This window comes from Lepeophtheirus salmonis, chromosome 2 (genome assembly GCF_016086655.4).
Source record: "Lepeophtheirus salmonis chromosome 2, UVic_Lsal_1.4, whole genome shotgun sequence".
NCBI lineage: Eukaryota > Metazoa > Arthropoda > Copepoda > Siphonostomatoida > Caligidae > Lepeophtheirus > Lepeophtheirus salmonis.
In genome coordinates, this window is record NC_052132.2 from 3,662,050 (window position 1) to 4,751,532 (window position 1,089,483).

The following is a 1,089,483-nucleotide window of genomic DNA, read 5'->3' on the forward strand; positions in this document are numbered from 1 at the left end:
CTTACTAAAAACAGGCGCACACAACATTAATAGTTCTCTTCAATTGATGGTTTTATTTTTGAAACTTATTACCTGATACTCAAAGTCATTTTATCAATAGGTTAAGTTTATTTATTTATGAACAAAATAAATGTTCAATATAATATTTTTTTTAAATTCAGACGGAAACCTTCCCGGACAATAAAAAAAAAATGAAGTCGATTAGGGATCCCAGACAAATTTATTTTCACGCAGGGAATTTCTATTTACAAGTAGCAACTTTTGAGATACCTAAGCCTATGATACTGGGTGCTCCATTGAAATTTCACCACTTAAACACTTACTAATTCAATAATTATTGAATTCATTGAAATTCATTTATATTTCGATATGTTGAAGCATACGCAATTAGTCAAAATACAAAACAAATGCGAGCTCTCTAGCTAACGTATATGTTGAGAAAATAACAGTTGAACGTGATCAAGGAATTTTCATTAACGTACTCTAAGGAGTTGGGCGTCTCCAAGTTCACCGTCAATGCCGTCAGCAACCCCAAAACCATGAAACGGAAGAAGGTCTCTGTCAAAAATGACCGTGGACCGTGCAGTGTCCAGTAACCATACATTGGGGATCTCAAAGCCACTATTAACCATCACTGGGACGCTATGGGACAAGAATATATCCACAGTGGGCGCAAGGCCTTCCACCGCCACCTGGAAGCCATCATTGATGCTAAGGGAAGCTACATTAATGAATAAGAGAGCTCAGACACACATCTATTTATAGTATTAAGTTTGTTTATTTATAAGTTATATATTGTTGTAGTCTAAAATTCATAGTGTTTAGATTTTAATGGATAATTAGATAGCTCATATTTTGGTTCCCGTGTTACTCCTGTTCATATTGGTAATAACAGCATCAAAACTCTCATGCACTTACAACTGTAATCATCAGTGTGACTTTTCGTCTTCTGAGGATAAATATTAGTGATTACTTTATAGCAAGATGTTTTTCTCAGTAAGAATCAAAAAATAATTATGAAATCTTCGGAAATTAAAAAATAAATTACTCAGATTTTCATCAGAAAAAGAACTCTCATGCTTGAAAGTGATGAGTACAACTCTATATGCCTCGTATGTGTGTATTCAAATTTTTTTGTTTCAACAAGACGAACTTTATATATAATTAATTCTTAAAGCCCATACCATATAAGCATTAGGGTGTTTCTTATTTTTCATTTGGTTGAAATGTCAAGGTCGCCTATTTAAAATAACTTACTTTTGATAAAATGACGTGAATGTTTTTGAAAGTTGCCAAAGCCTTCAAGAAATATGAAATTTTTCTTGATTATCCTGCAAAAAGTTCACATTACATCTTTTTATGTGGTATAATTTTTTAAAAAGACTTAATTTACTCAAAGAAATAATAATTTTGTTCTACGAAAAAATCATTTGCTATGTGAATTGCAATGCAAAATAGTTAAAGAGAAAACTAAAACATATAGAACGTATTGCGTGCAATGTTTTTATATTTCCCCATTTTTCTACTGCAAAATATGACACTTCAAACGACCAATAAGCGTGGTGCAATTGACCACATTTTGTAGCACTACAAAGAAATATTATAGCGAGTTTCGAAAATTCCTTGTAATAATCTTTTGGAAGAATCTGTTTAAGATATTTGTTGTCAAAATGGATAATTTATTGGCATTTATCTTCAGTATGACATTCTATATCACTATGAGTCTGAAAATATGAATTTCCAGACTCATAATTAGTTGTTTCTGTCGTTTGCCACCTTTTTTTTAAAAACAATGAAATAGTTGAACCTTGGGTGAAAAGGTATATGCCATGCATGTTTTCCCACAAAACTTGATATTTCTTTAATAGTAAAATTTGATGATTTCTCATTACTCTTCTTTAACTCAAGATGATAATATAAGAAAAAGGTCAAAGTCATTTGTGATGAAGGCGGTTTATTTTAAGTCAATTTGGTAACAAATACGCATTTTATATATAAACTCACTTGAGATTAAGTTGGTTTCTTCATTGTGTCCGCCTTTTTCCTTTGGAATTTACACTACTTTTATAAAATAAACTATAATTCTTCTAAAAAATATTCTAGAAATATATCTCCTTTCCATCCTTGTTCCATTTAAACAATGCTCTAATTAAGGTGTGAAGAAACTACAAAATACTGGCTAGTATTATTTAGTACTAATTATTCTTCAACTATTATAATTAATAATTGTAATACGAGGAAAGTTCAAAACCAACTTGATTTAAATAGAAAAAAAAAAAAAAGTCAACATGTGCATATCACAAATGATGCTTTAATGTGTAAAACTGATAAATAGAATTGATTTTACATCTTAAATTAAGGACTGATATAAGAAAAACAAAGAATTTTGTTTTGCAAGAAGAAAAAGGGAAGAAATCAAAAACAGTTTACGCAACACATTTTAGCTATATTTCTTTCTTTTCAACTATTTTACGTATTAATTCACATGAGAACATTTTTTTCCTCAGAACAAAAACCCTATTTCTAGAGTATATTTTGTGATCTTTAAAAATTAAAGAACTTAAAAAGCTGTATCGTGAACAAAGGTACAAAGTACTTTTTTTTGAAAAAATTGTCAATTTTCAAAACTTTGAGAGCTACCTTTTTCATATTCTTCAATATTTTTCAAACTTTGCAAATTGTATTTTTTTTTAATCAAAAATAACGGATTTGGACATAACGACTTGGACGTTACAAAAGAATCATAAATATGAAACACCCTAATTTTGTATGTGTACCTTTTCTAATTCTAGTTTTTGTAAGTCCCAATAAAAAGTTTGAAGTACTTGACATCCCTTAAGAAGAGATTAATTTTTACACACATACCTTAGGTTTGTTATACCTACATACAATATCTACAATCTCCATACTTATATTTATTGCTATAACATATATAAAAACTTTTGTTCTAGAAATTTAGTATAGGGCTTTTCATAGCCAAAATTCAAGTTGAATACTCAATATGTATAATCGTTCCTCAAAAGAAGGCTTGGCTTTTTAAAAGTAAGATTTTACTAGTGGTAGTATTGGGCATATTTGGCACTGCTCGGAGTTTTTAGGTGTCACAGACAAACTTCGTTTAGGTAATATGACATGCTTTAGTATTATAAACGATAACTCACCAACGAAACCTTAGAGTTATTCTCTATACTTTATGAGGACAATCATGACAATTAATCTATACTTAGATTTTTTTTCTTCATTAAGATTGAAATAAAATAATAAGATGAAAAAAAAACCCACTGTTCAATCAAATAAACAATCAGTGTGATAGATTTTACTTTATTAATATAGATTGTTATATTGAAATAGATAATCCAGGTGAAAAAAGTAAGGGATTGCGTGAGGATATGCAAAAACTAAAGAAAAAAGAAGCTTGTAGAGACGTTAAAATAAGCTTTTTCCAAGTTCTCAGTTCTAAATATAATTAAATGTTTTTTTATTTATTTTTTTAATGCTCCAAGAAAGGAAGTCCTGGTGTCACAGAGGGTTCAAAATGTCCTTGTTTTTAAATAACTCTACATGTAAGTGGATATTCTAGATCATTTACAAATAAACGATAAAAAAGCTGTTAAATCACAAACTATAAAATTAAAAATGGATATTCTTGTTTGGTTTTTAGAGTGAAGAAGGAAAGAGGGAAATATAAATAAATATTTAAATATAAAAAGGAATAGTGGTGAAAAGAAGGAAGGAGAAGGGAGAAACCGTCGAGGACGACTCTCACGACTTTTCTTTTTTTTATTCCTCCCCCCTTGTTATAAAATACACTCAAACAGTTTGATATTGAAATAGAAATCGAGTGGTTGACGTGTGCTCTCTCTCTCTCTCCTACTTTTCTCCTTTATTATACTCTCTTTCTCTCTTCTTAAATCCATATAATATAATACCAGTCGCTTCTTTTTAACAATATTATATATATATATATATAATAATTATTGAAAAGGGATTGATTAACAAAAGAAAATTATTGTTAAATAATACATAACGAATGAGTTGTTTGTTTCGTGTGCCATAGAGGCATGGGTGGTATATTTTTGAACCAGTGTTCTTTTTTGATTAGTGTGTCTCTTCTTCTTATTTTTTAGAGGAAAATATTAAACAATCATATATTGTCCTTGTCTTTAAATGTGTTTCTTTTAAAGTGTGAACTAACGTGGATTGAAGGGATTTTAAATAAGACAGAAACACACTATGAGTGTGCAAATCTTTTTTCTCATCACGATTTGTGTACTCATCGGAGCCCCTTGTGGTGAAGCTAATAGCAACAATAAAGGTAAAAATTATATTACAACCCTTGTTTTTTCATTGGATTTGTAAAGACTTTAGTTTAACTTTGAACTAAATTTAATTCCAAATGCATTGAGTCTCTCCAAACAAGTAGCTCGAGGAATAGATTAAAATTGAATGATTTATTGAGAGCTTTTTAATAAAATAATAACATATCTATAAATGTATTTTCAAATACACAGAAAATCTTGTTTACATTTGTGAAATTTGATCTTTCAACATTTTAACATTTTTTTATCCTTTATTTTTTTTCGTACATAAAGTAGCTTTAGTTATCATAAAAATGTTAATGTATATTTACATAAATGGTTTTTATAGGAAGATAGGAAGAATCTTGTAAAGGTGTTTTTTATGCTGTAGAATATTCTTTAAAACAAAAAATATAAGATTATTAGATCTCTATTGAGCTCTTAATATGATTTGAAGGGCTCTTCTTGTCAATTACATACATACATCATATATCAGGATGATTTGATTGTAGGGATTCAGATTATTACCCTGGTAGAGACTCGTACAAGACGTCTAAAATGTGTCGTCAAAAGTCTTTTGTTAAAATGAATTTTAGACCAGAATGCAAGTCACTAAGTGGTAAGACTTAAGACTTCACTTGGACTCAAAAGTACTGTTAATTTTTTCACTGGATAAACAAATACTCATAAAAGTATCTTTTGGTTTCTGATATGAAGTAAATTGAAAAGAAAATGAACCTTTTCAATTTTTACAAAAAATTTTTGATAAATAATTCGCTTCATATGGAATGACTTCTTTTAAGCATGCAATGTAGTTTTATTTATTCACCGCTATTATATTTGTACAAAGCAATTACATAAATAAATATGCATTAGATTTTAAAGTTTTTGCTTCAAATAAGAACTTTCAAAAAATTCTATCAAATAGGCCAGATGAAAAATAAAAACACAAAATAGTCTATTTCATACAAACAGTGTATTCCAGTGGGGGAAGTTAAGTGTCATTGATTAAAAAAGAAAAGAAAAAAGAAGTGCATCAATAATAATAATAATAAAAACATAATTGATAAAAAACATCCATAATTGTTACTATATAAAAATTATTGGAATAAAAGTAAATACTACCAATCAGGAGTCCGGGTTAGAAATTCTAAAACTTCTGAGGATTGACTTCAGTAGCTTCTTTTGTTGGAGTGATACCGATGGATTAAATTTTCACTTTTTTTTGCCGCCAGGATCTAGGACGTTCCATCAGTATTGGAGATTTTCAAATGAAAGGGTGATATATGTAGCAGCGGATCCCACAAAAATTGCTTATATTTCCTACTTATTTTAATAGATCTAGAAGATACTTATAAAGAATATGTACATTCATCATTATTTAAGTTTTCTTGCCATTCAAAGTAATATCGATTTAAGTTATGCATATTTTTTTTTTGGAAATCATCTTGCATCCTCCCTTGTGTCACGTGTCCCCCACATTGGGAACCACTGGTCTACAACATCAAGAAGTCTATTATAGCCACATGTAGGGACTGCAATATATGTATTTTATATTAATATCAATAAGGGGATTTTATGATGTTTATAATCTGTTCATCTTTTCTTTTTTGTGTATTTCTTGTTATTGTATTTTAAGAGTCAGTAATAAATTAGCACTCAGCATGTACACAACTGAGTTTTCTACGGACACTACAATGGTGACCCAAACTAAACGAATTATGCCGTTGCATAATATTCTTCAATACTGTAAGTGAGTGAAATTAATCACGTGTCAGTGAAAATTCTATCTTTTACCTCCTTACAGCCGACAGGATACTTCCTTCGTATTGATGCTCAAATTGAGTTGACAAAAATAAGTCAGGAAAAGGACGAAGGTTAACTATCTTTTGAGTGCAATTCTGGAGGACTTTTTGTAAAAAGTACCGGATTATTCTTTAAACAAGTGCTTGAAGTCAGAACAGCCTTACTCGGACTTAAAAGTAATTTTAACGAGGCTTTGTGTTGGTTCAAGGCAAACACTTACCAACAAGATTGTGAACCCCATTTCAAACAGGGACAATATCTCTGTTTGTGAAAAGGAATCCCAAGTATGGGACCTAATTAATGAAATCTCCAAGGACGGGACGGATTTTTAAATTAATTGTGTCAGATATAAAGTTTGGGGTATTGGGCTATGATTTTCTCAAGCACCATAATTTTTTGTTAGATGTTTATAATAATAAATTTATTGAAAAGGTCTACCATGTAAATAGTATTTCAATTGAAACAGATTGTGCTTCATCTAAAGAGATCGTTTTTAAGTAGACTGCTTTAAAAAACAATTCATGTTTTTGGTGATTGTTTACACGGTCTATACCATTCTATCGAAGCCTCTGGGATGTCCGTTTTCTCTAGACCTCGGAAGTTTACACCTGAAAAAGAGAAAATAATAAAAGAGGAAATAGATAACTTGTTAAAAAAAAGGAATTCTGGAGTCTTCAAACTCTTGCTGGATTTCCCCCATTCATTTGGTAAAGAATCAAAATGGTGAATGGCGCCTCGTTGGCGATTACAGATTACTTAATAATATCACCAAACCTGACAAGTATCCAATGCCATCTATAATGATATTCAAGGAAAAAATTGGTAGGGCAATCTTCTTCAGTAAATTAGATTTGCTGAAAACTTATCATCAAGTACCCATGCTCGAACAGGACAAAGAAAAAACTACTATAGTAACACCTTGTGGTGTTTTCTAGTATGCTAGGATGCCCTTTGGGCTTAAAAATGCCACAAGTTCTTTTCAGATAATGATAGATAAGGTTTTAGGCAAAATTCAAGGATGCTTTGCTCACGGAAATGATATCCTCTTATATTCGCAGACAGAAATAGAACATCACAATCTGATTGAAACTGTTCTGAAGGCTTTGAAAATAATGGACTTAGCTATAACTTACAAAAAAGTCAATTTTGCAAGAATGATATTGAACTTCTGGGATTCACAATCTCAAATAGGGGAAACGACCCAATGATTTTAAGTTATCTTCTTTTAAACAGTTTGACAAACCAATGAATTTTAAAAGAATGAAATAGTTGATTGGGATAGCAAATTATTACAGAAGATTCATCTCCAATCTTGGAAAACTATCTCGTCCCTTTTACCATGCAATTAAAAATAAGAAAAAATCTTTGCCAATATCTTGGAATACAGGTTTGGGGAAGGCTTACTTAGATTTTAAAAGTGGCAGGGACAAGGTTACCAATCTTGATAACTATGTCCTAAATGAAGAATTAAGACTTAGTGTGAATGCTTCCGACTATGGAATTGATGCAGTGCTCGAACGCAAGATATTGGAAACAGGTAGTGGTTGTGTTGATGTTCTGACAAATATATTGTTGGATTTAAGAATCACCCCTTAATCTTGCCAAAATTATTCCCCAGCAAGATTGGTTTTTGGAGATGATATTCGAACGTCTGGTTCTCTACTACATCATGAGAAGAGCCATCCGAAACAAATAAATACCTACCATAACATCAGCAATACAAAGAAAGATATATCCGATTCTGCTTACAAAAAATTAATGAACACTACTCATGTATATATTTTGAAGCATCCAATTAAGTCTTCCTTGGAACCTTTCATTAGTGGACTATATAAAGTCATTCAGAGGTTTAGAAAAAGTTTTTGTTATTGAGCGGAATAGTAAAACCAAATTTATTTCAACATATAACCTTAAGCCAAAAACTGGTTGAAGGGGAAGTGTGTAGTGACTATAATATTTGTATTTTTATTAATATCAATATGGGGATTTTTTGGTGCTTAAAATCTGTTCTTGTTTTCTTTTTTGTGTATCTCTTGTTATTTTATATTAAGAGTTAATAATAAATTAGGACTCAGCATGCATACAAGTGAGTTTCTTTTGAGGTGTCTAAGGACACTACACCCATACACCCAAGAAAAACCAAAAATTGTACAGCAACGATATGGCTGACTTTTGTCCTGCCTCCAGCCTTTACATCAACATCCTGGACATGTATGGGGTTTCATAGACAATAATATCAGTCATATCACTTTTTCATATTCGGATGAGCTACGAGCTCAAATCATGACAGTGTTGTACGCCATGGGCACAACCTTCATTTTGACCAGCTGTAAATCTGTTGACCGGGGCACCGTGGCTGTAATTGCTTGTGAAGGAATACATATTGAATAAAGACAATTGCAAAATATAGTGTTTAAACATAAAAAACTATCTTTTGAGTTGTCTCTTCTTGATAACATTAAAATTACGTTTCTCGTAATATAGTCATCCTTCCACTCGGTCCATTTAGATCAAAACACTTTGAATTTTAAACTTAAGCAATATATGTATCATATATCTCTTTACAATATAGTTTCAACAAAATTAATATTATATATAGATATGTGTCTGAGTCAAAAAAGATTTCAAAAGAACTTAAAAAAAACACATTCAAAAAAGTTTTGCAAGAATGGCCTCTTTACCCTCACAAAGCTATTTCCATCCACTTTTATTGATAGGTTTCAGTCAGGTGTGAAGTCCTGAGATTCCTTACATCGGCCCTCATGGACTTGAGGGAATTGCAGAGGCTGTTTTCTTTAACTCCTCTGGATTCAGTTTGCCCTTTTTGACAGATCCCTTCTTGCTTTTCAAAGTTTCAGACTTACTGGCAGCGTAGATGATGATCCTGGAGACGTCCAACTGCTTGGAGTGTACAAATGGAAATTTTTATATCATGTGAAGTTTAATATTGTCGACTTGTACGTAAGCTAGAAAGCTCAAATCTGTTAATTTTTGTAATTGATTGTTTATGCTTTAATATATCGAATTATGAATTAATTGAAATAACTCAACCAGTTCTAATTATGGAATTAGTAAGTGCTCAGATTTCAATGGAGCACCTGGTATTTCAAGTTTTGGATCCCTATTCTGTATTTTAGATTAAGAATTCACAGATTTAAAATATAAATTTTAAGATTAAATTTGGTCATCAATGTCGATGCTGTAAGTTTTATATATACTCGACTGTAAAGTGGAGTAGATAATGGTCAACCTATTGAATTTGGTTGTCCATTCTGTATTTTTTTAAATAAAGTCATTTTTTTTTCAAACCCTTCATTCATATTTTTGTAAAGTTCACATCTTAACAATCAAGTTTTCCGAGTGATCTCCTATTTTTTCTGCGTCTGATACTTTATAAAAAGACTTGAAACAGGGAATGGCATTATATGTATGCCCACTTTTTTAAGATATTAAATTTAATTAATAGAGACAATACGTCAACATACTCAAAATAATAATATAGATAGTTATGTATTTGTTGAAATTAAATAATTAATAAATTGATCAATGTGTCCTCTTCCTTCAAGGGGTTTCTCATAAAATAGATAAAACATTATTTATTCAAGAATTTATTTAATTAATATTATCTTGTCAGAGTTAATTTAAAAACAAATAAACATATATATAAATGTACTTTTATTTCAAAGTGAAATATCTGAATGTATTTCAATTAATAAAAACATATATATATACATAGTATATAAGCGTTATATTCAAAATCTTTTTGTTTTCATTTTTAATTTTTCAAAAACTTATGCATATTTCTTATGAAAAGAGCCACTTTTGAAATAAGAATTAAAACCTATTTAAAAGTAAAAAAAAAGTATAATAAATTTAAAACGAACAAAAAGTCATGTAATCATAACTCCTTCATTGATTTGAAAATTCTTCTCATCAATGTAACACAATTTTTGTGATATCATGTGAAAACTTTAACGAACTACATATTGTACAAACACCGCTATCCAACAACAAAAATGATTCAAAAACAATATATGCTCAGTTAAATAAAGTTTGATCTCCTGATTCCAAATGTTTTTAGAATCGATCTAAAATAATAAATAGATTTCTTAAGTTTAATCTTGGATCTGTGTTGATAGCTGGAGGAGTGCTATAGAAATTTTAACTTCACTTTTCTTTAAGTTATCAATGTGGAGGCATCTAAGCATCAACAAAAGGAATTTTTTATATTTAATACCAAAATTTCTGGATAACGGGTCTTACTTATCAAGATAAGAAAGTGGAAGGATCCACCTCGATATCGACTTTTAAAGAGACGTAACTAACCTTATAATTTGCATCATAATAGAAGGAATCACAATTTTGGGGGCTCAAAGTTGATATTTTTAGTAAATAAAATCTACAAATATCCAATAAATCCAAAGAAAACTCCATCAAATGGCTTTAAAAATTAAAAAGACTTTAACATCTTCATTGAATACTACTTGATGCAAATCATAGATAGTGCATTTAAATTTATTATTATAATTATAAATGATAAAACATAGTTCTTTAAGTTATTAGCGTGTTATAGAAATTTTAGACCTAATTAGTTTTTCAAAAAAATTTAAAATTAGCCTTTAAAATATATTCAGATAATATAACCAAGCGCTCACAAAAGCTTTGAACCTTAATAATAGAAAATAAATGTATAACTTTTTTTTGAGGGTCACAAGGCTTGCAGAGAAAAAATAACGTCACATTTATAATCAAGGGATCAAACTTGAATAAATAGAGACGTGATCTTCTTGTACTTTAAAAAAGTGTGATTTTCTTGGATACAGTAATTACAGACCTTTAATTGAATTTTTCAGTCCAAGCAAGATTCTTACACATTGGCTATAATCTTGTTAAAAAATCGTGGTTCATGCAATTTTCAAATGAGTTTTTCATTACTATGATGCTTTATCTGAAACTTTATACAAATAAGGATAGTCTGATTTATACCAGAAAAATAATTCTGGTTTTTGTTTCTTCTTCTGGAAAATCAAACTATTTATGATTTGTTTATTTTTTTCCCTTGTATATTTATATTTAATTAATTTAATAAGTTTATGTGCATCTATTTTAGATTTTAAATAATATTTTGTAGAATGGTTAATAGTTTCTTTAAAAATGGGGAGATTGGGAAAGAGTTAGTTGCTTATTTTTTTTAAATTCGAGAACTTTTCTTTATTTTATATACTAATTATTTTTAATAACTATAGGGGGGAGGGAACTAGGGTACTGTTCTTTGCCCTAACTCTAATAAGAGATGTAGCAAAAAAATCCTTATTTTTCAATAAATGGCTTTAGTCATGTGTATTTCTCAGTATATAAGTGCAATCGGTACATGCTAGATAGCGTTAGAAAGATTAGATTTCCTACACTTTTTAAACAGTTGTCTGATTGTTTGACTCTGTATTTGTTGAATGTGCGTCAAAGACGGACATTCAACAAAAAGAAAATAAGCCGTATTTTACAGTTTTTCTTTGATAATGATGAAAATGCAATCCACCCGGATAAAAATATAAATAATGATTATGGTTTAAATACTATAATATCCAATTATGTACCATTTTGGTTTCGTGCCGTTCTTTTTTATGTCAATGATGCATATCACTCAGGAGGGACATTTAAAAAAATGTGAATAAAATAACAGAAATGGTGGAATCCAATCATGATCTCAGACCAATTTTGAGTTTCAAGGAAATAAACTTTATTTATAAAAAAGTCAAATATATATTTATGTATAATATATATTTTTTTGATCCTCTACCTAATATAAATATAAACATAATTTATTTGATTCTACTAACATTACAGAATCGTATCCAAATTTTAAACTTTTTTGCTCAATAATTATTCATTTTTAAATGGGCTTTCAAAGATTTGTAGCAACTTAAAGGTGTTTATAATCAGTAATGCTTGTCGGTACATTAATTAGCTCACCCCTTTTTTCGGAGTTGGCTAACTGAAAAGTGTATTTTTTTTTTTGAGATATCATAATTATTATGTAATTCCTAAAGAGGGATCTTCCTTTTCTACTAAATATAATTTCATACACAACAGGGTTGAACGGATTTGTGTATGGTCATAACAGATGAAAATTAAACTTGAAGATTTTTGCAGAGTTATAATTTTTCGACTCAAAGTAGAGTTGAGGATCAACATTGAAGTTTTTTTTGACTATTTCCTTGTTTCTCCCTCTTTTTCATTGCTATCTGCAATTGTCTCTCCTCAAAAAAACTTTATTCAAATGGTTAGGATTGCTATGTTGATTTGTGATTGATTTTTTTAACATGCACACGATTAGCATCACGTGATGTTATGTGTTTATGGGGCCTTTATAAAAAAGGTCTTTAAAAAATTTAAAGAAGAAATAAATTAAAATGATATATTATGCTAGCCAATCCTGGTTACAGCCTTGGCCCCTTATAAAGTATACAGTCTAAAAATTCAACCCGTTCCATTTACAATAAAACAATGCTCCATCGTATGTGATTGTCTAGAAATAGGGGAAAAATAAAAAGAGTCAACTTTTGACCATCTATTCGAGTTATTTATATGTGTGTAATAAAATTTCGAGATAAGTAGGTACGTTAATATTAGGATTTGAATAGGTTAGAGATATTTGTTTTCAGCTGTATCTATAATTCAGAATTTGTAGGCATGACAAAATAAATTCTAGGAATAAAATATTTCATTTATATATCGATCTATCTAACTAACATGAAAGAAAAAAAGGCCCCCTCCTGCCAAATAAACATAAAAACCAACAAAAAAGGAATTCTAATTAAAAATTAATGTTGTTTAATGAACTGATATCACAATTTACTTTCATAATATTATACACATAAATTAAATGACCGTTTGTTCGTTATTTGCTCAACATAAATATATATCAAATTGTACATTTAGGTAATTGTAATGTTTGAAACTTTGATGTTCACTCACTCCTCCAGATAATCTTCTGTATATAATTATGTACAGGGTGAGTCAAACTAACTTCCTTTTTTCAAAGGTCAATAAAATAAGCTGTGTCATTCAGAAAGGTTTTATTTTTTTTATATAATGAAAATAAAACTTTAAAGTTTTGTTTTAATTAGTTGTAAAGATCAAACAAGTTAAATGTGATATATATATTGGTCTTCAAATCTGTCAGGCTTCTTGGGCGGTTGAAATAAATTTTGGATTTCAAGTAACCCCAGAAATAAAAATCACAGGGAGTTAAGTCCGGTGAACAGGCTGGCCACCCCTTCTTGAAATCAGGTGCCCTGGAAAGAGTTCTCGCAAAACATTAATTGAAGCCCTTGAAGTGTGCGGCGTTGCTCCGTCCTGCTGAAACCAAATATCCTCTAAGTCTAATTCTTCAATTTATGGGACAAATGAAATCAAATAACATCTGAATATAACGTTCTGAATTTATTGTAACTGTGACCTCATTCTTTTCAAAAAACCAGGGGCCAATAACTCCAGCCGAGGATATTTCACACTAAACAGTTTCCTTTGGTGAATGCAACGGCCTTTGATGTAATTCTTACGGATTGGTATCATACCAGTAGCGCATGTTTTGTCTATTGACACTTCCTGACGCATTGAAATGACAGAAATTAAAGGACTGCATTCGCAAGAAAACTGTACGCCTACCCCTTTGAAATGAGACCAGGCTCACTCCTCCACTTCAACTACACACCAAGTGCCACAAATGATAAAAAAGGCAGTTAATTTGACTCGCCCTGTATTTAGGAGCGTGTTTTTTAACAGCCTTTTGATTGATTACAATAAATATCTTTGAAATAAATAAATGCATAATTTAGAATAAGTTGGATGTGAAAAAAACATTTATTTGACCTTATTCCATGCTTAGCATTATGTTTATGCCGAATTGAAATTAAATTGTTGATTTAATAATACATAATTTTGGGTTCACTTCACATTGGTTGACGCATAGTTCAAACAAAACCCTACAGACTGAATTAATATTAATCTTTTATAGATGACTTTAAGCTTATAAAACATGACAATACATTGGATGTAATCATAAACGCAATTTTAATAAAAAATAGAGAAACTCCCTATATAATTGTTTACTTCTTAAATACTTACTGAACAATAATTCATAGAGATATGTGGTTACTAAATATGAACTATCAACTTATTATTCTTTAATTGTGAGAACAATTTTGGTTTGTTCAAGGCCAATTTGCTACGCTTCCAAAGTTTCATACGAATAGTTTGTTGAAAGAATTTAATTATTATATTAAGGTTGGGATAATTATTAATGAGGTAAAGTGTGACAATAATCCGATTTAAGCTAAGTATGCCCGTTCTATTTGATTACTTCTTGGCCAGGAGAATCCAACTTGATAATACCCATCTCGTATAAGCCCTTGCCCCTATTGGGAACAATGTCAATGTGTTATCACATGTCTCTATTTCAGCCAAATTTGTACCTTCAAGTGCAATGACCATAGACAGGAACATGTGGTAGTCACTTGGTACAAGGTCTGGTGTTGATGATGTTTTTTTTGTCTTAAATTCACCAATACTGGTCGCTTCTTTTTGATCGCCATCTTAAAACCAACGAATTGATCAAAATAAAGGACATAATTGTGCATTCTGACATGGATCGATTTTGTTTTGATTCAGCAGTGATTCGCAGATGGAAATTCTGTCCACGAGATTTTTTAGCGTAAGCTTGTGTGGCACGCAAACATCGAGTTTCTTTTTGTGTCCAGCGTTCTACAAATGGTAAGAAACGATTTTATGATCGATGTTCAGCTCTTGGAGGTGCTAAAAAGGTGGGAAATACAAAAACTTACTTTTACCCCTATCTATTATATTTGTAGCAGACTAAAAATGTAATCCACATTCAATTTTGAGAAAAGTCATTGTAGAATGCTTTGTGTGTTGACGGGACTCATATATTAGATTTTCTAAAAGTGTTTCTCATCCAGTATATCACTTGTCTATTTAAGAACTCATTAATTTAAAATCTCTAAAGATGGATTCGCTGATGTGCTTATGCATGGATTTAGATATTATATTCTCTTCCATTATGTTAGTATTATTTACCTTATACAGTATCTATGAAATAAAGTTTCATAATAAATACAAAAAAGGAAAAGATTTCCATTCCCCATACATTTAGTGAACTTAGCTTAACACTTATCCCTTGACTTGAATAATAACTAAAATCCCTTTTAATATTTTCATTCTTTTCTTCACACTTATAGCTTTACATATTCACCAGGGGCGTTGTTATATTTCATCATTTGTAGGGAAAGGGGGGGGGGATAGTTTAGCTCCAAAAAATATTAATAATGTAATAAAATTAATAGAATAAATTGGTTTTAATATAGACAGTGTACAATAGACTTGTTCAAATTTTAGCTTTTTTTCAAAACTTTAAATATTTGACTTTTTCCCGTTTTCCATGATCTATAAAACAAAATATAACAGTCATTTGGATTTTGGAGCACGTCTATACCTGCTGCATGGGCCTTGCAAATTTATTGTTGGTGGCTCTAAAAAAGGGCAAGAAAATCCAAGAAACTGTGCTTCAATTTGTTTAAATGTGTTATTAACCCTTTATTTGTGCCCATGAGTGAGTAAAATTTTACCCCAGATATTAAAAAATGTTTTTTTTTTATATTTAAAAAAAAAAAAAAAAAGAAGAATGATGAAAACTCTTTCTTTATGCAGATATTTTTCTCATACGAATTATAAATCCAATGTTTAATATGATTTGCTGCATTTTATGAGTGTCTTTTCTCATTTTGCATAAGTACGTGCATACAAGGGCATACCTATATATATATAATGTATGTAAATCTATACATATTCTCTCATATCCACATCTCCTGTCTTAAACACTTCAAGAATAAATTTTGGTATGAACTAGGGATGGAGCGATTAATCGGCAACAAATAGGTATTTGATAAAATGCTGCTAATACAATTTTAAAAGAAAAAAAAATTCGTTCAGATTTCACAACCACAACAAAACTTTGATTTTAAAAAATGCTGAAGATTTACGACTTTATTGATAAATACTCATATAGGTATTGAGGGGGGGGCAAAACTTGAAGTAGTATACTAAATTACGAAAAATACCATTTTAATGGAATCAAGAGAAAGCAATTCAGTACAAATTTTGAAATGGTTAAATACTATATTTTACATTCAATATGTCCTCCTTCACAAACTATAAATCCTAGAAACGGTGGCGAACAGATTGGCAGATCTTGACGAAACAGGCCGTGTCCGGTGTACGACGCGGTCATGATGGGTGCTCAAATGAATCCAAATTTGGATGAGACATGTGGCCAACAGTTTACTCTAAGACACCCTAAACTACAAAGCATAAGGGGTCGAGGTCAGGGCGGGAGGAAGAAAATTATTGTTTTATTTTAAATTGGTTAAAATCGACAATCTTTTAGTATTCAGATAGTATTTGAGAATTTTTTTATTCAAAGTACCTGAAAGTCTAAAATTAGATTTGTATTCTTTCAAAAACCAGCAAATTTAGTTTTATCAATTTTTTCAGTTTTAATAGACAATGTATTAAGCTGCAACTAATATCTAAAAAAAGTAGTGATAATCATGATTTTAATTATGAAATTTGGAAAGCAATTACAATTTATTTTCCTTCAAATTTCAGTGGTTATGATCGAATTGGATCCCTCATCATCTTACATAAAACTTTAATGTAAAACATTGATTTTATAACATACTGAATCATAAATTGCATTCTTAATTATATTTTTGTCAAAATGTCACTTGCAAACTTCAAATATCTCAAAACTTAGGAAATCAAATGTTTTCATCTATCATAAGTGGAAAAACCAATTAAAACTTATTTGTTCAAACTATCTTTTTTTTTGTCTTTGTACTGAAGTAATAATCAATTTGGTTAATAGCCATTATGTTCGTGCTCTTTTTCATATGCTTTTGAATGTTAGTTGAATTTTTATATATTCAAGAACTCTGTTTCACCGTCCTTAAAGATTTGAATAATGCTTATTTTGAGGATTTTTTATAGTTTTTTTTTCAAAATAGTTGTAAACCAGCAGCATGATAGTGAATGACCAACTAAAACTCGAATTAAAGTTTAAAGTTATACTTAAGAATAATATTTTATAATAACTTTATCATTTTCTTGTTGCTGTTATATTCCTAATTGATGTCTTCCATGTCTTTTTATTTCAAAGACATTTTCGTGTCCAAATATATAAACTAATATGACTGTTTTATGGCATTGATAAAACTTTCCTCATTACTTTTCTCAGAGAATTGTCAGTAACTTTAAAAAAAAAAAAATTACGATTGGGTGGTCCAATTTCTAAGCAGCTGGTCAGATTAATACTAAGAACAACCTTGTTTCCTTCAGGGTTCCCTTCGTTCCTAACCAGTAATCCGTATTTATTTAAAATAAAAAAATAATTATATTTTTATTTGCTATATTTTTTTATATTCTAGCCCTTTTTAAAGTAAGATAAAGGCCAAAACTTATTAGTTGTCTATGGTTATATTTTCTAATTGATTAAATTTGAAAAAAAGGAAAAAAAATGGAAAGGCTTAGTTCAATGAACGACGCACTCGAGATAAATTTTTCGCTTAAATTCAATGTGCTTAGGTTAGCACCCCGATCGTTCTTTTGAGAAGGAAATATACATTACGTGTATGACCTTCAAAGAAGATTCGTAGGTCAGATAGAGTAACTTTAATACTATAATGTTTACTTATACTTAAACAGTTCCACAACATCAGACCAATTAAAGGAGCATAAAAAAATCAGCTGATTAAGTCACCGTGCTTTTCCATGAAAAGAGCACAAAAGTAGCGGAATAGATAGCTTGGAAACCCTTTATGTATACTCGTCAAGATCATGGGTTTAAAGTAATGTTATTTGTTGATTGTGTTTTTATGTGAGAGAAACAAAAAATATCATCTGTTTTATATCGATTTAAATATCTATAACTTAATCTATGAAAAATTCAACTGATAAATTTGATTCTCTTTTTTTCTATCCCAATTACAAACATACATATACATATGTATGTACTGATGTGATTATATCTATAGAAAAACAGTAACTAAAAAATCATGTACAATTTCTGGAATCTGTCAAGAGTTGACAAATCTTTCAAATAAACTATTTTAACCCTCCTTTAGTTAACATAATTTTTTACGTTGTTAGTAAACTGGTGTTAAACCTTAAAATAATACGAGAGGTTCATTCCATGTTATACAATTCAAACAAACTCGAAACTACGCTATTTAAATTATATTATTTCATTCATTTTAAGCTCTTAAATATCAATTAAGCTACTAAAAATACAAGCTTGAGATCACCACAAGGAAAAAAATACAATATTTATTTTTATTGATCTTAAAAAGATTCATTTGGACTATTAACAAAATATAATTTCTTATAATTTCATTTTTAATAAATCTTTTAGAAAAAAATTAATTATTAAAAATTTTAGATATCAAAAATGTACTAATTCATTTTGATAAGTTAGATAATTATAATAATGCTGATATGATATTAGTTACAACACATTTACAAGGCATTAATATCAATTTGGTGATTGCATGCCCCGGCAATTTCGTTATGATGTAGCTGTCTGATGGTGCCTCTTGTATTTCTGGCAGAAACGTCGTTTTATTAACAAACTTTAATGAATTTTTGTTAAGATGACAACTGCTCCAGATATAAAGAAGGTTTAATTGAGAGAGGAGAAGTGGCGTTGCCCTGTGGCGAGGATTTTTGTCCACATCAACATTGAGGTCTCAAATGTGACTGACATACCAATCAAGACAATGTAAAATACTTGTAAATCTCTTTTGGAGACTGATGATCCCAGATCTGTCATAAACCTCAAAAAAAATCGATCAAGAAAGCCCAGACAAGCGAATTCATTCAAAAAGAAAAGACCATGATAAATAATGACACATTCAAAAAAATTCCTGATAGTTGGGAACCAGAAAAGTAACCTAGAGAGCCTGTGGCTTTGAGGACATGAGATGAAATAGCTACATGCCGCATATTGTTAAGGTTTTCGGTGATAAAATCAAGGACCAGACACTACTAAAGGCTACAAAACTGCTCAACAGATTGAAGCATCCGAGGGAGAGAGAGGAATGCTTCATGAGCGTCATGAAAAGGAATTTTCCAGGACCTGTCAATGTTCTTTGGCAGGTCTCAAATGAAAGTGAGGTCATTCCTCCTTTCATCTTCAAAGCTGGTCTGAGGCTCAACACGGACATCTATCTGCAGGTATATTTCGGGCCCAGATCCAGGCAGTGATTGATATATAAAATAAGTTTTGTTTCCACATTTATATGCTATGTACAACTCAAACTAACTTTGAAGTCAATCCGCCGAGGAATTTGGCCTTAGTAACAATTAATCTAAATAAGATAGTAAATCCATATTGACCAAACCTGTATGAAAAACTGTAAAATTTACACATGATTTAAAGAAATATATTTTTAGAAGATAAAAAAGATGTTTTTTGTACTTAAGGATTTTTTGAGGAGCATGATACATTTTTTAAACAGATTTGAAGTATTGTTTATAAATAAATGGTAAAAAAACTGGTTGACCAACAAAGGTTTAAACAGGCAGAAAATGAGAGCAGTGTTAAGCACCACTTCCTTTTTTTAAAGCCCAAAAGGCATACATATATTTTTAAGTCTGACAAGAATACAAACATTACTAATTTAATATAATACAATCCTTATAAATATTGGCACAAGGTAAAAAAAAAAGTAATAACATAAAAAACGACACTGAAAATCACGAAAATATGTAAAAAGCGTCGAGTATTTTCTTGATTACGCCTTCCAAATTTGTTGGAACGGGTTTCTTGTTTCATCTGCAAGAATAAATTATCCTCTGCATTTTACTATTGATGTCCCCCAATTTAAAAGCCCTGAGAAGATTTCGATCATTGGCCACTACCCAATCAGTTTTTGACGTAGATACTTGTAGATTTTCTTGTATTTTACTTTATACATTTGTACTAAAGGTCTTACCGTATCACACTTGTAGAGAATGTGAACAGATGTTTCTATTTTCTCGCTACAGAATATGCAGTTGATACTCTCATCCTCATTATTCGTATAAACTGATGAGTTTGCGATTCTGTAGATGAGCCATTTTTGCTTAGATGAAGTAAAAGGGTTTTTAAACATTGAATTTGTATCACTGTCAAAACTCAGGAGACTTAGTTTGTCCAACCGTTTGGATACCAGTTTTTTCCTCTCAGGTTTCTCCACGACCTAGTATTTCTGTTTTTATTCTTCTATTTTTAATTTACTGCAGAGCTATGAATAAAGAAAATTGGTGGTCCAAGGGTATCACTTTCCTTCTTTCTCTCAATTTAAAATTCAATAAATATACCCTGAAGCAATACACTAAAATATTTCCAATATTATAAGCGTCTGTAAGAAGGAGGAAGAGTCCATCATTTTTTTTTCTTAAGATGCGTTTAAATATATCAGAGGAAAGACTCTTTATATGTATCCTGTCAATTTGTCAATATATATTATCTGTACATTTATATATATCACTAAATCGTTCAAGCCACAACCTTCTATTTGCCACTCAATTGGTTTTTTGGTCTTCACTGCTTGCATAAAATATATATGCAAAATATAATATGATTATTCTGGTAAAAAGCTTTATTATTGGATTTATTTGTATATTTGGCCTTTTTCTATTTTTTATTTATTTGCATTTTCGGTTTTTCTTTTGCATTTTAATGGAGTATGGTTGACATGACAAGTTATTACTACTAAATTATAAATATTCCTTAAAAGAAATTTTATTTTTTTATAACCCTCGTTTCTCGCTCAAGGAAGACCTTTTTAGAGTTTATTTTAAGTCTATATGAGAGCATTCACATAATTATACATTATGATTATTGATATATAATTATTAATTAATTAAACTATTTTATGAGTCCATTCTTTCATTTCAATCTAAAAAGGCTACATTTTAAACCAAAGCAAAATTCAAATATTATAAGTTTATAGCCAGAAAGATAAATAATATAAAAGGAAAACTTTAAATTTAGTTTTAAAGACAAAAATATATTTTAAAAAACTTTATTAAATTCACATATATGTATAACTGATTAAAATAAGATAAATACTAGGTCAATTATTATTACTTATCCATTTTAATACATAAAGTGTTTTGTCAACAGTGGTAAAGGATTACGCCACAAAAACCTATTCTCTTGCCTTTTTTAGAACCCTTGCAAACGCTGATTGGGAATTTTTCATCTTCCTGGCCATGTCAGTAATTGAAAAATCCGACTTCAGACGGTTGGCAGACATGGAGATTGTTTTCAAAATGAAATGTTTTAATAATTCAAAAATTGCCTACCCTTTTTTAAATAGTATTAACTTTTAAATGAATGTTTCTTTTCATTTTTTATTAAAAATATACCAAGGCTATAAATAAAATATACCATTATTACCATAAAATATACCATTTTTTACCACATAATCAAAAACTTCTATGTATAATTTACAGAAATAAGAAATTTCTTGGGTTATTTTGAGAAATGTTAAAAACTTATAATTTGCCAATAAGAACGTATAGCAATAATTATTGGCAAAAAATAGTAAAAAAATAATTTTAAAGTTGTAAAAATTGTATTTCTTTGATTTTATACGAAGTTTTCATTTGAATTTAGAACAGCACTTTCATTTTTAAGATAATTATAACATAGTTGGAAAGGATTTCAGTTAGTCTGCACTGTCCAAGGGGTTAAGATCCGACGAGCGAGGATGCCACATTTTTATGCCCAAATACTTCAAAAAGTATGGATTTGCACTTTTTTCTTGAGTCTTCCTTGCATGCGTTTCTGACCCATCAAATACCTTGATAGCCTTAGCAACATCGTAGGCAGTTGATTGGGACATCTATGTAAACTAAAAAATATCCTAGGGCGTACAACTGGGACAAAGGAATGCAATAAGAGCCTCACAGCGTTCGTATTCGTTTAGTTACAGTTTTGTTAGCACTAATAAGTATAATGTGACAAACATAGATCCCAGAGTTGCCAAAATATTGAGGTCAAAACTTATTTCGTATTTGAAATCCCTAACCTGTATATTTCAAAAATATATCTTTAAAAATGAAAATATAAGAAATAGAGCCTTTAGAAATACAAAAGTACTGTTCAAGTATTTAAAAATTTCACCAAAATGTAACTTTTTCTTTGATTTATTCAATAATACCATGAAACTAACTATATATAGCTTTTGCTTAAATATATGAAAATTGAAGTACCCTGTAACTGCTTCTTTATTTGTACATATAAGAGACAAGTGATATTACCTAAATGTACAAATTACGTATATTGTTTCTATATTTTCTTCTAGGAAACTATTTAGAATATATTTCTTTGACAAATTTTTTTTTATAAAGGTTAGTGTTGTTATCAAAAAATTTCAATAATAAATTTTGAAACTTAAAGTCCACCAAGGACCACATTTAAACTTAATTATGTAAATCGTCGATTATCAATAACAGCTGAATTCTTATAGTTGTAAAAAAATATAACATTTTACGAGCGTGATACTTTTGGTAGTTGCAACTTGATCAATTTATTTTCCAAACCTGTTATAATTATTATTTTATCCTGAAAGAGACAACAGTTAAGTATTAAGTAGTCATAAGGGCATGAAAGACAAAGAGTATAACTGAGGAGTTATTTATGTAAGTGATTGTTGGACTTGGAGTAGTTTTGAAAATCAACATCTGTGTAAGTACTATAGTGCTGAGTACTTTTCCCTTAAACTATTTTTCCTACAGAAAATTTTGTTTGAAAATATAAATAAATGCGGCTTATACGTGGTGATTGTTTAATTTTGATTAAAAAGGATGTTTCCTGTTCACTTTTTAATCAAATATGAAACGATGCTGCCCCAAAATTTCAATACATATATACTATCGAAATCTATTTATGTAATGATTTCAAACCAGAAACAAAATTACAAATAAAATTTATATAAACAGAAAAATTAATACTTCTTCATAGCTTATTATTACGATTGATAGATTATTTAGATTAGAAATGAAAAATGGATAAACGAAAAAACATACTATTCATTTATTAATATATAAAGGTAAAATATCCTTAAGGCTCAACGGCTTTAAGGTAAAAGTCTATAGACAAAACAGTTCAAAGCCAAATAACCGGCACTAATTTCGGCCAAACTATTGCAAGATAAATAATCTTGACTCTACTGGATACGGAGTGAGATTTAGATTGGCCCAGATGTTTGACATGTATGTTATAACTTTTGTATGTTCTTATATGAAAATAATTTAAATCATTTGGCTAGACTCAAAAAAATGGTTGTATGCAAAATTCATAAAAAAGTCATCTAACTATTTTTTAAATCAATTCTTTTTATTCCATTCTTTCATTTTGAAAATAACAAATGATATAAAGTCATGGAATATATTTAAACGGTAAACAGAAAGCAATAAATTCATGCACTTGTCTTTTTGCAAAAGACTATCAATATGTAAAAATTCAGCATATTGTGCAACTCTCACTTGGTTTATGGGTCTTAATCTCATTTCCCCCGGCTTTCTATCTACATAAATATTTTTACAGATCATTAAGCTTAAAAACATATAAAGAAACACAATCAAAGGACCACGGATATGTGGATGGGGAGACCTCCCTCCCACCACCATTCATTTTCTTTTTCATTTTATCCCGATTTTGATGCAACCAAATTAATTGCTCTCTCAAATATACATAAATGGTTTTTTTTTGCATTTGCATATTTAAAATTGACTTTTATGGGAGAAAAAAACTATAAGTATCAAAGATAAATCATTTTTTAATATATCATTATTTATTTGTAAATGTATTTATGCTAAATTTAACTACAGTTTCATGAATAGATTATTGTTAGACCATTTCGGGTCGGGTTATTATTATTTTTTCTCTGCACAAATATATTTTAGAAATAGAGAAAATAATTTTTGTAATATGTAACGAAAAAGGAGCATGATCTTAGATAACACAGAGAAAGCACCAAATAATATTAAGGATATTTTGAATTACTAAGAAGAAGGTGCAGAAAATAAAGTCAAGTGGTACATATTTGATTTGATTTTAATTTCTCAAGAGTGAAATTTAAACAAATTCTTTTGTAGACATATATTTAACAAAACCATTGGTAAATTGAGATCGGCACAACTCATCTCTAATAATTTTCTCAATACGAGGCCTAAATCCCTTGTAGACCTTCACAATGTAGTCAGACGCAAGCTTGGTCCACTCCTTTGAGATGGGAGCCTCTAAAGACTAGACACTCATTTGAAAAGAAGCACACCCACCTTAATCAAGCCTTAATTACAGTCTATATACGACTTTGAAAGCATGAGAATGTCTTTTCCATTTGATCGCTTGGCAAATACTGGAATTCCTTCTTGGTCCGACTGATATGTTTTTCTTTGGTACTTTTATCGTTAACTTCAGAATTACTTACATCTTAGCAACTAACTAATAAATATAGTTCATAAATTTGTGAAAATCATTATAGTTTTATGCCTATAGAGATACTATATAAATTATATTTAAAATAAAAATCCAAAATTAAAATTAAAAATCTCCATAAATCAATATATTATATCAAATAAAAATTCGGTACAAAGGCGTCCACAAAAATATATTTTTGATAAAAAAAATTTGCAACAAAAATCAAGATTCAACTGAATTTAAGAAGTTACAATAGGGTTAAAGATGTCCAGTTTAAGCCCTTAAAATTCCATTTTCTAACTTGAAACGGGTTCGACTCCGCCAAAATTAGTCTCAAAGGACTCAAACTTAGTTATAGTCAATTTATTTACTGTTCCCACTAGATATTATCTTTGTAGATGGGTATTTTTAGCGTTAACGGGACTACCTAATAATAGGATATGAAAATATACACATTTTACAGCATATCCACAATATATTTAATAAAACATATGAGTTTATTTATTTGTGTACAATGCACATACATACACAATTATGAATATATATTTAAAAAAGGATGTTTGCAAAACTACTCTATTTTTATTAAAGCCCCCGATAAAGCAACCATGAAATGAATTAGTACTTAATTTGTTTATAAAATAAGATAAAAAAATCTACAATCCATGAAGTTGATGTAAGCATTTAACAAAGTCGATAGAATGATTAATTCTATGCAAATTAATATGCCTAATTGACTTACTAATGATATTAACACAAACATACTATCTAATATATAAAATTTATAATTACTTGGACACAAAGTAATTGATTCAAAAGTGGAGTACAAATAAATAACGTTTTACATTATTTCTACATCAAAACTAAGTTGGTTTACTTAATTTAGGTTGCCAAACATAGGGGGATCCATAGCTTTGACTAAATAACAAAAAAACGTAGCCTTTATGGTATCAAAAAGAGACAACTCAAAACTAATTTTTGATATATTCAAATACTATATTTAAAAGTGTATTGAATTCATTATTTCCTTCTTCACTTGGGACAAAGTGTTTCAACTACTATGTCAATGTTGTTATTTGCATATAGTAACCAATAATACAAAGTATGAAGGCTGATTCATTTTGAAATATTTTATTTTTTTATAAACCATTTCCTTACACACACTGTACTTACTATTTAAGAACACAAATAATTACTTCTTACACGAATTGAAACCATCACTTACGGATTATTATACGCTTGAATTTACTTTTGTATAATAAAGTACTTCAAAATATGTTTTCTCATAAGATTGATAAGCTAATACACCATTGACGTGTTGACACTTAATTTCAAGTGTTGTTTATATTTAAAGTATTGTAAATCCTTCATCAAAAACTGATAAAAAAAACAATGTTGTTTATAACTTTAAACACAAGTTAGAAAACAACAATCTATTATCTCATTTTTACTCTGAAATTATCCATAAACAATTTTATTTTAATAAAATAAAGAATTTAAGAATGTATCCAAATATTTGACGATGAAAATAAAATTACTAAATATTAAAAGAAACACTACGATTCTTAATTATTTATTTTACTAGTTAAAACTTAAAGATATCGTATGTACATATACCCAAGGACTACTACAGCAAAGACCTGGAAACAAAATATCAATTTATATATTGTTCCTTCAATATTATTATAAGAAGGTAAGTAAGCAATATTTTTCAATTCTCACTGAAAGTTTACAAGCATTACGAATGATACGTCGTTGGGAACCTCAAATACCGAGTGGTCAATTAAAATCTAAACAGTTTAAGTCTTAAACTTCAACAAAACATGATTTATTATTTAAGAATATAATTTAAACAAAATTAATTCTTAAAACGGATGATTGTCTGAGCTCTCTTAATAATTAATGTAGCTGCCCTTAGCGTCAATGATGGCTTCCAGGCGACAGAAGAAGGCCTTGCACCAACTGTGGATGTTATCCTCTGTTATGGTGTCCCATTGCTGTCTGGCAATGGCTTTCACGGTCTCACTTTTTTGATGACGGACACAACATGCTTTCCCCTCGACATGTAAACATTAGTTTTAGTCGAGAAGGTTGGAATCAGGACTGTAGAGGGACAAAAAATAGTCACAAAGAGTTTTGCAACGAAAGAGATGGGTTTCTTTCAATAATGGGGTCAAAAGTGCCTTCTTAAACCTCACAAGGATCTTTCAACCCACTTTTTTGATAGCTCTCTGGAAGTCTGGTATCAAACCTCGAGATATCTTGGATTAGAGGAAATTGACAGAGGCTTTTTTCTTTAACACTTCAAATTCCATTTTGGCTTTTTTGACAAAGCCTTTCTTCTTCTTCAACTTTTGGACTTACTGAAGGCGTATAAAGTAGTATTTGAGACGTCTAACTGCTTGGAGTGTGCGAAGGTAAATTCTTCGATCACGTTCAAGTGGCATTTTCTCAACTTGTACATAAGTTAGAGAGCTAAAGTTCGTTTTTTATTAACTAATTGTTTTTGCTTTAATATGCCAAAATATGAATTAATTTCAATCACCCAACTTTCATTAAGTATTGAATTAACATGTGTTCCAATTTCAATAGACCATACGATACTTGAATATAACAATAGAGAATCATTCAAAAACCTAAATATAGCGTTAATAAATAAAGAAACTAAATAAAAAAACACATTTAAATAACTACTTGTTTTACTTTTTTTAGTATTATATTTAATCAAACAAGAACTCAATGATGCCCCTATAATGAGAGAGTTACTTATTGATTCTGCTTTGTTTGGCCTCCCATTTTCTTGTTGCTTAACTCTTCTGTAATATCATTGATTTGTTTGTAATTGTTTCAATTTTATTACGCCAATGAAGTAAAAGTCCTACGGTCGACAGCTGACTCAATTATGTCTTTAATACTTCTCTCTGTTAGTCCTTTGTATACATAACAGGTATTTTTCATTTCACAGAAAATTGAGGTTTAACAGAATCTGTGGAAATAATTTTTGTACTTTTGGGATATTCGAGATAGCAAAAGAAAGTATAAAGTTCAGGGAAGCTAATAGAATTTACTCAAGAACAGTTTACATATCATTAATCTGACTAACGTATTATAGGTCAGTTTTTTTGGATTGATTGCTACCACATATAAAACTTGGATTACGTATATGATATCACTATAATTATTTTACTGTATCTATGGGGTAAAAAAAGAGCTAGGAACGTTTAGAATTGTTGATACAGTAAAACTCCATAATTCAAAAGATTTTGGTGTTTCGTTGGGCATCATTTATTATTAATGCATATATTTAATCATTTCCAAAGCGTAAATTGTCAAAAAATAAACCCAAATGATTTGTTATATATTTTGTGTTAAATGACTAATTTAATGATTTATATATAATTAAATATAGCTATTATATTGTAAAATACTTAAATGCATAACTTTTCGTTAGTGTAGAACCCTCAGAGATCCCAAGAAAAGGGGATACAAAAGAGACACCCTAATACATACACACTACAGAAATATATTTTTTTGTCAGATTTTAGTTCCATTACGGTTGTTAATTTCAAAACTCTTTTTATAAAATATGGAAAAAAATTAAATGTTAGTTCATAACACTACGAGCAGGGCCGGATATAAGGGGAACCATTCTCGAGGCCTGGTCTTGATTCTACACCATGCTGGATATAATTTGCAAATACGTACATATCAGAAAGCGAAATATTTTTATAAATAGCCCATAAAAATAGAAGAAGGATTGACTGTTTTTTAAATGTCTTTTAAAATAGAACGAAATATCGACATAATTTATTCAAAATGCCACAAAAAAGGTCCTTCAAAAACACTACAACATTAGAAATCCTAAGCATTTTTTAGTTTGCAAGTTTTGTTGTTATTTGCAACCTGTAAAAAGTTTTTTTTTTCTTAAGATGTTATCATTATACTTTCATTTTTGAGGAAAAAACTTCTAAGTATTGAATTACTATGGATTGTACGGGATTAATCTTTAATGATGAAAATTTATTATTTGAGCTTGTCAAAAAAAAAAAGCAAAGAAGGAAAATCAATATAGTTACCTTGACAATTAGAAGAATATTTTTGGAGGAGAGAAGCTTAGCTCTTATAACGTTTCATTAGATCAGCTAGAATCAAGTGCAACAAGGGTAGAGGGGGAGCAAAAAATTAACAAGGACATTGGCAAGAATTAGTGTGATGTAGATCTATACAAATATATATATATATACATAGATAGATATATATGATGTGATTATACTCTGAGTCCAACAATGACTTACTTTTAGAACCTCCAGTTTACTCTCCCCTTTTTTTATGAGTAAACACAAATGTTGAATTAGTTAAATGTACTGGGAAAAAAAATCTGAGGAAACACGATTGACAACACTTTTTATCTGATATATTAATAAAGCAGAGTTTACCTCTACATCAACTCTTAATAACTACAAGCAATATAAAGTACTACCTTTAGAGTGTTTATATAGTCAATCTTGAGGATCAGGGGTCCTCTTGAAATCTCTTTCTTTGTTTTTCCTTCGTGTACATACATTGAGCAAGTGAAAGAATCGATAAATAGATTTCTTTGAGTTTGTATTTATTTGCAGAATTTACATTAAGAAAATAACATCCATAATATCAAATATCAACAAACAAACAAATTTATAAATTGTTGCAAACATAGAGTCGTAAATATATTAAATGACCTACTTAGATAAAGCGTTAGAGAATATATCAGCCATATGTATGTATATAGTATTTTGAGTTAAAGAGAATTGTTTCTGTGAATGGCTCTGGATTGATTAATATTAGTAACAATATCTCCGAAGATCTTTCTGCATTGTTTTTTAGCTGATGCATAGACTTTTTTTTCGTGTTTAAAAGAATACGACTTGATTCCTTTTATCTACAGAATTCATGTGAGTAGACTATATCATCATTTAGAAAATTGATTTTTTGTAAAAAAAATGACCGGATGTACGATAATATTATTTTCATACATACAGGGTGCGAGCTCTATTTTATAACGAACACGATTGAAAAAAATAGATTTTCTCCTCAATTAATCATCCAAGTGTAAAACAAATCATTGCCACAGGAAAGATGAATAAAAAAACATTATTATTTAATATAATCGACACCAACGACCTCAACTCGACATTGGTAATGGAAGCAGGTCTTGAGGACAAAAACATTTAGTAGATTCTGGAATTCCTCCCGGATCCTGGAGATTACCTGGGATTTTGTGTTACAGGAGGATATGTCGGGGTGTCGCTCAACTGTTTTCCATATAAAGAAGTCTATGTGGTTGAGGTACGGCGACCTTGGAGGCCAAACATTGGCTTCAACATATTACAAAATCTGATACCCTCGTGAACGGTTTCTTTACATTGTGGCATGAAATTTGTAATGTACACCATTTCCACACACATCCTGATCAGCCTATCAAAACAGTTGAGATAATGCTCCTAATCGATTTGAATGGCTCCACATCAATGATTTTTTTCAAATTCTGCAATGAACTCTCTCGCAGTCTGACCTCATTTTGTTATCAGCACGCTTTGCTTTTGCTTCATAATCACCTCGAGACTCTTCCAGTCCATTCTTGACTCTCTATGTTTAAGAAGTTTGCGATCTTAACATTGTCTCGTCCGGCCAGATAGCAACAAGGACACTCTGCTTTTTCCACTATCGTCGAATAAAACTTTAGCTGCCAAAACAAGGACAACTGCCCTACCTCTACAGCTGCACCAGAGCTAAAATTTTGTTGTTAAAAAACAGCTGCACGGTGAATATTGTGTAGGATAAGCAATATAATAATTTATTGTTTCAATAAACAAGACCCGACTAGAAATATGAATAATCACAAAAAGTACTGAATTAATTAAAGAGGCAAAGTTAATCGATTGACTGAAATGAATAGATTAAGTTGTGATTCAAAAGTTTTTTATTCATTTGATCTCATAAAAAATGACTCTTATTTTGGTATTATTATATTTTGTTTTTGCATTGCATATGCATTTTCCTATTACTCCAAACAAGAATACATATAAAAATAAAAGTTTAATTTACTTAATGTAGCTATGTGTACTTTTTGCTAATGTAACGTTTAGATATGTACATAAATTAAATAAATGTTAAAGGTATTTTTTTACAAAACTTATTATAATTAAAATTTGTCTTATTCTTCTTACCATAATCATTTTATTTTACATTACAGGTATGAGTTTTTGGAAAATGTTCTGTTTTCATCATTATCAAAATTATTCTGTAAATATAACTCCAGGAATTTCTGTTATAATACAAGAAGAAAAATAGAACACCAATTGTGTATTTGATATTTTCTGACTTCATAAAAAGAAGTGGATGATATAGAAGGATCTGAAAAGAAGGTTTCCCTTAGTAGCGTACGGCCACAATCACACGGAGTGAAATGGTACGGGATCTAAACTGTATACTCTTTTTTTTAAGACCCACTAGTAATATAGTCTTCAGGTACTGCATTTTTAGTTACACCACAGATCTTACCTGCATCTAATTTTCTTTAAAAAGTTGCCAATATTTAAAATTGTTCATTTTGAAGGTTTATTCATAGGTGATATTTTTTGTAAATGTGAGAATTTGTAAACTTTTTTTTTACTTTCAAAATCAATTATCATTATTCTTTTTTTTTTTTACACAATCTATTTTTAAAATTATTTCCTATGATTAATTATAAAGAACAATCAGTGCTAAATTACTAGATATAGAGTATATCTGTGCATGCATGATCTCTGTTATATTGTATATAACCAGGTGTTTTATATATACGTCAGCGGTCTCCATCCTTTGTGGTTATTCATTGATAATATTTACCTACTTGCAGTGACACAAATGAAAAAAAAGTTGAGTTGATCCTCTTCCCCTGTATTTTTGACAAGATATTAGACAAGCTATTGTATTGAATTTGTTAGCATATTCCGAACCGACTGCGCTTATCTGTTTTTTAAAACTCTACCAATGTTACACATGTCCGCTAATTGCAATCAAATAAGGCCATCCCTACTGTATTTATATGAATTACAATAATGACAAAAAATAATAATAATGCCTCTATAGGTAGAGTTGTATAAAATATGACCAGTCTGTGTGTAAAATAAAATAAAGTGAGAAATAACATGGAAAACTAGACATTTGAGGAATGTATGGGAAAATAATTGCTTAGCTTCAATGACCTTTGTTAGGTTAGCTACAAGAAGCTATGCAAGCAAGAATATAAACACAACTACTCAATTCTACTCCGAATCCAGCAGGGTCTCATACCTTTAACTTCCCAACCAATCTTTTGTTTTCATTCAAGAGTACACGAAGTATATTTCTGATATTTATATCTTATCCTTTCAAGATTAAAATGATTAGGATAATTACAAACTTTCGATTGCCAACTATAAAAAATAATAATTTTAAGGTACTTTATACAACACCATTTATTGAAATGTTACTTGTGCATTAAAAATGAAAAAGAGGCATTTTTAAGTCAACTTTGACCTTATTTTAGATGGCTTGAAACCGTCTTAAATATAAAACTATGGGTCAAATAATATACAATTTTTTTTTTTATTTGTTAATTTTGGTCCATTAAACATTATACAATAGAAAATTATAGTGCACATTTTTTTATTATATAACAAAAAAAACCTGATATGTATACAAAGTATATATTGTTTCAAATGACGCTAAACACTACATTTTTAGTTATTTTTTTCCCCATTTAATGTTAACATCAAATTAGTGGTTTTTTCTTTACTTTAGTCTATAAAAATGGAAAATTGTTGTTGTTAAATGCATATTACAGACTTTAAGGCTTAAATGCAGTATGGAAAGTACATATTTGCAGCCTTTATCCAAGAAGGGTATACATATGTAGGGTTTGCATTGTGACTATAGTTGTAAAATATATGATCTACCAGTGTATTAAAAAATAAACCGAAAATTATCTTCGTAATTCTGATAATTTGAAGAATTTTTGGAGAATCAAAGCTGAGCTGTCATGACGTTTGATTAAATTAGCTGCAGCAGCTATGAGATGAAGGAAAATAAATACACATCCCTCCACATATCTTGCAATGATACAGGTAGATATTACTGCAATGTCAATTCTACTCCGTCTCTTTCATATATCAAACTCTCTTCCAAATCATCCGTGCTACTCTTGGTCTTTAGCACAGTACTGATTACTTGATACTTAGATGTTCTCGCCTTATAACTAAAATAATTGGGATAACAGCTTTGGAAAATAACAATGTTTAGGCTTTAAATTCACATTTCATAATTTTTACAACTATATTTATATCATTTCCCTGCGTTCATATACCAGATTTTTAATAACCTACTTTTTATCTAAGGGTGACAAATATTTTTTTTTTTTCACATAGAGTTCATCAATAACAATATGAAAAATAGATTCGTATTTATGAATTGCAAGCTTGATGAATATATGGAGTTTAAAAAAATATGACCTTTGACAAGCACAATACTTTGTACAACATCGTATGTAAAAATACGTGTCCACATAAATGACAGAAACTTACAAGATTATTTTTTGGAGGAGTTTTAAGTCAGAAGGTGAGGACTCATAAATTAGAACCCTATTCCAGGCTGTCGAGCCTCAGTTTTAAAATTGTGACAATTTTGTACTTGGCGCTATTAGAAAAACGGACAAAAATTTATAATTTGATTTTCATTTTGTTTTTGAACGATCAAAAATGTCCAAACATGGCTACTTAGGCACTTGAAATTTTTTTCATGCACAGGTATACATAATCTGCTGATATAAACAAAAACAAGGGAATTCCCCTATATACTTTATTATGATATGCTCATTTGAGTAACCTAATTTCAAAATGCTACGTGATGTAAATCTTTTATATTGACAAAGACCAAAATCGCAATCATATATATATATATAAGACTATTAATGCAAATATAAGTTACAACATATTATTTTTACTCAATCAATCAATAGACAGCACTGATTTAGTCAATAATAAATTGCATTATAGACATACGAGTTTATGTACAGATAAATAATATCGCATAATAAGTAATATATATTTAAATACAAATTAATATTTTGTCTATGTTTGTGACAAGAGATAGGATTTATGAGTAATAGATTTAGCAGAAAAATACTCTCAAAATAGATATGTCGTCATTATTATTTCGGAAAATTATCGTAGCAACACACAATTCTTATTATTCCTTTGGGCTTGTCAAAAATTGCACTGAAAGTTACAAAAATTGATTTTCACAATAATAGAAGGAACACTATATTTAAAAGGGCATATCGTGGGCAATATAAGTATCTTAAATCAAATAAAGGTTTTAAACTTATGTTAAAATTCTTGAGTGTCTTATCTCATTCTACAATCATAGTTTCGGACGGACACGGGCCCAAATACCCTATTTGGAACAAAGTTTTAGCAACTAGAGTGATTAACCTTTAGCTAATATTGAATCTTATTCTGTGAATATACATGGGATTTAATTATTATAGAACTATTTTTTCTAATTACTAAATTTTTTATTGTGTTAACGTACTTCTAATTAATTTAGATACAAAGTATAAAAGTACTGATAATGTGTTCCATTAACACAAAAGCTAGCAATAATGATTTTTCTAAAAATTGAGTCTTTATAACCGTAGTTTTCCGCTACCAGAGTAAATTATTCTTAGTTACTCTTTGGGTGTACTGCAAACTATATTTAAAACTGCCGAAATTCATCGTCAAAATGAAATTAATGAAAAATTGATAGATTCAATTTGAAAAGGCATATCTGTTTTAATATAAGTCTTTTAAATTTAAAAAAATACTTTAAAATACAGGGAATATAAATTTATCTCAGAAATTTGAATAATAAGCTATAATTGACTCAAATTTGTCTATGAAATATTGAGCTGTATGTACACAGGAATTATAAAAAAATTATTAGGATTTTTTTTTCCTTTTCTTTTTTTTTCATGATTGTTTTTATGCTGTCGTACCATATGTCTGCAATAACTTTGTTTACTGGGTAAGGTTGAAAAACTTTGCCACAATATGACAATATGTTTTCATTTTTATATATGTTATCATTCACTGTGACTCAAAGTGAAAGATACACTTTGCTTAATGTAGGTAATTGTTTGAAAACAATTAACCTTTTTCATTTACAGTACTATTATTGTTCTTATTTAAGTAAGGTAAAAATATCATATAAATAGTTTTTTCTTATTTTGAAAATACACATTTAATATACATCATGGTTATATTAAATTACGCGGAAAAGAGAGTAAGACAGGTATACATAAGTTGTATTGTATGTAGTTTATTTGTTTTACCTAACGTTTAATTATAGAAATAAATTATTTCATGTATTTTATAGGTAATTATAGTAATAATATGTATGGAATAGGGTTCCTCTCACAAAAGTCCTGGATTTGTTTGGGATTGACCCCCGTGGGAATTTTAGCTGACAAACTTTTTTAAATAATAATAATTTTGGTTTATGAATATAGAAAATAACTTTCCAACAAATCCTTCGTGTTACTCTCTGCTTTTCATGAGTCTACTCACATTTAGTTGCTCAATACTTAATTGTTATCTCCTCAAGAATGAAAAAATAATGAAAAGAGTTTTAAAAAGAAAAAAAAATTGTTTAGGTTGCCAACAGTAGCAACAAAAATTCTTACCCAAAAAAATGCATGGGATTTACTATCTAAACAAATTTACTCCCCGTGTATTTTTTTTATATAAGAACCTGAACTTCAGTGACCCACACTCGTCACTAAACCTTATATTCATTATCCACTATAATATAATATTACAATTGAAAGTCCCCTGATAAAAATGCATAGGGTATTTATTTGAAAAACAGAGAATGATATATACTTTAGGTATAAAATAAAAATTGTTTCGACTTCTAATTTACGTACAAAAGGCCATGTTTCATTCTGATCAGATCAGATTCATGGGCTCTGGAGGGCAAGTTTTTTTCTTTTTTTTCTAATAAGCGGATTTTTTTGGATTTTTGTTTTGAAAATGCAGCACAACAAATAAAAATCCAAAAAAGGAATTATTGAAGTAATAGGGAAAAGCCAGAATGTAAAATGAAAGACGAATCAAAAAAGGGAATTAGGTAAATGAAGGAATAAAAGAATTAGCGAGTGAGTCTTAGTATTTATCTTCATAATAGTTGAAAGAGAAACATATTTCTAATTATTCCAATTGAGAAACGGACGGAAGAACATGTTTTACTCAAGTATGGAGCTATTTAATGTATTAATAAAATAATTAGAAATTTAATATAAAGTACGGGTACGTCCTTGTTATTTAAAATAATATGTGTACTTTTCTTTTCATTTTAATATGAGGGACAGAACATTATCTACACGCACTTGTTCTTAAAAATCAGTCCTTCCAACACAAACAGAGAGACAGTCATATAAACTGCTCTTACACAAAATTGTAGCATCAATTACTTTCTTTTCATATCCATAAGTTCTTAATTGAATATTTAAAGTTGAATAATACCAAAATAAAATGAACATCACTTTATTATAGACACTTGACAGTCTTCTAACCCTAGGAATACATCGTAGGATTGTATTATTGAGCATACTTAAATCAATTTGAAGGAAAAAAATTTTATAAACTTTTAAAAGATTGTTTATTCTTCTAAAATTGTTGTATTTTTATTATACAAAATTTTGAAAAATAAACAATGTTTCAAAAGTTTTAATAGTTTTTCCCCTTAATTGATTTTTGCTTTCTATTTCTTACAATAGTAGAAAATCACCATAGACGTACCAGTGCTCAGACATTAGGGACGTCACAGCCTATTTTAAGGCTGACAACCACTTAAGCCAGACAATATATATACTGAATGATTAAATAACGAATTTAAATTACTTGGTAGATATATATGTGTGCGTGTGAATGTACTCAAACTACAAAAATAACAACTCAGTCAAATAGGAATCAATTTTATTGTTAATAAAGACAAAAAACAAAAACATTTTACACATTTTTCCTGCAACAAACAATTATCATGAATTGTCAAAAAGCAAAGGATCTATCCCTCAGTATCTATTCCTTTTTTGTTCCCTTCTTCCCCCCCTCTTTTTCCCGTCTTGAAAATGAAACCGACTCTATAATTAAAACCAACGCCAGGGACAACACTTGATATCCCTGATACCCCTCCGGTACGTCAATAAAAATCACACTGTACATCAAAAGATGTCTAACCCTTTCGTTCTGTCAAAAACAAACTAACGATGCAAAATGTATAATATTAACCATATTAACCACATATGTTGTGGACATATGTACCAGTATAGTAAAAAAAATTATGTTACGAATGAGATTTGAATACAAAATTAGAAAATTACGCTTTTCTTTTATCACAGTAAAATATGCTTAAGTACAAACAAAATAAGCATTACTATAAATTGATATATTAATTTTTAACAATTTATGATTATTAAGAAATATATTTCTAATATTTGACTACAAAATAAAAAGCACATAAGCAGAACTGTTATTTTAAAATGATAAGATTTACTGCTCCTAAAAATGTTTTGGTAATTTATAAAACTACTAACAGTAGCACTCGGCATTGCCTGGAGTAATTAGGTGTCAGCTAAAATACAAATTTTGTGTTAATAATAAAGAACATAACTTCCCAACAAATCCACAGCGATAGCTTCCACTTTTCATGAGCTACTCAATACTTATACCTATCAGCGAATGGAAATTCGTCAATAACGTTCAAGTGGCCTATTCTCGACTTGAACGTAAGTTAGAGAGCTCAAATTTGTTTTTTTTTATATACATAACTCATTGTTTATGCTTTAATATATCCTAATATGAATTAATTTTAATCCCTCAAACTTCATTTATTATAGAATTAGTAGGTGTTCATATTTCAATACTCGTATACATACTGCCAATTTGTCATAGATCAATTTTAGTCAAATATGGGTTTTGTATTCAAATTTGTCGTACAAGTTGAGATATCTCAGAGTTTTACATATAATTTAAAACCTTTATTTGATTTTGGATAATTATATTTTCACCGATATGACCTTTCAAATATTATTCATCAATTTCTCAATATTTTGTTGTGACAATTAGTTTCAGTTATTTAATGTACAATTTGTAGAATAATTTGTTGATAGAAATGGACGACTAGTCAGATTTAAAAAAATATAATCCACGCTCAGTTTTGCAAATAATCTTTCAGGCTTGATTTTGTGTTGACAGCCCATATATATAGATTTATCAAAATTGATTGCAAGTACATACATCAATACAATTAATCTTTTAATTCTTATTGAAAAAGTATTTTTTAAATAATTAAACTCCATCTATGTATATTCGCAGAATAAGATTCAATATTAGCCCAGGGATTAACCCCTATATAGGAGACATCAAAAGCCGTATTCTTCCCAAAGAAAACAAAAAGTTGAAATCATTTTGGTATTTGTGAAGGGTAAATTTTGCTTTCCGCTATTTAGAACTGCTAAAACTGCGTTTCTTTAACACCATGGCATTTGAAAATGTTATATTCGAGAGATTTTTACAATAATGTTACTGTGATATGTGACAATTTTATAAAAATTTTGGATCTCCCGAAATCTTAGGATAATAAAAAATAGAGATATCCTTACTAAATATTTATGAGGACAAAAAAAAATTACTGCACAGTTTTAAAACTCGGATTGCTTTATTTCTTTTAATGGTCCTTGTAATGACTGTGGAACAACTTTTAATTCATCCATACACACTTTCGTGGATTATCCTAGTGTTGAAATTCTAAAAGTGTGTATTTCCTAAAATGTAAAGGGACTACCTGATCAAGAATCAAAATTCACAATAGCACTGGTTTTGTTGCGGCTTTCAAAACAAAAGGGATCTGCGGATAGAACAAATGTATTGGAATTAGCGTTATTGATTTCCAAAGCTCATATTGCCAGCAAAATCACACATTATGAGCCTTTAGCTACTGAAGAGATAACAACTGTTATCATCTCGGCATTGGAATGTTTGCTGACTTCTCTTTGATGCTAAAGACACCTCTGAATCTGGATGGAGATATTGAGGAGATGTTATTAGGTATTGCCCCTCAACATCCGCAAAATATTTAGACTCTTGAAAGTGGATTGTAAAATCCTACAAAGCTTTTAAAAATAAATTGTCTTACCATGGAGACTTTTTGTACTTTCAATGGTAGATTGATTCTTATTTTATTATTCTTTGCTCCTCTTTTGGTTTTATCTATATGCGTGTATGTGTGTTCTAAATTTTGTATCTTGGGGGATTTTATTTAGTTGTTTTTGATCAGTAATATCCATTAGGTAGTGTTTAAGTAAGTTGTCTTTGGAAAGGGATAATTATAAACTAAAATGTTAATTTATGTGATCTTTTTACGTGATTTTTCCATCATTTGTTTCCTATGTAATTTGTACATAAAAAATGAAAACCTCACTAAATAAATAAATCATTGTGACGCCGACGTTTCTTTGAATATATTCGTTGAGCTCTAGTAGAAAAAATCAGCTGTTTTTTAAAAATAAATTGGGTAGGGATGTCCTTGGTTTGAAAAACAAGTTTGCACTACTTAAAGTTAACTCTTCTAATTGATTTTTGTAAGTCACCTAAGTTAAATAAATTGAATAGGATAATCCATAATAATTTTTTTTTTCATTTTTCATATTGTTTTTTTCCTTATTTTTTTAAATATTCTTTTAATTGGTCAGATGGAGTTGCACAGATTTGATATAAGTTAACATTATATTATTGCAACTTCTTCATATGACCTAGGAATTGACTTTGAAGTTCATAAATTTTATTTCCTTTTCTAGAAGCGACCGTAAATTTAACGAACGCATACTAAGTTGAAAACAATCATTTATTGCAAGTACTTTGTTAACAGAGGTACATTACTCCATTTATATATATTTATGTCAAATTGAGGAAAGTTATTCATAGACGGTGAAAACAAGTTTAAAAAAACTAAAATAATGAAAAGCACAAAATAATAATTAAAAATAAATTGGTATTGAACATAAATTAATTAATGTCATTCATGCATAGAGGACTTAATTAATGCTTGGGTAAATATAAAATTTTGTATCCAACAAATTATTTTATTTAAAACAAACCGCTTAACTTTTTTATGCATACATTTTTGGGTTCTGAAGAACACATTTGTGCCATTTCATTTAAATATACTTATATTTAATTTGAGAACAAAGTAAAAAGAAATATAAAAATTACAAATTGAATTTGTCTTACATTTTCTTTTATAAAATAGTTTTTTTGACTAAAAAAAATGACTAAAAATATATATATTTAAAAAAAAAATACTATTTATTAATATGTCAATATAAGGTTAAGTAAAAAGTTCTTAGTGTTTTTACTAGATGTCTTAAGTAAGATACATCTCACAATTAATACATTCAATAAAATAAAAAAAACTTTAAATATACAAGAATACACAAAACTGTAAATTAACTTTTTGTAAGTGGACGGTTACTTTTTAAGCATATTTAATATTTTTTGTATGTAATGGATTAATCGTAAAACATCTAGCAAAAATCACTTTTTACTTAACCTGATATACACACAAAAAAAAAAAATTGCAACCCATATTTCTTTAAAAAATTTAAGTTAAAAAAATGTCATTTCACAAGTTTTGTTAAGCTAACAAATAGATTTTTAGTATTGTATTATATTTGCCAATGATTGCTTCGGCTTACAATATATTACAAATTAAATATGCTTCAAAATGCGAATTTTTTCATCTGTAATATCTCAAAGCTCAGAGTTGTTTTTCATATACAAAGGACTTTAAAGAGTTTTTTCATAGATCTCATTGAAGTTACGATACTACTTACCCAATTTTAGTCAAATCTGCTTCCTCGTGACTATTTAGCATATAAATATTCAATTACATTTCAATAAAGTTGTGCCAATCTGTTCATTTGGACCATATACTGTAAAAAAATAGATGAAACTTGTTTATACGAAGTTAGGGTATTAGTCTCACCCTAATGTAAGTTCATTTTAAGATTTAGATTCATCTTTCTTTTTTCATAATCAAGAACAAGGGGCTTCAAAAAGATGGAAAAAGAAAGAAAAACGAAAATATTTTATTAATGATTTAAATTATGTGCTCGTCAATTGATTATTACTCCGTGTCTTTTTAGTATTTTATTATTAAATATAAACTATTATTAAAAATTCATTTTCCTGTTTAAAAGGATTAATAAATTAATATTTCATTAACTAAAATATGAAATTAGTTTATTTTTATTTGATTAATTGTTTTAAAATTACTTCAATATTTGGATTTGCTCTTGACAAAAAAGAAAATTAATTTCCATAAAAAAATATTGAGCTAATTAATTATTAATGAGGTATTATTTCAAAAAGAAAGTCAAATTTGAGTTCCTCAAAATATTGCAAACGGATGTATGGAACATATAATTTACTTTCCCAAATTTAATGGCAATTATTTATAAATAATTGGTTAATAATATAATTGACTTAATTACAACCTTTCCTAAAGAAGAGTTACTAATTATATTCCCTCATAAGTATATAATATGTGATAAACTCAATTTGTTTTTGTAATTTCCTGACATGATTCAGGAAATTAATGAGTCTTTAAACACGAATTTATATTTTAGGATTGTTTAATGTCAGGCACAACTTGTCTGAAAATACATTGCAATCGTATCTCAGCAAACCTCAGTATGATTTTAAAAGATCATTATGAAGGAAAATATTATGAAATGTGAAAGACTTAAGCTTATAACAAAGTTTAAATAATACAGAAATGATGCCATGGATTTGAATTTTGCAATTTGACTTCATCTTAGTGTTTACAATTTGAGATCCATTTAGGTTTTGACTGGATAGAGCCACGCTAAAGTCTATTTTTGAACATCAAAAAGTATCTAATATACTTTCATATTAATGTACACTTGTAAAACTAGGTTTGCAACTTTTATTTTGAAATAGTTGAGTAGAAGGAAAGAAACTCTTTGTACGAGTCAAGAGCTGTTATACTGGGTGGTCCATTGAAATCTGAAAAATTATTAAGTCAATAATTAATTAATTTTGAGCGACTGAAATTAATTTATATTTGGATATATTAAAGAATATGCAATTAGTTACAAAACAAGACACACTTGAGCTCTCTGTCTTACATACAAATCAAGAAAATTGCATCTGAACATGATGAAAGAATTTCCTTTCGCTGCATTTAAAAAAAAACATTATTTATGTATGACTAGATTAAGTTTTAAGCAGTTCTCCTATTTACATCTATAATTTATTTTCACCCCAAAAATCTTATACCAGAAAGGCGATAGTAACAAGAGTACTAACTCAGTAATACCATATGTCTTTCCCTTAACTTCTCCATTTGCTCTTCTTTGTCTTAGAAAAATGATAACTCGAGTCATGAAAAATGTATTCATTCATTCATCTAAGTCCAATTAATTTGTGTGTTAGGTAGTCTCTGCCTACAAAATTAGAATAATATTTTTTTTCTTTGCACTTTAAATTATCAGAGCAAATATCGACATTTAAAAACATTTATCAAGCGGAGACTGAAGGAGTGGGCTGGTGGAGAGCTGTTCCGCCCCCCTATTAAGGAATTTTGTATTTCTTACAAGATTTTTTTTGGGATCGGGATTAAACTGGAAAATGGGTGTGAATTTTCTTTACTGAAAGATACATTTTCTTAGAAATTAGGAAAAAAATTTAATATTTTAATTTTTGTAGGTTTTTTGTAATTTTTGTTTTAACAAATTTTATATTTTATGAATAGATGTGAATTTTGAAAAAAATGAATGTTAAAAAAAAAAAATCTGAATTTTTATTAGATAACTGTAGATTTTTGGAAAAAAAAAGTTTTTGTGAATAGGTATGTATTTTTGAATTTGAAATATAAATAATCCTTTGGACGCTCCTGTTCTCCGATACCAATACGATGCAGATATTAGATATTTAGCCAGTAATATCGATTTTCTGATTAAATTAGCCCACATCTAGCTGATGGTCAGTTATATTGTACCACCGCATTTCCTTAAAGCTACATAAATGTATCACCCCTATTTATAATTGTGAATATTTAATGGATATTAGCCCTAATTTTCTTATTTTAATTATCTTTTTAAGGCATGTATAATAAGTATTCAATTATTTAATTCATTATGATTCTCGTAAAGTGTGTGATATAATAAGAAAATAAAGGTAGCTTTCAAACTTGCTACATCTTGTATTATATAAATTATATCTTTATAAAAACATGTTACTTACATATATTAGTTAAATAAAGTATTGTATTTAAAATGTAATATGTTTAATGGGTTGGGTATGTGTGTTTGTTTGTTTCAAACATTATGTCATTGCTTCAGTATTCTTTCAGGGCCCCCTACCACCCCAAAAAACTGTTATAAATGTGTAAAAGCAGGATGAAAAGATACTGAAAACACTTTTTATGAGAACATATTTTGTACAAATAACCTTTTTTACGAGACACAGTTCTTTAAATTATATTTGCTATATTTATCGAATAATTAATTGAGACCCCCGCTATTTAAGATTATATTTAAACACTTATAATAAATTTGTAAGCTATTTTCCTTCAGTCAATTTTTATTTATTATACAAGAAGTTGGGCTAGAAAGAGAAAATAAAATAAATTCAATTCAAAGTGGGAGTATATCATGAGTCATAATTTTACCAAAATGGAAATATATTTTAGGCAAGTATTTAATGTGATGATGACTCCAACATTTCATTGCACAGCTTTATATTAATAAAATTTATAGAGAATATACATTATTAAAAACTTAACACTTTTTATAACACTATTATTTTACCAAAATAAAAGCTTAATTGTAATTTTTAACCATGAAAATTATCAAAGTAATTTCATACTAAGTAAAACTACCTTGCAAAGAAAAGATGTAGTTTTTTTCCTTTTTTTCCTTCCAAATTCCAATGCCTATATATGTTGCCTATACGCAAATATGTTAAGTTGTAATGTGACACGTCAAAAAAAAAAGAAAGTTGCATAATTATTAGAATAATATGCAAACGTACTCTAACACTAAATGTCATAATAACTTTATACTAATCTTTTAAGAAGGATCAAAGACCTTTTTATAATATATTGTATTTTTTTTTACATAAAAATTGGCAATATACTTGTTGAATTTAAAAAAAAAACAAGTTAAATAATGGGCCTATGAATAATACGCTTTAAAAAAATATCCGTCACTCCTATTCTGTTTCAAAATACAGAAACTTAGTTATGAACAAATTCATAATTATTCATAATAGATATCTAGTGATGCATAATATTTGTAAGTCCTTCCATTTTGTAAAAAATAAAAGAAACAGAAAACGAACGCGGTCACCGTGAAAACTTGAGTTATATTTGGGAAAAAAGCTTAGTTGTCACGATGATTTATTACATTAGCTGCCATTAGCTATAAGAGGAAAAAAAATATTCACAAAAGACTTTTCCATATCTAGTATTGATGAAATTAGGAATTAACTGTCACGACGTTTTATCATATTAGTTGCAAGCAGCTATGAGATGAAGGAAATTTAAAAAAACAACTATTGATATATGTAGAAATTACACTGATATCGATCTTCAATTTTTTTCAAAGTCCAACAAGGACATACGAGTACACTTATAACCTTTTCATTGAAACCAAAATGTTTATAACAAGGTAAGTTAGGCTGATATTATTTTGATGTCGATTCACTACTACGAAAAAGTCTTGCAAAACTCCCAAAATGTTTATAACAAAAAACATTTTTTTAGGAAAAACAAACATTCTTCAATTTAACGTTAGGCTGATATTATTTTCAAATGAAAACACTTTTGATTATTATGAGGCTTACTATACTATTACTATATCAATACTACGAGTCCATCAAAGTATTGCACTTATAACTCCCAACTAATCACGCATTCTAAAAAAATTAAATTTTTTTGGAAAAAATTCAAATATTCAATTTTTGAAGCCTTACAAAAACATTTTTTTTAGTGAAAAGCAAACATTCTTCAATTTAACGTAGGATCTGCAGCCCCTGCAGACGCCCCTGTATATGTTCAATAATACATGGAGTCAAATGAAAACACTTTTGATTATTATAAGGCTTACTATAAACGTTGCTACAGCCAAAACAATAAAGGACTTTTAAATCCATCCAACTACCAAGTATATAGCATGCACTTGCTTACAAATATATTTATTGAATTGTTTTCTTTCTCCTTCTATAGGTAATAAGTATATTAGAAGCATGTTGGAAATATGTGTAGAAATAAGAAAGTCTTATAGGTATGTTGTGTATCCATAAAGAGAATGGGTTCTTAACCTGAGGCTTGTAGTGTTTTTCTAATTAAGAAGTAAAATTACAACGAAAAGTAATAATATAAAAACTACATTGGCTTCAAGCAATATCCTTATAGGAGTATCATATAGTTTCATAGCCACTTACATAATATAAAAGTATTATACATATACAACTAGGATATAAGTCTTGTTTTCTGAACAAATAAAAACAACAACATTTTCATCATCACTTTGATCTTTTCGGTGTGTTTCAAAAAAAGGACTGAAAATTAACATGGTAGCCTAGACAATTTGAAGAATGTTTTAGAGAAGAGCAGTTTATCCGTCATCATAGATTAGCTCAAAGCAGCTATATTAGGAAGGAAATAAACATAACTCCGTACCAGCAAGGTTACAGTCGGGAGTTAATTCAATGTCGATCCTCAGTCCTACATTGAGTTCAACTAGGACTTACACTAATATCCATAGATTAAAAAAAAAAATCTTAGTATGTTATGTTATTATCTATGAGATTTAGGAAATAAACTCAAACCCCACTGGGTATCTAGCAATGATATAGGCAGGAATTACTTTGATGTCGATCCTTAATTATATTTCGAGTCCAACTAGACTTACACAAATAAAAAAAAATTTCAGTTCCTTTCATCTTGCGTTAACTAATGATTACTTTAAAATTATATTGTCTCGTTTATAGATTAATAGATTATTTTTCTGAGATAAATTAAAGATTATTTTGATTTTATTAATTGTCCAAAGATATCTATTTTTAGTTTGCAAATTTTTTTTAAAGGAGGTATAAGCATTGATGGAAAAAGTATGTTAAATTTGAAATATTGATCTCATTATTTATGAGAAACAATCCAAAGTGTATTACTGAAGTTAAACAAAGTATGTATTTCGATAAATACATTTGAAAGTGTTACAACACATATCTACTGCCCGTTTATTATATGTTATAAGTAAAGAATGGATATGGATAATATAAACTATGTTTAGCGATTAGAATAGGATAAGCATTGCTCTTTCTTCATTGTTTAATAATTAATTCCCTCTAAAGGAAGAATAACTGCTTATCTTTGGGTTAAGTTTCTTTTAAAATAATGTATATGAATTGAAATACAATTAAAATATTTTCCCCCACTAATCCGATTTTAAATGTAGATGATTCTTATCTTTTCCTTCCAAAATCATTTACGAACAAGGGTCTTAATTCAGTGATACCATATGTTCTGCTTCTACATTCTCCTTGCACTCTTACACAAATTGCATCTGTAGTTATAAGAACATGCAAGCTTTTTAAATCATTTGTTTGGGAAGGTGTGCCTAGAAAATGTTTTGACAATCATAAGTACGCCTTTGGTTGTAAAAGGCAAATAGATGATTAAAATACCACAAAGAATGTTGCAACATCATAAAATTATAACGAAACGGTAAGCATTTTACTTGTATTTAGTTTACACAATGTATACATACGGGGGCACATGCTATCTGGGCCACGAAAAAGGATTTTTTATTACGCAATTTCCTCTCCATTGAGTTATCAGATAACATAAAAACCAGATTCTTAAAGCTTGATGGACTTTGATTTATTTAATTGAAAAAAATCATCTCCAGCCTCAATTACAGTCTCTATACGAGGCCAAAACCGTGAAAAGACTTTTGCAACATAGTCCTTTGGTAAATCCAGGAATTCCTTCTTGAACCAACAAATAAATTCGTCTTTTGTGTTACAGGTGGTTAGATTGCTTTGTCGTTCGATCGCTCTTTGTACAAAAAACAACATTGCATTCAAATCTGACTATTTTAGATGTCAAAAGTCGTCAAAGTTGTCTTGGAGCCATTTGTGACTTTTTTTCGAGGTGTAGCACGGATCCAAGTTTGCTGTTGCTTCAAAAGTACCTTTTGAGGCCTATTACTCCTTTATAAAATTGCGAGCGAACATCTCACCGAGTATCACAGTTGTTGCTCCTGGTGTGATACCAAGGAGGCTCCGTACCTCTTCCAAATACAGGTGTGCGTGTCTAAAACTAAACACTTCTTTAAATTTTACGCCATGCACATATTCGTGATTTTATTGAGTTGAACCCGGTTTATAATTCGAAACAAGGGTCTTGACTAGTTATAAACAAAACTCTAGCAAAATCTAAATAGCAACATTGAAAAACAGTCAATAATATGGAGAAACGTCGAATTGCAATTTTGGAACTTCCCGTGCGGGAAAAACTCCCACTGAAATTGCCAAGGCTCTGAACTGCAGCCGCACCACCGTTTATAGCGTGGTAGCCAAAGGGACTCCTGAGGCGACCACAAGATCTAAGTCAAGACCTCGAAGGCCGTACGAAATGGTTGTACCGTGAAAAAGTTTGTCGAGGACAAGATAGGCAAGGTCACCGTCAGCAGCCTCTCCAGGGAGTTCAACGTCCGCAGAAGGGCCATGGGTGGGCTAGTTAAGAAAGATCTTGGACTTAAGGTATATAAAAGAAACCCTCGTCAAGCCTAAAAGCCTGTCGACAAGGAAAAACGTCTAAAATTTAAAGGAGTGTTCAGTTTTAGACGAGCACACTTGAAATAGGGACATCGAATTTGAAAATTGATTCAATTTTTTCCCAACAGCCGCAAGATTGAAAAAAGAATCCAACAAGAAAAAAAAATGGTTTCCTAAGTCCCCATGTTTGGCCAAGTTAGCACGCTAATGTGGCATCATAGAAAGCTTACGCACCCTATACATAATATGTATACCTATATGCTATAAAAATATTGCGTTTCATAAGTGTCTTGTACGAATGTAGGTATATTTTACAATGTATATATTGCATGCAATGAAATTAAACTTGCATAGCATTTAAAATGTAAACTAAATAATGGATATTATTCAGACATGAAACCTACTTGCCCTATGTATATACATAGCTTTAGTACTGTTCTTTGTTAAAATTAATTATCATAAAAATGCAAACATTAAAAAGAGTTCTTACATACTTAGTTATAGCCATTTGAGACATTTAAACACTAGGGATGCAGCTATTTTTAGCTGATTCCGGTTTCAATTGCCATACTGTCTTCACGGATGATTCCAATACACATTTCCTTATTATGTAATATTTCCAAACGTACCAGAGAAACTACTTGTTTTTGTAAGATTACATAGATTCGAATTGTGAGGAAAAAAAAGAACTGTCTAAGATTTAAATTTTTATCAGTGATGAAAAAAAATATGATATTGCAGAGGGAGCATCCTTTTTTAGCTATACCATGGAAAAATATTTTTTATATTTCAAAAGCTGTTATCATTATTATTTTATACATGAGGAGCGAATTATAAGTATAAAGTAATTAATAAGGTCTGAAATATGAACATTAACACAAAGGATATGTTGTGGAGTAATTAGAAGAAGTTCATAAAATATCTCTTAGAAAGCAGCAGTACCTTTTATTTTTAGTTGTTAATCTGAACAGGATTTTTGATATTCCAAAGCTGTTGTGATTATTATTTAATTCTTGAAAAGAGCATATCTATGTATAAAGTAGTAGCTAGTGTGATGCTCATGAAAGAAGGAGACTAGCAATGAGGGTCTCTCCAGGAGTTATAAATGTAAGTCTTTGCCCGACATTGAGTGAATTGAGAGTCGTCATCGGAGTAATTGCAGCCTATATGTCTTTGGTATATACAAATTGGATTAAGTGTTGATTTCCTTCCTCTCATGACTGTGTAGAGCTGGTTTAATAAAACGTCATGACCGATAAGCTGCTCTCCTATCAAATATTCTTCAAACTGTCAGAGTGACTATGCTTATTTTCGGTTTCTTATATTTCTACATACTGAGGGGAGTATGTAATATGCATCAGCGGTTATAAATGATGGGAGCTTATTTAATTAAACGTCATGACAGCTAAGTTTTTCTTTTCTTACAATTGTTGTTAGGTTGAACATGTTCATTTTCAGTTTATTTTTTCTCCATACTGGATGATCATATTATTTACAACTATGATGATGATTGATAATAAGGAGTAGCCAAAGTAGTGATATACATTAGTTAATACCAGGAGAAGAGTTATACCTTCCAAAGTATCAATAAAATATCAAGGGATTTTTATTCCATAAATACCATAAATAATTTTTTTCTTCCATGCAACACTTTTCATTTCCACTCCTTGCACAGTATTACACAATAAAAAGACTAAGTAGTTTAGAAACATATACCATATGACATTACTTAATATCCTGCTACAAATTGCGTATAAAATGTCCGGGGATGTGTGTGAAATACATTTTTTTAAAGAATGAAAGATAGGAAGTTTCATCAGACTCTTCAATTTTAGCATTTATCGAACGTTGCCTCTCAATTTGAAGGGCGTTGATTTGTAGTTTCATCTGACTCTTTTTATCTTTTGAAATACTTATTTTAATTACCATTTATTTTTCTTGTGTATGAAATTAAAATCAAAGAAGTAGAAATAATTCTAAATATTTTTATCTTTCTTAGATTACAAAACATTTAATATATTTTGTATTTAATTTTAAGTTCGATACAGCACTTTATTTTTGTTCTAAAGGGGGAAAAATTATAATTGTGTAGCTGATAAAAAAATAGTGATTAGGCAAGTTTTTTTAATAAATATTTAACACATATATTGTATACGCGTAGGTCTCAAAATTTTGACGTCCTGTTTAGTCCTGATTTAAATTTTTACAACGTATACGAATCAGACATAAAAATCCTTTCATAATACAATCGACAAATATCAACTATTGACGACAAAATATTGTCGTGAATAATAGATATAATTAAAGTTTTACAAAAAGAATTCATTTGTAAATTGAACTACTGTTCAATAATATTTGAGATATTTGCTGTAAATTAAACCTTCCTTGTTATAGGTATCAAAAACGAATTGGTAAACATAAAAGTTAGTCTTTTTTCTTTCGACGTAATGTGGTTGTCATAATTTATAATAATATCCTTGAGCTTATGGAGGAATATTTCATTTAATGTTGTCTAATGATATGTTTTATTTTTAGTTATTCTCGCACATTTAAAAAAACGCTTAAATATTCTTCTCAAAATAATTATTTCTTTAAAATATTTAATTTTTCAAGGATAAGATCAATTTCAAGTCCCTAGTTTTAAGTACCGGTAGAATTCTATTTAAAATGAAAATAGCAAATATAAGTTGTGAAGTATCAAACTTTTAGTAATATCTCTTTATTTTTCGGACTTGATTCGGTCACCATTAACTTCTGTAACTATACAGCACTTTCGATTTTCCTTTTCCCTATTTATTATAGAAGAAAGTAGTGTTTATGTAAGATGTAGGTACCAAGATATATACATATTTTCTAATTTATGAGTTGGGTTCCTGCAAAGCATCAACTGTTATAATATCATAGTAAATGAAATTCGATATTTTTCTTATCTTGATGAAAGAAGGATATCATCTTTCTTCCTCATCTAAGAAAATCAATTTTAACCATGTAACAAGTATAATTAAAAAAAACAAGAAGTAAGAACTATAAAAATAATTTTACTTTAAAATTATTAGAATATGCATGTTTAATTCGAAAACGACCTATCACATATAAAACTTGTTTTCTCCTTTTCAATTTATAATAATATTTCGATATTCGTATTATAAAGTTTTGAATCATGGGTCTAATATGAGCATATTTGCAAATCATACTTTTTGCATGTTACAGACTAAATACCATACAAAATTTTATTTATATATCGTCATTTTGGATACAATACTATTTTCGAAGACTACAATACATCGATGTTCAAAATAAATATAAACTAAAATAGGCACTCAGTAGAGTAAAAAATTTCTGCCTAAAATCAAATTGATTTACGTTTCCAGTTTGTTCAAAAGTTATGGTCGATTATGCATTTATGACGTGTTAATAAGGTTGCAAAAAATCGATCCATAACTTTTGCCATAATACTGATGACTAACGAACAAACAGGAGTAAAAACCTCATCTCTGAGCAACTTCGTGACGAAGGTAAAAATTTATATATACTGGTGGACAAATGAAACAACTGTGTCTCTAACTCGTAAAAAGGTTGATGTAGATATCGAAAGGTATCTTTTTGGACGTCACAAATGTTTTGGATTATTTGTTACTTTGAATTCAAATGATGAATTCAACCTACATAGTTGATTGTTATATTATATTTGAAAATTAATTCATAATTTTCCAAATACCGAGTACAGTTGCCAATTTTTACCTTACATAAAATACATTGTTCTAAGATGTTAATTTATATTTTGTTTGTGTAAAACAAGGGCTTTTTACACCTTTTTTTTGTTCTGATTTAAGCTTAATAAAAACCATAATTGCTGGTGCAGTGCTACATGACCATTTGGATATATTTTTAAAACTGAAGATAGTTTAACATCGTATATTATTCTTGCTCTTCCCAGCAATTAAATTGATCGGAGGTTATGTTTTCGCCTGGGTTTGTTTGTTCGTTTACTTGTAATCAGTATAAGGGGGAAAAAGCAAATCATCAATTTGGCTGTAACTTTATATAACTATGACGCAAATATGACCATATTAAGTTTTAGAGGTCAAGGTCAAAGGGTCAGATCACACAGAACATTATTTTTATATTTTAAAGCTGGTTGACAGACAAGGTTACAAATTGATTTTGACAAAACTTTTTAGGGAATTTGTATATGTTCAAATGCCAATCCCATTCAATTTTGAGAGGTCAAGATCGGACAAAACGTTCTTTTTTGTAAATAAAGCAAATCAATTTTAATGAAACTTTGTAGGATGGTTGTATATGTTAACAGTAAAGGAATATACCATTTCAAATTGTCAAAGTCACACATAAATGATAAATACGGAAAATTGGCCATAAATTTTGCACAAAATGAGATACATTACTCAAATTATTGTTAACATGTAGAACAAAGGATTTTATACAGAGATTTGTGCTCTACCATGTGCTTACTCTTGTTTAATTTCTGTAAAAGGGACAGAATAGAGATTATCTAACGAGAATATTATTTCTTGATCAATTTCCTATCTTTCCTATAACATATATACATTTGAATGTAGGGAAATGAGAAAATAGAATGATTTTAAGTATTATTTTCTTTGTACTTAAAATTCAACTCAGGTAACTACTTTCTAATTTGAAATATATTATTATAAGTAGTGGATATATCCCTAGCTTATAATGAAACAAGGGAAATAGCTACTTCTTATGTATTTACATTTGTATATAGAGAATATTAATTAATGAAATACTTAAAAGAAAGCCAAAGCCCCATATCTTATCATTGTAAATGACTCATTTCATACTAAAGAAAACATAGCATAGATGTAAGATTGAGAAAAGAATATTTAAATTATTTTTCCATTTTTTTCATTAAAATAAGTACATATATAGGTTCCTATGTTTTTGTATTCATAGTGAAATCAAAGTCAGATGTTTTCTAAGAGAATGTCTTTATTAAACAACTGTTCCCTATGTAGTATATACCTATTGGGAAGCCACTTCTAGGTTTTTGGGATTGCTTGGATTTCGGTTTGGTTAAGCTGTTCAATTCTTCTAACGCATGCAATTCGGTTGATTCTATGGAATCCCGAATGGAGGTCCTGAAAAATAAATATGGAGTTAGATTTTATGATTCGAACGGAAGTATAATGAGGCAAACTTGAGGAGTGGTTCACCTTGAAGACAATACTCATCTCCGGTATATTAGAGGATGTTAAGTGTCGCTGGCACTCCCTGAGAAGGTTGCTTAGGATATTCAAGAAAAAGTGACTAATGGTATCATTTCCTACATTAATTATTCAGAATGAGTCGTCCAATTGTTTCGGTCCTCCACCAGACGGCTGGATGGCTATCTGCCCTCTTCTTCTTCTTTTCCTCCTTTTCCCCTCCACGACGCAAGGAACAATTAAAAATCAATATGGCCGTGTTGTGTAGGTGTTACTGTCTTTACCAGCCTAAGTTAATTGCTGGGACTATAGAACATAAAATTGAAAAGTGCTTGGTCAATTGAAAAAGTGCTTGACCAATTGAAAAAGTGCTTGGCCAATTGAAACACCGCAAAACATAATTACAAGGCCTAACTCAACTTTGTACTCACGTGAGAAGTTGTATCAAGTAATGTATCAACATATTTTATTTACTATTATTAATATGACGTAGGTATTAGTTTTAACCAAATTAGCAATTACCTTTTAGCAAAAAGTGTCAACTAGTAGATATATAATTTGTTTATCATAGTTTATGTATATCCTTTTTAAATAGTATTCCCTGTAAAATATAAATTAGTGTATGATAGTACCCCTAATCTAATTGTCTCGTTTATTAGCTTTTCCTCCAGTCAGGTACTTCCTTATTTAGTTAGCGTTCGTGAACACTACAGTGCCTAAAGAAATTATGCCTTTTCCCCACTCTGATGACATTTTTTTCGTTTATAAATAAAACGAGAAAATCTCAAGTTTATCCCGTTATGTTTTAAAAGCCTGTCCTTGGGCACTCTGGATCAGATCTTGCCCACAGATTGTACTTTTTATTAGGATGACTGTGGCATATTAGAAATTTATCTAGTATCTTTACCAGATTGAGAAAGTCAATACTTTATATACAAATTTTGAAGGATATGAATCCATTAAATATTTAATATATTTTACTAAGTATTTAGTCGTTAGTATCGGATTTTTTCATGAACAAATTATCTTTTTGACACACTTATTAAGTGGAACATTACTACTTATAAAGTTCCCTTCCATATCATTAAATACATATGTATGGATTGTTTTTAATGAGATTAGCATCTTCAAATATACTAATTCATGATTAAATATTAAATATACATACACTTAGTGCTGTATATTAGGCCCAGTCCAGTCTTAGAACCGGACTAATCGGTTTTTAGAACTGCTATAATTTTTTTAAATATCAATTGTTTATTAAATCAAATAAAATATATATGAGATACGTAATATGATCATTGCACATATCTTGCAAAAAATATTAATATTTCTATTATAATACAATATATAGGCATATAACAAAAATATTATATTTTTAGTTAGTTATATAACTTATATATTATTATATCACAAAACAGAATAACTAAAAGAAGCGAAAATAATATCAATGACGTAAGGAGGGATCATTTTACTTTCTCTAAGGACTGAGAAGTGGTATTGGACTGGACATAGTTCCTCGGTCCTATATAAGGATCTAAAAAATGGGCATATAACGTAGGAAATAAGCATTTGATCGTCAGGTAAATATTTTCTATATAGGCACTGGAGACTGGCTAGGCCATTCTATGACATTAAAGTGTTTGTTATTCAGCCACGCTTTTGTTGCATTGGTTGTATGTTTTGTATCCTTGTGGTACTGGATGACTTAGGAGACGACTCATTTTCAGTTTTTTCCCCTGAAAGAAGGAGGTTCTAACCAAAGATTTTGCAATACAAGGTGTCCACGGTAAATTGGAACTACTTTAAACTTCATCCAGATCAATAATGTGGATATTCGGGGTTAAATCATACTATTATATAAGGTTGCCGGAACAATACACTATAACTTCCACCACAATTGTTTTGACAACAAACAATAGTCATCATGGAACAAGCAAGGAGAGATGCCATCCTCGAATTGGCTCGCACGGGACGCAAGCCCTCTACTATCTACAAGCTTCTTAACTACCCCAAGACCACGGTGTACCGGGTCTTAAATGCCTGGGAGGTGGAGGAGAAGGTCTATCGCAAGGCCCACAACATGAGAAGTGGCCGAATCCGCACTCCCCGCTTCCTTGAAGGCCTCTGGAAGTCCATCAGGCTTCCCCGGGGACTTCCTTGTCCAGGTTGGCCAAGAACCGTGGAGTGAGCAAGCAGCTGGTCTCCAAGGTTGTGAATGAGGACCTCGGGTACAGGTCATACCCAATGGCGAAACAACACATCCTCACGGCATGCATGAAGGCAACCAGGCTCACCAACAGTAAGCATATCCTCAATGACTTGAAGAGAAATGGAGGAAGAATCATCTTCTTCTCCGACGGGAAGAACAGGATTGTCGACAGAAGCTACAACGTCCAGAATAACAGGTGGCTTGCCAAGGAGAGAGAAGAGGTCCCTGCGGTCTTCACCACAAAGTTCCCGGGCTCCATTACGAGGGAGTGGAATGCTGTCGATTCCGCGGAAGTCATCAGGGCATGCAAATCCTTTAGGGCAGGATGGAGATGATGGTGGATGCTGAGGGAGGACATGTTGAATAAATTTATTGTTTAATATCATGTCTAACTTTTTCATATTAACAAATACACTCCAAATTCCATTTTTATCAAGCAGGTTGAATTTTAAGGTAGTTCCAATTTATCGTGGACACCCTGTACATAACTTGTTCATCATCTCTTTGATGCAGTTAAGTTGTTATTTTCCCTTATTAAAGAATCAATCCTAAAACGTATTGCTTCCACTGCCTTGCTTGACAGTGGGGATGGTGTTCTTGTGATTATAAAAGGGTTTGTCTCAAGGACAACAAAAAATGCTTGCAAAGTTTTGCTCTTTTCTAATGCGAAAGTTTTTACCGTTGTTGTCACTGTGAATAATCAGAACATCCAGAAAATGTATTAGCATCACTGAAAAAAAAAACAGAAAAAAAACAACTATGGCTTCGGCGTTGTGCCCAGATCAGGCAACGTCTGTTCCCATTAGTTTTTGAGAGGAAGGAACGGGTCAATACAGATTCTTACATTGAACTTCTGGATAAGAAAGTGCTACCTTGGACCAGATAAAAGTTCAGGGAATACTTTTTTTTTCATTCCATGGCATCACGCTTCTACGATCCAGGCCTTTCTGAGAGACAACTTCCCGGCCTTTTTGGGCCTTAATATATAGCTACCCTCCTCTCCAGACGCTAACCCCTTCAACTACTATAGGGAAGGAGGAAAGGATGTGTGCTACTCCTTCAGGTGTGTCCAGTCTCTAGAGGCTTCCATCAGAAAGGAGTGAACCAAGCTCGAGTCTGTCTACGTAGTTATGGTCTTCAAAGGATTTAGGTCTCGTATTGAGACAATTATTATAGCTGAGGGCTCACTTATCGAGTAGAAAGTGGCAAGCACTATTCTCAGATGATCTTGAAGAAAACCTCTTGAAAATAATTAAAGGCTTACCACAGTATATGTAGATTGCAGAATAGAATGTATTCCATCGGTGAATTAAATTCGAAAAATATGTACACAAATAGTATATATATTTTAGTATAAGTGTGAGAAAAGCTGAGAGATTCATAATAATGAATGGGATTTCTTTTCACATCTGAGGCTTATGTGATCAATCAGTTAAAACTCTTGTCATATGATAAGTGTTAAAGATTTAAAAGATACAGTTCCTTTCAGAGTCAACTGGAAGATTGGAGGAAAAAATCATTAAAGAAATAAACTAGATTTACTCACGTTCATGAACTTGTAATAGTTGTCAAAAGAGAAATAGAACATTATTAAAAAAGGACATAAATATGTATTATTTACTTTAATTTATGCATTTGATGTTGTTAAATGAAAAATAAATTGTATTTTTATGAAATAAACTTATTTCTACTACACAATTATCTTGGAAGGCCTAAATAAATTATCACTAACAATTTCTAACGATTCTTGATAACGACCAATTTCAATACTATAAGTGTATGTGTCCATGAGCTCTCTTTATCATTAGTGATACCACCTTCAGCCTCAATGATGGCTTCTAGGCGGCCGTGGAAGCGCTTGCACTCCTTGCAGATATATTCCTCTGTCTTAGCGTCCCAGTGCTGACTCACAGTGGATTTGAAGGCCTCAGTGTTTGGATTACTGACTAACTCATGCAAGCCTCCCCCATCAACATTCACCTAAAAGCTGTAGTCTTCGGGATAAGCATCAGGGCTGTGGGGGTAGGGGCAAAATTTATCGAAAAAGAGTTCAAAAGAACTCAAAAGACACATTCCAAGTAGTCTTGCTACGGGAGAGATGGGGCTCTTTTATTGTTGTTATCAAAAGTGGCCTCTTCCTGCATAAAATACCTTTTTACCCTAATTTTTTAATAGCTCTCTGGCCAGTCTGGTGTGAAATACCAACATCTTCTGCATGGACCCTCATGGACTTAAAAGAATTGAACTGGGCTGTTTTCTTCAACTCCTCCAGTCCAATTTACTTTTGACAAAACGAGTCTTCCTTTCCATTATTTTAGAGATGCTTCATTTCGATCATTTTCAAGTGTAATTTTCTCGATTTGATTGTAAGCTAGAAGGATCAAATGTGTTTTGTTTTGTAACTATTTTTTTATAGGTATTTATATATATTTTGATTTGGACTCGTTAAGATTCAATTCATTAACTGAATTTAAAACTTTATAGTCCTAAAGATAGTAATGCTAATCGAATGAATTTCGGACCTGTAAAAAAAGAAACTAAACATCAACGTGATAGGCCTGCCCATTTGAGGAATGATTTTGAGAAGAGCAAACAAGTTTTCAGGACGTTTCATTAGTTGAACTACAATTAAGAATTACGAAGGAAGAGGGACAAAATGAAATTAACAAGGATATTGGCAAGAAATACTCAGATATCAGATCTACTTTTATATCTCCGCAACAAATCCTCAAGATATCTCTTCGTCTTATATGAGAGCACACGAATGTTCAACCAGATTTTGAATATAAACAAATGGAGTAAAAAAGGACATTCACTACTTAACACTTAAATAATTTTGTCAACAGCTTAGGAAAAGAAAAAAGTTGGCCAACTCAAAAGAAGAAAAAAAAAAAAAAATGGTAGATCTAATAGATAAACCTGATCCTCATCACTACTTATAGAAATCAATAAAAGGGGGCTCAATAAGAATGAAAACGACTCCTGGAGCATAGCTCTCCATCTCTTAGAAAGCATTGCTTTTTTGAATGTCTCACACATGTGCTCATATGCCCACAATGCAGAGGTTCTCAGCCCTTTTATATATATTTTTTGTTAGGCGAATAACGGGATATTCAAAAATTGCTGAAGAGTTTAAAATTTTAAGGAGAAGATCTCTTCATCTCATTTTGCCTAACTCTCAAAAACTTTTATAAACCATTGAATCAAAGTCTAACAAATGATTTTATTTTACATCCAAAACACTTTATAACTACGCCTTTATTCGGTTAGATTGCATTAAAATTTCAAATATAATCCATTTTCTAACATAAATACCCTTGAAAACATTGTGGTACAATAATACATATATAAATATTTGGAAGAATATCTGAGATGTAGATTAGTTAAATCTTCATCCTTGTTTTTTTTGTGTGTGTTTTTTGTTAAATGGTGACATGAATAAATAAACTTTTGGTATAAGCTATAATAATATCCTACATTGCATGTTGTATACATTCAGAAGATATCTCTTTGTCGTTTCTTTTAATGTCCTTTTTTATGAGTACACTTTTCCTTCTCTTCCTCCCTCCATCGACAGCAAGCAAATAAAAAATCTATTATTATTCCATAATCATTATAACGAGAGACAATCTGTCAATGGGTGTACGTAACCTCAATAAGATGTATACTTTTCATCATGTGAAAACACAGCTCAGTAAAAAGAGAGAGAAAAAAACAGGGGGGGGGGAGAAATCCGAAGAGCATTTAAATAGAGCAATTTATCATTGCAGTGAGGGTGATTCAGTACATACGTCAAATGATGGAAATGACTCTTCATATCATTAAAATATGATCTACGAATGTAATAAGGCGTGTGATTTCATTACGAGGAATATGGAAATAGTGATTTGATTGAATTTAAAAGAAATTATACCACATGGAATGAGAAATTAGGCGTATGATTTCGTTTATAGAATATGGAAATAGTGAGTTGATGGAATTAAAAAAAAATGGTGTACTATAGAATGAGAGGAATTAACCATTGCTAGCCGGTCTTTATAATCAGCCAATAGCCAACAGGGCTTGTACGTAATAAATTTACTAGCCCTGCAAATAATGTAGAGGACCAGACTTCCACAAATATTGGATCATTTTTAAACTAGTACATGACATGTATAAAGATACTTTTGTTATAAAATATCATACATTTGGGAATACAAAAAGAAAATAATGAATTATCAGTTAAACATAATTTATACTTAATAACAAGTACATTTTAAAATATAACTAGTAATATAACAACTATTATTCATGTGTCAGAGAAAATATTTTTCAAACAAACATAAGCTCTAAGGTCTTTATTTCAAAGTAAATCGAAGTTTGCCTCATCTTCATTAAAACACATATACGTCATATTTATGGAAACATCATTTTGCACTTCTAACATTTCTCGTTACACGTGTTTTACACTGGGTTTTATTATTGTTTTTTTTTATCTAATTAAATTTACGATTGATTATTGTGTCTAATATACTTCAAGTTGCTAAAAATTGAGAAAAACATATCAACGAGATGTGGAACTTATTTTTAAAATTACATAAGAAAGTATTGAAGTTAAGTGAGTTAGCGTAATAAAAGGAGTAAGAGCAACCATTTATGAGTTCACATCTATTTAGCATCTGTTGACAGTTACTCACCCAAGTTTTCAGACATTTTGGACTCACACATGTTATATTACTGTGGTTTAAGTTTGTTGATGTGAGGGCTTTTGTAAAAATGGAGCAAATTGTTAATGGAGCTGTCATTTAATATTTATTTGAAATGTAACCCTTAAATAGATTCAGACCACAGTAGACATAACACAATGCTCGTTGTGTTAAAATTAACGCATCTAAGTCAATCCAACACGGAGTAATTGTGTTTCCAAACAAAAAATGTCTCTTGAATAATTGTTTTGCAGAGGAAAACGCTCATAACTATTTAGATAGGTTACACAGGTAGGAGCATAGCTGGGAGAAGTGTGTAGAATAATAAGGAGACTATGTTGGAGAGTAAATAAATAAAAAATCAGAAAAAGTATCATGTATCTTTGTCTGGTCATAAATTTTTCAGAACGCCCTCATAGTATTGAATGATTTTGGTGGGTTAACGTAATGGAAACCATTCGTGTGGTAGTATTTATTGTTGTACGTACTTATTCGTATGTATATTGACTATCTCTAATACTCTTTATAGCTCTTGTAAAGTTCTATTATTGTAGAGTCATTCGTTTCTTTTTGTTTATGGATTTTACAACTATTTTATCTATCTATGTAAGTTTTTTTCCAAACGTTCAGAGTTGTTGCCTTCAAAATATATGTATTACATAATATATGCTGTTGAATATATGTAATGTATGTATGTACACTAGTGTTGAGACTCCGTCCAATACCGATTTTTTTAGTTTGGTCTTAAGTGATTTTTTATAGACGGATTTGGACCGAATTTTCGGTCCAGATGGGAACTGGGAATCCATTTGTCTATATATAAAAATGAATATATTCAAGGGTTGAAACTATAAAAGGATATATTCACTTCCAGATTCAAATAAAAAGCTTTGGATTTGTAATATAAAATGAATACTAATTATAACTATATGCTACAACAATATGAAATTATAATCATTTAACTAAATTATATGACAATTTGAAATTTATAAGTGCATTTAATTTGACAATTGCTAAGGCCCAAGATCAATTTTAATTAATTAAGACAGGCAGAATCAGAGATCTATATTCTCCGAGAGTTATGACAAAAAAAAAAAGATAGAGGGGATCGAAGGAAGATACTTCTAACTTGATTATCCATCTCAAAAGATGATCGAATACAGAATTCCGTATTCCACGAGTTAAAACGGGGTTAAAATTCATCTGAGCTATGCTTTGTTTATGACGTCATTATACTTAAATGCAACTGATGTCATGTTGTCTGTAAATTTGGTAAAGACTGATTTTTTTTTTTTTTATCGTAATTTTTCGTTGGACCGAACTTTTTCATTGGACTGATCTTTACAAATTTTTTCTTCGGACCGATTTAAACCGATCTTTTTCGTTATTAAAATAATTTCAAATATCTACAGCCCGAATTAATTTAGTCAAAAAAAAAATACACCTGTCTCAGACGGAAACCTAAAACTAATCTACACACATTGATGATACAGTCATTCTAAGTTTGAAAAATCAGGTGCTCTAAAGAAATACTTACCTCTAAGTAAAAATGTAAGTACATTGTGTTACATTTTCTGAGCACATGGAATAATACATGTTTAACTCCTCTATAATTTGATTGAATTGCCCGGGATCCTCTCTATATATACATACACATATATGTAAGTAAAAATAACTTTTTTTCTTAATTCAATATTTTAGACATAGGGAAGGAATTAAATAAAAAAATATATATAAACGTAGTGTGTATATATATATATTATGTATATACATATATATTAGGGTTTTAAGTGGAAAAAACCTTGCTTTCTAAAAGATTTAGGACTCATTTGAATTCATTTATGTATATATACATATATTCTGGGAACATAGAGAATAAAACTTACATATGTTTCAGTACTTCATGATAGTAGTAAAGAAAAGTTTGAAAGAGGGCATTTGGTAAATGTATGTATTTTTATAGTTGTAAATTCTAAGCATTTTCAGGGTGCAGTATTCTTTATTTTCTAAACACGATTTGATTATTTTTTGTTTATAAAATGCCCTTTGTTGGACTCGGTGTAGAACGAGAGATCGATATAGGAGTTACTCAAAGTTTTTCATTTTTGAAAAGAGAACAATTATTAAAAAAACCCTCACTATTGTATGAAATACGTGCAGAGTTATATCTACATAAGTCCTAGTTGGACTCCGAGTAGAATTGAGAATAGATATCGCTTTAATTCCCACCTTTATTATAATTACAAAGTGGGGTTTGTGTTTATTTCCTAAATCTCAGAGCAACTTGCAGCTCGTTTATTGAAACGTTATACAGGTCAAGCTGTTCTCCTCACAAATATTTTTTTTTAAATTGTCAAAGTTATTTCGGACATTTTCGATTTCTTCTTTTTTATATAACAAAAGTGCTTAAGATGTACAAACCCAAAATTTAAAAGTAGAACCTTGTTAAGCGAAAGTTTAGGAGACTAAATAACTGTTTTCAATTTGGAACACGAATTTCTTTCTGTTGTGTTACTTGTACAAAAAGGCCAAGCCATGATTTCAATATCAGATGACACAGTAATTATTATATTTAGAGCTGTAAATAATAGTACCTGCCCGTAGTTTTAAAAAAGAAAGCAAAAATCAACATGTTTACTAACAATTTGAAGATTGTATTGTAGAGAAGCAGCTTAGCTGTCATTATTTTCAAATGATTGGCTAAAAGCAGCTATAGGAGGAAGGAAATGACCATATAACCTACTCTGTATATAGCAAAAACATACACAGGAATTACTCCAATATCGAGATTCAATTCCACTCTGCGTCCAACGCGAACTTACATTTATTACTCCTTAGCTTTACAGTCCATCATTCATGATCGGAGATATTTTATACTCATATGTTTCCACTTCTAGAATTAAAGAATAATGATAACAGTTTTAGAAAAACAAAAATAAAATAAAAACACAGTTCATATAACTAACTACTTAGAATCTCGTACTGGGTTTAGAACATATATATATATTATATTTCGAAATAACATTATTGAGACCAAACTTGAATGAATTATTTTAAGTGTCATTGAATAATCAAGCTAATTTATTTTGCAAATAAATATATGAAATAAAAAAAAAAGAACACTTTTGTTATAAAAAGTGAAAGATTTAAATTGTGTCCTAGAGACACGATTATTTAAAGCAGTATGGCTCTGATAAAAGGAACGATCTTTATGAATGACATTGAGAGGCTAAACGTATTTGTTTTTCTTAAGAATTTTTTTATCCAGAATCTCATATTATAAAAGAACTTCCTCATATAAGCTGCTTTAATTTTTGGTAGAAAAATAAAATCTTTCATAACTTGTCCAAACTTTGTACCAAAAGAAGAAAAAATAAGTTATAATGCATATAAGATCAAATTTTCCTCCACATATTTTCTCTTTAAATGTAGTATCCTAGAAACGATCAGTCAATTTTTTCTTCCCATCAGACTGGGAATTAAGTTGTAATATTATATATACGTATAAAATATTCACAGAGTCTATGAAAAATTACACTATAAAGTCGATATAATAATGTAAATGATTGATAGTCAAGAAATAGGGGGAGGGGGAATAAATGTATAGTATACAAGTATAAAATTTTTGTCTTCATATATATTTTAATAGATTATAAATTATCTTTATGTAAACTTTGCAGGGACGAATATATCAAATATATCTTTATGGAAGAGTTGAAAGTTGGTCCAAGACCAAATTTGTTTTCCAATTCGGTCTTAAATGATTTTTTAAAGCCGATTGGACAGATATTTAGGTCTAAACCATAATCTCATAGCGTAGATCGTTTTTAAATTGTAATACAATTTTCCCTACTATCCTAATATAGGATTTTAAAAAATATTATTAATAGCACATTTAATTTCATATGACGTCATTGTAGGGTCGATTTTCCCTATTTTGAGACACAGATGACATAACCAAACATTCGTCTAGATGGAACTAAGAGACTAAAATAGAAAGAGGAGACAAGATTATTGAAATGAAAAGTAAACAAAAAAAAATGTAAATGAATGATGGTCAGGATTCACGTTACCTCGATCAAAAAATATAGAATAAAATACCCTTTGTAGATAACTAGGGTTATATATTTTTATTCTAAAATAACTTTCATAATTTTTAAAAGCAAACTTAATACTATGAACAAGGGGTTGATTCTAAAGGTTTCTGGCTTATTCTAATTAAAATACATAATTATGTCTGAAACGTTGACTTGCATTTAATTACATTAGTTGCATATAGTAAAGTGACGCGATAACAATGAACTGTACACGAGATGAAAGAGGACATTCACAAAATTGTAGACGATTCAAAATAAAATATAAGAAAAATATTCTTGATTGATATACTTTAGGTCTTTTCCCCTTATAGTTTCTTTATATATAACATAGCTCAGTAGACAACGCACTCAGGATAAATCATTCTCTTGAACTCAATGTGCGTAGGGTCGCGTCCCTGTTGTTCCTTGAGAAGGAAATATACATTATATATATATATGGACTTCAAAGGAGATTCCTAGGTCATAGGCAGTAAATGAAATACTAAAATATTACTTATACTGAATCAGTGCAACTTCATCGGACCAATTAAGGGAACATAAAAGAAATCCTCTATAGAATCGATCCAGATCAAATTTTAAATAAAACCTATACAGATGAAATTTTTCTTGGAAACCTATCTATAACAAATTTTGGAACAGATAGAATTTCTTTCAAGGACCAGATAAGTTCTTTTTACTAATAATCACAACGGTTCAGACTAATCAGTAGATTTTCAGACTGAAGCCCGACACTAAAAAGAACTTATATAGATTAAGATCCTTTCTAGATGGTGAAATGATACAATATTGGTATAATTGATTTTTAACGTATATCTTTTAAGATGAGTAAATATGAATGTTATTTGAAAATATATTTGATGATAAAAATTATAAAAACCTGGAAGCCAACTAAATAATATTAAATATTCAATTTTACGTATTTTTATATTTTCTGACAGAATGCAACAAATAATTAATAATAGTAATCCATATTGGATTAAAATTCCTTGCATATATATATTTTTTATGTAAAGAAATGCATTTCTTCATTTTAATTTTTTGTACGTCGTAAATAATTTAGCCTACCCGTAAAAATTAGGTGTACCCATTTCAGGGAGTGGACATTCCAGAAAACTCAAAGAGAAGGCAGGAGCTAGACATATTGTACTACTGAGTCCAGACTTTAATAAATATCGGCTTCATGATAAATGATTTTGAATGGAGAAAATATATAATAGAGAGGATAACCTTTGCCATTTAAATAAGTATTGGTATAGGAAACGAACACGCTATCTTATAGCTTATATCTTATCTTAGGTATATAAAATGTATACATTTTTTTTATTTATCTTGTTTATGTTAAAATTATAAACTAAAAGGATATACTATAATTAGATAATAGGTAAATTTCTATTGTAAATCCTCCTTGTTTAAAACAGTTTTTGTTGTTTCCTGTCCATTTAATGTCAATATAATCAACCCTATAAATTCTGATTTTGGTAAATATGAAGTAATTTAGTCAAATGTTAGAACTTGTGATTTATTTTTTGTCATTGTTATTAATAACTTACCATATTCCTTCATCCACCATAATTATGGTTGAAGATACATACTAAAATCAAGTCGATAATTCTCTTCCAAATTCCCTTTTATAATTTGTATGCATATTGAATATGCATTCTCTTTTTTTCATTTAATTTTTTGAATTTTTGAAAAAAATAGTAATTAAAAATTAACCCTTCACCTTATTTTTTATAATTTTTATGTATTATTAATAGGAAACGTAGTTTTTTTTATTACTTTCTAATAAAGTAAAAATGTAAAAGGACTTATGACGCACACAGTACGTACCAGTTATCATTGATATACACGAAACAGGATGAAACATTTTCATTTACTCGATGATATATAGAAGACGTAAAATAACCCTCAGGATTTGTTGCATAGTTATAACTGTAAGACCTTGTTACACTCAGAGAACTATTGAGAATCGACGTCAGAGTAATTCTTGCCTATGTCTTTGATTATTTCCTTCTCTTTCTCGGTACAGATGTTTGTAGCCGATCTAATAAATCTTCATGATAGTTAAGCTGCTCTCCTCCAAAACAATCTTCCAATTGTGGAGGTTAACTTGTTGATTTTTGGCTTATTTTGATTTGTTTAAATGCCCAAAATGCATTCAATTAGCATCTTTGTACATAAAATATATTCTATATTTCCTTCTTTTGGAGCGAACAGATATCGAACCTATGCGCATTGACTTCTGGACACTAATTTCTCCTGAGACCTTCTGTTATTTTCAGTTAACTAAATCCTTAACATATTTATATAAAAATTCCAATTTTGATGTCGAAATATGAGTATCTTAACAGTACCATTAGGTTTTGAATTGTTTTTGAAGTAAGTAATAGTTTTGTAAAACCTATATCCGCGTTATCACCACAATATATGGAGGTATCAATGTGTATGATAACTCAACTAAAAATATTTTACTTGGAGGTGCCAAAAATCAATCTCTTTCAGAAAAAGAAAAACTGTTGTACACTTTATATATATGTATATCTAGAAAAACAACAAAGGGGGGAAAACAAGCTTTCTAAGTTTCTCTAATGTATTCCTTGTACATTTATCTTAATTCTTTTTGATTTATGAGATATTAAAATACATGAATAAATATATGATAATTATATTAAAAATTTCTTAACATACACCACTAAGGAAACAAGAAAGAGTATGTATCTATCTACAAGACAATTGTATACGCGTATATTAGGCATAATAATTACAATCACAACAATTCATTTATGACACAAGTTTCATCAAACTAATCATCATTAGTATCATAGTATGTGATATGTAGAGTGTACTACAGACTCCTCTGTCTAAGATACAACACTTTCTGAAAAATACCAAACCTTTTATATTTCAAAAAAATTATTAAATTTGTAAAATTTATTTCAAAAATACAATTAAAGGAAACCTTATTTACATTCTCAATTCATTACAAAGCTTGGTTATATATTGGCTTTAGCAGTGATAATGGCGTCCTATGATTGTTCTTTTTGTCAAGAGTTTGCTTTTCAAGCTTGTTGAGGAGGATTTTGTACTGTGTCACATGCTTTACTCAATCCAAAAGCTTCAAATCCTAACGAGGAGTTGTCTTGTTGGCATTAAGGGTTAAGTCCTGCTCACCAAGCGGCGCATGGGGTTCTGGCTGTAGTAAAATTCATGAGTAAGACCATTGCACTTTGTCTGTTCTACCTTTAATGGTGCCTTTCACTGTTTCAAACAGTTATATTAACATCTTTAGTATTGATTTGGACCTTACGGAAGTTTTTGGGGTGCCACTCATGATCCCTTGGTATAAAGTAGAGTGGTTAAGCACTTTAGCTATATCTGATGTTGATTTTCCATATGTAAATAGCTCACGAAATGCAGCTCTGCGTTGCTCATTGTTTTTGGTTATAAAGCTCATTTTTATAGTTTGACTTCAAGCTTAAGTCCCCACCACCTAGCCGTAGCTCCCCAGGATTGCTTGCAGTTTATTTATACAATTGTAAGGAATTATTTGGCTGAAACATTGAACTTAAACAAAAAGAACAAAGCCGTGCCATTAAAAAAGTGTTACATTTTAGACAGAGGCCCTGTATGTAGGCACATTAAATGTATATATAGGAATGACTTTGAACATCATATTTAAATCACATGAAAGGTTCCCTGCATTGCAGATATCAACTTTAAAAAAAAAGAACAAAGAACAAGTGGTTTGCGTGTATTAGTGCATTTTCTCTGAAAGACAGATCAAACCTTTAAATACCTACAAATGTATACTATCATAATATTTTATGATATGTAGTAGTTGATGGAAGGAAAAAACATAGATTCAAATAATATGAATGGTCTTCATGTTAAAAAACAACTCCAAATATAAAAGTGGTCACTCTGACAATTTGAAAGATGTTTAAGAGGAAAGCAGCTTAGTTGTGATGAAGTTTCATCAAATTAACTACGAACAGCTATGCAATAAGAGAAATAATCACAAATCCCACTCCGTTTCTAAAAAAGATACAGGAAGGAATTACAACAGTGTGGTTTTTCAATTTTTCTTCAGGCTAAAATAGTATATAAAACCCATTAAGTCTTCTTGATGGATATTTAAGAATAACTGAACAAGCTATCGTTTGAATGATTCAATGACTACCGATTTGAAGTAGTTTATCAAAAGGAGTAGTATTACGAAATGATTTTTCTTATCTTTCCTACAAGGATCACGATGTAAACATTTTTCGCAACTCTATTGATATATATATATTATAGGTCTAAAAGAGTAAAGGGATACAAAAATGTATCCATACTGGAAAGGCTCATTCAGTTTCATCTCACTTAAACGAAGCCACTTAGGAGCAGCTCAACAAGAAGTTTACCACTAATTTAACTAAACCACACGTTATTCAGATTGATGACGAGTAGAAAAACAATCTGAATGACAAAAAAAAGCCTTTCAAAGATGGTTGGCGTCTACTTTACTACAGTCTAGAACATCAATAAGGCCCTGGATAAATGGAATGGGAAGACGGTGAGGAAGCGGTAAAAAAAATAAAAGCTGAAGACTTTTGGACACCGAATATGGCTGAGTTCTGTAACAGTAATAGCCCAATATTAATTCATTAGATTATGATGTGCTGGACTTTTGGATACCAAGACCAATAAGACTACCCCATTGTAGATGTCTGAAATATGCCATCACCAAAGTGTGGGACAACATTTCTGTCCAGTTCTTTATTAATAGCTGCTGGAACTCCAAAACTCGAGTAGAGGCACTCAAGTAAAGGGGGACTTGTTGAATAAAATTTATATCATAATTATTTATCGATATTTTCCATTAAAGGGATTTGTCTCTATTGGAAACATTTTTCTAATCAATTAAAGCAAGCTCTACACGTAGTATGGGATCCTTGTGTAATGGTTTTTAAATATTTAAGTTTTACCATACAACGACAATGGAGGCAAAAAACAATAGTTTGCAGATCTTTTCAGTACTCATCACTCTGTTAAGTATGTTAAAGCACATTATTCATTGTTCTTTTGAGCCTGTTCGTAAGGTCAGGATGTTCATAAGCAGCGGCAAAAGCCTATTTAAGATGACAGAAAGTGGAACATACAACAAAATTGTCTCTGAAGACTTATTGACCGATGTGGCTCAGGGCAGGGACCTAGGAGTACCAAAAGATTTTGAAGCCCTTGTTCGACAACAACTACCCCTTAGGCATTAATTTTGGCAATAAGACTCTGCATCTTGCCATAGGGCATAGCAAGTTAAGCTTAATATTTGAAAAACCTCACCACTTTCTAGTCTCAGAACTTGTGGCCCCTCATCACTGGACTATGAAATATGGGGCTTCGTGGAGAGCAAGACTTGCAAAAGTTTCCAGCGCAATGTTGACTTCCTATAGTTCATTGTTCCGAAGGAGTGGACAAATATGTCCAAAGACTACGTTATAAAGGTGTTCAAAACCTTCAGCCCCAGACTAGAGGCTATGGTGGCTGCAGAAGGATAACATTTTAAGAAATTTGTGTTATAATTATATTTTTTTAAATACTCCTGATACTATGTACAGGTTGTTCTTTGTAAAGTTCAAGACAATATCATATGCTTACGTTCACTGTACAATTAATAATACTAAGACACAGACTATCAACTAGTTGTATGTATTCATATAAATGATTCAATAGGAACCACGTACATCAAAGGATTGGACGCTTAAGAGAATGTGACTTTACAAGAATGGATATTAACACTTATTATATAATAAGTATGTACGCATCATTTCTTCATTGTTAACACAATACATTATTCCTTGGATCCCTTCCAAAATACTTTATAATGACGGAGAAACAAGTTTGTATATTATATATAATATGTAAGTGTATTAAGCTTTATTGAGAGTTCATCTATGCACTCTTCCATCTACACATTATAAAAAAGATGGTGTATCACTTGTTGTATACTACTTTTGATTTAATATGTGTAGGCTACATATTTATATATAAGATGTTTTCATTGAAATCGAAACTTTTCAATCATTAATGAAGGTTAAGTGATTGAAACTAATTCATATTTCTATATTTTAAAATATAATCAATTAGTTACAAAACTAAACAAACCTTGTGTCTTATTAAAAAAAATTTCTTACCCTAACAGTATTATTTAAGTCTTTTTTTTTTCACTTTCCACATTTAGCTGTTTCAAAAATATCAAAATTGTCAAAGATTTCTCCAACCCCTCCCCATTCTTTCAAGGAAAAATGTTAGTCACAGCCCTGGGCTTAGAAAAACGAAACTCATTGAAAAAAACTTTCATTTATACATACTTACGACAAAACATAATGCATGGATCTAAAAACTTTCCTCATATAAACTGAGATATTTATGAGTCACCTCGTAACTCATGATATTACTCAGTTACTTAGGTATATTCTATTACACGTAAGTGAACACTTACTGAGTTAAAAGAAGAAGTAAAAAACTATTTTATCTTGATTTATTCGGAAACCCAAAAGTGGTAAAAGTTTAAGTTAACAATTTATAAAGCTAGTACAAAAATAGTACCTAAAGCAACATTAAAATACCCAAAAGATTTTTTAAATTATTTATACATCAAAGATGTCAATGGACATACGTTATGACGTAGAGGATACGTTATTTGATTTTCCAAGTTCTGCCCTGTTCTTTGCTCTGATAATTCCTAGTAGTTAAAACATCAATATCTAAATTTTGGAAGTTATAATCTGGCTTGGAAAAAATGAGAAAAATGTCTTGTATGGAATCGCTGTAGTTCATGGATAACGCGCTCGGGAGAAGTTACTCGCTTAAATTCAATGTATATTCGTTCGCGCCCAGCTGATCCCTAGAGAAAGACATGTACTGTATTTGTAAATATGAATTTCACCAGAAGATTTCTGGTCGAGATGGAGTAAAAGTATTACTATTATGCTTACTTATATTCTATCAGTGCAACTCCATCTAACTAATTAAAGGAACATAACAAAAAGTATTGTATCTTTGAAAGTCAGAAATTTTCAGACCACTCTAGTAAATATTGGTATCCAGAGTGCACAATCTATTTATTCTGCCACTTAAGGCGCTCTTATGGTAAACGCAGAAACTTAGGCAGTTGATACCAAAGCAAAACTTATTAGTTGGGTCAAAAAGAGATTGCAGTATTTGCCGAAGGATAAAGTTAGAAAGGCTTTCTCGCGTTTTGGCCTCTCATAGAGACTGTAATTGAAGCTGGAGAGGATTTCATCAATAAAAAATCAAAATCTATCCACGCTTCAGAACCTGGTTTTATTTTCTTAAATCTGATAACTAGTTCGAGATAAATTTGTCTTTTAAAAAATCCTATTATTTGCACAAATAGCTTACACACATTCTATATCTAATTATAGAATACTTTAAGATGTAGTCAGTCTTCGTCTCAAACTATGGACATATATTATATGTAAGTACCTTCATACTACATGCATCTGATATATAAAATAAATGTATGTAAGTACGTGAAAGAATATTTAAAACAGTTTTTACCAAATATATGTTACATACATACTTTACATAAATTCAACCATTCCACCCTCTTAGGGTCTATATTATTGGGAAGCTAGAAAAATATCCACTTTCTCTCCTTTAAAAGAAGTATTCAAATAATAACCATAAAACTTTAAATCATGCTTTATAATATATGAACACTATAAATTATTAAATCATATGATTGTTATGACCAATGGTATCATTGGCCAGTTTCCTCACAATTAATCTTTTGAAAAAAACAAAAATCCAGTTTATCATCAGCTTGTTCTTGTTTTCATAAACTTTTTTTCAGTTGACACTTGTATGATTGAAAGCAACTGACGCTGCGTCAGAAGAGTTTTAAGAGTGATTTCTTTTTTAAGGAATTTGTAAAGAAATAACAAAAAACTTGTATTGTCCAGACCTTTCACTGACACATGGAAGCCATCATTTTTGCTAAAGGCGGCTACATTAATGATTAAGAGAGCTCAAACACACATTTATTTATAATATTAATTTTGTAAAATGTCCATTGTTTTTTTACAAATTATATCTTGATGAAGTATAAAGTTCAAAGTGTTCAGATTTTATAGGAACACTCATTAATGAGAACAGGTTAGGAAACGAAGATTCACTTTTCTGGTGGACATGTTAAAAATACAGACGATCTAGAAATATACACGATTTTCATCACGTGACTTATGTTCGTTTTTGTTATAAAAAGGGATAGCTATTACTAAAACAAATGATGAGGGACTGAAGAAGTTTTTTAATAAATGTTTCATATTTATACCCCTAGCCTATTTGGATTTCATTTGGCATTAGGAATGGATATGTACATATATTGACTAATATACATACATATTTATGTAAATTTTGTAGATAGGGTTCTTCAAATAACACAAACTTAAATCTTTTTTTTTTGAAACAGTCATTTCTTCGTATTTCATCACGGTCCATTCGTTAAATGGATATTTTCTTTCCCTTTACGTCAAAAACATTATTTAACCACATATATTTATCCAGGGGCTCACAATTTCCTTCCTCTTTTATGGCTAAATATATTTAGGTATTATCCATACATCATATTTCAGTTTATAGCTTAGATTGTTTTTGAAACTTTATCAAAAACTATTTCGCAAAAAAATATTGAGCACAAAATTAAGTATATTTTCAATGAGTTGTAATTGAAATCGATATTTTTTATACAATATGGCCTCAATATACAAACTTCACTCTTCCCTTGAAGACTGCACAAATCTTAGAGATATAGTTTTTTGACAAGTCAGCCCATGTGGCCTTTGATGACAGAGTCCAATGATCTTACTGACACCTTAGGCTGATTGCAATCAGCTCATTCGACCTTTGCCTGGATGGCATAACCCAAAGAATGAAGATCGGAGGAGCTGGGAGGCCAAATGTTCTTGGACACATTGAAAAGAAACTTGGCCTTAGACAATCTTTTCTCCTTTTTGGTCGTCCTAATAAGATTTTTTTCCTCCTTGCTCTCTATTTTACAAAAATATATAAATTTATAGAAAATTTATTATTTGCTTATAAGGAACAGAGTGCAATATTTTGCTTTTACATTCACAAATACAAATATATAAAATTGTTGCTTGATTAATATTTCATCGACATAATTGTAAACAAAGTATATTTTAATTTTTTATTATTTCATCTCAGGGGCTCTCTGACTATACCCATACACCATATTTCATATAATAATAGAACGAACAACTCAATTACATATTAATAATTACCCCTGAGGCATTTCTCTTTCTCTCTACAAATGTATACATTCATTTTAATTTTATTGCATATACGTACCAATTAATCATCATCAGACAAATCAATGCTTCTGTAAACAATGGGTAAGCAAACAATTCCCATGATGATTTGATGTGCAGTCTTAATTAATATATTATAAGAGATTCATTGACTTAATAATTAATCCTTTATAAAGAAAATCTCTTTATTTGTATACCTTTCTTTTATTATCTTTTGTTATTTGAATTAGATGAAAAATTAAACATTCAAAAATAAAAATGAGTCTTCCATCCACTTATTGTATTTATTCATTAATGGTGAAACGATTAGAAAAATAATTTATTAATTCAAAGTTTATGCTTCCTCCAAAAATTTTAACTTATAAATTAAAAAAAAGTTTTTCGTCTCTTCCAAAAAAAAGGCTGAGCCCCCCTACATAATTTTTTTATATTTGTTTGTTACTTAATCGTTATAAACACTGATTAGGTGAAAAGAAGCAAAAAGATCAACAGCTGATAACAAATATGGTAATTTTTTATTAACAAAATCTGTGATTTCATCGAAATGGCTTTTAATTTTTTTTGTATGGATTTAATTATAAAATAACAAATCATTTATATGTGAATTTCTTTTTTTCTCTTTATTCATCTATAAAAATTGCATATAAAGATATAAACAATTTAGTATAAAATTACTTGCCTAGAAAAAAAGAACAACAAAATACAAAATTCTATAATGCTCTCCAATACAAGCAATTAAATCGAAAAATAAGCAATAAGCCAAGAACAAGTTTCTGAAAGTTCAAAAAGCAAGCATAAAATTAACAAAAATCACCAGAATAATGAAAAAAAGCAAAAACAAAAATGACTATTTGGAACTAAAAGATTTAAACTTTTTAATATTGCAAATAATCTTCCACAAAACCATCAAGTATCTTTCTGAGAATGAAGGATGAAATTTATAAGATTTATAACAAAATTCCAGTAAGAGATTTTCTCATCTGGAATTTTAATTGTAAAAGCAGTATAGCAAGAAGCTGCAGCAATGAGAATCTCTCTTAAGTACCCCACGTTTATAGGCTTCCAATGTATCAGTTTCACTGTGATAAGAGCCTTTCAATTTAAAATGGTATCCTGAATTGCTTTGGTCTTTTCTGGAGCGTTAACTTATCTACTCGATAATCCAAATAGTAGAATTGGAGAAACCGATCATTCCATAACTCCCTTCAAATTGAGCAAACAAAAACTTCTGCAGAAAAAAATCTGCAGAGCCATACAATTACTAAAAGCATGAACCACAGGGTTAAATACCTTACTACAGTCTTTACAGGGAGAATTAAAATAAATACATCTCGAGGATATGCGAAATTGTGCTGTAAACTTCTTACCATCTGTTATAGCAATAAAATATTTTAAAAATTCGACTTCGCCAAGACTCCGATAGCACAAGGGCATCTAAAAGCTAGTCACATACTTTCTCCACATCTGCTGCTGAATATTTCATTTTCAAATGCAGGAGTATTGGTAGTCCATAAGAACAATCATTCTTTTTCAGAGGATATAAAAAACGACCATAATTAAAAATAATGCTATTAGATATGTCATGGATAGTTTAAATATTTTTTGAGAGAACTTGAATCTCTCAGGTTTTTAAAATAATTCTATTTCGTGTTATTATTATTAATTATATCCACTATCGTACTATAATCATATGTAGACTGACGTAGAGGAAACTGATTCAATAATACTATTAGAGAGACCAGAACCCATCATTACCCACTTATAAACAGGTAAGCTGAAAGCAAATTTTCTCCACCCTTGGTCCGCTTTAGATGAAAGATCAATTTGAGTTATTTTCTAAATTTCTGGGTGAATCAATCCCAAGGGAAGAAGTCCTCCCCCTAACTGATTTCTAGGTCTATTTTGATGACTTTTTGAAATTGTTCCCAACCTAAAATGAGTTCATTATAATTCAATAATTAACGTTTTGAACACTGATTGGGAGAAAATGAGTTGGAAGATCGACAGATTTGAACAAATATAGAGCATATTTGTTTGCTATCAAATTTACGCTGTAACTCGATCAAAATAGCATTTATAATTCAAAATAACAATTTATTCATTTATAAATTATTCAAATTTAATTATTATAAATCACTTTTTTTTCATATTGAAACCTTTTCTAAAAAAACAAACATATATATATAAATATATATTAACACAAAATAAAATGATAATTAAGCAATTTTGGGCCAGTTATTGTCATCTATTATTCAATTTTATTTGATAATAGTTACGAATTGTTCAGAGGTTGACATGAGTGAATTTGTCGTGTAGACGTTCAGAACACTAATTTGATTTGAGATAAATCCATAATTGGCAACTAAATATGTATACTGCACATTATTGTGTTAGTGAAGTAACGCGGTCATAATTCTGTAAGGAAACATTCTCATGATATTGGGGTAAAACTGCATTTTTCCCAAATAATCATCTGTTTTGATTTTTCTACCTCTATTAAAACTATTAATAGCATTAAATATTCATAATGATGTTTGAAAGATAATAAAATAAAACTTATTTTATACTTTATTCAATAAATAGGCTTGGGAAATCGTTGCATAAATTCATAAAAATTTAATCACTTTATAAAAAAAAAAAAAAAATCATAAACTTTATTCAAATATATATATATATATGAAAATATAAATATTGTTGGAAAAGTAGAAAAAATATGTTTATAAATTATTCAGGATCTCTATTGGATTTTTCTTTTCTCATGATACATATTATATATGAATATAATATTAATTTTAGTAAGTAAATATTGGCATAAAATAAATATGTATATGCGTATATGATATATATATATACTTATGTAATATCCAAAGCTAAATCATAGCAGGTTCTTCTTAAAAAAAAATTATATAAATGTAAGAGTTTTGTTATTCATTTTTGTAATATTCATAAGTAGATACAGAAATAAAGTGAAGATTTTACTATTTCTGAATTTTTTCCCTCAATACGAGGGTCGTTTGTAAAGTCCTCAAAAAGTTCGAGAGATGGCACTACTGGTGCGTATCGAGGTTATGTTTAGTAAATTACACTTCTTGGAAGAACACACACTTACTTTTAGCCAGATCGGTTTCTTTATTTTCTGTTTGGCATGCGTTTGAATCGAGAATGTTGACTAATTTAAAAAAAATGGACGACAAAAGTGCCATCTCTTGGGCTTTGCACATAATTCTCAAATGCCCATAAATCACATTCGATTGCACTTTGAGTTGTATTTGGTATTCTATATTTTATATATTGAAGTATGTAGGTTATAAATTATATTTTTTCTTTTTAAAATGCAAAAAAAAAACAACAACATATATTACATATTTGTTGTTGTTAGCAATTATATAAATAATCTTGTAATTCTTAGTTTTTTTTTAATTAATAATATAACTAGGAAGTATACATAATTGGACATGAGTATGAGTAAGCATTTTGGAGAGTACGAGGAGAAGACTGGCATAAACAAATGATACTATTCATATAATACCCATGTTAACATAAGGTGCCTGTTGTATGATTTTTGGGGAGAGAACGTGTTACTGCTATAAAGGGAAGTTCATTCAGTGTATGAAATATCCTAATTATAGATAATTTCATATAAATTAATTTTATTATAGATTATTAAAGCAATTTCCACAAAAGATAATCGAGAATGCGTACCTCAGAGGGAAAAGTTAACACCACGGAGACCTATTAAATAATAAACAAAAAAGAAGAAAGAACTCTTGTAGGAACCCTTTTTTCTTTTTAATCACTACAATTTTGGTTTTCATTACAGACATGCGTTCTTTAGCTAGTAGTATATTCTATGCTAGCGATATGTCATTTTTGTAAAGAAGATATTATAGAGATGATAACCTTCAACATTTAAAGTAGAAGTACTACAGGCAAAATATTGCAAAATTATGTTGAAATACATGAATATATTATTATTTCTATCTGCCTTCAAAAAATATTACACCAAAATTAGGTAGGAATTCCTCAATCAGAAAAAGATGTTAGCTCCCCAACGATCTAACAAGTGGTCCATTAATAACTTAACACTTTGAATTTTAAACTTCAACAAGATATATTTCATTAATTACTCATAGAATTTCAACAAAATTAATAGTATAAATAGATGAGTGTCTGAGCTCACAAATCATTAATGTAGTCTCCCTAAGCAGCAATGATGGCTTAAAGGTGAAGCCGTCAGGACTGGCACCCCTGAAGATATAGCCCTCTACCATGACGTCCCAATGATGCCTGACAACGGATTTTAGGTCGTCGTTGTTTAGATGACGGACACTGTAGACCTATCCCTCAACATGCAGCCAAGGTTTTACCCAGAGTAGGCATCAGGGTTTTAGGCTGAACAAAAGAATTTTAAAGAAATAAAAGACTCATTCAAAAGAGTTTTGCAATGAAAGAAATGGGTTTTTGTATTGCTTGTGTCAAAATTTGCCTCTTCACCCTCACAAAATTATTTCCACCCACTTTTTGATAGCTCTCTAGACAATCTGGAATAAAACCTCAAGATCTCTTGTATGGGTCTTCATTGACTTACCAGGATTAGCCTGACCTTTTTTCTTTAACTTCTCCATTTTGATTTTGATGTACTTAGTACGTAAATTATGGTCGATAGCAAAATAAGACTAATACTTTTTGAGCTCGAGACCTATTCAATAAAAAGTTGTTTAAATACCTACACCAATCTTTAAAGAAAAGTCATATTTTTATACAGAAAGAAATCTACAAATATTTGAAGATTTAAACTAAAAAGTTTTTTTATGCTCATTATTGAAATAATTTTAATGTCCTAGTAATGAAGCAACAAAATATATGCAAAATAATTTTAAATAGAACTTAATAATTAATTAAAGTAAAATAGATCTATGTCTCAGTTAAAAGAAAGTTTTAAAATATTCTAAATTTTCGTTTGGATAGTGGTTCAATTTCCATTCTCTGCTTATTACTGTACAAGTCATTGGCTCACAATGAATGCAATTGAAAGTTGAAATAACCCTTGTTTACGATGATAAAAATGCAGATAATAGTCCAATCATATACATATTTTATATTAAAAACCTTTAAAAACTACTCAGGCGAAATGTTTTAGAAAAGCCTCATAAAATTAATTTAGTCAGAATATCTTATAGTTTTCAGCGTCAACAAACTTTCTATGGTCCGACATCTAATTATATCAATATTAACCAACGAAATAAATGTATTATTATACACTATGCTAATTATAATAATTATTATGTTGTAGATGTGATTTTTATTTTTCTCGAGGTAATAACAATTAAAAACACACCAATATTATCCAACGGCAAGACTCTGTTGTCTAAGTTATTTTAAAACTCTTAAATTTAAAAAAAAATGAACTAATAAAATAAATAAATAATGTGTCAAATAAAAATATATCGGTATCAAAATTTCAGATCAGTATGATACATTTGTAACATTAACTAATTATGTTGAAATTTAAAGGGTACCATTCTTTGACTTAGTTTTAACACTCATAAATTATTGCCGATATACCTTGGATAGCAGGCACTACCATACAAATATAGAAAACAATATAACAAATATCATTTAGTTTATATACATATAGTTGACTGAACCCGTTGATAGTTACTATGATTTTCCCCCATAGATCTATGGTTATAATTGAAAGCGGTTATAACTATTAGAAAAATAATAGTTTCCGTTTCTTTTTATAGTGATGGATTGCCCTTTTTGGAAGAATGACTAAAACAAGTAAACTACCTTCTAGGGTTTGTCTCCCAGGATGAAATGTGTTTTAACAGCTACAATAAATAGTTAAAAAACAAAAAAAAAATCCAAAGATACCTATCATTTACTCATGTCATAACATATATAAATTTCCATTAAATCATTTTTTTATAAAAACTTAAATAAAGATCGAAGTGATGAACCATTTATGCTACTTGTGCAAATGATTTGCATTGAAAAAAATGATGCCAAACGCCACTCCTATAACAAACCAATCAATGAATATTTAATTATGAGTTCAGCTTACAATGAAGGAAACAAATAATTATTTTGGATTTTTCACAAATGTGAGAAAAATAATAGATATGTTTTCCCATAATTTCCCAAAATCTCAAATTTAAAGACTTGTTTTCTTTAGGAAATGAGCACCTCTTTCACCTATGTACCAATCTACTAATTATAAAGAAAAAAAAGCTCTCGATATTCAAGTGTCTTGCATGCCATTACCTCACGAATTCCCAAATGTACCTACCTTGTATTTTTCATCAGCTGTCGATTTGTTGCTTGTTTTCTCCTAATCGCTGTACTAAACTATGACTCGGTGAAATAGAATTACCTCATTTTCAGCCGTGAGCAATTTATCAAAATTATTAACTTATTATTTCATAATTCAAAAGAATTGACTGTTTCTCGTGCTGTTTCCCTCCTTCTTTTCAGAGGAAAGCTTGTATGATAAAATATCAATTAAGATGTGCTTGTAATCTAAAAACTTACAGTAAAATGTAAAAAGTTTAATAGATTATAAAATAAAACGCCTTCAAGACTTTTTGCAGTTGAATACTGAACATAATTTTTTATTTTTGACAGGTGTTAAAATAATTTTTAATTCTTGAGAAGAGAGCTAAAAAAGTAATCACAAGTATAATGGAGAGAAACATTGAGGAATTCTAAGGGTGTTGTATGTGTACGTCCCTGTTGGACTCAGAAGATAATTGAAAATTGACATTGGAGTCATTTCTGTTTATACCATTGTTAAATACAGAATGGGGGAATATACTTATTTCCTTCATCTCATAGACATTAATGACTAGTGTTGTGTCGTTCTTTCTTTATTGAGTACAGTTCATTCATAGGACCATGGAATTTTTTCATGATTATAAATCTAAATATGATTTATGCATTAATACCTCATATCTTTCAAAAATATTCATTATTTCATAATAATGTAATATATTAGGAACGTATAATATTTTTAGTTAGGTGTATAGATTATTCTTATACAAAATGAGAATCCAAAACTTGCAGTATGAGGAATAAGTTACATATAACTTGATTTTCATGGAATCAAGAAAAGACAACATAAAACCAATTTGTGATATGTTTAAATATTATATGTAACTATATTTTTCATATAATATGTTCTCTTTCAAAAGCAATCACAACTATTGACAATGAATGCCGGTTCCGCAGCTTACCACGCTTCATCAATTCAATTACTACCTCAGTGATCGCTTTTTATAAGTCATGTTTTATACAACTCTAGGGTACAAAGTTCACTGTTGTAATGATCCATGTAAGGCAACTACTACTTAAATCTGGATTTAGAAATATCTCACCATATACACGTGTACACACAGAGAAGAAAGTATAGAGAACATGAAACATCAGTTTATCAAGAACATAAATTATCCTTATGTATTATTATTCTTTGGTATTATTATTTATTTCATCTGTTCAATAATAAACTACATTTATCCGTTCATGTTTCTTGAGCGTATGTACATGGTATAGCTAACACACACATGTATGTACATGGTTTGTGCACACAGAACGACAATTTGGTTTTGAATATTTTTGAACAAAATAGAAAAATAAATTAGAGTCTACATATAAATATATATATATGTTTCTTGTCTCGTATTCAATTACTTCGTTTTGAAAATAAAACAAGACATAATTTATGAGCCTCAATACACATTTTACCCTATTTTCCATACGTATTTCATACTGGAATTTCGTTACAATTTGATGATCAAAAACAGTTTTATCTTCCAATATGTACATATGCAGTAAGTTAACACAAAAAAAAAATCTTAAACAAAAATCAAAACTAGTTTAAAATTCCCATTATTTTTGTAATTTTATATATGTATATGGAGTGCGACCTTTACTTAAAAGGCAACATAATTTATTTTAATTGGATTTTCTCCTAAACTAATCATCCGATTTTAATAAAAACACATGAATCAAAGAAAAAATATTATTACTCAATATAATCGCCTTTGGAGTCAACAAGAGCCTCGACTCGACCTCAGAATCGGGAACAAGAGATAGTTCCCATTCAAAATTTCTCCCAGATCCTAAATTTCACCTCGAATTTTGTGTTGCAAGAGGATCTGCTGATGTGTCGTGCAACTCCATCCTACACAAAGAAACCCACGGAGTTAAGGTTTGGAAGCCAAACACCGGTTCCAACAAAATCAACAAAAAACAAAAAAAACCCTACAAAATCAACGTTTTTTCGTTGCAGTGTGGGATAGAAAAAAGCTTCATGACTTTACAATCTTCTAATTACTTCCTGACTCTCCAGAAAAATGACCGGTTTGGGTTTAAGTAGTTTGCAATTTCAATATTTTCCCGTCCGGCGTGGATCGTAACAAGGACACTTTATCTTCTCCACGATTGTTGAATAAATCTTCGTTTATTCATACAATTTTTTTAACTGACGCAAAAGACTTTAAGCTAACTACTAAAACAACAAAACAACGTCCTTACTGCGCATGCGTTCAAAGTTTGTTGTAGAAGAAACAACTCAACGCTGTGTATGCAGTCCTATATTTCGAAGACAAGTTTTTCAATTTATGGAATCAGTTCAGATACCCAGGAATTGTAACAATATCTTAGAGGTATTTAAGACGAATCTCCATTTCAAGGATTTTTCTGTCGAGTAAAAAATTTCCTAATTCGGAACAATGGAAAATATTGTCTAAAAGATAACAAAATCTATAAATGCCACAATTTTGATAAAACAATCATTTGTTTACATCTTGGTGAAATATAGCGACTGAAGTTGCTATTACTCTTGTTGAAACACCTACCACTCTTATAAATCCTAACACAATAATCAAATAATCATAAAAAACAAATTAACAAATAAACCATAAATGATGGATATGGATATTATGCTAATTAACTAAAGTTAGTACATAAAATGTATTGTTATTAAAAATATAACCCAAATAAAAATGAAAATGTCAAAAATTGCATTCGAATGGAAATATAAAATCCTTTATATAAATATAATATATAATTCTACTATATTTGATATAAGAGACTTATATTGGCCCCTTATAATCTATCAAATAATATACGAGAATTTCTCATTATTCTTGATACACCAATTCTAATTAAGCCAATATATTTAAATATAATTTAAGTTTTCTTAGTTTAATTTATTCATTACTTTCCTTCTTTTCATTCTTGGAACGAAGAATATGTATAAATTTCAGAAGTTTAATTGTAATCATGAATAGTTGTCAAAATTCAAATACTCACTCATCAAATATGAGCAAAAAAAAAAGAGATCTGCTCATTTTTAATTGAGCGGGAGCACGCTTATTGCTTTAAAAACAAGTGAGAGCAGGCTCATATAATCTTAACTGATCAGCGCTTCCAAAGGGTGAATTAGTAAAATTTGAAGGTAGAAATTGACAATCATTTGTCGAATAGTTTTTTGACAACATATAATAATTTGTTTGTTTCAAGGACATATTTTGTCCAATTATAGGCTATATATTCATTCATTTTGTGGGAAGTTGATGAAACAAGGAATATTAACTATTGTTTTATGTATTTGTTAAGTTTAGGATATTTATATAATTTGGTCCCGACATGACCTTTTTAAATAAAATCTATTAATTTGTATTTATTTTATTATGATGATGATTTTTTGAACTTGTAAAGGTAAATTAAAAATAATTTTGCAAATAAAAATTGACAATAATTCGTAGAAGAATACTATTGTATTCCTCACACAATTTCGTAATTTTAGCTTGCTTTTGAATTAAAAGGATGCATATATATGTTTATAGCTGTCATAAAATAAATTGATAAATCTTTCTTTATCAATTTACATATGAACGAATTTATAGAACACTTCTTTTAATTAGCCAATTCTTTTTTTAATTGAAAGATTGCAACGCTTCTAAGATATATAAATATCTTTTTGATAAACAGCTATGCATGAATCCCCGACATTTGTTTGTCACTGTGACATTTATTTGACGCAAATCCATCCATCATTTTGAATGAACGCTTTTTTGCTCATTTACATGCGCACATTTTTAAAAGTTTATTTTATAAATGCAACACGCAACCATTTTTTGTCTAAACATACTTTCATAATTGGTTTTTTTCTAATATTATTATTATTTTATAACATTAATTTTTATCAAAATAGGGTGTGAAATAGATTCATATTCGTCGACAAATTGTCTTCCGTTTTTATGTACAAAATATCCCGATTAACCACTTAAAGGAGCTGCAAATTTGACTGATAGTAGTGAAAATTGATTTATGTTAATTAAACCACCGTTAGTGAAATGGAAATGGAGTATCTGAAAACCCAAGACTTATAAAAATTATTCTTATTCATTTTATAAATATTTTATAGCCTATACCTTTTAGTATGCTCTTGAAAGTATAAATCGGATTATATGTAATTCTTGTTACATCCTGATAATGCATTGTTTAGAATTTTTCAAATATTTAGCAATTTTTTATTTAAGCTAAGTGTAATTATTTAGCTAATGAATAAAAAAGTTGTTCTTTTGTTCAAAATTAAAGTTTTTACAATTGGAATAACAAATTATATATAGTTAAAACACAAAACTCATGCTGCTAAGATTACTTTTAAAAATAAGGATTTATTATGTATAGATGTTATATATTCAAACAAGTTTTTATACCATTTTAATTGGTATTTCCTAATTCAAAGTAGATGGAATAGCCTAAATAAATGATACAAAATTTAAATGACAAATAATTACAATCTTACCACTATTTATCTTGTATTTAAATACGTTATATTTTTGGGGTTTCTTTTTTACATAATTTACTAAACACGTTATAAAAAGAATGTTCACTATCTGGGGCCATATGGGAGAAACAAAAGTTTCTTAACTCAAATAAAGAATATAAACAATACCTAAAATTATTGGGTGTTTAACTTATCATAGGATTTTGATACAAAGACTACAATGGACTCAAATATGCTCATGAATTATTGGGTTGGATGTAGGAAAATGAAATAAAACAATTAATTGAGGTTTTTTCTTAATTTTTATTTCAATAATGTGTTTATGTTACCACATGACAAATTTATATATATATTTACTTTTATGCCAAGATACTTGTTGTGAGAGGGGAAACCTCATAAGCATTCGACTTTGGTAAAGATGTCTATGCATTACTTATTTATAAAAGTATTAATATTAAAAAAAAACAATGGACAAAGGTTATTCTTTTGCAAATGCATATAATGTTATATTTCAATAAATATTTAGTAATTTTAAAAGGAGCGTGTGGTTATGAAATGTTAAAAAATTATACACTTTTTGTAAGATTTTATAAAAAGTAATAAATATACATATTTTTAGACAGTTTTTCTCCCTCTTTGTTATGGTTTTCTTTTTCAAGTCAGTAGTTCTCAAACAACTTAATTTTTGTTTTTGATCCCAATTTGTATAATTTAAATTTTTCTCTTTCATTGGCTCATCAGTCATTTTTAATGGTTCTCCTATTAGTTCTATGTTCTCAACAATGATTCTGGATATAAAAATTCAAATATAGCGGTTCTCAACTTTTGTTTGTTTTTAAAATCTATTATTTATATTTTAATTTACCCCTTATTTGTATCATTCATTTAATTTAAATTTACATAATAACATGAATATATAAAAAAATGACATTGATAGACAGGCATATAAAAAACTAAGCAAAAGCTCCAAATTTACGATAAAATAAAATTTGTAAAACTAATGGAAAAAAAGTATCTTTCAAAACTTAATATCACTAAATACTTTACAAAAAAACGAAAATATTTTATTTAATAGTGTCGATTTCTTGTATTCTCATCGTATACTGACTGGTAAATTTAAATCCGAAAACATTAAATTTTAAACTTAAATAAGATGTAATTAATTAATTAAGAATATAATTTCACCAAAATTAATGCTATAAATATATGTGTGTCTGAGCTCTCTTGATCATAATGTAGGAGCCCATAGCGTCAATTATTGCTTCCAGGTGGCAGTAAAAGAGCTTGACACCAGCTCAATTGTATTCCTCTACCATGGAAAAACCATGGCTGAAAGGGACTTTGAGGGCCTCAGTATTTGGATGAAAGGCACTTCAAGGCTTCCCCTTGACAAGTATTCTAATGGTCAAGTCGAGAGTGTTGGCATCAGGGTTGTAGGGGTCCCAAAGTGTCAAAAAGAGTTCAAAAGAATCTTGCAACATAGAAGATGGTATTTTTTCATTACTCGTCTCAAAAGTGACCTCTCCTTCCTAAAAAGGTTTTTCCACCCACTTTTTATATAGCTATTTGGACAATTTGTTGTTCCGATTTCCATAATTTTAATCACGATTAAATTTGATGTGTGTGCCCAGTAATAATATAATTCCATAATAACTGTTACATGCAAATCGTGAAAGGGACAAAAAGAGACATCACTCAGATATTGAGACCACTTATATACTTTAAAAATTGAAGATTTGTAATTGTGTTACAAAATATGATTAAAAAGTGAGGCAAATATCCTTGTAATAATAATTATATAGCGTGAGGGTGACAAATGGCCGGAGAAATAAAATAAGATGCAATTACTTTCTCTGTTAAATAAAGTTTTTATAAAAGGTAACATGAGAGCATAAAAAGTAGGTCAGAATCTAATAAATATATTCTTTTTGAATTGAGATTGTATTTTTAGCAAATAAAAAATCACAAACCATTAGTGATAGATCGGTTTAAAAAAAAAAAGGATGCAGTCCCCTATGAAAAAAAATCAATTATTATACGTTCCAACTATCGATTATTATTTTTTTCGTTTTTATATTCTGAAATATTAGCTACGGATAGAGAAAGAAAAAATAGAGCGAGGACAATAGGACTAAAGAACAGAGACAGCACGCTCGGGAGCTATTCTCTTGAACTTGGTGGTGTGTGTGTTCATAATATATACTGATTATTAATGAGTAAAATGATTAAATAAAATATTTTTCTGCAAAAGAAAAAACATAAATTTACCTAATATGGCATAAATAGCATATGAACAACACCTATTTATCATCCCATCATTTTAAATTGAATTAAAATCTACAATTGTATATATTATCAAAATATTAAATATCATTTTTCGCTCAAATATTCCAAATGGCCCTTCAGAAAAATATTTTAGTGCAATTGTCCTAAAACAACACATTTGTACTCATTTTTGAAAAAAAAAATCATTCTACCCTATTTATGTTGACGGTTTAAATATGTTATATGGATACATAAAACAACTTCAATCCTCTTTTGTCTTTCCTCATTCATTATTTATCATCACATCGCATCACCATCATTTCCGTTTCCCCTTAAGGGATTATCTATCATCATTCTTCATAATTTTAAATACATAGTTTCTTGGTATACATATGTACATATAGAGCCCCTCATCACTCCATGTCCAGTCTGTAAATATCATATATATGATGCATGGAGTTATGTGTTTACGCAGTCGAGAATAAAACTAATCATTCACTTTCGATATCCTACAATATTTGAAATTTATAGAATAAAAAAAACAAAAAAACTTTCACTATTTCAACTCTCGAGGTTTTTACTTTTTTTCTTTTCATCAGTGTTCCGAAAGTTAATTAGTTAAATTATAGTTAGCTCTTTTCAACCTCAAACAATTCTCAACAATCATTCAAGAATAAATTCATGGTTGTGAAGAATTTTATGACCATCAACTGTTTTTGTATCTTTTTCTTGTTTCATTTAGGACAAAAGGTGGCATGATACAATATAAGTAATGACGTTTAAGGTAACGCCTTGTACAAAACCACACTAATGCAACTGTTTATGTAGACCAGGTTACAATCAGTAATCAAGATAAATAGGGTGTACGTTCGATATTACTATTATTTATCTTCTTTTTAAGAGGGATTATGTATTAATTAAAACTATGAGCTTTATAAGATTAAGAAAATCCCTCGAATCTTTTTTATGATCCATTGAAGTTTGAGTATCTGATGCCGATTTGGATCTCAAATATCTGAATTTTTCGGATAATATAAGTTTACTTATATAGTACTCGGGTATTTCGTATTCGCATTAAAGACCCGCCCTATCACTGGTTCCGTTACCAAAATTAGTATATTAGCAACTAAACACATAAAAAAATGTTTTACAAGACAATTCAAATGCACCTATTTGATGACTTTTTAAAAATCATGGAAATAACTTTTTTAATTGTTCCAATAGCAATATAGTATGGTACCATTTTTAATGAATCGATACCCCAGTACCACTGACGTCATAAATTGAATAATAATTGAAGGAAATCCCTTCTTAAAGGCTCAAGTTTTTATTGTAACTGCATAAAATGAACGCATTTACAATGACTAAAAAATTCAATCAAAACTCAATAATTAAAAGAAGAGATAAAAACTGCATTAAATACTATTTTATGCCAACAATAAACAATAAATCAAAGAAATATGTTCTGAAAATCCCTAAAATTGGTAAAATTTATTTAATTAATTTTTAAATTCATCATTACTTTTTCGGGAAGAAAAAAATCGGATAATTATATAAAAATATTTTATTCCTTCCATTGTAATAGTTATTTTTGATCTATTCAGTGGAATTAAGATTATGTAACGATGCACTAGTATATTTTCAATACATTTAAAGGTTACATATGTAACAAAACTATGCAAAAAAGGGATATCTTTTTTTATTGATAGTAATGTTTATGTCTTTTTATTTGTTAGTCCAATTCAGACATTCAAGGGTTTATTATTTTGATTTATATTAATGAAAAATAAAGTTTTTGTAGAAAAAAAATATATATATATAACTTTGGTTATTTAGGGGTCCAAATAACCGATATCAATAGTGTTGACGTCACATTTAAACCAATTATATGTAGTGGTACTCACGGAAGAGTTGATGAACGAACATTTTACATGTACTATAATATTTTTATTTTTTTTACAAGATAAATTAACAAATTATGCTTAAAGTAAGTCAGAAGTGTTATTTACTTTCAATGTTCATCTTCAAAAAAAGTTTCAAAATGGGAAAAAAAAGATTATAAGCTTTAATAATAGACGTGATCTGAAAAAACTAATTTGCAGCCGATTTTTTCCAATCAGCATTATATTAGTGCGTAATTCTAAGACCAAAATACAGTTTAGTGGAGATATTAACATAAAAATATGAGGGGGAAAAACAACAAACTTGAAATATTTGTAGAGAATTAAAATGGAAGTTTTTCACTTCCTTATATAATTTTGATCTCAAGTAAAAATCTGCAATTACTAAAAAAAAATGTAAATTAAGTTAAAAGTAATTTTTTTTTTCTTTTTTATGCACATAACTGTATATAAATGATATATCTACATATTTTAATATTTTGTAAAAATGAGTTAAAATATGGTTACATATAGATTGCTTACTAGGGTGGTTCTTATTTTTTACTGAAATCTACTCTCACCTTCAAAGGAATAGTTTATAAATTTGCCCACATGTCATATCTTCTCTTTCTATCACAAAATTGGTGGCAATGGAAATTTAAAACACAATAATTGCAATGCTTTCATAAAAAGGGAAGCAACGCCAATTATATATTAATGGCAATGATATCCGGGATACTCCTGATTAATTAAATAATATATAAGTTTTTGATAATATAAAAAGGTTGACATAGTTAAATTTTAACTTTCCACTTTCGTTCTCTCCAATTTCGAGATAAATATATAAAAAATGACGTACTAACATAATTATAGGCCACGTCCCCCTCTCAAATGGTTTTAATAATGAAAATTTATTCACCAACCAAAAAATATAACAGTTTAGTGACATTAAAAACACAAATTATTTATTATAAATTTTTCTGACGTCGTTATTTTTAAATAAAACGTATAATAAATTACAAAATTAACACTCTAAAGAAGTACATCAAATAATTGTTTGTTTTGTAGTTAAAGTACTTTTTAATTTAATAAATATTAATTAATCTAATATTTAAGACGGATTTAATATTTAAACTATAAAAACTACTTAAGTTGAAATGAAGGTATTCAATTTATTAAGGCTAACAAACCAAGTTGATATTGTATATTGGGGCTAGTTTTTTAAGACGGAACCAAAATGGAGGTGCGAGACGTGTACATGTAATGCAATTATTCTTAAAGGCCCCCCTAGCACTTAATCTATTTTTAATAAAAATACTTAAGAATGCAATCAGTGAATGTATTTTTTCTTTCTATTTTTAAAGGTTTTAGTTCATTTTAAACACTGAATGACATCTGAATGACAATCTGCTTGCTTTCATTTAAGGAAAACACAGGGATAAAAATAATATTTTACTTTGAAATAAAATGTTTTTTATTTAAAAAAATAAATATTTACATAGGTATATTTAAGCCCTATTTTCCCTTAAGAAGTAAATTATAACATTATGCATAAATACATTTTTATACTGCATGTCTTGAGATTCTTATACAAAAATATGGACCTACAATTTATAAGCGAATCCCAAATATATGTATTTTTTATAGTTACATGCTACTAACTACTTATTAATTATTCGTTTATCTTAATGTTAATGTTTATGTTAAACAATTCATTTATTTTTTTGTTAAATTGAAAAGAATAATTGATGGGGAAAAATAATTTTCTGTTTCTGAAAATCAAAAAGAGGTTGATTATTATTGCATATTATCAAAGTAAAGTTTCTTGGATTGAAACAAGAAATTAAACGTGAATTTATCAATTAGTCGTTTTTGAATGGCATTTTACCTATTGAGGACCCCTGAATCTGATTAATATATCACAGGGTTCCCATGCTAACATAAATATACCTAATGTATTTTGTTCTCAGCTTTCTATTCCATCATCTCACTTGCTACATCATACTAATAGATATTTCATAATTTATTTGTTTATATTCATAAACAAAGTTATTCTAGACTTATTTTACGTTTACAAAGGGACATGAATACAATCTTTTGTTGATCCCTCGTCGTATATATACTATCTTATTATTTACATGCGGTAGTAACTGGTATTGCCCGAAGTTATTTGCCGAGGTTGAACAGAGAAACTCTACCTAAAAAGTATTAAGTAAAACAACTCAAGAAAATATATATGTTACTCACCATTTTTCATGAGCACACTAATCTACTCAATACATACATAATAAATTTCCCTTCCTCAACAATAAAAGAAAAATTAGAAAAGCCTAAGAAAATAAAATTAATATGACGTTATGACTAATGAGCCAAGGAGTACTTTAGTCTCCAGAACGCTACCAGGCTGAGCCTTATGCTACATACAAAACACTAAGAAGATTTCTTTAATATATCTATATTGTTATTTCTAAGATCAAAAATATGCATATGAACCATATCTGAATATATACAGTGCTCAAGCCTAAGATTTTTTGTGGCGGCTCTCTTAGAGCTGCAACTTATAAAGTAATAACAAAGGAGAAATTAGGTCGATTTTATCTGGATCAATCCTCATAGCCCGATCATTGTTTTCAATTGCTCACATCGTTTCGGAATTAGTCTTAAAGTCGATTTTTGGTTAAGCATAGGACAAACAGGCAAGTTACAACTATGAAATCATATACCACAAAATCTTGGAAAAGAGATACAGACAATAGCGAAGTGTCCATAGGAAAATGAAACATAGTTCTACTTTGTCCATAAACAATTACTTATTGATCTATATTTCTTATCAATAACATGCATATACAAACCTATACAACTCATTTTGAATAAGGAACTTTGATCATTTTTTCCCCAATTATTAACTAATACGAAGAATAGAGGCATGTCTATCCCCCCCCCCTTTCACCCTCAGTTCTATCTATTTTTTCATTACTCTTCCTTTTTAATTTTAATAAGAATTAAATTTATACTTTTTCTTTTGAAGATTGATTATCATTTTAGTAGGAAAATGAATAAAAAGCATATAGAATTTTCTCCATAATAATAATATTCTTTAATTAAGTTTAAAAAAAAGACTAAAAAAAAGAAGTTTTAATTGATAATTTCTCCAAAAATAGACCAAAAGAGTTTCAATAATGATCAATACATAATAAATATGTGTTTTATTTTAAATTCATGATAATTTTGTTTAAATGCAATTTATAATTATAAATTTAACTTCATCTTGTTTTGTATACAATTTTAGAGACGTATTATTTACTACTTCAATTAAGTAATCAATGCATACTTTGCTAATTTTTAAATTTTTTTGTAATTATTCCAATTCTACGATCGGCAGAAAATTTGGAAAAAACTATCAACTGCAAACTGAACATAGATATTGTCCACTTTCCACAGGATTACAATGTATGCAAAAAGCCCATAATAAAATAAAATTCTTGTTCTGTCCACTAAAAATCAGTAAAAAAAACAATGACAATTAAAAATATTATTGAAAGAAAATCACCCACCATAGTTGTTGCATTAAATTTTATAGCAAATATCAAAATTATGATGCATTATTTCATAGTATAAAAGTGATACTTTAAAATTATAACCTTCCTTGCAAGTTTCCTATAATGAGTATAAAGAAAGTAAGAATATATAAATATTTAAAAAAATTACAATAAATAGATTTACTAGTTCCGCTTCAACAAACATATATGTAAAATCCACCTGCTCCTTCATCTTTAACTGAAAATAAATTTATTATTTTAAATATAAGAAGTGAGTATTTCCTCTTTGAATAAATAATTAAGGAATTGACTTTTTCTCAGAAAAGTCCATTGTCAGCAATTGAATTTCAACTTATTATATTTAGAAAAACTGACTCGTATGTTGTAGTCTTTTATTTCCATGAAAACACAATCTAAATGATTTCTTATAGTACTAACATTTTTTAATGTGCAATCGTCTCAAAGGATTTACTCCAATCACTTTGAAAACAAATAGCTTTGAAGTCCAAATGAGAATGTAACCTTCGATGAATAAAAACGCCATACTCATTATGAAGTTTTTAATTATTATTTGGATACTTTCCCGTCGCTCATATTGTACGGGTTGCATGATAAATTGTCAAAAAGAACGATTTGTCCTCAAACTAAGGCCATTTTCCAGATAATGAGTATGTCCAGGATATATTTGGACGTTCCCATCAAGAAAGAAAAAGTAATCTGTCCCACATGCTTTAGATGATTCCCCTCAATAAAGAGCTTCATCCTGTAGTCTTTTTGGTCTATCAAAGAAAAATATCCAAGACCAGTCATTTCGAGATAACCTATGGAATTTTTCACCATTTACAAGGACTGATCCCTACCAAATGTAACTTTTTGGAAAGAAAACCACATGGAGCATGAACCTCTCTTTTTACACGATTCATGGGACCCTAATTTACAATTGCATCTCATTTCACAAAAAATAAGAACCCCCCTCATACTCTTACTTGTACACACAACGAAGTGTCGCGTCAAGATGAAAAAGTCGAATATCAAAATATGAGGGGGTAAAATGTAGTCGAACATAATTTATAAGTTATATCGTTTGGAAACTAACTTAAGAACAAGGGTATCTAATCGTTTAATAGTGTATAATGAGTATATAAATTATGATAATAATTAATAATATTGTTCTTCTGAGAATATAGCTTTTTTGTTACCTCGGCTCCAGTAAATTTCTAAAAGAGAATTTGAAAAGGCTTTAACCACATTCCGTTAAAAAACACATAATGACTAAATATAGTTATTTTTTTCAACACTTTTTATATCTTTTGTCAGTGTTGACCTTTGAATTAGTTTATACTAATATTAAACTTTAAAACTTATAAATATTCCTGTTTGCAGCTATACTTTAGATTACCATGAGTATCAATTTAGATTATGTGATATATTTTTGAGCAAAGAGTGTATTCTATTAACTAATTTTAATCAAATTATCATATGATGAAAACTCATTAAGAAACAATTTAGTTTCTTGTTACAGAAATCATGAAACTCAAAGTAGAAAAAAAAGTAATCCCATTTAAAATTAATTAAATTTTTCACTATCCATTTTGAACAAAATTCCCATATTCTCAAGTCATGTATAATAATATTGGTACAATCCGAATTCATAAAATAATATCATATTTTATTGTTTATACTAAGACAACTGCTAAATTTAAAAAAGTATGATTGTCAGATTTCTCATACTGTAGTCATGAGTAGAATTGTAAAATTTATGTATTAATTCCCTGTAACATAGTGGCATTGCTCGAGGAACAAGAGTTGGTTAGCATAAAGTCCTTGTAACGTCCCTAGAATCATAAAACCCAAGTACCTGCAGTGGGTAGGCCATTTACGGGGACAATTTGTCCAATGGAGGGGGGGAGGAGGAATTGAGAGAGGTCGATAAACTTCCTCATATCTAGAATTCCATGACAAAGGATTGGTTCAATAGTTGTAAAGTTAATTACTTCTTGGACTTAAAGTATGATTAAGGCACAAAATCAGAATATTTCCGTTCACTTGATTGACAAAATGTGAGATTTGGATTTACTTCCTACCACACATAGCTAGTTAGAGGAAACCTAATAAAACATCGTGATAGCTACATGCTTTCCTACCATATATTTTTGAAATTTCCAGAGTCGCTATATAATTTTTTAACATCCCGGAAGTGCTTGGAATCTACAACTAGAACAGAGTCTATGCTTGTACAACAGCAACTACTCCCAAATTGTCATATATAAGCATTAAGGAGGAATTAGTTAATTGCCCATATGACACTACACAATGATATGCATATTATAATTTCAAAGGGTGGAAATACATAACAGTGCTTATTTGTACATACGTACAAACATATTTGGGGCATTCAAAATTTTTATATATATTTAGGTCAAATAGTTGAAAGGAAATTATATGAATAAAAATTGGCAAAAGCTACTCATTTTTTATTCCTTGATATGAATAACCTCATTTTATGAAAACATGAACGAAAAAAAGGACATATTTTTATTTCATATCTATAGTCCATTATTGTAACCTTTTTTATATAAGCTGCCCTTCACATGACTTTGGAGGGGAAAATGAATTATAACTATAAAGTGGAGAACATTCTACATTTAATATAGTATTAATGCAGGAAAAATATATTTATTTATTTGACAATGCACTTGTAACAAAATACATTTGAGGTTAGGAATTCTTTTTTCATAGGTACGTGTTGTTAACAACACAACAACATAATAAATAATATAGAAAAATAAGGACAACCCCAATCATTTTTAATTTTCTATTAACAAAACTGCATATTCTCTACACATCCCTATCCCCGTAAAACAGAATTTGAACAAAAACCTTGTATTAGCCTTTCAATTACAAAAAAAATATTTTTGTAGAATCAAGCAATACTAAAAAAAATATTTTTGATATTTTTCCATAATATATTTGTTATATTTTTTATTCAATATAACCTCTTTTACTAGCAATACAGCTGCGACACACAGCTTGGCAGCTCTGGAAGATAAAAGCATTGCCCATGGCGTACTACAGTGTCATGATGGAAGCGATGAGGAAATCAATATTTCTATGATAGGAGCGGTAGAAGTTGTTCCTCAAGTCATTTAAAACTGCAACCTACAGCTGCTTGAGGTCAAAACTAGAGGAGGGGCATATGGACTGGGGCGGAAGTAAGCAATTTGTTGCTCCTGAATTTTTTGTTGTTATTATCTTGTATGGGCCTATATGGACTTCTTAATGTGGATGAAGATGTAAACGAGCTTTGCAGCCTTCTTGGCATTGACACCAGCGTAAAGGATATAACACAAGCATTACCTTTTTTATTGTTCCTCTAAAATTATACACTTAAAGGCATGGGACAAAAAAAAACTTATTTTTTGTCTAACCACATTCGTTTAATTGCTTATTAAATCTTCGTAATTAAAAATAATTGGGTTATTAATTTATTAAATGCTACTGCATGTTTTGGGCACTAAATCTGTATTCAGGTGGAAGAACAACTATTTTAGGACTCCATCCGGCATTTCACTCTTCAGATAAATAATATGAATTTATTGTTTATCTGTTTTTTCGCTTAATTGTTGTCAAGTAATAAAAATAATTCAGAATTTTTTAATATTGTTTGTGCTTTTGTTTTGAGTTATCGATGTTTTTTTAAAGGTATTTAATTATTTATAAGCAATATATATGAGTATACATAAATATGTATATTTTTTTTATCTGTCTTCATTGCTAGGAGTAAAATTGGAAAAATATATTTAATGCAAATATAAATGAGTTTTAAAAATTGTACATGATTTATGAATACATTTAGATACGACTAAATACATATTTATCCACCATTTGAGTCACAACCATATCGATTTTTTATTTTTTTTGAATTCTTTAAAAAACACGCATAAGTCTGATAGATTTATGAACTTTCATACTATGCAAACAATTTTAATTTGTTGTGCCTATGTTTGCATAGTAGTGTAGTAATAATTAGTATTGGGGTCGAGTAATACTCTTAACTAAAAAAAAAAAAAACTTATCTTACAAAAGTATACAATTTTCTGAAAACTACTCAAACTTGATCAGAATTCAAATTATTCGACTTATTTTGAACTAAGTATAATCTTGTTCCTTATTGGTCACATCAGATCATATGGTAAGATATTGTAAAGTAGTGAGTCTATACTACTAAATGCTTTTTGGATAGTATTGCCGTAATTATATTTAAGATAGCATTGCAAAAGTTACAGATTTATTTTGGTCAAACCTAGTATAAAGATTGTATATGGTCACAGTAAAATTCAAATTTTGAGAGTTTCAAGTCAAAGGTAGAGGTGACACAAAACTTAAAAATGCATAATCGAGCATTATTTTGGAATTTTAGGCGGAGGTTTTGTGCTCCACTGAGAGACCATTCAAGTTTTTTTTTAATTTTTATTGTGTCAATTCAACGAATAAATATTTTTGTTCGACTCATGCCTTTACTCAAATTCAATGGTTATAACTCGAAACAATCCAATACTATTTATGATTATCATTTAATTCATATTTTGCATCATTAAATTTATGAAAATTAAGAATATGAATTAGCGGTATTAGCATACTTGATGATATAATAGAATTTCCTTTTTGTATTTTTCTTCTTTGATTTAATTTTCATCTTGTGTGCTACTGTTACAATGTAAAAAGTATACACATACACATCGTAATAAAATAATAATTCACAATACATTAGAATCTATAGAGTTGAATAAATATGACATAGATAGATGTCATGCGAAACTTTTTAAATTCCAAAAACTAAAGTTGAATAGGTCGAATAAAAAAAAAAATAAGTAAACGGAAATAAAAATAATCAAGTGAGATGGATTACTCCGCGAGTAATAAAGACATGCTTTTTAGTAGTATTAAATAGAAAAATATATCTTTCTAATTTCATTTAAAAATTATTTTAGTCAAGTAATATTTTATATACATAGATAATTAATAATTTATAAGTAACATTTAAATAATAAGCATAGTATTGAATAGTGAGCGAAAAAACGCTGAATTTATTAGTTATGAGTTCAAACTGTCCTTCACTCTCTTAAGAGATAAGTCGTAGCAAAGTAAAAGAGCCGGAAATAGCTATTACATTTCTTTTGAAGATATTATATAAAATTAATAATGGTTTTTAAGAGTTTTAGTTGCAATTAAATATAATTTCAAATGTTCTTAAAATTTTAAAATTATTATTCAATGCTTGGAAAATGTTGGTTCCAGGAGCGTAGTAAATATCATTTTTAGTAGGCCAAGTCCTCTCCTCTTCAAGTCTATTGAGCCCCCTTCCCCTCGAAATGTTTATCATATATATATATATAACGTACCTATTTGCATAAGTATTACGATGGATCATTTGTGGTGCTAAACCCCGAATGAGTCAAGCTACCAATTCCCCTGGCTGTACCTATCAATTATTAAAAGGCAGTGCAGTTGACTGGGGTATTGGGTTTGACAGATATCCTAAAACAGTATTGAGGAATCATTTTACTTATTATGAGCAAAATTTGTAACGACATTTTATGACTACATAAAAATACAAAAAAAAATCAGTAGTGATAAATAAGTAGAGCACTTCTTACGCCTTTGCCAATATGAAAGTTCAGAACAGCTTTTCTTGCTTTGTAACACTCTGGGGCAATTAATTAATAGAATGGCGGAGATGGCACAGAAAAAGTGGAACTGCAGAAGGACGAAGGGCGATTGTGCCAAGTCACCTAAAAAAATATCAAAATAGAAGCCTTGATAACAAAATTAATCATGTCATGATTGAAACAAATTTTAACTTGCTCTTGGGATAAGAATAATGCAATAATTAAATATGCCTTAAATATTAATGGTGTAATTTTTGAGTATTTTAATACAAATTACTAAAATAAAACTTAATCTATGGCACATCGTAAAGTTCAAATTTTCATCGATTATATTACTAATGAATACACAATAGTCATGTAATTTAATTAAATCAAAATGAACAGATAGTTTCAATTATTAATTGGTCATTATAATCTAATGAAATAATGCATATACAAACGATGATTCAATTTAATTTGCTTATACTAGTTATAACTTGTATAAAAATAATTAAGTATACACAACATAAACAAAGAATTATAAGGGTTTGCTAAATGTAAGGATGGAGCAACAGTAAATAATCCAATCGAAAAATTGATTAATTAAATTTGTTTTTTGTAGATAATGATCCTGTAAACGCTTTATTACTTAAAATGATAATTATTTATAAAATCATTGTTAATTTTGTTCTTTTTAATTCAATTTTATTATATGTAAATTAATTTGAGTTTTGAGTATAAAAATGTTTTTTCTTGTATAATATAAAAAATATTCAAACAAATCTGTCAAATTTCCATCAACATCATCAAATATAAAAACCATGTATTCACATAAAAAAATCTCGATATTATTTAATAAAATATATAAAATTCAAGGGATTTGTTTATTGACTTTATTTGATCAAATTTATTTATGTTATAAACCTTTTTTTATATGAAGAAAAAAAAATGTTGGTTTTTTAAACAACCAACTTCTTACAGTCAAAAAAAAAATTTATATTTTTCGACACATATGTATTATTTATATATACTAATACTAGTATGAACCTATCTGTTCCACGGCTGGTTGTGTATAATTCATTTTTGTGTCTGTTAAATAATTAAAAAAATCAAATATATAATGTAATTTATAATATATGTTTGTCTATTTAAATCCAATGTATAAGTACCTTTTTTATTCCAGAACCATTATTTAAAAAAAGCACCAAAAACCTGAAGATATTTGTCAATGAAACCAAGAAAATAAGCAAAACCATAGTTAAATTTTTTGCATGGTGGGCTCCTAGGTTTGATTTACAAAAACTTTAAGTTTGTCAAAATTACTCCTGAAAGGGTATTGGGTACGCCTGCTTCGAACATGACGAAAACTATTTTCACTCACACGTGAACCACTTGAAACATGTCAATACCAAGATACAATTTACTTAAGCTCGGTAAATCAATCAACAGATTGCTATGTAACAATCCTCTCAGTATGTTCTGAACCAAATATATGAATTATAATTTTTTTGTTGATAACTTGCCTTGTTACAAATTTAGAACAAAGTGAATATAGCTTCAAACATACACAAACTACATCTTTTCTTGTACCTCTTTGTACAACTGGAAGTATTTGTCACCAACAAGTATGATTATTTTACGTCCAAATGAATAGGAATCCTACGTAATTTCTCGAAGTGTTAGTTTACACACTAATAGAATACTTATAGGACATAGGTATTCTAAAATATTACCAAAATAATTATACACGTTTTCAAATTAGTTCTGTTATGTAACTATTTGGCTTTATTGAACCGGTTGAATTATCATCGATTTTGTTCTACATTTATATTTTATTCCTTTTTACGGTCGTAGTTACATGAACTTGCGAGGAGATAGGAGTGCACTTTTTGCTATCATGCAAAATATAACATGAATATTGCCTTAGTTATGTTATTCCCCAGCAAGAGTGTACAGGGCTATCATGTGGAAAAATATGGACAAATAACTCAAGGTCGTAGACAAGAAATTTGATTTGAACAGAGTCATTGTAGCCAAAAAAAATCATTTACCCATTCATCCTCCCTTTACTCCAATGAAGTCATCCTTTCCTCATAGTAGAGGACCCGCATAAAAACATAAAATATTTCCACTACCATGCTCTTGTTCTTGGGGGTTATGCCGGGTAGTCTATTGAAATCTAAACACAGACATATTCAATAATTAATTAAGGTTGAAAGTTTGAAATTAATTCAAATTTAGATATATTAAAGCATAAACAATTAATTACAAAACAAAACAAACCTGAGTTTTATAGCTTAAGTACAAGTTGCAAAAATGACAATTGAATGTGAACGACGAATTTCCACGCGTGCTCTCCAAGCAGTTCGGTGTCTCCAGGACCACCGTCTACGTCGTCAAGCAATTTTGAACGTTGGAAAGGAAGAAGGGATTTGTCAAAAAGGCCAAACTGGAGTTAAAGAAAAAAACCCTAATCAATCCCATTAAGTCCATGAGGGCCATGCAAGAGATCTTGGGGTTTCACGACAGACTCTCCAGACGAGTCATCAGAAAAATGCATGAAAAGAGCCTTGTTCAGAGTCGAGACAAACAATCTTTTGAATGTGCATTTTTCTTCTACCAAACACAATTATAAAGCATTCATTTCTTCGTCAAAGCTTGAGTGTGTTGACATATTTATTAGGAACATAGGAATAAAGTACTTATTTTCTTCATAATAACTACAATTAGAGTGTAATTCCCTAAAAAACTTCTATTCGACTCAATTTGGTCGATTCATCTTATAAAAATGCATAAAATATGTATTTTATTTTATGCATGTATACGAACATATAAAATAGTAAAAAATGATCATATTTATATATTATGAGATTGATGATCAAAGTAAAGCTGAATATTCTATAATGTGGGAGAAGTGCGTCTAGTAGATGGATGCATATTCACATATAAATAGAGAAAGAAACATATCCTATAATATGTAGATATATTTTTATAGTCTTTTCATAAGTATTTTTAGATGATAAATGAAAAATAAAGTTTCTTATTTAAAATGATATAGAGATGAAGACAGTTTATCCTTATGTGTATTCATAGAATATATATTATTAAAGATTTATTTATCTCCTTTAACTTCCAATTCTGATGATTTTTAGTATTTTTCTGATAATTTTAATACACTATCTACATACAAAATCCAAGCTTAAATAGATAAATTCCCTATTTATAGTCGTCTATTTCCATTACAATATACGCATTTGATAGCATATTATACATTAAAAGAGTTACTTATTGATAACCTAATAATCTTTATTAATTGTCCCAACATTTCCTTCAAAATTAAAAACGAAATATATATAATTGTAAGACAATACACATATTAAGAAATAATATTTTGCCAGAAATATTGTAAAAATATTTTCATCACACAAAGAAAAATTCATTCACCAGATAAATTTAAAAAAATTGAATTTTATTTCAGTCAATCAATAATAAGAACCCCCATGCCAATATTGGTAAGTCTGGCTTTTGTGATGGCCAAGAGGAGGTGAATTTTGTGTTTTGACATTATAAGTGAGGCCCAAGTCCTTATTTACCGTACTAATTGTCATTGTACTGATAAGACAATGATTATCCACCTTCAACCTGGGTCATTGGATTAAACTCAATTGACCTTTTCAGGCAGCCAAAAATGTCAGGGTCCCCTTTTCGCCACTTCAGAGCTTTTAAAGTCTCCTGGTGACCTCCTCAAACTCGTTTACATTCTTTAGAACATCGTAAATGGCCGCCCTGTGGTACTCAGGGGAGTAGATCATAGCTTTCGTGCTATTTAAAGCTCAAGCTTATTAAGCGATAGCCGTTCTTTGTGTCATTTCCATGGAGTTTGTTAATATTTAATATATAAAATTGGATCCAAATGGTTCATAAGATTCCCAAGCTATTGCCGTTAACTTGACTTAAATGGCCTCGCTGTTCATCTTGATAAAGTCAAATATTGTCAGGATTTTTCAGTTAGAACCTGAGCTTATTCATATATACCTTTGTTGACTCATCTATCATACCTATACACATGCTTTGACAAATACCCCAGCCGATGGCTAGTAAAACACCAGTCCGGATTGTTCAGGGTGACCTTTAATTAGCCCTTTCGCCTACCTAATCCCGTACCTTAAATACTGCAAATACAAAGGAAAATTTGCAATCAAAGCATGAGTATTAACTTGTGTCAAGGTATCATACTTCAAATAGATATCGCAAGAAATATTACTTGTTATTTTTGTACAAACAAATTTCGAAAAAATTTACTTCCTGGATTTGTTTGGAAACGTGTTTCTAATAAAATACAAAGCACAAATAGAATTTCCCTTCCAAAACCAACCGATATTTTTAACTTATTCTGAAAAAGCGCTTTGTCTCCTTGTTTCTGATAGTAAAAAACGTTATTGTCACCTTTGAGTCTAAGCCAATCAAACAATTCGGTGTATATATCAAGTAAATACGTAGTTTATAGTTTGGGGTAGTTGGGTTACTAAATTTTAACGGGTCTATCAATAAAATATGGAAACTGCGTAGTGCCTAATTTTTATGACCATCAAGCTCTGCCAATAGTATCTTAATATATCAACACAGGGAAAACTTTTATCAAGACTTGGGAAACTTTATAAGAAAATATGGTAATGATGTATCATTTTATAGCATATTATGAGTATTACTCTTTATACTGACCCTTCTGAGTAATTTATATTTCTTTCTCTTGTTTTTTTCCCCCTTCTACTTTTTCTGAATAATAATTTTTGTAAAGTTACTTTTGTATGTTGTAGATTTCAAATGTACAGTGTTTTTCATTTGTGGATAAATCAGTGTGAGGACTGAATTACTATCAATCCACACATTCATTTGATATAATTTATCATGTTTTTAAAAATAAATAGAAAAAAAATAAAATGGCTTAAAACTTTTACTAAAGTTTATTACATTCTAATAAATCACATATTAAAAAAAGATGTCTTTTCTTTATTCCATAAAATTACCATTTTTAATTTAGTACTGCAGCTGAATGCTTTGATTTCTCACTCTGTACAATAGAGCATTATTGTATGTTTTTAATCAATCAGAAATGTTAATGTAATTACCACAGTACTTACTATTCACTAAAATAGTGTTTATTGCCCAAAGGGAGGTATAAAAAAACACCAATTTTGATCCTTTCAAATAATGGAAGGATAGAGGTAACTTATAGGTATAATATATTATAAAGAAAAAAGTAAGGAAGAATATCAAATAATAATTTGTTAGCAAGACGTACCCTTGGATAAAATCATAATAATAATTTTGTATTGTGACTTGGGTGTCTCATAAGAGACAGCCACTCTCTTTACAGCATTTTTAAAAAAGGAAAAAGAAAAGAAGAATGATATCCCTAGAGGAGGAAAAGATGGTAAAGAAAAGAAAGGGAGAGTTACAGAAAGAGAGAAACATGGAACACAAGATTACTTCTATATATTTCTATTACATATATTATGATGTCCTTGTTGTCTTTTAACAAACGTTTTTTTTTTTTTTTTTTTCATTTTCATAAGAGCAACAACCAAGTTTTGAGTTTGAGTATCTGTTATGTCTTTATACTTTTTCTTTGCTTATTTCAATTATATTGTAGATTAGGACGGTTTATTTATTTACTGGTTTGAAATTCGGTTACGGGTTGTGCGGATAAATTGTCATAACGTTTGAAAATTACTGAGTCAAAATTGAACTAGCCTATAATATCATCTCTACGAAGCAAATTTGATTCAAAGTTAGATTGAAAACAAAAGTTCTTTGATTTCTCAATGATGATTAAAAATTGAATTAATCATTATTTTGCATTATTAATTATATACAAAAATCATAAGTTTATTTTTTATTTTTATTTTACTTTTTGTTCTATAAGGGAATTAACTAAATAAAAAATTAACACTTTTCTGGTGTTCAAAAAATGTCTATTAAATTTACTATTAAAATGTTTACTTAGTATCTATATTTAATAAGTAAAATTATTTTGTCTTTTTGTTAATAATTTGATCGAGATGTGCTACCTAAAGATGACATCGTAGAACAATGCAATTTTGCATTAGTAATTTTCATATCATATTTAAACTTTTCCGTACTAACCATAATCAAATTCAAAAACATAAATAATGGAATCGACGTAGCTCATGGACAACACGCTCAGGAGAAATTATTCGCCTGAACTGAATGTGCGTAGGTTCGGGCCAGGTCATTCCTAGAGAAAGAAATTTACTTTATGTGTATGAATACAAGATTCCTAGGTCAGATGGAGTAAATGTAATTATTTATGTTTATTGATTCTTAATCACTCCAACTTCATATGACCAATCAATAGTAAAATGACGAGGGCATCATTTTTGATACCTATTTGGGATTCAATAAAATATTGTCAGAAACTTTGTAAATGTATTTCTTCAAAATTTCTCAATTTACCTAATTCATTTTATGAACTAAAAAAACAAACAAAAAAAATTTAAAATTAATATTAGTAATCGTTTTGTTGATATAGTGAACACTACCTAAAAAGACGTGGGTATCATATTTGAAATCCAATCATTTCAAGAATGTTTTTGTCCAACAAAGGTATATTAAAAGGCTTCAATCTGTTATTTTGCAAGGGTATCCAAGACAAAATCATTCATTGAAGAAATAAGACATTATTTTTTGTCTACATTGTACTCCATTTCTGAATGTAATGATTTCAAATTTGAAGAAAAGGAATAATATGTTCAACCACCTAATCAAGTTTTTCTGATTACTATTCTAATGTTTTTGACAACCCTGTTGGTGTAAAATTTTGATAAATGTCATTATAAGGTTTTACAAGTTGTTACATGTATATTTTGACAACTAAGTGGTATATTTAAGATTTTAAGAAATGTCGGGATGCAATTAAGTGACTCCATTCCAGCCTCTAAGAGCATATATGAACCAACTTATTAGGAGAGTTAATACATGTTGTAAAAGATTACACAATCTGGCACAAATAAGAATTAGAGAGAATTATGCCCCTTTTAGACAAAAAAATATTTTGAAGGAAGTTACAGGTCCATTTTCATTTGCAAAACCGAATATCTTTACAGATTCAAATATTAAAAAATAAATCAGTATCATTTTTGATATCTACTGTTGTTTAAGAGGAGACTGTCACCGTCTGTCGTTCTAGTGTTAAAGAAACAATTTAAAAAAAGGTAAAAAACAAAGCACTCCATGGTATATATTAATAAATAAAAAAATTCTCTCAACAGAAGTGTAATTTTTTTTATCAAAAGTTGCTGATATTTGACATACAGTGTGGTACCCCGAAATCCAGTGCTTCAAATTATCCTATGTTCCTGGCAAATATGATGAAGAAATTCTGCAAGGTTTTTTTGTTGTGAAAAATAGATGCAAACCTCTCACTTACTAACCAAAAGAGCCCATGAAGACAACAAAAGAAGATTACAAGCATATAACGTTTTTAGAGGCAGTGCAACTGTGCATTGTTTTGATGATTTCAATAAACAATGATCTGGATATAATCATGGATGAAGTCCCAAAGATGACAAGGATCGTCAAGAGAAAGGTTGGGAAGATAAAGAAGGCCCTGTTGGACACTAAGAACACAGGATTCACTCCCGGAGCACTGCTAGACTGGGTGTCCAAAGATTTTTGCCCTCATAACTCCCCCGCCTTGAATCCTATGGATTATCTAATCTGAAGCTACCTTGAGTCACTGGTAAGCAGAGGTCCTTACAGTACCCAGAAGTCCTTGATAGCCTCCATTTTCCTTTAATACAATAATTTAGATCAGGCTCTAGTTTCCTGGGCCTACGTGTAGTTCAGGAACATAATCCATGTCGGTATTGAGGAAAGGGAGATTTTATTGGGTGAAATATATTTACAGTTTTTGTATATACTACTCAGTTTTTGTTTTTAAAAAATGAACATTTTATGTTGATTTAAAGTAGATAGATCAAAAGAACTTGATTGTGTTCTGGTTCCCTTTATAATATGATATGAGTGAGCTCAGAAAAGAGGGGGAAATTAAATCTGCTCTCATTATATTAGTACATGTATGTATATACACTGATATCATCATCAATAGTAATGCTATAAAACACTGACAAAATTAAATTTGAAAATAAAATAAAAAACAATCTTAGAAAATGTGGTTTTCATCTTACTTTCTTTTCACTCAAATTAATCAACTTAGAGGTTTTTTTATACTAAAAATAAACAAAAATTGAAAGACTGGCGTTATTTTAAATTGCTGTTTAAAATATTATTCGATGGTGAAACCCCATTAAAAATTAAATGTGGATCTTCTACTTTGAAAAGCTTTTTAAAGTAAGGAAATTGTAATAAACAGGACATTTAGTCTGTTTTAATAACCCAAAAAGCTTTTAATATTTGAAACTTGCATTAAATTTGTATGTAAACAGTATTTTCATTGTATACATTTTTTTTGTATCAAAACTATTGTATTGTATATATATTATTCCATTATGTCTGGAGATATTTACGCATGGAAGATTCTCTGATCCTTATTTATTTTATCAAAAACAACGACCATAAAATCACTGAAATATTATGTTACATCCATTAATTATTATATGATAATACTTAAGTGCCGATGCTGGTGAAAAAATCATGACTCATACTTCCATGAAAGAATGGGAATAAATAAATGCTGAGCCAGGACATTAAAAAACTGTCTTTTTTTGATCTTCTATCAACTATAGCGTCGATTGCTGCAGGTCGTTTAATTTATATTTGTATTTTGTGTTGATATATTTTACTGGGTGTAACTTGAGAATGACATAAATCAAGTTTTCAAATACATCGCCTTTCGTTCATGGTGAAACCTTATAAGCTATACGTCCTCCAGATCATATGAGATCTTGAATCCTTCCAAAAAATTATTTTTTTAAGTGCTTGGAAAATGTTGGAGTTAGGTTTGTGTTGTTATTTACTTCATGATAGATAACGACACTATCCATGAAAAATGGCCTCATCACTCTCTGTCATAGATGTGCCATTAGTGATGTTATTGCACTTTACAGAATTTGAAAGAACATTTTTAACCCTTCTTCCCCAACCTGTACACTAAACTATCGCTAACTCTTCCACGAAACAAGACTCTATGACATCAACACCATAGACCTCCCAAAACCAAATACGGATCTTTTTATACATAAAAATCTATTGGATCAGCAAATTTTTGTAATTGCATACCTCAAGCGGTTATTAGGCAATTTCTTTTAGTATGACATATTTTTCTATATATTATTTCCATTTTGTGATAGTTGTTGTAATATAATTTTTTTTACGCACTTAGATACTATTTTCAGTCTTTTTTAGTCTTACCTTAAATATACTACTTTTACTAACAATAACATTTATAAAGAATTTTTTCACTATTCTATCTTATGAAGAAAGGTAAATATTAATGCACAGTTATATTTCTAATATATTGTAGTAATTTCATTTTAGTTTATCAATAATCCTAATTGAACTGGTTATTTTTTTGAATTTTTCTATATTAATAATTTACAGATAAGTAATTTTTGTCAGAATCAATGATGACATTGAAAGTAATTAGACAAACGAAAAAATCAATTTATGAATTCTTTTAGATGAAAATTCATCTTGTACAAAGTACAAGTCTTATCTAACCAACATTAAATTTACAGTATATTATTTGTCTATTGTCTATTTTTCCAGCTGTTTTTCCTTATTAAAATGATTATTTTGGTACTCAAAAAAGTCTAAAAATTTGGAGTGCCCTTTATTTTCAATAATATTATAGATGAATAAGTTTAACAATTGAGTTCTTTAATATAATTTCCAGTATTTTTCATGTACAATAATAATGTACTATTATTCTTAATTGTCATATTTAAAGTATTTATTATACCGATCAAAATGGGTAAAGATTAATCGATAATAACGTCACGGATTGATATCTATCATTACACCATTTATCAAAAAATTTTAAATAGAACAGCTTTTGTGTCCAATTGAGAATTCCTCTTTATATTTAGAACAAATCATAGGACCTTCTTTGTATCTTCAACGATGATATGTCAAACTTAATTTTTTTCTTGTTTAATTATGTTACAACAGTCCCTACAACTAAACCAAAACATGCCCAACAGTTGATTGAATACATTGTCATATCATTAAAAAAAAGATTAAGTGGATTAAGTTGGAGATCTACAATCAAGATCTTATTTTTTTTTATACATTATGTTTATGCAAAACTTGTGAAAAAATGTAATCTTTTTTCATTTTCTAAAAGTGAAATAAAAGAAAAAGAAAATCTTTGCATTATGCTCAGAACTAGGAATCCTAAATTCCAATTATTAGAAAACAATTTCCACATATCATGAAAGAGCAAAAAAAAGTTATCTACCTCCCTTCAAATTTTCTCATTATTAAATACATACCAAAATCGATTACTCAAGAAACCTACATAAATACAACACGAAAAGTTTATTTTTTGTATTTGTGTTATTAATTTCTACAATTATTGCTGTTTCTCCCAATCTTCGCTTTACAAGGAGATAATTTCTCTGTACGCAGCATATTAACCTTATACAAATTTTACATACGCCTTATAATGTACAGTCATATCTCTAATAACAAGTTTCATTCGTTGCACGTCTCTCTTTTTTTCAATGAAAGCTAATCACATTGAATTTTAATAAGTTTTATTTCGGAAACTAGGGTAGCTACATTAACTAACTTTGTACAAATGTTGGGATATTTGTTGTAATTTCTAATCTTCAATGTAACCTTCATTGACTTTGATAATTACCTCAATTTGCCTCATGAATCTCCAATGCTCATGGACAGAAGCTTTAGGATTACTAAATTCAATGTCGTTGTCCAATAAATGTTCAGCCATTAGGAAAATTTGATTAGGTTGTCACCTGGCAAGTTTGGAGAACACATAGTTTTATAACAGAATTGAATGTTGGTATCTTAAAAGGACTGTGTGTACCGGTGCATCATCTAGTTGCATTACAACATTCTTGTCCAGATCGAGTCCCTGATCCATGGAATCAACTTAGTTCTCAACATATAAACGTAGTCAATAGCGTTGATCCTGTACCCTGTATTAAACCAAATAAGGGGCGTCACCAGTGAATTGGATGCAATAAATCCTAAGTATATCACTGATCGTGGGCGCTTGTGAGTCATCTGGGTGGGGGCTTCTTCTTGGTGCAATAATTTCATTAGGGGCCTTCTTGATGTTGTAAATAGTCTGTTTGCTTGCTTTAGACAAGGGTATTAGAAATATAAGGCTAAACCATTATGTAATCGGCCTTGCTATAATTTCCAAATTTGATGTACTGTACCGAGTGTTGCGAAAGACAAACCAATTTTAAAAACATAACTATTGCTAGAATTTTCAATTTTTTGTATTGTACAGACTACTCGGCAATACAGACAGATTTTGACAAAACACGAAACCAATTATATTTATGATGTGACTATTAAAAAGCGTGGTGGAAGTAAAGCATCAGTCCTTCGGGCGTTATGGTACAACCTTGTATTTCTATTAAATCTAAAGATATTACTGTATATACAATATATATATAATTTTTTTTTTGATTGCTACTTAGCTTTTTGAGTCCTTCAATAGTAAATCAATATTGCCACTACTTTGAATTTTATAATAAAAAAAACAGCCCTAGTGTTTTGAGACCATTTTTCTCAGGTGGTGACAAAGACTCTATTTCTCTCTCTCTCTATTCCATTAGCTTCTTTCATATTTTTAGAACACCGTCTATATTACAAAACAAACGATACACTTTATTAAACCTGTTCTTCTTTCATCAATGCATACACTATATTACGAACGTTTTTGTAAAGGAAAAATCTTTAACGACGAAAATAAATATTGTACTAATAAAAAAAAATGTTTCTCATCATAGAAAAACCATAAAAAGATCATTGCTATGATTGCAAAATCTAATCAAATTCAAAATATTTTAAAAAATCAATAAAAGCCTTAAATTTATTTAACCTTTCTTTTAAAACTTGCTTTTTTTTTGTGATATTTGTAACAAACTCAACTTAAAAATGATTTATATAATAAAGGTACGCCAGGGTGGTGCTGAAACATAACAATTCGTTACAAAATGTTTAATTTGATGGCGATTTTACCCCCCATTTTTTTTTCTCTTTTATTGTGAAACCCAATGTATCGATGCAACTAATAAAAAAATATAGCATTAAGAGGTTATTCCAATCCTTGAACACTTGAACGACGAGGATGTGCTGTAAAATGATTGTGGTAAAAAGGTTGGGAACAAAAATGTTTGGGCCAATATCGTTGTGTGGTAATATCGTTATGTATATTATCATTGTAAGACAAAAACGTTGTGGTAATATCATTGTGAAGCAATATGATTTTGAGTAATTTCATTGCAAGACAATAATATCATGTGCAATTTTGTTGTAAGACAATAATATCGTGTGCAATTTATATTATATTTGGACGATAAAACTATTGAATGATGATTCTGATCTATTTTGCACCCTGGCCCACAGGTTGTGTAGGTGAAGTACTTGGCCCTAAGGTAATTTGAATTTATCCGTCACCTCTTCCCTGAGCATCAAGGTACCCTTCTAATATCCAGAAACACACCCTGGCTCCCAGGTTATAAAGGTGAAGTGATGGGCCCCAAAACAGTTTAAAATCCACCTCCGCCGCGTTTCTAAACACCAAGGAACACTTCTAACATGCTATAATATACGCTAGCCCACAGGTTGTTAAAATTATCCAATATAATGCCTACAGGATAAATGAAGATGGGGTTATTCTAGAGCTCTTTCAATAATAAGACATGCTCCTTTATGAACTAGAGTGTTTGATGGTATTGTAGGATTTTACTTCTTTGGTAATATTTGTGCATGTATCCTCTAGTGCTCTGGCTGTTGATGACTTTGAAAGAGCGAAAAGATCGACCTCTTTATTTTCTCCTCCACCAGCTTTGATTGTTGCTGCAATTTATCCTCTATCAATGACTTTGGCTATTTACGGAGATGTGATAACCTTTTTAGGCAAGGACACCTTCTAATTGGAAATTGATGAAAAATAAATTATTGTTTTGATTAAACATTACTTTAAGAAAGACAAAACGCCTCAAGAGACTAAAAAGAAGCTTGATAAACAATATAGGGACTCTGTAATTTCAATTAGAGCAATTTTTAAGTAGTTTTCTAAGTGAGATTACTAGATCTGTGGGCATCTCAAGTTGGAACCCTATTTCGTTTAATTTTGCGACAATAACTACTCAAGTGTGCTCTATTTATTTTTAAGATGGAAAAGTACTTTTTTGTGGGTCAAATATTCGGTTTTTTTCTTACAGATCGGTTTTCAAACGGTCCAATAACGAAAAATAATATGAATTTATAATACTTTTACCATTTTACTGATAGTTGAGGAGGATTATTTCTTGCAAATTCAAGACACATTTAGGAAAAAAATATTGAAGTGCACTATTTCTACACTTCAATTAATTTTTTAACTTAGAGAACATGTAATTATTGAGTATCTATGTGTGTATATACTTATGGAAAAGGGAAAGTGACACAAATGATATTTAGGGGAATTATTTTCAAAAATATACCTTGTTTCGTCTTACGGGTAAAGGTGACTCTTTTTGACCTTTAAGGTGCAAATTTTTTTTTTTTATAGTAAGTGATATTTTCTTGTCAAAAATTGGTGAGATTGAATTATCCTCATTAGCAAAAAACAAAAACAAGGGAAGGAAATATACTCATAATAATTACTCTTGCACCCACAAGATATGCCAAAGCCCAGTCAAAGGACATCCTTTCAACATTTTACCTATGAAGTTAAGAGAATACAAGAATTATTAAAGCAAACATTTTCTGTCATTCGACACTTAATAACTGCGGGTAATTCTGTGTATTATCGCTAGTAAGAAAAGAAAGCAGTAACTAAAACAAATTTTGCTCTGGAATGCTTTAATTCTTTGGACGCTTACTATTTTGTTGTAGCTGTTTAAGTTTTGAAGAAGAGTTTGAATTTATGAAGAGTAAATATTTGTCTTTGTGGAACGCCGTATTACAATGTAGTTGTATATTTGTCATTTACAATTGGTAGCTTTTAAGTTAAATATAAACAGAAGTGATACACTAAATTATATTGTTTATTAAATAAAAAAATCTTTTTTTATGTAAATTATATCTTTGTCTAAAAGATTTGTATGTATACAGGGTGTGTGGACAAAATCTGCCACATTTTAAAGACAACAAATACAAGCTTAATTTATAATATTTATTGATAAAATAAAAACAAATATCTTTATTAGGATATAGAGCAGCTATCTATTCAATGTAACCGCCGTCTGTGGCCAAAACCGGCTCAATGCAGCTACGAAAACGAGAAAAGGCATTTTGGATCTGCGCTGCTTCTATCTCACTGAATTTCTCCTTGATGCAGGTCATGAGAGACTGCTTCGTGTTATGGGAGGAGCGGTTGGTCATGTTCTCCACGTAAGACCAGACAAAGTAGTCCAACGGGTTCAAATCTGGGGATGAGGGAGGCCAAGAGGAGAAGGGCACGAACGCAAAAGCATTGCTTTTCAGTCATTCTTGCGTCCACTTAGCTATGTGGACTGGAGCCAAGTCCTGCTGCGTGTTCACCCTGAGGCCTGTATCGAAGATGTGGGGCGGCATGACATGCCCCTCACTTGACACGACCCCAAAGACCATGACAGTGGCCGGAAACTTGGTCTTCATGACCCTGGGGACGTCTCTGTTGTTCATGGTAATCCAGCGATGGTTCTGGGAATTGTGGATTTGATCCTTAACGAAATTCTTCTCATCAGAGAAGAACCAGAGCATGTTCGTCCTGAAGCTTTTGAGCAGCCACAATCCTTGATTCCTTTCAGTCAGAAGTTGGGCTGTCTGACGCCTGCAGAACTTGCACCTTAAGTCCTCCTTCACAAAAGCCCTCACAGTCCACTCGACTACACCCAGGTCCCTCGCCAGGGCTTTCATGGAACGCTGGGGATCCTCGTCGATGATGTCCCTGACCTTGTTGATGAAGATGCCGTCTCGGACAATCCTGGTGCTCTTCTCCTCCTTCTTCTTCCTGTCAACAACGTCCATTGGGTCTGATGACTCCTCCAGCTGCTTCCTGAGACTTCTGACCGTTCTAACTGGCATTGACAGAAAGCCAGAGATGTCAGCATTGCTTAATTTCACGTGATCACTAAGCATAATCTGAATAACAGCGCACCTACGATCTCTCTCATTGAACATAATAACTATTCTTGGGCACTTAAAATGATGCTATCGCTACAAGTGCTAAAAAATAACTGAAGCCTATGACCCGGGGAAAGTTTTAACACCAAAACAGACAGATCAAACATCAGCTGATGGAGAAATGTCGTCTTTAAAATGTGGCAAATTTTTTACACGCACCCTGTATGCATAGGTGATTACTTTATATTAGAAAAACATTACTTTAGAATTGTTGTATTTATAACCAAAAGAAAGCTGATTGGTTATTTATAAATAACGTGGGTAATCATATCGATGTCGTAAAGGGGCATTATTTTAAAAGAACTATGAATATTATAATCTTAAAATTTCAAACAATACTCTTTGAAAAAATTGAGAGGTTTTATTCCCAAAAATAAAGTCGTGTAATAAGAAAACCAGGTTCGACTATTATATAATTTTGAATGAAATCAGGATCAAAGGGATGTCTTTAATTGTCTATATACCACTCAGACATCCATAATAAACATATTTATAGCTGAAGTGTTGTATACTGCAATGATAAAGGTTGATAACCTATGTAATAAAAGGTTTTAAAACAGTCAACTCCAAAGCTACTACCATGGTGTCTAATATAGGTTGTGACGAACCGAGTGTTTAATTAAAACCTGAACGATTGAATTTTAAACTTCAACAAGAAGTAATTTATTAATTATTAAAACAATTTCAACAAAATTAATACTAGGTATAAATATAGCCTGAGCTTTCTTAATCATTAATATAGCTACCCTTCGAGGCAATGATGGCTTACAGGTGGCGGAAGATTGGCATCCGTTGTAGATGTAGTCCTCTCTGATGGTGTCCTAGTTCTAGCCGACATTTTCTGAAAGGGCATCGATGTTTTGATGACGGACACTGCAGGCCTTCCCTCAAAATGCTCCAAATGTGTAGTGAAGGAGTGTTGGCAGGAAGGCTGTAGAATTGGCAAAAGTGTAAAAAAAATTGTTCAAAAAGAAATCAAAAGACTCATTTAAATAAGTCTTGCAATGGAGGAGATGGGTTTCTTTGACTATTGTTGTTTCAAGTGGACTATCCACTATCACAAGGCTCTTTCCACCAGCTATATGATTGTACTCTGGACGGCCTGTTGTGAAATCCAGAGATCTCTTGAATGGGTAATTATAGACTTGAGGGAATGGGCCTGGGCTATTTTCTTTAACTCTGCCAGGTCCAGTTTGGCCTTTTTTGACAGAGCTCTTCTTCCTCTCCGACGTTTTGTACTTAAAGAAGAAGTAGACAGTAGTCCTGGAGACACCAACTGCTTGGAGTGTGCAAATGAAAATTTGGTGATTACCTTCAAGGGTAAATTTCTCAACGTGTATGTAGGCTAGAGAGCTGAAGTTTTTTTTTTTTTGTAACTAATTGTTTCTGATTTAGTATATCGAAAAATGAATAAATATAATTCAATCACACCTCATTTATGATTGAACTTTGGAGTGTTTAGATTTAAATGGACCTCCCGGTAATAGAAAACTTCCATTTCATTGTTTACCTGTTTATTTTCATATCCTTTGCTAATATAATAATATAATCATTATTACGGAATTTCAAATAGCTTAACATTCTACCTTTATGCAAAAAATAATCAAAACAATATTACTGCACAACAAGACCTGCCATAGGCAAATGCATAAAAAAGAACAATTATTTAAGGTTCAATAAAGTCTGTTTGACTGAAAAACAAATAAAACACCATACCTTTATTTCTTTTTTAGCACACTACTTAAGAAGTTATTGTTTTTTTAAATATAAAAATTACATTTTTTTAGAATTCCCACATAAAATACAAGCTCATTATGTTAAATTAACATAATTTTTTTGCAGGAAATAGTATATTTTTGAAGTAAAATACTAATTTTTCTTATTCAAAATGTGGCTCAAACACATGAAAATGGTAAAAATGCAGTTATAATAACAATGGAAAATTTTAAGAACTATAGTTTACATAAGAAAATATTGATAATTCTTAATTTGAAATTCAAGTATCAGGCAGCCTTTCCAAAAAAAAAATTTTAATATTAAAGTAATATATATTTAATTTTCGTCTGAAGGAAGGTATTTTAGCAGTTAATGATAAATGACTTATTTAAATGCTGATTTATGATTAATTGCAATCAATCCCTTTAGATTGAGTTGATTAAATATTTTTTAAGAATTATATATATGTGACTCGTCATCAAAAAAATAAGCTTGAATGATTATTTTCAAAATTGATTGTATACAATATTCGTACTTTTAATATTGTTTATGAACGAATTATTTTTTTTAGTCCATTAAATTTGTTGTAAATGACACTTAATTTAACACAAACAGGACTCTGCTCCGTACCATGCCTCATAGAGAATTCCGAGATTCCTAGCTGAGCGGATCCCATTTTTTCGTAAAGGCATACATTTGCGATAGCAATATTCCAGATTTGAACATTATGGATACTATCTGTGCGGCATACTTCAAGAATAGGTCAATAAACACTACTTCAATAGTGATAGCTCCCTCAAAGTAGCATCACCCAGAGCTGCAGGATGTTCCCAGCTGATCGTGAAATCAAGGTTGGTGTCTGATTGAGGATCACAAAGCTTATGAAGCTGGAGGAGATCAAATCGAATCAATCAAAAAATTTAACATATTTTCATTAGATATGATCGATAAATGAACGTTTATTGAATGTTAAATTTGTTCTACAAAATTATTACCAATTGATCTGTAAAGCTCTAAATATTAAATAGATCAACCTTTGTATCTTTCAAGTAAAATTTTATCTTTAGTTTGTCTTAAAATTGAGAAGAATTTTCCTTTAAGACTAATTAAGAGAAATATAAAGAGATATATTAAAAGCTATCAAATCTAATAGAACTCATCTTTCTGCTTATTTAAAAAGCAGAAAAATGGTGAATTTTTAATCTCTATTATTTTTTCCTTTATTTTGAATCCTTTTTATAAGTTTGATTGTGTATATGCACACAATTTATAAATATACATAATTCTAAGTCTAAGTCTTTAATAATATTTTTTCTAAAAAATGAGTTATCTTCAATTTCTATTTCCAAATTATTTATATTGACCCTTTGGATGGGTCGTAAATTGCCCTTTACGATTCTCAAATTCATCATAATAATAAAATAATGAAAAATTGACTGATTCCATATAAAGAGTTGTTGTATTAGGGCTGATATAAGTTACTTTAATAAGATAAAGGTATTAAAATGTAGTTTAAGTTCATGGATATTTTAATTTATTACAAAAATTTTAATACAAAGACTATAATGGACTCAAATATGTATCTGAAACATTAGATGGATATATATAAAAGCAAAAAAAAAAAAGTTGGGATATTCTCCTTTTGTTAATTTTGGTATCAGGTTGTCTTATATTGACGCACGTTATATATACATCATCCACACTATCATTTAATAAATGAATTTCTATATATATATATTTTCTTTTATACACAATTTAACTAATTTATTACATTTTTTCTTATAGGTAAGATGATTCTCTTAGAAAGTATCGAAAAAATAAGACGATTATTTCCCCTTCAACCGTCAAGTAATCTATTTAGAACATCACTATACTAGGGAAGAATAGTATGTTTGAATAATATATGATAAATCTCTGAATATTAAGGCTCTAACTCCCATTAATGCATCTCAGTGTACCCAAAAATATATTTACAAATAACATGAGCTATCTATATATTTTAGTAATGAGAATCTATGTCCCCCCTAATTTATAGTTCAAAAATATAATAATATTTCAGATTGAGAGATACATGGTTTGTAAGTATAATGTACACAGAGCACTTGTTTTTAATATAATTGATTGATAGTAAGGTATAAATTAGGGCAAGGCCAATAGATATATCAATAAGATGACATAAGTGACCGATTTTATATTTTTTGTTAAATAATAATTGTAAATTGGTTTCAATTGGTTGATTATAATTTATATTATGTGAATAATTGAATATAAATTCATACATAAATCTACAAATTTAAAATTATGTACATTACCCTCCATGGGTATTTTGGTGTTTCTCATTTTTTTGTTTTGTTGAAATGTTCAGGTTGCCAGGTAAAAATCTGTTTCTATTTATAAAAAAAGACAATAGGCTAAAAGGCTTAACAAAATTGAAAAATATTTAGAGGTAGCTCTATGACCTAAAAGTTTTGAAAATTGCCAATTTTTTCAAAAAAAAAAGTGCCTTGTACTTTAATTATTGTCCAAACAGTTCCAGATGCAGCTTTTTATATTCTTTAATTTTTTAAAGATTACTAAATTTAACTAAAATATTTAACTTTTCATTTAGGGAAAATTATTATTAATTTGACATATAATTAAAAATAGTTGAAAAGGAAAAATAATACATATAAAAAAATTGCCCACTATGTTGTTATATTTTCCCTACAAAACATCTTAATTTCATGACGTATTTTCATTTGGTAGAATTATTAGAGTTTAAGAGTGACTATTATTTTTTTGTATTAAAAAGGATACCATTGTGAAAGTGAATGTCTGAAAATGAAGCCCAATTATCCTTAAATATTTTTTTTTTCCTTTGTGTTATAATTATTTTATTTACAGAAGATAAAATTTTATCATAATAAATAATATTTCTACACTATAAATCATTATCATACAAAATGCATTTGAATAAATGGTTATCCTTTTTTTCTTATTAATATGTTTCAATTACTAAAGTATCCTAGATACGGATTTTTTAAAAAGTCAGATACATCGTTTTATAGTTTTCATTAACTAGCCAATGTATTCTTTAATAATTGCCGCTAGTTGCTCTACTTTGTCATTTAAAACTTGAAGGGCATCAATTATTTTAATGGATTTATTAAAATAACCGTTACTTGGCCACAATTTTTCATCCACTTTTAAAGAGTTTCATCATCCCAATGATTTTTTTTCTTTTTTGTTACAAAGTATTCTTAATATGATGATTTTTTTCTGTTGAATTTTGTTTTGTTTTTTCCTTTTTTTTTTATTTAAAATAATATTTAATTTTTCGTTACCAAACTTACTCGACGATCAAATAGAGGCAAACCAACAAATTTTTCAGCCGTTTTTAAAATTACAATATTGATCCCGGAATAATTATATAGCGATTTCATCACATTCAAATCATTAAATGAACATCTGTAGAAGCAGAGATCTATGCATCCAAATATATAAATACAATAAAGATACAAATATTTAGCAATCCTTGTGCCTCATTAGAAGTTAATTTTAAGTTGTGACTTAAATAACCAAGTTTTCAAACTATTCAATACTTTAGACAACCAACTAGCCTGGTGTATTGGACATGGAACCATAAATTTTATTCCACAATTTGGGGTACCAAATAGTAATATTATTGGTAGTTCCAAAAATTCTTTATAATTATCTCTTCGACGACTCCGTTGATTATAATCGTTGGCAAAATTGATTATTTTTTGTCGTATATCTTCAATATGCTATTTCACTATTTACAGTTCCAGGCTCGTAATAATTTTGTCTACCATTTACAATATTTTTGATTTTTAATTTTAGAACCTCGGGAGACGTGATATCTCCCATGCATGTATAAAAAACTGATGTAATTATCCATTTCATAATGTAATGCCTATATGCAAACGGTAATAACTTTTTATCGAGCATTTCTCTAAACAAACACAAGCTCCAGCTTATTTACATGTGTTTGTGCTAGCTGTATCAAAAGACATAGCTTTAATATTTTCTGCAACTCCCTAATCTTGAATGGCTTCAAAAATTGGCGTAACTTCCGCTTCATCTGTACCAGATGGAAGCTTGGGAACACAAAGTAATTTGTAAATTCCTGTTTCAGAAATTATAATTGGAAGACGATCGAATATATTTTTTCCAAATATATTCGACATTATTTTATCATTCAAAGAATTACCAGAAGAATGTTACACCGAAACTTGAACTTGTTCTTTTCTGTTGATTTTTTGTTTTCCTTAGGCTGTTAAAACTTTAACATCCCAAATTAAGGACTAATACAATCAAAACAAAAGATCATGTTTTGCATAAAAACATTCTGCGCAACAATTTATATATATGTATTGGTTTTCTCTACAACTTTTTTGCATTGTAAATTTTTTTTTCAAAATAACATGAATAAATCTTATAGTAAATTACGCCATCTTTAAAAAAACAATACAGCATTAATAGCTGTTATGTTAATTTTTCAGGATAATCGAGGAACAAGTAAATATTTTTGAAAAAATTGGCAATTTTCAAAACTTTGAAGCAGTTGAGCTACAACTAAATATATTTTTTAAATTTTGCTGAAACTTTACTATATATGTTTTTTATCAATAGGAACTGTAGGTTTTTTTGACCCGGCGATCGGGAAATTTCAACAAAATAAAAAATATGATACACACTAATGGTTTTATATTTATAGATTAAATATTTAAGATTTCTTCATTTGAAAAAGACTAACAGTTTAACCTTTATTTGCAATGTAATACGGAAATGAAATAATTTTCCATATTAAATTTGATTTGGGTTAACAAAAAAATATGTTATTAAAGATCAAAATTAATCTTGAAAAACAGTAAAATGATCTTTTTGTTTTAAATAGATCTATATACTTCTTTAAAATTCATTTTTTGTGTGACACTTATATCAAAATCATAAAACGGAAAATTAGTACTGATTCAAATCATATTCATATATTTCATAATTTATAAATAAGACTTCAATAAAAAAAAGTCAAGATTGAGGGAGCATTTCCGCTTGTTCCAATTTTGCTAATCCTCCACCTACAGAGAAGCTACGTCAGGAGTCGAATATATCCGAAGAAGAACATAACTAGTGATTTACAAGAGACTCTGAGCCTCTCTCCTAATTCAAGAGCGGGGTGGGCAAGTAAGAAAATCACAAGACATATGAACTCCGAAGAACTCTGTTAGTACTATTTCAAAAAGAAACATACTACCGTCCCGATCTAGATCAAAACTAAAAAAACAAAAACATTATCATGTTCCCAACCGTCACCCAGTACGTCATGTACAAAACAACAAAAGAAAGAATGAATTTGTCCTACTTATCACTCAACGTCAATTCATTACAAAGTCTGAGTCTAAAATATGACTCAGCAAGACTAATAGAGTATCTTAAATTACCAGACATTGTAATTCTATGTGATACCGGATTTAACTTGGAGAACCCCTTCTCTATCCCCCATGGATATAGATCCTTTTCATCCTTCGACAATAAGAATCCTCAACCAAAACGTGGAGTAAGTTTGCTCATAAAAGTGGATCTAAACCCCAAAGTCTACTTCGCTGAAAGCAACATAATAAAAGCAAATTGTCTCTACCGAGACTCATCTTGCGATGTAATTGGATTATATGGACCGAGTATTGATAATCCGAATTTTTACCGAATTAAATTATTAACAATTATTTCCCACAGACCTAGAATAATAGGAGACGATTTCTATGTGAACCTTAAAATGAATAGAGACACAATTAGCAAGTTCTCCAACTCCCATTCTCTGTGTACAAAGATATTGTCCATAATAATATCTTCAATTGGTTTCACGGACGTTGGCCGATAAATGAAAAATCAGAGTCATAACTTCTTCTCAATAAATAAAAACTCTGTTTCAGTGTCATGGCTTATCGACTTGCTTTTGATAAATGGATTTTCGAAGGATTCAATTATCTCATATGACATTTTGGACACTAAATTATCAGACCATAAAGTTATCCACCTAATATTAAATCCCGGTTAAAAGAGTTAAGAAGTAAGTGTCCCTGGATTCTTAATTCAAGCATAGTAGACGACCCCGAATTTAATGAAGCGATAATAACCATAATTCTAGAAACACATTGCATGGTAAAAAATGGAAGAGACCCTTTTCTGCTGGTTGAATCAATGCTTCGAAAATTCAAAGGAGTCTGTAGGCAAAAAGGAGCTATTATGACAATTAAGAAGCGGAAGTATTTGAACAAATTGCAATCGATCTCAAATAGCATATTGTCAGAACAAGAAAAGAAAGCTAAATTAGACAAGATTTACAGAAAGGATGATCTCAAATACAGAACCAAATTTAAAATTAATCAAATAGACGATTTATCAAACTCTTGATTGCAGTGTATGAGATAATACAGATCAAGAAACGAAACAAAAAGTTTAAAATTAATTGACGGCAACAGCCTGATATCGGACGACCCAAAATACATATGTGAAGAGATCCACAAGTTTTAATCGAAGCTATACTCTTGTTACGATTACCAAAATGATAAAAAGTGCTCGAGATGAGAAACAAATACGGCTTTGTTTTGTGAAAACCTGAGGGCTGAACCAAATGATCAATTCAAGATATCAGAAGTGGATAAACATAAGACCGAAATATATCTATTATTTTTGGAAATTGAAGACAATATTCTTAAAAACGCTAAACGGAATAAATCTCCAGGGCCTTCAGGCTTCACTTTTGAGAATTATAAGAAATATGGGAAATACTTGGTCCCAGTTCTTCTCACTTTTTATGAAAAAATTTTTAGCCTTTGGGTTCTTTTCTTATTTTGCTTCTTAAGGCAGAATGGTCTTGATCCCAAAAGCTAATAAGGATCTTAGAAATATTGAGAACTATAGACCATTTACCACGCAAAACTGTCCTTATAAAATGTATTTAACTGTAATTGCAAACAGATTAAATAATATCACTAACACCTATATCCATCCTTCTCAATATTGTTTTCGAAAGGGTAAACTGATGGCCAACACCCCTTTTCAGTATAAGCGATACTTGAATCACGGAATGGCACGACGATATTCGCCATTGATTTAGCCAAAGCTTTTTACTCTCTATTACACGAACACATCGTTCGTTCTCTAAATCGGAAGAATTGATGGAGCAATTCTAGCAGGTCCCGTACTGTCGTCAGATATGGAAACCAAGAGCCATTCTTTGAAAACAAAAGGGGAATCCGACAGGGAACCCCATATCTACAATTCTCTTCAATATCGGCATTGATGGAATTCTGCAAGAAATTCATCGAGATAGTCAAATTGTTGGGATCTCATCGATTCCTAACAAACCTCGGTGTCTATGTTACACTGATGACTTGACTTTAATGGTATGTGAGAGTCCCCTCGACACCATTAAGTCAGTTAAAAGAGCCTTAACTCTTCTCCATGGATTTACCCTGTCCTAAGGATCAAAAATGAGTCCAGAAAAAACAAATATTCCGAGTCTCTACGGAAGTCAAACTCCTTGGGTCGTGGGTTGGGACAAATGGATGCCAGAAGAACAACGCAGAGACTCTTAAGACTATTGAGCGATCCTGAACCCTCTTCAAGAATTTGAATCGGAAAGTTTGGGACAACATCATAGTATGAAACACCTATGTTGTTCCTACAGTGATACATCTCTTAAGAGTAACACCATTCACTGAAAAAACCTTTGAAAAAATAACTTTTATTAAAGATTCATTAATCAAAATGAACAAGAAAAATAATATTTCCTATGACAGACTCCATGCTCTATTGAGGAGAGGAGGACCATCCTTGATGGACCTAGGCGAAATGTGGAAGGTTTTAAACTTTCATTGTGTCAGAAAGATGTGGAAATGTAAAGAGCCCTGGTTCTATGTCCTTGATAATTTTCTGAAGGAAGGGCAAGGGCACTTTATGGAAAATCCTTGCGCAGGTTACCAAAAGGATTTCAAGCTCTGGAATGCTTCTCCAACCAAATGGAAAATTTATGTAGAGCAAGCAGACATGCATGAATGCATGCTGAATTTTCACTCGGATGGGAAATGCCAATTTGTGAGCGGCTTAGCTCCCAGAAGTAAGAACTCTCTCAGCTGAAATTGCCGCGGACGTCGATTGTTCAAGCCTCCTCATAGAAAAGATGGCTAAGCAATACTTCAAAACTATTGTTGACCCTTTTAGAGTTGTCCAAATACCTTTTATACCTTTCAGGATGAGAACCTCCAGTGCTACCACTCAAGAAATTCGAAGGTGAGCCACAAAAAAATGTATGAACCCGTTTATAGACTATTTAGTCAGAAGAGGCATAGTAAAAAATACATACAATAGCATCAAAGCTATTAAAAATAAATATATGTCCTCCGCTGAAAAGTGGTTTAAGTACCGCCTTCTTTGTGGAACTTTGGAAGTAGGGGCAAAAAAAATTTCTCGGCTGAAGAAGTAAGTGTAGCTTCTGCAAGAGGGAAAGTGAAACCACAGATGCGAAAAGACCAGCAGGAAAGTCAGGTATCAACAGAACTATCCCAGTCATCAAATTATTAATTAAAGTTTAAAAAAAGATAAGTTCATCTGTGTTTTGTTTTGATTTTAGCTTCAGTTATTGTAATTTTGTTTTCCGTTTCGTTTATTTATAAGTATTCCTTTTTTATTTATGCTAACTGCGTCTATTTTAGTATAAATATAGTTGATACTAGTTTTTTCTCTAATTCTTTTACCATTTCAATTTTCTTATAATTTTTGATCACTATTAAGATTAATAGAATAAAGCAATGCCAGTTGGCCGAGAAAATGAAATATCGAAGGAGCATATGACAATCTTCCTAAGGGGGGTAATGAAAGACTCAGTAGAGAAATGGTATTGGCTTTACCTTTACTTAATAAACAATGAAATTATACACTTTCCACAAAGAGTAAGTTTCTTCTACAATTCAACATAAGTATGTTTTTAAATGGTTATATATAGCTACTTGTATGGAACTTCGCCATTCAGCACAATATTCAACTTAGGTCAGGTCTATTACCAAAAATTGATTACGGGGATGTTATAGTCTTATTAATTGGAGAGATATACCTGACTTCAATGGCTGATATAATTCAAAAGAAAGTGAGTGAGATAAAATTTTGTAAATATAAAATGAGTTTAAAAAATAATAGCTCATAAACTAAAGCGATGGTGTGTAGCTTGGACCGTGAGTTGAGCTTTTATTAGATCAGAGTAAATGATACAGCAATAAAGTGTGTTGATTAGTCCAAATATATTTGTATTGTAATTGAATGATGACCGGAATGGGCAGTTTATATCAATCATTTTGTCAAAGACAACGAGGAAAGTATTCTTGATGTAGTTGATTACCGATGATCACCTTATATACTTGAAATGGATTCTGGCGGTATGCATGGAATCAATGTTTTGTTATGGAGAAGCCATTTACGGACTATGGGTAATAGAAACAGAGGGAAACGTCACTTATTTTCAAAAAGTCTATAGAACGCCATGTTTCTTGATGTATATACAAACGTAATCAACACCAAAAAAAAGTTAATGGAGATCATTTTTGACGTAGAACCGTTATCTCATAGGTAGTAAATATAATATATGCTTAAAAAGAAAGCTCTATATAAGATTTGGTAGCAGCTTTCTGACACAGGTGTTGCACGTAATCCAATGATTAGCTGAATTTAGATAAAAAAAGAATATTAAGTATTTCATACATCTTCCACTGTCTTTTTCAATAACATGTTTCTTTTCTTCTCGATAATATGATAAAGAGATACTTTATATTTCTTTTAAAATCCTTTTTTTTTTTCAATTTTCAATTTACTGATTAATCATTATAATTGTATGCATATTATTATTAAATTAAATGTATAATATATTCCAATTTAAGGATCCTGTCATTCCTTTTTCTAAAAATTAATTAAAAAAGTATTGTATTTCTCTTATGCAATTACTTTTGTTATAATATTGAATTTAATAAGAAACACCGATACTAAGAAAATATTTAATTTGTTGTCTTATTTTTGTGGAATAAATACATTGTTAATCAATGGCATTTTTTAAATCTGATGCCAAACAAATTGGCTTGCTGCGAAAATAACAAACAACATCCTACCTACGCATGTCCAGATGTTGCAATAGCTCAAAGTTAGTCATTAAACAACCGCCACATGATTTATGTTAATATATATTAGTTTGTTTATCTATCTGTTGTTGACACACGATAACTCCGAGCAATAGGCGGTAATGGCTCCCGAACAAAATTATAATGATGTCTAACTTTAAAAATGAGGTTTTTAAGATCTTAATAAGTAATTAGTGAATTAACTATTTAACTCATACCATTCTTTGGCATAGAAATGTTCATTTGTCCATCACAGATGTGCATTCAACAGTATGAAAAATAATGTTTTCATTTAGTTTAATATTGTTGTTTTTATCATGTAATAATGTATTCCCTTGTTAAAATTTATTAACTAATTATAATAATATATTTTAAATAGGAAGATAATTTTTAATATAGGGAGCAAAATCTAATTTTTTGAACATGGATTGATGTCTAAATATGTCAAAATGGAGGGTCCAGTGATAACAAAATAAATGTTGCACAGTCTAAGTGTCATACACCTTAGATTACTAATTTATCTCTCCAAACGCCTGGTCTTGTAAATCAACAGTATTTTTTATTTAGTTTATTTTACACTAATATATCTGGTCAATGATTATTGGAGAATTATAAAAAAATATACAATCAATAATGTGCATACATAACATGATTAAATTTCATTAAAACAAATAAAAGCCAAACTAAGAATATTTCGAAATACAATTCATAGATTATAAGTTTCGTTACTTTCTATAAATTTTCCAGATTAGATTTTTTTTTGTGTGATTAAATTTTCTTGTTAAGCATTTGAGTTTACCACAAATTGCACTTAAGATAGAAACACTTGATTGCCACAATAAAATAATGACAAATTGACTAATTTCATTTAAAAGGCCAGATCAGGGCCAATATAAGGTTTATAAAACCTGTAACGCTTATAAACTATCCCTCAAATTCTTTTTTATCACAAAAATTATCCTACAATTTTGAATACAACGCCTATAATTGACTAAAATATAGTCATATCTTGCTAAAGAAAACTACTACTTGTCAGATGAAAAGTTGACTTTATCCGGACTTTTTTAATATCTAAAGGACATAAAAAATCACATTTTTTGGATATTCATGTGCATAAGTAATTTTTCGGTGGCACTCATGATATTTATCCGTATGGATTGACATAAAATATTAAATGAATTTAAAAATTACCATAAAGTACAAAAATATTAGCCTAATTTATGATTTGTACCTATGTATAAAATGGAAAATCCATACAAGAAATATTTTATTTTCATAAATTTTTGGCGTAAAAGTAAAAACAAGTTGACTTTTTACTTCATATTTATTTTTATGCGAAGTATTTTATTATGTAGAAAAAGGGGTATCTGAAAGAATGTTCAATATAAGCGTATTTTATTATATCCAAATTTGACTATATGTGTATGAAGTAAAAATAAATAAGGTTTTCTCTTGTTTTTGATTTTTGTTTAAGATGTTTTTATGTTGACACACAAAATATGTATATTAAGACTAACATGTCAATGTACCTGCCTATTTAACGATTCATAATACATAAGGAAATAAAATTCATAAGAGCTAAGTCATAAAATATTCTTTTTTGTTTTTAATTTATAAAAATATACCCTCATTGGTTTGGCATTTGGACAATCATTTTGTAGTAGTATATACATGACTGATGCATAAGACTTCAGAAACATATAAAATGAATGATAAAGAACCATAATGATTCATTTTTTTAAATATATACAAATTACTTTAGAGTGTCAGCTATGTCTTGCAACTGCACATTGCGATTACCCATGATGATTTTCATGGTTTTTCAATGTTTTCCGGAATAACTGCCTCATTTGGCCAACCAGAGCGTGTAGCATCATCGGTGTCTGTACAACCACATTTGAAATCGGCAAACCATCGTTGAATGGTTGTTTTGATGCGGCAGAGTCCAGATAACATTTTTCAAGACAAGCTTGGGCTTGAACGGTGTTTCTTTCTATCAAAAAGCAATGATAAATCAACAAACGAAAATACTTTGAATCCATCATTTTTAATAATCACAAAAGTAGCATCACTTAAACCACTGTAACTTGATGAATAATAAACCAAATGTCATGAAATTTTGACAGTAACCTTTGGAATGTTTGTACTTCTGAAAAATACCTTCTTATTTTGTTTTGACGTCATCTGGTAGTTAGACCTAGGACTTATTGACCAATTTGTTATATTACATTTTTACTACGTGGAACAAGAAAATGTGCGATGTATACGAGGACGATACTCTTTCCGTTCGTGTTACACGGGAGTGGTTGTAAATTTAAAAAATATATTTTCACAACAATTATGCCCTCTACTGTGAACATCTTGACACTTTCTAGATATGCGATCCAACAGAAGCGACCAGTATTGGTGAATACGAGGGACCAATACATCTTTCAGACAAAGCCATGCTGAACTCATTTTTTATAGCGTGCCAGATGCTCCGTAGCTCAGATGGAAGTTCTTATTCATCCACCCTAGAATCCAGTCTTGGCACCAATTGCCTATCACCTATTCCTGTCTATGGCCAACATACTTGGGGTTACAAATGTGGCCTCAATAGAAACCTGTGGAAATTGTTTGTCTGAGTCTTTTACCAATAGGGACAAAGGCTTCGATGAAAAGGACATTGTGAACTTGGATTCATGTTGGAAACAAGTTATTAAACAGAACAGGGCATACTTGGCTTAAATTGGATGATTGTAACAGTTTTTATGAAACATTGAAATAAAGCAAAAAATACGAAATTACTATTTCCCAACTTATAATATAATATTATAATAAATATTTCTATTTTCAGACGTATGCACCTTTATGCTAGCATCTGTTACACAACTTTAATTTGTTTTTAATGATATTTTATCTGCAATTTTATAAGATATGTGACCGATTTTTTTTATTGCACAAGGAAAAAATAATAATAACAAGAATCAGAGCGAAATATTTATGCTCGTTAAGAATGATGAATTGATACGTAAATAATTACATTCAAATTTTTCAAGCATTTGAAATGCAAAAAGAGATATACATTTATTTTTATATATTTATCAATCTTGATGCGTCTATTTAGATACTGGACACTGATGTATTAAGTTTTTTTTTCTCATTAGCTCAACAATGTCATATCATTTCCTATACCAAGGGTCAAAATTTCATTTGTATCGGAATTGTTATCTTTCTGAATATTTATCATAGCTCATTTTTAAATATTAGATTTAAATATAAAAATAAGATTAATCTTTAAGGGTTAGAAATAACAAAAGTACGTTGACGTGACGTGACGTTGCTAGCCCATTGGGGAGGTTTTAGCAGCTAAAAGTTTCTGAAGCCTCCCCCAAAAAAAAAAAAAAAAATTATCATCTTAAATAAAATAACAAAATAAAGTGTGTATGTCATTATGAATGTCTAAATATATGAAAATGAGTAAAATGTATATTGTGATATATGATCATAAACATATTTTGATAAAAGAAATAAAAATATAGTCTGACCAATGAAATATTTCAGGCATGTAGATATATCACTTAACGTGTATACATAATGTGATCCCAGATATAAACTAAATAAATAATTTTGAAGCCATATGTTATTGATATATGATCCAAATCTTTAGGTTTGAAAATAAAATATTTTAAAACCCCTCAAGTGAATCATTTTTTCATCATAAAAAATTTATTATTGATACTAATTTTTTATTGAAGGATAAAGTTGTGTCTATTTTGATTAGCTATCAGAAATGGTAAATAGTTTTAGGACTACAGAACTTTAAATGATTATAGCATGCATATAAAAATATCCCTGGATTAAAATTAATTCAAGATGAGTCTACCAAATTAGATTTTTATTTTTTTGTTAATGTCATCAATTATGTTTACGCTCACAATACTTAAACGATACTTATAAATAACAAAAGAAAATTATAATTAAATTCTCATATCAATAAACACAATCTTAATATAATATTATATTACCTACAAACCTTTGTATTAAAGAAATGGAACAATAATATAATTCAATATATATGATAAATTATATTATTTATTAAGGTGTTAGTAATTTTTAATCTTATATTGTACAAAAAAAATTATATAAATCTAACTCAGTTAATAAAAAAAAACAAGTGAGGCGAGGGGGAAAAACGTCCACCTCACAACAAGGTCACTTGACATTATAAATGGCTGGCTGTGAATATGTATGTACAATGGATAAACCTTACTTCTTTAAAGGTCGCTTCGTAGCTTATGAAAATATTCTAGAGACATTATTTTAAGGACACTCAATTAAGGGGTTTTGGGTGAAGCACAAATATGAACATAGTTAATATTTTTAAGTTTGGTCTAATATTCCACAATTTTTGAGGAAAAAAAATCATGTAACAACAAAACTTTTGTATTTTTGATCTACATATAGGATGTTCCATGTGAAATGTACACACTCTCATGACATACACAACAAAGATTTTAACCATTTGTGTTCACCAACCGGGAAAGTGCTTTTATTTAAGAGATTTTGATAAATAGTATTTGTACAAAAAACCAAGAACTCATCATTTCAGAATATTCAAAATGGTGCACCAGTCAAACCCCCAATTTGATATTGTCATTTTTTTTGTTAGAGCTTTAACTTACACATAATAAAAGTTGACGTGTTTGTAATACAAAAACAAATAAGCATTATTGTCTATCTTTGGTATAAACTGCTTTAAAAATAAATAATAAAATGAATATATTTGACAATATAAAAGTTACAACATTTTCCCTCCTTAAATACTTTTTGAAAAATGGAATATTCTCCTATTTATTCCAGTCATTCTTTTTCTCTCCCCAAAAATTATACATCAGGTAGCTAATATTAACAAGGATCTTAAATCAATAGTACCATATTTATCGCTCCCCCCTTCGCCTCACACTCTTTTTCCCCTTACAATCATGCCAACTATACTCATAGTATATTACTATAAAAAATTAGAGAGGAATATCAAGGGAATCATCTTCATTTAGCCTTATAGCTGGACAAGGTCATATTAACCTTAATAGAAAATACCTTATATTACTTCAAAAATATGGAACTTCATATTACATATTAGAATGCAAACCCTTCCAACTTTTAATAAGAATAACACTTCAACAAAAAATATCCAAATCCTGGATGACTATGTCATAAATTTCTAAAAAGGGACGTGGAATGGACCAAATGTGCATAATCAATAAAACTGCGGGAACTAAATAAGATATTATGACATTAAACACAACTTCAAGACATTATGGACTTCTACATTTATATTATTAACAAATATTATATCCAAAAATATTCTTAAAATAATTTTGACCAGTGAAGGAAATTATTCGTATGGTAATTTTTTTTAGAGATAATATATAACCTTTTATACGAACACCAGTGCTCAGAATCGGTCTAAGACCGATTTTTTTGTTTCGTTATGTCTTCAATGATTTTTAAAGAGCCATCTGGAACAAAAAATAAACTATAATTCTTATCATTTTTTATTTTGTTTCATTAATCAAGATCAAATTAAACAAAAAGACCCCTGAAAACCTAATTAGTTTGGTCTTACAAAAAATATAAGGAACTTTGCATGGTCTATGTTTTCCAGACCGAAACCTAGCCCACACTTGTTTGTAGTTGTACTATTAGCTTTTGACCTTACAGAGCCTCCTATTATTTTTGATAGAAATGTTTGGTTTTGTAGATCAAAATATATGGAAATGCTATAAATTATGCTCAAACTATAGTCTCAAAAAGACTATAGCAGCACTGAAACAACAAGTATTAATTTACAACTCTCTACGTATAAACATCAAATTGAATATGTAATTCTAATTGTAAAATATTGAAGTTGGCTCACTTAAAAATCATCAGTGTTACTCTCCGTTTTTTATGAGCACAATCAGTTGTAGCAACTCAATACTTATATGTTCTCTCTTCAAGAGTGAAATAATAATAATGCAAGTTTGAGAACCGAAATTTTATATGATTGGATGAGGCAGGGAGTATACAGTCTCTACAGCGTTTACTGGCTGTGCTTTACCTTCGATGTCAGACTTCATAACATTTTACTTTCAGTATTTTTTGCTTTAGCCAAGAAAAAAAAACTAAAACAGAGCTCCCTAATGGCAAAGAATACTACACGCAAAATACCTGGGATATTTAATTAATACTTGTACAAACTTATTTATTTTTCGAAATATGCATATGATGTAGTTTAGGGAGTAATATATACAGTGTGCTCCCAATAGACATTCCATTTTTGATTCGAAAATCATGATATATTTAATATATATAACTTTTTTGTTACTTCTTAAATCAAAAATATGTATATGAAATACATCAGGGAGCACTTTATAGAGTTCACCTTGTATACATGCTTGATACTACATGCAAAAAGACCAGTAGATTTCATCAACATGGTTATATTGTTACTTTATGGATCAAAAATGCCTTATTTTCATTCAAACATTCTTACAGATAAAATTTGCTTCCTTAATATAGATGAACAAAGTAGTGTTAAATTTGGTCTGAAAAGTCTTAGACCATTATAATTCTATCTATTTGGGGTAACTTTGGTTAGGAACAGTCTTGTTGAAAAATATAAGAATTTTATTTTTTTATAATATAAATTTGAGAGAGGGGTGGGGGAAGGAAATTTCTTCTCACTTATGAAAATTATAGTCTTAATCGATATTTCGATCAAAATCGTACTGGAATAAATCACTTATGCCCGAAAATAAACCGCAATCAGATTAATACACACTTATATAAAGACAATAGTAACCAAATGAGACTTATAACATATGTTTTTTTTAAAGTTAAAAGGTTGATTGCAAGGAAAAGTACCACTCTTGGATTCAATCAGGAAATTAAGGTTGTCATGAAAAATAATTTTTATTTAATTTAATTTTGTTGTTAAAAAAATGGGAATAATAATAACAATCTTAAATTGATCGATAAAATTTAATTTTCCGTGTCAATGCGCAAAATAATAATAAAAAACAATATTATGTGTTGTTCTTTGCTTGACCTCGAAGATTTTTTTAATATATTATGACTTTGTGGTATTTCTTCTAATAAAATACTAAGAAACTTTATTTTATTATTCATGTCATTTGTAGGCCAACTATTCTTAGTACGATCATACACACAAACAGGGTGATCTTTTGCAACGGTTAGAAAATGGATTCGGGATCAAGTATCAAATTAGGTCATACGTCATACAAGGAGTAAAGACCAAATTGGTGAATTTTTCAAAAATCTTTATATTGTCACTGAGGCCGCATTTTTAGACAAATTTACTTCAAAATTTGCTCAAATTGTAAATATCAGTGTTGAGAAAAAGTTCATTACGTGTATTTACCTTTAGCATCCATCATTGCTTGGATACGGGCCCTGAAGAAGGAACAGGCGTTGACGAGATAGTTATTTAAGATGTTGGTCATGGTCGAATTGAAGGAGACAATCAGAGAGTCTTTGATGGTTTTGTTCGATTTACTTTACTTTCAACGTCGCTGTAGAGAAAAAAAATCTATTGAATTAAATTCTGGACCACTAAGACGGGGGTGGGTGCATATTTCCTTCCCAATTAAGTCATAACAGTGCCCACTCAGCAGCCACTTTAGGGACTTGTCTGAGACATGAAAAGGGGATGAATCTTGTTATGAAACTCAGGTCTGATATCCAGCGATTTGCTGAATCCAAGGATTGAAATATCAATGTTTTTATATGGTACAGCAGAGTTCCTCCTTTGTAAATTTAATCTTCCATATATTTGGAACAGCTGTCACCATGATCCCCAAAACTCCACTTAAGTTTGTTAATACAACAATGTTTCTGACAGTAAAAAAAGAGACGCCATCAAACAGCTGTATCATCACGTATCGCCAGTGCACTTAAGTGCCTATTTGATCTTAACGCTAAGTAGTTTATCTTTCTATCTTAAAATTGAGAACTGAAAGTATTCTTTTAAATATAAATTATATTCAATTCTTTATTTTTCTAATGCAGATTATATCGGATTGGAATAATCAGAGGAATTTTATTTTTCAGAACTCCATGTACAAATTTGTAGTAAAGTATTCAACAACATGAGATACGTTTTTTCCTAATGTTATCAATTACAAATTTTGAGATCATTTATTTGTTTTTTCTTTTCTTTTAAGAGTTTTACTTTATATTTTATGTCTCAAAATTAGCCCTTTTTTGATCATATAGTGTATACCAAACATTTAGATTTAATAGTTGAACAATGTTAAAGCTATTTGATTATTTAAATCACAAGATATGAACTTATAAACTTGGCAAAGTTGAATAGAACTTATTCTAGATATGTTTATATAAAATATAAAAATATAGTGTCAAATAATATATTTAAAGAACTAAAATGTGATGTCTTTTGTCATTTAAAAACTATTTTTGTTTAACTTTACTATGTTCCAAGTCACTTCAATTCCCAAGTTGATTTTTTAAATAAAGCTCACTGATGACAGTCATAGAAAAAACTTTATTTTTACAAATAAATTGAAATAATTGAGGATTAAAAAAAATCACTGACTATAAAAAATAATATCTACCACAAATTGGAAAAAAAGAATGAAAAAACTATTTTTCATAACTGTGAGGAGAGTAGACAAATTAACTTTTAATTCTGACGTTCAAATGACTTCCTACTTTTTTAATTCAATTTCTATGTCCAATAACTTGAAATTCCAAATAAAAAACTAATTATTGCTTAAACTTTTTACTTCCACTGGGAAATTAAAAGTTTTTTCTATGGTCAAAATATTCACTGAATTACTCAAATTAAGTCATCAATTGAAAAACTTTACATATTTAAGTTTCTAAAACAGCCTTAATATTACCGATAAAAAATAATACATACTCAAAGATGTTTAAATAGTTATTAAGCTGTCCCAAAAATTATTTCAGATATTACATAAATATATTCTCTTTACTATTTTTTTTTTTTTTTTGCAATTAAATTGCTTAAAGGAAATTGCTATAAAATTTAGTCTGCCATTTCTATCAACATATTTCGGTATATTTTTCCACATTAACTGTTCACCCTATAATTTACATATTTATATGTAAAGATATGAAGTTTGTACAAATCTGCTTACAAAGATGTCTAAAAACGACTTGCTTTTTGAAATAAACAAAAGATTTATTGTGTTTTTACTTCAACTGTTTTCTTTAATTTCCATTAGTTGATTCCAGTATAATTGAAATCAGCTGACTTTGTGTATTTTGAACTCAAATACCTATTTCATAAGACTTAGATTTATATATAAATATACATCAATTAGGAGTTTTTGTTTAATGCTCGTGTCATTTGATACTCAGTCATTTATAAATGTCAATTCAAAGTATAAAAGCAAATTAAAACACTAAATCGGGCTGTACCTATTGTTGAGGAAATAACAAATGTAGTTTAAAAATTAGCAGAAACAGGTTGCCATGGTATTTTGACAACTGTCTTTTGAAGTTTGGTGCTAACTGAAAATGAAATATAACTTTGCGCATTTGAACTTAATTATGTGATAAAATATTCGTATATCTTAGTATTTTCTATTCAAATAGTCAAAAATGTCTCCATTAATGTATCGATCACCCATAATATATCAATTTGTTCGATGATCTTTATTCCAAATATAGTAAACCCATATTAAAAAAATTCCTCCCATTTTCTGATTTAACTTGTACATTGTGTTTGCACAAGTTACAACTTGTACAAAACCAATCCGACTTTTTGAAATGGATTTTCTCCTAAACTAATCATCGGATTTTAATAAAAACCAATGCAGGAGTCAATCTTAATCAAAAAAAAGTATTTATTATTATTCAATAGTTTTGATCTCAACCCAAATTTGATAAAATGAGCTTGTCTTGAAAAAAATTTTCTTTAGAAATTCCAGAACTCCTCCCACTTGGGCTCATTTTTTTTTTTTTTTTGGGTATAGTTGAACAACATACCAACAGACAATCTTGGAGCACAAATTTCTAGCTCTGATCCAGTATACCCCAAAAAAAATAAGCCTATGTGGTTTAGATCCACATGAGCTTGGAGGCTAAAAACAGGGTCACACAAAGTCAAATAAAGGGTATGGATGGTGTGGATGAATACTTTATTCATCCACACCATCCATGCCCTTTTTTTAACTCATGCAAAATACTCATGGCTAGCCACTAAAGCAGTTTCCTACCTGTGCGGGTGATCAAAGCCTGTTGTTTGACTACGCCTGAAGTCTTTATTTATACGCTAATAACAATAGGAGAGAAGGACGTTACTTGATAAGCACCATGCCCTTTTTTGTGTGGAAAGTTTCCTATGTGTAGTGTTGTTACTGCTTATCTACTGAGCTTGAATGATTTCTTAACAAATTGTTAATATTCCTACAATTCAATAAATATTGATCAACAGTTTGTGACGTACATAAATTACTACCAATCAATAAATTTCAAACCTTTATTTTTTCCTTTTTTGAAGCAAAAGGTGGAGTGATGCAAATAAAGGATTGAAATATTCCACATTAATATACAAATAAAAAGCTAATTTGTAATCCAAGTATTAAATTAGGAAAGAATTACAACAAAAACGCGTATCAACGAGGAACAACCATTAGATATATTTGACGTGTGCGATTAAAAGGTTCGTTTTTGCTATTCAGAGGATCTGAGATTAAATATATAAAGTAGAGGATTAATCTTAGTGATTTTTATTACGTAGAATAACCACAAATGAAATAAGCTCGTATTATTATTGTGTTTCGGTTGAAAAATCCTACACAGTTAGGATTTTTCGTGGATCGAACTAATTATGTACTTTAAAGAAGTTCCTTTGGAGAGGTCTGTCTGAACACTTTGGTGTAGATTGGACTGAATGAAAATGCAGTTTAGATAAGTTTCATTTAAAATTATTTCAGTCTGATTTTTTACATGAATTTTAACAATTGCAGGTAGAAGGGCGTCCAGATAAGTCTGAACAATCTTTAACTACATCCTGAATAATAAGGAAAGCATTTAACTTGGTCATTTTAATTTTAAAGTGAGAGCTTAAGCATTGACATCAAGTTAGTTGCGCAAATTTTTATTCAAAACAAGTATTTACGATGTAGAAGACTTGGAGAAACACCATCATCGAATTTGCTTTCGCTGGGCATAGCCCACCATACACCAATACGATGCTCAGATATCCAAAGAGTACAGTGAACGACAGTTTACAACTGCTGGAAGGAGAAGGAATATAATAGAGAACAACCCAAAAGTCTAAAATTGATAATAACGCAATGCCATAATCCTCGTAGTCTTGAAACATTCCATAAAGTCATCCCTTGGGACTCCGAATAACAAGTATGCAGTTAGTCGTTCAACAGTGTCCAGGGCAAAAAACTTTCATGAGATTGAAGGCATACTGCATCTACAAAAAAGATTTGATGTTTCATGTCAACCAAATCCTCTTATATTCAGTCAAAAACAATGGACTGTCGACAGATCCTAAAACACCAAGAACAACAGATGCTTGGATACAGAGAGAGCTAATGTCCATTACATCTTCAAGCCCAACTTTCCAGCAATTGCAAGCAACAACAGCCCTATTTTCTTTGAACCAATGAAAAAGGTGGGTGTCGACAGATACTGTGAACTCTTATTCAACCAAGTGCTACCTTGGATGTCAGCTGAGGTTAATGGTATAGAGTTCTTGGTTCAATACTTCTCGGCTCACTCTCACATGGCCTGCAAGACTTTTATATAATAGAGAAGGTGTCATTTTGATACCCCCACACCTGGTCCTCTTACTCCCCCTATAAGAATAACATGGAAGTTATAGAGGAAAGTCTCTGCCAATTCACAGAGCCAGCATCAACTCCTTGAAGGCCTATATCATAACGAACTGGAACATCTGTTGCAGACTTGGTCATTGCCTGCAAATCATTAAGTCTTGTATCGAGTGAAGGATTACATAAATGGCAAACACATTCAATGATTTCTTTTTTGTATTATTAGGGACATATAAATCAAATTTTAAAACTTAGATGTAGTCTGGATTTACATGAACAGTCTTGTATTTTTCAAAATTTTGAATATCAGGTAAACACGTTATTTGAAATTCAATGTGTAGTATAAACCATTTTTGTACAGATTGGGGACCCAAAACTTTTTGTTGTATTAGATATAGGTTTACTAATTACATGATTTAATTACACAACCAAATGACAACTCAAACAAACAAAAAAGTTTGTTTTATCCAATGTTGTAAGTTTAAAAATGCCATGGCAACAACATAAAAAAAAGTTAATCCTGGAAAATCTCTTCTGAACGGTTGTCAGTGTTAAAAAGAGTACAATGATCGTTGCCATCTCCTTCTAAACTGCCTAGAACTACAAAAAGTCAATTACAGCCCATACAACCAAGAAGATCCAAAACTTCTGCAGCAACTGTGTGTCTTACATCTGGTCTAGCTCCAGCCCTGAGTGCAACCACCTAAACTTTGTTGTTTGTGCCGCCTTGGTAAAGGATGCCTGTCGCACCTCGCATCCAAATTTTGATAAACTCCCAGCTGACACCAGAACAGCGTAGTAAATCATGGACAAAAGCTGCCAATCTGTTTGCAACCTTTTGAGCTTTCATTGCTTGTGAACGAGGACACACAAAAAATATATAGCTAAATAAACTATATAAATATATCACTTTTTCTTGTTGTATTTTCTTAATTCAAGCAAATAACGTCTTTAAAATTTATTCATGCTACTTCAAGTTATGGAGCTTTTACTAAGTACAACTCAAAAATTAGGGATAGGAAGAAAATCGGTCCATAGATTGACACCAAAAAATCGATCTACATTGACACTGAAAAATTGATTTTTCAATTTGAAAACGATTAAACTTTGATCTACAATCTGGATCAAAATATATGTATATAAAAATCAGTTAAAGTCCAACCCCCAAAAAAAAAAAATTGATCTTGGACCGAGTTGTAACATAAATGTGGAAATGTTGTTAGTCCAAGATATGAGTAGAAAGGGTAAGAATAAATTAAAGGAAAATGATATATACCTATTGGTATATTATATATACCTATAGAAAATACGAGAATGACCAAAAAATCTGTAAAAGTTTTCTTTTTAACTTCTATTGTATTATATGTAAGTAGATATATTTTGTATTTGTATGTACATTGCAGTGAGGATAATGCTTCAACTTTGTCAGTCTTAACGGTTAAAAAAAAAATGACCATTATGTAGGGAAGTTCACTTTAATATCCTTGGTAAGATGTATTTTTCAAAATTTATGTAACAAATGACATGAAAGATACAGGAAGAAGGATGAATCACGATAAACATAAATATTCATTTCAATTCATAATTATTCCACCCATAAAAATTTGCATAAGTGTTATAAATATACTATAAGGCGAAACCAACTAAATAAAATCTCCCAATATGCACAATTTAGAAGACGCATACAATCAAACAACTCGAAAATATATGTTTGCAAATTTGAAATAAAATATTATGAATAATTTCCTATTTAAAGTACTAGTAGTTTCTATAAAAATACTGTAGTAAAAAAAAATTGTAGGAACTACAATTAATTTATCGAGTTTAAATATTTTCTTTTATTTAAGGGTAATATCGAATAGCATCAACATCATATTTCTATCGAGATTCAGAGGCGTCAAAAATCATTGAGGCAACTACAACAGAATATCTTGCAATAGTTGATATGGTAACATATCTCATTTCCTCAGTCGCAAAATTTCATATTTCGTAATTTTGCTAATAGAAGGGAAAAGGGAGAAGAGAAAAGAGATAGAGAAATATAGAAATAGCACAGGAAAAGAAGGATTATTTCAGTCATAAACAACCCAAAAATATCATAAGAACATGCTTGTTTTTTTTTTCAATTCTTCCAACTAAATTTTAGACTGATCTGTTCGACTATTTTGGATTTCATGTGTGATAATACCATAAGTAAACTAATGACTATACATAAGATATATTTCAGGTTATTTTCTTTCTTACTATTTATTATTATTTTCTTGTAATGGCAATGAATAATCTTTTAACTGAAAAATACAAAAACAAAAATTGTATTTCACTAAAGTAAAAATGAACACTCATAAATTATTTTAAAAGTCATTTATATGAATTCATTAATATGATATTTGAGGCCCCAGGGAATAAATTTATTCTTATAATTCGGTAGTTTCATACAAAAATTTTGTTTTGTGCGAATATTGGGTGATCTTAAACTCCTGTTCATATTTGGTTCCTACCTAATACATTTAATATTTAGATTTTTATAGATATATAAGTTTGATTTGATTAAGTTGATCACTTTTCTTTTTCCTATTCTTTTTAATCTACAATATATTCAGTAGATATTGGAAACTTAAATATATAAATTGGTGACCCCAACGTGATTCGAAAAATAACCTAAAGCAAACTTCACCACCTGTGTCTCCCAATAACAAGTATGGTCGATTAAAACCAATGAGGTGAATTTAACAATGACCGTTGCGGAACTCCGCTTTCTTAGGTTCTGTTTTTCGGATGTCGATAACTGGTTCAGGAGGATTGAATTTGATTTTGCGTTGAGGGTGATTTGTCATTCCAAAGTTAAATGCAGTCTTACAGGGTCAGTATTCATGTATGAGGTTTTCAATATTATTCCTAATAGTGAAAAAAATTCCCTTATGAGGGAGCAAAGAAATCTATATTTTCCTAATATGGCTATCATCTTCTGCAAGAATAAAAGAAATCATCGGCATGATGGTTGATACTTCTGGGCTCTAAGGCAAGGAGGTCAAAGATGGGATTGAATGCCTTCTGGATGAAGAATATCTATAGGTTTTACGTGAAAGTTTGATTAAAGAGACACTAATAAGGAATGCTCCAAAGGAACAACAAGGATATTTGAGAACACAATCAACACTTACGACTAAGTATTTAGGAGATATTTATACAACAGCGAAGGAAGTCACTTCAATTTCTACTGTCGAGGATCCCTCTTTTTTCTCCAACTGTCGCACAATTGATTAAAAAGAGAGCTAGTGGAGCTTTTTCGAAGTTCTCAACATCTGCAAAATTTTATAAAGTCTGTTATTATCAGTCAAATTTGGATTGAATTTAACTGTGCGATCTGTTTCTGATTGTCATGTTAATTCATTGATTCAAAAAAACTAAATTGTTCTCGGTTGCATAGGACCGAGGTATTAAATAAACCCTCAATTTTCTTGTACATACAGTTTCCCAGGTATCCGTTATATCTCCGACAAATTGTAAAGATTTTATTCGTTTGAAAGTACCATCTATCCTTGCTTATGGTTACTATACTGAGGAGTATGTGGAAACAATGTATTGTAATAGGTGGTCATAAAATTTCTTATGTGTAGGTCGTAAAGAGTTAACATAAATGTATACATGCTGTGATGAACAATTCAAGGTGTTAAATTAGTACAATACTCGACCGTATACTGACGTAAAGAAGATAGCTCATCGCAAAAATTCGGCCCATCTGATGACTCTATTAAATCTAATTTGGACGCTTGAAAGGTCTAAAGATAATATTTTTTATGTAATTTATATGTTGATACTAAAATAATTAAAGTATAATTTGTATATCTTCAAAACTATATATTTGAGCGAATTTTAAATCACTTTATGTATGAGGTTTTTTTCATTACTGAAACAATTTTACATGTATTCAAATATTACTTATAAAATGACACAACAATGCCCCAGGGGAAGACAATTGTATAAAAGTTATTACTTTAATGTGCATATATATAAATACAGGAATATAAACAAAGTTAAAAATGAGTAGATTCCATAAAATGGAGAAAACTATAGAACATATAAAATAAAGACAAAAGCAATAAAATTGATTAATAAAAGCGATTGGGCAATATATACTATAGAAATTGTATTATAAAATATTTTTCAGACTCGTAGGTTTTAATTGTTTGGGAGGAATTTTATTCAATTTTGTCCAATTTTAAAAGTCGTGCTTCAGAAATTTGCAATATACGCGAGTTTAAAAGTGCTGCTGTTGCTTAAAATCCTAGTTAATAATTTTACATCTGTAATTTTTTATTTTATCTAATGCTCCTTTAATTGGTTAAATGGAGTTGCACTGATTAAGTATATCTAAACGTTATAGTATTACAATTACTCCATCTAACCTAGGAATCTTATTGTGAAATCCATAGACATACATTATATATTTCTTTCTCTAGGAATCACCTGGGATCGAATGCACAATGATTTCAAGAGAATAATATCTCCCGAGTGCGTTGTCACTGAACTACGGAGATTCCATTGTAATTTTCATAAATAAAAATATGCTGCACATCTGACCGTCCTCTGCTTATTTTGCTATACTTAATCATTATAGAAAGAGCACATATATTCATTATCTTTCCAATTGACGACATACACTCTGTGTTTAAATATAGATCGTTCTTACATAACACGATTTCAAACACGCAGATTTTGCTTAACACAACATTTTGAACTATTTTGATTCCCTCTAAAGTGTGTTATATTCCCCTCATATAGTTTTTTTTTTTTAAAGTTTTGATAATAAGTTACGAAAACTATAAATTAAGATAAACAAATATTTTGGTTGTGGTTGATGAGTTCGTTCATATTATATTCACATAACATAACTGTACAATTTTTCATTAAGGAGGGAGTGTCCTATAAGAATTTGATTTAATACCTAGACTTAAAACTATTGGTTCACTTATTAAACAAACATACTACTAAAAAGGTTGATGAATAAATATTGTTTCGGTATCCATTATTAAAATTTTACAGTATTGAAATGAAAGCATAAAATATCAAGTAAAAATCCAATCAATATTAAATTTTACTATCACTTTACAAGTATCTTGTACGGCATACAATGTTTAAAAAAATTTATCAATATTTTTATCGTCCTAACCATACAAAAAAACAAAACAAGGGAAAAATAGTAAAAACAATACTTTGAAAAAGATTTCATTCCGTTTTATGGATTTTAGCACTTAAAAAAATGCCCAGACAACAAAAATTTCATATAACAGGGATTTTTTTTGTTCAGAAAAACTGATATAAGTTGGGACACCCTGAACTCGTTAAATCGTGGAAATAGTGCATTTAATGTATACCTTGGGTAGCTTTTATCTATAACCATTTTTAATATTCTAAGAAAAGCCAATAAAATAACCACATAAGTCGTCTACTCACTGATTTCAGTCTCACTGAAAAATTAAAGAAGAATTGGGAAATTAACAAAAGTTCCAAGGTGACTTTACAAGACATTCTATCTTATAGCACATGGTTGGTAAATTATAGGATCATCCAATTCTTACATATAAATGGGTGATAAAGAACTGTACATATATTTCCAGGCATTGCGAGGAGAAATAAAAGGATATTATTGTGGAATTCTAAAAGTCTCCTCATTTACAAAATAGAGACATGAGACTTCAATAATATTTGGGAATTGTTGATGAAAGATACATTCACTTTTCTCGAAAGCTCGTATTATTAAATATTTTTTTAAATTATACAATTTATGGACCTTTCTTGATTGACAAGAAAATAAAGAAGCTCGGGTTGGAAGTTTTATGGATTATAAATGGTCTATTTTAAATGATAAACTAATTTTATACATGTATATTTTTTATTTCGGTATTTTTAAGCACATAAAGTTTTAAACATCAATATATTAAATGCTTAGTTATTTGTTTTAATAGGTAATACTGTTGCTCTTCATTTTATTAGTTTACTCTGAGGATAATAAACTGCCCAAATTACGGACCTAGAAAAAAAAAAAAAAGGATAATAAAAAGTTAAACAATATCTGAAAGAAGCAAAGTCGAGTTTGAAACGCATACATCATTTGCTGGTTCATGATATAATCATACTTACATGTAACAATAAAGATCATAAAAATTTGGGAAATCTTTTCAGTTATATATAATATAATATAATGTGTTTATACAATATGGTTATGGTATAAACCTCCCCTTTTTATGAGGGTTAACAAAACAGGAGGAGAAGAGATACTAGGAGAGAGAGAGAGAGCAATGGAAAAAGAAGGTTTGTTTCTTTATGGAAGCACATGGTTCCAACAAAAATACAAATATAAAGTTGAGTATATGAACATTCATCTATAGAAACAGAAAAAATAACGATAAAGTCCCTTCAAAAATAAATCAATATGCTAGCCGATAGATATAGATAAGAGGGAGCAAGGAGAAGGAATGATAGGAACTCAGGTTATTTATGAAGACAAGATAATATCATTATGAAAAAAAATATGGAGAAGCAAAGTTGATTATCTAAATAATGTTGGTTTTTTTGCGTGGAGCTTCTGATCCATAGAGTACTTAAAGCTGGGATAAACTATTTCCTCATAAAGTAATATAACGTCTCTATTATAACTAGTGAAAGGACAATTAATCGGAATCGGATGTTTAATAAAGATATAAACAACCACTATGTAAATTTATCACTTGAGTCTTAAAATTTTATAAATTTCTTTATAAAATAGTTTTTAATTTTTTTTGATTGAAAACTGGGGAAGAACAAATTGGACACAAACTGAAAATGAACAGACGTCTTCTAAACGTATGGGATCGATAAAGCAATTGTAATGTATAAAGAATAAGTTTTGGTAATAATATCATCTTGGGATGTAGGAAAACTCGAAAAAATTGCCTTGGAAAAAGCTCACCGGACAGATTTTTAATTAATTTAATTGTTTCGTGTCCAAGATTTTGTTCAGTGGTAAAAAGTAATTCATTTAGTTTTTTTAGTATAAACATCATAAGTAACTACTTCAAAATGCTGCATCCCTAACGACAGGATGTATATCTCTCAATTAGTATAAATAAAATTACATGCATAATGTTATATATATTTTTTTTTTTGAATAATAAAGTACGATAGGTATTCTAATAACCCTTCGTCCAAAAAGAATGATTTTACCCCTTTCCTTTTTATAATATTGAGCTCCTACATTTTTGCTTTGATCGTCTCAATTGCAGTTTAAAAGCCGCTGAGATAATGCAATTGCTAGAAACTCTATCAGATGTCAATGTGGAGGTAATAAAAGACGACAATGGGGGTTTATACATTCTCCAAAAGGGGTATTCTCTCAGCTCCCTGTTTTCTTCATCACAGTATGGCGATGAAGAGTAAATAAATAGTAATACAAAAAAAAAGCAAAATATATGAAAGAGATTTAAAATGGAAGAAAAAAAGAAACAGATTTTCTTATCCCTACATCTTTCAACATCGAAGAAACATGCCTCTAATTGGAGAATCCATAGGAGTATTTTTGTTTTTCTTTGACCAGAACCTGAGAGATCTCATCATTTTTGAAAGTAATACGTCTGCAATCTAACACAACACCACCTTAGACTTGACATAAGATGACTTCTTTTTTTATTGGTGCCCTTTTTTTATAGAGCATATCCTCTTAACTAGACAACAAAAAATATTGATCCAACTCTGAAGCTGCTTCTCATAATTTAGCAAATAATATTAGTCAAGATCGATTTTTAATCATACAAAATATATTGATTTTATAGACAATACAAAAGTCGAAAAGTCAAACACTACAATGAAACTGAGATCATTCTTTGAGGATTTAGACGCCTGAATATTCAGCAATAGACGTAAGTATGGACTTATATTATAGAAGACATCACGCCCAGCAGTTATATGGAAAAACAAAGTTTGGCTTTAAAATTTGGGCCCACAATTCTCAAAGAGTATACTAACAAAAAAACAAAAAAAACGAGAAGTATTAAAATATTGTTAGATATAGGCCCATTTACAACTTGATCTTGTTTATAATAATGCCATTGGTAAAATAGGTAAATTTTGTATAAAAGTTAGTTTATGTGTGAAAAATGTAATATATATTTTCATTCAAAGTGTTTTAAAGAATATTATATCATGTACATAATCATCCCTCAAGTATTTAATAACTTTTTTTGTATATGCTAATAGGGTAATAAATTTAAATATAGTGAAGGAATTTAAAAAAATATATAATTATGAAAAATTGGATGCTTGGGCGAAGGGGTATTTAAATACACATCCGATATCTCAAGAATCCGTGTACCAATAGCCGTGATTTGTAGGAAAATATCAGCAACAGCAAGGCCAATAGATGTCCTTAAGTTTCAAACTAATTTATCAATTAGTTAACTATAAAGTTAGATCAAATTTGATTTGTAACTTTTGTTGTAATCCTGTTGACAAACATAACCTCCTTTCAACTTCGTTGGCAGAGGTAATTAGGTTAATGAAGTGACATTCTTCTACAATACAAGCGAAATATGGTGAACCACAACAGACTTAACAATCTAATAATTATGCCATGGATACTCCTCCAAAAAATAAGAAATATATATTCGCAAATTGAGATTTATTAAAAGGTGTTTACTCCATACTCATTAATAAAGGAAATAGAGCATTAAAAATTTGATTTAAATGGAATTGAAGAAAATCCTACCGAGTGGTCCATATAAATTTAAAAACTTATTAATTCAATAATTAATTAAGTTTGAGTGATTGAAATCATTCATATTTGGATATTTATATAAATTAAAGCATAAACAATTAATTACAAAACAAAAAAACAAAAAAAAACTTGAGCTCTGCAGCTTATGCACAGGTTGAGAGAATAACACTTAAATGTGATTGAAAAAGCTTTATTCGCACACTCCAAGCAGTAGGACGTCTTCAAGACCACCGTCTACGCCGTCAACAAGTCCATTAAGTTGGAGAGAATGAAGACCTCTTTCAAAAAGGCCAAACTGGACTCGGAGAAGTTAAAGAAAACAGCCTAGCCCATTCACCTCAAATCCATGAAAGACATGCAAGTGATATCGGGGTTTCACACCAGACTGAACAGAAATCTATCAAAAAAGTCAATGGAAAGACCCTTGTGAGGGTGTAGAGGCTACTTTTAATACCAGCAATGAAATACATAAACCTATCGCCTCCATTGCAAGACTTGTTTGACTCTTTTTTTAGCACCCTAAAGTTTGGTTATTCAAACATCAATTCCCTCAAAGACACTGATAGACAGCACTGGGACTCAGAGGACTACATCTGCAGTGGGTTCCAGGCGTTCCATCGCTACTTAGAAGCCATCATTGACGCTAAGGGCGGCTACATTAATGATAAAGATACACATCTACTGATAGTATTCATTTTGTTGAAATTCTATTTAAAATTAATAAATTATATCTTGTCAAAGTTTAAAATTCAAAGTATTCCCATTTTAATGCACCACTCGTAAAATAAACAACTTCCTCTTGGATAAAATGTGAATACTTGAATTTTGCTTTTAGAGCACTCTTAAGAGATCCCCCCCAAAAAAAAAAAAGAAGAATTTTTCCTACAACATCTTTCTACTTTCTGCAGTTCCGTGATTATATACTTATATAACAAATAAGGGTTCTCAATGAACGATGGAATATGTCCCTATTTCTTAGGCTCTATTAACGAAGTTGAGTGAGTTTATCAATCTAGATGGCTGGTTTAAGGAAGCGAAATAACTTTTCTCTAATGTGTTGCTGCACCCTCCTTTTGGACTTCGCAGTAATTAATTTATAAGAAAAAGTCATTCTAGTAGACATTTATCATGTCAACTCCTTTTCTCTCCCTATTCTTTTTTACAGGATCATAAATTAAGTAATAAATGTATGTATATACATATAACTTTCTAGAGAAAATTATTTATAAGTGCTCTTTCCCATAAAAAATAATACAGATTTTTTTATATTATATGTAGTTTCAAATTTGAAACGCTTTTTCTATGTGCAGAGTGGCTTTATTTAATGTGTGAGCAGTAATATCTTTGATTAAGACTTATATCTTGTTTGCTTAAGCCACTTTATCAAAAATAGGTCAATCCATTTGTTCTCAGAGGTTACATATATTCATTTTATCAAAAACATTGGTTAATTCTTATAGATAATTATCAATTTTATGCATATTCTACATTGTAGAATGATAAACAACGTCGTAAATACTCTTTTCCCTGATGATAAAATGTTGAAAATATATAGTTCAACACACATATTGATATATGTATTTGCTTTTTGAATCTTTTAAAGGAACATAATGGGATTCAGAAAATTGGCTTTACCTTTAATAATGTCAAGAACAAGCAAGGGTAATAATACATTCAATAATTTAAGAAATTAAATATAAGCCGCCAGTAAATTAAATGGTTTTAAAATTCCTATATATTATCAACGGAAAAAAAAATAATAATCCTTTTTGTTTAGTATTGAGCTACTGTTTCATTAAATAAAAGGATCAAGCAATTGAATACATATAAAAAATGCAGACATAAAAATTGCAGTAACATGACTAAATTACAAAAAAGTAGTTCCTATGAAATCAAAAGAGAATAATTCAAAATTAATTTGTGATATGTTTAAATTTTTATTCAATATCTCCTTCTTCCAAGGCAATAACTGCCTCGATATGCCGGGGAATAGATTGGTAGCTCCTAACGATGAACGGTGTTTCCTTGGTCTCCCCGTTGAGCGATGATGGAAGCTTGGAGTAAATCTAAATTTAGATGTGAGGTGCAGCAGAAATTCTTAACCAAGATGCTCCAAACTTGAAAATGAGGTCAGGGCTGAAGTCAGTCATATTGTTGCTGCAAAAGTTTTGGTTTTTCATGTCTGTAAGGAGCTGTAATGGGCCTCTTGATGTTGAATACAACCTAGATGAAGTTGCCAACGGTCCCTGCAGCTTTCTCAGCACTGACATGATCGCGGAAGAGATCATACATGCGTTGCCTTTTTGCTGTTGCTCCAACATTTTTACACTGAGACACTTGGGATAAAAAGAAAACTTATACACTATTTATATACTATATATTATTAAAATATGATATACTATTAAAAATAGGGAAATATTGGAATCTGAATTGAAATAAATAAAAAAATGTAAATATGTGGTTCGGTAACACAAAATCAAGCAAAAAGGATTGTTCTCATAATCATGCGTGGATTGTATATGTATCTATCAACGAAATATATCTTCAGTTTCTAATAAAAAAATATTCTTATTAAACCCTTAGGTGTGGCGTAAATTGTACTCAAAGAGCCAATATAGGACTCTTAAATGACAAACGAATTCTAAGCTATTTCTAAAACTATTGTCTTTCCCATTTAGATTGAAGTGTAGATTTTTCTACATCGCTTTGTAAATCAATTTAAATATTAAATATCTCATTGAATATTTGTGTTAACAATCCTCATTATATTATTATCAAAGATAAAAAAAATTCTAAATTTTTTTGTGTGTAAATCAAAAAGAAAAGTGTATATTGACAAATTCGATAAACAACATATCTTCTGAAAAAGATCACTGTATAAAGTAAAGTGCTTTTTACTTGCTAATACGTTTAAATTTTCAAAATAGGGAGGAATAAGACCACTAATATCTTGTACAATACCAACATATACTTCTTTTTTTCCACGAGGATTAAGAAAACTTTTCCATTCCTATTTATTAATACATATTTTAGATATAAAGTACATTCCAAGAAAGTTAAAAAATTGCATGCCTGACATTTTTAACAACGTGTAACGACATATATTAGAAGAACATAAAGGGAAGACTGGCCTATTTATTTTTTATTTAAAAAAATATTATTTTTATGAAAAGAAGGCTTTTTAAAATGTTATCCTGTTTGGACAACAGTTCAAAGTCATCTTTGTATATATTTTTTTCAGGTTTACCTATTTTATGCAAATACTTAATGTTGTGATAGAAGTCAGGAAATATACATACAAATTTTATGAGTTATAGCTTCACTCTTAATTTTAAAAATAATATCTTTTTTTAATTGAAAAATTGTTCAAATTCAGAAAAAAATTGAAACCTTCTGTTTTGCTGGGCTAACTAAACCCACAAATTTGATTACAACGTCTATAATTGACTGAAATGTTTCTATAACTTATCGGAATGTATGTATTATATATGAAGTAAACTAATAATTTAGAATTTTCTTCATTTTTTGATCTTCATTGTAGATTGTTTTTATGTTGACGCACCAATCTGACAATAGTCATGTATAATAATAACAATAAAATAATTTATGTACGTATATAATAGGTATGTTTGTAGAATCATTGCATAAAAAAGGTAATTAAAGAAAGGAGAAAAAGGTGGTTATCAGCATAATATTAATGTTTTTTAAAATTATTTTAAAATATGTAATGCATATTTTTATCATTATTAAAAAAACCCAAAAGATAAGCAATTTCTAAGATGTGTACAAAAACTCACTCAAGTGAAAGAGGGGGAACAAAATTCTTTATTGGGTATTTCATGATATATTTTTCTAATAACAACGGTAAAATTAACCATAAAATATAAAACAATGATTTGATACATGTTGAAGTTTGATTTGATCATGTTGATCACTTTTCCTTTTTCTTATTATTAATCCAGAATATATTCAGTTGAATTTGAAATACGTAACATTGGTGACCCTGACGCGATTAAAAAAAACCTAAAACAAACAAGGATGGTGGATTAAAACGGAAGAGCCGAATTTAGCAATCGCCGTTGCCGAACTCCGTCTTCCTAGGTTCTGTTCTTCGGATGTTGAGAACTGGTTCTGGAGAATTGAACTCGATTTTGTGTTGAGGGGGATTTATTGTACCAAAGTTAAATACAGTCTTATGGAGTCAACATAGCTAGGTCATGTTTTCTATATTATTAGTGAGAAGAATCTCACTTATGAGGGAGGGGAGAAATACATATTAGTCCGATATGGCCTATCATCTTCCGTAAGAATAAAAATGAATAGTCGACATGATGGTTGATACTATGGAGGTCAAAGACGAGGTTGAACGTCTTCTGGATGAGGAATGCCTAAAGAATTTACGTGAAAGTTTGATTAAAGAGACACTAATAAGGAATGCTCCAATTGAACAACAGGGATATTTGAGAGCAAAATTAATAATTACGACTAAGAATTTAGTAGATATGTGTACGGATGTGAAGGAAGTGACAAACACTTCCATTTATACTGTCGAGGATCCATATTCTTCTCCCACTGTCGCACCTTTGATTAAGTAGAGACCTAAGTGAGCTTTTTCGAAGTCTTCAACATCTGCAAAATTTAAAAAAGTATTCTATTATCATTCCAAATTTGGTTTGAATGCAACTGTGTGCTGTGGTACTGATTGTCATTTTAATTCATTGATTCAAAATAACTAAATTGTTCTTGGTTGCATTGGACCATGGCATTAAATAAACCTTCAAATTTCTTATTAATGAAAGACAATAGAAACTCAATTAATTTTCTTGTAGATACGGGTGCACAGGTATCCGTTATATCCCCGACGAATTGTAATTTTTTTATTCGTGTGAAAATGCCACCTATCTTTGGTTATGGAGGGAATCCAGTAAAAGTTTTCGGTATTATAACTCCAAGGTACAAATAGAAAATCTAAGAACTTTCCAATGGAAATTTATCGTCGTATCCAGAGGCCTTCATATTTTAGGGTCAGATTTTCTTTATTTTTACAAGATTAATATTGACCTTTTCAACAAGCAAATGTATTTTTAATGATTCATGCGTCATTTAAGAATTATTAGAAGCCCAATGGGTTCCATTTTAATACCCTGAAGTTTTCGATGATAAAAAATTCACTGAATCATACCCAGCTCATGGAGTTGAACCTCACATTTTAACTAAGGGCCCACTCTTCTTTTCATAATCCCGAAAGCTGCATGGGGTGAAACTCTATTATGTTAAAAACAAAATTAATGGACTTCTAGAGAAGGGAATAATTCGTCCATTTTCTCCAAACTTTTCATCAGCGACTCATGAAGTACCTAAAGCCAAAGTTCGGTTCGGTGATTATCGTTAAATAAAGAACTTGGCAGATGTAAATTGATATCCTCTTCCAAATTTAAGGGATTTCGTGGCCAATCTAAGAGTGTTGAAATTTTTTAGTAAAATTGACTTGCACAGAACTTATAATCAAATAGCCATGAGTGAAGACTGAATCAGTAAAACAAATATCAATACGCCATTTGGGTTGTATGAGAACTTGAGAATGCCGTTTGGGCTTAAAAACGCTGCCCAAACTTTCCAAAGACTCATCAATTCTTTTATGAGGGGAATTAAAAATGTGTTCGTATATTTTAAGGATATATTGATTGCTTTTCGGACAACGTATGAACACTAGCAGTCCATAAAAGTAATTTTAATGCAAGTTAAAACTTCTGGCTTTGTACCTTTTCTTAAAAAATACAAGTTTTTCATAGACTCTGTTGAGTTCCTTGGACATTCTATTTTATCCGAGGGGTTTCAACTTCTTAAATTGAAAGTTGAAGCTATTGCAAGAATTTCTTCTCCAAAATCGAAAGATATTTTACTGAGATTTTGAGGCATGGCTCAATTCTATTCACAATTCATCAAAAATTGGTCAAAATAGATAGTGATATTATATCCATTTTTACAGAAAAATGTGAAAGAGTTTTTCAAGGTATAAAACACAGTTTATCCTTAACGCCTCAACTTTCATTCTGGGATAACTCGTTACGTTACAACAGATGTGTAAAATAAATCGTCCGATACAGGAATGGGAGCCGTTCTGGAACAGAAAATGAATGGGCGTTGGCAACCACTACCATTTTGGTCTAAACCCTTATTACAAACGCAAAAGAAATATTCAACTTTTGATAGGAAATTACTTAGTATTAAGGAAAGCATTAAACATTTTGTGTGGGCATTGGATGGACAAAATTTTACAGTATTCACAGATCATAATTCTTTAGTATCGGCGAAAGACATCGGTAATCCCTCCTAGACTCCAAAACAATTCTGTCAATTTACATATCCAGCAGAGTTTAATTGCAGGATTGAGCATGTTTCAGGAAAATTAAACTACAACGCGAATATTCTTTCGAGAAATGTCAACAACATCAAATTAAGTCACAATTTTCTTCAAGATGTCATTGATGATCCAAGATGCCATGACCCTACATGATGAAAATTTAAAGTTAACCCTTATTTCAAGTGTGTTTCATGAACTGTACTTGCTGGCATCGGCAAAGAAGACTTATTTCGTATCGTAGTGTCCTCTCCAGAACTTCGCCGACGAATTATTCATTCAAGCTAGCAAGATAATCTTCTGGGATTCAAAGAGACTTTAATATGTGTATCACATTTTTACGCTTGTCCTAAATTACATTCTGGTATTAAAAAATTTACCGAAAAATTGCACGTCAACAAACGAAGCCTTTTAAACATTCAATCCCACATCCTTTTTCATCCACCATCAGCGAGACTTGCCTTCATCCATTTTGATATAATTTGCCCTTTCACACTCGTCAAAGGACAGTGCTATGCCCTGACTATAATGAATCGGTGTATCAGGTCGCTGGAAGTGATCCCAATTCCATATATCACCTCTAGTATAGTGGCTGGAGCTTTCTTGGACGGTTGGATATCAAGATTCGGAGGCATTGTGTCCGAGAGGGGAACACAATTCACAAGTGCTATTTCGACGTGTGTTTGCGGGGCACTTGGAATCACGAATAGGACGACCACATCATATAATCACAAAGAAACACAAAGAGGATCTTTTGCAGAGTTATAGGGGTAAGCCCATGTTGGACTCGGAGTAGAATTGAGGTAATTCCTACTTAAATCATAGCTAGATCCAGAGTGGGGCTTGTTTTTTTTTTCTTCAGTTTATAACTGCTCACATATAATTTTATGAAACCTCATAATACCTTCCATCCAACATTCTTCAAAATGTTAATTAATCATTCAGGGTTATCTCATCTATGATGTGAGTTCATTGTAAATATAATTTATTTCTATGAACTTTCCAAATATTCTTCAAACCTCAACTTTGTAATATAAAATATTTCTTGTAGCAAAGAGAAAATACTACTTTTTTTTTTTGTGCTTCCAAAGTTTAATTTGTTATAGTGTTTCTATTTTTACAAACAAGACAATTATTAAATCACAAAAACTTTTCATTTTGATAGGGAGAGTTGTTGATGTCTGAATATTATAATTATAATGTGTATGGTCTTTTGTATACATGTATACTAACATGAAAGATGGATGAGATTACCTACCTTAACTTTGGTGAAAGAAAAAAAAGATAAAACAGGTCTAAAAATCAATTATTTTTGAAATTCTAGAATATAGTTTTATAAACGATAAAACTGACTTTTTGGTAAACTCTTTTATAGTATGTATCTTATTAAGACCAATTTGTGCCTTAGTTGAAATTGTATCAATTTTGTTATTAATGGAGATCGATACAAGATCCTGTATCAGTCCAAAGGTTCTCCAGAACTTATTATTATTTATTTATCAAAAAAAAAAAATTACTTTTAAAAGACTTTTTGCTATTAATTGCAGTTTTTTATTCCTTGTCCTTCTAAATAGGTAGTCAAAGAAGATTAACTTTCCTGTAGGAACGATATTTTTTTTAAATCATTGAGAATACCTGTGATATTTATATTTTATCGGGAAAATTACTTACATTACTACTTCATAGATTGGAAATTGAAAGACTCATGGCATCCTTTCAAGCAGACACTTTACTGATTTTTAAGTCAGAAATGAATTAAACTGGTCTAATCTTTTCTTTTTTTTTCCCTTCTTCTATTTTAACAATAACTTAATAAACATTGTTAGGTCTTGTATATTAACATAGAACAAGACAAACAAAAATTGATTATTCTGGAAAATTAAAAAATACCGGTTTCTTGGCTCACAGTTTCCTTTTCTCGGTCACGTGTACAGCATGTCTTGTGTGTGTCTCTCGTGCTCAGTATACAGAAGTAAATTGCTGTCTTTTGACCAATTTATTCAACTAATTCCCCATAACCAAAGTCATTTAGTATTTTCTTATTTTGGTTTTTAAGTAGTTATTCAGGCAAGTTTTCTAAAATTGTAGTAGACTTTGTAATAAAGTACAAAGCCCCAGAACGTCATGCTCATAATTTTGCAAGCCTTGCTTCTAATTTAAAAAAGAATAAATCAATGTCACTATGTAGTTTTTAAAATTCAATAAGTGAATATAATATTTCAACCGTCTTTCTTAATATTATTCTACATATAATAAAGATATCAGCAAGATACCAACATCTGTGCTTCATTTCAAATTTTAATACTATATATGTACCTCTGCGTATATTATATTAAATATCCGTCTTCATATTTATGTATACAGTGAATGAAAGCAATTGGTTTTTCCAAAAAAACAAACAACCAGAGTATTACTATAATATTTGTTGAAAAAAAAGAAGTAATATTATATGTATGTCTGATGAGGTAGTTATAAGTGTATTTTTAGTCTATATTAAAGAAGCAAAAAAATTTAATCTGTTTCTCGACGTTTCATTTTTGAGTGTGTACTTAATATCATAGAATTGAATGTCTGTTTGAGTAGAGAAATAGCAAGGCATTTTCCAGCGTTTGATTAAGTACAACGTGTCATATTAAAAATTATAAGAAAAAAGTAGTAGGAGTCTATGGAGTTATATGAGACGTTTTTTCAAAATCCTATATACTTTTTAATCTAATATATTAATGTAGTGAATACAAATTTATGATTTGAAAAATAAATAAATAAAATAAACTTTTAAAGTAGGTGTACCTTCACGTTGTGAATAGAAACTCTTAACTGATCTCTAACGCACAAAATTGTTTACACTAAAATGCTTTTTTGAAATCCTACAATTGGCCCTAAGACACAATGCACAAGTTTAAGACTGGCCACGAAAGTTACATTTGCATAAATGAAAATATTTTGACCTATTGTTCTTACATAATTACTAAAAAGAATAATGCATAAGCACTCACTGTCAGCTCTTGATACTATCATTCTTTTAAAAGTTGGTAATGATCATTCTGAGGGTAGAGTTGGTCTGATTAAAGAGTTTTCTTCTACCATCTGATGAATCGCAGCTCCAACTGCTCCTCTAAGTGGTCAAAGATCTTCAAAGCTTATAAATCCTTGATTGAAGGAAAAGGACCATTTTAAAATTTTAATTTAAAAATATATGTGGAATAAAACTAACAAAAACTTTATAACATTTTATTCAAAATTTAAATTAAATAATAAATTAGAAAAATATATGAACGTTTGAAAACGAAATTATTCGCTTACGTTAAGAAATTTATTATCCTTAACTCATAATAAAATTGGTATAAAATGACAATTTAAACTAATAATGATTTTTTAATTACGACTACTACGAAGGTTTTGGATTTATAAGTAAGATGGATTGATGTAGTTAAGGGTTTTTAATCGATAAAAGATCAGGAAAGGTCAAAATTATAGTAATTTAATTTGTTCAGTCTATTTCAAGTAAAAAAGTTACAATTGAAAATCATTTGAGAAACTTAAATTGTAAATGTGGGTATTATTTATTCTTTGAGCAAACAAATGCACATTTACCAAAAAATGTAAGTTACAGGAATATTTGCTCATTTTGACCAATTAAAGCTAAACGTTAGAAAAAAGAAAATAAATTTGGTTCCCAGTTTTTTCTTAGCTATTATTTTTTTCTTTCTCAGATTAGTTGTGACACGAAGGTGTTCGATGTTTTTTATCGAAAAAAGTCGTAAAATTTCAAAACTTTGGAGCCGTTCAGCAACCTCTAAATATGTTTTTTTACCGTTCACAATCTTAATACAATGTATTTTGCTTAAAATAAAAAATAATTCGAACTTCGGAGCCCCACTTTTCTCAAATTAAAAAAAACAAAAGACAAGCTCCACCCTAATTAATAGTATTATATGTTTGATAAAATGACTTAGACAGTATATACCTATTATGTGAGAATAAGTGATTGTTTGGCTTCAAATAATCTATACTTCCTACATTGCAAAGTTTGATAAATCAATGCCATAATTCAAAGGAAGATTTAAAAGCCTCAGGATAATATCATAAACATCCACAAAGCCATGGCCGACATTTATTTTAATAGCGGCTCACCTATTTCCCCAGATATACATTTTAATTTGTCACTCAAAATGTATTATCTTAGAATCAATGAATAGTGTAATATAGTTATAAACATTCTTTGCATGTTTACTTTTAAATATTTATTTGCACAAAAAAATTAATCCACGGAAAGAGTGCAATTAAAAAATCTGTTAAAATAACGGTGAAAATAATAAATACCTACTTTTTTCACATGGGTGGCACAATTAGCTTGATTGCAATGTTAAAGTAAGATAATACTATTTACTGGGATGTGACACAACAATGTAACTCTAGAATGAATAGTAAAGCGTATATTAGGATTTCTTATATTTTCCAGAGACCCACATTAAATCCGTTCCATTATATATATGTATATATTTAAAAGTAAGGAAGGTGGATTTAGTTGAGGTAAGGTTTATGAATTACTTTCAATTTTTAGGTTTCAATTCTAAATTAAATAAGATTAGATAAAGATCTGTACTAATTCATCGTACAAGTTACATATTTCCTGTTTGCTATTATTCATTTCACACGAAGCATACATAGATGCTTATATGAGGAGGAAAACATCCTTGACAAATTCTAATAATGTCACTTAACTATACTAGTACAATCTGATTTTTTTATTCTAATGATAAAATTACAAAACTACTTAGCATAAAAAGGTGTACATATAATTAATGTAATGTCTAAACTATTGTGCTTAATGGCAGTATAACTTTTCCCTATTAGTATAATTGGGAAAAGATAAAAAATAATGAGGTTGAATCAGTGACTTAACAAGTCCCCTTTTTTTGGTGGGCTTGAGTCCTCTTCAACGTTTTTGTACCCCACCCCCCATAGCTTTTTTTTTACATTCTATATATATTTATAAGTCGGTTTAAGGTGTTATCACCCATGAAGTCCAAAATGGCCAAACAGATCAGTTTGAAATTGAGAAAATTGACATAAAAAATAACCAAGTATGTTCCTTTAATTTTATTTTTTTGTTCCACTGAGGTCATTATGACCCTGTTTTTGACACAATACTATCTCATTTTCTTTCTCTCTCCTTCTCTCCATCACTTCGCTTCTCCAACTGTATTTTATTCATCCCTCGCTATGTCTCCTTTCTTCTATCATCATTCTTCGTTTCTATTCAGATTCAGATAGATCAAATATTAAAGTAAACTGCTATTTTTCGTTAAAAAAGGTAACAATATCCAATATTATTTAAAATCAAAGGTATATTAAACGATATTATATTTTACGGAGAATAGAAGTATTTCAGTTTATCTTTCAGCGAAAGGGGTTTTCGGAGGACACTTACGATATCGATCAACGTGAAATGAATTTAAAAAGAAAGATACTAAATGATATACAACAAAAGTGTGCCTTAGTTGGCAAATCAAAAAGAAATCAATTTATAGATAGGATAAAGAAGAAGAAAGATATGCTTGGTTTTCAAGCCTCAGTCAGGGATAAAATCTATTTCTTATTTGCTATTATTCATTTCACATGAAGCATACATAGATGCTTAAGATGATGAAATACAGAGTGCTTACTAACTTACTAATCTTAGATAGTTTATATGGCAGAACATTGGAAGAAAGTTATGCTTCTTTTGTAAAACAATCACTGGACATATCTCAACATTTTATATTGAGGTGTACTCATACAATAAATATAATAAACCAAGTGATTAAGATTTTAAATTGAACCTTGAGCATAAATATTTTTGTTATTTTTATTTTGATCCATATCAAGAGAGAATTAAATAAAATAAATGGAAAAGTAATATTAATGTTATATAAATAAATTTAGATGCACAAAAACACCGTTGCCTAAGGATTTTATTATTATATTATGGAATATCGTATTTAAAATGCCCAAAAATTAAAAAAATGTTTTATAAAATCATTGGTGGAAATATAGTTGTAACAAACATATAACAAGAAAATCCGCAAGATAATTTTTCATTATTATGAATTCTTATGATGTTGGCTCCAAAACAAAAAGGAACAAGTAAAATTTATGCGGATTTTTTTTACTCAATGTTTCTTCTATGCGAAGTATTTCCTATTAAAAAAAATGGTATCTGAGAGACCGATGTCTATTAGGTTATTTTTCTATGCTGAATGGAAGTGTAGATACAAGAAATAACAATACAATCAAGAGTGTGTGTTATATTAAAAAAGAAAAGAAAGAAGGATTATATCTATAGAATTGTATTAAAGCAGTATTTCAAAATAATAAAATCTCACAGAAGCAATGAACACATATTTAAAAAGAAAAAAAGGGATGTACTCTATATGAAAAAATGAATGTGAATATAAATGAAGTTGAGCAACAAGCTAAAGTTGAGCAAGACCCCTGCGGAGACCAAAGACTTTAAGAGCACTGCTACTACTGGGTATTGAATTATATGGAGCCTCCTAGCTCTCCCATCTGAATCTGATGGATTCATCTTTTCTGGAGCTACCTTGAGTCAAAGGTTAACAGAGGTCCTCACAAGTTCAAGAAGTCCTTGGTCAATACAGTTGTCCTGAAATGCAAGAATTTAGATCAGGCTATAGTTTCCAGGGCATGCACGCGTTTCTAAGCCAGAAACACAGGCTTTATTGACACCCAATTTGGCTTTATTGAGTGAGATATATTCTCAATCATTGTTAGACACTTCTTGTTTTATGAATGAATATTTAAACATAACCATTTTTCTGGTAATTTAAATTAAATAAATCAGAAGTACCGGATATCGTTTTTATACTCTTGTATATAAATGAATACTTTAGGACTTTACTCTATTTTTTTTCATAACCTATCCAACAAAAAAAGTAATTGTTCTACATTCGAGAATGCAGTATACCTTTCTTTTACGCTTCGCTAATGTGCAGGATATGTAAGTTGTCCTTTAAGCATGTACAGCAGTTAAAAGAAGGAAATATTGGCTGTTAATAAAAAGGTGTTAAAATAAAGCAGAATCCAATTATTATAAATTAATACAACAATGTCATAATTCAAAAAGTCCTCAGTTTGCGTTACTTGGGATCACCTGTGCGTTTGGACAGAATATCCACTGTATTATCTGGTCCTGGACAGTCGTACTAGTGTTAATGAAAAGCCCCTACTTACAAAATTGTCCTCTTCAGTTTAAAAATCCTATCTATTCTTCAACGTAATTTAATCTAATTAAAAATGATACTAAGCTCTGATTTTATTTTTGACCCCGTTTTTAGAAGAAGTCTGTTTAACAGGTAAATAAAAAGTAAATAATTTTTTTAATTTCAAGTAAATAACACATTGAACAAAAAATAAATAAAATGAAAGATATTTTTTATAAATAACGTCGTCTGACTGAAATTTTTTTTACTTGATAGTAATTTTTCCATAGACGCTCTGAAACGTTTTTAAGCCAAAAATTTAAAATAATCTACAAGTAGCCAAGGCTGTCATTCTTAATAACAGTTAATAGATACTCGTATATGAATGTTAGTTTTATTGTCATGGAATATTTAAGAGCACGTTTTAGAAATAATTTCATTGAAGATACACTTTTATGTTAAAAGGAGAACACATCTAAACATAATATTAGTTTATTAACCATAATCAGAACTTGAATAAAATTTTATGTTCGGTTTGATTAATTATTATTTCCACCACAGAATGGGGAGCCATTAAAAACTCTTTGAAATCCTTCCACACCCACCATATCCATTAAAAACGCACTTTTTCCTCTCTTATAAGTAAAAACAAATGCTACTCTTCAACAACTCTGAAACACAATAAAAGCTTTTTCCACCTGAATTATTCAGCATTTTCCCTTCCAAGATTTAATGGACTATATACATACCACACACAAATATCTTAATACAAAAGGAAGGGATTCATTAATTCCTAATTTTATACTTTTAACACGCTTCATTTATCTAAAATTTAGTGTTAGGTATGAAGATAATTTAATGATGAAATGATTAGAGTATGAAAAGTGATCATTTTCATAAATTTAATAATAAATGCAAAAGATAATGTTAAGAAATAATTCAGAGCGTTTACGAAAAACACTGGTGTTAAATTAATTTACATTGTCAAGTCATCGAACCTTTTAATTAACATACAATCAAATTAAGATAAAAGAAAATGCAGTTTTGTAGATGAAAAGATTTTTTATATTCTAAATATATTGAAAAATATACAATTTTTGGATACTTACGTAAATAAGCGATTTAAAAACTTTATATTTTGAGGCAAATCGAATATGATTATATTCTTTTTTTGAACGATCATTCAGGATTTTTACCTCATCTTTAAGCGAAATTGTATTTTGGGAATCACTCTTGATTTATATCTGTAGTGTTTGAAAAACAATTTGAAATGAATTTAAAAGGAAACATATATTAGAAAAAATGTTTCCCCAGATTCAGATTTTTCTCCTATAAAAAAAGGAAAAATCCTATATGGAAGAATTCTTATGAAGATGAAACCAAAAAAAAAGGAAAATAATGTTGACTTTTTGTGATTTTTTACTTAATATTTTTTCTTTGCGATGTATTAAAAAAAACTATATCTGATAGAATGTTTTCTACAAGAGTATTTATCCTTTGTCTGGATTTGACTGTATATAGATCCTATTGACCATCAATAACTTATTGTTTTTCTGATTCAAGAGATAATTAATGACTTATCTACCAATAATAACGCCGTGGGTGTTCCAAGACACCTGCCAAACGTACCGACAGAATCAATACTCATTAATGCCACAGACTATAACAATTAAGGTCAAATTGAATATAATAGCCATCATCAAGGACCAAGTATGTGGTATTCCTTCTTCAAACTAATATTTAAAAACAAGGATGACTCAGTACCAGGGCAGGATACAATACTGGACTATGATATTGCCAAAATTACAATCAAAAGCTAGGAATGGAAGCATATGATGTCTCAACTCTTAGTTTCAAGATTGGCCTATGGAGAGCTATGATTGGCTTAAAATAAACTTTAGGATATTAATAAAAAAATGTTGATAATATGAAATCCCACTTATAACATATCGGTCAATAAGTCCCGGGCTTAACTACCGGATGGCGCCATTACAAAATACTTTTCGGATGCGCAAGCATGCAAAAGGTTACTGTAAAAATTTCATGACGTTTGGTAAATAATTTATGAAGTAACAGTGGTTTAAGGGACGCTACTTTTGTGATTCTTCAATACGATGGATTCAAAGTAATTGCGTTCTTTGATTTATCATTACTTTTTGGCTGGAAAAACACCATTTAACACTAAGCATGTTTAAAAAATGTTATCCAGATTCTGCCCCATAGAATACAACCACCAAACGATGGTTTGCCGATTTTAAACATGGGCGTGCGGACACCGAAAACATTGGAAAAAACACTGAAAATCATCAGGGCAATCTCATAGTAAAGTTACAAAATATAGCTGACACTCTGAAGATATCAAAAGGTAGTATTTATACCATCATACACGAACATTTGGGTATTAAAGAGCTGTCTTCAAAATGGATGCTGCGTTTGCTCGCTCCAGAGCAAAATCAACAACGAGCAGATGATTCAATATCCACCCGAAATAAGAAAGATTTTTTTACGTCAGTACATCACAATGAATAAAACATGGATTCAACACTTCACTTCAGAATAAAAACAGCAGTCTGCTGAGTGGTGTGCAGACGGAGACAGCCGTCCAAAGACTCAAACATCTGCTCGGAAGGTTATAACCTCTGTATTTTGGGATTCCGATAGAATTTTATTCATTGATTACTTGGAACATGGAAAAACAATCAAAAGCGTCTATTATATGCGTTTGATGGATCGTTTGAAGGCTGAAAGTACCCAGAAAAGACCTCATTTGAACAAGAAAAGAGTGCTCTTTTTACCAAGATAAATGCACCTTGTCAAAAGTTAATAAAAATTGGTCGAATTTTCTAGATCTGGCCCCCAGCGACTACTGCCTCTTCACAAAATTTGTCAAATTTTCCAGATCTGACTCCCAAAGACTACTGGCTCTTCACAAAATTAAAAAAATGCTGTCTGGAAAAAGATTTGGCTCAGATGATGAAGTTATTGTCGAAACGGAATCATATTTTGAAGGTCTCGAAAATCTAGAGAAACGTTGGAATGATTGTATCGTTCTAGAAGGAGATTATGATAATGAATAAAAATGAATTTTGGAAAAAATATGTTGTTTTCCTATCTAGACCTGGGACTTATTGCCCGATGTTTTATATAAACAAGCCTCTCCAGGCAAAAAAATTCAAAGTCCCCTTTAATAACTTAACAACGCAATAAAACGTGTCTCATCAAAATACTATGATGAAATGGCAAGAGTATCAAAAATCATCATTTTGTAAACACAAAAGATACTCTTAAGAGATTCAAAAGTGCTTTTAAAAAGAACAAAAGGATTAGGATAATTTACATAATTTACTGGCCATGAAACATTTTCTGTTTAACAATTGGATTACAGTCTAAATCCAATAAATATATTCATATATGAATATGATACGAGTGATAAATATGTAGATATATGGATATTGCGTTCGATAATTTATGCGAATTATTTGGACATGAATATATAATTGTGTGAAACCATGTAAAAATTGATCATATTACAATATTCATTGAACTTCCTATATACACATATTAATATGTTTGTAAGTATGTTGTATATCAGTTTATTACAATTTATGTATTTACAGCACCATTGATTCAGATGAATTCTTAAAGTGAGTTACCAGAGCTATCATAAATAGTATACGTTTATTGTTTTAGAACGGATGTATGTGTAATTTATTCCAAGAGCGTTCTATATTATAATCGCCAAATAACTTTCTAAAAATAAGAGATTTTGTAATTTAAAATGTTTCTTGTCATGGATATAAGATCGTGCCACCAAAATTTAATTGATCATCATATTTTCAATCTAACAAACAAGGTACGTTATATGTCACAGAAACTCTGAGTGATGAAAAGAATAATTGTTATTGTTTGAAGATTACAAAATTCAATGTTTCAATAAATAAATTATATTGGAAGGCATGACAAATGTGGTAATCCACATTTACCTACGTTTAATCTTTTGATCAATGTTACAAAAAAATATTTTAGAGACAAATTCTTTTTTTTCAACATATAGAAGAATGCTTATGGCAGAGTTTGATTTAATACATTCTCCTTTTGCCACACTGACCGCCCTCACATGTGGTCTAAAGTTAAAGCAGCTTTTAATGAAGAACAAATCATAAATGTTGCCCTACTCATTGGTGATGGCGGACTTCAGTCAGTCCACATTGGGGTGAGAGGTCCTCTTAGCCTTGGACTCCGAAAACTTCCTACAGAGGATAATCGAATGGATTAATATCGGATTATTACTCGACAAGAAGTTAAAGGACCAGCAATCAGCCTTATTCCAAGAAAAACCCTCTTGGACTTTTTTATTCACCACTTCCTGACTGTCTTTGTTTGTTTGTACCTTATTCCAGGGCCTTCCTAAATTGTGTGACCAAGGGCAAGCAAAAATAGTGTGTTGCCTCTTTTAGGGTGGGGTCATTTGTGTATAGAGCAAATCTAAAAAACATTTTGTATATTTCCTTTTTCAGACTTTTTATCGTTCGTAAAATTTATGGGTATAACCAAAAGAATAAATATGAGAACTTCAAATTATAAACGGAGATACTGAGGTGTAATAGAATTCTTATTTTGGATTTTTCGGAAAATAAAAAATCTGCAATATATGAAAATCCCGTTATACAAGGACCTTTATTGTACATAAACCCGTAAAATAGGAGAACTGGTTTTTTTTAAGTCTACTTTATAATATTTTTCCATTTTTTAAAGTATGCTTATGAGTTATGACAATAAAAAACATTTTATTGATCTTAAATTATTTGAAATAATGTACAATAGACAAGATACATCCAGAGAAATTCTAAAGTTTAATTTTAATCAGGTATTTACTAGATTTGTAATCAATTCATATTTATACTACATACTTTAAATAATAGAAACTTCACTTATATTTGTTCAGCAACATTTAAAAAAGTAATCTTTTTTTATAAATAATATCTAAAAAAATTAAGCTTATGTATCAAAACAAATACAATTCAGACCAAATGCAAAATTATACGGTTATATTTTATGAATTTATAGGCAGAGTAAGGTAAACAAATTATTGTTCACCTATATGTTTAGTTTTTATAATTTATTATAATAATATAAAAAAACTCGATATGATGGAATATGGCACACTATATAGGAAATTAGAATATTTACAAACAGTGCGTTATGATGGATACACATTGTTTAAAACCGACTAAAAAACCGATTAAAAAGCATATCAATGTTTATCATTCAGTTAGATATTTTTTTTTAATTTTTGGGGTTCTTTTTTACTTATTACCTTCTCCACCTTATAAAAGGATGTTCACTGACAAAGGTTAAGCAAGGTATTTAACTTCAAGATTGATTTAAATGATCTAAAGCTTTTTGTTCATTAATTTTTTTATCTTTTCCATTCAGGGCTGACTAGATAAATCCAGACACATATTCAATTTATAATAACACTGGTATCCTTGCACAGAGTTAACATCAGAGTGTCTTAATTAAGAGGTTTGCAGTCTGGTGTATAACATTCTTCCAATTTTTTATCAAAATAAACAATTAGAGTCATGGAGCAAACCAAAATATCCACAATAATAGAACTTACTCGTGCAGCCAATGGAGCAGAAGCCATCACCAAGCTCATAGGATACACCAGGAACACTGTCTACAACATCTACACCACGTTCAAAAAGGATGAAAAGGAGGAATGATCCCCACATAAAACCAGAAGTGATCGTAAAGTAACCCCTAAGTTTCTGGTAGGCCTAAACAGGACCGTGACAGCTGATAATTCCTCGAATCAGGCAATACTGACCAGGAGAAAGGGTGTGGCTTGCAGCATCCTCCGAAAGGCATTGGAGGAGCCTGGTATGACCTCCTACAAGTTGTTTGTGCATCATATGTTAACTTATTAACAGACGGAGGTCAGGTTGACCCACTGAAAGACTCTGCTCTCTAGGCTCAAGATGTCGAATGTAGGTCACACCATCATTTTCTGAGATGAGAAAATAGTCACTATTAAACGCAAAAAGAACTCTCAAAATGGCAAATGGCTCTCTACGTCCCAGGACAATGTCCCCTATGTGTACAACTCCTAAAACACCAGCTCCATCATGTTCTTGGGTGTCATCACCAGCTCAGAGAAGGTCATGCCACTATTCTTTTAGTAAAAGGTAAATTCAACTATATATGTGGTGTGCTTGAGGTCCACTATGCTTCTGTGGGTGCAAGCAAACGTCCCTGAGTCTTACATATGGCAACAAGACTCTTCCCCCCAGCCACACGTTCAACATCAGCCAAGAGTTCATCAGGACCAACTTTTACGATTACTGGCCCTCCAACTCTCCCAAGTGCAATCCGTTGGATTACTTCTTCTAAAAAAAGTTGGATGGGTAGGTCTGCTCAAAGCACCACAGCAGAGTGGACAGCCAAATGCAACCATGAAAAAGGAGTGGGAGAAGATCTTACTGCAGATGTGGAGAATGCCTGCAAGAGCTTCAAGGTCAGGATCGAGAAAGTTATTGCCTCCGAGGGCAGTTACATTGAACAAAATAATACATAAATCTCAAACAAATAATTGTTGTTTTAGTGCTTAAATCTCTTTCTAGTCTACAATTTTAGAAATATACTTTTGAATTTTGTCTGGATTTATCTAGGCAACCAATGTTTAATTATGTCCAAATAGGTCGTTCTATTTATTAACAAAATAAAGTGTAAATAGTACTTGCAAAAAGAAAATATCTTTTCAATCTACCATAAATGAAGAAAAACTATTGAGACGATCACAATAATAAAAATATATTCAATTAAAATCAGAATTTCTTTAAATCCATCAAACAATATATTGGGTAGAAGAATGAGAATAAGTATTCAATAATAAGGAAAAGCCAAAAGGTTATTTAGAAAAAGTTTAAAAAAAGTACAGGAAAACAGACTTCATTTTTTTTTGTTATCGAAACTTATGTATAACTTTTCAAATGTTAAAGAAAAAAACTTATACCTAAGAAGGAAAATAATTTATAAGTAGATGAAGTATGTATATTATTTTTTATAAATGTACCATTTTATAATTAAAAAGGAAACTAGGGAAATACAATCATACTTTTATTATAATATTATTATTTAAATTAAATTTTTTAAATGAAATAAAAGCCCTTTATTTTGGTGGGTATCTCATAAATTTCTAAATAAGGGTGAAACATACCCTTTAGAATAAATTCAATAAATTGTTTGATTATTTTTTTTTTTTTTTGCATATACAGAGTTTAATTCAAATAAAATTAACAATTGAAAAAAGGGTTGGTATTATGGAATAGGAAAATTTTAGCAAGATGTATAATATAATTTATTTCCCAAAAATACATTTATCAATTCACAAATATTTTACTCTTATATGATGAGGTTCATAGCGTAGCAATGACTCAAACCATCTATACCTTTAAACATAGCCTTGAATCTTGAACAGCCTTAATAAAGATTTTATTGACCCTTTCAGCCATTATCTTGAGATTGAAAGTCTGCAATTAGTTAACAGTGTTATATTCACGTTTGTTTGACTCTCTCTCTCTGAGACGCCTCCCCACACAAAGAAGTCCAAAGGGTCCAAATACACGAGCTAGAAGACCAAATTTCAATTGCAGGATACATATTTGTTAGTATGAAGTACATTTGTTGCTCTAAGAATGATCATAAGTAGTGAATTTGTTAGCTGACCGTTTTTTCGGGATTGGTAATCTGAAGACATAGAAGCAATTTTTTCCAATGTTTTTGTGTTTTTCCTTCACCCCTTCTCTGTTATAACGGCTGATTGTAGCCGATCTCCTCCAAAAAAAAAAAATTCAAATTGTCAGGATTACCATGTTAATTTTCTTGGTTTTTTTACATATCTATTATACACACAATTTTCATGATTAAGCCTTAGTTTTTCGTGTTTGTTTTCCTGACCCATCAGACTTCTTGAAAGCCTTGTTAAAATTGTAAACTATTTAATTTGGCAATCAAAACTAAATAAAAATCTCTTGAGGTGTGCGTCCAGTACCGATGCACAAATTAATGACCACACGGCGTTCGTATTTAGAGGACATCTTAAGCAATTTTTTTTTTCTTATATACTTGTGTCAGCCTCAACACACTTTTATAAACATAAGTCTCCGGTTTGCAAAGATACTGAGGTTTAAACTTGTTCTGTATTTAAAATTCTCCCCTATTGATATAGGTAGTGATGTGATCTTTATCGATAACTTTTTTTGATTTAAAAACGAAAAATTCTTTTTAAAAATTACATATGTTTATTTATTGCTCGATTTTTAAAATGGAAACATCTTCTTCTAAAAAAAGAAAATAAAGAATTCTTGTTTTTTTTTGTAAATAATTTTAGGACAGGGATTTTTATATCATGTTAAGTATAAGTTTATGTCATAGATGTCTTTAGTGAGCTATATGTCACGATTGATACATTGCATAAATAACAGGGATAATTAAATCTTCAGCGTACATTTAAAAACAAATCCTTTACAGTATTGTGTTTGGTGAAACCAGTTGTATGTTGTTATAGTGTTCCAAAGTAGAAGTAAAAAAGATGAAAGTCGAGATTTTCTTCAATATCACTACGACTAAGGTGAAAAGGCAGAGCAAGCGGTCAAAAAAATTGTGTTATTTTTTAACCCAACACAGCATGGAATGCAAGGGGAGTAGTTCTAAAGATTCTGTTTGGTTGTCGAAAATGCCGATAAAATAATGGAAGTTTTCAAGTTGTACCGACATGTGAGTACGTATTCCATTACTTGGGAACGGAAAATTAGGTAGAAAACCGCTCAGATATATTTAAAGTGGACAAGTCGGAGTAGGAAATAAAAATTTCATGATCAAGAATAATAATTCGATTCGACTGGAAAAATTGCTAAGCACTTATCCTTTATCCATTCTCATAATATATATTGGAATATTCATATTCTACAATACGCATAGATTGACAAAGAAGCAAACTTTGACACCATTGTTCCATCTTTACTACAACCGAAAACAACTATTTATGACGTTATATATAGGTATATATAAAATACATTTTTGATGAAAAAGTTTGAAGGGAACATTCATTTCAACCGAAAATATACAATAACGGCGTATAAACATTGTTTATTTATATATATTTTTCGGCAAAATATCCTTTCGAAAAAATAGCATGAAAGCTTCAGGTAAAATGTCCTTAAGCAAAATAATTTAAGGTGAAAGTACCAGACTCCAAACAGAATACTTTTTTCCAAGCTGTTTGTTCATTGACCAACGTTGTTCAAAAGCTACATAGTATCCATGAAGTATCAGCTTGCTGAAAAGATTTAATGTTTTTTCAATGATTTTAGAATATCATCAGAGTGGTGGACAAGACTCAAGATCATAACTTCAATTCCTCCTAATCACTGAGATTTCAAAGGTAATTGAAATTGTTAGGAAAATTTTTCATAATAATAAAATACTTAGAACAGAATAAAGACAATGATAAAAAGGATTTTAGTGGCGTCAACCCCATTTTAAAGTGTGAAAACTACAAAAATATCATTGGGAGAAGTTACTGCGATCACTTCATAGCCCACATGCGAATCCTCTTGATAATTTGTTTTGTCCGCATGTTAGATGAAGGCATGGAGTTAAAGTCATGGAAATGTGTATTCAATGAAAACAGCTAAATTGATTAGACCTGTATTAAAATAGATCAAGACTGCAATTCCAAGTTCTAAGTCTTTTTCCGTAAGAGGATTTCCACCGTAGTAACACTTGATGGTGCCAGAAAAAGGAGGAAAAAAATAATATACAAACTGTGTACAGCAAATGTCTCCACCCGGTACATTTATCTATAATAATATATATATTTTCTTTATTTATAAAATATAAAAGATATATGAAAGGAAAATGAATATTAATGATGGTGATGGTAAAAAGGCTTAATTATTCATACTGAATTATTTATTCCATGTACTCTGCTACATAAATTAACATATATTGCAAAAAGTAGGGCTATTTAGGTAAAATATGTATTTTATTAAATGTTGACCACAAAAGTTGTCTTTTTTTTTCATAAATGTATGTTACTTGTATTCTTTGTCGCTTGATCTCACTAACATAACCAATATAACTTAATGGGTTTTTTTCATTGTTAATTTTTAAACTAATTTTCACCGTATTTGTAATTCTGAGTTGATTGGGATTATTACAATTATCATATGTGTGCATTGTAAATATTTATAAATGGGTTGTATCACAAATGGTTCGTTTTGTTTGCCAATAGACTCATAATATAAATATAAAATATTTACAAAACTAAAAACGAAATATTCATATATTAGTAGCTTTTTAGAGCAAGAGTTTTATTAGGCTCTATAATCTGAGGGATCATTAAGGAGCTGTTACAACTTAAGAACGAGTTTTTCATTCATACTGTGTTAATTTTTATTGTTTAATGATTTACTCGATCGAAAAGATAAACCTGTTAGACACAAATTTATGTAAATAAAACATATGTATGTTATAAGTACAGATTCATCAATTTTATTCCGGTTTAGGAATATTAACAAAATGATGTTTATTTAAAAATTGAAGGATTTTATTAGAAGAAAAACTTGGCAAGTCTTGATTTTGAATACATTTTATCTTAGATTTTGTACCTAATACTAATTTTACCAGGGAGGTAAACCTTGTCTTGCACTCTTGTAAAGAAATAAGTGTGCCATAAAAGGTTCATTCATCTAAGTGTGAGTATTCTGTTTACCCTGGCTACAAAAATTGAGGAATATTTTTTTTTTCCACTCCTTCCTTTTTTTTTTGATTGCATCATATCAAATAACAAAGCCAATATCAAAATTTCTAAGAAATTTCTATTACAGATACGATGCAAATATTGGAAATTTTGTTGGATATTTGGTTATTTATTTCGATTCGATATATCAGTCAACGCTTATTATATAAGTGTATAAATTGGAAACGGACCAATAAAAAATTTATTTCTATGAACTTTGCAAGTTATAACCTTCAAACCTCAGCCATTCACTCCTTCAAAATAAAGAGGTTTAGAGTTTAAAATGTGTTTTGTTTGTTAGAGTAATAATGATATTATTAATTATATTTTGAAAGCACAAAAATTACTAAAGTGTCATTTTCTTTCCCACGGACAAGAAATGTTGCATAACATAGAATCTTATAACTAGAAAATTGAGGTTTTAAGAATATACTCCAGAATGTTCATGGAAATAAATTGCATCTGCCTACTTGATTGATGTGATGCTCTATCTCACAGCTATGATTAAACAATAGATATAAAGAATTGTCGAATTCCTAATGTTTTGGGCCTTGTTTGTTTGAAGTAAAGGATGTAAGATAAAATTGAGGTGTTCCATTATGTAACCAAATCATTTAATTTAACATAAAATCTAGATGAATGTATTTATGTTGAAAGTACGTCATTTTTGATTTTTGTTACTTGGTCGAAGAAGTAATAGTACAATTGAGTGCATGAGTCAATATATTATAAAAACAAAAGCAGAGTATTAGCATGAAATTGTATAAAAAGGATATGTAAAAATGAATTAAATTTTGCAGCTGTTTAGGTACGTGAGCATACTATTGGCCAATTTTTTTTTTTTTTTTTGCAGAATTTACATTTTGCCAAAGAACAAAGAAAAAAAAACATACAATTCGACAAAGGTCTTTTACGGACTTATGATTGAAAAATGATATTTAACATAATGATATATGAAATTGAATATTTTAATTTAATTTATCAAAATAATGTGATACTCACATTTCATAGAGGTAAATTAATTAGTGGTATTTTACAAAAAAATATTTTATAATTAATTGTATACATTAGTGAACATAATGTTATCAATTTTTGAGTGGTTCCCCGAATAATCTGAATGGCTTGTCCCACTACAGCCAACCACATTTTTATTTTTTTGATCATAACGGAGGAGAAATATGTAACAAAATAATTGTTTTGGAGCGCACACAGACGGATACCCATTTATATTATTGTTATTTAAGCCGTAAAACACGAATAATTCTATGCTTTTACCTAGGATATAAAGAAATTGAAGAAAAAATAAAAAGATATTAGCTTTTTAGAAAGATACTTCATTTTACTCGATTACTTTTTTCTTCTTTTTGTGACGGTTGTATACTTTTTTTATAATTCTACTTAAGATAAAGTAATAAATATTCTAAATGCTAAAATTTTGTATCTATTTATATTTACTTTTATTTTTATCCTTCATGTCAAAATGAATTGTAGTTATATACCCTAAAAACTGGATCTTATACCGATATCCGTTGAAATTTTTAATTTTCATATTCATATTTTAATGCTTAAATAACAATAATAAATGTGTAGGACAAAATGATGTTGCCTACGACAATTAATTGATACGGAATCGCTGTCGTTTTTATTATTTAATTTATTTAAAGTACTATACAGATTTGAACCATGTTCAAACATGTTACTATGTTGTGTTTATATAATGATCATTAAGGAACATAATTAATAAATTAATTAATTCTGGATAATAACACTTATTATTTTACCTATTTATTAGACTATCATATTAAAAAATAATTGATATATGCAGTTGCATATATCAATAGCTACAAACTTTGTAGATACAAGAGTATCTCTTCAAAAACTTGAGAAAAAAATTCTGGCCTAAATTTGATGATATTATGTTGGGCGAAAATATGTTTTTCTTCAATACGAAAAATAAGGATTCTATTATTTTTATCACTAGAGAAAAGGAAATTAAATGCAACTTTTTAAACACAATAAAATAACTTTCAAATTTAAACTTATGAAGCTTAGCAACATAAATTACAAATTAAAACTTTTAAATCCCTTTACAAATGGATAATGCCGTTAAAAAAAGGAATTTTCAAATAGCCTTAGAGGTAAAAAAAAAAGCCCCTTAGAGGGCTGAAACTTTACAAACATAACTTTTTCATTAAAATACAACAGGAGATCAAATTAAACGGTCACCCTAATAATTGTAAACCCTAGTACATACGCTGAAATAAAATTTAGGGGAAATATACCTTAATTGTAACCTTTTACATGACCTAGAAACTGTACTTTATAAACTTCAATATTATATAACTATTCATATAATCATAAAAAGACTAAAACAATCCCGAAATTTTGTAAGTTTTTTCTTACATTAAAAATAAATTAATAAAATATGCATTTATGTGTGAAGCAGTAATTTTTAAAAGTATTAAATGTGACAAATGTCCCAAATGGTCCATCTGTTAAATGACCCTTTAGTAAATTGTCCTTCACAAAATATTATTTAGCAAGTTGTCCTGCATAAAATATTATTTAACAAATTATCCTTCTGCAAAAATATTTTAGGTCAATTGTTTTAGAACCGTTAAGGTCAACTTAGATTAAAAAAATGGGAAGTATATGTAATAATTATGTAATTTAAAAAAATGAATAGACTTTACATTTAATTTAGTTTGTAGCTATCTGTTTGTACTCCTGAAAAACAGAGATTAAGAGAGATGATATTTTTCATTTATATTATTAAGTCAAAGTTGGTGTTTTTGTCGACGATTAAAAACTCTGGACAGAAACTATCCTTTTTAAATATATAAATGTAAATTACTCAAACCGAGTCTTTTTTTATTTGCTCTTTCTAAAAGCCCGAGCATATAATTCAAGTTAAATTAATTTGCTTGTAACAAAATATGGGTTTGTGTATTTTAAGAGTCCTTGATGTTTTTCAAAATAAATATATAATTATTGTCTTATAAAAAATGAAGAACATGCCTTGAGAGTAAAAAGAATAATCTCTCTATGAATAGAACAACAGTTGTAACTAATTGATTAAATAAAGATACTGTATAAAATACAAGGAACAAGAAAACAGAGAAGACAAAAGCTTATGAGAAAGAAAAATAAGATTCTAATTAATAAGGAAAACACATAAAAAAAGTAGTAAAACTTTATCAAATAATTGGTTCGACAATCAAAGAAATATACTAATAATAATTCTCTCGTATCCAACATTTATTTATGCTCTTTCTCAAGAGAACTTACATAGATAGATAAACAAGAAAAGAATGGGTGGTTTATTTGCAGATATGTACATACACACTTTTATAGAAATAGAGAATCCCTATTTTCGAAGTAAATTGTTTTGTTTTTTGGTAGAGTGTGGTCTCATGGGTGTCATTTTGTGTTTGAAAGCTTGAAATAGGGTGGACTTTTCTTATGTTTCATCCTTCTATATTACCACTATATATCTTAGCTATCAATTTTACCTAGACCGTGTTCATTTGTAATTGAAAACTAATCAACAAAATTTGAGTTGCAGAAAAAAACCATATTTTGGAGATTATCACATAAAAAAATTGTAACATTTTGAACTTCTTTCATAGCCTGACTGAATTTAAATTGTTCATCAGATGATCTTATTTTGATATACAATTATCTGCATGCTGTAGCTCAGTTGGACTAAATACTGAGGATATTTTACAACTTTGCTACCTTGAATATACATATGTCAATATTTCTTGTAATTGGGGGAATTAAAACTACTAGTTGAACTTTTTCTGGACTAGGAGATTTTGTAGAATATAATTGAACAAAATAGAATTGCAGTAAAAAAACGATGGAATATGGAAGAAGTTCGAAGTGACGACTGTGCCATTAGTATTCCTCTACATGCCTTTGTATTTGTAACTAAGTATACACAGGTGACTCAATTACACTTTCTTTAATATTTTCCTCCTCAAAAGGAGATTAGAAAGAGAAAAACAAAAAATAAAATTGTTAAATTAAAAAAAAAAAAGTTATTTAGTTTTTTTTAATCAAATTACCCCACGTTAGAAAATTCTCTTTAAGATAGCTTAATTTAGAAAGTTATTTAATTTTTGATTGTAATCAATTTTTTTATGGACACCACAAAGATTGTTGAAATGGGCATAAATATTAATTTCATTTTACTTTTATTAGCCTGCTTCACCCAACAATAGATTTTTTTTTTGTTTAACCTTATTTAGGTAGGGAAAAAATCTTTACTTATCCTAAGACTAAATGGTTTAATAAATTGACTATTTTTTACTATGAAGTACTTTAATTTCTTTGTTTTTTTCCGTAATTTTTTTTAACCATATACTGCCCAAAAAAATATAATCTCAGTTATATAAAATTGATTGAACTTATATTTAACTTTGATAATATGAAATGTTCACTATTTATACTTCTGATACCAAAATGACAATAGAAATATGAAATCAAAGCAGAAAATACTATATTTCTGTAAATAATAATAAAAATTTATATAAGAAACAAGACAATGTAATATTTGTTTCTTTAGTGGACGGACAAATAATAATCTTAATTTTGTTCAAACATCTTGAATTTTTATGTTCAAAAATTATAGGTTAAATATAATACATACAATAAATCCCTTCGTGTGTACGCTCATTATTCCTAGGATATGTCGTTTTATTGTCCAATATTGCCGTTTTAAATTATTTCAATATCAATATATATATGTCTTTTGAAGAGCCCTCCATTTTGTGAGTTTTAGAGTAAAACAAATGTTTTCAAATAGGGAAGAGATTTGAAATATTTATATACATAGTATGTATTTATCAAATATGTACGATTTATATGGGGAAAAATATAAAAGAATTTCTCATTTTTAAATTAAAAAAAGAAATTTGAGGATATTAAATTTATTCTCAAATCTATGAGGAATTGACTTTGACGTTCAAAGACATTTATTTATAAATAAATCTAATTTCTCATAAACTTATAGAAATACTCATCTGTAAAAAATGAGACTTTTTAGGGAAAAAATAATTAGGGGGATTTATTATAAGTACACTACACTGCTTTTTTGATGCCTTGCACATCTCATTGTTTTATAGAAATATACTTATATAATACTATCATTATTCACCCCTATAGTGGGTATCCAGAGTGTGTTGTAAGATTACAAGATTATAATCTTATGACTCATAAAAATGTATTAAAAATTCTTTGTAATATGTACATTCTACATACTTTTATTTTCCATGAAATTTATGATAATCTTGACGTTGGTGGTATGAAGGAAGAAAGCAATGAAATACTTTGCACGTTAGGGTGAAGCTGATGCCACAACATTGCTCAAACAATCTAAACATTTTTGGACTCTATATATGAACAAATTAGGGGGAAAAAGTAGGACAAATACTATTAAAAAATAATTTTTATTGGCCCATATACCGTGTCTTCAGAAAGTATTTGACCACAATGATTTTGCTACAAATAACCATGCAAAACGGATTAGAATTTGGTTGTACATGAAAATCTTTAATGTACTTTTTATTTAAATATTATGAAAATTATTATTTATGAGGTTGATTTCAATCAGCTTCAATTAAAGACTCCAGACGAGGTTAGAAGGGAGTACATCCTTTAGCACTGACCCACTTGACATCATCCACCAATGAAACTCCATAGATCAATTGATTTTAGGGAAGTTGCTCTGGAAGACTCTACATGCTTAGGAATCAATATGGTACCATATTGAAAAGTCCAAAGGATTCTGATGTGAGGATTGGGTAGGCCAAAAGCCTTGTGGTGAGAAATTCATGTATTGTCTCATTCAGGCTTTAACCATGTTTGCTGTATCCACTCGGCACAATCAAGTGGGAATACTGTCGGCTTCTTCCCAGACATCTGAAAGGTCTTGTGGATCTATGGCATGACTTTATACTTTGAGATCGCCCTAACCTTCCTAGCAGCATACTCTGACATGCTCATGGTTAGATTGACCTCAAATTCATGTTCAGCAGCCTTTGACATCCATTTTATTACTCTATTACTTTCTCCACTAACTTACTAACCATGTACACTAAATATTTTGTTAATATTACTTATATATTTTATACATAATATACTATCTCGTGTTAAATTAATTATAATGAATCATACAGTAAAAGTACAAATAAACCACTAATGGCCACAACTCTTTCTTTACAAGCAAATTTAATACTTTTTCGAATTTGCCCTCAGTCCATTTCTCCTTACTCTCAATTCTTTTCATAATCCTATGCTCCATCTTTAATTTAAGAGAGGAAGAGAAAGTATCCCATCATGGAAGAAGCCTTTTGATATTGAAAAATTACAAACATATTTTTAAATTCCTCTGCATTTTTAGCAAATCCTGTTTTTCTAAGAGTCTATTCACATAAACAATATCAAAATGTGGGAAAGGGATTTCTGGCAGGATTTGATGGTTCTTCACTGTGGTAATAGATTCCCGGATATTAAGTATGCATATTGTTTGGAAGGTCCTCTATTATCCTGAGTATACTGAACCTCATGAGGAAATTGTATATAGATAGTTACTTTATACAAAAAGATGCAACATTTTACACAGTACATATAATTTTATATTTTCGGGGATAATAAGTATATAGCTTTGTTAGTTATTGCCCATTTTGCAAAAGTCTTAAAAATGATGGATTTTACAAAATAAATATGTTTTGATTAACATAATTTAAACAAACTGCACAACTTTAGAATTTAACATTAGATTTGATAACAATAATTTTAGCTCTCTAGCATAATTTTCTGTCAAGTTATTTCTGTTAAGATAATTATGAAAATGAATTGAAAAAATCATTTTTAGTATTTTAGAAATTGAGGGCATTATTTGATTATCATAAATTACATCAATTAATTTTTAATTGTATATTTTTTTTAAATATCATGTGAAATTATTTATTACCAATATTTATTTTCAAAGGCAAATACACATTCCTAACTACTCCAACACATAGTACAAACTAACTGTATTTCCAAGAATAATATTTATAAGAAGATTGGAATATTGTAGAAGCAGGAAAAGCTACGAAATTAAGTATAAATAAGCCGATGAGATTACTTAATAATCAACAAATTTATTCTTTAAACTTGATAAAACTTGATTAAATAAAGGCATATTTCCAGTAGTGAATACAAATCTAATCACATTATAAAGTAATGAAATAGCTACCTCCTGGAACAAAGTTGAATGAAAGTTATATATTTTCCTCAGATTTTTTGTTTGTTTGTTCGTCAACAAGAGAACGGCTAAAGTATCAGATCAATTTTGAAAGAAACAAGTCACAGTAAGAGATCAAAGGTAACGCAAAACGTAAAAAATCCATAATTAAACAAAAATTTGAAACAAATTGAGATAAGTATATATTTTTTAAACAAATATTTTCTAGTCTATCGAGTGTTCTTTCTAGTTGCAACTTTTTAATCGACTACATACAATTAAAGTAGGGTACCAGGTGCTGCAAAAAAAAATGATGGCACAGTAGGCCTTGAACCCGTTGAAAATGTAGTCCTCAGACATGGCATCCCAGGGCTCGGTGACAGTCTCCTTAAGTTTGTTGATATTTGGGTGACAGAAGGTGCAGGCCTTGGACTCAACATGAACTCAAAAAGTAAAATCCAAGGGATTGGCATCTGGTGAGTAAGGGGCCACATTTTCATTGGCCAGAAAGGCAAGTTGTCCTCCAAACTCTTCTTGACCTTTTTGGACGTGTATGCAGAAGTAATATTCTGCTGTAACACCACGTTTATGTACGGGGAGTTGGTGTGGATCCATGGTAACAACTTCTCCTCCCTTAGTTTCTTGCCAGAGTCCAAAAGTTTGCCAAAAGAAATTTGCTGATCAAGTTGAATTAGCATTTTCTCGGTTTTTAAGACATTTAGGAAGATCTAGTGTTTTTTTGTTTTGTTAGTATTTGACCAGAATAATTTTACTGCATTCACATAAACCTTGATTTACATAGTAAAAACGAAGTTAATGATTTTTTGCCACACCCTGTCATTGAATATAAATATTTTATCCTTGAAATGTAAGAGGTCGTTGATTGTCCACTCTATGTAGGTAAATAAAAAAATAATAACATATTTTAATACATACTTGTAATATATAAAATAAATTAAGACGTTAGAGACATAATTTTTTAATGAAGTTATTTTATTTGTTTGTCCTATCTTACATTCAAATATACTAAATAAGCTAACCATTTTTCTTAATCTTATTGTTTATATAAAAAATATATTTATTCCTATACAACTTGGCAGTTTAGGCCTCCAAAATGGCTAAGATCATCGATCCTGACTTTTAAAACATCCTAACCTTTATAAAACATATAAATTTAGTATATAAATAAACATGGAGAATATTATAATTGTTTGATTATTTGTAGAAGTTCTAATTTTTTGCAAGTGTTCAAATGTACAGAGTTTACATTCGTCAATGTCTCATTTGATTAATGGTTTTCCAAATATGTAGTATTTGTGTACAATATACAAAGGTAAACATATATCCCTAGAAGTACAACTAACGGTAACGAATGATTAATACATTTTATAAATAAGAGTAGCAATAAAGATTAATTTGTTAGAACCCTTCAAAAAATTAACCCCGATTTAGGGTAACTTTATTTATTTATCAATTTTTTTCTTTCTCTTTCCAGAAATGACATCCTTGAACAAGAACTCTCGACGACAGAGCAATGAAGATGAAATTCTTGGACGAAGAAAGTCTACTTCCACCTCCTCCATATCAAATCTTGTGAGCTTGAACATCATTTATCAACAAGGGGAAACGGCACTTCTTCCTTGTGATATCTCCGTGCCTAATGACACACGCTCCATTGATCAACTAGTTCTCATTATGTGGTACAGAGAAGACGTCGGTTCTCCCATCTATTCAATAGGAATGCCATGATTTAAAATCAGAGTGAATGAACTTTGGGGAATACAACCCATTATTAAGAAGCTCAGTTCCTTCGAGAGAAAATTTTCCTCAATCCTACATATTAATTATGTATATGCATAATTATAATTATTATAAGTATACTTAAAATCATAAAGCAACTATAAAGGAAGGCGTCAAGCCCTCAAAACTTCATACATAAAATAAATAGAAAAAAAAGGGTCAAAATCGGTTAAAAAATGCATTTATTTGTAGGTGAAAAAAAATAGATATATATATACCAGGACAGTCGTTATTATTTACCCATCTCTTTTATATAAATTTTGAGAGGGTAAGAGTAATCTTTTTGCAATTTTCCTAATCACAATGCTGTAGCAGTCAATTACTAAAAAAATTTATCTTAGTCGCCACAGTGAGCACACAGTACGAGAAGAAAATTGAGAGAGGAGAGCCGCTTCAAGCGTAATTTCAGTAGAAGGCCATTAGAGAGCTGACTGGTGCCTCGAAAAAGAATGATTTTCATTGTCTTCCATGCATGTTTGCATATATATGAAAACTGTGTGCTCATGGTGTCGACTAGGAAATTGTTTTTCTTGGCAATATTGCTTGTAGGAAAATTGTAAAAACAAATCAATTTTTACCTCTCAAAACTCGCATAATGGAGATGATCAAATAATAACAGTTAGCCCAGTATACAGAATATAATTCTAAGATCTGGAATAATCATGCAGAATTTTTATTTCAACATAAGGTGAACATAATAGAAGTGATTGTTTAAAAAAACGGGGGGAGGCGGGGAGAAGGTGTTTTTTTACTACACAATTCCTTCCATAGGGGAAATTGAAAAAAAGTAAACCTTGATAATTTTGTAACTTTAAGTACCTGTTGAACTAAGAGTAGAAATGAAGATTGGTATGGGTCTAAATCCTGCTTATATCTTTGCTTGATTCAATGTAAAGTTTTTGCTAATTTGCTTTCTCTTATAGCTTTTGTTGCTAATATAATTAAATGTCATGACAACTAAGGATCTCTCCTCTAAAAAACTATTCATTTTCTATTGTTTTTACATAACGAAAATACTTACAATGTACAACACTATACATTGCTATCTGGATCCTCTTTTTCATTATATGAATCACTTGTTGTTGACAATAAATAATACTAATAGAACTGATACTTGTACAAACTGTTCTTTTTCTTTCATTCTGTATACTCTCCTTTATTTCAATATTTTTTCGCAATTCTATATATATCAATCAGGAGACAGTGAATAAAAGCAGAAAGTGAATTAATAATAGTAACAAAAAATTCTAATATACATAATATGTAAAACGAAAGAATAAATTCTTTTCTTTCATAGCTTTCGAATATCAATTTAAATCAATTGATTTTTGGCAGGTCCTTCCTTCCTTTTCCCATCTTCCATAACTATTTTCAAATAAAACTCCCTTTAGACGGCATACAACATCAACTACAATAATATAGTATGAGTATTTCCATAGAGATTAATTTAATTTTAAAATGTATGCACATACATAAAGCCTCATTTGCCAAGGACGTGCATGCATAGATTTATTGGAAAATGCAAAACAATAATTGATTATGATGTCCTACTTACATATTATGAAGTTTTATTGTTGGGTTTCAGTATCTCACTAATACAAAAGTGCACATTACATTTCTTATAACAGTTGCATCGTATGGTTATTCCACACACCTTAGATCACATAGACAAAAATATACACTTTATTTTTGTCAGCTGTCGATGGTTCTCCTTCTTTTCTATTATTTAGTGTTCTGAATGTGTATTGGTTGATTTGGAATTAGCCCATGTTAAGCTGTGTACAATTTGTAAGAAATTTTGAATTGTAATTCCAATTCCAAGTGGGAAGTACTGACAAATTGATTTTGGGACATTTCTCTGTTAAATTGCGAAGGAGAGATTGCCAAATAAAATAAAGATTCAAACGAATTTCATTGATTCGTTACAAATTTGATCTGGATATCGTTTTCGGACCGAATCACAACACTTGTATGGTATTATACCTATATGTACCCCTTCAACATAAAAGCATGTTAGAATGATTTTTTCTCATAATTATATGAATTACCATCAATTTCTATTTCTAGCATATTATTCTTTTTACCTTTTGGGTGTAGGCAAATTGCATTTAAATTAGCCAAAATAGATTTTTACTATACAAAAAATGAAAAATTGATACAGTTTGATTAGAATGGACCTAAATTTGGACTTTCTTCTTATCTATATTGTAGTTCAAGACTGTTTTCATGTTAAGACACTACATATGTATGTATAACGTACATATGTCTTAACGAGGTTTTAATGTCTCCCTCCCTTCTTTCCCTCAGTGTCCATTTATTTTTATGATGGCCTTTATACAAAAAATCCTCACAAAAACATTAATAATAATATCATGCGAACAGAAATGCAATATTATCTTCATTTTTTGCAAAAATCGCATTTTCAATTGTACTTAGGCACACACACACATATTGTTGTGCATGCCTACAATCTACATCCATTCGATCATTTTGAATAAACGAATGTATATCATCAAAAAGTAATGATGAATGAAAATAAAGAAGAGAAAGGGCCCATGAGATTAGATGATTTGCAGCGCTGATCCGAGTTCTTTTTTTTTTTTGTTCAAATTGTGAAAATTTAAGGTATTGTAAAAATCAATACATTATTTTAAATGGGTTCATTTTTTATACATTTTCCATTAATGATAATGATAATCTACTTAAAAATTAAAACAGTGCTTATTTGAGGGTGGGACTCGATGATTTCCATTATTTTATCCATGTTTTTGATAATTGGTCTTGCATATTTGACATCAAAATTATCACCAAAACGGAATCGACGAATCAAAAATAGAGTGTGATTTGACTTTACAAAAATAAAAACATAAATGCTATTCAGATTTTCGGTGGCCCAGCTTGTGCTTTCACTTTTATGGAAGAAAAACCGTGAAATAGGTATGGTGTGTTTTCTTTTTCCCAGTTTCCATCTTTGACACACGCTGAAACCATGCACGTTTCTTTAAAATCTTAAATTTATAGTGCTATCCGGCGTACACTGATTGTACTTGACATACATTAATAAAGCCTCTTTTTTGACAAATAATAAATTTATTTTTTCTAAACTTTTATCTTTTGCAATATAGAATTTTTTTATTCCTTCCATATATTCCCTCACTCTACCTGCATAGTATAGGCACACAAACATACCTAATAACTTTCCATTACTCATGCATGCATAAATGCTTAAATCATCTGATTATTACCAATCACAATCCCACATTTTATACTTTATATAAAAACATCACAAAATAAGAAGAGTTACCTTTTCTTATAATTCCACTTCCCATATCCTAATGATTTATTATCATTTTTCTCTTTCTTCTCCATTCAAGCCATATTTTTCATTTTTGCAACATATTTCATAATGATGCATTTTTTGCCTTTTCTTCATAGTCAATCTTCAAAAGGTTTTATTTTCTATACACATGCATGTGCTTTCTTCAAAAGCCTTCATTTACATCATAATGTGATATGTGCGTATGTAGATTGAATTGAAGGGGGAAGTTTGAATGGATGTTAAAAACAACAAACACGGATTATTTGTGATATGATTCTTAGAAAATTATATATCCAATACCATACTATACTCATATTCTCTTTGAGGAAAGGTATATTTCCTCTCTAAAGGCATCATATATTAAAAGAGTTTTCTTTTTTTACTTGTTAAAGTAGTAATAAACTACATAGTTAGGTTTCCATGGGTTTACCTATAATGTACTATAATACATTACTTCCAAGAAGTTTATTAACATGACATTTCTTAAAAGCTTAATATGGAAATCTATTCATATCGATATACATAAAGACCAAAGTTAAAAATCAATCCAAGATCAACTTTTTCAGACTGTAAGGTACCAATACTTTTTTTCAGTACGTGATATCAGACCATAGATAGAAATTTTTTCATTTTCAAATCTTGGATTGATTTTTTGCTCTCAATGTCAATGTTCTTTTCATGAAAAATCTTGACAGTATCGTAATAGTGTGATAAATAGATATTGTTAATATACTATGGTTATAACATATAAAGAGGTACCTTTATTGTTATTATTTAGGAGAGAATATATATTATTTTAATTATTCATTAATGATAATTACATAATCCAAACATTACATGTGATTTGAGTCTTTATCGGATATTGTCAATGACCTGAAACAATCTCATAGAGTAGAATCAACCATACATACAACAATTAACTAAACTACATAACTATATTACATTAAACTATTTTTATAAATATTCATTTGAAAAAATATCTGTTCGATAAATTGTCTTTTGTCAAAATCGTTTTGGCGAGTAGTCCACTTACAAAGACCAACCTAGACATAATTTTTCTTTGAGACCGATGTAGACCGAACTATTTTATATGAACGAATGATTTCGGTCAACTAATAAGAAAATGTTCCGTTTGAAGGCCAAAATTATTTTGTATGTAGCTTTGATATGCTTATTGTAAATACAAATGTAGACGTTTAGTAGAGAATAGAGATAAAAAAGATATTTTTTTCAATATTTTATTTTGTCTTATATGGTATCAGAAGCCTAATATATATAGGTATAATAATATATATATTTTTAAAGCGTAATAAATATTTAAGAATTATTTTAAGATAGATAACCCCTACAACTATAAAAACAGAAATGCCCTCAAAACTTTGACTCAACAAACCATTTCCCATATTTATTTACATACCTTTGTATAATAGGGAGGTTTGTGTTTACCCTTGTTTCGAATTTCGATTAAAAGTTTCGCAAAAAAAGTTGTCTTATGGTATGAAAATGACCTATGCAAAATTGCATTGTCCTACGAGGTCATCTTTCTGTAGCTCAACTTGATCAAATTATGAAAACAGACAATTTGACTTTACATAGTAAAGATAGAAACTAAGAAAACTTCTTTATTTCTTTTGCATTAAATAATTCTGATAAACATTTTTTAAACTTTTTAAAAGTGTTTAAACTTTTTTTTTGTATAATTATACTATGTTACAAAAAACAAGAATAAGTTAAAAAATTTCATGACCCGCGTATAGCACACATTTTTTTTATCCATTTTCGGAAAGAAAACATCAAAACGGTCTTATTTTATTCTCTCTTTTTACTCCATAGGGCAGCTTTAGAAAAATAATTATTTTTGTTATTTAAAAGTGAGAATAATGCCAATCATAATTAAATTTTGCAAAAAAATAATTAATGTTCTAAATTAATTTTAATTGATGATATGAAGAAATGTTTTCTCATTTCAAACTTTGACCTTGCTGTGCTACTTTAAGACTGAATATTTTCTTACCTATTGATAACTTTTCCAAATTACCTGTAATCAAATTTCGAAAAAAGTTGAAAAAAACCTCCCTAATATACAATGCCCTTTTTTAACCTTCCACTGAATGTACCATACAAAATATCTGTACATAGAATAAATATAAACATACGTAATCCAGGTAAGGAAGGCTTTGACAATGACTAATGTCTTTTGAACAAAGATACCTCCTCATCTTTTGTTCAATATCCTCGGAGGACAGAATGAAAAAGAAAGAGTTGTATCCTTCTTCAGAATGGACTTAGGTACGTAGATACATTGTGTGTTACAAAAATCTGAACAAAGTTTATCATATATCGCAAGAACAATAAAAGATAAATACTTCATTTTATTTTTTATAAATTATCATATAATTAAGTAATAATTTTATTCACTAAGATTCCCATTACCTGCCACAAAAGCTTATAAACGGTATCTAAAGGCAAAGCAAGTCTTTTTGATATAAGCCTTATCCATTTTATCCCAGGCATGGAGGTAATCAATATTCTTGTACGAGGTTCGATAGGCTTCCCTCTTTACAATGGATTCAGATCTGATGCTAGCCAAAAATAAATAAATAGTACTCAATCCAAACTTTTGATATTAAGTCTTCAAGTTGAATCAGAGGCCTCAAATATGTACCGAACAGTGGTGCTGGTACGCCTTTTCCCCACACTCTACTTGACAATGTTCCTGAGACTTTTTCCGCACATAGCAAAATCAGGAGGTTGGTTCGTTTTGATTTGTTCCATTGATTCCAATGAAAACAAAATATTAAACAGTTACTCCCAAATTTTTGTAATAAAATTTATTCATATTTCAGATACATACACTGTACAACATAAGTGAAGAAAAAGAAAATTAGAGTCACTTTATTGAAGCTTTTTTCTTTAAATAACTTTTTTATGTGTCTTTCAAGAGAGGCATTCAATTCTCCTATCCCCCCTCCCTTTTTTTTTATAGTCAAACTCTCTGAATAAGAATGACATTTTTCATATTTATACATATACTATACATATATAAGTATAAAGAAAAAAAGAAAGAAATAGAAAAAGGATGAGAAGAGATTTCACAATATATTTTCCATTATGTAGCATGTATCTCAAAACTTGGTTAATAATACATGACATGTACACTAGGGTAATTGCATTTTGACTTTAAAAAAAAACAACAGTTTCCTGTAACAAAAACAGATGTAAATACCCCTACAAATGACATATTGTCAATAAATTGAATTAGAATAAAATGAAAAATCTCACGCATACATTATTATAAGTATCACTGATATGCTATAAATTTAGAAATAGCAATAGTAACCGTTGGCTATATAACAAATTTTGCTTTTATAATATAGAAAATAGCTTCACAAGAAATCTTTAATCTTACTGTCTGTTTTTTAGGAGCAAACTCACAGGTAACAATTGTAAAAATGTACTATAATCTTTGGTTATTACCAATTACTCAAATAAGAAAATTTGTACAAAACTAAAAATTTTGAGATACAGCAAAATTGAAAGGACTAATTTTTGCTTTCTACATCATTATACGTGGTTTGATCATATTTTTTTTATGGTGCAGTAACACCTATTTATTTTTCAGAAAGATACAGCAATATCAATTGTAAATATAACGCTCACTACATTCTCCATCTTTCGATCTGAAAAAAACATTTTATTCAGAAACTAGATAAGATACAAATTTGAAAAATGCTCAAATTTAAAATTTAAATATATGGTACAAGCTATCATTGAAAAAAAATGGTAAAAACTTTTTGATTTTTTTGGAACGTGTAAGATATAATATCCTTCTTTTTTCACCCCTCCATTCCCCTTCTTCCACCCCACCCACCTACAAAAAGCCGATTATTTAATTATTCTTTTTTAAATAATGTTACAAATAAAAATGAATTACAAATCGTTTATTGTATATTTGAAATTGAGGCAATTAATTGATTTTTCACAAAATTTCCCAATAATAGCTAAGATGTAAAATTGCAATTAATTTAATTTTTTAGAATATTTTGGCAAACCATTTTTTACAGCGAACCCATTTTTCTAATGCATTATAATGATTGACTGTATTTCAAAAAAAAAAAAAATCTCACTTCACTACAATCTCTATAGGTTGATGTCCACACATTATAAAAAAGACAGTTATGTTACGGCACACTGTAAGTCGAAAAATATGTTTATAATCTGTATATCAATTTTTATGCATTGTAAGCGTGACAATTTTCTCTTACACTTAAATATAAACAAAATATTGATATATTATTATCCCTTCGATTTTAATACACTTCAGGAATTTGAAATTTTAAAAAGTTACTACCCTAGAGTAGACTGCCTTCTAGAAGTATTCATATAGAAAATAATATATTTGGGGGCAAGTTACCTACAAGCGCCCTTCGCTATTTATCAGATTTTTTTTTTTTTTTGGTGAAATAATCTTTGTTGTAAAACTTGCCATAATTGCATATTTAAATACTTTTTGTAATTTTGTAATAAAGATAATTTATATGTTAAATGCCATACATAATCGTCATATTGGTCATATGAAGTTGATCTCATGGACAACACACTCGGGAGAAGTATTTCTTTTGAATACAATTTATGTTCGAACCCAAGTGATTTCTAAAGAAAGAAATATACGGTATATATTTGTATTCCACAAAAAAAAATCCTAGGTTAGATGGAGTAAATGTAATCCTATAATGTTTACTTGTACTTAATAAGTGCAACTCCACATAACTAAAAAAAGGAACATTTATAAAAATCGTCTTATTGGTCCATTAATTTGTAGCCGATTGTAACTATTAACATTCGAATAATTTTTGAGTTGAAGATTCATATTAAAAATATTCTTAAATAGGATATAAATCTTTTTAGCAGTCAGTACATAAAGAAAATTTAAGCCAAAAAAATGTCCTCCAACTATGGTATGCGTACTACTGGTGGGGCACTTGGAAGAACGTCGTACATAAGTGCTATTGTATTCTATGTTTGTTCATAATGGTAGTGTGTAAAGGTTTTGATTTTTTTTTCGGGAAGTACCTGTAAAAAGTATGAAAATAACTTCTCAAAAGAATATTTTTTAATAATTATTATTTATGAATATTATGTGCAGATATTTTTATAATATATGAATTAAACGTTGTTTTTATACAAATAATGTTTTATTCTCCGTATAAAAACCTTAGCCCATACTGCAAATGATGTTTAAAAAAGGTAAAAAGACAATTTCGTGGCCTTTAGTCTCCCTTTTCAAGTGATTTTATCCCCTTAAACGTTGCACTGTAAGGGTAAGGTCGAGAAGAAGGTTAATTCAATTTCCAGGCTGAGCATGGACTTGCTGATGGTAGCCACGAAAAATACATTGGCAAAAATTCCTGAAAACTGTAAAAATAATACAAACCTTAATCTATATCTAAATAATATTTGACAAAGGACCTTAACTCTGGACTACCTTATAAATATGTATGAGGGTTTCTCATTTTACAAAATACTGTTAGTAAATTGTAACTATTCTCAATTTCAAGCATTTATTTTTATACTTTAAGAGTAAATTTACTTTGAAGCCTGTCTTACTCAACAGAGTGTGGATTTTAAATGCAGAAAATTGAAGGATATTGTAAATACCATTTTATTTTCCAAAATTAATTGAGCAATTTTCAAATCTTTGGTCTTACATGTGGGGATCCATAGTTAGGTCAATCACACAAGCCAACCATCTCCAGCATCAACCGAAGCCTCCTAATTGCCCTAAACTTAGCACAGGCCTGGACAAGGAACTCATTTTCCTTGTTGGCCACTGTCTTCTAAATGGAACCCAGCAAAGAGTCAAAAGTGTTATGTAGACTTTTATGCGACTCTTTCCCCAAGACACTTTACTAGGAGGCCACATTTGCTTTTTCCTTTTGCTTCAGGGTACTTTTTGCTCTCTAAACTATAATGAGTCTTCCTTGCAGGTATTCCCAACCCATTCGACTTATGGAAAGCCTTTGCAAATTGTAAACTGTTGATTTGGGCAGTTTTGTGAACTCAATTATCCTCTTGGGCATTCGCTTAGCACGGAAGCACAATATAATAGTCTCACAGTGTTAGTATTCGGAAACAAGAATTTTGTATTTTTTCTGATAAAGTTTTTTCAGTCCCATCATTATCACACGTTGATAAACTTAGATCTCAGTGTTTCCAAGATATTAAATGATAAAATTGTATTGTATTGAAAAACATTACCTAGTATATTCTCATAAAGCACTGATTTTTGGTTGTTCGTTTGGAACAACACTACCCAACCTGTGGAAAAAAGTCAACAAAGTATGAAAATATAATGACAAAGATTAAATGAAACTTTAAATTTAAACTAGTAAATAATTCATAATATTAATAAAAATAATTTTGCTGAAAAAAAATAATTTCCTTGGTATTTCCCCGTAGGTGTAAAACCCCGATAAATCCTACTTATGAAATCAGATTCATAAGAGACTAAATCCTAAGATGGGTATATGTAGGTGTGAACAAAAGATACATCAATGCTGCGATATTAGCTAAAACGTATGATGCTATTATTAGAGTATTTCACATGTTTCAGCAATGTTCATGTTGGCCATTTTGTAAGCCTAAAAACCAAGTTTCATAACCATGAAAGTCCTATTTTAATAAATATTATAGAAAATAGTGAAGCAATGAATGCCAAAATGGAAACATAAAAAAAAGGACGGGAACCTTACTGTCTATCACTAGTATATCCCTCAATAACCAAGTGTCATAAAATCCAATAAAAAAATATTATTACATCGTTATTCAATCTTTTTTCCATATTGGTTATTTAAAAAAAGTATTATAGTGGAGAGAATAATCTTCTTTTTCTTTATTTATCCAAAAAAAAAAAAACGTAATCCATATATAAAATTATAGTACAAATTTAGATATTTTATATCGAATTTCAGCATATTAATTTGTTTATATTCAAATATCCCTGTTTATTATTGACATCAAGTAGTATCAAAAAAGTTTTAAGGATTTTAATTTTGAAATTCATTTGATGAAGTTTCATCAATACATATTAGAAATTTTTCGATTTTATCTAGTAAAAATATCAATTTGAACCCTTAAATTATTTTTGTAGCACATATGCAACACACTAAAAACATCTTTTTATATAATTTTCAACAAAAATATAACAAATTACGACTTTCTTTTTACATCTGAAAGAACCCTGTTGATATGTATGAATATATATTTGTATAATTTTGCATCATAAAATACACACATTTTTTTCTCTCGATATATTACTGGTATGGATCGTTTTTCACCTATAAAAAATTATAAATTCATGCCGTAATCTCAATAGACACGCTCCTTCTATGAAATTATGGCGTTAATGAAAACACTCTATACCTGCAAAAATATACAAGCACAAACATTCAATTACTAATTAATTATTTATAATTTATATGGTAGTAAATATTTGTTTATCTTTTGGTTCTCATCCGATTAAATTATCCCAAAGATAATAAAATACTTACATTTATTAAATGTTACCAACCAAGAAACAACATACTATAGTATATTCATATTAATCTTGATTATGCACCAAAAATATTTACTTACAAGGTGTGTAAGCTATTAACAATTTTATCTAAAAAAAAAACAGCAAATTTTTCATGGAATCTAGTTTATTTTATTCAATAAAAATACCTCCAGCCTCAATTACAGTCTCTATACGAAGACAAAAGTGCAAACAGGGCTTCCCCGCTTTGTCCCTTGGCAAATTATGGAATTCCTTCTTGATCTAACTGATAATTTCGTCTTTGATGTTGTAGGGGCTTTAGTTGGTTTGTACATTGATAAATTCAACGGATTTAGATCCAGCTAGTTTGGAAGCCAAAAGTCATGTGAAATGCATTGTTGTTGCTTCGAAATCCCCTTAAGGGGCCTTAAATTCAATTATAACCTTACGTACGAACGCCTCCCTGAGTCCCAGAGTTCGAACAATTGTTATATTCCAAGGAGGGCACCGTGCCTTTTCTGCATATTTGGGACAACGAATCTGTCCATTGATTCCCTTTTTTCCTAATTTGTGCAGATTTGAACAAGGTTTTTAAGAACAATCAGCGGCCTACGTGCCTGTATTTCTCCAACATACCATAGATAGTATGGACACCTTGTATGTACTTCATACGTTGAGAGTTTATTGAAAAGGAACATAAATATTTAAATAGGTAGTTATGTATACAAAAACTATTTTTTCTGCCTCGTTTAATTTGTAAAAAAATCATCTTTAATAAATAAAAATATTTTTTTTATAAAATAAAAATCAATGGATAAAAATTACCAATTTCAAGCTTCATTGAATTAAGGTTTTAAATTGACAAAAAAAATGTCTATGAAGCTTTTTAATGAAGAAACCCTTCTCTTACATACAAAAATAAAGTAAAGTTAAATTGTCAAATAATAATTTAGAAGAGGTAAAATCATCAATTTATTACTATGAAAAAATGCGATAAAAAAAAAAATAGAACAATAAAAATAACATCCATAATTCACTTTTTTTGCTCAGGGTCTCTCTTTTCAAAATGACATTTTTTTTTTTTTGCTTCACCATATATTAATAATAGAATAGGTATACATATAAAAAACAAATATATTTATAATTTATTATTTGCTCATTTTAATTTCATTTTATTTAAAATTATTGAGATGAAAAATAAAATATATTATATTATAATATCTTGACGTTAATCTCAAAGAATAATATTGAGTCATAATTTAAAAATCCTTGCACACCTATATATCAATGCTTTCTATTTTTATTTCCATGAAGATTAAAATATGATTTGTTGCAAGCAAAACATTTTGCTCGAGTCTATTATTTTTACTTTTTCAAGCTGTTCAAGACTCTCTGAAAGATGTTATATGTTTGCTTTGTATATAAGTATTAACAACAAATATTTAATAAAAAAAGAGTTGCCTCATTTTATCTTTGATGGATTGAGTTTCTTGTTATTATAAACTATATATCAGTTGGGTGGTTTTTTTTTAGCTGAATATGATTGTAAGCTTACAATTGTGTATTATACTTTTTACAAATATTTATTGTAAGTAATAGATTCTACACAGAGAGCCATTACAATAAAAATACTACACTATTCGTTATGGCTAATTTAATTTCTATATATTTTAACCCATAAAAAAACAAAGCACACAATATACGGACAATTCCATTGTTCCACTCTGATTTTAAACCATATAAACAACCTGTTTTAACACAAATTAGATGCTCGAACTGGAATGCACATCCCTAGTTTATCGGATTCACAAAATCATTGGATTGACACCTCACACTTTGGAGAGAACCGTGTTGTTTTTGATACGAGTCCTAATCCACGAAAAGCAAAACTAAAGATTTTTAATGTGACGGAGTCTGATGATGGACTATATCGATGTCGAGTGGATTTTAAGATTTCGCAGACACGAACATCTCGCTTGAATCTAACTGTTATAGGTAAGTGTTTTTTTGTTAGTTAAAATTATAAATATATTAATACTTTTGTGTTGTTCCTTATTTAAAATTAAAGACAGGAGTACCGTCCAGTTAGTTTCAGTTTGGTCCAGTCCAGTTATGCATATTTTATCTACAACTTATAAAGTTTGGTCTTTCATGAGATCATCTAACTTTGCTTTGTATTTTTAATCAGTTTTAGTATGATAGTCCAAACGACCGGCCCTAAGACTAGACTGGACTAAACCAAAAAAAAAAGTAATGACAAAATACTCACAGGGGCATCCAGATATACATTATTTTTTTAATTATTTGAATAAAGATCCAAAATTAATAAAATTTGAAAAATTTAATTTTTCAAAAAGTTTCAAAAATTAATTTTTTTTTAGAAAAAAATTTTACTTTCAATTTTTTCAACAAAAATTCAAAAATAAAATTCTGAATATATATTATTTTTTTGAAAGAAATTTCAAAAGTCCATAGTTCTTCTCAAAAAACTTATTTTTTAATAAAATTTCAAAAATCCTTAGCTGCTTACAAAACATTTCATTTTTAGGAACATACATTTTAAGATAAAATTTGAAATAATAAATATTTTGGGGAAAAAATAAAATTTACGGTCAAAAAAAGAATAAAAAATTGTTGGGGGAAAAAATAAAAACAATGGGATTTTAAACATTAAGTTTTTTAGTAATCATTAAAAATTCCTTATTTTATTTGGGACGAGGGGGCTACAACCCCTCCACCCCACACCCTCAGAAGGCCCCTGACTTTTATAAATGTACTTTATGTCTATGCTGTGTAAATTTCCTGTTAAAAATATATATCGGTAATTTAATCTAGAAATAAGTTTTTATTGGTTTAAGAAAATAATTTTTTTATTTTGTGATCAAAGATGAATAGTTCTACATGCAAAAGTACCTTTAAAAATAATATTAGACCTCGGATTTAGTTTAAAAATAAGTTGAACTTACTTACATATGTTTAAAGTACGTTTTCTTTATTTAAAATCTTTTCAATAGGAGTTGAAATCTAAATTCTATAAATAACATTTGTGGAGTGGTATTACAATCAATCTAATTTAGAATGTGTCAGATAAGTTTGTTTAGTGTTGGTTATATTATCATTTTTATTGATTTTATGATAGTTACATGAACACACTCAAATATTGGAGTAATAAGACTAATTATTTAAGTTTCAAGTGTGATATTTGAATAGAACAGAAAAAAACAAAAAATGTCAATGTTAAAATGTTAATGTATTAAAAAGGTAAAACCCCATTACTTATGTGGAATTTTTTAAAACTTGAACTCCACCAAACTCAAAATGGATCTATTATACTAGTAAGAGCTCAAATTGACACAAAAACAAGGCTGAAAATATCAGAGTGAAAACTAATTTTGTCTAAATAAATAATCTATTGTGTAGACATAACTGATAATAGATATTTTTTTTTTTTAAATGCAATCTTTATTTACAAACAAAAATGTTACCTTTGGTCAAATACTTTTATTTACTTCAGTACATATTTATTGTGCATCAACATAAAATTATCTACAACAAAAATCTCGAAGAAAAAAAAAAATAAAACTTCATAGGTATATACTTACAACCCAATATTTCATTGCAGTCAATCGTTGGTATTTCACAAATTTGTGTGAAAAGTTTTGATATCCAAGAGTTTTAGATAAAATTTAGAATTAAAATTTGATTTCACAGACTTATATGACAAAATGGTCCTTCGAATAAAATATCTCAATATCTCATTGATTTAATATGATGATGGAATTTGACTATTTTTAAGTGCAACTTACAGCACACCAAAAGGGTATATAAAAGTAATGGGTGGATATAAATAGACGACAATTTGTTACGGATTACAAATGTAATCCATGCTCAATTTTAAGAAAAATCAGTTAATCCTTCTTTTGTGTTGACGGGTAATATGTGTATTATTGTTGTTTTTTTCAAGATTTTTCGAATTGCAATTACCACTAAATCAGAAAAGTTGTCATGTGGTACGAAAATAGCCTTTGCAAAATATCAACTTTGCTACAAATTCATCATTGGATAACACATATAATTTAAAGTTTCGAACGAGACAAAAGTTGTTTATTTCGTCAAAAATGTATTAAAATACAAATTTTTTCACTTATTTACTTTTTTTTATTCCACCAAGTGGTTTTAGAAAAAAACTTGCAATCATTTTTTTTAATGCAAAACAACTAAAAAAGTAGTTTTTTGTATGTGCTTTACCTTAGTAAAGAGTTTTTTTCTTTTCCATAATTTGGTTATGATAAAATAAACATCTTCTAAAGATGATTTCGTAGAAAAATGCATTTTTTACAGGTCATTTTCATACCATAGACAACTTTTCCGCACCACCATATGTCACTGTTAAAATAATTTGTCATATTTTATAAACTGGTTGAAAAAAAAGAAGTAATGGGATACTTTAATGTTATATAATGACCATAAGTAAAAGGCATTATGAAATTTGAGTAGCACATAATATAATGTAATATTTAATTATGATATTGAATAAAAAATATAAATACGTTGTGTATGTTCAAATATCATTGAGAAGTTAATGCCAAAATGCATTTGAATTGTCTTATAATTTGCTCTCCATATATTTTTACTGTATATGAATAATGCATATAGAATCCAAATATATACATAATAAAAAATTTATCATTTTTTTAATTAACTGTCTTAAACTTTCTTCTAAAAACGCTATAAAACACATATAGGATGTCATTGCTTTGCTTATATTACATTATATATGTAAAAAAAATTATAGAGCAAAGTTTGTACACATATACATATTTGCATTTATGTGTCATGTAACAATTAAAACTGATTTAGGGAGTCGTTTTTCAAAGTGACAATTTCTTACCAAATGAAAATATAATGGTAGCTTTATGTTTCCTCGTATATTTTTCTCTGCCAACGGAGTTGGTCATATTTTGTTTATTTTGTAAAAGGTAAGGTGAAAAGAAAAAAATTTATTTGATTTTTTTTAAATTTCATTGTCATTAATGCTTATATATTGAAATCCAAAAAGAAATATTATGACGTCAAACTAGACGATTTCTATTATTTTATCCATATATTCCAAAATTGGCATTTCAGAGCAATGTCGCATAGTACGGCTAGTATACAATAAATGACAACATTTAGCAAAACTTTTATAAAATGCATCTGTTTTATCAAATTTTTGACTGTAAATTTAATTTCTAAACTTGTCATCAATATTTATTTACCCCTTTGTTCGAGAACTGGGATTTTCTTTTCCCCACATTTTAGGAAAATGCTTCCAATTTCTTTAAAATAGATCTTATTTCCGAATAATTTAGTATGCTCCTAATACATATAGAGTGCAACTATTTGGTGTTATAAAAATGTATTTTTTCCAAGTATTCGTAAATCCTGAAATTTTCAATAAAGATAGAGCGAATTTGTTATTGGTTTTCTTTTAAGTAGTTATTTTTCTTTCCCCTAATTATCAATTTTAAGTATACGCGTTGTAACTAATGTATTTCATCTATATATCATACTATACTTAATTGAAATTAATAAGTACATTTTTGCTACCAATGACATTTGGCTGTAAAATATATTCACATAATTTATCCCTATCTTCAACAATGAGGCCTTAAAACTACTATTAACCATAAAAATAACAAAAAAAATGAATCACCTTTTTGTGAAGGCCATTAGGCTAAAAGAGAAAAAATAAAGCCATATTTGGAAACAGGAGAACAATTGCTGGTCTTTTCAACCATTAAACTCAGATGGAAAAACATAAAATAAACAAAAACTTAATTTTTATTTCAATAATTCCCGATACACGAACATGAATACTAATATCAGAAGCTGTTTTGTATGCCATGAGGCAGGGCAGAATATCCTATTATTTTGAAACCTATAACTCCAGAGCCTCCGATATAATAGTACTGTATTCTGTTACACAGAATAGGAAAAGAGTTGCAGAGTATAAGTTACTTGAAACATAGCAAGTGTTGCCAGATATTTACGACAAACATATAAATAATGCTGAGTGTCACTAGAGAAGTATTATGATCTAAAAAAAACTATAAATCTGTCTTTCTAGAAATTAAATGACTTTTTAAAACAAAACATTAAGTTACATGGCAGAAATTTCTATTAGAGTTCATTCTTTGGAGAATAATTCGTAGATTTTTACCTGAGTAAACAATAAGTACCTCATGTCAACTTCAATACACCATGTAAAGGCATTGTAATTGAATTTTAAATTTGTGGCTTATTTTTATAATATTTTTATTTCTTATTTTAGTTTTATTGAAAGTGCTGTATTTTTTGTAAATTTTTAGTCAGATTGTAATTCAGTCTTACCCTAAAGCTTTGAATTTCAACTAAAATGTCTCGTTATATATTTAATTTTACGTAACTCCTTCGGTCTTAGAGTGTAAGAACGAAAAAAAAAGTTGTCAAAAAAATTTTTATTTCCAATTTAGTAGTCTAATAATATTTCATTTCATCGTGTCTAGAGCTGATTTTTTATTTAAAGTTAGAATAAAACAGCTCATACAAACAAACTTCTCGAAATTTTATTTAGCACAATTTGCTTTTAAACGAGTGATATATTAATGTACATTTTTGTTTGATAAATCCTAATAAATACCAAAACAAATTTCATTAACGAATTAATTACTGTAATTTATTTGTTTAAATATATATTGATACATATTTGATAAATATCTTCACTGCAAGAAAAACAAGTATCGTTTGCTTTAGAATATAAAAAAATACTTATTTTTCTTCATAATATTGACATTATATTTATGTATATATATTAGTACATATATATATTACATATTTGGTAATGCTTATCCAGGCACGTTTAAGTTTATAAAATGCTTTTTATACTTATATTAAATATCTTGTATAGAATTTTTACATTACTTAAGTAAAGGGAGGGTGTTATCTTAAAAGGCATTCCATATGCATATATATAAATTAAAACAACATATATACATTGTATTTTTTGTTATGAATATTTTTCATATATATATATATACCAACATTTAGATAAGATTCTCCAATTCTTAATTCCATTTTGATTGCTTATGTATTTATAAATATATAGGATCTGAATATTCCTTGGTGCTTACTCTACTAATGAGATAAAGTAAGGCTATTGGACTACATATACCCTATCAATATATATATGAAAGAATAAGAGATGGGTAAGGATAATACCTGTTCCCGAAACATTCATGTAAAAATACCCAGTGCCTAAACAAGGATTGATCAGAATTAGTAAAACATTCACTTCGATTGACTTTAGATCATTTAAGAGTGACTTTTTTTTTTGGTATCCAGAATGAATACAAAAACAAATTAAGTTTTTGTACTGAAAGTCATGTTTAAATTTACATCATATTATCGAAAAAGTTGAGTTTGAAAGAAAGCGTGTGGCCATGCTGAAAATGTTGGAATATGGTTCATCCAACAAGACCACCATCCAAAGACCTGAATGTGAGAAGGACCTTAATCTAGCTGACCAAACAAGTTGTTGAAGATAATTTAAGAATTCTAGAAGGCCTGACCATCAAGAAAGAGGAACTTCCTGGATCCAAAAAGCTTATTAAGGTCATCTGGCCTGATCCACGAAGCAGATGCCGAGGAGTACCAAATGTCTATCAGTACATTTATGAGGGTAATCAAAGTGGAATTCGGTATAGATTCTTACTTGCTTAAAAAATAAAAAAAAACTTCTTTTTGAGGCCTTTGAGGTCAAAAGGGAGGTCAGATAGAAAAATGTCTTTGATAGGTAAGTGACCAGTCCAGGTAATGTTGTAATATTCTTTTATGAGTAATTGTTTTAGACAAACATAAAATTCAACTTCTAAAATAACAAAATATGAACCATTGATTGTTCCAAAGCTACAATTTAGCCTTAATATAGCCTACCCAAACTTCAAAAATCGTCAAGGAATTGTGTGCTTCCAATTTTGAGCGTTTTTGTTAAAAAGATTTGTGAGCTCTTTCTTTGCCTGATTTATATCTATTGGATTTTGCAATGTAGGGCATGGTGAAGAAGAAAGCTAATCTCAACAACCAACAAGGACTAGCTAATAGCTTCAGCTGTGAATGAATGGAGGAATATGCCGGAGAACAAAGTACGTTCCAAATGTGCTAGTAATGGAAATAGGTTTCGGCTTGTGGTTCAGACAAATGTTGACCATTGAAAATGAAACTTCAATATATATTTATACATCACTCCTTACGTGTCATGTTATGTAATACTTGTATTGCCAAGCAAAGGAAGTAGTTTATAGTTTTTATGCCGTAATCATCAATCTTGAAAGCTCAGTAAGAAATGCTTTTGATTTAGTCACATATAATTTATACATTTTTGGCCTCCCACGCTCTCACTCATCCTAAAGCCGACATAACCATTTCAAAAGTTGGTTAAATTTATTAGGAATGTGGTCATATATTGACAACAACATAACTGAACAAATTTTTAAAGTTAATGTCCCGTATCCTCTATTGCAGGGCTTACAAGTCATCATTCATCAGTAACCTAGCTACATTTATGCATTAACCTGCATTTCTGAAGGTTTTTGGTAGTTTTGTATATTATCTATTAGGTAAAAAACGATAAATGAAAACAATTGATATTAAGTAATTTTCAGAATAAGTGTAAATATCTCTTTTGATGCAGTGGTATACTTATAATTATTATAGAATAATAAAATTGCCCTAATCCTAAATATTGAACTTAAAATCAGTTATATACTTATATTAATGAACCTATATTGTTTCGATAAGTTTTAACTTATATTTTATTTATGTCAGCACAGGAAGACAAAATTAATACAAACAATTATTTCAAGTTATTTTTTTAATGATGTAAAAATCACTTTTACTCTAGTTTGTACAATTATATTTTTTCTACTAATTGTTTAACTTCAAAAAGTTTTATTGTTATACCTATTTATAAATATATATATATGGAGGTATGTACATAACTTCATTCCAATGGTTTGTAAAAAGTTTTTTGTTGTGGTAATGAAAAAAATACTCAAACACTCTTTCCCCCCCACCCTTCTATAACAAACAATTTTTTTATAAATTTTTTTTCAAAAAGGAGAAATAATCGAATAAAATACAGAATGTATGATGTAAAGTTTATTGATAAGAGGTATAAAACAATTATCCAACTCTATAGAAAAAAATTGTATTTTTAGAATAATTTTAGATTGGCAATGAATCTACTTTTGGTGAATTTAAATTAAATATTTTTGTTTAAATATACAACATTTCAGTTATTTATATTGTCCTAATAGATAAGTTTGCATACTAACAATGTTATTTTAAGCTATTCATCCTTAAATACTAGTATGTAGAAGACTTTAAACAAACACAGTAATGAGTAGAAGGCATGAGAGTAACGATGGATCGGAAAGGCTGTACTTTGAGGCAAATAAAGTATGACACAATAATTGTATCAACTCTTGTTATGTTTTTTGGACTTAAATCAATACTAATTTTGTATATTTATGGAAGTCTCTTCAAAACATTTACGAAATTATTTGAGCAATACCTTGACGAAATAACTAAAAAAGGTACATTTTCATCAAGACACTACACGATAAATTTAGTTATTCGAATGGGCTTGCCCTCTATCTTGGATCATATGATTAACCCATGTTTGAATTTTTTTTTTTTTATATATAATCTTAACTATTAAAGCAAACCTCGGGAAAACAGAATAGATCTATTATTAGAGTTTGGACTTATTCATCAATATTCCCCTTCATACTCAAAATCCTATTATTTTTTCTGTTCTTCATTTGGGTCGGCTTTCCTTATCTGTTCATCAAAGTATATAACTACTCAGTCAGATGAATACTTGATGTTCTTTGTTTTCCTTCACAACGTCGAAGATGGAGATTTTTCATGCCTGGGTTCCAAAAATTATTTTCACCCTAATGAAAGCTTCGCACTCTCTTTTTTAACATATCTATGACTTTAAAAGGTGGCATTGCCAACTTTATTGCGAGTTTTTGGACCGAAACAGTCAGGTTTATTCTAATTTTTAACTTTTTGTGAATCCGAACTTTCTTTAATGCCATCAACATGGTTTTAAATAGAGAAATAGTCTTAAAGTTCACATTTAACAGTTTTGAAATATTAAAGATTCTTAAGGTATTGGCAATCAAGGACAAGATATACTGGGAATTGGTTTTTGTTGTCATTATTTAACCATATGAAAAATGACAAAAATCCTTACTAATAAAAACAAAATATTTATTTTATAAGTTTTTTGATCAGACTATAAACTTTTTTTTGGGGCATCACAAAGTATATTAAATAATCTGATTTACAGAATTAAATCGATAAAATTTTATAAATAAAAAATTAACAAACATCATATAAAGAATAGATTTAATGAAATAGTTGCATATAATGAGAGGATATGGCTCTCAACTATCCATTTAGGTAATTTCAAGTGGAGTCCCTTTTACTGTAACAGAAGTATTAAATTTTTTGATCATATATATATTTTTTTTTACATATACTGTATAAAAAATTATAATACAGAATGTTATTTGAGAAATAAAGAAGACTAAGAGTTTTAAAGAAAGAAAAAAAACAGAAAGAATAAAAAACCAAAGAGATAGAATAAAACTACTACAAAACATATATACAATATAAGTTTTTTTTTTAAACAAAAGTTTTATGTCAAAATGAGAAAAAGAAGGAAAAACCCTATTTATTTTTGGAACTAATACATAAAAAAAATACTCATTTCGACCATTAACTTTTTAAATAAATATTCTATACTTATGTACAAGTTTGATGTAGTTTAAGACGTTTTGTTATAATATGTACTCCTCTTTTTTCTTTTTTTTACTCTAATATATCACTTCTATTTCCTTGTAATATATACATATATCCTTTTTCAAGTTAGTTAATCAAGTATTGATCATGGGGCATTCTATTTATATAAATAAAAACCGATCAAACTTGATAGATTGCCTTTTTCCTCTTTTTGTTTTTAATGTATAGATATATCAAAGAAATGCCTTGAATTTTCCATCAGGATTATATATGTAATGCATGCATATTGAAGAGTAGTGATGAAAAATGCGTGTAAGGAAGAAAGGGGTAGACGCTGGCCCGTTCCTATGGTGGTATACAAAGACGTACTGCAAAAAAAATATTTTTCAATTAAGTACTATGTTATTTTTCTCCAATTTTTAAGAGGTAAATTCTATATTTTTCATAAAGAGGCAAAAAGCTACAGCCACCACTGGGTAAAGGATAATTGTGCTGTCTCCCTCTAAGGTAATTTTTGACAATGTACACTAGTCATCATTTTTTCTAACACTCAAGACTGGCGTGACGTAGGGAAGATCCCTTTAATCTATTTTTATCCGTATATTGAGTGTCTGATTCTGGTTCATATATATTTTTAGTAATTTACTTATATTTGTTGGAAATAAACTTTTTACTTGGTTTTAAAGACATGGGGAAATTGGATCTCTCTGTGACCCACCATCTGTCGTTCTTGAGGTTGTGATGTCTATTGACTGTCCATTGTTTCTCATCCAAATAAAATATGAATCGTTTACCAAGGGACTTGCAATCGTTCATTATAGCCTTAATTTTGTCTTTAGGGATCTGTCTTTTGTAGAGGCGGTATGACTTCATCCTTAGGTGTGTGTTTATTGTCCTGGCGACAGTCTACGACTACTTTGGCGCTTTTTGGCAGGAACATTAATTGGAGTCCCAGGATATGACTCAAAAATAGTTTTAGGCCTACCAAGCCAATATAGGAGTGCGTTTTTAATCAGTCCGGAACTTGTGGGCTTTTCTCTTACATTTTCTCTCCTTTTTCCAGCAACTGTAGACGGCGTAGAAAAGCAAATACGATGATGGTGTTCCTCTGGGTCTGTCTTTTATATCGTAAGTATTTGTTAGAAATTAAAAGTTGCGTAACTAGCTTTAAGGTTTAATTTCTAACTTTAAAATTCAAATAACCGAGTTATATATTTTCATTATTCTTTAAGATTTGTTAAATATGGTCCAGATTTACCTGAATGATCCTGTATTTAAATTAATAGGTAGTTAATCTTTCTTTCCTGATGATGCTATATGGTATCATCAACTTCAAATTCAATTTCTTGTATATTCAATAGTCCAATGAGTCTAGTTAGCATTCTATTAGAAAGATGACATTGTAATAATGATATGTTACTTCAGGTTTGTTGTTAACGTTAGGCCATTCATTGACTATTTCAACAAATAATTTGGTAAAATTGAGCCTGAAGAACGTAAGTTAGTTAACAAATTGATGATACCCTTCAAGAGACGTAACTCATTGAAGCAATACATGAGAAATAAATCCAAATAATGGGGAATCAAAGTTTTTTCTAGATGTTGTATAAGGGCATCCAATATGACTTTGAAGTATAAGTAGGAAAAGAAACTACAGTATCTTCCAGTATGCAATTAAACATAAGTAAAGATATTGTCATAAGGCTGGTTAGTAAACTTTTGAAGAATTAAAACTTCAAGCTTTACACTGACAATTCGTTCACATCTCACACTCTACTCTTTACTCCGAAGGAAATTTATAAGTAATGATTACCTGGTTGTAGTTTGAAAAGTGATGCTATGCTCAAAAAGGATGGTAGAGATAGCTGTGATATTTGAACTGAGACAAAAACAACATAGCGTCGTCAAATGGTATGAAAATAACCCTGAGGTTGTTTCATCTATTATTTACTGTGAAACGGTGGTCAATGACTGAAAAAATATATTGATGTTCCTATCCCTGCAATCGTGAAAGAATACAATATGAATATGGGTGGTGTTGACCTAAATAACGTGCAATAAGTAACTATAAAATAATTTTTCCATATGTATATGGTACAACAATATAATACTTTCAAGAAAAAGAATTACAAAGAATTTACTGTGTTACACTTGTATTATTTGAATTATATTAATTCTTTTATTTTACTTTTCCATTATGCCATAACATTTTGACAATGATGCCATATGGAAAGAGTACTATTTTCTTTAATATGTTCCCAATGATTGTTGTGTGATTTAAGCTCAAAATTTGATTTTGAAGTGTGAATGTATCTGTCATATGATGCCATTCTAATAAGATTTCGTTGTTAAATATTTTTTTATACGCATAAATAAATTCGAGAAAGAAACCATTATCAAGTAAGATAACTTTTGGCTTTTGAACAAGTTGTGCAGTAAAACGTGGACTCTCGATTCTCCTTAGTCTTCCAGACTTTGTCTGAAGGTAGCATGGGGTCTATATGTATGAGGAAAATCCCAAGTCGCCTTTAACTGCCCTCCTGATGGTGCTACCAGTCTTTTTAGTGAGCCATTTAGTGAGTATCTAAAATGCCGGAATTTTTATCAGTATTGCCATCTCCTGATGAAAGCAAATATTTCCTACAGTTTTGTTTATACACTTAGAATAACAGAACCAGAATGTAAAAAAATTATCTAAACCTTCCTATATTAATGAGTAATTTAGCAATATTTAAAAGTCCATGTTTTATTTCCAAACCCTCTTTTTTATGCATCACTATGTATAAAATTCGATAAAATATTTTTTTATGAGTGTTTTTTATATGTTGTTCAAGAGAGAGTCTAATATTTAAATAAGTATTTAAACTGTATGGAATTTGTTTTAATTGAACCTATTATGAGTGTTTAAAGTTATAAAAAGATTCATAATACACATAAATATATATGTACAACATATGTAAACCGTAATTAGATATGTAAATACGATTTAATTCCTTGTATTAAGTGTGAAGAAAGAAATATATTCAAAAATTATAGCACAAGTTATTTTGAATGTAAATGAAAAAAAAAAAAAAAACGATTTAATTTTGCTTTCCTTTCTCGCCTACATATTAAACAAGTTGATTTTTTTTTTCAATTCTGTCTAAGTATATAAAATATATGTATATATACATATATAATCTTAATTCTACTTGAGTCAATTATCCTTTTTATTCATACATTTATAATACTATATATATTTTACATTTAGGTATTAGAAGAAGCATTCAAGTTCTAAGTAGTTAAAACTCTAGATGCTTACGAATAAAAAGTAACTTCTAGAGTAATCTCCCACAATGTAAAACATTTTTAACACACAATATGATATTTGTACTCATTTTTTCCTACTCGTCAATGTTAATTTTGATTTGTACTGCCATTTAATCCTTACCAATAGAGAATTGAAAATCTGTTAGATTTACTTGCTCTATCTCTCACGCGAAAGGATTAAATTCGATTCCTAAAAAAAAGAGGTAAAGCATTTTGATTATACTAGTTTTAAGTGATATGTACATCGTAGAACAACATAACTACCTCTTTCTAAAAAGACAATAAAAAATTCCTATGAAAGAGAATAGTTTATAATGATAGAACACATTTAATGTTTGTTTTACACAGCTTTTAATATGGTAAAACATAGTTGACGCCCCCCATTGTTGAATAACCCGACCTTTGAAAATTTAAATCCGGTAATTAATTTTTTTTTCTCTATAAAAACATTTCAATGAGAGGTTTCAAAGAGATGATTATAAAATAAAAACAAATGTACAACTTAATAGGCAAAATATTTTATTTTATAGTAATAGTTGATTAACGTATTATATAATTAATTTTGGTGGATCTTTTAAAGGTCGTACTAATGTTGGGTTTTCTGGAATAAATCCAATTTGAACAATACCATTTAAATTAATTGTAATATTTATAATCCTTGATAATATGGAATTTGAAGGAAACAACGTTAATTCTGGAGTCATTATCTGTAGCGTTAATTTGTATTTCATGATTTTACTAATTTCAAATTATGAAAAATAAGTGAAGCAATAGTTTTTTTATTTCAGAAATTGAAGCAATTAACTGATTTTTATAAATTGCACAAATAAAAGTTAGGAGGTAAATTACAACAAGTTTTTTGTTTATAAAATATTTATTTTTGGCAATATTTATTTTCAATGACAACTGCAAGTTTCTCCCTACTCAAATCTAAGAAGAGACCTACAGTATTTTGAAATAAAATTTCACTTCTAGAATACAACAATACACATATGGGTGTTTCTTAATTTCTATTTTATGGATATGTCTCAAAGTTTTGAAATTTGCAAAATTTTCCTTAAAAAAAACTCAATGATTTCAAGGGATTCCTTATAGGTAGTCATAGTTACTTGGTCATAATTTTGGATTGACTTTTTAAAAACTATTCTGGGAGTTTCAACATCTGAATGATAATGTTTGTGGCAATGTCTTCTATTGTTTTTATGGATATATATTTATTTTTTAAATTTTGTTCTTGTCTTTCCTTATTTTTGAATTCAAATAATATTTTTTGTTTGACTTGACTATCAAATAGAGTCAAGCCAACAAGCTCTTCAAATAAACACGATAAATGCTTAAAAAGTTTTGATATGGCGTTTTTGAAAATACACTATTGATTTCGGAATAATTATGTAGTGGTTTCATCAAATTCAAATAATCAAATGCATCATCTGAGGCTGTAGGTGCAGAGATTTATGCTTTGAAATATATTTGCACGATGAAGATACAAATATCCTCCTATAGGAAATATCAAAAAGCTATTTGTGATGAAGGCAATATATTTTCAGTCAATTTCATAACAAATACAACATTAAGATATAACTTACTTTGATATCGTGTTGATGTATCCATAGTGTTTGTTTTTCGCTATGATATATACACAACTTTTGTTAAATAAACAATAATAATATCTACTTACCTTTTCCTTAATAAAATATATTCCAGTAATATATCTACTTTTTATCTTTGCTCAAAAAAAGTATCCATGTTAATTAACTTATAATTAAACTACATGATATTTCTTTGTTCTATTTGTAACTAAATATTCTTCAACTGTTATAATTAATTATTGTAGGTAGACCAAGGATAATTCTATACCGAATGGATTTAAATTGTAAACAAAAGTACTCCAGATTTTCTTCAGAGAGAGGGATTTGAGATTTGCGATACATGCGAAGGACGAATAAAGGAAATTTATTTTACATCCACAATTAAAGACCACACAACCAAAACAAAAAGTCTTGTTTTGTAGCTCGTTATATATGAAAAAAATTCTCTTTTCGTTGTATATCAAATTATAATATATACATATATTTATTAAGTCATTTTGAAAAAATTTAAAAACAAAAAAAACCTGATTTTGAACTTTTTTCACGTTAATTGAGAATGCAGTTGCTTTTTTTTTGAAAGAAAATGGCAATTTTCAAAATTTTGATGTCGTTGATGTACCTCTAATACTGTTCAGTTTTGTTCAAACATTGCCAGTTGTATTTTTTTAATCAAACGAACAGGTATTTTAGCCTGACGACCCAGACATTTCAACGAGGTAAAAAATAATAACACAATCATACCCATATGACTACTATTTCTACAGCCTCACTGCCACGCATTGTTCAAAACGAAGTTATATTCTACAACTTGAACAGTGCCTGTAAGAAAAAATGCATGTTGTATTAAAACTGGAATTGCTACGCACTGAATTAAGCTTGAGTACCACTGTATTAAATAAATGTTATATAATTGAAATTTATAGGTCCATTAACGAAATTGCTCCATTCAATATAAAAACCTCAGTGGTTGTATATACCTAAAAAATGCTTTCTCATGATATAACCAAATCCCAACTGAAAATCAATAGCTAACCAATCACAACATAAATATCAGCTCCAAAAAAGAAATAAATAATTAATAATTATTTATGGCAAAAGTATTTGCCTTATTATTAGTATTATAGATATATCCGTTTGTAAACTACTATTTCATTAATACAACAATGTAGGCATGATAAGCCCAGAATACAGAATACACATAATTTTATTCTTTTTTATGCTTAGATTCGTACATTTTGACTCAAAGTAAACTCTACCTTTCTTAAAAATAGATACATTAGTAACATATACAGGGTAGAAGAACAAAACGTGGACTCGAGATATGGATTTAAAAATACATCAATGTTTTAATATTTTCAATCATAGACAAAAAAATAATGTTAACAAAACATATAAAAAGTTTTTTGCGAAACTTTTTTCACTAAATATGGTATTATCAATCACAGCCTTTAAAAGTTGCTTGAAGGCTTTGGAGGAGTTGAATACAAAGTCCGCCCACACAGCAAATATTTAAGACTTTGTATTCCCTATCCAAAGTGCCCCATATAGAAAAGTCCAGTAAGTTCAAATCTGGTGGGGAAGGGAGCCATATTTCTTAGGGCCGGAATCGAGCCATATCTCTTTGGACTAGAATCGAGCCATATCTCTTTGGGCCAGAATCGAGCCATATCTCTTTGGACCAGAATTGAGCCATGTTATCTGCGCAGAAAACTTTTGGCACTTAGTGGAGGTTTGAGAGGTTTCCGTCTTGAGTACACACGTAGTTACCCTCCAGATTGTTGGTCTTCGGTCATGGCGAGATGGTGTACCAATACTCCTTATACTAGGCCTCCTGGGCGATTTTCTGTCCAGTCTTGAAAAACTTTTTTCCATCAGAAGCCACAACACTGAGCACAACTGTTATGGCCGAATATATGGTGCGAACAACCCCTTGGACCTCTTCTTTTGTTTCTTCAAGCCAACAGTCCTTCCAGCGGTTGTGGAATTGATCAACTGTGAGGATTTTCTTGCAGTTATCGAGCCTACTGGTTTTCATGTCCTTTGTCAGAAGGTGCCATGGGGTCCGTGTGAAAGACACCAGTCCCTTGTTGTGCTTTATAGCCCTCCTGATGGTAATAGGAGCCACAAAGAAGTCTTTGGTGAGGCTATTCATCGACTTGATGGGATCTTTAATTATATTTCTCTCCAAACTTAACAAGAACTGTGTACACTCTTTAAAATATCCCCTTTACTTCAGGAAATTCTGGAGAGACATTTTTCATTGTTTTTACATTTTGGCCAACTTAAAAACCAGGCTCTTAGAACACTTAACTATGTAATAACCTTCCTCACATTAATTGCAGTATCTAGGAGATCCGATATGCGTTGCCTTTTTGCTGATTGCTTGCTCATGATGATGAAGTAAATAAATGATTAATATAGTTTGTTTATGTTAAAAGAACAACAAAAGACGAATATCAAAAATTAATCACTAAATCTTTTCATAGTAATGAGAAAATAAACATTAATAATTAACAGTCTACGTTTTGCTACCCTACCCTTTTTATGTTGTGTACTAGTTATGATTTTGTACAAATTGCAAATTGGATATATAAATTTTACAAGTTTCTATTTCTTATTCGTAAAAATGCTTTATTTAATTAAAATTGGGTCATTCTCATCACAAACTATTTCTTTTTTAAAATATTACCTGTAAGTTAACTGTGGGCATAAACTCTATAATATGCCACATATTAATTAAACTTTTGTAGTTTTTATATTAAAATAGTCGAAAATTTAACCTACTTAGCAGAATATTCAGTTATTGGCATATCATTCAATGTACTTTTAGTTCTTCATTAAAAATTGGTCTTTAATTTTTATGGGTTCAACGTATATAAAACATTTGTATTTATAGAGAACCATAGCATTAATATTCATTTCCCTTAAAAGTAAAAGAATGAATAAGCCTAAAAGGACTTTCATTCATTGGCTTTTAATACAAGTTATATTAAAGATCTAAAAGTATTCGTACTGCACTTGTAAAAGTATACGACTAAAAGCTGATCATTAATTATAATTGATTTTTCCATTTGAAAATAAATTCAGTTATGCCTTTAATCAATAATAATGTCTATTTAAAAGCATTAAGGGTTTCTCTTGAATTATTAAATTAAAAAAATGTTTTCTTAACAAATATATATACATAGAGTGTGTAGCAAAATAACTTCCTTTTTCATAATGCATAGCAATCAGGCTATAGAAATAGAACCGGATCAGCTGTGTTTTCATTCGAGATGTTAGAGTATAAAGTTATTTTGGAAATAAAGAGTGTTGCTGTCTTGCGTTGGAATAATGAGTAACGGGTCTTAGCTGTAGAAAATAAATAATTTACCAAAAAATGATTAGACATGGTATTTTTTCAAATCAAATTAATTTCAATGAAGCTTTTGAGTTTCATTTATAAAAAGTAATTTATAATGTACACATAACGTTTTTTCAATTCCTATTATAATTTGTAGACTAATTTGAAAACAAATATAACACAGATAATAATCCTAGAGAACTTAAATTTATGCCACAAGATTTGCTACAATTCAAAATATCTAAGTTGGAGTAGTTTGTTCAAATCAAGTAATTAGAACCGAATCTATTATGTAACAACCAACCTTTGCAAAATCCCTAATTATTAATTACTTAATCTACTAATAAAATACATATAAGAAATAAGTTATGTTGTTAATCAAATTTTGCACTGTTTTTGCAAGAAACATAATTTTTTTCCTCTTACTCAAAAATTATTAAAGGAAAAGTAAAAAGGTTAGGTTTATTCAGTGTATGGACAATGGGGCACCTCACCTATCTGATTTGGCATTCAAAATGGTGCATAACAAGATTTAACGTGTTTATAATCTTTAAGAAACAAAAATTTCTAATCGATAAAGCTTGATTTATTTAAAAAGTAAAAGTTATGTTGGCAAACCCAAGCAATAAAAAGGTAGAAACATGGTTAATTAAAAAAATACCAATATTGTATATTTACAATGGTACAACAGAATTAAATGTTTGCAGTTTTATCATCATGTAATCATACATTATAAACAACAATGTTTTTTTCATTTATGTATAGCAACTGTGCCATTTCTTCATTATCTTAATTGTCTTTGCGATTATTGAGTTATTCTTTTTGAGTCTTTTGTCTATTATGAATAAGAATATACACTTTTTTTGTTATAAAAGACAATTTATTTTGGGAAAACAAAAAGGTGCCAAAAGAGAGACAAAGAAGTCGCAAAGTGCAAAAAGAAGGAGATAAAATCTTTCGGACAAGAATTATAGATCATACATGAGCTTACAGTCAACTCTATGACTTGCACATAGAATGGATTAAGGAATTACACTGGCAAAAAACAAATCAACAAATGAATTCAAGGCAAAAAAGGAGTTTATGTTTGAGAGAAAAATCTAAAATTAAACTCAATTTTTTACTCATTCATCTAAATTCTGAAATATCTAAAATATACATAGAATATTTTACTATAATATAAGCTTTGACGTTTGTCATTCTTATGTATTGTGAATAAGTTAATAGGCTCTGAAGAAGATTGTCGGTTTTAACCATTTTGCAATCTAAAAAATGAAATATATCGAGTTCAGAACAAGATACAGAATCAATAAAAGTACTTTTTAATGATGAGAAATACTTTTATCTATACTTTTAATTTCGGGATTGTTTTAAGGGTAAAAAATTACTCTGAAGAATAATAGTCCCGAATTACTACAATCACAGATATTTCAGAATTCAGATGACTGAAGGAATAAGTGAAAACATTTTTGAATTCTGTGCAAATAGATAAACATGAATAATGTCTTCAATTTATTCGTAGAAACTTCCTCCCCCCTTCATTGTTCGTCTGTGTTATTAAAGAAAAAGTACGTAGCAGGCATTGTAGGACAGGTCAGAACAATTGTTCAACTGTCCTTAAAGAAAAAATAATGTGGATGTTGTGCTACACCCATGTATAACAATTATATAAGGCCATCAATGTAAGTTTGTTAAAATAAAGCAGAATAAAACCATTGTACAATAATTCAACTGAGTCACATGTCAAAGAAAACTTAGCTAGCATTAATTGGGGCCACCTCTCCGTTTGGACTGATTATAATCTGTATTAACTTGTCCAACAAAACGATTTGCCTAACCCAAGCTTTCAGACAAGTGTTAATGTAAAACCCAATATATAAATATAAAGATACAAATTTGGTATATGTTCGTAAATGGGCATTGCTTCTGATCTTATTTTTTATAATTGATACGACTTTATCGACTCTATTGCATAAAAATGGTTAATTTATAGATTGTAATGTAATTATTGATATGCTTTATTGTAACAAACCTCAATATATATCAGCAGTAAAAGGATTTGTGCTTTTTGAAGTCCTTTTATTCTTTGTTTAGGACTTTATGTAACTCCCTATTTTATAAAAATGATTCTAATAAAATTTTCTTAAGATGCATTGGAAATATTTTTTAGAATAAGTGGAACTTGTTGTTTTTGTTAAAATTACTTTTCTTAGAATTATACGTAATTTACGAAATTTAAAAAAAACAAAAAAACGTTAGGTGTATTTTAATTTACGTGTTCAATTTTAAGTCAATTTTAACAATTTTATGCATGTTATTAAGATTAATTTAAAATCGGTATTTTCGGGGTTTTTTGCATTTTAAATTATATTTATGGCTGGAAAATGAATGAAATTGGTTATAAAATACTAAAAATTTAAATTGATAAATTAACGTAACTTTGAGCCATGTCAACTTTGTAAAATGTTATGAAATACGTTCGTCAACTACGTAAAAAAGATGTTCATTAATGTAGGGTTAAAGCTTATAAAAAAATATGACTATATCCAGTATCAGAAATTTAATTATTACCTTTACTGGATGAGGATACTGATATCAGCACTATTCGGTTACTGTTCGGTTTACGTATTAAACAGGGTTAAATACAGGCCCGATTAGTTTTTTACTAGCCACAGCCTATCGAGCCATGCATATATGTGATTAATAGAAAAAAAGAAACCTTTATATCTTATACAATCATGTAACACGATGTATTATACTCTTTAAGTTATCAAGAAATATGGGATGATGATTATTGGAATAAACTCTTTGAATATAACGTACAATGTATGTGCATACTCTACTTTAAAAAGTATTTATATATATTATAATTTTGATATATTTGGTGTTTGGTAGAGTCTCACTTTCTTTCCTCATCAGTCATCTTTCAATACCATACAATATCAAACATATGTAAATATTTTCGTATAAAATATACAATAAAACATCTTTTGTTCGTGATCACACTGATTTCCATTTTGATTTCATAATTCAAGGACCCTAATATGATCATAAAATATATTTCAAATCTATAAAACTCAAGTGGAAATATAAATAAAGTTGTACATCCTAAATATTTTTTAACGTGCATGTGTTTTATATGTTCTAAAGTTGATATAATAATTATTAAATTCTTGTATAAAAGGCATGCTCTTCTGAATGACGCAGAATAACACTAAGGTTTTGTTGAGAGTTATAAATGTACATACGTAGAATAGAATTGAATATCTGCAACAAAGTCATTCCTGGTTATTTTTTGGTAGAATATTTATTAAATTTAGTAATAATCTTCCTATACTCTCATTCATTATCAGAGTATCTGTGACAAATCCAAAAGTATGGGGAGGAGATTAACTTTACGAAAATGCCGACATAATATTAATGGTAAAATAATCACACCTCTTTTAATGGTTACTAAAGTAGGTTTGCCCAGTGTTGTCTAGTACATTAAGAAATTAAAATTATTTATGAACTCTTCTGTTTCATGTAAAAGAAAATATAAAGACCGATTTTTTCCTCTTAATCCTTGGATCAATTTTCTCCCCTATTCTGATACATGGGCTGTACAAATATGATTGATACAGCACATTTAGCTTCATATGACGTTAATGATATTCAATGTTGACACACACGATGTCATGAACAATTTAACTATTGAATCGGTAAAGATCAAATTTCATTGATGTCTGTTCATAATTTTTTTTTGTAAGACTGATACAGACGGAGTATTACTTTGAAACCAGTCTGGACCGAAGTTATTTAAAGAACTGAACTAGTTTGATCCACTTCAAATTATAACAGTCTTAGACCAGTCAAGAATTTTCAGGATACGGGAACACTTTGTTGAAAGCTTTATTAGCGAAAGCCGCTTTGCCAAAAATAATAAATATATTTGGTAAAATTAATATTGCAATGCTATGGAATTATGATTCCCATTCATATGACATCAATTTTAAAAGAGAAAACCTTTTTATTATTGGACAGGATTTAAAAAAATTAACTGTTAATGAATCATTTCATTATGAAGATGTTTTGAACCGCTATTAGAACCAGTCTAACAAAAATATTGAAAACCACCCAATAAATAAATGAATTCGAAAGAGAAAAAATGTTTAATAAAAAAAAAGAAGTTTATCAATCAATGATTGAGATTCAATTAACAATGTGAATAAATCAATTATTTGGATCGAAGGGCTGTTAAGTGCTGGTTAAGTACTAATCAACGTTCTTCTATTCCGTGGCCATCTTTTACTCTATAATTGTTAAGATGTGTTGCCCATTGGAGTAGTTCAGTAGTTGATAACATAATATTGCAGCATCACTCATCATCAACAATATAAAGTTTTTTTTTTTTTTTTTTCAAAGTTTTTGTTCGGCAAAATGTCTTAGAACCAATTTTAAGACATTTTTCCGAACAAAACTTTGCATAAAAAAACCAACAGTAGTTAATACCAAATTCAACTCGATTCTGAAGTTAAATTAGCCATTAGAACGGTGTGATTTTCAATTTTTTTCAAATTTTGATTACGGATAGTACGGAAAAGTTGTAACATAGTATGAAAATTGTCCATGCAAAATTATCTTGTCGTACGAGATTATCTATAGGTCGCACATCTCAATTAAATTATGAAAGGTAACAATTCTGTACTTAGCAAATATAGATATTTATAGTACAATTTTAGTTACTTTGCATAAATAATTTAATAGAAATTTCTCAAACCAATACAAAGTGTTTTTTAAAGTTTTTTATCTGAAATTGTCTTACAGAGCAAAATAGAAAAAAAGATAGGAGAATTTGATGATTTGTGTATTGCGACCATCGTTTTTTTTTTTACATTTTCAGAAATAAAAGGCCATTTTTATTTCTGTTCTTTCTTCTTCATATGATAGCTAGAAAAAAAAACTTTACTTATTTTTTTTATAGATTTGAATAATGTATGTCATAACTAATTTATGCATCATAATAGTGAAGGCTCTACTTTCATACAATATTTGACAAAATAAATAACTTTTGTCTCCTTTCAAATATTAAACTTGATGTGCTACCTAAATATGAAATTGTAAGAAAAGGATATTTTCCATATATTATTTTCTTAACTAATCCTAACTAGCCGTAATCGAAATTCAAAAACAAGTTAAAAAATAAACCGCCCTATTTACCTTGTCTACCCCGTTCCTATCTGTAATGTAACATTTTTACAACTCTCTTTATAGATGTGCACTACTAACACCGTACACGCATATCCCTGGAGTAAAAATAGATTTGCATTGTTGTGTTATTTTTATAGTGCTTTTTCCATATTACATCTTAGGCATAGATATTTCTTAATATGTACATAATAACTTTAAATATTTAATTTTTTGCATCAAATCTCGTAGATAAGTATATAATTATAATTTATTTTTTAAAATGTCATTTACAAAGCAATTACATTGTGTTTCATAAATACTTTTTTTAAATTACTAATCACCAAATGATTAGTTATTTAAAGTGCAGGAATTTTCCATCAAATAAAACTTAATTTTTTTTCAATCTATATATTTTTAATAGATTTATTAAGAAAAATCCATAATTTTTCATAGAACTTTTTTAATGTTTATCTCTTTGCTAATCAAAACGGTGCTTATATGACGGTAGGATTATACTATTTCCATTATTTTTACTACATATTCCACAATTAATCTAGCAATTTTGATGGCAAAATTACCGAAATGGAATAAAAAAAAAAATTAAGAGAAGTGGCTGTTACAGTGTCAGGACCATGAACTGAAAAATATCCTTTTCAGGCACTTGCCTTGTGTTTTCGCCTTGTTCAAAGAACATTTAAAATATGGCTTTAAATAAAAAGCCAGCCATAACAAAATAATTATTTTCTTTTTATTAGACCTATTTTGTATGAAAAAGGGAAGTATTATAAACTTTTGAAGTTTCTCCGAGTTTTTATGTTTGTAATATTTTGTTTAGGAATTTTTGTCTCTGCAAGGTATGGTGGGTATTGGATTGAAATCAAAAGAAATCGATACTTTATGCATTAAGACAATTGAAAGTTTAGATCCGAAAGTAGTCTTCCTTGGGCAGTAACGACGACAGTAATCCATACAAAATCCAAAGACTTGGTCTCATCATTCCATTCAATATCCAGTGGCCCATTGAAATCTAAGCACTTACAAATTCAATAACTACTGAAGGTTGCGTTATTGAAATTAAATCATATTTCGATAAATTAAAGCAGAAACAATTAGTTTCAAAATTTAAAAAACCTGATCTCTTTAACTTACGTACCAGTTGAGAAAAAAAAAAGAGCCACGTGAGGGTGAGGAGGCAACTTTTTACATTCTTCAAAGTGGCTTTCAGCAAAAAGTTTTCAGGCAAAGTGTCCTCGAATTAATTTTACCATCGCTGCTGGTTGGAATAAAAAATAAATTGGAGATAACCCCATAAATTAGAGAGTCCAAAACACTTAATTATTATGGGTACACACCTACATAATGTTTAAGTTGTAGAGGATATTATATATAATAACATTGCGACACACTTGTGAAATAATTATCTGTATGATGATTATAGAGGTAATGGACTTAAGAACATTCATTTGCTTAATTATAAATAAATTATGTATTATAATAAATACAAACATACAAAGGGTTCATCTTCACAAAGAAAGGAGATAAATTATGCCCTCATTCTTTTTCTCTCAGGAGAACATCTTTCTCCAAAAAGTAATAATTCTTATGCTTATAATATGTTTGTATGTATGTATTTATGACATTCAGGTTATAAATAAATAAAATTTATTTTAGGGAATATTTATGAATAATTATATTTTAATAGTAATAACTTGTGATGTCCATATTAGAATGCAAAAGAAAACCAAAAATGCAAATAAAAAAACAGAAAAAGGCCAAATCCGCAAATAAATCCAATAATATAGGTTTTTTTTTATTTATATATTTTTATCAAATAATAACTTTTCATTCTAGCAACCTTTGATTCCACAAAACAACACATAGATACATATTTAAATCTATTTCAAAAATATACATTCCAAGATTTTTTTTAGATTTTTAAGTGATCCCATTTTAAAATATTAAAGCTTTCTACTCATGTTATTATGAATAACTTATTTGTTACGATCTAGGTATCTCTTTCCCAAGGAAAGAGTTCACTCTACTCCCTTATGCAATCTGGTAGTCTTCCTCAGATTAATTCTCCTCCGTCGTCCCTTGTAGAGTTCGGAATCCGAGTTGGACTATCTCTTGAGATGGATGATCAAGTTAGAAGTATCTTCCTTTGATGGCTTCGATTATCCTTTATCAAGGCATAGCGTTATGAAATTGTAATTGAAATCGGAAAAAATATGATGATAATGTTGACTATTTACAAGAAAACTCCCATAAAAAATTGGATCTCAAAAAAATTGGAAAAAAAATCCTTGGAAATTAATATTTTTTAAATAGATCTAGTTTTAAATTACGGCTACATTGATTATTTTTATATAATATAATCAATGATATTCCTCGATACTATGTATAATGAATAAGTTATAAGGGTCTAAAGAAGAGTGTCGTTCTCATCATTTTTCAGCCTAAGAATAGAATTATATCGATTTCAGAATAAGATACAGAATTTTAATCATAAAAAATACTTTTACATAAGTTTTATTATTCCTACTTTTCATTTGGGTATGTTTTCTGAGTAAAAAAAGACCATAAGAAATAAAATTCCTATCATCTATCATATATTTCATAAATCAGATGACTGAGAGAAAAACTGAGATTAAATTTGGATCCTACACTCATAGATAAATACAATTATTGTCTTCAATTGATTTTCAAAAAAAACCAACCCCCTAATTGTTCCCTCAGGTGGTCTTTTGTTAGCATGTTTCTCTTATTGATTAGAAGGTCCTTGAAAATGCTTAAGTCAACGGATGTCGTTTGGGCGCAGTTGAAGCTGGCTATGATGTTGGAATTATCCTTCACAGAAGACACATTCTTACAAGAGAGAATTAAATTATTATTTTTTATATTGTCAAATACTTGGTTCTTCATGAGAATATCTTCCAGCTTATGGACAACATGTGGATGGTCAGGCTCTCGCTGACCTTCTTAAGGATGGAAATGATACAATCTTTCCTCAAGCTGCGTGATGCACTCCTATAAAACATTCAAGTTCAACTTTATTAAGACGAGGTCTTGGGAAAAAGAGGCAAATAATTGTATAAGTTTCAATAGATGTGGTGGCAAGATTGATAGTATAAACGGGAGGGGAGAACCTATGAGACAGATCTCGTTTGATTTGGAGGTAAAATATAGAGAGAGTGTAATCAGGTCTAATATCTTGGAACAATTGCACACATACAGATTTTCTACCAAAAAATGAAATTAAAGGTCGAAATTGCAAAAATAGAAAATGAAAGCAAAAAATGTAATGAATCTTATTTACATAGTTTTTCATCACTAGAAATAATATTGGGTTATTTATTGTTTCGGTGTCATTAATCTGTGAAAATGTAGCCTTTTTCCAGGTCCTTCTTTATTAAGGTAGAAACTTACAGTAAATTGCTAACAAAATTTGAAATAAGATAACTAATTTTGTTTTCTTATCCGAATCCAAAAGTTCAGGTAACCCTAATTTTAATCGAGTATTTACGGTTATAAATACGAATCGAACAGGATCGGAGAAAATGTTGAACTTTCCTTTCTTTAATATCTTTCCATTGAGGTCAGATTAATATTGGTGCAATTAGTATGTCTGACAGTTTTCCTTTATGACTAAAGTTTCAAATAGATCCTAGTATATGGTCACAGTATAAAATTAAATTTGAAATCCGTTAATAAAACAAATTCAACACCATCCCGGTATCAAGGGTCAAGCAGAAATCTGAACAAAAATTATGTCAGATTAATTAAAAGATCTATTTTATCATTTATAAAAGAAAAATAAATTGGTTGTGTAGATCTTAGGGTTTTAATGAACTTGCTTATTCCGTTTGTAGGTAATTTTTGTGCGTTTGTTTTTGCACTATACTGTAGATAAGTAGATTTAGTATAACAAATGATAGTTTCAAAATGATACAATAATGTTAGAGTTTGCAGGAGTAATTTTTTAAACAATAATTACTTAGCTGTTTACAAGAATTTGATTATAAAAGATGCTTCAGTTATCAATATAGTAATTTATTGAAGGTTCTATCTAATACTTTTTTTGTAACATTTAAAGACTAAAAGCAATAACATGAAGTGTCCTTATTGTTTGTTGAGATCCTTGTATATCAAAAAAGAAAATTCCAGGAAAAGAATCAGTATTAATACTTTTTTTAAATCAAAGTATTAAAACTATAAACGCTTCTACATTTTTGTGTAAATGTATATGTATTCTATAAATACATGAACTAGTTGTTAGTAATTTCTATATGTAATTGGCAATAAATGTTAATATTTACTGCAAAGCATTGTAGTTTGATTAATTTTATGTGGTTTCTTAAATGCACAAGTATTTGCCAAAAATAAAAAATAATATATTTTTGGGTAATTTTATATACATTCAAAACGCATCAATATTTGCTAAGTTTTGATTTTATTTTCCATACATTTCTAATAGATACCATGATGTGTATGATGAGTGTAGATTGGATTCTCATAAATTATTAATTTTTATATATAGAGTGTTGCTACCCAAAATATGCACACTCACAAAATAATTAGTTGAGTAATTGAATATCAAACTCTCCATAAATAGAATAAGCAAATAAGACTTGTTGAACAATTACATGAAGCTACATTTTACAATTACAACATAAAATGGTCATTGTTAGTGGCCACCATTGTCTTTATTCAGGGGCTGAAAGCCTTGCTATATACCCATAGGAAATTGGATTCCTTCCCTCCCGATGATAGCCTTTAGATAATTTATATTCCTTTGGGAAGTCTTACAGGACTTCCGGTTCACTAATCCTCAGATCATGTAAAAAGATGAACAGTAAAGGGAGGAGGGGTCCAAATTTTGGAAAACCAGATTTGCTTGAGGTTCTCCCTGTACAACTTTTAAGTAATTATGACTCATGGCCAGGATCTTGTTACCAAACATACTTATATTTTTTGAAGTTTTTATCAATCCAAGATTTTAAGTTATTTGTTTGTAATTTTATATTATGTAAGATATGATTATTTTGTGTATGGGATTAACAGTGTAACAGATAATTTTTCCGAACCTTTTTGAAAACTACTATCTGAGAAAAACAGGTGACACACAAACTTTTTTTTAATACGTAATAGAATCAGCTCTTGCGATATGAATTGGTTTGTAAATCATTAATTTGTAGGAATCCACCAAAAAAGAAAAAAAAAACCATTATCATTAATGATGTAAATTATTTGTATATATTAGATGAGCCGTTTTTTGGAATTGGCAATTTGAAGAATGACTTTTCTTTTCTTTAGTTGTTGTCATTATTACATATTCCTGAGTAGTCAACTTCCTCTTCTAATAATATCAATTATATTCAAAACCTGATTGAGCATTTGCTTGTGTTCATTAAAAACCAATAGTAATCTTGAGGATTTGTTGCTGAGTTATAATTGTAAACAAAATTACATCATTGACCCATATTTTTACTGTCCTTGTAAGAATATTGGTAATAGTGACGAGTCTGCTTGAAAATGGGTTAGAAAGAAGGGGATCTTCAGCCAATTTGAGAAACTGAATTGTACAAAATTAAGTTTAGATAACAAACCGTTAAGCGGAAACATTTAGAGAAGACGTGTCAAATAAACGACCCAATAGTCGGATCAGAGTTGCCTGGAGGTTTGGTATAACCTGGGAGATAATTCTTTATTGTGAAAATGAATGAATTGATCTATTATAATTTTCTATAAAATCTGTTATTCCTATATTGCCCGCCAGTGACTTTGTTGTTTATTATTAGTAAACAATATGAAAACAAACACTATGGCGGAACTAACACTAGTAGGTGTTCAAGTCAGTTTAGTATCTTTTGGTGGTAATTACATTATATATTTTTTTTTAGTCCGGCACCCCCATAAGCGAAAAAAAATGGACACAGTGTGTACAATTGTTCAAGAAAAATCAACATTTTCATATATGTTCACAGAATTGAATGGAAACCTGTGTGCAGGGTATGCCAGCACCAAGTTTCGATGTTTAAATAAAACAATATTCGGGACAATTATGAAACTTACAATAGTGAAAAATATAACAGCGTTCATAGCATTTTGATATGTATAATGTTCTTAAATAAAATTCTAATTATGTAAAAGTTTCTTGAAATTGCATTTACTTTTTTTGATTTCTTAGATTGTTTATAATGTATTAGCTATAAAGAATATTCAAAGAATAAAGTTTTTTTAAATGATTTCTTCTTTTTTGTACACATTATTAGTATTAATGAATGATACAAAGAAAAAAAAAGTAAAATTAATGTTAGTTTCATGTAATTTTGCAATGATTTTCCTACATTTAGCGGGGATTTTATATTTTTTCTATAACTTTTTTTCCCCCTAAATATTTCTAATTTACGTTGTTTATAGATGTTATTAGAGAGTATCCTCTATTCCCTTTATCTTTCTCAACTACTAAGACGGCCGATTGAGATCAAATTAAGCTTTATTCGGCCTTTATTCTTTATTGATATTCCCTTTGAATTGCTAAATCAAAAAATGTCATATGAATTATTATAAAACGCGTAAAATATTTGTGTTCTGTTGGAATAATGATGGAATTATACTTTTTCTTCATATATAGATTGTTTGTCAATTCATGAGTCTATTCTAGTAGGAATAATTCATTATATCTAATTATATGATAATTAGTAATACAGTAGTGATTAGCAATTCTTTCGTTTGAATCATTGTCCTGTTTGTTTATTATATAATGATATTTGTTACTATTTGGTGTCTGATTCGAAATCATCCCATAGTGAGATTCTGATGGTATGTATCGTAATTTTTGGTCATAATTTTATCATTGTTTATTCATATTTTAAGGTTAATTTGAATTGAGGCAAAATGGCTTTATGGCGAATTTACCTAGTATCAATTGATATACACATAATGCATTGGTAATATTCCTACTTTCTCTCTCTCTCTCTGTCTACTCTTCTTATCATCCATTTGCACATTTTTTAGGGGAATCCTCTCTTTCTCCCATTTGACCATTGTTAACCACATATTTGATCCCTTTAAAAAAACGCGAACATATAACAAAAAGACCTTACTTTTTTTTGCAAGTTATTCATTTATAGTTTCTTTACTTTATTTCATACACCCCTTTTTCTCTTGTCCTAGTTATTAATTTATGAGAACTATAACTTTATATAAAAGAAGAAAAGAAAAGCAGTGAAAGGTATGGGTGTACATACAGACAGAGGTATGAAATATGATTATAAATACGAATTCATTCAACTGTCACAGTTCGTTTCACGAATAATACTAAAATATATTCTTTTCATCAGTTATTATTATTATGACTTTTACACTATATTACATATAAATTTTATCGCAATAAGCAGAGGATAATTTTCTAACGTTCTTTTGATATAAATTTGGTAGAGCTTTTGACATTTGGATGTACTATACACCTTCCTTTGTCGGTTATTTGATAAAAATCTTTTTTTTTTTATTGAAAGGACTACAGATTCCATTACTTTATGTACTTCTGTCTACTACTGAGTTATGGGTTGTTCCTCTTTCAAAGACTGTTTATAAAGTGAGGCATAAATGAATATGCAAGATCTTTTCTGATTTTTCAAATTTTATAAAAAAAACCCATATATTTTAGGAAATAAATGCAGAGCTTTCCTTTTTTTTAGCAATCTATCTTTGAAGGTCTTTATGAGCATATTGTCAAAATAAAAATAGTATTTACAAAAAAAACAGGAAAAAGGAGAAAATTCAAATTTATTTCTATACTTTATATAGACACAACCCCAATTTTTTCAAAAACAGATTTAACTAAATTATAGGCTTTGTATTTAAATTTGTAGGATGAGTTGAGATAGCCAAGAATTTAACTTACAGTATAAAATCATAATTAAATTTAAGAGACTTATCTTGGCCCTTTCAATTATAACATGTTCAATCCCACCAACGAAGTTAAAAGGAGGTAATGTTTTGGCCTTTGATTAAATGCCAGTTAATCAACAGGAATAAGCAAAAGATCCAAATCATTTTGACATCACTTGTTACAAAGATTATACACGGTCACAGTAAGAAGCTATTGAATTTTGGAAGGTCAAAGTAGCACAAAACGTTAAAAAATACATAATCGACTTTGAAACATATTCAGATAATGAGCTCAATTTTGTGTAATTATGTAGGTTTCAAAAATATACTTCTTGTTATAAAGATACATGGTTTAAATTTAAGCCCAAAGTTGCACAAAAGTTCAAAAATTCAATATCGACAAAGGATTAGTCTGCTCAAGAAATTCTGATTATAGCCCAGCTCCTACTCAGTTACTAATTTTCTGTTTACGCCCTTACTCCCGCATATTTAAAAAAATGGTCCTTATTTTTTCGCTCATTTATTCCCAATGTTGCGCACACACAACAAAAAATTACGTATTATTCATATACATTTTGTTAGATAATTTATAAAACAAAGAAAGTGTTATTTGTTTTGATACCTTAAAATACTTCACTTAAAGAAGTAATCCAGTTTTTTATTCCCTTCGTTTTAAAAAATAAACTTTTAATGAACAGTTTAGTCTAGTCCTCTATTTGTGAAATAATGGCTTCCCGACAAAAAGGTATAAATAAAATTTAACTATATTCCATTCGTTAATATTTTCTGTACACACCTACTATAGTACTATTTATTCGTTGGTATATTTATTCAAAAGAAATAAAAAGTATGAATTTTTAACTATAAAAGTTTGCGTATATATTGAGTATACGCAACATTGGTATCACCAATCTACTCAATCTAATGGAGTATCTAGTATACATATTTCAACCTTTATCAATAGGTATATGATTCATTAGTTCTTTTCAATCTTATAAATAGATTTCAAACACGGTTTAACACTTGCTGAAGTATTAGAAGAATTGGAAAAAAATTTGAACTCTGAGGACTCTGAGGTTGACAATGAGTTTTTCGTTGACATTATACCACCATAAAATGAAGAAAACGCGGATGAAGATTCTGGGACTGAGGAAGAAACAAATATGTGTAACTTACCAAGAAGCCAATTAATTGCCAATTCTGAGCGTAGCAAGACTGATTTTTCATCTTATCGGAATTGTAAGTCAAACAATTCATCCAACTGGGCTCACACAAACTTAAAAATTCTGACTTCTAAATTATATTAAAGTTTTGGCCCTATAAGTTGCAATAGTCTTCCTAAACCTCACGAAATTTTTGATTTTTTTTGGGTAAATTAGAAATGTAATTATTAAAAAAATATACAGTAATGTATGCAGGTCAGAAGGAAAATCATAGTTTTGACCTTTCAAATGACGAAATTATGGTATTTATTGGAATACTACCACTATCAGACTACAATACTATTTCAAGGAGAAGGATGTATTGGGAAAATGAACTGGACTGCTCTAAATTACTTTTCAAAAATTTAACGAGAATAAATAAATTTAAAGAAGTTATGAGATATTTGCACGCTTCAAACAATCACAAATTAAATAAAAAAGACACACTTTCAAAGATTTTTCCTCTGCAACATTTATTGAACTTACATTTCATGGCTTTTGGTACCTCCATTAATTAAAAAAAATTGTACAGATGAATCTAAAATACTGTGCTATGGCTGGCATTCAACTAAGCAGTTAATTCACAGAAAACCAATTAGATGGGGCTACAAGGCGCTTGGGTTGCTGTATCATCAAATTTTTTATCAAGGAAAAAGGAGAGAAAAAGATAAAAATTATAAAAATGATTATGATGTAGGAGGTGCTGTTGTTTTAAAATTCATTGATGACTTTTAAGAAGAATATATGGGGATCAGTTTTGATTTTTTTGTTAACTTACTTACCTCTTATAAAATTTTAGAGGAAATGAATCGACGGGAACATGGAGGTACATGGACCATTCGCAAAAATAGAATTGGTAATTACCCATTCACATCAGTAAAACATTTTCAAAAGTCTAGAAGAGGAAATATGGAATATTTCTTTGATATTTATATAAAAAAAATTACTTTTAAGAGGGAATGATAATAGTGTTGCTCATGTTGGATCTAATCAAAACAGATTTTAATCCATCAAAAAAGGTGAAACTTTTTTTTGTAAAGATAGGAAGGGAATTATTATAAGTCTACCATATCTAATTAAAAAATATAATAATCACATTGGGGTGTAGACAGAATGGATGAAAAAATCTCATACTCTAGAGTAGCAATAACTAGAAAGAAATTGTACTCTATTATTATATGCAACTAACTGAATGTAAGTGTCAATAATTCATGGTTATTTGCTCGTCAAGGTGGATAGGATGGAGATTTATAGAATTCACACGTTGTATTGTACATCACCATCTTTCACTTTACGGCCAACCGCCAAAAAAAAAAAAAAAAAAAAAATCAAGTGAAGAATTTTATTATAATTTTAAATAAACCCAAAAATCGATTTGATATAAAAAAAATAATTTTTATTAGTCAAGATCAAAATAAAAGAAGGCGAAGATTTAATATACGTAATAGCCAAACAATATTATACTTATGTTCATAATGTAATGTACCTTTACACGTAAAATGTATGAATTTATATCGTCATGGTCTTTGTTAGATTTTTTTATTTCATTTTATGAGATATGTATGTACAGAATTGACAAACATTAAATGCATAAAGAAAGTATAAGTAATATCACAGTAATAATTTATGGGGCGGTGTGCCTAATATTGCGTACACGCATCATTTATGTTTTTGATATAATTGACAAAAAATGAGTTTAATGTAAAAAAAGTTCATCACATTATTTTAGACCTTAAACTTTATATCAAATTATAAATTAAAAAATCATCAAAATCAAAGACCAAAAAAATTTCTGGGCATAAATTGTATAAGAGTATTTGAATTTGACAACTTTTTATACTTGTAATTATTTTCTTGTAAATTTATACACTCGTATACGATAATTGTTTGTTCCAAACTATTCAAATAAATAAGGTAAAAAAATAAATAAAACTTAAAGATATTATATTATATTTAAATTTAATTTATACGCAAAATGATTTGATTCATTGACATAAGTTATTTATTTTTTTAACTATTTCATCTTTAAACTAAAACATCTATCCTTAAATAATTGGCCACCTTCAGAAAATACTTTCTCAAGTGTAACTGAAGGTAGCAGTGTATAAATCAGAATGTTACACATGTGTTTGTTTAGATTCAACGGAAATTCTGCCAAATATTCAAATATCTTTGAATAACAATTATATAATTTATAGAATTCACATCACCATATGCAAATAAGATAATTTTAAGTGCTAATGGGTAGTACAGTGTGTCTTGGAGCAAGTTTAAGTGTTTTGTACGATTAGTGACAAATCCAATTTTTGATGTTATTTCATAAGATACAAAAAAAATATTAAAAATGAGCGAAAATTAGTGATTTTAGCACTTTGGTAATTGACCATCACTTTTGGACAAATTGTGATGTAGGGATGTTGTCATCTTTTCGTGACACACAATACATATTTAAAACATATTAATGCAATATGTTAAATTTCATAAAATGACCATCAGCTGAGGTTTGCACTCTACCGAGCACCCATTCTAGTTCCTTTATTGTAAACATCAATTTTGGCCCTTTGGATATAATTTTCAGTGAATGGAATGGGTTAACAAGAGTAACTTGTGGATAAACATTGACTTTTGTTTGTATTACTAAACAAATGTAATTCACACTCAATTTTGAGAAAAGTCATTATAGACTACTTTTGTGTTGAGACCCCAATATTATTTTACAACAAAAACTTAATTATTATAATCAATCTTAGAAAATCAAAAGTTATTTCTTTTTTCTTATATATATATGTATTTAGTATCTTTTGTTTATTTAGTATACAACTCATAATACATTATTGATTAGAGAAATTATGCTACTGATAAACGATTATTATTTTGGTTTACCTACACTTTAATGATTTATAAGACTGGAGCTTCAAGAAAAATAGGCGCAGAGAAAGGATCTGCCTATATTGTTCCTTTCCACTGAAATAAATTATGTATAAATATATATATATTTATGTAAAAAGAAAGGTGCTTAGTAAAATTTATCGTTATATTTACCTCATTAATTTAGTGCAGGAATGATCTACTTTTTGATGAGGCATTTTTTATACATGGATTTTTTTTTTGGAAGTTCAATTTATATCCAAATAAAACATTTTTATATTTTCATATATGTGGGGAGTCAACAAAAATGCAAGCCCGAATGATTTTTCTCACAATTGAATTAACATAAAATGTATTCTTATAGAAATTATTGTACAAACAAATTATTAAATTTATCAACGTAAATTGTACTTAAAAGAAAGCTGACATATTTTTTTTTTTAAAGACGCTATATCGGCTAATATAAGATTTTTAAAACAAAAAAGGTTTGACACTATACTTAAAAATATTGGCTATCTTAACTTATCCCATAAATATGAACACAATGCTTATAATTGACTCAAATATGTCGATGATATATTGGGTGGAATGGATATTGGAAGCAAAAAAAATTAATAAGGAATTTTTGTTTTTTTTTATATTTGTTGAAGATTGTTCTTATGTTGACGTACCAGATATGTAGATAGCCCTTTTTACGGATTCAACTAATTATATTTCTTTCGACTTGCAGCAATATTTAAAAACCTAGAAAGCATTACTAGATAAATAAAAGATTTAGTAAAATTAAAACATAAATATATATATAAAATAAAACAAATAGTTCTATATACCTGATGAAAATTGACTGGTGTAAAAATTAGTTTAGGTAAACCTAACTTCCTGTTCATAAGAATAAGGGTATGGATTTCAAGGAAAAAATCGTTCAAAATTCCATTAATATTCATACGTTATTTCCAATTAATTATTTATTAGGTCTTACAATAATTATAACGGTTTCAGACCAGCACCCATAATAACACTTTGAGGATGCAAAAATCAAACAAAAATAATATTTTGAGTAATTATATTAAAAGACCAAATTAAGATCACATAACAATCACTGACGGTGTTATAATATTAAATATATAATATACAATAATACCTTGTGTAAAATTTTTGTGTAATATACAAAATTTTCATTGAATTTTCGTTGGACTTGTTTGAAATCGTTATAATTATTGTAAGACCTAACTAATTCTATTCAAGTTCAGTATGCATTAAATTAAGTCAACAATCAGGGTAAAACATTATTTTAGAAAAAATCCTTTAAGACCGACAAAAAAATAAAATTCGATCTTGAACCTACTCTCAACACTTATTTTAAATTATTTAATGAATGTTATTTATGTGCTGATGTATCACTTAAATGCAATATTTGTGTATTATACATAAATGCAAAGCTATATTAGTGATTAGGGGTATTTGAGACATTCAAAGGCTGCATTAGTAATAAGATTTGACATGACACACCCAATTTATTAGTTAATTTCTTTATTATTTTTATTCTGAAGAATAGTTCTCGCCATCTTAGAAAAATGCAACCAAACCAAAGTATCATAATATACGATATACCACTTATGTACATTTAACATATCTTGGTATAGAAAGTTTTATTGTCAATTACATGGATTAGACTTCTTTTATTGCTTGCTATTAAGTTGTATCTCATATGTTTTATGTTAGAAAAGCGGCTGCCCCACTGCATTCCTAGACACATACACAAGAGTAATCATAATATTGGATAGGAATAGAATTGTAAATTGTTAGCATTTCGGTACGTAAAAAAAAAGGAAATACGAAATTAATATCTTAGCCTTGTCTATTTGAAGAATGAAGAAGATAAGCTAAACTTTCATGGCGTTTCATAAGATTATCTGCACCAGAAGTGAGAAGATGAACATAAATACTTATCATAGGCATAGGCAGGAATTGCTTTGTTGTGGCCGATCCTCAATTCTACACCGAGTGCAACCGGCACTTAAACTTATAAGTCCACGACACATCCCCAGTGTTATTCTCCGTCATTAAAAAGTATACAAACTCCTGGTTGTTCTTTATATTTAAATGCTATCTCCTCAATAGTTAAATAGTATTGATTATAGCTTTAGTATATAAAAAAAAATATTGTTCAGATTGCCAACAACAAAAATTTGATGCTAAAAAACATTTAGAATTTACAAATCTAGAATGTAATATTTTGATTAAAATATGTAAAAAATTTAGTTGGATATCTGAAAAGTGTAGTTTGTTTTTATTTTTGGGCTTTCTTAGCTGCTCTCAAGTAATCCAATAAAAATGTTATGACAAAAAAACTGTTTTTTCCAGACATGACATTATTTCAGGATTGTTTTGTTTTTTTACTTTCACAGAAATTCAGACAAAATCCCCATCCTTATTTATAATATGAAATAGTTGGAGTCTTAAAGTTGTCATAATTTTCATTTTCAATAATTAATTCATTTCGTTCATAAAGTTTCTCCTTTTATAAAAAAATTTGATAAAATTTGAACTTTTTCATCAAATTATTATTTATGATCATAACTGTAGTAGGATCCACCTTCAAAAAATATGGTTCATGTTTTTGAACCCATTTCAAAAGTGCAATTCAACTCTTTACAAAAAACTTGGTTTTTATAAATAAATAAGTTCCCTTCTATCTCATTACCGCGTATCGCTAATACAATTTTCTAATATCAATACAATTTATCTTGTACTTTGGTCGTGATCGGTCTTAATACTTTTAAGAACTTTGACGTATTACACTTATAGATTTTTGATTGTGTAGGAGATTGAACAAAAAACCAACCAAAACCTCCCTGCAACATCAAATACAAATTTATAATTTGGATAAAGAAGGAATTCCAGGATTTTCCTGGGAACCAAGTGGCCTGCTTTTGCTTCGTGCTGTGGAGGTGAATTTATTTAATAAAATACATCAGAATTTATTGCAAAACCTATATATATATACAATATTTATTTGTAGAAAATATCATATATCTTTAAGATTTTAGGAAAATTTTCGGGAATGTACACCCTGCTGTGGTACAAATAAACTATCCAATAAAATCATACTTTCTTGTATATGCAAAAATAACGTATCCTCAACTTTGTAAAATTTGATTCTTTGATTTTAATTATGGTTTTATTTTTTCTTTGCTAACCTCTGGTCTTCAGAAAAAGGCCATATATTTTTAATTGATTTTCACTATTTTAAGGTTCAAAGATGTTGAAGCCATTGGTGTTGATGACAGGGATAAATTATTTCAATATATTTTAAAGCCAAATAAATGTCTGCATCATACATACAGTTATCTTTGTTTAAAACCGAGCACTTAAAACAGCTTTGAACCTTAAAAATACCCAAAATTAAATAAAAAATATATCAACTGCGGATGTAGTCCTCAACATGTCCTTTGTCCTAATATATAATGGTTTGTAAGACTATTACAAAAATTAGAAAAGCAGGATGAAGTAAATAATGTTACTAAAAAAACTGATCATATACTTTTTTGTTGTTAGACACTGTTATTAATAAAGAAGTAGGTTATGAACTGTGGTTTATTGTTTATAAAGCATTGCTTAGGACTTTTAATTGGGGTGGGCCCCTCATCCCCTTACAACTCGAGCACTTTCAGGAGCAAAAATAATTGCAAAAACACCATAAATAAAGAAATTACAAAGATAAAAATGATTTATGAAGGAAAGGAAGTCTGAAATGAATTTGTTTTTAATTAATAAATATTTAGTATTTGCAATTCCTGGAAAATAATTAAAATTTGTATCTTTTTAAATTGGAGTAACATAGATCATCATCAAATATATGAAAATATTATTTTTTCCAGCATTGGCTCATTTGGAAAAGTGTCAATATGACAAATTGTCTGAGCAGAATACAAAATATATAAAGTATATATACTCACAATTTATACCTTAATGGAGTTGTAAATAATTCTTATGTACACAATACAGCTAAAAAAAATCGAGTTATTTAAAAAAAAAAAAATTGGAAGTTTAATAATATGTTGATAAATTAATAGCTATATTAGGATAATAACAAATACGTATAATAAAAAAAAGTAGTAACTACATATTTATAAATATATTAAAAAAGTATTGATCTCTTGTATAATTTATCACTTATTTATAGACTTACTTCTAAATAGGTTTTTCTTCTTTAGACTAAATAATATAAAAGGAATGAAGTTTTTCTACTATTTATAATTCAAATATATGTATCAAATTAAAAAAATATATATATGAAGGAAAAATAAGAGAGTGTTTGTGTAATACTGATGGCACATATCTTTAAATTGCGGTTCCAGTTCTTTTATCTAACTGTTTTTCTATTCTTTAGCAATCATCATCTATTTTTTAGCAGTTATAAATCCGGCTTTGACCCGATTCTTCGATTAAAATAGAAATCCAGTTCTTTCTTATCCCTTTTTCTGAAGAAATAGTACCCCCAATCTCTATTTAACAACTGACTCTTTTTAAAAAAAATATTTTTTCTCAATTTTAATCAAAACAAATGCCATATTTAAGCTTAATCAGCAATATTTATTTTTATTAATTATAATAGGCTTTGGCGTTAATAAAGCGGAGACAGGCCTTACTCAGATTTTGGAATTCCTTTCGGATGCTGGGCATCGGTGAGCTAGGAACCCAGACTCTGGGTCCAATCAAGTTAAAGCCAAATTAACAAAACCAAGTCGACGTTTTCTTTGTATTGTGACATGGGGGGCAGAGTCTTGTTTTTAGACAAGGGGCCTCCAGTTCTTTTTTGAGACTCCAGATAAAAGACTTTTCAATGTTTAAGAAGTTTATAAATTCAACATTACCTCGCCAGTGCGCCCCCCCCCAAAAAAAAAAAAAAAAAAAATATATATATATATTCTACGTTTTTTACGATTTTGGAATAAATATAGTACTTCATTTATCGATGCCATTTTTTTTTTCCTAACTGACGCCAAAATATCAAACAACATAGCCGTTACCATCGTTCGATGTTCGTTTTTAAAGAATTTCTAACACTGGTTCAGGAATTGGTTCTTTTTTAAGAACTAGTTCCTTAACGTATTTGAAAAACATATTGCGGGTACTCCAATTTTCACAATTTAGAGCTTAGGGAGCTGTTGCAGACCCACAAGCTTTGACAGCCCTTCTATGTACATATTTATAATACCTTTGCACATTCTAATTCGTTTTTAGCGAACAAATTTTGTTGTTGTTGTTGTTGGCGACAAATGTGCGTTTGTATGCTTATAAAGAACGACGAGTAAGGGTGACGATTTGTCCGGCAAATATAAGCTTGCATTGATTTCTTTGGACTGTTTGGGGTAACTTCCTTGATTTCATTGGGATGTTTCTTGTGTCGAATTCCAAACTTATTTTATAATTCAATACCGTCATTAATGGCGGTATTGAATTATTCTTGATGTTGTAAATATGTAGCCTGGTTACCTTATTCAACTTTCAAATCTCGGTTGGTGTGGTTTTTGCACAACGTAGAATAGCAATTTTGATTATTTTGTCTCTTGGTGAGGTCATCATATATCCATTAATTGTTTAAATTGAGGGGGTATCAATAAAAAGTGCTTAATTGCTGATGAGAGGGATTATCGATGCATCTCATTTGTCTTTCTTATTTTTCTCTCTTTTATATGTGTTCACATTTGAATTACGCACTCAGTTTATATCTAAGATCAAAAACCGAGTATTATATACCATTGTTATTGCTAAATAAGGAGCAGGATTTATTTGTATTTTCATTTTCTCGCAACAGCTTACAGCTAATCTAATGAAACTCCAAAACCGTTAAGCTTCTCTTCTACAAAATTCTAAGAAATTACCATAGTTACCATGTAATTTTTTGGTTGGATTTTTTAAATACTGAAAATACTTACGATTTACAACATAGAAAAAAAAACATTAAGTCTTTTGAAACAATTTTTATTTTTCTATTGAAATTTTGTAAGAAAAAGTTTGCAGATTTAAATTTAACTCATTTTATTTATAAACATATAGGTCATGTATTTATTGCGAATTTGCAGCAGTCCCTAAAGGACATCTCTATTTCCAGAGTTATGATTGAGTGTTTTTTTTTTGTTTGTTTTTTTTCAAAGAAAAAAACATAAAGATATAAAAGAAATTTACTTATTTTATTTACTTCTTTTTATAAAGGGTAATTATGTTCACTTTTGACGAAAATTATCATCAAAATGATGCAAAGTGAATTTGATGATATTCTTTTTAAAAATCTTTTTTAAAGATAATATATAAAGTAGTTAAATGCAGTTATTTTTATAGCCTCTTTCTCTTTTCTGTTTTCTCTGCAAGAAATAAGATTCTCCTGTCCTAGTGAATTGTCTTTACAAAAACAAAAGTTTTATGACCCTAACACTCTTATTACTTTTAAATAATAATGTACTTTAACTGATTATTTCTGAGAAAGATGTAAGCAAAGCAAAAAATACTCAAAAATAAATAACATATACAACAGAATGGTAGTCAATTATTATTTTATTAAATTATTAATTACTCAAGTCAACAAAATTTCAACTTTTTTTCTTTGAACTTGGGAAACATAAAATAATGATCCTTTATAGTTGGGAATGTATAATTATGTAGACTGTAGTGGTGTTTAAAAAAATACATCTTCAAGGCATTGCATATATATAGGGAATTTTTCAAATTGCTATGTCCTCACTACCACTTTGAATTTCTTGCAAAAAGTTGACTTGCTGTGATTGACGGAATTCCTTTTTGCATGTAAGATTTGTTTAGCGTTATATTCAAATCCCATAAGAGCTGATTGTTCTTCAAAGGGTTGAGCTACTTGTAGGAAATGGGGGGTTCAAAAGTCATTTTGCACGTCGAAGAAAAAAAGTATGTAGTTGTCTCAGCAGTTTTGAAGTCCAAAATCCAGCCAAGTTCTTGGTTTTTGGAGCTGTGACCATCGATGGTTCCATCATGCCACCACATCACATCGAGGTACGACTTAATATAAAGAAAGCTAAGTACCTGAAAGTACTCAAGGACCTGTTACTATCCGGTGTGGTTTTAGGTAAATTTTTTACCTAAAACAATGTGGAACTTGTGTAAGACACTGCCTTGATTCATGGCTCCAAGACAACTCAGTCATTCCTAAGAGTCCTATCTTTCATCAAGGCTGAAATTTGACGTAGTAATAATCGACATTTGAAGATACTTGATTACTAAATGAGAGGAATAATTCAAAAACAAGTCAATAAACGCTCTTAGAGCAGTGTTAGCTGCCTAAAGACTGGCATAACCAAGAACTGTAGGATGACCCAAGCTGACCATGTAATTAAGGGTGCAGCACGATTCAGGCCCAGGATCACCAAGGGCATTGAAACTGGAGGAGGGCACATCAAATCGATCAAAACACTAAATCACTGGCAAGAATTGCACAATATTTTTTTAACATTTTCCGACTGACAAATGATGTTATTAGAAAATAAGATAAGGCCTTTACAGTTTTTCCCAAAAATGATTAAAACCTTTTTTAATTAAAAACTAGGTTCATTTTTAATCATTTTTATGAATGATCTTTTTTCCCCTCTTTATTTATCTAGAAAAGTTGCATCTTACATAAATATAATAAAACATTTTAGATTTAAGTTACTTCCTTGGGAAAAGAAGGGCAATACTACAATGCATACAAAAAAAAAAATGAAAACGATGACAAAAATGACTAACAATAAGTCAATTAAAATTGGGAAAAATATCAATAAAATAAACAAGAAGAATAACGAAAAAAACACAGAATAGGCTATTTTAAACCCTCTTTGTTGAGATGTGACCATTTGGAATTTTATTCGTATAAAAACCCTCTGTTGATATTTATTTGATGACTTTTTTTAGAAAAGTAGTGCTTCCAAAAACACGTTCTTCTGGAAAAATGTACTCACAGAGTATGGATTTTAAATCCAAAATAATTTGAAACTTCAAAAAGTTGGCAATCCTAAATTCTATAAAAATGAAAGTGTGCACATCAGTTTTAGCTGAAAAAAATCTATAAAAAAAGTAGATAAACCTTGAGATGTTCTCCTGGTAAGAACGCCGTATGCCCACTATTGTAACCCTCCATCCCAGGCAAATGGACAAGGATAACATTGAGTTTACGAAGCTCCTAAAAAAAATGTTTACGATGATACCAAGGCTTTCAATTTGTCTGATAGGTTGGGAACAACGTCCAGAATTGTTTTGGGATAATAACTGATAATAAATTAAATGAATGCCCTATTGAAATGAATGGATTTGTGTCCATTTAGTTTACCGGATTTTGAAACCTTTAGAATAATTCTTGTGGGCTTCTTGGATAGATACATCAATAAACGTGCATATAAGACTGTTGATTCATTTCGGGCTTCTTACGGCAGTGGGCAAAAATGATAAAGAGTTCCTCGTTAAGACTTGTGCCAAGTTTAGGACCAGATTAGAGACTGTGGTTGAAATAAGAATAGATTGGTTTGAGTGACTGACTTTACTATGGACCCTGTCTTGTAAGAGCAAAATATTTGTGAATTACTAAATTAAATTTTTGAAAGTAACTGTAATATACATTATCCTTAAAGTTTCCAAATTTCAAATCTTCACCCTATAGAATATATTCATTTATTGAAATCACTACAGCAATAAATAAAAAATTCTGAGTAACCTCTTGTTTTTTTTTTTGTACTATGATATTCCTTATCAGTTCAACCCTCTCCGGTTATAATGACCCTATGTTTGGCAATGTGTGTTTATTGATAGTATATATTATTGAAGCAGAAATTTTAGGTAATATTGGTCATTTTCTTGATTATAAAGGTAAAAATAATCAGGAACTCACCATCTCCGTCAATGGGTAAAATTTGATTGACTAGTATTATTTCTGTAAAAATAATTTCATATTTTGTTCATAAAAACTGACCCTATTTTTAATTGAAAAAGTATTATCAAAATAATCAAATAATCATCTTTTGTGTACAAGGCATGTTTTGAAATACACATAGAAAGATCCAATCAAATTGAGATTATTTGAAATTGTATATTTTTTTTTCATAACTCAATATCTTAAGCTTTTTCTCTTGTGAAGTGATAAATTATTCCCCCATGAACAGAGTTGAAAATATTTAATTCTTCACAATAATCTTTCCAAGTCAAAGTTTTGTTCGGGGAAAAAAAAGTTTAAATATAAATTCCCCCCCCCCCTCTTTTTCGATCAAGAAAATACATTAGCTTATTTTTGTTGTTGATGTTAAAATGAGTTATTCATGAGTTTACTTTCCTTCAGAAATTACAGCTCAGATAGATTTTATATTTATTTTATTATATTTTATAGGGGTACAGCTATTTGAAGTACTCTGAAGAGATCATAAATAACATTTTTCTCTCCTATTTGAAGAACTGAAAATTGTCAGCTGATAAATGTTCCCAATTTTGAGCATAACTAAAGTAAAAAAACAATTTTGATAAAATGTATGCAAACATTGAGAAAAATAAAACAACACGTATTGATTAAAATTACTTTCTAACATAAAAATAAAAGCACAAACAACTGAGTAACATATACATACAGCCAGAACTAAAATAATTAATATATAGAACGTTCATAATAATAATATTTTAAAAAAATTGCTCGTCTTATTCTTTACTTTTCTAGAATCTATCTTTTATAGTCTTTAGTTTATGATAATATTTAACTGGCCAAAAAGGAAAATATCGAACCATATCTGAGGCAATGGTGGGATATACTTGCAGGGATAATTATTAAATAGAATGTTTACGACATGGTAATCATGACCATTTTAAGAATGTTTGGGAAGAGAGCTGCTTAACTGCATGAATTTATATTAGCAGAACTGTAAGCAGCAGTGAGAGGAAATAAATGTACAAAAATACAAAGCTCAGTGGATAGCACGCTTTGTGTTTCTTTTCTCTAAACTCAAAGTACGTAGGTTCGATTACCGGTCGTTCCTTAGGAAATAAATATATACTATGTATATGGACTTCAAATACAATTCCTTGGACAAATGTAGTATTTGTAATTAATTAATACTTAACTATATTCAATTGATATAACTCCATCTCCATTCTATTAAAAAATTATTATAATGAACCTTTTTGGAAGACCTTCGAATTACACTTGAAGTATCCAAAATTGATCCTCACAATAAAAAAATGATACATTGATTTGTAAATGTAAACCTCTCAAATTAAATAAATGCTCTAAAAAATAAAATGTCCAGTTGGTATGTAAAAATAAAAGAAACAGAAAATGAATGGGAGAATCCTGACGATTTGAAGAATGATTGGAAGGAGAGGAGTTAAGCTGTCATGAGGTTTTTATTAGATCAGCTGCAAGTAGCTGTAAGAGGAAGGAAATAAAAAAACTGGATTCTAGGTTATTTTGTAACAGGAATTTTGGTCCTGCAGAATTTTTCTTGGGCAAATCTTCCGGTCACCACAAAAACCTTACTTGCATATAGGAACGTTATGTACAGGAATTACTCCATAATCGATCCTCAATTCTACTCCCAGTCCAACACGGAACTAAACTTAAAACTCCATAAAAAATACTAATCGTCCCTTAAAATAGATATTACTTTATAGCTAGAAGAATATCACCAGCCACCCGTTTTCAAGGAGTGTGAGAAGAGGAAGAAGTTGTGTTAGTAATTAGTACTAACAAAGACTTGTAAATGAGAAGTGTGTATGTGTATATTTAATGAGACAAGGGAAAAACTCACTACTATCTCGGCCGTGGTGACGATAAAGGTTATGGATGTTATGGCGAGGTACGATAGATCCGTAAAAGTAAGCATATGGATCTGCCAAGCTGACTTTGCAATGGATACTAATTAAAAATATCGATATGGCCGGGGCAATCCTCATGTATCTCAAAAAAGGGGCCTTCAGTGTCTATGAATAACTGGCCAAACCGGACAAGACAAAAGAGTGTGGCATTTACAAAGTTTTAAGGAAAGCTTTCTCACTCAGCTCATTCGTAAGTTTTAATGAGCTGAGGTACATAAGTTGGAGACTCGGTGAGTCAATCGAAGAATATCTAACTACATTCTTGCATATTTTTTCCTCTATAATTAAATTATAATAGTTACAAAAGCTAAGGAGAATCACCAAAACTTTTCGTTTTCCAACTACACAAAGGCTTACACTTGTTTAGATCATATTTTATACAACTATATATGAAAAATAGATCCGCCTCTTTTATAAATAATATACGTATGTATATGTGTTTGACGTTTATTGTAAGACAAATACACTCACACGGTGCTCCATGATAATAATAATATTTAAACGTGAAAAAAACAAGTAAGCAAGAAAAGTGTATGATAAATCGAATATACTTATGTATAAATGTTGTTTTAAATATACTATGAGCTATAATATTACTATAGCACAATATACAAAATAAGAGCCATGTTTATATTCCACAAAGCAAACAGCTACCACCACAACCACTGCTGCCTTATTCATCATTGTTCATTTGTGATAAGAAGAAGTTGAAGAATAAAGAAACAAATAATAACTCCTTCTAAAGATGCAGAGAAGAAATAATTTGAAAAAAAAGAAGAATGTATTTGCATCCTACTTCTATATTTTATGTAAAATGTTTGTACATAGATACAAAGCGGGGCCCCAAAACAGGCAGTACAATGGTATCCCCGGTATTTTTTCATTGCAAGACTTCATTAAGCAAATAAACGATAGCTGAAACAAAAATAAATAATTTGGAGCAACGATAAAATAGGCAATGTGTTTGTGATTTTCTCTTCGCTGGTATCACTGGCGAGAAGGCTGCAAAGACCGTTGGAACCTCCAGCCTACAACAATCTGAGAAGAATTATAAATTGTAGGGCAACAATATGTCTGACTTCTCTATATGCCCCTCCACCAGCCCAGACCTAATTCCCATCCACTTTGCAGTTTCGGACGTCTTTGAGATAAATGTCGGACACAACTCTCACTCTAATTTTGATCTGCCATCATGATAGTGTTGGACCCCATGGATACGTTTTTCATCTTTAAGAGCTTTCAATCTGTTAGCAAATGTGTAGAGGCTGTAATTGCCCATGAAGAGGACATATTGAATCAAAAATACAGTATTGAAACACATTAAAATTTGGTCATGAATTGTCTTTTCTTGATTCTATACACAATACGTTTTTCGTAATTTATTCATAGTTTAAATTCCCACTCCATAAAGTAATAAATTCAGTTATATCTGTTTAAAAACATTATTTTGTATTTTTTCATAATTTTTCCCTGGTTCTGGGTGTTAAAAGTATGAATACTGTTGTTGTTGTTTTTTTTTTTTTTTTTTGGGGGATTAAAGTTTGGGAGACCTTGATTAAAAAATGTTATACAATACTATGTATAAATCTTATTGTACCTCAAGATGAATATTTAAAAGTTGAAAGGTGTGATAGGTGAAGGGAAAAAGGTAATCCATGCTTATTCATCCTCAAAATTAATAAATTAGAACTAGCTGATATTTACAAAATAAATCCAAGTCAAACTAAGCTCAATAAACGAAAAAGGTAAACGACACTTTCTCAATGATTCTCCACTAACATCAAATTAAATTTCTTCTCCGAATACAATTTACTTCATTCATATGTCAAGAGTATGAATAATGATCTTTTTCAGCTTTTGAGTTTTCTGAAACTCTGCATCATGGCCCATAAAGATGTTAAAAATGCCTATTTTGGATTAGGATTCATACTTATAAATTAAAATAACTGTTAACTTACAGGATTATGTAACAAATGTAAGCTAAGATTAAAACTTAAACTCATCTGAATAGCATCTTAACTCTAGATTTTGTTCGGTAAATATAAAACTTAGAATGCACTATAACATCAATTTCGTAGATGTAAATATAAATTAAAAAGATAGAAATAGTAGTATGAAAATAAGACATAGAAAAAAAAATAACTTAAAATAATCTTAACAGCATAAACTTAGGGTCTTAAAAGATATAATTAGTTATTCTTAAAGTAAAAGAACTCTTTTTAAACAAAACTGTGTATTAAATTTAGTAAAATTCGATTAAAATTGCAAAATATGTACACCAATAAATCCTTAAAAAGGGATTTGCAAGAAATAATAATATAATTGAATTTTCCAGGAGCATACTCAAAAGTATCTACGATAAAATGTAGACTCAAATGAATAAGAGGAATTTTAAAAATAAGGGGTGTATAATATTGCAGTTCACTAATGGAGGATTAAAAACCCATTACAAATAACTGTCTCTGTTACTACACCATTTATATTTAGGAAATCTAAATATCATGTTCTTGAACTGGCTCAAAAAAAATATTTCCTTTAAAAGTTCATATTGCATATACAGGATTTTTTTTATGATCATTTTTTAAATCAATAAATAACCAAACACATTTGAAATGTACCCAATATGAAAGAGATGAATTAATTAATAGTAATTTAAATATATACTTAATTTTTAGAATATAATTATCGTCCATTATTTCTTATTCGCCCCTACTGCAAAATATAATTAAATGAACTAATCCAATCAAATATATTTTTATTCAGTCTAATTGCACCACTAAATATACAAATAAATCATTAGATTTGGTCTGGTACAATGTCAAAATTACGATTGAATTTTGCAATAAATGTATACAGGGTTCAAAAAATCACTAGCCTGTCGCCTAGGGTTATTTACTTTTTCATTTGAATTACTATCTTTTTACATGGGTAACCTGTTCTAAAAAAAAATATACTTGATATCTTGGTAGGATGAAAATGAGAGGGGATGTCATTGTCTTTCTATAAATTAATTGGCAATCCTCAAAGATCCAAAAGAATATAGCAGATTTAAATCACTTTTGTAGCACCACTTCTAGAAATTTTTTAGAAATTAAAGAACGTCAACTTTTTCCTTCTCCTACTAAATAATCATTTTTATTTCTTGAAAGTAGTTCTTAAACGCCTTATTTTGAGCATAATTTAATTAAAATATAAGAATGCAATATCAAATTCAACAATTGTGATAAATTTTATAATTTCCGGTGATTTTTTTTTTTTTGCTTTGAACATACTTAAATTTTAGTTAGAAAACGACTTTGTATTAATACTTTTATTATTGTTCTTTAGCTGAAAAGTATAAAGAAATAATTACAAGAACATTTTGTTGTTTAATTAAAACATAACTATTATACACTACCACTTTTATAAATTGGTTAAAAAAATACTTAATTCAAATAAAACCCTTTATAATATCTAAATTTATCATGTGTTAAGTGAACAACCAGATACCCATTAACTCTTCTATCACTTTGTCTCTTTATTTTTAGAAAATAATATATTTAAAAAAATAGATTTTAAACAACATTTGTTATTTTTATTAAAAAAGTGGTAATGTTATTAAAACATTAACTCAACTTTATCTATAAAATGTAAATTTTTAAAACTGTAGGAACTTTAAGCTTCCTCTTAACATTTTTTCAAAACTTTTAAGCCATTGAACTACCTCTAAATATTTCTTTAAAACTTAAGGACTATTGAGGTGCCTCTTAATATTTTTTCAAAACGGCATAAAATAATTTTGTGTCCAAAATAAAAGCTTTGAGACCTTAAGGACCAAACATTTCAAAAATTATAAAATTCGTTACACCTCATTGTAGAACCTATAATCAGCTAAAATAAAAGGGGCAATACTTTTTATTGGCCCTGACAACCTTGTGCTTTGCCATTATACTGATTATGGTTTTGTATTTTAAATTTACATTCCTTGGATGGATAGAGCAGCCCAAGGAAGAAATTACACCTTCCCATATGACAGTGCACCGTCCCACATGTTCCAAAAAGAGCAAGATATCTTGGCACAAAATGAAAACACTTATGGAGCCTGGATTTTTGCCCTTCAAACATCACTGACTTGAACCCATACGATTTGTATCTCCGGCAGATGGTAGAGCAATAGGCCAGTGCCAAGTATAATTTGTTTGTGGAGAACCTAAAGAAGTCCATTACCCTTAAAATTGCAAAACTAGATTCGCCTAGGCCTACCATAGCTTCCAGTGCCGTTTAGTTGAGGTTAGCTAAAAAACAGGTTTCATTTTGAATAATTGAATTTCATTAAATATAGCTTTCAAATAAAATGAAAAAGGATTATCTTACTGCATTAAGTTCGTTCGTTATAAGCCTTTAAAAATTTCCCTGATTTATTGGAACACCCTGTACATGTATTGATGAGAAAAAGGGCATCCTATAAAAAACATTTTTCTGGGAATGCATCTTGAAAGAGAGTGAACATTAATTTTAATGTGTAAATTTAGTTATTATTGTGCTGTCGGTGAAAGAAAAAAATAATAAACTAATTTGTATTGAGAGTATTTTATTTTTTCTGCGAAGGTAAATTTGTAGCAAAACATTTTATTTTTACATGAATTATTCTACAAAAACGTAATTCCCAGAGGGATTTATCTCAAAGGTATTTTTTTAAAAGATACTTCTGTAAAACCTATTCAAAGTATAGTTATTTCGGTAAAGAGAGAGGAAAAAATATTGGTAATAGATTATCTTTTTTCATTTTTCGAAAATGGAAGCGTAAGCAAAAATAAGGAACGAGGAACAAACATTGGACCTATTAACTGATTTATGGGTTTCATACTAAGGTAATGTCCTTCCCATTACAACATGGAGAGTCAACGGATATAAAATATATTTTTTCGCCAATGGGTTAAATATTGTATTTTTTTTCCTGGCCTCATTCTATTGTTTTGTCAAAAGATAAAAGAACGGTTCCTTCTAGTAATTAATCTATTCGTCATATTTTAATACCATGTCCAAATTTTTTCTATTGTTTGTCTTTTTAATCTGTTTTTAAATCTATATTCATACATTTTGTAAAGAGAGGGAAAGGAGGGGATAGAATTAGTGTAAGACGTATCTGTCAATATACAAGGTATGTTCAAGTAAATCCAGACCACATTTAATTCCATCTTGATTAATAAGGGAAGCAAGTAGATGTTTGAAATTTTATTTACATGTTTTAGTAAAACAAAAAAAACATGTGTGCTCTATCTTCACGAATCATTTGATCGATAAGAGGTCTAAAGGATTTTAAGGCCTTTACCACGTCCACAGAGGAGACATTGTCTCTGTACTTGATGATAAAGGCCTTCTAGGAGTCGATGCTGCTGTGCGAATTGGCAGAATTCTTCCTTTATAACTCCCCTAAAAGGATTAATCAATGGGATACGTATGGAGAGCGTTAGAAGCCAGGCCTGGGGGTCACAGTCATCATCACTTTATATAGAGTAAGGTAGACAGAAGAAACTTAAAACACATTTTATTGAATTACTTGATTATTTTTTAAATTAGACGAAGTTTTACACAAAAGACATTAATCTATTTACTAATAGTTAGACAAGTTTATGGTAAGTATTTTTTTCGTAATCCTCATTTGAATGTAAATTTACATGTACACTCTACGATGGAATTGATTTTAAGCTCTTGTTGGCACCTGTTATCGTTGTCTTAGTTATTATTATCGTTATTTTTTTTCTTCATATTTTAGTTAATGAGATAAATTAGAAAAAAATTGGGGTATATATTTTCGAAAAATTAATTTTAAAAATTACGGGAACCCCTAATCTACATAGTAATAGGAAAATGTTGCTATAATAATCCGGCCTTATAATATCAACTATAAATTCTTTAAAAAAAACGTCTGTGGCCATTGTGACCTCCAGTATGGGGCTGAGGTGCTTACAAACCTAAATATGTAGTCATTACACATATCAGCCCACTACTTCTCAAAGAAAACCTTCAGGGAATCAAAATTGCGATGAAGGACTTTGCATGCCAAGTTCATTACTAAGTTCCATATTCTTTAGTGTAATGGCGATCAGTTTGGCGATCAGAGGGACCTGTAGTCGGTGAGGTTTCCTTTTTGCCAAGTTTGCAAGTTTAGTCATGAACTAATGACTAAGTGAAGAGTCTTGTACCAACAGTAATCCCTTTCAGGGTAGTTGATATCCAACATGGATTTACAACCTCGTTCATAACCTCCAGGAACTCTTTGGGTCACAACCTGATCCCCTGTAGGAACTTGAAGCCTTCAGTGACAGTTTCGTTGTGTCTTCTACTTCCTGTCTTCTTCCACAGGCTCTTGCCACTTTTAATGAATCTCTTACGAAAAAGGTTAACTGAGCAATTTACAATGGCGTGGACACCTTTTAAAGAACAATGGGGGCAGAGAAAATCTTCAATCTGTCGCCTCTTTGCATCCATTGTCGTTGTGTTTTGAGTTATTGCAACTAATCATACAGTGCATTAAAACTGATAATTTTTTTAATAACTACATATCGATTGTAAGTAATAATGTATCTTGAAGTTTAAACGGGTGTGGTATGATAATCTTACGCATACTGTATAAAAGTTATCATAACAATAGGAAAATATCAGTTTTGGGACAACAGTTTTAAGTAGTATTTCTCAATTGGTTGGTCTACGAATAATTTATAAACAAAGACAAAATGAAATGCAGTAGGGTAATATAAAATTATAAGATTAATTAGAATGCAAAAGAAAATACGAAATCATATAATGTATTTACCATATGGTCTATTGTATTATGAACAATTACTAATTCAATATATAATCAAGGTTAAGAGATTGAAATAAAATATTATTTTAAAATATTAAAGCATACCAATTAGTTACAAACAAAAACAATCTGAGCAAGTCAAGAAAATGACACTTGAACGTGTTTCCATTTGCACACTCCAGCAAATCCAAAACTTTAGAAAGGATGGAGGCCATACTAGACCTGAAAAAAAGAATCAATCCAGACCAATCCTCTCAACCCTATGAGGGGCAGTGCAAGAGATCTTGGGATTTCACAACAGATTAAATAGAGAGCTATCAAAAAAGTGGGTGGAAAAAGCCTTTCTGAGCTTTTTAACAATTACAATGAAGTAACCCCATTTTTTCCGTTGCAAAACACATCTGGACTCTTTTTTCACACCTTTGGTCCACTTATAGGACTGATGTCAAACTCTTAGACTATACCTTTTGGGTGCATGTCAAGAGAAAGTCTTGCAGTGTCTGTAAACATAACAACAAGCCCATCAATGCCACTGTCAGCAAGTATTGGGACGTTATGATAAAGGACTAAATCTCCAGTGGATTCCAGGCACCTGCCACCACCTAAAAGCAAAGGCTGGTGACATTAATAATTAAGAGACCTGAGTCACACATAAAAGTTAAGTATTAATTTTGTTAAAATTCTATTTTTAATTAACGAATTAGGTATATCTTGTTAAAGCTCAAAATTCAAAGTATTCTTATTTTAATGGACAACACTGTATATACCATATGTATGGTCCCTTAACATTACCTTTTTAAAGGCCATTGGACTTTGTTCAAATTATTTTTTTTCCTTTTGCATAATGGCATTCAAAGACGCAATATTTATAATGGTAAAAGTTTTATGTAGTGAAAAATATAATGACCTTTATATACATACATATATATTAGTATGTCTATAAACATTAATATAAATAGGATTGGAATAAAATAATTTGGTGCTTTTTATCTAACAAATTATATTAACAATTTAGTCATAAATTTGGCAAGAAGTTTTTTAAATAAGTTTATAGAAAAGAGAAAGAGACAATGAAAAGAAGAAATTTATATGTACAAACATAAAAAATAGTACTATCAAGTAGTTTTGTATTTTCTTGCGAATTACATAAATAATAAAACGACCTATTTTAAATATAACGTCATAGTCTTATATAATTAAAGCAAAGTTTCTCCTTTTTTTCCCCATAAAATTTATTTTTGAGTGTCGACTGAATATCTAAGAACTGCATGACTACTTGATATAAAAACAAACATAACCTTATAGGTACACAATGAATCTTAGAACAACTTCAACAGCCCAGAAAGTACAGAAATAATTATTTCTTGAAACTTCTTTTTACAACATTGCAATCAATTTGAAATTTCCTTCAAATTGAGGACTAGTTTAGTACACATTGCCACCACCATTTGCGACAACTACAGCTATAAGACTCTTTGGAACTGCTTTACATACTATACGGATGGTTTCGTGTGACAATTTGTTCGTTCCCTGCAGCCATTAGGACAGATTTCAAGTCGTTGACACTACTGTAGAAAGTCATAATAACCTCCCTTTACAGCATGAACAATATGGAAAAGTCCATTACTTAAAGATCACGGGAAGAAGGGGCCATATGTCACTTCTCCAAAAGTGATTAAAAGGGGTTTGGCACCATTCTTGCACATACTTTGCAGTATATGAAGGTGATCCGTCCTTTTGGAAGTAGTAAGAACCTTCCCAGTTTTGGTCCTAGCTCTAATGAGTTACTTGGGCCTGTAACATATACACATAGACGCACCCTCAGGAATGAAGGTCAAAGGTGTCTGTATCCTGCAGGATGTGACAACCCATACGATCACCCAGGCAAGCTATTGGCCCCTGACCACGCTGTGCTCGTTTTAAGGAATTTTCTCGATGATTTGCCAGCATCTGGGCGTTGTGGTTCCACAGGCATGATCTCCTTGTCAGCCCAAACGATAGATACGAATGTACAAGAATTGAGGAATTTTGTAAGCACCTACACCTGGGTCAGCCTCACGGCCATTGTGGCCTTGCTGAGAAGCTGTATCTTTGGTGGACGATACAACTTCACCCTCAGGTCCTTCACAGACCAACTTGGTTCCTCCAGACACACCAGCCTCATGAGCTATCCTTTTCTGATTCTCTTATATCAGTAGTATAATTAGAATAATTGTTGGATGTTTAATAAAAAAATTAAAAAAACTTCCTTTTTTTAAAAACCAGAATATGATTAAATTCAGTTTTTGACAAACCCTTGAAGAATTTTTAGGTAATCTTTTTGCAGAAGCGTTTTTCCGGGGACTTTCATAGCATGTATCCCTATTGATTGACAATTACTCTGTAAGGAACTAAAAAGGAAAACCTACAGCACTGAAAAATAAACATGAGAACTAAAATGTTGGCACCAGCTTCCAAATTCTACGGATAAAAAAGGAAATAATCATTCATTCCTATAAAATTGATATCAATAAAGGAAAAAATAAAGTTGAATTTATACGGATTTTTTACTTCAAGTTTATTCTATGCAAAGTATTAAACTTAGTACTAAAAAATTGTCTGCAAGAACGTGGACTATAAGCGTAATTTTCTTATATCCAGATTGGACAGTAAGCAGGGTGGGAATTATAAATCCGTATAGTGTAACAATAATGTATACTACAATTTATTTTCCAAAATTAATTCAGCAATTTACATATTCTTTACTCCTACATGTAGGGACCCATATTTAAGTCAATCATTAAAACCAACTACTTCCAACTTCAACCTCAACATCAAACCTGCCCCTTAACCTGACAGAGGCATTCATGAGGAACAGCTTATCCACCATGGGGTGGTTACTGCCTAGAGAAGCCTCGAAGGAGTCAACAGTGCTATGCGTATTTTTATTTCAATATCTCACAACTACACATAGTAGTCCAAGGTTTTCTGATATGGCTACCTAGAACGTCGTGCATTCCTTTAATTTAGTTGAGTTATTAGCCCAAAATAATCATGAGTATTCTTTTCAGCCGTTCCCGGCTCATCGTATCCCTTGAAAGTCTTGGCAACATTTTAAACAGTTGATTGGGGCAGCTTCGTATACTCAAAAATCTCCTTTGGTCTACACAGTCTCGGAGTCACACAATTATGGCTGTACGGGGTTCGTATTTGGAAAAAATCTCAAGGATTTTTTTTTTAACTATACAGTTTTGTTAGCTGCATCTGGGATCACAAATTTGCAAACATAGTTCACAGAGTTGCCATGATTTTGAAATCTAAAATTGTTCTTCATATAAAATCCCCTCCATGTATATGAAATGAACGTTTAGAAAACCTTTAAAACCGCTAAAATGATATTTTTTCTACATAGAAATCCCTTTGAAGTTCATGTTTTCTTGAATAGAATATGTAAATAGGAATATATTGGTAAAGCTCATGAGAATGTAGTTAATACAAAAGAAATTGTGTTTTTATCCTTTTTTTTTTTTTTTTTTTTTTAGCAAAAAGACATAAATACATGGATCCCTATAAATAAATGAATATAGGTAAACCTACCTATAAAATAATTCTTTCAATTTCCTAATTCAATTTGTCTTACTTACTTATTTATTTTTTACTTTTAAACATTCTAATAAAAAATATATAGGCTCATTTTTCTAGTGTAGATATAAAAAACATTTGTATTTTTTTAAAGCACATTGGTCATTCGTTAAAAGTATTCATCTTTTTGTTTATTGAATTCACTTACTTTTCTTCAAATGATGTATAACTTTATAAACAAATTCTTAATCAATAAAAAATACAAATATACATATATAGAGAAAACGTAGGAACTAGATGATAATTTGTTCTGAAAGGAGCGTCGAAAAGCTGTCCAGTGAAGTTTTAAATTATCCTGGCATGCGATTTGTGCTGCCACTTCTGATGCTTTAGTACACCCCTTAACACTAAATACTCCTCACTTTTTTTAGTTAAATACATAAAAAGTAGGGGGCTATTATAGCCAATGGATGATCAAATATTCGAGGAAAGGGAGTTATAAATAAAATTGTTACCTCCCTTTAATCACTCTTTTTTAAGAGGATAAGTTGTAAAATATACTTACTGACCTTTGGTCAAACAAAGTTTTTGCTTTAGTTACTGACAGTGCATAAAATATGAAGCCAGCCTAGATGCACTTGGTAGATGATTGTTCTCATTTAACGATAGAATATAGAGAACCTAATAGCAAAATAATTTCAATTTCAACTTATTTAGTTTTCAACCATATATTATTTACAAATATTCAACAATGGACATTTTTAGTCACATTTTTTTAAATTTTGTTGATTAATTTGTTTGTATTATGTAGTTATATGTTAAAAAATATATTTTTGACCTAGAATATTTCTATTTCCACACTTCAACATGGAAAATTCCTACATTTTTAGCCGAAAATTCCCGTTAATTTTCCATGTTCAAAAGTTCTCGGAATTTTGCAAACCGAGTTCAACATCTCTATTTTTTTGAAAAATAATTTTTCTTATTTGTAATATTTGAGTGATAGACCACTTGTTAAATTGCCATGCAAATGGTTTATTCGTTATTTCAGGTATTTATGAAACAAAATCTATGTGACAGCCACTTGATAGTGGACAGACAAACAACAAGTGTCTGTTTTTATTTGTTTTTGTAGTCCCTGTCTAAAGGACTTTTTTTCCGTCAAGTTTAAATGCATTTTTTATGATATTTGCAGCAAATGTAAACAAGAGTTAAGAGAAGGAAAGAGACATATATTATTGTACATTGACAAATATTTTTCAAACCCAACAAAATAATTAGGTTACATTATATTAAGAGATTATTTTTGCTTGATCTTAGTAGGAATGAGCATTACAAATATACAATAAATAATCAGATTCGTTTTAATGAGACATGAGGTTGTGATTTGTACTAATTAGAAAGGGAGGGTAAACAAATTATTTGGTTATACATATACAGATGTGATGTAGGGTCTAGCAATGTTAAACAAGTTTAATTTCAATGTAAAGTAATTATTTCCTTACTGCAAACGTTGTTTTTCTTATTTACTCCTGCACATTTTTAAAATAATTTATTTTAGATACTTGTACTATAGAGTCATTTGAGTCTGGAAAATACAAATATAGATCTAATTTCTTGCTATAGGTAGCTATAAGTTATATGTATTGCCAAGTATAAGGAAAATATTTGGAATATAAGATATTTAACAAGATGAACAATAAATGAAAAGGATCAAAACTTATTCATTGTTTATACATTCAAAAGTTTCTGAACATAATTAATGCACTCATAACCAAAGAACAAGAATATACACAACCTCTCTTTGCATCGTTACACTTTAAGCTGATGGCATTGTCTATTCAATAGACTAAGTTATGGACTATCATGGCTAGTTGGTATGCTCTACCCAACATGATTATTTATATTTTAAAGATGTTCAGGGTTTGTGATTATTTAGACACTAGAGCACGTTTTGAAATTTGTGAAGTAAACTAATAAATAAGTTAACTTTCCATTTTCATAAATTAATATTAATGAATACCTATAATTTATAACCATTCAGTAAAAAAAACCATTACAGATACTCAATGTAAGCATTAGATTATATTTATTTACATAAACTATAATACTTTTTGTAGCCATAATGTTATTCGGTACAAATTTTCCGACTCCACCAAAAAGAGGCACTGACTTTCTATTTTATCCTTGATAAAACACGTGGATACCTTTCTTTATTATTTTAACTACTTATTCAAAAATATTAGTGGGGGAGAGAGACCAAATATCATTGGTTAGTAAGCAAATTAGTCCCAATTATAAAATTATTATTTGATACTTATTAGAAATTGTTTACTGTTTAACAAGAGTAAATTCGAATTCAGCAAATCAATGTTCAGAAAACTGATAAAGTGAAAAAAATAAAGAGTGTTTATCCAAAACATGATTAAATCACAATAACGTGATTTTTATGGAATAAATAAATAATTTAACAATGAAAAAGTCTGGATTGTGTACCCTCTGGTCAGGATAGAAGCTCAGAGCGAATAAAATTTTGTGATGAGAGATGTAGCAGACATTCTTGTCCAAGACACCCCAAATTATAAAATACAGAGGGTTGAGGTGCGGGATGATGAATACCTACATGGAGGCAGGCCAGAACTCAGCCAAACTGTTCCTTTAAATTTTTGTTTCTTCCTGTATGTACGGGACTGTATAGCCTTTGCAGCCTTGTTGGCCCTGACACTATCGTAGAGGAGATTACATATCTCTTGTTTTTTTTGGTTGTTGCTTCGACATTTTTACAATAACAGACATGGGATATAAACAAAACTTATTTATTTCTATTTCACGAGTTGTTTAGTTACGTAAGAAACCTTCGTAATTAATTATCTATGTAAAATACTATTGAAAGTTTTGTGCCCCCACTATGTACAGTATAAATAATTAATGATTTGAGATAACACCCTGAGAAGGACAACATTAATAAACTTTTTCGATAAGGTAAAAATATTCATAATCGTCTAAAAAAATTTAAAGTTTAAAATGTTTGGAAAAATCAAGGATCCCCCTATTGGTCAGATGGAATTTCACCAACTAGTTATATGCTCACATTTTGTACTACAATTAATCCATCCAATCTAAGAAATTGAAGTTAATAACGTAATATATATATACATATTTACTTATTAACAAGCAAAAGGGTATCTTCCTTTCCCAGATTGATGTCAGGAAATTATTGTTCTCGTACGAAATTCTGCTCCATTTCTATAAATAAAAAATTCAAAAAAAAATAATGACGTTATCTGTAATGCATCTATTTTTTCAAATAGAAAATGCAAAAAACTGTAATAATTAATTAATTAAATTTTGCAAAATACAAATTGTGCACAGTTTTTAGTTCTATCCTTTCCACATAAAAATGGATTTTTTTTTCTCTATACAACGACTTCAATATCGTTAAAAAATGTTACAGACAAATTTTACATGCCATTTCCATCCTGACATATTTAATTTTAATTGAATTTAATTTGGTTGGAATAAAATAAGATGAAAATATAGTTAATGCCAGTGGATAAAAAAATCACAGGTAGCATTATACAGGAGAGAAAAATAGTTCATTATTTGAATAAATCTCTATGAAACTTTTAAATGATGTTATTTATTTGGTTTTCTTGTTAAGTTTTCTACTTAAGTTATTTTTTTTTTGTATATAGGGAACCACACAATAAAATAACCAAATATGCAAATGGTGAAGTGAAAAAGATTTATACGGGCACTTTACTTTTTTGCAAGCAATCTTCCAAACTTAAAGATTTATTTTATACATCCTAGGTCTATGTAACCTCTGTTTTTATAAACATAAGTATGTATTCTATATAAACAATTTGTACTAGCAACACAATTATCCGTTTGGATTTGTATTTTCTAAGATCATATTCCAAAGATAGAATGATGCATTACAGAATTAGAACACAAAATAACTTTTTTTTATATAAAAATGATTTTGCTGGTATAGAAGGGCTTCTTCATTCACTTCATAACTTACATCATAATGGAAGACGTTGCTTATTTTAAGTTTCAAAATTGTTATTTTTACAACATAGCATTTCTGTTCAGATTTGATGTAGCTTAATAAACTGGCTTTAAAAACAAAAGATTTTTTTATTTATCTGCAACTTAATTAGAAATATAAAAATTTCGATTAAATTAAATCGATATATAAATATTTCGAACTAGTAAAGTTTTTCTTTCTATTCCAAATGTCTGTATATATGACAATAGAATTGCAATGTAGATAGTGCTCCATGATGTATATCATCAACAAATTTTGATCTAAGAAATAATAATATGGTCGTATTAATGAAATATTGGAGTTGTGTTGAGCATATATCATCAAATGTGTAGATAGATTCAACTGTATATAATGGACCCTGATGTAAATCGAATCAATATTTTAGACATAATTATTAATTATGTAGTCTTATTATTGAAATATTACAGGCGTGTGTTTATAACAAGAGCAATGTTTCTATTTATTTTTGTATTTGGTCTCTTATGTATATCATAATTCAAATGAGTATAGATTAAGATTTGAATAAAATATAAACACTGGTATTTTAATATAATTTTTTTATTAGTCAGCATTATTAAGACTAAAGTATTTATCTGTCATTCAATATATTAATTTTTTCCCCCAAACTTGTATTATTATTATTTTATTTTTGAGGAAGGAACACGTTATATGAATTGATATAAATATTATTGTATTGCCCTGTTACCTGTGTGTTTGTTTATGAAAAACATAGAGTAAAAATTAAGATTTCTTAGGTAGTTATGTTCTGTATAAGGTCTGAAATACATATAATAAAACAAGGCATTGCTGTAATAATTTTGTAATAAAATATAAGGCTAAAGTCTTTTTATGTATTCGTCCCATTTTGGCATCCAATAGTTCAACAGTTTCCTTAATATGTAATGACAAAAATTTTTGATTGTTTTGAAACTTGGTTGCATAAGTCTCAGAAGGACCAAGATCAACCATGCTGACGTTGCGTCAAAAGGCTCTATAACTTGGAGTCTGTATATAGATATATAGTAAAAGTAACAATTATTGCATAATTATTTGATCCATATATATTACAAACAATATTCTTAGAGTGGAGCCTTACGCAACCATTTTGAATCTCGTCTAATTCGCCACAATTTGCTTTATTATAGTTTGTCTAATCTTTGTCACAATCAATGTTATATCTATTTGGACAAGAAAATTATTTTTTTTTATTTCGTCTTTGTTTTGTAATTTTAATTCAAAGGACAATCATTGAATTATACGCTGTTTCTTTAATTGGTTAGATGAAGTTGGACTGATTCAGTACAAGTAAATATTATAGTATAACAATTGATTCAACTAACCTAGGAATCTTGTGTAAAATCCATTTAAATAAAGTATATCTCTTTGTCTAGGAATCACATGGGCGTGAACTTACGCACATTGAGTTCCAGTTAATAATTTCTATGTAGTTCATGAGCTACGGCCATTCCATAAGTACTCTCGATCTTGATGAAGTTAAACTTTTTCTAAATTTATCTGTTAGACCCCATTTTGCTATGGTATTGCTGACGAAATTAACACTGCACATAATTTATAAAATGTCATTCAATCTCCGGAAATGTTTTGCCCATGTGAAATACTTATTTTGAAAAATAGTTCTCTGTTATTTACAAAATAGACCATCTCATTATTAATTTTAAATTTGATTACATTATAATTTGTACAACTGTCACAGTTTTGACAGTTGTACATAAATATGTTAATTAGAAATATAAACCTAATTATTATATAATTTTCATATATATTATTTCCAATAATCAATCAACTAAAAATATTATTGTGAGATTATAATTTGTTAAATTTACATGTAATAATATGATATCCCGAATTGTTCGTAATTTGTTTAACGAGTGTATTGAGTGAACGCAAAGTCGTTTTTGACAATTTGATTAATCTTAAAGATACTCTGAGGAAGAAGCGACATATTAAAAAGTTTAAGATTTTTTACTGTGATATTTTTATCTTTTGTATCGTGTTATTGTTAGGAATGTGATTCTTGGAGAGAAAAGTTATAGCTCTAAACCTTTTTGCCCTCCACAAAAGTTCCCTCCGTAGTCATATTTTTTATTTTATTTTATGGAGGATGTGTGTATTGTAGGTATTTTACTTAAAGCCTTTTTTAATTGTATGAGTTAGTTTCCTTGCACTTGTCGTTTCAGAATCAAATAACAGGGATGCCAAAACAAATCAGTTTCTTTAACTGAATGTGCGTAGGTTTACATCTCGCTCGTTCCTAGAAAAGGAAATATACATTTTTTAAATGGACTTCAAAGAAGATTCCTAGGTCAGATGGAGTAAATGTAATACTATAATGTTTTCTTTTACTGAATCTGTGCAACTCCATCTGACCAAATAAAGCAACATTAAACAAAAGTTTATTTTATATAGACATTTTGATATTAATCAGTAATTTTTTTTGAATGGTAATTTAAATTATGTCCATATTTATCAGTTTTAGCCACTTTTTATTAGTGTGGTCAAGATACCAATATTTAATTAAACTGAATCAACGAGTTGTAAACATAGGTATAAAACAAAAAAGGTGTTATTTACATGCACTATTAAAGACGTCCGCATGGTTTCCTTTAGGGATGTGGGTGATAAATTTGAGAAGTTTTATTCATAATTTGTTTTTTACAATATAATAGTTTAGTTTTGTTATTTGTGGAGGTTTTGTCATAGACAGGACAATATGCTAATAATGTAATGTCGATACAAATACCAGTTCCAGAATACATATGGTTTTTATTGCATTTATAAATCGGTATTACCATATTAACAATACACCAAACTTCTAACAATTGGATTTTGCTCCTAATCCAAGGTATCTATTAGAAAACTGCTACTGAAGTATGATGAAAATAAATAGGTGTATGCATACAATATAACTTTGCACAAAGTCCTTTATTATTTTGAAGTACAAAATAAACAAACGGATTTAGTCACTAAATGTCATTTTTTTTTCTTTCAAAGAAAAGAAACACAATACCCAAGCAATAAATGAATAAAATAAAACTTAAAAGAGGCCTCTCTCAGTTTCTTAATCCCTTTATAACTGTTTACAAGAGTGATTATTTATTTGTTTTATCTTTGGAAAAAATAAAGGTGTCCATAATGTGTAATGAAAATGGCTACTAATCCTCTTCTATAGACCAAAAACAAAAGAAATCATTTAAAATATATCGATCATATCTATTGTGACCCGATTAAAGGATTGCTCGCATCACATGAGAGAAGACAATACACTGTGTTTGCCCTTCTATTCTTAATTTGAACTTCATGAACTAATCAAAAAAGTTTTTTGAAAGATATATAGCTAAATAAATTCAATTATCCAATATCCAAAGGCATTGGCTTCTAAATAATTTAATCATCTAATAAAGTATTTATGCCTTATTTTTCTTAAGAACCATTAATATATTATTGGCTGTGCAAAAGAACCAGATACGAGTTTGTGTAATATTCATACTTAATAGGAATTTTCTCGTGTAAAGTGTAGTTTTAAAAATGTTCTAGTTATTGAGTTTGTTCAGTTCTCTACAAGTAATGATCTCAACAAACATTTCATTGATCAACTCTATAGTAAATTACATTGGGTGAACATTCCTGGACTTTAAACGTAGACGGTGCTATTTTTTATTTATTAAACAAGTATGGTACGTTGCATGTTCCATTGGGTATATCAAGTGTGTTTATCAGCCTGTTGCTTTATAATAATTGTAGGAGAAGTTTGTGCTCGCATGTTAGTTGTGATTGAAAAATGGAGAAAAGCTACTTTTCAATATGTTAAAAGGGCTCAATGGTGACGTTACAGGAAGAAGGCTAATCTCATTGCAAAATTGCCGTACAGATTTTCTGTAGCAAAACAGCAGTTTACATTTTCCTCAATTTTTTTTTCTTCAAAGTTTGGTATTTATACGGAAAAAAAAAGAATAGAGACCTCAAGGAGAGATGATTCAATCATGGAGTTAATTATTCAAGATCTTTCACTTTTTCTTGTAAAAAAAATCAAAAAACTCGGATTAATTTGATTAAAAAAAAGCACAAAGATTGTGTCAACACTATTTCAAATCGTTTGAGTAAAGATTTCAATTAAAAAAAGAAATTTCTGAAATACATTCATATTTCTGCTAAAAATAAGAAAACATCCCATGTGGTTTTCAACTTTTTCAAATGACTGTACCTAACCAAACCCGCGGACTTTCAACTAGTGTAATACTATGCAACTCTGTTTATCAAAATATAAGACATTTCAAATATCACATATCATACTGCTTCAAATATATATACTTAATTCGAATTACGGAATTTTTGTGAAGATATGGAACTGTTTATAAATCATTTACCTGACAGATTAATAATGTGTAAGTTTTTTGGTTAATTCTTACTCCTTATAATTTTTTTTCAAGTATCAAATGTGCATAATATTATGGAGCTCTATATATCAATATTTTGTGTATTACTTAACGTATGGGATATAAAAAAAGAGACAAAGAACGTACAATACTGTTGCTAGTCTAAAATTCATCATTTGAAACATTCTGGTGCTTCCTTGGGGATAATTTATTATCAATGCATGTAGGGCATCCTTTTCAATGCATTCGTTGTAAAATAATTGATTTAATTTTCAAAATGAAGGATTCAACGTTTAGTTAAATAAATTATGTACAGAGTACCAGAACAAAACTTGTTTTAGAAGAAGTACCGTATATATTTTAATAAATGTATAAGGGTTTTTTTTCGATTTATGAAAATTATATAAGATCAATGATGTTCTCTATTGTTCATACACAAAATAGAAATTATTTTGGTATTTGAATAGGTGGTGGTTTTTTTTGATTCTCTATAGTTAACATTCTATAAAACATTTTTAAAAGGAATCATTATTTTTTACAAAAAGGTGCTAAATATAATTGAAAAAATGTCTTATTAAATAATTGAAGAATATTTGTTGACTAAATAATTAGTAATTGGCGGTTCTGCAAAGATTTTAAAATGTGGGGTTTTCCAGCATAAATCTGATTCCACCAACTCGATTTGAACAAAATGCACCATTCTAAAATTCTTGCATTACACTAAATCTGTTAGCACTAAATTTACTTTTATGGATTTATTATTTACGGAATTAGTTGCTTTCAAATTATTTTTTAAATTTTAAAATCAATTGAAAAAAATCGTTTAATACATACAAGAAACTGTTTTTCATGAATCGAACTGATAAAAACTCAAAACCTATACTGCAATTAGTTTAATTTTATAAAAATATTCGGTCGAATAATTTTTTGGCAATTTATATTTTCGATAGAAAACAATAATTCCTCACATTAACAAAAAAATCCAGCTCCACCCTGCTACTACTTGTTGTCATGGCCTAAAGCTTTTATGCTTTTTGAAATAAATAAATGCAGGATTTCTTGTAAATTTTTAGTTGATTTATAGCCCAATAAACACCAGAAAAACAGTATTCTGAGATCCCAGAAGAGATATTCTACTAACAATTTAATGTTGATCAAAAAAATTGTCACTTATATCCTTACAATTAATTGTCGTAGCAAATAAAAAATACAAGCCCCAATCCACAGGTAAAAAACATTGGTATACAGTTTTAAAAGCCCTGAGGAATCAGATTAAAACAAATATTTAAAAAATATTCGAAGATTGTGATTGCATCGATCATGGGATATAATAAAAACGGTGCTCATTCGCAGAAACGTCAATGCAAATGTATCAGCTTCACAAATGATCTTCTTTCAACATCTGAGAAATTCTTTACTTATCGATTCGTGATAGGAACACTGGACCTTTCAGCATACTTATCAGGTCATCTTAATTATTATTTCTGCATTTTAGAACGAGAAACAGCTTCACATTTTCTGTGGGAGTGTCCAGTTTTAGAAGTTGTTTACTCCGCCAATGTGAGCCCTCACATGTGATGTCAGGACTTGGCAACCTGCTCCACCTCCAATTGAAGTCTCAAACAGCTCCAAGACAATTTTTGACGACTTTATTTAGCAGGACTCTTAAATTTCTTATTCGCAGAATCTGAAACGAAATTGATTTATTTGTGTTCGGTACAATCGAACGACTAAACTAACAAACTCCCTACAACGCCAACGAAGAATTTATCAATTGGATCAATAAATAATTGCGAGATTTGTCAGGGAACCAAGTGGCAAAGGCCTGCTTTCACTTTCGGCCTCATATAGAGAGTGTAATTGAGGCTGGAGGTGATTTCATAAAAAAATCGAAATCTCAAAAGTTTTTAGATGGTTTATTCTTAAATTTAATAACTGGTTGGAGAGAAAATTGTTTTTAATATGTTTTTCACTGCATAGATAGCTTGTGCAACCCTGTATATAGATATATATGTATAGCTTGATTATCTAGACAAAATGAGTAATGCTAGGGTATTTCGTTTGCTTGTTTCGTTGCCTTTCAAGCATGTATATAGTGACATTAATAAATAATGAGGAAGAAATTCGTATATATGTACATATTTAATTAAAATTAATTAACAGTTGTATTAACTTGTCCTACTAAATATAAGAATATATTTTGTTATTTTGCAAGATTGATGAATTTTAACTAGCCATCTTCACCGCGAGACAATGCATAAATGAAGAGGCGTATTTAAGTCCTTACTGTATTTTGTTTCTGTAAATAAAAACTGCAACTTAAACATTATATATAAAAAAAGAAAAGAACCAGCAGATTTTTGCAAAAAATAAATTATATTTTTCTTTGAAATTGATGTTTAGTTACTTTTACAAACATACATACATTCATGCAGTGGTTTTAAATGCAATATTTAATGATACTATAAGACCTCCACTTTATATTTTGTACATATTAACCATTAGTTTGTGAACAAATACACAATTTTTCCATGTAAGTGATTGAATACTAATAATATGAGTTATTGGTTATGTCAGACACATATTTGTTTGTAAAGCACCAATGTTTATAAATGAGAAGTGTTTTTATTCGAAAAATTCAAGAGCAACAAATTAATCAAACATCTTAGTCTTTAAAAAAAATTTACTTTCCTTATAGTGGTTATTTTTATTTTTTAGCAGAGTAACTAACTTTTCAGGCCATTGCTAAGCATGGACACTATTTTCCCCATGAAGAATCATTTTAAAATTAAAACACATAATTGTGTCTGATATTTGTTTTAGAAATAAAAAAAGTACCGTCACACAGAGCAAAATAATTTAAAAACTAAAGGTCAGATTGTCTTGAAATGTTAACCAAAATTGATATTGGTACTTCAACACTTTTTGAATAAAAAGAAAATATATATGAAATATTCTATAGTACAATTGACATGCACTTACAGCGCTGCCCTTAGGATTTTTGTTCAGAGTGTGAAAGTAGAGGTCACCACTTTCCTTTTGGAGAGGAAATGAATGATAAAAAAAAAAAAAAAAATAGAAGTATTCTTTTTTTTAAATTAATAATTTTGTCTCGACGACGCAGAGAATAAAGTTCAATGGAAATGCCGGTTCTAATATAAATTTAATATACATTCAAATGCAGATATTATAAACTTGTATAAAATCAAATATGTTTTCCTTTTTTTATATCAATTTCATAGGAGTTAATGGGAATAATTCAGTTCAGATTTAAGAAAATTCCAAATATTTTTGTCTGTTCTTCAGAAAAATAGTAATTTCCTTTATCCGGATTTTACTGAATTACAATTTTAAACGTTTTAGTACACAGGTATCACCATCGTACATTATACACCGAATAACAATTTTTTAGCTCTTTCCAGTTGAAGTTTGCCAAAAATAAATAGGGAGTATTCGCCTGTTCCTCGGAAATCTAAATTAATCAATTGAATCGCCATAGCTCATGGACAGCACACTCGGGTGTTATTCTCTTGAATTTGATGTGTGTACGTTCGTGCCCCGGTGATTGCTAGAGAAAGAAATATATTTTATGTATATGGATTTCACCAAAATGATTCCAAGGTCAGATGAAGTAATTGTAACACTGTAATGTTTTATTATGCATAATCCGTGCAACTCCATCTACCCACTTAAATCAACATTAAAAAAAAATAATGAAAAAAAAAATTAAATATACACTTGGCATTACGACCAGAAAACCTTTTAACAATATGTTAAAAAAATATTAAAGTAATAACAATTCTCTTTTTTTTTTCTTAAAAAAAGTCTTAAAAGTTAGAAACCCTAATTTTTTATCAAAAAGAATGAAAAATATTAAAGTCAAAAAACCATGTTAGATAAGATGTTCCAATGTGCTTAGTATTCTTTCAAGAACATAAGAAATATTATGCAAAAATAGAAAAGACACATAGTAAAAAAATTGTGCATACATACAAATACATATATCAAGTATGTGTATCTGGAATATCTTACAAGTTAAAAATTGTCATAATATGACTTTTCTTGTTGATATGTTGGAAAAACCGAAGAAAGTTTTCACATTAGGACATTGGGGTATATGTAATTATTTTATATTTTTGTAAAACACAAAGTCATTGAGATATTGATTAAACACACAAGCACTATATAAATTTAATCGAAGTATACTTTGTACAATTTTTTCCTTAGAAGCCGGATTTTAATACTAAAAATAATACTCAAGTGTAACGTTGATAATTATTCATGCCCCAACAAATTCAGACAAACTTTAAATTAAAAATTTACTGATGTAGATTTATTTTAGGGTTTTTTTTGTAGCCAAGAGATTAATACAAGATATTTGCAATCTCAAGAAAAACATGAGATGCTACTAAGAAATTTGCCATTAATTAGCAGTTCAATACTTAAATATGAAGAAAAAAAACAACACTTATAATGTAGAATGTCTAAGAAATAGATGAAGAACGGATAAATTTTAAAGTATCATAGCCAAAGTAATAGCTTGAATCAAATTTATAAGTCCCACTCAAGAAACTACTAGAGCACTCCAACTCACCACCACATTTTGTGTACAAGCTCCAGCTCTACCTCAGTGAATGAAAAAAGGGGTTGCATTTTTCCTTTTTTTCAATCTTAAAGCTCTTGCTCATGAATATTGAGCACCACTCACTCATACCTTGGTTGAACCTAATTGATAATTACTTATAATTTGTGTATAAAATCAGAGTGGTCCAGGAGAGAACCTTTGATTTATATGTGTCTATCTTTACACATCAATGGTTAATAAAATACTGTTTAGAAATTTTAAAAGTAAGGATGGTATTTAGGCAGATAGAAAACATTGTTTTGTGATTCGAAAAGGAAAAATAGTTGGTGAGTGTGCTTTTTTTTTCTTCATTTCTATTTAGTAAGTTGTCGTGGAGTTAACATTTTCGACTTAAATAATAATTCCAGCTTACCTATGGTACATTTAAAAAATGCATAATTACAATATATTTTTTAATATTTTGCATTTCACTTATCCTATTTTAAATGCCGAAAGTTGTCATGTTTAGATATTAATTTTCTCCCTCTCTCCCCCCTCCAAAAAAATCATATTGAATGCTGAATGCACCTGATGTTATTACTTTATTAATACCTTTACTATTGATCCCACCTTCTTCTCGCCCTCTACATAGATCCCATACCTACCTTTAAGAATAGTTAAAAACTTTTACCGAAATATTTGTATTCTAATAACTAATAGCTTGCTTTCTCAATATATTAATTACATTGTAGCAGAGGTGAAAAGGAGAATGAACAGACTCTTTTTTACCTCCGTTAGATGCCACTCCGATATAATCATAAAAATCTAAAAGAAGAAGTCCTTTTTTCATATGTAAATACGTTTGATATCTTGATAATATATAGAATACTCAATACGTTTAATATTGACACCAGTAGGAAAGTTCTTGTCTCTTAATATATCCTACAACATAATAGGTTATGAATAAGTGTTTTATTCAAATCATTTTCAAACCTGATATTTATTGTTTTTTCACAAAAATGTATTATTTATTAGAATCTTTTAGAATACCAATAACATAAAGTGTCGTATAAAAGTTAGAGACTAACACTAACCCTTTCAACAATTATATATATTTTTATATATCTAATATCCAAAATATTTTCATTAATTTATAATAAGGATATTAAGGATAAATAACCTTGAACATACCAACTACAGCCAGCAATAACGGCTTATAGCCAGGTGGTTGCAGAATTTGCTTATTTTTGATGTAGTCCTCCAAAAAAAGATCTCACTGTATATTGACAGATTATTTTAGGTCTTAACACTTGGGTGTTTTTTGTTATGGTTTATTTACCTACATTTATTCACGTTTAATACACATTCCAAAACCAATACTTAAATGATCACACAATACTTCAACTACTTCAAATGCTCATAACATCATTATTTAAAAACAATATATATAAAAGTTTATTATGGAATTTTTAATAATACTTTGCTGTTTAATATAACCAGTATCCAATATATGGTATGCAATGGGATGCAATATACTACCATTCAAATCAAATTTGTCCATAACGGATATTGATCTCTTGGCTATCTTCTCCATCCCACTGCTCTTTCAAGGCTTTGGCCACAGCTTCAGTAATCAATTTTCTTGGCCGACCACTCTAGGAAACTTATATCGGATCCTACCACTTATCTTTGCACTCTATGAAACGGTAGACAGTTGTTTTGGAGCTATATTTGGGCACAATAACTGCTTTCGATGGTATTCCGGTAGTAAGTAAGTTTGTAACCGATCGCTTGTGTTATTTTTGCAACATCATAATGAACTCTAAGGTTAAAAAAATAACGCAAACAAAAAATAAAAGACTTCAAGCTTTATATAGAAGGGGGAAAATCCCATTCCTGTACTAAAAACAAAGGAATTAAGTTTTTTAAATTGTCACTTTAACTTTTGAATTATAATCCTGTCTTTATTTACTATATCAAAAAAATATTAGTATATTAATATTTGTAAGTATTATGCACGCTCAATTAAAAGAAGTGATTTTCTGTTCAATGTTTATTTTTTGTCAAAAAACTTAATTATCATTTAAACGTTTAATGTTTATTGAAAAGAAAATTAGAATTAAAGTTTTTTTAGTGCTTGAAAATGAGTTTTTAGAATGAAAACAAATGTAAATTATATCTTTATGTCTGTAAGGATACTAACTAAAGTTTAAGAGCTACATAAAATATGTTTAAGTTTCTTTATTTTTAAATTTCGGCAATGCATGTTTATGCATCACTAATCATGAGCATTATTGCTTATTCAAGAGAGAATTTAATGGAACAATTTAGATTCAACTGGAAATATTAAAAGAGTTTTAAATTACATTACTAACTTGCTATTTTTAATACTATAATAACGACTAGCTATTATTATTGACTAACATAAAGTCAATTTGTTTCATGCAGGAAAATACTAATTTATTTGACAAATGAGAAAGGAACAACATTGTATGTAGACAGAAAGAGACAAAATGCAGCAAATGTTTGTCTCATCTATTATAATCAAATGTTTTTCATAAATATAATAACGCCTTAAAAAAAGTGTAGATCTTATGTAATACATAGAAGAAAAAAAATGTTCAGAAATACGAGATACCACATTCCTTAGTTTATTATTTTTATACGAAATAATCATTTTAGGGGCAACTCTATCAAATATATAGAAATATTATTTATGTATGTACAAAAATTGTTTTCTTTTTTTATAAAAAATTCTGTATTTTATCAAAAGTTGCCTATTTTAGTGGGAAAGAAATTAATAAAATTGTAAAAATTAGGGCCCTGTGCAATCTATAAACGTTTATAAATATGATTCAAACATGACATTTCTTTATTTTTTATCAAAAGTTATATTTTAGTACTCTTCCCCTCCCCTGCTCTCCAAATCTTTGAAAAAAAAAAACAATACAATTCAAAACTTTTATGAGCACAATCAAATATTCAATCCGATTTGATATATCATTTTAAATAAAAGAAAAGGAAGTCGACTTTCAGGAATTAAATAATAATGATAACAGCTAAGGAAAAGAAAATAAACTTCTCAATTTGCCAACTCAAAAAAAGCTAAGAAATGCACATCATTAAAAAAGGGGTATAAAATATGTATTAGAAAGTGAGAAAGGTTTTTCCTAGTTGGCAACCAGAACAGGCTTTTCTAATTTGCAATATCCGTGGATAATGATACTGCAGAGAAAATATTGATCTTTCTATAACGGGTATGATTTTTTATTTTATTTTTGTGGGCAAAACATCTAAGAACAAAATAATAACTAGAGCGTGTGCTCATGAAAGACGGAGAGTAATAATGATTGATTGAACAGGAGTTACATATTTTTGTAAGTCCTTGTTGGACTCTGTGAAGAATTTAATTGAAGATCGACATTGCAGCAATGCTAGCTTGTATGTCCTTTATATATACGGAGTGATACTTTATGTTTATTTTACAATATCATAAACTTGCCTGTGTTTAGTGAAAGATTCCTCGTGCTCTCTCCATTTTCATATTTAATTGTAATCCATTCTGTAAAATTTCAGGCTTAGTGATTCTCCTTTATTAATTATAGACAACTATTATAAATAATTTGTTTTTCATTTTTAAAGTACTCTCTTTCAATATTTCTAATGTTTCTTTTTACAATTTCTCCCCTTTTACTAAATAGTATAATTATAAATACTATGTTTGGTTGACGCATTAATCAAGTTTGGTATGTTTATAGTAATCTGATTTTGTTTTTTGCTTCAAGTGACATTCAGTATTCATTCCATGTAACCTACTTAATTATGCAAAATAAAGAAATAGTAAATTAATACTATTGTTTATAATATTATAAGTATATACTTAACCTGAGTCACATTTTTAATCCTCCATTAGTGAACATCCTTTTTATAATGCGGTTAGTGAACTGGTTAATAAAGTAACCCCACAAACAAAATTTATTTAATTACATGATAAATAATTCAACGGTTTTAATCATTACGTCGTTGAAATTTCGTACTATTTTCTTAAACTATTAAATCTAGTTTGTAGCCGAAAAAATCCTACAAATACTTGAATTAAGATAAAACATTGAGAAAAAATTAGTATTTAATTTAAAATAATCTCTAAAGGATAAACCTTAGGGTTTTAACAAGGTATAATTTGCTTTTATTTCAGAAAAAACAAAGGAACGCCTTTAAAACGAAATTGTGAATTAAATTCACTAACCCCTGATTAATAATTGAAAAATATACGAATAAATCCTACACAAGGCATTCACAAGATCCATAAAGAATGGCTAATAACTTTATTAAATAATTGAGGAGCATCCTGAAAAATATTTACGATAAAATCAAAAAATTTTAATAATGTAAGTGTTAGTAACTTCCTCTTTGTATCATTAATTGCACTTGAAATAGGTTTTAGTAGCGTAAAAAAAATATCCGCTGATAAAAGTTGAATTTCTCCTAATAAGGGCATTCATAAAGTTAATTTGATATCTCTGTGGATGATTTATTTTTATTTGTCATGTAACCTTCTTATTTGGTTTAAAAAAAACTAATACAATTGTTTAAAATATTATAAATAAATAATTAACTTGAGTCACATTTTTATCAGACTATAAAAGGAAGCACAACATAAAATTATCCTTAGAGTAACTTCTGCATCAATCCTTAACGGTGCATAAAACATTTTTTAGTAACGTTAAAAAAAATATATATTTACTTATTAAAGTTTTTTTGTTTTTTGTTTACTTAATAAGGAATCAATATTCATAAAACCAATTCTGTCTGTCTGTGAATGAATTTTTTTTAGCAACGAGTGTAGATAAAGCTCAACGTTTCTTATAAAAAAGAAAAGAGAAAGGTATTAAATCTACTATACTATAATATTATAGTTGTATGTTTGTTTGTTCACTAATAAAAAAACATAGGGTATTTATTTTAAAAACGGAGACAAATACAGACTTTAGACATAAAATATAAGTTGTTCAGAATTCTCAGTTGTGTACCTAAAGCTATATTTTATTCTGATCAGACAAGATTATTGAGCTCTGAATGGCAAGATTGTTTTTTTGCAAGTAAGTTTATATTTTTCATTAAACAAAATTGATTCCCAGTGCCTCAAAAGATTTTTGATAGGAATAGGTTGTGGATTCAAAAATGTACCAAAGAAATTAAAACTCCTATAAAACGAATTTTTGTACAAATGGAAAAATAGAAAACATATATTGAATACGAAAAAAATGCAATTAAGAAGAGTGTTAGCGAGTTAGCCTTAGTATGTTTCTTCATTATTGTACAAGAAGGAACATAATTACAATTATTATATTGTCTAGCGACAAGTTTTACTAATTTCTGGAGTTATTTAAAGCAATAATAAAATGATTCAAAATTAATATTTAATACATGAAAAAATGAATCTTATTTTTGAAAATTAAAAAACTCAAAAAATTTCAACTTTGAAAATTCGGAATTATATCATTTATTTATAAAAAAGATTCTTTTGTCTCTGTTTAGATGTTTAAAATCCAATATGTTATATATACCTATATATATATATGTTTATCTAGAATAAATATCTACAAAAATACGTTTCAACCATCTTTTAACAAAAGAACAACCTTAAGAAAGACTTTTTTTTCTGATTAGGTTGATTCTATTTACAGATAGAGTATAACAATATTGAATAAAAAATCATTTAATGCTGTTGAACTATTTTCAAGCGTATATTTTATTCCTTTCTCCTCACAATATGATTTAAACAATGTTATAAATATTTAATCAAAAATTGAAAATCTTTCAAATCGTGACGTAATGCAATTAACAAAAGTATTAGCATGTAAACACTTGGTTATTTATATAATTTAATTCTCCAAAAACTAAGGATATATCCGTTCCTACAAGTTTAAATCCAGTCCTGCCTTAAATCATAAGTATTTCGTTTCATGTAATTCCACAAATTTTGCATATTGACATACACAGGAGCTACGCTTTTTAACAACAAATTATGAGCGACTGCCACACATGCGCGGGTTAGACGTTGTATGTTATTTTGGTGGAGGCCAAATGTGTTTGGTGTCATTTTAGAAATAAAGGCATTCATCAACAAACTATTTACTTCATAATCGTAGAAAGGTCAAAGTATCTTGTTGGGCTGCGCGCCAGACGAGACAATATTGAGATTGCAAACTTAATAAACCTGGAAAAATCCCTTTTTGGGAGAGTAAAGAAGTAACGAAATGAGTCCGAAGATGATTATGGCTCAACAACAAAGCCTGCTAAATTTATTTTGTTGTCATTTTTTTTACTTTGTTGGAACCAGTTGTGGCCTCCAAGCACACTGGAACTCCACCAAACGAACTCTTTTTTTGTAGAGTGCAGTTGAGTTACTCACCAACAGATCCTCCCACTACAAAAAATCTAAGCTGATGTACTGGATCTGAGAGAAATTCTGGAAAATGCTAAACGAGACTATCATTAAGACACCTACTCCTACTATTGAATAACAAAATAAGTATTTAACTTTAGCTTGCCATTAATTTTTTTTAAATCAGAAGATTAGTTTTGGAGGAAATCCATTTTTTATAAATCGTGTTGGTTGTTAAATAAAGGTTGCACTATGTATATAAAAAAGCTGCATAGCCAATCTAAGCCATTAAATACTTATTCAACATTTATAATTATGAAATCCACTTTCATTAGGCGCAACAATATATGTACTTTATCGGCTGTTTTTATGTTAAGAATGCTTCTCAAGCAATGACCTCAATTGCCCAATTAAAGTGCTTTATTGTAAGGTAAAAAGAGGACTTTTAAAAGGCATTATAAAATTGTGGACATTTTTCAAGGACCTCTAAAGGAGCAAAAACAGTTTTTAGCTTTTTATTAAGGACAATGTAGACTGACAAAAAGTTATGTTGTCTAATACCTGTCAACACAAAAAAAAACAAGAGTATGAAGTACATTTGTATTCTTGTACAATTTATATGAACAAAAAATTCTTATTAACCTTTAAAGACCCCGCAAATATCAAATAAATTATCCAAAGGTGACTGTAACAATAAAAAAAATAGAAAATTATATATATTATCTTTGAAAAGAGTCATATTGGGGTCAATATAAGAATCTTAAATTTAATTCAAATTCAAAACTATGGCAAATATTCTTGGATATCTTAATTCATCACAAAAATTTAAATAATAATTTACTTTAACATTATCTGAAATAGAATATAATAATAAAATTTGGATGTTTTCATTTTTGTTCAAGATTGTTTTTATCTTAATCCCTTATATATATCCTAGAAAATAGGAATATTTCTAACTCATATTTGTTCACATATATTATCTTATATTTAAGGAGCTCTATTTTATTTACTCCAAGCAAACATTGCTACTTTTAAATTAGATACACACAACACATATGAATTTATTTGAGAATGATACAATATAATATTATACGGATAAATATAGAAGGACTTAATAAAAAATGAAAAAGTGATTTTTTCCTTGTCATATTTATATTCTCCAGAGAGTGCGTGTCTATAGCTAAATTGACATATAGTAACATCAATTTAGAAATTTACTTGTATACATATATAAGGCCACATCTAAAAATCGTTTTGTCTACCTTTGTACAATGTAACTTTAAAATTAGTTATTTAAACCAGAATGTAAGTACATATACGCAGATAAATATAGGAATCAAGTTGTGTACAAATGTTATTAAACTCAAGGCAAGTGTTTAAGTAAATATGTGCATGAAAAACAGTAATGACTTAACTATTTTTTGTAATTTTTATTTTATGGAGAATGTATTTTTCCTGCATTAATAAATTATCTATTGTATGTATGGACAACTCTTTATTTGTGGGTTAGATAAAGCCTTTAAAATATGGGTGCAGAGCAATAATACTAGCAATATAGTTCTGAATTCAAAACATTTACTCACGTACGTAATTAATAGTTGTTGGCAGTCTTATTATGATTTTTTTTAAATTTTCCGAAACTGTTATCACTATTATTTAATTTTTGATGAGAAAACATCTAAGTATGAAGTAAATCATTGGGTTAGTGCTCTTATGAAATACAAAATCTATAATGGAACATTCTTGATGAGTTATACGTATTAGACTTTGTTGTACTCAGAGTAAAATTGAGGATCGACACTTTTGTAATTCTTACTTACAATACTAGCTAGATACAAAATAAAATTAGTGCATATATAAATATTATTATTAGGGATGGTTTCAGCTGATCTAATACAGGTAAGCTGCTTTCCTTCTAAGTACTCTTAAAATTGTGAAAAGAGTATAAAACAATTTACATTTAAAGATGTACATTTTTACATTTACATTCCAATTCGACAAAATCGACCAAGGACTATTTTGATATCTGCTGCTACTCAATATACAGCTTTTCATTAAGGATTCCTCAACTGCATGGTACATCCAGGAATTACGCTTTGGATATTGTTAAATACTATCCATTTCCTTTGAAAGACATGCCAAGGCTTTAGGAACCCTCATAATCACGTACAAAAGACACATTAAGAATATTGCAGGTTGAAAAATTAGGATTTTATATTTTGTCTGACTATGAGGCATTTCAACTATTATTTTATAGTTGTTTAGGTTAAGTACTATGCTTTCTTTTTTCTATTAAGGTGTTTTTTGATTTTTAAGATTTTAGATGTGCTAAAGAGAAAATTCAATTTAAACTAAAATGTGTATATATATTTTATTTAAAACACAAAGTTTATTTTATTCATTTTACTATTGTAAACTTTTATTGTGTGTGGATGTGTGAAAAAATAAAGACATAGTTTAAGAGAAATAATGGTCAAAAAAACTATTTGTTTGCACAAGAAGAGTAGTTGAGGTTTGAAGATTAGAATATAGAGTTTTTTTTTTACAAAATATTTTTTCATAAGACATTTTATGTTTTTAGGTCAATTACTCAAGTTGGATAGACTTAAAATCATCAAATTTTAACACATCAACCCTTTATATGTCTGCTAATGTCTAAATCTATTTAAGTTACATTTACAAAAATAAATATTAAATGAAATTTATATTTTTTCCATTTTCACAATAACACTCACATCAACTAACTCGAACGACTGTTAAATAACAACTGCACGTACAAAATGGCTGAAACTTGGGAAAAACTGTCAACCGATGATACATAACAGTCACTAGCTTTTATTTACAAGTGTCTTCACTTCGGGTTGAAACTTTTTAGACTACCTTCTTAAATATAAAAATAATCTACTCTTTATTATGTAGTTATTGAGCACCCATTTAAATAATAATTATAGAAAGAAAAATGGAGCAAATTTTAAATAAGCCCCGAAATTACATATATGCATGTACATATATATTTCTTCTCCATTTGTGTGTATACATATTGGTATGTAATCTCATAAATTCATTCATTAGTTGTTGATAAGGACACAATTTCATGCAAAAACTGCATATGTATTCACATAAAAACAAGCCAATTTAAAACAAAAATTCAAATGACTTCATTATGTGTATGTGCAAATATTTCGTGCAGGGATACATTTATGAGTCTGCATGTTATTATTATAAGTTCTATGCCCCCCCTCCCATTGTCGATGGAACATTATCTTTATTAACTATGTATGTACATACGTCTCCTATTCTCCATTTTCTGCCATTGCTAATAGCGAGGGGCCTTTAAGTAATTAACGAGACTCACTGGGATTCGAATAAATATACACACATATGTGTGTTGATAATATAAAAGCAAGCTGGGATTTTTTTAATGAAACAGGGAAAAACTCATTCTAAGTTTTTTACTTCAATGAAAAACAGAAGAGGGTTCTTTAATGAGTCAAATACAATATTAAACCACTGAAAAGCTGTTCAACAAGTTATTGATGCTAAAGATATTTTTTTCAATTTTTATGTGCACATATTTTAGACAAGTTTAGTCAATTTGATCGTGAAGTATTTGAACTTTAAACCAAATTTCGATATCATCAATAAAATCATTTTCAGTTCTTGAGGCTAGTTCTTAAACAGCTATCCCTTTCTTATTTTCGTTATTCTCGCAATGTAGGGACAACTATGTGTTTACTCAAGACGACACCACGGTACACACGTCCAAGAAGGTGCAGTATTTCTGCAGTGAATAAATGCCTGCCATCTTGCGGGGAGACTTCTGGCCTTCTTCCTCGACCTATGTGAACCCCCTGAACTTTGCTGTTTGAAGTGTCTTGAAGATGAGACGAACAAGACTTCTAACTTTAAAGTCGATGCTCTAAAGGCCATGATCATGGAGGAGTGGATCAACTTGTCCTCGGACTTCATCAAGGCTAGTTGCACTTCTGTCCGTTTCGGTATTGAAGTATCATTCATAATGGAGAGGGATATATTGATTAGAAACTGTAGAAAGTTACTGAGTTACCAACTTTTACTTCCAAGTTTGCCTTAACAATATGTAGAAGTGAAAACAGCTTTTGAAATGTTCTAATTTTTTTAGTCCTGATACTGTATGATGTTGAATAATAATTTTTATCAAAGCAGTTTGGTAAGAGTTGGGACCCTACATCCAGCAGAGCTCATACTCAATACTTGCACTAGTGGTGCTCAAAGTTACAAAAGAAACTATGTGATTTTTTTTTGTTCACATACTTTTTATACGCTAGTTTTGGTGATGATACTATGAATTTACTTTATAACAAACACTGCTATGTCCATGAGCCCTTTCTTTTAAATAGTGATATGTCAAGAGTATAACTCACCAATGAGAACTGGAGTTGTATGCAGTAAGTTTGCAAAAAAAAAAAACGTGTCGCTAAGGATCAACTTGAGTCAACAAATTAGAAAAAGAAAAACTATACTATACATTTATTATTCTGGCTTTTTTTTCTTTTTGCTTTATGAACATTAATGATCTTATATTATTTTTTTAGTAATAGTGATGTTGTGTGATACAAAATCTTTGTTATAACTATATTTTTTCTGTTTGTAAGGAAAAATCTAGTTAGAAACTGTGATTTATTAGTTAATCACATAGGGACAGCATACCCACGAAACCTTAAAACCTTTGATGAAGTTTACTGACATAAATCAAGCCAAATAAAAATAATATGATGTCGATTCGTGTTTTATAAAACTTGACAATCGACTTACTGTTTAAGTAGTGTCGAGCCGAGTTGATACCTGTTTCGGTCGCCACAACACTAATTTATTCAGCAAGGATATATATAAAAAATTATATACTCTACTCAGATATACCCATAAAACTTTTTTATTGACGAATGTTTTGGAATCATATAATATTTAGAAAATATAAAATCAAGTATATTTAATTTAAAAAAAAAAATTATGCTTACTATATCTGAAATATTTTTACCTAATTTAATTCTTGCAAAAATAATCAATAGGGGAACATTGAGCCACATATCCCAAAATAAAAAGAAAGTTTTAATAGAATTGCATTTTGTAAGAGTTTTTTACAAAAAAAATTGTCTAAAATCTAGTAATTTTTTTTATATGCGTACATATTAATAAGCATCAATTTTTATGAAAATAGAATGAATATAGCTTGATTATAATCAAAGATTGATTTGATAATTATATCAATTGTTGAACTACACTTATGACCACGACGCTAATAAGTGTTATGTGAATCAGCTTTATAATTACGAAAATAATTCTTAAATGACAAGTTTTTAACATTTTTTTTTAATATGATTTTTTAATGTAAATATCGTTAGCATTGTTAGGGGAAGTAACAATAATTAACAAGCATAATACATAATTGTTCGACTTTTTTATAAACTTAGGGATACTTAGGGTAAAATTTATCTCACCTCGGTACATCATTCTTTTTAATTAAATTAAAATAGGTGAATTCTGTAGATAAAGAAAAACGGCCTTAGTCAATAAGTATACTGATAACATTATCTGTTGTGTCTCTTAAGCAACATTTTCATAGAATACCATAAAAAGTAGGACAGGACAGCAAATTATGTAGCTATGTCTAGAGGCGGTAATATTGACATCTCTCCTCTGAAAGTAAAGCCAGATCTCCGTTAGCTCTTAAGTCCAATTGAACTCCAAATTCAGGCTTGGATCTAAATCAAATATGAAAATGCGTACAATTCGACTTGGGAATAAAATAAAAAAATCAGACTTGATTATAAGACTCAAGGATCGAAATACTCGGTAGCAACCATTAATTCAAATAATAATGTTTACTTCATATGAAAATACATATATGAGACATTACTTTATACACAAATTTAAGCAAACCATAGACGTTGTATTCAAATGTGTGGGATAAGTAGAGTTACCCACAAATTTTACCAATAGCTTAGAGCCTTTCTTTAATTTGAGAAACTTAACTTAGCTCCAATATGGCGTTTTGAAATAAAAATATATTAATTTTGTATTCTTTTAATGTAACAATCAATTTTGGGTACTTTAAGTGCAATTTCCGGCATACTCAAAGGATTAATCAGAATAATTTGTTGATATAAATTGACGGTAATTTGTGGAGAATGCAAATGTATACGACCCTAAAATGGGAGAAAAAACGTTCTATCTCTTTTTTTTAGGGGCAGATATATGCAAAAGAGGAAGATATTATTGGAATTAAATTGAAATATTGGAGCAGATTGATTTTCTACTTTTTTCGAATTTTGATTAGGGGTAGTGGGGAAAAGTTTTCATATGATATGAAAACTATCAATGCAAGAACTACATTGTCCTACGAGTTTCTTTTGGGCACACACCTCAATCAAATTATGAACATCGTAAAAACTCTTTATTTTACTTGAGTTGGAAAAATTTATGATCCCCATATTTTTTACATTTTCTAAAGGAAAGATAAATTTTGTCTAATGTTATTTTTGCTTTTTACTCCATAGAGTAGCTTTACAAAAAAAACTTTATAACTTTTTTATATCGGTTAGAATAATGTTTATGATAATTAATTTATGCCAAATAAGGCTTTTAATCTTTTTTGACGATGTAAACAACGTTTGTCTTCTTTCCAACTTTGAAATTGATGTACCACCTTAAGATTATATTGTAGTAAAATGTATTTGTATAGGTTATTTCCTTACCAAATCCCAAATTCTCCGAATGAGTATTTATCGAAATTCGAATAAGTTGAAAAATAATTCGATCTATTTTACATTCTTTACCTCCTTTTAACAGATAAACATGCATGAAAGCATATTTTTATCTCTCAAAAGCTTTTCATTTTATGCCAACAATGATGATTACGCTACGACTATCATCATTATAATACCGTCTATTTCTCTCCCTTATGAGGGATAAACACATAGGGGAAAAAAGATTTTATTTAAAAATAAAATGTGTACATACACATTTAGGAGGGCAAATTATATGCGTGAAGTCTGCCAAGAACTCTTTTTATATAACACATATTACTATCAAAAACTTAAATACTTTTAATAAGAGGAAAAAATATTATATAACCTTAAAAAAATTATGATAGAAGTTTAAATATACAGGGCTTAAAAATGGAGTCATGCCCTCTCTTGCATTTATAAAAAATAACATAAAATATGTAATTTTTCTGTTTGAAATAAAAGACAATAACACCTTCACCTCCATCACGGCCTCTGAAGCTGGAAAAACCTCTAAAGACGAAGTTTCTGCTTATAGATGTGAATTGATCTTTAAGTAAGATTGGAGCTACTGAGAGCTCAATATCCGGCCTGTTTGCATCTTGTAAGACTGACATTTAATGTGCTAACTGTATTGTCACTGACTTTAAGTTCCGTTCCAATTTAGACAAAAGACCTCATAGGGGAACGGTCAATGATAATTCACACCTTCTCGATGAACCCTGCTTATCTTAACTTTCTATATTCCTCATGTGCCCTCAATATAGTCTTATGGGGGTTCCTTGAATACTTCCGTTCCTCTTGGTTTCTTAGATATAACGCATAGTCAGCCCAGTTCCTGATATGTCCTTGATTATTTATTTACAAAAATACACAGCATGTTTGATACTCCTATCTGAACCGAATGTCCTTCCGCTCCGAGTATAGTTCTTCTATTGTAATGAGGATTAAACTGAATGGATGTGTTTTGTCCGTATATAACGTGGGATTAAAAAAAAAATATGAAGTTGACATTTGGTTCCTGGGCGACCCAAAGACGGTGCAGATTTCATCTTTGAGTCCTATATATATACATCCATGATGGACTAAGAGGATAATTGACCACCAAAGGAGGTTAATGAAAGTCTTGTACATATGTATGGATATAAAAAGCATTAATTATTCTGTGAAATCGTTATTTTTTTTTTTTTTTAGGCTCAAAAAAATATTGATTATATACTCTTACAATGTATCTAGTGACCCCATTAACGGTTTATTTTTTCTTTTCATGTCCCTCTACATATAATCCTTTTATACTTTAAAATAAAATGACGATTGGGGTGGACAGAGTCTGTTACATAAATAGATCAATAAATTAACAATATACATGCATATGTATGTATGAGTGAAAAATATGAAACAACCTTTCATTCCTTCCTACTTAGATATTTGAAGGCCATGAGTAAGTTTCGAATGGTCAAATAAATGTTTATTATTGGGAATGTGAAATCGACCCCAATAACTTCCTTGAGTAGGCACTTAAACTGTACATATACCCTGGAAGCTAGAGTCTGATCGAATTTCTTGCATTGCAGGACGGTGGAGTCGACGCAGGATCTCTTCGTGGTGTGAATACCTCTGATTATCTTTGATTCATGTTTCTTACAAACAAAATAATACATCCGTTTTAGGTCTGTGGAGCTAGGAGGTCACATGCTCTTGGACACTCAGTCGTAGCTGTACTCCTGGAACTCTGTCGTGGTTTTTGATCTACACAAAGCCCTTCATCAACCCCACCTACCCTTCTCCTGTTGGATAAGGTCTTGATGATAGTCAACTTTAACAGACTCCACAATTCATCCTGGATCCTGGACATTTGTATAGCAGAAAGAGTTGTCGCTGTGTGGTTCAACGGAAACTAAGAATTTAGGTTTTTCTTTACGAAACTATGCAGCAAGATATGCAGCATTTCCAATTAAAAATAGCTCCTTATCATGTTTGAACCCTCAACCTTGCTAATATCCAGATCGATTAATACCAAAATCATTTCAAGAACACACCTTTGGGCTTCTGAAAATATAAAAGGTTTGAAATCTTCTTTTGTTGACTTCATGGCGGTGTTTCAGCTAGTAAGTGAAACTGTACATAAATGTATATTTTACAAGAAAAAAAAATGACATTGCACAATTTTGTCATCATATAAGCTTAAAAAATCCGGAAATCTGTAGCGCCGAATTTCCTTTTTACATCCTATATTAGTGATCTAATTATTTTTGTATTCATATTTTGAAAATTCAAATGTACTATTGAACAGGGAAAACTCTATTTTTTAAAGTGATATCTGTCAGTAAATATGCTGTGTATTAAACTTCCCATCCAATATCTTTCTTTTTATTTTTCACTCACAGTAGGATAATTCAAGATAAAACATTATGTTCTATTTATTATAATTGTTAATTTATTCTCTACAATATAGAAATAAGGTTATATAGCGATGTAATGCATATTTTTTAATACATATTTGTATTAAAAACACTGAATTAATAATTTTTTTTTGGAAATTATATGAACGTACTTTTATTTTTGGTCGCATTAAGACACCCAATAGCGAACTGTTTCTTTCATAAAAATGAAAAAAGGGATTTCATTGTTGGAAAACACGGTTGTTTAGGTCTCCAAAAAAACTACATCCACAATGCCGATATCATATGAAAACTCTTTATTGAATATAAATAATGATCAAGTTTATATTTGATAGTGAGATGCATTCCAGCTGTATTCATATCTAGGTTTGACATTTTCCTTCTTTGTTAATGCATTAAAATGTCTTTAGATGTTAGTCAAAAGGAATTGATGTACATCGACTTAAACTATAGTAATTTCATAGCTTTAAACATTATGATTTTGTTTCTAAGGGGCAAAGTATGTACTATTTCAGAAACATAGCGGACATTTATATATCTCTATATGAGGTATTACAATCACGTATCATAAAGATTTTTCGAATATTAAAACATAACATGTTGAAAATATTTATAAGAACTTGTCATGGAATATGTAATTTGGGAGGAAACTATTTTAGGGAGTAATACACAATTGTACGACTGATATTAAGAAAATAGTGAAGAATTCAATTAACTATATTGACAAATCTAATCATTTTATCTATCTATGGAATTCCCTAGGTCTACATGGGCGATTTGCTAGATTCTGGCCGCAAATTCTGTCGTCCGGACACAGCCACTTTTAGCTTAGACCTCATCCCGCACTGCTGTTTCCTCAAAGTCACATTTTAAGGCTTCAAATGTACTCCTAACCTTGGGAATGAACGTCTCATTGAATAACAGTGCTTGAGCAATTGTTATTTTGACGCTACCGGGGTGCATACTAAATAGGAATCCAAAATATTTGGAAGAATGAATTTGTTAATTCATTCTATTTTTTCAACTATTAGCTGCTTTAAACAAGATATCTAAAATAAAAAAAATCAGCAGCCTGAGTGCCCTGCGTTTAGCCAAAGTAGTGGCACAGATAGCTTGCACACCCTGAATGTTGTGTACAAGCTCCAAATTGTACTATTTTGATTTACTTTGTCTTATTGTACATTATTTAATTTGTATATTGATCATTCTAATGACCAACTATTAATAAATACTATTATTTCGGTTTGCTCTATTAAAATAACATGTTTTCTTTTTGTATTTATGAGTAGTATATCTGTGGATGCTTAAAAAATTTTATTTGCCATAGAATACTTATATATTAGCGATTTCTATTAAAATAGCAAAAAATTGTAATATTACTGTATTGATCGTCCATGGAATATTCAATGATTTTATAATCTTCATTGCAAGTAAAGTAAATTCTTCATCTTTATTTTTATTTGCAACCTGCACAATTTGTTTATAAAGTTACAAATTGTACACAACATATCTATTTTTATGATAGAAACCAAAAAAATTAGATAGTAAACCTCAGCTGCTTAGCTTTCATGAAAAAAAAAGGATAAAAACTCAAGTCCTACTCTTTATCTAGTAAGGGGATTGTGCAAAATTATTTCAATACGGTTTTTTAACTATAATTTGAGTACAACAAAGATTATTACTCCTGAAAAAATCATATGTGTTACTTTCTGTTATTTATGATCAAAGGGAAGTTTACTTTAATATAAATAGAAGAAAAATTTGTGACTTGCATTTTTTTTTATTCCTTGATGACGACATATTGTTCATGATGACCTATTTTTAGACAACGCATTTCTTGGTAACCTGTTTTTATTAGAAAATAAATTCTTTGGTGGTATTTTTCTTCTTAATGAATTTGTAAGGAACAACATTTCTTTTTCATAAAAAAAAATAACAATATTGTCTGAATATAACATGCCTCTTACACTAAAATATAAATATGCTTCAAAGTTCCATCAGAATTTGGGGCAATGGACCTTTAAATCCTACAACGATGTTCATAAGCATTACTTTATACAGATGTTATATCCTCAAGAATTAAAGAATAACGATAATAGCTTTATTAAAAAAAAAGTACTGTTTAGTAGCATGCACGAAAATACATAAAATTGGCTAATCAATAAGTTCGATAGCTTGAGCGGATCTGTTGTAAAAAATAAATCTATTGACTAATGTTTATAGATTGTAGATCGTTAAATAAAGAGAATTACTAGATAATACATAATAAGTAGTATTTTTCCCAATTAAGTTAAAATAATTTGTAATTTCAATGTACAACGTCTACTCATCTATTAATTACTCTCAAGTACATAAAACATTTATGTAGGGTTGATTTTCTAGAGGTACACATTTTATTATTTTAACTTTTCAAAATTAAAATTAAACATTTTGTGAGGACATTTATTTAAATAAATCAACCAAAATAGGGATTGGCACAACTTTCATTCAATATATGAGCCCTTAGCTCTAAGAATTGCGTCAAATTGAGGCCTATGCAGACCTTGACTATGTTGTCAGACTTGAACTTGGTCCACTCATTATTTATGGAAGTCTCTATATACAGGACACTCCTGTGAGGACTAGCGCACACTTTCTTCTCAAGACGCACCAACATGGAGTAATCCAAGGGGGTTGGGTCTATAGAGGAGAGGAACTACATTTTAAGAACGTTAAGTCTGGTAAGTTGTCTCTCAGGAAGGCCTGGGTCATAGCAGTGCGATGACTCGGAGCTCCTTCTTTAGGGAAAACAAATTTGTGGCCAATAATTATTTTTGCCAAGGTAGCACTTTATTATCCAAAGATCGATGTAAGAAACTGCATTGAGCCTCTCCTTCCTCTCCACAAAAATGGGAAGGCAGACACAACAACGCTCAAGACCATAGTGCCAGCTGGATTTTTTGTCCTGAAGACTTGTCTCACTGAGTAATAAAATGTGTATCACTAGATAAGATTAACCCTGTATAAGTAATATTGTAAGTAACAACGTACTGAATCAGTTACATAATATATAAAGTTGTATACCTGCAGATATCTAAACATAAAAGAAACCAAAAATGAACATGATAATTTGAAGAATGTTTAAAAAGAAAGGAGCTCACCTATGATGACATTATATTAGATTAATTGAATAGAAATAAAAATGTAAGTACCACTCTGTGTTTAGCAATGCCATGGCCAAGAATTACGGCCGTACCAATTCTCAATTTTACTCCAAGTGCAATAAGGACTTTTACTTAAAACTCCCGAGAAAATACTCATTGTTTATTTCTGTCTTTCATGAGTACAAGCACTAATGAGTATTTCATAGTTTGATGTTTTGAGTCAAGTCCTAATTTGAATCCAGTATTAATAATTGCTGATTATAATATGCTTTACCAGTATGTAAAAATAACTGATACCGAAAATGTACGTCTTAATTTTGACAATTTTAACTAGATGGATAGGAATACAATAATTAACACAAGTCCTACTATGTATCTAACAATGACATAGGCAGGAATTACTTTGATGTCAATCTTCAATTCTACTCCAATTGCTACAAAGACTTTAACTAATAACTCCAGGCAAATATATTTTATTAATTTCAGTGATTCATGAGCACAATCCCTAACAATTATTTTATACTTGGATGTTCTCTCTTCAAAAATGAAAGAATAATTACAACAGCTTTGGAAAAAAAATAAAACACTCCTATGATTGCCTACTAGGAAAAATATTTCACACCTGAGGTCATACTTTATACAAGACTATTGAATAAGGGCTGTGAATCTAAAGCATTTTTACGCATGTATATTTTTTTGACTCTTATGATTGTATATAAATAAAAATTTTAATGTTTACTATCAATAGTTATGGTTTTTTAGGGGGAAAATAAACGAGTTTTTTTATAATGAAGCTATTGGAATTTGGGTTGGAAGAGGATTTATATAAAGTGTAGACAGTTTCATTAATGGTTAGTTATAGTGCGTTAAAAATTTTCCCCAGTTTTGTATCATAAACAAGTATTATTTTACCAAAAATTACTCATTTCTGTTATAGCTATTTTTTAATAGTTTGACAAGGATGACCGATTTTTAATAAATGTTTAAAAGTTTTTTATAACTGTATGGCTTCTATAGATTAAAAATAATTTAGGACACAGTTATTAAGATTGATATTTCGAAAAATATTTATAATTCAAGGCTTAAAAATCACTATATCAACGTCCTGGGTCTATGTACTTTTTCACTCTGACTATTAAATTTTCACACTCCCTGTTATGTGTATAAGGGAAAATACTATAATAATTTTTTCTATATAAGAAGTAGATTCATTAATTTTATATACAAACAATTAAGTCACATAAAGCTGGATTAGAATTTAAAGAAATTTTTTATTATCTTGTGTCTTTTTTAAGGCCTAAAATTGTTCCTAATATTATTATAATACACATATTAATTTTTATGAAAAGCCATTACAGCCATCATATTTATAATGTTTATAGCAATGGGTGTACCTACTATTTAAGTCTTTTAGGAAGGAGAGCCTGTAATGAAAATACACAATTAGTTTAATAGACTTAAGATGAGAAGAAAATAAAAACATTAATGGAAAAGGTAATTCCACCCAAGCTGTTAACAACAGGGAATAAGTTAGGTGTTTCATATCTCTGTAAGTCCATAGATAGTTATATTACATACAATGAAGTAATTAAAAAAAAACACTAAAAATGGTAATTTTGCAAATAGAGTTAAGTCCTATTTCTTTGATGCATTTCTAAAAAGAAGATTTATTTTTAAACAGAATGAGAACCCAAAACTAGTAGTGGTATTTAATTACAACTTTAATCCCCGTTTTTCAAAAGAGGTTTCATTAATCAACCAAACGACCACTTAAACAAAAATAAACAAGTTTTTTTATTTTTCCTCTGAGTCAAAAAATGTCAGAGCAACAACAAAGTAGGCAAGGCGCCCGTTTTATTTCCCAAAAGGCTGCAAAGACAGTAGGCATATTTATCAGGACTGCATACAGTATCAGGAAGTCAATTGCAGCCCTATACAGTCAAGAAGTACTAAAACTTCCGCAACAGTAAATGGCGGAATTTTGGCCTGCCTCCATGTTGCTCTCCTCCAGCTTTGACCACAATACTCAGGACTTGACTGTTTGGAGTGTCTTATAGAAGAATATTTGCTACACCTCTCATTCTTATTTGGAATCGATCGGAGCTTCCATCATAACAGCCATGAATACCATGCTATAGTAAGTTTTGGGACCCCACTACACTATTCAATACAAATGAAGTAGTAAAATTTTTATAATTTTGTTAAAAAAATGGCAAGTCTGAACTACTTAATTGGCTGTAACTAACTGGAAAATATCAACACCTTACTTCATGATAAAACCTCACTGAATTATGGTAATCCGTCAATTAGAAGTTACTCTTTTTCCAATAACAATATAACTATTTTTGTGAGAAGCAACCAAGGCATATACACCATTGACAAATAATTAATTAACTATTATGAAAGACTTTTCATTTGTTGTGGTTACATAAAAAGATAATATGTTTTAAAATTTCCATGTTCATTGATGGAGTTGTATAAGGAGAAAATTTGAATATAATTAATTTATAAGTATATTTATAAACTCTACGAACTAATATAAAAGCTCTGTGAAGAGTGGTAAAAGGGGAAAACTTTTACTCGAGAATTTTCATACAGAATCTTAATCCGATTGCTTAAGGGCGATATTATTATTATTATTTAAAGATTACTCAAAGTAAGGAAGGGTGCTTTGAACATAAATAAGTATACTGTGTATGTGAATAACTAAGTAAACTATGAAACTGAGATATATATGTACGCAAATACTGTTCACCAACTATATTCCCAAATTTTATAAAGGGTTTGAAATAATTTAAGGGAGACTGCTGTAACTTGAGCAAGATTTTACCAACACTTTCACACTGCTCATAATTTTTTTGCACTCTATAATATCTTTGTACTGTTGTATAAATTGTTAACTTGCCCCATGACATGTTAAGTTGATCATCATGGTGGGAGAAAATGATCATTTAAACAAAAAAATATCTATAACCAATAAATTAGTAATAAATTAATAATTTCAAAATGGTGAATGTTCTTGCTATTTTATTCTCTAACTAGTGGATGGTATATATATTCTGTATTGATCAGTTAATATTCCATTTTCCAAGATACATAAATAACTCAGCAGGCTTTACATTTTACTGATTAGAAATAACAAAACGGAAATAAATTTTTGTTAATTTGTGTTGTTTCTGGAATGTAGTCTTATTATTATTGTCAAGGTTGGTGCGTTATCCTTTTTAACACCTCCTGGAGTGTAGTCTGATCATTATTGTCAAGGTTGGTACCTTATCCTTTTTAAAACCTGCCCGAGGTGATTAACATTTCATGTTTGATCTTTGTTTATGGTAAGCTAATGTAATAATGACATGAATAAAAAAAGATATATTTAGTATTCTGAAATGTATTTCATTATAAAATAGGCACAAACACATAAAATAACGAATTTACTGACCTGAAGCTCACTGATTAAACTATTAACTGGTACGTTCAGTCATTTTTGAACAGTTTTGTGTTTATCTTTAATTTTTGGTCCAGTCCATTTAGGACCGGTTTAACCTTTGGTCAAAGGTTATGTGTGTACATGTGTCGAGTCTGTTGTTAGGACCGGTCCTTATGAATGCTAGTCCTTAGGAATGTCAGTTAATCCCAAGGTTGTGCTGTTATCGATCTTGCGGTTATATCAGTTCAATCAGTTCCGGTTCTTGAACTGGAAGAACATTAACCAAAAAAGTCGAACTGAGACCGCAATATATTACTGATCGGTCTCGGTTATTGTGCTTTTGTTCCTATATAGAATACATAAAGAAAATAAAATATTGATATTAAAACATAAAATACCTTTAATCAATTTTCGGATTTTTTTTGTACATCTGCAGCGTTTTCCAAGGATTTTTTTATGACGGCAGGGTGATACAGTTGTACCTGAGCTCCAAATAACTAAGGGCTTCTTATGGATCTGGAAAAGTGGTTTTTAGCACCAAACGTTGTAAATAAAAGAGGAAAGTAGTGGGGTAGATTATGGATCCGTGTGCGTCACTAAGCCTGTTGAGGCCCTATAATTTGATAAATATAATATTTCTTTAGCCAGGTTTTCTCAAACTTTACTATGGCAAGCTCCCTTTTACACTAATACATTTTTAGCTTAGGCCCCTTTATACAAAACAAGTATACTAAGTTTGTATAACTGAGTGAAACCCTCAATTATCCATCTTACTGCGTTCTCCCCCCCCCCTCTAGCATCCCCTCACGGTCCACACATTAAAACCCCTTTCTTAAGCAACCTTAGTTTTCGGGCCCCTACTGAAACTAGAGGCACTATACACTCTGTTTATATCGAATATCATTTCCTGGGCCAAAAAAATTCTAGTGACGTCTTTTGTTTTAAGTGTCTGTTACCAAACTGAGCCTGTATAAAAATGAACCGAGACCGATACGTTGAACCGGGGCCAATACCAAAAATAATGAGATGAAAGAACTGAGCCCGGGACCAATAGAACTGCTGAACTTGAACCCAAAAAACCATTGGTTAGTCTTTATTTGTTCTTTTCAGTCCAGTAAAGTCTTCAGACCTGTCGCATCAGTCTTTGGACCGGTCCTTGGGACTTTCAGTAAGAAGACATATAGTTGTTTGACGTTATCAATGATCAAACTTTTTTAGTTATAGAACTGAATTGTAGGCCTTCACTGAACCAGATCGAGACTGAATTGCACGGGAAAACAGTATTCAGTCATAAATAAGGATCTACAAAATACTACTTTCCAATAATTTGTAAACAGAAAGAGTGTGGCCAAAGAAATTAAAAACCATTTGATAATATCAGGGATGGACAATTTCATTGGAGGATGACTGCTAAAAAATATATATGTAAAGATAGACTGATCATCTTAACCCAGTTTCCCCTACGTTTTGTCAATGTAAAGGAACTGTTTTTCCGTCAGATTCCTCTTTGAAAGAATAATAGTAATATAAAAAAAAACTCCTATTTTTAATTAAGCAATATTAAATATGAAGAAATATATCTATGAGACAGGCATATTATCTGGTGAGTCACACTGGTACTACGACATACATACATATTTATAACCATGATACAGATGTGAACATGGTTTGTAGTAGGTATTTTGTTTTTTTGCCGTAGTCGTGATTTTAATGCCTAACACATGCTGTGCCTCATGTATTATTATACGATAGGGGGGCGAGCATAGAGGGAAATAGCAATAAGTATAAAAAGTTATTTGGAGAAAAAAACATGATTTCAATTGTAAAATGGTTATAAAAGCCTTGCATATTACAAAGAAAGGAATTTTTCATTTAGGAATGCAAAAAAAAAAAGTAAACGTAAAGCGGTCATTTATTATAAACAGTTATGAGAAAAGTAAAAACGGATACAAAAAATCAAAAAAATTCTTAAAGTGATATCTAAGTAGTAAAAAAATCATCATTATTACTATTGTGTTAACGGAGCATATATTTGAATAAAGTGTATTTTGGGTGTTGTTTTTAATTTTTCTACCAAAAGTTTTCCAACTTGCCCAAGAGTGACCGCCAAAATGGGCAGCTTAGATTATTGCTCACTCTGTATGAAGTAGTTTGACTATATTGCTTTAATTTAATTAACCTTAAGCTGTTAATTTCAATTACTTGAAGTTTTCACAATTAAAAGAGAAATCAAGAATGGTTCTTTTGTGTAATTTTTTTTCTTCTATTCATTTGATGCACTTTTAAAGAAATTAATAAAGGTACCTCTTAAAGAAAATTATTTTCAACGAAAAGAGAAATATTTTTTTGTGATATCATAATTAAGGTTTTCATAATTTCAACACACCCTAACACACAGAAAAAATAATAAATATTTATAAAAGACACTATTGCTGCCCGTCATCACCAAAGCATTCATTTTTTTCTCAAAATTAGGTGTGGCTTCCATTTGCGAATTATGAATAACATTTGAAAAAGTTTCATTGCTAACTGAATAATTTACCGATTTTTTTCCTTAATATGAAATGGTTAAGTTAGGAAAATAAATAATTCTTTTTTAACACATTTCTTTATAAAAATCAAAGAACGATGAGATGGTAGTACAAAAATCTCATACCATCCTTTTGACAAAGAAATGCGGTATGACGATATCGTCCTATGCTTCAAGGGTCTGATTAGAAAGCTGAAAGACTACTACAAGATACTTTTAGAGGAAGCATGGAAGCTTCAAGGCCAAAAAAAAAAAAGAGTGTGAACACAATCTGGAGAAATTCTGGCCCAAGTTAAAGTTGCTTCTGTGCTCACCAGACTGCAACCCTCTTGAGTATGGTATCTATGACCCCAACAAGAGGAAGGCCTTAGGTGTTTCTCATGTGAATATGGATACTCTAAAGCAGAGGTGTCCAAAAAATTTATGATAAAGGGCCGCATTGCCACTTCAAATATTTTAATGGGCCACAGGACATATATAATTGAATTAAATAAAAAATGACTATATAAAAAACTATTAAATAAAAATTGATTTTAAATTTAGGCCAAAAATATATATGTATATTCAAATCAAATTTTTCAAAGTCAAACTGCTTCAAAAAAGCAAATATAGCAACCCAGTTTAAGCGTGTCTGCAGGATTACGATATTTTCTTATAAGAGGCTTTGTTTTTTTTAATTATTTAAAAAAAAATTTCTTGTGCTCATAATTTTTGTCTTTTTGAAAAAAAAATTTTATAAAAATATTCTTTCATTTTTATCATTAAATTTATTTTGCCCCAGAGCGATATTTAAAAAAAAAGTGAATGTATTTATTACGTGCATTCTACGTGTTTCGAGGATTTGTGACAATTATGCAAAAAAAATACTATTTGAACTTAAACTTTGAGTTTCCCCCAATGTTGCCCATGGACCAAGGGCTATAAATCCCTGCTATAAAAGCTACCATAAAGAACAAGTGAGCTGACATATAAGAGCAATACTTGTTCAAGAATTGCAAGGCCCTCCGGCCTAAAATAGAGGCCATGGTAGGGGCCAAGGGTTGCCAATTTGAGTTTTAATTAGTTATTTAAAGTAAATAAATATATAAAGTAGCATTGTCTTACTAAATGTAGATTTTGAGAATCTTAGTAAAGTTGGGTTTGGGAAGTTCTTACACGGTTTGCAGGGGCACACTGTTTATTTTGTAAAGAGGTACAAGATGTTTTAAAAAATTAACTTTAAAATTTCGTTGGAAACACTCTTCCAATATGGCTTGGAAGATGCAAATAACATGTCTCGCTATGGACGCCCAAGCACGTCAACAACAGATGAAAATGTTGTTTTTAAGAACCGTCAAATAACTATAAGAGAAGTTGCTGAGGATATTGACATATCAGTTGGCTAGGGACACATTATATATTAAGTAAAGAAATACATTAGGACTTTCTACTTTTCTTGATTTTTGTTCAAAATTGATTATATGTTGACGCACTACAATTTAAAAAAAATGTCAATTGGTGGCTGGATTAAGAACGGTAGATAAAAGTGTAAACATATTTAGATATCTCATATTTTTATAAATTTTTCCTATTTTGGTGTCTACTAGCTATTATTTATACAAAGATTGGTTACATTAATTATATTGAATTTTTTGTTGTGTTTTGGAAAACTATTTGGATTGCATTAAACTAATGTGACATAAAGGCAGCATTTTTATTCTTTGAACATATTTTGTATACAAATTTAATATATGTACATACATATTAAGGCTTGATTTATTGGAAAACTAATTCAAATAACATATATATAATTTAATTTTCACTTAAACATATAAGACAAATTACGAATGGAAAAATGTATGCATATTGTAGAATATGCAGAAAAACTGTATTTGAATTAAGAAATTTTAACGCTAACTATTATCAAATAATTTGTATAAAAATATATTTTAACTTTTTTTCAGGTATGTGGTTTGCTCTTTTTTGAAGTTTTGTATATTTAACTATCTTCAGGTATATCTTTTATTTTCCGGTTTTAAATCATTATTGAGTGTAAGTTGCATAATCTCCAATAACACAAATTTTATGCTTAAAACTATGTAGAGGCTGATATCTTTATCAATGCTTTTATTAGACCTGGTCTAGGAAGTCGAGAGACATAGAATGACGAAACAAAAAAAATATTCACACATGATGGGAATATAAAAGGAAAAAAGGGGAAAAAGAGGTGAAGTCATTTTATACTTCATTCTTAATGAGAGAAATAAAAAAATCTAAGCTGTATGTATGATTATTTAATAATTTCAGCCTTGTACGCCATGGGCACGCCCTTCATTGTCAAGAACTCCAAATCGGTTTGCCAGTGTATAAAGATTGTTTTTTGTTTTTTTTTGTTTAGGGGGACGTATTGAATTACTTACTATAGGAATATATAGTATTTAAACTTCTAACAAATTGATAATCTGTTACTTTTCTTTATTCCATAAAAACTACGCATTCTATCAATTAGTAATGATAATTCAAGTCTTGGGTCTCCATTTTTTATATATACAGGAAGTCCCCATATAATGTAGTGTTTGGAACTATTCTGTCTCCTGTATATCGTATATTTGATATTATGATCATAAATTATAAAAACTATTTACTGAAGTAAATAACCTTTGTGTTATTTGTTTTTGAGCTACTTATTTGTTTATTCCTATACTAGAAATGTACTATTTTTTATAGGACGAAGTGTCCTGTAAGTACTTAATATGATACCTAGACTTAAAATTTGGGTTTTATTTAGTATACAAACTGGCAATTAAAAAGGTTCTAAATAAATATTGGGGAAGTCCTGATTTTTTTAGATTTTATTCTACATTGAAGTAACTGGACTAATAATCAATTAAATACCCAATGAATATTAAATGTTATATGTATCTTGTCTGGCATAGATTATTTTAAATAATTTATGATGAATAAAATATTTTTATTGTCCTGAAAATAAAATAAAGACAAATAAAAAATAGTAAAAAGTTGAATATGATTAATATTTCTGTTTTACAACTTGTAGTACTAAAGATTCTACACTTCCCCCTGGTAAATCACTTTGGAGTATGATTCTACTCCGGTCATATTATATACATATGTGCACAACAACACAAAATACAATCAATTATTTTTGAAATATCATTTGAATTATTTAATTATATTGTACACTTCATTGCATTATTTTAATTAATAGTTAAGTTAATTAATAATAAGAAACGTCACAAAAAATAAAAGAATATATACATCAATGCAATATTCCATCATATCCCTCCATCTATCACTCATTTCCTTTCAAAGAACATGTAAGGTTTTTAACTCTTATATATACCATTTGAGAAGATTTTTATTAGCTATACCGCATAGAGATATAGAGATATTTATGTATATATGTGTGCCTATATACGTACATTACTTAAAAGTTCTAAAACCAAATTAGTTTTAAATAACATTATTTAAATTAGCTCTTACTTCTCTTCAATAATATAATTTAGAGCGTGTATATATTAGAATGTATTTCTAACTAAAGACTTGCAGTATGCCTTCAAGAAATAAACCCCCTTGATCATAAAAATGGTAACTAAATTGTCCCGTGGTACCCTCATATGAAGACAAGGGGAAAATATGCAAATTGATTGTTAAGTGATTAATTTTTGGTTGAATAATTGTAATTATTTAGCACCTTTTTTACACATTAATCCTTCTCATATCTTCTTGAAAGGCTATGGCTGAAAGTACTTAGCTACATAAATACAGTGCGGTCAAAAATAAACTTAAATTACGTTGATGCTAATTTGTGACAACTTATTTCTAAATGGCTTAAGGAAACAAATAGACAACTATTATCTTTCTTTATTTTTGCTAAGTTTCGTACTGATAGCTGGAAAAATGAATGTTCAAGAACAGAAGTGGAATTTCATTTCCACTCTTTATCAATCCTTAAAAAAATTATCCAACAAGAAGATATTTGCGCTAGACAAGATTCATAATCGTAATAAAGACCATAGCATTCTCAAAAGTCGAGAAGACCATAAGAATGCATCCTGCCTCTATCATTGTATTTTTAGTTTTGTGTGAGTCCTTATTTATTCCTTCTAGTGCAGTCCTTTGTTATGAGCAGTCCTTGAGACTGTCGGTCCTTCAAACTGTTAATACTAGAACTGATTAAAAAAAAAAACTTTATTGTTGTCATGAAGGAGCAAACTGTATAAGATTTAGGACTAATAGGACTAATACTGTATCTAGAAAGACTGGAAAAGGATGCACTTTATTTTTTGTAAACAAAGACAGTATAATCGACACGGAAGCATGCTACAAGGTAACCTCGTTGATAGCTTATTACTTCCAAGGTGATTATTTTTGGAGCAGACTGGAGTTCCCTTCCACATTGCAGAGAAGAGCCAGGCCTTTCTCAATGCCTAATTCCCAAATTTTTGGCCCTCAGACTACGGGCCTCCATCATCTCTCCACCTCAACCATCTGGACTATTATTGATAAATCTCCTTGGAGAGAAAGTAAAACAGTACCAACCACAATAGCATAGACTCCTTTAAGTCAGCTATCTGGGAGGTATGGGAGGTCTCACATCTTGAGGTAGATTGCCTCAGCTTTTTCTTCCTTTTTTTTTTTTGGCAACGTTCTGAGGCTGTCATTGCAGGGCAAATTTCTACTATGAATAATTCAAATTTAGTAGTTTTTGTACTCTCCATTTAACACCATGGAACTCAAAAGTCTAATAAATAATAAATTAAAGACTAAGAAATCATTGTCTTTTTCTTAGATAATTTACAGCCACCCTACGGAAGGCCAGGGAAGGGGGGATTAACATTTGAAAGGTAATTCATTTACCTTCATACATACATAAATGTTAAATGAATTATAAAAATATGTGACTCTCATTAAAGAAATATGATATGTAATTAGTTTTATTATATTTTATACCATTGTGGAGATTTTTTTTTCTTCACATACATGAATTATTTCTAGTATGTATATATTCTTTTACAAATGTTATACATCATCCATTCTGTACAAGTTTTAATCAAAAAATACGAGGAGATACATTATACTAAATAAAAAATTTATGTTCTTATTCGTGATGAGAATAATAAAATGAATGAATTTCAATTTGATAGTTCATAGATTATGTTTGTTATTTTGACTTTTTGTGATGAACGTTTACCTATTTATAAAGTATTTTATGGAAAAATAACTGAACTTCTCTTGCATTGAGATCCACATTTATCCATAATTATCATGTTGCAATTAATTTTTAAATATTCTATAAATCAAGGAAATTTAAAGTATTTCAAAAGTAGATTTTAAATAGAAAATGCTTCGATATCCTTCATTTCTTCTTAATTATCTTGAGTAAAATAGTACTTCTTTATTGTGTTGGAGATACTAATCGAGAATATTCCGTGCCCACTTGTTAATAGATATTTAAATATGTCACATGATAAAGTTTAAAAACTCACAGTTATGTATTGCAAGTAAATATTAGGAATATTGAAATTTTGACCATTTTGTAAACCATTAAACCCATTTTAAAAATAAAAAATTTCAACACCTCCTTCTATTAAATTGATATTTTTTGGTAAAAAATTGATCCATGTCTTAAAATTTGTACACATATTTTTATAGTGGTATGGAACATAAAAATATAGTTAGTATTTATTACATATTTAAATGTTGTACAACTCAAATTAAATTTAAATAACATTTATTTTTATTGAAATGACATTTTTTCAAATAAAAAAATGATCTATTAGTGTTAAATTTGTACACATATTGACTGATTACTCTAAAATATAAATGTAATAAGTAAAAAAAAGTATTATACAAACCTTACAAGTTGAGGGGTAACATATTTTTTAATTAAATCCCGTAAATATAGAAATTTGTAGACTTAAGAAGAAGAAGCCAAAAAAGATATTATCTAGCTCATCAGTATTATAAAAAAGTAAAAATATCAAGTGGTATGTTTCATGTCTAAACAAGTTATAACACTGGGGTATTTAAACACGTATTTGGCACTACTGAGTAACAATACTTATATTGATTTATATATATGTTTAATTTATAATTGTATAACAACTAGTAAAAAAGTATTTTTTATTAAAACAAATACTAGTAAAAATTATTTTTAATCAAACAGATAAATTGTAAATACAATTTGCTTTTTAATTTTGACTTTAGAAAGTATAATTCCTCCTATAGTTTTTAGACAGGTTAGATCTCAATTTTATGTTGTACAACTTTACTATTTAAAAAAATCCTTTTTGATTCATTATTTTTGGGCATTATTATATTTATAGAGAAATGAGAAAGGGGATTACTGGGATTTAGCTAAAGGATTCTTTCCAGAAAAAGGTGAACCCCATTTTATATATCGATAAAAAAATAAAATAATTAACCAAAAAAGTAATCCTTATTAAAACTCTAGACACTTAAAAAACCAGAGGACAAGTACAAAATAACTATCTACAAAAATGTTTGGCTGAATGGTTCTAAAGCACATATTGTATTTCCAAGAATACAACTTTTTTATAAATTTAGCATTTAAATAACGTACTATTTACTTATTATTATTAGAATAACGATCCCTAAGTTGTTGTAGAGTTTATTTCTACCTATGATTTATACATGATTAATTTTCAATATAGATTGAGCAAAGAAAAAAAAAATTCTGCGAGGTGGTGTGACAGTTTTTCGCCTGTTGTGTAAACTAGTTACTTTAAGAAAATGGGCCTTGCTGAGAAGAACTTTCAATGCACTTTCTATACATAATTACCATACTCTTATATTTTTTTTAATAAAATTATAATATGATTCAGGGAGTTATATTATTCTTCTATAATACAACTTATTGAAAAACAAATATATGTCGTTTCTTATTAACTATGATATTATACAACAAAAATAAAATGACATAAAGAGACAATAATCCTTAAAATGGAATGAGCTTCTAAGTTGTCGTTTCTTGGGAAATTAAATCTATATTTTCTGAAGATAAATCTAATAATCTTTCTTATTTTATATAAATTAAAAACAAAATTAAAGCAGTGGTTCCCAATATAGCTTGACAATATCTCCAGCTTAGAAAGGACAAACTAGTCGATTACTCTAATCCAATAGGCCCAATAAAAACCCATGCAGAAACATTAAAACAATAAACTTAATGTAATAAAATAAAAGCACATTACTCCATGATTGAAAAAGAAAATTAGTGAGTAACTTTTCATTACAAAGTTATTGACAGTGTGCCTCCATCCAGGACACGTTTCGAATGAGTAGTTGCATCAAGTATTTTTTACCTTTGGGTGTTGATGTTAAATTAAAATGCTGAAGCTTGGAGTCCAAAGATAGGTCGTTGCAAAAGGGATTCAGTATTTCAAAGGCAAGTTGCAGAGCCTTCTTTTTGCCACTGACCCAAGCCAAATTGCACTTGAAATACAATTTTCCCTTGAATAAGCATTTGTGATTCTAAGATGCCAATATTTTCGTAACGGTTCATGTATCAATAAACATGTTGATATTTCGACTAAAAATATAAATCAGAAATGTTGTAAAGTGCAAGTCATATTCACTAATGTAGGCGTGCGCAGAATTTATGTTTTGGATAGGGTTTAGCTTAGAAAATTGCTGAGTATTTAAAAAAAAAAAATAGTACTCACAGTTTAGTTTGGGATGGGGTCAAAATTTTAAGGAAATATGTCATAGCCAGATCATAAATCCCGGTGGTACTATATTATCAGAAAACCTACTAACAATATTAGTAGGTATCTCACAAAGAAACAAACAATATCTATTTGAACGTTTTCTTATTTACTACAAAATAACTACAATTTTGGATACGTTTTCGAACTAATTAATCGGCATTTATATATTAATTTATTATCTGAATATTGAGTAAGTGACGAGCAATTTTTCTGGGTTAGGATATACAAAAAAAAATGAAATATATTAAATATTTAGCAAAAATTGACAGATTATACTGTATTGAAATGATAAAAGTTCGGAATTGGATAATACCGGATATCTTATATTTTGCATTTTATCCATCAAAACAACAAAATCGTTTTAAAAATAGGTCCTTCATGGATGCATTTGATTTGAATATTTATAAAATATCAAAAAAAGTTGAATTTTATTATTATCCTTTTTAGATAAATATCATGCAGTTTAAATAATATTCTGCAATACCAAATTCCGAACTGTGATCCTTTGGTTACAGTCTGTTGTACATAAATATAAATCTACTTTTCATTCTAAGACTATTAAGTTCTAATCTTTGAGTTCCTAACCAATCTTTCAACGAACAATATGGCCCTATGTATTCTAAAGGAACAGAATAAATAGTTAAATAACAATAATGGTTAAAGAAAAAACCGATTTGATTTAATAATGTTATATATAAGGAACATATGTCGCTTAGTTTAATATTTTTCCCATACTTAAACCTCCCCTTCCTCTGATTTTACCTATATGGGTACATACAATTTTTATTCCAATCATTCAACATATTATTCCATTATATAAAAAGGCATAGTGTTTTTGATTGAAGGAGAAACGATTGAATGGAACATTTCCAACAAGACAATACTTACCGGCAATGATAATTCACTAGGTAGTATTGAAAAGGCAAATCCTTGTCGTGTTTGTAATGAATTCAAGTATTGGAAATGTTTTTCGATTCTTTTATATTATTTAAAAATGTACCAGTCATATGCTCGTATCTAAATTTATATTAAGGAATATAACGGGAACCTTATAGTGAGCCATTATAAATTTAGCCATTAGGAGCAATAACATTATGTTCGTAAACGCTTAGTAACTTTAAAAAATTCGAGGCAGTAGAATTACAAATAAAAAATGGGAAATTTATGTAGTTCTTTGATATATAAAAAAATAAAGCTAATCTTATGCATATATCCTCAATTCTCACTTTATTATTATCACTAGCCAAGTTGATATTTTAGAGCCCACGAGTCCTGATTTTTGGAATCCCAAAATCCTATCCCACTTGCAAAAAAGAAATTTAAATGGAAAGTTATCAAGGAAATAATTTTTGGTAGAGCTATTGAGGTGTGTGTATTTCTAATTTTGATATACACAGTCCGACCCACAGTCTAAAAGACACCTAGCACAATACTCGAATACATTTAATCCATGATATATTTCGTAATAACATTCTTCACTTAATTTGTGTTTAATCCTTTCTCTCCTATTGATCCCACCTGAAATTACAAAAAATATTTTGAATTAAAGAAATGTTTTCAATAAAAATATAATATTTTTTGTGGATCAAACTTGTTAAATACCTGCCGCACTTTAAAAGTTTAATTATTTAAAATTTAAATATATATTTTTTTTCAATTTTGAATATACATAAATATACAAAATTTGGAGAACAGGGTTTAACATTTAATTCAGTGATATATACCGTGATATTTTCTGTAGTAGTAAAACCCAGCGAAATCCCGGTAAAACTGGATTTTGGAAGATTAGATTGTATATTTTTGATATCAGAAAACTTTTCGTTGAAATGGTACAACAAGCACAAATATTTCCAAACTTTATTTCCATTTGTTCAACCGTATATATTTTATAGATAAATGTATCATAAGGATTTTTCTCAGCTTGCCTTCAACTTTCTTTTTGTTTTTATTCTATGTGTTTACTTATTTTGATATATAATATTTTTACTGACGTCAGAGATTGTATCATCATAAAGCCAATTAATGTCATCTTAGAGACCTGGAGTCGTTGGTTGATTGATTAAATAGACTGGACATTTTTTATTATAAAATCATTAAAAAATTTCTTTATTATACCTTTATGTAGAATTTCATGTCAAAGAAAAACAATAATCTTCTATATTAATAAAGCAAAGTTTTTCTGTCTATTTCCTAGTGTGTAAATGATCATTTCTGATAACGAGGATTTGAATTTAAAATCGTTCGAGTCATATTAAAAAGGAAAATGGGAGAGCATATATACAATAATGAATCTTACTTTAGGTTATGTAGGATTAGTAACGAGCGTATATTGCTAAAGCTCTGCCCCTCCTATTAAAAAAAACTCGAGTGCATATCTATATTATTAACACAAATTTTGTCTATTTGTATGTATGTAAATGACTTATTTCTCTTCATTCAAAAATTATACCTAATTGAATGGCTTTTCGCACGCCTAAGGCATTGTATTCATTTTTGAAAATATTGCTGTAGAACAAGCGAGTTTAGTTAAAGCTGAGCCTCATTTTAAAAAAGAAATTAAAGAGAGTACATAAGTATATTACTAAAGAAAATTGGTCAGTCAGTCTCTTTTTTGTCAGTTCAGATTCATTTTCTTTTACAAGAACGTAAGTGGCTAATGCTGAGCTAGTGGTATTAAAAAAGATATGTGGAGTTCATTTATAAAATAGCGAATATGACTGCAGACAAAGCCTAGCTACGAATGTGTGTAGTGAAAACTGAACTAGTAGTATTAAAAAAGAACGGCAAACTATATTTATAGAATAGTGGATGTGACTTCAAATAAGGTTTAGCAACGAGCATGTGTATTTAATGCATATTAAAAAAGAAAAAAAATGGAGTACATACCCATATTATTTAAAGAAATTGGTCTGTCTGTGAATGATTCATTCTATTACAACCAGCGTTAATGCTTAACTAGTCAAATTACATAGAAAAATGAGTACATTTATAAAATAACGAATTTTATTTTTAGACTAGGTTTAACAACGAGCGTGTTTAGTTAAAATTCAGCGTCTCATATAAAATAAAAATAAAAGGGGAGTACATGTTATTATTGTTAAAGGAAAGATTGTCTGTCTTTTTATCTGTTTATCGACCCCTAATAACTCTTAGCTATGCCAAGTACTCCCGCTAGAATTCGAATATAATCAAATAATAACAAGGGAAAATATTGATCGAATAATTAGATTTTGAGAATTAATTTTGGTCTTTGAGTCGATTTTAAACGATAAAAGTAAACCATTTCGAGAAACATATATTATTGATTGTAAATGTAATAATTAATTAATTAATATATAAAACAGTAACATGTTGCTATAACATCGACAGGGTTGATCTTATCTTTTGGATTATCTGCCATGAATTTAGGTCTCGTATTGAGTTAATTCTTAGTCTTATACATAATATGTATTGAAGCTAAACGTTAACTGAGATAATTATAAGTTCCATTATGACTTCAAAATATATGGAAGTAGTTCATCTTTTTCTTTAATCCTAATGAAGAAGGACTTATACTTTGATAAAATTGGTTTGTTAAGGCTCCCAAGGAGAACAACATCAACAATATTAAATAAATATATGTACTTCTGTTTATGTTTAGTTCCTCAGGGGTCTTTTTGAGGATTTTCTACCAGTTAACATCAATAAAAAAACTCTATGTATGTTATATAAAAATAAATAAAACCATATACCTGCAAACATAATATTATCTTCGTCGATGTGCTGTACATTGATATATAAGTAATTTATACTAATTTTTATATACATTAGAAACATTTCTCTTTTCCATATATTTATGTACGTAAAATGTAGATGGGGTTAGTTTCGATTTATTATTCAATCATTGTGCTATAACGCATTATGCTACTTCTTATTAAGAGTAAAAATATTTATTTGTATTCATATCATCGTTTCCTTATATCAGATATTTAAAAAGAAAAGTTAAAAGCTATTTAATTTTCATTGAAATTTTACCTTCATAATTTTTTTAAATTAAGCAACTTATCTACTTTTCTTCACAAAAGATCATTCAGGTAAACAGTTTTAAAATATCACTGCTTTGTTTATCTATGTTAAAAATTAAACGTATTTTCAAATTTTAGTGTACGAGGGGGATTTCCTCAGTTCCCAACCTAACAAAAGTACAAAACATTATATTGATTTTCTATATTATTATTCAATATAGTCTCTTCGTTATTGTACACCCTTTTCCCAGCGATGCTCCACTTTCTGTAACCCATCTAAATAGTAGTCGGCGTTTTTTTCTACATAATAATTGTTGACAATACTCTTTTTGTTTTCGGTTCAATTACACCGAGTTAAATTGACTTAAACGCGTCAAATGTTAACACAGCAAGCATTTTTATGTCTGCTTCTGCTATCTAAAGTAATATTTCAAAAACAAATATTTAATGAATGCTTCAAACTCGATTTTGTTTATTTATACAAATACGTACACATCAACTAACTGAAGTGGCTGTCACATAACAAAAGTTGCTGAAACTTTGGTGAGTGTCCGTAAACAGAGTCTAAATAGATTCTAGATGTGAATAGCTTTTATTTACAAGTGCAGAAATATTCACATTGTTGCTGGAATCTTTTCAGACCATGTTTGTATATCCATCAAAGCATTTGGTTGTGATACGGGAACGACATGACAAGTAGTCAGAATACTATTATCGTTCTTAAGACAGGTAAATACTGAGTAATCATTTAAATTTATAAATCACTTTTTAGCAATTTTATTGAACTAAAAGTCTATAAAATGTAGTATACGTCTGTTATTAATACAAAATAATGTTATTTTGTCCCATAAATGTAAAATTTCAAAACTTGAGGGTAACTAAACTTTCTCCAAATATGCGTGTTAATAGCATTCATAAGTGTTATATCGATCGATAATTCTTTGGTTCAGTCCAGTCTTAGGGTCGACCTTTAAGACTAGTCCATTGGATTGCCAGTCCTTGGAATTTATCTTTAAATTTGGTTATTGGAAATTTAAAAATATGTCGATAGTTTTTTCAGCCAATTAAGATATATGAAAGATATATTAAGAAGATTGTACATTAGAGCAGTTTAATTTTTAACTTTTTTATAATTTCGATTACAGCTAGTGCAAAAAAGTTGGCATATGGTATTAAAATTACCTATACTAAATTTCATAGTCCTACATGGTCATCCTTAGGTAGCACATCTTCATTAAATGATGCAAATAGGCAAAAGCTCTTTACTAATATTTTGATTATAATAACTTTCAATATCTAGTTAATTATTACAGAGAGACAATCATAATATAATGTCTAACTTAGGGTATATTACCGGGGTTATCGCTACATAATAAAATGATCATTTGGCATCAATAGAGCAATCCATTCATAATATGGGGGGTTTCTTCTCAGACTTTGTAATTGATTTCCTCTCAAAAATCCATATCAGTCATCACAAGTAATCACACAAGTAACTATATCATAGTAAATATTTTTAGGCCTCTTAATAAGAGCAAGTTCTAAAAAAGTAAATTGAAGTGAAATGTGTAGTTTTGAATGCAAAATACATTCATCTACCTACATAAATGTCAAATTTACTTGTCAACAAAATACATTTAAAAATATTTCATTTTCACTTTTGAGTGTACTTACTTTATATAATGACTTTTAGTAGGGTACAACGTAAAAATTGAGTTTTTTTTAAATGACTTGTTGTGTGTAAAAGTATTTTCTTCCTTTTTTGTTTATTAAGAAAAAAGAATTAGACATTTTATATGTTTTTACTAGTCGAATAAAGTCCATCATATTTGAAGGTGACGCCATTTTGTGGACTCAAAGTTGATATTTTCACAACATAAGATGAAATTTTTAATAAATCTTCATGAAACTTTATCAAATCTCTTTAAAAATAGAGTACAAACTTCTCACATAAAACACAACATGATATCAATAACAAATAACAAAGTGGTATTTGAATTAAATCAAAGTAACATGTACTGAAAATACCGATAAAAAGTATTTAATAAATATTGAAATTGTTCCGTTTTTAATTATTTATATCATAGGAATACATTATTTAACCTAGGTAAACAACAAATGTATTAAACATCGAGGGTCCATGTGCTACTAATAGAATCAAGAGAGTACATACATATATTAGTATCGTTTATGGGTACTCTTTGCTATAATACCGTACACATTTTTAATCCGAAATAACATTGGTGCAAAATCACGGAGGAGGACAGTAAGACATCTTATCTCTGAAGAGAGCAAGCTGAGAAAGTGGGAAAGAGCAAAGAAGATTCTAAATTTTCTCAGGGTGAATGTAAATTCGGGCAAAGTTTTGCTTTTTATAGTACTTTATGAATACACATATTGGGAGTAAGAATTTTGAAATGAGTATTCTCTGAAGTCCCATTCATTAAATAAGTCGTTTTTAACTTTTGAAATAATCAAATTAATTTTTACAGGTTATACTACTATTGAGGGAATGATTTAAGAAGCTTAGGATATCACATATATTTGCAAAAATTATTCTACAAAATATTTAGATTGCCATTTCAAATTATATTTAAATTCAATTGTATAAAAATACTTGTGTGTCCATAATTATTGCAGCTTACATATATACATCATGGAAAAAAATATTAGTAAATATTTACGAAAAAAAATAATGTGTAGCTCTTTTTTCAAGTAATAATGTTCTTAATAACGAAATTCAATATTTTCAAGGAGAAAAAAAATTGATCATATTTAATGCAGTAACTCTTAGTTACATAGGTAAAGAAACAAAATTAAATTATGCAATTTAAATTTACGCATAAAATTATGTAGTAGTTTATTTTGATCAAACAACGATTGAAAGGGAAAGAGTTGCACTATGTTAAGACGTTAATGGATGAATCATACATAGAGTGTTTTAATATTTAGTTATATGACCGTTTTATATTTGAATATATATCAATAGCGTTTTATAGTACTTTAGGAATAAATAATTGGGGAGTAAGAATTTCGAGAGGAGTGTTCGGAAGTCGTTTTTAAGGACTTCAATTTAACCTCTTACCATATGATTCAACATAATCCTGAAGGGGTTACTGAGAATATTCATCTCAGATTCTGCAAATAATATTATTGAAGACCGAAAAGGGTAGTTCCTTCCTCTATCACTATTTTTACACGGAGTGGGGTTTGTGTTTATTTCCGTCCTCTCATTTATGTTCTCAGTCATTCTAATAAGCCATCAAGATAGCCTAGGTATTCACATCTCATATATTCTTCAAATTATCAGGATGGCCACGTTATTTTCTTCTTCTTGTTGAATTATTCAAATCTCTGTGCTAAATCAGGTATTTCAATTTAATTGAACAAATATGTTAATTAAATAGACCATACAATGTACCAAAAAAAGTTTAGCCTTTTCTGTTTAAATATCCAGACTTCTTAGGCACGATCCACACCTTAACTTATATACATATTTATACTATGAATATTCCACAAATATTTTATTCATGGTTGGTGCATATAGTTCTCATCTTTTTCAAATTTGTTCAATATGATATTTTGTAACTGTATACAGACAAATGCAGATACATTTTCGACATAATTACTTTTGGATATATTTAAGTTTTATAATATATATTAAATATTTGTTTTCTGTCTTAGTGTACACATTAAATATTTAAAAATGTATGATAAGCTCACATATTTGATCACTACATACATATCGTATATTTATTTATAGCAAATTACAAATATACATATATAAAGATTTGATCAGCTCACCTTAACACTTAACGATAGTTTAGCCATACTCAGTCATATACAAAACTCTCCTTACATATTAATAAACTGAGAAGAAATAAGTTCCTATGTTGGATTGTAAATATTAGGTATTTTTTAGCGTGCGAGATTTTTGATGCTGCCACCTGAAAAGTGTTTCTATTTTGTGAAGCTGTTATCATTATTATTTCATTCAGGAGGAAATATCATCTATGTTTATTACTTTTCCTAAATGTTTTAGAGAGGTTCGTTTGGAGAGAACGGAGAACAGTTAGCCACAAAATTCCACCAGGAACAATTTTCTCATGAATTTTATAGTGAAAAAACATTTAATTGTTATTTAGGGACTAAATAGTTATTGCCTAAATACCACAATTGCAAATGTTTCTCCATTCGTCGCTGAACAAGGAGACTCAAAGTTTTCCCTCGTACTTTTTGATACGCTACAAACTGGGCGAAAAAGTCTCTGAGATTAACATTGACGTAACTATCGTTTACCCTGATTGAACTGGTAAGATCCGGGATGATACTTTTAAGCTCAATTATGATTTTTCATCAGGATGTCCTTGAGAGACAAAGACACCAAGCAACATCGCCCATGTCAAGGACCTGGTAAAAAAAAACAATTGAGCGTTCAAGAGGTCTCAACTGAGCTATTCCTACCATCCACAGTGATTCTTAGAATCCTCACTGATGACCTCTGCTTCAAAAACCTCTTTAGCGTGTGGGGACCTCTTTATCTATCACAGACCAACAAGGATGAGTGAGTGATGAAGCATATCTTTACTCAGGGAAAGATGGAAACGATCATACAGAGTCCCTACCACCCGGATCTCTCCGAGGTAGTTTTCCGTGCACGTGTTAAGACTTTTCTTAAGAATATATAAAATAGCTCTAAGTCCAAGTCCAGTCTTTCATATCATTTTCAAGTCCAGTCTCGAGGTTTTGATAATGTTATTAAGTTGAGTTGAAAGCATTGGGCACAAGTCATCATCACTGTACAATACAGTAATAAAATATGTGGATGGAAAATTCACCAATACATTTAAAACATTATCAAAACTCTATAACATCCTGGTTAAAAAAACACTATCATTTTTTTAAAGTTTCGCTCTTCTTACAGCTTACATTTTTAATTTTCCTTATTTTTTTATCACTTTAATAATGTTTTTGTAAAGATAAATATTCTAAACAACAAACTTTTAAAATAATCAATATAATTTTCACAGATTATACTACTATTGAGGGAATGATTTGAGAAGCTTAGGATATCACATATATTTGCTAAACTTATTCTACAAAATATTTTGATTGTCATTTTAAATTATATTTTTATTCAATTGTATAAAAAATACTTGTGTGCTCATAATTATTGCAGCCAACATATATACATAAAAAAACATTGGTAAATATTTAGGAAAAGAATAATGTGTAGCTCTTTTTTCAAGTAATAATATCAATTTTTTGTTTCTTTTTAATAACTTAATAATTTGTACACGTAGGTGTTCTAAAAAATGAAATTCAATATTTTCAAGTAGAAAAAAATTGGATCATATTTAATTCAGTAACTCTTTTTAGTTACATAGGTAAAGAAAAAAAAATAAATTATGCAATTTAAATTTACGCATAAAATTATGTAGTTGTTTATCTTGATCTAACAGTGATTGAAATAGAAAGGGTTGCACTATATTTAGACGTTAAAGATGCACCATCCATAGAGTGTTTTAATATTTAGTTATATGACCGTTTTACATTTATAAATGTATATATCAATAACTGACTTTGTCATAGGTTTAATTAGATTGATTGAACAAAGGCCGCATTGGCCTCAATAGTGTCATTGATTCAGGTCCTTAGCCGGGATATAATGTATTGGGAGAATTAGGGTTCGATGTAAATTATTGCATTTCTTGACGATGGAGTCAATTAGGTTTTTCGGTTTTTCGATCCGATTCAGCTTGGGTGAACTAGGAGACTTATTATCACTAGACACCTAGTCGTAGCAGTACTCCTGGACCCAGTCCTGAGTCGGTTTTTTAGCTGTGGTTGGAGTCAAATTACTGTTACAAGACTCATGGAGGTTCTTTGGCGGTCTCTTTGTCATAGAGGAGCACAACAGACTCCATCCCTTTCAGGTAGTTTTTGTGGACTTGTATAACGATATTCTCGTTTTGATACAACTCCAAAGTCTACAAGTATTGAAAAACTTATAAAGTTTTAAAGTATAGATAATTAGTTACAAAAAAGGAAAAAAAACTTAACTCTCTAGCTTACGTATAAGTCAAGAATATGACACTTAAACGGGATCCAAAAATGTCCATTCTCTCACTCCAAGCAGTTGGGTGTCTCTAGGAGAACCATCTCGCCGTCAGCAAGTCCGAAACGTTGAACAGGAAGAAGGGGTTCGTCATAAAGGCCAAACTGGATCGGGAAGAGCTTAAGAAACATTCCAAACACATCCCCTCAAGACTATGAGGGTCCATGCAAGATATCTCAGTGCTTCACAAAAGATTATCCATAGAGCTATCATAATGTGGGTGGAAAGAGCCATGTGAGGGTGGAGCAGCCACTTTTTAAAACAGCAATGAAAGAAATTGGAATATGGTTTGAATGAGTCTTTTGGATCCTGTTGACAAAAAACTCAACTATACCTTTGGGTGTATGACTAGAAGAAGGCTTGCAGTGCCCATCATCCAAACACTGATGCCATCAAATCCGTTTTCAGCCAGCAATAGGACGTCATGACAAAGAACTACATCTGCAGCAAGTACCTAGTTTTCTGCAAACGCTTTGAAGCCATCATTACTCCAAAAGGCGGCTACATTAATGAATAAGAGTGCTCAGACATACATCTTTATATGGTATTAGTTTTGTTGCAATTATATTGTTAATTAATACATTATATCTGGTTCAAGTATAAAATTGAATGTGTTCTGATTTTAATGAACAACTCCGTATTTAAAAGGTGTGAAGATTGTACAATATAATAAAAAACTATATGCTTAAAAAAAATCAGTTAATAATTCTAAAAGTACTTCTCTGATCTCAATTTTTGTTATGGAAACGATAAATATATTATGTACAAATGTAATATTGATGAAATGTTTGGAAAATCCAAAATTGGTATTACTGGCTGAAAGTGGACACAAGGATAATTATAATTGTGTCATCAAGTCTGAAATATTAGATATTTAGTATGTGCTGAGTCATCTACATACTTGAATATTTCATTACATAATGCAAATAGTTCATTCAAGGGAATTAATATTTAATTTATAATAAGTAGTATTTTTCTCAATATATCTAGGTATATGAAGATAAGTAAAAAATAAAATGAAAATAAATTGTAATTTTAATGTACAAAAGTACTTATGTATGTCTACTTATCTATGTCTTACTCTCAAATACATACATACATATACATACCGGGTCGTCCATTGAAATCTGAACCTTTAATGGACTTGACTGTATACAAATAATATTACAACTAATACAAACAACGAAATGAGTCAAGTAAATAATATGTGGAGTTCTGAAAAAAATATATCCCACCGGTATGTAAAAATAAACGAAGCCGAAAATTTACGTGGTAATCCTACCAATTTGACTAGTTTTTGTCTTTGATAAAGACTAGTGACTGCTTTAAAAGTAAATGTTCTATTGTGTAGAATTCAAATTCATTATAAATAAAGTTGCATAATATATGACATGCGGGCATGTAAAAGTTAAGAAATTGAAAATGAACCTGGTAATCCCTACAATTAGAATAATGTTTGAGACGAGAGCAGCTTAGTTATTATGACGTATTGTTCGATTAAGAGGAATAAAATTAAGCCAAGAATCCTACTCCATATTTAGGAAGAACATAAGCACGAATTTTTCGATATTGATCATCCGTTCTACTCCAAGTCCAAGAAGATTTTACCCTTGTAGCTCACAAACAATTCCTCAGCGTTACTTTTCGTTATTCATAAGCACAAGAACGAGCTAGAGGGGGTCTCTTTTTAGAAATTGGAGCTCTGATTTGAGTCCTGTATGAGTAATTTATAATAAGAGTTTTATAAAATATAACCGGCCCATATTTAAAAACAAAGGAAACCAATAGTTCATGTGGTAGTCCTAAAAATTAAAAGACAGTTTTTGAGCCAAGGAGCTTAGCTTTCATTAAGTTTTATTAAAATAGCTGTGAGCAGCTATAAGGGGAAGGTGGTAAACACCACCCCCACTCCCTATCTAACAATGCTTTTGGCAGGAATTACTCGAATAACGATTCTTAATTCTAATTCGAGCTGAACGAGGACTTATACTTTTATATTCTATATATTATAATCCGTTTTTCATGAGTGAATTGTATAATAATTCAGAAATTTATTTAATTAATGTGTAAGGGCATCAAGGCTTTCTTTTTTAAAGAAGTAATATAAGGCCTCCCCTAAGCCTTAGGGTCGACTGACTCGTGTTCAATTAATTATTTACAATAAATAATAATGTCACGTTAAATTTAATAATTAAATAGCTATTAATTCAATCAATTTAAAAGTAATCACTCACTTTCAATATCCGAATTTATTTCTAGCTCATTTCAAGTCTTATACTAACAGCTTCGGAAAACAAAAAAATACTTTTGAGATTCCCTACGAAAAAAATATATTGAACGGGTTAAGCTTCTATTTTTAAAAATTCTAATGAAACAGCTATAATTTTTTATATATTGTATAATAAATATATGTAACCACGTAAGGTGACAAATCACTTAATATAATGTTAATATATTAAAGTATATTTTTATAATGAATTAAAATACTTTTTCTTATAGCATTTTATCAAATCTCAGGGGTGTCCGCAGGTTTATATTTAGGCAGAGTTGGGCCTTGGTTGTTTGCTTTTTTTTATCAAAAAAATCCCATGATTTTATTTTTTTTAAGAAAAATTTAATTTTTTGAAAAAAATTGTCATAAATAATATTTTTGGAAGAAAATTTCAAAAATCCATAGTTTTTCACAGAATATTCAATTTTTGGAAAAAAATCGAAAAAATTCAGAGCTTACAAGGAATTTTTTTTTTTTTTTGAAAATTAAATTAAATTTCAAATATTAAAGTTATTAAAAGAAAATCAAATATTAAACTTTCTAATGAAACAAATTTTTAGTTTGGGGGAAGGAGGGATCAGCCCCGGCAGCCCACCCCCTGCAGACACTTCAACATCTACCCTTGCTATTTATTTAAACATAAAATGGCTTATATTTTTTGACTATCCCTTGTGTTTATTAATCCAGTAAATCAAAATTTCTCCTTTTCTATTAAAGCGAATCGTATGCCTATAAAATAAATTTGAATTAACATTAAAATTAAATGGCCTTCAATAATAAATGAACTAGACAATTAAATTGCGATTCTCATAATGCTTCTTTTTAGCAAATGAATCAATTTGTATCTTCCTTTTGACTTTTTTACCTTTGGTCTACTATATACTTAATTTATTACCATAATACTAAGGCATAACTTATTGAAAAAAAATGAACCCTTTTGTATTGATGCCAAATAAATATATATTTGTGCATTCTACTTGAGTATATATGTAACATTATAATAAGGTCTATTGGTGAACTAATTTTGGAAAGATTTGCAAAAAATTTAGTTGCAAACATACAACATAATAGAACTTAATGTCATGGGTTGCTTCTGCTTTAAAATTTGCTATAAATTCATATTTTTCAAGGGTACATTAATATTGTCATTTATTAAATTAAACATATTACAAAATGGTGTCTAGTTTTTTATTATATAAAAAAGAAACATATTCCCCTGCACAAAATTGATTTTTTTGTAAAAAAATTCAAAAAAAAAATTTCAATTCCTAATAAAACATAAAAAAAATAATACAAATATTCTATATTTTGAAAAATACATTTGAAGTATTAGAGTTTTGAAATTATTGAAGTTTGATCTGTTGCATAATTTGCCTGAATGCCGAATAAAAAATCTAGTAAAAATAAAGATTATTTAATTCGGGAAAGGGGATTCACCCCCTCCAGCCAACCCCCTGCCGACAGTCTGAAAGACTGGTCCTAAGAAAGGACTGTATTAAAAATAATAATAATAATGACTGGCACAACACTAACTGACATTCCTAAGGACTAACAATCTTAAAAACTAATCGTAAGACTTCACTGGACTGGACCAAATCAATAAGCACCGACTCAAACACTACACACATACAAACACCAAACCTTAGAACATATGTAAAAAAAAATGAGTATAGGTATTAAATGCATAATTCATTTTTTTCTGCATTAATGCAAAGTACATGTGCAAACACAAGGTGGAAGTGCTTCGTATTAAATAAAAGCAAAATTAATTGCATTAGAGAGAGATGCATTTAAAATTATAATTCCTTATTAATTAATCAAATCTCATGTAAGATGAAGGATATTTTTCATTATATTTTTTATAGAGTTATCCAAATGTGATTTTTTTTTACATTTGAGTATTGCCATTAAAAAACTCCTGGACAAGTTGTATTAAATATGAGCTAGAACACGACTTTGTATGGTTGGTAATCTGAACAATATTTTTTTGCTCGTGATCACCTGTTCTCATTATTCCTCCCTTTTTTGAGAAAATAACACCAAAGTATAAAATAATCTCTACTGCCTGTAGTCATGAATGGCGGAGAGTAACGCTGATGATTTCTTTGGTAGTTATATGTGTAAATATGTTTTGTACTCGAAGTAAAATTGAGGATCGACATTAGATTTATATCATTGCTAGATACGCAGTGGGTTTATGTTTATTCTCTTTCTGTTACAGATGATCTAATAAAACCTCAAAACAGTTAAGCTACTCTCCTCTAAAAACATTCTTCAAATCAGGGCTGCAGAGTTATTTTTTTTTGATGGAGTTGGAGTCAGCAGTCGGAAAATTTCTACGGACTCCAGCAACAAATTGTTTTATGATTTATGTGAATATAACTTATTTATAATCTAAGGCATACAATGTATGTTCCTTAAGTTTTTTTTTACTAAATGGTTATAAATTATAAGTATTAAGTAGGATTAATTTATGATAATTAAAAGTTGACTCTAACTGAATCGAAAGAAGTTAAAGAAAAATGCCTAGGCTGTTTTCTTCATGAAGTCATGAAGTGTGATTAAATAAACAACAAGCATCTTTGAAAAGACGTAACACAACCAAGTCCTCCTCTGTATCAAGCAAGGATATAGGCTAAAAAATGGAAATGATTTACTCCTGTAATCATGTGTGTATATGCATGACATACCTATGTGGTAACTTTCATTTATTCAGTTATATATGCCCCACCGACTTAGACTGGATTGGATCTAATAAATCTAGTGCTACACATCATACTAGAGTGACATACGGATTAACTATTTTTGCAAGGTTTTTTGGTACATATATATATACACTGTATTCATTAACAAAGTCATTAAGAAATTTAGCACAAGTCAAAATACATTTACTGAAAATACATGTTGTTTTGAATGGGTATTTACAAAGAACTTTTTTTAAATAGTAAATTATAAACAATTTGAATGTATGTTTGTATTTTTTAATATATTTAGAAAAATGAGTGCTGATAATTATGCTACAGCCTTCTTAAATATTTGCATTTCATAATTATTTGTGGTTGACATATCTACATCGCATAAACTAGAAATTAACATAAATAATTGCATCGATGAGAAGTGTCCTAGTATAATTGTATAGCATAATAGTATAGTATGTGTACACAACTAATAATTACCCTTCATATAAATTAATAAGTGCAAAATGTGTTTTATTATTCGCGATAATAGGTACAATTTACTCACAGAACAAGAGGTATGCAATTACAAATGTATATAATACTTAAAACAAATTTCTCTCTCTTTTTCCTTCAAACCATTAGAGGGCCTTGTGTAAGGCAGTATTATGTATGTTATTGTATGTAGGTATATGTAGTAATTTGAGAAAAAAAATGCATTTTTATAAGTTCGCCTCATGAAAAATATGATTAGATCAGTTCTTTAATTGGGTCTTATGTATTTTTCGATGAGTCTCGTTCAGAAAACTTTTTTTATAGAAAAATGTAGTCATATATATAATAGTAATTCATATTAATCTATATTTAACAGCTGCACTTAGTTTTTAAAAATTGTAATAAAAGGTGAATCTCTACCTAAAATTATTAATTTTATTAAAAATAGAGCAATTTAAAGAAAAAATATTTACTTTAGATGAGTAATTAATTATTTTTAAGCTTTTTAGGTATAATTATCCTACAAGGATTATTAGTTGTTAAAAAAATAGGACAAAGAAAATCAATCTAAACTTTGTATATCGTGCACTTTTTAATCTTTGTATATAACATACTATGTCGATTTTTGATGAAGCTAAAGGCAAATTAAAACTAGGCCTTTTGTCCTATGGACCCTCCTTATAATTTGTATCGCTGTTTGTTGATTTTGTAGAGTATTATTTTATACTTTCCATCTTTGCCCGATTCTCCACCAAAAATTAGCTTCAAGACATAACAACAAACGATACCTATAATTAGGAAGGTTGTGTATGGTGAAAAGGCATAGATCTACTTTGCCTTTTGCTTAACCCAAAATAGATTTAAGATCTAAACGTTTTTTCGAGAGCATTTTTGTAAATAACCGAGTGCATATTTTAATATAAAAAATATTTTTTATTTATTAGATAGTAATCTTTCATTTTACGAATAACAAAAATAATATTTATTAATGACAAGGGATATAAACATGTTCTAAATCTTTGTGTCAATACATTATTTTTTTAAATGTAACCTACAAGATATTAGTGATCTTATTAATTAATTCTCCCAATTTTGAAAATTCAAAATTTAGAATGAAAAAATTGTGGTGGAATTTTTAAATCATTCTATAGTTTGAACGCCCAATTAAAATATAATTGCAATGAAATTGCACAAGTTAATATTGACTAGCAATGAAATTACTGAAAGTCTTATTGTCTACAATCATGTAGCTTTACAATGATATTACCAACAACAATTTTTTCTCACAGTGATAATTATAGACTACGATATTACCCGAGTATTTTATCTTTTTTGTTTTGCTTATCCTTATATACATTTTGATTAAGAGGTTTTAAAGGGTTATTCTTTTGATACAAAAAGATGCAACATTAAATAGGCAAAAAATTTAAAGTCTTAGTTCCAGATGATTAATTTATTAAGTAAATAACTTTTGAGACTCTGTAAATGTTTTAAAAATGTTGCTCTTTCAAAAAAAAAAAATCAGATTTAAATTACTTTATTTGAACTAATGTATTGAACAATTTAAAATTCGTTTATGACACTTGATTTGATTAAACCAATTTTAGTTCTTATACATTATTATCCGTTTAAGTTATTATTGTTCAAAGAATTTTATAAATTTCATAAAAATCGTTTGTTACATATTAAAAATAAAAGTAATTCACGGATTTCTATTAATTGTAAATAAAAAGCTGAAGAGTTTATTAACAGCATTGAGTACGTGGAAACCATCTTGAAGAAAAGTCTCCAACCATGTGCCAAACCCAATCTCAGATAAACAATATAGCATTCAACAGGATCATACTCTCTTTTGCACGTCTAATATAATGCAAAAGTGGTATGAGAACCATTTGCCTAGATTTTGAAGCAATAATTTTTAGCTTCCGTCTAGTTTGAATTTGAATCCGATGGGTTTTAGAATGTGGTTCATTTTGGCGTCCAGGGTCTGTAATAAGCGTCATTCTTATTGGGATGTACTAAAAGCCAACCTAATTAGGTTATGGTGAAACACTCCTATGGAGATGGGCCCTACTGTCTGTGATGCCAGTGATGATATGCACAATTGTGCATATTATTTAAATAAATCTTTGTTTTAAAATGAAAAAAAGCAATTAACCCTCAAATGAACGGCAAATCATTATGTGTATACAACTAAGAAAAAACATTCCTTATTTACAAATAACTATCTAATATTTCAAGAAATGTAAAGAAACCCAACATACAAACTATTACATATTATTTATTTATTTATCTATCTATCTATTTATTTTTTATTCTTGTCCTTCAAACAATTTATGTAATGACCTTATATCAAGGCAAAGGAAAGTTCAATTTTCTTGAGTGCTTTGTGAATGATAATTTATTTTCATATATACATTTATAGGGTCCTACCTTTTGTCGTTGAGACAATTGAAATACTTTTTATTTTTGATGAGGTTTTACTGTTTCCCAAACTACTCCCTTATTAAAGGTCCATAAATACTTTATATATATATTTTTTTTTTTTTTGTATTTTGGGTCATTGGGAGCAACGTAGTGAAATCCCACATATTCTTTGAGCCAAAGAATAGAATGTGTGCACCCAAGTACTATGAAATCCGGTCAGACCAGTGATACCTTGGATAAAAGCTGAGGTCAATGTTGTCGAGTTTCTACTTCAACAAGAATCGGTCCCCCCATATCAGAACCACAAGACCCAAAACTTGTTTGAACAAAAGAAGGTATCATTTCGACTCCCCAACCTGGCCATCTATATGAATTCCAAAGATTAGATCTTTTCTGGGTTTCTTTATGGGTTCTTTTTATGGGGTTCTCAAATACATACGTCCACTTTCACCCTTGAGAATATAAGACCAATGATTTTCACGAATAGAATCTATAATCCCAATAGAATCCCATTCTACCTTAATAGTATTTCGAACTCGGAACTGTTGTTCAACTTCAAGCATTGGTAAATCTCGAGTACCTATAGAATTCCTAACTCCAATCTGCTTACATTCTCTCCGTGGTCTTAATTATGGAGTCAGATATTTTTCGATATTGTGATTTATATGTATTGTAAATCAAAGTTCGGAGTTTTCTTCCAAATAACCACTCTGAAGGTAATAGTCGGCATTTCCATTTCTCCTGCAGTTTTTTACTAAATCTTTCATTCCTTTAACGGCTGCATCAGCATATCTGTTGCTTTGGGGATAGTATGAACTAGATTTTTTATGTTCAATTTTAAAATTATTACAGAATTCTATAGATTTGTAGTGAGGTTCTCAAACAGGTTGGAATTCTAAATATCATCATGTGACCTTTTAACACACCGACCACATTTTTTGTATTTTGAGCCTTGTGAAATTGGATCACAGAGGGACATCCGCTGTATCGATCTACATAAACTTGGAAATGTTTCTCTACATATTCGAAAATATTTGCTGACGTCACTTCATACAGTCTCTTTACAAATTCCTCAATAATTGTCTCAACAGGCTAACTATTTCGAAATTGTTGACATTTTTTACAAGTAGGAATTTTTTGACTAATGTCATTCTGGAAATTTTGCCTTGCTCTTTCTTTCGCTCTTGACATCCCCAAATGGGCTTGATGAAGTTCTTCGAGACCTTTGGGCTGAGTTTTCCTTGGCAATATAATTCACTAATATTAATCTTCCTCTAGCTTCTTTCTCAACGCATAAACGGTTCCACATTTTCTTGTAAAGATGCGATGGATATTTTGGTGGTAACTTCCTGACATACTTTCCTTCTAGTAATGACTGACATACCATTATATAATCTTTGTCTTCTTTTGCTGCCTCAAACATTGGATCTAATGCGTTGTCTTCTTTTAATATTTTATAAAAAATGGCTTTGCTTATTTTGGCTTCCTAAATTTCTTCTTCCACAAGTTTCTAAATTGGAGCTCTACTCAATGCATCTGTGATAAAATGATTATTCATCTTCGTCCATTCTATGTCGAAGGTGTATGGAGCTAATTTTTCAATAAATCTCGGTATACGTGAGTTATTGATTGCTCCTATATGAGTTCCATGAATAATACCAATCAACGTTTGCGATCCGTCTTGTTTTTAAATTATTTTCCTAAAAGATAGATGGTGCATTTGTCGATGGCCCAAAGTATAGCAAGTAGTTCCAATTCATGAGTTGCGTATCTTGATTCAGTCTCACTTATAAATCTTGACCCACATAGTACCAATTGTTGACATCCTTCTTCTCCTTGCATAAGTCCATATCCTAATCCATGTAGTCTTGATGCTTCGGCCATTCTTTACACTTCCATCTTTGGATCATAGGGAGTGAGGGTTGGTGATGTACACAACATATTTTCGTACTTCTTCAAACACCTTTGAGTGATCAAGTAACCATTGGAATACATTTTTGGAACTTAATAATCCCCGTAATTGACTCATAGGAAGTACAACATCCTATGAAAACTGATTTAATTGTTTTACCAAACCAAAAAAACTTTGAAGCTGTGAAATATTCTTGGGCTCAAGGAATTTAATTATTGCTTCAATTTTACACGGATCCGCTTTAAAGCCGTTTTATCCTATTATGACACCCACAAATTTAACTTCTTCTCCTATTTGTATCTTATTTGGATTCAACCTCATCCCATTTTCTTCACATCTCTTTATAGTATTATCCAAGAGGTTATTGACTTCTTCCCATGTCTCTTCATATCCCAAAATATCATCAACTATTTTGTGAATATTTTTTATATTACTCATTGCAGAATCACGTCGGCGGCAATATTAATCTCCTGAAGAATTTAAACCCATTAGAGCTCTAGTGAATTGTTTTCTCCCCCAACAAGCAAGGAATTTGGTTAAAGCTTTGCTTTCTTCATCCAAAGGAACTTGTCAGTAGCTTTTTGATGCATCCAGAGTAAAAAATATTTTTGCATTTTGGGGGAACGGCATTTTCTTTTTAATTTAGAGTAGGAAAGGGGTCAATTGGCCTATTTACAAATTCGTTCAATCCTCTATAATCCACCACAATGCTCACCTCACCCAGATTTTTCTTTGGAACAATATGCATCGGACTTTTCCATTCTGTTGGCTTCTCAACTGATTCAATTATTCCATGCATTTCCAATTTTTGTACCTCAGCTAAAGCCGCCTCTCTATATGCATGTGAAGTTGAACCCGTTAGCAGTGTTTTAATAGCTTTAATTTCTATATTTTTTTTCAAATAAATATGCATTTTCGGATAATGGAATCGGAATCAGCATTATGATTTTTTTTACTAGAATCGCATCGGAATTGGCACTGAATTTTTTTTTTGGAATCGCCCTATCATCAGTTTTTATACAATTATATAGAGTATTCTTTTTTATATATATATAATATGAGGTGCACACCTAAAAATATGGTTATTTCTGAAATCAAGTGTCTTACTTTTAATATACCAACATACTTTTTAATAAATCTAGCTCTAGGTCCGTGTTACCTCGCCAACGCAGTTGAACTTAGAATACTTTTTTGCCTCTGTTTATTAGTCACCAAGGCTACAGCAAAATTTATCAATTGTTTTAGAGCAATAATTATGTGGGTTCACAATTAGGGGCCATTAAATTTTGAGAACTCAAGGTCAAGGTAACAAAAATGTAAAAATGCATAATTCACCATAACTTTCAAAAAAAAAAATTGAAATAAATGACTCAATTTGATTTGAGGCAATGGGTTTTGCTCTCTACCGAGTGATCACTCTAGTTATCAATTGCTTTTACAACTCTACAGATCGAAAAAAGAAGAACAAAATTTGATATTTGTATCAAAAGTCAAGTAATTTTCATGAGTTTTGCAGAGTTAATTGTCTTATTTTGGTATTATATTTTCAGCTGAAAAATCATCAAAATACCCATACTGTATAGTGACAACACAAATCTATATTTATTAAGCATATAAGGTGACATTTTTTAACCTTAAATAATAGAATGTTATCAATAAATAAGTTCATGCATACGATATGCCCCCTTGAAAATACTGCCGCCTCAGGTGAATTGTATGTATATAGGATGTATATCAATAAAAAAAGTAGAAGTATTTTGCAGAAGGAGATTTAAACTTCCCATTTGGAGATTTTTTATTCCCATAAAAGGAATATACAAATCATAAAGAACCCTCTTATTATAGATTAAAAATGATATAAAAATGTTTTTTTTATCTTTTTTATAGTAGAGAAAGGTCATCCTATACGACCAAATAATTTATTTATTTTTTATCTACTTATACGTAGGTATAGGTTGGCATTTTTTTTCATGGGATATTCCATTTAATATGGAGTTTCTACATATATATATTGTAGATGTATATAATATGTATACTCTCGAGACAAATTTGTTTATTTTTTGTTTTTTCTGACTGAGCATGATTGAATTGAACATTTATTACACATATTTTTGTTTGTTTTTCAAAGTAAAAAACAACACACAAGAGATACATAAAATAGAGCGATGCTCCATTTCCTTTACGTGACATAAAAATCTGATGCATACATGGTTCAAAATATACATTTTAAAAAAAATATTCAAAAATGATATGGTGATGTTACCTAAATTCAAACACAGGACCAGTGATACAGGTATGATAGTATTGGATCAGTCCTAACCAGTGGTGTTGCTTTCTCCCTTTAGGAGGGCGGGGGGGTTATTTTATTTGTACTCTAAGGTAGGGATTCTCAAAATTTTTAAGCATTTTACCACTTGTAAATTGTTTGTTTAAAACCAAGTACCCCCCCCCCTACCAGCACAAAGCAATTTCAGCTTCCGTGACAGGAGCAACCATAAAATTATGTTTTTTATTTGACTTTTTTAGCTAGGTTTTTTTAAAATTTTTGTTTAAATAAATCTAAAAATTTAGATTTTTTGGGAAAAATAATTGCAAAAGAAAAAATTTAGAAAAAAATTTCAAAATATTAAATTTTAACGCATACAAAATTCAAAAACCCATAATTATTCTCAAAAAAACAAGTTTTTGAAAATCCATAATTGTTCTCAAAAATTAAGTTTTTTGAAAGAAAAAAAATCAAAATCCACAAAAAATTTTAATTATAAAGTTTTTGAAAAAAATTTCCAAATATTAAATTTTTCGAAAAAAAATTCAAGTTTTAAATTTTTTGGAGAAGAATTAAAAATCCATACCAATTTACAAAAAATTAAATTAAATTTCAAAAATTAAACTTTTTCATTAGAGAAATCAAATATTAAATTTTCTAGTCAAAACCAAAATTCCTTAATTTGGGAAGGGGCTACAGCCCTTCCACCACACCCCCTGCAGGCCCCCTTGAGTTATGTACTACTTGTAAAATATCCTTTCAAAATATCAAGTAACCCAAGGTGTACGCATATCCCCATATGAGAACCACTAATCTAGAATAATTAAAAACTTGATTTTTACCAAAATATATCTTAATTTTCCTTCCCTTTTTCTATAAAAATATCTTTCTCTCTGTTTATTTCCTTCTCCTTTAGTATCTTTCTACATCCGTCTCTGTATCCCTTTTTTTCTACCTTCATTCTTTGTTTCTATTCCTTTCTATTCAGCCCTACAATACGGGCACCCATTGCTAGTTATATTATTAATATATATATTATTCAGCACTTTTCATATCAAATTAAATTAAAATTATTTATTATTTAACAAAAAAAAATTGTATTTTAAACGCACAGACAAATTTATGGAACTAAAAGAGAACTGTTTCAAAAATTTGATTGAATTTTACATTAGTTTTATTATTTGTTAAACGTTATTGTGTATTATTCTACGTATATATCTATTTCCATTTTAAAAGTCTGTTAAATTAAAAGTACATTATTTATATTATATTTAATTAAAATAATGATTGTTTAAATATCAATAAAAATAATTAAGTATTATTTGAAATTAGTAAGATATAAATACTCAAAGTTTCAATTTACTTAATACAATTAGTTTATTTATATAACAAAATTATTTTTCACTTAAGTCGAAATAAGTGTACAATAAAATAATATTGTTCCATAGTCATTATAAATTTTCCTGATATATTGAGTTGTATGAAATATGATCTTAATGCGTGTATGGTTTTTTTATCATTGGTAATCAGAAGATTTTTTTTTTAAATCAAAAGACTTTTATCTTTATTGTTTATTTTTTTTAAGGATAAACCGAAGTATTGAATCATCAATTCTGCGTGTGCTCATATAATACAAAAGATTGGTTGAGGCAAAATTTTAAGAATGATAATTTTTTTAAATTGCTACCACAACATAATTGATTATAAACCAAAGCTGTCACAATTATTTATTTATTTGTTAAGAGAGAACAATAACAATAGAATAATCAGTTGTGTGTTAAAAACAAAAAGTAACATTGAGGATTTTTGGTGAACATTCTCAGTGTCCAACTATAAGAGTAAAAAATAAGTTGGATTTAATACCCTACTGATGAACAGGGTTGTATAAAATATAACAATAATACGTGATTTTTTTTTTTTTTAGTTGGCAATCAAAAGAGTGTTTATTATTTTCGAAAACTGTTATCATTATTATTTAATTCCCGAAGAGCAATCCTCTCAACATAAATTAATCACTAGTACATGTGCTCATGAAAGAGGAAAATAAAATGGAGGATTGATTGTAGAGTTATAAATGTAAGTCATTGTGGTAGGCGAATTAGAGTTAAAAATAACCTTGTTTGATACGGAGTAGAGTTTGAGTTTTTTCTTCCTTCTTATGACTGTTTGCTGTTTATGTAATCATAAGTTATGACAGCTCCTCTATAACCGTTTTCAAATTGTAAGGAATACCATGTAATTATTAGGTTTCTTTCGTCTATGTTCTTACTTGATACAGAGTAAATTTTTGAGGTTTTTTTCCCTCCTTTTTGAGATTTGTGTTTCCTTCCTTCCTCTCATAGCTGTTCCCGGCTAGACTCATAAAACGTCATAACAGCTAAGTTGCTCTTCTCCATAGCATTATTCATATTTTTAGGATTACTACGTCAATATTTGGTATCTTTTCTCTATGTCCTTGCTTGATATGAAGTCGGATTTGTCAGAGTGAACACGTTATATTTGTTCGTTTTTTACTACATACCAAACAGGCATATTTTATACAACTCTACTCCCATACTAGTGCATGCCTTTGTGCCATTTTTATAAATTCACTTATTTCACTAATTAAGCTATAGAAAAAATCCATGACGTAGCGTTTTCATTAATTTAAACTTAAAATATTGCAGAGGTGACAACTCTTGATACTTTTGTTCTAGTTTTTATGTTTTTTTTGAAGAAATTGAAATGCATTTATGTGTAAAAAAGATTAAAGTAAAAATGTTCATTCATTCAATTTATTTATGATTTTTATATTATTTTTGAAATATTAGTATGCTATTAATATGATTATGATTTTGGGCCCTTAACCCTTCCCCCCTTTCATTTTGTATTATTATTATTTATAAAAGTGCTTACTCAGATAATCATATTTGCAAAAAAGATATTTATATTAATGGATTTTAATATTGGTATTTTTATTTATGATAGAAACTTTGAATTCTTTGTACTTAAGGTTGTATGCATTTTTGCACATTCTTATCCTAAAAGAAGGGACAGAATCTCTTTATCTATTGATATTTTTAAAAGCTTATCACAAACAAACTAGATATGGTAGAACTATATTTTTTTATTATTTGAAAGGTACATTTTATGAAGTTCAATTATTCATTTGTTTTTCTTATAAGGAGGTTAATTTCTTCCTTGTTATTTTGCTCTTTTTCAGGGGGAAGGTACTCAGGTTTTTTTTGGAAGAACATTACTTTAACAAAAAAAAAATAGTGTAATTATAGTCATACTCATACTATTACATAATATCTTTAGCATTTTTTATCTTCTTCTTCAAAAAAAAAGAAAAAACATACACATATTTTTGCTTTCTGTACAAAATACATAATATCTTAATGAAAAAGGGCCCGAGTGTTTACAAACATACATATATATGTGCCAACATGAAAAATGTTTTAAGACTCCTATACATACAAACATAAACTATGTTCTTAATTAAATATAATCATACTTCGTGAGTATTATTATAATTTACAAATTATAATAATCCTTGCTAGTTTTTTAGTGAGTTTGTGTTTTTACTTTCTTGTCCTTGGCAGATTTATTTTTTCTTTATAACTTTTGTTATCTTCTTCATAAACCGGGCTTATGGAAATTTATGTATATGTAATAGAATAAACCTTTAAAGAGACCTTTATAGAGCGATAGGTTGCTTTATAGAGCATAAATTTCAAAATTAAATAACACGTAGATGGTATACTATATAGACCTAGAATTACAGTACAGGCTATACTTTGTTATTAGAAATATTAAACCTAAACTTATAGTTTATTTTTTTGGTATAAGCTCATATTGTATGTTGATACTTTTGACTATTAAACAATTGAGTTTTCAATTGTAAAGAGCATTCATAGTTGGATCAATTTAAGTTAATGAAGATGTATAGAATTTCAGAGCTGTTGTATATATTGATACAGCCCGTTAAGGGTTAAAAAACGTTGCATTGTCTTTTAATTGTTCACAAATTATTCAAATTTAAAAATAAGTCTTTGATCAATTTAATAATCATTATTCATAAATAAAAATGAATAGTCAAGTTAACTACAACTAAAATGTCTATTGAGAGTGGTGAAACCAAAAATTGAAGTAGTATTTAAATATGATTTCATTCCTGTTATTTTAAATGACGTGATTTATTATGCAACGGAGCATGAGCCGTAACAAAAATAAACAAGTTTTTGATTTTTTTCCATATCTCTGAATGTAAAAAAATTAGACCAACAAAAAAATAGGCAAGCTGTGTGTGATCTACTTCATGCCAGTGTTACCACCAAGTGCTTTTTTAGGTCAAGGCTGGAGGAGGGCCACATGGAGGCAGGCAAAATAGCTGACTTCTGGCCTGCCTCCATGTGGCCCTCCTCCAGCCTTGACCTAAAAAAGCACCTATACTTCAGTTTGTAGCTTCTTGAAGAAAAATGTCTACTGCACCTATCATACAAATATACATTCACTCCGAGCTGCCTTCATGACAGCATTGTACTCCAAGGACACGTTCTTCATCGTTAAGAGATGCCAATCTGTTCACCGGCGTATCAGACTGCTATTGCTTGTGAAGAAAGGCCTATTGAATACGTCAAGAAAGACCTATTGAATACGTCATTCTCTGAAATTCAGTTATCAAATTTAAAAAGTCATATTTGTATCTCACTATGCTTAAATCATTAACCCCAACACATCTGTTAATGTAAACATCTTTGGAATACTGTTTATCTACATTAGTTTAAATTCACTCAACTGCAGAGAAAAATATATTAACCATTTAAAATAGAAGACGACTGTATTATATAACAGTCTAAAGTACATAATTCTGGAAATTTATTCCAATTTCCGTTCACGAATTTCATATATTCCCTACAAATTTTTAGTTTGCAATTAATGTCCTCCCCCAATATAAAAAGACGGATATTGTGTAGTTGTAGAACAATACAATATAAATTAATGATTATCGGATAAAAAAGTTTATATATCAACATAAATATTATCGTCTTTGGAGTCAAACTCTAAACATCAAATGAAATGTAAAGAATTGTTTGATTAAAACACAGTGATCTTCAGAATTTTAGTTTTATCTAATTAGATTAGAAATTATCTGTAAGTTTCTATAGTTAACAAAAGTTTTTACAAAAGTATATTATTCAATCAAATGTCAACCTTTTCATATTTTTTAAACTGCAAATATATTTTTGGGGCTTCTGTAAATACTATAAGACTTTTATCATCCTTATGAATTGAATTATTTTAATTTTATCAGAATTATTTTTTTAACTATATTTAAAATATGTAATTTAATCTGTCACTCAATATGGTTTTTAGTGTCTTCAAATAGTGATTCGACTTAGAGAGTGTCATACCATATTTTTGTGAATTTTAATAATTTTGAAATGAGCATACTATATAAAAATAAAAGTATTTTTATCTATGAACTCTTTTATCACAAAATATTCATCTATGTAATGCAGATCAGGTTTCAATATGACCACCCTAGAAAACAATCACATTATCCACACACTATAGTCTAGAGGATTGAGATCAAGGGAGAATGCCGTCAGAAGTACTTGCTCTAGAAGGAGGAAAAGGTAAACTAGCGTTACTATTGGCCTATAGGAGATGTATGAAATGGAGTCCCATTCTAAGTCCATACTTATTTCCCCTCAAATTGACATTTATCCTCAGCAAGACATTTCTCCTCAAAACTTGGTAGTAGACCTCTGTATAATTTTTTTCCTATTGCTTGAGAGAGAGCCCACATATACCAAGAATTTATTTATGAATGATTATATTTCGATTTAGGATCTTCTTTGGATACTATTAGTATGGGTTAATCAAATGATCTTGTAAAGGGAATAAGAATTTATTTTTGTCTCAAAACCATTCTCCTTTGAAATGTGTACTGTGAATGAGATCTTTCTCATTCCCCCTAAAGAGGATTGAGCTTTCTTTGTAAAAATGATCCCTTTGTGTTTCTAAAGTCTCCCCGTTAGAATCGTAAATTTGTTTTTCTACATAGCTGTATCCAAAAAGTGAAGGCCGGGGACATTTCTCTGGCAAATCAGCCTTACGTCATATTTGAAAGGGTGATTTGAAATTATAGCATTTTAAGTCAGCCTGATAATTGGAGTAAGCTCTATGACTGCTCTAATCTTTCTGAATATATAATTATAAGATAGAATGTCCATCGAGCTTTCGGTCACTCCACAGGGTCTCGTGTACTGAGGATGAGTAGCCAAAGGGCTTGGCTTATCTATAGCCTGAATGTTTTGTAGTGAACTAGATAGTTGTGGTAAAAGAGCGAGAACAGTAGTGGTCCGGATGGCGGCTAAAGTCAAATATTCCTGTGGATATTACTTGTCTTCTAAAGGATTGACGTACAGTATTTATAATAAGGCTTTCTTCCGAAAATCACCTTAACCTTTACGGTTGATCTCACAATGAATCTGCCATTTTGGCGGCTGAAGAGCCAGTTTCCAGATAATATATTTGTTCGTGAATATATTTCATCCCCTTCTTTAGTTGGTGTGGATTCATTTTTTGTCTGATTTCAAAAGATCTAAATTTAGGAATGAAGGGGAAAGGTATTTGTACTTTTTCTTTCACCCCTTAGATATTGCTAGAATCAAATAAAATTACTAGGAAAATTACCTTCTGCATTCTGTACTTCCTATAATTTTTTTTTAAATGATCTTTTTTTTTTACTAATATCTGTATCCATCGAAATATCGTTTTGGTTATAATTAATTATGTTTCTTACTTAAAACGTTGCCTTGTATTTTTCATAACAATACAGTTCATCCGTAGGATGTTTAATGTATCCTTGTACTTCCGATCCTTTTGCAGCCCCTAAATATCCAAGTTTCCTCAACATCAAATTTATATCACTTAAATATATAATAATACACACCAATTGACAACATAGAAAGTTTTAAGGAAAAGTTTGTTTTCTCTCTTTTGTTGAATGATTGTTCCATTAGAATACCGCAGTGTGTGTATGTATTTATTTTTTTAACTTCGGAGCAAAATAATATTTTATTAATATTAGGTTGGGGAAAAAGTAATTTCGTATTTCCTACCTTTTTAACTAAGTAATCCTTCTTCATTATTGGTCACTTTTAGTCATGGTGGTAAGTGTTGTAAAGGTGTTCGTGCATACTTAAAAACACAGTTTGGACAGTATTGCGTTTAGCCTTATCAGTCATGAATTTTATGTATCAAAATTGGGGGTCTCAAAGGAAGAAATTCGCCATTTCTAACGGTTTTACTATCTGAAATGGAAAAACAGGTCGAAAGCGGCAAGAAATTTTTCAATGTAATAACGATTTTTTTGCTCTTTCAATGCTGCCCTCTTCTCTGAACAACATGTCCGTTTGAAGCAAGCTCCCAAATAAAAGCAGCCTGCATTGGTGAATAGTAAACAACAAGACAACATCAAGACAATGGCAGGCGGCATACATCTTTGAGATTGGATAGGAAGCTCTTTTGCTCCACCCTACAGTCTGGACATGCAAGTGACTACCCTTTGTTCCTTTAACCCCAATGCACTTTAAGGTACAAATTTGGCTACAATAGAAGGCTGTGAAAATTGATTTCTCAAGGCATTTGCCAGTAGGGAAAGAGGGCTTTATGAATTTGTATTCTCATTGGGAAAAATACGAAATTACTTTCCCCCCAACCTATTATTTATTCATTTTTCTAGGATAATGGAGTTAAAACATGCCTAAGCTTCCATGGATAATAAGCTCTGCATACATGTATATATATAGAAGGAATATAAAATTAGGGTAGATATTATACCTAAAACAGTTTTCATGTTAATAACAGATACTGCTACAAGCTTGTGTTCTTTAATATGGTAATTGCTCTTCCTTATTCTTCCCTTTTTTGTTTTGTTTTTTAAATAAAGTTTAAAAAAATAAAAAAATGAAGGGCAACATGTGTTTCTAATGGGGTTTCCCACCATTGAAAGTAATTAATGATAGGTTAATTTAATAAAGTTTTTAATAAAGTCCAGGCACATACTCTATAATGATAGGGTGGATCCACATTTTCTCAGATCCGTGCCAGTTTGGATTTATTGTACATCACAACCTCTCCACCAAAAACAACAAAAAAAGTCATAAAATCACTTGGTAGTTTGTTTACTCTTCCAAATGGAAATTATTATTCAATAATAGTTCATTACAAGTTACTGCTAATTGAAAGCTAATTCGTATCTAACTTATCATTGTTGAAACCCATGATTAGAGGAAAATAAGACGACAGCTGAAAACTTTATACATTTTTTTTGCCAGAAAGGGTTACCTCACAGCCACAAAAATATTGTGCAATTAGTTGTAGGCTATTAATGTTCTGTATGTAGACTGTTTAAATTATAATTAGCTTCCTTTAAACTGTAAACAATTATCACCAATCATTGAACAAAAGTTTCATAGTTGGAAGAATTGATTATCAATTAATTTTAGGTCTTTATACTTGGAGAGGATGTGTCATACAATATCAATAACAATATGTGATATAACGCCTTGTTGAATGGCCTAGTGATGCAATCCAATCACTAATCAAGAAATCAATCGAGTTCAATAAATCAACGTTCAGAGCCCAAATATCAATAAATAATAATAATTTATAATAATTTAACCATTCATAACGTAGTGAAGATACCATGGTGATATGTCTAAGTAACTACCTAGTATTCTTTGTATATATATATATTAATGTATATCATAAAAAGTAGTGTTGGATTCATGGTATACTTGAACTCGAAAAAAGTCAAATTTACTAAAGTTGACAATTTAATGAAAATTCCTAAAACTTGCTTAAAATACTATTTGATAAACTCTATTAAACTACAACTGGAATGAAAAATAACTCAAAATATCTCATTATAAGTTGTTTTTATATTTCAATTGATGGATCTTTCATTATATTATACATGTATTATAAATGTATACAAAATGTAAAATGATATACCATAAATTTATAGAAGGAATTGCGTTAAATTAACATGACTAAGCATTTTAGGATAAAATCTAATCTCCTAGCCAAGACTTAAATAAAAACAATCTACCATTTCAATTAAACGAGCACAGCATTGTATAAAACAATCATTGTCTCAATATTTCAAAACATAGTAATCAATCCTTTGGTCTCCCTCAACAAACGCGTTCATACCTTCGAATTATTATTTTTTAAATAGTCATGTATCTAGCTGAATCTGACAGTTTGTATTTGACAACATTAATAGCATGATCTAAGAAGTTTTAGGGATAACTTTTTCTTTGTCTAATTGGCGCTTCGTTTTTATGCTTTGATACCTTTACGATAAAAATATCGCCGCATTTTTAGCTTTCATAATATGTTGATGTAGATCAGAGGTTTCCAAATTATGTACTAAATAATATAGACAAAATGTGTTCAATCTAGCCTACATTATTTGATTACTATTATTGCCTTATTGTGATAGTAGTCAAACATACTTTATTGCTGAACTTAAATATTATCAATTCATAGAAAAAAAAATGTATGTTGCCTTTACTCGAATTTAAAACTTATTAATATAACCCAACACAAATGATAAGGGTATGGGTCATAGTGAAATAAAGTGTATACCCTGTGGGGTTGCCCGCAGGTTATACTCTTTTGTTCTCGAAATTGAAAAAAGTTTAAGCAGAATGTTGAAATTCAAAAATAGCAACTTTTTAATCATATGTAAATAACTTTGCTATGTGAAGCAATTCGTCACAGAGAGGGATCTCGAATTTTTGGAGATATTCGTACAATTCCCACTTTGGAAGATCATTCAATTAGATAAAACGTGCAGGAGGATATGATCCATGACATGATCCCTAAGTTGACGGATTGACTCTGATTTTCTCTTCCCCCGTCCTGAATACTCAATAAGAGAAAAACTAAGAACTTCGTTCAGATAATGCAACCTTCCATTTACTTTCATGATCAGTAATAATTGTTCGAATCTATCGAAAAAGTTGAGATCCTTCTCCAAACTCCGTTAATATATTCCTTTATAATATATTTGTATTATAATTTGGAGCAAACAAAGAATTCAGAATACTGAATTTATATAACCATATATACATATATATTAAATTATTTGATAATGTATCTCAATAAAAGTTGATTAAAGCCATTGTTATAGCTAAGAGATATGTTTTAATTGTGAGTATTGTGCCATTCCCTTACACGAATTAATGTCTTACGCAAGGATAAGCAAATCCAAGGAGTAAAATCTCTTCAATCTTTCTATAGAGTAAATTCTCTTAAATATGTTCCCATCGGTGATTTGGTAGAAGAATCAAATAGGTCAACTCATGAAGAGAGGCTCATTGGGGTTCTTATGAATAATCCCTACCGTTGATCTATAGAAAATGGAGAAATGCAATGGGTCAAGTTCTTCGTTGATCTTCCAGAGTAATAGTAATTCATAATGATAACCACACACTTCCCGACGCATTCAATTATAAATATTATAACATCAATAGACCATAACGTACTTTAGGCCTGAGTTTGTAGAAATAAAAGAAAAAAGGGAGAACTGAACAAGTCAAATTTTTTATATATTCTTTTTTTTTTCTTTTTGCTCAACGTAAGGGCTCTATTTATTTTATCTCTATGTCTATACGACAAACATACTTGTTAACAGCTAAAATTTAAGTCAATTTATCTCTCAACTTGTCTACTCTATATAATTATTTCTCTATGGTATAGAAAAAGAAAAGTTTTAAGTTACTTTCCCCTCTTATTTGTCCAAGTTGGCAATATAAGAAATCTCATTAATAGACGATACATTAATAATTATTATTATGAGCAGATTGTATCTAGAATTATATTTTGTTATTAAGGGATAAACATAAAAAGTAAGAAGGGATAGCAGCGTATGATAAATAAATAAGTAAAAAAAATTGATATTTATTTTTATTGCTTATAATATAATAACGTTCTATTAAATTTATAGATCTATCTACATTAAATATTTGTATTTTATTACCTTTGTATTAAAGTTTTTTTATAGTAAAGAAAAAAGTTTAAATAAAGTAAAATTGAATTGACTTTAGTTAATATTATACTCGATTAAAGTCACCCTTTTCTTTATGTCCTAAAGGTTGTAAATCATAGGCGTTTTGGTTATGTCAAAAAAAAATTAATACAGTAAGCCTGACAATTTGACGAATCTTTGAGAGTAGAGCAGCTTAGTTGTAATGACTTTTCATTTTATTAGATGCAAGCAAGGAAATATTCAGAAATCCCACACCGTATAAGGAAATGCCAAGGAAGGGATTACTCCGTTTTCGATCTTCAATTCTACTCTGAGACGAATAAGGACTTGCCCTTACAACACATGAATCAATAATTTGAAAAGTGGGTATACGTTTGAGAGGAGAGCAGGTTAGCTTTCATAACGTTTCATTATATTAGCTGTGAGCAAGGAAATCAACACGATTTGCACTCCTTATCACGAAATTAATTACTTTATTTTCAATCCTCAATTCTACATTGAGTCCTACAAAGACTTACTATTAATCATAGCCAATGATTCAAATGATTTAAAAGATCGTTATGTAAAAACTCTAAAAATTACAAGGTGACCCTAACAATTTAAAGAATGTTTGAGAGGAAACCAGATTAGTTGTCATGATGTTTCATTAGATTAGTTGCGAGCAAGGAAATAATCACAAAACATACTACGCATAAAGGAAGGACAAAGGAAAGAATTACTCCATTCTCGATCCTCCGTGACCAACAAGGACTTGCCATTACATATAACTAGTGATTCAAATAATACAAAGCTCATGTTATTTTAATCAATGACACCAAAAAAATAACCGATGCAGTTTGACAATTGTAAAAAATTTTGTGAAGAGAGCGGCGTTGTTGTCTTGACGAATTGTTAAATTTCCCAAGAGCAAGGGAAAAAACATAAATTCCACTCCGTATCAAGGAAGAACAAAGGAAAAAATTATTTTGCTTTCGATCATCCTTTCTAAGTGGGGTCCAACAAGGACTTGCCCTAATGAAACGTGATCCAAATAATATGAAACACGGGTATGTTTAAAAAAGAAAATGAAAAATAACGTAACCATCCTGACATTTAAAAGATGTTTTCTAAGGAGAGTAGCTTTGTTGTTGTAACTTTTTATTAAATTTCCCACGAGAAAGGAAATTCATTGTACTCCGTATCAAGGATTGATAAAGGAAGGAATGACTCCTTTTTGATCATCAATTCTACTTTGATTCAAACAAGGATTTGCCTTTAGAACACATGATTCAAATAATATGTAACACAGTTATATTTATATAAAAAACTAAAAAATTAACGTGGGCATCCTAACAATTGGAAAAATGTTTGTAAGGAGATCAGCGTTACTGTCATTACGTTTCATTTAATTAGCTCCAACTAACTATAAAATGAAAGAAATATCAATCTAGCAATAATATAAGTTTATATCCATAGAGATGTCGATCCTCAATTATACTCTGAGTTCAGCAAGGATTTACACTTATAACTCAACAACAAAATCTCAAAGATAATCTTTGCCTTTCACGCCGTAATGACTGTTTTATAGTTATTTTTCCCACTTCAATATTTAAAGAATATTGATGATAGCTTTAGAAGAAAAAAAAAGACTCTTTATAGGTTGAATTACAAAAAGAAAAAACGATTTTCAAATTTCATATATTTTTACTTACTACTCTAATTCACTCTAATTTAAATTAAGATTTGATCCCAGCTATCATATAGCTGGGTGGTACGCCATGAATGATGAATTATTTCCGAAGAAAAATAAATATGATACTTGATATATTCCTTTAAACTTAATAAAAATTATACTGAATTTACGATATAACCCTTTGTTGGTGAACACCCTTTCTTAACTCAGTTAAAGGACCGAGTAAAAAATAAATAGTACCAAATGTTCCATCAAAATCTAAACACTAATAATTTTTTATTACAACAAGATATAAATTATTATTAAACTATAGAATTTCAATAAAATTTATAATATAAATAGATGTTTCTTGGAGTAACTGTAGCGGCAATGATTGCTTCCATGTCCTTGCAGAAGGCCTGGAACCCCTTGTGGATGTAGTAATCTGCCATGGTGCCCCAGTGGCTAAAAGTTGCTTTGAAGACCTCGATGATAGATCATGGTAACTGCAGGCCTTCTCCTCAATATGCACCCAAAAGGTGTAGTTTATTGATTTGGCATCATTGCTACAGGGTCCAAAAGTTTCAAAAAAGTGTTCAAACTAACTCAAAAGACTCATTCAAAATAGTTTTACATGGAAGAGATGGGTTTATTTCACTAATCTGTCAAAAATGGCCTTTCTTCTATAAAAAAGCTCTTTCCACCAACTTTTTAGTTATCTTTTTGTACAATTTGGCATGAAACCTTGAGATCTGATGTATAGGCTTGAGGAGATAGACGTGGGCAGTTTTTTACCTCCAACAGGTCCATTTTGGCATTTTTGACAGAGCCCTTCTTCCTTTACAACATTTGAGATATGCTTACGGCGTAGAATGTGGTTCTGGAAACCCCTACGGCTTGAATTGCACAAATGAAAATACGTTGATTCCGTTCTAGTGTTATTTTCTCTACTTGTAGATCAGCTAGAGAACTCAAATTTGTTTAATTTTGTAACTCATTGTTTATGTTTTAATATATTCAATTTTGAATTAATATCAATCACTCAACCTTAATTTATTATTGAATTAGCAAGTTTTTAGATTTCATAGGAGCACATGGTATTTAATTACATTTAAAAATCAGTTAAACAATTATGATAATAGCGCCATTTGAATTTTGTATCACTTTTGTAACTAATCCATATATTTTCACTCCTACATATCAATAATTAAAATTTTAAAAATAGTTGTTTGATTATAATAAAATAGTGTTAACAACATGAGTTTAGGGTTTCAAAAATACATAATTTATTATTCATTTACTAAAAATTTAAAATTTGATTTTATGAAATATTTATTACTTAATACAAATTTTGAAAATAGAATTTGTATCCAATCGTTTGGTTACGGTTGTGTTTATAATATTCACATATAACTACCATATTACATTTCCTCATAATGAAAAAAAGAAGATATCAAGAAATTAATAGGAAAAAAAAAAGAACCCTCGATTAAAAATGGCTAAATATACAAACTAATCTTAAAGAAGGCATTATCAATAAAAATCAGATTTAATGTAACAGGATCATAATGAAAAATACAGCCAATAAAACGAAGTTTTCAATTAATAAAAAATATTTTTTTAAATCTTGGAGTGTATAATTTTCCAGTTTATTAACAATGAGATATTATGTATAATTAGCATCAAAGCGTATTTTTAATTTACAATGAAAATGTCTGCATTTCCTTTTGAAATTTAATATAACGCTTGAAATGAATTCAATGTAGTATCCTCCTGAATAAGTTGAAGTGCAATATTTTATTGGAAATGTAAAAAACGTGACAACAATGGAAAGTAAATTATTCAATGTCGTTTGAAGTAATATTCAATATACATTGAACGCAGCTCACTTAGACATCTTAAATTATTTGAAAAGACAAAATATGAATCAATTCATTTGTTTACTGTGAAGTATGATTTATTGTACATAAGCAATTATTTGTTTTACTTCATATATATACAGGGTGTGCAACATAACACGATCACGTATTGGGGTGAGGATTTTAAAACTAGAAAATTTTAAAAGCCGTATTCCCTTATTTTTATGCCAAACATTTGAATCAAAAAGAGCCGGTAAAATATATTGGTATTGTCACAACACTAATGTTACTCATAAAAATTACTTAGAAAAAAAAAGATTTTATCTTTTTTTTCCAATATGCAAGTATACTAAATATATTTTTCCATAAAATGACAAAAAATAACCATCTGCATATAATGACTGTTTCATTGTATATATGTATATTTTTCATCATAAAAATTATATGCATGGATATATAATATTTAATACTTTATATTTATGATAAAATTTCTTAAGATTATTTGTCTAATGTTGAAGAATAATGATGATTCTAGGAGAAAATCAGTCCATAGATTGAGACAAAATGAAAATGGTCTATTTATTGAGATCAACGAACTATCACCGATTTGAAAACAAATAAATTTTGGTTTTTGGTCTGAGATCCGGGGTTGGACCGAAATATTGGTCCAAATCGGTCTAGAAAAATATAAAGACTACATTGAACAAAAAATCGGTCTTGGACCGAGCCTCAACACTAATACAGAGAGAGAGAGGTATAAAAGTATATTTATAAATAATTTATTTAGCTAGAAACATACATAACATATAAAAATAGCTACTGCACATATCGACACTTATTTCAATTTCCTTTTTTTACATGAGAAGATGTTTGTTATATATTCTCAATATACCTCATCTCACTGAATATGTGAATATATATCAAGGTATATAACATATACATAAAATGTCAATGTTGTGGGATGTGAATTTAAACAAATTTTTTTATTCAAGGAACTATATATATTATGATGTTTCTTTATAGTATCGGCATCATATATGTATATACATTTCATGTACATAGCCTTTGCAAAGATTTTTTTATTCTGTTTTTTTTAGACTGCCATACATTTTTCTAGACTTATTTTATTTTATATAAAACATTCATTCATCAAATTTTTGTAATATTTATCGAATGACTTATTGTTCTTTTTATGGCATTTTTTAATAAATTATGTCAATTTCTATTAATTAATTTTTTAAAGTAATATTTTTGTGTCTATTTTTAACACGGTGCTACCTTGTTAATAAGTAGATACCGACTTTTTTGTTGTCCAATGATCCAATAAAGATAACAACACGTCATCTTATCAGAGAGAAATTGGCAGATACCTTACCTTCTAACTCCCATCAAAGAAATAATCCATGGGATACATATCAGGGGAATTCGAGGGCCATGTTTGGGGTAAAGAAATGGAATCTTCACTTCTTTCAACAAGTTTTGGTTCTTGAAGGCCTTAAGAGAGGTCGTCGTGTCTTGCTGAAACAGGAACTTGACTCCATTGGCCTCGGCTTTCATCCAAGATATCACTGGGTCAGATAGACTCTCACAGTACCTGTGGCACACACCCTCTATTTTTGCTCTAAGAAAATTGAGGCATGACACTGTTGTTGGTCCCAATGACCCTACAGGTCATGATGCTTTCCGAAAAATTGATTTTAAAGACGTGGGACATTAGATCTCTCTTTGGTAAACCATCTGTCGTTCTGGATGTTGTGGGATCTGTCGACAGTCCATTGTTTCTCATCTGAATAAAAAATGATTTTGTCACTATGAGACTTCAAAACTTCAGTACTTTTCTTCCATGGAGAGTCCAAATGACCTTCATTTTTTCTGAGAGGAACTGATTTTTGTAGAGACGGTATGACGTGATATTCTGGTCAGTTTTTATAGCTCCATTCACTTAATCATTTTTTAAGCTTTTTTATGCAATTGATTTATTGTAAGATATACCTCATAAAAGTCATGTAGCGGAAAAGGCTCGGAACTTTTCATTTAATTTAATGTCATTATCATAAAGAACAAATATAATTGTTTTGATACTAAATGTATACAAAATGATACACCATTGTTTAATTCATTTATTTTTTCGCAAAACTTTTGAACTACCCGGTAATTCTAATATATACCAGTAGTTGCATAAATACACGGACTAATTTTTAAACGCTTATATCTCGAGGTTCCGTGACCGGAAATAAAAAAATTCAGCACAAGTAACTTTGTAAATCTTTTGGATTTGTTTTTGTTTTTCTTACTCGCATCAAACAAAGTCGTTTACGATGAATGACGAGGCCAAACGTCATATGGTTGCCACTCTCCTCCGCGCCGGTAGGTCCGTCAAGGAGATAATCAAGGACACTGGACTATCCAGGACTACTGTGTTCAAGGCCCAGAAGCTTGTCGAGGAGGGAAAAGATCTGAAAGACCTGCCCCTACCTCTGGAATGACACAGGATTGGCTCGCTGCCAACATTCCATTTTGGAACAAAAACATTTGGCCACCTACATCACCTGATTTGAATCCCATTGACTACAGTGTGTGGTGGAAAGTTGAGAAAAAGGCCTATGCTACCCGCCACCCGAATTTGGACTCATTGAAGGCCAGCGTCAATGCTCAGTCATGGAAGACCATTACATCATCAATGTGTGCAAGACCCCCGCAGGCGCTTGGAGGGTGGCATAGCAGCTGATGGCGGTTATATTCAGTAATTATATTAAATTTTATACCAGAATAAATTCTCTATTATATAGTTCTCAAAAGAAATACGTCATACGAAGTGCATTACACATTTAATTATTTGCCACAAATAGTCCGCGTATTTATGCAACTACCGGTATAACCCTAAATATTTAATTGTATGTAGATAAGAATTGAATTCTGACTACAAACATAGCCATATGGTTCAAACTCACGATATGATATCAAAAAGATGATGAAGAAAAAATATTATTGCGTTATTACCTCCCATATATATATTTTTTTATGCTTTTGTTTGTATTTATTTGCACATAACAACAACACACAAATAGAAAAACATTACAAAACATATAATGCAAATACTCTGCGGCTGTTCCTTTCTTTACACAGCGCTAGAGTGAATCAACATTCACTTATTTATGTATGTTCGTAGGTAGATAGAAAGTATGGATACAAGGATTTTATGTTTTTTCACAACAACGGGAAATTCACGGAAAAATAAAATATTCTCAAAAAATCCCGCATCTAATTATTAAAAAAAAAAAACTTCATTTAATTACAGGGTTCTTCAGGTATATCCAAACCACCTTTAACTGTATTCAAATGAATAAGAGAAGTCATTAAGGAATCGATGCTGTTGTGTTAATTTGGAGAGACCTTCCCTCTAACATAAGTAATCCATGGGATTCATATTGGGGGAGCTATATGGCCAGTTATGGAGGCCACAAAATTGCACTTTTTCTTTTTTTTAAAGTTTTGAGTTATGCAGTCCATGTGAGAGGGGCTGAGTCTTGTTGTAAAAAGAACTCGACACCATTAATATCAACAATCATCTAAGGTATTAGTTGGTCAGACAGGAGTTCAGAGTACATGTCGGCATCTACCCTTTCTTTTTGCTTAAACAATATGCGGGCATGACACTGTTGTTGCTTCCATTGACCCCAAAGGTCATGATCCTGACCACAAACATGGGCCAAATTAGCTATTCCTGCGAGAAACCATCTGTTGTTCTAGATGCTGAGAAATTTGTCAAAAGTTCATTGTTTCTCATCCGAATAAAATATGATTCGGTTACTATAGGACTCCTGTCGGCAGTCCGGGAAGCTTTCATTTTGTCCGTGAGGAAATGACTTTTGTAGAGGAATTATGACTTCATACTCAGATTAGTATTTATGGTACCGGTGACAGTTTTTCGTATTACTTCCAGATTTTTGGCAACAACGTTATTTGGAGTCCAAGGAGATGCCTACAGGTACCGTTTCAGGCCTATGCGAAATCTGGAAGTGAATTTTTTATCACTTCGTTACACCAGTGGTAGATGTCTTAGATTGTGCGCTTTGAATATCCGAGCATTATCTTTATGTATGCTGGGGTGTGTCATGTGCAAGGTAATACGATTATGGTGATCGTTTGGGCCTACTCCATCATAAAATTTTTTGTTGAATTAAAAGTTGTGCAACTAACTGAAAGCTAAAGTTCAACCTCTCACTTTAAATTTCAAATAAACGAGTTAAATACCTAATTTATTTTTCAGGATGTCGTTAACGATGGTCGGGATTTACATAAACGACCCTGTAAATACATATGTTCTTAAACGGAAAATTATCTAAAATTGTTCTTTTGAGGGTTGGTTAACATATAAATTATGAGTTTTGTATATTTCGAAGAAATTTTTACTTTTATTTAGAAGTATATACTATATAAATGTTTTCCTCATATGCAAAGTGGCTCCAAAATTTGATTAGAACGATCCTATTCTAAAAATATTGTAAATTTTTTTATTTGTTGACACTTTATTTTACAAATATTAATTTAAAAATTTCAATTTACAATTATCCTAATAAAAGGAACTATTCTGAAATATTAAAATTTGACCAAATTATCATACTTTTGACAACTTGATTTCAAGTTTAGCAAAAAACATTGCTAACATTTTGAATATGTTTCAACAATCACCAACTGTTGTGAAAATGGCATTATATTTACATATTCATTTGTTCTTAAAAAAACTTTTTACACTTATGATATTATGCTTGTATATATTAATAAATAATTCAAAACTTATGTTCCATTTTAGAAGTGACGTTTAGTTTATGTAGCATTTTTTTATAAATTATATTATATTCTGTACTGATGTGATGATTGTGCTTTGAAAAATAAATGAAATGAGAGATACATCAATTTTAAGGGCTTATGCTATGAACAAAAGAAAATTTCATAAAATTGAGTTTCCGTGCATCGTGGACATTGCTTTGGAAGTATGAATAGTAAAAAATATTTTCAAATTTGACAAAAGTATATTTTATTATCGACAATTTTTATCAGTTATTTAATAGACAAATAAACTTTTTATGGCTGTATAAATTTTTTCACATTTATGAACATACAATATTTGAAAATTGGCAAATAAAAATTCACCGAGGCGAAATTTTTTGTTGAAACAACACACCTAATTTTTAGCGAACATTGAACATACGAAGTCTTGCAACTAAACCAATAAGAATATAGAAATTACCTTAATTCAATAAAGTTTATTCTTAAAGACAATTTAGTCTCTTTAAATTTTTATCTTTATCATTCAATGCTTAACTTAAAATATTAATTATGTATCTCCAATAATTTTTTTTGTTTTTTTGAGTAGTGTTTGATTAAAAATAGTATAGGTATGTCAAATTAATTTTTATTTTTAACCTTTAACATAACAATTTATATTTTCTTGCTCAAATTCAGAAAGTTGATAAATTTTATCAATAAAACTAATTAATGAGTAAAACTAGTAATTATAATTATGTTTGTGGTTTTATTATATAAAAAGATTAAAAATAAAGTTTATTCTATTACAATGTATATTAAAATGATTAATAAAGTTTATTTGAATGTATTATAAAATAAATTGATTGAATAATCTTTAGACGAACCTCCATGTTGTCCCAAATAAAATATTCCAGCAGGTTCAATTTTACTGCTTGAAAGAGCTACGTATAGTTGTCTATGAGTGAACAGTTTATCTGATAAATATAATCCCACATATGAAAGTTTATTATTAGATGGTTCTTATATACATTGTTATTTATCGTATTGTATGATAGTTGATTCTATCTAACCATTTATTTTTTTTGCAATATTTATTGCAACGGTAAACGCAGGTTCCTCAGTAATTTAACACATGATAATGACTATCAGTATTTCTCAGCAACACCTTAGAATCTTGACTTTAGAATAAAACCCCGTTCATCCCGCAACTACTTCTATAGTATAATTACTATGCATTAATCTTAAGGAATTTATGCTGTTGAATCCTTAATAATTACCTGCTATTTTTTCGGTAATCTCTTGTTGGTGTAAAAATCCTAAAAATTCAAGAAAATAGGATTCTAAAAGGAAATCCTTTTGCAATTAACTTAGGCCTCCTTAATTTCATGACCAAAATAATTAACATAAAAATAACCTTATAAATATAAAGTATTAAAGAAAAGGTGAATTATTAATGTTGGATAATTTAATATAAATGTAGTTGAACAATAGGAGAGTGTATATATAATAAATGAAAACATTATGATTTACCCATCTACAACATTTTCATTTACGCCTTTGTTATTAAGATATAAAAATAATACTACAAAGCTTTTTGATCGCTGTTGTTACTTTAAATTCTTTGGTACTTTGTGCTACATATGTAAGTTACACACACACACTGTATACGTCTATTCATCTACATTTATTCACAGGTAAGTAAAATAATAGTATATTCTTTTGTACATAGAACACACTATTTTTTTATCTTTTCAAAAAAAAATTATGGCATATCTCATAAATATTTTATAATTTAGCCTTCAGTGTATAAATATACTTGTAAAAAGTACACACGTATACAATATATGAACATAACTTAGTATAAAACCTAACCGTTGGAAAGTCATTTCGAGAAAGCTTTTTTTTTTTTTTTTTTTTTTTAATTTAAAACTAATGTAAGGTTGCTATTTATATGAAGACACCTAGAGCTTTAAAAAAATGGTGTGGAGGTGTGTTTAAACAATGGAAACCGTATATTAACGCAGTCACCCTGAATTTTTTTTTTAAATGTTTGGGAGAAGAGCAACTTAGATTTCCTGAAGTCAATTATAACAACCTTTTAATAAGAAGGAATTAACTTTGCAAAGCGAAGAATATATTATTGTATTAGTAGATTAGGGATCTTGTCTTTTTGGAGATATTCGGACAATTAGCACTTTAGAGATCATGAAAGTAGAAGGAATTATATGGTGAAGGTTATGTATGAGTTTGTCTTTTATAAAGTATTCTGGGTTGGGCTAGGAAAGTTAAGTAGAACTCGACCCGTAGACTGAGGGATGAGGCCAGAATAAATCAAAGTTCATTAAGTAAATAACAAGGACTTTTTCCTTTATCTAACAATGAACTATAATAGTACAATTACAGGATGAACGTAATAGGTATCATGGTAAGGATTTTCTATGTCATCAAATATTAAAACTCTTGTATCAGAAAATTACTTGAAAAATATACTAATAGTAATATATAGTCCTCAAATCTATGTTCGTCTAATCATACACGGAAACTTATTCGAGCAATTGTGAATGATTGAGTTGAGATTCATTTCATCCTACAAACACAAAGCCAATTTATTTCTTTATATTTTCCAAAAATTGAATTTCAACTATTTGCTGACTCCAATTTGGAGGTAAAAAGAGAAGGTAGAACATGGGGTTAGAATCCTAAATAGTGTATCCTTACTTTCAATATGTATATGTATAATATAGTTTTCGCCCTTTTGATACCTACGATACTTGAGAGCCACATTAAGTTTAACATCATTTGATTGATTCACTTGGCAACAATTTCTTATGAAATCTATAATTTATCTCTGCCTCTTTAATGTAAAATCCATTTTTTTATTAAAAATGACCATGTATTATACAAAATGAAAAAAAAACACATTTTTTTCGAAGGAACTTCATGTTCACATTAAATATTTCATTGTATTTCTTATTAAAACATGAAATTGACTCTGGGATTTTATTGTCTATATAACTCAACATCCAAAGTAAGATTTGATGAATTAATTTCATAAAATGTGAGACATAGTTTACCCTATAACGCTAACGAGGCTCTTTTGTTTACCTAAAGATTTGGTATTATAATATAAATTATTATATTAATTTAATATAATCACAAAAATAAAGAGACAAAAAATCGATTAAATAAAATGTTTTTTTATTTATCCTCTATGTCTAATATCAATGAAAATATAATTTAATTGATATTTCTAGTATCTTAACTAATTTATGGTCTCTTTTGGGGCTTTTATTTATAAAAAAATTATTAAAGTGTGCAATTATTTGAATATTTAAAGAAGATAATTTTTATTGAAGGGAAAATTTAAGGAGATATTCATTGATTTCCGATAATGTAATAATATTGTATAATATTAATTTTTTGCAAATAATTGTTTGAAAAAAAAATTATTTTCTTTCCTCTTCAACACAATGAAGTCATTGTCCGTATAATGAACAAGCAGTTAAGGTGTTATTTATTTATACTTTTTTCATGGTAGGTTTTGACTTATTGAATAAGTACAATTATAAGTTTTGATTTGTTTCCACATTTTTTTCCCATGCTTTAAGATATGAAAAGTTTAAAATGTCTTATACCTTGCCTCATCATCTTTAATAATCCTTGAAATGCCAATTTCGATGATTTTTTTTAGTTTTTATCTTATTATCTATAGGCTGCAGCTCAAAAAAAAAGGACTTGAGAGGTTGCTTTAGAAATAATTAAATATTTTGTTTTTATTTTGAATAAAAACAAAATAACAAAACTTGTAAAAAAGGCTTTTGAAAACTTGGTCACTCAATATGACCACCTTTACAATCAATCACAGTTTTTACACCTTACAGGAACACCATATAGGAGTTAATGACAACTCCCTAGACAAGTTATCCCTCTCAACCAGTATGGCGACCTTGAGTTAGTCCATATTCGCGTGTTTCCCTCTCTCCAGTTACTCATACAATAAAGTCCAGTGTGTCCATTTCTGACGAGGAAGTGGCCACAACTTTTTAGAACAGAATCCAATAAAATTATTTCATGAATTTAATATTTAATAAATTTTACCCTCCAATTTTTGCTTGACTTGAGAGTTTTTCATCTTGATCACATTGAAACCCTGGCTCCTGGAGCATTTTACAATGTACATCATCCTCGCGAGCTCAACTTCAACATTTAAGGATCTGAGAGGGACTGTCTTTATTTTTTCTCACCCATAGTGACATGATGATGAGATACTTATTTTGTTTGTTTAAACAAAAAAAGTGGCTGTACTACAATGTCAAAAAAAAAAAAAAATATATACATATAAATCGATAAATCTTTCTGTATTGATGCGAAAATTAACATTTATCACCAGTCCACATTTTGCACCCCAACTCTGTACGTATCATAACTCCCGGGATTAATAAAGGAAAAACGGCGGTACTAAAAAAATATAAACCCATTTATGGTTTTTTTCTTTATATTTACACATTTTTTTGGGGGGTGGGGAGGGGGGCGAACTAAACATATATTCAAAAGATTGATTACTTAACTCAATTTCTTATGTTAGGATAGTTTTTCAATTACCAATTTGAAAAGTACTTTGATTTTCTATTTATATATTTTCTGAGACTTCAATAAAAACTAAAATTCTTCATACCTTAAAATATGGAGGAAAATGTATGAACATATCAAAATTTCAAAATGAATATTATCAAATTTGTCTAATGCTTAGTATTAGGGTTCCTTTCTTGGAATCCAGGATTATACACAAACGGAAAATTTCCAGAAGATATTTGTTACCCTTGAAAATCTTGCATTTAAATAAATAAATCTAATTTAATTCTATATAACTTTATATTACTGATCCATATCTGCACTAAAGTTCCATATTCCTATTATATCTATTTTTGAAGCAGTATGAGTTTGTAATAATTCAAATGTCGCATATCGTTATCAAAAAAGTTACATGGCTTCTACGGATGTCCAAGAGTGGACGATTAACACAATATATTTCAGAATTATTGACCCTCAGCTCCACCAAAAACTATACATTTAATTTTATTTCAACTTAGATTTTTTATTGTGTGTTACAGAATTACAAAAACAGAGCCTGGGGCTCAAAAAAATAAATAAACTACTGACTTTCAGTAAAAATAAAGAAATGAAAATGGAGAATATAGGTAAAAATTGCGTCAGATTTATTATTTGTTCTTAAAATGTAGAAAGAAATCATTAACTTTTTGATAATTTATTCTTTTTTAAAAGGAATCAACAATTTAATAAAATATTTTCTGGATCCTGCTCAAAGACAATTTCTAGGAAAATGAGACAACCTTTTAGTTAAATACTTGACAGAAGAAACAATTTGGATGTGTAGATATTTTGGGATAATTTTTTTAAAACCTTCACAGAGAAAAAAAAATAAAGGGGGAGTTCGTTTATAAAATAAATAAATATTTTGTGTAAAAAAGTTATTATTTATTATTGTGGCCTTATATTCAAGTATAAGTCAATAATTTACTTCATTATAATAGTTTTCTCATATTTAAGTTCATACGATTTACATTAGAAAGGGGGGCATAGTAGAAAAATATTTCTTTTGGTAAAAGATATAAAGTTTAAACCATATTGATCAATATTTAGAAGTTGGACAAAGGAATATAAAATTATTATAATGTTTAAATCCATTTCACTAATGATATTCATTTTAGGGAAAAAGTAATTTTATATTTTCCGGCTCTTTTTTTTAACTTAGTATATCTTCTTTATTATTGGACATTGGATCATACGATATAGCGTTGTAAAGATATAAATGTATACTACAAACGCTCTTTAGAAAGTATTGAACTTGGCCGGTTCAGTCCTGAATTATTGTGGTTCGAGTATGGATGTGTCAAAGGAAGAAATTCGTTATATTTTACATTGATACTACCAGATAGGGGCATACGTGTCGAAAACAACCAAGGAAATATGCAATATTTAAGGGACCAATACTCTTTTGGTTTATGTTGCACAACAGTGGTTCGATTGTTTTCCTCTGCTCAATTCTGCCATATACTGTGAATAACTAGACAGTTTGAATCGGGCAATCTAACAGATGCGGCCAGTATGGGTGAATAGCGTACAACAAGACATCACCAAGGAAACACCATGCCGCACAAATCTTTGATGACGTGTCAGAAGCTCTGATAGGAAGTTCTTATTCATGCACCCTACAGTACCTGTTCCTGTCTATGACCAACACGTTTGGTGGTTCACGGAACAGATTTCGCTTCAATAAAGGCTGTGAGAATTGGTTGTCCGAGTGTTTTGCCAATGGGGACAAGGTCTTCTACGAAGAGTGCAAAATGAATTTGTATTCTCGTTGACAATATGTTCTCAAAAAGAACAGGGAATTTTTGGCTTAAATTAGATGATTTTATCACTTCTCATAAAGCATTGAAATTAGGTACTATTCAACAATTGATACCCAAAGTAGGCAATAATACTTACCTCATAAGAAGACGTGCACACCACGACGTATTAAATAATAATAATAAAAAAAGAACACACTTTATAACAGTTTTACTTTTTTTAATTTTTAAAAGTAGCTTTTTCCCTTCATTACAAACTACTTAATAGAAAAATGCTGTCGATTTATACCCCTATATATAGATATACGAGTATGTATGTATTTGAAGAGGCATTTACAATCTTTCTTTTCATATTTTCTTCTATTCAATTCACTTATTTTTGGAGTTTGCGCAACCCATTTTGTTCATCTCAAATATACCTTTGATTGTATTCATCATTAAAGATGTAAGCTTATCTGAGGTTTAGCATTATGCTTCACTACATGTACATACTTTATACTCCGAGTCATAATGGACTTTTAGATCCCCTATTAACTCCACTAAAAAATCAAATATAAATGAATGATATAAATAGTTGTATTGATGGGTAGTTACTATGTATGCATTTTGCAGAAAATATATTTGATAGCTTAATGTACTTAATATAAAGTAAGGATTGTATTTATAGAATCCTTGAGTTTGATTACTTTTGTATATGGAAAAAATCTAGACTTCATATTTCATATGTAGAAGAAACTCACACCTGCACACTCTGCATAAAAAAATGATTTTGTAAAAATATATTGTATGATGATCAGTTATGCTGATTGGCTACATTTCTTAGCTCACCGTTCATTTGGAGTTGGTAACCTGCCGAGTAATCTTTTGTTTTTAAGCTGCTATCATTATTTTTTAATTTCTAAAGAGTGAACTTCCTTCTTTACAAGATATTAACTCGACATTGACAGAACTCGCGCGCGCCTGTCAAAAAATCCCTACTGGAAAAAACCGCTCGTTTTGAATAACCCTTTATATCAAACAGGGTTGAATGTTTATATATAGTTTTGCAAGACATAATACCCCTAACAGAGTTGTAATTGTAAGTCCTTGTTGGACTCAGAGTAGAGTTGAGGATCGACTTCAGAGTAATTTTACTCTTTGTCATTGTTTATTTTCCTCTCTCCTTCGTCACAGCTCCTGGTAGCTGATCTAATGAAAAGTCATGACCGCTAACATGCCTAAAATGCAACCAATAAGAATCTTTTATTCATGCTGCATCACTTTGTAATCAAAATCCCCATTTATTTTACTCCAATTTGATCATGTTTGATTATTTGTCATGAATTGCAGTAATTAAGCATTCATCAATTCAGCACTGATTCATTTCGGACTACCTCTTTTCATTAAAATTATTTTCTTCCCTACACATTTATTTATTTATTATATGGCTGTAAGGATTTTTGTTTCGACGGCTTTAATTGTTATTCGAGCCAATTATTGAAGCTCCTCATAATAAAATGCATCAATTATTAATGAATGAACATTATATGATTGTATTTTGTGGAAAATTGTTATACAATTTACATTTAAAAGGAGCTCTTTTGTCAAAGAGTCATTTCAGCAAAATTGCAAGTAATTTGTGAACAAAAAAAAATTGGATTATTCCATGACATATGTGCTACAAATTTACCACTTATTTCTTGGAATTTTTTATTTTGTAGTGTGTATCTTATGTTTACTTAAAAAAAAAATAATAATAAGTAAACATGTACTTATTCATTATATTATGCACAGACACATTATATTGACAAGCAATTTTTTTTTAAATTCGTCCTGCTTTGAGGTACTACATCTCATCTACCACTCCTTCAATTCTCAAATTTTAATATCACTTTGTTCTAAAAATATCACTTTTTCAATTTAAAAACTGACTTTATGATTTAAGATCATTTTTGTTGGTTTTATTCGTTAACATTAGTACATAATTATTGGTTAGATAATTCAATTATATTTTATTGTAGATGAAGAAAAAATAGAATATTACTACAATGAAAACAGTTAAAAATTTGACATAACTGTAGCCAAATATTTAAGGGCTGTTAATTTTTGATTATTAAATAGATAGGCAGAAAAATGGTACTAAACGTATAAATAAACAGATATTGTTTAGATAATAAAAACTAACATAAAGTTTTTTTTGCCAAATTTTCTCCGAGATATTCGATAAAAACTTATTTTAAAAAGTAAAAGTAATTGTTTGGTGGATAAATATTTTTATAATAATTCTGTGAGTTTTTCATTTTTATTTCTGTAAACTAACTAACCATTTGAATAATTGATTATTTTGCTATTAAGGGATATATTTTATTTAAATAATCCAAATTAACTTATAAAGGAGAAATTTGAGATATTGAACGCTCAGTAAAAACATTAATTCTTCCTCAATACTTTTTTATTTGTTTAGAGGGCTTACATTAAGGGGTGTGAAAGTTGCTTTAATCTTCTTGAAGATAAATCAAATATAAAAATACATATTGGTAATTTTAATAGACTTTAATGGACGATATAACTGCTGAAAGATATTACTATCAAACTAAAGTGTTCCTTTTTTTACTAAAGGTGGATTACCACATCTATTAGACGTGTGGAGGGAATTTGTGTCTAAGAAATTTGCAAGGTATAATATTTTAACCTAAATAACAATCCCAATCAAAATAAATAGGTTCTGTTTTATAAAAATGTTCTTGTTTGTAGAGAAAAATTCCAGTGTTTTGGAGTTTGTAATCTGAAGAATGAATTTTCTTTTACCTAGCTTAGTGAACTTACGTTATAATATGTATTTAAAACCTGATTGAATATTTGTTTGTATGCATAAAAGATGGATAGTAGGCTGAAAGATTTGTAGCAGAATTATAATTAGAAGTCCTTGTTGGACTCAAAGTATAATTGAGGGTCCACATTGGAGATATTCTTGCCAATGTCCATGTTTATTTCCTACTCCCCTCCTCGTTCGTCACAGCTGATTTGAGATAATCTAATGAAACTTCATCACAGCTAACCTACTCTCCTCTAAGACATTCTTCAAATTGTGAAGGTTGCCACGTTAATTTTTGGTTTTATTTTCGACCAAAAATGGCAAGTATGGTGATATTTTTAAGCTACTTCGTTGTTGTTTTTTCTGGAATTGGTAATATATAAAAATCATTTTCTATCCTTTTCTGTTGTCATTATTATTCAACTTCTTAGTAGTAAAATTTTTTTCTACATCTACATTTAATTATATTCAAACCCTGATTTAATAATTATGTGTGCTCATAAAAAATGAAGAAGAGCCTGAAGATTTGTTACAAAGTTACAATTGTATGTTCTGATTGGACAAAAAGTAGAATTGAGGATCAAAATCAGTGTAATTCTAGTTGATGCCCTTCTTGATATCCTTCTCTCTCCCCTCCCCTTGTCACAGCTCTTTGTAGCTGATCTAATGAAAAGTCATAATAGCTAAACTGCTTTCCTCCAACCTTTTTTTCAAATAGTTTCGGTATTTTGGTTTTTTCAATAATCAATTCTTTACTTTCAAATTAAATTTTCTTTAAATTTCTTTTTATGACGTTTTGTATGAAGTAATAATTACTTCCATTGCTAAAACGACTTTCTTTTAACAAGGTAATTTTTTTTTTTAAAGACCATTCCATTTTTGACAACTCTAACATTCTTTGTCACATACAACCACCATGACCATCCTCACAACTGGTTTAATGATTATTAAAACCAAACGTATTATAACACAAGGAATTTAAAATTCATCTTGTTAACTCAATTAATATATATATGTATATATCATATATTGCTGTTTTCCAATATATGTAGTTATGTAGTTTTTCGAGTTTGTAATAATATAATAAATGTAATGAAATCAAATGCATTTCCTTTTTATGTGATAGGTGAGATGACAAATTATTTTGTTTTATCTCATTTCAAAAGTTTATTATTGGATTTGAAATATACGACCTTTTTATTTACTATTTTGAAATTAATTATACACATTAGAAATATCTTCTAATAGAAACACTTACTTATTCATGTCTAAAATATTCTCAACACACATAATATTAATCATATATGTAATTGCTAGGATATTACAGGAAAAATATACATTCACAAACGCGGCCGTTACTAAAGTATAAACGTATCATGTAACACAAATATATCGTTAGCAAATTAGAAAACATCAACACCATCATTACATTTATGGTTGTTGCAGGTAGTCCAGATGAAAATGCCAAATGTATTTGCAACTTTTAAGGCACTGACAGCGGTGCAATGGAGATCTCATAACTGTTGCCTTTTTTTTTGTTACTCCGACATTTGTATACCTACACACATTGGATTAAAAACAACTTTTTTTTTTGTTTCAGCTGTCGTTCGGTTGCATAATGAAAGCTAGTAATAAAAAAGACAGTATAAACTCTGAAATAAATTCTACTGCAAGTGTTGGGTTCCCACTCGTCACTTCTTATTGTTAGACATGCTATCTTCATTTTAATAAACGAAAACAAACTCATTTCAATTACTCCTTTTATTTAAAAAAAAATATTTTAAAGAATTAACTTATATCATAGGTTTTTAACCTCGATTATAAACATTCTAATCTAATCGCAATCCCTTACTGGGCTGAATAGGCATTCCTGCATTATACTTCATATTATATCAAAATTAACCTTAATATTGTTCTTTGTAGTCAATAAAAATGACTGTAATTTATAAATTATTCTCCAGTATTTATCCTAAATAAGACATCCCTTACTCAACTTCCATTATTTTTAAATACCTTACAGTATGTGGAAGTCATAATCATCAAGAGCTCAAAAGTGATTGAGATGAGCACCTTGAAGTTTATTAACTAGTGAAAAAACACATCTTCGTTCCTTAAAATTCAAAATATAAACATTCAGCCTCAATTGCAGCCATTGAACGAGGTTGGAAGGCCTTGCTCACTCTGTTGACATACTCCTCAGATATTACCATCGACTCCCACTCAATGGAAACTCATGTTCAGCTCAACAGTATTTCTGTGGGACAGAGCACATGCTTTGGCCTCAATGGCATCCCAAATCCTATAATCAAGTGGAATCAGATCTGGTGAAGAAGGAGGCCTTAATGTCCAGGGATACAAAATTACCTTAATCCAATTTCGGAGTTTTTTGGCCTTGGTCTATCCCGTAACATGTACCATTACTGTGATAAGCTGGCGTGTTCCATGGACGTTGCTCTAAAGACCAATGTCTTTCACACCATGCTGATCGTCCCTTTACTAATGTTGTGCTTTTTGTTAGCCTGTGCATCGAGGTTTGAGGATTTGTCTTAATACTGTCTCCCAAGACATACATGAACTCCTCCAATCGCATGATGTTGTGATCCCCACTCTCAGGCTTTCATTCATAGCTGCTATCAGCGTCAATCGCCACCGTGATACTCAAAAGAGTGGATATTTTTAATTTTAACATTATTGATAACCTGGGTAACAGGAACTCCCATGTGGAAAAAATCAAGCACTCTACATTTATTTGACAATATAACGAAATCGACTTTGTTTACAAAATATTCTATTTTGTCAAAGGGAAGTTCTCAAGAATGTTCTTTCAAAAATGAATTCTTAATTGCCTTACGTTAATATGTTTGGAATTTATTTAAGTTTTAATGCATCATGCATTTTATGTAAACCACAATATATGAATGATATATATTAAAACTTCGATATTTAATTTGTTATTAGCTCTAACTAACTAATAAATTACCCTCTCAAACAAATACAATATAAGAAGTATATAATAATTAAAAAACTAAGAAATTACATAGAATGTAGTTAAAAAATATGATACTCACAAAATGTTATTTTATGAGTATTTCAGACTCTGGGTGGTAAACCCCCCAAAGAAATAATGGAGGATTAAATATATATTAATATCCATTTTGATCTTCTTTTCAGTTCCGCCCACTGTACCCATAATAAGGAACATGGATACTGGTGAAATAGTGAAAGGATACCTTGGACCATTCCAAATTGGATCTCGACTCTCACTCAATTGTCAAGTCAAAGGAGGTAAGAACATAAATATTTTGTACAAGGTTCGATGTACTAATTGCAAATTATTTGTCCTAAATTATTTAATAACGACGTTAATGATTCTTATGACTCAATATTCATAGTACCTAACAATTGAATTGGATTTATTAAAAATAAAAGGTTGTTATGCATTTATGAGTATATAACCCTGGAAATTTGACATTCATAATAAGCTACAGAATAGTAACTTAATTAATTTTGATTTAAGTAGTCAAAAACTACACAATTTTATGTCGATCATCCTTGGAATACTCAACTATTGCAATATCCTTACCCCAAATACTGTAAATCTTTGTGATGTGGTTAGGAAATAACCTATGGAAAATTTTATTTTTCTAAGAAGACATTTTTAAGTAACACATCTAGTTAATAATTTGAAAGGAAACAAAGTTCTCTATTTCATCAATAAAGATTAAAATACAGAATTAATCATTATTTTGCATCAATGTATTAAGATGGACATTTTCCACGAATAAGAAATATTAATAAAGTTTATTTCTAAAGCTTCCCTATAAGGAAAAGAGAGAATAGCATAAGAAAATTTTCATTTTTCTTTACTGAAAATTTTTCAAACTTATTTCATTTGTCCTTTTTTTTTTCTATACAATAGTTTTAGAATTAAACTTTTTTATAGGTTAAAACAATGTATATGAAAGTAATATTTATTCAAAATCTATATTTACAAAGTAAATTTTTCATTATTTGATCAAGATTGGTGACCTTAAACAGGAGCTTGTAAGATAATGCGATTTTGCATAAGTAGTTTCATACTTCAATGTAACTTTTCCACGTAACCCCTAATATAAATTCGAAGAAAGTAGAAAATCAAACCTGCTTAAATATCCATATATTTTATTTATTTCTTTGTTAACTGTCCATGATAAGAACATGGAAAACTGTTCTTCCCCTTTCATCAAAGAAAAAAAATATGGTTAAATAATTAATTAAATAATTGATTTAACATTTATAATAAAAATTGAAGCTTTCTGTAATGTTTTTAAAAGAAAGAAAAGCACTTGGAGCACTTATAATATTTCTAGTAATTATGTATAAAAAGAGTTCCAACAGAGTAGCTCAATTTTCATCTACTCAATCATCTTATATTAATAAGATAAATTATTGATTAGGTTTTAATTCATTTTTTTCATAAAATTTTCATTAATTACATATTTTGCAAATTGTTAAATCAATAGCCTATACACATATTACCGAAGCAAACATATGTACTTTAGTCATTCGGGTATATGTATGATGTTTATCTTTCATCTTAATTATTTTTCGTATTATAAAAATATCTTATACACAGGGGTGACGCTAGTCTTCCTTATTTTGGGATGCATAGCCCCAAAAAATTAGCAAGAGGAAAATGGTAGTACTTGCAAATAAAAGTTAGTCACATGTATTTAGTATCTGTTGACAGTTACTGATCAAAGTTTTAGCCATTTTGAACAAGCAATTGAAACATAACAGTCGTTTAAGAAAGTAGATGTCAATGTTTTTGTAAAAATTGACAAAGTTGAATATTTATCTCATGTCCGTAATTGTAAAAATGTTGGAACAAATACTAAAAAGGTGATATATAATCTTCTTCCATTTAACAAAACCACTCATATCAACTGTATCTAATAACCGTTAAATAGCAAGTGCACATTTAAAATGGCTGAAACTACGGTGAGTATCTTCCAATAGGTGTGAATAGCTTTTATATACGAGCACCAGGATCTTCATATTGAGGTCGAAAACTTTCAGACCGCCCTCGAATATTCATAAAATACTTGTAAGATGGACCTAAAATTGAATCAATTTTACTTTTATAAGCTTTTCAGGACAATTAGTAATATTGTTTTTAAAAAAAAATCTGATTTTTCATTCAATTCACTCAAATTTTATCACCTGCCTCAATACTCAAATCTTATATCATGGTAACATAATGAAATGCCCTAATTTCCTTGATGGGACATTCTTTTAGATTGAAGGAAGAACGAGATTATGTTATTATAGGTACCCAGGAGTATAACTATGTTTTACTGATAGAGATAAATTGAAAATGATTTGGTATAAACGCCATATTTGTGTGTTTTCTTAGCAATTTAAACCCAAATGTTTAATTCCTTATCAAGAATGCATAATTATAAAGTGGTACAATTTCTCAACCACTTCTATTATTTCTAAATATATATTGTGCAAAAATAATTTTCTTAATCTCGTGTGTAGATTCGTTTTACGATAAGTGTTGTTGGTATATTCCATATCAAAAGGAAAGAAATAATCCTAGGTATATATTGAAATCATTTTTTTAGAGAGGGGGAGGGAATCAGTTAAAACATTTGCTAACAAAGCGAGGAGAGACACAAAGAAAGCTACTTTTATCGTATCCATATACAAATATATACATTAGGGGGGTTTGTCTTGAATTTCGAATGGGGAAAGTGCTGAAGAGGAGTCATGTGAAGAAAAATAACTGATGCAAAATTTCATTCTTCTAAGATGTCATCCTTAGGGTCCCGATCACAAATTAGGTAGTAACACAAATGCCAATGGGCCGTAAATTGATTTTGAGCCGAAAGTATATAGTGTATAAAAAACAGGGGACATATTTTGAGAAATTTATACTTTGAAAGTCAATGTAACTGTTTTCTTAGTCACTCAGCACAAGGTGTGAGCCAGTATTGAAAATGTTTGGCCTCTGTTTTGTTTTGGTCGCACCACTGATCTTGTTCTTCTCATCAGTATTCCCGAATTTGCATATTTTTGACAAGACTAGCCAAATTTGAGAGTATTTCAAAGAAGATTCCTCACTTACTGGCTAGATATTTTGTAAAAATATCGTGTCAATAGCTATGAAACCTACTGATAGAAAGTCAAAGAGGTTTACTCTTGAGGTCATTCTTGACTCAAAAGCATCAACAACTCTGTATGAAGCATTGTAGGTGTCTTATGAATGACAAATAACATTATGTTAAGCGTGTGGTTTTCTTTTCCGATGAAAAAATTGAGGGAATGCGTATTAACTTAACGAATAAATGTTCTCTAACTCATAATTGCAATATAAGGGAGCTTCTTTTTATACAAAATGACAGTATATTTAAGATATTTTAAGAATTGGGATCGTACCCTGTTTGTTTGTTCTAAAATGGGTTTCCATATTTGAAAGGTTGGGAATCACTGCTGTATATGAAACTATGAACATCTTTTTTAATTTTTCCTCTCTGAAAATGTAACACTCTATACGTGATCTTAGAATTTTTCTTAAGTTACTCTCTTATTCTTCTCTGTAGGATGAAATAAACACACAACTCTGCAGACCCCAAATAAACACAGTATTTTTCTTTTCCCAATTGAGTCATTTATTTTACTCATTATATATTTAAGTAAAATTGGACCAAATATGTTATATTTAACATTTAAAAAATGTCAAACTACAAGTTTGTGCAAAAAATAGTCTTCTTTACAGTTTTGTAAAAAGCTTAACTTACACAATTATTTTAGGGGAAAAATTAAATTTTGATCTTCAAAATTATAAATAAAAAAACTTATCATTTATGACAAATATCGTTGAACATGTTTATTCCCAAAGTATCACAAACAAAAATGTATACAAATACAAATTACGCATTAAAAAGTATTATTCTATAAATTATATTTAAGAAATAGGATCTATCACTCAAGTGGGAATAAAATGGAAAACATAACGACGTTGAAAGACGGCAGTGTACGGTGATAAAAATTCAGTATACAATTGCCATGTAAAAAAAAACACACACACAAAAAAACTGAAGATGGTAATCCTGACAATTTGAAGGAGTTCAAGAATAATGATCTTGACGTTTCATTATATCAACTACAATAAGTTGGGACAAGAAATGAAGGAGAAAAGGGTATAAACAAAGGCATTTGCCTGTTTTACTCTGATGTCGATTCCCAATTCTACTCTGAGTCCAACAAGAACTTAGAATTTTATTACTGGGAAAAATTATAAGGGTCTGTTAGGAGCATGCACAAATTTTCAATCAGGTTTTTTCAATAATTAAATCTATTTAGGAAAGGATGTTTACTACTGAGTAATTAAATAATACTGACAACTACTTTAAAAAAAAATATTTTCTAGATTCCAAAAAAATAGGGCAACAATTTAATTCATCAGAATTACATATTGACAATGTTTCTATAAATCTATATGGCATTTAAGAAAAAACTATATTATGAAGATTAATAGGTTAGAGATTGCGTATCTTAATGATTTTATGAAATAAATTAAAAATTGTTTCCTTTTTTATTCAAACCTTGACCGAGATGTCCAACCATAAAACTTATAAACAATGTCATTGTGCATAGGTTATTTCTTACTATCTGGCAACAGGGTGTCCACGATAAATTGGAACTATCTTTAAAATTCAATCTGCTTTATAAAATGGAATTTGGAGTGTATTTGTTAATATAAAAAAGTTAGACATGATATTAAACAATAAATTTATTCAACATGTCCTCCCTCAGCTGCCACCATCTTCTCCATCCTGTCCCTAAAGGATTTGCAAGACCTGATGACTTCCGCGGAATCGACAGCATTCCACTTCCTCGTAATGGAGTCCTTCAGGGCCGCGATGCTCTTGTGGCTGACCTTGCACACCTCCCTTTCCAACTTCCCCTACCAGTAGTAATCACGCAGATTGAGGTCGGGTGAGTTGGAGGGCCAGGTGTTGCGATCCCAGAAAGTGATGTCACGGGAGTTGAAGAGGTTAGTGGTCCTCATGGTGATGTGTCCGGGCGCTGAGTCTTGTTGGAATATGAGCTCCCTCCCAGCTGCTGTATCCTTCATCCAGGGTATGACGAACTCCTCCATAACTTGCAGTACCTTATTGCGTTAACCCTTTCCTTGTGATTGAAGAAGAAAGGAGGTGTCAACACACCGGTGCTGCAGATGACACCCAGGGTCATCACGGAGGCCGGGAACTTTATGGTGAAGACCACAGTGACCTCTTCTCTCTCCATGGCAAGCCACCTGTCATTCTGGACGTTGTAGCTTCTGTCGACAGTCCAGTTCTTCTCGTCAGAGAAGAAGATGATTCTTCCTCCATGGCTCTTCAGGTCATTGAGGAGACTCTTACCGTTGGTGAGCCTGGTGGCCTTCATGAATGCCGTGAGGATGTGTTGTTTGGTCATTTGGTATGACCTGTACCGGAGGTTCTCATTCACACACTTGGATACCAGCTGTTTGATCATTCCACGGTTCTTGGCCAACCTGGACAAGGAAGTCCCCAACGAAGCCTTGGTGGACTTCCGGAGGCCTTCAAGAAAGCGGGGAGTGCGGATTGGGTCACTTCCCATGTTGTGGGCCTTGCAGCAGACCTTCCCTTCAACCTCCAAGGCATTGAAGAGCCGGTACACCGTGGTCTTGGGGTAGTTAAGAAGCTTGTAGATAGCAGAGGGCTTGTGTCCCGTGCGAACCAATTTGAGGTTGGTGTCTCTCCTTGCTTGTTCCATGATGACTAGTGTTTGTTGTCAAATCAATTGGGGGTGGAAGTTATAGTGTCTTGTTCACGCAACCTTTTATATTAGTATGATTTGACCCCGAATCTCCACATTATGGATCTGGATGAAGTTTTAAGTAGTGCCAATTTATCGTGGACACCCTGTATATTAAATATTTTTTAAATCACCATCATAGCTGTTTACGCAATTCGAACACATCTGTATAATTGTATAAGCTAGCCATGTGTACATCCTCACGGATAAGAAAGTGCTGTAGCAACCCAGATATATTCCGCTATATCTGTGGATGCTTCACTTTATCACCTCAAAGACGGGGCATAACTCACTTCATTAAGAGTGTGTACCTTGCTTATTTTAAAGTACCACTTGGAGACCAAAACAAAAAATGGGCACCTGACATAGTATGCACGACTTGTCTCGAAACTCTGAGATCTTGGTCTCCAGGGAAAAATGCTAAGCTCAAATTTGGTAACTGATGATTTGGAAGGAACCAACAACGGCCAGTTCCTTATTTGGACGAAATAACTGTACTTGTTTTCACCAAGTTAGCAAATATTGATGATGAAGCACATACTTCAGTCGATTATGATGGTGAAAAAGATACAGATGCAAATTTCACACCATTGGGTTCATTGTTTGGTTAACCTTTTCTGTATAGTCAACCTGAATTGAATGACCTGGTTCGTGATTTGAATTTACCTAAACAATCTGCTGAGTTGTTGGCTACCAGACTGCAAGAGCGAAAAATGCTTGCTCAGGGCACAAGTGTCACATTTTATCGTAACAGAGATGTAAAACTAAGGAAGTTATTTGATTCTGACAATCACTTTGTATAATGCAGTGACTTTGAAGGGCTTTTTGTGGCCATGAGATTATCTGTGTATCATTTAAGTGAGTGGAGACTCTATTATTGATAGCTCAAAAAGAAGTTTAAAGTGTGGTTTACTTCATCATGGTAACATATATGTATTACTATTGCACACTCAGTCTCCATGAAGGAGGAGTACGGAAACATCAAAATAGTACTTGAACGATTGAAATACCTCGATCACCAGTGGTTAATCTGTGTGGATTTAAAAATAGTGAACTTCCTTTTGGGTCAACAAGGAGGTTACACAAAATACCCTAGTTTTCTTTGCTACTGGGACAGTAGAGCTGACAAGGATCACTGGGTTAGAATGGAATAACCATCAATGCATACGTTGGTACCTGGAGAGAAGAATGTCATTAATGCACCACTAGGCGATCGAAAAAACATCATCCTTCCACCATTGCACATCAAACTCCGTACTATGGAGCTGTTTGTAAAAGCTCTTGATCACAATGGTGGTTGTTTTCAATACATGTTCAACCTTTCCGAGTTTAGTGATGCGAAGAAAAAGGCAGGGATATTCGATGGACCCCAGATCAGAACATTACTCAGAGACATACATTTAATTGAGAGGATGCCCGCTGTCGAATCTCGAGCGTGGACTGCATTTACTAATGTGGTGCAGGGTTTATTTAGGACCAAGAAAAACGACAATTACCAAGAGATTGTGGATGAACTTCTCCTTCGTCTACGAGAGCTCGGGTGCAAAATGAGCATCAAACTGCACTACTTACACGGTCAGCTGGACACGTTTCCAGACAACCTTGTTAGTGACGAACAAGGTGAGATGTTCCCCCAAGACATTAAAGTCATGGAAGACAGATATCAAGGTTGCTGGGACTCTCATACGATGGCTGATTACTGGTGGAGTTTGATGAGGGATCATTCAGATGTTCTACATAAGAGGGCGTTATCAAAAAGGAAGTTTACCCCAAAAATGAACTAATATGTTTGTCTACAGACAAAAATACACTTTTCCTGCATCTACTAGTTTGATATAAAATTCTATGTTTGTAATAAAATTGAATTTTGTCAAATATGTGTTAGTACTTTCATGTTTTGTATGTTTAAACAAAATTAGATTATTGAAAAATAAAATAAAACGTTTTAATCAACCTATAGTTCAAAACCCTCATGTTATAACCAACAAGTAGTGACACATTGAAATCAGCAGCCAATATGCAAATAAAATCACAAAAAATAAAAATGATGTATTATTTTTCTCTCGTAAATTAAGAATTTTTAGTATGTGTTGTAGTATTTTTTTCATCACCCCTTAATTCAAAAACTTGATGTGATAGGCAAAAACTAATGACAGATTTAAAATCAGCAGTCAAAATGAAGTTAGATTCACTTTTAAAAAACCCATGTAAGAAAAATTGTGTTGGCCAGTGTAATATAGTTAATCACATACAAATAGTTCATTGATTAATCTACGCCATTTTTAATCTACTATCGCACGTCTTTACCAGATCCCTACTTCAAGTTTATATTCCATATGGAAGAGTAATAGTAAGTTACTAGTTTCTCAAGATAATATTGAAAGGTACTTCAAAGTAGAGGTAGATTATGACCTACTTGATCCCGACTAGGTTTTAGACTTGAATGCTGAGGAAGATGTTCCAAGAACTTCAAGTATGCTAAAACTTCAGCGTTTATATAAAATTCTAAATATTAAATCAATAACTTATGATATCCACACACTTAGATCATGGAATTAATGTTAAACCTCAGGGTTTTGTAGGATGTAGAAGAAGAGGATCCCTTCTTTCGACCTCAAAAAAAAAAAAAACCTTCCAAGTCTTGTGTTCAAGTCTCTCAATATGTTTGGGTAAAGGAGGATATATGCCTTCAATTGCTAAAACAATTAAAGCACGAACTTCGTCGAAACTTGCGATAACCATATGAATACTTTTCTCAAATGTTTAGAGAAGACTTATTGGAAGATATAATTGCTAAAAAAAGTGCGTAAACACACAGTTCTTGATGGATTTTAAAGACCTAAAAAAAATTATTGGTATAATTTTACTAATTGGAGTGATTGAACTACCTACAATTGACGACTACTGAAATACTTACAACCAAATTTCCCAAATTGTGGATTTCGTTATTTATATAACTTTTTTTACAAAAGTTATGAAGTGTCCTTTACGAGATTTATTAGATTGATTGGGAAACAAGTGAGATCCCTCTTGGGATACTTATACTCTTACTAATATTTACGTGTACTATTAAAAAAAATAGAAAACGATATAAATAATTGAATCTTAGAATTTTTAGGCAAACAATGTATATTTCTGACATTTTTCGATATGTTTATGATTTCCTGCTAAAGGGTTAATATATATTATGATATGATATCTTTTTTAAATAGACATTAGAGTGATATGTTGTAAAGTTAATGTAAAATTACACAGCATTAATTAAGCGTTTTTTTTATTTGAATAATATAGGGGTTTTTTCTTTTAAAATCGATTGGTTTTACATATTATATAATTAAATTACACTAAATCAAAAATTATATTTATACATTAATATTTGTAAGGGTCATATACTCAAAAACACCTACTATGGCTAATAATTCATTTTACTGTCTTTACTCACACAATTGTTAATTAATAATAATAAATTAGGTATTTTTCCTGCATATTTAACATAACTAATAGTGGAAAGGGGTATCATAAATAATATATAAATTACAAAACTTTAATGTGTACTAGGTTGAGTGCAAACCTTAGCATAGAGTCATTTTTCCTAAATTGATATTTTTTGTTATATACAACATCTTTATATAGCCTACATAAGGGCACCAATTTGAGCACTGTACCTTAAATGCTCCAAAGTTGTGGTCCAAGATGTATTTTTAACGTTTCGTACAAACCTTTACCTTTTGAAAATTTTAATAGTCCCTTACTGTGACTACATAAAATCTTCGTAAAAAGGTTTTATATCAAAATCTAAAATAACTTTTGCCCTAATCTTTCTTTTTAACATACAAACAAAGACAAAACATAACCTCTTTTGAACTTTGTTGCGAAAAAAATTATATAATACATCATTTGATATTATGCTAACTATTACTGGATTGCTCAGATATATCCATATTTTCCAATTTGTTCTTTACAGAGTACAGTTGTCCCCTCTCCATGGTTGGCATACAACGTTAAGTTAGATAAATTACAGAATTGCGCATAATTGACTGTTAAGAAGCACTTACTTTTTTATGTTTGTTCTTCTTTCTAAATTTATTATGAGTGAACTGTTCCATACAAATTGTCACATGAGATAGTTAACCAATTATAAAATAGTTCACAATTCCCAAAATTACGTATATAAAACAACATGTTTTAAGCCATTTGATTACTGCTCTACATTCAATCAATCAGAAGTTATTCATGGGTATATGCACTATCTGGCAGTTAAGGGAGTATTTCAACTTATATTTTAGTGTGTATTGTAATTAGGGCATTCTCCCTAAATGGCAGATAGCCCTATCTGCCATTTAAAAAAAAAAATTCAATTTAGGCAGTATAAGTAATAGTGATCACTATCAGGATACACTTTGTCTCTCAATAAATATTTAAATATTATTATCCTATGCAAAGTGTTTATACTCACCACCATTTAATATAATATTCACAGCTATAGAGATATTATTTTCGTCATATTACCTATTACTTCACTCATCAATGATGATATTCACAAAATTCCTCTCTGTCATCATCTAATAGAATTTTATAAAAAGTTTTATAAAAGATAGAAAAATAACTTTGCTAATCGAGAATTACATTAACTTTGATGAGTATTGATAGGCTCCATCAGGAATTATGAGTGATTAATTAATCAAAATTATCATAAAGAGTGAAGTAAACTGTTCAATTCAAACTCATTTAAAAAATTATAAATATTACAAGTCTATAAAATAGAAAGTGTTACCATAAAAATGTGTTCTATGTTTTTAATCCCACTGAAGTGATGCAACTTTTCACTTGACTCTTTTAAGCCATTAAACCAATATTTATAGATTTGTAACCATCTATTTCTTAATAACGATAATTAAAACAACATATCTTCAATGAAGTTAAAGTTCAATTTGTCTTTGATTAATATTTCAATCTTATACAAGGAAAATTAAAATACTGAAAGGGAATTATATTCACATTGATAAGATTATTTACAATTTATATACATTTGTGTGCTGTACCATGTATGTAAAAGCAAAAAGTGCAGTTACTTCTTTATTAAATAAGCTTATTATATAAAAAGTGTAATCAATAACAAAAACATTAAAAAATGCACAGAAGATAAAAATATAACTTTGATTAATAATACAATTTTTTCATATCGTTTGTATATTTCTTTCAATCTCAATCAAATAGCATAATAATGAACTCCCTACTAAAATATTCTCTTTATTTCTTTTTCATATTAGGAAAGCCCCCACCGAATCTCATATGGTATCGTGACGAAGTCCGACTTCTTGCCTCTGCTTGGGAGAGCTACGATTCCATTTCTGATACTCGAATCACGAATAATAATCTGACCATCATTAGTCTTGAACGCTCTGACGTACATACAAAACTTTTATGTCAATCATGGAATTATCCTGGAACACTTTATGGAAGTAGTGTCGAGTTGGATCTCATTTGTAAGTTCTTATTTTGTAAAAAAACACATTGAATTAAATTTTTTTGTTTCGTATCATTGTAGTTTTATTCAAGTTGCATAGATTGATAAAATTAAGTACATGCTTTTTTGTTTAATTATAATTTTTCGCTTGAAGAGATTTTTACATTTGTTTATCACTATTTCGTGAATTTTCATCATTTTGCATGTCTTTCTTACAAAGTAGTAGGTAGAGCTGTAATATCGCAAAATTTCTGGTATTTTTAAAGAAAAGGCCAAAAATTAAAATGATATCCCTTAAACTGAGGAGGAAAGTAGCTAAATTGTCATTAAGTATCACAAGGGGGTTTTCTAGCTTTCATCAATAGGAGCGGCTTACCTCCAAAAACTATCAACAGCGTCATATAGTTACTTATAAAAATAGGGTTATTTCATACATATATGCTCAAAGTTTAGGAGGGGCTCAAGCCCCCCTCCAAAAAAAAAGGAGTCACGGATATCCCTTGCATATCACTATATAGCTGTATGCTATATTGGAGGACTTACAGAATGGTCACCCAAAACTTGTAGTAGTTTGATTTTTTTTAAACGTGATTTCTGTGTAATCAAGAAGTTTATCTATATTTTTTTTTAAATATGTCCTCCTTCAAAGACACGCCGGCTAACAGATTAGCAGTTTATATCGATGAAAGTCGTGTCTATGGAATACAATGCTGTGATACAGGCAGCTTGTAGGAAACCCAAATTTGGATGAAAGGTGTGGTAGATATTCTTCTCCAAGACATCCCAAACTTCAATATCACGGGGGGTGGATGTTAGGGCTGGAGGAAGGACACATGGAGGCTGGCTAGAAGTCAGCCATTTTATTTCTGCAGAGGTTTTTGTTCTTCCTGATGCTATAAGAAGTCCGTAATTTATTTAATTGCAAACAGTTTCTCCAGCTTTTTCGGCCCTGACACCGGAGGAGAAGGGAGTATCGGTTACGCATCACCTTTTTGTTGCTGCTCCGACATTTTCAAACTTATAGAAATGTAATAAAAGCGGAATTGCTTTATGTTAGGTTCAGCTTTGTTCGGTGGCATAATGAAACCTTGTGATTAAAAGTAACAAGGATAAAATTGTATATGAATTCTAATGCAAGTTTTGGGTCTCTACTCTATACACTTTTTTTAACACTGTTACTTTATACTTTGATGTTCTCTATTCCATATATATAGAATAATAAAGAACAGGATTTAAAAAAAAAAAAATTACAAAAAGTGGCTAATGATGAACAATCATTGTATCTTTTTTTTTATTATTATTAAATGTATTTAGTAAAACAAATATATATATATTTATATTTTTTGATTTCATAAATAAATCGTCGACTTATAACTTAATTAATATCACTTACTGAATTTTAGATCAAGCGCAATCTGTGGCCATTCTTCATAAGAATAACATACTCAAAGCAGGCTCACAACATCAGTTCACATGTGAATCCCATGGTTCAAGACCTCCGGCTGTTCTTTCATGGTGGCTTGACAACGAACAATTTGAAACCAAGGCGCATAGTGTACAAATTGTAAGTTTTGAAATAATAGCACAGTTTACATATATAAATTGCATCATTAAACGTATTCATTAGCCCATTAATAAATGAATATGTTTTCTCAGAAAATATTTTAAGCATATGTGTTAAATCATTGTCTTTAAAAAAAATATTATTTTGTAGTCATATACTACAAGTAAAAAAACTATATTTATTTTAAACAAACTCAACATAAAGTTTTTTAACGATCATCACAAAAATTAACTTTCCATGACTTACAAATATGAAATTCACATAATTAATGATGAAAATGACAAGGATTGTTTAATGTTTTATTTTTTTAATTTTTATTGCAAATTGAGATGATATCTTGGCTTTTTATTGAATTTATCATTTCATGTTTGCCAGCCTTTCATTGTCGCTATTATGATGTTTATTTAAAGAAATTTATATATCTACTTTGTTAAAAGAAAATGCCTTATATTTATGCAGGGTACATATGCTAATATATATTTTTGTCTCCCAATGTAAATATACATTTCAACTTCAAGAGATTCATTGCTAAAATTATGACACATAAATCATAATACAAATAATGTTATATAGGAAAAGTATCCAACCTCAACATGAAGATAGCACCAAAACTTCAAGTTTTTGCACCGACTGTCCAAACAGTGAACTGCAAATATTTTGATAAATAATTATTTGCAGAGAAAAACCCTTTGTACTATTTGGACAAGTTAGAGAGATGGAAGCATCGCATGGATTATTATAAGGAGGCTATAAGGAAAAATGTTTATATTGTATCTTTCTTAGTTCGGAAACTTTTAGACCACCCATGCTTTATTAATTAAAAAGTAATATGTCTGAATACAAATCATTTTCTTATAAAATTATTATCATTGGCAAATAACAACATCACTAAAGATTTTTTATAAAGGCGATTTTATAAGGACAACAATATTAAAAAATAAATAAATAGGGATCATATCTCCTTACCAATAAGGTTTAAATAAAGAAAGAAGGAATATTACTCAGAATCAAAATATTTCATTAGAGGTCTGTAAATACTGTCACAATATGTTTTTCCTTTACTTTTTTCAAATGTTATAAAGAAATCATATCTCTCAGATATACCTAAGGAGAAATCATCTCTTTTTGGAAAGCAATCATCTAATCTTGGCCTGTCTCGTTTATAATTTAATGTAGATGCCATTGTTGTAGTCTTGAAAAATACATATATCTAAGATGGTACTTTATTTGATAGAAAAACAGTTCAATATAAGAAATGTTTCAGTTGTTGTATCATTTACTATTTCATTTCTCAATTATGGCTTTTATAATATACATTAGAATCATACGAAGGAATATTGAGCACAAATACATGTAAAAAACCGGTTTAAGTGGGAGAGGGGATTTCACCTATAAGTTTTTTGACATTAAGCTACAACTTCGGTTTCACCAACATTGTCATTAGACGTTGTTACAGAGTGTAAACATCAAAGTGTAATTTTCATAGTTCCCACAAACTTTGTCTCTGTTTGTAATGTCACAGTCGTTTTCAACCTTGCTCGTGCTGGCCAGGATGTCCAGATTGGCTTTCAATTGTGTAAGGCGGCTCACTGAGATAATACATTCCGTTTTATTCAAATTTACCTCATTTCGACAAAACAAGGCACCCTAAAAAGCGGTTTCCAGATTCAGAAATATACACAATGACAGACGGCACAATTATGACTATGTGCAACTTTCAATAACTATAATGAGTATGAATATAAAAAGAATACAGGATAAGTTTTACATATCCCATGGGATCATTAGAAGAATTATAAAAGATGATCTTGGTATTTCTAAATGTGCTACAAGAAGTTGGACAATCACTTTCAGCCTGCAGATATATTTGACATCTCCAACCTGCTTATAGCATAAAGAAGTTCATTAAGCCCCTTAGAGCGAAAAAGAACGAAAGCTTATGCAGCAACATTATGACCGACTTTTTGTTGTCTCCTTGTTGCTCTCCTTCAGCCCTGACCTCAATCCCTTGGACCTTGCAGTATCAAGTGTCTTGGAGATTAATATCGGAAGTACTTCCTATCCAAATTTGATTTTGCTACAGGCTGTCATCATGATAGCGTAGTAAATAATTGATATAACCTTCATCGTTTAGAGATGTGAATCTGTTTGCCAGTTTGTAATGACTGTTAATATTAGTGAAGGAACACATAATAAATAGTAACTATGGCAAAAAAAAAAGTATTTACAATTATTCCCAATTATCTCAGAGTTGTTTTTTTCCTTGATTCCATAAATATCACGTTTTTTGAAGGTTATTCATGCTAATCCAAGTTTTAGTTTCCCACTATGTAGCTACAGTCACCAGTAATGGGTAATTAATTAATCAAAATAAGTTTCAATTCTGAAGTGGACAAAATTAAATTCAAAATTTGACCCATTACAAAATCTTTACTATATAACCTTAACGTTTATTAACAACTATTTGTAAAATATATATATATATACTCAATATATCCATTTAAGAATCTATGGGAATCATTTTCAGGGTAATTTCTATTCGAGTAATATACTTTTCCAGAGTCTTATTCAACATCATATATATGTATATATTAAAGTATAGTCATAAATAAATATGAATAAAATGATAATTAAATCTGCCCCCATACGTACAAAAGAGAAACTTTATCAAGTCAAATAAAGAAAAGAAATAGTGAATAAATTTAAAAACCCACATACTTACATACAAAGATGTGCAATTATTAATATAATGTTCCATTTACTTATAACATACATATATATATATAGAATATATAATGGACGACAATATATATATATATATACTATTTAAGTTTAATATTAAATAAATTATTGTCGGATGCACATTTTGATATCATAAATTTTGTCTTGTATTAAATGATAAAATTTTGGACATTTCCTTTATTATAATATTTATACACATAGTCTTAAAATGATTAATAGAAAAAAATACTTTGAAACAAAAAGGGATAGTCATTGGCAAAAAAAAATATATCAAATATGTACATGCAAAATATAATAACACAAATATTTGGACACTCAAAAATTTATGTACAGGGTAGTGCTATTTTTGGAACAAAGTTTGACTCCCTCTAGATCAATGGGTTTTAAATATAGCAACCCATTTTTGTAAAAAGAAGCTGGAAACAAGCCCAAATCTTAATATATCTTAAATGTATACTAATGCAGACACGATATCTTAAAGATAGCCAATGAAAAATTTAATGGATTTTATTTATATTTAGTTTGTTAATGTAAAAATTCTAAACTAAAACATTCTACTTTCAACAATAGGCAAATTTATATATCAAAATCTCCTTGTATGTAATTTTTTTTTTGTTTTCTTTCCATTTGGTGTAAATATAATCAAACCTGCATCCTCTTTTGACATTCTTGAAAATGCAACATAAAATTGACTTTGTGAAAATACTAATTTTGGTAAATATGAAGTAATTTTTTCATTTGTTTGACCTAGTTTGATTTATTGTCATTGACATTGCTAACTTGTCATATTCCTTTTTCAATCATAATGATGATTGAAGATACATACTAAAACTAACTACCTAATCCTTTTCTTTGTTCATTTAATTGATTTGTTTTTTTAAATTCGTATTTAATATACAGTGACCCTTTTTCCGTTAAAACAATCATTTGTTTTTTGAATTTTTCATTTTTTTTGGAACATTTTCGAATCAACACCCAATATTTAAGAAAAAACTTTGAGACACAGGGAATCAATATAGTTTTATGAAAGAATTAAACTTATTTGATAAAAAAACCTGTTCTACGGAGCCCAGGAATGTAATATGATCATAATTAAACATAGCATCAAGTACGTAACTAAAAATTCTGTACCACTTTTATTATATGTCTAAAATCTTTATGTGTCTCTATTTTTGAAATAAACGCATTTTTATCATTATTTTTCTAAGCAGGACGTACATTACACAGACACACACACATAAACTACTTTAATACTATGTAGGATACAGTCAATTTTTTGTATAAGAAACTGTCATATATTGCAATTATAAATTATAGATTATTTATTTTTGAAGTAAAATTACATTCCGTAAATTTGTCATCAGACAAGAAAATCTCTGGGCCGTTAAAAAGGCTACTACAATCCTACCACGTAATTATTTATGCTTTTGAGTCAAATGCGGCCTCTCTCAAAACTCTTTGACCTCTGCCCTCTAGCCTTAACAATCATTCATATGGTATTATTACTATTTTTGTCAAAAGTCTATCCACTAGATGAACAAATTGTCCCAAATGCTACCGAACTTAACGTATTTATGCCGGAAATTGCATAGTTTTGCAAACTTTTTTTTCTCGGCTTTATTTGTGATATTCATTTAATAACATTAAACTGACATCGGTAGACAAGTATAAAAAGAAAAAAGCAGCTCCAAAGTTGGGATATGAAACATTTGGTACAAAAATATACTCTGAAATCTCAAAGAAAATATCTTTGAAGACTTAATAAAACACAAATATAATGTTCTACAATAGATACTACTACTCCATTAGTGTCAATTTTCCCTTGCATTCTCATTGTATATAACACATACTGGTGTTTTTTTTAAGTAACAGCGATCTTCTTACTGTATGTACTATTGAAAAAGGTTAAAAAATCATCCTTATCAAGTTTACACTCGAACGTATTCTCTAACAAAATTTGACCTCCGTTATAAACGTCATTTAAAATCAAACAATACTAAAAGAAATGGTCTGTGGTTCCTAATGTTCCACATAAAAATCACTCCCCTCTCTTATTTCTATAAAATTTGACTCCCACTTAACGGTTTCCAGTAAGATTTTCTATATATTAACCATTTATCTGCAGACATTACCAAATAATTCCTAAAAGTATTGACTCATCCATAAATGTCTTTTTTGATTTTCCACCGCAATACTTGTAGAAGGAGCAACAGATGTGGCACCATCGAAATAAAACAAAACCCAATCATTTTTAACTCCAGCTCAGACATTTTTTTGAAAAACTTAGGGTGAATTATATTTAGTTTCTTGCTCAAAAAAAAATATTAAGACGGGTCTAAAAATTTGTACTATGAATCTTTTTTCAGATTTGATTCAAAAACAATAATCGATCCCATGGCATTGGTGTTCCAGACCTATTTGGGGGTGATACACACAGGCGAGGAACCACTGCTATAGATAGTATGAACGCATTACCGCCGAGTTTTTCCATGCTGATTCAAGATTTTAAGTGATTATCAAACTCAATATCTAATTGTTTTCCTTTTTAGTCCGTTGTCCAGATGGGGAAAAAAAATTAATTATTTCGTGATGTTTTGCTTATTTGAAATTTTGAATTCTTTGATCTCAAAATCCTCCAGAAATAATTTGTTCATGAGAGCTACTATTAGTGCTATCTGATATACTGTTGTTTAAGAATTCCCAATTGGTGTCCTTGGCCCAGATTAGGTAATTGGAATTAACATTGAAATCTATTTCGGAATATATTTTTTTTTGTGAAGTAAAATGCTAACAATCGTTTTTACTTCGTAAATTAATAAAAATGCAAATATGGATGTGTAAGAGTTAAAATATAATTAATAACAACGGATTTAAATAATCATACACAATCTCATACGTCTATATTATTCCTTGAAAAAGTTCACCATTGAGAAAAAGGGAAAGATAGGCCAGATTATGCAAACTACTTTTATTCAAGACTGTATACACTCAAAAGATTTACAAATGCTAAAACCATAATTTCCCTGGAAAATAAATTTTACCAACTATGTGACAGTTTATGCCTAGTGAGTTATGCCCATGAAAGTCATAGGGAACATAAATATGCAATGCCCATGAATAATAATAAAGTAATAATAAAAAAAACGTCATAATGGATTTGCTAAGGATCTGGACGAGGTGAAAGTTTGTTACCATTATAGTAAACGACCCTTTATATTAGCGCAGTTTGTTTGATAACTTTTTCCAACTTTGAATTTGAACTTGGGAATTGAAGTTTGATATATATTTTTTGAAGCAAGGAGATCAACCCAAATTTAAATATTTTTCAGGTTCAATGTATGAAATAAATATTTATTACTGAAACCTAATCGATTTATGTATACTTAGTTTCAAAAATTTTGACCAAACCATTTCTGTTGATAATTTATAAAATATTCCATAAGAAAATTTAAAGTTAGAGAGAGAAAAATAACATCAAAATCAATTTCTTTTTCTTTTGAAGTTGTAATATGTTTTAAGGTGTGTTCTCTAATTCTAATTATAATACAAAGCTATTGAGAAAAAAATGCAAAAAACCTTCGTTTTATTTGATTAAATAAATCATAAATTTTGATTTTTCTACAATTTTGATGATCTGTAAATAGTGCAGATCTGTTTTTTTTCTTACATTTTCAGCAACGAAAGTTCAAAATACAAGTTCCAAATTTCCTTACATTTAAATCTTTTCTTGTTCCATAGAATGGTTTCGGATTTTAAAAACTTAGTAATACTATTTAGAATTTAAAATAAGGTCCATCAAAAATATTTTCTGCAAAATCACAAATAATGAATTATTATAATTTTTATTGACTTAAGAAATAATCTTATCTTTGTTTGAAACTTTAATCTCAATTAAAGTTTCAAACAAACAATGTGCGACCCAAAGATGACATCGTAAATCAACGAAATTTTGCTTAAATTATTTTCTGAACACACAACGACAGTTTTTTTACACTGGTTATAATCGAAATTTGGAGAAAATTTATCAGAGAAACTGCCCTAAAATATACTTTAATTTTTTCTTTACTTTCAAAGGCTTTCATATTTAACAAAGAATGTGCGTCTTCAACATTCTAATAGTTTGTTTTTTTAAGTATAAAATAATTTATATGACACTTCTTACATTCTAATCACGTACAAATGTACTGATAAATATATGTATATATGTACACAACTGCAAAAAATTATGATTCAAATTTTATTTTAAGAAATGGATTTAGGATACAATATTCGTTCCAATGCAAATAATTATTAAATATTAGTGAGATGACACTCTTAAGATTGTTTAACAATATTTCCATTATGAACATATTATTAGGTTCCTTTAGGCAAAGTTTTTTGAGACTCATTGCTTTTAAATTACAGAATGCAACTGATTATATAATGGTGTAGTGCCTAACTATTAAAGTTACTGATTTTGTCATTTAAAAATATGATGAAAGTACATATGGATGAACATGTACCATTTTATTAAAGGTATATTAACACTCGAGTGTTTTATTTTTAGAGTAAAGAATTTGTTTTAAATTCCGTTCATACATTTTTTGTTTAAAGCATTTGAAGATATGGGCAATTATTTTTAACAGGATATTAAACATTAAAATCTAACATTAGAACTATACAAAATGTACTTCTTTGGTTTTTTATGTTTCTAAATTTTTTTCTATGCTTTAAGGTCTGAGACGCTCGAAAATCATTATTTTAGAGATATTAATTTGGTTTTGGGGGAAAAAAGTATAGATATAACACGAGATTCAATGTCGTGACCTTGAACTAAAATATCATTATTTTTGAATAATACTTTTTATTACCTAACTATCCAAATATCCCAGTACAATGAAGAGCAACATCTAGGTTCGCGTACAACAGTAATAAAATTGTATACTCCTCTCGATGAATATTATTTTCTTTTATAATTACACATTTTTGTGAGAAAAAAATAGTTATATTTTCAAAGGTTATTATGTACACTAATCCCAATTTTTTTATTGATTAATTTTTCGAATACACGTTGGTAAATCAGACTAGTATACCTCTTATATTATTTTATATATCTTTTTGGACTTCTTTTTTAGCTATTTGTTTGTTATTATTAATTAATTAAATAGAGTTGGAAACGATAATTTTTGATTTACAATAGAAATACAAGATTGTTAATTTACAGTAATGTGTATCCTGTTAACTTTTTAGCTGGCCCATTTTTTTGGAATTGGTAATCTGAAGAATGAATTTTCTTTGCCTTCACATTGTCTTTATTATTTAATTTCTGAGTAGCGATCATAAATAATTTTAGTCAAAATCTCATTAAATATTCGTAGGTACTCATAAAAGGTGGAGCGTAACCTTGATGATTTGTTTCGGAGTTAAAATTGTATATCTTTTCTTCCTCTCGTCCATAAAATTCTTCCAATTTTCCGGGTTACTATGTTGATTTTCAGTTTCTTTTTTTAGGATGCTCATGGAAAAAAGGATTTTTATCCCCATGTATTTATGTAAAAGAAGACTCCTTACTAGTTTGGGAATAAATGCAAAAATTTTGATAGTTTTCAAATATCTGAATCATTGGTGTCTGGTACAGAGACCAATTGTTCAATGAAACTAATTGATAAATTATGAAAATTTGGTGTACATTTCCGAAACAGTTCAAAACTATAGCAACGGGGAATATTATAGTTTCAGGGTGTATTTATTTCGATATATTTATTTTTGGTTAGTCTCATTAAAGCGAGGGGGGATTGTTAAATAACGTAAATGAATCTGTTAATAGATTTTCCTAAACTTTTCATAAATGATAGTCTTTTATATTTTGATGGAATTTTTTTAAAATTAATTTTGACATAATTTTTCTGACATTAGATAAAAACCTAGCTTTAAACCCTTATGTTGTCACTATCATGTTCACATTTCAAAATATTATGTGGATATATTTTATTAATCAGAAAAACGATAAAATTGGTACTAATATTCAACTTATGAATAGTGAGATTGAAAAATATATACAAAGTGTCGACTAAAAATTGATGTAGCGTTTAATTACGACTTTATCCCTGTTATTTTGAAATTACAAGTATAAATTACAATCACACTGGCAAACAACAGGTCCAAAAAAAGTGTATAAATGTCGTAGTAACAACAAAAAAAGGCAATACTTCGTTTTCAGTACCGTAACCTTTTGTATCTCCATCTGGACTGCCTACAAAATCAAGAAGTCAATTACAGTCAAGAGGAACCAAAACTTCAGCAGGAACAAAACTTCCGACTTATGGTCTGTCTCTATGTAGTCCGCCCACAGCCTTGACCTTAACCCTAGTCGATTTTGCAGTTTAGGGTGTCTTGGAGAAGAATTTTTTGCCGCACCATGTGCCTAGTCTATTATTAATCGTGAAAAAATAAAATATTTTATAAAAAGTTTATTTAAATATAGCTTTTAAACATACCAGAAATTGTTTTATCTTGATACCATAAAAAATCTTAATTTATTCATATTAATGCAAGTTTTGGATCCCCAAAATGTATATATACAAATATATGATATATAAAATAAAAATACAAATATACAATATGCATATGAATATTCGTGGGTCTAAGTTTCTATATGTACATCTTTATAATTAAATATTATCTATTTGAAGAAAAAGTTAACAATAAATTTGTTTACTTAGTTATTGTTTATTTAAAAAAAAGTTTGAACTAAAAATATTATCCCAATCTTTATATTCACTATGTATATATATATATTAGAAAGCTATTTTTAATATTATTTAGGGAGATAGAAAAATCAAGAAAACTATGGATATTTTGTTGTTCCTTCTTAATTTGAATTATACAAACTACAGACAATTGTATTTTAAGTTAGATTCAATAACTAAAACAAAAAGTAATGTTATAATTTTATTTTTATTTTTTGAGAATATAAAGCTTAAATTTAATTAAAACAATATATATTTAATTATATTCATAAGGAACCCAATTATATATTTCTTAAAAAGTTAAAAACTCTCCTATTTTATAATATTTAATATATTTTACTTCCTTAGACTGAAAGTACGTCTGGAGAGTCCACCATCTCTACCCTAATGTACACTCCTCTTCCTGAAGACACAGTTAAAACTCTTCATTGTAGAGCTACGAATCCGGAGCTTTTGAATGGGGTTATTGAAGACACTTGGTCCTTGAATGTTCAGTGTGAGTAGATATTTATGTATGAATTAAGAAAGGTATATTAGGAATTGCTTAATATACCTATTTAAGGTAATTTTTTGGATCTTATCTAAGTTTTGACATAATTTAAAAAATTATACGACATCAAACCAAAAAGAAGCCGCTTTTTTCCTATTCCAAATTTCATTTTCATGTAAAAAATTTATAAATTTTTAAAAGTTTTCAAAATAGAATCCTCTAAATTGATTTTTTATTTCAATTTCTTTCAATAGTTGAAAATTGTTAATCACACAATAAGAAATTTAACCTTTTAATATGCCAAAAACAAACTAACAATGCAAAATACGGCATGAAAAATTTAAAGTTCTTTTTATCAGAGTTATGTAAGTTAAACTATGTACAAGTTGTAAATTTTGTACAAGCTATACCTTATATCACCAGATCGTACAAGTTTTAATTTTTTTATTTCATAACTATTGTTGTGTATATGTCCTTATTTAGCCTAAAAACTGTTTGCCGCACCTCTCATATAAATTTAGATTCTCTCGAAGCTACTATTATGACAATGTTGTAAGCCATGAATACGACCTTCATCGTTCAAAACTTCCAATCTCTTTGCCGGGCTTTTATTGCTGATGAAAACGCACATATTGCATAAAATTTTTAGTCAAAAACGGTGAAAGTGAATTTTAGGCCTGTTCCTGGGCTTAAATGTGCCAAAAACTAGGGACCAACACATCATTACACATCATACGAATTTTATATATTACAGTATTGATCATACTAATTACCAATTAATAAATGATCCTTTAATTTCATTTTAATCTTCTAAAATTACTAATTTATTATGTATAAACTAGCTATACATATAGCAGTAGGTGTTTAATAATGTCGCACAAAATACTAACCAGTGTGTAATTTTTAATTAACAAGCAAAAATAATCATTAGTTAATTAAATTCGTCACATAAAGTTTTTCATTTTATTTTTTGGTTGCAACTTGTATAAATTACGGAAGTTTATAAAATATTTCTAAAAATCGGGATCATTTTTTTCTAGTTGGCAATTAGAACAGGATTTTTAATTTTTAAACCCTGCTATCATTATTATTCAATTTTTGAAAAGGGAACATCTAAGAATTAGGTAAAAAGCTAGTGCGTTTTTTCATGAAAGACCGAGAGTAAAAATAAGAGTTTGCTCGGTTGGTAGTTATAATTATAAGTCCTTGCCTATAGAGAGTAAGAATTATGTTGCGTTCCTTCCACCTAGAACTGGTTGCTGCTGATCTAATAAAACATAATTAAAACTTAGCTACTCTCCTCTTAAACGTTATTCAAATGATCAATATTACCACGTTCATTTTCGGTTTCTTTTATTTTAACATACAGGTAGAACATGTTTTCTGCATCACTGGTAATTTTTATTTTTATTTAAAAATTATACATATTTTATTATACAATATTGATATTGGTCTACCAAAAATCAGCCTTTTTCACTCTAAAAAAATGTTTCATACTTTTATAGGAAAAAGTTGCAAAAAAAAAGAAGATTTTTTTTTTCTATTGATAATTTCTAGGAATAAACAATTGCTTATAATACTCACAAAATCTCTTTTTTTTAAGAAAAGAAAACTCATTTTATATTTATATAGTATCCAACCAACAATTTCACAAAAACAACAGGTAATGCTCATATTGGTTTAAATGAGTATTCGTTAACACATGATTATAAATAATCTATAATTACGGGCAACATTCGTGTCCGAAAATTGTGTTGGTTTTTAAGAGTAAATGGTAGAAAAAAGGCTCTAAGAATCTTTAAAAAACCCTTGTTAAAAAGTGCATATGTTGCCGGTTGGCACAAAAGAAAGATAGACAGATTTTTTTCAAAATTAAGTGTGTATTAGATTTGTATTCGTCGACGAATAATCGTCAATTTCTGAAAAAAATTTGTGTACTAACCCTTTGGACCCGACGACAATAGTATTAAAAATAGATAAAGTTGATTTTCTCAATAATGAAATATGAACTTGACATATTTTGTTTAATGTACAATATTGGGGCTAATATGAGTCCCTTCAATCAAATTAAGTTACTAAGCTTTAGCTTAACTTCCTGGATATTTTAACTCATACAAGAAAATTGAATGCCCAATTTTGAGCTTCCAACTCCACATCAAGAGTCGATTGAGGCTACTTTGATCATTAAAAATGACCAATATCTGTACAAAGTTTATTTACCGTAGCTCACCTACCTTCCGAAATAAAACTCGTTAAAATTCCAGACTCCAAATGTTAAGTTTTCATTTAAGCATCCGGTATATGGATTTTTTTTTTCCTTTTTTGATTTTTATTCAAGATCTCTTATATTTTGACACATCAATTATATGCTAAAAATGCTCATTTTGAGGTATTACTGTTAATACATACATGTACAAATTATTTTCAGTTTTTCCCTTGACCGGAGATAATTTATTATTCTCCTTTATTTCTATTCTATTTGTAATATTAATATTTATCATTATGAATAATATTTTACTTATTATTGTTTTTGTTCAAATGCATTTTTATGAAGGTTTTATCTCATTTCTGTTGCATTTACATGTACGTAGTAGACTTTGTCTATCTATGAATAATTTATTCATATAAACTTTCCCGTTTTTGTATTTTTTTACTTTCTTATTTTTGTGCCCCTATAATTTCGAAATAAAGTTAAATGAATAAAAACACGAAATATGTCCTCAATTGAATCCATCAAACTTTTCTTCTTTTATACTTATATGTATTCACCATTTATTTTAAATAAATTAAATTAATTAAAGTTTGTGAAACACAAATTATATGTATTAAAAAGAAAACTGTTGGCTTAAAAAAATATAGGATTATACCAATTACAATGGACACAATAAACACTTACTCAAAGGAAATAAATTGAAATTACTATTTAAAGTCTGTGAATGTAGGAAACTTGTATTCTTTTTTTTTAACCTGGTATACAGTACTATTGATTTTAATCAGAAGTATCACCACTTGAATAAATATTGGCAATTCAGTGGACTTCATAACAAAGATCTCTTCATCATTGTAACAAAGTTTTGTATTATATTTTCCCTCTGAAGCGATGTAGAAGCTGAAAAATTAAGAAATGAAGTCATGATACTCAAAACAAAAAGGATTCCATACGGTGTAAAAATTAAACAAGAGGTCAAATAATTGGAGTATGTAAAGACAAGTGCACTTGTCAAACCATGATGTTTGTTTCTAATAGAATATAAAGTCTGCACATTAACTTTAAAAGTTCAAACCCTTTATAAATTTGAAAACTTAAGAGACAAGATCTATTGACCACACTCTTCTCCAGATTTGATCTTTCTTGAGTTATCCTTTTAAGGAATAGTTAACAGGAAGGATCTAGCATCACCACAGATAATCTTTTGACTCATATTAAGTTGTAATGGGACAAAATCCACAAGCAACCAACAAAGTGGTAACAAAACGTCTGGTTAAAGTCATCAATGCCCTAGGTGGCCTTTTTATATAAGCCTTGTCCATTTTATCACATCAAAAAGTTTGTTTTTCTACGTTAGCAAAGTTTATTGAATCTTTTCCTCCCTCGAACGAACAAAAAAAACGATAATGAAGTTGAAAATTAAAGTTAAGAATTACAATCATGATTTTTTATAATTACAGGACTTTTTACTGTATGAAAACCAAGCAGGAGATCTGTACTGCCATGGATAAATTATGCCCCTTCAAACCAAAATATTTATTTATAATACATGGAATAGAGCTTCTCTTCCTATTGCTTCGAATGTAACCATCAGTGTGCAGAAATGAATTTAATCTTTTTTGTAAGAAAATTCCTTTCTTCACTAGATCGGACCCCCTGGAGTTTCCCTTGAATTAGATAGTTGAGATAAAAGGTAATAAAGTTTCAATCACCAGCACATAGAATATCATGATCCATATACAATTATTTTTGGACAAAATATTTAAAGAAACTGCGCAACTCACATGGAAAGTGGTGCCAAACCGTTTAGTCACAGTCACAGAGCTCTTTGTTTGTTTTATTTAACACACTTAAAGCATCAAAATTTACTGATAAATATGTCAATCAGCTCATTCATATTTGACTCATTTTAAAATTACTATATGATTGTTTAGAAAAAAGATCTCCTGTACATCTTATTGTAAATATTGTAACATTTTAGATGCCCCTGGAATTTTATTTTTAAACATATAATACCATTGACAATTTTAAGAATTCTAGGCAATTGTCAAGAAAATCCGATTTATGGGATCCGAGATGTTTATCAAAAAGTAATAAAGATATAATATTATTCTAAAATACTATAATCTTTTCTTCATCAAATAATTAAAGATATATAGATTTTGAAAACTATTATTTATAACTTCTTGTATTTTTAAAACACTGAGCAAAAAACTTAAAAAATGTTCTTAAAATTAAATGCCGAACACATAAAACATGTACAAATAAGAGTCTACTAATTGCTATATATCAATTGCATATAGCTGTATAAACACATTCCTTTGCCCTCTAGTTGGATATGGTTAGCTATATTGAAACAAAATATTTGCATTGAAACCTCTTAACTTTAAATATTTCCATATGAATACTGGGATGTTACACTGTGGAACACAGATTTGGTTTGATACCCAATATTCCACAGTTCGATATTGCTTGAAATAAAATAGTAATCTAGCTATAGAAATTACACTTTATGATTTTGGTTATTTACGATTTTCAAAATAATTTGTAGTTATTTCGTACCTAGTAATATTTACACTATTTCTGTTAGAAAATAAAAGTACATACATCTTATTTTAATAATTATAGAACAGAAATACGAAATAAGAATATATATCATTAAGTCAGACTTAATCAACTAAAAGTATGTACCATTTTTAGAAAACAATAATTCGTTCTGCAGCAGTTTCAATTTGTATAAAGTAATTATATTCAAATTCTATTACATATTATTGGTATGCACTAGATAATATCCAAAGCATTTTCGATTTCCTTAATGACATTTTTATATGGTTGTATTACATAGCTTTATGGGCTATGCTGCTGTTCAAATATGCTAGAAATAATAAAACGTGTTCCCATTATTGTAATAGAATACTTGTTTTTAGTGTTATATTCGATTATTATTCGAACTTGAAAAAAAAAAAAAACTTTACTCAATTCTTTAAATTGTTAAAAATTAGTCAAATTGTCTAGCCATATTATTTCAAAGACTTGAATAAACTCATATAAATAAAACTTGAAATATTTGATTATATAAAGAATGGGGGCCCAAAACTTCCAGTTGGATTTAATTGGGATTATATTCCCGTTATTTTTAATTACTAGGTTTCAATACGCAGCAAAACGACAGGTGAAACAAAAAATAAACAAGTTTTGGTTTTTTTGCATGTCTGTAAATCTAAAAATGTGGTAAGAACAACAAACCAGGCATCGCATGTGCAATCTCTTACTTACCGGTATAAGTATTGAGAAGGCAGTATAGATCATTTTCAGCAGCATCCAGACTGCCTATATCATCCAGAAGTCCATTAAAGCCCCATACAGCCAAGAAGAACCCAAACTTCTTCAGCAACAATATGACTGACTCCTTGTCTGTCTCGGTGTGGCCCCACAAGCCCTGACCCCAACCCCTTGGACTTATAATTTAGAATGTCTTAAAGAATAGTGTCTGTCGTACCTAAACTCTAAGTTTAGGTTCGAACTAAGATGCCATCATGGCAGCGTGGTACGTGGCCTTCATCTTCAAAAGCTCCCAATCTGTTCAAAGACGTGTCAAGGCTGTTATTGTTTGTGAATGAGGAAATATTGAACATAAAATGTAGCTAAACTTAGTTTTTAAACATACACAAATTTGTTTTGAGTTGTTTTTTCTTGATTTCATAAAAATAACATTTTTATTAATTTAATTATGTTTCTTCAAGTTTAGGCTCATCCCTCAGTATTAATCTCATTGCAAAATTGAAATGTTATAAAAAAGAAAAATGTTTTCAAATGTTATGCAGCTGAGATGTTGATAACCTTCCATAGCAACATAAATCAACTTAATTTTTGCTTTGTTGTAATTTTTCATATTTTGAAGGGGAAAAAATATTAACATTACCTACATTTTTTAATAAGTGACTGACTGTCTTAAAGTTAAAGCAGTCAAAACGGCTTTATTGATGATCTTAAACATAATCAATTCAATAAATTATGTATTTCATGCCCTGATGGTTGTTTTTTGGATAGTCCATTAAATTTTATTGACAAATATCGCCACTATTCTCATGACTACCTTTTACATTCTCTCTAAACTTTGACTGTCAAAAGGGAAAGGAAAAATTTGAAAAAAATATATGGTAGCTAATATTCTCTATTTCCTTGTTAGGAACTTAAATGAAATGATATAAATTCTAATCAAAGGCCCTTGCTTGATATACATAAATATAAAAATTCATATCCTATGTCATATTTTTTGAGTTTCTTTAAATAATTCAAATGTCAAATTAATGAAAACAACTGAAAGAAAAATACACTCTAGAATGTTTATTTCAAAAAGTGAGTCGTGTGTAAAGATTGACAAATAAGTTAACAAAAATTTGCTATTAATATAGCTATAAATATTGCTTTTTTTGATCTTTTCCCCAATTAAATGGACGATAGAAGCGATATTAAAGCTAAATGCTTAAGAAATAAATTCATAATAATAGTACTCCATATCTTGTGAAAATTGAGCAGGAGGTTTATTTGTGAAGACAAGTGTATTACGATAGATTCGTAAAGGCCTTTCAAACTAAGACGTAGACTTATCATACATGGAATTTTTGCTGGAAAAATAAACGACTGCTCATTTTTGTTTGGATAGTACTATCTGTCTTAGAAAATTGACTTAAACAGAGTTAAAGGCGTACTTCATACTAAAAAAATACAACTCGAAAATTTTGAACTAAATCCAACACTACATGCTATAAATACAAGCATGTAAAAGAAACGTGTTCTTCATCAATTATAGAAATCATTAGCTGGGCATGACTTGCAGAATGTACTACATCACTCATAATAATTATTATATATGATTATTATTATGCATACATTTATATTTTAAAAATGACTTTTTAAGCTCATTATAAATCATCACATGAAAAGACTTGATGAAAATAATAATTTTATAATCTTTCCAATTTGTGGGAAAGTGTTAATTATCTTCTTTCATAATAAAAAAAATATGAACATGTTTTAATATAAGATTAATTAATGTAGTAATTTATTAATGAAATTAAGTTTTGGCACATTCAAGCTGAGTAAAATCGTTTTTTTGACAGAGAATGTTCTTCACGCAGAGGTAGTAATCAGAATGATTAAGAAAATGATTGGGTTTTTCTAAATATGATTATTTATTTTCAAATATGTACAATGTGCATTCATTTAATTCAAATGCTTTCTCCTGGACTTCACATACAATACATTTACTATAAGATGCGTTCATACAATGCTCATAAAACTTCAGATATTTAGTCTTTATGCGTGTAAAGGAGTTAAAGTAGGATATTTAAACTGTCGCGTAGTTAAATGATTTAAATCTGAAAGAGGGGATTGACGAATTTGAATAATAAACTCTACAGTTTTAATTATGTGAAAGAATTGAACGTCATAGCTCAAAAGACAACGCGTTTCCGATAAATTATCTTCTTGAGCTCGATGTGAGTGGGTTTGCCTCTCGATTTTTTTCTCGAGAAGGAAAATTAATTAATAAACCTACATATAGGGACAGTTGGAGTAATTGTAATACTATAATGCTTACTTATAATTAATTGGTAGAAATCAATTTGATCAATTAAAGGAACATTTAAAAAAAGTATGCCCAGGAAAATATACCAAACTTATTCAAAAAGACAACCCGGAGTATTGATGATTTTGGCAAAAAAAATTGTTATCATTTTATATACGGCTCAGGCAATTTTCTTCGCAAAGTTTGTCACATGCTAACCTAATATGATGCATGTGATTGTTCTTGATGATTCTGAAATCGTCTTGTTAACTATTCCTTGCACGAAAAAATGGAGGGATCAGATATGGTGAAGAAAGTTTCCGGATGTTCTGGTCCAAAAGTGTTTTTATATATACTTTTAAAGCAAAATGAACAGGTGCCCTGTACTATTAAAAGCTAACATATTGGTTTGACAAGACTTAACGTACCCTTGGCAGTATACTTACCTTCACATACTCCAAATATACCTCATGATTTTTATGACATACGGGATCTTATATTTGTAGAGCATCATGACTCCATTTATTAACCTTTCAGATTCGATATCGCTTCTCTCGTTCAATTGTTGGAGGAAAAGATTGAACAATATTTGTTTACATTGAAATAACGCATCTTTCTTTTAATCTCAAATAAAGCGTCAGTTTATATACTAGTAGTGATATTGGAAAAATAAGTATGATGGATAAAATATGACGTGTCAGTATGTAAAAATAAAATAAACTGAAAAGAAACTTGGTATCACTGACAATTTGAAGAATTTTTGAGAGGAGAACAGCTTGTCTGTCATGAAATTATTTAATATCAGTTGAAGCAGCACTGAGAGGATTGGAATAAACAAAAGCAATGGTACCAGAAGGAATTACTCCTATATCGATTCTAAATTCTACTCTGAGTCCACAGCTATAACTCCCCGCCAAGAAAACCTTTATTGTTACTCTCCGATTTTCATAAGCACGAGGACTAGTTTTTACCTGATACTTATATGTTTACTCCTTTTCAAGAAATAAATAATAATGATAGCAGCTTTGAAGGATAAAAAATATATACTGATTGCCAACTAGAAATTGCCACTCCTAAAATATCTTATACAACTCTTGCTCAAAGTGGCACATTATATTTGCTTCCTCCATCACATATGAACATCAAAATAGAGGAAGAATATAATAATTAATCCCTATTCCATTGTAGGTTGTATATCGCTCACACAATAACAGATGACGCATAATTGTGCCTCTTATTATATGTTATTCGAATCCTTACTCCTAGTTACTCTTTTTTGGCTTGCTAAAGAAGTTGTATTGTAACAAAGAATTTGTATTTAGAAATTATGTCATGTTTTTATCTTTGTATTTAAAATATCTCTCTACTTTTCAGATCCTCCCATTGTCAAAATCAAATTGGGTGCTTCACTCATTGCAGATGACATTCGTCAGGGTGTGGACGTTTATTTTAAATGTATCATTAAGGCTAATCCTCCTCCAAAGACGAAAATAGTAACATGGCTTCACAATGTAAGTTTTTTGTTTTCTCTGTTTACCCCTTATAAAACACTGTCCCCCGTTTAGTTACTGTTGAACTTATAATAAACTTTAAACAAATGTTCATCGCTTCATAGTCATGGAAAAGCTCACATTATTTTATCTTAATTTTTGATAATTGTATTTCTCGTTAAGTAAATAAAAATGTGTAAATTGACGAAATTATATCCTTTGCAACAAAAGTATGTTATACCGAACAAGCGTTGCCACAATATCAATTGTATTATTATTTCTAAAATGTCAGAAACACATTTTGAATAAAAATATAAAACATAAAAGGGTAATTGAAGGGCGTGTATAAAACCTGTCCTAGATACCAGGAGTGGCTTCTTTCTGGTTTGTAATCTAAGTAAATAGGGCTTTTATTTTCTGAAACTGTGGTTATTATTATTTAATGATTACAGACAGAACATCTAATTAATAAGTAATAACTAATGCGTTTCCTCATGAAAAACGAAGAGTAACAATATGTTTTTTGAATTCGAGTAATCAGTAGTGATGTAAATTTTGTGTATTTTTGTAGCTGGTTTTTTTTCTTTATTTTTAAAACTCGTAATATGATCGAAAAATGACCTTTCTTTTACTTAACTGTTGTCATGACTATTTAAATCATGAGTAGTGAACTTCTTCTCCTACAATATGGAACATTTGTTTGTGCTATAAAAGACGGAAATTTAATCTACGGTGTATGTTGCAGAGTTATAATTGGAAACACTTGTTGGACTGGGAGTAGAATTGAAGATTAAACTTGGAGTAACTTTTCCAAGTATGAATGTTTATTTTTTTCTACCACCTCTTACCTTGTCACAGCTGATTGTAGCAGATCTAATTAAAAGTCATGCCAGCTAAGCTGCTCTCCTTCAAAACATTCTTCAAATTATCAGAGTTACCATGTTAAATTTCGATTAACAAAATGCACAAGATTTTTATGACTAGTAATTAGTCCTTGTTAGACTCGTAGTAGAATTTTAGAATAGATATCATAATAATTCTTTCATATATGTTTTTGTTATAAACAGAGTAGGATTTGTGTTTATTCCCATCCTGTAACAGCTGCTTGCAGCTGATATAATAAAACGTCATAATAGCTTAACTGATTTTCTTCCAAACATTCTTTCTTCAAATTGAGGTAGTGGGAGATGAGACACTGGTTCAGGAATTTGTTGACTTTTTTGAAGAGAGAAAATTTTATTTATTGTTTTCAATAAAAGACAATAAATTTTGTTTATGGAGGGGCATGTTCATATTTTGAGGAGTTTTAGTCAACACAGTTCAATCTTGGTATTAAGTATTGACACGACAATTAAAAATATCAATTGTAAATACGCCAGTGTTTCTGTACCACAATAGTAACAAAGTACTTAGCAACATTACATTATACATATTTTGTGAAGAATGTCTCTCTATATTGTTTTTATTGCCCCGTGTAGAAATGTATGAAAGACAAATTGACAGTTTCTTAATTCCCTCCTTTTTTAACATTTGTATATCATCTGAGGAAATACTGTTCCACAAAATTAATCCTTTTTTTAAATATATAACTATGGTTTTTAATAAAACAAGAATACTCTATAAATGGACTGCACAATATTTTTTTATACCTACTAAAAGCTATTTTTAACATACTTTTAGTAGAATAATTATGATATGAAGTACATAATTTAATTAAACAAATGTCTATTAGAATATACTCATATTTATCCATTTATTATTTAATATCAGAAATATTATTGAATTAATAATTGATTGGCGAAAAACTAATTTTATATTTTTGGCGATATTTAAATAGTTTCTTTGAGACTTTATGATAATATAATTTAAGCCGAAAATGCCTTGTTTGATAACAGTTTTCCAAAGATAATCCAACTTCATCATGACTTCTTGTAGAAGCCCTTGAACCTATTGAAAAATAAATCCGACAACTAATTTTCCCAGGTATCTATTAAGGCCAAATTTGTGCCCCCAAGCGCATTGTACATAGGCAGGAACAGATGTTAGTCACTTTGTACTAGATCTGAACTGTAGGAGGGATGCATAAAAACTTCCCATTGTCGTTCCCGGGGATCAAGGCGCGAAATCCGTTCCCCAATTATGGTCACTTGTATTGATCATCAGCTTCAAACTGTCGTATTGTTCGCAGTCAAGAGGAGAATTGACAGTAAAAAATTGCTCTGACCACTCTTATGCAACATTAACCGAAAAATTATTAGCCCTGTAAATATTTCAATTTTTCTTGGTCGCTTTCAGGTATGAAAAATGTAAAATGCATTTCATGATTGAGACCTCCATCCTCGATGCAACATAATTCACGACTGAACCAACATAGCTTAATAGTGTCCAAAACGAGTTTCTAGCATATAACTACAACTTTTCAACACTTTATTTTATGATCCGATGTGACCAATAATCAAAAAAGATATACTTTGTTTAAAAAAGGGCGGGAAATACGAAGTTACTATTTCCCCACCCAAATATATTTACTTTAATTTATAAAAACATTCCCTAAATGTTTATTCAATTCAATTCTCTATTTCGTTTCAAAACTATCATTGCGTAATACATAATAACAAGATTTTTTTAATATCTAATAGGTATATTAAGAGAAAAAAGAGTGCAAACTCTTTGTAAATTGTGCAGAAAACCCCCAAAATATTAAATGTATGTTATTACATGATAAACATTTAAACGATTATAATAATTACATCATTTAAATTTTGTAAAATTTTTGTTACTATTCATATATTTTGCAATCGTAAATATTAATCAAAATGCTTAAAATTACTTGTTTGAAGATAGGGCATCAAGTATAAAATACATCCTTACTTTAAAACAATAGCGATAGTATGACTTTAATTTTCAACAAGATAAAATTTGTTTTTCTTACGTTATAAACATTACATTTTTATCTTTCATAAAAAATTTCAATTAAATATAAATTATTTTATGCTATATATATGGGAATCAGATTACTGTCTATCCGTTTTTCTACACCTACGTATATTATATAAAATTTTAGCTACAATATTACATTTTTGTAGCTATCATGGTTACATGCCTGAGTTGTCCCATGGAAAAAGGAAGGATCCAAGCATGCAATAAGACACACAAACGAACGACTTTTATTCAAAACAGCTAATTAAATTTATTAAACTTCGAGTAAAAATTGCTAAATATACGAATACATCTTAAAAAAGCCATTATCAATATGAATAAAGAATTGCATTAGTCTTATTTTATGTTTCAGGAGCATACTGAAAAGTGTGGGTAATAAAAAATGCAGATTCAGAGGGAAAATAATAATTATATAAACATCGAGGTGCACCATATCCCAGTTCATTAACGGAGAGCTAACGAAAAATATAATATTTTAATAATAAAAATACATATATTACTTAAAATATCTTTCTAAATACTTCAGCCATCCCATTTAGGTTAACGTTAACATATTATTCAATAAAAATCAACTTTACCTTACAATTCAATACGAAATAATATGACTTTTAACAGTCAAAAATAACACACAAAGCTTGTTAATGTTAATAATCATTTATTTGCAAAAAAGTAAAAAAGTTATTTATAAAAGAAAAAGTTATATGTCTTGAGTTTGTCTTCTTCTTTTTCAAATTTTAAAGGGCGAGATTAAATAAAACTTTTATTCTATCAAAGATTAGAATTTTCTTTCAACAGTTTTTTTTTTACTTTCTTTCCGTTTTTATGACAAATGTTGTTGGCCCTTATGTAAGAAATGTATGTGGTAAAGTAAAAAAAAAGTTAAAATTAAAATTGGATAAATAGTTGAGCATATTTTAGAAGTGGAAATAAAAAGAGAATGGGGAAAATGTATTTAATTAACAAATATGTATTTAAATTCAATTTGAATACTTTTTAACAAATTTTTATTTAATCTTTTTTTTTTATTTCAATGTGGTTCTCCTAAGAATCATATATACACTTTTTGAGAGCCGTATTTATAGTATATATACATTTTACAGAAGTTTTTTTTCTAAATCATAGGCGTTTAACCTACTGCAAAATATTTGAATTAGAAAGCTCCAACAACGGATAAAAATATATATTTCAACAATCATATTAATGCTTAACACAAGCATAATACCTATTCAAAGTATTTTGTGCTGTTGGAAGTATACTTATTGATATCCACCTAATGGAATTAGGAAAATTTCCCTGAGCGAAAATTGGCTGAAGGAGGAAAATTGTCCAATGAGAAAAATTTCCAGATGGAGAAGCCATAAAATTCTCAATTTTTTTAACTAAAGAATCTTTTCGAAAAATCAAATATTGGGCAATTTCAAATATTTTATTCATAGTTGTTGTTTTTTTTTATAGTTTATTTTTTCTTTTCAATCGAATGTTATTCAAAAGGCAAAAAAATAATTCAATTAAAAGCTCAATATTATAAATTTAAATTTAGCCTTTTAATTATAAAAGTTCAAAGCTAATACATATTCAAAAATGTAAATTGTGTTAAAAACAAGACTTCGCTAATTTCCGGCACTTTCAAGAGTTTCATAGCTTTAGTTATAAATAATTTCTTATGCTCAATGTTAACTTCAAATTAGCTTTATAGGGATAATATTCCATTTCGGTCATTTTTATTTGGGTAATTTTCCTTTCGGAGCAATTTAGTCAATTTAGCTTCAGTCAATTTTCATTCAGGCAATATTTCGTCTACTTTCGTTAATACACAGAGCAAAAAAACAGAAAAATAGCGTTTTGGATACTAATTCTATAATGTATTGATGCTGATGTTTGCTTCATTGATAAATAAGGACAACTATACATGCAAATTCAAAAGACTTGACCTGATGACTCTATAAAATAAACTTACTATAACAGATCAAATTACGCTCTAAATAATTTTAAAAATATATACATATATTAACCTATAATCTCCACCCTGGATTCCCAACAACCTATTTGTTTATCAGGTCAACTAAAAAGTTCAAAAGTTAATATAGTAAAACAGATTAATTTGTCAAAATTCGATATATATATACAATGTTGTTACCTTCGAAAGTGATCCAACGATTATAGCCCTGATACAATTTTCCGAAAATTTTTTTTTGTACAATTTCTCTTAAGTCTAAAAATAGGATTCAGTTTCAGCGATTACATTTGATTTATTTCAACAAATGCTACAATTGATCTGCAAAAGCTCTGTGAAGTATCATCGACATAAATGTGCTCTCTACCTCCATTTTAAATTTCGATTTATGCCTACTAAATGTTTGCTAGGTATAATTTATCATAATTGTTAAGATTTATTTTTAAGAAAATTTGTGTTAAAAAAATATCTTTTAAAAATAGACATACGGCTGTTAGAAAACTATATTCGTAATCTAAAGGTGAGACACAGTAGAAAAGTTTTTGCTTGCTAAAAAGTTAAAAATAATAAATTGTAAAGAAAAGAGCTCTAGGGAGTGTTTGAAGATGGGTCCTTAAAAACTATGGTTTAATTAAAAGGTTATTAGAACTTCATTGTAAAAAAAAGTTGCAATGGTATTGTTTAAAGATAGACCCTTAAAAACTTTTTTTTGACAAAATTCATTGAACACATGCATTTATGCTTTTTAAACAATATGTTTGTCGTCTGTGGAACGGACAAAGACAAAAAATCCTTGCTTTCTTAAAGGTTATTTTAAAATAAATTTTAATATTAACATAACTTAATTTGTCAAACAAGGGAAGAAAAGTTGACTAAAAAAAACTTATGTGTAAAGTGTATCATTTTTTCTCCCTTTTTAATAAGGAAATAAAAAGAAATGCAACAACTTCTAAAAAACACGAAACAAAACAGAAAAATATTTGCGGTGAAGCCCATAACTACCTTTATGCATGTACATATTCCTTTTAATTAAAGAAAGGAAACTGTTGAAATACATATTACACAGGATAAACGCTCTATAATACCTAAATGTGTCTTTGTTGTAATTCTTATCACTAGGGTTGTAAATTCTTAGTATTTTACAGCGTGCAAGTGTTTATGTTGTTGTAAACATGAGCATTTTTTTATTTAGTTGGTATCATTATTTCTTAAATAATGAGTAGATAATATATAAATGAAGTGCAACCACAAGTTGGTGAGGTCATGAGTAGAAACGCAAATTGAGTGCGTAATTAAACCTGATTTTTTGTTGTTTTTTTAGTTCGCAACCTTAATTTTATTTTCCTTACTACTATCATATTATTATTTAATTGCTGGGGAGTGAACTTCTATTTTTCTACAAGCAAGAAATTTATACGAAACTGGATTAAACATTGAGGTGGCCCCATAAGAGAAGGAGAGTAACCTTGATGATTTGTTGAGGAATTATAATTTTATATTCTCGTTGAATTCAGAGTAGTATTAAATATCAAGATGGGGCTCATTCGTATAAATGTCAGCTGCTTGTAGATGATCTAATGAAGTGCATTGACAGATAAGTTACTCTTCTCCAAAACACTTTTTTAAATTGTAAGGATTATCATCTTGATTTTTTTTTTTTAACATGCTCAAATTGATTCTGCTGATTAGCATCACGACTCATTAGGGTGGAGCTTATTTTTTAAAATCTAAAAAATTTTATTTTTATGAAATATAAGGTTTTTTGTCTCTTTGACATTATTGACCTTATATAACAGTATATAGTATATAGATATTCTTTGCTTAGTTTAAACTTTTTGAAAATATTTAGAGGTAGCTCATAGACCCTTTCCTCTATTTATTTTATTTTAATTTTTGGGTAGCTTTCTTTTTAAGATATTTAAAAAACTTAGAATTTACAACCCTACAAATAAGACACACTTTTGTTTTCCCATTAAAAGGATAAATTTTAGACAAAAAATTATTTTAAATGCTTCAAGATCCACCTCTACATTATGAATTAATAACTAGGTATATATACAACATAGATGAAAGAGAAATATGATGATTATATTGATGGATATTTTATATTATATTAAATTTGTATAAATTTGTATATATATTTTTTCTTCTTATTTGACCCTAATTTTTTTATATTTTGATAACATAAAAGCTTATTATATTAATTATTTACACAAGCACTTTGCAAAAACCATTCTTAAAAAGAGGGTGAAAAAAGCAATTTGGTAAGGAGAGACTGTCAAAAACAAAAAAAAAAGTTAATGTGTAACGTTAAATATTATTTTTATAAAGTCATTCTTATTCTAGTAAAAGAAGTATTATTTAGGTAGGAGCCATTTAATAGAAGGTTCAAAAACTACAATTTTTCTACACAGTTTTCATGAACCATATAGATGTCTGATTCTCTAAATTTTGGTTGATAAACTTATGTCAATATATGCTATCCAGACAACAGTACCAACACTCCTTCAAATCCTCGAAGCACTTCTCGGTATAGCCTTGAGCTCTTCCAGCGATACAGTCTTTATCTCCTTGCACGTTGCAAATCTCCGCCCTTTCATAACTCTCTTCCCTTTTGGGAACAAGAAAAAGTCACATGGGTCCAAATTATCAATTAGCAGAGGCATGATTGTTGTGTTGTTTTTGGCCAAAAATTTCAATGATTATTTCGGTCAAAAATAAGTAGTTTGGGAAAAAATATATCGGACACTCGTATCATATCCAAAATATCCGAAAAAAAATATCGCAGAAGCCAACCGATATGACAATATCATCAGCATTTTGTCTGATAGTGTTTCGACGGTTTCAAAAACAATTTTTTTCACTGCTTCAACATTGCCATCTGTTGTTGACGTGCTTGGCCGTCCAGAGTGAGGATCGTCATTGGAATCTTCCTAGTCATCAGATAAAAGTATATACCACTGCTTAATAGTTTTTTTTTTTTACACAACAGTAGTACTGTATGCGACTATCAACATTACAAGGTTTTTGGAGTACTTAATTACATTTTTTTACACCTGCAAATTCTTTAATACATGTTTTTAATAGGAAAAAATCGCAGAGCACTTAAAATATTTCTAACTGTTATGCCTTTCACAAACAAACTAAAAATATTATATAGCTGAAACAACAAAGATATGTGCTTTGGAAATGTTTTAACATTAAAACATAAATGTGCCTTCAAAATTGAAAAAATCGTCAGATTGGACACACCTCGTAGATTAGAGTATCACAATTAGTACAGAATCAATTCTTTTAAAGCAATCTACGTATAAGGAGTTGCATTGCTGTTGTAATTAAATAAAATTACATTTATCAATCAATGTTTTTTCTCCCTACAAAAACAAGAATCCAAACTTTTTTCTTTACAAAGTAAGATTTGTATGTAGGTATACCTATAAAGTTTTTTTCCATGTGTATTTTTATAATGCATTAAGACTTATAATGATAGATAATACCCATTGATGATTATATAGTTGTTTTTTTCCCTTTTGATTGTATATTATAATTCTTTTCATTATAATTAATTCCAACTCTTTATACAAATATACGAGTGCAAAATATAGATCCTTTAAACGATATCAAAAAAACTATTTTTATCTGCAAACGTATACTAAGGGTTTTAGAGTTTTTAAACAAAAATGTTAAAATATACCTAGACAAAAAAAAATATAAGACAAACTTCATTTTTTTCAAAACAATCGAGTTATTTATTAATAAATACATATTTTGTACAGGGTATTATGCTACATAGTATCAAAATAATAAATGTGTGTTTCTGATATTCGTTCGTCCGCTTGCAAAAATATTGACAAAAACTTTAATAATGGAGACAGATACAGACTTTATAGTTTAATAAAAGTTGTTTAAACATACAATGGGGACTATTCTATTCTGATTAGACCAGATTTATGGGCATTGGAGGGCAAGTTTTGTTTTTTTTTTCGCAAATAATTTGATTTAAAAAGACAATAAATTCGAAAATGCACCAAAAAAATAAAAATTATTGTACTAAAGTAAAAAGGAACAATGTATAATATTTACGAATTAAAAAAGAGAATACGGAGTTATTTTTACATGGTCAATTATATGTGGTATTTGGAAGATTTTTGAAAGGGGTACCAGTTTGATTATATTTACATTAAATGGGCAGAAAAAAAGCATTCTTTTGTTGGTATGGAAGTTTTACAATAGAAATTTACCTATAATATATATTGATAGACTATTGTAAATCGTTTTAAATTAGAATTTTAACATAAACAAAGTAAATTTAAATCAAATATTTTTAATTTTTCATTAGCTATCTCTAAGATAGGGGTTTCGCACTATCATTAAGTTATAGTCATTGTTAGCCTTTTATTACGTTGGTGAACAACATATGTACCATGCAGTGTTGATGTTTGACCCGAAACCGTGGACCAAAGTTCTAATCATACAGCCAAATTCAGACTATCCACTGAAATTTACGTACGCCAAAATTGTCTGTTTTTAAGTCCCTGTTAATTAATATACTTTCTATTGCATAATTTTTATTGGTGGTATCATGTTGATAATGTATATTCCTATGTTATAAGGGGTTGAAAACGTTCATTAATTTAAGGAACAAGTGCAAGAAGAGATTATGTATGTCCCTTTCACCACATCTGCTCTTCTCCAAGAAAAGTTAAATGTATACGTAATTTTTCAAAGTTTGACTTGCTGCACTTACCCTGCCGAATATTTTTTTCTTGGCCCGGAATTCGAGCAGTGTATTATCCTCAAAATAAACACATTTATCATAATTATCTTTTAAAACATACCTTTAATAATTTAAAATTGCATACATATATATATAAAACAACATTAGTGTTAAAATACCGAAATAAAGTATATACATATCTAAAATTAGTTTATATTTAAAATACCCTATTCATGTTCAATAAAACTTCAATCCAAAGCTTTTGGTATCTTGTCCATCGATAATGGGCTATAAATTGTTTGTTTAATAACATTAGCCCTCATTAAGTCCAACGACAAGTAAATATCCCCTTCAAAAAAAATTCCCAAATGTTCTCAAAATCTCATTCTTCCTTTTTGAGAATATGGACACTTCAAGAAAAAATGAACATCATCCTTTTCTTTCTTGTATCGTTATTTTCATCCATTTATTTGTAAGCAACGAATATGTAATGAGCCTATGATTTACCCACCTTGTGTAATGCTAAATCAAAGGGTATGGAATGTTTTTTTAAATCACTTTGGGGGATTAACAAATTTTCGATAAGCCTTGCAAAATCATTCACTATAATCATAGTATGATAAGTTTGACGGCTTAAAAGAGGACATGCATACTTATTATAATATAGATTTATGTCTATAATTCACGTCCCAACCTCTATTATATCTCGTGAACTTTCTTCAAAAAAAAAAAAAAAAAATGGGTCGTAACACTTAACACTCTGTTACTGAACATCCTTTTTATAACACGTTTAGTAGACTAGAAAAGTAAACGTATTTTATTGCATGATTACCAGAATTGAACAATATTTACGTCATTAATTTTGTATTATTTCTGCATTCGTAAAAATAAATTAAAATGATAAAAAAAAAAAAACTTGTATAAATGTAAGACATTGAGATACAATACATTTTTATTAAATAATCCTAACAACATAAGTTTGGGGAACAAAAGATTAAAACTGTATTTTTTGATAAAAAGCTCAATATGATTCATTCATTACGGTGTACAAACCTTTTGTTTTGATAATGTTGCAAGTATTATACAATATTATCTATAAAATATTATTATTTTGTAACTACTATTCTAATCCTCAGTTATCACATTGAAAAAAAAGTAATTCAAGAAATTATAAGGAAAAAATAAGAGACGACTTTTCAGCAAAAAAGTTAATTAAATACACTAATTATCAATAAAAAATTGAATTATATATCATTAAATCCTAAACAAGGGGTTGTTAGGAAAAATATACAATTGTATATAATCTTACTGAATGTTTCAAGAGCTTACTGAAATTTAATTGCGATACAACCTAAATACAAAGAAATAACAATCGTTTTTACTAATCAAGGGTGTAAAATAACTATGTTCACTGGGAAAAGGTTAAAAAATTGTTTTTCTATCAATTAATTTTATAAAAATGATGTTTTATGGCCAGACTTTTTTTTAAATATATAAAATATGTGCCTTTCATTTTAATTAATTTGGATTACTCATAACCTAGTGACGTTTTTTTTGGAAAATATTTTTTTAGTAAAGTTTTTTTCTGGACTGTTTGTATTTAGTTTTTTGAGTTTTATATTTCAATTTTTTTTTAAATATAACCATTTTTTTTTCAAAAAGGACTTGAGTCACTTTTAATCTCTTTGTTAATGAACTGGTAAATTTAATGAAAATGCTGTATAAATAGATTTTATAGCTTCAAATTTTTATTATGCTCTTGAAACATTTATCAGAACGAATGTAAATTTTTACTGTTGCAAAAATGTATTTTCTTTGAATTATTTGCAAATTTTGCCATTTTAAATTAAAGTATGGTGAATTTGCTAAAATTGTTCACTTGTAAGTAGTTATTTTCTTTTGTGTATTTCCTTCTTTTTTTCAATTTAAGCTCTACACATTCCTACAAATGTAATATTTTTGTAATTATATGTATCACACTTAATCTCATCATAATTAATGAGACGATTTTTGGGACCAAAAATTCGTTAAAAATAAATTATTTTATAGAAGTTTTTATTGAAAATGAAATTATAATGTTTGAACTAAAAAAATTACAAATTATATATTATCAATGCCCCATTCTAATTTTGTTAAGATTAATTAACGTAAGTTTGAGTTTATGTCAACTGTTTACCACGAAATAAAATTAGCTTGACCCATTAGCGACTATCATACTATATATAGGATGCATTTTGTTTGTTAACATTATCTATAATATATACAAGGAATTTAGTTCCATTCTTGTACAGACATTGCTGTATGTTTTCTGGATAAGTTTGTAACTTATATGTTATTTGAAATGCCGGTATTGACCATGAAGTAGACAGTTTTCCACTAGAATTGTAACAGTGCTGAATAATATGCATTTTTTTTTTATTACTTACATATTCATTGCATATCTTATTTATAGCTCATTAGTAACACAGAATTAAGTTAAATTGAAAAACAATAATTATCATTAGTTGTTAGAGGGTTTTTTATTCCACCTACAGAGTGCAACAGGGATATTTTCTGCAATCAAGAAGTAAAAACAAAACCTTAATAACTTTTTATTAGAAGACTATATTAAAAAATGTTTTTTAAATTTTTTTATAAATCAATCTTGGCAAGAATTATTAAATATGGCCGTCTCTAGACTCTATCACAGCCTTCACACGAGGTCGGAACTTGGTGCAGATTGCCAAAATATCTATACAGCAGACATGTTGGCCCATTGCTTCTTGATGTTGGCCTTGAGCTCCTGCACATTTATGTGTGATTCCCAACCTTGCTTTCTAAGACGCTCCACACACTGAAGAGAGGGTAGTGAAAACAGAACTGGAAGAGTCTTGTCCCAGAAGTCAGCAAAGTACACCTTTCAGAATTTCAAGACCGTATGGCTGGAGCACAGTCGTGGGTTCACACATAGCTATTCTCAGGATAGTTTTCCTTCAATCAGAGCAAGATTTTCCACCTCAGGACCCTATAGTATGCCTCAGCCCCAACTTTATCGTTGGGCTTGAAGAAGTAGGGATCTATTTACTTCCGATTAGAGGCCACAACTCCCAAGCACATTGTTTAGGGCGGATTTTTTTGTCTTAAAGGTGCCCTGGACTTCCTCAGAGTGATACTGCTATAAATCTGTCGTTTCTGCAGTTCAGAATCTTCTTGTATGACATCATATTCTTGTCCGAAAAGATCTTCAAAATCGAAAGATGACTCTTCAAGTAATTAATGACTTTTTTCCATCATTTAAGCCTTAAGTTCTTCATCCTGTTGGTAAGAAGATATTTTGTAGTCCTAACAAAACTCTTAAGTCCAACGGTCATCATAAACTGCCCTCCTAATAGTGGTCTCGTCCAGGTTGAACTGTCAGGTAAGTGGGGAATTGATACTGTTGGATATTGCTAGATCTTGGCCTCCAGGGACTAGAGAAATGTTTCATCTTGATTCAAAATATTTCCTCAACTTCCTGCCTTCATTTTGATTCATTTCTCATTCTGCTTTGACAACCTAATGTCCCGAACTGCCATGGTCAAGTTGACAATACCGGAAACTTTTTGGATCAAAATCCGCGTCCAAAAGATCCAACCCCCTTTGCCTTTTGATTCCTTTTCATATCAAATTCTAAAAATATTAAACAGAAAAATATGATTTGTATCGTTTGCTGGATTTATAAAGACTTCAACAATCCAACAAGTCCAGGATATCACAACTGTGTACCAAATTTGAATGCTTCCCCTTGTAAAATACAGAATTCCATATGATCAGCAATACTATTAAAAGTTTCATGATAAATTTATATTTTTTATTATAAAACTTTTCAATTTAAATGCCCATGTATAAAGAAAATCCAATTTTTTTTTACCTCAATGTCATAATTTTATAACAAGGATAACACAATGACATATTTATTGTATACAAATAAACGTAAACCAAGTACTATAGGCCATCAGGTTTATGATGGTATTATATTATATTTATAAAATGAAAAAGGTCAGGGTGAATAGCTTGTTTAAGCTATAAAACAACAAGAGCTTAATAAGCCTTCAGGCTTAAAGGGAAGTAAATTATATTTATAAATCTGGATGAGGCTCATTTGAATCAGGTTTAGTCCTATTTTATCTCCTACACCCTTCCCAACATTCTCTATGATGCCTCCACAGAGTCCGTCCCTCAGTTCTGGAATATTTGAAAGATTGTCTTCATTTGATTGCAATCCACACAGTTCGCCCGAGCGTCATTCAAATATCTTCCAATAAATAAGTGACATCCGATTTTATCCAACTCTAATACTTCATAAGGGGGAATGACCCCCCCCCCTGGTAGACCAACGCTAAATATGTACATAATAGGGGGCGTAAAAAAAGAGTGAATGTATATTTTTATTTATTCTGAGCATTTTTAGTTTCTTGCATAATAATAATTATTATTATGATTATGAATTTTGTGCTTTGAATGCATTTACTTATTTATAGTCCTTTATATATTTACAATTGGGTTGAAAGAAAAAGAAAGATAAGAAGGGAAAGAGGTGGGGGGGGGGGTTCTTTGAAAGTGCTTTCTTTTAGTGTATAATGGGAAAATATAGCTTGATAATTTTTAAATATGGCAATAATACATATGGTTTGATATAGTGTTGGATTGTAACTAACTTAGTTATTTAGGCCCCCTTGATGGTCGACGTCAACAATGTTAACATCACATGAAAATGCTCTTTATTGCGTGTTTTTATCTTATCTTATTTTGTTGGAGCTGTATTTTTCGTCATTGTGGCTGTAACATAATTTTATGCCTTTTGTATGAGGGTTGTTAATTTTTTTTTTAAGCTTTATTACTGAACTGGGATTTTCTGAGCCTTAAATTATATTAAATTGCTTCATATCTTTTTAAAATACTTTTTATTGCTGAAACTTTTAAATCAAGGTTTGGAGAATATTAGTACACTTTGTGTATTTAAAATTCATTATAAGTAATTAATATTTATAGAAGTTTTTATCAAAAATGAAATGATAATGTTTGAAATATAATAAGCATAAATTATATTTTTGTAAAACACATTCATTTCAGAGTAGAATGTGATGCCCCGGAGAGCACATAAAATTCGACTGAATAAAAACAAAATCTTTCTTTTTATAAATAAGTTAAGAAACTAGCAATTTTAATGACGTTATTTAAATTGGTGTTGTTATTTTTATAGACTATTTTAAAGACTTCCTTTGGCTTAATAATTTATAAATGTAATTTTATAAAATGAAAATATATCCCAATTTTTGTTATTTAGCCGAATATCATTGAGTTTCTGTGGTTTTAGGAAGAAATGGTAATTTTTTCGACAAATCCGTAAAACATAACTTAAAAAATCTGTATGATACCTTAATCTCATGATGTATTTTTAATCATGTATATTTTTGATTCATGTTTACGAGTGTAAAATGGGTACAAAAACCTTATAAAATGTATCATATTTTAATAGCGTACCTTTGAGTCAATATCGACTGTGTATCATATGTATAAAAAAACTCTCTGAAAAATTAACTCTTAAGCCCAATTCATTAACTGAATAAAAAAAGATGTTCACTAAGGGAGGGGGATAAATTGAGATAATTAAATAAATGAGGATATATACAAATATATATCACAAATAGTTCAAATTATCTTTACCCAAGGGTTTTATTACTCTTACACCTTACCCCTACTCAGTAAGTAAGTAAATCAAACTTATATACATAGAAAATAGAAACCCTTTATTCAAATATAATATACCTAGTTGTACTTCCAGTTTAGTGAACCAATAGTTGCAGAATGATTTCTCCTTATTAAACATATATTTGATTTTACCTTCTCTATCATGTGTTCAAACAATCAGGTGACTTTTCAAATTTTACGGGCAACGTATATTTAGTATGCAAGATTTTTTTATGTCCGTACATTCGAAAAAACACACACCCTTATTGTTTAAAGCTATATCTATCACATGATGAGTTTGTTTGTGAGAGATATAATGGTCATAATTATTTTCTGTGTTCTGCATTATTTTACTATACGTTCTTTTATATGTATTTTTAGGGTTGTTTTGGTTTTTTTTTTTTATAACCATATACCTATGATTCGTCACCAGTTATGACCCGTTTGAGCAAATCAAAGTTATCATTTACGTATGTCTACAGCTCATGAGTGATGCTCAGGCGACGATTATTTTTTTAAGAATCAAGTAGTTTTGGAAGAAACATATTTGATAATCCTCTCATGCCTAAAAAATTCAAAAAAATCATGGCACTAGCTAACCAATATGTGAACATCCTCAGAAACTTCGCTAATAGTCATTTGAATATTTTCAAAAATAATTGTTTTCACTGTTTCAACGTCCTTGGGCGCCCAGAGCATGGCTCGTCATTGGCATCTTCCCAGCCATCTTTGAAAAGTTTGTACCACATATAAACATTTTTATTTTTACTCAAAACAGTTTTACTGTTTGCCACTCTCAACATTTCAAGTGTTTTGGAGCATTTAATTTCATTTTTTACGCATTTAAATTTTTTAATCTATGTTTTTCAATGCAAAAAATTGCCAACCACATAAAATATTTGAAAAGTAATTTTACTTTTTGAACACACCTTTTACATATAAAAATAAATACATCATTATTAGTTATTTACCAAGGGGTTTGAACTCTTCCACCTATACTCAGTAAATAAATAAATCATAGAAAATAGAAAAACTTAAATAAACCTAATATACAAATTTGGGCTTACTGTTTGAAAAACCAAGAATTACAACATAATGTCTACTTATGTAACAATAATGTCATTTTTTGTACTTTCCATATATATATGTATATTATCGGTTAACTACAAATTACAGTTTTTTGTTCTTTTCAACTAAAATAAATATATTATTTAAAGTATACATTAATATTTAAATAGTTCGAATTACAATTCTAATTTTGTGAGTTTCCATTTACTTTTAAAAGAAGTGCCATTATATTTGTGTTGTTGAGAAAGTGATATTTTTAATGCATTAGTTGGAAATATGATCATAATGAGAAAATATGCAAGGAGACAAAAGTTAAAAAGTAGAAGAAGACATGCATCATATCGATTTATTAGAGTGATATTCATAGTTCTTTGCTCTTAATTTCTCGTCATTTTTATAAAACCCAAGATCTATAATAATGGGGGAAATGATTTATTCAATTTAACAATTATGTATTTATAATGCATTCCTCTTCTCAATCCATTCAAACGTCAAGAAAACAAACGTTATACAATATTTATATACGAGCAAAAACAGAATAATATGATGAGTTTGAATGTATAAAATCTTATTATAGAAAAATAGATTTGATTTAAAATAATAATTTCTTTGTACAATGGAATCCCTATCTGAGTGCATTACATTTGATATTGTTTCAGTGATAAAAATATTTTTTTCTAGCAGATTGCCCTTTGTATGAATCCATAAAATGAAAGTTGCGTAAATCAAAGACATATCAAATGAATCATTTAAGAGCTGCTATTACTTTAGTCTACATATTTTTGCACTTAGATTGAAATGATGTGCTTCTGACTGCTTTTACATCAAAAAAATAAAAACAACTTTTATAAGCGTCCATTTACGTTGTTGTGACCTACATAAGGGAAAATTTTCTATACTATTAATAAGCCTTGATAGTTTTAAAAATATACAGAAATAAATATTTTCAAGAAAAAAATCTTATATAAAAGAGATGATATTAATTTGCTCTTTTTTTCTTGTGAAATTATATTATGTCTTTAATTATCGATAAACAGCTATTTTTATTATTATCATAAAAAAATTATTAGCCTTTCAGAGAATTAGTAAAAATTTTGTCATTGCATCTTTCTCCATTCATAAAAAGATACAGAGAGAGTTAACACATGGGCTGAAAAGTATGTGATTTTACAAATAGATGGCGCTATTTTATTTTAATTTATATCATTTTCAGTTAGTACATAGCTTAAAATAATACAGCGACCAAAATCTGTTTTGTTAAATTTTTGTGCTGAGTATGACGCTACTTTTGTTCATTCAAATACAGTAGATGAAAACAAAATCGTGTTTTAATTTAACAGTACTTATTTATGGGGAAAAATGGCTAAGCAATGACTTTGTTCTTTAAAGGGGAAAAAAACAAAAAAAAAACAGAACAATTTTAACGAAAAAGGTGTATTTTCATTGGTAAGCCATTTAATTTTCAACCAAATTGCTAAAAAGGTTTTTTCAATTTATAATAATGTATTACAAAATATATTGTATGTGGATTTTATCATAATTTAGATCGATGCCAAAAAATAACACATATTACCAAGATTTTCAAAAAAGCAACGGTTCTAAAATTCTTTTTTATGTTTGTTGAGGTAAAAGCAAGCAAGACAACACAATTTAATTCAAAAGGGGGGAAGTCACAATTTGGTTGACTAGTTTAATTATTATCAGTATCAAAAAACTACAATGATATTCATGAAAATTATATTTGCCATAAAACTTGGTAATAAACCACATTTACTGATTTCTTTTTTTTTTTATGGAGTGAGAAGAAAGAGACTACAAAGATTTGCACGTTAAAAAAATAAATTAATGATTTTTTTATATGCAATAAAAGTCTTACATGATATTTTTTTATATTTAAATCTTTCAAAGTGAATACTCTGTTTTATCACAAAATATCCTTTGTGCAGCCCATTTACGCACATAAAAAAACCCGAATTCTTCTTAATGTGCATTTTGTGGTACTTAAATCTATAGCAATTCATCAATACTGATGATGACCATTAAAATTTTTCAAAATTCTTAGCTCTTAAAACTGGAATGAACAACTCATTCTAAATGCAAACTTTTTTCCAAATATTTAAGGATAATTATTTAGTCCAATTCCATGCAATCCTTCAAATATTTATCTCTTTGACTATTGCTCTGGCTGTTGTAGGGAAAAAAATTTAATTTCGGAAATTGAAATATAAATAATATTGTGTTAATATTACACTTATCCTCAAGAGTATGGTGAATAAAATATAATTATTTCATTACTTTTATTATTTTGGCTATTATAAGAGTAGTAATGTTCTATCTTGCAATACTATTATTTGCTATTTTTATATATCTACTCTTGAACATCCATACACAAAATGTAACTCTAAAAATATGTCAGGTAGGAGCTTCATCCACAAAAAAAGCTACAAACAAATGAAGAAACTAACTAAAAATAAATATGTATTATAAAAAATAGTTCATTTGGAGAAGTATAATATCATAAATATCAATTCCCTGATTTGTTTAATCCTTTATGGAAATGCAAGTTTAAATTGTGTTCAGCTGTAAATACAATACAATTAATTGTAATGGGATTTGTTTGCCAATTTATTTTTGCAAATTCACTGTAAGTAAAAAATCAAATAGATTTTATTTCAACATATCAAAATCATATAAAATCATTCAAGTTTTGCCAAAGAGAAATGCTGTCATAATTTATTATTATACATTAAGTACGTATTTTGTAGAAATATGTCAAAATCATTGAAGATAAAGCAATGTCATTAGACTAATGAGACACTTAATTTCTAAAAATACAGATAATTTGTGGAAGAAAAATAAATTATTTACACATACTGGGCGGTCCATTAATATCTATAGACTTACTAATTCAATAATTAATTAAGGTTGTGTGATTGAAATTAATTCATATTTCTATATATGAAAGCATAAACAATTACTTTAAAAACAAACCTGACCTCTCTAGCTTACGTACAAGTCAAGAAAGTTGCACCTGAACGTGATTGACAATTTCTAATCGTGCACTACAAGCAGTTGAGTGTCCCAAAGACCAGGATCTTCACAAGTGAGCAAGTCCTAAATGTTGGGAAGGAATAAGGACTCTTTAAAAAAGGGCAAAATTGGACCTGTAGGAGTTAAAGAAAACAGCCCAGCCCAATCCGCTCAATTCAAAGAGGAGCATATCTCAGTGTTTTACACTGGACTGTCTAGAGAACTATCAAAAAGGTGGCTGGAAAGAGCTTTACAAAGGTAGCGAAGCCAACCCCCCTCAACTACCTACACCTTTTGTCGATGGGAGGGTTTTTAATTTTACTTCATCTGAACACCAAGGCCACTGTTTGCCAGAACTGAGACGCTATGACAGATTATTACCATCATTGCTACTAAGGGTGTGTACATTAATCATTAAGAGAGTTCCGACACAAATTTATTTGTAGTATTAATTTTGTTGAAACTCTATCGTTAATTAATAAATTATATCTTTTTGAAGTTGAAAATTCAAAGTGTTCAGATTTATCCAATCAGACCAATCGATACATCACTGTTGATATCTTTTCAGCATTTGAGACATAGAGGGTCTTTATTGAATAAAAAAAGATGGGGGCATATTCTCCCTCCTCCAACATCCCTATTTTCTTCACCTAATGGGCATGCCTTCAATGTATAATGGGGAATAAGTTTTAAAAAAATCAAAGTTCAGATATGAATGCCGTATTCAGAATTTCAATATTTGCACGGATACAGTTTTTAATATTGAAAGTTTTTTTATGATATGATAAAATATTTGAAAATTTAATATTGATTAGTGAAGGATACGATCAATAACTGTACCAATTTTGTTGAATTTTATCAATTATACGTCAAATAGTAGGAATAAAGAATGTTGGTGCATCTACTTTTAGTAAGGTGGTTGGGTCCACAGACTTGAATACAAATTAGTTAGTCTATAAATATAGCTCTTATGAGGCTTTGAGAGCTCAAACTCCAATTGACAGATTTTTTTATCATTTAATAAACATGAAACTTGTGAAACTTTTTTTTTTTTTTGATTTTAATATCAAATGGTAGAGGAATAAAAACAAATAATTCTTGTAAACAAATATATTTATCAGACCAATGATAATTGAGATGGACGCCAAAAGTATTTCTTTACGAGGGAAAGAATTAAAACGAAATCTTCCACATCATTTTTGTCTCCAAAAATATATTTTTTAGGGATTAAAAAGCGAATAGACAACTATAAGAGCCATAAAATGAGGATTGGACGCCACAAGGCCAAATAAACTCAAAATTGTTGTTAAGAAAACTTGGCAAACTTCTGACATTGGTCAATGTGGGTCTAAAACTCTGGACTATGGCATCTGGAGCACCATCTAGAAGAAGGATTGTGAATGAGAAAGCTCTAAAAGCTGATATGATGAAAGGAGTGACCTGTTATGTTGCAGGAATGTGTAAAGAAGACCAAGAAGGTCTTCCAGTCCAGGATTACGGGGTATTACATGTATAAAAAATGAATTCCACTTAATCTTTTTAACGTTGTGAGATGTGTTTTTTTTCCATTTTTTCCTATTATTCCATTGGAAATAATATGGTTAATTTATCAAAAAATATATATTTGTATTTTTAGTTAGACTAAAGTATAGGGGATGATTTTACATATAAGTGGTCCCCAACCAGGGCTCATTGGTGCATCGTAAAGGGTTCTGCATGAGATTAAATAAATAAGAAATGAAACATTGGCTTAAATATATTGTTTAAACTGTATAATGTCAAAAATGCTAAAGGGCTCCAGAGTGACGAAAAGTTTGAGAACAACTGCTATATTACTACTATTATGAAAAAACAGGTTTTTATACGCAAATTAAGAATTGATATACAACTTTATTTGGTGTTAATTGGATAATTCTTGGGAATTTTGAGAAACTTCATTTAACGATTCCAATAATTATTTTCCGATTACTCGACTCTTGCGTTTATCTCTAGTATTATAGTTATCCTGAATCAGTAAAACTAATAAGTTTCTACAAGTTGATCATAATCTAATGTACATACTAGTAGGATGCAAACTCAACCACTTTAATATTACATTTATTATTTTTTACCCAAAATTAGAAAACAGAGAAGGTAAAATAAAATTATTGAGGCAAAATTTTAATGGCTAAAAGCTCAAATACAACTTGACTTTGTGAACATGCAAAAAAAAATATGAAATCGACATAGATGAAGAAAACAAAATTTATTGAAAAAATTTACACACATATGCAAACTTTAAGAATCAAAAAACTGAAATATGAAACTTATTTCTGTCGATAATTTTTTAAGTATTATCGATTTCGTGGAATTATAAGAATGTAAATAACTAATAATCACAAGTCCACATCGATATTATCATTGTACTTTGATAATATCAGCCATTTTGCATTTTTATTTTGTTTTTAACATATAAAAAGTTAACGTCATTTTGCTTTCTCCGCAATTATCTACTATGGAATGAAAAAATAAATTTATGTGAAAATTCTGTAAAAACTTTTGAAGAATGTTTACGAGATACTAAACTTTAAAAAATAATCAAACATTAATAAGTTTGTAAAGATTTTTTTTTAACTAGTTTTTTCAATTTTTGAAATTTGCAGAGGACACCAAAAGACGTTTTATCTTCTCATCTGGCTAAACAAAAACTAACTATGACAATATGTATACCCTTATTTTACTTTTATCGACGTTATATAAAAATTATAAAGCTTTTTATGAATAGAAATTCACCTTTGTTGAACTTATGATAAATAAAATCATTTAAAATATTCTTAACTGCATATGACTTAACAAAGTTATCATATTTAGAATATTTAACAAACAAAACTATTTTAATTAAGTGATACGATTTATTTTTTTCTCTCTCTACTCCAAACTCAACAAGATGATTTTTTAAATAAGGTAGGAGGGATCATTTAAACATGTTTGCTTTGATGAATACTCTGCAACCCTTTCACGAATTGAATAAAAATTGACCCAGTACTATATGACTTCATACAACGTCTGATAAATGAATGACCCAATTGATTAGTATTATCCTCCTAAATACATATACAACACGCTATAGGGTTATTCCCAGCCAAATCAAACACTACGAAAAAGCACCATCTTCTATTTTTTCAAATTTGGCACAAGTTTGATTCCACTGAAATAATACAATTAAAAATGTATACTTAGTAAGATCAAATTTCTGAATAAATTTATATACTAACTCGAGTTTTTGCCATACACATGTTATGCTCAGTTTTTAGCATGTAGTAATTATGTGAATTCAAATGATCATTTAAAAACTAATTTTTCATGATTATAATATATTACGAATTAACATATACAAAATTGAGTGAAATTGAAAATGGACATATTCCATTTTTTTAGGTCAAAATAGTGAACTTGAAGACAAAGCCATTACCTCTTGACAAAATCTCGTTAACAGATGCTTTCAGGGCCTATAGGTTGTGGTGGCATTTGCCACAGATCTCGCTCCCCACATAGTCCCAGGGTTCACTTCTTGTGAATATGGTAGGCACATTCTCTTCTCCTAAAAGCTATAACCCACTCAGAAACTAAATAAAGCGTATCTTGAAGCCATTCAGTAATTTTTTTATATGCAGTGCAGATTTATTATACCTCCATATTGCCTCCCTTAGCCTTAATGATGACCTCCAACCTAAGCTTGAAGACAAAGTATGATCTCCTGACCAATTCCTTTCCCATATTATCCAAAACCTCATTGACAGATGGTTTTAGGGACTTAGTGTTGGATTTGGGTTTTCTGCAAGCCTTGCCCTTTACATATGGCAAGAAGGTAAAGTCGTATGAGCTCACGTCTGTATGGTAACCAAAAAAACTATTTTTTTTTTGGGAAAGGATTGGGCCACATTGGCAGTATGTGTTGTTCCTCAATCATCTTGGAGAACCACTTGGTGCTGGCCTTAACACATGTGATAAACATTGAACTCAATTATAGGATGTAGTATACCACTGTGAGTCTTTCTCCTATCGCCAACCAAATCAAAGGCATCTTGAGATCATTTGATGCAACAAATCCCAGACCCATAACTCAGGCTGTGTATTTTGTGGTGTAGATGATGTCAGTACCCTCAAGAATACGGTTTTAGTGTCACCACAGGTCTGCTAGACAATGTTCTTTTTTTATGATTCCTACACGGAGAAAAGCAACAACTTTAATGACGACTCACTTGCTTTATATTTGTAGAATAACAAAACAAACAACATCTTAGACTCTTAACTGGCATATCCTGTGTGAATTTTAAAATCAGTCCACGAAACCTCGAGATCCTAGCATTTTAAGGGATGGGGATATAGTTTTGTCACATCCGGTACGTATTTTGGCAACTTGTATAACCTATATTTATATGTACATCCAGTAATTGATTATTTTTTCAAATAAATACCATATAAATTATTATAATTTAAGATAGGGAGAGTAAGAAACATTTCCCTTTAATGATGGAAGAAAAATACATTTATTTAGGTATATATGTTTTTAATGAATTGTGTGAGGTGCATGATTAATCAGTTATTTACGCCTAACTTCGGCAATAACCTTATATAGGTATATGTTCCATATTTTATATTTTATTTGGTTTTTATTATTGCTTATATATGTATATTTGATACTCGTATTAAAAAATCGGGGAACCTTGTATAACCTCTTTACGCAAGAACAGCAATCCATATTGGTTTGTTGGTTGATTAGTAAGCAAGCAAAGGAAGGAACAAACAAAAGTTTATACCTTCCATAAATCATTAGAGAAATAATAGATTTATATACTTATATAAGTATATATACATAAAATTTTATAGAAAATCAAGCAAGCCATACCCTGGCTCACTTGCTATATAAATCATAGTCTTTCAAGAGAAACATAAAGGGTTTAACAAAGAAAGTATACTAGATCTTTAGAAATATATATAATTATACCTCTTATTTAGGGTTGTCCAGAAAAATGCAGACTCTCGAGCCTGTTGCCCTTAATTTCCTCTGTCAGAAGGTAACATAGGGTCTTCATGTATGAGAACAATCCCATGTCGCCCTTTACCACCCTCTACAGAAAAGTCATTGACGAGACCATCCATCGATTTAATGAGGTCCTCGTTGATCTTCTTCTCCAAAGCTGGACAGAAACACTAGATTATTTTTTAAATTGTATCCTCTACTTCCTGCTTTCCTTGAGAGGTATTTCCCATAATTCTTCATCTCGATTTTCTTCAAAACCAGGCCCCTGAGCACTTCAGAATGTACATAACCCTCCCCACCTCAACTTCACCATAAAGGACATCTGATATGCACTGAATTTTTTCTTTTTGCTCAATTATAACAATGAGATAACAAAAGGATTATAATAATTTATTTATGCGCAAAAAATGGCTGAAACAAAATACTAAAAAATTGCCACTTAACCTTCGTATATTAATGATAAATTTTATATTTATTAACAGTCCATATTTTGCAACCCAACGCGATATGTTGGACCTTTTTCTGAATTTTAAGATGTTTATTTATTTTTTCACATGCTTTAAGATGTGAAAAGCTCAGAAATAATTTGTCTGAACAATAACCTGCCAAGGTAAAATTTCATTTTCATGACAGGAGCATCGGCTCCAAATGCTGAAGTCATCTACATTCGACCATTTAAACCAAAGAGAGGAATGTATTTATCCTATCCAGATTTTTCGTTGCATCATTATCATATTTCATTTCCTCACTGAATAAGATCGTCTTTTGAATGTATAAATTTCTGGTACTTTATCTTGCTTCAAAAATCCCGCCTGATTTCTTGTGGAAACATTTGGAGGAGAATCTCCAATAAATCATGATATGTATGTTGTATTAATTTTATGCCTGGAGATGATCCTGCTTCAACGTGTAATTGATTTAGATACAATTAAATCAGCTCTGCTGTATTTTAAAGTGTCGCAAATAACAGTTGTTAATGTGTTATCAGATAGTCTCCAACGATCAGCAGTATTAGGTACTATTACGTATTGAGAAAATTGAATTTCGAATTGCTATTAGAAAAATTATTCTAAAATAAGAAATTGAGGTAAACGTATATTTTGTCAAAAATATTGATATATTTTCTTCGAAAAGATAATAAATGCTTAATTAAGATCAATTTAGTTATCATGCCGCTTTATTAACATTCTATTAATGAAAACCGATGAGGGAGCAAAATGAAACCAAATTCATATTAAAACTTGCGTTAATGAACATCCATTTCATAACGCAGTTAGTGAACTGAGTAAAACATGAACCCAAAAATGAAACATATTTCATATTATGATCAATTTTAGTAATTACATCATTAAAATTTTATATAATTTTTATAAATATTTCATCCATTTTCTAGTCGTAAATATCAATTAAAACAGTTAAAATACTAGTATAATTATTAGACATCGCAAAAAATGAATTATTATTATATAATACTAAATGAGTATTGATTTTAAGAAGATTTAATTTGCTATTTTGATAAAAATAGCAAATTAAATATATAAATTTTGAGAATCAAATTAGTAGCCATCCGTTTTTAATGAGGTTGTGTATATATTATAAATAATACAATATTATAATTTTTTAGCTACAGTTGTTTCAGTCCTCACACTAAAAAAAAAAATAGATTCCAAGAAATGAAAATTAAAAATAAACAAAAAACTTTAATTATAAAAGTGAAACCTCTTGTAAAAATCATCGAATATTCAAGTTAATACTCAAAAAAGCTATTATCCCCTTTATAAAGAACCCCATATTTAATGTGGCAAGAGCATACTAAAAAGTATTGATAGAATGTTGATCCAAAGGAATAATAATTATTTGTAGAAATCTTGGATCGTATAATATCTATGTTTACTAACGGAGGGTTAAAATAGTTTGAATTAGCTATTATACTAAATGAACAAAAAAAATCTACTCTGTATGTAGCAAGAACATAATAGGCAGAAATTTATTATGCACAAATGATTACGAAAGCATTTCGTGCATCGAGTATTGATTTTTCGGAATTTAGAAGAGGAGTACCGATATCCCTCCCCCATCAAACACCCTACTTCAGTGATGATGTTAGATGATGACCCTGAATCTCTTATGGTTCACTTAAGGATACAGGCTCATATGTACATCAAAATTCTGGACACAAAAGTTATTCCATAGATCTAACCCATGGTTACCGATTCTGCCTGGGTGTCCCAAAAGAATATAGCACCTGTACACGCCGCAAAGAAATCCCAGAGTGACTGAAGACCAAAATGTATTTATGGGCAAAGGATTTCTGTCCGCTGGAAAGCCCAGACCTCAACCCCCTAGACTTTTTCAACTAGGCACACGTGAAGTCCAAGGCCTCCAGGAGACTTCAGAAAAGAACCAGTATGAGCACTGAGTTCATCCGGAGTGTTTGCAGCAGCTTCTACCAACGTTTCAAAACTCGTCATCAATTCTGCGGGCGGATACATTGACTAAAAGATGTTTTTTGCGTTCCCTTTACTAATTTATAAACTTGTTTCCTAATTCATTTAGGACCCTGCCATAGACTTTAATACTTTGTGTGTTAAAATGGATAAATAATTACGGTTGGCTCGGTATACTTTGATGTTTTCCCTTCTAAAATAATGATAACATCTTTGTGAAACATTGTTTAGATTTTACAACTATTACAATATCAATATCATACATGATGGAAAGTGACACATTTTAAGTTATAAAAAATAATTATTTTTGACCTCTCAAGAAGACATTATGATACTATTATTATCTAAATTTGATGGATTTCCAAATAGTGGTCATATCATTGTCAACATCTCATTGTGAAATATACGTATGTATGCTTTTAGAAAAAAATTATACTCTAGCTAAACAATGATTGTGTTATTTCTCTACTTATATTTCAACGAGCAGAGGGATCAAGTATTGTAATAATTAATGTATATGTTTGAGTAACTTTGTCAGAAGATGAATTAAGAATATAAATTTTTATAATTCATTAATTATTTCTTTTTCTACATAAAAACAAGAAAGTTCCTAGAATTTGTATGTTCGCCATATAATTAATTCGATGTCCAACTATTTTTTGATAACAGAGTTAATGAGTATACTTTTTATGTTATGTACAAATGGCAATTTTGTACATATCGGTGCTTGTGCAAGAAAATTGTACATGTTTCAACCTAAAAATGTGATGGATAATATGAAATGAAGGAATTACAGTATTTGGGATGATAGAATTGTATATATATAAAAACGTAGACTCGAGAGGTAGAAATACTTAAATAATAAATAAACAAAAAACCCACTCTCATAACCGTCTTAATGGTCCTGAAAGCCACAATGAAATTGATGGTGAGACAATTTATCGATTCTATGGGGGTTTCCTCGCTCTTCTTCTCCAAACTGGACAGAAAACTCGATCCCCCTGATAATGGTGCCCTCCACTTCCTGTTTTCCTAGCAAGGTATTTTCTATCATTCTTCATCCTACCCACCTTCTGAAACCATGCTCCTGAAGGACTTCACAATCTTTATAATCCTTGCCACCTCAACTTTAGCATCTTCGAGAACTGAGATGCGCTGACTTTAAGCTTATTGGTCAATCACGTTGAGAAGATGATGAAATATATATTATTCTTTATTTCTGCAAAAAGAATGGCTGAACCAGTATGTCAAAAAAAAACCTTAAACCTTTCTATATTAGTGATCAAATTAAAATTAATTAACAGCCCAATCGTGTATGATCTGACTATTTTAATTCACTTTACTAATATATAAGTAGTCTGTGGCATGCTATAAAAATAAACTCCCAGAGTTATGTTACTCATAAATACTTAATAACTATTTAGAAATAATAGTATTAATTAATAGTTGGTAATTAGAACGACCAATGTTGTAATTAAATAATTCATATTTATGCTTACAAATTGCAACTTGGACAATTTGCTTATGTAGGCTGTAACTTCTACACAACATATAAAAACTACAGACTTGTAGAAGAAACAAAAATTATATTCAATATATATATTTTTAAATAATATAAATTAAAATGGCTGGGGATTTAAATAAACTAAATATAGATGAACAAACATACCTATATATGCATAGATAATTACTTTTACCACATAGAAATAACTAATGAGTTATGTGTTACCGATTTTCCCCAATAATAAATGCAATTCAAGACTTTTTTCTAATTTTTTACTTCGTTGAACAAGATAATCTTTGCGTCTTAATTGTGTTACTGTACTTCTCCTAATGCTGTAATAGGTTATTTCCCTTCCTTTCTCACCCCACTGTCATAATTTTACAATTACATATATAATTAGGGATGTAAATTGTAATTTTTTAAATTATTTTGAAGAAAAAAAACGACATTATATGGAAATTATTTAGAAGAAAGTATATGACTTTTTGTAGATGCCACATGAATGCATGTTTAAAAAAAAAAAAAAAGCTGTTATCATCATTATTTTATTATTAAAGAGATGACATACAATTTATATAATTATCGTTTGTGCAAAAAAAGCAGAAAGTCACACTGAGGAATTTTTCTGGTGTTATAAGTACAAATTGGAGTAGAATTGAGGATCGATATCGTAGTAATTTCGGTTTATGTCATTGTTGGATACAGAGTGGAGTTTATGTTCATTCCTTTTATCTGATAGATGATCGCAGCTAATTAAATGAAAAATGATGACAGATAAGCTGTTTTTCTTTCAAAAATTCTTCAATAGGGTTATTTTTTTATTTGTATACTAACAGATCACTTATTATTTACAACTATGAGGGTAATCCTGGTAATTTGTAGAATGTTTCAAAGGAGAACAATTTTCTGCCATGATGTCTAATTAAATTAGTTGCAAGCCATTTTGAACTAAAATGAATACACATGCCCACCCAATATCAAGCAAAGAGGTACATGAGGCTTTCAAAATGACCTTTTCACATAAAAATCCCAACTTTTGAAACTAAAATTGTCTTGTGCGTCTTTCTTTTACGATATAATGCACTGAGTTTTAGTTTCGGCATTGCTATTTCTTTGATAAAGTTGTTACACAGTCTACACTATTAAGAGCACAAGCATAAAAATAGTCCTCAACAGACAAACCGTTCTATATTTTATCAAGGATAGTATTTATAAGTACAAAATTTGATCTATCGTTATATAAAAAATAAAATAATTCAAAATTAACCTGGTAATCTTGACAATTATAATAATGTTTGGCAAGAGAGCAGCTTAGCTGTCGAGACGTTTAATCAAATAATCTATAAGAATCTGTGAAATGAAGGAAGTATCTCAAGGTATGTAGCAAGGACATATAGCCTGGAATAACTCCACTTTGATCGTCCATTCTACTACAAATCCCCTAAAGACGTACACATTTAACTTCCTAACAATTCCGCATCATTACACTCCGGCACTCATAAAGAAAAAACACTTAAACTTAATATTATCTCCTCCCACATTTAAAATAATCATAACAACCCTACAAAATAAAAATAAAAACAGCAAGTTGACAACAAAAATCAAAAATAGCAGCTTAAAAAGTGCTAAGGATTAACATGCTTAAAGATAAGATTCTTTTAGAACGCTACATTTCTTAACTTTTTCTTTCTTCCTCAGGGAGAGATTCTCAAGAAAACCAGGGGTAATGACATTCGTGCAAGACTTGTTCTACCCAGTGTCAACGATCCAAGTGTCCTTGTTCTTCAAGGAGTCAAGAAGGCTGCACGTGGAAACTATAGTTGTGTGGTTGGGAATGGGGTACCATCTCACGATCATGTCGTACAGAGTCAACCTGTCTTTTTGGATGTGAAATGTAAGTAACATAAATGTATAATCATAAGGTTAGAAATAAGTATTTAAGACTCTTGTCAGTTGATGCTAAATTTATATATGTGAAGATAATCAACGTAAGGGATCTATATTAAGTTTTAGATTTTGTAAACAATCTCATCCCATCACATTAACCTATGTCTGTTTTTTAGCTTTTTTTCCAATATTCTATAAGTTATTACACAAATCATTACAAAAACAAAATCAATATTACATACTACCAGTACTGAAGGCGGACGAATTACAAATATGTAATTAGTTTTTCTGTATCATATATAGTTTTGTGGAAAATACTTTTTCAATTTTATGAGTCTTTTTCTTCATTTAAAGTTTTAAAACTACTTTTGAGTAAAAAAGATTAACAATAATCCTGCAAGATATTTTATAATTTGTAAAATTTGATGTTAATTTCAATTATGCGTTTATATTTTGTATGAAATTCTTTTATCCTCTGAAAATACATTTGAAAGTTTGAAAAACATCGTGTTTTTTTTAGGTTTTAGATTGAAAAGGAATAACATCTAGTGTTTTCAATTGTTTTTAGTCCAAAAAAGTTCATCTCAAGTATTGGATATTGGAAATGTTATCTACAAAGGAGCTTTGGTTTCTAATATTTTTAGTTCATTTGCATTAATGGTTGGTTTTCAGTTTTTTAGAGGATTAAAAACAATAAGTTGTTTATATAATATAATGATATAACTTTTATTATTTACATATTGGGTCTTCCAAGACAAAACAAATCCATCAGAGTTAGTTTTATTTTTTACCTGAGACGAGCATTTCAAAAACGTGTCTTAATACCATAATTTCCTGAAAAAAGGTTATGTTTACAAATTGTGCATTTAGCAAGAAAACATTCCAACTAGCAAAAAATAAAATAAAAAGTTAACTATTTATTTCAATTTCGATTTTGTATTTTTTTACATAGTTCAAAAGTGACAATATGCTAACTATAACGTGTCATTCGTTGCAAAACATTATTATATGGCTTTAACTTTCCTTTCTGAAATACAGTTTCTCATTAATTAATAGAAATTTTGATTATTTCACATGGGTTGTAAACATACAATAATGGTATGTAGTGTATTTACACCAGAACCATAGAGGACAAGTGGCCAGAGCTAACTCCTTTCTAACGAATTTTTAATATTTATCTTAATATAAAAAATTTCACCGTAGGGGAAAATTTTTCAATGTTTTAATTTTGTAAAAAGTTTAAATTTATCTTAAAAAGTTATTCATTTAAATAGTTTGTTCCCAAAAATAAAATAAAAAAATTTGCTTGTCCAATTTAGTATATATAGTAAACATTCTCTCAAATTGTAAAAAAATAAATCTTAGTCATGACTCTTAATGACATCACCATTACATAATTTGCCCACCCCCCTCCCATTATTTGCAAATATCTTGTGACGTAAACTTTATTATACAAACCAAACCAGATAACATAGTTATGTGCTGAATTTAAGACATTTTCTTCTTACTATATGCTCAATGCACTTTATAAATTTGGTATCTACAAAAAGGATAAATGATTAGAAACTTATAAACAAGAAGATAGATTATGCATGTAATAAATTCATTAATATTGCCGTAGATATGTTATTATTCACAGAAATATTGAAAGTTAAATATCTCTGTCCATGCTTTTCTTTTCGCACATGGTAAACAAAGTATCAAGCCTTCAATGGAAAACAATAGTTGTAGCCTACAATGCCTGTACTTTCTTCAAGACCATACATATTAAATTTTGTACAATACCTTGCATCACCTTGTTAATTTGATCGTGTATAATTTATTAGAGTTTTAAAATGTTGTATCTACTAAAATCTTTGCTGGATATCCAAGCAAGGCTTATATAAACATACAAACTAATATACGATATTATATGTTACAGATAGAGCAATAATTGTTTTAATTGATTTTATTTTTTTGGCTCTTAATGAAGACAAATAACACAGCAATAATAAAAGATATAAAAAAACTTATTAGTTCTCAGAGAGAAATTAGTGCTGTAACTTTTTGGAAGAACCAGAAAATATAAAACAGCAAAGTTTTTTGTATCATACATTCGTTTGTGTTTTTTCCTTTCCCTCATTCATTATGTAAAGAAGAAGGAACTTAATTAGGTATGAAGGGTACAAAAAAAGATTTTACGAAATCCAGTTTGCAAAAGTATGCCTATGGTGATTGATAGAAAAAAGATATATGTGGAAAAGAGGGGAGGAATCCACCCGCATCTTTTGATATGTCTAATGAACAGAAAGTTGCTTTCTAATTATTTTAAGGGTTTTAGAAATAAGATACATAAGAGTTGTAAACAAATGTCCTAGAAGGTCGTACCAGTTTTACAAATTAATTATTTGAAAAAGATTTTTTATTTTCCAAAGCTGATGTTATTATAATATTACTTTTTGTTGACTGAACATCTTAATAATAAGAAATAACCAGTGCATCTGCTCATGAAAAACGAATAATAAAAAAAAGGTTTGCCCGGGAGTTATGATAGTTATACTACCCATATCTCCAGGGGCGTCCGGATGGGGTGGGCTGGAGGACCTACAGCCCCTCCAAATATCCCCCCAAATCAGGACAGCTGTTGATTTTTGAAAGTTTTTAGAATTTTTTTTTTTATGTATAGATGTGAATTTATAAAATTTCTTCCAATTAAATTTTCATACTTGAATTTTTTTTTTAAATCCAAAAATCAAGACCCCCCTCCCGCCCTCAAAATATAATCCTGCAGACCCCTGATGTCCTAGATATATTCGGAGTTGAATTTGAATCCATCCTCTCACGGCTCCATGCAGCTGATTTAATGAATAACCATGTAGCTTAGCTTCACTCCTTCTACATTCATTTTCTTTTTCCTTGATTGTTTTCATATCGACGTGACAAATATATTCAGCATTACTGTTTTTTAATATATCAAACTTCATATGACGTTATTGTGCCGAAATTTGATTTTTTAATTTATGTTATTTAAATGATGGAGTTTGACCAATGTGGAATTGATTTCGTATATAAGTAAATTCGATCTGGCCTACGAAGTGTTTTTAAAGTCCATATAGATATTATATATTTAAGTCCACATATTTCCTTCTCTAGGAACGATCGAGTATTCAACTTACGCATATTAAGTTCAATATAATAATTTCTACCGAGCATGTTTTCTATTTTTGATCTTTTAATTTCCAAAGCTGTTGTCATTTTGAAGAGATAGCATCCAAGTATAGAGTAAAAACTGGTGAGTTTGCTCATGAAAGATGAAAAGCAAATACGAATTTCCTTGGGAGTTTGTCCTTGTTTGAGCAATGCCAAAGTGGGATTTGTGTTTATTTATTTTCTCTCACTACTGCTTGCAAGCGGCATATCAAAAGTATTGCAGAATAACATAAATACTTTTGGGATATTTGGCCTTCAAGCAGGGAAATACCACTGTCACGATTACCTCCAAGTAAACGTCTGCGCCAATATGGAGGCTCTTTGGAAGCCAAGATGTCCTCTTTAGGTCTAGCATCCACTTCTAGGCTTCTTTGAGCTTTTTAATTTTGGTAGTCTGACCCTTGGAGTATGGGACAATAAGGAATCTATCATCATAACTCATTTCCGAGCCAATAAGGCGGCCACACGGTTTCTTATAGCCATCATCAACGTTGACAACATAATCAATTTCATTTAAATACATATTACATGTACTTCATCTAATGAAGAAATTTGTTTCACCAAGAATTGTTTGGTTTTATTGTTTCATTATTTTAAGTTTTTTTTTTTTAATCTGTGAATTATTTCGTAAGTCAATGACACCTTTCCTATGTTTAATTCACGATTCGCTGGGACATGTTGTATTAGTTCATTTACATTTTTTTCTGTTTACTGAACCTTTGATTATATAATTGTTATGTCATCAAGTTTTTGAGTCAAAAGTTGTCAGCATTAATTTTGTTATATAGGACTATACAATTTGTTTTGTCAAATAATGTTTTTGTCTGACGATTACACGACGAAAGAAAGCAAATTCTTGTTATGTTTCATCTAATTATAGCCCATATTTCCTTTTCTTGACGAAAGTAAGAGGAGGCTTAATGTGATGCGACAAAAAGTGACGAAATAAACAGCAAACTACTCTTATGTATCAAATATAATATGATTGGAAAAAAGTTATTCATTATTTAATAGAATATACCGAAATAACAAAAGTCAGGAATTTGGTAACACTGGGTTTTTTTTATTTTGCCTTTTATTCCTTTTAACAAGAAAATAACTATCAAAAGTAAAAAAAACTGTCTTGAATGGACGGGTTTTGATTTGACAATCAGTAAAATGTCGAAAAAAAGTAAATTTTGATATTGTTTGTTTTGAATTATCGATTTGAATCTAGTTTCAGGATTTTTATTTTTTAAGTATTATAGATTAAACAAATATTTTGCAACAATTGTTTGACAATTTTTCTTTAACTCGCTTTTAAAAGTGAGTTTTATTGTGACAAGCATATCTCAATAAATAAATACCTATTATCTTTTGGTACTGCGTATAACGGTTATTTATTTAGACGTTTGTTTCTCTTCATTTTTACAACACAAATCTCGTTTTTTGATACCAAGTGCCTAATATATTATTATTAAATATACTTTTGTTATTCATTTATGCAAATAAGACACCCTACTTTACCAATTTAAAATTTTGGACTACAAAAACGGAGAATTAAACTTTTAAAAATACGACCTCTTATAAATACAATATAATTTTTTTATTGAAGCATTTTTTCTATAAAAATTATTATTTTTCATTTATTATGAATATTTTCTTTCTTTTTGATGAAGCTTATCATTTAACTTTGAGGAATAAAAATGGAAAATAGAAAATATTCGGCGATACCAAATTTCCAATATTATTATGGTCACTCTTCTTTTTAGCCATCAACTTTAAAAATTGTATTTTCATTTTAAATTATTGAATTACTCATAAATTATTCTTTGGAGACTTTTATTAATGAGTAAGATTATTTTTATCAGTTAATGAACCAATAAACTGATTTAAAAATAAAGAATGAATTCAATTAGTTTAATGAGTTAATGAAGAAAAAAGTACGTATAAAAACTGTCATAGAGTTTTAAAAAAAAGAAATTTAATAACATGATCTTTGAATCAGTTATTTTTGATACTATTTTTGAATGAAATGGATATAAGTTAATCTCTATCTTATTTTAAATTATATAATTATAATAATTTTTCTTTAAAAAATGTAAAAAAAAGCCTGGGTTGATTTATTTCTAGATCACTCTGCCAAGTAATATAATAGAATACCTAATTTGTAAAGCATATTATTTCTACTTTCTTTATGGAGTAATTCTTCCTCATAAACGTCCACATTATACTCAACTTCATTTAAATGCAAATAAATTTTTTACTGTTGTTTCTTTGTTGCAATAGATTATGTCTGTTAGAACTCTTTCTTATTTTATGTACTGTAAATCCGTACAAGAGCCCTAGCCCATTTTGCCTAGCCTACTGACAAATAAAAAAATCTGTCTTTAATTTTAATGGTAAGCTTATTTTAACAATTAGAGACAGAATATTAAAAAAATACGAATATAATAATAGATAGAAGTTGATTTGTAGTTTTTGGTAAAAAAATACGTATTTTATTCCATAGCAAATACGACCCAATACTTGATAGAGGAACTGTTGTTGTACAAAGGTTCACGTTACTTATAGTTGGACAATAGGTTTACACAAACCTCAGGATAAATTTTGGTCCACTCTTCACTGCAAATAATTTCCAAATTCTTAATATATTGAGGTTATGCTTTTGGACTCTTAGCTTTGGCTAAGTCCCCCTTCACCTTTAGCAGAGAAAACTACCCAAAACCTAATGTTTCCATTTCTATGCTTAGTCTTCCTCTGAATCATTAGGTGTTCTTTGGCAAATTTTAGACGGGCCTGTACACGTTCCTTTTGGAGAAGAGGGATTTTCCTGGGAATGCAGGGCTTTAATCCATTACTGCGTCATCTGTTCTTGAGTTACTCTTGGAGCCTGAACATCAGCTCGCATTTTGTGCAAAAGGAGACAATATATTGGTTTGCCGTTCTACTGTGCCCCACACAAAACAATCCATAGCGTCATGGTCCGGTGAGCATGGAGGGCAAAAATAGGGTCCGACAAAGTCAAACAAAATATTTTTGTGCTGGTGTGGCATGGAGCAGAGTCATAATCATCTGCCTCTTCCTGACTTTACAGAGAAAGGACCTCTCTGGGGTTATGAAAGATGCAGTCTCAAGGATTGCAAGAAGGACACCCTGTTTTTTTCAAGATTATGGAATAAATAAATCGTTGATGGGTGCTATTTTTGATGAACTGACACCAAACACTAATGGCAAGCCCCCAAAACAACAAACAACATCCTACTACACATGCAGAGTTGTTACAAGCACTCAAAGCTCGTTTTTAAACAACGGTCACAAGCTGTACAAACAAAGATATAAAATTAATTTTCTTGAAATTGATGACTCATATATTTTCAATATGAATAAATGCAAATTAATCAGACTTATAGTTAGCTTCACTACGATTTCAACATAATAAAAAGATGTCAACTTATATAAAAGAGACTGATACGTAAGAGAAGAGAAGGATTGGAAGGTAAAGTACCCATATAGATTGGGGAAAGTACATAAATCATTTTAATATGAAACTTTTATGGGTTTGGTTAAGCAAAAGGATCGTTACTTGGCATTTATGGTTTACTAATAAGTGTATATAAATGAAATATACAATGATTACATTAATAATAAAAAAATATTTCTTGAAATGATGCATAGTTAAGTAACTATCTGCAATAAGAACTCATCTCTTGGTAGAAGGAGTTATCAAATTGAGTAATCTTTGTGTTTTGGAGAACAAAATAAGTTTCTAGAAAAGTAACAAATTAACTTTGTTTTATTTCCCTAGAAATTTACTTTTTTTTTTCCTTATTTCCCGAGTTTTTTTTTTTTTTTTTGTTTGTTTGAAAAAGGAAAAAAGAAGACAAATAAGATTACTTGTAGACTATATGATTATCACGCAACCTTAGTTCTATAAAAATCAGTTTTCAATACATTTGATATACATCATTTTAAAGAGTCCTTCTCAAACAAGGGTCATTGCTTACTTTAAGCAATTCAATTAAGACTTAATTATATAATATTAATCACATTTATTTAATGAAGCTATTACATCACTAAGTAGCTTCTTTCATTAACCTCTCTATGGCGTTCTTTGAACATACATATATTGAAAGAGGGGGAAAGAAAACATCATTATGTTCAAAATCTGATAGCAGAGGCTACACTTTCAATAAATACATATTTATGTATAGAAATGTAAATCCTAAGCATCCTTTGTGGTGCTAGTGTTGTTGTTGTTGACAACCTAAGTAAAGTTGTAATCATAAGTATTTCATTCTTGAGGAAAGAACATCACAGTATTGAGTAACTCTCTATAAGTGAGTGTACTTATGAAAAATGAAAAATAAACCGAGAGGAATTTTTGGGGAGTTTAACATGTTACATGTAGGCCGCCCTGTTGGACTCAGAGTAGAATTGAGGTTAGTAAACAGAGTCATTCTGCATATATTCTTACTTGATACTGAGTAAGAGTTTATTTACTTCATCTCACAGTTGCTCGGAGGTAATGTTATGAAAAGTCATGACAGCTAAGCTGCTCTCCTATGAAACATCATTTGAATTGTCAGGGTTACCTTTTTTATTTTAACTTGCCCTAAATGTTGATGATTAAATATGGAATATGGAAAATAAATAAACGGAGGTATCTGAGAACATGATGAAATTTGCAAACAAATAATTAATGATGTTATTTTTTTTTTTTAATTCCCTTATTTGCTTAAATTTTATCAACATTTTCAGTTAATAGTTTTAGTAGCAGTAATAACTATAGGTTTAGTATTTTGTATTGTGATATCAAACTATCATGGAAATGAATAAGAGTCTTAAAGGTGGAAAATGACGTTTGCATGATGGGTATGTATATCAACTTGATAAAGAAAACATATCATATCTATAGGAAATATGATAATAAATGAGCATGTAGGGGCAGAGCCAATGCAAACAACAATTCCATCAGCATCATCAAAGGTCATGGACTCAGATCTCTTTGGTTTTGTATTTACTATGTTCCATATTTTTTTATTATTTTTTTTTTGCTTTGAAATATCCTCATAAAAATTGTCAATTCGATATGTTCTACTTTAAACGTTGTGTCCTTTCTAAGTTTTTTATGATCCACATTTTCGTGGAAAAATAATAATTTTTGGAGTCAATGACAAGTGATTTCAAAATTTGTAATGAAAAACGATACAATGCCAAGTTTCAGGACAATTGAACGTATTTTGGAGGTTCCTCAATTCCTTTGTGAAACTTTATATTTAGATATTTTGTTGATAACATAAATATTTTCACAATTAAGATGATTTATTTGATAAATGTAGTTTTTAATGTAATAATCAAATGGTTCATACTATGTTTTTATTGAAGAAAAAAAAATATGGGGACCACTAATCAAATTTTCTATTTTCTGTCATGTTTTATTTCCATTTTTATGTAAGAGAGACTAGATTTGTTTCCATTTTTATAACTTAGTAATAATAATTAATAATTATCAAGAACTTATAAATAGTTAAGTAGGTTGATCTTATCTTTATGATAGAGTAAACTTGGTTTGTCATCTTCACAAAAAAAATCATTTTTTACTTTTATATATATTAAGAAAAACTCTGAAACCCACTCCCTCAGGCTTATACAACGCACAATTGTTCCCCATACTCTGTTTTTAACATTCGAAAAAGTTGATTAAACACCTTAAAAATTGTATACTATAATTTACATCAAAGTAATTACTATGTTTGAGATAAAATTAATTTAAGGTGTACATTTTTAAGTATGCAAGTGGCACGTTTCAGGATTAAAATTTTGACTTCACTTTAATTCCTCAACAACTCACTACGTCCATGCTTATAAATATCCCTTTCATTGGTGAGATGGAGTTGCATTGATTAAGAATAAGTAAACGCTTGGTTATTAGTATTACTCCATCTGATCTAGGAACTGTCTTTGAAGTCCTGATACATAATGTATAATGCTGTTTCTAAGAACGACTCAGCATTGAACCGAGGCACATTGTTTCAATAGAATAAGTGATCCCAAGCACGTTGTATATCGCATTACGTCCTTCTATGTGTTATTTTAGAATGAATCTGTTCTAATAATATTTTTGAATAATAATATTTATCTACATATGTTGATGTGAGAAGGAAAAACAACTCATTGTAAAACTGTCACATAAGTCACTAAATAAATAATGATATGTAGCCATTTTTTAATTTTGTTTCATTCACACAAAATGCATCTTATTTTATATATTTTTAAAATTCATGATTGATTTTTCGATAATGTTTAATGGACAACTTTTTAAAGGTTCTATAAAGGTAATATGTTCTGAAATGCTTATAATTTTACCCTTTGAGGTTTAAGTACACACACTTGTTGTTAAAAATGAATCATCCACAGAAAGACACACAAACATACTTACTTTACATTATTAATATAAATTCATTTCGTAGGCTTAACCTATATTGAAGAATCTTATATCCAGAGGAAAAGCAGTGATTAGTGATATAATGCCCATAACATACAGGAAAATGCAATCCCATTTATCATTATTATATATTTTTTTCTCCATATAATCATTTGTAATAAATCAATACATTGCATTGACAAAAGTTTTATAACATATTTATGTGCATGAACATTTATAGGTACAAAGATAACTTGACTAACACATACCGATATGCATATCTACCAATATCCATACTTGCCTTTGTTATGCATTGTTATTGAACATGTCTTTTTTTGGTTTAGATACAAAATTGATACTGATTGTCGTATACAGTTACTCCTGTATACATTTGTTATGTACAACATATTTATCTACGTATGGATATACTCCAAAAACAAAATGGAATACCTTTACTTCAATAGGTGTGTCTGTATATAGAGAGTAAGATAAAAAAGTTACTGATCGATTTTGGTAAAACTTTAAAGTAAGATTATACCGGGTGGTCCATTGAAATCTAACCACTTACTAATTCAATAATTTATTAAGGTTGAGTTATTGAAATTAATTCTTATTTCGATATATTAGAGCAACAAAAATTAGTTAAAAAACCAAACAAACCTAGGATCTCTAGCTAACGTACAAATCAAGAAAATAACACTTGAACGTAATGAACGAATTTCCATTCACGCAATCCAAGCAGTTGGGCGTCTCCAAGACCACTGTCTATGCCGTCAGCAAGTTTATAACGTTGGAGAGGAAGAGGGGCTCTGTCAAAAAGACCAGTCATTTAAAAGTTAATTAGTTACATGATAAAAAGAATAAATTAAGAATAAAAATAACTTTTTTGTATAACATATTGAAAATAAAAATAAAGTTTTATTGAGTCATGTATACTTCTTTTTTATTTTTATTTCAGGTCATATAAATTCCCCAAATACTTTACATTTTTGCTCAATTAAAATTTGTACGAGTGTACTTTTCAAGACTAATAAAAATATATTTTAAGAACGTAGTAAATATGTAATTACAACATTTACTAGATAGACGTCAAATAACTCGAATCTGGATATGTCAAAACTAAGAGTTTTATCACTTATCCTATACTTTTTCGAATTTTGTCTTAGTAATCAAAAGTCAAAATATACAATGATAATAGTTGACTTAATATAACTTTTCTCCGCTATTTAAGAAAATCACTAAATGTGGCCCGTCAGCAGAAAATAAAGCTTGAACAATTTTTTCAAAATGTAGAGTGGGGGTTAAATTTTTAATTTTGACAAAGTATCGATAACTTCTTGCAACAAATTTTACGAATTAGTCCTTGAGGTGTGTTGCAAGTTGCACTTAAAGTAGCCAAAATTTATCGTCACAATAAAACAAAAACAATTTAATAGACTTTACATTGAAAGAGCCATATTTTGGTCAATATAAGTCTCTTAAATTAAATAAAGCTTGTATATAGAGTTAGGATTTGTGAGCGATAGCTCAATCACTCAAAAAATGCTCACCTTGACCTTTTGAGGAAAATTGCTCAATTTTTAAGCTTGTATGAAATTTATTAGAGCAAATTTGGATTTTATTTAGATTAAACATCAGTGTTTGATAATTGTTTAATGATATTTTTTGAGCAAAAGACTACCTGCAATTATCCTCCTTGATTAGACTCTCTTTATGGAGGTTAAACTATGTTTTGATTTATTGCCATTAGGAGTATGATTACATAGTTGGATATGAGAAGGAGTTGGATGCCGACAACAGCCAATTAGTGGAAGTGAAATTTGGCACAAAAATGACTGTTAAATAATCCACCCTTCAATCTTGTAATAAAGGATAAGTACTTTTCAGCGAACTTCTGATATCCTGATATTCTATTTAGGCAAAAGTTGGACGTATGATCAGTTTTGGTTATAATGAAATGCATTCATCTAACAAGACTTAAAGATATGCCCAACTATTAATGTGAACGTGTTTTAATATGTTTTAAACGACTGTAATTAATTGAAAGTAAAAACTAACGGAATAAAATATTTTTTAAGTCTTGATATGTCGATATAATTTATGCAAGTCACAACATGTATAAGCAAACTGTACAAACAAGCTTCAATTTCTTCGTCTTAAGCTGCATTACTTAATCACAACATTAGTAATTCTAATTATTAACTATTATATGAAACTTTCATTTCCTTTTGATCTATTAAAATTACATGGTTAGCATTTATTTATGTGGAACATAACCGTGGGGTATTTGACTATATAATTTGTCAAAGAATATTTATATTTAAGAAGTTTATATTAAAATGGGCAAAAATTACAACATTAATATATTGATCATTCATGCATTATTCAATTATTTCATTTTCCTCATCTTAAGTACTCTTAATCCTTGTTTTAAAATTATTCATCAAATACAACGGATACGTCATTCATCAACATTTTTAACCAGCTGAGATAAAGCAGATATCTTACTCGAGAGTACGCGGAACTTTTGCAACGAATAAATGACATACAGCTGTTTGGACAGAGCCGTGAATGTCAATGAGTAAAATTAATTAGTCAAGGTAATATTTACAACAAAGTACCCTGCCATTGTTAATTAATGCTTCATTAGGACTAATGAATAATATTGCAACTTTTATATATTAATTAATGAATTTAAATTGTTCGTTCAAACATAATTATAATTAAATTAATAAAATAAAATTACTTAAAAAAATCATATTAATTGATTTGATATTTATAAAATGTAAAAATATAATGGTCCAATTTGTACCTTCAACAACAAAGTTGGATTGCCTCTGATGATTATTCCTTCCGTTGGTCTGTTTATAAGCAGGATTACGGAAAAGGTTACAAACTATTTTTTTTTTTGTAAAACTTTATAAGAGGATAATAAATATTTACAGTAAGAAGGCCTTGAATTTTGAGAGTTTAAAGTCAGCCAAAACGTTGAAAATACAATATGTATAACAACTTTGAAAAAAATTAAGATACATATACAGAAGTGTATAAAATATACCATAGTAAGTGGGAACGGTTTTTTCTAGTTGGGAATCTGAAAAAGGGTTTGTTGTTTTTCAAAGCTTTAACTCTTGAAGACTGAATATTTAACTATAAAGTTATAACTAGTTCAATGTAGTTTTTTTTTAGTTAAATTAGTTAACCATTTTGTACTTGTAGTACAGGAAGAGGTATAATTTTCAATTGAAAAATAATAATGAAAAGTAGAAAACTCATTAAAAATTGGGAGCAGTGTTGCCATTATAGCTTATTTTCATCTAAAGATAGGCGATAATCAACATGCTACCTGAAAAAAATATTATTTAGACGATACCTGCCGGAAACTTGGCTAATCCTTGCAATAGTTCAAAATATAAATTGTAAATTATCGGCTGGAATTAATGTGTGAAAATATACGGTTCATTGATAACATAAAGAATTTCTTTTAAGAAGAGAACTACAATGTTTTATATAAAGTTGCAATTTTTGTAGATGTTATTAAGCACTTCATACATTTACAATCTAATTTTTTTGTTTCCTTCTATAAGCCACTTGTTATTATCAATAAATAATAGGACTGATATAACTGATCAAAATTGGAAATGATTGTCGTACAAGTCCTAACTTTAATTTTTATATTTTGCCTTAAACATTGCAATCCTAGTTTCATATCGTCGGTGATTTATACTTTATCTTAGCTTCTGTTTTGAACGTCAAAGCCTCTTCTACTTACGTTTGTATATTGTACACAGCCCTTTCTTCAGCTAATGAGCAGGCCTTTTTCAACCCTTATATCAGTTGTAAATGGTTAGTCTTATAAGGCAAGATCAAAGTTCTACCAAATGTAGATCTACAAAAATATTCCCAGTCGATTTTTAGCCGTGTGTTGATAAAACTAGCTGATATGTAGCCTTTTTTAAAGGTAGATACTGCTGATTTTCCTTAAACCCGCAAAGCCAACATCTCTTCTTTTTTTTTTTTTAAACAGTGAGGGATTTCCACAATTAGTAAATATATTAATAAAGATTTAGTATAAAATTAATTTTTTTAAATAATTGATAAAAATTTAAATATTACTTTTTCACTACAGTTTGGAATAGTTTGACAGCTTAGTATCAAATATCATAGTTAAATTAATTAAAATAACTTATGACTTTAGATTATTTACATATTTCGTTAAACATTGTACAATTTTAAGGAAGTTTAATTGTTCATACTTGTTAAAATAAATAATAATTAAATCAAAGAATATTCAAAAGTAAAACACAATAGGTATAAGATTATTTTAAAGAAAAAAATGGCTCATCTCTGACTTTGATGTTAAATTTTTTCCAAAAACTCTTTTTTATGGGAAAGCACTGCATATACATGCATATATATGTATCTAAAAATCGATATAAACATATTAAAAATTTAATAAATTATATGTATAATATTTTATTCCACCAATTTGTAAAATTGTCAAAATTTGATTAATCGTTTAACATTTGATTTTTCATCCATCATAAAACCTATGTAAATTTCAATTTCTATGGCTCTGTCATTATTTTTAATCTCAACTACATAACACGGTGTTACGCTATTAACAAAAAAATACCCCGTGTATTTTGCTTTCAGCTGTCGATTATTTCGTCATTGTTATTTCATAATTTATTCTTTTTGATAAATAAACGAAGTAGTAAATTATAATAAATTCAAATTATTTCTATAATCAAATTTTGCATATCATGTACAACGCATATATAAAGCTATGTTTTTATCAAAATATTCCTTAGTAATACTATAATACAGTATTTAATAAAATACTATGTTGGATTTAAATGTATGTAATTCATTTCAAAAATTGTGTAGATTTCATATGACATTGATAGTCTAAAAGAACTTAAGATTAAATAGCAATTTTTATGATTAATCTTTTCGGATGAAAGGTTGTGACAAATAATAAAGATAAAGGCATAATATACAATATAATTTTCTTATTTTCCATATTTTTCTTTTCTGAAAAAGTTGCTTATTTTGAATAATATTATCTTCCAGGATGCTTTCTGAACATAAATAAAATAACAGGTGTTAATAATTATACTTTTTTTAAACTGTGGCAGTGGAAATGGCTCAAGAAACTTACAATGCCTTAAAATGATTATGTTTTAATAATAAAATTCCATTAATTATAAAAACAAAAATAAAATTTTGGAGTTTCCATCGTTATTCGTTATTGTTGACTGCTTATAGAATCTTACTTAAAAGCTCATTATAGAGAGAAGTTATATCAACAGAGTGGTCCATTAAGATCTGATCAATTTAAATTAAACAAGATATTAATTAAGCATAGAATTTTAACAAAATTAAAGTATAAATAGATATGGGCTTGTGCTCTCTTAATTATTAATTTAGTAGCCCTTAAAAGAAATGATGGCTTCTAGGGGAAGCCAGAAATCGTTTCATCCACTGTGTAGTCAAGAAAGTTGGTATTTAAGGGACTAAAAGTGTCAAAAAAGAGTCTTGCAACAAAGGAGATGGGTTACTTTCATTGTTGGCGACAAAAGTGGCCTCTCCACCCTCACAAGGCTCTCTCCATCCACTTTTTTGATAGCTTTCCGGACAGTTTGGCTTGAAACCCAGAGATTTCTTACATTGGCACTCATAGACTTGAGCAAATTGGTGTTGGCTGTTTTCTTTAAGTCCTGTAGGTCCAATTAGGCTTTTTGGACATAACCTTTATTCCTTTACAATGTTTCTTACATGCTGACTGCGTAGAAGATGCTCCAGGAGACGACCAACTGCTTGGAGTGCACGAATTGAAATTCGTCGATCACGTTCAAGTGTCATTTTATCGAATTGTGGATCTGCTAAATTTTTTTCCTTTTCTAATATATTGTTTATGCTTTAATATAACAAGATATAAAATAATTTCAATCACTGAACCTTAACATATTATTGAATTAATATGTTTTTATATTTTAATAGACCACCCGGTAGAGTAAGAATATAGGGAGTTATTTAGAAAGACAAAATTTGACAAAAAAACGGTATAAAAGAAAGTCATATTCATTTTTTTCTTATTGATACAATATTTCACAATTATAATAGTAGAAATGATATTCTCCTCAGGATAGACTTTTATAGTTTATTACATAGTCAATCAACTACTTTCATTTAGTTAAAGTTGAAATTATATCCTTTATACTTAGAAATAAAAAAACAAACAGTAATAATTTGACCTACAAAAAATCTGAGAGTGACAATCGAGAGTTTCCCACCTTTTTTGTATGAATCAATCTTGCCTCCAAAAATTAAAAGAAAATGCCAAAAATTAGTTAGAAGTTTGGTAATTCTCCCAATTATCGAATTATTATTTTATAGTTATTAAAAATTGTTAAAATTACGTCTCATTTTGATTTCGGATTGGGTAGCCGAAATTTACGACAATATTTATCTCTAAATATTAGAACTGACCAGATCCAAGAAAATGTAGATCGGTTTTATTTTCACTCACAATCAGCTCGTATCTACAAAATAACTAGTATGTTGGGCCACTCGTATCTCAATGTATCACCATATATCTATTGATATCCATTACTGATGTTTTTAGAAGCAGACTGAAGATTTCAATGTTACTAGAACTGTCTTACTATACCAAAGTGCCAATTAAAATCCCCTTATCTTCCTTATATATTTATTTTTCTAAGGAGTCCATGATTAATTGTTGTATTCCTAGGTAGATAGAGAAACAATTTAATCAATTTTTATTTATTTAAAATAACGAAATTTTGCAAACACGCCTGAGTCAAGAAGGAGCGGCTATTTTTTGATACATATGATACTTTCTTACTCATATTTTGATGAATGCATATCCAAAGAAACCAAGAAGAAAGAAAAATTAAAAAAACAAAGAAACGTGAGGAATTTTTTAAACTCTTATCAACAGAGAAGAAAAAATTTATAATAATAAAAAATGATGCAGCTTCTCTATAAAAATATATAAATAAGGTAATGCCTTAGAGAAATGTTTCCTATGAAATATACCTATGTTCATAGATACCTTTTAGTTCAATGAAGCGTGCTCTTCTGATTCTTCCACTTTGCCAACTCCACTTTAAACAATAAGATTTTACTACCTGATATGTACATTGTATATATAAATATTTAAAAATGTACGTGGTATACAGCTTATAATGAATCATAAGTTGTTGTTTTTTTTTAGTTTTTTTTTTAACGATTTAACCATTTAAGGGATTTTACTCGATATATCATGTTTTTCAATTTTTACTTTTCTTTTGCGCAGACGCAATATCTTGTTCTAAATTAAAAACTTAGTTATTAGGAAAGAGAAATACATTCAATGAGCTTAGACTAGAATTAGAGTACTAAAAAAGATAAACAGTTGGTTTTGAATTTGAAAAAAAGGAGTTTTTAACATCTCAAGTAGACGAATTAGATTAGGCAAGAACTAGGAAGGCAGTTCATAAACGTTAGGGAATCCTTCATAGATGTGAGTACATGATTATGATGACTTTAACTGGATTGAGCTAAAGGGATTCGTGGATTGTTTAAATATTTAGCCTTCGCAATGGATTAATCCATTCACTGTTCCTCATGATTCTTCTCTCACAGTAGATTGATGATGATTAAGGACTCCACTACAAAGATTAAAATATCGACAGCTGTCTTTCAGGAATCAGGGCTACTATATATGTATATTTCATTTTATCTTAGGCGATGGTATTTTACAAAAATAAATGTTATATTTATAATTTTGTTCTCCAAGAAATTGATATGGTTTTAAAAAAAAGATGAACTTGTTACGGGACTGAACCACAAATATATGTTAATGGAGTTTAGTTATTTTGATTAACCTTGTGACTGAAGTATTTTTTTTTTACAAATTAACAAAGGGAGTAAGTTGGTTTTCTTCGATTTCTTGCAATTTTCTTTAACTTTCAAAAAATTGCCACTTATTAGGATTATATTAACAACGGCTCTTTGTGGGCTGTGAGCAGGAAGGGCATTTTTATCCTATCTTAACCTCGACTGTCAAAAGACAAAGGAAAAATTTTAAAAAAAACATGGTACCTAGCGTTATGTATTTTTCTTGTTGCATTAAGAGAATAGTTATAAGTCATTATACATATTTAGTTTTATCAAAACAATAATCGACAGAGTATGAATTCTTAAGGAAGTATGTAAGTTGATTATTATCAGTATAAACTCAAAATTTCTAAAATAGTCAAATTTTTAAAATAAATGAAAACTGTTGAGAAAAAAAAATACACTAAAGTTTTGTTTATCTTAAAAAGATAGCTATGTAGTGCATCTAATCTGAATTATAAAGTATTTTCTGGTTGTTCAGGTTCAGAATAATTTTTTTTTTTATTCTTATTAATTTTCTTTTAAAACTCAAAAAATTGTCAATATTATAATCAATAAAGGGAATATATTAACATTAACTATCTTTCGAAATTGGTGCAAGAAGTTGCATATTCTCTTGAATTTTGTAACTAATCCAGGCCAATCTCAATATTATTTCCACAAGATGAGTAATATGCGAAAAAGTGAAAAGCTCAGCCAACTAAAAATAAGAAGGATATGACTTTCATGTTTTACTTGACATAAACAGTACAGTCATTAAAAAAATGTGAATCAATTACTTACAACTTTTTTCTAAACATCCTCAACATATTTGTTATGAATATTTGTCATGTGAGCAGAGATAAAATGACGCATTATGCCATATTTTTGCTGTCAAATACTAACAAAAGAGAAAGCTATTCAGTTCCCCTAGAAATGTATATATATATGAAGAGATTTTTTTCCTTAAAAGTAAAACTAAATAATGTTTTAAATCAATTGAATTTCCATTTTATTTTTTTTTATTTGCAAAAAAATAAATTTCATAATCTAAAAAAGGTACATTGAAAACATTTAGATGGATTAAAAGTTATAATAAAATAAAATATGAGGAAAAAATTACATATACGTTGGTTATGAAACAGTATTTTACATTTCATGCTATCAAATAATGGTTTTATTAAAAAAATAGTTTTTCATGTACATTTATATTTTATTTAAAAAAAAAAAAGATATTCAATCTTTTAATGTTTAATTCTAAATTATATTTTTGCTGAAAAGGTCAGGATTATTAGTTATCCTCATGCTAAATTTTCCCTTTTTCTGGTGGATATAAAATGAGTATTTATTTTCTAATTTGAAAGCCATTTTTATTCATGATTGAAAGAGTTACATTTTGTTTTTTGTAGAAAACATTATTAATGACTAACTTATTTAAGTTAAGTATTCTTCGAGGTGTATTTTCAAATAATTTAGAATGAATATAATGTTCTTCTATAAAGAAAATAATTAACCTAATTTGATTTGATTATATATATATGAATATGTAATAATAGTTGCTTTCTCAAAATTTCATCTAGAAAGCTTATTTGATAAAATCTTGTTTGTTTGTTTTTCCTCTTTTTTCTATTTGCTATGGTCCTTCAATAACTTTTTTCTTGTAATAATGTATAATAAATTCAAATATATAATAGCTTTGGAACGCATAATAAGTATTTAGCGTTACATGAGGTCGAAATAATGAATTATGTTTCACACTTAAATAATATGAGACGGTTTTACCCTCCCTTAGCCAATAGGGATAAAATACAGGGTTGATCTCATTTAGTGGTACACATTTTATTTTTTTCAATCCGGATTGATATTGATACAAAATCACGGAGGAGGACAACTAGACATTTTATGTCTAAACAGAACAGGCTGAAAAGTTTGAAAAAAGCAAAGAAGTTTGTAGATTTTCTCAAGGACAAAAAACATTCGGGCACAGTTTTGCCCATTTCTGATGAAAAAATTTTCACATTTGATGCTAATTTGAATAAGCAGAACAGCAACTGCATCAAAACCAAACAGCCAGGTATTTTCTCATCTTCAGTTATACATGTCTTCAGAACAAAAAAATCAGGTGGAACAATAGTCTTGGGCGTTGTGAAGTCAGCCATCCCATTTTTGTGGACTGAAGAGTAGCTCAATACAGATGCTTAGATCAAACTTTTGTATCGTGTCATGGTGATGCTAATACCCAGACTTTCATGAGATAAAACTTTACTGACTTATGGTATCTCAACATGTGGCCGCCCTCCTCTCCAGACAAGAACCCCTAAGACTACTCTATCTAGACACGTCTGGAGAGAGAGGTGTGTATGCTACTCATCACAGGAGTTCCCAGTACTTGGAGGCTCCCATCAAGAAGGAGTGCACCAAGCTCGAGACAAGGTCTGCAAGGGAGATAGTTTTTGTAGTTAGGAAGTTATTGGATCTGAGGGATCACATTGTTAATAAAAGTTGTGCTTAGCACTACCTTCAGATAATTTTGTAAAATAAATGTCCAAAATGGAATCTCTTGTTTGAATTTTACTCTTGAAAACTGAAAAAAATAAAATGTGTACTACTAAATAAGATCAGCCCTGCACACAGAGATTCTAGTATTATTTTTTGTCTTAAAACAATCGAAAATTAACATGGGCACACTGACAATTCAAAAAATGTTGGGAGAAAAGCATCATGTCATGACGTTTCATTAAATTAGCTGCTAGAAGCTATGGGATGAAGAAAAAATACACATAATCCCCTGTGTATCTATCAATGACATAGGCAGGATTAACTCAACGTCGATCCTCAATTCTATTTCGAGGTCAACAAGAACTTACACTTATGACTCCAAAACAAATCTTTAGAGTTACTCTTCGTCTGTCACGAAATATTGATTATTATACACTTATTTTCACTTTTATTCTTAAAAATAATTATGACAGCTTTGGTAAATAAAAAATTATGATTAAGTATAAATTTTACAATGAGTATTATATTCAAATTTCATATTTTTTAACCTCTGATTATAGAACCCGAATTTTTTTTAAATGCTTCCTATTCCTTTCAATCGACATTTTATCGCAATACCTTTCAAAATGCTCCGGAAATATTTAGTCAAATTATATATTTTGCAAATGCCTTGTTTAGTATTTATTGTAAATTTAGTTATTTCTATTGAGGTTTAATAGATTTATTTAACTTTTTACTTAGAAGTAATTCCTTTTTTCCCGTTTTAAATTCTTCTTTTTTTTCAATATCAGAACTAAGGCGAGCAAATAAAGTGATACAAAACTTAAATTACCTATTTATTATAGTTGTTCAACTGTGTTTTATGTCATTAAATAAGTTTAATTTTTGAGGGTATATTTTTTACCCAGTTAAGTACCCGCGTCATAAAAATAATGTTAAATTTTTACTTTTATATGTACATCTATGTGTTACTATTTTGTAAAGGTCTTTATTTTTACAAAAGCCGTATTAAAGTTCAATTTTGACCATCTGGAAATATTCATTTAATTTTCTAATTATTATCTATGATTTTATTTATTTTAGTTCCTCCAGTTTGTAAGCCACAAGAAGCCAAAGTATATGGAGTAGCAAAAATGGAAACTGCGCATATTGCTTGTAATGTTGAAGCAAATCCCCCAGATGTAGACTTTAGGTACGTATTTCTAAATAAAAATCTAAATAGATCATATGAAAATTATGTTTCTTAGACAACATAACTATTGGGTCATATTTTTTTACGTAGCACAATTTTAGTTGTACTTTTATTATTTATCACAATATTTACTTTTTATTTTCTTTCTTTAACGATTCCATTAATACAATCATTAAACATTGGTCTAAAATAATAATTGTCACTTATACCTCAATAGAAACATCATAAGTGATATTGTGATATTTATCGAAGATAAATATAGAAAAAGAATAATCATTTTCGAATCCAATTTTCTTGACTAACATTTCTCCCATTTTGTAGATGGACATTCAATAACTCTGCTGAGGCAAAACAAGTTGAAGAGCGATTTATCAATTCCTCCGGGTTTAGAAGCGTGCTGGTGTTCACTCCAACCCGTACATTAGAATATGGAACACTCATGTGTTGGAGCTCCAACTCCGTGGGAGAGCAAAACGCTCCATGTGTATTCCATATCATAGCAGCAGGGAAACCAGAAGCAGTGCAGAACTGTTCCATAGTAAATGAATCTACAGACTCTTTTGGAGTGAATTGCTCACCCGGGTTCAACGGGGGGCTTCCTCAACACTTTACGCTCGCTGTATACAAAGTTGGGGAGGATCAGTCAAGAACTTTAGTTGCAAATCTCTCTTCTCCAACTCCACATTTTACAGTGACAGGTCTTGAACCAGGAAGTAATTTTATTGGGTCCCTACTAGGGCACAACGTAAAGGGAATGGGTGTACCCACAACGATCCGAGTATACACATTGAAATTACCAGAGAAACTCATACCTCCAATTGAGCCTACGCCTTCCAATGGTAAGAAAGAGATATTATAATTAAATTTAATGTTAGGACCATTAATAAGTAATTCATCTTATCTTCAATGGTATTTATATATTCGTTAGCCCTTTGAGTAGCATAAGTTCACCAATTATATTTTCAAGCAAGTTTTTGTATTTTTGCTCATTTGAAAGTATAAATAAGTTTTAAAAGGAATTTTTAACGATTCAAAATCTTGGTTTTGATCTTCAGGAAGATCAAGCAAAACTGGAGCCTTCAAGTGTCATTTTTTTTGTTTAACAAATTTTTGTCTAGTCACGTATTCTAGAGTACATTTTGAATGTTCATTTTTATAAATAATACACTCCACATGAATGGCTGCTTCCGGTACTTGAAGTTGATTGCATACTTCTATTGCGTCTGGAAAAAGTTAATCTTCCATATTTTTTCTATCAAATTCTTCACAAAATTCCTCTTTTTCTGTTTTAACTACAATTTTGTCAAGCAATGCAAAGAACTTATTGCTTTTGATGACATTTCGCTAGTTTGAAATTATTAATATGATATTACTAATATCATAAGTTTTAAAATACAAATAAAAATAAAGAATAATTAAAAAGCTCAGTAACGTATTTTGACCCTTAACCCAAGTCCCACTGCTTAAAAAAATATGGAAAAAAAAATTACAATCGATTAAATGGATATAATCCAATATAAAAATGGTATACAACTTCTAAAGAAATAAGAAATAACAGTCTCATTATTAATAATTGAACTCAATCATACCAATTGTATAAAATTAAGAAAACTTTTATCAGATTAAAAAATATATTCTATGACAAAAGATTAATACAATAATAAAATATACACAGATGATCAATTCAAAATAAAAATAAAATATTTTTGAATTATTGAAAAAAAAGTTATTGTCAATTAAAATGATGGAACGCCTATGTTTCTATTGTCTCGAAAAACTTAAGTAATACATCTCCAAAGATTGACAGAGAAGTGATAATACCTCGTGGTTCCACTCTTCTCTTTTCAAATAGGATAACAATAAAACACTATCAACAACCTGATGAGAACATGAGAAAAATCATCTTAAAATAAAATATAATAGAAGAATAAAATTTGAGATATAAATAAAGGAGATGATTCTATTTGGAATTTTTTTTTTTCATTTTCTTTCTGCTTTTTTTACTATATATAAAAATATTTTGTAGTCTCCAGTGACTAATATATGTAAGTATATACTCGAATATATAAAATTTATTTTTACTTTTTTACCAACGGATCCTTTATTGTACCCTCCAAACATTGTTTTTGTAATATAGTAGGGATATGTTGATATATATTGTTGAATTCATAATTTGAGGCTCCATTATTCAAAAGACAAGCATGAATTTTTTTTGATGATGCAAATAACTTATATTATCTAAATGGCAAAATATAATTTACAAAATTAAAACCTTTGTAAAATATATTAATACCTGATTGGTTTATTTCTGTATAATAGTAGGATAAGAAACACTAATGATAAATGAGAACCGTTAAATCAAACTCAATCTCGATTTACTAATCAAGATCGTGTATATTGTAACACAATGGGAAAAAAGTCCGGGCTTAACACATGGATGACACATTTTTTTATGATTAACCTATTTTAAGTGTGTAAGAATCTACAAAAGGCAGCTGTCAAAATTCCATGATAATCTGTTCTTTAGTTTGTGCTTTATTGCGCGTTGTGTGAGGCTACGTTTGTTATTCTTAAACCAAAAAGGATCAAAAACAATTTTGTCTTTAATTTTACACTGCTTCTTGAAGGAAAAAGTACGGTTCAAGCTGAGAAATTGCTTGAAAAGTGAAATGGGAACTCTGCTTCGCAATGTGAATCAAAAAATAGTAATAATGATTTTGAAAAAAAAACCTATTTTGAACGAAAAAAAACTTGTATTCTAGCCCCTGAATTTTTCATTCCATGTGTTATGTATCAAAGTTTCGTTGTTCTGGATAAACTAGCAAACAGAGGTGAAACGATCCGTCTTAAATTTGTCTTATGAATATTTAACTGCATCTTTGATAATCCAGTCAAATTAAATTTAGCAATTTTTCTAATAAATCCTTAAAATAGTCATATTTACATATGTGTTTTCTTACGTTTACGAAAAAACCAAGTTTCTTATTAAATTAAGGAAAAAAAAACATAAATACATAAAACTATACAACAACAGCATTTTTTTCACCTTTAGTATTTTTATTTAGCCATAGAACATTAGTATGATATTTAAAATTTCAATTATATTAAAAAAATAATCATTAATCTCTTTTTTTTCTTTTTTTTATAGTAAAATTTCCATTCAGAGCCATACTTTGAAATAAAATAAATATATAAATGTAAATTTAAGGAAAAATTAGCCAAAAAATATTAGTTTCCAAAAAGAGCCTATATTTTATTCATTTCTGTTTGGTTAGACTCATCTTGTAGAAACTGTATTCAAGATAACTATATAAATATTTTAGTTCTCGAATACTGAAATGTTTTTTATGAAGTATTTGAAAACTTTAATTTCCATATATATAATTATTTAATTTCGAAATATGACTCTGAATCGAGATTATACACTAAAAACGTGATTTTTAAGGCTGTAAATGATAAAACCTAATTGGGACAAAAAGCTTTTATTTAAGTAGTTCATTTTGTCAAAGGCTTAAAATAAGCTTTTCAAATCCAAACAAGTTCGGGTATTTCCGCAAATAATATTTAAAAGTAATATTTTCAGAAGTATACAATTATTGAGCTAATTACAAATATCCTAAATCAATCATTGATAGGCATAATTACACTGGTAGACTTATAAATTGTAAACATTTTTGCTAAGTAAAAAAATAAACCAAAAATGAACATGGTATAAAGTCTACTCGGAATCCAACAAGGACTTAGACTTATAACTTATAAGCAAACACATTTGTTTTCAACTCTCTGGAAGAATGAAAAAATGATAATAACAGTTTTAAAAAATAAAAAAAAATAGTGTGTATGATGCCAAAAAACAACAATACTCGCTCTCTCAAAAGATTTAAGATATATAACCCTTAATATAGGTACATAAGTTATCAAAATTTAAACTTTTGATGATGGGTACAATAAAAATGAATATACTTTCCAATTATTGATCAAAAAATTGTATATTCTTTGAACACACTTATTGTATTTATGGATGAGTGTGGAATACTCTATGTTTGACCTTATGTTATTTACTTCTAAAATGAAGTAAAATTCATTTGAAGCATGATTAATTATTGTTTTGCTTTGTTTTTCAAGGAAATAATATAAACATCAATATGGTCATGTGGAGCTACAATTTTATTTTAATGTTATTGAAGCATAAATCGCTCGAGGTTGATATAGCAATAAATAAAAGCCCATTGCTCACCCATTGATATTTGTTTTTATTTATTCCCTATTTTAATAGAATACAGTAGAGTAAGTTTCCCCGACATTGCCCGAGACATTAAGAAATTAAATTACTTTAGAACTCTTCTACTTAATATAAAAGAAAAATAAAAAGCATTAAATTTTTAAGAATTATTCACATAATGATTGTATGAGAATGAGTATACTTATATATATATGATTTAGAGTAATACTATGAATTTATTGCGAATTTATATGTGGAAGTCTCTGCTGAACTCTGATCACCCTACAATTTGACAAGTTAATGCTTAACTTCGTTCTTGATAAGCTGGTTAAATAAATTTTGCCACTATAAGAAATATGTATATATTTTTAATTTTCTAAAGCTGTTACCATTAATATATTATTCATGAGGAGAGAGGATCTAAGTATAAATTGTATCATTGAGTGTGCGTACAAATGAAAGAAGGAAAGCAATGCAAATGGATTGTGGGACATTTTTAAATGCAAGTTTCTGGTGAAGTCAGAAACATGATTCAAATTGCAACAGTAACCCTGATATTTTTTACATACTGAAAGGCATACGACTTACTACTATAAATAAAATCAAGATATCCTTTCTAACATTACTAAAACATAAAATTAGTTTGTATGTATGAGGTTGGGCAGTAAAACTTGTCTTTTAGAGGTTGCTTCAGAAATTGTCAATTATTTAGGAATATCAAATATTTCATATTTTCCAAATTACAAAAAAAAAATATATTCTACAAAACTTGAAAACATAGCCTTTGTAAACTCGTTAACTCAATATAAGCACCTTCAGCATGAATCATAGCCATTACACGTTCTTACAGGAGTTTATAACAAACTCATCAGACAAGTTTTCCCACGCAGCCACTATGGCTACCTTCAGTGAGTCCATATTGGGTGTTGATTTTTGGTGGTTTCCTTCTTCAAATTGCCCCACACAGTAATGCACAGCAGGCTCAAATATATATAATTATAATATAGTATTTATTTGTGCCCTCCACTTTGTGTTTTCCTGGATAGTCTTCTTCATCATTTTCCATCATGACTACTTACAAAACCAGGCTCTTGGAAAACTTCACAATGTCCATAGTCATCGCCGACTCAAATTCCATATTAAGGAGATTTGAGATGTGCTACCTTTTGGCTTTTTACTCACTCATGAAAACAAGATGACAAAATATTTATTAAATATTGTATATGCTCAAAGAATGGCTCATACAGAATATCAAAAATAATTACTTAATCTTCCTTAGAAACCTTAATTAGAAAATTAACATTCATTTACACTCTACATTTTGCAGGCCAACGCTGTACAAATACCTACTACACCTGCTTATATATAAGTGGCAACTATAAAAAAAAAAGATTTTATTTTTATAGATTGAAAACTAGGTTAACATACCATCAATTTTTTAACACAACTAGAGTGATTTTTTGCCAGTATTACTTATTTTTATCCGACATGGTAACAATTTATTTTATTTTATTCTCGCTCTTCAATTACTTCAAAAGATGTGCATTTTGCAATCCCTTGCGAATCTACAATCCCTTCTCTTATTTAGAATTCATCACTAAAATGAATAAAAGGCTCCAGATCATATGTAATAATACCTATCAAAAAAGGAGGGAGATAAAAAAAAAGATTAATGATAGTTTTTGGGGGATTTCAGTGATTTTTTTTACTTACTTAGTTATAAGCCCATTCTGTGTATTTATTTAATGTAACTTTTCAGAAATATGTTCCATATTTACGTTTACTTATAGGTAGATTATTTCCCAATATAATATCAATTTAAAATGTATTTTTAACCCACTACTAGTGAACATCCTTTTGCTAGGTAGTTAGTGACTAAAAATTAAGTCATATAATTATTTCATTCATTTTGCAATCGAAAAAATTATTAAAATTATAAAATATTTCTTTGAGTTTAAGATAAAGAGAAAATTATACATCATTACATTTGAGCATCAACAAGATATAATTCGTGATTAATATAGTGAAAACAATATAATTTCATATCAGATAAAACTTCTATAAAATAATAATAACGAATTTTAAGTACCAAAAATGTACTTACTAATTTCAATAAGTTGTAGTGTGATATATAGCTGAAAATATATAAAACGCGTATACCTTAAATTAAATAAAAGAAAACATGTAAAGAACAACTTAAAAGCACACAAATTAATAAAATTCAGCGAAACTTTTTTTAAATGGCAGAATTTACGAATAATTCCATGAAAATACATTTTCAAAACACCAAAAAGTTGCATTTAATTAGTGTTAGAAACATATTAAAATTTCAGGCAATAAGATGGATTTTAAACAGATTTGAAGCAATATGATAAAATTTGGGATAAAAAAATACAGTTCACTAACGAAGGGCTAAAGTCATTATATAGAATCAATGTATTCTTAATTTTTTTGGGTGGGGTTTTATTTGCAAATAGTCAAAGCATATTGTTCAATATTTGATTTATTGTGTTAACATAAAATATGTTTTCCTTGTGTTAAAAAAAAGCAGAGAAACCCGATCTTTTGCACTATTATTTATTTATATTGATTGCTGCAGTATTAATTTATGAGTTCCAACGAATATCAATATAATGTTGTTTATTTATATGTGCATTTTTTAAGCGTAAATTATGGTTTAATTGTTAATTATTATTACATATTATATATTTTACATTCTGTTGGGAAAAATGTTAAATATTTTGGAACATTTTTGTGCAAATAATTTTTTTCTTATTGTAATTGAAGACTGCTATGAAAATAGCGATATTTTTTCCCATAACAAAGTTTTTGAGTATAGTTTTATACAACAACAAAATAAATATTTGTATATCTCTTATATTACAATACAACACATTTATTCAAACATGAAGTAAAAAAAAAATATTTCACTATGTATGCAAAAAAACAACTTTTATTATAGTCATTGAATATTTAATGCCCTTGCTTAAAAATAAATCTTGAACCAATTCAAATTATTATTCCCATTAATATTACTAGGGTTGCTCACTATACTGCTACTAAATTGGGGAGGGGACGGGAGGTAGACTCTATAAGTTTTCCTCACATAGTGGCACAGGATCCATAAGGACCAAGAGACCATTCCCCCTTCCAAACTTTTGGTGAACTTATATAGTTATCACAATAAAAATATTCGTCTTGTTCAAAAAATTATCAATGTAATAGAAAAAAAATCTCTTTGTTTATTTTTATAAAAAAAATAGTAAGTATTGAAATATATATTACCTCAAAAAATAACTCTAAAATTATTTCAAAAAGTATGAGTATTCGTTAAAATTTTGTAAATTCTCAAAAATTTTAACTCTAAAATTAAAAAGAAAATGTTGAAAAAATCTCTTTGTCAAATTTTGTATTTTTAAAAAAACAAAAACATTATCTTATGATAGTCTAATGTGTTTTTAGTGTTGATATAAAAGATGTTCTTCTTTTGTTGAAAATAAAACCATCTTCAGCAGAAAAGAAGAAAATATATGTACTCCCCTGATGAAGTCATTAATATAAAATTCCCCAACCACTTTGCAAATACATTCAGGAATCAATGGACACAAGTCTCGAAATCGAAGACTGCATAAGCGAGCAGATGAAATACAATTATTGAAACCTTTCAATAATTACGAAATAACTTCACTAAGTTAAGAGATGCACACGAAGAATGCACATTTTAGAGCACGAGAGTGATAACGACTTTTTGAGATATTTAGTTAATTATCACTTTGGAAGATCAAAAAAGTAGATGAAAGGTCTCATTATGTGGAAAGAGATTGTGAGTTGGTGGGTTAATGAAAATTAGGGGTTGGAAGTATATCCTTGAACTGAGGGATAAGATTGGAGAAGATATCATCTCATTGTGTAAGGAACTACAAATTTTTCAGGTATCTTGGTCTTATCCCTAAGTTCATGGATCGACACCAAGTACCTCTCTTCCCTCCCAAAGAGTTATACAAAAGAGACAAACTCACAACTTTTTCCACATCATGACACTTAACTATCCAAACATATGGAAAATGTCGAAATCCCTCTCGTAATATATTATTTGCTTCGTGCCGCTTCACTCAGCAAAGTCATTTCCTTATTAGTAAAAATTATAATAGATCAATAACAAAACGAAAAATATTTATTATTTACGAGGATGTGGGAAAGTTTATAGCTTGTTGGGGAAAAACAATGGGGCAAACTGCGAAGAATTTTTACTGCGCCGTCGATTTGAGTAACATTCACCTACATTTTATTTTACATAATACTATCTTTCAAGGAGTTGTATTATTTTTCCAGCTGAATGGGCCACTTTCTGTTGCTTTGTTAACAATCAAATATAAGTAAACGACTATCATGCCTGTTGTGTTTTAATTATTTTCTTACACGGTATCCATTGTCGAGATAAAAGGAAGAAGTATGACGTACGGGGAAATTTATACAATGTACCTCAAAGGTGCTCTGGGGTAATTTTTTTATTACTACACATAAACTTTTATTTATTTTATAATATAAATATATTTATAATTTTTTTGTAAAAACTAAGAGGTAATGAATGCATTCTAAAGTCATCAAAATAATGACTTTTTTGTTATCAAAGTAAAAAATATACAAACTTGCAAATTTTGGTATATATTTGGTCATATCATTTACCTGTGATACACTAACAAACAGACAGATATGCCGAAGGCTACATTTCGTTTTAATGGCTCTGAAAGACAGATAAATACTAAGTACTAAAAAAAAAATATAAATAATAGCAATATTATTCACTATTTTTTTTTTTTAATTTTACTAAAAAGCTACGTGTGGTAAACAGATGTTAAAATCAAATCACGTATATTTCTTTAAAAAAATCGTAAAATTTCAAAACTTTAAGGCTTAAAGATTAAAAATGCATCATAAAATAAACATAAATGATTTTTTTTACAATTATAATAGATTTCCCGCACTAAACTATTTTAAATTTAGAAGGTTTTCTTCTTTATAGCAGAAATTCATATTCTTTACCAAAAATTATTTAACAGGCAGCTAATATTAACAAAGTTTTATTTCTAGTGTACGTTCAACCTTTTTATTTCCCTCTTTTTATCTATAGAAAGATATCAAATATACTCATTATTGTGTGGCAAAGAGTCTTTTTGTCAAATATTTTAGGTTTGGGAAAAGTAATTTCGTATTTTTCGTTTTATTTTAATGCTTTATAAGAAGTGATAAAATTATACAGCTTAAGCCAAGTATGCCCCATTCTGTTCGACACTTGTTGCCAACGAGAAACCAACTTCATAATGGCCTTATCGTAAAAGAGCTTGTCCCTATTGGCAAAAACTCGGACTACAAATTTTCAAAAGCCTCTATGGAGCCTCTTTGTACCCCCAAAGGTGTTGGCCATATTCAGGAATAGGAGCTAGTTACTTGGTGCCAGGTACGGACTCAAGGGTGGATACATAATAACTTCCTATCCGAACTTCCAGAGTTTCTGGCTCGTCATCAAAGATGGGCGAGGCCTTGCGTTCTTTTGATGACATTTTGTTCTCTCTTACTCACACATGCTGGACGCTTTTTTAGCTTCAAAAGGTCCAGTTGTTTATAGTACAGGGCAGAATTGAGCGGGGGGGAGGAATTGCTCGAAAGCCTGCTGTGCAACAAGAAACGAAATAATATTGGCCCTGTCTAAATTGCAATTTTCTTGTTCGCTTTCGAGGCGTTTTTTCCTTGCAGGTAGTAAAAATGTAAAATGTGGGGAAATTCTTCCTTTGATACCTCTATACTTGACACACCATAATTTACGGCCCAACGATCCAAGCACATTACAGTTCAAAAAGCGCTTTTATTATTCACTAACACCTTCACAACATTGTATCGTATGATCCAATGTGGTCAATAATAATGAGATATATTTAGTTTCAAAAAAGGGATGGGAAATACGAAATTACTTTTTCCCCCAGACAAGCGATAAAAAATATATTTTACATACATATAACGACTCCGAAAATCTACCTTAGTAGTGCTGCAACTCGAATGGAATTTAATATGTCGTAGGGATAGGTTATATTTTTAAAGGAAAATAATTCCCTACACTTATTCCGACGTAAGGATATTTTATCTTTACCTAATCTTTTGTCATTATTGAAATAAATAAGCTATTTAATTGTACTTAAACGCTTATTACTTCGTATATAAGACTAAAATTACAATAATCTAGATAAAAATTATCCTATGTCTTTTCATATTTGTGGATGTCATACTTGATCTTAGGAGGCTAAGGCTTGTAATAAATAAAACTTAAAACTTGCACATATAATTCGAATGTACAAAAAGAATATTTTTCTAATGGATACGTTTTAAGTACTCATTAAGCTATGATATAATAATATTTTGCAAAGATCATAAATGTAAATAATACGTCATAAATGTGTGATAATTCTTCTTCCATAATGCATTGTCTCTCATATTCACTATGAGGTTATAGACAAGTTATATTTACACAAGCATAGAAAAGTAACTTAAATTTGAGCTGATTAATTTGGTCGAGTAGTCTTGGACTGATTCTTAAACGACAACCTTTTGAAGCTTTAAGCTGGTAATATTAGAAGTTCCATTTTTGTTTTTCATTGCAACTCTTCCCTTTCTTTGATCGATATTAATTATTGGCAGTAAATATTTCTTCGGGTTATTGTTTTGTTGTAATGTTTTGTATAAGATTGCCGTATAATTTGAAATTCTTATCAAACAGAGTGATGGTCATATTCTTCTTACCATGATCTTGATTTAAATTAGTAAAACAGAAAATTCTAACACGTAGTAAAATGCAAGAAAGTGTTTTTGTTATATTGTTTTGAATGGACCTAACTAGGAAGCGTTTTTTATACAATTTGAATATAAATCTAAGTAAATGAATGGTGGTTTTATTTCCACCAGATATCTTAGCAACGTACATTGCTTTGGAAGTTTTTCCTTGAAATTTCACTTTATGAGTGGAGAGAGATTTATAAATCTGTGAACAGCAAAAGGCAGCAAATAAATTTTGAAAAATTGTTTTAATATATGTTTCAAGTACTTTCGAAATTTCCTTCGTTTGTCAGTAATGTCACACACAAAGTCACTATGCTGAAAGTAGAGTGAACAAACTCTATAATACTCAGGTCTTTTGTATAAGAGTAAGTCATAGGTGGAAACATGGAGTATTTGTCAGTAGAAAAGAATGCGATAATATAGAGAGACTCGTCGATTAAGCTTTATAACCAGAATAAAAATTAAGAGCAAAGCATTTTTTGACATGATAAGAAACGAACTTGACAGTTATGATATTGAAGAAAAAATTCCAAAACTTTCAATCTCCTCGCCCAATTCTTTAATAAACATTTGTACTGAAATTACATGTGAGGCTAGGTGTTTTTAAATATTTCAGCCATTTGTTTATTGACGTTATTGATAAACAAACACATTAAATATGTATATTTTGCTAAAAATGAGGGTATAGAAATGTAGGAAATTTTACTTGGAGCCCTGTAACTTAGTCTCATATGATCTCAATTTACATATAATTTTATCAAGATATATACATATGTATAGGTATAAATCTTTTTCTAATCTATTTAAAAAAAAATATTATCTCGCAAAGACTATAACAATCTTATAACTTTTTTCATAGATATATTTTGAAAATAATAGCATAACTTTTTTTAATAGGTGCATATCAAAAAATATATTCGTATATATATCTTTATGCATATTATATCTCTTTATTTAAAAAGTGCTATTCAATATGTATTTTAACAAGAAAAAAAGAGAAATAAAAATACATTAAATAGGGCTTAATTAAGTATTAAGTAAGCAATACAAAAAGAACTGCAATCAATCCTTATTCTTAATTTCAACACCCATGAGACACTTACATTTATCACAGGAATTATTTTATAAGATTTTACTATAGAAGGTATAAAATCTTCATCTTGCAACATATACTCGTATGTATATACATTAGTATTACTCACCATTAAATCATACAGTAAAACCTAGGTTAACAAACTTAATCTATTAGCACCCTTACTTTAAGGATAGAGTAGGATCGAATGCCTATATTTCACAAAATAGGAATGTTTGCATCGATAAGACATGTTCATTAACCATAGTACAAAATGTTCATTTCAAAATTACGCTGAAAATTTACTACCCACGAAAATTGGCTATTTGTTGTTTTAACTGTAAAACATACAAGGCTAATTCATACAGCGTGTCCCTGCATATCAAAGAGCTAACAATATTCTCAAAAAGTAAAAGTTGTACAATTATGGTACTTTATCTAATATCTAAGTGGCCACACTTGACTTCACCATGGCTTAGACCTTAGGCCTGAAATCCTGGCATGTCTTCCTCACGTTTTTTTCTGACATGCCAGCCCATTCTTTCTCCACAACAGCCTTTAGTATATCCATATGCACATGGGAGGTGGCACAGACCTTCCTTCCCATATTAATACGGGTTCAGTCTTGTAAGAACAGGTCCAAATTTATCATTGCCAAATTTTTTTCTCACCATATTGATTTTTTTTTACCTTGAGGCTACCAGACTTCCTCTTAAGGTTCTTTTTGTCAGAGACCTTTGGACCAGGGGACGACGCAGATATCACATCTTAACTCTTTTGCACATGAAAAATCGCTGAAAAATAATTTATTTGTGATCCATCTCTGTTGTTTTTGGTCTAATGAAGATTTTTTTTTAACTGTTGGTTTTATTTGCTATAGCAGTTAATTTATCGAAAAAAATCGATAAATTCATTGCTAAGTCAATTAAACCTCTCCAAAGTTTAATTCGTTATTTCCTGTAGCACTCCGTAGTTCATTTCAAGGACCTTAAATAGATTTTTTTTCAAATGATGCCGCATCAATTGGGATTAATTATTATTATCCTATCAGAGATTCTACGCTACTCTCATACAACTAAATTCCAAGATTTTTACAATATCATAGCACTCATTTTGGAATCAAACCGTTAAGTGAAGCAGATTTAATAAAATTAATAAAGCTTTCACTCTTTGAGAGTAAAAATAAACTAAATATTTAAATTGTTGATTGTATTCTCTTTCAAAATCTTTACAAGATATTTCAAATCAATGTATGCGTTTTGGGAAGAAAAACTTCAGAATTTTTTTATCCAACTTAATTATCCTTTTTCGGATATAGTAAATATAAACATCATATTTACAAAGGCCTTGTATTTAATATTGTTGTGCCTTTCTGATAAAAAAAAATATTGTTCGATGATAAGTCTTAAAAAGATAAAAGAAGCAAATTGATGGGCTTATGATTTATTTGTGAATAAAAAAGGAATTTCTTAATATATTATGAGATTTTATTGTCTTTATCTTCTTCAAATTTTGATTAAAAAGTCTCAAAAAATGTATAAAAATTTCTACATCAAATATTTGAGAAAAAAAATCAGGAAAATATATATATGTAGTCCGTTGAGGGAAAATTAGATGAAGGAAAGAGAGAGGTGGCCTATATTTAAAAAATCAATAAGGCTTCTGCTGTTCAAGCCTGAGAGTTCATGAAAGCTGGAAAAAATGTATACAACTTCCTTGTTTATAATTTATCCATCATATTCATTCTGTTTTCTTCTATTTTTGAGAAAAACAGCAAGCAAATGCTTGAGAGACGACAATGGTATTTCCTTTCTTACGTCTACCCCTCCGCTAAGACGATGTAAAGGTGCAATGTGTTAGGAAACACATTTGTTTGGGTGTTTCAGATGACATTTTGGGCAACATCCACATTGCCTCTATAATTATTACAGATAATAGCAATTATATTTGTATATATGTTTTTGCTGTTTTTTCAAATTTTTGATCATATAAATACAAAATGAACATATCTAAATAGGTTAATCTAATTTTTCATGATTTAATCCAATAATTGAATGAAAAATATGTCTCCCAATCCTATACATTTATTACATTTAAATGTTACTGATACTGGCGAAAGGTTAATTGATTAACCGCCTTTTATAGTGGTCTCAGGGATCTTTTGAGATTTTTTTATCAGAAGAATTATCTTATTTGAGTCATATATATACCATATCTTGGAATTATTTATATATATCCCAAATAATTATTGCCTGTAATGGATTAATAGGCTATATGTTTATTTAATTTAAAAATTATGTTTGACTTGACCAATATTGTTACTTTAAAGAGTTGTCTAATGGACTTTTGGGGAAGCCAGTAAATGTTTTTATCAACAAATAAAAAAGTATCAGTATGCAAACTTTTCTACTCAGCTTGGGTCATTAATTTATTTCATACCTTTGTTAAACTTATTTTCTCATGTATATAGAAAAAAAAAGTAAAGGCATTGAGGAAGAAAAAGTAATAAATATATATATATATATTTTTTTTTTTCAACCGAATAGATGTAGAAAAATTAAAGTTTTCCTTCTTTTCAGAATATCCAATTAAAAATACACACTTCTTTCAAAGGATATATGTATATGAGGTACCCAACAAAGCAATATTTTTAGCTATAGGTATATATATAAATAGGTACTTCAGTTTAAAAAACAGCTAAATAACAACATACTTACATAGCTATAACAATCCTATTAGAAAGGCCTTTGAAGTGTTTTGATTTATATGTACAACTCATCAAAAGAGGTTTCATTTCTTTATATTTCATATTGTTATCTTCTAAGGAGGTGGAGTCTATTTATATACGTGTATATGTATATACTGGATGATTAAAAGTAGAGCTCATTAAACAAAATATAGTTTATGATTGTATTATAATAGGTTTGTCAACATGAAAAAAACCTGGAACAAAATCTAGAAAAGGAGAAAATCCTAATATATATATTTTTTACTTCATATTTATGGTATACAAGGGTAGGGCATCAAAACCTGTATATTTCATCAATGTTAATTTTCTCATTACTATGAAAAGGTTTAATGATACTTTTTTTTATCATAATTCAGAGTTCCATTTTGAATGTTTCTGCTGTCCTTTTTATATAAAAAAACTGTACTAATAATTTAGTCATTTCATGAGCATGACCGAGCAAAAAGGCAAAGCATCTAAGGTCTAGTTAATGCAGGAGTTGATTTACTGAAGATTACGGACAATGTTAAGTTTTCTAGGAGACTGGTTTTTAAGTTGTCATAGGATGAAAAAAATGCAGAAGACCTCTTCAGGATCCCAGGAAATGGGGGCATAATTTCAAGAGGGATACAATGTTCTTTTTAATTTTGTAGAAGAGTATAAAGGAGCTTCCCACTATGTCGATGAATCGGCTCAGTCAATAACTAATATATGGTTCCTTGGACCATTAGGAGGATTATAAAACACAACTTGGGATTAGTTTCTTTAACAAGGACCCCACGCCACCTTCTGACAGAGGGCATGAAAGCCAGGAAGCTCGAGGGGTGCAAGAAAATCCACACATAGATCAAGGCAGTTTGGTCAATTGTGAAAATTTTCTCGTACAAGAATATTCCCACAGTTGATCAATTCCACAACTGCCAGAACGATCGGTGTCTTGTGGAAACAAAAGAAGAAGTCCAAGGGGTTTACCACACCAAATATCCAGCCCAAACAATGATCCTCGACGTTGTGGTTTCTCATGGAAAGAAGATGCCACCGTTCTTTTTCAAGGCTGGACTTAAATTGGCCAGGAGGACTACTATTAAGTGCTTATGTACACCATCTTGCCATGGCTGAAGACCAAATACCTAGTGGGTAACTACGTGTTGAATCAGGACGGCACCCCTTCTTACACGTCTGCTAAGAGCCAAAAGTTATGGGGAGAAAGTATGGCTCAATTCTGGTTCTAAAGATATGGCCTCTTCCTCACCAGATTTGATCCCACTGGAATTTTCTAGACATGGAACTTTGGAGAGGGAAACCAACTGGAACTCACATCTAAATGTGAACTCACTGAAGTCCTCCATAGTGACTGCATGGGACAACTTGTCAGATGAGTTTGTTTTCAACTCCAGTATGGACGTTGGGCGACGTGTAAAGGCTATTATTGATAATGACTGTTCATATCTAAGAGTTTATGAGTGAGTTTAGGAAGATATTTTTCACCCCATCCATCTAAGAAAAAAAAGGCTCTGCATCCTTCATAAATTAAAATATGGAATCAAACTAGGACACACTGAAATCGGATGTATGATCTATTTTAATGGTGAATAATTTAGCGAGGAGGTAATGACACTGTAAATAAACGAGTATGAGGAGAAAAGGAGGATATTATATAGCAGAGCTAGAAACAAGTGGTGCCTATTGATTTAATTTTTCAAAGATGATTGAGTGGTGGATGTTGCCATAAAAACACACTTTAAGCTAATTACATTAAAATCAAATTATTTTACGTGTATATGTATATACTGAATGATTAAAAATAGAGCTCATTAAACAAAATATAGTTTATCATTGTATTTTCAACATGAAAAAATCCTGGAACAAAAATCTCGAAACGGAGAAAATCCACATATACATTCTTTTTACTTCATATTTATGGTATACATGGGCAGCAAAACCTGTAAATTTCATCAATGTTCATTTTCTCATTACTATGATGTCTATTGATTTAATTTTTCAAAGATGATTGAGTAGTGGATGTTGCCATAAAAACACACTTAAAGCTAATTACATTAAAATCAAATTATTTTAAATTTATTATTATTATTAAATAATTTTAGTGGGACCGACTAGGCTTGTGGTTCGTCTATTGATAACCTTTTGTTTCGAATCTTAATATGCTTTGGGTCCTATAAGACCTTTACAGTAACATAAGTCAACTCCTCATTTTGTTTTTTTGATGATCAATTTTAAGTACATCAGTGCATTCACGTAACGACCAAAGTATTTGCTAGAATAGTTTTTGTGTAGAATTAGACGATAATTCGTCGAAGAATACAAATGTAATCCACACTCCTTTTTGCAAACGATTAACTTATGTATTAATTCTTTTTAAAATGTTTAATATTGTCCCATGTACAATTGAACAATATATCCTATAATGTACATGCCATTGTTTTGAACAACTTGGTAGAGACGCCTTGTCACCAACTTGCAGCTGGAACACACAATGTCTTCTTCAGGAATGTAGTTCCGCCTGGTCTCCACGTCTGCCATCAGTTAGTCCGTGCTGAGCCTATAAAATGCCTTGGCCTCCCGCTCGACCATAAACTTAATTTTCTTTGGTTCATTATCGCACTTTAAGGGCATAGTGGTCTGGTACTGGGTCTGGCAATGATTCTGACTTCAGTTACCAATTATTTAATTAATCTTTTTTTAATTTAATGATGTTAAAGCTAATAAAATTCTAATTTCTTAATTACCTAATATATGGCAAATAATTTCATATTTTCATTTATGACGCTTTTCAAAAACAAATTTATTTTTTTCTCCAAAATTAACTTGTTAAACATTTACCCATTTTATAATTTATCACATGTAATTACTTTTTTAAAGGGAAATCCCATTATTTGCAAAGAATTTTTATACTGAGGACGTAATAAATAATGTTCAAATTGTCATTACAATTCTTATAATTAGTATATTTTTGATAATAATAATGCCCTCAAAATAAAGCAATCCCTCTTCGACATAATGAGATCCACAGGGTCTATCGCATTCTTATCTAGAAAGAAAAAAAGGAGAAGGTAATGAGTTTAATCAGTATTCAATCAATTTTATCAATATGTTCAGCTATTTAATTTATTTTTATTTAACTGTTCACTAATTTACAAGATTTTATTCGAGTTAAATGAATCAATTTACAGAAGATAAATCACGGAAGATTTTTATCAACTCTAAACCTCGAATGTCAAAATGAAAATTTAAAAAATAAGGAAACATATAGTAGCTATCCTTTGAATTATTTATGTTACCAACTGCTAGTTATTGTTAAGAAAATAGTTATTAATTTTTATATACAGTGTTGATCTTATCTAGTGGGGCACATGCTTTAACTTTCAATCCGGAATGCCATTGGTGTAAAATCACAAAGGAGAACAAAAATACATTTTATTGCAGAAATGAGTAAGCTGAGACAGTTGTAAAGAGCAAAAACGATTTTAAATTTTCTTAAGGCCAACAAAAATTTGGGCCAAGTTTTAAAATTTTTGATAAAAAAAATTTCCACCCTTGATGCCACAGTGAATAAACAGAACAGCCACTACATTGCAACCGAACATCCTGACAATGACTCAGATTTATTGAAATATGTCTTCATAACAAAAAATTCAGCCAGAACTAAGGTCTTGGGCGTTGCAGAGTCTGTCCTTCCATTTTTGTAGAGAAGAAGGAGCAGCTCAATACAGATGTTTACATCGAACTTCTTAATAAGAACGTTCTACCTCGGGGCAGAGACGGATCTCCGTATCTTCACGCCGCTAAGACCCAAAACCTTCCTGAGAAAAAACTTTCCTTATTTTTGAGACTTCAACGTGTGGTCGCCCCCTCACCAAACACGAACTTCCTTGAATACTCTATCTACAGGTGTTTGGGAGAGAGGGATATACTACTCCTCAATGGAGTGTCCAGAATCCAGAAGCTTCAATCAAGAAGGAGTCTGACTACATAGTTCAGGTCTGAAAGGTATTTAGACCTCGTATTGAGCCATCTATTAGAGCTGAGGGCTCACATATTTAATTAAAGTTGAGCTGAACTCTATTTTCATATGATTTTGGAAAAGAAATGTTCTTACAAAATCTCTTGTTTAAAGTTAACTCTTGAAAAGCTGAAAAAAATAAAAACAAAATTGAACCACTAGATAATGTCAACCCAGAACATTGAAAGAAAATCTTATCAATGACTGAGTATTAAATTACACAAATTCTAAGGGAAGGTAACATTTGTTTTTGCTTTTTTTATAATACATAGAGTTAACTTCTTTAAATCATGCAAGAGCCAACTGATGAAAATTAATGACAACCGCTGTAAGGAAAATATATAGAAAATAAAATAGTATATTAATATACATATATTTGACAAACTATAAAAGAAAATATATGAAGAAATTGAAAAGCCAAATTAAAGGAGCGAGCAACAAAAAGTAAAAAAAATATTTACCTAAATGCATTAAGTAAATTGTTAAGTTATATTTAATAAACTTTTTTTTTTTTATAATATTTTTTAAATAGTTCTCCTATTATCATTTTTTTAATTAAAATATATTTAATAGTTTCTAGTCTCTAATAAAAATAAGATTTATGTAGATTTTTAAAAAGTATACAAAGAGTTATTGAAGTATGTATGTAAGAGAGAGTGGGGCTACTTGACACACGGGATAACTTGACATTATTAGATTCGTAGCAAGTTTCTACTAGTTTTGATACATAATCAATATTGGGATAATTTACCCCATTTATACGGGTAAGCTACTTATACATAATCAATATTGGGATAATTTACCCCATTTATACGGGTAAGCTACTTACAGAAATTGCAAACTTTAAAATTCATATTAAATCTAAAGTTATGTTAACTAAAAGTGCCAAATCCGATATTGCTCTTCTCAATAAATCAAGTTTACTGAAATCCCAAAGAATGTTTTATAATTTATCCCAAATTTACACTTGCATTTTGAGTTAATAAAAATTTATTTAAAAAAACACTACAACATATGCACTAAAAGTAGTAAACAAAAAAAATGAATTGAAATATTAGAGGCCAATTTCTCAAGAACTAAATGTTGAGTCTTAATAAAAAGCTTTTCCCATTTTTTCACAAAAATTATTATCGAGTAAACTCCTTAGCATTATATTTTCCATTTTTTACAACATGAAGTAAACAGTTAAATGACATTGAACTCTCTCTATATCTTTCATTTGCCCATTCTAAAAATTTTAAGGCGAGGTTTTTTGATGACATATTTTTATACAAAATCATCTGAAAATAGTTCCCAGTACAACTTTTATTTAATGTGTGAGCTCTAATAATTACCTCAATACGACGACTAAATCCTTTGCAGGCCTTGACTATGTAGTCAGATATAAGTTTGGTCCACTCCTTCTTGATGGAAGCTTCTAGAGACTAGACACTGTTGTCTAGAGTAGCAAATATCCTCTCTCTAGACGCATCTAGAGAGATTAGTCCAAGGGGTTCGTGTCTAGCGTGGAGGGCGACCAAAAGATCCACAGTATGGAAAGTTGACTCTCAGGAAGGTCTTGGTTATAGGAGCTTGATGACATGGACCTCCATCTTGAGTTAAAAAAAAGTTATCCCTGAATTTTTTCTGGTCCAAAGTAGCACTTTATTATCCAAAAACTGGGAATAGGCATCTGCATTAAGCAGCTCCTTCCTCTCCAAAAAAAAAATTGGGAGTAGCTTTTGCCTGTGCTGGCCACAACAACGCCCAATACCATGGACCATTGTGGCGGTGAATAAACCCCTGGAAAGATAATCAGCGACATGGCTGCACCATGGGGGATATGCCACGTGAGAGAAGCTTCAATATGTCACTCCTTACATAAAGACATTAAACTTTACATGACGAATCTTGAGTCACAAAACAAATCTTTCATCGAGTTTGAGAACAATAGACGTTTAAATTTATGGACTAAGATTCCTAGGCCAGATAGAATAAACGTAATACTTGTATAATTATACTTAATTAGTACAGCTCCATTCGACCAATCCAAGAAACATTTTTTTTAAAACAAGGCGTGGATCAGTTACTTCATCACATTTCATTCGTGTAGAACAATGGTTATGAAAACTTTATACAGAGTGTATATTGTAAGAATACTACAAAGTGCATCTGAAAAGGTTGAGGGGCGAACAATTTAAGAGCCACTGAATTAGAGTATTGAAAAGTTATAAATTATGACTATTTCACATCCTTAACTTTTTTTATTACCTACTGCATATATACATTAAATTATTGGATTCACAGCTCAAAAAAAAATAATATATATATAAACTGTTTCCAGGTATGTAAAATGTACATACATAAAGTTTTTTAGTACTTTTCTACATATTAAATTAAAAATCTTTTTTTAAATAAAACCATTGTTGCTACTACGTTAAATCCATTTTCGAAATCTTACAAATATATGAAATATTTTGTTTATATCGTATCCATTGCAAATGATCCCATGTTATATGTTAAAAACAACACTACATAAAGAAATTCGAAGTTAAACTTAAGTACAGTACCTACATATTAATTTACCTAAATAAACAATTGCACATATAAAACTATACTTAACCCCTTATCGTATTTTACATGAGATGTCTCTTTTTTAGTTTATATATTTTTTTGGAGGGGGGTGCAACAAACACGGTATCTCGTAATAAAAGAAGCAAAAAAATAGTTCAATAAAACATAAATAGTTGAGAATGGACTAAGACAGTGAGCTCAGACATGGATTAATGTGCTTCAAAAGATAACTAGTTGGTATAAATTGAATTTAAAGTAATAAGGCCTCAATATGTCAATTTTTAATTATTTCCACTGGATATTTCTTTGATTTAACTCAAATATCACTGTTGATCATTGGCATCAAGTTGTATTCCTTGAGGTGTTATGTCTTTTTTTAATGCCATTTGATAAAGCTTTTTTTTTAAATTTATTGGAACTTTGTCCATTTTATGAAGAAAAAATATCGACTTTGAGATCCAAAAATTTAAAACGCTCTATTGTCTTTGTGATAAGCGGAGATCAAAAATTCATAATGTCTATAAGTGTTCCTATAAATAGAGTATGTATTAGGATATTTGCCTCATTACATCAATTTGACCGCTAATTTTACTTTAGGATCAAGGTTTGATCTTATCCTTATTTATTAGTATAAATAATTGGTAGAATACTCAATTTGGTTATCAGTCAAAGAGTTGCAAACTATTAACATTTGTTACTAAAGCAATTACCTTCCATTAATTGCAGAGTGTTTAAGAGGATTTATCAATTAACGTAGAGATAGTAGTATTGTTAAAATATATCCGAAAACTAGATACTCCTACCTGAAACCAATAAAAGTACACTTAATTAGGACTCCAGAATATCTTAGTATTTTACTTAAACTAATAAGATTCATAAGCTGAATGGCCCTTATAAATCAACAAGAAGGACTAAACCGTCGATGTGAATCTTCAGATGAAAATATCTAAGGCGTGACTCCCATCACCTAATTCCTCAAGTTTATAAAAAAAAATTAAGGGAATTAATACGAATTCATATTTCAAAAATGCTTAAAGGAATAACATTTCGTATTCAGCGATCAAATAGCTTTCAATGTGGAATTTTTCCAAAACGTTACTTAAATTGTAGTTTTTGACACAAAAGAATAATCTGGTTTCGGACTAGATATGTTAAATATTGAACATTTTAGTATTTAAAATAATTAATATATATTTCTGTGACAGTAAGGTAAATATGAAGGGTTATTTTATGCTATTGATACTAGATTGTATTTTTTACTCTCATATATCTGCATCAACTTCAATTGTTCAAAGATAAAAACATTAATTACTTTTTTAATAAAGTAGGTAGAACATGTCAATATATATATAATTTTTTCTATATATAGCATTTTTATCGACGTATTAAATTGCATGGTTAATCAAGGCAACGCTATCTTTTGATACTCTTAGTTGATATTTTTACTATATAAAGTAGACATATCGTAAATAACTCTTGATTAAACTTCATGAAATGGCTTTAAGAATGTAAAAAGACTTATACATGTACTAAATACTACTACTTAACGCCATTCATAAACAGATATTATATTTAATTAGACAAGACAAAAGTTAAATAATTAGGTCAAAATATCTATTTTTTTCTCTGTTGTAATAGGTAATTTATTATCTACAATATATAAATAAGATTATATATATGTATAAGCATATATTTAATATATTTTTCGGTGAGATATATAATAAAACTAGGCATTAGAGTAGGGGCAAGGTGGTAATTTTTTTTAGCGTTATCACAAAAGAATTTGTAGTATAGTAAAGTTAATTTACCCAAATTAGTGGCAGGATATTTATTTTATTTAAAACAATGAAGTAATACTTTTATTCCCCCAAATTTTTCTAAATCACTCCATTTTGTTGGTTCGATAATGCCGACCAATAGTAGACTACTTTCCTTATTTTTAATGAAAATTAATTGTTATTATTATAAAACTTGATTGTTTATTCTTCCTAAAAAGACTGGCATCATCAATGCTGATAATTCATGGAAATCCCTTATTCTCTAACAGACATATCTAATTTTATAATGACTAGTTAAAAAGAATATCACTGTCTTTTCTAGCAGGTTATTTAAATTTTCTATTCAAACTTAAAATATATTGTAAAGTGTGAAGATAGTCTTTTATTCAAAAGAAACTTATTCAAAATGTATATTATTCTTTATTTCCAATAAATGAAAAATGTAATACATTTTTCGCTTTGAAATATTGACTTCAGAAAACATAAACTTCTCAGATAGTTTCTCTAAGATAAATTAGAGCCGTTAAAATTTAACACTTGTATTGTTCTTTGAATCTAAAACTCTCCAGAGATTGATAAGGGTTTTTTTATTTTAACCCTCTTAACTGCAATATTTTACATCCCGACATAAATAAAAAAGGCTTCTTTTTCCATTGATTCTACATTTTATATTCTATCATTTTCAGTGTGCTCCTGACACTTTAAATTAGAATATATGAAACTCTTTAATTATTTTCATAATGCCTTCTTTAGGACTTATTTGTAAATGAAGCCATTTTTTATCGAGGCTCAGTGAATATAATTTAATGTTTTTCTCAAAAAAACTCCTTTTAATTTTTTGGATTCTACGGAACAAATTTTTTTTCTATTTAATGTTTTCAATATAAATATAACAATTATATATTGCTAAAACCACAAACTCAAGTTGTTACAACTATTAAAAAATAAGAATTTATTTTTTCTTATTGTTTTATATTTAAATAAATATTTATTAAAGCAAAATGGATTAAATAGCTAAAACATAATACAAAGTTATAAATTTATAATTCCACTGTTTACTAAATAACAAAAAATATGCTCAATTTTTGGGGTTTCTTTTTTACCCGCTTCACTAAACGCATTTAAAAAAGGATGTTCACTAATGGAGGTTTACTTTCGCTTAAATGTTTAAGTTTGATATTATTGAAAGTTTTGGTATTTATATTTATTAATTATTAATATTAAAATATACTTTAAGTTTTATATATAATTTAACTTAAGTCTGAACGGGTTGACCATAAATTTAACTTTTTTGAATATTTTTATACTTTCATGGGCTTGGGTGATTAATACACAAATATTGATTTAATTTGGGAATCTGTGGTAAACCCTTGATGTAAAAAAATAGCAATTTGAAAATATAAATACCGACTTCAGCAAGATTATGTACTCAGTCATAGTTTAAAGGAAACTGTGATAATAATCGATTCAACTTTGGACTTATGAAATATTACGTCCCCTTTTCCTCTGGTTTTGAACCCAAAAGTAGTTTCTTGAGAGAAGGTAAATAAATTCAACTACGAAAATAACGATAATTTAATGAGTGCTATTGTTTGAAAATATAATGAAATTCCTACAAAAATAATCCGTAATTACCGCAAAGAATTCAAAAGATGATTGGAGATTAGTAAGAAGGAGAATACGTGGAATAATTCCTGAATATATTAATTATACTATAAAATGAAAGTTTTTTCATTTGTAAATACTCATAGTAATCATTAGAGTAATCTCTATTTTTGAAATGAAATAGTATATAAACGCATATTTAAAATTTGATTGTGGCATATCTAAGAATTACAAAATAGTTTTAGCTTTACTCTATGTCTTTTAAAATTTAAACACAATCAATTAAAAGATTATGGCTAATTTTATTATTAGGTTTCAGTAATATGTCAGGGGTATCTGCAGGATTTTACTTTGGGAGACAAAAAACTTAGATTTATTTGGAAAGGCTGATTTTGACCGAATGACCTTTTTAATAGAAGCTAAGTTAAAAAAAAATTAAAATACCATTATCTGAATATGCTTTTGACGCAAAAGGGGAAGATGAGGGGGACTAAAACACCTCAAACCCACCACTTGTGAATGCCTTGTATATTAATATTGTAGAAAAATATGTTAAACTTTGAAAAGTTCTCACAAAAAAGCATTTTTCGTCACAATGCGAATAAAATTGAAGGAAGATGAGTGCGCAACCAAAATTTCAGTTATTATTTGTAATTGATGTGACAAATGAAGATGAATTTTGTTGCCTTTTGACAAAAACAGTGTGAGTGTTTCAAATCAATGTAAAAAAATTTGTAATCAATACACAAATGAGCAAAATCTGTAGGATAACACTGATAAGTTTTAAAAAGACTTTGAGTGAATCAAAAACTATTTGTGTAAACCTTGTTTTTGCTACTACATTCTTGCTTTAAATGTTTAATTTCAAAAATAATTTCTATTCATGATAGATACTTTCATATTTATTTTTTGTTTGTTTTTCTACAAAATGGATAAATTCAAATTGAATTTACAACTGATAAGCTTAATTTAACGTTAATATGTGCCTATTTACATGTTAAATATGAAAAATCTCTCACATAATCCTCCTTTCATGGAATATATTTTCTTCTTTTATCTTCCGTAATCTTGTTTTTGATGTTGTATTTTGATAAAATTGAAGTGAAATATATTTTATAATTTCTTCAAATATATAGATAGGTATAAGTAGTTTTAAATCTTGTTATTCAATCGAATATTTTAATTCGTAATATATGTATATTAGAGAAAGCAATGAAAAAAAAGTATTTTCTTTTCTATCCTTTGACGATAGTTTATTTTATATACGTCTTAAGTGATTTGTTATCGACCAATTTGGACAAATAGTTTGATATCCAAAATGCCAGGTTTTCTCCCAATTAAAGAGTGTTTGAATAATATTTATTATCCTAAAAAGAACATATGGTATTTTGGGGTATTAAATTACATTTTACACAAGTTTCTCACACATCTACAAACTTTCAACAATAGTTTAATATTTATTATCAGAATTTTTTTTTGGATAAAACTCGCTTCAGGTTAGTCTCACTTTGCTGACAAAAACATGGAGGTATAAAGTTCCATAAAATAAAAATTATACTCAATAATATTTATATTAGATTATGGGAGGAAAATTTGAGTGCAGTTCAAAAACTCCAAAGACTTTTAATATCTATACACTACTGGTTTTGTAATTGAATTATCACAAGTTGGCAATTTTCGTGTGAGTTTCTATCAACAAAGTTATTCAATTAAAATATATTTTTTTCATATTTATATATCATTAATTAATTACTTTTAGCTTATTTCTGTATGATTCATTATTTATTTATTACTTTTTTTTTCTTTTAATGACAGAAGACATGCTCACAAATGTAGAAATGAGTCCCCTTGCACTCACACTCCTAGGAATCGGTTCCGGAATAGCTTTAGTTATCATCCTTGTAATGGTGGCAATAAGAATACACTCTAGTCGCCAATGGTCCCGAAGAGGAAACAACAATGGTCCTCGAAGAAGAGTCACAGAGCCACACTCAAGCAAGGTAGTTGTAACAACAATTGAAGAGTTGGATCAGCTAGAACCAGGATCCATTGTGAATTCAGATGTGGAGGGAGGCTCTAATGTTGGGCATGGAAGTGGAGCAAGTATTAACAATCCGGATATTGTCCCGTTTATCTCATCAGGTATGGGTGAATGTATGTATCATTTATATATATTTTTTTGGCAATTAGTTAGACATTATCAATGCGTAAAATTGTATAAAATATGAAATAGAAAGCGTGCTACAGTTTTTGACAATCCGAACTATGATTTTTTTATTCTACAAAGTTATTTCCATTTGGATGAGATAACTGTTAAGTATTCAGTAATAGCTAGTGTGTGTGCTCATGAATGACGAAAGAAACAGTGAGGATTTTTCGGAAGGAGTAATAAGTATAAGTAATTTTGTATCAGTCCTTATTTAGTTCAGTCTCGGTTTAATAATCAGTTTCAGTACTCACAGTCCAAAGAACCCATAGTTCTAAGGACCAATCCTAAGAATGGACTGGACTGGACTAAATTAATAAGGACACTTAGTGTTGTGTACAACACTAAGTGTAAGTCTTCGTTAGAAATGGATTAGAATTGAGAATCGACACGAGAATAATTCTTAGTTATGTTCTAGCTAGAATGTAGTAGGATTTCTGTTGGTTGCCCTTCTCTTAAAGCACCATACAGCTATTCAGCGGCGCTAGAATGTATTTATAAATTGGGGTTCAAATTATATAATATAAACGTAATATTATAACTTTTATATATTATAAAGAATTGATCTTATCTAGTGGTTCACATTTTATGATTTTCAATTTTTCAAGAGTAAAATTTTAACGAGAGGTTTTGTGATGACATTTAATTTACAAAATCATCCGAAAATAGGGCTTTGAACAAATTTTATCAAATACGTGAGCTCTCAGTTCTAATAATTACCTCGATAGGAGACCCAAATCCCTTGCATATTTTGACGATGTAGTCAAATTCGAGTTTGGTTCACTCCTTCTTGATGGATGTCTCTAGAGACTGGATACTCCTGTGAGGAGTAGCACACACTCTCTCTTAAATATACGCCCAGATAGAGGAGCCCAAGGGGTTCGTATCTGGAATGGAGGATTATTTTGAAATCCCAAGCCCGGAAAGTTGTCTTTCATGAACTCCTGGGTCTTTGTGGTGCAATGACACGGAGCTCTGTCTTGAGTGAAAACAGTGTCGTCTCCGAACTTGTCTTTGGCCCAAGGTAGCACTTTCTTATCAACAAGTTTATATGTAAGCATATGCCACTTCTTCTTCTTCCCAAAAATGGGAGTGTAGACTTCACCTTTGCTGTCCACCACGCCCAAGACAATGGTGGCGGCGAATAAGTCCATGGCACGATAAACAGTCGTAAGGCTGCACCAAGCTCCTTGTTTATGGAAGTGGGAAACATGAGGCGTGAGATGAGCTTCAAAATCACGCCTTTGCTCCTACATTTTATTCGTTCTTGATTGTTTTATTTTTAATGAAGTTATAACTTTACATAAAGAATCTTGAGTCACAAAACACCGAACAATATCACCGAGTTTGATAAGAATCAACGTATAAATTTCGAATTGATTAAAATTTAAATTAACTGTCAACTAGATAAGATCAACCTTGTATATTAGTCCAAAAAAGTGGAGGACTATAATCATATTGTTCCGGCGTCACTGCAGCTTGTCTAAAATAAAAAGGCATGACAGCTAATTTACTTTACTCTAAAATATTATCAAATTGTCATGGTTATAATGTCATTTTTCGGTTTATTTTCTTTCAGCACGGCAGGAGGTCATATTTTATACACCACTAGCATGATATATTCGTACTTGTTTAATATTTATGTCTAATACGAGGGTAAAAATGAAATAACACATTCAATCAACGAGAATTCCATTTACGAGTGTTTACAGAATGTATTTTGTTGGCACTACAGCACAAAGATAAAGTAACATGGTCCAATAAAAATAATTAATTTTCAAATTGCTAAAGTTGAACAACACAAAGGAGGGAGTCAATGACCTCAAATTTTGTAATGGATTAATATATATTTATATATCCAATTTCTTCCATTAAAATAATAAAATATTAAGAAAGCAACTTATTTTGTTCCCTTTTAAAGACAAAGAATGACAGTTCTCAGTCTTGGTAATACTCTAACTTTTGTCATTTTTCTATTTAATGAAGGGGGAGAAGAATACAAATTAATATCATCAAATAATAAGGAGACTTATTCTGGGCCTCTCATCATCATTTATTTATGTATTATGTCCCAATATTGCAATTTGAGAAAATTATTTAATTTTGCAATATAATTTACGTACTTTTAACAACTCTCTTTAATAAAAAGACGAACTTACTTCACATTGAGGATATTTAATTAAAGTATATAGAAGAAACATCACTTAAATTGGACAACCATATTTTCTGCTAACTATTTATGTATACAAACTTCTTCAAATTCGAATAAAATAAACGTTCTATCAATAATTTTAATCCAAATAATCAACTTATAAAAATTGCAGTATTGTTTATTTTTTCCATAACAAACTTAGTGAACTGAGTAAAAAATGAAGACCAAAAGTCAATAATATTTGAAAACATGATAATACATTGAATTATTATACTAATTACATCATTTATATTATATATAATTTTGTTTTTACTATTCCATCCATTTTGCAAACAAAAATATCAATTAAAATGTTATAAATCATTTAATGAATATAAGATATCGTTAAAAAAAAAAATCTTATTTTAATCTCAACAAAATTGGTTTGAGATTTGACAAAATAAAGTTTGTTATTTTTATAATAAAAAAATTAAATTTTAATTTTTAGTAAAAATACTAGTATAATATATTCATTAATTTTGAGAATTTTGGGATTTTAATCAATATCAAATCAATTGTTTTGATGAGGTTGTACGTATTATATTAAATATTGGGTACAATTTATATTTCCTCATATTGTAAAAAATAATCATCAAAAAATTAAGCAATTGAACAATTTTAAGCAAAATACATAGTTAATTAGAGTAAAAAAACCTCCATTAAAAATTGTTAAATATAAGAATAAATCCTATTCACTTTAGCCCCTTCGTACTAATAAGAACTCAAAAGCTCAATTCTATATAAAATAATTTTATAAAATATTATCTCAAAGCATCTTTTGTGAATATATATTTTCCAAAGCAAATGTGCGTCTCCCACTACTCCAACCCATGATAGTGACTGACTTTATTTCGAAGAAAACGTTCGAATTTTGTCATAAAGAATGAAACCTCCCCACTACTTCCACAATCTGATTATTGCGTATGATAACAAAGGAAGTTGTGTGGCTGCACCTTGAATTATATTAGGATATTTTATTACTATGTAACATTAAATGCTGGCTACAGAAATATAATCTTTTTTTTTAATATTGTAGAAGTTTGATTATTTGGGTGTTGGAATTGCTATTAAGAAAAGAATCCTTCAAAAATAGAGAATAAATTCCCAATAGACCATTGTAATGACGAATCTATTTTTATCATGACATTACCTTGCCGAGGTATACTAGGTAGAAACTTAAAACTTACACACTTGTATTTCATTGTTTGAGAGGTTATGTGTGAGGAAATTAGAACTGTCTATGATCATATGTATAGGTAGCCATGTATCTCAAGCACCTGGTGGTTTTTTTATTTTTTAAATCCGACATGAAATTTTTTGCAGCTCACACAAAGAGGTAGTCAGGCTGACGGGAATAGCGTGTAATACCGTCCACAGTGTATAGAAAAAGCCTAAACCATAATGATACCATAAAGAGGGTGAACGCTGTGTAAAAATACCAATCATTAATACGGATGCCCTCAAATACGGCTCCTTATCTGATTCTCGAAGGGTTACAAGCTCACAGCAGCCATGTACATGGACGTTTTTATGCCAATTTTCTTCCCTGAGTCCAAACAAATTTTAACGATGGAAAAGTCGTCTTTTTGTAATACGCCGTAATACTTTTGTAATAAAAGACCTTCTTAGCAAGGAATATCGCTTCGTAGGAAAATAGAATGTGGTTACTAACCAATGTCAATACCTTTGACTTTTCTTTCATGCTGCACATCGAGAGGAGGGCTGTAGCATTCGTCACCCGAACGTTTAAGTCATAAAAGCCTCTATTAAGGAAGAGTTGGCTGCCTTGACCCCAAACTTCATTCCCAATACTTTTAATTATTTTAGTAAGATACTTGTCCCCATATGTGAGGCCAATGGCAGCCGTGAAATAATTAATTTTATATTGTCTATGTATCAGAAAAGTATTCATACTAATGTTTGTGCAAGGTGTAACTTAAAAATAACAGGCGACTTTTCTTTTGTAAGTTTCAAGAATCCACCCGGTTAGTTACCTTTATTTTTCAGTTCAATAAAAATCAAGGTATGATTTATTTCTGAATACATTTTTGAAGAGAAAGTAGATTTTTGACTTAAATATTGATTTTACGAAAATATATTAATCCATATTTGAAATGAAAATAAAAGTTTGTTGAAAAAATATCTCTTTATATATTATATTTCCATATTTTTTTAGTGTTCCTTCGAATGGTCAAATAGATTTGCAGTAATAAATTATAAGTAAAGTTATAGAATTACAATTACACCATCTGACCTAGGAATGGTCTTTCAAGTTCAGTATATTTCATTTCTCCAGGAGTTAACCTAAATCAAACCTACACACATTTAGTTCGAGAAAATAAATTATGTAGAGCACATTGTCCACAAAGCACTATTTCATATCTTTTCTTAGTTATACATTTTTCAATCTTATAAAAAGAGTGAAACTATCCCAAAAGCAAACTTCAAAAATACTCAAGTCCAGATTTGTAAAGCAAAACTACTGCTAAATTTGTGATCATTTGGACTTTGAATCCTATAATTATTTTTTTTAAATTAAGAAAAGACTTTAAATAAAAAAATAGTTAATATTTCCTTATATTAAAACTTATTTACTTTGTAAAAATTGTAGAAAGGTCACGTTTCAAAATTAAGAAAAGTATGAAAATACATATGAGATTTTTATATCGTGTTTTTACGTCATTACTCATACTTATATAAACAAAAATTGAATGATAATATTGACGCATAAATTTATGAATCTACAAATAAGCAAACAATGAAAACTTTCTGTCTTCGGATGACCTTTATTTTTATTTGTATTTTATCAAAGAATAATAAAATACACGTAGATATAAATAAATAATCATTACTTCAAAGTAACAACAACGGATAATCTTTTCTTATCATGTTTTTTCTTGCAAATTGGATTAAACTTTTTTCTCTTCTTCTTAAATAAAATTGAAGCATATAATAAATCTTTTATGAATAATATATTAACATAATTTTATATTTAACCATTATAGCTGATAAAGTTTAAGGAAAGAAAAAGTTCGTCTTGCAGAACAAAAAGAAAAGAAGTTTTCTTTTTGTTCTTAAGAAAGTATCTTGTTAGAAGGAACTTTGTTTAGTTATAGTGGTTATATATTTAAATAAGATGTAACATTGTTTTTCTTTTTCCTTCTGTAAGTTGTACTAACCTTAATTAACTTAGATAACAAGGATTACATATTTGAGTTACAGGGATATGTCTCATGCTCTTTTTACTCTATTCTTCTTGGAAGTATTCATCTCTTTCCACATTCTCGAAAAACTACAACTAAAGTTGTAAATTGGTATATAAGAAAAATTAAGATATCTCCCTGATAATTTAAATAATGTTTTATTAGAGAACAGCTCTGATCTCATGACGTTTCACTACATTAGCAACAAACAGATGTTTATTAATTCTTGCCCATGTCCTGTTTACTTTTATCTCCCCCTCCCCCTGGTCACAGCTGTTTGACCTTAATCTAAAAAACCATTTTCTTAAGTCTTACTTTATATCAATGAAGGACATTGACTGAAAATACTCCCTTGTCAATCCTGAATTTTATTCTGAGTTCAACAGGTACATAAATTTATTACCAGTGATACCAATTGAGAGTTTTTTTGAGTAAGTTAAAAAAAAAAAAAGAAAGGAGAGCAGCTATCATGACTTTTTATTAAATTACATACAAGCAGCTGTGATATCAATGGAAAATAGAAATCCAAGTTCTTATCGAGCAAGGAAATAGACTAGAATGACTGAATAGTCGATCCTTAATTTTATTTTGAGTTGAGCATGGACCAAAAATTGTACCCATATGTTCAATCCGGTTTCGTATATATCAATGATATGTTTTATGTAGTAAAAAAGGTACGTCACAAATGTATTTTAGAACAGTTTTTCTTAAGGTGAAGGTGCATTACCATGAAGTAAAATCCCTTTTTGTTGCCTTTTATTTTTATTGATGTTGTTTTTCACAGAAACTCTATTTAATTTAATCATTTTTTTATCGTAGCGTTCAGTGTTAACGGTCTTGCCAGGTTTTAGCTGTTCATTACAGTCTCCGAATTTTTTCGGTTGCTTTCCACGTTCTTCGTTTCTACTGTAATCCTCAACAAGCATTCCATGCAGTTACGAAACTTTTTTCTTCAAATGGTAACAAAAAATCAATCTTGACCACAAATCGTAGATTCCTGGCTCAAAATTTGACCTTTTCAATGCTATTACCACTGTACTGTTATATGAAACTTGTATTGTGGAGAATGCAAAATCTTCTTTTCAAGAAGTCAGAAGAAAGGAAATGGTTCATGGGCGTTGTTTGCTAGTGACTACATTGATTTATATTAGTAAATTCCTGGTTGTATTTACGCAGAACGTTAAAAATGATGAACAACTTGAATGATATTGTCATGAGGTTGAGTTGTTTAGCTTTTAAACATATTAAACAAAATAAATTTACTTAATTTTATTATATTATCCGTTTCTTCTACTAAATAAGACTTTCTATCACGCAAACAGTATTTTCCCTATGATATATTTACATCATCTAATCATGAAAATTAATCATCTTCTTAAGTAACTATTTCTTTTGTATAGTTATTGCTTTAAACATATCATTTTTCATCTTTTTTGTAACAAACTCCAACACATTTTTGTCATGTTAATTTTTGAATAGGGTAGTATAAAGTGTATTCAAGTGAAGTCATACCAAGTTGATACCAACCATTTTGAGTGAAAAAAAACAGGTTTCATGAAAGTAAACACACAACTTGTGGTTTATCAAAATAGGGCCAAGAAATAAATTGAATTCAATTTTACAGTTTATGAAAAAGAAATCCCTTTATTACCTAGTTTTATTTTTTATATGGCCTTAATATGTATTAAAAATATGTTGTTACATCGTTATTCAATCTTATTTCTATAGTATATAGAATAAATTAACTATTACTATGTAAATGTAAGCTATTTTTCTCTAATTATATTACTTTTCTAGTCCTTAATTTACCAAAAAAAATGCTTTCAAGAGAAAGATATTAAGAATAACTTTTAGAACGGTTTCTTTAATTTAATTAAAATATCAATGTTTGAAATGAAATTCGTACATTTTATATTGTAAAAATATTAAGTTTGAGCCCCCCATTATTATACAATTTATGACATAAGTAAAACATAAGTAAACATAAATCATTTGAGAACGTATATAGTAAGAAAAAAATATGATTTTTGCATCACTTTGGATCAAAATATATTATTCAGCATTTGAAATTAAAAATCAAATAAATAAAAAACACAAGATGTCTCTAGTATAAAGTGAATGACGATGTACCATAATAACATATCTTTAATACATGTTAGGATCAAATATATTAAAACACTCGGCAATAGAGGGATATATTCTGATCGACAGTAAGATTTAAGTTATTTTATTTCTTGGTCCAATTTTGAGAACCAATACTGCACCGTTTTTTCTTAATATGCATAAAAATAAGTTTTTATTACTAAAGAACTTGGTTGATTAAGCTCATAAAATGTTGGCGGTATATGGAAATTCTCCATAAACAAGCTCTAGAATGAAAGAGAGTAGTTAATTCACTATTTTTTATAATGAAGTTCACTTGCTTCATTTCCAAAAATCTTGAGATCAACGATTTTTTCCTCCAACTGTATCATATGCTTATATTATTTCCTTAATGATGAAGTATGTAGAGTGTCTGTTGTAAAGAAACTCAACACAATTTATGCTTCTCTTTGTGTTTGGGTATCAAAACACGGCAAAGCACAACAAACATAATAGAATTTAAATTACCAAAATAAAAGCATCAATTCTTTAAAAAGAAAACACAGACTATGCAAAATACAATCCTAAAATAAATTTCGAAATCTTTTATATTTATATATATTTTTTTATTTTTTTTTGCCCTAAACAAGACGACTACTCATAAAATCCAATGGGACGGAAAATCCATCATTGTCTCTACTAGAAAAACTCAAGAGATTTTTTTATTTATTCTTTAAATCCTTCCTTTCTTTGTATATATATATATATTATACTGTTAAATTTTCAGGTTAATATTTGTATCCTCCTGCACAAAGATCTCTTCTACTAGGAACAATAAAGCTGTTCTTGGAAAAGTTTGAGGCACCTCAGACTATATTTGGGGTTATGCCGGCTATTTATTTAAAAAAAAATTGTATAGTTGCTTCAAAATTAACCCTTTTTATACCTTGACTTGCGGATTGTCAGTTAATTATATTTTGTGCACCACGTTTTTAATCATATAAAGACAAAAGATGCGCCCAATTATTTGTGGATTCCATGTTTTATCAAACATAACATATTAAAACTTAGCTATATTACAAGTAATAGTTGTTGAACAAAAGGAAAAACAGTATCTTGTGTTACTCCAAAAACTTTATCAAACTCAGTTTTTTAATGTCCTCTGCAAAAAAGTTGGATTGTATCTGCCCAACTTAAAGAGACCTTTCCTTGTTATCAGTCCTTAAAAACGTCCCAAATTTTAAAGACAAAATTATCACTTACATTGTGGTTTAAATACCTTAGCTAACCAATTGCATTTTTTTCGTGAACCTTTAATTATTTTTCAAACAAGGTAGTAATTTCCATTTTTCTTCATTTAAAAATAATAGAATGATCTATTATTCTAATATAAACGTAAAAGATTTATTTATAATGACGTCACTATCTGATATACAGAGTGCACAAACTCTCTGTACCGTGATTTTTTTAAACGCAATTTTCTCTCCAACCAATTATTAAATTAAAAAAATAAAACCAGATTCTGAAAGCTTAATGGATTTTAATTTATTTTAATAATAAAATCACATCCAGGCTGAGTTACAGTCTTTATACGAGGCCAAAAGTGTGATCAGGCCTTTGCAACATGGTCCCTTCGTAAATCTTGGAATTCATTATAGATCCGAAAAGTTCTTCTTTGGTATTGTGAGGAATTTGGTTGGTTTGTCGTTCAATCGCGTCTCACACACAAAAAATATCCTTCAGATTCAGCTAGTTTGGAGGCCAAAAGTCCATCAAGATGAAGCCATAAAAATTGCCCTGGAGCGATTTAAAACTTTTTTTTTCATTTGTGGAAGGGAACCGACTCCTGCTTCCATATGTAAGGCATTTTATTGACTTGAGGTGGTTGAGAACATTTTGGGAGTGCCTTAAGCGCTTTTCTTTGTAATTTTTTGTTCAGAACTGGCTTCTCCTCATCTTGTATGAGAAGTAACGAAGGTGGTTGTGAATGTAGAGGCGGATAAGCGACTCTGACTAGTAAAATTTTCGAGCCCTGATGTACTTCCCTGAGTCCTTAATTACGGGGTTCTGAGTTCCGGGCAAGCATCTCAGCGTCAGGACACAATCACTACGGCCTTTGAACTCACCCTTCATTGATATTGCCTCAAAATCACCTTTAGAGGCCGTATGTATGTATAGTTTTGTAATGTATGTATGTACTGCGGTAAACAGTAATAAAATCTTAACTAAAACGCAGTGCTCAAGCTATCCATGCCGCCACAAGTTCAACTTCAAGTTTTTAGAATGTTTTCTATTTTATATATCCGTACACAATATACATATTCCAATGAATACATGTAAAATTATTTTTAAAGGAAATATTTAGATTAATTTAAACCTTGGTAGCTGAAAACCAATTCTTTAAAAAAGAAAAATAGTCAATTAGTATTTGTTCTTTTGACTTTATAAATGTCAAGTTCTTGTAGATTTTTAACAGTTTTCCTTTCTCTCGTATTTAATTAATGTTAGTTTTTGAAAGAGTAAATAAATATAATACCCTTACATATAGATATGATATATACTGGGAATTTCCCTAGTTTCTTTTTATACAGAAAGCTATTGATATTTAATTTAAATAGTAACATAATTTCTTTTTTATTGCATGAAATATGAAATGTAGGAAGAATGAGCATTATGATTAGGAATGTGAAAAGGGTTTGAAATCCTCATCAAAATACATATAAAAAAGAATATGTTGCTAACCTGCAAAATATGAATGCTCTTAATAATTTGTATTCCCTTTTTTTGAAAAAATCTAATGTATCACCGAGAAAAAAAACACTATATATCATTTTCATGTGACTTTAGGACTGCTGATGTCGGTCATTTTGGCGGCCTAAACAATCAAATTGTATAAAAACGAAACCCCTTTTTTGATTAGTAATATAAAAATTGTGAATTATTCGATGTCAAAAATAAAATTTATCCTCGTATGTTTAGTTTTGTTATTTATCTTACATGAGCATTTCATGAAGTTTCATCAAGATTAATTAGAAATTTCTACATTTCATCTAGAAAAAATACCAATTTAGAGCGCTCCTTCAATTAGGATGGAATTTTGGACGTGAGTGAAAATGCTCAGAGTGTAGATTTTTTTATTTATTTGTTTGGTTTCGACTAGTGGCTAAAAAAATATTGTCGACTCATGATAAAATATAATAAAACAACATGAAAAATCTAATGAAATTATATGGTAAAATGAAATTATATATGTGGTAGAATAAAATGAGATAATATGAATGAAATGAGATGAAATAATAAGAGAGAATGGTGATTTAAAATAGATTAGTAAAATTATTTGATATAGCTTAATGATAATTGAAAAAAATGAAAAACAAAACAAAATTCACGTGACATTCTTAGTGTAGAATTTAAGTAGATGTGGATTATTTTTTAAAAGTCTCTTAAACCCGTAATGTGAAGACTTTTTTCTCACCTCTTCAGGGAGGGAGTTTCATATCCGTATAGTTCGACTGAAAAAGCTAGTTGGAGGTAATAGGTATTTACCTACCGTTGGTTGAACTAAGTAAAAATCGGAAAACGACATAGTGGTGTATACCTTACTACAGGGTTTTCCAATAAGAGGTTTTATTTTGAATAGCCTACTATTTTGGCAGATTTCACTTTTGAAGCTCTAATTTGTTTGCATTTGACAGGTATAAACTACGACATTAATAAAAATGGAACTCATTGAAATTATTAAAATCCACTATAAAATTGAGGAAAACCTGGCAAAGACTGTTTCTAAAACTAAAACATTTTTGCGCTGTCATGAAGGAACTTGTCTAATCGTAAAACAGAAGGTGGTGGAAAAATTCGAGTTGTTGGGACAAGTTACTAAAAAACAACTGAGAATACTCCTGCTGTAGCCGAAAGTGTTAAAAAAAAACCAAGTTTGTCGATTCCTCGTCGTTCTTAGCAATTGGGCATTTTACAAACGTTATTACACCACATTTTCATTAAAACTTGGTTCTAAAGGCTACTAAACTTTAGTTAACAAAAGAACTCAAGCCGGCTGATCATCAACAACGTCGTGTTGTTTGCTGATTGGGTCCTTGAAATTCATAAAACTGATTCAGAATTTCATCAAAAAATCATCTTGACTCATGAAGCCTATTTCTACCTAGTTTGCTACCTCAACAAGCAAAACTATCGCATCACCGGCTCGGAAAACCCAAGATTTATGGTTGAGAAGCCTCTCCATTATGAACATGTAACTGTTTGGTGCGGTTTATGGTCCGGCAGAGTCATTGGACCTTACTCTTTTGAAAATAAGGCTGGAGTAACAGTTACGATAGCGCTATCGAGATTTTGCTGGAATTGGATGGTATTGATCTAAACAACGTTTACTTTCAACTAGATGGCGCTACCTCATATTGGAAAACTCTTTACATACTCTGGGCTTGATGTTACAATTAATCAGCCCATTAATAACTTTAAACATCATAACCACATCCTGAAGTTACCTACTCTTTTCAAGCTACAACAGTACGACTAAACGTAAGCCAACCTCGTAGGATACATCGCCACATACCATCTTAATGAAGAGTTAGTGTACATTTTGAAGAGCTTTAATGTCCTTATTATGCATTGGATTCCACAACTGAGAAGGGAAGTGTAAAATAAGCATAACATATGCTTCATAAAACTTCTTTATCAACTTCATATTTCTCGTTTTAAAACTTCTTTTAAAAGATTATAATAATTTATGTCAGCAAATATGTCGTCTATTAACTTTAACATTTTCTTTGCAAAAATAATCATCGTTAACCATGACACATTACTAAGCATGTGAATCATTAACATTTTCTAACTTGCAAGTTCTTTGGATGTTTTGCCAGCCTGAAAATATATTTCTAAGACTGTTATCATTATTCTCTTGTTCTAAAGGAAATAACATCTAAGTTTTAGGTGTAACCAATTTTTCTGCTTAGAAGCCTGTGTAGAATGGGCATTTAAAAAAAGTTAACATGGTAATCCTGACAATTTGAAGAATGTTTGGAGGAGAGAAAGAATAGGGCTTATGACATTTCATTAGATCATTTAAAATCAGCTGTGACAAGGAATGAAGGGGAAAAGGAAATAATTAATAAACTGGAGATAATACAAAGGAGATTGGCTAGAATTACTCAATGTTGATCCACAATGCTACTCTGAGTCGAACAAGGACTTACAATTATAATGCTGTAACAAATCATCCGTCTTTTATGAGCACAAGTTAATGTTCGTTCAGGTTTACAATATCATTGAAATTTGAATATGTTTAAGCAAGGACGTTCATTACTCTGGAATTAAAAAATAATGAGAACTGCTCACAATAAGAAAATTTATTTTTCAGATTACTAATTCTAAAAAAGAACGGGCCAGCTAAAAAATTTACCAAATAATTTAAATTTCCCGTTGGACTCGGAGTAGAATTGAGGATCGAAAACAGAGTAGTTTCTGCCAATATTCTCTCCAGATATAAAGTGGGACTTGTGTTTATTTCCTTACTCTCACTTTTGCTTGTAGATAATTTAATGAAACATCAAGACAGCTACACCACTCGCCTCTCTGACATTATTAATCGTCTTATGTTTATCGTATTAATTTTCAATATCCTTTTTTAACATGCCGAAAAAACTTTAAATTTAAAACACTGCACTAGTCATCAAAATTTCAACTTTTGTCCTTGGATTGAGATGTTGTGTTCTTTGAGAAACATGCAAATGACTATTGTAACTTGGTTGTTTTCATTATTTTTATACAAGATACAAACGATAAAATGTTATTTTTAGCCTAGAGGGATCTTAAAGCATGGTTTTTAAAAGTTCTACGTTTAGAAATAAAACACATTTTCTTCAGTTAGTGTTTTTTTAAGCGTAGTTCCCAACACACTTTTCAAGCCGTTGTTTAGCATGCATGAGTTTTTAAAAAAAAATATAAATTATTTGTTAACCCGGGAATTTTCTGCCCATGTGGTAGTTTGTTTACATTTTGCCAAATTTAAAAAATATTTTTATTATTTCTGCATTATTTTCTAAATATGAGAAAAGTATGTACAAAATAAATCTGAAAATGTATAACAAATTGATCATTTATGATCACAATGATAAAAATCATAGTATGTCTTAATGTCAAGATATACAACTTCCTTAAAAATAATAAAATTTAAAAGTTCTTGTTATTTTTAGTTAATTTTGTATCCACCAAGATTTATTGATAGTAAATCAATGCTCTGTGTAGGGCACAAAAGAACAAATTTTGGGTTATATAGATCATTGTGAGGTGTTAAAAAAATCAGGAATACACCATTTCGTATCAAAAACAATCATTTGTTGACTGGTTTTTGAGGTGGAAATTGGACATGATACTATCTGTTCAAAATTGTACTTGAGATATTTTTTTAGTATTTGGTTGATGAGGATAAAATATTGTGATCTTAATAGTTTAAGGGCTCTCAATGTTGTAAAGTTTCCCTGTTATATGAAGGATAATATTAGGTTCCTCTTATTTGTTCAACAAAGCATTAATATCATGTAACCTTTCATAGAAAATGAAACAGAAAAAAGACACAAAATTCGTTGAAGTTTAATTCTAGGCCAATCCTTCCCATGTAGGGAATTACTTTTCAATATTTGTTGGAAAGTGTTCACTGCCATGGAACTCTTCAGACCTTGAATAATCACACAGATTTGTTTATTTCCACATAAGGAGAATATAAAAAGGGGGAAAGAGTCAACATCATTTTTTACTCCCTTCCTTCAAGTCGGGAAAAAACAAGCTAAGCTGTGTCTAGAGTTCCATAACTAATGTTATTAAGTAGATCCAAAAATAGCTAACTATAACTTGAGTAAAAATGATTTTATCTGTAGTTTTAGAACAAAAGGTTTTTTTAGAGGATTACTCTCTCATTTAATTTCCTACTATTTTTTTCCTTTTAATTAATTTCAAGGGATATTTATCCTCTATATTCGTTCAAAAAAGTAAAAATATAAAGAAATAAAAGATATTTAGACAAAATGTGTACACTTTTTCGATGGATTTTTCTAAGCCTAGAATACAACATACGTTGTTTTGTGTTATGAAAGTGCCTTGTAGATATTATTGAAATAGGTATTTATATATACATACATATACATATAGTGAGCTTCACAAGCTATTGAGCTAATTTATATACTCAAATTAGTTTTATTCTTTTTAGCTAGCTCCTTTGCTATAAATAGTTTGTGCTTTTCCTTGAAAATTTGTTAATCCTTTGAATATTTTTTGTAAAACAAAGGTTGACAAATGTAGCAGAAAGTTATCCTCATTCGTCTCTTTCTACATTCTTTTTCCACGCTTTTAATAAAATAAATGAGAAGATGATGATATTAATATGATTGAGTGGTTTTTTGTTTTGTTTTTGAAGAGGCAGAGCATCGGCTTTTAAGTAATTGGGGAATTGTAGGTAAGTAGTTTTGAATATTTGTGGAACAGCAGTGATGTTGTTAGGCCCTTCAAAAAATTTTATCATATATAAATATAACTGTGGGCATTTATGATATATATATTTTTTATATTTATATATATATATATGTTGTGTACAAGTTGCAATGTCTGTACGAGTTGCAACTTCTATAAGCACATTGTAAATATTACAATTTATTCGTCTTAAAATGTATTATTTTATTACAAAATTGGTCATTACTACTAATTGATATATTGAAATTACATATCTCTGTGCAATATAACTGTGGGCATTTGAACTTTATAATGTGCTACAGAAATACTTATATTACATTAATTGGCATAAGAATAATATAAAATTATACCATTAATAAATGGATCACCTATGGAATAGTCAGTCATTGTATTATTCTAATCCGAAATACTGCAAATCTTTCATTTAAAATTATTAATCCCATTTAAATTGGTTTGCAAATTGTACAATTTGTGCTGGTACAATTTACAACTTGTACAAAGTTACAACTCATACACAACATATATATAAAATCGAACTTTGTATAGGGTTCATCTTATTTAGTGGTATACATTTTTTTTATTTTCAATTTTACAAGAGTAAAATCTAAATAAGAGTTTTTGTGAGGACATTTATTTTACAAAATCATCTGTAAAAAGTGCTTGGGACAAGTTTTAGTCAAAAATTTAGCTCTAAGCTCAAATAATTGATCAATACAAGGCATACATCCCTTTGCATACTTTGAATATGAAGTCAGACTTGAGCTTAGTTCACTCCTTCTTGATGGAAACCTCTAGAGACGCGATACTCCCGTGAAGAGTAGCACACACCCTCTGCTCCAGACACGACTAGATAGAGTAGACCAAGGGGTTTCGCGTCTGGAGAAGAGGGAGGCCACATATTGAGGTCCCAAAAGTGCGGAAAGTTGTCTCTCAGGAATGCGTTAGTCTAAGCGGTGCAATGACATGGAGCTCCATCTTGATTGAAAACAAATTTATCACCGAACTTTTCTCAGATAAGATAAGAAATCCAGAAATTTTATATTAGCATCTGAATTTAGCAACTCCTTCCTCGCTACAAAAATGGGAGGGGAAACTTTGCCCGTTCTGGACACTGGATTTTTTTGTTATGAAGTCATGTTGCACTTATCTAAGCTTTTGTCTGGATGTTCAGTTGTGATGAAGCGACTCTTCTCCTGATTCACAGTGACATGAACGATGACATTTTAAACAGAAAAAGAGAAAAACTTTGCCCGAATTTTGGGTGTCCTTAATAAAATTTAGGTTATTGCACACTCTTTAGAACTGTCTCGCCTCGCTTTGTTCAGAGATCAGATGTCTTGTCGTTCCCCTCCGTGATTTTGAACCAATTTCACTTCCTTATTGAAAATATGAAACGTTTACCACAAAATAATATAAACCTTGTATATAATAATAATATGCAGAGTTATTATTGTGTGTTGAGATTTCGTTACCCAAGTAAAAATACTGCAACATCTAACAAGATGGGGCCCAGCCTACCCTTCAAATGAACTGCACGAATCGTGAAAAGATTGTTTTGAACCTTTTGCCCTTCCTTCCTATCTTAACCTATTTGACTTTGCAATGTAGAGTATGGAGCAGGAGAGGCCTTATGAAGTTTCCAAACCACCAAAGACAACTTGATGGCAGAAACGAAGGCTGCGTAGGCAAAAGTTACAGAAGAAATTGGAAATATGTACTCTTACTAATTCAGTAATCAGTTAAGGTTGAGGGATTGAAATTAATTCATACTTCAATATATTAAAGCATAAAAAGTTAGTTACAAAATTATAAAAGCTATAAAAAAGATGATAGAAAGAGCTTTGTGAGAGTGGAGAAGCCACTTTTGACACCAATAATGAAAGAAACCCATCTTCTCCGTTGCAAGACTCTTTTAAATGAGTCTTTTGAGCTCTTTTTAACACTTTTGGCCTCCTTACAGCCCTGATGCCAACTCCCTCGACTACACCTTTTGTTGCATGTCGAGGGGAATGCATTCAGTGTATGTTATCCAAAACCCAAGGTCTTTAAGCCACTTTCAGCCAGCAATGGGATGCCATGACAAAGGACTACATCTGCAGCGGATGCCAGGCCTTACTCTGTTGCCAAAAAATAGCTTTTTGTATATATTGTAAGTTGTAGCAATCAACTAATTTTCATAAATCGCACAATAAAATATCAGAAGCTAAATTACAATCAGTTTAATCTTATTAAGTGTTATGTCAAATCTTTTTTACCAGTATTTATTTTCGTCGGTAAACACGGCGTTCCTCAGAATTTCAAAACAAGAAAGTGATTAATTGTATATAAAAGATAATTTTAAAATCTACCTTTAGAAAGTGCACCCGCTCCTTCTCCTAAATCCTGATTACCACGCATTCTAAAATATATAGTTTTTTTGTCGTAACCTGTAAAAACTATATTCTGTCAGTAGTATTGTCTCAGTTCATATTTGTTCCGTCCAGTCCGTCTGAGGAATAGCCGTTAAGACTGTCAGTCCTTCGGACTATCAGTACCAGAACATATTTAAAAAAAAAAAAAAAAAAAAAGTTGAGTCATATAATCAAAGACGGAATTTTATAAGTTTTAGGACTGATATGCAGACAGAACTGGACGAGACTACAGTCTCCAGTCTTAAACAAGGACTGACACACAACTATCTGTGATTGATATAATTTTTTGAAGAGGGACAATATTTCTGGACCATCCTGTACGGATATTGTTGTAAGAGAGAATAAAGAGATGCTTGTTGGAGTGAACATATGATTTTTTAGGGGATTATTGAATATAAATACATACATACGGTACAAATATTGTTCTCTTATAAGTTATATATTACTCTACTACCCTTCTTCTTCTCCCCCTCCCCCCCTCGAAATCTTTTCAAAACCCAATCACAAGAAAGACATACATACTTATAATATATATATATAAGTATATAAATGCTCCGCTCGGATAAACATCAAAACCTTAAATACTTTGAGAGGTGGATATTACGAGAGTTGAACGGAAGTAGGGTAAATAAATATTTACTTTCGTAATGTCTACATACTATTTTCTCCCCTCTTTTGGGTTGGGATCCATTTACATCATGCTACAAAAAGCAACAATATATAATGTCCTTCTTAGTGTTGTATGGAGTCCTATTTGTTCACTTCAGTTTAGTCTTAAGATCGATCCCAACGGTCCTGGGAATTTTTCATATAAATGCAAACAAAGATTAGTGTTGTCAACGTGATTGATCAAGACTGATGAATGTAGTTCCGTCGAGCTCACTCTAAGCCCACTCGATTTCAGTTCTTTAACTTTTTAAGTTCGGTCTTTAATCACTTGCCTAAACATACATTTTTTTAAATTAGTTCTAGTACTGATAATCTTAAGGACCAGTCTCAAAACTAGACTGCCCTGAATAAATATGGACTGAAACAATATTAAAGACAACTAGTTAATAAGAGCACTAATGAATTGCAGGTTACTTTTTTTTAAATGTATACTATGATGATTTTGATATTTCTCACATCCCTTCATATTCATAAGTTAAAATTAGAATTTCATCTGACGAAAGTTTATCATCTTTAGTTAGGGCCTGTCCTAAAACTGGAATAGACTAGATGAATAAATAACTCTAATTAAGATATATGATATATTTATTAAGAACATAGCATACATCTTGCAAAGAATCATTATACTTAGATTATAATGCAAAAGTATACGAAGAAAATATATTTTTACTTAGTTATATAATTTATTATGTTATTACGACCTGATTTTTTATCACTTCTTAACCTGGACTGTCATAAGGGAATGGGGGAAAACAATATATGTTTGTTAGTCTTCTGTATTTTTCTTGTTGGCAACTATTATTTATTATTTAGAGAACTGTTATTAATTTTATCAATGACAGAGTATGAATTGAAACGAATTCTAAAGAAAGGCCCTTGATTTAAATTAATTCATCAATAAATTCATATGTTATGTAAAAACTTTATGAGTTATATTAGGTAGAGTGAGCTGCTTTCAATCTTACAAGGCTGGCTCAACTTATGAAAATTAATGAAACAACTTTGTAGAAGGAAAATGAATTACATCTGTATTTATTTAAAAAAGCGAGCAATGTATGTAGGCATATAACGAAGTAATACTATATAATAAATAATAAACGCTATTGATAAAACTGATATTTGAACTCGTACCAACTGTTATTTTTCTTTCTTTCATTAACCTCCACTTTATATCAACAAAAGCTGCAGTCTTATCAATTAATAATCAAGAGAGAGGATTCTTTTGACGGGGGCACTTTTTCTGACATTGGTGTTATAATGTCATTAATATTCGTATATATAAATATGCAGTGATTAGACAATAATATTGCTAATGTTGCCTTAGTAAATAATTCAAGTAGAACAGATATATATATACTTTAAGTAAATTATTATATAAAATTTGAAAATAATTTTACATAGCAAATACTGAAATAAAAAATTGTTTTTTTTTTTTTTTTGTCTTAAGAAAGCGTATAGGGCGAATTTTTTGTTTTTATTTTAATGAATGTTGTTGTTTGCCTCTGATGTAAAGCTTTTGCGAGAAATATAAGAAGATATTTGATTTTTAAATTGAGAAAAAAGAATATATGTTGAAAATTTTGATTCCTTGATCCAAATAGAAATTTCTTCTTTTCAAATAACCCCAATAATGAAACCAAGAAAAGGTTATGTAAAATAAAACAAAATTGGAATAACATTCACTCAATTACCGGAAAACTTGAAATATTCAACATAACTTTGGTGTTTAAAAAAATATGGATTATTTTCCAATAATATTTAAAATAACTTGGGAGTTTTAAAAAAATCTGTATTATTTTTCTAATAATATTCTGGAACTTGCCTTGTTGACTTGTAAAAAAGTATGACTGAAAGAAATGCATTCGGTATTCTGCCTTATGTTAGCCAGTATGTTTTTCTTTCTAGTAATACCAGTACTACTAGAAAGAAAAAGATACGGGAAAATATGACATATTCAATTATATGTATGTATGAAGATCATTCCATGGAGATCCCACTTTCTTTTTTTAATTTTTTGCATAATCATAGAGTGCGCTTGAAATAGAATGTCAACTGCCGGTTTGTGCCGTAAATTGAATAAGCAGATATAGTCATAAAAAAGTGATGTGTCATGGTTCCTTATACGTCTCCTTGTACTAATACAAATTATATCAGTTAAGATATGAGTAACATCATTATAGACCTGAAACAACTGACATGTTGTCCAGAACTTTTCAGAGTTCTTTAATTATCCTAATTGATCAAATTTCAGTAAGAATTCATCATGGATATAATTAATTATACTTTCCTTTATGTGTACATTCTACTATAATCACTTCAAGATTAAATAGAGAGCTGCGCTTAATAATGACATCCTTTCCCATTTCAGATTTTTGTAAAGCAGAGGTGCATTCATCTACTAATCGATCTGGATCTATGGAACCGGATGAATATTTTCATCGCCGTGCAAGAGGAGTATCTGGCTATGAAGAACTTCGAAACTATCCTTCAAAATTTACGAGAAACGCAGGAATAGACTATTGTACACTTAGAAGACCTCCTTCCACATCATCATTGCATGCCAACAGTCGACGTGCCGTGCAGTTTGCCGATCAGCAAATGATTCCAGTCAGTTTTCATGATATTTAATTATTTTTTATTCTTATTATAATTCTTAATGTAATCTCATTTTTATATTCTTTTATATCCAGGATGTCTACGGAGGCACTGAGCCATTATTCCCACTTCCTCCACCTCTTATTCGAGGAGGTGAGGGTGTGTCAGCATCCAATTTTATGTATGCAACACTTCGACCAGGACAATCATCAAGCAATGTTCCATTCCATGAATTTGTGCCACCTCCTCCACCCCCAATGTTCGAAAGTTCGAGTGTAGCGACAACATCCAAAGGATCTCCTTACATATCCACAAGTGTTGGACCATCTTCAAGTAATGCTAGTAGTTCCTCTGGCACTTGTACTAAACCCACGAATAATCCCAAATCATTTATCTCCAAAATCAAACAGCCATCTTCATCCTCCAAGAAAGAGGACGATAGAGACAAGAAGGAAAGCACTGTTTGACAATGATTCTAAGCTTATATAGACTTTGCATTTTCTTTAGACTGACCATGTATTTCATAAGTGGTTAACTCACTATTTTGGGGGGGAAATTCTTCTTATATATAAAAATAGTGATAAAGTGATAACTTCGATTTTTTCTTGAATACAAAAATATATTCTAATAATTTTTCAATTTAGTAATTTGCTCAAGACAGATTTTATTTAATCCAATATTAGTTTTATATTCTTCGAAATATGAAGAGTTTTATATAAATATATATAAAATGCCTAAATATAATTAATGTAAAAATTTTTTTAATCTATCATTCATTGTGTTTTTGTTTTTTTGAAATAACAAATTTGATTCTAAAATTATATAAAGTGATTAAAAAAATGAACCATGATAATTTTTTGAAGAGATATTGAGTTGTTTTGTTACATTTTTAACATTTTATTAGAAACACTTTTTGTTTAGCTCAGATAAAACATAATATGTATGTAATAAGAAATATTTGGAACATTGACGATACTTTATTCCCTGAATTTCATTTTTTCTTTAAATTATCTTCTTTTTCTATGAAAAAGTTATTAATTATACCTATCTTGTACTTAAATACATTGCAAATTATAAATATAATAATCAAAAAATATATATAAATTATAATATATGTTAAAAAAGGTTTTTTATAATTTACGGAACTTTTGCCAAGATGATATCGCAACCTACTATAATACAAATATACATTGAATTTATGTATTTTATTAACTATATATGTGGTACCTTAACACAAAAGCAAGCTAGAATGAATTTAACGTAGATTAAATGTCTATTGTTATAAAAATTGTCGTCAAAATATTTTTATGATTTATTTCGCATATTGTACTAAAAGTAACCAAAATTGATTTTTCACAATAACAAAATGAAAACTTGACATATTTTATCTAAAAGGGCAAATCGGTACGAATATAAGTCTTATAGATCCAAAAATGGCTCTTAACTATAGCTAAAATACTTGGGTATCCTATTTCAACCCATAAATCTGAATAAAAAGCATATTGCCTCAAATTTGGGAGTTATTAAATACGTAGTAAAAAAAAGTTGAGCTTTCTCATTTTTTAATTTTTTAACAAAATTGGTTTTATGTTGACAGACCACATATGACATTGTACAAGGAAATTAGAGATTTAATTGATAGTGTCCATTTCTTAGTCTGCTGATAATTTTTTTTATTGAATTAGGTGGATTACTTTATTCCTCTTACAATAACAATTTCAAACGTAGAAATCAGTTCATTGTTATTTTAATCAAGTGTTGAAAATCTATTAATTTACGTCAATAAAAAAACTGTCAAAATCCATGCTTCTCACTTTAATAATGATATTGTATTATATTGATACAAAAGTATTTTTAATTAATTTTACAGATTTTTTGTTTAGCAAAATATTTTAAAGTGGTATCAAACTAAAAAGGAAATATATGACTGTAATATTTGATCTATATCATCCATTTAATCGTAATGATAAAAACTTTAATTAAAGATAAAATACATACGCACTTTTTTTTTTTTTTATAATCTTGAATTATTTAATTTAATAATGCAAAGTTCTTGCATATTTATGTATGCAGTTATATTCGTCTCTGGATAGTTAAAAATATAACAAAATGCATTTTTCATTTTCATATTCAAAATCTAATATGAAAAAGTACAAACTAATTAAATCATAAACTGAACTATTAGTAAAAAGATAGTATATATTATGTTCTACCTATTACTAATTCATATTGGATTGTGCAAAAGTTTGGAGACTATTTTTAAAACTTAATAACTCTGCGTGATAACAATTTGATTATTTTTTCCTTCTAAAGGAACTCTAGAGTTTTTTCATTTTGTTTACGTTCAATTAAAAAATTAAAGATTATTATAATAGATGATAATATCGTTATTGTTTTTTTTTTTTGCTTTTTGTAGTTGCTACCTAACTACAAGGGTCGTTAGAGAAGTCCTTTTAAAAATAAAAACTACTTAATTGTTTCGGGTATAACTTTTTTATTCCCCTTTTAGGCTTCTACACTTTGTCCGAACTGCTATAGTTTGATTATCTCTTTGTAATAATAGGATATTTGTCCAAGTCTGAAAAATAGCCGTTAGATTCTGCAATCATCTCCTCGTTTGAATAAAATATTTCCCTTGCACCCCCACCCCCAGCCATTACTTCAAATTGGGAAACAAATAGTATCAATTTTGCGACCAAAATTGCCGGAGTGTGAGCTGGTCCATTGTGGTTATGAAAAAGGACTTATTTGTGGGCCAATTGTGGGCGTTTTTCTTGCAGCTTGGTATTCTTAATAATCTTTCCGATCGAAGAAACGGTCTTCGCCTTCTTTAGTGTATATTCTCCTTTGATCGCCCATTGTTTGGATTGTTGTTTGGTTACGGGAGTGTAGTGGTGTATCCATGTTTCATTCACTGTGAGGAAACAACGCTTAATGTCCTGTAGATTCTCTCGTATAGCTGCAAACCATACTTCCAACTCTTCAAACAATTTATTTTTTGGTCAAGCGTGAGCAATTGCAACTCCTATCTTGTGGATAGCGTTGTCATGTCCAAATTTTGATGCAAAATAGTAATTACCCATTTATTGGAGATGCCCCTAGCACCAGCAATCTCATGCACCTTCACTCGCCCGTCATCAATCACCATATTATGGATTTCCTCAATGATTTATAGAGTAGTAACCTCAACAGGGATTCCAGGACGTTCATCGTCACTTGTGCCAATACAGCAACTTTGAAATTTTTGAAACCACTTATAAACTGTTGTAATCGAAGATGCAGGGTCCCCATAATATTTACCAAGCTACTTTTTAGTCTCTTGAGGAGTTTCTCTCCACTTCTTCGATTCAAACGAATCCTAAACAGAAAAAGAAATTGACCAATCTGGCTGAAAGTTGGTGTATATTTTTCCAAGAGATCAAACATAAACTCGATACGCGCCAGTAATGCTATATCATAGACTTTGTACGGATATTTTAAAAGACCCTCGTATATCTTTTATTTTTATTTTCCAGAGATGATGTAATCATTCTTGAAGAGAGAGTATTAGAAAAACTTATTTGTATAAAGTAGGATTGGAATCAGCAAAAATAGGTATTTTTGAAGTCTCAGTTTTCAGAATCGACTTAATCCTACCGTTTCTACCGATACACATACATACTTATCTATATACATTATTAAGTAACAAAAAAATTATAACAATTTAAATTGGTGAAACTATAAAAGGAGCTGAGGATCATAGTATTGATTAACATTTTGTTTAAGCCAAGGGACTACCTCCTGTAAGATTTCTGGATATAATGATATTTTTTCACTTTATATTTAAGACATAAGAAGTGACATTGAAGCCAAATATGTCTCAAAAGCAGGAACCATCTGCAGTATGAAGGATTGTCGGGATAAGGTTGCATAGATGGATATATTCTAGATTGTTGTAATGTGAAGGGATCGTCGTCTTAGGGCCTATGTCATTTTTCCAGAGCCTTCTTAAGTTTTAAACTCCCTTTCCTAATCGGCTACCTAAAAAAATACCCAACATCTTGGCCTCCTCAGGATGAGAAGAAACCATTTGTGGTATAAGATATTCCTACATATATACCGCAAAAGTTTCTAGGCTAAATATCTTTTAGCCTTCTCCGTAAATAGGGAATTCGTTGAGTAATATGATTAAATATTACATTTTAGCTAATTTATTTATTCAATAAGTCCTGATTCACAAGCAATATCAAACTCGACACTCCAGTAAATAAAAAGCGATTAAAACAAACATAAAATATTATAAATAAAGAAAGAGAAACAAAAGCTATAGTTTCAATGGCAATAACAAAGAAAACTATTGCAATACTTGTTATGTTCCATCACCATCCATTATGATTACTCATCATCTTTTCCATGAATTGATGATGTTCTTCTGACGGCGTCGTCCCGGGTTCGTTTCTGTTCTTCCATAGGCATTTTAACCAATATCACTTTTCCAACATCTTCCTCCATTCTTCTAATTCGATCTTTTAATACTTCTATGTAGAGGTAACTCGAACTACAAATCTTGCCGAATTAATTGAACGATGCGATCATAAAGACTGTTTAGAAGAAAATATAAACGTTAAATTAATTGTGGGACTTTGGGAAGAAGAAACGAGGAAAAAGCTCATAGAAGAAAAAGAATGTACACTTCAAAAAGTGATTCATAGATGTAAAGCTGAGGAAATGTCAAAGAGGGATGACGAAAAGTTAAATTCTGTAAAAGTCAAAAAGAGGAAAATTCAGGGTCCTTAGTCGAAACAAAAACAGTTTTAGGAAAAGTCCTCCTGAAAGAAAAATAATGGATTGTATATTCTGCTCAAGAGACCATATTATAAATAAATGTCCTGCTTAGAAACAGGAATGTAGAAATTGTAAAATAATTGGTCATTTTAAAGATTCAAATGCCTGTAAAGATGGAATTGCAAGAAACGGAAGAGTCACGCTAAGAAACGAAACCACATTTAGTCCCTCGCCTGCAATACAAGTTCGATTAAACTCTCTAGATGGAACATACTTAGGTAATTATAGTTATGCAATTCCGAACTCTGGTAGTGAGGTATCTATTGTGTATAAATTTTTTTTTAAAGAAATTGGAATACGACTTAGAGATTTAAATAGACCTTCAGATTCTCGTTTAAATGGAGCTACTGGAGCTACTTTTAATCAACTAGGATCTATAATTTTAAATGTAGGTTTTGGAAATGAGGAAATTAAAGAAGAGATTATAATAGTAAAGGAAAATGTTAAATTTCTAATGTCGTGGGTATTGTGTGAAAAATTAAGGATTTTACCGGAAGATGGAGCGAGGTAAATGGAAAAGAGCCAGAGAACCTAGTGCTCGTGGAATCAAGGAAATGAAATATATTTCCTATGAAGAAATTAAAACCATGAGAGACAAGCATGTGGAGGAGTATCCTGATGTATTAATTGATGGAAATCAACCATTAAGAAAGATGAAATGCGCACAGATAAAAATATCTTTAATGGAAGGAGCAGAAACCTGGAAAATCTACCAGCAAGGGCGATTCCCTTTGCTTCTAGAGAAGCTACGAAGAAGGAATTGGAAGAATTGTTGACAAAATGAATAATTGAGCCGCTAGGAAATGAACCTACGGAATGGTGTCACCCTAAGGTTGTGGTGGGAAAGAAAAATGGTAAGGATAGACTAACAGTGGATCTAACAAAATTAAATGAATTTGTCAAAAAACCTATACATCCTATGACTAATCCCAAGAAGATAATTTCAAACATTTAACCTGGAAATAAGTACTTTTCCACGTTTGATGCTATTAAAGGATATTGGCAGATCCCTTTACACCATGAGAGCCAAGACCTAACAACGTTCATAGCTCTGTGGGGAAGATTCAAGTTTAAAAGATGGCCAATGGGATTAAATGCAACAAGTGACGTATTCAATCTTATGATGGACTAAGCTTATGGGGAATTGCCAAATACAAAGAATTTGGTTGATGATATTTTAAAATATGATGAGACATTTGAAGAACATGTTCAGAGAGTCAAAGAATTTTTTGATCGAAGTAAGAAATTTGGAATATCACTCAATAAAGAAAAATTTTAATTTGCTAAGCCAAAGGTTAAGTATATTGGTTATATCGTTGGAAAACATGGAATTAGTATCTATCCCAGAAAAACGGAAGCCCCTTAAAAAAATACCAGCTCCTCAAAACAGAACTGAGTTGAGATCGTTCATGGGAATGGCAATCAAATGAGCTGATTTTCAAAGGAAATAGCCAACTTATCTGTCACATTGAGACCTTTATTATCCAACTAGAATGAGTACATATGGACTAAATAACAAGATGACATATTTGAAGATGTCAAGAAGTCTTTGGTTAAATTACCTCAAAAGAGTCCCTTCATGCCGAATAGAAAAACGGTTTTAGAGACTGATGCTTCCAAGAAAAAAGATCTTGGGTATATCTTAAGACAAGAAGACAATGAAGGAAAATGGAATCTTATTGAAGCAAATTCTAGATGGTTGAGTGCAGCAGAAGAGAATTATGGAATGACAACGCTTGAGATGATGGCCATATATTGGGCAACAAAAAAATTAAATGTTTATCTTCAAGGATTACCTCATTTTCATATTGAAACAGATTATCAAGCAATTGTAAATATTCTCAACAAGAAAACTCTTTACGAAATTGAGAATCCAAGACAAAAAGAAGTCAAAGAAAGGACGCAAATGCGGTATAACTTCGTTGTTGCATGGAAACCAGGAAGAAAAATATTACCAGCTGATAATTTGTCAAGAAATTCATATTGGAATCCGAGGAAGGACGTCATATTGGAGGATTTGCATACGAATAAGGTTGCAAGAAGAATATTAATAAGATCTGTATGTCGTAAAAAAATTCAGACGGATGAGATCAAGGATCGAAGGTTAAGAAAATTGAGAGACTAAGCACAAGAAGATGTTAATTATCTAAAATGGATAAATTTTATAAAAGACGGGTTTGGAAATTATATCAAAAATCTCCCTGAAGAATTATAACTCTACTGGAATTTAAGACATAGTCTATCGATTTATGAAGGTTTGATCATCGTCAATAATAAAAGAATTGTTATACCAAGAGTAGCTCAGAAATAAATATTGGAAAATCTGCATGTATCTCATCAAGGCATAGTGAAGACTAAGCAGCGTTTCAGAGAGATAATTAATTGGGCGGGAATAGATATGGACATCGAAAATATGGTGAGAAAGTGTGAGGAATGCTCGAAGTTATTACCTAGTTTATTTCCGGAGACTCAAATTAAAGGACCTAAAATAACGAAGCCATTTCAAGCAGTAGCTGTGGATATATTTTCTGTAGGTGGAAAGAATTTCTTGGTTTATGTAAATAAACATTCTGGATATCCTGCTTTGCATTATTTTGAGCATAGTGGATGTACATCAAGAGTGATTCAGAAAGTAATGGAGAGATTCTTCGTTGATTATGGTATACCTGAAGTTTTAGAATCAGATGGGGGAACAAACTTCTCGTTCAGGGAATTTAAGAATTGCAATCCTTTTGGGGAGTTGAATGGCGATGATCTTCTCCACATAACCCACAACCCAATGGATTGGCTGAAGCTTGTGTGAAGAAATTGAAATATTTAGTAAAGAAAACTATGAATGGAAATAAGATAAATCAGTCAAAGATCAATCTTGGAATTTTAGAAATAAGAAATACTCTGAGAATAGAAGATGGATTGAGTCCAACTAAAAGCACCAAATCGATCCGTGAGGATTTTTTCCCCTTCTCCAGGACATGTCTGGAATGTTTATATTTTTCATTTCTTGTAATTAGGAATATTATTTTATTCACTCACATATTCATTTTTTTTATCTCTAGAAATCGACAGTTTGTAAAAATCATCTAAACTTAATTAAAATTTAAAATTCATTGAGGTTTTAAAATATAAATATAAAGATAAAAGCCTAACTCTTTATTTGGACCTTTTTGCAGTGATAGACCTGAATTTGGAGACCATCTTTAAAAAACATACCCTGTTCTTGAAAGTAGGATAAGATCTGGATTTAGCGGCGCTTTTATTGGCTTGGAATAATTAGAATTAGAAGGGCGTCATTATCTTCTTCATAAGTTCTGAAGGAACGTTGCTATTTTTCTCAATTTCTATATCTTCGTGATTTGATCGTTAATTAAGGCTTACATCAATAATATTTTATACTCCAGTCTTGTTAAGGATTTCATAGAAGTTTCTACAGCTTATCCAACTACATTGGCAATAGCTGATGAGATCTCCCTTGATTCCGTCCCATTAGCAACGCCAGAGATACTTTATTCTTCCAGAGCTTATTCGTCTAATTTAAGGGATGGATTTGACAGAGAGTCTATCACTAGAATATAATTGAGCAATAGTTTGACATAATACGTTGGCATATTCCTGGATATTCATTCTAACATTATTGCAACCATGTTTTTTTCTTCAAGACAAGACCAAAACAGTTTTGACAGTACAGCTGCACACATTTAAATTTCAGTCTTATTAATTGACTATCCAAAGGAATTTGGATTCGCTTCGGCTATTTAATGTTCTTCAAAACCGAACAGAATAGCAATATCGTATACATCAACATTTTTTAGTCCTTCTATACGAAAATACTTATCTTCAGTGTCTTCAATCATGATTACAAATATCTCCCATTTAAGCCTCTTGTCCAAATCAAGAGTTTTCCTTTCATTGACCTTCAAGTCCCTTCCTTTCTTAACTACTTTCGAGTAATGTATGCGAGGGGTTCCTTCTTTCCTCCCCTTCAGACAGGTCAAGAGGTCTATCTGGCGGGAGCTCTGATGTACTTATTAATAGCCAAGGTCATCTTTTACTAAATGACTAGAATCTTTTTTTGCTTGTGCGCGATTAAAATAAAAAAGACGTCCTATTCAAAACTGTTACTTATTCTAGAATATTATCTTTTATTAGTTGATATTGTGATCGATTGTTGTGGATTATCTCCATTTGGAATTATGGATCTATTATTATCCATGTCATTTTCTCATGGTTCTATTACTGATAGATCCATAATTTGAGTGAATTCGGTCATGGTCATCTCATTGTATCTCAGCGTTGGATGATGCATTAGTATAAGTTGTCCTTTCTTTAAAAGATGGATGACCATGAAGTTATTCGGTGCTCAGAGGGATTATAAATTAAGCTCGTCTCAGATTCGAATGATAAAGACTCTCTTAGTACACGTTACTTCTACCCTCTTAAGTATTGGAGAGGCTTGGTCTTAGTTTTGTGAATCTTAAATTAGTCTAAGAGGAGAGTTATAGGGATTGTGGATATTTAAGGTACTATTCCCTAATTAACTTAATTGCAGATGAACCTCTAAAAATCTCTAAATTGGTCTCAAAACAATTATGCCCACTCACATCTTCAATGAAGAGATTGAACATTTTGTTACACTTCTTACGATCTGTTGAGTGCCAATCTGTAGAAACCATTTCTTTTCCCTTTTCATCTATTATTATTTTCCACAGATATCTATCACTTAATTCATCTGTAATTACATTTACAATCCATTGGACTTGAGAACTGTGTTTACAATTATATTATTAATGTCTGTAAATTGTACGCCCACTAAGATATAACGTAACACAATAATTGATTTCAGTAAAATTAATAATTTTGTTTGCTTAAATAAGAGCCGGAAATTCAGATGATTTACATATTATTTAATAATATATGTAAATAAAGTATTTACATGGATAACAAAATATAAAAAAAAATGGCACAAAATGATAAATCTATTAATATTTTTTACATTTTAACAGGCGATAACTTATTCATTTTTCTTACAGATGGGCAATTTTTGGAATTTGGAGAATGTTTTTGTTTTTCATTAATGTTTATATTATCATTATGATATGAAATAAAATTACTTACTATTACATCGAAAAACTTTTTAGAAATTTTTGGGAAAAAAGAAGAAAACGAATGCACATTCTCACAAATAATTTCTAGTAGGAAATTAAAATCATGCTCCTCTTGAATTCGTATCATGAATAAACTTGCAAAAAGTTCATTTGATTGAAAGAAAAAAACAGAAACGATTTTTCTACGTCATTCATAATTTCCATGTACAATTTTACACAAAATAGACAAGACAAAGTAAATCATATTCCCATTGGAATATGGATTTTCGAAATAATTCTTATCTTTCTTTAAAATTGTTCTAAAAATATTTTATCGCAGAAATGTCCATCTGTTATAACTGAGACGACGTCAAACTCTATCGCCGATAACATCTTAAGAACTGAGTAGAATTATGTCTTTATTAGCTCGGAGGATATCTGACAAACATGAATAATAAAAGCAGGGCTCTTGTAATGGCCAGAAATGCTATTGATGAAGAATCACAGTAATGTTTTGTAGGGTCCATATTTTCCAAACCCGTGATTCTGACTTTGGAGTATTCAATTAACTACATTACAAAAATTCATCTATGAGAATGGACACTTTTTTATCGTTCCATTGTAATGACGTGAACCTTTTTTGCAGTGTAGGATTCCAAAATATGTCTCATCAATTTGGTAATTTAATATGTATAAAGATCCTCGATCTGACTTACTACAAGTCTTACCACGGTTTTTCATACAAATTACTTTGTATTATCATATAAATAGATAAATATGTTTAACAACAAACTTTGAGCGCCAATGATAGCTGCGTATACACAGGTAGGAGGTAGTTTGTTGTTTTGGTGGATAGCCCAAAGTGTTTTGCGTCAGTGATCAACGCAGTATTTATTCTGGCATCGTAGACAGAGCAGAGTGTTTTTATTGTAATACACACCCAATGAGACAATAATGAGATTCCAAACTTCTTAAATCTGGACAGGCCCTTCGTTTGGAGAGTCAGGAAGGAACTGGAAGAGTAATTATGAATCAACAGCAAATTTTATTTATCACAAGATGAGGTCTGACTACGAGAGAGTTAATCATTTCGTTGTAAATTTGGAAAATAATTGTTGATTAGCCATAAAAATCGAGGAGAGGCATTGCCAGAGATCTCAACTGTTCTGAAAAGGCTCATCAGGAAGTGTGTTACAGATGATTTGCAAGACAAATCATACAAGATGCGGAAAACTCAAATTCTAACAGAGAAGACAAACGTTGACTTGGTTTTCATAATTTTTCTGGACGTTATTGGACTTCCTTATTTTGGATGCGGTTGAGTAACACGCCCACATATCCTCCTACAGCACAAAATATGAGCTGATGTTTTTTGTTTTGTTTTGTTTTTTTAATTCGGAAGATTAGTTAAAGGGAAAATCTATTTTTTTTGACAATTGCGTTGTTTGTTAAATATATGTCGAATCCTACAGATATGTTTTACCCACTGACCACTTATAATTAATTATATTAGCTATTTAGATAACAATTCATTAAATGATTTCTCCTTTACTTTACGTAATTGTAATCGCGCATTTTGTGATGAACAATATATCATCTAAAGTAACCAAGATAAGCTATATAAATATTATATCCTACCTTCAAAGGAGTTTATTCAACAATATTTTTTTTGCTAAAGAAAATGTTTGGATAACATATTTCCATATTGAGGTAATTGTACGATAATACGAAATTTACATTTTTCTAAACCAATTAAATATGTAGCAAAGTCCATTTTAATAAGCATTTTTTTAGTTCGCCTGTTTTTTTTTCTTGGAGATAGCAAACATAGTTATTATGTTATTTAATCCCTAAGGAGTGAACTTCCTTTTCTACTATATACATCAGAACATTGATATATACGAAACTGGAATAAACATTTGCGGGCGGTCATACACACGGAGTGACACTGAGGATTTGTTGCAGGAGTTATAATTGTAAGTCATGTTGGACTCAGAGTAGAACTGAGGATCGGCATTGGAGTTATTCTTGCCAATATCCTTGCTTACTTTTTTAAAGATATGACAGCTAAGCAGCATTTCTTCTCAAATATTCTTCAAATTGTCATGATTACCACGTTAAATTCTGGTTTCTTACATAAATAAATAACTTTGCAAAGTGTAGCAAAGGAACGCATTGTAAAGTGAAGAATATATTACTTGAGTAGGAGTTGAGGGATCTAGACTCAATCACTTAATTTCGCTCAAATTAGTTTTTTTCGCGTAGGAAAAAAAAACCATTGGATTTTTGCAGTATAAATATTTCTTTTTATGCATGATATAAGAATTTTAGGGATTTAATGGGCATTGAAGTTCCACTTCATGATAAATATTACATACATTTTGTAATTGTACTGTAATGGTTAATTAGTAGATACAAGAAAAGGTCATAGTGATTCATATGATGAGATGTGATCACCTTCTTAGTAAAAAGTTGCCATAATTGAATTTCAGCTATACAATATCGCTCCCTCCAGTTCCATGATAATAAAACGATTCCTCTCCTTTTAAGCAATACCGGTCGGTCCTGTTCAATCGCCGACTTAAAACGGTCGAGCTTTTCAATGTAGACGGCAGAATTGAGCGGAGAAAAATCTTTCGAACCACTGTTGTTCAACACGAACAGAAATAATATTGGCCCCATTTACATTGTAAATTTTCTTTGTCGCTTTTGATGTGTTTTTCGTTTTCAGGTCGTAAAAATATAAAATACGGTGAATATCTTCCATACTCGACATACGTTAATTAACAACTGAATTGGTCAAGTGCAATACTGTTCAAAAGTGTTTGTAGAATACACTTCAAACTTTATAACGCTTTATTGTATGATCTGATATTACCAATACTAAACAAGATGTACTCAGTTTTAAAAAAAGAGAGGGAATACGAAATTAATTTTTTACCAGCCTAATAATTAGAATAAGTATATAAAATATTTTTCTATACTCTTCAAGAACAGCTGAATACAAATACATTATTAATAGCTCAATTATGAAATTTGAACCCAAAATAGATTTTATTATAATTTATGTTCTTAAAAAATTGATACCTACACTGGAGTGGCCAATCAAAATAGGTTTTTCCCATGCCTATTCTTGATTAGAAGAAATTTAAACGAGACCATATAAATAGAAAAAAGGAAAGTTTATACATTTACATAAAAAAGGACATTCCAAAAATAAATATGACATTATTAATCTTCTTTTCTATTAAAAGAAATAAGGTCAAATCGATAAATATATTTATATTTTTTTTTTGTTATTCTGTTCTCACATTATACAGTAAAATCCGATTAAGAGAATGGAGAAATCACTTAATAGCAACTTTTTCCCCGGAAAAAAGTTTCACTTTTTTTACTTTGCAAAAATAAAAGCATTAAGGATCAATTGTTTAGTGTTTTTTGTTTTTTTATCAACTAAATACAAATCCGGGATTTTGATGGGAGATAAAGGATTGCTATTTCAAATATGGAGGATCATATATAGAGGACACCATAATGGCATACATCAACATCAAGCGTACGTCACATGGAAACTCTATAGTGTAAATGAAATAAATAATAAGGGCATTCAATTTTCTAAGGGTATCAGTAGGACGTTGTTGTTGGAAAATATGTTTTCCTCACACGCAACCTTTCAAACAAAATTATAATAATAGTTAAACCTATTATTATAATCATGTGTGTTATGAATGACGTAAAGTAAAGCTGAGTATTTGTTAGGGAGTTATGAGTGTTGGACTCAGAATAGAATTGAGGATCAAAAACGGAGTAATTCCTCCTTATGTACTTGCTTGATAAGGAGTGGGAACCTGCGTTTATTTTCTTCATTTCAAAGCGTCTTAGAGCTAATTTAATGAAACGTTGTGGTGGCTAAGCTGTTTGTCTCCCAAACATTCTTAAAATTGTCATGTTCACTTTTTAATTATTGGCTCATTTTTATTAGCACACTGCAAATACTTCCAATTTATAAATTCCAACATAGCCTATGTCAATATTTTAGACTGTAGGATACTAAAAAATATAGGACTATTGTAATTTTTTAATGATATAATTTTACGTTACTACTCAATTCAATAAATAACACAATATTTTGGGTAAGTTGAATATTTACTTCCAGAGTATTGATAAACGCAGCTGTTCTAATAAAAAAATTGAACTCCTTCCTTAAAATATGTGGTTGGACAATGTGCAACAACCCCTTACACCTATCATTGAGAGGTCAATAAAAAATTCGGAGAGCATTATATGTAAAAAAAAAAAAAAAAAAACTTTAAGGCCACCTTAAAAGGTTCTACCCAAAGGTCAATAAATTAATCGATGTGGTTATATTCATACAAATAAAGATTTTAATTTGACTTACTTTGCAAAATATAAGAATAAAAACCGAAATACAACAACGAAATAATCGAATATATTATAAATATAAAATCAGCGATATAGCACATGGGCAGAAAATTCTTTGAATTCACATATAGATAGTGCTATTTTTATTTTTTAAATTAACTTCATTTTCAGTAAGTACCACACTTCAATCTGAACTTTAGCGTGAGAGTTACGGTACAAAGTTTGACGCTACATTTCTATTATTAAGAAAGAGGATCGAATACAATTTCGTGTTTTAATTTTACAATGTTTCTTGATGGGAAAAAATACCGTCTATACAAGGCAATGGTATTGTAAATTTTGTATACAGCAACTTGAAGATCATCCCCCACGTGTAGCCGGGATCTGTATTTATATTTATTATAAGTCAAGGAAGTCTATAGCTTAGAGGAAGGGGCATGTTCATTATTCTTTTTTCCTTTCAATCGTAATAGAGGTGAAAAATTGGCGTATTATTAATGCACGTAGTGTTTTCTATACATATTGAGGGAGTCAATATATTAGAAGAACACTAAATGTTTTTTAGTTTATTTCATTCTTCAGATCACTGACTGGAATCAATATGAAAATAATGAAAAGCTTACAAAGATGACTGGAACAGTATTTGGTCACACTGTTACAGGACTAATTAACCTTCGTCATTTTTTATTTGATGTTAGTGACCTGGATTATATATATTACTTGGTAATATATACCATGATCTTGAGGAAAGAAGGTTTGGATTGTACAGACAGGCCAATTTCTATATTTCCATTCTTCAAATCAGAAAAAGATACGGTTAAAATCTCTTATAAGATTGAGCAATATGGAAGTAAAAGAATTAAAATTAATGCAAGACAAAGTGAAGGATATAGATAATGTTGATCAAATCATTGAAAAAGAAACGTCACTCCTAATGTCGTGCCTCTCTTCGTGGGAAAATGATATTTCTTAAATTTTTATAATTTAGAAGAAATGAAGAACAGTATTTGTTAATGTGTAGGGAATAGTTCTCGTTCACGTTTATAGAGGCGCAAATGCTTCAATTGCAAAAATATTTTAAAACAAGATAAAGTTGTTGAGCTCCCTAAAGAAATATATAATTCTAACTTTTTTACAGATTTTAAAGATAGGGAGTACTGATTTATCCATCAGATATTGTATTTTTGACTGATCTTGCTTCTGTAAAATTAAAAAAAGATATATTTCGGGAATTAGCCACTAGAGCGTTATTTTTTTTTTTTTTTAAATCCACGGGAAATATTCATATGGTGTTTTTCTAATAAGATTGAAGAATCTGACGGTTTACATTTTTTACTTTCCAAATTTGGTAAAGAAATGGATTCTTTTTTTAAATTTATTGAAGAAATCGGCAAGAAAACTTTAAATTACATGGGTAAAACCTTTGTATTTTTTGTGAATGACAATGTACATGAAATTGGAAGTACGGAGCAGAAAACGATCCAACTACCAAAACACGGATAAAAAAGTTATCTGAATAAATAGTTAGTTGGGATCTTATATTTTAAAATATTAAAATATATGATCAATAAATTTATAAATATTTCAGTGTGATGTTTCCTGCATATTCCAAATCTCCTGTCCTTCCTGCATAAGTAAATAATTATAAAAATTTCTCAAATCTTTCATCATGAGTGAGCAAGAAGCAGAAAAGCATAGGATCTCAGTCCTTCTGGATGTCAAAATTAAGGTGCCAGAGACTATGGACATAGCGAAGTGTTCCATATATGAAAAAGGATGAAAAATACTTCTCAAGGAAAGAAGGAAGTGGGGGACACAACTTGAAAAGGAATTCTGAGTTCCTGGAGGACCTGAAGAAGAAGGAGGACCCCACAAAATCCATGAATCGCCTCTCTAACTAGTTTAACGTGGACGAGGGGACAATCAGGAGGTCTGTAAAGGAGGACTTGGGGTTGACCTCTTACACAAGGACCCCACGCCAACTGTTGAGGGACACTCTGAAGGAAAGGAGACTGCAGAGGTACAAGAAAGTTCGTGTGTGGCTCAAGGCAAATGGATCCACAGTAAAACATTTCTCTGGCGAGAAGATTTTCACCGTGGACCAGGTCTCCAAACGTCAGAACGATTGTTGGATTAATTTTTTTGAATTATTATTAATATTTATTTATTTACTTGAAGAAGTGGAGTCCGATAAAGCTTTTCAAATCCTCACTTATCTTGAACGGTATTTTTCCCCGTCAAGAAGGATTATAAAAATAAAACATGTATTAAATTTTGATCCATTGCTTAAAAATATGAAAAGTAGCGTCACATTTAGCACAATAACTCACAAAAGTAAATAACCGATTGACACGAAATTTTGACAGCTGTCTTTTAAAGCTATGTACACACTGTAAAGTAGGTGAATTTACAATAAATAGTGCAATCTACGTGTGAAGCCTGGAACTTTACATCCCATTTTTTACTATAAGTATAGTTTGATTAACTTTAATTATCATATCATAGATTAGTAATTATCGTTAGGTAAAGCTATTTACATTAGTAGATTAATAGAAATAAAATACAATTAGTAATCTATTTATGTGTATATGTATTTTATCCTTCACGTGATTGAATAATAATTAATTGATTACTTTCTAATTGAATTACTAATGTATAGTATCATCTATTGAACGAATAATACATTTATGTAGGTAGTACATTCCCTTCGTTTAATACCTTATAAATATTAAATATTTTGTAACATCAAAATATTTGGGTTTGAATAAAAAATGTGTACAGTGTATAAGCTATTTCTAGGACCCTTTGCTGAATTCCATATTGCAGAACGACCATAAAATTTAAAAAATATATATATTTCATGATGATTCATAATGACTTACTATTTAATTATCTACTTGACATTGAAAAACATATCTTGATCATTAAAGATTCAGAGACAGCCTCAGGATACAGGAGTGTTGATCAAAACTTGACTAGGTACTTGTAAAAACTAATAAGGCATTTGATCATTTTGTAATTGTTGTAAAATGAATGAAAATCTTAAATAAATAGTATTTGAGCGAGAATCATAATCAAATGTATTTGTGATTGTTTGTATTTTTATAGAATATAAATATTTCTTCATTTTTCAATATTTTCTATAATAAATTTTTTTTAATATAAATATCTTTTTAACATAAAAAAAAAGGGTACTTGTTGGAAATTTGTTTGGAGATCCTTAATAAGTACCAAAAAGTAAATTGTGTCACAACTACTTCAGAAATATTTTAATTACTTAAAAATTTGAAACTATTTCCTAACTTCAAATCATTTACCTTTTTGGAATAAAGAGAGTTACATATTTTAAGTCTTATCTAGTTTAAATTTAGTTGTAAATTAAAAATTCTTGAAATCAAATTCCTTATATATTTTTACAAGTGGTTTTTGAGCCCATCAAATCGATTTATGACGTAAACTTAACCCTGAGTTAGTGAACTGGGATATAATACACCCCATGAAAATAACATAATAAAAAGAATAAAATGGCATTTCATTACTTTATATCTATAATTTATAGGCGATGCTTTTTAGCATGGACCTGAAACATTAAATTCGAATATAACCAATTCTTTATTTATCTTAATTATGCCTTGTGCATGTATTTAGCGATTTGTAATCAAGGTCTAGTGAATTAATTGAACTCTTTTGCTCTAAAGACATTCCTTTGTTTTTCCTTTGATATCTTGTATTCTTCTTTTTTCAATGTGAAAACTGAGGAATACAATTAATTATTATATATTATAGAGGCAACCTCATCAAAACGGAGGTTTACTAATTTGATTCTTCACAGTATTTGGATGAAATAATCAAAATTTCATAGAGATTTTTTTTAAAATAAAAAATTAATGCGTTTTCTATAAGATTATTGGGTTTTTCAGATTTATAATAATCTTGATTTATTTTTCTCAGAGTTTTTATATTACTACAAGTATTTTTAGCATTTTAATTGATATTAACGAGTGGAATATTTTTTATATTTTTGGCAAATATATTATTTCGTTATATTAAAGTATATTTTCATATTTATTTCTACTTGAAGTACGTTATTGTATGTCAAATATATATTATGAAAAATAATTGCTATATTATATGAACAACATAAAATATACTGGCAGCATATGCGGTTTCTTGTTTATAATAGTTACTCTGTTTTTCTAAACATGTATATCTATGTATGTATCTATTATATTCCACTTCTAAAACACAATATGTTTCAAAAATTATTTAAATGCGAATACAAGCATTTAAAGCTTTTTGTAAGCTAATCAGAACAGAGTTTTTTTATTTTCTAAAGCTGTTATCATTATTAATTAATTTTTAAAGACAGAACTTTTAAGTATAAAGTAATAAATAGTGTGCTTAGTCATGAAAGACGGAGAGTAAGAATGTAGATTTGCCTGGGTGTAAACTTAATTAACATATATAATTACTCCGTAGTTGTAAATTCAGAAAATGAGTCAGAGATTATGATTGAATTGATGTATTCAACATTTTTTATTAATGCTAAATTTGACACAGAATTGTAGCAACTGATTTTATAAAACGTTATGATAGATAAGCTGCTCTACTCACAAACAGTCTTCAAATTTTCAGGATTACAACATTTATTTTCGGTTTATTTAAGTTTTACATACGGAAGAACATATTTTATGTACATTTAATTATTTATGTGCTCATACATATAACATATAAATGAAAAATAATTAATCTAAGAAACCATCATTAATCTTGGTCTTTAATTTAATTGTAAACCTTATAAAAAAATAAAATAAATTGGAGCAGCCTCACGTCCTGGGCACATGAAAAATATGTGTATGATATTATTGAATATCACGTAAGGTATGGTACTTATATACGTCTTACATATGTATGTTAGAGTGACGATGATGTTGAACAAATTCTTAAATTTTGACGTATGACGTTTCAATTTTTTAGTGCTGTGATATATTAATGCAATTTTATGCAAATATCTTAGTTTTAGAGCAAAGGTGACAAAAAACAATAAAATGGCATTTTGGCTTGTATGCGTATCCATATTTCAAATTTTAAAAACAAAGCATCACAAACAACGAAAATATAAATACTTAACAAGAGCTGCAAAGCAAAATAAGTGCATCTTTAACTAGAGTCACAAATGCAGATATATACTTATAGTAGAATGTCAATCGAAAAAGGAAGTATCGTAACATAAGGCTAATAAATCCGTTGCAAAGAAATATAGAAGCAATACAAAAGCTAAAAATACCTCTAACAAAAATAATTGTTAAAATAAAAGCAGCTAAAAGCATTATATCCTTTTGAAAACATTTTTGTGTAGCTTCACAACAGATACTACACAAGAAAGGTAATTGTCCGAGGAGCTTTGCATTGCGTATAACATTTGGTGACCTCTATGATAATGACTTTTATAAGGTTTTCTTCATTTCCACTGTAAAAGGATATAAAATGGTTTCTCTTCAAATTATAAAAGTCGTAATGTTCGAGTATAAGAATTCCATCGGTTTTGTACAATCGAATAAAAAATGGTCACTTGGTTCATCATCGATTCGACAAAAAGAAACATTTTTGTTTTTCTCCGATAAAAAAATTGGCTCTTACCAATCTGAAAGAATCTGGTACTTAAACTGAAGACAAAAGTGACCTTTTGAGAACATTCATAACTTTCTTGACGGGGAAGTTAATTTTGCTTCGATCTAAATATGTGGCTGGTGAAAGGAGTCAATGTTGGCATGGGATTGTTTTTCCTCAGTATAAAAGCAGTCGTAGAGGTTAATTGAAATCGATATGGCACCGCAGCTCTCGGAACCTGTAAAAACATTCCGAAAATTATTCCGAAACCTTCAAAATCTATTTTGTTAGTTAGGCTCCCGGAGCCATAAGTTTCTGCAGCAAAATCGACAACAATGGTCGAAAATCTAATGTCGTAACTGGAATCTCTGGTCTGGTATTCCCACTTAAGAGACTTTTCATGTGATATAGGTATTTCCCAAATACGCTCTGAGAATCCTTGCATCCTATCTTAATGTTTGGATAACTTATGGAGTACTACTTTGAGGACGGCTGTGGGGTCAACCAAGTATTTCCTCTGTATGAATCCGGAGAATGGTGGTTCCCGTAATGATTTTCCGTCCAAAAATGTCTGATCCAGGATGAATTCAAACACTTTCACAAGTCGCTGAAAAATATTACAGATAGGCCACCATATTTCAGAGGGTTGTGAAAAGTGGCTTCTTCTTTTCTACCCACTTTTTCCATAGCTCTATTGACAGTCTGGTGTGAATCCCCAAGATCTCTTGCATAGATCCTTATAAACTTGAGGGGATTGAACTGCTCGTTTTTTTTTACCTCTTCCAGATCCAATTTGGGCTTTTTGACAGAACCCTACATCCTCTCCAACGTTCCGAAGTCGCCCACGCTGTAGATGCCCAACTTCTTGGAGTACACAAATGGGCATTCGTTGATTATGTTCAAGTGTCATTTTTCGACTTGTACGTAAACTAGAGAGCTTAAATTTGTTTTGTTTGGTAACTAATTGTTTATGCTTTCGTATATAGAAGTATGAATTAATTTCAATCACTCAACGTTAATTAATTAGTGAACTAGTAAGTAGTCAGATTTCAATTAAAAATCCGGTATATATTTTAGATTAAGATACCCTTATTAAAAAATATAGTTACCATTGGGTTTTTTTCGAACGCTATTTGTTTATTATTAAAAAATGGTTGAGAGTTTCAAAATATTTCATTATTTTGTCAGTACTTTTTTGGCTCTGCGTAATCTCTACATAACAATTTGTTCTTCCTTTTTAGTCCATAAATTCAAAAAATTTATTCCAATTTAAATTTTTATATTAAATAGATACCTAGTAAAAAAATATTAGCCACATACACACACAATTTGCTATCGGGACGCCTATAAGCTACATTAAGAAGGTAATTAATGACCTCTTCTATCAATATTGGTGTGACCGATAAAAAAAAATCAAAGTTTAAAACATACCCATACTATGCTTTATTTGAACAGACTTTGGACATACACCCCACAATAATGTACAAAAATATTTCAATTATATTTGCAAATAATACATTCTACATTTAATACATTTTAAATATAGGAGGAACAGCTTGAATTGAAAAATTAAGTGAACAATTTGGTCATTTTATCATAAGGATATCATTTGTGATGATTAATTATGCTGTGAAAAGCTGACTCGTTATACATATCCTGCATAAAACATATGTATATATAGTAAAATGTCATAAATCTTATAAGGATCAAATAATAAATATATTAGCCTGTTCCGAAATGGTTGAGAAAGGTTCGTTTGACGGGAAAGGAGAAGAATTAGCTACAAAAATACACCAGCATAGACTTTATAGTGGGAAAACTTTTAAAGTTATTCAGAGACTAAATAGCACATACCTACATACCACATTTGCACATGTTTCTCAATTTGTCACGGCACATAGATACTCACAATTTTAGCTTGTACTTTTTGATACACTCCAAACTGGGCCAAAACAGTGTCTGAGATATAGATTGACCTCACTATTGTTTACCCTGATGCCTGCCCTGTTCGTAAAATCATCCTTCAGTGGGCTGATGAGATCCGGGAAGGCACTTTTAAGCTCGACAAAAAGTGTTTCATCGGGATATCCTCGGGAGACAAAGACACACAACAACATCGCCACAGTCAAGGACCTGGTAAAAAACTGTTCAGGGGTTCAGTTAGTGAACAAAGAGGAGTTCTCCAGGCAGTTGAGAGAGTTCGAGAACCATTTTCACGACGTTGTCCGAGCCGAGAAGACTATGTGACATGATTGAATACTTTTCTAAACTTTAAAATGTAATTTATTGTCTTACTGGGGTAGTCTCAATTATTTGGGAACAATCTAATATATATAAATTGCATTTCGAGGTGAATTTATTAATATTTTTAACTTAAATGGCCAAACTAATAATAAATGATATTTTTCAATGTATGTACGGATGTTGTAAAAAAATAAATGAAAATATCCTAATTTAATAAGTGTTCTCTTCTCTTCCTCCTTGAATGGAAACCCCAATAATATCACCGTATATGGTATCCAATAATTCATTACCTTTTCATAACTTATTTTTCTTCTCTTTTGACTTTCCTACATTGAAGTGCTACAGATTTTTGAGAAGAAGTGACATCTACAAGGATGAAAAAAATAGTTTTCATTTAGCTTCATTTTCCAAACTCATCACTGTAATTTTAAAAATGCACGCGTATTTAGAATGAGATTGTCAGAATACTGTGTACGTAAGTGTTAATTAGAGCTTCATTTATCCATTATTTTTTTGTAATCGATTTTGGGTTATTATCAAGAAATTATTTTTATATAACGAGCTTTCATACACTGTATTTTTGGTTGTAATACGTCAATAAACAACCACAATGAAAGCAAAAAAGCAACTGACTAAAGATCATCTCTCCACCCATCAGTATGGTAAGATGGTTACGGATATTGTAAATTGCTCTTTTGATCTTGTCGATAAGGTCAGGAGGTTCATTAAGAGCGTCAAGAGCCTTTCCAAGAAAACAGGAAGTGGAAGATACAACAACATTGTAACTAAAGACTTCTTGAACGACGTGGCCATTCAAATTGAAGCCAAGGAGTACCATGCTGTGAAGAAAGAAGTTGTGAAGATCTGGTTGGATGCCAACTACCACAAACAAGACTCAACACTTGGTCATAAGGTCAAACAACTCAAACTTGGTACAGAGAAAACCTCACCGATTTTTGTTTTCCAAATTTGTGGCCCTGCATCACCGGACTCCTGACCATTGGACTATAAAACTTTGATCAACGTTGAGAAAAAGGCCTGCAAATCCCTAACTGCAATATTGATTCGCTAAAGGTCTCCGTGGAGAAGGAGTGGGATAAAATTATAAAAAAAATATACTTATCATACAATTTATATGTTGCTCTTTATGTAGCTGATTTGAAGCGCTAAAATTTGCTAACGTAAACTGCATATTGATTAATGATGTATTCCGAAACGTTGTAGACACTCAACAAACAGTTTACGAAACAAATTGATGATTCACAGATTATTTGGTAAATATATAGCCTTTTAATATTGAGTAAGTTGCCTTCTTAAGTTAAAATCGTTAAATATTGTTCGGGGCATATCTAAAGGAATAGTAACTTACCCTAAAATGAGCGTAAATCTTTAAAATGACCCTGGTGTATTTGTAACACTAATAATATTTTTGAAATCTGAGGTCATGCCACAGTCATATTTTAAATAGACACCATTATGCTCTTGTAGTCCAAAAAAATTGATAACACTTATAACTTACATAACATCTATAATGATTCTTTTTTTCTCAGGGGGACCCCACAAAATCCATAAATCGCCACTTTAACGAATTTAATGTGGACGAGGGGACAATCAGGAGGGCTGTGAAGGTGAACTTGGGGTTGTCTTCTTACACAAGAACCCCACGCCACCTGTTGACGGACACTCTGAAGGAAAGGAGACTGCAGAGGAGCGACAAAGTTTGTACGTGGATCAAGGCAAATGGAGCCGAAGTAAAAAGTTTCTCTGACGAGAAGATTTTCACCGTGGACTTGGTGTACAGCTGTTCGAACGACCGTTTGCTTGGGGGATCACCAGAGGAGGTCAAGGGAGTTTTTTCAAATCATGCAGCCATGATCTTCGTCGAATTTGAACCCGTTGGACTTATCTGTGTCGGGCACTTTGGAGAGGAAGACTAACTAGACATCTCACCCGAACGTGGATACACTAGAAGCCGCCATTTTGAAGGGGTGGAACAACTTGTCCGAGAAGTTCATTTTCAACTCCTGCAAGGCTTTCCGCCGCCATATAGAGGCTGTGATTACTGATGAGGGCTGCCATATTAATGGAACATGTTCACAAAGGTCGTGTTTCAAAGTTTTGTTTAAAGAATTCAAAATTATTCATCAAAAAATACAATTAGTGACATTTTTTTAAAAGCAGTCATTCATTCCACTTTTTGCTTCCAACCCCTGTATACATAATCAACCGTTATTATTTAACCATTTTAAGAAACAAAGAATTTAAGTACATAGTTTGATCCTGGATTAATTAAGAAACAAGATTAATAACTATTAATTTCTTATTAAAACAAAACAAAAAAATGTTTTTGTAAATGTATCCGCCCTCAGAACTGATGGTGAGGTCCAGGGGGTGGTAGAAGCTGCTCTATATACTCTGGAAGTACTCTGCACTCATGGAGGCCTATATCTTGTTGACAGAGGTCTTCAGAGACGGATTCCGTTGTATAGTCTCCTGCAGGCCTAGTACTCTATGTGCACGTAGATAGAAAAGTCCTTGGCGGTAGGTGTCTGAGCTCTGCAGGGGACATAAGTCCTCTGGCCAGAAGTAAATGTTGGGCAAGAGAATTTTTTGTTTTTCTTTGTGTGTGGATAGGTGCTCCATCTTGATGGAACACCTAGGGATCATTGCCAACGATGGATTTGATGCATAGAAGAATTTTCGTCTCCAGAACTTTTACATACTCATCACCCTTCAAACTCTCTACTACATCCTCTACTACATCTATAAATATCACCACTCGATGATTCTGTCTTTTGAAGACAGGATCAACAGTAAAGGTCTTCACATCAGAAAAATCCACAATGAGTTCATAGGTTCTCTGTTTCTTCCAACCTTTTCTAATCCCTGGACACATTTGATGAGTACCTGTACATCTATGCAATTAATGAGTTTGGTTTTTTCTTGGACATGGACGGTTTCTTGACTGCTCCTCGTTAGAGTCTCAGGTCCTTACCTACCTTTAACTGCATATAGACAATATAAATCGTCTTCCTTGAGGCGCCAGTCTTCTTCAAGATGGCTTCTAGTCCAACAATCCCGTACGGAGGAGTACTGCGATCTCAATCCTCTTCTTGTACTTTGTATCATGGTGGCGGCTAGGATAATATTTTTCTTATCATTCTACAACTAATTATGTGTTCTACAGAATTTCTTTTTGGAACATGACTATTAACGTCTCAGAAATTGTATAATAGAGATGAGTAAATAATAACAGTTCTTTGGGTACGTTCACACCACACGGCGTCAACTCAATAAACATAAAAATATAAAGTGTATTTTGTTGTCAGTTGTGGAAGTTTCAGATTGTTTCCTGCTCAACGGTGCTTTGACCCTTGATTGGTTGAACATATTTAATAATTGTTAAGTTATGAATAATTCCCGCAATTATTAAATAATAATTCCAAATTTGGGAATAATTGGCTAACTACAACTGCTTTTAGGAATTTTTCATATTTCTAGTTTAATTTTAAAGGTTGCGTGATACATAAATGAAAAAGGTGGATAGTATGTTTTTTCAGCTTTACCATAACCTATTGAAAAACTTAGCCAAGTTATAATTTTACTTTACTTTATTTATGTGTTATTTTTTTCTTTGGTCAAACATGGAACAATAATCTGAATCATAATAAAAATAATGAAGCTGCTACTATCTTCAAAAGAGTTCTTTGTGTTTATATTTTGTAAATGCTCTTTCATATTAATGTAAGTATTTTTACAAAGAAATCAATGGAATTCAGTATACCTATGGCAACAAAAGTTTCATTTGCTTTCTAAAGATTGCAGTGCATTTTATGTTGTTGTTGTTCAAACCTTTCAAAGGATCATTTTTAATAATAATGTTTCTTAAAGTTTTATTTTTCCTTTTTTTCAAAGATTCCTTACAACTTTTTATTATCTAATGTAATACATTTTTCATGTCCTTGGCTTTATTGTGTTTTGCATCCTTTCTTACAAAATGCACAGAAAAAAGGTCTAAAATAAGTTGGTAGTAGCTACCTGATTCTTCGTAACTACACATATATCAGGTTGTACAAAAGTTGTTATACTAAAATTAAAGAGTTAAACAATGATGTACAATTTTGTATACATTCAATATAATAAAACAATATTATTAATATAATGATATTGAACATAATTAATCTTGAATATAACCAACGTAAGCTGCAATTATGACTTCCGAGCAGCAGAGGAATTTGAAGTAGATGATTTTGATTTAGGACTCTGACATGACAGCTCTTTGTCAGAATCCTTTATGGCTTGAACATTTGGGTGTCAGATTCTGTAGACCCAGGACTCTACTTTCACCAGATACTTTAATCAAAGGAATTTCAGATTTGGGGATTGGGAAGGCCAAGAGTTCTTGTCTCAGAAGTCACAATCATGGCCGTTGGTGTGAGGGATCGGTCTTTCCCCAGGGATTTCCTCTCCTTGTCCTTTAAAATCTCCAGATATTCCTTTGCAGAGTGTCGGTACTTGGTCGGGAATCAGACAGGGTATATGGACTCACCATTTTTAGCAGTTTCCCGAGATCCTAATCTTTATACGAGCACTCCTTGACACGATAAGGGATTGCATTTGAGCCATGTTTGGCCGCAGTAACTGTTTCTTGAGCAGTTTCGGTGGGAAACAAGGTTACAATCTTTTATCTTTTTTTTTTTTTTTTGTAACCTGCTAATAAATTATTATGTTTTGAAAAAAAAAAAAATGGTAGGAAATATTGTCTATGTTTTTTAATTCTAACAATCGTGTCAAAACTTTTGAACGACCCAGTATATCTATAAGGAACTATTCCAAGCATATCAAGAACTAATTTTTATTCAACGTTCAGACCACTGATTAAGAAAAAAGAACAGAAACTTCTACAGTGTAAATTTTGGTAATTTCGTGTTGGGCAAAGAATTGACATGTCTTGTATCATAACACTTTTTCATGGAACGTTGTTACAGAGAGGTACTGAGTATTTCTTTTTTGAGTGTCATTTCTTCAAACATAAGAGAAACCCATCCATCATTCTAAAAACTTTTCATTCGCCCTGCTCCCAAATGAAGAAAGCAAGCAAGAAATTCGTTCCAACAAACAAAGAATGTGAAAGCTTGTAATTGTAATACCTACCTACCATTAACTTCCCTACAAACAATTATGTCTTTATTATAGGCCTTAAAAAGTGAAGACATAAATTATAGCATTAATACCCATGCATAGCTTGAATTGTCGATTATATGCTATTTCATACATGTAAAGATTTTTTGTATGTGACAAATTTTTTTATTATTTTCTCTCATTCTTGACGTGAGAACCTTAAAATATAACATACATGTCCTCATAAAACACGGAGAGTATTACTAAAGATTGTAAGTTATAAATTGAGTTGTACAAAATATTACATTATGTAGATGAGTGCAAAACTTTTTGTAGTAGCTACGGGAACAGTATATTTTATTTGCCAAATCTGTTATCTTTCTCACTTTAGTCTTGAAGAGAGAACATCTATGTACAAATTAAATCACTACTGCGGGTAAGAGGAAGAGTAAAACTAAGGATTTGTTGGGAAGTTAAAAGTATATGTCTTTGTTGGACTCAGAGTAGAATTGAATATTGACATTAAAGTAATTCCTGCATATACCTTTGTAAGGTACGATATGGAATTTGTGTTTATTAGATTCATTTTTAGCTTTTCTCCAATAATTTAATAAAAAATGATGAAGGCTAAGCTGTTATTCTTCAAGACAACATTCCTCCAATTGTCAGTTATAATTGAAATGTCCTTATTGGACTCAGAGTGGAAATATAAACTGACAACCAAGTAGTTGGAATATATATCTTGTTAGATAAGGAGTAAGATTTGTATTTATTTCCTTCATCTTCAAGCTGCTTGCAGCTAATTTAATGAAAGGTCATGACAGCTAAGCTGCCATTCTTCAAATTGTCAGGATTATGAGAATTTTTGAATATTTTTTAAGGTAAAGGGCAGAACATTTTTTTTACAACATTACCTTGTTGGACTCGGATTCAAAATGCAGATCGACAACAAAGTAATTCGAGCGTATATTCTTGAGCAGATACGGAGTGAGATTCGTGTCTATTTCCATTGTTTCATACCTGCTTGTAGCTAATCTAAGGAAATCGCATCACAGGTAATCTGCTCTTCTCTTATATATATATTAATTGTGAGGGTTACTATGTATAATTTCCATTTTTGTACTTAGGATTTACAATTCTATTGATAGCTCTTATTTGTTTATACCTATATATGTTTTCACTTACAAAAGTATACATTTATGTTTCAGACAAGGAAGTTCTTCTATTGAGGTAAAAAAAAAAAAAAAAAAAAAAAAAAGCGGGGGGAATTGTCATATAAGACGGTGAACGTTTTTTTTTTTTTCTATTAAAATAGATAAGATATTTTACTTTTTTATTTTCTTTGTAAGGATTGTATGGTGAAAAAAAGGGGGGGGGGAATGTATTTTTTATGAGATAAGAAGAGGGCTTTGAGGTGTTAAACACATTTGTTATAGCATGTCTTAGATACAAAAAATTACAGACAAAAGTTTATATTTGTTACATTAAGGATAATGCATAGGGGTATCATTTTTAAAGACTTATAGAAATACGGATGATTTTTTTTTTCATTAAATCCCTTTGTAAAATTATATTTTCAAAAAGAGAAAATAATCCCTATCAATAGACAAAAAGGAGATCCTAAACTTTCTTCTAAAAACAGGGGTTACGGAAATCTAAATTAATTGAATATTACCTAACGAATGTATTATATTCAACAATTGGATAGTTACGTGTGAATATGGTCATGAAAAATTAAAAGTAACACCAAGGATTTGTTGGGGGGTGTTATTTTAATATATTATTATAGAAAAGCTGTTGTACTCGTCAATACATACTAATTCTGCAAATATATACAAACAAATTCTTGGTGTTACTCTTAATTTTTCATGATCATATTCACACGTAACTACAGATTCAATTTTTATATTTTTTCTTGAAGAATAAAAAAATAGCGATGACAAATTGAGAAAAAACAATAATATAATTATTTTTTGACTTAATGTTCTTTAAATTTTATATAATGATCTTCCCGCTTTTTTTTCATTTTTAATCAATAGTGATTGTGAGATTTGATTTATTTTATACAGTCCTTCATGTATTTAACAAGTATAACCCCTTTTTTTCTTCTTACTCTGTTGGTATATAATATACATCTGGAAGCATTATATATATACATTATTTTAATTTAGTCGTTCCATGGCTCTAAAATTGAATCAATGGTACTTTTTATAGACTTTTTAACATCAGTTTCAAGTCCAATCAAACATTAATAGTTAAAACACTAATAAAGAAGAATTATATTGACAGCTGACCAAAAAATCTTCAAAAAAAAAAAGAATAAGAAAAATACTATGAATTAATTGATATTAAGCCAATTACGGCTGAAGAAAAAGTTATGGATTCCACTGGTGAACAATTATATATATAATCACATTGAATTGACTAGTATATGATTTAAAGGAGGTGACTCTACTGATGATGAACTCAAAAAAAGGTATTGGATATGATTTATATTTTTATGTAAATTTGTATAAATAAAGAACTTAAAATCAATTGATTGTCAAAGTTTGTACCCAAAACTTTCAATATCATACTATTTTAAATTTTGGGTTCCTACTCTTTATATACATACATATATATATCGATATTTCTAAATAAAAAATATTGCCAGAATAATTACTTGTTATATATACTTGTTTTTTTGGACACTTTTTCATTCCTTTCTGTCATACGAGATTGCAAGTGAATAAAAAATCTCAACATAAAGAGTAGTTTCAAAAAATATAATTCTTATTAAGCAGATTAACTTTCAAAACAAAGAACAAGAAGATAAAAAAATCGACAAAATCATTTCAAACTCCATGTCACTAGAATAATGCGATGTAAAACTCAACATAAAATGCTATGTAATTTGTTTTAATATCAATTAAATGATATTTTTATCAGCATATTTCTGGTTTTATTTATATTTTTAACTATTTTGATACTTTTTGACACTTTTTATTTATGAAAAACTTAACACCAACGATGTTAACATGTTTTATCGATATGAAATAAACTTAACAAAGGAAAAAACTAGTATTAAATAAATATTATTTAGAAGTTTTATGTATATGAACATATCTCTTTTCGTCACACGTCATTGAAATGTTCACACTTCCTTAAAAAAATATGTATATATGGCTGATATTGCCTAATATACATATACTTGTTCCTATCCTGAGGTCTTCTTGATCTCTTTTACTTAAATGATTCCTTGGAGGTTATATGGTGTGCTTGCTTAAAAAAATAATTTATGTTATTTGAAAATTTATGAAAGGAGAAGAAACTTCAAGGTTTCAATTTTAGAGTATATTTATATCAGATGCAGTACATATACAATAGAAAAGAAAAGTATAGGATCCCTCACCGAATTTGTAACTTTCATTATGGACAAAGAAAAGAACAGTCTATAACTTAAATGCTATGATTATTTTTATAGGGGGAGGTATTATACCGAGTGGTCTATTAAAATCTGAACACATTGAACTTTAAACTTCTACAAAATATCATTTATTTATTAACAATAGATTTTCAACAAAGCTAATACTATATTGGGACATCAGAAAGTCTTGGAACATAATCAACGTTGAATAATAAACTACACCGAGCACATTTAAGTGAAATTATTAAGATTTTTTTTTTCAACTTGTTTATTACTCATGAGAGAACCTTTTTACGAATTTGAGCACCTTCAGCCTCAATCAGACGCTCCATGTGACCCCCACAATGCTTTGTAAACGTTGACAACGTAGTGCTTAGACATTGATTGCACTCTTTCTTAACCTATTGATGTAGGAAGTCAATACTGATGTGACTTTATCTAAAGGCCTTTCTTTCAATTACCACAAGACACTATAATCAAGGAGATTCAGGCTGGGACTCTGCAGTAGACAGAAGTCCTTCGGCCATCCAATCCTGCACAATTTTTACCGTTTGTGCAGGAGCCCCATCCTGTTGAAAGTAATAATCTGTTTTTTATGTATTTGTGATCATGCAAACCTAGGGAAGCAATTTTATTTACAAAATCATCAAGAAATCGGTGCTTGTCAATCTTTATCCAACAGGGAGCCAAATTAGCCTCATTTTGTGACCTTCAAATCAAACAATGCCGAGCATCATTACTGAGGCCGGAAGTTTGGTCGGGCCACTTCACAGAAGTTCAAGGTGACATCTTCAAAACTCACAAACGATCATTTGGCCTATTGACAACGGGATCACTGCAAATTTCTCCTCGTTCGAGAAAAAAAAATCTGAGAGGAATAATGGCCTCTTGGCCAGACAATTGAAGGTTTAAGAGGTCCTTTGTGTGTGTTACGGCTTCAATAACTATAATAACTATTGATTTTATCTGGAAGGCGTTCCAAGACCTGAATTTTGTTGTATATTATTATTAACTCAAGTAATTGTGAAGCTTTTTGCTGAGATCAAATTATAATTGTTGTCGTTGTTGATTTAGCAAATGTCGTTCAATATGTCGGAGAGACTTGCCACAAGCTTTCTTACGGCATTACACAGCGTGAAAGAGCTCCTTCGCCAAGTCCGTTATCGTCATGTTCGGATTTTTCGAAAAACTTTTCCCCCCGGTTTCAGACTTTATTTTGATTTGGCTTCCGCTTCTATGACGATCACTGATGTCTTAGCCATTGTTGATCTTAACCCTAACTCTCCAGAAGTTGGGTCTTGTAGCCATTAAGTGTCTTTGCGATATCAGAATTGCTAAATCCAGCGCGGACATAAACGAGCTACTTCTTGTCTTTTTTCCTCCATTTTCGTTAATATTTATCCTAGAGACTTGGTAAGTAAGACGTTCAAAAGGTTAAATAAAACTGACCAAAATATCTTTAAAGCTCAATTAAAGCCACGTTTTAAAACTTTGTACCAGCCCGGTAAATAAATGTGCGTCTGAGCCTTCTTAATCATTAATATAGCCCCCTTAGCGGCACTGATGGATTACAGGCGGCAGTGAAAGACTTGATACCCTCTGAATAGTATTCCTCTGTCATGGCATCCCAGTTCTGGCTGACGGTAGCTTTGAGGGCTTCGGTACTTGGATGATGAACACTGCAGGCCTTCGCCTCCACATGCATCCAAAAAGTGTAGTTTAGGTGTTTTTTTTAAACAAATTGTTTATGCTTCAATATATCGAAATATTAATTAATTTCAATTACTCAAGCTTCATTAATTAATGAATTAGTAAGTAATCAGATGTATATGTATTAACAAAACAAGTAAGAGTTTGAAGGAACAAAAATGCTCAGTTTTATCCCAAGAATAGCATGACCGCCGTCACTCATACTGGTGGAAAAAATATATTTTGGGTGTATTTCTCTACTTAGCCGAAATGACAACTTCACCACGTCAAAGGGTCCTCCGAAAAATCTTGGCCGACAACTTTTTTCACCCAGAGCATCTCACTAAAATTGATGTATCTTCCACCACGACATTGATCCAAAACATACGCTAAAATTAATTAACACCTTTACTTATGCTAATAGTCAAGTGAAAAAGATTCATAATGTACTTTTTTATAGAAATAAATTTAGCTAAATGTAAAATATAATCATTTCCTTTTTCCTGACATAACCAATAGTTGTTTCTCGAAAGAAAAAAAACATAAATCAATAATATATATGAATAGGTCACTTTGTCGTCATCAATACAAAAACTTTTATAAACTGTAACAAATAAATATAAACTGATATAATCAATGCTGGTCATTGTTTTATTATATATTATGGATTTGTTTTACATCAATAAACTTTTATTAATATGATAACTGACAGGCAACTTTGTATGTATGCATATTATTCGATTTTTTAAGTACATTGTACAGAAAGTCCACACTTATTTGCAGTTAATCAATTATTCGCTGTTATATTCTTGAAATATAGTGTTTAGGAGCAAAACGAAGACATAATTTTGATTACTTTTATCTATATATTGTTTATTTTAACGCAACTTTTTTTAAGTATCAGCGTGTTAAGGTTTCAAATTTGACAATTCTCATCCCTTAACAGTTTGTATTTCCACATATTAGTTTAAGATGGAGTCAACTGAAGATATCTGTAATGTCATTGTCTATTCCAGGAAGCTTGTGGGTACTATAAAAAAGCTTAAGCAGGGTAGAAAAGACTTTATCAAGAACCCTAGTAGGTGGGAAAATAACAAAATTTGTACAAATGAGTTTCTGACATGTCTATGAGTGAAAATCGAGGCCAAGCCTGAACATCAAGAAATATTCTTACTTGAACATTATGGAGAGGGTGATGAAGCGCTGAATGAACGATAATTACTGAGGAAGCAATTACGTTATTAACAAAATTCAACTCCATCATGCACAAAAGTTCATTTGTCCGAAATTGGTCCAAGAAAAACTAGGTGGGATTTTGGAAATGAGAATTGTGGATTCCTTCATTACATGGCCTTTTGCATCTCGACTATGCCGTGTGATGCTTGTACGACATCTCACAAAATGAGGCGTATCTCGAAGCTACAGTTGAGAGGAGTTGACCAATATGTCCGAGGATTTCATCGTGCAAAGCGTTCAAAGGCTGTGTAGAGCTAATTTTGGCTTAAGAATTTTGGAAAAATAAATTATTTATCTACAATTTAACTTTTAGGAAAAACTTTTTTTTAACTATAAAAATTCTGCATAAGTGGTAGAGGAAGGAGAGGAATAATGGCCTCTTGGCCAGACAGTTGAAGGTTTAAGAGGTCCTTTGTGTGTTTTACGGCTTCAATAACTATAATAACTATTGATTTTATCCAGAAGGCGTTCCAAAACCTGAATTTTGTTGTATATTATTATTCACGGAAAGACTGTCCAACTTCTACCGACAACTCTTAGCAAACTATCATGAAGCAACATAAAGATAATTCACTAATACGAATAATATAGGTTTCAATCATTTGCAGGTCAACCGCAAATAACGAGGACTCACTGTAGTATGAATGAAAGGATTTTATCATTTAAAATAATAGACTTCTTCAAGGAGTGATTGATTTGGTAATAGGTACGTAGATTTGAAACCTTGCTTTCTAAAACTCAAGAGGTACAGAGAATATTTTCGGTATTTGTTCCAAATGAATAGTTTTTATAAAAAGTACTAGAATTCATCAGTATAATATACGTATATTTATTGACGTCTACTTTTCTCTAAAAAAGATAATCGCTTGTTATCCATCAAAGCTTCGCCTTAAAACCTTACGTATTAGTTCATCAAAATAATTAAACTAAATCGAGTAATTATTATTAGGTTCACGGGTTCTAAATGTCTCTTAATATGTAGGAAGATAGAAAGTCGTTCGTTGATTATACTCTTTGTAAGTTTCATTTTTTTTTTTTAAATTAACTCAGGCTTGCAAAAGATCATAATCCTTGGTAGTTATTTAAACAAGTACTGTTCAGGTTTTGGTAACCCAAAATGAAATGAAATGGATCTTTTATTTACTAAATCAACAACTGGTTTCTTCGTATTTTTCCCCCCTTAACCCTATTCGATGCTTCGTGAAAATGCAGCTACGTAAAATGAATTTGTACGACGTGTAAAATCAAAAAAGAACTTGTCTAATAACCAAAATTATTTACAAGTAACACTACCATTGGTCCTTCTCTTCTAGATATTGTCACTTTTTAATTTATAAATTTTATCATTTTGAAAAAATTATATTATAAAGTTGATATGCCATCGTGTGTGTTGCGATATAAATCATTCAATTAGAAAATAATTCATGTTCAGTGTATTTACAAACTGAAAATCAAATATATCATTTGTTATAGATATGACGTAAAAAACTAGAAATCGGCTAAGTTTTCCAGATATCGGCTAAATGATAACTGTTTTGGCTCGGAATGTTAAAAGTTGGCTAGATATAGCTAAAAACCAACTTCGTTCTCCCAGATATAGAATAGATCTAAATAAAGAAGAAATAAAGTTCAGTGACTAATCAAGGACCAAACTTTATAAGCTTTAGACTAATATGCAGGACTGAAATGGACAGGACTGCAGTGTTTAGTCTCAAATAAGGACCGTTGCAACACTACACGTAACACACAGTAGGACGCTGCCGTCCCCACTCTTTTTCAGCCAGCCAAGATACTTTGATTAATTTTTAGGAATCCCACTGAGCAGGCAGTGTAAAATTTTAGTAACCCACGTAAAAAAGTATATAGATGATGGATGTCAGGCTAGTGATTTTTGGGAATATGATTTTTAGTTTATAACGTTATGGAAAGCAAAGTTAGTTTGAATGAGAAATACATTTTAATGAAAGAATATCACCCCAAGATACTTCAACACAAAAAAAAATACAAATTAATATAGTATATAAAAATAAATAATAATAATCATTTGAAACTGCCGCTTTCAATGCCTTTTCAGTTTAAGGATTTACACGCTTTGGTAGGGAAGAAGACAAAAAAAGAGAAGTAGAAGCGGGAGGGGGGGGGCACTATAACGAAACGATTATTTTGATATTGAACCAACCTCTCGTATCTTTCTTTTTATTATTACTATTTTTCTTCCTCCTTTTATAATATGGTTCGTGTCTACAAAGTATTCAGTAGTACATTTGCAGTTGTACCAGTGGAGAAGGTGGTGGGGTGATCATGATGATCGGATCGTTCGTCGTCGTTGTTGGTTGGTTATAGGACACAAGAGGAGGTAGTGAAAGGAAAAAGACGAAGAAGAGATCCTCAAACAACAGGGGACAGGGGATTTGAAGACACAAACAAAGGTATTGTATACACTAATTGAGGTTGTAAATTGTTTTGCAACCCACAAAGTCTAGTGTGATGCTTTAAAAAATCCATAAAGGTTAATATTCGTGGGTCAAAAATGTATTATATAATAAAAATATTCATTTCTTTTCTTTTGGAAAAGAAACACCAATAATCATTTATATTTCAAATTAATTTCTTTTTGCTTAAAAAATTTATGCAAAATCTAAGCGTTATTCCTTTCTAAACAGAGTCAGCAAACATTTGTAGTTTTTTTATCTTTGAAATGCAAGGTTTGAAGACTCTACATTAATTACAAGCCCATTTTAAGGAGTCTACTTTTTTTTTAATAAGGATCAAAAAAAGTTATCTATGAGTCAAAAATAAATTAAAAGAATATAAACATTTATCTGTATATTTTTTATTTTTTTGTGAATAAAACACCAATTATTTATGTTTTAAAAAAATTATATTGACTTAAAAATTAATGCAAAATCAAGACATTATTATTTTCTAATCAGACCCATAATTTTTGGTAGTTTTTTACCTTTCTCAAGCTTTTATGATAAATTTTTAAGTCCATTCTGTGGAGAATATTTTTTTTAAATGATCAAAAAAAGTTATCCATGGTCAAAAATTTATTTAAGAATCGAAACAAAGTCTACAAATACTCCAAAATTTCACGTGAAATTTTTTGGTATTCATCAGCATCATGTACTATTAGATTTAAAAATGAAATTTAAAAGATGTATTTTTCAGTAATTTTGATAACTGTTATCTGTGTTCTTGCATGACTGAAATGTTTCGTGCTCAAGGCAAGGAATGTTGATTTTGATTTAATTATCACTGTTCAATATTATTATTTTCAATATATTACTTTTACTAAAGAATGGAAAATTTTATATTTCCTAGCCACTAAGTGTAAGTCGACTTTTATAGGCTTTTATTATCGGGGTTGAGAAAAAAAATAAACAAGTATATATCATTATAGGTATGAATGCCTGATAAATTGAATATTTATGGATATTTTTCTATATTTTAGAGTCAAGTGTTACAAAATGGCGGCTATTATAGCTCAAATGAACCGGGCAAAATGGGAACGGAAGAAAAACAAGAAGAAGCACATTGCCACTAATAAAAGCGGTCTGTTTATCCCTCCATTTGATGATGGACCCTTTGTACCTGAGAAGCACAATAAATACCTCAGAAATCATAAAAAGTACCTGCAAAAAATTAGAGTAAGTCTTTCATGAAAAGTTATATTTTTTCCTTCATTTTTCCTTTTCCATTAACTCTGTCAAGACATTGTGTAGTCAACCCCGTACAAAGACAAGGTCCTTGAAATTATTGAAGGACTTGAATTATTGACTTTCTACAGTACATATGTACATGCTTTAAAGGACCATGAAGGAAGAAATTATTTTTTTGCTTCAGTATGATCTAAGAGTAATGCCATTAGCTTAAACAAACACTTTTGTAAGTCATGCAATAATTTATATACATGTATTAATGTTTAGTTCCATAATTTGATATTTCAAATACAAAGGGATAAATATCTAATTATTTTACATTTCAAATTCCAATAATTCATTTTTTTTTTATGTATTTGAATATTGTGATTATTTGAAGGGGTTTCCTTAATGAAGTATTAATGTTCTTTGGTATAGCGTTACTATAGTAGTATCAGCGTACTAATTCATAAAAAATAGTACTCTACTTCACGGGGAAAAAAAATCCTGTAATTTATTTACTCTTGCCCTGAACAAGACTATCCGTTATTATAAAAAAAAAAAAATTAGCCCTCTGTTAGTGAACTGGGATATAATATAGCCCAAGATTAATAATAATGCTTCTTATTCCTTTGAATCTACATTTTTTGTCTAATACTTTTGAGTATACTCCTCAAACATTAAATTAGATTATTTGTTTTTCTTTATTGATCGTCTTAATGTCTTGTTTCAGATTTATTCTTATATTTAGTCAAAATTTGGTGAATTTAATTAACTGTCTCGCATAAAAAGCTGTACCTTTGTTTTTTCTTTTATTGAATTTTATATTTTCGAAACTTATTGGTACTAATTTGATTTCTAAATTCATACAATAGTGCTTATTTTATAATTATTGCTCTCTCTTCTGGAATAAATAAATAAATTATGATAGCCTTCGTAAATAAAAAAATATTTTCATGTAGGAACTTTAATTTGAGTCTGATCTTCAAATTTCATATTATTGATATTTTGTTAGTTTCATATAATTAATCATATGTATTTGAAATAACTCTTAATGAGGTAATTGGGTTTTTCAATTGATATACCATATTTAAAGATTCATCCGTATATAGATAGGTACAATAAACTTTACAAAATAACTTTGTAAATGGTGAAAAAATTAAATTAAGATGTTCTATTAACTTTCTGTTAGAGAACTGACACGACACAGTTGCAAGTAAATCTGTCAAATTATTAAAATGTTTTATTTCTTTTGAATATATATTTTATCCGTGATACCTTTCAGAATGCTCCTGAATCATTAAATCTGGTTATATGATATTTTCTTTATAAATTGGTTATGTTTTGTAAAGGATTTATTCCTAAATTTAGCAATATTTTATCCAGGTTTAGTGAATTTATTAAACTGTTTTGTTTGAAAGGCGTTCCTTGTTTTCCCTTTTGATTTATTTGATTTTTTTTTAACGTAATGAATTTTAAATTTGAAATATTGTAGCTGTTATTTAATATAATACACGCAACTTGATCAAAACTGAGGGATATAAATTTGATAAGCAAAATTCCAAATTATGAGTCCAAAAATGAACAGAATACTTTAAAAAATGTTACAACATCCAATTTATATAATTATTATAATAGTTCAACTTTGCTATGATGTAATAAAGACGTTATATTTATTTTTTATCCAGTTCACTAACTAGTTTTATGAAAATGAGCATCTAAAGTATCAAAGATATTAATAAATAAACTATTTTATTAAAATTACTTTATTTTAAATTAAGATGCCTCAAAGGATTGATTTTCAGGAAAAAAAATAATTTATTTAAATTAAAACATACTAATCAATGTTTAATAAGGTTAAGTGACATACTCAATTTTGATAAATAAGCTCAAATATCTGATTTGGCATTGAATTCAGAAGCTTTTTGATTAACTTGATGGTGAAGGGATATCCATCTTCTTTTAAGATTGTCCTCTCTAATGAAATGACACACATTCATACATATAGACATTTCGGAAGGAACGTGAGGAACCTCACGTGACGTTCCTGTTGTCGGTTTCATTTTCAGAAGGGGATAAAAGATTATACTTAGCCCTTCGGCGTATAAAAATATATTTGAGGAACCGATTCAATAAAGATCGTGTCACAGCAGTTGTAATTTTGAACATTAAACGTGAAACAATTAACTTTATTGAGGCAAATAAGATGGAGGAGATCATCGACTAATTCACGAAACAAAATTATGCTAGTTAGCATTTTCTTCTTGACAATTCTTGATGTCTGTTAGTTGCATAATTTAGTGTTGCATGAAAAGTGCGTCAAAAATATTTGTTTTTGATTTTATCAACAAAAAAAAAAGATTCATATCTAACTGAGTTATCTTTTTTCTAATTTGAACACATATACGCACATATATTGGGTGATTAAAAACTTGTTTTTAATCACCCAATATATGTATTGTAGGGCTTAATATTGGATGTGTTGTCCCTAAGTGAGAGCCAGGGGTTCTCATACACTATTTGTGAAAGCCAAGATGTAGTGTAAATTAAACCAAATTCAAGAGGATTATTTTAAACATGTAAGATGGAACATTTTTTCGGTAACCAGATTATTGGTCTCAGATTATGTGTCCCCAGGCGCATTTAGGACCTAGGGTAGGTAGTTAACAAGGTTTTGACATGTAATGTAATAAAAAAAAACTGGTTCCTCCACTTCCCATATGATTCAAGTGCCTATTTATTCATTAGTTACTATCATAAGTGCTTTATGCTCTGGACATATCCAACCTGTTGCAAAGAAGACTCCCCAAAATAATGTTTGATACAGTTTCCTATATTATAATAAAAGTTTTTTTGAAGTTATCGAGATTATAATGTAAATCAGTAAAAGACCCTATTAAAGAAAAAAAATCTGAGTGAACGAGTCTTAAGTGCACCTTATATCTGGTTGTCTGATTTAAATCAATTTCTTATTGATAGACGCCGAAATATATATTTTTTCTAATTGTGATCTGAAATTCAAGGATGTCAATATAAGTGACATAATGAGTGCTGAAATGCTAAAAATAGTTATTAATTTATGTAATTGCAAATTATACAAAGCAAAAACCAATGTTACAAGAACGTATGCATCGGCATATCTAAAAAAATTAGTGTTGGTTCCTTGCAAGGAACGGTACAAGATGAGTATATGAGTATGTAGTTATAGTTTTCTTTGATATTTTGTAAATATATTATATAGAAGAACAAATTTTAAAATAATTATGATGAAAAAGTATAACAGAAATTGTTAAATTATTTTGTGTGATATTAATAAAAATATTTTTGATGTTAGTGTACACTGATAAGTGGAGACTTATATACTCTATTTAATTTATTGTTCAAGTACCATCATGACTTATATTTTTGATTCTTTCCAAAAGTTTTAATGAAGTGAAAAAATTATGAAAATATAAAGAAATTGTTTTGTTACTCTGTGGTTTTTAAATTTTTTCCAAAGCTTGAAGAAAAACTTTTCCTCCTAAACTATAGACATTGCTTCTTTTAAATGTTTTATATTTTCCTTTGTATAATGATATATCAAAGGGTTAACCCTCTGGATTAGCAGCAACGCAAGCCTTGTATCCCACCGGATGGGCTTGCCTCTGATAAATTTCTTTGAGGGGTGACGTCCAAAGTTGGGAATCATAGCTTCGTCAATGGATACATTACATGGGAGTAACACTTCTCCAAATTTATTGAAATTTGTATTTAAGGTCAAGTTATGCCTGAGACTTTGCAAATTTGTCGTTTGATATTTTAAATGAGATGTTTGTTGCATGAAAATACTTCATAATTTCATCAAAACGATCTCGCCTCATAGACGTTGCAATATGTGTCTGGTAAATTCATTCCATGTCTTTTCATTTCTATTAATTTTATTCCCAGTAAATTTATTCCCTCTAAAATTCATCCCCGGACATTTCATTCCTACTTTGAACAGATATATTTAGTAACATCATATGACTTATGTTTCTAAACTAATTAGTATTTTTTGTGTAGGGATGAATAGGGAGGCCTGGGCAGTGGCAATCGCCATTTGAGATGAGTGATGACTAGTGACGGATGGGAGACACTTCATGAATAGTTGATAGTGTTTATGGATTAGAAATGACGTCATGATAAATCTTAATAATGAGTAGGAATGGAATCCCGATCTGTGAATAATATTTATACCTTGGCAAATAGAAGTAAATTACTACTCTTCTTCTTCTATTTCCCAAAAGTATAAACACTATAAATCATTCATATCTATCTCCCATCCGTCACTAGTTATCGATGACTCATCGCTCATCTCCAGTGTCAATTGCCGACCACCCAGCCCTTCTTCTACAGCCCTAATCAAAAACTACTAAGTAGTTTACGAACCTAAACAATATAACGTCACTATATACCCCTCTTCAAAGTGGGAATGAATTTACTTGGAAATAAATTAATGTGAATAGAAAGGGAGGGAATGGATTTACTAGGAATGAAATCACCTAACAGCGTTGCAATAGCGTCTTAATATATATCTGTCTGCAATTACTGAAAAAAAGTCGCCGACGTGGCACGCAGCAATTACCAGACACTAACAATATTCTAAAGAAACATTTAATTTCGTTTAAAATATTGTAAAGCCATAGTTAACTCCTTGAATTGCTAATTTTTGGATGATTTGTCTTAATGTTCTATGGCCTCTTCAGACAGAAACAGTTTAAAAATTTCAAAATGAATTCTTTGAAAGTCAGCACTTGATGGTTTGCGATTAAATTCAGTCAATTTTGAGTTATCAGAGATGTCTTCAGTTAACTAATTTCTGGAAACCTTTTTAGCATGATGTATATTGGTTGTATTTGTGTCCTCTTCAATAAACAAAATTTGACAGAAGCCAATACATGGAAATGTGAAGCAGGAAGGTTTTCTTAGTTCACTTTATCTGCTTTGCCAAAATCATCATCAGTAATATTTCCATCATTAGGAGGCGTAATGAATACATTTGGAGTTCAAGTAGATTCATTATTTTGATCTGACGAATCACTATCATCTCAAGACCAATCCGACCATTTATTTAGTTTATTTAGTACTTTGTTTCAAGTTAAATGGTATGAATGCCGATCGTTGCATTCATACAGTACTGTCATTTCAGAAATTGAAATTACTTAAGGGGAGACATAGTAGTAGAAATATTTCTGAATTTCAACAGATAAGATGTTAATACAGTATACAAAATACCACAAAGTATTATTTTTTAATATTATCAAATAAAATTATCTTTTGATCGCAAAGACATTTTTTTGGTCATCCCACACTCTCCAGACAATAAATGATAATAATTTTAAGAAAAATAATAAAGAAGGAATACAAGTCAAGACACATTACTTTCATATTGCACAGTATTAATTAAGTACAATCATTAGTTTTACAAGAACAAAGGGTTTAAATTCGTCATTTTTTATATTGTGCTACTGCACCGAGCGGCTTAAACGGGAATATATATAAAACATAATTTATATTATGAATTTTATTAACTTAATTAAAATTATTTATGACTTGGCCTAAGTTATAGATTATAAAGGCTTTTGTTTAATTTAAAACAAAAAGCAGGGGAGTCCAAATCAGTTAAAAGGTTGAGGTTACAACAAATTTTCACCTTAAGCAATTATGGATATTGATATTCACAGAAATGTTCTCTTATCAGGGGGGATCAAAACCAATCAGCTAAGATATTATATAAATTTAAACTCTCAAGTCTTATTCATCCTGACCAAATAAATTATCTGAACACAAATACAATCACACTTGTATTTAGCCGTGATACAAGGTAAACTGAAAAAGGTACTGCTTTTTAAAGGTAACCGCTTACACCAAGTGTCCTATTTGTAGCAGTTCCAAATGTGAAAACTTAATTAGCCTACTAAATATGGTTACACTTAAAACGGTATCTGTAAGACCAGGGTTGACCTAGATTTTTTAGGAAATAATTAAACCAAGTGTTCTTTTATGGAAAAATGTAATACTTTACATCGATACTCACAGAGTCTGAAATTAATGGGTGTGTTGCTATGTAGTCGCTTGAACGATCATTGTTACCGTTTCAAAAAAATATCTTCTTTCTTTCCACGCTTCAAAAATAAACGAATGAATGGGGACAAAATGGAATCGACGTAGTTCATGGATTATTTTCTTGAACTCAATGTACGTAGGTTCGCGTCCGGTCATTCATAGAAAAAGAAATATACTATACGTATATGGACTTCACATGATTCTGATGTTAGATGGAGTAATTGTAATACTTTAATGTTTACCTATATTTAATCAGTGCAGCTCAATCTAATCAATTAAAGCAACATTAAAAAAAAAGTGATTGAATAAATGACGAACGAAAAGTATTTAGACAATGAACGAACGGATAAAGGGTGAACAGGTCGGAATTGAAAATAACTTTTCCCAACTTTGTTGTCCAAGAGTAAGAAGTTGGAAGAGATCCAACCTGGGAGACGCAAATATTCCCTTCTACTACTAGTTATTTGTATTTATGCTAACGTCGAATTTTGTAGTTGTTAGTATATAATATATCGTTGAGAGAAGAGATTCAGTGTTATCTTTTGACAGTCTAAGATAGCCAGATTTAAGCACAAGATCAGACATTCTTATTTCTTGGACGACATTGTGAAATCTTCTGGATCTCTATGATTTTTGAATATGAATATAACCCAGACACTCCTCCATCTAAAAATTATTTTTTTAGTTAAAAGAAGCGGAAAGACTCGTGTGTTCAATTAGTTTCAAGAGACAAGAGGGAGGCCTCACAGTTTTTAGACAGGAGTCATCCGACTCATGTGTTGTGGGAGATGCATTTAGCTCTAAAAAAGTTCAAGCTTGATCGCCGCTTAGTTTTACCTTAACATTTTTGTGCAAACTCAATTATCTTTTATTATTTACGGTAGAAAAAAAGCGAGGACTTTTTTTTTAAACCTTCTATTATGAATAAAACTATAATCAGTGATGAAGCCAGTTGATGTGATAATTAAATCTTTGTACCTGTTAAAGAGAGTTTCTGTTCATCCAGTAAACTTAGAGCATCGATCCATATTATACCTAGTTGCAAATGAAGTTAATCACAAGAGTTTTGGAGTTACCCAACTCAGCTACAATGTCCTGGAAGTAGCCTATATGCTGATGAAGTACAACGACACGTCCTTACTCAACAACAGTTAGTTTTGACCATCTCCTCCTTACTCAAAGTTGTAAAGAGTGTGATCATCGAGCAATAAATATAAAAAGCCGACAAGTTGGGAAATTTATGGATTTTAATTTCAGCTGTCAACAAAAATGTATATAGTATACAAAAGTATTGGGAAAGATAAGAAAGTCACATTAACAACAAATTGATAGTTCATTTTTTCTTCTTTTTGGGATACTGTTTTGGTCAATCATTTAATCAATTTAATTAACTATACGGATGTAAAATAGAACCAATTATAAGGGTAAAAGTTAATTAGTCTTAACTTATCCTCCAAACCAAGTATATCCCTACCCCATTTATTTCTATAGCAGCTGAATTCTTCTAAGGGGGCTGTATTTTCAAAAAGACGTCTGTCACACGATGCCAAACTGTGATAAAAAATAACTTGTAACCTAAATACATATTTATTTCTATGAGTGTGATATGCAGATAAAAACTATGAGTTGCCCCTCAAAAAAAAAAAAAAATCAACCTTACACTTTATTTTGAGACATTCCAATTTTAACAATATAACTTTTAGTCATTTAAATAATAACTTTACTATGTAATTGATATCTCACATATTCATTAACGTTAACAAACCATATTTCCATTGAAATTTTCAATTTAATGAGTATATAATTTACAAAGTTATTAAAAAAAAGTTTAACCTCCTTATTTTTCTTTTGATAATTATATATTGTGTTTCTGTTTTTGTTTTTGTATTCACTTAATCAACGTCAACAAAAAACATAATTTTTCCGATACGTTCTTCATTTACTTTAAAAAGATACTGTACAAATAAACAAAAAATTTAAATGGGATACATGTTGGGTTGTGCAAAAGTTTTGAACAATTTTTAACAGTTAAAAACTCAGTATATACTACAACAATTTTATTTTTTGGCATTACTTACCTGAGCTTATTACCATGTCACATGATCAAGAAGGGAAAAAATTTTGCAACCTTGCTTGCCGTGGAATTATCTATAAAAGAAGTTATTTTGGTCAATTATGGACCAAAAGAAACTGTTTATCTTGTAAAAGAGAGTATGGATAAGATTGAGGATCTCGGGAAACCCCTCAGGAGTGGCTGTCCAAGAAAATAGAGGACTTTATTCAGGCCATTAAATAGCAGCTGGATCTCTCTATAACGGATATGCCTATGGTTTTCAATGTATCAAGGTCTATAGAGTCAATACGAATCAAAAAGCTGATGGTGTCTCACTACGATCCCAAAGAGGGATTGTCCTGAAAGCCAAAATGGTTAAAAAATGAGCCATCAGTTCATTTCTTTTTTTTTTGTGTGTGTGTTCTTGTCCTACCAATCACGACATATGGATCCCCTGGATTATAGTATCTGGTGGGAAGTAAAGTTCTAGTCCCGTAGAATCCGACACCTAATTTTTAAGGGTTTAATGGACTATTACAAAGAGGAATGGGCTGCCATGTTAGAGGCACGTGCAGCAAATATACATATTTTTGATTGAAGTTTCGCTACAACAAATCTGTATTGATAATGCATAGATATTTATTAAACTAAGCAAATGATTAATAAGCATTTGGCTTAATAATTCTATCTAAATATTAAATGTCAATTAAACTTTCATTAATTCAAATGATGACATAGATTTATTCGAAAGAGACTTTACTCTCACATCCCTAAAAAAACCCTTAAATGTATATACCTAATTTAATTTGAAATACAAGTTTCATAATATATGTATAATAAGAAAATAAGGTATAAAATAGGTCAAACAAGGTACCACAACTGTCAAAAATAAGAGAATAAGTTGTTCTTTTTATTTTTGCAAAAAAAAAACAAAAAAAAAAACACTTTTTACACAAAAATATATAAATCAATTTATAATTGAACTTGCCCTCATATTGCATATTTTAAAAAGAATTTTTTCCATGTTGGTACTTTTGTTTTATAACATTAAAAGTAAGGCTTGTTATACAGGATGTAAAACCAAGTCAAATGGTTCAGACTTTCTAATTTCCACAACATATATTTATAATGAAATTACGCTATGCCTTTATAAGGTGAAATATACATTGAAACGTTTAAACAAGGAGGCTCCGGAGTGGCTGGAATGGATCATTGGGAAATTTTAGTGCTTACCCCCAAAAATTACTGAGCTATAGTAAAAATTTATGCTGCAAAATAGACCATTAGAAAAAATTCAGTTTAAAAAAAATGATTAGCTGTAAAATTTAGGTCCAACCCAAAAATTATAATTCTGCAATTTTCTAAAAAAATTGGTCTCTTTCAAAAAAATTAAGGCCTAGTCAAAATAAAATTCCATGGACGGCCCTGCTCACTTCATAGCCAAAACGTCGCAACAGGCGATTTAAAGCCTATTATATTTTCAAAGGTGGAAATCAGATGGGCTGTGGTGATGATTTTGGTGCACAACGATCTAGATATCATCAATGATTAGGTTCCAAATATGACAGGGATCTACATGATAAGCGTTGTAGAGTTAACGAAGTACGTAATGGAGTGAGGAAGCTCAATTGTCAACGCACTCTCAAGAAATTATTCTTTTGAGCTCAATGTGCTTAGATTCGATATTCTGTCGCAGCATACATATATTAAGCATATGGACTCTAAAGACAATTCCTAGATCAGATGGAATACTTTTAATATTCTAATGTTTATTTATACTTAATCAGCCTAACTCCATCTTAAAAACCAATGACTTCATAGTAGTGATCACAAGGAAGAATGTGCTCTTGCACAGCATGATGATTATCTTGACAAAAGAGTTCATCAGCAACGTGCAGCAGATCATTTTCAAAGCCATGGGTGTGGCAACAGGACTTTGCCCCTGCCACACATCCAAAATGACTAAGGATATTCTCCAGGAGCACTGCCGCAACTGGATCTCTAAGATTATTTGACCTCCTAGCCCTCTCAGCCTGTATCTGATGTATTATTTTGTCTGAAGTTCCCTAAAGTAAAAGGTCAACAGAGGTCCTCACACCACGAAGAAGTTTCTCAATTACCCCAATATCATGAAATGCCAGAATTTAGACCGGATTCTAATTTACAGGCTAACAGCACAATTCAGAATCCGAATCAAGGCCGTTATTGAAACCAACAGAGGCTATATTGAGTTAGATACATTTTCAATGATTGTATATCCAGCTCAGGTTTTGTTTTTTGAATAAATCTTTTAAAAATCACCATTTGATGTTATTTTTACAGTAGATAGATCAAATGCAAAGGATGAGTATTATTATGGTACTTTTTTACATACAAAGGTTCATATATGTATCTGTGTTTTACTAACCGATATTTTGTATAATTGATGAACTCGCATTTCTACATGGGAATGAATAAGAACAAATTCCGTAAAAAAAAAGAAGAGAAATACTAATTGATGATGATTATCTTTTAATTTATCTAATACATTAAATGTATATACACTATATACTTCTGAAGGTTTCATATTTCCCCCTGATGGGAGAAGCAATTGATATTAATTAAGAGAAGAAATGATGATGAGGAAAGGATGTAAAAAGGCAGCCATGAGAGGTAAATTTTATAATTTATGTTAAAGGCTCTTACGCAGACTACAACCACATACATACAATGTGTAGACACTCATATGTTCATGTGTACACGTATATGTACATCTTAATTGATTTCAATGATAAAAAAGAAAATGCATCTCTGAAGACGTGTTTCTCATCTTTTAGTTTCATTTTGTAAACTGATCTAAACTAGATTTATAAAAATGCTTCTGATTCCTCTGGCCCTATTTTCTATCGCGAATACTTTGTAGAAGGCTCTTGAATCATTCAATCAGATAATACACAATCAATTATTTCTTTTGATAAATCCTTGTTTAGGATTTATTCGTAAAATTCGCATTTTTTAATGAAGGAATAGTGAATTTAATTATCTGGTTCGCTATAAAAAGTTATTTAAAATTAAATATATATATTTATTTAATAAAAGAGCTCATTTCAATAACTTGGCTCACATTAGTTGAACTGATGGATATAAGATTAAAAATATAGGAAAAATATTTTATCTGCAATAATGAAATAATAAAAACAGTCTGTTTCAGTGTTCAATAATATAAAATAAAACACTATATTTAAAAATTGAGTCTCATCCACAACAAATAAATATACAAAAATAAAATAGATATTTATTTTTTTATTCGTATAAATATAAATCGAGATTTTCAGAAGCAAAAATTCACGAGAATAAAAATGCAGAGATATATTATCAAAACAGAGAGTAGGGCCAGACTTCAAGAGATAATTGAGCTAATGTCCTCGTTTACAAATTTGTTCTCAAGAGTGACTCTTTGATACACCTTCCTCCCTTCCAGAGGGACTGTACAGGGTCTTCATTGATAAGATCCTGGATGGTGTTGACGAGTTTCTCACTGAAGTGTCATTGGGACCATTATGGGCCTTCCTTCTTATGTCAAGCCAGCATCAACGCCCCCAAGCTCTATATACTTAGAGTATAATCATACAAAGTCTTTAACAATGTTAACAGAAATTTCATTACAGCGCGATCCCAATATTTGTCCTTCTGGCACGAATTCCAGTTATTTTAATTCACAAATAAAATATAACTTGAAAAGTACTATAACTATTCAACCAGTGCAATGTATGTAGTTATCCCTTTTTATGGCTACTAATTCTAGGATTCTCCTTCTTTTTAACATCAGCACTATTTTGTGGGATTGCCAATGTTTATTTAAAACTTATGGAAACATTATTACAATGGTTATTAACTTACTCAATCAACAACTAGACAAAGAAGACTTCCTTTATACTTCGGATTATGAAAATTAGATGCAATTAATATAAAACGAGTTATATTGTCTATAAATTACATACCTTAAAAGAAAACAAGCTCGATTGAATTTTACATATTGTTTATCGCTATGCGAGTGTTTTAATAAAAATGTAGACTCTTTCTTTTAATAAAGTAATAGTCTTTTTAATTTTCGTTTATCTATATATTTAAACAAATTATTTTTTTTTGTATCTTCTATTCCATGATTAAAAGATTATTCAAGTTTGAATGCATACCAATTAAGACCAATACAAAAAAAAATATTTAACTCCTGAGTAGTGATCTTCCCTTACTACAAAATTCAATTACATTCAAAACCTTATTGTAAGTCCTTGTTGGACTCAAAGTAGAATTGAGGATCGACATGAGAGTAATTTGTGCTAACATCTTTTTTTATTTTCTTGTTCCCCTCCTCCCTTGTTACAGCTGATTGTAGCTGAACTAATGAAACGCCATGAAAGGTAATCTGCTGTCCTTCCAAACATTCTTCACATTGTAAGGTTTACTATAATGATTTTCTATTTATTTTTTAACATGCCTAAAATACGCACAATTTTCATAACTAGGTGTCTTTGTCAGATGATATGTATGTGATCTATCAAAGTTGCCAATAAATACTTTTCTTTTTGATTTACACTTAAGAGGATTTGTACAATATTCACATCTCAAATTAAGACGCCTAATGTATAGTATATGGAATTTTTGTATCTTGTGACTATTAATCTCTTGTTTAATCCAAACCAAAAAACAAGACATCATTTTATTTTGAAACGGAAAATTATTGAGATTTGAAGACTATATATTATATAATAATTTGCTTTTCTTGGTTAAGTAATTTCCTCATTATAAAAAGATTGCATTCATTGAAAATCTACATTTTGCTTGTGCGGTCTCCAATTTCGAAATAGAAAAAGAAAGTAGAGGTGTTGGTAAAATTGTATAGCACATCTTCAAAAGTTGATATTTTGTTTTGAATATTGTAAAGTACGGATTATTTGGACACTGTGGTCTTAAAATTAGTTAATTGTTATAAAAAATAAATTTCTTCATTTTTTGAAAAGAAACTGTATGATCTATTTTAAAATAAAGAGCTCAACGACATTATTGAACTAACCTTAAATAAAGACTAATAGTCTTTTTGATATTATAATAAAATTTTACGAAAAAAATACAGTTCATATTTTTTATTTCACAGTTTCATATTTCTTAAAAATAGGAGGAGGCGTTGACGAGATAGTTCCTTGGCATGTTGATCATTGTCTTCTTTATGTAAGCACAAAAAAATAATCAATCAGGTTAAGATCCGAACTACTTGGGAAGGGGGAACATATTTCCTTCCCAATCAAGTCATAGCAGTGCTCAAGGGGTGATGGATCTGGAATCATCAGTCTCGAGAAGAGCCTTACATGTCTCTTTCGTGGTCCAAATTGGTAGGGCAGTGAGATTTGAGACCACACAATTTGGAATCTTTATATTGTTTTGGACAAAAACCATCGTCATAGAGTGCAACACTGTTCCATTTCATTAAATTCGATCTTCTTAATATCTGGAGTAGGAGTGATCATGATGCCGAAATTTTTACTAAAGTTTGTTAATAAAACAACTTTTTGCCAGAAAAAAAAGAGACGCCATCAAACACCCGTAGCATAACAAAATTGCCAATTATATACGACCTCCCTCAATTAATAAAGCAAAGTTTACCTATATGTATAAATTTTTGAATGACAAACACTCCTTTTTTTATCTAAGAAATAGCAATGTAGTCATATTAATGAAATCTTGCACTATATAGTGCTTCTTGATGTATATCATATATTTACATATCTTTAGTCTAAGAAATACCAATGGAGTCATATTAATGGCATTTCGTGGTAGTTTTGCGTAACGTTACGTATCTTTAGCTAAGGCTTAGTCAGATAGATCTCTAGAGACTAAAGTATACTCTGGGTCATCAGCCATTACGTCATATTTTTTCCCCCAAGCTGTTTTTATTATTCTTTTATTCTACAGATGAAAACATCTATGCATTGATTAACTACGTGTGAGAGTGTTCATGCAAAATTGTGTGTAACACTGAGGTTTCTTATATTTTTAGACAACGTTTGTCTGTGTGACAACACCTAATAAGTTTTGGGATTACCGAGTATTACTGTTAGTCTTATACAGCTATATTAATACTCAGATATAATTAATTAATTTAAGTTGGTTTTTTTATATTCATTAGACTATTTCACGGTTTTGAAGGAGTTATGAGAAAATCCTTTCTTGGATATTTTATACAGTATAATACTCCTTTAAAAATCAATCCTTGAATTCATCCTATAAAATAAATAAGTAAAACTCAATGTTTTGCCATTTTTTTCTCGTGGTATCAAGTGGAAACCTTTATTGAAGATTAAATGTCATACAGGGCTCAAAACAATCAGTCTATGAATATATATTTTATTGGAAAAATGTTCTCATTTTAGTAATTTTTTATGATTTACTGGAAATACATATTATACAACTTAATGATATAGTAATATTAGACTTACTCTTATTATATAAAAAAATTAATGTGCCATATATGAATACATTAAAAATATGATTATTTGATCATTAGTAAAAACTTTCTTTATTCTGCTTTTTACTTTGCCCAACATTATCCCTTCTTCGATAACAATAATTCATTTTTAAAGCAATTATGTTTGCTTTGTCCTGGAAACTGAGATTAAATCTGCATTCTTCTCTGATATTATATTTATTCGGGTTTCCACCTCCATTTGCTGAGTAATAGAAGCAGCAAGTAAAGGTTAATTGCTTTCTGAATTTATATTTAATAAGTTCTCCAAATGTCGTCATAGAAATTGCCTACAAATAAAACTAGTATATAATATTCCTGCTGAAACAACAAAGCATTTATAACATACATATTTTAAGGACTTCATCATAGAGGTTTGCTTGTATTTGAAAGATAAGTATAGTCAGTCCTAACTTTTTTGATGGCCTTTATCCATTTCTCACTCCTTTAGATTCGATGAAAACATAATATGTTCTGTTTTTTTCTGTTCCCAGAGTTAATTGTTTTAGATCTCATATTAATACAAAGATCTGACATGCTGACACAAATTAAAAACTAAATTTTAACAATTTTACATACGGATGCAGATAAATTAGGAAAATCTTTAAATGCTTATAACGAACGAATTTAATGGAATAGAAACATATATATTTTATTAATTGAACGCTACATTTAATAATATTAAATTAGTCATAATGGCATCTCCCTCTATTGATATCCACAGCCACACGAAACCAGAAGCTTGGGCAGCCCTGGGCAGCCTTGTGAAGATCTTGCATTGCCATTGTACTGACTCTGGTATAGCACTTTTAATTTACATTCCCTGGATGAATGGAGTAGCCCAAGGAAGAAATTACAACTTCCAACAAGACAATGTTCCTTTCTACTAGGCCAAAAAAGTATGGGATGTCTTGGCCACAAAATGTCCTCAAGTTTGGAACCTAAATTTTTGGCCTACAAATGACCCAGACCTTAAAGTATCAAGTATTATTCGTCTTTGGAAGCCCTGAAGAAGTCCATTACTAATACAATGGTAAAGATGAGTCTGCAATAGGTCGCCAGGGCCTGTTAAAGGTTCTGGGGTCATGTGGTCGAGGTTACCAAGACAGGTGGACTTCATTATGAATAACTGAATGTCATTTAATGTAGCATTCAATTATATCTCCCTATTTTCAACCTTCAAACGTATTAGAAAGCAAGGAAGACAATAGTTTTTATAGGGATCGATAGTGATGTAAATATGTAGGAAGTGTATTCAGAAGTAAGGTGACTTTGTATTTTTAGGAAAAAAATATTCATTTATTCATAAATATTTATGATGTTCCCTTTCGAAGTAATTCTCCTCAGATACAATAAACTTGTGATAACGCTTCTTTCAATCCTTGAACATATCTCATAAACACTTTTCAGTATAAGGTTGAGCTCTTCTGGTGATACAGTCTTTATCTCCTCAATCGTTGGAAATCTCCATCCTTTCATAGCCCTCTCCAATTTTTGATTTAAAAAAAAAGTCAAATGGGGCCAAATCTGGTGAATATGGTGGCTGAGGTATGATTATGGTCTTGCTTTTGGCCAAAAAATCTATCGCAAGCACGAATGAGTGAGCCGGGGCATTATCGCAAAGGTAATAAAAAAAACAGGGATCAAAATTGGCAGCCATTTTGGAAGAGTTTGTACAACATGTAATTATTTTTTTTCATGTAGAACAGTTTTGCCGAACACCAAAAAAAAATTCAAGTGTTTTGGAGTCCTTAATTTCATTTTACACAAACTCTGATGCAAATTCTTTGATCCATGTTTTTCAATAGCAAAAGATCCCCAAACTCGCAAAATATTTTTAACTTTTATGGCTCACACAAACAGCCCAAACATATTATATAGCTGAAACAGTAAATATACCTTCATGGCAAGTGTACTAACGTAAAAAGTAAATAAATCGAGTATAACAAATATACGTTACCTGCAAAATTTAAAAAGTCCCCTTACTTTTTGAACACACCTGATATGTTACACATCCAAGTTGCAAATATATACTTTTCCTTTTGATTTACAATTTCGAAGATTCAGACAATTTTCACATCTCTTATTATGATTATTAATTTATGGTATTCTGATTTTTTTTTATCTAAATACTCCTTTCTCTGGTGTTTTTAAGTTTTAAGTCACCAAACATCTCCGTATTGAAAAGGAGCTATGAAGATTATAATGTATTTATGTAAATGACTTTGATATTAATTATCTATACACTGTACAGACATTATAAAAGGAATAACACACCTTTAGTCAAATGGATTGAATGCTTATGGTGTAATAAGTGTAGTGAAAATAAATCCATTATTTTTCCAATTGATTGTTTTTGTAATGTGTACCTTGTGTTGTATATGTGCAATCTATTTACGCTGATTGTTATAGAAAGATAAGATATCATAATAATAAAAACTTATTAGAAAACTTTTGTAATTGTTTGACTCAGTGTTGTTTGCTCTTCGAAAATGACACCCATAAAGAGAAAATACATCAAATTTTAAATGTTTTCTTTGACAAAGGCTAAAACAAAAGCCAGGTGGCAGAAAATCTAAGAAGTGGTTATGGTTCTGATACTGTAACGACCCATCCTGAACAGTATTGGTTCCGTTATTTTTGATGTGAAGATGCATTACGTTGTGGAAAGCCAATTATCAAAAATATGAATAAAATAATGGAAATCGTCGAGTTTGACCGTCCTCTAAGCACCACTTTGATTTAACTGATTTTTTTTTTTTTTTTTTTTTTTGACAAAAATCAACATTATAATATAAATTTGAAATTCAATTAATAAAATCGATGTTAACTCGGACTGCACGTTCACGACGTCCCTGGAAACTTCCTATTACCTTCTTGGCCGTCTCACTCTGCCAAATCCGTAATGCCTTCCTAAGCCAAGTGATCATCCGGGTTTATTCATTAGAAACCCGTTCAGCATTGCCCTCTCAAAATAATCTAAAGAACCCATTCTAGCGAGTTAGGAAGCCAAGAACTCGGTGAGACGTACATCACATTCTCAGAATCAAGAAAATCGGATGTTATTTTGCTGGTGTGAGAGGATTTCCCGACTTCCTGCCAGATCCAAGGTGGGTCTTTTATGATGCAGAAAAAGAAGATTAAGATAGCAGCGCTTTTCCGCGCGGGATTGTTCCATAAGGTCATCGGGGAGCAGAATGGGGCCTCGGGGAAGACGATTCACAATGTTATCCATGAATGGAGGATATTGTAAGTCGTCTTCCTTAGCAATCGACAACTAATTATGTGTTCTACAACATTGTTCATAGGAAAATTGTAAAAAAGGACAATTCACCTCACAAAATTTGCATAATTGAGATGAGTAAATAATAACAGTTGGCCCGATACATATTAGTAAATTGTACAAGGTGCAACAAAAAAATAAATGCATAATTTTAAATAAAGTTTTAATAGTACTAGGAATGAGGATAATTCATTAATAGAATATTTCATAAATGATCGATATATTAATAGTGTAATTTTGGCTATTTAAAACAAATTTAATAGTATATTTAGTTATAACTGCATTTATAGTTTAAAGTTTAACCTCTTCCCCCTAAAATTAATGAATTTTTGCTTTTATCTCAACAAATTTTTGTCATTCAGATAGATATGTAGATAAACTTGTTTTCCAAAACATGTATTTTTTTCCTAATATTAGTGACATTTTTTTTCCAAAAAACTGGATATTTGAAATTTATTTTTTTGTGAATAGATATGGATTTTTGAAATATTTTCTGAAAAAATTTAATACGTAGAAATTTAATTTTTGAATTTTTTTCCAAAAAATTCTGTTAATATTTTTGATACTTTTTTTCTAAAATTTAATTTTTTATGAATAGGTATTGATATTTAACATATTTTTCCAACAAGTTTAATATTTCAATTTTTTTTGTGGATTTTTGATATTTTTTTCCAAACAATTTAATATGTGAAATTTGATTTTTGAAAATATTTATCCAAAAAAATTATTTTTTGTGTGAGTATATATAAATATTTGAATTTTCTTTTAGATACAAAAGAAAGTACGTCATCACATTCGATTATCTATTGCCAATCGATATGGGTATGACTCATTAAGGATCAACATTGGAGATGTTGATGAGGAAGAGGAAGATCTGAATTCAGAGGAAATTGAGATAGAGTGTCAGAAAAAAGAGCATTTATACCCGAAGATGATCACTGGGGTAGTTGGAGTCCTTTCTTGGACTATTGTAGTCGCTATTTTTATATTTCTTCTTCTTCGAGCTATGCAACTTCGATCTGGGAATGATTAATGTATTTATTTATTAATTTTATTACAATTTGCATATCAACCAATTCATGGATTCATAAGACTATTAACTTATTTTTCTGTAATTATTATTATTATTTTTTTATACATAGATTAACTCATGCATATGGATATATGCATAATTCACATGTTTGTAACATTCATCAAAATATCAAGAATCTTTTGTGTATTCAAAAGCATACTGCTATTGTTGTTAAGAAGTTGATAAAATTGATGCTATAAAATCAAATACTTAACAGATTTTGTTTCATTTTTTATTGCAGGGGAGTACGCAGGGGGTGGGCTGGAGAAGCTGTAGGGAGGGGGGCCCACCAAAAATTTCATTTTTTGTAAATAACTATGGATTCTTGAGATTTTTTCAAAAATTTCACTTTTGAAGTTTAATTTTTCAATTTCTTTAAGAAAATAAAAAAAATTTGTGAACAGATAAGAATTTTTAAATTTTTTTTCCAAGAAATTTATTATTTCAATTTGTTTTTTTGAATATCTATGTATTTTTCAAATTTTTTTCTACAAAATTAAATTTTGTGTGAATAGCTGTAGATTTTTGAAAATTATTGCTAAAAAAATGAATATTTGAATATTTTTTCCGTAAAAATTAATTTAGAAATTTTTTTGTTTATAGGTCTAAATTATTATGCATACAAATATAATCATAGAGTCAATATTCTAAAGAGCATGGATCCAAATGCGTGTTACCTCATTTATTATGTGATAACACACAATTAATTACTTTGTATTTTATAATTATTGATGAACATCGAGTATATCCTCTCCCATTTTTTTTGAGTTGGCAAGCTGAAAAGTGAATTTTCATTTCATTAGCTGTTGTCATTATTATTTAACTTCCTTCCCTACTCATTTAAAACCTCATTAGACGTTCGTGTACACTCATAAAAGACAAAGAGTAACTCCGAGGATTTGAGTTCTAATTGTGAGTCATCATTGGACACAGAGAAGACTTGAGGATCGACATCGGAGTAATTCTTCTCTATGTGGCTCTGTATTTCCTTCTCCCTCACTTCCCAGTCCCTGATAGCTGATCTAATAAAACGTCATGACAGATAAGCAGCTTTTCTCCAAAAGATTCTTCAAAATGTGAGGGTTACCATGTTGTTTTTTGGTTTCTTTGTGTTAAGATGACCGAAAGGCTTCCAATAAACATCACCAATTAAAATCGTTAAACATCAACAACTTTCATCAACTTTCCGTGTTAAATTAAATAGGGCACTGCATTTGAAAATTATTCTTATTCGGGGTAAAAAAATAGTTTATCGTGATATTTTCTAAGGGGGTGCCTGCTTGCATAATTTTGGGGCTTAACCCATAAAACTGTAAACACCTTAAATATAATGTTTATTAAATATATATAGGTATGTAGGAGTTCGACTTGTTTAGATGATATTAAATATTCGTCATAGTACCTTGTATACTTTTTTCTTCTTTTTTTTCGTATAAAGGAATGATCATTATTACCCAGTTAAAATAAAGATATTTAAATCTTAAAATTGGTGACCCTGACGTGATATCATGCCTCCTTAAAAATCTCATTGTGATGGTCAAAACCATTCGGACAATGTCCCTCAGATCGAACAAAAGTACGTATCGGAAGAGGTCAGCAACTTAACTCTTGCCGTAGCAAAACTACGTCTTCCAAAATTCTCGTCCATGGACCCGGAAATTGGTTTCGAAGAATTGAACTGGATTTTTTTATGAGAAAGATCAACGAAGATCACACCAAATATTGTTTAATGGCTTCAGCATTACCTGGTGAAGTTTTTAGTCCATTCCTATTATTAAAAAAAGGACTCATGTATGATTGTGCAAAGAAGGCAATTTTACAGAAATATGGTCTCTCACCTTAAGATAGAATTTAAAAAAATTATGATAGTCTTTGCAATTCATCGGGATTTTCCCCTGGGGAAGTTATAGATGAAGTTGAGCGTCTCCTTGACGAGGAATATGTGCGTCATCATTTACTACGGGAGGCCCTCATCAGAAATGTGCCTAAAGACCAGCAAGGGTACTTCAAAGCACAGTCCTATTCAGTTGAAGAGTTGAAGCAAGTGTGTTTTAGGGCACATAAACTTAAGCTTAGCAATTAACATATTTCCACTGTTGAAGACTCGTCCGCTTCTCCTCCGATTAATCATGTTTTTTTAAAAACCTCTTCATAACACGTCCAAATTTACTAAATCTAAGGAGAATAAAGATATCTACTATTATTATTCTAAATTTGGAATGAACACAAACTTTTTTTTCATCAAAGACAATTCAAATTTGATTAACTTTCTGGTGGATAGAGGAGCGCAAGTGTCTGATATTCCATTTAAAAAATGTAATAGTCTTGTTCGAGAAAAACTCTCCTCTATTATTATCTATATATGGAGGAACCCTTTGTTGATGTTATTGGTACAACAAATTTAACTCTCAATCTACAAAATCTAGGAGATTTTCAATGGAAATTTATTGAAGTACAAAGTGGTAGTCCAATTTTGGATGCAGATTTTTATATAATTTCAGATTTGGAGTTGATGTTTTCAATAAAAAGTTATTCTGAGATATACCGTGCTTCATTTAAGAACTATCAAAGACTCAAGAAATCAAATTGAAAAATAATTATGTCTTTGATAATAAAAGTTTCATTGTAACTTATCCAACTCACGGAGTTGAACATCATATCGAGACGAAAGGGCGTCCCTGCTTAGAAATATCACGCAAGTTAGATGGTGAGAGGTTAAATTTAGTACGAGACGAAATCAACAATTTTTTGACGAAAAGAATCTACGATCGTCTTCTCCTAATTTTTCTTCTGCCATTCACGTTGTTCCAAAACCCAAAGGAAAATGGCGAATGTGCAGTGACTATCGTCAATTAAATAGGATGACGGACCTTGATCGGTATCCCCCCAAATCTAAGAGATTTGGTGGCTAATTTAAAAAGTAGGACTATTTTTAGTAAAATGGATTTACATAGAGCGTATAACCAAATACGCTCTGAATATCACTTCTATAAATAAAATTGCAATCATTAAGGCATTTGGTTTATATGAATATTTGAGGATGCCTTTTGGTCTTTAAAATGCTGCTTAGACATTTCAGAGACTCATCGATTCAATTCTACGAGGAATTCCAAATGTGTTTGTGTACCTTGATGATATCCTTGTCGCTTCGGAGTCAATGAATGAGCATTGGAGAACGTTGAACGTTATTTTATCAAGACTTAAAACAGCTGGTATGATCCTCTCCCCTGAAAAATGTGAGTTTTTTATGAAATCGGTAGACTTCCATGCACATTCTATTTCATCGAAATGTTTTAGGCCTCTAGAATTTAAGGTTAAGGCAATCCAAAAAGTACCAATTTCAAAATCAAAAGATGAATTGCATAGATTTTTTGGGCATAGCACAATATTAATCTCAGTTTATCGAAAGATTGTCTCAAGGGACAGTTCATTTGTACCCCCTGTTAAAGAAGAATGAAAAATTAAATTGGAACACAGAACATGAACACGCCTTTCAATGTATTAAAAATAGTTTGTCTAAAAGTACTCAACTTGCATTCAGAGATTACCTTTAGCCCTGACGACTGATGCATCTGATACATGGATGGGAGCTGTTCTCGAACAAGAGGTAAAGAAACACTGGCAACCACTAGCTTTTTGGTCTCGGGCTGTTTCAATGACACAACAGAAATATTCTACGTTTGATAGGGAATTATTAAGTGTTAAGGAAAGCATCAAACATTTTCTATGGGCTTTGGATGTACAAGTTTTTAAAGTTTTCACGGACTGAAAACCTTTAGTGACTGCAATTGAAATTCGCAATCCCTCTTGGATACCAAGACAGTTCCGTACTATTGCATTCATAGCATAATTCAATTGTGATATCGAACACGTTTCTGAAAAATTAAAGAATACTGCAGACATTCTTTCTAGAAGTAGAAATAACATCACAATAGGCCCAACCTTCATCGAAGATATAATTGAGGATCAAAAGAAACAGGATCCTAATTTACTTAAGTTTAAAATTAAACCTTCTTTTAAATACATTGCAGGAACCCTACTTGCTGGTTTTGGCAATGCTGATGCATTTCGTGTGGTTGTGTCATCTCCCGAATTGCGCCCAAGAATCATGCATTCTGTAAACAAGGACAATCATCCGGGATTCAAAGAAACGTTAAGGAGGGTTTCACTTTTTTATGCTTGGCCTAATTTGCAAGACGACGTCAGAAACTTCACTAGAGAGTGTTTAGCTTGTCAGAAAACCAAACCTTTCATGACATCAAAACCAACGTCATCTTTCAATCCTCCATCTGAACGACTTTTCTTTATTCACGTGGACATAATCGCTCCATTCCCACTAATTCAAGGACAGCGCTATGCCCTAACTATTTTGGATCATTTCACAAGGTAGCCAGAAGTGATACCTATTCCAGATATAAGCTCCAAAACAATTATCAATAACTTTTGGAGTGGTTGGATTTCGAAGTTTGAAGTTCCAGAAACCATTGTGTCTGACCGAGGAATGCAGTTCACAAGTTAATTATAGATGGGCGTTTGCAGGACACTTGTATTATTTTTTGTTAAAAATAAACATATAAAATAATATCTTTCTCAAAACTTTCTTGGGCCCGTTTAAGGTGATTGAGAGGCACGATCGTTACCATAAATTGGAATTTGGATCAAGAACTGACAATGTATCGAAGGATAGACTTTGACATGCATTTGGAGCTTTAAGTATCCTTCCAGCGTCTCCGACTATAAGATGCACAAGAACTACAACTGGAGAATGATCTATTTGTTAATTTATCAATGCTTTCATGATGCCTTTTATTGTGTATTACTAACTAGACGATTTCTTTTACTCACTTTGTCGTCTAGGAGGAGTAGTGTAGGAGTTCGACTTGTTAAGACGATATTAAACATTCATCATAGTACCTTGTATACTTTTTTCCCTTTTATTTTCGTATAAAGGAATGATCATTTTTACGAAGTTAAAATAAAGGTATTTAAATCTTAACATATATATGTTAAGACAATGTGAAAAATCGGACATTTTGCGAAATAAAAAATATATAAAATTTCTAAGAAATTGGTCATTTAACAATTAATTATAAGCGATTTGATCATTAAGGATTTTATTATGATAGAATTGCAATACAAGCGGGTTTTTTACTCAAGTTTATTTTCATTGTAATTTATATTGTATTTGGACAATCAGACTATTATACCACATGAAGTTGTCTAAAGAATCCCCATTTTATTTTACAAAATATACCTTGGCTAACACGTGGTGCAGATAGACATCTAGACCCATCTTGTGGACCAGCTGTCTACCTGGACTACCTGTTGGCTGAGGTATATTGTCCAAAATAATATGCGGTCTCTCCGAACAATTTCTCATCATACAATTTACTGATTATTCAAAGACTTTAAAACTATGTATGTTTATGTCCATTTGTATCTTGTATTTAAAAAAATTTAGGCATATAAATTACTGAATAAATAGAATGTCCATAATTATTTATCTATAATTGTATGCTGTCAATAGTTCCTCCATGTGTTTTAACTTACAAAACTGAGTACAAAATAAAGTCGAAAAAATTACAAAGAAATTCAAAAAAAATACTCAATGCTTTTTTTTATTTTCTTAAGCCTTAATTATAATAATATTTTTTTCTTTTTTAATTTGACTTGATTTTGAAGTACTTCCGGTGCAATGGAGCTTTGTCTTGACAGTGGGTAACAGTTTTGAATGGCACAAAAAATTAATTCTGGAGGTCATTACCAACACGTAAAACACTTCCATAATAATTTTGACTTTGGTCAACATTAAAAATAGCGAAAACTCTAGTGTGCACGCACGATTGGTGAGGTAACCTCCCTGAAAGGACTTGAGGGAAAAAGGGGGCATGACCATCATAGGAGGCTTCATCAGTTTTGTTATCTACTCTGATGGGCATAAAATTCTCATCTGTATATTGATCCAAGTTTTAAACATTTTCAGCATTTAAAATTCACTATAATAGAAAAACTATCTAAATACAGAGTGAAAACATTATGATTTGAGAGGTAGTATAAAAATAAATTACAAATTTTATGACGCTTTATCCTTTATACTCCATATATTTAGTCATCAATGCTTCCTTTTTATTACGTGAGGTTGTCTATTTTTGGCTGATCATATATTTAATTAGACCTCATACATCTTCTTCTTTTTTTTAAATCTGATCTTTTAATCTTTAATCTTTTTCTCTAAAGTCCTTTTAATTGATCCATTGACAGAAACAATCTCTAAAGGCATTGATTTCAACCTTTTCATTACTACAGAGGCCCTAGGCGTAATTAATTTTTTTGAGCCCAAATATTTGGGTAACAATATTTTTTAATAAAAGAAAGTTATATCATTTTAAGAGCCTCAAAAGGCCTCTGTGACATTTAGGATAAAAGCCTCGATAGTGTCTACGTCAGAGTTCAGGATATCTTTCAAAAAATCAATTATGATTCCTTTATCTGAATATTTGGAAAGGAGAAGCATCAAAAAAGAAGCATATAACAGCATCTAAGTAATATAGAGTAAATATTTGACATCTTCTGAGAGATGGTTCAAATATCGATTACTCTTAGGAACGTTGGAGGTTGGGGCAAAAGACTTTAGTGACCAGAGGAGTGTTTGCTCATTTTGCAATTAAGCAAGAGAGACTAGTGACCATCTTTTCTGGAGCTGCAAGCTTTTCCGCGTAACTTATGAGCGGATCTCATAAGGACTACAAGATAATTTTGGAGCAACATTTGGTATTCTTAGGACACTATTGTGGGAAGGGGGAAGGCAAGGTTAATCCCATTATTACAAAAACCCAACAATTAATATATGGAAAAAGGACTAAGAAGGACTTAAAACTTACACACATCATCTCCATTATTAATTTACAAATCAAATCATTAAAGATATGGACTAGTTCTTCAGTTATATGAAGATTATACGATTAACGTTACTTAATTTTTAATTGTTCTTCTGTTTGTTTTAATCATATTTTTAGTTTGATAATTTTCTTATTATTACCATTGTTTTTTAAGCTTAAACTATATATTTTATGCGATGGGCTGAGATTTAAGTTCTGTCAAAAAGTTTATATTTGGTTCTAAATAAAGTTACACCATGTGGCGGGAGAAAAAAAGACATTTCAAGAAACTCTTGGTGGCCTTTTTTTAAGAAAAAAAATCTCTTCCTGGCCTTGATAAACAATACATATTTTAAAAAAAGTATGTCGAATCTGAATAGAGGAAACTGCTATTTTCCAGATAGAAGGTAGACTATCTCCAGATATTTTCTTACATACAAAGTATTATTTTTAAAAAAACACTTTATTTTTTGATACTCATGTAAATATTTAATTTTGAATCTCACAAGCTGGAGGGAACTAATGTTTGAAATATCCTATTTCAGATAAATAACAAAGTAGAACACTCATTTTGTACCAATAAATTCAATCCAAATAAGGATTTATCTTTAAGCGCAAAATCCAAAACTGATCTTAGTTTTTCTTTTTCAGTCATCTGAATTCTGAAATATCAGGATTATAGCAATTCCAGACCATTATTTTTCAGAGTCATTTTTTACCCTTAAAACAATCCATAAATTAAAAGTAGGATTAATATTATTATTGATACTGTATCTGTATAAATTTCTAGGGTATTTTGAAGGTAAAAAATAATGAAAAACGACAATATTCTTTAGACCCTTATAACTTATTCATAATACATAGTGATGAGGAATATCTTAGCTTTTTTAATATTACTCTATATCTTTTATGAGCACACACAAATGTTCAACAAAGTTTTAAATATAATTTAATTTAGTGGGAAATGAAGTTCATAGAGGAAGAGTTAAATAATAATGACAACAGCAAAGGAACAGACAATAAATTTTTAAGATTATTGATTTAAAAAAAAGGCCAGCTAAAAAATACAGACGATATACATCATTATCTATGTAGATGCATTTAAAGAATGAAATTGCAACTCTTAATTATAAGACAATGAAAAGATAGAGTATTTTCGAACAGACATGATCCTATTTAGTATTTACATATAAATCAGCAACGTACTACTTAATCTAATAGTGTTTAAATGAGATCTGAAAAATATCAGTCAAGTCCTTTTAAAATTTATCAGTCCTTATACCTGTCTTGGGACTTTTAAAAGGACTATTAGTCCCAGAAAAGTCATTATTGGTCTTCTATTGTCTCACCAATAGCTGAAATGGTGTAATTACTAATTACATCATTTTAGTTGTATGACTTTTCTCATAAACTCTTTTAAAGAGACAAGATATCTGGAGTTTGATGCAGGAGATATAAGGCTAGAACGTATAATACTCAAGTATCATTCAATACATTCTTCGTATATATTCTCTAATTCTACCTCAAATGGAAGAAAATAAAAATATACCTAGGACTGAAGAACCAAATAATCTGTCCTGAGAACTGATAAACGGTAAAAAAAATTGGACCAGTAAAGAAAAAGACTAAAAGAGGACTAGGACCGATAAAACAATTATTTTAACAATTTTTTGAAAGATAATTAGAAAGCGCACTTTTAATATTTGGAGGACTTACCCCTCAAGTTCCTGCGCCACTGCAGATGATTATCGTTTTTACTAATACGGAGATTATTCTGCATCCAAGGATAATTATGAATTTACCCTGTTGCTATTATAATTGTATCAAACTCTTCTAATTATCTATTATAGAATGTACATTTCCCCCTTTTATTTCAAATAATATAGGGGGCTTCCTTAGATTTTCAGGCCATTTAAATCCCAGTAGATTAGATTTATATATATAAACAATCCTAAACACAAATGATAAGTACTGAACAATCAAACATTTAAAAATTACCTCGCATTCTGTCCAATTTTTTTCAATATCAAAGTCATGTACACCACCCGGAAAAGATTCAATCCTTGAATAAGGGTATATTTGGAATTAAGAAATGACCTATTGCATTTACAACATTGTCAAATTTCCACAGATCAAGAATCTTGTCATTTTTAATATCATATACGATCACAGAGAATGTATTTGTGCTCGAGTTGAAAGATACTTTTCCAATGATATGATTATACTGTACAAAGCGATGAGAATTGTGTTTCTTCCTTCTTCCTAAAATTGACATTAAACTTATTTTTGATATAATATGAGATCATTGGATTTACCTTCTAAATAAATGAAAAGAACCTCCTTTGCTGGATATGAGGGAATGGACTTTCCAAAGTGTTCTTCAAAAAGTATAATATATCCTTGAGACCATTCGACCAAAAAGTCTTATATATGGATCTATGTACTTGCTCTCCATTAGAATCAACACCTTATAGGTAAAATGTACAAACATATAAGTGATCTAAGATCAGAATTTTGAAAAAACTTAACGCTTTACCAAGTAATGTTCCAGAGGTCATCTCATTTGTCTTGATTTTCATAGATTGTTAAATCTATTTCATGTACAACGCCTTTTTTCAATAGTGTATCATAGTTGCAAGATATGTTCATACAAAAAGGTCCAAAGACTACAACACAAACTCTCTTTTTCATATTCAACAATATACACAGCCACTTATCTCAAGTAGTTTTTTTTTCTTTGCTGTTTTCTTTTCTAGAAACAGGAATAAAGAAGTAGGACAAGGTAGCCATCCTCACTGAACCAATTGAAGTGTAGACCATAGGAGCTGACTTTTCGGTCAAGAAGGAGGAATAAAATAGTCAATTCTTCACTAGTTAAAACAAATAATAATAATCAAACAAGTAAAAAAATTAATACTTTCAAAAAAGTTTGATGGTTCGATATCTAATATTTTTCTTATATATCACGCTAATTACATGTATTTAATAAGTTTTTTCGAATCATTTTAGGCCTTGGTCTTATTTTCAATTTTTTATCTTCATTAGGATATTTGTGAGTTTATTTTGTATAAGTAAAAAAATATAATCATATATTTTTATATATCTACAAAAACTTCTTTCCTGTTTATTATATTTCATAAAATAGTCTGATATATTTTAATGGATAAGCATTAATTCTGAGAAAAATCAATAGTTAGTTTACATTATTTCATTTTTAAATAGTTTTATTTGGGGATGAAAACAATCAATGATGATGTTCCTGTTCTTAGTTCTTAAGAAATCAAATATATACGTTTCAAGATACACAATATGCTGCGTTACTACAATTAAGCTGACCCCAGTGGGCTATTGACATGAGACATTTACAATAATGGATAATTTCATTTATTTATTTATCTAAAATTGTATCTTTCCATATGTAAAAAGAATGTATATATATATTCAGAGTCGAGAGTAATACCTTTCCAAAACAGTTTCTAGAATAAAACCATTCCAAATAGTAATGAACCCCCCCAGAATAGAGTACAAGTTTTCATTTTGAAATCCTTGTATTACGCAATACTTGTTATTTATCGTATAACTTAAAAATCATTTTAAATGTCATCCTTTCAGTTGTTTTTATTTCACTCTCTTTTTTTATTGCTTTATTTATTTTATGGTTATTTTTAAAATCCAGTTTACCTTAGTTGTTGCGTATCCACTAATTAAGAATTCATTTGTTAAGATGGATTATCCCCAGATATCCAAAAAATCTGAATCAGAGAGAGTGTTCCATGCCTGAATATATGTGAAACATTTCTACGATTTGGTAATGTACAGAGCTGTACAAGAAATGATTATGTGTAAACCTTTTATTTACATGCTGTCATCAATCTTTATTGTTTTTTTTTTAATCCTTATTACACCATCACAAAGTAAATAGAGTCTCAAAGTAAATTAGTGATGTCAAAGATTAAGGAATAACTTTTGGCAAAGGATATCTTACCTTAGACGAGACTATAGGTAGATCCAGAAATTACTTATTTTCCCATGGACCTGGAGTATTAGGACTTGAACTCTGAACCAGAAAACCCCGGAGCATAAGGACTCAGACTCGATCAGAACACAAAAAAGGTGGACTTAAATACAGCTCTAAATATTAGATCTAATTGATCTTTACTCAGTTCTTTAATTATATTATTTATTTACTAAATTACCCGCTCTTAAATATTTACTATAAATCAAAATATTTATTTGAAATTCAAGATAAATATATTTTATAAGATGAAGTAACAAAATAATACCTAATATTAAGTTTAAATATTAATTAATTATATAAAAACAATTACTACAAAAAGCAAGATACAATTCTGAGTTGCATAAAATGTTTTCTATATTTCGGCAATGTATTTATTAACAATATGAAAAAAAAAACAATTGAATATATACAACAAAAATATATAGTGCTTTATTATGCTGGAAAATATATATCAATATTAGTTTTTGGCTTTAGAGTTGTATTTTTTTACATTTTGTCTATGAAGAACTTGTTTTGAAGTCGTTTTTGAAGATGCAAAAGTTGATAGCATTGAGTATGATTGGAAGTCTTTCGATTGCATTTGAGGCCTAAGAATTGGCATACCTTTCTTTACGTCCCAAAGACTAAAAGTAGTCTCACCACATGATTGATAGACACCTGCTAATGTAAGGTTGAATGTCATTCTTCTCAAGGGTTGTTCAATTCTAACATATCTTGTAAAATATTCCAAATTAGTCATTCTCAATATGATTTGTTCAATATTTGTAGCGGTGAATAGACAAAATGTTGAATGGATGTCCTTCGAATGGACTATAGCATATTTTATGTCCAGAATTCGTTGTTATGAGTATAAATCCTACCCTCGTTTCTATTTTTTGCCAGTGAGGACAATTTAATCTTTCCATTATTTGTGAAGAAAATATCACATTCAGGAAAAAAAAATGTCTTCTTCATATGATGTTGAATCAAGTATTCAATATTCGTCGACATCTGTTACATCATCTTCAAACTTTGGATCTTCCTCATCATGGATCTTTTTACAAGTTACTTTTGGGTAACGTACATGTTTATACACATTGTGTTTCAAATAAGAGTACTCATGCTCTCAGTCCCAAATGATCAATATGGTATATACAAGGAAATATATTAATTTCCTTTGGGGTTTCCTATATACGTATTTCCTTTTCTAAAATTATTAAATAAAATATATCAATAATAATAATCGGGTCAAAATTACCCGTGTCTTTGTACACAAGTTATTTTCAGGAAAATTAACTGATAAAAAATGATTTTTTTTTAGTTTCTCTAATATTCAGGTTTATTTTGGAAAAGTCAAAAAATTTCAAGTCTGAAAATGTCAATAAGAGGTATTTTTCGTATGTTAAAGTTAAAAGTGGGTCATTTTGATTTGTCAAAAGGAACAAGGGTTAAGGTTGTTGACTGTTTAAATAAAATAAGCTGCATTATCGATAAAAAAACCTTTAGTCCCTTATCACAGAAATTGGAGGTAAAAACGTTGTTGAAACTTTTAACTCCAATACTTGCGATTGTGATGTTGTTAGCCTTCTTAATAAGGTTTTTCTTATGCGGCTGAAATTCGAATTTTCTAAAGGCTTGGATCCCAAAACCACAAAGGCTAGTATTTAAACTTAAATTTTTTAGATAATGTCTTGTTAAAAATGAAATATAATTCATATATTTATTTTTTCTTGTTACATGAATAATATTTTATTTAAAACATATAAGAATTCTTCATAAGAAAAGATAGTAATATTGCAATTTTATGTAGAATTAGTAATAGAATAAATACACTAAATAAAAATAAGTTACCTATAATATGAGCATTATTTCTTATACAAATGGCAATCTCACATTAAAGAATACAACAACCTTTAAAATCAAAATAAGTTTGTTTGTTTTTGAATTACATTTTTTATTTTAACTAAACTATGCTAATGTCCAACACGATTTAATTCATTTGAACAATTAGATGTGTCTTTTTTGGGATCTTGATGATGACCCTAGAATGTTTTTTTCATTCTAAATAATATTTAATCCGATTTTTATCAACACACAATTTTTTAATCAAGAAGCTAATATGATTTCAATACTTAGATGCCATGGCAATTCAATATTGTAATATGAAGGATCCATATCCTCAACTCTTCCCATCTCTTTATTTAGAGCATTACCCTTGTAGGACACAAATTATACAGGACAGGATCATTTTCCTCAAATTGGAACAAATTACATCATTCAACCTATATAAAAACTGTGTAAGATGATGTTTTAATATTGTTACCATTCTTTGCTATACAACATTGGTTGGGAAGTTATGATAATATGTCGTTGTTTGACGAAGATTAGAGTTTCAGATCGACTTAGAAGTTATTCCTGCATATGTTTTTATCATATATGGAGTAGGATTTGTGTTTACTTCCTTTCCAACCCTCTCAGAGCTGCTTTCAAATCAAATAAAACTTGATGGCAGTTAAGCTGCTCTTCTCCACAACATGCTTCAAACTGTTAAACTGGGTTTCCACATTATTTTGTGATTTCTTTTTATATAATTTACAAGGCAGAAAAGAGGAGAAATATTGGTTGTTTGCACCAATGTTTTTTCCCCAAATGTATATTCAAGATCCATGTATTAATAGAAACTAATAATAAATGTGTGTGGTTGCTACTTTCTTATTTCTTTATTGTTGAACCGTCAAAGAGCTAAGAGAAAATACGACATATTTTACAGTTATTCTTCAAATAAGGTGAAAACGCAGGATAGGTGGCTGAAAATGTGTATATCATTTATGGCCCTCAATTCTCATACTGTAACAGCAAATTAGTGCAAGAATCAAGTGCAAGTATTATACTCCTTGAAGGCTAATAACTGCCAAAACCTGAATTTTCAGTTGAAATTTCATTGTTGGAGTTGGTTCCACATCACTTTTATTACTTGACCATACTCCATCTTTATGAGGATTTAGTACATGAAATAGCACAAATAACTCTCATCACTAAAGAGGGCACATTTCCAGTCATCCACGCTCAGGGCTTATGTTCTCGCAGAATTTAAGTCAATCTTTACATAGATATTCTAAAAGTTTGGGATGTAGACAAGGTTTTTAGGGAAACACATTCAAAGCTTATCTCAAGTAGGTGTGCAGAGATGACTAGGGTATTGGACAATCTTTTGCAGTCAAACTTGTATAAAGTTTCCTTATGGACTGCCTTTATCTGGTCAAAATATTTTGCAATCACCAGTTTTGGCAACTTTGGTAAAAAAAATCTTCCTTGACCGTCTTGATTAAAGAGGCTTTGTCCGTCCTGAACTTTTCTCCATCAAATTTCAATGGTCCAGAGAGGTTTCCTTAAACGATCTGTAACGTCTCTCTGGCTTGAACCACCCTTTATCATGCCAACAGCCTTAGATCTTGTCTATAAAAAAGTTGCTTCACCATGTATGATATTCAATTTCAACTGATGATAAAAGTTACATTCTCAGTCCCTTTGAAGTTGTGTCCAATGTAATCTCCCTAAATTATTGCATTGGAAATTGTTGGTTATTGTCAAATCCCAGAAACAGATGAACTTCAGTTTTTTCTGATGAAAAATAACATTTTTTTATATTATAATGTGATTTTTTAAATATCACTACCATTTTTTTTAACATACTGTATGTTCTAAACAGATAATTAAACCGGTACTTGCAGCTTAACTAAATAATACAAAATGGCTTGCAGATCACTCTTTCAATTTGTGAACCACATTTTTCTACCAAAAAGTAATAAAATTTTGGAGTTATCCTCTACCACATGCAAAATTTTTGCAAATGCTTTAAAATTTTATCCGAAAAAGTACTTTCAAATGGGGGGCGTCTGCAGGGGGCGGCCTCGTGTAGCCCTTCCCCTCAAATGAAGAAATTTTTACTTTTTTACTAGAAAATTTAATATTTGAAATTATTTCAAAAAATTTTAACTTTGTAATTTTAAAAAATTTCAAAAAAATTTAATTTTCTCTGAATAACTATGGATTTTTGAAATTTATACAAAAAAAATATTAGATTTGAAAATTAATTTTTTATCCTTTTTTTGTTATTATTCCAAGAACCAACAAATATATTCCTGCAGACGTCTATATTAAATGGATATGTATATTAATACTGGAACTGGTAAAAAAATATTCATGTCGTGACAACATTAATACAAACATGTATCGACTGATATCACATTTAATATAGACTGACACTAATAATAGATCTTTTTTGTACTGAAAAACTGTGTCACTTAGCACTTCCAAAAATTACTTATTGAAAAACTTGGCAATCGTGAGTAAAAGGATCTTTGAGTGCCTTAGAAAAACCGATATAGGTATGGTTACAGAGAAAATAAGAAAGAGGATGTTCACAATATAATTGATTTATCGACTCTGTTGTCCCTTTTGCTATTTATGTATATACGGCCTTCTACGTCTAAATAGTCCTGATAGAAATGAAAGATGTTATGTAAAAGAAATGGAAAATATGGGGGAAATTTGTATCTCAAACCCATTTCAATCATAATAGTAATCAATTTATCTGAATATCTTTAATATGCATGTTCATTACTGAAAAACATATTTTCTACATTATATTTTATTCAATGTTAAAGGAACTTAGGGCTACTACCTAAAAATAACTGACTTATGTTTTTATACTTCAATGGTGTTATCCAAGTATGATAACCTACATTTATAAACTTATTTTTTAGGTGTCCTCAATATGAAATATTTTCAAGTTTTTTAGTCACTTGAATGCAATGGATCGTAAAGTATCATCGAAGGGATTTTTGTACATCAAATCATATGCAAGCCCAGATCTTAAGTTAATATAAGGGTATTAATGAGTCTAGGAACTTCATTATTCTTCCTTTATACTTCAAGACTTTTAAGCAGTAATTCCCAACCTTTTGTATCCCTGTAAAGTTGTGTAGGGACTGTTTAACGTTCAACACGACTTGACCTCCGATGCACGGCGTTAGTATCGCAGCAAAGCTTAATGGGATTTTAAACGTAGTTATGACTGAAGACATAAGAAATGGGAAAAATCCAAGCTCAAAGCCAAGTTTATATCTGAAAAAAATGATAATATAAAGTTTTTTTTGACAGAAACTTGACCTCCTTTTAGTCTTAGTGCTTAAAATTTGAGATTTCATCAGGTTTTGATTGTTTAGAGGGCCCCCTAGTGGCTATTCTTGTATATCAAACAGTCCTGTCGTTACCCCCCTGCCCCTTCAACACATACATTTATTTTACCAGCTAAAAAAAGAAAAGACAAAACTACAACAAGATAAAAAAATTCTTAAGTTACGAAGTCATTATTGCTCTGTCCCTCGCAAGACCTCGGAGTTGAAAGCAAAAAATTACCCAACCAATATTTTTTGGTTTTAATTAGAAAATTATACACAATATATAAGTTTTGTTTTTCTTTCAGATATTAGTATTAAGGATGCTGAGGAATATCTTTTACTAGAGTTATTATTAGAAAAAGTTTTTTTAAAGAAGTATCTAACCAAATGGCATATTCTTTATGCATGTTATCTCCCGATCAACCTTCTTCATCTTAAACGAATCTATATACAAGAAGTATAAAAATGTAAAGATGTTGTTCTCCAAATTCATTTTTTACACTTAAACTCAAATCTAAAGAAGGATATTTCAGCACATTTACTGGGTAAATACCCCTACTCTAATTATCCCTAAAACCCCTCCCTAAAAAGTGTGGCCAAATGGCTAGCCAATACCTATGTGGACAGAAACTCTATAACTCCATTTTTCGTCCACACATGGACAGAAAAAGAGTTTTCTCCAGTGCACAAATTAAAAAAATATTTATAACTGTAGTCGGTCGTAGGATAACTTTGTATATCCCAACATATGCCTCCCAAGATGGCAATATCTGCATCCCAAGTCCTGTGATATAAGAGAAATATATTCCAAAGAATATAGCCTCCGTACTGGTAAAGCTGGCTCAAAAGGTTTCACTCAAGTTGTTGAATCCAACAAGGATTGAGAAGACCAAATTAAAACTAACTGACACCATTTTCTGCACATCATACCATCCTGAGACTTATGGAATGATTAAAAGATCTCACAGTGTTATAAAAACTGTTTTACGTACCCGTGAACAAGACTGATTTTCTGCTCTTCCCATTGTTCTTCTAGGAATTAGATTATCACCTAATCCTAATAATATGCTCATATCATATCACTGCATTGACAGGTACTGAAATGATGGTACCCCAGGCAGTGGTTACAGAAGATAAATTAAATTATCTCAGTACACAATCCGAGTTTATTACCGACCTAGCAGAGCATTTTAAAAACATTGACTTTCTTTCACTCTCTGCAGGTAATTACAACTATAAAAAAATAACAATTCTTCCAAACTCTTTAATAAATTCGTCTGGATTTGGATCGACAGGCTAAGATCCTCCTCTTGAAACCACATTTTTCATCGAGTTTACTATTGGTCAAAAGGATAAAGTTTCTATTGTGAGACTGAAGCCTGAATTATTAGACTCACTCAAGTCTTTGCCAATAGTGGAAAAAGATTAAAAACTTTAAAAGGTAAAGCTATAATGAATGAAGATAAAGTACGTAGATCCACCACTACAGATAAATCGATACGACAGGATTGGGAAGAAAAGGCAAGATTAAAAAAAACCCTGAATATATATATTTTTGATTGATTTTTGTTTTCGTTATGATATTTTACCTCTGTATGAGTGTGTACTTATTTGTCATAATTTATTTTGCATGTAATGTTAGGCTCCGCTAACTTGAGGAGCCTAATGTGATGGACTTGGTGCTGTTTATATATATATACTTTTTATTTAATAGTTACTAGTTCAGTCCTTGAAGAAGAGGGAAAGAGAATACACATAAAAAGTTATACGTTTTCTAAGAGTTGCCTTCCTTTTTATATTCATTAATTCTATCAAGTTGAATGTACCTTTGTAGTTCATCTGTATAATTAAGCAATCTTTTAATTTTACTAGGGACCGATTTAACAGTATATTTGAATCCCAACAACTACGACAGCATTGTCTGAATCCCTTTGTTACCGTTCTCATCTATTTTTCCCCGATTCATTACACCAGCGAGAGGTTTATCATCAGTGATAATATCAAAATGCATACAAGCGAGGTAATGGCGACTCCTGGGGATTGCCCATTAAATACCGAGACACTTCAATTCAATAACGGCATCATTATTTTCATCAGGACTTAAAAAAAACGTGAACCACAAGTGATGATTTGATTAAACTTGTTATTTTTCGATAAATTATTTGAACTTTGCTGAAGAATTATAAAACCAATGCTAGTGTGAGGTGTATCAGTCAATAGTTGAACAGGTAAAATTAGATTGAAATGACTAAAAACAGTTCCATTAGGATTAGTAAAAACATCCTTGACTTGATCCTTTGCTCGATATTGCTCATCAGTCCACAAAAATGCATTTTTTTTAGAAAACAAACCTTGAATAGGAACCACAACATGTTTAATATTTGGTTCAAAATCTGCGAGATATGTGTGACCTTATCGCTAAAAATTCCAAGCAAAGGAACCGAAACATTGTTTACAGCATCAGAAGGAATCAAGCTTATTCCTTCTATTGGATCCAACAGGGAAGAGTATTTAACAAAATAATCAAGAATTTTAGGGAAAGCTTTTCATAGTATCTATTTTATCGTTTTATTTTTATGTATTACATTTAATTTGGAGATTTTATTTGATGTAAATGAATTTGTTCTATATAGTTATAGTATAGTTGAGTCAAGTCCGAGGCACTAAATTCAAACTAGAATGTTTTTTTATGTATCTGTAAGTAACTGCCCTGGACTTTATTATTATATTAAAATTATACTTTTTGTTTATAAATAATATTAATATGAAGGAACCGAATAAAAAATCTGGGAAATCCGAATTTTCATAAGACCACCTTTCATTACCTTGAGTTGTCCACTAATTTAATGATCAAACACAATTTTAAAAGCATTAATGGATTTCTGGATGCTTTCTCTAGGTGTGAGATGTTTTTTTAGAGAATATAACATCTTTTTCAACTCCAGTAGCTTTAGCAAACCCCATAGGGATGCACTGAAAACTCTATGGAATAACCTTTAAACCACAAAGTATCTTCCACTGGAGTAATACTTCATCATTTATAGAAGTCGACAACAGAGTCTGAACAAGAGTAGATTGTCCCTCAATTTTAATTTAAAATGTTTTACTTCTTGTAACACAATTTAAAGAGCTGTTATTTGATGCAAAAAATCATTTTTTATCGTTCATTACTATGAGAATTCCATTAGTCCTAATAACATTTGTGGTAATAAATGATTGTTCACCTCCTACATCACAATGAGCAGAACATTTGAATGGTGTTCTCACCTTAAGTTGAATGAAAACAGACATTAAGGGGGTTGGTACACTTTCACAGTTCATTGAAGTAACAGATCTTTTGATATTTTGCAAATCAGAATGCACTTTGTTGTTCCTTAAAAGTTTATTTTTGGTCTCCCAGACGCATTAGATCTGTGATTTACGATTCCTACTCTTAGAAAGAGTACTTTTCTCCATGGCAATCATGTCAAAAACTTTGCATAAATGATCAAATCGTCCACACTTCCTAAATACAGGACAAATTCTCCTTTTACAAATCTCATTCCTACCATATGCCCAATACTTTCTTGATCCATTTCCTTGCTCCTAATTCTTGGTCTTCCAATGATTTATTATTCCTGCTTTGTTAGACAAAAATGTAGTTTTTGGTGTTTGGACTTCATGTAACCCCATTGATTTCGAATCTGATAAGCAGTTTGCCATCTGTTTCGTAATGGCAACAAGGTCGTTTAGAGTCTAATCCTTTTGTTTTAAAAGTTACTGGGATTATCGTCTGCCAGGCCTTGAATAAATTCAAGTCAAATAATTTATTCCTTGGTTATTTAATCTAGTTAACATTTTTGGGCATTTGATAACTTAACAGGCCACCCCTCAAAAAAAATGACCAAGGTCTTGTGTATAATGAAAATGATAACAACGACAAAAAAGAACAAGGGCGTCCACAGCATTATATTTTCGGAAATAATTGTTTTTTAAAAATTTAATTTTTGCTACAGAGCATAATTTGATCCAATAATTCCTAAAAAGTTTATTTTAACCATTTTGGTGTTTTCATATCTATAATTTTTCAAAAATTCCTTGATTTGAGGGAGAGGACATCCACTCCAGCCCCCCTCCTAGGAAGGACACCCCGGAATAGGGTTATCTTGGGGAAATATTTATTTAATCTTCTCTAAGCATCCAGCATTTTCTAAAATTTATGATTCATAGCATCTCTTGCTTGAAGATAACTCATCCCATTAGGCTAAATCAAATCGTTAAAAATTGTCACTTCACCACAGCATTCTGTTCAGAAATATGCTTCACATTATGATTATAATAGGCAACAAATTTGTGTCACCACGAATTGAATTATCTCCGAGTGAACGACCTTTGAAGAATCTACTTTGGTTTTAATTTATCGTCCATACAAAATATATTACCAGATGGGTGATTACTTTTATCCGGGGTTGCTTCTTCATCAGGTATTGAAAAACCTTATTTATTTTAAAACTGATTAACGCGTTGTGGAACTCTTTTTCGGTATTTTGATACAGCAAATCCAACTTATCGAAGACGTCACTTGTGATATCCGTCCAAGCTCTATTCAACCGATTTAGTTGAAGCCTGAAATCTTCTGCTTTCTCATTGAATTGTATTTCTTCTTTCGAGTCATAGAAATTAGTTGAAAGGTATCCATAAATTGTATAACCTCTTCAAGCTTGTTTTCAAAGTCGCACTTGTACATATTTATCGATTTCTCGGATAAGTAGCCATTATGTTCAGTTTCAAAGTATGAATAAAAAGCAAATATATGAGCATTTTCAAAAATAGGTTGCGTGAAAGTCGATTTAAAAAGTTGGGTTTAAACACATATCAAAGTGTTTTTTACCCTATGCATCATTGGGACTCCAACTAGAGGCATCAAATCCATCAGAAATCTAACCAACCCACTTGATTGCTGACTGCACTATAAACTATTCCGAGGTTAATGAAATGGTTTGTATGAAGAGTCGTATTGTAATTTTACTATATGTAACACAATAACACATGTGGACGTGTGAGTCCCTAGAAGACAACTAATTCATAACATTTTAACGTATAAATAAAACAATAATATAAAATGGAAATTTAGTAACATACCAAAAGATATGCATGAAAAAAAAAATTTAGATGAGAAGTCACCCGTTTATTTATGTCAAAAAATTGCCAATTCTAAATTCGTTAATAAAATTGCAACAAAATATTTTAATTAATTTGAAAAAAAAGTAGAAAATACTGTTTATTGCAATTGTAAAGAGGAAGTCAAACCTACCAGCATTTTTTTTGTACTTGCAAAAGCAAAGAAGCATTGTAGAATAATATAGTCGAAAAAATAACCCTCGATAACTCGTTCATTATATATTATAATATTTCACTTAAACATCAATTTCAATGGGTCACATTTATTTGCAAACAAATAGCCAAACAAATTTATTCTAACTTTATTGTTGTATATTACCAAAAAAATACTAACGTAAAATAACTATTCATAAATGTATATTATATACTGTAAAATTATGTAAGATAGAATATATAGTTAGTTAAATAATAGCGAACATAAAACCCATCTCTACATTGTGCAGTCGATAGTAGTTAAAAATCATATTTAAGTATTGGAAAACTGAAATACTTCAAATAACTCTAATTTGAAAAAAAAATTCAAAGATGACGTCTAATAACAAAATTAGCCGAAGTTGGAGAGGTCTAGAGAACCACAAATAACTTCACGATCAAAAGGAGCATGGAGAGAATACGAGAAAATATTGAAATATTCGATCATAAAAAGTAGGAGATTTTATCATTAATAGATCAATCATCCCTAGAGATTAAAGCCAAAATGGATAAAACCATTCATACAATAATTAGGTTGATAGAAATTGATGATAAAGCAGATCAATATTTGGAGTCAAACTTAATCCATATGAAGGTTGAGCTGATTGAGGCTAAATCAAAAAGACTCGTTTATAATTCATATCAAACGACCCAATGAAATCGAGGACAAGGTTAATTATTAAGACTGTCTTAAATGGTTATGTAGAACAGTAGAAATGGCAAGAATAATCAAAATAGTCTAAATGATTTAGTATCAAAGGATGTCAACGCAAATACAAAGTCAAGTTGAGTCAATATAAATCGAAAAATCCAAAGTACTTTCGAAAAACACTCTTACTGTTATGATGGGTTTTTAATCCATTATCATTATATATCAGTTATGAGTTGTGTGTAGTTTGTATCGGTCTAAAAAAACAACTAAAAAGACTGCAGTCCAATCAGTCTTGTCTTTATAAAAACTATCATTCCTAAAACCAGTCCTTGGACTAATAAAAGAGTATAAAGCTGACTATTACACACAAAACTAACCTAATTAGTCATTTATGTTAACATCAATAGTTAAAATGAAGTAGTTGAAATTTTAACCGATTTATTAATAATGGGTATAATAATCAAGTTTATCATCGGTAGGATTGAAGGTAGGAATGATACTTGATTATTATACGTAAGAGTAAAAACTAACCTTATTAGTATTTTATGTTAACATCAATAGTTAAAATGAAGTAGTTGAAATTTTCTCATAAACTCTTTCAAGGAGACAAGACACCTGGAGTTTGAAGTAGGAGGTGTGAAGCTAGAACGTATAATAATCAAGTATCATTCACTAGCTTCTTCATTTATATTATTCAATCCTACCGAGGATTGAAGAAATATAAGAAAGCTAGGACTAATGGGTCACTATTCTCCCCTTAGAATTGATGACTAGTGAAAACGATCGACGATAGAAAAAGAGTGCTTGGGCATATACCGACAACAATAATTGTGTCTAAAAAAATTATTGTAACGATTTTTTTAAAGATATTCAGGCCCTGTACTTTTAAAATTTGGAGGACTGCCCTTCGGGGTTCCTACGGCAATGTAGATGATAACCTATATTAATAATACGGAGATTATTTTACATCCAAGGATGATTATGAATGTACCCTGTTGCCATTATAATTGCATCAAACTCTTCTTATTCTCCATGCAAGAATGTGCATTTCTTTCCTTGTATTTAAACTAATAAAGGACGCCCTCTGAGATTTTCAGGTCATTTATACCCCAATTGGATTTTCTTTTTATAAAAAAAAACAATCTTAATAAATAAAATAATAAGTTATGAATAATCAAACATTTATAAATTAACTCTTGGCTCTTACTTAGACAATGTAATGTTCTAACATTTAAATATTCTAAGATCATAATGTTAACTTACCTGTTTACCAAGTAATGTTCCATTGGTCTTACTTTTCATAGATTGTTATTTCTATTTCATGTACAACACCTTCTTTCAATAGTTTATCATAATTGCAGGCTATGCTCATACCACAAGGACCAGAGCCTATAACACAAACTCTCTTTTTCATATTCAACAATATACACAGCCACTTATCTCAAGTAGTTTTTGAAGAATACTGAAGTATTAAACTCTCATTATAAAATAAGATGGTGATTTAATTTCAAGCATGCACTCACTACTACATTAGGGCACTTGTTATCCTGTACTTACAAACAGCTTGTAGTCAGTACATCAGTTACCTTATTATGAAGCTATTTATCATCTATACGATATAAAGCTCCGGAAAATTATATTCAGAAATAAAGTTAACATTAAATTGCACATATATTATAATATTTATGAAGGAATGGTAGATAATATCTTTTGTTTTTTTTAAATAATTTTGTCGTTTCATGTACATGCTTCAAAAATTGTTAATTAACTTTTAATATTATTTTTTTCTCGATGGTTTATAGGTATTTCGGATCTGATAAAAAAAGTAATATAACTCCATAATGGGATAACCGTGCTCATTTTCAAACTCGTACTTTTAACACTATTTTGAAAAATTTGAGGAAATATCAAAATGTTTCAATTATTTTATTATGACAAAGTTTATTGCAAAAAACATTTGGTGTTCTGCTACATTATAAATTCATGTTCATTATCGTAACTACGTACAATGAATAAATATATACTTATTGGCCATTTAAAAAAAGTTTCAAATTTGTATCTAAAAAATATATTTTATTGTCATTTTATTTGATTTAATAGTAAACCAGACTGAGAGCATTTATAAATTTTAGTATTTTTGAAATTTTATGTTCAACTCAACTATTCTACCATGTATATAAAAATTAAGTGTGGATGATACTTGTATTCTTTGACAAATTATCGTCAATTATTAAGGACAAATTATTTTTATTATTACATTGAAGGAGCTGCAAATATACCTCAAATTAGAATTAAAGTGATTATCACAATAAATGAATTAAAAATTAAAGGTTTTATTTGAAAGCCCATATAGGAGCTAATTTAAGTATATTCAATCAAATAAAGTTCTAAACTATAGTTGTAAAAACACTCATAAGCATATAATTTACTTAGTCCATAAAATATTGGCCTTCATGTATATATGAAAAAATATTTTTTTAGTGAATTTCTCCTTTTGATTTTTCAAAACATATTCAGTTTGTACATTTTTCTATGGCTACCAATAAATTGTTTTGTCATCTACAACTCTTACTAAGAAAAAATTCATTTCAAATAGCTATAATATATTTAAAATTCACTTTTAAAATTTGAGTTTCTACAAAGATTCATTTTCGTCAACTTCCGGACACCTCAGGTAAACTACGGGCAGGATTGGGTAAAATTTAAACATTTCATACCTCCAAAAATAATGATGCAAGAGAGCTTAAACTGATGTTAACAGATCTTGTGCCATGCTAGAATTTTTAATTGTTGGAATTCGGCCAAATTGCGTAATTGGAACTGAAATTGTTCCGGAAAAAAACCAACATTTTTTATAGCTTTATATTTTGGGAAAAATAATTTTATCCTTCTAAATGTTTCCTCTTTTTTTATACATATACAATTGTAAAACAAAGTGACTACAACCTACTATTAACAGACTTATGTTTTCATGCTTTAATGGTGCCATCTAATGCACCACGCTAAATTATTTTTTGAAGAACACTGATTATAAAATAAGATAGTTTTTGATTTTCAAGCACGCAATTATTACTACATTGGCAAACATGTTATCTTGTACTTACAAATAGCTTGTAGTCAGCACATAAGTTTTAACTTATCATGAAATAAGGCCCCACATGATATTATCTTGCCGGATTCAATATTTTTAATAATTATTTTTTAATTTACCATTCAAAAATTTTCATATCATTTTTTCCTGTTTCGACTAACTTTGTTCCCTGTATATAGCCTATTTATGAGATAACAAAGGAGTAGAGTGGAGGCTCCTTTACTGTTTTATTTTCTAAATACAGAAGTATGACAAGGCATCAATCCTCATTTATCCAATTGAAGTATAGGCCGTAAGGGCTCCCTTCCTCTCGGTCAAGAAGATTAACTTGACTGATACTAAATTTTTTGAGGATAAAATAGTAAATTCTTCTCCAATTTCATAAAAATAATCAAACATATAAAAAAATTAATACTTTCAAAAAGCTTTTGCGGTTCAAGATCTCATATTTAACTCACATGTCACGCTAATTACGTGTATTTAATAAGTATTTCCGTGTCATATAAGGATTTGGTTTTTTCAATTTTTTATCTTCATAATGATATGTGTGAGTTGATTTTCATAAGTAAAAAAATATTATGATACAAAGTGCGTTAGGGAAATTTTTGACGTAAGTATTGTTATTTTTTTGCACTAATTAAGGTCTCAGGTGACATCTCAAGCAATGTGAAATAAGTCGAGCATTTTATATACCGACTCCGCAGACATGGCTTGAAGGGAAGAATACTTAATATAGACTCAAAAATCTTTAAAAAATACTCAGAATAATTGATTATTTTAACCTCAATAAAAATGAATAATTTACATGTCAATGTTATAAGATATAAATAAAATCAATAAATTTTTTTTAAGAAATAGCTTTATTAATGAATATCTCTTGTTGTTTATATACGATCGATTTATACTGGATGGCATTAGAAAAATAAGATTTCGTACAAAAAAATCTTTTTTTTATGCAAATAGTGTGTTTGGTTTTTAAATGTTTACATTTCGAATGATATGTTCGTATTGTACAAAGCGATGAGCATTATTTTTTTTCTATCTTCCTAAATAGACATTATACTTACTTTTTATATAATATAAAATCATTAAGTTTACCTTCTAAATAATTTAAGAGAACTTCTCTTTGTGGAAATAAGGAAATGGATTCTTCAAAATTTTCTTTAAAGGTATGGTCTGGCAGTTATTTTACTTGCTTGGTACCTTTCATCAATAAATTCTTATACATTGATCCATGTACTGGCTCTCCATTTCAATCAACCCCTTACACACTATACAAACCATATAAATTATCTAAGTTTATTATAATGAATACTTATTTGCCAATTCATGTTAATGAGGCCTCCCCATTTGTCTTGATTTTCATAGATTGTTAAGTCTATTTCATTTACAACACCTTCTTTCAATAGTTTATCATAATTGCAGGCTATGCTCATACCACAAGGACCAGAACCAATAACACAAACTCTTGTTCTCATGTCCAACAATATACACGAACACTTATCTCAAGTAGTTTTTGAGCAATGCTGAAAAATTTAACTCTAAGCATAAAAAAGGTATTAATTGATCTACAAGTACGCACTCACTATTACATTGGCATACATCTGTATTATAACTGATCATTTATCTTAAACTTACAGGTAGCCTATCATCAATCCATTAGTTATGTTATTATGAAAATTGCCCCAATGGATACGCCAGATTCAATATTTTTTTTTTTTTTTTTTAAATTTATCATTTAAAATTTGTTAGACCATTTTTTACAATTTCTACTAACTTTGTTTCTTGTATACATCCTATTTAAAAGATAATAAAATAGAGCAGAATGGAGGTTTTTTTCTTTGTTTTCTGTTCCAAAACCGGGGATATAGAAGTAGAACAAGGGAACATTCTTTACTTAAACATTTGATGTCTGGGCCTTAGTGTTCACTTCTCCGTGGATGAGAGGACTTGAATACATCTAAAGCTATTGATGAGTAAATAATCAGTCTTTGTCAGTTAAAAAAATCAAAAATAATAATAGTTAAGGATTTGCTGCGAGCTGAATTTCGTTCCATTAGTATTTTCGTGTTTCTAAGAAAACAATCGAGGAATTATGGGCTATAATTCACTCTTTGCTCGCTAAAACACCTCGTCACTCAAAATTATATTTTTTAAAGAATTATTGATACTAGTCCTTTATTTATTTTTTCGTAATTTATGTTCCACGGACTAACTTAAAAGTTAGTTTCACATTTTTCAATCGTGATCGTAAGCAAAAGTCAACATTTTATATACTCAATATTTTACAACAGTCTGGTTATAATTTGTTACTGGGCTTAGGATTTGTGATTTATTGGTAGTTTTAAACATTTTAAAGACCGGTCATTGTCCATAGTAGTAGCTGGTGTGATCTTCAGGAGTCTTATTCGATAAAGGCATCTCATCATCAGCACCACTGATTATACGTTCAACCTTTAGCATTAATGGAAAATGAGTGTTTTGGAATTTTGTGTAAAAGTATTTCTACTTTGTTCCAAGATTCAAGGGGAATATTCAATGGTCAATTTTCATCCAAATTTATCCATTCTCCAATTTTTTGTTGTCAAAATCTGCCTCCCTCACATATCCAATCATGTAATCATAATTCTGATTGAATCATACACATATCTTTTCCTCCAAAATGAGATCCTAATAAAGAAGCTTTTTTGACTGTAGATTTTTCCTCAAAAATATCATTAAAAGGTGTTGTGTAATCAAATTAAAACTCAAATTTTTCCTTATTTATTTCATATTAGTTTAGAGAATGAGCCATTTCCACACAGAAAAAGGGCAAAACATACAGTTCCTCCATAAAAGTGACAAAGTCAAAAAATTTAGAGCAACTGAGTGATGGCTCACAAATACTAAGTCTACATGTAACAAATATGTTTTTTGTTGCAATAATACTTAATAATATAAATAATACTATTAATAAATAAAAAAATAGCAAGCAAACAATTAATATTTTGCATATTCATCCTTGAAAATGGATTTAAATAAATTACTTTTTTTTTAAATTATATGTATATACTTATTACATTTTTTACAAAAATTTAGTTATTATTATTTTCTTTTTCCGTGACTATATTAAAATTAATTATAATTTCCTATTAAAATCGACCATTTGTAGGAAAATACATTCTTCACCAATTGAAAATAATCTAAAATAAATTATCCTCGAGTTAGTAAATGTTATAATTCGAAAGTGTATTAAATGATAAAGTAAAAAATACATTTATTTCAAGATTTTTTTAAATAAATCAAAAAGAAATTAACGCAAATTATAATTATGTTGGATTTGTTGGTCATTATGGAAGTCTGTTGATCGATTTCTCCGCTCAATCAGAACTTGTCTGGTGGTCGGAAAAAATGTTCTCTTACTACAGATATCCCCTGATCACCTTAATATTTCATTGCTAAACTTGCAAGAGTAGGTAATTGTAGTTTGGGGATGGTTCACCCCTCAAATATTTAAAGGGCATCCGCAGTATCATATATATTATTATTATTATTTTTTATTTACATAAAATTAAAATATTTTGGAAAAAAAATTACAAAAACCCACAGCTATTCAAAAGCAAGTTATCTTTTCGTTAAAAATAATTAAAAGATTAAATATTTGGGAAAAAAATTCCAAAATTAAATATCAAAAATCCATAGTTGTTCACAAAAAAATAATTATTTTGGAAAAAAAAATTCAAAAGTTCAAAGATATAACTTTTTAGAAAAAAATATAACTTTTAGGAAAAAAAATTTAAAAATCTGTAGATGTACGCAAAAAATTAAATTTTTAGGGGAAAAAAATTCATTACTATGTACTACAAATTTCAAATATTTAAATTTTTGAAATTTAAAACAAAAATTCTAACAACCAACCCTCCACCACCCAAAACAAAAAAAAAAAATTATATCTACATTTTTAAATATAATTCTGTGAACACGCCTGCAAACATTATCGGTTATGATTCTCTCCACCATGGATATTAGAGGTCTCACTCTATCACAAAAATAAAATAAATGGAACGAAGATTCCACAACTTCTTTGCAGAAAAAACACGGTTCGTTTTATTCGACTTACTGGTATATATCTAGGATGTCGCCATTTTGCATCAATACCACTTCTGTAAATACTAAGAAAAGGTTAACAATTTTCGATTTAATTGTTTCTTCTTCCATGTTAAGGTTAACCTTTCCACAGAACCAATTCCTATAATTGAAGAAGAGGATTGGCGAGCAACTTATTTTTAGAAAATTACAATTAATCGTACAAGTATGCAAATATAATCCACAATCAACTGCAGAAAAATATTTAGATTACAATTAATAAAGGAATTAAGCATGATATTATCCTCAAAAATATAAAAAATATGCTGTATCTAAGATAGAAATTATACTTTCAATGGCCATTAGATCCGGCATACCCCCAGTACCAAACAGAAAAGAAACAATGAAATCATTATTGATAATAAGGATGAAATGCCTTCTGATTTTATAAAGAAGGCAGGTATAAAGGTTTATTACAATTTCTCAAAAAAATCGTAAAAAAAAAATTCCTCAATATTTAACAAACATCAAAGAAGTAGAAATACTACATCAACAAGTCTGAAATTAATTAATATCAAAGGCTTCCGCAGGGGATGGATTGGAGGGGCTATACGCCCCCCCCCATATCCAAATTTTACGGGAAATATTTAACTTTTGAAAAAAAAAATTCAAAAAATTAAATATTGCAACTTTCACTTTTGAAAATTTATTTTTCAACTTTTTTTTCCAAGAAAATGAATTTTTTGTAAACAGTTTATGTTCATAAAGACATCGTGCGTTACATTTGAGATTTTTTTAAATAAACACATGTTAGTAAGAAATTTTGTATCAAAATATTTTCATTAAAAGATTGAATAAAGAGGTTTTAAAAGATTTATAAACACTTCAAAAAATGGCCAAAATTCATAAATTTGGACAAGTTTCAAATCAAAAAATTTAAATTTGGACGTTATTCGAATCATGTTTCTTAATTTTAGACACCATGAAATAGCAAAAATATAGGAAATAATTATTGATAAAAGTGCAAATACTTTTTGAATATTTATCTCTTGGTTGGATAAAATTCAAAATACAACGTACCTGCTCTTGTACGTAGGGGAATCCTTGAGAGGAAGGATCTCATATTATTTTATGAGAATGAATAGAGGGAGGAACAGACACACGGTACATAAATAAGAAGAAGAAATTAGAAAAAGAAGATTAAACCCTCCTTTTGTCGTACTAATAATTAATATAATTTATAATGGATCATGTCTGTGTTTCCAACTCCTTCTCGTGGAAGAATATAGTGGACCCAGTTCTGCGATATGATACCATATATTCCATGCGTACCTCCAAAATATGATTCGCTGTGTTAAATCTCTACTCGGATTCTAACTCTAGCCAAGTATCTATGGAGTCTTTCGGAGTCCAAGTCCCTTCAGGTAAACTAATGGAAACTCAGGAAATAAACAACTTTGCAAAGACGTGCTATAATTATTATGTCTTGCTTTCTCCTATCGCCAACTCCAGAAAGTTAAATCCTCGTTTCCAATATGATTATATATTTCATTGAGACTCTTCCATGTCAAAATTGATATTATGCTGATAATATGTAGGATTAACTATGAAGAGGAATTGTCTTTAACTCTAAATCCTTCATTTACTTCAACAATCAAGAGTTATAATTTATATTCTGATAGATGATGTTGATGTTATAGCATTTTACATTCTTTGGTTTCATTTATCAATATTAATTATTAATTACAACATCACTATCTGCATAGACATTTTGCATTACCGTTCTACAAACTCCAAGTTATCCTCTTTGTTGAGAAAGGCTTCATTTATTAACATGGAAGATTCATGTTTGATTTATTAGTAAGCAAGGAAGTCAATGGACTACATCGCACCTCGATAACTCTAATGTATTTAAGAATACAAAACAAAGCCAAGCTCCTACAGGATTAAGTAACTAATAAATTACAATTTGCCACTTCGTTATTGCTAAATTCAGTTTCTCATTGATTCAATGATTAAAGATTGTTTTTATATTGTCTAATTGATTGTTTTATAAGTCAATTAATTTAATATGAAAATATAAAATTCATAAACGAATTAATTTGAGATTTTAATTGATTAGTTAGTTCGAATATATCGCCTTGATTGGGTAACAAACCATTGGGAAAGGTGGAACATAATATTGGCTAAAGAATCTTCTGCCGTCTTCACATATTCTTTCCTCAATGAAAGGTATTCATCCAAATGACTTCAAGATTAAACTCCCCATATTGACAATGCGTCAAGGGGAATAGTCGCGTTAATTCAGTTAAGCTTAATGTTGGTATGAGCACCTGATAGGGGATCAATAACAATTATTTACACTTGAAAATGAAATGATGATAATTTCCCAAGTTGATGAGTAGGAGTTAAGCAACTCGAACTCTGAGAGACTCCATACGATACTTGGACAGTTCTAATTCGGAGAGAGATTTAACTGTCAATCAAATATGTATTGGAGGTATCCATCAGATAAATGACATTATCTTACCGAAGTGTATCTTTTATATTCCTTTCCGAGACGGAGTTGGATGCACGGATATAAACGTGATCCCTTATATTAATTATAAATATGATTGATGTAAGGCGTGAGGGAGTTGAATTTACCGTACGTTTCTTGCCCCTTTTTTCTTTCTAATCAACAGCTATTTGAATGATTTTTTCTGCGGTATCTAACTATTTCTTTGGCTATTTAGTGAGGTATTTGTTATTTTGTTCAATTAAAAACACTGTCCAATCATATGAACTTGTTAATTATTTGATTCATATTATCAGATAGCAATTATTTCGCAAATAATATGAAAAAAATCTAGGAAATAATAATGTCAAAAATCCTATTAAACTCGAACATGGGAATTTTGTTCAAATATAACCAAATGGAGAAGAAATATCTTCATATTATCACACACCATAAAATATGGAAGTGTTGAATTTTAACTCCTAATATTAGAACCTTGAACTTTAAACTATTGTTTCTCATAAACTATACCATCCATCGATTCGAAATTTCAAAGGATTATTTGAAAATTTGTGACGATTACATAACAAGCTCTTTAATATTCTTGGTTGAAATACTAAAGAATTTTTACGATTTAACTGTTAAGTGTCCGACAATTTGAAACGTCTGACGATGTATAGCTTACCCTATATAATACTGCTGATGCCCTGAATCATTGAGAGGTGAACCATTGACAAACGAGATATACCTACTCTTGCAAATGTAGCAGTGAAATATCAAGGTGATAAATATTTCAGGGTACATCTGTACTATGAGAAAATAAATTACAAAAACAATTTATATATAATGAATAATATATACAATATTTATAATTCTTTAAAACTAAGATTTTTTGAGTGACGAGGTTTCTAGTGAGCAGAAAGTGTTAAAATGACGAGTATCAGGCGAGTAAAATAAATTTTAGAAACACGAAAATACTCATGGAACAAAATTCAGCTCGGAGCAAATCCTTAATTATTATTACTTTTCAACTGACAAAGACTGATTATTTACTCATCAATAGCTTTAGATGTATTCAAGTCCTCTCATCCACGGAGAAGTGAACACTAAGGCCCAGACATCAAATGTTTAAGTAAAGAATGTTCCCTTGTTCTACTTCTACATCCCAGGTTTTGGGAAAAGAAAAAGGAAAAAACCTCCATTCTACTCTATTTTGTTATCTTTTAAATAGGATGTATACAAGGAAAAAAAGTTAGCCGAAATAGTAAAAAATGGTTTAACAAATTTTGAATGGTAAATTTAAAAAAAAATAATGATTAAAAATATTGAATCTGGCATATCCATTTGGGACATATTTCATAATAAGATAACTGATGTGTGACAACAACCTACCTGTAAGTACAGGGTAACTGATCAGCCAATGTACTAGTGAGTGCGTGCATGTAGATCAACTACTACCTTATTTTATGCTGAGAATTTCATTCTTCAGTATTCTTCAAAAACTACTTGAGATAAGTGTTCGTGTATATTGTTGGACATGAGAACAAGAGTTTGTGTTATTGGTTCTGGTCCTTGTGGTATGAGCATAGCCTGCAATTATGATAAACTATTGAAAGAAGGTGTTGTAAATGAAATAGACTTAACAATCTATGAAAAGCAAGACAAATGGGGAGGCCTTTGGAACATGACTTGGCAAACAGGTAAGTTTGTTCGACATTCTGATCTGAAATCATTTATATGTGTGTACATTGTGTAAGGGGTTGATTCCAATGGAGAGCCAGTACATGGATCCATGTATAAAAATTTATGGACGAATGGTCCGAAGGAAGTAAAAGAACTGCCGGACTATACTTTTGAAGAACATTTTGGAAAATCCATTTCCTCATTTCCATCAAGGGAGGTTATCTTAAATTATTTAGAAGGTAAGCTTAATGATTTCATATTAAATCAAAAGTGAGTGTAATGTGAATTTAGGAAGATGGAAGAAACACAATGCTCATCGCTTTGTACAATATGAACATATCGTTCGAAATGTTTACTTCAACTCCAGCGCAAGTACATTCTCTGTGATCGTATATGATGTTAAAAATGATAAGATTCATGATCCTAAGGAATTTGACTATGTTGTCAATGCAACTGGTCATTTCTCATTTCCAAACATACCCTCATTCAAGGGCATTGAAACTTTCCCAGGTCGTGTTCTTCATTCACATGACTTTAGACATGGAGAACAATTTGCAGGAATGAGATTGCTCGTAATAGGGGCTGCTCTTTCTGCTGAAGATATTTCACTCCAATGCCAGAAATTTGGAGCCAAGAGGTAATTTTTAAATGGTTGATTGCTCATTCATTACCTATTATTTAAATTTTTAGGATTGTTTGTTCATATAGATCAAATCCAATGGGGTTTAAATGGCCTGCAAATCTAAGAGAGCGCCCTTTATTAGTTGAAATACAAGCAAAAAAATGTATATTCTTGGACGGAGAATCAGAAGAGTTTGATGCAATCATAATGGCAACAGGGTATATCCATAATTATCCTTGGATGCAGAATAATCTCCGTATTAGTAAAAAAGGTAATCATTTGCAGTGGCGTAGGAACCAAGGGGGTCTGGTCTTTTGAATATTAAAAGTATAGACTGAGAATGTCATTCATCCTTCCAACATCCCTGCCCCCCCAACCCCCCCCAAAAAAAATGATGGATCGGTTCTTATACTTATTTCCTGATCAGTCTCCTCTTCCAGTCTCTTTTTTATGGGTGGAATTATGTCTCCATTCATCAACTCGAAGGACAAATAAGTTTTTTACTTTATTGTTTTCTTCACTTATAAAACAATTTGAAAATATATGAAAGAAGAAAATAATAAATAAATAGTTATGTAAATAGTATGTATTTGTTAGCTGGCCCGTTTTTTGTTTTTGTTTCTTTGAATTTCATTTTGTTTCCCCAGCTGTTTTCTTTATTATTTAGCTCCTGAGTTATGAACTTCATTTACCACTAAATTCAAATATATTTGAAACTTGATTAAACATTCGTGTGTGCTCATATAACACAGGAGTAACATTAAAGATGAGCTGAAGAGTTATAATTGCAAACCATTTTTGGGGATGAGAGAAGAATTGAAGATCGACATGGGGTAATACTCGTCGTTTTTATTTCCTAAAACATTCCAATGATACCATTTTGGTTTTTTTTTCTTTTTTAAACAAAATAACAACATAGCTAAATGGAAAGTAGGCTTTTTCTCTTGAATAAAAAAAAAATGTATATTCTTGCATCTCAGTCTTAACATAAGGACTTTAAAAACAATTCCTAAGTCAGATAGAGTCTATTGTAATACTATAATATTTACTTATAAAGTGTAATCATTTGCAGTGGCGTAAAGAAACAATTAAAAAATACACACACCATTTGCATCACTATATACCTGGCCCAATCCAAAATGTAAAGATTATCCCCCCCCCTAATCTATTGATATATTTATCTAACAATTAAAGTAACTGCATATTTACTCCAGAGCCCAATACTTATTTTGTGAACAACTTATACAAAGGATTATTATGGTTGGGCGGAGGAGCCAATAGATTGATCTATATGGGAGCACAAAATCAATGTTATACTTTCACACTATTTGACACCCAAGCTTTTTGGATTGTCAAGTTTATTTCCGGTTTGATCCCTTTACCTTCACATGAGCTAATGATGAAACATTCCATATCCTGGAAAGAAAGGTTTACTTTCAAAAATATATGTATTTGTATTTATCATCCATTGGCTCAAATTTTCTTATTACTAGATTGAATGAAGATGTGAAAAGTTTTCCTGATATAGCACGATATCAATTGGAGTATATACTTGATTTGAACAAGGATAGCAAATACCCCTACGAGTTGGATTGTACAGACATGTTTATTAAATGTCTTGATGACAAGAAAAATGATATACTTACATACAGGGATAAACAATTCCAAAGTATTTTTACAAAAACTAAAAGTCCTATGTATCATACAAAATGGATAGATGCGTTTGATGATTCCTTGGATGCTTTTTTGAAAATTTAATGGAATTATTGGATATTTATGGATATTTATTCCCTTTAATCTTGAAATATTTATCGAAAATATACTAGATTCTCTCTATTATTGTATTATTCTAATAAAGTTAAATTGTTTGAATTTTTAAACTAAAACAACATAAAAATAATGGTCGTAGTGAAAAGGAATCCATTATATTTTATAAATTTCTTATATTTTTTATTATTAATATACACCATTTCATGTTTTATATGACATCCAGCATAAATCAATGGCATATATATAAAGCAAAATACACATTAATAAAGTCATTTTTTTTTAAATAATTGATTAATTTTTACTACACCTATTTCATCATTATCGTATATCTTTATCAAATTGACGAGTAAATTATTCACTTTCATTTAAGGTTAAAATAACCAAACATTCTCAGTATTTTTAAGATTTTTGAGTTAATTATATGTATTCTACTCTTCAACCCAAGGCTGCGGAGTCGGTATATAAAATGCTCGATTCGGACTCCAACACACATTATTATTATTTTTTAATATGTTGTATAGCCTATATTAGTACAATTGAGTCATTTGAGCCTTGAGAGTTTAATTATAGATTTAATTTATAGATAGTGGTAGTTATTATTTATATGTAGTTAATAATTGTACCATGTATAAAGAAAATTCTTTTTGGAATATATGATATTTAACATGATGAAAAACAATTTAAATGAACCTATATCTATCTTTTGCCTATACATTCATCCATTTCTGAACCTAATTTATGCATTCGTAATCGAAGATTCGGAGTCGGTTCAAATTTTATGACTCCACCAACAAAAGTACCGACTCTGGCTTCAAGTATACATTTATTATTAGTTTATATTAGCACACGGATCTTGAAATATCCAGTTTAACTATTAAAACTTTGATGCAAACAACCGATATTTCAACTGGTTTTTTTTAATGTAACTTAGTTTTGTCAAAGAATAAGAAATAACTTGCCATAAATACCTATCTTCTTGTCTTATCCGTGACTGCAGTGTTGATTGGTCATCTGTATGGTTATTGATAGGATGCCCATTCTAATATTAAAGTATGTCTTACTTTTTTTTCCACACATCTGAAAGTTCTAAGATTTCTTGACATCTCTACATTTTTTCATGAAATTATGCACACTAATTTTCAGTCAGAAATATTGGCAAGTTACCGAGACAGGGGGTAAAGTTTTTTCACGCCCTTAAGAGGTGAAATGGGTAAAATTTTACGCTCGTATTATTTAGCGAAATAGCGTTTGAATGTACCAATATTTTTTTTTTTTTTTTATCTTTTAAAGTGGTTAATCAAATGAAAAGTTAATGGCAGAAAAAATATATCTTATAAAATATTCGAGGTAAATTTAAACAGTTTTACAATTCATACACATAGCTTTTGTTTCTGAATGTTTGTCACAAACAGGCTAAACACATATAAAACTGTTTTTCCTGGTCTTACGACGATTTTGCTTCTGATCACGGAAAATATAGCAACTGCCAAAAATTGGAGTAGCTCCACGAGTTCCATGAAGTACTTTTGGCTAAGCCTTCTGGTAGTATCATAGTGGTCTCTCCTATGACGATTTCCACTTTAGCTTGAAGAGAATGGTTTCTCATAACCATCCCGTTACTAGAACTAGATTCCATTGCAAGCAGGCTGTTTTGCAAGATCATTTAAAAAAAATTCCTTCGTACTTTCTTCCTTAGACCTTAATTGTTTTCTTTGTAGATGATAAGTGATGCTAAGGCAGTGACGTCGATCCTTTTATAGAAAAATCCCAAAGGCATGTGGGTTTGTTATAATACATACATGATAATCTCTGGCATGCTTGATCGTGTGACCTTAACTTATCTAGTCATATGCATAGATGGCAGAAGCACACTGATTAATTCATCTTAGATGTGTTGCCATGAAAAATAAGTTGCCTTCGTTATGATGAGCAAAATTGGTCGAGTAAAGTACCTTTTCCTTTCTTGATTGCATATTACTTGGCAGGATTCTTTTTTTTTTTTTTTTTTTTCAACTAAAGTCCTATCCAAGATATTCAATACTTTAGCCAGCTCCGTACTTATAAATAAATTGTCGGTGGTTCCAGAGCCTTTATACATACTATAAATACTGATCCAAAACAATTTTTCCAACAACATTGATATGTTTGGAGACATCTACCGGTTTTCTAGTATAGAGTTTACCATGTAGAAGGTAAATGTTGGATGCATTACAATCCCAAAAAATCTTAATACCATCCGTAGTCGGTTTAGATGAGTTACATTGAGTGAAACTTTGATACCGTCGAAATGAAAATAACTGTTCTTCAATGGTGATACATTCATGGGGTTTGTAGGCTCTCTCCAATTTTTTTTTTAGCTGAAGCCAAAGATATCTTATTGATGTAACTTTATCCATTTGAGCACGCTCTGCACAGATATTTTCGTTGTCAAATCTAATTACTCTGGGTATCATCTTGAAGCGGTCACGAAACATAGCTGCACGTATAAGAGGTTGAGCACCTATTTTCCACATATTCTCAAGAGTCCCTTTATTATTTCGATGTACACCAGTAGCAATAGGAATACAAAAAGATGTATGGAGCTCATCATTAGTAAATGGCTCGAATGGTATTAGTGTTGGCCGTTCAGAAGTATCAGGATATTTTAGGATGAGGCTATTGTTAAAAGCTTCACAAATTCTTCTACATTTTTGATTTGTTTCTCTCGATATGATATCACTCATCTCTGGACTGCTGATAGACATGAAGAGCTCTTCCCTGTAAATAAGTTGGTGTTAGCTGCAGGCCCACCTATTTGGACAAAAAAGTATCAACAACGGTTTTGGCTCTTATTTTATTGAGGAAATACTAAAGGTTTTTATTATCAATAGTGAAGCTTATTTTATCAAAGCAGTAAATAACTTTAAGCAACATTCTATAATGATGTTGCATGTAACTTGTCTCGCTCATGGTACGAACAAAATAGGAACGCTTTTTCCAAATTACTCCGAAAATAACATTATTCTTACCCCTGAAGTAAAAAATTTCTTCATTCATACTGGTGATCAAAAACAATTGATTACTACGCCAAGAACTTCAATTCAGTCTTAATGATATGGATGAAAACAGTGATATAATCAATAAATCAACTGGAATAATGTTATCCATTCATGTCATATAAGGAATAGTGAGCATTGTTCGTACAACTTAAATGTGTCATATGAATGAGGCTGTGGCGCATTTTTGTCCAACTTGTCATCAATAAAATCTATATTGTACAAACAATTTAAAAAACTGAATATAAAGATATATTTCAAATGTTATACTCAAATTCTTATTCTAGTAAAGATATCACGTCTTATTTCTCTATATATTTCAGTGTTTATAGTTCTCTGAAAATGAAGAGTAAAAAATGTTTTTAACATTCAAATAAAATGTACACAAATCAATATTTCTATTAAAATTTGGCTTTAATATTTAAAATAATTTCAATTTTTATTCTTGCTTTTAATAAGATCTTACAAAATATCAAAAACCGAGGGTATTTTTAAACCTTATAAAAGTATTTCAAAATGAAATAATTTAAACTAACTATTGACTTTTCTCAGAATTAATGCTTATCCATTAAATATATAAAACTATTTTTGAAATGTAGTAAGCGAGAAAAAAGTTTTTGTAGATATACAAATATATATGATTAATTTTTTTTTACTTATAAAAAATCAACTCACAGACATCATAATGAAGATAAAAAATTGAAAATAAACTAAAGCCTAATCTGATGCGATAAAACTTACTTAACGCACATAATTAGCGTGACATTTAAGATAAATATGAGATCTCAAATCACAAAAACTTTTTGAAGGAATCAATTTTTTTATAAAATATGTTTGATTATTATCATTTTTATTTTTTTTAAACTGGCGAAGAGTTTAAAATTTTATTCTCAAAAATTTTAGTAGAAGTTAAGTGAATCTTTTTGATGGAGATATGAGCCCCTACAGCCAACACTTCAAATGGTTAAGTGAAGATCACTGCCTTGTAATACTTCTGTGCTTCTGAATTCAGAAAATAAAATAAGTAAAAAGCATCTACTCGACTCCCTTTTTCTATCTCTGAAATAGGCTATTTACAGGGAATAAAGTTAGGTGAAACAAGAAAAAATGATATGAAATTTTTTGACACTAAATTAAAAAATAATTATTAAAAATATTAAATTTGGCAAGATAAAAGGATATGGGGGCCTTATTTTCATAATAAGGTAACTGATGTCCTGACTACAAGTTATCCGTAAGTACAGGATAAAATGTGCGCCAATATAGTAATGAGTGCATGCTTAAAGATAATTTAATACATTATTTTATAATGAAAATAGAATTCTTCAGTATTCTTCAAAAACTACTTGAAATAAGATGCTGTGTATAGTATTGAATATGAAAAAATAAGTTTGTATTATAGGCTTTGATCCTTGTGGTACATAAAATAGATTTAACAATCTATGAAAATGACTTCGTAAACAGGTATTTTTTGCACAACATTCCGATCTTAGAATATTGTTTACTGTAAAATGATTGTGGTAAAAAGATTGCGGACAAAAACGTCTGGGCAATATTATTGTTTATCATTGTGAGATGAACACGTTGTGGGTAATATCATCGTGAAGCAATATCACTGTAAAAATTATTGCAAGACATTATTATCGTGTGCAATTTTGTTACAATTTATATTATATTCCGACAATAAAACAATTAAATGATAAAGAAACTTGCTAGGATGGAACCCTTCTAACCTATAATAAACCCTTCCCTAAAGGCTGTATAGGTGAACTACTGTTCCCCGCCGCAAGTTGAATTTATCTGCTACTACTTCCTTGAACATTAAGGTATCCCTCAAATATCCCAAAATAAACCCCTGTCCCAGGTTGTACATGTAAAGTGCTGGGCCTCGAGGCAGTTTAAAATCCACTGCCACCGCATTTTTAGGACCAAGGAACCCTTTTAACATGCCATAATACATCCCGATCCAAGGGTTCTCTATACCTGAGATAGTTTGTATGTTAAATGATACTTCATCATTTTGGATTTTACAAGGGAATCGAATATGCCACTAATTAAATTTATGGATTCCATGAATCCAACAAAAGGAATTATTTTCTTCGTTTTGACAAAGGGATTGCCAGATTCATCCTTCAATTCGTTCATATACTATAGCATTTCTTCAATAAATGGTTCCCAAAAGACAACATTCCCAATACTAAGAGGAGATTTGAATCCTGGGGCCAAAGGATTTCGACTGTTGGTGAAATCAAATATATCTTTGAATAATGTCAACATTTCCTTCAGAATTTTTGAATTATTTCAATTGAAGGTCTTTATTCCAAAATTATATCGCAACTGCTGCAGACGAGATGAGAAGTTGAGAAGCCATGTTTTCCTAATGAAAAAAATATATATATTTACATATTATAGAAGTTAATGTACTTTTTCCTAACTATATTTATAGCCTGTAGTCCTTCAGATGATTGAAGTATTTCCAACTCGTCGAGAAATTCGACCATTCCACCATCTTTATCCACAATAACTTTTATAGATGCAAATGTATTCCTAACTAATTTTATACTGTGATATGTGTCCAATAAAACAAAGCCTTTTTGGTTGCGATCACTAGGGGGAAAAAAGTTTGTCCGAAACTTCCAAATTAGCTCCTAATTTTTACAACATAGTTAGATGGCTACTAAGTCTATCACAAATTAATGAAGTTACTTTTACATTGATTGAATGGAGCCTTCTCAGTCATTGGTTGACAAGATTTGCTTTTCTGGAGTCAGTCAAACAATTGAGTAGAATCCTGATTACTATCCACATTAGAATACCAGTTTCGAATGGTACTGAAACTAGGTAAGCACAAGTTTTTTGTTTTTTTGTTTTAAGCCCAACAGACATATCTTTATTTATAAATATGACAAACAAATACTAACAAACATTCTAACTGAATATAACACAATTCTTACAAATAACTGAAATGGGTTAAAGAAAAAATAATAATAGAAAAACGACAAAAAAAATCACAGCTTTTTTTTCCCCCATACCTTTTTGCTAAAATTTCAAGTTCTTTCTTTATTACACCTTCCCAATTTCTTGGTATGGGTTTCTTGTTACATCTGCAAGAAAATATTATAACCTGCACTTTACTAATGATGGCCTCCACCTTAAAATCCCTCAAAAAATTCGGATCGGTGGCCACTAACCAATCAGATTCTGACGTCGATACTAGTAGTTTTGCAGATTAATAGATATAATGAACAATGAAGGCAATGGTGGGTCACCCTACTTGTACCTTCTTTTAATTTCCTTTTTTTCCTTGTTGCCGGGCAGATCGAGTATTGAGAAAGATAACCTAAGAATTGTTGCCACTTTTGAAATGTAATTTGGAGGTAAACCAGCCTTATATAATTGGCTTACAATAAACTTATGGCTTAAAGTCAAAACCCTTCTAGAAATCAAACAGTTCGTTTCAAACTTTTTAAGAGTTTTTCTAATCACTTCTATGAGATCTTGAATTGATCTTTGTATGTGTTCTGCAAGTATTTTTTCCAAGAAACCCTTTTAAGAGGTGTACAACTTAAAACTTTCTTTAGACGACAGTTCAAGATACCTGTTAGAATTTTGTAAGTTGTATCAAGTAGTGTAATAGGTCTATAGATATCAATACACAAGGGATCTTTACCTTTTTTAGTATTCATAAATTTGGGCTTACTCCTACTTCAAATATTTCAACGAAGACTTCCTTCAGAATGGGGCTGAGAAGTTTTACTTGCGATTTGTAGAACTCAAATGGGAGTCCAGAAGGAGCTGGAGACTTAATTTTTTTTAAATAATTATTTATATAATATTCAATTTCTTCTATTATATGAACCGGTATTTATTTATTTCTTTCTTCTCCCTCTTAACGAGCAGAAAAACAAAGTTTTTTTGTTTTTTTCTCCATCCACCTTAAAAAAAATAAACACATCTTCTCCTCAAATTTGTTTCTAAAATACCCAATATATTTGTGTCGTTTTGAATAATTTTTAAGAGATCTTACATTCCGAGAGAATGTATGTCCAGATAGGCATAGTTAAAGGTATTTCTTACATAATTACATGCTTTTGTTGAGTAGAAGGACAATGTCGAAGAAAATGCTCGGAGCTCAGACAAGTAGCTACTATAACTTCTCTTAACAACATTTCCGATTTTTATTCTATTTAAAAAGTGTTTAGGAACGTCAGACGTTGTATGGAGAACGGATAAAGCCTCTACTGATAGCATTTTGTTAGACCTCAGGTCTTTGAGAACCTCTACCGAATTTCCTAACTACTAGGAGATTATATTCCGTTGACATTTGTATTTTTAACGGTCTGTAAGCTCGGAAATCATATTGACATTGGAGCTTCCGCTTAATGACTTGAGCTGATGGGAGATAATAAGAATGATACAATTGCACATTTTCCCTGGCCTCAAAGATGGAAGGATCTATCTTGAGTCCAGGAGATGGGTTGAGCTTTTTAGGAGGTGAGGAAGACCTCCTTGCGTTTTCGATTAATTCTTGCAACTTCTTGTTGAAGGCAAGGTGAGAATTCTTTGAATAGAGTAGGAACATCCATTTCTCTCAGCCTTACAACTTTCAGAGTCCGATTAAAGGATTCCGGAGTAAAATTTTCTGGACCAATCTCGAAAAAAAAAGTAGAAAGTAATTGATCTCGCTTGAGGTTTCTTACTAATTGGCTACACCTCTCTGGGTCCTGGGTCGGAAAACGATGATATGAAATTGAATTGCCAGCATCATACTTGTTTTTACAACCAAATGCGACACAAGACATGGTAATCTACGACTTATATGCACCAATAATTTGCATTAACTTATTAACCATTAAGTAAAGCCACTAAAGAGTGTTTCGTACAAAAAGGTACTCAAGATGGCTTCCAACAACAGAAGGCTAAATCTCTTTTTTTCTCCTTTTTCTTCTTTAGATTGTGCATCCAGTTATTAAATTGGTCGGTGGGTATCCCTGACAATTTGAAGAATGTTCTGAAAAAGAGCAGCTTAGCTGTCATGAAGTTTAATTAGATTAGCTGTAAGCAGCCCTGAGAAAGTTGGAAAGGAAGTCAACACAAATCCTACTCTGGATCTAGTAAAAACATTGGCAATAATTATTTCGAAGTTGATCCTAAGCTCTAGTTTAAGTCAAATAAGGACTTTTTATTATAACTTCCCAACCAATGTTGTTCAGACAAGAATGGTTACAATATTATTAAAGGATAATGATCTTGTCCCACATCATTTGTGTCTCAAGACATGCCAAGAGTTAATGAAGGATGTTAAAGAACAATTAAATTGTCATCAAGACCTTTAAAAAATCCAAATTGTTTAAATGTATAATTGTGATGGAAATAATGGAATTACATCAATATGATACCGAATTCAAGATGAAACCTTAATTAGTTTTACTGCTTGTAGTCTTCCTTACTGTAAGATTAAAAAAATATTTTCCATTTGTTTTAAATATAATGCGTATATTATAGGTACTTTAATTTTTTTTAAGTGTATTTGTAGAGAGCCAATCCTACAAGATAGACTCAGGATGTTTATATAATGATATGAACAAAATAAAAAATCTTTAGTATAAACTTAGATAGAGAATATCACGGCTTCATTGGTGACCCAACGTGATTCAATGACGGAAACACATAAAAGTTCCAAAATATCGCCGCAGGCAGCTTTATAACTCAGCGGCAATTATCTTCCTTCGCCATTCATAACGTCCAATCCTGAACGTTGGTTTCGTCGACTTGAAATCGAATTTGAGCTCAGATAAATAATGTTTACGAGGACAAATTCTTCATTTTTGGCTACAGCAATTCCTACTGAAGCATTCAATCTTATTGCACATCTTGAGATCAAGAACGATTAGGCCGTACCAAAAAGTTTACTCCTCAAAAAGTAAGCATCTTTGGAAGAATAAAGAATTAAAAGGCTCAATGATTTGTTTTCAGGAGAAGCTCACAGCCTCCCTGCCATAGAAACAACGTCATTGGCGAGGTCATTATTAGATAATAAAGTAATCAAGGATACAATTGGATCAATTATTCAATTACAATCCCCACTGTTCATCCTTCTAAAAGAGATCTTGCTAGGGGGAGTCATATTCAAGATCATGATGAATTCGCAAAGTTTTGTGACACCCTCTATTCATCTTCCCCAAATCTTCCTGTCTCATCAGTCTAGGACACTTACGAAGATCCCGAATTAAATGGAGTGGCTAAAACATCTAATGATCACCGTCCTAAAAAGAAAAAAACTTTTATTTAAAAAATCATCTTATGTATGGATCAAGGAAGAAAAGTTGTATCTTCACCAGCCCTTTCTTTAGCAGGATGATCAAAAACTCGTAATTCCTCAGCTTTTTACAGCTGAGGTAAATTTATAAGAAAACAAAATGCTCTATGTGAAAGACTATTTGAAAGGAATTAATTTCTTGGTTGATTCAGGTGTTCAAGTGGCTATGCCATCTATAAGCCAAATTAAGACTCTCATTGTGGCAAATTAACCCAAGCTCCTTCATTGATAGATTTTGGAGGAAATATAGAGAAAACATTTCGAAAAATAAATCAGACAATATATATATTTGGCAACAATCCAACAGTTTGGTCATTTTATGTAGCGGACACACAAAAAGCAATTCTTAGGCCTGATTTTTTGGAGCATTTCGGATATTCCATCAATATGAAAAAGACAACTCTGATGGTCAACCACTTTCATATTTTGGAAAACGACAGAACCCACGTTTTATGTTTTCAAATAAAATTCCCAAGTAAAAAATGACTTTAAGCCATTGGGGAGGCAAAACATCAAGTCTTACACTCTATTGTTGCGAGGGCAAGACGAGTTAATTGCGAAAAGTTGTTATTTCTAAAGGATGAAGTAATGACACTTCAAAATCTCGGAATAATTCGGCCCTCAAACTAAACATTTTCCTCACCCATAGTTCATAGTACGTAGTTCAAAAATCCAATAAAGAGTTTAGTCTATTTGGAGACTATCTTGTTTTAAACAACATGCGAGACCTAGATCGCTATCCTCTTCCTAATTTGAGGGATTTTTCTTTAATTTGTCTGGTACCAAAATTTTCTCTAAGCTAGATCTTTTCAGAGCATATCACCAAATCCCTATGGAGAACGATTCCTTTTAAAAAACTTTAATAATTAAACCAGTGGGCCTGTACGAATACATACATTCTAAGACTCATTGTACTTACAATTCCACTATTACTTACTTTTCTAATGAATTATTCTAACTTGTTTTGAATATTATATTATCCATATAACAATATCAAATAAGTATAATAATTATATTTCATTATATAATTGTTATCTAAAAATATTAATTTAATTTCGGATATGAAAAAGATGCAAGTCTCCTGCAATGTCCCACTCCATACCGATAGTCATCCAAATCTTGTAAAATTCATGAAATTTATAGTGCCTAAGTCATTCCTTCTCGCTACGCCATCACAAAATTAATGATGTCCCAGAATAAAGAAGTCCTGTTTAAAGAAAGAACTTGTAGGAAATGATAATATTATTTTCTTTTGTTAAGAAGGCCGGCAATAGAACAATGACAAGTAATGAAGTAAAAAATTCTTAACAACTTTAGACTTCAATACAGAAATTGGAGCGAGAAGCTAAAGGGTTTCCTTATCAACGGTGTGGGTTAATGGATAAAAGCAGTGAAAACCCTTAAGCAACATTTTCCAATGATGTTGCATGTCACTTCTCTAGCTCATGGTTTGATTAGAATAGTCCTAGTTACTTCGAAAATACCAACACCATTATCTCTGAAGTAAAATTTGTGTTTCTTAATTTAGGTTATCTAAATCGATTGTTTTATTACGTATAGTACTTCAATTCAGTTTTGATGATATTGATGAAAACAATGATACAATCAATAAATAACCAGTGATAATGTTATACATTCATGAAATATAATACTTTTGTTATAGGTAATGTGTACTGATGATTTTTTTTTATTCTTGCTTTTGCTCGTTAAATAAAATAAATTAATACATTAGAGCGGGCGGGGGGCTACTGCAATATATGAAATAATGCTATAGGGACTTCTTTATGTAGAATAATAGGTTCTAGGGTGCCCTCTATACAATCAAAATCGGACAAAATCTCAAATTTTAAATACTAAGAGGAAGTAAAAAAACTCAAAGGACTGAGTGTCTTCATTTTCTTGTGGTATAAACTTTGCCTTGAGCTGGGTTTTTTTCAAATTTATAATCTTTTCAGTCATAAATATTGTTGTACCGGTCTTTATTTAGGACAGAGGAACGAGTTCCGGTCCAGTCCGATCCCATCCAGTGCAGTCCTACTTGTAGATCCTATTTTTTTCAAGATATGTTGTATTCTCTTAAAATATGTCTCAAATATCTTATTTTGGTTAATTGATCATCGATATAATTATGAAAAATTCCAAGGACTGACAGTCCTCAGGAACGATCCGAAAGACTGACGATCTTAAGGACCGGTACCAAAGACCGACAGTGCTGATATCCTATTTTTTTTCCTTTTAAACCTATTTTATCTAAGATATAATGGTAAAAAAGACATTTTGATGCAAAAATCAGGTCTCTAACTTCAATATTCAGTATGACAAATTTATGACCGGAATTTCAAGCCTTTTTTCGTAGTGTTAAATCTGTTAATGTTATCTTATAAAATATGATATAGCAATAAAACAACCCAACTTTCTTAAACATAAAGAGAATTGAATGAAATTTGCATAAATTACAGAAGACAATATTGTGCAGAAGATGAATTTTTAAATACCTGCAATTGAATTGTATAATATGAAATTCGAGTATATAAATATATTCCCATGCTCTCCAGATAATTAATGATTGTAATTGAAAAAAAAGGAGAAGTTTAAAATTAAGACAAACTACTTTCTTATTGCACAGTAATATAGATTGAAGGTGTTAAGGTCGGATTAAAATTGATGTACGAGGCTTTAACAGATTTTTTAAAAACTTGACAAGATACTAGACAAATAAATGTTTTAAAATCCATTATAATTTTTCTTTGATACGTTATACTTTGTGCTGTTTCTGTAATTTTGAAGAATATTTTGAGACGAATTATTTTCTATCAAATGAAGCAAGCCATTGAAAAAAAAATAAACTTGGTGAAAGATTAAAAAAAATTATCGACGTTGAATATAAATGACGTCAAATTGATTTCTCCAATTTAAGTAATATTCATGCAGCATTTCTACGGGGATCTCCAAACACTTTAATACTTCCCTACACGCCTCCTGCAAGATTTTCCCTCTCCGTAAATCGGCACATACCTAGTCATAAAACATAATTGTGTGGCCAAAACACAACATTGAGGCTTATCATGCTCTGTATTGATAGGGTATAAAATCTAAAAAAAATCATTTCAAAATTTCAATATGGATTATCCTTTTGCAAACTATACATCCGTCATATAGAAACTGAGATCATTTGTGTGCGAAGCGCGCTTCAAAATATTAAAGCTGATTTATAAATTAGATATAAAAAGTTATAGCTTATTTTTTTTAGGGCTGAAAGGGACTTTTTGGGTGTGCAAAAATTCATTTTGTCCCTCTACTTTTTGGATTGGGGGCGCCTACCCCTTTTACACCCCCCTTCCAGTGCCTATGTCAGCCGTCAACTTTAGTGTGTGATGAACATTTCATGAGACTCATTCCAGAAATTTGTCCAAAGCTTAAAGATCCTTTCTTATGAAACACTTATGAAAATATTGATCATCAATTTATTAATATGAAGCAAACTTTCGCAAATATTAACTGTTTCTGTTTGACAGTAGATTGTTGGTTAGTTGTAAAGCGTGATTATATTGGTCTAACTTGATATTGGATAAAACCGGATTTTTTTCGTGGTCAAACAATATTATTATGCTCAAGAATAAAAGGCAGCCACACTCAAGATAAAATTGCCGAAGTCTTAAAAACCACTGCACCACTATCACATACTGCAACTTTGTTTCCGACGAAATCTCCACTGGTGTCCAATATGTAAATTGAGAGTTGCTTCTGCTCACATTCACGAACAGAATTAATTATTAAGGCTGAACTTATATTTTTAGCTCTACAAACTCTAGCAAACTTTGTAGGGTACGGTCTACCAAATTGATGAGGAGCATTGACACCACACTATCCACAGAGGGTTTTTTGACCCTTCGTCATGATCTCCCACGACTTTGATTCCTCCTTCTATGATCTCCATGATTATCATCAGCTCTCTAAATTCGATTTATACCCTTCAAAACTAGATCGTTCAAACTATCTCGATTGCTATGGGTCGTTTCAGCGGTCCTACACAAGTTAATAGTGTCTTTCAGATTGAGCTGTAGGACTTTTTCTAAAAGCTTTTGACCAACATCTTCAATTTCAAGAACTCTGAGTATTTGATACCGTCTTCGGTTTGGCTTGGATATTTGGGTGACGTAGGCTCCTATGTTTGATTGAAGGATCTTCCGAAGGTATTTCCAAATAAACATCCACCTGAGCTTCAATTTAGACGAGCTCTTTTCCATCTGAATCAACTCCTCCACCTCCTTCGTATACTCATACTACGTTTCATCAAAAAGAATGAATTCTTCCCCTGTTTTTTTATTATAAATTTAAATTGCTTTCTTCACATCTTCTCTGAGCACCTCGGGATTTCCTCACGGTGGCTAACTTGAGTCCTTTCTATGTCTGGCATCCTCTTACGTATCTCAGGGTTAGTGGCTGGATCAATTTCTTAACCTACGAGTCTTCGGTACCTATGGTGTCACGGTGCTAGGTATTTTCTCTTTAAACCCTCCCGATTGCGCTATGTGTTCCGATTCTATCACGGATATATTCTTGTAATAAATACGAGAGACTTCTATATAGGTACGCACGTATTATACATATATTTCTATACACAATCTGGTGAGACACATCTTGAAGAATAATAATATATATAATATATCACGTATAACATTAGATATCCAAATAAATTATCGCTTCTTGACTTCAAAGTTGTAATTTTCAAGAGTATAACTAAATTTTATGAAGGGCGTAAGAGGGCACGCCAATCGTCTGGACCAACGAAAAGAAAAAATGTATCTTTTATAATGGACATATTCTGGAGTTTGAACAAAAAGATAAGGATATGCTTACCGTGCAAGCAAAAATATAAAAAATCAAATTTAGGGCATTTGTATGGCTTGTAATCTTGTTTTATGCTTAGTAAGAGATTGAAATTGCTTCCTTGTGTTCCACATGTAAATAAGTTATTATATTAATCAATTTTTCATGATAGAATTATTATTTTTTTATATTTACAAATAATAATTATTATAAAAAAATAATTAATAAATGTTAAGAATTTAACTCCAAAGCGTAACTTTAGCATTTTGTTTATATATAATAAAAAATTACGCTTCACACCTAGAGGGACACCAGTGGCCCATCAAATTCTGGCGAGCCTATTGAAGTTAAAAAATTAATTTTAATTAGTTCTAAGATGATCAAAGAGATTGACTATAATTATCTTTTCAATTCCTTGTGGGTCTGAAAGGGTTAAGAAGGTCATATTGTAATTGAACTTAACAAAAGTAATGGTAATATTAGACAGAATCAATTAATTTCCCTTACATAATATTCTTACATATTTTCTATCAATCCTCATTTGTTTTTATCCATTCAAAATTCAATTTTATGATTAAGCTTTAAAGTTATAAATAAAAGCAATATTTTTATTTCATTCTATTTACTGATTTTCATGTAATTTTTTATATTTTCATATCATTCTTTATTATTTTCCCAGTTTAATTATTTGCAATTTTGTTCTAATGAATAGTACAATAAAAAAATTCGCAATATTATACCTGTTATGTATTTAGTATTAAAAATGTATATTGTATTGATATGATGTAGAGGTTAGATAGAATCTCAAATGATAAATATTCCGACATCTATAGTGTATATAATTTACTTAAAGAAGTATATAATAAATACGTACAGTCCATATACATCATGGTGAAGTCAATAGGATATAAAAAAAGTATTTGAGAATCATGTTTAATCAAGAAAATTTACAAGAAGAAAGATTGAGATATGGATGACCTGAAAGCTAAGGAATTAATTGATATCAAGAAAAAAAATTGTATACATAAAAGTCATGTGTACAGAATGGTAAATTATTTGATAGGATCTAGCACCTTGGGATCTCTGGATATATATCATCAGAAGTTTCGACGTCTTCATTGAACAAGAATTTGAAGGGATGAAACAAGATTGGGAGTTTTTAAATCCCTCTTCGTTGTGTAATTCTATAGATTTTTTCTAAAATATATATATAATAATATCTTAAAATTGGGCCCTTTTGTTCGTGAGCTGGGGTAATTCTCATCTTCTACATCCAAGCTTGTTCCAAAACTACCTACGCAATAGGATAATGTTACCTAAAGTATGCATTTCTTGAAGCATAGGGACTTGGGATGCTATTAAATAAAAATTGAAGGGCGTCGAGGCTGCCCCGAAAAATAGGGGGCCCAGTAAAATTATTGTGTTTAAAAAGTTGGGCTAATACCGTTGCGTGGTAATATTCTGGCAAGCAAACTATTGACTTAAACTTATAAACTAAAACACACACCGGCCCACGGCACGTTAAATTCATGCACTGACGCTTCTCTGAGCATCAAGGATCCCTTGTAATATCCAATAATACAGTTTGGTTTACCAGATAACTTGATGCATAAGTTCAAAAGTCTGTTCAACATTCCTTACATCCAAAAACTTCCATATTGCATGAATAATGAGATAACATCTTCAACTTGTCCTCTAGTTAACCCATTATTAATGTAAGTGTTCATTTTAGTTAATAAATGATTATTAATTAAGATCACCTGCACAACCCGTGGGCAGGGGTATATTTTTGGATATTACAAGAGGTAGGTCCTTGATACTCAAAGAAGCGGTGGAAGTGTAATGTAACCTACCTTGGGCACAGCCCTTCACCTGAACAACCAATCGGCCCGGGTGTAATATAACATATTGGAAGAGGTCCTTGATGCTTAGAAACGCGACGGTGGAGTTTAAACTACCCAGGGACTCACCTCTTCACTTGCACAACCTGTTGGCCGGTGTGTATTTTTGGATATTACAAGATGTCATTTTAGTGAATCAGTTCTTTTGATCAACTACGAGAAATTTGAGCTGATTTACCGATTACGAAGTTGTCTTCTATACTCCAGACCTTTCCCATGTCGCTTGTCAACGGAATTAGTAATGAAGTCTTCCTCTTTAAAATGTAGGCTACATATCCTTGAATTTTCTGTTATCTTCTCAATGGTTGTTTTGGTTTTCAGATCCGTGATTGATCTTGGTATTGCCCTTTCCCAGCCTGACTGAAGATGAGGATTAGGGGGTACATTGAAACCAGGAAATTTGTGATAACTAATGTCAGGGTTCTTGGTGGTACCGTCATATCCCTGTCTAAATCCTGGGGCACAGCATTTCCATCCCATTCTTTTCCAAGAAGAAACCATTAAATAATTAAAAATAGCTATATAATTTATTGAAAACATTAACGTCGGCACACCAAAATTAAGTACTTCTTCTTCTAAACAGTAAATAATTTTAATAATACACGACAAAACATCCAGCCACTTTGCTTAGAGATGTCCATGAACCATAACATAGTCTTCCTTGCTTTTAGATTCAATTGTATATTTTTCCCTTAACCGCTCTTTCCCAAGAGTCCTTTAATATAAACGAACGAATCACTCATGCAACTGAGTCGGTTCAGTACGTTCACTAAAAAGATTCGTTCAAAAGAACGAATCGTTCGCGAACCACTCAGCACTAGCTCATCTGTCATGACGTTTTATTAGTTTAGCTTTGAGCAGCGCTGAGAGGGTTGGAAAGAAAATAAAGACAAATCCTACTCCACATATAGACAGTAAAAACATTGGCTGGAATTACTTCGAAGTCGATACTAAACTCTAGTCTTGGTCATGGACATATAAAAGGGGGACTTATTACAAAATTCGACTTTCCTCAATGTCTCTAATATAGTTTATGTAAGCTGTTGATGTCTACTTCTATTCAGTCATCCATCCTCCTCATCTAATCCGGGTTTCGGGACATAAGGAATAAATCAAAATTAATGAATTATTGTCAGTGTAGAAAAGAAAATGGCACACACATATGACATAATCCTGTTCACTATAACATTTAGGGCCTTTATTCTGTATCAAAGATTTACTTTATATTTTAATATATTGTACATCCTCTGTCAAAAAAATGATTGCTAACTTTAACGTATAAAATGTCCCATATAAACTTGATTTTTGATAATTTTTCTTAAATTAACTTGTATAGAGGTAATATCTGTAGCCTTTTCAGGTTGAAAACACTTACTTTAAACTAGTTTTTCATACAAAAACTTTTTTATTTTATTTTAAGAATGAGGTCTTTTTGAAATTTGTAACACGTGACTTAATATAGATTCTTATGTTGCTGATACGTATATATGAACATACATAGGCGTGATATTGTACAAACTCAATTACGTTTTGCCATTCCATTTTTAAGCATAAAAAATACACTTCCCCCTACATGTGGTTAAGTGATTGTCAATCACTGATTGACCATGGACATGGACCCTTGTAATGAGTTCTTATAATAACTCATTGACCCTTTGTTCTCTGCAGATATTAGTAAAACTCATAAATTTAGCAGATACTACCCCTTTCAAAATCTATAAAAGAGAAACGGAATACTTTTTTAATTCATCACGTGATCATAATATTATGTTATTTTTTTATATATGTATAAGAAAGAAGTGTAAAAATTATACTTCATATAATTATTACTAAACTAAACTAATAGTATTGCATTAGTAGTACTATATAGTTATTACATATAATAATATACTTTTACCACTATATCTATGATTCCTAAGTTATATCGTACATCAAGAAAGTATAGTGAGTAAATAGTTTATATATTATATAAACAAGTTTGAAGTGTCAATCAATTACATTTACAATTTACAGGGATTTAACAATGAAAAATCTTGGATATCTAATATTTGGTGATATGAAGAACTTATTTCGGCATTTGAAAATTAATAGACTGATCCAAATGTGGGGCAATAATGAAAATATATGTTCATGGTGATAAATATCTTAACTAAGAGATGTCATTGTATTTTATTCATTAATACGTGTATCTTTCTTTTAGGTGGAGATGCTCTGTGACTCGATGTGGCCATTCCCTTACAATCAAAACTGGAACATGCTTCAGTACCTGGTTCTATCCATTCAACGTCAAATCCTTATCATTTACAGCTGGTCTCAAAAACTAACAAATAACACGGCCTCTAGAAAGTCAGAGTGAGCACCATAGGGAATTTGTATACCAAGTTATGGGATATTTGTGAATGCCGTCTTCGAACATATGACTCCCTTCCCCTAAAAAAATACATCCTAAACAAGAGCTCAATTATACACGTGAGAAAGGATAATTTAGACGAATGAAGGGCTACAATAGTAGGTATCTAAAGGCATATTTAAACGAATCCATTTGGTTCGAGTTCTAAGGAAAAACTAGGCATGAGACTTGTCCGAATATTTGTAGGGATATTGCATTCAAATACCCTGACAACATTGAGCCGATACCCATTAGTTTTACTGAATTGATGCAGCGGATGGTGATGTAAAAAACATAGAGAACATTGAATACATATTTATTTAGTTCTGTTTATAAGCTACTTTCAAAAATTCATTATTATATGGTATGCAGAATTCGTTAAACTTCGAATTGTTTTGTTTTTTTTCGCATCAAAAATGAGATTCATAATATTTGTTAGTTATAATTATAGACAAAAATTAGGAATATCATTTTTGATGTGGGAAAAAAAACACAATTCGAAGTTTAACGAATAATTCGTTTACTTTGTCAATTTTGTATCGATGAGGATTTTTTTTAGCCCATCAATTGGTCTATTTTTCCTATTGTATTTTAGTCAATGCTACATCATGCAAATAATATTTGTGTTCGTATTCATATGTTCCGCATTTCATTTAGATATCTATCTTATTATACGTATTTGAACAACGTGTTTTGGAAGACTTAAAAAAAAAATATATATATATATTAGGGTGCATCATTTACTCCGATGATTGAATTGTACCTTATACTATAGGTGGGGACTTGCAACTCAACTTGATCCTACAATCAATGACTAGATTTGACTTGAAATCGATAGCTAAGACTCGCGACTCGAATTGAATTCCAAAGGCAATGTATACATACTTAATTCAAGAAAAGCCATAACTTTTTGGACCCTATATTATAAATATTGACTTCAAATGAGCTTGGAAGAAATCTAAGGATTCTAACTGGACTCAACTAAAACTTGACTTGTATTTGTAGTACAAGGACTCATTCCATTCCCTGCCTAGCTCTAAGGATGGCAATGATACAAATAACACTGTGTACACAATTTGAGCCTAATTGAGTGATATTCGATGTTTTGACCAAACTAAAGCTCACTAAGTTAAATATTCACTTTTATTTAGCATATCAAATCAATTCATTATTACTGCAACTGTTCAGAATGTGAACAAAATTTTGATCTTTCAACTTGATTAAATATAATTATATTTTTTAAATTAGATGTTATTATTCATTTTTTTATAGATTGTAAGAAGACCAATAAATAATTTTTACTGTATTGTAATTAATCATAATTCGTCACAAATTATGTGGAATCAAGAAAGAATTGATTTATAGTCCGGTTTTTGGTAAATCTAATTTCCGAAAGTCATTTTATTTTTCTGTGGATATAATGTATGTTTAAAATATTTTATATGTTCTGAGGACTTGAACTGTACTCAATGAAAAGGTTTAAGAACTTGGAACTAATATAAGGAATTGTTCATCTCTCACAATATCACATGAGACTATACTCGCTAACTTAGTTGTACCTGATTTCGTGTAATTTTTTCCCCATATTCTCTAGTAATACTCTTTTTTCCTTTCTACTTGGCCTACGAATCAAGCCCGTCAACAATCAAGTCGCTTTAGAATTCTTGAACATGGATAGTGATGAGCTTAGTGTAATACACAGATATATTGATGAATTATATATCATCATCAAGAGGAAAACGTTTAACCAAAAAGTGTTGAGTCTGACAGACATACCAAAGACAATCTCACAAAATATATTGAAAATTTGTAATAATTCCAATATTGGATGTTAGTACATTATCTTAATTATTGCTTGTAATTTTTCTGAAAATATATAATATTTAATCTTTATTACTATGTGTAGCTCCATGAATTTTATTAATGTTTATATTCAGTGTTGAATAGTAACACATTAGTTAGTTATATATTACTGTAATAACATTATTTTTCTAATAACTAATAGTATAAGATATTACTTTACTAAAGAGTTATTAATTAATATTACGTTTTAATTGAGAAATAAGTAATAACTTATTATGTATATATTACTTTATTGAATCTGGCATAGCTTAATTAAGTTATGGAAGTATTAAACATATTATAGTTTAGAATAAGTTAAAATTGTAAATTCTACGATGCAAAGATAGAAGAGACCTCTACTTCATTGTGGTGTAAAAAATATATTTTGTAGTTTAAGCATAAAATTAATTAATGTTTTTAAAAAATGCTAATGCAATGTAGTATAAATTAATTTTTGAAGGGTGGGACAATATATTAGTTTACAAAAGTTCACATAATCATTATTCCATTTAAGAACTAGCCAAATTGATTGAAATATTGTTCATCACTTAAAGGTATATCAAATAACAAGTAATATAAAGTAAAGTAATATTATTACTCTTGATTCTAAGTAATATAACTAAATTACTTTCAACGAAGTTTTAGATATTGATAAATATATAAGCTTTGGAAACATTAAAGATTCAAATAATTGAATGAGGTTTTGCATATCTTAGCAAGTATTTGAATAATTGCATTTGAGAAAATGTGGATTTTACATTGTATTCAATTAATTCAAAAAGACACTAGAACACTATCTCATAAAAATGGTACCTACTATAAATATGTATTTGTTATAAATGTATTATATGAAGAATCCCTTTCATTGTATGTATTAGATTTTTTTTAAATTGTTTTGAAAAATAATAAGTTGTAATTCCTTAAATGAGAGACGTGCTGATATGACCATATGATGGGGCTTTCATCTTTTTAAAGCCTTAATATAAAATAGTCGGTATCACATGCAGGACTGGTTTTTAGGGGGAGCACAGTACACCAGGCTTTGCTGTGGATATAATTTTTAAAAGAATAATAAAAATAGAAAAAGGTTTGGCCTTTACAAAAAAGGTCATTTAAAAAATATAAAGAATTATTATTTTCTGAAAAAAAAATGTCAATAAATGAAGTATGGACACAATTTATTAAAAGTGGTCATAAAAATTCATTGAAATTCGGAAATCCAATTTTATTTTGGATGATTTGGATGAAATATTCACCTTCTTAATAAATATTCCATCTTAGTTTGATTTGTGTAATGTACATTCCACTTGTCCCTTAAGCTACTTGAGCCTTGAACTGTTTAACCTTTTAATTATTTATATTATTCTTCGTCAATTTTGTAATCATTTTTACCATGACTGGGTAAATAAAACCCTTGGTTAATAATCTCCAGAGGTGGTGACTTGCGTCTCGACTTGTACTTGAGCCCATATTTTGAAAACTTGTGACTCGACTTGATCTCACAATCAAAGACACGCAACTTGACTTGGTCTCGACTCGCGACTCGAAAACTAGTTTATACTGATCAAGGAAGCCTCAACACTATTTTATGCCACTTTAACGAAAGATAATATTTTTTTTAAACCTCTGATTTGAAATATTTATAATTTAATAATTAAGTCAATATGAGTAATCATGAAATTTATTATATTTGTCTAATTAATGGAGAGAGTATTAAGCAAATATCTGATCGTAGAGTTGTAACAAAAAGAGAATGCTAAAAAAATTAGAAGATGGATGACTATTTTTCGAATGTGATATGTGGTAAGCACATATCTCAATTGCAAAGAATCGAAAAAGGAATTGGTTTACCGTCATCATTGCTGAATGCTATCGATTATTCAAGAATATTTTCAAAAAAATAGTAAATTGTCTTCTGTTACAAGTTTAAAAGATTTAGTTCATTGTCATTGTGAAAAAGGTAGATAAAGCTCTGGATTTTTAGGGAATTCTCGTGGAAAAAGAAATGATCGCAGAAAGGATGTATTTATCAAAACTACGTCTTCTTGTATAATTAAGGATGATAGACTGTTTAAAATTTGTGAGATTTGTTGGCAAGGGATAGATAGTGGTATCACTCATCCTCAGTCATGAAGCGGTTGTAAAATGTCAGAAAACGTTTTTGTCATTTTAAACTCTGATAAAAAAGTATCAGATAAAATTGTGGTCAATAGGATTAGTCAGGCAAAAGCAAAATCACCGAAAGGGGCCACTTCATCTAGAAAAAAAAAAGCCTGGCAGTCTTTCTTAAAATTAACATTACCACAGAAAAGTCCAACATGAACTTCCATCTTCTTCAAAATCAAAAACAAAATGGAGCTATCTTGAAGGAGTAAGTGGAAATAAATTCAAAGATAGTGATTAATAGATTAAATATTTTGGGGTTAGAAGAGACAGTTAATGAATCTTACCACAACATAAAAACTCTGTTTGATTTAATGGGGCTTGAAAAGTTTAAGAAATAGCTAGAATCAGTAGAATAGGAAGTTAACTATGTAGATGATATGAAGGTAAAAAATGTCTACTATGGGCTGAGTACAAATGCAAGTTTATCTCCTTGTGTCAATTGTGGTTTGCACTACGAATACTTTGGAGTGCCCAAATTAATATTCATAGGCGGTAACCCCAGAACTATTCAAACATTTGGCAGCAAATTGGAACAGGAGCTAGCATTAGGTAAAAAGAATATAATCAATTTAAAAAAAATTTAACAGCTTTATTAACGATCCTATGTGTATTTTTGAAAGCAATGATATGCTCATTTTGAAAAAAAAATCCTACAAGAGCACTGCATGTTAGGCTAGGCCTAGTCAATCTATTAAATAACGAAATTAAATTGTATCTTTATTCAAATATATGACAACAATGACAGCTTCTGATTGTCAAATGGAAAGTTGAATTTAAAGAGACAAGAATACTTTGATGGTAAGTGGTATGTTATTCAATGTAATATTTTGATTAATAACAATATGTAACAAAATGAAAGTCTTGGAGCGCCTGCAGTCTGAAACCCACATTTATTATTATTGTTTATGCCGTAGAACACAAATATGAACATTAAAACTTTCAACAGACATCGTTTTGGCCTTTAAAGCCTTTTTTTAAATCAAGTTTTAGAGTATAAATACGATTCAGTGCCATATTTCGACATGAAATAACTATATAGATGAAAATAAAAGTAAATTGATAAAAACAATTCAGTGTTTAAAAAATTAATTATTCATTACTTTATCTTGATTACAACTAATAAAAAAATTTTTATAGCACTGTCAAAAAATCGAGTAAAATGAAGTATCTTACTGAGAAGCTAATATCTTTTTTATTTTTTCTTCAAGTTTTTTATATCTGAGATGAAGTTATATAAGACTTTATATTTCAATTTAAAAAAAATTGACTTGAAAAAAGGTCGATTTTGATTGACTTTTGGTCAATTTAGTTTTAATATTTATTAAGATATTTGAATATAATAAGGGATTAGGTTGCATGAATATAGATTACAATAATATTCCGAAGAAAAAAATTGATTTTTTTTTTAATTTTTACTAAAATACTTAATAATAATTTAGATATTAGGTGATCAAAATAAATTTATAGATGCTTCATATTCAAAATAATTGACTAATTGAACTCATAAGCGATTCATTTTTTTCTGTAATCAAATATTCACTCCCTCTATGCCTCTTTTTTATAAAAAAAAATGACATAATATGTGAGATTTACCTCAACCTTTGGGTAGCTCATAAGAGCTTACACTCTGCATGTTACAGTTACCTAGATACAGAGACGAGCTTTTATATGCCAGAAATAGATTAAAACAGTATGAAAAAATAATTTATGAAAAAAGAAGAAAAAAACACTGATCATGCATGAATTGGATTTGAGGCTTTCCAGATTAAATAATGCATGGTTGCTATTATTGTAAAAGGGGGAAATGCTAGGAAGTATATATCTCAGGGAGTGAACTCCTAGTGGGTAAAAGGATGGGAGGGTAGACATCCAGGGGGTAAGAGCCCTGTATCCATTATTGTGTACAATTAATTTTGGGATATAATTATGAAAGAGTATGTATACGATGTAATAATAAATATCTCGGAAGGGATTTTAGTCATCAACTAAGAATCCGCCACTTTATTTGTTTATTGTAATGTTATTTAATCCACCCATGAGCTTGCACAGTTACATGAGCTGTTTCAACTCTAGATATTTATAGAAAATATTACCACAGCTTTTTGCATTTTCTTTACATATTACATAGTAGCGAGAGTACTCGGCATTATTCAGGTTTGTTAGACGTCGGCGAACATACAAATTTTGCTTCTATAATATAGAAGATAACTCCCCAAAGAATCCTTAGTGTTACTCTCTGTTTTTCATGAGTACACTCACAAGTAACTACTCACTCAATAGTTGAAAGTTTTTAAAATTAGTGGAACTAAACGCCTGTGAGATTTAATATATTTTACACAGTGCTCCCTGTATATTATACTCCCTTTTTTTTAATACTCTATTGTTATATGATATCCACCAAGGATAATTATATTCATTACACCCATTGAATTATTTTCAAACATACATAAATTATTTTTTACTCGATAGTTGGCTCTTAAGTTAAATCAATGTAACTTTTCAAAGACTTTTTTATGACAATAAGCAAGATTTTTTGCAAAAGAACAGATGTTTCACTCAATTAAGTCAAATTGTATCAACTCTCAGAATACTCAAATTGTATCTTATGGCCACATAATTCCCTTACTAGAAAATCCTTTTAGATTGAAGGAAGCAAGAGATTGTTGCTTATTTTATAAATAGTTATGGTTTAAAGACCACTGTAAATCTAATAGCTCGAGAGGTAAACACAATTTCTTAAAAACAAAAAAGCCAATATAAGTGAGGCTTATTTAAAATAGGATAAACGTTCACCTTTGATATCAATAAGTCCTTTTTTAAAATAATAATAACTTATAGAAGGAAGCAAATCACAAAAAGCTGCAGCAATGTAGGGGGGAAATAACCTTTAATTTCTTTTGTTTCGTTTGATTTAAGAGACTTAGTTTATTTAGTGAAAGTCAAAAGTTTTTATATAAATATTTCTTTGATAAACAATTAAATTTAAATTAATTCTATGAAACAAAACATTTACTCATTTTCCATAAATTCACATCGTTAGAAAAATAAATTTATTTTATTTTTTAAATAATTATCCAAAGTTCGATCGAAGGGTTTTTTAAAAGCATATATGTAGTTTTTTGTCTCACATGATTTATTATTTAATTGTAGCACTAGTCACTTTTGCCTACTTATATTTTACTTGTGTCAAGTAGAGCTGGATAGAATCTATCGGTTAGTCCATTAAAATCTGAACACTTTGAATTTTAAACTTCAACGAGATATAATTCATTAATTACCAAAATAATTTCAACAAAAATAATACTATTTTTGTAGTGTGCCTGAGCTCTCTAATCATTAATGTAGATGCTCTTAGCGGCAATGATGGCTTCCAGGCGGAAGACCTGGTACCCGCTTCAGATATAGTCCTTTTTCGTGGTGTCCCAGTGCTGGCTGACAATAGGGACCAAAAGTATCAAAAAAGAGTTCAAATGACTCATTTAATAGAGTCTTGCAAAGAAGGAGATGGGTTTCTTTCATTGCTCTCCACCTTCACAAGGCTCTTTTTACCCACTTTTTTTAAAGCTCTCTCGACAGAACGGTAGAAACCCCAGAGATCGCTTCCATTGGCCCACATGGTGTTAAGAAGATTTAACAATTTTAAACGACTATTTGTCAGTATACAAATTTTCAACACTAAGAGGAAGTTAAATTTCTGTCGAAAGGATCAAATTACTCTGTGACATCATTTACTGATGATATTAACTTTGCGTTCTGCTTATATTTTTCAAATTTCCTAATGGGTTGTGTCAAAATTATCGTTTAAAATCATTTTTAGTTTTTCTACAATACTAGGGCTATGCATCTGCAAAGAAGTGCCTTAAGTTTTATTTACTGATAATCCACCCTTTAATATCCCCTAATGTATTGATACTAATTATATATTAAAAACGTAATATAGATCAGTGATCACATTCTATAGTTTTCATTTACCTGGTCCTCTCTTTTTCTATCAGGGGTGACATAACTAACATAACATGTGTGCTAAGCGCCAAATTATCGTTACTCAAAAATTTTAAATATTAGTGTTATTGTCTATATTTAATTCTAGAAGTCTAATACTTAATGTTATTATTTAAAAAAAGAGAAATCTATAGAGTAAGATTTTAGAACAATTGAAAAACATCATTATTCATATCCCCCTAAAGAATTGATCTATTTTTCAAATCCATGTTATTTGATTAAAAAAACAAATTAAAGCATTGAGCAGCAAAACGTGGACTCCAGAGCTTTTGAAATAATTCATTAAAAATTAAGAAAACTTGGCAACTGTATTGTTTATTTTTGGTTGAAATTAATGTTTCCTTAGAGTCTTTAAATCAAAATATATCATATTTATCTCTATAAAATGTGTGTTTTCTGTTGGAATAATGATGGAATATGCTCTTGCCTCATATCATGCTTGTTTGTCAATCCATGAGTACTTTCCATTATGAATAATCCATCATGTCTAATCATAATTAGTTGATAATGGAGAAGTGATTAACACTTTTTCTATACGAATCTTTGCTGTGTGTGTGTTTTTTTTTTATAGTAACTTAATTACTTTTTTTTGTCGCTGATTCGAATTGATTATATAGTGAGATTTCAATAGAATGTATGCATTGAAATTTTTTGCAGAATAATTCCATCGTTTTTCCAACAGACAGCAACCATTCAGTGTTGTTTTTACAGTAATAAACATTACATATTTTGATTTATAAATTCAAAGAGAATATCAATTTCAACCAAAAAAATACACATAAAGATATATGAATATCATTTATTTATATATTAAGGCAAATATTATTGAGGCAAAATGGGTTTAAGGCAAAATATTTGAAGGTAGAAGTACCTTGCACCCAGATATATATACAGTCCAATATAGACATCTTTGAGTCAATTAAAGACTTTGTAGTCAACTTAGTGGGATTAGTTAAGATAACCAAGAATGTTAACTATAGTTTAAAACCTTCACTTTATTTATTATACAGTAATATAATATAACATAATTATACTTAATATATCGTCACAATTGTTTTTTTTTCTTACATTAACAGGCTAAGAACTTCATTCATATAATAATAATGGACAATTCCAATTAGAAAAATAATATTCAACACTGACTGACTCTGATCGTGCAATAAAAAGTTAGCCAATCGATGTATAACATACATTAGATGACGTTGAAATTATAATACACCTTTATAGAGTGTTTTCATGTGACGTCAGTATTGTTGTTGTCGGCCATTTTGAGGTAGTAAACAACCATATTTTATAACAATGACAGCTCGTTTTTCATAAATATTAAAGAAAATAGTTAACTATGTGGGACCTACAAAAAAAAGGACTTAAACCTTACAATTTATTAAAAATAATTCTATTACCGATTTTTATTATATATCTGATACTAAAATGTATTATTACATCGTAATGCAATAGAGGGTATCGTCCAAAACGAAAATAGAGATAGCAAAGGTTTAACCCCCGTGAAAGTTGCATCTTGAAAATAAATTATTCATAGATAAATAGATTTTGGGTGCCCCTTTTTGCAATCAAACGTTTCCGTATGATTTTTTTTTATACGTCATATAAAAAAATATATGTATTAAAATATAACGAATATCTTCTTCTTTTTTTTTTTTTTTTTTGATTTGTCGAGGGATTTTCCAAGGGAACAAGGAGCAATAAATGCTTGCACGCGTACCATTTGATAAAGAAAGTAGGGCATCTATATCTTTATACTAAAAAGGAAGAAGAAGAAAAAAAAGAACTATTTTGCCTTTTTTGCAAAGAAAATGCTATTTCACCACCCAAATAATGTGAAATACTTTATTTTCATTGTTTCTGCTACATATTTTTGTACATCTAGTGTTTAGTCTTTGTTTGACCCATATAAAATAGACAAAACATTAATGTATCATATTTAGAAAGTGTTTGTATGCGTGATTTCTGGGTGTTAAAACAATTTTACTATTGAAGTATTTTGCATTATGTTCCAATGAGACATAAGTTCTACTTTGCCCTTGCTCCATCAAAAATCTACCTATAGTCTGTAAAAGGATACAAGACTGAACGAAAATGTGGATGTTCGCCTAAAAGTGGACTAAACAAAGAAAATGCCAAAGCTAAGCAAATGATTAAATAGAGTGACGATATGTTTGCCATTTCTTCATCCCAATATTATAAAAAGTAATACCCAGGGATATGATTTGTTTCTCCAAAAAGATCTCCGTTGAAAGAGGGGCAAGAATATATTGAGCAGCAGAAAAATAGGACTGGGATACTTGAGCCCATTGACAAAACTGCAAGCAAAAGGATCATGGAGTCAAATAAGCGGAGAGAGAATATAAAAGAAAAGAAAAGCTTTCTGAAGAAACAATTTAGCGACAACGTATTCCTCCTCCATTTTTCAAAAATTATCAACAGAAGAGAATGATGACCAAGAAGAAGCTTTTACAATTTTTAACAGTTCATAAAGAAATAAACTAAACTACCACAATCTTGCAATCTTGACAGACAGATATCTTGTCTGATACAGCAGTCGTAATAATTTGCAACTCTCTATTGCAAGACATGAAATGATGCATTCCTTCTAATGCCCTTGATCGGTAAAAAGTTAGAAGAGAGAGGCAGATAATGTACGAAATATATGTATAATTTTTGTAAAAAATTATATGTTAAATTATAAATATTAATTTTTTTTGGAAAAAATTACAAAAATACATAGTTTTAGTTAAAAAAATAGCTTTCACTCCTATTCCATTTAAAATAAAAGAAACGAACTATAGATCAAAGTAACATTAATATTTTTTAAATATAATATACTTATATAAATAAGTTATAAAATACACTTAATCATACCTGCTTGTGGTTCGAAGATATTAAAAGATGAAGACAGAATTTATATAATAAAACAAATTAATTTTTCAAACTTTTGGGGCGTTAGGCGACTTTAAAACTTTTTCAAAATTTGTAGCTCATCTTTTTTTACCTAAATTGACATTTTTAGTATATGAGAGTTCAACATTTCAAAAAAAAAAAAAAAAAAATTAGAAATGGGCCAGTCTAATATACAGGGTACCACATATAATTGATATAATTCAAGAAAATAAATGATACCCCCCTAATACGCGTTGAGTAAATACAACTTTATCAACTTTATTTCTGGGATACATTTATTCAATTTGACCGCCTTGAGCAAAAATCATTTGCTCCATACGTTTACAGAAGACCTTAATAGCTATGGCAACCTTGAATGAGTACACGGCATTGCTGACTTTTTTAATCAACTTTTTGAGGCTTGAGATGCTATTGTTTGGCTTCTTACATGCAATAGCTTCAAAATGCCCCCACCAGTAATATTCCTGCAGATGAAGATCTGGACTATTTGATGGCTAAATGTTTTATGGCCAAAAGTTAGCATTCTTTCCGAAAGGGGTGTCGTCATCTTAGCCGTATGACAAGGTGTTGAATCCTGTTGCTGCCTCTGAGTATTATCTATCATCCAGGGAACAAATTTGGATTACAAAAACTTGTTATATCCCTGGGCTTTCACCCTTTGCTAGTGTTAAAGAATTGAGGAGGCAAGATCACATCCACAAACTGGATATCCCCTAGAGCAGCATCACAAAGGCTGGATTTTTTGCTTTTTGTAGACCCATGACTTGAGTTTTGGAACTAGCAATATATCCATCGTTTTGGTCGTCAATATGGTCGTCAAAAGTGAATATATTTCATCTGAAAAACTTGATTTTATTTGAGTGATTTTTCATCAAAATAATAGTCTCATTCCCCACTCAAGCTTCTCGGGTTGGATGTCATCAGTGAGAAGCTCCTTGATTCCTCTAGCAAAGAACTTCATTCTAAGAAATTTCACCGCTCTTTTTATAGTTAGTTCGGAGACTGATCGCTTCATTGTCAGGGCTAACATTGACATCATGGGGTTAATCTTTATGGTTAGCTTAAGTCCGGCTAGGAATATAGGGCTACCGATTTTGTCCAATCTTGGCTTATCGGGAGCTCCTTCAGTCTTACGAGTATTATCAAGGTTCTCACAATTCTATAAAGAGAAGTTGTATGGACTCTAGTCATCCTTTTAATTTGAGTAATCGTGTTGTGACACACCAAAAATTAATGATAGTTGATCTTTGAGAAGGCTCCAGCGATAATTCTCCTCCAACTTGCTATAATTTCCCTCCTTTTTTTTTTTTTTTTTTTGATGAATTGATAAACCTGGTGGAATATGATATCCTTGTTTTGATTTTAATTGCTAATATTGAAAAGAAATTATGAATGATATCTATGACAAAATTTACTGTCAGGACATAAATTTAAATTCAAGTGTAGTAATATTTATTTACAGATATTATTTCCCTTTAAATTATACTTATATGGTTATGTCACATTAACTCACATCACACACGAATCATGAAGTTTTCTTATTTAAAAATGAAGATATGTATTTTCATCAATATTCATTGATGATTTTATATCACATGAGCACCAAGAAAGGTGAATTGCTTATTTTACTTTCTTCTAAGACACTGTATAATTTGTACATTTCTCAGTAGGATCCAATTCGCAAATCACCAAAATTGAAACTTCTTCTTAGGTGAAAAAAGAACTGTTTTGTCTATTAAGATCGAAACCTTCTTATTTGGAATAATTTTTATAATGCTGACACAATTTCATAAGATACATATCCAGTTTTTACGAGAACCATGGACCAAAATCACATGAATAAGACTGGATTGGTTTAAGTTCATATACTGCATGATATCCTTAAATCTATTCCTTGTCATTACATTATACACGACAATATTTTGAATATTTGTGCCGTTTCACCAATAATTTATCTTACTAGGTCGTGGACTATAGCCTGATACAATCAAAGTAGCGATAAAAACATTCATTTTTTGTTTTGTTACTACAAATGAGGAATATTTTTTCTGTAATGCAAAGTTGTAAGTCCGGGTAACCAATTAATCCAATAAATCGGCAGAAAAAATAACTAATACAGATCTGCTGAAGACTATCAAGTTTTCTTTAGGAAAAATTAGTTCAGTCAATTCTTGAACAAGCCCAATTTTTCAACTAAGAAAGATTTCAGTTTTTTTGACATCACTTTCATTATTTGAATCCTCATGAGTTAGTACTTGATCATCTGGAGGCTCAAAATAAATATCACAAGCATCATCATCGTCGATAATACACAAAAATATCCAAAATTTCATGAAACTGAAAACCCCTAAAATTCCTCATAGATTAACCTAGTGATGCTTTAAAGAAACATTTTTCAATGCTCTCAAAAATTCATGTTTGACCTCCAAATACAATATTGATACAATTTTAATGACTCACCTTATAAAAAAATAAAATAACATTGACTTAACAGCTTACTTTTTATTATTCTCCATTTTTCAAAAAATTAAACTCGGCAAAATGTCAGTACAGGAAAAAAATTGGCAAATAGTACACTCACGATATTTTCTATTATATTCATGAGGCTTTTGAGCCAAAAAAAATGTCAAATTCCTTCAATCGAAGATTTCGAAACGCGTGTAAACATGCTACGTATGACGTAATCAGGTTAAAAGAATAAAAATATAATTTTAAATTATTACAAATTTTATGTTCATAAAATAGGTATGAATAAAAAAAGTTTCATAAAAGTATTTACATTAAATGTAAATACAGAAAATGTTTTAATAGAAAATAGATAAAAATAAATGCAACAGTTTATTTTTGATGTAAAAAATAATTATGGAGGAGTATTAATCAATATTTAGATTTCTATTTTTATTTAAAAAAAACTATCAATAAGTTACAATCAGAATATATTTTCACGCAACCTCCAAAAAAGTTATATCAATTTATTTGATAGAAAATCATTTCTTGTTCATTTTTATAGAGAATTCAATAAATATAATATTAACTCTAAGCCCAATGTCTCGATCACATTAAATTTAAAATAAATTTGAACAGATTTTGATCGGCAGTTTGACATATTAAGGTAGATTAAAACCTTCTGTCTGCAGTAATGAATGACAGCTTAGGCATCAGGGGCGTCCGCAGGATTACATATATTTTTTCATTTTCATCAAGAGATTTAACCACTCTTCTCTGTGAATCCTTGTATCTAAACCAATATATCTTTATTTATGCTATTCTCTTTTTGAGAGTTCATCATTAAGTTTAATGTGAGGATTTTTCCAAAATAAGTAATTTTTGGTCAATTGCAATAGACTATTGAAATTTTTTTTCCAAAAAATTCATTTTTTGTGAACAGCGGTGGATTTTTGAAAGTTTTTGAATAAATTGATAATTTGATTTTTTTCTTCCAAAAAACAGCTGTGGATTGTTGAAATTTTTTGTAAAAAATTTTTAGTTTTGGATTTTTTTTTTTCAAAAAAATCCAAAAAGCCAAGCCCCCTGTAAAATATATATTTATATATTCCTTGCGGACACACATGATAGGGTGGGTACACATTATGATCTTAACAAATGTGAGAAATAAGCTCATGGTATTATGTATATAAATATGTAGATTGTAGGCATAACTGAAAAGTTCATTATGCATTAAATAGATGCAGTGGCATTCAACAATGTTATCCATTCATTTGATATGAATGTAAAAAACTTTGTTTGTACAAACGTAATAGTATTATGATATTCAAGTAATAAGTATTAATTGTTAAAGGTATATCATATACATATATGCATATGAATTTTTATATTGTAGTTCCTATAGTGAATAGACTCACTATATATTGTTGTATAATGTATATTAATTAGACTGTCCCGTTTTCTGGACAATATTTTTCTCTCTATTAAGAAAAAAGAAGACATTTTCTAATAGGGGGAATAAAAAAACGGACTTTGGTAAAGTTTGAAGCATCTCAATACATTTTGGGCGTGGCACAGGCCATTTTAATTTGGTAAAAAATGTATCATATGCCGTCCAAACTAAGTTTTTATATTTTCTTAGTCATTGGCTTAACAGCTTAAAATAATTTGCACCTTGTTTTTAATAATTAATGATTCTCGGTTTCCCTATTGGCTCAGAGTTATTAGGCATGGATGAACTGGCTAAACACAGACAAACTTTGGTTTAATAATACCGTTATGTACTTCCCTTTTCTTTCTTTTTTTTTAACAATGACACGCTGAGCTCTTCATCTAATGTCACTTTCATTATTTTTTATATGTACTCCACTTTTTTATTTTTTTAATATAATGCTCGTAGCTTAAGCTACACACGCTCGTTGTTAAAAATGACCCATCTACAGACAAACAAATAGAGACAAACTTTAGCTACACTCGTTCGTTACTAAAACTCATCTAACGTCATATACATTATTTTGTGACTTCATACGGTTTATATTCTAAGCTAATTAGTAGTTTTTGTTTAGAGGGAGGTCTGGGTAGTGGCAATCGCCACTGGAGATTAGTGATAACTAGTTATTGGGGGGAGACGGATATGAATGATTTATAGTGTTTATGGATTAGAAATGACTTTATTATAAATCTTAATAGTGAGTAAGATTGGAATCCTGATCCGCAGATGATATTTATACTTTGGGAAAAAGAAGTAAATTACTACTCTTCTTCTTCTATTTCCCAAAAGTATAAACACATAAATCATTCATATCTGTCTCCCATCCGTCACTAGTTATTGATGAATTATCTCCAGTTCCGATTGCCAATTGTCCAATCCCCTCTATACAGCCCTACACAAAAACTACTAACTAGTTTAGAAACCTAAGTCGTATGAAGTGACTAAATATCCCTCTTCAAAGTGGGAATGAAATGTCCGGGAATATATTTTATAGGGAATTAATTTACTAGGAATGAAATTACTAGGAATGAAATCCCCTAGAACCCTATTTGAGCAGGGTGTTAAAAAAATCATAGCCCAAAAAAAGAGACAGTCTGGCGTACATATACATACATAGTAAGGTGTTGAAAATGCACATAAAAAATGCATTGTTATGTTTGTTTGTTTTAAATGTGAAAATGTATTATCTAGTAATCTACTGCATTCCAAAATAAATGAGGCATTTTTTTTTTTTTTTTTAAATGAGTTCTATTTTATGGCAGAAGAGAGCAATAAAAATATCATTGATTATAATTATATAAATGAACTTGATTACCTAATTTGAAAGTTTATTTCATCTATAGTATTAAGACATGAGGGATGAGTCCTTGGGGCAACGATTTATAAGTGAAGTACATATATGTAATGTACATATTTAATTCAACAAATGTATGTGGCCCTTTAACTAACTTTTAAAATCGACTAAAGTGTATATTTAGCAATATTGTCAAACTACACTAGAATTCTCTTAAGAAATCATTCATAAACTGCATGGTTCTTTTCATATAATTCTACCACGTCTCCTAAGAATCAAGCGTTTTTCATAAAAATATGTTCATGGTGTTTTTTAAATAAGCCTTTCCATGGTTAATTTAATAACTTTAAAACAAAAACATTCAATACAATTTTTTGCGCTAAGTTCCCCATGACGCCATTAATGCCATCTTGTTATGTAACTCAAGCCTACACGGTTTTACGTTGACCCTTCCATCACCAACGAAAATGAACGTCATTTTAGGTGTGATCCCTTCCTCCTATGTATCCACTTGGTTTGTGAAACTATTAGACATCTTTAAAAAATTCAAAAAAAAAATTTCAAGACTATCCCCAAGTTAAAAAAATATTTACCATTGTAATCTTTATATACAGTCTGTGTGTGTGTTTCCTTTATGGCTTCCCACGCCGTTGGGCCTAGGAAGCAGAAACTTTTCATGTGTGCATCTTTTGAACCCAGTTAGGCTAAGACTGGGTGAAGGTTATTTAAAGCAAAAAGTGACTGACGTCTCAAAAAACAACCATACGGAACTATGTTCTAAATTTATTTAAAATCATTTCATTTTTTTTGGCAAAATACAAAATCGGTAAAAATTGCAATTTCGTTTTTTCCTGGTGCAAAAAAATGCAAGAAGACGATGGAATAATGGCTTTGTAAATAAATAAAGTAAAGAAATCTTTCCGGGGATTCGATGTTTAACAGAAACATCTATCATTTTTTAAATAATTTTTTTTTTTTGTTTCAACTTTTATAATTTTTAGTCTTTTTTTTTATCAAACGTCAATTTTTGTTTTTTAAGAAGAAATGACGCAAAACAATACATTTTGGACATAAAACTATAAGCCTTAACATTCTATATTCTTTTCAATTTCCAAGACAATTTTTATATCTTTCTTGTAATATTTGCAAAAATGAACCAGTTATCAAGGATTATTTTTTCGACGACATTATTCTCCAAAAATTTCTTGAATTTGAAAGTACAAAAAAAATATTGGTAGAATTGTGCTCGTCTTTAGAAGGCTAATAAATACTATTTATTACTTTTTTTTGCAAAATTAGTAAAAATAGTTTTTTCGATTTGGGAATTTTTTGACAAAAATAAAAAGATGGACCTCTGATCAGGACAAATTTTGCCATGTATATATGTTGGTATGTTATTTGAAGCTTATCAAACATTTCTTTTTTTTAAATTCATAATAATATATACAGGCGCAATATAAATGCAATACTCACCCCCACCAAAGTGTCCGAAATATTAAGAAGAAATAATATTCACCATGGTCAATGTGATTTCCTGCTCCCTCCTTGCCCCGAACCAAGCCAGGTTACCCTTTGTCAGTAAGAATATACATAAATATATAACGTTATATGGATTGTTTAGCCGCTAGAGGAGCTAGGTTAGGATTTATCTTTAGAAAAAAGACTTACTAGCTAATATATATTATTTTTTACGCAACTTGGATCTTTTATCATTTAATTCTAACACCCCCTCCCCCATTATGAATATGAAATTATTTGGTTCTTTTGTTCAACCTAAATAAATATTTTGGTTGGCCTTTTAAAATAAATGTTTCTCATATTTTATTTTATTGACATTTTTTTAAGGAAAAACATTTATTTAGATTTTTGTCCCATTTTCTTTAGGACGTCCTCTTGCCATTTATTCAAGTCTACACTGTTTTATGTAATAAAAGCTTTAAGTCAACAAATTCTGATTGCTTTTATTTTTATGAATGACATATTTTTTAATTAAATATAAAACACGGGTTACATTCCTTGATTTTTTTCAAGTTTTTAACAAAATTCATTTCATTTCTTATATTTTTACAGTTTAGCTCAATGTTTCTAAATGATAAACACTCAGACTTTATTATTTTTTTACACAAAATATTACAAATTTGACAAGAAAATTAATGTTAATAAAGTTAAATTTTGATTTATGCTTACGATGTTATAATTTTTTTATAAAGAAATAATAAATTTTGTATTTCTATATTTTTAAATACACATCTATTTCAATTTTTTTTTTATAGAAAATAAGAATACCAATCGGACTCTTTTCCACCAACATGTCCTCCTTCTACATCCTGAAAGTCGACTTATCGCATATAAAATCAGACATTTCAGAAAATTATAAAAAATTTCTTCCGGATTCTTTGGACAGGATGGAAAAAAGAATATGTTCAGGGAAAATATAGCAGGCAAACAAAAACTACTTTTTCAAATTTTATATATTGGGAGAGGTGTATAAAATATGTCCTAGAAAGGGGGGAGTGTCTCTTTCTAGTTGACAATCTGAACAATCTTTTGTATTCTCCAAAGCTGATATCATTATCTTTTAATTTCGTATTACTTAGAACATCTCTAAGCATAAAGTAATCTCTAGTCCGAGTGTTCATGAATCACAGAGAGTAACAATTAGGGGCTGCTCCTCGGGAGTTATAAGTTTAAGTCATTGTTGGACTCGGAGTAGAATTAAAATGATAAATATGCTATTGTACAAAAATATATAGATATAGGTATATATTAGTGTTGGAGTTTGGTGTGTTAATCCTATACTGGTCTCAGACCGTTATATTTTTTGTTGGACCGAATGTTAGGTCCAACAAAAAAGCTCGGTCTGGACCGGTCTCATTTAAAAATTCGGTCTATATCGGTTCAAAGGAAAAATTCGGTCTAGACCGATTTTACAGATAATTTGTTTATAACATGACATCATATGTTTTTTCAATTTCAATGACATTATAAGAAGTTTAAACAGAGATAGCTGGATTAATTTTGATCCCGCCGTTTCTTGTATGTATACAGTATTTGTTTTAGAACTTATCGTGTACTTTTGAGATAAAAAAAAATGAATGACAGTTGATCTAGAAAAAAAAATTGGTCTCTCATAATATATGTGACCGAAAAAAATCGGTCAACAAAGTGAGACCGGAAAAAATCAGTCCATGGTTTGAGACCACGGTCTGAACCGAAAAATCGGTCTAGAAAATATTACTTAAGACCGAATAAAAAAAAAATTATTTGCTGATTACTACGTTAATTTTCGTTTCTTTTATTTTTACATATCAGAAGGATATTTTTTAAGCAAAACTGTTTATTGGTCCCCCTAGTTTCAAAAAAGGGGAGCGGATCCTGTTATACTTAAAGTTACCACCTTTAAATTTAAAAAATCGAATAATGAAAACCGGTGAAAGGATAAAGGTACGCATGGTTCGATCATTATTTAACAATCACCACGAATTTTTTCTTAAATGCATTTTTTTGTAGGCTAATTATCCTATTTAATAAAAACCAATAACCAATAAGTAACTTTAAGATTTTTAGTATTATTATTCAATATATTCGCCTTTGGCGTCAATAATGCCCTCGATTCTACCTAGGAAGCAGCAGCAGTTCTCGATGAAAGTCTATTCTGGGAGATTCGCCCTCATCGGTTTGTATGGCTTATCATCAATTTTTTTTTTTTATTCTTTTTGTAAATTGGCAAATACATCCTAATTCCTCTAGCAGTCTGACCTCATTGTGATCAACACTGTTTGCTGCTGATTCATAATAACTTGCAGTCTCTTCCAGTTTCTTTCTGAGTCTCCAGACAAAGGACATGCCCAGATTTAAGTATTTTGCAATCTCAACATTGTCTCGTCCAGCACAATTCGCAACAAGGGCATTCTACCTTTTCCGCGATGATCAATGCCATTTTTTTTTTCAACTGACTCCAAACAATTCTGTCTAACCGACAAAACAACAAATATCATACTACCTGTGCATGTGCTCAAAGTTTGTTTTTAAACAACAACCGTACGCTGAATTTACATTATTTTTTTGTTTATTCCAAAAGACTTGTTGTGATATATTGGTTCAAGATGGACTTGCTAACCTTCAAATATATATATGTACGTATATTTCTATAGTTTGTTCATTGCAATTATATTTCACGGTTTCCCCCAGGAAATACATTCTTTAATCTCTAGGTAAATATTGACATAAAAAAGTAATCATTATTTGATAAATAATGACTATCAAAATACCTGGGAGCATTAATGAGGGAAAGTAAAGTCAAAAATGAGTTTAATTAATGTGTTTTATTTATGTCATAAAAAATATAGGGTGTGCAATATAACGTCCTTTTTATAAAAGGCAATAAAGGTTCTGTAGGTTAAAGAAGTAGTAATTTTATTTACTCCTGATAGTTAATACATATTTAAAGTTTTGTTTTACACAGTTTCCAAAATTATATGGGATGGGTGACGTCCCTCATTTTCCATACACAGAATAACCCAAACTTTAGTATTTTAATACCTAATGATTTTTTTCCCCCCTTAAATTACTTTTCATTAAGAGATTGAAAGGGATAACTAATTTAAACAGAAGGACGCAAAACTAAATAAGCAACATATTATATTTTAAAGTTATGAATGATAAAACTATCCAACAAAATCACACTTTTTTTAAGCACATGAAGAAGATATTCGCAATTTAATAGAATTTGATCCCCTGATTCCAAATATGGCCTTATTTTTTTACTCTCAAAGCCTCGTGGCCTTCAGAAAAATGCCCTATATTTTTTATTATTTTTAGCTATTTTATGGTTTTAAGCAGTTTTAAGGCCTCGGTGTTGAATATGGGGATAAATTATGTTAATATATTTTAAGCCGATTATTAATAAATTCTTAAGCCATTTTTAAAATGTCTGCATCATACTTATAACTCGAGTTATCTTTGTTTAAAGCAGAAAAGATGTGCTTTTTATTCAGAGGCTTCAAGACAAATAAATTCAAAAAGTTTAAAAGTATCTCATTGGATAGCTGAGAGTATGAATTTTAATTTTTTAAGAAGAGGCTCCCCAAATATGCTCTATATTGTTGTCAATTTGAGATAAGGCCACGACAATATTTCAAAGATAAAACTCATTTTTGAATTGATCTCATAATAAAACACATTATGAAAAAAAAGGACGTTATGTTGTTCCACCCTGTATTTACGTATAATAACAATGCAAATATAATTCTCCATCCGTTGTTTCTACTTGTGATATCTTGTATATATCATATTTTTGCTTCATCTTCTTTGTAAATTATAAGTTGATATTATAACTTCCTGTATCCAATTTTTCGAGAAAGTTGTTAATGATAGAGGTTTCATATAGCTTTTTTATAGTGTCCGATTACTTATCGACCCATACGGTTAATATGGAAAATTGAGATGTATTATTTTGTATAGATATTAGATACTTTGGTATTAACTTATTAGTTTCAAAATATTATATCGCCTAAAGTCTACCCAATTTAATGTATGATTTCCCAGCAATAAACTACAATAGTCAAAAAGTATAATTTCATTTGATTGTTTTTACTACGAGGGGGCAATGAAAATGAGCAAATTAAATTTTAGCCCAACTTTTCGGATGCAAAATGATATTTTAAGCACTTTGAAAAAAAAATGCGGACATACCCCACTCTACACCCAAAATGACTTGTTGATCCATGAATGCGTATTTTTAAAATCTATTTTCAATGTAATAAGAAGAAACTTGCGAATGTCGGTATCATTAAAGCCTTTTTATGCTTAAAACAATAGTTATATAACATTTTAAGTTTATTAAGTGCATATTTAAGGTCAAAAAAGGTCAAAGGTCACAAAAAAGGTCAACTTCTACTAAATTTTTATTTTAAGGTGTGTACTACGGTGTTCAATGCTTAGGTTCACTTGTTCATTCAATCTTCTATTTTATTATAAAGAAAAAACTATGCTTCTAAAGTTTTATTCTTCAAATTCGTTTTTTGACCTCTATAGCTACTTGAAAATGACTTTTTTTTAACGACATTTACTGTTTGTAAAGGGATTCTGAAGTTTCAATTTTAATGTTGTGTTGATGAATTTCTGAATTTTGACTTTGAAAGTTATGTTGTTGAATTTCAAAGGTTTCATTCAAGTTATTTTTCTCAAGGGATATATAGAAATATCATCCTTATTTTTCATTTTGAAAAAAACAAAATGTAGCCCAACGAAATTTAATTTTAACACCCCAGATAAAGAATGAATTAACATAATAAAACCCTAGTATCAGCTTAATTTTATGATAAGTTCATGATAAATATTATTTATATATGTCTTGATCATAAACTGTTTTGATCATAAACAGAAGCAAGTATCATTCATTGCTCAACTCACAAACAAAAAGAAAACAGAAATCTTCGTATACAAAGTGTTATGCATACTACCAATTGACATTTGTATGATTTTTTTTAAGTGCACGTTTGTTCAGTATTTTTTTTTTACACAGGACTAATTATTAGAATGGGATAAATAACGTCATTCATTATTTTTTAAGTGTGTCTAAATCCAAGTAATGGTTAATGAATACGACAGGATATAACTATTTTTTTTTATATATAAAAAAAGGTAGTCAGCAATGTACAATCTACTATTTTTTATCAAACTCAAATAACACAATTCAACAAAATGTTATTTTTTCACAAATCTGTAAAGTTACTTATTTAATTCTAGTATTTCTTTACACCCTAAATAAAGAATCTGTAGTTACTTTTTTGGTATCAGTTTTGGTTTTTGAGCATTTTTGATTATCATAATCCTTGTTTATTTTTACTCTGTTTTAGGAAATTGAGCCAAATTTTGAGTTAGGAAATGAAACAGTATCTACATGAAAATTAGACTATTCTTTGAAAAATTATTTTTAAATATCTTATTATATTTTATAGGCAATCATATAATGTTGAGAAAATGGAATTTAAAGGCTAACATGACCCATAGTTTAAGGATTTTATTTAAGAAAGAATAAGTCACGGGGTTTCAATTGTTTTATGACCTTAATAATAGAAAACTCTGCTTTTGATGTCTACAGAGTGGTTTTTTATAAATATTTTTTCCAAACATCTTCATGAACTATTCTTATTTTTCGCCTTTAAAGATCTAAATCAGCCAAAAAGAAAGTACATTTTTTTAGATTCAAAAAATATTTAAAACTATTTATGAAGCTATCGTGGCCTATTAAATGACTATGACGTTGCCCTCTGTAAGCCACAAAAACAGAAATTCTGTACTATGAAGGTTATTTTCATGTTTCTCAATGTAAATAAAACAAGTTTAGAAAAATAAAAGTTTTAAGATTAGAAAAGGAAAAACGGATAATGCTATCGTTCGTTTTTAATCATTCTTTAATGTATCGTCCTGGTGTTAACATCTTTTTTAGTTAAAATAACTCTCACTTACCTTTGATAACATTTTTTTAAATTAATTAAAAAAATTATATAATTAAGTATAACCATATAATATTTTCGATACGTCAGTGCTAATTTAAATGTAAAAGGTTCTCCTCTATATGTATCCCACCCACAAAAATCATATAAGGCAGCTGATTTTAAAATTAATGGTTGTACCACAAGTATCGCTCCCGCCTTCTCCTCGTACTCTACAAAATGCCTATTCCTAACCATCAGGATCACACCTTCCAATCCAAGGGGAAACGATGTATTGACTCGGGAAAAATAAAAAAAATGTATTGATGTCCTCTATCTTGAAAATCAAAATACAGTCCACTTATTCAAATGGGTAACGTACACCTCCCTCATAGTCCACGACTTAGCCTTCACCTCCTGAACAATTCTCAAGAAAGAAAAAAAAAAAAAACCAGTTAAAATATTCAGACGATTTACATCACTATTAAAAGCCACAATTATCGGTCATAAGTGTCATCGAAGCCTAGATAAAGCCCCAGGAATGTAACATGTTTGAAAATCAAGGGTGTAAACATTCGGTAAACTTTCCTTATTAATAGAAACTTTTGTCCACTATACAAAAAATACTTATGAGAAAAATCATGATGATACCTTCGTCAAAAAAGGTTTAAATACAAATACAAGCAAAATAAGTACATATTAGTTTTGTTAAAACTGTCGGTCCTAATAATCATCAGTCCTACAACTGATTAAATTAAGTTTAATGACGTCATCAGGGACCAAAATTTATAAGTTAGTAGGACTGAGCTGGACCGGATCGAGACTGAACTGAAAGGGACTGCAGTCATCGGCCCTAAATAAGAACGGACACAACACTACATATTAGTGGAATGTATGCACAAAGCACAGTCAAAGTATTTTCTCCTCTCCGCTCTTGTTGAAAAAAAGGAAAGAGATATGCACATCTCTCAGAAATGGTGTTTTTTTTAATCAGTTGAGTGTGAGACTCTACTCAAGCCTCACAATATATTGTTTGTGAGGAATCAAAAATGATCCGGCAATAAAATCGAACATGAGAAGATTTTGTTGTTTTTCACTCATTGAAGACAAGGACATTCAGGAAGAGGCACGTGTGAAAAATCTGGAGGAAAGCTCAAAGCCAAACGAGAAAGAGAATGAAGAAACGGAGGAAATACACACTATAAATAACGTAATTTTCTACATAGTAAATCAAATTATTAACTTTTCAAATATAATGTAATTGAATAAAAGTAATTTATAAATTGGAAATGAACGATCAATTCCATATATATATATATATTATATACCACGTAATTGCCTCGTTATTTAAGTATAATAGGGGTTTTAAACCCCAAATAATGTACTGAAATATGATTAAAAATCGTAGCAGTTATATTAATTCAAGGAATACTTTATTCATGTATTGGTAGTAGTCCTTAATGAGTTATGTCTTTAATCTGATTGGACATGTGGACCATTAATACAAAAGCTAGCAAAAATGTTTTTTATCGTCAATTGATTCTATATAACATATGTATTCCTGGGTAAATTACCTTCCATTTCAACCACCACATTATTGTAATTTTTTGGAGGCTCTACAAATTGCATTTAGAGTGGTCAAAATAAATTATCCCAAGAAAAGAGTTATTCATTCATAGTTTTTTATTTGAAGATATCAAATAAAGTCACACAAATGAAGTGAAGGTTTTAAACTATAGTCAACATTCTTGGATATCTTAACTCAATCTATAACTTGAATAGAAATCCTGTATTTGATTGTAGTTATAGTAATATGATGTAAAAAAATTAATCGAAGATTTATTTTCTTCTTGATTTTGTTCAAAAATGTTTTATTTCTTAAACTGTCACTTATTTATGTTAGTCGGAATATGTATTGGGCCGTGTGCAGAAAACTGCCCTGGATAAAATTGCCCGTGGAAGATTGCCCTGGCAAAAATTGCCCGTATTTTGTTAAAACTTCATTTTAAGTTTTTAAGGATCCAGGGGTACCTTCAAGTATCCCTCACAACCCGAGAGCTTGGAACTATTTTTTGGTATTAGAGGGGTTCTTGGATGAATTGGGAGTGGTTTTTAGCAATGCCATACTACCCCTGGGCCAATCCGAGGGCCAAGGGTATTCAACCATATTTTGAGGGGCCCTATGTTATTTATCCCCCCACCCTCTTACCAATCCTCTCGATCCATTTCTTAGAAGTTTGGATTGAATTTTAAAAAATGCAAGGAAATTTTAAGGCAATAATGTTACTCACACTTGAAGGTACTCGCTTGGGGAATAGAACAAACAAATATATATAGAAATATGTCATAAATAATAACAAGCGAATTATAATGTGAAATTATTCATCATGAATTTTGAACAAAATATGGGCAGTTTCCCTAACTTGCAATTTTCTCCAGGGCAATCTTCCACGGGCAATTTTCCTCAGAGCAGTTTTCCTAGTACTGTTTTTGGGCATATTTACTTCATTATTTAGCTATTTTGTTTAGTAAATTATATATTATAGTGAAATATTAACTATAAATCATTTTTTTGTGACGTCAGCATTGGGAGTTTAGCTCATCTCTCAGCCCTAAATATCCAAGTTTTATAAGGATAAATACCCTCTTTTGTTTGATATTAAGGAAGATGATAAACCATTGCCGCCTATTTAGATGACAAAATTGCCCCAACAAGTAGATGGACTCAAGCCTTGGCGTCTATCAAATGTATATTTTCTAGTTTTATTTATTAAATTATGTACGATTTGCGATATCTGTACAAGTTGTAACTTATATAAGCAAATTAGGCAATTAGTAATTTCTTCGTCTTAAAATGCATTATTTCATTATAACATTTTTCATTATAATTACCAACATTGAATTGATACTATAATTATATTTCGATCTATTAAAAACTATTATGTATTTATGAGTAATACAATTGAAGCTATTTGAGCATTAAAGTCAAACAGAATACTTATATTTTAGTAATTTTTATTAAAATATTGAAAATACACAGCATTAATATATCACAGAATATATAATTATTGCATTATCTTCATCCCCAGTAATGCAAATCCTATAATTAAAATTATTCATCGCATTTTTTTGGGTGCAACTTTTACGAAATCACAACTTGTAAACAACATATAAATAGATAATCCCAAGATGTAGTAAAAATATGTTATGAGATATTCATAAAATTCTAAATTCCAGAATTTCAACACAAAATCAACTTTTTTTTAAATTCTAATTTTCCCATAATATTACTAATATTGTTTTTTTTAAGAAAATAAATAGGTATTCCTTTTTTTTAGATATTATTTTATTTTACTTTTTTATTTATTCATTATATGACATTTCATTCCCCCTTCTAGCTCAAATTTTTTTGTTAATTTTGTCAGTTATAAACTTGACCATTTTTCCAGAATGTTCTTTTATCCCATAGTTTTTGGCAGAGATCATTTTAAAAAAAGACAACAGTGAATATTATTAATTTCAAATTTTGACAAAAAATCCTAATTTTGACAATTTTTTTGTATTTTTGACATAAAAAACGCTGTCTTTTTGACAAGTTGGACAACAAGATTTTAACAAGCCTGGAAAACGACGAAATAAAACTAATTTATTTAATGTTTTGTCTAAATAAAACCAATTTTACTTTTCTTGACGAAATAAAAACGGGACTAAATGTGACAAAAACGGAACAAAATGTGACGAATACGAAACAAGATGTAAGAAAACGAAATTTTGACGAAATTAATACTCTTAAAACCCATATGTATAAGTAATAAATTACTATTTGTATTTTCATAAAAAATAAAAATAATTGCACAAATTTAGTCCTTTCATTGGGATTTTCAGTACTTTTTACTTTGATTTTAAATTTTAATCAATATTTTTACATATTTTGAAACTATTTGTTGAAGTTGTATCAAGCTTTATTAGAAATTCGCTCATTTCATATAGTAAAACTATCAACTAAGAGTTTAAATTATCATGCAATATATGACGTCATTGAACAGACTATTTTGGACTATTGGCTCACAAATTAATATATTACATTTCTTGTATATGCTTTTAGATAAGCCCCCCCTCCACCCAAAGATAAACTAGTACACAGACTCAGCTTTGGAAGTTCTCAACCCGGATCCATTTCTTGTCCACATTTACTCATTGAAACCCCTTCTTCTTCCTCCTCATATTCTGGTAACAATGAAGAAAAAGGATTTCGTAATAGTCTCCGTTCAGATCATCGAAACGATTCCCCAGGACGACGCCATTATGGAACCTCAAGTCAAAAGTATCCTCATCCTCGGAATTCCAATCATCAAAACTCCTTTCTTACTCAGACCAATAGTTTTAAGCGGATAATTAGCTTTAGATCCTCCAAGAAAGAAAGTGAAGCAAGAGCCTTTCAATTGAATTTCCTAGGACAAATCTATAGGAAAAAAAATTCAATACCTACAATTACAACAAACTCAAATTTTCAAAATGATATTAAGGATATATCAGAGGATGAATTGAATTTACTTGCAGAGTCTTAAACATATATTTGTATTAGTTATGTATTTATTTACTCATATTCTTTACTGTTAAAAGGAATAATATTTTCTAAAAAAATATTTATTTTAAGTTTAATGGGCGCTTATTTGACTCATTTTTCTATGTGACTTAGAATAATTTATGTTGTAAATATGAGTAATGGGACGTATCGCGGGCCTGAACTGGTTCTCGAACCACTATATTAAGAAAAAGGGGATAACCGCAAACCGTTTTGCAAAACATTTAAAAAACAAACCAACCGAATGAAGTGTCAGCATTAGTCTTGAAAATCAAGTGCATTATTGAGGTTTTTTTTTTGAGTTGTGGAAGTGAATAGTGAATTTAAATTTAAGTTTAAAAGCTGTTGTCATTAATGTTTAATTCCTGATGAGTGACCTTCCTTTCCTACTACATACAACATATCATTAATAAATAAAAAACTGAATGGACCATTTGCAGGTGCACATAAAAGACGGAGAGTAACCTTTAGGATTTGTTACAGAGTTATAATTGTAAGTCCTTGTACTTAGAGTAGAACTGAGCATCAAAATAGGAGTAATTTTTGAATAACTCATTAATTATTTCCATCTTTCCCTCTCTCCCTCATTCTAGCTGATTGTAGGTCATTCAATGAAACTTCATGACAACTAAGTTGGACTCCTCCAAAACATTTTTCAAATTGTCAGGGCTACCATCTTGATTTTCATTTTTTTTAAACACCCCTAAAATGCATCCTATTATCAAAACTGCTCATCATTCATCTTGTGTCTATCCTCTTTCCTTTAGTTAATAGGATAACAAGCATTTAAGGTAAAAGTAGGGGTTGAAAGTGAATTTTGTTTTGTTTTAAAAAGCAAAATGAAGGACTGATGTTGGAGTAAGAGTATAGTCAAAACTTTGTCAAATTTGCATAACTGTTATATTTCCCTTATCAAGATATCTTTTTGAAAATTTAATTTTAGTTGGCAAGCCTGTATTCGGCAATACCGTTTTTAAGTAAATGGAACAACTTCTTATTAGGGATATTTACTGACTTCATACGTTTTACAATTTCTAAGCTAGTTAGTTGCTTTTCCTGTTCGGATGTAGAATGTACGGGGAGACCTTGGCTGTCGGTAATGAAGATCACTGATGAATGATGGCTATTGATGGATGGCCAATGGGAGGCAGATTTGTTTAATGTCTTTATGGATAAGAAATTGCTTCATCATAAATCTTTAATTGTGAATAGGATTAGAATCCTAATCCGTAGATGTTATGTTGCCCCTGGGAAATATAAGTTAATTCCGTGATTAGTCTTCCCCTGTATTCCCTTTTCTCCTCCTTGCTTCTTCCCACAATTCAAATCTTCGGTAACAATATGCGAGTTCTTTTGAGCCCCTTACTCCCTTCTCCAACATCACTTACTCTCACCTACTTAAAGTTCAGCTCTGGATTCAAAAGGTTTGACGTCACTAAATTCCCTCGTTCAAGTGTGAATGAAACATCCAGAGATTGATTATACAGGGAATAAATTTACCTAGCACCAAATTAGTGTATATCATTCGAAAGGAACATTTCCAAAAACTAATTAAACATTTAAAAAACTTTTTCTCTATAAGTAACTTCTTACAGTTCCAAAAAGTTTTGGTAAAATGAGGCCAAAGAAGGCATCAATCCTTGAGTACACAATTCAAAACTGACCTTTGTTTTTCCATAACGCATTAAGTTTCAAAAATATTTGGGATTATAGTAATTTGGGACTATTATTGTTCAGAGTCAATTTTTACAATTAAAACAATCACCAAATGAAAAGTAAGATTAATAAAACTAAGGTAAAATTATTTTTTATTATTATAATTGTTTTTTTTATTGATTCTCTATTTTGTTCTCACCTCGACAGATTTCCTTTTTTAGACAGAAAAATGATGAAAAACACCACACAAGGAAAAAAATCCTTGGATTTGCATATTTTAAAAATATGTCTTTTTTAAAATAAAACATGGAACATTTTTCTATAATACATATAAGCTATGATTTTCCATATCACTACGAATAATAAATAAGTTTAAGCGATAAACCATGGCTCTGAACATTAATAGTGCCGAATTACTATAATACAAGATATTTCTTTAACCTAATGTTTCAGATATAAATTGAGATCAATTTTGGATAATACAGTATACACTCAAAGATAAATGTAATGCTTGGCTTCAATTCATTAGTGAAATTTGACCCCGTAATTGTTCCCTTGTGTTACTAAAATTTAAGAGCAGAATTATTTTTTTAAATATAACCCCTCTGGGATTTGACCAACTTTCACATCTCTAAAAATTAAAGTGCTTTCTGCATATAGGTGATATTTCTAGCCTCAGAGGAAATTAAGAAATATGCACAGAAAATAGTAGAATAATACTACTCCTTAGGAACTTTAAGATTTATAAAAAGGTTGTTGTTATAGATTTTTTATTGGATAAATTAATTATATTAAGTACATAATATCCACAATAATTGAAACACCGTAATATCTACATATTAATAAATTATTTATTTCTAGTATGAATGGCCTCTTAATAAAAGTAGGAATTCTAATCGTGCATTAATCTTAGTGAAGAGATGTGGCCCAACAGACATACATAATTTACTATTAAACCAGTTCATTTTCCTAAGTTAATTAACAATTGGAGAAATAAAATCTTCAAAAGACATGGCTTTTGGATTCCTTGATAATTCTCTGTTACTTCCCTCGGTTGTTTATGTACCGCAGAGACTTAATTTTTTTTGTAATATCTTGTATGTCTCATCTTATTGCTCTACCTTCGGCTTAAATACTTAATTACTCATTTCTAGAAGTGTAAGAGTATCAGTGGCCAGTTATATGATTGGGAGGGAGAATAAAATGAATTACTGTTACATTTAAAATAGCATTAGTGCAGGGAAAATATCATAATTATATTCAAAAAATAAATATTTATTTTATTATACATTTGAAAAACAATTTATACAAATAAAGTCGAGAATTATTCTTTTAGTAGGAGATGTTAACAGACACACGACTGATTAAATAATGAAGAAAGAGTACACGCTCCACCATTTTTCCTATTTAAATCGCAATACTTATATTCCCCCTACATCCCATTTTTTTATTTTGAATGGTACTTCATTAATTTCTGAGTTATTTACTGACTCTGAACTATTGAGATTTCAAGGATTTTTTTCTTTATAAAAAACATTCTAACGGCTAATATTAGAAAAAATAAGCTTGGAAGGGATAGGTTTAAAAAAAATAAAAAAACAGCTTAAATAATTGTCTTTGGAGAAATATTGTCTGATGGAAAAAGTTATGCTCTTCTTTAAGCTGGGAGCAAAACTCGGGGGCAGGGAGTACATATGATTCCTTGGCCATATCATTTTGCCTCAATGTAAACTATGAATGGCATCAAGACAATGTTCTATGTCACACTGTCATCAAAACCAGGAATTCTGCATCCACCAATTTAAAAAAAAAGTTGGATAAAGTGGCCAACCTCAAGCCCAGGCCTTATTCCCCTGGACTACGTTTGGTGGGACGTAGCCAAAAGTATGTTGAACATTACCAAACACTCAAATTTGGAGTCCCTGAAATCAGTCATTCATGATGCTTGGTCCAGCTTTCTAAAAAAAAATGTCGTATGTTCGCCATTGTATAAACGAATGGCAATAACATAGAATTAATACACCCTCTATATAATTTTTGTTAAAAAAATTCTTTTCGGTGATTTTATATTCTAAATATATAACAAATTTTAAAAAATATTTAATTTTGCATTATTTTCTCAACCACTATGTATTATGTAATAGTAAAAAAGTATTTCAATGGTTTACTGATGTTTGTAAACAGTACTCGTTAAAGAGAAAACAAATTGGATCCTCCTTTAGTAAACATTTTTTTTTTTTAAACAAGGTTAGTGAAGTGGGTAAAAATTAATAAATAAACATATTTAATTACATGAAAAATAGTTGAATGATTATAATCATTATGATATTAAAGTAGCGTATCATTCTTTTAACTATGACATTCATCTTGTACTCCTAAATATTAACTAAATGGCTTAAAATACTTGTTGGAATATAAAATATCTTAACAAGATTTGTTTCGTGTTTAAAAAAAATTAATTTGTTATTCTTTTAGGGAAAACAATAAATAATTATTTGTGATAACAATCTCTATGAAATATTAATAAAGTTCTACAAATTTTGGGAATTTGATTAGTACCAATCAGTTTTAATAAAGATATCTGTGTTAAATAGAATAATGAATGGAGTATTATTATTTGGAAGCTACTGTTGTATGCCTTACATTGAAAAAAATAACATGAATAAATCAAAAGGAAGAGAAAGGAACAACTTATACTCGAAACATTTAATCAAACACACCAAAACTCTTTTAAAAATTGCTAAAAATATCATTAAATACTCAATAATTGATTATCAAGATAAATAATAATTGCATATAATCAGATTTGATGTTTCCTGAGCATACTGAAAATTATGGGCTATGAAATCAAGACTCAAGCAATTTTATATGCATTGGGGTGTATAATATCCCAGTTCACAAACGGAGGTTTAGATAATGTCAGTAAAATTTGGCATAATATTTGAATAATGATGTGTAACTCACAACTCACAACAATGATTATCTAAAACGACAAAACTGGCCATTCCTAAATTTTGGAAATATTAGATTTGAATATTTGTATCTCTAATAAATCAAAAATAACTTCATGAACGCAATTGAAAATTTATGTTTAACAATCAGGGGATCATTAAAGAGAAAAAAATTACAATATAGTTACAGATCTTTTACTTACTCTCCCAACGATTCCTTGCCTGTATTTGCCTGAAAATATTTATTTTCATTTTCTCGATTCTAATCATTAAATAATCAGTAAGCTACTCAACATAAAAAAATCCTCAATTTATAAACATTAACTCAAAAATATCAATTTATAAACATTAACTCAAAAATCCTCAATTAAAAAAAATATTCGAAATCTTTAATTTTGACATATTTTCAAAAAATACAATAAGAACGTTTTTTGTTTTTTTCTTATAAACTTATTCTAATTTCAAAAAATGAGTAAATTCTTACTACGACTAAACCAAAGAATACTCTGTACATGTAATAAGCACGATTTTCTTCCCTTCCTTTGTTTGTTTTGAGTTTTACAACAAAATGTGATTTTTTAGATTAGCATAGTTATGAAATGAAAGAGACAATTGAATAACAACATTTTCTACAGAGTGGGACCCAAAACTTGTATTAGGATAAAATTAAAGTTTATCCCGTTATTTTTAATTACGACGTGACATTATGGAACCAAACGACATCTGAAAAAAATAAACATGTATAAAAATCTTGAAGCAACAACAAAAAAAAGGCAACTTCAATGTTAAGGAGGTCGCACAGACAGTTGGCAACTCCATCCCACTCCCTAAGGCATCAATAAGTCTGTTACAGCCCATATAGTCAATCAGAACCATAACTTCTGCACCATTAATATATGGCTGACGTCCGGGCTGCCTCCATGTGTACATAGAGGATTGTGAAGAAAAAATATAGCTAAATATTTTATTTAAACACATCACAAGGGGTGTTGAGCTATATTTTCTTCATTCCATAAAAATCCCGTTTTTCATAATTTAGTCATAATACTGAGTCCCAACTCCGAACTAATAGAAAAATAAACAGAAATCACCCTCAATTGGTCAACTCAAAGAAAGGGAAGAGTGCATATTTTATTAGACCAGGGATGCCCAACCCCTGGACCGTGGGCTGCATTGAGATCAGCCTAATGTTTAAGAGCGGCTTACAACTCATTCTCACTTCAAGAAGTATTTTTTTAGCAAAATTGTCATAATATCATTAAATCGCCTAGAGATAATACGTACAGATATTGAAGAATATTAGACTTCAACTCGTATTTTGTAAAAATCTAACAGGGTTTCCAAATCGGCCTTTTTTTAAGTAATTCGGCCTTCAAAAATTAGATTTGGCCTAAAGTTAAAATTAGTTTTGTTTTATGTAGCCATTTTTCCTGAAATATAATTTCATAGGTTCTGTGGCCCATTAAAATATTTTAAGTGGTAATGTGGCTCATTCCATTAAATGGTTGGACATCCCTGCATTGTTGCATGTATCAAGAATTCAATGTAATATTAATCACAAAATATCCTTTTGAAGACTGCTGAAAAGAGCCCCTTCTTTGTATTAATCATTTATTTCCCTTGAAGAAAGACATTCCGAAAAGTTTAGAGGCTTTAAAAAATAAGAAAAAAATGAACAAGAATAATTAGGAAAAGAAGATGGAATAACTTCTGTTTACATTATACATTATATGAAAAGAGAGAAAGCAAATAAATATTAAGTATGACGTTAAATATATATTACATGGAATTTGTTGCTGGGTATTATAATACATATATGTGATAGCTGTCAAAGAGATTGTGTTTCTTCGTTCCTAAGAGATGGAATAAGAAATTATGTAATTGGTTATTACTCAGGAATATTTATGTTCCATTAAAAGATTGAATTCCAAATCTTTTATATTGTAGTTGGTTTTGAGACTATGGTGTTTATATCCAGGGCCAGTTTTAGCGTTAGTGGGACCGTGGGCAAAGATAAATGTACGGACACTTTCCTTATTTTAAACTATTATTATTTTTTTTTTTTTAATATTATGACTTCTTTAGAAAATAAAATCTAGGGCTTTTTCTTTTTTTCATGTAAGATTGCCTTATGTTATTTTGGAATGGCTTTTTTTTCGCCTTATTAAATAATATAAATATCCATATTTCATTTATTGAGGTGTTTTTAGAAATAATCTATTTTTAAAACAAAATAGGTTAATTCTTTTTCTATTTTTAAGGTATTTTTTAAGTTTCTTCTTCGTGTATATATTTAGATATTCTCATGAAAAACGTAGACTAGCACTAAGGATTATTACGGAGATAGTTTTTACATTAATAAAGCAAATCTATGTTATTAAAATAAAGTATACCTATTTGTTTGTAGAAGCATAATAACTTCGAGCTATGCCGGGTACAACCACTAGTTTAGCTATAATGTAATTAACCCCAAAAAATGATATCCTCAACTGTTTTAAATCATAGAGGCTCTTTTATGGATATATTTATCAGTTTTTCCGCTGTTTTTGATATGTCATTTTATTGGAAATCTTAAATGGTTCTTTTGAGATGTATAGACATATATTTTTCTTATCATTTATTTTGCTGTTTAAAAAATAGAAATCTTTTATATAGAAATATTTGAAGAACTAATTTACTGATTGAGAAAAAATTAGATTTTTTTCAATGTAAGAAGTACGTGTAGAAATTGGAAATCTTGATCCATTTATTTATTGTTGATATCTTTATACAAATATTTGCTTTTATTAGATGAGACTCATTTTCTGGGATATACGTAGATAAAACTAAGGCATCCATAATTTATAAAAGGCTTTCAGCAATAGTATGAGATAGAAAAGGTATGGAATTTGCAAAGAAAACATTCATAAGATTTTTGTATAAATTCACGTGACATACTGATGGTTAAGGAGGGAAATATTGTCTAAATTGCAGTGAGATTAAAAACCATGCATGAGAGAACGCCTTAAAGAAATATAGTTACTTTGAGAAACGGCATGTCTGGTGACAGAGATCACCAAAAATTAGCGTGGTCACCTTGATAATTTGAAGAATATTTGGTTTTGATAATTTTATGAGTATAAGTATCAAAGACTAAGTATTTCATGATAAAAATTATAAGCAAATACATTTGACTTATCTAAATTAATTTGAAATAAAAATGATATATAAAACCTTTTTTTTTTTTTGGTTTAATTAAACATAGTTTCATCTACTTTAAATCATTCAAGAGTCAACCTACGAAAAATGCAAAAATAAAAATATAGTGAATCTTTGTTTATTTGAAATAGCTAATCGTGATATAAACTCATTGCAAGAAGGAGAGTCAGCACTATGCTGAACCCTTTCCTTCATTCTAATGTGATTTTTTGGGATTATTATTATTCATTGAAAGCTTTTGGTTTTTGGAAGTGAAATCTAAAAGTGTTGAAAATATCCTTATAATGTTTCATACAAAAGGCAATATCGTCTAAACCTTAAGGAATGCTTTACCAAATAATATTATAATACATGATGGACCTCCTAGACAAGTATTTGTAGTTTCAGTTTATATTATTTTGATATTAATTTACATGGTATTTTCAAACCAGTCGTAGATTTTTCTTCTAATCTTCTTTTAGTTGTATTAATGTTTAACGTTGATCCGTTAAACTTGAATAAATATTTGCTTTTTTTTCTTAGTTTTTTCATGAGAGCTTAAGAAACGACCCAGAACTTTTATATATCAGTATAAAACAGTACATTGGTGAGATGAATAATACGAATGAATTTGTAATACATTTAAACAAAGTTTATATTAAATGAAACATGAAATACTTTTTTATTCATGCCAAAATTCCTCTTCCCAAAAAACTTTTGTACAAAATTATACTGTAATGGTATACGTAAGTATTAAACATATATAGTTCCCAAGACAGTATTTAAATGCAGGGGATTTTATAAGAATAAATCCTAGTTATTTTCAGACTTTCTACTGAAATAATAAATATGTATTTTAAATGGAATATTCTATAATACTTTAAGTTGATTACAAAATAAAAGCTATATTTATAAATCGCTACATTCATAATACATGTATTTATCTAAAGAATGACTCATATGATCTTTAAAAGATATATACTTAAAAACCAAAAATTAGCTTACATTGAATTTGTGGTTTAGCTTAAAGAGACTCAAAAGGAGAAAATATGGTTTAAATAATAATGAAGCACACAACATTAACTTAAATTAAATCTATCCCTTTTCAGAACCTAGATCAAAAATTGAATGACGATGATAATATCGATGAGAACAAAACTGTAATTTTGCTCTATAAAAATCCTTTATCTAACAATGACGTAAAACAAAAGAAGAAATTAGCACCATTAACTTTGAGACATTCGAAATAAAGGTGATATTTAATTTACATTGATAAGCTTATTGCCTCTTTATTTAAATTATATTAAGTCTAGCTGACATATTCCCTTCGACAATCTATATATTACTTGTTTCAAGCATAGCTGGACGGGATTCACATTCAAGTTTTTCTGCATTATTTTTGTGCTTACAGTGTAGAACCATATCATAGATATACTTTTATCTAGTACTAGATTGATAATATCCCAAATTTTATAAGATTAGGCTCATACTCTATGCAATCAGATTTGAGTTCACTTGCTTCGACTTGAAAAAGATATATACTCAGAAGTGTCTTGTAGTAGCTGTCATTTAGAATCAGAGTAGAATAAACTCTCATGTTCTTTGAATACATAATATACTATACCTATATATAATCAATGGCGTCCACAGGACGATATTTTTTCGGAGGAGGCTTGGTTTTTAGAATTTAAAAAAAAAATCCAAAATATGAAGAAAAAAATTTCAAAAATCAATAGCTATTCACAAAAAATTAATTTTCTTGAAAAAAAAATCAAAACCCCACAGTTGTTCACAAAAAAAAGATAATTTCTGGGAACAAATATGAAATTTCAAACATTGAATTGTTTCGAGAAAAAAAAATCAAAAATCTACTGCTACCAAGATTTTAAATTTTGTGGAAAAAAATATTAAATTTTTCGGAATTTTTTCTTCAAAAATCGTTAGATATACAACAAAAATTCCTTTTTTTTTTGTTACGGGGGGTGCCACTGCAACTCAAGGCCACTCCTGCAGACGCACCTCATTATTTTAAATGTTGACTACACGGATATTCCTCCTTTCGATACATTGCTATATAAATTAGGTAATTCAAATAACAGGAAACAAATGTAAGTATGTTGTGTTAAAATATGTGTTATTTTTGGCGTCTCTAAGTCAAGCCAGTTCCACGTAATTGAGCCAAAAACAAAAAGTGTTACAAGAGTTCCCAGTCTCCCTACTATAAATCATTGTTAGGGATTTGGACATGAGCCCATATTTCCATTATATGAGGAAAATTAGAACATCGTCATTTCAATTTTTTTACTAAATAAATCTCGACTTTGACATGATGAAAATATTCAACTTGATCATGCCAAAGTAGAGATTTATTTAGTAAAAAAATTGAAATAACAATGTTCTAATTTTCCTGCAGGAAATATATTCAAAGTTGTACATATCAAGATTGAAAAGTATTTTGTGTATAATTCTTGAAAAAAATTAAAAGGTTGTAATAAAATTTGTTGAAACATATTCTGAAATCCAATAAAGTCTCAAGATAAATAGAAATGCAAAATTAGACCATCATGTAATCGGCCTTGCAAGAATTTTCAATCTGATGTTTTGGTCCGACTGCTGTGCAAGACAGGTATGTATTGATCAAACACTCAACCACTCATCTGCTATGACGTCAATATTAAAAGTGGGGTGTAAGTCAAACATCAGTCGTACACGAGTTATTGTATAACCTTGTATTTTTATTAACCTTGTCAAGTCTTCAAAATATGGGCTCATGTCCAAATCCCTAACAATGATTTATAGTAGGGAGACTGGGAACTCTTGTAACACTTTTTGTTTTTGGCTCAATTACTTGGAACTTGACAAAACGTAGAGTAATAATAACAGATTTAAGATTAGAAAAGGGGAAAAAAACTTTTCTTTTTCATTTTTGTTTATTTTTTAATAAATTTTACGAGGTAAAGGCGCCTGCAGGTAGAGGGATGGAGCCCTCACTCCTCGCCCACATCAAAGATTTTTTTTTTTTTGTTATCACTCACAAAATTATCATTTTGTTGGAAAAATTTCAGTTTGCAAAAAAACGGGTAAACATATTTTTTTTACAAGTTTTATTTTCTGTAAAAAAGTCACTTGAAGTCACTTGTTACCTCCCCCCTTCTTCTTCAAATAAAATGATGTGGAAATCCCTGTTAACATCTCCCGCTGACTTTTACTGTACTTTTTTTACGATGAATATTAAAATATATATATGTTTCAAAATAAGTTTACAATATTTTCCTTACATTAATGCTATTTTAAATGTAGAAGGCTCTCCTCTTTTGAAGCAATAATTCATTTTCTTCCCTAAAAAAATTATATACCGGCAGCAAGTGTCTTTTTCAATAGTATAACATGTAGTGATAAAAATCGTGTGTATAATGTGCATGTTTAATAAACAAAACCGAAAATTAACATGATAATCCTGACAATTTGAAGAATATTTTGGAAGAGATCTGCTACAATCAGCTATGATAAGGAAGAAGGAAAGAAACAAGAATTACTACAATTTCGACCCCCGATTCTACTTTGAGTTCAACAAAGACTTACAATTATAACTCCGCAAGAAATCCTTATGGTTCTTCTATGAACACAAACGAATGTTCTATCAGATTTGGCATATAATTGAATCTATTTAGGTAAGGATGCTCAATACTAAGGAATTAAATAACAATGAGAACTGCTAAGGAAAAGAAAATTCAATATTCACTTTACCAATTCCAAAAAAACGGGCAGTCTTAAAAATTCACTGGATTTACTTTACTAATCATTTGACACTCGCTCCTGCATTTCTTCGTTCTCTGCGAAATCCCTTCCCTAAGTTCTGAGATTTTTTCTCCACCCTTTCATAAATAATCATGAAAGTTACATAGGAACATAATATTTTTTTAGGAGAAGAAACTCACAGCGGCAAACACATTATGGGGAATTGCAATCGATGATATAAAATACAAATTATATTTATGTTACCCTAGATTTGCTATCAAATAATATATTTGGTTCCATAACACATTCATTCTCTGCCGTGTCCTAGATATGATCTCATTAAAAGATAATATATTTTTGTATAAATGACACAGATAAAACTAAGTAATTTATTTATTTGTCCATTCGAATCTTTGGACGGGTTCTATTAGTCCCTCTGAATGTCAGTACTAGAACTGGTTAAAAAAGGAAGAAGTAAAGTTGAGTGACGTCATCAAGGACCAAACATTGTAAGTCTAAGGAGTGGGTAACAGAACTGAACTGGACCAGACCGAAACTGAAGTGAACGGGAGAAGGACCCACAAAACACTATATATTATAATTATTTATTATTCTAAATAAAAATTATTAACAAAACTAGCAGAATTTGTATTTTACTAAACATACTGTTGTGTCAGTCCTCATTTAGGACTAGAGTCTCGCCCAGTTTAGTTTCGGTTCGATTCTAGTACTGATAGGACCGGTCCAAAGACTGGATTGGGCAGAATAAATGAGGACTACTATCAATAATTCTATACGGAATGAGTATCAAGCTTAATTTCCATTGATGATATATACACATAATGATAGGATCTGCAAGAATAATGTACAGGGTGGTCCAGATAAATTTAGAACATGTTTAAAGGCTTATAACGAACAACCTCTGTTGATGAGGTAGAACCATATCTTTTTTTCTCATTTAAAAACTATATTTAATGACATTAAATTATTTTTAATGAGATCCCCCTCTCTTAATAATTTCGTCCCCACGGCACCAGAAGCAATGGTAGGCCCGGGGACCTCGTGCAGATTCAGTTTTATCATTTTGCCACTTCTTCAGGGCCTCCACTGACTACTTGACACAGGCCTAATTCTCTACACCTCCCCCTGAGATATAAACCGCATGGGTTCAGGTCTGAGCTTTTTGCAAGGCAAAAAAAATCCAGGCTGTAAAAGTAAGTACATTTTATGGCCAAGACATCCTGCACTTGTTTGGCCTTGTGGCCCGGTGCACTGATTTGTTGGAAGGGGTAATTTCCTCCTTGGGCTACTCTATCCATCCAAGGAATGACCACCTCCTCAAGCATCTTCAGGTACAAGTCTGCCTTCACTGTATCGCCCTCCTTAAAGAAGTGGGGGGGGGCATATGGCGTCCTTTTTACACAAATCCGGTAAAATGTACTTTTCGAGTACTTGAGACTCTTAATAATCTCATACGGAGTGAATCTTGCGCGACACAATTCCCATATAACGGTTCTTCGTGTCTGCTCCATTTATAACTGTCAACTAATATTTTCAAAAAAAAAATTATTTGGACTTAAATGAATTTTCATCACACAGCCCATAGAAGGCGAGATAGAAGTAATTGAAATTGTTCCCCATTTATCTGGACCACCCTGTATATACCACTCACGAATCCCAAAAATTAAAACCAAATATTTGGAAAATACAAATCTTCAATATTTATATATTGAATATATTTTGCAAATATTATCATTGTAAATATTTTTACCAAGTACATTTATAAATATGTGGTGTGTCAACATAAAATAATTAAGAAAAGTAGAAAATTTCAATTAATTTTTAAAAATCATCTATACATACAGCTCTAATTTATAAAACATATTTAAGTCAATTATAGGCTATATATTCAAATATCTGGGATTGTATAAGATACAAAAGACTTTCAGCTATAGTTTAAAACCTTCATTTGATTTAAGAACTTTATATTGTACCCGATATTGCCCCTTCTAAATAGAGTTCTTTTTTTGTACAAAAACAAAAAAAGTCAATTTGAAAGTTCTCCTCAAAAAAACAATAAAAAACTCAATAAAGACAATTATGAGGTAGATCAATGAGTTCTACTAAAATATGGAGTTGAACAAGGTACATTTACTCAACCTCATGTAAAAGTTAGGGAAAATGTAATTTATACCGAAGATTATTCATTATGAAGTTAAAGTTTAAATTACAACTTATGAATTAATTGTGATTATTAATAAATTACTAATAAACAAGAATTCATAAATTACCAAAAAAGACAGGAATCTAAAATTGGACACTTTGGATTCCACTATTTATATGCCTATTAAAAGGCGGTTTAAATTTAAATGTACTTTATAGAGTTCTCCAGAAAATACCGTACTACATCCACCTCTATATCGAATGTGGATGTACAGTCATTGGGGATTTTCAAATCTAAAGCCGTATATCTTGCAGCAGCGCAATAAGTATGCCTCTTAACTTCATGCTATTCATTAGTTTATTCAAATTCTTTTTTTTTTTACAACGTACGACTTAGAATTAAGTATGCCCGACCCGAATTAACTTAATTTTGGGCAACCAAAGATGGGGTTTGGTGAGGTGTTTATATGTTCTTCATAAGTTCCATGCAAAAAACTTCCTTAGTGAAATCAAAAATGAACGTTCAGCAAAAGCATGTACTACTGAATTGAACCCTTTATCGCAGTCTTTACAAAAATCATTAAATATTATGAAACCTGTAGCCACATGTAATGAGGCAGTTAATTTTCTTCTATCCCAATCCTTTTACTGGAATACATTAAATGGTTTGTCCATTCGTCCTTTAGACTTAAAAAATGGAGATATTTTCTACAAACAGTAATGGCTTCGGTAGATACTTTTTTTAACGAATTCATTTTTATATGCCAAGGAATATGCTGATAGTGTGTTGCTGCTTTCTTTTGCAAAGGAAAGAATAGGTCACCTTTTGAGAAAACATTATGATATTTAATCATATTATGAATCGAAGTTATGATATTCCCAATGCTTCCCTCTCCATACTAATCGGATTGGCATGGGTTTTAAAGAAATTCCTCTTTCCCTTGTTATAATGTATAATATCGATCGTCGATTTCGAGTCACAGACCACGTCGTTCATCCACGGAGTTATATGAGCTGCACCAATAAAAGAAGAGAATTAGACTACCTAAGAATTTATCACTTTCGTTCCAAAAAAAAAATCCTCCCTGAAATCCAGCTCGTGGAAATACTAGACCTTCAACCAAACAATCAACGAACATCTGCATTCATAATTAAATTAAGGCTTTTGTGTTGACAGGCCACATATGCTATGTAGATAATTCCTTACTTAAAAAGATCTCTGCAAAAATAACATTTGAAAGTTGGACCTATTTATAATGTATTTTATTAAATAATATTAATATGTATATATTAAATATAAAATTATACACTCAATTATTTTATGTATAACAGTAAAATTTACCAAATGTGGTTTCTTTTCTTCTCTATTATTTTATTGGAAGATAAATGTCTCTTTACATTGAGAATACGCATAGAAAATTATAATAAAATATTCATGTTCATTAAAAGACAAAAACAATACAGATATTAGAAGCTAAATGACAAATAATTTATTTTAGGATAAAAATCCTAATATTAGCGAAAAGAATGTAAAAGACTTTTTGTGTACCGTGTGTATTAGACAATTGATGGAATGGGGGATAATTTTTTTGACTAAACAATTGGATCATTTCCATTAAATTTTAGTAGATTCAGAAGTGGGACAAAGGCATTTATTTGTTGATTTGAGTTTTTACTTTAAAAATTTATTTTAAGAGGTATTTACTTCAGTGAAACAATTATAACTATTTGATTTTAAGCTCAAGTCTTCAAAATACAGAAAAGTCCAAGTCGTTACTTCTAGGAGTAGTCTATTTTGTTAGCAAGCTTTTAGTAAAATGCACTTCTATGGCACGTTTGTTGTTCGTAGTCCAAAGTATTAGGCAATCATTCACATAAATACTAGATATATCCCTACATAGTTCCTTTATCCTCATAAAATGAAATAAAACAGATGATGTTTCTAATATATATAAATTATCTTACACAAAATGTTGAATAAATTGACTGCATGTCTGATTTAGCAATCAAAAGAGAAATACCATCACAAGTAGAATGACACATATTACTAAAAAAAACTGTTTTATCATGACACTGTGTAAATAATTTTAAAGATAAGTACATTATTTTCTTTGAATAAAGACGGAGTTCAAATTTTTTCTTCAATTATAATCATATTTAGAATATAACAAACATCTTTTGAGATGATATTTAAGTAAAATTGTTCCAGAACAAGGCCATGTGACGCTTGAAATAATTCTATTAGATGAATCTAATAAGCTATTAATCAAAATATTTAACCTTAAATTTTGGAGACATCACAGTTTTAGTATTTATACAAAACCTTTTGTCAGTTTAACAAAAATTAACCAAGTTATTATTTTTTTTTTTTCAAACTTGTGATTTGAAATACTTGCAATTTATATATTTAGTGAATATACATGTCCTGAAACTTGTAGGAGCTACATACGTATATTTGTCTACTAGGCATAACTTAACATTGAGGTTTTTAGAATTATTCTTCGGTGTCATCATTTTTGAAAATACAGTTTATACAACTTTTGATTTTCCAAGATTGATTATGTGTAGGATTTTCTCCCAAATGGTAATTCCTTTTTAAATTGACTTAAAAGTCTTCTATTAGAATCTATAGTTTAGTTATTACTGCACTTGAAAATGAATTCAAGCATTCCAAAGCATTGCAAATAATGATTGACAAAATAACATTTCTACTAAATGTATTTAATGAATGAAAATTACCATTGTAATAAAAAATAGCCCATAATTTCGGTAAAATAAAGGCAATTATTTATTTAACTACCGTTGTAGGAAGATTTAAACCAAAGTAGCCTATTTTATTTTTAGGGATGGCTTGTCTCTGAAGGATCTTGGAGCTAAGTCTTTCCTCCATTGGTTAAGATCCGAAATATTCAAGTAACAGGAAGATTCATAATTGTCACAAACAAACGAGTTGGTTGATACATATAATCAACTAAGGGATCGCAAGATAACTAACTCTTGAGGCACAGGAAAGCACAAGTAAAGGGTCGATTAGAAAACTACGTCCGTACAAATCTACCTACAATGTTAGTTGAATATATATTCGAGCCTTCATTTTATCGAAATTAGGGGCTATTTTTTATATCTATAGACCATTTTCCTTTATTAAATACATCTACTATTGAAATATTATAGACAAGAGTCTATGGATCTATTATATAAGTAGTAAATACTTCATTATTTCACAAGGAGAAAAAGTACAAGACGAAACACTCACAGGGTGAAGACGAATACGTGTAAGTATAAAATGTTAAAGCCATATTCTCCTAGAAATATACATATATTAAATAAGGAAGGCAGAGACTTAAAACTGGCAGAAATACGGCCCTCTGTTCTGTTGGTTATGGGTTACCCCTCGCCTGCTAGGGGTGTTTCTGTTCTAGAATTTTTGTCCTTTTTGGGACGTGGTTTTGATTATCTTGCTTTTTTAATGATGTTTCGGTTCCCTAAGCAGGGATCCCTTGTGGCCATGTTTCCCATAATTATTTTGTCTCTGCTTTCCTTTGTATATTCTGTTTTAGAACAAATATAAACATTTATATCTGAAAATTTTAAAAACTTGAGACATTTATTTGTAAAATCAAATAAAAACAACGTACATTAAAGTAAAATATATCAAAGGGATAATCATAAATAATTTTTATTTAGTTTAATATTAAAAATAATTTAAAATGGCATTGGCTCCGACTTGCCCATCATGTTATTAAGCGTCAGATGGCCGCCCGATTAAAACCTTTGGATAATGTTTGAAAAGGTATAATTTCTAAGTTCTTTAAAATTTTAGCAATTGTTTCTTATCCCATCCCTCAACTGGTCAAATATGCTGCCATAGCTGACTCGAAACGGTGAGTAATGCATCGCAAGATACAAATACGTTTCACTTACCGCAAATGGGGTCACGCTCTGGCCATCTATGACCAGATTAGTGGATGCATCAATGAAATAACTATTTGTTTTGGAGTTATGATCAACGTAAGTGCATGCACACTTTTTATAACCTACTTCCTTACATTGACCCAAGAAAACGTCACAGATTCGCTGGATGCTTTTAGCGTCCTCAGCAACCAAGACCACGTCATCTACGAAAAGGAGAGATTTTATTGTTTCTTTACCTATTTTATAGGCCTTAAAACCTCTCATTGTGATTTTGTTCATTTCTGCCAGGCACAGCTCCAGCACAAAGTTCAAGGGGATCCCCTTGCAGGACGACTGACTTGAACTTGATATTCTCCCCATCCTTTTGGGTGGTGGAGGCGTTACCATATACATTCTTTAAATATTTCAGGATCAAGAGATGGAGGTTGTAGGGGGGGGGGGCAAAAGTATCAAAAAAGACTCATTCAAAACAGTCTTGCAATGGAGGAGATGGGTTTCTTTCATTGCTACTATCAAAACCTCAAATAGCTCTTTCCACCTACTTTTTTATAGCTCACTGGACATCCCAGGTGAAATCCCGAAATCTCTTGGACTGGCCCTCATTGACTTAAGTAGGTTGGTCTAGGTTTTTTTCTTTAACTCCTCCTAGTCCAATTTGGCCTTTTTGAATGAGCCCTTCTTCCTCTCCCACGTTTCGGACTTGATGACGGTGTATACGGTGGCCCTGGAGACGCCCAGTGTCAAGGATTGTTCGAATGGAAATTCATCAATCACGTTCAATTGTCATTTTTTCCACTTGTAGTTAAGCTAGAGAGTTCAGCTTTGTTATGTTATGTAACTAATTGTTTATGCCTCAATATATCCAAATATTAATTCATTTCAATGACTCAACCATCGTCAAGTATTCAGATTTCAATTGACCGCCGGTACAAAATAAATCACACATCCAAAAGCATTTTTGGGATTCCAAAAGAAATTTTCAATCAGACTATTATCATGTTGCACGCTATTGCAAGAGTATACATATTTTATAAGGAATTAGACGTATCCCAATCAAATATACATGGAATAAAATGACGTTGTATGGGAGGAAAACACCATGAAGATTGAAGATGTAAAAATAGCCTTAGAATTAATAATACTGTTGTTTTGAAGATTAAAAACAGCTTTCGTTGTAATCCATGTGAATCAAAAAGTATCGAATATTGATTTACTTAAAAATAAACTCTTTAAACCTCCATCCTCCTCTGATCTCCACCCCCTTGATTACAGCATATGGGTTGATATTGAGGCTTAGGTCTGCTGCAAATTTGAACCAAATTTGAGTGTATCAAAGTACGAATAATTAAATAATGGACAAAACTTAAGCCAAGCTATTATTAGATTTGTTCGTCACTTAAAGATTAGTTGAAGCTTGTTATTGAAACCAAAGGGCTTCAAATTCAATAAAATATTAGTTTTACGTTCCTGGTACAATATGTCGAAATATCACGGGTCTAGTAATAAATATTTAAGAGAAAAGAAAAAAAAAATTTAATTGATCTAAACTCTGAAGTATGTTAAAGTTCTTTTATTTATTTATTTTTGTTTTTTGTTGGTAGATATAAGTAATTGAATATAATTCAATAATTTCCCGCAAATTCCACATAAAGCAACCAAAATTGTTTTCCACAAATAAATTTAGATTTTCTAATTTTACTTGATTTTTGTTAAAGATCATTTGGATGTTGCAGCACCAACTATTCATTGATTGTTTCCCTGTCTCAAAGAGAATATGATGTGGATGGCAGCTTTATTTTGTAATAGCAATTGTTTATTTGTTATTTTCTCTCATGAACAATTTGAAGGAGATATTTTATTTCTAAATAGTACTTGCTTCATTTATTCCTTTTAATGATCTCTGTTCTTCCATATTTTTAGCCCATAAATGATTCAAAAGGTATATGCATATTAAAAAGCATTAAATTTATAATGACGTAAAATATTCATTAATGGCCTCGATTTAGTGCCTAGATATAATATGATAAAAACATTGATATCGTTATTTGTACATATTGAAATATTTTTAATCATTTTAAAAGGAACTGTTAAACATATGATGTGGTGAATTAACACAGAAATAATTTTGTGCAAACAGCAAAGAAGAAATACTCAATTACAGCCTTTATTTTCAAATTCGTGGGATAAGTTGAGATACTCAAGAATAGTGATGGGACAATTCCATCAAAAAATTCTGATGCCGATTAAGATTCGATTCTAGTAAAAATTCCGAAGACAATTCGATTCTTTGATATTTTTAATAATAGTTAGAAATTAAAATATTGGTATCAGTGGCGTCCACATAATTTAAAATATCCAATTTGATATTTAATTTTTTTTCAAAAATGCACAAATGTTCACAAAAATAAAAATAAATTCAACAAAATTTCAAAAATATTCAGCTCTTCTCAAAAAAAAAAAGTTATAAAATTAAATATTTTGTAAAAAAAATTGAAAGTTAAATTAAAATATAATTAAATTTTTAATATAAAGTTTTTTGAAAAAAAAAATTATAAAATTAAATTTTTGGAATTTTTTTCTATGGAATTTAAATAAATTTCAAAGATTAAAAATTGAAAAATTTTAAATATTAAATTTTGAAAAATAAAAATTTCAATTTTTGGATATTTATGAAAAAAATTTCAAATATTAAATTTTCTTGTAAAAAACTGTTCATAAAATATTCAAAATTAAATTAAAAAAAAAAAAATTTCAAATGTGAAGTCTTTTAGAAAAATCTTTGAATATTCAAAGAAAATTTGATTTATCTTAAAAAATTTGAAGAATTAAATTTAATTTCTAATATTACATTTTTTGGAGAAAAATTTGAAGAATTAAATTAAATTTCAAATATTAAATTTTTTGGAGAAAAATTTCAAAAATCCTTTGCCATTCACAGAAAAATAAATTATTTTGAATTATTATTTTGAATAATACATTTTCTTATAAATAGCAAAAATTATTTAATTTGGGGGAAACAAGATATCACTATGACCTCGTATCTCCTCAAGCTAACAGACCAATTTCGCTATTTTTTTTAAAGCATTAACTCAAGGAAAACACTTCTCAAAGAGATATCTGTTTGTATTTCTAGTAAGGGAACAAAATCAAACATTGCCTGGCTTCAAACTATTATTTGATCTTGGGTCGCATTAATGACTTTCTTATATAATTAATCATAATTACAAACTCTGAGATGATATAAAATCTCACGAAATAAACTACAACAAATATGCAATTGATCAATGACGTACTAAAGCTCTCTAATAAAGCCTATTTATGGATGTATTTATGACTTTCTCTTTTCTTAAGGAGCTAAGTAGATTTTTGTTTTTGTAGAAAATTAATTTCGAATCTTGTTTCTCAAAGAAAATTATCGTTCATCTTTTTTCTATCTTAAAATATATTGTTTATAATATTAATATTTATTATTAAGGGCTCCCATTGAGATCATTTCTCTGATCCCCAAAAAAGTCAGACGACGCCTTTGAGAGATTTCTTTCTTGTATTTAAATCGAAACTATTTCAAAAAATGTTCATTATTAAACAAACATTATCCTTAATAACGTTCTTTGGAACGATGGACCTAGTCAGATTAGAACTGTACGGCTACAACTTATGAGAAATATAAAATAAACCAATGAAAAAAGAGTAGGAAGTATATAGGTGTAGTTGGATCTATATTAATCAATGTTTAGAACTTTGAAGTTGTAAATTTCGAAAATAATAGTTCATTTCCGTGTGGTACATTAAAATCTGAATACTTTGAATTTTAAACTCCAACAAGATATAATTTATCAATTTAAAATAAATGAACACTATAAATAGATGTGTGTATTAATCATTACTGTAGCCGCCCTTATCGACAATGATGCCTTCCAGGTAGTGATGGAAGGCCTGGCAACCACTGCAGTTGTAATCGCCTGTCAAGGCGTCCCAGTGCTGAATGAGCGTAGCTTTGAGGGCATTGGTGTTAGGATGACGGACACTGCAGACCTTCTCCTCAACAAATATACCCGAAAGGTGTAGTTGAGGGGTCGGTATCAGTACTGGAGCGGGGGGAATTGTCAAAAATAGTTCAAAAGACTTATTCAGAACAGTCTTGCAACGGAAGAGACGGGTTCTTTCATTGCTACTGTCAAAAGTGGCCTCTCGTCCCTCACAAGGCTCTTTCCATCTATTTTTTTTAAACCCAAAGATCTCTTGCATTGGCCCTTATGGACTTGAGAGGCTATTTTCTTTAACCCATCTGGGTCCATCTTGACAGAGCCCTTCTTCCTCACCAATGTTTCGGACTTGCTGAAGGCGTAGACAGTGGTCTTGGAGACGCCGAAGTGCTTGGAGTGCAATAATGGAAATTCTTTGATCACATTCAAGGGCTATTTTCTCGACTTGTACGTAAGTTGAAGAACTCAGGTTTGTTTTGTTTTGTAACTAATTGTTTATGCCTTAATACATCAAAATATTTAATTAACTTCAATCACTCAACCTTCCTTAATTATTTATTTAGTAAGTATTCAGATTTCAATGGACGACCCGGTAGATTACTCTGGGACAGATAAATTACATTCTTTGTTATGGAGTACCTAACAAAAAAACTCAGATATTGGTACAAAAACTATACCATAACATCTAAGTAAAACAAAAAAAAACTTTTAATAAAATGAAAACTAAGGATTAAAAAATTGAATGGTTAGGATTAAAATAATGATTTATTTCATATAGATAATGTTCTTAAAGCTGTAAAAAAAACTTCACTTGTCTAATTACATTATACAATATTATTATCGATATTGATTAAATGTACTGTTATTAGTTTTTAGAATAAGATTAAGTAAAAACATAATATACCCCATATCGTATCTCTCAAGCACACCTTTTCTTCTTTTTAGTTTTAAAATTAATTACTTTATGCAATCAATACTCCTTAAGCTATAAGGAATAGAAAGCATTTTAGAGTTGATATGGTATGAGGTATTCTTATGTTTTTAGCTCATTGATGGGTAAATTATTGTAAATAAGAGTAGATTGAAATCAATTTATGAATAAATTCAGTACTAATATTGTACAATACAATTAGACAAGTGGAATTTTTATAAGGGTTGAAGAATATTATCAATATTCTTGATGAAATAAATTATCATTTTAATTCCCAGCTTTCAAATTTTAAATCCTTCTTTACTCTTAAGTTTTCATATTAATAAAAGTTCTTTTATTAAAATATTTATTTTAAAACGAAGGTTTTAGACAATATTTAGCTCAAAATCCTTATTTTTTGAAGAAAAAAAATCCTAAAATGTCATAACTTTAGAGCCGTGGAGCTGCCTCTAAATATATTTCAAACTGGTTTAAAATGTATATACGATGTTTTTAGCCTAAAAGGAAAAAATTTCGACCCTCAGAGGTCAAAAATTTTCATGCGTCTCATTCGGACGCATCCTTAAGGTATAGGTCGTCAAATTTTTTGGACCGCTGCACCCTTACTATTTATTAATTCAATAATTAGATATTAAATACTCTTAAGTGACAAACAATAACACTTTTTCTTAAAATCTTTTAATTTCCATATTTAATTCTAATAATACTTTACGCGCTAATTAGGAATCTATTATATTCTATTCGTATCAAATATAATTTTACAGAACTTTCGATTTAAATTTTTTCAACCCTTTTCCCCTTATATATGTAGGTATGAACCAATGTTCGACTAAGTGAGGCATAAAAAAAAATTAGTAATCTACATTTTTTTTTAAAAGTTATTTTATATACAAAATATTAATTTAATTTTAGTGAACTCCATAAAAAATGCATTTTAAATTAAAAATCACCCTTTTTTTCCAGGATTTTTGTTTGCTAAGGAAAACCGCCTGAGGTTTTTAATTTGTTTTTGTTTGGCTTTTTTTTTTAAATTAAAGGAATGTAATTGAAGTGTACATAATTGATCTTTCATTTATAAAATAGTTATTTGCTTCTAGAAGGTCTAATTCAACAGCAGTATTGATTTTTTTTATTTACTTTTTAATGTCGAAATTACTAGAGGTAAAATTAATAAAAATACAAGGTTAGACCATCATGTAATTTGGCTAGCTAGAATTTTCAATTTGATGTATCGTACCAACTGCTAGGCAAAACAGACATATTTTGACGTCATAAAGAATCATAGCGGTAACAGTAAGAGTCAAGGGTGATATATGGCTACTCTTAGTAACAGTTATTCTTTATGAAGTCACTAATAATAAGCGTGGTGGAGGTCAAACATAAGTCAGAGAGGGTTATCGTATAACCTTGTATTTCTATAAATTTTACTAGAGGTTAAGTGTTGAAGTTTACAAAAGTATCAACGCTATAGTATTAAAAAATAAATATACAGTCAAATTCGGATACAATAAAGATACGTTTATAGTCAATCTTCTCTCAGTTACCAATTATTGACTACATAAAATACTTTGCACAGAATAAACATTAAGTAAAAAAACCTCCTAAAGTCAACTTCTTAATGTTTTTTTTCTTCTGCTTGTTTTATTTTAAATTCATTTCACCTTACTTGTCAATTAATAGTCAATATGGATTCATATCATGAATGCACACTAAAAATACTAACGATAAAAGATAAGCTAAAAGTTTGATTGGTCAAAAACAGGATTTAATCAAAGACATCCATAGGATTATATTTTGGGAGGGGGCAGTTTCTTGGGCTTTTATGGGGGAAAAAACGAAAAATTTCAAAAATCCATAGGCATTCATAGAAAATAATTTTTTTTTGAATAAAAATTAGCCCCTGCTAGTCCACTATTCGTTGTCTCGAAATGTGAGTTTCAAATTTATATTTTACGTGTCCAAAAATTGTTGTTTTTTATAAACTTCGGATATACGAAAAATCTGGATATAGTCTACTTTTCATCTAAAAAATAGCTGCTTCCTTAATCCGGATTGGACTGTATATACGCCCATTTAAAAATAAATTGTAAAAGTTACATTCAAAAATTGAGTTAGATAATTTTAAATTTTAAAATGTTAGAGCACTTTTGCTTAGAATAATACAAAAAGTATCTATCAAAGTTATGGTAGATAAAGATGGTAGAAGGGTCAAATTGAGATTTCCCGAAGAGTTGGAAAAACTTCAATCATTTTGAAGGACTACGGGCTGCAAATAAACTTAGGAAAAAGCACATTAACTTCCATAATATGAAAATGGAGATATGAAAACATGATATATTTTAAAAAATGATAAAAAAATTTTTTTAACTTTTTATTAGATAAACTTGGCTACTCAACTTCTCAGCTCGTCTGTAGGAGTTGCGATATCATTTTACAATAAAGACCTTTAATTGATAGAATTCAAAATTCTGAAGGAACTGCCGACTTCATCCGAAAATTTAATCGACTATTTGATTTCACCAACAGCCGAAATCCTTTGGCCAAATGATTCAAATCTCCTCTTAGTATTGGGAATGAAGTCTTTTAGAAACCATTTAGTGAAGAAATGTTATCTTATATTAACGAATTACAGGATAAATCTGGCAATCCTTTGATCAAAACAAAGAAAAGAACAGCTTTTGTTGGATTCATGGCATCCATTACTTCAATTAATGGCATGTTCGAATCCCTTGTAAAATCCTAAATGATGAAGTATCTTTTTACATACAAACTATCTCATGTAGCTATCTATCAGGAGCCAACCGGGTCCCTGGCTTGGTTCGGCCATGTGACTGGCGTTGTTTTATTGGTTCGGCTCGTTCCTGTATTTAAATTAAATACATTTTCTCTTTCAGACTACTTGGTACGGTCGGATCATCCTTTTATGCATACTAATTTCCCTTTAAACCCTATTTATTACTTATTATTTTTCAGGATCATATCGAATTATTCTTCTGTGCCATACGATAGCATTTAAGAAATAATAATAACCCAACTTGTCCTATATTTTCCTCCATTTATAAGCGGCTATTGGTCAGACATCATGTTTTCGACGGTGGAGGCAATTGCATAAGCCTTGATGATACTGTTGTACTCTTCACTACATCGAAGCATAAGAGGACAGAATCAGAAGTCATATCATACCTCTATGATGAAGATTTATCCCTGATTAAGAAAATATGGCTTGGAAGAACATCATTTACTTTTCCAAGACCACGACTATTGCAAAGTGCTTTCTTTTGTGCAACCCCTTACACAATTCAAAGAATGCGTAGTTGCTTACATCAGTGTAGATGTCAGTTTTCAAGTACTTAGTATGCATTGAATGTTTGGAAGCTATTTAATGTCATAATTCATGTAACTACCGCAATTCGTTAATTGCGAGGAAGTCTAATGGAGGTCTCCTTTATCCATTAAAAAATGGAAATGTGAATAAAAACGGAAAAATGTCTCTTGAGACTCAAAATTCAAGAAGTTCTCAAGACTAAAGCTACTGTGATACGAAACACTATTACCAGCCGTGTTATACAAATATTTCATTATAAATCCTGGATATTTAAGGAACTTGAATCTCACAGTCATGAAAGTTCACCATTAAATAACCATATCCTTATATTACAAAAACGTATTATCTTAACATATTCTAAAATTAGGCTTCATCATGAAGCCAGCCTCATTTCTAAGCATTTAAAAAAGAATTTATACGAAAATCACGAAATAAACACGGTATAAATACGATAATATAAGTGTGTCGGTTAACGTCTCCATTCTGATTGGCTGAACTGAGTGAGGTTATGTTGTATTCACACAAAAATTAAAACAATAATATTAATATAACTACGGGAATTGATAATTTATCAAGGTGATGGATGATATAACTCTCTTCAACGTAATTGCCTGGTCAAGGGATCTCGACTTTTAAGGCGAGATCCAATCAACAAGTGGTTCACTCGGTGGATCTCATCTCCTGTAATGGAAAGAGCGTTCATTGTGCAGGTACCTCTTCATATCAAGGTGACTTGTGACTAGTAACTTCTGATCTCATTAATAATTGTCCCTTTACATAAATTCCTTCAGATCTTTCACGAATCATCATATACTTTTACATATAAGAACTAAGGAGTTCCATAAAACGACATAATAATTGGCTGAGATACCCAGTTAGAAGCAGGGGAGTTCTCATCCTCCACTCACAGCTCCTTCTTTGAAATTATTCAATTAGTCAATTCTGCTTCGTCTCCTACTCTAAAAAAAACTATTATTCCCTTAATGAGAGTCTTTCAGTTTCTTGGATGTATATAACGGATAATTATATAAGCTAGATACTTCAAGCTCACGCCTGATTGATTTATTACTACTAAGTCTCTTGGCATTGGAAAATAAGTGAAACATGATTCTAGACTGGTAAAGATAATGTGCTTCTCTTTTCTCGATATTTTGGTCTGCAATGCATATTCTACTCTCCTATTACATATCAATAGTTCTTCGGAGCTGTTGAGTGATTATATGTTTTACAAAATATATAAAAAACCTCTTAACTTTTGTAGACTTATGTTGAAATATCTGAATGTAATTGAAATTCCCAAACTTATTGAGTTGGAAATCCTTCTCTATAAAGCCAAATTGCTTGTCACCATATTGAAATATTACTCTTGCAAAGATCTAGGATCTCAACACGAATAAATAAATTATTTAATGTTTTCTATACTATATAATTATAAGTTGTTTTATTGAAAATAATAGTTAAAATATAATAGTACGATTGTTTTAGCATTGATTGAAAAAATAATAAAGTGTCAATGATATTCTTCAAAATTTACATTTCCTATTATGAGTTCTCCGTTATTTTTTTTTTTTTTATCTTATTGATTAATACGATTTTATTTTGGACATGCAAATGCTATTATGTTATTGTGATTGTTGTCAGGCGAGTAGAAATTTCAAAATTATTAGTTGTAGAACTATTAATTATTATTGGTCTGTATTACAAACTATTGGAAGCAATGTAAAAGTGGGAAATCTTTAGAAAATTTGATTTCCCGAGTATTATTCAAATTTTTACTATCATATATATCTCGTTCTGGAGAAATAAGTAAAAATCACAAGGCAACAGAGACTTATTCAATACATCATCTTCAGTTCTGTTAGCAAGATAAAATCTATATCAACATAAATTACAAATTAAGATTTAGTTTAGTTTTTTCACATGAGCGTTTCATTTTAAGAAAAAATAATATCGACTTATTTGTAATATATAATTGATTTCTTCGATATAATGATTGTTTTTTATTATTATAAAACTATACCTAATATTAAGATAATGGTGTATATCCCCCATCCAAAGAAAATTGAAAAATATTAACAAATGATTAGATGCAGTTGTTTAAACTTACAACTACAAGGCAACTAATAGTAATAGTTGTCTATCCTATTATATTTATAAACTTAGATAGATGTTCACCTATTTTTTTATATTTCATACCTACAAGGGTATAGTGTGAAAATAAAATGTAATTCCCCCTTTATATAGTGATAGGTCTAGATTGAAAGTAGAAAATTTTACATTTTGAGTTAGATTCCTTGTAATGTTAGAGCAAAGTACAAGTACGGGCTAGCGTTTTGCACACATATGGACGTTGTTAAAATGGGATGCTTACTTCTGTCAAATTATAAAAGTCGTGAGCAACACACCTTTATAATACAGTACCTTACTTAATACAAACTCGAACTCTTATTGGCGAGTTTTACTCTTAACACATTACTAATTGTAATTTTTTATCGAAAAAAGAGAATGAAGAAGAAATTTAAAACGCGCCATACGTGACGTCATAAAGAACATTTCCTCTTAGTTTAGTTGTCTGGCGTTTGGGCTGTGTTGTGCGTATAATTTATATCCATAAAATTTAATGGTAGCAATTATTATTATATTTTTTTGTCAGATGTTGACGACGTTATATTTAGTCCTTCCACATTCTAATTCACTGTTGGAGTGATGGAACTAATGGTCTACCGTTTGAAGTTTATTGAGATGGTTGAGAATGTTCCTTAGTCATTAGATTGGGTAAGAATAAATTAAGTTTAAAAAATCGTTATAGTTCGCCTTTATTTTGGCTCCGAGAGGTTCTTCACCTTCTCCGCAAATATATTTGCTTAGGAAGTTTTGCATCCTCTAAGAATAAAAGAAAATCACTTAATGGCATACGCTTTTGCGTAGTCTGAATAGTTTTTTTATTATAAAAAACTGTTTATTTTAAGTGATTTACGACATAATTTGCTCTCTTATGGTTTTATCCTTTTTAAAGTACACTTGAAGGCATTAGTAATCTATAATATTGCTCTATGTATTTTCTAGATATATGGAAGTCGGAATTTTCGACTGTTAAGTCACGACATCATCTTACTGAAGTATGGGTTGCAAAATTCTAACAAACTATGTCTGAAGGCTTCTTACTGTATAAGTTTCGCATCACCATAAGGCATGGGAGGATCTCATGCCTTATAGTACATAATCTCAAAAGGTATGTAATTTTTCATGGATAAGATCTGAAGTTATTGTAAAAATCAATCTCCTCAATATTGTACTTTTTTAAATTTGATGTTACCTAAGAATGAGTGATTCCTTTAGAATTTGTATTGTTATCACTCAATTTTCAACTATACACATACATTGGTTCAGTGGCATGATATTTATAATAGTAAAATCAGAATTAGAAGCTCCCTTTCAAGTCCGGTTATCTAGCACTTGTTTTGTCCAGAGGCAATTGATTAAGAGACCTCATTTTTTATTGATTTCTCACCAAACCTCTAATATTCAATACAAATAAAGATTGTAGGATAGCTGGTTTAGATCTCCTCTTTTATTTGGAGGGATCTGGAATATATCCTACTACAAAATTAATTATTTTGGTTTCTAACCATTAACTAGCTATTTTTAAAGGAATTAACCTTAAACAATTCTTCCGCATATAATTATTTTTCTAGATTTGATGATATAACACTTATAATTCATTATCTCTTTTTTAGAGTATGTCATAGAAGTCATATCGTATGTGAAAATTTAACTCCGAAGATAAACCGTTCAGTAATAGAAAAGTACATCGTGGGCATGTGAAAAGGAAGAAGTTGTTTGAAACAAAGTTTCAAGAAATTAAATAATTATTACAGTGGCTGTGGTTTCTAGTTTCCTTATACAAAGAGTTATATACTATAGAAAAGTAGTTATTATTGTAACACTTACTCTAGAATAACGATTCTTGAATTACTTCAAAATGCCAAATAAATTAAACTATATTATTTACATTTGTTTTATTGAGTATGATCAGTAACTTGATGTCAGATCAAGGGGTTTCTTATTAATTACCATATTATACCACGAAATTGGTTGGAACACTCGACATAATTCAATGACTACTATTCGAACTAATCTTGTGGATTTGCCCGTGAATTATAGGTACATGATAAAAAGAAATCACTATATTTCTTCAATTGTTAAGTAGGTTATTTATACAATTACTGTAAAATATAATAATGTCATTAACTGTAAGTATTATGTATATGAACAAATGAAGCTAAAGTGGAAGTTGGATACGCTTGAGTCTTTTGCAACGGTCAGGGATTCTTAATACGAATGAAATGTTTAGTGTAAATGTGAAATACTCTTGGAATTGTGTTATTTTTAGTTGACGATATTATGGTAGTTATTGATAACTGAGTTAATAGCCCCTATCTAATTAGGTTTGTAACCTATGACATCAAAACACATTGTTACAAGTGTTCTTCAAAACCGATATTATCACTAATATATTCATTGTTAGAGGAAGATACGATTACACATCTAACTGTGTGTCATAATTCATAAGTGATCAACTCAGAAAAATAATATTACTTTATCTCCGGATAATCAATAGATACGTGAAAAAAGCAAGTTTTTATTTCTGTTAGGGTGACAAGACGTTGCCGATTAAGGGAGACATTCCCCGATTTTGCAACTGAAAGGATTGAAATAAGAGCAGACTCAAACACCAGTTATTACGGTAGCCATTTATAGCATCGCTAGAGTAAGGGATACATTTACTCCCACGAGGTGCTTGATGACTAGTGGAGCGGGGGAGGTGGGATGTATCCTCCTTTGGAGCCAAGCAGTTCACCTGCAAAATATGAGAGCCAGGGTGGATTATGGGGCAATAGAAGGGGTCTTTGATGCTCAGGGAAGTAACGGCAGTAGAAGTTATCCTCTCTTGGAGCCCAGAAGTTCACCTGCACAACCCGTGGGTCCGAGTAATTATAGGACATTAGTTTTAGAACTAATTGGCTATAATAAAGAAATCGGCTCAGTAGAAGAACTATGCTAAAAAATAAATTTTATAATTTAAAATACTCATTAGTTCAAAATTCATTACCTTATTTCCACCGATGTGATGGGATCTAATATTTTTAGATCAACATAATTTCCCGGATCTGATGTTCAATTGATTCTTAAGATAAAACTGAATATATGAATAAAATTCCATGAACTATTCCTGTAAGTAAAAAATATTCTCAGAATCAATAGAAATTAGTTAATTGATACTTCGACAAGTGGGAAACGCCGTGACATATAGATTTTCTTGCTTAATTTCATATTAAATCAAGGCTATACATGGTCTTACCCGATGAAAATATAAAAAATAGGACTACCTTCTTCTGTCTACCCTAGAATCCTTAAAAATTACGTTATTTTGAGGACCTACAAAAGTTATGGTATGTTTTGTACAAGTTGTGCATTATATAAGCAAATTGAAAAAGTTGCAATCATAGAACGAGATGAAAAAATTTTATTAACAGTTTTAAGGGTAATGATGGTATAATCTTTATGTTCAATAAATCATGTTACTGCACTTTACTGATTGCAATTATTAAAGGATAAGTAATTGGTGCCATGTTAATAATTGTACATGGGTAATTTTAATACATAAAACAAAATGATAGTATGAATTAACGGTAAGTAATTAATAACAATTAGTTATAATTAAATAAGGTGTTATAGTACGTACAAATTGTAGCTTATAGAATCTACCTGTACAAGTTACAACTTGTACGTACACAACATATAAATTATGATTGTGACGTTATTTTTGAAAACATAGGATTACGTCAGCTTTAACCCCAAGTAGAGGATTCCTTCTACCTTTTTATGACGATTATAGTATAAATCTACCAATTACAAGGAATAACAACTTGTTAAGAATTGTAGTTCCAATGAGGTGGTGAACACTGAGTGAAACATACATTAATAGTCCATACATTAAGACATTTTGCATTTACTACTAAACTTAATACATTCTCGAATAGTCATAGAATTCCATTTCCATGCAAATGAGTTACTTTACTTACTAACTATAATTATAGATTAAATAATGTAAACTAGAATCTGAATATGTTTCTTGTATTCCAAGTTTTGAGTCTACTCTTTTTCCGTTTGAGCCCTACTTGTTCAGTTGAGCTCGACTCATATAGTTCAGAAAGTGAGGGACTCAAGGATTTACTCTTAGTGAGCACTTTGGATGGATGTCTAACAGCGGTGAGGCCCGAGGGATCCATTGTTTGGGCCATTGGAACAGGTGGGCCTCTTCTGAGTTCATCTATTTCGAATTTAGACTTCAGCAAAGGGGCTCAATGGATCAAATTGATCCCGTCCCTTGCTGGTGGCCTCTACAGGTTCGATGGGCAGCAAATGAAGCCCCTTCCACTCAATGCAGAGGCGCTTCTCCGAAATTCATTCAAGTTATTTGACTCCTCACTCATCATTTCCGGAGGTCTGGCCACCAAAACCACGGGCATCAATCTCAGTAATGGAGAAATTATTTATGAGTGCTCAGCAGAAGGAGGCTGCAATTCGTTTCAGGTAGTCACAAGAATTTCAATGACCCACGTCAAATCCATTATTTTATGTTTTCTTTGAATTCTACTCATTCCCTAATTTCTTTTTCATTAAATAATATATTCATATTTCAGCTCATTTTTAAACAATTTAATTATTTATTTATTTATCTTAGAAAGAGGCAGAAAATCAAAAAACGGAAGATGTGTTGGTCCTCCAACGTCATGTTCAAACAGTGAGAGCCCATGAACCTAAGAACGGATTTGAAAAATGGAACTTTAGTGTGAGTCAACAACATTTGCTTGCACATTCCTCTATATCCCCAAGTGAAAATGAAAGACTTCTATCAAGTGAAGATGATCCTTTTATATTAAAAGCTGTCATTAGTGAAGGGATTTTATGTTCTGTTGATTCAAAGGATGAAACTAGAATCCGATGGCAACAAAAATTTGAGGTCCCTATAGTGCATGTATGGCGAATGCGTCAAGGGATTTTATCCAAAGTGGACTTATTCAGTGATGGGAGTTTACCATCAGCCAAAGGAGGTAGCCCTTCATTATATGTAGGTTCATTTGAGGATCAGTTGTATATACAAGAGAGTGACTCTTTAGCAAAGAGTAATAGTCATTTTACAAATGTATATTTTGAATCTAATAAGCAAACCTCATCGAATCAACTAGCTGAGGTTCCTTGGAAACCTTATTTACTCGACAATCGTTATAGTATGACGAAAAAAGAATTCCCAAAGCTTTCTAAATCTGATAAGTCTTTGGCGGAAACAACTTCCTTGGCAGTCATTTATGGTGATGATTTAAGTCCTTCTGGGGGATTGTATCTTTTTACACGAGAAGAGGATGAAAATGATACATCAAAAAAGTATTTTGAAGATGGCTACACAAGTGAACCTATTCAGATTGTGTTTGTGAGCATTTGGTTTTGGTGGAAAGAAGTTGTACTCATATCTGTTCTTACTGTGTATGTCTATAATTACTTTTTTACTCGCCCTTATGTGAATTACTTGAGAAATACTTTTGCAAGAAAATTGGCTTTAATCGGAAGTAACGTGGTACTTATCCATAATTAATTATTTAATGCTAAACAAATTATTATTTTTTATTCATTTCAGAATGTAGTCGTTGTTGAAAGAACGATTGAAGTTCCGGTTGAAATTCATGTTCCTGTAGAAGTACCAAAAAACTCTTCAAGTAATAATTGCAAATCTGAACATTCATCTTCCTATAATACTGAAGAATATAGTCGGTCTAGCTCATATAATAACTCTCAAGAATATGTATCCAGGTTTGAGAGCGATTATATACCGTTGCAGAGTCTGGGAAGAGGTGGTTTTGGGATTGTATTTGAATGTAAAAACAAAATTGATGATACTCACTATGCTGTTAAACGGATTCGCCTCCCACGGTCTGAGCACTCAAAAAAGAAAGTTATGAGGGAAGTCAAGTTTTTAGCTAAACTTGACCATAGAAATATCGTTAGGTATTATCATACGTGGTTGGAAAATCCGCCTTTCGGTAATAAGACATTAATTTATTATTTGATCTTTATTTGAACTCTATCATACACATTTTAGGATGGCAAGAGGGGAGAGATACTTCTTGGGAAGGAGAAATCGAATTTCCTACTCGGACTGAAACTGAGGATACAACTGATAAATCAGCCATGAGGACCAGAGATTTCCCTCTTAAAAAAACTTCAGTTTCGCATAAGAAAAGTAGAAATGATTCCTACAGTATTATATTTGAAAAGTCAACATCCTCCTCCGAAAGTATTATTTTTGAGGGCAATGAAAACGGCATGGATGAAAGCCGTACTAATACTTCATCTTTTGATATAGATGATGAAGATTCAAGCAGTGAGGCTGAAGAGAGTCAGGCAGTTATTGTTAATAATAAAGGACCCCGGTCTTATTTGTATATCGTGATGCAACTTTGCCACAAAGAAAGCTTAAAAGATTGGCTGACATCTCCAGAAACTTGCTCATTTTCTCATGCATCGAGAGTTCAGAAGGCTATTCAGATTTTTCATCAGATTTGCTTGGGTGTAGAATATTTTCACAAGATGGGTCTAATCCATAGAGATTTAAAACCTGGAAATATATTTTTTTCAAAAACAGATGGGACCATAAAAATTGGAGACTTCGGCCTCGTCACTCATGTTGAACTTGACTCTGAACCAAATGGTGAGCTTTTCAGTTGTCAAGAGAGTAACCTAAGACATACGGACCGTGTTGGAACCGAACTCTATATGAGTCCTGAGCAACTTGCAAATAAGTCTTATAACCATAAAGTTGATATATTTTCCATGGGACTAATTCTATTTGAATTACTTGTTACATTTTCCACTCAAATGGAAAGAATACAATGCTTAAGAGATCTAAAAAATGGCAATAATCTAAAAGCTGAACTAGCAGGGAAGATGTTTAAAGGTCTTGTTACAGAAATGATCTCCGAAGACCCTAATCATAGACCTGAAGTATCTGAATTGCTGTCCACAACCCCGCTTGTCAAACACGCAGAACTAATTGCAGGAATGGAACACAAAGAAAGAAGAAGGCGTCTCATAACAGAGGGATCTTTATCTTCAGGAGAAACTGATGAATTGGACATCTTATCCAACTAGTGACGATTGTGATGTTATAATTTATTGTGAACAAGGCATTTAATTGTTGAAGGTACAGAAGAGCTGTTCAGTCAGCTCCTATTATATAAATTAATCAACTGCCTTAAGGTATTAATATAATTATTTTCTAGAACGATTATTCTGTTTTAATGTTAACAACATAGATATATTTTTTAGAAATTAAAAATATTTTTTTGCAAATTTAGAAGAAGAAAAAAAATAAATTAAATCACCTTAGAATTATTGGGAATATATATTTATACTGTGATAAATACATATATATATTCAAAGATTTATGTATATTTTTATATCACAGAAGAAAAGGTGCGCTTTATTTTATTATTTTCTTGTAGAAAAAAAAACATAAATGAATTGAAAAAACAAAATATATATAATTAAAAAAAATTATGAACAAACCATTGGCATAAAATAAAACAAAAACATAAAGAGTATACCTTTTCGTTATTACATTGAAATATAAATAAATATCTAAAACAAATCCCTTAACCAAGGAAAAAAAAAAAAGAGTCCTGTTTATGGGGAACAACGTAGGTAAAATAGTAAAATTTTGTGCATCTAAAATTAAAAATCATCCAGAGCCTCGATGAAAGTCATATATTTTTTTCTAAAAGTAGGAAATCTCAATTTGTACAAATTATATTAAACTTGACTTAAGATAAAACACTTATGCTATTGTTTGTTTGGAAGAAAGTAAGTCTTGGTTTTAAAAATAAAGAACATATTTTTTTATTTAAAAATGAATTGATTTAATGAAATAATATTAAGGACAGAAACTACTTTCAATTTCAAGGCTTTACACACTTATATTAATGTATAGTTTAGCTTCCTAATTTAAACTCTTTGTTTTTCATGATTAAATAGAATATAAAATGCACAGAATGATTTTTGTTATGTTGACAATGTATTTTATTTTATAAAGGCTGTGAATACTGCCCACATGACGTCATGCCCTCCTGACTTGGCGCTTTCGGCTTCCAAATCAAGTTCGAGTAAATCCCGAACCCTTTTCATAGCTAAATCGTAGTCCTCATCATTTAGGGGAGCAAATGCATTTTCCAAAACATCTGCCGAATGAGCAAGGAAAATGAGGGCTAATAGTCGTCTTGACATACGATGTGGGTCGTTGACCCATTTTGTTAGTACTGCATCCTGGACTTTTTTAATTAGTTTTGCCTTAATAGAGGTGTCTGTGACAGGATGTGTGGTCATGTCAAAGAGAAGAAAGTTTTGTTTTTCGGTCGTGAGAACTCCTTTTTCCGCTAAATTTTTGGCTAAGCGCTCACGCACATTTTTAAGTTGATACCTAAGTTTGAGGGGATTCCATGTCTCTCCGCTCAAATATTCAATCCATGTTTGAACAGTCTCAGATGTCTGAAAGAAAACAAAAAGAAAGAGATGCCTTTATTCACTTTTTGCTATATAAAATGTATAATTAAATACTATTTGATTTGTAACTTAATATGTATCATGTGTGTTGTTTACAACACACATAACACACATGAAAAGGAAGGACTTGTGCCTCTTTCAACCTAAGTCAATTAAGTAGGGAACTAAGTTTTTCTATTTAATTTTCTACTCTCTCCCTCAAATACTACTCCAAGTCATCATCTCCTTCCACTCTAATATGTAGGGATGTGAAAATTGTTGAAATCCCCGTGAGATGAGATGCGAGGTGGCCTATCACACTTGCCAGCCAACATCTACTTTCCTCCCGAGGATTTCGACAAGGAGATGTGAGTAAAGGATGAAATGTCAAGTAGACCTGTGTTTCTTTGATGTGCTTGAGAGCTTCATCTAGAAGAACATCCCCACAAGGATCTCCACTCGTCACGACTAATCTCCGGGAGAGTAAATCTTTTTTGCGCATCCCTGCTTTTTCCAGGGCAATTCTTCCCCTGAGCGTCAACTCGATGAGGATGCATCCTCGGAGTCCTGACGAGATGCAGTCGTTCCAAAAAGAGGTGTAGCCCTCCTTGTCCTTGAGTCCCAGTAGCAGCACTTCTTCCATCAGGGTCAGACGAGTCTCTTTGGAGGCCTTCTCATCGTCCTCTTCATCAGAATAAGCCCCAGATCGTCTCTTCTCGTGCTGCACATTTCGATCTGAAGAGTCCTCGGAGACGGAGTGGCACTCATTCCCACTGTTGACAACTTTTCGACGCTGCACTAATCCGCTCGACTCCATTCTTATAAGTTACAACGTAACAAAATCAATTCACTCTCTATCGATACTACCTGATATTATTAATTAATCGTTGTTTCTCCTTCTAAAATTGGACTTACTCCTTCTTTAATTTAACTAAAGTCACTTCACTCTTCCCAGCACTCATAAACTTAGTACTACGTACAGGGTACACTGACTTGCTTGAGCGAAGCAAATCTCGGACTCAATCCTCCTACGACTCTCTCTTTCTCTCTCTTCTTATCTCTCTCTCTCTCTCTCTCTTTTCACACACACTCAAATAAAACAGAAAACACGCTCTTTATTCTGCTTGACGGGAGGTCAAACGATTTTTCTCATATCAGTAAAGTAAATGCAGTACATTGCAACTTTGACAGCTAATATCTTACCCCTTTCAATAATTATTCAAATATTTTTTTTTAGAAAGTTGAACCATTAATAAATCATTATTTTGATGACAAGGACATTTAATCCAATTTGTATAATAAAACGGATATATTACGTAGAATATATAACATTACACAATATGTATCCAACCCAATAAACAAGAATAAATCCATTTCTTTAAAGAAATTGTCATGCATTAATAACCACTAGACCAGTACTATTTTCGATCAAAGGGCATCAAAATTCTTCAATACATTTGGTAAAATGTTTGTTTTTGAAGCGAACAGCCAACTTTCTCCAAATAAAAATATGCAAAAGTGTGTCACAAAATTATTCCACTTCTATTTTTTTTTTCTAAAAGTATGATTGCATTGTGAAATCCATTACTCCATTAGATCTTCAATGTTCAAGTGTATATTCAGGGGCGTCCCTCTAGACCAACCCCTGCAGATGCCTCTGATATTGTACACAATATATGTGTTTCATTATAGAATTGGCTATAGTTTTAGATTACATACTTCATATTCTATGTCATTAAGAGGATAATTTTTTAATGGTTAAACTTTCTATTACTAAAATTAGTTAATTTTTAAATTGGTAAAATATGAGTTGTTCAAGTTTCAATTAACTACATTTATTGACTTTATAAATATAAGGAAAATCGTTTGCACTTCAGTCAAAATAAACGCACGCCAAAAGAGGATATCGTTCGATATTAGTTGTCGTGTTCGCTGCACACACACTTCCTATTTTTCCGTTTCTATTCAATCATTTCATTTCGAACCTTCTCAGTCAGCCATTCTAGCCATTCGTTGATTCATTCTCCTTCTCTCTCTTTCTCTGATCTGCCCTCTCTTCCTCTCTTACTACAACCTGTCATTTATCTTATCAGACTATTTCGTCACTTTAATTTCTTTATGTTTCAGTTTGAAGACTCCGTTAGTAGCCATTTGCATAATTGTTGTTATATGGACCTAAATTGCAGAAGGGACACTGTCCCCTCTTCAATAGTTTTTATATCGTCTTCGTTAACTAATAATTATAAACCACATTTTATATGCTGGGCTAAAAAATTTACTCGAAAAACCTTATAAGTAATTCATAATACATATGTGATCACCCTGCCTACATATTCAAAAATAATAAAATGATTATGTCTGTCAATTACATACATAATTTCCTTTACTATAATACACATAATCTAAATATTAACTAATAATTATTGGTAATACATACAAATATTTAATATAATGGGAGGTGGGAACTTATTCCTTTGTGTAAAAATGGTCATGGCTTATTTATGTTAAATTTAATTCAACAGAGAAAGTTTGAAGTAACTGTTGTTAAAAGATGTATTATTTTAATAGTGTAGAAATGATCTAACACTATGGTTAGTAAATATAAGCTAATTTAGTATAACATACCTTCAAATCAAAATTAGTCATTCATGAATTCGCATTCTTTCAAATTAGCAAAATAGAGTATTGCCATTTATTAAGTTCTATTACAATATTTCCAATTAAAAAATATGGATTAATTTTGAATTAGGAAATTTTAAGTAAGCTTTTGTGTTTCAAATTGAAACCTCAATTAAATCATATGAAAAAGGGATAGTTATTAATTAAATCATACTAATGAAGAATAATTTTATTCAAGAAATATGTAATATATTTTAAATATTTATAATGAATTAAACGGTACATATCTATTTGATTGAATTATAATTACTTTTAATTAGTCTTCTAAGTTAGCTGATAAATATGATCTTAGAATAAGAAAGTATAAATATTATTGGGCAGTTTTAGTTGATTTTATGTTCTATATCCTGGCCTAATCTCGATCTCTATAATAATAAAAACCATATAAATGAATCATAATTTGGTTTTTTGGGGTTGAACTGGCAAACAGGCTAACAAAACTGTCATAAATTTGGCAGATTAATACTTAACTGCATCCTTGATCCTTGGTAACTAGTTAATTAAAATCCGCCTTTTTTTCAATAACCATTTAAAATAGCAATATGCCAGTCAAATTCGGATATGCGAATAATACTCTTATAGTCAACGTTCACTCAGATACCAATTCTTTAATACATAAAATACTTAACATAGAAGAAATATGAACTAAAAAATCCAGATAAAGTCAACTTTTTTACTATTACCTTCATAGTCATTCTAATCAAGGACTCGTTCTTGTTCTAATTCATGAGAATGAAAAAAAAATTAATACTGTAGACTCCTCTGAATTACATATCACGAGTGCCCCCGTAAAAAACACTTTGGCTGAAAGATAAGCTAAAAATTATCGATTCTCGAGAAAACACCGAATATAGTATACTTTTTATCTGAAAAATAATAGTTTTCATTATCCGGATTTGATATTTTAACCTATTAATTTATTAGTAATGAACCAAAAATCGTATTAAATTAAGAATTAAAGATTGGTTAATTATCCCTCCTTTAGAGATTAGAATAACCCTATGAAGGCTATTAGATGCCAAAGTATGTCATACAAAAAAAAAGTTATTAATTTTTTGAGAAAAACAAAACAAAAAACTCTGAAGATTTCAAGCAATTTTTGTATCAGACTTTATTTTATTTTCTAGTTTTTTAGTTGTGGCTGAGTTGAGTATGTTACTCGGTTGTATGTGTATTTTTGATTCTAGAAAGTAATTTTAACCGTTTCATATTTGTTTAACTCTCTCAATCTTTACATATTTTTTATAAACATTTTTTTTTGATGTTTAATGTTTCAAAAGAATTCAAAAATGGGATGGTTGGCTATATTTGAGAGGAAGAATTTTAAACTAGAATGTTTATTTATGATTTTTATTTTTTTATTCCCTCTTAATTTATTTTTTCATGATGTTATATGTAATTTTGATAAACATGTTTGTGAAATAAATTGTAAAAAACGTTATTAATTAAAAAAAACCGTGAAGATTTTTGTTTCAGATATTATTTTATTTGGCCTTTTAAGTCTTTATAATGGCCAAAAGTTAAGCTAATTAATTATAGTTGAAAACTCCCAACAAGTTAGTATATTTTCGTTAGTTATTTAAAAATATAATATATTTTTTCATTCCTAATAGTTATTCACGATTATAAACTGATAACTAATTTGCTCGAATAGCAGGTTTCCTTTTATTAAAAAACATTTGAATAATTAAGGTTAAATTGTGTGTCTTTTTTTTATGAATAGGTCGATTTTATAAGTAGGTAATTACTAACTAGCGTTTAAATGAACTTATACTGAAAATGTATTAAAAGTGCGTCGTCCCTAAATTAATTCTATAAGTAATAATGATGAATGTTACTACTGAATTTAATATAACGTATGAGTTATGACGTATACCTTTGTAGTATCTATTTCACATCTAACGAATTTATGTTATCATGTACAAGTGTTGAAAATTAATAGCAACTTACAAGTTGTAGCGTGTTGAGAGATAAAAAAAATATAATTAAACAAGAGTGTTTACTCAGCGGTCTTGCGGTTCAAGCAGTTCCGGTTCTTGAACCACTAGAACTGGAACCGAGAAAGTTGACCCGAGGCCGCTATATATTGCTGATCAGTCTCGGTTCTTGTGCTTTTGTTCCTATATAAAATATATATTATCAAAAATAAATTAGCTTTAATCAATAAGTCAATTTTTTGACTTTTTTTGTGCAATGGGAGCGTTTTCTAATGATTTTTTTATGTCACCAGGGTGATACAGTTGTATCTGAGCTCCAAATAGCTAAGGACTTCTTATGGATCTGGTAAAGTGGTCTTAGGCACTAGACAGTGTAAATAAAAGAGGAAAGGGGTGGAGTAGATTATGGATCCATGTCCAACACTAAGGTCGGCGGGGCCCTATAATATGATAACTATAATATTTCTTAAGCCAGGGTTGCTCAAACTTTAATATGCCAAGGCCCCCCTGCACTTATATATTTAAAACTGAATCCCCCTTTTTACAAGTTTTCTTGGAGCACTACACGCTCTGTGTATAAGGTAGCCACGGGCCTGTTTGTATCAAATATAATATTCTGTTCCCGAATTTTCTAGCGACGTCCCTTGTTTCAAGTTCTTGCTACCAAACTGAGCCTGTATATTAGATTACAACTATAAAAAGTCACTCCCACTTTTTAACTTATATTATATAAATTTTATACTTTCTTTTCAGCTGTTTTCATTAATTTTTTTACTAGTTAGTTAATTCCCATGTATTTACAGCAAGTAACACTACGTATAGTAGAAACTCAAAAAGATATTACATAGGATTTAGATTCTTATATTAATTTATATCAATCAGGACCCCTTATTTAGAATTTGTGTCATAACTAAGTATGGGCGCGTTTGGTCAAATAAATTACTTTTTTAAGATTAGAAAAGGAAAACGGTTGTTGCGTTTCCTTTTTCTTCTTTCTTCTTCAATACTTATTACTTATTAGTAATTCTTGTACAATATTTCCCCCTAAAAAAGACCATAGTCTATCACTTACCATAGTGCAATATTGATTATTAATTTTATTAGGCTAATGCCTTAAAAAAGTTCCCCCATCCGCATGGATTGCCTTTAATTGTTATCTCCATTGATACATTTTCCCTCAGGGTTCATACTTTTCCGTCTGGATATCTTAGCAACACGCCTTCAGATCCTCTGTTCAAGGGATCTCTTCTCTGTGTGCCTCACTCGATGGATACATCTTCTTTAATGGAAGGATCGTTCATTGTTCAGATGCTCCTTCTCTTTCAAGGTCTGTGATATTGACTTCTGACCTCGTGAATAATTGCCTCTATACTCAAAAATACATCAATTCCTTCAAATCTTCTACGGGATAATCGTAAACAGCTATAAGAACTAATGAGTTCCATAAAAATACATAATAATCGACTGAAAACTCGAGGAACAGAAAACATCCTCCATACATTGCTCCTTCATTGAATTCTGAAGTTCTTTTCTTCCTTCCCTAAGAAAAATATTTAATTGATAAGAGTCTTTCAGTTTCCTTAATGTATATAACGCAGAAATAACGTATCTCAATCACAATTCCATTTATAAGGTGGATTTTGTGATGTATAATCTATATGGATAATTACCTATATAACCTGAACCCTTGATTTCTTTATTACTTGTGTGCCTCTTTTGTCACTGGAAACGAGAAGAAGATAATTCTAGACTCCTAAAGATATTGTGTCTCTCTTTTATCTATAGTTTTGTCTGCATTCCCAATGTCTATTCTATTCTGTTAATAAGTGTATTTATTTTAGTATAAAAATGTCTTATTTCACTAATAATTTGTTCAATCTATTTGTTTTATTTTATATTAATAACTTCTATATCGTATCATATGTCCTTTTATATTTGTCTGATTTTAAACAGAGACTTATGACTTAGAGTTATAATTAATATAATTGTTTTTTAGTTGTATTTAAAAAAAAATTACCTATACTTATTTAACTTACTATTATAAACAAACGTTAAAATACTTTAATAAATTATCTTAATGAGCTTAATAAAAATTCAAATAAAGCAAATGCTAATTATATTTGAAATATTAAAATTTCCTACTCGTTGTGAATAGATCTCTTCAATGTTGCAACTTGGAATCTCCTTTGTAAGGAAGGAGTCGAATCTGCTCTCCTAAGAAGAATGATCATGTTAGAAGTCTTTTTGTCCGATTTTCTCTATCCAGGTTGGGTCCTATTTCTTGGAGAACATATCTGAAGAGTTTTTTGTATCATTAAAAATATGGGCCCTGATTTTTTAAGTTAAGTTGTATCTGGATTAACGTATAACAAAGAACAACTGCCTGAATGGTCTTAAAGGGGGCGGGGGGATCTTAGCTTCAAATAATGTTTAAGGTGTTGGTTTAACACCCGTTTATTCGTTAACACTTGGGTAGTATGCTCCGTATGCTCCATAGGATGAAGACGGATTTTATTTCTATTAATTAGTAGCTATATTTATTTCTGTGTAAAAATGTCTCATTATATTTTGTATATATATAATATACATTTGTCGCTAATAATTTGTTGAATCCATGTGTAATATTTAATATTAGTAACTTCTATGTCGTATCATTTGTCATCCTTAATTTGTATGATTTTATATATATAACTATTAACTTCTATTAAAATTTTCTAATTAATATTTTATGTAATAGTTAATCGTTTTTTCATTTTTTTTATTTATTTTACCCATACTTTTTTAACTAAATATAACAAATGTACTTTAACTTATCAATTTACTGCTACGGCTCAAGTGTTAGCCATTAGTTTTTGATTACTCATTGTATAATATATCATATTAGCGACTTTAAGGAAATAAATTTAAGAGGTCTCAATATTAATAGATCTTTAATATAGAAATATGAAGTTTTTTTCGATGAGTTTCACAAAGTAAATCAAGTATTCCTGAATTTGCAAATTTCAACTACTTTTTATATTAACTGTTCTAGTGTTACTTGAAATATTAAAGATTCTCATTTCTATAGTAGAATCACGTGATATTCTTTCATCCAAAACCATAACTTAAATCAAAATTACCGTATGTCTCGCTCCTGCTTTTGACTTGCACTTTATTTATGAACTTATGACTCATAAGTTCATAACTAAAGCTTTAACCCAAGTAGCGAAACGCGACCGCTAGCCTGAGAAAATGGTGTGGTCAGTATTTTTCATATTTTTTCGGTATATGTCGCTTTTCCTATGAATTCATTCACTTCTTTATACTGAAGACGGTAGCACGTGGATTTTATTTATCAATATCTTATATTATATTATATTCTAGTCTTTACATAGTTATATATTTAATTAATTATATTACTTTTAAATTTTACATAAATTATGTCAGATGACAAGAATTATCATTTGGAGTGTTCGAATGTTTTAATCTGTAAGGTCTGCAACTTGACCTTCAAGGGAGCAGATGATCTTTTTGATCATGCGAATAATCCTCCAATAATTTCAACTACAAGGATTGTAAGGCTAAATTCTTGGATGTCGGCGACTTAGTCGAATATTCTCGGTTCCATGTTTTGGAGGAGTATGATTAATTTTAGAATTGAACTACTCCAAAATATGGAGACCATGTAGACTAATGCTCGAGTAGGTATCATTCGAAAGTGGGAACCAAATCCCTACTGTACTTGTAGGGGTCAATTTACTTGCAGAGTTCTTCTCTAAAATTACAAATTACTCTTGATAGGGTTGAAAGCTCATTCGCTCCCTTTTAAGACAAGTTCCAGAGCTGTCCATGCCGACCATTTTCGAATAATTTTTCTCAAAATTGAACATGGAATACGTTTTCCAACAAATTATAGTTCATTTTAATAAATAAATTATTCTGATTAATCCTTTAAAGGCATCTGAAATTCGATTTAAAGTAGCTAAAACTCACCACCACATTTATAGAATTAGGAAATTAATAAATTATATTTCTAAGACAATATTAGGCCCAAATTATGTCAAATAGATAAAAAGACGGTTTTAAACTACAGTTAACACTCGGATATGTCAATTCATCCCAAAAATTTGAATTCAATGCCATTATTGACTGTAATATACTATTCAAAATTTGCCTGTCATTTTATATATAAAGGTGAGGCAGCAAGGAAATTCTACGCTTGTGTTTTTTTCATTATCAAGAAAAGAAGGAAAATTTAATGACGTCACTGTTGATACATGTAACACTCTGTCCTATATAATTGTAAAGTAATAATTTTAAAATCCAGACCTAATTCATTTTAAGGCAACACAAATTAAGTGAATAAACTAAATAAATATAATTGAAATTCATTGATAGTATATAGAATGGTCAACTTAGGACCATGCCAAAAAGTATAAAAAAGAAAAATATTTATTTTAAATTGATATTAATATCTATAAAAGTAAATCATTTCTAATACGTATTTCGATTATTATGAAACTTGACGATATCCTTGCTTGATACTTTATAGCATAATAAAATCGATTTCAAAAACTAATTATTTAAAAAGACTAACATTAATTTGCATAGTGTATATATTAATGATAATCTGTATTATGCTTATATCAATATACTTTATGTATATTATCTAATTGTGCCATTTTGATTACATAATATAAGAGTGGTGAATAAAATAATATTAATAAGTAAAAACTATAGCATACATATTTTTTTTACATACATCATGAGTAATAAATATTAGTTGGTAAATTGACCAATCTGTTAAATTTTTCTCAGATTAGCACTTGCAATCTTCAGTTTGAACTTTGTATGAAGGTAATTTACTCTAATTCTTGTCCTTGTTTTCACAAAAGATATGATGACTTCTTTTGGCCAGTTGGGATATAATTCAGTTAAATGATTATGCAGCCTTTCAAAGACGTTTGGGTTTTTGTCAATTGCGTCTTCATGGTTATAATGAAAAGCTTTGAAATGTTTTTCCAGATAATGACAAAATTTCAAAAAGTCGCACAAGGGAATGGCAAGTTCTTCCTGAGAGAGCAATTCAATCCCGCTACAAATCTCCCTGAGCCCTTCATTATCAGTCTCTTGTTCCGAGTCCATACAAGTTTCCTGAACCTTACTTGCTTCCAAAAGTTGTTACTCCAGCTCTTTTCTTTGGAAGTTTCCTGACGAATATCCCTGGAGTATTTGGTTTCATCTTAACTGGAAGAAGCAAAGAGAATATGGAGTGAGGGTACTGCATTACTTTTTAACTTCTTCATGGCAGTCAAGAAGCTCAGCCTAGAGATTCCGCTCAATATCATTGGATGTAAAATGCCTATCACATATCTTGGCATTCTTAATTTTAATTGGGTCTTTTCGCTTGCAGACTGAGATCCAAAGACGCTGGAGTATCAATTTTTTCTGAGGAACTCCAAAATTCATTTTTTTGGACCGACCGACGATTGAGTCGATCACGTTATCTACCTTTCCTCCAAAAAGAAACAAAAAGTGACCGAAATCATCTGGTAGTTAGCAAAATAAGTCAATCCCACCAATTGCTATTTATCTATATATTATTTTATTTGATACTGTATATACTGTTTGATATTGACAAGTAATATTTTTTTATATTAGCGTAGAGCTATATATTTCTATTTGTATATGATAGCCAAAATGTCTTCATAAAAATAATAAAATGGCCAATATGGAATATATGAATGTACAACGACTACTAAGGGTTAACAATAAATAGTATTCCTGTCCTTTTGGAAACAGACCATCAGTATAATATAACTAATTACTTCGTTTATTTATCAAAAAGAAGAATAAATTATAAAATAGCAATGACTTATCAAGTGAGGCGAGGGAATAGACAAATGATAACAAAATACATATGGTATTTTTTTGTTAGCTAGGTAACGCCGTCATCTATTGATAAATAATAATAGACAATCACGGCTAGCCTTTTTTCAATAAACGAATATGTAGTGTACTTTATTTTCAGGTGTTTTGATTAATTTTTATAAGTTGACACTTGTATGATTTAAAGGAGCTGACTTAAAAAATGTATTGAAAGAGATTATGATTTTTATATTATATAAATAAAGGGCCCTAGATTATAATTCGTGTCATTTCATACTCAGTTATTGATAAGATTCGTTGATGAATACATTTATTTCTCTGAGTCATAGCTGACTTCTGACGAATATCATCCTGATAAAAATGGATTTGTGAGAAATGTTCAGAATATTTGTTTTATATCTTTTTTCATCTATGTGATTTTCTAAAGAATTACGTCGTTATGAACTTTATAATTTGACATACCTCCTCAAGTAGGACTGAGACAACTCTTAAAAAATGGGAAATTGCATTTTATAGTTCCTTTCTACAATATTAGACTGGAGTTTAGGAACGATTCTGGGCTTAACTAATATACCTCATGGTAAAATTTTCATTTTAGAGACCGAATCATGTATGAAGTAGTGTTGGGTTTCGGTCTGGAAATTCTAGACTGGTCTGACATTTTTGTAATGAAAAAAAAATATTACAAAAAGGAAACACTGTTTTCTACTCATTATTTAATAGATCTTTGTGGTGTTAGCGTCTCCCTATATATGAATTTAAATATAATTACAATACTTTCACTACAATCATGCTATTTTAAAAGTAGAAGGTTCTTCCCTTTATAACAGTAATTCATTTACTGCTCACAAAATCATATAACATGCAGCAGATATTAACAAGAGTCTTAATTCAAGTGTAAAATATGTTTAACTCCCCCTTCTCATTGCACTCTTTTTTCCATTACAAACTTCTCAACTCTAATAATGCTATAGACTAGAGACCTGTAGCCATAGGCTCAAGCGCGCCCGCTACAAGAGTCGTAGAAGAACGAAGAAGTTACTTTAATGGCATACAGTCATTTGCAAAACTGTCAGACCATCTATGATATTTCACCTAATTCAATAATTATCGTGTTTTTTTTTTGACGTGTATGAAGGCGTAATATAAAAGTATGGTACGTGTCTCTCACTAGTTCCTTCAATAATAATAATAATAAAAAAAATAGTGGTGACACTTACTTTGTACCCTTTTTGAATCAAAATTAGATTGCATTTTTGTTGGAGGAGCTGGTTGGATATCTTGAAACAGTCAACTTCATCATGATGTTATCCCCCACGGACGTTTTCATTGGTCCCTCTGTTCTCTTTTTGTCCGTATAAATCCCAAATTTTGAAAAATTACTCATGGCAGTCTGAATAACTGTCTTGCTACATTCTATCTTTAAGACAATTTCGCGCTCAGAAAAGCCTTCTTTGTGTAACTGTTTTAGCCCTTTCAACATCAGAAAAGGTATTTTTTTCACCCATTTTGAAGAATATCAATTACAGCTAATATGCGAGCAATACCCTCTCCCTCAAGCATCATTGGACAACAGGTTTACAAACACATCGCTAGGACCATTCGGGCATGGAAAGTGCCATACTTTTATAATACGGGTTCATTCACGTCAAAAAAACACGATAATTATTGAATCAGGTGAAGTATCAAAGGTGTTCCTAAATTTTTGCAAATGACTTTAAAATAATGCCAAATAAATATTATTGAGAAGGTCATTTGTCATATTTTAATTAAAAATTCCCAATTATTAGATTAAAATAGCCGAATTTATACTTATATAAGAAATATACATGTAATAGGATGAATATTGGAATCAAATAATTTTTTAAATTTATTCAAATAAGGTAGATATTTGGCACTATAAATCCAATAAATACTTTTTCCACATAAAAATTTGACGAACGACCTTCTGAACTTATGTTATATTGTAATTTCTTAAGTCTTCTACCTTCTTGGTTTAAAGCAGTAAAATACTAACCCAATCACTTCAATTCAGTCAAAGAGTATATTAATAGTATGGATCAACCGTGATTAAATCAAAAAAGTAGGAAATGTTTTGAACAATGAGTCACTTCCATCAAAACTCAGAACTAATATTTATCTAACACAATTTTGACTCAAATCCAAGTAACTATGGAACTACTGCTTGAGAGATTGCTACTACTCATAAGGGTAACTATCGTTGCAAATATATGACACTTGAACATTTTGAAACTAAATGTTTACAAGTGATGGAGAAAAACAAGAGATACATCAAATAAGAGAGTTGTCACCTGACACCATAAATGATGATATCAATTTTTTCAATGTAAAACACTCCTTTCGTTAACTGTGATTCCGAGAGAGTTTTAAGTGTGATGTCGGACATAAGTGTTATAAAAAGTTCCCCTTTGACGGAGGCTTACGGTAAGGATATGATGATAATGAAATGGAACAAATAAATTAATAAACATTGACTTCAAAGATAGTTAAATGACCCCATAAATCATACTAGTATAAATATTTACTCAGTCATTAAATTTCATAAGCTTTTCATTATTTAAATTTGGCTATTGCAACTGTTGTCTACAACGATGGATGAAGGTTTGGTCGTTAAAGACATAAACAGCTGTAATATGCATCTAATATTAAAGTACTTAATAATTATTTATCAATATTAGTACATTTATAATTTATATTTTCATAGTATATCTCAAATATTCCATTTGATTATCATATTCTTGACGTAACACCCCGTCAGATGGGACATACATATATGTCTAATATCTCAATGGAAACTCTCTTGGAATCATAGTGAACTGTAGGAGTGTTTTAAAGAATTCACCTTCGTGATGAAGGTCGTGGTTTCAGGTGGGAATTCTAGATAAGGGGATGAGTTATAAATCAAAAAGTATTGCTGTCTCAAAAAACAATTATACAAATAATAACGTTTTCTAAATTCATTCAAAATAAAAAAAGTATAGGCAAAAAAAAAAAAAAGAAGTCAGTGAAAATTACACGTTCGTTTTTTTTTAGGTGCAAAGAAATGGATTTCTGATGGAATATTGGATTCATAGATAAAGTTTGTAGAAATTTGTTTGAAAGTTAGTTTGTGTATAAATTTGACATATAAAAATGGATGTTTCACTGAAATATCTGTCATTTTCTGTATAATTTTAGACAACATTATTCTCCATAACTTTTTTTTTTTCAAGTACAAATTTTTTTTGTTACAATTTATCTTTTTTTTAAACTAACGCAGAATCGTTTTTTGCAATTTTTCTTTGCAAATTTCGATTTTGCTATTTTTTGAAAAAAATAAAGATAGATTTCTCATCTAGACAAAGTTTTTATGCTTATATGCTGCTATGTTATTTAAGGTTTATAAGACATTTTTTAAAGATTCATAATAATATATATATATATATTATACAGGCGCGATATGATAATGCTCGCCCACACCGAAGGGCTCTAAAAATTATGAAGAAATATTATTGATCATTAAAAATGTGATTTCTCGCTCCCTCATTGGCCCGAGCAACGCCGGGTAACCATTTGCTAGTAATAACATATACTAAATAGATCGGGGTTTCTAAAAAGATAATACTAATTTCAAATTTAAAAGTGTATGTATTTATATGTATAAATAAATGTATACGTCATTTAAAGCTAGTAAAACCGAAAAGAACAGTTCTAGTCATTGTCAATCCTAAAATTAGGAGGATCTTTCTTTGAATATCCATAAGTCGTGCTAGAATTATGCGGTAACATATCCCCTACTATAAGTTAATCTTTTTAGCCAGTAGGCACACTCAGACCGGTGACGACCTGACCTTGCCCCTAATTAAATTTTGTTGCCAAATCGAAATATTTTCCGAAAAATGAAAATATTTAGGCAAATTTTTAAATTTTTTCTCCTACAATTTTAAATAATTCATTGCTATCAACTTTGTAATGTCTTTTCTAAGAAAAATATGATTTTTTGTCTTTTATTAAAAAAGGCCATTGAAAAAATATGGTTTAATTTTTTTATCTTCTCAAAAAGTAAGCAAAAAAATCTTTTAATGAAAAGGACTTGCACACGTGGCAGATACACACAAGTTATAATGTATGGATACTTTTATGGAAGTCGGAAAAAATTCAAAAATCTTAGCTAGACATGTAAAAAAGTTTTTAGGGCTGGAAATTGTGAGCCAGAAATTAAGACTAAACTTTGACTTGTGTGGGACACACCCACTTGACTAAAAGTTTATTGTTAAGTTTGTAGAAAAGAAGACATTTTTGTATTTTTTTCCCCATAATTTCGAAATTTGAAATTTTGAATTTTCTTTATTCGAAATTTCTTTCTTAAAAAAAGTTATTTGTCAAATTTGGCATTTATAAAAATATATTCTGTGAAATTTGTCAAAGATTTGAGTTGCAACAATACTATCGAACTTTTTTATTCATCAAAAATTTAATACATTACAGGATAATGGATATTCTATATTTTATATATACATAAATATCTTGTTTGTTAACATAATCGAGACAATAACAGCATTTTATGAGAACAACCCTGCTATACAGGAAGTTTTATATATTCTCAACAGAACGCCATTCAAAAATATATCCACTAGTTACCAAAAACGACGAGTTGAAATGGTAGTTAAAAAGCTGTAATGGTACAGCTATGTAATATTTCTGTGGATTTTTGAAATAGTTAATTGTGGTTGGAAATAAATAATAGCGATTAAAAGGTTAAAAACTTCCTTTTTTATAGCATTGCAACTTTTATCTTAGAGATTCTTGAAATGTCTTAATGTATTTATACAACTATATTATATTATATCATTAATTAATAATCAATACATTAAATACACTACGTCATAGTAAATCCCATATTAATAATCATTCTTTGCTTCAATACTTAGTGCTAGAGAGAACGACGTTCTAATCTGTTTAGTAAACTACTAAAACCCCGACTGATACTTATTGGGGTACGAAAATATTAATATCGTGACAACAAAAGGGTATATTCATAAGCCATGTGGCCACTTAGGAGTTAGGATCTAAAGGCTAAAATCACGTCTATTCTCGTTGGGGAGAAAGAGGGGGATCCTATAACGTAATATGGTTGTGTAAACAAGATAATAATAAGTCGTTCTAAACATAACATGTCGCAGTCTACAGGATTTTGAAGATGGGGTTAACAAAAAGATTCAAAAATACATACGAAGGGTGAATCATAAGAAGAAAACTGAGGTTTGATAGAAAAGATCAAAAGGTTAGAAAGGAAATCTAACTATGAAAATGATTATGATCTTGATGAAAGAGCAAAAGTGAGCTTGTGAAGAGTTCATTAGAAGAGATGAAAAACACTCTGAAATGGTGGAAAGAATGTTTAAAGTATTTGTGTGTTAAAATTCTGACAAAATAGAAAAACAATCTTAGGAGGAAGAAAGTGTCACAAAAATAAATCAATAAATGAAAATATTTATAAAATCTCCACTTCAGCCTGAAGAAAAATATAATATAAATAATTTGTAAATTGCAAGACTTTATTGGATAATTATATGATAGCTCTTGGATTTGGGGATAAGAATTAAACAAGGAAAAAGGCAGTTATTAAGTCATTGTGGTGACTGGAAATGTTGGATAAGATAGAACGTGCGATCAAAATGGATGGAGAAAATTATTTAAAGGAAATCATGGATCTTATTGAAAATTACTTTAAGAAACAAACTAACGTGGCGTTGGAAAGGGTCAATTAGTGGGAAAGAAGCAGAGTGACGATGAGTGCTTTGATTCATTTTACACAACTTTATGTTGAAAAGCAAACATACTGAATTAAAGGTCTAAAGAAGAATCTAGATGATAGAATTGTATATATGTAAGTAATGTATAGACAGAGAAAAATTAAAAGGATAAGAACATGCTGGAGAGCAATGTTGAAGGACAATTATCAAGTGTCGATGGGTCGAAGTTGAGAATTATAGGGAAAATACACCTTACATTTGTTTTAAATAATTGCGAGTAGAAGAAACTGTTATTAAATGAAGGGATGTTATTGAAGTATATTTGTCAAGAAGAGTATGAAGAAAGCTTCGGTTTATTAAGGGGGAATTCCCATGATCACATTCCAATAGCAACTTTAAATAATGAAATGAATGAAGATATAGAGCAAATTAAAAAGTCACTGATGGGGGAATTCGACGATGTTTTTTATAATTAACAGAAGTTAGAATGTCGCTCTCTCTAGCACACGGTACTAGACAAGGGAATGACGTATTAATACGACCATGACTTCTAAACATAACAAATGTAATATTGACAAATCATCTGGAAAAATTGTTGATATAATTTAGTAAAAACATTTTACTCTTTAAATGTAGTACCTGATCCATGAATTTGAAATGTATAAATACTGTCTAATATGAAAATATGTACATTGAACAGTCAACAGTAACAGCAGCAAGGGAACACTCAACCAGTCATGGGACGAGTGTTAATATTCTACGTTTGACATTTTAACAACCAAATTAATGTACAAAATGTTGATCTTCAACCTGATTACAAATTACAACCTTTTCTCAAAAAAAAACAAAAAAAAAACTGTTTCCAAAAATTCCAAAATTTGTTCCTTGTTTGCAATTTCTTCCAAACTATAACATAATAATTTAAAATTTTTGAGAAATTGTTCACAGCTAAATAAGAGTAATTCAACCAATCATATTTTAGAATAATGATAAGAGGAAAAGAAGTGGAAACTCAACAGCTGACAACCAAATGCAAATAATTTAGGTTAAATTTTCATGTTAGCGAGATAATGCTCCATGTCATGAATAAACGTGCGTTCAAATTTTCAACAATGGAATATGTGTATATTTCATGTTTTTAATGCAACAACCAGAGCTGTTAACGAGTCATTTTTACGAGTTCAAATCGAGTCTAATGTCACACTTTAAAGTATTTGTTTATCCGTACTTAAATGAGAATAAGAAAATATAGTCTCTGTAAATAATTTAGCAGACAAATATTAGACTGATGGTTACCAGAGATGGGAAAAGTCTTTACACTGCAAGTCCAAATTAAGCCACAAGTCTTCAAAATATTGACTTGAGTCCAAGTCCCATTCTCTATTATCTCTCTGTCCTTTACAAGAAATCTATTCGTTGCTAATGATTCATTAACATAACTATAAAAATGATATTGTTATGACATTTTGTTGTTTAAATTTGTATATAAGAATAAATATATAACAATATATTTTTCAAAAATTAATGCTTCAGAGAAACATTATTATACACACATTAGTAGAGTTTGTATCAATCACATAATAACAGTATAAAATGAATGCATTCCTGACGCATTCTATAATTTTAGTAAAATTTGAAAGGATATAAGGAACATACATACAAGTATTAGATCAGCAATGACCAACACTTAATGTAAGGCTAATAGATATTAGTAGCAAGTTCATAGAATTTAGCTTCATAAAGGATTTTCCATCATTACATGCATTGCCCGAACATGTGGAAATACAGGACCGATACTGTTGAATGTCTCCTGGACGCTGAATATATGCGCATTCAGTTCCCCAATCTCTTCCGGAACAAAACCTCTTTGTCCCTAGTTTTCCTTCGTAAATCCCAGTCATTTTAACACAATATTGTGCATTTTGTATATGTGAACAATCGTTTAAATACAGAAGTTCATCATCCAAATCTGCTTCCCAAAATTCATGGCATGCAATGTCTTCCGAAGAGTCGCAACTGAAACAAAAAAATGCCCTCACTGAACGGCACTATACAACTGAGTAGAGCACCAAGGATCACAAACAAAAGTATCTTCATGGTAAAGCCAGATCAACAACAATGTACATTATATTTTAATTATTTAGTGGAAATGTTCACAAGTCACGTCCTCCGAGACACACAACAACACTTTGAGTAGAAAACTAAGGATTATATATCAAATAAATAAGCTATACTTTGAAATCACGATATTTCAAGGCCTACATTATGCATACATTTTTACAACAGTGAAAAAACTAATAATAGAAGCAGGCCAGACAGGTATGATATTTTCTCATTAGGGGGGTTTCATTGTTATGTAATCCTTTCCAGCACTCTGATAGATTAATTTATAACAATTATATACACGTTTTACATGATGATCGTTCATAGTCCTCAAAACTAAATACATTCAGCCTAATTATCATTTATACGCATTTCAAGGGGAAATAAGTATATAGGTATAGACTCACAGCCAGGTATAGTCATTCTCCTTCAGTCCTTTACAAAAAAATACTAGTTCATAATGATTTATTAGCATAACTGATGGTATTTGTGGGTGAAATCTTTTTCATCTAAACACTCTGTTACTTCCCTATGGTGTTTATCCATCCGAGAAACTTCATTTTTCCTTGTTTCTATCATATATGTCTATTTTTGCTTAATAATTATTTGTATAATCCAAGGATGAATATTGAAATGGTAGACGGAAAGAGAGGGGGAAGGCTTATTTTTAGAGTTGCCATTTTTGTAAAGAAAAAACTAAGTTTAGAAATTAGAAAAGGAAAAACGACTGTTGCGTGTACTCTTTTTTGTGTGTGTACGTTTTTCGTTGATTATTTGATAGGACATAGTGCTATTAAGTTCTCCTTTTAAAAGTAAGCATTTTCGATCTTTCCTGTAAATTGTTTTAAAAATGTATAATAAAATTAATAGATATATAATTAGAATATTTTTCCTCCAACAATGTTATTTTAAATGTAGAAGGTTCTCCTCTTTACAGCTGTAATTTGTTATCTCTCCCTCCTTCTAATCATATAAAGGGCAGCTGTTACTAACAAAAGTTATAATTAAGTATTACCATAAGTCCAACAACTCCCACCTTCTCCTTGTGCTCTTCTTTTCCTTACAACTCTACTTATTCTGTACTAGTGGTAGTACCCGGCATTGCCCAGAGTAATTAAGTGTCTACAAAAGAACAAATTTTGCTTTAATAATATGGATATTGATGAATAAAACAGGGGAATACAAAACTTTCACCAATGAAGTTAAGCCAAGAATAAAATTTATTTTATTACACAAACTCCAAAACTGATCTCAGTTTTTCTCTGGGTTTCAGAAATATTTGAGATTAAAGTAATTCGAGACTATTATTTTCAGAGACATCTTTCATCATCAAGACAATCGCTAAATTGAAGTATGATGAAAAAAACTAATGTAAAAAAGGTCTTTTATGATTATAAGTGTTTTTATTGTTTCAGTATCATCTTCGGAACTTGACATATTTCCATTTTTAGGGTGAAAAATGATAAAGAACGACACTGTTCTTGTAACCATTATAACGTATACATAATTTATAGTGATAAGGAGTAACATAGCTCATATTGTAGAAAAATATTCCATCTTTACTTAAAAAAAAAAATACTTATTTAAAAAATAAGGATCTCCATGGACCTAAGTTCGATTTGGTATTTTTTTGAGTGATCCCATTTTTAGGGGGTGTACAAGCAAATATGGAACATTATCTTATATAGTTTACAATTTCAATGTCATCATAATGATGTTCATATCCCGCAATAAACATCTACATAACCTAGGACAAGGAGCACTATATACATGAAGACTCTCCATGTATAAAGAGTATTGTTTTTGAATTAGTGCAAAGCACGGTATTATGTTATGTTATCTTATGTACTAGGCAGGGAGTACTATATAGATGGATAACGTACTGTTTTTTTTTGTTGAGATGCTAACCTTGCAACCAATTTACTGTAGTATATATTTGATTGGGATATTCTAAAAAATTGTCTTTTTTCTTATAAAGATCCTAGAAATGTATTGATATCTTGTCTAAAAGAAATACTGATGTGTCAAAACCATGTGACATGGATAGTCGAGAGCAAATGTGCTAATGGTCATGAGTTTATAACTTTTTCGAATTTTGTTGCTACTAAATTGTTCTATTTATTTTCAAAAAAATTATATTAAAGATATGAATCAAACAATTTAGTAGCAAACTAATTCAAAAAAGTTAAGAATTCATGGCCAACGTGGATCTACTAAGGTAGTAAAGAAAAGACAGTACGTTCTCCATCTCTATAGTACTCCCTGACTAGGACTATATGAATATATTTATGTAGTCCTAGGCAGGGAGCCCTACATACATGGAGCGTGCACTTATTTTTAAAAAACACATAGGTTGTCATAAACAATCATCTTTAGTATATCTACGTATATTCTTTTATCCAATCTAACGCCACGTAGATATATTAAAGATGATTATTTATGTCAACCTATGTATTCTCTGAAAATAAGTGCACTCTTCATGTTTGGAGTGCTCCCTGCCTAGTACATAACATAACATAATACCGTACTTCGCCCTAATTCAAATAAAATAGTACTCAATTACTAATTAGGTATATTTTGAATATGAAAATTTTCTAATCATCATGAATGGATCTCTTCATTGTTTCATTCCTGGAATCCCCTTTCCCAATCAATGAGTCCACTCTATTCTCTTATGAAGCCATGTAGTGGGTTTTTTTTTTCCAGATGAATTTTCATCCAGTTGTCCTTCGTAGAATACGGAGTTCCCAATAAGACTATGAGGATCTTTTGAGATGAATAATCAAGTTGGATAACATAAAAATCCACTTCTTCAGGTATTCATGAATGAGTTGGCTTGAATTGAATCTTTGGCTTCAAAAATTGTCGAAATAAAATTGCATTTAAATTTCAAATTGTTGTATATTTTAGTTTTATGACTATAACTTCTCATTGTTGTAGTACATAATTAACAAATTGTTTCACATCTAGGATATTTCATCTGAATCTGAAAGTAAATGGATCCCGTTATAGTTTCAACTGTTGAATATATTCAGTGTGGTATATGGATGGATAGATTCCCACCAATGTAAAAAGTCGAATCTACTCTAGTATGAAGCTTAGTTTTGTTTGGGTTTCTTCTTGGGCTATTTTCATCCTGTTACAATGGAATTCGAGCATCTCTTGCTGAGGATAAAGTATCTTGTAGCTCTTCTTTTAATAAAGAAATTTTCGCCTTTAATTAATGAAAATCAATCTAACAAAGGACAAAAATAATTTGTCCCTCAATTTACTCAAATATTTTTGGATTTTATTTTGAATATATTTGAATTTTATAATTGTAGTTTATTTATAATATTCAATTGTAATTGTAGTGTCTTGAAGAGGATGTATGTCCTGGCATTAATCTATTCAATATACATATTTTATCGCTTACTAATAATTATAACTTTTAACTTTTTTTAATAATCTTTTTATTTTGAGTTAAGATAAGGTAAGAAAAATTCATATTATGAAGATAAGAATATATCAGATATAAACTAATAACAACACAAAATATAGTCTTTAATAGGAAATATATTTTCATTTCATAATTGAGGGTAAATTTTTTCTTTCTTTACATTTTTTTTGTATATTCAACCTCATTACAATCTCTTTTTATTCTCCAGCAATAGTCTGCTAGCGTATATATATGTATCTTCCCCCACAGCGGTTTTCCATTACCATTAAACGTTCATCACTTATATCATCAAGATTATCTGTCAAGCTTGCAAGATAACTATGAGATAATTGCATTTTTATACTCATTTTATATCCTATGACTTTGTAGTCCTCCATCAGTCTATTCACTAACTCATTGTAGTTTGTGGCTTTGTGGTTCCTCAATAAGTTATCCACCACATCATTGTAGGAACCCCAAGCATTATTTTCCTTATTGGTCATTTTATTAAAAAACTCTTCACCCCTCATGGTTTTTCTTATTTTTGGTCCATCAAATACACCAGCCTTTATTTTCTCAGTTGAAAGCTTTATAAATTTCGATGGAATGAATTGGAAGAATTCTCCATCAGAGCTTTGATAAATTGTTGAATGAGTCCGGGTTTTATGGGTAGAGGAGGGACAATAATTTTCTCCTGTTCAACTAGCGACTCATTAGAAATATTTTTATCTCAAAAGGTTTAAATTTAATTTTTTTCACTCAACCGTGAACCTGGGACCTCAGATGTTTTTTTTTTTAAATTTCAAATCACGAATCAAATCATTTAATTCTTGCTGGTCAAATTCTTGATATGATACGTATTCTAAAATTTCAAAGTCTGGATCATTTCTTCTTTCAACGTCGCCTTGAATTTCCAAGGAAATTCATATATTGGTACAGGAATTTCATCAGAATGAGGGATGCTCAACACAAATTTGGATACATGATATGACTTTTATTTTTATTTGTAAATCCAAATATAAAACTTAAATCGAAAAATTCCCTTCCGTTCAGTTTTCTGTTCATTGAACATGAACCACCGTTCAATTTTGTGTTCCATTCACAAGCTTATCTTATATCTAATCTTTATACCTCAAAAATTATCTTATTTCAAAATTGAGAGGTCTTGCAATTTAAAAGATTTATTGTTTGTAAGGGAGAAAAGGCCACAAAAAGATTAGTAAACACGAAACTACAAAACTGACCACGATGGCCCTCTCTAGACAATCAATTTACCAAAAGCATGAAAATAAAAATATATAGTGATGATGTGAAGAAGCAGTCAAGAAAGAAGAAAAAGAAGTTGAACAAAATATTTGAATTGTAATATTTAGTTATCTAACATACAAGGCACATCAAGTATTTTTATTTTTTTTAAATGTTCAAGGTAATATAATAATTTATTACTATAATTATATCAATAGTTTAATAAGGTATTTTTAAACATATCACTTAATTAATGTTATTTACAACGCCTATACTAATACATACTATAACATTGTTGGAGCTCAATTATAAATAAAAACACTATGTTTTCGATTGTTTTGTTCAACTATCTCTTTTTTCTCCTCCGTTGTCGCGACGTCAAAGAATTTTCTTGCTATTGCTCGGCGTCCGGTAAAATGATTGTGGTAAAAGGGTTGCGGACAAAATGGTTGGAGTAGTAGCTTTGCATGATAAAATCGTTGTGTACATTATCATTGTGAGACAAAATCGTTATGGGTAATCTCATCGTGAAACAACATGATTGTGAGTAATTTATTTACCAGACAATATTATCGTTTGAAATTTTGTTGGAATTTGTATTATATTTGGACGATAAAACTATTGAATGATGAAGAAACATGCTACGATGGAACCCTTTTAAAATGATATAATACATCCCACAGGTTGTGTAAGTGAACTGTTGGGTACCAAGTCAAGCTAAATGTATCCAACACCGCTTTGTTGAGCATCAAGGAACACTTATAATATCTCAAATAGACCCGTTCAGGTTATACAGGTGAAGTGCTGGTCCCTAAGGCAGTTTAAACTCCACCGCCGCCGCGTTTCTGAGTAACAAGGAACTCTTCTAATATGCTTTAATATCCCTTGGCCTACAAGTTGTGCAAGGAACTGCTTGGCCTACACCTCACCTGTACAGCATTAGGACTGGGGTGTATTTTGTGATATTGGACAGCAACAGATAAATTTAACTTGTCTCGGGGCCCTATTCTCAGTATCATCAGTCGTCACTCCATGTATTTTATCTCTATGACCAAAACTCAAAGCATCAAAAATTGTAAACACCAAGAAGAAGTCGAAATTTCTGTCGAAAAATTCAAACTACTCTGTCACTGTAGAATATATATAGGACATTTCAGCATAACTGAAATTAAGAAAAAAAGTTACATTAAAAAAAAAAAACTATTGCATTCAAATATATATATATATATTTGAATTAATTGCATTCCTAGTAGTAAACAATAGTTAAAATTTATTAAAGTGCCAGTGGCTTTTTGTATATTTTCTCCCATAACTTGGCAAGGGATCCGAGATTTTCAAAAAAAGGAAACACTCATTACAATTAATCATCTTTTCAATATTCAATAATTTTCCTTTGCTTTAAATTGAAAATGATCATAATCTGAAAAGAGACATTACTTCAAATCCAATTAATTATGTTTTTTTTTGCGGCAACATTGAACATCTTTATGTTTACTTCCCACGATTTTCACAACGAAAATTATTCTTCTATTTGATCAGAAGTATGTCTAGATATTGGTATTTCTTTCCAAATGAGTCTTCAGGAAAGCTATTTTGTAACAAATATCATTCTTTTATGATATACAATTTGCATTGAGGTTGGATTTTTCGACAATTTTTGACAAATTGATTAGATGGAGGATTATTCTAGTGGTCATTCTTGTACATCGAATAGTTCCTATTCAGGGTCGTCAACAGCAGATGGACTGGAGGGGATTAGCCCCCAAAATAAGAACTTTTGCCCTTTAAAAGATTTTTTTTTTGGTCGAAATGATTTTTCGCATAAATAGGGTTAATTTTTTTAACCATTCCGTTCGTGAACATCAATTTTTTGACGTAGTTAAAGAGCTTGGGTTCAACATTGACCTCAATATTAAGCAAATTTTATTTCTTGATATACAGTTGACATAAAGTCAAAATTACGCTAATTAATCATCACAACAATAGATTTGGGCATCAACAAGATATAATTTGTTATTATTATAATTTCATTTTCGATCAAAACTTCTATGAAATATTAATTACTTTTAACAAACCGTTGGTACTAAAAATGTACTCTTGAGATTTGACGAGATTGAATGTGACATATGGGATAACAGCTGATATTACATTTGTTGCAATGCGAGGACATAAGTACTTTTCTACCTATTCATTCGATTAAATAGTGATATAAGAGCCTGTTAACTCTTTTTGAGGACTTAGGCTGACTTTTGACTGCCTGGATCTCTCCTTTTCTTCGTTGGAAAGTTATTAAGGGATTCAAGAATTAAGAAGTTTCAGCTCTTTCTTTGTCTTCTACTTATTATAATTAAATAAATATATATTGAACATAACTTTTTGGATAAAAATATTGTTCAACCTCTCTCTCCATAGATATAATATATATCTACATATATTATTTTATGTATAAATATGGAGAATAATTCTAATATCGACCCAACAATGGGTATGAAATGGGAAACCATCATCTACAACATGTGGAGGTGGGGAAGAGGGTTAGATCCAATGTCCTAAAGAAGGAATTAAAAAGGGACTCGAAAGAGGCCAATAACAAGAAAAATCCTGATACAAGAAGAAGGATTCAAAGCAAGCTCCTAGTATTATGAAACAAGAGAGAGGGGGCCCAAATAATGAAACCCTTCCTTCAAAGAGGACTCATATTGCTCAAATGCCTGCTGAGGTACTCTATATATGGGTAGACCCACTGGCATTTGAAGCCCTGCAATTTATAGACTTCACTATCAGAATAGCTTCAGCAGGAAAAATACGTTTCCAAGACCCAAGGAAAGCACCCATTCTTCACCTATAGGAAGAAGAAGTAGAGGGGGACACCACAAAACCAAATCAAGGAGATGGTAATAAATCAAAAACAACTTGTGATATTAGCATTATAGATTATACTGCCACCAGCAAAAAAGATAATAATGAAATTAATGAGCAAACTGATATGGATAGTGATTGCAACAATTCAATGGATGTTGAATGGGCCACTGATACTAATTGTAGAGGGACTGAAGCTCTCAATGAAGATTACGGATCAAGAGAACAAACAACCACCCAGCCAAGTACGGAAAAAGTCGATCAGGACCCAAAGAAGGAACTTAAAAACCCAACAGGGAAGAATCCGAAAAAGTAATCCAAAATAGACAAGTTCTTTGATAGCGCTGCAGAAGAATGGATCAAGCTACAAAAACCACCCAAAAATAGTGATGATAAGCTGCGCGTATATTAATACTCAACACTCTAAAGTAGCAAACTCGGAGCTCAAATTGCAAACATCATAAATATCCATAATAACTGAGCCATATCTCAATAATGGCACAACGAAAAGTCTCGCTCTTAGAGGATTTACAATCCCCCACTCACTTGGGTCAAATCCAAGGGCTTGTATAGCATTTGCAAGCGTGGTCAGTTCCATAATTTTCAGACAGAGACCTCTGCACTTTTTTTTAGAGAATGAAGCATTGTTACATCTCATAAAGTACAAGAACAAAAGCTACTTCTCTTAACCATGGACTTGAACGCCCACAAACAACTGGGGATAGTAGAGAAACTAACATAAGAGGAGAGTCTCTGGAAAATATCATTTATGAAAACAATCTGACTGTTATAAACGAGGGGAACAAGCCTACTTTCATCACCCAACGAGCCAGTTCAACCATCAACATCACAATTTTGAATCAACATGCCTTCAACAAGTTCGAGATAACAGGCTGGTATGTAGATCTTAGACCATCAATGTCTGACCATAGATATATAGTTTTTGGATTTGGCAAATAAATGCGAATCGCGGAGCAATCAAGAAATGTTGGAAAAGCTAACTGGGACATCTTCAGGTCCCACACAGAATTAGTATCATTACAGGTTATAGGTTCAAAACCAAATGTTATTTATGAGTGTGCTGTACAAGGCTTTCAACATGGCATTAGATATTGGGTGTCCAAAAACAAAAACTATAATAGCAAAATCAATTCCCTGGTGGACCAAACATCTTGCCAGCCTAAGGTATAAACTCAGCAAACTGGAACCAAAGCGTCATCGTAGTTCTTACATAGATGAATACCTTATCGAAAAGAATACTGATCGTTCAGCACTTAGAAAAGAGCAGAGATAATCATGGAGGAATTTCTGCGGCAAAGCTGAAGATTCAAAAGATATTGCTCAACTGATAAGATTTCAAAAAACGACGTACACCTCTATTTGTCTACCAAAAACTGATTCGGGCTACGCGTAATCAGCTGCCGTATCACTAAAAATACTCATACAAACTCATTTCCCACAATGTAGACTAAGCACCACTTCTAGAATATCCATGCAAGTAAAGGATTTTAACATAGACTTCTTGGATAGCAACAAGGCCAGGGAATCCTTTAACTCCTTTTGCTCATACAAAAGCTCGGGACCTGATGAACTGAAACCAGTTGTACTCTAACAACTTGGGACCAGCATCGTCGCCTATATCTCAGAACTTTATAAAATCATCCCCGTCACTGGTGATACACCAAGATGCTAGAGAGAAATTAAAATAAGTTTTATGCCAAAACCAGGTAAAAAATATTACAGTCTGGCCAAATCCTTCAGACCGATAACACATTCCAACTTATGCTGAATTGACTTGCGCGGATTTTTCACAGGGAAGTTGAAGAAGTTATTTCCCCACTCTACTCACAACATACCCATACAAGGGGTTTATCAAATGAGACGGCTCTTTCACAAGTGACCGATACCATAGAGAAATCCATCCATCAACAACAATGCACACTTGTTGTCAGTTTGGATTGCACAGGTGCATTTGATTGTATACAATTTCATTCAGCTGATGTAGCAATGGAAAAACTCGGTATTCCAGAGTATATCAGATCCTGGTACAAAAATTTACTAAGTACCCGTACGGTCACAGCCAAGCTTAATGACGAAAAAGTTTGTGTTCATCCAACCCGTGGGAGCCCATAAGGGGATGTTCTATCGCCCGTCGTTTGGAATATGATTATGGATAGTTTACATAATAAATTTAAAGAAAGAGCAGTCAAGGTCGTTGGCTACGGTGACAACATCTTCCTTTTAATTAGTGGAAAATATCCCCATACCCTTGTCAATGCAATGCACTGTTATTGAATGGGGAAAAGAAAATGGCGTTTCCTTTAAAAATTGAGACTAATTTTACAAGCCTACACTAGACATGGCCCTTTTCTAGCCCACTTAAGCAGGTGGAAAGACATAAGCTGAACGTGCAATGTATGTATGGAAGAACTGTGAAGACCATCTCATCAATATATGCTCCACCGTATCTTACGAGATACATCATTCAATTAATGAAGAAAACGAAGACTTCGTATTTTAAAATTTATCAAATGAAAAAAAGTTCATAAATATTATTGAACAAAATTTTAATGTAAACTAGGTTTTAGAATCTGCTGCAGTAGCACAAATACCCCATTGTGTTGTAGTGTTTATTACCTTATATTTGTAAAACTTTATTTTATGTATATATGGCAAGCAGGAATAAATATTTAACTAACTCAATGTGGATTTTTGAAATTTTTTCGAAATATTTTAAAATGTTAATTTAAAAAAAAAGGTGAAAAAAATATTTGAAATATTTTTTAAGCCAGTCAATTTATTTCTTTTTTGTATTCGTTTGAATTGAGAAATCGGTCGGAAAGATTATGGCGACTTCCTTTCGGATTCTCAAGGAATAATCCTCATTGACTATCTGGAAGAGGGTAAAACTACTACAGGTGCATATTATTTATCGTTATTGGACCATTTGAAAACCGAACTACAAGAAAACTACCACAATTGACCCACAAAAAAAAATCATTTTCCATCACACCTCAGCAGTTGTTGATGCAAAATTAATGGAAATAGGATTTCAACTCAAGGTACCCACAGCCATGGGATATGTACATTAGTGCCATCTCTCGCACTTTACATGGACTTTTCAAACGACCCTTGTAAAAGACTAAAGACTTTTTTTAAGATTATGGAAAAACATATCAACAAATTTCTAGTATTTAAGTATTTTCTTTTGCGTTTCCTTGTAAGCACTAAAAAAATAACCGTTTTACATAAAAAATAATAAATTTATCAAGGATTACATGCCTAAAAGTCAAAATCTGTTTTGTTGTAGGGATATAAAAATTCATTTTAAAAAAAATCAGATGATAAAAATCAATATTTTTTTTATTGATATTTATGATTATCTCCTCGACAAAAAAAAAGGATTTCTTTAATTTTTAAATCATCAAGATAAGTTAACTTAAAACTTAGTATGATTAAATGATCATAAGTTTTGGCAATAACAATAATTTAATCCAAATTTAGGTTAAATATGATTAGTACCATCTCTTGGAATTTGCAGGGAACTTTCAAACGACCCTTGTACTTACATATTCCCAGACGAAAAAAAAATACCATATCATATAAATCAGGGTGGGAAAACTACGCCTCGGCAAATACTATTCTTTTAGCCGACAAAAAGCTTTCTACATTTAAATATTTTTAAATATACATTTATAAAGCACATAACAATCTTTATTGTATTTCTTAACCTTTCCTTCAAAAGGAGAAATAAAAAAGATATGTAATTAACTAGTAGTTAGCCAATTCTCACAAATTTTGAGACTATTTTTTATGTAATAGTAGGCAATTTTTCACGTTTTAAAACTAGCTAATTCGTATCCAACCAATCTACTTTAATAATAATACTAAGGGACTGATTGACTCGGGGATATCATTGTGAAAAATTATAAATTCTTATGAATATTTGTATAAATTAAAATGAGTTTTCTGAATGCAACTCTTCAAAAATTGCCATTTTCTGATGTGTTGTTTAAAAGTCATATTGAAAAAAATATTTAGTTGTCTACAAAAGCAGTAATTTCTAGAATTATATGTCATTTTCGTATTTATCGAGGAAAAAAAAAATAATGAATCATTTTAATCCATGGTCAAGACATAGTTAAAGCTCTACCAACTAGTGAATCAAATGTCCTAGGTGGATAAGTAATTTGTATTTGGAATAGATGAAAGGGAAGATATTGATAATTTGAAATTTTTAGGAACTATAAAAGTTAAATTTTATTTTGGTTAATGCATTAAAATAATTATATCAACTCTAATGAATTATTTTTTTGCATCCTAGAATTGCAAGTTAAATTTAGAGTTTTTATTTTAACTTAAAATTAAATTTGATATTAGACAAATATTAACAATATTTTGATTGTGTATAATTAAATGTAATCATTTTAATTTTCCATGATATATTTTCAACAAAATTTTGTATTTAGGGATGTGAAAATAGTCGAAATCATCGTGAGCATACCATGAATTTAAAAACAGTGTATGTTGGTAATATGAAGAGATATTTTAGATCTCTCCCTATTTTAAAAACTCAAAGGGATTAGAAAGGAAGGAACACATAATATGTTGCCTATCCAAGTTCCCAACATATACTTTTTTTTATTTAAAGTCATGTGGATTTAGGCAATTTTAACATTTCCATTTGTATTTTCTTACAATGATAGGTTTGGTGTACTTGTAATGTTCCGTTTTTTTATTTTATTCAATATTAATGAAATAATTGGATGCAAAAATGTACAATGTACATATATATAAAATAAATTAATTTGATTTTCTAATTAGTACTACTTGTCGGAAAATAAACTTACTGAACTTTGAGGTAATTTATTAAAAGTTTATTATTTTTCGTCCTTTGGTAATGTGGTTAGTCAGTTAATTCATCCTTATAAAGTATATAACACAAATATTTTAATAGAATTATCAAACTCAATTAATTATAATTGCTTTAACGAAAAACTATATATACTTCAATTGGTAATATTTGTAGTTTTTTTTTTTTTTAAGTACTTACTCTTGAAAACCCATTAAGTGTCCTTTTTTATAAATTTTAACTTCTTAATCTTTAAAATGTTTACACGCTCTAATATTATCAACTAGTTGTATAGTTTTATAATTAGTTATTGATAAATAATAAGAAAACCATCAGAAACTAGAAAAATAATACATTATTAAAAAATAAAAATGTATAACATCTTAAATATACTCAACCTTTTACAATTGTATTTTAAAATGTATTTTACATTTTCTGCTGGCATTTAATTTGCTTCTTTTATTTTCAAAGTCTAGAAAGGTTAATCTGAAACCTGAATAACCTAATTTGGCCCAACGTTAAAAAGATTACGAGCCTGAAGTATTATCCAAATAAAGTCTTTATAGGTCAAATCCGAGTCGATAAAACTGAGGCTAAAAGTCTCTGATTTTTAAAGCTCAAATCAAGAAATTAAAACAAATCAAAGAAAATAGGACATAACTCTTGCAAAATGATTCTTATATTAGTGATGTGATTCTCGAGATCATTAATGACCAGTGATATTTTCTTTAGATAAAACAAAACACACAACATTCATTATTTTCTCCCTCACACCAAGGTTAATATAAATACAAGGTTATACCATAACGTGTGTATAACTTATGTTCGACTTCCACGACTCTTGATGTCATAGTAGATGAGGGGTTGCGTGTTTTGTAAAAATCTATTTTTTCATACAAAGCAGTCTGTACGATAAATTAAATGGAAAATTCTAGCAAAAGTGACATGGTTACGTTTTTTTGTCAAAATCTGCCTATCTTGCCCAGCAGCCGGTACAATACATCAGATTGAAAATTTTATCAATACCGATTACATGATGGTCTAACCTTGTATTTCTATTGACCTTGCCTCACACATCGTTACCTATATTGTATCCCGCAACCTATATTTATAAATGAAACCGAAAAAAATCCCAAAATCAGCTGATAGAAGTTTGTCAATGATTTGCAAACTGTGGAATTATTATTGAATAACTGTTGTTGGATATTCTAGTCTTTATAAAGTTCTGTTGAGCTTATTATTTTTAATTATAAATTAATTATGTCAGATGATAGGAATAATGTATTGGGGTCTCATGATGATGCTTTTGTCTGTAAGCTCTTTAAGCTGTCCTTCAAGGGAGCATTACCATACTTGTGAGACACTTGCATGTGATTTATTTCGTTTCTCTTGTTGAGTTAATGTGGACTTACTAAAGGAGATAAAATTACTCATCAAAAGTATACAAAACGAGCATTCCCTTTGCAGATCAGTATTGGGCAGCAATGTATACATTACTTGTGGGGGTCAGTTGAATAGCAGAGTTCGTCTCTGAAATTACTCTTGATATGATCAAAAAGCTCATCTGTTCCACTGAAGAACAAGTTGCACAGCTGTCATAACAGACCATTCTCGGAAGACTACCCTCTTATCATCCTACATAATCTATCACTAAAAAAACTAAACTATAGTTATTAATTAATACTCGAATTAGAATATTTTCTACTTTCTACACTTGTGACTCAAATCTAGCTATTTTTTTTATTAATATAAGAATATATTCTAGTTTATAGCTAGAGTTGTTATTTTCTTGAAGTTACAAATAATAAAGCAAAATACTACCTCCGGTTGACAAAAAAACGTAAATTCGGATAAAAAAATTTCACTTGTTTATTATTTTCATGCTCAGTACTACGCTACTTGGATGAAAGCTTTAGACTAAAGTAACTACTTCCTCATCGCGTGAAAGAAGAGGTCTATTATTTATATAATGCCTGTATATTAGGATACTCATTCTCATAAAACAATTATGAGAAAAATTCTTAAAAAATTACGATCTCTACTTTTTGTTGTGTATTAAGCAGCAGAGTTTTTAATTAGATTTAATTACTTAATTTTCCGTTGGGAAAGCCGGGAAAATCTACTCTAGTATAAATTAAAAATAAATTTAATTAAAGTTAAAGTAACTAAATATATTTGTTTTTTTTTAGTCATCAAAAATGATAATTAAAAAAATATTTTTTTTTTCCTCCGGTCATTATTTCAGATTTAAAAAAAATCTTTGTTAGAAATTTCTTAACATAGGATTATGCAACAAAATTCAGGTCTTGGAACTCCCGATGGCTACCCCCAATTTTGATATGGTTATTTAAGCTATAAAATACAAAAAAAAAAAACATTCATAGCTTATATTGTATTGTTTGGTCTTTAAAGCCTTTTTTTTTTAATCACGTTTTTAGAGGAATAAAGTTCAAATTGATTAATTTTTTAGTTGAATTTTTTATTTTATTATAAAATATTTAATAAATAAGCAATAAAAAGGTTGTGTGAATGTCCAGAAATTAAATATAAAGGTGTTGATAATATGACTTACATTGTAACAAATACTAAGTAAATATATAAGACATGAAACATAATTAATTAGGTTAATCTCTTTGCTTCTAAAATATTAGTTACTTATTATGATTAGTCAAATAATCTACAGGGTTTTGAAGCAAAACGTGGACTGAATGACTGATTTTAGAAAAATGTCAATAATTTTATTTTTTGTGAAATAATTTTGAAATTTTGTTTACAAAACTTTGAGAAACGACCTTTGTGAACATCCTCACTCAATATGGCCTCTCAACAGCAATCACAGCCTCCACACGGCGGCGGAAAGCCTTGCAGGAGTTGATGATAAACTTCTCGGACAAGTTGTTCCACCCCTTCACAATGGCAGGATTCAGGGAGTCCACGTTCGGGTGAGATGTCCGGTTAGTCTCCCTCTCTAAAGTACCCCACACAGCAAAGTCCGACGGGTTCAAATCTGGCGAAGATGATGGCCACATATCCTTGTCCTGAAAATCAGCCATGTTGTTTGTGCAGAACTTCTGGGACTTGGCCGATGTGTGTGACGGTGTGTCATCTGGGGTCCACACATAGTTGTTTTTTTGGGTAGGTGGTCTTGAGCCATCGCAGTATGGTGAACCTCAGCACCTTGTCTATGCCTCCTGGCCGATTTTCTCGTTAGCCTTAAAAAAAACCCAGGACCATTGTTTGGGCCGGATGTTGTGTACAGAACACACCCTTGACCTCCTCTGGTGAACCCCTAAACCAAAGGTCGTTCCGACGGTTGTAAACCTGGTCCACGGTAAAAACCTTCTCGTCAGAGAAATTTTTTAGTGTGAATCCATTTGCCTTGATCCACGCACGAACATTCTTGCACCTCCACAGTCTTCTTTCCTTCAGAGTGTCCGTCAATAGGTGGGGTGGGATCCTTGTGTAAGAGCACAACCCCAAGTCTTCCTTCACTGTCCTCCTGATTGCCCCCTCGTCCACTTCAATTTCGTTAGAGAGGTGATTCATGGATTTTGTGGGGTCCTCTTGATCTTCTTCTTCAGGTCCCCCAGAAACTCAGAATCCCTTTTCAAGTAGTGTCCCCCATTTTCTTCTTTTCTTGAGAGGTCTTGTCCATCTTTTTTGATACATGGATCACTTCACAATGTCTATAATCTCTGCCACCTCAATTTTGGCATCCAGAAGGTCTGAGATCTTCTGTATTTTTGCTTCTTCCTCACTCATGATGAAAAATTTGGGAAATATATATTATTGTTTATTTATGCAAGAAGCACACCCCAGCTCTTAGGTTGTACAGTTAAAGTACTCGGCAAAAATACAATTTAAACTCTACCGCCGCGCCGCCACTTTTCTAGGCACCAAGGAACACTTCTAATATGCTATAATATTGCATGTCCCTGAGGCAGGTTAAATTATTCCACTACCACTTCCCTCAGCATCAAAGAACCCTTCTTATATCCAAAATACACCCCGGTCCTGAAGTGTACAGCTGAAGTGCTAAAAAATGCTATTTAAAGGCGATCTGTCCAAAAACCAAAAAAAGTGTTATCAGAACCGTTTTTGGAGTCTGAAGAACCTCCATGAAAAATTTCACACTCAATTACGTCATAAAGAGATATATTTTACCTTGTTTAAAGAAGTAACTGATCGGAAATTCACTCTACCGCAGTCCTAGATAAGGACCGACGTCACAATTTTTTGGACTTTAATTATGAACCACCATGTAAATGATCATCTTTATATAAAGTTGATCTACTTATACGTGTCTTAATTAATTATTAGTTGTTTATTGAAAATACTCTTTCTCAAGTATATAATTAGAAATCAACAGTACATACATACATGCCACAATATATGGTATTCATATTATAATTCATATGTACCCATGTATTCAAGAATACTAAATGTTAACAAAAAAAAAAAAATACTAAAAAAAAAGTAAAAAATAATAAAAGCAGGATGACGAATTTTATTAGACTTTTTATTTTTCTTCTTTTTTTTAAGCCATTATTTTACCTTTTCACTTTTATTTAAATACCTTACCCTTATTTAAAGAAGGAAAATAAAGCAAAACCAAGTCTTTTCCCACGGTTAAGAGGGATATGAGTCAGTAAAAACATAATACCTACATACATATAACAAGTGTAACTAATTAACTAGGTATTTTTTTCTTCCACTTATAATAATAGCATGATAATCAGTGAATTTAACAAATAAAATATGACATTATTGATTAAATAACTTTTTAAAATGTGTCTTCATAGAAAATTTACACTCTATTTAATTTTTTCAGTCCAAGTTGAATAAAATTGCTATGTTAAATAAACTAATATTTAAAAACTCAAAAATGAAGTTGAGTTGCTGTAGGTCTGTAACTCAAGACCTTAAATATGTAAAACATTCTTTCTTCTGACTTTGATAAATCTATAAACAAATGATATTTATAACAGATTATGTCTAGTACTATAAAACTCAGTTTTTCCAAAAGTCCACTTGACATAGTTTTTGTTAAAAAAGTGACTAATTTCACATAAATATAGATACAAAATCCATAATAAAATTTATACTTCTACGTATCTTTATTAAAACTGGCGACTTGACTTGGTCTCGAAGAATAGTTTATAATAAACTAAAAAAATGCATTAGCACTGTAGACTCTAAATTATAATTATTAGTGATGAAAATAGTAAGTATTTTGGGCTTGTTAAAAAAACAAAAACGATAATCAACATGTAATTGGTGACCCTTAAAATTTGAAGTTAATTTTGAAGGAAAATATCCTAATTGTCATGACTAGTGTTTGATAAGTCCCTTGAACTGATTGCCTAATCAGTCTTCCCTCCCCTTTCAGTAATTTTTTTTATTGGTCCAATACTTTTTACAACTCAACAGTCTTAAGGGACAATACATCAGCCCTTCAGTCCCACGGTACTAGCTATAGCTAGGATTGAATAATATAAAAACGAAGAAAATAATAAATGATAGCTAGAACGTATAATAATCATCTCTAGCCATAACTCAAAATAAATCTTAGGACTTTTTAAAAATATTGAAGAACTTTGACTTGAGAGCAAAACTTGAGACTTGATTTGAATTTGCAGTGTAAACTAAAATAATATCTTTGACATAATGGATTTAATTTATGCTATCATTTAAAAAATGTATTTTTAATTTTGACAAAAAAAAATATTTTTTCTGTTATGACGTAATACAAATTTTGACTAAAAAAAGAAGAAAAAAGTGAAACGTCTGCCTCTAGGTCTCACTAAAGAGAGCTGGTGTACCACCAGTATTACGTGTACCTCAGTTTGATAACTACTGGTTGATACAATCTAAGTTTTATGAATTATATCAGAGTTGGTGACTTGCGACTCGACTTGGATTCGAAACCTAGTTTATACATTAAACTTAAGAAGAGCTTGAACAGTATGAACTTTATATTTTAATTGTGGACTTGAAATGAATTCAATATAATTCTGAATACTTTTTTGAAATTTTGGACAAATATGTTTTTTTAGAATCGGCATATTATTATAAGAAGGAGATTTCAAGAATAAGGTCGGTAAAATGGGTTGGAGATTATATATAATGATACAAAACAGTGCATGATGATTAGTATGTACTTTTTTTGTAAATGTGAGTAAACAATATGGTTACAATACGCTAACGAACAGATATATAGAGGTACATCCACAATTCTTTTAACTTTTAGAAAACAAGATACATAAATATCATATGATGAGTTAAATTAACAAAACTTTTCTAAAGCAAACTGATAGCTTTTTAATGATTTATTTGACTTGCCTATCATTGCTCTAGTTTACAAGATATCAAATATTCATCAAAATGCTAAGTTTTTCATCTTTAAGGCCTCAAAACTCAGAGTTGGATTAAGTTCTATATCCAAGATTTAATTCTGAGCTAGTATACTATCAATAATTGCATTTACCAAATTTTAGTCGAATCCGTATTTTTGTAAAAATATATGCATGATATCTCTTTTGTATTTAATTGATAATATTTTCCAATTTATCTATGAAGCTTTTATCTTTAAGTGTATAATTTGATAAATGGTAATATGCATTGATAAATTAATACTGTCAAAAGTATGTATTTAGTATCATAGTCCAAGCAATTCCAGGTAATGTATACGCTTCATTTTTTCTAATAATTTGAAAAACTTCATAAAGAAATTCCATTGCAAAGTAGTGTTGTGTCGGCTGGAGTACGCTCAATTCGAATAAAATCAAGTTGCTGTCCCCTACCTCTGTACAAGTTGAGTTAGTTGTCACTAGGGTCGTAAATCTTAAGCATTTTTTATTGTGCGAGTGGTTTTTTTTGTCGACAACCTGAACAGTATTTTGTATTTTGTACAGCTATTATAGCTGTTCTTCTTAGAATAAATTGCATGAGAGTAACACTGAAGATTTGTTTGGGAGTTATCTCTTATATAGTCAATAAATATATGGATAACCTAGAAATCTAAATTGTATACAATACGTTCTAGATAAAACATTCAGAATCTATCCATCCATAAATTATGATATGAAGTTATAACCATAAAGCTAAAATATTTAACAATTTGAAATTAAGATATGATTTTAATTTGACAATTACGAAGACCTACTATTATTCCGAATTGATTAAGACTGAAAAAGTGCACTCTTATGTTATACAAGATTTATAACCAAAGGAAGATAAAGCAAATTAATGGAATAAACTATTAATACGATCATCAATGATGATCATCCAGTGTAGAATGGGCATGTTAAAAAAACGAAAATAAACAATGTAACCCTTTGAAGAATGTTTTCGAGGACAGAAAGAATAATGCTCATGACGTTTCATTAGATCTGCTACAATCAGCTGTTGCAAGAAAGGAAGGAGAAAATTTATATAAACTAGGACTTACAATAATAAGAACTCCTCAACAAATCCTCAGGGTTACACTCGTCTTTTTATGAGCACACACGAACGTTCAAACAGGTTTTGAATATAATTGTATCTATTTAGAAAAGGATGTTCACTACTCAGGAATTAAATAATAATGACAACTGCTAAGGAAAATAAAATTCCTTCTTTATACTACCAATTACAAATTAACGGGCCAGCTAAAAAACACACCAGATTTACATAATTGTTGATCATTCATCTCGAGAGATGCTCGAATTCGGAGTTCCATATTCTAGGAGGGAAAACAGGATGAAAATTACTCAGAGCTATCTCTGTTTTAACTTGGTATGACGTCATTGTACCGTGTTCACAATTTGAAAGCATAATTGACCAAATAAACAATTTATAACTAAAATCGATCTTGACAGAATTTTAAATAAAACCATTTGGGTACCGAATTAGACCAAATTATTCCTTATGCCTAGATCTAGGGCGAATTTTTCTATGAGATCGGTCAAGACCTAACTTTCTTAAAATACCGAATTAGTTCAACACAAATTAACACAGTCTCAGACTGGTCTACAATTTGTGACCGAAATCCAACACTAGTAAATCCGTGCTGAAGAAAGACCCTTGGCAAGTTGGTTTTTCATTAAACTTCATTATTTGACTTAACAAATAATGTACAGGAAATATCCGTGTTATTGATAAATAAATATTTACTTTTAAGTCATGACCCTTCCAACTATAATCCTTAAAGATAAGCTTTAAAGCCACATAGATACATACTACGTATATAAAACCACATTAAACCTGTTAAATAATGTGCACGTATATGGCTGTGAGTACAAAACATAACAAAGTGTGGCTATTACCATATTTTAACAAGCATTGACGCGTTCATTTTGAAATCCTGACTAGCAACAAACATATATGTATATTGTACAATTAAATTATGTTCAAGTAATTCACATACATATTTAAGACCCATCCTTGAGATCCACTCCTGATATCAAAGTTTTCCATCATTCATTTCCGTTCTTGATAAGAACTGCGATGGGAATTTCATGAAGTAGATATATAGGTACGGTTAATGCCTCTGTTGTTTCCCCCTTGTATTAAAGGTGTATTTCAAGCTTTAATGACCATGCCAAGACATAAAATATACGTACATAATACACTATAATTGCCAAATGGTAAAATTAGAAGGGAAAAAATACATACAAAAATATGAGGGAAAGAATAGAAAACTTTTCCGAGTACAGACAAAAGGTTTCTCACAAGACGTTTTATATAATTGCTTGTGATTATATGTTATTTTTTTCCTACTTTACATTGTAGAAAAAGTAAGAAGAAAGACGTGCAAAAGACACACAAAATAATTGTTGGAACGTAAATGTGCTTAAGTGTTTATTGTACATAAATAATAGGGCCCGACCAGTGTCGTAACTGTGAGAACACTAGGGGCCCTGCTTCTTGCGAATAATTTTTTGTGCCCCCAATCGTTTCAGCATAACGGTTTGTAGTTTTTGTTTTCATCAGGGTAGAGACAAACTTTCGGCGCGGGAAGGTTTGATATAAATTCAACCAACTTCAGTAAAAATTTGAAGTCAGTTTTAGTACCGGTTGCTTGAAATTTCCACGCACCCAGTACTTAAATTGCAGATTTTGGATTTGGATAATTTAAATTATCGCGCTTTACAATATTGGTATCGTGAATGCACTGAATCACACAAAAATCCTCTCATTCACTAGATTTTTTGTTCCATGAAGATAGTTTTTCTCATAATAATTTTTAATTTGTGTATACATTGTTATTTTTTTTAGTAAAATGTGTTTTCAGCTGGTTTCTCACTAAGACCCACATTTTCCCATCATCCTTATGTGACGACCCATTTTTATCGTTATTCCACCAAAAAAGTTGTAAGAAGTTTTCTATAAATATTTCTTGTATTTGATTATAAATAGCTTGCAAATATCTAATTTTGTATGTTCTAAACTTTTTATGATAGAAGTTCAGATTGTCTAGCAAAAAGGTACTGTATACAAAAAATATTATTTAACCAAACAAGATGATCAGCTTACGTCTTTCTAAGAAGGAGCCCATCTGTTGAGAGAAAGTGATATAGAGTGCAAAGGTTAATTTAGTACCATTTTTTAGTTATTTTCTTTAATTAATGAAAAAATAATAGTAAGGGTAGTTTCTTAAAAAGTGTGCAATTTATCTCTGGCCCCAAACACACACTAATGGAGAATAAATCCCGTAAGAATGTCACTCTACCAGGCAAATGGCTCATGATGCTTCCTTACAACAACATTTTCTTGTAATCAGGACAAAAACATTGTGCCCTTTTGTGTAATCTAAATTGTAAAATAGACAACGCGTTTTTGAGAAAGTGATGTGGTGCACTATTCGATTCGTCCAAAAATTTAGGAAATATGACAAGCAGGATGGTAAGGACCAACGTACGATGATTTCTTAGAAGGTTTACAGCCTGGAAGCACACAAAATTGTCCAGAGTCCTGCTTTGCAGAGAAAAATAAACAAAAAATTGTGAAAAATCCAGGCAAATCGATGAATGCAATCTCTAACAGCATCATGTTATCAATGAAGACCTACACTACTACAGCTATGTACGTCGTAAAAAACAGACTCTAATCCCGTCCAACTGGCAGAAAAAGGACTCCCAGAACCAATCACTTAATCAAGTTAAAACAGAAGCCTCATGCGAAAGATCTTGTCTGGTTCTTCTCAGATGAGAAGAAGTTACGTCAAACCCAGAAGTATAACATGATTAAAAAATAGATGGTTGCAAAAAGTCCCTAGGATCATGAAAGCCAAGTATCTACAACAGGTTATGGCTCTTGGCGTTGTTAGCAACGAGGTTCACATCATGCCACCCTTCATCTTCAAGTAGGGCCTGAGGTTAACGCCAAGGTATACATCAGTGTTCTGCACACAAAAATCTTTACTTAGATCTGCAGCATCATAAAAAGCCAACCATGAATGCGGCACCAAGACGGAGAAAACTGTCACACCAGCAAATGAATATTCGATTTTCTGGATTCTGAGAATGGGATGTACGTCGCCGATTTCTTGTCCTCTTAACTCATCAGAATTGAACCCTTCAGACTATTTATCTGGAGTAATGTAGAACTGGTTTCTGATGAAATTCCCGACAGCATCACACTATCCCTGAGCACTGGGATAAGGAGGGAATGCTGCAGAACGGTCAAGAAGGAAGTGGGACGTTTCTGGAGACGTTGTGAACTTCTGGTCCAAACTAACGGGGATTTTATTGATTAAATATCCAATTTATGTTATGTTGTGTTTGATTTTTGTGAAATTAAAAAAAAAATCCGTGTAGGAATAAAGTCACAACAGTGTTTTTCTCGGCTTGCCAACGTTTAGATCAGTGGTCGGCGAATAGGGGTAAATGACCCCAAACAGGATAATTTCGGAAATTTTGTAGGTAATGGGAGTGGATGTTACTTCATTGTCATAAAGCAGGACTTTAGTGTTAAATGAAATGAACATTCATCATGCCACTACAGGGGGGGTCTCCAGAGGTGAAGAGGGCTAGAAAAATTACTTATGTAAAAAAAATTATCTTGAGAAAATTATTTTTTACCCGAGCCCTGGTTTGGATGAACCACCCTTAATAAATTAAATTAAAAACTGATATGAAATGCCTTGAATTACATCATTGATAATTACTAGGATCAAAAAGATAAATTAAGAGTAACACAGAATAAGAAAAGGAAGAAAAAGGCTTCTCCGGCAACGCTTGAGTTTTCAAATGTTAAGTAATTTAGAAACTTTTGATCTCGTTGATTTTATTTTTATTGGAAATAAATACGGATGATATGATCGGTAAATTCTATGTACTAGTACATTCTACAATTACTTGACTTTCCTTTAAAACATATGAATCCCATTTGAGTCAAGGATTCTTTACTTTTAATATACCTTTCAACATCCCAGTTTGTAAATAGCATTTCAAGTACTATAACAAAAAGTTTATATAATCATAACTTCTTCATTTTGAATGCTCATATTATAAAATATGTTGATTGCTACTTATGTATGTCTTATCTTTATTAAAGAGAAACTTACACGATAATATGATGTAATAAAAATACATTATATCTGAAAACGAATTATCCATCTCTTTCAACATTACTTAGATTTGTTCATGAGGATTCTCCATAATAATGATTCCTTTTAGATACTTACCAATTTACAGGGTACATACACAAAATATATGGTCTCAAAACCTAAACTTTAGGAACTTATGACTATTTATTGAATATGTATATCCATAGTTAAACAAACATACATAGGCAACGAGATGCGCAAAGGATTGAGCAAAGGTATCGGCGAAAAAAGGGTTATGATATGATGATATATTTGTTTTTCTAACATTAATAATTATTATCGACGTTTCCAACTAAAGAAATGAAATTCCCCTCTGATTGACTCTGACGGTGTTTATTAAAGTTAGCTTCTTTCCTTTAGCTGATGTTGAAATTATAATAGCAGCTCGTCAATTGAAATCTGAACACTTACTAATTAAATAACACTATCCAACAAAATCACACTTTTTTTATGCACAAGAACAGCATATGCTCAACTTAGTACAGTTTGATCCCCTGATTCCAAATATAGCCTTATTTTTTCTCTCATAGCCTCGTGACCTTCAGAAAAAGGCCATACAATTTTAGTTATTTTTGGCTATTTTTAAGGTTCAAAGATGTTTTAAGCCCTCGGTGTTGAAGATAGGGATAAATATTGTTAACATATTTTAAAGGCGAATGTAAAAAATTTTTAAAGCAATTTTTAAAATGTCTGCATCATACTTTTAAATCGTATTGTCTTTGTTAAAATTTGGAAAATAGGGGCTTCTTATTCAGAGGCACATAGCTTCAAGACGAATAAATTCAAAATGTTTAAAAGTATCTCCTTGGATAGTTGAAAGTATGAACTTTGATTTAAAAAAAAAAGTATTTCCTAAAACGCTCTATATCGTTGTCAATTTGAAATAAAACCACGACAATATTTCAAGGAAAAAGCTAATTTTTGAATTGATCTCATAATAAAAGTGCATAAGTATTCGTATGCCCAACTAGAAGAGATATAAACATTACAAAGGAGAAGAAATGAGATAGAAACAAAGAGAGAGAGAGAAAAAAAAGAGAAAAATAATATATATATTATACAATTTATTATCAAAATAAGCCTCATGTCTCAAACTATATAAATAAATTATTTCAAGCTTCATGGACACAATATGTCTAATATCATACCCATAGTGAGTGAGGGATTCCAAAGAACGGACATTCAAGGGAGTCCTCCGAGCAAATACTTTTTCTTCTTCTCGGTCTTGGTTTCTATCTCTTCTAGCTGGGGCATACGAATACTTATTCACTTTTATTATGAGATCAATTCAAAAATAAGTTTTTTCCTTGAAATATTGTCGTGGACTTATTTTAAAATTGAAACGATATAGAGCGTTTTTAGAAAGGCTCTTTTTTTTACGTTGAAGTTCATACTTTTAGCTATTCCATGCAATATTTTTAAATATTTTTTGCAATTTGATTGTTCAGCCTGTACATTAATGATTTTCTTGTCAGAGACACTTTTTCACAGTTTCTTAAGATACATCAGGAGTTTTTTTGCGACTGATAAAAAATTCTGCAAAGTTGTTGTGAGTAGATATTTAGAAGATATTACAAATGATTTTAGACCAAGATCTTCATGGTCTGATTCTGTTCTCGATCACGTTAAGATCAGTGGCATATCGTATCGGTCTGATCTATGACCATTATAAATTTTGACCTCTAAGATACTGATGATGTCTTTATTTCGCTTCCTTTTGTGCCTCCACTTCATTGGAACCTCAGATTTCGTACAACAGTATTTTTGGGATATCGTATGTGCCGAACAGAGTGGATACATAGACAACATTCTTGGCAAACTAATTTTTGACAAAATGCACGTCAATTTTTTTTTGATTGTTTGTCTTTTTCCTTTCTGGTCTCATTTTTCTCCAGATCTTAATCAAAGAACTTCCGAAAACGAAGCTTTATTGTGTATAAATAAATAAATATAAAAGAGATTTACCAAATAATAGGTGGGAGTAAAAAGTTTTTATCTTTGACCCACGCTCAAACAATACTAAGACAAACAATCAAAAAACTGTCAGATAATTGTTAAACACGAACTTTTATCTTTGTAACACCACATAACATAAATCAATGGCAGTTATAATACGCGCGATACACATCATCAAAGCCATTTATTGCAAAAATAATGAATTTCTTCTTACTACACCGATTAATATAAATTGATATTTCATTAACTCAGAGGTAATTTATATGAGCCATTTACTTTATAATTTGTAGATAGACCACTAACTTTAATATTATGATAAATGGGACTACAATACAACTTAAATTATATATTGTTTATAAAGCAGGGAACACGAGGGCTGGTTTTACAGTGCCCAGACGCATAGGCAAGGTTATTTAACAATCAAAAAACTGTCTAACACAGACATCTTATGTTTCTAACGCCATATAGCGTAAATTCATCCCAGTAATACGAAGCAAGATAAACATTATTAAAGCTATGTTTTAGAAAAATAATGAACAATTTAACTAGACATTTTGCGTTTCGCACTCTGTACATATAAGTGAGTTTATATCTACCACTGACTCTATTACCTATTAGATTATGTAAACATAACTTTTGCCTCACGACAAACGATAATGATAGGATATAAAAAAGATTGAAGAAAGAACGAAAAGTATATGATTTTTTCTCATGGAAATAAAAAATGATATCTCTGAGGGAATTTAAAATTTCTCATAATCATAATTTTTATTGTGATTTGCGTATGGTCACAAGTACATAACTTAAAAATGTAGAAGGGGGCAGGTTTTTTAATGATAATAAAGAACCATAATGATATTCATGAAGACCCTCAAGGTATAAAAATTTATACCTACACATACCTTTATCGTGCTCATTTATTATTTTTTGCTTTAATATGTATGTATATTAGACTGGTTCTAAAAATGTGTTGTTGCTTTTTTTTTCTAAATGTTGGGGGGACAAGTACAAAAATGGTGGTCTTTTTAAGTAAAAAATGAAGAAATATAAAGTTTGAGTCATATCGATCAATTTTGTGTACAGGCACTTAGCTGAAAACCTTATTGCCGAAAGCCACTTTGCAGAAATCCATTTTGCCGAATGGATACATTGCCAAGGCCTGAAAAAATTGATGATGATTCATGCTGCAATAAAATATAATTATGGTGTTGTCTCAGTCCTTATTTATTCGGTCCAGTCCGGTAGTATGACCGGTCCTATGAGTACTTGTACCGGTCATTCAGAATATCAGTACTAGAACTCATTAAAAAAAATTGAATTAAGGTTGAGTGACGTTATCAAGGACAGAACTTTATCAGTTTTATGAATGACATGCAGGACTGAACGGGACTGCAGTCTTCAGTACTTTATAAATACCGACCGAACACTAATTATGATTCGCATTCTTATTATACAAATTTTGAAAGATGAAATGCTTAATTACACAGAACAACAAAATTAAACTCTTATTTCTCATTACAAATTTCATAGTATTTTTCTAAACACATTTTTTGCGCTGATTTCATTTTTTTTTTTTTTTTGTAGAATGTAGAGTTTTTGAAATACAGTGGTTTGAAATTTTATCAATTTTTGTAAACAATGTCGCGATGGAGGCAAGAAGAGCCATCGTAGACAATTTAATCCGTGTCGGGAGGACTACCTCGGACATTATGAAACGTCAGCAAGGCCAGAGTCGGTAGGATCTGAAATTGTTTGGATGATGGGGAAACCTTAAGGGCAACATCAAGAGTAGAAGAACCACCAAAGTGAAGCCTGAATACATCATGAAGGCCTTAAAGGTAAACCTAATGATGAAGATGTCAGAGTACTTCTAGAAGAAGAAGGTACGTTGGTCTACTATGGGCAAGGCCATCTGAAAGACTGGAGGAAGGTCACTTAGAAGAATTGAGAGGCCACTCCGGTCCCAACATCAAAAGAACTCCGTCTTCAGTGATGTCAACAACTCTTGAATGATCTGAAGTACAACAGCAACCGGGTAATTTTTTTTCTTTGATGAACAGGCAAAATGATTCGGGGTATGCTTTGATAAGGATGACAACAGCTTCAGGACAGTCACCAAGAACAAACATCTGGCCTCTGCGATGATGCTGGGGGTTCTTGTATCAATTGGAGAAAAAATACCTCCAATTTGGTTTACTGATGTATACTGGTGACCCACAGCCGAACACTTGGCGTTGAAAATGTGGTCCAATACAACACCAAGACAATGAAGAAGTTCAAAAAGGCCACGTACGTATTTCAGCAAGACGGGGTTCCATCCATACTGCTAATATTGTACAAGAGTAGATCAGTAGTGACATGAACTTCGGGTCCAATAACCTTTGGACCCCTCAGAGCCCAAATCTGAATCCACTGGATTACTCCATTTGTTGACAAATTCAGAAGACGGCCTGCAAAGTCCGTCATCCGAATATTGATGCCGTGAAAATCTTCGTTAAACTGCAATGGTGGATCATGAAAAAGGACTACCTTGACAATGTTTGCAAGGGGTTCCAGAGGTGGTTTGAGGCTTTCATTGAGACTGATAGTTACCAGATTAATAATTAATGTGGATTGTTATAGTAAAATATATAATAAAATAAAAAATTTCTATGTACAACATCATCCTGATCAATTATAAATACTTTAATGACTACTTAAAGGCAGGTTTCAGTACTTTTTCTACACCCGGTACATGTGAAAAGAATATATTTATTAAGACTAAGATCAAAAACCCGACCACACATTGGAGGTATTTATACTCCTACAGCAGTTCCTGATTACTAGTTAGGCATGAAAATTGATATCATCAATTATCCTTATTTTTGAACATGTCATAAATTTTAGAAATCGAACTTCTTCATTTTCTTCTTGGATTACTCCGAGTGAAATATATCTGTTTATGAAAAAGTCTGAGCTCTGGGATTCTTCCATATAGATATTGCATTTTGCATTTATATTTTTCCATTTACTCAGTTGTGCAAGAAATTACTACTCTTTATCATTGACTCTTTCGCATGATGTGTGTATGTTTCGTACTTTAGGCTTCTTTGTGTCGCTTGCACCAGACTTTGTAGAAGGAACCACGTGTCATCCGTTTAATGAAACTTTTAGGCACTCCAACCAACTTTCGGTTTTGATTCTTAGTTCCTATTTTTGCTAAGTATGTATATGCAAATTAATTTCCTGTCATATCATTATGACCATTGCATCATTCAAGGTATATATTTTGCTCATTTTTAGCTTCTGTTCTATATTTGTTTGCACTTTCTGTCTTCATCACTTGTAATACAGGGATTGAGAATAGCAGCAATTACTGATTGCTAATATGATCGAATCAAACCTTTCTTAATGGTTTCCCTTGTTTGAGAATATCTTCCACTGATTTTGCGATGGCGAATACTTCTGCTTGAAAGACGCCTTGTTGTCAATGAGGTCGATAATTGGTGAATGGATGGCTATACCTCGAGTGATAGACATCCAGTACCTATATTTTCTTAGTTCATCTTTGAATCCATTTGTGTATATGACTCTCTCAGGGTTGTCAATCTGACAGTTGTCCATCCAGATAAAATTGTCATTTTGTTGATTCAATTTAGGTTGATCAAGTGTATTATCAGATGAGAAACGATTCCAACGACGCCTCAGAAGGTTAACAATCCCATCCCAGCTGGTCATAGGAAATGATTTGTTCTACATCCGTTGTTTGTGCCTGTATATAGAGGTCAAAGCGTAAAATCAGGCCAATATAAGTATGTAACATCAAATAAAGGGTCTAAATAATCGGGTATCTCAACTCATCGCGAAAATTTGAATACAAAGCTCGTAATCGACTCAAATATGTTCATGAAATATTAGGCTGTATAAAGTATGCACATGAAGTTAAAAAAAAAATTGGGATTTTTCTTTTTTTGATTTTTGTCCAAGATTGTTTTTATCTTGACATACCCAATTTCTTCCTGTTTTTACCAAGGATAACATTTTTGGGGTATATTCTTCCAACATTTCCAGAAAAATAATATTTAATAACCAGTTTAATTTTAAGGTAGTCCTACATAAAGAGACTCTATGGTAAGAGACGACCCAGTTTAAATAATAATGGTATTTAAATTATGCTCACTCATTCACCCAATCTCGATAAACAATGACTAGTGATGGGATTTTTGAAGACCGCGAGGGAAAAAAAACTGTTAAATTTCTCTAAAAAAATCCCAGCCCTAGCTTTGATGCGAGCCAATAGATGAATATTAAACCTATAAGAACTCTAAGTGATAATTTTTTCCGTCAACGTATATGATTGTTGCCACTTTATTTAGAGTATTTTGAGTAACAACCTTATATTTTCAATTTTTATTCTTATCTTTATCACTAATAGTCAAAAATTATGCTAATTGTTGTATTCAGTTAAATGTAGTTAAACATTATTAAATAATATTTTTCGGGATTTCCCAGGAATTTCATATAAGAGTAAAACCTTTGCAAAAACAATATCTATAGATACTTGAAGCCTTCTATGTATATTAAGGTGTTTTTTATTTTTTTTAATGTCCGGTTCGCCGGGCGAAATCCGTTCATTTTGATACAAAATACAATTGGCAAAGTTTGATCAAAATCGAACAATTTTTAGAGGTTGCTCAAAGTTCTGAAAATGGTTGACTATGTAGCTTTTTTAGTTTTGTAATTTTTTCAATAGGACTAAATTTACTCTAAAAAGTAATAATTTTAATAATTACAATCCAAAACAGTTGAAGATAAAACTAATACTTATAAATTGTATTGCGCGCAATGTTTTTATATTTTCTCTTTTCTTTTTTAACAATAAACATAAATATTTTTCGTACAATATTTTCATTTTACATAAAATAGTTTAAATCTTAGAGCGACAGCTAGTGATTTTGATTAAAAAATAGAATTTTTAAATTGTATGTCAATTTGAGCTATGTGTAGAGGTACGTCATTAAAAATTGATAATTTATTAAAAAAAAAGATTTTATACTCAATTATTATCAATAACTTTTTGTTTTATTTTGTGCAATACATATTTTATTAGTTTAATACTTTTTTAACATACGATAACTTATATCATAAAAATGGTAACTTCTACTCAATGAACTATAATTATACAATGTACGTACGATGAACATATTTATAAATGTTCTGAGTTATACGTCTGAAATAATAAATAAGCCTAGATAAATATTTTGTTTTGAGTCTGGGTACATATTCTGATGCTTTTCAACGACTTGTAGTAAGAATTGAAGGTAAGATTTGTCAGTTATTAACAATCCACTGTGTTATTTAATGAGTGGCCCTCCTTATTTTGCTGCTTTTTCTCACAACAAAACTAATATTCCTTAGAGTATATTAAAAATCTTCAAAAAATTTAAAAATAAAAAAGTTGTATCGTGAACCGTTTTCACGATAATGGGAAAAAAGTCATTTTTTTTTTTTTACAATAGGAAATTTTCTAAACAGTACGGTCGTTGAGATATACTGTTCAATATTCTCCAAACATTACCCATTATATTTTTTTATCAAAAGGAACGGGTTTTAACCCGACGGCCCGGACATTGCAACAAAATAAAACGTAAGAATCACCACCTATGTATATATATTGTATAACATAAAAAAAGTGTATGGAAAAGTCTTTGAAGTCCTTAAGGATAAAATTAAGTTCATTTATCTTCTCACGAAAACATCCTTTTAACAAATTAAAGTTACAATTTCCTCATTTCAAAAGAATAACACATTATACATTTACTTTATCTAACAATATGAAAATGGAATTGTATTCTAAATTTCATAATCATTTATCCCAAATAAGGCTCAATATTCCATGAACATTTTCCGACAACTATAGGCATTATATTGAAATTTACAGGATGACTTATGATAGCTCATAGTCTTACCTATAGCTTAAAAAATTTATTTTACATTGAATGAAGAGGAAATATTACTGTATTTAAAAACTCAATCTAAAAATGCCGAAAATTCATAAATTAGGACAAGTTTCAAATTAGAGTTTTTAATCTCTGTCGTTATTCGAATCATGTTTCTTAATTTCGGACAGCATGAAATAAAAAAAATAATACAAGAGAAAAATATACAAAAGAGTGCAAAAGGTGTTTTGAATATTTACTTCTTTTGGATGGATAAAATTCAAAATATAACGCACCTACTCTTGTACGCAGGGGAATACCTGATTATTTGGCAGTAATTGATATGAAGGATAGATTAGAAAAGGAAAAATAATAATCTTCTTTCTTTAGTCGTATTAATATGATTTATAAAGGATCATATCTGTGTTTTCAAGACAATCTCGGAATGAGTATAATGAACCCAGGACTGGAATTTGATGCCATCTATTCCATGGATATATCCAAAGCCGATTGGCTGTTAAATCTCTACTCGGATTCTAACTCTAGACAGGTTTTGTATGGATTCTCTCTGAGTCCGAGTCGCTTCACTTCAACTCGTGGAACCTGGGGAAATTATCATTTTTCAAACATGTCGTATAATTATCTGGTTTTGTCTGCTCCTATCGTCAACTCCAGAAAATTATATCCTCGTTTCCAATACGATGATATATTTCATTGAGACTCTTCCATGTCAAAATTGATATTATGCTCATAATATGTTGGATTTTTTATGAAGAGGAATTGTCTCTTAGCTCTAAATCCTTCATTTACTTCAACAATCAAGAGTTGTCATTTGTATTCTGATTATGATGTTGATGTTATAGCATTTTACATTCCTTGGTTTCATTTATCAATAATAATTATTCATTTGTACACCACTTTCTCCTCTAAAACATCTTTGCATTACCTATCTACAAAATCTAAGTTATTCTCTTTGTTGAGAAACGCTTCATTCACTCACTTGAAAGATTTTTGTTCTACTTATTAATAAGCAAGGAAGTATATAATATCACTTGGGATAAGTGACTCGCGCCTCGATGCCATCATTTTTTAAGAATACAAAACACTTGTCTCCTTCAAGATTAAATAATTAACAACTTACTATTTACTGCTCCGTTATTGCTAAATCCAATTTCTCATTGATTCAATTATTAAAGATTACATTTATATTGTCTAATTTATAGTTTTATTAATCAATGAATGTAATATTATAATGTACACTTTATATATGAATCAATTTGAGTTCTTAATTGATTGATTGATAATTGATTGGATCGGACTGATTGACTTATCAGTCTTTTTTCCCCACCCCTTTCAGTGTGTTTTTATAAGTCCGATCTTTTTTACCATTAAAAGGTCCTAAGGAATCGGTCTTTCAGCCCTACGGTCATAGTTATTTTTTTATTTTCTTCACTCATGGTTAGGATTAGAGAATATAAGAAATAAGAAAATAATAAATGATAGCTAGAACGTTCTAGCCACACATCTCCTACAGGTATCTTGTCTCTTTCTAAGAGGTTATGAACTATGATGCAACTTTAGCTCCTCAAATGATTATTTAGTACTAATAACGTCATTTCAGCTTTTGTAGTTTCTAAAAAAGACCGTTAAGAATCGATCCTTGGACTGACAAACTTTATTAGGATTTTTTTTTAGGAAACATCTAAAAGATAGCAGGGGCATCAAACATGCTCCATGCAATCCTCATAAGGCCAAAAATTAACTCCAATCTTTTTGCCCGGGCTGAAGAGGTCCATCATGGCAAACCTAGATCTCTCTATTTTAGTGCACGAGAACAGGAGGAGTGTGAGCAGGAGGACCTTAGGCCAAGCGGTCAAGGAGTACTTAAATCTTTCCTCCTACGTCAAAGGCCACCGACACCTCCTTACAGAGGAGATGAAGCTAGTCAGGGTGGAGAGATGGATCAAATTACTTTGCATCTGTAAGAAAGATACAGGCATAATCAAATTAATATCTGAATGGGTCCAACTACATTGTTGATGGTGCCTACAACCTACGATCAGTGGCTGTCATGTTCCAAGTACTCAGTCTCTCTGGTAAATCAAACTAAGAATTCAGACAAGACCATGGTCACCAGTGATGGAAACCTGATGCCACCCTACATCTTTCCACCTAAGGTCTGGCTGAAGACGGATGGGTACGTGGAGTTTCTTTAAAAGGCTGTTTTGCCCTGGCTGGCTTTCCAATACCCTCCGAACACCAAATTTATGTGGATTCGGGGCTCTGCTCCAGCTTATGTGTCCAACAAGTTAATTGCATTCTTCAAAAAACATTTTGACAGAGTCGTCAAGCCGGAGGAGTGGCCTTCTAACGGCCCAGATCTCAGCCCCTGTGACTACTAGTTGTGTTCTCAGCTGAGGAGGAAGTTAATAAAACCTCCCATTACAGGTTCATATCCCTAAAGTGCTCCATTAAGTGAAACATGGCTACCTTTACTATGGTGAGGTCATCCGCGCGTTTTTCGCCTTCCATCACCGCCTGGACTCTGTAATTGAAGCAAATGGTGCCCACATCGAGTAAAAAAATGTCCAAAAATAGCTGCTGCAAATTATCAATGTAAAAATATTATGTTCAATAAAAAATATATAAAATTATGGAATTTTAAAGTGTAGTGTAAATACTTCTGCCCACCTCTGTATATTTTCATTTTATTATTATTTTTATTAGTGGTCGGTTTTTTTTTAGAGTTGTCAGGTCCTGGTTTTTGGGTGTTCTACCCTCAACAGCAAAAAACTCAAATAACAAGTCATGAACGAGCTAAATTTTTTTTTTTTCGAGATGTATAATTGTGAAATAGAAAACCTGAACCTTGGAGTAAAAGTCACTTGTTCAATACTGCGATAATTGTAACTCTTTTCTTTCTTCATTACTTTTGCCAACGAAGTTGAACAGCGGTTATATTTTTGCCTCTATTTTTTTTTTTTGTTATTCACCTGGTATACGCCGGTAGCTACTGATCAATTTTTAGAGGCCAATCAATTTTAAGAGATCAAGGTAAAAAAACGTAAAAATGCATAATCGAATATGCCTTTGAAACAAACTGAGATTTATACCTCAAATTTGATTTTAGGTCGAGGATTTGCGCACTAACGAGCGCCTAATCGAGTTGAATATAAATTCAACTTTGTTAATTTTTAAAATTAAGTCAAACTTACATTATGAAATATGGGATTTCCACCATAGAGAAATGCCGAGAAAACGATATACCGGGAGAGATAAACTTCACCTTCCTATGAGCTTAAAGTAAAGCTGTCATTTTTGTAGTGAAAAAAATAGAGCAAGGAGAAGGCAGAAGTGACACATATGGTACACCTGAATTAAGACTCTTTTTAATATAAGCTACTTGTCATATGTTTTTTTAGGGGGGGAGTAGGGAAGAAAATATGTTTATATACTTTTTTAATGTATTTTGGAAACAATTTACACCAAGTATCTCCAAGAATGATTACTTCGGAGAAAGAAGTTTTATTACATTACAAAAATGTCAACTCTAGCTATAAGTTGATAAAATTTTTCTCATGTGGTTAAACTGAAAATAATAAGCATTACATTTATATAATTATTACTTTACCTTAAAAAAAAAAAAAAGATTTATCGGCAAAATCAATGCACTTAAAATAATTAATTATCAAATATCTTTATTGAATTTGCCGATTTTATACTGCGTCTCTTGTATATCCTTAATGATTTATAGGAGCTCAAATATGTCACAAAGTTTTTGCGTAGATCTTTTGAACATGTGTAAAAGCTTTTATATTGAAGTTTTTATCTACTTTTTAAGAAACGTCTCTTTCTTCATTGATGGTTCTTAAAATTTTTTGATGTAGCACGTTCATCCTTCTTAGTAAGCTCAGATAATAATAATTTCTTCAGATTTTGTATAATAAATCTAGAAATGTATTTTCTTGTGATGTAAAGGAGCGTTTCCCACTGTTGGCGTTTCCAAGAGGATAGGCTTACTTGGTTCTGAAGCAATGTTAGTGTTCTGTCGGTCCTTATTTAGGACTGACACACACGGTTCATTGTCATCCAGTACCACTTGTCGGTACTTAAAGAAGATAAAATGGATCCCTGGTAATTTCATCAAGGATGTTTTTCCTTTTTTAAATAATTTCGTTGTAATATTAAATAAATTATATAACTATATAAAAATATGCGCTGTTTTATGGAAACATCAATATTTTTGACAAAATACTCATAATCATATATCTGATTTGGCTTAAACCTTTTTTCTAGTAAACTGGAACATTATACACCCTGAAAAAAAATGATTCTTATTCCTTTGAATCTACATTTTATCACCAATTTTTCTCAGAATGTTCTTAAAACATTAAATAATATAACATGTAATTTTGTACATATTTTGATAATGTCTTGTTTAGAATTACTTTGTATACTTTAACATATTTTTAATCAAGGTTGAGTGAATTTGTTTTGCTTGGAAGTTGTTTCCTTTGATTTCTTGGATTCTTTTTGTAACAAAACTATAAATTTTTGTAATAAAAAATTTAAATGAAGTAATTGTTACAATCGTTGAACTATTTATCATTTAATTAAATACGTTTTATTTTGGGGTTTATTTTGTAAACATTTCTCTAACCACGTTATAAAAAGAATGTTCACTAACGAAGGTTAATGAACTATCAAGATTTTCTAGAAACATTTCAGGAACCAAAAGTTAAGGATTGGTTTCAAGGACAAACAGTCTTAAGGGACGATAGGAGAGGTCCAAAGACTGAACTGAACAGACTATACAACACTTAGTGTATTGTATACACTAAACTTGACATGGGAAGCATTACGTTTATGCAAACAATTTGTAAATATCCATCAAGTTAATATGCTGATGCATTGTACAGTGTACCAGGTGTAGAAAAAGTAATAAGACCTTCTAAAAATACAGTTTTGAATAATTGTTTTTGATTAAAAATTAAAGCTCCCATTATTTTTGAATAGCTTAGATTATAAGCCTTTGAATGATGTACAGGTTGTAAACAAAAATTCTGTTTATGTCACTATGGAGGCTAGAAGAGTCATCACAGGCCATTTAATTCTCACCGGGAGGACCCCTTGGACATTATGAAGGCTTTAGACATCAGCAAGGGTCGGAAATCGTTCGGATGATGGGGATAACCTTAAGGACAAACCCAAGATGAAAGATCCACCAAAGTGAAGCCTGGAGATATCGTGGAGATCTTTTAGGTAAACCCAACGATGAAGATGTAGAAGAAGGTGCATCGGATTACAGTGGACAAGGCCATTCTGAAGGCTGGAGGATGGTCAATTAGAAGTTTTGAGAGGCCACTCCTTTAGCAACATGAAAAAGAACTCTGTCTTCAGCAAAGTCAACAACTCTTGAAGCACAACAACAACCGGGTAATTTTTTCCCCAAATGTAAATACCCTCACTGTTTACCCCGTCTACAACAAGCAAAATGATCTAGTGGTATACATTGGCAAGACTGATAAAAACATCAGGATAGTTACCAAGACCAACCATCTGGCCTGTGTGATGATGTTGGGGATTGTGGCACCAACTCGAGAAAAAATGCCTCCAATTTGGTTTCTTGTAAGATACCGATTGCCCCGGCCGACAACTTGATGGTGTTGAAGGTAATGTGGTCCCATACTTAGGTCATGAAGAAGTCCAACAAGGCCACATACGTATTTCAGCAGGTCTACTTGCAATGTGTGCAAGGGGTTCTGGAGGCGGTTGGAGGCTTTCATTGAAACTGATGGTGGCCAGATTCCTAATTAATGGGTATTGTTATAGTAAAAAATATTATAAAATAAAATTTTCTATGTACAACATTATCATATTTTAATCCTTTAAATCTACTACGTATCAATAAGTGGTGAGACTCTGTCCGATACCAATTTGTCCTCGGTTTGTCTAAAGTTATGTTTCCTAATCTGGAACTATATTTTGATTTTAAAACGTTTTCTTTGTTGAACTTAAAATAGTGATTCCTAGGCAAGTTACCCGTGTATTTAATCCTTTGAAGAAAATGGATTTCGGGAATAACAAAGTGTTTTTAAAGATTTTTCGAATGCAAATTAAGAAATACTTTAATGCTTCAAATGGACTTCCATACTTTGATCTAAGGTTGTGTGGCTTCTATCAATAATTATTGACTCAATTAAGTATGTAATAATATTGACGTGACTCAAATTGTGATCTGTGTATTCATTAATTCATAGCTTAAAATCTAATGATTAGGAAGAAGTTGTATGATTTACAAAATATACAAAAATTTATATCTATGGATTACACAAGAGAAGGATATCACCGATATTCACTTTATCCATTCTATTATATTTCTCAACTGAGCCAAAATTTATTATCGCAGTCAAATAATTATGAATGGATTGATTTTATCAGAAAGGGCATGTCGATGCAAAATCAAGTCTTAGTAATCAAATAAAGATTCCAAAGTATAGTTAGCATTATTGTGTATCTTAAAAAGTATCCGTTATAAAGAGAATCCCGTCTAAATTTAAAATAGCTTTAGTGCAGGGAATATATTACATTTAAATTAATTTATATTTATGATGGAATGCTTTTCTAAATCAATTTACACCAAAGATGGGGAAGAATTCTTCTTTTAGAGGGAGATGAAAACACCCCCACGATTTATTTCATAATAAAAAAGAAGAAGAAAGAACACACGCTTAATCCGTTTTTCCTTTTCTAATGGATATACTTATTTTCTTTTTACACACATTCCTCTTTGAATATTGAAAAGTGAATACTTCATCCTTTTTTAGAATTTTCTAAAATTGAGACATAGCAATAGGACATAAGAGCTGATCTATCTCTGGAGGTCTAATTTTCAACTAAAATGCTTATTTCCTAATGCAATTCCTCCTGTTATTTATTTAATCATTAATTGTCACTTGTTATGTAATAGTTAAAAAAACATAGTAATTCTAGAATGAATAGTAAAGTGTACATTTGATTATGTTATACTAGTTAGGGCCCATATTATCCTAATAATTTTTTTAAAAGAAATTCATAAAACCCTCAACATCTGACGTTATCCCCAAACAAAGAATGACATTTCAATATTTTGTAAAGAAACGCAATAGATCGAGTAACAAAAAATGTAATTAAATGGGACTTTAACTCGCCTCCATATTTGACAAACTATTGCAAGCGATGAGAAAAATCATATTATCTGCCCTTTTAAGCTGAATAGAATTAGATTAGGTATTCATGTTCTAAATGTATGTGTGTACTTTTATCAATAGGATTGAAATGATTCCATTTAGAGAGAAAAGGGAATGGAGTGAAAATATTATATTGTATGTATGTATGTAACCCAGGAGTGAGTGTTGGGAGTGTTTCAGCCCCCTTCCCCCTTCTCTTTCCCTTTGTCATGGAATGACTATGTTTTGAATACATTTTCATTGAATGTAATTGGAAATACAAGGAGGTATTGAGAAGGGACAAAAGAAAGAAACATGTTCTTCTCATATTCAATTAAACAAAAAAAAACAACACGATGCTATAGTATTATGAAAAAAAACATTTTCCTTGTTCAATCTTTTGATTCGAATTAAATATAAGAAAAAGGACGGCGAATCACTTGCATAATAATGATGGAATGACAAGCATGAAGCTCTGTTTTTAAAAGTGGCCATTACAAATTGTCTGATCATATAAAGGGTCCCTGAACCCCCTCAAATTGCATCTCAAAATACATTTTTCCTTGTTCAATTCATGATTCGAACTTTTCGAAAACTTATTAGGATAACTTCGTTATTTTGATAAAAAAATTCTTACCTATTACAAATACAACCATATCCAGATATGTAAAATTCGGATATAATAAAAATCAACTTTCTCCGAGATACTAAATTTTCAAATACATCAAATACTTCCCATAGAAGAAGCATTAAGTCAACTTTTCATCTCCTTATTTTCATAAGAATGAAGAATTCCTATGAGGATTTTTCCTTTTTTTATAGGTACAAACATAAACTGGTGCCAAAATATTTGCTCAATATGCTTATTTTGTAATTAGTTTGCCGTTATTTTTCAATCAATACGGATAATACATATAATGAGTACCCCTCGAAAAACACTTTCGCTGAAAGATAAGTTAAAAATCCTTGATGATCCGTCTAAAACAGGATCTAATCCAACACGGGCTACCTCAAATTGGGAATGTTTAATACGACTTATTTACAAACGTATCCAAAAATTAGGGTTTTATATAAACTTCGAAGGTTCCAAGTATGGTCAACTTTTCAAATGAAAAATAGGAGTTCCGTTATTCAGATTCAGAATTATATTTATATATTTATTTTCTAAATTCTCACTACAGGGCAAAAATTGAAAATTATATATGAAAATGTTGATTATTATTATTATTTTTGATAGATTAGATAAATATGTATCCAAATTGTTAGGGGCGGATTATCAATAGAGTTGAGTTGTTTGTAATGAAAAAAGTACCATTAAAAATTAGAAAAGGAAAAATAGTTGCAGCGTGTGCTCTTTCTTTGTTCATGATTTCATGGTCGTTGTGGTGTTAGCATCACCTTCTGTGAGAAGAATTCTCACCAATTTTGGTGTAAATTGTTTGAAAAATGTATCAAAAATAATTATATATGAATTTAAATATAACTAGAATGGGCACTCCGTAGAGTACAAAACCTCCACCTTAAATGAAATTGAGTGATGTATCTCAATGTGTTCAAAAAAATGAATTTTTGGTGTTTTGTGTTACCTTCACGTCTCAAAATTGAATGGTCTCGTACGGTGAACATACATAATCTTCATAACCAAGTTTGATCAAAATCGATTTGTAACTTTTACCTTTATCCTATTGACTAACAAACAAAGAAACAAAGGCAAAAACTGGCGGATGTAGTTACGATATTTTCCCTGTAATAATGATATTTTAAATCTAAAAGGACATCCTCTTTATAGCAGTTATTTACTTTCTCCCTCACCCCAAAAAGTCATACAACAGGCAGCTGATATTAACAAATGTCTTAATTAGGTAATACCATATGTCTCGCTCTCGTCTTCTCCTCGCGCTCTTTTTCGTCCTCTCTAACTACTCAACTCTAAGTTATTACACATATCATGCGTTTAAACGCAATTTAAATCTAAGAACTTACTTAATATAATCTTCATAACTTCAACAACTCTCCCTTTCAAAATGAAGAGGTTTTGCAATTTAAAATGTGTCTTGATCGTAAGATTTAAAATACTATCATAAGCACGAAAATAACTACTAATGAGGCATTCCCCCGGACAAGACACATTATAGCCTCCATACTTTAACAGGAATAGTTATGGGGGCTTGAAGATTTTAAACTGCAAACCTTAATGCTTTATTAAATATTTTGTTCATTTTTTTCGTGTGGCATAGAGGTGACACCCTCAAATGATGAAATTTTACAAATGTTATTGAATGCTACATGAGATCTTTTTCGCGGAGCCGCAATCAAAGTTTGAAAAAACAATCCTCCCTAACATATACATATGTTTTTACAATGAACATTTGTAAATAAACCGAATTCACGTATTCAATTTCATTCATGGTTAAATAAATACAAATCAAAGGAAATAGGGTTACATTTAAACACACATTAAAAAATAGGAAATCCTCCGTCGTAATGTAGAACTAACTCATACTGTTTATAATTATGACCTCTTATTACTTAATAATTGCCTCCTCATTAATAAATACACTGAACATCTAATGGAGTCTATTCACTGACGTCAAAAATTGTATCATAATTGAAGCCGACGTCATATTGGTGGCTCACTGTTACTATTTTTATTTCTGCAACAATGTTAGACGCAGGCATTGTTTTTGCCTCCGTTGGTCTGTTTGTCTGTTGGTGACAAGGATAACACCAAAAGTGAATGATCGATTTAGATCAAAATTGGTACGAAAATTATGTATGGTAAAAGTAAGAGGCCATTAAATTTTGAAAGGTCAAAGCACCCCAAACGTAAAAATGCATGATTGAGCATTAATTTAGAAAAATTGAGTTACATAACTTAATTTCATTTTAGGGGAGTTTAAATTGGTTCAAAGGCATACTTTGATTTGAAAATTTTATTCCACATCTTTCCTCTACAAAGGGAAAGGCAATACTGCATCTCCTATATTGATGAAGTTAAGTAGGAGGTAATTGTAGTTGCATGACATCTTTTTAGCCCTACTAGTATATACTCTTGTGACTTTTGGTATATAATCTTCACTTTACTGTCATTATGTCCAGTTCTTGTGAGGTTTTTCTTTTTAGAAAAGAATTCAAGATGTTTTTGCATGTTCCTTTATTTTTGTGAAAACAAATATATTATTGCAGTTAAATGATAAAAGAATATGCTCCACTCAACAGTCACGCTGAACCTGGTAGGCTATTGACATTGCTTATTATTGATAATATGTGTACTTGAGACATATTTTCACGGTTAATTTTGAATATTTGTTTATCTAGAATGAATGGAAACCATTATCCTTTCATTTGTAACATTTATTTAAAATTTGATATCAAAATCCTCAGACAGTCCGGTGGAATTATTTTCAATTAATTGCAATGATTCAGTGTCCATTATAAAACGCGGCAACAAATTTCAACACGTGTCATTTATAAATTAAAACTCTCTATGTGACAATGAATCTGCAGATTAAGAATTACCAATATAAACATCTTGACAATTAATCTACTTTGCTATGGTAATATGGAAATGATAAAGTGTTCACTTCTGTAAAATTAATTTTACTTGCTAGAAGTTTTATCAAATGCTATGATCATAAGTCATAGTTCACTAACTTTATTATGTATTTTGATATTTTGATTATGTGTTTATTTTTGTTTTGATGTCAGCTGTAGATGGTTATGCATTTTTTCTTCAATCGTAGGACTAAAAGACCCACAATTCGGTCTAAGGACTATCTGCATGATTAAAAAAGATTGGTCCGATTAGGAAAAAAGACTAAAAAGAGTGGGGGATTAAAGGTGGAATAAGGAATGAAGACAGTCTAGGGACCGATAAACTTAATATTAATTTGTTTCTTAACTCCAAATATTAATGCTGTCTGGGGGCCAAGAAGTTAAAATTTATTTATAAAATAACATATGGGATGGTCCATTGAAATCTGAACACTAACTACTTCGATGATAAATTCAGGTTGAGTGATAAAAAATCAATAAATTTTTAGATATATTAAAGCATAAACAATTAATTCAAATACGAATCAAACTTGAACTCTCTAGTTTACGTATAAGTTGAAAAATTACACTGTACCGTGATCGCCTAATTTCCATTCGTGCATTCCAAGTAGTTGGACTCCTAAGGACTACCGTCTATGCCTTCAGCAAGTTCGAAACGTTGGAGAGGATGAAGGATGTTTCTCCCGTCCTGTCCTAAATTTTGAGGTAGCCTCCAAATCGGATGCAAAAGTCGTCCAGTAGAATAATTTATGATAAATGACGTTATCATAGATATCTGCAAGTGACCTCATCATGGATCATTCTTCTTTATTGGGCTTTAATGAGGCATAAATGAAGAATAATGGCAAAATATTTACACTTTTAAGATACTTAAACCTTTACTAAACTAATCCCCATGGTCAACTGAGAATATTTACTCTAATATTACTTAAAATATGCCTGTTAGAGGGTGCTTTATAATTTGACACTTTTTTCAAGGACTGATAATGGGGATGAGACGGAACTTGACTGGACGGAATGTGGAACGAAATGAATTTAAAGTCCCATATTAAGGACTGATATACATCTATTTATTTTAACTGTGGATAACTATAGCTAAGTACATTGGTGCCATCTTGGGGATAAGGATTTTTTATTGGTGTTTTCCTCTCAACAATATTAATTATTAATATCGGCCTCTAGATAATACCTATTAATATATTGGGGAATCTATTATTTTATTGTAAAATCTATAACGGTGCAACCTCTCATGAATTTTTAACGTCGCTCAATAATGCATTTAAAATCGATATATATATATACATACCTAATAAAAACAGTGCACGATTAGAAAACGAGTAAATTTTAGTGGACGGTATGGATCGAAATATTGATCTAAATCGGTCTTCGTCACTTAAGACCGAGTTTCAACAACAGTTCGAACCGATTAACTATATCTACAGTACATACATGGAAACAAAAACTGTTAATAGAAATTTAAATTTCAAATTATGTAATAATTCCCAAGGGAACAAAACTGATGTTGTACATTACTATTAACTGAATGTTCGATTATACTGTTATGCAAAATGTTAGCTTATGATTAAAACATGTAATAATATACTTTAATATGCATCAAGAGCCTCCACTTTTTATTTTGTGTTTCTATTTTATTATTATTGTATTTTGAACGTCCATCAATAATGCCTTGAAAATTGATATATACAGGGTGCGTGGACAAAATCTGTCGCATTTTAAAGACAACACTACTCCATCAGTTAATGTCTGATCCGTCTATTTTTGGTGTTAAAATTTTTCCCGGATCATAAGCTTCAGTTATCCATTTGTAGCGATAGCATCATTTTAAGTGCCCAAGAAAAGTCATTATGTTCAATGAGAGAGATCGTGGGTACGCTGCTATTCAGATTATGCTTAATGATCACATGACATTAAGCAATGCTGACATCTCTGGCCTTCTGTCAATGCCAGTTAGAATGGTCAGAAGTCTCGGGAAGCAGCTGGAGGAGTCATCGGACCCGATGGGCGTTGTTGGTAGGAAGAAGAATGAGGAAAAGAGCACCAGGATTGTCCAGGACGTCACTTTCATCAACAAGGTCAATGACATCATCGACGAGGACCCCAGCGTTCCATGAGAGCCATGGCAAGTCTGTTGTCAGCGACAGTCCGTGGATGTTGCAGCAGGACTCGGCTTCGGCCCACAAAGCTAAGCGGAGGCAAGAATGGCTGAAAAGCAATGCTTTTGCGTTTGTACCCTTCTCCTCTTGGCCTCCCTCATCACCGGATTTGAACCCGTTGGACTACTTTGTCGTGTCCTACGTGGAGAACATGACCAACCACTCCTCCCATAACACCAAGCAGTCTTTCATCACCAGCATCAAGGAGAAATTCAGTGAGATAGAAGCAGCGCAGATCCAAAATGCCTGTTCTCGGTTTCGTAGCCGCATTGAGCAGGTTTTGGTCGCAGACGGCGGCTACATTAAATAGATAGCTGCTCTGTATCCTAATAAAGATATTTGTTTTTATTGTATCAATAAATATTATAAAATAAGCTTGTAGTTGTTGTTTTTTTGATGTGGCAGATTTTGTCCACGCACTTTGTATATATATATACCTATAAATCCATCTAAACTAAATTTTAAATGAGACGGGTCTAAATTGAACTTTTTTAGCGCACAGAATTACTTTGATTTGCTAAAAAATATAACTTAATTTGGAAAACTATCGCCTAAACGCGTGCAAGTTTTTTTTCTAGTTGGTAATCTGAAGAGTGTTTTTTATTTTTCAAAGCTGTTATTGTAATTATTCAATTCTTGAAAAGAGAAAATCTAAGAATAAAGTAATCACTAGTTTGTGTACTTATCAATGACTGAGCACATTTGTTGGGGAGTTGTTAGAGTAAGATCCTATTGGACTCAGAATAGAATTGCAGATCAACATCGGAGTAATTCTGTCTATGTCCATTGTAGATAAGGACTGGGACTTGAGTTTATTTCCAAAATCTCACATATGATTCAAGTTATTTTAATGAAGCATTTTTCTAAGCATCTAGTCTCCAAAACATTCTTCAAACTGCCAGGTTTACCATGTAATTTTTCTGTTTTCTTTTTAATTTCATACCGGCTGTATATATTTTATACAACTCTAATTATGTCAGATTCAGCCTTGTTTAGCAATTCAGTCTTAGCTTACGAACAATGGATGACGTCAAGTGCGTTTTGTAATGACAAACATCGCTACCATGATGTTTAAGATACTTTGACTACAAAAAGGATCGTATTTCCCTTCTTTTCTTATACCCTGTAGTCCATTTCACAAATTATTTGGTCTAGAGTTTGAAAATAATAATAAAAATTGTGTCCAGGGTTTGCAAACTTTCAAATCTTTCCTGTCTAATGTTTGAAAAAAGTTTATTCAGTTCTACAGTCTGAGATTGTGATCCTTCAACCAAAATGTCCGCCACAACTCATCTAAAAAAATCACTTATTACCGAACAAACAAAAAAAAAATATGAAGAAAATCCGACCAAGTCTCAAAATTAATAATCAAATACACAAATTCAAATTTTCGTCTAAAAAAAGAAACATCATTGGCATTTTTATTGAACTTCAATACAATTTGAGTGCTTTGAAAAAAAATCAAAATATGGATTAGAAAAAATTATTTAAAAAATATATTTTAACCTTAAATATTACTGTCATGTCTTGGCCTACGAACAACATCTATGAAGGTGAAGTATTGTATAGGCTCAAAGTGGATCCAAGCTTGCTTTTAGAAAATAAAATTCCTATGATTCGATCCTGTTGATTAAACAAGGTAACAAATTTGACTTGTTTTTAAATCTTTTAAATTCCATATTCAATTCTAGTAGTAATTGATGCTAATGGAGTGAATTAGAATTATAAATATTTAAAGTTTCATTCAAATAAAAAAAAATAATAATGTTTTTAGAAGGTCAGTCCAGTTACAATATGGATAAGTTTTTAATTTTATTAGGGAAAAAATCAATCAGAGTCTGATCTTGAAAAGTAAAGGAGAAATACTGAAACACTATGTAATCGTTTCAAAAAGACAGCTGGGTACAGCTGGCATATGGTATACAAATGTGGAAGGAAGATTGGCTAGTAGGCATATACTTCTCACAACTCTGTCCACCTAAAAGCAGACTCAATGATAAAAAAATAATTGTGCAAAATATATCCCAAGCGAACAAAAGGATCATTCATAAGAACGTCTGGCCTAGATGAATTTATAAATAGATCATTTAAAATTCGTTTAAAAAAAAAAAAAATTACCCATATACTCCGATAGTTATATGAATGTTCTTGTTCAAATTTCGCAAAATTTTTAATGAAGACGGGCGAAGTCTTTTCCAAGATCCCACACCGCCACAGAAATATTTTTTTCTCTAAATATTTAATTAGAAGCATTGTTCTTAGAAGATGTCTAATTCCGCTGCAATAATTATTTGATTTTTAATTTTTTTGACGAAAGAATTGCTTGAGATTATGTAATTCCAATTCACACTTAGGTTGTAGTATTTAACAATTTTGCATCATAATCTGGCTTCACCTAGTCTGAGTAAAAACAACCGTCAATTATCCCTAACAGAAGTTATTTTATATCAATACAGATAAAAAAATATATTCTCTAATACTTTTAGAACATTGAATGATATCTAAAAACACAAATTCTCCTATACAATTTGATTTAAGTTAAATTGATAAAGATTAGTTATCATTATTCAATCATACTTGAGTTGATAATTTTGACTTAAATAGCACATATTTCGGAAAAACAAAAAGATGCTCAAAAATGGCTTGTAAATACTCCTCCTGTTCACCTTTATTTATTGAAATTGAATGAACATTCAGTACCGCAGGCAATATATATGATCCAACCAGTGATAAATAATTATGATTGACTTATTTATATATTTCCTTGCTTAGTCCTAATCTATGAAAAATTGAGCATTAAAGAAAGTAAGTCATTCTCTTATTACCTCCGCCAACGAAGTTGAGTAGAGGTTATGCTTTACTTCTGTTTGTTTGTTAGGTTGTTTGTCTGTTGGTCACCAAGATGACGAAAAGGTTACCCATGGATTTTGATCTAACGTTGTACAAAGATTATATATGATCACAGAAAGAGGCCATTAAATTTTGAGAAGTCAAGAAGCACAAAATGTTCAAAATACATAATTGACCATAAATTTGGAACTTATTAAGGCACATACTTCAAATTGATATTTGTATATAGTTTTGATAAATATGCTTCATATACCGAACACTCCAGTTTTGGAAAAATGAGCATAGGCGAAGGTTTATCCTCTACGAAGTGTCTATTCTAGTTTGTTCATGTAATTCCTTTATAAATAATAAATAATTGGTATTTGAGACGTCCATTAAGGTAGTATCGTAATTGACTAAAATTTGGTATCAGTACATTTGAAGTAGAAGGTCCATTTTAATAATCAGGTGCATTTAAAAAAATATAATATATTTTGTTTGATCAAGGTCGAGCCTTTTACGAGGTCCTTTTGCTAAATTGTGTTAATATTTAATTGAATGACGTTTTATATTTATAAAGACCTCCTCAGTTTATTTACATTTAAAAAAAAATATTTGCATAACCTAATCCGCTATTTTGAACGACTCTGATATTCCACTCCATGGGGGAGTAGCCATTAAGAAATTTAAATACCTGCACATCACTCCAAACATCATGAAACCAACGGGAATCACTGATCCAAGTCACACGCTAATCAAGTGTCTTACAATCTGGCATATGGTATATTTAATACCTACTATATTATTATTTATTTTTAGAGAAGAGATTCCTAATATTGAACAATCCCATCATTTTGTTCAAAAATAGTTATAATCAAACTCATTCTTCATCCTTCCCCGTTGTTAGTTTGTTTGTTTTTTATTTCGTAAATTTTATGATAAGAAAAAAAAATATCTAAAAAACTTATTCACATCCATTCCCCATAAGTGAAATTCCAACAAATGGGTATGATGATACTAATATTTATCCATTGTGCAAGACGTTACAAAAAAGATAAACAGAAGGTAAATGCGTAAGGAATTATTAAGTATTCAATGTGTAGAAACCGTGGAAAATTATAATCATATATATGGATGTATGTTCATGCGTAGAGTGAAGCATAATATTTAATGGCAAGCAAGAGATGGGCAAAGATTACTATCATCATTATCATCAAGAAGTCTCTGTCTTGAAGAAAATAATCATGAGGGAGTTAATAGAGGTTGCAAAGGTCAAATCTCGTCTTATTGTGTGTACCTATGCATTGTTATAAACATCCTCTGCTTAAGCATCATTATTGAAAGGGGAAAAAATCATTAAAATCCTTCCAAGACGAGATGTTTTTTCCTCTTTTGACAGAAACAAAATAAAAAAGTAATTCTTTCCACTTTATATAATATTTTTCATCTATATTAATCAAACAAGTTTGTCTTTCTGTATGTATAAATGTGTGGAAAAAAAGTCACCGGATGCATTGTATAAAGTGCACCCTGATATATATCATAAACATATTTTAATCTAAGAAATAACTATGTAGTCATTCTAATGAAATATTACAGGTGTGTGCATAGCGCATCAAACATGTATACAGGCTGTACTACTGTATATGGTGCTCCTAGATGTAAATCATATAAATATTTTTGATATAAAAAATAATAAAGTAGTTATATTTATTTTTTATTGCAGGTGTGTGATTGTTTAAAAAAAGAGTAATATTTCTGTTTGTTTTTATTATTAGTCTGTTATACAAATCATTCATAATTCCAGTGGATTTTCAGTACATGCTCAGATTTGAATAAAATGTAAATGTCGAAATAGAAGTTTTAATATGTTTTTATTAGTGAGCACTATAAAGACTAAAGTATTCATCAGTCATCCCAACATGTAATTTTTTTTTCACAAACTCTTATTATTTTTTCATTCTTGAGGATAGAATACGTCATATGAACTTATATAAGTATTCAGTAGTTAGTTGTGCTCACGAAAAACGGAGAGTAACACTGAGGATTTCCGGAGGAAGTTATCTTATATATGCATTATTAAGCAAAATTTGTCTTTTACCCGACTCACAGTGCTTTATTTCCCCCAAAAAGTGACCAAAGCTATGTTTATTGATTTTATGTCTTGATTTAAGTTTTAAATAACTTATTTATGGAAAAAATATTTGTTTCGACTGAATGCATAAAGCATTTATTTTGATATTTATGACAATAATTGAAATTTAATTTGTTTGTTGATACAGGTTAACTAAATGAAAAAATAAATATAATCTATTTGATATAAAAAGTGTATAAAATATTTAATGTAATCCTCCTCAGATCCATCATTTACTGTATCAATAAACGATAAGGATTTATCATCTGCCAATAATTCTTGTTTATTTCATTTATAATTATTTTTTCTAATGTGAGATATTAATTCTTAAGGATTTTCTTGAATGATTAAGTGTATACTATAAAGAAAGTCTACCAAATATTGACAAGAATTAGGCAATTGGCTTCATAACTTACAATGTGACAGAAACATACGTGCACAAACATGTTGGTTGATTGCTTGGAGGATTATAACATGTTGAATTTGGGGGTACACTCTCAAGCAAAATTCTTTTTTAAGAAAAGTGTACAAATATACTCAGGTTTGTTTTATAATTTGATACTCTTCATTAATGACATATCTAACTAAACTCCCTGAGTTTTTTGTTTTTTTGTGTGTACACTTATTCTTCTATACTAAAACCTTGGGTATATAAATAATTTAATGTATTAAAATCATAAAAGAGTAAAAATTTCAAAAAATAAAAAAATATTTTACTAAATAAATTTGAAATGTAGTAAAACTTACTGTAAAATAGTTACTTTTTACAAAATACATTGACATATTTTTATTTAAAATTGTGTACAAAGTTCTGAATAGCCTTTAAAATATAAATTAAATATATAATGTAATAAATTTATTCTCATACGTATAAAATACTTGCAAATTAAGTAATAAATAACTATTTTACTGTTCATTAAATTGTTTTTAAATGACTAAACAAAAAATATAAAAACATTTTTATTGGATGTTTGCAAAAAAAAAAATCATAAATAAAACAAGAATTTTATTCTACTGATATTTGATAATTGTGTACACTTTTTAAATTTTCGTGTTCAACAGTTTTTTATTTCTAAGTATCCTCCCGAAATATGTGACTACTACAGAGGGTTGAAATAATAATATAAATATATAAGATATAAAAAAGATTTCATTGAAAATTTAGTCAATCTAAAAAACAAAATCCTAGTCACACCCCTGACCCCATTCTTGAATATAGGTATTGTTAACGGGATTGTTAATACAAGATCAATACTTTAAGACATAGCTATTAAATTAAAAGCAGAAGTGGTCTAAATTTTAAAATTAATGTCTTAAGCTGGGCCATAATAATTAAAAATAGTTCTTGCTTTCAGTAAAACAATCAAATATGGTTCTGAAATTATGACGTCATGAAGAAATTTAAAACTTATGGACTTTTTGTACAATATACATGTTGATTTTCATTTTGTGATTGAATCTCGAGCTGAGTCACTCAAAAGGTGTAGCTCTGCTTGAAGAGATAGAGACAGAGTTGAGATCAAAACAAGTACAAGATTTTTTAGTTAAAGGTGCAAGAGATCAAAATATTTTAAGAGACAGCTTCAATTTTAATAACCCATTCAATAACGATTGAAACTATTTTTTTTTTAAATTTGGACATTTGTTTTAAGAAAGGTTTTTTAAAAACATTTTTGAAATGACCATTTTTTAAAATTCTTCATATATGTTCATAATATAACAACGTTTATAAATAGGGTAAAAGTGTCCACAAAATAAAACGGATGAATTAATGAATAACAGTTAAACGATCAAAATAATTACAGCATTAATATATTGCATTATTTTTTCAGTTATTCCATTTATTTTGCATTTGTAAATATTAATCAAATTACTAAAAATACTTGTATGAATATAAGACATCCAGAAAAATAAATTCTTGCGTATTCCGTGTATTATATGAAATACTGGCTACAATATTACATTTTTTAGCTACCGTAGTTCTCCTTGGTTCTTAACTTGAAAAAAAAAAAAAAAGAAAAGAAGAACCCAAGAAATCAAACGAGAAAATAAAGGAACAATTTTTAAACACAGCAGTTAATTACATTCACAAGACCTCCATTACAAATTGCTACATATATAAAGAAATCCTAAACAAGGTATTATTTAAGAGAAATAAAGCATTACAGATAATAAGCATATTAAAAATTATTGACAATAAAATATCGATCAAAAAGGAATATGAAACATTTTTATCTATATCCCAGTTCACAAACGAAGACATTCTTCCCAAATTAACTTTTTAAAATAATATTTCTTTTTTTTTCCTTAATATCATCGACTTTTTTTATTAGCCTTATTTTATTTCTTACAAAAATAGTATTTTAGACGATATCTCAATCCCTCCTTCCCCAAAGTATTCCAAATTGCTTTCTGGGAAGGGATTTCTCTCTTTGGTTAAGACTCACTGCATTAAAGTATCTTTAGTACTTAGTACTCGGTATACAACATAAAAGTTATACGAAAACGAATATTGGTAACGGAATCGGTTCGAAAATATGGGTGTTATGACAACACTAGTAGTACTAGATACTATTGTGATGTAGCTTTTTTAAAAGGAATCTGATAAATAGTATACCACTTTATGCTATCAAATCAAACATTTTTGCTGGCACTCTACAAAAAGCTTATACAATGGATATGTATGTATGTGTTTGGTTGTGAAATTCACACATCATTTATGAATTAACAAACATCTTATTGTAGAAATAAAGGGTGAAAAATAAGTTCAGGAATATATGTTATAGTTTATAAATTCAATATAAATATATTAATTACCCTAAACTTTTGTGAAAATGATAAAATTGATATAATAGTTAACATAAAATACTTTTTTGAAAATGATCAAATTGTAATGTAAATTAATTTAGGGAAAACTTTTGTTCGAAATAGCCACCCTTTATCCAGATTACATGGCGGAAACGAAGAGGCACGGGCAAAGATATTCACTCATTCCTCACCCTGCATATACGGGGTATGGTTTGGAAGTCGTAGACTCGTCTGAGAACATTGTAATTTTCGTAAAACAGAACTAATTTGTTCCAAATTCTGTCAGGACCGGTCTTCTATAAATTTCCGTCTTAATTGGTCAAAAAAAAAATCAATCATTTTTTTCTATTGTGCACGGTTTCAGACTGCAGTCTGGACCAAAATATTTCGGATCAGATCGATCTAGTAAAAATCACTTAAGACCAAGCCGAGTCTTAGATACATAGTAATGAGATCTTCTTCGTATCTCTCAGCCTTTTCTCTGGAAGAAGTTAGAAAAAGAAAAAAGATTGAATTAAACATGAAATTATCCAAAAACGTCATTCTTTTCTGTTCTTGGACTATCACAACACTAATAAGAGACATAAATAAATGGAGAAACTTTAGAAAAGGCGAACATATATATTTTTTGTTAACAACTGAGTTATAAATCTGTTGAAAAATTGAAATCATTGCAGTAGATCTATGATTACTATACTTAGGATTTCTGAGTAATTTCTCAATCGCATTAAAATCAATCATTTTTTTTTGTTTTTTTTTTTGGAAAAATCGCTCATTATGATATTTTTTGCCTGGAAATAGAGCTTTTTTTTCTAGACTTGGATGAAATAAATAGAGAAAAATTTGATTCTAATTAGATTGCAAATTAGCTCTGATTAGATTTTTGGACGGAATATCCACCTGCAAAAACACTCATTCAATATGCGGGAAATTAATAGAAAAAGTTTTTCTCTTTTGGAAGGTAAAACTATGTGTACGATCTAATCAGGATTACATGATCGAAGAATATGTGAGGTAGCTATATTCCAACAACAACCAATGAGGGGAAAGGGAAATGTAGCACAAAATTGACTGTTGAATAATCCTCTTTAAATCTTGGATCAAAGGAGAAATAATTTTGCGCCAAATTGCAAAATCCTTATCTTTAATGTATGTAAGAGGTTGGACCTATAATATATATAAGTGATGATGAGATACTTCCGTCAAACAAGACTTCGGAATATCTCACAAATTTCAACTTTGCTCGAACTACTATTCTGGTCATTGAACGGTCTTTAAGTATGTTTAAAACTACTAACTTAATTTCAATTAGCATAATAAAACTGTATTTTTCTTTAAATACAAATTGCTCAGAAATCCAATCCAAAAGGGTGCTCAAAAAGTTTCTGAAATAATGGTACATCAAAAACCAGACATTTACTACGTGCAGTTTTTTTTGGAAAATATTTTGCCAATAGGTATATGTCAAATATATATTTTGTAAGAAATTAAAAAAAATGAATATCGAGCCAATTTTTGCAAATCCTTCCACTTCTGACAGCAAAAATTTTTATCACTTTTCACAACTGTTAGACACTTTTTTATTTAATAAAAGGGATAGGTTCACTGCTAAACAAGTGTTAATTTGAGTTCATATATCAATAGTTCAGATACTAATACGATACATACATAAGTAATAGACAAATTGACAGCTAAATAAAATAAAAATATATTTTTACGTGATTGAGATAACCCTGTTATATCGTTGATAATTTTGAGCTTAAGCAATCCTTCAATATCACAATGAAAGATACCAAGTTTTACATTTGCTCCTGCTCAAATGGACATGATTGCGTTTAACCTTTGGTCTCAATTATTTTCCGAAATATAAAATTTAATAATCAAACTTAGGCGTATGTTATGGATCCACCAATGCAGAGCTGTAGTAGATCATCCCGAAGTTAAGTCATTTTTTCATGAACTCGGAGCACAAGAGGACTCAGAATAGACTTGGAATCATATGAACTCAAAATTTTATTCATTTTCCCTTTAGGTTCATTGGTCTTATTAAGGATGTAAGAAATTTACGTGCACCTGGATTTTTGTATTTTCAACATATGTGTGACAGGTATAAGTACTGGAAAAAGTTATCTATTTCTAGGAAATAATTATGCATGCACTTCATTTTACAAATTAATGAAATGTCGGGTTTTTTTTAAAATAAATAAGCTGCTGTCAAAATTAAATCTATATTAATATAGCAAATTTTGTCTGTATAATTGGATGTTTGAATGAAAATATGTCATATTAATATTTTTTATCTAAGACATATATAAAGGTATATTTATGAAAACTCAGTTGTTTTCCTTATAGCATCGAAGCTCAGCCAGGTAGCTCTCTAGAGACTAATATATTACCTGGGCATCTGTCATAACATCATATCATTTTTATTTTTATAAGTTGTTATTATTGTTCTTCCATCCTTGACAAGAGAACATCTATCATTTACGTATTGAGTTGTTTCGTGTGAGTGTGCTCCAGAAAAACGTTGAGTACCACTGAGTATTTTAAAGTTTGTCTGTTTGACGAGACATAATAACTCCAAATAAAAACGGGTACTAACGCTGTTATCACATATAAGTCATATATAAGTCAGCTAATAAATCAATTACGTGCACCAAATCTACAGGTATGGTGCCCTCGGGTGGACATAATAATTCGACTTTGTGATAAATCTTATTTTCCATTGCTCGATTTCATCCCTGAGAGTATTATTTTCAGTTTTTAAACGATGGATCTCGTAACCGTACGATGACTCTCAAAGTCCTGACTTCATTTATATGACGTTTGATGACTTCAATCAATTGCTCAGCTGTAGTAGCTCTCTGTAGTAGTTTTTTATTTCCACATTTAGTATCTGATTTATTACGTGTGAACAAAATTCAAAATACAATATTAAACATGATATAAATTGTCTTTGATTAAAAAAAACCTGTTATTTCTAAGGCCTTAAATTTTGAATGAGAAATTTCTTGGAAAAGATAATTTCGTTAACTATAATAACTCTTTACAGATAAATAATATTTTGATGATAGACGTGTGTATAAAGGCCTGTAAAAATCCGTTGATCCTTTTCTATGAAGTAAAATAGATATAAAAATAATATTTTCCTGCATTTTTTTATCTTAGCCTTTACGGGACATTAATATATTTTTAGATTTTAAATAAAAAAAAAATAGAAACACAAACAAAATGAAACATGCAAGTGGATATATTATCCCCTGGTTGTAATAATGACAACCATATTAAAAAATACTAGATATTATAAATATTTTTTGAAACCCTCCTGAACAGTTTTACAATGTTTAAACCCCCTACAGTGTCTCTCTTTTTATTGACCTTGGGGCTTACAAAATATGCTGTGCTTTTGTAAGGACCGCATTAACTTTTTGACTGTCTATTTCCACAAAAAATGATTGGTAGTCTCATTAAACAGAAAAAAAACAATTCAGCATGTTTGTTTTTATAAAGTTTACTTCTAACTTCCAGGGTACCGGATAATTTACGATAAGTAAACCATTTTTCTGCCAAAGTCAGAAGTTTACTTTAAAGGCTCTGATAACTTTGCATATATTTCTTTTGATTTTTCTTTGTTTCTAATATTCAATAAAAGGGTTTAGTGTAGGGGATAGAATACACTTTCTCAACAATGATACTGAAATCGAAGCTAACCTCAATCTCAATGACACAATTGTTCTTTAGAATTCAACTTTCTTGAGAAATATAGAATAATAATATTTTAAAGCTATTTTGTTTGCAAGAGCAACGTATATAGTAGCGTCAGGAAAAATTATACATATCATTGGTTCTAACTTCTATTGGATATAAGCATTCCTTCAACAACTTCTCTCATTACAAAGATAGTCCATAACACTTGATAATTTCTTTTGAGCCTTTGCAGAATTTTTCTAGTCTTGAAGAGTAAGTGAAGAGTGTCTTCAAAATGAATTAAAATCTTTTTTTTCTACATTTCATCTTTTTTATCCCAGACTGCCTTTATGTTGAAACGTCACATATTTATATTTACTATTTTATCCAATATTAGTTAGTTACTTGAGTCTGAACTTGGAACCAAGAAAACTTTGACTTGACTTGGAATTAGAGCATGAGAAGGGACGGTTTTCCGTGAGGGAGGCCAAGACAAATATGCATTTTTTTTTTTAAAGTTATGTTTAAATTTGAATTATTTTTTTTAGAAAATGCATTTCGAATCCTCTTTTTGCTTAGAATGTAAAATTCAAGGCTTTTTTTTCAGAATATATTTTTAACATATAAAAAATTTACGATTTGAGGCCCCTGTACTTTTTATAATCAAATACAGGTCAAGAGAAAATGACCCAAATACCCACCCAGCCTTGAGCATAAGGACTTGGAATTGAACTGATCTCTGAAGTAAGTTTTCTTGAATAGTATTTATCTCAAAATTGAATGTAAATTATATTTGTATTCTTTGAGAAATTATCGCCAATTTATATTAACAAAGTATTCTTATCAACCATTTGGGTGTGTCGCAAATTGTACTTTAAGTAGCCAAAATTGATTGTCACAGCAACAGAATGATAAATTGATGAATTTTATTTGAAAGGCCATATCAAGTGTAATATAAATCTCATAAATCAAGTAAAGGTTTTAAACTATACTTAAGGTTCTTAATCTTATTAAATAAACCCACAAATTTGAATACAAGCCTATAATAGACTCAAATATTATGAAATATTGAGCTATATGTTTGTATATAGGAAGTAAAAAAATAAAATGTGTTTTTCTCCTTAAGTTAAGTTTTGTTCAAGATATTTTTATGTTGACGCACGACCTCTTATCTCGTTATTTCTATCTCATGATGGTATGAATATTTGTTGAGATTCATTAAAACTATGAATTGGTACAAAATTTGTTATGTTCAGTTACTCCCTTTCTCCCGCAAATTAGTTATATTTCATATCAAAACCATCTACATATGTAGGTTTTAAATACAACTTGTTATTTGGGCGTTTTTACACACATCCCATTTATTTTTAAATGACGTGTGTGTATACGTTATTAACATGAATTATATCTATTCAAACATCTATTTTCTCCACACCTATAAAATGTGAAGGTACATATAACCCATTGTGAACAAACAAATTGAATTAATTGTGTAGTCAAATCAAGAATAAAATATATAAAATAGCTACAAATGGGTATATACAGTGTGCATATGAGAAAATGTCCAGTTTAATTTTTCATATTGAATGACAAAAAAGTAAATATGTGATAAATCTTTGTATACAATGAGACTTTGTTTTTATAAAGTTTGATACATTTTAGGGAAAAAATCAATGATCTATTTGACTTGCATTTCGGTCAAAAAGACACTGCCAAGATGATTGGAGTGTAACTCCGCTCGTTTTTCTATTCAGTACATGCAAAAATATCGGATTTAGGAACGAAGAGGGTTCAAGGACTTGGTAGGAATAAAAGAAAGTGAAATGTATAGCTGACCATAAGGATCTTTCTCCGAAATCTAATGATATATATTAATAAATATCTCCTGTCAATAATTTTGTAGGAAAAAATGTTTGGAAATGTGCAATAAACTCCGGATGTATCTTTAAGGCAATGGGTCCAATGTAAAAAAAAAATATATATCACTTGTATTTTATAATGGTTTTCTTTTTACTAACCCTGTTATAACAATTTCATTATTATACCCCTGTTTTATAAATAATCATATGTCTGTAAATATTAGGTTACAAGATTAGACACTTTTATGTACGCACCTCGTATGTATAAATACAAACATATCATTTTTATTTTATTTTGGGGGGCATTTGTTATAGTTAATATTATTCAAAGTTATTTTTTAACGAGTTATATTTATACTTATGTACAAATATATACCTATTATATACAATTCCCTCTTTGGGCAAATTTGAGTACTACGCTCTGGAATTTATAAAAAGTAACCATCAGCCAAGTAACCAACAATGATAAAAAAATAGGTTTACATTAAATAAATCATTTCTAATTTTTATTTATTTATTTTTGCAAAAAATTGACTCGTGTCTCTTGAATTGGTAAAGGAATTTCAATCCATTTGAAACGACTCAATAATAATTTATAAAATTACAAATGTTTGTTGAAGAATAACCCAATGATCCATGGAATCAAAAAAGAAGAAAAAAAAGTTTGAATAAATTGCTGGATAGCCTTAACTGAATACATAGTATCAGTTCTATTCGAATTACTCATGGAATATATTTTACATATTCAATGGGACACACCATTTTTTTCTTCCCCTTGTTTTTGACCAACTTAGGGCTATTTTTAGAGTCTATATTTATGAAGTGTCATGAAATATAATAGGTTTTTATTCAATTTAATATTCTAAAATATTTAATAGATAAAATAAAGGAAATCTATGTTTAAGAAAAATCTTAAACAACCATTTTAGGAAGTTCAACTAATTTCCTTTTTTATGAACTCTTTATCCATGCTAAAAACACTCAAATATGTCTAAAGAATAAACTAATATTTAAAATAAATCCCTGTAGTTATTAATATAATACTTTTAAAACTAAATGTACTTTAAAAAAATACAACCAACAAAATAATAACTTTAAAAAAAAAACTTAGTCCGCAGTTTCATTCTTGTACTTCTTATATAAATTAAATAATTATCCTTCAGGCGGATAGATGGGGTAAGTATATGTGGAAGGGGTCTAGACCCGAGTTAAAAAGCTGCGGAATATATTTGGAATGATTTTATTTGATAACCATTCTAATAAAAGATAACAAAAGAAAAAAATCGCCCAAAGTTGGTCAAAAAGGTGAGCATGCTCTTTGTATAGAGTATTCAGTACCTCGACTGAATAAATAGTATCAATTCCACTTTACCTACTCCACTTATTTTAAAAAAAAGACTTACTTATAAGATTAGTGGCTCATTAATACGAAGCAATCTGCAACTGAAACTATAAAAGTGTTTATTTTTTACTAGGCAGTATAAAATATTTAAAATTTGACAATAAAATTTTACCCCGCTCCACTTAGTCACAAGCCCGTCTTTTTTGAATAACAATTGCAAACAATAGTTGGTTAATTGGTGGGTCTAAAATTATAGGACTTCAATTGTATCGGAAGTGTTAAAAATACTTTTATTATTAGGGGGGCGGGGAAGATGGATTATTATAATATTTTTTTGGTAAGGGGGCAAAGATATTCAGACCCTGCAACGGATGAGTTGAACTATAAATAAAAAAATATATAATTAATCTACACCGGACTCTGAAAGGAATGCAGTTGCTTTTTATAGTGTACCACCCTAAAGCAATATTATGCAAAAAATTTAAAAATGACAAATTTATTATTTTAATGCATAAATATATTATGACCCAATAATATTTCACATCCTTAGTTTGGTCGATTATGGACTCATTATTTAAATTTCTGAGATGACTTGGAATATATAAAAATGTCAGCTGTAGTCTTGACTCTGGAGCAGTGATTCCCAACCTCTTCATCACTGTAAAGTCCTATACCATTTTATAATATTTAGCAAAGTCCCACTCCCATAATTTTTTATTAAATTACATAAGTATTTAACTATTCAACAAAATTCAAGTCTTGGAACGCCCACATTTATTCTGCAGAATACGAAAATAACACTACTGAACACCTTCAAAAATAAAGGTAGAGATTAAACTGCGGCAAAAATGCTATTGCGTAGTACTATTCATTATTTATGAAATATCTCACAGAACCATTGACAATGCACTTGGGATCATAAGGGGCTTCAAGGAGCCCCAGTTGGGAAGCACTGCTCTAGAGCATTAGTTACATTCTTATTGAATGAGAAGACCAAATTATCCATAATGTGTCTCATGCAGAGTCATATTATTATTTATATAAGTTCAAATAATCTTTTTGAACTCAAATCGCTGATAATTATCCATAAAAGCATGAAAAATATTTATGAGAAAAATAATTTTATTTTTTGGTTTCATTCTTGTAGCAATAAAATGAAATCAAGATTTTGAACACATTTCAAGGGATTTTACTACTTGTAGTCAGTCCCTTAACCAACACTATCTAAATCTAAATAGGGGCTGAAAATAAAATTAAACTGGTTGTGGCTGTACTTATTTAAGATGACATTTTTATTTGTTTATAAATATTTTTTTTTTAGCTAAAAGCCCAAAATTTGAAATTATTTTATATTTATTTAAAAAATATCATTTATTTTATATTTATGAACATTCACTTTTTCACAAGACGTTACAGGTCTGGAAAATACATTCAAAAATAAAAGAATGTGAAACGAAATAATTTAAAATGTTGTCAAAATTCTGCAGTTTTATTGAAAGACAATTTAAACTCGAATGAGCACACGTTAGAGTGTAAAACTCTGAATATGATCATTTTTTCTTAATTGATTTTTGTGTTATATATAGAGCATATTTATTAAAACTACATAACAACACCAAATGGAGCTTAATATATCACAAAGTTAGTTTTTTGTATTTTTAACGTTTTGTGCTACCTTAACCTCTCCAAAATTTAATGGTCTCTTACAGTGACCATTTATAATCTTCTTAACAGGTTAGATCAAAATCACTTTTTCTAACTTTTGCAGGAATCCTTGTGACCACCATACAAACAAGCATAGGTAAAAATATAACCTTCGTTGTCAAAAATAACTAATTAAATAGAAATCTGTCTTTTTATTTAATTTATATTTGCTAAAAAAATCAGTAATTGTTAAATCAGTAATTATAATATAGTAATTACTCTTTAGCTAGTTGCATATTTTAATAAAATAATTTTACAAATCTGAAACTGTTTTCATTTTATGTTTGAAATATTAAGTATACACTTCAATGGACCAGACTAGTAGAAAGGTTATTATAATTTTAAAAGCTTGAGAATCCTTTTAATTCTCAAGTTCTGTTACTTATCAAAGGTGGATTAGGAACTATAATGTTTATTCAAAGAGGAAATATATATACATAGTGAAGATTAAACTCAACCCTTTCTCTTGAACCTATCATACGCAGAGTTATAAATATATATATATGAACACACCAATAAAAACCCTCATTCCTGTCATAATTGTCATTTCTTACTCATAGATCCTTGTACATATATACTATAATGTATCCCCTCATATCCTTTAAGATAGAGAATTCTTTTTTCGAAGTTCTCTATATTATATATTACGTATTAAAAGTATTACCCTCCCCTTCAATTTTTATTGTTATGAAGAAAATAAGACAATATTAAATAAAATATATATTTGGAGTATAACAAAAGGATTTCGCATGAATGGATAAGAAGATCTTTCTTCATTCCAAGAGACGTGATACCATTTTCATCAGTATCAAATATACAACAATATCTTATCAACAACACGGGTTGACTCCATCACTAATTTATTTTGGGGGATGATGATTCCAAAAATTCTATTATTATTATTACTCTAAGAAGACATAAATATGAATAAAAGAAAATTAAAAATTGGGATAGAGGAAAAGAATGGTTAAAAATAATATAATGTATTCTTCATAATCTCTTTATGTTCCTTTTTCCATATCGTAAGACCCCTGAAGCGACTAATCATATTATATGAATTCATTAAGAAAAAGAATCACAAGGAATTGACCATAAATTCTTGTACATTACGTTGTTACCTCTATTCTATCACAAAACCTTTTATGCGGAAATTAACAGAGAAAAAAAAGGACTTGTCCAATTAGTAGTTACTAATTCTGGACCATTTTCCCCCAATTTTAGAGTTAGAATTCAATAATTGTTTACAAGTGTTCACAGCTTAACAAAACCTAATTCTAATTTAAGCAATGAATGGCTGGAAGCCTGATTAAGGAAAAGGAAACAGAAATAACAAAGTACACTGTATATTTTTGTGTTAGTGAGGGAGCGCCGTCACGTAGGTAGGCCTTAGGTCTTAATGCCCCTTTATATCAATACGAGGTTAAAAAATATGGATGGGACGATTAATCGTATCGGAGAATCCTGAGATTTCTGGAATCGGCATCAGAAAAATTATGTTTAATTTGCGATTACGTATTACTCTTAAGGTATCTAGGAAAGCTTCGCTTTGCCAAAGTTGAAATTTGAAGATTGCGCTCTTATTTTAATTGCTACATGAACTTAACTTTTTATTTACCAAAGCCGTCATCCTTATTATTTCTACAATTTTAAAGGGGAGTGAAATAAGTATTAGTAAAATTATCACTTAGTACATGAAGAACGATGAGTAACTGTGAGGATTGGTGTGGGGATATAAGTCCTTGTTGGACTCCTGGTAAAATTGAGGATCGGTGTCCCTATAATTCCTGCCTATACACTTGCTAGATACTTAGTTTTGTTTGTTTTGTTTTTATTTCCTTTATCTTATAGCTAATTTAATGAAAAGTAAGGACATCTATGCTGCTCTCCTCATTTTTAAATTGTCTGGGTAACCATGTTGGTATTCGCTATTTATTTTTTTTAATACAGGCATTTTATATTCTTTCAATCTCTAGTTATAAATATTTGTGTCAAATAGAAGGGATATAAAAACAGTGGCATAGTGTAAGGAAGGGGCCCTCTAGTGTCAAACCCCTTCTCCTTTGCCTACAAAGGCTATTTTTTGAAATTGTAAATTTAAGTAAGACAGAATCATGCACTAAATTGGTAGAAGGGACGGAGGTGATTATTATATGGGAGGGCTTTTGCATCCGATTTGAACAAGCCCTTAATATTTGGGAGAATTTATTTTAAATTTTGGGATATCTACATACATTCATAATTCTCTAACATTGTGCACAATATAATTTTTCAGGATATTATGATCTTCAGACTTTATCAAATATTCTCTTTTAGAGAATAAAGAGATTTTGCAACAACAAATATTAACTGATTATTACGTTAAAACCACATGTGAAAGGATGTACTGGAAAAATACCAACATTCAGAGACGAAAAATCTCCAGAATGAGAAAATCCCCTTTGAAAATCGTAATCATGACTCAAATCAAAAACTAACAAACATTATGGATACAGTAACACTTTCCTTACATTTTGTATCTTAATATTTCTTTGTAAATAATTGATAAATGTGGAATAGAGCAAAAGAGATGTCGTTATTACTCTCTTCCATAGAGACGATGTAGCAGAGGAGATTACAAAGTTCCTAAATTTCCATCATCGAACTGCCCATCGAATTATAGACAGATTTATACAATTCGTAATACTACTAGATCTTTGATGTAATATTCCAACACCAGACTATATTTCAATTGAACAATTTCCAAATAGTACTTATACTCAATCTATACATTTTTATACAGATTGGCTCATTTTACAATAGATCAAATAACTGAGTTCACTAAAACAAGTATAAATATGTTGTAAATTTGGAGTAAAATGGCTATAGTTTTATTAATATGGCACCTCTATATTACTCAAAAGACATCAAACTTTCCAAAATTGATTGTATCGGATCTTTGATCTAATATTCCAACACCAGACCATACATATAATTCATCAGTAACAATTTATGACCCAGAATATATTTATATTTGGATGGTTAATCAATGCTCCTTCAAATGTATATTTTTCTTTTTATAATGATGTAATTGTTGTGAGATCATTTAAACTCATTAAATAGCTCCAAGGCACTAAATTATGGGCAAAATGTTTTGCTATAACATACATAGCATATTACAATAGTACGTAAAATTACAAAACAGTGTAAAGCAGGGTTCCCACGAGTCGCTTTTTGGAATAAACAAATATATTTACTATGTATTTTTTCACTTTGGCTGTTTTCATCAGTCGACTCTAGAGGTGAGTACTTAAACTTAAGCATTCGGGTTTGACTTGAACTTAAGTCCATATTTTGAATACTTTCGGCTCCACTTGATCTCACAATCAAATACTCGATACTTAAATAGGGCTCGATGGGTGTGACTTACACTCCATTTGGACTTGAACCCTAGTTCATACTCAGCTCAAGAAAAGTCTTTAAACTATGGATCCTAAATTATAATTATAGACTTGAAATGATCTGAAAATAAATCAGAGGGGTCGATGAAAATATTCAAGAACTTGGAATGCGAGTAAAGACTTGAAACTTGATTTGTACTTGCAGTATAAGGACTTTTTCCCACCTCGGAAGGGTTTTTCCTGATTTAAAGCAACTGACTCCAAGTATTGATGAAATCAAAAGGATCAAAGTGTTTGTTTACTGACACAAAAAGTTATATTTTGTTTAATTGTCAACTGTCGATGTATTTTCTTTTTTTACCCTAATCTGTGTTTTGAATCTTGCATGATGGAATTCGAGTTAGTTCTCGTTGTTAAGCTGGGAACCATGCCGAACACCTATTAAATATTTATAGTTATCTATTTGGGAAGAATAGGCAAACTAACAACTGATTTTGAGTCCTTTTTCTATTTATTTCCGACCTAAATGTTGCGAAATGCAATAGAGGTAATGATGTAGGATATTTATACATTTTTGCATGCCTGAGGAGAGTTCAACCATGGATCATTCATGTTTTGACGTGCTAAAACTTCAAAAAGCTACTATAAGTTCTTGTCAAATGTTTTATTATATTTTGAAAGAAAAGTTTGCAAGTGAGGAAAAAAAGCTCGTCTGTATAAGTTTGTTCTGTCAAAAGCATTTTCTGAGTATATAAACATATAAATTTTTTAGAATTTGGGTTTCCAGAGGAAACTTTCCTTGTTGAATATATTTAGTGAGGTAAACAATGTTGTAAAGAACACTCCTTTAGATGTGTTTTGATTAAAACACTTTTCAGTGCCCCTTTGCTTGAGAAAGGAGGTCAGGGAAATTGATTAAAAAAAGTGTGTTTTTATCTTGATTTCATGAAAACGTTTGACCCCGGGGTCCTTTAACAGAGAAAATGAGAGATTTCATGCTCTTTTTAACGCACAATAAATATAAATTATCATCATCGATATAAAAAGATATTTCTTGGCTCCACATACGTAGAAAGAGCTATCATGAAAATAATATGTACATTGTACATATATTCCTATCCTAGAGGGAACCATAAATTAATGGCTATTTGTAAATGTTGGTGCGGAATCTACGTAGAGATATGGAAAGATACATAAAAATAAAAATAACAGTATAAAATCATATCATAAAAACTTTTTCAACACTTTTGATCGTTAAAGTAGCTACCTCAGCTTATCACTTACATACATACACTTTATTAGGGTCAGGAACAGATTGTCTCTCAAAAACACAAAATACAAATATATATTAGTGTTAGATTCGAGTCAAAATTTTCGATTTCGATTTTTTTTAAATTGCCCCTTAATATGTAATATGGTTTTTAATACTTGATACACGTCACGGCATTATCTCACTTAACACATTAATATATACAGAGTGGGCCAATAGCGCTCAATTACAGTTTGATTACCCTTATTTTTAATAGAATAATAAATACGAAACTAAATTACAGCTGAAAAGAAAATAAACAAGTTTTCTTTTTTGTACCATTTCTCTAAGTGTAAAAACGTTGGAGCAAGAACAAAAAAAAAAGGCAACGCATGTGCAATCTCTTCCACGCCGATGTTATTACTGATAAATTTGCAGAGACCATTAACTTTTACATTCGGATCGCCTACAATATCAATATGTGTATTTAGGATGGGAATTATGCTGAAAATTGTAATTGGAATCTAATTATCTTACATTTCTGTAAACAGCAATATGGCAACCGTCTGGGCTGCCTTGACTTCAACCCTCGGGTTTTGCTGTGTGAGATGTCTTGAAAAAGAATTTCTGACAAACCTTTCCTCCAAATTTGGATTTTCTCCGAGCGGTACTCATGACAGCGTGGTACAGCATGAACACAGCCTTCATCGCCAAGAGCTACCAATGTGTTCCCTTGCAGGAACAATTACGTGCTTCAATAAAGGTAAGGACGGGACATCAACTCTTCGATTAATATTTTTACTGTCCTTTTCAGGACTGAAATTAGACTAATTACACTATCCAACAAAATCACTCTTTTTTAAGCACTAAAACAGCTTAGACTCAAATTAGTTCAATTTAATCCACTGATTCCAAATACGGCCTTATTTTTTCTCAGTTAGCCTCATGGCCTTCAAAAGAGGCCTTTTTTTGTTGTTGATATTTTTAAGGTTTATCACTAGAACGACGGATAGTAACTACTCTCCTTAAACGACGGTGGATATCAAAAATGATACCCATTTATTTTTTAATATTTCTAACTGTAAGTGGTTGGTAAAATTAAAAGTAATGTGTTAATTTTTATTTTCTCCGAAGATTGATTATTTATCTAAAAAAATAAACATAACTTTTATAATAACACATATAAAGAAATTAGCATTTTTTACAAGTTACAATTGTTTTTTCGGTACCAATACAAGGCTTGCATACGAATCTCTTACATTTACAACAGGTTTTGCTTGCTAAGCGCCGTGATTTTCTTGTACAATTGACTGTACACCAGTTTCTTTTTAGTTGAACAGTTTGATTGTGATTGAAATAATTGATTATTTTCTTCTATATCATCCTTTGATTCATCATCTTCACCAATAACTTCGGTAATCAAATTATTCAAAAACTGGCGACGAGTCACTTCTCTGTACAAGATAACAGCATTTATACCAGCAAAATCCAAAATATTATAAAAAACTTGTAAAGGCCATCGGCGAGGACATTTTGGTGGAATAAAGTCTTGCTATTTGATCTAGAATATCAACTCCATACTTAGTTTCATTATAATACTGGATTGATTCTGGTAACCTTTCTCGTACATCTAACACTTTAACACTTTTGTGAACAGAGCTCAAAATTAAAACATTTTTGGTTTTTTCCCTTGATACGAAGTCAATGCTTACTATTTACAAAGATTAAGCTTGAAAATAGTGCTTGTCTGGTAGCTTTTAGTTCAGGAGATATTTCTTTGCGAGCATGATTCATAGTTCCTAAAATAGTCGTCCTATTTTTCTGAAGTTTATTTTGCAAGAGACAATGACCTAAAGAAATTATCTGTTGTAACATTCCTCTCTTTACCCAAATATGGTTCCATTAGCTTCATTACGACATATTCTGATAAAGATCTATTTGCTGGTCTTTGAGAATCTTTTCCCAAGTAAGGAAATCCATTTACCAAGTACTTGGACGATGCATAAACTGCTAACCAAAATTTTATACCAAATTTATTAGGCTTTTTAGCCATATATTGGGTAAATGGATATCTATCTTTTTATGGGAATAGTTCCTCATCAATGGTAATATTTTCACCTGGCCTGTATGATGACTTACAATTTTCGACAAATTGATCCCATAACATTGAAATCAAGGCGAACTTGTCGTTTTGAAGTCTTTGTGATCTTGTGGAACGAATATCAAAGAGGATATATCTCAATAATTCCTTATATCTGTCGCTCGGGGATAGTATTCCTAAAGAGATATATTGGCATGCCGTATAATTAGGAAGAGACGAAAAGTTGAAGAAAAACAGAGAAAACATGGAGTTGGTAGAGCTTAAAAGGTTGAAATGAAATCCCTTTGGAGAATAGGATCCCGAATTCGGGATCAATGTTCATCGATAAAGCAGAGTGTACGTGTGAAAATGAATCCCGGGCAACCCTGAACTCCCCATTGCTACTTTGTGACTTATTGATTTTGTGAAGATTTGGTATGAGGACTCCGTTGAAGTTATTTTATTTGGAATTCCTCACTCAATACGAGTCTGCAACGAGTCATATTGTGTCTATATATATTCCCCCTTGTTATAGTATTTACAATCAACTGAAAGTTGTAACCACTATGCAAATATAATTTACTTTATAATTAATAAAGGAATGAGTTTTTTTGTAGTTTTTTATATTCTTTTGAGTGATAATAGAAAATTTACTAAGTTAGTGCTGAGTTTCGGTCGGAAAATTATAGGGCGGTTTGACACCGTTATTATTTTTACTTCACTGAATTAATTCGGTCTTTTAAAGACGTTAAGTCTAGATCAATTTAATTTAAAATTCGGTATAGAACGATATAGTAAACAATTTTGAGGACATCATGTGTGTTTCAAAATTGTGAACAACTACCTACAACAATATCATATGAAGATAAATGTGTTGAATCAATTACATATGTACAACTTATAAATCATAATTTATGGACAAACTCGATCTATAGATTGAGGGCAAAAAAAATTAGTCTGCCATTTGAAAACGATTAAATTTACGTCTACTATCTTGGCTAAAATATCGGTCCAAATCAAGCTAGAAGAAATTACTTAAGACCAACCCGAAAAATAACCCAGTTTTTGACCGAGTCTCAACACTAATATCTATAAATGATGTTATATGAAACAATAGAGATATTTTAAAAGAGTCTCAATAAAACAAGGAATTTGTCACTCTCTTTAAGATTTTAAATTCCTTTATTTTATCTGATTGTAAAAATGAAATGAGATTTATTTTCAACTTAGAGAGGTCGCCATAGGTAGGTTAAATATATAAATGTATTTAGGTGAAATGATGTTAATTAGTTGTTAAGACGATGTTTAGAAAAGTCTCAAAATACATTTTGTATGAATATACAATATACATACAATAAAAATATTAAAAACTCTTTTCTTATCAGCTTTTTCTTATCACTCACAATCAGCTGCTCAAAAGCACAACTTTTTCAAATATTTATCATTCATTTATTATCTTTAAAAATGTCTCCATATCACTCATATTGCTTAAATTTTTTTACAACTAATAAAAAATACAAAGATATGGTTTTATAACCTCTCGTATATATACACTGTGTAAATACTAAAAAATAACAAGCAAATCGTTTCATACCTACAAATTATACTCATTATTCCTGACTCATTTATACTCATCAGTGAGCATATATTTTTGTAACTTACAAAAAGCTATAAACCAAGTGGCCAAAGCAAGACCACATGATCAATATTTTCTCAAATGTTTTGGCTTAGAAAGAACTTTTTTTTGTCTGCTAAGGGACGCTCACAAACCACGTGGCCAATTAAGGAAAAAGGGTTTGAGTAATGCCTAAAACCATATCTCTCTTTGTTGAGAAGAAGAGGGGGGTGAACCTTTTCCTTTTTTGAAAAAAGATTGACCTTTTCTTTAAAAAAAAAATGTTTTTCAAAAAGAGGGCAGTAGGGTTTAGAGTTATTTGAAAAAAAACCACGTGGTTTTTGAATTACCCCTAGGGGCGTCGAGTATACTTGAATAACTAAACTAAACTATATAACTAAAAATACAACCTCCATGAATTGCCCATTTTATTTGAGTTAAAAAGTTAATTGAAACGAAGATAAAGGCCCCCCATGAGGGAAAATGACAATAAATATCAGAATAACAAAGAATCTTCTCACGCAAACAAATCCCTGTAGTTATTAATACAATACTTTTACAACTGAATGTACTTTAAAAAAAATACAATCACCAAAATAATAACTAAAAAAAAACAACTTAGTCTGCAGTTTCATTCTTGTACTTCTTATATAGATTAAATAATTATCCTTCAGGTGGATAGATGGGGTAAATATATGTGGAATGGGTAAAAAGCTGCAGAATATATTTGGAATGAAGTAATATAAAATCTGTTATAATTTTCAGAGCAAGATGGTGCAAAACTACTCAAACTAGTCCATATCTGAAACTGAGTGGTGAACTTCTGTGAATAGTTTTTTTTAATTGATCTATATATTTTTTGTTGTTAAAATAATAGTTTATAGAAATAGCTCTTTTTATTCCTTAAGACAATTATTGTGTTGTAATTCAGTTTTCTCTTTCATTTGATAACCATTCTAATAAAAGATAACAAAAGAAAAAATCGCTCAAAGTTGGTCAAAAAGGTGTGCATGCTCTATGTATAGAGTATTCAGTACCTCGACTGAATACATAGTATCAATTCCACTTTATTTACTCCACTTATTTAAAAAAAAGTCTTGCTTATAAAATTAGTGGCTCATTAATACGAAGCAATCTGCAACTGAAACTATAAAAGTGTTTATTTTTTACTAGGCAGTATAAAATATTTAAAATTTGACAATAAAATTTTACCCCGCTCCACTTAGTCACAAGCCCGTCTTTTTTGAATAACAATTGCAAACAATAGTTGGTTAATTGGTGGGTCTAAAATTATAGGACTTCAATTGTATCGGAAGTGTTAAAATACTTTTATTATTAGGGGGCGGGGAAGATGGATTATTATAATATTTTTTTGATGAGGGGGCAAAGTTATTCAGACCCCTGCACTTATAATATGTAAAGTCCCCCCCGTGGTTCCTATTCCACTGTATCTCTATAAAATTGCATCCCTAAAATTATTAAACATATTTGAGGAAAAAATCGACAATTTATTTATGTTAAAACGGATGAGTTGAACAATAAATAAAACAGTATATAATTAATCTACACCGGACTCTGAAATAAATACAGTTGCTTTTTTATAGTGTACCACCTAAAGCAATATTATGCAAAAAATTTAAAAATGACAAATTTATTATTTTAATGCATAAATATATTATGACCCAATAATATTTCACGTCCTAGTTTGGTCGATTATGGACTCATTATTTAAATTTCTGAGATGACTTGGAATATATAAAAATGTCAGCTGTAGTCTTGACTCTAGAGCAGTGATTCCCAACCTCTTCATCACTGTAAAGTCCTATACCATTTTATAATATTTAGCAAAGTCCCACTCCCATAATTTTTTATTAAATTACATAAGTATTTAACTATTCAACAAAATTCAAGTCTTGGAACGCCCACATTTATTCTGCAGAATACGAAAATAACACTGAACATCTTCAAAAATAAACGTAGATTTTAAACTGCGGCAAAAATGCTATTGCGTAGTACTACTTATTATTTATGAAATATCTCACAGAACCTTTGACAATGCACTTGGGATCATAAGGGGTTTCAAGGAGCCCCAGTTGGGAAGCACTGCTCTAGAGCATTAGTTACATTCTTATTGAATGAGAAGACCAAATTATCCATAATTTGTCTCATGCAGAGTCATATTATTATTTATATAATTTCAAATAATATTTTTGAACTCAAATCGCTGATAATTATCCATAAAAGCATGAAAAATGTTTATATTTATGAGAAAAATAATTTTATTTTTTGGTTTCATTCTTGTAGCAATAAAATGAAATCAAGATTTTGACCACATTTCAAGGGATTTTACTACTTGTAGTCAGTCCCTTAACCAACACTATCTAAATCTAAATAGGGGCTGAAAATAAAATTAAACTGGTTGTGGCTGTACTTATTTAAGATGACATTTTTATTTGTTTATAAATATTTTTTTTTTAGCTAAAAGCCCAAAATTTGAAATTATTTTATATTTATTTAATATTTATGAACATTCACTTTTTCACAAGACGTTACAGGTCTGGAAAATACATTCAAAAATAAAAGAATGTGAAACAAAATAATTTAAAATGTTGTCAAAATTCTGCAGTTTTATTGAAAGACAATTTAAACTCGAATGAGCACACGTTAGAGTGTAAAACTCTGAATATGATCATTTTTTCTTAATTGATTTTTGTGTTATATATAGAGCATATTTATTAAAACTACATAACAACACCAAATGGAGCTTAATATATCACAAAGTTACGGTTAGTTTTGTATTTTTAACGTTTTGTGCTACCTTAACCTCTCCAAAATTTAATGGTCTCTTACAGTGACCATTTATAATCTTCTTAACAGGTTAGATCAAAATCACTTTTTCTAACTTTTGCAGGAATCCTTGTGACCACCATACAAACAAGCATAGGTAAAAATATAACCTTCGTTGTCAAAAATAACTAATTAAATAGAAATCTGTCTTTTTATTTAATTTATATTTGCTAAAAAAATTGTTAAATCAGTAATTATAATATAGTAATTACTCTTAGCTAGTTGCATATTTTAATAAAATAATTTTACAAATCTGAAACTGTTTTCATTTTATGTTTGAAATATTAAGTATACACTTCAATGGACCAGACTAGTAGAAAGGTTATTTGAATTTTAAAAGCTTGAGAATCCTTTTAATTCTCAAGTTCTGTTACTTATCAAAGGTGGATTAGGAACTATAATGTTTATTCAAAGAGGAAATATATATACATAGTGAAGATTAAACTCAACCCTTTCTCTTGAACCTATCATACGCAGAGTTATAAATATATATATATGAACACACCAATAAAAAACCCTCATTCCTGTCATAATTGTCATTTCTTATTCATAGATCCTTGTACATATATACTATAATGTATCCCCTCATATCCTTTAAGACAGAGAATTCTTTCTTCGAAGTTCTCTATATTATATATTACGTATTATAAGTAACCCTCCCCTTCAATTTTTATTGTTATGAAGAAAATAAGACAATATTAAATAAAATATATATTTGGAGTATAACAAAAGGATTTCGCATGAATGGATAAGAAGATCTTTCTTCATTCCAAGAGACGTGATACCATTTTCATCAGTATCAAATATACAACAATATCTTATCAACAACACGGGTTGACTCCATCACTAATTTATTTTGGGGGATGATGATTCCAAAAATTCTATTATTATTATTACTCTAAGAAGACATAAATATGAATAAAAAGAAAATTAAAAATTGGGAAAGAGGAAAGAATGGTTAAAAATAATATAATGTATTCTTCATAATCTCTTTATGTTCCTTTTTCCATATCGTAAGACCCCTGAAGCGACTAATCATATTATATGAATTCATTAAGAAAAAGAATCACGAGGAATTGACCATAAATTCTTATACATCACGTTGTTACCTCTATTCTATCACAAAACCTTTTATGCGGAAATTAACAGAGAAAAAAAGGCCTTATCCAATTGGTAGTTACTAATTCTGCACCATTTTCCCCAATTTTAGAACTATAATTCAATAATTGTTTAGAATTGTTCACAGCTTAACAAAAGCTAATTCTAATTTAACCAATGAATGGCTGGAAGCCTGATTAAGGAAAAGGAAACAGAAATAACAAAGTACACTGTATATTTTTGTGTTAGTGAGGGAGCGCCGTCACGTAGCCGTAGGCCTTAGGTCTTAATGGCTCTTTATATCAATACGAGGTTAAAAAATAAGGATGGGACAATTAATCCTATCGGAGAATCTTGAGATTTCTGGAATCGGCATCAGAAAAATTATGTTTAATTTGCGATTACGTATTACTCTTAAGGTATCTAGGAAAGCTTCGCATTGCCAAAGTTGAAATTTGAAGATTGCGCTCTTATTTTAATTGCTACATGAACTTAACTTTTTATTTACCAAAGCCGTCATCCTTATTATTTCTACATTTTTAAAGGGGAGTGCGATAAGTATTAGTAAAATTATCACTTAGTACATGAAGAACGATGAGTAACTATGAGGATTGGTGTGGGGCTATAAGTCCTTGTTGGACTCCTGGTAAAATTGAGGATCGGTGTCCCTATAATTCCTGCCTATACACTTGCTAGTAACACTTTCCTTACATTTTGTATCTTAATATTTCTTTGTAAATAATTGATAAATGTGGAATAGAGCAAAAGAGATGTCGTTATTACTCTCTTCCATACAGACGATGTAGCAGAGGAGATTACAAAGTTCCTAAATTTCCATAATCAAACTGTCCATCGAATTATAGACAGATTTAAACAATTCGTAATACTACTAGATCTTTGATGTAATATTCCAACACCAGACTATATTTCAATTGAACAATTTCCAAATAGTACTTATACTCAATCTATACATTTTTATACAGATTGGCTCATTTTACAATAGATCAAATAACAGGGTTCACTAAAACAAGTATAAATATGTTGTAAATTTGGAGTAAAATGGCTATAGTTTTATTAATATGGCACCTCTATATTACTCAAAAGACATCAAACTTTCCAAAATTGATTGTATCGGATCTTTGATCTAATATTCCAACCCCAGACCATACATCAGTTACAATTTATGACCCAGAATATATTTATATTTGGATGGTTAATCAATGCTCCTTCAAATATATATTTTTCTTTTTATAATGATGTAATTGCTGTGAGATCATTTAAACTCATTAAATAGCTCCAGGGCACTAAATTATGGGCAAAATGTTTTGCTATAACATACATAGCATATTACAATAGTACGTAAAATTAAAAAACATTGTAAAGCAGGGTTCCCACGAGTCGCTTTTTGGAATAAACAAATATATTTACTATGTATTTTTTCACTTTGGCTGTTTTCATCAGTCGACTCTAGAGGTGAGTACTTAAACTTAAGCATTCGGGTTTGACTTGAACTTAAGTCCATATTTTGAATACTTTCGGCTCCACTTGATCTCACAATCAAATACTCGATACTTAAATAGGGCTCGATGGGTGTGACTTACACTCCATTTGGACTTGAACCCTAGTTCATACTCAGCTCAAGAAAAGTCTTTAAACTATGGATCCTAAATTATAATTATAGACTTGAAATGATCTGAAAATAAATCAGAGGGGTCAATGAAAATATTCAAGAACTTGGAATGCGAGTAAAGACTTGAAACTTGATTTGTACTTGCAGTATAAGGACTTTTTCCCACCTCGGAAGGGTTTTTCCTGATTTAAAGCAACTGATTCCAAGTATTGATGACGTCAAAAGGATCACAGTGTTTGTTTACTGACACAAAAAGTTATATTTTGTTTAATTGTCAACTGTCGATGTATTTTCTTTTTTTACCCTAATCTGTGTTTTGAATCTTGCATGATGGAATTCGAGTTAGTTCTCGTTGTTAAGCTGGGAACCATGCTCAACAACTATTAAATAATTATAGTTATCTATTTGGGAAGAATAGGCAAACTAACAACTGATTTTGAGTCCTTTTTTCTATTTATTTCCGACCTAAATGTTGCGAAATGCAATAGAGGTAATGATGTAGGATATTTATACATTTTTGCATGCCTGAGGAGAGTTCAACCATGGATCATTCATGTTTTGACGTGCTAAAACTTCAAAAAGCTACTATAAGTTCTTGTCAAATGTTTTATTTTATTTTGAAAGAAAAGTTTGCAAGTGAGGAAAAAAAGCTCGTCTGTATAAGTTTGTTCTGTCAAAAGCATTTTCTGAGTATATAAACATATAAATTTTTTAGAATTTGGGTTTCCACAGGAAACTTTCCTTGTTGAATATATTTAGTGAGGTAAACAATGTTGTAAAGAACACTCCTTTAGATGTGTTTTGATTAAAACACTTTTCAGTGCCCCTTTGCTTGAGAAAGGAGGTCAGGGAAATTGATTAAAAAAAGTGTGTTTTTATCTTGATTTCATGAAAACGTTTGACCCCGGGGTCCTTTAACAGAGAAAATGAGAGATTTCATGCTCTTTTTAACGCACAATAAATATAAATTATCATCATCGATATAAAAAGATATTTCTTGGCTCCACATACGTAGAAAGAGCTATCATGAAAATAATATGTACATTGTACATATATTCCTATCCTAGAGGGAACCATAAATTAATGGCTATTTGTAAATGTTGGTGCGGAATCTACGTAGAGATATGGAAAGATACATAAAAATAAAAATAACAGTATAAAATCATATCATAAAAACTTTTTCAACACTTTTGATCGTTAAAGTAGCTACCTCAGCTTATCACTTACATACATACACTTTATTAGGGTCAGGAACAGATTGTCTCTCAAAAACACAAAATACAAATATATATTAGTGTTAGATTCGAGTCAAAATTTTCGATTTCGATTTTTTTAAATTGCCCCTTAATATGTAATATGGTTTTAATACTTGATACACGTCACGGCATTATCTCACTTAACACATTAATATATACAGAGTGGGCCAATAGCGCTGAATTACAGTTTGATTACCCTTATTTTTAATAGAATAATAAATACGAAACTAAATTACAGCTGAAAAGAAAATAAACAAGTTTTCTTTTTGTACCATTTCTCTAAGTGTAAAAACGTTGGAGCAAGAACAAAAAAAAAAGGCAACGCATGTGCCGATGTTATTACTGAGAAATTTGCAGAGACCATTAACTTTTACATTCGGATCGCCTACAATATCAATATGTGTATTTAGGATGGGAATTATGCTGAAAATTGTAATTGGAATCTAATTATCTTACATTTCTGTAAACAGCAATATGGCAACCGTCTGGGCTGCCTTGACTTCAACCCTCGGGTCTTTGCTGTGTGAGATGTCTTGAAAAAGAATTTCTGACAAACCTTTCCTCCAAATTTGGATTTTCTCCGAGCGGTACTCATGACAGCGTGGTACAGCATGAACACAGCCTTCATCGCCAAGAGCTACCAATGTGTTCCCTTGCAGGAACAATTACGTGCTTCAATAAAGGTAAGGACGGGACATCAACTCTTCGATTAATATTTTTACTGTCCTTTTCAGGACTGAAATTAGACTAATTACACTATCCAACAAAATCACTCTTTTTTAAGCACTAAAACAGCTTAGACTCAAATTAGTTCAATTTAATCCACTGATTCCAAATATGGCCTTATTTTTTTCTCAGTTAGCCTCATGGCCTTCAAAAGAGGCCTTTTTTTGTTGTTGATATTTTTAAGGTTTATCACTAGAACGACGGATAGTAACTACTCTCCTTAAACGACGGTGGATATCAAAAATGATACCCATTTATTTTTTAATATTTCTAACTGTAAGTGGTTGGTAAAATTAAAAGTAATGTGTTAATTTTTATTTTCTCCGAAGATTGATTATTTATCTAAAAAATAAACATAACTTTTATAATAACACATATAAAGAAATTAGCATTTTTTACAAGTTACAATTGTTTTTTCGGTACCAATACAAGGCTTGCATACGAATCTCTTACATTTACAACAGGTTTTGCTTGCTAAGCGCCGTGATTTTCTTGTACAATTGACTGTACACCAGCTTCTTTTTTTAGTTGAACAGTTTGATTGTGATTGAAATAATTGATTATTTTCTTCTATATCATCCTTTGATTCATCATCTTCACCAATAACTTCGGTAATCAAATTATTCAAAAACTGGCGACGAGTCACTTCTCTGTACAAGATAACAGCATTTATACCAGCAAAATCCAAAATATTATAAAAAACTTGTAAAGGCCATCGGCGAGAGGACATTTTGGTGGAATAAAGTCTTGCCATTTGATCTAGAATATCAACTCCATACTTAGTTTCATTATAATACTGGATTGATTCTGGTAACCTTTCTCGTACATCTAACACTTTAACACTTTTGTGAACAGAGCTCAAAATTAAAACATTTTTGGTTTTTTCCCTTGATACGAAGTCAATGCTTACTATTTACAAAGATTAAGCTTGAAAATAGTGCTTGTCTGGTAGCTTTTAGTTCAGGAGGTATTTCTTTGCGAGCATGATTCATAGTTCCTAAAATAGTCGTCCTATTTTTCTGAAGTTTATTTGCAAGAGACAATGACCTAAAGAAATTATCTGTTGTAACATTCCTCTCTTTACCCAAATATGGTTCCATTAGCTTCATTACGACATATTCTGATAAAGATCTATTTGCTGGTCTTTGAGAATCTTTTCCCAAGTAAGGAAATCCATTTACCAAGTACTTGGACGATGCATAAACTGCTAACCAAAATTTTATACCAAATTTATTAGGCTTTTTAGCCATATATTGGGTAAATGGATATCTATCTTTTTATGGGAATAGTTCCTCATCAATGGTAATATTTTCACCTGGCCTGTATGATGACTTACAATTTTCGACAAATTGATCCCATAACATTGAAATCAAGGCGAACTTGTCGTTTTGAAGTCTTTGTGATCTTGTGGAACGAATATCAAAGAGGATATATCTCAATAATTCCTTATATCTGTCGCTCGGGGATAGTATTCCTAAAGAGATTGATCCCCAATTTTCTTGACCAAACGACTTCTGTCGGCTGCCCTTTGGCTAAGATTCCTCTAGCATACATTATTGCCATCAGTTGGAGTATTTCTCGTTTGCTGGTTGTCCATACATCATTCTTAAGTTTGGAACGAGCCTCAACTATTGTACATTTTACAATGTGATCAATAATATAATTATCGATCAAGAGTTCAAAAGCTGATAATGTTTCATCTGTAATGGTGTTACATTTTGCAAATGATGATGGACCTGAGACTTCCTTCAAAATGTTTTCCTATTTTTTTGTGCCAGATTGTATTATCCTTGCCAACATACATTGACTCTTCTAATAAGTCGGTTGATTTATGTTTCTTAGAAGACGGGAATTGAGTCACTTGATTGCATCCTGACATTTCTTGAAATGTTAAATATACCAATTAGTTGTTAATAAATACATCTAGTATATAGCAAAACTAATAATGCTATTCAAGAAAATTACTTACCGACAGGCTTGTCAAAAACATCAGAATAGTCATCAGAATCAGAAGAACTTGATTGAGGGGGTTGGACATATTTTTCATCTTTTTCCAATTCGAAATCCTCACCTTCTGAATCGGAGTACGATGTGCACTCAAGATAATGTCCTATTTACGCAATGGATAATTTGTTCTTGGACATCCTTGTACAATAAAAGGTGGAAGCAGAATGGATAGTTTAAAAAAAATCTACGTTTATATTTATACTAGAAATGTATACGATTCCTATCTAGAGAAGTTGATTCATGTTTGAACTTGCTTCAGCCTCTTCAAATAGGCTTGAGCCTGTTCATACACAATTGTAGAACAAACATATTATTTTAATTGATTGTGTATCAAAAATGATACCCACGTCTGTCTCGGTAGTGTTCACTGTACCAACGAAACGAATACTAATTTTAATTTATAATTTTTTTTTTTTTGTGATTAATAAAATGAATTAGGAGAATTCATGAACTTATAAACAAATACAATCAAGAAGTTTCTCACAATATTTCATTGAATCCCAAATGGGTATCAAAAATGATACCCTCGTCGTTCTAGTGTTAAAACTTTTTTACGCCTTTGGTGTTGAAGATAGGGATAAGTTATCTAAATATATTACAAAAGCTTATGTAAAAAAATTCTAAAACCATTTTTAAATTTTGTATCATGCTTCTAACTTGAGTTTTCCTTGTTTAGAGTTAAAAATAGGTACTTTTTATTCAAAGGCTCATAGCTTCAAGACGAATGTATTCAAAAAGTTTAGAAGTATCTAATTTGATAGCTGAATGTCTTAACTTTAAAAAATAGGTGCTCCTCAAAAATGCTCTGTATCGTTGGCAATTTGAGATATATCAAGGATAACACACATATTTGAATTGATTTTGTAAATAAAAGTCGATATATTGGCATGCCGTATAATTAGGAAGAGACGAAAAGTTGAAGAAAAACAGAGAAAACATGGAGTTGGTAGAGCTTAAAAGGTTGAAATGAAATCCCTTTGGAGAATAGGATCCCGAATTCGGGATCAATGTTCATCGATAAAGCAGAGTGTACGTGTGAAAATGAATCCCGGGCAACCCTGAACTCCCCATTGCTACTTTGTGACTTATTGATTTTGTGAAGATTTGGTATGAGGACTCCGTTGAAGTTATTTTATTTGGAATTCCTCACTCAATACGAGTCTGCAACGAGTCATATTGTGTCTATATATATTCCCCCTTGTTATAGTATTTACAATCAACTGAAAGTTGTAACCACTATGCAAATATAATTTACTTTATAATTAATAAAGGAATGAGTTTTTTTTTGTAGTTTTTTATATTCTTTTGAGTGATAATAGAAAATTTACTAAGTTAGTGCTGAGTTTCGGTCGGAAAATTATAGGGCGGTTTGACACCGTTATTATTTTTACTTCACTGAATTAATTCGGTCTTTTAAAGACGTTAAGTCTAGATCAATCTAATTTAAAATTCGGTATAGAACGATATAGTAAACAATTTTGAGGACATCATGTGTGTTTCAAAATTGTGAACAACTACCTACAACAATATCATATGAAGATAAATGTGTTGAATCAATTACATATGTACAACTTATAAATCATAATTTATGGACAAACTCGATCTATAGATTGAGGGCAAAAAAAAATTAGTCTGCCATTTGAAAACGATTAAATTTACGTCTACTATCTTGGCTAAAATATCGGTCCAAATCAAGCTAGAAGAAATTACTTAAGACCAACCCGAAAAATAACCCAGTTTTTGACCGAGTCTCAACACTAATATCTATAAATGATGTTATATGAAACAATAGAGATATTTTAAAAGAGTCTCAATAAAACAAGGAATTTGTCACTCTCTTTAAGATTTTAAATTCCTTTATTTTATCTGATTGTAAAAATGAAATGAGATTTATTTTCAACTTAGAGAGGTCGTCATAGGTAGGTTAAATATATAAATGTATTTAGGTGAAATGATGTTAATTAGTTGTTAAGACGATGTTTAGAAAAGTCTCAAAATACATTTTGTATGAATATACAATATACATACAATAAAAATATTAAAAACTCTTTTCTTATCAGCTTTTTCTTATCACTCACAATCAGCTGCTCAAAAGCACAGCTTTTTCAAATATTTATCATTCATTTATTATCTTTAAAAATGTCTCCATATCACTCATATTGCTTAAATTTTTTTACAACTAATAAAAAATACAAATATATGGTTTTATAACCTCTCGTATATATACACTGTGTAAATACTAAAAAATAACAAGCAAATCGTTTCATACCTACAAATTATACTCATTATTCCTGACTCATTTATACTCATCAGTGAGCATATATTTTTGTAACTTACAAAAGCTATAAACCAAGTGGCCAAAGCAAGACCACATGATCAATATTTTCTCAAATGTTTTGGCTTAGAAAGAACTTTTTTTTGTCTGCTAAGGGACGCTCACAAACCACGTGACCAATTAAGGAAAAAGGGTTTGAGTAATGCCTAAAACCATATCTCTCTTTGTTGAGAAGAAGAGGGGGGTGAACCTTTTCCTTTTTTGAAAAAAGATTGACCTTTTCTTTAAAAAAAAAATGTTTTTCAAAAAGAGGGCAGTAGGGTTTAGAGTTATTTGAAAAAAAAAACCACGTGGTTTTTGAATTACCCCTAGGGGCGTCGAGTATACTTGAATAACTAAACTAAACTATATAACTAAAAATACAACCTCCATGAATTGCCCATTTTATTTGAGTTAAAAAAGTTAATTGAAACGAAGATAAAGGCCCCCCATGAGGGAAAATGACAATAAATATCAGAATAACAAAGAATCTTCTCACGCAAACAAATCCACATAGAAGGCTTTATTACTTTTCAAATTATGAATAACAGCTGTTTCCAGATATTTGAATACAAACTTTTTTGATGACCAAGGAAAGTATGGAAATGTAAGTAAATTTTTTTTTGTAATGTAAGCAAAATTTCAAATAAAAGACATAGATGGTTCTCTTAAATTTAAAATATTCAATAAAAAATGTAATGTCCTTCAAAAATGAAATATGTATATTCATTAAAAAAAAGAAGAAGATCTTTCTTCGATATTTCAAAAATCTCTGGGACGACTCCACAAAGTAGCAACGTTATTTAAAAACTATTAAAACTTGAACATTTTTGAGAAATGTTATACAAAATTTTGTAATGAGCTTCTCTTAGTAATTAAAATACATATTGCTAAATAACATTCTTATTAAAAGCCATTTTTATGGCATATTGTTCATTGCCATAAAATACATATAGGTGACCTTTTTAAAAGAAATAAAAACTCACTTCCCTACTCAAATATCCACTTATCACACTTAGAGAACCTCTGGTATAGTGTTTTTATTTGACGTCAACATTGCTGACATTGGCCATCTTGGCGGCTTAAAACCCCGAGTTTGATGAAAAACAGTTTTTTTATGAAGGAAAATAAGGAAATCTACCGTCTATTTGGATGTCAAAATGGGACTGACAAGTAAAATGACTTAAAACTACACTGTCTATCAAAAATTTATATTTTAAATGTCCAGCTTTATTATATCTCAGATCCTAATATGGATTAAAAGTATGTTATTACATCTTTATACGATTTTATTTACATATCAGTGTAGACAAAAGTTAACTATTAGTAATTCTATGTCAAGTCTTCTAAAAAGGTCGATTTTTTCCCTAAACAACTCATAATTTGATGAAATTTATATAACATGTTGATTTTTAAGTGCTTCTTCGAATCTATTTTTTCTTAGCAATCAAGTGATGTCTTCTTTAGAGATCCTTGTTTTTGCAATTTTAACAAAATAATATTGTGAAACCTTAATTTCAATAGTCTTATCTTCTGAGCCTGTTGTTCAATTTCAGCAAACAAAGTATTTATGATAAGTAAAAGAAAATATATTAGAAAAAAAAACCCCAGATAAAACGCTTAATTCTGAAATTGATTTTATATTCGCTCATTTTGGGGCCATGATATGAAAGTTTAAATTTGACCTCATGGGTCAAATTATAATTTGGTCAAATAGGACTCATTTTTTAGCTGAGACCCTCTTTATACAAAACATTTGTACTATGTATGTGTAGACTGAAAGCAGCCCTCAATTTTCCATCTTCCTACGCCTCTTTGAAAATCCATTCTCCTAAGCAACCTTAATTTCCAACGCCCTGTCTCAACTTGGGGCAATACGCACTCTGCGTATAAGGTAGCTGCAGCTCTGTTTGTATTTATTATCATTTCTTAGACATGAATTTACTAACGAGACCCTTTGTTTTAAGAGTCTGTTACCAAACTGAGCATGTAAAAAAAGGACGGATACCGAACACCGGAACCAAGACCGATAAAGATGAACCGATACAATCGAAATGAAAGAACCGAGAACAGAACCGATGGAAACACTGAACCTGAACCAGGCACAACCTTTACTATGATCCCTTAAGATGTGGTAACCTTCAAATATTATGCAATTAATTAATTCTGCTTTAGAGCTGATGTTATAAATTGAAAGAGACCTCATCCTGGCAGCTCAAAGTTGATATTTTTACTAAATAGAATGAACAAAATTCTAATAAGCTTTGATAAAACTCCATCAAATGGCTTTATAAATAAAAAATACTTTTACACTTACATATAATACTACTTGAGACAAATGATAAACACTGATATAGTATTATGTATTGAAAATATCTAAAAATTTGTATTCTTTTTTTATCGATTTGTGACTAGAAAAGTAGGATATCTCATTCTTTCCATAATAATAGTTAATTTTTATTGAGAATGTAGAAATAAGATTGTATAACGAAGTAATAGCATATTTCCAGGCTCAGATACATAATAATAAAATAGGACTATTGAGCTAGAAATTATTTATGGACAGTTAAGTTGAAGTCCTTCTATTAGTTGATCCATCCAATAGTTCACTATTTTCATACTTATAAAACTGGATTGTTTGGACGACATCAAAATTATGACGTCACATGAAAACTCTATTTACAATAGAAGGCAGTGATTGGTCAATAATTTCTACTAATAATATGATTGGTCCTTTCAACCTGACTTCAATTTATTAGTAAATAAATAACAATGACCACTCATTGATATTCGACTCCTCAAATTATTCCTCAGATCGAGTGAAAATTAATGGAAGTAATCGTATTTGTGAGTATTATGTATGAATATTAGATGTCATATCTACATAACATGTGAATAACTTTTTTCTTTTAAGGTATTTTATTAGGAGACTACAGTTGGATTTCGTGTCAAGTCCTTCACTCCTTCCATTGTTTCGTTAGGAATCTTTAAATATTGGATTCTGACATTTGTTTAGATAATATAAATATGGACGTATATTTGCATTTGGAAACGTTGAAAAGTAAAAACAAAAGACATTATTATAAAAATAATGCTATCAACTTTATATTTTTGTCAACAGATGTGTGTCTTCAATTTAATGTATCCAATCACAAGCGACGTATATTATATTTATGTATAATTCATAATCAACTTTCAGAGTATGTAGGTATATGTAAACTATCTCATTTTCTTTTTGCACGCCATATGGCTGACTCATTATCAATATATTTATGTAGATTAGGCTGTCCCGTTTTCGGGTTAATATTCTTGTCTCCCTGCACAAAGACCTTTTCTGCTGGAGATCATACAAAAACTGACTTTGGATTTTGTGCGCGAGAAAGTATAATAAATAAGGATATTTCTTTTTAATTTATTTATGTTGCAGCCCCAAACTACCATAATGTCACAGCAATATAGTATATTTTTTTAGTTCTCTCATTTCTCATTGAATTAGTAAAGTACGACTTTTAGTATATTTCATGCACAATATTAGTTTTTATTTTGAGTATTCTGTTTATCAGTTGAAAATATGGTGCACCTTGTTTTTAATCATTTTATTGGCCTGAGATGTTGTATCAAACGTAGTACAAGATAATGTTTCTTCTTTTTGTTTAACAAATATTACTTTAACTAGGGTAACATTTTGACATGTTATTTGTGATAAAGCAGAGAAACTGCAAATCATTGAGCACATCTTAGCCTTATTAAAATATTAAGGGTAACGTGTCTAAAAATTGCCAATAATACCATTTTTCCAAACTAAAATGACCTGTACCACGCAAAAAGTCGCATGAGAGGTCTCAAACTTTGCCAAAGTCTGTTTTTGGTGTGTCCTCAGCAGCAAAAGTCTATGTGTATGTATGTGTAGAAATATCCGAAACTAGGACAGTCTAATAGGAACATATATGATATCTAACATAACATACACACTTGATATTTTAGTTTTATTCTCCCTCTCTCTCTAGGAATTAATAATATGATTAAGACTCCTTTAATTATTTAGCCTCTCGGAATGAGAGAGGATCTCTCTTCGTCTTCTCTTTGCACCCTTTTACGTACATACATATATGTACAATATTGGTACATACGTACTACATAAAAGCAACATTTAATTATAAGTTGCCCCCTCCCCCTTCATGTATGTACTACAGAGCCAAGAGCCTCCCCCTCCTTCTTTGTAGTCATTAGTCATTCTCATTTCCTCTTGCAAGGTTTAATGTATTTACTCATTAATCTCCACTATAGATATGTTAGTATACACTTGTGTGCCATTTTTTAGTACACCAACCCCCCTCCCTCCCTCCTCCGACCCCCTTTTTGACTTTTACGGATAGATATACGGTTTATTATTATCCTCAAAGGCTTTTATGGAACATGAGGGGATTTTAAATCACTTGTTTTTGTCTTCGCATTCATAGACAAACTCTTGTTTGGGAGTCAAAGGATGAATGTCTCTATGACTCAGTCTTTGGAATGCACAAAATATGTAGTAGTATGAGAATAGGATGAATTCTGTGGCGTAAAGGAGTGTTAGTATGGGATTAAATGTACCAGAGCCTCTTAGAGGACCTCGACTTTGTATAAGTTAATAGGTGGTATTCTGGGCTAGCAAAAAAAAAAATGTACATTTCTTTGATGGTAATTTTCTTAATTTACCTAGAATATAATTAAATTACCCAGTACTTTTCTATATATTTAGACTATGCAGTACCCTGGCATGAATCACCATCTCATTCACCATCACCCTAGGTATGTTGATATGTTATTAAATATACATAATATAGAATAGATGGTGGATATGTAGACATTAATAATGGCTCTGTTATTTTAATTAATACCTTTCTTTCTCCACCTTTTGTTGGAGGGTGGAGATCATAAATCATTTTTTTTATTATTGTTTTCTATTAGTATTAATTCATTTTATGATGTTTTCTGCTATAAAATATAATTGAATTTTTGAAATGTGTTTAGGGCGGGGGTTTTAGTGCTGTTTTTATAATATGTGTAAAGACCATCACAGTTGTTGATAATATACTTTTATTAGTTTATTGTATCATAAGGATAACCTTTGTCTCAATTCCATTGTTGTACCATCACCACATAGAAAAAAAAGTACTTTAATAATGCAGGGGAGGGGAGGGGGTGGACAAACTTTTTACTCAAAGAAATTTTCTAAAGTTATTAATTTATAAAACTTTTAATTAAATAAAATATAATATTTATACGAAAAAAACGAAAATATTTTAATCTTCCACTAATCTTATCCTAGTTTTTTGTCAGCTGTCGATTTTCTACGTTTCTAAATAAACCTTATTATTTTTCTGAACATTGATTGGTTGTACTTTAATTATGCTATTACTAAGGTCAATTTACTCATGGGGGCAAATAAGTTTGGGTTTCTCCTCCTTTGGTATTGTACAATTTTTCCCTGAAGGATTTTTGTGTATGTTTAACGCAACTTTTCAATTTTTATGAAGTAAAATGATGGGGAAGGTAATAAAAAAATGGTGTGTCATTGTTGTGTACGATTTTCTCTGACCAATTTTTATGTATATTTAACGCAACCTTTCAATTTTTATGAAGTAAAATTCAGGGAAGGAAGAGGTTTTATCTAGCTTGATATAAATTGGGGTTTACAATCGCCAATAGACCATATTTTGCCCATTCGTGTCGTAAAAGAAAGGATAAGTAAGATAAAATATATTTTCTTCTAAAAATAAGTAAGCCTCTATAGCTCAGTGGCAGAGCACTGGTCTTGTAAACCAGGGGTCGAGAGTTCGATCCTCTCTGGAGGCATTTTTTTCTTTTTGTACGGATAATATTTTATGAATCAAACTAAATTATGCTTGTCTCTAGGATAATTTTGTTCAGTGGCCATATCAAATAAATGTCCTTTTACACTAAATCATAAATTTGGATTTTTCATTTAGACTCCATATTACGTTGTTTATCTTTATAGGACATCTTTTTTTAATGATCTCTGTAATATTATATATTTACGTTTGTGCCTGCAGGTAAGTGGCAATTTGAAAAGTTTAAATCATTATCTCTCTTAGAGTACTGTATCCATCTTTTAAAGACAATAAAAAAATAAATAAACACAGCGTTTAAGTGTCAAAATAATGTATGTTTCTAAAATAAAAAAAACTCCTCGTTAGTTACTTTTTTTTTTAAACAAATAAATTTTTGGCATGAGATTTATTTTATTTGGGAGAGTTAGCTAAAGCGTCTATGTTCATCTTGATTGACATAAAGTATTATCTTAACTACAAATCTGACACTTTAAAAAAAAAAAACTTAGATTGTTTCTCTTTGTAATTAGGAATGTAATTATTCGTGATGGAGTCTGATTTGAAGAAAATACTCTGACAGTAGCCAATATATTTATATAAACGATATTGGACTATTGAAGCATATGATTTTTTTAATTAAATAGCTATATAATATACGTAGATATATGTTTCAATAAAAATACCCTTTGAACGCGGAGTAATTAAATATGTCTATAATATCTACGACACGAAATTAATTAACTTTATCTCAATACCAGGGGCATCTACAGGGTTATATGTATATATATATTTGCGCGTGGCTTTTTTGAAAAAAATCCTAAAATTTTAAATTTTTGTGGAAAACATTTCAAAAATCCACAGCCATTCACAAAAAATGTCAAAAATCTATAGGTATTCGTAAAAAATTAAATTAAAAAAAAATTAAAATGAGGGCCCATGCAAGAGATCTAGGGGTTTCACATCAGACTTCCCAGAGAGCTTTCAAAAAAGTGGGTGCCTTGTGAGTGTTATGAGGCCATTTTTGACACCATCAATGAAGGAAACCCATCTTCTCCATTGTATAACTCTTTTGAGATATTTTGAACTTTTTTTTGACACTTTTGGGCCACTAAAGCCTAGATGCCAACCCTCTTGACTATATCTTTTGGTTGGATGTAGAGGGAAGGCCTGCAATTTCCGTCTTTCAAACACGTAGGCTAGGGTGCATCATACACCTCGAAGTAAAAACTTGGCTGTATGATAATAATGTTTGCCTATAATAAAAACACACCCCATAAAATATTTTTAAATTCGAATAAATTCTACCGGTGTCACATTAAGCAATTTGAAATGAGAATATTTTAGTATATGATTATATTTCTACGGCAAGCAACGCTAAACATTCATTTTTTTTCTTCAAGAATTATGTATTTAATATTATTATTGTTAACTTGCACTTCCTGGAAAATATGTTGTTCTAATTATAGTTTGTAAGAAATAATACATGGTTATTAATCTAGAAATATGGCTTTAATGGCTTGAGAGAGCCAAGTAATAGAAATTGGTTCACTTCAGTGGGATTCAAAACTTAGGTGTACCTGAGTCATGATTTTAAAAATGTTTTTATTTCGTTATAGCGGTATAACAAAAGTCTCCGTCAATGGAGAAGATTGCCTCAGCTTGCTCCTCATTTCAACAACGGGTCGAGGCTGTCATTGCGGCTGAGGGAAATAACTTTGAATGCCTCAAAAAGTAGATATGAAACTCTCAATTTACCCGTTTTTTATTCAAAAGTTTAATAAATTATAAAGTTATGGCTGTGAAGCCATTCTTTTATCTCCAAACACTCAGAATATATTCTCAATTAATAAAATAAAGTTCAACTTCTGAGTATGTATAATAGCATAAACTCTTGCTTCCTTCAGCCATAAAAGGATGTACCACTAAATAAATTTGGGCTTTTCATTATCTGATCATAATATACAATTTGAATATTCAGTGAGTTAATACAATTTGACTGAATAATTGTTCTTTTGCAAAAAAAATCTTGCTGTTTATTATGATAAAGTATTGAAAAAGTAACAATGATTTAACTTAAGAGCTCTCTAGCGATTCATAAAATAATTTATGAGTGTATGAAAAGACGTCACCAGGTGCACTGCATTTAGAGCACCCTGATTTATATACCAATTAAGTATACAAAAATGAATGAAATCTCACAAGCGTGTAGTTCAATTCATATTAAAAAAGGAAATACTTAATTTTTAAAATGAATGTAACTTTATATTATTACAGCAAAGTTTATATGTTCGTCCACCCCTAAAAACTCAGGCCAATGATAGCCTATAATATAAACTAAATGTAATTATATATATATATGTAGTTATTTAATGGTGTTGATAATTTTTGGGGCTAAGTCCCCCTCCAAATAATGAAGCTAGCAAGGCTGCTGTTCGGCTCATATTTAAATATCTGTGTTTATTATTGGCATCAAATAGTATTCAAAGCAGGTGTTAAGTCTTTTTTGTTCTTAAAACACACATTTGATGAAGTTTCATCGATATTTATCGGAAATTTATTCATTTAAAAATAACAATGAAAAGTCAAAATGGAAATTTGGCATCGTCTAATCACTATTCAAAACCTCTGGTCGTGTCCTCTCCCCAAGACTCCTTGTTATTATAATATAAATATGATGGACTAACATCTGTATCGTATATAGTTATAGCCATGTCACGAACCTTTCTCCCCAAAATATTAAAGCTTAAGAACCCCTGCACGGGGTCAATTAAAAGCTTAATGATTCATTTAGGTACGAAAAAGAGAAAGAATATAAAATTTATTGTTTGAGCCTGGGTATTAAAAATATATTTTTCTTATTTAATTAAATCCCATCTATGTAGGTAAACAATGTAAAATATTTGAATTAATCAATTGACCATTAGTCCACTTTTTTTCTTTTTGAAAAAATAAATAAACATTTGCTACTAAGCTAACTACTTTGTACATGACTCGTAAAAACATACACACACATGGTTCCTCGTATGTTTGACTACGTGAGGATATGTTTATTGATTATTATTTTATTATTATGCTTCTTGTAAATGGATATTTATTTTGTATTTATGAAAATATGTTTATTAGAATGTTATGAAGGCTTGTCATGTCAACCAAAGTCACTTAAGTAAAAAAGGAAAAAAAGGGGGAGAAAGAGGGGAATAGACTGGAGAAGAGAGCTGCTTTGACATGATATTTAGAAATTATCTCCTCTGCTTTTGCAGATTATAATAACACAGGGTGAATTCGGAAAATTTGAGGATAATGTATATACCATTTTATTTCATTAAATTAATTCAGAAGTTCACAAATCTTTTCCTCTTGGATGACGAGTTACATAGTGAAGTCAATCACTGCCACGAACCACCTCCAGCCCTACTGCATAAAGTTCACAAATTGTAATTTATCGATCACGTTTAAGTATCATTTCCTCGAATTGTCGTAAGCTATAGAGTTCAACTTTGTTATATTTTGTAACTAATTGTTTATGCCTTAAACTATCGAAATATAAATTAATTTCAATCTTCATTAATTATTGAATTAGTAAGTGTTCAGATTTCAATGGTATTTATCACAGACATCAAGTAGTTCTTAATGCAGATGTTAAGGCTTTTTTATTCTTAAGGCCATTTGATGAAGTTTTTATCAATTTTTTATTAAAAAATAGTCCAGTTTATGTTGTAAAAATATCAATTAGTTATCTTCAATTATAATGTAATTCATGACGTCAAATTAATTTGAGATATAAAACTAACAAAAAGTTGTATTATATTTGTAGTAAATTTACAAGTATAGGGTGCAAATGAGCGGGAAAATATGGACCAGACTACATTTATCTCCTTAAAATCAATTAATTCAGCTCCAACCACAGCCCACAGGCCTTGATGAGGAACTTCTCGTCCATGTTGCCCACTTCTTCGAGAATTTTAAGCCCAAAAGGAGTCCATAGTATTATGGACACATTTATAGGACTCTCTCCAAGACACTCCCATAGAAGTCCAAAGGGTTATTATCCGGGTAGCAGGGAAGACACACTTCCTTTGCCTAAAAAATAAAGGTCTTTAAAATGTTAGTTTTTCGGAATCAATCCAGTTTAATTACCAAATTTGGGAAAAGGGCGCCAATATAAAATTCTATCATGATAAAAGAAAAATGTTAATATTAATATAAACTCTCTTGCATAATTAGATATATTTTTATTTAAGTCGTTGGCCTCGGCACGCATGCACAAAATAATGGTTGAACGCCGTGCGTATTCGGAGGACATCTTAAGGATTTTATATTTTCCCTTCTACAATTTTGTCACCTAAATCTGATGAGCTCACTTTTATTAACATAGATATCAGAGTTGCCAAGATATAGAGGTTTAAACTTTTTCCGTATTGAAAATCCCCACCCTGTATGTGTTAACAAAAACACTTTGGAGCAAAAATCAAGAAAAGGGATATTTGTGTACGTTATATATACATTCAAATCCGTATAAGTGCAACAATGTGTTCATAATTCTTGAAAATTTACAATAAAATATACAGGTATTTTTAGAATTCCCTCTGGGGTTTTTTATTTTCATACTTGTCTATTCTTTTACAACGTTGAAAGAAAATTTGTTTTATAGGCTTGGCAGTCCTACTGTTGTAGAAATTGAAAATAGTAGTAGACATTATCTTTTTTTGTTAAAAAGTGAGAAAAACTACTGACTTTGTGAAACATTTTTGCCAGAATCGAAGAGTTCCTCTTCTCCATATTTGATAGAAGTGGTGAAGAGCATTTGACAATTTGTTTAAAATAATCGTTGCATATTATATATTTATACAAATAACAAAATATGTGGTGTTTTGAATGAGGAAACATTTTTGTTAAATGCTTCTAAGTTTTACCCCTTTCTGATAAAATATTTTCCCTCTCTGGTATTTTTTTTTACGTAGCCACAGCCTAATTGGTAATCTCTACCTAATCATCGTAAATATATTCAATAATCAGATTTATCCAGTATTTAAAAAGTGTTGAACTACCGCTAGTTTCAACAGATTAGTTGATGATAACATGTTTTAAGTTTTCTTCCGTTTTCTAAGAAAAAAACATAACAGTTGAATGTCAGTACCTAATTACAAGATATTATGCAATGAAATTTTGATTAAAACATGGTGCTTCAATCACAAAAATAATTACTTTGGCATGAGTAAAACATTTTTGATAGAGATAACATTTTTTATCAGTAAGGGACAGTATATTTGTTTTCACACTATTAATTTAAAACCGCCTACCTTTGTATTCCTGCCTCTTTTTTTTTTAAATAAAAGCTTTTGTGATAGTAAAAAGTGCACATTTGTGGAAAGAATTATCAAGGTTTTATCCGGTTCAGGTTGAGCGGTTCTATCGGCCCCGGTCTTGATAATTTAATTTCAATGGTTTCTTTATCGGTTCTTTTTTATACAGTCTCAGTTTCGTAACTGGGACTTAAAACAAGAGGCGTTTCTAGAAAGTTTTGGCTCAGAAAATGTTTAAGATACGAACAAGGCAGCAACTACCTAATACGCAGAGTACATAGTACCCCAAGTTCAAACAGGGGTCCCGAAAACTAAAGTAAAAAGTTTTCAACGTGGGTGCCTCAGGGGAGACTAGGGGGCCGAAAGATGGAGAATTGAGAATGGCTTTAATAAAATATTGAATGAAATTCTATGCATGGTTTTTATATTATGAATATACCAATATAATATGTGTAATTCAGAATTCATTTTAAAAATTGTGAAGAAATAATGTGAGAATAATAGTCTCGTTGTACTTCAGAGAAAAGTTTGTTTATTTTTGGAAGAAAAGTTATGTAATTTAATAAAACTAAAGACTTGCTTCATATACATAAAATTATATAAATATAATTTTAAAAGGTCGTAAATATGTATACCAAAAAATGCTACAAACGAAAAGAAGCAAAAAAAAAAACATTGACCGATATGCAATAAATTGCGATCTCAGTTCGACTATGTCGTTTCCAGTTCTAGGACCGATACGGACACAATCTTAGGAATCATCCATTAAACATTATCGGGGATTTTTTTTTTGATGAAACTTAATTCATTCTGTAAGTGATTTTTTTTTTCCTTTTTTGAAAGAGAGTTTATAATTTGGTGTATCTACACAAATAACGACTAGGATAGTTGTCCAATTTATCATGTTATATATTTATATATTATTCATAAGCATAATCATAGGCTTTATATTATATTTTTTAGAATGAGTTGAGCTATCCAAGATTGTTACCTATAGTTTGACATCTTCATTTGATTTATGTGACTTAATTTGGAACCTATATTACTTTTTAGATAAAATCTATTATATGAACATCAAGTTTAATTTGCAATGCCTCCAAAGGATTAATGAGTAGATTTTATTAACAGAAATAGAAGATAATTAGTTCAACAAAATATATTTAATCAATATTCAATCTTGATTAAAATCATTCTAGCTTGCTCTTGTGCTTGATGGCCATATATGTCTATATCTATGCAATTCCAACCGTTTATTATATTTATTGAACATATATTACGTATTGCCAAAAAGAAACAAAGAGATAATATTATTTTCAACTCCCTGGATAACGACAATCGTAAAAAGAATTGTAGTAATGGATTTTTAACTATTTATATCTGTACCATCACTTGTAATGTACGCTTTTGATGCCCCACAGAATGTGTATCAGTTAAAGTATTGTTTGGTTTACCAGTACTATAAAATAATGGCCCCGAGGACGTAATTTCTTCCCCCCCGTCCCACCCCACAAAATTGTTCTGTATAAAAAAACATAAATGAACATTTTCTTTATAAAAAAGTTGTCGACTACACGTCTGGTTTCCTAAACTGAGAGGTCCCACATTTAAGAGCATACATTGAAACAAAAATCCATTTTCATAATGGAAACTTTTATGGGTAAGTACAACCAAATATTCTCCGAAAAATACGAGGACCTCTTGAAGGAGCTTAGTGTGAATGTTTTATTTTGTCAAGCCGCCTTTGTGTCGACTCCTAGCTTTGAGATTGCAAAGGAGGGTGAAGTGTGATCTATCAAAACTTCTATAGTAGCCAAGTCAATGGAATTGAAGTTCCAAGTCGGGAAAAAATTTGAGGAAGCTATCTCTGACGGTCGTCCAGTGGACACCCTCGATACAATGGAATGTCCAACAACTTTTGTCCTTGATCAAATCACCAAAAAGGACGGACAAAAGAATACTAAGACTGGTCGTGACTTCAAGGATGGAAAGTATATACAAATCATAAAGGTCGTTGGATCTGATGTTCAATACACTCAAGTCTTTGTAAAAGCTTAAATCAATGAGGAAACAGACAATATACTAATAATACAAAACCCACATAAGTTATTTTTATTTTCTTATTTTTTCTTATGATCTAGTGATATATTTAAATTATTGTTAAATTATTGTAATGTTACGTAGTTGGATAATAGAGGTATGTTAGCAATTCATATTCATTAAAAGTACAGTGCCCGACTGAAAAAGAAAAAAAAGTTGTCCAATTTCTGAGATAGTCCCAACCCTAAGAAAAATATTCTGCGGACGACTCTTTAATTGCATATCAATTACCCTTAACGTTATTTTTGTTTCACAGGTTTAGTCAAAAAAGTATCGAAAATTATAGAAATACCTATACATACATTGGTACATTAGTAGATTTACAACGCTTATCAATTGGATAGTAATTTTTATCCAAATAGTCAAAAATAACATTCTTAGTATATCACCTAGAGTAATCAATAATCATATTTTTATTCCCAAAAAGAGGACACGTGCCCGGATTATAATTGGTTTTATGTTCATTATGATTTAAATTATATAAAATAAATTACTTATTAATTTTGATTCTTTTCTTTTGATTGTAGAAAATATATTTTGGATCTTCTTTTTTATTTATTAATAATATTTTTTTTCTATTTTACTTATATTTTAAGTTAATTTCAAACAATTTTTGGTATTTCATGAGTTCCAGGGAAAATAAGTCAATAATAATTAATTATTGACTTATCTTCATCACAAGTCCTACTATAAATTATCCGTACTATAAAAAACAGCATCTCATATTTTGATTGCAACTTTTACAAAATCGTAGGGTTGGATCAAGTCTAAATTTTGGAGTTCGAGTTTTTGAGTTTTGTGTCGAATTGAGTTCGTGTTACTATAAAACATTAGGATTCATTGGTGCCTAGAAACCTGTGGTGATAGAGTTTAAACTGCACTTTATCCCAGTGCTTCATTTGTACAACCTGAAAGTATTTTGGAATATTAGAAAGTTTAATTGATGCTCAGAGAAGCGGCAGCAAGACAGTGAGTTCGGTGTCTGACCCAGAATAAAGCAATAACTTCTTCATCGCGTGAAAAAATAGTGCCTATATGTTAGTATACCCATACTTGTAAAAAAAAATGCAAATAATTCTTAAAAATTTACGGTCCTTATTTTTTGTTTTATATTAAACAGAATAGTTCTTAGTTATTTTTAATGTCCCGGGCAAACCTACTCTAGTTCAAATGAAACATGAAATTTTTTTGTTCTCCTGTGTTTCGTCTCGTAATCATCATCCAAGGAATATTTTTTGACAAATATAACTAATATAAAAGCTGTGTTATAAATTTTGAAAAAAATTAAATATTTTCTTTTGTAAATTATTGATTTTTCCATTTACAAAAGTTGACTCAAACCAACAAGATGCCATAAAATCTAATTATTGCTTCCCCTCCAAACACTCTCACTATGGGCTCTTGCAAGCTAAGTATCCTGACACCAAAAACAGCTATGAACACTACTAAAAATAATAAGGCATTGAAAAAGTGTGAAAATACAAAAAAAAAAATGAATATAATAAATTATTGAAAAACAGATTAGACACGAATAAACGGACTGTATATTTGTAATAAGCTTGTCGTCAAGGACTACTATAATTGAAAGTTGGATTTTTTTTGGTTGAATTGTGTAAATATTGGAGTTCAAGGGTAAAGTACCCTTTTCCAAAAAAATATTTCCAGTGAGTTCTACTGTTTTTCAAAAAAATGTGGGGTTTAAGAAAGTCCATTTTTTTCTGAGTTCAAGGAATACTAAGATTCAACACTACAAAACCGCAACTTTTAGATAACAATAGGGCGTAGCCAATCGATGAATCTTATCACTAGCTACATCTTTCTCTCTTGTATTAATATCCATATTATTATATTATTTGATATTGAGGAACATAATAGATACTAATCCATCAATATATGTACGCTTGAGAAGTCTCGGAAAGAGGATTAACTACGTACGTCCGTTTGTATACAGATATTATGGAGGGAGAGTCAAAGATACTCAAGCTGTATTGACTCGTGTACATCGTGTGTCTTTTGGGGAGGGGTTATTTTTTGACATTTTTTTTGAAAAATAAAATATAAATCCAAAAATTACAATTTTGAGGAAAAAAAATCCGAAAAAAAAAAAAATAATTTGAAGAATTAAATTTTTGTTAAAAAGTTTCAAATATTAAATTTTTTGGAAAAAAAAAATTCAAAAATGCTGCTCACAAAAATTTTTTTTTTTTTGAAAAAAAAAAATTAATTAAATTTTTTGCTCTGCTGCCAATTTTTCCGGAAGGAACATTTAAAAAAAAAAAAATCATCCTGACCACAAAAATGTCTAGTCAAAAGCACAGATTCCTTAATTGGGGGGGGGATACAGACCCTCCAGCCCACCCCTGTGGAATCCTCTGGATATCTATCCTCAGTTATACTCTGAATCCAACGAGGACAAACAATTATAACTCCTCAACAAAAAAAGAAAATTCAGATGGTATAGACAGGAATGACGGCCATGATGATTCTCAATTCTACTTTAAGTCCAACAAGGACTTACAATCCTTCTCCACAACAAATTATCTATGTTAATATCCGTTTTATGAGCACACCCGAATGTTAAATCAAATTTTGACTGTATTAAGAAAGGAACTTCACTACTCCGGAGTTAAATTATAATGACAACAGCAGAGTAATAAGAAAATTCATTTTTCAGTTTATCAATTCTAAAAGAATGGAGAAACTAGAAATTAAAGATGATTTACATGGCTAACAATATACTCGTATATGTGATTTCTTGAGGGCTACTTTGCCTATTCATTTTATAAATGTGTCCGGTGCAAACAGGGTGAAAAAAAAAAATAATATTATTCAAGAGCACATAGGTACTTGTGGCTGCAATTCACATATTATGACTTATAATGAGAATTACTTGTCTGCTTACCAAGGACCTTGGCTGAATGCACAGTTGTTACTTATAGTTTTATTTTTTTAATGTCTTTTGGAAGTTGAATTAAGAGTTGAGTAACATCTGTTTTAATTGTGTTTATCTCTTAATTAAGTCTGTATATTTCTATATAGTATTATATTGTACATATTATAAGGGTTGTTGATAAGTATGCAAGTATACAAATCTACCTGAGACTTGTAATTAATATTTTTAGTATACCAACACAAATGTATTTATAATGATTTGAATCATTTTAAATTGATGGATATATTTTTCTACTCAGTTATCCAATATAATAGAATCTATATTTTCTAAAAATATGAAACAACGTTTTGTTAGTTATATACCCCGAAATTGGGAAACATTTTCATTAAGCCCAAAAAATAAATAAATTAGGGAAAATTATTCATTTAAAAAATAAAGTATGTTTTATATAAGTTGCTATGTCTATAAGAGTTGCAACTTTCATATCCACATAGTAGAAGTTGCAATTTATTCATCTGAAAATGCAGGATTTAATCGCAACATGCGTCAGCCTAATGACCAGCTATTAATAAATACTGTAATTTATTTTAATCAATAAAAATTACGCATTGATATTGATGATGTATTTACGAGTAAAATATCTGTGAGCGTTTGAACTTTATAAAGTGCAGCAGGATACTTTTATTTTAGTAATTTGTATTAAAATAGTCCACACGATCAAAATTTTAGTTATTTCATTATCGTCGATCCAAGTACTGTAAATACTTTGTTTAAAATTATCCATATCATTTTTTGGTTGCAACTTGTTATTATTTGCTTTTACGAGTTACAACTGTGCACAAAATATTTAAAAGTAAAGTAATTTTGTGCGCATAAAGAGGTTTTTCCATAATGAATTTTGTACGAAAGAGATAATTAATTGGTAACTAACCATATCTAGGAGTAAAAATATTTGACTTCTTATGGATTGACTAATGAACAAGGTTTTAAACGATAGATTTAGTGTGCTTTTGAGTGCTTATTTATTCTGATGTTATGTTATTGAAAATATCTACAATATTCCCCAACCCCTATAATTTACAATTAAGAGTGAAGCTATGGCAAGTGCCTTCAATGCTTCCCCCCATAAATTTGGAACAAAATTGTTACGACTTAATCTTTATTGAAGGTTGAATAATTGTGTTATACTTATTACAACGAGGGGCTTTCATTTATTTTGGGAAGGGGGGTGTTAGGTAAGCGGAAAAATTATCAAAATGGTATATTCTTTCATTAATTTTTTTGATCGCAAATTATATTTTACATACATCACGGCGTTACCTCGCTAACACAAAAATATACTATGTATTCTGCTGTCAGCTGTCAATATTTCTGTTTTCTTTTTTTTCTCGTAGTCAATGTTCTGAATATTGATTGGTTGAATTAGAACTAGCTGTTCCAATCTGTGAACAATTCACAACAGTCATTGAACAATTATGACATAGTTGGGAGTAATTGTATAACTGCTAATAAAATTAGGTCTTTTTCTGTTTCTTTTTGGTGGGTGGTTGTGTTACATAATAAAGGTAAGGGCATAGTACTATATCACGTTGTTATCTCTCAACCTTTCCGTCAAAAAGAAAAAGTGCCCAAAGTCAGTTGGTTCTCTTCGTTTATTAGTAGAGAATTATTCATAGCTGAACCAGAGCTTTTTCGAGCTCAATTCATCAACATTCAAAACACTACTAATATGTGGGTGAGAAGTAAACAATCGACAGCTGAAAATACATATATAGTACATTTTGATGTTTGTGATACAACACCGTGATGTGTACGTATAGCAGCTCCCTTGTTAGTTCATTTTATTTTTTGAATAAATAACCTAAATTAGTTTAAAAAGACATTCATAAAATTCCATATTTTTCTTGGTGTAGAAGAAGAAGAAAAGAAAGAAAAAAATGAATATAATTCTGACATTGTTTTGTTCGTCATCATCATGAGTTGTTTTTTTTTTCTCAACCTTTCAATGGTATATTCAAGGAGAGAGAAATATGCTGTACTCTGTTTTTATTTTGTTCCCTCACTCTATGAATAGTGATTTTTTTCTTTTTCTTATTATACGACTACATATATTATTCTGTTATCTTGATGAAAGAATCTTTTTATTTATTTATGAAAAAAATTCAACGTAGATGAATTGATAACAATATTTAGTTAAATACTTGAGAGAAAAAGAAGATAAATTATATTTATTATTATCCAAATAACCATTTGTTATGGATCTATGGAATCCTTATTTCAACACATTTTTCTTCTCCCTTTGCTACGAGAGAAAGAAAAACATTCCTAAGGCTCTGGAGGTCTCTGTAAGAGGTATTTTATAAGGGTAAATAAAAAGTTTAGAGCGTTTTTTGCTAGATGTCTTTAGTGAGCTATATCTCAGGATTCATACATTTGTGCATAAAAAGCTTACAGCATACTTACAGGTTGAGCGTTCACTTAAAAAAAGTTCATATATAGTTTTGTGTATGGTGAAGCCAGTTGTGTGTTACATTCTTCCAAAATGAAGTAAAGAAAGAAAAAAAATCGATACATTTTTCAGTATTATTACGACCAAGGTGAAAAGGTGAAGCAGCCCCCCAAGGATCCAATTCAGAATTGTATGCAACAGCAAGGCAGTGGTTCCAAGAATTCCGTTCTGGTAATATAGACGTCAAAAATGTCGACAAAATAATGGAAACCGTCGATTTGGACCGGCATGTTTGACTTATTCAATTGCCTAAGAACTGAAGATTAGTGAGAAAATTGGCTGGAACCATCTAAATCGTGTAATCCAAACGATGTTAGTTTTATTGCCAATTTAAAGTAAAAAAAACAACGCTCTGAACTTTTTACTTCACCTATTAGTAACATACAAATGTTGTCCGTCAACAACAAAGCAAAATAGAATGATTTCCCTCAAAAATTAAGTCTGGATTAGTACATTTGTATTTTTTTAACTCATTATCTGTTTATAAAATAATCTGATTCATCATTTGGGAATGCTGGGGCTGTGACTAGGATATGTGACCATTCAACATAAACGCAAGCACGAATGATTTTGTTACAAATTGAGTCTGGATTACATTTGCATTCTTAGACGAATTATCCTCCATTTCCATGAACAAAATGTTTTTATTAAGCCTTATTGCATTTAAAGTAGACAAAATTGATTGTCACAATAAATAAAAAAATGAAAAAATTGATAGATTTTTTTAAAAGGCCATATCAGGACCAAAATAAGTATCTTAAATAGGTACAATAAAATTTTTAAACTATAGTTTATATTCTTGCGCATTTCATATACTCATCTTGCAAGTTTGAAAACAAAGAATATAATTGACTCAAATATATTTATGAAATATTAGTTGGTATGAATAAAGGATGTAAATTTTTTTTTTATTTTCTTGATTTTGTTTCAAGAAATTTAGTAAATTTGTGATAGAATGACATATTTTTATATATATGACAACATAGCTTTATAATTATGGGAGAAAAAAATCCGAAAACAATGAATTATTTCTAATAAATTTAAAATGTTAAAAGAAAAAAAAAACAATAATCACAACATAATTTATTTTTTGATCGCAGATATTACCTTTTACGCAAAATATTCCAGTTTTGACAACAAATTTATATTCAAGGGGATGTAATCCACTCGAATGTATTTTTATATTTAATATGAGAATATTACTTTTTAATTATGATAGAAAAAAAATCCAACAATAAGGAATTATTTCGAATAAGGTTGAAAAAAGTAAAAAAATCCAGCATTTTTGGGATGTGAGCTTGATTCTGAGCACAAATTTGCATTCACTTAAGACAGTAGGTGGTTGAGCCGCGCATTTCTTTACTTATTTTTTATAGTATAAATTACTTTGATTTACTAACTCCAGACCAGAAACAAATTTAACGCGTGTGTTAATGGCGGACTCTATATGCATTTATGAAGTAAAATTAATTTCAGGGTCGTTCAAGTAAATCTGGACTACCTGTAACTGCATCCTAATCGATAGGGGAAGCAAGTAGAGGTTTGAAATTTTATTTACAAGTTCTAATACTAAATATAGTCTTATATATCCCCTTCTCCTTCAGCCGTTGTAGATTTCGCAGGCTGTGCTCTTTGGATATGTGAGAATATTCTTAATGCACGCTGGGATGTGTCCTGCACAAGAAATTCTATGATGGCGTTCCTCCGGGTCTTCTCCATCGTAAATATTAGTGTTGGGGTTCGGTCTGAAAATCCTAGACCGGTCTGAGACCGTTGTATTTCTTGTTGGACCCACTCTCAACACTAGTATATACTTGGTTTGAATTAAAAGTTGCACAACTAAATTAAAGCCTCGGCTCAACCCCTCACTTTAGAATTGAAATAAACGAATTTAATACTTTACTTATTGTTTAGGATGTAGTTACAGAAGGTCCAGATTTACCTTCAACGACCCGGTATATTTTTATTCTAGATTGTTTTAGTATTGATGCACCTTATATGTACATATCTTAAATATCATAATATTATTGTGTGGCGTAAGGTTCGTTTTATTACCATTTTGATAGAAGAAGGACCATATTAGGAAGTTAAAAAGAAAATATTTTTTTCGTCAATGCAGTTTCTATATATTCTTTTTCTCTTCTATGAATAGACATAGATAGTAGATACATATCTAAATTATAAATATTTCAAATATGGTTCGATGATTACAACATATTGTACTGTTTTTATGATAGTACATATATAAATCATATTCTTCTTCTCCAAAGAACATCATACTAAAAGAAAATAAACAATTTTTATACTTTATTGTATTCTTTAAGAATTATTCATCAAGGATCATCATTTATCAAAATATCCTCTTGAGCAGGGCTATGTCTCCTCTTATAAAATTCACAAAGGGGGAAATCTACTGAAGAATGCAGATTTAATATATATATATATATGCAGGTGTGTATCCAGGATTAAATATATATTAGAGTGTTCACTATTTTTTAAAGTTGACCAAATTCAAAATTATCATGGATGTGTTTAGTTGTTGGTAATGACTGCCTCAATTATTTTTTCTGTACCATCAAAAACCGTTACCTTCCATCCGGTAAAAGTTCCAGCGTTCTGGAAGTATTTAAAAATGAAGTCAAATTAAAAAAGACAAAAATCTTATTATAAATAAGGCATAAGAAAAGAAAAACTTATTTAATAATTTTTTTGAGCTTGTTAGTAATTTTTTTGACTTTATTCTGTAGTCGGTTTTGTATGTCAAAACTGATGAAGTAACTATTGACAGCATACAAATATAAATAAATAGTTGGATCATTCCATGTCAAATGGACGAGGGCATGTCACCCGACCCTCTCAGATTTGGACGATTTTTGGCACAAAACCTCAAATGCATGAGTTAACTAAGTGTGCCGAAATTCAACACATAATTCTTAGGTGTTCATGAGATATAGATACTCGCCCATGTCCCTTTTTGGACCAAAATTTTGAACGTCGTTTTCATGTCTTTTTACGGGACTCTACTGTTTCTTGTATATTTCTTGATTCAAAAGAGATTACCTCTTGAAATTTAGTATTTGACAATTATAAAGTGTGAAAATTCCAAAAATGAAGTCAAAAATTTAATACTTAAATGTCTGATGACCTCAATTTTGATTTTAATAAATTAAAAAAAATGAAAAATTGAAATATACCGGCAAATACTTGATCGAAAATAAAAAAAATTGCCCAACTTTTACGATAATGAAACTTTGTCAATGTGTTGTACATATGAAGGGGTATCATTGTGCTAAAACTCAGTTTGGCTTTTTATCATAGCCCTCAGGGTGGGATTTTAAAGTTTCGATACTTTTCTAAGGAAATTTGGTTAATTTTACGTACGTGTTTATATCTTAAACGTATTTTATGATTTAAATAGACTTACAAATGAAAACCAAACTACAGTAATTCATAATATTGATTAGAAGTTGACAACTTAAAAGAAAATTTTTCAATCATAGAAAAACTGAATACATCAAATCGAAGAGAGAATATTCAATTATTGACACTGGTACCCCTTTCGTGGTCTGCTGAAAAGGTTATAAATACATTCTCGAATGTCACTAACTACATGGTCCGTAGGTCACGACAATTATTGAAGGAAAAAGGTATTTTGGCAGTTCCAAATGAAAGGAAAGGGAAACAGCTCGCAGTAACTACAATGGCACTAGTGAAAAATTTCTATTGCAACGATGAGTACAGTAGGATTATGCCAGGCAAAAACGATAAAGTCAGTATCTCAAAGAATGTATATGAGCAAAATGATTGATTCTTTGTAACTGGAAGGAACTTTATGCTGAATTCTGCACTAAGCGTCCTGATATATCTATTGGTTTCTCCAAATTTTGTAGGCTCTGTCCAAAATGGTGCATCTTGGTTAGTTCATCTGGGTCGCATTCTGTTTGTGTGTGTACATACCATCAAAACAAGAATTTGTTAGTTAATGCTGCAAAGATAGAGCAGAGTGTTTGTGATCTTACAAAAATGATAGTTTGAATTAGAGAGTCTCGCGAATGTATGATGCATCGATGTCAAAACTGCCCAGGTGTCGATCCATTGCGAATTTTTTTAGAAACCAAACTAATTGGTGATAATAAAGAGGAGGAGATCAACATAACTTTCAAACTTTGGACCTCAACTGATAGGGCTGAATTAATTACCCGAATAGAAACTGAAAAATACTTTATTGAAATTTTGATTGACCATCTAGATAAATTGGCAGTACAGTCTTATGTTGTGCGGTCTCAAGCAGGTCACCTCAGAAATGTGAAAGAAACCCTTAACATTGATGAGGTCATTGTTTCAGGTGTTTTTGCAGAGAACTACATATTCCTTGTACAGGACGAAATTCAGGGAATGCGTTGGAACAAGTCACATTGTACTTTACATCCCATTGTAGTTTACTACATTATAGAAGGAGAACTCAAAAGTGTTTCAATGTCTATAATTTCTCATGACCAAGCCCATGATGTAGATATGGTCCACGAATTGATGAGAGAGACGGTAAATTTTACAAAGTATTTCCTACTTAAAAACATTCAGTATCTCCATTACTATTCTGATGGATGTGCAGGTCAGTATAAGAACTGTAAACATTTTTTGAACCTTTGCCACCATTTTGATGACTTTGGTGTTAGATGTTCCTGGTCATTCTTTGCCACAAGTCACGGTAAGTCACCTTTTGATGGAGTTGGTGTAACTATGAAAAGACTGGCAGCAAGAGCTAGTCTGCAGCGACCATTACAAGATCAAATACTTGACCCAATTACTTTCTTCAACTTCTGTAGAGAGGAGATAACAGGATTCACGTCTGTTTATCTGGATAAGAGGGATGTGGATCAAGTGGACGAAAAAATGAAGAAGAGGTATAAGAATGCAAAGACCATTCTAGGTACAAGAAGCTTCCACTATTTTCAACCTATCTCTGGCAGTAAAATAGGTGTCAAGAGACTTTCAAAAGAATCTGAGTAGTGTATTGAGTTTGATTTCACTTGTCCCCCTCCAGTTGTGTCAGTCAAAATATCCCAATAAGCTGCTTGCACTTATGACAATAGAATTTGGATTGGTGTGGTTACGGATGAAGACAATGAAAATAAAGACGTAAAAATCAAGTTTCTCCATCCATGTTTTCCATCTTCCTATTATAATTGCCCTCCTAGATTGATGTTTGTTCGGTACCCCATACCCATGTTATATGTGCGATAAGAACACCAATACGAGCAAAAGAACGTCACTACCAAATCTCAAAAAATGACGAAGGTATAAACACATACGTAAAATTAACCAAATTTCCTTAGAAAAGTATCAAAACTTTGAAATCTCACCCTGAGGGCTATGATAAAAAAGCCAAACTGAGTTTTAGCACAATGATACCCCTTTATATGTACAACACATTGACAAAGTTTCATTATCGTAAAAGTTGGGCAATTTTTTTAATTCTCGATCAAGTATTTGCCGGTATATTTCAATTTTTCATTTTTTTTTATTAAAATCAAAATTAAGGTCATCAGACATTTGAATATTATATTTTTGACTTCATTTTTGGAATCTTCACACTTTATAATTGTCAAATACCCAATTTCAAGAGGTAATCTCTTTTGGATAAAAAAATATAGAAGAAACAGTAGAGTCCCGTAAAAAGACATGAAAACGACGTTCAAAATTTTGGTCCAAAAAGGGACATGGGCGAGTATCTATATCTCATGAACACCTTAGAATTATGTGTTGAATTTCGGCACACTTAGTTAACTCATGCATTTGAGCTTGTGTGCCAAAAATCATCCAAATCTGAGAGGGTCGGGTGACATTTTTTGTGTTTCTTGGTTGACCCAGTTATTGATTTTTTATTCATTCAGCTATTTATTTAATTAAATTTTTTCATGAACACGATAAGTGTGTCTTGTGCAAGAACCATAAAAATTACTAGTTTAACATTTTTATGTTTTTATTTGAAAATAAAAGTAGCTTTTATAATATAATCTTGAAACTTATGTGGAATGTTTTGTTTATGAGGAACTCTTGTCCAAAGTCAGTCTACGTTTTTGTGTTAGTTATGCCTTTGGCTGAGATGTACTCCTGTACGAAGTTTACAATAGTAATGTGCCGTTGATATGTTAGAAAGCAAGAATTTAGCTAAACATTACCCAATTTTTGTCTAATTCTGCCAATGGACATGTCCACGACCTCCATTGAAGTTCAAATAGTCAGAAATATCAAGTTTCCATCTCTTGAACCATATCTTTATTATTTTATAAAAACAAGTATAGTCATCCTTAATTTCAACTTTTAAAACAGGTAAAGACATTAATTTTTTTTTTTTGTATATCATTTTATTGATATCTAACTTTAGTTTGGAGATATGGAGGCAAAGAAGGAAATAGTTGCAGATTCAAGGAGCCAATTTGTCAATTTCAAAGATTATGGACAAAAAGAAGTGCAGTAGAACTTTTATTTATAAAGTCAAGGGTATGGTCAAGTCCGGAAATGGCCTTCAGAGAAAAATAGGTAATGGTGGACACAAAAGGAAGCGGACAGAACCTAAGTTGGCCGAGATCAAGGCAGAACCCATGGGAAACCCGAAATATCAATGACCGATCTGAGAAAGGCCACAGTGTTGACCAAGACGACTACAATTGATACAGTAAGGTACTTAGGGCTCAAAAGCTACAAGAGAAGGCATCGGCAGCTCATTACCCAGGCTATCATGGCAATGAGAGTGACCAAAGGAAAATTATTCATGAAATCGATATAGAAAAATTATGACTTTGTGCGTATCCCCAGTGATGAGAAGTTTTGGATTGTTGACCAGCCCAGAAATGCACAAAATAATTGTTATTTGGCTATAAGTCCCAAAGAGGTTCCCCTATCAATAGGACAAAGCAACTGGCTGATATCATGATGTTGGGCGTGGGGCATCTGATGACAAGACAATGCCTCAGTATGGGTTTCCCAAAGGATCGCAAAATAAACACAGAGGAGGATCTGAAGGTCATGAACGAAGTCGTAAAGCCTCGACTTGACCAAACCTATTGTGATGGAGTTTATGTTTGGCAACAAGATTCAGCACCTGCCCACAAGGCAGCTAAAACTCAAAATTGGTGTGAGATGAATTTGGACGATTTTTAGCCTAGGTTAATGTGGATGTCTTCTTGTCCAGATTATTCGACTTTGGACTATGGAATCTTGGGTAATGTGGAGACAAAGGTTTGCTTTACACATAATGCAAGTGTTGAAGTCTATAAGGCCCCTGTTGAAGATGTGTGGGCCAACATGTCAAATGAGTATCTAGCTTCAGGCCTAGGGTGGAGGCCATGGTTGCAGTCAATGAGGATGGTTTAGAAATTTAATTGTAAAAATTATATATCTCATTGAATAAAAATTTTTAACCTTCTACTCTTTACGGTTCTTGCATCAAACGTTCATATCAGTCACGTATACATTTGTTCACGATTTGTTCGACCGCACTCTATTATCCTCTTGAGAAAAAAAAAAATTAATAATTTGACGTGGCAAGGCAAGGAGTACTTTAGTCTCTAAAGTACTACCTGGCTGAGCTTTAGCTTTACACGCTCGTTTATAAATATGAGTTGACCTAAACGCCTGGTAGATTTCAATCATTTTTGAGTACAGTTTTTATACAAATCTATGGAGCGTCTACGTTGGTATTGTTGATGTTGGCCATTTTATATAACAATTACACTCTATCTAAAATATATCCCTCTAATGCCTAGTTTTAATATATCTGTTTCTAATTTTTATTAAAATAATTAAATTAATATAAAATCAGTTAAGCTTTGCTTTAAAAAAAAATGTGATGGAAATATAGGGAAAAATAAAATTAAACAAATTGGACAATAGTTGAACCTCAACAACCGTGTTCCGAATACATGTGGTCGGTGTAACAATTTTTTATTTATTACTATAACATTTATAAATATGAATAACGCATGTTTTCTCATACCTGGGACCGTATCGAACATTTCTAAGCGTGTATGATAATTGTACTGTAGAGCCTTACCCTTTAAACTCTCTAGTGAGGCTGTAACATCCGTAGACCTACAAGTCCTCTAACCAATGATTGTTATAGATAAGTAAAAAATATGATACGATGTAAAAAAGTTTAAAGGCCTTTAGAAGTAATTAAATAATGTCAGAATTGGATGTAGCATCGAAATTAGCATTAGAATTGGGAACTTTTATAAGAATCGGCACGGAAATCGGTATTAGGATTTTTAAATCGTCCCCTCACCACTACCATTTACAGTACAATAGTTCTCCCATTTGATCATTTATAAAAGACTATATTAACTCATAACGTCTGATTTTAGTCAATTTTAGATAATTTTTACTTTTACTATAAATTGTTGTATTACCACTTTGATATTAGTTAATTATTCTTGTTTTATTAGGTTAAAGTTGTACCAGAATAAATGGAAGCCCCCCCCCCCTTTACTCAAAGCCTCTGCGTACCCCAAAAGATGAGTTTTCCTACTATTAGTTTGAGACTACGTTATTACCCTCAAGGAGTTTTATGAATCACAGTGGCCTTCATTTATATACCAATACAAGCTTAGTTCTTAATTTTAGACACCCATGTATGTTAAGCATACTTTAGAGTAGAGCAACTGACAGAATGAACTCTATGTATTTCTGCAGCTTGATAATTGGACACACAGCTAACAACCCTTTTTGTAAAGAAACAAAGCCGAGAGTAGTGCTAAAAAAAACAGCACTTTTCTTGGACCGCCTTAGTGTTAATTTTATATTCCTTCGTCATATTTCGTCTCCTCTTGGTCACATTTAATTTTGTCAAGAACAGAAGAAAAAGGTTTATTGACGAAATTAACTATGAACCTGCTCTTTTATTAAGAAGGAGATCCATATTTGTCTTATCAATTGGATAAAAAAACCAATTTGATTTCATATCTTATTTTATGTACATATTTATTTTTTTAAATTGGATCAGCTGTTACACATAAAATATATACATGTATATGTATATGAACATAGAATACCTTTTTTGGAGTCCTCCTGGTGAACACATGGGACTTGATTTAAGGAATGAAATATACACTTATTAAATAACGTTTCAACTTCATAATTTTTTTTTTATAATTTAACCAAAGTTAGAACATTATCCTTTAGTATTCGTTACAAAAGTAAAAATTGGAGGGAAGTCTATAGAATTATTGCCTTCCGTATTCAACCCTCTAAGAATCCTTATTAGTTCAATGTATTTTAATAATAAATGTCAAGATGCAAGAACCATTCACAGTGACACCGTAGCCAATGTCTTCAAACACGTTATTTTCTTTTTCCAAATAAAAGAATCCCATACGCATATGTATAGTATAGAGACTGACTCATCGTTGAATCCTGTGTTCCCCTAATATTACCATTACAAACAATGGGGAACAAAAAAAAGTGTTTTTGAGCAAAAACATTGAATTTTAAGTTTTTCCCACAAATCCACGAACAAATTTTCTTTCTCCTTGCAAACATAAATACATTTATATATAATGTATATTTCAGTATATATATAGCAATAAAATAACTTAGGCAACACAATAGTTTACGACTATATGCATTCACCATGAAAGATGGGTTAAAAGATTTTCTCACGTTGACCTTTTCTATTCAAAAACTATAAGTCTACATAGCTATAAATATTTGCTGGGTCAAATGTTATAAAAATGTTTAAATAAGGGAAAAGTCAACTCTTTTATTATACATATAAATGATATTTATCATATTAATAATCCGGTAAAATAATTATTTGTTTGTTGAGTTAAATATCAATGCAAGGGAATGAGGCAAATTTTAAATACTTCTACCTATAAATTATGTAGTATATATATTAGGGCGAGACTGGTGGTTAAAAAATCTTAAATTTTGATAGTTAAAGCTTATTTTTTTAATATTGTGTATATATGCAAGATGGGCATACTCAAGGTCTTCAGACTTTTTAAAGCTCTTTTATACTAAGCATAATTGCTAGGTTGAAGAATCTGAATTAAAGTTAGCGAAGAATAAGTGTAGTTAAAATAAATCCATTATTTTTAATGGATTTTTTTATACATTAATGTTTATCTCCTTGGCAATCAACAGAGTTCATGCATTGACGGTAGAACTCGACGATTTCCAAAATTTTACCCACATTTTCGCCAATTGCCCTTCCAGAGTGTGGTGCATCTTTGACATCAAAATTACTGTAATAGAATTGACGAAACCAAGTTTAGGTAAGATTGTCTATTACAGTATCAGGTCCATAAATACTATTCCCTTTTTTATCAACCTAGATAGAGTTTTCACCTATATCTTAGAAAAACTGTAAAATATGGGATATTTTTTCTATGCTTGCTGGTGTCCATCTTTGACGGTCGCTCAAATAATATTGAGTCAAACTATCACAAAACTTACATATAAGTTTTTTAGTACGCAATTTTATTTTCTTACACCATCTATTGTAAACCCATGAAACTTCATGAAACCCATTTCATCAGCACTGGTTTCTAATTCATTGAATTGAAAGTGTTTGGTTTGTCATTATTTTTTTCTTGTTTTTAATTAGATCAGTGACTTTAGATACCTACATAGCAAGTGATCCATCAAAATCTAAAGATTTTGAATTTTAAACTTCAACAAGAGATAATTTATTAATTAACCATAGAATTTCAACAAAATATATACTATAAATAGAACTCTCCTAAACATTTATGTAGCCGCTCTGAGCGGCAATGATGGCTTCTAAATGGCGGTGGAAGGCCTTTCACCCATTGGGGATGTAGTCCTTTGACATGACGTCCTAGCTCTGGCTGATAGTGGCTTTGAGGGCCTTGGTGTTTCGATGACGGACACTACAGGCCTTTCCCTCCACATGTACCAAAAAGGTGTAGTCAAGTTTGTTAGCATCAGAGTTGTAGATGGGCCAAAGTGCCAAAAAAAAGAGTTCAAAAGACTCCTCCAAAAGAGTCTTGCAACGGAGGAGATGGGTTTCTTTGATTGCTGGTGTCAAAAGTGACTTCTCCGGCCTCACAATGCTCTCTGTACAGTCTGGTGTGAAAGCCCAAGATCTCTTGCATAGGCCCTCATGGCCTTGATGGGATTGGCCTGTGCTGTTTTCTTTTAGACTTTAGGTCCAGTTTGGCCTATTTGTCGGAGCTCTTCTTTCTCTCCAACGTTTCAGACTTGCTGACAGCGTAAATGGTGGTCTTGGAGAAGCTCAACTCCTTGGAGTGCACGAATGGAAATTCGTCGATCACGTTCAAGTGTCATTTTCTCAGCTTGTACGTAAGGTAGAGAGCTCAGTCTTTTTTATCTCAGTTAATCTTAATATATGTACAATACAACTATTGGATCTAAACATTTTGAATAAATTAATTCACATTTCCATCAACTTTATTATCTATAAAGTTTGCCAAAGTTGAATATACTTTTGGAAAAAATGTTCAACAACAAATTGTCCCAAACATTTTTATTTCTTATATGTATGGTTTATTATATTAATACTAAAAAAAATTAGACATTTTTTTATGAGGAATTTTTTTATTTTGAGGTAGTCAAGGTTTTATCCTGATTTGTCGGATTTTAAACTGTTGAACGTAGTATTATTTTGAATAAAATACGCATGATAGATACAGATCCTAAGATTGTAAATTTCCTATATGTAATTTAATATCTAGCTTGAGCATAAAGCCGGTGATATTTTGGAAATAGTGACAAAAAACTATACAAAAACCCCATTTTCGGGTTTTTTATATTTTTAATATTTTTTTTTGTAAAATTTATATTTTAGATTAACATACAGTGGTTAAAAAATATTAATAAAAAAACCAACCATTTTATTATCCAAAAAAATAGAAAAAGTAATGATCTTTTAGTTTTTTGTCATTTTCTCATAAATTTCATGGGGTTTATGCTCAAGAAATTGCACCAATGTGTTTGTTAGATCAGTAGACAGTAGTACCAAAAAAAGGTTATCTTATTTGTGCAAAGTTGGAACATGAGCGTCACCCTAATATATTAGTATTTGGTTGTTTTGTTTTAATGATACTGATTGGGGAATAATATGTAATGAATGATAAAATATTGACCTGTGTTCTTCTTAATTTTTGTTAATGAATAGTTACTGATGCATTAATTACGTCATTGCTCATTCTAGTTTTTAGTACACATACATTTTGATTAAAATATTACAATAAAGATGGTTATTCATTAAGTACATAATATGTTCATCTCCACCCTCCGGGTTTCAAACCATTTCCGATATGCTCATTTATACCTATTCATAAAAATCTTCCATTTGTAAATGTTGATACTTTTTTAATCGATATGCTTCCTTGAATAGATTTCAATAAGGGTTCCGTGTCGGTATGTGTATTGTATATATATTTGAATTTTTATACCTAACTTGAATAAGAAAATTGGCAAAAGTTTCAACATAAAAATGTGATGTAGAATATAAAGTGATTATGATGAGGATAATGCATTCATTGAATACTACATAGGTGGTTTATATACTATTGACCAAAGGCAGTACCAGACCTTGCCTATAGTTATTAGGGGTTGACGTACAGACAAACTTTACTTTAAAAATATTAAAAATAACTAAGCAAGACCTCCTTAGTGTTACTCATCATTTTTTAGCACACTCACACGTAGTTAATCAATACTCAGATGTTATCTCCTCAATAAAAAAGGATGATAATAATAGCTTGAAAAAAAAAAAATGACGTTATTACTGATGATCCAGAGAGAACATTTGTCTCGAGTGTGCTATCTGGCAGATCTTTAGCTACACACGAACGATCACCTATCTTCACAATTCTCTATCTAACCTCGATTTTCTTCTTGTAATTCACCCTTCGTAGGCATTCTTGAATGTTTCCGTTAGCTCAATCTTCAAAATACTCCCGACTGCGCCAAGTATGTTTAGAACGATACAATAATCATAACAACAGATTATTATCTGATTTACACAACTATAATATAATATAACATTAACTAATCATCAATACATCAAACATACCAGGGTAAACCCCATATTAATAATGATTCTCCTCTTCCAGTAACTGCTGCTACAAAGAGCAACGTTCTAACCTACTTAGTAAACTACTAAAAACTCCAACAACAGGCAAAACAGCTGCGAAGTTGCATTAATATGACTACGTTGTTATTTCTTAGATAAAAAATAAATATATGATATACACCAGGGAGTACTATACACAAAACAAAAAAAATATGATATTATGACTGATGAGCCAGAGAGTTCCTCATTCTCTAGAGCACTACCTGGCTGAGTCTTAGCTACTCACGCACGATGCTACATGCGTAACGTCTGCAAAGTTTATTATTATAACTTTCGAGAATAGTTGTTTGACTCAATTCAGTCAAATTAAATCAACTCTCTGAATAAATTATCTCATAGTCACATAATGAAATGCTTTAATTTTCTTAATGGATCATCCTTTTAGATCGAAGGAAGCAAGGGTTGGTGTTATTATAAATAACTACGGATTGGAACTGTATTTAATTAATTTATATGTGGTTTGTGACTTACAAATTAACAAGTATAGATTTTGTGGCAAAAAAGTCATCAGCTATAGTACACCTAAATACATTAATATAGTTAATGCTTAATCTTAATATATTAAAATGTATTTATTTAATGTTGGTAATTGTCGGTGAATACTAATGCTCTAATAAAATTTAGCGTAGTGAAGCAGAGAAGTTGTAACTTGTATAATCTGCTTATACAATTTACAACTTGTATAGACATCGAAACTTGTACTAAACATATTTTATGATTCATCTGGTGCATTTTTTATCTCGACCGTTTTTTTGAAGTTTGCAAACTGAAGAGTTAATTGTCCTTAGCTATTTCATTATTATTTAAATCCCTAAGGAGTGAACTTCCTTTTCTACTACATACAACGATCTATACAAAATCGGATTGAACATTTACGTGTGTCCAAAGACGGAGTCATGTTGAGGATTTGTTACAGAGTTATAATTCAATGTTCTTGTTGGACTCAAAGTAGAGTTGAGAATCGATATCGGAGTAGTTCTTTCCTTTGCCCTGACAGCTAAGCTGCTCTCCTCCAAAACATTCTTCAAATAATCAGGGTTAACAAGTTGATTTTAGATTTCTTTTTTTTAACATCCCCGAAATGCTCCCAATTAGCATCACTGCCTAAATTAATATATAAAACGGAAGCAGTAAATAGTTCTTTTACGATTTTTTGTCACTTGAGAAGATCCTTGACTAAGAATTAAATTCGATAAGAATGAATTAATTTAATAAAAGTTAAAGTGTGGAATAAAGTTGACTCGAGTCATTAATTTGATAAATTGAGACTCGACACCAACGTTGTATGATCTTGGAATTGATTATTTGACTTCGGAAGAAGTGCAATAAAGTTGTAGTGTGAATAAAGCGTTATTTAAAGCAAAAAGATTCATAGTAGGATTGTCACACTATGAGTTTCAAAGTTGGAATGCATTTAATAATCAAAGTCAATCTAATATTACAATCCACTTTGATCAAAATAAAAATTTGATTTCTGTAAATATATTATGAATAAATAAATAATTGTATGATAATTTTTTCCAAAATATAACATATTATAACAAGATATACTTTAAATAAATAAATATCTGGAGCACCACAAAATCTATAAATATGTGTTTGTAAAATGGAAAGGAAATAATTTCAAGCTGTTGAATTTTTGGAGAATTTGCAAGTTTTTGAACTACTTTAGAGTTTCAATCAAACTTTTCTATTCACAAGTTTTCTTTAAAAAAAGAAAAAAATATCAATATAAAAAATGTTAAATGCTGGTAAACATTTTTTTAAATCGAGTATTATGTCAAAGTTATTTACATCTATTGATGTAAATCGTGCTATTTGCTCAGCAGTCCCGTTTTTGTGGGAATTGGTAATCTGAAGAATACATTTTCTTCATCTTAGCAGTTATTATTATTATTTAATTTCCGAGTGGTCAACATCCTTTGTTAAATAAATTCAAAACGTGATTGAACGTTCGTGTGTGCTGATAAAAGATGGAGAGTAACCTTGAAGATTTGTTGCAGAGTTAAAATTCTAACTCCTTGTTGGACTAGGAGTAGAATTGGGGATTGACATCGGAGTAATTCTTGCCAATGTCCTGCTTTATTTCCTTCTCCCCCTCCTCTCTTCTCACAGATAATTGTAGCTGATGTCTTACACAATATTCATTAAATTTTAAGGGTTACCATATTGATTTACGGTTTCTTTTTTAACATTCCCAAAATGCATACGATATTCATCAGTACTCATATTTATAATTTATACAGACATTGCTACTGGAGTTATAGGAGCAAGCATCCATGCTTAAAATATCCTCATGAGCTCGTGTTTTTTCAAGAATGTAGAAATAAGTTCATAATACAAATTGAATGTTGTTTGTATTTTTGTATTCTTTACATACAATGTAGGCCACTCAGCCACTGGGAACAATTTAATGTTAATATAAAATGAAGTTCATTTCTATATTAGAAACATATATTTATGTTGCATGATTTAGGCCATTAGATTGTATCGTGTTTGAATTTTCTATGAACACATTATGATGTATATGAATTTCAAACTTTCATCAGGGTTAAAATGCTATATATATGTACATAATTTTTTTGTTCTTATATGGCAAATATTAGTGTTCAGACTCTGTCTGAGATTGTTTCTTTTTTGGTTGGGCCTTAAGTGATTTTTTTCTAGACCGATTGCAACCCAAAAATCATAGTTTTCAAATAATACATCCATTTTTTCAACTTTTATATACGGTAAGTGAAATCAGGATATGAATGTACGATTGGCTTTCCTAATATTGGGATAGTTTATATTCACTATTATTTGATTCTTAATCTACCAATTATATTATAGAAATACTTCAATTAATCAACTTTCAGTAGCGTGTATTTAGGTTCGTTATTGTGAATGTATCCTGTTATTTAAAAATTAAACTTTCTTTTGTCTATTCAGCATCATAAATGGTACAAAAACGACATATAATTAACTTATTAGAATTTTATAGGCTAATTCACGCACCTGTCGTTCATGAAGAATGAAATATATTTCACGTATATGGACTTAAAAGAAGATTCCTATGTCAGGTAGAGTAAATGTAATACTCTAATACTTCCTTATACTTAATCAGTACAGCTCCATCTGACCAATTGAAGGGACATTAAAAAAAATACAGGCATTTTTTGTTTTATTGAGGTATCACCGAGTGGAATAAACATGCAATACAACTGTTTATGTACATAGATATGATTCCAAGCATTAATCAAGAGAAATAGGGATGGTGCGTTCAAGGTAGACAATATCTTTTTTCTATGAGTCTTTTTAAGATCCAGAAAATCCCTTGGATCTTTTTTATGATCCGTAAAAGTTCGAGTACCCGAAGTCGGTTCAGTTTTTGGATGTTACAAGTTTACTTATACCGTCATCGTGTACTTCGGATCACAGTCCAAGATACCTCCTATCTCTATTCATGGTATAGACCAAATTCTATTACTCGTAGATATATTTATATCTAGGATTCAGGAGCCAACATCTTGGTATTGATACATACATAAATGAAAATATATACAATGGTTCATTTGACTATTCAACCTTTTCTAATGAGAAGATTCTCATCCAAGAATTTGAAAGTCACTTTTATAATGACTTCATTTTGTACATATATCCCATCAATAAATATAAAAACGCCCAGTGGTAGTAGTACATACAGGACCCACTACTACATAACCGCTTACCTATGTGATATGGATGTACTTATCTACGCAACCATGATAGAAGGTGTCAAAACGATAAAGCATTTGATTAATGAAGTTTTGATGTCTAATGAAGCATCTTTCATAGGTTAGTAGATACAAAATAAGACTCTCATTAAATATAATGTGTATACACATATATTATATTGGGTGGAGGGGGGGCTATAAAATAGTGTTGGATTCGGTTATTATTCGAACTTGAAATAAACCCAAATTTATTAAAATCGAGAATTTTCTAAAAATTTCCCAAACTCACTGCAAAACTTTCATTGAGAAATCGTACATAAGTTTTACCCAAACTATTGTCTAGCATTTCTAAATGTTCGATGTATGATGCGTAATATTTATAGTATCACTACTCAGAAGGACAGTAAAAAATATATATGATTAAAAGAAGAGTTGATATCTTGTTAAAAAGTGAAAACAATGGGGAAAATATCAAAAACTCAATCTTAAAAATTGGTAAATTGTCTTGGGGGCCATGTACAAGCCAACGTTTTATTAATGTGTTTTTCTTCATTCTTAAAATTCTGAAAAATCATATACATATAATTTTTGTGTGTCTGATGTTCGTTCCGCTTGGAAAAACAATGATACAAACTTCAAAAAAGGAAACAGATACAGCCTTTGGACATAAAATAAAAGTTGTTTAGAATTCTGAATGACAAATATAGGGTTATGTTTTACTCTGATGAGACCAGATTCCTGTGGGCAAGTTTGTTTTTCGCTAATAAGTTGTTTTTTATAAATCAAGATTGATAGTTTACAATAGATCGTTTTACTTGAAATTTTAATGTAAACAAACTAAATTTATATAAAATCTTTTTATTGGCTATCTTTAATATAGCGTGTTCACGCTATTAAATTATAAATTTATATATCTTCATATTAAAAATATTAAAATGGGACATAAATCACATTTTAAAGGCTATTTTAGTGTTTTTAAATAAAAATGTTATTACACGGCGATATTTTGCATGAGTCCTAGTTTTTAAAAGGTTAGAAGATTTTATTTTTTTATTAAGAAGAAAATATCGTTATTGCAGATCTATGAGGTTTGTTAAAAAATCGTTTACAAAAAGGTTTTTTTCTGAAATTGTGTATATATGTTGATAGGCATGAATCTTAGGTAAAGGTAGTGTTGAGTCGGTTGTTATTTGTTGGGTCCAGTCTTAAGATCGGTCCTATCGATCCATAGGAACATTGGACTTTCGAATTTGCCTAAAATTGTGGATTGTTTATAATTGCGAAATAAGATATTTATTTTTAGAGTATTTCACAATGCACATATGTTGCAAAAAAAAGATTAATTTTTTTATTATAATGCAATATAAAAAGAACATGTTAAAAATTAACTTAGTTTATCTACTATTCTATTATATAACGGAATAATTAAAAAAAGGGAAAACACCATCAATGACGTAATGAGGGATCGATTTGACCTTCTCGAAGGACCGCCAAGTAGGACTGAACTGCAGTTCTCAGTCCTAAATTAAAACCGACATAACACTAGTATGGAACCATGTTCAAACTATGTACGAAACTTTTTGGTGTTTTTTGCAACCCTCCCCAATATTTGCGTTCGGTACACATAATGTGCGTAGTTTATTATAGTTTGTGTTTGCAATTCAATGATACCTCGTATCAGCCTATGTTCTTTGTAAATAGGGCCTTAACAAAAAAATGCAGAAATCAAAAATTCGAACTACACAGAACTCGAAAATTTTGAAAGGAGTCCAACACTAGGTTAAAAGCTCCAATGAACCGAATCAAATGAAAAATAGTTTTTTTTCTCTCCTTCTTTCTTCATATATGTTATAATATATCTAGGTAATACTCAGCTAAAGAATCATTGAAATCTGACACTGGTATGTTCATATTATATTTTAAATAATATGTATTTGTAACTACGACTGGTGAAAAGTGTGACGATGGGATTACAAAGATAGTATTATTATGAAGAGGAATGGGTAAGAGAGTAGGACCCCTACATAGGTAGTATGTACATATGTCAATGTGACCTTTAAAGGGACTATTTATTGGTTGTTTTTATTATTGAGCATTCCTTTTATGGCACTCTTCCTAAGAAGAGCAAAAGAGAGAAAGAGGGAGCCAAGCAATTTATGGGCTCAATATGAAGGTTGATTGAGGGGAAGGAAATATCAGGGACAATTTCATATTGGTGTAAGGCACTAGTTTGAGACTCGTTCCAAGACCGATTCCCCGCCTCTTTGCTCTTAAGTTATTTTTTCTTGACCGATTTTGACCAATACTTCGCTCCAACCAGGAATATCAGACCGTAGACCAAAATTTAATGGTTTACAAATGGTGGAATGAATTTTTTGATCCCATTCTATGCACAGAGTTCCTCCCTTGTCATGATTTATGAGCTGTATAAATATAATGGATACACCACTTCATTTGACGTTATTGCTACATTATTTTCCATTCTGAAACACTCATGGCGTCATCAAAAGTGCATCAATAGAAGCGTTTAAAATGACACCTGACCAAATTTTTGTTGGGGCCGATCTAGGACGAATATTTCTTTGCGACCGATTTAAATCAATCTTCTTGGAAGGATCATAACAATCTCATACCGGTCTAAGATTTCAAACCGAAACAGAACACATATATGTATATGTATGCAGTTGTACAAATGTGATTTATGTAACACATTTCACTTCATTATACGTAATTGTTTCAGAATTTTGAAACACATAGAACGTCCTCATCCATTCATTTATAGGATAGACGTATGCCCAATTTTAAATGAAACCGATCTAAACTGAAACTAAAGATCGATCCAGATCGAATTTTTCTATAAGACCGATCCAGACAGAGTTTTATTACAGGCCCAAATTAGTTCACTACCTTAAAAAGGATCACGGTCTAGGATTTTCAGACCGAAATCCAACACTACTAAGTACGGTTAACTATGGAAAATTGTCCTTTAGCGAGAACAAGAAAAAGGAATTTCTAAATTTTAGAATCCCTAGAAATTCCAAGATATTTTTATAAACTATAAAAAATATCATCTGATAAACAAATACAAGAAAATAATTTTTGTGAAAGATTTTTTTTTTCATCGAAATTTCAGTACTTTCTCACTATCAGATTTCCCGCATCGTCCCCTGCTCCAAGAGTCTAATTACCAACATTAAAAAGCTTATAGACCAAACAAGATCCTTGAAAGGAAATTTGGTGGCGACAAGGTCAACAAATTGAAAGTGGTGTGAATACAACTTGGCGAATTTCTGGTCCTAATAAATGTGGTCTTTCTACCCACCGGACGGCAACCCTTTTGACTACGGGGATCTAGGGCACCATTGAGAGGAAAACCTACCATGTGAATATTGATACCCCTAAGGGCTGCCGTGGGGAAGAATTCCCACTGCCAATTTCCTAGACCTTCATATACAGCATTAAACTACTGGTTTGTTCTAAACATATACAGTATGACGTCACTAAATATCACTCTTCAACATGGGGAGAAAATGTACGGATAATTTTGGATGGAATGAATATACTGGGAATGGAATTACTGGTCACCATATTCTTCATAGTACTTATATTTCTACGACTACTAAAAAATTGTATTAAGTACATTTAAATTTTACTCCCTGCTTGCGTTATTTTCAGCTATTAGTGGAGGAATAGTTGAGGGATATAATGTGGATTGTTCTATGTGTACAAAGAGCCAAAAGATACACTTTGGTGTGCGTTCCTCTTAGTTATGGATACTTTTAACCCTTCTGTATATTATATGTACTTATAGATATATAAGTCTGATTTATATCAAAGAGAGAGAGAGAGAGAGAGGGAACAAAACAGAGTTGAAGAGGGAAACTAATTCATTAGTATTTTACACTCTTAGATACATAGTATACACTACTATTAATATGTATAAAGTTAACTTAGTTCCGTTGCTTTTGATGATAAGATCTTTAAGAGGCTAAATGAAAATAAAAAGTGTCAAAATGCATCCCTTTTTCCTCCTCTCTCTCTCTTTCCTTTCCCCTTTCCCCTTTTATTCAATCAACGTTGTATGTATAAATTGTAAGTGTACTGTGTACGTACATAAATCAAATATTTATTCAGTAATAGTGGACTTCTTATTGATTTGCTCCTATTTTTTTGTTCATCATAATATCCATACACTTGGTATTAGACCCCCTCTTCTCTTCCCCCATATGTAGGGAAGACCGGGGATAGTGCAACACGGGACGGTTGCAATAGTCATCACGGTTGTATAATATACATATATATATAATAATTATTGTGAAAAGAGAAAAAAAGTGATTTTTTTAATGATCATTATTTGGGTAATAATGCAGTTAGTTTTTAATTTTTTTTCCTGCAATGTATAAAATTGGAATTATGGATTAATTTTCTAGAAGTTGATATAGTTTATCAAAATTCAAAACTCACTTAGTGAGGAGAAATTTGGGATATTGTAACGCTCAGAACAAAGGGGAGGGTTGCAACAGATGATGCAATTATCCATTCATTGTTTATTATCTATATTAATAAAGCAGAGTTTTTCTATCGGTCATTATGAAAAAGAGCCACGGGGTGCACTGTATAGAGTGCACCCTGATATATATCATATGCATATTTTGATTTAATAAAAAACAATGTAGTTGTATTAATGAAATATTGCAGGCGTGTGCATTTATAGAAGGAGCTCTTTTTTTTTATTAATCTCTGATGTATATCATAATTTATAATTATGTTAGTGAGTGATCTAGAGACTAAATTACTCATTACATTAAAAATATAATACAAACTCTTCTTATTTTTCTTTCATTATAGAGAAAAAAATACGTCTTGTGAATTGATATAAGTATTGAGTGTATGTTTTTGAAAAACGGAGTGTAAGAGTGATGATTTCGAAGCGAATTATCTTCTATATTATTAGAGCAAAATGTGTCTTGTTAGTCGACGTCTAATTACTCTGGGCAATTCCGGGTACTACCGATCGTTATATATAATTATACTTTACATCAAGTATATTTTTTTAGCCATTGCAGGACCCTAATGTGGTTTTTTTAGATCTTTCTTGAATCTTAATATATAAATCAAAATCCTATTATATCTTAATCTGCTATAAGTATAATACATTGAAAGTTGATGATTCAATATCATGAAAACTCTAATTATTTATTCATATAAAACTATTATTTAGTCTAATTTTCTTAGTTTCTTACTCAAATTTGATATTTATTAAGTTTTGCAACATTTAACGAGTCGTATTCAAATGCAATCTGTTTGAAATAGATACAATCAATAGTAGACACATATTAAGTAAACTTAACGAGTCTAACTCAAACCAACTAAAGTCCCCTCTACACGAGAACGTTTTTTTTTGACAAAAACACAAACTATTTAACAGATTTTGGCTTGCGTCTACAAGAAGCCAGAATTCTGTGTGACCTAAAACGATATATTTTGACCATAGCTTCTAGATTGGAAGAATCTGACAACACCGCTTAGACACTATTAACTTGTACAAGTTCAGAGGATGAGTTAACTTTCGTACGCCAAAGGCGCTCATTTCTTCTTCTCACTTAGATTTCCATTAGTAGATTTTTGTAATGAAAAAACTACCTTTAGAAATAAAAATAAATAAAAAAACGGTTATTACGTGTGCTCTTTCTTCATTTTTGTTCATCATTTAATAAGTCGGCGTGGCGTTAACTTCTCCCTCTGAAGTATGCATTCTCGCATATATTTGCTGTAAGTTATTTTAAAAATGCATAATAAAATAAATAAATATGAATTTGATTATAATTACAATATTTTCCCTGTATTTATACTATTTTGAATTTTAGAAGGTCTCCTATTAATAGTAGTAATTCATTTTATCCGCCCAAGAATATAACAAGCAACTGATGAGAAAAAAAGTCTTAAGTCATGAGGATCATATGTATCCCTCCTGCCTTCTTCTCGTGCTCTTTTTTTCCTCACAAAAATGGCAACTCTACCCATTAGATACATCAGCATTCTTAAAATTAATAAACTATGCCGGATTTATTAATTTTATAACTCACGTAAATTCCAAACTTTTTGAAGAGATACAGTATCGCTTTAAAAACGTTGCCGAGTAAGAAAGGTATAACTAAGGGTTAGTGAGCAAAGTTTTCCAGTCTCCCCTACTACTTTCTTTGCTCCTTCAACATAATTTCCCTACAAAATATAGTAGAATATTATTATAAATATTATGAGGAGTAGTGGAGACTGGGGAGGGAAGTGAATTTGGATCATCATAAAAGGAAAGAGACTCTCCTCTATATTGTAAAGGTTTAGTCTCATTCAACCTTAACCCCTCTCGAATAATAAAAGAAGAAGTGGATTTATGCATTTTGACAATAAAAAATATTATTTATTAGTATATTTCTCAATGTATATTTATTTCTATTGATGATAAATGACGTAATCGGGTTCCTTATAAAGTTGAGCATCCATATTTTATATTATATATATGTGGTGCGTCAATAGAAAAACAGTTTTGAACAAAAAAAAAAGAAAAAAAAACGAGTCAATGTTAGTTTTTCACCACATATCACATACATACAGATTTGAGCTATTACGTAAAACCTTTATTTGATTTAAGAGACTTGTATTGGCCCTGATGTGACATCTTTTAAATTAAATCTATGAATTTATCATTAATTTATGGTGGTGATCTATTTTGGCTACTTCAAGTGTTAATGGCGGTACCTCCAAAGTGTTTATAAGAATAGTCTTTTAATAAATACATATCGGCAATAACACGTCGAAGAATACAAAAGTAATCAAGGCTTTATTTTAAGAGAAATCCTTCCAGCTTGATTTTGTATTGACGGACTACATATGTTGCGCACAAGTAGCAAGTCCAAAAAGTGAGACGAATAATTTTAATTGAATTAATAATTAAATGTCCTCTGTGGCACATTGTAAAGTTCCCACACCTATATTGCCCGTAAATAGTAGTGTTGTGTTTCGGTCTGTAAATCCTGGACCGGTCTGAGACGACTATATTTTTGGTTAACAAAAAAGCTCGGTCTGGACCGGTGTAATATAAAAATTCGGTCTAGATCAGTCCAACGGAAAAAATCGGTCTAGACCGATTTTACAGATAGATTGTATGTAACATGGTATCATATGTTTTTCAAGTACAGTGACATTTTAAGATGTTTAAAGAGAGATAGCTCGGATTTTTTTTATCCCGCCGCCTCTTATATGTATACAGTTTTTATTCTAGAACTTATCGTGTACTTTTGAATTTTTTTTTGGAAAAAATGAATTACAGTCGGTCTAGAAAAAAATTTGGGTCTCTCATAATATATGAGACCGATAAAAATTGCTCCAGAAATTAAGACCGAAAAAGAATCGGTCCATATAGTGAACCGAATCAAAATCGGTCTAAAAAATCACTTATGACCAAACCTGAAAAAAAAATCGATGCTGGACCAAGCCTCAACACTAGTAAATAGATGATAAATAAAATAAAAAGAAAACGTAGAATTAATTAGTAGTTAGGAATTAAAATGACTCATATCAAATCTGAAGAAATTGCAACATGTTCAAACCGATACAAGTTATAACCATAAAATGAGATGAATTATTTTAAATTATGAATTTAAAATTATATATTTCCGCAAATGATAATGAAATAATTGAATATTCAATGGATGGTCGATATATTAATAATGTCATTTTTGACTTTATTAATGAAATATATTATAAGTGATATGATGTTATATGTGACTAATGTAAATACATAATTATTCAGTAATTTGAAAAGATTTAAATCAAATGATAAGATCAATGTATAATTTAAATTACTGAAATAGTAATTAAATAAAGCATTTTTATACACACAAACTGTACAACTTGTACATAATAATGTTATGTTTTGTGTCTCTTGAGAAACAATCTTGAACAAAAATCAAAACATGAATGGGCACTTTTTTGAAGTGCAAACCTACGCCTAAATAGGATTTTTGGATAATTGAAGCATTTTTTAAAATCTAAGTAATGACAATTATTTGAGCTCTTTGCCTCCATATGTTTCAAAGTTATAGTCGATTATGCACTTTTAATTAAAGTTTTGTGTTACCTTGACCTTTACCTCTCAAAATTAAATGGCCTCTAACTGTGACCATAATCTTTGTGTCAACTTTGATCAAATGAGATTTGTAACTTTCCTGTAACACTGGACTAACAAAAAAACGCAAAAATACAACTCTGTTCAACTTTGTTGCGGAGATAAAAATGAGTAAAACAAAATCTAATTATTTTCTTTATTTCTTAACTTGAACTTTGAACTCTCAAAATTAAATGACCTCTTACTGTGGTCATATATAACCTTCCTACCAAATTTGATCAAAATTGATCTGTCACTTTTGTTGTAATCCTGGTACATAAGAAACAAAGAGAGGCAAAATCATAAACTCTGTTCAACTTTGTTGCGGTAGTAAAAATACAATTTATTTAATTATTTTATTTATAATCAATAGATGTGCCCTATTTTTTAATCGACTAATTTCAGTAAATTATGGGCTTCATATACATAGGAGTTTAAGCTATAGTTTTGATCCTTCTTTTGATATATGAATCCTTGTTTAGCTCGAATATAGTCTTTCGCATAGTTTCAGTTAAATATTTTTGAAGTAACTGATCTTGTATTTTTACAATCTTTCAGTGCAATTTGCGGCAATGATTTATAATACTAGTTTACTAATAGAAATGTAAGATAATTAGAAATTAAGAATAGGAATTTAATCTAAAGTCACTTTTTTTTCCAGCTTGATTTTCTGTTGACAGGTCAGATATATGTAAATAAACAATTTTTTTTTGAAGGAAAAATATTTTCTTTTCACACTCAACTTTTCGTCAACACTAACTTAAGCAAAAACAAAAAAAAATAAGAAGAAGACAATTTAACAAGAAATATTTGCAAATAGTTAGCTATCATGACATTTGATTAAATGAAATTTCACAAATATTTTTTATCATGTATGTACATTTCTACAAATATGCATTGTCAAATAATTTAAAAATCACTCAACCTTACTTCATATATCCATATATTCTAGGTTTATCTCGCGAGATCTTGTTTATCGGGATTTCTAGGGGTTTTACACCTAAAATAATTCTAGGGAAATCCGTATTTAATTATTTCTTAATAATTTTATATGTATACAAAGTTGACCTTTAACTAGCAAGCCGGGTTGTGTATTTCACAGTTATACAACCCTCATCTCCACCAAAAATGATATTTTTCCTCACTTACTATTTAAGTTTTTGGTTGCAGGTGGGATTGGGTTATATAACTCAAAAAATGAGGGCCCATTGGGGGAGGGGACTAAAAACCAAACCCACACACTATTAATGGCAATTAAAATATATAGGAAAGGAAAATTTATAATATCCAAAAAAATGATGACTTGCCAAAAAAATTAATAAAGCAAAGTTTATCAATATGTATGAATGTCTGAAAACTGTCACATAATGCTCCTTGATATACATCAGCAGTATAAAGAGAAAAAAAGGAGTATAATATACAGGGAACACTCTGTAAAATATATTAAATCTTGCAGGCGTTTATTTCAAGTCTTATTAAAAAAAGAAAAAAAAGGAAGTACTTTATATAATATTAAAAAAAAAAAAAATGTGACTTTAGATGAGATTTAGCAGCGATCTAAGTTACTCCATGGCTTCTATGTAATCATATTAACTTTTTTTCTCAAATCATTATTAAAATTTTTTATCTTTGAAAAAAAAAACGTCTAAGGATTGAGTGAGTACTCAAATGTGATTGTGCTCATGAAAAACAGATAGTAACACCCAGGATTTCTTGAAGATTTATCTTCTATATTATTAAAGCATCATTTGTATGTTCGTCGACGACTAATAACTCAGGGCAATGCCGGTTACTACTGCTCGTGTATAACAAATACTTAAATTTATATATATATATTATTTTCTAAGACAATGTTAATATTTCCTGGTATCCAGATCACAGACAATTTTCCAAGAAATGAGTTCCCCTAATAGATACACCATTAGCAAATGTTTTTGGCCAGTGGTTCTCAACTATGGTACATGAACGTCATAAGTATATTGGATTAAGTCTCTGATATTATATGTATGTACATTCAGTTTGGTCATAATGGGGGTGATTTTAGATTTTCTTAGGTGATAAATACCGTAAAAAGTTTAAGAACTACTGTTTTAGTATATGAATATTCTTTTTTGATAACGAAGTATGTATTGAGGGATTGATAATGTTGTGTTAAAAATAAATTTAGTCAAATTCAAGATTTTATGAAACTGAGACTAACACTTTGAGGGATTGAGACATAGTTGTAATTACGGAGGAAATATAAAGGTCGTTGCCAGGCCCAAAATGATGATGTGCCCTAACTCCAATTGAAATATAAAAATAATTTTTATTTTAACTCTACTAAAACTGCAAAATTGTTACCGCATTCTAAATTCGTAGGATTTATAATGATGTATTTTATAAATGAGCTTTTCAGACCTTTGAATATTGAGGGATGTATGTAGTTATTTCTAATAATAACTTAGATATTAAATACATAAATAGTATTTTATATATATATATAAAAGCATAATAATAATATCAAATTTTTGGCCTTATTTTGAAATTATATTTCTGGAATAAATACATTAAAATGACCTCTTAAAATAAAAAAAAAACAGTTTTAGTTTATTTTGTTCTGATGAACAAACTACAACCATTCAAAATCAAAGAACAATTTAACATAATTTGAGTACGGCATTATAAATATATAGTTTATCCGCATCATACTTTTGAGGCTCTATTTTTCCAATTTCAACCCCATATAATTTAATATTTTTACTTTTCACAAAGGTTGCAATTCTAGAATTGTTCTGGAATGATAGTGACATATTTTTTAACAAGTTCGTGTCAAAGTGTCTTGTCTGAAGTCGCAGTTTAATGAACCTTAGATGTGTCACTCGGATCCAACCGTTGAGCACGAGCTCACATCTTTCTACTGTTTACGAGTCATTTTTTACAAGTTCAAGTTGGGTCTCAAGTCGCAGTTCAAGTTCAGAAGTGATGAAAATTGGGTGCATTATTTAGCTTCTCCGTTTTTCTTTTTTTGTTCTTCAGTTCTCAAACGGAAGAGTGAATTTTCCTTTTCTATGCTGTTGTCATTATTCTGTTATTTAATTCCTGTTTTCTACTACATACAACAGAACATTGAGTTATACGAAACCGGAATGAACATTTGCGTGTCGTCATAAAGGAAGAAGAGTGAGACTGAGGATTTGTTGCGGAGTTATAATTGTAAGAATTGAGGATTAGTATCGGAGAAATTCTTAGCAATGCTCTTATTTATTGACTTCTAATCCTCCTCTTTTATCACAGCTGCTTGCAGCTAATTTAATGGAACGTCATGACAGCTAAGCTGCTCTCCTCCAAAATATTATTCAATACCATGTTGATTTTTGGTTTCTTTTTTGTACACTCCCTAAATGCTCCTGATCATCCTCACTCTTATTCAAACTTAAAGGAGCCTCGAGTACATGTTACTATATACTATCTTTCTGTCATTTTTGTTTTACTAGTCGTAGTCTTGACTAAAAACACTGTTTGAATATATATATATACGGTTCATGAGTCCGAATGGAGTCTAAAATGAAAGTTGAGTAAGACTTAATTGTGAATTGAATATTATCCTCAACTTTGGTGTGTAACTTAATAAAATATGCAAAGAGTTCAGTTTTGTTTTTCGTGCAGAACTACCCTTTGTAGTGCATAATGTAGGAGTTTATCATTAAAAATTTATGTAAAACAATAAAATAAAGTTATAGAAGGAGTATTTCCCCTTGGGTTATTTAATATTATTATGTAGTAGCATTGTTTCAAGTCATATCTGGGAATTTTCCTTTATTTAATCACTTGATAACAGACAATAAAAGATAGGGATCTAGTTTTTGATATCACTATTGGTTCCGAGACCAATGAAAAAAACACCACTAGAATTAAAAGAAGTACATGTCTCAGAGAAATGTTTGTACCAAAGTACCATGGATATCCAAAGAGGAGGCACTTTTCTTGGAGAGAAGAAGGTGGGAGAAAGACTTATGGTAAATTACTGAATTAAGACCCTTGTTAACATCAGCTGCCTGTATTTTCTTGGAAAGCAAATGAATTACTCTAACAAAGAGAAAAAATTTCTATAAAAAAATGCATTTGTGCAAGAACAAGAAGAATTTAATATCTAAATACATTTGTATTTATTTTAAAATACATTTTTAAAACAAGTTAAACCAAAAAAAGATGATAATTCTTCTTCAGAGAGAGAGAGCGATGTTAACATCACAATGATAAAATAAGATGAAATACAGCACACCCACAAACCGTCTCTTCTTTTTTAATCCGCAAAAAGTATTTTTATTCTACAAAATTACCATCCTTACCACAGAGTAGGGATGTATCCGTACCAAAATTTTGCAAGACCATACGTCCGATCCAAAATATTATATAGAAAGTCCGAATCGAACTCAATTTTATATTAATTAAATTTACTAAACACGTCATCCTTGATCAATGTTTATAAATTAAAAAAAAATGTTTCAATAAAAGTTAAATTTAGAATCATACCAAACTATTCCCTTGCTTAAAAGATCATACTTAAAGCTTTACTGAATTAGCTCAATTTGTAGTCTGAGGTACTTTATCAAAAAATTAATTAGGGGCGTTTTAAAATAGGTCACATTTTTCGAGGACCAACTACAGGGGCAGCACAAAATTTACTCGAGTATATGTCCCATATCAAGGAGCGATACACCACTGGCAAGGCAAAGAAAATATAATTATTTTGTGGTCTAGATCTATTGCCGGTTTTAGAAGGGAAACTTGCCACCAGCCACACTCTTGACAAAGGGTCCCGTGCTGGATATAATTTTGCAAAAATTTAATTAAAGAAGAGATTTATATGAAAAACTATACAAATAGAAAAGAGATTTTAAATAAATGTCAATGTTAAGATAAAAAGAGATATTCCTTTTGACACAATTTATGAAGATGGGCTATAAGAAAGTTTGGTCTTTTCTAGACAAGTGAAAATACATTTCAAAAAATCAAATTTTAAAAAAGATAGAAAGAAAAGGGCAGAGCATAATCATCTTTCCCTCTGCTCTTGCTAGAACCAGTTCAGTCTAAATCCCTCAGAGTCATGCTCTGGAGTACCAAAGGTATATTTTTGTTTCCTTTAAGAAATAGTAATGTGATGGATTGATTGATGCAGAGCTATCTCATCTAATTAAAATCCCCTCTCCTTCTCACCGAAAGAAAGAAGGTCATCATCATCCCAACCCACACACAAACAATGAAACTCCATTTTAAATTTATTATGCCATAAGTTTCAATTATTCTTCTCCTCACCAAATATGTAAGACAGTACCAAAGTCAATTTCTTTTCCCCTTAAAAGTATTTTCCATTTCATTTTTTTTTCAGTGACTTTTTCTTCTAAAAACAGAAAATAGTTGATTCCTACATATGCAGTCCTTCAACACAAAAGCAACCTCTAATGATTTTTCTACAAGTTGTGTATGGACTCCATTTGTTTTCCTCCACGAATAATTATCATCAATTTCCATAAATAAATTGTTCTGATTAGTCCTTTAAAAGCATTGCAAATTGCCCTTATATTCATTGTCACAGCTCATAGTGAATTAATTATATATTGATAGATCTTATTTAAAAATTCATCATATGGAGAACAAATTAAGTCTTTAGTTAAGACTGTGATGTATCTTAAATTTGAATACACAGTTTATAATTAATGGAATATGCAATATTAAACTATATGTATATAATGTAAAAAAAAAAAAAAAAATACTGGACATTTGGGGTGTTTCAACATAAAACCTATCTTGAACCCAGAAAATTGGTTAAATAAAGTTTTTTTAATATATATACATCCTAATATTTCATCGGCATATTTGAATCAATTAAAGGCCTTGTCTTCAAAATTTGTGGGATGGCTTGATATAACCAATAAGTTTGGCTGTAGTTTAGAACCTTTACTTATACGATATGGCCTTCTTTTATTGTGAAGATAGTTTGTTGAAAGATATGGACGATAGTTTGTTAAAAAAACATAATGTAATCCAAGCTCCATTTTGAGAAAACCCATTCTTGCTTGCTTTTGTGTTGAAGAGTGGCATTTCTTAACTTTTGCTCTTGATTGCTTCCTCACCCCATATGTAATGCCATGATACGAAGGCATATGACTTTGAATTGAGGGGGTTTAAAGGAACAAATGGAAGAGAAGAGGAGCTTTGTGTCTATATGTGTGGGTGTTAAATAATAAAATAAAAATAGTTTCTTTCTTTGGAAATCAAAACATCTGTTCAAGGTTTATTTTTGAGCTCCATTTCAGCTGTTTTCTCTTTTTATTTTTCAATTATCTTTGTTGCTTATTTAAAGGGATATTTCTACTGTGAAGCATGTACCTAGTAGAAATGAAATAAAGTATAATGTTTTCCGCCAAGGAGATTTAAAAAAGCCCTTTCCGGCGACGATGCGCAACTCGACGGAACTTTATTTACACAGACACGTTCAACATGCCCGCCTTGTTGTTCCTCCTTTTTCTCTGTTTCTAGCTCTCTCCCATTTTTTGTTCTGCCTTCTCTCTCATCTAATTCAGGAGTGGATGTGATTGAGGTGTGTTGTTGGACTAAAGTTAGCTGATTATCATAGCTCTAAATCTATAAAATATTGATTTTTTTGTAAGTGGTGTTTAAACTTCTTCCGAAGCCCCATAACTCTAATTAGAGTGAGAGATAGAATGCAATTCTAAAAAGTCTAATCCTTGTGTACTATTTATACTGGACATACATGGATCGACCTCTCCTTATGGATAGAACAATGACAGAAGATAGGATTCGGGTATTAGAAAAGGCGAGGGTATTGCACAGTCCATCCTCCTACGAGGAGTATGAATTAGACAATGGAGAGGATGAACTCCTCTGTCCCAGAGCAGGATGCTTAGGGGACCCTCAGGTAATTTTCATTCGTAATTATTGCATCGCTGATTGGGAATTAAGGAGCTAAGGTATTAATTGTTTCATAATGTCTATTTATATATATGATGTAGACATTGCGCATGCGTCACTTTCAGAATGCCAGAGTAGGCCTGGCAGGCCTTCCTTGCATTTTTTTTTTGCAAAAATAACATTCACTTTTTGTTTCTTTTTCTTTTCCTACTTCTTCAAAAGAGGCATAGAAATACAAGCCATATACTTTACTATATTAAAATACTCTGTTACTTATTGGAGGATATAGAATGATCACCTGTCTTGACCATAATTGATTCAATGACTTGTTTTTTGTGTGTGTTTTATTTTCTTATCTCCAACTTGATTCCTTTGGTGGTCCCTAATCTCCTTTTGAGAGATGTTTTCATTAAAAAAAATCATCTGTGGATTAGATGAGCCAACTAAATGACATCCATAAATAACCCACAAAACCTCTTAGCCTTATCACAAACAACCACTACCACTATCATTAATATAATCCTCCACTCATTTTCAGAGGGCAGCTCTCGACTATCTCATATTCCGTCATTTCCGCTCCTTCTCAGATGCCATCTCTGATGATAAATTTGACCCATCCTACATCTACGAAAACGAGACAACGGATGAGGACCGTAATGGAAAAACCTTTTGGAAATCGCATTACTCAAATCCCCAGGAGGCAGAGATAGATTTGTGGAGACTCTCATTCTTCACCCCAATGCAACTCGTGTGGATGAAATCAATGAACTCTTAGAAACGTCTCCTTTACATGAAGTTGCACGGAGAGGGGACCCGGAGTTACTTCGACTCGTACTCGAGGCTGGATTTCCATATGATGTTAATATCCCTGATGGAGAGGGATTGACTCCTCTACATGTCGTTGTAGAGTCCCTTGAGGTGAGTTGCTGTTTTTTTTAATCTAATCTTCTTTCTTTTGGGGGGTCCTTTTAAAAAAAGGAGGAAAGGGACTCGGTAGACTCTACGGGGTTCGTCGGTTTCTTTTCTTTTTGTACTATGACCATATAGATACATAAATTGCTTTCCTTATAAGTATGTATGAATATGTTTTGACTTGATATGGATACTCATTGTAGTCAGTACCTCGCATCCATTTCTTTTCTTAAGATAAAGAAACAATTTTTGAAAACCATTGTCAGATTGCCAAAAAAATAGGGGCCCTCTCCAATCCCACACAAGGTGACTATAAATAATGCCTTCAACGTGTCACACCTTGAATGCCTCATACCAATTGCATCTTTGTGCATCCTATTTACATGAGTAATCGTATTGCAGTTTCTTTATACAGGACATGGTTTACTTAATTCTATTAACAGTCACTCAACTAAAGTGAGTATTTTCCAATCTATAATAATCATCTCTGATCTATAAATAAATAATTAGAAATATTATTATATCTTAATGCACTAAGGCTATTGATTTTTTTCCTTTCAAAATATTATTTGGTTTAATTTTCTTTATGCCCTACTAAACCTCGATTTTGTAACTCTTTTGTAAAAGATATAGTGACTAAGTGAAGAAAAATGTATTTTCAGTCAGTTGTCGCAGATAGGATGTCATATATTAAAACTTTATAGAAAATCGAACGATATTAGGACTCTAAGATGTTGAATATAATATATATATTCGACAAGTTGCTACTTGTCTAGATATACACGAAATATATTCAAACATAGCAAGTTTATGTAGGTTGGTTGTGGTAAATTAGGGTGTGTCTACACAAAAAAAAGTGTGAGCAATATAGCGTAAAAGCAAAAGTTGTACAACTGTCAGTGGTATCTACCCCAATTCTGTGGATATGAATATTATCCTACTAGGGGCATAATTCGTTAACCTTGAATAATTAATTAGTTATAATTGAAAAGGAGATACTTTACCTCATCAGATACTATGTAAATAGTATCCGATGAGTCGAACTGAGTCAAGTCTATAAGCTAGAAAAGAAGAAAGGAATAACTCCGTTAGAAACTATGATTTTCAACCTTTTTTTAGTGATGTACCACTTGTAAAATATTTATTTAACCAAAGTACACTCTTAGTTGCAAAAAGCAATTTTAGCTTCAGTGATAAACCACTTGTTAAATATTATTTCAAGTACCTCAAGACAATCACTTAGGGATAATTGGGCCACGAAACTCAAGACATTTGAAGAGGCTTAGGGATAAAAATCAAGCTGACTCCCTTAAATATGAAGTAAATGTGTATTTTTTTTTGTTTTTTTTTAATGCGAAAATTGACTCCTAACACTAGTAGGTTTTACTATAACTTAGGATCTCATCACCATCATGTGGATATCAATGTTCTTTAGTTCGTTCATTTCATTTTAGGAGTACACCTTGAGTAGTTAATTATTAATTAAGTATAATTGAAAGTACCTTGACCCATTGGATAATATATTTTTAATAACAATAGCTAGGTGTTCATTTACAAAACAAAGATACGGAGATTTACTCGGTTTTTTTTATCATTATGACTGTATAGATAATAGGCTTGAAAGATTGAATATTCAATTACAATGACTCATAGTTTTAATCAAAACTTACAAATGTTTAAAAGTGAAGAAAACAACAGCATAACAATTAAGATCGCTCCGATCAAGATTTCCTAAGACTTATGACCTTACATATCAAATTACATACTTGAACTATTTTTTTAGCCCTGTATGTAAATAGGCTATGATTTTTGAAGGAAGGAACTGCCTCTGTTATTGCTTCATGCTTAATCTAATATAATGCAAATATTTTTACATCAAAATGATTTCATTTTAATAATAATAATATGTATATACATTCGTTCCACCATGAGTTCGATGTAGTGCTTATACCACGATTCATAACTAAATACGAACAAACATGATTTGGATATTTAAGGCTACACGGGTATTAATAGAAACCACTCCACGCCTTAACAAAGGTCAGAAAAGTGTAATTTAATGCTTCATTTGCTTAGAGGCTTCTAAGATTTTACATCATATTTATTCATTTCTCTAATGTTGTGTCGACTCGAATTAAATGGTTTTATATCTGAAAAAAATACCGAATAGAATTCATAATTTATTGAGTCGGGTTAGAGTACATATTTGTATCACTAAATCTTATCAAATGATGTTTTGAGTTTTGTGACACTGTCCCTAATCCAGGGGAGCCTGCACGATTATATATATTTTTTTTTTTTGAGGGGGCTTAGATTTTGGATATTTTCTGAAAAAAAAATTAAACTCCTTTTTCAAAAAATTAGAAAAATTATTGCAATTCAGAAAAATTTCAAAATTTAATTTTTTTAGAAAAAAAATTCGAAAATTAAATTTGAAATATATAATTTAAAAAAAAATCAAAAATTCCTCTACAGAAAATAAATTTTTTTAAAGAAATTTGAAAAATTTAATTTTTGGAAATTATCACAATTTCTAATGTGGTTTTTGAAATCTCTACGGGGACACAACAGTTTTGTAACGAATTGGTGCATTTGACAATATGCACGAAATATTTGCATTTTATGTGTTCATACAAAAAATAAAACCGTAGAAATAGTAGTGTTTTATTTGGCTAGAAAATATCGGGCTTCAGGCTATGTCAGGCAAGAAGGGATCGAGTTTTGGACCAGCTTCCGGGCTTTCAGGACAAAATATGAGAATATATACAATAAAAGTACTCCAATATTTCATCTTGAGAGCTAAATATATTTAAACATCAGAATATAATAAATAATTTTATGAAGTCAAATCTCACACAATACGGGCGTTTGCAAGATTATAAATATATATATATTTATTTTTTGGGAGGTGGGAAGGGGGGGGGGGCAAATAAAGAAAATACGTCATGTATTAGTTGTAAATGAATTACTTTACATCAGAAATAAATATCGGGTTGGAAGGTGTGGGCCACAGGCTTTTTGGACTGGGCAAAATGAGGTTCGGCTAGCGTGGTTTCGGTCTCGAGGGTAGACCAAATTCCCCTTTGAGAAATAATACTGTACAATACTTACGGCGTTACCTCACAAATACTTAAAAATGCATTATAAATATTCTTGACGTTGTTGATTCGTTGAATTCGAATGAGCTCCTTTAATTTGTGAACAATTCTGTAGATGGGAAGAATTGGCTAAATAATTACCTACTGATTTTGTGCCGTTCTTCTTTTTCAACCCTTTCCTGATTGGAAAAAGTACTCAAGTACATTGCTCATTCAGAATAAGGGAACTCACGGTACGAATAAAAAAAATTATATGTATATAATATATGAACAAATCTTAAATAATTTTAATTAAAAAAAAAACAAAAAAAATATGCGAGTTAATTAAATTTGTTATGGGGGGGCTTAGGAATTGAGTATAGCTGAATATAAATGTTCACATGAAGATTCCAATTATACATTTGTATATATAGACGAGGGAAATTCCGGGAACGAATACCTCTGACGTTATTGTTTTAAAATCTCTCCCTTTATGAGTATGTACCTAGAAATGAGTGCCCCATAAATATAGGGATTGACAATGGGTAAAGTGATATGATGATGGTGTAATCAGAGGAGGGAGTCTTCTTCCTGTCTTCAAATCAACTACGTTGTTGAACAGACAAATAAGTACTTAGGTAGATATTTGATACTCATCACAAAAAGTCGATCTAAGCTTACGTCAAAAAATAAAGTCATAACAAATGGATTAAGTCATGCTCAAAAAAACAAGAACTGAGGATTCCATCTAACTACATTTGAATTATTCGTAATGGCTGTTTTTAATTTGAGTGATAGCTTGAGTGTGTTTGGAAGGTAATTGACATTGTTAATTGGGGTTTCAGAGTAAGCACCCTTGATCAAATCTCGGGATATACAGGTTACAACAATATAGTCTTAAGAATATTTTTCTTCTTCTTTTTTTTGGTTGTTGAAAATTATGCTATGTAAAAAAAATTGATAACTTTTCTAAAATAAAAAAACTGGTTTTTATTTATTTACCAAGATGAATTTCGTTTTTTTTTTTTTTTTTGTGACAACTGCCGTTGTCTTTTATCAAAAATTTAGTCTGGAAGGATGTAAAATTCCCTATCAACCCAAGTCATGAGCTTGGATCGGAAATAAATAGATTTTATGATATGTCAGCCATCAAATGGGAATAAGGATATATGTTATTCTAAAATATTGTCTGGATTACTTTAATCATGTGGCTGAGCTCACCATTTCTGATATTGAAGAGACTAACATTTTTTCTTTTATAAACCTTTTAATTGCTCCTATATGATAATAGTAAATTCTAAAAAAGTGGGAGTGGCATTGAGTAAAAATGTTTGTTCTGGTCCAATGCTTTACTTTAGTATATCAACATAAGCAATAAACACGCATTGTCGAATTGCAACCTCATCGACTACTTGGGGATGTGTCACTTGACTCCATAGAACTCTCTGTCATAACAAACAAAAGCTGTCCAAACACTAGGGTTCATTCATTACACACACAGCGTCATGTGTCAGAAAAAATAAGACGAAATATCTGGCCCATCCATTCATTGGCCATATACAACTATAATTATGTATAGCAACAACATCATAATTAAATACATTATATGTATTTCTCTACCCACCCTAATTATACCCTCACATCATAAATAATATTTGATGGATGAATAGCTACATATGAATGAGTGAGAAAGGGAATACTGACAGCCTCACCCCCCCTTGCAAATCATGAATGCTGCCTTGTTATGACAACTAGTTAAAAATATTTTTCATAATTAGTGATGTAAAATGGTCAAGTCCTTAGGAGTGTAAATTAATAAAAAGAAGATTTTGTTGGTAATCTTCAGGATATTAATATTCGTATTAATATATGCCTTGGCATCGCCAAAACTTTCCCTCCACAAGATATCAGATGTTAGGATATTAAAGATGACAGTACTTTAGACAGTGTTGCCTTGATTTTTCTACTTCTTTCCCCTTTTAGAAGGTTCTGAAGGTTATTGGCTAGATGAATTAGAATTAGTTCTGTTAGGCTGTGATCAATTCAGAACGGGTATTAAATACTAATTCCATATTTGGGAATAACTACCAGCTGATTTCAATCTTTTTTTGTTTCTGTTTTTTTTTTTTAAATAAAAAGTTGTAAGATACAATAAATGTAACGATGTGTGTATAGTTTTTTCTCATGACGTATGCAATTTTATCTTTCCTTTGTAGAATTAGCCTTCTTAATTCAATTAAGAGGGTAAATTCATTAAGTAACAATATTTTCTATTGAGAGGTTGGGTGCAAAGTAACTTTTTTTTTATTAGAAAAGAGACTAATAAAAAGAATGCCAACAATTTATTTAAATTGTAAACACCTCCCCTCCGTACCCCTTCCCGTACTCAGCGGCCTCACCCCAAGATACATAATATTTGAAGGATGATATGGATATCTGTGTGAACAATCTCACTTCTTTTGCAGATTATGTATGCGGTCTTGTGTTAAACAGTATACAACAATGAAATCGTTGTTCAAAGGTTTTGTAAAGCAGCCATTATTTTGTCCTTTAATAAAAATGTTCAGCCTTATTATTTTATTTTATTTTTTTCGTTTATACATTTAAATACCGAAACAGTTCCGTAAAATATTTACATAAGTAAACATTTCAGTTTAAAATTAAAGCTTCGGGGTTAGATTACATCGCAATGTTACTAAAATTTACAAAAAATACGAACTTTCAACTGTTTAAATTAATAGTATCGGAGATTAAAAAAAATGCGGCAATAAAACAAAGATAATTTATGAAAATACTAAAAACAAGTCTCAAACTTAAATTCTAGATTGTTGTAAAATCTTTTTTAAAGGCTTTAAGTTGACGGAAAGTACTTAATTTCTTCTCCACCCAAAGTCCACGAATTATTCCCCAGAGGCGGAACTTTTATGGAAAGAGCAGCATATCTTACTGCAGCAGCAATAACAATAACTCTCAGCTCCTGAGGATGTACTACATCATTATTTGTTACTCTGTTAGGTACTAAGGCTTTAGAGTTTAGTAAAGCAAAATCTAAAGCCTTGATTTCAGATGACACTCCCTTTTTCCTTTTGGAAATCCCGAACAAAACCATACCTTTGGCAACGTTAGTATTAGGATGTTATAATCCTTCTATATTTAACCTTAAGAGGGATTTTATAAGCGGGACAATCCACAAAATCATGTAGAGTATCATTAAAAAAATTTACCACAATCCTGCATGGCATAAAAAACTTAACTATTCTAGCGGATATTTGGAATTGAGCAGTAAAACACACTTAAAAAATTGTGATGATCAAATCAGGCTGTTAGAGCTCCCAGAAAAGATAATTTAATATTCTCTTTCTCCAGTTTTCTGGGAGCCCTAACAGCCTGATATGATCATCACAAACTTTTTTCTCCTACATCTCATGAAAAAGGGATTTTCATTTTGAGATGCCAAGGGCAAGATATAATGTGGGCATTTACTGCTCTTGTGAGGGGAAACTTTGTGCAGCACACCAATCCTAAGAAATTACACCGAGGGTTGTATTCGTGAAATCTGTTCCCATCCTTATTCTGGAATATTTGTTTGTTGTTGTAATTGTGCTCCTCCATTCCAAGGTTTGATATTTTGCCATATTTATAATTATCTTTATGTAAATTTTAAGGATTATTTTTGACAGAAGAGAAATTCCTCCACTTAGTTATGCTCTGGGTCTTTCAATAGCTTCCAAATAACTTTTATGAAACAATATTGGTATCAATTTTTATATTATAAAGGTCAATCCTCATCTTAAGATTAGATCCTCTCCACTTACTCAACCTCTGATTAATCTGGGAACAAACACGATCCCACTTACGTATATGAATTTCATCCTTATCCCACTCTAGGCCCGGAATATTAATATTTGTGTTAGTAAATATTTACTAATTAGAAAAATAAATTTTCCATAATTCCAAAAATGATAACTAAAGAAACGAAACACCGCCAGATTTTGGCAATACTGAGAGCGAATTTGTGAGTCTCTTCACTAGTAAAGTAGCTGAAAGTAACCCCTAATATCAAAAAACTCTAATTACCACTAAACTTCCGCCAAGTTAATTAGGATTTATAGCTTTAAATGGCTATACTATGCCAAAGGTTATCACCTTAATAACGCCCACTACTTAGAAAATTGGAGGTCAAAGTTCCTTCCTTGGGTAATTAAGCTTGTCTTGGACGGAAATTAGGTACTGTAACAGGGCGGGTCCCTTGTACATTTAATAACACACAATAGTGGCTTGAGGAAAATGGACCTTTAAGGTCCAGACCTCCATCGCTGAGGCTATGGTTTCGCTGCATATCCAGTTCAAATGCCAGTAAACGACTTAATCAGAATATAAACGCCATGAAGCTAGTCGTTAACCGTCGGTGACGGGGCAGTAGCACAAAGTCCATTGCAAGTCCTTACAATGCCTTTAGAGGTTGTTCTTGAGGTCGAAGGGGCGATATATTGAAAAAATATTTTATTCATTAATCTAAAAGATTTTTTTTGTGTTAAATATTTCCAAAATTAACGAATGAATAAAGAAGTTGTTAGCAATTATAAAATTAAATTACTTTTCAACGCAACACCCGTTATATCGGTGGTAAGATAGTCATAGAGGGGCTTAAAGGTCTATAGCCTCGTAAAACGATCGATTCATCATTAATTCGCTCAGCTACTAATGAGTACGACTTGAGTGTTTACATTATATATGTAAAAAAAAAAATGAAATTTCTTCTTATTGACGAGAAAATTTATTATTTTATGCTTCTTCAAAAAAAAGTTGTTGACATTTTATTTGTTTACTTCTTATAGCTATATAGAGAGAGTGAATAGATCTGCTCCCCTGTCCTAGATTTGTTTTGTATATGTTGAGAAGTTGTTGTACGTACACATTTCTGAAAATAATCATAAGTATAACAAAAACAAAACAAAAAACCAATTTTCGCTTCCCTCTGGATTATAATATTAAAAAAGTTTTATAGTTCCATATTTATTTATTTATGCTTATTTCTAGGACATAAATTTGTGTGTATATATTAAAAAGAAATAAAAATAAAATTTGGGAAAAGGGGTGAAAAATATATGTACATAGGATATAAGAATGAAATATATTTATATACTACATATATTGATGAGTTTGTGATATACGTTTCCAGAAAGAGATTAATAAACCAAAAAAGAAGGGATCTGAAATGTAATGCAATTCAATGATGACCCAGATTCATATATTTAGAGTCTTACATATTGTATATTTGATTTCTTTAACTAAATTCCCCCTTCATTTCCATTACAGGAAGCTGATGATGCAAAAAGAACATCCTACTTAAAATGCATGGAGTTACTCTTAAATGGTGAGCACATTGAGCCCAATGCAGAGGATCTGAGAGGGAATCTAACTCCTCTTCACTACGCAGCCAACATTGGCCTACAACAACCCATTCGTCTACTATTGGATCGAGGAGCGGATCCCAATTTAGAATTTGAATCCGGAGTGACCATTTCGGATGTCATCAAAAGGAAAATTCCGGAGTTCGATCTTGCTGACTACGTTTATAAAATCAAGTCTCGTCCTCTTAAAAGTCGACTTTTTGAGTATGTTGAGAATGGGGATATTCGTGGATTAGAATCTGTCAAGGATGAGGCTTGTGAGCTTTGGAACTCGGACAATGGAAGTTTGACTTTACTTCAAATGGCATGTGTTAAGGGGTATGATGGAGTTGTTCGTTGGCTTCTCACTGTTGGAGGAGCAGATCCCAATGCAAGATCCGGTGGGGAACCAAGGACTCCCATACTCATTGCAGCTCATCATGGATACTACAGAATCCTTCGTATATTTAGAGATGAAGAACCTCGCTCAGACTTCACTATTATTGAGCCAGTGTCTGGGAAAACGGTTCTCCACGAGGTTTTCCGACAAGACTCTGCCAAGTTTATTAAATCCAATGTAAAATCTGTGAGAGGTTCAAACTATCGCAAATGTTTTGATATTCTTCTTTCGGACACGTCTTCAAAGGGATTCAAGGATCAGATTGACTCCATCATCAATTATCGAGAGGCTCTAGATGGGGATACTCCCCTTCACTATGCAACAATGCAAACTGATCAAGATCTCATTCGAGCTTTCCTTCGTCGTGGGGCCAACATGGGGATCAAAAACAAAAAGGATCGAACTTCGGTTCAATGTATTTTGCCACAAACACTTCAGACCTTCTTTGATGAGGATTGTGTTTCCTGGGATGGAATCATTACGGACGAAAAGTTTAAACTCACCTTTCTCTATGATTTCCTTGCACCTCCAAAGTTGAATAACCTTTCGCTGGAGTATTTTGAAGACCAAGGTATGTAGTTTCTTTTAATTGGGAGTTCTTTTCGTGATTCAATCATGTTATAACTACAGTAATATATTTTAGAAGCTATTACTGGGTATGTATGTAGTAGAGCTTTAAAGACTAATGTGCCCAATCAAATGCACTGACTGGTCTTTTAATTATAGTTGGAAATGTTTTCTCCTTATATGAAAGATTAAATAAACAAATATAAGATTCGTGACCCTTTAAGGAACCAAGTAATAAATCGACTCCAGAGTCTTCACGAATAATTCTCAGTTGAATAGGCAATTTATTTTGTGAATCACGATTCTCATTTACCTTTTTTCTTCTCCTTTTTTTTTCTTTTTAAATAAAAGATTAAGTTTTTCATTCTTCTTGATTTGAGTTATGAGTTTGTTCATTTTATTTTTCAGAGAAAAATTCGGATCCATCACAAATGGATAGAAGACCTTTGCCAGAAACAGAACCTCTATGGTACATGAGTATGGCCTCAAAAGAACACCGAATGCTTCTCAAACATCCCGTGATTGCAAGTTTTCTCTGGCTCAAATGGCAAAGGATTCGTTCTTACTTTTATATCAATCTCTTTCTTTATTTTACATTCGTTGTATTATTGACCGCCTTTATTTTCCTAAAATACGGAGGTGGCATTGTTCCTAAAAACGAGGATGGAACTCCCGTTCAAGTCGTTGACACAGTAAACATCATTTTACAAATATTTCTCTCTGGACTATTATTAGTACTCTTCTGTCGAGAGCTCTTTCAAATGGGAGTCTCTTTCAAAAGATACTTTTTCAATGTGGAGAATCTCCTTGAACTCACCGTCATCGCCTTATCCATCACAATTATATTTGGATCAAATTCAACACCAGAGGAAATTTTGATGAATCGACATTTGGCAGCTCTCTGTGTTCTCTTCACGTGGACTGAACTTCTTGTTTTAATCGGTAGACACCCCAAACTGAGCACAAACATCGTCATGTTCCGAACAGTAATTGGCACATTCCTCACGTTCCTACTTTGGTACTCCCTCATCATTGTGGCCTTTGGAATTGCCTTTTATCTTATGATGCATTCCAATGGAGGGGAAAATAAGTTTTTTGAGTCTGTGAGCCTTTCTCTACTCAAAACATCAACCATGTTTGTCGGAGAGCTCGAATTCTCCGACATCCCCTTTTCAAACAATGCTCTCTCCTATCTTATTTTTGTTTCCTTCATTTTCCTCATCGTAGTCGTTCTAATGAATCTACTCAACGGTCTTGCTGTATCAGACACTGGACTCATAAGAGAAGAAGCGGAGGTCCTTGGGTGGCTCTCAAGAGTCGAACTCATTACATACACAGAGTCCATGCTTCTGGGCGATCCCTTCTATTTCCTCAGTAACTGGCCTGCCATCAAACTACTTAAGAAATTGCCTCATTGCGGAGTTTGTCGCATCCTATACAAATTCCCCTTTATGAGGGACCTTCTCCAAAAAGTGACGGGCGGCACCAAGATACTCCTTTTCTACAGCTGCCTTCCATCCAAACGAGCAACTTTCTTTCCCAATAAGCGAGGAAAATCCCTCTTTGGATATAAAAGAAGTCTCAGGATAGACGATGAGTCCAGAAAAGCTCCTAACCTCTATGTCAGTACGGACGTTCTAGAGTCAGCAAAGAGTCTAATTCTTGAAAAACTGCGACGGAGAGAAGAAGAAGAAATTGCAAAGAATCAATTCCAGAAATTGGAAATGAAAATTGATCGAATTGAGAGTATTCTCATAAAATGTATTTCATCCAATCAAGCCTTCGCATCATAAGACTGTAACTATCCATGTTTATAAACCATAGGTTAACTGTTTTTGCGATTCTGTTTCTTGTAAATCACTTGTTAAAGGAAGTTATATTTTATTTGGTACTCCTCCATGGGTATACTCCTTACGTAGGTACTCGTAAAAATTTGTTATATGCTTTTTATACTCGCTTTATTGAACCATAAATTATGTATCAAGGATCTCAGTTAATACACAAATCAAGATAAATAAATATATGTATTGATTCTAGATAAATTTGTAAGTGAAAAACCCATTTAATTTATTTCCTAATGCTTATTATAGTATTTATGTCGTAGATAGGTAGTGTTATAGGTATATTTACTTATTTTGATCACGTAATCAAATTATTTTTCTCAATAATGCTCATAATAATGAACGCTAAAGGGATGAAAAATATGAGCTTATGCAATCATTTAAGGTTTAATTACTATGACGTTATATAAGGAAAAGGAAAACCAAAATAGTTTATAATGATCATATATATACAAAAAATAAACTTTTGAATCTTCTTCCTCCTCCATTTTTTCTGTCGAGCAACAATTTTTGTTCTACATTCTACTATTAACAATTAGAAGGGAAGTAGAGATTGATTTAGCTCTCTGGTTTGTCTAGGATTGCTGTAATTCAAATGAACACTAATGAAAATTCGATCTTTTCAATAATTTTTCAGGTAGTAACATGAAGAGGAAATTGTATTAACCCCTTAATTTGGCTTGGTTTGCTGCAATTCATATGAACACTTATGATAATTTTATCTGTTCAATAAAGCCAAATAGTGACATAATATAACTAATATTTGAAGTAACTATGGATCATAGGGATTCTATTGAAGCATTTGATATTACGCAGGATACTAATTTATTTGGAGGTATGTAAAATAATTTTGTAGTTGGTGCATGTATTAAGAGATCTTCACTTTAGGCAATTTAGGAGTAGGTTAGTTTATTGACATGACATCATACTTTCATTATGCGTCCGTGGAACGGGGAGGCTCATACTAGTCTATATTTCATCTTTAAAAAAGAGAAGAAGGCCACAAATTATTTGGTATTTATTAGTGATGTGACACAAGCAAAGCTCCTCAATTGCTACTCTAATTTTATTAAATAAACAAAGAAAGATACCAAAAACTCGACTCTTGTACCGTATGAGTCATAATGGCTTGTGAGTGAATTCAAAAGCCTCTTGTTCTTTATATATTCTTTGCTCTGTAACTATTGATTACAATGTTATGAGATATTCATCAAGGTTTTGTGATATATTTTTTAATGTTACGTATTATTTACAAATCAATAAGAAGTGCGTCCTATTTTTGTGTTATCCAGGATGTATTAATTACGTTCAAGAATATACGTGCAGATCTATGAACTCCAGATAGATTTGTTGGCATAATCAAGTATGAACTCTTTCAACAACATAAAAAAGAAATTTGAATCTATTGGAACCTGTAAAACAGGCAAGAGTAGTGGAAGACCCCCCCATTCTGTATAGAGGCTAATATCAAGGGGATAAATATATTATTCACTATAGTCCGTCAATTAGCATGAGGAAGTTTATAAAATACATTGATATCACTGAGAAGACTATGAGGGACTGGTAGAGAAATATATGGGTTTAAAAACCCTTGGGAGGTACCGAATCCAAATGTTGATAAACCGTCAATGACAGAAACGAGTTGAAAGTTGCCCGCGGATTTTAAAAATTCTCAAAAATCTGGAAGAAACATCTCTTTAGGTTTGAATAAAGTTTGCCGTTCATAAGTTCTTACGAATAGTTACCTAGAAACTTCGACCAAGCCTGCTTCACAATAATTAATTTATGAGGCATAGTTCAATCAACCTGGCAATCGTGATGTTAGGTTATGTTGGCTCTGTTGATAGAGTTTTCCCTCCCATATTTAATGTAGACACAGTAAATGCAGTCACATACAAAAATTTCCTCATCCTAAAAGTGATTCCGCTCCTTGAGGCAACCTATGGAGAAGTTAAATTTGATTGGAGGTAGGATGGTGCTCCTGCTCATAGCAGCAATACTGTACAAGCCTACTTGATGTAGAAACTGAAGTAAAGTAAATTTGATGCAAGGAGTTTTGCCCAACATCAAGCATAAATCCATTTGACTTCAGTATATAACAGCGTGTGGAGGCTAGAGCCTTTCGTACTTATTAGCCCCCTATATTCCTCCATTGGAAAGTCGAGCACATTATAGAATATAAATCTTCTTAGATTGACTTCTTCTCTCTGTAAAATTTAGAATTTACGTTTTCCTACAGGCAACACTATTTCCTATAAAATGATTGTAGTAAAAAGGTTGCAAACAAAATGGTTGTGGTAATATGATTGCCTTGTGATATCATTGTGTACATTTTGATTCTGAGACAAAATGATTATAGGTAACATTATTGTGAGCAAAATAATTAATAATAAATATTACAATGTGCTATTTGATTGCAATTTATATTATATTCGGACAATAAAACACCTGAATGAGGAATGTTAACTGCAGGGCTTCAAGGCAGTTTAAATTCAACCACCACTGCTTCCCTGAGTATCAATGCCCCCATAAAATGTACCCTAATAAACTCTGGCCCACGGGTTGTTCCGTAAATAAAATAATGTTCCTTAAACAAAATAATGAACTCGATTATTTGACTAATTGTATTATGAAATTAGTAAGTCAGAGGCTAGAAACTTTTTTTTTGTACCTAAGTACAACTATATTTTAACTTATTATATTATAAAAACATTATTTTTAATTTTTTAATGTATTAAAGTCAACATTCTTCAATGCTACAATAAAATCCTATGGCAATGGTGTTCTTTTGCATCTAAATTTATATAACAGAACTTGTACTTTTGCAGTTATGTAATTAATTTCCGCTTGATATGGGCCGATATAAAAATAAGAAAAAACATAAAATTGAAAAAAAAAAAGCTGGAAACTTAACCACAATTTATATATGCTACAATTCCAGTGTATTTGACAAGTATTTATTATACATTTTGCCGATTTCGAAACTTATCACAGTACCTTTCTTATATCATATTTATTAAATATGATATAAGAAAATTAGAAGTTAAACAGAAAAATATATCAAAATTAAGCATTTTTTGACAACAAATCTATTAAAGCTGTAATTTAAGATTGATTCTTTAGTTTTGTATAATATAAAGCAATAAAAAAATGAAAAAAAAATCCACTAATTTATAAATAAAATCCTTTATTTGATTGGATTTTTTATATTAAACATATATTTAGAAATTTTAATCAAAATAACTTAATAAATTCATCATCTTTCATAAGCTTGTTAGTTACTTTTATTTTCATATATATAGCCTTTCAAATATAAATATGGCTCTGAATTAAAATTTACTTTAAAAATGTGATGTTTATATAAAAAGACTATGAAGACCCAACGTTGGCAGTCAGAGGCTTAAATGGTTATTCTTGTGATGTACAGCTTAAAAAAATTATATGGGGGTTAGCCTACGAGCAAAAAAGTTATTGTATAGGGGGTGCTGAAAATCAGATTGAAGGGGTTATATTTTTACAAGATATTTTTTTGGATCGGTTGGAGTGGGAAAATTAGAACAACTGGCGAAAATATATTATCCTTGTATATGTAACAGTGAATTTATTTTCTAAACTCATTAGATTCTAATATTTAAAAAGTACCTAAACATTTCCAAAATTCACCATTCCTATAGATTTTGTATAGTCAGCTCTCGATTTTCTACTATTTATGCCCATCATTTGTACTTTTAATGTTGATTGGTTGAATTTAAATTAGCTGTTGATCCACTGTGAACAGTTCCATACTATTTAATTTAATTCATTACGATTTCCCCCCTCTTTTTGGAGGAAAGGTTGAATGCCTATTAATAGCCTATCGAAAGTCGTTGGCTTATCCTTGAACTAAGGTTTTAAATTTAAATTTTTAGATTCTTACAATAGGATTTACCGAATATTTTATATAAAAAAAGTTAAAAGTACATTTTCTACTTTGTAATTTTCGTACAATATCCTGATCAATATCTACGGATAGTAAAATTGTAGGCTGAAGACACTTCGACCCATCAAATCAATTTGGTTGAAATTTATTTACAAACCCCGCTTGACTGTAATATTTTAGATAAACCCTACCGTTTTCAAAAGATTTTTGCAGGGTTTTTTGTCTGAAATAAAATATTTCAAAAACCCAGTTACAGCTTTATTTTCTATTATTTCTTGAAATCAAGAAATACACATATTTATTAGGTTATAGAAAATATATTTATTCAATGAAACCGCTTTCTGCCTCCGAAAACAGCCTCAATACGGGTGCAGAAACGGTAGCACACCTTCTGAACTTGAACCGGCTGGAGAGAGGCAGAGGTGGGGTGGATAGCGGCAATCAGGCTGTCCTTGGTGTTGTGGGGGAATGTTGGTGTTATTATTAGGACCCCACCCAGTTGTCAAGGGGGTTCAAATCTGGTGAGGAGGGGGCCAATTATTATTTGTAAGCAAATAAAAACGTGACTAGTTTGTGTAATGAAAGTAAAAATTCTAAGAAGAGGAAGATAATCACATTAAATTGGTTGACGCATTAGGACGTAATTACATTTATCTATTAGCATATAATTAGAATTTAGAATTAATGTTTGATATGTATACAATTTTTGAGAAATAATGATAACGACATATAGCATTAAAAAAACATCATATATTGAGAGATTTGCGCTTTTCTTTTAATTAGTATCTAAAAAAACACACACACAAAAAAAAAAACTGTTTGGTTGGCTAGTGTTGCATCTACACTTTCAAGGAGGACAAAGATTGAAGATATTTATCTGAAAAGAGACAAAATTGGATCACTGTATTTTATTCAATATATTACGATGGGCAATGGGTAGAGTTGTGCAATATATGACCCACCTGTATAATAAAAAAATTAATCGAAAATCAACATAGTAACTGTTAAAAGAATGTTGGTGCGAAAAACAGTTTATCTGACATACTGTTTTATTAGATTAGCTACAAGCAGTTATGATAGGAAGAAAATAATCACAAATTTTCACTGAATTACTCCATTGTCGTCGATCTTCCATTCTACTCTGAGTCCAACAAGGACTATAACCCCCCACAAAAAAAAAAAAAAAAAATCTTCCGTGTTACTCTCCTCCTTTAATGAGCATCACACTTATGATTACTTTATACTAAGATGTTCGCTCTTCAAGAGCTAATAAGGATAACACTTCCCGAAAATAAAACACTGTTCAGGTTGCCATTACAAAAAGTGCAACACTCTTTTGAGGTCATGTTTTCAACAACTCTATAGAAACATGTAAATTTCATGTGGAAGAATTTAATTTTATGACTAACCCTGTTGTCATCTGGATTAGTCTTTGTTTCAGTCATTACGAGGTAAACAAAATCAAAAAACTAGTTCAATCAACTTCGTATTAAATTTTAACAGATTCTTAAAGAAAATTTATACTTTCAAATTCAATTCAACTGAAAAATCAACTAATAATGAGCCATCAAGTGTTTCTGTAGAAGGAAACACATCATTAAGTATTAAATACAACAAATTGTAGGACAGAGACTGATTTTGGGAACATCTTTTTATTTGATTTTAGGAAAATGATATTGGAAGTCAGATATTCCTTGGCTCTTTTTAATCTTTGTCATGCCAGACAATAACTAAAATGAAAGGTAATAGCACATTAACTTTTTTTTTAATAAGAAATGATACTCGAATTATTTATTAAAATTACGGTACAATTCATATTTATTCAAAAATCTACCAGTATTTGAAAAAAAAAAAATAATAATAATTTCATTTCATTTTAATTATTGAATAATTAACATCTTATTGCCATGAATAAATTATCTGTATGATTCTTTTAATTTCTATAATGAAGAGTAACATAGTCTATAGATTTGGTAAAGGTATCAAGGCGTCAGATTGGCTCATGGATCTTACAACGTGTGGAGATAATGATTCAATGTAGATGCCAAAATAGCAAGGACTCTCAAAATATTACGTGCTTGTAGATCAAAAAGATCTCTTTTTCCTGTAGGTCAGAACAAAAAAACGTAAGATATATATACTCAATAGACTTTTAAACTATATTATATTTTTATTGTATTGAGGGGACTTCTACCCATGTTTTAACTTTAATTTTTTATGCGTTTTAAATAAATGAAGAAAATTTCATTCTTTATTAACTTTTCTTTTAATTTTAAAAGTCTGTACAATTTCTATCCATTTGGACGATTTTATAATAAATATTTAAAAAAAATGAATAAATAAATTATTCTCTTATTTCAATGAGAGAGTCTCGAGGTCAAACAATGGACATTATAATGTTCCATTAGAATTATTTGCCTATTATTACTGTAAATATGTGATTTATGGACGTTATATCACCAAAGCATTAGTAAGCGCCCACTTTAGAGCGCCACTCAAAATTCTTGAGCGAGAGCGCGCTTGCCATGTTAGAAGAGTCAAAAAACTGCTCATTTATATTAATTTGTATTACTTTTTCAGTTTTCTGCATCTTGTGAGATAACATCGAAAAATTTGAAGGTTAAAGAATAATTTTAAAGATTACAAGAAAAGACGGTTAAAGTTATGTCTCAAGAAAAGGTAGAATATTGTATACAGTACTGCATTCTATAAATCATGAAAATTTCACTCAATTCTCTTGATATTTAAGAAAGTTGTATTGTTTTATTGAAATATCATATTTTACTCTATCACAGATTTTGCTATTGGTTATAACATTAATAGATTTAACACTACGAAAAAATGGCGTGAAATTCCGATGATAAATTGGTCATAACTTCCTTAAATTGAAGCTATAGACATACCTTTGGTATCAAAATGTCTTTTTTACCATTGTCTATTAGATAAAGCAGGTTTAAAAGGGAAAAAAATTGAATTGGATTTTTTTTTGTAACATGTACATATATAAAGAGTTTCAAGTTCAAATACGAGGGAAAAAATGAGCGCCTCTCATTTTTCATTGAACGGGAGCGCGCTCAGGATTTCTTGAGCGGACTAACGCTCTGTTGTGTTTTATAATTAACTAAAAATATATAATCTTTCTATGCATGGTTTAAGATATATAATTCATTTAAAAATGGTTATTTATACACAAGTTATATTTACTCGTATTATATAATTATGTTTAATGACCAAGAATTTAAATCTTTAGAGGCATTGCAATGACAATTTTTGAGTTTCTCTTACCAAGCATAATAATATTACGAAACAAAAACAACTTATAAGAGAATGGGCTAAATGGTATTCCTACCTTTACTTAAATATCCAAAGGAATCGGCTTAATAAAACGTATTAGCTAATATAACAGATTGTATCATTAACTGTGTTGTGTCTTGACGAGGTTGAGGAGACACAAACTATTTATACAAAGGAATCCAGGGGACCGAGAGAATTGAGGAGAGGAAAAACACAAGGATTGTTTAATAGGAACAATTATATTCTTATTAATACAAAACACTACTCTGATTTATATATATAATACATGGCTATTTATACTTATAAAGAGGTAAAGACAGTACTTTACAAACATATATATATATATGCAAGACAATACGAGAACTAAGAGAATAAGAGGGAAGGAGATACGAATACATTACACCACCCCTCAAGCACGAAATCCATGCCGGTGCTTAACTAGGTTCTGCTCCATGAGTAGAAGCTTATTGATCTGTTTTATCCATAACCAGGCACAGACAAACCATTTACTCTTGTACATACAAAACTTATTTCCATAGACGTGCCGTGCTCTCAGGACGCGCACCGGAGAAAGGACAACGCTACTCCTCAGAGCGGTTTTAGGAACGCGAGCACCCTGCCGTTCCTAGGAGAAATAACCATCACCCTCGCAGAGATTTTAGGAACACTAACACCCTGCCCGTTCCTGGGAGAAATATCGTTCATGTTTACAGAGATTAAAGGGACACGAGCACCCTGCTCGTTCCTGAGAGAAATATTAATCTCCGTCGATGTACCTTCATCCAACTCTGGATGATCCAGGGGAGAAACCATTGCACGTTCATTACCCCATGAGGTGAACAGGAGAGTAGGAACATCGGAGAACCAGAACTTCATGGAATAAAATCCACTTTGAATTATGTGGTCCCTGACACGGACACACACTTCACTTCCTGTAAGTGACCATGGTTCTCTTCTTTCCTCCACGAGGCCCAAACTGAGGCACATACCGTATTGCTCCGCCTTCTGTAGACGAATGAGCGTTCTCCCTATCGACGAAAAAGGGCTACCCAACTCCAGCAGGGCTAGCTTAGGCGACGATCCCACAGCAGTGAGGTCACGTGATCCTGATCCCATCCTCGTTGCAAATGTTGTGTTTTGACAAAGGTAACGAGGTACCAATTATTTAATAAAAGGAGGGATCCGTGACGAACGGGAGAAATGCAGTAAGGAATGACGTGGAGAAATACAAGGACTATTTAATACAAAACACTTAATACACAGCATAGCACAAATTTTATATATAATATCAGCAGGTATAGGAGTTCTCGTACTTCTAAATTTATATAGCATGCCTGTTTTTTTATTTTAATATTATTTTTTACAGATATCATATCAGTCAATTGTTGTATTTAAAAAAAAAATTGAAATTACAATTTGATTATAGATGTTTTGCAGGTCTCCCTCTTTTCTTTTTAGAATGACTTTCCACCTGTTGAGGCATTAAAGCCTCATCACCGTACGGGGTTTAGTTTGCAAATTTTGGGCTCCAAAATGGTTTTTTTTCCGGCGATGATCGTCCTCCTTCATGCGGGGTTCCACCAATTTTCCTTTATATTCCCTTTTTCAGAGGCAGGAGACCTCTGTCTTTTATTTGATATATCTTCTTTTCTAGGTAGCCTTTATCAGAAGTTTAACATCCTCTAAATATTCTTCACTCGACTCCTCCAGCAGACTTGCGTACTTTTCGTACCACCCGAGATGATTGAATTCTTAATAGACTCAGTATCATCTTCCTCAACTTCGAACGTTACAGCTCTCAAATCAGTTTGTAGGTTTTCTTCACGGGGTATGACCAAATTATTTACTTGCACTCCATCAATCTTTTCAGGTTCCCTCTCCGTTTGGAATCAATGCTTCGACATCGGCATTTTTACCACTGGGATTAATATGGGATTCATCAGTTCCTTGAAATAGGGGGTCCTTCAGAGATTCCACAATGGCAGTGTGCCCCTCAGTTCTCTCATCATTGGTTTCCATAGAACTTTCCTGCCGCAATCTTTGGACTGTGCTTTTAGCCTCAACCTTACCATGAAAAACTAGATGGGGTTTATTTATCTGACTGTCTGAGAAGGTATCACTCTGTGTTTCTAGATATGAATTTATTTCCGTTTGAAATACAGCTTCCCAATATGACTTCGTTGTATTTTTGATATTCCCAAGCTTTTTTAATTTTCCCTAGAGGTACCCTTTGTATTTTTTAATGGAGACCTTAGAGTCTTCACATTTGGTCAATGAGTGGCCAAATCTGAAGCAGTTACTACAATGGTTACGTGATTGATCAGAAATCAATTTGATGATACTTCCTTTTACCGGTAAAAGTTGTTGGATTTTATGAGGATCTCCCGTTACTTGGAGCAGGAGAGAGCCCGAACCAATGGTTTCAACTGTCTCTTTTATTACTGGGTGTTTTGGTAAGCTTTTTTGATTTTTCTTTGATCTCGCAGGTCCAACTACATACACTTTTTCAGTAAAGAGCTTCAAATTCAAGACTAGTTCGCCCTCTGACACTTTGGAAATGTATCTTAGAGCTCGGATTTTGAATGAGTGGTTTGTCAATTTTTCAAGAGAAGATTTTTAACCTATGATATCAATTTTAAATTTTAAACCTAGTGACTTCTGTTCATAGTGCAAAGGGAGAATAGTTAAATTTGAGAATTTTTGAATGGTATTAATGGGTGTTTTTTGTACACATTACTTCCCGACCGGGTCCCATTTCTGCAATTATATGTGATAGGTCATACGCAGGCACGCTCAAGTTTATTGATCGCTACTTCTTCTACGTCGTAATCCAGAAAAACGTGTTCCTCTGGAGTACTGTCATTTAAGTATTTTATTTGTAGTTTAAATACAGACCATTAGGAAGCTTTTGGCAAGTACGGAATCGAAGGCCTGCTGAAACTTCTGCGATCTGGAGTAATTCATTATTTCTTGACGAAACATGATCTTAGATGTTTTTAGCAACGACCAAGGAAAAAGATGGAGCAGTTTCCTCCACCTCCTTCTCACTCATCCAATTGAGAACAGATTAGCCGTTAAGGGTTATTTAGGTGGCCAAAAATGCTTAGTTTGTATAAATGCTAGAAGTAATGAATCGCTTGTTCAAATAGTCGATCGAGATGAGTAAACGACCGAGATTGTTTACCTATATCTGTTGTATTTTTTCAACTCTACAGACTACCTCTTACCGTGATCGTTACTAATACACATTAAATATTATATTTTGTTCGGCAGACGCAGTATAGCCAAGGGCTGAGAAGGAGTACACGCTCACATTATTAAAGGAAAACCAGGATGTCAAACGCGTGAGAATGAAAAAAGAATATCGCCGTTCCTGATCCCTGACCTTTTTACGGTCCTAATCCACTCTCGAGGAATCCTACGAAGTAGCTGAATGTTCAAACCAAACCCCCAGACTTTTGGGCTTCCGATACTGTAAGAAAAAACCCACTCACTAGTCTAAGTCCCCAGGATCGAACACAATAAAAAAAATACATAATAATAATAATAACAAAAGAAACAGAAATAGTATTTTTTTTAAGCTAATACCTTAATTTATGAGTATCCAAGACTGTGTGTTTTTTTATTCTAAATCAAAAAATGATCAAACATGGTGATTTTTTTTTCTACGTGTAGTTATCCAAATATTAGTTAAATTAGTTTTTGGATCCTAGTATGAATCAGTCCATATTTGAAAAATGGACCTTAACGAACACATCAATAACTCGAGAACGCTTCATCGTAATGTCTTCAAATTTTTGCACGGGAGTTTTACATAACCCTTTTTTTTACTATTACTGTTTCAGTGACTGCACCCTCCTCTGCCGTCTATATTTCAAAACACCCCCATTTTTTTTGTCTTTATTCTATAAACTAACTATATAAAATCAACAATTTTGGATCAAGTTAGAATCGACATAAATTTTTGTAATATAATTAAAGTAATTTGTGCAAGATTTTTGATGAAAAATTATCTGTAGGAGGTTTTATAATTAAATAAATGTCGTTTTTTATCACATTTAAGTCACAAACATTAAAACTTTGAACAGAATTTAAAAAAAAGAAGTTATTATCGCGATTATCATGAGCGTCTTTACCCAAAACAAAACTCCAATAAATTCAATATTCAGAGAAATGTTCAATATAATAACTGGCACACAATAATAATGGAAGGAAAAATGTTCAATTGGTGTAAAATTTGGTGAAATATGCTCTGAAACTGATAAAATTAAAGTAGCCTCTTTGATTAGTCAGGAGGAGCAAGAACTAATTTTGCTGAGAAGTGCAATCAATCCTACAGATTTAGAAATTGATATTTGTGAAAAACACTTTGTCATATTCATTAAAAGGTTTGAGCTTAATCAGAAGAAATGCTGTGATCCATTTAGAAAATATCAGAAAATGATAACAATTACGTAAGATACTTTTTATCACCTTCCCCCTTACCTCCAATTTCTTCTTCCTTTCAAATAATATAATAAATTTGAATTATAGGTGGTCTATTTCCGGTTTCGTTAGAGGAACATAAACAGTGGCAAACTCGAATTTACTATCTTGTTCCCGTGAAGAAACTTTGCAAAACATCGACAACCAAGTTCGGGAACATCACGTAAGTGGCGAAGAAGATATTACCAAGGATATATGTGATCCTGTATACACATTACCGTGCGACCTTAGCAGTATTGATCCTGGTTTCCTGGAGCATGGTATATCACAACCAAAAAACGCAGTAAAAGCAACACCCAAAAGAAATCTGAAGCAAAACAAAAACTAAAATGAGTCACATACAAATTGGCAATCGTCAACCAACTGTACTAGCAGAAGGCAGCACAGAAGACAAGCTTGATAAGTCCATATTTGAAAAAGCTAGATATTTTGATGTGATTGTCTCAGCGATAAAGGAAAGGATTGCCACATCTGATAAGAGGAGGGTTACACAATTAATAACCCTTGTACCCACATCTATGCCTGTAAGTAAATTTATGTCAACCTTCAATGTCATTAAATACCAGGCACAAAAGTAAAGAACTTATTGAGTGAAGAAGGTCTCTGAGCAATGCCTCCAACATATAAAGGAAAGGTTATACCATCTTCCACAGCAGACACTCTTACATTTTTTAATGAAAATGACGAATCTTCACGTGTACTGCCAGGAAAGACAGACTGTGTTAGTGTCAATAAAAATATTCACAAATAAAAACGATTGATTCTAGATAGTTTATTCATCAAGAAGTGAAGATATTAATGAACGAGGAAATTATCGAGCCCAGTACGTCATCATGGAGGGCCCAAGTGCTGATTACTGAAAATGATAGAAGAAAAAAACGAATGGAAATAGATTATTCACAAACTATTAATAAATTTACCTTCTTGGATGCCTATCCTTTTCCACAAATTGAAGAGGTACTGCATAGAGTGGCCGTCAACAAAATTTTCACAACGGTGGATCTTAAAAGTGCTTATCATAAGGCCAGGATTGAAGAGAGTGAAAGAGAATATACTGCTTTTGAAGCCTGTGGTCGATTATATCAATTTCATCGTAGCAATTAGCAAGATAAGAATTTAAAATTTTTCATGAAAGCGGTAGATAAATATGGGTTGACAATAAATGAGAGTAAATGCAAATATTCAACCACAAAAATAAAGCTTTTGGGGTGTCAGATGGTATGATGAAACCGGATTCAGATAGACTGGAGTCGCTTATGAGAATTTCAGAACCTAGGAATAAGAAAGAGTTACGACGTATCTTGGGGGTGTTTGCACATTATTCTCGATGGATGCCCTCTTTCTCAAAGAAGTTACAGTCTATGGTACACCCTCAAGATTACCCTTGGAATGCAGAATCGAAATAGGCTTTTGCAAAAATGAAGAAGGGCATTGGAAATGCAATCATCATGGTTATTAATCCAATGTAAAGGTTAACGGTAGAGACAGATACTTTTTTTTCGAGATCGTTGAATAAGTCTGAGAGACATCATTCTGCAGTAGAAAAGGAAGCTTATACAATTGTTGAATCTTACAAACTTGGAACCATTTTCTGATAGGAAAACAATTCTTGCTTCTTACAAATCAAAAAGCTTTGAGTTTCGTGTTTAACCAAAAAGATTCTAGTAAGATCAAGAATGAGAAAATTTTCATGAAAATTTGAGATTGATATTTCACTAATGCTTCAATTGAAGCATTGTTCCAAAAGTGGTCATCCTTGAGCATTGCAATTTTTTATCTACCTAAAAAAATGTTGTTCATTGAAAATTGACAAATTCTATTAATAATATAGGCTAGAGATTTTGAAATACTGGAAACATATTAGAGTATGATACAATAGAATAACAAAAAACATATAAAACACAAACAAATAGTCATTAAAATCTTCAAAACCTAAGCCTAATTGTATGTATTTAAAATGCCAATATAGACTCTTAAAATATTTATTACACCACCGTCAAGCTTGGAGCTGGATGCTTTCATGGCAAAGATGCAGAATTGAATTTTCACGATCACTGCGTGATGATATATTTTGTCATTGGAAGCAAGTGTGAAAAATCATTTTTGCTCAATGATTCTCCGAAGCGTTCCATTACCAGCTCTTCAAGATTAGAGTAAACAGGTTTTAAAACTGGGCACTCACATTGATGGTGTGATGCTGTCTCTCTTTCTGAATTGCAGAAATAGCAATTAGGGTTATCTGATAAATATTCGGATGCATCCAGTGTTCCTGTCACTACTCGATACGTTAAACATTTCTTAGGTGGAGTACATGCAAGCCGGAGGAGCGGAGACATTAACGCTCCTACTATTTAATACCGACTTTACCACATTCAATGACGGCTGCAACCATAATCTTCGAATCAATTTGACACTCATTTTTTTTATGCAATCACTCCAGGTCTCTAAGAACTTCCACACCATTTCTCAGAAGCGAAGGATTTACTTCTGTAAATGCATCTGCTAGAGGTGCATTTAAGCCACAAGATAGTTCAAGCAATTGGAATGGTTTTTTTGTATTAGTGATAAGTTTATTTATATAACCAACTATACTTAGTTTTTGAAAAAATCCACTTCATGCCTTAATTACAGTTATCTTCATTTAGGGTATAGTCTATGGCGCAGTGGTTCCAGAAGTCCTTTCTTTTTAAGCATTTTACCAACCACTCGGCCAACATAGCTTTCCATAAGTATCAGAAACTTATAATTACTAGACCTCCCCTCCTCTTTGGAGACATTATTCTCTTCATCGAAATGTTACGTTTGGTACTACTATCAAGAAATCCGAGAATAATTTAGTCCACTTCCTTGCACAAATTTTCATCGAATTCAGTTAGACGCATGATATGTAGGCAAATTAAAATCACTGAGAAGTTCCATAGATCAATTCGATCCCATTTATAAAATCCAAGCTCCTTTATGAAACTGATACGCTGATATATTTTGGATAGAATTGCTCTCTTGTTGCAACTCATGATGTCTTTTCTAATGAATGCACCAAGTACCCTGATCCTGTTTTGGACTATTGGTCGATATATATATTTACAATGTATGCATTATTTGAGATTACAGGGTGTCCACGATAAATTGGAACTATCTTAAAATTCAACCTGCTTGATAAAAATGGAATTTGGAGTGTATTTGTTAATATGAAAAAGTTAGACATGATATTAAACAATAAATTTATTCAACATGTCCTCCCTCAGCAGCCCCCATCTTCTCCATCCTGCCCCTAAAGGATTTGCATACCCTGATGACTTCCGCGGAATCGACAGCATTCCACTCCCTCGTAATGGCGCCCTTCAAGGCCGCGATGCTCTTGTGGTTGACCTTGCACACCTCCCTCTCCAACTTCCCTACCAGTAGTAATCACACGGATTGAGGTCGGGTGAGTTGGAGGGCCAGGTGTTGCGATCCCAGAAAGTGATGTCGTGGGAGTCGAAGAGGTTAGTGGTCCTCATGGCGATGTGTGCAGGCGCTGAGTCTTGTTGGAATATGAACTCCCTCCCAGCAGCCGTATCCTTCATCCAGGGGATGACGAACTCCTCCATGACTTCGTAGTACCTTATAGCGTTAACCCTTTCCTTGGGATTGAAGAAGAAAGGAGGCATCACCTCACCAGTGCTGCAAATGACACCCAGGGTAATCACGGAGGCCGGGAACTTTGTGGTGAAGACTGCAGGGACCTCTTCTCTCTCCTTGGCAAGCCACCTGTCATTCTGGACGTTGTAGTTTCTGTCGACAGTCCAGTTCTTCTCGTCGGAGAAGAAGATGATTCTTCCTTCATGGCTCTTCAGATCATTGAGGAGACACTTACCGTTGGTGAGCCTGGTGGCCTTCGTGGGTGCCGTGAGGATGTGTTTTTTGGCCATTCAGTATGACCTGTACCCGAGGTCCTCATTCACACCCTTGGAGACCAGCTGCTTGCTCACTCCACGGTTCTTGGCCAACCTGAACAAGGAAGTCCCTGGCGAAGCCTTGATGGACCTCCAGAGGCCTTCAAGGAAGCGGGGAGTGTGGATTCGGTCACTTCTCATGTTGTGGGCCTTGCGGCAGACCTTCCCCTCAGCCTCCCGGGCATTGAAGACCCGGTACACCGTGGTCTTGGGGTAGTTAAGAAGCTTGTAGATAGCAGAGAGCTTGTGCCCGTGCGAGCCAATTCGAGGATGGCTTCTCTCCTTGCTTGTTCCATGATGACTATTGTTTGTTGTCAAAACAATTGTGGTGGAAGTTATAGTGTATTGTTCACGTAACCTTTTATATTATTATGATTTTACCCCGAATATCCACATTATCGATCTGGATGAAGTTTAAAGTAGTTCCAATTTATCGTGGACACCCTGTATGATCGAGTTTCTTCATAAACTAATTGGTCTGACGTTGTGCCAAACGATGATACTAGTCTATTGAGTTTCTATGAATGAGCCTATTGTCAACACAGTGTTTCCATTGATTATAACAGAGGTATCATCTGCGTAGGCATATACAGAAAGATCATCCCTTGGTTGGCTCTTCCTAAATAGCTTGTTAATATTGATTTGGTTGAGAAGAAGATCTACTGCAATTATAAATAGCAAAGCCGCTATCGGAGCTCCTTGTTTACAGCCTCTTGACACCTGGAAGGTTGTTATGTTTTTACCCATAACTTATTAAGTTGATGATCTCACCATCATTGACGCCATGGCTCGTATCATAAAATTTTCCAAAGCCCTTAGTTTTTAGTGTTTTAATAAGGTGTTGGTGCGATATTGAATGAAATGTTGTTTTTTTTCAAAATCGAGGGCAATAATAGATATAAATGAAAGATGAAGTTCAATTTCTGTACATAACAAAATCAGATTAAGGTGTTTTGCCCAATATACAAAATTAGTTAAATGATAACTTTCTTTTTGTGAAATTAATTAATTAATTATTATTTTAATTTAATAACTATATTTTTATTTATTAATGATTGATAAGTAGTTTTAATTCTTTTAGGTTGTCCAGTTATTGGATTTATTTTAAAATTTCAAAGAGGTTTGAAATATTAAATGTAGAATACTGCAAATAAAATTTTAATCAATGAAATAAGCCAATGGTGGCTGCAGAGCAAATAAATAAATGTAGCGAAGTTTTAAGTTTACTTAATTTGACTAAGTATAAGGATGTTACCGAACAAGATGTAATTATTAAAATAAAAAGCTTCAATCAAACCCTTTCCGATCCATCTCCATTAATTTCTTATGGAAAAAAATTATTTTTTTCCAAGTAATATATGATAGGATTTTCAAATAAAACTAATAATTATAGAACTGAAAAAGACCTAAGTTTATTTTTCACTTTATGGGTGAATTAGTCTATATCGAGGAATTAATGTAATCATGAGTTTTTCCAATTAAAAATTCATATCTAAATATAATGTAATACATAAATATCAGGAAGTAAAAGTTGGACTTGCTTTCACAAATTATCGGACAAGTCCCTATCTCCGCGTTCATGATTCATCACTTTTTAATAAGAATTCATTTTTCCTTTCTACAACCGCTATTTAATATAAGAATTATTTATTATTTATTTTAAAAGTTATAATAATAAGGTTGCTTGGCTTGTGTCTATCAATGTTAAGTAATCCATACCTTAAGATATGAATTGATTAGCAAAAAAACAATAAGACATAAGTAATTCTAAAAGGTGTTAGGGTAGTTTGTAGCTTGTGCGTGAAATATAATCATGTTAAAAAGGGTATTCCTTCTTAAATTTCCATTCATATCATTTTGCAGTCTATGTGAGTAACAAGCCTACATGATTTAATAAATGATATTGTCATTGCAGGAATTGTGTTATTTTTCTGTAAGACGGCGCCACTCTCTGTCTCTTTGTTTACAAAATAAACGCCCATGGAGAAAAATGAGGTAAAGAAGTAGTTGACACTGTCAAAAAAGAAGAAATAGTTTACCAAAACAATCGAATTCTAAAAGTTAAGAATGTCAAAAACATTGAGAAGACGTCAAATATTTCTATTTTTTTTTAAAGTTTATTTTAATAAAATAATTTATCACCATAATTATATCAATTTAGTGATGTCAATAATGTATTTTTAAACAAATCATTATATGAAATATACTAATATATATTTCCAACTTTTAAAATTATATAAAAAGTTAATTTGTTCTTTCAAAATATTAATGATGTATTTGGGAGATTATTCTGACTTTAATTCAATTTAAGAATAAATAATTTTTGATTCTTAAATGAAATCTAATTTGTGAGTATTTTTTCAACTTTTGTTTCATTGATTCCCCTCAATTTTACGTTTAAATGTCCTATAGGACATTTTTAAATCCAATTTATATTTTAAGTGTTATTGTCATTGAAAAGGTTAATTAATTATTTCATATAACTGCACCTGTTAAATGAAGATTAGTATCTATTTGGAGGGGTGTCTGCAGGGTGGGTGAGGCAATATTGATATTGGTCGGGATAAAAAAATAGGGGTAATTTCTAAGTAAGATTTATTTTTATTAACAAATGTCATTCCGGCAAATTACTGAGTAAAGCAAAAAATTTAATTTAAAAAATATTTTCTAGAATATTTAATTTTTTTTTTTTATAAACGATTTAATTTTTTTAAATTTTCTTATAAACGATTTAATTTTTTAAATTTTTCTTCTAAATATTTTACTTTTTGTAAATAACTGTGGATTATATAAATTTTTCTCCAAAAAATTATTATTCTGTGAAATGCTTTGGGTTTTTAAAAAATTTAATTTTCTGAAAATAAACGTAGGTTTAACAAAAATTTAATATTTCAAATAAAACTTCTCAAATTTTATTGGAATTATTTTTTTTTTTTAATAACAATGGATTTTTAAAATATATGAAATTAGTCTTTCCATTTTGTTTCCAAAAAAATAATTTTTTGTGAATAGCTATGAATTTTGAAATATTTTTGAAAAAAAAATTAATATTTGAATTTTGAAATGATATTTCTTTTAACATCTGTGGATTTTTGAATTTTTTGTGAAATATTCAAATTTTTGTCAATAGCTGTGTATTTCTAAAATTTAAACAAAATAATTTATGGATTTTTTTTTTTCAAAAAAAATTATAATACCCAAGCATATCCCAAAATATAATCCTGAGAGTGATTTTAGTCCGTAATTTTGGCTACTGTATATCATTCTTTGTTACAAAATATGGTTATTTCTTCATAAATATCGTACTTTAGAGCAGTAATTCCCAATCTTTTCGTAACTGCTAAGATCCTAAGCGTAGTTTTTTAAAGGTGAGTGGAACATTTAACTTTCTTCGAATATTTGCGCCTAAGAGTTGAGTGTTTATAACTTTTTTTATAAACTTTTGTTATATACGGTTTTTTGATGTCCTTTTTTCAGTAAGAACATTAATTTCTTTATTATAAACGACTCATTCATCCGAAGAAGTCATTCATTACTTTTTATTATTGTTATATTCTCAACTAGGGATACATTTTATTAATTCTTTTTCATATTACAACTAAATTTATTATTTAAGAAAATAAATTACTTATCGGGTATTACATAATCTCCCTCTAGTTCCGTAGATATACAATATACAAATCAATCGAAGAACTACAAAAAAATACAAACAGAACATTATTTAAAAGAATAAATATAATAAACTAAAAATACATCCAAATATTCCTTCTCTGTAAAAGTTAAATTGACATGTTTAATGACCATTGGGACATTATATATGTTCGATTTCAAACAAATGTGGATATAAGCAGAAAAAACTTGTTGAAGGAAAGTTTTAGAACTGTAGTAGTACCCTACTATTCTTTATGTTATCGCACTTTCTGGGATAAAGTAGTCACGCAGTTCTAAGATTTTAAGTTCACACTAAAAATTTATTATTTAGTAGATGTAATAATTTCATAATTTAATTTAATATAATTTTTTTTCTCTGATGTAGTCATCATTTCTTGACCATGATGCAACAGCTTGTGAAACTAATCTAACCCCATATATATTCATTATGGCCAAAAAATGTTGGGATTCTGGACCAATAAGATTATTTAAATTAGTTTTTTCAGTTATAATCTAAAATATAGGTTTTCCTCTTGTAAAAATATCAAGTTTGTTTAGTCAAAAATAATTTCAGGGCTATATTCCTCTTTTGATCATAATCTAAAGCATTGCTGAATAGAGCGAATGGAAACAACTCAAAATACCACATGTGATTATAAAGTTTCTTTATGACGACCTATGCTAAATAATTTTCAATTCTTCTGATCAATAACATGTCAGGGAAAATTTCAAGTCATTTACTGGAGCATCTGCTGCAAATGTTGAAGTCATCCACATTTTTCCATCCTACCCAGCTTTTCATTGTACCTTTATCATATTTCCTTAATGAATAAAAACATCTTTTGGGAGTATACATTTATGGCCATCCATCGTCGTTGATGAATTGCGAGTACCTATGGGAGAAGTGATATTGTAGTAAGTTATGCCAATTTTTTGACAATGAGCTCTCTGAGATGTCTCTGATTTCAAAATTTTATACGTTCTATTAAACAATTTTCCTTTTTTCCTTTAAGCCATAATCTTTTAATAATGAGGCTTTTTGTATGTTCTTTATTCAAGTTATTCCATCTGTCCTTGTAGTGTAGTGAATACCAGGGATTTTCTACAGACTGAACTAAACACCTTTTCCCAAACTTGGCCTACATTTACATTCAGTATGTGTTGTATAAATGCTAGATAAAATATCTTGATGTCTAATTGGTTTTATATAAGCTAAGCGGCTCCCTTTGTAAACTCCACTATTCGCAGATGTAGTGTCAAAAACCAGGGCAGTAATCCTATTCGTGAATTTTAATGTCTCTATAGATATATTTGTACATTGGCTTAGCATTTTTCTGTTGAGCTGCAATTCACTAGCAATCTCAACAGTTTTCCCGAAGCTGCAAATATGTTGTGAGATAGTCCTAATTGATCAACAGTACTACATATTATTTCACACTTCATAATTTTTTGGGGTTAAGTCATTCGCAGTCTTAATCACTTTTGCCAAGTCCTTTCATTAATCTTAATTCATTAATAAAAACAAACGAGTTGCTAAACTAGTTTATAAATAACTTAATTCAATAACTTCTTGTCTTAATTATACGTTTTTAGAAACAGAAGTCTAACAAAATATGTAAAATAATATAAAATCTATATCATTCTGATTTTCAAGTTAGTATTAAAAAAATTATTCAAAAATAAAAAAAAATGAGGCAAGTATATAATCTTTCAAAATAGTTAATATATTTTCCTTAAAAATGGCTAAATATAAGAGAAAATAACATTGATAGAAGGGAGTATACAATTTTAGTAGTGCGGTCCGCGCGTTTCTCTTCACCTTTATTGTACTGGCTAATTTTGATACTTGGATAACAAAATATATGAAAACTAATATTCAAAAATGGTTATATTTAGTTGAATGTATTTCTTGACAGTCAATGATGTATTTTATCTATACTTTTTGTCCAGAAACTACGAAAAATCATCAAAAACGGCATTTAAAAAAAAAAGATTTTTGAGGTTCTTACATCTTAAAGCATGGGGAAAAATGCGGAAACATGTCAAAATTCGAAAAAATATATATATTTTTAAATAGCTATAAAGGTCCATTCTTCAGTTTCATCTATAATATAAAGCAATTGAATACAATATGAAAAAATATTAGCTATCAATTAAGATCTTTTATTTTTCTAACATTTTTTTTATTAGAAACATTTTTTAGGAATTAAAATAATAAATAATTTAACTATAAAATGCAGCATGTTTTTAGAAAATGTTATTAACTTTGTTTTTTATGTCGAAATATGGCTTTAAATCCTTATAACTTACCTTTTAACGGAAAATAAAGGTTGAAAGGTCAAACCTGTTATGTTAAAGATTTTAATGGTTATTTTCGTATATTATAGCTGAAAATCACAAAATGTAGAAATGCGGAAATGTTATAGGCTTTTACGGGACTCGTGTCATAGAAATACCATAAAAATAATAGATAAAAACAACCTTCTTTAAAAATATGAAATATGTTTCATAAATTGAGAGACTCTTTGGAACTGTAACAGATATGGAAATCGATGGATGATATATTCAGACACATTTTAACAAGTTTTATAGGTATAACAAAACAACTTTAAATAATATATTTATACCAAGTTTCATTTTTAAACTGCAATCAATGATTTCAGGTGCATGGGTCGGTAAGCAGGGTTATAAAAGATCCTTGGTAAACAAAACTTTAATGAATTCAAATTTGTGAGGTGTACTTGAGATATCCTTTTGTTTTTTGGAGTATGTTCGGATCATTTACTGTATTTCTATTAATCATATTTTTACTCTTTAAATAATGTTTTACAAATCCCCAAAAAGAAGAGGAATCATTTTTATGTTCCTTAATTCGGCTAAACATATTATTGTACTGTATTTATGATTTATCGGATGTGTGATGGTTAAACAAAATAAGAAAGGACTAAAGCAGCTGGGATATTAAAGAAGAAGAAAATTTTTATATTTAGTAATTATGCCTTTTCTCTAGGGGATATTTAATTATCCTAACTTTGTATTTTTTTTAACATCCATGTACATCTGGTTATTTCTAAAGTTGAATATAATAGACTTAATCAAGGAATACTATTATCAAGTAACTGGTGGAAAGGTGAAACTTACACACTTCGAAAAAAGAAAACAGACTGCCATTCTTTAATTATACATTAAACAAAAATCTCTATTAATATTTTTCTGATATATAAACACTGTCAAATTAATTTATTCTATTCGTCCGCCATTGGCCTCTTGTGATAAGCAGTCGGAAAGAAAAGTTAATGGGATTGACTTCTGGACTTTATTGTTGCCATATTCGCTTGTCTCAGAAACCAATTAAGAAGGTAAGAGTAATTTTCGCAGTGTGAGGGGGGCATCTCGCTGAAAGACGACGCTGCCTTCGTAGAAATTTGCCTGGACCCAAGAGAGCAGGTTGGCCTCAAAACCATCGATGTACACGGGTGCTGGGAGCTTGTAACTTCCTGAAACCAGATAAGGACGTCCATAAGCGCATGCGTATTAATGATGGGCTTTTCCATTTAAACGTTTCAAAAAGCAGCAGGTGTTTGAGGTAAATGGATACATATACCATTACAGACAGTTCTAATTTCCTCACACAGAACTTCTCAAATCGATATAATACTAGTGTGTAAGTTACAAGTTTCCACCCGGTATAAGGGCATTCAATAAATGACAAATCTAATATGTTTAGTAAAAAAAGTACATTTTAAATATTATCATTCGTTAAGAGACAGTCAGACTCTTTGAATATCCTCTCTTTGGAAAGAGCGTGAGCTATTGGAGACTTTTTCTTCGGCGTTATCTCTCAATAGATTCGAATCCACTTTAAATTATTTTAATCCAGAGTTAATTTTTTATTTACTTAGTTTTTCTTAAATTTGTTTTTCCCTTAACTTTTCCATTATGTGATTTGGATCTGTAAAGTAATAACTTTTTAAGTAAGGACTTAATAATAAGGTTAAATAAGGTATAGGCTCTTTTAAGTCGTTGTTTTTGGAGTTCACAACTTGATACGTCCTCCGTTGGCTGAGAAAACTATTATGTTGTGTGTTCTCATTCTTGGGCTAAAATGATTATGAATAGAGTTTGCCTCAATTTAATCTAATAAGAGGGACAAAAATGTTTATTATTTCCAATAAAACTGTGATGTTCGAATAGGATATTTAAAATTTCACAACAGCTAAAACTAAAAATAATTTTGAGAGTTCATATAGATAATGTACATACATGATACATGGCTTAAATTTTGATAGAATCTAAAGTCCTTTTTGTTTCGTAATAATATTATTTATATGAATGGTTCATTTTGATAAAAGATCCCATTATCTTCTAACAAAAGGAAGAGATGTTCAAAATCAAAAATTTTCATGTTTATATATTAATAATTAATTCGTTCAAGGCCTAGAGTAATATATTTTTTTAATTCGCGTCTTTATCGAAATTGTACTGAGGATTGTGAATTATAAAGAATAAGCTATATTGCATTTTTATTATTATTTATGTGGCGTATTGGCTATTGAACTGGATTTTAAGATAACTATTATTCCATGAATATTTTTTTTTGAACAGTTATAGTAATAATTTAGAAGTTCAAAATGGTTATCAATCTGGTGAGCCCGTTTGGGATCCCTGGTACAATACACAAATAAAATGTTGAATTATATTTTGATGAAGAGGACGCTAATACAAAATATAGATGGGCATTGATAGTTTTGCAGTCAATGTATATCAAGGAAAAGGTTTTTATGAAATGGAGATACAGTTTGATGAGTGTACTTCCAGAGTCCTTTACCAACTATCACTCCAGATTGATGAGAAGAACAAACACACCAATAATGTTTTCTTTGATAATTTGTTTACATATCTGCCGTTACTGAATGATCAACGTAGATTATATGACTGAAGGAACAAAAATATTTAAATCGAATGAATGAGTAATGGTTTATCCTATTCCCAAAAAGATTTCGATACATTGTTAAAATAAGTTATGTACTCAAAGAGTCTATTGATCATAGGCGGAACTAATCATTTGAATCAAAATATGAAATTGAAATGAGAGATATAAAATAATGATGCCACTTTTTAGTTGGTTGATCGATGCATGGATTATTGCAATAAATACATGTGAAAATATAGATACTTTATTTTCTACAAGAGAAGTTTTGATGTCTCTTCTCATAAAAATATCATTGTTGTCCAAAAATATTGGAGGGAAGGCAATATCAAAACTAGAAGAAAATCAAGCTACCGTTAATCAATTAGGGCACCCCTTAGAGCCAATTCAAATGGTGTAAGAAAAAAAATTGCTTTAGAAACTTTTATCTCGCATTCATGATCACGATGTTGTAAATGCTGAATAAGGTTATTCATTTAATGTTTTAGAAAGCTTCATACACTAGAAAAGATTTTAAATTTTCTCAAGGTCAACAAAAATTCCGGCAAAGTTTTGCTCCTTTCTGATGAAAAAAATTTCACGGTTGATGTCACTATGAATAAGCAGAATAACCGCTACATCACAACCGAACTTCCAGACAATGGATTCAGGAAGACATGTCTTCAGAACAAAAAATCCAACCGAAACCGTGGTCTTGGGAGTATGTCCTCCCATTTTTGTGGAGAGGAAGGAGCGGGCCAATGTAGGTGCTTACATCGAACTTCTGGATTAGAAAGTGGTACCTTTGGCGAGAGAAAAGTTCGGGGACAAGATTTTTTTACTCAAGACGGATCTCCGTGTCATTGCACTGCTAAGACCAAGGCTTGCCTGAGATACAACTTTACAGACTTTTGGGACCTTAACATGTGGCCGCCCTCCTCTCCAGACGCGAACCCACTGGACTACTCTATCTAGGTGTGTTTGGACTAGAGAGTGAGTGCTACCCCTCACTTGAGCGGATTATCTGAAACAGCTTCCATTAAGAAGGATAGTCTGACTATATTGTAAAGGTCTGAAGGGGATTTAGGTCTCAAATTGAGCCAATTATTAGAGCTGAGGGCTCACATATTAAATTAAAGTTGTGCCGATTACTATTTTCCGATAATTTTTTGTTAAATAAATGTCCTCACAAATCCTCTTCTCAAATTTTACTCTTGAAAAATAGAAGATAAATAAATAAAATGTGTACAACTACATCCGTAAGATAAACCCTGTAGAATTTAAGATAAAATGAAATAGATGTTTCTGTTCTATAATTAATAATATAAATGATAGAAATAGAGGAATTTACATGTTTATTACTTCCATCAACCAAGTTAGACGGAGGTTATATTTTACTTTTTGTTTGTTTTTTAGCTTATTGGTCTGTTGGTGACCAGGATTACGTCAAAGTTTCAGATCAATGCTGATATAACTTAATACAAAAATAATATATTGTAAGAATATGAGGTACTTATTCTTTGAAAGGTCAAGATTGTAGAAGTCGTTAAAAATACATAATAGACCATAACTTTAGAACATATTAGACTACAAATCTGTGAATGGTGGTGGTCTTATGTATGTTTAACAAAGATACTTCATACAGAAAGAAGCCCCATATAGGAAACATCCACGTTGAAGGAAGTTCCCACTCTACCGAGTCGCCATTCTTTTAATTAATTATAATAATAAATCCCCGTTCGGAAGCAAAACGTGGACTGAATGACTGATTTAGAAAAATGTAAATAATTTGGAATTTTTTTTGACAAAACATTGAGGCACGACCTTTGTGAACATGTTCACTCAATATGGTCGCCCTCAGCAGCAATCACAGCCTCACACGGCGGTGATAAGCCTTGCAGGAGTTGATAAGGAACTTCTCGGACAAGTTGTTCCACTCCTTCAAAATGGCGACCTTCAGGGAGTCCACGTTCTGGTGAAATGTCCAGTTAGTCTCTCTCTCCAATGTGCCCCCCCACAGAAAAGTCCACCTGGTTCAAATCCGGCAAAAATGATGGGCACAAGTCCTTTTACCAAAAATAAGTGATGTTGTTGCCACAGAACTTCACATTATTAGCATTTATTAACAGTTAACGTTTTGCTTCCAAGCCCTGTATATATTTTTCTTTGACTCATATTCTCCTAGTAGTCAAATACATGACCATATTGTATCAACTGAACCATGTTATATAATTTATTATTTAAAATTTTAAAAATATCCTTTCTACATCAGTACTAGAAAATATATAGATATATGTTTTTGAATCTTGAAAAGAAAAAAGAAAAAATCGCAGAGAAAGGGACTACAAAAACTCTTAGATAATATGTTTTGAATTGAAAATCCTAAATGAAGAGCTTCTACTATTCATGATTAATAAAATAAGATAGTTAAGTCAAATACCGAGTGGTCCATTAAAATCTGAACACTTTCAATTTTAAACTTAAACAAATATATGATTTCTTAATTAACAATAGAATTTCAATAAAATTAATACTATAAATAGAGGTGCATCTGAGCTCTCTTAATCATCAATATAGAAACCCTAAGCGGTAATGATGGCTTCTAGGCGGCGAAGGAAAGCCTGTTACTCGCTGTGGATGTAATCCTCTGTCATGACGTCTGAGTACTGGCAGACAGTGGCTTTGTGTTCGGCTTCCAGTCTCTGCAGGCCTTTCCCTCGACATGAACCCAAAAGGTGTAGTAGAGGAGGGTTGCATCAGGTCTGATGGGGTCCAAAAGTGTCAAAAAAGAGTTTAAAAGAAATCAAAAGACTCATTCAAAAGAGTCTTGCAACGGAGGAGAGGGGTTTATTTCATTATTGGTGTCAAATGTGGCCTCTCCACTCTGACAAGGCTCTTTGCACCAACTTTTTGATAGCTTTCTGGAGAATATGGTATGAAACATCGAGATCTCTTGAATGGGGGCTCATGGACTTGAGGGGACTGGCCTTGGCTGTTTCTTTAACTCCTCCCTCTCCAGTTTGGTCTTTCTGACAGAGCCATTCCTCCTCCACAATGTTTAGGACTTGCTGAAGGCAAAGACTAGAGACGCCCATCTGCTTGAAGTGCACGAACGGAAATTAGTCGATTACGTTCAAATGTAATTTTGTGACTTATACGTAAGTTAGAGAGCTCAGTTTTGTTTTGTTTTATAAAAATTGCTTATGCTTTAATATATCGAAATATGAATTAATTTTAATCACTCAACCTTAATTAATAATTGAATTAGTAAGTGTTCAGATTTCAATGGAACACTGCTGTTCTAATATTACAAATATATGTTTATTAATTTCTGATGATGTTCAATAATATCAAATGAAAACTATATAGATTATAAAATATATAATCTTCTAAAAAAGACATTATTAATTGAAATATGAACCCAATTAATTAATATGACTATAACAGAGCTTGGGCTAAACTATTGAAAAAGTAAATTCGAAATATTATGTGTAGCTCTATAATACTTGTTTTTCAAATGGTTCATTTTACTTTCTTTTACTTAAGAAAATAAAAAATACTTTTCAACAAAAGTAACTCATTTCACCTAAAAAATAAATACATGATAGCCTTAATTAAATTTACATATCTAAATATTTTTTATTGAAAGTTTACAATTTGATAGTAATAGTATTATTGTAATACATTTTTATTGTAACATTTTTTCTCTAAATGTGGATTCTTAAGTCCTTATTGAAGTTCAAAATTTTTTTGTTAAGCCAATAAAAAGATGGAAATTGGAGATAGGATATCGATTTTCTCAAAAACAGCCATATATATATATTTATTGTATTCAAAATCAATAATTATATTTGGACAAAAATATCCTATTTTTACAAGCGTATAGTTTATAAGGCTATGTAACCAAATTCAGTTCTTAGAACTTTCTAAAACTCATATTTCTTATTCTTATTTAAGCTATAGAAACAAAATGATCGTTAAAAATCCATTAAAGTTTTTTTTTTAAATGTCACGTTTTAAAAGTATAATTTGATTCAGAGCCATACTTCGAATTCAAATAACTACACATACAGATAAAAATTAAAATTAATAGCAATGTTATAAAAACCTTCAAGCATTCAAAAGATAATATATTTATGAAGTTATCTTGAATATAGCTCTACAAAATGAGTCCAATCATATAAAACTCCAGTGAAATGAATGATATTATTTGGAAACTACTACATTTTGCATTATTTTTTTCCCCATTCCATTATATTAATACTAAATATGAAGTCTTATATTAGAACTTAGAAAGATTTGCTGTAAACAAAAGTTAGATTTCGATTGATTTTTTCAGTTTATCTTTTGATTTTCTTGAAAAACATGCAATGTAAGGTTGCTTCAAAATTGTATTTATATTTGATATTGAATTGTTAGAAGTAATGAATATGACAAAAGCAAAAAATGGTCAAAAATAAACATAAATAAGTCAATTAGATTACTTACATCTAATCAATAAATACTTATCAAATATATTGGAGAATGAATACATTTAAATTGGATTGATTCTAGTTAATGAATTATTCATCCGATGAGGAGGCGATTGGGTAGCTACAAGGCCGAAGACTCCTGCGATCGTTCGTGATTTGTTCTCGGCAGGGTAAGGTTGTATTGCATCTTCTGGTATAGGTGTTCTCGGGCAACTTGTAGGAAAATATATTCAATTGAGAAAAAAAATTGTTATTATATTTATATTAGGTTGGTGGAAGTGGTCGTACAGAAATATCTTGGGTTTATGTTGAAGAAATATAAATTAGTATAATTCATTCTTAGTTACTTCATTGATTCATACTCATTCAAATTAAAATTAGAAAAATAAAAATTTGTTAAACCTAATTAATTAATTTCCTATATCTATACTTTTCTATGTTACAGCATATTTAATATCTAGTAGATTCTAGGGGAAAAAATAGAGAGAGAAAAAAAAGGAATAATAATTAGAAAGCGAAAGTGGTAATGGTAGATTTTAGTAAAGTCAAGTGTAAGTTATCCGTAGGGTTGTGGGAATCGTGTTTTGCGCAAGCGCGCCCGCAAATACAACATCAACTATCTGGTTCCTCTGTTTTCTTTCGAACATAAGCAAACCTTTATTCATAAATCATACTTGATGGCCGATGGGTAATTTCGAACATACTTATAAGATATCTCAATTATGATTTTTTTACCATTATAATTTATCTGAAAATTTACCACGTACCAGACCGTGCAGAATTATTTACCGATTTTTGTTCAGAACATATCGCAGACAATAATGACATTTCGAATGACTTGAGAAACAATTTATTCATACATTTTTAGAATAATAAAATAGTTTGTGATCAAATTTAATCAATGTAGCCACCATTTGACTCAATGACACTGGTCAGGCGACGTCTAAAGCTGGCACAGACTTGCTGGATGTAATCGGCGTCCATGGAGGCCTAGGTCTTGTTGACAGCAGCCTTTAAGGCATTTATGTTCTTGTGTCGCTTTTTGCAGGCCTTGGTCTCTACGTGTGCCTAGATAGGGAAGTATAGTGGGTTCAGATCTGGGCTCTGAGGGGGCCAGTAGTCCTTGGCCAAAAGTTCATGTTGTCCTTGAGCCACTCCTGAGCTTTATTGGAAGCATGGGTGGGTGCTCCATCTTGTTGAAAACCCCAAGGAGAGTTGCCGACTATGGATTTGATCCACGGAAGGACCTTGGACGCCAGAATCTTTACATAATCCTCTGCTGTTAATCTGAGCCAGTGGGGAACCATACCGGCTTCATGGCCTTCCCGTTGGATCTCCAAAGCTCACAACACGGTCATTTTGCCTGTTGAAAACAGGATCGACCGTAAAAGTTTTCTCATCTGAAAAAATGATGATGCGTCCAGATGAGCTCTTGATATCATTCAAGATTTTCTTGGCACGTTCAAGTCTGACTTCTTGCTGACGTTCAGTTAGCAGAAGGCGTTCAGTACGCCTCAGGGACTTTCCTCCAGCCCTTTTCAATGCCCTTGAAACAGTTGATGTCGACGTTCCCATCTTTCTGGCCATGTTGGCAATGGACCTGTTGGGAGTCCTCTTGAACACTGCCTTTACTTGCCTTGTTGAGACAGTGGCCTTCCTGCCATCCCCAGGGGAGTGCTTGAGATCACCCCCAGCCTCCAAGTGCTTGGAAACGTTGCAAATTGTCTTCAACGAGGCCCCAACCTGTTCCTTAATGTTGTTATGAGGCACTCCCGCTCAGAGGAGGCTGCAATTTCGATCCTCTTTGTTTCCTGATTGGACATGGTCTCACGTGTGGAAGTTGTTACACTCTCACAGGAAGGATTTTTGTTTATTTTAACAGTAAAAATACGAAAGAATCAGATTGGTTGCCACAAAACCTCTTAAAAAGTATATTTACATCATCTGTAAATAATTTTGCACGGCCCGGTATAAAAGTTTCCCTTCACCAAAATATAGCTTTACTTAGTACTATTTAAAAAAAATAATATTATCAAGGAAATGTCTAAATGTTAGTTATAATTTATTGTATGATACAAATAGTATTAAATATTAATTTTCATAGTATAAAACTTTGGTTACGAATATCAATTACAAGGCGGATATAACAAATCGTAAATAGCATGTGTGTAAATTAAATGCAACTATAATAATTTTTGCATGAGGCTGTAGATGTTCATTCCTTACATGGGGACGTAAAACCATTTAGATAAAGAAAAATCTGTCACAAAAATCTAAGTCTAAGGGAGAAATAGTCTTAAATTTGGTAGAAATACTTATACTTCGCGAGGACGAAGTTGAGTATCATATAATGCAATGAAGCAATGGTAATGTATGAGCCCCTAGAAAAAAAATCTTCCTAAGGGACGTCTTGTATATTATTAATATATAATTTCCGTATAAATAACTATATTTAAATGCATATTATATTTTGTAAAATTATGTAAGACAAAATATATGGTACGAAAAATATATATTATCCACCCAAAAATCGTTCATTGAAACACTTCGTGTCCAATCCTCCTTTAGTCAACTCCTACTTTAAGTAAGCCCTTTTCTTGCTAAGAGTCCTTTAGTGTCCTTAATGCATATAACACACGAATCACTACTATGGCTAGTTACTATCACAAATATCCCTTCCATTAATAAGTTTGAATTCGTGCTGTACTTCAAATATTGACAATGATACATCTTGAATACTTCAAACCTCACTCCCAACTTCCTTATTACTCGTAAGACCAAATATAATTAGAGAACATCCAACCCATCATTGCATCGCGCATTCGGTAGTGCTTAAATAGTACATCTAATCATCGCTAGACCTGAGATACAAGTATATCAATTCTATTTGAAAGAACATTCAAGGATGACGTCTAACAAATGGACCGGAGTCCGTTTGTATAGAGAAGCACCATTAAGATGTTTTAATGATGCAAATGAAATATGTGAAGTATATATTAATGGAGAATAGTAGAAACGGCAAAGAATAATCAAAATAGTCTATATGATTTAGTATCAAAGTATCACAAATACAAAGTTATGTGGATTCAATATATATCGAAGAAGTCAAAGCTGTGGGAGATCGTGAAACAAGGGCCAAGAAAGATTGTGTAGACAGTGTGGTTTCCGATTTCCTCATAAGAATGGGAAAGTTTGCTTTGCAAAAAGCGTCGAATGCACAAGATGTGGTAAGAGAGACCACATCGCAAGAGTATGCGGGTGTCTAAAAGAAAACTCTATTTCGATCATCAACTCTATTCAAAAATTTGAACTGACTAAATTACCCATCGATGCATTGAATGTCCATTGACCTCCTTGATGATCTCTTGTCTCATCTAGTGCAACGAAAATATCCTTTTCTTCCACCTCTTCTTTTATTCTATTCAAAACTCATTGACATACTTCCACAACCAAGTTGTTAACAACCCATTGACCTGGAGAAGTTTTTCCAGTATATTTTTCAGTAAACTTAGTGAAATTGGGATGATTCAGAACATTTAAAGGGATGTTACACGACACAAATAACTTTGCTACGTCCAAATTGAATGATGAACCGTTTAAAAATCCTTCGTCTCCTTGAATCTTGTATTTCTTGAAGAATTTTAAGTTCTTGGTGTGAACAGAGATTTGGGAGAGGCGGATTACTTGCCATAATGAAGGAGATGGGCACGAGAAACTGCAAAAACGGCAAGATATACATTTATTTTCTAAATAATATTTCCACACATCAGTACCTCCGTTGTTAGAAACCCATAAAAAAAGGCAAGTTTTCTTCGGCATAATGATGATACACGTGAGAGGAAGTTGTTTTGATGATAATTAGTACAATACTGAGGAAAAGTTGTTTAGAAGATGCAAGGCTACCAACGTGTTGTATTCCCTTTTTATATCATCTCTTTCAACCAATCAAATTCGTTTTTTTCAACGATTCCAACACCCCTAGTTATCAGCCTCTAATATAATAAGTAGAGATGTGGATTTCCTGGAGCACGAGGAGAAGGCGAGAACGAAACTTATGATGCCCCTGAATTAAAACACTTGTACTCATGATTGGCTGGGATTCTTCTTAATTTTTTGTTTATTTTCCTCAAAAACGCAGGACGACTGTGGATGATGCTTCAAGGTCACAAGGTTTCCGGGAAATCATAGTTTGTTGGTTCTCACCATCTTGTTTGACACGTTTTCTGAATTTTTGGACGTACCCGACCTCTATATCCAAAAATGTTTGTCTGTTTTATTATTTAAATGGCCAAAATACAAAAAAGTCCACAACGTTTTTGTTTCTGATTAAAAGATACCTGATGGGGTTGTTGTTGTAAGGAAGTTAAATAAGCAACTGACGTGGTAAAGTACTATTCGTAACGGGCATGATCTCCATTAGTGTATGTTTGTATTAAGACCGGTTTATAAGGAGGATGAGATGAGGCCAGATAAAATTGCGAACGTTTAAAAGAACTACCCTTTAAATGACTAGAAAAAACTGAAAAAAATATATAAATATAATTTTTTTATGGTTTCATGTTATATGTATTTATCTATAATGTACTTGAAATATTTTTAAATAACTATTGAATTTGGATTTCTTTGATCTGTTGTATAATCTTTCCGATCAAAGTTCTTCCGCTTTATCCCTATTTTCTGTAACAAATTGTATTATGAATGCAAATAACATTTTTCTAGCAATGATGTTTACTTTATTACGAAAATTATTATCAAATATGAAATCTTCTTTGACATTATTTTATTAAGTCGTACATCTCCATTCGCTGAGTAGTCGCAACATCAAATAAAAATGTATTGCTTTACGAATTTATTATAATTTTCAGAGGATATTGTTTATTCAATTGTTTTGATAGAAATTGCTTACAAATAAAACTTATATATATAAAATTTCTCAAGATGGAGAGAGACCAACCACCTCTATGTATTACATATTTTAAGAAATTCAGCAGAAGATGTTTTTTTGTTATTTGAAGGATAAGTCCGAATCTTCTTCAATTACTTGCAACCATTCATCTCTCTCCTTGAAATTTGATACGAACTTACGTTATCATAATATCTGTTTTTACATCCCGGGGACAATGAAACAATCTGACATTCTCGCAACAACTAAAATTTTAGGATTGAAATAGCTCTTAAAAATAATTAATTAACTTACTCATTCATATCCATTCATTTTCTTTCTGATGGAAAAAAGAAAGTGAAAAAAAAAAATTTTTACTTTGCCACAGAAAAATAATAAAAAATTACAAAAGCATATCATTTGTCATAGATGCACCATTTTCTGAACAAAATGACGTTGCATAATATCTTGTTAGTAGGTGATTATATACAACTTTTTATTTGTCTGAAAAAGAAAACAAGGCTTCTCAGAAAACATGTTATCATCAATTAATCTGCTATATCTTAATTTAAGTATTAAAGATACTTTTTCATTTTGGCTAAATTACTCTGAGTTTGATTGACTTAGACGCGTCAAATTTTAAGAAAAGAAACCTTAATATGTTAGCTATTGTTTGAATCTTTTTCAAGGTTACAATTTAAAAAATATATATACATAATGACAGTTCCAAACTCGATTTTTTCCATTTAAAACAAAAACATCGTGTATAAATACCAACAGATGTTAGATTGATGTAATTAGCTTTTATTCTGTAGTGCTTCCATCTTCACGTTGAGGTCGGAAACTTTACAGATCACTCTCGTATGAAAGGTAAATCAAAAACTCTTATATAACCAACAATACTTTGTCTTTGAGAAATTCCCGCAACAAAGCAGTCAAGTATATATGTTATATACAAAGAAAAGTTTTGGGACGAAACTATTTATTTGTATTTTGGATTGTATTAATATTAATTAAATTTCGTTTATACTTTTATATAAAAAAATTAAATACAAACTAAAATTTTTAGTTCAAGCAGTAACAGCAATTCATCAAATTTAATTTAATTAAATAACTATTATTCTTAGCTATCAAAAATCAATAACAGGTTAATTGATGATGACATGTCTCAAGATAAATCTATTCAGGAAGTCTTGTTTCATTTTTTCAAACTGAACATAATAGCTGTATCTAATTACAAGGTAAAATGCAATAAAATTTTGTTGAGAACATGAAACTTCTACGACAAAAAAAAATATATGATTTGTAATTTTTTCAAAAATATCTAGAGTACACGTCAGTTCCTCAATTTAAAATTACTCTTAATTATATTCATGTAGATTAATTAACCAGTCCGGTTATTTTTATTTTTGATTCAAAATTCCTGTTGGAAAAAATAGCAAACCATTAGTAAGCTCCGCTCAAAATTATTGAGCGAGAGCACGCTCATTCTTTTGTTTAACGAGCGGGAGCGCTCTCTCTTTTTTTGAAGAGCGTGAAATCGCTCGAATTTTCTTTCATTTATATAACTTTTTGCATTTCTACCTATCTAAATTTGAGAATTAAAATATCATTTTAAAGATTACAAGAAAAGACGATTGAAGTTATGTCTCAAGATAAGCTAGACCATTTTTTCCATGCTGTATCTCTGGGTCTCTGCTGTCTTGGGTTGGCGGGTTTGCCTCCTATGTAGCTGGACACTATAAGAAAATTCAGACACCACTTCCCCAGCTCCTACGTGAGAGACACTGAAATAACACTTTCTTATATTTGTATGTAGCTCAAAATACTTAGTGAAGATTACGTTTCAAAGTCAAAATAAAAAATTTGATTTTAGGTCAAAAACCTTTCTATTTTATAAAATAATTTTCCACACAGAAATAACACTTTCTTATATTTGTATGTAGTACATTAACTTAGGATCTAAAAATCTTAAGCAAGAATTAGTTCAGAAACTTGAGAACCATGTGTTCAAAGTCAAACATTGCCTGGCTTCAAACTATTATTTGATTTTAGGTCTCATAAGCACATTAATGACTTTCTTATATGATTGATAATAATTACAAAATCTGAGCAGATATAGAATCTCACTAAAAAAACTATGAAAAATATGCACTCGATCAATAGCGTACTAAAACTATCTAATAAAGCCTAAAGATGTATTTATGACTTTCTATTTTTTGTTTTTGTAGAAAGTTAAATTGTAATCTTGTTTTTCAAAGAGAGTTATCGGTCAACTTTTTCCTATCTTAAAATATTTTGTTTCTAATATTAAAATTTATTAGCACTGGGTCCCATTGGGATCATTCCTCCGATCCCCGAAAAAGTCAAACTGCGCCTTTGAGAGATTCCTTTCTTGTATTTAACTCAGAAGGTACTTCAAAAAATGTTCATTATTAAACAAATATTATACTTTGGAAGGATGGAACTAGTGATATTAGAACTGTACAGCTACAACTGAAGAGAAATATAAAATAAACGAATGAAAAAAGAGCTAAAGTATGCTAAAAATATTTCAACTAATCTATATTCCATTCAATATTTACCCTTTTCTTAGTCCATTAAATTAGGGAGAGCATATCTAATATATAGAGTGGAGGCCAGAGTCCTTGTTACATATATAGATTGTTGTAAAGCTGGGTTACCTCATCTATCATGCGCGACTGTTTTTTTTTTCCTCAAAATCTTGGGAGTCTAAAATGTTTATTTTCGTAAAAAATGAAGAAATATAGATGTAGTTGGAACTATATTAATCAATGTTTAGAACTTTAAAGTTGTAAATTTCGAAAATAATAGTATATTTTCGAGTGGTCCATTAAAATCTGCACACTTTGGATTCTAAACTAAAACAAGATATAATTTATCAATTTAAAATAAATGAACACTATAAATAGATGTGTGTCTGAGGTCTATTAATCATTACTTTAGCCGCCCTTATCGACAATGATGGCTTCCAGGTAGTGGTGGAAGGACTGGCCCCACTGCGGTTTTAATCGCTTGTGCAGGCGTCCCAGTGCTGAATGAGCGTAGCTTTGAGGGCATTGGTGTTTGGATGACAGACACTGCAGGCCTTCTCCTCAACAAATACCCGAAAGGTGTAGTTGAGGTGTTTGGTATCAGTACTGGAGCGGGGGGAATTGTCAAAAAAGAGTTCAAAAGAACTCAAAACACTTATTCAAAACAGTCCAAGAGACGGGGTTTGTCATTTCTACTGTCAAAAGTGGCCTCTCAACCCTCACAAGGCTCTTTCCATCTATTTTTTTTTTAAACCCAAAGATCTCTTGCATGGCCCTTATGGCCTAGGCTGTTTCTTTAACTCATCTGGATCCATTTTGACAGAGCCCTTCTTCATGTCCTACGCTTCAGACTTGCTGACGGCTTATAGGGTGTCCCTGGAGACGCCCAACTGCTTGCGTGGCGATATTGGAAATTCTTTGATCACGTTCAAGTCTCATTTTCTCAACTTGTACGTAAGATAGAGCACTCAAGTTTGTTTTATTTTGTAACTAATTGTTTATGCCTTAATACATCAAAATATTTAATTAATTTTATCACTCAGCCTTCCTTAAGTATTTGTTTAGAAAGTATTCAGATTTCAATGGACGACCCGGTAGATTACTCTGGGGCGGATAAATCATATTCTTTGTTATGGAGTACCTACCAAAAAAACACAGATATTGGTACAAAAACTATACCATGAATAATGTTCTTAAACCTGTAAAAAAAAACTTCACTTGTCTAATTGCATTATACAATATTATTATCGATATTGATTAAATGTACTATGATCTACTGTTATTAGTTATTTAGAATAAGATTAAGTAAAAACATAATATACCCCATATTGTATCTCTCACGCACACCTTTTCTTCTGTTTAGTTTTAAAATTAATTACTTTATGCAATCAATACTCTTAAGCTATAAGGAATAGAAAGGTATTCTTATGTTTTTAGCTCATTGATGGGTAAATTCTTGTAAATAAGAGTAGATTGAAGACAATTTATGAATAAATTCAATACTAATATTGTACAATACAATTAGACAAGTTGAATTTTTATAAGGGGTGAAGAACATTATCAATAATCTTGATGAAAAAAATCATAATTTTAATTTCCAGCTTTCAAACTTTAAATCCTTCTTTACTCTTAAGTTTTCCTAGTAATAGAAGTTAGTTTAATTTATTATTTTAAATATCACCGTTTACCTTAGAAACTTATTAAGGATATTCTTCATCACATTCAATGTTAAAAATTTCCAAAAATTAAAGATTTTCTTATATTAGTTTTAAAATATTATAATTAGTGAAAATGTTCTTTTAAGATAAGATTTAAGATTCTTTGAAAATAATAAGTCATTCATTTATTAAATATTGTCACAGAGATCCAAGTACCATATGTGCTTGAATAATTTTTTCGATGTTGACATCGAAATGTATGAATTAATGAAAGAATATTTAAGGAGTGATTTTATTAAATTTAGCTCATTAATAGGTTCACTTATGGTTTGAGGAGTTACATTCAGGCTCAAAGATATACTCTCGCTATAAACACACAAATATTGGGTAATCTTTGCTCCTCTATGTCTGTTAATTAGAATTGAGATCTAAACATCCGCATTTGTACACATTTTACACCTAGTAGAAGCAAATCACCAAAGAATATATTTACGAGGTTAAGGAACTCTTTAATTCCTTTACTTATTGATTAAAATTTGACTATTAAGTCTTTTTGGAAAAAGTGAGGTCAGAAAAGGGCAACTGAGTTTATCCTTAATACTCTATTTCATCTTATTAAATGGAATTAGCTTATACAATATTTTAATCAAAAAAGGTAGGAAAAGGTTAAATTTAATTTTAACTAAACTTATTCTTTTTAATTCGAGTATTAAATTAACAATTGCTAATAATTTGGGACACATAAGTTGTAAATATATATATAATTTCTTTTGCGGGCATACAACAAAAAATGCAAGTTATGGTAGTCTTTGCTCTTTTTGACCAATTAGAAAAGAATTAGAAAATTATAAATATTTCCGATAGCAAATTTATTTAGCTAAGTTTATTTTATTATAATATTTATTGTACCACGAAGTGTTTGGATGATGTTTAGGTCAAAATACTCATTTTTCAACAAAAAAAAATCGTAAAATTTCAAAACTTCAGAGCCGTTCAGCTACCTCAAGATATTTTTCAAACCTGTTTAACATGTATATATGATACTTTTAGCCTAAAAATAAATATTTACGACCCTCAGAGCTCAAAAATTTTCATATTAAAAAAAAAAAAGCTCCACCCTAATGAGGTGGCTTATGCGTCTCATTGGGACACATCTTTATGGTTTAGATCGTCAAATTTGATGTACCCCTTCACTCCTACTATTTATTCATTCAATAGTTAGATACTTTGAGTGAATAAAATGATTCACATAAAAATATTTTAGATGCAAAATATTAATTTAATTTTATTAAAATCCATTGAAAATGCATTTCAAATGTCAAAAGTAATCATTTTATTAGGATTTATATTTAAAGAGGTAAAACGCCTGAGCTTTTCAATTTTGTATTTTAATCAAAGGAATTTAATTGAAGTGTACATAATTGATTTTTCCTTTAAAAATAGTAATTGCTTCTGGCGTGTCTAATTCAACAGCAATATTGATCGTTTTTATTTTATTTTAATGTCGAAATTACTTGAGTTTAAGTGTTGAAGTTTAGAAAACCATTAACACAATAGCATTAAAAGAATAAATATACAGTTAAATCCGTATATAAGAAATTTAGATACAATAAAAATACATTTATAGTCAATGTTCTCTCAGTTACGAATTACTTTGGCGAGGTTTAGAGACTTAGAAGTTAAAATTTTCCGATATTTGGATACATTTTGGGAATTTTTAATCTTTTTTAATTTAATTTTCTATCATTAGGGTATAAAATTCAGTCCTTATAATCATAATAAAGGATTCAATTCCAATTATACTTTTCAATTATTGATGCTTCAAGTCTTACTCAAAGAGCTCAATTATGTGAATTTATGTGAAAAGTATGCCTTGTTAAGTGTTCTTTTATTTTTGGAACGAATAATAGATGCAGAGTAGGATTACATGGGACGTTGAACAGGATTGGTTTTAAATTCCATATTAAAAACCGATATAGCCTAAGTTTCAATCTTTTTTTTATTCAATGATATTTATACAGATCATGTTTCAGTTCATTACAAAACAGTATGTATGAGTATGATGCTTTTGTGATTTAACTTTGTTGCCAAACAAGGTCTCTTTAAAAACAACTAGGATTTGGTTAATATATCCAGTAGATTTTTAATTTTCCAATTAAAATTTGTGAAGTTCAAATCTAATTATTCTTGAAAGCAATATTATTACTGTACATCTTGAATGGCGTCTTTAAAATATGACAGATTTTAGAGGTAAAATGCACTTTTGATAAAGTTTTACTAGGTCAAATAAATTTAGATCCATGGGCTTATTATGGATAATTTAAAAAAAAAAAAAAAAAAAATCTTCCTCGCCAAGATTTTACAATATCCAATGATTTTTATCCGATAAATTTTTTAGACAGTGTTGTATGTTGATCAAAAAACATTCAGATGCTCCTGAGTCGCTGTATACATGATATTAAGTATTTTATACAATTATAAAGTAATTCCCCAATTTTTCTACAGAGCACTTGTAATATGTGGGATTGAATGAAATTTTGTAAGTTTTCAATAGAACTAATAACATAATTTTTCAAATAAGCTATATTATTTAAGAATTTCATTGATTAAACTCAATTGTTTTATGAATTATATTTTTGTAAATGAAGATTCTTATTAAGAATATTTTTAGCTATAATAAATTGAGATGAGAATACTGAAAAATAAGATTCGTAGGATTTTTGCATTTTTATAGGGAATAACTATTTAAGTCCTGAAATATGAATTAATTTGCCATTTTATTCGAGCAAATGGAGCAAAAACTAAGTATTCAAGCAGCCTAGAAAAAATCATATATCTTAAAATTTGACTTAAGGGTCAAATTATCGTAATTGAAATTATACAAATATTTGTGTTATTCTCTATATGGCCTAGAAGCAAAAGATTTAACGCTAATACTTCAAAATAGAGAAATGTAGACTCTTGAAAATAATTTATCGGATCCATTTTATTGTAAAAATCGGAAAATACTTTAATTGAAAGTGAAATAATGCAGGTTTTTTGCTTAATGTCATTTACGCAAATATTCCTTCACTCTTTCCAATCTTTCCTTCTTTCTTCGGATTGAGATCATTTTAATTTCCGGGATATAAAATAAAACACGAGAAAAGTCTTAATATATATATTAAAAATCACAATACTTCATTTTTTTAAATACATATACAGAAAACGGTAGGTCTAAACATGATCTGACTTGTATCAAGAAGTAAATAAGAATCTTTAATGAAGAGAAGTTTTTTTTTTTTTTTAAAGGTACCAAGGGTATTTATCTATGCTTGAAAAAGTATGTTACATACGTTTGATGTCAACCAACCGATTCAATTAGTGTAATTGACTTGTTTTTAGATTTATTTTTTTTCAATTACAAATTAATGCTACCCTGCAAGGTGAATAGAAATACAAGGCTAGACCATCATGTAATCGGACTTGCTAGAATTTTCGATCTGATTTATTGTTCCGACTGCTGGGCAAGATAGGTAGATTTTGACAAAACACACAGACACTCATAGTCTATGACGTCACTATTGCTAGATTTTTCAATTAGATATATAGTACCGACTGCTGTGGAAGAAAAACAGATTTTGACAAAACACTTCACCCCTCATCTACTATGACGTCAATATTAAAAGCGGGGTGGAACTCAAACATCAGTCGTACACGCGTTATGGTATAACCTTGTATTTGTATTAACGTCGGCCACCTAGGTGAAATTGACAGCTAAGAAATGCAATGCTAATATGAAAATATGAAACATTTGAAAAGATGACCCAATAACTTGGGTGAAGCCTCCAAATACAAAAATTCAACCATTAGACACCACGCTATCCAATATTTATAAAAATAAATTAGATCTCTCTTAGGGAAATTTTGGATTTTATGATCATGAGCCAGTTGCATACTTTATCTATTCACATGCCAGCTCGAGTACATGATATCTTATCATTCTTTAATTAAATTATTTATTTTGTACCTCTTCAGTATTAAATTTTTTTATAGTCCGAAGTAGGTGCAAAAATGACCACTTCAGCTTCTGCTTTGTACCACAATAGATATATTTATTAATCAAATACGACCCAGATCATACAACGAAGGACCTTACCGTTTACAAATTTATTTGGTCTAGTCCAATAACACGGCCGGTCCAATCAGGTATTAAAATTGTCCGTTATTGAATTTTTCCTTAATATGTCGATGGTTTATTAAGCCAAATATGATATAACAGATATGTATAAAAAGCATTCCACAATCCACATATCTTGCAAATAAAATCATATTTTCATTATAATACGAACATATTATATTTTACTTATTTATATAAAGGGTAGGGCCCCAAAACGTGAACTCAAGAGATGCATTTAGAATTATATCAATAACTTTATATTTTCATTGATAGGAAAAAAAAAAATGTTAACAAAACATGTAGACAAGTTTTTTGCAAAACTTTTATAACTCGTTATGGCCAGTTTCATTATCAATCGCCTGAAGGCCTGATGCAGGTGTTGATGACAAACTCCTCTGACAAGTTGTTTCATGCAGACACTATGTATGACTTCAGTGAGTCCATATCTGGTTGTGAGGTCCTGTTGGTGTTCCTCTCCAATGTGACTCATATAGAAAAGTCCAGTGGGTTCAAATCTAGTGAGCAAGGGGCCATTTCTTTTTGGACCAGAATCGAGCCATGTTATCTGCGCATAACTTTTGGTACTTGGTCGAACTGTGAGAAGGGGCGCCGTCTTGAGTCTACACGTGGTAATGAGAAACATTTGAAATTTTTTGAGCTCTGAGGGTCTTAAATTTTTCTTTTTAGGCTAAAAGTATCATATATACATTTTAAACAGGTTTGAAAAATATCTTGAGGTAGCTGAACGGCTCTGAAGTTTTGAAATTTTACGATTTTTTTGTTGAAAAATGAATATTTTGACATAAATATCATCTAAACACTACGTGATACAATAAATATTGTAATAAAATAAACTTAGCTAAATAAATTTGATATCGGAAATATTTAAAGTTTTCTTACGAGCGTTCTGTTCTAGTTGGTCAAAAAGAGCAACGACTACGATAAATTGCATTTTTTGTTGTATGCTCGTAAAAGAAATTATATATATATTTACAACTTATGTGTCCCAAATTATTAGCAATTGTTAATTTAATACTCGAATTAAAAAGAATAAGTTTAGTTAAAATTAAATTTAACCTTTTCCTACCTTTTTCGAATAAAAATATTGTATAAGCTAATTCCATTAAATAAGTTGAAATAGAGTATTAACAATACCCTCATTGTAAGGAGGTTGCCTTTTTTCTGACCTTACTTGATCCAAAAAAGACTTAATAGCCAAATTTTAATCAATAAGTAAAAGAATTAAACCTTATTTTGTTTTCAATTTATATTTTGAAACAAATCTTCCTCGACACGACGATAAAGAGTTCCTTAACCTCGTAATTATATTCCTTGGTGACTTGCTTCCACAAGGTATAAAAATTATTCAAGCACCTATGATACTTGGATCTCCGTAACAATATTAAATAAATAAAGGACTTATTTTTCTAAACACTTACGATGTAACAACTCTGTAAATAAAATGATCCTTTCAGTATTCATAAACACTAAAACTTAAAAATATTTCCATATTGTAAATAATGGTGTAATGCACCTACATAAATATGTATTTATTCATTTGTTTCATTGATTTAAGTTTATATTTTTGTTTGTCTTTATTTTTTAGCCTTATAATATATTTGATAATTGATTAATTTACTACGATTTATACTTATTACAATTATATACTTATAGACATCTAGATATGCAGTAAAAACATTAGATTCTTTTTGATTATTCTCATTGGTCTAATGTTCATTAATAAGTGTCTTGCATTGAAATCCGTCGTTATTGGGATTAAGTTTTTTGTTCCAGAATGCCGTAATAGTTACAAGGCATCAAATTCGAAAAAAAAGTATCTGAGGTACTTACTTTTCTTAGTGGGTACGTTTAGTTATTTGATATTTTCAGAAATTTAAAACAACAAATCCATATTACAAAAATTATATGTTAAAAAAATCAAAACAATATTTTCACTAATTATAATATTTTAAAACTAATATAAGAAAATCATTAATCCTTGGAAATTTTTGACATTGAATGTGATGAAGAATATCCTAAGATATTTCGGTTAAAATTTAAATGCAAGGTAAAACAATAAGTTTCTAAGCTCATTTAAAATAATAAATAAAAACAACTTCTATTAAAAAATTGAAAGCTGGAAATTAAAATTATGATTTATTTCATCAAGATTATTGATAATGTTCTTCACCCCTTATAAAAATTCAACTTGTCTAATTGTATTGTACAATATTAGTATTGAATTTATTCATAAATTGTCTTCAATCTACTCTTATTTACAAGAATTTACCCATCAATGAGCTAAAAACATATGAATACCTTTCTATTCCTTATAGCTTAAGAGTATTGATTGCATAAAGTAATTAATTTTAAAACTAAACAGAAGAAAAGGTGTGCGTGAGAGATACAATATGGGGTATATTATGTTTTTACTTAATCTTATTCTAAATAACTAATAACAGTACATTTAATCAATATCGATAATAATATTGTATAATGCAATTAGACAAGTGAAGTTTTTTTTTTCAGGTTTAAGAACATTATTCATGGTATAGTTTTTGTACCAATATCTGTGTTTTTTTGGTAGGTACTCCATAACAAAGAATATGATTTATCCGCCCCAGAGTAATCTACCGGGTCGTCCATTGAAATCTGAATACTTTCTAAACAAATACTTAAGGAAGGCTGAGTGATAAAATTAATTAAATATTTTGATGTATTAAGGCATAAACAATTAGTTACAAAATAAAACAAACTTGAGTTCTCTATCTTACGTACAAGTTGAGAAAATGAGACTTGAACGTGATCAAAGAATTTCCAATATCGCCATGCAAGCAGTTGGGCGTCTCCAGGGACAACCTATAAGCCGTCAGCAAGTCTGAAGCGTAGGACATGAAGAAGGGCTCTGTCAAAATGGATCCAGATGAGTTAAAGAAACAGCCTAGGCCATAAGGGCCATGCAAGAGATCTTTGGGTTTAAAAAAAAATAGATGGAAAGAGCCTTGTGAGGGTTGAGAGGCCACTTTTGACAGTAGAAATGACAAAACCCGTCTCTTGGACTGTTTTGAATAAGTGTTTTGAGTTCTTTTGAACTTTTTTTGACAATTCCCCCCCCCCCGCTCCAGTACTGATACCAAACCCCTCAACTACACCTTTCGGGTATTTGTATTTGTTGAGGAGAAGGCCTGCAGTGTCCGTCATCCAAACACCAATGCCCTCAAAGCTACGCTCATTCAGCACTGGGACGCCTGCACAAGCGATTAAAACCGCAGTGGGGCCAGTACTTCCACCACTACCTGGAAGCCATCATTGTCGATAAGGGCGGCTAAAGTAATGATTAATAGACCTCAGACACACATCTATTTATAGTGTTCATTTATTTTAAATTGATAAATTATATCTTGTTGGAGTTTAGAATTCAAAGTGTGCAGATTTAAATGGACCACTCAAAAATATACTATTATTTTCGAAATTTACAACTTTAAAGTTCTAAACATTGATTAATATAGTTCCAACTACATCTATATTTCTTCATTTTTTACGAAAATAAACATTTTAGACTCCCAAGATTTTGAGGGAAAAAAAAAACAGTCGCGCATGATAGATGAAGTAACCCAGCTTTACAACAATCTATATATGTAACAAGGACTCTGGCCTCCACTCTATATGTTAGACATGCTCTTCCTAATTTAATGGACTAAGAAAAGGGTAAATATTGAATGGAATATAGATTTATTGAAATATTTTTTAGCATACTTTAGCTCTTTTTTCATTCGTTTATTTTATATTTCTCTTCAGTTGTAGCTGTACAGTTCTAATATCACTAGTTCCATCCTTCCAAAGTATAATATTTGTTTAATAATGAACATTTTTTGAAGTACCTTCTGAGTTAAATACAAGAAAGGAATCTCTCAAAGGCGCAGTTTGACTTTTTCGGGGATCGGAGGAATGATCCCAATGGGACCCAGTGCTAATAAATTTTAATATTACAAACAAAATATTTTAATATAGGAAAAAGTTGACCGATAACTCTCTTTGAAAAACAAGATTACAATTTAACTTTCTACAAAAACAAAAAATAGAAAGTCATAAATACATCTTTAGGCTTTATTAGATAGTTTTAGTACGCTATTGATCGAGTGCATATATTTTATAGTTTTTTTAGTGAGATTCTATATCTGCTCAGATTTTGTAATTATTATCAATCATATAGGAAAGTCAATAATGTGCTTATGAGACCTAAAAATCAAATAATAGTTTCAAGCCAGGCAATGTTTGACTTTGTTCCCTTACTAGAAATGAAAACAAATATCTATTTGAGAAGTTTTTTTCATTGAGTTAATACTTTTAAACCAAGAAGCAAAATTTATCTGTTAGCTTGAGGAGATACATGGTCATAGTTATATCTTGTTTCCCAAGGAAGATGTCGTTTTTTTTATTATACCACAGATGACAACATTTCCCCATTTAATTCTCTTCTAGTTTTAGTCAAAATATTCTCCTTTCTAGAGCAAAACCACATCATATTTTATACTCAAAAATCATAACATAATAGGCAGATGTTTAAAAAAAAAAACTTTACTAAATAGTACCATCTCTTCATGCTCACCGACATACAGGGCCTAATTTTGAAGTTAGTATTAGGCGTAGCCCTGCTTTTCCAATCTGCGTATGCTACTCATTATATTATTAAAAATATCATTTTTACAAAGTTATTTGATAATTTTGCATTTTTACATATTGTAAAAAAGTTGCTTGTATTCGGATTCATAAGCTTTCATAAGTTGTGGTCTAGTGTCAAAAATTTCATAGAAATGTACAAGAGATATTCCACCATTTTAATGCTCTGAAAACAGATTCCCTAAATTCAATTAAAATAATTTTTAGGAATTTTTGCTTCTTACTAGAAATTTAATATTCGAAATTTCTGTCCAAATAATTAAATTTTTTATATCTTTCTTCAAAAATTTATTTCTTTGTGAATAGTTGTGGATTCTAGGAAAAAATTTAGTTTTTCAATTTTTTTTTCAGGAATTTTTTTGAGACCGTATTTAAGAAGTAGTTAAGAGATTTAATTAAGATTCTAATAATATGTGATCCATAAATACAAAAGCAAGCTAGCAATCTACATTATATTTCGTATTATTCGACAATACGTCTATTCAGAAATAATTTCAAGTTATTCTGACTAATCCTTTAGAGGGCCTGCAAATTAAATTTAAACTAGAAACATTGCATGATCCCAATCAAATAATTAGACATAGATTGATTGTATAATATGAAAGGTTATATGGGAACGAAATTAAATTATTTGAATCAAAATTTCTAAACTATAGTTGTCATTCTTGAGTAATGATGGGACAATTAATCGAAATCGGAGAATCGGGTCTTTTTTCTGGAATCGGAGTCGGGAAAATAAAGTTTAATTTGCGATTCCGATTAATTACGGCTATTGAACTATTAATTACTTTTATAGGTTATAAACTAAAATATTGCCACCTCCAAAATTAAGGACTTTTTGCTTTTTTCAAGAAAATTGAATATTTGACATTCTAAATAATTATTTATTTTTTTTCTCAAAAAATATTATATTTGAAATTTAATTACATTTTTCAAAAAAAAATTATTTTTTGTAAGTAATTAATGAATTTTTAAATTTTACTTCGAAAAATATATTATTTGAATTTTTTATTTTTTAAATAATTTATGTTGACAATTTTTTTTTTTTTTTTTTTTTTTTTTTTTTTTTTTTTTTTGAGATTATCCTGTGATTTTTGAAATTTTTTTAGATGTTATTTTTTATTTTTTGTGAACAGTAGTGAATTTTGAAATTTTTTTGAGAATAGTACTGAATTGGTAATAATAAATCCTCCACAACTTGCTAGGCCATTTCACAATGTTTATATACTACCAGGCCTTAAAAACATATGTATCTCTCAAAGTTTATTAAATAGTTATTGGTACATAATCATGGCAGGGCATCATTGTACATTCCTACAAAACAACAAATTGTTTGGTTAGAAATGAAAAGAGACATGGCAAAGTCTAGACAGTAACTCTATCGTGATAGATTATTCTATTCTCACAACGTGAATTCAAGGTCACAGGAACGTATGTTAGTGTCATGCTTAGTTACATGATTGTAATCAGGCGCCAAAAGTACCAAAGTAGCCATATCAGTGAATAAATGTAAGCGTCTTCCAATCTTAATGAATTCATATTCCTTTGAATTAAACTACCAATAGCTTTGTTTATTAATTCGTTTCTTTTTCTTATTCATCTTATGATGCCTGTAATGGTCTCTTCAGCCAAATGCAAGCCTCTCCGTCCAACTTAGACAATAATAATGACGCCCCCATTGGTGAATGAAATACAAATTGTGTGGTTATACATTATTACATTGAAACTAATCAATGTATTAAAAATGTATATATTTTACCACCGTTCATCGTTCAACTATTATCTGTTCGTCGTTCCTTCCTTTAAAAAATGAGCCGAAAGCGTGAACAACGTTTGTTTTTGTGTTCAATGTCTAATCTTGAATACAATTAAGTAATGAAATTAGATAGTAGTTATCCATTAATAAATAAGTCTGTGGAAGTTTATATTCCGTTATAAAGACGAAAGTGACCTCTGGCATTTATTGTTTTTCCATGGGCTTAGAGTATAAGGACTTGGATTTGACTTGGACTCTAAAAGGATACACTCAATTACAGCTCTGAAGGTTGGATCTAATGGATCTTTACTTTTCATTAATTATATTTCCTATAGAGAATGACTAATTGCTAATTATTAAGGAAATATACGGATACAATTACTTCATTTGATGGTTGATATTTGATTATGATGCTTAATAACTCTGACATTAAGAGTAGAGTTTATATTCTAAAAAAACAACCAGATAAATATATATTATAATTACGGCGGATAATGTTAATATTTAATAGTTAATTAAGATAATTTTATCATAAAGACTGCATCCATTTGAGCTCCATAATCATCTGCAATTTGAGTCATTGAAGAAAGTTTTTGTGTCTATCCATCAAATAATAAATGAACTTCATCATCCACATATAATATATATGTATGAGTAGTCCCATAACCACACCTATATAATAATGATTTCTAGGATTTTGTTATATCATGGATATCTCAACCACTGGATAACCAGACTCAATAAACAATCACGCCACTTGTATTTTAGACACCAAATGATTTTTCTTATTTTATATTTTTTTCCTTTCCATTTCATATTCTCTTACTCCTCCATAGAAAGTTGATTTATTTATTACATAGATGATAGAACTTTTTTCAGATTATGATAAAATATTATGTAAAATAATGTGTAAGAATTAATTACTATTTTTTTTTGTTTTATCAAAATAATTATACCCATATACATAATATTTGTAGGATAGTCATCGATTGGATTGAAGTTTTGTTATTTTTCTATTAGCTGGAGTACTTTTCGATTTTATTTTGCACATATCATTTTTAAGAATATACAAAATTCTTGATGACATTAAAAAATGTGTGCCTTATTTTGGGAATAAAGGAAGAAAATAAAATGACCAGATTTACAATTATTAGAAAATATTTTACATGACATCGAACAGGACATTACAATTTCCTCTTAACATATATTAAACACTTTTTAAGAGGATGGACTCAATGGTTTGTTGGCATATTTGACTAGTCTTGTGCACTCAAGTTTGTTAAGTGATTTCATATTGATTAATTGAGTAGATATTGGCGAGTTATCAAAATTGGGACACGCAAATGTTAATCTATTCCGAAGTTTTTTTATATTTTTCTAATCCAATGAACCGTATCAATTAATAATAAAATAATAAAGAAAGGCATGGAAATATTTTCTTTATATTCTTTAAATGAACCACCACAGTTCATTAGGAAAATATATTCAACTTTTTGAGCAGAATATACTTCGTCTAAAAGGACCAACACTACTTTTTCATTATAGATCAAATCCATGAATTTTGTTTAGGTAATTTTTCTGTTGACAGCGAAATTCCTGTAGTAACTTCCATAAGGATATTTGGATTAAATAGGATAAACTAGGAAGGAATAATGTTGTACATAATTCTTGATATAGGAGAGTAGATTGTTTTTGGCAAAGAAAAGTAATCGCAAGTTTTTCTTTATTTTCAGCAGAGGATAAAGTGGTTGTCAAAGGGCTTTTTATTGCCCCTCCTTGGAGATGTAGCGATTGTATACTCGTTTTCTTATAAATTCTTCTTTTTAATGTGATGTTGTTACCCTATTGCGGCTCTGATTCAAATTCAAATAATAAAAAGTGAATAGAGTATACCACTCGCTTTAATAAGTAGGGTGATTTTCCTTTTGCAAATATAAAGTTGATACGAAATATAAAAATAGAACAAGGAATGGACATATTAATATAATCTATTAAATACATATATATTATAAATTAATATATTACCACCAATATTTTTCTTTGCAAATATAAGTCTTAATAAAATTTAAAAAAATATGATTATATTACCAGATATCTATTCCTTCGGAAGAGTAGCCTTCCATAATTCTTGAAGGTTCGGATTTTTGGAAACTTTTGTAGAGAATAGTTAGTTGAAACATTTAATGAACAGGAAAAGTTTCACTAATCAGGATTTCCGAAATAATATTTCAACTTCCATCGAGATTATAAAGTCCTTCTTATCCATATTGCTCAACCACAAATGTCACATTTTATTAAGACTGAATAATAGCTTATCATATATCATATTTCTACTAACCATCCAACATTATTATAAAACATAAATCACTATATTCTTACTGTTCAAGTTGAATCGGAGGGTCTTATTGTCTTATAAAGCCTAATAAATTTTGGAGAACAGGGTTGAGGAACATATTGTTAACATTGCATAAAGAGATTTTTAAGGGGTTGAGAAACTTATATAATAAATTTTGAATTAAGAGTAGAGACTAGTATTCCATTAAAGTCCATCTGTCCCTAGTCCTCGTTCATTCGATTCCAAATGATTCTGAGTCAGAGACAAATATACAAAATTGAAAATATTCGAATGAGACTCGAGTATTATAGCTATGCCATAGAATAATAGCCTTAGACGCAAAAATAGAAACAACAGCCAACCAGAGAGAGCAATTCCTGAAATTCCTATCCAAAATTATCTTAATATTGAACGATCCTATAGCAGATAACTTCATTGTAGATATTGCCAGCAATGACTCATAATTTCTGGAGTTGATTTATCTCCTTTGTAGAAAGGAAAGGCTCGAGAAGGTAAATATTTGAAGGTTCCATTTGTTAGTAGTATTTCATCTACGTTTCAGAGTAGTAAAAACTAATCATTCGTCATAGAAGGTATTATTAATAACCAGAATTAAATTCTCTTGATGCTCTATCTTATTCATAACCAATGACAGGATGCTTACCATGAGTTTATTCAAGTAACTGAATGTAAACAAAATTTGTTTACGGTAGCTCAAAGAAAGGTTGAGTGGTAGGTGAGCATCCAGGTGTTGAGAAATCCATGGTTATATGAACAAACCCGTATAGGGGCGTCCATAGAATTAAATATATATATATTTAATTTTGGGTGTGTGGGGGGGGTGCAATTTGTGCATATTATGCCCTCATGACAAGAAAGCTTTTTATAAAGAATCTTTGTTGGCAAGCTTTAGATTTTTATTTTGTGTTTTTTTTTATGAAAGCCCAAATTTGAAATTATATATATATTTGTATTTTAGTGGGAGCAAAAACATTGTTTTTTGAGGAAAAGGCTGCCATATGATTCCCTGTGATTACGGCATTACATATATGCAATCCACTTGTGAAAAAAATTATGAACAACCCTTATCAAAACTAATTTATTTAAAAAAATTCTAGCAGAAGTGGATACTTGGACATGAGTTCATATATTGACGAACTACAACATGATTTCATAACAAAAACAGAGACTTGACTTGGAACTGAAAGCTAAAACTCACGACTCCACTTGTACTCAAACTTAATTTAAACTTTTCACTGTATAAAAGGTACTACTTTATGTATATTTTATTCTGGTATAACTTGAACTGAACAGATGAAAATAATCAATGATTGGATTTGTGGGGAAGACGCCTGACTCTACTTGAAGTTGTAATAGAAGGGCTTTTCTGCACCCCTGATTTCTACTCTAGAGACAGTATAAAAAAGAAATTGAATGAAGAGTTAATTTTAGGAATATGAGGCCATGATCATAATATATAGTACTAGCAGAAGGTGCCCGGATTGTAGGGCTGAAAAGAGGGCAATAGAAACAAAGAACGAAGGTAGGAGAAAAGAGACAGCACGTCGTTACCTTTATTGTCTCATGTAACCTTTCCTTAAAAAAGAAACAGAAAAAAGGCCCGAAATCGTCTGGTAGCTTGGCAAATTAGTCAGTCATACCAACTGCTATATTTCTCTAATGTACTCCCAGACTATCCCTTTATTATGATTTCTTCACCATTTCTAAAATGAATTACAGATTATTAAAATCTACATAGTATTTTATTCGATACTCTACTATATAATATTGCTTAGTAATATTTTATTAAAATATTAGTGATGGGTGTAGTGTATTTGAATGATAGACAAAATTTCTTCGTATAAATAATAAAATTACCAATAAGTCTATTATATAAATGGCAAGAAATCAACGAGAAATTGTATTTCTGTCCTTTTGGAAACAGAGAAAAAGTATGGAACCACATATTACTGTGTATATTTATGAAAAATATTTAATTAGGATATAGCCATAACGTATCAAGCAAGAGGAGGGAATCAACAGCTGGCACAAAAATACACAGTGTATTTTTGTGCCAGCGAAGTAACGCCGTGACAAAGAGAAGGAAAGAGGCAAAGAAAGATACAAAGGGAAAGGAGTTTTTATTATGCTCAAAAATATAAACTCTTATGACCTGGGAGGCTGTTAAAATATAATAGGAACATCTTTGGATATTCTATACCTTTAGCTGCTAAATTTCAGAATGATCTGTTTGACCCTTTTGGATTCTATAGACTTATTAGATAAATACTTATTACAATATAATTGATATCTAATATACTTTACTATTTATTTATTATAAATATCTATATATTGCTTTACAAATAAATTTCAAAGAATTAAAGGCAGACTCACTCTGGATAAAGTGAACTACATTTGTAATCAAAATATGAAGTAACTTAGAGCATCATCATTTGTGATATATATACAAGCTGAGGAATAAATAATAATATGAGTTACGTAAATATTGGAAGCTACTAAGCTATTACTAAGTGCTTCCATTTTGTAATATTGAAATAAAAGTACTTAAACTGTATACACGCTCGACGCTAAATGCAAAACTCCTGCAAGATTTCATTCATATGCCAACCTTCCTGTTCCTTAGATCAGAAATATGATCATGATATATCTATATATTATTTTTTGGTCAATACATGGCTTTTAAGTTGAATAAATTATTAAACACGCAAAAATTAGCATGATTTTTTAATAACAATTTTTATCCTTTTCCGTCAGATTGTATAAACTCTCTAAATACTCAAATTGTTTTTCATGGCCACATAATGAAATCTCCTTATTCCCTGAATGGAAAATCCATATAGATTGAAGGAAGGAAAAGTTGATGTAATTATAAATACCCGGGAGGAAATTTTGTTTTGAGTATATAAGATGTATGTAATATTACTTGGGGTTTACAAAAAAACAACAACAACCCCATGACATAATTTGGGTAAAGTTCTTATCTCTAAGTGTATACCCCATGTTCCATAATTAAAACAATACATGTTAAAGCAAAATAGTTTATTAAATGTAAGCATTTTTTGATATTGATGAAGTTGTGGGATAATGACGGTACTTGAAGTTGGTTTTCACCTCTGCATTATCCGCAATATTGCCAAAATAGAAGCGAAACGAAAACTTGCAGAAAATCTTCCATGAAAGTTTCTAAATTAATAAAAATGTATCCTTAGTATCTATGTTTACGATTTAATGAGGTTTTTTTCCTTTTTTCATTCTTTGATCGATATGTGCGACATAAAGATGACCTTGTAGGACAATGCAATTTAGCAGACTTAATTTTCATAATCTATGACAAATCTTCGGCACTAATAATCACTGTAATATAAATTCCGAAAAAAGAAAAGAAAAGAAAACCACTCTAATACTTATGTCATTAACAATCATGAATAGGATCATAAAAGTGGACCTTGGAGCTAAGTCAGAGGATATAGAAGCATATGATTAGTGACAATTCAAAGGAGAAACGGTGCGCTGGATCAAAATGTATCCTCGATATGGAAACAAACCCATTTTGTTTTCTGTTGAGAAGCTGTTCAGGATTGAAAGATAGAGTCTGCAACAGCTAGACAAAGAGGTATCCAGCCTCTAAGAAATCAAATCACAAAAAACGGATTTTCTTTCAATACCCAGAATAAAAGAGAAATGGACACATAAGAAAATATGATTGTTTGACTCTGCAAGTAACCTTTGGAATTTGATTATTCAAGAGGGACCTTTAAAGATTTAATTCAGTTCATCTTTGTGAAACACCTCTGAAATTAGAAAAAAAAATCAAAGACTCAGCTCTAAACAACGCTTTGTGGATGGCAAAAATGCTATACTCAATTAAAACGATACTACTATCAGGTTGAATAAATTCATTGTCTGAAGGAACAGTTTTGACCCTGGACAATTGGAAAAGTTAAAACAATGGGCACATTTTTGTGTGGATAACTGCTCGCTCATTTTTCAACTTATGCTCCTACAAATGATTTCAATATAATTTATATTCTATCCTACATCCTACTATGTCAGGAACCGTTACCCAAACCAATAAGGTTGCACTTGTAGTATTTTACAGAAGGATTGGTTCCATTAGTATTTTTTAGTAGTCAATTGATGAAGCGGCAAAAATGAAGAGTGCGAGCAAAATTATCTAAATAGAAAACCCATTGAAATGCTTAAATAGACAAACACCTGGATTTAGAAAAGCAAATTTTATAAATGTAATTAAAAAAATACGATTGATTTATCAGTATTCATTGACGCAGATAGTTGGGCATTATTTCTATTTTTAAATATCTGTTCTGATTTTTAAAGACACCCGTATCTAAATGGAAATCCAACAGTAGCTCTACTAATAACAAACCAATTGTGGAAAACCTTTCCCTTGTAAATGATGCCACAGAGAGGGGATTGAAGCATTCCAATGACATTTTGAGCACATCAAAAATCGAGAAAAATTTGGAAAACATACTATTAATAGTCCATAATTGTTGTTGTTGCTTAGCAAATAAACAAGTCAATCAATCAGATAATATGGAATGATATCGAAATCTATTTAAATAAAACTTATAATTAAAGAAAATATAGGCTAGTCAGATTTTTTCAACAAATTATGGTTGTTGGTATATGGTATGAAGTGAAAAGAATCAAATATGTTTAATCCAAATCTGGCAAAGTAAGATATTATCTAATCCTCACCAAATTTTGAAGTGTTGTTCCAAAGGTTAATTCTCAAGGCACATCACATATCATAACTTTCTATAAAATGGAGGAGAGAGATAACCTTTGTAAGTACCCTTGCATAGGTATATTTAATATATTACTACATTTGATGAAATTGCAATCAAGTATATCAATGATTTTAACCAGTCATCATTGATCAAGCCTTAGACTTGATTATTTAGCTAATTGTAATAAGCATTGAATATTTTGGAGGCAAAGAGGTTACTCCAATTTAATTATTCCTGATTTCAATATACTTTAAATTTCATCCAGATCCATAATGTGGATATTCGGGGTTAAATCATACTAATATAAAAGGTGGCGTGAACAATACACTATAACTTCCACTACAATTGTTTTGACAACAAACAATAATCATCATGGAACATGCAAGGAGAGACGCTATCCTCGAATTGGCTCGCACGGGACACAAGCTCTCTGCTATCTACAAGCTTCTTAACTACACCAAGACCACGGTGTACCGGGTCTTCAATGCCTGGGAGGTTGAGGGGAAGGTCTGCTGCAAGGCCCACAACATGAGAAGTGACCGAATCCGCACGCCCCGCTTCCTTGAAGGCCTCCAGAAGTCCATAAAGGCTTCGCCGGGGACGGTTCTTGTCCAGGTTGGCCAAGAACCGTGGAGTAAGCAAGCAGCTGGTATCCAAGACTGTGAATGAAGACCTCGGGTACACGTCATACCGAATGGCCAAACAACACATCCTCACGGCATCCATGAAGGCCACCAGGATCACCAACGGTAAGCGTCTCCTCCATGACCTGGAGAGCCACGGAGGAAGAATCATCTTCTTCTCCGACGAGAAGAACTGGACTGTCGACAGAAGCTACAACGTCCAGAATGACAGGTGACTTGCCAAGGAGAGAGAAGAGGTCCCTGCGGTCTTCACCACAAAGTTCCCGGGCTCCATTACGAGTGAGTAGAATGCTGTCGATCCCACGGAAGTCATCAGGGTATGCAAATCCTTTAAGGGCAGGATGGAGAAGATGGTGGCTGCTGAGGGAAGACATGTTGAATAAATTTATTGTTTAATATCATGTCTAACTTTTTCATATTAACAAATACACTCCAAAATCCATTTTTATCAAACAGGTTGAATTTTAAGATAGTTCCAATTTATCGTGGACACCCTATTTTATTATTATTTAGAACTAATTTATATTTAATTTCAGAACTTTTTTTATGGAACAAATCATTACTAATTATTTTTTTATTCCATCATAAAATTAAAAGTTAAACTGGAGAAATGATTCGAAATTGACTTTTTTTTTGGCATTATACCTTGTTCAGGAATTGAAGTCAAGATAGCATTGATTATTCATATGATTCAGTGTTTATGTAAATTAATTCTAACTAAGATTTTCATCGATATAGTTCTTTTAAGTCGAAATGTGGCCTTGACTCGAAATTGTACTTTAAAAACGTGATTTAATAAAAAAAGTATTTTTCACCAAACCTATGTTGGTTAAATATTTTAATGGTTATTTTCGTATTTTATGGCTTAAACTATAATTGAAAATGTGTATTTAAAACTATAAATATTTATTCATTTCTTATTGGATTATTAAAACCAAATACTCTATTGTAATGGAAATCCTAATTTATTTATGCTTCACATAGCTCTTTTGATGTAAAAATAATTTATAAATTGAGTTTTTTCCTTTTTAAGCAAACCCATTAAAATATGGACGGTTTTAACCTTAAAGTTATATTTTTCAGGGTTGAAGATTTGCACATGAGTGCATTTTTGATAATCAAAATGAAATTTTGCAGAAAATAAATTATCTTTATGTGGATTATTGATTTTTTTTCATGTTTTAAAGTTGGCTCAAACCTATAAAGAGAGTAAAAATACCAAAAAAGTAAAATATATAAAATTCTAGAAAACTACATTTGATATGAAAAAAACATATTATAGAATTTTACATATTTTTGAAAAAGTAAAATTTGTTGACTTGTGTTGTCGACATGATAGATGATTATAGTTTTTTAGCACTGATTTTCTTGGGTGATTATTCGCCACAAAAAATATAATTTAACTGCCCTGGAGCTATGCACTATCCTTGGTGGATGTTATGAGGGATATATCGAAACAAAGTTAACAATTTACCATTTGGAAAAAAAGCTTTTCAATACAAGTTAAGATCAAATGCTAAAAATATGCATATGATACAAAATTAATTTATTCGTCATTATTTCATTTCTTTAACTTTTGAATGATTTTTCATAATCTGAAACAGTTATTCTTTATAAATTGCTTTATTTCAACTCATGTTGGGTATTTTTATAAGAATTCTAATTTTTTCATAATTATTTTATGTTAAATTTGCATAGAATTACTTTAAGGAGACTGTATTTATAAACAATTTGTAATAGGTCACAAACTTTATACTTTTGGGAATTTTTAACATATGTTTAACACTTTTCATGCATACTTTTATTTGAAAAAAATATATAAGTAAGAATTGTGTATATAATATATGTAAAATAAAGATTTATTAAACGTTTCTTCTTCAATACATCATTAAACGAATGTAATTTATATGCCCATTCTGAACAAGTGTTCATTCATTGATAACAATTCATGAATATTTTTTTTGTATCAAAAAAGTCACCATCGTTTAATTCTCTGAAGCTGTTATCGAGTCTTAACTGTAGAGGTCAATTCAAGTATAGCGTATTTGATTGTGAGCTCAAGTCAAGTCGCAAGTTTTCAAAATATGGACTCGAGCCCAAGTCAATTAATAGGTAAATATTAATGTAAAGACTCGGTTCAAGAGCAATTCTTTTTTATAGCTGTGGGGGAAGGTCTGGGCTCTCTGGCGGCCAGAACTCTTTTTTCAAGAAGTGTAGATTGGCCTGGAGCCACTCTTGGGGTTTCTTTGCAGGTGTGGGCAGGTGCTCCATCTGTTGGAACACTCCGTGAGAATTTCAAAAGATGGATTTGATCCAGGGTAGAACTTAGGTGACCATAATTTTGACTTTCTCATCAGCCTTTAGCCTGTATCCTAAAGGAAAACGGGATTAATTACCTTCCCTTTGGCTGCAACCAAGGTTAACATCATCAATGAAGAAGGGTGCTTGATGGTGGAGACAATTCCTCAGCTACATAATCTTACTACTCGAGCATTATGCATGTTGAAGACAGTGTCAACAGTAAAGGTCTTCTCATCAGAAAAATCAAAATGAGTCAGCATGTTTTCTGTTTCCTCCTGCCTTTTTTTAGAGCCATGGATACCATTGATGGGGACTTGTTCATCTTCTTGACCATCTCAGCAATTGAGGAATTTGGTTTTTTCTTGAGGGTCAACTTTAGGGAGTTGTTGGACACAGAGGGTTTTCTACCCTGCTCCTGGAGAGTGTTTGAGGTCCTCCCCAAACTTCAACCGCATGGAAACATTGTAATTCATCTATGTTCCATCCATGACTTTGTTATTTGAAAGAGAGTTTCGGTAACATGAATGATGTTGAAACAAACCAAGTTGAATTTTTTTCGGAATACAAAATAAAAATGAAATCTAACAACCGCAAATTACCACTATAGAGAAAATCAATGATTTTTGATGATAATGATAAAATAACTTCTGTTTTTGCAAGAAGTCGTGTATGTATTTGCGGTGATTTATAGATTATTATCTACTAGTTAATATGTTCTCCTTTATTTGTAATGTACACCACATGTGCTTATTAGAATATATTCAGTCTTTGTTCTACACTCTCACCGGATTCAACAGTATCCTATCTACTTCTAATATCAAATAATTGGTGGCAGAGGTGAACATGGAGCAGACGGAAATTACCACGGAAGAATAATCTTTAAAGGGAGTTGGGCCCTCATTTGAGTACGAAGATCTTTCAATTATTTTTTTTAAATAATAGAGGGTCAATCACTAGGGACTATACTTAGTTTATTTATACACTTACCTGTCTCCCCACATCAATATTATCTAGGGTTGGTAAGTCTATTAGATATGAAATCATGTCAGAAACTTAAGGAGTCTGTGATTTCAATATATGAGAAATCAGAGCCCCAATTATTTGAGGAAATGATTGAGCCGTGGCACTTATAAGACGTCCATCAATCTTTTTATAACAGTTATGGAGACTGTAGAGAATATTGGTGTCCCGGACGAGATGGTTCGCCACAAGTTCATTGGGTCTTGTCCCCAAGACATGGCATCCGTCCTTGCATCCAGAAGCTAGGACAGTCTCAAGGAATTGGAAAAGTTGGCGGATCAAATCAGCGTAATAATAAAAACAAACCTATTAAACTATACTCCTGCCTGTCATAAAGACAATGAGAGAATCCATGAAAAGAGTCTTGGGTTGACTCCGTTTTTTCAGTCGCAGAAGACAAGTGTTTGTAGGGCTCATATTTTTTATGGGAACATGGCAAGTAGGTGCTGGCCTTGATGTATTTGATCTCACAAGAAAGACTGAGTCATTGAGCTGTTCTCTCGTGTAACATCACCCCATTGTAAATACTCCAGCTCACCCTCTCGCCCCTCCTTCTCTAAAACGCCGCTCAAGAAATCGAAAAAATGAATAGGCAAGTCTGCGCTGCAACTACAGGCTGGCCTTTGTTGAAGATCTTCAACTACAACACTCCTATACGAGTAGTCGGAGAAATTAAAACCAGTGTCTCAGTCGGTTCTCTAAGAAGATGTTATTCCTGTACTTTTGACGTGGCAGACGATTGTGGTGTAATTATTGAAATTGATTTTCTGCGCCATCACAACTTTCAAACAAACTGCAAGAAATACGAACTCATCGATGGGAAAACAAATCAATCCTATATGGGCATTTTGTGTAATCTTGCATTTCGACATTCAGTACGTATTTCAATTGGTGCATTGTGTGATTATGTCAAGATGATATTAATAAAATTACCGTACTTGCTCTCTCCAAATCAAACCAAAGTTCCGTTCAAATTCCGGAAGATGCATATTATTACATAGATACAGGTGATGCTTCCTTGAGTGCTGTCAAAGTTAAAATACTTTTTCCAGCAAAAAATGGAAGCATACCTGAAATTTTAGGATAAATTCCTCGAGTCGGAAAGTATTCGACAATCGAAATCCTCAGTGACAGCTCCTTTTCTTACCCAAGAAATCATAAGAAGCATGGAGATTGATGGGGGATTATCGTTTCTTAAATTCAAAAACAGTCACAAAAAAATATCCTCTTCCACTCTTACAAGACTTAGAACTCCTTCCCAACAATCAAAGTTATTCTCAAAAAATGATTTATGCAATGCTGATATTAATATCCCTGTAAATGAACAACACAAACCTAAAACTGTTGTTATCAGTCCTTATGGGCTATTCGAATACAGTTTAATGCCTTTTGGATTACGTAACGCTGGTGCCTTATTTGAGAGACTCATCGACCCGATTTTGGGAAGATTAACTTTCGTTTTTGTATATATGGATGATATTCTCATATTTGGTAACTCTAATACTTCTTATGAAAAACATTTTCGCTATTGTTATAAATTTTTTTAATAAAATTCAAACTCAAATTGGCCGTAGAAAAATATGATTTTTTTGTTAATTCAATCGATTTCCTGAGAGTATTTATATTTTCCAAAGGAATTCGTTCTGTAATATAAAAAATCTCAAAAATTTATAATTTCAAATTACCAATCAATTCAAAAGATTTGAGGAGATTCATGGGAATCGCCTTGTGTGGGCTGTAGAAGACAACTCTGCATTACAAGAAATCAAATCTGCACTTAAAAAAATATAACCATGCCATTTTTCAATCATGAATCACATATCACTTAGTCACTGACGCATCTAAGGAAGCCGTAGGAGCAGCGTTACACCAAATTATTTATGGTTGTCCCTCTCCTGTCGACTTTTATTTCATAAAGTTTAATGACCTTTAAAGAAGATATTCTACCTACGACCGAGAAATATTATAGACATATTTGGCTGTACTTTGTTTCAAACCCCTGATTAAAGGTCCAATGGTTACACTTTTTACAGATAGGCCTTTGGCAGCCATATTTAAATTAAATAAATAACCAAATCTGACCTTCAGCAAAGATATCAAAGCTTTTTGATGGAATTTATACAAGATGTACAATACGTTCGTGGAAGAGATAACGTAGTTGCAGTATATCCATTTCAACCAGTAAATCTACTCTACTAGTGGAACTAACCTCCCTAAAATAGCTCGTGAACAAAAATTTGCAATGGAAGATGACGATGATTTCAATACCACTACTGAAAACTTTAATTGAGTTAACTTGTCTCAAGGAATATAACTCATCTGTGAAAGATCAATTCTAACCCTTTTGTCACATTATCTCTTCGAAATGAAATATTTAATCAATTTCATTTATTATCTCATCCAGGTACTAGATCATCTTTAAAATTATCAAATCCAGCTACTTTTGGCCAACCACGAATTTGGATATGATGGAGCGCGCAGGTTGTCAAAAAGCTAAGGTATATAGACATAAAAAATCCGAAAACTCAACTTTTTATTTTGCTTAAAGATTTGAAACGGTACACTTTGATATTTTTGGACCTCTTCCTCTCGTAGACATTCCGGGACAAAAATCCGCTGAATCATACCGGTATATTCTTACGTGTTTGACCGTGCTACAAGATGGGTCGAGGCCCAACCTATCACTAATATATCTGGGGAATCTATTGCTCACAATTTTGTCAACTTATAGATCGGAAGATTTGTTGTAGCATTATTAGTAAAAACTGATCGTGGTTCCCAATTTGAAGCCGAACCATTCAAACCCCTTTACCAATTAGTAGGTTTTCATCAACTGAGAACAACTTCCTATATTCCTGAAACAAAAGGCATATAGAATTTGTTCATGGTTTTATTGAAACTGTTCGGAAGGGTCGTCAAGATAATTGGTATTCATATATTCCCTGCATATTGTTAGGTATAGGTATGTCTCCTAATATAAACTCAATGTTTCCCTCTTTTGGAAGTAACTGGATCGAAAATGAAACCTTTAAGAGTAAGAACTTGACTTTATCAAATGTTACAGATCTTGCTGAACACTTTAAAACTGAACACACTTTTAGCAGATTCTGATAATTCATCTAAAGTTGGTATCATTCTAATTGTTTTAAACAAGGCTATCACGTTTGGATTCGGGCTGACCTTATTACCTTTTATATAGGCCCAGTGAAATTTGTAGCTCGAAATCCTAACATTTTCTTCGTAGAACTGCCATTTGGAAATAAATATGTGATCTCAATTGAACGACTCAAACCTGCTATGATACATGATATAAAAAAACGAGAACTACTCAACTCCTCATTTTATTTCTTGTACTCATTCACCAAGAAATTTCTCATCATCTAAAGACAAAAAGATAAACTTAAACAGTGATTGTCCTAAACCAAAGTCTTCTCGAACTAGATGAAGATTTTGTAATGCAAAAAAAAAAATATAATAATTTATATTTCTGATCTATGAATTTTGCATTTGATTAATTTCCTATAACGTTAGTTTACTTTTTCCTAAATCAGTACCATAATTTTTTTTATAATTTCATTAATATAGTCTTTTCTCTACGCTCTAACAGGATGCAACGACATCTGATCTATTCCCAATATCCCATATATTAACGTTTGGTACAATTTTGTAAAAAAAAATACACCATTTCAATATGCAAAATGCATCAATAATCAAAGTTCAAAAGGAGTAGCAAAACTACCCGAAAGAGCCTGAAGTGAAGGAATATATGGAGATCCAATTGTGGGGGTTATCCGGTGTATCCCTTCAAATTGAAGCAGCAACTGAACCTGCCGAGCAAGGTGACGGCTAAAAGACTTGATTGAAGCAAAGTCATTCTTCTGAAGCTGAGAACTGCTAGGGCCCCTCACATTGTGTTCAGTGCTGAGAAGATTTTCACTGTGCAACAGACTTTTAATCCCCAAAATGATCGGATTCTGGCCAAAAAAAAGGTGTGAACAGAGTACAGAAGCCACAGTCTATGACGGTTTGGGCAGTCGTGACCAAAACAGGGTAGTCCCCCTTGGTATTTATGCTGGCCAGGGTGAAGATCAACAGCAAAGAGTACATCAACACTATCCTGAAGGAAGGTCTTGTTCCCTGGCCATACAACACTTACAGAATCAGCGATAAACCTTTGAACAGGATGCTGCCCACTCCTACAGATCCAAAGCGAGGCAGCGGTGGTGTGAGGCCAATATTTGAGTGGCTTCTGGGACAAAAGAGTCTGGCTCCTCCAGCCCCACCTTAAACATTAAGGACTCTTCCATTTGGTCCATTTTTGAAAGTAGAGCCTGTGTGACTCAAAGCAAGAATTTGGACGACCTGAAGGCCAAACTAGTGGCTACCTTGGAGTCAATCCCCGTGGAAAGGGTACGTGCAGTACGCAAGTCCTTTCCAGAAAGACTTCGGGCTTTGGTCAAGGTAAGGGTTTCGAATGAAGTTATGTCACATGTTTTTGGAACTTGTATCTACCTATATCTATAATTATATGCAAATTATGTAGTTAGTGATATCATAAGTACTTTAATACACACTTAACAGGTTGGAAATGCTTGATTTAGAATATTCACATACATATAAGAGGTAGCACAGACCTTCTTCTCAATGTTGTATCAGAGTTAATTGAAAATATGGTTGCAGTCTAGTGATGACGGAAGCCACATTGACCAGGCCCATAAATTTGTCAAACTTTTAAGTTTTTTTTTCATCTTTTGGCCAGAGGGTTCCTTTAAAGGCTCTTTTGCCGTCCTTCAACTTTTGAATCTACGTAATGAAACCTTTGTAGCTGGACAATGCAAAAGATTTGTCATAACTCATTCCCACGTCAAGAAGTACTGGGTTACGATTTCTTTTGGCTTCCATCTTAGTTGTCTTTTGTCTGATGAAGATTTTTTTTCCTAAAAAATTGTTCATTTTTATTGCTTTCTGGTTGACAACTTGTTGCTGCATTTTAACCCATTATTAACATTTATTCAACACACTTAATGAGATAGGTAGCATCATTCTTGCATCAGAGCAAATCAATTCTGGCTTTTATTTTAGAGACGGCTTCTTGTAGATCCTCCTTCACGTTTAGTCGCGATCTGTATGTATTTTTCTTTGAAGTCAGTGCTGAGAACGTTTTTTTGCAAAAGTAAGTGGAGCCAAAGTAGTCAACATAGTGGCTTTGGGCAGCTGTAGGTATTCCCTTTCGACCGAAATCCAAGACTCCGCCAGTGGCTTGGTTTAAATGATGCATGTGAGGTTCATGTCAACCAATACGTACTCCAGGTCGGATGTGAGATGATCAGCCCTTGTAATGGTGAATGGTTATCTTATCCAGTCATATTTCTCTGGACTTTCTTCCAGAAATTACTTGTTGAAGTGTTGCAGGAGAGACTTAAGGTAGACTGTGATGAACTTCCGTACTGTTTGACGCTCAATGAAGTAGTCCAACTCAGAAAACATATCTCACTCGTCCTTACCATTACTCGAGTTTCCTCTTGAAATCGCAGATTTTGTGATTTATTGAAGAGATCTCAGTGTTTTCAGATTGCAGTGCCAGATTAAGTCCATTTAATTTATCAAATATGCAAGACAAATACACTAGTCTTGTTATCCATGCAGGGTCATTGAGGTGGTCGGCGAGCTGGGATCTATTCTCTATCAGAAAAGCTGAACCTCGTGCTGCAGTTTATACAGGCGGCTGAGCATATTTCCCTGCAAGAGCTATCGGACTTTGGTATGGAACAGCAGTCCCTTATGCTCTGATTCCAATTCATTAAACAAAGAAGCAAACAGTCTAATTTTAAGTGGACGTGTTTTATATAATTTACAATTTTCACGACATTGTAGAAAACATGTTTGATGCGTGGTTGAAGGTTTTTTTGCTAGCGATAAATTCCTTATGAATCATGAAGTCTTAGAAATGAATGTGCGGGCCTAATTGTAGTACTCTTACTTACAGTCATTTCTTTTTCTCCAACATCACTCCAGCCCTGTATCACTCCAGCCCTATCTGTATGCACAACGATGCAATTTCCCCAATAATAATAAATTTCCTCCTCTCTTAGTTTGCTGTCAAGCTTTTCAAAAATGTTCTTATCTGTGTACGTTCCCTCCAGCGGGGCACAAAGCAGCATGTCCTCATTTAGTTTCTGTCAAACTGTATCTGACAAAACAAGCAGCTGGACAGAGTTGGATATATCTATCAATTCATCTAGTTGTAAATCCTATTTTCCTCCTCTTATTCTAACCAACAGCTGACACATTAAGTTCCTGGGCCATGTTTGTAATACGACAAGCAATAGTCCTGTTTAATAGCGGCACTGATTCCAGCTCACGAGCTAGTTTATCTCCATGACCAACTCATAGCTTTAGCAGCAGGTTTAATTAAGGTTTTGCCAATTGTGTGAGACTCTTATTTTGAAGAGGTGTTTTACCAAAAAGATGTGCTATACTAAACTGCTGCTATGTCTCCAGGGTCTTCTTTAGGCTGAGGCCTTCTTCAAGACAACAACTAAACCCTAGGCTACAATTCCATGGTTTTATTTTATTATCAACACATATGTATATATTAACCACAAAAAAATTTTTTTAAAATTATAAATAAATAAATAATTGTATTTGTTATTTGGAATGCATTTTGCAACCTTGCATCTTTTTCTTGCGACACCCCAAGAGATCGCACTTCCACTTTGAGAACCCCTGCTCAAATATTCTACACATTAAGTTTAGTAGCCTGATTAAATTTGGAAAATAAGCCTTATTGGTTGTTATATTTTACAAGCTTAGGATGAAAAAAAGAAAATAATAATCTCATTAAGCCTATCTATTTATTGAAAATCTTGATCTATTGTTCAAGAAAGTATTAAAGGAAGATATACAATTGATTACGTAAGATATATTTATAAATATTTAACATATATACATTTTTCTTCAAAAATAGTTAAAAAGTATGATTATTATCAATAAATGTGTACTTTATTGTTTTAGTAAAATATAAATATCATTAGGATTATATAATAGTTTATTTTTAAAGGTATATTGTTTAATATTTATCCTTTTTATTTATTATTTAATAACCAATAATCTCCAACAAGACACAATTATACTTTTTAATAAGGTGGATAGAAAAGGAGCAGCTAAATTTAGAGTGTCTAACCATAATGGCATCCAGGAGTTTTTTTATCTCTTATTTGATAAGTTCTATCTTTTCAGTAGTGAATCTCCTTTGGCGTGTAACAACAGGAATACCAGATGTTTCAATTTTTGTGCACTACATCGTGCAAACATTCCCGTTTGAAAGAAATGTAATGAAGTGCAAGAAAAAAATTGGCAATATTATCTGCTTCCTTACAAGGATTACTCACAAATACATTATTAATTGAATGACGACCCGCAGTTATTTTCCTACTGAACATATGTATGAGAATATTATGTGAACTTAAAAATGGAACTCCAACATACAAAAACTCATGTCTGTATTGACAAAATCCCATTTCTTTATATCTAATCCGGGGAATTATACCTTTTTGATGGAAAATTAACATTAGTTTTTTTAATGTTTGATTATTAGAAGCTGTAAGTTTTAATTGCAAGGGTTTTATATTGAGAAATTTTGAGTGAGGGATAATAAATCTTTCAGTATCAAAGAGGAATTTCAATGTTCTACAAAATTGAAAAAGATTATCATTGACATGAGCTTCGATCATCAAAATGTTTGAATCATTTGTTTTAGTTTGTTAAATATTTTTAAGGGGTAAATTACTGAAATAATTATTTGTAGAATGAATATACTTTTTGTATTTAGAGTTTTTACTTGAGTAAACCCGAGGCTCATTTAGTTTTTATTTTATTTCAGAAGAAAGAAGTTGAAGGTAAACATGGGGTTGCTTATATTTAAATGAGTTCACACCAATTTTTTTTTATGAAAGTAACAAAAGTTCTTTTATAATCTTCTTGGAAAAGGATGAATTAGGAAAAAATACATTATTCCTAACCAAATGGATCTTCTCTTCTTCATTTTTATTGTTAAGGTGTGCGTTGTAATTGAATACGTCGGCGTGCACAACATTCTCCTCAGTCTGCTGATGAAGTCTTCATATTTAAAATGGCCAAAGGACTGTATGAGATGCTGCCTTGATGTAGTACAAAAGCAATTCAAAACTATCTGTTTTGTGAGGGCATTCTTGAGATCAGTTCCATCCTTAGTAAGCTCATTCAAAATGTCCCAAGTCTTTGATTTTGTTTCTTTAAGACGAGTAATTTGTTGCCACAAATGAATTGAGGTAATTTATTAAGAAGCATTTGTTTGGGTCCTGCACAACTTTGGATCAGTTTCTGAATAACTATGGATTGCTTTTCCATCATCAAATTCATGAGAAAATTGATGCTGGTGGAATTTTGAGACTAACTCTTCTCCTTCTCATTTAAATGAACATATCTCGCTCATTTCGGAAGAGGCTAATATAACGTTTGTCTGTTCCACTAGACTCAATAACTCCAGGCAATGCCAAGTACTATTGCTAGTTTATATATATATACTAAATATATTATATTAATCAATAATCTAAATGACTTGAAAAGTTTATGAATGTTAAAAAATACATCGTAGATTTATAAATATAATTATACTTGATATTGAAATAGTAAATGATCAAAATATCACTTATAAATGACAAAATATGAGTTTTTAATTTTGAGAGAAAGCTCAAATTGCTCACTCGTTCACCAATGATTGTCGAGATAAAGACTGCAACGATTGAGGAAATAAAGAGTGCATCAATGGAAGAGCTGAATGCTATAACGAAAAGTGCTTTTGAGAATTACTTCGAGGATTGAAAAAAACGTTGGCATAAGTGTATTGTATCTCAGGGGGATTACTTTGAAGGGGACGCCCATTCCTAAAAATCAAAAGTCAACTTACTTTTTGAACAATCTTCGTATTTACTTACTTTCATGCTGTCCAGTAAAAACAATTAGCACTAATATCAAATATGCAAAAGTATTTGAAGTAAGATAACTTATTTAAATAACTTTAATTTACCCATTTAATACAATGCTCATGGTAATACGGGCTTCCAAAGGTACATTAATATAAATGAAACTAAATTGGTTTATTGTTTATATTTAGTAACTAATTAGATAATAATGTATTAGGAGTGATTGATAAAATGACATAGACTGCACATACATATAGTGTAGGGAACAAGTGTTTGTAAGGCTTCACATAGACTACACCTCCTATTTTGCAACGTTTGACAAATTTATGCCAAAATTCAAAGGTGTCCCAGTTCTGGATGCTTCTCATACAAATTAAAGATTTAATAGCGTCATGACAATAACCAAATTATCTACAAAGCTATGGCCAATATTCTCCAAATTAGTGTCTAACTATTATGTTATTTCAAGTTTATAATACAATATATTTTTTTTATAATAAGACTTTGTGGATTATTTTACTTAACCGGATTGGTATAGTGTGAAAAATCCAAGAGAATAGAAATTATAATTATCAGGATCTTTTTTGAAAACAACGAAACACTTTTATCATAATTATTAGTACTAGCACGAACACGCTATATTAAAGATAGCCAATAAAATATTAAAATTATTTTATTTATGTTTAGCTTGTTAAAACTCTAAACTAAAACGATTTACTATAAAGTATAATTAAATAATAGGTAAATTTCTAATGCGAAACCTCCTTCTATACAACATTTTTTGTTGTTTCTGTCTATTTGATGTAAATATAACCAAATCCACTTTCCGCCCCGTTTTGACACTCTTAAAATGCAAAATATATGTGACCATGTGAAAATATTGATTTTGGTCGAAATTTAGCATTTTTCAAATGTTTTTTAAAAATTTTTTTATTGTCATTGCCATTGCTAAGTTGTCATGTTCCTTCTTCCGCCATAATGAAGATTGAAGATACATTCTAAGATTAACTCACTCATCTTCTTCCGAATTCCCTTTTTTAATTAGTATTTATAATTCGTTTTTTGGATTTTTAATTTTTTTTTGATCAATTTACAAATCGACAACCCAAATGTTAAAAAAAAAATTGAATCAAATTGAAGGAATCAGTCTTTTTTAGGGAAGAAATCAATTTATTAGCAAAAAATCAAAGAAATTATCCATATTGTATTCAATGTTTACTATTGTACGTTTGTTTATACAACAAATTTAATCCACTTTTATAGTACAATTCAAGAAATTAAAAAATCTGTAAAATAAAAGTTAAAAATAGTAAATGCACCCCTTTTTCACATAGGTCGCACAATTAGCTTGAAACCCATATGGATGAAAGATTATCTCATTTACTGTCACATGACAAAAATAAATGACTCATGTAGGAATATTTCATTGTATAATACCCAGGGATTCATATTACCCCCGGTTGCCTAGATTTTATAGAATAAATCACTTTGACAAGTTTAAATGAGTTTAAACTTACCAAAATATGATCCAAGGATAGATATTCAGAAAAAAAGTGAGTATCGAAATGTTTTTTACATTTGTATTTGCTTATAGGTAATCATTAAGATGGATAAAAACTAGTACTTATTTAAATCAATTATAAGTTTTTAGTCCCAACATACAGAAGAAAGTCTGAAACCTTTTCGGAGACTTGTTAAGGGGTCCTTACAGATCTTCTTTCCTTGTTTTGGATCTCCTTTGATTACACCGTTGTATTCTGGATGAATCATATATTCCTCTTCTCTCAGTGGTAGTCTCATTTGATCATCATTTCGAATAGAACAAAAGTTACTTAATACGCTAACAGACTCGCAATAATGGTGTCGACGAATGAATTCGCTTATTAGTCCTACAAAATATAGTAAGAAAGAATATTATCTATAGTATATATATATATGGATTAGAAATAATTAGTAGGTAATTAAAGAACAAATATATTTATTGTATAATCATTAAGATTGAAAAAACATAATTGATATAAGTTTTGTCACGAATCTTGGGTCCAAATTGGTTTGCAAACTGATTTGGTTTGTGGAATTTTTTGAAAAAGAAATTAAAATATATATTTTTTTCATTGCAATTTCATTCCCTTGCGGACGCCCCTGTTCTGTTTTCTTCGCTTCATCACTCTTTGTTATTTATATCTATGAAATAATGTCATTTTAAATTGTGATTTTGACCTCAACATTTGATGAGTTTATTGATAAATATCAAGCCGACTCAATAAAATATGATGTGAAATTGTTTTTTTCGAATTTAAAAATTTGATTCATCATTTGAGTCGAGTCTTTATCTATTCAAGTCGAAATACAACTAGTATATGTATGTAGTCAAGGCCGTTTGAAATATGAAGTTCATATTTATTTAGTAATAAAATCAGAAAAATAAGATTTTGTGAGTTGGTGTGTATAAAAATATCTGGATTTGACGGGAAAGTAACGGAAGTTTCACACTATTTTTTAAACTATAAAAACCATTTTCCATTTATATCAGTTCTTCCCCTGATAAATGTTTTATATTAAAGTTTCAATCAGTGAAATTCATCCCAAATTCTTACCTGAGACATCAATGGAATGAAATTTTGGATATTTTGAATAATATTCTTCTTCTTGAGGTAATGAGTTTGAAACAACAACAGCCTCAAGTATTTCCTCAAAAGCAAATATCCTATCAATAGCATTGCCTGAGAAGATTGCATGAGTGGCAAATACATATATTTTTTCCGCTCCAGCTTTTTTAAGCTGATTAAGAGCAAAAACCATTGCCGTTCCAGAGTCTATCATATCATCCAAAAGAATGACCCTAAATAATATAATATATAAAAATATGATATTGTAGAATTATAACATAATTGAAATATTATAAAGTGTTTTCATGTGACACCAGCATTGTTTATGTCGGCCAATTTGAGGGCCTACACAGCCAAGTTTTATAAGTAAAATATAAAGCCCCACATTTCATTATTATTAAGGAAAACTTTTGCTTTGTATTTAAATGTCAAAAAGTAAAAGGAATTAAACTTGAATGTCGATCCAAGCATATCTCTCTAAATCCTAGTTAGATTATTAATCAGACACTAATATGTATAAAAATATGTTACTACATCGTTATACAAGGAACTACAAGGAAATATTATATTTGTGAGGAACTAATGTTGGATCGGTTAAAAAACACTAAATAAAATGTGTTAGTCCTAGTACCGTCTTTATCAGTATTTTAACTGAAATGACGTAAATACTCAAGTATTATACATTCCAGATATCATTTATTATTTTCTAAGTTTAATATTCTTCAATCCTAGGCAAGAGTGAAGAAAATATAAAGATATCTAGGACCGTAGGACTAAAAGACCGACTAACCAATTGAGGATAAAAAAGATCGAACTAGTGTTGGACCAGTCCTTGGACTGATCGCCTTATCCTTCTTTTTTCCCCCACCCATTTCATTCTTTTTTTTATCAGTACGATCTGTTTTACAATTCAACTGTCTTTAGGAGGTCTTTCAGTCCTAGCTATTCTATTATTTTATTCACTCATCGCTAGAATTGAAAAATTTAAAAACTAAGAAAATAATAAATGATAGCTAGAAACTTGAGTATAACAGTACGTACTTGTCACTTATTTCATATTTAAGACTTTAAGTAGATCTGCAAAACGCATTCAAATTATTAATAACCTTTTTTTTTTTTAAATAAAATAACATATGGTACCCAATTGTCCATTAATTCATTAAAGTGCGTATTCAATACAGGGACGTCCGCAGGGGATGGGCTAGAGACACTGTAGCCCCACCCCAATTAAGGAATTTTTGTTTGTTACTAGAAAAACTAAATTTTGATTTTTTTTTTCAAAAAATTTAATTTAATATTTCAATTTTGTTTTTGTTTCCAAACAAAATAATAATCTGTTACTAGCTATGGAATTTTGAAATGTCTGCTAAAAATTTAATATTTCAATTTTTATTAGAAATTTAATCTTTCAAATAGTACAATCCCGTGGACACCCCTTGAGTATTTATTGACCTTCTCATATAATTAATTATCTAGATAAATCCAGAAATATATAACCTACTCGCAATTGTAAGGAAATGAAATTAATTGTTGAAATCCTTTACAAAACTTTTGAAAGCTGTTTGATAATTCGGGATTACATCATCTTATGATTTTGATAGTTTAAAAAGAAGTTATCAAGAAATCGATATTTCATGTCAAATTTTTTATCAATACAAAAAAAAAAAAAAAAAAGAGTTTGACCTGAAATAAGTCAATGACAACTCAAAGTTTGAGAAATGTGTTTAATATTAAAAGTATAGTACTGAAATATTACTAAATCATCTCAAAGTTTAAAAAAAAAAGTATTTAGAACTGTAATTTTTTGAAAGGTATGACAAATGTGTAGTTTTTAATTTTCATTACATTGAAAAAAGGAAACCTTCATATTGGTACGCGCTAAATGCGGTATATGTAAGATGTCCGGATTACCCAAATGTTTTAAAAAAGAACTGAAACGGTCCAAATATAAATCCAGGGCCTGAAAAATCCATCCCTACTTGAATCCTTCAAATTTCTACAAAACATCTTCTAACTATATAAGAAAGATCTATAAAATCTATTTTTGGCTTTGTTTATACTTTATTGTTTGGATTTCTTATCTTTCTCTAGTATCTAATTCAGTAATCCTGATATTACCATCACAAGGTAATTCATAAATAAATAATTAGTTATTTTCTTTAGTTTACATGACAAAATATCATTTATTAATCTTACTCGATAACGCTACAAACCTATAAATAGGTTCTATTGTAATTGATTAGAAAATTACTTAGACACAGCAGCACCACGAGATACTAAACATCATTTGATGAGATTACTGATAAAAATAAAACAAATATGAAATTAACTTGAGTTTTTTCAAATTTGAAAATTCAAAATAAATACATAGATGAATTCTAAATCCATGGAAGTCAACCCACCTCGTTTTTTTCCCTACTTGAGTCAAAGTTCCTTTTTTTCCACCAGTTGCGATAGTTAAAGCCACTAACCGTCTACTTGTAGTTAGTAAAAGTAAAATATGAAGACATTATTGTTAGTAAAAGTAATACGAGGACGGTCTGAAAAGTTTTCAACCTCATCGTGAAGATGGCAGCACTCGTAAATAAAAAGCTAATCACATCTATCTAGGATTTGTAGCTAGTTACTTATAAAAGTTTCAGCCATTTTGGAGGTGCAAGTGTTATGTAACAGTCGTTTGAGTAAGTTGATGCGAGTGTTTTTGTAAAAAAAAAAAACTATACAGAAAAACAATCCCATCAACTCACTCAATCTCCTGTTACATAACAAAATGCGTAAAACTTTGTTGAGTAACTGACCAAAGACGCTAGATGAATGCTTTTATTTACGAGTGGTGCCATCTTCAAATCAAGGTGGGGAACTTTTCAGACCACTTTGGTCCTTATTTGGTCAGAATACTAAGATTTTAAAAATAATAATTACATTAATATTAATATATATATATAATTTATTACATTTAACACCAATTAGTTAGACTGGCCTGAAGCCATATTTAGTAAAAAAAAATCAGAAAATAGCCGATTTATAATAAAACTATGATTGAAAAATCTTAATTGGATTTTGGAAGGTTGATGGTGAAGTGATGAGTCTGGTTTTGTTAAAAAAGTGGCCTTCGATCAGTAACCGAGGTAGTGGTTACTCATATTTTTGTTTAAAATTATATGGAACGTAATAATATCTCTAATGACACGTATAGATTTGTATGTTATCTCCTAATGAAAGATACATTAGCATAAACTTGTTCCTTTTCCAAGGACTTAATCAAATAGTTTCCAGAAGGATTACAGATCTCAGTTAAGATTGTGAGATAACATTCGGATAAATAAAGTTTTACCACGAACAAAAGGTTTCGTGTTTTGAAACCTCTTTGATCGATTTCCATGTTTCGATTGGCCTTCCATATAAAATAGTGTAAATTCCAGATCAAAGGGGATGGAAATTCCTAAATCTAAGTTATCCTATACCACCTTATGATTGGGTGGATGAACTCTTTCTTGGAGATAGAAAGAGGGTTACATTTAATAACATTTATAAGTATTTTTCAAGAAACACTGCAGTTAGTAGGATCAAAAGGATCTTCATTTAGTAAAGATAGTAACAAAATTGATCATTTTCCAATCATTTGGCACATAACCACTTCGAAATGATTGATTAAAAAGCATAGATAGAAGGAAGGAAAGACGGTTAAAATTCTTCAAGAACAATGTACTAATTGCATCTGGTCCAGAGGAGAAAGAGCAACGAAGATTTATAATTATATAACGAACTCCCCCCATTAGAAAATACACACAGAGAGAGACAAAGTACCAGGAATCGTGTCAAGAGGACTCACATGCACAAGAATGGATTTGACTTTATATACTGATGCAAAATACATGTTAAAGTAGGAAGCTACAATGCCATCCTCATTTAATACCAGAACCCACTCTCTTCCTCCTGGTATATGAGTACAGAAGTTTCATATTAGAATAAGAAAGCATCGATAAAAGCTCAATCTCATTTTTATCTTCTTTTGTCGAATAATTTGATATTTTTTGTTGCTGTGAAGATTTTCTCGACATGAAAACCGTATGTAATGATACCTAGAGCTTTGTTTTAAAAAGACACATCTTTAAATTCCTTATCCTTTTGACCGTGCTTCATTTGATGTATTTGCTACGGAATCCAGCTAATTCAAAAGTCAGTGCACGTAGATCTTATAAATGTCTAGACGGTCTCAACATTGAAGAAGTCAAAGTGGCGACCAAGTCAACAGTGCAAAGCTTTTGACTCATTCATAGAAAGTCAAAATGGAAATATCTTCAAGAGCGGTTATTTTATCGATAAACGATATGTTTAGTGGCAGCGAGATTAGATAATTTCAGATATATTATGTTAAATCATTAAGCACTTGAGTGGTTACATTAGAGGAGAGCAGCAGATCCAGAATACTCCCCTGAGAGTGAGCTGCTTCTTTAACTTTTTATTCAGGAAACATATCTTCTTGAACCATCAATATTAATCAGATGGAAACTTTATAAAAACTTCATATACTTACAGTGCTTAGTGCATAATATATAATTAGATATATTTGATGTTGGAAATTCTTTGCAAATATACACATTCAACGATAACCGAGATACTACGTCAGTTTTTTTTTTTGCATGAAATTATAAAAATTTCAAATTTTGATCAGAATATTTGTTTAAAATTAAAATTTGTAATTAAAAAAAATGTGAGTATGACCAATCTTAGCTTAAATTTTAATATTGACACATTGTATTTAACAAAATATATTTAGTCCTTATTTTACACTTATTTATTAGTATACGCATAAAAATATGACTCATATGGGAAAAGGAAAAATGTCGTTTTACTTCCATAGATTTAGAATTCTATGAATCGTCTCAGCATTTGAGTCGAGTATAAAAATGATTGACTCAAGTTGAGCGGAACGCTGTTCATAATAATTATTGAGTCGACAAAAAACTATTATAGCAGAATATGGTAAATAAAATCAAAATTAACCTACGTTTTGTTTGCTACTTTGGGTGATATAAAGCATTCATCCTCATTTTGATAGAAGGAGTGTCCTCCCTTCTCAGATTGGCTCAACTCTTCTTCTTCTTCTGAACTTTGGGTGTCCTCCTCACTTTCATTGTCGTACTTATAATTAATTTTTAAATTCTTAATGCCTTCTTCCTCTGAATCTATGTACCGATGTAAAATAACATTTAGCAATCATGAGAATCCAAATTTCCATAAAAATAACGATAGAGTATACCTTTACTACTATCGTGAAATACTTCAGAGATGAGTATTTTTGGGATTTCCTCTCCATTTTCATTTGTGTATTCTCTAGGTTTCTTGTTTCGATTGTGAATAAATGTATATGAGACGCCCAGAGTATTTGCAAGAGATACACCCTGATGTACGCTATCCTCATCTGGACTCACAACAATGCAATTTTGCCAGTGAACAATATTTTTCCGTATCCAATCGCAGATAAGAGCTTCCATCTAAGGATATATATAATAATTAATTTAGTACTTTGAAATATTTGTCAACTACTATTTATTTTTTACTTTTCAATTTCGTATAAAATTTAAGATCTTTTGTAACAAATAAGCTATCGGTCCCTAAATTTCGACGTCTGTCTGGTATTGTTTTTAATTTTAAGAACGGGTCCGAATCGGATACTGTACTAAATAATTTAAAAATAACGTCATCATGTATAACAAATGGGTTAAAAAGTCCAGGTTTCACAGATAAATGGTGCTATTTTTTAAATTCACCTCATTTTTAGTTTGTAACAACCTTCAAAAGGAAACTGCTCAAATTTCATGACAATATGTTCCTTACTTTGTGAGTTATTGTGCTAAGATTGACGCTCCTTTGGGTAATTATGCAACAATGTATAAAAAAACAATTTTGTGTTTTAATTTTACACTGCTTTTTGAGTTTGAAAAAAATACCGTTTAAGCTAAAGAATGACTGGAAAAGTGTTACAGGGACTCCTCTCCATTAAATAAAAAGAATAGCAAAAAAAATCCTATTTTTAACGGTAAAAAAGCTGTTTTCTTTGTTGAGGCAAGGGACTTTTCAGCCCATGTGTTATCAACCATTGACGTAATCATAAATTAATGTTCTATCTATCTAAATCAAGCAAACTTTGTATTTTTGTCTGTCTGAATGTATGGACATATAAAAACGAGTTACGGATTCACTTTATATAGAGCACCATGTTGTATATTATAAACATATTTTTATCAAACAAATAACAATGTAATCGTATTAATGAAATATAGCATCGAAAGCGTGTACAGGGTGCACCCTATATCGTGCTCTCTAATATAACTCATATAAATATGGTCTTTCAAATAAAGTCTGTCGATTTCTTATTTTCTTATAGTGACAATCAACTTGACCTACTTCAAATGCAATTGGTGACACATCCAACAGTTGAGTAACAATATATTGTTGAAAGAAATCGTAGAAGTGCCTTTTCCTCACAAGCTCTATCTTGAAATAGCTAGAAAAGCTTGTTAGTCCTATTACTGATCGAAAGAAAAACGCGATTGTTTCCTCATTTGCTCCCTAAGGTCACGAGCAACGGTTTGACCTTGTTAGTCACATGAATCGAAGATAAACTCCAGCAGCTTAGTGATTGTAATATGGTTAAAGTTTGTCATTCCCATTCTATTGTAGGTATAAACAGTTAAGTTAGAACTCTGAAGACATTCTCAAGTAGGTAGTTGACTATCAAAACTTATTTGAAGGATTTCTTGGGCTATTTCTGGCTTTTAGAAAAAATTTACTAGTAAACTATATAAAAAGACACATAAACCTTAAATATAGGCTTGCTTAAATAAATTACCCACTGTTCACGCCTCATTTAAAGTCTACTTTATACTTTAAATCATGTAATTCTATTAGTTTTTTAATATGAGCTATAGCTTTAGTTACTCTATAAATAGATAATAGATGTTTTATTCTCAAAAATGGAATAATAATAATAATAGCTTCAGAAAAAGAATATGAATAGTAAGCCAGGGAGAACTTCAGTCTCTAGAGCGCTACTCAGTAATTCATGACTGCGTTAATATGACGTCATTATTATTTCTTAGATCAAAAATATGTATATGATACACATAAGGGTACACTTTATACATTGCCACCTGTATATAGGCTCAATGCTACATGTAAAACGCCTGTAAAATTGCATTAATATGACTACATTGTTATTTTTATATCAAAAATATGGATATGTTATATTTTCATTTAAACATACAGACAAATTTTGCTTTATAAATATGCAGGTTGGGGGAAAAGTTCTGCTAAATTTTTATTAAAGTACTAATGATGTAACTAATTACATAATTTGCGTATTATTATAGACATAGATTGAAAAAAGTTTCATAAACATATGACATAACTTTAATTCGAAATGGCTACCATTAGCCTTGACCACAGCCAGAAGCCTCTATGGAAGAGACTTGCACGCTGCACACACAACGTCCACGGGAATTGAGTCTCAGACAGCCACCGATTTGGCCTTCAGGTCGTCCAAATTCTTTCTGGTGGTAACACAGGCTATGGTCTCAAGAATTGATCACATGGAACAATCCATGACGTTTAGGCCACTCAAATTGCCCTCACGACACCGTTGCGTCTCTCTAGATGTGTGGGAGGGTGAACAATCCTTTTGAAAGGTCTATGGCTCATTCTGGAAGTACCATTGAGTCCAGGGAACAAGATCTTACACCGGGATGGTGTTGATGTACTCCTTGGAGTTGATCTTCACCCCGGCCGACACACACACCAAGGGAGACTTTTCTGTCTTTGTCTTGACCACTTAAACCATCATAGACTGTGGCTTCATCACTCTGTTGACACAATGGTAACCCAAAACAGCTTTTTTGGTGAGAATACGATCATTTTGGAGGTTAAAAGCCTGTTCCACAGTGAAAATCTTCTCATCACTGAGAAGAATATTGGGAGCACTGCCAGTTCTCAGCTTCTAAAGAATGGAATTGCTTCTTTCAAGTCTTTTAGCGATGACCTTGCTTGACAGGTGATGTTGCCTCTTCAATTTGTAGGGATACATCCCACGGTCATCTTAGATAAGGTCTCTCATTGTTAGTGTACCCATGTTGAAATCCTTGGACATCTTGGTGAGGTTCCTCTGGGGATTTCTCGCAATCCTTATATTGACTGCCTTGACGACTCCGGACGTCGTTTTTGACATTGGTCTACCTGATATTGGCCTGTCCTTAATAGATTGAGTGTCCTCGTACCTATCACTGGTTCTCTTGATGAGCATGGGGTTGACCTCCAGGCTTTTCAAAATGCTGGTTTAGATTTATCTACAGGTACTCTTTGATTATAGCCTCTCTTTTGGGTTCCATTGTGGTTAACAAAACTGTTATTTTATTAAAAACTGTTTGTTTTGATCTAGTTTAGACCCGAATACAGTTTAAAAATAATATCTCACAACCTTAAATATAATTATATTATATCAAGTTAATTTTACAGGACTTACTATATGAGATGGCGTAAAATAATTAGATCAACCAAAAAAATCTTTAGATTCTTCAAGTCATTAATTAAGTGATTAAGTGATTGATTCATTTGAACTCTCTCAGTATATCTACCATCCATGGAATATTCAAATTATGAACAATCCTTTGAATTCATTATTTGTAGAATTTATATCTTTTTTGAGTTGCAACTTGTACAGTTTGCTGATAAAATTTACAAATTGTACGAAATCCTTAAGTTTGTACACTATATACAATAATTTCATTTATTTCAAGGCTTTCTAATTAGAAAAAAAATGCTGATAAAAGTAATAAATACTATATTTGTAAGAGAAATTTTTTTTTCCAATTAAGGGATGTTTTTCGAGCATGTTGCAAGACACGTGAATGTAATTAGGCATAATTTATGTAGCTTAGAAAGGGGCATTCGAAAAAGAAAAAAAACATTCGACCAATATTATAAAAATGTTTATTAAAAAAGGAGCTGTAAAAAAGATCATTTAGAGAATTGCATGTTATTTTATAAAAAAGTAATTATTTTTTTTATATCAAATTTTCAGATTAGATATAGGTTTCTGCGCATTCCGTTTCTTTAAGGACCCTGCAATAGTTAAGCCTAGCCCTGGTTATCCTAAATATATTACAAATAGGATGCCAGTTAACCTTTTATTATACAAGGATGTAACACTATGTTGGTTATTTGGTGGGTACAGGTGCGTCACTAGAGTAAATATATAAATTTCCATTTATAAAATCTGTGTAAATTTTCTAACACCCAGTCGAGAATAAGTTTTGTGTTAACATGTAAATTTTTAAATGTTCTTATATATATTTTGTATTTATAAAATATATAAGAAAATTTATTATTGTCGATTTGTATCCACAAATTATTCTTATTTACTCGTTGGGTGTATCTCAAATTACACTTCAAGCAGCAATAATAATGAAATAATAGCCGGTATGTACGAGGGTGGTCTGAAAAGTTTCGGACCTAATAAAGATACCAGACATTTTTTCTGAATATAACTCTATACACTTCTCCCAGCGAGGTTCCCATCTCTGTAACCCTTTCAAATTCTCTGGAAAATAATTGTTCACGAAGAGTTGATTTCCTTCTCATTTGACAAAATTCTTTGCAATTTCATCTACAGTAATTAATCAGCGCCTATACTGCGCCAACCGAGCGATACTCGATTTAGCCTGTTTTCACAACAACTTACTCAAACCATACTGACATATCAACTGCGGGTTCAAAATGGTTGAAACTTTATTGAGTAACTTTCAACAGATGCCAGATAGATTTGACTAGCTTTCTTTAAAACAATTGATCCCCTAGTTCCGTTGATGTCGTAACCTTTTCAGACCACACTCGAGTATATAATTTTTATTTATTTTGTTCCAGATTGTTATTATGTTGATGTACAACATATATTAGATAATTTTCAACAATGAATTTTAATCGTAATAAACGGGCAGAGATTTATATAGCCTTTCACATGAATATGACACCACATTTAAGCAATACGTATTATTCTATGCGTATTTGTACCTATGCAAAAATGTATTAAAAGTATTAACCTTCAAAGAGTCCACAGTGAGTCCAAAAAATCCCTCCAGTTGAGGTGTTCGAGGATCCAAAATCATGATATGAGATGCTCCTGCCTTTTGTAATAGATCAGCCATGAGTCGACATGTAATTGGAACACGGATTCCATTCTTTTTGTTACCTTGGCTGAAATAGAAAATCAGGATGTTTTAATTTTTTGTTATGTATGTATGAAATCGTATTATGATTTATTAGTCTAATTTAATTATATACATATATTTACATACAAAATAGATCATTGATATTACTATACAATTAAAGTATCAAAAGAGTTCATTATACTATTAAAACTACGTAATCAAACGCTTATTTTCATGTAAACTCCTTAGTAGGATAAAAAAACGTGACATATGTAATATATAGGTATATTAATAAGGAAAAGTTTCTCAATAAGTTTGTATATTAGAAAGTATATTTTAACAATGTATGCGTACATCCGTACCATTTTTCGGATTATGGTTCCGTACCACGTATATTTGTACCTCCAAATTATTTATCAAAGATATTCTCGTAATAAATATTCAAAAAGCTCAGATAATAAGTAAAATAATAGAATTTGGTTTCTTGCATTATCTTCTAATCAATAAAAAATTTTAATTAATAATATTAATACACAAAATATAAATGAAATAAAATATTAAAGAAATATATTATTTATAATGAGAAATTTTATACTTTTTTTATGTTACAAAATATATTAGAAGAATATCCAGGGGATTTATAGACAAATTTTGAGACTCGTTTGTATGTATTTTTTAAATTTTATTAATTTGTTTACATGGGTGCCACTTTTGAACCTTATCAGGCAAACACAAGGTTGTCGATTAGGGGGCTTATTCTATACGCAAAACATTATCAAGGAGGGTGTTTGAGTTATAAATCAAAAAGTGATTGGCGTCTCAAAAAACAACTATACGAATAACGATGTTTTCTAAATTTATTCAAAATCAAAAAAGTTATGGGCAAAAAAAGAAATCGGTGAAAGTTTCGTTTTTTTTTTTTTTCATGTACAAAAAAATAAATTTTCAATGGCTTATTTGATTCGTATATAAAATAATATTTGTTAGGAAATTTGTTTGCATATAAATTAGACACATAAAAATTGATGTTTAACAGACATATCTGTGGATTTCTGAATATATTTTCAATTTTTCTCTCTTTCCTTTATCAAACCTTAATTTTCAATTTTTAAACAGAAATGCCAGAAAACGATACATTTTGGAAATAAAATTTTGAAACCTATAAAAATATAGTATTTTGAATTTCCGAAACAATTTATTGAATCGAGGGTTATTTTTTCAACGTCATTATTCTCTATAACTTTTTTGTTATTTCTGTTTACAAGGCAAATAAATGCTATTTTGAACTCTTTTTCGCAAATTCACTGCAAAAAAACTTTTTGCAATTCTCTTCGCAAATTCCGATTGGGCAACTTGTCGACAAAAATAAAAAATAGACTTCTCACTTTTTTTTATTTATCCATATATGTAGTTATGTTTTTGAAGTTTATTACTCATTTCCTTTTTTTAAATTTATAATAAATTAATATTGTACGAGTGGTTGCATGTTTTCTCAAAAACTGTTTTTTCTTGCCCAGCAGGCTGTACGATACATTAAATTGAAAATTCTAACAATAATGACGTCATAGACTATGGGTGGTTGTCTATTTTGTCAAAATCTGCCTATCTTGCCCAGTAGTCGGTACGATACATCAAATTGAAAATTTTAATTCTAAATTCTAGCAAGTCCGATTGCAGGATGGTCTGACCTTGTATTTCTATTAATCTTGGCGTGTACAAGTCCCTTCGATGGTCCTTTTTTCTGATGTGAACAGAGGGGACATATTTTCCTCTTTGTTTCAATGTACTCAGTATAATCCATGAAAACCGAATATTTTATTGATTCATAAAATGTCCAATGGACACTCTAAACAGTGTATGAAAAGAGAACATTTCGAGTCAAATGAGTTACTTATACCAGCAAAAAAATCTTCTTGTTTTTAGTTACAAGTATTGGTCCTTCCACTTTCCAAAACAGTGCACTTGATCAATCCTTAGATCTTAGTGACACATCCGAAAATCTGTAAAAATCTGAGTTTTTTGGCCAAGAGCCGAAAATTCATCTGCATGAGAGTAAATGGATTCCCATAAGGCCCTAGCATTTTCAAAGATCACTATGAAAATATCAAGTCGCCACACATTTTTGAGATGGGACTAAGAGTAAGTTATTTGAGTGATTTGGAGTCCGTGCTACTTCCTTCAGGGGGTGGCTGTAGTTCTCCCCGCCCCCAATTAAGGACTTTTGGTTTAGTTTTTTATTAGAATTTTTTTTGGTCTGGATCAAAAAAAAAATTAACTGAAAATAGGGGGTAAAAAAAAATGTTGAAATTTTTTCAAGTCATTGGTGCAAATTATACAGAAGAACAAAAAATATAAACTTTTTTTTTTAATTTTTTGTTAGTAGCTATGGATTTTTGAAATTAAAAAAAAATTTAATATTGAAATATAATTTTTGTGAATAACTAGATTTTTGAAATTTTTTTCCATAAAAAATTTAATACATGAAATTTTGTTTCTCAAAAAATTAATTTTCTGTGAATAGCTATAGATTTTTGAAAAATATTATCAATAAATTAAATATTTGAAATTTTTTTCCAAAAAATTTAGTATTTGAAATTTAATTTCTAAAAATTATTTTATATTGAACAGATGAGGATTTTTTAATTTTTTCCCCAATTTTTTTTTTTTTTTTTTTTTTTTTTGTGTGAAAAGCTATGTATTTTTGAAATTATTTTTGTTAATAGGAAACAAAGCACACGCCCTAATCTAAAAATATAATCCTGTGGATGACCCTGTCCTTGGATTAAAAAGAAATCCCATGGCATGACAGCAAGTATAACATTGGCCTAAGAAGTCAGAATTAGGAAGAGGATGAGCGAGTTAATATTAGTCTGTATCCTCAATCTTCATTATATTTATGGTAGAAGAAGGAACATGGCAAGTTAGGAATGACAATAAATAAATCACAGGGTCAAACATTTGAAAAATTGCTTTATATTTAACAAAATAATTATTTTCAAATGGTCAATTATATGTTTCATTTTCAAGATTGTCAAAAGGGGGTGCAGGTTTGATTATATTTACATAAAATGGACAGAAGCAACAAAAAATGTTGTATAAAAGGAGGTTTTACAATAGAAATTTACCTATATTATAATTATAGTTTATTGTAAATCGTTTTAATTTAAAAATTTATCATAAATAAGCTATTTTTCATTGGTTATCTTTAAGAGAGGGTGTTTGTACTAGTGTTTATGAAGTATTATTATGAATTTATCTAAAAAGACAATCTCTGTAGTGGTGGAGTCTCCAGTTTTAGCAAATATTTTCAATATTTATGTATATAGTTAGTAGCAAGAAGTATTTTATATGTTTTTACAAGTACCAAAATAACATCAAATTCCCATAATTTGCAATCTCAATCATACTATCTGATATAGAAGTTAATAATCTTGATAGCCATAATTGTAGAGAATTATTGTTTAAAATAAAAATCATTCATTTAAATGATAGTCTTTTATTAATAGTATCAGAGTAGTGATGTATTTAAAACGATACTATAACTAAATGATATTGAAAATGTTACACGCAAATCTTGTCTCACTCTTTACGACATATCTGCTCAAACAATGGTTCATTATAAAGTAAAATATCGGATTTCCCGCAATGAAATTTGAATTTGTAGATAAAATATTTTATTAAGAGTAGTGTTGAATCGGTCTTAAAAATAAAAAGAATTCAGTCCTACCACTCCGGTGTAGATCAAAAATTTCAGTCCCCAGGGCTGATCCTTATCGGTCTTTTATGGTAACAACAAGGTTCAAAAGACGAAGTTTATTAACTACTTCACAGTAGGTGTATGGCTAGAATGTGCCGGTACCTTAGAAAAGGATTTTCTAAGGCACTGGACCGTGTAATGTTCAACAAATATGTACAAAGAACTAAAATAACAATACGGGTAGTTCTGATGAATTGGCAGCCTTGTTTTTAGTGCGTTAAAAAGCGTCAACAACTGATTATATGTATTAAAAATATCTACCTCAGTCTCGTGTATCAGAGTTATTAATTATTAGTTAGGCAATATAATATTCTTCCATGAATATATCTTCATCTAAAAGATTTAAATGCATTGTTGTTGAACTCATTAATCATTATTTCTATTCCCAATAATGCACAAACTCTTCCAGATCTTCTACGGAATCACCGTAAACTTCTAAATATATGAACTATCGAATTTTATAAAACCACCGAATAATTGACTGAAGATCCAGTGAGGAACAGAGAGAGTTCTCATCCACCATCCACTGCTACTTCATTGAAATTCTTGAGTCTTTCTCTCCATAAGTCAACTCTTCTTCATCTCCTACTCTAAGAAAACTATTTCAATGATAAGTTTTCTTGATGTATATAATGCAGAAATAACTAATCTTAATCACATTGATGTCAAATCAATTTATACGGTGGAGTTTGAGATGCATGTTTTATATGGATAATTATATAACCTGGACACTTTAAGCCTCATCCCTGATTAGTGATTTCTTCAATACTTGTGAGTCTCTTTTGTGATTGTAAAACAAGTGGAAGATGATTCTAGACTCTTAAAGATAATGTGCCTCTCTTTTCTCGATAATTTTGTCAGAAAAGCATATTCTATTCTGTAATTGAATATAAACAGTTATTGTATCTTGTATCCAATCATCATATACTTATATTATTGAACTCAAGGTTAATAGATGTTTGACTTCCATCACACTTTTTAATAGTGATGTTATAAAATATGATTGGGTGCGTGTTTTGTCAAAATCAATTTGTCTTACCTAGCAGTGGTTAGGATACATCAAACTGAAAATTCTAGCAAGCCGATTACATGATGGTTTAACTTTGATTTATATTAAACTTGATTCAACTTAAGAGTTACACAAAGAAAAATATCATCGAAAATACAGTGAGGAACAAAGAAATTCCTCACTCTCCGCCCAAAAATTCTTCATTGAAACTCTTGTGTTCAATCCTCCTGTAGTCAACTCCTACTTTAATACCTTGATAAGAGTCCTTTAGTGTCCTTAATGCCTAAAACGTAGGTTTCACTACTAAATAGTCTCTATCAAAAATATCAATTACATTCATAAGTTTGAATTCGTGTTGTACTGTACTGTACTGCAAATATGGAATATGATATATCTTGAACACTTCAAGCCTCACTGCCAATTTACTTAGTACTCGTAAGACTATTTTTCCATTGGAAAACAAGTAGAAAATTATTTTAAACTTTCATAATATGCTCCTTTTTTCTCCATATTTTGGTCTACAATGCATCATTCTATTATGGTATTACATATAAATAGTTATTGGTAACTGTTAAGTGACTATGTGCTTTAAAAAATATAAGTGACTTCTTAACCTTAATAGATTTCTATCGTAATATCTGAATGTCGTTGCAATTTCCAAAATTATTGACTCAGAAATCTTCTTCAAAGCAGCAAAATTGCTTGTAAACATATAAGAATATTATTCTCTCTAAGATCTACGATCTTTGCAAAAAAAATAAATTACTAAATTTGTGCCATACGAGCTAATTATAAGCTGTTTGATGTATCAAAATAATAATACAATTATTTTCTGTGGCTCTCTCCTTTCATTCAGCAGACACGTTACCCTTCTAGTTCTTATATATACTGATACATACACGACGGTAAAAATCCAGTGTGGAATGGGCATGTTGAAGAAAAAGAAACCGAAAATCAAAATGGTAAACCTAACAATTTTAAGAATGGTTTGGAGGAGTGAAAGAATCATGACGTTTTTTAGATCAGCTACAATCTACTGTCACAAGAGAGGAAGAAAAAAAGGATATAAGCAATGACATTTTCTGGTATTACTCCGATATCGATCCCCCATTCTACTCTGAGTCCAACAAGGACTTACAATTATAACTCTGCAACAAATCCTCAGGGGTACACTCCGTCTTTTATGAGCACACACAAGCCTTCAATAAGGTTTTGAATATAATTGAATATATTTAAAAAAGGATGTTCACTACTCAGGAATTAAATAGTAATGACAACTACTAAGGAACAGAAAATTCCTTCTTTATACTACCAACTCAAAAAATAGGACAGCTAAAAAACACACCGGATTTAAATGTATGTATCATTGTATGGTGTTCATTATAATTATTATCTTTGATGGTGGCTAAAATATAGTTAATTTACTTTTAGTCTATTTCTTTTTCTTTTTTCAATCTGTTGCTTAGTTTAATTGCACCATTCACTGGAAAATAAGTCATCTCAAGATAGCCTTTAAAATCACAAATAAGGTGTAATGTATCAAATAAAAGGTAAACTGGACGTTAATGAATTTATTTATCTAGTATCTTGAAAAGTTTTTATCCAATTTGTCCATCCGAAATATATAAATTTTAATCCGACATTAGCACCTTCAATCTTTATTACTGCGCAATATAAAAGTACTTAGTCATAAACTTTTATCCTCTTTTTTTCCCCCCCAATATCTATAATTAATTGTCTGGAGAGCCTGGGAAGATATTCATATACTCAAATTTCATATTATATAATTCAATTACAGGTACTTAAAAATATCAACTTTTACACAATACTGTATTCTGTAATTCCCGAAAATTTAATTCAATTCTGTTGATATTTAAGAAAGTTGTTTTATTTGATTGAAATATCATATTTTATTAGGTCACGGATTTTGATGTAGGAAATTTGAGTATACAAATATATTCCCGCGCTCTCCAGACAATAAATGAGAATTATTGAAAAAAAAATCAAAAATTAAGAGAAAATACTTTCATATTGTGCAGTGATAAAGATGAAAGGTGCTAATGTCGGTTTGAAATTGATGTATGTCTCAGAAACTGATTAAATGGAAACTTTAGAAGATACTAGATAAATAAATGTTTTTAAATACATTATAACTTATATTTGATCCATTACACTTTATTTGTAATTTTGAAGGCTATCTTGAGATGATTATTTTCCAGAAAATGGTGCAATTAAACGAAGCAATGGATTGAGAAAAAAAAAATAGACTGGGTAAAATATTAAGAATTTATCTACATTAAATCAAATCAAATTCACATTATTTATAAATGATAGGAATTTGATTTCTCCCATTTGAGTAATGAATGGGAATCTTCAAAACACTTCTATACTTCCGTGCACACATCCTGCAATATTTACTCTATTTTTTGGGGAAGATATTATATATAATTGACACTTACATTTAGATTTTCATCGTGAACTTCAATCCAGGTTATTAATTTACTGAAGCTCCAAAACACTTTGAAATCAACCCGTTATATATTTGGGAAGTTGCCCACCAATAGTTATTTAATAAACTTAGAGAGAAATATGTTTTTAAGGCCCGGTAGTATACATAGCTTGATGAATGATCCTAGTAAGCCGTGTAGAATTTATTATTGCAATATTAAATTCAAATCATTTGTGTTAAACTATAATTAGCAGTTGCAAGTCTTTAAGTACCTACATAATTCTAGTCGATTTTATAGGTTCATCTTCGAGTTAGTTAGATTTAGTTACTCATTTGTGAGCCTAAGGCAAAGACAGTTTTAAAAAAAAGAGAATGGATGACGTTTGACGCTTCTTCTATTTAAATTTTATATATATGATATTGTGATCAACCATGCAATCGAATAGGGCTAATCCGAATCAATTTGGCGCCCTATGCAAAATATTAGCCAATAAAATGTATATTATATTCAATATTATACTGTTACACAAAGCTGAATATACTAATTGCCTTAGACTTTTATTATATTCTGAGAAAGTATAAATACCTCTAATAATATATTAAATAATTAAAAAGTATAACATCCATAGCCAGTGCAAAATATAAAATCGAACTATATGCAAAAAGAAATCTGTAGAGAAGTATTACAGAATAAAAATATTGCAACTGGACGAATATATGTATGGTGATATGCACTTATTATTTTCATAGTAAGAAATGCAGCTACTAACTGGTCCAACCAGTGCATTCAGGTCGGACATACATTCGACATGTCGGGTTTAAACCGAAAACATAGACAAGTAGCAATTAAAAAACCAATTTGAGGCCTCTCCAAAAAAATTCTGCCAGAAAATAAAAAAATGAAACCCGATTGGGGCTGACAATTAAAGACCGACCAGACCCTAGTTTTATGTGTGCAACTTGGCCCAACTATAATGTTGGAAAAAAATTCTCGCCCCGAAAGTCGTGTTAGGTTCGGGGTAACCTATTTCTTTTTCTTCGCAAACATTAGGGCTTCCCTGAATCAATGGCACACTTAGCATTTGCCTATATTACCTATGCTACAGGTCAACATTTCCCTTAAATAAGGTAACGCAGAAAAATTATGTCGGTTCAGCTATTTTGTAAAGGAGGGAGGCTATTGAAAATTAATTGGAAGTTGCCTTGAATAAAAGTACTGGCTCTATTTTGAAAATATTAAAAAAAGAAAAACAATTTGAAGAAATTGGACACTATTTTATAAAAATTGAGAGTATCATTTTAGGACCCCAGGGATAACTTGTTTTGCTTTTAGTAAGCTACGCCCTTGAGGCTCATTGTTATGTATTACTAAATAAAAAGAGGTTTAAATATTCTTGAGTATTTTTGAAGGTTTGCACTTTTTATACTAGATAAATATTAAATGCATAAATAAAAATTCAAAAATTAACGATTGAACAGGAAAAAAATCAAAAAATGAACGTCGAACGGAAAGTTTTCACAAAATGAAGGATTGAACGGAAAAAGAATGAACGGGTACAAGACTGAGTATTATACATTATAGCTATAATATAGCTAACAGTTATATTATTCATTCCTAACTAGGTCCACCAACCTAAATAATAACTGGATACTCAATAGGCAAAGAAAAGTAGAGTCAACCGTCAGCTGATATTTTATCTTAAATCTATGTAATAAAAAAACCAAGTTGTAGTAGTAAACAGCTGAATGACGAGTCGCTCTTTTTATCCTTTTTATTGAATAGGCTGTACATCCAGTTATTATATAGGTCGGTGAATAGGACACATCGTTATCTCTATAGTATCACACAACCTTTCCTCTAAAAAGAAACAAAAAACAAAAATCCCAAAATTATTTGGTGGTTAGCCAAATAAGTCAATCCACCAACTGATATACATCTTATAAATACTTCACGACTGACATAATCATTTTACTACCCCAAAATTTTTGTAAAAGTATTTACATATATGTGTATATTTTATAATATAAGTATTTTATTCGATAACATATTATTTAGTAATATTTTATCAAAAGCGTAGTTATAAGTCTATATGATGGCCAAAATTTCGTCATATAAATAATAAAATTACCTATTGATATATATGTTCTTGATGACGAGGGATCAACAAGAAATTTTATCCCTATATTATAAGTTATAACTTTGGTTATTTATCACTAAGAATAAATTGCCATAACTTATTAAGTGAGACGAGGGAACTGGCTACTAGCTGACATAAGAAAATGCATAGTGTAATTTTGTATTTGCCGAGAGGAGGGAAGAAAATAAAAAAGATAGCCAGAACTGATTCAAGAATCCTTAGAATCGTTGAAGAGTAAAAAAATATCGGACTGAAAAATAAAAAGAAAGATTGAAAGGGAGGTGGTGACTGATAAAGGACTGATCCAAGACTAATTAAAACCCACACTTATATACCATATATTCATTTCAAATTAGATTGCTTTAAATAAAAACGATTCCGCACGATGTTACCTTATCATTTCTCTCAACTTCTGTAAGAAAAAGAAAAATGACAAGACCGAAAATCATAGTTGGGCTAATATTTAATAATACGAGGGAATTGTTCACCCCTTAAGAAGACAATATTAGAGTTCATCCATGCAACGTTCAAAATCTAACTCAAAACATGATTCATATCAATAGCTTCTTATTATTTACAATTTATTTTATGAATGAAATCATATTATATTCTCTAAAGTCGAATAAATATTTGATTGAAAGCATTCGAGTCCCTCAACTAACCCTAATTTGTACGTTAATTATAATATATACATATATATAAATAGTTTATATTGCAGGGATTCTCAACCTTTTTTTAGCGATGTACCACTAATAAAATATTATTTAACACAATTACCCTCTAACCAGAACAAAAAATGTTGAGGTTCAACGACAGGGGCGTCCTCGGGATTATATTTTGGAGGGGAACTGGGTTTTTTGTAGTTTTTTTAAAAGAAATCCAAAAAAGAAAATTTTTCGAAAAAAATTTCAAAATATTACATTTTTTTCGAAAATGATTTCAAAACATTACATTTTTTTCAAAGAAAATCAAAAATCCATTGGCATTCACAAAAAAAATAATTTATCTAAAAAAAATTTCAAAAATCTTTAGCTCTTCACAAAAAATTAAACAACTAGGAAAAAAAATTCAGAAGTCTACATCTCTTGTCAAAAAATTTCAAAAAAATCCGTTTCTATTCCATATACTGACATTTGTAAATAAATCATGTACTAATGTCCGAGATAGACGTCAAAGGACTGAATAAATAAAAACTTTGAAAGATGCATTACCTACCTATAAGGAAACATGGGGAGAATGAGTGTTATTTTTGAGGCTGAGGCAAGTCGACAAGCATTAATAAAAAGCATTAATTCCATGAAATCATCATTTGGATTACGTCCTCTTCCAGCAGTTTGAATTATATATATATTATGAGATCTGATATTTTCGTTCAATTCCACTCTCAATTCTTTATTAGAAAACTTTTTAGACTCCATGGCTGTCACACGCACTCCGACTTTTTTTGCAATGTCCTTTGCTAATTTCGGGTGAGCTGAGCCACTAAAAATTCGCAGTGTGGATCGATTTCTGACATTGTTATTGTTCATTATGCCTTAATTATCTATGTCTGAAAAGAGAGGAAGAGAAGGATATTAAAGGTCTTTAATCATACTTTGGACTTATAATGAACATCCATTATAAGCATGACATACACATAAAAATATCTATGTACATACTCGAAAAAAAAAATTCTACATCTCTACATAAACAAACAATCAATTTATAAATGAAATCTCGATTTGTCTCTCTATAAAAATGCTCATAATAAAAATGCCCCATTTTCACTTCTCTGGACTCATGAAATTAACACTTATCAAAGTATTCACTGAAGGATAATGCAATCACTTTTTAATAGTGATTTTAACAATAAAACGCTTAGGTATAATATTATCACTTTTGAGTCAAAAATATAAAAAATTATTTGAGGATGTTAAGCTTTTATATAAATATATTTTCTCTTGGGGAGTGACCAATCTCCTTTTTGTGGGGATTTCAAATGACCTTGACGTAGTTAGGTTTGTCAGACCCTGGGAGAGAAGGGATAATTATTTATTAAACACTATAAATGAAGTTTTTCTATGCTTTTAAAATGTATTGGAATCTCAAACTTCTAATTCCAAATTTCCTCAAGTCTTATATATGATTTGAGCGCAGAAATCAAAAATTCAAAAACTGACATTAAAAAAAAACATATCTACACACTTTCATGAAATATTAATAACATTTAATAAAATAAAAACCTATTTTTTTCCCATTTTGTTGATCTCTAATTATCTATGAAGCCTGTTAGATGATTCTAAATACAATCCCTCCAATTAATGTTCTAAGGTAGGGTATATCACTTTAGGTATGTCGTTTAATCTAGGACCTTATCTATGATTTTTCTTGAAGGAAGGGGTTGATTAGTTCAATTTATAAAGTTTATAGAGGTAACATTTTTAATTCATTTGTTGCATAGGAAATTTTGAATAAACTTTTCTTTAAAGACTAAATTGGACATTTTTGATCTAATGTTTTCCCAAGACTTTGGGATGTTGCATTTTGTATCATATCAAAAACAAAAATGATATTAATTATGCAAATGTAAAACGAATTTTGGAAAAGTAAAATCAAAGAAGGTATCTGTTGTTAAAAGTTAAACGTTTTTTGACAGAATAATTTCAAAGATTGACAACCACTACATAAATTATTACAAATTTTTTAACACAATTTTTATCAAGATAGATCATGTTTATTTCCCCTCGTCTTGGGCATGGCCCCTAATTTCATCTGGCCTCACTCTCCTCCGGATGTACAATGTACATCGACATGCATAAATTTTTAAAATAGATCTTAAAATTCCAATAAAGCCATTCGTGCTCGGCTTGAGGGTTGAGCTCAATGTGCGTAAGTTCGATTCACGGTCTCTTCTAGAGAAGGGTATATATACTTACCTTATGTAGACACCCTTCAAAGACGACTCTTAAATCCGAAGGCGTACTTGTTATACTATATTATTTAACTATAATTAATTGGTACAGGTCCAACTTACCAACTAAAGGAATATTACAAAAAGGCAATTCAGAACTCTTACATAACATTAATAAATCATACCTTGTTTGTAAACTTATTTAGAACCCTTTTTTTTAAAGTATGAATTACGTAATATCAATTAGTTATTAGAGTTGTAAATATGAATTACTAATTAAAATAGCTCATGAAAATTAAAAATGACATCTTACCCTTAACGACGACTAAGGCCTTATATTTCTTTTGATAAATATTGACAAAAAATCTCAACTTAATAAACAACTTATGTCGTATTTGTGGAAGTCTTCTTAGTGCTGATATAGTGGATCTTCTGCATGTTGTTCGAATGCTTTGTAAACGTAAATTACGCGCACACGTAAGTTTTACGCATTTTCAAATGAAAACTGGTTTTTTGAATTTGAAACGTTATATTGTGTCTTCTTATGTAGGAAAAAACAACTAATATACTATACATATAATATATGTGAGCTCTCAGCACAAAATCAAGCTAGAATAATTTTTCTCAAAATTGAACATAGATTAGATTTGTAATCTTCAGAGAAATTATCCTTAAATTCTATCAACAAATGATTCGGATTCCCACATTTGGAAGAGCCCCAAATTGCATTTATACTAGCCAAAACCGATGGTCACAATACAAGAATTTGAAATCATAGGATTTCATTTAAAAGGCCATTTCGGGGAAAATTTAAGTTTTTTTAAATACAATAAAGATACTAAATTGGGGTTCACATTCTTAGGTATCTTAACTTGTACCACAATTTTGAATTCAATGCCTATGATTAACTCAAATAATATGTCTATTACTTAACATCTAGATAAACTATTTTCTTTTAAAATCACACAACCTCTATATTAGAAGTATTCTGTTATGATTCTATAAGTTATATGAATATTATATTCTTTCATCGTCAATTAGTTATAAATAAATATTGTCTTCCATAGAAATAGAAATTGACATGAGTTATACCTTCAAATTGTATGGTTTCTTGTTGCCACACTGGTAAAATAACAGATTGAAAGTTCAATGATAATAAAATAAGAACTTCTTTGCATAAAGTTTCAACATCAAATCTGGAAATTCCTTATAAATGGAAATCAGCCATAATAATAAATTAGATACCTGGTAAAAAAATTATATATATCCATTTTAGTGATATTTGATGAGTGTTAATATGCAATTATTATTGTTTATAAAGATGGTTAATCCGTTGATAGCTCTAAAAACGAGAGACTTGAAATATCAAATGTGGAATACTGAAAATAAGATTTTAAACAATGTAATATGCCATTGGTGGTTGCAGAGCGAATAAATACATGTAGCAGAGTTTTAAATTTACTTACTTTTTTCAAGACTAAGTATGATGACGTTCCCAGTAAAGATGCAATTATTAGAATAAAAAGCTTCAATCAAACCATTTCCGATCCATCTCCATTAATTTCCTATGAAAAAATATCATTTTTTTCCGACCAATACATGACAGGATTTTCAAATAAAAATATTATTTATAGAAATGAACAAGAAATAAGTTTATAAGTGAATTACTCTACATCAAATGTAATCATGAGCTATTCCAATTAAAGATTCCTATCTAAATATAATGTAGTCCATAACTATTCGGAACTAAAAGTTGAACTTGCTGTCATAATAAATTATCAGAATCAATTTGAAATGAAATAAACATCAACCCAACTTCATTAAGTATCGTGGCATCAGTTTGAGTAAAGCGATAATAACGATTTGTTGCATTAAAATAAGTAAAATAAGTTTAAAATTCTTTAGGTTAGATGTATATATTTACAGGGGAGGATGAGACATCCTTGATAATAAACTCTACAAAAATGAACCACAAGCATATAATCATCTAGGAAATCAAACTAGAAACACATTTTTCTACACTTTGAATGAATTAGAAGAAGGAGATCAAATCCCAACGCAAGAGGTAAGACAATAATTACTTAACGTGAAGTCATCTATAGATCAAAACAAGTTCATCATGAGACGCTCTTCTCTAATACAAGAGAAATAGGATGAACTACGAAGGAACAGACAATCTTATAATATCGATAATCTTCGATATGGTTCAATAAGAGGTCCTTTCTCAATTTTCACTAATAAAGATAAACTGTAATTAAAACTTAGATCTGAAAGGAAATCTTGTTAAAGAAAATATCTCTTTCTTCAATATAATTAAATCATACTATATCATTGCTTTTGGAGGAATCTTTCAAGTTTCATCGCCATAAAAGGGAAATTTCCCATAAAATCTTTTACCAAAGGATCCAGAATTCCATGACCTAAGTCCCAAATGTGGGTTTTCAATGAACGATCAGATAAGTCCCTATCTTGGCGTTCATGATTCATCACTTTTAAAAAATAATTAATTCTTCTCTTCTACAGTTGTTATTTATTAGAAAAATGATTTGTTATTTATTTTAAAATTTATAATAATGATATTGTTTGCTAGATGTTAAGTAATCCTTTGTCTATGTAATAAGGACTCTATCTATTTATAAAGTACAAAAAAGGAAACGGAATTTTATATTATTTTTGTTCAAGAGTGTTTTTATGTTAACAAATTAACTCCACTTTTTGGTCAAATATAGAGAAAAAAACAACTATTATCTTTAGAAAAATTACAGTTGTCGACCCCACTTTCAAAAACGCTCTGCAGAGCCTGAAATACTTTTATTTCTTCGTATCTTAAGTCGATACACATGTATCGACCGTGTAGACTAGTTCTAACTAAATATTTATGTACATTGTACATTTATAAAGAATATCCATAATAAATTGTTCATTAGAGATATGAGAGGGAGGGGGAATCAAGTTTTGTTTGTTATCAAATGACGTGCTATCACTAAAGTTCATGCATTTTATTAAAAACTACTAATTTAATAGGGGGAGTCCGGGAACACTTTTTGTTTTGCCAAATTTTAATACTAAATACCTACATATTGTTGTGGATTGAGACTTATTCATTTATAACCCTTTCAATCTATTTTATTATTAAGCCGTTTGTGTTTTGTAATAAAGATACAGTGAATAATATTTTGTTACCTACAAATAACCTGGCAGGCAAGTTACAATTAATTGTAATACATATTACATATTCTAAGTCTCCTCCACGCCTATCTCTCTCTCGGTCGGATTCCTTTAATATTTGTTGTGGCACTCTGCCATGTCATGTCACAGAACATGCGATATATGTATACTATTGGTATTATCGATTAAAGTTTTTAGAAAACAGGAGAAAATAAGGAAAAAAAATATGGTTTAGTCCGATGGATTATAAATATTTTTTTGTGAACAGATGTGAATTTTTGAATTTTTTTTCAATAGCTCTGGATTTTTGGAAAAAATTTCAAAATCACCAAATGTTCACAAAAAATTACAAAAATCCACAGCCATTCTGAAAAAAAATATTTTTTTAGGAAAAATAAACAGAAATCTATTCATTACATGTTTTCCAAAAAACAAAATAAATAAATTTTTGTGAACTGCTTTGGATTTTTAATTTTTTGTATATGAGTGTGGGGTTCTACTGAAATATTTCAATTTTTGTGAATATAATCATTTTTGAGTTTGTAAAATTTAAGATTTAAAAAGTTTTTCATATCTGTCATAATATAATATTTTGTAATAGCATCCTGTGAATTTTTTAACTGGCCTATTTTTTTGGAATTGGTAATCTGAAGAGGAAATTTTCTCTTCCTTACAAGTTGTCATTAATATTTAATTCCTGATTAATGAATATCCTTTCTTAAATAGATTCAGTCATATTCAAAACCTGATTGTGTATTCGTGTTTGCTCATAAAAAACGGAGCGTAGCCCTGAGGATTCGTTGCGAAGTTATAATTGTAAGTCATTTTTGGACTTAAAGTAGAATTGGGGATCGATATCGAAGTAATTCTAGGCAATGTCCTAGATATCCGTTTTTCCTTCCTCTCTTGTCACAGCTGATTGTAGCTTATCTAAGCAAATGCCATGAGCGTTATTCTTTCTCTCTTCGAAAACATTCTTCAAATTGTTAGGGTTACCATTTTGATTTTCTTTTTTTTTTTTAACATGCCCATTCTATACTGGATTTTCATCATGATAATATATAAATATATATTATATGCTGAGTCTCCTCCATGCCTATCTTTCTCACTCTCTCTGTAGGATTCTTTAAATATTTGTTGTGGCAATCTACCTTCTCTTGTCACATCACACTATTGGTATAAAATATTTAAAGTATTTTATATCAGCTAATAAGAAAATAGGAGGTAATTGAAAATAATGTGTTAGGGGAACTGCAGGATTATTTATATATATATATTTATTTTATTTTTTTGTGAACAGGAGTGTATTTAAAAAAAAAAATTCTTAAAAATTTAATTTTTCGGAAAAAAAATTAAAAATTTAATTACAAATATTAAATTTTCCACTAAGAAGTAAAAATTCTTTAATGGGGAGGGGGCTGTGGACACCCCTGTGTTTGACTTATGTAATTATTGAAAAGAGTGCAACACTGAGTTTCTCTCATTGGTCATGTCATTAGGTAAAAAATATTAGATAAGATTTTTCATTACCAAGACTTGTCAAGTCTGTCTTCCATTAAAATAAATATCTTAATTTAAACAGTCATCTTGATAAAAGTGCTAAACCAGGATCAAATGAATGAATCCGTAAGCAATAACTCAAATATTTGTATTCAAGCAATTTGTATTTTTCTCTTTTTATTCTTGTTTGTTTTAAAGATTGATTGTTCGAATATTAGTTAAAATTTTACCCCGGAGTATTAAGTATAAACTATAATGTTCAATTATGTTCTTGTTTCACAATTGTTCCAGTTTATTTATATTTGTATACTAATATAATATATAAGCCAAATAAAGAATGTTAAAGCAAGGCTTTCAGGGATATGGGTACATCAAAGTATTTGTAAAATATCAGATTAGATCGGAAAATATTTTGATATAAGACCATGTCTAATTTAAAGGTCATACTAGTCAGAATTTTTTTCACATATTTCCATTGAATGATACTCGTTAAATGTTGCAACTCTCCCTGGAGCCAGAGACGGTTACGAATTTGAGCCAGTACTGAAAAGAATTAGACTATATAATATTTTTCGATGAATAAATAACTTATCCTAATACTGAATTATTAAACTTCAATTTATTACAGTAGATTAATTTATTATACAATTTACATTATAAATCAATGATCAACAGTGGTGTCTCTTTTTATTAGGGAGAAAGGGGGTGGGGTTTTGGGCCCTCTAAAGTATCTGTATCACCCTCCCCCAAAAAAAAAAAAAAAAAAAATGTTTATCTTATATATATTTACATGTATAAGTCTGTTTTTGGAGTTATCAAAATTGTTTTTTTCCTCTTCTCTCTCTGTATCTTTCTACATCCCTCTCTCTGTCTTTTCTCTTCCCCCTTCCTTCTTTGTTTATATCCCTTCAATTCAGCCCTGCAAATCAGGCACCCTCCAAGAAGTGTCTACAAGATTATAAATATATATATATATTTTTTAAACATCCAAAAATTAAAATTTATTGAAAAAATTTCCAAAATCCACAGTTATGTAAAAAAAAAAATTATTGCAACTAAATTTCAAAAATCCTTAGTAATCCTTCAACTTTTTTAGAGACATTTTTCTACTTGATTTTTACAAAAAAATAGTGCATGCAAATTGTCCCTTTACCAGTATAGGTGACATGAGGTATTTAAAACAGGCATTTTTCCTAAACATGTAGAACCTATAGTTTTAAAATTGGTGTTATAAAATAATTGATATAATGCTGATTAAGGTGGAAAGGAGATAAATAGCTTTGTCAGCTTTTTATCCAAGCTTTTTGAAGTAAAATAAAGATATTTGACGAGCATTATTCTTTTAAAAATAGAAGCAGTTTTTTTATTTTTTGCTGTAAGTTTTGCTGTAAGTTATATCATTTGGATTATTGATATTGAGTATATTTAATTTTATCAAACTTATTAACTCACAGTGAGGAATAATTTAAGTTAATGTTATGCTCAGTACAATGGTGTAACATGTATGTATTTCAATTTTTCTCGCATTCTTTATTCTATTATATTCCATTTTATCTTTTAAATATTTGTAAAGATACGTCGAACATGTCTTTCCATCCTAGCCAAAATAATTATAGTAACACGGAAAAATTCCTTAATTTGAGGGGAAGCGGGCTACAACTCCTCCAGTTCAAATTATATAACTTACAGTCAGAGCAAAATAAAAAACAAGTTTTATTTTTACAAAAATATTGTTTGTCAAATAAGTTTATTTTACCTCTCCAAAAACATGATGAAAAGCTGTTACAAGCAATTAATTTACGTGAACTTATTAATTTAAAATGTTTTTGACCCCTTCCCCCCAAAAGGGAAACTAAAATTTATAGGGTCCTTTGAAAATGGAACAATCTTAGTAAAAAGTAGAAGATTTTTTTACTTTTTTTGGTAAAAAATTTCCGAATCCAAGTACATATTCGGATAGGAACGAAACAATTTTAATTTCCCATTTGCTGCTTCACCAAACCCATCAAAATCAAAGAAAGGCTACCACATAGAACATTAAAATTAATGTATGCCTTTAAATCATTTATTAAACGTTATCAATACTTTTGCATATAGATGCAGAATATTATTATAATTATTATTTCCTGACTGCTCTATTGTATGTTGACTTACTCATCAGACATGGCCATCCACTCCCACTCAATGGAAGCCTCAACAGTGGGCGACAGCACAAGGATTTGCTTCAATTACGCCTCAAATCCTATAGTGTAATAAGTTCAGATATGATAAAGAGGAGGGAGGCCACAATGTCCCGGGACAGAAATTCCCCCTTAATAAAATTTTAAGCTTTTTTGGACTTGTTCAATCTGGCGGCTTTTACGTTTGCTGCTATAGACCTCCTTTTTCGTAAGACGCCGCTCTTGAGGTCCATGTCTTTTACGCCATTCCTGATCGTAACTTCACTAACGATGTGATTTTTTCCAAGCTTGCGCATCGAGGTTTGAGGATTTGCCTCAATACTGTATCCCAAGTTACTCATGAAGTCCTCCGATCACTTTATGTTGTAGCCCACACTCTCAGGCTTATATTCATCGTTACCATCAGCCTCAAACGCCTTCGTGATCCTCAAAACAGTGGGTCGGTCTGCTCTCTTCCAAATTCTTGACAACCTCACAAACAGGAACTCCTGCGTGGAGTAAATCAAACAGTCTATGTTTTTTCGGCGATATCACGCAACTGACTGTGCTTACTAAAAGTTGTATGATTTAAAAAGGAAGGTTTCAAGACTTCTCTTTCATGCAATGTATAATTGATGGCTCTATGTTAATTTGTTTGGATTTTATATACGTCACACTATATATTGACTAGACCCCTTTAGGAATAAGTGATTTGCATCCATCATTAGCCATAAAATAATTTTTTTTACAGCATACTAGTCAAGGCATCAAGAGAGATTTTAAAGATCTGGAATTTTTTTGGATGTGGCATCATAATAATGTAGGATGTCTATTCAATATGGCCGCCCATGTTCTCCACTACCAACTCCAGCCTGGACCGGATCTTGCTGCATGACTTGGCAATGAAGCTCTGGCCAAGGTTGGCTCAGACATTCTTGAGAGCAGACTTCAGCTGGTCCTTGGACTTGTATTGGACTCTCGGCAGCATCCCCTTTAAACGTCCGAACAAGTCAAGTCAAGCAGCGAACAATCAAGTGAGTGAGGCCTTTTTCTTAAGCTTGTTGAGAAGAATCTTCGACCTTGCGAGGCGTTTTTCCTTGTCTACAGGCTTGAGGGGTTGACGAAGGGTTCTCTTGTAGACCTTAAGGTCAAAATATTTCTAAACTAGCCGGTCCATGGTCCTTCTGCTGACGTTGAACTCCCTGGAGAGGCCGCTGACGGTGACCTTGCCTTTCTTGTCCTCGGTAGACTTTTTCACGGCAGCAACCATTTCGTCCGACCTTCGAGGCCTTGACTTAGATCTTGTGGTAGCCTCAGGAGTCCCTTTGGCTACCACGCTGTAAACGGTGGTGCGGCTGCAGTTCAGAACCTTGGCAATTTCAGTGGGAGTTTTTCCCCTCGCGGAAAGTTCCAAAATTGCGACTCGACGTCTCTCCATATTATCGGCTGTTGTTTCACTGCTGCTATTTAGATTTTTCTGGAGTTTTGTTTATAACTATTCAAGACCCTTGCCTCGAAGTATAAACCGGTTTCAACTCAATAAAATCACGAAAATGTGCATGGGGTAAAATTTAAAGGAGTGTTCATTTTTAGAGGCGTACACCTGTAAACTAAAGACAATAATAGATAGATTCCAAAAAAGTAAAGATTAGTAGAGGAGACGTCTATTGGATCTTGTATATTATTATAAATGATCTTAAAATTTAGTTTATGGTTGAGGCTGAATTGTCTATGTTTCTTGGTTGTATGTATATAAAACGATTATTATAACCTTTACATGTTTCTCTTATCTCTCTCAATATTTACATATTTCTTGTGAAAATTGTTTTTTAATGTTTTATATTTCAAGGAAAAGCAAATGGTATGTTTGGCCATAATTGAGAAGGATAATTTTAAACAAGAATGTTTATTTATGCATGAAATTCTAGACTCGTGGAAGATGCACGCTTTTTTTTTCCACGTGTAATATTTTCTTTTCTTTTTTTCAGAAGTTAACAATATTTTATTTATGATTACAATCCACCGCCTTCTATGGAATTTAACATAAAGATTTTTTGTTTTGTTGTCTATGTAGAATAACCAATGAAAATAAATAAAATAAGGATTTTATATTAATTTAAATTTGATTGATTAGAAAATAGTTTAATAATTTTCTATTTTTTTACAATCATATTTTTTTGGAGTTTACGGCAGACTTCTTCATTATGATATCATCATTATATTTAGTTTTTGAATGGAACAGTGATTAAATAAGCTTTTAAAGGAATGATTAGATTCACAATTATGGCCTAAATAATTGTCAAAGTCATAAATTTTGCGAAACAGAGAACAGTTTTTCTAAATTTTTGCATTGGAAAAACAACGATTTAGATTTTTCATAATAAGTTGATACACAATATACATTTTAATAAACAGAGAAAAAAAGAAATCAGTAGGAGAGTAGGGACTTTCTCTATTTATTTACAAAAGAAGTTTGACTTTAGAATGGTCGTTATGAGATTCAGTGAAAATCACTGAAGGAAAACCTTTTGAAAATACATAGAGGTCAAAACAATACCTGCATTTGAGTCTTGATGTGTGTGACATGGCAATATCTCAGGAAATCACAAAAATAAAGACTTCATCACTTTTTTCTAACTCATAAACAATTTCACCTTCATTCATGAATGCCGAAATTTTTAATTTGAATGGGTCAATATCCTGAGAATGTTAGACTTCTATCCTAGCCCAATGAATTATCTGTTTTTCTATCATGGATATTAGTTTGAAGTATTTCACTAGTAGCTTTTGAACATATATCATCAAAGTCACCCACTGAGTCAATTTCTCAAAAAGGTCTTTTCAGTTTGAAGAATACTGAGATTTCCAGCTGTATCGTTTTGAGACCTTTTTTATTAAAAATTGAAAATTGACGCCTGATGAAAAAAGAAAATAAAAATTCGAAAAATTATTCAGAAAATGACAAATATTTCAGTTATACATCAATTTTAATTTGTGTCAAATTTGTTTCCAAAAAAATTTTCACAAAAATTTCTATAACCTTTCTTTGTACCAAAAAATAAAAAAAACTCGAATTTTCACCGATTTCTCTGTTTTCCCATCAGTTTTTAATATATTTAGAAAACGTCGTTATTCGCATAGTTGTTTTTTGAGACAACAGTAATTGTTCTCACATTTTTTTGACAAAAAAATATATTTAATTATATAAGGATGAACAAATATTTTGGATCTGTTAGTTTAAAGCCCTAGAATCACGTCAGGGTCGATTGCTTTTCTCCAGTTTTTTGAACATTTTTTAATTTTTTGACGATTTATTTTTATTTTTTGACGATTTATTTTTTATTTTTTGACGATTTATTTTTATTTTTTTTGATTTAAATTGTTTTAATCAATCGTTTTATTTGTTTGACATAAATAAGGTATTGAAAAGACTATAATTGTTGGGAAAGTAAAGCCTTGGCACAGTCTTCATTGTGAACAGGAGGAGCATGGTCGGTTATTCTGGACTTGTAATCCTACCAAAAATAGACTGCCATTCAGGTTTAATGATTAATTCTCCAATATGATGACTATAGGCCAAATAAAGAAGAGGTTATAATAGAGCTCTTTCAATAACACGAAATTTGAATAGTTTCTGATGAGGGAGCCAAAAATATCAGTCTTTGGACATAATGAGGATTATCTACTGATGAGACATACTTTTCCAATCCATTCAACAAAGATAAAAGTGCATATACTTTTGCTGACGTCCCTCACTGACTGAAGTTACTGAAAAATCATTTCATTGATCAGGGCGTTTGATTAGAGAATGGAACTCTCATTTTAATCGATACAATTACAAAACTATAAGATAAGGATAATGAAGAACTTAGAATATCTGATAAATTAAGTTTTGATGACTTAAATATAGTTGAAAATGTGAGGCAACGGGTTAGGCCAGCTACTGAATTATTTAGTAAAACAACAGCTAGTGACATTCGGCTTTTAAATGAGGAACATCAATCTAAACAGAAAGTTGCTGATTTCATTGAACTTGAAGATAAAGGATTTGATATCATGAACAATTATCGACCTATAACAAATAAAACTTTTTGATGTGGTTATGGGGTTAATTTTGAGGAGAAAAAGGGAATTCTTCCTTCAATTATGAATGTAGTAGGGAAAATGAAACAAATTAAAAGGAATAACAATAACGAAATTATCCTATCCAAATCATCTATCTTAAAGCCTTACCAAAAAGGCATAATTATTTAAACAAAGTTGTTGTATGTATGAAGATTTAAAAAATGAAATTCAGCTTCCATATGTATTGACATCTCCCCTAAATCAGATTTGCCTTGAATTTTTTTGTTCCAGAATTCGAAATATTGGACAAACTAACTCTCATCCTAATGTTGTAGAATCAATAAAACGATTTGGCATTATTGTAATCAGAGGTTCTGAAAAAATTATTGCTCAAAATGCACAAGATAATTTTCAAAATGACGATCACTCTCATTCCATGATTCAACAAGTCACAGGAGTATATTGAATGAAAAATATTGAAGAAAAATTCATGAAACTATAACAGAGGAAACGCTCAAAGACATTGAAGATTTTTTTTTTTTTTTTTAAATTATGAATGAGAAGAACACAAAAGACCTCGAATCTGGTAGTGAAGATGAAAATAATAACTACAATTAATGTAGGAGATTTTGCAAGTATTCCCAACAAAATCAACTGTCAGGAAGAGGGATTTATAAACGTTGTAAGTTATGTAGCCAAAAATCACATCCCCAGCTTCCCAACATTAGGAATCCATAACTCATATCTTAATGTTCCGCCTAGTCCATGGCTACAAACTCTATCAAAGAGGGGGATTAATTCAACTATCTCAAGAATTTATCAACTTTTCAAAGAAAATGGAAAACAAATTTATTCAATTCCACGGTAAATATGTAGCCATCTGTTATAGAGAGACTGATTAAAATTATTCATAGTAAACCTCATGAAAATATCAAAAATTTATAGGTACTTGAACATTTATTCGACTAAAATATATTAATAAATTAAATAAGAGGCGTATAAAATATAAATTATCTAGGTAAATAAGAAAGATGACTCATTGTGGCTGTTAACTGGGTAAGTAACTAAGTATAAATTTGTACCCTACTCTAATTTATATTCATAACATATTTTTTCGGTATAAATGTATTTTGTTATGATCTCGAAGTATAGATAATTTCCCTGCATAAAATTTTATTTTTAAGGTATATTTAATTTTAAGAAATTAAACGAATTTCAGTTTTTATTATTAAGATCAATAACTTCATAATTATGTGTGTATGTTCAATCAATGAGTATAATACTAAATTGGCTGTAACGTCACTCTCCTTTGACAGAGAAAAAAGGAAAAAAACGTGGTGAAAACCCCACATTGGTCCAAATATGTGTATTTGACATACCTAATATTTCTAGTATGTTTTATTTAAATGATATGAATTATTCCCCATTAACATTGCATCAATTAAGTATTTTATTTATTGGGAGGAACAAGATTCTTATATCTGATGCCGAAATAGAACCAATATGAAAAATCAGTCAGACTGTAGTCAATTTCTATTTCCACATTAATGAGTTTAAAAGGATCACAATAACGTAATTTCTAGTTACCTTGGTGTCTAGGTAAACTTCATATAACATACCTACATATATGCACCCAAAAAATTATTTCGATGAGAAGACCATTTTTTAATTACTTTAAAAAATTCCCAAATCAAAATTCGCAAAAAAATATTGAAAAAAAGTTGTAAATAGAATGTATTAGAATTGTAAAGAGGAATACAAACCAGGTAATATTTTTTTCATACTTGCAAAACCAAAAAGTTATGAAAAATAATAATCACTAAGCCTTTTCATAGTAATTAGAAAATAAACATTAATTAACAGTCCACGTTTTTTTGCCTTACTCTGTATATATAGATTTTTTTTTTTTTTTTTGGGGGGATTTGATTTTTGGGAAAAAAATCCTAAGAATTACAATTTATGAAAAATGTCAAAAATTTAGGCATTTACAAAAAAATTAATTTCTTGGAAAAAAATATCAAATAATAAACTTTTTTTTAAAGAAAATTCCAAAAGCCATAGATAGCTATTCACGGAAAATTTAATTTTTTGGAAAAAAATTTGAGCAAAGTTTGGGAAACCCTGGCTTAAGAAATATTATAGTAGTCAATATAAGCTTAGTAGCTGACATGGATCCATAATCAACCCCACCCCTTCCCTCTTTTACTTACAGTGTCTGGTGCCTAAAACGTAAAAAAGATCATTGGCAAACGTTGAAATTACATATAAGAAACTCATAAAATTGACTTGTTGATTAAAGCTAATTAATTTTTTATAATATATGTATGTTGTATTTGCTTTATATATTCTATACAGAAAAAAAAAACACAAGAACCGAAACCGGTACATAACTAAAATTGTGTTCCACAGAAAGTGTATTATTTTCCTTTTTTGGTCACAAACTTACCTTATTTTAAAAGAAAAGTACCTCAGTATTAGTCCTCTACTTGTTAATAAATGATCCAATATTTGTAGTATTCTTGGCTAGTAAATTTTCCACAGGGCTAGTATTTTTTTACTAGACCTATTGGCTAATGACTAATTTTAACAACCGTCGAGCCCTGGTTATTAAGAATGGGTGTGAATATTGACTAAATTGTTGTGAGCGATAAAATTCTGGCAAAAAAGTTCATAGCTGGCTTGAAACGATCAATTGACACTCATCTAGACACCGTAAGGACCGTAACTTGAGCAAAGGGACCATCAAAAAGGCCATCAGGATTCACCTGGATTACTTGTCGAGGGTCAGAGGCTCAAAGCATCTGTTAACAGAGCATAATCAGGCAGACAGAATCAGCAAATGTAAAATTCTTATTAACCAAAAGAAGTGCAAAGGTAAGATTCTTATCAATCAGAAGAAGTGCAAAGGTGGTTATGTGCATTTTAATTTGGACGATAAAATCTTCACCATTGACGCCAACCATAACGGTAGAAATGATAAATGGATCGGTTTGAATCCTGATGAGGTCCAACCAGTCATAAAAACAAAGAATCCGGCTTCGGTTATGGTCCTGGCAGTTATCAGGAGAGAAGGACAAGTTATGCACCCCACTTCTTCAAAAGAAGGTGACCATGCACTAAATCGGAAAAAAATCTCAAAAAAATATAGCTATTCAAAAAAAGTTAAACTTTTTCGAATTTTTTTTCCAAAATTCACAGCTGTTTAGAAAAAAATATTTTAGAATTCCTTAATTATGGGGCTACAGGTCTTCCAGCCTACCACCTAGGGACGCTCTTGGAAATGATGTGTCAATCAATTGAATACAACAAGCTTTCTTTATGTTTTGATTAAAACCAATCTTCTTAGAAATATTGAAGCTTCATTTAATGATCCGTAGGGGAAATCTTAACAAAATATACCTGAAGAGTACTACTTTCCATATAAAGAATATTCATCTATTATCAACAAATTGATTAAGAGGGATAAGTTTCTCATAAAATATTCTGTAAGTTCCATTACAAAAAAAGGACACTAAAGAAAACAACTGATTGAATTTATGAGTTATCAAGTGAGCCATTTTTGGAAAGTAAATAAAAAAATACTTACTCTGAAATTCAAGTACCCAGTGGTACATTAAAATCTGAGAACCCCAACTCCTTGGAGTGTACGAATCGAAATTTGTCAAAACGTTCAAGTGTCATATTTTCAACTTGTACCTAAGCTAGAAAGCTCCGGTTTGATGTCTTTTGTCATTAATTTCAATTACTTAAATTTCATCAATTATTGAATTGGTAAGTGTTTAGATTTTAATGGACCACCCGGTGTTTTTTTCCATTTTTGAAAAATAGATAATACATTTTAAGCCAGTTCTACCAAAAATATATTCTCAATTCTCATTTTGATCAGTTTCATTATTATCACTAATTTGTTTTTGTTGTTTTGTTTTTTGGGGGAGGGGAGTAGGGGGGATTGTTTTTATCAGAGCCTCTGAGAAAAGACTGAAATATTAAGTGATGAAGCTAATTATAGCTGGACTATAATTAGATAAAAAATATGATACATCTGAAATGAGTCATTATTCTCATGCTGTTTCAAAAAGTCATACATTCCAAATGAATAACTTTGGTGCGGATATGGAACAGTTTAAAAAATCCTTTGCCTGACACCTTTGGAAATAATGTGACAGTTTTTTGGGTTGATTGCTACTCCATATTTCCTATTAATATGTATCGAACGTGCATTACCTATGTATATGATGTACTTGGTTATGGGTCATTTCACGCCAGAATAACCACTGGAGTTAATCACATACTTATCTTAGAATTAGCTTATGAAGGAATTATTGTTTTGAAGGGAGAGTCACGTAAAATTTCGTCAACTTTTCTTGAGGAAAATATTTATGATTTAGCTAAATTAGATGCGGATTCCCTAAAAAATTAATAAACTTGATATTAAATTTGAATACATAAATAGTATTCACATCTTGTAAAATACTAGGCAATTTTTTTGTTACCCTTTTTTTAATGTTTTTTTCATTGGTCAGATAGAGTTGCACGGATCAAGTGTAAGTATATCACCTAGGAATCGTCTTTGAAGTCCATTTATATACATAAAGTATATTTCCGTCTCTATTAATCACTGGGCGTGAACCTACGCACACTAAGTTTAAGAGAATAATTTTTGCCGTTAGCGTTGTTCATTGAGCTACGTCGTTCCATTTTGATAATACATGTCTAGGAAATTTTCTACGTTTTGAAGTAGAATTATCCATTCACGAGGTCAAATAAAAAAAGAAACAGTTATTTTTCATTCCGAATTCAATTCTAAAATTATTTTTTTATTATGTTAGTACTCTTATTCACTATATATTTTTTTAAATATAGAAAGATAAAACGTCATTTGGCGTGTTTTCCAATTTTTACTATACAAAAAACTGAAAGAAAAAAATAATAATTTAGAAAGAATTCTGAAAAAACTTTTCAAAGATTTTTTGTTTTTCAAATTTAAGCATTTTGTAGGAAATTAACTATCTTAGAAGAATCTTATAAAAGTTTGCGGAAACTTTCTTCATCAATTGATTTTCTCTTTTAATTTTTTTGAATAATAGAAAATTGAGGAGCACACTAAAAGGCATCTAGCATTTTTTTTATGTCAAAAAACAATTAACAAAGCAAAATAGGCTGATATTGACAAAATTGTGTTGTGCATTTTTTTGTGTTCAACTGTACATAAAAACATTTTACTAAGTATGTAAAACAGAGCCAATATCAGAAGAATTCAAGTTTTCACGCTTTCTGAAGCAGAACACCGGTGCACTGTTGTGAGGATTTTAGTGAACAACAATTTGGATGTTAGCATTGCTGAGGTCTCAAAGATAACAAGGATTGACAGAGAAGGATTGAAGAAGACCCGGGGGGTGACCAAGGATCCAAAAACGACTCAGGATAGGCTCCAAGAGCACCACTACGACAGGGAGTCTTGTGACATTTGGCTTAGAGGCTCCTCCAACCAGAATATGTTTAATCATTGTGTTCTAAAAATACTTTGAGTAAAAGTTGAACCCCACTACGATGTCCTTAATCAACTCCATCGTTCTGGAATGCCAGAATTTAGAAAGAAGTTTGGTGTTCACGGGCTGCACGTAGTTCAGGATCTAAATCGAGGCCGTTATAAAAACCAACGGAGGCATATATGTTCTTAATAATTATATCTTCTGTTCAGTTTATATTTTTTGAATCAATCTTGAAAAACAACACTTTTATTTTAGTTTAAAGTAGATAGATCCAAAGTGTCGAGTTTTGTTGTGCTACCATGTCTCCTATGGTGGTATTTTTGGGGTATTAAAAGAAAAAAGGGAGTAGGAACCTATACGATTCCTGCTGTTGCAGTAAAGTTCCATCATTCAAATCCTTTTTTTTTCTTTGAGCATCATACGCATTGAGCAATACGTATATCGCAAAATTTTGAAGGCAAGTGATTATTACTATATCCTCAGTGTTTAATTTAATGAATTGTGCAAATATATGATTATCCAAATGAAAGTAATATTATGATATAATTAAATACATGATTTTGGAGAATTTCTAGAAGGTTTAAAGTCCTAGAAAATCCCCTGATTGCTAGAGCTCATAAAAAGTATTTTTTTGATATTAAAAAATGCTGAGTTTGATATTTTGAAATACCATAAAAGACATTAGGAAATAAGCTTTATATCTTACTTCCCATGATTAAAAAATGTACACCTTTGAACAAAAGAGAAAATAGATATCATAATACCCCTCTCATAACATGATGTTTTCCTACAAGGATGTAACATAACTTTTTTAATACTATCTTGATAAATATAATTAATTCTGAGAGACCTATTCACTTCATTATTGTAAAAAGATTATAATGGATTATTTTGATCTAAAATAATCATATCTAAATAAGTATTTGACAAGTAATCAAACTCTTTAATCACAAATATTACAAAAGAATATCTACAATGTACATTTTTTTATAGTTCCATACGTCAATACTTAATCCTATATATAATTTCTCTCTTTAACCAATTAAAGAATTAGTTATTCAATGAAAAAAAAAAAGTTTTAAGATCATTCAAGAGAAGAGGCTTTCTCTCTTGGGATTCCATTTCCCCGGTTCAAGGAAAGGGGTTTAGGGAACAATTCCCCTAGGCTCTGCTCTTGACTTGTGTCTTCGTGCTGGATATATATATATAAATTTAAACTAACAGGAAATTTTAAATGCATATTTATTGACCTTTTCCAAAAAGAGTCAGTTAAAAAAAGTCATTCCATGAAATTTGCACACAATTGATAAAAGAAGGACATAAAACAAAAGAAGGAAATGTAAAAAAATAGCAACCGAGATTATTTTTTTTCCAAAGAAGAGATAGGGCCCTGCACCTTCATTTTTTCCTCAGAAACCAATTGATATTAAAAAGGCCTTGTGCATCGACAAAAAATGATGGTCAACGATTCACCTATTGCTATAATAATTGGTTTGTTAACCAAAAGGTGAATATTTGATTATAACTTCAACTTCTAACGTAGGAAATATAGATTAATTTTTGGTCATTTTACAAATGATTAGGTAAGCAAGGCCGTAATAAGTCCCCAAACATTGGGGAGGGGCCAAGCAAATGTTTTCCTCATTTTTTTTAACTTAAAAGTATTTATTTTACAGAATGTACGAAAATTAGGGTTACAATCCAGACAAACGTTCATAGAAAGTTTCTTTGTCAATATTGACATTTAAAGTTAGTATATATAAGTTTAACTAAATTATCTGTAACATATTAAAATTTCATACAAAATGACCACTCTCAATTTTTACAGTTGCTTTCAGAATCAACTAAAGTTCTTGACAGCGGCACGTACAACTTCATGACGTATTTGGTCACATGCTTTAACCAGTGAAGCTTTCAGATTCTAAAAATTCTTATAAGAATTATAACATGTGCCTTTGCCTCAATAATTGACCACAAAAAGTACCCCATAGGTTAAAAATCGGATGGTTTTGAGGTCATTCTTCTTTGGGCTTTGTGTGTATTTACTATAAAGGGACCTTGAAGCTTATCTATTAAAACGTTATGGCACCTCAGGTTTTCTTCTCGCAAACATTCTTCAATTTTTTAGGGTGATAAAGTTGATTTTCTATTTTTTTATATTTATATTCTGGCCCCATGGTATTTTCCTCCTTAAATTAACTAAACAATTAGGTATACCTCTTTTAAACAAGAGACAAGCCTTGGTTAGAGGTCGTTACATAATTCATATAATGATACAGACACCAATTTTAGTGTTTATTTTGCTTTTGTAATATATACGGAATCTGTTGGTCCCACGTAAATTTTAGTAGATCGCGAGGAGAAGAATAGTGAGACAATTGATGCTATTGATTTTAAGATTTTTGTTCACGCCAGCTGTAGGTTTGCGTGGTAAGACAAAAAGGATCCTTTGAATTTAGGAAATAAAACTAACCCTGCCTGGTCTGCCCAATCTATGCAGCCCACCTTGCGTCACTTCTCACCAAAGCTATAAAACCGAATGGCTAAATACGGAGAACATGATCAATTTTTGTACGAATTTAGTTCCTTATTAAAAAAATATAATTTGAATGATTCATTATTTCAAGATTCAAGCCGGCATCAAAGGAAATGAAACTGATGTGTAACTTTTGGAACAAACTCTAAGAAGGAATATTTTCTATAGATACTGCAAAATTTATCATTTTTCTGTAAATCCTGTGAATAGTAGTTTAATTATGAAGTAAAAAGGGAAAATACTCAACATTGCTCCATCTAGAAGTGTAGCCAAAATCTTCAGAACAAATCAAAGCGATCCCACATTCAAGTACAATTTGAAGATAATACAAAAAAAAAGAGCACTGAGTCAAAAATCTCCAGATTTGATGTCCTTAGACTGTATTTCTATAAAACATTCTTTTCTCTGGAAATAAAATGTAAAAAGCTAGATAATCTTTTCATAAAGCAAGTTTTTGGAAGAGCATTTCTCAAACATAAGAAGCCTCTCTTCGTGAGAAATACCTGAATATAATCTATAAAAATGTTTCAATATGCATTTAAGATCAATGCAAAAGCAATCCTTTAGCCACCCAAGTTGATAAGATAACAGATACGGAAAACTGTTACATTGCAAATGTTTTGATGTTCATATTAAATATCGAATACCACAAGCCAGCCTTGCTAAATTCCTACATTCCTCCATCAGAAGAACCATACCACAAAACCCTCAACATGTAAATGATGTAATTAATTATATTCTCCCAAAATTCAACAAGTATAACTTCACGGTATAAGGTATTGTATCAAATGGATCCTGCTGAGGCCTCATGTGTGGATTCAATTTATCTGCATGAGGTCTTAATCCAATTGAGTTTTATAAAAAACTAATCTCTCATTTCTACCTTCAAGAAAAAAAATTGTCATTGGAACTATTAATACAAATCATCAGCAACATGGGCGAGAAACTGGGAATGATCGTAGGTAAATATTGTCAGCAACTGAAAAAAAGTGGTCGACTGTTTTTTTCAAATTATCCTTATCCTTTGTTCCAGAGGAAAGTGTCAGCCAAACATGAAAAAAAATATTGTGAAAGTAAGCCCATTAATCCTACTTTGGTTGCTATGGCCAAGTTATTCCCTCATTTTAACTGAAGATGTGGAGATGTCGTTCTCTCAATACAAATTGCTTTTATTAGATTTGAGGAGGTCGCTAACAAAAGAAAACATTCGACAAATAGTTTGTTGTCAAAGTTTTATATATTAAAAATTTAATGTGTGAAATAGACTATGCAAATAAAAAAACTTAAAATATATTGTGGCATTTTTCTGAACATATTCACAACATATTTCGTAAAAAAAACTTAACATATTTTTCCAACACTTGGTTATTACTTTAAATAATATTTTAAAACAACATTTTCCAACATTTGTTATATTTACTACTTTACATATAAAAAAAATATATTATACATTCTTATTTTCTTCTTATTATTATTTAATACTAGTGATAAGACGTTTAATCGGAATCAAGAATTGGTTAATCGAGTGTTTAATCTGGAATCGGAATTGGGCTCGGCATCGGGAAAATTATATTTTATTAGCAATTCCAATTCTTATCTATTACTTTCCTAGGTTATATATAAAAAGCCCCCTCTAAAATTAAGGAATATTTGCTTTTTACAAGACAATTTAATATTTGATATTGTTTTGAACTTTAATTAAATTTTTCAAATTTTTTTCCAAAAATTTAACTTTCTGCGAATAACTATGTATTTTTTTAATTTTTCTATGAAATATTTAATATTTGATTTCTTTTTTATGTTTTTGTAAAAAAGAACGCTGTAGGCCACAAATACAAATTTTTGAACTGGGTTTAGAGCGTTGTGAGACAGGTTAACCCTCCTGATGTCTCGTCGTTGCGATAGTAATCCTGTTCAGTACGAGAGGAACAGCAGGTTGAGACATTTGGTACACGTACTATACTGGTCGGTCAGTGGGGGTGAAACTAGCATCTGTGAGATTATATCGGGGTGTTGTACTTGTTAGAAGAGCCACCACCCTGTGATCTATTGAGACTCGTTTTACTTATCTTGACAGCTAGACAAGTCATCTTTATGAAGGTATTTCTTACTTTCACTACAGCCTGGTTCAAATTGAAAACGTAATTGAAAATAAATTAGAATTCTTTTTGAATTGATTGAAGTTGAATTTAAAAAACAAATATATTATTCTAGGTATTTTTTGTTCAGTTTATTTCATTTAGAAGAAAAGAGAAGGTTGAGTTTACAAAACGATCGATAGGTACGCTCTCTTGCGGGGAAAAAACAAAACAAACAAACAAAAATCCCTGAATAATGATATATTTATTATTTGTAAATTTACATTCAAAATTGGATTTGGGGCACAAGAAAAATAAACAGCTATTTCATAGTAAAATTATTTTCGATAAATAAACAAAGTATTAAGTGATACTTTCTTTATGCTCCGTTTCCAAAATTACATGGATGTAATTTATCATAAAATTGAGGAGATAAATATTTGTATGATTGAGTCATTTGGCTACTATCATTGACTAATTATTTCTCCTTAATTTTATAATGAATTAGATTGAATTGTATTTCATAATATTAAAATCACACAAAGTATTTTATTCTATACTGTATTATAATATAGTTTTTTTCTTTTTGGGTCAAAAGGTTCCGTGATACAATAAAGGTATGGATGGGATTTAATTACTGTCAATCCATCTTGGGGGCAATGCATTTTTTTGAGTAATGTTTATAGCACTTTGGTTTGGGCGAGCGTTAGAGAATTCTTACAGGCATTATAATATAGCATCTGTATATCATATATAATGTATTATTCAAGAGTAGCTATATACTGGAATTGGCACCAACTTTTGGCCTGTACAAGTGTAGTACCAAAAAAATAAAGACTAATAAACGTCAATAGTGATGAAATAGCATCAAAAAATATGTGAATAATCAATTATGGCAAAGATAAAGAAATTTGATCTGTATTTTTATACATTCTCGTAAATATTGACCTTTTATTACAAAGTAAGTTGATGGATGTGCATTATTAGTCTCCCCCCTTAAAAAAATAATAATAATAATATTTAGTAATTAGAATCAGAATATAAAATGTATTTTTAAAACTAAAAATGGGAGCCACTGACTTCTTTTTGCCAAATTTTCCCCTGGGCATGTGGTGTTTGCCTCAAACGCCTTCTTGACCACTTCTGGGGTCAGTTTGACCGGCCTTCCACCACTGGGCTCGATTTTAAGGGTTTCCCCCCTCTTTCCTGAGCTTTCTGACCCAGTAGATGGTGTGAATCCAACAATCTTGGGTATTTCAGGTGTGCTGTGGCAGGTGCAAATCAAAGCAGCAATCTGATTTATTTTTGCTTCCATTTTGTTTACAGAAATGATAGAGACCATTACAATTGATCATTCCAAAGCTAAAAAAGCCAACTGTCGCGTGAATGATCAGAAATTTACAAATCATAATCACTATGCCCCCCAAAAATTAATCTATAGGTGTGGTACATCCCTTTTGCAGGACCCGGTATACGTTAGATACTAAAAAGTTGATCGTAAAAAGGGTTTATATATCTTCATGCCATACGGTACTAAAAATATTGTTGAAAAAGAAGTCCTTTAGTATCGATTTTAGTAATTTTTTTATAATTATAAATAAAATGTATTTTTTTATTTTCTTAAAAATAGTAATACTTTTTAAATACATGCTTAAATTCAAAAATATAAACAAGTAAAGTTTTAAATTAGTAGGAATGATAAAAATCATAGTGTGTGTTGGAATGACAAGTAAAGACATACTACTTGATTATTAAAAAAAGTTTCCATGAAAAATTGATATTTTAAAAGTAATTTAAGGATTGTTGCTTGAATTTTTTATATGTATATTTAAGACTATGAAGGCTTAATAGCGTATGTTTATAAAAAGTTCCTTCACAAAAGCATAAACTTTCAACTATAAAGGTTATTTTAATGTTTTTCGGGGAAAAAGTAATAAAGGAATACATTTTTTCCATTATTTTCATTCTAAATATGCTTCATATTCAATGGAATTGATATATATTCATTACTTATTTAGTGTTATAATCGACTGAATTATATATAATTTCAAAGCTTTATTGACGCAACCTTAAAAGTTCTATAAATAAATTTTTCATTAAATTCAAAACATCCATCCAAATTGACTTTTTTTAAAAGTTGTTAAATAAAAACTATTATTTAATTGTAGCTATGATATAAAGTAGTTGGAAAAATATTAATTTCCAAATAACTTCTTTCATTTTACTCGATTTTTGGTATATTAAACTAGGAATTTCATCAAGATAACTTTATAAATAGTATACTTTAGCATGGTAGAAATCATTTTCTTTTTAACTAGAAGCAATAAACAAAGAAAATAAAGGTCGACTTATTTTAATAAATATAAAACTATCGTTCTTAATATGACTGCTGCATTTATAATACAAATATTGAAGTATAAAAGACAAAAACATAAAACAACGTGAAAGTCCAGAGGAGAAAAAAATTAAGAAAAAAAACTTACTAAAAATCACTTGAGGTCAGCGTCACTTACCTGGCGAAAGTAAAAAGGTATTTTGTTCCAAAGAATAATAGATCTATAATAGAATCTATGCTTGAAATGTTAATCTTTGGTTTTGGTAGGTAGATGGTATTTCGAGTGGAGAGTCTCGTTTTGTGGAACAAATAGCCTTTATTTAGTATCCAGGTGGGGGGGGAGATAGGTTGATCTTTTTGCTTAAAATTCGGTGTAGTGTAATCATATCTTTAATTGCACGTCTATGAGACGAGACAAAGTGATGAAACAAGTCTTTTGAATTTGCATTCGTAGCTCTAGTTATCTCCCAATGAAAGAAAAAACTCCCCTTCCTTTTATTTAATGTAAATAATAATCTAACTTATGTAATGGGTAATGCCTAATAATGTGTTCGAACCAGAGACAAAATAGGTAATATTATAGTAATAAATATATTATTAAAGAAAAATAAACAAACTTGACAGTAATGTAATTCAAATGGAAACAGTGCTATTCACTTAATTATCAATTATCATTAGACTTTAGACATTATGGATTATTCATATTGGAAAAGACTCATGGTGGGACGAACCAACATACCATCAGATTAGGCAAAAGCAGTGATTTCCTCTTCGTTATGAGCCAGGATCAATTAGTAGAATAAGTGGTTGAATGTTGTAAGGCAATTCACTGAGAGGATTTGAAGAGGCACTCTAAGGTCGGATCGTTCGAGAGCACGAGGAAATGAGATATTGAAGCGAGGAAAATGTACAGCTCAGTATATTTAGAGCAACCTAGAATTGAAATAGAGAGATGAGTACGATGTTGTTTGTCTCTTCATTAATCTTCTTTCTCATTTGAAGAGTAGGAAGCTGGCTGGAATACGTAGTCACTCAAGGGACTTTAATCACCGTAGTTATATATATATAACAGAGAATTCAAACCTCCAATGGATCTCAAGATAAGTTATGAGACCTTAACAAGTAACTTATACGCTGTTTTAACGAATTTTTGAGTGTATATTCATAATATGATACAATGACATTTGAATATGTAGTAGTAAACTTACGTGATATTTACCAAACAATATTAATAATACAACTTTATAAATCCATTCATTCCAATTCAGAATGAGAATCCTCCTCCCACTTTATTAATGTGTATAACTAAAAGTAATGTCCATTCCTTTATCAATTTTTAATTCCATTAATTAATTCATTTGTGGTTAGTACTTCTTCCATTCGAATAACTTTTGTGTTTGTTTATTTTTCTTTAATCATTTGTCTCTGGTTCGAACACATTAGATGTAGTCATTACCAGAAATCTTCAAAAGGCTATTATAAAAGAGCGCCCGTATTTTTGCAGTTTTTTTCCTTAATAAATGTCAAGAAGTAGGTTTATATTTACCAAAGTTCTCATCACTTTGTATTTTATTGCGATTTAAAAAATGCCTCATAAAGTTGATTTCAAACTCTGGATTCAAAATAATGGTGGATAGAAAATATGGATATATATGACCGGGCTTCCATATTTTTATCATGTCGTCTTTGTGGTTTCGGGGTCCTAGCCATTAGAAAAAAATGAATTTCAATGGCATATGAAAAGTTCTGTTCACGATAAAAATTTGAAGCTTTATTCCCAGAATATCATTGAATCTAGTGCTGATCCTTTTAATTTTATGTCGGATATTACCAAGATGCTTGTTTTTCCATATTGTGAGTCATCAAAATTTATGAAACTCTTTACTGGCAAAGTTATTCCTTCTCGGCACGCCATCACAAGGTCAACAGAGTCCCAAAGTTAAGAAGTTTTGCCAAAAATAAAGGAAGAACTTGTGGGAAATGATATTTTTCTTGCCTTAGACGAAACTACAGACACTCAAAAGCGATCTATGACTCCAATGTTGATTCGTCCTCTGGATGGTAACTTTTTAGGTCGCTCTTATATAATAAATTTGATGTTAAGAAGGCTGAAAGCAGAACGATTACAAGTATTGCAGTCAAAAGTATCAATAACGTTTTTGGCTCTGTCGAGAGAAACTGAAAGTTTTCATTACGGATGGGACATTTTATTCTATAAAAGCCACTGAACCCCTTAAGCAACATTTCCCAATGATGTTGCACGTCACTTGTCTCACTCATGGTCTGAGCCAAATAGCAACGCTTTGTCCTCGCCATTTTGAAAATACCAACACTCTTATTTCTTGCCGCTCAAATTATTATTTCATAACGGATTGACAAAAATACGGAAGCCTTGTTATAAATATAAACTTTTTCTCATTAATTAATAAAAAAAGTAATATTTTTAATAATCAATTGTACAATATATTTTAATATTAAAAAATGAAATAAAATGGGACAATATGGGGTAATATTTAATTTAAAAAAAGTGATATTTATTAATAAGAAAAGTAAGTAAATTGGAATTGTAGGTACAATGTGTCTTATAATAAATACTTAAAACATTTTAACTGCCTATTATATATGGCCATTTTATTTAATACAAATGCAAATATTTTCCATTTATTTTATCTTAGATGAAAGAAGAATATAAGCTACAATATTAAAACATTTTTAAATTGTGCATCATTTTTATTACATTTTTTAGAAAACTTGGGTTATATCTATAACAATTATATATTTAAACAATTTGAATTGTCTTTTGTATCTTGATGATGAAAATGAATTTTTTCTTTGACGTCCTACATAATATTGAATAAGATTCTTGGCAATAATAATTTTGTAATCAAGGGGCTAATATGATTTCAATATTTAGATGACATGACAATTTAATATTGTAATATCAAAGTTCAATAACGTTAACTCTTCGCATGCCTTTATTGAGAGTAATGTCATTGTTTAACACAAATGATCCAGAACTTAATCATTTTCTTGAAATTTGAACATATGGTAAGTATTGAAATCAGGATAAAAACGGAGTAAGATTAATATTGTAACCATTCTTCGCTATACAACCTTGAAGTTAGGATTATGGCTAAGATAAAAAGAATTTGTTAAACTAATACTCTACATATAAAAAGGAAGACTTACTACTGATAATGCTGGCTACTGTTGAGGTGGGAGAATATTACTATCACCTAGCTAATATTAGGACACGAGGATTGGCTCTGAAAGGAATTAATATGGTGTATTTAATTATTATTGTATTGGAATATTCGTAATTAATTGAAAACAATGCCTGCTACATTTCCTTCTCAAAAGTGTAGATTATGTTACTCGGGCAATCCATTGGAAGACTATATTTTTTGTCAAAAGCAACCTAAAAATAAATAATACTTACCTCCATAGTTGAACCAAGGCTATATTATTGTACTTTTAGGAAAGATTAGGAAACGGAGTAAAAATTTACAATCATGTAGCAAAGAGTTTAGACACAAATACTATAAATTTGAACAAACATATTCTCTAGCTACTTGAATTAAAGCTTGAAAAGTTTATAACAATTAGTTTTTAGTACCGTGTATGCTTTGGGAAAAATGTAGTCCTTATCTATATAAAATAATTGTACATTATAGCTGTTTTGGTATGGCAAGCTTATAATACTTGAGGAAATTGTCTGGAGTTTTAAATTCAAATACGGGGATATCCTCCTTTAGAAACACATATCTCAAGTGCTGGTTATAGTCGCTTCCTTCAGAACATCAAAAACTAAGAATAATTTTTGATGGAGTAGGTCCTTTAGACGCATCGACTTTATTGGTCGAAATAGATTTAATTTAGAAATATAATCAATGAAGCTAATAGCATCATACATATGGCAAGAGAAAAATCATTATCACATGGCCCAATTGTTCAATTAAATTCATAATCTGAACTTTATTTTCCAATAAGAATAAGACTTTTATTTCATTTTCCAAATGGATAAGAGTGAAATCAGACAGTATTCTTCGTTCCTAGCTGCAGTCTACTATGGAAAATTGATCCTCTTGAGAAACTGAGACTTAGCATCATATGCTCCTCTACGATGTGGAAGATCCCCAATGGGTTTGAATGTCTTTAATTGAATGAAAATATTGTAAAATTGTAGAATCAAAATTGTAGATTGTTGAGAAAGACTCGGGGAAGAGGGACTCGGGACTCAATTTCTTTTTAATAAAGGAGCATTGATAGAGTTGTTAGATGAGATGCTAATCCAGGAAACGAATATCCTTCACTTTAATAACAGAAATAAGGATTCTTAATGTCCCAAACAAGGAGTAGATGAGGAGGATAAATGAAATGGATGACTGAATAAGAGTAAATATAGACAGCTAACACAAACTATCGTAGAGACATTGAGTAAAGTCAAATTATGTTGTAAGTCCCCTTTTATATGTCCCTGACCAAGATTAGCGTTTTGGATCGACTTCGACGTAATTTCTGCCAACGTTGTTAATATATACGGAATAGGATATTTGTTTACTTTCTTTCCAACCTTCTCAGGGCTCCTCACAGCTAATCTAATAAAACGTCATGACATCTGAGTTGCTCTTCTACAAAATATTCTTCAAATTGTAATGGTTACCAGGTTAATTTTCGGTTTCTTTTTATTTAGTATACCCGTAGATAGCATTTTGAACATCTTTGGTCATTAGATAAGTGAGATTATAATTTATATTGAGTAAAAATGCGAATCTTCCCCCCGGCGAGTTGTATCCTATACGAATTATCCTTGTGCGAGTTATCCCAGTACAAACTTTCCTTATACAAATTTTCCGTATGCGAGCTCTCCTGACACCATAATCTACCACCTTAAGACTTGGGTGGGTGAACTCTTTGTTGAAGAAAGGAAGCAGGACACATTTATTAATATTTATAGGCATTCTCCAAGTTACAAGTTAATTCCAAGTCCAAATTAGTCTCCAGTTAATAAATTTGGTATAGACATCGTCGACAGAGTTTAATCAGAACATATGATTTCCGTATCATCCGCGTATAAGAATGTATCTTCTGAAAAATTATCTATTATGCCGTTAATGTAATTGTCAAAGAGCGTTGGTCCAAGTATACTACCTTGTGGAACAGATGAAGTAACATCACTAGTTTCAGAAACAGTGGAATGGATCACTCTCTCTGCATCCTATTCGTCAACCCGGAACTAAGCCACTGTAACAACCTACCATATATACCGATGTTAGAAAATTTAAAGAGAAGTTCCCCATGACGGACTTTGTCGAAGGCCTTGCTGAAATTAATATATTACAACACAGTCTAGGTTACAGATACAACGACTGACAATAAAATCCAAGAAATAAATTAGATTCGTGACTCACGACATATTAGAACGGAATCCGTGTTGCCGACAGGAAATAAGTTTATTACTCTCAAGGAATGATGTAGCTTCCGGTTAACGATCCACTCTATTTTACCGTCACGGCTTGTAAGGGATATGGGGCTGTAATTAGAAGGATCAAGAGGATCTCCCTTCTTAAAGATGGGAAATACATAGGTTATTTTCCAGTCATTTGGTACATATCACTTTGAAAAGAAATATTAAAGAACATAGAAAGAGGGAAGGCAACACTGTTAACAGCTCTTTTCAAGAAGAAGGAGTTAATTCTGTCAGGTCCAGTTCCTTTTTATTGTGATTAATCTTATGCACCCGCCACGGGATATAGCTACTAACAAGCACAGTGCACGTATTTCTTATTCGTCTCAGCATTGTTTGGGTGATGGGAAGAGGTAAAATGTCGGACCCAGTCAATTGTGCAAATTATTTTATTCATTGAGAGATAGTAACCCTCGGTAAAATCGAAGTATCCTCTGGAGTTGCTATTTTATTTATAAACGATAGTTTTAGTGGTCGGAATTAAGATTGGAAAATGATCGGATAGATTAATGTCATTCAAAACTTTAGTTTTAACAGTCGAATTGGAGGAGGAGAGAACCGGATCCAGATATTGCCCCGAAAGTGAGTAGCTTTATTGACTTTTTCTTCCAGGAAAAGATCTTGAAAAATTTATATATACAGTCGACTAATAGAAGAGGAGTGTATCCAAGATGCCCAATCAATATTAGGAAGATTGAAGTCCCCTCAGATGATTGTGTCAAAACAAGTTAATGTTAGATAAGTAGAAATTAATTAGTCTTCATTATGCTAGGTACTAGGAGAGCGATATATAGATAGGATCTTATGATTATTAAATTGTACTTAGCATATTTATAATGTTTACTTCAGAGATCTCACTAACTGAAGAACAGCTGAGATCTTCAGAGCAAAAAACCGCCACACCACCTCCTCTTTTCTTGGACGACATTAAACGATCTGCGCGGGAGATAGGGTTGTAATTAGTCAAACAATTACGTCGTTGCTATAATCATCAAGCCATGTTTCTGTTATACATACAATAGCTGGATTGAAGTCGTCAATATTACATCTTAACAGTTCTAACTTATTCAAAATACTTCGTATGTTTATATAAAACATGGTTAATTTTTTTGGGGGGACAATGTGGAAAATTCCTAACCTTCTCTTTAATTGAAGAAGGCCAGGGGAATCTTTGCTTTTTTTAAAGGAAATCTTCTTTGATGGTGTTGTTCAATTCTCTTTGAGCTTTTGTGAGGAGGGGGAACACACGTATCTCATCCGACTTATGCTTCAACAAAATATTTTTAATACTTTCATCATAAAAACCGGCAATGACTGGTGGATTAGTGACATTAGAGTAATTATTTTTGATTCTGAAAGCAAATTGAATATCATTTGTCTGAATTGGAAATTTGTCAAACATGTGTTTTTTAATCTCGGAATCTTTAGAAAGACCACATATGATGACTTTTCGTCTATTATTCTCTCTCTCGTTCATTTCGTCCATAGACCAAAACTTTAGATAATTGAGATCAGCAGAGTGTTTAATCATTTCATTTTCAATTTTATTTTTTCTCTCAGTTAAAGATGAGATAGACGATTCTAACGCAGAAAATTTATGAGTGAGTGTTTCAATTTTAGCTCGTAGTTGAGAGATATCCCTGATCACTAGAGAAGTGCTCTCCATGATAGCATCCGATGTTATATGTTTTATGTTATACATAAAGGAATTACGTTTATTTGGAGATAAAAAAGATTATTATTATCATTGTTTTTATCAACACTACTTTGCCCATGGCACACAAGGAAGAGATAATACAAAGAAAAAACGAGCAGAGTATTGATTTCAGTGAAGAGGGATAAACAGGATTTACCTACGAAGTCAGGGTAAAGGGAAGAGATAAAGAGAGAGAAGTTAGGCAATTATTAGAATCTGATAATGATTTCCACTTAATTCTCATCAATGATGACACACACTAGAATATTGAAATGCTTACGTAAAAGTATGGATCTTGACAGTATATAAGATGAGAAGATCCAATCTGTATTGGAGTAATAAACACCAAATAAGAATTAAATTCTCATAACAGAGAGTTACATGGGTCTTAACACAACGCCCATCAACACAAAATCGAGCTATTTTTATTTTTATCAAAATTGAGTGTGGATTACATTTGTATTTTTTAAGTAATTATCGTCAATTTTTATCAATCCACTATTTTTATTAATCCTTTTGGAAGCCTCATTAATTGCAGGTTAAATAGCCAAAATTGATACTCACAATAAAAGAAGGAGAAATTATCGGATTTTATTTGACTGATTGAGGGCAAATTAAGTCTCATAATTTTACTATAAGTTGTAAACTATAACTAAAATTCTTGGGTATCTGAACTTTTCCCACAAATTTGAATATAACCAATATAAGTTGTCACAAATATGTTTACGAAATATTCAGCTGTACTTGTATAATTAAGTATAAACGTAAATTGGGATTTTCTTCTTTTTGATTTTTGTTCAAGATTGTTTTTATGTTGATCCACCACAAGGGTGGTAAGAAAAGTTTCCGACCTAATAAAGATCAAAGATAATTTTTCTGAATTTTTATTTTTCAACTTAGTCTCTTTGTAACTTTACAAACTTCCCCCCAGATTATCCCATCTCTGTAACCAGTCTAAATAGTACTCGTCACTTCATCATTTGACAAAAATATTTGCAGTCCACTGTTTAGAGTTTTTTTGTTTTCTGAGCGCATGATGGTGAATTTAAATTTCATCTACAATAATTAATCAGTACCAAAACACGGGGTTATTGCACCTAAACTGCGCCAACACTCACATCAACTCACTCAAACGACTGTTACACAACTGCGCGTCCAAAATGGCTGAAACTTTATTGAGTAATTGTATAATTGTTAATCTTATAGCTCAACCTATTTTTCAAAGCTTTCATCACACTCCATATGAATATTTTTGAATAAATTAGAACATAAATACGTAACTATATCAAGTTCATTTTCATAGAAATATTTTGATTTTCTTTTTATCAATAATAACAATTTATTGAAACAATTTAAAGAATGAGCTCCAGAATAATGATAGCAACAGATTTAAAAATTCATCCATAGGCGCTATTTCTCGAGATTGGGCTGTTGTGCGTTGGTTGACACCTCGGTTGTACCTAGAAAAGACAATGTATATGGAATTCAATGAAGATTCCTAGGTCAGATGGAATAATTGAACAGCTACAATGTTTACTTATACTTAATCAGTGAAACTCCATCTAACCAATTAAAGGAACATTAAAAAACAAATATTTAGTTGTATAGCCCAATAGCTATCAAATGATGTATGTATTATTTGCATCCATCAGTTAAATGATTTATAAACTACAATCCCAAAAATAAAGGTATTCAAACGGGATTTTTGATCAAGTTTATCATAAAAATAAGCTTAGAACTCAGAGTTTGATTGAGTTACAGACCTGTAATTTCATTTTTTAGTTTTCTAATTATAAGTGAAAAGACATCACCCTTTCTTTTCTGAGTTGTTGAACAATAAACACTTTTACTAGGACACATTGATTCCTGTTCAATGGAATACAAAATAACACAAACGCTTATCAATATCTTGGCTCAAAATCTACAATATATATTCGAATTAAGTAATATAAAATCTTTTCTAAATTTCAAAACTGGGAAGCAAACAAAAGTGAATTTGATATTATGATATATTCGTCCATAGTCTTTACAATATAGTGACTAACTAATTAAACTTCTTAATATCCGAGATTGGGAAGTGAAATTACGACCATCATTGATATCTTTCAAAGAAGGCATACTCCTCATCTCCCATATTTGAGGAAGATCTTAGCTCATTTTATATTCCTCAGTGATAAGATATGCAACAGTGGATTTCAAAACTTCAAAATTAAATTTTAGATACGAAGGAGTAAGAGGAAGATGCCACTTTGCAGATCTCTGAAGAGAGTAGTAGAATTTTCCAGCATTAAGAAACGTTTTTTTATCCATATTATGAAAGGTAAGAATGTCTTTGTTAATGTCAATCGTTGCCAGAGAGAGTTGATAATTTTTTTAAATTTTGAGGAATGAAAATCAATGCGGAAAATACTTCCATTCTTGCTATTGGTTAATGGTGCACTACACCTCCCATAATGATTGGAGGACGAAAAAACTTGGAAAGAGAATAGACTTATACAAACTGAAAATTAATTACTCAAAAATATACTGTTCTAATAGAAGATGGAGAGTCCCATTACTATTTAGGAAGCTTATTTTTAGTGTTCTGAGGCGTTTTGCATTTAATAAAGTAAAGTTTATTAAACACGATATTCTTTTTTGTCCATTTTTAGAAAATCACTCTACTCACACCTATACGCAAATTCCGATACCAAAGAGAATTTCAGGATTTTTTGTCGAGTTAAATGGATATAATCGACGTCCTGATGAGATCATGGCTGACTTTAAAAGAAGAGTTCATTTGTTGGGAAAATATTTTAATTTTTTAGTATTGTAGAAGGCAAAGAAAAGAGAATTACTTCTCAAATCTAAAAATGTTATTTTCGGTCTGCACTTGATTTGTGTTAGTTATTGTTGAATCTCAAATTTTGGAGGTAAATAACAAAAATAATTATAAATTTTACTGGAATATAGGTACATTTTAATGGGATAATCATTCACAAACTTGTAAAAGTTGTTCGACTAGGGCCGAAATAAATTGGTCAAGATGGAATTTCGACAATTTTGTAATAAGATTGTTGATTTTGCAGGATTCAGGGTATCTGATAACCGAGTACAAACTTCACCCAAATTTATTGAATCGATTCGTTCATTCTCAACTCCAATTTGATTACAGACATTCATTCATGGTTCGGATTAGTTAACCAAGTGACCCATTATGGACGTGTGAAAAATATATTAGAACCATTCGAACTATTACTAAGTCCAAAAAGAGTATTTTTCATGGATTTATATTCTTAATTATGTTTTATTGAGTGCATAGGAGCTGATAATCAAGAAAATATAACATGGAGTTCGGATTTTTAAACCGAGGAAAGCTACGTGTCTATGAACAGACTCGTCCAATAGAGGACTGGGATACATTGTAAGTGTAGTTTCTCAATACCAGAATGTGGCTCTGATAGATGGAAGATCACACATGTGGACCGAGATTCCTATCTGAGACTAAAAAACGATATGCATCGGTAGATGGAGAAATATTGGAGCAGCATGGCTTTCGAACAAACAATGTATTTTATTCAAGGATATGCCAAATTGGTTGTTGTAATGTACCATAGCCGGCTCGTTAAGCTATTAGGACATCATAACCTAGGTGCAATTCCAAATATCCGTGTGTTTAGACTTAAACAGCGAATGCCAATGTGGACACTCGATATTTTCCATATGGTTACTATTAAAAATTTAGTTGCTGAAACAATGTCAAGAAATTCAAAAAAAATGAGATATTACTGTGGAAGAAGATGATATTTTGAAGGTGTTGATAGGTATAAACCTGAGCTGGGAAGAATCACCTGGAAAAAAATTGCAGATGTAAAGAGACAGAATATCGTTTCTCCAACACTGTTGCACATGATGAAGGATGGAGTTCTAAAAGAGACTAGCCCAAGGAGATGGAGGAATACAAATCTATTTAAAAGTCTTTGTATCAAATATGTGGTGTGATTATATACTAGGACAAAGTGATAGTACGCAAGGAATTGTCCCAGATATAGTACACAGGTCATCAGGACACCTCAGCAATGATATCTCATGCGCCATCATGCATGTTTTGTGAGGAATTACAACATGATACGTTCGACTTATATATACGACTTATGTAAGTCATATAATTATATTGCTCCTTCACAACCTAGATGATGTCCACCTATATTGTAGAATGTCCTAGGAACACCATTTGAAGCGATTGTTGCCAAATTTTATGAGGTTACTTGTACTTCGTGGTTGCAGAAAGAGTGTTGGAATGGACGGATGTATCCTTTTCATCTGACTATCAAGGAGTAAAGGGATTGTTGGGAAACTTAAGGAGATTCTTCGCCAATTTGGAACTTCCTGAAGAAATCTTAAGCAACAATGGGACGGAATTTGTATCCTATGAAACGGCAGAAGTTTTAAAAAAATGGGGGTTCACCTAATGCCTATCCTATGCTTATTTTCAGCAGTCTGATGGAAGAGCTGTGTGGCAATTAACAAAATCTAGAGAATGCTGCAAGGCAACATTGGTCAGAATGGAACGTTGAACATTGATGAATTTGTTAAGGCTATATTAACTGTGACAAATACACAAGACACAAACAAAAATAAGAATGTTACACATACACAATAATATCTTACCTCGATTAGATATAAAAGAGCAAAAAAAAAATTATACAGTTGACCCCAAATGGCCAGAAGCGTAGGACGTAAAGGAAAAAGTGGTAAGAGCGAGTGCAATAAGGATGTATGAAAGCTTAGTGGTAGGATCTTAGAGAATGGAACACTTGAGAATAGATGAACGTGTGATCATCCAGGACCAGTATGGAACTCGACCAAATAGATGGGATAGTTAGGGTGAAGTAGTGGATGTTGGAAGGTATGATCAATATACAATAATGGTAGATGATTCTCAATGCTTTACTAATAGATATTCGTTTCTGAAGAAACTGGTCTATCCGTTAAGGGATTCTGGGGATGATCGAACAAACAATTATACAATCATACGAGACAACGATCATACCACATGGAATACCTAGAAGGTCATCGAGAAATCTGAAGAAAACAAGTTTTATTAGCATGACACTGGAATATATCTAAGCCAAGATGAAAGCATGTGATATAAAAAGTCAATTATCTCAGAATATCAAGGATAGGGATGAATATTTAAATAACATTAGCTGGTAATCTTATAGGTTATTTGATTTAGAAAAGGATACTGATGGAATTTGAATTCTGTCTTTAAAAGAGACTCCTTGTGGAGGCTTTGTTTGCAAATTATATTGTTTATTACTAGTAAGTGGATTGATTATTTAATTAATGGCATGTAATGATAAATTGTAAATCTCTTTTAGCATGTAATTATCTTGAAATATATTCGTCGTTTAATAGGACTTTTACTCACTCAGTTGTTTCGACAAAATGAGCACACCGACTCTCTGTTTCCTTCACTTCTTCCACCGCGTTCCTCAAAAAACTTTAAATTATTTTCCCAGAATTAATGCCAGTTCCTGCCTTTGAACTTACATTTTAAATCATGTCGTTATATTCATGACATTTTACAAATCGGTTCGCACAGTCCCTGGCAAAGTTTCCTGTCTTATAAAATTTAGCATATCTACCAGGTATGCGCCTATGAAATGAGATTTTTTTAAAGTTTTGAACGTTTATTGTAAAAAAATAGTTACAATTTAATTTTCAAAGTATGCGCCATCACTAACCACACATTTTCCTTATCTTTCAGGAAATTTATAGATGCCTTTCCAAAAAAGTGTTCGTCTTTGGCTGCTAACAAGCCATTGATCCATTTTTTGGGTTCAGTGTGAGAATTGAAGCGTAAATCATTGATTGCCTGGCCCATTGATGCAAACAAGTAATAATTGGAATGTAACCAGGTCTGGTGAGTAAGCCGCATGAGCAAGAGGGTCCGAGTTATACGATTCAACAAGCTGGTGGGTGGCTATAGAGCGATGCAGTGGTACGTTGTCATCATGGAAAATTATCTTTTGTTGCCTGGCTTCATATTTTGGCCATTTTTGGCGTATATCATGGTTCAAATCGGCCAATTGTTGTTGGTAGCAATCACCATTAACGGTTTGATCGGGTTGTAGAAGGTCATACCATATAATACCACACTGGTCCCAGAACACACATAGCATTGCCTTCTTTCCGAAGCGATCTGGCCTTGGCGCCACGTTCAATATATAATCTTTTTCGTTTCGGATTCTTGAAATAGAACCACTTTTCATCGCCAGTTACGATTCGATGCAAAAACGACTTCCTTTTGTACCAAGCAAGACGCATTTCACAAGGGGTTTTTTCGGTTTTCTTGCTGCCTTTCATTCAGTTCATGTGGGACCCATCTACCGATCTTTCAAAAATTTCCCATTGCTTTTAAACATTTTCCAATGGTCAACACCCAATTGTTCTGCGAGCTGTTCTTGCGTTTGGCCATCATCTTCATAGAACAATGCTTGCAATTCGGCGTTTTCAAACTTTTTCATTTCACAAGTCAAAATCACCACCTTGGAATTTTTTAAACCATCTGAAGCACTGTGATCTGCTTAGAACATGTCCACCGTAGGCTTCCACAAGCTTCTTCAATTGGTAACAGAAAATCAATTATGTCCGCACATCGTGGTTTGTAGGCACAAAATTAGACATTTTTACAAGCGAAAAAAAGTGAGTTGTTGAATGAAACTATACAAACGATGAATTAAATATTGTTGACACATGTCGAAATAAGCATTTAGATTTTTGGACCAGTTAATAATGTCTAACTGGCGACACCTAGAGACCAATAGCCGAAAGTCTCATTTCATAGGCGCATACAAAGTAATATCTTACGAATTGCATAACTTATTCTGACTGTTAAAACCTTAGGGGAATAAAACCAGGTATTTCATATTTTAAGGTAACGTTATCAGGAAATTTTCCTTGCTCACTCCATTAAGTTTCCTGTCCTGGGAGCAACATTCCCTAGCATAAACAACTATGTCTCTAAATTGTATATTTTAGCTGCCCCGTTTTTTTGGAATGGGTAGTTTGAAGAATGAATTTTCTTTTCTTTAGTAGTTGACATTATTATTTAATTCCTGAGAAGTGAACCTCCTTTCCTAAAGAGATTCAATTATATTCCAAACCTGATTGAAAATTCGTTTTTACTCATAATAAACGGAGCGTAGCCCTGAGGATTTGTGACGGAGTTATAATTGTGAGTCCTTTTCGATTAAAAATAGAATTGAAGATTGAGATCGGAGTAATTTTAGCAAATGTTCTTTTCTTTTATCCTTTTCTCCTGCCTCCCTTGTCACAGCTGATTTTAGCTGATCTAAAACACAAACATTATTATTTATCTCCAAAACATTTTTCAAATTGTTAGGGTTATCATGTTGATTTTCGGTTTCTTTCTTTAACATGCCCATTTTATAGAGGATTTTCATCATTATAAATTACAATCAGCTCCTATAGAGCTTTTATTGGTACAATATATGTAAATCAGTTGATTACTTCAATTTCTAAGATACAAATAACGATTGTTTAGATTCATTTTCATAATTTGAAATTTGAAGAATTATTGGAACCCGAATTACTGCACAAACAATTAGGTTGGAGAGCTAAATTGTAACCATTAGATCCAATGTCACTAACAAATTTTTAATTTGTGCTATTTGTTGAAATCAAGTAATTGGAACCAGATTAATTCTGGAAAAACCAACATTTTTCAGACCTTTGCAAAATCACCAATAACTAATGACATAATCCACAAATTATACAAAATTATTCACAAAGGTGTGTGACCATTTAAATTTAGCATCCTTTTGTATTTAATGACTATCCTTGTAAACTTCTTAATGAAAAGTAATTAAAAAATAAACAAAAAATCTCTGGACATACTGTTAGTCGGCATTATCAATGTAGGGTTATCGGGGGACATCACCTAACTGAAATGATTTTCAAAACTTTTATTTTGTCGCATTCTATATTAAGAAATAATAAAATATTTCAAAATGAAATTAATTAACTAAATGTGACTTTCAAAAATGACTATCAATAAAATTAATTGACAGTATAAGGATTTTTTTTGTAAGATATTTAGTTTTACAAATAAAAACTTTATAACTCATTTAAACAAGGAAAAATTATTTTTTTAATGTAAAAAATCTTTTATCCATGAAAATTGAATATTGGCTTTTTATTGATCAACTCTTAATTTAACAGTTATTATTGTTATTTTTTAGCCTTGACTATACATGTGTAGACGCAATATAAAAAGATCCTGGAAATACTTTTTGTAATAACTTATTCTTTAAAATTAAAACTTTTTTTATATTAGATAAGGTTCTTTAAATTTTATTATTGATATTTTTGGATTCATTAATTGGGAGCCCCGCTATTTAAAATTATATTTGAACACTAATAATAAATTTTACCTATTTTCTCTTGATTTTTTAGACGAGAAGTTGAGATATATAGACAAAAGAAAAATAAATCACATTCAGAGTGAGAGTAGTAGTATTTAAATTGTTAATTGACAACATCAAAATTGAAAATGATAAATTCAGGATATAAATTGACAATGAATATTTTGAAATTATTTATTTCCGATTTGAAGTTGATTGTGTTTCCGCTCTATTAATAAAACATGGAAATAAGGATATATTATATTCTGTACTATCAATATTTCAGAATATTGCATTGATTAATATTTAATCATGAATATTATTTTTTTTTAAATATTAAATTTTATTCAATATGGCTGCCTTTTGTATGAAAAACAGCCTTGAACATCTTGAAGCCTCTAGTTCAGTTGATACGCACCGTTTCCTCTGGGATATCCTTCCATTACTCCTCAACGGATCCTAGGAATGAGATTACCCTTCTTATACACCATACTTACATGACACAATTCAAGGGATTGCAATCTGGTGAGAAAGGAGGCAGGAATCGATCAACATTGGCTAAACACCATTCCTGAACAATGTTTGCTCTGTGCGCTGGAGCACCATTCTGCTGCTGAAAGCAAATAAAAATTCCTGCTGGAGTAAAGACCTTTTTAAATTCCTGCTGGAGTAAATGCCTTTCACTTATTTTTATTTTGAAATTAAAACCGTATAGACTTTGAAAAAAAAAAAAAAAACATTAATTAATCAACGAAGTGATATTGTAAAGTCCTCATTTATTTAATCAAGAATTCTTAACTATTTTTTAGAGCAAGTATTTCTTAGCACGGATTCATACAAATAGATACTCCTTCGTAATTGAACCACTTTATGCATGGAGATTGGTTCTTGTTACTATTTAATGTACCAATGGAAGGGCTACGACCTTCTGAACAACTCAGAAAATTATTTTAAAAGTAATTAAATATAGGTTTTTATTTTAGTGTACAATTTACATTTTATCCTAAATTTTTCCATCTAAACATTCACAATATAATTTAATTATGGAAAATATCTAGATATAGGTTGTTTAGTGCCAAATTCTGGCTAATTTCAATAAATTAAAATCAGTTTGAGGCATAAAACAATAAAGTTTATATGTGTATTTATCACTCTTAAAGTCAATAGACAGGGACATGGAAGTTTTGTGCATATTTATTTTCTCATTTAATGTAATGGATTGATCGACGTAAATACATGAATATTGTTGAAATACAGAGAATATACGAATGATGGAACAAAAAGTCCATGAATGATAATAGCTTTGTTCACTATTTTTCTATAAGTTTAATTGTGATTGAGAACCTGACAAAATAGATAAAGAGAGTGAAACAAATCAGTATATCCAGGTTCATTCTGAAAAATTTCCGTTCTTCCTCATAAACAACCGAAACTCCATTATCTGGCCAGAAAGAACCACAGAAATTATAACATTTATTAAATATAAATTGTAAAAATTTTAACATTTTTATTTTCTTTGACTAGTCAATAGTAGGAGACAAAGTCATTTTTACTTGAAGGTTGAGTGACGTAGAAAAGATCATTTGTCTCTCTTATTTTGAAGGGAACTCGGAAAATACCCTCAGCAACATCTTCTAATTCAACCAAAGAATGGACATCCGTCTTCATGAATGGCTTAAACAATGTTGCATCTCAAAATAGTTCTTTGGTCCAACCTGGTTCAAAGAAAGTACCTAGGTTTAACATGGAGGGGCAAAAAACGGAGCTCCAAATTTGGCCAAAAGAGTCCAACGACTAAAGCGAGGTTCAAACTCATATTTACTCCTTGCTTCACTGTTGAAGTAAGAATAATACATCTTACTTCCCATGAGGAATTAGAAAGGGGCTTCAGAAGAGATTTGAGAAGGTAGCACGGGATCCCCCTCCAATCATTTTAATCACAGGTGGTTCTCCTTCGGAGTAGATTTAGCTCGGGATTGATCCCATATTATCTCAGCATAACAACAGCACAGTCCTTTGTCTTTATCAATACACAATTAAATGACTTATAAAATAAAGAAAGAAATAAGATCCAATGAAGATTACTTATTTACATTGAGAGAAAGAATTCAATTTTTTATCAAGTATTTTATGTGACGATAATTTAAATTAAACTGTGCAGTTTTATATAAATAAAATTCATACAAAATATGCTTTATTGTTAATTATTATGGTATTCTCACATATTTGTATCTTTTGTTAATATGTATTGTACGTTGTCGTCTTATGAAGGGAGAACTATATACATGGAGAGTGCGCATCTTTTCAAAAATATCTCATATGAAATATTTTGTGAAAAGAAAGATATGATTCATATATATCCAAAAGAACACAACTTATCTTTATGCTTCCATTTACCTCCTCCTCCGTTTTTTGCTGCCTAGCAACAATTTTTTTTCTTCTTGGATGAACACTTATGAGAATTCAATCTGTATATTTTTTTCTTCTTCTTGGATGAACACATATGGGAATTCAGTCTGTTCAATAATAATAAAAGGATATTACATTAATCAGCTAATTCGTCTTGGATTGCTGCAATTCAAATGAACACCTATGGGAATTTATCTGTTCAATAAAGACAAATAGTTACATTGTATAAGTTATAACTAATTTGACGTATTACTTTGGTAATATTTTGAAGTACTAATGGGCCATAAGTAAGGTTGATAATTTTGGTAAGGATACAAAAGCTTGCGAGGAGAAGGGAATAAATACTTATGGCATCATTGATTAAATTATATACATCTTCTTTAATCAAGAACGTTATCATTCCCACCTTTATTATTCAATATTAATATAGTATTAGATGCTGATAGTCGATAGAGAACTGAATAAAATGCCCAAAATAACGTCGCCTTCTCTCTGGATTTCTGAAAATGGAGGCCCAAGAATTTGGAAAATACTTACCGGATGAGAAACAGATGGCTTGTCGGATTTGTTGATATAAATGTGCCTTTAGTCTCCTGTCTAGAATTATACGCCACTCATTATCCTCATCTCATATCAAGAGCATGGATATTCATCTAAAAAATCAAGTTAATGATGAATACATTAAGTCAGACTTTAACTCTGATCTCACAAAGATGATTATTGCATGTAAATATACACCCTTATCCATTGCTAATCATCCTACGTTCAAAAAAATTATGGAGAAATACACGGGTAACCCCGCCCCTTCCCGAGGAACCATCATTAAACTAATGGAGGATGTTGGTAATGATGTCATTTATAGAAATACCCCCATTGTAAATTGTGAAGTTGAGATAATTTTCAGTATGTTTTGAGTCATCCACACCAAATTACGATCAAAGTTATCAATAAAAAGTGTAAAATATTTACTAATTTCGAAATGGAACTCTGAATTTTGTACCATCTAACAGTAAGTATTCATTTTTTTTTTTTTAAATCTAACCATAAAATATGATTCTATTTTTGCTAAAAATATCAAGAATATCAATGATACACAAATCATTAAATAGTAAAAAGAACTGCTTAAATGGTCACAACAACGGGGGTAGTAGCTTTGAATGGTTCACGACTAGTTTGTCTGACACTTGTTTCTTCACTTAAGGACTTGGGTATGATCATTAGGGTTTCCTATATTTCATAGTCAATAAATATTACTTTTTTATCACTTAAGGATTACTTATGGTTGATAAACTACAAGAAATGGTGTTCAGAAAACTCATAAAAGGCAGAAACAACTGCTTAACTGGTCACAACAACGGGGGTAGTTACATTGGGTGTAGCATTATAATAAGCAATTGTGCGTATCCTTCATGATAATAGTATGCTGTTATACAAGCATAAATAACGGGGGGGATCTTTTTTGATCCCCTTAATAATGAGTAATATTGCCGGACATTACTACATAATTAGCTTTTGCACTAAATCTTTACGATGATTTAATTCTAACATTTTTTTTAGTATATTTATTGTCTAATTTTATGATTTTGACATTGACTTTATTATGTATAATTATTTAGATCTTATCGGTAGAGATATATCTATCCTATGCACAATTGTATATAGCAACTTTCACATGAAGAAAAATGGGTGATTCTCTTTTTGATTAAGCTCCACGTCTGGCTTGTGTTTTGCAACCTAAAGTTATGACATATTTAACTGAATTCCGATGTCAAACCAAGAAAATACTGTTTGGATCAATTTATTATTTCGAAATTCTGTATTTATAATTTATTTTAATTATTATTTATATGATTCTAATTGTTTAATTATCTATATTTAACATAAATGTATGATGGTTTATTTTTTAGTATGTAGACTATATTTAATTTAAGTCTTCTTTTTTAAACTTGGAACTTCTAATATATTATGGAATACTCTACTTTGTCGTTTCATTAGTTATTACTCTGAGAATATGGTTCATAATGAATTACAATTTCATGGAGTTTAACGTTTTCAAATCTACTCTAACGGATAAAAAACGTCTAAGTCAATTATACGTAGTATATCTTGATTAAACATTTTGCTAATAAAGACTTTCCTTATTTGTACTCTCAAAAATAATAATAAAGCAGGTAGCTAATAATCACATAAGTATTTTAAACAATGATACCATAAGTCTTTCTCTCCTCCCCCCTTCTCCTTGCACGCGATTTTCTCTTCAGGATTATCAACTTTGCCCATAAGCACTCTTTTGAAGTATTGGATATTACGCAGGATCCTAATTTATTTGTAGGTAAAGTAATTTAAAAGTTTTTTTTGTGGTTGGTACATGTATTGAGCGATCTCCACTTTGAGTAAGTTAGGAGTAGGTTAGTTTATTGACATGGGGTTGAACAGGGTTTAATTTGCAAAGATTATTATAATAAACTTTTAATTTGTGATTTACAAAAAATTAAAAAAATTTAATCCTAAATTTTGTTTAACTGCATACTTAGAGGATTGTAGGTTGAAATCTGTTCAATGTTTACAGCTACTGATTATTTGGTATCTTTGCAATTTGTTGAGATGTCTTCAAATTATGGGTAACTGTCGGAGTATCGCAGTCAACAAAACCGGATTTTTTTTTTTTTCTTCTTCCACATTATTTTTTTGACTTATATATTATATAGAACATACATATATATATAAATAAAACGGAGCAAATGCCTAAAAAATGACATAAATAAACATTATAGTTTAACCTTAATGCTCCGGTGTAGAATTTTAACTAAATATCAATCTTTGAAAAAACAACTGTAAACACGCAAATTAAAAATTATGATAAATATTTGTAAAAAAAAATTTAAAACCCTTTTTAAAGGACTTTGATGATTCCGTGAAGTTCATGGAAGGTACCGGATTTCTTCCCCTGCAAAATTCCATGACTCACATCCTGATTTAGGAATTTTATTGTAAGAGAGACATAGCGGGCTGAAGCTGCCAAGATTATACCTCTCAACTCATCCTCCCGAATAGCCTGATTGTTAGTTAGTCAGATGGCGAAAATAACTTTTTTTTTAATATTTTGCCGAATTATATCAATTGTTGGTAATTTTTAAATTCAGGGGTGAGCATCCAAATTATTCTCTGAGCTGAGTCCCAAACTGGAGAGATCAAAGATGTAATTTTGTTGGTCAGATTAGTCCCCATAATAAGCCAAATGTACAGTTCTCGGTTCGTTATACTTCTTTTCCATTCTACTGCTGGATTTCTTAAAATATCCACAAAAATTTTGGAGTAAATTTTCGGGACAATACGAGATAGTTGGGCTACTTCACAACCTATATGGGATTTAGGTCTTTTCATGGCTTCGACATCATTCTTATAAAACAAACAATTTCTTCTTCTAAAATAGCTTTTTCAGGCGGACTTGATGTAGGAGTAATTCTGACGAACATAATAATTTTTTTATGAAACCCAGGAGGCTTCCTAAAAAAAAGTGCGTGCTTGGGTTTTTAATAATTGATCTGGAATAAATTAGGTATTTTTGCATTCGATTCAAATAAACAAACATAAGTTAAAAATAAATTTATTTATTTGAATTTTTAAATTATTTCACCAAGAGCATTTGTGTCCTAATGCGCCCCCCATGTGTCCGTGGAACGGACCGGCTCATACTAGTCTTATATATACAAAAAAAAAACCCACATCTATCTTCCTCCTCTGTATTTTTTCTTCCTATCAACAGCTTTTGTTTACTTCTAGCTTTATTAAACTTAGTTCTATTATAATCATTTTATTAAAGCATGGTATATTACGCAGGATACTAAATTATTTGGAAGTAAAGTAATTTTAAAGTTTTTATGTAGTTGGTACATGTATTAAGCTTTAGGCCAGTAAGTAGTAGGTTAGTTTATTGACATGGGGTTGAACTGGGTTTAATTTACAAAGGTTATCAAAATAAACTTTTTATTCTTTGATTTAAAAAAAAATATCAACAAAATTATCAATCATAAATTTGGCTTAGGTACATTCTGGGAGGATTGTGACGTACCTATCTGTTGATTATTTACTATCACTGATTATTTGTATCTTTTCAATTTGTAGGTAAATTACAAAGTCTGAAAAAAAGTCAAAATATGAATTTGAAAAGGGGATCTTATTTAGTTTATGGAGTGTATCTTCCCATAAATACCTCGATTATTAAAATAATGGCTATTCACTGAGAAATACTAGATTCGTGGTCGATAATTTAATCCGTTACCTGGTAAAAGCTGAGCTCATTTTGACTAACAGGCAACCAGATGACCTTCAGGAAGTAGCTTCCATAGGAGAAAGTAATACTCTCTACTTTGTTGCCGGGTATATTGGGTTTTCTTTGAAGAAGAAGATCAGCCGTACATCATGCCAAGAGTTAATGGTCAACAGAGATCAACTAACCTCCGGACTCAATAACCTGTGATAACCCAACCAATCAGCATGTAAACCTGAAAGAGTTCATCGACAAAATGAACCTTCTCCATCTCTCCTGTCTTTATGCTCCCCCATGTTCTCTTACATCACAGCTACTCCTGAAGAGAAAAACAGTTTACTTGACACCCCAAATCCTGGAACTTCATTTATTGCACATTCATTGACAAGATGCAGGACAGTTTAAACTCTGACATTATCGCCGTTGTGGGAGTAAAGTTCGGGACACTCCTGGTCAGCTTTTCTTCAAAGAATTTCATTCGCTTTGTTTAATGTCCTGGGTAAAAATTTAAGTGCTAAACTGAATGATGACATCCGATTTATAATAAAAAAGAGAATGGCAGCTAAGAATTCAGAAGCTATAAAAAAAAGAAGCTAAATTTCAATCAAAATCTTCTGACTTGTAGACTTGGACAAACTTTGTACTTTTTGATAGTGCCTTTTCTTTTTTACATGTTTTTAATGTTTATTTTGATTAAAGTACTAATAAAATACCAGTTCTATTAGAAATATATAGCCTCATTTTTATTATTTTGATGATTTTCCCTAGCAAAATACTTTTAAAAACTCTTTATTCTGTAGCAAAACACTTATGAGAAACATTCCATTTAGAATAAACAAATTCTAAATAAACAAAGACGCATATTGGAAACGCGTGAGCGCAGTGTCCTGACCTGGTTGCAGGAGTCCTTAAGCATGGGCATCTCAAACTATTGGTAATATATGCAAATGAATAAAAAAGCGGCAACTGGAAGGTAGGGCTCTCAGCGGCACAAGCTCAAAAACAGGTTCTACCTTTGGGTAAAAGGCAAAGTTATTTAAAAATGAAACTATAGAACTAATTCAAGGATTTACATATGCACTTAATTGAATTACTTAACTTTTCAGGAGACTGAAAAAGGATGCTGTGCCTTCAGTGGGGTCAAACCTTCCGCTCTACCTCTCTTCTCCTCCACCTCTTCCTAGACTTACCGAGCATCTACTAGTGGTCTATGACTCCATCTCGAAAACGAGAGTCAGGAAGCCTTGGAGCTCAAAATGTTTTGAGAAGAAGAGGTGCTAACCGTTAGCGAGCTGCATGATTATTTGTTACTTGAAACATTACCGTCGGTATTCATACTAATTAAGTCCCCCAAATTGACCCTTGTTAAGCTGGAAGCGACTGAAGGTAGAGGCTTTTTTTTATTAAGACTAGCCTCGAAATTCAAGAATAAATTACCTTTCAAATTTTTAATGGGCATCATACGCTAAGCAATAGCGTATCAGTCTTATCACACTGGCTAATGTCATCAAATCAGTAACTAATGTGATCAACATTGCTGCGTATTTAAAACCAAAGAGTTCTTGAATTTCGAAGACACTTATGAAATCATCATGGGCTTATTGAACAAACTACTTGCATCCCCACACTTGGAGCCAATTCATTCTTCAAAATTGTCTTTCATCATAGAACAGATGTCATTACTCTTCAAGAAAACTAGCAAAAGGAGATTTTCACCTTCTCTTCTCTCTGTGTGTCTTCTGTGGCAAAGTGTTAGTTCGGCACTCTATGATCAAATCTTCAAGTCGAATTACCTTACAGTTCCATATCCCAAGTATCTTAGAACTCTATCTACACCAGTTACCCAAGAGACTGGACTACCGTTATCCATACTTAAATATCTTGGAACAAGGATCAAACACCTCAATAGCAGAGAGCGTAATGTGAATATTATAATCGATGAGGTCTACTCCGCGGCAAGAGTTGAGTTTGTTAGATGTAAGTTCTTGGTTCTTGAGAACAACCATACAACTAAAACAGTCATTACATTTATGATCTAATCTGTCGGAGGAAACTACATGGCCGTGGTAGTACTTATACTGGTTACCAAAATAAACGCTGAATTCCTCTACAGCAAATATATATTCTAATTATGAAAACCTCTATCAAATCAGATTTATCGTGTGACCGTATTACTTGATACTTGAACCAGTCAACCGGAAGTTCTTCACTCATTTTCTTTGTGGTAGTGAACTCCAGACTTTAATTACTTGCCCACACAAGATTAATAGAAAAGTTCATCCCATCTTCGACCCTGTACACAATTTTAAACATATTTATTACTGCTTCCAAGGGCAAGAATACTTGAGCATTCCATTGAACTGTCTAAGAGTTCAGCTCAGAAACTACAATCGAAGCAATAGATGATCCTGAGTATGATCAAGGTCACAAATGGGTATTATTGTCAAGATTTCAAAAATCCTCTTCAACGTGATGGGGAAAAATTTGGTTTCTCAACTCAATGACAACATCCGACAAGAAGGTAGAAAAAACAAGCTCAAATCTAGAAAGGTTGCCAAACTTCAATTTGATAGTGTTGAAGTTATGATCATTAATTTTTCTGGAGTGTGCATTTATTTTCGGAATAATTAATGCATATTATGTTAGTGATGTATTGCAGCTTATTTATTCTTGAATTCTTATTAATTGCCATATTATGAATAAATATTTATATATTTTAACTCATAAACCTTTATTGAAAACCCGTATTAATATATTTTTATTAAAAAAAGAATATATTCGAAAAGATTAAAGTATATATTATATTCATTCACTTGAGACTTGAAAGATCACTATACAAAACGATATAAGCTTTTCTATTTCTTCGTGAGTAAGTCCATGGTTACTAAAGAGAAATACTCTGAGGGTTGAGATTCTTTACGATCATTATCTATAACATTAAATGGGGATGAGAGCTAGTCGAACGTTATTGAGGAGCACTTCACGAATAAAAAAGCAAACATTGATAAGGAGATGGTTTCCTCTTAGGAAACGGTCTTGTTTATGAATCCATGAGATAGATTCACAAATGAAAAGTCGATAAGTCCAATAATTAATTAGATTATTACCTATAATATTTTATCAAATCAAACAGTTTTCCTTGCCAACGAGATATACTAAAGATGATTGTTTATGTCAGCCGATGTATTTTCTGAAAAGAAGTATATTCTCCATGTATATAGTCTCATTGTCTCATCCATAAAAATGACAATCATTATTATCATGTTATAGACTCAATAAAGACACGTGCCTTGGAGTATAATTAAATATAATATTGTTTAATTACTTGAATGCTAGATGTATACAGGGTTGTTTCAACTAACTTTCTCCATTATAAAAACACTAATATATCACTGCTAGCACAAAATATCTTATCACATATTGATACTTATTAATTTGTTTAGTAATTCACAACTATGCAGTAAACATATAAGTTTGATTCTAACCAAGAGAGTAGAAAACACCGAAGGGATGGCCTTGCTCAATATAAAGGGCTAAGTGATAAATAGGAGGACCTGTAAAAATAAGTTTTTATTACCAAAACTAGAAAATCTAACGACAAAATAGCAAATGAATGCCATGAGATCCTTGGATATTATAACAACCAAACATTCGGTCACTATGAAGATGTCAAGTCTTTAAGACAGTCTTAGGGTAAGCTATCTAAGTGTTGTGGAAACCGTGGTATTGCCTTGAAACGAGCGTATCCCTGGCAAACCTCCATGGGTGTGGTATCAATACAATGTCCCTGTCATGTGTATAAAAGTCTCCAGAATGGTTGTTAGATTACAGTTACGACTTAATCTAAAATGTACCACCAGTTCACCAAGTTTAAACCCTCCGGATTTTTTTGGGGCGGAGTGTTGAAGGCAGGCACCCATGCAAGTTTTCATGCCAACAATGGCATTTCTCATAATCGCCATCAACGAGGAGTGCAGAAGTTGAAAAAGAGTAAGATGAACGCTACCTGAAGGAGATTCAGGAACCACATGAGACATGCTTGAGACTGAGGGCAACAACATAAAATCGATTCAGTTGGTTGTGACTAGTATTTTTATTAGAACTGTGGTCTAGTCCAGTACGTTTTTTCGGTCCTTTAAGATGATAAATTGATTCCTCGTGATGTCATTCAGGATGTGTTTTTCCTTTTTTTAATTTTGATTATTTATTATATTGAAGAATAATTACATAATAAAGTAAAACCATGATACAAATATTTTGCATATTTTTCATACTGCATTATAATGAAAAAGAAATGTTTTTGCAAGAGTTGTGGAATGCTTTTTATGCATTTTTCATATACGTTATCTGACTTAATAAACCATCAAATTTTTTAGCCGAAATACCAAGGAACAATAGTTTGTAGGACCTATAAGACCGGTCCTAATACTAGATTGTACCACATAAATGAGGACTGGCCCAACACTAGTTCCGATCTTAATATCTTAAAATTGCCGAATGTTGTGTCCGCCCTTATAAATTATGTGCAATTCATTCCAGTATCGGGGCAGTCCTAAAATGTCGATGTTTTATTAACTAAAAAAAGATATCTTAGATGTTTATTTAGGGCAATGCGCATATCCTACAAAAAATACAACTGCGTTAATTGTAATGGAATATATATGAACACATTACATTTTTATATAGTTATTTAACTTATTCCATTATAATAGGCGAAATAAAAAGTTCTGAGCGTTTTTTTGGCTTTATTTTGACAATAAAATGAACATAGTTAGGATTATCCAAAATAAATGGTTCGACCTCTATATTACCAGAACGGAATCTCATGTCGTCTTAAAATTGATGTACTTCGCATCAACAGATTAGTTGAAAATTTTGAAAAGAATATCTAAGTTAATGTTTTAACGTACATAGTACCTTTTATTTGATCCATTTTACTTAATATATGATTTTAAAAACAATCTTGAAATCACTTATTTTCCAGCAAATGGTGAGATTAAACGAGGCAAAGGATTACATTTTTTATTTTTTGTAGACTGGGTGAAAGATAAAGAATTTATCAACATTAAATATAAATGACCTGAAATTTATTTTTCCCATTTAAGTAATGCAAATCTAGCATTTTTATGGGGATCCCCAAAACACTTTTTGACTTCCGCGCCCGCCTCATACAAGCAAATCAAAATTTGGTAACATGCAAACATATATACCTATGTATGTACAGGGGTCGGCAGAAGTATCCAGAAAATATTTTCTTGTAAATTTAAATAATAGTAGATGGACTTTTAAGACAGAAATTATGAGATATGAAATTTAAATTGAACAGGTTTACCTTTGTCTTCACAGAGACCTTCAGGGATCTGAAGGATCTATAGGAATGTTCGTTTACCTTCCTTCTTAGCTCTGATTTCAACTAGAAATCACACGGGTTAAGGTCAAGGCTGTTGGAAGGTCACTCATCAGCTATGATAACGATGTGGAACTAACTGTTGAGATAATGTATATCAGTTTTGGCAACATGGCCAGGCGCTGAGGGTATGTGGCTTAAAGCCATGACATCACAACATTCTCAAGAAGGTCCAAGTACACAAAGGAGGTCAATTTGAGACCGTTGTCAAAAATGTGAGCCGGCTTGACATTCCCATCATTGATGATCAATCCAAACACCATTATCTTGTAAGGGAACTTATTCTAATGTTACAAGAGGAACATTATCTCTGTCCTTTGCCAGCCAACAGTCATTATTTACCATTGGAGGAAGTGTACCAAGTCAAGTTTGACTTATAACTGAATACTTTAATGATGCTTGGATTTGAGTTACAAATTTGGTGGAGGTTTTTGCCTGTTTGCAAACTGATGTCCTTCATCTTCGAGATCAGAAGGTGATACATTCCCCCGATTTAAGACTTCAAAACACAGCCGTCCTTGATAGCCCTGAGCACTGTCTTCATATTGATAGACCTCCACCCAGCATGAGCAGCCATTGAGATACAAGGATTTGATCTGATGGACCTCTTGAGCCCAGGTAGGAAGTGGCCAGCCCGATTTTTTCTTTGTTTGAACCACATGATAAATGAGAAAGCCCCTTACCCAACAGTGCTCCTACACAGTGGCATATTTTGTTACTTTTATGATTGTCTTAGTATAGTTTTTGGGCTCAAACAATTCTACAATAAATTTACACTTGTCATCTTGCTACTTCGTGATGAAAATGAACAGATTAAGTATATAAAAAAAGTTGTTGTCTATGGACAGTACTTTGAAGTGAATTTAGAGCTTAGCAAGATAAACGTAATAGATTTTTTTTTTTTTTAAACAATTATAAATATGTCAGATTCTTCTGCCAACCCCTGTAAATATATTCCTTGTTTCATAAAATACCTAAGCTAACGTAGTTTTATTTAATAAAATTACGTGTTATTTACGAAATATATACATGCACTCGGATTTGTCTTTTATGTCCTGGGAGAAGACGTCTTTGGTATTTCAAAATTATACAAAAGCGGTTCAATCCGGTTTCCATACTTAACTTCCATAACACAAATGAGATTCTTCTAAAGGATGTTCTAAACTACCTATAAACTATATCTATCTGTCAGTTCCTTGACATCCATGTATATTTTTACTTGTATCGAAGAAGAGCATCTTTTGATGAACTTATTATAGAGGGTGGCAATTAAAGATTGTCGGATTCCAATTTTGTTTACTGCTTGAACTGTTCTTGTTAATCCAAAATGATTGAAAGAGATTGTTATTGCAGCACTATTTACATGTTTACAAAAAAATATTTGAGAAGATTGTGTCCGTTGTTGTTACTTGCTTTTGAAAAAAGGGATAATTTCCTCCCATATTTACCTTCTTCCATAGGATTGTCTCCACATTCGGAGGTCAGGGTGGCTGCTGTAGCAAAGCTACTTGGTGGTTTGACCCAGCAATATGTTGCTACTGAACTTGGGGTTTGTTTATGGTCTGTTCAGAGATGGGGTGCACCGCACAAGCGAGGAGAGAGTCAAGAAGACAAGCTAATTCCAGGTTGTCCACCTTCAATCTTCCCCATTGCCAAGCAAGTTATCTCATAGTGTCCTGGGAAAAGGCATCAATCAACGTAAAAGCTGTCAACTAGGCTGACTGGAAAGTGTTACATGGTGTCTAAAGAGACTGTGAGAAAATACTTAAAGAAATCTTCTGGTGCTAAGGGCTACAAGTAGGCTTCCAAGTCCCTTTTGACAGACCAAATGAAGGAAAAGAGGATTTCATTTGCCAATGACAAGCTGAGATGGAGTCAGAATGACTGGAAACGTATTGTCTGGTCAGATGAAAGCTTCTTACAAATCATTGACTCAAAAAATTTACAAAACGATCGTGTATGGGCCATTAAAAAGGATGATGTTCCGTACGTGCCAATTGTGAAGCAAACATCATAATTTGGTGCTCTGAGAGTGAGGGATGTTTATGTAGACTGCAAGAAGAAGATTGATAATGTCTACTATCAAACCAAGATTCTTGAAAAGTTCGCTCTGCCAACCATGACTCCTTCGTGGTTCAGGGGAACAATTCTGATCCGAAAAATTGTTATTTTGCCTTCATAGCCTTTCTTCAAGCAAGACAATGCTCCATCTCATGCTTCAAAATCTACTCAAAGGTGGTGTTCAGAGCATCTGCCTGTCTTTTGGGAGAACCAACAATGGCCTGGGAACAGTCTGGACTTGAATCCAATCAAAAATATGTGATCATCATGAAGGGTACGTGTAACAGTCTGATCATTGCACATCAAACAGGTAAAATCTGTATGGGAAACTTTGAATCCTTGAGTCTTGGAGAATCTTTCTACCGACATGCCAAGGAGGATGAAAAAAGTCGTCAAGAAGAATGGAGTATTCATTAGTTGATGTAACGTCTTTCCATGCTTTGTTCTCAATGAAATACACTGCTTTTTCCAACCCAACAATCTTTCATTGGCACCCTCTAATCTCTAGAAAAAATTTTATGTTAATACTGATAAAATGAACAGATTATCTTTTTTAATATTATTTTTCTGCCGTCTTTTTTCTTAACCAAGCTCTGTATTTATCATCATGAGTATATTATTGAAGGGTTAAAAAGGATATTGTTAAGTGTTCTACATCCCTAAATAATAATTAAAGTTGACAATGTGTTTATCATTGAGGTTCATTCCTTCAAAAAAAAAAAAAATCAAAAATACACATCTGTTGACAAAAAAAATAATTTTCGGGGGAATAATTTTTGATCCATCGTTATTTTCAAAAAATACATTTTTGGAAGAGAAATTCAAAAATAGGTAGCTGTTAACCAAAAATTAAATTTATTGGAAAAAAATTTTAAAAAAAAAAATCTTTCAATATTAAACTTTCAAGTAAAAAGCAAAAAATCCATAAGTTATAGGGCCTCTATTCCCTCTAGTCCATCCCTTGTGGACGCCCCTGTACTTTCTGGGACGAATACAACTTATTTTGAATTTATGTAAGTATGTGATCCATTTTTGAATATATATTTTTTTTTGAGAAATTAAGTCAACTTTTAGGGCTTCATTTGATTAAGTAAGCTTTTTTATATATTGTGGTTAATATTTTATTAGTAAATATAGGAATACAAATTTTAGGTCTTGCCCATTCGATAACTATAACTAAAAATGTCAAAAAAAGGAAAATTGATTATTATCATAGAGTTACTGATTCTAAAGGTTTATATTAGTTATTGTTACAATTGTTTACCAAAAAATAGAATGTAATATTCATTAAATACATTCTCTTTGTATAGGATATATATTTTATAAAGAAAATCACCAAGAAAAAGGCAATGACATGTAGCGAATAAGTCTTGCACTACCTTGCATGCTTTATTTTAATCTTCATAAAGTTAATTAAATTCGTTCATTCGGTCGTCATGGTAGACATCAAAGACCTAATCACTAGATATGCTAGAACATTGCTTGTGTACTTAGCTCCCATTGACGTCAATGACAGCCTCCAAGTGGGACCGAATGGTGTGCATGCATTTCAGATGCAGCTAAGACTACTTTTATACAAGGGGAACTTTAGGTCGAGTGGGTTTATGAGATGAAATCTGTTGGCTTTTTACTCATATGACAATCAGATGTTGCAGATCAGAGAGAAGGATCTGAGATAGTTTCACTTGATGATGAAGCAATATTGAGTGATTGACCAATTACCATTTTTCACATTTAATCATATGAAATAATTAAAAATTTCAAGTTACTTATATCAATGAGTACCTCTGACTCATTGAGAAAGTCATCATTAGCTCGGCATGTAAATTAATAACTTGCTTTCCCTAATTGACAGTGAAATACAATCCTACCATTCAGATTATTTATCATAGTTCTGTTTCCTAGCCTACATAATAAATATGTAGTAATCTATATATTCATTGGGTTCGTGCTACTATAATAGAATTTAATAATAAAATTTCATTTTGTTGCCTTGTGTTATCTACTATCTTTTTTGTGGAAAATAAATAGTGTCTACAATATTATAATGGATTTTGAATTACTTAAGATCTGTTTACATGTATAATAGGCACACAACTTATTACAACTGGTGAGAAAAAGTATGATTTCACTAAAAAGATGGTGTTCTGCAATATTCTCTTTAGTGAAGTCCAGCATACATTCTTGAAGAAATATGACAAAATGAAACTTCCTGGAAGTGAATTAATAAAAAATGCTATTTAAAGGTTGCCATGGTCTTGAAGGCCAAAAATGGTTACCAAAACCGTTTCTGGAGCATTAAAAACCGACATTAATTTTTTTGGAAAATCCATCCATTGGTTTGGCCGTGATCGAAGCACATTCACATTTAATATATAGATTATTATTCTTACAGCAATTTAAAAGTTGTAATAAACTTATTAGATATCAATTTTAAAGCTATTTTCCTTATTTTTTACAACTATTTTCTAATGTTTATTGGCATTCCCTTTAACCAACACCTCTCCTTCCCCGAATAAAAAAAAAATCAGGTCCTTGAAAAAAAAACCATGATTTTCCCACCGAAATTATAACTTGCATACCTAATTTAATTAATGACATGTAATTTCTATATATTTTCCATTATTAAGTTTTACCTAGCATTGGAAAATCATCATAACATGATTACAAAAATAGTTGGCTTCTACAACAGTGGTGTATATACCCAAAAAAGGATAGATTTCCAATTTTTATGTAAAGGTTACTGCATATAAAACTATCCCCCCCGCCAGCTTCAAAATTACAAAGATTTTACTTGAATATTTTAATTATTAATTTTAACCATATGACTACATTTTGATCTTTGGTTTAGTTCTTCATTAAATATTCACATACAAATTCAATCTGTATAATGTAAAGTCTCCCATTTTCGTTCACTATGAATAATTCTTTTCAACAAAGCTTCCTTAAGGAGAGCCCAGTCTGCGTTGTTTTTATCCTACAAGAACTAAAATAATGATAGAGTCATTATAAAAGAAGGGATTATTTTCGGGGAAAAACTTAGTTTGGAAAGGAAGAAAAGAAAAACGTTTGTTACTTGTATTACTTTTTTTTTTTTGTTCATTATTTAATAATAGATCGTCATAGTCTTAACTTGGCCCTCCGGAGTAAACATTCTCGCCTATCTTTGGTGTCAATTGATTTAAAAATGCAAAATAAAATAAATATAGATGAATTTAAATATAATTATAATATTTTCCCCTGCAATTATGCAACTTAAAATGTAGAAGATTATACTCTTTATAGTAGTCATTCATTTTGGGACCAGAAAATCATCATATAACAGGCAGTTCATCGTAACAAGGGTCTTAACTCAGTAATACAATAAGTCTCACCCCCTGCATTCTTTTCCTGATTAACAGTCATCCCATGTCTAGAGCCTAAAGACCGGGCTGGTCCACATTTTCTCGGATCCCGGTTGGCTCCGATTTTATGCATAAATGTTCGAGGGAATTTTGGGTATCCCAAGTTTCAGACCTAGATCCGAAACCAAAATTAGATAGATATTTGTCTCGAACTTTATAAGCATTTAATTATTGAAGTTACATTGATACTGATGCCAAAACAATGAATAGCCCAATTTTAATACTATTTAAGCACTAATCAAGATAAATAGATATGCTACCGTCGATATATATAATATTATTTTTTTAAAGTAGTATTGAGTAATATCATAAGTCTTTTAAGATTCTGTAAAAGTTCGAATATTCGACGCCAGTTTGTGTCTCAGATCTTATAGGATAATAATAGTTTACTTATTTGGTATTTGGGTAATTCAGACACGGGTCCAAAACCCGTCCTATCTCTACTACTGCCAGAGTGACAAAATATCTAGAGAAATTGGGTATTCTCTTCCTTTATTTTTGTCAAGGAGTTTTTTACAACGGGTTTTTGTTCTAGAACCATTGATCCGACAGGGCTCTCAAGGCTAATGCAAAAAGCGTGAGACTAATGCATTTCCAATCAATCTATGACAATGTTTTAAACGGAAGCCACAAGCGAGATACATTAGGCGAGAAAAAAAAACACATTTTATATTCAGTCTCTCACTGTTAAAATAAACCTAGCATTAAAATTATATGTAGACTGATTTTTTCTATATCAATGGGCAACTTACAAAATCGGAGAGGGGTCAAATAATTATATTTCCTAATCTATATAGATATGTATATTAGATAGAAACTATTAAGGTAACTTATTTATTAATGATATGTCAAGGTATGTATGAAAATATTCAATATAACAAGGTTTTAACGCATAGAATAACCAATTTTGTATGTAATTATGTTTCCCAATGGTTTTTTTGAAAGGTATGTTGCTACAAACAAAAAAAAAAAAAAACTTATGTATATATAAATTATTTTTCTGTCTCTTCCGATTGAACTATTAGTTCAAACCCGTCCTCTTATTAGAAAAATAATTTGCCTTCTCAGAATTCTCCTTGAGTTATCAATCAACCCATTAAAGCATTGCTACTGAATCTCAATTGTATATCTCACCGATTTCATTGATACTGCAAAATATTATGTTGAGTAATAAATAAATCGTTTTTCTCATGGCCTTAATTGATAGGTTGGTTTTTTTTTCATTTCGGTATTAAGAAGTGTGATAGTACATGTACTTCATATGTATTTAATAGTCATTTTACCATCACACGATTGCAACTATGTCTACCTCCGCTCTAAGATGGGAATGTAGAACTACACCGAACTTTCCAACACCAAGCAAAATACTCCGCTACTCTGCAGACTGTTTTTAATTGGACTAAAGCCATGGAGGATGGCACTTTCACTCTCGAGAAGTAGGTTCATCCAAGACGTCCCCGGGAGATATGTAGCCTCGACAACAATCGAGCTATCTTCGTAACTTGATTGACTCAAACCCTCGGCTTAGCCTCGAAAAATTGCAACATACATTTCTCTACCGCAAAAAAGAATTCTTCATCGGATCCTGACAAACAATCTAAGGTACAAACAGTTCTTGAGTACCTGGATACCCCAAATTTGTTGGAGAAGAAAAAGACAGGCAGAGAGATATACAGGATTTCCTGACTCGATCAAAACTTGAATAACTGTTTCTTGTTGAGGAAGATCAAATACTTACTCAGAAATGACAATTTTGATGCCCCTGAAGAGGTTGTGTCTGGCGTGGATCGCCGATTAAGAAGGTCAAAGAAGAGGAGCTCTTAGTCAAACTTAATAAGTGATAATTCCAATGCCCACAAATTGTACAGCTATTTTAGAGTTTCAATGTAAAATTCGAGTTTTTGTGGAACATGCAAAATATTTATGATTCAAACTAATATTGATATTCTATATAGTTGAAATGAACAAAAACAAGTTTTAAGTAGCATTTCTTTTTAGAATCATCTGAACATGCTTCTTTAATGACTGTTGATTTTTATAAAGCTTTTGATACACTCTCTACTTAATTCATAATTGAAATGTTTCCTAAAAAAAGATTTGGTGATTATATCGTTAGGATGGCTGGAGCTCTTCTAGCCAAATCATAGACCATAGCTCAGTATGAAATGTCAATTAATGTTTTACGGGAATCTCTTAACTCCTACTGGATAGGGCAACTGCGTACGGTAAAACATTTCTGGAGTGTTCATCTCTCAAATTTTTTTAGAGAAAATGTACACAAATGAAGGTAGATGGGTTCTGGAATAATTGACAACTTACTTGGAAAAGATGCAAAGATATCTTCTGCTCTTTTGAGAAATCCCTTTGGTGGGAATTTCCTACCAGAGGTTTTCTCTGTGCTATGAGAGTCCGGAAGAATGGAGTCGACATGGCAGGCAAATCAGCAAATTCAAATGAGATGATAAGCAAAATGGGCTTCAAATGAACCAAATTAACTTTTGGGAGTTATGTACCAGTTCCAAGACCTGCATTGCCAATACGTCTTCAATTGTATTTACTGAGTACGTTAGATCTTAGTAAAGTCCACTCAAACTCCGACATAGGACCATTTTCTTAAATCCTGGAAAGAAGGGCAACCCTTTGTGGAAAAGCTTAAGTATTCTAAGAAATTCCTTACTATCTTCATAAGAAAAATGGCTAGAGTATAACTATAACTATATAATACTCTAAAAATAATGGGAAATTTTTTTAGGAAGATAAACGCAAATGTTGCTTTTGTCGGACCAAGGACGAGACGTGCGATAATTTTCTTTCAATGCAAGACGCTCTGTCAAATATATAACACCATTGGCAAAATTTCGAAGGAACATTTTGTTTTTTATAAATAAAGAGATATTATTTCTTAGCCTTTTACTATAGAAAAATAGAGAAGATCATTAATGTAGCTATTAAAAAGAATAATCATATATTGTATGCGAAACGTGGTCTCTCGGACTATGCTATCTCCAGTATTTAATTCGTTGTGAAACTTCAGCTTCATGATTTATGAATATAATAGTGTATAAATGTGTATAGTATATAAATTAGTGATGGGACGATTAATCAGAATTGGGTTTTTTTTTCTGGGATCGGAATCGGCATTGGGAAAATACTGTATAATTTGGGATTTCGATTCTTATCTATTATTATTGATGACAGGCATGAAATTATTTTCTAAGTTATTAAAAAAATTATTTTATATAAATTGTAAATATATAAAAACGACCATTTGATTTTTTTAGTTGAGTCTTATAATTTTATAAATATTGTAATCAAATAATTTATATTAATCAAAAAGAAAACAAAATGAAAAAAAAATGAAATAATATTCAGAAAATAAATAATATTTCATACAAAACATTAATTTTAATGGGTAAAATTTATATGCTAACAAATCTCCACATAAAAATTTACAAACTTTATTTTATATAAGAATCTAAACCTTTCAGTGGAAATACATTTTTCTGCATAAAAAAAAAAAAAAAAAAAAAAAAACTTTGGTCCATTTTTCACTGATTTCTTACTTTGCCCATAATTTTGAATAAATTTAGAAAATTCGTTATTCGTATAATTTTTTTTTTTTTTGGCAGTAACTTTTTGATGTACAACTAAACCCTATATGGAGTGCCCTTGAGCTCCAAAAAAACAACTTTTGTGTTTTGATTATAAAATAAGCCACCCTCATATGACCCCCCCCCCTCAACCCCGAAAATCCACAAAAAAAGAAGATTGATTGCGCAATTCAATAATTTTCAAACGACATATTCTCAGTTAACATTTGTCAAGACACAACGGAAAATAAAAAAAATAATATTTGAGATTTAATTTTGAATTTTTTTTTCAATTAAATTATTTTTTTCTAAACAACTGTAAATTTTTAAAATATTTTTTCCAAAAATGTAAATTTTTGCAAATTTTTTTTTCTAAAAAATTTAACTTTTTGTAAGCAACTAGGGATTTTTGAAGTATTTTTTTCTGAAAAGCTATCCATTTTTTTAAACTTTTGTTAATAAAATTTAATATTTTAAATTTTTTCCGAAAAATTATTCTTTTTCATGAAAAGCTATGAATTTTTTGAAATTTTTTACAAGAAATTTTAATTTCTGGATTTTTTTTTTCAAAGAAAGGTCTAGCCTCCAAAAATATAATCCAACAGACGACCTGGTATAAGTCCTTGTTTGGACTCAAATTAAAATTGAGGGTTAAAAACAAAATAATTCCTTTATAGGCCCTTGGCTCATACAGAGTAATATTTGTGTTTACTTTCTTCATCTTACAGCACAGTTTATCTAACAAAACGTTCTGACAGCTAGGTTGATATCCTCCTTAATATTTTTCAAAATTTTAACGTTTCCTGGTTTTAATTTTTCATACCTAAAACACTTACAATTTACAACCCTAACTATGGTCAATGGCCATACTTGCTTATTCGATTCATAGTTGGAGCCAGCAGTAGTATAATATAGAAAAATATACAAATAAACATTCAGCAGAATAAATACAAAATATTTGTTAGAATATAAAACATGTACTTAACCCATTTAAAATAATCGATATGTATCTTCAAAAGATACATCTCAATGAGTATCCCAAAATATAAGGATCCTTTTTGGTGTAAAAAAATGTCATAACATTTTAGTAGATGTGTTTTTTTATTTTCAAATTCCTATTAGTCAGTTGGAGTGTGATCCATTAGGTATAAGTAGACATTTTAATACTACAATTAATCTCTCTGATTTTCATTATCACCCAATAATGGTAGAAAAAGAAGTCGTTTTTACAGATCAACCTTGTAAGCACTGATAATTTCAAGTTGAGTCATCTTTTATATTTCTAAAGGGTCACCCAAACGAAGGTATTGATCACTCCCGAGCGAGGGACCGACCGATCTTCCGTCGTATGTGAACCTGTCCAAGTAAGGAGACAATAAATGCAACCTTTGAGTCTTTTATCATTTAATCTCAGTACTTAGAGGATGCCGAGGAGTACTCTAGTGGCTTCACTGAGGAGTTTCAAAAAAAAAAAAAAACCTCTGCTATCAGTGAAAGCCTTGAAGAGCCAAGATGTAGAAGTCTCCCCCCCAGGTTATTATGAAAGCCTTAGTAAAGGGAAATTCTGAAGTGTGTTTTTTCAATATTACGAGTTTTTTTTTTTTAAATCCATCATTTTAGCATAATATTGCATTAATACTTACCACATTAGCATAATTAATCATTACAAGTTTGAACTTATCCAATTTCGTCCTTTTGTCTACGTTTTGCATCAAAAGAGAAAAGGTGTTCTAGGTTCACGCGACATTACAACATGCCGCAAAAGGAGTTTTTGCTGTCAATAAATCCCTTATTCCTTTTTAGCAAGTGCTATTTTGTTGCTATTGTGAGTCAAAAGTTGCAAGTTGCATTCCTGATTTCCGTAAATAAGCTATATCTCTTCACAAATATCGTGCTTTTATTTATTTATTGAGATAATAGTATTTATTAGGTTCATTATCGAGGGTTGGTATTCATACACAAAGTTACCGAAGGTTGATTTTCAAATCATACAGTCCACTTGCTTTACAGTAGCATTGCACTAGAAAATATTGGCAGAGTACATATATAATATTATATACAAATGTTTGTGTATGAAACAGAAAAGGAAAGAGTAGCATCAAGAGTCAAGCTGACGTGACAATGGTTTTAGCGGGCGTTAATGAGTCTGATGACTCCTGATAAAGCCTCTCCCAACGTCGTATTGTAAAATCACATTAAGTAAACAAATAATGGTGGAGCTGAACATTTTTCATCGTTAAGAGCTTTATGTAGACAGAAGAAAAGATCAATTATTTATTTAGAAGTCCATTCCGGTATAAGGTTTCCAAATTAATATATCCCCTTCTCAAAAATGATCATATCGTATTTGTGGAATGAATAAACAGTGGGCCAATTAAATTTACCTTGATGTAAAGGGCTTTTTACTTATTTCTTCAAAAAAGAAAGAGCATTTATAGAGTGCATTTAAATATTTTGTAATTAATTTAGAGATACTCGGGACTTTTATGAAACGTAGAGCGAGTTCAATTATTTGAATAGATTTATCGATATAGACCAAATAAGAGTATTCAGTATTTGATACTTCATATGTTGTTAGAAATAGTCACATCTGATAAGCGTTTTAGGATGAATGAAAAATGAAGTCGTTGATAGACTTGGTTGCAGTTGTGTTTGTATTGACTCATGAGAGGATAAAATGTAATATTAATTTTTTTGTTAAAAAAGAAATAAAATTATCTACATTTTGATTAAAACTCAGGGAAAGTAATTTTATAGAACTCCTTTGAAAAACCCATAATTCTTAGTCATCATTATGGTTTAAAACATTCTAGAAGTTAATTTAAAACAAAAATGAATAAACCTAATCATCAATAAAGGGTACATATTTTCTTGTCAATCCTTCAGTCATTTTCATTTTGAGTCCAACAAAGCATTATTTAAAACTCTGCAAGAAATCATTCAGGTTACATTTCGTATTTTATGACCACACAAGAATGTTTAATTAGATTTGTAATATAATTGAATGTAGAAGAAAATGCAGTTCCCTACTCAGGAGTTAAATAGTAATGACAACAGTTAAGGAAAAGAAACTTCATTGGTCATATTACCACAAATTCCAAAAAAACGGGCAATCTAAAAAATACGCCTGATTATTATCTATATTAATAAGCTAATCAATTTTATGGGTATAACACTCGGCAATTAGAAAAATAAAGAATGTTTGATTAAATATGTGTTTTTTTTTTGTTTTTTTTTCAAATTTTTCGTTTCCCGTTTGTCAGTCAAGGTTCCAAGTAGTTAAGAAAGCTAGTCATAGATAGCGACCAATAGATACAATTATAGATATCTAACCTACGGACATTGAGTACAAGAGAATAACTTCTCTTGATCGCTTTTTCCACTGAGCTACGTCACTCCAAGAAAGTTACAAAATTAATCGAATCAAAAAGAAAGATTAAAATTGTCACCTGATTTAAAAAAAGTACGACAATACAATTTAAAGAAGATCAAATGAAAAACTATGTACTCACTTACTTACAAATATTTCTCATTCAGTACTTATCTTTGAAAATGTTTTTTATCTTTTTCTTTGATCTTGCTACTTAAATATTTATTGTTGAGACGTTGTGATTGAATAAACTAGATTAAAAAGTTACATTAACCAAGGATATCATTGGCAAACTACTCAGACTATTTTCTTCTTTCTCTGAAACAAAGGCCTCAATCTGTACCATCACAATATTGTGATTCATCGTGGGTAATTACAAAGGATGGGAAACAATATGAGAGAATGCTATAAAAAATATGTTAAAATTAACATGAGAAATATATTTACAGACAGGTTGGTTAGATTAAAAATGAAAAACATATGTTGACAACTTTGATGGATAATATATCTGCTGATAGAGTTCACTATAAAAACTATAGTGCTCCTTACTCACTAATACGTTTGAATTTTCAAATTAGGGATCAATAATTAATAAGAACAATAATATTTTGCAGGTTACCAATTTTTTTTTTTAATGTATACTTATGAGAATTTTTACATTCCTAAAGATCACTATAAACAGTATGTATCATTATTCTTGCTCGCTAATCTGTTGGAACGTACGAAATAAGGATACTCGTATTTATACGTGCAATTTAAACAATATTCCCACCCTATTAATGGCGAACCATGCAAAAAGCTGTGTAATACCTGACTCACACCGAGTACATAACTTAAAAAGTTGTAACTTAAACAAGAGTTTTTATTTTCTTCAGCTGTTATCATCATTCTTTTATTGTCAAGGATAGAACATCTAAGTGGTAAGTAATTGATATGATGTTTGCTAATGAAAGACGGAAATAGCGAGGATTTGTTTGAGGATTATAAGTGTAAGTCCTTGTTGGACTAGCCTAGAGTAGAATTGAGGATTGATATTGTGTTTATCTCCTTCCTCTCACAGCTGCTTGCAGCTGATCTAATAAAAGTGAAACGGCTAAGCAGGTATCCTCCAAAGTATTCTTCAAATTGTCAGAGGTATCACGCTTATTTATGATCTTTTTTTGAGCATACCGGTAGGTCATATTCTACACAACTCAAACCATTAATATGTTATGCCGTTATAAAATATTTTTATAAATAGGGAGGGGTGTTAGTTAATATAAATGAGCCGATTCAATTTTAGGCCAACTTTTCTGATGAGTACCAATGGTGGAAGTATGTTGGTGAAAATAAAAAAAAACAGGCGGCAACACCCCTCCTACCCCGATTTTTTCAAGGTGTTGATTTTAAAACCAATTTTCCAAATTTTAAGAAAAAACTCGCGTATGTCGTGATCATTAAAGCCCTTTTATACTCAAAGTTATAGCCTTATAATATTTCAGATTAATAAAGAATAATTTTAAGGTCATCATATAGGTCAAAGGTCACAAAAACAAGTCAAATTCATGAAAAATTTTATGTTAGCGTGTGTATTAGGGTGTCCCATATTTAAGGGGAACTATTAATTCAATCCTCTGTTTTATATTAATGAAACAGTTACGTTTTAAAAGGTTTGGTCTTCGAAATTAGTTTTTGTTACCTCTATAGCTATTTGAAAATGACTTTTTTTACGATATTCTCTATTTGTAAAGTGATTGATAGGTCTCAATGTTAAAATTATGTTTTTGAATTTCCAAAGTTTCATTAAAGTTACTTTTCTCAAATGATACAGAAGAATATAATTATGATTTTTCATATTGCGGGAAAACAAATTTTAAGCCAAAAAAACTACTTCGGAAACTCAAAAGATCAGAAAAACTTTATTGAAGTCCCAAATTTTATTGCAAAGTAATCGAAATTACTGTCAAAATTAAGACAACACATATTTGGACAGCCCATTATATGTGAAAATGTTTATGAAGTAAGGGAATAAATCAAAAATAAATTTCGTAGGAAAGTGATTCAATATTGCTGAAGGGTATCAAATTTGATAAAAATATCATAGCAAGTATTTTAAACTGTCAAATGCTTATTTTTGAATTTATGTATAAAATTCATTTTTCTGATGGAATCCAGTTTAATTGTGAGGAAAGGTGTACAATTTTTATAGATGGATGGTCAGAACTCCTTGCCATAGGATAATATAATAAATTCGGATTTATTTAGCTTATACTTCTTTTTTAAAAGAACCAGAATTTATCATTGAAAGTAAATCACACAAAATTAACAATTTCCTGAAATATATAACTTGGGGGGATTGGCTAAATTTGATTTATATTCAACTTTCAATGTACAGTAGAAAGATAATATCAAACAAAAGTTACCATATCATGATAATTTCAATTTGAAATGACATCATTGTCAAGGACCTTTAAATTGTAATTACTAATACTCCTAATACTTTGTCTAAGAAATTGCTTAATTCATTTGTGGACATTTTTTGATTAGATATGATCAATATTCTGATCACATCAAAATCTCCAAATTCAAAGACATCTGTCCATTGTCGACAGAAGACTTCAATTATTGTGAGAAAAGCAATGACTTATAGAATTATCTTTGAATTAGTTAGAAACTGACTGGCTGGTTGGAAAATATCGAAGATATCTCTAGAATATATTGTTTTAAAAAGAAAGTTAAATAAAGTCCCTTCAGTTTAAGTATTAATTTATTGTACATTTATTTTCATTTTGGGAGTGGGGTGTCTTGGTTTAGCGTTCTAAAACAGATATGAATATATTATCAATTTGTAAAAAAATATAAGAACAGGGGACAAAACCACACATCACTGTTGCTCAAGACTTTTTTGGTACAAATTTAAATTGAATTATCTTGAAATGAACCATGGAATAAATAAATAATTAATATTTGCTTTACCATTTATTTTAAAATAAAAATATGTACAACAATATAAAGATTATTCATACTTTGGTCCTCATGGTAAAAACCAGGATCCCTGAAATATAATAATGGACCTTTTATTTCATTATTTGTTATTTTTAAGTATCTAAGACTTTTTTCATTCTTCTTTCTATCAAAAAATTGTAATGTTTAACAATTTGTTGTAGGTACAAACTGTCCCAAAATGGATAAAAATCCCAAACAATAATTTGTTCATATTATTTACAACTATAACCCGGACTTGAGAGCTATTTATTTGGAAATATCAACAAGATACGGCTTAATTTTTGTCCCTTAAAATGCAATTTTTAAATAGATATATGATGGTGTTCTGAAAAGTTTGCGACCTAACAAAGATAAAATATGTTTTTTTTCTGAATCTTTTTATTTATTTTTTAACATAGTCTCCTTGTTACTTTACATACATCTACCAACGATGTTCCCATCTCTGTAACCCGTCCAAATAGTACTTGATATTTTTCTCTGTTGTTCACGAGACACTTTTTTTTTTAGCTTAGTTACTCCGAGTTGGATATTCTTAGGTGCATCAAATTTTAATACAACAAGCATTTATATGTGTGCTATTGCTAAAAGCTATGCACTTTCAAAGTAACAATAGTAAGAATGACAGCTCGATACTCAATTTTATCCATTTTTACAAAAACACTCTATGAACTCACTCAAATAACTTTTAAATAAAAACTAGATCACCCTTGTTTTCACTCTGTTCATAAAAGAGGTTTGATGACTAATAAGATAAATTTCCGTTTGTTTTTACTTTGAGTCAGTTGTCGAGATAGACATGGACATGCTCTCCCCACTTTTTGAGAATCACTGAAGGGGAAACACGATCTCCAACTACCCCACACGGCCCACAATGCAAAAGCTATTGCCAAACTAACTGCCTACCCCAGTAAAACAGTCTGGAGGTTCGTTAAGAGGCTGGAGATCTCTGATAACATTGAAATTCCATCTCAGATAATATTATGTATATATTATATCACTTCTTTTTATATATGTTCACTTTGTGTTTACTTGCACTAGGATTTACTCAAAAAACTTCAAGTCTCAAGGGATTCAAGTTTGTGATATAATAAAAGTTTTAGGTTATGCTTGAAATTTAAAAGTGTTTCGAGTATGTTTTTTCCCTTTCTATATCAGAGTCCACATTTTAGTTGAGTTGTCAGGAGGCCCTTTTTTTCTCTTGGGTCCTTTTATAAGACGGGGTAGTTACAAGGTATGGAACCCCGCTATGGAACTTGTCATAACATTGAAAATACATACTCAATATCCTACATCCTTTTTAATCATTTCAATTAACAAAAGTTTTATAAAAATGGCAGAATCAACACAGCCAAAGATGGATACGAACAGACCCAAATAACTGATGGAAAGAGTTATCAACAAGGAAGTAGGTAACCTTGTATTTTGCGACCTTTTCTGTGAACATGACCTTATGCAGTATAAGAAGTGCATTTATTATACATACAAAAGGACACTAATTTGAGAGATATCTCTCAAGTTATGGTCGATTTTACGTTTTTTACGATGACCAAGACCTCTCATAATGTAAATCCCTCTTACTGTCAACATAAATATAATGTTCCCACTCAGTCTTACCCAAATCGGTATATATATATATATATATGTACTAGATATATTTAATTAATGCAAGATCACTGGAGAAAAATCCTATGTATGCTATTTATAAATCACAAACTTTATTTTATCTCCAAATCCAATATTCCATTAAAGATTCTTTTTCTTTTTTAATTGTACCATTTCCACCAACTTATTTTTTGCCCATAACTTTTTTAATTTTAAATAAATTTAGAAAATGTCCTTATTTGGATAGTTTTTTTGTTGTTTTTTTTTAGATGCCAGTTAACTTTCGATTTATAACTCAACGTACTATCTAGTCTTCTAGAGCTCAAAAAACCATTGCTATTTTTTGGGTATAGAATAAGCCCCCTTATATGACCCACTCCCTAAAATCCGCACCCCTGCCTTAGCCTCACCAGGTTCAAAAGAGACATCCACTCAGAGGTTCATGCTCATTGGCCCAAGCATGTGGGCGCTCATAAAAGAAACACAGACAAACTGTATTATCTATACAGAATTTGTCTATTAGTTCCGTGCAGCACATTATATAATTTTTCCTTATTAGGAACATACTTTATTTAACAATCAACATAGGTATACCCACATGCTATGTTAAACACAAGTATTTCCGAACTCTACTCCAATGACGTTTGAATAAGTCATGGATCTGAATAACAATGAATTAAAGCTTTTTCGAAAATTCAGTTATCTGTGAAATAATGTAATATGTAAATGCTAGTCTTGATACTCTGCCTGAGACAAAAAAAAAACTTTGTTTACGACTGAAATTCAAACCCTGGATCAAAGAATATACAGAAAACCAAAATTTCGATGGGGTTGAGCAAAAAATTTATAAAAAATGAATCATGGCCAAATTTTACAAGCAGCCTAAGCATAACCAAATGAGTAAAAGTTATTATAGTCTCAGAAAAAAAGCCAAAACTCTTCAAAGGCGTCAGCAGTGGCTGCACTGGAGGGGCTGTAGCAACCCGTCCCAATTAAGGAATTATTGTTTTTCTACTGGAAATTGTTTTCGTCATTTGAGTAAATTATGCGGCAGATATTAAATATTTGAAAAGTTTTTTCATAATCTTTAATTTTTGAAATTTTCTTCCAAAAAAATTTGCCCCCCCCCCAAAAAAAAAAAAAAATTCTGAATAGCTAGAGATTGTTTTTTCTCTCTAATAACTATTGATTTTTGAATTTTTTTTTCAAATTTCTTTTATTTTTTGTGAATAGCTGTAGATTTTAAATTTTATTGTTCCAAAAAATTTAAAATTTTATTCATTTATCTAATTTTATTTCCAATAAATTTAAAGTTTAATTTTTTTTTTTTTCTTCTAATTTTCAATCCAAAAATTCATTTTTTTGTAAATAGCTATGGATTTTTTTATAGAAAATTTCCAAACATGAAATTTCAAATATTATATTATTGAAAACAATATATATATATATTCCTTTGGATGCCCTTGCTTTTAAGTACAATAATAAAAAATATAAATTTTTTATAGTAGTACACAAATCGTCGAATTTAGACTTAATGAAAGTACATTTGTTATACATTGTTTGAACACCATACATGGATACATAATAGGTATTTAGAGAGGGTATGTTTAGGACACAACTATAAAAAATATATATAATACTGTAAAAAAAATCACGGAACTGTAATGAAAAATATTATATTACATTGTATTTACTAAAATAAACTATGTATTCTTTTTTTTTTGTCTAAGTGCTACATGAAAAAAGCTTCAGACAACCGTTTCGGCACTATCGCTTGGCTTTGATAAGCATGAAAAGCATACAAATTTGTAAAAGGAGGTGAATTCCGTTCGAAAGTTATCATTCATATAACCATATATGAGAGGATTTGTGACGGAGGTTGAAACGCCCACAACATGACATAGTATAAATATAAGAAGTTGATTATCCGAGCTCATTAAATCAAATAATGAACTATAAGAGTCTAAAATCAAGTTGCATGTATTGATTGGAAACCAGCCCATGCAGTAATTGATGCTCATTAAGAAAAGCATTTGTGATACATGTTTCTGAAAAAATAATGATGCACATTAATAGTTAGTTATACAATACCTATATTAATTATATTATAGTTCAAGGAATACTCTTTATATGAAAAAATCACTTTTTTCCAAACTACAGCAATTTCTATCTTTTTTCAATAATTAGAATAGTTATGAAATGAGAATATATATTTTTTTTTTGTAATGAATGTCGAAAGGAATTCAAAAACTATAATTGTTAATTATTATTCTAATGACTTCAAATAAATAGATTAACCCCAAAAAAGTATTTTAATTCCTTAAAAAATTCATAGCGCGATTATTTTATTAGAATTACAACTTTTATTTCATAACTTTCTACTCTAAAAAGTAACCCTTTATTTAACCAACTAAGAGTTAAAAGATGAAAAGAAAATAGGGGCTGTTATTGAAATCAGGACACCTTTAAATCAGAGGAATACGAAAAGCACATGAAAGGAATTGATCATTCCTCCCACTCGCTGACAAACTGAGTGTATTGACCTCCCCACCCCCCCTTTCCAAAAAGGAAACACCATCAATCAAAAATTGGACTCAATTAGAGACCAAAGAATAGATAATTCTATTCTACTTTGCGCGGAACACACATACACAGAGATCCCAAACTTGTCAGACTAACTAGTGGGTTAAGAAGACCATTAATAACGGTATTGATATTGAAAGGAGCTTCAACAAGTTGACAACCCACATTCTTTCTCGGCAAAAATAATGTAAACACCATACTACCCATATACCAAACCCCCTCAACTTTTCCATTTTACTGGATGTCAAGACCATACCCTCTCAAACAAGGGCAACAAATGTCAAAGCTCTCAAGGCACCCTTTATGAGCATTGGAAGTCCATGAGCCCCAATTACATATTTGGGGTATGTCAGAGCTTCAAGTAGGCAATTAAGGTCATTATCAAAGTTTATATAAGCTACATTGAAGGTTATAAATGGCAACACATTTGTCAAGATCTGTACAATGTTTAGTTATTGTATCTCCCAGGGTTTCCCAAATTAAACTTTTGCGAATTCTAGATTCAAAAAGCCTGTTTTTCATTTATTCAGACGGTACAGAGTATTTCTCGCATTAATTAATTGAACTTACGCGTTTAGTAACGTGCGATGGCTTTTGTTGAAATGGAGTAACATTGATATGTCGATTCATTTTATAATATGATATACCAATGACAAGATTCGGTAGAACATATTGTAAGACAAAACAAATGAGGGAAAACCAGACTCTGGATTGTGGATCAGAAGCATTAACATCAATTACGTCCCAAGAAGATGATGACCAATCCTCAATACAAAAAGAGAGGCTGGAAACATTTGTGTCGTAGAATACAATTACTTTAGTGTGAATAAACAATGGAGATGCGACTAAAATGGATATTATCAAAATGAAGAAGAGTATAATGTTGGCCTCTTTGAAATTTAACTGAAAGAAAGAAAAAGATTTATACATGTTAACAAACGTACATATATTACAAGTTGGCTCCAAGTTCACTTTTGGGCATATTACTTTGTCAGTTTGTAAAAGGGATATCTGATTTATTTAGAATAGTTCAAAATAATATGTAACTTTTAGTACCTTTTTAATAATATAGCTAATTATACTTTAGTAAAATCCAGGGCAATTTTGGAAAATAGTGATTATCCTTAAATACAAATAGAAAATAAGGATGTTTATCGGTAAAATGTATTATAAAAAATAATCATTAGTTGATTTTTGATCATCTTATACTGTTCTTAACGTTAAGGCCCCTTTTGTTTGTATTTATACAACCAATGGTTTACTTAAACCATTGGTTGTATAAATATGGTAACCAAGCTACCATTTTAATAAACAAATAATTAAGGTAGGTAATATCATTTAATTATTAACAATATGACATAAGCATTACTCCTCTAGAAACCATTATATCTGTAAATAAACTTATGTCAACAAATTAAACCTCTTATATTAGTTTTCAATCTTTAATCTCCAAACTATTATGCATCAATTGGCTATTAGTTAATATAGTAGCTTAATTCAATTGTTGCTTTTAGTGTATGATTAATAGAACCAACGGTTTACTTAAAATATTGTGTTTGGTTAAGAAATAAATTCGAACAGTAAATATTGATGGAAATGAATATTAAACGGAATTGGGAAATTTTATTAGCATTACACCTCTAAAAAACATTTCAAATGTGAAATTGTATTTATATGAACTAATTAAACCTCTCAATTCTCCTAAGCCATAGATTATCCACTTTAATCTTTCTTTTTTTTAGTGATATATTTTTGTTGTTTTTTCTACAAAAATACCCTTCCTAATACTTATAATATTGTTTTAATTACAGGGAGTGTAAATTTGAAAACAAGTATTTTTGGTACAAGCAAGATATAAATGATCTTATTAGCGAGCAAAAACACTTTAGTTTATTGTGATCTCTTTCAGCAGATATGTAGTTTTCTCAAATTTTATGTGTTCTTATAGCATTTTATCAAGCGAGATTTTAATGCTCACCAAAATAAACTTTAAATTAAGAAAAGTACCTTTCTTTTATTAATTTGGACAATGCATCGGTAGCGATCAAGAGCAATGACGATTACAATGAAGCTAGAAAGGAAGACAGTCAATGTAGGAACAGTTTTGATTAATTTACAGGTGAGTGTGCCAAAGACTCCTTGTCGTAGTGTCCAGTACTTTGTGAATGAATCAAAAGCCGTGAATGGAAGGGATATGCAAAGTAGTGTATCTGCAAAAGCTAATGCAATAATAAACACGTAGCGAGGAGCATTCTGACTTTGGATATTCTTTTTAAGTTTATGATATACAACTGATGCAACGATGCTGTTTGTCATGAATCCCAGAATGAATATGACCGAATAAAGCATTGATATGATATATATCCAATTCCATGGGATGGAACGATTATCTCTATATCTTGAAAGTAATTCCAGATCAACTTTTGAGAGGATTTCATTGTGTATATTGTTCGAAGAAGGGGATAGCTCAAGAGAGGAACTATTGTTGCTATTTTTTTTATCTATCAGGTTTTGCACACAAGTAAAATTTAATTCACACACCGTCATTATGGAGAAGAGGTATGCGTAGACTACCCGAAGGTTTAAAAACTATAACTATATCACTGAAAAACATAGAGTGCGTCAAGTAAAAAGAAAAATAAATATTTAAGAGAGAAAAGCAGAGAGGGAAACGTCGCACGGTTCATATAATAATCCCTTACTTCAAAAATCAATCTATGAACATAATGTAGCCTTTCAAACGACCAAGTAAAATTTCCAGGTAATTTTAAAGGTTCGAACTGTATTATTAGTCTTTATTGGTCAAACATTCCTTCTTTCTATCTATGAAGTTATTACATTTCTTCAAGCCTCAACTAAGATCAGGAATATGAATAAAAAGTCACTAGTCAATATTTTCTTTCGAAATCGACTAAAAATCTCAAATAATTGACTCCTTCCTCCCTATTAACTCTAAATTTATTCTTTATTTTCTTTTTTCTTTTCAAAAAATTAATTAATTAAAAATAGAAAAGAAGAAAAACTAAAAAAAAATCCTTAAAGAGAATACCATTCAAAATATCAAAAATTTAGTAATCGATTTCAGGACGAGTCGGAACAAATGGAAGGATAGAAAATAATTCATTTACTAACAACTTCATTCCTTTTTCTACTAGAGACAATAGCCTTAAAAACAATTATGAACGCATTGAAGATGGTCAAAGTTATTTTATATCTTTGACTATTGAAACCAAAAGTCCTTGAGAGTCATGAAACCTATTTGTCCGCTACTTCGAGAAAAACTTCAAGGCACGAAAAACTATTGGAAATATAGCTCTAATCAGTTTACAACAATCCACTAATAGTTTGCGTCTTTCGTACAACATATTTTTGCTGATTGTTGGGTCTGGCAAGCCTTACACGATTGGGCAGTAAGAACAATTATGCACACAGTTGTACATAAGCCACCAGGCAAAATTATGAAGTTTATACCTCTCTCCTATAACTCAGTTCAAGGAAGAATGGGTTAAATAGCTAAAAACACAGAAGATAAATTGTAAAATAATTTAGCTTGCAGCAAGATGAGTCCATTTTACAAGTAAATAAATATGTTATTCTGGCTTATGTTTGTTGAGGTCAAAGATGAAAAGTTGGTTCAAGAAAGGATATATTTAAGAATTTTTATAATAAATACTAAAGGAGAAGAGGTATTTGAACTCATCGATGATTTTTTCCAAGAGAAAAACAACCCCCTTGCTAACATTCTAACAATAACATTGTGCATCATTCATGATAGGTCGTCATCCTTGCTTCATCAGTTTCTTGAAAAGCCGTACCTGGTATACTTGAAGTACTTTGTGCATTTGCTAGTATAAAAAGCTTTGCGGTGGACTTCACAAATCAATTAAAACTGTTATGTCAGCAATAAATAAGATTCAGGCACATTCCCTTAATTCTAGACTGATGAAGAGTTTTAACGTTTATTCCTACGCAGAGCATGGTTATCAAAGGTAAACTTTCTGAAACTTTTTTATAATTTTTTCGACTCTAAAATTGGGCTGTGTGACGATATAAAAAACATCAAGGATAACATTGCTTATTGTCAGATATATTCACACAATTCAATGGAATTAATATAGAGTTGCAAGGAAATTATCCCAATTATTTCCTAGTTAGATATGTTATCTTCTAGCTAAGTGTAAGTTATCCAAACAAAATTTGACCCACCATTAAATTTACCAGTTTCCACGCCGCTGTGAATTGGATAAAGAAAATAACATATCAGATTATCACTTTCAAGTGTATTGCGCTCGTCTGGAAGAGTTGCAAAGATAATTATGTGAACAATATCAGGATCTTTTATAGGTAATAGTACCAGACTGGATTGTCAATCCAGTCTTAGAAAGTCAGCAGTGAGAAAACAAGAGAGGTAGAGCAATAATTATTTTTAATGAAGAACGACGAGTATATTGTATAAGTTTCCCCACGCGTCATACTTTCTCTTTCTATCTTAAAATTGGAGACAACGACAATAGATAGTTGAAAGTCAGTTATTGCAACCTCTTAATAATAAGGAAATAACTTTGCAATGTGATGAATACATTTTTGGATTAGAAGGAGAGGGATATCAACTATTTCGAGATATTCGGACAATTGGCACTTTGGGGGATTATGAAAGTAAACGACGAAAGGTTACATAATGTGGAAGACGTTATCTGTGGACTGAGGGTTGAGACTGCAGAATGTCACATCTCATTAAGAAAGCACTACACCTATTTCTTTTATCTACCATGAACAAGTGAATGTAATTGGTATTATGATAATACAACCATCCGATTATTTTTATTTTGGAAGAAAAACTCATATGTGTTTATGGGGGAGGGGTGCTAGAAGTTTATATTGAAGCCAAGGGTGTGCCAGCTTCAAAAAGTTTGGGAAACCTTGCTTTAAATCTTAAAGTTTATAACAAAAATAAGGATTAAAAGGAAACAAATATAATGGGGAGAAGATTCGTTTTGAATAAATTTATATAATAATATTGGAGGGTTGTGGTGTTGCAAAATTTTATATAGCCTAAGTCACACAATTAAAAATGGTAGAAGTTAGGCTTCAACTCATTTATGTACATATTCTTAAATTTACAATTCAATTTTAATATATTTATGTATAAAACATAACTCTCACTTGATTTTCTTTAATTAATTAAAATTGTCAATAAAATAACTAACTGAAAAAAAGGTTTGTAAAATTATAAGTAATTCATAAATCCAATACGTGAAGTGGGAGTTGAAGAAGTGAAGTGAAGTTTTCTGCATGAAAGTGTTAAAATGATATCTAAATTTATGTTTTCCAATTGAAAATATATCATGAGGGAAATGAAGAACTAGAGTAAGAAGTCTCAAAAAAATAAGAAGGGATATGAAGTAAGATTATAGACGCAACTTTTATTATACTTACGTTCTGGAACTTATTCTCTTTCGTGGTCAGATGAGGTGATATACAGGAAACATTTATTAGGAGTCAATACAATGAGTATTTTTTATCGTACGTACTACGTATGTAGTATAAAGTTGTTGTTTTTTTGTAAAGTAGTTCTTCAGTGAATATCTAGTTGCAATTTTGCATTGACTTATAAAGGAGGTTTTCTGGTTCTGGACCTGGTAGAAAAAATTATCCTGCTTGAAAGTTTTCAAAAATTACCAACAATATCTGGACATGAAATAAAATCTTATATTTGAAAATATCAAAGCTTATCTTAGGAAAATAAAGAATGTCACGATTCAGGTTAGAAAATGTATTAACAAAATTTAATTTAATATATTCTAATTTTCATCTGCAACTATGCAATTTTATATTATACGTAGTAGGGAAAAAACGACTAATTCCACGCCCATCATTTTTAACTTAATATAATTCAAAAAGCAGAAAACTCATCAATTTAAAAAAAAAAATTAAAGCATTTTCTTATTTGAAAAATCACATCTTATGCAATAAGATACATTTTTCAACATCTATCATGATATTTATCTACACTAGATAGGTTCCGTCACCAAATTATCAAACTCTCCGAATTATATACAAACTTTAGCTACTTATCTTTGTAAAGTCATTATCAAACACCTCTAGAAGCTCCACTTTTTAGAGTCCATTTATATGTGGGAATGCAGCGACTTCAGATAAATTTGTTAAAAAACTTCACCTAATTAAAAATCTTAAATTAATTAGAAAATTACAAGGTTATTATTTGCTAGAAATGGACCTTTTCACCTTGTTGGACACCGCCTGTTTTGTAAAATGATTCAACCCCTCAGATCAGGCTATAATCTTCTTGTCCAGGAAAGATATTGCTGATAAGTATTTGGAGTGTGTCTATGAAAAGGAGCATAAAAAATATACAGGTATTCTGAATAATAAAATATTATATCTTCACTCGATGGTTGGTCGAACATCCATAAAGAACCTATAGTCATCAGTACCATAAAGAACATGCCCTAACGTCAACAGGCAAGATGAAAATATTCTCAGGAAACATTACCAATTGGATTCTTCGCGCAGGGGTAAGATCCATGACACGTGCTGCTAATTTCCTACAACAAGGCACACACACCAATCTCCTTCATTATAGAAATTGGTTCAGTGGAAAGGAAAACAGACTAAAAAAAAATCATGACCGAAAAATAAAACAAAATCAATAGCAAGTTTGTTTGTGGCAAAGCGCTGGAAGAACCTTAACATGGAAAAGAAGCAATCAACCAAAGAATGATACACTCAAACACCTTTACTATATGCCCACAGAAGTGGTTTTGGTACACGTAGGTGATATCCTCGATATACACAAACAAGTAAAATAAAACGAACTGTGGATGATTTTTCTTCAAAGGAGCAGTACAATCTTCGTTCCACTTATTTTATTTTGTGATCGAATGAGACATCTATTGTCTATGGTGGAGAGTATCAGTACCGATAGGTTTGACATAAGTCTCAAGGCGTCAGACTGGCTCATCGCTCTTACAATGAGAGGAAAAAATTACTTTAACATGGAGGCTATACTAGCAAGGACCCATATCTTGACAAAAAATAGGGCAAGGATAAGCGCCTAAAGCACTTTCAATAGCTCCAGAACCGGCTCACCCACCCACTTCATCGATACATACCCTGTTTTTTCTTGGAAGATATTTTTTTTTTTTTTTGATAGATCAGAAGGTCAACAACCAGAACAACAGGTGGATAGCCTACTGCCCAAGTATGATCTGTTGTCATGTAGACAAAGGTCCCATCCAATGTCATGGTATTTGGATTGGTTAGCTCTGAAGGGCAAATCATGCCTCCTCATGTGTTCCACCAAAGCCTAAGGGTCAACAATGACGCCTAACTGAACGTGTTAGAGGTTAAGGAATCCCTGAACTTATTTTACATAAATTATTTGATAAATCCCCTTATAATAATCTAAAAATTTTAATTTAAATACTCGAAAACCTTTAGTAAAAGATAGACTTTTAATAGGCATTCAACCTTTCCTCCAAAAAGAGCCATATCTCGAAAAAAAAAGTCTAGAATGTATCCAAGACAATTTTGACAACTTCATTTTGCCGGACTTTTTTTTGTATTGGGCACGATCGAACGACAAGCGAACCAAACGCGCTGCAAAACTAAACACGAACTTATGAGTTGGATCAAGAAGAAATTCCAGGATTTGCCAAGAGACCGAGGCCTACTCGCGCTTTCGGCCTCGTATAGAGATTGTAAGTGAGGCTGGAGGTAATTTTATTCAATAAAATATCCATCAAGCTTTACGAATCCGGTTTGACTTTTTTAATCTGTAACTGGCTGGAGAGAAAATTATATTTTAAAAAAAATCATTTTCGTAGTAAAACTAGCCTGTGTATATTGTACATACTGTAAATCTACTTCATCTGAAAATATTAAGATCTTACAAGACATAGCATATAATCGTGTTTCAGAATGACTAGATACATACATTGATAATGCAAAGTTTGTTAGGTTGTTTGCACTTCCAACGGTAAATTGCTGTTTTTGTGTTCGAGTTCTAAGTCTACCTCTTGGTTCGACAACTGAATACTTTGAACAAATTTGTTTGTCGACATCGTTCCCGATTTTTTTTTACAAGCTGTTTAATGTTCTTTGATGTCAATATTCAACAATTTTTATAAAGTGTAAAGAAAATTTATCTCCCAGTTATTGAAGAAATTGATATTTGACGTCATATTTTCCATTATTTCATGGGGTTCCAAAAAGAAAATTTGAGCAGCAAAAAATTGATGACAAGTTAAAATAGAGGAATATTTATTTGATAACATACATTTTCAATTGATTTGAGAGTTTCAATTAAAATTATTAAGAAATTTAAATCTTAATTTGTTTTTATGTATTTTCCAGGTAAAATTAGTTACTTTTATTAAAAAGTAATTTTTTTATGAAATACAATGAAGTCAAGTGAACTGCTTGAATAATAAGAACCCACGTATAGATGCCCCTTCTTGTTCACCTAATTTTAAGCTAGTACCAACATTCAAAAGATAGCTGCCAAAATGACACGACAATCTGTTGTTTAGTTTGTGAGTTATCGTGCAAATTGTGATGCAACTTTTGTTCTTTCCAAAAACATTGAATAAAATATAATTTGATGTTTTAATTTGACACTTCTTCTTGATGGGAAAAATACTGTTCAAACTAAGCAATGGCTTGAAAAGTGTTATGGGGACTCTGGACCATAAAGGAAATAAAATAATCATAATAATTATTTATAAAAACCAATTTTGAAAGAAAAAAAGAATTTTCTTTGTTAAGTAATAAATATTAGTTGTTTTATCACCCTTAAAGTGTTCCTTCTTATTAAGTAAGATCTGAAGACCCTTTTTTATAACAGCATAATTTTCGAGTAAGTGAAAAATAAAAAAAGAGTCATTGCTCAAAAAAAAATGAAAAACTGTTTGTGCTATCTTTCAAACAAGATATTGCAAATAAATATCTATATACTTCTGGACAAATAAAGATACAAAACAGTTAGACATTACAAATTTGTTCTGCACTGGTCCCAACACCTCGGAAATCCTCAAGTAGTTCGGAGTCAACTGCCATACAATGTACCCCGTTTGTGAACACCAGAATGAAGGGTCTGAACTACAGGATCCTTCTTGATCTGATTAGCCAGTCAAGATTATTCCTGAAGCTGCCAAACACTCTTTTAATGACAACCTGGAAATGTCCATGCCTGAATTTGCAAAAAAAAAAAAAAGGTCAATTGATATATCTACCGGGACAAACGTGGCCAAGGCTGTTTGAGAAGAGGTCACTCTTGATTCAAAAGCATTAACGATTCCGTATGTAGCGGTTTAGGTGTCTTCTTAATGAATTCAAAATCAATGCAAAATGGTTAAGGAGTGGAAGAAGATCAGCTGCAGCTACAAATCCAGTCCTGCTTGGAGGCTGTTATTGCCACCAATGGAGGGGCTTGCTATCAAAAAAATCTTCAAAATATATTTAATACGTCTTTCTTTTTATATCTACCATGTCCGAGTTCATTTGACTTCATTACGATTAAAATAAAGTACAGTATTGCAAGACTTTTTTAATACCCGGTAATATTTTAATGTGATTTGCATTCATTTTTAAAACTTGTTTTTACTTTTCTCTACATACATGGAATTGTAAAAATCGATATTAATCTCTGTATACCTCTGTCTACACCTGCTATTTAAATTATATTTATGTTTTATCTACAACGATAATATTTTGTATCAAATCATCTTTTTTTTAAATTTTTATTATATTTACTATAGACGTGTTCTGTTATACATTCTTCAAACAAAACCCGTTACTTCTAAAACACTATAAATATTGCCCCGTCATACAATTGCTAACAAAATAAAGGAAAAAAGATTCTACATAACCCCGAAACTCTCCATGCATAACGTTAAAGAAGTATCTTTGGAAATAGCTATGTACTCTTCCAAACTATTCTTTTGAGAATCACTATGATCCCTCTCCAAGGATCAAACTCTTTATCCCCTCTATCCTGAGTCCAATGTGACCCAAAGAGACAATTCGCAAACTCTAATTTGGCCAGTTTCCCCATCTCCATAGAAGAAGATGACCCAAGGTGGTTCAATACTTCATATTCCTCTTAATCTATATTTTATTGCCTATAGTGTTCAAAATGCTCATGTAACACTTAATTAAATTGTAAGATAATTCATAATTTATCTTGTTAATGCATTTGTTAAGACGTATTCGTATATTTAGCCAATTTGAAGCGAGATTCTGTTAATTCAATTGACTGTTTTCTTTATTTATTTATTTTATTTCGACCAGCGGCGATAAATAAAGCCTATAGAGGTCGACTTATATTTAATGCATATAAATTATTAAAATGATTATTTTTAATAAAAGTGAATCATTGAAAATACAAATATCAAAATTTTTAAAATAAAGTTACAGTGCAGAGAAAAAAAAATGTATGTATACTTGTCGCACAAACAAAAAATTAAATCACTTGATGTCACTTTTTCTTCTTTGGTAAAAGAAAAAAGGTATTGTATTCCATAAACTTGTCGATCTGTAATAGAAACTTTGCTTAATGATGTAAATCCTTGGTTTTGGTAGGTAAACGGTATTGTGAGTGGAGAATCTCGTTTTGTGGAAGAGATAGCCTTTGTTTAGTATCCAGAGTGGGGGAGATAAGTTTATCTTTTTGTTTAAAATTCGGTAGAGCATAATTATATATTTAATAGCACTTCTATGAAACAAATAGATTAGGTCTAGCCAATTTATTTTGCCTTCATAGTTCTCGTTATTTCCCAATGATAGAAAAAAAGCTTATACATTTTATAAGGATTTAATCAAGTAGTTTCTTAAAGGATTCCAGATCTCAACCCGTACATAAAAAACAGGAGGACATAAAGCTTATAAAGTTTGACCATAAACGAAGGGTCACGAGTTTTGAAGCTTCTTTTAATAATTTCCAAGTTTCGATTGGCCTTTCTTACTCTGTAGTAGTGTATGTACCTCTTAAATCTCAGATCACGAGAGATATAAATTCCTAGGTCTAGTTAATTATCTACCATCTTAAGAATGTGGTGGATGAACTCTTTTTTTTAGGAGAAAAGAAGCAAAACACACTTATTAACATATATAGGCATTCTCCAAGTAACACTGCAGTTAATAAATTTGCTGTAGACATTCCTGGCAGAGTTTAAATCAGAATAGATGATTTTTGTATCATGCACGTATAAAAATGTATCTTCTGAAAAATTATCCACGAAGTCGCCAATTTAAATGTCAAAGGGAGTGGTTCCAAGTACACTACTACCTTGTAGAACAGAGGAAGTAACATCTCAAGGCTCAGAAATAGTGGAATTGGTCATTACACTCTGTATCATATTCGTCAGCCAGGATCTAAGCCACTGTAACTACCGACGGATAATTTCCCCATGAGGGACTTTATCAAAGACCTTGCTAAAATCAAAGTGTATAAAAACACGATAAAATTTACGACAACTGACAATAACATCCTAGAAAGAAATTAGATTCGACACACACAACGTATTAGGACAGAATCCGTGTTGAAATAAGTTTACTAATATCAAAGAATGATTGTAGCCTCCGGTTAACGATCAGCTCTACTGTTTGACCAACATGGCTTTTAATGGATATAGGTCTACAATTAGAAGGATCAAGAGGATATCCCTTCTTAAAAATGGGAACTACATTGGGTATTTTCCAATTACATATTTGGCACATATCCACTTTGAAGAAAAAAAAAAAGATTAAGGAGGATAGATAGAGGGAAGGTAACACTGTAAAAAAACTCTATTCAAGGAAAAGGTGCTAATTCTGTCTGGTACAGCGGAGAAAGAGCTACGGATAATTGAAATTACACTAATAACGTCTTCAGCAGAAAAGAAACATTCAAAGAGGGACGTGGGCCCTGGAATCATATCAATAGGACCCTCAAGTATTGAATTCAATTTGTATTGATAAACTGATGCAAAATACGTGTTAAAGCAAGAAGCGTTGCCAACATAATCTAAGATGAGTAAACCTTGATTATTTTGTATCGAACCAATTCCATTGTTACCAAAATCTACTCTCTATTCTTTGTAATATATGAGTTATGAAGTTTTATATTAAAGTGAGATAGTAGCTCAATCTTATTTTTAATCTTATTTCGTCTTTAAAAGTTCTCCTTTGTTTCTTCTTTTGATTTCTTGGATTCTTATTTCTTTTCTTTTTTTCAATATGAGAACTGAGGCCTACAACAGTAGCTACAAAATTATAATCTTTCAGTTATTACTTATATAATAAACGCCACCTCATCAAAAATGATGGGTAGTAGTTTGATTCCCAAAATTACAAACTTTAGGGATTTTACTGAAATAATTAAAAATGATATTTTTTTATAAACCTAAAATCATGTTGTTAATACTATTTTAGAATAACAATTTATTTATTATCGAGGTCTCGTACTCATAATTGCATTTTTAAAATTTTCATTGATATTTACGACTCCCATATAGATGAAATATTTAAAAGAAACTATTCATAATTTATATAACGTAATTATTATAATAGATCAACAGATTAATTTTTATTCAAATACGGTTTATTTTCTGGAATTCTTTTTTAACCAGTTCATTAACCGTGTAATAAAAAAATGTTCACTAACGGAGGATTAAGAAAAGCGTCGTGTGTAAATATCGTGTCTAAAATAATGAATCCAATGATTCAATTTTCACTTCATATATACAAATATACGAACATAGATTGATTTCCCTATACAATAATGAGCAAGTTCTATTTAGTAAAAAGAAAAAAGAAAAAAAGAGGGCGTGATTTTAGTTTTTACATGATATTTCATTTTTAGAATGATACTAATTCCCATAAAACCTATTAATTAGATTAATTCAATTTGCTTTAATTGATTATATATTCTATTAATGTGAAAGGGATTTTGATTTTATGTTATTAATAACCCTGGGAGTATAGTTATTAAGCCTCAATGAACTTAGTTTTGACAATGCAATCTTATACTCACCTTTTCTTTTCCTTTTTGTGTGAGGCACTGAGCTTAGCTACACAGACTCGTTACCAAATTTCATCGAAAGTAACATTCATTATTTTTATTTGATACATATATTCCCCTTTTTTTTTTTAATATGACGTGTTGATCTATAACTACATATCCTCGTTTGTCAAAATATGTGCTTCACTCAATATCACCACTCTTAAAACAATCACATATTTGACACAAGAACATAGCCTGGCGTAGGTCTTCTGGATGCATACTCTTGGACATCTGGTTCTAGTGGTCTATGATGTACTACTTCAACTCCTCCACATTGTGGTATGATGTATTAACAAACATGGCCTTCAATACGCTCTATACATTGTAAATGAGATCAGGCAATGATGTACAAGAAAGACTAGGCACAGAAAGAGACAAAGTTTTACAGGCAAAACTTGTAGGGCTTTGGAGATGTAAGTGATGTAGTCCTATCTTGGATTTGTAAATAATTTCCTTGAGAGTAATTGGCTTTCAACCTCAGTAATGGCAGTTGAAGAAATATGTTTCCATCTTCTTGTTATAGGACGTTACGACACCCTGACAAATGACCTGAGTAACTGAATGCTTGTTCTGAATGTCCCCTTAATATCTTTGGATAATCTTAGAATGAGTTAGTCATTTCGGCAGATTAGAATTTATTCTTTAATGAAGAACTTTTTGGACTAAATAATTTAGCAACCACAAAATCAAACACCCGTTGCTTCTTTTCTTCCTGTGCCCTCATTTTCTGTCTAATAAAAAAAATAAGTAAATTAAGGGGTGAAAGATTTCGCAGATAGTATTTGGATTTCCTGTTAACCTGAGATAATGCTTGAATAAAATAAAAAGGCACGTCTTTTTCAAAAAGATATGAAACCAATCTTTATATTTATGTGCATTATATGGTAAACCTATTAATGCTATTGCTTAGTGATTGTTTATATGTTCCAGCTCTAAACATATGGAATGTTCACAAATTTTTTAATAGGCCCGAATGAGACTATTGGTCATAAATTAAATAAATTTAATCCTATCTCATTTTATAGACATACTTTATTGTTCGATAGAAAAGCTGATGAAAGTAGTAACGGCCGTTTAGCGGCCGTAAACACCCATGCTTTCTCTTTTTTTCTTTTTTTTTTAGAGGAGCTAGCCATATTAGTCCACGAGGGAAAAAATGGTCCGAATTATAGAAAATAAGAATTGTGCAATTTATAAATGTAATTTAATTAACTTTTCAGTCAACAGGTATTTTAAAATAAAGATAGGTATATGAGTATTTTATAAGTTATCCTTCAAAAGGAACTATTCAAATAACAGACAAATTCATTATAATTTGTGTGTTTTTTTCTTTTAGATTTACAAATTATTAGATCTTTTTATATTTATAATATCATTAAATTTTATGATATTCTTCCTATCAACATGAATATAAATGTTGTTAAATAAATGACCATTTAAACATATATACTTTTTTAATCAATTATAATTAAACAGTATTTGATAAAATTTGCTTCTATCATTTTGGCATTGGAAAAAGCTAGATTTGATATTTTCTGTCATCATGATTAGATTGTAGTTTTGATATATTTAGACCACTAGAGAAAACATAACATTACATGAGGTATATGCAATGTCATTTTCTGGCCATGTATTCCCGTCGTTTATTTTTTCTATTATTCTCTATTGATTCAACTAAAGTTACCGGGAGACCTCTCAAGTTGGTCATGAGAAACTTAATTATAGGAGACTGCAATTTGGATAAATATTCCAAAACAAACAATAAAATTGAATTTTTATTTGAATTAAATCCATACATAACGATTCTTTTGGTAAGTTAGATAATATTTCACTTATGAGGGTTCTTCTGGTTGGATTTTTTTATTAAGTAAGTTCCTAACTAATAAATATTAACTTTTTCAGATTAAAGATTCGACAATGAATTTTTTAAAAGAGTATCCATGTCTTGGGAATGTGGTTAATGCTTTCTTGAGTAGGAAAAGGATGAACGCTTTTCACAAGGGCAAAAATATTTTGAAACTTGCTTATCGTGGTAAATTATCCTTCTGTTGTGATGTGCTGGACTAATTTAGAACATAATTTGTAATTCTTACTATAATTGATGAAAGATGGACCCACTTTAACATTGACAATGAAATCGATCTAAATAAAGTTTGCAGACGCTTCGTACAGACAGTAAAACTAAATATAAGGGGTGAGAGCCAAGTCCTTGGCGGGCCTGTTTATTGATATCGTCCTCACAGAGAGGTATTTTCACATTTTCGACATATGATTTGTTGGATTCATATAAGTAATAAATACTTTAATTTAGATTTGGATGCTATCAATTATCATGCTTCAAATTGTAGTGATATAATAAGAATTATTACTGCAATACATTTCATATATCCATGGAATTCTAGAGACCTGGAATAATCCCGCAGCATATGTATTCCCACACAAAGGGTAATTAAAAAAGTGAAAAAAGCCCTAGACTGACCTATTCAATGTCAGAGATACCCTTGCCCAATTTAGGCATGGTCTTTGTTGAATTCGTCTCAATTGACCTCTTCAGGCTGAAGATATTTTTCTTCGTTTTAAAAAGCCTATCTTTTTAGTTAGAATAGGTACAAAGGTCGGATTTGCTATAACTCCTAAAAGTATTCTGTATTTTTCTTTGAGGACTGTGATTTGACCTCCAATTATTATGGTTTAAGCAATCTCCCTTTTTGGGGAATAGAACCATTCGTCCTTTGGTTATAGCTTCTGGCAGATATCCCTTCTTTTCCAAAAGGTTTCCCATTTTATACAAATATGGGACGATTTCCCCTCTACCTGTCGTAAATATCTTTCCCCCATCCCATCTGGACCAGAGGCCTTATTGTCTTTAAAGTTATGCCTAATGTATTCAAATAATATCTCACTAGAGAATATAGAGGTTTTTCCCCCTTTCCTTTTAGGGAAATTACTTCTGATCCCATCAACTAACTTCTAGAAGGTTTTACGAAATGCCTCTGCAATGTCCTCTTGCTTTTCTAAAGTTTTACCCCCTTACTCTCTTCTCTTCATTAATGAGGCTGAGTAATTATTTTTGTTGGTAAGGTATTTAATCTTCAAAGGGAATTATTTTCATTATCTATTTTAGCCCTCGCTTCTAATTTGGCGATTTCCGTAATCCAGAAGGAGTTATTAAAGTCAGAAGTTATATTTCTTTGAAAAAGTGAATCCATGTTCAAGGTACGTTTAAAATTATCTTTAAAATCATCCATCACTTTTCTCTTTTTACTAATACAGCTTCTAGCAGTACTATGTAACACATCGGTCAATATAGGCCTAGATAGGAAAATAACCTCTTTTTTTTTTGCCAAAATTCATTTTTATTTATCAATATACTCTCCTTTTAGAACGATACAATCATTCCAACGTTTCTCCAGCTTTTCGGTACCACGGGTGTAGAACGACTTATCGAGACCTTCAAAATATGCTTCAGTTTCGACAATCATTCCTCATCTGAGCCAAATCTCTTTCCACGGTCATCTTTTTTAGTTCTGCAAAGAGACAGTAGTCTTGGGGGCCAGAATCTGGAGAATACGGGGGGTACGGTAGCAATTCGGAACCCAATTCGACCAATTTTGCGGCTTTTATTGATTGTGACACGGTGCATTGTCTTGGCACTTTTTCTTCTTCAAATGAGGTATTTTCTGGGTAATTTTGGCCTTCAAACGATCAAACAGATCGATATGATAGTCGCTGTTGACTGTTTCTAAGAATTCAATGAACAAAATTCCATCCAAATCCCAAAATACAGAGGTCATACCCTTCCCAGCCGATGTTTGAGTCTTTTGACGGCTTTCTCCGTCTGTACATCACTCAGCAGGAAGCCGTTTTAATCCCGGAGTGAAGTGTTGAATCAATGTTTCATCCATTGTAATGTACCGACGCAAATACTCCTTCTTATCTCCAACATCTCCAAACAGCTCTTTGAATCCTCTTCTCGTTGTTGTTTTTGCTCTGGTGTGAGTAAACGTGGCAACCATTTGGAAAACAGCTTTTTCATAACCAAATATGATGGTGTAAACACTACCTTTTAATAACTTCAGTGTGTCAGCTATCTCTTGCAAATTCACTTTGGGATGGTCCCTTATGATTTTCAGGGGGTTTTCAATGTTTTCCGGAATAACTGCCTCATTTTGCCAACCAGGCGTTAGCATCATCGGTGTCTGTACAACCACATTTGAAATCGGCAAACCATCGTTGAATGGTTGTTTTGATGCGGCAGAGTCCAGATAACATTTTTCAAGACAAACTTAGGCTTGAACGGTGTTTCTTGCTATCAAAAAGCAATGATAAATCAACACACAAAATTGCTTTGAATCCATAATTTTTAAGAATTACAAATGTAGCGTCACTTAAACCACTGTAACACGATAAATGATAAACCAAACGATATAAAATTTTGACAGTAACCTATTGAATGTTTGTACTTCCGAAAAAAAAAATATTTTATTAGTTGCACCATCTGGTAGTTAGTCCCGGGACTTATTGACTGGTGTGTTATTGTAAGTTTAAGGGAAAACATAATTTTTTTACAGAAAATGAAGAATAAAAATTATTTGCTCTGTTAGTTTTCATTTTATTTATGCATTTTTCATCATATCAACTACAAAAGAATTTTCCGTGTCCTTGAAGAAGTTTTGAGTACAAAACTAACCACTATCATCTTATGATCGGACAAAGGTTCAGAACGATAGAAGGCATCCTTTGTATTTTCATAGATGAATTTTGAAGCAAGTGCTAAATCAATTCGTGTCTATTCAAATTCAAATCTATACGTCCTGGAATGTCACGGTTTGGTATCAATCCATAAACAAAATTTCCGTTTTTACGGGCTTTTAATCTTCCATCAATCAAAGTTTTACAGGTATTACAATTTCACCAAAATATTTTAATACCACATCTATCTCGCAAGGCTTAACATCCTCATGGGGATATTGAATTTTTATTTTATTTTCAAACACAATAGGATTTCCAGACTCATCTTTACGTTGGGATCTTACCCCTTTTATAACTCCTTTAATTACCCCACCCCTATCATTTGCTCCCCCTATGGGAAAGGTATCATCTACATGAGAAAAGGAAATACTAACATCCCATTCTTTTTTTAGTACTATAACAACCTTAAGGCGAGATCCACTACAAATATGAATTATTTAAGAATGAGTGTGTCCATCTTCAGAGTTCCAAAAATTAAGTTCTCAACTTCTGGAACAGTTGGCCGTTTGGGAATGTGACCTCCATCAATGCTAGTAATATCAATTATTTTCTTTCTTCTAATTGCTTTTGTAGCAAAATCATTCTTCAATTCATATCTATGCTGCCGTGGGATTTCCCCAATAGATGATTTGTTCATTATTAAAAAGTAAATTCTTCGGAACTTTTTCTTATATGAAGTGATAAGCAAATACATGCAACCTCTTACCAGCCTGATCCCAAAAAAATGTCATTTGTCAGGATTATTACGTTAAATTTTGGTATCTTTTATTTTTTACATAAAGTTGGAAGTTTGGCATTGCAGGATATTTTATATTTTGTAGTTTATTCATCTACACGGGAAAATAGTGTCTTCAATCGTCACAAAAAAAAAGCTCCTTTCTTGGACGTGTTTCGATTTGAAAATCTGTAAAATATCGAAAAAATCATTTTTCATGTTCTTCCGATAGAATTATCGAGTTGAATCGACATACAATATTATTATAGATTAGAAGTACGATTATATCTTTTAACATCTTTTGAACAATATTTCTTTAATTCGTCTTACCTTATGAGTGTTTTAGTTTAATATATGTCGTAAGTAAATACATTTATTCTTTTGGTACCGCATATTACGCCATTATATTTTGATTTGTTTCTTCATTTTTACAAATCAAATCTTATTTTCTTTAATACCAAATGTATAATATATTATTATCAAATATACTTCCAGAGTCAATTTATGACAAATAAAAAGTTTCTTTTTCTTAGCTGTTGTCGTTATTATTTAACTTCTGATTAGTGAACTTCCTTTCCTATTACATTCAATTATATACAAAACCTGATTAAACATTCGTGTGTGTGCATAAAAGATAGAGAGTCACCTTGAGGATTTGTTGCAGAATTTCAGAGTAGAATTGAGGATCGAAATCAAGGTAATTCTTACGAATGTCCTTGTTTATTTCCTTCCCCCCCCCCCTTCCTTGTCACAGCTGATTGTAGCTGATCTAAGGAAATGTCATGACAGCTAAGCTGCTCTTCTCCAAAACATTCTTCAAATAGTCAAGGTTTCCATGTTTATTTTCGGTTTCTTTTTTTTTAACATGCCCGAAATAAAAAACAATTTTCATCAATAGTTATATACTAAAGGACTCTAAATCTAATCATATTTTGCATGAATTTGACTATTATTCCAACTTATTAAATTATGTGTATAAATTTTTTTTTTTCATCAAGTTAGAATTTCATATTAAAGAATCCATGGGCTATGATTAATTTTAAGTTTATTCGATTCTTAATATTTGGTTATTAATGATAAGGATTCCTACAGTTCTTCAAATATTTGATAAGAAATGAATATGGTCGTTAAACCGATCGTTAAATCGTTATTAAACCGATATCAATCTTTAAATAATTATCAATGCTTACAGTGTGCGAGATAAATCGTGAACTTGACTTTAAATCAATCCAAATTACTTTAGGGTAAATATTTTAAAAGCAAAAATTTTGTGAGCATGGAGGCGAAAAGGCAAAAGGTTTTTGTTTTGCTTCACTCCCAAGTGAGTTTCAAGGAGATCATGGAAAGAGCCTGCCATCGAATGGGTCGCCTTGGAAAGACACCCAGAAATTGTGAAAATCATTTTGAGGGAAATTTAAGGAATGAACTATTAAAATCAGATTATGTTCTTTCCAAAAAATTTGTATCGGGAGAAAAACCTCTGCCAACCCCAAGCGAAAGGGAGCAAAGGGAAGCAAAGAAGAAAAGAATGGATTTTGTCGATTCCATTTTGTAGGCAAATGAAGAAACAGCTCCAATTCCAAATTATTTTGCACCGGCTGTTGTTCCGGATGTTATTGAGCTTAAATTTGTAGAAGCCTCCGTTCAAATACCCTTGGAACTAGCTGACACATGGTTTCGCAGCAAAATAAAAATATACCACTCGTCAACTCAAACTTATACAGCGAAAACAACCGATTCATACAGCCAAGCGTATGGTCCCTGACTTTAAAAATAACTAGATCAACCATGACAATAAAAGAACTCCTGACTCAAGAACTCAAGTCTCTTAAGAAAAAAAATCAGCAACTTAAGGAAACTGTTAAGATCCTCCAATCGGTTAACAAGAAGCTAAAATATAGGTCATATTTCAAGAGTCAATTAATTTACTGAAATTTGTTTACTAAGGTTCAAAGTAAAATTCCCGTAATGAGGTTAATTTGAAAAGAAACAAATTAAAAGGAATGGCAATAACGAAATTATCCTATTCAAATCATCTGTCTTAAAGCCTTACCAAAAAAGCATAATTATTACAACAAAGTTTAAGATGGTGTTGTATGAAGATTTAAAAAAAATGAAATTCAGCTTCCCAATGTATTGACATTTAGCCTAAATCACGATTGACTTGAAAACTTTTTTGCCAAAATTAGATATATTGATCGAACTAACTCTCACCCTAATGTTGCAGAATCAATAGATCAATTTTGTATTATTGTAATCAGTGGCTCTGAAAGATTTTTGCTTAAAATTTTCCAGTTAATGTTCAAAATGAATCATTCCATGATTCAACAAGTAACAAGGAGTATATTGGATGACAAAGATTTATAAGAAAATCATGAATCTATAACAGAGGAAACGTTCGAAGACATTGAAGATTTTGATTTTTACATTTTTTTAAGAACAAGAAGTACACAAGGACCCAGAATCTGGTATTGAAGATGAAAATAAAAAATACAATTAATGAAGGAGATTTTGCAAGTATTCCCAACAAAATCAACTGTCATGAAGAGGGATTTATAAACGTTGTAAGTTATGTAGCCAAAAATCTCCTCCCCAAATTCCCAACATTAGGAATCTATAACTCATATCTTAATATTCTGCCTAGTCCATGGCTATAAACTCTATCAAGAGGTGGAATATTTCAACCATCTCTATCAACTATCATTCACTTAAATAAATAAAAAATTACTTAATATGGAAACCTTTGAGCGTCAAATAGGGGGGAGGTCTGGGGGAGTGGTCCCCCCTAAAATATATTTATCTAACTTCATTTCGATTGGCAAGACGCAAATTTTGCCACGGTTAAATCTTTGCTTTCTCTATATTTGTTTTGGAGGATACCCTCTAGATTGTTCAATCTTGCAGCACACTATCAAGCAAAATCCTGATTTTGGAAAAGGGCGTCAATATGCGCATTTTTTTAATACTCTTCATTGATGATGTATCGAACTAACCTCGCTGAGTTTTTTTGTGTTTTTTTTTTGTCCAGACTTGTTCTTCTATATTAAAACATTTTAAAACAATTATATGTATTTAAATCTGTGTCCGTTCATTTGAGCAACATTTATTTCAACGAGGCCATCTTAGAGACATTCATTTGGGCAAGCTTCACTTGAGCAGCGTTCCTTTCAGCGACATTTTCATATAGTAAATATTATGTAATACATTATGTCATTATTAAACGTCATCACCCATCAGAGTGGTGTTCAAAACCAAATGGGAGAAGTCTCGAAGGACAACTGAGGATCGATGAGGACTCCCTAAGCTTATATGGAGGGTTGAATTTACAAAACATATTAAGTGGGATGACATTCAAACACTTTGATCGATGGGTCCTCTAGGAGTAGGATCTTTAAAAAAGGATGTGCATTCTCCAATCATTTTCGTTGTCCAATGTTATGACAGTAAACTTTTGATTTATGAACCATTTTTGACTTGATTCAAAACTATGTTACTTTTATTTAGTTCTTTTTAGCAGAAGACTTGACGAGAGTAGGGAAGGATCTTTTTGGGTGATCTGTCATCATTCTGCTAGCTTCATTGAATGTAGAAATATTCAACATTCTTAAAGGAAGAAATAAACTATAGATAGTCTCTTATCATTAATTTTAAAAGTATAAACTTTTGAATTCTTATCATTCAGAATATGGATCGGAAACCTGTAAAAGATCTAGATGGAATTATCTATGTTGATTTTTTTAATAATTTAGTAACTTTAAAAAATCTAGATTCTTCGTGGATGATACTTAAATTATTGTGCCAAATGATGATTTTCTTTAATTGACTGTTATGTAAATTGGTTTTTATAGAAGTTACGAATTATAGAATTAAAAAAATTGTTGCACTTATTCTGAATTAGATATAAAAAAATACTTTAGCTCTAAAATGTTTTATTATTATTTACTAACTAGCTATTTAGTACGTGTTCTGATGCAACATCAATATCATACGAAAATCTACTCAAACTTACCAGAAAGGTTGTTTCAGTTTGACATATTCTCGTTGAATATTACATCAAATAGAGGTCTGGTGGGTAGCTTTCATATATGCAGCAAAAAACATATAAAAGTTTAATATTGAATATATTTATATCTTGGCATATTAGTTTTAGTTTCAACATGTAAATATAGTCATTTTAATTATCTATCGTTTTATACGTTTTACCTTTTTAGTTTGCAGAGGGATCAAGGCAATAATAATACACATTTTAATCGTATAGTTTTTCATCTTTTGATTTACTTTTGTCCACGACGACGCCTCCCCCAATCTGTAGGCAAGGACTCTTGATATATACCTCACAGTTATTTTGTGGTATTATATACTAAAATAACTTAATACAAATTCAATTTTCAAATTATACATTTATTTCTATATTTAACTAACATCAACCCACAAAATCAAGGATTTGTAAATTAGTAATATTTTGAATTAAATTATTTAGTGCCTCATTTATCCTTTTACTGATCTTCTTTTCTTTTTCTTTTTTGTGTGCAAAGGAACATATCCTGATATAATTTGTTGGAAGACAACTTCTCGTAATCTATTTTCTTTAATGATGGGTTCAAGAAGCTTACAAAGTGAAGGGTGCTGGCACTGCATGGAAGACTGGAAAGCCATCTGCCAAGATTTTACAGAGTTATTTGTTCTAGGTAAACCTTCTTCTGTTTGTATATTCATATTCCATCAATCTAGTGGATATCGTGGCTCTCTCTTAGTTCTTCCCATATATCGACCGATGTAATTGTTTTCAAAATAATCGGAAATGACTCTGATATCCTCAGGGAAGGTTTCTGTGAGGATCTCAAAAGCATTGACAATTCTATTAGGAGGTAGGAAAGCCAATGCAATGAGACTCTTTATTTTAATTCGTATATCCTCCTTTTCAATATAAATTTGCCTCCACAACGACTGGACCAAATGAAAAAAATATCCAACAACTTTAGTCGAAGGAAAATCCTCCTTAGTTGTAGATATCGTATTTATTCCAAAATCAGCTTATACATTGATGGGATTAAATGTAATTCTGTATGTATTCCTCATTAATCCATCCCGAAATCTGTTGTATGTATCACGGCTTTTGTTTGGAAGAAGTGCATATATACATGGAATTACTGTGTCCATGACTAGTACGTGTACCCTAAATAATTCGTAAAAAAATAAACGGACTAACTTTAAAAGTTCCATATACAATACCAATGTTGGTATCTGCTCATTATTTCAAAACACTTTTTAGTTTCATAAATAATTATTTGATTTTCATCCATCGATCCAGAATCAAATAATAAAGTAAATTTGTAAATCTAAAATTGCGTGGAATTTAAAATCCACATTTAGACGCTGTCGATGGAGGAGCACTGTTATCTCTCCTTATTCGTATTAAAATTTGGGCTAAATTTATATTTTTCCTAATGACAATGGAAGCTTCATCTCCGATATTTTGTTCAGCACCCCTTATAAGCAGCTCTCGGAGGCTCTACCGAGGAAAGAGTCATACTTTTAATGTTAAATTTTAATTTTATACATGTACTTTTCCAGGAGCAGGAATGTGATAATGTTCCGACATAACAGTTGGAATTTTTTCTTCTCTTCTGGGTTTGGACCTGTTTTAACTCTGCCTTTACAACCATTTCCAAAACACCTCCAATTCAAACTATTTATGTTTTTCTTATCTGACCTATAGAAATAGCCTTGAAAGCAAAGCCCCTCGGCAGCTTTTGATAAGTTCTATTTTTATACAAATGATTACTGCTAAAATCGTTACAACTTAATAATGAATAAACCACGTTAAACAAACTAGATAAATCTCACTCAATTAGTGATTCAAAATTGGCTTGTTCTAGTACAAGTTAATACTATTAGGACTAAATGATCAGAAATTGGATTTATTCATGTCAGCTTTCGATAAAAATGTTCTTACTTTTCTAAATAAAATATAAGGTTATTCTATCAAGTTTAGATCTGGTGGCAAAAATATATTTTTTGAAATATTTTTTAAAAAATAAACTAATCCCCCCAAAAAAATCATGGTGACACACCTAATAAAGCAAATCATTCAATTATTCTTCATTTGATAAATTAAAAAAATCATATTTTGGCCAAAACTTGATAGACATTTAAATATAATATTTTAAATGCATGTCTCTTTCGAATTTATAAGACTCCTTAATGACTTATTCCTGTGTAAAAAATGAATACAACTTTAAGAAATTTGTTGACTGGGATAATTCGTATTATTCATTAGTTCTTCAAATTTTAAAAACGTAAATAATTCATTTATTATCTTCTTCGCTATTCACCATGATCTTATATAAAAATTCTGTTTTACAGGCGCATGATGCATTCCTTTATCATGATCATCGTTAAATGATTTCAATCTTTCATTTTAAAAGAGACAAAAAAAAGCAAAAATCTGTTGGTAATTCTTTCCAAGTAGGAAATTATTGTTCAATAATCAGAGGCGTCCGTAGGAATATATTTTTGGGGGTACGGCTTGGTTTTTGGAATTTTTTGGAAAAAAAAAAAATCTTAAACATAAAATTGTTGAAAATAAATTCAAAAAATCCATAGCTATTCACAAACAATAAATTCTTTGTAAAAAAAAAATCCAAAAACCAAAGTTCAAATAAAATCCATAAAGAAAATTTAATAAAAATTTTGAAAACTGATATTTTGTAGAAAAAAATTTCAAAAATTCATAGCTATTCCAAAAAAATTCTATTCTTCGAAAAACAAATTGAAATATTAATTTTTTTGAAAAAAATTGCTAAATCGACAGCTATTCAGAGAAAATAAATTTAAAAATTTGAAATATTAAATTTTTTGCTCTGCTGCATAATTTGACCAAATGACGAATAAAATTTGTAGTCAAAAGGAAACATTCCTTTAATTGGGGGGACTATAGCGCTTTCAGCCACTGTAGACCCCCTGATACTTGATGGGAAGTGTTCACGGCTTGACAAGATTTGATTCGAACTCAAGAAGAAATTCCCGATTTATATTTTCACTTCATATAAAAAAAGTTAATTAAAGGCTTTGTATTCCATTTTTGGGATGATTTAAGATACCCAAGAATTTTAGTTATAGTGTAAAACTATTATTTGATTTAAGATACTTAATTTGGCCCCGATATGGCCTTTCAAATCAAAAATTAATGAATCTCTTATTCTTTTGTAGATAATCTAATGATTCAAATTTGCAATAATTCGCTAAAGAATACAAAATTAATCCACACTCAATTTTTTTTTAAATCCTTCAAACCTGCTTTAATGTTGTTGACATATAGCAAAGCTCTGCTCTCTTCTAGTTCATGTTTAAATTTGTATATTTTTAAGTATAGGTTTTTTTCTTCAAATAGACCTAATACTCTTCACATTACCTTTTACCTGTTTTTATCTTATGAGCGTCGTTCGAAAAAACTGGAATCTCGTTTTTTACTTTGTCAATTACCTGTTTTCAAGAAACATTAAAACCAACAATAATAAATACATTTGGAGAAAAAAAGAAAGAAAATCTCGTGATCGCATCCTGAAGCAAGTATCTACCTGCTTCGAAAAGTCTTTAGTTAAAATATCATTGGAAAACGAAGAATTCGAGCTCATAGATAGGTACTTAACATGGGTAACCATCAATATTTAGTTAATTACACATAAATTTATGTATATTATATGTAGGTGAATATCCTAATTGCTTATTATTCATTTAGAAGAACTCAACTTGGATAAAAATAAAAATAAAATAAACAGACCTCAAAAATATTTTTTTAATATGAAAACATTTGATTCTATCAAAAAACTGTCAAAACATACTTAGGAAAGGAAGAATTGTCAGTGAAGATTTTATTTTTCCTGTCAGAGACGTCTGTTAAACAAAAATCTTGCAAAAGCTCTTGTATTTACAATAAGTAGTCTTAGAATTTAGTTTTTTTTTTAAATGATTATCAGAAATCAATTTATATATGGGGTGTGTCAACATTTAATTAGTAACTACCAATTGACTTTGTGTTTTATGTAAATATAATACCTCCACCTTGCAGATAAGATTTTTTTCATTAACCATGAATTGATAGACAATGCATCTTCTAGAAAGAGGTGCACCTCTCTGAAAGTGTGACTCCACCGCTAGGTCTATAGGGATCAAGTTATTTGGTTTTTAGGTTGTGTAGCCTTGCTAGAAATGGTTTCAATAATATTAATTCTTTAAACACAATTGAATTATAAAAAATGGTACCTTTTTTTCATAAGGTTTCAAACTTTTAGGAAAGAGGCCGCAGGTGTCAAAGATTGGGAACCACTCAAATAAAGAAAGGAAAATAGCAACTTTTGAATAAATTTACAATCTTGCAAATAAAAAAATGTCACAATTAATTTTAGCTGGAGCATTGGTTTTTTAACCTCTACACCTTCATTATCCTATTTCAGAATCTAAATAAAGCCCTTTTTTTATTTCGACTGTTTTTTTTTTTTTAAAGTCAATTTTTTATATATCCAACAATACATATGTGCCCAGTCAACATAATAGAAAGATAGATTGATTTTTCTCAAAATTGAGTTTGAATTAAATTTGAATTCTTCGACGAATTATCGTCGATTTTTATCAACAAATTATTTTGACTCATCCCTCTGGAAATCCTTTTCAACAATTTAATTAAATAAATTTTTTTTCAAAAAATTTAATGCTACAATTACACATAAATTAGCTAAAATTGATCCTACTGTATAAAAATGAGAATTTGAAAGGTCATATCGGGACCAATAAAAGTCACTTTTATAAAATTAAGCTTCTAATCTATAGCTAGAATCATGTGAAATCTTAATTCATTCCTCAAATTTGAATACAAAGGCTATAGTCGACTCAGATATGTCTATGAAACATTGGGTTGTATCTATATATGAAGTAAATTTTATTTGGGGGAATTTCTCCATTTTTTTATTTTTATTCAAGAAGTACAGAAATTTTTTTGAAAAGTACTAATTAGCCGGTTCTTCCCTATTACGACACTATTACTCTATAAATATTTTGGGCAGTTGTTAAAAGTTGGACAAGAGTTAATTCAAATTGTTACAATCAAAATTCAGAACACTGACGGAGGGATACATCGATAGCAGAACACAAAATAAAGCGTAATTTGTGTCTTTTTGAAGTAACGCTTTGTTTATTATTTCCAAATTAAATCTGTCAATTTCTTTTTTTTTATTGTGACGATTAATTTTAGTCACTTTAAGTACAAGTTTCTGATTGATTTTAATCAAAGTAGTACGAAGATTATAAATGGTCACAATAATAGGCCATTATATTTTTTGAGGTCAAGGTCAAAATAACACAAAAAGGTACTTAAATATTTATATTGGGACAATACTAGTCCAAGGGGTTACTGTTTTTGGATCTTGACGGCTCTTTGTAATCGTTAAAACATGAACAATATAAAAATTTACTGCAATTTTTAGTAAACTTTCTAAAGATTGACTTAATTAAGGAATTTTTTTCATTAGATCCTGAGAGGATTTATGGAGTTTTTACCTTATTCTAACATGCTAATACTTTATTAGAGACATTTTTGAGGCCGTTAGGAAAACAAAATTTAGAATTCATCAATCATTACTCCGTCATTAATTTAGTATAATTTGATATTCATTCTACAATTTTTGGGATTTTTATATAAGACAAAATTATGTACATATACAAAATTTTATTAAGAATTTATATATTTTCATAAGAAAAAGGATTATGGCATTGAAGACGCGCCTCCATATGAGATGGTTTCAAGACCTAATAATTTAAAAAACACACTGTGTAAATAACATATTCGTGGTCGAGGTAAAGAAAAGGGGAGGAACAAGTTTTGTAGCTCAAAAGATACAAAATTAAATCTGATTAATCAATTGTCTGTCGCTGTTGTGTTATGTTTATTATTGTCCCTAAAAACTAAGAAATTTTTGGGAGTATCTCAATATTGTTTTTGTTTTAACGACGAAATTTTTTTTTGTTTAAAAAAAATATTTATCCATTTGCTCAGAGGTTTTGCTCAGAGTAAGAAGTGTGTTCATTTTTCTGTTAAAAGAATAGTAGATTTCAGGTAAGATACAAATTATATTATTAATTATATTTTTGAATCATGGGTTAACAATTGTTTGCGTATTCCCCCTTCCCCAACACCAATAAAATTGCAATTTAAAGTAACTAATTAGCATTTTTTGAAACTCTATTATAGTAGGTAAATTTTCTTATTTAGCAGATTTTGACGTATTTATAATTCATTTAAAAAATTTACTTTGTAATCGTTATTATTCACGATTTTAATTTGTAAAAAATAGCTTATATAATATGTATTCCTAGTTATAATCTGAGGTATTTTTAATAAGACTATTTAACTTTTGTAGGTCATATGACTTTTCTGTTTCTTTTTTTTTTCTTTTTTCTATTCATCATGCATGTGATCTGTCTTGCTACTCCGCACTTTTTATATTACATTGAAGATATTTAAATAAAGACTACAACGTAAAAATATTATACAAAGCTTTATGATTTATTTATCAAGTTCTCTGCCGATTGGATCGACTACCTCTGACAAACAAAGCAAATAAATAAATCATGAGTTTTAATATTTTATGCACAATTCATTATTGAGTTATTGGGAGATATTTTGAGACTGACGTGTTCTAAGTTTCTTGAAGAAAATCCTTTAGGTTCCTTTCAAAATAATTACTTACGGATTTGGATGATATAAAGTATATTTTGTGGTCAATTTCTAATATTTCACATCTTTGGTTCAATGATTGGCATATGCTATCTAGGACAATGGTTCCCAAAGTAGGGGTTGCAGGATACAACAGAGGGATCGCAACAGGATTTCCAAAAAAGGAAATAGACATTACTTTAAGTGGCATCAAAAAAGTATCTTCGAGATCATTTTAAAAAGTTATTATCACAAAAACATAACTAGATACACCCCTTTTACCGCTACAGCTGATTATAAATAATTGAAGAATTCTGGATTTATCTTATAAATGAGTACCCACTGCTGGCAATAGCAGCATTAAATTTACTTATAGCATTTGGCTCAGCTTATTTATGTGCGAAGACGTTTTTCTTATTAACTTAAATCACAAATAAATACAAATTACGTCTTAACGTGAAGGATGATCTTTGAGTTATTGTATCCAAAATTAAATCTGGAATAGACCTGATATGCTCAATGCACAGTGCAAATCTGTCACATTAAGACCTTAATTCTTTTATAAACCTATTTGCCCTTCCACAGTCTGTAATGATATGTGAGTCTATATTGTGACTTAATTTACTATTGTTGATTTTATATTTACAGTATATTTGATTATTTCGTAGTTGTATTTCTTTCTTTTTTTTCAATATATGTAGAATTAAAACCTTTATTTTTGTTCAATATAGTAAGATAACTTTTATTATTTGCCTCTGAGTTGAATTTTACAGAGTTGATATGACCTTTAAGTCATCTATTTGCATAAAAAAACATTCCAAATTTTATATTCCTCTTTCAATGAGAGGCTTAAAGGTAGCACTTTGCATAGCAACCTATTTTAAGGGTCGAACTCAGAAAAGTTTGGGAACCAATGATTTAGGGCATAGAATTCTGTACATATGAATAGGGATATAAATCGTATGATTTTTGTATCTGACCCTTTCTTTGGAATTGGTCATTTGAAGAATGAATTTTCGTATCCTTTGCTGTTCTCATTATTAACTTTTGAGCAGTGAACTTCCTTTCCTACTACATTCAATTATATATTTTAAACCTGATTGAACATTCGTGGGTGCTCATAAAAGAGGAACGAAGACTTTGAAGATTTGTTGCGGGCTTATAATTGTAAGTCCTTGTTGTTGGACACAAAAGTAAAATTGAGGATCGTCATCGGAATCATTCTAGTAAATGTCGTTGTTTATTTTCTTCTCCCCTTCCCCTCGTCACAGATGTTTGTATCTGATCTGAGGGAATGTCATGACAGCTAAGCTGCTCTGTTCCAAAACATTCTTCTAAATTGTCGAGGTTTGATTTCCAGTTTCTTTCTTTTTAACATGCCCTAAATACACCCAATTTTCATGACTGTACATGAAATAATCACGCAAGCAGATTAACTTAGGCTGTAGCCCCCCCCAAAAAAAAAAAAATGAGGGATCTTTGTTTTTTACTAAAAATTTAATATTTAAAAAGCAAGCTCCAGGTCTCTATAATTCCATGGCTAGGATGACTAACCATCCTCATTTCCTCAAGCATGTTCTTTTTTTTTAGATTTATGCATATGATATATTAATTTGTATTGTTTTTGTAGGTTAATTGTAAGCCAAATTTTATTCGACTTAAAATAAAAGTCATAGTAACAATAAGAAAGGAGAAAAAAATAAAATAGAATCAAAATTTATGAATGTTTTAAGTATTCTTAAATTTAAAAATATTAGTGTGTATTTTGGAAATCAAAATTTAGTCACTCTTTTTAATTTTCATAGTCAATTTAAGATTTTTGCTTCTAATTAAATCCATTTTTTCGGAAAAATTTAACAGTCATATAACAGGACTGTCAAAATTAGCAAAGAGGGAAAAATTTTACGAGCCCTTTCTTTTCTAAAAGGAAAAATATGTTATGTTCCAAATGCTTGATAACTTTTGGTCATCTTTAAAAAGTTATGCATGCGTACGACGTGTACCCACTAAATATTGAGGACAATCGTGTGTATTTTGGGCATATTAAAAGATAAGGACCCGAAAATCAAGATGGTAACACTGACTGTCATGACGTTTCATCTTCTACGCTCATTTTGCCTCGTTTTTTCTTGCATGTCTAGAGCCCGAATATTATTTATCTAGCCAAAAATTGCCTTCAACAGTATTGAATTTTTCACCAAAAGCAATCCCTCATTAACAGACGAAATCCTTTTTTATCCATTTTTTTAACATTAACTTGAGTTGGTTCATTCACAATGCTATATCTTACGAACAAATTATCTGACATCAGACAAACCTGTACGCGTATCCTTTGAAGGTTGATACTAGCTAAAAATCATATGATTCAATTATAGTGGTCCACTCTATGTGTGAGTCTACGAACTTTTCAGCCGATCTAATATGTTTCTAGTCTCATTTCTTAGGGATTTTATTTAAGGATTAATAAGGTTAAGTAAGGGTAAAAATATAATTTGAATAAACAATTTAACATTATTTGAATTGTTCCCGAGTACATAAAAATGATAAAGCTGTATTTTTAGAGAATCTGTTGAACTGAATTTGAAAAAATGGCTCTCAAGGGGTTTGAAGACTTGGACACCATCAAAGTATGTTATTCATATTTCTATAAAAAAAATAATAATCTATATTTTTACTTTTCGATTTTATTAGTATCAGAGTGGATTTGGTAATGAATTCAAGAGTGAGGATTCAAGGTGTCCCAACTCACTTCCAGCTGTACAAAATACTCCTCAGAAATGTTCCTATGGCTTATATGCTGAGCAATTAAGTGGATCTGCTTTCACAGGTAAATGATTTGATACTGTAGGTACGCAACACATGGATTACAAAATAGTAAGTGTGTCCTATGGCCCATAGGCCATGTATAAACAACCACAGCTCACTTTTTTTTAATCAACACAGAATTAGTGTATTTTCCTTTCGGCTGTTTCAATTCATTATTATAAGCTGACATTTTGTATGATTTAAAACAGCTGACTTTACGAATTATAAATGCAAAAGTGGTAATATATAGGATTTTAATTTTTATATTAATGTATATCAATCAAGAACCTTCGTTTATAATCCATTCCATTTCATACTCTGTCATTGATACTTATTTTGATAAAATAATTAACTCAGTGTCTAAATAATAGTTAACAGTTGGTAACAAAAAGCAATACAGAAGACTAGTTACCACATGTTTTTCAAAAAAATTATATTCCTTTTTGGCAGTCGAGGTTGAAAGTGGATAAAAGGCTAGTCGCAATTAAAGGACCCTAGGGAAATAGTGAACATTCAAGGCAAGGAAGGCAGGGTTTAGTAGTTCTCAATTCTGATTGGCTTAAAATTAGAAGCTGCTTCTTGCTTCTCCAGCTAGACACACAGCCAGTGGAGTCCCCCCGAGTGAGTCTCCCCCCCTACTGAATAAAGAAAAATAAAGGAGACTACGTTAGAAACATCTTCCCTGTGTTTTAGATTTAATTGTTCATTTTTCCCTTGACCGGTCTTTCCCTATAGTCTTTTAGTCGTAATCACATGGAAATTTCCATTGTAAGTATCTCTCAACCATTTCTTTAAAAATATATATATATATATATGCTAGTACCTAGCAAATTACGTCATTCTTCCTAATCAGGATTTTTTTTATTGGGGGTGTTATGCTTAAAAAATTTTGAGCCGGTCCTGAATTTGATTTATTTTATTTTTATTTTTTTTAATTCCCTGCAGATGCTTCGCAGCGGGTAAGGAGGTTATATTTAATAAAATCATAGATTTTGCTTAAAAATTAAGTATTTTGTAGAAAAATGTTCTGTGTATTAGATCTAAAAATTGCATTTTCTGAAACACATCTAGGAATTTTCTTTTTTCCCCCACCTTTATTTTTATTTTGCAATACCTTTGGTGCAAAATTTGAGATATATTTCATTATATAAAAACTTTAGTCAATTTACAACACAAAAAACCGTACTGAAGTTCGCCACAAAGAAACGTGGATTTAAAAAGTTTAAAATGGTACAAATAGTTAAAATGGCGTAAGATTGAGAACATTTTGATTTGATTTTATGTAACTATGGATTCATACGAACTTTTTAACACCGGAGAAACTCCCCCATTTTGTCCGCTCTTGTTCATTTAAGCAAATCAAAATTACATTATTTAGTTATTTTTGGGTATATTATACATTTTTGTATCTGATGAAGTCGTAGATATATATTTTTGAATACAATAGATTTTAATTGAAGTCTTCTTGGTTAATTTTCCAAGAGAAGTTAGTGTGAATGGATTTAGTTTGACTAATGTTAATCTAACTATCTTCACCAAAACTGCTATTATTAGAATTTTATGGACCTTATGGGATCAAAGAACAAATTTAATTAAAGGAGTTGTGTGATGAATGTCTTAAGGAGTTAATATACCTTTCATTAATTAATTATTATTCTGATGATAAAAAAAGATCCCCCAAAAAAAAAAAAAAAAATATGTTAATTACACATTTAATTTAATTCAATTCCTTCTTTCTATTAATTAATTAACTACTTTAAAAAATATACCTTAGTTGGTCAAAAAAAAAAAAAAGACAGGATAAAAAAGAGTGCATATTTCTAGCTTTAAAATACAGTGGTTCTTAAATGGGGAAGAGGGGAATTTAGACTTAAAGATAAACCTGATGTGGATTTGTATCTTTTAAGGCTAGACATCTTCTCCAATATGTACACTGTACTTCTTTTTCTTAAGAGAAAATGCAGTACATCCAGTAACTCTATACAATTTATGTATTTGTCTACAATTCATAAGGCTTCCAGTCAGTAAGCTTGATTTCAGAATTGGAGATGTCGTCGTTGCCATGTATTTCCTTAATTTGAGTAGTATTCTAGTAAAAATCAAAAATTCCTTAATCTGGAATTGAATCATTGGTTTTAATAATATAAGTTTATTAGAAACTTGAGTTCAGTAGCAACATTCATTATTTGATTTCGATGTTTTATAAACTTTTTTTTTATAAAAGGGTAAGGGGATTTCTCCCCCACTATTTAACCCGCTGTTTCAGAGGCTTGAAACTTTTCCAGTATGGTTTGTAAGACCTGTTGTGATAAAATATTCACTCAAAATATGAATACTCTATCCAGGAATAGTCTACACATACATGGAAAAGTACACTCTATTTTTTCTTCCTCTTTTGACCAACTAAAGGTGGGTTCACTGAAAGTATAGAAGACTAGAGTTATCTGAAAATGAGTGTAAGAATAGATCGCGCTCATTTTCAGCATAAGATGACCTAATATATTTTGAAAACGAGGTATTGAATGTTGTGCAGTAGAGACTGGGATTGAATTATATTTCATTAATAATTATGGATTTCGAGTGCTGTGTCCCTAGCTGCAATCAAGGCTACAATAACAGCGAAAATGACCTTGATGTAAATTTTCATCGATTTCCATTGGAGGGTCCTAAAATTATGGCTAAATTGCAAGCACATATCTATGTGGACAAAAGCTCTCGAAATAAATTATTACTCATCCATACGATAACACAAAAAGAGCTTCCATTCTGATCGATGCAGTGCACAACTTTAAAAAAGTATATAATTGTTTCCAGAGAAAGGATTATCATAGTTGTTTTTCCAAACATCTACCTCCCAGGATCACCATCTCTGTGCCAAGCTTCACTCATATAAGATAAATATATCACAAAGAATCAACCCTCCCTGTAAAGCTGGCTCACAAGCTTTCACTTAAGGTGTTAAATCCAACCACGATTGGGAAGACCAATGTCAAATTCGCTGAAACTGTTTTACATGAGTTCACCATTAGTGCACTCAAGTTTTAATCTGATTCTAAAAAAATACGGGTCTTATCACTAGGGAAATTTTCAAACATGGATTTTACTCAAATTAAGGAAATACATGGCAACGACGACATCTCCAATTCTGAAATCAAACTTACTGACTGGAAGCCTTATGAATTGTTGACAAATACATAAATTGTATAGAGTTGCTGGATGTACTGAAGTAAAGTTTGTTTTTGACGCTTAATAAATACGATCAATGCTGGATACTCCTCCTAGTTTTTTTTAATAAACCTAAAAGATCTTATCACTCAACCATGAGTCATCATTCATTTTTACACTTTAAACGGATCTCAGGCATTTTAAATTTTAATAGGGAAATATTTTTTAGTCAATTAAGATCCATAAAACATTGGGTCCATAATTTGAGATGGTACGAAACATCTACAAATAGTAAATATTGAATGCTGCTGATATAAAGGATGAAATTAGAAAGAAAAAAAATGTGAATTATATGTATATTTCGTTAAAATGATTTTAATTTAATTAAATGATATGAAATAATTAAGAGACGAATATATTTTCTTGAAAATAAATTTTATTTTTTTATTAGAAAATAAACTACATTAAAAATTTAATTACACTCAAATAATGACATTGAGAAGATAGTTATCGTAAAATGAAAATAATTAATTGTTCATAATATAATGATACTTTTTTAACATATGTAGCAAAATTTAATAACTACATAATTATTGTACTCCCCCTCTTTTCATTATAAGAGCTAATTTTGATTTATATTTCTAGAAGGATAATTTATTTTCGCATTAAATGAACGATCATTAATAAATGTACATATTTATTCAATTATGAACAGAAACAAGACACAAGAACTGTAGAACATGGCTTTATCGAATGCTTCCCTCGGCAAAACATGATCCTTTTGAAAAGTTGCCTCATGATTATTTGACAAACGACTGGAATGAGAATGAGCCTAATCCTAATCAGGTATATGAAAATATAATATGTGCATAATAAACGCTTACATATATTAATTTGTCCAGATGAGATGGAAGCCCTTTGATATTGAAAAGGAGGATGATAAGAAAGTAGACTTTATTGATGGGCTCCGTACGCTAGCTGGGGCTGGAGATTCAAAATCCAGGAACGGAATGGCTATTCATATCTATGGTTGTAATACGTCAATGAATAATAGATGTAGGTTGAGGATATCAAGTTATATATCAATTATAATTAATTCATTACTTCGTCAACCGTGCTTTTAAAGGTATGTATAATAGTGACGGAGATTTTTTGATTGTCCCACAGTGTGGGAAATTACACATCACAACAGAAATGGGAAGGCTTGTTGTGGAGCCTAATGAAATATGCGTCATTCAAAGAGGTATTCGATTTTCTGTCGGGATTGAAGAAAAATCTAGAGGATATATTGCAGAAGTTTATGGAGCTCATTTTATTCTTCCAGATTTGGGTCCCATAGGTAAAAAAATATGAATGATTTTATAGATAGACGAATTGAAGTCAATATTCTATATTCAGTATTTACAATTAATCAAAATATAAATGTTTATAAATAATTCATAACAAAATAATAATTTATTCAATCAAGGCTCAAATGGCTTAGCCAATCCAGGTGATTTTTGGAGTCCTACTGCATGGTATGATGATGTTGAGTCTGTGAATTATCAAGTTGTATCGAAATATCAAGGTAAATTATTTACAGCATATCAGGATCATACCCCTTTCGACGTGGTTGCATGGAAAGGAAACTATGTCCCTTATAAATACAATCTCTCAAATTATTGCACAATCAACAGTGTGTCATTTGATCACATAGATCCCAGCATTTTTACAGTTTTGACTGCCCCCTCAGCAGTCCCAGGTGTGGCTATTTGTGACTTTGTCATATTTCCACCTCGATGGTCCGTAGCAGATAATACTTTCCGTCCACCTTACTATCATAGAAATTGTATGAGTGAATTTATGGGTCTTATACTCGGTAAATATGAGGCAAAGGAAGAGGGGTTTTGTCCTGGAGGAGCCACACTTCATTCCATAATGACACCTCATGGCCCTGATGCTGATTGTTTTAATATATGGAGCAACAAGGAACTTGGTCCGATGAAAGTGGCCGAAGGAACAATGGTAATATCATTGACCTATTATTTATACACTTAATTCTATTATTTTTTTCTTGTTCCCACAGGCGTTTATGTTTGAGTCATCTCTTGGACTAGCTGTAACAAAATGGGCCGAAATTCATAGTGATAAATTAGATAAGAAATACTATAATTGCTGGCAAAAGCTACAGAATAATTTCACAGGGAAACCTTGAACCATTATAATATATTTTTTGGCGTATGTAGATTTATAATTGTTGTTTGCTCCGTATAAAATGTTGTTATTAAGCTCATAAATAAATAATAGAGAATATTATAATTCCTCCTTGTATTTTTTAACACAATTACAAGCTTCTTTTTGAGCCTCCTTATAACTTTGACAACCCAGTCCAATCACAGCAAGATAAAACATTTTCGCCTTTGCCTGACAGGTCTTTTTAGCGAGTAAAATGTCTTTGGATTTACATACAGAATATAAACACCTCTTGAAGACGAGATCACAATCATCCTTGTCTTCATTACAAGTGTCGTAGCAATGATCGTGACGATCACAACATGCTGAAAATTCTCTCTCTACATAGATCTAAAAAAATAAAAAAGTTAGTTAAAAAAAATAATAAGTAAAAAATATCCAATACCCAATTGTCATTGTTTTCTGGAGGAAACAAATATCCAAAAGAACCACAACCATTAGACGTGGGTTGATGATGTCTTTTAGGGACTGGAGTTTGATTTGGATAAGGGCATTCAAACGCACAGTCTTCAGCCAAGGCAGAGTCCACCATTTCCACGTAGCGAAGGCCCTTGAGTGCACCATCGATTATATTAGAGCCTTTGAATAATTCCTTCGCAGAGTCTATTATGTCTCCATACCAAGTGTTGGCAATCACACAGGGACATAATAACAGAACAATAATTATAAATAACTTACTTAAACTACGAACATTATTCAACTTCATTTTATTTTATTTAATATCTTATGCTTAGATGACGTAGAATTAACATTATGACATCATCGTTACTGCTAAGATTTAAGGTATCAGTTGAGTCATCTCCACTTTAATTTCATGACTTTTCTTTTAGATAAAAAATGTCAAGTAAAATTAGTAGTGACTTTGTACAAGTAGGTTGTACAAGTTGCAATCAATAAATGAAGCATTAAAATAAAGATTTTTTTAGTGATTTTGACAAATATATTAAAATGATTGGATTTTCAATAGGTGGTTGATGTATTAAAGTATTATGTTGGTGCGTTTAAAGTTCAAATGATTAAAGTTAAGTTACTTAACAAAACATACATACATATAAGAATATTTAATACTTTAAAAATCATTAATTACCCGGTGATTAAAAAATGGTTGGTTTTAGTATTAAAATAAGAGTTTTAAGACAACAAATTTGCAACTTGTATAACTTCATTGAGCATCATTGACCCTTGTTATTTTACAAAATTAATGGGCTTGAACTATTATTGGTAATATACTAAGAGGACTCTGTAAAAGTATGTGAAAATTTGTTGGTGGTTAATAACTCTCATACAGCTCCTCTACAACAGGAGGGTTCAGGTATTTTTTAATTATAAAATGCATGCCAAAAAGGTGATCAATTTGAATGAACGTGATAAAATATGAGAATAACAAGATGGCTACAGCACAAGTAATGATCTAATAAAAATATACATTTGAATCGTTGATCCTTTTTAATAATATTCAAACTACACGGTTGTACATTTCATATAAATGTTATTAGTTTCTACAAAATAGAAAAAAACAAAAAACTTATTAAAAAATATTATTTAACATCAAAAATTATCTTTTTGAACATGGAATTTTTTTACATATATCCTAAACCTAAAATACTTGTGGCAACATAAAGTCCTATTATGGCATTTTCTATTACAGAGGTTTCCCTTTTCAACACTGAGGAATGACTCTTTGCAAAGCTCAAACTGGCTTCTTAGATAGAGCTGTTATAACTTATAACTGTTATAAGACACCATTGTATAGGGTATCCGGAAAATTGCCCCTGGAGAATTCCCCCCCCCCTCTCCCGGTGAATTCCCACCTATATTAATAAAACAATTTCAAATAAGAAGACAAAAAGATAAAGTAACTCGATTTTTTTGCATATCTATTTTCTATTAACTTTTCAGGATTATCATAATTATTTAAAATAGTCACAATATATTTGGTTACAATCACAATATCGTCTTCTTTGAACTGGCAGAGGATGACCTGCAAGCTGTTAACTTATCTCTATGCGATTAATATAAGTTATTAATATACTTGTAATTGAAAGGATGGTTACGTCTGTTTTCCTCACAAGTTGCTTCATGTCATCTAGTTTTCTGTAAGTTTCTCGAACTTTTAAAAGATGAAGAAAACTTGATGCGAATAGAGATCATTCAACAACTTGCAGGTCATCCTCCACTTGTTCAAAGAAAGCGATATCGGGATTGTAACCTACATATTGTGACTATTTTAAATGATTGATTATCATGAAATTTTTGATTATTTACGAGCTATTACTCATAAATCATAATATTGCATTTTGAATAATATTTATTTCTTTTAAAATTGGTATCTGTTTATGTTTTTCTATTATTTCATGTTTATATTTGCTATTAATTTAGAAAATATATAGAAAATGAAAAGTTAATAGAAAATAGATATGCAAAAAAAACGACTTACTTTCTTTTTTTGCCTTTTTATTTGAGATTGGTTTATTAAAATGGGTGAGAATTCACCGGAGGGAAATTTTCAGGGAATCATTGTATAGTATCCTGTACTGTGTACTGTAGTATACTGTATCCGTAATCTGCTACATGGATCATAAGAGCTAAGACGTAGCAGGGATCTGCTTTTCCATGGTGACTTGAGGTACTGTCCTACCTCAGACTCCTTAAACTGCCATGAGGAGAGTTGCATCATCATATTTGCTTGTTCTTCTTGCTTCTGATTAGTTCCTTTCTTTTGTTCTTAGCGGACTTGAGCAGGTTAGCAATGTGAGGACTATAGAAATGCTCATTCATTTTCATTGCCTCCCATGGCAACGCTGCAAGTTTATGAAACGTGGCATTTTTGACCTCAGATGGAAAACTTTTCTTCTCCGGATACAGATTGTTGACAGAATAGACATTTATTGTCATCAACTGGTGTTTTCTCTATATCTTCCACTTCGATTCTTTCCTGGTATATATTTTCCCACATTCCCGCCCCCTCCCCCCAAAAAAAACACATAATGACTTATCGTTTGGGCCTGAGGTTCACTTGCACAACCCGGTGGGCCGGAGTATATTATAGGATTTTTAAAGGGATCTTTGATGCACAGAGAAGTGGCGGCAGTGGGTATTGGACCAGCAGTTTACTTGCACAACCCGTAGGCCGAGGTGTACTATAGAATATTAGAATGGGTTCTTAATGATCAAGGAAGGACTGGCGGAGGATTATGAGTCATTATTAATGACCTACTTTTGAAAAAACAGTTCACTTGCATAGCTCGAGAGCTGGGGTATGTAAATGTTACAGACAGTATATTAGAAGGGGTCTTTCATACTTACGATAGCGGTGGTGATAGGTTTTTGTTTTCCCTTAGAGATCCTGTCCACTTACGCAACCTGTTGGCCAAGATATATTTTGTAAAATAAAATGGGGTCTCTCTTCATTATTTTTTATTATACAATAGTTTGATTGTCCGAATACAATATACATTTCAATGAACGTGCACACGATTATCAAATTGTTTGTTATGAAATTGTATCATAATCAAAATCCTTATTGATCAAGTTCCCACAATCATTTTACCTAACAAGGTAAATGAACTTAAAAATAAAAATAGCGTGTTGATCGTCTTCACATATAATTACAATAGGTAAATCTTTGCTTTATTGTACAAATTGATTTTAAAAAGGGGTTTCGAAGTTCAAATCAACCAAGTTCCAACATTTCTCTATTTCAAATAATAAGATCAATAAATAAATAATTGATACGAAATAAATGTTTTTTAATAGTTTTTTTTAAATTAAAGCCCCAATGAATAAAATATCATAAACCCTTTATCATACTGGAGAAGACACATGATCATGAACAGTTAAAGCTTCTTCACATCTTGTTAAATTACTAGTAGATTATTCGGATGAAACAGATTTTTACAAAACATATTTACATCTATTTTTTAAATGACTAATTAATTAAAGTTTAAACTCAAGTCGTCTGTTATCCTTGAGGAAAATATGTGATATACATTTTTAATTTAATTACTATTTTTTTTTATCCATAATAATATCAATGATTATCTTCAGTCTACTGTTTCGTTGATTTTCTCTTTTACCTGAATTATAATAAGTAAAGAAAAAACTAATTATTTCAAGAGATTAATTTTGTCTACGAAAATATTACTTGGAAATATGTTTTTTATGATAAAATCGATATAAAATGATAATTTGTCTCCAAAATAAATTATTAGTCTGACTGATATAGATTTTTGGAAAAAAATAAGGATTAATTTATTTAATATTATTCTTTATTATAGAGATTACAAAAACTTTTTAATTCCATTACACGGTTTCAAAATCTAATGCAAGCCATATTCGTTTTTTTAAAGCACAGAAATGACCTTTTTTAGAAAACAATATTCATTTTTTATACAATAGAACTATAAATATATTATATTGTGTACAAGTTACGAAGTTGTATAACTTGTATTGGTAATTTGTACAAATTGCAACCAAAAGCGGAAATCAATCATTTACGTGTGATAAGGATAGTGCAATTATTGAATATTCTGTAGGTGGTCGATATACTAAAGGTGTAATTTTTAACTTTTTAGATGGAAATTACAAATTAACTACTACTCTGTGGCACATTAAAAGCACAAAATGTCCAGTTATATTACTCTTAAATATCTAGATTAATCAAGCAATGGAAATTAACAAAAACAAAGAGAAGATAAAATGGATTGAGAACTCATTAGTCATTTTTGACAACGAGCATGTGCAGTGGAGATCATATTAAAAAATAAAAGAAAGTAGATTATATCAAGGTTAATAGAAATAAAATTAATATAATATATGTTTTTTAATATAATTAATATATTTCCCTGAACCAATGCTATTTTAAATGTAGAAGGTTCTCCTCTTTATAGCAGTTATTCATTTCTCTCTCCAAAACCATTTAACAGGCAGCTAATATTAACAACATTGGTATTAATCCAGTTATTATAACATATATGATATGTCTTGCTCCGCCTTCTTCTCGCACTCTTACACAAATCCTATCCCTATCTCTACTAATGAGCCAGGGAGTATTTAATCTCTAGAGCACTCACTGTCGCACGTTACAAAACCTCATCTATCATTGCATCAAATTAAGGGGCGAGGTATAAATTTCAATCAAAAAACTAAGACCCTCTCCCCCCGCCAAAAACAATCATTTTCTTCCCTTTAACTTTTAAATTTGTATACATTGTGTACAAGTTGTAACTTGTATAAACAACATGTACCAGTTGTAACCAAAAAATGAAATGACTAATTTTAAATTAAAGATTTACAGTACATGGGATGAGGATAATATAGTAATTGAATATTCCCTGGAGGATCGCTATATTAATGGTGTAAGTTTTGACTATTTTAATACAAATTACAATAATATATGTATTTTGAGGCACAATATTAAGTTCAAATACCAGTTATATTACTCACAATAAATACATAATACTCATGTAATTTTAATAGATCAAAATGAATTGATAGTGATTAGAATTACCAATGTTTTAATACAATAATGCATTTTAAGACGAAAAAATTGAGACTTGTACAATTTGTATATACAAGTTGCAACTTGTGAGCAGCATAGCTCCAATGAGTAATAGTTGTTGATATATTATTGATAAATCATATGTATAATTTCAAAACCTACTTTGAAAAATAGTTGAACATCGTTAAAAAAAAAATAACAACAAAAGTCAGGCTGATATTTATGTAGTAAAATTATTTATTAAATCTAAAGTTGGATTTACATTTAAGGATAATTAAATTATAATTAATTATAGATCTGTCTCACACCACCACCATTTTATTCACAATTGAAGTCTGTAAATGTTGAAGTTGCGTATTTAAGTTATCAAGAGCAGAATATCTAGCGGTTCCTTCAGGTGTTTTATCAAGCTCTAACACTCCGTTTACTTGATCAATCCGCCCCTTTATAGTAGAATCCAGAATGCAGGATACCAATAGAGACTCCACGTCTAGAGGTTCAATGTTGAGCTCACCAGCTATGAAAGCTATTTGTATACGTGTATAAGGTTTAATCAGTTTTATCAATACCTGGAAAATCAAAATAGTAGCATGAGTATCGAATAGTTTTGAAATCTTACATGAGTCCGAATATTCCTCAGAAGATCTTCAATATGTTCTCGAATAAACAAATCATCCATGATTGTAGGTCTATTAGTCTTAAGAATCTGCTCAAATTCATTGATATCATTATTCTGATAGGCTGAAACTAGATTTGTCATGGCTAATATCTCTGGATCATTCTTATAGGGTTTCGCCTCTTGAGAATCAAAAGGATTGATACCCGATTTCATGAGCATATTAGCCAAAACTAAATATTTGAGACAGGTTGTTCTACGAGGATTTCCGGATTCATCATAATTTTTAAAGGCCTCAAAAAAATCTGTGTGCGCCTTTTCGAACTCTCCTTCGCGAAGATGCATTTTACCTCCACATTCCCTTATAACGCCTGAAATAATATGAAATATATATATACATAATCGACAAAGATACAATGGACACAATAATACCAAGGATAAGAGGATGAGGAATAGCAGATTTGATATGAAGGGATTGGTCATAAAGAGCTTTTAACTTTTTATTATTTTTTTGAGCAGTATACATTTGAATTTCCAAAGCATAGATTTCCAAGAGCTGTGTCCCTTTCTTCAAATCATCTTCGCCATCATCTGTTTGACAAGATGCATGTAGCTGCTTCTTTAGTATTTTGGAGAGTCGACTATATTCCTCCCGGTCGAAGTAGAGTTTCCCTAATTTAGTCATGGTTTTGAACCAAAGTCGTTCATTTTTGGCATCTTTGAGCGCCTCCAACGTTGTTTCGTAAAAGTCCTGTAAAATAGGAAGAAAGTAGTAATGTGAATAAAGTTATTCGATTGTGTACATGATGTAGTGGGTGGCGGACCTGCAGAAGCTCCATTTGTTTGGAAGTGGAGATGTAATCCAGAATGGAATTGATGGATTTTTCAGAATGATTCCTCGTGACAGCAGATTTGATGTATGTTAGGAGCGCTTTGTAGCGTCGCATCATTTCATCATAGTTCTGGAGTCGGAAATTGATTTTGATCATTTGTTTCAGTGCCTTGAAGCCCCATTCTCCCTTGTCACCACCTTCCAAGTCCAATACTTTTTGGAAATTATCCAGGGCACCCTTGGGATCCTCTTCTTTCAGGGCCTTGGAGTTGTAATATTGATTTTCCAAGTCCACATCGGGCTCGGAGTTGGAGTCCTCGGAGTATTCCAACTCATAGTCCTCATCTTCATCACACATGAATTCGTCGTCCTCGTAGTCAGACATAGGGAGCAAATGGTCTTGATAGTCACTTTGGAACTAAGAGAGGTGAGCTAGAACGGAATGGATCGTCTACGGGAAGGAGTTTTCCCCCACCTTAGCAATCATCCAAATAAATTAGAAATAACAAAATTCTATTCTACTCATCCAAACAAACAACCAATCACCATAACAACCAAACAACCCACCGCCAACAAACAAAACAAACAGCCTCTCTAGGATAGACGGTGAGATATCTAAGATTAGGTTTCATTTGAAAAAAAATCAATAGAGCGTTATGAAGGTATTGTGCATTGTTCATATCTGCCATTTTGGAGGCCTAAAAAACCCAGTTTTATAAGAATGAAAGCCCTTTTTGAACCAATATTTTTGAAAATAGTCAAATACTGATCTTCAAATGGGGTTTATTATATAATATATATATATCGGACCCTCAAATGTCTTCAAAATATGTTATAACATCGCTATACAATCGTATTCCCATTTTGAAGATTCAAATGAACTATTAAAACGGAAAGAATAGGATATCTTTATCTAATTATCCTATTTTTATCGTGCAGAATCGATAAAAAAACAAAAAAAAAACATAGACAGATGACCTTTTTTGAAAAAAAATCCTTGAAATATTTTCCACCCTTATTTTGCAATTTTGAATTTCTCCCACAAAGAAATAATTTTTGGTATTAATGAAAAAAAAATCCTTGATTGGGGGCGGGGGAGTTCTTCAGCTCTGTCGGCACTTCTGAGTTTACTTCAAGATTTATTAGAAGCTTATCTATTTTATGGAGTAAAAATATGAACTATAAGCCCAAAAGATTGCTTAATACATATATCAATCTAAACTTAGTAAAGTGAAAATCTTCCCCGTCTCATTCATTGATTGATTAATTATGTTTAAGCCAAACAGCATAATTAGAATTTTTTTTTTTGTTGAGATAAGGAGTGTTAGTGGAATAAAATTAGCAAAAATTATAAGATTCGACCATCGTAACTCCCCGAAAAACAAAATTATTTGATCAAGAGAGTAGCAATTTAATCTGAAAACACAGACGGAATTGGTATTTTTATTTAAAAAAATCTTAATTTAATTTAATGTTATTCTTAAAAATATTTTTTAAGAAAGAAATTTAACCTCTAATTGATTTCGTTAAGTATTTGCAATATAGGAAAGAAGGACCATACAATTTTAAACATATAACAAACACTATAATATATTCATCAAAATCATACTAGGATACTAGATATCGATTAAATAATTTTTAAATACCATTATAATGACTAGATTACAAAAGTTTAGACATTTCAAACAGGCAACGGTGCCACTCTTTTTCATGACATCAATACTAATGCAACATTATACTAATAACCAGCAGCGTCGGTAGCCCCTTTTGGGGACGGGAAGCTTAAGCCTCTGCAATTTTTTTGCCATATATATTTAATAAACCAATTTTATGAGTAACTGTATTACGGTGTTTTGGGTGAAGGCCGAAGCCCCACAAATGATAAAAGCTACCAACACCCTTGCTAATAACTACTAACACGTACCAAAGGGTCGTTGCAGACATAAATTAAATTGCAGTTATATGCATTTTGGTTGAATATTATATTAAATAAGCGGTTTTTGATATGTTTGGTATTAAAAAAGCAAACATAAACATTTAAGGTTAAATAATAATTTGATCCTATTTCCTCAAATTTCCTCGTCTTCCCTAAGTTTAGCTATGTCTCAACAACTCAGTTTCTAGCTATAAAAGGAAAGGAGGAATGAAATAAAACACTGCTGCAGAAGATGGATTGAAATTCTGAGGAAGAATCCGGAATAATTAATAAATACTAGAACTAAATAGTCGTGGATTATTAATTGGATTGTTATCGAGTTTGGAGAAGTGTAAGTGTGGGAAGTGGTAAATACTAAATAGGAAAGATGCCGCGAGTGATGATAAAGGGAGGTGTTTGGCGGAACACGGAGGATGAGATCCTCAAGGCTGCCGTGATGAAATATGGTAAGAACCAATGGTCCCGTATTGCGAGTCTTCTGCATCGTAAATCCGCGAAGCAATGCAAGGCCCGTTGGTTTGAGTGGTTGGATCCTTCCATCAAAAAGACGGAATGGTCCCGCGAGGAGGATGAGAAACTGCTGCATTTGGCCAAGCTGATGCCCACCCAATGGCGGACAATTGCACCCATTGTGGGAAGAACAGCTTCTCAGTGTCTGGAGCGATACGAATCCCTCTTGGATCGTGCACAAGCCAAAGAGTCTGGGGATACGACGTCCTCTTCTGCTCCGCCCGGGGAACGGAATAAATTGAAACCAGGGGAAATCGACCCCAACCCGGAGACGAAGCCCGCTCGGCCGGATCCCCGAGACATGGATGAGGATGAGCTTGAGATGCTGAGTGAGGCTCGTGCTCGACTCGCCAATACTCAAGGGAAAAAAGCTAAAAGGAAAGCACGAGAGAAGCAGTTGGAAGAGGCAAGACGCTTGGCTGCTCTGCAAAAGAGGAGAGAGCTCCGAGCTGCAGGAGTTAAGGTCAAACTCCGTTACATCAAAAAAGGGCGCATGGATTATAATGCAGAGGTTCCCTTCGAAAAAAGACCCGCTATTGGCTTTTATGATACCGCGAAAGAAATACAACAAGAGGAAACAGATGCCTTGGATATGTCCAAAGGTCTTCGACAACATCAACTAGAGCTCAAACGGAGAGATGAAGAGGAGAACAAATTGAGAAAAAAGGATAAAGAGAAGCGAAAGGAGAATGAAATACCAAAAGCTATATTTGAAGACGATGAACCCGACCGAAAGAGAAGTAAATTGGTTCTTCCGGAACCACAGATCTCGGATACTGACATGGAGCAAATAGTAAAGCTTGGAAGAGCTTCAGAAGCAGCCAAGGAAAGCGTATCTTCAGATGCTCTTTTGGCCGATTACAATGTTACGCCGGGTCCATCCTTAGCAAGTCGAACACCAAGAACACCTATGCCACAAGGAGACAAAGTATTACAAGAAGCACAAAATATAATGGCTTTAACAAATGTTGATACTCCTCTTAAAGGTGGTGTTAATAATGAGTTGATTGAAAACGGGGGTAATTTCTCTGGAGTAACACCTGGAAAAGACTCTGTCCGCACTCCGAACACAGTTTTAACTACTCCGTTCAGAACGAAAGAAGGTCAAATGGGGCTCACCCCAGGTAATAGAATGACTCCGGGTGGAGTTTCAATCTCAGGTGGAACGCCTCTCCGTGACAAATTATCTATAAATCCAGATGGATCATTGGATGAAGGTTCAGGAACGACCTATGAGAATGGTGAAGCTAAACAAGTTTTAAGAATGGGACTAAGTTCTTTACCTCAGCCGAAAAACGACTTTGAGATTGTTGTCCCACAAGAAGAAGAAGATGATAATGAAGTTGAAATGCAAGATGATGACAACACATACATTGAAGATCAAGCTGATGTAGATCAACAAACGGAGGAAGAATACAGAAAAAAACGCGAGGCCGAATTCAGGAAGCGAAGTCAAGCAGTGCAACGGAGTTTACCCCGTCCCTTAGATGTCAATCATAGTGTATTACGACCTCTAAACTCTGAACCTCCTCTGACAGATTTGCAAAAGGCAGAAGAACTTATTAAACGAGAGATGATTGTCATGCTTCACCATGATAGTTTAGAAACTCCAACAAATGCCCAAATGGGGCAAGACGATAATAAAGGTTCATGCAAGAAAAAAGAGCGTTTTATTCATAATGAAAGCGTACATAGATCTTATATTTCCAAGTATCCGTATCATAACTTTACAGATGAGGAAATGAGTAATGCTAAAGATCTTTTAGCTTCAGAAATGGAAGTCGTAAAAAAAGGTATGGGCCATGGTGATATAAGCTTGGAAGCATATACTCAAGTTTGGGAAGAGTGTCTGTCACAGGTTCTATACTTACCTTCACAAAGTCGATACACGAGAGCTAATCTAGCGAATAAAAAGGATCGTATTGAGTCCCATGAAAAACGCTTGGAACAAAATCGTCAACATATGTGCAAGGAAGCAAAAAGAGCTGGAAAAATTGAGAAGAAATTAAAAATCCTGACTGGAGGCTACCAGTCAAGGGCACAAGCTCAGATCAAACAAGTACAAGATCTTGAAGATCAAATTGAACAATCTCGACTTGAAATGTCTACTTTTGAATTTCTTAAAAACCAGGAAATATCTGCTATACCCCAGAGACTGTTTTCCATTCAAGAGGACGTAGATAGACAAACGAAGAGAGAAAAAGAACTTCAAGAACAGTTTTATGCATGCTCTTTGGAGTATGAAGAGCTGACGACAACAAAGTTAGGTGATGAAATTAATACCATTAAAGATGGCGAGAGCTCTAAAGGATAGAACTTGATTCGACTTAGTGATTTATTTAATTGTGACCACTTTTTTTTCATACTTTTTAATACTTCAACGTTGGTTAAGGAAATTATTATTATTTATCACTTTGGCAGTGATAAATAATATCATTGTAATATCTTTTTTATCCTTAATGATTCACTTAAAATAAAGACTATTTCAATAATTAATTATGTATCAACAAATGAACACAATAAGTCGGATTTGCATCTTTTATGCAATCTGTTCATATTATTAACTGCAAGATACACCTTTCCCTATATTTAAAAACTTATTGTTCTAAATATATAATTATTAAAGATTATAATCCACATGAGGTTAAATAACTTGTTTTTTTATTTAAAGTATTATCCTTGTTGATCATTATCAATTTGATTATTAAATTTTAAGGATATGTCGATGATGTCCACTAAAAAAGTCTACAACATGGTGCTGAGATGTAAGAGTACAATATCTGCTTGGAGATTACACGAATACAATGGTCCAACGCCTAGTCTCAAGTTGGATAAAATACCTTTTCCAAGGATGAATTCACCCAATGAAGTTATTGTCAAAGTTCATGCAACTAGTATCAACCCCCTGGACGTCATGATGGTAAAAGGCTATGGGAAAAAAGTTATTGGGACATTGCGATCCCTCGGAGAGAACCATAATAATGCTCCTTTTACACTTGGACGAGACTTTTCGGGAACAGTCTTCGCTAGAGGAGGCAATCTATTGAACAAGTATAAAGTAGGAGATGAAGTATGGGGAGCAACCTTTCCTTCATTGGAGGGATGTCATGCAGAATACATTACTGTTCACAAAGATATGGTAACGTATGAATTAGTGACACCTTAAAGATATATGCTTGTATCATTATGTTTTGTCACTCTTAAGATGGCAAAAAAACCAAAAGGATGCAGCCATGTCGAAGCTGCTTCAATTCCCTACGCTGCATTAACTGCATGGTCTGCTCTTAGTCTGACAGCACTAACTCAGAAGGGATGGAATACTTTGGTCATAGGAGCTGCTGGTGGAGTAGGATCATTGGCAGCTCAAATTTTGAAGTCGTGGGACTGTGATGTTACAGCTGTGTGCTCAACAGATGCTTTACCATTAGTAACAGGACTCGGCGTCGACAGAATAATTGACTACAAGGACAACGATTTTATGGATAAATTGAGTAAATTAAAAAAGTAGGTAGCGCGTAGCCACATCTAATATTATATAATCCGAGATTGTTCATCCATTGTCATTTCCAGATTTGATGTAATATTGGACTGTACAGACTCCCAGGATAATTATAAGTCTTATATGAATTTATTGAATAAGAGTCCACATTCTAACTATGTAACATTATCAAGTCCAGTACTATCATCAACGGACTCTCAAGGATTTGTGTCAGGAATAGCTAGCAGCGTAGGACAACTTATATGCAAAAATACAACTCCAGGATCTTATCGCTGGGGATACTTTGCGCCAAATCAAAAAGCTCTGAAGTCATTGTCTGATCTAGTCGAAAATGGAAAGTTAGTAGCCCTAGTAAATGAAACCTATGGATTTTCTGATTTGATAATAGGACATGGCAAATTACATGAGGGTCATGCAAGGGGAAAAATAGTCATCGATCTAGAAAAATGAACTTATAAAACCTACTAAGGCGCTAAATTACAAAAACACAAATAAATTATTTTACATGATATATTCATTATAAATATAAATAATTACGGAAAAAATTAGTATTATAATAATTACAGTATAGCGTGGAATACAGATTGAATCTATGTATTTTCAATTACATAATAAGGATAATATGAGTAATACAAATCTAGTCGATAAAGATATAAAAGAAAAAATATTGTCTAATGGCATCCTCAAAATATGTTTAGGTATGTTAATATATAAATATATATATACAAATTATTGCGTAATCTATATATATATATATAAACATATATAAAATAAAACAGGCTAAATGGTTTCTGCGTATCAAAATAGTGACTTTTGATGGTGTATTTTGTCAAATGATAACATATTAAGATTATATTTAAAATTACCATTGTATAATCTGATGGTTTACTCATCAGTGATAGGTGATTTTCCCACCGAAGAAGAAGGCGAGTTGGACTCATAACTGCTATTCCTTGACGTGGAACGATATCCTTCTTGTATACTGTTATCTCCATTGTCGTTTCTATGTGCTTCTGGGGAAGAAGAGCGACTACGATCAAGTTTGGGAGAGCTAGACGGGCTTCTGCGCGAGCGAGGTGATGCAGATCCGGAAGAAGAACGACTTGAAGATTTTGCGCTATTATCGACTCTGCGGTTCGGCTCATCTTTTACAACTGAAAAAGATTCCTGGCTCTCAACAGATCTACTTCGAGATCTACTGCGTTTATTATCCATTTTCTCGATGGACCTACTCCGTGACCTATCATTGTTTGGTGAAACACTTCTCGACAGACTATTGGATAAACTTCTTTTGGGAGATTCACTTCCTGACCTGCTGTAGGATATTCTCTTATTAGGAGACTTGCGTACTTTACTCGAAGGACTTTGAGAAGATCGACCGCGATTCTTAATAAATTGACTTCTATTAGAACTACTCATTTTAGGAGATCGGCTACGTGATTTACGAGTCTTAGGAGATCGGCTGCGTGATTTACGAGTCTTAGGAGAACGGCTTCGAGATCTCCTATTTCTAGGAGAGGAATTCCTGGAGGAAGAAGAACTTCGGGATCTTGACCTTGATTTATGAATTTTTTTTGAAATTGATTTGTTAGAAAAAGAAGTGGATAAAACGGTAGATGAGCGAATGATTAAATCTTTTTTTGGGAACAATTCACTCTTCCTTTGACCCGGCTTTGGCTTAGAGTCTCTACGTAACTTTGTTACTTCCGACTGTAAATTATTTATTCTACGCTGAAGTTCAGTCACTTTATCTTCATGTTGCTTGCTCATTTTTTTCATTTTCTCTTTAATCAAATTTTCTTCATTAAACAATTGGGCTTTCATAGCAGTCATTTCACCTTGCTTAAAAACGAGTTCGTTATTCTTAAGTCCAACTTGTTTGTTGAGAGACGCTATTGTCTCTTTCAATTGTGTGATTTCTCGAACATGATCCGTGTCATCCGTGTCTTTTATTCTAGTCTTGGAAGAGAGACGCGCCATTTTGGGGAGGGGTTCTTCCACATCATTACTCACCAAATGTTTAGTTACATCAAGTCTCTGCGGCTTCTTATGATTGAAGTATTTGTCCCTATAATAATAATAATAATAATCAAGGAGTAAGACACGAGAAATGCAATCCAAAGAATCAAAGAATTTACCTTTTATCACGATGCTTCTCCTTGTCTTTCTCCTTAAATACTCTGGAATGTCTAGCAGGATCCGACTGCTTCGTCCGAACCAGTGCTCTTTTATAGGACAAAGAGCAGAGCCAACATAGAAGCTTGCCGTCCAGCTAGAATAGACAAATATCACTTATGGAGTTCTTATTAAATGCTCTATTTACTTTTTTCTTTTCATCTCGATCAAATGCACATTTCTGTTTACATTGTTCACAAGTTTTGGGGGGTCCGTATTTGCGGAGAGAGTCGTGGCATCGGTGACACTTTCCATTCGTAAAAGCAGCAATGATGTTACAAAAAGCACAGCAACTGGGCTTCCCGTACTTTTGCACATTGGCCTCACAACGCTTGCAAATACTGCATGTATTATTCTTAGACTCTTGTTGGAACTCGGAGCGGCAATACGTGCATTTCACCACGGGGAAACTTCCGCGGCATTCCTAAAACAACAACACAACATCAAACAGGACTCGTAGCTTGGAGTAGTAGTCCACTTACCTTGCACAATTGCTGTCCTTGAGAGAGTTCCTCGAAGGGATGACGTGAAAAACATTTGGAGCAGGCAAAAAGAGCAGAAGACATCCTTGGATCCTTGGGGCTCCCACAACGTCTTCTTCTTTTAACAACAACGGCTATCTCTCACTACAGAGAAACTTTAACTTTAAAGAAAGGGATTCTCAATAGATAGTATAGCTCAAATTAAGTCAGAGTTCGGGAGTTTGATTCAGTACGAGCACTACTACTACTAGAACAGTAGAACGAATACCTCCAAGAAAAAAAAAAGAAAAAAAGGAAAAGGGAAGAAAAAGAAGAAACAACAGAAGAAGAACTCATCTCAATCATAAATACACGCCCGATATTTCATTCACCCCCTATCCACTAACATGTATTAGCTGCTGAACTTTTATTTATCCACGTACTTAGACGACGTACCAACTACCCTGCAATCCCTAGCTTCCATTCACTCTCTAATTCTAGCTTTAATTTTCTCTTTCTAACCGTACTTTCTTCCTACTACTACTATATATATTTTTGTACGCAACCTCCCGTGCGACCATGGGCTTTCTCTATACTATATAATAATTAATATATATGATCTATCACAATTAACAACTTTATAATATTTGAAATCATTTAATTTTTTATTACTTATTATGTTTGTATTTTATTATAAAATCAGCTCTAATAAAGGAAAAAAACAGCTTTTGAATGAATGAATCAAAGATCCTGCCGCTCCTAAAAAATTGATTTTTTATAATACCATACCAAGAGCCTCTTCTATGTACCTAACAAAAGTAAAGATTATCAAACTTTTGGAGTTGCCTCTCATTTTCATATGCAAACTTTGGATATTTAATACTGTTTTCACTCAAATGTGGCTACACACATTTTTAAATGTAGATATGTATATAAATTTACTCTTGAATAAGCCTAATCAAACAAGTGAAATTAAATAATTAATAGCTACTCAAAAGTTATCCATCAAATTTTTGTAGTATTTTTGGCTATTATTGTTTTTTCATTTTAATTGTTATGAAGGGCTTATAAGACGACTAATAAAAGTCTTTTTAAATATGACTCAACTCATATCAGGCTTGATAAAACAATAGACAAACATACATAATTATACTTGAAGAGTAATATACCCTACACATCAGGATTTAAAATCAAATGAAGCAATGCATCAATCCAGTTTAAACATTTGAGCAGTATATTGTATAAAGGACATATATCATAATTCTCCTTCCTCGGAAATTATTAGTCATTTGAAGTTGCTTAAAAGTGTCATAAACGTCAAATTTTGATCAAAATGATGTAATATATTAATACATAATCAAAAATATAAGATACAATTATTAAGATCGCTATAAGTATGTACGGTGCAGTACGTGGATATAGGAACATATGCATTCTCCTCAGCAATAATATGTTAAAAGATCTGAAATGTAAATTTTTCATCATAACATTTTCCCACTACACAAGGCTCTGGATCATGATTTTTATGAACTCTCTATTCCACCTGAAAATTTAACCCGTTTACACCCTTGACTATAAGTACCTGTAGACATTAGGACTACAGGACTACTCAACTATTATTATTGAGCAAGGTTCAATGTATGTCTAGGTCCATAAATTTGTTACTAGGACCTTCAGATTATATAACTACATTTTATCCTCTTCCAACTACAACACTCAGAAGGTCCAGATTTGGAGCACGGTTACCAGTTGAGTAGGCTTGTTATATTTTATAGAAACGTATTTTGTTAGCTTACAAATAAATATTCTTCTTTACTTTTGTCAGAAACTATTTTCTCAAGGACAGATAATGGATAAATAAAACCATTTCACCTGCAAAATAATAAAATGATTAATTTCCAGAAACGGAACGAGTTTCTCGTTACACTTTCGAAATTAACATTGAATGATTGATTAATTAATTATCCACATTATTGTTATCTAGTGAATAGTCTTTTTTTTAAACCAGATGGATAGTTGAAATTATATTCAAAGCACAGTACAAAGTACAGACAAATATTTAATTAGTTCAATTTAAAACAATTTCTTGCATTTCATTAATTTTAAAATATTTATTAAAAAAACCCAAAAACCAACAATAATCCTGTCACGTGCAAGATACTTAGTATCCTTGTACTGTGTATACAATACATTTTAACTAATTTCTCTAAACAAAAGAAAATTTATATTTCATACTGTACACTAGACTAAATCCATTTGAATAAAATATGCCTCAAATAACCACTAGAATCTATACTAATACTAAGTTATTGTATTTATGCATTCGTATCTGTGATTTCAAACTTATAATTATAATGTCTACAAATAAGAAAAATAAACTTATCATAGTGAAGCACCTTTTAAGGCAGTTTGCCAATTGCTTAAAGAGGGATGAATAGGAATTAATATATTTATTTAATTTCACTTAATCCATCCAAGAAGTTAATCTACCATATAAAATAGACTAAATATTGAAAACTGGATTGAAACATTCAAAATTATAGAAGTTCAAGTAAAATGGATCGGATGTTGAGTATGTACAAACTATAAAGACCAAGATATAGATAATCGGATAAAATCCCAACTATGTTAATAAGGAAAAGAATCCATATGATAATTTTGTTAATTATTACAGTTCATGGTAGGTATATACAAAAATTTGTTTTCTCATCTGAACTTTATAATTTCAAAAAACGCGCAACCTCAACTCTTGAAAGAATATTATCTACAGCAGAGTTTGTGACGTAACCCTATAACTATAGTTGATAATATTGTAGAGAAAAACGCGTGCAAGGAGGAGGGGGGGGGGGAAAAAAGACATATGGTATCATTGTTTAAAATACTGATGTGATTATCATCTGCCTGCTTTATTATGATTTTTGAGGGTATAACGAATGTATTTATTAGCAAAATGTTTAATGAAGATATACTACGTATAATTGACTTCGACGTTTTTATCCGTTACAATTTGATCCCCGCTCCCTGTACGTTGTCTATAAATGTCGCAAAATGTCATAAAATTTTATTTTATACTTTGTCTAAGTATGTTAGTTTAAGAATGCACATACACTTACAAATGCAGACTGCGATTATCAAAGAAAATAGAATAGCTTCTTCTACTTTCGGAAGACGAAGAATGTTTTACCGAAATTAAGTAAATTGAAGAAATTGTTATTAAAATAATAATTCCATTTTTTCATGATAATTAAGCTCAATAAAATTATTTTTTTAGTATTCATTTATTGTATAAGTTCTTTTGGGGCCATTTGATATCTGTTACAAGGTGGCGCTGAAATTTTGTGACGTAACGCTTGTTATAGGTATAGTTGATAATATTGTAGAGAAAAACGCGTGCGAGGAGGAGGGGGGAAAAAAGACACATGGTATCATTGTTTAAAATACTGATGTGATTATCATCTGCCTGCTTTATTATGATTTTTGAGGGTATAACTAAGGGTGATAATTTTGGTAAGAATAGAAAAGCGTGCGAGGAGAAAAGAAGAATTACTTATGGCATCATTGATTAAATAATATACATCTTCTTCTATCAATCATGAACGTTATCATTCCTGCCTATATTATTCAATATTAATATAATATGAGATGGTGATAGTCGATAGAGAACTGAATAAAATCCCCAAAATGACGTCGCCTTCTGTCTGGATTTATGAAAATGGAGGCCCAGGAATTTGGAAAATACTTACCGGATGAGAAACAGATGGTTTGTCGGATTTGTCGATATAAATGTGCCTTTAGTCCCCTGTCTAGAATTACACGCCACTCATTATCCTCATCTCATAACAAGAGTATGGATAATCATCTATAAAATCAATTTAACGATGAATACATCAAGTCAGACTTTAACTTTGATCTCACAACGATGCTTATTGCATGTAATATAACCTTATCCATTGCTAATCATCTACGTTCAAAAAATTTATGGAGAAATACAATGGTAAACATATCCCTTCCCGAGGAACCATCATTAAATTAATGGAGGACGTTGGTACTGATGTCATATATAGAAATACATATAAAAATGTTTTGAGTCATCCACACCAAATGATGATCAAGTTATCAGTAAAAAGTATTTACGAATATCGAAATGGAACTCTGAATTTTGTACTATCTCACAGTAAGTATTCAATTTTTTTTTAAATCTAACCATAAAATATGATTCTATTTTAGCTAAACATATCAAGAATTATGATACACAACTCACTAAAGGGCAAAAACAACTCTTAAATGGTCACAACAACGGGGGTAGTAGCTTTGGATAGTTTGCAACTAGTTTGTCTGAGACTAGTTTCTTCGCTTGAAGACTTGGGTATGATAATTAGGGTTTCCAATATTACATAGTCAATAAATATTACTTTTTTTATCACTTAAGGCTTAGGTATGGTTGATAGGCTCCAAGAAATGATGTTCAGAAAACTCATAAAAGGCAAAAACAACTGCTTAAATGGTCACAACAACGGGGGTAGTAGCTTTGGATGGTTTGCAACAAGTTTGTCTGAGACTACTTACTTCGTTTTAAGACTTGGGTATGATAATTAGGTTTTCCAATATTACATAGTCATTAAATATTACTTTTTTATCACTTAAGGCTTAGGTATGGTTGATAGGCTCCAAGAAATGATGTTCAGAAAACTCATAAAAGGCAAAAACAACTGCTTAAATGGTCACAACAACGGGGGTAGTTACATTGGGTGTAGCATTATAATTAGCAATTGTGTATATCCATCATGATAATAGTATGTTGTTATATAAGCATACCTAAATAACGGGGGAAAATCTTTTTGATGCTCTTAATAGGGAGTAATATCGCCGGACATTACTACATAATTAGCTTTTGCTCTAAATCTTTACGATGAATTTATTTATAACATTTTTTTATTAGTATATTTATTGTCTAATTTTATGATTTTGACATTTACTTTATTATTAATAATTAGTTAGATCTCATCGGTAGAGATATATCTATCTTGTGCACAATTGTATATAGCAACTTCCACATGAAGAAGAGGGGTGATTATCTTTTTGATTAAACTCCACGTCTCGCTTGTGTATTGCAACCTAAAGTTATGACATATTTAACTGAATTCCGATGTTAAAACAAGAAAAAATTATCTGGATCAATCTATTATTTCAATATTCTGTATTTATAATTTATTATTATTAATAGTTATATGATTTTAATTGTTTAATTTTGTATATTTAACTTAAATGTTTAATGGTTTATTTTTTAGTATGTAGATTATATTTAATTAAAGCCTTCTTTTTTAAACTTTGAGCTTCAAATATATTTCAAATACTCTACTTTGTTGTTTCATTAGCTATAATTCTGAGAATAAGGTTCATAATGAATTACAATTTCATGGAGTGTGACGTTTTCAAATCTACTGTAACGGATAAAAAACGTCGAAGTCAATTATACGTAGTATATCTTCATTAAATATTTTGCTAATAAATACATTAGTTATACCCTCAAAAATCATAATAAAGCAGGCAGATGATAATCACATCAGTATTTTAAACAATGATACCATGTGTCTTTTTTCCCCCCTCCTCCTCGCACGCGTTTTTCTCTACAATATTATCAACTATACCTATAACAAGCGTTACGTCACAAAATTTCAGCGCCACCTTGTAACAGATATCAAATGGCCCCAAAAGAACTTATACAATAAATGAATACTAAAAAAATAATTTTATTGAGCTTAATTATCATGAAAAAATGGAATTATTATTTTAATAACAATTTCTTCAATTTACTTAATTTCGGTAAAACATTCTTCGTCTTCCGAAAGTAGAAGAAGCTATTCTATTTTCTTTGATAATCGCAGTTTGCATTTGTAAGTGTATGTGCATTCTTAAACTAACATACTTAGACACAGTATAAAATAAAATTTTATGACATTTTGCGACATTTATAGACAACGTACAGGGAGCGGGGATCAAATTGTCGCCAAAATATTTTTCTACAAAAAACAACACAAATATACATTTTTTAACTTTTTTTTTGAAAATCAAAGCTATGACGAGCATATAGGTATAGAGTAGCGATTCATTCGATATAACCACCGTTGGCATCAATACGGCCTCTGAACCGGCCGCAGGCTCTTCTGACCATCTCATTGTCCATGTTACCGAATACCTCCTTGATGGAGTCCATTAGGCTGGCCTTGGTGCTATGGGGATGTCTGTTGGTATGTCTCTCGACATAGCCCCAGATAAGATAGTCCAAAGGATTAAGGTCAGGAGAGTTAGGAGGCCACAAATCCTTGGTTACGACGTCATCGTAACAGTTCTCGGTTAACCACTGCATGGAGATTTTGGACACATGGCAGGGTGCTGAGTCCTGTTGCCACACCCAGGGTCTGTCTCCACCCACCCCTTGGATCCAGGGCAGAACCACCTTCTCCATAACATCCAGGTAGACCTCTGTATTGACCTTTAGACCCGTTTCAAACATGTGGGGAGGCATAACATGACCTTCACTGCAGGGAACTTGGTCTTCATTACCTTCCTCACATGGCTGGTGTAGGTGGCTATCCACCTGTTGTTCTGTTTGTTGACCTTCTGATCTTGACAGAAATTCTTTTCATCAGAGAAAAACCACAGCATCCCGGGCTGCATTGGGTGCTTGAGCTTGTTGAGCAATTTTGTTGACTTTATCAGCCTGTTGTCCTTTGCCTTCTGGGTCAAGATCTGGCCCACTTGTAGCTCCTGCAACTTAAATCCTCAGATACACAGTCCCTTATTGTTTTCTCATGGCAGCCCAGATCCCTTGCCATGGCCTTCATGGACCTGGTAGGGTCATCCTCAACCATCTTCTTCACCTTGTCGACAAAGTCGGTGTCCTTGGCCTTCCTGTCGGCGCCCTCCTCCTTGGGTGCCCTCTTTATGGTGGCATCAACATCCCAGATGTCCTCTAGCTTCTTACAGATACGCTGAACAGTCCGTAAATTCACTCCTAAGGTTGAAGCAATCGTTGAATTGGAGATTTCACCTCCATTATTAACCAATGGCATGACTACGGGGGACCTCAAAAGCTCCTCGTTCCACTTATACATCTTTATCTCCTCATACGATGACGGCATGATGCTAACTGAATAGCTTTCCTATTTGGTAACCGGTTTTTTATTTGATAATGTCGTCTTCAAGCTATCAAGGTTTAAATTAGGTAACAATTTGATCCCCGCTCCCTGTAGTTAATGGAACCGCTGTTTCAGTTATTGAGTTGAAATGTTTTTTAATTTTTTGAATTGATTTACATAAGATTTGAATAAAGCCTCTATTTTTGCAAATTGATCCAAACAGTTCTTGGCGCAATAGATTAATTGGACAACATATAGTTCCTCAACGAATCTTAACTGAAGTTAATTCTCAATGGTTTTATTAGACCAAAGGCGGATTTTGGAATGTGAAAACTTACAACTTAAAAATTGTATATGGTTTGAATTAAATATCGATGAAATGCGCATTTTTAAAGACTTAAACTTTGATTCTGCGTCCCAAATTTTGACATCTTTCTTCTTCAACTTCTTCTTTAATTCCTTTATTTCTGCTTCATAGACTCCAAGTTGGATTTGGATGTTGGTATTTATTTCCTTTAGATGTTTTACCTCAGGAGAAATATCTGTAATACAACATAATATTATCATTTTCTATCGATAAAGTAACTAATGCAAGTTAAAAAATAAAAATTAAAAAAATATCATTATAAGAAGCTTCATCTTCTATTGATGATTAAATTAGATTCATGTCCACTAAGTCTATTTCTCTATTTTTGGAAGTAGGAGGTCCCAAATAAGGAGTAAAGTATGTATGATTCTGAAATTGTGGAATCTTTTCTTACCTGAAATTCGAAATAAAAAAGTTGTTTCAGATTTCCTTAATTAAAATTTTCTTAGCATCAGTATTGTTCTCCCGAATGAAAATGGGTTTGTTGGAGTTTTTGGTGAGCCTTGGAACTTTAGGTTTTAGAAGTTTAAACAAGGTTGGAATGGCTTGAGAGTTGGAATTCCTTATTTTTTCAAAATGTTTAGAGCACAATCGAGAATTATATTAGGGTTTCCAAATATTTCCTTTCATTTTTAGAACACATTGCCTTCCAAGGAACTTGTCCCTTGGAAATAAAAAAGTGTCATACCCTCAGCTCAAGAACGATTCCTGTAATCCACGGCGCACGACAAGAGGGCATACTTGGGGTATTTTAATATAATATATCGTCTTTCTAGAGTTCTTCACCTAAAATATAGTATTAAATTTTGAATGTTTTGGGCCATGACTAAAAAACACATGAGGAAATCAGCTATGGTCAAAACGGACACCCCGGTGACGTAACTCTACTTATTTCTTCATAGAGTTTTTGACTGACATCATAATCAAAGGCAATGTCATCTTTGGGGCTCATCTATATTAATCAATCAAAATGAAAATGAGTCACCGGATGAACTGTATGTAGTGCTCCATGAAGTGTATCATAAACATATTTACATATATAGAATAACAATATATTTGTATTAATGAAATATTGCAGGCTTTTATAGAGGGTCCACTGTATATAGTGTTTCCTGATGTAAATCATGTAAAAAAAAAAATTATATATAAAATAATGTATTTATGAAATATTGCAGGCGTGTACAGTGAATCTATAACAAGGACACTATTTCTGTTTTTTTGTTATTGGCCTCTTATGTATATCAATTCATAATTCATGTGCATTTTTGTATATCTTAAGATTTGAATTAAATATAAACGCTGGTATGCTCAAATGAATTTTCTTTGTTTTTATCAGTGAGCCCTCTAAAGAGTGAAGTACTCATCTTAATTTTTTTTTCTCAAACTCTTATTATTATTATACTTTAATTATTGAGGACAGAACACATATGAATTGATATAAGTATCGAATATTTACGCGTGAGTGTGCTGATTAAAAATGGAGAGTAACACTGAAGATTTCTTGTGGAATTACCTTCTATATTATTATTTATTTAGCAAAATCTGTTTTCTAGCCGTCGCCTTGTTACTCCGGCCAATGACGTGTATTAACAGTAAGATGATATTTTTAATAGATATATAGACAAATTTGTAGCAAAATCTAAATATAACTTTTTAAAAATTAAAATGAGACTTAAGACGGTATTTATTGAATACTACTTGATACCACAGAAACGCAGTGATATTCGAATTATATCTAATTAATGGATATTGAACATTCCGATGAAATGGTTAGATCAATTAGGGACAAAAAAAGTAAGATAACGCGATAACAATACCTTATCTTTGGCTATCTAATAGTTAATTTAGTATTGTCCGCTGCTAGAATATTTGCCGCTCTATATTTGAAAGTGGGGCAGCCATATTATATAATGACGACGTCATCTATAACGCAACCTTTCAATTTTATTAAAAAATATAACACTAAGTCTAAAAAAGTAAGTGGGCAATCACCACTTAACCTCTATTGTTACAGTACGACTGGTCTGTAGTCTTCACTATGTGAATATGAATGAAAGATGTTGTAATAACAATATAGTTTCTGATAAAAAGTAAAGGTAGCAACATTTTTATCAAAAATGAACTGAAACAATCCCCAAAATCAGTTGGTAGATATTTGGTCAATTTCCCACAACAATCCCCATTAAAATTCCTACTGTGAATAAAAAAAGAAAACCCACAACTCAGTATATTGAAGAAGTGTAAACAATTTTTCTACCGTGCAAAGTCCCTAATAATCTAAATACTGTATAATACTTTCGGAATATAACCATGAATATAGCCTTTTTCGGATACAATTAAGCTTTTTATAAAGAAGGTGGGAAGGTTTAGTTTTGTGGCTACATAATTTATTTAATTTCACCCATCACCAAGTTAAGTGTAGCTTTATTAATTAGGCTTGCATAAGAATAATAATCTACCCTGTATTCTTAATAGGATGAATTTCAAATTGTATTTATTCTTATATTAGAGGAGTACAGGGGATAAAGTAATAACTTATTACTAATAAGTCATCTCTTATGAAGTAGTGTTCATAACTTTAAACTTTCCCCATTGATTTATTATTCAATATTTTTTTTGGAATTGTTCACAACGTAATAAGAACTTATTCTAATTCAACCAATCAGTGTTGATGACACATCTGACTCTACGTTTTATGAATTTAACAAACATAATACAAAAGATTTCGTTTCTTCGTTTAGAATTTGTGTCATTTCATACTCTTATTTTTTGATAAAATTATCAATTCAATGTATTTAGTAATTCATCACTATTATCTTAATAATTTGGTAAAAAGAAAAATACAAAAGGATAGATAGCGGATGTTTTTCAAATTTTTCCTTCACCTTTGGCAGCTGAGGTTGAGAGTGGATAAAAAGCTAGTCGTGAATACAGTATGAATTAGTGTTATGTCGGTCCTGATTAATTTGGTTTATCCCAGTCTTAGGACCGGCCCTATTGACGAAAAAACCCCTCAATGACGATTCGAGCGATTGCTTTTACTTTCTGTAAGGACCCGACAAGTTTGATTGGATCGGACCGGACTGCGATTCTCGGTCCTAAATAAAGACCAGCATAACGTTAGCGTGAGTCACGGTGTAAGTAAGGTATCACCATGCTAGACGTGCTAGATACATATATATTTAATCGACGGCAAGGTTGAAGGCCTTCCATTGTTTGGTCATTTAAATGCATATAAAGCTTGGGTTAGGCTTCCAAGATGGGCTACGTCAACAATGCTGACGTCAGATGAAATTCTCTAACTTATAATATTAAATAATAAATAAATTTGAATAAAAATATTCCTTAAAGTTATAAATCAGTCGTATATTTCGTTTAAGGATATTTGATTTCACGAATATCATTATAGTTTTTTTCAATCATATAATATAAAGTAATACAATGTGTTTGTTAATTGTATTTGATTTCATCTTACGGTAATCAGTTTTCACAAAAGCTTTGATAAAAATAATAATTATTTATATATTAATCCTTAATGCAATTTCTGGTTGCATAATTAATTTTCAGTTTATAACAAACACGGTAGTATTATTAATTTTTTCATAACTTATTGAATATAATTAAAATATATATTAATTTTATACATTAGTATACAACCATAAAAACATCCTTTTAGGGAGTGATGCATTAATTTAATAAATGAATGAGAGGTACTATTAAAGATATTGATGCAATAATTGATCCTGCTCCTGCAGGTTGATGCTCTTCTTTGTCACAGTTATTTGGAAGTTGAACTGAAAGAGTTTAAAAAACGAAAATATATTGGAATTTATATTTTATTTATGTCATATATACTTTAAATCAAAAATATGAATTATGAAGCTTTTGGATTTTAAGTGAGTTTCCACATCTATCAGACGTGTACACGTCAATGTATTTGGAATGGATCATTTTAAAGAAACAAGAAGCAAACAAAATATCACATTTAATTATGATAGGTTTAAAATTGTCTACTGCGTTGTGTTCATATTTTGACTTGATACATTTTTAGGGATAGGAGTTTTGTAGAGAAATGGTACAATTTTATTCTCCTTGCACTCTACGAAGTCCCATCCTTAGTAATTTTTTAATCGAAGGAGTGTGAACGAGTTAACATGAGCTACATACATACATGTTTTTAAGTTCCATTATTATTTCAGTTCTCATGTCTTCTTTTTCTCATATTTACCTTTTTTGTATATCACGCAACCTTTCTTCCGGGAAAAAGAGAGGGGAAAACCCCAGAAAAAATGATTTAAATCTGTTGATAATTAGCAATTTCTAGGCTACTCCTTCCCAACTGGGGAATACTTATTCACTAATTAGTAAAAAAAATTCATTGTTTATCCTTTACGGTTTTCCCTCACTTGGACAAAACTATACCTTGTACGTTGTTGTCAGCAGTGGATGTTTCTTATTCTTTTTTCCTAAGTAGTGGTATGAATGTTGATTGGTTGAATTAAAATTGGTTATTGTTAAACCACTTATTTTTGGCCTTTTCCCCATGTTTATTATTGGAGGAAAGGTTGTGTGATATAATAAAGGTAATTATTTGTTTAATTCATTTATTTCTAGGAACTCTTCTTCCTTTTGTTAGTAAATGGGTTTCATGATTTATAATTTTACTTCTTTAGAAGAGTAAAATTACCACAAAAACATAAATTTGTAAACACGATCATGCAATTTATTGTGGTATTTTGACTCCTTTACAAACAAGAAAACTGTTAATAACAAAAATTCTTCATTTTAAATGGACAAATTTGAAGATTATAACGAAAAATTTCTTAGAAATAAATGGAACTTTGGTCTGTTCCAAAATTATAAACGTTGTTTACGTGTACTAGCACGATAGGTCATAATTAGTGTTGTGTCAGTCCTTATTTATTAATTCCGGTCCGATTTTAGGACCGGTACTATCTGTAAGACCGACGGCCCTTCGGACTGTCAGTAATAGAACTTATTTAAGAAAAAAAAAAGAAATAAAGTTGAGTGAAAGTCATCTTTATAAGTTTGAGAACTGATATGCAGGACTGAACTGAATGGGACTTCAGTCTTCATTCCTAAATAAAGACAAACACAACATTAGTTATGATGCATTATATTTACTCTTGACAGTCCCTATTAATTGGCAATAAGTACAATGCATATGATCGTTTATCGCACTTTGTTAATATTTTATAAAATATTAATAGTTAAATATTCACAATTTTAGCAAAATGTATGAGATCTGATCTGGAGTTACAGAAGATCAGAAAATAAAATATTGAATCGACTCCTGAGTTTCGTAAATTTGAAATCACAGACTCACATTTTGAGTGCAGTCGAGACAACACTATTTAAAAAGTAAAAAAAGCATCAGAGACACCAGAACCAATTCATACGTTTTACAAAAAGAACTTTACATTTAGATTACGTCAAAGTCAAGCAACTTTAAAAAAATGGGCCCCTCCGTTCCGGCACCTGTGTATAAAATTGTACCATAATAAAAATGGGATATAATTACGTCCGGCTTGTTGCATTAGGGTTTTAATGATGTCCAATTGTCCAGAGGAAGTCTCTTTGAGTTTTTCTTCAGGGTAGCACTCTCTCAAAATTCCACCACATCCCTCCAGGATCTAAAAAGTGTATGAGAAAAGTTAATTGAAAAATATTTATCATTTGAGTTTATTTTTTACCGTGTAGAATTCACAAAAAATCTTTTCCACTTCTTTAAAGGCCTTTGGATTGCTGACAATCTTTTCAAATTTACTTTGAAATAAATTGGTTTTGTTGATACAAGCTCCATATCTACAGTTATAAAGACAAATTGATTGTATTTGGAATGAGCGTTTCATAATTAATTGAATTAAATTACTTCATGGATATTTCCTTAATTTTTTTCTCATCACAAATGTCTGAGCCACTAAAGGAATTCATCTTATACTTTTCATAAGTATCACATGCATTTAATTTAAGACCACTATCCTTATGTGCCCCTATTAATTGCTCAAATATCTGAATTTGAAGAGCCTTGAATTGTCTAAAATGAAGAAGAAAACATTAAATTAACGGAATAAATTGAAGAAATATTGTGATTTAAAGAAATACTTCATTTGTTGTTCGTGATAACATTTGTTGTACTCCTCACTACAGTCCTCAATGATTTCTTCAATATATGAGCAAAGAAGCCCTTGGGTTTTTTCAACTTGACTGGATTGAAAGGCTTGTTCTTTTTGGGTCACACATTTCTTTCTTCGTACCTCAATCTCTTGTATTTCACTCTCTGAACATTTGCTTACCAAACCTTTTCCGTAAAAATAAAATTAGGGACATTTATATATAATGTTTGGGGAATCAGAAACATATTAATTATACAATAACTTGTCTTTTGCTTTATTCATTGATTTTGAAAATGGAATAGTGTATTACGAGTGGTACAAAGACTTTGGATATCTGCGTCCTCTAGTAGTTAAAGATGGTGTGTTACTTTGTTCAATGAATATTCTATGCTTGGAACGAATTCTCCTGTACCCCTTCCTTTTTTTAGCCCACTAAGGGATTTAGAGAGATTAAAATAATATGAAACGTTGTAATATTAAAAAAATAAAAAAAATTATATGGTCACCCTGATAATCTGAAGAATGTTTAGAGGAAGAGCATATTAGTTGTCATGAAGTATCATTAAACTAGGCGCGATTAGCTATAAAATTCTGAATTAGACTCTAAGTAACATTAGCGGCCTCTTAAATGATCTAAGGAGGGAGAAACTGAAGTTATACTATAAAGAGGGGAACCTTCTACATTTAAAATAACACTATTGAAGAGAATATATCACAATGGCATGAGAGTTGTTTACTTATACTTGTTTGTTAGAAGAGGAAAAAAGTGACGTCATACTATTTTTTTTTGTCAGCATATTTTTTTTCTCAAATACCCGCGCATCTCGTCTCTTCTATTTCTTCTTTCTCAATAGATGAAAATAAAAATATTATTTTAAAGGAAAGAGTGGATTTTTGCATTCTTTAGCTAAATATATGGGTATAAAAGCTGTTACGATTATTATGTTATTTTTGAAGAGTGAACATCAAAGTATGAAGTAATCACTAGTATTTATTTGTTGAACTTGCAGATCCACATCGGAGTAATTTATTTCCTTCCTTACAGCTAATTTAATGACACGTCATAACAGCTAAGCTACTTTTTCCCCAAACATTCTTCAAATTGTCTGGGTGGCCACGCTAATTTTCGAAGTTTTTTAAGCATACGTGCAGATCATATAATTTTCAACTAAGGTTAAGACATTCATTGCACGATTATTTAAATTCAATCCTCTCTTTTATTTCATAACTATTCTAATAAATAAAATATGTTTTAAACAGCCTCAGTTGGCCACAAACTAAGGAATGGGAAAAGGATTTCACGTTCCATATATGCACTATTCCTGGAATTATTCATGCCTATTCGATATGATCAGTATAATTGTTGTTTGCTCAGATATTGTTCTCTTCTGACTTTAAAATATATCTTGTTCTTTTCTCATGCTTTGTTGTATTTGTAACACCGTAAATGAATTAACTCGAACTCCTTCAAAGATAGGTTCATGATTATTGAACTGGAAATCCAGCTCCTTTAAAGTGGTTTAAGTTATGTAAGCACATATTGTGTAGAATAAAGCCCATGAATACATGTGATGATTGGTTAAATGATGATATAATTTCCTATTATATAAATATACCTATGCATAATTGACCAAAATAACTTTGAAACAAAATGTTAAAAAAACCCCTTGAAAATATAAATAGTCTATAGTAAGGACAAATACTCTTTTTATTTTTTACCTTTTTTGTAAATTCATCATTAACTTTTTTGACCAAATACCCGTTTCTGCGTATAATACTTGCGTTTATGAAATACATTCCTCCTCATCTATTATTATTATATATGTATATTTTATTATCTACTTCATGGTTGGATTGTCCATTGAAAATGCCCACTATTATAATTAAGCACTTTATTGAAACTTTTTTTTGGACTAGGCTTATTTATGAAAAACAAACCTGCATCTCATTTATAGCCGGGTAAAAATGTAAAAAGTCTTAAAATCCTCACTAGCGTAAAAACCACGCCGGAGAAAATGTCAAAAAATAAATATATGGGAAGATTTGAAAGATGTCATCTCTGCTGACAGAGATAACTATACACTCTAGTGCTCCTCAAGACTAACTTTTTGAAATAAAAAAAGATACAAGTATTTTCCTTTCAGCTGTTTTCATAAATTGACCCTTGTATGATTCAAAGGGGATGATTCTACGTATTATGAACTTAAAAAGGGTATTACATGTGATTTTTTTATTTATTAATTTATATAAATCCGGGGCTTTTGTTTAAAATTCGTGTATTTCCGTGCTTAATCATTAATTATCATATTGATAAAATTAGCAATTCTCTGTATATACAAAGTATTTCGCAAGTAATTGACACTGTTGGTAACGAAGGTGACTATATATAAGATGAGACAAGAAGGATCTTCTAAGGCAGTCTGGTTGGTGTTAGTGAGAAAAGTAACCAAAGTGACGAAAAAAGATCACAAGATCAATATTTGTTCACTTATAATTGTTTATGCGACAACTTTTTTGTCTGATAGGGCGGAGAAGAGGGAACCATCAAGATTACTTTATTATTAATTGCACAACCTCCATGAATCCTTGAATTAAACACAAAAAGTTAATCTTATTAACGGAAGAAAACATTGAATGAACCAAGAGGAAAAATAATAAAATGGCGTGATCAATTGTACTAACAAAACAGTGATTCCCAACCTTTTTATGACTGTGGAGTCCCTAGGGGTTATTTTGGGGGAACATCTCAGTTTTGGGCGAATATTTGGGTCTAGGATTTTATTTGAAATTTGAAAATTAAATTTAGAATTGAGAAAAGAGAATTCTTGATTACCTTTGATAGCTTCATGGAGACTTGGTCGGGTTTTCACGTTGCCAAAGTAATCTCCCAAAACCCCCGACGTATGAATGTAATTGCAAGGGATGGTTATATAATAGTGAAGTCATCATTTTTTTAGGCGGGGGGAAGGCGTTGGACTTTCCCCCAAATTTGGCAAAGAGCTTATTTTAAAACCGACAGTATACTTTTTTTTTTTAATTTAAGAGTTAAAATTTTTGGGAAGAGACTAAATTTGAACGAATAACTAGACCTGTTGTGAATACTTTTAGCGTTAATTTTTTTTGAGGGTGTAAAATTTGAAGGAATAACTTTTGGTGTAGAAGAATATTGTTATTGCAATAAATATAAAAATTCCATAAAAGTGGTGGAGGGCAATGGCCCCTTGACCATTATGCTTCCGGCGCTACTGCCTCAAGCTGATAGTTGTTTTTTTCGCCACATCGTTTTATAGCTTTTGGAATAATTTAAGGGAGCACTTGGAAGTAATATCAGAATGTACTTTTTTCCCAAAATTTACACTTGCGGAGATTTCTCTACTTTTCACATCTATAGTTATACAAGAGCATAATTATAGCTAATTAATAGTGATAAAAACCCGGTGTATTTTTTAGCTGCCTCGGTTTTTTTTTTGGAATTGGTAGTCTGAAGAATGAATTTTCTTTTCCTTTGCGGTTGTCATTATTATTTAATTTCTGAGTAGCTAACATCTTTGCCTAAATAGATGCAATTATACTCTAAGCCTGATTGAACATTCGTGTGTGCTCTTAATAGACGGAGCGTTCCCTGAGGATTTGTTGCGTTGTTATAATTGTAAGTCCTTTTTGAACTCGGTGTAGAATTGTGGGTTGACATCGAAGTAATTCTAGAAAATGTCCTTGCTTATATCCTATTCTACTTCTTCCCTTGTCACAGCTGATTGAAACTGATCTAATGTAATGCCAAGAGCATTATTCCTTCTCTCCTCCTAAAAATTCTTCAAATTATCAGGGTTACCGTGTTGATTTTCAGTTTTTTTTACCATGCTCATTCTACACTGGATTTTCATCATTACTAATTATACTTTTTCCTTCGTAGAATGATATATCTTGTTCAAATTTGATAATTCTAATATCAGGATTATTACCATAATTAGAACATGATATTCTTCCGGGTTATCTCTTTTTGGAACTCCGGGATACCAAAAAAATAATACTAGATATTATAATATCTGATTACATCTATGTACTTACAAAAAGCTATGGAATGTGGTAAGGCTTTGATGATATTTTTAAATAGAACTGGTGTAGTGATGAACGTACGTACCTTAATATTTGATTATAACATTATGATAAGTGATAATACACATATCATGACTTTATGTACGTAAATACTTGTGTTAAGCAAAAGATTTATGTTTCAAAGTTCTCACATGGTAATTACAAACAATAAATAAACCAAATTAAATTACCCAAAAGTTTATTACGTAAAAAATTCCTAAAAATAACTTCATTACTTTCATCATCTTAAATTAAATATATTGACATTTAAAAATATATATATTATTTATTTTTTCCTTAATATTCAAATAAGTGGGCATTAATACTAATTATATTTTTTAACAATAATAATTGGTTGAATATATGATGATGCAATAGATCAAATATCATTGTAAATATGCTTGTGAAGGGCCTAATTGTATACAGAATGAAAAGCATTTGAGTACAATGCACATATACTCAAATATCAGAGTTTAAAAAACAAATGATTAAAAAATACAATTAAAACAAAGCTGAGATGAAGCATTTGACGACAAAATAAGTAGTTGATTAAAATTATTATCAGAGTAGATACTCGACCAAACTGATTAATGATTCATCCAATGTTTTAAGTATTAAATATGTTATTCATTGGGGAAAGTTTTTTTCAAATTTTTCATCTTTTAAAGTCTGGCATCTATCCCTATATATATATGAAAGGTAGCTGGGGCAGGAGTGTATATATCCGAATGTAACATTTCCGCTTGATTAGATCTATCAGCAAATATTCAAATATCTTTGAATAAGAATTATTAATTTGATAGAATTCACATTACCACATGCAAATAGTATCATATTAAATGCTAATGGGTAGTGGTTTTCGAACAGTGTGTCTGGAGGAAAGTTCAAGTGTGCCGTACAATTTGAGACAACCAGACATTATTTGCAATAGCTTATAATATTCCGAATTATTGGTTTAATTAAAATAGGTGCGTCAGGAAATGTTTTGTAATTTTTTTTGAAATATTTATTTTTTCGTGTGCCAAAAAATGTTTATTTGTCTTTTGGTGTGGAGGTTTCGTGCATTATCATCCAGTTATCGTATTTAATTCCAGATAATTAGTTTGAACTTGAAGACAGGATTTTGAAGTTTTTGAACTTATACTTACGTAAAATTTTGTAATTTTACCTCAATATACTAGATAAAAATATAACAAAATCATATTTCAGTTGGGAAAATTCGTTTGCAAAAAAGAAAGATCCATCTTCCAACGTAATATCCACATACAAAGGAGCTTGCGGTGTCTCTGAGGGAACAAATGTCGGAGTCTCCCTAGAGTGGCCAGCTACTTGAGATGCAAAATCGTCAACCGAAGACAGCAAAGAGCCACAGATACACTATACGAAAAAGATTCTAACTTATCTTGAGAAATAACTTAAACCATCTTTTCTTGTAATCCTTAAAACCATTCTTTAAGTTTCAAACTTTTTGATATTATCTGATAAAGTGCAGAAACGGAAGAAGTAATAAAAAATTATATAAATGAGAGAAAATTCGAGCGATTATATAACTCTTCTAAAATGGCGAGTGCGCTCCGCTCGTTATTCAAAACAATAATTCTCACTCAATATTTTATTAAGTAAAAAACATATTTTCTAATTAATTATGTGTCTGTTAGAGAGTGAGAAAATGTCCATTACGTCTATTTGTGGGGCCTAAAAGGCTAAGTTTTATAACCATTAAAACTGAGGGTGTACCGATACATCGGAATCAGCAAGAATCGGCCTTTTTTGAAGTATCGGAATCGGTTTACTTAATGATAAAAAAAAAAAAAAAAAAAAGTGAGGACCACAATAAAAACACAACTTCGATGTCAGACTAGGACTCCTATCAGTAGAAATCCCGTATAGAAATATTTTTTCTTTAATTCTAATATGTAATAAATGCAATAATAATAGACCTACATAACTTAAATCAGTTCCATTAATTGAAAATGAAAGTATATCCATTAGTGCAGGCAATATAAATGAGACAACAAGGAATACATTGACTATTGAGCACAGAGAGGAACTGAGTTTTTAAATTAATTATAATGATAATTTTTATTGATATATTTATGTCTTTTTTCGTCAAGTTCTATTTAATAAAAAGTTAAACATTAAAAAAAATAAATCATCTTTTTATTGTAATTTCTTTATACATAATACTCAAATGGGATGAGTATCGGAATCGTTCAAAAAGATGGTATAGGAATCGGCTGAAATTTTCGTATCGATACATCCTAGATGAAAACTCTTATTTTCATTAATATTAAGAAAAATAGTCAACTATTGGATGTCCAAATGGGACCAATAAATAAAAGGACTTAATATATCCCTTTATTACCAAGTTTATTAAATATATGATCCTAAAATGTATTAAAAGTAAGTTATTACATCGTTAGACAATCTTTTTTCCATATTATGGATAGAAATTACCTATTACAATTAAAATAATAATATATATAGTTATATAGACATATATTATAAAAATCCTACTTTTTTAGTCATTAATCGATTAAAAAAAAACCCACAAATCTAACCATTTTTAGGGATTTTTAGTATATATTAATTTGATTTAACTAAAATATCAGTGTAGATTATTAGCTGTAGGTAATATCCAGTGCAGATATTAAGTCTTTTTTTTTACTATTAAAGCCATTTTATAAGGTTTCATAAAGATTTATTGGAAACCTGTCCAATTTGTGTAGTAAAAATATCAACTTTGAGCCCAAATTATGACGTCAGTCATTAGGCAACACGGCTATAGCTTGAGATTGCATTGTGATTTAATTTTTTATAACTGTAAAATATAAGGAACATTTATTTATCATGTTCATTTCATATTTATAAAGGAAATGATTGAAAATACTCAATTTTTAGTTCTTGTATTTTCAGGTTTGTGTGTTTGAATTAACAACGTCCTCTTTTGTTCTAGTATGTGCTAGCTCTGAGATTACTATATATGGTCTTCCTTATCATTTTTCATCAAAAAAATTGCATTGTGTTGCATTTAACACTCTCAATCAAATGAAATTTTTTTTTTTTTTTTTTTTTTTTACATATTTAAAAATGAACGTAGTCAGGGTTAAAACTTGAATTGATTTCAAAATCAAAGATCCGAGACCTAACCTGGACTCGAAATCAAAGATTTGAGACTATATTGAACTTGAAGGCCATAATTAACAAATGGTTATTGTTGGATATGTTTAAAAAAACTAAAACGACTGCAGTCCTAATAAAATTCGACAGTCCTAGGACCGCTTCTTATCCGTCTTTAATTGTAACTACAACAGATAAAATGACGTGGTTTACAAACTACGTTCACATTTGGTGTGTGGCTAGAACGTATATATTCTTCAATCCTAAATAGAAGTGAACAAAACAAAAATATAGCACGGACCGTTGAACGGTAAAAAAGATCAGACCGATAAAAAAATGTGTGTAATCAAAAAAGATTGATTAGGAAATCAATCCTAGGACCAATCCAACACTACAAATGGTCTTACAATCATTTCAATTTTCTCACTGGATATAAAGGCCTATCCGCCAATGCACATTTTATAAACTTGGACAAAAACTCAATTCGAATCAACATAAGAGGCAAAGTGTTCACTTTAAATGTGAAATATTACAATCGAGCTTTGGTTGGTGACATTAGTTATTATAATGTATTTATACTGGACTCAAGAATAACCATAAAACTTAAATTCATAAGTATATAAAATCGAATATATAACTATAGACATGAAAATAACTGGAAAGAAATATGAGCATTTGATAAAGGTATTAAGGACTTGGACTTGTGAACTAAGATTTGAGACTTTTGGAGTTGCAACTTACTTCTACGTCTGTAACACACCTTTTGTAACTATATCCTTTTAATATATAAGGACTACAGGTATATTGGAACAGGGAAAACACTATACAGGGACCTACCTTATTTTTAACCAACTAAGTACTATTTTTTTCTATTAGTGAATAATTGTGAAATGAAAGACAATATTGAATTTAAAACAATTATCTAATAAATGTCATCAGGAATTAAAAACACATTTATATTACTTATTATTCTGACTACATAGAATAAATAGATCAACCATAAAAAATATTTGAATTCCTTAAAACATTCATAACATGACTCTTTTAATCTAATTCCTTATTTCATTTCATATCTGTGACCCGTCTACACAAAAGCTAGCTAGAATGAATTTTCTCAAAATTGCGTGTGAATTACATTTGTACTCTTCGACTAATTATCGATAATTTTGTATCAATTCTTTGGGAATGCCGCAAGTTGCACATAAAGTAATCAAAATTGATCGTCACAATAGAAGAATGATAAATTGATAGATTTTATGTGAAGGGATGTATCAGGGCCAATATAAGTCTCTTAAATCAAATAAAGATTCTAAATTATAGCTAAAATCCTTAACTGGCTTAACTCATCTCACAAATTTGAATGTAGAAGTCTATAATTGACTCAAATATTTCTATGAAATATTGGACACTATATGTTGTATATATGAAGTAAAAAATTTATAAGGATTTTATATTTTTCTTGATTTTTGTACAAAATTGTTTTTATGTTGATGCAAATAAAAGGTCCTAAGTTGGTCAAAAAGGGAAGGAAAAAAGGGAAAAGGTGGTGTGTATTTAGAACATCCCTTGATACATCACATATCAACGTCGTAATATGATTGAAATTAATTTAATGTATAGAGAAAAATAATTAATGAATAAATAATGGGTTGGCCATATTGTTGGTGTACCATATTGGATATGAGACCAATCCCAAATCCTTTTGTAGATTTATTTTCATAGGGATTAACGTTACTTGATTCATTACACATGTCATGTTCTTTAATTCATACATGACCTACATAAGAAAAATTAAACAAACTATGTATTATAGGTACCCATATAGAAGCTGAAAGGGGGAAAAAATTCAATGAATATAATTTAAACTTTTAAATTAGTACATGGTCAGTGACTTGGATTCCTTTTTTTATTTGGGTACCGTTAGTTTTTACTTCTTTTTTTAAAACAGATTGATTAATGTTGAATCTACTGTCCCGTTTTCGGGTTAATCATTTTTTTCCCCCAAAACAAAAATCTTTTTAGGTCATGCAAGGGCGTCAGCAGGATTCTCGTTTTTTTTTAGGTGAAATTTTTTTCCTCCGGCCCTAGGATTTATATTTTTAGCCCTCCTGTACAGTGACAAATATGAGGCTATGAGATAAAAAATGTACTTTTTATAATTATCAGTAAGCAATATTGTGCAGATTTTTACAAATAATTTCTTGGGTATAAGAAGTCTATAAAACTGTATGTATATGTGAAGTTAAAATTTATCGAAACATTTCTTAAATCCATGGGTTTTTAGCGAAAATTAATTTTTTTGAAAAAAAAAATGAAAACTTAGATTAAATTTTCTTTTAAAAAGCAAAAATTCCTTTATTTTTTGGGAGGTGGGGGAGACTACAGCATCCTTAGCCTAACTTCTACAGACCGTCTTGAAATAGCAATATTTTCCAATCAAACCAACTACATATTGTATGATGATGCTACACAAAATAAATCCTGTGAATGTCGAAATATACGAATCCTGATTATTCAATGACATATTTGGGTCAGTTTTAGGTATTATATTCAAATTTCTGGGAGTATTTGATATACCTAAGAATGTTAACTCCCAAATAAAATACCCATTTTGAAATTATTTCAGCGTGATCATAAATTTTCGATTCTTCAAGTACAATTTACGTTATCTCCAAAGTATTAATCAGAATAATTTATTGACATAAATCAACGATTAAAATTGTCAAAGAATACAAATAATATAATTCAGGGTGAATAATAATTCTAGATTGTTTTTTTGTTGACGGGCACCAAATGCTAATAGGAGTATGGAATGTTGTGTCAAGACAACCTAATACGAGACTAAGACTTTTTGAAGCCAAGATCAATACTTTGAGGAATCGAGAAAATTAGAAAAAAATAATTATGTTTTTTGTTTTAAGAAAATGAAACTCTTACCCAGTAGCTATGGGTTTGGTTTTGATACCCGAGAGGATCTAGACTTTTAATAATTCGTAGAAACCATCATCAGTAAAATACAGGAAATAATTTATTTAATCAGATGCGACAAGAAACCCATTCCAATAAATTTGGAATGTGTAATCGTGGTGTAAATAGTTGTTAACTCGTACTTTTAAATATTAGTTACTTAACAGGTGTTACTGGACAAATAAATATAGCAAAATGAAACTTGTTTAGTTTGCTATATCATTTTAATTAAGCATGATTCAACTTTAAATTATAAAAGGTGGGGAGATGTAGGAATAAAGAAATAAATAGATTGGTTTTCTCTACTTAATTTATGGATATTTTTTCTTTTAGGCAATTTAAAATAAAAATAAGACTTTGAATGATTCAAAATCAACAATTTGGTTTGAAGGATGAAAACCGATACAAGCAGGGCCTTTATTAGGATTTTTACTTTGAGAGAGGGGTGTGAAGATGCTTTTTGACAAATCTTTAACAATTTTGAAATAATGTTTTTCCTTATAAATGACAAATGAAATTTTAGATAAGCATTAAAAAACATTTTTTTTTAAATTTAACAGTTAAATTATTTTGAAAGAGACAAGATTTCGAACAACCTTTTTTAAAAGAAAAAACGAATTTCAAGAAAACGTACTTTAAAAAAAAAAAAAATTACCCCCAACCCCGTGAATACGAGTCCATCAAATTTCAATTTCAAGAATCACATCACCTGGATATAAGACTTTACAGTTGGAAAATGTAAAATAGTGACTAATTTTCCTATTGTAGAATGATTGAAGTAAAAGACTGTTCTTAGTATTATTATTTTTTTTTTGCTAGAAAAGAACCCTGGATTCAAATCCTATTATTAAAAAAAAACTAACTAACATTAAATACATTTTATATATTTATAATTGTGAAATGAAGTGAATAATGAATGATACCTAGTTTGCTCTAGGGGAAAACTTCCTGGAATCTCTTTGGTCTAACAGTTTTTTAACCACTTCTACTAGAAATAATATAATAGGTTTATTAACACGTCTGGCTATTTCATTATTATGCATGCAACTTTGAAGAGAAAAATAATTATTCCAAACATATTGAACGAATTGGCATTGATGGCTATATGTATAGAATATAGATAAAGGAAGGAAAACGTATAGTTTATCAGTCTAACTCCAGAAATATTTACGTACATACACACAAAGTTTTGCATACCTGTGCAAATAGATTCGTTGCAAGTTAGGGATATGATAGGGGAGTCATACCATTCATTACATAGATATAAACGATAATACACCTCATCCTTTGAGTTTTGTTACATTAATTATTATGTATACATAAATTGTACAAGGGTGCGGACCAAACCCCTGATTGTTAATTTATGTTAATTGTCTCATTAATATAGGAAGGTTTAGTGATTATGTTTATACATTCTGTTCAGTCATCCTTTGTGTAGAAACAAAGTATAACTAATATTTCGTTATTCCTTCATCATGAGTAAAGATGTTAGGATAATTGTAAAGAAAAAACAAAGTTTATTGATAAGAAAAGGAAAAACGGGTAATTCGTAGGCTCTTTCTTCTTTTTTGTTTATATTTTTATAAGTCGTGGTCTAAAAGAATAATTATCGCATATCTTTGGGGCCAATTCATTAAAAAATGTATAATAAAATAAATAAATTTTTAATTTATGTATAATTAATATATTTTCCCTGCACTAAGGCTATTTTAAATGTAGAAGGTTCTTCTCTTTACAGCTGTAATCCATTTTCTCCCTCAAAAATAATTAAAGAGGCAGCTAATATTAGTAAGTGTACAAATTTAGGTGTACCATATGTCTGACTCCCCCCTTCTTCTTATACTCTTGCAAAGAAATCATCTCTAATCATGAATGAGCAAAAAACCAAAAGGCTCAGATCTCCTAGATGCTGAAGTTGAGATTGCGAGAATAATGGAGATTGTAAAGTTATCCAAGAGCTGCTTGGTTTTGAAGATGGTCAAGATGAACAAAGATGCAGAAGACATCTCCAGGAAGCAAAAAGTTAGAGTTCCTGTCCAGCTTGGAGAAAAAGATCATGAAGGATCCCATCAAATCGAAACATCGCCTCGCCAACGATTTTTCCGTGCCTGCTACGACCATCAGGAGGCCGTGAAGGGCAACTCGGAATTGTCCACATACACGAGGAGACCACTCCAACGTCTGACAGAGGTCACGAAGGGCAGGAGACTCGAGAGGAAATAGATTTGGCCGCTTCCTCATCAGATTGGAACCCACTGGACTTGCTGTGTGAGGAACTTTAAAGAGGAAGACCAACAAAACTCCACACCTAAATGTGAGCTCACTGAAGGACGCCATAATGGTGGCAGGGGACAACTTGTCTTAGCAAGGCCTTCCGGGACCTTTAAATGATGAATTGATGATGAAAACTGTCATAAAGAGGGAACAAGTTTGGAAAAAACCTTTTTTACAAGTTTTGTTATTATTGAAGTATTTCTAAAGCAACCTCTGAAGTCCACGCTTTACTGCCCAACCTCGTATATATTTCTTGTTTTACCCTTGAGTATAACTTTTATTATAAAAACACTGTTAGATAAAATGTTTTAACTCAGAATCATGACATACAATATGGAAATACGTCATAAGTAGGTACTACTAGGAATATCTGCAAATATCAACTCAAATGTTATTTCATAACTGTTCACAAGACAACCAAATATGATTATGTAAAAAAATACATTTAGGATCACATTGATAATGAGCTACTTACATCCGGGTTGTTTATGATGGATATAAATTCCTCAGAGGTGTGTGATAGAGTCAGAGGATTCAAGTCTATATGAATTCAAAAAGTACTTGAGTCAGTCTTGTGACTAAAGTCGAACAACTTGATTAAGGCTACTCAAGTGCTGTTTGAGCCAAATAAGCAAATACCATTTTCCATTCACACGGAGAAGTATTATTATTACGATATCAATGCTTTCGTAACGATTACGTTATCAAAAGTGGCATATGGGGATGAAATCATGGGAGAGTCAAAACAATTTCGTGTTATAGCTTTACAATGCTTCTTGATGAAGAAAAAATACAGTTCAATCTAAGCAATGGGTTGAAAAGTTTTATGGGAACATCACAAGTAGTGCTGAAAATCGTATTTATTTTGGGGATGTTAAAAAATATATAAATTGTAATCCTTACAATTTGAGGAATGTTCTAGAGGAGAGCAGCCTAGCTGTCGTTTCATTAGCACAGCTACAATTAGCTCCAACGAGAGAGGAAGGGGAGAAGGAAATTCACAAGGTCAAAGGAAAAGAATGACTCCAATATGGGATTAAGTCAAGCTACTTTGTTTGCTTAACAGTAGAGTTCATGACTAATTTATCCAAGTAAACATATCTGGAAAACATCATTTGTTCTGTGGAGGCAAGAAAACAACTGAAAAACGCGCGGAAAATAAGTTTTACAATCAACGGGCAAACTTATAACTGTGCAACATATCCTCAAGTTTACTTTCCGTCTTTTATGAGCACACTCGAATGTTCCATCAGGTTTTGAATATACTTGAATTTAGTAGGAAAGGAAGATCACTACTCAGGAGTTAGATAATAATGACAACAGTTAAGGAAAAGAACATTCATTCATCAGATTACCAATTCAAAGAAAACGGGGCACCTAAACTATACACACGATTATCATCATTAACTATTAGTGTAGTCACGATATTAATAATTTTGTTGCGGTTCCGCTAACAAAATTACTATCGATTTAGCGATACTTTTTGATAATTCTTCGACTATTTATAAATAAATGTCGTTAGGGCCATTCGCACGTACTTACAGAGGCATCCACGAGACTTATTTGTTGGCAGGGGTTATCCCAGAAATGACACAATCTTATCTTACGTTATTGGTGAGACAATTTTTTGATATGACGTAATAGTTCTGGTTCCAATATCAATTTAGTACCGTATACTACCTTTTTAAATACGCAAGTACCCCTGTACAACTATAGTACTGGAGTACCGAAAAACACTTATAACTATGTATACCTATTGCTCCATTCCAAAAATGAAAAACGAACTAAATTATACAGAGACAATCATATTTTGATCTAATAATAATTCCGTCCTTAAAGGTTATAATTTATGATGATTTTCACACGTGAATAATTTTTATGCATCATACTTCTATAGACAGTCAAAGAGGTTTGCCAAATCAACTTATGTAAATGTTAAAATATAGAGTGTGATGCCATTACAAACAGATTTGTAAGTACATAATATGTGACGTAGACTCACATACCCTTTAAAATTACAATATCATTTTAATAATGACTTGAATGAACTTAAAGATATATGACAGTCAAATCATGATAGGAGCAAATCTCCCCTCCAGCAAAAACGTTGCTTTTATCAAAAGTGAAAAAACAAAAAATTATCCCACCTTTTAATTATTATTAAAGACCATTGAGGATCTGAACTATGAAATTAGACTATTTGCTATAAATTTCAATGTTGAACGGAAGGTATGTCCCCCCCCCCTGTTTGTTTGTTAGTCAACAGGATTACGACAAAAGTTACGGATCGATTATATTATTACAAATAATATGTATGGTCACAATAAGAGGCCATTAAATTTTTAGAGGTCAACTTCAAAATACATAATGGAACCATCACTTTGGAACAAATTGAGATACATCACTCAATTTGATTTAAGGGAATGGTTTTGCACTCTACCAAGTGCCCATTCTAATTTTTCCCTGTTGCTGTTTTTTGTCAAATGAAGATGTTATAAAGATATTCAATTTCCTCAATGTGGGGATTAACAAGCCCATTTCATTGAACGAATCTTCTTTCAACATTTTAATAGAATAGAAAAGATATGAGATAAGAAAAAAAAAACTCAAAAGGATTAAATAAATATTTGTATGCTTATATCTGTGAATTTGTACGAATTCTCAACATACAAATTATGCCCGAAAGTTGCACATTTCAGATGTTTTTTTTAAAGAACCATGTTGCTGGTATGAAAAGTAGTTTATTAAGTAAAATCTTTATGTCTGAGAAAATGTCGCTTTTATAAGCAATTTGCATACTACGAACGATTAATTTGGAAAATTCCGTACAATTTAGGAACATGTATTTAATGTGCCTCTTATGACATGGATGTATAGTACAGATGTAATTAATTAAATATATTTTTGATTCAAATTAGCTAATATCAGTTACCCCTCCTTCCTAATAAAATTTTTATCCCTCCTATGCGAACGTTTGCACATATTAGTCACAAACGAAAATCACCATTTCAGTTATACATTAAGATCGTTTAATCCCAGTTCAATCATATATACATTGTATTTATATGTACAAAAGATTGGATCCACATCTCTCATATGTGATACGTCCCAATGTTATATTTCAAATAATTCAAGCAAATCATTGCTTATTTTTATAATCTGTTAAGTTTTTATTCTTCTTCAAGCTTAAAAGTGGTCTAGCTGAGAATTGATTGGTTGAAATATACTATAAAATAAGAGTAAAGGAATTCACAGTTCCATATTTGTAGTATACATTTTTAATACAAGCCTTAAGAGCAAATGTCTAAGGAATCGTGATTCCATGATTATTTTATATCCATTTTTTAATGAAAAAATGACAAAATACCATAAACAAAGCATATTATCCGTTTACTCAGTAAAATAAACATTGGGTGCTTACGCTGAAAAAAAAAACAAATAAACATTTTTGAACATTAAAGTTAGGTGACCAAAACAAAATTAATGATAGTTATTTATACAACAATCATACTTCTATGAAAAATGAAGAGCTTCATTAAAAAAAAAAAAAAAAATCAAATGTAAAAGACCGTGAGGAATATAAAAATATTTAAAGCGCCCTCTATGTTGTTAATTGGTATTTTTATGACAACTACAATTTGAATGCGTTGGTCAACTACGACAGTCTCAACTTTTTCCTCACATCATCACTCTATAGTTTTTATTTCAATGAAAATAAATCACTTAATTAATAAAGTATATGAGTAAAAACTAAAATTTTGACTGGATTCCCTGACAATCCCGACACTTTGACAAATGTTTTGGAGGAGAGCAGCTTAGCTGTCATGAAGTTTCATTAGATCAGCTACAATCAGCTGAGAGGAGGGGAAGAAGGAAATAAACAAGATGGAACGACTTAGCTCAAATGACAACGTACCCGAAAGAAATTATTCTCTTGATCTCAATGTGCATAGGTTCGCGCCCGGTCGTTCCTACAGAATGAAATATACTTAATGTATATAGACTTCAAGTATGATTCCTTGCTCAGAGGAGTAAATATAACATTATAATCACTGCAACTCCATCTGACCATTTAAGGAATATAAAAAAAAATTGAGAAAAGGGAAATAATTTCTCCTATGTCGATCCTCATTTCTACTCTGAGTCCAACAAGGACTTACAATTAAAACTCCACAACAAGTCCTCAAGGTAACACTCCTCTTTTATGAGCACAAACAAATATTATAAAAGATATTTGAATATAATTGAATGTAGTAAAAAAGTTAGTTCACTACTCTGGAGTTAAATAATAATGACGTCAGTGCAGGATAAGAAACAATATTTTTCAGTTTACCAACAAAAAAAAACAAGCTAAAAATATACCCGATTTTTATCACTAATAATGCCGTTATTACCTCACACATTTGGAGTATCTTTTGTATAAGGAAAGGTTGAGAGATAAAAGTAAAAAATGAGTTTACTTTTTTGTAAGAGAGTCATGATTATCTTTAATTTTAAACGTGTTAACTACATAAATAAATTATGTAGTTCATTTTTTATTTGCAAAGATAATTAAATAATGTTTGTAGTTTATAAACTATGAAATCAATTTTATGTATTGTATATATATAGAAGGGTCTGTTTTATCCCTTTGAAATAAAAGTATATGCTGCAATCTTTAAAATAAGCATATGATAATAATATTAAGAAGGAAAGTCAAGGGCGTCCACAGCTATTCACAAAAAATGAAAAATTTTGAAAAAAAATTTAAAAATTAAATTTCATATATTAATTTTTTGAAAAAAAAAACAATTAAAAGAAAAAAATCCTTAACTTGGGGTGGACTACAGACCCTACGGCCCACCCCCTGCGGATGCCTCTCATAGTAAATCAACACTACTTAAAACTGTAGTATCTAATGAATTGAGCAAGGCCATCAAAGAAATATTAGATATTCAATGATATTTCCCAAGGATTATATAATTCCTTTACTAATTATATAAGAAACATATCAAGAACCTTTCAAAACAAATTATCCTTAAGAGATTCACGATCTGAAAGGTCACAATAGAACTACTTCTTATAGTCGGCCAAAATATGAACTTGTATAATGTACATATATACAAACCAATCAAAGTTATTTCATGTCCAGTAACAAATCATGAAAAATCCTCATCATGCAATTCTTGTTCCTCTCTTTAAAATTTTATAATTATAAAGTCATGCTCAGAGTAAACAATCCTCAAATAACATATTGATTATAACGGTTAAAATCTGGAAGGGATCAAAATAATCCAAATACCAACTGTTTATAAGTATATCCATAAATTACTTCTACTGAGACTGATTGAGAGGCCTGTTGTTGCACGTATTTCTTATATTAAAGAAAAACAGCTGCTGAGCGGATGAAAAAAGCGGGGTTGGAATAATATTTAATTAAAAAAAAAATTTGATTTGATGAGTTTTAGAATTAATTTTGTATATAAATCCCTTTTTTTCTATCTACTAATATAAATATTTTGTTGTTGTGGAATGTAAAACTACCAGCTTACTTTGGAGGGCATTTTGTTACACTTGCGTTTTTACAACTTAAACACCCCCAAAGTTATATATGGACCGCCACAAAATATGGAAAGCACCTCTGGTTTTTTGTCAGCTATGGGTTTTGCCTCATATTTGTGATTTAAAATTTTATCCGTTGAGTTTTTTTTGGTCAGTTGTGAACAATTTTCTACACTTAGTGAAGAATAATGCAACAGTTGCGAAGAATTGGCTAATTAATTATTCGTTAATTTCAAGCCCCTTTTTAAGAAAAGGTTGAGCAATGCTTGAAGATTCACGGTTTACTTCACTGACACAAAAATTTACAGTATATTTAGTGGTGATTATGTTTCTGTTTCTTTTCTTCTAAGGAGTGTTCTGAAGGGGGAAAAAATTAAATTCAAAATATCCATTTTATTAAGCTTTGAACAATTCTCAACATGTATTATATTATAATTTGGTAAGAATTGGACAACTATCAATTTATTTGGCCCTTATTTTGGAGTTTCTTTTTGGATGAAAGGTTGTGTGATATAATAAGGGAACCATCGTGATATGCATGCATATAAATTTTAAAATTCCCGCGCAAGGTACAAACTATATTAGTTCCCTATTTGACCGCTATTGTTTAATGGGATGCAAACGATATCAACATATTCCCTCTTCCCAATAAATCCGTTATCGTGGGACTCGACTTTGTACATCATATCTTGGAAAAATGTTTGATAACATGGTAGGAACTTTACAGGCCTTCTAGCATTTGCAAATATTAGATACGTATGGGACAAATACATTACAAAATATTATTAAAATGTTGATGGCATAAAATGGCAATTATCATATCATTCCCTTCAACGAAAAATAAGGACATTTACATTGTGTATAATAAAGTATATAGAATCCGATATAATCTATCTATGTATGAGGGTGCCATATGTTTCACTTCCTCTAATAGATCCATCTAAATTATATTTTCCTCCTTTGCACTATCTTATTTTTGTGGAGCAGACAATAAATGTGGAATTTGGAAATGAATATCTTTCACCTAATATTACTTTTGTCGAGGGATATTGATGCAAGGTTCCTATGGGCAAAGTGTGTCGATAAGATATTTCTTTGCTTTTGTTTACAATTGTACTAGCTATTTTAATGACATCATGGAGGAGCCAATTTAGGAGGAAATTTGATAAAACAAATTATATTAATACATAATATAGTATTTTATTTTCTCATCAGACAATAAATATTATAGTATAAATTTTTGCCCCTGACAATTACGGTACACAAATTATAAAAAAATAAGTTTTTTTTTTAATAAAAAATGGGTCATATCAAAAATTTTCAAATAAATATACCAAATCATTAATATTTAAACATAATCCTTCAATTATGCGTAAATTATCTCTAGAAGAAGACATAATTCTTGGAATAATATGAGTTAGCACTGGTCAGTAACACTGAACTTGGCTCTGTTGTTACGTCATTAAAAAGTTGTTAGCTAACGTCAACCAGACTGCGTTGCAAGTTTCTTATCGATACACCTTGTATATAGTCACCTTGTATTCATGGACAGAATAAAAGGGAATTTACTTTTATGGCAGTTGGAAAATAGGACGCATATTGCAAATGCTCATTTCATTTTTAAAATAGGGTTCATATTGTAAAATTAGAAATGTTTTTTTTTTTTTTTTTTTGCAAGAATGACTCATTTTTTGTTCTTATTGTTGCTTGATCTATTTGATTTTTTATATTTGCAATTGTAACATTGTTGCTGTTTTTCCATGCAAGTGATGTGTTTGTTGAACCGGAGCAAAACATACATAAGTAAAAATATAATTTCATTAAATACGAACATAAATTATAATAATCCCAACCAAGTATTTCCAGTTGGGTCCATAGTTGTGGCCCGTCAACACAAAAACAAGTTAAAATATTTTTTTTATAAATTGCCTCTCAATTACATTTTTATTCTGCTGCTAAATAAAGTTGATTTTTACACACAAATTACTTGTATTACGGATATATTTGATTGGCTTAGATTTGAATGAAAACACTCAATACAAAACCGTTTCATCCCATCAGAAACAAGGAGACAAATTGCTTCATGGAATATGTTAAATAGATCGGTTAGTTCTGGAATTGAAATTTAAGGACTGTTCCGCGCTAATACATGTTAGTTTTGTTAAAAACTTTACTAATTTTTTCTTTTAAAAATATATTTTAATTAAAAATCATCCGTAATATTTGTTTACAATATCTATTTGATGTATGAAAGCTTGAGTATCTAGGTGATACTCATGATTTGAACCCAAAATTGCCTTTGTATATGCAGTATTTAAAATACTACATTACGTAGCCAAACAGGCCAGATACAGACTACCCTGCACAGGCCCGAATAAGTATTAACTAGCCACGAGCTAACATGTCTGTCAAGTCCTATATATAATATATTGAACATCTTCCTTGTCTTGATTTTTGTTTCCAATTGTTTTATGTTAACAGTCTGAATTTTCACATGTTATAAAGTGAAAAACATACCACAACAGAGTGATGATGGTCAATGGGTAAAAGGGATTATGAAATGCTTCAATTAATGTGTGCCTCTTGGAAGTGGTTTTTCTATTACGTAGTAGGATATATGTTATAAAAAATTCCTTTCATAAGGGAAAAATAAGAAAATACCAAATCTGGAGGCCTCATAAAAATTACGTAATCCTCATACAAAAAGAACCGGGCTGTTTTTATCACTAAACCTTTCCTGTGGATAATAAGAATTTTATTCTATGTAAAAGGATAAAATATGATATTGGACTAACCTTTTCAAATCATGAATTAATGAGGGACTTTAATACCTGAGCTATAGATCTCTATGCGAAAGCATTTTGTAAGAGGATTGTTTGTTTGAATTTATGAGACTATTAACCTACTTATTTATAAGAAAAACATTGCTAATACACTCCACTTTAATTAATAAAAATAGATTCCACACCTTGTTATGAAAGGATGTTGCATTTACAAAAACTAACGATAGCTAAAGAACATAGTACTTTTGAAGGAGCGGCACGAATATAATAATGTAATAAAAGGTAATACCTGAGTTATATATATTTATACATTATCAGAATATCCCTTAGACTCATGGAATGACATTGAGACAAAATGGGGATTTTAAATGACCATTAGCAAAAGGTTATGTATATTTATATGTATTAAATGTAACTAAATACCTGGTATGATTCCGAAGCTTTCCTGTGAATGACTCAATTTCACAAACATCAAAAGAATAAAAGTATAGGACAACATGACTGCTCAAATTCTATTTTAGATGTGTACTATTTCAATACAAAAGTCAAAAATTGGACACACGTCTTATCAAAGATTCAAACACAACTATCGCTCACAATCACAAATTAAATAACATGTAATTTTTTTTTATAAATAATAGTACTACGTAAGAATACTCCTTCGATTCAAGTCAGCGTTTTGCATTGTGTGTGTTGTATTTTTAGTAGTAATATGTGTACGTACGCTCACAGGCACGGCAAAAAAAAGCCTAGCTCCTTGTCTGTTATACAGCGATTTCCTCTTTTTCTTCTTTCGCAAAAAAGAAAGGAGAAAAGTTGGTAGTAGGAATGATGCACGTATAAAAATATATAAAAATGAATCATATTTAATGTTTAAGGGATGCGATGAGGCTCTGTGACGCCACATTCTTTCCTTCATATACTAGAATGAAACATGGAATTCTAAATAATATTTTATATAAATATATATTATATACATATCAGGGGGTATCTGCAGCCTTATATTTTGAGGGGGCTTGGTTTTTGGAATACATTTTCAAAAAAACTTCAAAAATCCTGAGCTTTTCATAAAAAATTTCAAAAATTAAAGTTCAAAGAATATTTTTTCTTTTAAATTTCAAAATTCGTAACTTTTCACAAAAAGTAAATTTTGGAAAAAATACACAGTTATTCATAAAAAAAAATAATTAAATCCATAGCTTTTCATAAAAAATTTCAAAAATTAAAGTTCACATAATTTTTTTTTTTATAATTCAAAATTCGTAACTATTCACTAAAAAGTAAATTTTTGTAAAAATTTCAAAAATACACAGCTATTCACACCAAAATGATTAAAAAACAAAATTTTTTGGAAAAAAATTTCAAAAATCAATAGCTTTTCATAAAAAACTAAATTTTTTGGATAAACATTTTAAATATTAATTTTTGCATAATTAGCCCAAATGACTTTTTTTTAAGAAAATAAATGTAAACAAAAAAGTTAACCACTATTTTTGTGTAAAATTATAATCTTGATCAAAAAAATTAGAGTAAAAATCAAACAATTAATTGGGGAGCTCCTCCAGCCCATCCCCTATGGTCACCCCTGCATATGTAAATAAAATCTAGTCCATTGTTACTTGTACTTAAGTGTTACCTACTATAAAAGTAGACTAACATGTCTTGGATTATTCTTAAAAAGACTGTAGTACTCTATTTGTCTGGTCCTTATAAATTTGTCTGTCCTTGGACCGGTCCTTATCTATCTTTTATGGTAACTGCAGCTGCTGAAATGACGTAGTTATTAAATTTTTACCCATATATGTTTGTTTTTTGTGTCCTTATACTACTGTATGCTGATTGTTGCATATATTCAACTTAGATGCTAACACATTTTTATCTAATATGTATCTCAAATTTATCAAATTGTAACATTTCTACATCTGAAACAATACTGTCGGTAAGTGTGAAGAGATATTATTATGATTTTGCATCTGCAATTACGCTTAATAGGTAATTAATTACTTATTAGAAAAAAAAAGTTATTTTTCTTTCTTTCATAATATCACTTCTATGAATCATTTCTATGATTCTATGAAAAAAAATGATCAAAAAACCCATTAACACTGATAAATATTTTTTAATAAAACTTTTTAATGGATGTAAGTAAGGTATAAGAATGTTTTTTTACAAAAATGGCTGAGAAAAGGTTTGTGTTCTTATGATCATACAATACAGATTGGATCAGTTCTTTTTAGTTTTTGGTTAATTGGTTGTATTTTGAATATTGACGTCTTTAATGAACACATATTTATATCTAAAATTATATACAGGGTGGTTCAGAATTATAGTTCCTCTGTATTATTCATTTTTTATAGGTTTAATGTTGTTGTACAATTGGCCAATATATCATTCAAGTTGCTTGCTTTGGTTCATAAGAACTTGGCAAGGACGTCTCTTTGCTCATTTGCAGCTATAAGGCACAAAGTCTTCCATAATTTTTGTTCACCCGGCCACTGAAGCTACCATCAGAGAGCCCATGCTGAGATTGGAAGCTGCTAATTTAAGGAGGGGTGAAATATGTTTTTAAGAGAGAGGCAAAAAGTGCTCTCATAATATACACTTCATTTGAAGTGTGATATGAGAGTGTAATTCTAGACCGTCCTATACATATCTATGGTTCCATGAATCAAGATTATGGGTGCACAACAGTTGATGATTCAATTTCATCATTAATTTCCATATCCATCATACTCTACTCACTCATCGGACCATGGATTCCCTTCCTCAAGTGGAATTTTCATCTCGAGCCTTTGCAAAAATTGTTTGTCATTTAGAAAATACTGGAGTTGTGGCATCAACAGGCTCCTTTTGAGCTCTAAAGGGAGCAGTCTTTGTAGTTGTAGACACCTTCCCACTTTTTTATGATGTTATTGGGATGACACCTATGTTAAAAGTAGCTCTGGCTCAGATCAATTCACGCTTCGGGTCGGATAATGACTGCATTATATTTGGAGTGTATCACGCACACAACATACTCTTTTCCAACATATAAGTGGTTGTCTTTAATTAGTGCATTATGGACAAGGTCTCAGAGCATTGTCTTCACCTGGGCCTCTTGGTCATAGTGAACCACATACACCCTAGTTGTGATATGAAGAGAGAAAAGGAGGCCCTGATTGTTTGAAAAGCGGAATTCAATTTGAAATGTAAACTGCGTGACGATGATGATGGTGAAATACTTTCGGAAGACCGGAGTTTGGAGTGTTCAGCTCATCTTGTGAGAAAAAAGACTCCCAAAAACAGATGATAGATTTTGAAAACTATTTAGTCTATCCAAACCTCTATTATGATTTTATGAGTAAGATCTTTAGAAACGATTGATATTACATATTTATATTCTAATATACCTGATTTCAGATGAGCTCATTTTTTTTTTTTTTTTTGTCTATGAATCCTTGTTTCCTATTTGCACAACACGATTGTTTTATTTATATCTGAATCCACTTTGTTTTCTTCACTATATCCAATGTTTCATCATAGTTTCGATACATTTCTTAATAATTAATGGAATTGTGTTTTTAAAAGATCTCCTTCCTGATAATACGGTATAATTTCCATTTTTTTAATTAAAATTGATACTAAATTTCAATATAAAAAAAAAGAAGATTATATGTGCACTCAAAAATACATTGAACTATATACTACATAAAAGCCTCCCAAAGAAATGAATAATGAAGAAAAAAAAATATGGATTAGAAGAAATAGGGATGCCCGTGGAGCTAGTTGGCGTACCTTTTCCTTTTTGGCGTCTTACTCAGCATGTAGAGTGATATTGAGATATGAGTTTTTTTGTTTTTTTTTATAGTTCAAAGTAATATGCAACTTTTGGCACAAATTTCATAGCATAGTTAATGGTAGTGTTGTATCACTCTGAATTTTTTCAGTACAGTCTTAGAACCGGCCAGGCCAATAGTAGAATTGTTTAAAAAAGAAAAAATATAGTTGTAACGACTTCATGAAGGACCAAACTTTATATGTCTTAGGACTGATATGCAGGACTGGAGTTGACTGGACCGAGACTGAACTGAACCGGACTGAGACTGAACTGGACAGGATTGTAGGCTTCAGTTCTAAGTAAATACCGACACAGAACTAGTTAATGGTAATTTTGTTGTATTGTTTATAATTTTTTTGAGCAATTTACATCATCAATTGGACAAGTTGGCGTAGTAATGATAACTAAAGCAAAATTTAATTTAATCAAAAAAATATTTTTCAAATCATCTAATTAACGTACTCGTATAAATCTACATATAAATATATTATAAATTAAACATTAACTTATAAAACTTAACATAATTGAAAGGATGTTACAAATTTTAATTCGTTTTAATTCTTTGTTGTTATTGCCACAACTAGCGTGTGAGCTAATCTTCTCCCTCCAATTACTCTATGACTTCAAACACTAATGTATCCCTGAATATTTAGCTAATTAACTCATAAATTAACCACAGATAATAACATTTCTATTTTGTATTGTTTAAATCTTTATTCAGGTCTAAAGACTGCAATTCCAGCACAGTCCTGACTGAATATCTGCCCTAAAACTTATAAAGTTTGTTCCTTGTTGAGGTTACTCAACTTTATTTCTGTTTTTAAAATTAGTTATAGTACTCCTGATTGTCGTAAGGACCAGTCCTAAGACTGTACTGAACATGACTGAATTATTAAGGACTAACAAAACAATATTTCCATAAAAACAAAAACGTGTACAAGTAGTTTATACTGAACATAAAAAAAAACCTCCTAGCTTATAAATTTATAAAATGAATCACAGTTCAGAGTTAGGGGTACTTGCCACTCTCAAAGAGTTGTACCTAATGCAAAATTAATGGGCAATTATTCCACTAAAGTCCTAGACCACAAACGTAGAAACTTGCAATAAAAAGAAAAATGCTAACTTACCATGTGCGATAAGTACTCCCGCTCTCCCCTAGCAGCTATCTTGCGGTATTTTATAATCCAAGAAGAATAGTTTCCATGGAAGTTGTTGACCGGAATGAAAAATAATTTGTTGACTTTTGAGCAGTTCCATATACATACGAGTATATTATTAGCAATTATTATGAATGCTTTTCCCCCCTTAATTACGAGTATGCACATTTCAAAAATGACCATGATCCCATTTCTTGAACTTTGAGTCATAAAAAATAAGTATTATTTGCACTCATTGAATTAAATGAATTAATAAATTACGAAATCAAGTGTGGCAATTTTAAAACATATTAAATTTGAATAAATTAATAAGTACATTAGACTGTCCTCTTTTCTCTATCTGGACTAAGATTTATTCTGCTGGGGAAAAAAACTGAATTTAGTTTTTTGCATTTTTGCCGTTGTACATTAGGTCTGTTTGTTTTTCATTTTTTTCCGAATTTCGATTATGGCAAGTGCGGAAAAGTTGCGAAATGGTAGGTGAATTACCTATGAAAAATTTCAGTGTCCTTCATCCTGATCAAATTATGAAAAAAGACAAAAAATCTTTACTTAGTTTATTTAGATTCTAGGAAGACATTTTTAGTTATTTTGCAAAAAAAAAAAATTGATAGAAATTTTCTTAAGCCTATAAACCGTGTTTTACAAGTTGTTTTTTTTCTTCAAAAATTATCCTATGGAAAAAAGTTAGATCAATTTGACAATCCGCATATACCGTACATTATTTTTTTTTACATTTTCAGAAAGGAGAGGTCAAAATTTGCTTATATTATGTCTTCCTTTTGCTCCATAGAATAGATTTGGAAAAAAAAACAACACTTTATGAATATTTTTTATAAGTTAGTATAATGTATGTCATAATTAATAGATGCAAAATAATGATTGAAGCGTTATTTTAAGACAGGGTAACTCCAAATCACGAAGCACATCTTATTCCCCTTAAATCATAAAAAGCAAAGTGCACAATATTTTCAGCTGATCAAGATAATACTAAAAAATGTAAAAGTTCAATTCTTTATGTGTAGCATAATATTTGGAATGATACAAGAGGTTTTTTAACTTTGTTAAAGTCAGTTTTTGAATTTACCCCAGAAGAAAAGATCTTTATGGAGGTGGAGAAAATATTAACTCAAGAACGGAACAATCTAATAATGTACATATATGTTTAATACTTAAAACATAATTTAATGTAGAAAAAAATGCATAAATGTAAGTATAATTGACCTTTCATATCGAATTGAGTAGCAATTCTCAGTAATTTTCAAACAAAGGATGTTCAAATCAAGGAGGGGCTTGATAATTTATAACTCATTGATTACTTTTACAAAAATATTTATTGAAAATATACATTGTTTTTAACAACAAAAACACAATGACTAATATTTTGAGTATCCATTTATACAGTATTTATTTACATAATTAAATAGATAACTATGTAAAAACATTAATAAAAACTATTCAAGGGCTCAAATATCAGTTTTTTCTTTATCATTTCAAACAACTTCTTAATTTATGTATATACATTTCTACCGATTCCCCTAAAAATATTTTCTAAATCCAACATTTTTTTTAATGTCTTATACCTTACCGTTACTACGAGAACACTATTGGGTCGTGTCCCCTCCACAAAACGATGCTAGTACCCTTTTCTAACTGAAATATAAACATAATTAAAATTTTATTATAAAAAACAAATAGAAACTGTAGAATAGTGACCACATTCTAAAATATTGTGCCTAACAATTGTTTATTTTTAAATGTACCTCCCAGATCTTTGACAAGGGTGGAGTTTAGGGGGGGACAAGTGTCTTAGGCCCACTCTGAATTGATGCATCACAGTAGTTCCAATATTTTCACAAGGTATTATACAGGTTCATCTGTCTAAAATGCAACACTATTTCGGAAAAAAATCATAAAATTTGGAAAAATTTAGTTCACAAATACAATCAAAGGACCGCTATTTACATTCTCCATCAATATTACCGCATTTTGTCTTAATAACCAGTTTCATCCTGTTGCAAAACTTTGAACAGCAGTTATTTTCTATGCTTGGCTCTATGTTAGCTCAAGCAGTAATAATGACGGGCTTCAGTTGGTCCTTTGTTGTGTATTGGACACACAAAATCTTCTCCTTGAGGTGCCCAAATATACCAAAGTACAGTTTTGCTTTTCAAGCTTGTTGAGGAGGATTTTGAACCGAGTCTCACACTTTACTCGATTCAAATGCTTCAAACCCTGACGAGGAGTTATCTTGCAGGCATTGCGGTATGATTTACTTCACTATGCGATGCATGGTGGTCTGACTGATGTCAAAGTCACTAATTGAATGTCACCTTGCCTCTTCTGCCTTCAATAGTGCCTTTAATTGCCTTAAGCAATTCCTTGGCCTTGATCTGAAGCTTGTGGAAGCTTTTGGTGTGGCTCTCATGGTCACTCAGTACACAATAGAGCTGTTACAGCCAAGTGCATTAGAGATCTTTGATGTTAATTTTGCGACGAATGGAATGCTCCAGAATTGTGACTCTGCGTTGCCCCATGTTTTTGGTATTGACGGTTTTCTTAGGTTGACTTTATTGTTTACAATAAGTTATTAGGGTTAAACATCGAATGTCATTTCATGCCCAAATTTATAAAACAGTACCTCTCAAAAACTTGTAATCCCTCTCTTTCTAAAAAAAGGTGATTCGAAAAAAATGGACGTTAAATAAATAAATGTCATCTCAAGCTTGTCAACCCGCAAAGAAATATCCTAGTAAAGGCCCCTCTTAGAATACAGATCTGGTTACGGGACTCCTCTCTTATATAACAATATTGAACAAACCCTTTTTTTTTCATCTGAGAAAAATGTTTTTTGAGATTGATTTTATCTACAGCAAAGGCAAGCTCATCAAGTCGTTTTTCAAAGGTTTTACTTATTTAAATGAAAATAAAAATAAACTTGTAGAAGGAGCCCTCAAAGTTCACTTTGCACTTTCAAAAGTTGATTCTTTTATCTTATTAGAGTTTGTTTAGAAGTATGTTGAAGTTTCTTTTATTCCACAGAGTTTAAGGGATTGTTCTTTAAAAAAATTATGGCAAAGGATTCTTATAAAGAATAATTTCCATATCACAAATTAAATGTTAAACATTTTTACAATTTTTTACAACTAATGTAGGTATTATAAGTTTGGCAACAACAACTCTCCTCAGGGGCTTTTACACGGGGGAGCTGGAGGGGTTATAGCCCTCCCCCCATATGATTTTTTTTTTACAAGAAAATAGGTGAAAAAAATAGATATTTTCCAAAAAAAATTCCCCCCCCCACCAAAAAAATAAATATACATAGAAAATATTCGAAATTTGAGATAACTAACTGCTTGGGCTCTTTTATTCACAATTTGTACGAAGTACCAATTTTTTTTTTTTGTTACAGCACGAGTATCAAATACCCATTAAAACCAGCATTGACTAAGCCTCTCAAAACAATAAGGCTGCTCTGATATATCATATACATCAAAAAAGCTCCACACTTTGTTTTTTTTTTGTTCTACTTTTTCTTCAGATGAATTGAAATAGAGATGGACTGGATCAGAGAATACTTAATATATGGCTTATGTGATACTCATTCATAGGAAAGGCTGCTGAAAAAGTCTGGTAGTAAAATTATAGTATTTAATAAATGAAGTTAGTTCGTGTGTACTTTTTCTATTATTAGGGACGTAACGGATCCTTAAATTGCGGTTCCGATTCTATGATATTTTTCCTTTAAGGGGTCTCTATTCGGAACGGATCATCATCTAAATATTAGTGGTTGTTATCCGGTTCCTCGATTAGGATAGAAATCCAGTTTTTCTTAAAAAGGCAAGCAAAAAGTGTAAAGACAAGCCCGTCCATATTGATGTAGGTAGGGCTGGACATCGAGCGAGTGTGTGTAAAAAGCGGGAGCGAGACATATGGTACCACTGATTGTAAGTTACAGTTTTAAAGGATAGAATATCGCGTGATGCCGCTGTAAAAATGAGAATTTTCCATATTTTATATTACACTAGAAGAGTGAAAATTAAAGGTAGTTGAAATTTTCAAATTCAGGAATACCTGATTTACTTTACGTTAAAATCATGAAAAATCTTCCAAATTTTTATATTATAGATTTATTAACAAATATTAATAAAGTCGCTAATATCATACAATGATTAGTCAAAAACTTATGATTATCACATAACCCGTAGCAGTAGATTACTAGTAAATTTAGACTTCCGTCTCCAGCCTCTCCAGTTTTTTGATGAATTCTAATATTGAGAGCTGGATAAACAATGCATCATCCCTAGAACACCTTCAAGACAGACTGTAGTAGGATACCTAGTCTGGTAAACTATTGCAAGGGCACTAAAACTTAAATTTATTTTTACATGTGCCCATATTGATTGTGTGTTTTATATGAAGTGTAGCAATAAATCTTTTTTCTAAATTAATTATTAGTAAATTTATAAATTAAAGTATTATGACGTATATTATTTAATATTAATTAGAAATTTTAGTAGTAGCTATAGACAGAATGTGAAACAAATTAATAGTAACAAACTACAATAAATATTACAAATGGATTCAACAAATTATTAGGGACAAATGAAACGAAATCGAAGTCATTAAAATTAAATATTAGAAATGGATTCAACAAATTATTAGGGACGAATGTAAATTACAAACATACAAAAATAATGAGACATTTTTATACAGAAAAAAATATACTAATTATGACTTGAAATAAAATTTGTCTTTTTCCTATCATACTTCAAATTCCATGTAGAATCCCCCTTTTTCGTCATCTAAGTAATTTGTAAAGCGAAGAAAAGAAAAAGTAAATTATATGTTTAGTATTTAAAACGACAGATACTTATCTTAAATAAATTGTACTTCAACATGTTGGAATCCATGGAGAAATCCAATTCTTAACCTGAAGAAACTGATATTACACAAACTATTTGCACGCCATTTGAAGCTAAGACCCCCTTTGACACCATTCATGCTGTTGTTCTTGACCATATTTTTGTAGTTTTCTAACACCCTATCTCGGATATTATGAACATTTAGCTCTATGCTAATCCTAAATCTGAAGAAGTATTTTTTAATTAATCTTTGAATATTCAAATACATCAATAATAACTTATCCAAGTCTTTACACGAAGAAACTGACGTTAGAAAAACTATTTGCACGCCATTTGAAGCTAAACCCCCATTTGAGACCATTCATGCTTTTGTTCTTCACCATATTACTGTATTTAGGAATAAATGTAATTTATTCTTAAAAAAGTTATTTGATAAATACTTACTTTTACGAATATAATATTTCAATACTCCATTTTATAATTAGCTTGTTCCTGACACTGTTTACTGGTAAACAGGATACTATTTTTGTATGAATGGCACTCAATATGTTGAAAATCCCCTCCAAGTCATAATTTACAATAGGTGTGTTTCTGTAAATTGTCTCCTTAGAATTTGCTAGGTCTCTAAAAATGTATTTAATTTTCTTTTGAATGGCTCTAGCTTGATATCGACCCCTAAATGTTCGACAATAGACAAGCTAACAAGTAAAGTTCTTTCTAACGCAGTAATGGCCAGGGTAATTTGGTTGAGATTATGATTAATTATTGACAACTCTTCATAAATAAACTCATCATATATCATCATCTTAGCTTTAACGACCTTTGGTGTTTGTTCATTAGGGTTATTTAAATATTCCCTGATTCTTCACAGTTTTGAAATAGTAATCAACTACTTTCAACCAAGTTCCCCAGTGTGTGACAATAGGTGCTGGAGGTAATGGAATTTGGTAAGCATCAGTAAAGTTCCGTTTTCTTAGCCAGGTATTCAAAAACATTTTTTAATTTCTGAAATGAGCTCGTTTGTCTTTGGGAATTCTTTACGTGCAAGTTCAGCCACGTTATGGAGTCCATGAGCAACATAACAACTTTTATGTATATCATGTTGATTAGATAAGGACGACTAAAGAAACGGCCATCCAAAGGACCCATCAATATGCCTGTTATTGATCGTTCCCGATTATCTTTAGGCTCATCCACAGCTATGAAATATCCTTATCTCCAATTTTCCCTCAGATTTTGGAGATTAGATCCTTGCTGACAACCTCCATTTATTTATGTAGAGTCCTTCTATTAGGGACGGTTCTATCGGAATATTTCTGCACAAACTTTGAGAAAATCGGGTTCTCCACGGATAAGAAAGGTATATTACAGGAAACTAGTATCTTTAAGAGGTCGGTGATAAAATTTGTCAGAATCATCATGAGGCAAATGCTGTTCGTATGCATTCATATTCTTGATATGGGACGAGGAAATTAAGTGTCGTTTAACTCTGGATGGGGGCTGTAAGAGTACTTAAATCGGCATATTCAACAAAATATTGTGTTGTTGTCCGGTAGGTAGCTCCAAATACCATGTCCTCCATTAATTTTAATCCAGGGGTAGGGAGAATTTTTTTCAGCATTTAACAAACTCAAAGATACTCGGCGAACCATAGATTCTTTGAGGAGATGTTATCAGAACAATAATTAAAGAAATAATAAAAAAGGGAAATTCTACCAACTATTTTTCTTTTTTAATCTTAAAAGATAAATTTATTTGAACAAACAGCCCAGCTTCAGTTATAGGCAAGTTAGGATATAGCCTAGGGCAGTATCATACGAGGGTGGAAAAAAATCTTCGTCAATTGAGAAATTTGTTATTTTTCTCCAATTTTTAGAAGGTAAACTTTATATTTTTTCTAGGCTGTAAAATATCAATGAGTCTCCACAGGGTAGAATGTACTTTAAGCTGGTTCTCTCTTGTCTGCAGCGTGCAAAGTTCAATTTTTCTATCAAATCTATTTAAGAAAAATCAAAGGCCCCAATCTTTACTATTTTCAAACGGCCGGGTGGATTTTTTGAAACTTTTGAAGGTAGTATTTTTAGAGCAACAAGAAAATGGTTTAATAGCACTTTTATAGTTCACGAACCGGTTCTCGCAGGTAATTCGATTTTTTCAGTACTTTATATAAAATTAAAAATAAATAAATAAATGGTACCATATATATGAGGTTTAGCAAAAAGTTAAAATACTCTTTGGCACATCAAGTCATTTTAATTTTTTTTTTTCCCGCTGATATTAATAACTTTTAATTTCTTGAGGAGAGATCGTCTAAGTATTGAGTGAGTAGCACCGTGTGAGTGTGTTCATGAAAAATAGAAAGTAATCCCAAGGACTTGTTGGAGAGTTATCTTCTTTATTATTAAAACAATGTTTGTATGTTCGTCGATGCTTAATTACTCAGGGCAATTGTAGTTTAGTAAAATAATATTTTTTTTGGTCAATTTTATCGGTCAAAAAAAGCCTCTGAACTTTATTTTCTAAAAACGTGCGGGGAAGGGGAGTAGCAAGGAAACACATAGTTTTTGGGGTGGGGGTAAATATTATGTGAAAAAATACCTGCGTGGGTTAGTAATGACTCTACTACTGTTTTAATCTGCAAATATATTTAAAAGCAAGATATTTAGGTGTATTTCCTTTTATTTTTACACCCTATATCCTTCATACGTAGGTATTTATGAACCTCCTTCTGCATGAAAATGGGGCCTCATTCCTGTATTCAAAAAGATTTTTATTTGAAGTTGCTTCATCGTTTTTTTAGATAATTATGAGAGGCCAAACGATGTATATTTTTTTTGTACAAATAGAACCTTAATTAAATATGTAGAATGATACTACTATGAAACAATAATTCACATCATGCATTAAAAAATATATAAAAAAATATATATTTGATGTAAATTTAAGGGAATTTGATCTGTGCAATAGATTTGAAATATTAAGAAACTTTTTTAAGGAGTAAAAACCTAGCAAAATAAACCCTGGATTGCTCCCTTGGGGATTTTAAATTATTTTAAGCACTTAATATATTTCTACTATTTCGATAATAATTAATTGTTTAATCACTCATATTTAAGATTTGAAAATTTGGCGTGCAATAGATAAAATGCGAATTTTTATAAATACATTTTTTTGTTGCATAATATTATACTACATAAGAAAATTGAGTTGTATGTAATGATGTAATTTGATCACAAGGCGAAACAAGGATCACATGATGAATATTCTACCAAATATACAGGGCGTGAAGATCAAATCGGCACTTGTATGTGCGTGGGATTTTCTTATGATGTAGCTGTCTGATGGCGTCTCTTTTTTTGCTAGCATAAACGTTGTTGTATCAAAAAACTTTAGTGAAGTTTATGTTAGCACCAAATATAAAGAAGATTGAAGCTGATGCAACAAATGAGCTCAAACTTTCAAATGTAGAATTCAAGCAAATTTAAAGTAAATCTGCTGACGAATGCAGCAATAGTGACAATTTAAAGACTTTTGAAAAATGTGCCTATTTGATCTTAGAACCCTGTAGTTGTCTATGCGACAACCTTCTGATGATTAGATTTCGGGGTTGAGGATGCCATGAATATTACTCTTTTTGGAGGAAAATTTGTAATATTCAAAGAAAGTAACGACTTGATTATAGTCGTAGAAAGTCAACAGCTGAATAAAAAAACAACGATTTAGGAGCTGTGGATATTTCGGAAATATCATTGGCTCCTAGACTATTTCATTTGTTTTTCTGTGTCTCTAACTTTTACTTGTTGTTGAAACAAAGTTCTTGGTGGAATGAGTTGATGGTTGTTGGAATAGATACTCATATGAATGTAAGATAATTATATGATCAATTCGTTTGATTATAATATGAAGACACATCTATCAAGTTTTGACAATTACTCTGAACAAGACATGTATCAATTGAAATTAATCATTGTTGCTCTGATAATTATTATTATAGTATTCCTATAATCTTGTTTTCTTCTATTTGGAATTATTTAGAACATCAATAATTGTATAGTTGTAACGTATCACATCAAGCCTCGTAAGTCACATCTAAGCAAATATCAAATAGGAGTATGATTTTGTAATTATTCTTTGTGAAAATAAGACAGTTTGAAGTTCCCACATAGCCATTTTCAGCGTATCTTTCAAACATTTTTGTAAAGAGAGAGACAGAGAAAAGGCTCAAAAATTAGTAGTTGACGATTTTGATAAAAAAAAATTTTATAAATATAAAATATGACAAATATAATTTCAAAAAAATTGTCAAATTACAAAGGATAATACTAAGAGATAATGGGGAGTGGTTCCCAAACAGTAAGTCTTGAGGCAGTTCAACTGCCCCATACAATTGTGACGACCATACATTATTTGCAATATCTTTTAATAATCCAAATAATTCGTTTAATTAAAATAGGTGTGTCAAGAATTTTTATTTGTCTTTTGGTGTGCTTTGGGCAGAAAAAGTCTGGGAACCACTGTCCTAGGGCCAATGTTATTACGAGGTTTGTTGTACTATCATCCAGTTAAGCCTTTTAATTAGCTTGTGCTTGAACACACGGTTTTCAAGTTTTTGAACTTATGCTTACCTCTTATGTATATATTATAGTTGAACCATATATTTTGTAACAATATTTATATAATTGATTAGCTAGAATCTTTTTTTCTTTGAGTATTTTAATTTCAAATATGCTACCAATAAATGTATATTCTCTTTTGGGACTACGAGGAAAAAAATAAATCTTTTTGAATAATTTGACAATAATTAATAATAGACAAAATTGAGAAACAGAAAACTCTATGTTTTACAATTGTAACAACCAATGGTGTCGCTAGCGGTTTTTGTTTTTTGTGAAAACTTGCAAAAGCCCTCCCCCCAAAAAAAAAAAATTATGAAAGCTAGTAACAACGTCCCTGATGACAACAAAAAAGAATACTTGACAAAAACGTTTACTTATCAACTACGGGGTCGGGGATAATCCCTACTCCTCGTAGTAACGAGCTTGACTCTTGGCAAACCAGTACCGTAGTCAGATATATGTATATCCAAATATGGGTACTCTTATTTCTAGAAGGGGCGAGGGCCGTGATTAGCATTTTTATTTACGCTTTGACAAGATTAAGATTCAATTTTTATTTCTAATTTGAAATTATTATTATATTTTTTGAAATGAATATATATATATATATAACATTCATTATTATAACTATATCCCTCAGTAGACACAGGTCTCTCAAATAGACTGTTTAAAGATAAACTATTTTAAAACAAAATAGTTTAAAATGTAGTCGAATTCCTGCAGTTTCACTAGAATAAAGTTTAAATTCAATATACGTTCTCCCTTTTTCCGTTCTGCAATATTTAGGATTTTTTTTTTTTTGTGGATTTTTGAAGCTACACCTATACAAAACTTTGAAACTTGATGAATCGATCTTGTTTTATGAACAAAATCAACTAATTTCCTATTAAAAAAACTTGTTCACTACAGACCAAGACTCCGGAATGATCAGAATAAATCATAGTCTACTAAATGTAACTTCAATTTCCAGAAAACTTTAAATCTTTGCTTAAGATCTGTCTCTCTTTTGGGGAAAGTTCGCAATTAGTACAAATGCAACCATTTTTATTGTAATATAGAAGAATAACTGATCATTAATTACATTTTGATCGAATATAACTACATATCTATGACGTGTCTTAGAGTAATGTAACTACGAACTTTTAAACTTTATAATGTCCCAGGGAATCCATGGTTTTTAGTTATTTAGGTCATACTAGTCAAAAATTGACACCATTGAACATCCAATGAATATTAAATTAACTGCACTATCCTTATTCCAGTTACTCTTGAAGCTTCATCTGATTTGCGTGTTGCAAATTGTACTATTTGCTTATACAAAATCACTACTTGTATACATTTATATGGAGACAAGTTGTTGCGATTGTACAAGTTGTGATCTAAACATGGCATGATCAATTAAAAAAAAAATTTAAAGAACTTAATGTGATGAGAATACAATAATTGATGGGTTTAATGTATATATTTTTTTATTTTTCTATTGAAAATTACTAATATTTATGTATTTTGTAGAACAATATAAAGTTAAAAAGCGTACAATTATATTACTAACCAATCTATATTAATAAAATAAAGTGTTTTTTTGCTCGTGAATTTACTAATTTTCATGATTGACAAAAAATAACATAATTTGACAAAGAACTTATATTAAAAAAGAACAGAAAAGTGAAGTATATGTATGTACATATAAATTATAAAAACGGAATGTGAAATATCAGAGCTATATCAGATCGTATTTTATAGAATAAAATCTTCAACTATTTTTATTATTCTTTTATTCTTGAGGAGAGAACATCTAAGTAATGGGTAGAAATAAACATTATTTTATCATGTTTAAATAAAACATTATAAGAAGAAGAAATTGCAAGTCAAGGGCGTCCGTAGAGGGTAGGCTGGAGGGACTGCTTCCCCTCCCACCAAATTAAGGAATTTTTACTATTAACAAAAAAAAATTTGGCTCAGGATGAAAAAATGGGAATTATTTTTAAATGTTATTTAAAATTAAATTTTGGAATTTTTTTTCCAAAAAAAATTAAATTTTATGTGAATAGCTGTGGATTTTGGAATTTTTTTTTACAAAAAAAAATTTAATAAATTGCTATTTATTTTTTTAAATTTTTTTCCGAAAAAATTTAATATTTGAATTTTTTTTTCAAAAACATAATTGATGGGAAAAAGCCTTTGCTTTTGATTTTTTCTTCCAAAAGGTATAATTGTTGGTGACCAGCTATGTTTTTTGAAACTTTTTTTCAAAAAATTTAATTATTGTTAAACAGCTGTTGATTTTTGAATTTTTTTCCTGAAAATTTATTATTTGAAAAGTTTTTCATTGATATTGCACACATTGTAAATTCGCTTAATATTATTTATTTACTATTTATGTATTTATAATATAATTTGCATCTATTTTAGATCTTTAAAAATTATTGTATTATTTTATATAGGAATTTATAAAATATAGATATTTGTTTGAACAAAATTATAATCACGTAAATTTCATTCTTTTTACCATTTACTCACATGATTACATAAATGATTTCCAAAATAAGTCGGTTAGATACTCTAACCTTTCAAAAAAGAAAAAAAATTAATTAAAAATTCACTGTTACACATTACCAAATTAAAAAAACGAAAAATTATAGATATAACTTTGAAATATAAATAATATTATTTACATGTAAGGTAGCATCCACAAGAGAAAAATAATTAAACGGAGTAAAAAAACAGAAAAAATGCGGGTTTCAATGCAGTTTACAACCCGAGGGTTAAAAAATATTTTTTGGTATTAGAGGGGTTCCTTGGATTTATTGGCTGTGGTTTTAGCAATCCCACACTACGCCCGGACCAATCCGAGGGTGGAGGGTATACAACCATAATTTAAGAGGCCCTAAACTATTTAGTATACTCCTCCTAACCAATCAACTTGACCCATCTCTTAGAATATTGGATTGAATTTAAAAAATTGCAAGGAAATTGTACTGCAATAATGTTACTCACACTTGAAGGTGCTCCTTTGGGGAATGAACAAAACAAATATGTTTAGATATTGGTCATAAATAATATTATGTTAATTTATAATTTGTTATCATGAAGTTCAAAATCAAATGAAAGCAATTTTCATTCATAGCAATTTTTCCCAAGGCAATCTTCCAGGGAAATTTTTCACACTGTAGTTTTCCTAGTACCCCAAATTACAACTTGTACACAGTATATACAAGTTCATATATTTTCGTATTTGTTATATACAGGTTGCAACTACAGAAAGTCAAGTCCTCGTCTAATGTTATATTTTCTACTACTCTATGTTCAACATTAGTTATATACATAGTTGATCTAGAGACCAATTTTTGAAGGTATTGATTTATTTTTGTTCTTGACTTTTTTTTGTCTTGTCGTGGTCTTGGAACTCTTGAACACAAAACTAGAAACATAAAAGTAGCTTTAAAATTTATACTAGAGAAAAAATGATAGATGGTTACCAAATTGATTTTCATTCACCTACATTCTAGATATATAATAAATACATTTTCGAGTCTTTTCTCAAACTCTGCCTATAGATTTAACCGATAATTTAAAAAAAAAATTTATAATTGGAGCAAGCAACATCAGGCACTCGCTCAGCGGATATTTCAGATACCTTAAAGATTATGAGAAATGAAAATAATAAGCATTAAGGAGACATAAGTATCCACGTCTAAAGTCTAAGCACTGACTCATTATTGAATCTCAGAAGGTTAAGATAACCTTCCATGACATAATCATTATCCAGGACCTTGACATTTGAAGGTGAAGGTATCTTCACCATAAAGGGAAAATATCACAAAGGTTCGTAAAATGTATAGAAGGGCAAGAATCTTGGATGACAAGATCAGAAAATTACAAGGTGAAAAAATTGTCGGGATAACTAATATCGTTGCGTGGTAAAATATTGTGAGACAAAATTGTTGAGAGTAATATCACCGTTAAGGAATTTTATTGTAACCAATATGATTGCGAGTAATTTCATAACAAGACAATTTAATTCTTGTGCAATTTCATTGAAATTAATTTATATTTGGGCAATCAAAATATTGAATGATAAAAAATTCATTACCCAAGTAAGTATTAGCCACCACCTAATTACTCTGGGAAATGCCACGTACTACCGTTAGGAAATAATAATAGTAACGTCGGCTAAGAGTACAATTTTTTCTTTAATGATAAAGAATATAACTCCCCATGAAATGGTCAGTATTACTCTTAGTTTTTCATGAGCACACTCACACGAAACTACTCACTAATATAATAGTTATAATAATTCCTATGACGTGTTCTCTCCTCAAGAATGAAAAAATAAGAATGATAGTTTGCGAAAAAATAAATAATATGTTGGGATGACTGATGGGCACTTTAATCTATAGAACGCTCACTAATAAAAGCAAACAAAATTCATTTAAACATACCAGCGTTTATATTTATTTTCAAATCTTAACATATACATACGCACATGAATTTGGATATACATAAGAGACCACTAACAAAAACAAACAGAAACAGTTTTCTTGTTATACACACACACGCCTACAATATTTTGTTACTACGACTACTTTATTATTTCTTATATCAAAAATATTTATATGATTTACATCACGGAAGCACTATATATGTACAGTGCGCCTTGTTCTCATGTTGGATGCCATATGTAGATGCCTGAAATATTTCATTAATATGACTATTTTGTTATTTCTTAGATCAAAATATATATTTATAATATACATCATATCATATCATTGCATACAGTTCACCCGGTAACTTGTTGTGATATATTCATACATTCATAAGGACAGAAAAACATACTTTTAAATTACTAAAGAAGATTGTTCGCCCATATGAAAACTTTGTCAGTAGTTTGAAAAATCTTTATAGATCTACAATTCTTTTTACAAAGTGTATAATTAGTTATTTTGATTATATTCTTAATGAGTGGTACATTCTATATAGGGTTTATTCTTGTTGGGTAGGGTTTAAGAGATTAAGTTTTGAATTCTAATGTTTATTTATGTTTATAAAAGATGTAATTCATCCTATAAATTTTTTATTATATTTTAATGATATGAATAAAAAGCTATTGTCCTTTTAAAACATGACACACATTAGATTGTTTACTCTTATAATGAAAGCCCTAAATAGTGCACACACTTATGCAATATTTATGTTATTTATTGTTATCATTGATATTGTATCCAACGTGTATACAGGGTGCACTGTATATAGTGCTCCCTGATGTAAACCATATAAATATTTTTGATGTCAGAATAAGTAAAGTAGTCGTAGTAACGAAATATTGTAGGCGTGTGTGTATAACAAGAGAACTGTTTCTCTTTCCTTTTTGCTAGTGGTCTCTTATATATATCATAATTTATATGTGTGTGTATGTATATGTTAAGATTTCAAAATAAATATAAAAACTGGTATGTTAATGTGAATTATAACCCTTATTATTATTATTTCATTATTGAGAAGGAACGCGTCATATGAATCTATACAAATATTATTGTACTGTGTAGTTAGGTGCGAGTGTCCTCATGAAAAATGGAGAGTACACATTGCGAATATCTTGTGGAGTTATCTTTTATATTATTTAAAAAAAAAGGCATTTTAGCCGGTGATTAATTACTCCAGACGATACCGGATACTACTGCTAGATATTTAATAATCGTGTTTGTTTTAACATCTCCCTGTAGAAAGAATAATTTTCGCCTATCTTTTGTGTAAATTGATTTAAAAATGCATGGCAAGATAAATATAAGTATATGAATTTAAATATAATTATAATGTTTTACCTGGACTTGTGCTGTTTTATATGTGGAAGGTTCTACTCTTTATGTTAACAAAACATGTAAACAATGTTTATGCAAAACTTTTTTCACGCAGTATGCCCACCTTCATTATCACCCACAGTCTTAAAACGTCGCCTAAAGGCCATGCAGGAGTTGATGACAAACTCCTCTGACAAGCTACAATGAAGGACTTCAGTGAGTCCACATTTGGGTGTGAAGTCCTGGTGGTTCCCCTTTCAAAAGTCTCCCATTTAAAAAAGTTCAGTGTGTTCAAGTCTGGTGATGAAGGGAGCCATATCTGTTTGGACCAGAATCGAGCCATATTATCTGTGTAGAATATGTGAAAAAGGGTGCCACCTTGATGAGTACACACGTAGTTACCCTCCGGGTAGTTGGTCTTCAGCCATGACAAGATGGTCTACCTAAGCACCTTATAGTAGGCCTCCTGGCCGATTTCCTATCCATCCTTGAATAGGACAGAGGCATCTTCTTTCCATCAGAGGCCACAACGCCGAGAACAATCGTTTGGGCCTGATATTTGGTATAGTAAACCCCTTGGACCTTTACTTTTCTTTACAAAATCCAGTAGTTGTTCCGGTGGTTGTGGAATTGATCAACTGTGAAAATATTCTTACCCGGGAAAATTTTCACAATATACCCATTTGCCTTTATCTGTGTGAAGATTTTCTTGCACCTCTCGAGCCTCCTAGATTTCATACCCTATGAAACTAATCCAAAGATGTGATTTATAGCCTTCCTGATGCTCCTAGAAGCCACATGGAAGACGTTGGTGAGGCAATTCATCGACTTAGTGGGATCCTCCTCTATATTATTTTCCAAACTTAACAAGAACTTACCATCCCTCTTTAAATTATGTCCTCCACTTCCTGACATCCTAGAGAGGTCTTCTCCATCTTTTTTCATCATGGCCAACATAAAAACCAAGCTTTAGAAAACTTAACAATATCTGTAATCTTTATTACATCAACTCCAGCATCTAGGAGATCCGTTCCCTTTTTCCTTGTTGATCACTCATGAATGAACTTTCTTTTCCTTAGTAGTTGTCATTATTATTTAATTCCTAGGCAGTGAACATCCATGCCTAAATAGATTCAATTATATTCCAAAGCTGATTGATTATTCGTGTGTGTTCTTAATAGACAGAAAATACCCTAAGGATTTGTTGCGGTGTTATAATTGTAAGTCCTTTTTGAGCTCGCTGTAGAATTGGGGGTTGACATCGAAGTAATTCTAGAAAATGTCCTTGCTTATATCCTATCCTCCTTCTTTTCCTTGTCACAGTTGATTGAAGCTGATTGAATGTAACGTCATGGGCATTATTCTTTCTCTCTTCCTAAACATTATACACATTGTCAGGGTTACAGTGTTGATTTTCGGTTTCTTTTTTCTTAACATGCACATTCTGCTCTGGATTTTCACTTTTGATGATTTGTATGGTTTGCTTCTCTATAAAGGACGATGAAAACAGAATATAAAAAATAATCACTAAAACTTTTCATAGCAAAGAGAAAATAAACATTAATTAACAGTCCACATTTTGCTTTCCTACCCTTTATGTTTTAAAATGTTTTGAACACATTTAAACTTTCAATGAAACGTTTCCATACTAAAGCAACGCTATATCTCCCTAATTTCACACTGTTCGTCATTTTTTTGTTAAACTAATAAATAACCTCTCAAATTTTTCTCACTAATTTAATGCAATAATTAATCTTCATCAATATGAATGATAAAAATTTGTCAATAAAATTAAATATATCCTCAAACTTAAAGATTGGCAGTGACAAGTTTAAAACAGTGATTACTTTAGTTTTTGCGAGTGTTTTATTGTTACTCTAAGACACGCAAATAAATCCATGCTTATGAAACCTAAAAATTCAATAATATATACAATATATTTTGATTTGGTTAAAAATAGTGTCAATATAACTCAACTTATAACCAAAGAAGTCAACTGAAAGCAAACAAACCGTATATTATGCTGAGCACAATATCCATTGGCTTCTTTGGATCATCTTATATTATTTTGTGAAAAAGTGTAAAGGATTGTAAAATAACTCATTATTTCATATCAATATTACGGTAGTATTGTTTTGTTTTTTTTTCAATCCTAGGCTTTATGTAGCTAAGTCTGAGCTTATGTTGAAAAGTTCACTGCTAGGCCCGGACCCAAGCATAAGAGTACGGACATAAATTATGATTTTACACTTTTGTCAATAGTCGATGTTTCGATTATCTTTGTCGCTTCATTATTATTTTAAACCTTGATCAGTCAAATTTGAAATTACAGAAATGGGATAGTTACTACCAATATTTTAAAAAAAAACCACGTGGTAACCATGGCAATTTGAATAATGTTTGGGATGAAAGCAGCTTAGCTGCCATGATCTTTGATGAACTTAGCTGCGATAAGCTATGAAATGAAGAAAATAAGCGGAAGTCCAACTACGTATAAACGTTGTAATTTTTTAGAAATAACACATGGGCAGAAATGTCCTGGGCTTTATACATAGATAGTTTTTTGTTTTTTTTTAATTCACCTCATTTTCAGTTAGTACCAACCATCGAAAGACAGCTGTCCAAATTTCATGATAATCTGTTATTTAGTTTGTAAGTTAGTGTTACTTTTTTTATTTTCAAAATAATAGATTAAAAAGAATTACGTGTTTTAATTTAACACTGTTTCTTGAAAGTAAGAAAATACCGTTCAAACTAAACAATGTCTTCAAAAGTGTTATGGGGACTCTGCTCCATAAAAAAAAAGTGAATAAATAATCATTTAAAAAAACCCACTTTTGAACTTAAAAAAATGTGTTTTCTTTATTAAGGCCGATACTTTTCAGCCTATGTGTTATTATTGAAGAGTACTCTGTCAGTTGGGAAGAGTTGCCTTACTATCAACTGATTTTGGGCCTTTTATTTTCTACTCTTTTTAAATAAATTATTATTAACATTTTCACCTCTGTTTCCCAATTTCAGAATGTCTATAAAGCCATTTACCTAAGATTAACTTTTTAAAATAATATTTTTCCCATAATATAATTGACCTTTTTCTTGTAACAGATCTTTCTCGGATTAGAAAATTATTTCCAAGAATTGGGGCTCCACAATTCATCGTCTAGCTTAGCTAGGTCATCAAGATATGTCTTTTGTAAAAAAAAAAAACCATCAAATAATTAAGCATAAACAAATCCTAGACTTAAATATGGAATCAAAATAATAAAAAATATGTTCCCTCAAATAAAAATACGCCTATGGACTACCCACTAATGAAAAGGTTAGGAATCACTGACTTAAATAGTTGGCCTTAAATACGAGA

The 1,089,483-nt window shown here is 30.4% G+C and overlaps 17 protein-coding genes, 11 long non-coding RNA genes, 1 other non-coding gene and 1 pseudogene across 37 annotated transcripts; 19 read left to right on the plus strand and 11 right to left on the minus strand.

Annotated features, from left to right (window-relative positions):
* The first annotated feature begins 3,837 nt into the window (after nt 1-3,837).
* Nucleotides 3,838-178,548, plus strand: LOC121113887 (uncharacterized). Its single transcript, XM_071894163.1, has 2 exons — nt 3,838-4,315; nt 178,092-178,548. Exons 1-2 carry the CDS (start codon nt 4,234-4,236, stop codon nt 178,343-178,345), a joined length of 336 nt encoding a protein of 111 aa, XP_071750264.1. The 5' UTR covers nt 3,838-4,233; the 3' UTR covers nt 178,346-178,548.
* Nucleotides 178,549-190,786: 12,238 nt separating this feature from the next.
* Nucleotides 190,787-477,963, plus strand: LOC121132586 (neural cell adhesion molecule 2). 2 transcript variants are annotated; one of them, XM_040728015.2, is made up of 12 exons: nt 190,787-191,244; nt 345,898-346,011; nt 356,829-357,044; nt 358,429-358,589; nt 368,408-368,555; nt 377,702-377,838; nt 407,908-408,103; nt 429,161-429,269; nt 429,591-430,108; nt 455,892-456,230; nt 476,689-476,927; nt 477,011-477,963. In XM_040728015.2, the coding sequence occupies exons 1-12, from the start codon at nt 191,031-191,033 to the stop codon at nt 477,380-477,382; spliced, it is 2,763 nt and encodes a 920-aa protein (XP_040583949.2). In that variant the 5' UTR covers nt 190,787-191,030; the 3' UTR covers nt 477,383-477,963. The 2 variants fall into 2 exon arrangements, with proteins under 2 accessions (XP_040583949.2, XP_040583950.2); XM_040728016.2 differs by having other exon boundaries at nt 455,892-456,218.
* On the minus strand, nt 260,991-264,538 carry LOC139907647 (uncharacterized). The gene is made up of 2 exons (XR_011784372.1): nt 264,449-264,538; nt 260,991-261,497 (listed from the first exon to the last, which is right to left on the minus strand). It is a non-coding gene; the product is annotated as an uncharacterized lncRNA (long non-coding RNA).
* Nucleotides 477,964-484,137: 6,174 nt separating the features above from the next.
* LOC121113886 (uncharacterized) lies at nt 484,138-484,542 on the plus strand. The gene has a single exon (XM_040707749.1). It carries the CDS (start codon nt 484,138-484,140, stop codon nt 484,540-484,542), a length of 405 nt encoding a protein of 134 aa, XP_040563683.1.
* A 28,221-nt stretch (nt 484,543-512,763) lies between these two features.
* On the plus strand, nt 512,764-533,357 carry LOC121132585 (uncharacterized). The gene is made up of 3 exons (XM_040728014.2): nt 512,764-512,938; nt 513,964-514,159; nt 532,839-533,357. The coding sequence occupies exons 2-3, from the start codon at nt 513,980-513,982 to the stop codon at nt 533,100-533,102; spliced, it is 444 nt and encodes a 147-aa protein (XP_040583948.1). The 5' UTR covers nt 512,764-512,938; nt 513,964-513,979; the 3' UTR covers nt 533,103-533,357.
* Nucleotides 520,734-523,132, plus strand: LOC139907693 (uncharacterized). Its single transcript, XR_011784425.1, has 2 exons — nt 520,734-521,599; nt 522,343-523,132. It is a non-coding gene; the product is annotated as an uncharacterized lncRNA (long non-coding RNA).
* Nucleotides 533,358-566,288: 32,931 nt separating the features above from the next.
* On the plus strand, nt 566,289-569,058 carry LOC121132584 (trimethylamine monooxygenase). Its single transcript, XM_040728013.2, has 6 exons — nt 566,289-566,556; nt 566,614-566,778; nt 566,831-567,176; nt 567,230-567,432; nt 568,376-568,589; nt 568,655-569,058. Exons 1-6 carry the CDS (start codon nt 566,394-566,396, stop codon nt 568,917-568,919), a joined length of 1,356 nt encoding a protein of 451 aa, XP_040583947.1. The 5' UTR covers nt 566,289-566,393; the 3' UTR covers nt 568,920-569,058.
* Nucleotides 569,059-586,789: 17,731 nt separating this feature from the next.
* On the plus strand, nt 586,790-589,298 carry LOC121132583 (uncharacterized). Of its 2 annotated transcripts, XR_005869366.2 has the most exons (3): nt 586,812-587,149; nt 587,217-587,524; nt 588,181-588,953. It is a non-coding gene; the product is annotated as an uncharacterized lncRNA (long non-coding RNA). The 2 variants fall into 2 exon arrangements; XR_011784426.1 differs by having other exon boundaries at nt 586,790-587,149; nt 587,217-589,298.
* Nucleotides 589,299-611,996: 22,698 nt separating this feature from the next.
* Nucleotides 611,997-615,650, plus strand: LOC139907694 (uncharacterized). Its single transcript, XR_011784427.1, has 2 exons — nt 611,997-612,214; nt 615,110-615,650. It is a non-coding gene; the product is annotated as an uncharacterized lncRNA (long non-coding RNA).
* A 30,995-nt stretch (nt 615,651-646,645) lies between these two features.
* Nucleotides 646,646-650,865, plus strand: LOC121132580 (eukaryotic translation initiation factor 2-alpha kinase). Its single transcript, XM_040728010.2, has 4 exons — nt 646,646-648,028; nt 648,180-649,070; nt 649,131-649,533; nt 649,593-650,865. The coding sequence occupies exons 1-4, from the start codon at nt 647,561-647,563 to the stop codon at nt 650,639-650,641; spliced, it is 2,811 nt and encodes a 936-aa protein (XP_040583944.1). The 5' UTR covers nt 646,646-647,560; the 3' UTR covers nt 650,642-650,865.
* Nucleotides 650,745-653,945, minus strand: sau (Golgi phosphoprotein 3 homolog sauron). The gene is made up of 2 exons (XM_040728011.2): nt 652,425-653,945; nt 650,745-652,033 (listed from the first exon to the last, which is right to left on the minus strand). Exons 1-2 carry the CDS (start codon nt 652,842-652,844, stop codon nt 651,569-651,571), a joined length of 885 nt encoding a protein of 294 aa, XP_040583945.1. The 5' UTR covers nt 652,845-653,945; the 3' UTR covers nt 650,745-651,568.
* Nucleotides 653,946-747,693: 93,748 nt separating this feature from the next.
* LOC121132579 (uncharacterized) lies at nt 747,694-749,563 on the minus strand. Its single transcript, XR_005869363.2, has 2 exons — nt 749,356-749,563; nt 747,694-749,267 (listed from the first exon to the last, which is right to left on the minus strand). It is a non-coding gene; the product is annotated as an uncharacterized lncRNA (long non-coding RNA).
* A 4,893-nt stretch (nt 749,564-754,456) lies between these two features.
* Nucleotides 754,457-762,116, plus strand: LOC121132183 (uncharacterized). 2 transcript variants are annotated; one of them, XR_005869258.2, is made up of 4 exons: nt 754,457-754,554; nt 754,622-754,768; nt 754,829-754,915; nt 761,356-762,116. It is a non-coding gene; the product is annotated as an uncharacterized lncRNA (long non-coding RNA). The 2 variants fall into 2 exon arrangements; XR_005869259.2 differs by having other exon boundaries at nt 754,829-754,911; nt 761,356-762,114.
* Nucleotides 757,474-757,545, plus strand: TRNAT-UGU (transfer RNA threonine (anticodon UGU)). Its single transcript has one exon. It is a non-coding gene; the product is annotated as a tRNA-Thr (tRNA).
* Nucleotides 762,117-801,798: 39,682 nt separating the features above from the next.
* Nucleotides 801,799-814,634, plus strand: LOC121132576 (transient receptor potential cation channel protein painless). Of its 2 annotated transcripts, none has more exons than XM_040728008.2 (4): nt 801,799-802,250; nt 802,782-803,161; nt 811,552-812,596; nt 813,001-814,634. In XM_040728008.2, exons 3-4 carry the CDS (start codon nt 811,591-811,593, stop codon nt 814,383-814,385), a joined length of 2,391 nt encoding a protein of 796 aa, XP_040583942.1. In that variant the 5' UTR covers nt 801,799-802,250; nt 802,782-803,161; nt 811,552-811,590; the 3' UTR covers nt 814,386-814,634. The 2 variants fall into 2 exon arrangements, with proteins under 2 accessions (XP_040583942.1, XP_040583943.1); XM_040728009.2 differs by lacking the exon at nt 801,799-802,250 and adding an exon at nt 802,455-802,580.
* Nucleotides 814,635-825,641: 11,007 nt separating this feature from the next.
* On the minus strand, nt 825,642-827,825 carry LOC121132575 (uncharacterized). Its single transcript, XR_005869362.2, has 3 exons — nt 827,052-827,825; nt 826,132-826,987; nt 825,642-826,058 (listed from the first exon to the last, which is right to left on the minus strand). It is a non-coding gene; the product is annotated as an uncharacterized lncRNA (long non-coding RNA).
* Nucleotides 827,826-884,392: 56,567 nt separating this feature from the next.
* LOC121132574 (ribose-phosphate pyrophosphokinase 2) lies at nt 884,393-908,350 on the minus strand. Of its 3 annotated transcripts, none has more exons than XM_040728007.2 (7): nt 908,197-908,350; nt 906,209-906,542; nt 895,533-895,686; nt 890,699-890,933; nt 890,447-890,624; nt 885,424-885,668; nt 884,393-884,715 (listed from the first exon to the last, which is right to left on the minus strand). In XM_040728007.2, the coding sequence occupies exons 2-7, from the start codon at nt 906,520-906,522 to the stop codon at nt 884,474-884,476; spliced, it is 1,368 nt and encodes a 455-aa protein (XP_040583941.1). In that variant the 5' UTR covers nt 906,523-906,542; nt 908,197-908,350; the 3' UTR covers nt 884,393-884,473. The 3 variants fall into 3 exon arrangements, with proteins under 3 accessions (XP_040583941.1, XP_071750266.1, XP_071750267.1); XM_071894165.1 differs by lacking the exon at nt 908,197-908,350 and adding an exon at nt 908,007-908,156; XM_071894166.1 differs by lacking the exon at nt 908,197-908,350 and adding an exon at nt 907,909-908,011.
* A 32,901-nt stretch (nt 908,351-941,251) lies between these two features.
* LOC121132573 (uncharacterized) lies at nt 941,252-943,387 on the plus strand. 2 transcript variants are annotated; one of them, XR_011784428.1, is made up of 4 exons: nt 941,252-941,291; nt 941,448-942,514; nt 942,574-943,267; nt 943,319-943,387. It is a non-coding gene; the product is annotated as an uncharacterized lncRNA (long non-coding RNA). The 2 variants fall into 2 exon arrangements; XR_005869361.1 differs by having other exon boundaries at nt 941,448-943,267.
* Nucleotides 943,388-943,391: 4 nt separating this feature from the next.
* Nucleotides 943,392-943,781, plus strand: LOC139907695 (uncharacterized). The gene is made up of 2 exons (XR_011784429.1): nt 943,392-943,683; nt 943,743-943,781. It is a non-coding gene; the product is annotated as an uncharacterized lncRNA (long non-coding RNA).
* Nucleotides 943,782-977,345: 33,564 nt separating this feature from the next.
* LOC121132181 (neuropeptide F receptor) lies at nt 977,346-981,031 on the minus strand. Its single transcript, XM_040727578.2, has 3 exons — nt 980,479-981,031; nt 979,042-979,374; nt 977,346-977,936 (listed from the first exon to the last, which is right to left on the minus strand). The coding sequence occupies exons 1-3, from the start codon at nt 981,016-981,018 to the stop codon at nt 977,637-977,639; spliced, it is 1,173 nt and encodes a 390-aa protein (XP_040583512.1). The 5' UTR covers nt 981,019-981,031; the 3' UTR covers nt 977,346-977,636.
* A 25,791-nt stretch (nt 981,032-1,006,822) lies between these two features.
* Nucleotides 1,006,823-1,015,980, plus strand: hgo (homogentisate 1,2-dioxygenase). The gene is made up of 8 exons (XM_040728005.2): nt 1,006,823-1,007,112; nt 1,010,274-1,010,339; nt 1,010,404-1,010,539; nt 1,014,398-1,014,528; nt 1,014,585-1,014,738; nt 1,014,809-1,015,021; nt 1,015,151-1,015,686; nt 1,015,748-1,015,980. Exons 2-8 carry the CDS (start codon nt 1,010,301-1,010,303, stop codon nt 1,015,874-1,015,876), a joined length of 1,338 nt encoding a protein of 445 aa, XP_040583939.1. The 5' UTR covers nt 1,006,823-1,007,112; nt 1,010,274-1,010,300; the 3' UTR covers nt 1,015,877-1,015,980.
* GXIVsPLA2 (phospholipase A2 group XII) lies at nt 1,015,057-1,016,769 on the minus strand. Its single transcript, XM_040728006.2, has 2 exons — nt 1,016,300-1,016,769; nt 1,015,057-1,016,244 (listed from the first exon to the last, which is right to left on the minus strand). Exons 1-2 carry the CDS (start codon nt 1,016,618-1,016,620, stop codon nt 1,015,975-1,015,977), a joined length of 591 nt encoding a protein of 196 aa, XP_040583940.1. The 5' UTR covers nt 1,016,621-1,016,769; the 3' UTR covers nt 1,015,057-1,015,974.
* Nucleotides 1,016,770-1,021,633: 4,864 nt separating this feature from the next.
* Nucleotides 1,021,634-1,023,456, minus strand: alien (COP9 signalosome complex subunit 2 alien). Of its 2 annotated transcripts, none has more exons than XM_040728004.2 (4): nt 1,022,855-1,023,456; nt 1,022,463-1,022,781; nt 1,022,034-1,022,401; nt 1,021,634-1,021,983 (listed from the first exon to the last, which is right to left on the minus strand). In XM_040728004.2, the coding sequence occupies exons 1-4, from the start codon at nt 1,023,245-1,023,247 to the stop codon at nt 1,021,717-1,021,719; spliced, it is 1,347 nt and encodes a 448-aa protein (XP_040583938.1). In that variant the 5' UTR covers nt 1,023,248-1,023,456; the 3' UTR covers nt 1,021,634-1,021,716. The 2 variants fall into 2 exon arrangements, with proteins under 2 accessions (XP_040583938.1, XP_040583937.1); XM_040728003.2 differs by having other exon boundaries at nt 1,022,834-1,023,430.
* Nucleotides 1,023,457-1,025,004: 1,548 nt separating this feature from the next.
* LOC121132569 (reticulon-4-interacting protein 1, mitochondrial) lies at nt 1,025,005-1,029,416 on the plus strand. The gene is made up of 4 exons (XM_040728001.2): nt 1,025,005-1,025,129; nt 1,028,025-1,028,447; nt 1,028,514-1,028,812; nt 1,028,879-1,029,416. The coding sequence occupies exons 2-4, from the start codon at nt 1,028,028-1,028,030 to the stop codon at nt 1,029,255-1,029,257; spliced, it is 1,098 nt and encodes a 365-aa protein (XP_040583935.1). The 5' UTR covers nt 1,025,005-1,025,129; nt 1,028,025-1,028,027; the 3' UTR covers nt 1,029,258-1,029,416.
* Nucleotides 1,025,124-1,027,957, plus strand: Cdc5 (cell division cycle protein 21). The gene has a single exon (XM_040727999.2). The coding sequence runs from the start codon at nt 1,025,166-1,025,168 to the stop codon at nt 1,027,620-1,027,622; it is 2,457 nt and encodes an 818-aa protein (XP_040583933.1). The 5' UTR covers nt 1,025,124-1,025,165; the 3' UTR covers nt 1,027,623-1,027,957.
* On the minus strand, nt 1,029,304-1,032,980 carry LOC121132568 (protein FAM76A-like). The gene is made up of 4 exons (XM_040728000.2): nt 1,031,465-1,032,980; nt 1,031,131-1,031,406; nt 1,030,946-1,031,079; nt 1,029,304-1,030,875 (listed from the first exon to the last, which is right to left on the minus strand). The coding sequence occupies exons 1-4, from the start codon at nt 1,031,546-1,031,548 to the stop codon at nt 1,029,693-1,029,695; spliced, it is 1,677 nt and encodes a 558-aa protein (XP_040583934.1). The 5' UTR covers nt 1,031,549-1,032,980; the 3' UTR covers nt 1,029,304-1,029,692.
* A 1,947-nt stretch (nt 1,032,981-1,034,927) lies between these two features.
* Nucleotides 1,034,928-1,036,801, plus strand: LOC139907696 (uncharacterized). The gene is made up of 2 exons (XR_011784430.1): nt 1,034,928-1,035,809; nt 1,035,873-1,036,801. It is a non-coding gene; the product is annotated as an uncharacterized lncRNA (long non-coding RNA).
* Nucleotides 1,036,802-1,038,658: 1,857 nt separating this feature from the next.
* On the minus strand, nt 1,038,659-1,039,777 carry LOC139907697 (uncharacterized). Its single transcript, XR_011784431.1, has 2 exons — nt 1,039,344-1,039,777; nt 1,038,659-1,039,124 (listed from the first exon to the last, which is right to left on the minus strand). It is a non-coding gene; the product is annotated as an uncharacterized lncRNA (long non-coding RNA).
* Nucleotides 1,039,778-1,042,294: 2,517 nt separating this feature from the next.
* On the minus strand, nt 1,042,295-1,066,617 carry LOC121132565 (uncharacterized). The gene is made up of 6 exons (XM_040727998.2): nt 1,066,290-1,066,617; nt 1,045,076-1,045,271; nt 1,044,843-1,045,007; nt 1,044,664-1,044,775; nt 1,044,492-1,044,603; nt 1,042,295-1,042,743 (listed from the first exon to the last, which is right to left on the minus strand). Exons 1-6 carry the CDS (start codon nt 1,066,363-1,066,365, stop codon nt 1,042,637-1,042,639), a joined length of 768 nt encoding a protein of 255 aa, XP_040583932.1. The 5' UTR covers nt 1,066,366-1,066,617; the 3' UTR covers nt 1,042,295-1,042,636.
* A 2,001-nt stretch (nt 1,066,618-1,068,618) lies between these two features.
* Nucleotides 1,068,619-1,069,229, plus strand: LOC121113885 (ER membrane protein complex subunit 8/9 homolog; annotated as a pseudogene).
* Nucleotides 1,069,230-1,089,483: the final 20,254 nt, after the last annotated feature.

What these genes read in the sequence shown, in the direction of transcription:
- LOC121113887 (XM_071894163.1), top strand. Translation starts at nt 4,234, where the DNA reads ATGAGTGTGCAAATCTTTTTTCTCATCACGATTTGTGTACTCATCGGA. An exon ending in AGCTAATAGCAACAATAAAG is followed by an intron (nt 4,316 to 178,091) that starts GTAAAAATTATA and finishes TTCTCTTTCCAG; the next exon opens with AAATGACATCCTTGAACAAG.
- LOC121132586 (XM_040728015.2), top strand. Translation starts at nt 191,031, where the DNA reads ATGCACATCCCTAGTTTATCGGATTCACAAAATCATTGGATTGACACC. An exon ending in CAATTGTCAAGTCAAAGGAG is followed by an intron (nt 346,012 to 356,828) that starts GTAAGAACATAA and finishes TTTTCATATTAG; the next exon opens with GAAAGCCCCCACCGAATCTC. An exon ending in CCCCCAGATGTAGACTTTAG is followed by an intron (nt 429,270 to 429,590) that starts GTACGTATTTCT and finishes CCCATTTTGTAG; the next exon opens with ATGGACATTCAATAACTCTG.
- LOC121113886 (XM_040707749.1), top strand. Translation starts at nt 484,138, where the DNA reads ATGGACATCGAAAATATGGTGAGAAAGTGTGAGGAATGCTCGAAGTTA.
- LOC121132585 (XM_040728014.2), top strand. Translation starts at nt 513,980, where the DNA reads ATGGCGGCTATTATAGCTCAAATGAACCGGGCAAAATGGGAACGGAAG. An exon ending in AGTACCTGCAAAAAATTAGA is followed by an intron (nt 514,160 to 532,838) that starts GTAAGTCTTTCA and finishes ATTTTCTTTTAG; the next exon opens with ATACAAAAGAAAGTACGTCA.
- LOC121132584 (XM_040728013.2), top strand. Translation starts at nt 566,394, where the DNA reads ATGAGAACAAGAGTTTGTGTTATTGGTTCTGGTCCTTGTGGTATGAGC. An exon ending in GAACATGACTTGGCAAACAG is followed by an intron (nt 566,557 to 566,613) that starts GTAAGTTTGTTC and finishes ACATTGTGTAAG; the next exon opens with GGGTTGATTCCAATGGAGAG. An exon ending in CAGAAATTTGGAGCCAAGAG is followed by an intron (nt 567,177 to 567,229) that starts GTAATTTTTAAA and finishes TTAAATTTTTAG; the next exon opens with GATTGTTTGTTCATATAGAT.
- LOC121132580 (XM_040728010.2), top strand. Translation starts at nt 647,561, where the DNA reads ATGTTTCTTGTATTCCAAGTTTTGAGTCTACTCTTTTTCCGTTTGAGC. An exon ending in GAGGCTGCAATTCGTTTCAG is followed by an intron (nt 648,029 to 648,179) that starts GTAGTCACAAGA and finishes TATTTATCTTAG; the next exon opens with AAAGAGGCAGAAAATCAAAA. An exon ending in GTTGGAAAATCCGCCTTTCG is followed by an intron (nt 649,534 to 649,592) that starts GTAATAAGACAT and finishes TACACATTTTAG; the next exon opens with GATGGCAAGAGGGGAGAGAT.
- sau (XM_040728011.2), bottom strand. Translation starts at nt 652,844, where the DNA reads ATGGAGTCGAGCGGATTAGTGCAGCGTCGAAAAGTTGTCAACAGTGGG. An exon ending in AGCACATCAAAGAAACACAG is followed by an intron (nt 652,034 to 652,424) that starts GTCTACTTGACA and finishes GTTTTCTTTCAG; the next exon opens with ACATCTGAGACTGTTCAAAC.
- LOC121132576 (XM_040728008.2), top strand. Translation starts at nt 811,591, where the DNA reads ATGGAGTTACTCTTAAATGGTGAGCACATTGAGCCCAATGCAGAGGAT. An exon ending in GGAGTATTTTGAAGACCAAG is followed by an intron (nt 812,597 to 813,000) that starts GTATGTAGTTTC and finishes TTTATTTTTCAG; the next exon opens with AGAAAAATTCGGATCCATCA.
- LOC121132574 (XM_040728007.2), bottom strand. Translation starts at nt 906,522, where the DNA reads ATGAACAATAACAATGTCAGAAATCGATCCACACTGCGAATTTTTAGT. An exon ending in TCACTGTGGACTCTTTGAAG is followed by an intron (nt 890,934 to 895,532) that starts GTTAATACTTTT and finishes ATATATCCTTAG; the next exon opens with ATGGAAGCTCTTATCTGCGA. An exon ending in CCCAAAGTAGCAAACAAAAC is followed by an intron (nt 885,669 to 890,446) that starts GTAGGTTAATTT and finishes TATATTATTTAG; the next exon opens with GGTCATTCTTTTGGATGATA.
- LOC121132181 (XM_040727578.2), bottom strand. Translation starts at nt 981,018, where the DNA reads ATGACGGTGTGTGAATTAAATTTTACTTGTGTGCAAAACCTGATAGAT. An exon ending in TCCAAATTAATAAAAGAAAG is followed by an intron (nt 979,375 to 980,478) that starts GTACTTTTCTTA and finishes TCTTTCTTTCAG; the next exon opens with TTAAATTTCAAAGAGGCCAA. An exon ending in CATCGCACGTTACTAAACGC is followed by an intron (nt 977,937 to 979,041) that starts GTAAGTTCAATT and finishes TTATTTTTTCAG; the next exon opens with AAACATGTATCACAAATGCT.
- hgo (XM_040728005.2), top strand. Translation starts at nt 1,010,301, where the DNA reads ATGGCTCTCAAGGGGTTTGAAGACTTGGACACCATCAAA. An exon ending in AAGACTTGGACACCATCAAA is followed by an intron (nt 1,010,340 to 1,010,403) that starts GTATGTTATTCA and finishes CGATTTTATTAG; the next exon opens with TATCAGAGTGGATTTGGTAA. An exon ending in TCCAGATTTGGGTCCCATAG is followed by an intron (nt 1,015,022 to 1,015,150) that starts GTAAAAAAATAT and finishes TATTCAATCAAG; the next exon opens with GCTCAAATGGCTTAGCCAAT.
- GXIVsPLA2 (XM_040728006.2), bottom strand. Translation starts at nt 1,016,620, where the DNA reads ATGAAGTTGAATAATGTTCGTAGTTTAAGTAAGTTATTTATAATTATT. An exon ending in CAGAAAACAATGACAATTGG is followed by an intron (nt 1,016,245 to 1,016,299) that starts GTATTGGATATT and finishes TTATTTTTTTAG; the next exon opens with ATCTATGTAGAGAGAGAATT.
- alien (XM_040728003.2), bottom strand. Translation starts at nt 1,023,247, where the DNA reads ATGTCTGACTACGAGGACGACGAATTCATGTGTGATGAAGATGAGGAC. An exon ending in TCCTCATCCTCTTATCCTTG is followed by an intron (nt 1,022,402 to 1,022,462) that starts GTATTATTGTGT and finishes ATATTATTTCAG; the next exon opens with GCGTTATAAGGGAATGTGGA. An exon ending in TGAGGAATATTCGGACTCAT is followed by an intron (nt 1,021,984 to 1,022,033) that starts GTAAGATTTCAA and finishes TTGATTTTCCAG; the next exon opens with GTATTGATAAAACTGATTAA.
- Cdc5 (XM_040727999.2), top strand. Translation starts at nt 1,025,166, where the DNA reads ATGCCGCGAGTGATGATAAAGGGAGGTGTTTGGCGGAACACGGAGGAT.
- LOC121132569 (XM_040728001.2), top strand. Translation starts at nt 1,028,028, where the DNA reads ATGTCGATGATGTCCACTAAAAAAGTCTACAACATGGTGCTGAGATGT. An exon ending in TTACTGTTCACAAAGATATG is followed by an intron (nt 1,028,448 to 1,028,513) that starts GTAACGTATGAA and finishes GTCACTCTTAAG; the next exon opens with ATGGCAAAAAAACCAAAAGG. An exon ending in AAATTGAGTAAATTAAAAAA is followed by an intron (nt 1,028,813 to 1,028,878) that starts GTAGGTAGCGCG and finishes TGTCATTTCCAG; the next exon opens with ATTTGATGTAATATTGGACT.
- LOC121132568 (XM_040728000.2), bottom strand. Translation starts at nt 1,031,548, where the DNA reads ATGTCTTCTGCTCTTTTTGCCTGCTCCAAATGTTTTTCACGTCATCCC. An exon ending in AAGGACAGCAATTGTGCAAG is followed by an intron (nt 1,031,407 to 1,031,464) that starts GTAAGTGGACTA and finishes TTGTTGTTTTAG; the next exon opens with GAATGCCGCGGAAGTTTCCC. An exon ending in ATCGAGATGAAAAGAAAAAA is followed by an intron (nt 1,031,080 to 1,031,130) that starts GTAAATAGAGCA and finishes TGTCTATTCTAG; the next exon opens with CTGGACGGCAAGCTTCTATG.
- LOC121132565 (XM_040727998.2), bottom strand. Translation starts at nt 1,066,365, where the DNA reads ATGTTGTCCTATACTTTTATTCTTTTGATGTTTGTGAAATTGAGTCAT. An exon ending in ATTAAGGAAATATCCATGAA is followed by an intron (nt 1,044,776 to 1,044,842) that starts GTAATTTAATTC and finishes TTATAACTGTAG; the next exon opens with ATATGGAGCTTGTATCAACA. An exon ending in CCTAATGCAACAAGCCGGAC is followed by an intron (nt 1,042,744 to 1,044,491) that starts GTAATTATATCC and finishes AAACTCTTTCAG; the next exon opens with TTCAACTTCCAAATAACTGT.